Below are 1,133,862 nucleotides of genomic sequence, written 5' to 3'. Positions count from 1 at the left end.
GGTGTAACCAAGGCTTGGAACTTTTGAGTGATAGTGATAGCGACTTTTAATCTGCTGCTCCCATATAACAACATAGAGAGAACGGAGTAATGCTAACTTGATGCTGGTTTTAAAGTATATGTGTTTCCAAAGTTTAGACAAAAACGAGAGGGTGGATCTATCGTTCTGTTCGTTAATAAAGATAGAAGAGGTGCAATGACCAGTCACGCTGAGAACCTTGGTTTTGTTAGTGTTTCGCTTCGATCCGACTCTGCTTGCCCATTTTTCCAAAATTAGAGTCATTTGCTCAAGGTCTATGACTTGGTGAGAAGGACGCATATGCCATGAACGTATTCAAAGTGTTTGAGAAAAGATGTCATATAAGGGGTAATTCTTTGCGATTCTTGTTTTATTTCTAACAAGGCGTAGTCAATCTGAAGCAAAGACCTACCTTTGAGGAGCTGTCGACATGATACTATTCAACAATAGTAAAATCTCGGGCTTCACCCCTCCTTGCCATGCCTACCAGCGTATGTTAAATTTTTATTTTGATTTATTTCTGATTGCTAAGGTACTTCTCACGAAAAGAGCTGGGCACAATCGCAGAGAATATACTACTTTTTTACGCTCTCAACTATCGTAACTTATCAATGCATAGGAGCGAGACTGGCAAACCCCGGATCAGAAACCGAGGAAACTCCTCGCCCCGTTAAATTTCTATATCAAGCCAGGAACAATGGACAAGAATTTGAACCCTACTCCCCTTCGGGGCAGAGTGTAAGAAGGAATCCCCGTACCATTGAGGGCCTACTGGGGAGAAATATTGTATTAAATGAACACTGTGCTGGACGATTATCACCTGATGCTATTTTGTGACCTGATAATAAGACATTTACGTTATAGGCAATTCGGGTGCAGCCTATACCAGACCTTAACGTCATATTATAGTCGGGTATATCCTGCTGATATCTAATAGGTGGATTCAATGCTTGATATCATCTGTCAACATTTTTTTATGCCAATTAACATCCCTACGGTGGTCCCTTAATGGGATCACTTATACAATCGTGTTTGCATGAAAAGTTTCCGAAATTCAAACTTTTCAAATAAAAAACCGAAAAACTGTAAACCTGCTGAGACAACCATCCTGCCACAAATGTAAATTGAGCAAATTTCATTTTATTTAATAAATAACAGTTTCCGGTGAAAACAACACAATTAAAAGTCGAGCACTGAATTTCGTTTACTGGAAAATATTTCTCCTGGACTATTCGGAAAATCCAGTTTGATAATAATTTCACATTTACGTAGTCATTTCCCATGCATGCTGTATGTTTGCGAATGAGGGCAGGAAGTTAGCTGAGTTATTCCAAAGTTTTTTTCTGTTGAAATTGCGTTATTTAGCCTGAATCATTTTCATGAATTCCAGGTCATATTACGAGACCAAAATTAAATATGATTTTAGCAAGTCGGAGATGCTAACAAAACATGGTTGCGGTATCCCCAGGAGCAGCAATTCAAACTTGATTGTAGAAGTATCCGGAATAAATAATCCCAAATATCTGAGTTAACTCCATTATTTTGATTCTGCAATATTAGATATCTCTTGAAAACGTTAATACATCCATGCATATACCACCACGTGATTTCATATTTCTATATACGAAGAATTGTATGCCATCTTTGATTAAAAAAAATGAAAATAATAATTCATTCAACTACGAGACATCGTGCATAGATGTAAGATGTGCAAGAAAATTATAAAGCGAACTCTGTAAATTTCAATAAATTAATAAAATTTTGAAAAAAAAATCAACAACAACAAGTATAATATAAACAAACGTGAATCATAGATAAGTATCAATTACGTATGGTAAAATATTAAACATAATTATTGTAATTATCGTTTTCACGTATATAACTTACTATATACATACATATACCAATATATATTTCGATAAAAAAGAAAAACCAAAAAATTATAAGTATGAAATATAAAATGGAACATATTTTAAAGTAAAAAAAGAAATAAAAAGACGAAACATTTTTTGAATAAAATATGAAAATTTATGGTTTTATTTAATTGCAGTCTGCCTTGCTATGGCAGAGGAAATTAGCCGTGAACTCATTCATCACCCTTCTTCTTCTTTTGTAACCTTTCGTCCCGTTCATAAGCGGGGTTGATTTGTTTTAATCGATTATGTCATTTTGTCCGGCCTTAGGCCTGATGTGGATGGAGTCGAAACCTTCTCAAATCACCAGCCAGCGTATCAAGCCATCATTGTTTCGCCACCTTATGGACATTTTCCGTCGACTCCGATGTTCAGACCAAGCTTCGCAAGTGAACTCACTCATTACATGTCCGTACAAACTTTTCCATGATCAGTGCCACCCACACCGATCGTGCATGTCCACACTTCGGATGTTATCACGGCGTGCTACGCCACTGATCCAACGCACTATCTTTGTCTCCATTACCGCCAGGCGCGGATCATTGTCTTTGATAGTCAGCCTACATTCGGATCCAATGAGGGCGAACAGGATGGACGACACTGCGGCAAATTTTGAATTTGAAACTTTTGATGTGTCGATAAGAACATCATTTGAGAAACGTTTCCTTGATGACAGAGACATGAAGCTGTTTTGATATGCCTACCATATTTCAAACTTCAGTCTTCGGATCGCGGTAAAGCAATTGAACCTGGGGCACGATTTGCTCTAACGCTTTATGATTTCCATCAATTATTACCTGGAAGCGTTGGAAAAAGCAGACATAACAAATTAATGGTATCAAAAACGGTTTTATACAACAGCTTCAAGATCGCCAGAAAAGGTAGTCAAGTTTTAATATCTTCTGAAGGTTTTTGTACTATACTTTGTTTACAGTCTATGTGTCTGTTTGTCCGTCTGCATTTCTGTAAAATATTAAAAGCCACGATGTTGGACTCGCACCCACTACAACCACCGCCCCATGTACTCCACGGAACTATCAACAGATAATACATTGTAGTTGACTTAGAGATCTTAGCTGACAAAGATAATTCTCAAAATGTTTCCTTACTATAGTAATCATGACATCATCGGCATAGCCAATAAAAACAGGTTGTCGTGGGAGTTTGATCCATAGCACTTTTTCGTTTCCACATCACAGGAGTTTCCTATCCCCACAATAATCTTTGATGATTTTGCTGGCATATCCAGCTGGTTTAGGGACCTTATAATAAGCTGCCATTTTACAGAAGCTTTCCGCGCATCGAGGGAGGTAATAGGACTGCATTTTTTTTGCAGCGTCCTTCCAACTTGTGCCTGCAATTGCTTCGTCTATCTGAAGATAAGGGGTGTTTCACAAATTGGATCAGGTTCAAAAGTCAGTACGTCAGCTAATGGAGTACTGGATCGGGATCGGATTCTTGCTGTACTCTCAAGGGTACCAGTAATAGATCGGAGATGTCGCTCTTCAAAGGAACTTATCCCAAACTAATCACAGGGATATAGATAAGCCGATTTACCCACGTGAGTTCGAAGGCCTTTTCTAAGTCCAAACGGCATGCTACTGTTCATTATTGATATTAAATCGGGTACAATACAATGTTGTGGAAATAGGTAAGAGCGTCCTGGTATATGTTTAAATCGGAATCCAAACTGGTGCTTAGGATTTTTTTTGAGGTCGGAATGGTAGAACAACCCGAGGACCCAGGCTCTCACAGAAAGTTTATTAAAAACGAGATGGGGTTGAAATTTCTGGTTCATGAAAGATTGCCTTTTGTTAATAGCCGTGCTTTAGCTATTGCTACATTTATGAAAAGCCGTAAGAAAAAATTTAGTTGAAGTTGTGGGAAGGTTCTTGATGATAAAGTGTAAGTTGCGACCGGTTCAGATGACTTTTACCATTAAGGATTACATATATTAATATAAATTGATCAGTTTAGTCGATGGATTCGTCGAGAAGTTTGAGAGGTGAAAAACTGCTACAAACTTCTAAGACCATGACTGCAAGAGGCGCAGAATGCAGCCTCAGTTTTTCAAAGCTATGCCGTAGCATTTGCAAAGGGCAGCAGCACCTCAAATTAGTGTCTCTAAGGTCCCCATAGAATTGTTTGCCAGGTGTTCGAACCTGGCTCTAGGCAAAGTTGGGCAATCGAAAAGAAAGTGCCGCAACTTCCACAATGAGAATGGTAGGGTATCTGAAGTCTGACAGCGTGGCTCCCAATAGGCAAGTGCCTAGTTCAAACAGCCGTAATCCTATATGCATTTGCGCGTGTTTGGCTAAATCCTCCTAGACTGCGGTGCGTCTTTGCCATCTGAATTCAGCATTCTTCACAATTATCAGCAGGATGTCGACTGCAGTCGAGGAGGAACTGACAACAACCGACCCTCGTCTAGTCAGTCTATCGGCCCGATCATATTTCTTTATATTCCTATAACGGGGAACCCGAGAGTGACTTTGAACATATTACACAGGTTATTCAGCGCGTCACAGCAGCCTGGATGATATCGCCCCTGAGTACACAGTCTCAATGAGCGCCTGGCTGTAGTTCAGAACGGTTATGTTACGCTTGGGAATCGGATCACACTCGATCATAGACAGGCCTCCAGTATGTACTGATGATACCGCTTGAAATACTCTGGCGAATCCTGGAAAAACCAACATCGACCCTACAGACCATCTTTGGTCCGTCGGGAAAAAATACTGAACCACCTTGCAAAGCGTCGCCGGTCGTCAACTCTGCCATAGTTGCAAAGCGCACAGAAAGATTTCTTTTTTAAGCTCAACTTGCGTATGGCGTAATCCATTGGGAATGGTTAGCGCTCCTGAGGTGCTTCTTCTAGAATATTACGATGGGTTTCTCTTTTTATACTTTTCATTTTTATGATTTCTCCAAACTGGCAGGCGTAATTGGAAAAAAGACGGAAATACGGAAGCCTGACGCTTCAGGTATGAAAGGTTTTGTGTATTTCTTATATAAAGAAATTTGAGTGTGCATTTGTCCCATTAGTGCGTAGCACGTAATATATATATATATTATGTGTGAGTATCCACTTTCGGGTGATATTGACATTTAAAGCCTTGAATTTGTAAAGAAGCGACAATTTTGACCTATTATAACTTTGTTAGTAATAGTGCAATTTCCACGAAACTTGGTAGGATCATGCTCCATGTTATACTCTATATTGCTGCAATGTCGTGATACTAGGATGAAATAAGGCGGGTTTTGCAGCCAATTACTAAAAATTATAGTAATATACTATACGGATATACTATTATTAACTTTATTTGAACAGATATCGTCATGGTATTTCAAAGCCTAGGCATCATATAGTGGCAGCCTGTTGATTTTTCAAATTTTTTGATTGCATAGTTTCTGATAATGGGTCCGTTAAATAAATGATCACATACAATCGCTGCACTCCCCACCTTTCCAGCTAAGGTCAAAACTAGGCCCCGTTCCGAAAAGTACTAACCAAGACCTTTCATTTGATACTCCACATGACTATATTCAAAGTCGACGTAGAAGGATGTAACTCATTGTATGCGGGAGATGTGTGAATCGCTATAGCCGTCTCCGAGAAAAATGCGTGTGACGGACAGACAGCCAGACAAACGGACGGACAAGCAGACAGTAAACCGGTTTTAATAAGGTTTCGTTTTACGTAAAACTTAAAAAGGGCTAGGGAGAAGTAGATTCTTCACGAATGGAATTTTAATATTTCACTCGAATGTCAATTATTCTCATTAATTATGACGTCAGTATCTTATTTGGTTAGGATGCGGCAAAGTCGCACGAAATTGATAAGTTTGAACTGCTATAACTTTGACACTAATAGTCGGATTTTCATGAAACCTGGCATGTATATGCACGATACTGCCCTCTATGCCGGCTCATAGTGCTCTTGGGATGAAAAAAAAAATTACATATCCCCTTTACATGTATGGGGACGCCTACTTTAAACTGCACGGAAATTTATATGATTCGCTGTTTGCATAGGATTTCATAGTTCCCATCTGTCCACCAAATTTTGTTCGGATCGGTCTAGCCGTTTTGGAGAAAAGTGCGTGTGACAGACAGACAGACAGTGGATAGATATTAATAATTGCCTGCCTAATGGTAGAATCTGCATAAAAATCACTTTTCATTACTTTATCAAACAGGTTGCAGAGCTTTGTCGACACCTCCAACCAACGCTGCTTCTGAAAGGGTATTTTCAGATGCGCGAAATTTAATTACAGAAAAACGTTGTGTTCAGACTTTTCTTTAATAACTGAAGACGTTACTTTTATTTTTTCTCTTTTATGGAAAACTTGGGTGTTTAACCAAAAAAGAGGAGTTCGTGGACTACAAAAGAGGAAGTAAATTGCTTCCCAAGTGGTCCGGTCCGTCACCAAGTTGGATGCGGAGTCAAGACTGCCAGCATCCCCAACAGAAAATTTCACTTTGGCCTGGTTTAGGTCTGAACTTATGACGGATTTCATTTGAATATACTTCGTGCCCATTACGTATTTGCGGGTATATATAAATGCAACCATTACCATCTGTCATTACTTACGGTCACGCTGCTCCCAGGACAGAGATGAGACGTCTGATGAGTTGCCTCTGCCCTGGACGAAACTGTCAGTCAACTTTTTCTCTTTTGTTGGAAAACTTGGGTGTTTAACCCAAAAAAGAGGAGTCCGTGGACCACAAAAGAGGAAGTAAGCTGCTTCCCAAGTGGTCCGGTCCGTTACCAAGTAGATGTGGACTCAGGACTCCGAGCATCCTCAACAAAAGTTAATGATAGTATATTACTATAATTTTTAGTAATTGGCTGCAAAAGCCTTCTCAAGTTCATCCTAACACCAGTAATGTAGTAATGTAGGCTATTGTATAGAGCATAGGCCTACCAAATTTGGTGGAAATGGCACTATTACTAACAAAGTTATAATAGGTCGAAGCGGTCCTTTTATACCTGAAGCAACTAGCTTCTGGTTTCCCGACTTGTTAATTGTTAGCTGCTAAGGAAAAACTAAGTCAATTATTACTCGAATAATCAACAAACTATCAAATTAGTTACCTTCTGCATAACACTGACGCAAAACGCTAGCTGAGTATTTTCTTGACTTTCTTTAAACAAACTAGAAGTTCGGTTGTTTTGAATGAAACAGTTCCTTTATAGTTTTAAATATAATCATGCAGACTTTTAGTGCACATATTGACCCCTTATTTGCGTATTTGTAATGTCGTCAAAACTATATTCTGCTTAAGAAAGTACTAATCAAGGCCTTTCATTTAATACCCCACACGGGCATATTAGGTGAAAAAATGTATATTCCCTTTTGCATGCATTAAGAGCCCCCCTTTAAGGGGGTCATCCCGTGTGTCGAATCCGCGGAATCGATTTTTTTTTGGCATCAATTGTATCTAGATATAGTGTAGAATATATGGGTTAAGTGATTTTTTGATATTCGAAGTCGTTCGGAAATTATAGTGTTAAACACGTGATAAGTCATATGCTAGATTTATTTCGATCGCCGTAATAAAGCTCGTATTTATCGATCCAAATGACGTTCGAATGACTTCGCTAAATGGACAAGAATTGATGCCAAGGCTGTACATGTGTTTCTTGAAGAAACCTAAGGTTTACGGGCTAGGTATAGCAGATTAATGGTCAGTTAAGGTTTTATGGCTAAAAATCGCATTCTACTTTTTAAATGCGTTTTTCTCGAAAGCGCATGTTAAAAATCGGCTGCCACCATAGCCAAAAATCTATCCAACCAAATTCTTTGAAATTTTCAGGACTTATTCAGAACATTATTCTACGGTCCGCAAACTAGGATAATTGTGATTCATTCAGTAGTTTTTTTTTATTCATTGAAAAAGCCGTAAAAAAACATCAAAATTCAAAAAAAAAGTTTAAGAAGGCACCAAAAATTTATAATAGTTTTTAATATTTTTTAATAATCCTAGTTTGCGGACTGTAGTTAAGTCTGCACGTTAAAATTCCGTTTACTTTTTTTCTCTAAGATGATCGCAGCGCCCTCTAGCGTGGCAGCAGGAAAACACCTTTTTTTGGAGACGGGTGTATAAATTTCTCTGTATTTCAATAACGAACTATGTGATCGGTCTGGAAAAATTACTATGGACGCTCAAGATATTAATAAATATGTGGTGAAAAATTCGTATTTGCATCTTTATCCAGTTCTTCACAAAAAATTCTAAAAAAAAGCCAAAAAAAAAGGCCTTCACACGGGATGACCCCCTTAAACGCCTCAACCTTGAAAAAAACCGAGGAAGGGGGCTTTTTTAGATCTTCTAAAGCAGGCTCCCCAATTAACTCCCAACTCAATCTGTGCACATATATTTATGCAGATGAGCGAATCTTTTTGCAACTTCACAAGATTGTCTAATAAGCATATTAATATCAACGAATTCGTGAAATTTTGAACATGTACATTGTACATACATTGTTGTTTCCAAAAATGTGCTCAACTGACTTAAATTTCCAACATATCATGTTTAGATATATCTAATTATGCGATATATTTTTTCCTCGCTTCTTCAATATTATTGAATGTTATTGCCATGTCAAGTATTGCAGATATACTATATGCACGTACATATGTACATATACGCCTTTTGGTTTTCTTTCTGATCAACATTCAAGGTCAGCTTTCGGAATGTTTACTTTATACCTAAATTCTCCGAAAAAAAACATGAGCAACGTAAATAGTCTGAAAGGTGAAAAATCTCCCAAGCATTACATATCTAATCTAATCTACAGATCTAAATTTAATAATACAAAAATAAAATAAAAATAGTAATTTACGAGTAACCATGCTAATAGAATGTACAATGAAAACAAACAGATGGAAAAAAAATATCTAAATCCTTATTCTAAACAAATTTGATAGTACGTAGCACTGACGAACATTGTTTGATGCCGTAACAACTCATACTTTGGCGAACTTCCAATTGTTCAATATCGAAAAGATATTTACATACGAAGAAATTAATTTAACAAGCTACCTGCTGTCATCGTTTCCTAATCAAACAGCGGAATACTATCGTTAATGCGGGTGTAAACAAAAGATATAAAAGTATATGTACATGGAATAGATAAATTACAGCTGTTTGATGGAGCGAAATTTGAGATTACCCAAAATGCCTGTAGTTCGGCAAGTAATCAGTCTGCATATATATATGCATAGTGTATGAATGTTTTCAAAAGGATAACACTTGAGCAGCAGGTAGTGCGATTAGCCAGTTGCAAAGCAAAAGTATAATAATAATTAAGAAAATTAATTGTAGACCATCGAATAGTAGGCGATAATGAGGTACGGAAATAGAAAAAAAATGTTTTCGTTTCTAATTTTTACTTCAACACAAAAACATACTTCAGATATCAATCTGGTTCCTTTTAGAGGTGATAATAAATAAAGATATGAATGGAAATTGTTAGGTATTGAAGATGAAATAAATGGTCCTGTCATCCTTTTACCAGTGCAATGGTTGAGTTGATTGAATTTCAGTCCTCGATTCTGTTGCGTTAATATCCCAATATAGATGTTTGTGTTCGTTTTTATGTTTTTCCACCTACATACCTAAAGCTTCACTGAAAGTGAAACGAGAAAGAATAAATAATAACAATAAGAAATAAGAGACTATGTGGATGTCAAAGGAACAAACAGGGCAAATTAATCTCCTTAACATATTCGCCGGAATAATATGTTGATATTATTGCTAATGTATGTATCTATAAATTTTTTGTTGTAATTTCTTCAGTTTATTGCTCAACAGAAATCAGGAATTCTATGCATATTTGCGCCATTATCGTAACTAATATAATTAAATGTGTAGTATGAGGGAGGGATCTGGTTTACGAGATAAAATACTGAAAATTCTAAGAGAAAACAATTTATTTAAGTGTATATAAATTTAATGAAAAGACACGAGGAAAGCACCGTGGTCGAGGATGGAACTATTGACTGAATCATTCTCATTCTTGAACTTGTCCTGAAGAGGCAATAGAGAAACCGAAGGAAGAATTCATACCCAACTATGTGATTAATAGATCCAACGAACACTTTACCCCGGAACAGCTTTCACTTCTCAATAAAGGCTTCAACTTCCCCATGAGAGACCCCACTTTTCCCAAAGAGGACATGGTAATTGACATCGAGGTAGGAATCAAATATACATCACAAGAAGAAAAACCCGGCACCCGAGAACCCCCACCAAGCGAATGACCACAAGGAAAACAGCATCGTCCAACCACCAAAAAACCAATAAAGAATCGAAAGAGAAACCAGTTTTCTACTTACCAGCAGACAAAGAAAATCCAGTGGTCATCATGGAGGCTTAGGACGCAAAAAATTAGAAGAAGGTAAGTTTCACATCATCAGGCATGACCCTCTACCAGACTCCGTTAAAAAAGTGGAAAAGACTCTGGCTGAATGCAAACCTATTACTGAGAAAACAGGCTCTGCCTAGAATCAAATGCCTCCCTCAAAATATAAGCAAAGCAACGAAGTCAGAGAGATAATAGCAGCAACGAATTCACAAACCCAAAATATTCCAAAATGACTCTTGGAAGAAGTCAAAAGGTTAGGCCTTAAAATAGGAAAACAGGCAGTGGGAAACGGCAGAGAAGTCATTCCCAGACTCAACGAGGATGGATAACAAAGTGATGAAATACTAGTATCCTTCGAAAGAAGCCCTATGCTTGCTCGAAGAATGGATCAGGACACACGAAAACTCATCCGAATGGAGGAAGAAGGGTAAACTGTACAAGAAGCTGGCCTTGTGTATGAGTGAATCCTATTCCACATTCAAGAATAAATTTTATAAAAACAATCTCCGAAGCAGCAATGGGCAACCCCTTTTAACCGCTGCTATGCGAAGTATTTACGGAGAATCTGAAGAATGAACTCGTGGAGGCTGGGGCACTCCCGAGATTCTAGATCAGATACCTGGATTATGTATTAACAATCATCAAAACGAAAGAAGCAGGAATAATCCTCGAGAAACTCAACCGGGCACACAGGAACATCGAGTTCACCATGAAGATCGAAAGGAGAGGGACTAGGCTTAAAAATAATCCGGGGAGGAGGGGATTTTGAATTCGATATCTACTGGAAACCAACCCAGACACAACGAACCATCACATACACCTCAAACGATGATTTCCACCATCAAATTATGACATACAACTTTATTATTCACAGGATGGTCACAACACCACTCAATGAGGGGAGAAGAAATAAATAAATGAACTACATCCTGGAAACAAATCCAAGAAACACGGATACAATAGGAACCCAATCGAAAATCGGATCAAAAAGGAACTACGCCAGGCTTCAAGACAGCATATTTCATCACTCCTCCAGGAGGTGAACACAGAACCTAGGCAACTAACCTACGCGGGTCGGACGCAGAACATCAAAAGACGGCTACATAAACGTGGATTCCGGGTCACCTCGCCCAGCAGACGATACGTACTTAGGACCCGGTTACAATCAGTCAAGGACAAAAAAGAGTGCACTGAAAAAAGCTACGACAAGAGGCCGAATCCGTTTAAAATAAGAATAACCCACACATGCCCGCGGTTTCCTAGCATATAATAGAGCAGCGACACCATTTCTCGTTGAACGACATTAGGAAACTAAACTCCTACGAGAATTTCTACATCTTTTAGCCGCTGAATTCCTGCGAACGCTCGAGCCTCAAAATAATTCTCCTTCTGGTGAGTCTTCCATTTTTAAGGCCCCCTTATGGGGGTCATCTTGTGATGTGTCACCTTATGTGGTTGTTGCCAGTCCACTTGGCAATCCCTGTGATGTGCCACCTTATGTGATTGTTGCCAATCCACTCGGCAATACCTTATTCTTCTTTCTTTCTAGATTAGATTATGGTTAGTCGGAGCAGCTAAATGCCAAAACTCCAGACTAACCAGTTATGGGAGCAGCAATTGCCTGAACTCCACAATGACCTAATCAAGCAGTGTAAATTATGGGAGCAGCGAATTGCTTGGACTCCACAGAATGAAACACGTTAAGCTTGAGTTTGATAGTTCCAACGAACTACGTATTTTTAATTTATATTTCCTATTTTATACAATTTTTACCTATACTTAGTAGGCCGGCACATATGAGTTTACAGTATTTTAAAGAAAATATTACATAGTAGGCAATGATAAGTTTACAGTATTTTTAGAGAAAATATTACATAGTAGGCAATGATAAAGTGGATAAGTTTACAGTATTTTACACCTTACCCCTTTTGAAAAAAATGAATTGTCTTTAGGAACGGTAGACAATTCGTTTTTTCTTTATTGTTTATATTATGTATAGTTAGAAGTTTTTTTTTTTTCTTTTTTTAACAATAATGAGTAATATTTTTAAAGTCTACTTATTGTAATATATTGTATTGGTATTGATTAATTAGGTGGTATATTTATATTTATAATAGTATTTTCAACAGTATAGGCAATTTCAAAGCAATTTTGTTTATTTTATTTATTCGTCTTAACCTATTTTTGTGAATTTTAGATATTTTATTGTCCTGGTCTTTTATCAGGCAATTTACATTGTCAATTGATATTATGCTATAAGGACCTTCATACAATGGGTCTAGTTTTCGTCTGTTTTCGACGGATAACAAAACTTGATCTCCTATTTTCAATGATAATGGGTTACATTTTGGGTCATTTTGGTTTTTTGTCTTTTTCTTTGTTTTTTCCAGAAGTTTTTTATACATTCTACTCTGTCCAATGTGTCCTGCTGTTGGAGTAGAGTGATTGTTATGCAATACTTCTATTATTTTCGATTTGTCCGTTATTGTAATTAGTGGTTTGTATATTTGGATATCCATATTTTTCAAAGTATGATTCGCTAGCGTTTTAAATGCGGTTGTATTTAATATAGTGAATAATTCACTTTCGGCCGATAGTTTCAGAGTCTTGATCTGAAACCTATTATTTAGATATTTTTCCAACTCTGTGAGTTCCTGCACTAATGCGGGTTCAATTGATTGGTTATTATTTAGATTTATATACCGCTTTATTTGGACTTTATTTTTATGTATTATGTTTATCTCTATATCAGTATTTTTATTTTTATATTGCGCAATATTAAATTTCAATTCCGGTAAATGCATTACTTCATTAGGTGATAGAACCTCGAAAACGTACAGTTGATCAGGCTGCATGTTTTTGTTAGTAATGCGGTTTTCTGAAGTATTGTTAATGATAGACATTTTTGGGAATTGGTTTATCGACTGCAATTGCCTTTGCAATTGTGTCGGATAGATTTGTAAGATTGCCGGCACGTAAAATTAATGAGGTTTCGCTGTTCGAAAAATTTTCCGCTATTGTTTGCATTGCAAATTTTTCGGCTAATTTCTCTGCAGTTTCGCCCTCTGCGACTTTTTCTGATACAAAGGCTCTTGTCAATTGTCTTGACAAGTCCTCTATTTTATTTGTAAAATCAGTTAATTTGGTATTTCCCTGTTTACAACTTTTAAGTTGTGCCAGAACGGCATCAGACGATATTTTTATAGAGAATTTTACTCTCAGTTTATCGATTAGTTTAGTTATTGTGTTTAATTCCTCGGATACCGTGTATTTGGCTTTGCCGGTTATCCGGGTTTTCACAAATTTAAGTAGAATACCTTTGTGTTCTACTGGTGTGAGTTCGTTCAATAGTGAAACTGACTCAATGAAGGATTCTGTTTCCTCTGGGTTTCCGTCAAAGTATTTGACTAAAGCTGTGGCTGTTTTAATGTCGAAAGCCATGTTCCCTAATTGTTGTTTGTCTAATATTGAAAGTATTTCAGCAGATAGTTGCTGTATTTCCTTGCAAACTCCCTTAATTAGAGTTGCTGTTTTAACGTCTGTTCGTATATTTTGTTCAGTCGACTTTGCGTCTATTAGTGTTTGTTCAATTAATTCGCGTTTTTCGCGTATAGTTTTTTCACTGTAAGGACGATTTACACTTTTCCGTAGATTTATTAGTGTAATTTGAAGTTTCTCTTTTAGAGATTCTAATTTGTCCATTTAGAAAAAGCAAAGAATAACATTTTCAGACATCTACTTTTATATTGTTATATTGTCGTGCTTTTAATCATGTGATATAAATACTAACATTATTTGGAAGAAACAAAAAAAAAAATCATTTATTATTTATGACTATTACATTTATTAAACTAATTCTAATTTGGAACAAACATTTTTTTTTTATATTATTTTACTGATTAACTTTATTATTTTTTTTTGCATTTTTTTTAAATAATTTATTTCTTTTTTAACTTTGGTTATTAAATATTTATACTTGTTGTTCTCTTCTGGTGTAGCTGCGATTTGCTCTAACTGTTTATATTTTATGAACTGCCGCTGGAGTTCTTTTCTTCGTCCTCCTTTAGCGCTGACAGATTCGTTATTGGATAGTCGTTTCGTACGTTTCTTATATTCTTCTATCGTAAGGCGTCGAGGTCCCGTAAGTTTATCATCAACCGTAGTTGTCGGTGTTGATTCTGACGGCTTCCAGCGTGGTGGTTGCTCTCCAACTTTATATAGTGTTATGCCTCCATTGTTTCGCTCTGGTTTTTTTTTTTTTTTGAGCAATCGCCAGATTTTCTGGTAAAGCTGGTCGAACTTTTCCCCAATGTCGTTCATTTACACGACCTTGATTTTCAAATTTTCACAATAGTAGAAACGATAGTAAGTAGAAACGCTAGTAAGCAGAAGTCTTTAGACTGTTACTTATGTACGAAGTCTTTAGACTGTCACGGTCGCCATGTGATGTGTCACCTTATGTGGTTGTTGCCAGTCCACTTGGCAATCCCTGTGATGTGCCACCTTATGTGATTGTTGCCAATCCACTCGGCAATACCTTATTCTTCTTTCTTTCTAGATTAGATTATGGTTAGTCGGAGCAGCTAAATGCCAAAACTCCAGACTAACCAGTTATGGGAGCAGCAATTGCCTGAACTCCACAATGACCTAATCAAGCAGTGTAAATTATGGGAGCAGCGAATTGCTTGGACTCCACAGAATGAAACACGTTAAGCTTGAGTTTGATAGTTCCAACGAACTACGTATTTTTAATTCATATTTCCTATTTTATACAATTTTTACCTATACTTAGTAGGCCGGCACATATGAGTTTACAGTATTTTAAAGAAAATATTACATAGTAGGCAATGATAAGTTTACAGTATTTTTAGAGAAAATATTACATAGTAGGCAATGATAAAGTGGATAAGTTTACAGTATTTTACAATCTCGTGTATCAGAACCAAGGAATCGACTTTTTTTTGGTATCAATTGTATCTAGATATAATGTAGAATATTTGGGCAAAATGATTTTTCGATGTTCGAACTCCTTTGGAAATGAATGTGTTAAACAGGAAACGGTCATATATGAGGTTTACCTTGACCGCCGTAATGTAGTGCGAATTTACCGGTCCAAACAACGTTCGAATGATTTCGCTAAAAGAGTGAGAATTGAAGCCTAGGCCTTACATGTGTTTTTCAAAGTAACCGAAGGTTTATGAACCAGGTATAGCAGATTAATGGTCAGCTAAAATTTTATGGTTAATTGTAATTTTTAAATGTGTTTTTCTCGATACCAAATGTTGAAAATCGGTTGCCAACATAGCTCAAAATATATCCAACAAAATTCTTTGAAATTCTTGCAACTTATTCCGAACATATCTCTACGATTTGCAAACTAGAATAATTGCGATTCATTTGACTGATGTTTTTTATTAATTAAAGAAACCGTGAAATAACACCAAAATTAACAAATATATAGTGAAAAAGAATCCCAATAAAACCAATAAAAGCGGCCTTCACACTGGATAACCCCCTTATTAGAATTTATTCGATGTCTGTATGTCCGTCTGTCGATTACACCCGATTTACTCGGAAACGGCTAAACCAATTGTCATACAAAAAAATTATGCACCCTCCATTCAAATGTATGGAGAGCCCCCCTTAAACTTAACACAAAACGGCGCCACTTGTTGTGTATAAACGGAACAACAGACCACACGCTATCACCAATTTTCGTGGCAATCGGTCCAGCCGTTTCCGAATAAATCAGGTGTGACAGACAGACAGGTTTGTGATGGGGAGATTTAGAGGTCAGGCAGCTCCACAAATTATGTCCCGATCTCCTACTGAACATCGTTCCGGCTTTGTCCCTTCAGGAGAACACAAGGGGTTACAATTTACGTACATCTTTAGATGTGGCAGTAATACCCCCAGCAACGAAGGAAGAAGTACTGGAGATTTGGGGTAGGCTAGGAGACAACAAAGTACCCGGCTTCGACGGCATACCAAACAAGGCCCTTAAACTAGCTCTCAAGTCGAGGGCAAACATATTCGTAGAGTTGTTTGAAGCATGCTTGGCGGATGGGATCTTTTCTGAGACATGGAAAAAACACAGGTTAGTTTTGTTACCTAAACCTGGTAAGCCTCCTGGTGAACCATCTTCTTACAGGCCTTTATGTCTATTGGACACTATGGGAAAAATGTTGGGGAGAAAGTTCCACAACAGATTGCTCCCGACTGTAGAAAGTTTGGGTGGCCTATCAGACCAATAAGTCGGTTTCCATACACCAGATCAACGTCTCCGTTGTGTTTCCGCGGGGGCTCTACAATAGCTGGGACCGTTATTGTGGAGCATCATGTATAATGATATCCTCAATATTCCAGTTGCTAGCGAGGTAACAATAGTGGGTTACGCCGATGACGTAGCGTTGATTCTTGATGCAAAAGATCTGGCGGATGTGGAATTGTATTCATCCGAAGCAATCACTGCTAATAAGAAGTGGCTGAAAGATGCATGTCTTGCACTCACGGAGGATAAAACAGAGGCGGTACTTATCACGAAGCAGCGTAAGGAAACCACAATGGAGGCTGAATTTCAAGCAGCACTTACAAAATGTTTGCACCAAGGTGTCCAATGTTAGCATGGCCCTGGCAAGGATGATGCCAAATGTTGGAGGGCCGCGCTGCACTCGTAGACTGTTTATAGCTAGTGTTGAGTTGTATACTAGTTTAAGCAGGGCCAATTTGGTCAACTGCATCGCATACCGCATGCAATGCTCAAAAGCTGAGCGCGGTGTATAGAAAGACGACTCTAAGAGTGTGCCATGGTTATAGAACCATCTCGGACGAAGCGGCCTATGCAGTAGCCAGAATGATGCCAATCGACATTGAGATGGCACGTATCTATGATGGACTCGATTCTTCCTCTGATCGGCAAATGAAAAACGCCGAAAGGGGGGAATCGTTAAGCAGGGGACAGCAACGGTGGGAACGGGCAAAAAAAGGTCGATTTAGAGATTTAGAGAACGCATGGTGAGATAAACTATGATCTCACACAGTTTCTCACGGGACATGGCGGTTACCGTAAATACCTCTATAGGTTTAAACTGGATAGCTCAACCAACTGTCCCAGCTGCGACGGTATTCCAGGGGACCCGGAGCATGTTTTCTTCCATTTTCCTTGATTTTTTCCTTGACTCGCTGAGGAAAGGCAGAGTCTAGAGGAGACATTGGGAGGAACACTAGCACCGAAAAATATAATTGGACAGATACTTGAATGCCAGGAGAGCTGGAATGCAGTGAACGACATGGTAGGACGGATTCAGTGCAAGTTAAGTGAGACAGAGGAGACCAAAAAGGCGCGGTTGCGAATGCAAACGATGGGCGAAGGGAGAGGCTAGAGTCATGTCCACCTAGCGATGAAATACTTTGCAGGGGTTCGGCGGGGAAGAGGACAGGAGTTAGGGGGTGGTTTTAGTGTGTCTAGTGTGTGTTTACACAAAACCTTAAAAATGCACCCGTTTTGAATATTACAATTGAAGTGGTATCTGTGCGTTCCCTTCCGTTGCAAAGATAATTGTTAAAATAATCCCGGAACACATCAAACGCCATCTCGAAAGCTTACTCGATAGAGAACAAGTTGCTTTCCTTTCTAAGAGACATTCGGGATCTTCGTTTCATCTGCTGTTCGCTCTCGAACCGGTCATGGGCAAATGACCCCAGATTTGGAAAAGGAGTCAGACTGAAGATAAACACCAGCAAAGCCAAAGTTCCCGGGCTGACGGGTTATTACACTGAACTGTCGCTCGTACATGATGTGATCGGATGGCGGAAGTGGCAGTGGATATGCGGCACACTAAAGAGAGGCGACAAGTTCGTTGCTGACTACGCCGTGTAGTAAAATTCACTCCTCGAAGATGGCCGATGAGAGGGTCGCCGCGACAACACTTGGGGCAGAACATTAGAGAGGGAGTGCAGGCGCTTTCGGTAAAGGTTAGTTGGAGCGCATGCCAGGCGGGGGGTTCAAATCTCAGTCGACATGAGTATCTTTGTTCGTCTTACCTTTGTCTTGCTGCTGTGAGCTTATTACTTATACGGCGTTAAATGTGATGATAATGAACAGAAAAATAGAGGATTCAAAACCTATATTCCGCTAAAGAAGAAATTAACAGGAAACACTACTAATAAAGGCGAACGAACAATTTCGTAGTCTATATAACGCTAGTCTGGTTGTAGATAAAATTCGACAGCCATGAGCGGATCACCTAGTCCATATAGGTGAGATGATCCAGCCCGGAAGGTATGGGTAATATCTATGGTAAAAAAAGAAGTTGTTGGCGCTGCCTCAGAGGAGCGATAACGTAAGATAGAACTGTCTGGTATTCATGAATAACGTCTACATAGACCGGATACTGGTTGCTACGTCATTCGTGGCGATGAAGACGATAATGAGCTGCTCATGCTATTGTCCACTAGTTTACAACTGGACGAAATTTAAACCACAATGTAAAACCATAGATTAGTGGTAATATAAGGTATGTATGTATTAATCAAATCAAACCTCGATTCGTTTGAATTTAAACCTGATTTGTTTGCGTTCTGTCCCAACTGGTACGCATCATTAATATTCCCATTACTACAAGCACTGCGTATTTGCTGGCAACGTAAGGCTTACCTGGCCATACCTCGTGAAGCTATGAAAGCATCTTCTCTAAAGATGAACACCATGAGGGCCTGATCGACCTTTTTATATATACATAAAATGCTCGTCTACACACACGAGCTCTTCACAGGTATTCCCTAAATTAACAGAAAATACGCTTGAAGAAATGGATAAGAAATTAACATAAACAATTTAAGATGAAGATTTAAATGAGTACCTTCTGTACTAGAATGAGCTAATTCATTAACACTTACGAGTAAATTATCAGATAGTATGAGTTCAGTAGATTTCCTAGATAATGGTACCTTTTCGAAAAACCTGCCGACCGCAAGCTAAAGATATGCGTATCTGCGACGGCCAAGACTAGACACTTTCAGTTCTCTCGCGAACTTTTAGGCGGTCGCTTGGTAAGGTAGACGCAGCTTTCGGGTACTTAGAGCAAGTGATTAGCTGATAGCGATCGCCGATTCGTTCACGATAGTGTGACATAGTGAGCTCCCTGAAGTGATTATTGTCTTATTGATCTTATTCCTCAAATAGAATCTTAAGTGTTTAAAATTACGATCATTGTTTGTTCATGAACAGCAACTGATGAGTTCAGTGATTACTTTTCAGTGTGTACTTAAGGTATGCGTTGTGACTAAAAATTCCGAGATTAAGACAGGTCACTAAATGGCCTGAGTCACTATGTGAGGTACCGAAGGTGCACTGAGTGGTTGACGGAAATTGTTAAAGTGCTAATAAGTGATTGTGCGATAAGCATACATTTATCATGGATTATAGCCAATAAAATTTCACTTCATTGTTATAAAAATGTTTCACTCTTACCTGATAGCGTTTTATCAAATGTAATGAAACATTTCTCACTAAACGGTGATGTGTTCGAATATCTACGTAAAGGTGGTTACCATAGTGTAATTAGAAATTTATGCATGTTGCATTAAACGCATGGCAATTTATGGAATAAGGATCCTGAATTATAAAAGATTTAATCATACAGTACAATACCAGGAGTAACCTTAATATTCATCAACCCCATTGGACGAAAGCAAGTATTTATAACTTTATGAAATCATTGAATGAATTTTCATAAAAATTTATATCAACTGCACTTTTCCTTTCGTTCGCGCCATATTTCTTTCTAGATCTTTTTCTGCGAACATTTATGTTTACGCTTAAATCCAAATATTATGTATGAAACTTTGTTTTCTAAAAAAATATGTTAGGGTTTGTTGAAAGGCTACATCATTTGATAGCTTATTTTGAACATTAAAATAACAAACGAAATTATTCAGCACAATTTGAACATTGAGCATAGGAAATTCACGGGAATCCACCTGCAAGAAACACGTAAGCAACTTTACTAGGAAATATGTACAAAAAATGTGCGTAATCTATTGCTCATGATTAGTGGGTTCCAAAAGATTAACGACCTTTAGGCTACAACGACATGTTTGACGACTTCAGTCTTCTCCGAGGTTTCAGAAAGAGGAGATGGTGAACGTTTTGGTCACAACTTTGTGACAAAATATAGAAAACGAAAGTATAGGAGGACTGAGGAAGGTTGTCAGAAACAATGTCGATAGAGTTTCGTGAAAGGTATTCCAGGGACGTAATCCAAGACATCATGAAAGCCATTAATTCGCTGCTATATCAGCTACTACTTAATTGTTATTTTTACCACTTTCTTCAAATTATTTAACTTTGCCTCAAACTTATGCCCAAAGAGGACACCCAGCATTAGAGGTCTATATTCAAAATCGTCCCTACTATCACCACAAATGCTTTATATACGCGAAAATCTATCTTTTCTCCTAATTTTCAATTAAACAATTATCTCAAAAATGCTCCTCCATTTCTTCTTTTTGAGAATCATCATTGTCCCTCCTACCCTCCCACCTAAGGCTGACGATCCCATTATGTTCTCTGATGCAAAAGTTATTTATTCCGTGCAAATCTGACTTCATTGACATCCAAAGCACGACTAAAAGTGCAAATAGTGTAATTTATGCAAATTTTGAACAAATTTGATGACGAATGATCCCGCAAAACGACTAAGATAACAAAAATGAAAAACCGTACTGCAAGTTTGATGACCGTACTTGATGAGTAGTCAAACCACCAAACATATCGTATTATACGGAGCTTGCTTAAGGGGTTTTCTTATGTGACGCTTTCTAGAAATCAATCTTTAAGGTTCTATGTGGAACAAAATCTTATTAGAATCGATTCGAAGTCTGTCTGTCTGTCTTTTTCTTGTCATTGGAAGGTGCAAAACCTACCGCTGGCTTTCGCCATACGGGTATGTGAGACTACACGCTAAAACCACCTCTTCTCCTTTCGCTTAACCCGCGGGACTCTCATTCCGGTATTACCTCGTGGACAGAATCAGTTACGAGCTGCGGCTCGTGTCATTATTTACTACTTTCCTCCGAAGCTCCTCCTTCCCCAGCAGATTGTGGATCACCTTCATGAACTTTCCAACACACTCCCAGTTTTCTCAGAGCTAACATTTCATTCACCATATTCTCGGGTGACAACCGCGCCCTGGCGTCAATTTCCACTGAGTGTGTGGCGAACCTCGGGCAGTTAAAAACAACATGCTCCGCATCCTCTGGAATCATCTCGAATGATGGGCAATATGGGTATGCAAGGTACCCCCCGTACACGCTTGAGGACGTTGCTAACTTCACCGTTTAATCCATTTTGGGACATCTGGAATAATCCTATGAGTCCAGTGTCGTTTAGTTGAATCACCCCATCTTTTTTGCCACTCCAAAATAGCTTCACTTCGTGCCAATTGCCGACAATAAGTACAAGACTGGCCGGTTGCATATGATGGGTCGTAGAGGTCCACCCTCGTTTGCCAAGGTGTCGATGGGGACCATGCCTGCTATCACACATACTGCTTCGTTGGAATGCACTCAATCGATATGGGGCTGCGATTTTCCTTCTATTTGCTGCTAGCTTTAGTGCGAAGGCTTTGTCTAGGACCACCTACATTTGGTAACATTCTTGCCAGCAATGTAGCAACCCCGAGAGCCTTTTAGTTGCTTAATTCTCAAAATTGGGCTTGAATTTTAGTCTTTGGTCAACCATGACTCTTAGGTGTTTAAGCGTTGGTTTCGAATGTGTTATGTGTTCGCCAATTCTGATCTTTATCGACGTTGACTTCCTTCGCTTGGTGATCAAAACTACTTAATTTTAACACTTTGTGAGCACCAGGCCAGCCATGTCGTCTGTGAAGCCAATAATTGTCACTTTTTTGGGCAGTTGCAACTTTAAAATTCCATCATACATTATTATATACACGAGAGGAGTGACGACTGATCATTGTGAAACGTCACAGATTGTTCTATATGTCTTAGGTCCATCGTCCGAATCGTAACATAATTGCCTCCCACGGAGGAATTCTATGACTATAATATACGTACCAGATATTTGGGATGGCCCAATTTGACTAAACCCGCAATTATTTTGCTCCATTTTGCAGTATTAAAGGCATTGTTCACGTCGGGAGTAACTTTATTGGCCTCTACAGCTTTCTCAGCAATTTTGACACCGCACTGATTGTATTGATAGTAGATCTTTTCTTTCGGAATCCGGACTGCTTATCTGAGCCTATTGCAGATGACCCGTTCGAAAAGTTTGCCAACGCTGTTTAAAAGGCTTATAGGTCTATAGACGAAGGATCATTCAAACGTTTATTTGGCTTCGGGATTAGCACAAGCTTCTGTTTTCTCCACTTTTCTGGGTAACACTCTCTTTGAAGCACATCGCGAAATTTTCAGTGAACCACTTTTGAACCTTTTTAACGGCATCAGAGCTTTATTTGGAATGCCATCTTAGCCTGGGGCTTTATTTTTTACAATTTTCTTTGCGGCTTCCAGGCCTTCTTCGGTGGTTACCTCGGGAGTTGCATCTGTGGTTACCTTGGGAGTTTCATCGGAATCTATTTGGACAGTAAGCAGGTTCGAGTCATTTGAAACAGGTGGAAAGAGGGTACTAATGATGTCCCGCAGCAAATCACGGTTGGTGATCGGTGACGAGCGTTTACCCTTGATTGATACCATAACTGCCTTGTATGCACCCCCATGGGTCGGACTCCGTTTCCTTTCATAACGTCTTGGAGTGTTCAGTTCTACTTCAGAGATGGTTGATTGCAGTTATTTACTCGCGTTCTTATATCGATGGTGCAATTCTTCAGACTCAAGCCGGTTTCCGCTACGTTGACTGTGTCTCCTGGCTTTAAGGCAAACTTTGCGAAGTTCATCAAGATTTCGGCGTTTCACCAGGAGTTGGACATTCATTTCTTGTCTTGTTTTGTCCCGAGGTCCACCAATTGGAAATTCCTAAAAGCTATCTGGCATCCTGACCTACGAAATCGATCCACCTCAGGCAAGTCAGCTCTGCCTCGTCTTTTTTTTTCTACCATAGATATTGCCCTTATAAACTTTCCAGGCTGGATCATCCTCATCCATACGGATTAGGTGACCTGCCCACTACAACCTGTTGAGCCTAGTTTTATCCAAAATCAAACAGTCGTGGTATCGCTCATCGAGTTGTACTGTGTTGAATCAGAACTTCATTCCCAAAATACCGGGGTACCTCAAGGTGCTTAAGTAGCACTTTCAATCCAATCCGCAGCTTTATTGATGACAGCACCCTTGACTTCGCGTATTCGTTTGATTCGCTGGCGGACTCCCGTCGTGGGGGGGAGCGCATGTTTGAGTCATTGAATGTGGACATAACGTTTATTATTGCTTGGGACAAAGCAAATCGTGTCCAGTTCAATGCTTTTAAAACCAAATGCTGTCTCATTTCGAATAAACTATGTGGTCCCCCTCCTCACAATCTATTCTTGTCGATGGTGGGAATACTTCAACATACTGGGTATTAACATCTCTAGTAAACTCAGATGGACCGACTACATCTTCGGTATTGTGAAAAATGCGATGAAATGTTTGGGTTTTCTGAATCCTTGCAAAAAATATTTTTCGCCATTCGACCTGGCGCCGATCTACAAGACTCACGTCTAGTCTTAGATTCGAATATAACTCTCACATTTGAGCGGGTGTAGGTATAACTGCACTGTCTACTCTTGATAGAAGTCAACGAAGAGCTTTTAAACTCATCGGTGATGTGAGCATCACATCACAAATTGAGCCTCTTGAACACAGACGATCTGAAACATGTATTTCTATACTCTATCGTTATTATGAGGGTCACTGCTCCCAGGAAATATCAGGTCTTATCCCTTGTAAAGCCTCTCCCAAGCGCAACACCTGGCTAAGTAGCCGCTTCCATCCGTGTGCTCTAAGGGTCAGTACTAGTCGCACCGTGAAATACCACGAATCCTTCTTGTTTCGAACTATATGAATGGTGGAATAGACTACCATCTTCTGTCTTCCCGTCTGACTACAACATACAGATGTTTAGGCAAAGAATGCATCGCCACTTCCTTCACGCTCAACCCTTTCCCCACTCCAATCCTTCACCTCCTTCTTCCTCGCCAAGGCTGTGTTATGGGTTAATAGCATCAAAGGACATCCCGTGAGCTTTGGCATCATCACAAAAAAAACTGAATAATCCGCAGTCCGTTGTCATTGATCCGACATATCGTCTGAATACGGGCTCCGTCCCTGCTTGATTGTTGAAATCTCCAAGTATGATTTTTATATCATACCTGGGACAGGCTTCGCCAACTCTGCAGTTCCTCTGTAGTGTCTGACTAGGAAGCCTACACTGAGCCCATGGTTTACCGGGTCATACAATATATGTTGTTTACGGTGCAGGGTTGTCAGCCCTACCCAACCTCCAACTTGGACGAGTTGGTACGATTTGTGTTGCCTTTAGGCGCCGGAGACACACCTTCATTCTAAACCGTCCGCCGGCGGTTTTTCTATAAGAAAGAACTCCTAGCGATCACTGCGTGGAGGTGGAGATAGGGTTTGGTAATAGAGCTGTTGTGCGTTCAGCAGGCGTTTCTCAGGTTTTACGCTCCATCGTAGGTACCAATCAACGTTTCGCCCTGGGACCTATACTACCCTTTGACGGCCGGGAGAGTATCAACAACGACCAAACACTTCATAGCTCGAAAGCAACGGGAAGAACCATCAGCTATAAACCCCAGAAACATCAACACATACACATGTACTATTTTTTTGTACATCCTTCCAACTTTTGCTCCAATTTTTCCCACTTCCTTAATGAGAACTCTAAAAAACGAGCAACAGATAATCAACACTTGAAACTTTTTCCGTTGATTAATTAAATTTCCATTTCACAAATAAAGTACGAACTCAGATCAATATTTGATAGAAGCGTATTCTCTTTCCATGACTTTCCACGTTCCAAAGCCAAACTAGTGTTTGCCTGCAGTCTACATGAACTGGCATTTTCGAAAGCCTTCAAAAACATGCTACCATCAAATTGGAGTTTTCTCGTTCCTTCCTTCAGCTCCTGATGAACTTTCTTTTTCGAAAATTCACTCTTCCACATGAAACTGCTCCTTCGTAGCAGTTTTCCGCGTAGTCTTAGTTAAGATCAAGTGCAAGTTTTTCTTACTTGGAAGCAGATTAATTAATTTCCTGGCGCTATGCTGCACAGTCGATTCCCGGGGAGACATGTGAAGATTTCCCTCATCGGCACAATGCACGTGAATCGAACTGAGCGACTATTATATACACTCCGACATACACACATTTATAAGAAATTTCCAATTACTGTTGTTGATCGATAAATCGAGGAAATATTAGCGAAAGACGAATTGCTCCAACTCCCGGAAGAGCACGTACCGATTCCTGAAAAAGTTTATCTAAAGGAACATTTCTCGTTGGCGGTGTACCTTATATGGAGGAAGCTGTTAGGGAAATTATCGATAAGTTGCAAAATTGGGATTGATTCAAGGATTACAATTAATAGTGATTTGCGGAATTTCTGCCGCCGAGTTTGAGCTCTACGAACCCCTCGCAAACCAACTGAAACTGAGTCAATTATTCAAACTGAACTCATAGTCATTGCACAGTTTTATGTTAAGTTCTAAATTATGGTGAGCACAGTCCTAATTGAAATAATTGGGATAAGTCGGAAGTTACTAGGTCGACCTTGGAAAATTGGGTGGGAAATTTCTACTAATTCGCGCAGGGTGGTTTAAGCGGATTTAGCACAAATTAAAAAGTCTGAGCACAAGTGACTTTCACATAATCAAGATAAATTTAGTCAGTGCTTTAATTGAGTAACGAAATGACCAGCAATTCCTTAAAGAAGGAAAGCATAAAATGCTGATACCAAAAACTAACCCAATCATCTGCACAATGCAGAACAACCTCAACACTTCCACCTGGTTGCTGCTAGGCAGCAAAACAGGGGAGAGAACCAATAGGCCGGGAACTTTTCTCACTATCGGCGTTCCCGAACCCTACTATGGGCTGGGAACCGTCACGTTACAAGTGTCGGCTCCTAAAACCATTGAAGGGGATATGCAGCCCTCGGCATCTACATCTGAAATAAATTCCCAAATAAATTTGCAGCATCAGTCATCGGATCAATAGCTGCAAGTCATTTATATACCTCATACAAGAACCGTGGGTTGTTGGTGGGGTAGTCAGGGGTCTAAACTTCCATCATACTGACCTATTGTATGCCAATGGAAGCGATCGACCCCGCACCTCCTGCATGGTAGTCTCAAAAGACTTCCAGGCTAATTTGGTTAACGAACTATGTGATGGCAACACCACATCGGCTAAGCTAACCATAAAAAGTCAACAGGGAGATGAAGAGATACTATGATGCTCTGCATATTTTCCCTACGACGCAGAAGACGTTCCCAGTGGAACATTCATCAGAGCTATCCAATATGTCAAAAGTAGAGGCATGGGGGTAATAGCAGGATGTGATGTCAACGCTCACCACATATGCTGGGAAGTTCGAACATCAATGCAAGAGGATCGAGATTACTGGAGTATCTAGTAGGAACCGATTTGCAGATCCTAAACCTTCAACGTGGTCAGGCGAGAGGTCATCGACATCACGGTGGCATCTCTTGAGGCAACCTCAAAGCTGAAGCGGATTCTAGTCAAAGAACGTAACCAGAAACTGGGTTATTTACGTTTACAGAACGGGAAGTACACAGAAAGCGATGAAGAAACGGCAAACCCTTTGCTTGAAGTGCACTTCCCAGCCAGCATTCAAAATCTAATCTCGAAGCCAACAGGTGCATACAATCCTCAACCGAGAGACTGGAATCCGGCATGCAAAGTAGTATCACTGAAGCGAGTAAAATGGGCATTTAACTCGTTCCATAGATACAAGTCGGCAGGCACGTCCAGATGGCATCATCCCTGCGCTAGTAATAGAGGGTCTACACATTCGGAATACATATCGTGCATGCCTAGCACACGCTTATATTCCAATTAAATGACGTGATGTGAAGATGTTATTCATTCCCAAACCAGGAAAACGCACCTACTCAGACGCAAAAATCTTTCGACTGATCAATCTAACGTCCTTTCTACTAAAAGGAGTAGAAAGACTAATAGATCTTTTCATAAGGGATACACACATTCCTAAGTGGCCACTTCACCATAGGCAACATGCCTACCAGAAAGGCAAATCCACGGAGACAGCACTCCATGAACTTACGGCAAAAATTGAAAAGGTGATGTTCGAAAAAGAATACGCCTTAGGCGTATTCATGGACATCGAAGGTGCCTTCAATTATGCCTCATTCACGGCAATTTGTGATGCGGCAAGACAGCATGGAATCGAACCGCTGCTAATTATTTGGATCTTTCACATGCTAGAGTGGAGAAAAATTCCCATATCGTTCGGCCAGAAGTCTATTGTTATGGCTCTTGGTAATGGATACCATGCTGTGGCTCCTGGAGGACAGAAAAGTTTTTGCGCAGGCATTTGCGGACGACCTAGCCCTAATAATTACTGGTAAGTTTGCGGACATAGTATGTGACCGCCTGAATGCAACCCTGCATGAAATCCACAGCTGGTACCTCCGCAATGGACTCACGGTGAACGCTAGGAAGACTGGACTAGTTATGTTCACTAGGAACATCAGGTGGGGCAGCTATACGCAACCCACCTTAGCAGGGGCGAAAATCTAGCTAGCACAAACAGTCAAGTACTTAGTGGTGCATTTCGATTCCAAGTTAACGTGGAAGCATCATATCCAGAAACAATATCAGAAATCCTGCATATTGCTCTGGTGCTGTAGGAATACGATAGGTAAGACCTGGGGACTTTCACCCAAACGGATATACTTGATGTATACATCCATAATAAAACCCATTTTGAAGTATGCATGCCACGTCTCGTGGCCAAGACTGAACTTTGGTAACAGCAGGAAGCTTCTAACGCAGATTCAGAGATTTGGTTGCCTAAGTATTACTGGAGCAATAAGTACTGCGTGGACTGCGGCACTTGAAGCTATCCTAAATTTACCCCCCATTCACTTGGAAATGAAACGGAAAGCAGCCAACGACGCATATACTCGATACCATTGGGGCGTGGAAGGGCGGCCAATCACACGGTTATGCGTCTATCTGGAAATTCCTTGAAAAACAAACGATAGCCCTGATGCCGACCGATCATATGGTTTCCAGATTCGTCTTTGAAAAGACATACACTGTCGTAATCACCGAAAGAGAAGAATGGTCGACAAATGGCCATGAGTTTTTTCAGATTACAGACCTAATAATCTTCACCGACGGGTCAGTCATGGAGGATGGATCGGGCGCAGGGGTGTTCTCGGAGAATCCGACTATAGAACTGGCCAGACCCCTCGGGAAAATGATGGCCATATTCCAGGCGGAGATATATGCCATTTCATTGGCAGCAGGAGAATGTCTGTGACATAAGTGGAGGGGTCGCACCATCCGAATCTATTCCGACAGTCAGGCAGCATTATCAGCACTAATTGGCAACGACATATCAAGCCAGTTGGTGTGGAGTTGTCATCAGGTGCTGCTGAAACTTGGCCGACTGACCGAAACATTCCTGATGTGGGTGCCGGGGCACTCTAACATCGCCGGTAATGAGGAGGCTGACAGAGAGATCCACAATGGTGGGGCCAGAACCAGCTCTTGGAATCCGACCATATACTGTCAAGTCTACTCTGAAGGGTGAAATTGCAAGGATTCACGCAACCGAGTGGAAAAATTTGGACTCTTGCCGGCAAGCGAAAATCCTTGTGAAGGAGCCTAGGGCCACTAAAGCGGCATTTTTGTTGTCCCTTAAGAAGTGGGACATGAAAACCCTACTAGGACTTTTAACGGGACATTGCTCCTTAAACTAGCATATGGAAAAGATTGGGGTAGTGGTTTCGGCTATGTGCAGCCAATGTGGTGAGGAGCAGGAGGAGACGGCCCTGCACTTTTTATGCAGCTGCCCGGCATCCTCAGATCTCAGACGAAGACACCTTGGTAAGGTTTTCTTCAATGGAGAATCTGCACACTCTCTGCCTCTGGAGAATGTTCTCAGATTCGCTAAAGCCTGCGAACACCGTAGGCGGGAAGCCATTGAATAGGTAATTTACGGGGATAGTACAATGGGCCTAACAATGGCCTGAGTGCTCGGAGCTGCGGCTCCCCCCAGTAAACTAAACTAAACTAAAACCTAATCATCTGAAAATTCGTTACCTTTGCCTGAAATGATACGTCACAGGAAATATCTAGCTCTTCTATGCTCGGCTCATAACCCTAAAAATAGAATTCAATTACAATCCACGGGTAATCTTTGCTTTTCATCTCATTATCATACTCCTGCATATATGCTGGCTTCCCTCTATTAAAATCTATTTAAAACTTTTAAATACATGCAAGTACGTACCTTTAAAATGGAAACAAAGATGATCTTTCAATCTTTTTGAAATAGTACGGAATAAGAAAACTTTTCAAGAGTCAATTAGCGTAATGTGCAGAAGCAGAAAATTTATTTTTCTCCTTATCCTATAAAGATATCATAATACTGATAGGCTCATATTGGCTCTCCATATATCTACGTATAAACGCCGAGTTCCCCTTGACAACGTACTCCAAATTGAATGTATTGCAATTCAAGGATTCAGTTCGTCGTAAATATCTACGATTTTGTTTTGAATAAACTTGCCCCCTAAGTACAGCGATAACAGCCATATCTTTCTGGATAAGAGGCAGAAATATGGGTAGCTTTTCGTTCAATTCGTAAACATCAGAATGACGTATTTCATTGATAAGAATCAATACATTGCTCATATTTGAATTAGAATGTGGGAGGGATATATTGCATGAAAAAAGAATGTACTCGCGTAATAAGCGCCTAATTTGAGATTCGGAATATTATCTTATATACTGTATTGCTACCTACATGATGATGGCTTAAGAGCTGAAAATTATGATTTAGGGAAGCAATTAATGCTACTTTGACCCTGGCTGTTTGCGCAATGTGAATTAGGCAGATGTTGGTACTTCACTGATGCTGTGGATGCTGTACTTGTGAATTTGGGAAACATAGAATGAGTCACGGTTCATCAATCTTTCTCTAAGATAGAATAAAAATGTTGACGATTTACGTAATAAGGTACGCTGCTCTGTTTGATGAACTAGCAGACATACTAGCTTGACGGAGAAGAGTGGCGTCGAGGACTTCAGAAGGGAAAGTAAGGTGTTCGGGCTGCAAATGAAGAGAATCATTAAGGAAAGACCCCGTCGTAATGATTTTAAGAAAGCAAACATACTAACATACCGCTTTATTATATCTACCAGTCTATACCAAACATGCTTCATCGAAACTTTATATCTAAAGTCAACGCATTAATTACTACACTGTAATCCTCAATGTTCCATATTCAAATAAATAATTACATTCATGCTTCCTGACCAGGGTCACCATTTCTATTTATCAAATTACTTTCAGTAAACTGATCAGAAGTTTCATCGAACATAAGACAATAACAGAAACTATATTAGCCTGACAAAATTCAAAACGAACGCTCTACATACATATATATATATGATTGCTGTTTACCCATTGGTAGGCTAATGCGTTTCAAATCTCCTCACGACTCTCCGAGACGCCTGCACTCTTCCTTCGTCGGTCATTTTGAGAAAGTGAATTCTACTTCCTGGCATTGCGATTGTAGCCTCTTCTTAATGAGCGACCCAAAAAGACTATACACGGGAAATCAACTCCCAGCACATTTTTCGAAATTTTATGGAAACGGAGAAGTGTTGCATACGTTTGACCGCGGCGGGAGTTGCGCGGCAAATTCCGCGCATCAGGGCTGGTGTTAGTACCGTGTATGTGATCATTGGTGCCCACGTGGTTGTGAGCACAAGGCTGCGAGTGTGGCAGCAGCTGCTTATAGCTTCGCACATTCTAGCGGAACCAAAGGTAGAGCTTCTTTGAAGACTCATTTCAGATTAATGATAATGAGCGAATGATGCTTTAAAATTCCTTTATGGGAAGTTTGGCGGAAGGAAAAAAGCGCAATATTCTCAGCAATAGATCCATGTTTGTTCTCCTAGGAAGTAAGGAGGAAGTAAGAAGATGCATCCAAGATCAATATTTTAAATGCATCCGATTCATGCCGAAATTAGATGAAGAAACACACACAAGAAAACAGGCAACATCGGCACACCGACACGCCAATACCACATACCTACCGCGTCCCTACCAGTAAGGTGCACGATGAGATCCGAAGCCCCTTTGCCGATGGAGTTGGTTCTCCTGTGTATAATCTTCTTGGCGCGAGCCATTCACTGCCATTTTTACCTTCCAATCAAATCGTGTGAGGGTTCGCTTTCCATGTACTACTCCCATATAGCAAGCTAGAAAGAACACTAATAAAGAACAGTCTTCACTTGATCTTGGTGTTAAGATAACTGCATTTCCAGATTTTAAACAAGGCGGTTAATGCCTCGAGCCACATCCAGTTTGGTAGCGCCGTTAGCAGAAACCACGTTTCCTACATACGCAAATTGATTGATGTTTTCGGTAATCTGCCCGTTAATGCAAATTTAGAGAGTTTTCAATGACCCGTCAGTTTTGAAGAAAACTGTTATGGTCCTTTAGCCACGCAAAATTTAACCATTACTCTTGGTTTTTGGTTTTTGCAGAATTCCTGTTTGTAAATCGTACGATCTAATGCTTCTCACGTTTCACATATCAGAACAGAAGTGTTACATTTCACGGCCAAAATGTTGGATATAAAAATAACGCTACAAAAATCAAGTTGGATCCATTCTAATCTAATTTGATGAAAATTATACTTTGACATTTCCCATCGCCCCAGTCCCATGTCAGATCGTCTCCATTGAATCCAGCGGCAGAGGCGACTTTATGTTGGCGCCTAGGCTCGCGCCTCCAATATGCCGCCACATCACTGTATCCCCAGCTGAAACCGCGCGGGTTCAGCGAAGCAAACCATCCGCGTGATCCCGCCGTCCCCGAGCGAATCTGAGGCTTCGCGGACGCTCTTTCGAAGGCCTTCAGCCTCGACAAGGATACCCACTTAGGTCCGCCTCGGACGTCAATTTTAAACGAGTGCTCGCCCCGTTCCATAATTTTAAAGAAGCTCTCGTATGGTGGTTGCAGCGGCTTTCGAGGAGCGTCTACCCTGATGAGGACCTGGTCACTCGTGTCGAGATCCCTGTTGACCTCCGATGTCGCGTGTCAGAATGGTGGAGTCCGTTGCATTTTCGAAACCGCGTTCCTGGGCAGATGCAGTACTTCCGAATCGTTTAACCTTGCTCTGATGTCCCGTACAGGGTCGGCGGGGAGGCGTAGATTCTCCCCGTAAACCATCTCTGCTGGGCTGGCCGTGAGCTCCTCTCGCTGGACTGTGCGGAGGCCGTGGAGGACGAAAGGCAAGGACCGCGACCACGACGAATCGCCGCAATCCATTACAACGGCCTTCAACGTCCGATACCAACTTTCCAGCATACCATTGGACTGTGGATGGTACGCTAATGCGTACTAGTCTTATGCTGTTTAAAGCCAAGAAGCTTTGCTAACTCCGCAAAAAGAGTAGATGCAAATTGCATTCCCTGGTCCGTGATGATAGCTTCTTGAACACCAAAGCGCTGAATCCACAGACGCTCTCGGCATATGGTTGCGCCGTAATGTCAGACGGAGGTATTGCTTCAAGTCGCCACATAAACCTATCGATGTTTGCGAGGCAATACTTGAATCCGTGTGAGTCTCGCTAAGGGCCGATGATGTCGAGATGGATAGTGTGACAGCGCTTGGTTGACCGGGGGAAAACACTTACTTCCTTTCGAACGTGCTTGTTGGTTTTGCACTTCTGGTAGGCGATGCACTGTCTGGCCTAAGAATTTACGTCCTTGTTCATGGACGGAACGAAATATTTATCAGTGAGTAACCGGTTCGTCGTCCTGATGCCTCGATGCCCAAGATCGCGAATCGCGTTGAATACTTCTCTGCAAAAATCGGTCGCAATGAATGGCCTGGGTCCCTTATCTGAGGTCTCGCAGAGTAAATAATAAAAATAATAAAATAGGAAACTCCTTGAATTTGTGTTTGAAGTTTACCTTCAGGTTCTGAAGCTCTGCATCGTCTTTTTTGTGCTTCGGCGATTGTCGTATAATCGACCATGGCGGGGACTGTGACCTCTGAGATTCGATACAAAGCGTCAGCAACAACATTGTCTTTCCCAGACACGTGTTGTATATCAGAAGTGACCTGGCCAATATAACTCAAGTGCTTAAGTTATCGAGGGGATACTTTGTTGGGCTTTTTTTCTAAGCGCGAACGTAAGGGATTTGTAGTCCGTGAACACAGTGAACGGCCTGCCCTCAAGGGAGAAACGGAAGTATTCAATTACAAGGTACGCGGTGAGTAGGTCACGATCGTAAGCGCTGTAATTGCGTTGAGCTGGGTTGAGCTGCTTCAAAAAGGAATTCAATGGTCGCCAGATTTAATTCACCCGTTGATGAAGAGCGACACCTACCGCTGTATCTGAGGCATCGACGAACATAACTAGGGGTGCATAGGGTTGAGTCAATGCCAGCAGTGTTGCTTCAATAAGCTGTTGCTGGACTGTCTCAAATGCATGAATGGCCTCAACGGACCACGCAACCTCGCGGGTGTCTTTAGTTTTGGGCCCAGACAAGTAGTCGTGATGAGTGACCCCGGGCAAGAAACGACGATAGAAATTTAACATGCCCAAGAACCTTCGCAGATCATTCACCGTGGTTGATAGTGGAAAACACTTAATCGTCCCAACCTTTTCTCGCCAGGGGTTACTAAGTAGCCGAGAAGCTTCACCTGCCTCTGGAGGAATCTGCATTTTTCAACGTTAAGTACAAGTCCGGCCTCAGGGAGACGTTGAAAAATGCACTCAAAATGTTCTAAGTGCTTAAATTCTGAAGAGAAAACGACCAAAACATCATCCGTGTAGATGAAACAAATGTTCAAGTTTTGTAAGACAGAGTGGATAAACCTCTGGAAAGTCTGTGCAGCGCCGCACAAGCCGAAAGTCATCCTAGTGAACTCGAAGAGTCCGAAAGGTGTACAGCTAGCCGTCTTTGGAATGTCTTCGGGAGCGACAGGCATTTAGTGATACACCTTGGCAAAATCCAAGGTCGTAAAAACACGGCAGTTCGTTAGCGTGTGCGCAAAATCATGGAGGAGTGGAATGGGATATCGGTCTGGAACTGTCTGAGCGTTCAGAGACCTGACCGCCATTCGCCGCTTGGCTTAGGGACCAAATGAAATGGAGAGAACCAACAGCTATTGAATTGTCTGCAGATACCTTGTTTCATCAAGTCTTCCAACTCTTTCTTCACAACAGCAAGCTTCTGAGGTGAAAGTGGACGCACCTTTGAGAAGATTAGGGAGCCGGTAGTGTTGATGTGGTGCTCCACATCGTGCTTAACTGGCTTGGAAAAACTACTTTCAGTAGTGATTATGCTGTACTATCGGAGGAGTGCGCAAATGCAGTGGTCGGCAAGGTCCTCGAAAATTATAGAAAGAGTGCCATTTTGGCAGGTAGAAATCTTCCCTGACGCACGTAACGTTCTGTAAGTCCATCAGCAGCCCAGGAAGTCTGCGCCTAATCTGGGGACGCTAATGTCCGCCAGTTGTTTTTTGTTGCGCTGAACGTGGTACATTTAGTCGCTAGAGCCTGGAGCAAAGTCCCAACCGTCAATGCGAACTTCGTGACCGCGTCGGCTAATGTTGACACTACTGACTTATGCTCGTCGATTTCCCGGGTTGTATTTCGCGAAACCGCCGGAGTGTGTCCCTAAAAGGTAGAAAGAGAATAACAAAATGAAATGATTAAAAAAATATTGACTAAAACAGAAGAAAATAAATGAATAATATTAAATAAAAATAATGGAAATGAAACACAAGAAATGGATGAAGTTGCCTGGCTTGTATTGAATTCAACTGTTGTTGTTGCTGCAACTGCAAGTGAGGTTGGATGTGTTTGATGTTATGTGAAGTTTGCTATGTCTGTGTCGCTGACTATCTCCTGAACTCAAACTTCCTGAAATCGAAGAAAAAGCGTCAATTCTGCCGATATTTGCAGTTGTCCGCAGATAAATAGGGATTATCAAAAAACCACCCCAATGATATAGCACACTCTATTTATGTCTAGGTACAGATCTGATTCTAATCGATATTGTCAGGCGGGTTGCCTAGTGTATTTGCCATAAGATTACCAAAATAACTCTCACCCCCATTTGTTGGGGGACAACCGGACCATAAAAACGGCCAATATAGTAGCTCAGTGTCCACAATATCAGAAGCCTCTGTTAATGCGTAGCCACCTACCTAGATTTTAAAGCCAGAAATTTGTCAGAAACCGGCGCCAAACTCAAGAGAGCAAGTCTTGTGGCCAAGGCTAGAGAGAAGGAAGACTCTCCATAGTCCTACCATCTCCCTTCGCGTAGACCCAAAGTGTCTACCATATATTGCCGGAATTCTCATTCGACTTGGAGAAAGCAAGAATGTTAGGTTCCCTCATTACAACTGGTGTTGAACGTGTACATTCCAGAAACAAGTCATAGCTTCTTTTCGATAGCCGTAACCGTAAGGTCAGTCTCTCTCCGAGACATTATTGTCATTTCGATAGCAATAATGTTTCAAAGTTTATAGGTTGCTAAGCCATCAATTTTGACCATATCTCTTTTAGTCGCCATTTACAACAAGCGTGGAAGATCTTGAGTGCATTCTGCAGCCCCAACTCACAGGGCATGATTCGCTGTGGCCTGGCATTTGCTTCTGCAATGCTACAAATTAAGGGCGAGTTACTGAAGAAACCAAGACCAAAGGCCCTGAATCATAAGCGGTTAAGGGCAAATTCACCATACAAAGTTATACTTAGATAGTGGTGAGAAATGGATGGAGAGAGCAAACTGTTTTTATTGGATGCAAATCTTGTAAGCACCTTCTCAAGCTTCGGCGGTGCCAGCTGACTTTCGAGCTGAACCTGGGGTGTTTTTCAAAAAATTTGGAATTCTTAGTGGAAAAACAAACCTCATTAAGGTGGCTTTCTATAAGTGCGGTGTATGAGTTATTTGTTTGAAACCATACAATATGACAGGATCCTTAAGCAAACGCCTGTAAACGGGATCGTCAAATAATACAACTGATAACTTTGTTAATCGCTCTACCTACCTAAGTTCATGATTAGGTGACCATTTACCTTACTACCTCTTTAAGAATCACTTCTTAAGATTGAAGTTTAAGATAAGACCGATACATGATACCGAAATGAATTCATTGTTAAAATAGTCTACAATTTTTAACTTTCAGATCTATCCATTTTTGTGGTCGAACAGTCCAAGTACAAGCAAATGCGTATGATCAAAAGTATGTTTCAAGGACATCGGAGGATGAGGACGCGGTACTTTGCTACAGATGCTATATAACTCACAATGACAGATTCAACTTATATGGTAGGACCAGGAATTTCGTTTTACCGCTCCGATGGTGATCTGAGTATCACCTTCAATGCAACTCGACCCAGAGTTGTTGACATCGAATTAAAGCTTTATGACATTTTCATCCCCATACTTGGATTTTTAATAATCACTATGAACACTGTTATTGTCGTTTCTAGTGGTCTCATTTTATATAAAGGTATGTATCACATATTCTGTCTAACTACTTGTGTATAAAAAGGTTATTCCTCTTATGTAGGGCCACACCCGCGGGCAACATACATATTTTTAGGAAATGTTGCATTAGCCGATTTGATCACGGGGGTGGCGGTCATCTTTGGCTTGTACTATCCTAGTGCTAGCCGAACGGAGGTTGTCTGTGCTGTAGAAATTGGTATATAGTGCCTCATCTTACCATGCCTTTCACCATATGACCCAAAAACTGAATGATCTTTTCAGGTATGACAGTATCAGCTTCAATGGCTTCAGTTTACAGCATCGGATTGATTGGTGTCGATCGTTTCCTTTATATTTTGTATGGGCTTACGTACCAACGTTATATCTACCCCAATCGGGCTCGCTTCATGGTACTTTGCACATGGGTGCTGGCGATCGTAATCGGATTTCTTCCCGCGATGGGCTACCGTCAGAATACTTATAATGGGAAGTTGTGCTGGTTCATAATCATTGAACCACCCGAATTGGTGTTGATTACAACCACCATAGGTCTTGTGCCATTAGTTCTAATCATTATTTTGTACAGTATAATTTTGTATCATGCACTTCGAAAAATCTCCCAATTGAAATTAGCTGCGAAAAACAGACAAGGAACAGATTCAGGAAATTTAAGGATGTTCCGCGGAGGTAGGCAGTCATCGACGCTGTCGGTAATTCCAGATAATCCAGGAATAAATGGTGATTTGAATTGTGACGAGGCGCCTTCCAGGAGATGTTGTGGATTATGTAAACGGTGAGCATTTTTCGTCTTCCTCTTTTCATTGTGCTCTAAATTCCTGTTTGTGTCTTACAGAAAATCTGCAAAGGTTCAAATCACTCCGGTCTACAACCCTAGTAAATGGAAGGCTATAAAAATTGTTGTCCTAACTACAGGATGTTTTTTTGTCACCTGGTTCCCATACTTTGTCGCATCTGCAATGCATGCTGTTTGCGATCCAAAGCAAACACCGAAATTTTGTGATGGACTTCGCGTTGCCTTGGCGAGCCCTCTGGCAATATTAGGCCTATCAAATAGTCTTCTTAATCCCATCATATATGCTTGGTGGCACAATGGCTTTCGAGAGTCCTTAAGAAAAATATGTAAAAACTGTTGCGGTAAGGAAGGATTTGTATGTGGAGCAGAAAGTTCATCGACCAGTCAGCAAACTATACGCACCCAAAGTACATTCTTGCATAAGTCTAAGCGACAAAGTGATACCGAGGCTTCGGACCAAGAGAGTAATCTAATAATGAAATCTCGGCCAACTTATAGGAGAACGTTCCAACAAATTGGAGCCCAAAATTTGAATTATGATGGAGGAACTGATGAAGATTGACCACCAAATAGGAAGATTGAGGTGGCAGCAGAAGTGCGACTTGTAGATCCCAGCACTGTTGTGTAAAGATCTGTTATGAACAATAAGATATATATGAAAGATGACAATTCTTTGATAAGTAATTGTGAGATGAATAAAACTGATACTGATTGATCTCGAGGAGAAAGAAATTTCGAATAAATGCTTTAAATAAAATTGTTTTGCTTTTCTTTCTCAGTTTTATTTTGCAGAAAACTAAATCCGAAGAACCAACCTTTCGCGTATCTTTCTCATTGGCAATTTAAGGACTTCTAAGGGAGGAGGAGAAGGTGATTCCCATTAAAACTCGTGGAATTGGAATAGAGACACAGGCTGGAATAACTAAAATAAATAATTATAATAATAGCCGCCGTAATCGGTCCCAAGCCCGGTTGTGAAAGAAGGAAGGTTGGAAATGTTCAGTCTGAATGGCTGTACGTCACCGCAGCGTCTCAGGGAGTAGGCGAAGATAATGCAGGAACTTTGTAGTCTTGCAAATTACCCACTGAGGAAACTATCATCACACCTGCTAGTTAGGTATAAAATGCAAAACCAGAGAAGAAGGAGAAACTTTAGGTCCCGCACGGATAACCGGCGGGTGTCAACTGACTTCATGACTAGATCGGGCTCCCATAATGGACAGCACGGCGTCGAAACTGCTACTCGTGAGGCGGTTCGACATCTAGGCGCCACGATCGCCAGGAGCATTGCTCCGCCTGCCGCAGCTGTTTTGCCACAATCTGTAGCGACCACTGCGCGTCAGCAGCGGATGAAGTGGACTGAAGAAATGAACCTCTTTATCATCCGTCAACATCTTACCGCCTCTTATTGCACCAGAGATTCCTCGAGCGTTTCCGGCAATTCACGCACGCGACTGTGTAGCGAGCCGCAGACCACAGTTAGATACTAGACAGCTACCACACTCCCCCTTGCCCCTCAAGGGGGGAAATCAGTGCGAGTACACACGATTTCAAATTGTTTTGCCCTTGAGCATGAGCGAGATGTAACGAAAATCCGATCAGCTGTATTTGACATACCGCCCAGACTTGCCAATGAATTGGTGAGATTGGCAAATTTTTGCTTATGTATAAGTGAATACGTGAAACAACCTTTTGCTATATGTGTGAGCACGCCGTAGTACCAGAATAGCAAAAGCTCACCAATCTCTCTCTTACCAATACGATTTGACGAAGATTATGCCTTTTCCTTGTTTAGCTTCTCTGATGTGTACAGATAAGCTTCTGCAAGCACATTCGCAAGTGGGGTCATTTTAGTAAGGGTACTGCCTATAGTAGATCTACTGTGCCGCAGACCATTACCGCTTTATTACTCGCAGCGACACAATATTGGCCATCATCAGGGAGCGTGTTCGACTCGAGGTCATCGCTGAAACTTGTGACCAAGAGTCGATGGAGGATAGAGACGACGGCATCGACAACACCACCCCACACTGCAGGCAATAGTTTCAGTACTAGCCGACGCATTCTTCTTCACCGTCCAGCTAAACTCTCCGCTGGGGTTCGGGGAGAATTTCAAAGAGCGTGTATAGAATTTTCGGAAATAGATTCACATTCACTACGAATCTCCAGCAACTCCGTGAAACGGTGCGATTGCATCTCAAGTGTGTGCTGATATGCCGCTGCTGCAATTACAATCACTTTTCGAGGAACTAGTGGAGCTGTTTCGGATCTCTAAACGAATTCCAACAGTCCAGACAGTGCAGTTTTCAGTAACCTAAGCGAAAGAATATTGGGGTGGACTTTGATGAAGAGCATGAATTTTGTGGATGTTACTGAAGAGGAGGTACATCATTATCAACAGCTCAACAACCGGTATCCGGTCTAGGCCTGCCTTAGTAAGGAACTCCAGACATCCCGGTTTTGCGCTGAGGTCCACCAATTCGATATCTCTAAAAACTCTCTGGCGTCCTAACCTACGCCATCGCTCCATTCCAGGTAGGGTCTGCCTCGTCTTCTTTTTTTACCATAGATATTGCTCTAATAGACTTTCAGGGATGGATCATCTTTATCCATACGGATTAAGTGACCTGCCCACCACAACCTGTTGAGCCGGATTTTATCCACGCCCTGACGGTCATGGCATCGCTCTAGATTTCATCGTTATGTAAGCTACGGTATCGCCCATCCTCATGTAGGGGTCCAAAAATTCTTGGGAGGATTCTTCTCTCAATCGCGGCCAAGAGTTTCTTTTTTCTTGTTAAGAACTCAAGTCGCCGAGGAATAGTTAAGGACTGGCAAGATTATTGTCTTATACAGTAAGAGCTTTCACCCTAACTCCGCCATGCTATTAATATAGTATGCTGGTCCCAAGCCCAGGTAAAGGAGGAGGGTTTGAGGCAACGTACTCTGTACTATCCTCAGTAAAACAAAAATAAAATGCTGACATCAGGGAAAGAGATAAATAGAGTATAGTTGGAGTTATTCTACTATGCTAAATCCTACCTGATCTCTCTTGGTGACAGGCCCCGCGACAGGTCGACCAAGAAAATGCATAGAATGTCGTTACAAACATGATGATCGGATTGAGTCACAAGCCTCGGAGAAATGCTAGGGCGTCCACCTCAGTCGACGCGGCAGGACGGGCCCCGGTCCTGTCGAGAAATGGGCAAGGGTTCTTGACGCATGGACGGCGTCAGGACGTAAGCAAGTTAGTCCGCACACAACGAACAAAACAAATACGTGTCTGCACGCTAAATGTTGGTACCCTAACTGGAAAGACCGAGGAACTCGCAAGAGCCCTTCGGAAAAGGTGCATTGACATCTGCGCTCTGCAAGAAACCCGATGGTCTGGTTCCAAAAGCTGCGACATTGAACGCGAACGCGGTAAAAATGGCTACAAACTTCTCTATTTTGGTAACCCACACACTCAATATGGTGTTGGCATTGCCATCTCAGAGGGTTTCCGTGATGCCATTAAAGAAGTCGAACGATTTGATGATCGGCTGATGAAGCTCACCATTATATCAGCTGATCGCACTATTCACTTCTTCACCGCGTATGCACCACAGACAGGCCGACCTGATGCCGAGAAAGATGCCTTCTGGCAACTTCTCGATGAAAAGACTTGTCACGTGCCTGCTGACGATTACATAATCATTGCCGGCGACCTTAATGGTCATGTGGGTGAAAAGGCAGACGGTAACAGGTGCCATGGAGGAAAGGGGTTCGGAGCGCGCAATGAAGGTGGCGAGCGTATAATCGATTTTGCGGACACCCATGACCTTGTACTTATGAATACATGGTTCATCAAACGATTGTCTCATCTTCCCACATTTTATAGTGGGAACAATAAAACGCAAATCGACTATATTCTCATAAGATGTCAACATTTTACCACTGTCACTGATTGCAAAGTCGTTCCCTATGAGACCATCGCACCTCAACATCGGCCGTTGATTGCTGTCCTGCGAATTAAGCCACCGATAAAACGGCGTGAGGAACGCACTGGCCCGCCGCGCATTAAATGGTGGCGATTTGGTGAGAAGAACGAAGAAACGGTCTCACTCATACGATTGCCAACCATTACGAATGTGGAAGAATCATGGAACCAAATGAAAGACACGATCCACAAAGCGGCCTCTGCAACCCTCGGGGTCACCAAGCCGGGTAAGCGGTACATCAACCGAGATACTTGGCTTTGGAATGATGATGTTGAAATGAAGGTCCGTGAAAAGAAACGCCTCTACCACAAATTTCTTGACGATAAAACACCTGCTAATTGGCAAATTTATAAGAATGCCAACCGGGAAGCAAAGAAAGCGGTCACTGTCACCCGAGCGAACCATTTCAAAAATCTTTACAATAAACTGGACACTCGGGATGGCGAGAGAGATCTGTACCGACTTGCTAAAAGCCGTGATGAACGCACACAGGATATCGAACACTTCTGTTGTGTTAATGACAAGAACGGTACTTTGCTTACTGATCGTCGAGCCGCCACGGATAGATGGCGAGAATACTTCGAGCAGATTTCAACTGAAGAATTTGCTCATCCTCCACTTCCACAATCATTGCCGACATTTGGAGCAGTTCCACCAGTCAGCGCAACTGAAGTCGAGGAGGCAATAAAACAAATGAAATCGGGGAAAGCAACAGGACCTGACGACATCGCATCTGAGCTCTGGAAAGCAAAGAGCTGGGACCCAACACCGTGACTGAGTGAATTCTTTAACCGGGTTATTCAGGAAGGAAGAACACCATCTGACTGGCAAGAAAGTACCACTGTTCCAATATGGAAAAAGAAAGGTAGTCCAGCAGAATGTTCAAATTACCGTCCGATCCGGTTACTTTCCCATACCATGACGATTTTTGAACGCATTCTTGACAACCGTATTCGCGAAATCGTTGAAATAACCGTGAATCAAGCCGGATTTGTCAAGAACTGCGGAACTACTGACGCAATACACGCTGCGCGGTTACTCATGGAGAAACACCGTGAGAAGCATCGCCCTCTTTACATTGCCTTTCTGGATCTAGAGAAAGCGTTTGACCGTGTACCACACGAACTCATCTGGTATGCTTTACGACAACACTTCGTGCCAGAAGAACTCGTGCGCTGGGTTCAATTGCTCTACCACGATCTGAAAAGTAAAGTTCGAAGTATGGCGGGTGTATCAAAACCGCTTCGTGTCTCTGTTGGAGTTCATCAAGGAAGTGCGCTCTCACCACTCCTCTTTGTTCTTGTTATGGACACCGTCACACGGGATATCCAACGTCCAGCGCCCTACACACTGCTTTATGCAGATGATGTTTTCCTAGCATCTGATAGCAAAAATGATCTCGAGCAACTTGTTCAAAAATGGAATGATCGCCTCATGCAACACGATCTCAGATTGAATTTAAACAAAACTGAATTTTTGACGACCGATCCCCATGAAACAGGCACAATCACTGTCAGCGGCAGTGATCTGCCCAGATCTGAGCGATTTAAATACCTCGGGTCAACGCTATCAGCCAATGGAGAGCTGCGTTATGAAATTGCTTCACGCATTAACGCAACCTGGATGAAGTGGCGTTCCACAACTGGTGTCCTTTGTGATCGACGTATCAACGAACGTCTCAAATCTAAAATTTACCGCAATGTTGTCCGTCCAGTCGCTCTCTATGGTTCTGAGTGTTGGCCGACCATAAAAGACAATGAACGGCGTCTCGCGGTAATGGAGACGAAGATGCTACGTTGGACTAGTGGCGTCACACGTTTAGATCACATCCGAAATGAGGATATCCGCGATCATTATGGGGTTGCACCGATCGTGGAAAAGTTGCGAGAGAGGCGTCTTCGATGGTATGGTCACGCAATTCGTGCAAACGAGAATTCACTTGCAAAGATTGGTCTGAACATCGAAGTCGATGGTAAACGACCAAAAGGCAGACCTAAGCAACGGTGGCTTGATACGCTGGACGGGGATTTGAAAGCCTCGAGATTGCACCCAGATCAGGCATTCGATAGAGCCAAATGGCGAAGCCGATCACGACGAGCCGACCCCGCTTGTGAACGGGACAAAGGCTGAAGAGAAAAAGAAGAAGACAGTAAGAGCTTTCACCCTATGGTGAGACGTTTCGAGCGAAACAGATTTTGTAAGCTGAAATAGGCTCTGTTAATTGCCAACAACTGTGCGCGGATTTTATCGTCGTAACTGTTATCGGTTGTGATTGTCGACCCTAGATAGGAGAAATTTTCAACGACCTAAAAGTTGTAGTCTCGTATTTTTATTTTTCTCGTTTCACCAGTGCGATTCTATGTTGTTCGTTCTTTGGTTTTTGGCGTTGACGTTGACACCATGCACTTCATCTTGGCTTCATTAATGTGCAACCCGCTTACCGCAGAGAAAAGATCTGATCTGTCGCGTTTACGGCGTATAGGGCTATCCCGCCCAGCAAGATAGCGGAGAATATCTTATATATGGTACTCAGTAACGTGATACGTCTATAATTGCTGCACTGCGTGATATCCCCCTTTTTATGTATGGGACAGATAATGCCTCGTTGCCAGTCGCCAGGCATTGATATTCTGTCCAACACCTTAAGCGTCAGTTGATAAACCGCTTGGTGTAGTTCGTCGGCTCCATGTTTAACCGATTCGTTTGTAATTCCAACGGCTCCTGGCGACTTATGTTTTCTAGGCCGGTAGATTGCATGGACTGTTTCTTCTATGCTTGGTGGTGGCAGCGTTTGTCCGCCGTCTTCAGTTGGCGGGACCTCCAACTCGCCCATGTTTTGGTTGTTGGACAGTTCTTCAAAATACTTAACCCGTCGTTCCAATATGCCCATTCTGTCGGAAATCAGATTTCTTTCCCTGTCTCGACAGGATGAGCACCAAGGCGTATAAGGCTTCATCCCGTTGAACTCTTGGTAAAACTTCCGCGCCTAATACGATTGTTCCCTTTACTTTTCGAGTTCACAGATCCGTTGCTAGCTTACATTCACCTTCGAACCAGTCGTGCCGACTTTTCTCGCAGCTGGGGCCAAATTGTTGTGGCCGTATCAATGATAGTATTCTTCAGTTGATCGTGAAGGTCATTTGTTGATACTTCATCTCTAGGACATTTGTTAGCTGCATTTATTGCGGCATCTATCTCCCCTTTATCCTTTGTCCGTCGCTAAGTCACTATACCGAAAATGCTTCTTAACCTGTATCGGAATCTTCCAGTCAAAATCCAGTCGGAAACCAGCTCCTGAAGAAAATGCACCTTGCCGTCAGGGACATTCTGACTGTGACGCAAGTGGAAGACAAGTGCTCTCCAGACTCCACCCTCTCACTTCGCTTTCGTCCAGAATATGCAGCTGCCATCGTTGGAATTTTTGCTCGAAGAAGATGATAAAACGAGCATTCTGGGAATTAGGACATGGGTGTTGCTACCCTACCAAGTGTGGCGATATCTAGAGAAATCGAACGCATGAAAGCAGAACTTTCGGCGGAAGGTGAGAACAAGCTGGTAACCCCTATAAGAGCTACACTAAATGCCGTAGTTAGTTAAAGTAACCTCCAACATGTCAAAGTCTCATCCTATCTACTGGCAGCAAAGCCAAGGGGTCATTTTATCAGAATCTGTGATATTGGATCAGTAAAGGGGACTAGGATTTTCTTCGATGAGAGGCCCTCGAGACCGAAGGCCTGCGTTTTAATGTAAAAATTGTTAGAGACAACCATGCTAAGACAAAGCTGTTCCCAGCACCTTATTGCGGTAAACTTACAGGTTAGGTGAGAGGAGAAACGTCATAGTTACCTCTGCTTACCCTATGATCCTTTGTGTCTTCCGTCGACGCGAGAACTAAAGGATTTGGTATTGTATGCAGAACCAAGTGGCCTTGAACTCTTAATTGGCTGTGATGCGAACACTGAGCATATTTGTTGGGGTAGTAGCAAATGCAACCCTAGAAGAGAGAAGCTGTTTGATTCATCACTTCATCTGGTCTGATGACGGCGAGCTTAGGGTGGGCCCGTACGTTCGTGGGGTTAAAGAAAGGGAAGACACTGAAGTTCAATGAACCTCTTGGCGGTAAAGTGGAACTCCCTAGGAGACTAATGGCTCCTTTGGCGGTAGAAGATCATTTGGAAACTCTGAATTGCACACTTTTAGAGTGCTTTGAAGACGTTTGCCCTATTTCCCGAGGCCAACGCAGTAAAACGGTTCCATGGTGGAACCAAGAATTACAAAGGCTCAGGAAATTAACTAGACGACTTCTAAATAGTTGACGTAGGTGTGTTGGCTGTTGGTCGAGATCTCGGAACGTTATGTAGAAATACACAACGCACCGTTGTTTTGATTGACAGTTGGTGCCTCAAGCATGGACTTTAAAAAAGGAGGAAACTGAATGGTCTTTGCCTTCCAGAGATGAGAGGCACAACCCTTCAACTCTCCGAAGAAGTCTTCAGAGCATATGGGCTGTGTACCTTTACGCCTCAGATAGTACTGTGGATACATGTTGCTATCATTAGGCCCATGCTCGCCTATGCATTCGTGGTGTGGTGGGCTAAAGTGAATTAAAAGAATTTTCGCGGTAAACTTGCCACATTGCAAAAAACTATGTGTTTGCGTATCACCGGTGCCATGAGCACGATATCCGGCGCACGTCTGAATGCATTACTCAATTTGCAGCTCTTGGACTTCTTTATTGAAAGCACTTGAATGAGAGCAGTTCTTAGATAAATTCGATGAGATATATGAGGAAGCAATGGACACGGGGGCACAGAACATTGGAAGAGTTATGGAGAGATCTGAATCCAGTTTACGCAATGCTTTCTGATTTTGGGATCCCCATACATCTGTTTGGTAGAAGATAGGAAGTTATCTTGAAACGAAGAGAAAACTGGGACGAAAAACGAATTGTTGAATGTTCCTTCTATATCTAAAGAGGCAGACAAGGTTTTTAGCTTGCGGCATAGTATCCTTTCAATCTTAAGTAATGCCTCACGGGAGGCAGTTTCCGTAGATTTTCTCTTTGAAGGGCATAGCTGGGAAAAGGCGATTTCTCTGCGGTCGATTCGATGTGAAAACTAGGTATGCACCCTAACGGCTTTATGGTAAGTGCCAATAACTCCGATATGTCTTCACTAGCTAGGAAATATCCCAATCTTGCCTTTGCGGTATAACTGGTATTATCCCGCCTTGCCCAAGAAAATTATGTGGTATGAAACTGTTTGTTGCCCAACTGATTTTTTCCTTGGAGAAAACTGATCAAATAGTGTTTGACAATTGGAACTTCAGATCCTTCAAAAAGGAGTTCTTTCCATAGTCATTCTCGCTTCTGAAATAATGTGTCTGAACTAATGACTTCAGTATCCCGCAAAAAGATTTCGTCTAGGAACTATCAGATTTTTTAAGAAAGGATGGGTTCCTGAGTTCTTTGCCAGAATCTTGTTGAGCCTTGCAAAGATGTAAATGCTTTCGGCACTTTTTCAGTAGTCCAGCCAGTCCTGCCTCTTGACAGCCTTTATCGCATTTTTGTACAATCTCAGATAGTTCTCGTGCGGCTGCCACTATTTATGTTTGTAGTAGATGCTGAAGATCTCTTCAGTTATTTTCCTATTGCAGGATGCGCCAACAGATAAATCGTCTCGTAATCTACAGATAACCATGTAGTGAGAGGAGATAATTTAGTTGAATGAGACAACAAATTTTAAAGCTTTTTCCTTCGATGAAACCAGAGAGATCAAATTATGCCAAATTTAAAATCAAACTCAGTGGTTAACTTTGTTTCGTATGAAACCTATAATAATCGGCATAATTTCATCTTAGCACCTATGATTTGGAACTTCGCAAAGAAGAGAGATTATCTATAAATGATGTAAGATTTTTGTTGTTTGCATGCCAAACCAGAGCGTAATCCTTAAGATTGTAATAACGCATAACCAGGATGCTTTGTACTGATGAAGGGAGTAAATTGCTCCTGAAATATATATATAGACAATAAAATAAAATTGTAGTTTGGAGTAAGCTACTGGTCTATTAATTTCAGGATGCGGACGTTTCCAAAGTTGGTTTCACTACCTCTACTTACTTCAGGAAACATTCCAGAATTGGCTCTTTCACCAAAGTCTTAAGATTGCCCCATGTCACTAGTAAGTTTGGTGGAATCTTGGTCACAAACAACAAATACTAACAAATCAAAATTGCATTTTTTATTGAAAATTTGCATCATTTTAAATCTCAGAAAATGATAACACTATAATGTTAATGTGAATTTAAGGACCTAAGCAATAGGATTCCTAGCATCATTCATATCAAAAACTCCGTCTACCCTGCTAAAAAAGCTTAGCAAAAAAACCTCCCCTAGGTTAAATGCCGAAGTGAGGGAAATTGCTATATTTCTCTGATAACTTAGCAACATAAGCACTAAATCTTCTTCGCACCATGCTACTATGTATGTGTGTACAAACTACGTTTTATTGTTTATGATAAAAACGCAATAGTGCTGTCTAGTGAAAATTCAAATATTCCGTTTCATTTCATCCTCGTCCGTAGCCATAAATTCCAGCTTGCTTTCAGTCGAGCTGTTAAAATCCTGCAACTATTTCCATTTCAGACGAACATAAAATCGGACATTAGCTATTTTGTAACGGCTATGATTTCACCCTGCGAACACACGTTCACTTCGATATATGTATATTTGTGTATGCGCTTGGACACTTATAAAAACACATGTGAACCAACCAAAGCTAAATACGCTTTCCAGGAATAAAAAGGCAAACTAATGTTATTTCGTCCATTAAGTTTGGTTTGTTCCTCAGAAGGACTCACTTGCAGTATTTTGTGGGAAATCGTAGACACATGGCTTAGCAGTTTTTCTCCGTTTTTCCTCTTTCAGGATTTACATTTCAGGACTGTGTTTGAGTGTGAATGCAGAATAACCTTTAACACGGTCTGTTGGAGAAAATTCCACGATTAGGATGAGACTTTTCACTGAGATTCGGTTTTGTTTGATGGTGAGGTAAGTTGGTATTTAGGACTTAAGCGTTGATTTTTTAGTCATTCATTCAATTTCATTAGATTTATCTAAGAATCCTTCAAGGCTCTGAACAGAATTTTTAATATAATTTACCTCCGCTAGGTACATACCAATTCTTAAGGGGAAAAGTCTTAGAAATAAAAAATTTCGTTTGCGTTAGGATCCAATTATTCGTGAATTTTCCTACCCACATTTGCCTATAATCAATCATCTTAGTTAACCTACACCAACTTGTTCATCCTTGGCGTATTCATTATTAACTACAACATGATCTCCCAAGTAAAAGGACCGAATAACTTTAGACTGCATGGAACCATAGTTCCAAATATTCTGTCTTAAGACGAGTACGGTTTCGACAACTCATCAAACGCTCCCTGATCTCTGCCCTGGAAATAACATGGCCAAAGTGGTTCTAGGATGTTATTTGGGTGTCAATTATTTTCAACTGAAAACTGCATAGAAGTTTTGACCTAAGCCGGGCAAAACTGAACTATTATAGTTCATGGTCCAAATAATTTAGAGAAAGTTTCCTTTCAATTGGTCCACTCAGCCATCAAGTGAAAGGCGCATCCAGGAATCCCTCAACTCCAAAACGAAAACTCAGGCCAAATAGTTTGGGCTCAGTATACTAACCTCTGAAAATGCATATTCAAAAGCCTCCTGTCTGTGAAGTTCCTAAACTTTTCCCAATTTAAGATCGTTTTGAAGGGTAAAGGGTATGTAAATTCTTTGTTGAAGAAAAGCTACATATAGCGAAAATCGGCACCCCAAATTTTTCAATATTGACGTATAAGAGGCAATGTCTCACTTAAACCAATACTAGGGTTTTCAAGCTTTGGATTCTTCCACAAAACTCTTTACCTGCACCAGAAATCTAAATATCTTCATCCGGTTCCGTGAAACCTTGCGACTTCACCCTTCAGAGTTAACTTGACAGTGGATTGTCTAACATTAAATACTGTCTCTGAGCGCGCCATTGTGGAGGCAGACCCTTAACAGAGGCATCTATATTAGGAATATTTTGTTCAATGGACCAAGTTTCAGGAGTAACTTGTGGCGACCCTACACCAATTGGTTTGAAATGGTGTTGCTATTTAAGGGTACAGTTCAAATCTGTTGGTGTTCATCAAGGAAGTGCCTTCTCCCCACTCCTCTTTGTTCTTGTTATGGACACCGTCACACGGGATATCCAACGTCCAGCACCCTACACACTGTGTTATGCAGATGATGTTTTCCTAGCATCTGATAGCAAAAATGATCTCGAGCAACCTGTCCAAAAATGCAACACGGTCTCAGATTGAATCTAAACAAAACTGAATTTTTGACGACCGATCCCCATGAAACAGGCACAATCACTGTCAGCGGCAGTGACCTGGCCAGAACTGAGCGATTTAAATACCTCAGGTCAACGCTATCAGCCAATGGAGAACTGCGCTAAGAAATTGCTTCACGCATTAACGTAACCTGGATGAAGTGGCGTTCCACAACTGGTGTTCTTTGTGATCGACGTATCAACGAACGTCTCAAATCTAAAATTTACCGCAATATCGTCCATCCTGTCACTCTGTATGGTTCTAAGTGTTGGTCAATTATAAAAGACAGTGAACGACGTCTTGCGGTAATGGAGACGAAGATGTTACGTTGGACTAGTGGCGTCACACGTTTTGATCACATCCGAAATGAGGATATCCGCGATCGTTAACGGGTTGCACCGATCGTGGAAAAGTTGCGAGAGAGGCGTCTTCGATGGTATGGTCACGTAATTCGTGCTAACGAGAATTCACTTGTCAAGATTGATCTGAACATTGAAGTCGATGGTAAACGACTAAAAGGCAGGCCTAAACAACGGGGGCTTGATACGCTGGATGGGGATTTAAAAGCCTAAAGATGGCACCCAGATCAGGCATTCGATAGAGCCAAATAGCGAAACCGATTACGACGAGCCGACCCCGCTTGTGAACGGGACAAAGGCTGAAGATAAAAAGAAGAGTTAAAATCTAGAGCCAATATACTTGGGCCAGATAAGCGCCAGTCAATTTGTCGACTAATTGGTAAAAGCATTTTCCACCTTAAGAAAGGTGTGAACAAACGACGAAAATAACTACAGAAAGGTAGTAGCTAGTTCTCAGACGGAAGATGAAAAATATTACATATATCAACTGAAAAGTTTGAAGGCACTACAGCAGTGCTAAGAGAGCTCGAACCAGGAATATGGTTTTCGGAAGTTAAAGTAACTTTACAGGATAAAAAGTATTATGAGTGATCGTTTAGATTATAAGTCACGGTGAAAAACCCCAACCGCTTTACCCAATTGAGCTAGAACTGCATGGAATCAAGAGGAAGGAAGGAAGAGAGAAACATAGCCAATATACAACCCTCGATATCTATCCCATTGAAGAATCGTCGAAAAGGTAGGTAAAATATTTGGCGCCGAACAGTGACAGAAATGGCAATAGTTAAGTCACAAAAATCAAATTGCAATCTTACGAGTGTTTGTGAAATTTCTGGGAAACTGCACACAGCACTTCACCGTAAGACGAATAAGAGGCACCCTAATGCTTAAAACAGTTGCAATTGTGATATACCACACACGGCTAAATACGACAGGAATGCTGGCAATATTAACATACATATTCCACTTATTGCCCAGCAGATATACAAAAAAAAATCCGGATCTAATCGATTTTACATGATTGCTATTCGCCCCTTGTGGAGTATAGCGTGTCAACCATACCTATACACCATTGTTCGCGGTTCACTGACATGCACGTCAGATTCCCCCAAGACTTCCCTCCCTACTGTTTGGTGTCAAGTGTTTTTGGAGGGACCCGATCGTCGGCCATCTTGAGATGGCATAGCAGCTGCGGCATTGTTGCCCCTGAGTGACTTATCCACTTTCATTTCCGCCTTTTGACCACATTGTCCACACGGCTAAGCGCCGACCAAGCTCTTCGTTTGAAGAAGTGTCAGCCCACTACACTCCGTAGACAAGTGTTCACGAAGGCTCGGAGCCGTTGAAGGACAGTGGGGGTCGCCTTCCATGTGCTAGCCCCACATAGCAACATCGAAAAACACTAGCGCAGAATGGTTTCAACTGGACCTTGGTGTTGAGATAACTGCCTTTCCACTCTTAATGCGTCGAGCACAATCCAGATCGGTACCACAGACGTTTTCTAGATAAACAAATTGATCGGTCCATTCGATGCTCTATCCATTACTGCGAAAAGGCAGAGTGCGATGAACCGTCAAACTAAGAACTTTGGTTTTGCCGATGTTTATCTTCAATCAGAATTTACCTGTTTCTCTTTACAAATCCAGAGCCATCCAGACTACCATCTATAACCCGGTGAGACAGTAAACAGATGTCATAAGCGTAGTCCAGACGAACAAAGAAAGATGTCATCTTCCATTGAACTCCTCCATGTCCTCCGGACAAGGCAGCACGAAGAACGTCACCGATAACAAGAAGAAATAATTTGAGTTGGGGTGTCGTCCAGGCCAGAGGCAACTCATTCGACGTTACCTCACCTCTGCCCTGGTAGCGGCGAGACTGAAGTGGCTGCAAGGTGGTGTTTGCTCCCTTATATAAATTTAAAAGCACAACATGTGTATATAACCAGGACAAAAGCCGGCTAGTAAAATTTCGAGAGGTAAGTAGGGCATGCCAGATACACTCCATGTTCATGTCGTCGAACGCAATAAAGTACAATCCATACCGGAAACTAGTCAGCCCTCTGCTGACCAAAATTTCGAGATGTTCTTTGGTGCATTCCAGTATTATTAAAATCTATTATCTGACACAGATACCCCTTCGAGTGCCCTTCTTTGGAATCTCCTTTCTTCCAGTCTTTGGGATTTCCAAGATTCCCGTACGAGTAGAATTAGTAAATCAGCAAAAACTGCAGGTGGAGCAGTAAATAACTCTGCGGAGAGAACGTCAAGCCCAGCGGCTTTACTTCGTTTGAGTGCATTGAGGGTTCTCCTTCTGCTTGGAGGTATGTTACGGTTGCAAGCCATTTCATCCACAGGAGGCGCGATATCGCCGGATTTAACACGATTATGTACACTACTTACCGCCATTTTGCTCGGTATCGGAGTATGAGGGTGTCACGCCTACGTCACCCCCAGCGATCAATAGAGTCTTCAATCCCTCTCGCTCGTCGATCCGTTTCCATAATTCCGCAATCGGCCAGATCGAATTTCGCTCCTTCAAAGGGTAGCCGACAATCTACGTATCACTTAAGTGAAGAGAATTTTTGATGGTTACCCAACGGTCAGCGCTATTCTCAGCTGGGTTACTCAGTGTATTTGCCGTCCGAACAGCTAGATATTTCTGCCACTGTGGAGTGACAGCTAGAATATATAAGCGATCGATGTTGAACTTGGGGGTCGTAGTTCTGGAACCCGATAGGAAATGCAGAACACAACACGCAATCAAACATAAGGGATGACTGGATTGTGATCCCATTCGAGGCCTAAATTTACTGCTGATCGCAAAGTTCCCAATCTAATTGCTTGTACTGTGTCAGTTAGTTTAAATCCACTTGAGACATAACTAACCCCCTCCTTTCACGTGCCAAGCTATCTCTTGCGGATATTGAGGGATTATCTGAAAGACCGCTCCCTGTTCTATGAGACGCTAGAGGGCCAGAGGAGGATGGAAATCACGTCGGGAGTAGCACAGGGATCCATCCTAGGGCCGGACCTCTAGAACGCTTCCTACGATAGTCTGCTGAGACTCGATATACCCGAAGAGTCGCGCCTGGTCGGTTATGCAGACGACGTTGCGGCACTTGTTGCCGGACGCACTGTTGAACAGGCGCAAAGCAGACTTGGCATATTGATGCGACGGGTAAGCGGATGAATGACTGCTCACGGTTTCAACCTTGCGCTGGAAAAAACCGAAGTAGTCATCCTGACTAGAAGGAGAATCCCGACCTTGCGTGCCATATCGATCGGCGAGTTGACTATAGAGTCAAAACCAGCGATTAAATACCTTGGTTTAATGCTCGACTCGAAGATGAGCTTCTTCGAGCAAATCAAAGCAGCCGCGGACAGGGCTGCAACAGGAGTCGCGGCCTTGAGTCGGCTAATGGCGAATGTCGGCGGCCCTATATCAACTAGGAGACGCTTCCTCATGGGAGCAACGCAGTCCGTCCTTCTCTATGGTGCGGAGGTATGGGCTGATGCCCTTGACAAGGAGGTGCATCGTTAACGCCTCGCTCAAGTGCAAAGGCGGGGATCTTTGCGAGTGGCGTCTGCTTATCGCACCGTCTCCGAACCGGATGTGATGGTGATTGCGGGAGTGATCCCCGTTGCCCTCCTTGCCAAGGAGTGCAAAGCTATCTATCGCCATAAGGGCGAAAACTTAAGAGAAGTGGTTGCCCGTGAAGAACGTCAGCGCACCCTTAACGAGTGGCAACTTTCTTGGCAAAATGAGCCAAGGGGCAAGTGGACTGCGCGGCTCATCGACAAACTAGACCCATGGTTGAACAGAAAGCACGGTGAGATTGATTACTTCCTTACCCAACTTCTAAGTGGGCATGGAGGTTTTCAGTCTTTCCTGCACAGGGTTGGGAAGGCGCGATCTCCTGATTGTGTGTTTTGCAATAGAGTGGCGGATGACGCTAAACACATCTTTTTCTCTTGCGAGAGGTGGGACGGCCTCCGCCAGCAGCTTTATGCAGACACAGGGGAGCTCTCTCCAGATAACATTGTGCGAGAGATGCTGAAGAGCGCTGGCAGCTGGAATCGTATTACGCATTATGTTCGGGCTCTTCTTACTACGAAGAAGATTGAACTCGACCGGCAGAGGGATCGGACGGTAAGGGGTTCCCTGAACTAACAACTCCCTTCCTTCCCTCCCTTCCCGTTGGTGAAGGGAATTCCCTGATTTGAAGGCTCCCAAAGCCGGGAGAGCTAGCCTGACGTAATGTGTCAAACGGTTCCAGGCTAGTTCTCTGATGACAGGGAGGTGTTTAGTTGGTAATCCGCCAGCGTGCTGTTGCGGGAGTCCAACACTCTGTGTGTAAACGCATTCACCTACCCTACTCCCAAAAAAAAGAAAAACCCTATGGTAGGCTCTTTGTTCGAAGAATGTGCCACCAATGTCAAGGCGTTAAAACTGCAGAAATCCACAAGCCTCCCACCATTATCGTTACGATATGCAAGGCCGTGTTTCCCTATCCTAGCAATATGTTGTCAGATCCCAGTTTGACAATCAGGTCACCACCACAATGTCATCTTTAGGAAGCCTCTCCTGTACTATGATTAATTGCTCGTAGAAAGTATTCTTGTTCACTATATAGAAAGTCTGCTAGAAACCGGTTCCTAGTTCAAGAGAGACACCGGACACCGGATGCGGGTCTGCCACTGCTTGGCTTGCTATATGTATGGTAAAATGGAAAGGAAAGAGTCCCAGCATCTAACTTTGCTTGAGCCCAGGATATCCAAATTATACCATTGGAATTCTCGATCGAGTTGGAGAAAGCGAGCATTCTGCAAACTCGCAATCCCGCTGTCGTGGAATATGCGCTCCTTCCAGAACTAAACGGAGTATGTCGTTTTTGATAGCCAAAGGTGTTCGGCGTGAGGTCAGTCCCCGTACATGGCATTGTTGACCTTAGGTATAAATTTCGATCCCTTTTAGTAGCGTTTTATGATAAGTAGGAAAGACATTATATACAGCTGGTCCAAGTGAAATGCAATTAAGAAGAGAGTGACAAGTGCGCAGGTCAAGTTGTTCGCTTCATGAAGCTCTCAAGGATCGACAGGAACAGGTGTATCACGTATGTATGTATCTCCGCTCGAATATGGTTGCTATTTCCTGAGAAGTTGAGCCAATTCCTTAATCGAGTTTTCCAAAGACATTCGTGAGCACAATCCGCCTCCCCTGGCTCACCTGCTGGTGATCATTATGTTTGTAATTGCAAAAATCGTAGTCTATTATCGGCTATTCTTTTCTTTTGGTGATTACGCCCGAGTATATATTCTTAAACTTAAACCGGACCGAGTCAACTGATTTTTGTCCAGATTTCGTACATCCTTAGCTGCTTTACATTGTTTCAAGTGAATAGCGAAATATTTAGAATAGCTTCAACTACCGCGATCAACGTAATTCTTAAGTAACTTGATACTAAGAAAGTGGAGTCAAAAACGGTGTGAGAAAGACCCTCGATTTTTTCAATGTACTGCTGAGGTGAAGTATATTCGAGTTCACTCTGCAGATGGAAAAGGAAGGTCAGCTACATTTTTTGGACCTGCTATTTCGGAGAAGGAAGCAAAATAAATTAGACCTGCAGTTTTACAGGAAACCGAAGCACACCAAACGAGTTATCCCCGGCACTTCGAACTGCGCTCATCAGTCGAAAGTCGTCGACTCCACCACCGGATGCTAACTGTTCCCATTTCCTCGGAGGGCGCGATGGAAGAAACGAAATATATTTTATAGGTGGCCAAATTGAATGGATACATCGGTCGGACTATTAGCAGCTTTTCAGCAGACGAAGGGAAATGCTTCAACGACAAGCGCCCACCAAGCAAGAGCGGATCAACAGCCCTGGGAGAGAATAGCTTTGGAATTCAACACAATTTACCTTTCCTTTAAACGGAAACTGGGGAAACATGGTTTGGACGTCGTTTTCTGCACCAGGAACATCCAGCTCAAAACCTCTTTTAGGATCGACCAAGGATCTAATCGATCAAAAGGCCAAGTCCGGGATATACGAAATTCATTCAGTATACATCGGACAAACCAAAAGGAACGTGTATGCATGTCTTGGAGAACACCTAATTGGAACAAAATTAGCAGAAGAAAAGGGTGCGATGCTCTTCAAATCGAAGACAGCGTTATCCCAAACAACCACATTAGTTCCAGGAAAAAGGTATAATTGATGAAGCACGTAGGAGATACGAGGGAGTAGAACGTAGCCGAAAGCCTGGAATTTTATAGAACACCGAATTTTGTGGAACATGATGAAAGCTATGAAAGAATCCCAATTCGTTTTCTGGACTTCTAGAACCTTGACCTTGTACCTTTGTCTGTCAGATTTCTTTAGTGATCTGACATTCCAGTATATAAAAGCAAGGTCATTCGTTCGTTTGCGAAGTCGTTTCCGTGGTGTCGATCCCGTCCGAGGCTGTTCACCCTGGTTTGGGGCATGATGTTTGGTTTTTTGGTGGATGACTGGTTATAAATTCATCGTTGTGAATCTCCAGCCTAAAAGACCAGGTCAGTTGCTATTAGACCCGCTTGTAGAGGAGGCGTGATCAGGTAATATGGAGCATGGTGGAGTTTTCCCAACTAAGCTGTTCTCACTTGCTCGATCACGAGTTCTGCTGAGATAGGACTAAGTACATTACCTCAGACGTTCCTCCTTTACCTAGGGTTGAGAACTGCATGCTGTTTACATGAAATGGTGGAGTGCAGTGGCCGCTACACAGTCGCAAATTTATTTGAGAAACTTAGACTTTTTCTATGCTTTTGAAGAATATACGGTGGACTGCCAATCCGCTTCACAGGGCTTAGGAGCCTGCATTTCTAAGATCCCAATCCCAAAGTAAAGCCGTTTACTCCCGTACCTTCTTAACATTATTATTCTTATTTTAAAAAAGGTTCCCGGCCTAGTGGCACTTTCCTTCGTTTTGCAGGCTAACAGCATCCAAGTGGAGAAATTTAGGTTGCTCTCGGCACCAAGTTGTTCTGGAGCCTCAGTGTCATTACGTTCCTCATCGAGGAGTTAGAGGAAGCACTTGCTAAATAACGGTAGTTCGGCGACGCGGTTTAACGCTCCGACTTACCCTTTTTCCCGGATGCGTTGCGCAACCCTGTTCCATCGATTTGGGTGCAACCCGATAATAGTGGTTTGTCGGAAGCAATTTTCCCCTCAGAGGTACTTTATGAGTAAGCAATGTATGAATCACCGCAGGTCCACTGTTATGAGCGGCCTTTTCAATGAAAGTGTCTGCCATTTTATAAGGCTTAGTATTCAGAGATATCAATATTATTAATCATACAGCGAATTTATTTAAATCGTGAAAACTAGCGCTAGAAGATAGTGGAACCATCTGACTACGTAGTTGAAAAGAAAACGCAATTCTTAACTAAAACTCAAGGTAGAAAGCGTCACTCCATGGATCCTTAATGCAAAAGTTTTTATCTGGTTCAGTACGTTTTCTTTGCTTTTTCCTAGATGAAATCTACTTTCAAGGCAGAACGTGATCCGTTGAACCGTTAAAATGAATAAACGTCCGAAACCATCTTGTCAACACCAAGAAAAAAACAAATTTTTCACTCCTGTGCATATCATATAGGCAACTCTATGTATGTATGCAATGTTCGTACATGCGATTCGAGAAGTCCTTCAACATCCTTCCTTCCTGTTGGCGCAATATTTTAGCACATATCCCACATACAATACTCTTTGGATGCAGCCAAGCAAGTGCTCTTTGAAGAATTTTCTCGTTCACACTTCCACCCCTAGTAGGATATACCATAGGATGGCGGAACACAGCGTCCGTGACGACGCCGATTGTTAGGGTGAGATGATGTTCCGCGAAATTCGCCATTGTGAGAGAAGAAGCTACTCAAGATATGTGCGGTTACATAAAAAGGAAATCTGCAAGAATTGTGTGAAATTTTTCTTAGCTCACATTTTTCGTGGGAAGTACTTTGAAGGGTTTTCCTCCAAACAATGGCTAAACAGGTGTTTCCTGAAATATATGGGAATTAGTCTCCAGCATGTTGACTAACTAGCTAGTGTGAGTGCATTTCGTGGAATCCACAAAACAGCATGATGAACGTTCTTACATGAAAACAGTTCTAGTTTTGGAATATGCATTTTCATCCAATGATTTCTGTACGAAACAGGTGGAATTGATGTAATGGTTGGTACCCTCTTTGCCACATTTTCGCTAACTCAGCTGAAAATGAAAAACTCCAGGATAATAAAAGTACAGCACAGCACAGCGTGTTGACTGTAATTGAAGATGCAGAAAGCAGAAATTTAGTAACCTTTGCCTCGTTGATTTGCTTCTTAGTAAGCTCCACTTGCTTCCCTCGTTTCTCATACATGAAAGGTCTTAAACATTATCAAATGACCGAACATTTAATTAGATAATCTGTTTAAGGATCCATGCTCAAAGTGGTAAGTAAACGTTTGCAATAGCAAAAATGCTTTATGTAGGGTATGACCCTTTTCCAAAAGGTTTTCGCCTCTTAACGGAATAGAACATTACTTAGATTCCGTGACACACCGGTTCGCAACCCCAAAGGGATGTTTTAGCAGGTCATTTTCATAATCCGAATCAGTCTTAGGACAAATATATAGTCACCAAAAAACCCCATGTGGAGCGTAGCGTGTGAAATACATCTACACACCCCACGATTTTTAAAGACGCTTGCGCTTCTCCTCCACTGTTCTACGCGATGCAGCTCTAACATTGTCCATCTGTCAGCCACTCTGGGATAGTGGGTGTCATTGCATGGCTTAACCTGCAATGGACAATGTGTGAGCTACCACTTCCACTTTCTGATTAATATATCCACAAGTATCTAGCTCATACCCCGACGAAATTCTTCATTTATTATTACCTCAGGTGAGAATACACCGATCACAGAGCATAGAAAGAATATTGAGGCAGAACAGCCTCTACTTGATGTTGGTGTTGAAATAGTTGCACTACTACAAAACATTGGTATGTTATTCAATATAGTCCCAATTTTTTTGTGGCATGTCCATTCAACAATGGGCGCACCTTTGTTGCGGAGCTTTCTAATTTGATCGAGGAATGGCGCGGAAAATCAAAAGCGTTCATATCTCCTCCAACGAAAAGATACTGCTCGCTCCATATGCTCCAATTCAAGGTACTCTCTTATTGCACCATGGTATGCTGACGTAGTTTGAGATCCTTGTGTAGACGTCCCTTAAATTGCCAAAAAATGCCATTGCTATATTTCTTGAAGTTTCCTAGTGGAGGTACAGTACAATCTTTTTTCGAGGGAAAAGCTACTGAGAATTTTCATCAGACTGCAGATGACTGAACTTTGATAAATTATCGCGCTAACGTTTAGCTCATGTGTCCTCAAGGGCTTGGTTGAAACCGATTCTCCAAATGTTTGATACGATGTTCATAACCTTGATCGTTTAAAACTCACCCGGCATGATTGAATTCAATCTAGTTTGACTTTTTGAGCCAACAAAGGTTGTCCTGCCTTGATGCGTCGTTCGAAAATGTTTTCAAAGGCTTCGGCGCCCAGAATCAAATCAAAACCCTAATTTCGCATTAAACGGGGTCAAGACTGCAAGATAGACTCATGCCGAATATAGCCTTCTGGGAGTCAACCTATCTCTCTCTGGGGTTGATGTGTGGCTTTCCAGGGGCAAAGCCTCTCATTTACTAAGACCGCAGTAGGTGGTGACAGCCAGACCCGACGTGACCTTAGTATTACGCTACGGATGTAGACTAAGGAGTCGAAAAACACCACCCCCAATCCAGGGTGTTATACCAACCGTGCCCATTGAATAATTTATAGCTGGGCGTAACTAACTGCAATGGAATGGACTCTCACTGATACCTAGTCGTCTCCGTGAATAAGCTTGACCTTTCTGCTAGAGTGGGCAACGGCACGGCAGACCTCATAATCCCCATACTCGTGGCAATTACATATTTGAGTAATACTTTAAAATAAATCAAGAAATCAAACAACAAACAGCGGGACCGTGTACGCACACAAACTTTAAACGTATCTCCATTAATATTGAGAATTTCGAGAAAAGGAGCTTAATTCGTGATCACCTGTACAGAGGACAATTAGAGCTTTGAAATGATGTATAAATGGGGGGGTTTGGGTGGCGGGAAAATGGCCTTAAATTGGGGGAATCTTTTGAAAAACTTTAAACGCCCGTATCTCCTTGAATATTGAGAAATTCTAGAAAAGGAGCTTAATTCGTGATCACTTGTATAGATATAAGATTCCGCCAAAAATCAACAATTTTCCTGGCACTCAGACCCCCAACCTATGTACCAATTTCAAGCTCAGACCGTCCCCCGATAGTTTGAACTGCTATAACTGTGACACTAATAGTCTGGCACATATTTTGTGGCCTAGATTTCATCTAAGGCACCATCCTGTTTTTTGCGAATTTGGGGTTGGGTAATTTCCGAAAATGAATCCTCATCATCATCAACGGCGCAACAACCAGTATCCGGTCTAGGCCTGCCTTAATAAGGAACCCCAGACATCCCGGTTTTGCACCGAGGTCCACCAATTCGAAATCCCTAAAAGCTGTCTGGCGTCCTGACCTACACCATCGCTCCATCTTAAGCAGGGTCTACCTCGTCTTCTTTTTCTACCATAGATATTGCCCTTATAGATTTTCCGGGTGGGATCATCCTCATCCATACGGATTAAGTAACCCGCCCACCGTAACCTATTGAGCCGGATTTTATCCACAACGGGATGGTCATGGTATCGCTCATAGATTTCGTCATTGTGTAGGAAAATGAATCCTGTCTCACTTTAAGTAAGTGCATTTTAACCCCTTACTCACGTACTTCACAATTCACGTCAAAACTAATATCAGTTTCGAAAAGTACTAACCGAGACCTTTCATTTGATACCCCCCATTATATGTGGTGAAAAAAACTCACTCGTTTGGCCGTTTTGCAGAAAAGTACGTGTGACAGACAGCGAATTAGTTTTAGTAAGGTTTTGTTTTACTTCTGCCTATGGAGCGCCATTTACCATCGGAGCTAACCTGTTTTAATTTGTTTCATATATCTTTAATATTTTATATCTTTAATTTCGTTGTCAGGATTTTGGTAGAAAAGAACTATTTATTTGGTACAATGGAAACGGATATGTATTTTATCTAGCACTGAAATCTACCTGGTTCTAACCTAAATAAGGCCGTTAGATGGCGGTGAAAACGTGAGAAAGCAAATATCGTATCTATTATTCAAAGGTTTAAGTTTATAATTGGCTTAGTGAATACATCAATCCTAGATAGCAACCTCCTCGGTACATTACTGGAGGAAAGTCCAAATATTTTTTAGAACTATATTTGAAGCACAAACCTGGTCAGGCATAATCGAGAATGGCAGTTTAATCGGTTTGTAACATAGCTAGTTAGTTGGTTTGTAACGTGAATAGTTTCTTAGTGCGGAAAGCGAAGAAATTTGATAAGGAATATAATTTAGTGAGTCTTTGATAAATTCGTCGAGACAGTTCTGGAGCGGATATGAAGAGTTTGCTTTCGGCTTATATGCATATACAGACACTCTGAGCCTTAAAATTTATTGAATTGCTAACAAACGAATTGAAAAATTAAACAATTGTCGCAGAACGTGGCTAGCAAAATAAAACCGAGCATGTTCGTTATATATTAAACTTGTTTGATTTTTCGAAGAAGGTGAAGAAGGCTTCGAGAATCAGAAGGCAATGCGAAAACTGGATTCAGATCGCCCAATAACTCTTCCAATGCTCTGTGCGCCCACATCCATTGTTTTCCCATAGATATGGTCGAATTGCCCAACGAGCTGCTCTCATTGGAGTGCTCTAAACAAACCCAATTGCTGAAAATGGAGTACTGAATTCAAAGCTAAGCCGGATGTCATGCTCATGGTACCGGTAATATCCAGTAACACAGTTCTTTGCAGTGTGGCTGGTTCACAGCGAAAATTCTTTTGTTTCACCTTAATATATATTCACATTACTACCTGAGGAGTCCTCACGTCGAAGCAAAGGTCCGGCTACACAGCCCATAAGCTGTGAGAGCTCGTTTCATCTTTGCCTCTACATGGCAACTGGAGACGTGAGTGAGAGGCTTAATGGAAGTTCAGATCGAACTCTTGGCCGTGTTCGAGAGAAGAATCCTCCGAAGAATTTTCGGCCCCTACATGAGGATGGAGCCAACTAGGCTGAAATAATTCTGCCCCAAGACCTAGTTACGGTCATCTTACAATACTAGATTAGTGACGAAAGGAAAAACGCCATAAAATATAATAATTTACACTTCAAAAATTACACTTATTATATTAGAAATAAATCTGACTATTGCACTGTAGATGAAATCTTAGGAAAACGGATCAGTCAAAATTCAATCAACTTCTTGAGAATAAAGTGCTGCTCCCTAGGTGACTAAGAGCTTCTTTGACGATAGAAGATCAAAATGCTCTCAGGAGGCCTGCCCTGGTAGAACAGAGAACTTCAAATACAAACAACCAAACGACTTCTGAATCGTGCTTGTAAAAGCGTAACCAGTCGCTTCCAGGACTTTGCGTTCACTCAAAAGGATGAAATGTTCTCATTTGAACCGTAAATGAAATCACCTACTCATCGGTGACTATAGGACTCCAACCTCTCCAATGTGCCACATATTTCGAGATATTTTGTAAGGTGTTGCCGAATCCCTGTACGCCGTCCACAGATATGATTCCCAACCCCCTAAAATGGTCCGCGCCCTCATTTTCATGTCTTAATTTTTCAACCCGATTCTCGGAATCGGAAGATTCACGCGCAGAAAAGGAAGGATCGCATGCCACTGTTCTTACATCTAAAAGAACGAAAACCAATGTAAATATAAATTCAAGCGGGTACATATGTTCTGTTTATTCCTTAAGGACCTCTCGCACCTAGCTTTTCCTAGTTTCGGCGGGGTGGTTAGTAATGAATCTTTCTTCTGCTTTTTTATTTTTCCCGCAAACGATTCAGTAAGCAATATTTTAATTTGAATCATATTTTCGCTCTGCTTTATAAGCTTGTTATTTAGTTCTATTCATTTCCTCAAAACTTATTATATTTAGTTTATATATGGATGTTATCATGACATCTATATCCGCATGCCATCGCTGTCGATTTGGTGGAATGTGTGTCAGCTGCCTACTGGTCTCCCCGAGAACGCTCTATTGCATGGAATAGCCGATACTTCTGGCACTTCTTTGATATGTTACCTACTCACTACCAATTTCACTTTCGAACCAACACATCCACCGATATCTGGGCAGTACACCGTCGAAGTTTTTCGTCCGAGATTGTGTCGGACCAGAATAGCCTGATAGGAGGGCAGAGACAAGTGTTAACAAAGACTTTCAAGCGATAGTATCACATATATAATGTTGCACAGGACAAGCTCAACTTGATGTTAGTGTTGAGGTATCTGCGTTTTACGATTTCAGACAAAGGATGGATCTTGCCTTATTAAGCGCCGATCATTCTCCTTTTCCACATTCTGGAACGGATCTCGAATTTCCAAGACTTACAGACAACTAGAAATGGCAGCTCTACAGACAGTTCAGGGGCTGCAGAAAATAGTTTCATCATCATCAACGGCGCAACAACCGGTATCCGGTCTAGGCCTGCCTTAATAAAGAAATCCAGATATCTTCGGTTTTGCGCCGAGGTCCACCAATTCGATATCCCTAAAAGCTGTCTGGCGTCCTGACCTACGCCATCGTTCCATCTTAGGCAGGGTCTGCCTCGTCTTCTTTTTCTACCATAGATATTGCCCTTATAGACATACGGATTAAGTGGCCCGCCCACCGTAACCTATTGACCCGGATTTTATCCACAACCTGACGGTCATGGTATCGTTCATAGATTTCGTCGTTATGTAGGCTACGGAATCGTCCATCCTCATGTAGGGGGTCAAAAATTCTTTGGAGGATTTTTCTCTCGAACGGGGCCAAGAGTTCGCAATTCTTCTTTGCTAAGAACCCAAGTTTCCGAGGAATACATGAGGACTGGCAAGATCATTGTCTTGTTCAGTAAGAGCTTTGACCCTAAGGTGAGACGTTTCGAGCGGAACAGTTTTTGTACGCTGAAATAGGCTCTTTTGGCTGACAACAACCGTGCGCGGATTTCATCATCGTAGCTGTTATCGGTTGTGATTTTCGACCCTAGATAGGAGAAATTATTAACGGTCTCAAAGTTGTATTCTCCTATCCTTATTCTTCCTGTTTGACCAGTGCGGTTTGATGTTGTTGGTTGGTTGGTTTTCGATGTTGACGTTGCCACCATATAGTTTGTCTTGCCTTCATTAATGTGCAGCCCAAGATCTCTGCTCGATCTGGATGAAGGCAGTTTGTATGTCTCGGGTAGTTCTTCCCATGATGTCAATATCGTCAGCATAGGCCAGTATTTGGGTGGATTTAAAGAGGATCGCACCTCTAGCATTTACCTCAGCATCACGGATCACTTTCTCGAGGGCATGGTTAAAGAGGACGCATGATAGGGCATCCCCTTGTCGTAGACCGTTGTTGATGTTGAATGGTCTTGCGAGTGATCCTGCTGCTTTTATCTGGCATCGCACATTGGTCAGGGTCAGCCTAGTCGGTCTTATCAATTTCGTCGAAATATCGAATTCTCTCATGGCCGTGAATAGTTTTACCCTGGCTATGCTATCATAGGCGGCTTTAAAGTCGATGAATAGGAGGTGCAACTGTTGTCCATATTCCAACAGTTTTTCCATCGCTTGCCGCACAGAGATCTGTTGCTGATTTGCCTGGAGTGAAGCCTCTTTCGTATGGGCCAATGATGTTCTGGGCGTATGGGGCTATCCGGTCTAGCAAGATAGCGGAGAATATGTTATAGATGCTACTCAGCAACGTGATACCTCTATAATTGCTGCACTGTGTGATATCTCCCTTTTTATGTATAAGACAAATATTGCCTCGTTGCCAATCGTCAGGCATTGATTCGCTGTCCCATACCTTGAGCACAAGCTGATGAACCACTTGGTGTAACTGGTCGCCTCCATATTTAAATAATTCGGCTGTAAATCCATCGGCTCCTGGCAAATTATGATTTTTAAGTCGATGAATTGCACGGACTGTTTCTTCTATACTTGGTAGTGGCGGTATTTGTCCGTCCTTCAACTCGCCGATGTTCTGGTTGTTCAGTAGTCCATCAAAATACTCAACGCATCGCTCCAATATGCCCATTCTGTCGGAAATCAGATTTCCCTCTTTGTCTCGGCAGGATGAACATCGAGGTGTATAAGGCTTCATCCTGCTGACTTGTTGGTAAAACCTGCGTGCCTGGTGCGGTTGTCATTTGTTGATGCTTCATCTCCAGGACCTCTGTTGACTGCGGTTATTGCGGCATTCATTTCTCTCTTATAGGTGTCGCGGAGGGCTGTGTTGTGGATGGCTTCAGGGTTAACTCTCACCAGATTGTCAGATGGATTCTGGGTGGTGTTGTTATTCGAGTTCGGAGCACCATGCCAACCAGATAGTCATCCAAGTCTATATTGGCCCCCCTATATGTTCTGACATTCATCAAGGCTGAGAGGTGGCGGCGTTCGATCAACACGTTGTCAATTTGGTTGAAAATGGTCCCGTCTGGAGAGGCCCACGTATGCATGTGGACCGCTTTCCGCACAAACCAGGTACTTCCAACAACCATTTCGTGTGACACTGCTAATTAAATGATCCGCAGTCCGTTATCATTTGTTTTTTGATGTAAGCTATGAGATCCAGCGTATCGCCTGAATATGGGCTCCGTTCCTACTTGGCTGTTGAAATCCCCAAGTATGATTTTGATATCATATCTGGGACAGGCTTCGAGGGTTCGTTCTACTGCCTCGTAGAAGGTATCCTTCTCCGACTCTGCAGTCTCCTCTGTAGAGGCGTGAACGTTAATGAGGCTTATATTTCTAAACTTGCCTCGCAAGCGCAGAGTGCATAGCCGTTCGCTTATGTTTTCAAAGCCGATAACAGCAGGTTTCATTTTTTGGCTGACTAAGAAACTTACTCCGAGCACATGGTTTACTGGATGACCGCTATAATATATGGTGTAGCGACTCTTTTCCAGGAAACCGGTCCCTTTCCAACGCATCTCCTGTAAGGCTGTTACATCTATATTGGGACAGGGTATCGGCTAGATGCTCAGCAGCTTCATCTCTGTACAGGGAGCGCACGTTCCATGAGAAAATGCGCAAATCGTTATTCCTTTGTCGTTGCCGGGTTCGTTGTTGTATAATCCGTCCAGTTTGAGGCTCCTGTTGTGGCTTCGTAACAAGTTGTTTTCTGTGTAGGGTTGTTAGCCCTACCCAACCCCCAACCTGGAGGACAAGTTGGTACAATTTGTCCCGTTTTTTAGGCACGGGAGACTCGCCTTCATCTTTCTCCGTCTGCAGCTTTTCGTTAAGAAAGAGCTCCCAGCGGTCACCACGTGGAGGTGGAGATAAGGTTTGGTAGTAGAGCTGTTGGTGTTGGTTCAGCAGGAGTTTCCCAGATTTTATGCTCCATCGTTGGTACCAATCCACGTTTCGCCGTAGGACCTATACTACCCTTTGACCACAAGGAAAACAGAATATATCCGACACAATCGTGATCCACTTTTCACATTTAAGTGGCTTCGATCCGGCGGAGTTTACTATTCGTCAATTTTCTCCCTGGGAGACCAACTATCTCCCATCCTTACAATTTTCGATACCCCAACCTCAAAAAAAAAACGTGCACGACACACTTCACACTCGTTACCTTCCTCCTCTTCTTCTTTCTCCTTATTTTTCCCTGAAAAAAAAAATCCCCAGCAATATGGCGCGGCAAAGTAGAGCAATTTCCCTTCCATGACAGAAGTCCAAAGATTCAAAATTTTAATTTCAAATTGGAATATTAGAGGCTCAAAAGCGGCTAGGAAAATTATATCGGCGTAACAAAGAATTTGATTGGTAGCTATTATAAAAGGAGGACGAGGACTGCTTAATTGTCTAACCAATATACGATCAAATAAACGCGTTGGACAATTTATTGGCATTTTTTCTAGATATCAAAGGATTTGGGATGTAATTCTATTGCCAATCGTCTGGCAGCGATTTGAAACACAATTTTTCGATTTCGCTGCTATTTAGTATCTTTGCTCAAAATAACTTTGATATGAACATCAAAACTGGAAAATTTCTTGAGATCCTGTCCGATAAGGATAATCTACAAAAAAATGTTTGTTAAATGCAGCAGAAAACAAATCACCCCTTGATTGTTCCAAAAAGTCCAAGAAAACTTTTTTCACCCATTGAAGCCGTTTCCTTCAACACCCTTTTGAGCATCACGTAACAACAGGACAATTTCTCAAGCTAAAAAGGATGCAAACTGAAGGAAAAGAAGGCGAAGAAGAGTTGAACATGTCGGGCAAAGGCAAAGTAAATCCAAACAAATTACTCGATTTCACATTCATGATGAACTTTCGCTCGACCTGTCCCGTTCCAGGGTCCCGAAATGTCCCGTAGCCGGTCTCCTGGCGGTTCCTGCCTCAGTTGAGTGTAAGCATTCCTATTCGGATTGCACATTGATAAATCCACGAATCATTAATTTGAGGCTTATTTTTGATGTGTCCCAGCATTGACAGGTTCTCGTTGTCCGTTAAAAGGATGGGTCCCATCAACAGGAAAGACAAACTCTTCGAATCGTTTTCACTTTCTAATCATGGGAAAAGTGGTTTATTGGTTAGTCGATGTAGTCGATTTGCAAGTTTCTGAAGGCGAGGGTACACAGGACATATGGGTGTCTATGTGACGGATGAAGGTAGTCGGGTTTAAGGTCAAAGTTATGTAAATATGAAGCGATTTTTGAGTGTACCTGTATTACATCTATCTATTTCCAACAATTTTAATGTCAGATTTGATCCCTTTGAGCTATTGAAAATTGCACTTTCAGTTGCAGAATTTGTCCTGAAATTCTTTCTAGCCTAGCGAAAAATCTATCTGGGGATGAAGGAACATTCCGCCTTCGTCTGAACAAACCCTTAACTTTAATCTCTGCTGGACCGCTCAAATTTGTTTGTTTTGGCCTTTGTCCTGATTTGGGACACAGGAGTGGACAATAGCGTTCACATCTGCATGGTGACATAAATTATTCATAAGATTTACGTCAAGTAGTCAAACCCGATAAGTACTGAGTAGATGAGCTTGTTTTCAAATTCATCAAAGAAGCTTCCACCCATGAAAAAGTGCTCGAGAAACCGAGGGTCAGTTAACTGAAGTGAACCACGTCGATGAGTACATTATTGGGCCTGAGACATATTTCCCGAAAGAATTCACCTTCACGTTTCGCGTTCTTCACATACATGGCACCCAGCACGCACGCAACGAATCACGGAATCGATTCATATGAATCGCGAGCCAGAACAGAAATTCATTGCCCCGATATGGACACCTTGGTATGGGCTCTGGCCGGGTCAGTCGCATTTCGTGTGCCTAATCATATCCTAAAATCCTGGCAACGATAAAATGTCTCGTAATTTACTAGAATGCCATGTAGGTACTACACTGTGCAGTACAGATACGTGCCGAGTATGTGAAAACACGTTGTCAAGATGCACCGTACGAAATACGAAATGCGAAAATCGCCTTGGGATTTCGCGTGAATTACCGCTTGCATGATCCATTCGGATCAGTTGAAAATCGCGCGCGGTGGCTAATCCACAAATCTGACTATATATGATGACTGTGGGGAGAGTGAGCTCAATTTTATGGGGCTGAACACTCGGGATCATAAAATTGCTGGCAGTTATATTTACTCTTATCCAGGACCAATTTGCTAATAGCATTGATTCCCTTACTTCAAGCTCCGGGGAACTAGGTGCAATTATTCCCTTTGAAGAACAATCTTACGCGAAATTTTCCACCCCGGATGGGGCCGTTATGATGGAGAAGAACCATCATGAAAGCTAGTGGCGGTCACCATCCCTATAAAGTTATGGACCCTCAAAATGTTTCTTTATATTATCATGATAAGGTTTGAATTTTCAACCCTACCCTTGGTTTGGAGAGGGAATGGGAAGGGTATATATGTAAGTACAAATCGGGAAACCAGAAGCTGGACGCTTCAGGTACCAAAGGTTTTGTGTATTTCTTAGTACGTAGCACGTAATATATGCATATATTATGTGAGAGTATCCACTTTCGGATGATATTGACATTCATAGTCTTGAATTAGCAAAGAAGCAAAGTTGTTGCTTCTTTGCTATATATAACTTTGTAACTTTGTTAGAAATAGTGTGATTACCACCAAACTTGGTACGATCATGGTCGTGGTGTTAGGATGAACTTAAAGGGGGTTTGGAAGTCAATTACTAAAAATTATAGTAATACTATATACTATTATTAACTTTATTTGAACATCGGTATTGAAGCCTCCTGATTTTTTTCAGATTTTTCGGTTGGGTATTTTCTGAGAATGGCCCCCTTAAAGAAATGGTCACTTTCAACCCCCCGAACTCCCCATCTTTCTAACAAATGCCAAAACTAAGACCGGCTTCGAAAAGTACTAACAGAGACCTTTAATTTGATATCCCACATGACTATATTTGATGAAAAAAAAATTAACACCCCCTTTTGCATGTATGGGGACCCCCCTCAAAGTCGATGTAAGAGGATGTAACTGTATGCGTGAGCATTCACAGTTTTCACCTTTCTACCAAATTTGGTGTCAATCGATATAACTGTCTCCGAGAAAAATGCGTGTGACGGACTGACAGACAGCCAGACATTGAGTGCGCTGTAACTAAAGCGTCTTCCATCGCTGTAACGATCTCGAGGACACTACCGAACATGAGTGAACCCAGACAAAGTCGACGTCGTCTTCTTTCAAGGGTAGTTAGTTCCATGCTACTCTATGCAGCTCCATTTTGGGCAACCCTTCTGGAAAACAAATCAAACTGCGGTAAACTAGGAATGGCGTATCGATTAAATGCCCATAGACAACCTGGGGAATGAAGCTCGTCGTCCTTACGACAAAATGTATGCAATCGGGGAGTCTATTGTACTTCGACGGCGACTAGCACGGCGGGAATCCATCGCAGAATGGTAAAAGCGGTGGAAAGAGGCACAAACTGGCCGTTGGACCTACCATATCATTCCACACATTCGAAGATGGATTGAAAGGATCCACGGTGAACTAAGCTACGAGCTAACACCGTTTTTAAGTGGACATGGAGGTTATCGGGCTTATCTACATCGATTTGGACACGACGAGTCACCATGCTGCCTAAGATATGGTAACGTGGCTGAGAATGCGAAACATGTTATATTTGAGTGCCCAAGGTTTACAGCGCACCGAATTAGGCTGGAGGCGACCGCAGACAGGCGCTTAACATCTGAAAATATGGTAAAGTCTATGTTGGTGTCAACGGAGGCTTGGAATCAAATGCTAATTGAGCTGAAAATGATTCGTCAGCAGCTATGGCATGCAGAACTGCGAAGAAATCAAGAAAGGGAGAGAACAATAATGAGTCGCAGTTAAGAACTGATCCAGCTCCGCGATGCAATGCTTATGGCAGTCCCGTAGGGAGAGTGGAGGAAGAAGGAGGTGGTTTTAGTGAGTACGAGTCTCACGTAACTGCACGGTAGGAGCCACCAGTAGGTTTTAAACCTTTCCACCTTCCAACGATGAAAAAAAAACAGAAAGTAAATTAATTTTAATAAGGTTTTGTTTTACACAAAACCCTAAAACCTCTAAACCTGTCGAAGAATTAGTGCGATCACACAACTTAAAAAACGTATTGCCATGAAGTTATGAAGCTATTTTGATGTCATGTTGATGAGCTTTAATTTTGAATTCCAACCCCAGAAAAGGTATGGATTAATCGGCTGGGAGCAACGGAAATCCACTTCGTCCCCTTACAAAGTTACCACCAAAAAGCGACTATTTTCATCATTAATAATTCATTAATTAGGTAATTATCACCACGATTTACAACGTTGCCCCTTTCCCCTTCCACACTCTCTCGCACCTGCAATGGCCCCATCCCCTCCCTCTCTGGGAATTAACTCAAAAGTTGTGCCATAATTAAGCCCAAATCGAAGTGTTATTTCGTGTAAATGGTGAGTGACATGTACTTGGGTTATGAGTCTGTTATTTTATGCAGAGAAATCCATTCAATACAAAGACATTTGGAAAATTGCTTGGTTTTAAAAAGTAGGGAGTGACAGGTCTTTCGCCGTCCTAATTGAAAGAAAATATGTATAACCGAAGAAAAAATTATTAAGGGCAATCAAGGAAGGGGCAGCAGTTTCGGGGAGGTCCTGATGAGTAGAAATAAATCGCATGTGATAGAGGGGCAAACGGACGGACAAACTTATGATATCACTCAACTGCATTGCATCGGTGGAACCTTACCGATAATATCAGTAACAATACCTTACTGACAATATCAGTAACAAAACTTAAGGAAGATTAGTTGAAAGCAGATTATTGGAGAACAAACGTGGAAAAAACATCCACCACATTTACTCAGCTGGGATACCAGCAACAGGTACTACAGGACCAAGAGAAAGACCCTTTTAGGAGAAGCTCATCTACTCTGAGATGTGCCCACCACGAATGACTGTATAAAAGGAGTAATTTAGTAGAGATTAAAGAAGTCAGAGTCCTGATTCGGCGGAATTATCCTTCATCCAGTTTGGGGCAAAAATAGTTGATAGTCGACAAGCAGAAATAAAAGTTCAGAAGGATTGAACCAAATGCCCGAAGTAAAAGGGCCGACAAAAAGCGAAAAGGAAAGCAAAAGTGCGAAAATCTGTAGTATACTAGACTAATCAAAAAAGTCAATCCCAACGTAAAAGACTGGATTGGAAATGTCAACTGGATTCAAAGAACCCAGAAAAAGGACCTCATGTTCAAGCAGAAAGACCCAGCGTATGTAAAACTGCTGACTTTCGCGTTCAAATTAAAAACTCACAGATTGAAGAGAATGCTGCAGCCCTTACCAAAAATATGAGATCTTGATGAATTAATTAAAATTTTCACTGCTTTGAAGAAACAATTCAAGTTGAAAGAACTTGCAGATAAGTCCACTATGAGCTTGCGAAAAACCTATGGCGGCACTCGAACTCCGCAATAAAATTACCATGCTTTGAGACAATGAAGTTAATTCAAATAAACCTCAAATATTGCAGGGTCGGTTTGCTTCCACAAACCAGGTGAAAATTGCCATTATGAGCGATCCTTACAGAATTCTTGATAGTAATATATGGATCACATATTGGACTGGTGCAGCAGCGAGATAAGCTAGTGGTCATATTGTATACTTTGAATTATTGTCACAAGAGAGAGCACCAGCATGCCCGGAACTGAGAAAGACGTCGGGCTGATCTGCAAAAGTTTGTGAAGACCTTCAAAGGAGTCTAACTAAACTAACCTATTAAGAAGAGCTCTCTATGTGACGCAATATATCACCAAGGCATGTGCCGCATCCACGCTCAGGAGATACACATTGCCCAGTAGTAGACCCTACCGCTAATAAAATAGTGAGCGGTTCAGTATGCCACCGAGCCAGACGAGTGGCTCAAAAGCCAATAGGTAACAGGTATCAAAGGGCAAAAAAGCACGCCTATAAGGAAAGCCATCCAGCAGAACAAGAAAGAATGCTCCGAGGCGAACGCAAAATTGCGGGGGAGCGCCTAAAGAACCGTGATGGACGTTCATCTCCTCAAATCAAGTGCTCTACTTATCCAAGAGTCACAAAGGTGGTCTGAAAAGTTCCCGACCTCTACCTAAAGATGGCAGTACTCGTCGATAAAAGCTAGGGGATGTGGTTGCTTTTGACAGATACTCACAGATAGCAGAGACTATGAATATGTTAAAAGAACGTGTCTGTCACATATTGAATGAAAATTTAGGCATGAGAAATCTGTCCGCGTGGTGGATGACACGTTTGCTCGCGTTTGAACAAAAACATGTTCGAATGAATATTACTAACGCTATGTTAGCGAAGTTTAGGCGCAATAAATCAAGGCTTTGGCGAAGATTATTTACTGTAGATGAAATTTGGATACACCATTATATGCCCGAAACAAAAATACAGTCAAAACAGTGGACTGCGAAGGGGGAATCCGCTGGAAAAGTGATTGCGACTATTGTTTGGGCTAGTCATTCTAATCTGTTATTTTCAAACAGGAAAAACCATTACAGGAGCACTCGACAAGCTATAAAAAATGCGGAAAACGGCCACATTTGAAGAAAAAAACTGTTTCACCAAGACAATGTGCCGTCTCACAAGTCTGTGGTTGCCGTGGCGAAAATCCACGAATTGCGGTTTGAACTGCTTGACCACCCTCCTTATTCATCAGATCTAGCCCCAAGCGACTTCTTTTTGTCCCCTAATTTAAAAATTGCCCCCGGGGACAAAGATTTTTGTCAAATGAGGAGGCCATCACCTTCATAAACAATTATTTTGCAGAGAAAGACGCTGAGTACTATTTGAACGAATTAAAGAGGTTGGAGCATCGCTAGTAGAAGTGTGTAGACTTACAAAGAGACTATGTAGGACAATCAAAATAAATTTATAGAAAAAATGGATTGCATCATTGTTAGGTTGTAGACTTTTCATACCACCCTCGTATATCGCCAGCACGACTAGTGCGGCAAGGGCGTATGTGTGTCTGAAGTGGGTGAGAGGCAAAGGCTCTGAGCATCCAGACAGTAGTGGTCCTTTGTATTCAATTCCTCAATCTAACGGAATATCCCGGATTTCTTTAAGTATCCCCCCGCAAATTACGTGACCATACCATCGAAGACGCCACTCTTGCAGTTTTTCCACGATCGGTGCAACCCCATATCGATCGCGGATATCCTCATTTCGGATGTGATTAAAACGTGTCACGCCACTAGTCCAACGTAACATCTTCGTCTCCATTACCCCAAGACGTCGTTCATTGTCTTTTATAGTCGGCCCATACTCAGAACCATAGAGAACGACAAGACGGACGACATTGTGGTAAATTTTAGATTTAAGACGATGCGTTGATACGTCGATCACAAAGATCACCAGTAGTGAAACGCCATTTCATCCAGGTTACGTTAATGCGTAAGGCAATTTCATAACGCAGTTCTTCATTGGCTGATAGCATTGACCCGAGATATTTAATCGCTCAGTTCTGGGCAGGTCACTGCCACTGACAGTGATAGTGTCTGTTTCATGGGGATCGGTCGCCAAAAGCTTAGTTTTGTTCAGATTCTTTCTGAGACCGTGTTGCATAAGGCATTCATTCTATTTTTGGACAAGTTGCTCGAGATAATTTTTTGCTATTAGACGCTAGGAAAACATCATCCGCATAAAGCAGTGTAGAGGTCGTTGGGCATTGGATGTCCCGTGCGACAGTGTCCATAACAAGAACAAAGAGGAGTGGTGACAGCGTGCTTATTCACGAGTTATTCTGGCGCTAATTATTGTCGTGGAGTATACCAGATGAGTTGGTTTGGCACACGGTCAAACACTTTCTCTAGACCCAGAAATGTAATATAAAGAGGGCGATGCTTCTCAAGGTATTTCCCCATGAGTAATTGTGTAGCGTATATTGCGTCAGTAGTTCCGCAGTTCTGGAAAAATTCGGTTTGATTCATAGTTATTTCCACGATTTCGCGAATACGGTTGTCAAGAATGCGTTCAAAAATCTTCATGGTATGGGAAAGTAACCAAATCGGACGGTAAATTGAATATTCTGTTAGGCTACACCATCGCTCCCTCTCAGAAAGAGTCTATCGTGTCTTTTTTTCTACCATGTATGTCGTACTTAAAGACTTTCCGGGTTGGATCATCCCCACTCTTAGGATTAAGTGTCCCGCCCAATGAAATCTATTCAGCTGGATTTTATCCACAATCAGACAGTGAGGGTGTCGCTCATAAATTTCGTCGTTACATAGGCTACAGAATCGAGGAGGCCAAAAACGTGACTAGCACTTTGTAATTTTTCTTGCTAAGAACCCAGGACTCCGAGGAATACATGAGGACTGGCAAGATCATTGTCTCATACAGTAAGAGCTTTGATCCTATGGTGAGATTTTTTCAGCGAAACAGTTTTTCTAAGCTGAAGTAGGCTCAGTTGGCTGCCAACAACCGTGCGCGGATTTCATCATCATAGTTATTATCGGTTGTAATTTTCGACCCTAGGTAGGAGAGATTATCAACGATCTCAAAGTTGTAGTCCCTTATCTCGGTTCTCGTTTAATCAGTGCCTTTTGATGTTGTGGGTTCTTTGGCTTGTCACCATGTACTTCGCGTTGCCTTCATTAATGTACAATCTGCATGAAGGTAGACTGTACATCTCGGTTTGTTCTTCCCATAATGTGGATATCCTCAGCATAGGCCAGTAGTTGGGTGGACTTGAAGGGGATGGTGCTTCTCACGCCTACATCAGTATCTTGGGCAACTTTTTCCAAGTCCAAGTTGAAAAAGATGCATGATAGGCCTTAGATCTGATGTTGAATCGTCTCTGGGCCGATGAAGAGCACGGCTCTTTCTTTCACACTTGGCGGTGGCAACATTTGTTGGCCAAGTGTGTTTATGGCCGTTTCATGATAATGTTCTTCAGGTGTTTGTGAATACCATTTTTCAATGCTTCATCTCCAAGACCTCTGTTAATTGCAGTTATTTTGGTATCCATTATTCCCTTATAGGTATTTCGGAAGACTCTGTTATTGATGGATCCAGTTTTCACTCTCACCTGATTGGCAGAGGTCGATATAATTTGTCCCGTTTTTATGCGCGGAAGGCTCGCCTTTATCCTTCATCTTCGGCAGTTTTTCATTAAGAAAGAACTTCCAGCTATCACCACTGGATGTGAAGATAGGGTTTGGTAGTAGAGCTATTGTATTTTGATCCCGCATCATGTGTATCAACCCACGTTTCGTCCTGGGACCTACACTACCCTCTGACAGGCAAGGAGCAAAACCTGCCAGCAGAAAGCAAATTCTCCAGGAGAAAGCAAAATACTTTCATTTCTACAAATTTCGCAACCAAGAATTCGATATATTTCATCAAGGTGACATTTCACCCTCTCCAAGTGTAAAATATTTGCTTCTCGGCGACGGTGGTCAACTATGTGTCCACATGTGAAATGCAATTCATTTTGCTGAGCTCGCTTGGCGTTTTGCAAGGTACCTCACTCCCAGCCTCGAAGCGGGTCGGGAGAATCTTGATGACAGCGCATTGTGCAAGATTCGCGTGTTCTTAGCACATGTTTTGCATGTTCCGATTAGGCTTGAAAGTCTTGTGAGGTTTACATGGATTTTGTGTAGATTCCCTGGCACCAAACATCAGTTGCAAACTTCCTTTAATATTTTAATTGCTTTCCAAGCAGCGATGAAATCATGACGATACAAACATTTAACTGAAAATATGCTCAGAACGGAGACTATTTATGTAATGTTTTATTGGATTAATTAAAATTGAAGAAAATTGTTCTGTGTTAGATTTGGAAAATGAACGGAGATTAGAATTGACTGTTAGAACGTTATTGCCTTTGGGAACAGAATAGGGGGACGATTCAATACGGAGCTTTACTGAGCAAAGATTTGATCTACAATTCTACTATTGAATATTTACTCACTCATAGATACACAAATAATAAAATAATCCAAGAATTTACACGCTTTTCACTGTATAGAATAAAGTCAAGAGAAAAAAGATAATTTGCAAAGTCATCATGCAAAATTAAAGTGGAATTTACTTTCAAATCTGAGGAGCTCACATACAATGTTGCTCTCCAATTTTCCTAAAATTAATAGGGAGGTTTCTTTGACAATGGCTTAAGTGTACATCGAGGTATACGCTTGCGGTAGAATGAATGGCGGAAAAACGGAAGCATAGATAGATGAATGAAAATAATTCATCCATTCCTTTTCGGTATGCTCGCTGATAATACACGGATGGGTAGTTGTTATCGGTCCTAAAATCAAAAGTTATTACTTTCTCCATCGAAAACAGGGATTTCCGATATAGTGGAGAAGCACACTTTTTAGGGGCAATTACACGCAGTTCAAGAGAGGCATTCTGAATGTAGCATTGTGATTGTGAGGAGTGATCTTCTTTACAGTATCTTGATCGGAAATGTGATAGGGAAACACGGTCTTGGCGACCATAACCATAATGGTGGGAGGTTTGTAGATTTCTGCAGCTTCCCCCGCTTCGTCATTGGTGGTACATTATTCTAGGAGAGACCCAACCGAAACCGTACTACCTTAGCTTGATCACTTCGCGATCAGCAGTTGATTTAGAAGTTGTCTCCTAGAGCTCTCTATAAATTCACGGAGATTAAATGGCGTCACGAGAAGGCTCACTTCCTTATCAGCAACAATCCAACCCTTTAACCCAATCCTAATACTGATCCCTTCCTAGAAACAGTCCCCGGTATCAGTGACCACGAAGCCGTGGTCTTAGATATTTCACTCCCCGACAGAGCCATCCGGCCCTCTCCAAACTTAGCCCCTGACTTCCAGGAGGCGACCAGGAAACTCATTAACCGAACACTAAAATCCAAACTTGAACCTCCCCTCCAATGAAATAGTTTCCAACGATACTATAGATTCAACAGTTCGTGAATACACTGAATTAATTTAGCAAGTATGTGACGAACTGATACCTTCTCGTTCCCTTAACTACCGCCATCTAATTTCTCTTCCCAATGCTATCCTTGAGAATATCAAATACAAACGTTGGGAGGAGGCTATTTAGAAATAGAAACACTCCGCAATCCTCTCCTCTCCATGACGAAATCCTTTTCTTTAACAGGTCAATCAGCGATAGAATTTTAACCCTTTATACCAATTACCTATACAAACGCCTCTTCAGCATAGAACTGAACCCTGATACCTTCAGGGTAATCAGAAAAACTTGCCCTCGTCTAGGCAAATCGACCCAACAAGCCGCAAAATATTTCCACTCCCGAAAATGTGGACATCCTAGCCAACCACTTCCTTCAAACGCACCATTGCACCGTCCACATTCGTGATCAGCATTTCGAAAGTGTCGTGAGCGAATCCATAGAAAACTCCAAACCGCACCAACTTTTTACCGACCTACACCTTTTTGCTAGCCTAAACCTTTTTTCCCAACCCCCCTTATACATCCCGATGAACACGATGATGTTTCTCCCATACATTTTGTTAGCGCAAGTTCAGTAGAAGCTGTAATTGCAGCCTCCAAGAACAAAAAATCAATGGATCTCAACAAAATCTCTCCCCCCAAAAAATGCATTCCCAACATTTCCACCACACTTTCCTCTATCATTAACCACTACCTCCTCACCGCCCACTTGCCCACCGATTGGAAAAGTGCTCGCATTGTACCCATCCCAGAAAAGAACCTTAACACACTTAATCCTAATAGCTACAGGGCTATCTCTATCCTATCTTCCTCCACCAAAAATTTCGAGCGGATCATTAAATCCCTCATAGACGAACACTATGCTCCCAACAACACTCTTCCTGAGTTCCAATTCGCCAACCGAACTAAACACTTGCACGCACTTCTTGTTCTCAAGACTAATATCTCTGTAGGTATCAATCAGAGGACACCCACCATAGCCTGTCTCCTTGACCTAAGAAAAGCTTTCGACTCCGTATGGCAATACGGACTCGCGTATAAGCTTTCCGAAATCCTCAATTTCCACCCGCACCTCTGTAAGCTAATTCTTAGCTTTCTAGATAGGCGGAAATTCTTAGCCAACATCAAACAGCACCTTTCCTCATCTTATACTTGCCCCGCCCGCATTCCCCAGGGTTCAATCTTTTCTGCAACCCTTTTCTCTCTGTTCATCGCTGACATCCCCAAACCAACCCCACACCCGTGTCCTATCCGAATCCTTCAATACGCGGATGACCTAATCCTTTATACCGCCACCAAAGATATCTCCCACGGTGAAGCTCGTCTCAATTCTTATTTAGACGAGCTTTACCATTATTTTACCCTTTGGAAACTTTCCTTAAATCCCGACAAATGCGAAACCATCGTCTTCCATGGAAACATGAGAATAACGCCGAAAATGTGGAGTGACATCAGATCTTTATCACTCAAAATCCACGACGATCCTATCTCTACTGTAAAAGAAGTCACATACCTCGCAGTGACAATGCATTCCCGCCTCTCCCACGTCCCCCATATAATGAAGGCACTAGGCCGTACAACTGGTGCCTTCAGGTCCTTGTATCCTATCCTTCAATACAATATCCCTACTTCGAAAAAGATCAAGCTGTTTTGTTATAAACTCCTCCACTCCTCATTTTCGGCTTCATTTTCTGGTCCGAATGCTCCCCATCCCAAGTGGAACAACTCCGCCTTAAAGAGCATAGAGTCTTTCGCCACTGTGCCAACATTTTTAAAGACGAAGACCGCTCCAAATACTTGTCCAACCTCTACGCATCCTGCCAAACCCCACGTATCAATTTCTTCCTTGCCCTTCATACCTTCCTTCCTTCCTGGTCAAATGTCAATCCCAAGCCTCTTGTCTCCAAAGCCGATATCGTTGAAGACAACCTTCTTCGAAGTCATCTGTTTCCCCAGATCCTCTTATCCCTCCAATCACAGAACCGTCTTTTTGATCCCCAAGGTAGAGTAGTCTTCTACACAGGCAATTTCTCTGACTCTAGATTTTTTAAACCTACCCGTCATAAACACCCCTCCTAGCTTCTGATTCATATCCCTCTCCTGCATGTCACCCATCCTGCCCTTATTAAAATCGGTTTACTGTCTGGCTGTCTGTCTCTCTGCCTGTCCGTCATACGCATTTTTTTCGGAGACGGTTATAGCGATTGACACCAAATTTGGTGGAAAGGTGGGAACTGCGAACACTCATGCATACAATGAGTTACATCTGTTTATGTCGTCGAATTTTTACATGCAAAATTTTTTTTTCACCAAATATAGTCACGTGGGGTAGCAAATGAAAGGTCTCGATTAGTACTTTCCGTATCAAACATCAGTTTTGATATTTGTTAAACAGGTGGGGAGTTCGGGGGCTTGAAAGTGATCATTTATTTAACGGGCCCATTTTCAGAAACTCTGAAACAAATGAAGAGGCTGCCACTATATGGTGCCTAGGCTCCGAAATACCTTCCATACCGGTAATACCCTTAAGTTAATCCTAGTACCACAAAATTGTAATAATGTAGGCTATGACATGGAACATGATCTTACCAAGTTTGGTGGAAATCGCACTATTATTAACAAAGTTATACTAGGTCAAAGCTGTCGCTTCTGTGCAAATCCAAAACTATGAATGTCAATATCACCTGAAAGTGGAACTGTCATGCACTCCTCACACAGAGAAGCACAAAACATTTCATACTTGAAGCAGCTTCCGGTTTCCCGACTTGTTTTAAATGACCTGTAAATATTTTTGTCATATATTTCTTCAGTGATAAGTTAGCTAGGCTTCATTATTTACCTTAGATTAAATTTAACTGTTGCTGCCGGCCAGAATGGCTATGTTACGCTTGAGACTCGGGTCATGTTCTAGCCATCGACGGACTTAAAGTATCGCCAGTACTTCCACTTGGAATACACTAACGAAACCTAGTAGGCCATACGACTCGGTTATACTGTGTGTATTCGAAAAATCCCCAGGACGGACTCCACCGACCATCTTTGAGCCATCGGTGAAAAATACTGTTTCATAAACCTGTCAACAGGTGGGTCTTCTTTGTCGCTGTGGTGCTCGTAAAGTGTTGTAGTTCCTCTGGCGGAGCTGATCGGTCGTGAGCCATGTAAGTCGAGGAAATATACTCGTTCTCTGCCGCACGCCTGCTCCAGTTCGACCACGGCTAGGTCGCTGGAACTTAGGTCAGGACACCGAAAAGCGTGCAGACCCTTCCTCGCGAGGATACATGCTTTCGGTCTGTCCTGATCAGCGTGTGGAATAAATTATAATATTTGCTTTAGAGCCCTTTAATGGTTCGGTCGCTTTGACCCAAGGTTCCTATATTAACTCGATGTCAATGTCTTCCTCATAGTAGTCATGTTGTGTTCTGCGAATTATATAAAAGAGCACTTAACAGCTGCGAGTCGCTTCGGTCACGCTGCTCCCAGGGCAGAGGTCAGGCAGTGTCTGATGATTTGCATCTGCCTTGGTAAGAAACCGTAAGGCCGTCTTCATCTAGTAGTAGTAGTAGTCAAGGCGCTTATATTAGCGTGATGTCAATGTCTTCCTCTAGGAGTAAGACAAGCAGACTAACCGAGGCGCACTTCGAATGCTGCAGATTCTCTGTCGGGCCATCGATCCACATCTCCTCCAACAGCTCGTTGGCGGCGTCGATTTAATCCGTGTTGTCATCAGGTTTTGCAGAGCACAACACTTTCACCTTTGCGTTCTTGACTTCGAACTGCACTTTATAATCTACCTTTTCCAGTGCTTCCAGGCGTTCTCCGTTTATACGGAGTAGAAAAGTTTGGCTGTTTGTCTCGGGTTCTTGCTCCTTGATAACTACCCAATCGTCCATGCGATTCCTGGAATTTTGAAGGCACAGAGATTGGACGAGCTTGTTCTTATCCATGCGAATCTTCGGCAACCAGCTGTGAGTGACCGGCCTCCTGGGAAACTCGTCGTAGGAGACATTAAGCTTTACGCCCTCCCAGCCGTCTGATCTTAGCGACGCATGAACCGAGAAAGTCCCTGGAAAATTGGTCCTCGCAAGCTATAATCTGGAATCCATGGACCACCTGAGAGGAATCAAAGCAGGAGATAGATCCCGTGTGTCTGCCTTTGGTGTCCAGGAAATGCTCAATGACCATCTCCGACAGCCTGGCCCCAACACTGGTCCGCGCCTCCGGTGCTAGTTTGCCGCTAGCGGAATTACCATCCGCCAGCGCGACACGTAGGTAACTCCTGTCCACGCCGCTGAAAAGTTTTGCAGTTCGTGGCCCGTTGACTGGCTGTTGCTGCTTGCTTTTCTACAGAAGTTACTCATCTGCCAGGTATTTGCCGTTACATTCGTCAGCAATTGTTTGGTATTTAGCGAGGTCTTTTTCATCCTGCTCGTCGACAGTATCGGTCTCGTTATTCTTAGCAATCTTGCTGAGAATATGCGTGGCTTTATGGTGCTGGCTCTTGAGCACAGCATCCTTCGCTTCTTAATCAGTTTCCGCTGATCCGTTCTTGTAGGTCTTTACTTTTGAGGGATCCCCCGACTCAGAGGGTTTTAGGTTAAGATTACTATGTTTGGTATTCGCTACACCCAGCTTGACGGCAGTGGATTACAGGCTGGAAACCACTAGTCCATCTGCCGCCTTGCTCCGGGAGGTCCCTGCGCTTGGTTTCAGGACGTCGCTGCTACGTCTGGCACCGAGTGTGCTGCTCACGACGACTACTGTCTCCTGACTGGATGTCAGCAGCTCGTCCTCCGATGACACGCCTGGCATCACCACTTTTTCTTGTATCGTCGGTTTTTTTTCCTTTTTTTTATTAATTGAGCTCATGTCTTCGGGAGGAATGTCCACCCTCACTAACCCCCACTAGGGTAAGCGTCTTATTTGAAGCTGATGATGCCCAAGGTATTCATAGTTCGCATACTAAAGACCAAGCTCCCCATTGGCCACGCAGCCCTCGGCGAATGCGGTTCCACCTTGGCTTGGCGTCCTATTAGCACCTTCTCCAGTGCAGGGAGGACGATCGCGGGGCTGTTGCTTCGGCTCATCCCATGCCAGATCCACTTGCCCCTAACATATGACCAGCAGACAAGCAGATCCTGATCAGTTGGATGGGCCTGGTTTCCAGCGGCCACCGCGAGGAGGTCGTGTGAGGACTTGCCGGGTCTGATTATGACTTAGTCGGATAGTATAGTATAATTAAATATTCAATGATTATGTTTCTAGTTTGCTCCCCATTTTTCGAAAACCTATTGTCGTAACGTTCAGATACTGACCTTGAAGTTGCTTCCCAAGAAGCTGCCCAACGGTCCCTACACACCCGAACATTTTGACTAAAAGGCAGTTATCTTCGCTAAGCAAAATGCAATTGTGGTGTATCTGCCCATCTGAGAAGTCATAATTAAATTTCAACTATAAAATCTCCTCCTCGAGCCATTAATTGAAAATACGTTTTCCAAGATAATCACTCTCATCCCTGGTCCAGCCAGATGGAAGCTAATAAAACCATTAAGTGCCATACAGGATGTAATATTATTTGAACGGAGAAAAGTGGCACATTTCCACTTTTTCTTTTGTGGTTTTAAACTATTTTACCATAAACTCCACTCGAAAAGTATTTTCCAGAGGTTAACAGATAAAAGTACTGGGATATTACCCCTCATTGCAATATTCCTTTAGCAATGGACCACTTAAGTGGCATTAGAGCAGATGATGAATAACGGGGTTGAATTTTTTACATTTCACAACTCACTTTGTTGTCCCATTGACTTAGTTTTCTAATTATTCCAAAAACCGGTTGAGAGCCGAAACTGCTGTTGTTAGTCCTAATGGATGAAATACATCTATATTGCATTACTCGACGCATGTTCCCAGAGAAAACCACACAAAATATTAGATGACCCAAAAACTTACGCTTACGTGTCATGACCTCCGAAATAGCCTCAAGTTGACGATATATAGAAAATAGAGGAATATTGGGGATGGAAGACGTGTAGCATTACACCTCCACGACGAAAGGACGTTAGTCAATTTCACTCACTCTCCGACAGAAGCCTCGTGTGCTCCGGCTTTACCGACAATCCTCAATCCACCTCCGACGAAACTTCAATTTGTTTGAGCGAAAATTTTGTTTGTAGTATCCCCGAATTAATCAAAAACCATTTCGCCTGCCACTCATCTACAAAAACGAGATGTTTGTCGGCCACCCCCAAAGGACCAAGGACCGTCATCTTCGCATTTGAACATTTCCTTGATAAGTTATAGAGGAAAGGATGCCTTCCAGTGCTTTCTAGCCAAGACATGGTCCAGAGAGGGCCTACGCTAAACGGCGTAGTGTGGGGGGACACTGTGAATCGTTTCGTGTATACACAATAGCGTAAATTCTGCCAAGATACCACTCCGGCCTGCAATATATCCTTTCGCACATACACTATGAGCTGGGTGGGGGGCGAGTGAGCATTTCAAATGGACATTTCTCCATGTTATGCTGTGAAACTATTAACATGTGTATAGGTAGCCTGGATAGGTGTAGTGTAGGTAAGGTTTGCTTAATGCGCGTCCTGTCCATTGCTTTCTTCGTCCTTGTCCACGTCCAAGTCCATGTCTACGTTCATATCGCTATGGCCGTTGGAGCAAAACTCGGACGGGGATAGCAGTAGCAGCAGCAGCCGCTGCTATGTAGGTATATTTAAACGAACGTGGACAAAGTCCATCCGCCACCCACATCTTATCATGAAATGAAAGGACCAGCTACGACTGAACTCTGGACGCCTTAAGCACACGACAGAAACTTCTCTAAAACCCTCGTATCGTTTATTTCACCATCTCTACATATTGTACCGCACTACCTTTCTGCTGCTTAGTGTATCTCCCATTTTGAGATTTTAAGGGTAGTTGCTTTGTTGGTCAGTACTTTTGCATATACGCATACAGTACGGTTTGAATAGAATCGACCTGTCACGATGTTTGCGTGGTACCGCGGGTTTGTACTTAGAAAAGGAGATCCTGAAGAGATTACTGAAGATTGGTTGCATGCGCGTGATTCCTTGCTTCAAAATTCGAACCAGGAAGCACTTGTAGAAAATACACATCAAATATTTTGATTATTTCCAAATTAGATAGCAGATGATTCTAGACGAGTCCTCATATCTTTTCCAAAATTCAGCGGGGTTGTTTACGGTACCTAGAGCCGCAGGACTGTCTACAGTGGTTCCTCGACCCAAAATCTAAGTTGACCAAAGGTGGAAATTTATTTGCAGTTGCCAATGTATACGTAAAGGCGCGGGAAGAAAGATTAGGACTGTGTCCAGTACGTAGACAAGGGACAGCAAGCGGGCAGGACGAAGGAGACGCTTTTAGAAGATGTATGTAACGATATGGCCTCGAGTAAGTGGGTACATTCCCATCTGGATACTCGACTTGAACATGACGTACATACACGCACGTACAAAATTCACTATACCACCTAGAACCAAGAGGATTTCCAGGAAATGGTCGAGGAATGGGTCTCGCGAGAAGGGATGCTTTCTTGTGTAGTGCTGAGTCGATTTGAGAGCACAGCATCCTTCCAAAATGCCACTAGTGGTCGGTCATTCTCGGCCCCAATTTCAAAACCTTATACGATATCTCACCTTCTCCTCCGTCGTTTCTTCTCTCTTCTTGTGCGCTCGTCTCAGACCGCTGCCGTCTTATTGCTTGAATGCCGCAAGGCATTACGATCGATATTTTCCATGGAGCTTGACCAATGGTCACCGGGTGGTCGAGTTTTAGGAGAAAACCCATTTGAGAAACGCTACAAACTTGGTCGTACATCGCACACCGCATATATGTATGTACGTACGAACCACTGTAGTCTTAATCTATGTAATATAGTTTGTACGTAAAGATGTGTATGTAAACATAAATGGAATATCCTTTCGATGGGTCACCGTCATTGCGGCCGTGGGTGGCTGCGAATAGATGGACAGGAGGCGTTCAAATTGTATGTTTTAAGATGAGATGGGGGGTTGGTCGGGTCCGCTCAACGGGGTAGTCATGGAAAGCTGCTCCTCTGTTTGGCTTCTTCAAACTAAAACACAAAACTTTTGCGATAGTTTTTGACAGTTTTCATTTTATCCTGGAGCACGCAATTTACATACGACTACGTACTCCAACAACTTGGGCATAATGACCGCAAAACGATAGAACCCTAACTTCATCTATCCACCTCGATTGCTATATTATATTATATATCATGCATGCTTGATAAAATAAAGTGGGTTCCATTTTGCGAGGAGGCCAAGAAGTTATAGATACGCTTTCCACTCCTTTCCGTTCCGCTTGGGTCCGCTTCGATAACATCGCCAGATATCATTATCGCAATAAGTGTGTTCAAGACACATTCGCTCAAATGCGGTCCGTGATAAAGTGGGAGTGGAAGGACTCTTTTCGCCACCGTACCATGCTTTGTTGACCGAATGAGCCCATGTTCTACTAGTGGCGGTCAGCAGCCTAAAGCTATATCAGTAAGTTTAATTGCAAAAGTTTTATTTGGAACAGTCCGAGTCGGTTGAAAGGTGGGATAATTCTTTATACTCGCAGTATCGTCCCCAGCATTTTAGCGTCCTGTACATGTTATGGGACTGCTGATGCTAACTCATGAAATGACGCGGAGCATCTCACATTTGTGGGCGATGTATTGCATCAAAGCTGTTCAGAAACCTGGAAATTTTCAATTTATTCCTGATTCAAATATAACATCATCAACCTCGATAGGAGGCCAAGTCGGAGACGAATTTTGTTTGCTTCTTTGAGAAAACACTTTTACTTGACCTATCTGGATATGCAGTAAATCATTGAAACTTTCTGACCATCAGATAAGATAAGTCTAGTCAGAACCGAGCGTCCCTTTTTAAGGTTCTATCGGTTCAATGTCTGCCTGTCTTCTTTTTGAAAGTTGGAAAGGTTCAAAACCTACCATTGGCTCCTACCATAGGTTATGTGAGACTTTTACACACTAACACCACTTTCTTCTTCGTCGCTTACCCAGCAGGACTATCATTGCGTCCCGGGGCAGAATCAGTTAAGAACTGCGGCTAGTGCTGTTATTTGCCATTTTTTTCGAAAGCTCCTTCTTGCTTAGCGTATTGGGGATAGATTTCATTAATTTTTCTATCCTCTAGAAGTTTTCTAAAAAGTTAGCTTGTGGTCCACCATATTTTTGGCTCTATGCGGGGCAAATGTCGAACAATTAAACTCAGCATGCTCCACATCCTCCGGAATGATTCCGCATGTCGGGCAATATGGAAAGTCGTCACGGCTGAAGCGATAAAGGTATGAATGATACTTCCTGTGTCCGCTTCGTAATTAGGTTAAATCGCATCTAATTCCACCATGGCTTCGTTTGGTCTATTTTCACAAATCTGGAATAATGCTGTAAGTCCTGCGTCCTTTAGGTGAATTATGTTATCCCATCTTTTTGTTACTCTGAATTACCATAATTTAGTGTCAATTGCCGACGACATATATAGGGCTCGCCAATTAGATATGTTGGGTCATAGAGGCGTCGATGTTGTTCGCCAAGATGTCGAGGGAGGCCTGCTAACACACATGGTGTTTCGTCAGATATTGCACGGTAAGCGCACGACGTTCGCCTTGCACCCAATCGATATGGGACTGCGATTTTTCTCTCATTTGCATCTATCTTCAATGCCAAAGACCAGACAGGAGCTGCGTAAGGCAAGATAGAGCTGACAAATCACGAGATAGAGAGCCGACGGCGTTGCTTTGGGCCACCTACATTCCGTAACATTTTTACCAACAAAGTAGCGACTTCGGAAATCTTTCTTGATAAACCCTCAAGATGTGACTTGAAGTTTCTGGTCAACCATGTTCGCCAATTCTAATCTTTCTCAGCATTTGCTTTCTTCGTTTGAAAATAATAAAAGATTGTTTTTCCTATTCGCTAGTGGACTTGTTAGCACTGATAAAGGGAACAAGTGGTTCCCGAAATATCGGTATTTGCGTGTTCCAGCTAAGTTCTGAGTGACTGATTTTTCGATTTCGATTTTGTTACGAAGGCGTGCCGCGAGGCGATCGATCTTCTTTCCAAGCTTTCCGAATATCCAGTTGCTCGACAGGTAATACTTACTACATTCTATTGCCGCTTAAGGTGAAGGTGGAAAGCTCGACCATACCGGTCAGGCTGCTGATTTCTTCAAACAACCTCGACTCAAACTATCTTCCTTGATCTGAGGTGACCCGAAGTATTATGCCAAATCTGGAGATCCATACATCAAGGGACACTTTGGCGAATGTGATGACTTGTTGACCAGGGATTGGTGTATTATAGTAGTAGCGTTATCTCTAACAATAAGGCATAACTATAAAATCCAGATGAACGCGCCCAAATCTCCAAAGGTTCCGGCTGGGGTAGTTGCATGACGAGTCACTTTTGATCGCTGACAATTATTGCAATCACCACGTATTATATATATACAGTGGTGTTACCAGTTTTACAGTGGCGTTTGTTCCCACCCAGTTGGTAAAACAGTTTTCCAGAATGAGTGAGTGATGTAAAGTTGGATTGTATCCGTAGACCACTGTAGCTTGCAGCTGACCCTGGAACCTGGAGTTGTTTCAGTCAAAGCCCTGTGTTTTCCTGTTTAAATTTTTGAAGTTCTTCGTCCACGGCCTGGGATGCTGCAAGGTTTGCATAGTCAATAATTGGTTGCACATCCCCAACTTGTGATAATGTGTCCGTAGAACCGTTATCGCAACCGGATACGCGCTGAATATAGGGGGTCAACTGTTCGATATAATCTAGATGACAAAATTTGCGTGGTGAGCATTCGTCTATTTTTATAAATGGCGAAGGTTACCAACTTCTGACCCGAACTCCCTTATCGCTGTTTTATCGTCAGATACATAGCCGCTCCTTATTTACGTTCCGATGAACCGAGCTTTCTTCAGGAGAAAATGGTTGCCAGCTACAGCGAATCCATGGTTGGGGGAATACTCCAATAGCGAAATAAGATGCATCGCAGATAATGGCCAAAAGTGCGTCAGATTTCCTATTCTAGTGCATTTTAGAAGCCTTAAAAGCTGCTATAGATTCGCTGGTCCAGTTAATTATTGAATTTCCTTTAATTTTGACGTAAAGAGCCTCGTTGAGTGGTGCTAAAGCTGTTGCTGCTCTGGTTAACAACCTTCTGTAAAAATTTAACATACCCAAGAATGCTCTGAGCTCCTTCACATTGGTTGGTTGCGAGTATGACCGGAACGGTTCGACTTTGATTGGCAAGGAACGTGTCCCTCCTTTGAGACCAGGTATCCCCTTTTACGTGAAGATAAAGCGACTAATACGTCATTAATGTAGACCCTCCAAACCTTGTGCTGGAATTGCGGCCGAACGGTGCTGTCATGGCAGTCTTTGGTATGTCTTCCTCAGCTACCGAGATATTGTTAAATGTTCTTACTTGGCTTACTATTAAAAAAACACTATTACCATAGAAATTCTGAATGTGCCAAACTGGGTACTTGTCTCCATTCGTTATTTTTATGCAAGGATGCAGCCCACGGACTGAGCTGGATCATGGTATCCAATTTGATTTTTATGATATTCAGCTTGCCCGGAGCTAATCATCTGGGTTTTCAAGCAACTGGTGGTCTGATGATATGATGCTTGATTCGGTGACCCACGATTTTTTGCAATTCCGTTCGGGCGAGTTATTTCTGGCAACTCCTGGAGAATACCATGACAAGGGGTTCCTACAGTAGTTGTCTTGATGGTCGGAATTGTACATTCTACCATCTCTCCTTGGTAGGTATGGTGAACTACGGAACTTGGTAGGTACGGTGAATTGTTAAATCTTGTAAGCAACCGTGCTAAAGATTTGAAAGGAGTTCATAATGTGATTAGAAACCTGCCCAAGAACGAGTTTAGACGGGTTTAGAAACGGCATATCAACATATATATATCTTAGAAACGATGACTTTCACGCCTGGGCTAATCAGGAGAGAGAGCGTCCACGTTCAGGACTGGAAGAATTCACGCGGTTTGATGTAACTCCGTTCGCAGCTTTCAAGTTGGCTTGAAATTCCGCTGAGAAATGCGAAGATGTTGTTATGTCTAGCGCATTTACTTATCAATTAAGTCGACTGTAGTTTGTAGCGAATCACCATCCATCATCCCTATACTCAGTTGAAGAACAGACTGCAGCCATTTTAACCATAGACTTTGCATCAACGATTTTGGAACTACGGTATTGCCAAGACACTGCAAGCGGTGGAAAAACTGGAATGGTTTCTCGTCACCCATGGGAACTCCTTCTGGCACATAACGGCTTCATTAATTGCTCACTTAGGTGGTTGTATAACTATCTGTCATCGACTCTCTAATCATGTTCCGGCCTTCGGTGACATACCGCGGTGGCAGAACTGCCATGACTTGCTAATATTGTTGTGTGGGTATATTATTTTATTCTTCAAAAAACTCACTCCCACTATTTAAACTAAATTTCGCAGTTTATCGCGATCTTAGTCTTCTAACTAGGGACCGGTAATTAAATTAGTTAAGGCAGTTCCAGATTTTCTAACTCCAGGTAAGTGTCTGGAAGTGGTAAGCATCGCCACACCTTAACATCAGATGCCACGTTAATCACTACAATATCATATGTAGACCCAATACTGGGCACGCTTTTTGCAAACTGTAACCTCAAAGTTCCCTATCACATTATTATCCACACAAGTGAACCGATCCTTGTGGAACCCCACAAGTTGTTTGATACGCCTTAGGTGTATCGTCCGGATCGTAACAAAATAGCCTCTCCCGGAGATATTGTATGACTATGCGCACCAAGTAGTTGCGAACGCCTAATTTATTTAAAGTCTCAACTACTTTGCTGCATCTTACAGAATTCAAGGGATTTCTCACATCAACAGTAACTACCGCGCAAGGCACATTTAATTGCTTCCTCCGCAATTTTCGTCACCGTACAGATCGCATTGACTATACACCTTGCTTCTCGGAATCCGAAATACCTATCTGGGAGACTTCCCTCCTTTCTGTGATTGGCACAAGCCTATTGTAGATGAACCATTGGTGATGCCATTTAGGCACAGAGTCCTATGAGACAAAGGATCGTCCAAAAGTTTATTTGGCTTTGATATTAGCACTAACTTCTGTTGCTACCACTTTTTGAGGATGGACGCCGTAAATGTTTGAATTAACTAAATTGAAACTCTTTTGACCGCCACCACTAAAGCTTTATTCGGAATGCCGTCTAAGCCTAGGGTTTATTTTCGACAATATTCTTCGCGGCTTCCAGGAATTCTTCTGTGGTTACCTCGGGAATTTCATTGAGATGTATCTGAACAGTAGGGAGATTCAATTCCCTTGAAACTTGCAGGAAAAAAGAACTAGCGACATTCCACAGCAAATTAGGGTTATTTATTTATTTATTTATTTATTTAATGAGGAGAATACACAGAAAGCAAATTTCTTATTACATATTGTCCTCAGAGGGAGGAGCAAGTAAATGGCATATTTTGCGCTTAAAGCTAGAGAGGGACATAGAGTCAAATGAACCAAGCTGTAGGGCATTGTAGGACCGGCAAAACCTCGGGATCGGAGAGTGAAAGTAAATCTCGAGCTCGGCGAAGGGTACATCAAAAATGTCCGCATTACGTGTGTCATGAGACGAGGCGATACGGAGAGTAATATCCGAGTTGGCGGAGCAGTCCATCAGACCATTGCAGAGTTTGAAAAGAGTACACATATCAAGGAAAATACGGCGTTGCTGTAGGGAGGGAAGATTGAGGGTGCGGAGTCGTGACGGATAATCAACCCGTGGAAGGTTCTTTTTGTAAAAGAGGGTCCGGGTGAATTTGCGTTGTACAGCTTCAAGAGCGCGGCCGTCACGGAGGGTTGGTGATCGGCGGTGAACATTTATCCTTGATCAATGCCATGGCTACCTTGAACCCACCCCTCTAAGTCTAAATCCGCTTCCTTGCATAATCTTGTGAAGTGTTGAGTTTTACTTTTCGCAATGGCTACTAGCAATTCTTTGTCTGTCCTTCTGGTTGGCCTGTTTGCCATGCTCAATCTATTTGAAAATGGCTGAAACTATCGGACACGAACACATGTGGGGTACCAAACGAAAGGGCACGATTAGTACTTTCCCGGTGCAGCATCAAGTAGATGTAGACTTAGAATTCATCATATCCCAAACAAAAAAATTAGTGTGAGCCCAGTTGAGCTTAAACTACACTTACATCGTGTTCACAATTGCATAAAGAGGAACGATTTCCATCTGTTGCCACTTTCGGCAGCGCTGCTTCCAGAACAATACCTGGATGCTATGCCCAAAACGAGCCGCCAGTGGACAAAGAAAGAAGTGAGGGTAAGTTACTCCCCATTTGGTCGGGTTCAAGATCAAATAGATATGCACTTAGGAGCCCTTAGGAGCCTATTCGAGACTAACATATATTTACATATATTCTAATGAAGTGTCCGCTTAGTGTCTACCTATAATCGATATATATGGACGTTTGTGCCTCGTATAATACATATTCACATATGAGTACATATTTTGGCGCGTAGAGTAAAGCGGAAATGTTCAGATGCACGCAGTCAATTTCCGGCACCTATCACAGGGTTAGAGAGTTGCAACCCCTCTAGTCAAACCGCTAATTTAATCCAGCTGTAGCTCGACAGTGGGAGCTATCTCGTTGATCGGAGAATGCCTTGGGTAACCTGCCGAAGAGTTGACAGACGTAGCTCGCACCTTAAAGGCTAATTTGTTTTGAACGGTTCTTATACTTTCTCTGTATTAGTGAGACAATCTAGAGTCCCTATTTCAAGGGTGCATATGCGTTCTAGCCTAAAAACCACCGCTTTCGTGCTTAGAATGTTTTGGACTGTCTCACAGAACGACCTCTTCTTATGGGTCTTCGGCGTAAGCTCGAAAAGTGCATTGCCGACCTCGAATCCGCCGGATAGTTTTGTTGTTGTGGACTCCATTGCAGTAGCTATTTAACTTAGATTGTTGTTATTCAATTTTCTACTTCCTCCTTGCGGAATTTTCCTTGCTACGTCCTTGTCGGCAGATCCGCGCTATTTTCCCGTCGTCTTCATTTGTCGATAGTTTTCCCCTCTCTAGCGGGCTACGTTAGCGATATTTCATCCTCAGCTCCTGGCTGTCTTCCAGGAAGTTCGTTGCCTTGCAATAAAATCCAGCAGTTCTTCCATCCCCATTATGTCAATTACAACATCAATGGAGATATTTCGCTAGGCGATGGTAGCAGCGTTCATTTGCTGTAAGACCACCCCGCGCTTCTTGCCTTTAGGATGAGGTCTATCCTTGCCAGTGAGATGACTTGCGTTTCCGCCTGGTTGGTAAGTCGCCGTTTTTTCTTGACAAAGGGACATCACGCAGCTCGGACTTTGTCATCTTTTATAGTAGTCTTTTTCCTCAACTCGAATTCGATCGCGTCTCCCCTTTTTGGCTGTCAGGACTCTCAGCCTCTACGAGATCGCTGCTATAAAGTGCAGCCGCCTTAAATGATCCCCATGGTTGTCTATGCGAACAGAGAGGTCACGCCTGGGATGACACAAATCCTTGTGGGGGTTTGTGTTCAAAGCCGAGATCCAGCGCTAACCAGCAGTCCATCTTAGCCTGGTCTACACTTCCAACTTAATGATGTCATAGCTTTGAACAAATTTCCAGCCCTCCCAAGATTATTATCGGGACAGAGGCAGCTGTAACATCAACTTGGAAGCCGTTTCCGCAAGATGTCAATCTGGTGTAGTAAGGTAGCAAAATTCCACAGCTATCAGCTTATAAAGGAATATTTTGAATACTTAGCTATGTACGTACAAAAAGTCTGTAGGCACAAAAGATGAATACATGGTTTTGTTATGTCATTGCATTCGCCTCGTGAACTTGAAATACCAGGACATATCCTTCAGTGGCCAATATATGTATTATATCTATATTAAGAAACTATCAATCTTCATTACCTTTTCTTTGATTGAATTTTTGGTCGATCGTTCATCATATGCTTGATGGTAATTTAATTAAGGGGCAAAAAAATGAATCCCTTACTTTCAAGTCAGACTATATGTCCCTGTCAATAGTAGTCAGGTAAGAAGGGAGTAATTATAGTATTCTGTTATCCTTGAGTAGCCTTCAAGAAGGGAAATAGAGTATCTCCATGATATGAGTATCTCCATGACCTTGTACTTATGAATACATGGCTCATCAAATGATTGTCTCATCCTCCTACCTTTTATAGTGGGAACAGTAAAACGCAAATCGACTATATTTTCATAAGACGCCAACATTTTACCACTGTCACTGATTACAAAGTCGTTCCCTATGAGACCATCGCAACTCAACATCGGCCGTTGATTGCCGTCCTGCGAATTAAGCCACCGATAAAACAGCGTGAGGAACGCACTGGCCCGCCGCGCATTAAATGGTGGCGATTTGGTGAGAAGAAAGAAGAAACGATCTCACTCATACGATTGCCGACCATTACGAATGTCGAAGAATCATGGAACCGAATGAAAGACACGATCCACAAAGCGGCCTCTGCAACCCTCGGGGTCACCAAGCCGAGATACTTGGCTTTGGAATGATGATGTTGAAATGAAAGTCCGTGAAAAGAAACGCCTCTACCACAAATTTCTCGACGATAAAACGCCTGCTAATTGGCAAATTTATAAGAATGCCAACCGGGAAGCAAAGAAAGCGGTCGCTGTCACCCGAGCGAACCATTTCAAAAATCTTTACGATAAACTGGACACTCGGGACGGCGAGAGAGATCTGTATCGACTTGCTAAAAGCCGTAATGAACGCACACAGGATATCGAACACTTCTGTTGCGTTAATGACAAGAACGGTACTTTGCTTACTGATCGTCGAGCCGCGGCGGATAGATGGCGAGAATAGTTCGAGCAGATTTCAACTGAAGAATTTGCTCATCCTCCACTTCCGCAATCATTGCCAATATTTGGAGCAGTTCCACCAGTCAGCGCAACTGAAGTCGAGGAGGCAATAAAACAAATGAAATCGGGGAAAGCAACAGGACCTGACGACATCGCATCTGAGCTCTGGAAAGCGAAGAGCTGGGACCCAACACTGTGGCTCAGTGAATTCTTTAACCGGATTATTCAGGAAGGAAGAACACCATTTGACTGGCAAGAAAGTGCCACTGTTCCAATATGGAAAAAGAAACGTAGTCCAGCAGAATCTTCAAATTACCGTCCGATCCGGTTACTTTCCCATACCATGAAGATTTTTGAACGCATTCTTGACAACCGTGTTCGCGAAATCGTTGAAATAACCGTGAATCAAGCCGGATTTGTCAAGAACTGCGGAACTACTGACGCAATACACGCTGCGCGGTTACTCATGGAGAAACACCGTGAGAAGTATCGCCCTCTTTACATTGCCTTTCTGGATCTAGAGAAAGCGTTTGACCGTGTACCACACGAACTCATCTGGTATGCTTTACGACAACACTTCGTGCCAGAAGAACCCGTGCGCTGGGTTCAATTGCTCTACCATGATCCGAAAAGTAAAGTTCGAAGTATGGCGGGTGTATCAAAACCGCTTCGTGTCTCTGTTGGTGTTCATCAAGGAAGCGCCCTCTCACCACTCCTTTTCGTTCTTGTTATGGACACCGTCACAGGAGATATCCAACGTCCAGCGCCCTACACACTGCTTTATGCAGATGATGTTTTCCTAGCATCTGATAGCAAAAATGATCTCGAGCAACTTGATCAAAAATGGAATGATCGCCCCATGCAACACGGTCTCAGATTGAACTAAAACAAAACTGACTTTTTGACGACCGATCCCCATGAAACAGGCACAATCACTGTCAGCGGCAGTGATCTGCCCAGAACTGAGCGATTTAAATACCTCGGGTCAACGCTATCAGCCAATGGAGAACTGCGTTATGAAATTGCTTCACGCATTAGCGCAACCTGGATGAAGTGGCGTTCCACAACTGGTGTTCTTTGTGATCGACGTATCAACGAACGTCTCAAATCTAAAATTTACCGCAATGTCCTCCGTCCCGTCGCTCTCTATGGTTCTGAGTGTTGGCCGACTATAAAAGACAATGAACGGCGACTTGCGGTGATGGAGACGAAGATGCTACGTTGGACTAGTGGCGTCACACGTTTTGATCACATCCGAAATGAGGATATCCGCGATCGTTATGGGGTTGCACCGATCGTGGAAAAGTTGCGAGAGAGGCGTCTTCGATGGTATGATCACGCAATTCGTGGAAACGAGAATTCACTTGCCAAGATTGGTCTGAACATCGAAGTCGATGGTAAACGACCAAAAGGCAGACCTTAACAACGGTGGCTTGATACGCTAGATGGAGATTTGAAAGCCTCGAGATTGCACCCAGATCAGGCATTCGATAGAGCCAAATGGTGAAGCCGATCACGACGAACCGACCCCGCTTGTGAACGGGACAAAGGCTGAAGAAAAAGAAGAAGATGATCTCCGCAGCCTCCACATTTATTTCGATTAGCTAATGAAATAGGTATTAACTGTATTACGCAGCTGATCCTGCACAACGTGTTTCTCTCCTATAAAGGCATATTCGGGAGATGTAGAGTTCTAGAACTTAGAAATTTCCGCGGATTAAAATTGTAAAAACAATTCTGTTATTTCAATTAAACATTAGTGTGATTTACATATAAGCTATCTTCTCAATGGGGATTCGACTGTATGCCATGTATCTATGTATAGTCAGTAACCATGGAGGTGCATATATTTGACGGCAAACATGCTTCTCATCGTAACTCATAATACGCAACAGTTACAATACCAACAACTCATAAATAAAACTTTGAGGCCATGTCAAGTTCGAGATTATGAAAATATTTGCATATAATCAAACAATAGCATTCATAATTCCCAAACAGGACGGGATCATACATCGTTCACTTTAATCAAAACCAAATTTGAATTTCCGTTCTTTCCTACGAAATTATGAGTTGCATACATCATAACGTTCTTGTCTCAAACCCTCTTTTCCTACAAATCCTTCTCAGATAAAAATAAGAAAAGGTGTTGACCTCAAAAGGAGATAAACACCCTAAAAGACGATAGAGTGAAAAGCAGTGTCCAGATACGGGACGGTTCATAGAGCAGGACATTTCATCCTTTCACGGGATCTTTTTATGAGATATCCTCTAATTCTGGAAACTTGATGGACTGGACCGGATATGTGAAAATTATGCGTAAACCGTTAAATGAATATTAATGAATATGGCTTAAGAGGTGATGGCAAAGAGTTTTTTATGAATCGAAGGTGCAAGTCACATCATGGCTAAAATTAATTCGAATTCTTGAGGAATTTGAAAGGTTTCAATATTTTCTCATTGAAATTAAACTGGTTTAACTGATACGAGATATTTCCTTTCATATAACTGACCAAACTGGAAATATCTTCCAAATTATTGAAATCTTAAACATCCTGGAATCGCACAAACAAATTGTTAACGTAGATATGAGGATGCCAATGCGTTTTTGCAAGTTATGGGGATGGTTATTGCGATAGAACATATTTTTAAAGTTTTATATCAAACAAAACCTTATTAAAATCGGTTTACTGTCTGTCTGCCTGCCTGTCCATCCGTCTGTCAGTCTGTGTGTCAAATCGGTTTTCTCAGAAACTGTGACTCCAATTAATACTAACTTTGGAAAGGTGGGAACTGTGAACCCCCTTGCATGCAGTGAGTAGCATCATTCTACGTTGAGCTTATATACAGTTTTTTTCTCCGAATATAGTCATGTGGTTAGTACTCCTCAAAGCCTTATTTTCTCCATCTGATGCAAGAAGGATGAATGGGGGAACTAGAAAGTGATAATTACTTTCAGGGAGCTATCTCAGAAACTACTTAACACTAAGCTCCTCATATATGGTATCTACCTCTCAGAGACCCCTCTACACCAATATTAGTTTAAATAAAATAATGATAGCGTAATACTATGTTCATAATTATTATATTTTTTTGAAATTCATTGAAAACCTACCTGAAATGCGGTTCAGCTCCTTGGTTTTGTTGGTCTTTATCTTCATTCCAAGTCTACTTCCCTATCTTTACAAATCCAAAACCATTTGGCCAAGGTCCATGACCCAGTGAGGGAGCAAACAGATTTCCTCATATCATGGTCCATTAAATTCCTCCACGTCCTGCGGACAAGGCAGCATGAAGAACATGACCGATAACAAGAAGAAATAATATCGGTGACTGGATATAACGCTGGCGGACTCCGCTTTGGACCTCACAATCCTACGAGATTTTACCTCGGTGCAGCATTTGATACTTCGCGCACACCATATGTCGCTCTGATAATAGCTATTAGTTTCTCGGCAATGTTCCTCCTCCAAACAGCACTCTAGATACACTCCCTGTTCATGCTATCGAAAGCTTTGCGAAATCGATGAAGAGCAGATGCCGCGAAGATCTAAACTCTGCCCACTGTTCCAAGATGATCCGTAGGGTGTCGATGTGATCAATGTAGAAGGATCTAGAGCGGAAACTAGCCTGCTCTCCGTCGATCAAGTTTTCGAGATGGTCTTTGATGCGTTCTAGGACTATTTCAGCTATGATATTATCTTTGCGACGACTGGACGGCGCAGATCCACACTCAAAGCGGGTCTCCTTCTTTGGGATCCTCAGGATAATCTTCTTCTCCCACTCTCCGGGAAAGGTCTCAGATACCCCAGATTTCCGTACAAGTAGAAGCAGCCGATGTACAGCAACTACAGGTACAGCGATAAATAACTCTGCGGGAAGATCGTCAAGCCCAGCGGCTTTACTCCGTTTGAGTGCATTAATGGGCAAAATGAGTTCTCTTCTCCTTGAAGGAACAGTCCATATCCGCACGTTACGGTGACTAGCCATTTAATCCAGAAGAAAAAGAACCTCACCGGATGTGATATGGTTAAAAACCACGGTGCGTTTTTCTTTCTACCTATTCAGTTGCCCATCATCGTTGATGACAAGTTGACCACAGACATCCCTCGCAGGACCATTAAAAGATTTCGCGATGCCCTATACATTCCTGAAATGATTGCGATCTGTCCGGAAAACTGAGTGGTTAGAGCACAAGGCTGCCGTACGAAAGGTCGCGGTTCAAATCTCACTGGTTGCAGTGAAATGAGCAGCTGTAAATGAGTACCGAAGGCAAATCAGGGTAGTAATCTCGAGCGAGTGCGATACATGCATGCATGCATGTAGTGTGCCGTTACGGTCTTGCATGAAGTGCTCTAACGCAGTTCAAGCCCCTCATCCAATATGGATTGTTCCTCCAACAATTATTATTATTACATTGCGATCTGCGGCATCTTCCGTTTCGCTGATCAGCGCAATTGCAAATTCTCTTTTGTCACAGCGTATACTACGCTGAACTTCTCGGGATTTCGTTCAGTATTGCAGTTCGAGCGCGTCACGTCCGCCATTACTCGTAGCGGTGAATAGAGCTTTTAACAATTTCCGTTAGTTTAAGGTATCTCCTTGCAGTTTTCAGGCATCATCATCAACAGCGCAACAACCGGTATTCGGTCTAGGCCTGCCCTAATAAGGAACTCCAGACATCCTGGTTTTGGGTTGAAATCCACCAATTCGATATCCCTAAAAACATTCAGTTTGACCAGTGATGTCGTTGGTTGGTTGGTTTTCGGAGCTGACGTTGCCACCATATATTTTGTCTTGCCTTCATTAATGTGCAGCCTGCTCGATCTGGATGAAGGCAGTTTGTACGTCTCGAGTCGTTCTTCCCATGATGTCGATATTGTCAGCATAGGCCAGCAGTTTTCAGATATGACAAGGATAATACCATCGATCGGCTATCGATACACAACAACCGCAGTACTTCTGTAGTGCGAACCTTGGCTGGCATTTAATATTACAAGCCCGCGGGCGGGACTAGAACGCACACTCTCGACGGACCTGTTCAAAAGAAGCTCGAATCTTCGCAGATCGCCACCCATATGTGCACAAACCCCTGCAATCGTAAGCGCTCCTCTGAGTGTAGAGTATATAGTGGGAGTATACGAAGAGGAAGGAACCTTGACGCCAAATCACGTGAGCTATGTAGAATACAGCAACCAATCGGGAATTGCTTTTATCGCACTGAGAGAAAAGATCATGGAACTTTGTGTATTCATCAAGGAGGGGCGAAACATTCACCAGAATAGTGCCATGATAAAAGATATTCGTTTGATCCAACATAAAAAAGCAGTGAAAGCGTCATGCGAAAAAGTGAGCCTGTTCAAAACAGGGGAGAGAAGAAAACGAAGAAGAGGCTGTGGGAACGGTCGAGTAAGTCAACAGGTCAGCGAACCGCAAAGAGCAGAAAAGGTTCGACTTCCAAATGAAATGCAGGACGAAACTCACACAGTCGCATCTCCGGGAGAAGAGAGTGGATCTCTCAAAAAGGATGTGAAAGTCTTACGCCGACATTCTTAAGAGCGTGAAAGCAGACTTAGAACCCACCAATCCAGAAAGGAGACCTTATGTCGTAGTTAAACAAATCCAAGCTTGTAACCGCAGGCAAATTCTTGTCGTTAGAGAAGGAAGCCGAGATGAGGGTCAGCATCAAAAAGTTCTTAGGACAAAAACCAACATACGAGCTAACCGCCTGGAAATCAAAAATGCAAAGATATAGATGAGGTAAGCACGAAGGAGGAGGTTTTTTGAGGCCCTGGATCGATTCGATCTTATCGGAATACAAGAGCCAGCAGCGAAAACATTAAGAAAAGCATTCGAAGCAACACAAACCACCATCATTAACCTACCAATGGAAGCAACACTCAAACTGTTAGCAACAGAGAGAGTAAGAATAGGTGGGGTTATGTGTCGGCTTGGGGAGCAGGTCGCACTGAAGCGATGCTTTAGATTCATTGGCTTCGATCACATTGTGAAGACATGCGACAGTTCAAATGACAAATCGAAGCAATGCCGGACATGCAGTTCGGAAGGCCATATGAGCAAGGACTGTGGAACTGACCCAAATTCCTTGCTGTGCAATGGAAAGAAAAGTGTGAACTATCGATGCATGCAGAGAGCAGCAGGTCTCCGGAATACAAATGAACCTCAACCCAAAAACATTGATATGGCTGTAATTAGTGAGCCATATCAAAATCGCGATAGTGACTATAAGCTTGCGGAGAGCACGCCTTGCAGGAATTAATGGCTCACCTGCAAGGTCGATTTGTCAGAGTGAAGGGAAGCCTCATAGCTACTATGGTCCATTCATCGCACCACTTGCCAAAAATGAGCAAATGCTTAGTGCTTTTGTTCTGGACGCAAGAGGACGTGGGCTAAAAATCATAGCCAGAAATTTTAACGGGTAGGCTCCTCAAAACATTCGCCTTCTGTAGTGGAGCATACGTAAGCGCCACTTTAGACAATAGATCTATTTGGCAAATTAGTGAGGACTACACACACAGTGACCACCAGGCCTGCATGGAAATCGAGAGCGTATCGATCTCGAAAAAACCAGGTGGACGGCGAAAGCTTTTGAGGCGAAGACGTTTTCCGCGGTACTTAAGCCCGACATATCCCTGGATGATACAGTTAGAGAAAAGGTCACCTAAATCACCCGAAGGTTGACAGAAGCATGCGATGCTATTATGTCCAGAAGGCGAATGCTCCCCAGTAGGCAATCCAACGAAGCCCAATAGCGGCGGCCGATAAGAGGCACGTAGACAACTGCGTGCCAACTTAAACTATTCGGGGGGGTAGAAAGGACCCCTAGGATTTATGTCGGAATGATCGCTCAAGCGGTTGTGCGTGAGACCCATAGATTGGCAATCAAAAGGGTGCGGAGATCGTCTCAGATGACCTGCTCGCGCATCCTGAAAGAGACTGTTGCCACTCTGTGTTCCAAGCTCAACCAATGTATGATAACTCCTGTAACTGTGGAAGAGCTACGGGAAATAGAAACCATAGAATCGGCGGCATATTTGAAGACTTTTGAAGCTAGCAGTAAAAGCTAGCCCCGACCTTCGGGGATCCACCTTCGAGACATACCTAAAGGAAGAAATTATTGCAAAGCTCGATCTTGATTCCCAAACCCAACAAGGCACCCGCAGATGCAGCATCATATTACCGGATCTGCCTGTTGAATAGACTGGGAAAGATAACAACAAATTACTACCTATCGTCGAAAGCAGACATGGCTCATCGCAGCACTAGTATGGGTTTTGGCGCGTCCATGGCGTTGGATGCAATACGCGTGCTAGTAAATGGTGTTCAGGGTTCTGGCGGCTGTTGTGCTGCGTTCGCATTGGATGTGGAAAACACATTCAATTCCGCTAATTGGAACAGAATTAATTGGACATTGGCTAGCATAAGTGTTTCCGGGCATTTAGCGAGCCTGGTCGAAAATTCCCTCTCAGAAGGAATTTTCTGGTACGGGACGGATGACGGTCCCAAAGAGTACATTGTCACAGCTGTGGTACCGCAGGGGTCGATATTAGAACCCCCGCTGTGAAAGTTCGTGTATAATGAGGTGCATGCTCTTCCAATCCCAGAAGAGGCTATGATTTCCGTTGTTGCAGATGACCTGGGTGTCGTTTTTACTGCACGGAACCCAGAAAACGTGGAGGTCTACGCCACAGAAGCAGTGAGGGTGGTAAAGTCCTGGCTGAAAAGAACCGAGGTGACGACATTGGCGGAAGAGAAAAAGGAAACGGTCTTAATAACGAATTATAGAAAGAAGAACACTGTGAAAGTGAATATAAGCCCTTATCGCGTGTGTTGGCAGAGGCACTTGTAAACTTTCAGAGGCGGAAGCAAGTGAGTTCGCTATTAGAACCACAACAAACAAAGCAGCACTGATGGTGGCAGATCCCAATCGAAATTTTGACGCCAGAAATGAGTATCGTATACCATGCAAGATGTCCGGAGGGACACAGAACGCAGGAATACGGCAAGGTCCGAGTCGAATGCACTGGGTTTTTCCCAACATTAAGGCATAGTTTGAACATTCCCACCACATTAAGGCATAGTTTGGAATAGTTTTTCACGGAATACGGTGGTTGTTACAGACATTATCTGTATCCCTTTGGGTTAGATGATTCACCGAATTGTCCTATATGCGGTGGCATACCCGAGGATGCAGAGCATGTGATGTTTTATGCTCAAAGTTCATAATAGAAAAGAAGAATGTGAACCAAGCACTGGGCAGAAGCGTGAGCCTCGAGAATATAGTTGCGGAGACGGTCGGGTCGAAGAAGAGCTGACACACGGTTTCCTTCGCACTCATAAAACTACAGCAGTAATTGCTAAAGGAAGAAAGAAGGCGGAAAATAGAAAGGAGGAGAAATAGGAGAGTGCCTAAAAGCAAACCTACTCCACCTATATGGTTGCTCCGCGGGGCCAGGGCAGGGGAGACCAGGGGCGATTTTTAGCGGATGCGTCCACCTCCGACGTTTGCGCAGCGGACTTGAAGCGCACGTGTCTTTTTGAGATTGTCTACATTCGTGTAAGAAGAAAAAACCAAAAATTTATTGAACATTGGAGGTATAATAAAATTTCCCTGGCTATAACCTAGACCACTTAATGTCAACAGAAAGGGTTTATTAGGGGAGGCTAATCAATATTGAACTCTACAAGGGCGCATTGCTAAAATGTCAATTGTCAGAAAGTATGATAACAGCCACTTATCGCCATGACTTTGCTCCTATCATACTTTCAAAGTTTTTACGATTCTTCTTTCAAATATCCTTCGAAACTCCATAAATCAGGATAGTAATGGATTGCCTGAGATAAAGGTCAACTCACTAGCCATCACCACTAATCAGTCGAGCGTCAGTGAGAATGATTCAACTAATGCGATCATTTGTTTTGCAAACGAAAGTCTGAACGGATGACCATTGACCATCATCAAAACATATCAAGTCGTGTTCATTCATTCAGCATTTATGAGTTTACTGACCTTTGACACTGCCATGAAACTTTCTCTTTTATATACGTTCGTTGTCGGGTTATGAACCAAAGAACCGGCAACATACCACACAAAAATAACATAAAGAAAAGAATAATGTGGCAATCGGAGGGTGGCATGGGTGGCAGTTTGCAGAGGAGGGCGGTCGGCAATGGACTATAAAAGTGCAACGAAATTTGCTTCCTGCCATATACAGTCGTCCTTCTAGACAGAGAGAGCTTCCAGACGCAAAAATCCAACTTTAGGGGACTTGATACTTGGTGATATTCCAGAGGCGAGCTCCATGCCTCCCGCTCGAGATCCTCATTCGTCTGATGGGCCGGGGTGCCGTTGCTCCTCATGCCTCTCATCTATGCTTTCGTGTCCACTGAACCTTATCAAGTTATATTGCTACAATATATGCCGAATGAGGAATGTGCAGATATCAAAACCAATTCGAAAGAGAAAGAGATACATATAAAAACTTTTGACACAGTAAATCAACACTTTAACGACATTGACCTAGAGAAAACGCAGGCAGGCGGGCCGGGGGCGAGGGGCTAGAAAAAGTGGGCTGGGGCAGGAGTGGTGCCCAAAATAGCTGCGATTGCAACTTTTACTTTCCCCTGAACACTAGTATTTGTTTCATTCCGATGCTCGCTCGTTCGTTCGTTTTTCTTTCCTTCAATTGCACACACAATGCCATTTGCCTTCGTCCAACCCTCAAGAACCTCCAGTCTCATGCCTCTGGTAAACCTCTTACATTTTTCTGAACTTTCCTTTCGCTGAGTATGAAAAAACTCCGAAAGAGAAGAGAAAAATCTGACAAAATGAGGCCAAAAATGATCCCAAGTTCTGCCACCAGTATGACTTTGCCGCTCAGTTTATACCACCTGTCGAAGTAGAGGGCGGCAGTGGGTGGCGATGGGGTGACTTTTTCAGCATGCGAAAGCATCATATTCTTCATGCAATCGGAGATGCCGGGCGGCATGGCAAACACTTCCGCCTAAGCTCATGATGAGTTGTTAATGTGTAAGAGTCACTCATAATTTATGACCCAGCCGAGTTGGCTCTCTTGAACTGGGAGACATGCATTCGACTACGTCTCTTCTGTCGAAGGACTTTTCTCTTCTGTGTTGAGCACATGTTATTTTGGGGGTGGACTCTATTTGGGGAGTCTGCGCAGCGTTCGAGGGCATACAATCCTCGTATATTTTTTTCCTCTTCGCTTGATTGCGTGCTTATATACGATCCGATACTTCGTCCTGCGTGTAGGGAGCATTCTTGTATGTGTTCCAGCGGCTAATAAGTTCTACCGGCTATTTGGAAGGAATCGTCTTGATATTTGTTCAGAAGAAGTGTAATTAATTAGGTGGAATTTTTGTCATTTATCACACTTGTTGGTATTTATTGCGAATTATGATGTCAATGGATATGTTTCAACTTGAGGGTGAAGGTTAGGGGACAGATTTTCATGCAAATGGGTAATGGAATCTCAATGTTTTACGGCGTGTATGATAATTAACTTTCTTGAATTCGTAATAGGATTCAATGTCAATGAAAATCTCAGGAATGAGATGCTCCCATTGCATTATTAGGTTTTCCATAATATAAGCACATGTGTTAGGCTAATGCAGAAGTGTTAATAAAATTCAACGAAAACAGAGAGGTCATGAATGAATTCAAGGCTTTTGGTAATTTGAACATATTTGAATAGCCATTTTTTTCATAAAGCCTGTTTTATCTATTTGAGTCCCCGGTGTAATCCTTTTGTCCAATTTGTGCCTCCTGGTCGAGTAAAGGAAGCTAGAAAATTCATTCATTTTGTACATTCCAACAGGACAGAAATGAAGAATTAGAAGGAAAAGCAAAATTCGAATGATTGACCAGGTCCTAGTTAAAACAGATGTATTTGGGTTTCAGAGAACGAAGGAATTAAGGTAGCAAATCCATGACATGCTCACTAATATGCCGGCATATGAAGAACATAGTTGCATCGAAACACAACCTCCTGATAATATTTACAAATTTTGCAACTTCCCAGCAAATCTGACAAACTTTTCCCTCAATTAACTGCGAGGGCCAGTGATGTTAATTATTTAACTTTACAACTATAGAAAATGAAAGAAAACTCTCGAACAAACTTATCCAACCAAAAATAAATTCAGAAAGGACATCCGCAAGGGAGAAGTGTCACTATTAGATCAGGGGTCTGAATAGCCTTGTGGCATTAAGATAATAGCATTATCAAAAAATGAAGAGGAAATGCGGCCCATGTCGTTTCATCATTTCCAAGAATATTTAGTGCTATTCCTACAATAATTTGCATTTCATTTTTAAGATTTTATGTAAAACAAAGCCTTCTTAAAATTTAAATCTTCAAAAAAAAACATTTGCCCGGACACATCAGTGTGTGGGATTCTTACCCACTAAAACCACCCCCGGCTCCCTCACCCTACTCCGTGGAGCCACCTTTAGGTATTACACCATGGGATTAAGTTAGTTTTATTTAGCTAGATTTCCTTTCTTCTATTCGTGGCGATTGTAACCCCGCCTTCCTGACCTCTTCCGCTGTTCGCAGTTTATCACATCCAACGCCCTATACACTGCTTTATGCAGATGATGTTTTCCTAGCAAAATTGATCTCGAGGAACTTGTCCAAAAAAAGAATGATCGCCCCATGCAACATGGTCTCAGATTGAATCTAAACAAAACTGAATTTTTGACGACCGATCCCCATGAAACAGGCACAATCACTGTCAGCGGCAGTGATCTGCCTAGAACTGAGCGATTTAAATACCTCGGGTCAACGCTATCAGCCAATCAAGAACTGCGTTATGAAATTGCTTGACGCATTAACAAGACCTCAATGAAGTGGCTTTCCACAACTGGTGTTCTTTGCGATCGACGTATCAACGAACTTCTCAAATCTAAAATCTACCGCAATATCGTCCCTCCTGTCGCCCTCTGAGTTTTGACCGACTATAAAAGACAATGAACGGCGTCTTGCGGTAATGGAGACGAAGATGTTACGTTGGACTAGTGGCGTCACATGTATTGATCACATCCGAAATGAGGATATCCGCGATCGTTATGGGGTTGCACCGATCGGAGAAAAGTTGGTGACGCAATTCGTGCTAACGAAAATTCACTTGCCAAGATTGGTCTGAACATCGAAGTGATGACTTGATACGCTGGATAGGGATTTAAAAGCCTCGAGATTGCACCCCGATTAAGCATTCGATAGAGCCAAATGGCGAAACCGAACACGACGAGCCGACCCCGCTTGTGAACGGGACAAAGGTTGAAGAAAAAGGGGAAGGTCATGAGGTTGATCGCATCCCAATCCTCCTGGCAATCTATCATCTTTGAGTCTCTTTTCCCCCACGAACCTGAAGTATTGGAAAAATGCGTGCGCTAGGTCCTCCGGGACCCCATCGAAGTTTGGACATTCATACGAGACATCCAATTGTAACCTATATGGGTATTGTCAATATCCACCATGACCTTTGAGAAACTGGATGAGATTATAATTGATCTCCACATGTTTTCCCTCCCACCACTCTCTGATGTTATTGATAAATCTTTGTGTCCAACGAATCTTATTTGAGTGGTCCCATCGCTTCCGATAAAGTAGAGATGGACTTGATATTTTAGTGTTTCTTCTACTGAATGTGCACATGGCCTACGTGACCAAAACCATAATGAAAATATAGAGGAATTATGATTTAATTTTTTCTTTATTTGGAGTCGCAGATTCTCCCCGTATTCCTGGTTCCTGATGAATACGGCTGATACACCAGAGCGCGAGATCCATTGTCGACAGAGGCCCTTGGCATATAGTTGTGCCGTAATGCCAGTCAGAGGTATTTCTTGAGGCCACCGCGTAAACCACAAATCTCGCAAAGAGCCAATGATGGCGGGATGGATGGTGGATGTTTTCAGTACTTACGCCATACCCTGTCTGGCCCAAGATTTTACGTTCTTCCGTTCCTGCCTAACCAGAAGTATTCTACAGTGACTAACCGGTACATCGTAATGATGCCTGGGTGCGCAATATCGTGTACTGCGTGGAAAATCAACGGGAATAAATGCTGAGTTCTTACAGAGTAAGTGGAAGTTTGACCCGAAAATAGGAAAATCCTTGAAGTTTTATTTGCAATGAAAGATTGCCTTGGAAGATATTTTTTCGTTTTATTGGTTAAAAGTATCTAATTTAAACGTATTTCCGGGACCAACTGTCCCCTTCTTCAGGGATATTATCTTCTGAAAAATGTTTTCCACCATTTAGTTTTTATTGCTGTTCTTGTAGTTATAATATCTTAATTAGGCTTCTATTCTTCTCCTTCATAAAAGTTCCACCAAGGTAGAAAAATTGTTGCCCATGTCCCTGTTTAGCCTTTTAAGAATCCAGTCTCCTAACGTCGTTTACCTCTTTCAAAATATTGACGTTGTCCAACTCAATTATATGTCTGGCAACCGCGGACCTTATGTGTGGGTTATTCTTGTTTTTAGCGGAGTCGGCCTCCTTTAAGTGTTCTAACACCCTGGTGTGGAATAGCCGGTTTGTTTGTCCTACGTAAACCTTGTCGTAGTCTAGGCAGGAGATCTTATAAATGCCACTTTTTTCGGGACACTCTTTTTTGTCCTTGACTGATTGTAACCGGGTCCTAAGTAGGTATCGTCTGCTGGTCGAGATGACAGGGGATCCACATTTAGGTAGCCGCCTTTTAATGTTCTGCGTCCGACTCGAGTAGGTTACTGTTATCCATTACCTAGGTTCTGTGTTTACCTCCAGGAAGATTGTTGAAAGTTGCTGCCTTGAAGGCTGGCGTAGTTTCTTTTTGAACCGATTTTCGACGAGCTTCCTGTTGTATCCATTTTTCTTGGCTGTTTCCAGGATGAAATTCTAAGGCGTCGACGAACACGGCCAGTGGGTCATCTGGCGAGGAAATGCCAGTAGTGTAGTATCGAAAAGCTGTTATTTGACAGTTTCAAACTCCTGAATGGCCTCAGTAGACCACGCAACCTCACGGGAATCTTTCGTGTTAGGCCCAGATAAGTAAACATTGAGGAGCACTTGGTGATGAGCGGCCTTGGGCAAGAAAGAAAGTTTAATATGCCCAATAACCTTCGCAGATCCTTCACCGTAATTGGTAGGCGAAAGCTTTATATCGTTTAAACCTTATCTGGATCTGGCTGAGTTCCGTCAGAGGTGATCATGTGGCCAAGGAATTTCACCTGCTTCTGTAGGAATTTGCATTTTTCAGCATTTAGAAAGGGCCTAGCCGCAATGAAACGTTGAATAATGCACTCGAGGTGATCCAAATGCTCAGATTCGGAAGAGGAGGCGACCAAAACATCATCCATGTAATGAAACACAAGTTTAAGTATCGTAGGACAGAGTGGATGAATCTCTCAAATGTCTGCACAGCGTTCCAAACGCCAAATGTGATCCTGGTGAATTCGAAGAGTCCAAAAGGTGGGCAGATGACCGTTTTCGGTATGTCTTCGGGAGCAACAGGGATTTGGGAATACGACTTGTCCAGATCCAAGGTTGTGAAAGTACGGGAGTTTCTCAATGAATGCGCAAAGTCATGGACGAGTGGAATAGGTTATCGGTCTTGACCAAATTTGTAACGAAAATATAGAGAGATTCTGAATTAATTTTTTTTATTATTATTTTATTCATTTCCGAGTTATCATAATCTCAGCAGATGCCGGGGTTTACCTAATACTAGCAAGTACCAAGCATTTAGGCTCGGACGATCCTACCTACGTAAAAACTAAAGGGGCGCTGGTGGTGGTGGCCAGTGGTAGGTTAATGGGAGAATCCATCGAGAACTGGTGTACTTCTGTATGGCTTGAACCGGACTGTGCGAAAATCCCAGGACATCAAGGGAAGCCGTGGGGGATTTAGGTACAATATTATGAGAACTACAACCACCAGCTCGAGACACCAAATTTCTTTGATTTCCCCAGCCAATGGCTCATAGTTCACCTTCTTCTCCACGTATTTCCGTTCAATGTTGCTATTATGGGGGATAGCAACATCAATAATATACGCGGAGCGACCCGTCTTGTCAACTAACAGTACGTCAGGCTTGTTTATTTTATTTATTATTTATTTAACTGAAAAATTACCCCTATTGATTAGAGGCACAAGCATTGTATAGGTTATATATTCAGAAGAATCATCGTCATATGCATTACCTTAGTAGTACAGGGCATATAGTATAGTATTGGAAAATTAAAATTTACTACTTTTCACGAAAATTGATGTGAAATCCAACAGATAGAAGTTCATAAGAGCGCGTTTGGCGCCCACCTTTTCATTTAGAAGTGCACATTATCTCCTCCCCCTCTCCCCGCACCCAACCGGGGCTCTTATCTCATTATCCCTCTGGGGTAGAGTTCACTAACCAAACTATATGATGATGATATCAAAGTCCACTTTTGAGGTGCTGCAACTTTTTAAAGGGGTAGGCAAATATGTAGATATCAGTCCCGCCTGATCAGTCCGTAATCCCGCTCATTCCTTTATTTCTCTATGACTGGCGTAGTGTGACAGCGGACTTTTCAACGCGTCCCTGCGCAAAAAACTCTAATGGCCAACTGGCCGAATATAGACTATATTACACCTGGGCCTCAGATCCATCCACACCCACCGACAGTTCTCGAGTATCGCCAGTTCCTTCGAATCCCGAAAATGGACAAATTGGTGAACCAGAGGAAGATAAAATTCCGATTCAAGGATCAAATCGTTTCCGGAAGACCCAGTTATCTATAGCTTTAAGTTATGCAGAAGTGAAGATTTTGTGGATTGGCAAGTCGTCTGGGCCAGGTGACGAGTTTAGGAGCCAATATTGAAGCGACTGCTTCATTTACCGAATAGTTTCCGAGTTTTTGAAGTTCACGACCAAAAAGCCAAAAAGCTCATTCCGTTTTTTTCGTTCTTATTGTTAACTTATTTAAAAAAGAAAAAGAAAAACGCTCCAGGAGATGCAGCAGGACTTTTTCCTTCCTCCGCTCTTTCTTTCCGTTCTTTTTCAGCCCTCGTTTCCCGTCTGCGGGTTGTTTCGCTTTAGTTTCAATATCTCCTCGGATAGAATGGAGTAAGGTTTCTCAGTAAATGTCGTTGCAGTACAAGTGCCACCGTCTACACGTAGGAACGCGGCAACATGGTTCCACGACCTCGAAGCGCAATTCGCTTTAGCCGGCGTCACAATCCACATCACATGGTTCAATCACGCGCTTGTCGGGCTTGATGTGGAGACAATTGAACTTATCTCCGACGTACTCGAAGCGGAGTTTATGAACCGCTCCTTCAGTCTCTTGCTTCTCTAGTGCCTCTCAGTAAATGAGGCAACCAAACTTAATCACCTACAAGTAGAGCTTACCCTAGGTGACCGTATGCCACCTACTACGGCAAAGTCGGCATTGAGCTGCTACAGTCTGACGGCAAAGTCTTCCGGAGAGTACGCAGGCCATCCTGGCAATCTCCGCAGATAAAATTTAGCTGTCTCATGACATGTTAAGTCTGGTGGTTCAGCTGCAGCAGGTGATGGCAGCAATAACAGCCACCGTTCCTAATTGATAAGGAGTTCTTTGCGTTCGTAAAGGAGCACTATATTGCGGTCAAGATCCGTCTCCCGGAAAGGGCGTCAGGACCTTCGAGGATTGCTGACACCACCGTAGGTTCACTGAAAAGACTATAAAATGTACCAGACTGCACTATCTCTTCAAGAAACCAGGTTTGGCGGAACCCCTGGTGACGACTATACGAACTGCAGCACTCTGTCGCTTCATAATTTACGACCCCTTGAGTCGCCAGTAAATTCCTAATCGAATCGCATGTATGACTACAGGCAGGTAGACATGAATCCAGGACTTCGACGAGCCTTTTCTTTGTGCTTCATTATCAGACATCACCATTACCATCTTAGGCGTAAATTTCCTGTGCTACTATGAACTGCTAGTGATCTTCATCCTGCACACCCAGCATTCTCCCTTTTGGGCAAGACGTTGGCCCAATTATTCGCGCACTTCTGACTGTAGTCTCCCTGAGCCCGTTAAGCATGATGTTTATCACTACATCAACGTTACTGTTTCCTCTATCTTTTCCAAGGTGCGTCTATTATCACCGCAGTTGCCCGGAAAGAGTTCGAGAAACTTCTAAAGCAAGATGTTTGCAGACCTTCAAATAGTTGTTAGTCTTCGCTACTTTACATGGTCCGTAACCCAATGGTGATCCTCGATTTGTGCACTTTATCACAAACTGTTGTATTTTCTCGACCTTGGATGTAGTCAAGACATATCATCAAATCCCCGTAGCTCCCGAAGACATTACGAAGACGGCAATGAGTTCACTAGGATGAATTTTCAACTGTACGATGCGGCACAAACCCTTCACACCTCGACTTTTGTTTAGTATATTTGGATGATATTCTGGTTGCGTCTTCTTCGAGTCCGAACATTTAAGGCACCTCGAGTGCAACGTTGAGAATTGCAAATTTTTTCAATCGCAACTAAGATCCTCAGTCAGCTGTTTACCTCTGAAGACATCAAACCAGATCCAGTCAAAGTGCAAACCATTTCAAGCTGACCGCTTCCGAAAACATTTAAGGATCTGAGAAGGTTCTTGAGCATATTAAAACCATCGACAATTGATTGTTAACATCTACTAGACTGGACCGAAGAGCAAAGACTTACGCTTGATTGTATGGTTCCCAGCAGCTGTCTAGACTGGTGGAAACTACTCTTCAGGCATTCCCTCTAAAATGTGCACTCTAGCCGACGATGCTTCAGACATCCCCGTAGGTGCCGCTTTCCAAGTAGCTAAACTCCACTCAACAGAATTACATCGTGAGCGGGATACCTCTCAATTAAATACTTGCGGTATTACCTTGAAGACAGGTCGTTCACAATGATCAAGGACCATAAGCGAGGCAACTTTCATTTGAAACAGGAACGCAACAAAGCAAGTTTTATCTAGATGTATCTGGAACCAAATTACATAGTTGTTGACGCTTTGTTACGTGTTGGAGTCAAGAACCCCATTTCCATTAATTTTTTGACCGGAGGAGTTGAAGAACGGCGCAGAGTTTAGAACACCGGAGGCAAGTGATGAAGATGATCTCCCGACCCAGCTAAAGCCTTTCTTCCCGAAAGAAAATGCAACCAGTCGAGCTGAAGCAGCCGTGCGTCTGATTCCCTGTCGGAAACCTCCACCCCCTTTTAAGCTGAGGTTGAGTGTTTTGGCGGAGTGAGCAACTTGCGTGCCAACAGCACGCAGTTACAATCAAGATGGCCATGACTTAAAAAGACAATTTTTGGATACCAAAAATTTTTGTTTGAAATTAGAAAGTCAGTAGTAATAAAGTAATAAAGTCTATTGCCTTGATACTCCCTCTAAATCCAGGAAGGCAGCTAAGGTAGTAGTGTAACAACGGCTCAACAATGCTAATTGCCACATATCGAGGACAGTTTCTGTGCGGCGACCGCCACGCTTTCTCAACGTAGTTGAAAAGAAAGCATCTTTCATTTCCCCTTCCGTACCCTTGCAACGTGGAGTTGAAGACCCTAACAATATGGCATCAAAATGGTCCGAGGAGCATCGCCGCAAATATCAAAAGGGGTTAGAAATGGGGGATATTCCACTTTCTTATACGTACCCTCCCCATTTTCTCTCTCTCCGGGGATAAAAACTCAAACTTTATCATAATGATATCCAAAACTACAGTTTGAGGTCCCTTCACTTTTCAAACCGAGGGGTGACTGCCACGAATTTTCATCGAGGTTGAAGAGGAGGGACCTCAACCACCATCATTTCTTTTTTGTGGCATAGGATAGGAATCGAACGGAAAAAATAAACTCAAACAAATGAGCATGGGTCGAACATTTTAGGCTGACTAAACAAATATCTCGGTAAATGGTGCCAGCGTTTGATCAACCCTCATTGGGCGCTGTTCAGTGAAAGCGAAAACTATACACGGCGTTTACTTTCAATTTGTCTCCAAATAGAAAGTTTCTAGACTTTGCTTAGCTCCCCAATCCATCAACTTCACCGAACTATAATAACGTCTAGTTCCATACAACTTGATTCAAAGAGACTATAAATCCACAAGTGTCAAAACAATTGATAGTTTCCGCAAAGGAAAAAAACTTTCCCGTCAAACACAAACTCCGCAGAGTCCGAGCTGCAAAGGAGAAAACTGTGTTACTTTGCTCCAGAAAAATTTTTCTAAGTTCAAGTTCTTGACCTCAAACAAAATGACTTCTTAAAATATATAGTATAACAAACAACTTTCACTTGAAAGCAATAACCTTTACAACACAGCACCCCACACTGCTCAGCCACCCAGCAGTGCTATGCAGCAAAAGAAGAAGGAACAGGATGACTCGGTGCCATATAAAAAGCCATTTCTCCATTTCACCTCCTTTTATAAGACTTCCTTATCACTGAGCACAACATAGTTTTCAAGGTTGCTGCCAGGCCTCTGTGGAGTATTGCATGCGAAGACACTGCCACAATTCTCCCCTTCACTGGTCACGCTTGCACCCCCTTCCACTTATTCAGTTAAGAAATTTATGGACTAAAAGTTTTCTCCATTTTTATGGTCTTCCATGTATTTGCGGTGGAATATGTATACAGATATGTGTATCCCCTTACGTATATAAAATGAAAGCTGATATACAATAGTGTGGACGCCGGGAACAATGTTTTGTGCTAAATGCAAGGGTGGGGGGAGCGTCAGAGTGCAAGTTCTCGGAAGGAAGTCCAACTATGTTTTCCTTGTGTTTATTTAATGGAAAGATTTCCGGCGGGAATGTTTTCTTTTTCGGGCGATGATACTTTCACTGAATTTAACAGTCACTCATATTCCCTTTCTTTTGAGATTGGCTTCGATTTATCATCAGCTCTCTGGGTAGTTTGTTTTGAACAGATTTTCGGTACGTTGACCGGTGCTTTTTTAGATCTCGACTACTTCAATATAATCATCATTTGATTTGTGCGACTTACGTGACAATCTCCGCAGCAGAGCAGGACGAAATCATAATCGTGATTATCATGATTATGATTGCAATTGCGATTACAATTAAAATCAAAACGATTTCGACACGATTACAATTGTAATCACAGACCATGATTCCGATTGTAATCATATAATTGCGTAATAGTACCATTGTAATCACTGTAATCAGAATCATGCAGTCATATGGAATCGCCCAGAAATCATGTCCAGTGCCGTTGGTGCTTTATGCAGCAATTTACCTCTTGACTAATTCACTTTTTAACTAAAAACGAATTTGTGGATTGGTTGCAATGGGCAGAGAAACTAACAATTGGTTTGGTTCTTAGTTGAAATTGAGTTCTCGCACAAATCGATAATAGAAAAATAAATATCTGCACTCATTTGAAACATCAGGCAGACAAATATCTGTACCTGTGTCAGGCAAATGTCAGTCTCGACTAAACGTTTGTTGCAGACAAACATTTGTAATAACAGAATACGATTCGTCGATGGCCAAAAACCATCTTTTATGGCCGGAGAATACCGTAAATATGAATACAAAAAAATTCGTATGCAGATTTTCAATGAATACGGATATATTCGTATTCGAAAAAGTGAACATTTTTGTATTTACACAAGTAAATACGAATATGGTTGTACTCTCACGCCCGAAAGTGAATACAAACGTATTCGTAGTTACGAGTATGAATACAAATTTCTTTGGATTATTATTTCAAAATGTAAATATGACTTTCGCCTGGATAGTGAATATTAGCATCAATGATCTGCTCATGTTGTACGTATATAGGGTGGCGTCAATTTAATATCCAATAAGAAAATTAAAAGGCGTTGCAGATGTAGATAAAAAGTATGTAAATGTAAACTCGAAAGATATTTTCAAGCCTGAAGAATAGCAAAGCAGCAAAGACGTGTTCTCCTCCTTCTGCGCTTGTGTCAGGTAAATGTCTGTGACTGTATCAGGCATCAGACAGACAAAAATGTCTGTGTCTGACAAATGTCTGCTTCAGATAATTGTCTATTTCAGGCAAAGTGTGCTTCTGCATCAAACAAATGTCTGAGCCTGCCTCAGCTGAATGTCTGTTTCTGTATCAGACAAATGTCTGAGTCTGAGTCTGTCTCAGACATCAGACTGCCTGTATGAAACAACAGGCAGACAGATGTCTGTGTCTGAAGCAAACACGGTTCGTGCATATTAATAATTACCACTTACGAAATACGCATATGTAAATATTTAACTTTCTAAATGAGGAATAGTCCAGCTCACAGTTTTTTAAAATCATTTTTTAAGGTTTTGTTTGCAAAACAAAGTTTTTAACTGCGCCTCATTATGGTTCTCTCCCTTCCTTGTTTTTGTCGTAGTTCTTTCTGCCTAAGCTGTTGGTGAATAGCTTGCAGTTCCCTTACAACCTGATTCCAGGCGTGTGTGTGTGTGTGTGTGTGGTGGGGAGAAGCTACAGCTTCTGAGCACTCAGGCCGTGTTGGCCCATTGTACTCGCGTCCCCCGTCTAACGGAATATTCCGGATTCGTTAACGTATCGTAGGATTTCCGTTAGTGGATGTGATGCTACCCGTCGTAATTGGAGAACATCGGCACCAAAGATTTGATGCCTAATACGTCCATAGGCGGGGCATTCACATAGGAAATGCTCCGTGGATTCCGCTTCCTCATTACAGGAGGGACACGTATCATCTTCGGTAATTCCTATTCTGAACATATGCCCAGCTAGTGAATTATGGCCTGTCAGAATGCCCACAATACACCTGCAAGTCCTCCTGCTTTTCGACAGGATAAACTTTGCGGTACGTATGTTGGGTTCTGGCAGGAAAAGTTTGGTGTGTCGAGCAGCATTAAGGCTCTGCCACCTGTCATTATGGGAAACCTGTTCCCAGTTTTTGAAAACATATTTAGCCAATGCTACTGATACCCCAATTGCTGGCTCCGGTCCCGGCATAGGGGAGATTGACCCCTCTTTCGCTAAAGCGTCCGAGATTTCATTTCCTTCTATGCCACAGTGACCAGGTACCCAGAGTAGTTCCACCGTATTGAATCTAGACATAGAATTCAAACGGTTTCTGCATTCCTGAACGATTTTCGAGGTGATCAAAGGACTGCTCAATGCCCTCAGTGCAGCTTGACTGTCACTGCAGATTGCGATGCGCCTGCCCTTCAACCGCTCGTCAATCACCCAGTTTGCCACCCTTAGGATCGCATAAACTTCGGCTTGAAAAACCGTTGCATATTGTCCCAAAGGAAAAGCCCACTTCTCGTTTTTATTCGAGAGGTAGACTCCGGCTCCAGAACCCTCTTCTGTTTTTGAGCCATCCGTGTAGAAGACTTCCGTATATCCCTCCACGCATTCCTCTGGGTCTTCCCAGTCCTCTCTACGCTTCAGGGTAACTACATATCTTCTACCAAACAGGTGTATGGGGACACGAGAATCGGAAGGCATTGTAAGAACTGGATTCAGTCCTCCCAGTAACTCTTCCAATGCTCTGTGCCCCCCACATCCGTTGTTTTCCCATAGATCTAATCGAATTAGCCTATGGGCTGCTCTCATTGCAGTGCTTTGAATAAATATATCCAGGGGCTGCAAATTGAGTAGTGCATTCAGAGCTGCGCCGGATGTCGTGCTCATGGCACCAGTGATACCCAGACAAACAGTTCTTTGCAGTGCAGCTAGTTTACGGTGAAAACCTTTTTGTCTCACTTTAACCCACCACACTACGGATGCATATACGAACATCGGCCTAATGATGGCAACGTATATCCACATTACCACATGAGGTCTGAGTCCCCATGTCGAGGCAAAGGTCCGTCTGCACAGCCCATAAGCTGTGAGAGCTCGTTTCATCTTTACCTCTACATGTTTGTTCCAAAGAAGTTTTTTATCTAGAGTAACCCCCAGGTATTTCACTTCTTCGGAGAGTTGAAGGGTAGTACCCCTCATCTCAGGGAGGCAAAGTCCATCCAGTTTTCTCCTTTTTGTGAATAAAACCATTGTGGCTTTATTTGGATTAACGGACAAACCATGTCTAAGGCACCAGCTGTCTATCAAATCAACGGCACGCTGTATATTCCTACACACCGTTCCAAGATCCCGATCAACAGCAAGTACAGCCACGTCATCAGCATAAGCTTGAGCGTGTATTGGCAAATTTTGCAGTTCGCATAGCAGTGAGTCGATCAGCATACTCCACAGAAGCGGCGAAAGCACACCTCCTTGGGGGCAGCCCTTCGTTGCCTCCGTAGTCAGGTAGCGATCGACCCCTACCTCAGCGCACAGCAATCTTTGCGTTAGCATAGCATGGATCCACTTAATTAAAGCATCATCAACACCATGCGCTCTGGCGGCATCACAAAGTTTTTGAAAAGGCGCACAGTCAAAAGCCCCTTCAATGTCCACAAACACCCCCATTGCGTACTCACCATTCAAAGTTGCATCCTCTATCTTTGTGACCAAAGAATGAAGAGCAGACTCACAGGACTTTCCACGTTGGTAAGCATGTTGGTTTTCACTAAGTGGGTGTGACCTAAGTGCCTTTCCACGAATGTGACGCTCCACCAGTCTCTCCAAACCTTTCAGCAAGAATGAAGTCAAGCTGATCTGTCTGAAGTTCTTTGGATTAGAATAGTCATCTTTCCCAGGTTTCGGTATGAAAACTACCTTAACCTGTTGCCAAGAAGAAGGCACGTAGCCCAGAGCAAGACATCCTCGAAAAATATTTGTTAGAGGTCGCTCTAAATGCTCCATACCCTCCTTTAGCATTGCCGGATAGATGCCATCCATGCCAGGTGCTTTGAAATGTTCAAAGGACAGTATCGCAGCTCTCACCTTTTCAAGGGTAACAACCGCTTTCGCCGTGTTCCAGTTCCTCTTGCAACACTTGCGTGTTGAAGGGGTTGCAAGAACCGTCAACTCTCCCCCTACCACCTCTCTCACCCGTTCCCCCGGGTGGTGTACTTCCAGGAGGGTCTGTACTGAGTCCAGTCTGGAGTTCGTGAAAGTACCGTCGGGTTTTCTAAGAGAATCCAACTTGGCCGACTCATCCCTTTTGAGGACTCTGCACAGCCTTGAAGTGTCCCTTTCGCCTTCCAGTTCCTCACAGTACGCTCTAAAGGAGTCTCGTTTCGAGCACCTCACGAGCCTCTTATATTCACGTTGTGAGTTCCTGAAATTTAACCAGTCTTCGTTCTTGTTACTTTTGCAAGCACGATTTAGAAGTCGCCTGGTTGATTTCCTGAGTTTTTGCAGTTCTCGGTTCCACCAAGGAACTGTTTTACCGCTTTGGCCTCGGGAAATAGGACAAGCCTCTTCATAACACTCTAAAAGTGTGTAGTTCAGAGTTTTCAATTCATCTTCCAGCACCAAAGGAGTCCTTAGTCGCCTAGGGAACTGTACTTTATTGCCAAGAAGTTCATTGAACTTTGCCCAATCCGTTTTCCTAGGGTTCCGTCTTTGTACTGCAGACTGTTCGCCCGCAATAGTCAGATATCGGTGATCTGACAGTGAGACCTCGTCTAGCACTCGCCAGTGTGTAATCAACTCTAACAATTTTGGGGTACAGATTGTTAGGTCAATTACTTCGCTTCTTCTCGGTCCCACGAACGTAGGGGCGCACCCTACGTTTGCAGTCATAAGACCAGCTGAAGTGATGAAATCAAATAGCTTCTCTCCTCTTGGATTGCTACTGCCCCAACAAATATGTTGAGCATTCGCATCGCAACCTATTAAGAGTTCGAGACCACTTGATTCTGCATACGCCACCAGATCCCTAAGTTCTTGCGTCGGTGGAGGATACAAAGAATCATAGGGTAAATAAGCGGAGGCAACTATGATGTTTTTCCTCTCGCCATTTATCTGGTATTGTATGATGACCGTAGCTAAGTCCTGGGAACAATATTGTCTCAGCATAGTTGCCTCTAACCGTCTTGACATCAGGACGCAAGCTCTCGGTCTTATGGATCTTTCGTCGTAGAAGATCCTAGCCCCCTTTACTGATCCAATACCACAGATTCTGTTAAATCGAACCCACGGTTCTTGCACCAGAAAGATATAGGGGAAATCCTGTAGCTTTGTCATTCTCGCTGCCAACAGGTAGGAGGGAGCTTTGGCATGCTGCAGGTTGATTTGACCAATCTTTATGTTTTTCGACATAAACTTAGTCTATTGTCTTATAGAAAACAGTTAGAAGCGTATGCGGCAGTCCGCGTATGACGGGGTTTCCCCCACACCGTACCGCCAGAGACTCGATCCCCTCGTGATTGATTTCTCTGAGAAAAGCCGTACTTGGGAGTACCGCAATTCCCATGTTCTCATCCACGAAAGATCTCACCTCATCCCGCAGAGCATTCGTCTGTTTTCTACTTAGCACCTTACTTGGTTTGCGGTGTCCGGGTTGCATAGATTCGATCACTCGAACTGGCATCAAGTCAGTTTCGTTCACGTCTCTGGCTACCCTTCCTTCCGCCTGTTCCTTGGAAGGTGTAGGAGAAGTTACTAGCAGGTAGGATTCACTCTGTAGTCCCTTCCCCAGTGCGAGCCCCCATACGGGGGTTCCGCCCCTGTATGCACTATCCTCCGCGCACGTCTCCATTGTGGGAGAGCGCACCGAAGATGCTGCAATTTGCTCTATGTTGTGTAAGTCGAAGACCATCATTGTTCTTCGCTCTCAAAAATGGAGATGATGCCCTACAGTCTCCTGATATGACTGAATTTCAGTCTATATAGGAAAAAGTGGAGCACCATTTGGTGACTTCCCCTGAGCACATTTAGACTCTGTTGGTCCAGTTCGAATACCAAGTTGAAGCCCTCCACGTTTGTAGATTGGTCCTTCCTGGCATTCATGAACTTTACCCTCCAGTCTCCAAAGTCCATGCCCGGGTTCTGTTCACCCAGCAAGCGGATGATGTCCTCTGCCTTCCTTCGAGGGCCCGGTAGCCAACATCCGACATGTTCTGTCCTGCGTAGCTCAGTGTTCACAATAGTGAACTTGGGCCGACCGCCGGAACTCAAAGTTGGGATTACCTGCTGGAGCCACTTTAAGGCAGCCTCGTCAGCGCACTCCAAATGTAGAAGCCCATCACGAAAACCTTGATCGTTAAATCGTGGCTTCGTTCCAGGCTCCATCATTTTCTTCCACAGGCATTCCTGGAGGATGGTAAATTGTCCCTCTGACATTTTGCCATCCTTGGAGGAAACTCCCACGGCAGCAGTCAGAACAGAGGCCGCAGCTTGCGCATACGTCCTCTTCCTTCCCGCCTTCGTGTTCGTATTCCTGTGGGAGGGACCAGCTTCATTGAGATCTCTCTCGCTGATTTGATCACCTCCCGGCACACCGGTCCTAATCCCCGCGAGACGCGTGGATGTAAGCCCTGGTACGGAGCACAATAAAGCGTCGGCCACAGCAGATGTGTTGGTCTTACGCTTCTTGCGCGCATTACCGCTGACTGAAGAGTCTGGTGCGTCCAGTGTGGATCTTACCGGGGTTTCCAGTTTATCCCCACCTTCCGCCGGAGATTCCGCTACCTTGCGTCCGATTTCTCTGGGCGTTACCGCGCCTAGTGGTACAGCCACGTCCATGTCCTCATTCTCAAGGTGCTTCATCTTCCTTCGCAGTGCTCTCTTCTGCCGTCGGCTTAGGGCCTTTCCAGGTTCACGGTGTTCGGACCGCTTGGATCCATTTCCACATACTGGCGTTGAACCAGTAGCGTCCACGTCACCAGCTTCCCGTTCTTCCGCTCTTCCCAGTAAGTGGCGGAGAAGGTTCTGACAGGCAGGATTCAGCCTGTAGTCCCCCCTCCTTAGTGGCCGAAGTTCCCTTCTGCCAGGCCTTTCTCTTCCGCTTGCGGGTAGATTTGGGCTGTAGTACCGCGGACGGGCCGGCCGTAGTCGGATTTCCAGTTTCTCCCAATTTGAGAGTTTCCGTACTTTCCTTTCTGGCTAACTTCGCCGTAGGCACTAAATGCAAACTTTCCACTGAGTCGGAAAGCATGCCTTCTACAAATTGCTCTATAGGCAAATATGAACGTGGTGAGGCCTCCAAAATCCGCGCCTCGGCCGCGACATGATTGCTCATGGTCGCGGGTGGATTCGAAGTCTGTGACTTCTTACCACTTGGAGAGTTTATATCCATTGTTTCCATATTCATATTTTGGACACCCTTAGTGTAGCAGTAAACTACTACAGGCTCCCCCACCACGACAAGGGGGTGTCCGAGGGGGAGCTGATTCCAGGCATTCGTTGACTCCAGCATGAACTCCACAATGTTTTCGGGTGTTAAACGCCTGTCTGCGACCGCTTCCATTCTTATTCGGTGCGCGGTGAACCTGGGGCAATCAAATATGACATGCTCCGCATTCTCAGCCACGTTATCACATCTTGGGAATCATGGTGATTCGTCGTGACCAAATCGATGTAAATAAGCACGATAACCTCCATGTCCACTTAAGAATTGTGTTAACTCGTGGCTTAATTCCCCATGGCTTCGTTCAAATCATCTCCGAATATCCGGAATGATGCGGCATGTCCAATGACCAGTTTGTGACTCGTCCCATCGCTTTTGCCACCCTTCGATAGATTCCCACCGTGCCAGTTGCCGTCGACATGCGCTACACTCTTCGTCTGTCTGTCTGTCTGTCTGTCACAGGCACTTTTCTCACAAACGGCTATACCGATTGACACGAAATTTGGTGAAAAGATGGGACCTGTGGAATCCCAGATTTAGGGGGGGTCCCCATACATGTAAAAGGGGGGTGTACAAATTTTTTTCACCGAATATAGTCATGTGGGCTACCAAATGAAAAATCTCGATTAGTACTTTTCGAAGCCGGTCTTAGTTAGGTCTTTAACGGACCCATTCTCAGTAACTACCCAACCGAAAAATCTGAAAAAAATCATGAAGCATGAAAACCCCCCTTAAGTTTATCCCAGAGTTATAAAAGTTGGTAGTAGTATAAAATATAATATGAAGCATATTATCTCCATCAAAATCATACTATTAGTAACAAAGTTACAGTAGCTCAATGTTGTCTTCACCATGTAAATTTACAACCCGAAGTACTAAATCTGACATGCTAAATGCATATTCTTAACGGGCTACGTACAAATTGGATAGTTCTACACTCAAATATATTCACAAAAAAAGCAAACAAAACCTGTCATACCTGAAGTACCCAGCTTCCGGTTTCCCGACTTATTATTTTTAAGAAATAGGTAACAATAATATATAGATTGAAAAAATGAACAAAAAAAAACAACCTTTTAAAATAACAAAAATAACATAAATCTAATGGTCACTGTGGACTCTCGTTTTGGATAACGATTTACAGGCAGAGAAGAGAAACAGAAGAAATAAAAATCTAATTTTACAATAAGTTGTCCGAAAATGGTCAAAAACCCGACAGAATTCACTTGGCCTTAGTGGCAAATAAAGAAATATAAAATAATAAACGTTTGATACTTTTACCATAAATTATTGTTTTAAAATAGTTTTAATTTAATTATGATATTAAAAACTATTTACTTCTCGGTTTATATATATATATATAATAATAACAGTTGTAATATTTACAAAGAAACAGAATAATAACATATGTATGTATAAGTTACAGCTGGAGGCAAAAGCAGCTCCCGTTCAATATGCATTTATTTACAAAGCCCACCAAGAAACAAATGGCAAAACTAAGCACGGTCGCCGCTAATCGGCATCCCGCAGCCACCAGTACTAAAATTTTTCTTTTTCATCCCGCTTAATATCAATTGCTCTCGCTCTGGAGTATCCCCAGTCGAAAACCGGAGCCCCACAGTCAAGTTCGGGGATATTCTATCCTTTTGTCCGTGGCCCGCCTATGTATACGATCGGATCGGATCACCGGCAGAATCAAAAATTAGACCATTCCTGTCAATATACACGAACGCTTCGGGAGGAATTAAGCCTGTCGTGAGAGTTTTCTCAAAACACCCATCATTTGGGTAGAACGGCTGCCAAACCCAAAGGTTCTCACCATGGGAAACAGATCGCACTATATAATTCCGAATCAATCTGACGATAACTGTGTCAATTCTCGGCACACCACCAGCTGCATAAATCACTTCATTAGTTAAATAGTGCTCATAGTTTGACGAAGCAGTCCTATTAAGCTCCGTACAAGCATGCAGACATTTCCTTTCAAAGATCCTTATTTTCTTCATTTGGCTAGCACTCAAATTAAAGCAGATAGCACACCCTTAGGTGAGCACCGGTCTAACCAAAGTAAGATAGCAAATAATCTTAACCTTCCAGCTAAGATGTGAAGCTTAAAAGGGTCTTCGTAGAGACATGAATGCCTTGCGAGCGCTTTCTAGCGCGACTTTAACGTGCTCATTAAATTGGAGACACTCGTCAAGACGCATACCCAGGCATCCAACGCACTTCTTATGAGGAATGCGCTCAGAACTATCCTCGTTCGCGACAATGTGAGAATCTCTCCAATTCCTTTTCAAGTTCCTTCTGGCGTACGCCAAGGAATTTCGAAAGAGAATTGTTTCACACTTTTGCACATTGATTTTCATCCACCAGTTGTTCGTGAAGAACTTAATATCATTAACATCTTCTGAAGTTCAACTTTCATCTCAGTTACCTTCTTGTGTGCCGTGTAAGCTATCAGGTCGTCAGCAAAGGCAACCAGCGACCTTTTTGGGAGATTTATTAAACTCGAACGAGTTGGGTAATTCGCCAGCAAATACTGCGGAAAGTGTAGGCGCAGTCACTGCCACTTGCTGTAATCCATTCAGAACATGAAATTCTCTACTAGTAGTGAGATTTCCGTCCGTAATAACAAAGCACTTGCCATACAGAATACTACATATCATCGGTACGAGGTGGCTGGGAAACTCGTTCTTCAGCGGCCTGAGCCTACGCACTCACCATTGTTAATCCGCTAGCAAACATCAGACGTTACCTTTGTTATTGCATGTATTCTTGAATGTCCAGATCGAAATCCGAATTGCGCATTCGACAATAATTCCTTCCTCTTGATATGTCCGTTCAAGGGTTTGTAATGATATATGTGGAGTAGGCGATCAAGTCGATCATCCTGAGTGGCCGATAACGACCTAGAGGGCAGAGCTATCCCAAAAAGCTAAACAAATTGGCAAAATTGACCGTGAAGGTCTGCCCACAAAGATTGAAGCTCTATCAAAGTGCTCGGTCGACACGTTCTTGCACGCCTCTGTGCTAGCCAGGCTCGGGAATGTGGGGGGGTCCGTTGAGCGCTTTGATCCCTCACGCTTCATTACGTAAAACAACGTGCCTTGTCCGATGCGTGGGTCCGCACCGGATTTTTAAGTCGATTTTACAAGGAATTTCGCGACGGCCTATCGATGGAAAACCAGAACGCGAGCTAAATTGGAAAATAAAAAAAAACCGGCTCGACCGCGCGCGTGGAGCCGTAAGTCTCCGGACTCGAGTGCCGCGATCAAGGAGGGGGAGATCCACGACGGATCACCGTCCCGATTGCCGTCTCTTCCGCCTCAGATCTTGTACGAGGCGCGGCCTGTGAGGTTCCCACCCTTCCTCGACATCCTCCGGCCAGTTATTCGATTAGAGGATGTCCCTTCATATAAAAGTTCCGCGGGGAGGGAAAGGAGGATTAGAAAAGGAGGAAGTCCTCAAACTACGATAGTATTATTCAATCTTCATTATTTATCAGAGTTCATTTATCATAACAATAAAAAAATAAAATGAAAAAAAATGGTAAAATTCAAAGAGAACTTAACTAATAATAATAAAAAAACAAAAAAAAAAGAAAAATAAATAAAAGGAAAATAATAACCAGGACTCACCCAGGTCGTCCCTCCGAGCTCGGTTGGCGGCTGGTGTAACAGGTTCTAAAAAAATTTTTATAAAAAAACAATTAAGTACAATTAATCATTAATATAAATATATGTGTGTATATGTGTTAATATATATATATATATATGTAACACTTGTCATTCAGCAGGCGTATTGCGTAAACTCTTACTGAAACGATGATTATATTATGCTCGAATTCGCACGTTTCCTAGCTGTTCAAAATCTGTCTTTTTCTATTAATCAAAATTTTTCCGGAATTTATCCCCAACGTTTGAAAATGAACCAATCCCGTTACACAACGCAAAGCACTTTACTTTCTTGCCCTAAATCACTGTGCATTTATCATTTGTTACCGATTGAACGATTTGTCCATGATTTGAAATTATTCACGGAATTTTCTTTCGCTCGCGAAAACCTTCACATCTTCCGGATCTTCTTCTCTCCTCTCCAAGACTTTAAAAAAATTCACTTTTTTTGTTCCTCTTTTTCTTCTCGTCTCCTTTTTTCATCCAAATTCAATCCCGTTCCTCCGTTGCTCCTCCAATCTTTCCACTTCCTCGTTTTCTTTGTCCTCTGTCTTCCACTCAACCTCCAAAAACCAAAAAAAACAAACTCCTCTGCCGCCAAAAACCTTCCTCCCAGATCAAAACTCACTCCCGTTCCTCTTTTCTTCTTCTCCCAAACTTGTCATTTTCCGAAAACTAATCCCGAAACATCTAAGAATTCTCCGCCAAAACAAAACTTATAGACACAGCCCGATGAGCCACCTTCTCTCGATATTTCTCCTGTCCTCCACCAAGAAGCTCCAACCACCGTCCTCCGACCAAAAAAACTCTTCCCACGTTCTTGCTTTTCCGCGCACCGCTTCAATCTCCAAACAGCAAGCCTCCCCCCGTTCCTTGTTTGCGCACCGCTTCTATTCCCGCTACATAGCCTTTCTCACTCGCTAGGCAATGTTGCGGCAACATGCGCATGCGCCTGCGGATGCGGCAAATCATTCGCCTCTTGTCAGGATCAATTCGCTCGAATGCATTGAATAATGTGCAATCTGCGGCGAACATTAAGGCAATTGCACACTATTAAATGCATTGTTTAAGCAAATTAATTAAGAAAAAGCCGAATGAAATTCCGTTCCCGTCGCGCAGCCGCGGTCACTACAGCTTTCAATGTCAAAACCTCAAACACCTTGCTGATGTTAGGCAGCAAACTGATTGGATGGTAGCTCTTAGGACTGGACGAATCCTTCCCTCTCTTTGAAATCGGGAACACTCGGGCTTTTTTCCATTGTTGGGAATGCCATCCATACCAGGTGATCTCTTATTTTTTATCCTTCTAAGTATAGAAGTTAACTCCACAAATGACACAAAGCAATCAAGTAGATTATCATTCGGTATGAGATCAGCCTGCAATGCAGAGCTAAACTGGAGAACTGTAGAGCCGTTCAGGCTATATTTGAAATTATGGACATCTCGTTCTACAATTTCCGAAAGTCGCGTTGGCTCTAACTCCGTTCTGGGCTGATGCACCGATTCAAAGTACTCCCCTATAAGTTCAAGATTCAGAGCATCATCCATCACGATGTAATTGCCTTGCGCATCAGGAGTTACACTATTGGTGTCTACAATAAGGGGTTGGATCTCGCTACCACCAACTTTAATTCTCGGTACAGTTACTCCTGACTTCTTCCGGAATAACATATTTATCTTTGTAAACATGGAATCTGAATCGCTTGGTGAAATACCCTTTAACTTCTCCCACCATTGGGAGTTCACTTTATTTATGTAATATTGACGGATAAGATCCCGCGTGATCTTAAGAAATGATTTGAACTCAACCAATATGGGATGATGATAGTCCCTATATCTCCGATAGATTTTGTTGACGCGAGTGAGCAGAAGGGTTTCCACTTTTTTCAACCGTTTTATGGCTGCAGTTTCATATCTTTCCATATTATTGCGACGACTTGCTCAATTGTATCCAGCGTGAAGTTCTCCAACTTAAGAAGGTACTGAAGTATTTCCTCGTTGCGCAAGTTTCTGTCACCTGGTGCAATTGTACTATCGTTTTCCCCCATCAAGAGATGGGCATTCCTCTCGATATCCCCGAATAAACCTCTCTTGGAATTTCTTCCAACCTGTTCATCGGCAGAAACAGAACTTCAATAAGAATAGCGTTATGGTCGCTATCATAAGAAAGCTCAAGTGCGCGTTAGCAATGCACAAATCCGGATAGGTATTTGCACTGGGCCAGGTTGGACTTTCTGACCCACACATTTATACTCTATCTGGTATTGCTCTATCCAAGATTTGAGGAATACCCCTCTGGGATTGTTTGTGGCGTTTAGCCACGAGGTGTGCTTAGCATTCAAGTCGCCGGCTATAATATAATAATTATGCAGCCTGTTTAGTTCAAGGATCGTAAACAGAGAGAGCAATTCCTCCTTGAACTTGGCTCAATTGTTTCCCACTGCTTAGACTTCTCTAAACAGTGAAAACAGAATACAGGAGACTTCCAAACATTCAAAGGTTCCAATTTCAGGCCTATTAATATGGCTGAAACGATAATGGTGACCCACAAGTATTCCGGTACCACCTCCCCCATCGCAATTTCGCTATCGCTCCTCACAAATTCAAAATCCTTGAATGCTATCGAATGTCCCGGACTGAGGTGGGTTTTTGAAAACAAGACAATGTCAGGCTGTTGCCTGGCAGCGAAATCAAGAAGCTCCGCTGTTCGGTGGGTTCACATTAATCGCAATGATCCGGAGACCATCCAGTGGTAACGCTATGACTGTAGACCTAGCAGCGGGGATGTTGTTTGTGTAAATATTCTGTTATACTATTTATTTTTGTATTGTGTAGCGTATGCTGCATGTTTTCACACATGGTTAAAATTTTATTGACGATGGTGTTCATCCCGCCACTTGCATATTGTTGGGGTTTCTTAGCTCCCCCTTGTCGGACTACTTCTGCAAACGAAATCCCCGGGGCGCTTGGTGCGTTCGACGCCGCTGACACCTTCATCCTTTGGGCCGATCTTGGCGCCTGCTGCCTTGTGACCTTAACATTGCGGTATGTAGGACATCTACGGTACGAAGCCGCACGCCCTTCGCTTCCGCAGTTTACACAGAAGGTTTTTCCTTGCCCTCTGCTTCAGTCAGTGAACATTCGGCTGCTGTATGGCCTTTCCCGCACTTCACAGTTCACTGCCGAGTGACCATAACGCTGGCATCTTCGGCACTCGACTATTTCGCCCTCAGCAGGCGCTCAAAACGAATCGCTCGGTAATTAAGCGCCCTGGTGCTGATCAGATCGCTTCTCTCTCTCTCTCTCCGGCTCCTCCATGGCTGCAGAAGTAGTCGAAGAAAGCCGCGGGCCCGCGACAAACACGGATAAACAAATAGAGAAGCAGAGAAGCCGACAACAGATAAACAAACAGACAAACGGGCGGAAGAATTTATTCACCCTCCACTTCCGCAAGTATTGCCGGCATTTGGAGCAATTCCATCTGTCAGCGTCACTGAAGTCGAAGAAGCAATAAAACGAATGATATTGAGGAAAGCCACAGGACCTGATGACACAGCTTCTGATCTGTGGAAAGCGAACAGCTTGGACCCAACACTGTGGCTCAGTGTTTTTTTTTCAATCGGGTTATTGAGGAAGGTAGAACACCATCTGACTGGCAAGAAAGTGCCACAGTTCCAATATGGAAAAAGAAAGGTAATCCACCAAAATGTTCAAATTGCCGTTCCATCCGGTTGCTGTCCCATAGTATGACGATTTTTGACAACCGTATTCGCGAAAAGGTTCAAATAGCCATGAATCAAGCCGGGGTTTACAAAAACTGCCGAACTAGTGACGCAGTACATGCTGTGCGATTACTCATGGAGAAATATCGTGGAAAACATTGCCCTCTTTACATTAGATTTCTGGATTTGGAGAAGCCGTTTGACCGTGTGCCACATAAACTAATCTGGTATGCTCTACGACAACATCTGGTAACAGAGGAACCCATGCGCTGGTTTCCATTGGTTTACCACGATCCGAGAAGCAAACATCGAAATGTGACGGATGTATCGAAACCGCATTGTATCTCTGTCGGTGTTTATTAAGGTAGCGCCCTTTCACCACTCCTCTTTGTGCTTGTTATGGACAGTGCAACACGGAACAGACAATGTCCAGCGCCCTTTTCACTGCTTTATGAAAATGCTGTTTTCCTGGCGTCGAGTCTCGAGCAACTGGTCTAAAATGGAAATGATCGCCTTATACAACACGGCCTTCGATTGAATGTGAATAAAACTGAATTTTTAACGACCGATCGCAATGAAACAGGCACAATTACTGTCAGTGGCAGTGACCTGCCAAGAACTAAGCGATTTAAATTGACCCATGATCAATGCTATCAGCCAATGACGAAGTGCATAATGAAATCGCTTCACGCAACCTAGATGAAGTGGCAGTACTCAACTGGTGTTTTTTATGATCGATGTATCCACGAACATCCTAAATCTAAAATTTATCGCAATGTCGCTATCTATGGTTCTGCGTGTTGCCGACTATAAAAGACAATGAACGGCGTCTTGCATTGATGGAGACGAAGATGTTGGGTTGAACTAGTAACGTGACACGCGACATTCGAAATAAGGATATATGCGTTCGATACGGAGTTATACCGATCATGGAAAAGCTGTGAGAGAGGTGTCTTCGACGGTATGGTCATGTAATTCGCGCTAACGAGAATCCACTTGCCAAGATTGGTCTGAATATCAAAGTCGACGGTAAGCGACTAAAAGGCCGGCTTGATATGCTGGACGGTAATTTGAAGACTTCACGGCTACATTCATATCAGGCCATTGATAAAATAAAATGGCTCAACCGATAACGACGTGTCGGCTTCGCTTGTCAACGGAACAAAAACTAAAGGAGAAGAAGAAGTATCGTGCCTACCTATGTTTACTTATTGAACTACATCAGCTGTCGTACGTCCGGACCTACACTGTAATTTTAAACACGAAGCAGTTGCTTCAACATCCTTCACATCTTTTACCCAAAATTCCTAGGATGGGAAGGCTATCAGAGCCGTAGTTAAAAGATATCCATTTTAACGAAATATTAAATCTTTCATTGTCTAAAACTTTCTTTATTACTGGAATTTTTTAAAGGAGATCAACTAAATACTCTAGATAACTCTGGAGACTTGGGACACATCCATAGAAACTTCCTTGCATACTGAATAGCCGTGCATTATTATAAACACACATATATATGTACATCTAAAAGATTCCAGTGAAAACTCTTTACTTGTTTCTACTGATGTGGTAATTGAATAAATAACAAAGATGCTTTGGTTTCCTAGCATCTTACGTCATCACTCCATAGATTTTAATCCGCCAATCTACCAAATGTTTCAGATTCTTCCGCGATAATTAAGCGAGGATTTCTTTCACGACTAGCGAAAACACATATCTCAACCTTAACCACCCCATATGCGAGCAAATAAAGATAAAAGCACTCAAACTCGATCTTTGGGTTGAATCTAATTAAAATATTTTAAAGTAAATCATGAGAAAAATGTAGAGCCGTGATATATCGGGACGGGGCTGCCTCTTGCGCAGCCTTCAAAGGTGAAAGGTAACTCAGCGATCAGCCCCGAAGCGACTCTGATTGTACACAATTATTGTGTAGTACGGGACGGTCCCAAAAAGGGAAAATCGCGCTCTAAACCGTACATTCCATTAGTTAAGAACGAAAACAATACAACTCCCTGTCTATGCAAACAAAGTGGCTAATAATAGGACAATTAATCTTCTTAGTAGTACCCAACCCATGTAGGTAATTGTTGCTATCTTGTCACGATCAGTAAGAAGTTCGCCATTACGTATGCATAGAGCTAAAGAGTGGACGCATTCATACGCAGGGAGAGCAGACCGTGCATACCGGTTCCTCGGCAAACCAATCCTCGCGAAAAAATCCCATTTTCGGAAAGGGGTGACTACCTAAACATCGGTCAAAAGTAATAGGAAACAAAAACAAGCGCAGACAAAAACAAGGTTACCTTCGTCATACCTTTCTTTTCTGGTTGCCTCCAAGAAAGTAGCGGTTAGCGGTGTAAGCGATCCCATCATATATGCATGCGTCGCGATGTTCACCGTTTCCTTTACCGTCTTCATCGCGATCAAGATCACGATTGTCATGCTCTAATTGTTCCCGACTTGTATTGCCTCAGGCCCACCAGACCCACCAGACCTTCGCGTACAATTTATATTTTTCCACCGCTCTGATCACATTAATCATATCATGCAAGTGTCGAGGCATTCGAAAGGATATCCTCACGTTGGTAATCCTAAATAATTAGTGAATCATTAATTATGCTGTTACGCGATGTTTGCCCGCGATCAGCAAATGGGTGTCTTCATGACGGTGAAATGGGACTTTCGGAAAGGACAATCCCCGGCGCGGATTGTTTGGAAAGAACACTAAGTCAATATTTGTTTTGGTCTCACACATTACGATCGAATTGCAAAGGATATGTCGAAAGGATTAGGGGATTTGATTTGGAACTGTGAAACAAGTTTACCTTAGCGGGATACCATCTTGAAGGGTATCTGCGGCATTGTTTAGGCTCAATCACGGGATCATTAAATTTTCGTTGCGGATTGTACCAATGACAGGATATAAATCAAGGTAGACCGGGAATGGAAGCAACTTGGAAGATTAATAGTTTATCATTAATTGCTCGTGTAATTAAACTGAATTTTGAACTTCGTATTCGCCAACTATTCAGTAGGGTCATTAAAGTGATCTGAATTTTGCACTTCAATCATAGATTGGCGAGTATATAAAAAGCTTTGGTTTCCATACAAATAGATCCGATATTATGTCAAATTTACATAAAATGTTTTTATTAGGAGCTAGAAGCTATGATTTCAAGTGCAGGAAAGTGTAGTTGTTTCAGGATGTTTCTTCCAGAATAATGTGTTTCTGACAATAACATTCTCTTCTTCTCTTTCTTCTCCTTCTTCATCCCTTATCCCTTTGAAAAGCGGGCTCAACTCTTCTTGATCGGTTGCTCCATTTTGCTTGGTGATGTGCCTAATCAGGCTCGAGTCGAGAGGTTCTCAAATCATCTAGCGTATCAAGTGCTTCGACTTCGATGCTCAGACCAACCTTGGCTGGAGAGTTTAGATCCGCGCGAATTACATGTCCATACCATCGAAGACGTCTATCCCAATTTCTTCACTATCGGTTCAATCCGATATCCACCGCGGATGTCCTTATTTCGGATATGATCATGGCGTGTTACTCCACTTGTTCTAGCAACATTTTCCCTCCATAACCGTGAGACGCCGAACATTGTCTTTCATAGTCGGCAAACACTCAGTATCAGAGGGCGGCAGAACGACAATGAGTAAATCTCGGATTTGAGACGTCCGTTTATGGGTCGATCACAAACAAAGCCAGCTGTGGAACGATACTTTATTCAAGTTGCGCTAATGCTTGAAGCAATTTCAGAATGCAGTTAACCATTGGCTGATAGCATTGATTCACTGACATTAAGAGTGCCGTTTATTGTGCTTTTAGAGGTCACATACTTGTTGCTTCTTCTAGGCTTTCTTTTGTCATCTGTGAAGTCACTTCTCCACTGAACGAAGTTCGTGATAGGTCTTTGCCGGTGCTCGCATTTTTTGATAGTGCAGCATTGTCCGGTATGCAGTATTTTTCAGCTCCATTGTTTGCTTACACTCATCATCCCCGCTGTGATACCGTTCTTCTGGTGGTTGTAAAGATTATTTGTTGATACTTCATCTCCAGGACCTGTATTCATCATCATCAACGGCGTAACAACCGGTATCCGGTCTAGTCCTGCCGTAATAAGGAACTCCAAACATCCCGGTTTTGCGCCGAGGTCCATCAATTCGATGTCCCTCAAAGCTGTTTAGTGTCCTGCTCTACGTCATTGTCGCCTCGTCTTCTTTTTCTACTATAGATATTACCCTTATAGACTTTCCGGGGTGGATCATCCTCATCCATATGGAATAAGTGACCCGCCCACCGTAACCTATTGAGCCGAATTTTATCCACAATCGGACGGTCATGGTATCGCTCATAGATTTCGTCGTTATGTAGGCTACGGAATCGTCCATCCTTATGTAGGCCAAAAATTCTCGGAGGATTCTTCTCTCGAACGCGGCCAAGAGTTCGCAATTTGTCTTGCTAAGAACCCAAGTCTCCGAGGAATACATGAGGACTGGGAAGATCATTGTCTTGTACAGTAAGAGCTTTGACCCTATGGTGAGACGTTTCGAGCGGAACAATTTTTGTAAGCTGAAATAGGTTCTGTTGGCTACCAACAACCGTGCGCGGATTTCATCATCGTAGCTATTATCGGCTGTAATTTTCGGCCTCAGATAGGAAAAATTATCAACGGTTTCAAAGTTGTAGTCTCCTATCTTCATTGTTTACATTTGACCAGAGTGATTTGTTATTGTTCGTTTTTTCGGTTTTGGCGCTGACGTTGCCACGATGTACTTCGTGTTGCCTCGTCTCGCGCCGCCTGCTCGGTCTGAATGAGGGTAGGCTGTACATCTCGGGTTGTTCTTCCGTGATGTCAATATCGTTAGCGTACGTCAGTAGTTGGGTGGACTTAAAGAGGATGGTGCCTTCGCATTCACATCTGTATCGCGAATCATTTTCTCCAAGGCAGGTTAAAAAGGACGCATGATAGGACATCCCCTTGTCTCAGACCGTGTTTGATGTTGAATAGTCTTGAGAGTGATTCTACTGCTTTTATCTGCACATCTCGCACATTGGTCAGAGTCAGCGTAGCCGCTCTTATCAATTTCGCCGGGATACCGAATTCCTTCATGCCATGTACAGTTGAAAAGATGGTGAAACTGACGGCCATAGTCCAACAGTTTTTCGATCGGTTGCTGCTCCCAGAAAATCAGATCTGTTGTTGATTTGCCTGGAGTGAAGCCTCTTTGATGTTCTGGACATACGGGACTATCCAGCCTAGCAAGATAGGGGATAATATCTTATACATAGATGGTACTCAGCAGCGTGATACCTCTACAATTGCTACACTGCTTGATATCTCCCTTTTTATGTATAGGACAGATAATGCCTCGTTGGCAGTCGTCAGGCATTGATTCACTGTCTCATACCTTAAGTATCAGCTAGTGAAGCACTTGACGTAGTTGGTCGCCTCCATATTTAACCAATTCGACTGTAATTCCATGGGCTCCTGGTGAATTATGGTTTTTATGTCGCTGGATGCGCTATCCTGTTTCTTCTGTGCTTAGTGATGGCAGCATAGGTCCATCGTCTTCAGTTGGCGAGACCTCCAACTCGCCAACGTTCCAGTTGTTGAGCACTCAATCAAAATACTCAACCCATATGTCCCTTCCAATATGCCCCTTCTGTCAGGAATCAGATTTCCAATATGCCCCTTCTGTCAGGAATCAGATTTCCCTCTTTGTCTCGGCAGGATGAACATCGAGGTATGTAAGGCTTCATCCTGCTGGCTTGTTGGTAAAACTTCTGCGCGTGGTGCGGTTGCCCTCTGTACTTTCGAGTTCACAGACTTGTTGGTTATCTCAAGCTACTTTTTTCAGTCAGTGAGGTCGCTGCTCCACACGCTTCTTGGGGAATGCAATACTGCCGGTATGCGGCATTCTTCCGTTCCGTTGCTAGCTTACATTTATCGTCGAGCCAGCCATCCCGATTTTTCTATCGGCTGATAACGTTCTTCAGGTGGTTGTGAAGATCATTTGTTGATGCTTCATCTACAGGACAACTGTTAGCTCCGGTTATTGCGGCATCCATTTCCTTCTTATGGGTGTTACGAAGAGCTGTGTTGTAGATGGCTTCAGTATTCGCTCTCACATGATTGTCGCAAGGGATTATAGTTGGTGTTGGAATTCGAGCCCGGAGCACTATGCCAACGAGATAGTGATCCGACTTTATATTGCCCGCACTATATGTTCTGGCGTTCATCAAGGCTGAAAGAAGCCCACGTATGTTTCGTGGGATGCTTTCCGCGCAAAACCAACAACCATTTCGTGTGACACTGCTAACTGAATAATCCGCAGTCAGTTATCATTTGTGTTTTGATCTAAGCTATAGGAGCCTACGTATCGCCTGAGTATGTGCTCTGTCCCTACTTTGTTGTTAAAATCTCCAAATGTGATTTTGGTATCATATCTGGGACAGGCTTCGAGGGTTCATTCTACTGCCTGCGGAAGGTATTCTTCTTCGACTCTGCAGTCTTTTCTGTAGGTTGACGACCCTACATTACATTAACGAGGTTTATATTTCTAAATTCAGTGTCCGGATAGCTGAGTGGTTAGAGCGCAAGGCTGTCGTACGGAAGGTCGCGGTTCAAATCTCGCTGGTGGCAGTGGGATTTGTATCGTGATTTGACGTCGGATACCAGTCGACTCAGCTGTGAATGAGTACCTGAGTCAAATCAGGGTAATAATCTCGGGCGAGCGCAATGCTGACCACATTGTCTCCTACAGTCAACTGTAGTGTACCGTTACGGTCTTGAATGAAGTGCTCTAACACACTTCAAGGCCCTGATCCAATATGGATTGTTGTGCCAACGATTATTATTATTATTATATTTCTAAATTTACCTCGGAAACGCAGAGTGCATAGCCGTTCGCTTGTATTTTCTAAGCCGATAACAGCAGGTTTCATTTGTTGGCTGACTAGGAAACCTACTCCAAACACATGGTTTACTGGATGGCTGTGACTCTTCTCCCGGAAACCGGTCACTGTTCAACGTATCTCCTGCAACGCTGTTACATCAACCATATATTCAGATAGGGTATCGGCTAGCTGCTGAGCAGCATGAGGAAATGCGTAGATTGTTATTCCGTTTTCGTTACCGGATTTGTCGTTGTATTGTCAGTCCAGCCCGAGGCCCCTGTTGTGGCTTCGTAACAAGTTGTTTCCCGTGTGGGGTTATCAGCCCTACCCAACCCCTAACCTGGAGGATCAGTTGGTACAATTTGTCCCGTTTTTAGGCGCAGGAAATTGGCTTTCATCCTTCTCCGTCTTGAGCTTTTCTTTAAGAAAGAGCTCCCAGTGGTCACCGCGTGGCGTTTAGTAGTAGAGCTGTTGGAGTTGGTTCTACAGGCGTTTCAAAGGTTTTATGCTCCATCGGGGGTACCAATCCACGTTTCGGTAGTATAGGTCATACTACCCTTTGACCACCGCTTTACTGCCTAGTAGAAGGTATCCTTCTCCGACTCTATAGTCCCCCCTGTAGGGGCGTGAATGTTTATGAGGCTTATATTTCTAAATTTGCCTCTCAAACGCAGAGTGCATAGCCCTTCGCTTATATTTTGAAAGCCGATAACAGCAGGTTTAGTTTTTTAGCTGACTAAGAAACCTACTTCGAGCACATGGTTTATTGGATGGCCACTATAATATATGCTGTGGTGACTATTTTCCAGGAAACCGGTTCCTGTCCAACGTATCTCTTGCAGCGCTGTTACATCAGACTTATATTGGAACAGCGTATCGGTTAGCTGCTGAGTAGCATTCGGTCTGTACAGGGAGCGCACGTTTCATGGGAAAATGTGCAATCGTTAATCCGTTGTCGTTGCCGGTTTCGTCGTTTTAAAGTCCATCCTGTCCGAAGCTCCTTCTGTAGCTTCGAAATATCGGATTTCGGTGTAGGATTGTCAGCCCTACCCTACCCCTAACCTGCAGGGCCAGTTGATACAATTTGTACTTTTTTAGGCGCGAGAGACTACCCCTCATTCTTCTCCGTCTGCAGTTTTTCATTAAGAATGAACTCTCACCGATCACTACGTGGAGATAGAGATAGGATTTGGTAGTAGAGCTGTTAGTTTTGGTTCCGCAGGCGTTTCCCAGGTTTTATGCTCCATTGTAGGTACCAATCCACGTTTTGTCCTAAGACCTATACTACACTTTAACCGCCAAAGAGACAATTATCCAAGCCAAAATTTACCCCGCCATTTGCGGTAGAAAACGCATGATTTGCGGCGGGTCGTTTTTTTCTATCACAACAATGGTCCAATGCTGCCCGGTTTTTTTACAACACCATCCATCCATCTGAAGAGTGGACTTGCAAGAATACATGGAACCGAATGGAAAAATTAGAACTCCTACTGGCGAGCGAAAGTCTTTGTGAATGAATCCGGGGCCGATAGGGCGACATTTTTGTTCTTCCATAAGAAGTGAGACATGCTCCTTGAAATACCATATGGAAAAAAATTGGGATGGTAGTGTAGCCTATATGCAGCCAATGTGAGGAAGGGGAGCAGACAGCCCTGCACTTCATATGCAGCTCCCCGGCTTCCTCAAACCTGAGACGAAGATACTTTGGTACGTTTTTCTTAAACGAAAAGTCTGCGCACTGGAGAATTTTCTCAGATTCGAAAAATCAGAGGCAGATAACGCCTCATTGACAATTATTAGGCATTGATTCGCTATCCCAAACCTTAAGCATCAGGTGATGAACTGCTTCTAGGTGTCCTTGGTGAAGCTTAGGTAGTCAATATTTCAAACTTCTAATTCCAATAAAGCGTCCTTGTTATTAGGGTCTGAATTTTAGGTCTGTTTTTCTACTGAAGGTAAAAAGTATTTAATTTGGGTTTTTTTATGCAGTGGTAAGTCGTTTTGAAATAGGCAAGACGATTCGCTCCTTCTTCGGGTAGAGGATCACCAAATCCGTAAAGATGTTAAATTTTCAATTTGAAATGTAATCGCGTCGTTTGTGTTATGCCTTGTATGCACAATATACAAGTATACCTGGTTGCAATAACACAGGATAACTGGAGCATCCTCCAGATTACCCCAAGAATTATCTTGTTCAAAAGCAATTAAATTTCAATGAAGGATCAATCAAATATCGATAAAAACGCAAATAGTACACATTACGGCAACCGCCTTAAGCGAATCACAGTCATTTGCGGATAATGTTAATAAGTGCTCCATGTTACGTTTCACCTGAAAGAGCCACCATTGCCGGTTAAGGTTTTCCGAGGCACATCATTACCCGACCCTCGTATGGCTCAAGAGTTCCGTCCGAAAACCTCACATCATTTAGTGGTCAAATTATTCTATTTGAAGTTTCCCTCGAGTTTCATGCAGATAACCACGATTTTTACAGTCATCTTGTTGGAAAGATACAAGCATAGTTGAGTTACGCGGCGGTTTGGCGGTTATTGCGAAATGTGTCCGCCGCGTCAGGGCCACTGTATGTGCGTGAGATTCGCACAAAAAACGGATGAAACTCAACTCGACCATATCGCGGACTCCCGACGATGTCGTGCACGTAATTAGACCGATCCTCCTTGGGATTTGGTTACTTTCCGGCCGCCTTCCTGCTTCTCCTCCTTGGTCTTGGGGCGTTCTGTTTTTACGTAAGTCTTCTCCATGAATTTGTTCTACTGGTCTTTTTGCTTCCCATTGATTTTGCGAAAATTGCAATAGCGTAAATGTGCACGGACACACATGTATGAATGGAAAATAACATACAATGCGCCAAAGGAATTGTTTCGCAAAACCGCGATCTGTCGTGGGAATGGACGACGCCTTGTTATTGTTGCACGTAAAAGAGCTATGCCCGTTTGGCGGACCAGGCCAGGGCACATCAAGACCTTCACCCATCTGTCGTTCGCTTATAATTGCACCTTTGGCTTCTTATTAACTCTTCAGGCCGTGGTTTGCAAAGGCATTTCGTGACTGCTTTCAAGTAGCCACGCACATCGGCCATTCTTAGGAAACGGGAGTGCAACATGCGTTGCATTTTCATAGCAATTGTCCAATGCATTTTTCAAAAATAGGCAGTTTGGCTATTTGTAGGCTTTATTAGGTGCATTCATTATTACAGTGCGGTAGTAAAAAAGTGGGGCTTTCGCGTCAACATCATTTTTATTGGTCAATTCTCGACGGCAGCCTACAGCCCAATGAATATGTGATAAGAATGGTTTTCAGCCTCGAAATGCAATACATCATGAGAACATATATGTATAGACTGCATTGATAAAAATATGTACGCGGAATACACATAATTTCTCATAATTTCTTCTAATAGCACTTCGTGTCCTGTTTCTTTGAAGCTTTGGGAGCTTTCCCTAACTATTCGTTTTATGGTATATGCACACATTATATGTATGTTATCCTATTTTGATCAAAAAGTGTGGAAGTTTATCTACCATTGTCTGTCCATCTGTCAGTCTGTTTTCTTTTTAGGGAGTTGGAAATCTTCTGTAGACTCTGGCCTAGATACGTCAGAGTATGGGATGTTTACCCATTAAAACCATCCTCGACTCCCTTCCTGCCCCGTGGAAACACTATTATGTATTATATTCTGACTTCTACTTTTCACAGTTTACCCTGAATTGTTGTGATCATGAAGCTGATTGCATCACAATCCTCCGTACAAAATTTTCAGGAACGGGCCTTTCACTTCGTTAGTTTCCTCTAAGTTCCTCCTTTCTTCAACGAACTTCAGGTATTGGAAGAATACGTGATCTGAGTCCTCCCGCTAAGGTGTCTTCAGCTGAAACAAATATAGGTACTGACCAGATCCTGTATGGTCAGTGAGAAACTGAGTGAGATTATAATTCATCTGCTTTATCTCCAGCCTATCTCCCATAGCAGAGATCAACCTGTGGTCCAATGACTTTCTCTGGGTGGTCCCATCGTTGTTACCTTTTACTAATGAATACCTCCCTTTTGTTTTTTTTCACCTGCTTGCACCTTTTGTAGACGGCACTCAGTCTATGTACGTCACATAAAACATCCAGCGCTGTCCCCCACACTAGCCCTTTTACTTTTGGTATCATTTTGGCTAGTGCTATACCCGTGGTGGATGCTTTTGGGCACTCTATGTGCTGCTTAAAATTGGGTTTTGCATCTATCATCACTCTCAAGTAATTGAAGGCCGGCTTGGAAGTGACGATATGATTCCGAATCCTAATGGGGAGGTCTAGTTCCTCTTACAGGGATGAAAACCATTTCCGTTTCTTCCCCCGCAAGTGCCAGTCCAGCGCGCCTTAACCCACCCTTAACAGTACTGATTACTTCGCTTGGGTATAACTCAGTATGTTCAAGATGTTTTACGACAACAACTAGTGATATGTCGTAGCCATAATCCACACAATGGCTTCCTTCAAAATCGGAAGATTAAGTACGTCATTATTCATATGATATTCTACCATAGTAGGCTCAACTGCTCTGTGGGAACCTCGCGAAAACAACGTACTCCTGGGATCCATTAACGGTATCATACCAGAGCGTCCGCTCCTGCAAGTAGCTATTAACAACAGGAGCGAGATAAGTGAAACACCAATCTTCACCAAAGACTATCGTATAAGGTCCCAATTGATCCAATCACCACCACACAGTATTTGCTAATACCACCGTTTCTGTAAATTGCATTTTCGGCGCAAATCCGTAACCAATTTGATGGTATCAACAGTTAATCTGGCTTTACGAAACCCATACTGCTGATCTGAAAGGTATCCTTGGGTCTTAACATCCGGGAGTAATCTATTATAAATTATATAGGGCGACTGCTCACCTGAAGGTATACTAACCTTAGACACATCACCAGCTTCTGGCGTTTCCATACTGCAGGAAATATCCCTTCGTAGATGCGCGTTTCTAAGAACTCAATAAACATATCCGGCCACGATTTCAAGACAAGCATCAGGGGTTTATTCGGTTGCCGTCCGGACCGGGGACTTTACTGTCGCCTATTCTATCGCAGATCTCCAACAGCTCGTTTCTGGTGACGGCTGAAATTATCGACATATTCAGAGATCGCTGGAAAGTGACAGTACCCCCCTTTCTGGAAGAAAAACCCCTGAATGATTTTCACTAAAAGGGTCAAAGACGTGATCTGTGGAGATGAACGGCCTCTGAATCGACCCGTCGCAATTCTGTAGGTGCTCCCCACGGATTCACGTCCGCCTCAGATTGACGTTCTTGCGGGCTTCTTTATAATCATGTTCTTTTTGCCCTTGGTCAATTGTACCTAATGGCCTCTGAGTCTTTCTTCTGGCTCGATCACAAGTTGCTTGAAGCCTGGCCAGTTAATTATTTCACCAGTAATTAGGTTTCCTACTAGGGAATGAGTATCTCCTAGGCATCGATACGAGTGTCAAAGGGTAGTATAGGTCCAGGACGAATTGTGGATTGGTACCCACGATGGAGCATAAGACCCGGGAAACGCCTGCTGAATCAACACCAACAGCTCTACTACCAAACCCTATCTCCACCTTCACGTGGTGACCCCTGGGAGCTCTTTCTTAACGAAAAGCTACAGACGGAGAATGATGAAGGCGAGTCTCCCGCGCCTAAAAACGGGACAAGTTGTACCAACTGTTCCTCCAGGTTGGGGGTTGGGTAGGGTTGAAAACCCTCCACGGAAAACTGAAGTTACGAAGTCACAACAGGAGCCTCGGACTAGACGGATAATACAGCGACGAACCCGGCAACGACAAAGAAATACCGATTTGCGCTCCCTGTACAGAGATGAAGCTGCCAAGCAGCTAGCCGATACCCGGTTCCAACATAGGGCTGATGTAACAGCGTTACAGGATATGCTTTGGACGTGGACCGGTTTCCGGTCATTATACCATATATTATAGTGGCCATCCAGTAAACCATGTGTTCGGAGTAGGTTTCTTAGTCAGCCAAAAAATGAAACCCACTGTTACCGGCTTTGAAAACATAAGCGAAAGGCTATGCACTCTGCGCTTGCGAGGCAAATTTAGAAATATTAGCCTCATTAACGTTCACGACCCTACAGAGGAGACTGCAGAGTCGGAGAAGCATACCTTCAACGAGGCATTAGAACAAACCCTCGAAGCCTGTCCCAGATATGATATCAAAATCATACTTGGGGATTTAAACAGCCAAGTTTGAACGAAGCCAGTATTCTGGCGATATGTTAGTTCCCATAGCTTACATCAACACAGAAATGATAACACAAACAAACGTGGGCCTCTCCAAATGGGACCACTTTCAACCAAATTGACCACGTGTTGATCGGATCCCACCGCCTCTCAGCCTTAATGAATGTCAGAAAATATAGGGGGGCCAATATAGACTCGGATCATTATCTCGTTGCCATAGTGCTCCGGGCTCGAATAACAACACCACCCAGAATCCCCCTTGACAATCAAGTGAGAGTCAACACTGAAGCCATCCACAACACAGTCTCTGTAACATCTATAAGGGCTTAGAAACCAACAGCCGATGGAATTCCAGCCGAATTGGTTTAATTTTGTAGGCGACCAACTTTACCAAGCCTTTCATCTGCTGATGCTGAAGGTTTGGGACGGCGAATCAATGCCTGACGACTGACAAACGAGACATTATCTGTCTCATACATAAGAAGGGAGATATCACGCAGTGCAGCAATTATCGAGGTATCACGTTGCTGAGTACTATCTATAAGATATTCTCCGCTATCTGACAAGGTCGGATAGTTCCATACGCCCTCATCACCATTGCCCCCCCCCCTGTGCGGCAAGCAAGGGAAAAACTGCTGCAATGTAGTTATCAGTTGCACCATGTTTTCATTGACTTGAAGGCTATGATAGCATTGCCAGAGTAATATTGTACGCGAACATGAGACTAATTCGGTATCCCGACTGACTGGCTGATCCTGACCAATATACGAGACAATTAGGATTGTAATTAAACGCATTATTTTATTGCGATAGGTAGTTCGGCAACCGAGAAGAACAAGTGGCAGGATCTGCGACCAAGAAGGGTCTCTTGGGCCATTAAAGCGGCCTTCAGCGTACTGTTCCACCTTTTGAGCATCCCATTGGACTGCAGGTGGTAAGCGGTTGTCCGGTGGCGCTTAAATCCGGAGAGTTTGCGCAACTCTCAGAAAAGGGAGGACTCAAACTGATTATAATTGCCGGCACACCAAAGCGTGGAATCCATTCTCGACAGAGGGCCCCTGCACAAGATTGTGCAGTAATGTCTTTCAAAGGGATTGCCTCAGGCCACCGCGTGAACCTATCGATGATTGTGAGGCTATATCTGAAATCGTGCGATCCTCGCAAAGGGCTAATGATGTCAAAGTGGATTGTGTGGAAACGATTGGTGCACCGAGGGAACACTCCTACCTCTTTCCTCACATGCTTTGCGGTTTCGCACTGTGCGCTCTCTGGCCCAAGAATTAATGTATGTATATGGCCTCGGTCCCTTATGTGAGGTCTCGCAGCATCTACTGGCTGTTGAGCCGAAGATAGAAAACGATTTGGAGTTGATCCTTAAGCTCTGAAGAACTGCGTCGTCCTTCTGCGTTTTGGCGATTGCCGAAAAATCGACGGTTGCGAGGATCTTGGCCTCTGCAACACGTGACAAAGCGTCAACAATCTCGTTATCTTTCCCAGACACGTGTTGAATGTCGGAAGTAAACTGGCTGATAAAGAACAAGTGCCGAAGTTGGCAAGGGCACGTTTTGTCGGGCCTTTGTTTCAAAGCAAACGTGAATGGCTTATGATCCGTGAACAATGTGAACGGCCTGCCTTCAAGGGAATATCGAATTTAATTGCAAGGTCAGCGACGAGTAACTCACGATCATAGGTGCAGTAGTTCGGTTAAGCGGGATTGAGCTATTTAGAAAAGAAGCTCAACGGTTGCAGATTTGATTCACCTTTTGGTGAAGAGCAGCACCTACGGCAATGTCTGAGGCATCGACGGATACAGGTAGGGGTGGTTCTTGTTGAGGAAAACCCAAAAGTGTAGCATCCATCAGTTCTCGCCTGGTGGTCTCAAATGTCTGGACAGCCTCTGGGAACCACACATTTAGACGGGAGTTTTTGGTTTTTGGACCTGACAAGAATACCTTAAAGATCGATTGATGGTTCGCGGCTTTGAGCAAGAAACGATGCTAAAAGTTTAACATGCCTAAGAATCTTCTGAGCTTAAGGAGCTCAGAAGATTATTCAGTTTTCGGAAGCGGGCAACTCGAAATCGCTTGTACCTTGACTGAATCGGGTTGGATGCCTTGGTGGTTACCAGGTGGCCGAGAAATCTTACCTACGATTGCAAGAATTTGCATTTCTCAACACTAAGAACTAGACCGATCTCAAGGAGACGTTGAAAAATGCACTCAAAGTGTTCTGAATCCTCGGACTCAGAGGAAGGCTCAACCAGAACATCATACAAACATACGAAATAGAAGTTGAGGTTTCGCAGCACAGAGTAGGTGAATCTTTGAATGGTATGCGCCGCATTGCACAGGTTAAAATTCATCCTAGTGAACTCGAAGAGTCCGAAACGTGTGCATATTGCCGTTTTCGGAATGTCTTCGGGAGCTACTGGGATTTGATGGTATGGCTTGCCTAAGTCCAAGGTCGAGAAAATATATCAATTTGGGATAAAGTGCGCAGGATCATGGATGAGTGGGATGTGGTAACGGTCTGCAACCATCTGGGCATTTAGACGTCTGTAGACACCAGAAGGTCACCATTCACCAATGGATTTAGAGACCATGTCAAATGGCAAAGATCAACAGCTGTCTGAAGCTCTGCTTAATAAGTTCTTCGAAATCTTTCCGCGAAACTGCGAGCTTCTACAGTAGTAATGGACGTATTTTAGAGAAAAAGGGGAGCCAATAGTGTTGATGTGATGCTGAACATCATGCTTAATTGGCTCGGTGAGACTACACTTGGTAGTAATGTTGAGGCATTTTGGAAGAAGAAAACGATGGAAAGAGTGCTTGGGAACAGGATGAGATTTTTCCTGATGACTTAAGGGAAGTTGTGGGGTGAATGAGGTGCATACGAGGGACATATTATGAATATCCACTGGCAAACCATAGTGGCACAGGAAATCCGCGCCCAAGATGTGCATACTGATGCCCGCGATTATGAAGCACCAAGACAACGGTCGTGAAGTCCTAGACTCAAGTCTACCTGCCTGTAGCCATACGTGTGGATCGACGAAGAATTTGCTGTACCGAGATTCAACGGTTGCGATATTAAATTATTATGACGGGATACGGGAAGAGCCGAAGGCCCTGACTTTCTACTAACTGGTCGCCAATTTCGGGAAGCGGATCTACACCTTGATCTAGTCCTACTCCAGCAACGGTGGCGTTTAATGCTGCCACCATCTGCTGCAGCTGAGCCACCTGACCTAAGTTGTCGCCAACCATGGATCGCACGTAGACCTTATGAATTTTGTCCTCGATGTCGACTAACGAACCCAAAGACCCTGAATCCGCACATGCCAGGATAGCCTATTACTTTTCAATATTAATTATTTTTATTTTTATTTCCTTTGTTCTCCTGCTTGACTTCTCGAAGTCCAACTGACATCGAAAAACAATTGATCCCTGATGCTGAGGTAAATGCAAGAGGCAGCAGCCTCTTTGAGTCTACCCAACTATTGGTCAATGTCCGAACGAATAAACAGATTCTAATTTCTTTTTTGTCAATAATTTTCGTTTATTTTCCGAATACGTATTTCGGCAGCCACTTGCCTTCCCTTCTTCAGCGGAATATTCCCAAAAATATCCTTAATCTAAATATGTGCTAACTATGCATTGCTGTATTCAACCGGTGCTCCTGAGGCTTTTTTCCAATGAAGAAACTCTCGTAAGGCTCCAATTTGTTGCTCTTGATCTCTTTCTGTACCGTAACCCTCTCCATTTTATGGTCATTTTCTACAATATGCCGTGGGACTCCAGAATTGATATGTGTTTTTCTGCCCTGTTTTATTAGCTCAGTTTCCTTTAAATGTTCCTTAGTCCGAGTATTGACTAGCCATTTGGTTTGCAACACATCCTGTAGATGCCACTTTTTTCCTCTTCCTTCTTCGGGTCTTTTTAGTTGCGCTTTGAGCGTGTGAATCCTGCTTGATCCTACTGCTTCGATGCCTTCCTTGGCTAAGATTCGACACAAAGCTGGGGATATTTCCATTGAGTATGTTATGCTGGCTCGTTGTAGGTCCATCTTCCTCCTCTCTTGTTCGAACAAAGTTGTTAGGCAATTTCGTTCCTTCGTACCTTGCATCTTCCTAGTTAAGCTATGATTAGAGTTGGCCGAGATTCATTTTTTGTGGTTGTATCCACAATGTATGATTTTTCTTTTTCAAAACTTTCTTTAGTTAGAGGTATGGACAAAAGTCTGTGCACTATGGATCGGTAGGCGACCATTTTAGGCTGGTGTGAGTGGTTAGACGTCCTGACAATGGTACGTTGTGTAGTCGATGGCTTCCTATATATGTCGAATTCGGAGCCGCTATTCCTCTTTAGTATTTTGATGTCGAGTTACGAAATGCCATCGTTTGATTCCTCTTCCATTGTGAATTTTATATTAGGGTGTCACTTGTTGATTTGGTCTTTTACAATGGCCAGAACGTCATCCACATAACGTAACCAAACTCTAGGTTTGGTCACCTGTCGTTCCACTTTCTTTTCAAAGCCTGGCATGGAAATTTCACTTAATAGTGGGGATAATGGCTGGATCAAATCCGGTAGAATAAGTTGCGGTGGGCGGATCGCCAAATCCGTATGGGCGAGGATGATCCAGCCAGAAAAAAAAAACATGTCAGATCCTTCAGATCGAGCGATGATATAAACCAGGACGTCAGATAGTTTTTAGGGATATCGAATTGGTGAACCCAGGCGCAAAGCCAGGATGGATGGGGTTGTTGTGTCGTTGATGACGTGAGGACTTGAGTTCGACAAGTATTCCAGAAATGGGGCTGTGGAGTAAATTATGCAAAAAAGCGGTGCCATGGATGAAAATTATCTGGTTCGGGGGTGAAAACCATGTGGGCCCCTCACAAAAATTGCAGGCCAGAGGGGAATTCTTCCTATTTCACCCCCTCTGGTCAAACCCGCCCAGAAATACATTAAATTCACAAAATTTTTTTTTGCTGAAACATTGGAAGTGCCAGTTCTTCAAAGACCTGGCGAGTTGGCTGAAAGTTTTATCATAAGAGAAAACTTTGTCTGAATGCTTCTTAAAAAGGCTTAGTGAATCCTCCCATAGGAGAACCATTAAATACCATTTTTAACATGTAGAGCCCAAAATTGAGTTAAAAACTGCTTTCTGCCCAGCTTTCATTCATGATTAAAACTCATTTGCTTCAATATTACGGTTTCCCGGAATTACTGTCGAGTTCTCTTTGCTAAGAAATTTTTTCTGCAATACAGAATTGGACGACCAATTTGCACATCCTGTTTTTTCACTTAAGCATCCATCAGGAAATTTTAATAAGAAACATTCGTAAATATATTACACATACTGCCCGGAGACTCCTTGAAATTTTCAAATTTCCTACTTTGTACTAATTACTCATCCCATTCGAAGTTGCTGGACATGTGGTCTTCAAAATGATTAAAGCCATTTCTAAAGAACAATACCTACAAGGGGTTCTTAGGAGCCTACGTACGTACAGATATAGTACAAAATAAAAGCAGCTTTATCAGGAACATGCGAAAGGACCTGGGAAACGCAGCGAATAGGTCGTCGTAGAGAAGCAGGCGAAGAGGATTTAGGGTACCGGATGATGGTCATCTCTGGGACGGAAATTTGCCCGTACGTAATTAAGTTCATCTTAGGATTTCGTGTGTTCCAAAGTCTTTACTTCACTGCCGGCAGCAGTAACCACTTGAGTTTCTCTATATCGTCATCGTCATTTTGTTCGACGTACGTCACCTCACACCTCCCACCCACCGAATATGAAGCGTGTTCGTTGTCGTAGTCATCTATTTGGTGTTGTCCTCGAACGTAGGTAGCCAACGGAGAGAAGGTATGTATTCTTTAGGTACTGTATTGAATGGCCTCTGTCCACTACGTTCCTATCGGAAAACGTATGTGAGCTTGGTTGGGCACTCTTTAAGGAACTGGTAAAGATGGCTGACGCGGATCATTTGTCCATTTTATAGGAGCACAACAAGGATCCAAACTAGTGAATGGATTCAATAAGAAACGCTACGTCCACCCTGCAGTGAAGCGACAGGGCAGACAGGCGAGAAGTAAGAACGTGCTGTGATGCTAAGGGAACGGCTCGACTTAAAACAGAGAATGATATAGAGCACATGTGTACATCCATATGTACAGGAGCATGGAGGCTGAAGAGATTTCTCTCTGCTCATGCACTGCTCCTTGGATACGTCATGTCCGCTACATATTCGATTGTGCCATCTCTAAAACATCTCTTGCCCCAATCGGACATCCTATTATAAAGGACTCACACCGTCAGCGTCCTCTACCCAGGACCTGCTTTGCCCACATCTTTGTACGTTGGCAGACTAATGCCCGAACGAGCTATTCCCGCCTGCTTCAGATGTTATGTGGGATGATTCTAAGAATCTTGAATGGTCAGCTGTGTACGGGCACCGTCGCTGCACAGAATATACACAAGAATCTTAGGCCCCGTAGAAGCCCGTGGAGTGGGTAATATATTCCTTGTATACGCTTAAGTTTAGCTGGTACACATCAAGAACACCATCAACTGGAATAGCATCAACGGCAGTAGCAGTAATAACACAGCGTTGTCCGTTAACCAGAAACTCTGGACGTAAGTAGCGAACCGAGATTCTGATGGAGTTTCCCATACTTCTCGAGCCACCGTCCGCCACAGCCGTACAATTGCACACGTAGAACTTACACACATCCTCCTTGCATCGAATATATACGCTCCATGCTGTACCCTCATCTTCTCTCACTAAGCCGAGGCCATCCGCAACTCGCAAGCAAGATTGGTCCTTGCGATGCACAAATGCTGCACCGTTCAGTGATTATGCAGAAATTTAATGCGGGAGAATTCCCAAGGAGAATGAGCTTGAAAGACGTGACCAGTCGAGCAGGTGAAACGGTTAGTGGTCAGCCTGAAGAGCTAACGAGTCTGAAGAAGGAGTTGAAGGGGCTCGCCACCACCACCGGCCAGTCGTGAAGTTGCTTGGGAAACATGAATATTTAGTCGGCACCGCTAGTGCCAAAGGTTAAGGATAATGAAGCAGGTTTCTATGCACATATTGGAATATACGTATATGAGCAAATATGAGAAGTGCAGTGGACTGGGAATCGGTGATGAGGTTGAAGAACTTGCAACTGGGTGACCAAAGACCAGCGTTTGCATCTTTCGCATGTAGTCACCGCCATCGTATATTTCCAGGGAAACTGACGTGCTCGGGCTACTTGAATCAACTGAATTTCTATTGAAGTTTCTAGACTACTGTTTGTCGCTCTGTACTTTTCTCAGCATAATGTTTTACAGTGCCCAAGATTTGAGTAAGGACGAAAGAAGGATTTATTTCCAGAAATCAATAACTTGACATGTTGGTGACTTACACTGTTGTTACGTTTGTCACCTCCGTCGAAACATACCCAGCTGTTGAAAATCGAATCACCTATTTTCTGGACTATCCATAACTACCCCTGGAAGCTTCTCTAGAAATGAATGTGCCTTTAATGGCCTGATACAAACTGTAGCCTGCAACCTCCTGGGCAAGGATTCCCGATGCACCCATAGCTGTTGCTGGCTGTAACGTCGATGACGAAGATGACGATGCCATGCGGACGAACGCGTGTTCCCGATGTTGTATTTGCACAGGGATCAGTAAACTTGGCGGCCGGCATGGTGGTAGCCGGCCAGCACAAAGCCCCGTAATGTTGGCCAATGAGATGTGCGAGTCATGTGTAGATTTTAACATAGTCCCATTTTTTATATTCCTTGTTAAATCCTAAGTCCTGCAGCAGACGGGCATCGACTGGTAGCTATCCGGTAAGTCTATTTGTGCGGTAAGGACGTTACTTAGGCAATTTTCTATTTACCAGTGCATTTAGTGGATTTACTGATTAAGTGAAAGCTGTTGAAAGATTCGCTCAATTTAGTGAGTGACCAAAGTAATTTTTTTTGCCCGGTGCTGAGTAGTTGTGGGGTATGATTTTCGTTTTTCATGAATGGATTTCAAATGATTTAAATTAGAAAAATGGAAATAGGCATTTCAAATAGTTCTACTTTTGGGGGGCAGTTGAGTGATTATATCTGGTGAGATTGTTGGGTACTTCAAGACTTCTCAAATGTAGTCCTGAAAAGAGAACTTTTGAGAATACTGGGCTTGGCATTCATCTGAATCGTGCTTAGAAATTTGATTTACGCCAATTTGCATGTAGTCCATGGTCTATTCAGTAGAATCGCATTCAACTGATTTCAACATGTATTTCCATTCCTTTGATATAAAATAAGTATGAGTGAAAATAATTTAACCCAATTCAAAGACGGGAAAATACGCTCCACAATAAATAGTCGGGTAAAGATTGTTAACCCAATTTTCTTAAATGTCCTCTGTAACGCTAAAGCCATTGGTAGTTAATGAAAAACAATGCTATGGGTAGGTAAGTAAAAGCAGCACAGCTCCCAAGAGTATGACCGTTATTGGGGAATGCGTTAGAATCTGGGTGGGTCTCCATTTAAAGTCAGTCCGTTGACTTCACGAAAAACAAAAACCCCTCTGCAGATGGTGGTCAATGAACGATTTACTGAAGTGCATTGCCAGATTCTAGCTAAAAGTAGGTAATCAGAAAGGAAATATATGAGAATCCCTCCTTGCCTTCCGCAGCTTCGGCAGTTCGTGGAATAAGGTATTGGCATATTGGATGGGTCAAGCAGTGCACTGCATGATAGACTGACGCGGAATATAGCTCCCGGAGGTCAACCTATCTCCCTTTGAAGGTGAGCTGTCTCTCCTCTAGGGTGATGTGTGGATTTCCAGGGGCCAAGCCTCGCGTCTATCAAGACCGTTAGTGAATGGTGATAGTGACACCCTGTCCGGGTTGACCCTATTATTAGCAAAACGCTACGGGTCTAGAATGAGGAGTCGAAAAACACCTCCCCCAATCCAGGATATCATGTAAACCGTGCCCATTGGATAGTTTGCAGTCGGGGGATATGACTGTATTCGAACGGAGCCTCACTGATACCTGGTCGCCGTACTCGTGGTAATCAAATGAGTACCCGCATTAAAACAACCAGGACTAGGTGGAGGAACATCTCCGAAATACTGAGAGTTAGATGATTATTATTCCCAAGAAGAGAGAAGTTGGGACGTCAAGCAGTGGTCAACATTGGTATACTGCGAGGACAACAACTAACAACCATCACTGCCGTCAAGGGCATTCGACTGGCCATACTACCAAAAATCTTTCCTGAGCAAATACTCACTCGAGAGAAGCAGGAAATCATCGAAGACCTTGTCGTCAGGCAGATCTGCAAGCGATGGACTGCGAAACTTGTATCCACTGGGATACGCTTTCAACCAGGTCATATACTGGTGGACTGCGCAACGGAAGACACTGCAGATTGGCTTAGGACCATAATTCTTAAATTTCCAGGCTGGATACCAGGAGCACACACGGTGACACTTTTTCCCCCAAATCCGCAACAACAGAGACATAAGATCCCATGACCCTTCTAATCGCTCGCGATTATAGAGAGTCTTCACTAGCAGGGTGGAGGGCAAGAGTAGACTCCTCACGATCAGGATAGATGACCGATCCCTGGAGGCAATCAAACGTCGGAGTTGCCATATCAACTATCGATATGGTAACATACCTGTGTACGTGCACAGGGAAAGGCAGAGGAAAGACAAATCGGAGGAGACACCGAGTGAAAAGTATACCGAGGCCCACGAAGAAATCTCGAAAGCCATAGAGGCGGAAAGGAGTGGATCAGTCAGGGAAGCAGACCTGCTGCCCAGTGAAGAGCAAAAGCTGGACGACCTAGACTTAGGAATTCTAGGTCTCAGTATGAACAGTGACGGGCAGGAAAGCGCCATATCGGAGGAGGATTGCGACACTTCGACAGTGGAGGAGAGCTCCAAACAATAACAGAGCCAATGGCAAGCATTAAGATAGCCTAGATAAACCTCAATTGTGCGGTGATTGCAATGGCAAGTTCCAAGGAGAACATTAGAATAGTGCTAGCTCTGGAGCTCTGGGTTTACCGGGGGCAGATTCTCCAAGGAGGAAGCTCGCAGGTAATTTGGAACTCCTCCTCCGAAAAACCAAAAGCTTTTATCATTCTTAAATGTAATTTAAAATATATATGTCTTTCAGAGTTCCTGACCGGAGACCTTGTGGATATCCAAGTGCCACTGGAAGCTGGAGGAAGCACTAGAGATGCAGTCGTGGTATCGTATCATGAATCGACATCCGGGTCCCACCGAAGCTAGTCCCTAAACTGGTAAAGTACTCCAACATTTATGACCAGCACTAGACAGAGACATAACTCTGGGAAATACTCTATGTCTGATCACAGAATCATCAGATTCGACATTGAGGGCAACTCCGAAATAAAAGGAATAAAAGGAATCCCATAACATTGGGTTGTGAATCCTATGGAAGGCACCTGAGCAACAACATGGCCCACCTTCAAGGGGACGGTGATATCTGAAGCGAACCGAAACTAGAAACAGTGGTGGAAAACCTCAACACCATTGTCATTGACGCATATGAGGCCAGCTTTCCGGCTAAGGCAGTTAAGTTATCAAGGGATGTACCAGGGTGGGATAGGAACCTGGCCAGAAAGAGTACAGAGATAGCAGAACTCATCAAGCGGGCAAAACAAACCGGAGATTGGCCGAGGTACAAAAATACACTGAATGCGTGTAGCAACACGATCTGAGAAGCAAAACGGAACAGCCTCAGGGAATTCTGTGAAGGGATCGAACAAGTTACAGAAACAACCGGACTTTTCAAGGCTGTAGCCAAAGACGGGGCAATATCCTCTGTCTGTTTGAAAAAGGAATATGGGACATTTACCGAGAATGAGGAAGACCGAGTTCACCTTCTTCTCAGAACTCATGCAATGCTCCTAAGGAACCCAAATCCGAACTCAAAACGGTGGGCACGGCGAAACAGCGAACGACTACAGTTGTTGTGTCGAGTCTTTAGAAGCAGAGTGGACGACAAAGGCAAAACCCACGATCGATCCAAATGACCGACCTCTGGAGCCAAGTGAAGGCCGTAACTGCCTTATCAGCTATAGATTTTATAGCATCCCTCTGCATGTTCACGCATCGTGTAAAACGCCCACTAAGATCACCGAAGGATCGTAGAAGTCGAAAGAGCAGGGTCGAGCTGGGAACTGGGGACGTGTTGTCCATTGAGAGGAGAAGTTCGATGACCTAGACCTGGATCTTTTAAGGCTGAAAACAGATGGGAGACACGGGGAAGAGTCATGTTGGAGAAAGAGAAAAATACTCCAACAGTAGGGAAGTGTTCCAAACATTAATAGAGCTTATAACCTCCCCCAGGAAAAGCATCTACTTCGGCAGTAATAGCAAGAGCAAATTTCGAGGATAACATTGGAAGCCTATGCACAGACAGACAGATTCTCCCACCCTGCAGCTAGAGATCTAGCTTAAAGCCTGCCACCATACAATAGAGCCGTATGTTAGAATATGACGTACCATAGCTGTGTACACCCCAAAGATCCTCGGCCGAAGACGCCATTTCATTGCAAACGTTCTTTTGCCGGCGTAGAATTCTATACAGGCCCTCTTAACCCTCAGTTTTATAATATTAGGCGAAGGAGGCTTTACGGTTTCTTAGGGCAGGGGAAAAGCGTGAGACGCTCAACCCTCAAACCTTAAACAAAATATCCTCAGTTCTCGGTTCAATCTCCAATTTGGCTTCGGATCCAGTTACTTTAAATTGGAGGAAAGAACCAATCTTTGGTCATTCAACGGCAGGAAGTGGAATTCGAGTACTCTTATCTTGGTAGTGAATAACATCAGTTTCGTTTTGGTTGGATTTATGCCTAGTCTACGTCTTGCAGCCTGCAGACACTAATGTCACCACAAGTCGTCGGTATACGCCATCACCTTCACCCCACTGTTGACCGATATCCGTAAAATTTCGTCCATCACTGTCACTATCTTTATTAACACCTTTAGTCAAGTGGCTACCTCTCAAATCCGACTAGATTATCCTGATTTTTAGCATTCATATTATCCAATGCGCAAGATACCCCTCTAATGCAATATGGGTCAAGGCTTTCTTGATGGCGTTGGCGCTAATGTTGCTGTATGCTGTAGCAATTAAAGCAGGAAATATCCAGGAAGGCAACTAGAGTATACTGCTTGCACTGTAGTGTCCCCTCAAGCGTTCCAATTACCTCGTGGAGAACGGTTTCTGTGGATTTCCCTTTGGTGTAGGCATGTTGGGATTTGGAGAAAGGCATTCGCTCCATAATCGTCCTTAAGTGGATGTCCAGAACGCGCTCTAGGGTCTTCAAGACGAAGGAGAAGAAGCTGATTGGTAGAAAGTCCTTTGTGTCGTGCCTGCCCGGTTTTGGTATGAAAACTACTCGTGGGCGTCTTCAAGACTGTGTTACGTATTCGAAGGAGATGCAGTTCCGGTGAATCTCCACGGCACAGCCCTTTCTTCATGCTTGTATTGTAAGGCGGGCATTATGCGGAGAAACTGTTTTAGCCTAGATTTTTCCTTGGTGCGGCATACCTTCCAAGCAAGGCTCTTACTTACAGTTTTCCTCGCTGACGGGGAGTGTGTACGGTGTAGCAGCTCTAGGATTTCACCAGAAGAGTCCATGAGCCTTCCGGTTTTCTAAAAAATAATGTTCCTTGTGCGGAATCTTACTGAGTCTCGCAGAATCGATTGTTGTTTTCGCCGTTCTGGCAATAGTTCAACCAAGACCACTTCTTGGCAGACTTGATGGTCGACTTGTGCTTCTTCAGGCAGTACTTGTATGGCTATCAATGTTATCAATTTGCACCCAGGGGAGTTTGTTCTGGATAGCGTCACCAGTGTTCTTCCGGTCGATTACTCTGGGGTCTCTGAAAAAATGGGAGACCCCTGCATGAGATCTAAAAAGAAAAATATCCAACTATGATATGATCTGAAAAGGATCTCTGATCTCCCTCCAGTTCTCCCTCCTAAAACTCCCATTGTCGATCAGAAGGATGATATAAAGGACGTCCTCCCAACCGGCACAGTTCTCCGAGCTGGAGAAATAGATGGTTGGTATACTGTCCCCGTTAAATACCGATAGATTTGTCTTAATAATAAATTCAAAGAATGACTCACCACTTTCGTTGATTTCCGAACTGCCCAAAGCGTATGCCGTACATTGGCGTCGCAGCATATGGTGGACGCGAAATGTTGTAGTTCTTCTGGGGGAGTTGATCTGTCGTGTGCCATGCAAGTCGAGGAGATACATACGTTCTCCAGTCCCGCCTGCTCTAGTTTGACCACCGTTAGATAGCTCAGACCCGGGCATAGAAAAGTATGCAAGCTCCTGCCCCTCTTGGAGGAAGATCAGTTGAGGCGGACTTCGATTGCTGCAGATATATCTGCGCTATCTTCAGCATGGTTTGCTTGAGTAGGGGATTCGTCAGCCTCCATCGGACTGTCGATCTTCATTCCCTCCAGCAAGTCGTTGGCGACGTCGTCGTCCGGTTTGGCGGAGAGGAAATCTTTCACCCTTGCATTCCTGACACTGAACCGCAGTTTATAATCCGTCTTTTCCAGTGCCTCCAGACACGCTCCATTTGTAATCGTTGGCGCAACATTCTAATTGCATCAGGACCTTGAAGTGTGTTAGAGCACTTCATTCAAGACCGAAACGGTACACTACAGTACACTGTAGGAGGCAATGTGGTCAGCACTGCGCTCGCCCGAGATTATTACCCTGATTTAACCCAGGTACTCATTCACAGCTGAGTTGACTGGTATCCGATGTCAAATCACGATACAAATCCCACTGCCACCAGTGAGATTTGATCTGCAACCTTCCCTACGACAGCCTAGTGCTCTAACCACTCAGCTATACAGACATTTATGCGGAGCAGAAAATATTGGGTATTCATCTGGGGCTCCTCCTCCTTGACGATCACACAGTCATCCATGGGATTCCTAGGGTTCTGAAAGCGAAAGGATATGCAAGCTTGTTCATGTGGATCTTTACCTCGTCGTATAGGATGACCCTAAGCTTTACGGTCCCCTGCCAGGCGTCGCTGATTTTAACGATGCACGACCAAGATATTCCCTGAACAATGGGTCCTCACATGTTATAACATGGAACCTCACGGACCACCTGAGAGGAATCAAAGCTGCGGATGAACGCATCTGTTCTCCTTTGCCTTCCAGGAGATACTTGATGACCATCTCCGGCAGACAGCCTCAACGCTGGCCCACACCTCCAGTGCCAATTTACTGCTACCGAAGTTATCATACGCCAACGCCATATCTGAGTAACTCCTGGCCACTTCTCTGAAGGGTTTCGTAGTTCGTGCCTCATCGGTCGACTGTTGTTACTTATCTGTTTGCAGAAATTGCTTGGCGTCCAAGCCCATGCACACTCTGCACTTCATTTTGAGATCAATTGCGTTTTAAGGCAATGGGCGTCGCCTCCTGCTGGTGTCTCAGGCGATTGTTATTGTTATTTTCAACAACTGCCTTGTATTAACCTAGGTCGAGAATACCAGCCTCCATATTCTTCGCAATGTTGCTCAGAATATGTACGGCCTTTTGGTACGGGCTTTTAAGCAGAACTCCAGTGAACCTCTGCCTCCTTACTTGTTTCCGGTGGCCGACATTCTTGTCAGCCTTTGCTTTTGATTAGGAGACTAAGGTACTACTACTAAGGTACTCACCACACATAGTTCGACGACAATGATTCTTAAATTGGAAACGACTAGTCCGTGTGCCGACTCGCTCCCTGAGGTACTTGCTGTCGATTTCAGCGCAGTGGGGCTATGACCAGCGGTGCTATCGGCGGCTACTATCTTTGATGATGCGCCTGGCATCACCATCTCTTCTTCCTTTATCATTCGTCTTTTATTTTTGATCTTTGGGTCCTTCTCGGGGTACCACGAGTAATCCGGGAGAAATGTCTTACTAAAAACTGAAGGTGTCCAATGTATTCAGAGCCCGCATACTACAGGCCATGTGGCGCGCAGTCTTTGACCTATGCCTCCTGTTAGCACCTCTTTCGAGGCAGAGAGGATGATTTCCGGACTATTATTTCGTTTCCTCATCCCGTCAGACCCACTTGCCCCTAACACATGACCACCACATAAACAGATCATCATCATTTGGATGAGTTTACTTTCAGCCTGGCCCTACACACTTTCGACCCATCCGAAGACGATTCCTAGCGGCCATCGCGTGGAGGTCATGAGAAGACTTGCCATATTATGCAACCTTAACCTGCAGCATAATCAGAGTAGGCCGCCCGAAGTGCTTCATCAAAGATGTTACTGTGGCTACAGAACTTCGCTGTTTAACAACCGCACTCACGTAGAGACGAAGATGTTGCGTTGGACTAGTGGCGCAACACGTTTCGATCACCTCCGAAATGAGGATATCGGCGACCGTTACAGGGTTGCACTGACCGTGGAAAAATTGGGAGAGAGGCGTCTTCGATGGTATGGTCACGCAATTTGCGCTAACGAGAATTCACTTGCCAAGATTGGTCGGAATATCGAAGTCGATGGTAAACGACCAAAACGCAGGCCGAAACAACAGTGGTTCGTCACGATGGATGGGGATTTTAAAGCCTCGAGATTGTATCCAGATCAGGCATTTGATAGAGCCCAATGGCGAAGCTGTAGTCAATCTGTGCCCATTTGGCTGACGTGATTCCTGGGGGATCGCTTAAGATAGCGCATCAACAATTCCTTGATTACTGATTACGCTAGCAAATTTTTCACCGTTAAAGAACGAGCTGCTGAAAATGTTAACCTCAAATCTTTTCAAGTTACTTAGCCGAATTTCGTAAATGTCCCCCCAGATATTCAAAATTGTGGCTATATTATGCATGATTACCATCTTCAGCAGCTTCGAAAACGATTCCCGCAAGAAGGATTCATTGCAAATAACGAACATTTACCAGAAATGTAAAAGGCCACATTCTAATCGGCGAACGTGATTATGTTGATCAAACTTTTTCCACTCTACATCTGCTTCGAGCCCTTGTTAATTTACACGAGGGAAAACCGTTGAAAGGGAGCAAGACGAGAACGAAATAAGTCGCCCAACATCCTTCACCACTATAACTAGCTAACTAACCAACTTCATTATTTCTGCGGCGAAGATGAGCCGAGGGTCGGAGGCAGTCAGTCTATCTAAGGCTAAAAGGATAGAGAAAAATGGTAAAGGACTTGGTAATTAGTTACGTGCATGGATGTGAGTCGTTGGCGGTGGACTGGTGTGTATGACATGTATCGTTGAATCCTTGGCGCTGGGATGTTTTTACTGAATTGTTTATTAAAAACAACAGCTCTTTGGAGGAAAATGGAAAAATGTTTTCGTCCTTGCCAAGGCCATTACGATATATGGAATGACGACAACTGACGAAGTTTTCGTCATCATGCGGTTCTGCCACAATGTAGGCTGTTGGTAGGTTCGTTTGTACTTCTTTCGATGGAACACGAAATGAACCTGGAGACGAGGACGGAGAGAACGGAGGAATGACTGCGAAAATTACCGTTGCGTGTTTTGTCCTCCTTGCTTTGCTCCGTGCTTTTCTTCGGAAACCATTCTCAAAGGCATCATATGCGATTTTGCTCCTTCCATATGATGAGATCAGTTGGGAACAGTAAACAGTGGCTGAGAACAATTCAGTTCCAACCCATTCTGTTGCACGCCAGGATCTCCTCATAACTTGGGCATTGCAACCAAACCCTTTATTGTTCTCCAGTTTCATTAGCGACTTTAGCTTTACCTTCGAAAATGTTTATGCGGATGGCATAATTTTTAACCAATTTTAATGTAGTGGGAAGCATTTCTGAAAACTGGATGCCATCAGGACATTTCGAGACTTTCAGAAATCTTGGTCTGCGGGTTACATTTTCGGGGTAACATTGCCTTCTACCTTCCACTGTTTCTTCAGAGCAGGACTCGAATGGCCTTTGTGTGTATCGTGTCTAATATGGACATTCGTGTTCGGTTATTTATGTAAGATTCAACCCTACACCTCATTCAGAAGCTCATCAAATGTTTTAATTTCCTTTGTGAGGACTATGGCCTAAGAGCACACTATGCCTACTCGAAACATGACCATGTCTTGCATATTTGCTTGAAACATAAGATATATTCCTTTAGTTGGGAGCTTTGAGATATTAACCACAGTGTATGCCTCCTCATCCCATCAAAATAACGGCAAAGGCTCCCGTAATTTATAGATAGTCCGACAGTTTGGAATTTCAAAGCTCCTTGCCGAAAACTGTTCAATATTCTTGGTCTTGTTCTCAGTTCTCATCCCGTAGAAACACAAGATGGTAGTTTTGCTGTTTGTACTCGTGAGTGTGCATGTACGTATTATTATTATCATTAAATGTGGAAGATTTTGATTGAAATCCTACAGGGCGTTCATTAAATTCCGAAAATACCCAAGTATGATTCCAAGACAACTTCGAATGTTGTCTTGCTCGTTTATTGTCTTTCTTAAAATTAGGTCATTCTCGAAAGGGTTCTGCCAAGACAAAGCGAATTGATATGATCCGTAAGAGAACGTGCTTTACGCATACATGGAGCATGGAGCGAATGAAAATAGAATCAAATAAGATTGTTGCTCCAGGACATTGGCAATATTTCCTTTGTCACAAATGAGATGGGTCATCGTCATCGTTGGTCCTCAATAAATAGTTCAGGCTGAGAATCTATGGCTCAAGACGCACTTTGTTAGTACTTTCGTTTCGTATTAGGGAAACTTCAGAACTGCTCGGAGGATGCTGATGGTTTCGTTGGAAGGACTCACTGGATGCAGAAATTGCGTAATCTGCGTAATCTAACGAAATTGCTTTTTGTGAGATAGAAACGACGAAGAATGTAACTTTGTACGTGAATTTGTTTTTGTCATGATCCGCTATCGGAATATAGTTATGGGTCGTCTCCGACTTCTTCAAAAAAGGAGAAGGAAGGTTACGGGAGAGAACTTAAATTATGATATGAGGATGCTGCCTGGAGAATGGCTATCCTTTGCAGAATGCATTAACGTTATTCAAGTTGGATACTGCGGCCAAAGGCTTCTTGAAGAAAAGTGTAATTCATTCGCAATGGAATAGTTACTCATAACGCAAAACAAGATCTTTTTATTATTTGACAAGTCAGGAGAACGGAAGCTGCACGTAATATATGCATATACTATGTGAGAATTTTGGAGCCTTGGCACCATATAATGTGATTTTTTTTTTCAGATTTTTCGGTTGGGTAGTTTCTGAGAATGGTCCGTTAAAGAAATTAGCACTTTCGACCCCCGCCACTCCCCACTTTTCCAACAAATGTTAAAACAAAGACCGACTTCGGAAAGTACCAACCGAGACCTTCCATTTGATACCCCACACAACTACATTTGGTAAAAAAAAAAACTACACCCCCTGTTTGCATGTATGTGTAAATATGTGTTCATGCACTTTTCTTTTGTGACTGGGTGTGGGGTAGCGTTTGCTCATCTCTGGTGTGCGGACCAAAATGGCTACGGGAAGAATACCCAGAGCTTAAAATCATTATGGAAGAAGTGAGAAGAAGGAAACTTACGGTTCAGGGGCTCGGAACCTCAGTACCAGTGGATTTTTAGGAGTGAGCAAGGAGACTCCCGGTCGTTGATGTCCTTCGACTGCAGTGCTTCAGATGGTGCGCAGCTTGCTACACAAATGGTTGAGCTGTCCGAGTTCATCAAGGACAAGCACAACGTGCACCAAGCCATAAAAATATGGTGAGAGCTATTAGAATGCTCTCCAACAAATCGGAGCAGAAGGACCGAAATTTCAAGGACAAATAGGAATTTGCTGCCTCAACGGTGTCACAGGCGACCCAAGTGACACCTAATTGTACTCCAATCAACCTGACCCCAAACAAAAGAGGGCGGCAAAAAGATGCGGATCCTCTGGGAAATCAGCAGGCGCCTAAGAGGGAAAAGGTCATACAAATTGTTTCGAAAAACAGGACTAAAAGCACCGAAGAGAAAAGGCAGGTCCCCTAAGTGCGAGCTTCGGCAACCGAATCGGCAAAATCCAAGGGGAATGAAAACAGTGCATGGATCAACGTAGTTAATAAAAAGGAGAAGAAAAAGGCAAAAGTGCCAATTCCCCCTGAAGCAATTGTGATCTCCAGCAAGTGAAATTTGTCCTACGAGGAGATACTGAAAAAGGTCAAAGCTGACACCGACCTAAAAGATCTAGACGGAAATGTAAGCAAGATTCGAAGGACCCAAAAGGGTAACCTTATGTTTTGTGCTGGAAAGATTCAGCTTGGGAAAAACTGATGGCTTCCGAACTCATGTTAAGAACTCACTTGGGGAGAATGTCACAGTACGGACCCAAAAACATGATGTCTGTATTCAGTGGAAGGATATCGACGAAGTGACATCCAAAGGAGAAATTTGCACTGCTTGATGGAACAGTTCAAGGGAGGAACTTGCCGAGGAGTCCATTGTGAGTTTACAGAAAGTCTATGGCAATACTCCAACAGCCACATTGCGATTACCAGCGGAGGGCAGAAGTTATTGGCGGCCGGGAAGGTTCGAATGGTATGGGTTACTTGCTTTCTGAAAGAGCAGATTTCTCCAAAGAGGTGCTTCAAGTGCCTCGCGTTTGATCATACACCGCGCGAAGGCATACACCGGCGACATTGATCGGTCCGATCGATGCACAAGGTCTGCGGAGAGAGGCCATATTGCTAACGAGTACAATAGGGCCCCCAAATGCTTATTGTGCGAAGGAAGGGAGTGACGGAATTACAGGCATATTGCGGAAGTGCTAAATGCCCGGATTTTAGAAAGACGCTGGCTTCAATGAAAAAATGAAATTTATTCAAATAATCCTCAATCATTGCAGGGTCGCTCAGGATTTACTCGAGCAGACCACCTACGAATCTCAGGTGGAAATTACTATCATTAGCGAACCCTATAGAAACCGTGACGGTGGCGTATGGGTTACAGATTCGACTAGCGGAACGGTAATAGGAGCATGCTGTCGACAAGCCATGCAATGTGCTGGAGTCTGAGAGCCAGCGGCTTTGTGTGGGCAAAAATAAACGGGGTATATGTGTATAGCTGTTACACCCCACCAAGTTTGATACTGTCCGAATTCGAGTAAATGCTTGACAGTCGTGTTCTCAACGCAAGTGGTCATAATCCATGGGTGATTGCTGGTGCTTTTAATGCTTAGGCCCGTGAGGATGCAATCTGCAAGACGCTTTTGCACAGTTGGATATAATTCTGGCCAACGAAGATTATGTAAACACCTTTAAGAAAAGGAGGTCTGCCTCAATCGTAGACCAAACCTTTGCCAGCCCTGCACCGGAACGTGGTATATCCTGGTGCGTCAACAAGGACTATGAGTGTAGCGATCACCAGGCTATCGGAGGAGTCACCGGGCAGACGACAATCAAGTTTGAAACCGAGAAAGATGTCGGGCTTGTCTTCTAAAGCTCTGGATGAGCAGACCTTCATAGAGGTGTGGCTAGACCAACCTCCTAAAGACCTAAATGTCTTTTGGACACTGTGGAAAAAATCATAGAGCGAGTAATCTACAATAGATTACTCTCGGTTTTTGAGACCCAGGAAGGCCTCTCAGATTGACAGCATGGGTTCCGTAAAGCCAGATCAACCATTGATACCATCAAAGTGATTACTGGCTTGACCGAAAATGCAATTCACGGAAAGAGTAGTACTAGCAAATATTGCGTGGCGGTGACCCTGGCCGTGAGAAATGCATCTAATTCGGCCAATTGGAACCTAATACTGGGATCTCTGGGGAAGATTGGTATTCCCGTCTAGCTTGCAGCTATTGTCAACAGTTATTTACAAGAAGGGTGGCTTTAATAAGACACTGATGTCGGACTTCAGAATCCAGAATGCAATATTTTGTGTTTATATACTCGCGAACAGCTGAGTAATCATTTTTAAGGTTTTGTGTAAAACATTTTATGTGCATTGCCTAAAACATGCAGTGCTTTTCCCCAACCTGGGACTCTATACAGCAAGATAGAGCTCAGCAATCTAGCTATAAGCAAACTGTAAGTATACCGCAGCCCTCCTACGTTCGGCACATCCTCGCCAAAGCCACACTCGTAGTTAATGCTTTTACGCAAGTATGCTCTATGTACTGCTTAAAATTGAGTTGACCGTCCTAAGTATTTGATTAGAAATGATAATATGATTCCCAATTTTAATACAGGCGTGATTCCTCTTCCGGCGCTTAATTATGAGGACCGCTTTCGTTTTTTCCTCCACAGGTGCCAATCTAGCACTCTCTAATCAACCCGTGATAGCACTGATTACTTCGCTTGAGTACAACTCAGCATCTTCGAGATGCTTTGCAACCAGTGCTATGTCGTCGGCGTTACCCATCGTCGTGGCCTCCTCCGGAACCGGAAGGTTAAACACATCGTTATATTTTCGGCGAAGCAAGTAACCGTTTCGATGGCATAAATGGTTGATCTAGCTTTACGGAACCCATGCTGCCGATCTGAAAGGTCTCCTTGGCTCTCGACAACCGGAAGTAACCTACTATAAATCATCCGCTCCCCATAGTATCTAGAAAACATATAGTTCTATAGAGGACGATTCCCCTGTCGGTTTGCCAGCCTTCGGTAGCAGCACCAGCTTCTGCCGCTTCCATCGTGCAGGAGAGATACCCTCGGACATACACACTTCGAACAACTCGACGAATATATCCGGTCTACATTTAACGGCAAACTTGAGGGCCTTATTAGGTATATAGTCCAGATCCAGGGCTTCGCTATCGTCTATTCTACTACAGGTCTCATATTCAGGGGACGCTGGAAGATGTCAGTACCCCCCTCTTGCTGGGAGAATAACCCCTGGCTTATTTTTAACAAGAGCATAGGGTGGATAGCTCAGTGGTTAGAGCACTAGGCTGTCATACGGAAGGTCGCGGTTCAAATCTCACTGGTAGCAGTGGAATTTGTATTGTGATTTGACGTCAGATACCAATCGACTCAGCTGTGAATGAGTACCTGAGTCAAATCAGGGTAATAATCTCGGGCGAGCGCAATGCTGACCACATTGCCTCCTACAGGCTATTCTGTAGTGTACCTTTACGGTCTTGAATGAAGTGCTCTATGGGCGCTACCCCACAGCTCCTTAAAATATTCCCCCTTACTTCGCTGGATGGTAAACTTGAGGTTCTTGCGGGCTTCCTTGTAGGAATGCTCCTTTTGCCCTTGATCGATCCTACCTATTGGCCTCTGAGCCGTTCCTCTGGTTCGGTGGCAAATCGATCGAGGGCTGGCAAGTTCCCTATCCCACCAATAATTGGGTCTTCTAGTAGGGAATGAGCATCTCTTAGGCATCGACGCGTTACATGCTCTAGAGATGCTTTATGTGGCATGGAGAGCTCTATCCATGGAGGTGTCTGCTTTGCTAGGCAGGTCTAGCCACACCTGCATGAATGTTTGTACATTAATCCATTTTGCAGACCACCCTGGTGCTTTTCTGTAATTCGGCTTTTGGGTACGGGTCTCCTGTCCTGTGATTGCCTGGCGGCCGCAGTACCTGAAATCCTCGCGGATTTGCCAGAACCTATCACTTGCTAGCGCAGAGCTGACAAAAGTAAAATCAACAATTGAACCACACCTCCCTTTCAGATAGGCGTTTACATCAATATACCGCTTATTTTTGCCTACACAAAAGCCAATAGCCGCCTGACTAATGCTATATGTATGGCTTGACGACCACTCCATCAGTCGAATATGTGACCCAAACACCACCGTCAAGGTTTCTTTGTCGTGGAAAGAAGAGAAGGATTGGGCGGAGTTACAGAAACAACGAGCGTGGGTTCAAAACTGGGCAGCCGCGATGCTCAACAAGTATCTCTTATTCGCTTTTTTAATGATAGATTTCACAGCGGAGCGTATAGTCTTGAAATAGACGAGGCCGGCGTTCTTCGAAGTGCAAACATTTTCCACAGTGCATACTTCAGACGGAAGTTTCTATGGACCCTCGTGATGAACTAAATTGGGTAAGAAGACAAATACAAGGAGAAGTGACATAACGGAGGAGTATCTCGGACAGGATATTGTAAGAAATGCTAAAAACTTGATCACACTTTGAGTGAAAATTGAACTTAGCTGATTTATGACCAGATTTTGAGTTTGAACAAAAGAGCTCCACTTTGAATTCAAGTGCGGGGTAGTGAGCTTCAATTTTGACATACGAGGATGTGCAAGAAAGTAGGGAGAGGTGACGCTCTGGCAGGTTCGAAAGGAAGAGGTCGAGAGTACGGCCCAAGAAATTTTTGGTGGTTTTAAATTGCAGGGCAGAGATGAGTACAAGGAAAGAATGGAAGAGTTTGTTTGAAAGAATTAGAAAGTGAGTATGGTTTGACCAGTTGACCATGCGGAGGTTTGAATCCCTGCAGAGGAAGAGGGGCAAGGACACGGGTGTATAGAAAAGATACAATGAATGGGAGAGAGTTGAACGGGAAGACACGTAGGGCAACACAATCGTAAGGATAGCCTGAAATCTTTAATTGAAATTAGGACCTCACCGCAAGTGGACTTATGTGATGCAACTCGGTCCCTGTCGCACCGAAAAATGGAGACGGTTCGGAGAGCTTAATATAGTGTATTATCATTCAGCCTTGTTTCAGAGGTACAGATCGGATTATGTTTCTGAGTTAGGGCGGATAAATTGATGGCCTTCGGATAAGTTCTTAAACGGCTAACACTTTGGTAAAATAGGCGGACCCGTGAACATGGTGCTAGTTACATTGATCGGCGAGGCAGGTGGGCTGCCCTGAAATTTGCTCGCTAATTGATACGTTTGTACGGTTTGGTAAACATTCCTGATGTAGGAAGACATTGCAGATGTTAGCTTCGGCATGGGCCTTTAACTGAAACTGTTCACAGGCAACTTAGCTTGTTGTTGTACAGACTCTCAAAAAGCACAGCAGGAGGCGCATTTTTTGGACCCAAAGTATCATCGAAGGATTTTCTATACCATAGGATACCCGTAGGTAGCGACGACTTAGTAAATCGAGGTAATTTGGGCACGGCACCAGTGTTGTGGTTAACGTTCTTCAGGGTGTTTGGTGGTTTCGCTAAATTGCTGGACTTGGTTTATTCGGTATTGACAAAAGGAAATGAGGAAACAGCTAAAGCAGTAGTAGTAATGGAACGTTCAGCATAATTGGATTTTAAAATCGTTCCGGTACAAATTTCGACACTCCTGATTTATATTAACAATCTGAGAGAGAAGTGCAAAAGATCTACCTCTTTCCCCAAAAAGCTTACAAAATTATACCATAAGTAAGCGGTAGTTGAAGATTTCGGACATTCACCAGGAAGAAGTTCATTCCAGCATTACTAATTTGTGATAACATGAACATCAGCGTTGGAAAATTTAGTGCAACCCTACTATAATTATGAAGCTTGTATAGGACTTGTATTTTTTATGTGGCACTTGTATTTTTTATGTGGCATATACGTTCCCTTAAAAATAATGGAATGAAAGTGCCATATTGAACTGATATTTTAAGTATAATTCCCAATGCACAGGTTACCTTCGATTGTTTTGAAACCATTTACAGTCTCCATGAAGTGAAGTCAAATTCATGCTTTCAAGAATATAAATAAGGATGCTGAAGTCATGTCGTAAAACTAACTGCCTATTAGGACACGTTGATGTTCACTTACACGGTGGTCCGTTTGTCCACCCAGTTTCCCCAAAGTACATATTCTTGCGTGATCCACATAAAACCTTGTTACTCTGCTCGTTCCTAGAGATACCTTTTCATTTTGACTCTTACCAAACACTGCAGACCGTTCATATTTCGTATTTTTGAAGTGCCTTCCCAATCTTGTGTGGCTTAGTAGAAATTTATTCTCGTACCCATTTGTATGAATGGCCTGACAGGAAGACCACTACCAGCAAACGTCAGCAACTAGAAATCTGGGACCAGTGGAAATAGGGTCGTTGCTCGCATATAAAAAATTAAGAAGGAAACTGACCTCAGTATTGCGGAAACCAAATAATATCTGCGCTATCTGAAAATACCAAGAATTGGCGAAGAAGAAGGTTCAAGATAGGTTTTGATCTTCAACAGCAAAACCAAAGAACAGCAGAATATTCCCAAGAAACTCGAACCCTACTCAAAAGAGAGGAAACCTGGTGCAAGTTTTTGACGGTAGTAAGAGTCAGGAGACCTGGCGTTAGCTATGTTTCGACGAATGGATTAGACATTAGAATTCAGGTAATTTCCGTAAAAACTACTTACTCATCCGGACCAGGAAAAAACTGAGGCGCAAACTTTTTATTCGGAACTACAGGTACAGTGGATCACTTGAGTTCAGGTAGGATCAGCCCCATGTTTTTACTTGGGACTAAGTAAATCAAACAAAAGCCGAGATGAGAAGGAAGCCAGAACCTTTTTTACCTACAGTTCCTGCCTGTCATTTTTAAGGGTTTGTTTGCAAAACAAACCTTATTTTGTTTAACAATAAAACCCCTTAATTTGGTTCCTAATTTTTGGTGATCCGTTCATCCTAATTGTTTCGTCTTTAACAAAGTCGTTTTGTTTTCCGACAGTCGATAACAGCAGCAGGTAGGAAGGTGGGGAGGTTTCCTATTTGCTATTAGCCTAATGAAGGTATCCTTCCGGAAAACTTTTAGGATGGTAATAGCAGTTTATTCCATCCCATCATAGAAGCTGCTGTGGTTTCAAAATTAAAAAGACTCAATAACTTTGTTTGCATAAAAACCTAAGTTGTACCCTGGACAGGGCATCAGTTTGTCTGAGTCTTTAGTGGAGTTCTTTCATTATTCGCTATGGAATTCAATTACGAACAATATTTAAAAATAAAGGAATATAAGAAGCGGTTTACATATATAGCTTATGAGCAACCAGATGAACCGCATCTCGAGGAATGTCACTATGATCGGTTAGTGCCGGAGCAGGATGTCTATCCTCCAAAGATGTTATTAACTGATGACTTGCGAGATACGCTTGAAGATGTGCGACTGCAAACCAGTGTTGTTCCACAAGGACCTACTTTTTCAGATGTCTATTACTTTGATGATACCGAACATGAGGAATTATATAATGACGACGAAGAGGAGGATCATCTTATATGGAGAGCTTTTAATGAGATCGAAATGGACGATTTGGAAAATTGAATGGGAGTCAACGATATCCGGCAACTTAATTTGGAAGTTATAAAATAGTTTGAAATTATATATCTACTGCTGCAATATTATTCTTAATTTTAATGTTCCTGTTTCATTGTTCTCCTAGTCATAGAATTAATGAGAACATGGAACTATTTTTAGTCTTTACAGTTTTTATGTAAAAACTAACTTTTAAGCATGGTTTTCTTTAATAAGCAATGCATAATGACCAACTTTGTTATCTCATTTTATTAAATTAAATTGAGCTTCAACACAACCGAATTCTTTTCTCTGAATATCCTTTAGCCACCGCTTGAATGCAGTAGCTTCTTGTTTCTGTTTGTCCTGCTGCTACTTGAATATCTCTGGCGCACTAATTTAGCCTATTCCCTCAGTAATGACGTTAAGTTTTTCTGACATGGTGATGATCCATTTCATCCTTGCAATAAATGCAGGTGGGCTGATTTCCCGATTCTATGCGGGTAAGATTGAAAATACCCATGCCCGGTGAGCAGCTAGGTTAGGTAAGAAACAATTTCGCCTTAATTTCCCAAGAGTGCTGCCATGCGGAGAGAGTACGGGCTCCTTCTTCACAAGCGACCGCTTCCTTATCTCATCTCCTTTTCTGAGGTTTATAAACTTCTCTCGGTAGAATGGAGAATGATTGGAATAACTCCTGCTATCACCACTACTACTGGCTCCTAGGCGATACGGTAGGTGGACACAATTTGCAGAGCTCCTCGTTTTTGCACTTGCGGCAGACGCTTGCAGTACATTTCCTTACTGAGGGAATCAGCCCCTACTTTAGAACCTTTAAGGCTGACTGAACCGCACTCATCAGCAAACCACGCATGCTGTATAACGTACGTCCGACATTGGATATCAGCCGACAACAAACATTCTAACCGCAGCCTTGTCTGCGGCGTTGCGAATCTGCTCGAAGAAGCTCATCTTCGTGTCTACCGTTTTGCCGAGATATTTCACCGCGGGCTTCGACAGGACCATGGTTTCACAAACCTGTATAGGAAGAACTATGGGAACCCTCCCCCTGGTCCGGACAGCGACTTCAGCTTTCTCCAGAGCCAGGCAGAATCCATGTTCAGCCATACATCAGCTTACACGCCGCGCCATCATTCCCAGTGTGCTGTAACATACGTGCGGTAACCAGTACTGCAACATCATCCACGTATCCGATCAGATGATATTCATTAGGCATCTCGAGTTGTAGAAGGCTATTATATAAGGGGTTCCAAAGATCTGGACCAAGAATAGATCCCTGAGCCACCCTGATGCGACCTTCATTCTGCGTTGTCCTTCCCGGGTCTCGTAAGGTAGGGCACGGTCCTTGAAATTGTCCCCCCCCCCCCCCCCTGCCCCCATTTCGGCAAAGGTAGCCTGGAGTATGGAAATGATTTTCCGATACCTCTAGCATGTAGCACCATCTAGCAAAATTAAAGGTGCTTCTTGCATATAGGGCATAAATTGTGGTTCGCCCTAAAACTATATCGTGTTGGTGAGTAGTCCTCGCAGCGCGTATTGCGTCAGTCAGTCTTGGCTCGATAAACTTTCCAAGCAGCTTTCCCGTTGTGTCCAACATACTGAGTAGACGATTTGCTGATGGCGTCTCGGCGTTGCCTTTGTCCCCGCTTATCAGTACAAGTCTCGCAACCTTCCAGCGGGAGGGAAAAACATCCGCGGTCAAACATGTGTTGAATGCGTCGAATAGGTAGTTCGGATTGTATTTAGAACACTTCGCTTGGAATACCATCCTGGAGCATTTTTGTGTTTCATGAACAGGACCGCATCCTCTGCTCTGACATGTTTCGTATCTCTTCCTCCAAGGCGGCAAGTCTATTCTGAAAAGCGGGCATAGATTCGTTCGGTATGAGGTAAACGCTGAAAAATGTCACTTCTGCGCAACAAGCAAAACCAAGCCATCTCTTCGAAAATGGACCTGCACTCGCAAGACCGTAGGCTTCTGAACACTTTTGTTTAATTATCAATACGTGAGGTTGTTATCTGGATCATCCAGCGGTTTTTTTCAGCAAGTCTGGGGATAGCCACAGATTTCAGCGAATCTCATTAAGTATAAAATCCAGAAATGAAATAAAATTCTGGAGTTAAAGGAATATCATCATCATCATCAACGGCGCAACAACCGGGATCCGGTCTAGACCTGCCTTAATAAGGAACTCCTGACATCCCGGTTTTGCGCCGAGGTCTACCAATTTGATATCCCTAAAAGCTGTCTGGGGTTCTGACCTACGCCATCGTTCGGAACCCCCGTATGGGGGCTCGCACTGGGGAAGGGACTACAGAGTGAATCCTACCTGCTAGTAACGTCTCCTACACCTTCCAAGGAACAGGCGGAAGGAAGGGAAGCCAGAGACGTGAACGAAACTGACTTGATGCCAGTTCGAGTGATCGAATCTATGCAACCCGGACACCGCAAACCAAGTAAGGTACTAAGTAGAAAACAGACGAATGCTCTGCGGGATGAGGTGAGATCTTTCGTGGATGGGAACATGGGAATTGCGGTACTCCCAAGTACGGCTTTTCTCAGAGAAATCAATCACGAGGGGATCGAGTCTCTGGCGGTACGGTGTGGGGGAAACCCCGTCATACGCGGACTGCCGCATATACTTCTAACTGTTTTCCATAAGACAATAGACTAAGTTTATGTCGAAAAACATAAAGATTGGTCAAATCAACCTGCAGCATGCCAAAGCTTCCTCCTACCTGTTGGCAGCGAGAATGACAAGGTACAGGATTTTCCCTACATCTTTCTGGTGCAAGAACCGTGGGTTCGATTTAACAGAATCTGTGGTATTGGATCAGTAAAGGGGGCTAGGATCTTCTACGACGAAAGATCCATAAGACCGAGAGCTTGCGTCCTGATGTCAAGACGGTTAGAGGCAACTATGCTGAGACAATATTGTTCCCAGGACTTAGCTACGGTCATCATACAATACCAGATAAATGGCGAGAGGAAAAGTATCATAGTTGCCTCCGCTTATTTACCCTATGATTCTTTGTATCCTCCACCGACGCAAGAACTTAGGGATCTGGTGGTGTATGCAGAATCAAGTGGTCTCGAACTCTTAATAGGTTGCGATGCGAATGCTCAACATATTTGTTGGGGCAGTAGCAAATGCAATCCAAGAGGAGAGAAGCTATTTGATTTCATCACTTCAGCTGGTCTTATGACTGCAAACGTGGGGTGCGCCCCTACGTTCGTGGGACCGAGAAGAAGCGAAGTAATTGACCTAACAATCTGTACCCCAAAATTGTTAGAGTTGATTACACACTGGCGAGTGCTAGACGAGGTCTCACTGTCAGATCACCGATATCTAGAATTCAATCTGACTATTGCGGGCGAACAGTCTGCAGTACAAAGACGGAACCCTAGGAAAACGGATTGGGCAAAGTTCAATGAACTTCTTGGCAATAAAGTACACACTTTTAGAGTGTTATGAAGAGGCTTGTCCTATTTCCCGAGGCCAAAGCGGTAAAACGGTTCCTTGGTGGAACCGAGAACTGCAAAAACTCAGAAAATCAACCAGGCGACTTCTAAATCGTGCTTGCAAAAGTAACAAGAACGAAGACTGGTTAAATTTCAGGAACTCACAACGTGAATATAAGAGGCTCGTGAGGTGCTCGAAACGAGACTCCTTTAGAGCGTACTGTGAGGAACTGGAAGGCGAAAGGGAGACTTCAAGGCTGTGCAGAGTCCTCAAAAGGGATGAGTCGGTCAAGTTGGATTCTCTTAGAAAACCCGACGGTATTTTCACGAGCTCCAGACTGGACTCAGTACAGACCCTCCTGGAAGTACACCACCCGGGGGAACGGGTGAGAGAAGTGGTAGGGGGAGAGTTGACGGTTCTTGCAACCCCTTCAACACGCAAGTGTTGCAAGAGGAACTGGAACACGGCGAGAGCGGTTGTTACCCTTGAAAAGGTGAGAGCTGCGATACTGTCCTTTGAACATTTCAAAACACCTGGCATAGATGGCATCTATCCGGCAATGCTAAAGGAGGGTATGGAGCATTTAGAGCGACCTCTAAGAAATATTTTTCGAGGATTTCTTGCTCTGGGCTACGTGCCTTCTTCTTGGCAACAGGTTAAAGTAGTTTTCATACCGAAACCTGGGAAAGATGACTATTCTAATCCAAAAAACTTCAGACAGATCAGCTTGACTTCATTCTTGCTGAAAGGTTTGGAGAGACTGGTGGAGCGTCACATTCGTGGAAAGGCACTTAGGTCACACCCACTTCGTGAAAACCAACATGCTTACCAACGTGGAAAGTCCTGTGAGTCTGCTCTTCATTCTTTGGTCACAAAGATAGAGGATGCAACTTTGAATGGTGAGTACGCGATGGGGGTGTTCGTGGACATTGAAGGGGCTTTTGACTGTGCGCCTTTTCAAAAACTTTGTGATGCCGCCAGAGCGCATGGTGTTGATGATGCTTTAATTAAGTGGATCCATGCTATGCTAACGCAAAGATTGCTGTGCGCTGAGGTAGGGGTCAATCGCTACCTGACTACGGAGGCAACGAAGGGTTGCCCCCAAGGAGGTGTGCTTTCGCCGCTTCTGTGGAGTATGCTGATCGACTCACTACTATGCGAACTGCAAAATTTGCCAATATACGCTCAAGCTTATGCTGATGACGTTGCTGTACTTGCTGTTGATCGGGATCTTGGAACGGTGTGTAGGAATATACAGCGTGCCGTTGATTTGATAGACAGCTGGTGCCTTAGACATGGTTTGTCATTTAATCCCAATAAAACGACAATGGTTTTATTCACAAAAAAGAGAAAACTGGATGGACTTTGCCTCCCTGAGATGAGGGGTACTACCCTTCAACTCTCCGAAGAAGTGAAATACCTGGGGGTTACTCTAGATAAAAAATTTCTTTGGAACAAACATGTAGAGGTAAAGATGAAACGAGCTCTCACAGCTTATGGGCTGTGCAGACGGACCTTTGCCTCGACATGGGGACTCAGGCCTCATGTGGTAATGTGGATATACGTTGCCATCATTAGGTCGATGTTCGTATATGCATCCGTAGTGTGGTGGGTTAAGGTGAGACAAAAAGGTTTTCACCGTAAACTAGCTGCACTGCAAAGAACTGTTTGTCTGGGTATCACTGGTGCCATGAGCACGGCATTCGGCGCAGCTCTGAATGCACTACTCAATTTGCAGCTACTGGATATATTTATTCAAAGCACTGCAATGAGCAGCTCATAGGCTAATTCGATTAGATCTATGGGAAAACAACGGATGTGGGGGGCACAGAGCATTGGAAGAGTTACTGGGAGGACTGAATCCAGTTCTTACAGTGCCTTTCGATTCTCGTGTCCCAATACATCTGTTTGGTAGAAGATATGTAGTTACCCTGAAGCGTAGAGAGGACTGGGAAGACCCAGAGGAATGCGTGGAGGGATATACGGAAGTCTTCTACACCGATGGCTCAAAAACAGAAGAGGGTTCTGGAGCCGGAGTCTACCTCTCGAATAAAAACGAGAAGTGGGCTTTTCCTTTGGGACAATATGCAACGGTTTTTCAAGCCGAAGTTTATGCTATCCTAAGGGTGGCAAACTGGGTGATTGACGAGCGGTTGAAGGGCAGGCGCATCGCAATCTGCAGTGACAGTCAAGCTGCACTGAGGGCATTGAGCAGTCCTTTGATCACCTCGAAAATCGTTCAGGAATGCAGAAACCGTTTGAACTCTATGTCTAGATTCAATACGGTGGAACTACTCTGGGTACCTGGTCACTGGCATAGAGGGAAATGAAATCTCGGACGCTTTAGCGAAAGAGGGGTCAATCTCCCCTATGCCGGGACCGGAGCCAGCAATTGGGGTATCAGTAGCATTGGCTAAATCTGTTTTCAAAAACTGGGAACAAGTTTCCCATAATGACTGGTGGCAGAGCCTAAATGCTGCTCGACACACCAAACTTTTCCTGCCAGAACCCAACATACGTACCGCAAAGTTTATCCTGTCGAAAAGCAGGAGGACTTGCAGGTGTATTGTGGGCATTCTGACAGGCCATAATTCACTAGCTGGGCATATGTTCAGAATAGGAATTACCGAAGATGATACGTGTCCCTCCTGTAATGAGGAAGCGGAATCCACGGAGCATTTCCTATGTGAATGCTCCGCCTATGGACGCATCAGGCATCAGATCTTTGGTGCCGATGTTCTCCAATTACGACGGGTAGCATCACATCCACTAACGGAAATCCTACGATACGTTAACGAATCCGGAATATTCCGTTAGACGGGGGACGCGAGTACAATGGGCCAACACGGCCTGAGTGCTCGGAAGCTGTAGCTTCTCCCCACCATACACACACACACACGCCATCGTTCCATCTCAGGCAGGGTTTGCCTCGTCTTCTTTTTCTACCATACATATTGCCTTTATGGACTTTCCGGGCTGGATCATCCTTATCCTTGACCAGTGCGGTTTGATGTTGTTGGTTGGTTGGTTTTCGGTGCTGACGTTTTCACCATATATTTTTTCTTGAATTCCTTGATGTGCGGCCCAAGATCTTGCACCCAATCTGGATAAAGGCAGTTTGCACATCTCGGGTGGTTCTTCCCATGATGTCGATATCGTCAGCATAGCACAGTAGTTCGGTGAACTTAAAGAGGACCGTACCCCTCGCATCACGAATCACTCTCTCCAGGGCCAGATTAAAGAGGACGCATGATAGGGCATCCCCTTATCACAGACCGTTGTTGATGTCGAATGGAGAGTGATCCTGCTGCTTTTATCTGGCCTCGCACATTGGTCAGTGTCAGCCTAGTCAGTCTTATCAGTTTCGTCGGGATAACGAATTCCCTCATGGCCGTGTACAGGGCCAGGGTAAAACCCTGGCTATGCTATCATAGGCGGCTTTAAAATCGATGAATAGATGGTACAACTGGTGTCCATATTCCAACAGTTTTCCCATCGCTTGCCGCAGAGAGAAAACCCTATCTGTTGCTGATTTGCCTGGAGTGAAGCCTCTTTGGTATGGGCCAATGATGTTCTGGACATATGGGCGGAGAATATCTTATAGATGATATTCAGCAGCGACTTGTTGGTTCTCCCGCGCTTCCTTTTTCTTTGCGTTTCTTTGCGTTCTTTGAGAATGCAAAATTACTCAGTATGCGGCATTCTTTCGTTCTGTAGCTAGCTTACATTCGGCGCAAACCCAGCCATTCCAACTTTTTTTTGCGGTTGGGGCCAAGTATCTTTGTGTCCGAATCAATTATAACGTTCTTCAAGTGATTGTGAAGATCATTTGTTGATGCTTCATCTCCAGGATCTCTGTTGACTGCGGTTATTACGACTTCTATTTCCCTCTTATATGTATCGCGGAGGGCTGTGTTGTGGACGGCTTCAGTATTCACTCTCACCTGATTGTTAGAGGGGATTCTGGGCGGTGTTGTTATTCGAGCTCGGAACACCATGCTAACGAGATAGTGGTCCGGGTCTATATTGTTCTGACATTCATCAAAGCTGAAAGGTGGCGGCGTTCCATCAGCACGTGGTCAATTTGGTTGAAAGTGGCCCCGTCTGGAGAGGTCCACGTATGTTTGTGGACCGCTTTCTGCGCAAACCAGGTACTTCCAAAAACCATTTCGTGCGATACTGCTAACTGAATAATCCGAAGTCCGTTATCATTCGTATCACTATGTAGGATATGGGAGCCGACGTAACGTCTGAATACGGGTTCCGTCCCTACTTGACTGTTGAAATCTCCAAGTATGATTGTGATATCATACTTGGGACAGCCTTCGAGGATCCGCTCAACTGCCTCGTAGAAGGTATCCTTCTCCGACTCTGCAGTCTCCTCTGTAGGGGCGCGGACGTTACTGAGGTTTATATTGCTAGACTCGCCTCGCAAGCGCAAAGTGCATAGCCTTTCGCTTATATTTTCAGAGCATTAACAGCAGGTTTCATTTTTTGGTTGACTAAGAAACCTACTCCGAGCACATGGTTTACTGGATGGCCACTATAATATATGTTGTAGCGGCTCTTCTCCAGGAAACAGACCCCTGTCCATCGCATCTCTTGCAACTCTGTTACATCAGCCTTATATTCGGACAGGGTATCGACTAGCTGCTCAGCAGCATTCGGTCTGTACAGGGAGCGCACGCTCCATGAGAAAATGCGAAAATCGTTAATCCGTTGTCGTTGCCGGGTTGGTCGCTGTAAAACTTATCCGAAGCTCCTTTCGTTGATTCGTAACATTGGTTTTCCGTGTAGAATTGTCAGCTCTACCCAACCCTTAACTTGGAGGACCAGCTGGTACATTTTGTCCCGCTTTTAGACGGGGGAGACTACCCTCCATCCTTCTCCGTCTACGGTGTTTTATGAAGAAAGAACTCGCCGCGATCATCACGTGGAGGTGGAGATAGGGTTTGGAAATAGAGCTGTTGGTGCTGGTTCAAGAGGCGTTTCCCAGGTTTTATGCTCCATCGTGGGTACCAATCCACGTTTCGCCCTGGGACCTATACTACCCTTTGTCCGCCAGAATCTTCTCAGATTCGTGAAAATCCGCAAACACCGCTCGCAAAGGACCTATGAATAGACGATCTTCGGATATGGTGCAACGGGCCTAACAAAGATCTGAGTGCTTGAAGCTGCGGCGCCCCCCACTAAACTATTTTCGCCGACTCCGATTGTTTTGATGAAGAGGCTTGTTTTCTTCTTGACTACTTAGATCCTGCGGACTAATGGACACAAGTCCTACTTCCTAGATGTTTTTGCCACTTGATACTGTACTAGTTTTTTCCCTCGAATTTTTTGGCAAAAACTTCTGTTTCAATTCGAGAGCTATCCCCATTCCTTTCAGATTCTTGTGAGGAATGTCGATTGCTGAAGACCATCCAACGCTTGGAGCTCTCCCTAAAAGGATCCAATATGCAACTTCAGCCAAAGTGACCAGGTTTCCCACTACTGAGGCATTACGGTCGTTGGATATATATGAATGAGAGTCCATTTGACCGCTGCCTGATACTGGGTTTCCGAGGCCCTGCATCGAAAAAAGTTTTCTTTCTCCAAACTGCCCATGCTCGTATATTTTTGGATGCAAACAACATAATGTACCTGCGCCCCCTTACCTGCGTGGAGGAACACGTCTAATGGGAGAGTAGAGAGAGAGTAGAGATGATAATTCTATGGATGATCAAACCCCGAAACAGTATGGAATACAGCAAGGAGCACCATAAGCTGTATTCAGAAGGAGCCTCCAAGGGGGAGTAGTAGATAAACCGATAGGACTATAATTTGTCCACCAGTGTAATGTGCAATAGAGTAGATGTGGAACAATAGAAATGAACAATTAGCTAAGAAAAAACCAGAAATTCTAAGCTACTCGGAAAGCAGAAAGACCAAAGATCACTTACACCATTTAAAATGAATTTTCTCCGCATTAAATCGTAAAACCCCTAAAACGGTTACGCATTTCAACTGTCGATTTCAATGTTCCGATTATGTCAACTTTGACACACTTTCTTATGCAAAGTATTCGCACACCCCACTGCAATCCACCAATTTCCCGAAGACAATCTTTCAATTTGTCGCAATCAAATGATCCGTTTCACCTAATGTTTTGTTCGGTGCCAGAAAAGGACTAATCTCATTGCGACATGTCGAAAATCATGTAAGTCGAGCAATAACATGAAACGTGATACCATTCGATATCTGCATGCAGTCGATGCAAATGCAAATTCGCCCTTAATGCCGTCTTCATCGTGGTTTAATTAAAAATCATCTTCGCCTATCGAACCGTTAAGAAAACTCCTTGAAATCATGCACGTATTGCTTGTACTGAAAAAGGGTTGCGCACCCTGACTGCGAAGGAACGGCTTCCAATTGATTCGAGCTGAATTGAATGAGTATCGATTACACTTTGACTGACATGTTTTCTTAACGGCACACAGGATTAGGTGAATACCTTTCTTGATGTTTCCTTAAGGGCAAGATATGATTTTTGCACATAAAACCGCTGTAAAGACCAACGTATGAATCGTTGCGGGGCGCCCGTAAGGACGGGAGCATTTCAGTTCCCTTTCCCGGTGAATCAAAATATATTCGAAGGCAATCGGGTCGGATTTGATTGCTCCTTTTTATGTTTTTGCACCTTGTCGATGCTCCTTTTTATTGGCAATGGATTCATTGTGCAGGGAAATGTACCTGGGAAGGTATCAATGAATGAGTGTCCTGGCGCGATGAATTCCCAATGTATTTCGCGGAATCAAATGAAGTTCGAGAGATGGCAGATGTTTCTACACTCAAGAACTCTGCGATGCACGTTCAAGGTGCTTGAAAATTGCCAGTCCGCAACTGTCACCCACCTTTCGTGCACTCGCATGCAGACTGCACCATAAACACTCATAATCATTTACCAAAAGCAACAAATGTCTCAACAGGACAAAATAATAAAACCTGCTTAGTTAATAACCCCAACATGCCCAGCTCGCTGCAACATCAATAAGTCTTCATCTAGTCCTCTGTAACTATTTGCAACTACTATCCTTTCATGTAATAAATTATCCTGTGAACATTCGCATTGTGCAGTTCTAAGTTAGTAACAAGTAGCCTACACAGTCCTTGGTTTATCCTTCTTTTGCTACCTACACACAATGTGATAGTGTACCTATTACATTGTATGATGGACAGAAGATTGAGGTAAATTGCAGTAGAGATTCCTACGACAATGGAGCTTTGGAAGTAGGCTGACGACCAAGTCCTAGCAAGTTTGGATGGGTGGACTGCATCCGTACACATGTTTTTCGTCCTTACAGTAGTTCGACATGGCGGTAATAGGAGTAAGAATGGAAACCATCAATGCGAATTGTTTTTCATTAGTCCACCAGTACTTACTGCTATGAACCCACGTAAATCTTCTTAAAAGGATCCTAGAAGAGCACAAGGGAAAGTGTTTAATTAGTCAGGGGTGGAACTCCTTATTCGAATTTGATGGGGATTTGCTAAGATACTTGTCCAGCTTGGAGGGAGGTTTTTCACGAGAGTTTCATATTCCTTCGTTCAAAATTACAGGTATTTATCTAAGTTGACAAAACGATGGCAAATCTGAAATTTCAATAATTTTGTTTAAAAAAAAGATGGATATTTACAGGTTAATGATGACTCTTGCTCAAAGAGTGTGTGCTAACTGTGCCAGTACTAGGTATACCGAGGAATGCATTTTGGTTACCATTGGTCTGACGTTTTGCATTATCCAACATTTTTCATATCTAATTGGGTGAAGAATATTGAATTCTTTAAAACAGCTGTCAACAAATTATTCCCTGAATTCACTAAGAATGTTATCAATAGTTTTTTAAACAGATATTTTTGAAACAGTAGCCACAGTAATCCTGCTCCATTTTTTCGGAAGGTTCACTGGAGTGCAAGGAATTGAGCCACAAACATATTGAACATTCAAGAGACGTCGACAGACCCCTTGGAATCGGAACGAAACTTAGGTCTATCGAACTAGGAACTCAGTTCGACTTGATGAAAGACGAAAGTGAAATATAAAAAAACTAATTACAATCGAATGAGGCCCAGGAACGAAGCCACCCAGCGAGTAATCTAACTTTACCGTGGAATTGCATTGGAGAAGTCCATTCTCAAAGGGATCTATATGAATGTAATAAATGCAAACAAAGCAACAACAGCAAACACGCAGTACCTCACATTCATCAAACAGAGGCATATCTCCTCAATATTGATAACCAGATGATGACACCGAAGAAGAGAGAAGTGGGAAGGCCAACCTGCAGCGAAAACCACAACCAACTAAGTTCCATGATCAGAGGGCAGGGATTGGCAAAAGTACGTCGAAGGCTAGCATATCAGAAGAAAACAGCCCCCAGTAGCAAAAAATCATCAAGGACCTTGTCGTCATGGGGACGTGCAAGAGATGAAGTGCTGAGCTCGTGATGACGGGCATACGTTTTCAACTAGGTATTATATGGGTAGACTGCATAAAGGAGGATACGTCGGAATGGTTTAGGACAACAGTCCCCAATTTACTAGGCCAGAAGGAAGCAGAATTCAAAATAAACTTGGGATGATACACCAGGAGCACCCATAATGACAGTCTACCTTCCGAAAGCCGCAGTGATGGAGACGGATGATCTTCTGGGTTTCTGAATTGCACCGAATAAAGATCTTCATATGCGGTTTGGAAAAACTTTCTACAGAAGGTAGAGGGAAAAGGCAAATAACGTCACGACCGGGATAGATAACCTGCAACTGCCTCTTCAACTACAGATTTGGCAACATCCCTGCGCATGTGCACAAGGAAACACCGAAGAACGATACTTCGGAAGACACATCGGGTGGAAAGGCTACCGAGGTCCCTGAAAGAGGCGCCGAGGCCATAGAGGTTGAAAAGATAGGATCGAATAGGGAAGTGGAGAAACCGGACGACCTACACTTGAATATTCTTGAACTCAATGTCTACAGGAAGTCACAACAAAGCGCCATGTGGCAGGAGTAGGACGATACTCCTGCATCTGCAATAACTTCAAGGACAACTTCCAGGCCGACATTGACATAATTCTGGCTCAGAAACCATGGGTGTGTCAGGGGCAGATTCGTGTTCTAGACGGAGGAAGGATGCAATTTGTAATTTGGAATCCCTCCTGCAAAAAACAGGTTGCATCATTCTTTAATCCAAATTAAAACATATGTGCCTTCCAGAGTTCTTTATTGGAGACCCCCCCACAGGGGGGATCGGAAACCGGCAGGGGGGGGGGGGGGTTTTCACCTCGAGTAGCAGTTGTGGCATCGAGCTACAGGGTGCGGCAGCATAACTTCCTTTTTTCAAAACTCAATAAAAACTATTGTATGCATCGGAAAATATTTATTTATTTTTTATAACGTAGGTACATGTCTAAAGTTTTAATTTACATTGTTTTGAAGATCAAATCTGTTAGGTGATGTGCCCCATTCTCCATACATTGCGTAAACCGATTTCTGGCGTTTGTCATGACTCTTGTTAGCATAGCAGGTGTTATGTTGGCAATTTCTTCTTGGATGTTGGTCTTCAAATCTTGTAGGGTTCTTGGACGGTTTACATAAACACGGGATTTCAAAAAACCCTATAGAAAAAAATCACAAGCGGACAGATCGGGAGAGCGTGCCGGCCATTCCAAATCGCCTCTAATTGAGATAAGGCGCTCAGGAAAGTGTTCCCTCAAAACAGCCATCGATGCTCTTGAAGTGTGTGCTGTTGCACCGTCTTGTTGGAACCAAGTGTCCACCAAATCCAAATTTTCTAGCCGTGGGAAAAAAAATTCTGTAGCATGTTTACATACCGGTCCGAATTCACTGTCACTGTAACCTCATTTTCCTTAAAAAACCAGGGACCAATAATTCCAGCTGAGGAAATTGCACACCACACTGTGACTTTGGGTGAATGCAAAGGCTTTTGATGCAATTCTCGAGGGTTGGTGTCAGCCCAGTAGCGCATGTTTTGTTTGTTAACCGACCCACACAAATGAAAATGGGCTTTATCGCTAAAACAAACAATAGCACCCTCGGGAACGACATCAAGAAGAAGTTCACACGCGTTCATCCGAGAATTGAAGTCAGGTTCTGAAAGTTCCTGCACTATCGCCATCTTATAGGAATGAAAATGAAGATCATCACGAAGAATTCTTCTCACAGAACGATCGAATAGTCCAAGGACAGATGCGTGTTTGCGCGCAGAACGCCGTGGCGATCGCAACATTGACGCTCTCACTGCTTCAATGTTCTCAGGTGATCTAACGGGCCGAGGGACTCCAGTTCTTCCTTTTGTCGCACTTGCAGTTTGTTTGAATGTAGTGACCCATGTAACAATTGATTTGCGGTCTGGGAAGGGAGCCAACGGGGCTAAATTAAAGCGATTCCGAAATGCACGCTGTGTTGCAATAATCGAACATCCGCTTGAAAAGTAAACCTCAACGGCAAAGGCACGCTCCTCACTATTCCAACGCATGATGGCGACTGAACCGTGTCAGGACAAAACTTTACAGTATCCCCTCTTGAACGAGACCACTAGAGTTACAAATGCATAACTGTAAGACAAACAAATGAACATTCACATCTGTTTGTCATAAAATAGGATAAGAAATGCATAGTGATAAGAAGTAGTCATCGACTCCTACCACTTATGAGTCATGTGTATGTAAATGTAAGGATCAAAGTACGAGCCTGATCTTCTATAAAATGTCTTGCAAGATGGTCAGCTCGGCAGTTGTATTTGACGTATCGGAAGATACGAAAATAATAATAACGAAAAGAAAGAAATAAAATTCTAGCGCTCCGCTATGACATCAACTAACTGAGTGCGCGCATTTTAAAAAAGGAAGTTATGCTGCCGCACCCTGTACTTTCCAGCGGACGACACCCGGAGCCCGACTGAATTACCCGTTAGACTCTTGAAATTCTGCGAAAGGACTGGGGGACTGCGCTCATGGTGTTCCTTCTAGTTTTGTCGCAACAACTACACAGCACTGACATCGAAAGGTAGAAATTTCACACAGTCGAATCGAACCTCTATCCGACTTTGGCCTTTTTCGGATACACATACGAAGCATCGCTGCGTCGAGACTAATTGACCTAAAGAGATTTATAATAGCTAATAAATATTATAATTCGAATTGTTTAAGTATTCGGAAGGAGTTGTTAGTTGAATCAACGTTCTCAGCTTGGAGCCCTACAGATCTGGACAAACAGCTACATCTATCGAAGAGGTGAGTACCTTCTTAAATTTACCCTTAACAATAGGCTAGAAATATATACTGTAGGGGACACGTTAATATTCGCGGCCAACACCACAGTTGGAGGGTGTAGGTTGAATCTCGGGTCATAGAGTAATCAGGTTCGACATTGATGGCAACACGGAAGAAGACAGAGTAGTAAGGAATCTCAAGAGAACAGATTGGGACATATGGGTCATCTACAGATGGGCGGTGGTATCAGGGAAGAACGGCAACTGGAGGTAGTGATGAAAGCCCTCAGCAGAGTTGTCGTTCATACATATTAGGCCAGCTTTCCAGCTAATACAGTCAGAAGCCCGAAAATTCTCCAACCAGGCGAAACAAACCGGGAATCAGTCGACGTACAAAAAACACACTGACGACATATAGTCACGGAATCAACGAAGGAAAAGTGAAATTCTGTGGAGAGATTAAACAAACTGCAGAAGCGTCCAGGCTACATAAGGCTCCAAAAATGCCGCAAAAATACTACCGAACGTAGTCGCAAATCAATACTACTAACTGCCTGACTCGAGCAGAGTGAATCTAGACCTTCAAAAAGTTGTTTGTCATCTCCGTTTAATCTGGTCCTCAAACCAAATACCGAATGGCGACCGTGTGGGCATTACAGACGCTCGAAAGCTCAAAAGATTCCAGACCGGTTGATAAGATTGACTAGGTTGACCCAGACCAATGTGCGAGGTCAGTTAAAAACAGCAGGATCACTCTCGAGACCATTTAACATCAACAACGGTCTAAGACAAGAGGATGCCCTATCTTGCGTTCTTTTCCACCTGGCCCTGGAGAAAGTAATTCGAGATGCAGATGTAAAAGCGAGAGGCACTGTCTTCTTCAAGTCCACCCAACTACTGGCTCACCCTGACGATATTAATATCATGGGAAGAACCACCTGCAATGTACAATCTACCTTCATCCAGATCGATCGGGCGGCGCGAGATCTTGGGCTGCACATTAATGAAGGCAAGACCAAGTACATGGTGGCAACGTCAGCACCAAAAACTAAAGAACGAACAATATAGACTCGCACTGACCAAACGGGAAGAATAAAGATAGGAGACTACAACTTTGAGATCGTTGAAAATTTCTCGTATCTAGGGTCGAAAATCAAAACCGATAACAGCTATGAGGATGAAATCCACGAATGGTTGTTGATTGGCAATAGAGTCTATTTCCGCTTACAAAACCTGATTTGCTCGAAACGTCTCACCATAGGGCCAAAACTATGATCTTGCCAGTTCTCATGTATTCCTCGGAGACTTGAATTCTTAGCAAGAAAAATTGCGAACTCTTGACCGCCTTGGACAGAAGAACCTTCCGATAAATTTTCGGACCACTACAAGGAAATGGGCGATTCCGTAGCCTACATAACGACGAAATCTATGAGCGATACCGTGACTGTCAGGTTGTGGATGGAATCCGGTTCTACAGGTTGCGATGGGCGGGTCACTTAATCCATATGGATAAGGATGATCCAGCTCGGAAAGTCAAAGATATAGTCAATGTCTACGGTAGAAAAAGAAGACCAGGCAGATCCTGCCTGAGATGGAGCGATGGCATAAATCAGAATGCCTGCATGAGGAAAATACTCATTAGAGAAGAGCTCAAAGCATTAGCGAAGAAAGTTTCTAGGACTAATAGAGTCCAGGTAAATCTCTACCATCTAAAATCCTATGGACAATTTCCAAGGATAACATTGAAATGGTTCTAGCCTAACGAATCTGTGCGTATTGGGGGCAGATTCGTGCTCCGTAAGGAGAAGGATCCTGATTATTTGGAATTCCTCCTGTGGAAAGTTAGGAGCTTGTATCATTATTATTATTATTATCATTTCGAAAGTTTACTGTTACCAAAACATCAACAACACCTCAGATAGGGATTGACCTCACCCGAAAGACCTGTGGCTATTGAAAATTGACTATGTTTGATTTCCGGAATGATTGCCCGCTCCTCGGCAACGATATCGATGGTCTTCATAATGCTCGCTTTCTACAACTCGAGCTTTAATTCCACGATATAAGGTGGTCATTCTGAGCTTAAGCGAAGTAAGATCGAGGATCCTTCCAGAGTGATACTCTTGACCTCGCGGCAATGTGCTTTTGAACTCAGGAAAGCCAAGTTTTAGCTGACGCGAATCCGGTGTCGGGGCCCAGCAATCTGATTGAATACTTCGCGATCAGGTGCATAACAGAAAAGGCGCTGGTATCGATCTCGAGCGGCTTCACCATCTGATGATCGCTTTCTGGCGCTTACGTGTTGCCCCCACCACTTCCTGCCGAGTTGGAGAGCTACAATCGCATGCCAGGTATACTGAACAACTCCCCCTAAGAATATCGATGGAATGTCAACGAAACTGGGAAAGGGGATCGATGAACGCAAGGGATCGGAAAATATAATTTTAAGTTGACTGTCCTCGGAGGGAAATAAATTTCTCTGAAATTCGGACGAAAATACTTCCCAGCGTATAGTTGAAAAGATCCAAAGATGTCCGAAATGAATGTTGTAACCCACGTTGGGCGCAATTTATAATTACTTAGTCTAAGTCGGCCAAGATGGCTTGTTAGGATCCTAAGTGTTTCCCCACACATGACCTTTTTGCAAAATGACACGTGAGGGATTGAAGTGTTCAAGGGACTCCCTACCTTCATGAGCCTGAGGTTAGCACAGAGTAAGTGCCTACCGAGGGGACATTTCAGTGGAGCTACAGTATTTGTAGGCGAATCCAAAATCTATATTTGTTCCACTTTTTTTTACTCTTTTGATCATATTTTACATTTTATATTTATGAAATGGCAATGCGTAAAAAAGCAGTCCCAGAGTCGTCTGCACTTCTACAGTAACTACCTATATAGCAGCCAGTGAACGGTTTCTATTATCAATATGTAAGTACGAAGCATACCATTTTGCCTAGCACCTTTTTGATTCGATTCCGATTTTTCCAAATGAGTTCATAAACTATTCCATTCCAAAAGGCTTTGTTGCAATACCATTATCTTAGGCAACCCAACATCTTTGAATTTCATTTGCCATCCCTCAATTATCCTTGTCATGTTCGAAATTTGACAGTTTTCGTTGAACCCAAATTTTTTTGTTCACCAAAGTGGAAGGAGGCGTTAAAGAAAGCATAGTCCTGTTTAAAAATTCAGTTAAACACCGAACGCTGAAAAAACCATTTTTGAATTCTTACATATGTATAAATGTGTATGTACAAGGACTAACACCTTTGGAAAATTTCTATATTAGTAGAGTCACATAAGCCAAGGGAAGTCGACCTATATTTCCATAATCTTTAATCGCAGGTAATTAAACAAAAATAGATAGAGAAACCAAAGTACTATTTTAAGATGTTAATCTTTTAGAAGATCAAAATTCTATAGTAGCAGAAGGGAAGGAATATGGTGTGTAGGTATTCGACATCCACTTCTGCCATTTAAGATTTAAAAGGCCAATTTGAAAAGCTACCAAGTAAGATATCACCTCCACCTCATCATAAATCAACGAATTATTAGTATAGTACCGATTATACAAATGTACATACAAATGTAAGGAGATACACATTTGGATGCATAATTGTGATTTCATATCCACATCCTTAATTTATGCAGAAATCACCTCGGGATTCAGAGGACCTTAAGGTAGTCCTACAAAATATTTAACAAAAGCGATGGCAGGCCGGGATCATAACAAGGGAGGTTCAGATAGCAACACGTGGCAGATTTGCACAGGTAAATACCGTGAAATGCTTAGCCGCTTTATTTTCCGAACTGTGCTGGGAACATAATATACATATGTAGATAGATGGATTTAAATGCGATAAGTACTTTCAGAGTTGATTACGAATTATGCTTTGTGGCCATCAACATACGAGGACATGTGCATATATCCGCTTTTGTTAATAAAAGTCGGTAAAGCTCTAAATCACACAAATGCTCAGGGCGGAGGTGTATGATCCGCTCAACTTGCTTCATTTTGACTCTGACTTTCTAATATTCTAAGTGTGTGAATGGATTCATTATTGAGATTAATAAGCAAGAAATGAAACATTCATATTTTGCTTTCATAATTACTCAAACACGTGGATTTTCGTGGGTGGAAGTGAAATTCCTACTGCTTCCAGAAACCTAGCACGTTAATCAAGCAACTGTTTCCAGACGTCCACATACCGTGGAAAAGACCCAAAAGGATTGAAAGTAGGTCCCATCTGAATTGACAGAAAAAAACATCGAAACAAGAAACACAACTTGGAAGGCAACTTCTCTATCGAAATGCAGTTTCATCCAAGATATCCAATTGGTCTGACCCGCCAAATTTAGCTCCACTTTGGCCAGTCCTGAGTTCATGCTCGCATCATATTTATAAATCGATGTATATAAGGGGGCAAATGACACTTTGTAATCATTACGGTCACGTTGCCTTCAGGGGCAGAAGTGAGGTAATTGGTCTATTTTTTGAATTCCTAAAAGAATACTCTAATTCGCTGACAGTCCAACCGTAGCTGAAAAAAAAAACGGATTTCCTCCGATTATCGAAGTTAAGCGCTGGAGGGTGTAACTACTTCTTAGATGGGAGACCAAATGAAAATATTTAATTTTATTTTTCTTTTAGTTTCTTTAGTAAATTGTAAACCATATTTAGTTACTCGAGAAAAGATGCTCAAATTAGAGTATAAATTAAGTGGCAGCATTTTCTACACATGACTTCTGTAAGCTTATCAAATAATGGTCCAGGGTGCAAGTTTAAAGAGAAATACAGTCAATTTTTGTCGAGTAACAATAAAACTTCATTCTCGAAAGACAACAATTAAATAAAAGGGAAGATTCGTCGTGATCTTTGTTAAGGCGTAATACTCGCTGAGGATGATTGCCTTTTCACTAATAAAGATATCCCATATCTTTCGCAATCATATCGCATGTCGGGTAATGTGCAAAATGCTAGGGTATTGCGTTCGGTCGTAACTAAATTCCCCTTTTTCTTCAGCCTTTGTCCTGTTCAAAAGCGGGGTCGGCTCGTCATGATCGGTTTTGCCATTTGACTCTATCAAATGCTTGATCGCTAAGTTTTTGAATACCCATCCAGTTTATCAAGTCACCGTTGTTTCGGTCGCCACATAGTATCCTTAACTCCGAATCTAAGAAACGACCTTTTCCCCCACGTTAATTTAGAAATTTTCAAACATTATGAAAACGATCATTAACCTTTCTTGTTTTTGCTTGCATGTAGATCTAATCACTTTGTATATTACAAAATGCATGGTCTGCGTTTATTTGTGCTGGGGGAGAAACTATAGCCTCTGGGTAGCCAGACCGTGGTGGCTCATTGTACTCGATTTCCCCGTCTAAGAGAATACCCCAAATTCATTAACATATCGCAGGATTCCTTTAGTAGGTGTGATGCCCCTCTTTGCAATTGGAGCACACCAGCACCAAAGATTTGCTATCTAATGCGTCCATAGGCGGGGCATTCCGCTTTATCATTACAGAAGGGACACGTATCATCTTGAATAATTCCTATTCTGAACATATGTCCAGCTAGTGAATTATGGCCTGTCAGAATGCTTACAATACTTTTGCAAGTCCTTCTGCTTTTCGACAGGATAAACTTTGCGGTATGCCTGTTTGGTTCTGTCAGGAACAGTTTAGTCTGTCTAGCAGGGTTTAAGCTCTGTCACCTGTACTTCCTCTCAGTTTATGAAGACAGCCTTAGTCAATGCTACTGATACTAACTTGCTGGCTCTGGTCCTGGCAGATTGAACCCTCTTTTGCTAAAGCATACGAGATTTCATTTGTTTCTACACCGAAATGACCATGTACCCAGGATAGTTCCACCGTATTGAATCTAGAGATAGAATTCAAACAGTTTCGGCATTCCTGAACGATTTCCGAGGTGATCAAAGGACTACTTAACGCCCTTAATGCATCCTGCCGATGCGCCTGCCTTTCAACCGTCAGTCACCCAGTTTGCCGTCCTTAGGATCGCATGTACTTCAGCTTGAAAAATCCTTGCATATTGTCCCAAAGGAAAAGCCCACTTTTCATTTTTATTCGGGAGTTAGACTCCGGCTGCATTACTAACGCTTATTGCTGGCTAAGGCGAAATTTTATGCATGCAATTCGAATGATGGGTGAATGTTGAATCGATAAAAGATGGCTACGCCGGTGCTTTAGAGTAAGTAAGAAATAGCAACGAACGAACTTTAGCCAAGAGATTTGTAAAAAGTGTAGGCTGACGTCTGCGATTTCATCAAATTTACATCAATCATCCGCGTTTTGGTTTGGACGTATAATTTGCAAATATTCACCGTTTTAGGCTGATGCTAAGCGAAAAAAAGATATAGTTTCTCTTGATTTTCACCTGGCTTAGGAATCCCGCATATTCGAAGTAGATGGAGGATTTCTCAAATGGATGGTGAAGGTTAGTACATTTATCTGAAAGTGTGTTATTGTCGTTATCCAATAACGCCGAAAGTAATTCGGTTATATGGGTGAAATGTGAATTATGACGCCGAGATTTTGCCCACCCTTATATCCATTGGTTCCCAAGCCGGGTTATGAGTCGTCTGACTTGGTGACTGAGTCGGGCTCCCTTAATACACAGCACGACTTCGAAACCGCTAATCGTGGGCGGTTCGACCTCTAGACGACTGTTTCCCCACAATCTGTAGCGACCATTTCAGCAGATTCGTGTAGGCAGCGTATAAAGTGAAATGAAGAAATCAACCTCTTCATCATCCACTTCTACTATGAAATAACGGCGGGGGCGGGTACGACATCTTACCGCCCCTTGTAGCACCAGAGATTCGTCGAGCGTTTCCCGCAATTCGCACACGTGACTGTGCAGCGAGTCGCAGAGCAGTACCGCTCATTGCGACACAATCCCGGCCACCATCAGGGAGCGTGTTCGACTTGAGGTCATCAGGGAAACTGGTGACAGAGATTCGATGGGGGCTGAGGCGGCGGCAGGCAACAGTTTCAGTCCTCGCCGAAGCACTCTCTCCACTGTCCAGTTAAGGTTTCAATGATGAGATTCCATCTCGGCTGTGTGCTAATATGTCGCTGCTGCAACTACAATCACTTGTGTATTGTGGTGCAGTTGCGGCTATCAGATTGCACGGTCAGAAGATTCGCTCTCGTGTTATTGCTTTGAGTGACACAAAGAGATCCACCATGGAAAATTCGTCCGGAACGTCGGTGGGACTCTCTAAAGCAGGACATTGCTAGACTGATTCAGATTAGCAATGGCAGTGCCAGCCGACAGGTGAGAAATAAAGTGCAGAGGTTTACCGGAACTATGCCAACCCCAGTGAGACACCCGTGGTTGAAATTCTGGACATACTAAAGCAGAAAATTTCTATCACATGCAGTCGGTTACGACGGTATGACGAAAGTCATTGCAGATCTGTCCAAAATGCAACATACGCGAGAAACCAGCGTAGCCTTTTGAGATCTCACAACGAATCCCAACAGAGTGTGCAGGCAGTACAGTTTTCGGTGACGGAAGCGAAAGAGTATTGAGGTGGACATCGGGGAAACTGGTGACCAAGTGTCGATAGGGGCAGAGGCGGCGGCATCAACAACACCACGCCGCACTGCAGGCAACAGTTTCAGTACTCGCCGAAGCGCTCTTCTATACCGTCCAGCTGAGGTTTCCGCTGAGGTTCGGGACGAATTCCAAAGAGCGTGTATAGAATTCTCGGATATGGATCCTTTGCATAGACCAGGTATTCCCATGCTCTATGCATCTCCAGCAACTCCGGGAATTCTATAATATCTCAAATGAATGATAAGATTGCATCTCGACTGTGTGCTGATATGTCGCTGCTGCAACTACTCACTGGTGTATTGTGGTGCAGTTGCGGATATCAGATTGCATGGTCAGAAGATTCGCTTTCGCGTTATTGGTTTAAGTGACCGAAGAAATCCACCATGGAAAATTCGAATTCAGGTCATTGTTTCGAGGCCAGCGTTAATGGAATTGTTCGTAACAGTTGAAGAGAAAGCATTGGCGCCGAACAACTTCAACTTGATGCTAGCCTTGAGGTATCTCCGTTTTAACCAAAACAACGAATTTTAACCAAAACAACGAAGACGCTAATGCATCGGGTGACATCAAGCTCGATACTACCATCGGCAGAAAAAATGCCACCAAGCTAGAAAAATTGATCGAAACTCTCTATGTTTTGCCCGTTAAATTTTGCTGCTTCAGTCAGACTTGCCTCTCTTTTCAAATACAGCACCAATCGGCCAATAACCATGTGAGAGATGAACAATGTCATCAATATAATCGATACATATATTAACAAAGAAAGATGTTAAGATCAATTAAAAGCTTCCACGTCCTCCGTACAAGTCGAGAAGGGGCATCCCTGGCGTACCCCGCTTTGGACCTCAAATCTAGGACAAGAAACTAGCCTGCTTTCTGTCGATCAAGCGTTCTAGTTGTTCCTTGCCACGTTCTAGTATTATTTCAGCTACTATCTTTCGGGCGGAGGGCGCTCGCTGATACTCCTCTAGCTGTCGCACCCAAGACAGGTGCGTTCTTTCAGAATCTCAACGATAATCCCCTCCTTCCACTCCTTAGGAAAGTTCTACGATTGTCAGCATTTCCGCACTAGTAGAAGTAGCTGTTCTGTAGAGGCTGCGGGAGCTGCGGTGAATATCTCTGCGGAGAGACCGACAAAGCCGGAAGCTTTACTCCGTTTGAATGCATTTCTTTTCCATTTGGAAGAGCAGTCTCCGCATGTTAGGGTAACTAGCCATTTCATCCACAAGAGGCGGAACTGCACAATAAATGATACTTTTAAGAACAGTGGTGAAGTGTTCCCTCCACTTTTTCAGCTGCTCGTTTATGTCTCTCAAAGGACCATCGAAATATTTACTACTAAATGCAAGTTCTTTCTTGATGCGGCTGCAGTTCTAAAATCGCAGCGGGAACTTCTGCTTACCTGACTAGCGTATGACGCCCCTTTGGGACTTGGTCGACTACCTACTCAACACCTGAGAAAAGTCGTCGTTGGTGCATAGCACTATACACTTGTGATGGATGTTCTTTAGCTTGGCCATAAATGTTGCAGTCAGAAATCTGTGATAAATGAGCTTCCACGTCAAAAGAGCGTCCTTTGCGGCAGCCGTCAGAAACAACTCCACACAGGATTCGCTACCATTCGTTTTCCATAGCATAAAAGCACATTGCCCTAAGTGTGGCAGAGTCCCACTATCTCACTTCGCTTATTCCCAAAATATGCAGTTTTAATCGTTGGAATTCTCGGTCGAGTCGGAGAAAGCGAACATTCTGAGGGCATTCTAGAAAACCTACAATAATCCGTTTTCGATAGCCAAAGTTCTTCGGCGTAAGATCAATCTCCATCCGAGGCTTTGTCGGTTTTTCGGTAGGAGTAAAGTTTCGCAATTTGCAGGTTGCTAGTCCAAACATTTTTATCCCTTTTAATTGCTTTTTATGACAAGAAGGCCTGACTTTGGGTGCATCCTAAAGATCCAATTCACAGCTATAGAAAAGGAAATTGAGTCATGGATATTATATTTCAAAAATTGTCCCATCCAAATTACTAAAATATATAAGTTTAGTATAGTTTCTTTCTTTCTCTTCTATGGTGAACCCGGAACAAACTCTTATGGCTACGGAAGGCCATACGCAACAGCATAGGCAAGCAAAGCGCAGGTCTTAAGAGTTGGACAATCTCAGAAAATAACTCCTTCACAAAATAAAGATGATGAGTAGGAGACCAGAAGATGTACTTCCATAAGTTTGACCTTCAGAACTTAAATAAACCTATGCCCCGGAAAACAACTAGCCAATCTCGACTTCTACTAAAATGAGCTTAGCATACAATTGAAAACTACCCATCCTGGACACAAGTACTTAACGTAAAAACGAATTACTTTGCGGTAAATGGCCTTAAAATGTTAACTGGAGCAATACAGACAATAAGTTTTCAGTCTGACGATATAGAGAATGAAGGGGACTTCATCTATTTTGTATGGTCATCACTATGGGGTCGCCAATTCGAAGAGTTTGGGTATTCCTTGCCGTCCTATAAATTCACTGCATCAAAAGGATGCCGTTATATCTCAACGCCATCGATTTCCTCCAATATAGACAAAACGGAACGGTCAAATAGGCACTTTCCGCAGAGAAGGAAGGCAATAGACTGATTATCTGAGCCGAAGCTATTCGTACGACTCCCCATCGATGTGCCCAAGAGGCTTTCAAACAATCTCAATTCAATGGATCCTGCTACCGGTTCCTTCTGCAGCGTATCGTCATTTCCTAAGAGGTGGGCAGAAAATAGACGAGTGAACCCGTTGACCAAACAACTACTCGCCCCAACTCGCTACGCTATCCCATTCTATGTTGATTCTAAAAGGATTTACGTCGTACATAAAGTTCACTGTGTATGTTGAATTAAGGACATAATGCGCCATACACAACTCTTTACGGAAATTCTGAACGAGTAGAGAAATCACGTTATGGATCATTTACTTTTATTTTTCAATATTTTTTTAGATGGACTTCAAGAATAACCTTCGTCCTTTGGCCGTTTCTCTCCCTATCGTCCTTATTGTCTGATACCGATTTATAGTGAGAAAATTATTACGTATTTACGGTTATTTAATGATATCCAGTTTGATTATTTTCCTCAGTGGCTGTCGTTTGAAAATCAAATCTAGAAAGTTTCAGACTCCTGTTAGATAGGATGTATATCTACGCATATACATATGTATGTATTATATATATTGTAGATGCTACTAGGTTGATAATTTGCCTGAATGGTGTTCATTTTAGTGTGTCTGGCTAGTACGGAAAGTCTCGTCAAACCTGGAAATAAGTGCCTAAATTTCCCAATACTCCAGTGGATAATTCTCGATTTAAGCTGCTTAAAAAATGTTAAAAAAATATTAGCTTCTCGGTGTCAATTGTAAGAAAATTACATAAGGGTTCGTCGTCTTCTCCGCAGCTCCCTCCCTGTTGGTCAGTCGGCCTCGCTGTATTTCCTCTGGACTGGCTGATTTATAAGTGTCTCTGTCTCGATTATTTCCTGCTATTGTTATAAATGCGAGTAAGTCCACGATATCTGGAGTTATTTGCTAGCTGGTGTGTGTGTGTTTGAGGAGGGGGAGAGGCAAAGCCGCTGAGCGCTCAGACCTTAATGGTCCATTGTACCCAATATCCCGGATTCATTTATGTATCGCAGGATTTCCGTTAGTGGATGTGATGCTACCTGCTGCAGTTGGAGCACATCAACACCAAAAATCTGATGTCTGATACGTCTGTAGGCGGGAAACTCGTATAGAAAATACTCAGTGGATTCCGGCTCCTCATTTGAGGATGGACACGTATCATCTTGAATAATTTCTATTCTGTACATATACCCAGCTAGTGAATTATAGCCTGTCAGAATGCCCACAATACTTCTGCAAGTCTTCCTGCTTTTCGACAGGATAAACTTTGAAGTATGTTTATTTGGTTCTTCCAGGAAGAATTTGGTCTGTCTAGCAGCATTAAGGCTTCGCCACCTGCCATTATGGGAAGCTTCTTCCCACTTTTTGAAGGCAGCATCAGCCAATGCTACCGACACCCCAACTGCTGGTTCCGGTCCGGGCATGGCGAAAGTTGAAGCCTCTTTTGCTAAGGCATCCGAGATTTCATTTCCCTCCACAATGACCAGATACCCAGAGTAAATCCGCCGTATTAAATCTAGAAACAGAAATCAATCGGTTTCTACATTCCTGAACGATTTTTGAAGTGATCAAAGTACTACTCAACACCATCAATGCAGCTTGACTGTCGCTACAGATTGCGATGCGCCTGCCCTTCAACCGTTCGTCAATCATCCAGGTTACCGCCCTTAGGATCGAATACACTTCAACCTGAAAGACCATTGTATATTGTCCCAAAGGAAAACCCCACTTCTCGTTTTTATTCGAGAAATAGACTCCGGCTCCCGAACCCTGTTCTGTTTTTCAGCCAGCGGTGAAGAAAACTTCCGCATATTCCTCCACGCGTACCTCTGGTACTTCCCAGTTCTCTCTACACCTTAGGGTAACTTCATATCTTCTACCAAACAGATGTATGGGGACACGAGAATCGGAAGGCATTGTATGAACTGGATTCAGTACTCCCAGTAACTCTTCCAGTGCTCTGTGCCCCCCACATCCATTGTTTCCCCATAGATCTAATCGAATTAGTCTATGAGCTGCTCTCATTGCAATGCTTTGCTACAGCATTTAGAACTGCACCGAATGACGTGCTCATGGCACCCGTGAGTCGTGCTCATGACACACAGTTCTTTGCAGTGGGGCTAGTTTACGGTGAAAACCTTTTTGTCTCACCTTAACCCATCACACTACAGATGCATAAATGGGCATCGGTCCCATGAGGCTTGAGGCCCCATGTTGAAGCAAAAGTCCGTCTGCACAGCCCATAAGCTCTTTTCATCTTTACCTCTACATGTTTGTTCCAAAGAAGTTTTTTATTTAGAGTGACTCCCAAATATTTCACTTCTTCGGAGAGTTGAAGGGTGGTACCCCTCATCTCAGGGAGGCAAAGACCATTCAGTTTCCTCCTTTTTGTGAATAATACCATTCTGGTCTTATTTGGATTTACCGAAAGTTCATGCCTGAGACACCAACTGTCAATCAAATCAACGGCGTGTTGTGTATTTCCACACACCGTTCCGAGACCTCGACCAACAGCCATCACAGCCATGTCATCCGCTTAAGCTTGAATATGTATTGGCAGATTTTGCAGTTCGCATAGTAGTGATTTGATCAGTATACTCCACAGAAGTGGCGATAGCACACCTCCTTGAGGGCAGCCCTTCGGAGTTTACGTTGTTAAGTAGCGATCAACACCCACTTCAGCACACAACAATCTCTGCCTTAGCATAGCATAGACCAACTTAAATCAAGTTTCACCATGCTCCTTAGCGGCATCACAAAGCTTTTGGAAAGGCGCACAGTCAAGAGCCCCTTAAATATCCACGAATAACCCCATCGCGTACTCACCCTTCAGAGTTGCATCCTCTATGTTTGAAATCAAGGAATGAAGAGCAGACTCACAGGACTTTCCACGTTGGTAAGCATGTTGGTTTTCATTTAGGGGGTGCAACTTTAGCACCTTCACGCGAATGTGACGCTCGACTAGTCTCTCCACACATTTCAGCGAAAATGATGTTAGGCTGATTTGCCTGAAGTTCTTTGGATTAGAATAGTCATCTTTCTCAGGTTTTGGTATCAGGACTACCTTCACCTTCTGCCAAGATGAAAGCATCTAGCCCAGAGCAAGACATCCTCGAAAAATATTTCTTAGAAGTTGCTCTGAACTCCAACAGAGACACGAAGCGGTTTTGACACACCCGCCATACTTCGAACTTTTGTTTTGTGTTCTATACCCTCCTTTAGCATCGCTGGGTAGATCCATGCGAGGTGCTTTAAAGTATTCAAATGATAGTATAGCAGCTCTCACTTTTTCATTGATAACAACCGCTCTTGCAGTATCCCAATTCCCCTTGCAACACCTTCGTGTTGAAGGGTTTGCAGAAACCGCCAAATCACCTCTTCCCACTTCTGACACCCATTCTCCCCGGTGGTGTACTTCCAAGAGAGTCTGTATAAATTCAACTTTGGAGTTCGTGAAAGTACCATCTGGTTTTCTAAGGGAGGCCAACCTGACAGACTCATCCTCATTATGGACTCTGCACAACCTGGAAGTCTCTCTTCCATCTTCCAGTCCCTCACAGTATGCTCTAAAGGAGTCTCGTTTTGAACGTTTTACGAACCTCTTATATTGACACTGTGAGTTCCGGAAACTTAACCAGTCTATATCCTTATTAGTTTTGGAAGCACGATTTATAGGTCGTCTGGTTGATTTCCTGAGTCTTTGCACTGCTTGGTTTCATCATATAACCGTTTTACCCTTTGTGGGGTGCACCGTTCGCGGTCATCAGACCAGTTGAAGTGGTAAAATTAAACAGCTTTCAAGCAGTTCAAGGCCACTTGATTCTGCATACACTACCAGATCCCTTAGTTCTTGCACCGGCGGAGGGCACAAAGAATCATAGGGTAAGTAGGCAGACGCAACTATGACGTTTCTCCTCTTACCATTAACCTGGTATTGTAAGTTGACCTCAACAAGGTCCTGGTAACAGAATTGTTTCACCATGGTTGCCTCTAACAATTTTGACATAATAACGCAGGCCGCTCTGTCTCGAGGATCTTTCATCCAAGAGGATCCTAGTCTCGTTGACTGATCCAATGCCACAGATTCTGTTAAAAAACGATCCCATGTACCTTGAAACAGAATTATATACGGGCAGTCCTGCAACTTTGCCAGCTTTGCCGCCAGTAGATAAGAAGAAGCTTTGGCATGCTGCAGGTTGATTTGATTAAATCTTATGTTTGCAGTCATACGTGCAGTCTAATATGAAAACCGCCGCTAACTGGAAAATCTGCCGGGTTCAGTGTGAATCTCACCAGGTTTAACAGCTTGTCCTTATCTTCCGCCGAAAGTTCCGCTTTCTTGCATTCGATTTCTCTTGATATCCCCACACTTGTTGGTTTCCAACGTCTATGTCCTGATTCGCAAGAAACTTCGCCTTCACTCGCAGTGCATTCCGTTGTCGTCGGTTAGAAGTCCTCCCAGGTTCACGGAGTCCGGGTTGCATAGGTCTGTTTTCACATACCGGCGTTAGGCCAGTTGCGTTCACATTACCAGCTCCCTTTCTTCCGTTTTTTCCGGGTACAGGCGGAGGTGAAGGTTCTGACAGACAAGCCTGTAGTCCCTTCTCCTTTGCGGCCAAAGTTTCCTTCTGCCTGGCCTTCTTCCCCCGTATTTTAGAAGGGTTAGGCAACAGTGTCATTGACAGGCCCGCTGTAGTCAGATTTCCAGTTCCCCTCATTAAGGGAGTTGCTATACTATCCTTTTTCACTGACCGCGCCGTAGATATCGCGCGTAGGTTTTCCACTGAGTTGGAGAGCCTATCTTCCATAGATTTCTCCGTGGGGAACATGAATTAGGTGAGGCTTCCAAAATTCGTGCCTCGGGCACGACCTGATTTCCCAGATTCGAGGGTGGATTCAAAGTCTGTGACTTCCTACCACTTGGAGAGTTACAATCCTCTGTTTCCATCTTCATATGTTTTTGGACACTCTTAGTGTAGTAGTAAACTACTACAGGCTCCCCCATCACGACAAGGTGGTGTCCGAGGGGGAGATATTAGTAAATAGTAATTAAACAGAATGAAGTACGGGATTAACCTCATAGTAGCTCGGTTACTCTTCTACTTTTGCATATGTAGCAAATGAACCAACAAAGCTGCAATCTGAACACGGATCAAACCACAGAACAGTTAATTTATTCAGCCTTTCACCTGCAGGACTAATCTGATTTTTCCAGCTTTATACTAAACACATCTCCAGCCATCTATTATGTAATTCCCGCTTGTGAAAAGCCTTTTTGCGGAGGCAATAAAGGACCATCGCTTACGAAATAGCCTTTACTGAAACTAACAAATGACGTTTTTCCTGGATTATTTCACTCTTTCTCGTTTTAGTATGAATCCCGGCTAAAGTAGGAACCACGACACAAGTGCGACACACGATGCTAGTGACATTTTCTAACGAGCAAACAGCCAACCGACGATAAACCTCAAGTAAACCCAAGATAGATACAGAAATTCTTTATTAGAGAGCATTTAAAGGAGGTGGACAGAAACTGGATGCGTAAATGTTCCCACTTTGCGGATACAGCAGAATACCTTTAGTCGGGCTTATGTTGCCCATGTCCATTTTTCCATTGTTGTATTTCATGTTGTGCATGTCCACCCGCCCCTCATTTTCTCGTACCTAGCGCCTTTTTGTCCAATGATTTATTGTTACAATCGAGAGTAAAAGTCCGCTCCTAGGTCCTGTTTCTTCCAGCTACATTTACTTTCCCTCACTGTCGACGAAATATGTCGTTATAAGGTATGGCTTCACAGGCCAGGGGTTCAAGAAAAATTGAGAGAAGCGTGAGGATGAATCAAATAAGTTAGTCGAAGCAAGTGCTGTAGACTAGGAAAAGATAGCGCATAGTTCAAATGCGGAGTAAAATGTTACAAATCGCAGGAAATTACTCTAAACGAGTGCTGAGATAGGCTGAAGACGCTTTTCGACTAGGTAAGCTTTTTCGAATTTCATGGTCTATCCCACCGCCCCTTCAGGTGAAAGACCGATTTCGTTACTGTAGTTAATTTTTAGAAATTTATATACTGAAAATTGATCATATAAATATACATAATGAAATAAAAGTAAAATGCAATTAAAATGACTGGGAAGCAAAGATATGCGAATGTGCAAACCAAATGATCTCTCTAGAAACTGACAACATCTGTTCGATCAAGAAGGGGTAACAGGGCGGGGTCACTATCCCATCATTACCAAGGCAATAAAACGGACCAGAAATTCCTTTAGAAAATTGTAACCTCATGCGTAAGAAACAGGTAAAATCTATACCTACCCCCATAGAAATATACTGTTATCAACTTTATTTGCGCAGATATCGATATGGAGGTATTTGGTGGTCTACAGTCGAATGAAGGCCCCATTATGATTTGTTCCCGCGTTTCGTTTTATCTGTCGTTCCCGAGAAAAGTAACTTTGGTAGACAGACAGAGAGGCACATTTAATTTTGCAGGAATTATCCACATTGTTGACTCCTGTGAAAACAACTTAGAAAACTCTGATCAGAGCCATCGTCGTTCCCACAATTGCCAAGTGTGTAAGCACCCAGAGAGCAAGGAACAAGCGCAGTGCCCGTCTCGCAACGTTCTTTTAGTTACGCATTCGCCTGGAAGTGCACAGGAACCGCGCAAACGTCCACAACGAACCCAGTGCCAACACAGTATCTTGAGGAAGTGCTCACGCCGGCCACGAAACGTTCCTCCCGTCTCAAATTGCGCCGAATGTTTTCGTGGCAATTCGTTTTGGCTGACATTAACAGCCCCATTTTAGGAGCAGGCTTCCTGTGCCATTATGGGCTATTGGTGGACCTGCAGAATAAAGCCTTCATAGACACCGCAAGCTCTTTGGAATTGGCAGAAAAAAAAAACCCCCAACGCAAACGACGCTCTTTCTATTGTTATCAAGGACATTGCCGACCATTGCAATCGTGTTATCCTTCGAAAATATCGTAGCATCACTACTGAAAGTAGTTTCTCCCAGCCGATTAAGTATGATGTGCAGCACCACATCAACACTATTGGCTCCCCGATCTTCTCAAAGGTGCGTCCTCTATCACCCCAGAAGCTAGCTGTTGCAAAGAAAGAGTTCAATTATCTCACGAAACAGGGTATATGTAAAGCTTTCCATAGCTGTTGATCATTTCCACTCCATATGGTCCCTAAACCAAACGGCGAATGGAGGCCTTGCGGGGATTACAGACGGTTGAATGCTCAGACAATTACCCACCGATACCCTATTCTACTCATCCATGACTTCGCGTATTCTTGGCAAACTGCCGTGTTTTGACGACCTTGGATCTGGCCAACACGTATCATCAAATACCTGCAGCTCGCGAAAACATACAGAAAATGGCTATTTGCACACCTTTTGGACTCTTCGAGTTCACCAAGATTTGGTCATTTGGCTTGTGGAACGCAGCGTAGACATTCCAGAGATTCATTCACTTTGTCCTACGAAACTTAAACTTCTGTTTCGTCGCCCTTTCTCCCGAATCTGAGCATTTGGACCATCCTCAGTGTATTTTTAAACGTCTCGTTGAGGCCGGGCTCGTTTTAAACATTGAGAAGAGCAAATTCCTACAAAAGCAAATGACGAAATTCAACCAGATAAGGTTGAAGCAATCAAACACTTTCCACTGCTAACCATGGTGAAAAAGCTGTGAAAGATGAGACTTGTTAAACTTCTATCGTCGTTTCCTGCCCAAGGCCATTCATCACCAAGTGATCCTCAGCACTTACTTTCCTGGACCCAAAATCAAAGGCTCCCGCGAGGTTGCGTGATTTCCTAAGCCCGTCCAGGCTTTTGAAACCATCAAACAGCTGGCTGATGCTAAACTTCTGGAATTTCCTCGACCAGATGTGCACCCCTAACCGTATTCGTCGGTGCCTCAGAGACAACGGTATGCGCTGTTCTTCTCCAACGGGAGCACCAAACCTGGCAACCGTAGAGCTTCTTTTCGAAGCAACTAAACCCAGCTCAACGTAACTACAACACCTGTTACAGTGAGTTCTGCCGCGTACCTCTCTATTAAATAGTTCCATTTCACCTTTAAAGAAGGACGTTCATTGTGTTCATGCTCGTGCTTAAACAAAAGCTCGATAATGCGTCCCCTCGCCAACTTCGGCAAATAATCATCATAAGCCAGTTTACTTCCGACGTCCAACACGTGGTTAGAAAAGACAAATCGCTGCGAACGCTTCCTCCCCTCAAGAAGGTTATAGTCCCCGCCGCGCCGACTATACCTATACTCAGTGCCTGAGGACAAACTGCAAGTACAAGTTCAAGAACTTTCCTATCTTCTGCTCAAACTCTTGCTTACTCTGTGAGAGTTCAAACAAGGGATCTAAGCAATTTATTCCAGCCGCTTTTCGTAAGGAAGTATTCCACGCAGTGCACGATCTTGCGCGCCCAAACGTCAGGACGATGAACCGGCTTCTAGGCTTCTATGAACAAGGGTGTAAACTCTTGGGCCAGACAGTTCAGCGCGTGCCTGAAGTAGGCGTATTCCCTCGGCCGACAAAGCGTTTTCACACCATTTACCTCGACATAATTGACCCTTTGCGAGACTCGCACGGTTACAGTTATTGCCTCAAAATTATCGACAGGTTTACGCGATGGCCTGAAGCAACACCTCTGACTAATTTTACGGCACAATCATGTGTCGAAGCCCTCTGTCGTGAATGAATCCCGTGCATTGGTGTAGCAGCTGTAATCATCACAGACCAGGGAAAGCAATTTGAGTCTACTCTTTTCACGGAGTTAGGCAAGTTCCTAGGTTTCAAATGCGACAGGACCACGATGGAAAACTGTTGGAGTATGGAGCGATGGAAAAACTGTTGGAATATGGACATCAGTTTTACCACTTTTCATCAGCTTGGGTGAAACTGTACACGGCAATGAAAGAATTCGGTATCCCGACGAAATTGATAAGACTGACTAGACTAATTCTAACCAATCTGCGCTGCCAGATAAACGCAACAGGATCACTCTCGAAACCAATCAGCATCCACAACGGTCTAATATAAGGGAATGCCCTATCATGCGTCCTCTTTAAATCCGCGCACGGTTGGTGGCAGCCAACAGAGCCTATTTCAGCTCAGAAAAACTGTTCCTCTCGAAACGTCTCACCATAGGGTCAAAGCTCTTACTGTACAAGACTATGACCTTGTCAGTCCTTATGTATTCCTCGGGGACTTGGATTCTTAGGGAAAAAACTGCAAAATCTTGGCCGCGTTCGAGAAAAGAATCCTCCGAAGAATTTTTGGCTCCCTACATGAGGATGGACGTTTCTGTAGCCTACATAGCGACGAAATCTATGAGCGATACCACGACCGTCTGGTTGTGGATAAAATCCGAGTCAACAGGTTGCTGTGCACGCGTCACTTAATCCGCATGTATGAGAATGATCCCACCCGAAAGTCTGTAAGGGCAATATCTATGGTAGAAAAAGAAAACGAGGCAGATCCTGCCTAAGATGGCGTAGGCCAGGACGCCAGACAGCTTTTAGGGATATCGAATTGATGGACCTCGGCGCAAAATCGAGGTGCCTGGAGTTCCCTATTAAGGCAGGCTTAGACCGGATTCCGGTTGTTGCGCCGTTGATGATGATGATTCACTTTTAATCCAGGGCAACAAATATTCCACTGAGGTAATGAATTCTTCGTGGAGTAGGGATTCGAAATTTGCTCTAAGAAGGCTACCAACCAGCAAATTGTTGAATTACAGGACAGACATTACAGCTCGACCTTAAGGGCGTTGTCTGACTACGCGAAGCGATGGAAGTCACTATCTTTGGCTAGCCGACCAGTAGGTTGTCATAAAACTACGTGGCGCGAAAGGCTAGAGTAGAAGTACAGGCGTTTTGGTGAACCTTATGGAGAACTGACACTGGAACATGCGGGTTTTAAAATATAATCAGGGTCTGTTTCAGATCCCCAACCTAGAATTATGGGCTTCGTTGCAGGTTCTCTAATATTCAATGAAATAATATACTTTAAAACTATAACTTCCTGACAAGGAAACTGCAAATGAAAATTGTTCAGTTGTTTCGTTTAGCCTGAAATACATATTAGGGCCACTGGAAAAATTCGTATAGAACATTACGTAGCCAATAATTTCCACCTAATAACAAAACTTCCCTTCAAGTCACGTCCTTCAAATATTTCCCATCAAACGTTGAACAAAGTAGGCAACAAGAACCATCCAATAACCAGCTATGACTTACAATCACGCTGTTACACTAGCGACAGGATTAAATACTAATAGTCGAACATTATAGAAATCCTTTTGTCACTAGTTGGTAATCGTTTCTCTCTTCATTGTTTCTTTTTTGCTTCCCTTCAGTATCCTGCCGACTTTTTGCACGACATGCACAATTTATGGTGACAACTTAACTGGTCAGAAGGACACAGTTCAGATGATCGGAACACCGTGGGTCTTCGTCACTATCGTTATTGTTGGTCTCGTCAACGTCATTGTCGTTCTCGTCGACATCATCCACAAACAGGACATAGAATGACATAAACCGCGAAGTTAGTAACCATGTCACGTATAATCCAGACACAACAATCGAAAACGATAAAAAAGGATTTTTATCCGTTCGTTTTGACATATTCATTAACATGTTTATACAGACTTCAGTGTCCTTTTTGCTGTTGTTACTTTATCACTTCGAATGCTATGCGTGTCCTTTTGCCCGTACCGCAGGACGCGAATAAAAGCATGACCAAGTTGTAAGACATATTCAACCCTTTATCAAATTTACCGTACAATTAAAACACGGTAGCGCGTAAGACCTTCAAATATCTTTCGGTGATTTAAAAAGGATTTAGGTATCGAATCCCATTTCTCCTTGGGTTCGCCGTATGTCGCGGGGAACGCATAGTTTCGCGGCGTAAACTTTCCTTCCTTAAACCATACCTGGGTATTTAAAAGACGACTGCAATTAATGTAATTTATAGCAGGGGTTGTAAAAGCGCATTTCAGTGCAATATTTCCCGAGCCGAATCCATGCTTGTATCTTACGAACGCTGTGTACACGAATTGTTGAGCCAATCTTCAAAAAGACATCATAAATTGTCTGTAAAATGATTCGTGCATTTTTTCTACACATGAAGTGTCTTTTTACCTGTAATTAAGGACATCATGTTTTGAGACATTTGACATGTCTTGTCTTTATTGTCCCGGCCGGGATGTAGGGATGGCTTTCCTTCTGTGTTTTCGTTTTGTATCCAGTTTTGACCTTTTAGGGTGTATCGCGACTTCAAGGATACTTTGTGGGAAACCTCGGCAAAAACAAGTTTTTAATTTTTTGTTATGTTTCAAATTTAATGAAGCTTAAGGGATGAAATCTATTGACGTAATAACGATCCGTAGAATACACAAGAACAGCATAACTAAAATATTTATTCTTCTTCATAGAATTGCAACCCACTTCGAGCTTGACGTCCTAGATACGTTGCCTCACTTTTTTGGCGCAATGGCTACCAAACCCTTTTACGCAATAGTGAGAAGCTATCGATGTTTATAGAGCTTTCGTAAAATTTTCAAGATGTGCGGAACAATTTGCCTTCATCTTTTAGGTGTCCATGCCTCGTCCTCCGCCTTCGGCCAACCGATCCAGTAACGTCATATGCAACAATTTCCCTATTGCCTAAATTAAGCTGCTAGACAAATCGTATCCAATAGCATAGTGTTAGATGAAAAATTCAAGGCCAATGTTTATTTCACTAAATACTATATTCTCAAATACTTTATAAACACGTCGGGAAACCGGAAGCTTAACGTTTCAGGTATAAAAGGTTTGTGTTTCCCTATGTGAGGAGCAGAACGTTCTCCATTGGCTTATAGCATTGACCCGAGATATTGAAATCGCTCAGTTCTGGGCAGGTTACCACCATTGCCAGAACTCAGCGATTTAAATATTTCGAAGGGCAGATTACTGTCATTGCCAGAACTCAGCGATTTAAATATCTCGAGTCAATGCTATCAGCCAATGGAGAACTGCGTAATGAAATTGTTTCACGCATTAATGCAACTTGGATGAAGTGGCATTCCCCCGACTGGTATTCTTTGTGATCGACGTATCAACGCAGGTCCCACATCTAAAATTTACTGCAATGTCGTCTGTCTGCCGCTCTCTATAGTTCTGAGTGTTGGCCGACTATACAGGACAATGAACGGCGTCTTGCGGTAATGGGGACGAAGATGTTGCATTGCACTGGTGGCGTGACACGTTTTGATCACGTCTGAAATGAAAATATCCGCGATCGATATGGGTTTGGGCCGATCGTGGAAAAACTGTATGCAACTGCATGTATGGGGAGCCCCCTTTAAACTCCACCTAAATTGATGCCACTCGCTGTATGCGTGGGATTTCATAGCTCCCATCTGTCCACCAAATTTCGTTGGGATCGGTTTAGCCGTTTTGCAGAAAAATGCGTGTGACAGACAGACAGACATTGAATCGATTTTAATATGGTTTTGTTTTACACAAAACCTTAAAAACGGAAGCCTCGTTGAATTTCAAAATCAATAAAACTATTTCAAATTTAAATCTCTATACATATGTAGATCCCGTCGTGGTTGATTTTATCATTTTCATCCTTCACTCTGTTTGTGGCTGCCTCTGCTCCCCTCTGGTGTTCTTCCCGACTCCCACCCACGTGCCTTTTAGTTTGTCCTATGTAGGAAGTATCACAAATAGGCCAAGGTATTTGGTGGATACTATCTTTTCTCAAAGATCTTTCTTTACCTTCCAGCATTTTGATCTGATCATATAGTGTTTCGAAGCGACTTCATTCCTTCTGTTTCTCCCTTCGATTTAAGATGGGTTCAAACGCTGAGAATGAAGGTTCTCAAGATGGCCCCGAAAAGTGTCGAGCGCAAAAGCGGGAAAGTAGGAGGAGGTATATGCCAGCTATAAAGTTAAAGGATTTTAGGTCGCAATTCCACATATTCGGCCACGGCAGTACTATATCTCTAAAAAATTTCGTGGTCAACAAAGCGATTTGTAGATAAAGGTTGAAACATATAGTAGGAGAGGTAGAGCTACCAGTTGAAACCTTACGGTGAGCTCCCAACAAATACAAAGCTAGAAAGACAACTTCTTCTTTTTCTTCAGCCTTTATCCCGTTCACAAGCGGAGTCGGCTCGTCGTGATCGGCTTCGCCATTTGGCTCTATCGAATGCCTGATCTGGGTGCAATCTCGAGGCTTTCAAATCCCCATCCAGCGTATCAAGCCACCGTTGCTTAGGTCTGCCTTTTGGACGTTTACCATCGACTTCGATGTTCAGACCAATCTTTGCAAGTGAATTCTCGTTTGCACGAATTGCGCGACCATACCATCGAAGACGCCTCTCTCGCAACTTTTCCACGATCGGTGCAACCCCATAACGATCGCGGATATCCTCATTTCGGATGTGATCAAAACGTGTGACGTCACTAGTCCAACGTAGCATCTTCGTCTCCATTACCGCAAGACGCCGTTCATTGTCTTTTATGGTCGGCCAACACTCAGAACCATAGAGAGCGACTGGACGGACGACATTGCGGTAAATTTTAAATTTGAGACATTCGTTGATACGTCGATCACAAAGGACACCAGTTGTGGAACGCCACTTCATCCAGGTTGCGTTAATGCGTGAAGCAATTTCATACCGCAGCTCTCCATTGGCTGATAGCGTTGACCCGAGGTATTTAAATCGCTCAGTTCTGGGCAGATCACTGCTGCTGACAGTGATTGTGCCTGTTTCATGGGGATCGGTCGTCAAAAATTCAGTTTTGTTTAAATTCAATCTGAGACCGTGTTGCATGAGGCGATCATTCTATTTTTGAACAAGTTGCTCGAGATCATTTTTGCTATCAGATGCTAGGAAAACATCATCTGCATAAAGCAGTGTGTAGGGCGCTGGACGTTGGATATCTCGTGTGACGGTGTCAATAACAAGGACAAAGAGGAGTGGTGAGAGGACACTTCCTTGATGAACTCCAACAGAGACACGAAGCGGTTTTGATACACCCGCCATACTTCGAACTTTACTTTTCGGATCGTGGTAGAGCAATTGAACCCAGCGCACGAGTTCTTCTGGGACGAAGTGTTGTCGTAAAGCATACCAGATGAGTTCGTGTGGTACACGGTCAAACGCCTTCTCTAGATCCAGAAAGGCAATGTAAAGAGGGCTTCTCACGGTGTTTCTCCATGAGTAACCGCGCAGCGTGTATTGCGTCAGTAGTTCCGCAGTTCTTGACAAATCCGGCTTGATTCACGGTTATTTCAACGATTTCGCGAATACGGTTGTCAAGAATGCGTTCAAAAATCTTCATGGTATGGGAAAGTAACCGGATCGGACGGTAATTTGAACATTCTGCTGGGCTACCTTTCTTTTTCCATATTGGAACAGTAGTACTTTCTTGCCAGTCAGATGGTGTTCTTCCTTCCTGAATAACCCGGTTAAAGAATTCACTGAGCCACAGTGTTGGGTCCCAGCTCTTCGCTTTCCAGAGCTCAGATGCGATGTCGTCAGGTCCTGTTGCTTTCCCCGATTTCATTTGTTTTATTGCCTCCTCGACTTCAGTTGCGCTGACTGGTGGAACTGCTCCAAATGTCGGCAATGATTGTGGAAGTGGAGGATGAGCAAATTCTTCAGTTGAAATCTGCTCGAAGTATTCTCGCCATCTATCCGTTGCGGCTCGACGGTTGGTAAGCAAAGTACCGTTCTTGTCATTAACACAACAGAAGTGTTCGATATCCTGTGTGCGTTCATCACGGCTTTTAGCAAGTCGATACAGATCTCTCTCGCCATCCCGAGTGTCCAGTTTATCGTAAAGATTTTTGAAATGGTCCCCTCGGGTGACAGCGACCGCTTTCTTTGCTTCCCGGTTGGCATTCTTATAAATTTGCCAATTAGCAGGCGTTTTATCGTCGAGAAATTTGTGGTAGAGGCGTTTCTTTTCACGGACCTTCATTTCAACATTATTATTCCAAAGCCAAGTATCTCAGTTGATGTACCGCTTACCCGGCTTGGTGACCCCGAGGGTTGCAGAGGCCGCTTTGTGGATCGTGTCTTTCATTTGGTTCCATGATTTTTCCACATTCGTAATAGTTGGCAATCGTATGAGTGAGACCGTTTCTTCGTTCTTCTCACCAAATCGCCACCCTTTAATGCGCGGCGGGCCAGTGCGTTCCTCACGCCGTTTTATCGGCGGCTTAATTCGCAGGACAGCAATCAACGGCCGATGTTGAGGTGCGATGGTCTCATAGGGAACGACTTTGCAATCAGTGACAGTGGTAAAATGTTGGCGTCTTATGAGAATATTGTCGATTTGCGTTTTATTGTTCCCACTATAAAATGTGGGAAGATGAGACAATCGTTTGATGAACCATGTATTCATAAGTACAAGGTCATGGGTGTCCGCAAAATCGATTATACGTTCGCCACCTTTATTGCGCGCTCCGAACCCCTTTCCCCCATGGCACCTGTTACCGTCTGCCTTTTCACCCACATGACCATTAAGGTCGCCGGCGTCGTGCAGCAGGCACGTGACAAGTCTTTTCATCGAGAAGTTGCCAGAAGGCATCTTTCTCGGCATCAGGTCGGCCTGTCTGTGGTGCATACGCGGTGAAGAAGTGAATAGTGCGATCAGCTGATATAATGGTGACCTTCATTACCCGATCATCAAATCGTTCGACTTCTTTAATGGCATCACGGAAACCCTCTGAGATGGCAATGCCAACACCATATTGAGTGTGTGGGTTACCAAAATAGAGAAGTTTGTAGCCATTTTTACCGCGTTCGCGTTCAATGTCGAACCAGATCACCGGGTTTCTTGCAGAGCGCAGATGTCAATGCACCTTTTCCGAAGGGCTCTTGCGAGTTCCTCCGTCTTTCCAGTTAGGGTACCAACATTTAGCGTATTTGTTTTGTTCGTTGTGTGCGGACTAACTTGCTTACGTCCTGACGCCGTCCATGCGTCAAGAACCCTTGCCCATTTCTCGACAGGACCGGGGCCCGTCCTGCCGCGTCGACTGAGGTAGACGCCCTAGCATTTCTCCGAGGCCTGTGACTCAATCCGATCATCATGTTTGTAACGACATTCTATGCATTTTCTTGGTCGACCTGTCGCGGGACCTGTCACCAAGAGAGATCAGGTAGGATTTAGCATAGTAGAATAACTCCAACTATACTCTATTTATCTCTTTCCCTGATCTCAGCATTTTATTTTTGTTTTACTGAGGATAGTACAGAGTACGTTGCCTCAAACCCTCCTCCTTTACCTGGGCTTGGGACCAGCATACTATATTAATAGCATGGCGGAGTTAAAACTAGAAAGACAACTAAAAGTAAATTAAAGATCTCCTAGGATTCTCTACGATCCCTCAGAAATTAAATAGCACCCCGTATACTATATATAGGCGGCTCCCCCTCGGACACCACCTTGTTGTGGTGGAGGAGCCTGTAGTAGTTTACTACTGGAATAAGGGTGTGTTATTTACGTTTACAGAACGGGAGATACACAGAATGCGATGAAGAAACGGCAAACCATTTGCTTGAAGTGCACTTCCCAGGCAGGATCCAGAATCTAATTTCGGGGCCAACAGGTGCATACAGCCCTCACCCGAGAGACTGGAATCTGACATGCAAAGTAGTATCACTGGAACGAGTAAAATGGGCGTTTAACTCGTTCCATAGATACAAGGCTGCAGGTCCGGATGGCATTATTCCTGCGCTAGTAATGGAGGAAATGGATGCCCTGGGTCTAAATATTCGAAATATACATCGTGCATGCCTAACACATGCTTATATTCCCATTAACTGGCGTGATGTGAAGGTGTTATTCACTCCCAAATCAGGGAAACCCACCTACACAGATGCAAAAAGCTTCCGAACGATCAGTCTAACGTCCTTGCTAATAAAAGGACTAGAAAGACTAACTGATCGGTTCATAAGGGATACACGCATTCACAAATTGAAAAGGCGATGTCCGAAGAAGAATACGCCTTAAGCACATTCATAGACATCGAAGGTGCCTTCAATTATGCCTCATTAACGGCAATTTATGATGCGGAAAGGTAGTATGGAATCGAATCGCTGTTAATCAGTTGGATGCCCACAGGGAGGGTTTCTCTCTTAACTGTTATGACTCTTGGTAATGAATACCCTGCTGTGGCTCCTAGAGGACAAAAACATCTAGCCGTAATAATTATCGGCAAATTTGCGGGCACAGTATGTGCTCTGGTGCTGTAGGAATCCGATAGGTAAGAACTGGGGACTTTCACCAAAACCAAGACTGAACTTTGCTAATAGCAGGAAGCTGCTAACACAAATTCAGAGGCTTGATTGCTGCAGCAATGAGTACTACGTCAACTGTGGCAGTTGAAGCTATCCTAAATTTACCCCCCATTCAGTTGAGGTGAAACGGAAAGCAGCAAATGGCGCATATACTATTGGAGCGTGGAAAGGCGACCAATCATAGGGTCATGCATCTATCTGGAAATTCTTTGACAAACATTCCTGAAAAGTTTGGGGTGGTGGTTTCGGCAATGTGCAGCCAGTGTGAGGAGGAGGAGGAGACGGCGCTGCACTTTTTATGCAGCTGCCTGACCTCCTCAGATCTCAGACGAAGACACATTGGTAAGGTTTTCTTCAGTCAAGAGTCTGTACACTCTCTGCCTCTGGAGGGTGTTCTCAGATTCGCCTAACAATGGCATGAGTGCTCGGGGTTCCCCCCAGTAAACTAAACTGAAGGGTGACCAAAACACAACTCTCCAACTGACAAAGGGTTACCGACTTCGAATCCACCCAAGACTTTGAGCAACAAGATCGCGACCGGGCACAGATTTTCGAGAAGTCCATGGTAAACATGCTCCCCACGGGGGCGGAAGTTTTAGCGGAAGGTGAAGACAAGCTGGCGACCCCGGTGAGATCCACACCGGACATAGTACACTTTTCAATTAGTGGGGGTTTTCACTTTAGACAACACTTACGAATTAACTTGCAGCATGCCAAGCCTCTTCCTATCTACTGGTAGAAAGGCTGGCAAAGTTGCAGAACTATCCTCTTCTATTTCTGGTACAAGGACCATGGGTTCGTTTTAATAAAATCTGTGGTATTGGATCGGTAAAGGGGATTTGGATCTTCTTCGATGAGAGATGCTCCAGACCGAGAGCCGCCGTCCTGATATCAAAATTGTTGAACAGCAATGACCTAGCCGCGGCCAGTTTGCAATACCAAGTTAATGATAAGAGGAGAAACTTCATAGTTTCCTCCGATTGCTTACCCGACGCAAGAACTAAGAGATCTGGTAATGTATGCAGAATCAAGTGACCTTGAACACTTAGCAGCTTGTTATGCGAACGATCAGCATATTTGTTGGAGCAGTAGCGAATGCAATCCTAGAAGAGAGAAATTGTCTGATTTTTTTCATTTCAGCTGACCTCATGAACTCTACGTTCGTGGTTCCCAGAAGAAGCAAATTAATTGACCTAACAATCAGCACTACAAAGTTGCTGAAGTTGACTACAGACTGACAAGTGCTTGATGAAGTCACACTCTGAGGTCACCATTACTTAGAATTTTGTATGACTATTGCAGACGAACAGTCTTTAATACAAAGACGGAATCCTAGGAAAATCGATTGGACAAAGTTCAAAGAATTTCCTGGTAACAAAGTGCAGCTGCTTGGCGATGGAAGAACAATTGGAAACTCTGGATCGCACACTTTTTGAAGGGGCTTGTACTATTTCCCGAAGCTAAAGCAGTAAAACGGTCTTTAAAAAGGTTAGGTCCGCAAAGTTGGGCTTTCTTAGAAAATCGGATTGAACTTTCAAGAATTCCAGATTTGAGCCTATGCAGACTCTCTTGGAAGTACACCACGCGGGAAAACAAGTAACAGAAATTGGAGGGAGAGAATTGGCAATTTTTACAAACCCACCAAACTTTTCCTGTCAGAGCCAGACAAACACACAGATAAATTTATCCTGTCGAAAAGCGGGAAAACTTGCAGAAGCATTGTGGGCATTCTAACTAGCTGGGCATATGTTCAGAATAGGAATCGTACAAGATGGTACGCCACAAGGTTCAACAATGCACTTATCGATCTCGACGAGGAGACCATAGAACTCGTAACGGACCTGCTAGAGGAGTGCTTGTACGTCCGCTTGAAGGAGCAGCTGATTCGGCGCCTTTTAGTGAGTGAGGAAGCAAAGCTGAATCACTTGCTGAATGAACTGACGCTAGGCGACCGTACCCCCAGCCAGGCTGTTGCACACCTTTCGGTCTCTTCGAGTTCACTAGAATGACTTTCGGCTTGTGCAACACTGCCCAGACTTTCCAGAAGTTCATTCACTCTATTTTACTAAACTTAAACTTTTGTTTCGTATACATGGATGATGTTTTGGTCGCTTCCGCTTCCGAATCTGAGCACTTAGAGCACCTCGAGTGCATTTTTCAACATCTTCTTTAGACTGGACTTGTCTTAAACGTCGAAAAATGCAGAAAATTTCTCGGCCACTTAGTTACCCCTGACGGTATCCAACCTGACCCAGACAAGGTTGAAGTGATTAAGAGTTTTCGACTACCAACCACGGGGAAGGATCTGCGATTGGCCATGTGAAATTTCTATCGTCGTTTCTTGCCCAGGGCCGCTCATCATCAAGCGATCCTGAACGCCTACTTGTTTTGGCCCAAAACTAAAGACTCCCGCGAGGTTACGTGGTCTACTGAGGCTGCCCAGGCGCTTGAGACCGTCAAGCAACACCTAGCCGAAGTTACACTTCCAGCATTTCCTCTGCCAGCTGCTCCCCTAGCTGTGTTCGTCGATGCCTCAGATACTGCGGTAGGCGCCGCTCTGCACCAACGGGTGAATCAAATTTGGCAACCGTTGAGCTTCTTTTCAAAACAGCTTAACCCAATTCGTGAACTACTCGCCGCGCAGCTCGCTATAAAACACATCCGTTTCTCTCTTGAGGACAAGCCGTCACTATATTCACTATGCCCCTTACATTCGCGCTTAGACAAAAACCAGACAAAGTGTCCTCTCGCCAACTTGGACACTTGAGTTACATCAGCCGGTTTCCTTCTGATATCCAACATGTGTCTGGTAAAGGCAATATTGTTGCAGACGCTTTGTCTCGAATTTCGGAGGTCACATTATACGGAAATCGGCGAGGCACAAAAAGACGCCGCAGAGCTTCAGAGCCTGAAGGTAATTTCCACATATAAGTTCAAGGAGTTTCCTATTTTCGGATTAAACTCTTACTTACTCTTCGAGATCTCAAACAAGGGGCCCAGGCCATTCATTCCGGCCGAGCTTCGCAAGCAGTATTCCCCGCGATTCACCATTTTGCGCACCCAGGCATCAGGACGACGAACCGGTTAGTCACCGAAAAATATTTGTGCGTCCATGAACAAGAGCGTAAATTCTTGGGCCAAACAATTAATCACGTGCCAGAAGTGCACGATCAACAAGCACCTTCGAAAAGAAGTAGCTGTGTTCCCTCGGTCAACCAAGCGCCTTCACATCATCCATCTCGACATCATCGGCCCTTTGCGAGATTCGCGCGGATATAAGTATTGCCTCAGAAGCTTCGCCAGGTTTACACGGTGGCCTGAAGTAATACCTCTGTCTTACATTACGGCGCAATCATGTGCCGACGCCCTCTGTCGAGACGGAATTCCGTGCTTTGGTGTTCCAGCCGTCATCATCACGGACCAGAGAATACAATTCGAATCTACTCTTTTCGCGGAGTTAGGAAAGCTCCTTGGCTCTAAATGGCATAGGACTACTGCATACCATCCACAGTCCAATAGTATGCTGTAACGTTGGCATCGGTCGCTGAAGGCCGCTCTAATGGCTCACGACGATCCGTCATAGGCACGGTCCTTGCCTTTCATCCTCCTCGGCTTCTGTACAGCCGAGCGAGAGGAGTACGCGGCCAGCCTAGCGGAGATGGTTTACGGAGAGAATCTACACCTCTCCGCTGATCCTGTCCCGGACTTCAGAATAGGGTGAAGCGACTCAGGAATGCTGCGTCTGCTTAGGGACGCGATTTCGAAGATGCGGCCACCCTCCAGATGCGCGACATTGGAGGTCAACACACCCAGAGGTCGTGAAACGTATGACCAGGTCCTCATCAGGGAGGACGTGCCTCAGAATCTGTTGAAACCTCCACACGAGGGCCCCTTTAAAGTTCTGGAAGGAGGCGAGTACTCGTTCAAACTCGACTTGGGAGGCGGGCCCAAGTGGGTGTCCTTGTCGAGGCTGAAGGCCTTCCATGAGCCGGCGGCCGCTTCGAAAGAGTGCCCGCGAAGCGTCAGATTCGCCCGGTCACCTCCATTGACCGGATCACGCGGACGATTTGCTTGGCTCAACCCGCGCGGTTTCAGCTGGGGGCGAAGTGATGCGGTGGCACAACGGAGGCGCGAACCTAGGCGCTAACATGAATTCGCCTCCACCGCTGCATTCAGTGGTCGCAGAAACAGCTGACGGACTGACATGAGACTGGGTCGAATAAAATGTCGGGAATGGCAGTTTTGTATCAACAACAAAGTCGAGTCACGTCCGCCCGCAAGAGAGAGTAAAAACATGTTAACATAGAGAACATATCTGAACTTAAGGAAGAAAGAAATGTAGTACTAACAGATTAAGGGAGGAATAAACGAGTATCATATCATATATTGCTGGGTTGCTGGGTTGCTCATTAGCTTAGAACTACGAAAGTTCATCGACGTCTGAAAACGATAATGAGTCTTTCCTGAACACAAGTGACTTAACAGAGGAGTCTAACAGTTCTCTAACTTCGGAATGTAGGATTCTCTCCCATATTTCAAAAAAGACAGTGGTGCTCTTTGCAAATTTTAAAATAGGATCAGACCAGCCCAAGGCAGCTCTTCTTTGAGTGACAGTGACAGTGAGTAGTTCTTAAAAGATCAGGAAGGTAATCAAAGCCATCTTATATTAAGGCAAGTCGCACCAGGTACTGGAAACATTCCAAAAAAAAACAATCAGAAACACAAGGGCTTACCAGCAGGGACGTCTAGTTTATATTTCCACTATATGTCTACTCCGATTCACCTGCTTCAATGAAAGGCTTTGCATTTACTGAACAAACGTCTCAATAGGTAACTTTCCCAGATATTTGAACAAGCATCACCGGAAATTCAAAACTGCCAATCTTCGTGCGATGCAGCAAGTCCTTTTTCACTTCATGCCATCGACTGGTAAGCAACTGTATGTACTCCCGAAAAGTAATTGTCGCAGATGTACCTTAAAAGAGTCCTGTGAACTTTCAACGAGATCCCTTTATCCTGTTCGATTTTTTATTCTCGGAATTTCTCATTTCCTTCGCCCGCTCCGGTCCGTGACAAATAAAACATTTTCTTGAAAATTGAAGTAGTTCGTTGGTTCGCTCGACCATTCGTCCATTTATCCGTTTGCCTTAAATACATTCGACTACCTACTGGCCAGCATTGTCAACCCCTTGAATAAAATATTCGTCCGAGGCGAAACTTTAACCAGAGATGCGAGATCGAATCGAACTCGGAAAGTGGACGGAGAAAAAAATGGTAAAGACGGCAAGCGGGAAAAAAACGTTGAGTCCTGTCCCGTTTCCATCACATATCCCTTCGCCTCTTCTTAAAAAGTGTGTGTCACGATGGCGCGGCACAACGCGGTGGAAACCTACATATATGCACGTACATGCATATAAGATCTAAGGATGTGGATATATATGGGCGCAATGTGTCCAACGACGACGGCGAAGAAGTCCCAGCAGCCGCAGGACAACAAATCACCCTATGCTGCTGGATACTCGGCCCGCTATTATGTAGTTGGAAGCTGGACTTGGGATGCTCATTCCCTCCCCCTGCTCCCTCTGCGTCCTGGATCGAGTGTGTAGTGTACAAAAACCATTTGATGAAAAATCTACTTACAAACAGAACCAATTTCTTATGCTGTCCACTCTACGTGCCCATCCGCAATCGCAAGGATATCCCATCATGACATGTATGTATGAATGTACATCGGACGTAGGTGTATAGCATGTAAGCATATCGTCGATTCGCATATCCTTGAAAGTTTCCCTATTTTAGGACGAAATGAGAGTGTTGGCGATAGCGGTAAAGCGACAGAGATGACGCGATATTATAAAGTACAGTGGAGCGAAGCATTTTAGAAGTTCCCATAAAATAGCCTTAGTTTTGAATAAAAGGAACGCAGTTCCACAAAGTTGCTTCCAGCATCCTCGGAATTCGTCCCTCAAAGAATTAGTTTCTTTAAAATCTTCCTATCAAAGCGGTCTGGGCTGAAAAATCCCAGGTTCCCGGAAGTAAAAATGACGATGCTCCAAATTTGAAAACTTGTTAATCCACTTAACACGAGGTGCCTCAAGGACCAATATTTTCCAATCCAACTGTATAGCCTACACATCACATATCGCTTCCAATAAACCTCCACCATATATGCCGTGCCGGACCGAACTCGAGGAATACTCTCCAGAGGGATAAAGACGATTTTGTGCGGAAAACCTAGGGATGTCGAGATAAATGTAAAAAGGGTCGCTCGCGGCAAAATTGTTAGCCGTAGTGGCAGTCGACGGGTTACTTGGGATGGGGCTTAAGGATTCTTGTCCGCTGCTCTGGGCATTTCTGGTGGGTGGCAAAACACTTGGGGAGTATGAGGCGCTGGCGATTGTGGGCTCTACATGTTTTCGTTGATTTTGACGGTTGGGTGGTTGGCGAACTGGCCACTGGTATGAGCTGGTTTTCGCTGGCATTTCACTTAGGCAGCGAGGGTGGTATTAGGACATCATTTGGCGAACTGATGAAACAGGAAGAGGGTGACCTCGGAAAGGATCCCAAGTTAGCGACACAAGTGTGAAGATGGATGTATTGTTTGTAAGGAGATGTATGACTCTAGCCTAACTTTTATATATAAACATATATACGTACAACAGTGGACGCTACCCGGCCTAGAAGGGACACAACATGAAACAACTATGAAGAGCCAGAAGACGGCAATTGAGGTGGAATAGGGTGATGCGATTTTAAGATGTATGAGTGGGTAGAGCTTACGCTTACACCGCACATTTGACGAAGGCCGAGCGTAAAACAAAAACAATCCTCGGAAAACGGCACAAAAAACCTACAAAGCCTTCACCTTTCCATTCCCCCCCTTTCACTTTCTTTGTACAAGCTTCTCGCTGACCTGACCGTCGAATGTGCATGGAAACTAGCGAGCGCGGAGAGTTAAGCGGATCACATGTGTGGCAGGATTTCGCTGGGGGATGTCAAAAGGAAGAACATACTGACGATACGAAGACTAACAAAAAAAGGACACGAGGGTCCATGTGCGCGGTATGCGACCAAAAACACATAAGATACGAAAGAAGGCCTTCGAAGCACATGCATATTATAGATAAAGCAGACGATACGTGGCCCTAAGGCGTACGAAGTGTAGAAGGAGTGAACACGCGAAGCAAAAAATTCCGACAACAAAGGATCAAGAAAATTTCGCGCAAAATAAGTTTTTTTCTTTCCCGTTTTAATATTGTTGTTTTTTGCCTTTATCAGAATGTCGGGAAAATGGATAAAATGCAATGAAAAAAACCTGGTAAGACATGACGTAGCTTAAGCTGAAAACGAGAGGGTGTCGGACATCAAACAAAAAAGTCACGAAAATAATAAAAAATACCGAAATATTTCACTGAAGGACACAGGAATATTAAAGATTGATGAAGGAACGATTTCGGAAGGCCATAACATATCAGAGGGTGATTTTCCAGCGTATTATGTGAACTACTGCAATTTGGAGTTCAATCGATTTAGTTCTCTTGCTTCGTTATTTAGATGACTATAATTGAGCAGCAGATATTGAATTGAAAGGCAGAAAGGGGAATCTACATCTGGCGCAAGGAATATTCAAATAGATTTGTAACTGAATAAGAGATAAGCTTAAAGCGATCTGTTTGCCTGTGTGGATTTCTCCCTCTCGAACGCCACCTTGTCGTGGTGGGGGAGTCTGTGGTAGTTTACTACTTCACTAAAGGTGTCCACAAGCACATGAAAATGGAAACAAAAGATTCTAACTCTCCACGGAGAAATCTGAAAACAGGTCCTCCACTTCAGTGTCTACGGCATGGTCAACCAGGAATGATAGTACAGCAACTTCCTTAAGGAGAGAAGGGTCAGTGACACTGCTGCCTAACTCTTCCAAAAAACGGGAGAGGAAGGCCCGGCAGAAGGAAACTTCAACCACAAAGCAGAAGGGACTACATACTTGACTATCAGAACCTTCTCCTCCGCCTTTACTAGTAAAAGCTGAAGAAATGAAAGCTGGCGATGTGGATGCAACTCGTCTAATTCCGGTATGTGGAAACAGATCGAAGCAGCCCGGATACCGCGAACCTGGAGGGGCTCCCACCTGACGACAACGGAAGACGAAGTTTCTTGTGAATGAGGATATGGGCATTACTGCACCACCAAGTGTGGCGATATTCAGATAAATCGGACGCAAGAAAGCGGAACTTTTTGCGGAAACTGGGGACAAACTGGTAACCCCAGTGAGAACCGCACTGAATGCAGCTGACTTTTCAGTTAGCGGCTATTTTCATATAAGACTTCATTTATGTCTACAAACATAAGTGTCAAATTAACCTGCAGTATGCCAAACCCTCTTCCTATCTACTGGTGGCAAGGCTAGCAGGACTGTCCTTATATATTTCTTGTTCAAGAGGAAACAAATTGGATTGATAGCGAAATAAGCGATATGAATTCGCTGGAGTTTGGAGTTGCATTTATAGTGAGCCAACAGCTCAAGCCGCACGATATCGATTTCAAACCTATCAACGAAAGGTTGTGTGCGATTCAAATCGGGAATCGTTTTTTTAAACCTCTGGTTCATCAACGTACACGCCTCCACTGAAATCAAAGATGGTGCAGTGAAAGACGAATTTTATGTACGTCTGGAGACACTGTTTGACCCACTCCCAAGAAACAATGTCAAAATACTGTTGGGGGATTTTAACGCGGAAATCGGAAACGAAAGCTGGCATTGAGGAACCTCTGGAGGACGCAGCCTCCATGATAATTGACTTCGCCAGCAGTAGAAATCTTGTGGTAAGCTCAACATGCTTCCTGCATCGGTGCATCCACAAATAGACCTGGAAATTACTCATTGGTAAAAGATGGGCGTCCAGTGTGTTGGATGTACGATCCTATCGAGGAACAAACTAAAACTGACCAAAGGCGGTTAGCAGGAAAACAGCTAAAATTTTAGGGAGACTCAATTGCCACATACAGGGAGGCAGTTCTACGAAACTAATAGAAACGGTCGTTTGATTGATACATTTGGAGACGTTGTATCCTGCAGGCCAAGGCCGATTTGCGCCAGACCGCGATTGAGGAAGTCGAACAATTTCTGGTTGTTACTCCGGGCGAGGAAGTTTATTATTAGAGGGATAAATAAATATGGAACTGGAGTCACCAACCTCTCCCCCATCTGCCATTTCAAGATATCATTTCTTGTTTATTCCGTCTAATCTTTTAAGTTTAATTTTCCATTTTCAAAGCTAGTTGATCAAAGTCTACGGTTTACTGGGAGAGAAAATAAATATCATTTCCATCCTCAAGGCGATTAAAGAAAGTTGTCACCTGAAGCCTCGAATATGCTCGTTTTAGATAGAAAATGCTTTTCGATTTGGCATCGGTGCGGAGAAGATCCCTTTAGGAGCAGAGAAATTGAGTGCGTCGGATAGTGAATTCCATTGCATGGCATAGCTACCACTTACGTGATCTATCCAATGCCTCTCTCGCCCTCCACGTATACCGGCACAATCCTTCACTCGTGATTGTGCTTTTGCATGTATCTCAAGGATGTAACTCACTGGATATCTGGACGTTCACATTTCCCACCTCCTCACCAAATTTCGTATCAATCGGTGTAGATGTTTCAGAGAAAAGTGCGTCTGACAGATTGACTGACTGTGGAAGTTCATACTCATCAGACGCTGCCTCCCCGCTGCTCCCAGAGCAGTTGTGAGGCCGCGTCTGATGAGCTGCCTCTGCCCTAGACGAAACCGTCAGTCAAGATTTTTTCTTCTTCTTTTTGAACTTGGGTGTTTATCAAGTGGATACGGACTCAGAACTCCCAACATCCTCAACAAAAAAAATTCACTTCGGCCTGGTCTAGGTTTGAATTTGGAACGGATTTTACTTCAATATAATTCGCACTCATGTCGTTTTTGCGATTATATATAAATGGAGCGATTACTACCTGTCACTACTTTCGGTCACGCTGGCCCCAGGGCAGAGGTGAGGCAGCGTCTGATGAGTTACCTCTGCCCTGGACGAAATCGTCAGTCAAGATTTTTTCTTCTTCTTCTTCTACTATCAATACGTGACGGATTGCTGAGGAAGCAGTAGAGACCAATAAATCTTGCACGATAATTACTCTCGAAGTGAGGAATACCTTGAATACTAAAAAACTAAAAATACCTAGTGTGCATAGTCATAGAATTCCGCCGGGAGTGACTATTGCGTTACGATTCGGACGATAGACCTAAGACGCATAGAACAATTCGCGGGATTCCACAAGGATGAATCCTCGGTCTACTCCCATGGATAATAATGTATAACGGAACTTTAAAGCTGCAACTGTCCAAAGGAGTGACAATCATTGACTTCGCAGACGGCATCGGAGTGACTATCATGGGACAAGATATTGAGGAGAACGGGGCCCTCACAAACGAGGCAATTCTTGAAATAAGGTCTTGGCTAGAAGACGCTCGCAAAGTATAAGACCGAAATAGTTTTGGTCACTAAGCCCTAAGCAAAGGAACCACACGTCGATAAAGATCATAATTAGCGAACACATCATACATTCGCAACCAACGCTTAAATACCTAAGAGTCATGGTTTAGCAACAAACAAACATTGTTTGCGAGAATGGTACAGAATTTAGGTGGTCCTAGGCAAAGCCGTCAACCCCTAACCTCAATAGTTGTCAGCTCCATCTTGCTTTATGCAGCTATAGTTTGGGCATCGGCATTAAAGCTAGAAGCAAATAGAATAAAAATCGTAGCCCCTAATCGATTGAATGCATTGCGAACTTCGTGCGCTTATCGTACAACAGCACCATGTGTAATAGCGGGCATGGTTCCCATCGACATCTTGGCGAACACGGGTCAACGCCTCTATGACCCATCATATACAGTCGACGAGTCCTGTACCTATCGTCGGCAATTAGCACAAAGTGAAGTAACTCAACTAAAGGATACTGGACTCATAGGATTACTCCAGATGTCAACGATCTGACTCAATTCCTAAACGGGCACGGATGGCACCGTACATACCTCTATCGCTTCAAGCGTGATGACCCCCATATTGCCCGACATGTGAGATGTTTCCGAAGGATACGGGGCATGTTGTTTTTAACTGCCCGAGGTTCGCCACACATGGAGCGGAGACGGAAATTAACAACGGGACGCGGTTGTCACCCGAGACTCATGGAAAAAATGTTAACCTCTGAAAAACTTGGAGGGCGGCGGAAAAGTTAAGGAAGGCAATCTACAATCTCCTGAGAAGGGAGGAGCTTCTGAGGAAAGTAGCAAATAACGACACGAGCCGTAGTTCGTAACTGATCCTGCCACGTGACGTAATACCGAAATGGCATTACCGCGGGGTAAGCAAAGCGGAAGAAGGTTTTAATGAGTGAAAGTCTCACATAACCATATGGCATGAACCGGCGGCAGGTTCTAACCCTTTCCACCTTCAAACGCCAAAAAAAAGACAGACAGACAGAGAGACAGTGAACCGATTTTAATAACCTAAAAAATACTTCAGAAGATGGTAACAATGCTAGGATTACTTGAAAAAAGAAAACGAAACATTTGCATCGCTTCAGCTCAGATGAGTCCCAAGTATGTCCTGAATTCATCGGTACACCCTGACCATTATCACCTTATAATATCAGGATCACAGACAAGCGGCTTCTTTCTTATAATACCGCGGTTCATTTTCATTAGAACTAATGGGCCAAGCATTGAATGGAGACCTGGAAGTTTTGAAATTTGCAGGTTTCAATCCCACAAATTTCTGGCCCTTTTTGTTGCCTTTTACGATAAGTAGAGAATTTCAGTACTTTGAGTGTATTCTTAAACCCTAACTCACAGGGCAAAGGCTATTAGACAGAGGCAAATATTGAAGCGCAGTACATTCCTTGCGATACAGGATTGACGAAATAAGAAAACGGTTTCAATTAGCAAACCAACTTAAACGTTGGCGTCAGCTACACATCGTCACAATTCTTCATGCAACTTCCACATGTTTCCATGTAAAACTCCTTCCGTTACCTCTAAAAAAGGAGTCATTTCATTGTTGCTACTATTGTTCTGCATTCACTGGCCACCTCTTTTCAACTATCTCCCATTTTTCCTCCACACTTCTTCCGTATGCAATCCTCACTTCAACAAATTCATTCCTACTTTCCGCGTCCTTGCTTCGCATCGCTTTTCTTTCCTATGCCTCTGAAGAGTCTATTGGAATTCTTGTAGAGAGCAGACTACACACTAAAGCTGAAATTCTAGCCATAGCCACCGTTTGTTAGCTGATAGCATTGCGTTGTCCTTCGCAGGGAGCTTAAGATGGTTACTCCTTGGTCCTTGCTTTTCTTTTCAATGAAATTTTCATGTCAGTTTCGCTCAGATGAGTAATTGTATTTGGGTTAAGGGTCATTGATATATACATGGTGTCCTTACGTCGTGAACTGATGAGAAACGAGCAGAATGAACTGAAAAGGACACGTACGTATATTACCGTATCTCCACATATGTAGGAAAGTGTGGATGTATAGTGTGAAGAACAAAGATTCCGCAGGACCCGCATATCAAAAGTCTCTAGAGTTTTACACGTTTTGAAAACTTACTTCCTGTGCATGTTTCCCGCTACAACCCATGCCTACCGTGCAAAAGAGGGTGAAATGGCAGAAATTTGGAAAATACGCGATTGGCTCTTCCTAATGCTTTCCGCATTGTATGGACCTACATGTCATTTGGCTGCACGTTTCAACAATCCAACGGATGAGCGGTCTACTCACGACCAAATGTATGCACTTAAATGTCCCCTATGTCTTCCTGAATTCGCGATTATTGATTTTCCGATTTGGCGGAGATTCCTGAATAAATAAGGAAAACGTTTGCTCCTGATCATGATGCTGCAGCGCGACGACGGTGGACGATATATCAACTCTCTCTCTTTTTGTTACACTTCCTATGCCTCGGCAATTGCATCCTTAGGCTTGTAAATATATGGTGGGTATATACCCGTGGAATGTCGTGGACGTGAGGTTTTCGTGGGACATATAAAGGGAAAATTGGCCCGGTGTCAAGGAGGAATATGTGCAGTTTCAACTTTGCGGAAACAACTGGGTTGGCGGTGAATGTATGACCTGGGGCGATTCAAGGAAAGGAGGGTAACGCGTAATTTCTTCTGATTATTTAATGGGAAATCAGTAGAGCTAATTATGTATTATTGTAGTCGTTTGTTATCCACAACGCATTCATAAGGGAAAATTGCAGAAGACTACATGTTTCCCAACAGTGGCAACGCATGAAGTCCTAAACGCAGGGAAGACCACTTTAGATGGGTGTTCTTAAAGACGAGATCTTTCTGAAGAGATGCATCAAATCCATTATGATCACTACTGATCGGTCCAGCCGATGCAGGAATGTGGAGAAAAGGCATATAAGAAGAGACCATTATTAAGACTCCAAACGCCAAAAATCAACTCACAAAAATATGTGGCCAGTATTTTATCGTCCCACAGATTTAACTCAGATTAATATTATGAAATTGTTAACAATTAAATAATTAAAATAAACTGAGCCCATGACAATAACGAAGAAACATGGCTGAAGAAAGTTCGATATGACTTGGTGCCCACGATGGATCATAAAACCTAGGAAATGCCTGGTGAACCAGCATAACTTCTACCAAATCTTATCTCGGCGGACGTCGTGGAATAATACCCACGATGGAGCATAAAACCTGGAAAACACCTGCTGCACCAACGTCAACAGGTCTACAACCAAACCCCATCTCCACCTCCACGTGGTGATCGCTGGGATTTCTTTCTTCATGAAAAACTACAAACGGAGAAGGATGAAGGCGAGCCTCCCGCGACTAAAAACGCACGAAACAAGCCTCGGATAGGATGGATTTCAAACGACGAACCCGACAATGGATTAACGATTTGTACATTTTCTCATGGAACGTGCGCTCCCTGTGTACACCGAATGCTGCTGAGCAGCTAGCCGATACCCTGTCCCAATATAAGGCTGATGTAACAACGTTGCAAAAAATGTGATGGACAGGGACCGGTTTCCTGGAGAAGAGCCACTACACCATCCATTATAGCGCCATCCAATAAACCATGTGCTCGGAGTAGGTTCTTTAGCCACGCAAAAAAATGAAACCTGCTCCTATCTGCTTTGAAAATATAAACGAGAGGCTATGCACTCCGCGTTTGCGAGGCAACTTTCGAAATATAAGCATTACAAACGTTCACGCTCCTACAGAGGAGACTGCAGAGTTAGAGAAGGATACCTTCTACGAGGCAGTTGAACGGACCCTCGAAGCCAGTCCCAGGTGTGGAAGTAACTGGTTTGCACGCAAAGCGGTTCACAAACATACGTGAGCTTTTCCAGACGGGACCACTTTTAACCAAATTGACCACCACCTCTGAATGTCAGAACATTTAGGGTGGCCAATATAGACTCGGGTCACTATCTCGTTGGCATGGTATACCGAGCTCGAATTACGACATCACCTACAATCCCCTCTGACAATCAGGTGAAAGTGAATGCTGAAGCCATCCACAACACAGCCCTCCGCGATACCTATATGAGGGAAATGGATGCGGCAATAATCGCAGTCAACAGAGGTCCTGGATATGAAGCATCAACAAATGATCTTCACAACCACCTGAAGAACATTGTCATTGATACGGCCACAAAGATACTTGGCCACAACCGCAAAAAAAGTCAGAGCGGCTGGTTTGACGATGAATGTAAGCTAGCAACGGAACGGAAGAATATTGCATACCGAGTAATGTTGCATTCTCAAAGAACGCGGGCACGCGCAGAGACTTATCACGAGCTCCGTCGAGCTGAGAAGCGATTTCACAGATGTAAAAAGGAAGCCCGGGAGAACCAACAAGTCTGTGAACTGGAAAAATACAGGTGGCAACCGCACCAGGCGCGGAAGTTTTACCAACAAGTCAGCAAGATAAAGCCTTATACACCTCAATGCTCATCCTGCCGAGGCAAAGGGGAAAGCTGATTTCTGACAGAATGGGCATATTAGAGCGATGGGTTGAGTACATTGATGAGCTATTGAACCGGAACATCGGCGAGTTCGAGGTCTCGCCAACTGAAGACGACGGACAAATTCTACCACCACCAAGCATAGAAGAAACAGTCCCCAGGATCCGATGGAATTACAGCTGAATTGGTTAAATTGCCAATTACACCAAGTGGTTCATTAACTGATGTTCAAAGTATGGTACAGCAAATTAATGCCTGACGACTGGCAACGAGGCATTATCTGTCTCACACATAAAAACGGGGATATCACGCAGTGCAGCAATTATAGAGGTATCACGTTGCTGAGTACTATCTATAAGATATTCTCCTCTATCTTCCTAGGCCGGATAGCCCATACGCCCAGAACATCATTGGCACATACCAAAGAGGCTTCACTCCAGGCAAATCAGCAACAGATCAGATTTTTCCTCTGCGGCAAGCGATGGAAAAACTGTTGGAATATGGCCATCCGTTGCACCATCTTTTCATCGCCTATGATAGCATAGCCAGGGTGAAACTGTACACGGCCATGACGGAATTCGGTATGCCAACAAAGGCTGACCCTGACCAATTTACGAACCCAGATAAAGGCAACAGGATCACTCTCAACATCAACAACGGTCTAATCTGGCCCTGAAGGAAGCGATTCGTGATGCCGATATAAATGCGGGAGGCATCCTCCTCTTCAAGTCCACCCAACTACTGGCCAATGCTAACGAAATTGACATCATGGGAAAACAACCCGAGATGAACAGTCCACCTTGATCCAGATCTAGCAGGCGGTGCGAGATCTTGTGCTGCACATCAATGAAGCCAAGACGAAGTACATGGTGGCAACGTCAGCGCCAACCCCAAGACCGAAAGAACGAACAACATCGAATTGTACTGGCCAAACGGGAAGAATAAAGATAGGAGACTGCAACTTTGAGACCGTTGAAAATTTCTCCTATCTAGGGTCGAAAATCACAACCGATAACAACTATGACGATCAAATCCGCGCACGGTTGTTGGCTGCCAACAAAGCCTATTTCAGTTTACCACTGTTTCGCTCGAAACGTCTCACCATAGGGTCAAAGATCTTACTGCATAAGACAATGATCTTGCCAGTATTCATGTATTCTTCGGAGACTTGGGTTCTTAGCAAGAAGAATTGCGAATCCTTGGCCACGTTCAAGAGAAGAATCCTCCGAAGAATTTTTGGCCCCCTACATGAGGATGGATGATTCCGTAGCCTACATAACGATGAAATTTATGAGCGATACCACGACCTTCTGGTTGTGGATAAAATCCGGTTCAACACGTTGCAGTGAGCGAGTCACTATGGATGAGGATGATCCGTCCCGGAAAGTCTATAAGCGCAATATCTATGGTAGAAAAAGTAGACGAGGCAGACCCTGCCTGAGATGGAGCAATCGCGTAGGTCAGGACGCCAGACAGCTTTTGGGGATATCAAATTGGTGGACCTCGACGAAAAACCGAGGTGTTTGGAGTTCCTTATTAAGGCCAGCCTAGACTGGATACCGGTTGTTGCGCCGTTGATGATGATGATGAAATCTTATCCCTACCTCCACATGGTCATAAATGGAGGTTTTTTATTAATGGAAAATTACAGAAACGTGAGACTCGCCTTCTTCGGTGCTGAGTTCCATCGGTTTTCTGTAAATTTCCAGGTTTACTTTCCTCTGATTCCTCTTCAACAGCAGTTTCAAGAAAGGTAATTGACCTTCCTTTTCCACCTCCAGGTTGAACTCTATACTGGGGTGCAGTTTATTGAAGACGTCGAATGTTCTTTCCACATCATCTCTCTTTATGACAGGGCAGATATCGTCCACATATCTCCGTCAAAATCTTGGCATCCGATCCGACGAAGTTAACTTTGCTTCCAGGTTGGCCATGAAAATTTTGCTGGTGAACGGAGAAAGGGGCTCTCCATTAGTGCTCTTCTTAGCTGTTTATAATACTCACTCTTGAAAGTGAAGTAGTTTTCTTTCATACATATTTCAATTAGCTTCATGTATTGCTTTACTTTACCTCTCCATAGTGGATCCTTATGTTGTTTACAAAGCCAGTCCTCTACTAAAGCAGTCGCTTCTTTGACCAGGATACTTGGAAAAATGTCTTGACGTCAAAAGACACTAAGGCTTCTCCATACAATTGAAGAGCCTTGGAGAACTCACCTGAATCCTTGACTGATCTAGTCTCAAATTGTTTTTTCATATTCTGGAATTCCTTTACTAACCACTTAGCAATCTGATGCGTGTGAGACATTTCTGCTGAAACGGTTTACCTCATTTCCATGCCTGGTTTATGGAGCTTCGGGAGTCCTTTGATCCTAGGAAGTACTGGTTTTGAGACTTTCAGTCTGTTGTTGTCTGTTGTTCTTGGACCTGCGGTTGAAGAGGAAACAAAAGAAAGTAGACCTGGAAATCTACAGAAAACCGATGGACACCAAACCGTTTATCCCCTGCATATCGAATCACACTCATCAGCAGAAAGTCGCCTAACTACATGATTACCTCTTCCCATTTCTTCGGAAGGAATGATGAAAGAGACAAAGCATATTGTTGAGATGGTCAGACAGAATGATTATTTTGACCATACCATCAGCAGATTGGTTACCAAAAGGATTTCAACGAAATTTCTCTTTCGTTGAAAAGAAGATTGGGGAGACATGGTTTGGACGTCGTCTTCAATAGCAGGAACAAGCAACTCAAAACCCTTCTGGAATCGATCAAAGATCCTATCGACCAAATCGCAAAATCTGGGGTATACGCAATTTCCTGCGCGAATTAAAGAAAAGTATACATTGAACAAACCAGAAGGAGTGTGGAAATACATTTTAGGGAACACTTAATGGAAGCAGAATTGGCGAAAAAACGGGTGCGTCGGGTTTCAGATTAAAATTAATTCCAGGGAGAACGTAAGGTTGATGAACTGCATAAGCAATATGAGGAAATTAGACGTGTCCGAAAGTATATAAATTGACAAAAACCGAAGAATGAACTTCTAAATGGGGATCACGGCCATAGTTACTCCTGTCTCTTCAAATTCATCGTAAGAGATGCACTAAACAAGGACCGGCTTCCTGCAGAAGAGCCACCACACCATATAATATAGTGATCATCCAATAAACCATATACTCGAAGTAGGTTTCCTAGCCACCCCAAATCCCCTCTGGGAATTACGGGAGAGTGAACATAGCAAGAGGGAAATGGATATGGCAGTAACCGCAGGTAACAGAGGTCCTGTGGAAGAAGTATCGGCAAACAATCTAGACTACCAGCTGAAGAACGCTATCGTTAGAACGGCCACAAACATATTTAAACCCAGTCGCAAAAATGTCGCGAATGTACGCCACCAACGGAACGGAATGATGCTGTATACTGGTCAATGCTGTAATCTCAAAGAACGCTGACATGCGCAGAGACTTATCACAAACTCCGTCGAGCTGAGAAACAACTTCATTGACAGAAAAACGAAGCCTCGGATAACAAACTGGCCTTTGAACTCGAAATTCACCAACTAGTCAGCTGGATGAAGCCATTTTCGTATCGATGCTCATCCTTCCGAGACAACAATGGAAATCTGAATTTGTAAATTGGGGCTGGATGTAGAAGACTACTCTACCTTGGAGATCGAAGAGGTGGTTAAGAGAAGTTGTAGGAACAGATGAGTACGAAGAAGATTGTCTACAGCGTTCTCAATCGCATAGCCTGGACAATAAGGGGATTGTAGTGTGTCTGACATTTGGTTAGGAAATTAGTAGCTTGACGGACAGGGACTGTAATCGTATAGGATTTGGTTGGAGATATATTTGCAGTGGTCTTCGTTCTTGTAAATCTTATAGCATTGGCGGACGATTTCTCGTACTCTAAGGCGGAGCCTCTCTATTTGGGACTATTTGGCGTGATCCTCAAGCTGCCGTGAAACAGAATTGTCTCACACTTTTGGGGATAAGGGGATCATTTCCAAGGGATAAAATATCTATAAAGTTTCGCCAAGGGAACTATGTTTAGTGGATGTCTAAGGTATCATACCATTGTCAGATTTTGATGGGATTAAGGTCAGGACTCAGTTTAGGCAGGCAGCGGTGAACAGGGAAAACAAGGTGGCTGAAAAGACTGAAATGGGAAATGGGGATGAAAGGTGTTATTGAATGTTGACTTGGGATTTCTGACCATCTAGAAAGCTAAAGGGTTGCTTACAGAGGCGCAGATGGAATTTGAAAACTTCAGAAAGCTTAAAACCGAGAACGTATTCCCATACGGACTCGAAAGCTTTTCTGAGGTCTAGGAGGCGGGTGGAGTCTTCTAATCAATACCGAGAAGAATTCCCATCCGGTTAGGTCGGTTTGCGAACTGGAAGTCGGGAAGTATGCAATGGGAGTCACAGTGCTTATCGATAATGGATTTAATGGTCCGCTCGCGGCGCTTAGCGGCGGACAACGGGAGGGTGGAGATGGGCCTGTAGCTATCAGAATTAAGAGGTTTTTTATTTTTGTGATATATATGAACACTTTTCCAGTCAGTGGGAAAATGGGCGTTGAGGAAGCGGTGGTTGATAATACATACATACTTCGAACCGATGGACCAGCTCGACAGCTGTGTAAGAACACCAAGTGAACTCTTAACTAGTATGGGAACGCCTTAATAAATTAGATACGCTGGGTTTCCACAATAAGGTCTGGACACTCTGGATTCCTGACTATATTGGATTACAAGGCAATGAGGCAGTGGATGAGATAGCTAACAAAGGAGCAAAAACGCCATTAAACAGACTAGAACTCTTGTATAGAATAGGGAAGGGGTACATATTCTGGAAAATTGTTTCTAAATTGCAAAAACCTGGTAGTTTCGCTGCTTGATATGCTACTTAGTGGTACTTATTATTGATGAAAGCAAAGGAAAAAATTCTCTTGCTACCCACAGTAACTAACAGTCCTCCATTGCAGATTCAGACCTCATTTTGAACTGTTTACGATACTGAATTCTCTCCTGTAGGTACATATTAGGCAACAATTGATTTTTAGAATGCTTTATTGATTGAAAACAATTGATATTGGTAAAATGAACATAACATGTACGTCTCTATTCTATGTACATATGTAATATTCACAGAACGCGTTCCAAATAAATGGATGCACATCTATCGTATAACTCACTCAAATTATCCTTGAATTGTTGCCTTGATTGCTTTCTAGGTTACTCATGCATTTTCCCTTTCGTAGTTCGCGAAATTAATGGCATCCCAGATTTAATAGAAAAATCCTTTTCCAAAACATCCTTCACCGAAAAACATCTAAATCCCATCCCTCACCAAGCGAAAATTCAACAAAAACGAGTCCAGATTCCCATAATCCCCTTCCGGACACAATGCATGCATCTTTTCTCCGAACCCTTAACGAACGGGAATAATATACGCGGATTTAGCGAAAATTCGAAAAAGTCATAAAACTCCGTATAATGCCACGAAGAGGTAGACAGTGAAGGCTCAATATCCTTTCTATTGTCATTACACCAACAATACCTTCCCTCACTTTATCGCATCCAGACCCATTTTCCTTCATATGCACGAAGTGCTGATAACAAGAAAGCATCCCGCAGCGGCGGTCGGCCAGATACGCATGCATTCATTGAAATCACCACGCTCGGAAAATGACGGGTATTGTCATGTCGCGTATATGTCCTTTTTTTTCAAAGTATACTCGACGATTTCCATCGTAATCATCGTCACCGTCTTCGCCGTGACTGCTGGGACCATACTTGGAAATTCAAAGAGAAAAAAAATTAGAAAATCTAAGCAAGTATCGCAACGTGCCACCTCCATCACCGCCGAAAAAAGTAGTATCCTTAGCAGATGTCACGCAGATTTGATGGCGCGAAAATGAAAATGCATCCCTTTTGTGCTAGTAAGACGGAAAAAAATGTCGTTTGGCGATTTTAGCAAAAAATTACTGGTGCAATGAGTGAGGGTTGCCAATAAAGGATGCGAGCTTATGTTTTCAAATCAGGATGCATGGATGTTCTCAAAAGGACAGCAAATGTCCTAATTCCTATTCCTTTTCAAAAAAGGAAATATTACAACAAAACGCACCACGCAAAATTCATAATAACTCCAGGCAACAGATCGACAACACCAAGTTCCTGTCCAAGGATCAATGCCGTATATAATGTATCGAACAAGAAGGACGAGAGATCAATAAATCAATCTCCAGTTACTGACACATTCATTGCCCTTTTGGCAATGACCGTACAAAGTTTTTGTTCACGGTTTTAGGACCCAAATCGGATATGGACTAATGCAACTTGGCATGACGCGATGTCGCCGTCACATTCCTCGCTAATGTCCTTGACGCTTTGAATTGCGCGATGCAATAGGGCGTTTTCAATACATAATGGAATAGCCTCGTTTTTTTTCTAAATGGGCCATTCCCAGCGGACATTGTCTTGGAGGTATATTTCCACTTTTATTGACGTTCTCTTTATTCGGAAATTATAACCGGAAACTTGGTAGTTTCAATACGTTCTCGGAACAATATATGGAATTTTTTGGATCCAATCTGTAGTATTTAAAACCAATGACGGTCATAACGTTTTTGCTGGTTTGGATGAAACCATCAGGCATACTATCTCATTGGTTAAACTCGAAAATCTTATTGAGTGGACAATTAATTTGGTAAAGACTTCTAATTCTTTGGATAGGATGATGCAGCGTCAATCCTAGATTTTAAACCACCTCAGCTTCAATATTGCTTGTTGTAATGTCGAGCAACTTTAGAGGAAATTACCCACAAGGACAGGAGGTCTTTCTGTCAATTAGCCTATCCGCTAGCTAGTCGTTAATGCCGGATCGCACTGATGTGTTATAAATCGGGATGGCCCACTAGGAAAGGATTTTTTGAAAGCCCCTTCGTACTTCATATTTTCGGATCGTTACCTCCATTATAAGAAAGAGGCTGGCGGTAGTTGGTATGGCAATTCGCAACCAAGTACTGATACCCAAAGGCAATAAACGTGACACGCAAGACTCGAACCCACTGGAATACTTTGTCGATACTTCTCTCCTAAGGTGGAAGAAGAAGAACAGCAATATAGATTCGGATCTCGGTGCTAGGAGGTGGCGGTGAGGAAGAGGGGGCGGCAACCATGTCGGTCAAACCAAAACCAAGGTAGGTCTTCCATCCACCAGTACGAATGCTAAGCCATGCACTTGGTATAGACTGGTACCGTTGTTGCTTGTCACAGCGGGGCTCTGATTGTGGTCACAAAATCAATCCGTGTCTTAAGAAGACTGCGGATTAAGTCGTCCAAACAGGTGTTCACGTTAAATCCTCAAGGACTCACTATCTCGTTGGCATAGTAATCTGGGCTCGAATTACAACACCACCTACAATCCCCTCTGACAATCAAGTGAGAGTCAATATTGAAGCCATTCACGACATAGCCCTCCGTAACACAAACAAAGGGGAAATGGATGCCGCAATAACCGTAGCTAACCGATTTCCTGAAGATGAAGAGTGAACAAATGATCTTCATAACCACCTGAATGGCGTTATCATTGATACGGCCACAAACATATTCGTCCTTATCCGTAAGAAAAGTCTGAACAGCTGGTTCGACAATGAATGTGGGCTTCCAACGAAACGGAATAATGATGAATTACGCAGTTCAGCAATTATAGAGGTATCACGTTGCTGAACACCATCTACATATAAGATATTCTCCTCTATTTTGCTAGGCCGGATAGCCCCATGCGCCCACAACATCATTGGCCTATATCAAAGAGGCTTCACTTCAGGCAAATCAGCAACAAATCAGATTTTCTCTGTGCGGCAAGAGATGGAAAAACTGTTGGAATATCGCCATCAGTTGCACCATTTTTTCAGCGACTTTACACGAGCATGAGACAATTCGGTATTCCAACGAAGTTGATAAGACTGACTAGGCTGATCTGACGGGATGCGAGGCCCAGTTCTTGCCAAATCCGGCTTGATTAATGGTTATTTCAACGATTTCACGAATACAATTGTCAAGAATGCGTTCAAAAATCTCCATGGAAAGTAACCGGATCGGACGGTAATTTGAACATTCTGCTGGACTATCTTTCTTTGCCATATTGTAACAGTGGTACTTTCTTGCCACTCAGATAGTGTTCTTCCTTCTTGAATAACCCAGTTAAAGAATTCACTGAGTCACAGTGTTGGGTCCCAGCTCTTTACTTACCAGACCTTAGATGCGATGTCGTCAGGTCCAGTTGCTTTCTCCGATTTCATTCGTTTTATTGCTTCCTCGGCTACAGTTGCGCTGATAGGAGAAGCTGCTCTGAATATCGGCAATGATTGTAGAAATGGAAAATGAGCAAATTCTTCCGTTGAAATCTGCTCGAAATATTCTCGCCATCTATCAGTCGCGGCTCGACGGTCGGGAAACAAAGTGCCATTTTTGTCATTAACGCAACAGAAGTGTTCGATATCCTGTGTTCGTTCGTGTTGGCAAGTCAAAACAGATCTCGCTCGGCATCCCAAGTGTCCAGTCTATCGTAAAGATCTTTATAATGGACCGCTCGGGCGACAGTGATCGCTTTTTTTTTTGTTTCCCGGTTGACATTCTTATAAATTCCCCAATTGGCCAGCGTTTTATCGTCGGAAACTTGTAGACTTTTATTTCAACATCGTCATTCCAAGTATCTCGGTTAATGTACCACTTACCTTGCTTGGTGACCCCGAGGGTTACAGAGGCCGCTTTGTTAATCGCGTTTTTCATTTGGTTCCACGATTCTTCCACATTCGTAATAATTGATAATGGCGTAAGTGAGATCATTTCTTCTTTCTTCTCACAAAGTCGCCAACATTTAATGTGCGACGAGCCAGTGCGTTTCTCTTGCTGTTTTATTGGTGGCCTGATTCGCAAGACGGAAATCATCGGCTGATGTTGAGGTGCAATGGTCTCATAGAGAACGGCTTTGCAATCATTAATGGTGGTATAATGTCAGCGCCTTATGAGAATATAGTCGATTTGCGTTTTACTATTCCCACTATAAAATGTTGGAAGATGAGACAATCGTTTAATGAATCATGTATTGGCAAATATAAGGTCATGGGTTACCGCAAAATGGGTTATACGCTTGCCACCATCACGTAAACCCTCTAAGATGGCAACGCTAACACCGTATTGAGTGTGTGGGCTACCAAAATAGAGAAGTTCATAGCCATTTTTACCGCGTTCGTGTTCTAAGTCGCAGCGAAGTGAAACCTCATTGTCATGTTATCCCTTGGTATCAAAAATTTCAGTTTTCCATCGGTTTAGGAAGATAACCCTCCTTGCCTGCATCTGTATGTGCAGACAGAGGGGTGTCGATCTCAAAAGGACCTCTTGGGATGCCGTTGGGGAAGTTCTCATTGCACCACTGATACACACGCACACCAATCTTTGAAATTTGTGTAACTCCCTGCCTGAATTCTTTTTACCCAGATTACCGCCCCATAGGTAATCATCGATCTTACTATTGCAGTACATATCCAGTGCTGCATTTTCAGTGTGTATCCCCATGTTTTCCTGCTATGGACCTATGGGTCATCATAGTACTTGTAGCTTTCCGACACACGTTTTCAACATGTGTATTTCAGAGTAGTTTCTGGTCTAGTATAATCCCCAATCATTTAACCTCGGTTACTCGCTTCACCTCAATGCCATGTATGGCTCTCAAGTGATCAACCTTGTGTTTCCTAGTGAAGGGTACTATATTCGCGCCGCCATTATGCAGGAGTTACTAGTGATTCGGAGTCCGATTCACATGTTATTTATTTCGTTAGGCTTGCGTGAATCCCCATGTTTGTTTATTTTTCAGAATCCGGTGCGGACCCCCTAAGACTTGTCTCCTTTCTGACGTCTGATATGGTGACGTCAAACGTATTTTCCCTCGTCCCTGCTTTTTTAGCGAGGAGCTTTGTTGCTTGTGGTTCTTGCAGTAGGACAATGTTGACCTTGGCTCCAATAATTGAGCTTTCAACCTCTCCCTTTTTGGCTGTGGCCACTAAGCTCTCAATGTTGCGGAAATATGCCTCGAATTCGAATTCTTGGTTTCTTTTGTTATATTACTGATATGATTCCCACCAGTATGAGGGTTAGGAGGCGCGCCGTACCATAGCCACTCGTAGCATGATAAGGTCAGGCTTATCCGCTGAGATGACCTAGTATCAATAAGGCTCCGTTTGAATACAGTCAGTTACTGCCCACTGCGAACTAAACAATGGGTCCCTGTAACACCCTGGATTGGGGGACGTATCTTTCGACTACTCGGTCTAGATCGGTAGCGTTTTATTAGTAGTAGGATTAGCTCGTACAGAGTGTGGCTATCACCACCCACTAACAACCTTGGCAAACGAGAGGCTTGGCTTCTATAGAGCTACACATCGACTTCGAGAAATAGGTTGGCTCCCAGAAGGCTGTATTCCTCATCAGTCTATCCTGCAGTATACTCTTTGACTTTTTGTACTTAGTGTCTGTCATTCGACAACGTACTCTCCAAATATGTGATGTTATCTCTGTCCTCGAAGTTACTACCAATTGTGGTGTTTTGTCTAGATGGTATCTTCCTGCCAATATAGGACATGGTCTACGCTTTTCGTTCAATGTCCCATAATCTGAAGGTACGCTGCTTGAAAATCTTCCTGGCGCAAAGGAACGGGCGCGACAAAAGGTCATCGTTGATGGTGATGTCATTTAAAGTGGGACAGAGCATAAGTATCAACAGAGGTTTTCCCAATTTCCTGCTCGAGGGCCTTCATAGTCAAGGAGCATAATGTCTTGTTTGAGACCATTTCGTATTGGGTTTAGATCTGTCAGACTTTTATCAGTTCGTATCTGCAATGTTGACGAACTAGTTTGAAGTCATTGACGTTGCGTTTCCAGCACTTCTCAAACATAATAATTTCTTGTCAAATGTCGAGCTTTGAGGCCCTGGTTATGCCTGCTGACGCTTTACGTGTAGGGTTTAACACAGTTTTCTATAATTCTTTTGAATACCCCAGATCAGCGGGGAAATGCTCTGTAGAGATTTCCACTTCTTTTCGTATTTCCTGGGGGAGATTTTTTGGAAAGGAGTAAGTTGCTTGACATTTAGTCCGGTCCGACATCAAGTGGATGCGGACTTAGGAGCCCCCAATCCCTAAGCAAAGCAAAGTTTATATGCCCCATTTTCTGCCCATTATTTGTTGGCAAATCAGTCTTTCTTTTCTACCGCGTTTGCCTTTCCGACGATTCCAATAGGGGTACCTCACCAATGTCTATACATATGTTTATCGAACAATAGCTCTACTACCAAACCTTATCTCCACCTCCACATGGCGGTCGTTAGGAGTTTCTTTTGTAATGAAAAACTGCAGAGGGGGAAGGATGAAAGCAGGTCTCCCGCACATAAAAACCACACAAATAGTTCCAACTGGTGCTCCAGGTTGAGGGGTGGGTAGGGTGACGACCCAACAGGAAAAACTAAACTTACGGAAGCAGGAAAGGAGTCTTGTACTGAACATATTTTACAAAAACAGACCAGGCAACGAAAACGGAAGAACGATTTATGCATTTTCCCCTAGCTGATACCATGTCCCAATATAAGGCTGCTGCTGGATAGAGACCGTTTCCCTATAAATGAGCCGCTATACCATATATTATAGAGACCTTCCACTAAACCATCTGGTCGAAATAGGTTTCTTAGTCAGTCAAAAAAATTCAACATTCTATTATGCATTTATGAGGAAAATTTCGAAATCTAAACCTCATTAACGTTAATGCACCCACAGAGGAGACTGCAAAGTCGGGGAAGGATACCTTCTACGAGGCAGTAGAGCGGACCCTGGACGCATGCTCCAGATATGATATCAAATTCATATTTAGAGATTTAACAGCCAAGTAAAGCCGGATCTGATATGTAGGCGATACGTTTGCTCCTATAACTTACATAAAACTACTGCGGATTATCCAACGAGTAGTGTCGCACGAAATAGTTATAGGAAGTACCTAGTTTGCGTAAAAAGCGGTTCACAAACAAATGTTGGCCTCTTCAGAGCCGACCACTTTCAACCAAATTATTCACGTACTAATTGAATGCCGCCAGATCTCATCTTTGATGAATGTCAAAAGTCAAATTAAATATCAACCACATCTTTAGCATCCCTTCCTTCAGCTTTTCTTGGTAGAGGCGGAAGAGAAGGTTCTAACAAGCAAGCCTATAGTCTCCTCTGCTTTATGGCCTAAGTTTCTTTCTGCCGAGCGTTTCCCTCTCGTTTTTTGGAAGAATTGGGTAACAATGTCACCGACAGGCCGGCCTTAGTCAGGTTTCCAGTTCCTCTCATTAAAGGCGCTGCTTTACTATCCATTCTGGCTGATTGCGGCGAGCATGTCTTCCACAGATTTCTCCGTGGGTAAACATCAATCTGATGAGAGTTACAATCCATTGCTTCCATTTTCATGTACTTTTGAAAACCCTTATTGTAGTAGTAAACTATGATACTACAGGCACAGCAAGGTGGCGTCCCATGGGGAGACGAGCCACAGTTCGTTACTGATCCTGGCCCGCAGAGTAATGCCGAAATGGCAATCCACCGGGGGTATGCGAAGGAACAGGAAATGGTTTTAGTGAGTAAAAGTCTCATATAATCGTCTGGCAGAATCCAATGATAGGTTTTGAATGTTTTCACTTCCAGTTTGAATACCGTATACAAAGGAGTGTTTCCAAGGTGTTCGTCGATGATTTACAAGATACCATAGCGAAAGATATCGAGATGTTTTGAAGAACTGATTTGATCACCTTGTTCAGCTTTGTGAGCAAAGACTTATGCATCATTCCTTAGTGGAGACCTATAAAGGTGAATTCTTAGTTTGCTGTAAGAAAAGCTTATCCTCAAGAAAATTGATATCTTCAGGCTTTGGTCATCCAGTTAAAATTAGTTCCCTCCTTTTCAGAAACTTCCCTTTTATGTGAATCTGACATATGAACTGTTTAATAAACAATTTTGGCGCTCTGTAACAGCTTCTTGATTACTCCCAGGTAATACGTATACCTGAACATATCAGGCAATAAGTATTTACCTTAAAGCGTGGAGCTGAAAAATACAACATAAGCACCATGACCCCTAGAATATTACAAGCTTCCTCCTAGTTCAGATGTTCCACATTCTACTCTCTCTTAATCCTCCAGTTAATAACTAATTACATTTTGTAGGTAGCTAGTCTTTTCACTTTTTGATCCTCATGAATTTATGGACGCAAAGTCGAATCGCCAACACAATACAACAACGGACAACTCACCATCCTGAATAGGTTGTATCTATCTTCCACTTCCTCCTGCAAAAAAACAACCAATTATTTAAATGAAAACGCTTAAAGCTTACTTAACCGCCTATTAAAATAATGTTAAGCCAAGCATATCATATATTTCCCAGGTTTGTGTGTTTGCTCGGGGAGGGGGTAATTCGAGAATGGCTGTAAGCATCCTGACGTGAAGCTCTATAAATCACATACTCCGATGTAAACTTGAGCGATATCCTCAAAATACCTGTGTAGGTATAGTCAAGTGATTTTTCCATTGTTTCTTTCTTTCCTTCTTATTTTTCTGCATGTCTGTCTTGTTTCGAGGACTCCCCATGAAAAAGGTTAAAATTAGAAAGAAGGGAAAATGGTAAACGAACGAAAACCCATCTTTTCGTGTCCATTGCCAAGTTAACATGCATGAATACATCGCATCCCTTTTTCGCTGACGACATCCTTACGGGGTGCCTCGTTGTTGCGTATCTTGACACTTGGCATTTCAGAAGGGTTCCATTCTTTATTAAGACGACCGACCGATGTCGAGTTGAACGGACAAACCGGGTGGCTTACATCTCCGGCATAGGAGCCACGTACATATGTATATTCACGTCTGCTTTGAAACGGCACGACTATATATGTATATATTATGGATGTATGGCGTAAGCATCAAAGTCACGTTTCCGAGGGATACTTGGCATCCTCGATGTCCGCTAGATTCAAATATGCTTCTGACGAAGTGAGCGGAGCAAAATGAAATTTGTTGTTGTCGCAGCTACCCTTTAAGCTCTCGAAAGCGCGGTACTACCCCTGTTCTGTCATCATGTATCCTTTGCGCTCTATGTATCCAACGATAAATGCTTGCATGTGTAAATAGCGTTCAGTTTGAACAGCTCGAAGGGTTACTTGGTCATTTCTCGAACGATAATATGATGCCGTAGCAAGACTGCTGCTTGTCGTTCATATTCTGACCTCTTGGATACAATGTTACCAATTTAGGATTTCCACGGTAATCCTTCCTTTCCCTAGAGCAGTGCTTGTGTTTTCAAAGTTTTCACAACAACCAAATTCCGAAAGTATCCCAAGTAATTTGATAAAGGAGGATGCTGTCTTTTGTTTTGTCGAGTAAGAATATCATCTTTGCTTTCTCTGAATGGAATCCCACCTGTTGCTTCCTTAGATTGTTTACCATTTTTGGCCTCCCCATTTCCACATTTCTTGTTAATACTCGATGATAAACAGCCTCTAAAAATCCATTCACTCGACAACTCTGTCCTCATCCAAGGACCTTTTCGAAAGATAACCAAAGCCTCATCACGAGAAACGGCGGGTAGCATGTGTGATGGCGATGGTTGGTCATTCGGAATCGATAATCTTCGATCTAGACGTGGTGCCAGTGACAATGCCAGGAACATACGAGGAAGAGCCAAACTTTCTGTCGCGTTTCGAAAGCCCTCATCCAATATCTTTCGATTGTCATTGCTGGAAGTGCTTCATATCGTGCCTCGCTCTAATATGCGAACGGTAATGCCGCCATGCCTAATATAAATTCTATCCACCCCCGGACCATTTACAAGCGCACAATACAATAAATTTCTGCGAAGGGTAAAATGAACGTCCGCAGTGGCAAATTGAAAAATTGCTTTAGCGTAAATGATGTCGCGAAATATATGTCTGGGCGAGATACATTGCGAAAATCATGCTCTGCGAAATCGAACAGAAGCATCTCTTTTATTCTAAAGCACCCTCACGCCCGGCATGTATGCCACCCCCATTCACATGTCCATTCTGAGACATGTTTTTGACAATTTATGTCAAGTATTTCGCTCAGTGGCGCTACATTATCTAAGAAATCCACCCTTGCGAATGATTCCGACTGTACGTAATATAATCCTGGAACTACTCTTATGCTACGACCAGCGTAGGTAGATACGGACATACATATGAATACATATATTGTATGCGTACGCTTTCTGCAAAATAATGTAGATTTCTATGATACCCCAAAGATATTTTCCGCATAAACTATACACGAGGGTACAGTAAGAACTAAGAACGCAGACGAGCGACAATTCCTAAAAAGCGCTCCCAGCTATTTGACGGACAGGCAACGGAAATGACGGAGCAAACCACGACCGCTATCTTATTGTCAACTCAAAACGATGACACTGCTACCCTTATTACTAGCCATATCGCAGTTTCTTTTTCTTCCCATCCCACATCGCTATGTATGTCGCACAACTTCAACATTCAAAACTATAAGAAGGACACTGATCTACCCCCACCCCGTCGCCCCGATCCAACTCGGCTGCCATGAAATGTATAACGTTATAATTTTCGGCAACGACAACGCCAAAGAAAATAAACCCTCTAACAATTCAAGCATTTCGTTATGTTTTGTACAATTAACAAAATTTCAACCCTTTCGGTTTTAGTGGTGGACGAGATGTCTTTGGATATCCTTGGATGATGTCCCCAAAAGTTGGAGAAATCCACAGAGCACATAAACTATTCGGTTGGTCGTTCTCGCTCTTAATGTTTCGAATCTTTAAACTATTGCGTAAACAAAACAATGGTTTTTCGGGAGAGCCCAACTGATGGCCATCGTAAGGAATTTGAACTGAAATTATGTTTAAATATAACTTTCACAAGGGAGCGGAATGGTGAGAGGGAGGGGAGAGTGAACAGGGTGCGGATATCAACACGGTCTGCTGGGATCTAGTGGTCAAAGTAGTAGCTGGTATAGTTAGTTGCTTAAAGAGGGAGTGCAATTATTGAAAATGAATTTTTCGCCCTACTCACATTTGAACAGATTACCAGACTTACCGGACGACTATCTTCAAGAAAAAGATGATAAAGTTGCCTCTATAATGCGCCAATTTGAGAGCTCAATTTATGTTGAAATTCTGGCATTTAATGAACGTATGTTCATCCGGTCCAAAATCAACTTACCCCTGGTTCTAACTTATATCCCACAAAAGTATCCAGAAAGTGCTTAGCATCCGCTAATAATCCCCAGGAAGAACTAACAAATTGAAAAAAAATATATAAGTTAAAACCTTTTTAGGTCGACGCAACCGCGGTTTACTCCAGGTTAAGTATGCATCAGTAGGAAATTTCTCACAAGGCCTCCCGTGGTTTGTTTTAGGGCCAAGTGGACTTACTGGATGGATAAACTGAAGCAATAGCTTAAAGACTGTCCTCCTTCTAAAGTGAAGGGTTCCAAAAGGACGCTAAGCGAATGTAGTGCAGTATGCGCTAAGGATTGCGTGAGCAAAAAAGAGGTTGGCCTTGAATATGAGCCATCCGACTATCCAAGGTACCTCGGTTTCATTCAACACCTATACCCTGATGATCGGAATACTCGTACGGCCAAGCACGAAGGGGAGATGATGCCAACCGTGTCATCAGATGACGGTCACATCTCAGCGGATACCAGCTACAGCAGAAGAGGTTGGCCTTGAATATGAGCCATCCGACTACCCAAGGTTTCATTCAACATATTTTAGGCAAGATTGCCAAGAATATGGTGACCGGCATGGTCGATGAACGGGACGAAAAGGACAAGTGCAGTTTAAGTTAAGTTTAGTTTAACGGGGGGAGCCGTAACTCCAAAAACAATGATTGCAACAAAATCGATCTCCCTTTGTGCTGGGAGATAGTGAATTGCCGTGTAGTCAGCTCTGCGACCTTGACGTGGAGCATCTTCAATGAGGATTTTACCAGTGATTCTGAGTGAGGAAGATAAGCTGAGCCATACAAATACACATGGGTGCCAATTTCTTGGCCAGATATTCAACTGGGGTGGTTCGGTATAATCTAATGCTGATGCCTGTGGTGGAGAACTATTCATGAAAAATTTTTCCATTCAGTAAAACGAGACCATTGAGAATGGATGATATCACGCCTTTGAGTTGCGACGATGGCCGAAGGGAAGAGATCGAACCACCAGAGTTGAAACAACTTACTTTCACCAAACTTAAGTTTGTTGAAGAACTTGTGAAGCTGCTGAACCTCGGAGATGGTTAAGTGCTTTAAAATCTCTTCCTGAAACAATTGTTCATGTTTGGTGACATTACCAATGTATTGCTCTGAAGTTTCGATCATGAAGTGCAAACATTCCCCTATTTTTTCGGGTCTCTTTTAAATGGCACCATGGATGTCATTATTCATTTGAGCCGACTAAATCCAGTTGCATTGTTAGGGGCTTACCTATGATAGAGTCTGTTTGCGTTTTGAGATTCCACTGATTCTATCCCGTGTAAAATGTGAAATTTTCGGTTATAATAGGGTAGGTGATCTCTCTCATCGTATCGATTTCAATGCCAATTTCAATGGTGGTGGCCAGTGGTATGTTAGTGGGGCAATCCGTCGGGAATTCCCCGCAATATCGAGCACATTCGTAGAATGGTGTACTTTTGCATGGTTTGAACCAGACTGGATTAGAATCCCAGGACATTTAGGGAAGCCATAAAGGATTGAGGTACAATGCATGTAGCTTACAGTATCACGGAAAATTCAACCAATCTCTAGAGACGCCAAACTTTTTTGATTTCCCGAGTCAGTGGCTCATAGTTCACCATCTTCAGTACGATCACTACGCTATTTCAATATGATTTTTTATAAGCCGCGGTGGCGACCCCCACGAGTAAGAACGCCTGAAAGAACTACTGGGCGAACTTACTAGGAATATGACAGTCCAGGATGCTCATGGGAGGATGCGAACCCTAGCCCTTGAAAGATTGTTTAAACCTCACCAATATAAATCTCCGGATCATAGTGAGAGTACTTTCTGGTCACTACAGGCTAAACTATCAAGTGGGGAAGCTAGGAATATGAAACTAGTATTTTCCAAATCTAGCTATTCGCTTCATCAAAAGTTTCAAATGGGAGTTTGCGTTTGAATCAGAAATAAATTAATTATTTTAAAGGATCATTTTCGGAAACACACAACCTAACAATTTTTCTTGGTGATACCTCTATACGATATAGACTTCCAAATATCCTCTTCCTGACAAATAAAGTTAGTAATTTTTATGAAATCGGCTGGAAACTCCCTTAATTATAATAATGTAATATTAGTGAGTTTCCGTAGACTACATAACGCCAAAATCTATAAGCGATACCATTACCGTCAGGTTGTGGATAAAATCCGGCTCAATAGGTTACGGTGGACGGGTCCCTTAATCAGTATGGATGAGGATGATCCAGCCCGGAAAGTCTATAAGGGCAATATCTATGGTAGAAAAAGAAGACGAGGCAGACCCTGCCTAAGATGGAGCGATGGCATAGATGAGGATGCCATACAGCTTTTAGGAATACCGAATTGATGGACCTCGGCGCAAAACCGGGATGTCTGGAGTTCCTTATTAAGGCAGGCCTAAACCGGATACCGGTTGTTGCGCCGTTGGTGATGATGATGATGATGAATATTAATGAGTTGCAGTGGGTTAAACTTGTCCTCCTAATTTTTGTAAGTTTAACGTGAATCAAAAGGTTATTAAAACCAACTCAATGTCTATTTGTTCGTCTGTCCTTTTTTTTATATGGTAAGTTGAAAGCTTCAACAGCTGCCACTGACTTCTGGCATACAATTATGTGAGACTTTTGCCCACTAAAGCCACCACCTTCTCCATCCACTCTCTCCGGGGGCTGCTATATGCTATTAAGTCGCAGAGCTGGATGAGTATTTAATTGTTATTCGTGATGGTGATCTTCTCCTTCTCTTTCTTCTTTCAAAACTCCTCTGGTGTAGCATCCGGTGGATATTCTTTATTGTTTGTTCCACAGCTTTCCACACCTCAACCGAACATATTCTCCACTATGTTTTCCGCTGATAAGAAAATATCAACTACCGCTCTCATTTCCGTTCTTTATAATGCGAACCTTGGGCAAAAGAAAAGTACATGCCCGCATTCTCCGTTACGCACTCGCAAATCGGGAAGTTCGGAGAATCTTCATGGACAAGTCGGTGCAGGTATCTTCGATAACTATCATGTCCGCCTAGGAACTATATCAAATCATAGCCGACGTTGTCATGCATCCGTTCAGTCCAACTTTCAACACTCGGTATCAACCTATGAGTCCAGCGTCATTTCTTGCCCACGTCCCATCGTTTCTGCTATTCTACTAGTGACAGATCTCTTGCCGACTGTCCACGAGCCGCGCTTGGTTCACCAGCTTCGAGAATCCCTTGGGATTTAATCATAATCGCCGGTGACACCTCTAGGAAGACGCAACGTTTCAACGTTTTCAACAGCCGATTTCGCCAGATTTCTCACCAAAATGAACGCATCGGTTGTTGATTTCGCTTCCCGGAAGCTACGACGGTACAAGTCTATACCAAGTGCATGGCTCAGTATTCATACTGGTGGATGCCTGACCTACCTAAATCTCTACCGAACTAAGGAGTACGGCACCCGTGTTGAAACGCAACACCACGCCGAGGCCCGAAGGTCTCTGTTCGCTTGAACGTCACCACAGCCTCCATCAAGCTCCCACTAGGGGGCCAACCTCAAACAACCGAGCTGTACTCACATACAACAGGAATTCTCCCGAAGTATATGAGTCCAGGGGCTATCCCGGTTCCCATGTTACCAGTATACCCCTGGTAAGGTTTCGTGACTATTGCCACTTCAGATGAATCCGCGTGCAGACTCGCCCTGATTAGGCCTTTGGAGCATTCGCCTACTGCGTCACGGTCGGCAAGCCAATGCGATACAGCGCCTCCCGATGCCACCACTATAGAAATTCTCTTCGGCCACTTGGTTTTGGTTCAGCCAATAGGGTTGCCGCCCCGTCTTCCTCACCGCCACCTCTGAGCACCCAACTCAGAGGTCTGAAAGAGGTTCCCCTGTATCTTCTCAAGGGCAACGTATAACATAAAAAAACTATAAAGAAAACAAGCAGGAAACAACAGCTATGGCCAAATTGGGTTTCACGAAAGACTGCCCGGAAAAGAATAAGAGGAGTGGTATCTACAAAATCGATTGTCGGAAATGCGACCAGGTCTACGTTGGACAAATTATAAGACGGCCACCATGAATAAGAAATGTTGACTTCAAAGTCTTCTGATCCGATGACGAATTTAATACCTTCGGCACCGCTGAAATTACCTGGAAATGAAAATTACCATGATAATGAAAAGGTCCCCCCAGTAATACTGAAAGGAGCATAGGTCAATCAGTAGCAGTAGAAGTGCGCCTCGGATAACTTGCTAGTTTTCCTTAGGAAGGAAGATATCTAGATCGCATCAATGCAAAGGCTCTGGATTGGAGGAGATACAACATTAAAAGTACTACAGTATTACGTCATGTATTCCACTTATTTAAAGCGTCTATATAAGAAGTCATAATCAAAATTAAACAAGTGGGAATACCGGAAGCTCGCGCTTCGGGTATAAAGGTTTTGTGTTCATCTTATGTAAGAGACGCGCATCTTTCTGTCCGTATATAGTTACAAATCCAACATAATCCTTCATATTTTTCCAAACTACGAGACATACGTACATATTAGAGCCATAGATATCACGCTCACCCTAAACAAACAAACTGCCTATTACCTACTGTACACATATATGCACGTATCTAAATTTATCGTACCCATATTTCCGATTTACGTCTTATATCTAACTGAATTAGGCACTACCCGCAAAGTTCATTAGCACGCATATATTATATACCTACATACACACATGTCTGGTTGACAAATAACTAAAAAACTAAAACAAAATAATTGTCTGCGACCCAATTCATAAGAATTCATTTCGTTCTGGTATTGACGAATTGATATGTGATGATGACGTCATGCAGGTTGTAGAGTGCACAAAATTCACAAAAATTTGTAAAGTTTCACCCCCTATAACTTTGTTAATAATAATTGGATTTTCTTCAAACTTGACCAAACTGTGCACTATATTCTTCGTTACACGCATGCCAAATTTTGTACTTCTGGGATGAACATAAGGGGGGGTGCCGGGTAAATTTCTGAAATGTGGAAATACACTATTATTAACTTTATTTGTGCAGATATCGGAACCGGATATATTTTGAGGCCTAGATTTCGTAGAGATGCACCACTGTGATTTTTTTCAGATTTTTCGGTTGGATAGGTTCTGAGAACGAGACCTGTTACACTTTTTGTGGGTCATATTTTGAACCCTCACTCCCCTATGTTTCATCTAATGTCAAATATTGAACCAGATTCGAAAAGTACTAATTGAGACCTTTCATTTGATACCCTACATGGTTACATTCTGTGAAAAAAAATTTGCACCCTCCATTCACATGTACAGGGAGCCCCCCTTAAACTTAACACAAGATGGCGCCACTTACTGCATGTAAAGGGATCACCAGATTACATACTCTCACCAATTTTCGTGACAATCGGTCTAGCCGTTTCCGAATAAATCGGGTGTGACAGACAGACAGACAGACAGACAGACAGACAGACAGACAGACGGACAGACGGACAGACAGACACCGTCTCGATTCTAATAAGGTTTTGTTTCACACAAAACCTTAAAAAGTCCTATATCGATCAGGTCGTTGAATATTTCTTTTTATTTTCCTCCAAGACAAACAGGGCGAATATTCTATAATCTGTAATGACTTAGTGCGATTGGTCGATGATCAAACCATCTTGAGAGAGATCACAAAAAGGCCCTGTGTCCTTACCAGAAAAGATGCCCATGCATCTTTGCGTTCAAGGCTAGATTCCAGCCTATAAAAACAGAAGAATTGTATGTCTTCGTAGGACATGGATCGGCACCGTAAGATGGGCAGACCTGCTAATTGGATGCGATGCCAACGCAAACATACCTACACTGTAGAGCAGCAGGGAAATCAACGACCGAGGTAAGTCTCCCTTTGTTTTTAAAGTACAAGCAATTGTGAGGATCTGCAGCTTCTACGGACATGTCTTTGATGGCATATCGTTCGAGCTGCTGATCGATAATATAAGAAGAATCATATTAACTATAAGCTGTAGGTGCTGACATCGCCCTCGAAAGGGATCATCATTTAATGGTCGCTTGCCTTCGCTTACGTGTTAGGTCCCCCACTTCCCACAGAGTTGAAGAGTAACCACGTTATACGTAATCCCACCCCGGATCAACAGGGGGACTACTGACAGCGGGGCAAGCACCCTAAATAGTTCCCCTAAGAATTCTAACGAACAATAGAGTGCTCTACGCTACGAATAGCTATTATTATAGCAACATACGAGTATAATGGTGTAAACCGTCACGCCATCCACTGGAGAAATTTTTTTAAGAAATTTGATCCCCGCCGGAGTTTGCCAGGGCTGCATCTTGTCACCGATATAATTTCTTCTAGTTATCAGTAAAGTTATCCGTCTAGAGGATACGGATGACGTCGGATAATCACACTCTTTCCTTCTATTTATAAGGAGGCGGAAGTGGCAGTGGAATAAGTCAACTTTAAATGAAGAGTCACAACTGTATTGCTGGCTACGCGACGAACTCCACTATCCACTATCCCAAAACGGCCGAGGAATGGGTCATTCCAGAAACTATGGGGCAGAATAGTGAAGATGGAGTGTAAGCTTGTATAGGCAAGGTTGGTGTACTCTTCCAAATATAGGGATAAATGACAGTCATATATGCACTACACAAAACGTGTATACCGCAGTTATTACAGGTCCGCCCTGTCGAGCTTGGCGCGCCTTTTGATGATTGATGAAAGAATCCCACAGAAGGAATATCTGGCCACACCATTGATAATATGTAGAGAAACAAAACGAATGTGTGAAAGTCTTTGCTACCGCCCCGACAAGAAGCACAAATTCCCGTGAATACTTTGAACCGCGAAAGCATGTTGCTCCGAACCATAAATACATTTCCTCGAAACCCCCTGCAGCCATCAATTTCGCCAAGTACCCCATTTAGCCATCCGAACGTAAAAAGCATAATCACCTGCAAGTAAAGCTGGCAAAACCTAACTTTCTGGCTATGCTCTTGCCGCAGGCAATCGCTAATGGAGTGACGCCTACCTTCACGACTACCCACCTTTTCCGTATTACTTCCTCGACCTCGTCCCTAATTATCTACAGACACCCACATCGATAACGCCTAGAACAGTGAACTCCCGATCCAAGGTAACTCTATTCCATCGGAGCATTTCCTTTTCTAGATGGTGAGATTGGTTTAATCCATGTTCGGCAACATTACCAAACCTTAGTCCAGTTGATTTGGACCTTATTGAAATTGGCCGTCAACGATCGTTGTAGAAGCAAACTATCCGATTATCACCTGCAGTATATGATTCCGCAAAGAATGCACCAGCTAAGTGAGAGCTTTGAAGTGTTCCTCGAGAGTCCCATACCAAAGTCTTAGTTAGTTAAAACTCTACCGTGAACTACCCTCATTCAAATAACTGGCTATTCTATAATAGATTTCGCCGTTCCTGCGGCTATTAGTACCACAGCACGGAAACCTAAAATCTCGCCTCAGTAACTTCGTCGCAGAAAAAGCTCAACCGCATGTTAGGTATCCAACCACCATCTATGAAAAGGACCAGTTACATTTGGATGATCTACTGGGGCAGGCCGCTGGTTCAGCTGCCACTGGAATTATGGCGAAGTTGGGTTCGGTTGTAGTTCTTTTGCTATGGGTGCGGGAAGTTTTTTCTTACCTTAGCAAACTAAACGAAGCAACCCGAATCCCCACTACTGCTAGAGGAACTGCGCGACCTTGAATCTCTACCCCCACCTTCCTTATCTTAGCAGACTTCTAACCACAATTTCAAGCAGCAAACAACATCTTGACCCCTAGCTACCCCTACTCGAGCTTGCCGCACCCTCTAGTATATACCAGTTTTGCAATACGCATTTGTAATGGACGTTATAGTACGCTCACCGTATGGCAAATTGTGTAGTATATTCGACCGAAAGCTTGTGTGTATCTTTCATTCGAAGATTTTGTTGTCTTCAGCAAATTTGCCAATAATATTATATTTATATTCACTACATGAAAATCTAAGTGGTCTTCCCCGAAATGCAATATTCAATATTTGAACTAAATACATTTCCTCACTAACAACCAACAACCCCCTTTAAAGATACAGCAATTACACGGTTCCGCCATGCTCCACTGTATGAGTGGCCACTATAACCGCATCCCTTCACAGGACATAAAAGTAAAGGAACATTGAATTTCGACAGGGATGACCGACGGTCCCACTGACCATCGCCGCCTTAAGTTTATGCCCCAGGACCTTACGACAACATTCCCTAACCATTTGAAAGTTAATAATTAAAGGACAAAGTTTCAAGCGTTTCTTGGGCAAACTTGGAGATGTTAGTAAATTAACGGTAGAATGGAAACGAGTTTTATTTATTCCGTGTGACAACATGCGTTTACATGTATTTGTTTATTAGTACTATCCTTCGAAGGACGACATTTAAACGATAAGCATAAATTTCTTGTGATTGTTTATTTGATCAAGGGAAGATGTGCCGAAAGGGTGGGCAAATATTATAAATTGCAACTAGGATGAATGTATGCGAAGGATACATTGCTTTCGGGAGCGGTTATAACGCTTACGCCTATTACCATCTAAACATTCGCCTAAAGACTAGTCCTGATTTTCCACTAAAAAACCGAAAGGTCAAAATTAAGTAACTACATCTCTTCCCTTGTTTCACGCTGATATAGGGTTTCCCGTATTGCAACAGTATCCGAGCAAACCTCAACTCCCATCTGCTACCCATTTTTTCGACTCTGATAAGTGCTGGAGCCTCATATGCATACACAATTACACCACCATCATCTGATTCCTCATCGCGAGAATCAAAGATCAAATTAACACGGCGGGAAACAAAAACACTAGCCGGAATCTGAAGAGTGCAAAATTTGCACCCGAAACAGTAGCACACCTGATGTAGATGCATCCACTATAAGAGGGTACCTGGGTAGCACCGCGACCGCTGAAATTTCCGCTATCAGTCGAGCTGCCCTTAAGACCAGTAGCCTGTCGGCGGCTGCATCGTGGACCCAATATGCAGGACAGACGGTTCCTATATCAAATTACAATCACCAAAAAAAGAAACTCCACTTAACGCATCGTTTCGGTATCTGAATCCCAAAACTTGGAGGTATCGTGGATTTTTTGTAAGTGGCCGATTTTCGCGCAATTTCCACATCGTATCACAAATTTGCCACCGTATTGATAGGAGGGTTACCAATTTTGTCAGCATTGAAAATCAGGGAATCATTCTGTAAATTCAGTGAGAAGAGCCTATTAACTTAATAATGTAATAATAACTAAATTGTCAAAATATGAAGCATAGGATTACGAAGGATTTCAAAATAGATAAGTTCCTAGAAAACCTGACATTTTGAAATAATAACGACGTTGGATTCTACTTTCTACCTCCCTCCAATAAAGGAAAATCTAGCAAAGTACTATTACTTGAGCAGACATCGGAATAGGGCGCATGGGGGGTTGAATAGTCAATTTCACATAAGTCAAGTATGACCTACAACGCGCTAACGAAACAACAACGGAGGAACTGGTTGGATATGAATCCCAATGCCGGAGAAATGATTGATTTCAGGATGAATGCAAGGAAGCGCCTGACAAAACAGAACGACACGTACAGACAACATAGAGAGCGAAACACAAGGACGAAGAGATAATTTATGAAAATGTCCGACTCGCAGCTGATAAAATAAGGCAAAAGAAAGAAAACATTTTGACGAGGAATTAAAAAAAATTGACGACAAAATTCCGAAACAACACAGAAAAATCTACAAATTAGGGAAGAGCCCGAGGATACCAACACAAAATCACTCTTTGTAAAAAATACGGGGCAATCGGTGGAAGCGAGAGTAAAACAGAAAGAATTTCTCAACCCCTCGGATCCAACGCAGTCAACAGAACTTACTGATCGAGCATAGCAATAGAGCCGGCAATCAAATGTCAAAAAAAAATAAGAAGGCGCCAGACATAAATAACATCCCCGCTAAACTCATCCCATCAGGCGGTCCATGGATTATTAAGGCTGCCAATAATTTGGCTGGGGATTTTAACAGCCAAGTAGGGAAGGAGCCCCTACTCAGGGGATACGTTGACTCCCATAGCTTACATCAAAATACAAATGATTATTAGCAGTGTCACACGAAATGGTTGCTGGAAATACCTGGTTTGCGCGGAAAGCGCTTCAAAAACATACATGATCCTCTCCAAACGGGACCACTTTCAACCAAACTGACCACGTGTTGATTGAACGCCGCCACCTCTCACCCTTGATAAATGTCAGAACTTATAGGGGGGGGGGGGGCAATATAGACTCAGACCACTATCTCGTTGGCATGGTGGTCCGAGCTCGAATAACAACACCACCCAGAATCCCCTCTGACAATCAAGTGAGAGTTAACACTGAAGCCGTCCACAACACAGCCCTCCGCGACACATATAAGAGGAAAATGGATGCCACAATAACCGCAGTCAACAGAGGACCTGGAGATCAAGCATCAACAAATGATCTTCACAACTACCTGAAGAACGTTATCATGGATACGGCCACAAACATACTTGGCCCCAGCCGCAAAAGGAGTCGGAACGGCTGGTTTGACGATGAATGTAAGCTAGCAATGGAATGGAAGAATGCCGCATACCGAGTAATGTTGCATTCTCAAAGAACGCGGGTATGCGCAGAGACTTATCACGAACTCCATCGTGCGGAGAAGCGATTTCGCAGACGGAAAAAGGAAGCCTGGGAGAACCAACTAGTCTGTGAACTAGAAAATTCCGCACCAGGCGTGCAAGTTCTATCAACAACACACCTCGATGCTCATCCCGCCCAGACAAAGAGGGAAATCTGATTTCCAACAGAAGGGGCATATTGGAACAATGGGTTGAGTACTTTGATGAGCTAGTGAACAACCATAACATCGGCGAGTTGCAGGTCCCGCCAACTGAAGACGACGGACAAATACTGCCACCACCAAGTTTAGGAGAAACAGTCCGTGCAATTCATCGGCTAAAAAATCATAAGTCGCCAGGAGCCGATGGAATTACAGCCAAATTGGTTAAATATGGAGGCGACCAGTTACACCAAGTGGTTCATCAACTTGTTCTCAAGGTATGGGACAGCGAATCAATGCCTGACGATTGGCAACGGGGCATTATCTGTCTCATACATAAAAAGGGAGATATCATACAGTGCAGCAGTTATAGAGGTATCACGTTGCTGAGTACCATCTATAAGATATTCTCCACTATCTTGCTAAGCCGGATAGCCCCATACGCCCAGAACATCATTGGCCCATACCAAAGAGGCTTCACTCCAGGCAAATCAGCAACAGATCAGATTTTCTCTCTGCGGCAAGCGATGGGAAAACTGTTGGAATATGGACAACAGTTGCACCATCTGTTCATCGACTTTAAAGCCGCCTATGATAGCATAGCCAGGGTAAAACTGTACACGGCCATGAGAGAATTCGGTATCCCGACGAAATTAATAAGACTGACTAGGCTGACCCTGACCAATGTGCGAGGCCAGATAAAAGCAGCAGGATCACTCTTAAGACCATTCGACATCAACAACGGTCTACGACAAGGGGATGCGCTATCATGCGTCCTCTTTAACCTGGCCCTCGAGAAAGTGATCCGTGATGCTGAGGTGAATGCAAGAGGTACGATCCTATTCAAGTCCACCCAACTACTGGCCTATGCTGACGATATCGACATCATGGGAAGAACCACCCGAGACGTACAAACTGCCTTGATCCAGATCGAGCAGGCGGCGCGAGATCTTGGGCTGCACATCAATGAAGGCAAGACCAAATATATGGTGGCAACGTCAGCACCGAAGACGAATCAACCAACAACATCAAACCGCACTGGTCAAACACAAACACGAAGAAGAATAAGGATAGGAGAATACAACTTTGAGACCGTTGACAATTTCTCCTATCTAGGGTCGAAAATCACAACCGATAACAACTACGATGATGAAATCCGCGCACGGTTGTTGTCAGCCAACAGAGCCTATTTCAGCTTACAAAGACTGTTCCGCTCAAAACGTCTCACCATAGGGTCAAAGCTTTTACTGTACAAGACTATAATCTTGCCAGTCCTCATGTATTCCTCGGAGACTTGGGTTCTTAGCAAGAAAAATTGCGAACTCTTGGCCGCGTTCGAGAGAAGAATCCTCCGAAGAATTTTTGGCCCCCTATATGAGGATGGACGATTCCGTAGCCTACACAATAACGAAATCTATGAGCGATACCATGACGGTCCGGTTGTGGATAAAATCCGGCTCAATAGGTTACGGTGGGCGGGTCACTTAATCCGTATGGATGAGGATGATCCCACCCGGAAAGTCTATAAGGGCAATATCTATGGTAGAAAAAGAAGACGAGGCAGACCCTGCCTAAGATGGAGCGATGGCGTAGGTCAGGACGCCAGACAGCTTTTAGGGATATCGAATTGGTGGACCTCGGCCCAAAACCGGGATGTCTGGAGTTCCTTATTAAGGCAGGCCTAGACCGGATACCGGTTGTTGCGCCGTTGATGATGATGATGTGCAACTGGCGAAAATTGAAATGTTGTTGACAAAGTAGAACACCGAATTTAGCCCGCGAACTGAGCCCTCTAGTCAATCCTATCGACTTTAAAAGGGCTGCATACACAGAGCAAGGCTTCAAGTAATCAAAAGGATAATAAAACCTGTGGCAGGTGTTACCGATGTGAAACATGCACTCTATGATAATAATAATATCGTCAAAGGATGTCGCACTGCATTATAAAAGAACTATTGTGCTACTTTACTGGTAATAGTATACCTATAAATTATAGTATGTCGTTTAAACCTGGCATCTGGCATTAAGTATTCTCCCGGGTGCCTGAAACTAGTTTGTACAAGTGCCGAAGACGGTCCCAGAACATGTGTGGAAGTTTTGTCACTCTCCGTAGATACTCCTAGCCTGATAGTTTGGCATGCAGTGACCAATGAGTATTCCCACTATGATCCAGTAAAGTTGGTGAAATTTAAACAATCTGTCAAGCACCTTATTGAGTAAGCCGAGCGTGTTCAGTTTGAAACATGAACCCTCGGACTGGCACTCGGATACCTAAAATAGTATTCGAAGGGAAAACAGAAGAGCTAAAACCGACAAGAAAACCCCGACGAAGACAACGCATCACTGCTTGGAAGGACATCCTGAAGGTTAAGGTGCGAAATGGGCTATAAAGCCTTGATGACGATGACAACGATTTCATATAGGTGCCTCGTGGCCAATTTTTCAGATTTTTTCGAAAATGAGGCCTGCGCTATTTCAAATTTGCAATTGGCTCTTTATTCCCGTACTTAGCAACAAATATATATTTATTTGTCTTCAAAGACACATAGAACACTAAAAGCTAAAAATGTTTCTCACCGGATAAGGTGAACCCCAAAAGGTTCCCCGAAGGTATGAATTAAGGTCAGTGCAAAGAAAGAAGCGACATGTAAAAAGAGGGTAAGGACTGAATTGACTATTATGTCCAAAAATGTGGTATTACACACCAGACGAATTGTAAAAGCCCGCATTCGAGGAACTCATGAAGGTGTATAGAGCCACGTAAGCGGCAACAACCAGCTCACCGATAGAAGCAACATTGAAATTACTGACAGTTGGTTAAGTGAAAATATACTGCCAAACTATCTTAAAGATTGCTTCATATGTATGCACCGGTAGCTAGGATACGTCGAAAAACAGAAGAAGACCACATATTGAAGGACTTCAAAACCAGCTTAGAATGTAAGTTTTGTAGGGAGAAAAGTGACGCTGATTGTCGGCATACCGCAGATAACAGCCGATGGCCAGTACGCTATAAAGCTTTAAACGCAATTAAAAAAACATTCCTACGTGGAGTTCGCGGAAGTTAGATTCGTCAGCGCAAAAATTGCTGGCATTTACACTATTATACCACACCAAGTGCGACGATGATACGGATGTTGGTTTTGGATGCAGGCACTCAAAACCTCAAAATCATAGTCTGTGGTCTTAAAACATGTGCTGTGAACTGGGATGGTTGATCTAGAAACACCAGGAGCCATATTCTGTTCGAGGCCTGGCCTGGCCTGGCGTGTAGACATGAAAAATGCACCCACTTTCCGAGGAACAGACTCCGGCTTAATAGTCGTCACATTAATGGGGAGAATGGTTAGCTTGGTTAATAAGCACTATTATCATTGCGACCTTTAGGTTGAAAATATGGAAGCGTACGTTCTCATGGATGACGAGCTGGAAATCAGGGCTGACCAGTGAAAGTATTCAATTTAAATATGCAACACTGTCATGCCGAGACGCAACTTCTCACCAATTGGAAACGATAAAATCGCATAGTTACAAACTGAATACTTTCCAGTAAGAAGACACTGACTGCAGGCCAAAGAAAGACAGCGGTTCGGCAAGAAAAAGAAAGTATAGGCAAACCTTCGATATAGACATAAAGAATTTTCAACGAGACAAAGAAGGAATTTCAGGACGACCCTCTCTAATCAACACCTTCATGGACATCTGGCCGTTCGGCGAAGAAGTTCGTCATTTGTCACTCTAGTAGTAGCTATTAGTTCCTAAGGAAGGTCGCCTACCTGAAGCATATCAGATGCACTCCCTTTTCACGCAGTCGAAAATCTCTCTAAATCGAGCAAACGATTCCGAAGTGATCCAAAGGGAACCAATGTAATTGGTACAGCAGAAAAATGGAAACCAGACTACTCTCTGTCGACCAAGTCCCGGAATTGTTTTTTCTTCGCAGCAGTAGGAAGCATGCAAATACTCCTTCAGTTGTCGTCTTGCGAATTTTAACGATAACCTCCTTCATCCGCTCAGTGAAAAGTGGAAGTAAGAACTCTGAAGAGACTGCAAGGGTCGCAATAAATAATTCCAACGGGAGATCATTAGATTCAGCAGGTTTCCTCCATTTGAGCGCGGAACAGTCTTTATCCGAATATAACACTGACTTGGCATATCATCCGCAAGTGATTAAATTTCATCAGATATTTCTAGATTGAGTATCGTGGTGAAATGCCTCCTTTCACCTCTTCATTTTGGTGTGGCGAAGGCTACGATGTACTTTCCGTGCTTTCCAATAATAATGAAGCTCCAATGCTACGCGCTCACCTGCGTTCGCAGTCATCAACAGCAGCCTCAGATTCCTTGGTCCATTAATCCTCCAACAAGTTTCTATAATAAACCAGCTCTTTTACGTCCCTTACGTCCCTTATGTCCCTTTCGGGCCGATGTCAGCACCTGTCCTGCATCACACAATCCAAGGCAAGTCCTAAATCTCCTAACAATGTGGTTGATTTAAATAAATGTTCTTAGCCGGTCAGCCGAAACCCAACTGACCATATCGGAAATCCTCGTTAGTTGGTACATAGCACTGCACAATGATGGTGATCTGAACTGAAATCTTTCAATCAGGTAGTATCAAAAACCGTCTCCCAGGTCAAGACAGCATGCTTGCGGTAGACGTCAGTAACAGTCCAATATCAGATTCGCGTCAGTTATCACTTGGGTTTCCAGAGAACAAAAGCACAGTGCTGCAGGAAGAGGACTAGTTCTGTTGACTGACCGTTTCGATCGTAGGGCAGAAGCAATCTCATCAGATCCTGCCTCGCATATCTGCCTTTTGCAGCAGCGTAACCGAAAGCAGTACTTGGTGTGGTTTGCTCGATATATATCAATTCAAATGCCCGACAAGAGGATGAATTATATTGATCAACACTGCCGGTTTGCAACCTTGGCTGGACTCAGCCTACATGGAACCTTAATATTTTGCTTGAGGTATTGGGTACCCATCCAAGGAAAAGAGCGACCCATGGACTACTAGAAAGGAATGAGCTACTCGCCAAAAGTCAATATAAATTAAATAGCGGGCGCAAGACCAGTCTGTCCTCAAATAACATAGTAGGCAAACTATTGCTTTCCAGGTTCTCCCTATTTCACTTTGCCTGGACCCAGCACATCCAGCTTATATTGCCAAAAAATGGAATTCTCACTGAAGTTGGAGAAAGTAACCATTCTGAGTGGGTGAGCGAAGAGGCCGCAGGCTGTGAATTCCATCTAAAAATTCCACTTACAAAAAGTTTTGGCGGTTACACAGACTAATCCCAGCTATGAAAGAATTCTTGGAGAGATACCGTGAGTACTTCTTCTGGGTTAAATTGGACACCTTACCTAATGTTATAGGGTCCTAAACTTGGAATATCCTTCCACAGTCCAAATTTTGAGGATAAAAAATACAATGGATGAATTGCTAGTTCCAGAAAACATGGTTCAGAGACTACCCTTACGTCAAGAGAATTAGGATGCAAACAACCCCATGATCGGATCTATCTAACGTGAATTGCCAGAAGTGGTGAAAGAAGGAACAAAAAGACACGGCTACAATTATTTTGAGTAGGCAAAAGGAATCCTGGCTAGAGTGAGTCAACTCGCTGTGTTCCATCGGAAGAAAAATAATCAGCCGGGCAAACAGGTGTGAACCGATTTTAATAATATTTTATTTTATACACTATCTGAAAGCGCATTCAAGTAAAGACATAAGGAAGAGCACTTCCAAGGAGCTTGAATGGGCAAAATAAAAGTCAAAAAAAATATATAATAACTCTAGACAAATATGGCAATCCAGAAGCCAGCGATTCAGCACTTCATTTTAGAAAGATCTGGTGGATATCCAATATCCTGTGCTAGGGAATAATGTGAAATTAGTTCTTCTAGACGGACCCTAGGGAGGGTTTCCAGTAAATTTATAAAATGTTACAATTTACAGGGCTTAACTTCAATTGAGTAGATATCGAAATAAGAAGCCTCCTTTACAACCGATATCAAACTTGCTTCCACACTTGGTGTTGGAAGCCTTTGGTTTGATACCCTACGACGCGCTCGAAGTGACTGACGTTACTTGTCGGCGAGCACCAACCCGACGCTCCCCCTGCCTGTAGAATGTCGTGAGGGTGAACATCGGCAAGTGCTTCAAAGCTCTTGGAGCAGGCAGAGCCGCGCTGGAGGACGCTCCGGTATAGTAGCGTCGCAGCTGATACCGTCTTAAATTCAGTGATGAACCTGATAACGACGGCGTGTGAGGCCTCCATGCCCTGGAAGGGCCCCAGCCACGGCAAGCCCCCTGTGGGCCTACGGAGGGAGTGTTATAAACTCCGCCGTTTGGCATAACTTTTGCACGCCAACGAGGAGGCATGAGCCATAAGGAAACTCCACAGCGCTATAAATAAAAGCAAAGCCAGCCGCGGGCAGAACGTGGTCAACAAGATGAATGAGGACCCGTGGGGACTTGGCTATAAGCTTATCACTGGGAAAATCGGGGCTCTACGGAGGCCCTGCAACAAAGTACCGATCAGATGGACCGCATTGTTAGCAATAGCACGATAAACGTTGGGGATTGCCCCCTTTTTAGCTTTTTAGCTCGAAGAAGCGGTTCATACTATGAAAAACAAGAAGGTGCCAGGTCGTGCGGATCCCGGTGGAAGTTTAAAAACTGGTGTTCAGCCAACGGCCAGAAAATCTGGCTTGAAGCGATCAACGCTTGCTTGAAGGAGAGCATTTTTACTAGTCGCTGGAAAGTAGCCAGACTCGCGCTGATCAGCAAGGGTGAAAGAGATCCGGAGGTCCCGTCTCCATGCCGACCACTGTGTATGCTTGACATGACCAGAGGAGTAGACTCACTGAAGCGATCCGCGCTGTCGAGGAGTTATCCCCAAAGCAGTTCGAGTTCAGAACTGAGAGATCCACGATGGATGCTATTATGGAGGTTGTAGATGCTGTTCATCAAGCCGAGGCATCAAATCCGCCGATTTCGACGAATACTGCTCCTCATACCGCTTAATTTCATAAATTCTGTCAATTCCGTGAGCAGATATGCTAGGCACATTTGAAAACTCATTCCACGTACCAAGCTATCTCTTACGGATATTGAGTCATTATCTGAAAGACCGCTTCCTGCTCTATGAGACGCTAGAAGACCATAAGAGGATGGAAATCACGTCGATAACAGTACAGGGATTCTAGGGCCGAATGTCGGGGGCTCTCTATCAACTAGGAGACGTCTCCTCATGGGAGCAACGCAGTCCGTCCTTCTCTATGGTGCAAAAGTATGGGCTGATGCCCTTTTCAAGGAGGTTCATCGTAAACGCCTCGCTCAAGTGCAGAGGCGGGGAGCTTTGCGAGTGGCGTCTGCTTATCGCACCGTCTCCGAACCGGCTGTGATGGTGATTGCGGGAGTGATCCCCGTTGCCCTCCTTACGAAGGAGCGTAGAGCTATCTACCGCCGGAACGGCGAGAACTTAAGGGGGGTGGTTGCACGTGAAGAACGTCAACGCACCCTTACCGAGTGACAACTCTCCTGCAAAATGAGCCTGGAGCAAATGGACTGCGCAGCTCATCGGCAATTTAGACCCGTGGTTGAACCGAAAGCGCGGTGAAATTGATTATTTCCTTACCCAACTTCTAAGCGGGCATGGAGGTTTTCAGTCTTACCTGCACAGGATTAGGAAGGCGCGATCTCCTGATTGTGTATTCTGCAATGGAGTGGCGGATGACGCTGAACGCACCTTTTTCTCTTGCGAGGGGTGGGATGGCTTTCGTCAGCAGCTTTATGCAGACACAGGGCAGCTCTCTCCAGAGAACATTATCAGAGAGATGCTTAAGAGCGCTAGCAGGTGGAATCGTGTTGCACATAATATTTGGGTTCTTCTTATTGCGAATAAGATTGAACTCGACCGGCAGAGGGACCGGATGGTAAGGGGTTTCCTGAACTAACAACTCCCTCCCTCCCCTCCTCTCCCCTCCCGTTGGTGAGAGGGATTCCCTGACTTGAAGGCTCCCAAAGCCGAAAGAGCGGGAACGGGACTAGCCCGAAGTAATGTGCCAAAAGGTTCCAAACTAGTTCTCTGATGACAGGGAGGTGTTTAGATGGTAGTCCGACAGCGTACTATTGTAGGAGTCCAACACTCTGTGCGTAAATGCATTAACCTACCCTACTCCCAAAAAAGTACCCATCGTCACTATTTTGGAGGAATATATATGTGTTCTTGTATGAGACTACATAAACCGATGTCAATCATTATTTGCATAACGATTCGTAACTCCATTATTTCTTCCATATCTATTGGTGGACTGGTTTTCGAGTAAATTTCGTGTGGTATGCGGGCGTGGAAGCAGGCCTAATGTGGTTGTTTCTGACATTCTAATAATGAGCCTCTTTTTGGTTCTGTGCGCATACCTACGTACATACAAAGTTTTCTCCGAACGCGGTGGTGATGACTGACATGGCTCTGGAGCCATTGGCTCAGCAATGCTTCATTGTAGTAGAACAAAGTGCAGGACGATTTTCAGATATTAACTTGAACCAAAACCCTATTTAATTCTAGACGATTACATATTCATTAAATCCTTTGATCATCCCAAGCCTATCTCATAAAGGAAAGCTAAACCACTGTTAATGTGATGATGTTTACAACAAGGAGAATCTGCTTAACCTTCAAGGATCTGACGCTTCTTAACAAAACGTGGGAATGATCCCAATAGATTATCGTATATAATGGTCAACATTTTGGTTAACTTTGTGGCTATGAAGTAAAAGAACTAGATGAATTCGTTCAGAAGACGCAAAAGGACATTTTCTTTAATCTCATATGTGATAGTACTTTGCTGATCTCGAAGGATCTGGTGCAAAGGTATAAATGTGAATTTGAGAACTCTTTCTTAATCAACAAGGACAGCGACTGACATTAGGCTTTATAGCCAACTAAACTTGGAAAGTAGAAAGTTGTAAATGTCTACACTCCTTAGCATGATTCCAACTCCTGTCAACTTCCACTTTCAAAATCCCAAATATATTGTCACCAGCCAAAATTCCACCCGAAAGCATCAACAACACTGGATCCCGGACGAGCCTCCCTTTGTTGATTCTATCGCCCCCGACACACCAAAAAACACCTGTGCCATTTGGTCGCTGGTTGATCACGGAGGCCGCCAAGTCCGCACACAATATCAGGTGCTAAATCTCCTCTGGTCAGTTTTTGTTCGCGCTGTTTGCAAATTTGCGAATCTGCTGTCAGGGTGGCATTTATCCTTGGTCTCATATCGCCGTGGCCCTGGCCTCGGATCACATCCTAATGGCCAAGCGGTCAGATGCTAGTTGCATCAAGTGAGAATTGCAAGGATGCAATTCGACACACACCGTTTAACGCGGCCCACATGGAACGTTATGCGTTTTTTGTCCTTGTAATCTGTGCGCCAGGGTCGACCGATTGACGTCAAGTAAGCGAACACAAAAATTAAATCCGTTTTCGTGACAGGTTGACCACGGGTGTTTGTGGGTGGTTGGCGCTCATTTTCCCGCAGTTGCTACGAAAAAAAGGAAAACAAATGTGTACACGTTCACGGGAATTTCGGGATGGGTGGGGTGCAAGGATGTAACTTGAGGGATTTTTCCTACTGGTGAGCCTTTCCGGGAGCTCACTCCCGAATTGTGTGTGCCATGAAATTACTCTGTAACGTAGCACTCGTAAATGGACTCAACAAGTGGCTCATAAAATTTAAATCAATTCATTTATATGTTTGCCGGTTGACTTCCGCGTGGCGCCTTTTTTCCCTTTTTCGCACCCCTACCGCAAAGGCACTTCATTGAGTTGCTCCGGGTGAGTACTAAACAATTTTTATGTTCCAATTCGAAGCTTTTCCTACGTTTCATTGCTCGTAGGAGTACGACGTGTTTTGGTGAATTGTTTTTGATTTTATGTTGTTTTGGTGGAGTTATAAACACATGATTTTTTGCTGCACGCCATGGATGATGACATAAACGAGAAATGGGCACCTTCAATTAATAGGAGTCCTTCTGTTCAATATAAGTTGACATAATCCTGGACCTTCGCCTAATGCTTTTGAAGGAGCTCTTTGATTTTTATGTTTGCTCGAACTAGCTCTGATTTGTCCTTATTGGAAACGTTGAGAAATGTGGAAGAAAAAGACGTCTTTGGAGCAAAGATATCATAGGCAAGAAGCATAATATCAATCATTAACGGCGCAACAACCGATATCCGCTCTAGGTCTGCCTTAATAAGGAACTCCAGACATCCCGGTTATGCACCGAGGTCCACAAATTCGATATCCCTAAAAGCTGTCTGACATCCTGACCTACGCCATCGCTCTATCTCAGGCAGGGTCTGCCTCGTCTTCATTTTCTACCATAGATATTGCGCTTATAGACTTTTCGGATTGCCCACCGCAACCTGTTGAGCTGGATTTTATCCACAACTTGACAGTCCGGGTATCGCTTATAGATTTCGTCGTTATGTAGGCTACGGAATCGTTCATCCTTATATAGGGTGTCAAAAATTCTTCGGAGGATTCTTCTCTCGAACACGGCCAAGAGTTCTCAATTTTTTGCTAAGAACCCAGGTCTCGAAGGAATACATACGGACTGGCTACATCATTTTCTTGTACAGTAAGAGCTTTGACCTTATGGTGAGACGTTTTGAGAGGAACAGTTTTTGTAAGCTGAAATAGGCTCTGTTCGCTGACAACAACTGTGCGCGGATTTCATCGTCATAACTGTTATCGATTGTGATTTTCGACCCAAGATAGGAGAAGTTATCAACGGTCTCAAAGTTATAGTCTCTTATCTTTATTCTTCCCGTTTAACCAGTACAGTTTGATGTTGCTGGTTGGTTGGTTTTCGGTGCTGACATTGCCACCATATACTTTGTCTTGCCTTCATTGATGTGCAGCCCAAGATCTCGCGCCAATCGCCGCCTGCTCGATCTGGATGAAGGCAGTTTGTACTTCTCGGGTGGTTCTTCCCATGATGTCGATATCGTCAGCATAGGCCAATAATTGGGTGGACTTAAAGAGGATCATACCTCTTGGATTTACCTCAGCATCACGGATCACTTTCTCCAGGGCCAGGTTAAAAAGGGCACATGATAGGTCATCCCCTTGTCGTAGACCGTTGCTGATTTCGAATGGTCTTGGGAGTGATCCTGCTGCTTTTATCTGGCCTCACACATTGGTCAGGATCAGCCTAGCCAGTCTTATCAATTTCGTCGGGATACCGAATGCTGTCATGGCCGTGTACATTTTACCCTGGTTATGCTATCATAGGTGGCTTTAAAGTCGATGAACAGATGGTGTAACTGATGGCCATATTCCAGCAGGTTTTCCATCGCTTGCCGCAGAGAGAAAATCTGATCTGTTTCTGATTTGCCTGGAGTGAAGCCTCTTTGGTATGGACCAATGGTGTTCTGGCCGTATGGAAATAAGAATAATAAAGTCTAAACATCAACAAATATCACAAATCTATCGAGACCACTGAAAAAACAGTAAACCGAATAACTTATTCCCATAAACGACAAACCGCGTAAGGACTTATGCTTTGAAGCAGCAGCCAGCTCCACAACATGGCCAACCAAGGGGTTTTGGTTGACTACAGGGTCTCTCTTCTCAAAATGGAGAGGGTCGCTGGAGCGAGAAAATCTCAGTCTTAGCTTAACGTTTCAGTCGGTAAAAGCCTATCACGCCAAGGTGGTCTAAACCATGGGGTTAGTTCTGTGAAGATTTCTACCTCTTAGAAAAAGTCTGCGCCAATTTGCAAATCAAACTGCGCAATACTGCCATGTTTATTTCCACAAAAAATCAAGCCTTTACTCGAGAGTTGTAACTCCACCTTTTGGAGTGAGAGTGTCCTACGACGAGATGGCGGGAGATTTGTTTGCTAATATGCAAAATTTTCATTTTTCACTATTAAGCACCGCTTATTTGGTCCATCACCCTCTTTTCAATTTCATAAATGCCATCTCGATATTCACTTATTTTAAAATATTAATTTTAAATGACCACCAATTTTCTTTAGACAATTTTATTCACTCCCCACTCCCACCTTTCAAAATTCCCAAAAACGAGTCGCTTTTTAAGGTTTTGTGTAAAACGAAACCTTATTAAAATCAGTTTACCGTTTGTCTGTCTGACTGTCGGTCTTTTTAGGAAGTGGAAGTCTTCAACAGTCACTGGCCTGGACACGCCAACGTGTGAGATTCTTACCCACTAAAACCACCCCCGACTTCTCCAAGCCCCGTAAAACCCCCGTACGGTATTACATTACTGAGCGAAGTCAGTTTACTTTAGCTTGGTCACCTTTCGTCTCTACGCAGCGTATGTCACCACGCTTTTCTAAGCTCCTCTGCCTTTCGCAGTTTTCAGTCTTCCCGACATGCTAACATGACAGTTTTTCTGGTGCGAGCACCTCTCCTAGAGTTTCCTCTAGGTTCTTCCTTCCTTCCACAAATCTTCGACAGTGGGAAAATACGTGCTCTGGGTTCTCTGGGACAGCATTGCAGTTCAGACAATCGGGTGAGGTATCTAGTGTAAGCCTGAACAGGTATTGGGGATATCCTCCATGCTCGTGAGAAACTGGGTAAGATTATAATTTATCTCACCGTGTCGTCTCTCCAACCACTCCTTGATGGCAGGGATGATCCTGTGTGTCCACCGACTTTTTCCCGAGCGTTCCCAAGACCCTTGCCATCTATTTCGAGATTTCTCCCTTTCGGTTTTCTTAGTCTGCGTATTGTATATATTCGTCATCTCATCTGCCAAGATGTCAATGGGTATCATTCCCGAGATGACGAGTGCCGCATCATCTGAGGCAGTCCTGAATGCCGAGCACACCCTTACGGCTGTTCTTCTGTAGACTGCACTTGATTCGTTAGCGTTAAATGTGACTGCAATGTCTTTCCCCAAACTGGCGTTGCATAGAGCAGGATCGAACCCAATTCCCTAGCAACCTGGAAACATGCCGTGGCCCTCCCACGTTCTGCATCATGAGCTGAGCTTCAAGTCTATCATCACTCCCAAGTATTTTATGGCAGGCTTAAAAGTGATAATATGATTCCCAATTTGAATACGGGCATAATTTCTTTTACGGCGCTTGGTGATGAGGACCGCTTCCGTTTTTCCCTCCGCAAGTATCAGACCAGCACTCTCTAGCCAACCCTTAACAGCACTGATTGCTTCACATGAGCATAACTCAGCATCTTCGAGGTGCTTTGCGACCACAACCAGCGTTATATCATCGGCATAGCCCATCACCGTGGCTTCCTTAGGAATGGGAAGATGAAGTACGTCGTTGTATATGAGGTTCCACAATTGTGAACCCAGTACAGAGCCCTGTCGGACACCCGCAGAGACAACGTACTCCTGGAGTCCGTCTTTAGTGTCAGCCTCCGAGCTTGTAAATTGTTGTTGACAATAGCTCAAGATAGGCAGGAATACCAGTCTTCGAATTGAATGCAATTCTCACATCCAGGGTCACCACTACGCAATATTTGCTAGTACTACCCTTTCTATGAATTGCATCTTCGGCCAAGCCAGTAACAACTTTTTTGATGGCATCAATGGTTGATCTGGCTTTACGGAACCCATACTGTCGATCTGAGAGGCCTCCTTGGCTCTCAACAACCGGGAGTAATCTATTGTAGATTACTCGCTCTAGCATTTTCCCCACAATGTCCAAAAGACAAATAGGTCTGCAGAAGGTTGGCTCACCTGGAGGTTTACCAGACTTAGGCAGTAGTACTAACTTCTGTCGCTTCCATGATGCTGGAAATATCCCCTCGAACATGCACGCTTTGAACAACTCAGCGGATAGCTTAAGGGACTTATTCGGTACTCCTTCCAAGCCCGGCGCTTCGTTGTTTCCTATTCTAACACAGATCTCCAGCAACTCGTCTCTAGTGACTGGCGGAATTGCCGCCACAATCAGAAGTGACCGAAATGTGTCGGTGCCCTCCTCGTGCTGGGGAAATAAACCCTGGATGATTTTCAACAAGAAGGTAGCACATGTGATCTGCGAAGATGAACGGCCTCTGAACCGTCCCATCACGATTCTAGAAGCACACCCCCATGGGTTTACGTCCGCTTCTGAGTAGAAAAATTTGTAAAACATCTTACTGACCTGAATCCAGTAGTTTAGTAAATAATGTGAAATTTTCAGGTGTGCTATCTTATTGCCGCGCACTTTATAGGACGTTGCGTGGCAGAATAAAGGAGGCCATTCGTAGGAGCAAAAGAGATTGCTTTAAGTGACTGTGTGTAGATGCCTACATAAATCCCTGGGGCATGGCCTACAGGCTGGTTATGAAGAAGCTGCAGGGGCATAGGCCGCCCCAGGTGACCTGTCCGCGGCTTCTACAAAAAATAGTAACCATCCTCTTTCCTCACCACACGGGGAACAGGTATCAAACGGAGGCCCAATTCGAGGTGGATGTAATACCTCGGGTTACCGAGGAGGAACTCCGGGGGTTTTTGCGGAAGGATCGGCGATGGCTAGGCTCCGGGTTTAGCTAGCATCCCTAATAAAGCGCTGAAGATGGCGGTGGGGACCAGACCTGATTGGTTCATAAATACCTTCGAGGCGTGCATGATGGAAGGCGTATTTTCTCCACAATGGAAAGGCAAACTCGTGTTGTTGCCCGAACCCGGCAAACCACCAGGGGTCCCCGCATCCTTTCGGCCTATCTGTTTGATGGACACTATGGGGAAGATGTTCAAGCGCATCATCTACAATAGATTGCTTCCAATCGTGGAAGACAGGAATGGTCTTGCGGATGAACAATATGGGTTCCGGAAAGCTCGCTCTACTGTTGGCGCGGTGAGAGGAGTGGTGGACTTGGCTCGAGAAGCAATGCTTTCTGGCAAGTGCTGTGCCGTGGCGATGGTGGATGTAAAAAATGCATTCAACTCCGCCAGCTGGGATTGCATTAAGGAGTCTTTGGCCAGAATTAATGCACATGGTTACTTGGCTAAGGTAATCGAGAGGTACCCGTCGGACAGAGCTCTCTGGTACGCGACGGACGACGGGCCCAATGAATGCATCATTACAGCGACGATACCACAAACTTCGGTTCTAGGCCCTCTGCTCTGGAATTTAATGTATAACGGGGTACTCTCGTTTCCCGTAGCAGAGGAGGCCACGTTGATTGGTTTTGCGAATGACCTGGCCATAGTGATCGTTTCAAAACTCCCAGAGGATGTGGAGGTTTACGCGCTCAGTTCGGTCATGGCTGTAAGGTCCTGGCTTGAGGGGGCCGAACTGAACCTGGTGGAAGAAAATACAGAGGCAATCGTTATTACAAATCGCCTTAAAAGGAATACGATTCGATGAACATACAAGCTTATTCCTGAAATTAGAGAATGACTTGACCGACGACACGGGGAGGTGAACTATCATCGCACGCAGTATCTCACTGGACACGGTGGTTGCTACCGAACGTATCTGCATCGTATCGGTGTGGATGATTCCCCGAACTATTACAGATGTCATAGGATCCCAGACGACCCGGAGAATGTGCTGTTTGAGTGCCCGAGATTCCGGGAGGAGAATGAGAAGCCTGATTGAGGCGCTGGGAGTCAGCGTGACCCTCCGGAACTTAGTCCAGGAAATGCTCAGGTCGCAAGCAAATTGATGATGGGAAGTCACTGTCGCTTGATTGTATTTACTGCAAGAGTAAAGTTGGCGACAAGTACTTCGCTTTAATTGAAGCGATACTGCAAAACAAGGAGAAGTAGAGCCAGGTGATACTCAAAGCATTGCTAAGACAAAAAGATAGAAATGATTGAGAGAGACGACAGGGCAAGTGAGGCTCCCTTAACCACGGGTTGCTGGCTCCTAAACTGATGAAGATTAAGTAGTCTGCCTCAGACTAAGACTCCATTGCATTTCGCCTCCCTACCCCAAAAATATTCGTTCGTTGAGATACATTTGTCATATAAGATGGGTCAGAACATTTTTTCACCGCCAACTTCAAATAGTAATTCAACTGTTGCAATTCTTTCAAGTTGAATCATTGATGCCCTCTGGTCATATCCATGTTGGCTTCCCTTCATCTTCCAAGACTCTTTCGTTGGACTCATCTCTACATCTCAAACTATAGAATGTATTCAAAATCCATTCCCTAGAAAACCTCTTTCGTGTGAAGATAAAATTTCGCAGGTCGTAACCGCGTAAATTCAGCGCTCCTCGTCTTCCTGTCTTGGCGGTCTAATTGACCACTGGTAATTCAATATGTCTGCTTGCATGCAAACGGAAATTATATACACGCGAATCGAATTTTCTTATTTTTCAAGCCCTGTCCCCAGTGACAGCCTGTTGACTTCTTTCTTGTTATTATCGCAATGATTTCGTTTTGCTCCTATTTTGATTGTCCTGATTATGGGATCACCTGCACGTACTAAAGTGCGTACTTTCAGCGTGATGCCAATAATGGGGAAAAGTTGCAAATGAATATAATTTCCCACATTGAAGTGCGCTGAAGAAATGGAAGATAGGAAGGGAATAAACGGAAGGTTCGTGATTTTGGGACAAAGTAGCAGTTCGAATTCGCGGTGTGAGATTACATCGTCCGAAATCCGTACTTTCTCAATTTTCCTCACGGCCAATGCCAAATGAAACCATAATTGAGCCACTTATGATTTAATCCATGATTACGACATCATTATGAAGACTGGAGAGGTTTGAGTTAGCCCAAAAAAATGTGCAAATATTAATAACGAAGAAATAAATAGGACTTCCGGAAAGGTAAGTACAAACTCCTCATCCAGAATTCAGAAACATATCCTGTATATAGTCTTGCATATGAAGCACAATAAGCAAGAGAAGTGCAGAATATGGTCCTGTGAGCGGAATGCTATTCGGTCAAGAAAGTTTACTAGCAGGGCTACATCTGAATGTGCCATAATCAGCAATCTCCAGTCTGTGTATATGAAAAGGACTCTGTTTCCTGCTCATTAACAAAACTGCACAATCTTTGGTTAGCCAGCTGCACCGAATCCAAGAATATTTGTTGGAGTTGGGAGTTAACAGCATCTAGGATTCGTGCATCCTTCGTAACTAGGATACGAGCATACACTTCAACTTGTCCAGTAATACAATTAAACTAAAGTGAAGCCTTAAGTCGGTTAAATTCCTTTCATGTAGCCCAGCTGCTGGTCTCTTATCGTCAATATTGCGAGTATTGGTGGAACAGAGTGAGCCGAAGTGAAGCAGAGCAGCCTCAAGCTATTTCAAATAGGAATCATAGAAAAGGATGAGTATGGGTTGGGATCCAGTCTTAATATACACCAAAGGAAAAAGGCTAGCAGGGAACAGGCACATCTTGCGCCTTCACCGTTCAACTATTTCTTGGTCTTAGGGATTTGGTCAAAACCACTGGTCACAACCGAAACTTCACTAGCATTAAATTTGTAGAGTTGAACATGGCAGAGGGTTGCAGGAGAGAATGATTCTCGCCCGGCTTGCCCTGCTGGGAGACTGAAACCAGGATGACTAGCGCCAAGTCTAGAAATAGTTATGTTGTGCACCGAGTGCGAGAAGCTGACCAAGAAGGACCAAAGATTCGGTTCCATGCAGCACCCGAAATGGTAACGTGAACCCGTTCTTTGGTCATTCCCGGCCGTCTTACCAGTGAGCACATATTCATCCTTGCAAACATACGAATCCATCTTTGACCAATGTACACGTTCATAGGATATAAAGGTATGTACGGGAGCGATAGTAGCAGATACAGTTCTTGTACCGCAGATTCTGTAGCTATCAGGGTTGGCGACTAAGCTTTGTTTAAGATGCCTCTCATATTAATTTGCTGGAAAAAGGACACAATTCGTTGAACCGGGTATCTATGATACTTTATTGGAAAAGCTTATCCTGGCGGCTGTTGTTTCCATATGTACCATATGTTCCCATTTCTCGTAAAGCCCAAATTCTAATCAGTTGAGAAACAGGAAATTCGGCCCTGCAATTGTATACAGACATCGGGGACACGTGCTCAAGAGACTTCAAGGACTTTTAAATCAAAACAGTTTAATTTTTTTTCTAAAATTAGCTGGCAGCCCACTATCCATTTTTGATTCCTTAACTCAATCCTGCCTCTGGTCACCGACGACTATTCCCCTTGCTTCCGCTAATACCGGCTCCCGCTACTGCTTGGTAGTCAAGGATGCCTTGAAAACAGTACACAAGGAATAAATTGCCCACACTCTGGACACGGTCAAGTCTACTGTTCGGTAACCATTTGAAAGGCATGACTTCACTTACATACCGAAAAGCCTCCCCCATCTCAAAAGAAATGGAATAGTTGCCAGGATGATGATGATGGCAGTGGCGATGGCGACGGACTTTAGCGATGCAAAGGATGCGAGGATATTTTCACGAAGGCATAAGAGCAGCTTGCGAAACGTGGGATTGAGCGACTGGATAGATGGCGATAGCAGTGCCATGGCCTCGTTCGTTTAGTTGAAATGAAATAAGATGGAGTAGGAGATGGGCTTTAGAAAGCCTCGAGTACACACTCTTATTGTGAAAGGACCTTTTAAGGGAGATATTCCCCGTGGGTTAAAGAAGAGGGAGACGGATGTTGGGTAAACGGTTGGATGGATAGATGGATACTACTCGTATCTAACGGTCCATGTACGTAATACGTAAATATAGAACACACGACTTATCCAGCTTTCTTGTAGCCGCTGCCGTCGTTGCCGTCGCCACATCCATTGCCACTAAACTGGACGAAGATGACTTGCCTGGGTTTGACCCTTCAAAAACCTTTGAAACCTCAAACCGTTACGATATTCTGAAACGCGACGGCCATTTTGATTTCCACGGAGATAAAGCGTCTAAGGCAAAGGGATCGGATCGAATCCACATGACCAAGTTGACCGAACAGTTTGCTTTTTCTTCGTTCTGTTAAATTGAAGTAAAGAAAATTCTTGACATTTTCTATAATTGATTAGAATCAGTTAACTTTCCTGCCAATCTTGCGGCTATAGCGGGTATCTGTGGCGATATGTATGTCGCTCTGGGAGAAGTTGAGTCATTAGATGTGATTAAACATTCAAATCTTAATTTGAACGCAAGATTATGTTCGCTAACTCCTCGTAATGTGGGGGCTGATGTCTTGGAAATTGTTTCACATTTGCATTTGGGAGTCTCCCTGCTTTTTTCATTCAACGTAAGGCAGAATAATCCAACTAGATGAATACGCTTGGCACTGGTAAAGGACTAAGCCAAGGACGCTAAAGGATGAAAGTGGTCATTAGAAAAACTTTTTTATCTCCGACAAAGACTGGTCCAGGGACAGTAAAAATGCAGCTCAAAAAATTTCTTTATCTGGATAGTTCTCCTCTAAAGGAGTATATGTCATGCAAACCTTTTTGCAAATTATACTGAGAAATAAAGACTTCAACCCTTCAATTAGTTCACTGAAAAAGTGACGCCTCAATAAACTAAGGACTAAGAATTCACTAAAATTCTTTGCTCCTTGTCCTATAGGTGACTTGTATAAGTCGCCGCTTCGAAGAGTCCAATTAGGACTGTGTTCGGCCGTTTTAAGATCACAATGACCGTGACTGTTGCACCAAGGATAAAGAGAGCAGAATATAGCCGGCTTAGATCTTCGAAGCCAGCCGATGTCGTTCATGACCCTACAATCAAGATCCCTTTGAGATCTCCAAAGAAATGTTCATCTAGTGTCCAGAGCCTAACTTTAGGTAAAAGGATAGACAATCACAAAGGACATGCTTGACGGTCTCTTCCTCTCATCCGCAGCTTGAACAATCCAATTTGCAGTTTATGGAAAGTCTGGGGGCAAGGTGCTCTATTGGCCAGTAAAGCTCTCGTAACAGTTTCTGTTGTAAGAAGGTCAAATCTTCTCAGACTTAGGGCAGACGGTAAATCTTCGCCAGCTGGAGCCAGCAGCTGTCAAGTCGTGATAGTAGACACCACCCCTAACAGTCGCTAGCGCTAGCGAAGACTGCACCTAACGAAAATTGTCAAGTGCGGAGCTCCACCTAGCCAATCCATAGATCCGTTCATTTCCCCTGTAGATTAATATGGCTGGGATCCCAAAGAAAAGTGACTTTGATCATGTCTCCCAGACTGCACTCGCCCTCCAGTTTGAAGAAAATCGATCAGAACAGCTATGTTACTCTTGAGGTACGAACCATGCTCCACCCACCAACAAGCCTTCAGTAATACTACCTACTCTATCTAGAATACATAGCCATATCCTGGACAACCATACTACTCGCCTGTACTATACGGATCGGCGAATACCTTCGCTATGACTCCAAAGAACAAGTTTGATTCGCTGGTAAAGGATACCGTGTTATAATCTCCCAACGAATCATCGATCTTCCATTCCCTATTTGGAAACTCCCCCTCGGACACCACCTTGTCGTGGTGGGGGAGCCTGTAGTAGTTTACTACTACACTAAGGGTGTCCAAAAATATGAATATGGAAACGATGGATTTTAATCTCTACAAGTGGTAAGAAATCACAGACTTCGAATCCACCCGCGACCATGAGCAATCATGTCGCGGCCGAGGCGCGGATTTTGGAGGCCTCACCACATTCATACTCGCCTACAGATCAATCTGTAGAAGGCATGCTTCCCGACTCAGTGGAAAGTTTGCACTTGGTGCCTACGGCGAAGTTAGCCAGAAAGGAAAGTACGGAAACTTTCAAATTGGGAGATACTGAAAATCCGACTATGGCTGAATTCTGCCTGTCAAAACCTTCTCCTTCATCCCTACCAAGAAGAGCGGAAGAACGGGAAGCTGGTGACGTGGACGCTACTGGTTTAACGCCGGTGTGTGGAAATGGATCCAAGCGGTCCGGACACAGTGAACCTGGAAAGGCCCGAAGCCGACGGCAGAAGAGAGCACTGCGAAGGCAAATGAAGCACCTTGGGAATGAGGACATGGACGTGGCTGTACCATTAGGCGCGGTAACGCCCAGAGAAATCGGACACAAGGAAGCGGAATCTCCGGCGGAAGGTGGGGATAAACTGGAAACCCCGGTAAGATCTACACTGGACGCACCAGACTCTTCTGTCAGCGGTAATGCGCGCAAGAAGCGTAAGACCAACACATCTGCTATGGACAACGTTTTATTGTGCTCCGCACCAGGGCTTATATCCACGCGTCTCGCGGGGATTAGGACCGGTGTGACCCCCGTATGGGGGCTCGCACTGGGGAGGGGACTACAGAGTGAATCCTACCTGCTAGTAACTTCCTACACCTTCCAAGGAACAGGCGGAAGGAAGGGAAGCCAGAGACGTGAACGGAACTGACTTAATGCCAGTTCGAGTGATCGAATCTATGCAACCCGGACACCGCAAACCAATTAACGTGCTAAGTGGAGAACAGACGAATACTCTGCGGGATGAGATGAGATCTTTCGTGGATGAGAACATGGGAATTGCTGTACTTCCAAATACGGCTTTTCTCAGAGAAATCAATCACGAGGGGATCGAGTCTCTGGCGGTACGGTGTGGGGGAAACCCCGTCATACGCGGACTGCCGCATACGCTTCTAACTGTTTTCCATAAGACAATAGACTAAGTTTATGTCGAAAAACATAAAGATTGGTCAAATCAACCTGCAGCATGCCAAAGCCCCCTCCTACCTGTTGGCAGCGAGAATGACAAAGCTGCAGGATTTTCCCTATATGTTTTTGGTGCAAGAACCGTGGGTTCGATTTAACAGAATCTGTGGCATTGGATCAGTAAAGGGGGCTAGGATCTTCTACGACGAAAGATCCATAAGACCGAGAGCTTGTGTCCTGATGTCAAGACGGTTAGAGGCAACTATGCTGAGACAATATTGTTCCCAGGACTTAGCTACGGTCATCATACAATACCAAATAAATGGCGAGAGGAAAAACATCATAGTTGCCTCCGCTTATTTACCCTATGATTCTTTGTATCCTCCACCGACGCAAGAACTTAGGGATCTGGTGGCGTATGCAGAATCAAGTGGTCTCGAACTCTTAATAGGTTGCGATGCGAATGCTCAACATATTTGTTGGGGCAGTAGCAAATGCAATCCAAGAGGAGAGAAGCTATTTGATTTCATCACTTCAGCTGGTCTTATGACTGCAAACGTAGGGTGCGCCCCTACGTTCGTGGGACCGAGAAGAAGCGAAGTAATTGACCTAACAATCTGTACCCCAAAATTGTTAGAGTTGATTACACACTGGCGAGTGCTAGACGAGGTCTCACTGTCAGATCACCGATATCTAGAATTCAATCTGACTATTGCGGGCGAACAGTCTGCAGTACAAAGACGGAACCCTAGGAAAACGGATTGGACAAAGTTCAATGAACTTCTTGCCAATAAAGTACAGTTCCCTAGGCGACTAAGGACTCCTTTGGTGCTGGAAGATGAAGTGAAAACTCTGAACTGCAAACTTTTAAAGTGCTATGAAGAGGTTTGTCCTATTTCCCGAGGCCAAAGCGGTAAAACGGTTCCTTGGTGGAACCGAGAACTACAAAAACTCAGGAAATCAACCAGGCGACTTCTAAACCGTGCTTGCAAAAGCAACAAGAACGAAGACTGGTTAAATTTCAGGAACTCACAACGTGAATATAAGAGGCTCGTGAGGTGCTCGAAACGAGATTCCTTTAGACCGTACTGTGAGGAACTGGAAGGCGAAAGGGAGACTTCAAAGCTGTGCAGAGTCCTCAAAAAGGATGAGTCGGCCAAGTTGGATTCTCTTAGAAAACCCAACGGTACTTTTACGAGCTCCAGACTGGACTCAGTACAGACTCTCCTGGAAGTACACCACTCGGGAGAACGGGTGAGAGAAGTGGTAGGGGGAGAGTTGACGGTTCTTGCAACCCCTTCAACACGCAAGTGTTGCAAGGGGAACTGGAACACTGCGAAAGCGGTTGTTACCCATGAAAAGGTGAGAGCTGCCATACTGTCCTTTGAATATTTCAAAGCACCTGGCATGGATGGCATCTATCCGGCAATGCTAAAGGAGGGTATGGAGCATTTAGAGCGACCTTTAAGAAATATTTTTCGAGGATGTCTTGCTCTGGGCTACGTGCCTTCTTCTTGGCAACAGATTAAGGTAGTTTTCATACCGAAACCTGGGAAAGATGACTATTCTAATCCAAAGAACTTCAGACAAATCAGCTTGACTTCATTCTTGCTGAAAGGTTTGGGGAGACTGGTGGAGCGTCACATTCGTGGAAACGCACTTAGGTCACACCCACTTAGTGAAAACCAACATGCTTACCAACGTGGAAAGTCCTGTGAGTCTGCTCTTCATTCGTTGGTCACAAAGATAGAGGATGCAACTTTGAATGGTGAGTACGCGATGGGGGTGTTCGTGGACATTGAAGGGGCTTTTGACTGTGCGCCTTTTCAAAAACTTTGTGATCCCGCCAGAGCGCATGGTGTTGATGATGCTTTAATTAAGTGGATCCATGCTATGCTAACACAAAGATTGTTGTACGCTGAGGTAGGGGTCGATCGCTACCTGACTACAGAAGCGACGAAGGGCTGCCCCCAAGGAGGTGTGCTTTCGCCGCTTCTGTGGAGTATGCTGATCGACTCACTGCTTTGCGAACTGCAAAATTTGCCAATACACGCTCAAGCTTATGCTGATGACGTGGCTGTACTTGCTGTTGATCGGGATCTTGGAACGGTGTGTGGGAATATACAACGTGCCGTTGATTTGATAGACAGCTGGTGCCTTAGACATGGTTTGTCAACAAATCCAAACAAAACAACAATGGTTTTATTCACAAAAAGGAGAAAACTGGGTGGACTCTGTCTCCCTGAGATGAGGGGTACTACCCTTCAACTCTCCGAAGAAGTGAAATATCTGGGGGTCACTCTAGATAAAAAACTTCTTTGGAACAAACATGTAGAGGTAAAGATGAAACGAGCTCTCACAGCTTATGGGCTGTGCAGACGGACCTTTGCCTCGACATGGGGACTCAGGCCTCATGTGGTAATGTGGATATACGTTGCCATCATTAGGCCGAGTTCGTATATGCATCCGTAGTGTGGTGGGTTAAGGTGAGACAAAAAGGTTTTCACCGTAAACTAGCCGCACTGCAAAGAACTGTTTGTCTGGGTATCACTGGTGCCATGACCACGACATCCGGCGCAGCTTTGAATGCACTACTCAATTTGCAGCCCCTGGATATATTTATTCAAAGCACTGCCATGAGAGCAGCTCATAGGCGAATTCGATTAGATCTATGGGAAAACAACGGATGTGGGGGGCACAGAGCATTGGAAGAGTTACTGGGAGGACTAAATCCAGTTCTTACAATGCCTTCCGATTCTCGTGTCCCCATACATCTGTTTGGTAGAAGATATGTAGTTACCCTGAAGCGTAGAGAGGACTGGGAAGACCCAGAGGAATGCGTAGCGGGATATACGGAAGTCTTCTACACCGATGGCTCAAAAACAGAAGAGGGTTCTGGAGCCGGAGTCTACCTATCCAAAAAAAACGAGAAGTGGGCTTTTCCTTTGAGACAATATGCAAGCCGAAGTTTATGCGATCCTAAGGGTGGCAAACTGGGTGATTGACGAGCGGTTGAAGGGCAGGCGCATCGCAATCTGCAGTGACAGTCAAGCTGCACTGAGGGCATTGAGCAGTCCTTTGATCACCTCGAAAATCGTTCAGGAATGCAAAATCGTTTGAACTCTATGTCTAGATTCAATACGGTGGAACTACTCTGGGTACCTGGTCACTGTGGCATAAAGGGAAATGAAATCTCGAACGCTTTAGTGAAAGAGGGGTCAATCTCCCCTATGCCGGGACCGGAGCCAGCAATTGGGGTATCAGTAGCATTGGCTAAATCTGTTTTCAAAAACTGGGAACAAGTTTCCCATAACGACAGGTGGCAGAGCTTAAATTCTGCTCGACACACCAAACTTTTCCTGCCAGAACCGAACATACGTACCGCAAAGTTTATCCTGTCGAAAAGCAGGAGGACTTGCAGGTGTATTGTGGGCATTCTGACAGGCCATAATTCACTAGCTGGGCATATGTTCAGAATAGGAATTACCGAAGATGATACGTGTCCCTCCTGTAATGAGGAAGCGGAATCCACGGAGCATTTCCTATGTGAATGCCCCGCCTATGGACGCATCAGGCTTCAGATCTTTGGTGCCGATGTGCGCCAATTGCGACAGGTAGCATCACATCCACTAACGGAAATCCTGCGATACGTTAATGAATCCGGAATATTCGGTTAGACGGGGGAGGCGAGTACAATGGGCCAGCACGGCCTGAGTGCTCAGAAGCTGTAGCATCTCCCCACCATACACACACACACACACCCTATTTGGAAAGCCCACCGCGAAACTCCCCTTCAAGTTCAGCTTACATAAAGCATAGTCCGTTAAGAGTAGCCACAATTCCCGTGGTACTTCATTCAGGATGTTAAATGGTTTTCGGATTTCGATGCGTAGAACGCAATCTCACGAAGTCTGGCAGCACTACACGATAGAGCTTATTTAATCTGAAGAACCAGGTAGAGGAGATGTGGGGATAGATTAAAGGCATCTATCGAGTACGAATGTGGGGCCCAAACAACAATCTACACGTGCAGTTATTTGGATACTTTTAAGTTTGGTCTTATGATATTTTCTGCTCAGCGCCGAATACCACAAAATTGAATCCCATCTAAAGATTGGTTGATTGGTTGGTTGAATTTACAACCCACAGTAACAATTTTCTCAGCGCAGCCAAATTCCTTTCATAACGGAGAGAAGCATCCCTGAAATGAATATCACCAAGTCGTCGCTATACGCAACAATCTTCTTCCCCTTTGTGTTCAATATAGGTTGAATTTCATCTACCACTATCAACCAGAGCACTGGAGAGATGATGCCATCCCAAAGCGCCCCTCTTCTCATTGCTCTTGTCAAATAGCTACCCCTCAGATCAGATTGAATTATTATTATTATCCTGTTTTTTAGATGGATAGTATCCTAATGGCTCAGTGTCGTACGGAAGATCACGGTTCAAATCTCGCTGGTAACAGAGGAAATTGTAACGGGACTAGATACCGGATACCAGTCGACTCAGTTATGAATGAGTACCTGAGTCAAACCAGGGTAATAATCACGGGCAGGAGCAATGCTGACCATATTGTACCGTGGTGGCATTGAAGGCCCTGGATTGTCGCTCCAAAGATTATTATTATTATGAATACTATCAAAGGCGTATGGTTTTTTTTTACCGACAGCCAGTTATTAAGGCACTTAGGTCCTACCTGGTAAATTCGCAACTAGTATGGGAATGCCCTACCAAACTAAACACCCTTGACTCGCTCTATAAAGCCTGGATACTCTGGGTTCCAGGTCACACTGGGTTAAAAGGCAATGAAGCAGCGAACGAGCTGGCCAGGCAAGGAGCAGCGACCCAACTATACGGGCCAGAACCATTCTGTTGAATCGGAAATGGGTTCATGGCCACGACATTGAAAAATGTGGAGGAACGGCTGGAATGAAACAGTCAGGTTGTTCGGGGAGAGGGGCAAATCCAAGTGCCCGTAAGATTGTTTAAACCTCACCAAGAAGAGCCTCCGTATCATCGTGGGAATGCTGGCTGGTCCTTGGCTAAACTATCACCTGAGGAAGCTAGGGATATCTACAGCCACTGTCTGTAGATTCTGTGAGGAGGAGTGATGAAACACATGTTCTGGGACAGTATCCAGCACTTTTGTGAGAGCCATCTCAATGACTTTAGCTCCTCGATGTCTTTGGCTATATCTAGGAAGGTAATTAAAGTCTGGAACTTGTAGTATAGCGACCACTCAACTGTGCTAACTACCTCATGGAGGTTCTGGACTCTGTGGATTTGTTTTTAAGGTAGGTGTATTGAGGTTTGGAAAAGAAAAGAATTTCCATTATCGTCATAAGTAGATACCTAGGAAAAGTCTGGGGTCTTCAGCATGAAGAAAGTGAGGCTAATTTTTCGAAAGGCTCTCGTGGACTAATGGCCCCGATTACCTGTTTTCGATATGAAAACTATAGGCACGCCTATCCACGAGTGTGGTGAATGTCGGAAAGAAATATAGCTCCGATAAATTCCTACAAGTAATGGAGCAACCCTTTCTCGGTGTTTCAGGAGCATGGTATTTTGTTTGGGACGAATTCCTCAATTTTAGAACTTTCTCAAAGTGTTGTCTCGGCATAGCGTCGCAACCGAATAGCAGATTGGCTTTCTCCGATGCGGTGCTATGGGAGAAGATATTGAAATGTGCCCATCGGTGAGCTCCAATTGGAACCCAGGTCCAAATACAAAATGGTGCGAAAACTCTTTCGAGTGAAGAAGCCCTAGGTCTGTCCCTAAATTTGGAGCCTTATGATAAATTTTGCTCATCCGATCCAGGGATCACCAATCTTCAACTTCTCCAGCAGCGTGGTAGCGTGCGGATGATGAAAGACTTTAACTTTTGTGCTCCTAGCTCCGAACCGCACTATGCACTTCGCTTTTTTAAATGCCTCCATTCCATCTCCATCTATGCATAGTAGGAAAAGCGTGCTTTTCGTCTGGGGCTCATCCTCCTAGATTATTATCCAGCCGTCTATGGAGAACTTGAGCGCACGGCGCTCAGCTTACCCTTACCCATGTGGAACTTCGACAACAAGATGTGAGCAGCGGATGTCTTGGTAATTTCGTCGTATGAGGTAATCTTGAGCTTCACCATGCAGGAACTAAGAAAGTCCCTGAAGAACTGGTCGCCTTACCACCAACCATAAGTGACCTTCTTTAACCAGCCGCTACTGCTTTGCTGTCTGCAGAAATTGCTTGGTTTCTGAGCTCTTGCAAACTCTATTCCTTTCATTCTCCTATGCAACCTCATCATAAGATCGATTGCATTTGAAAGCAATAGATTTCGCCTTCTGCTAATTTTCCAAACGTTTATTATTATATTACTTGGAAATCGTATGGTATTTATTTCTTATTCTTCGCAATCTTCTTGAGAATATTCTTATATGTACCGTGGAGCAGGATTTCAGTAGACTTTCACTTCTGGGTTCCGGCAAGTGGTGTTCTGGTTGATCCTCGTTCGCCAGTAGAAGCACGACATCGTCTGATTTAGGGCACGGAGTACTACTGTTGATGATATGCCTGGCATCAATACTCCTCGTCCTTTTTGTCCCCCTTGAACACAATCTTGTTATGGCGGGGCAACCAGCGATAGTTCATTACTATGCTAACTTTGTAAGAAATGGCAGACTTCAAATCCAAGTCACGACCGAGAAACAGATTTGGCGGGCTACACCGGATTAATTTCCCCCCACAAAAAAATCTCTAGATGACATGCTCGCCACTACAGTGGCAAGCTTGCACTAAGTGTCGACGATGCGATCAGTCAAAAAGGAGAGTCAGATTTCCAGTTCCTCTGGAAATCTGACTTCGGCCGCTCTGTCGGTAGCGCTGTTGCCTAATACTTCCAAAAAACGGAAGAGAAAGGCTCAGCAGAAGGAAACTTCAGCCCCAAAGAGAGAGGACTGCAAGCTCAATTTTTCTTGTTAGAACCTTCTCTTCCGCGTCTTCCTGGAAAAGTGGAGGAAAAAGAGGCTGGATGTGAGCGCAACTGGTCTAATACGTGTATGTGAAAACGGACACCGTGAACCTGCAAAGGCTCCCAGCCCACGACAGCGAAACGCACTGGCGGACGCTGCTTCACTACAAAGTGTGGTAATATCAAAAGAAATCACACGCAAGAAAACGGAGCTTTTGGCGGAGATGGAGAAAAGCTACCAATCCTGGTGAAGCCCACACTGGCCGCAGCAGGCTCTTCAGTTAGTGGTTTCAGATTAAACTAGACTTACATATATCTTCAAATATAAGGGTTATATTATATTAACCTAAAGCATGCCAAAGTCTCTTCCTATCTACTGACAGCAAGTCTAACAAAATTGGACTGCACTTATAGATTTCTCACCCAAGAGCCATGGTGCCATTCGAGAAGAGATCCAGAGGTCCAGAGGTCAAAATTGTTAGAAGCAACCATTCTGAGACAATTCTGTTCCCCTTATCCTCATCTTATAATACCAGGTTAACGGCAAGAGGCGAAACTCTTTACAGATTGTGATGAGCGCCCTCAGTGTGATTGTTAGAGCAACAAATGCAATCCTGGATTAGCGCTCCACTTGGTCTATATATATAAGAGGCCCCCTTAGAGTATACTATGAGGAACTGAAAAGCGAAAGAGTCACTTTAAGTCTGCTTACTACTCCTTGCAAAGAGTGCATGGAACTATCCTAGAAAACCGAATGGAACCTTCATAAACTTGCTGCTCCTTACAAGGAGTGCGTCGGCCAAGTCGAGTTATCTTAGAAAACCAAATGGAACCGTGATGAACTCGAGAGCTGTATCTGTACAGACTTCCTACCGGTTTCGGCGCACTTTTCAACGCGAAATTGGAACAAAGGGAATTGGAATCCTGCTGCAGTGGTCTTTCAGAGCTGTAAGACACTTGGCATGAATGGCATCTATCCAGGAATGCTAAAGGAGGATATAGAGCACATGGAGCGATTTCTAAGAAATATTTTTCTAGCATGTCTTGCTCTGGGATACGTACCTAGCTCTTGGCAGAGGTCTCCATACCAAACCTAAAGTCGCGAAGGTCGGACCTACTAAATGAAAACCAACATGCCATGCTTTCCAGCGTGGAAAGTCCGGTGAGTTTACTCTTTATTCTTTGATTTCAAGAACAGAGGACGCAATCCCGAAAGATGAGTACAGGATAGGGTTGTTCGTGGGTATTGAAAATCAGTGAGCCTTACCAAAAGCTTTGTGATACCGCCAGAAAGCATTGTGCCGATGAAACTTTAATTAAGTGGATCCATGCTATGCTAATGCAGAGCTTGTTGTGTGCTGAAGTGGGTGTTGATCGTTGCCCCCCAACAGGAGGAAGACAAAGGCTAGCTCCAAAGAGGTGCAATATCGCCACCTCTGTAGAATCTGTTGATCGACTCGCTATTACGCAAGCTGAAAAATCTGCGAATGAACGCCCAAACCTACACTAATGACGTGGCTGTGCTAGCAGCGCCACACAGTCGAAGCATACACTAAGATAGAACCATTCTCGGGCGGAGACTCCATTTCCTTATAAAGGAGGAGGAGGAGGAAAGAACCAATTTTTGTTCATTTAGCCGCGGGAGGGGCGCTGTCATGGTGATGATCAGCATTAGCTCCGTTTTGGCTGAATTTATGCCAAGTCCGCATCTATCAGCCGACGGACACACCTCTCCCAATCTCCCTCCCATGATGTCACCCATAACGAAGGGAAACATCCCCCCCCCCTCATTTATCCCACTCCTGTCCAATATGCATAGAATCTCGTTCATCACGGAGCACCAAAGAGGTAGCACAACTATGGGGTGCCTGTCCGCTTTCGGTATAAAAACCACGTGCGCGTGTATCCAAGAGTGTGTTATGTGTCTCAAAGAGATGCAGCTCTGGTAAACCCCGAAAAGCCACGGTACAACCCTTTCTTGCTGTTTCTGTAGTATGACTGACATCATTCCATTTTCGTCCGGATATTTATATGCGAAGGAATTTGTTATTACCCGGCTGATTTTATCCTCCGTCTCACACAACTATATACCTTTTAAGAAAGGCTTTGACTCACAATCCTCCTCGCTGGCGGGGGGAACCAGCGGCTCCAGGTTTTCACCAGAACATTCCGTCCAAAAGCCTTGCGACTGTTTAAATGAGGATGGGCGCCTATGTTTCTTGGACAAAATCTTACTGAGTCCCTTAGAGTTGCTGCTCGGTGCTTTCAATTCCCTGACAATAGTCCACTCAGGAGCGCCTTTCGTCAGTCTTAATGGTCGCTTGTACATCTTCATGCAGTCCTTTTATGGCTGCCAATATTCGTAACTGCAGCAGTTTATGAAAATTACCCTGGTTAGTTTGCTGAGCCTAGACAAATGTTCATTCCACCACACTGGCAATGTATTCTTCCTGTATTTAACAGAGCGCTACACTTTCAAGAGGATTTCGAATATCTATTTCAAACCCTCAATCTTTCACTCCAGTTCGTCTGTTATGCCAATGTCACCAATTTTCGCAACGGAACGTTTCTTCATGATAACTTTCCCAAACTTCCTCCACTCGATCCTCCTAAGATCTTTGAAAGGGTTGAAGGCCTCTTTAGCGAGATCCAATCTGAAGAGTATCCAACTATCATCTGAAAAAGATCTCTGATCAGATATTCTTCAATTTTCCACCCTAAGAATCCCATGGTGGGTTAGAAGGGTGATATCAAGGACTTCCTCCCCACCGTCACAATTCTCTAAGCTTGTAAAATGGAAGTTTAGTGTACTGTCCCTGTTACACACAGATAGATTTGTGTTAATATCACCTCTATAGTTGATTTTCAAGCTGTCCCAAAGGGTATGCCTTGCATTGGAGTCCAAACTTACCAACAAGTTCTCCCTCTTTGCTGCTATGGTGGACATCAAATGTTGTAGTTTTTATTAGAAGCTACTTGGCTGTGAGCCATGTAAGCCCAGGAAATACACACATTCTCCGCTCCCGCCTGCTTCACGCTAAAATTCAGGTCCAGCCATAGTAAAGTGTGCAGGCTCTTCCTTCCGAGGATACATACTCTAGGTCAATCCTGATCAGTGTCTCTTGTGCAGTGAAATAAATTATAATATCCGCTTTGAAACCCTTTAATGGTTTGGTCTCCCCCGATTAATGGTTCCTGTATTAGTGCGACGTCGATGTCTTTCTCTAGGAGGAAGACGAGATGAGCTGAGACACACTTCGAGCTTTGCAGATTTTGCCAGTGCTACCCTCAGCATGGTCTACTTGAGCGTATCAGACAGTCGACTACCATCTCCTCCAATAATTCGTTCGCGGCACGTAACACTTTCACCTTTGCGTTCATGACTCAGGGGCGCTTTTTGTAATTGGCCTTTTCCAACGCCTCTAGGCACTCCCCGTTTATACAGAGCAGAAAGAGTTGACTATTCGCCTGCAGTTCCTCCTCCTTGATGACCATCCAGTCATCCACGAGAATTCCAAGGTTTTGAAGGGGCTGAAGTTTGTCCTTATCCATGTGAATATTCGGCAACAGATGCGGGTGACCAGTTTCCTGGTGACCTTATCGTATGAGGTGACCTCCCAAGCGTTGCTGATTTTAGCGACAGGCGAATCGACAAACTCCCTGGAGAATTGGTCCTCGCATGCCATAACGTGCAACCCATAGACCCGAGAGGAATCAGGAGATACACGATGACTATCTCTTTCGCTGAAGAGCTTTACAGTTCGTGATTCGTAAGCCAGCTGTTGCTGCTTACCTGTTTACAGAGATTGGTTCTGTTGCTGTTCGACGTCGTCTTAAGATCGATTACGTTTGAAAGCGGTGGGCTTCGTCCTTTCTTTTCCGCTCGTCGACAGTACCAGCCTGCATATTCTGCGGAATTTCGCTTAAAATATGTATGGTCTCCTTATACCGGTTCTTCAGCTGGATCCCAAGGGAACTCCATTTCTTTGTTGGTTTCTAATGACCGACATTTTGGTCAGTATTTGCTTTTGAGGGGACTCCCGACGCATACGGTTTCGAGTTAGGAGTATTATGACTAGTACTCGCTGTACCCAGCTCGACGACAGCGGATTCCAAGCTAGAAGCCACTAGTCCGTCTGTCACCTCGCTCCTGAAGATCCCTGTTGTTGGTTTCAGCGGAACGGTTCTGGGGACTGGCTCTGACTGTACTGTCCTTGACGGCTACTGCCTCCTGGCTAGATGCCCGCAAAATCGTCCTGCGATGATTCATCTGGCATCAGCACCTCTTCTTCTTTGGTCCGTTTTTATATTTGTTTGCTACGTCCTTGGAGTGAAAAAGATTTAGTGGAGGCAAAATCTCTCAGTGTCTTTCTAACACTTGCGCCGAAAAAAAAATTAACTAAAATCAAGGAATAACGGCATAGTCTATTTGAATGCAGCTATCCTAGAAATTATTTTATTCCAAAGCTCTAAAGAAGTACAAATTAATGTAGTTAATCATGCCACCATCAATTCCTATAAATATTTACACTTTCCCTTTTCCCAAATGAAAAAAACACTCCATAACCCAAGTAAATCGATGGAGACACCTTCTCATGAAGGCGACATCATTGAATTCTCCATCGTCTCCTCGTCATCTAATATCTAATCAAGTAGTCAAGACATGTAAGTCGTTTCATCATCTCATTTGCATATCCACGCCAACGTCCAGACTGAGTTCCGGTTGATAGTAATACCACCTTGGTGACTCCGTGCCATTCAAACCCTAATAATGCATCGAGGAGTAGTTTTAATTAAGGGCGCGATTTCGGAACAATTTCACTTCTTGTCCCAGTAAACCTCGATATTGATGCCGGTGTATCTCTTCAATCACTGACGCCACCGTCATCCAATTCGACAAGTTCTCTGTGAAAGAAAGTTTAAAGGAAATAGGAAGCCTAGTGGGATAATTGTTCGAACAAACGCAGCAGGACCTTCAGCTTCCAGGGGGTAAATTGATGTCTGAAAAGTCATCCAACGGTTGATATAGTTTAGGAAGTGGACTGATTTCAATAGTGGAGTTTACACTGATTTCCATTGGAAACGATCTATACCGTTCTATTGGAAATTCAGGACTAAGAGAGAGTCCTTTTCGACGGTTTGGGTAATCCAGTGGAGGCTCTCATCCAAAACTTTTTTACATGTAGTTTGTAATCTAAAATAAAATGCTCCTTTAAAATTGGATAGAAATTAAACTGTCATTACGTCAGCTCCTTGGCTCCTAGACACAAAAGTTGCTTCCATTGACAAGTTCAGCCGCAGCGCGCAAAATTCCGCTCAAAAGATTTTTTCCATATAGTGTAAACACATGAAAACCCAAACAAAACTTAACATATTCACAAGGTGACGAACTACAGCCCATCGGCCGGGCTGTCATGTACAAGGACAATGATTTCGCAAAACACCCTTCACTAAAATCTCAACAGGATACACTACTATACCACCCAGCGTGGTATGTGATGTTTCCCTTATGAGAATCAGTTCGGTGCTCTTGGACGGCTCGCCGCGGTCCGACGGCGCCGCTAAATTAAATTCGCAAAAACCTAAGAAAGGACGAAAAGCAAATCAAGAACGACGACGGAGAGGTGGAGCCGAGGAACGCTAAAAAAGGATATGCGAGGGGGAAAATTTTTGACGTCGGTTTTAATTAAAAGCCAAAGCGACCCCTAACATTGCGGATATATCTCTCTTCGGACATATTTTGGCATCCTTGTACGACGGCTCCTTTGCCGAAGATAGCTAAATTACGCATATCTATGCCTTCGCGAGGCATTCACCACGTATGTGCCTCGCTATACGCAAAGAATATGTGGTGGGACGTTTTAGATTGCGGGTGCACGGTCAGGTTTGAGGGTGTACTACGAACGGAGACTGTTAGGATCGTACATAAGAAATCCATGTGCCCTCGGCCAGATCTTTGTGTATTGCGATGTACAGATGCTGCCGTAAGGAAGGATGTAGCGCTGGGTGAAACGCGATGGGGACGAAGGGAAACCGTGGCTACAAGGATACGTGTACACAAGTGTACAGGACGTGACGGTGTTCTGGTCAAGCTTCAAAATATTGATCCAAACTTCTTGAAAGGACGATGCTGCTCGCTGAGCCGTGTAGTTAAACGACGATGAAGCTGGAGGCAATGGCGGTAGTCGCATCAACATCAGCATCGGCCTGAACTCCATCTCCAATAGCCAACATACGAACGGTCCGGCAAACATACAAATAGCGGAATAGCAACCTTCTAGCGGACAACGCTAGCGATGGCGATTGCGATAAGGTTGACGACGACGTCCACGACGACGATGTCCTCGACAAAGACTCTTAGGTAGGAATAATCGTCGTATGGAGGACAAGACGAACAGTTGGATAACCATTATATATACGTACGTAGACGACCACGGATACATGCCTAGGGAGAACTTCTATATGCACACGTACGTATATACTTTCGTGTTTAGATATGTTTGTATATGGTCTAGCACGGTGCCATTTTCGCGAGAAAATCGGGGGTCGAACTCCCTCAACGGCAATCGAGGTACCGGGGCCAATATCAACGTCAGCATCAGCAAAATATGGCTTGAATCTGGTGCTGCCAGCGCACTATGTCTTTTCCTTCATCGCGTTCGAGTCCTCTAGATAAAATCTTCAGTTCTTGGAAATTCTCCTGCAAAATCTCGGCCCCAAACTTATTACACAAATATTTCCCCGAGTTCCAAGAAAATTCGTGTTTACATACGTACATATAAAAATATTTTTCTGAATGCTACAACTGAATCTCAAATATGACCGGAAGACCCCTGACTATACCTTTTCAGCTCCTTTTACAAATTACATTCAAATGTTGTGACACAAAAATCGAATGCTTTTCGACTTTATACGCCTCCCTGAACAACTTCAGTGAGATCAAAGGGAACTTCCAGCCGATTGGTAACCCAACTCGAAGAAAACGTTTCAAGAAACATTCAGTATCCAGCATCCTTTGCAAATTTCGTGAGTAAGCGTGTTTGGCAGCAATAGCGTACAAAAGAGAAAGGTCGGTGCGCGGTGGTCAATGCTCGGTCATATATAGGAAATTCTGGCCGAACACCACATATAATGTTGCAAGGCTCCTGGCAACGATAACCGGCAATGGGGGAATGAGCAAAGCTAGACCTCAACATCCTTGTCCACGTCGCAAACCCTCTAACTATTCTCCGCAGCACAAGGAAAAACCTTTTCCTTATTTTCCAGAATTCTGACCGGCTAGAGTACTCTCCACATGCTAAAACAGATCCTGGAGAGGAAAGGGACATGACGCGACTCGCCATATATATGCATGTATGTCCAGCGAAAAAGTTCCACAAGGACCACGATATCATGTCGCGATGCGGGACGAAATTGATGCAATAGAGAAGATTTTTTCTCCGAATTTTCAGAATAAGGAAAAGTCCGGAAAGCAGGCATGGCTTTAGTAAAATTGAGGAGATGTTTTTTTTCCTCGACGCTCCTCGTGCTTGCTTGGCTGCCTGTCTCCTAGCTATGCCTTGCCCATTATGGTTTTTATTTGTAGGAAAGGATATCATGAGTTTCCTGTGCTCAAAAATCATTTGGCGACAACTAATGGTTAACAGAGAGACGCTTTTAGAATTTTTGATGGTTTCAGAGAAGATGTTAAAAGCGACAACAACTCTGGCCAGGATGGGGATGAAAAGAGCGATGCTGGCGGTAGTGATGAAATGCAGGACGCCAGTTTTTGTTATGTCAGGTAGATGTGGAAACTAGCGCAGTTCATTACGGAGGATAATGCCTACATTACTTTGCGCCTTTATGAAAAAATTAGCGCTAAAAGGCAACAGATGTGGATGCATCAGTCGGTTGTGTTGCAAGTTTTTGATATGCAGAAATGAAGTGGAACTTTTTGAGAGGAAAGTTGAATGTATTGCTTCTGTGGGTTTTTTGCCTGCCACGGAAAAATGTTCGTTTTTTATCTGAACCCCCACAAATTTTCGCAGTTTTTATTATACTTTGTTATGAGATTTGAATAAAAGTTGACGAATTCCGCAAGTTAGATTAAACGGCAACAACATTCCGACGGTCCAAGGAATTTCATCTCGGATCTTCCTGGGTCCATCCGCGAAATCATTCCAACTGTTGCTTTTTCAACGTCTGCTCAACATTCACTAAGTATTTACCAAACTAGGAAGAAGCATGGAACATGCGGTCTACCTCACTTTATCAAAATTAGCAGGGAATCATGCCCAGATTAATCTTTTACGTTTTAACTGAATGCAGCGAGCTTACCTGAGATTTCTTTTTCAATATACTTGGCAATCTCACAACTGAGCACTCCTGAACGGATCCTAGTCCTGGAGACTTTCCTACGTATCGAAATTGTAGTTGGCGTCTTAATAACTTGCGATTACCAGTGCTTTCCATTTGGTTCATCCTTTTAAGCCTTTTTATCGGTGTTCTCGCCATAATTATATGTTGTTTGTACCCCTTTTTCACTAAATCATTTGTAATATTAGATGACGCAGTAGCCAAGTTATTCCGCACGGAAACACTGAAATCGAATGCAATTACGGGCGAGGGTGACAACATCACCAATGGTACAACGACGGGTGTCCAGTCTATATCGTCCTTAGTACGAATCTCCAAACACCGCCTTTGTATAAACTTTCAGTAATGTAATATCTCGGAATCCACCTGGCGTCTTGACCCACGCCATCTTTCCATCTGACACAGAGTCTCCCGCGTTAAATTTTTCTACCATAAATATTGCCACGAAAGACCCTACAGGCCTCCCGCATCCATACGGCTTAGATGACCCGTCCAACGCAAAGTTTTTGAGCTGGCTCCCGGACATACCTCTTATCGCTTTCCTTCCTCAACCTACCTTGTTGTGAGGGAGCTCAGTAAGGAGGATCCTTCGGGAAATCAGAGGTGATACCTGGAGCTAAGGGTTAATCAAAACCCCAAGCCAAAGTGTGACTACCGTGCCGAGGGCTGAATGGTCACAGTGGTTAAAATGTGGCCCTGAACGGTGAACTTTGGGTACCGGGCGACCCCCAGTTTAAACTAGCCTTGTCTCGGTGAAAGGTGCTCTGCCAAGATCTACTTATTTTCCCCGGTAAAACAAAGACCGTGGCAGCCAACTAGGAAGAAACTAAAAACAAAATAAACAACAATACTTTGATCGTGACGATCAAACCTTGAGCGAAGGGGCAACCCTGAACTCTTCGATGGAGGATTTGAGTCTAGACTTACATTTGCCATTTACTCAAGTGGGAACCAACCCTTTCAGGACCCAATCCTTAACGGACGGGCCGAAACAGTCCCCTTCTGTCAGTGTTCCTGACCCCGGACACAAATCGGCACCACTAGTTGAGACTAAAGTCTGACCCACGGGTAAGCATCTGACACCCCTATAATTGCGTCATATCTCCCTTTTTATGTATGGGACAGATAATACCTCATTACCAGTTGTCAGGCAGTGATTCGCTGTCCCACATCTTCATCAGTTGATGAGCCACTTGGTGTAATTGATCGCCTCCATATTTAACCAATTCGGCTGTAATTCCATCGAGTTCGCCACTTATGATTTTTAGGCCGATGGATTGCACGGATTGTTTCTTCTATGCTTGGTGGTGGCAGCATTTCTCCATTGTCTTCAGTTGTCGAGACCTCCAACTCGCCGATATTTTGGTTGTTGAGCAATTCATCAAAATACTCAACCCATCGCTCCAATATGCCCATTCTGTCGGAAATCATATTTCCCTCTTTGTCTAGGCAGGGTGAACATCGAGGTGTATAAGGCTTCATTCTGCTGATTTGCTGGTAAAATTTCTGCGCCTGGTGCGGTTGCTCCCTGTACTTTTCTAGTTCACAGACTTGTTGGTTCTCCCAGGCTTCGTTTTTCCGTCTGTGAAGTCGCTTCTCCGCTCGACAGAGTTCGTGATAAGTCTCTGCGTGTGCCCGCGTTCTTTGAGAATGCAATATTACTCGGTATGCGGCATTCTTCCGTTCCTTTGCTAGCTTACATTCATCGTCAAACCAGCCGTTCCGACTTTTCTTGCAACAAGTATGATTGTGGCCATGTCAATGATAACGCCCTTCAGGAGGCTGCGGAGATCACTTGTTGATGCTTCATCTCCAGGACATCTGTTAGCTGCGGTTATTGCGGCATCCATTTCTCCCTTATAGGTTTTACGGCTCCTTGGCCTAAGTAAAAATCTGGTGCAATGGGGTGGTTCTGGTCAGCCCCGATCATCTTCTCAGGATACAAGCAGATATTGAGGTGAGCTCGTTTTCAAAGTGCTTTGGCGGATTCATAGTGGACGTAGGGGCATACTGCATAATGGGCCTTACCACAGACCTATAGAGATTAATGGCTTTACGGGGTATGAGTCCCCAAGAAAAACCAGTTGAAAAATTAATTAATTAAATTAATTACGGTTTCAGGAATAATGGAGTTCAGGTGGTATCTGACCAAACAAGTCCTCGTTATAAAAAGGTGATGGATATGGCATGGGCAAGGGAAAGATTATTTATTTTAATGAGCAGGGGAAGGATATAGGTTGGGATTTGGTTATGTTGATTGGTACGCCCAACCTTCAGGATTCATCAACAAACTCATTTACCTGCCTTTGCAAACATTTGGAAGTCGACAACAAATCGTCTCCAGTGGCCAAAATGAAGAAATCGTCCGCATATTGGAAGATTTCAATGCTATCAAAGCATTTATTATGCAGGAATGTTGTATAGACATCAAGCAACATTGGACTTAAAAGGCATGCTTAGGGAATGTCATTTCCAACTTGAACGCTGCTCAGCCCTAGTTGTAGGCAATTTCAGCTTTCTTCACATCCAGCAGAACAGCCAACACATGCTGACCTTTACCTTTTGCTATTGAAATGTGCAAAAGGATATCATTGATGCAAGCGGACGTAGATTTGCCTGCCGAATAGGTATAATAGTTAGCAGGCAGAACTTTGTATTCATCAATGATACCAACCTTCATCATAGAATTGAACACTTTGCCAAACACATTTATGAGAGCGATAGGGCGGTAACTGGTCAAAAGTTCTGGGTCCTTAAATGTTTTTGGAATGGGTACCACCCGAATAATAGACCAGTCCTCAGAAGGGCTAAACTTGCACTAGATGAGGTTAAGCCCCTGTAGCAGCACAAAGAATGTTTCCGCTGATAAGTAATATTATCCGTACCAGGGCCGGAGGCATGCTTGTGCCTAAGCAACAGTCAGTTCTTCTGGAGAGAAGGGCTAAGAAACAATGGGATATCCGGAAGAGATTGGGAAGGGGGACTGTACTGCCCAGCCAGAAAATCAAGATATTTAAGGTTTTTCCTAGGATTCCAACATGGGGACTTGGCGCTAAGGTAACCACGAAAACCCTTCATGGATTTCCAGAAGGACTTGACATCTTTTGGCACAGATAAGTCAGACCAAATTTCATCTTGCACTGACATTTGGTCTCCTCAAATAGGAGAAAATTTGCCGTGCTGGATCTAGCCCAGAATCACCTATACGCGGTTTGTTTCCTTTTCAAATACAACTTAAGCTCCGGTGCCCACCACGTCTTCCGCTGATCCATGTGATTAGTGCAAGATTAAGTTGAATCAGCAATTTCCATTTTCAAATAACAGTTTGGAAGAGTAAAAGTAGAAATATCTACTGGAAGCGCTAAGTTGCTGATCTGCACCTTTACCCTATTTGAATGAATCTTGAATTTAGGGAAAACATTTAGCACCTGCGTAAATATGCAAATGAGGGTGTGGTGACTAGTAGATATTTTACCCGACATTGACTAGCGGAATTAGCAGCACCTATGTCTAGAACCGAGCCCAATTGATTAGGCATACACGGTAGCTTGAAAAAAGTGGGCATCCCATTATTTCCATTATTGAGAAAAATTAGGAATCGAAGACAGCAGCCTCCAATCTCATCCCTTTGCCATTACTGAGGTAGTCACCAAGATTTATTTACCCTTAGGCTTTGAATATTACACTGAAATATTTTCATCAATGCTACCAAGGAAATTGGGTGCTTAAATTCCAAGTCAGTTTGATCAAGTGCCTTCCCGATGTCAGAGACCTTACTCTTAAGTTCCCGATCATTTGGTCTTATAACATCTCTTTGGTACTTCGTTACTACAATTTACAAAGGATTCTCATAGACAGGTTGGTTTGAAAACATTGGGAAGTGCTGTTGCTGGGTCAAGCCCGGACTTCTTTTCTTTACAATATTACTTAACTTGCCCAGAGTAGTTTTTTGGTACTGGAGCTTCTTTTACTGGGAAGAGAGGGGGAAAAAATGTCATAGCTATCTGAACCTTGGGTTATATAATTGTTGAACTCACGAGCAGCTTCTATAGCAGTTGTTTCTAACCAAAGTAATTTCTACATATTTTATATATTCTGCTCATTCAGGAAATCTCCTATCACTATTGTAGTGAGAAACCTCTCCACACAATAGACATTTTTTGACCTCTCTGGTCCCTGAGCAATTTTTTGCAGCACAATTAAGACATCTGGAGGTTCGGGCCTTACAAAACTTGTTGATATGGTCTGGTCTACCACACTCAAAACATTGCGGCGCCCTTAGTTTTAAGAGACCTTCACTCTCGTGTAAACGAAAAAGATATGATCAAGTAGTCATTCCCCAGGAAGGTTACCCCTCACAGTGGTAGAAGCCACTCTCACAACCCGGCTGACGTCTTCTACGAGTTACTCTCTCAGCATTAACAATTTTTACCAGAAATTCAGCATTTACAATCGTCGACAGGTCATAGCAGAGGAGGATGTTTCTGGTCATCCCATTTCTGTAGACACATCTCAAAGGTGTAAAGGCTCTGAAACCCAAGGAAGCCAAAAGATCATCCCGGCCCAGCCTATTAGATCTAACAAGAACCTTGAAGAGGACTTTCAAGCTTCTCTAACTAGCCTGTACAGAGTGGAACACATTCTAAATATTAAGCAGTTTGACTTCATGGAGTAGCTGCAGCGAGTTTAAGTTAAAAGGAATAGTGTCTGCAATCTTAATCTTTCAACTAAGACCGGATAACTTTTCTTCTAGGTTACAAGATCATACAAGAGCGGGACTTCTGCTTTATTAGTAGGAGCCTGATCCATCAAATTTTGGGGCGCCAAATTTGAAGCTTCCACCCCAACCAGGTTCCGAATGTGGAGGGACAATTCCCTGACAATAAACGTTATCAGTATTCAGGCTTGAGGTAAATACAGAGATTTCAGAAGGATTAGGGTAATAACTTTGGCAGACGTCATTTAGTATATAAGATTAAATTATTTCGAACGGAAATTAAGTGCCCGTAAGCCAAGCAATTCGGCATAGCTAATAGTCGCATGGGATGTTAAATTATTTCCAGATTCTCTTCTCATAGACTCGAGTTCCTCATTCAACTACAATTGAGAATAATTTCATATAACCAATAATATTAATTGCTAAATCGCTAGCAATCAGCTAACTTTTTTGTTAAATTATTGAAGGTCTGCTGGTAGCGATCAGGAAATCTAACTCGTCTGCCAGATTTCGTTGAGTTTACGGTTGTTGAACGGGAACTTGAAGGAATTTTCGGATGTCTCTCTCGGTACTGGGCATTTCCACGGAGACTTCCTCTTGTTGGTCCGAAATAGGGTTCTTTTCGATATCGTCGGCCATCCCGTGAGCAGGCTTGTGCCGATCAATGGATACTGTAATGATACGTCCGGCCATTTCAACGCCAAACAACTTATCCGTTCTACTGATCACCCGATATGAACCCTAGTATGGATGTTCGAGTATTTTCTTTGGACCATCGTTACGGATGAAGACATGACTTGCTGTTGCCAGGTCTTTGAATATTTAGATTCTTTTGTTGTCATGTTGACTCCCATTGACTGCACGTAGCATTTGGAAACGCTGTCTTAACTCGTTGGCGAAAATAGACGTGTATATCTGGTCGTTGTTCAACTATAAGTCGGAAAATTCTCCTGGAAGGCGTAATGGTTGTCCATATACCATTTCTGCTGCAGTTGCGTCCAGCGGTTATTATGGCATCTTATTGCTGCTTTGAGCTGACAGCGCAATCGCTTGATCATAGCATTAGCTGCCGGATGGTATGCTGTAGTTCTGATATCGGTCGCACCGATCAGATTGCTGGGTTCTTGAAATAACCTCAATTCAAACTATCTTCCTTGACCTGTGATGATCCGAAGTGGTATGCTGAACCATGCGTCAACGAACGTTTTGGAAACTGTGATGCCTTCTTGATCGGGAATTTATTCTACTTCCGGCTAACGTGAGAAACGGTCTACCATGGTCAGGCAATAGCGTTGTCCCGTGCAAAAAGGCATAACGATAAGATTCAGATGAAAAAATCTAGATAATGAAGGTGCAAAGGTCCCGACTGGTGCAATCACATGACTAGTCACTTTTGATCGCTTTGCGTTACCAGTTTAACGGTGGCGTTTGTTCCTGAGCGGGATAGGTAGTGTAAACTGTTGAAAACAGTTTTTCGGAATGGTTTAGTGATGTAAGGTCGGATGGTACCAGTGGATACATCACACCATAGCTTGCAGCTGAAACCGAAAACCTAGAATTGCTTTACTCGAAGCTCTGTGTTTCCTTTTTATAGGATTTTGAGCTCTTCGTCCACGGACTGGGACGCTGCAAGCTTCACGTAATCGATAATTGATTGCAACTACTCAATACGCAATAGTGCGTCCACGACAACGTTGTCGCAATCGGATACGCAAACTACCGAATATAATCCAGATGGCGAAATTGACGTGATGAGCACTCGTTCTTTTTGTGGAAGACGAAATTTAGTGGCCAGTGATCCGTAAAGATGCTGAACTCTCTTGCCTCAACCATATAACGAAAACGTCTTATCGCTAGGTACATAACCAGTAGTTCCCGGTCGTACGCTCCGTATTTACGTTCCGCTGGGTCAAGCTTTCTTGAAAAGAAAGCCAATGGTTGCCAGTGCCAATTAGTCCATTATTGGAGAACTTTGACTTGGCAAAGGGCGTGTCCCCTCCTTTGAGACAAGGTATCCGAAGAAACTAACCTCGTGTTGACCAAAAACGCATTTGCTTGGATTCACGACTACACCATATTGTTCCACCCTTGAGAGCAGAGTTCTTAAGTGGCTGGTCATCGACTTAAGCATAGCAAAAGTCCAAACCTCTCAAAGCCTGGTCGATGAATCATTAGAAACCTTGCACTGCTTTCCTTAGGCCGAATGTCCTACACGAAAACTCGTAAAGGCCAAACGGTGTTGTGATGGCAATCTTTGGTATATCTTCTTCAGCTACCGGGATCTGGTTCTTGCCAGGTCAATTGTTGAAACAGGCAGTTTTACCATAGGACGTTTAGACGAAATCTTGGATGTTTCCAACTGGGTACGTCTTGGCGAATGTCCGGGCATTGAGCGCGCGATTTTAAGGGAGCAGTCCATGGACTATTTGATAGATACATCAATTCTAGCCGGATCATGGTATTAAATTCCTCTTTCGCGATGTTCCACTTGTCCGGAGCTAATCGTCTGGGTTTTAAAGCAACTGGTTGTCCTGACGTTGTAATTATATGGTGCTTAGTTCAGTAACATGCCATTTTTTCAGTTCCGTCCGGACGAGTTATTTCCCGAAACTCATATAGGATATCATTTTAAAGGGTTCCCCTCCAGTAAGTGTTGCGTTGGTCGAGATTGTACATTCTGCCATCTCTCCTTGGGAGGTAAGGTGAGTTGTGGAATCTTGAAGACAACCGTTCTGAAGACCTGGAAGAGTCCGTAATGTGCTCAAAGTATGGGTTTAGAAACGTCCACAATAACAAATATCCATGGGAAACTCCGTCGAAGGCCGAGGTTGAGTATGAAGTTAACGATTTTGTATGTTGCAATTGGTATTCCGATAGCTCGAATCGTACCTTTCAACATGGCCCTTGGAATTTTGAGCGTGAATAAACCGTGTTGTCGTATTTTTGTCGAACATGAACAGGCGGCATGAAGACGATGAAACGTTTCCCGAAGTCCAGTTACAAGGTTTCATACATTTGATGGCTTCGGCATTAAATCTCCAGTGATACCAGCATATGCCTTGGAGACGAAGACTTCCAGATCTGGGCTGTGAATGCGATCGAGATTGACAACGTCGACGTTCACATCCGAACGAACTATCGGGTTGGGACTCTTTTTTGACCGTGTAAAGCTCCGTCCGCAGCTCTGCAAGGTGGCTTGATAATTGCTTTACTAGTTCCGTTAAACTGGTTTCCGTTGCTGAAGGTGAGGATGTTGTTTCCACGATACTTGACGGAAGGGTGGCGTAGACCTTATCAGCATGTCGGCTGTAGTTTTTAGTGGCTGACCATCCATCGTCGCAATAATCGGTTGAAGAACAGATGACAGGCGTCTTAACCATAGACTTTTCATCAAGGTCCCAAGAACTGTAGTTTCTTGTCACTCATATATGTGTCCTCCATGAGCTGTCTCCTTTTCTACTCCTAGCTGGCACAAAACCGCTTTATTAATTCCTCGCGTAAGCAATTATATAAGCTGTCTGTCAGGGACTCCGTACTTATGTTACGGACTTCGGTGACATATCGCGGTGACAAGACCGCTATGACTTGCAAATATTACTGTTGTGGGTGGGTGGATTATACTTCACGAAGCTTGCCTCCACTATTTTAAATCAAATTTGTTCCAAAAATGTAAGTAGTTCTCGTTTTGGGCACTTACACACTCTGCAGCACACCTTAAACTATAATTAAAAGAATTTGTCATTCCAAATTCAGGAAGCAAAACTGGCTTTAGTCTCATTGACTTTCTGGTAAAACCCAAAACGCTGAGCATTCTAGCGATTTCGATAAGCATAAATGGCCTTTCATACCTATAATTGAGTATTGTATACCAAATAAGGGCCAACCTGATAGGGTTTCATTACCTCTACTCACAGAAACAGTCATACGAAAATAAGTTCCTCCGATGAGAATATTATTTCATCGCCTTTTCCACATTTTTTTCAGTCAATTCCTTTCCAAATTTCAATAACTACAAATTCTGACCCAAACAAAATTAGCATCCTAGAAAAATAATACTTTATCAATTACATCGCCGACCAAAAACATCATCCTAACCATAAAATCCTCCGACATTTCGCAGTATCTCAGAAGAAATCCCGAACTCAATCAAATCCTCCTTGAACCATTCCGATTGGCCATTCAGTCATCATATCATCGTTTTAACGCCATAAATGCATTTTGGGTCATTATGCGAAAATGATTCTCGATTACCCCGGCAATAACACAAAAATAACTTCTTTTTTATGCGATGCCATAAAGCGACATTACCCCAATTGCTTTTACATTAACTCCAACAACAGCTCGAACGACGACAACGTCTATGAAGAAGAGTCCTCCGGACGAACTTGAATCCTTATCCAAACAGTGAACGTATCGTGTTCCGTGAGGACTCATCGTGTAGTAGGTAGAATCCTTGAATAGCTGTACACCAGTCAGCATTTTGATCCATTACTCGTTTCGTTGTAGGAATTCCCAGTTCCCAATGCTCATATACAGCTCAACGACTTGGTCACCCCCCACGTTCCACGCTCCCTATCTTCGCCAAACGAGCGGAATCATACATAGAATCAATCCATGATATATACACAGTCATCTAGGCGGCCTTGCCCGATATATGCATACAACAAACATACTAACCCCAATAAAATCCAACATCGATAAAGCGAGTAAATCATGTTCTATTAACAAATTACAGGACGATAAATCAAACCATCTCACACTTAAGTTTATATTCAATCATATAAATTTTATTATCGTTTTATTGGATGCGAAAGATGAGGCAAAAAGGGAACTAGAGTACAGAACGGCGAACACAGCCATGATTCCACTGCTCCCCTGCTCCCATGGCCTCGACTTTCCAAAGAAAACGAAAGCTCAAGCGAAAAGATATCCTTCCTTCATCTCCGGCAGTAAGGAAACTTCTTGGACCCACTTACAACTCTCTGAAAATAACTCACCGAGGAGTTGAAGTAGTTCCCTCCTTAAAAAGATCTTAGAAAGAGCATAGAATAAAGACTCCATTTATACAGCCACAAGACGGCAAGCCGGTAAGAACTAGGATCAGTTACAGAAAGAGCCAACCCACCACACTAGCCGAACGAGGGGCGATGGGGCCGCCGGAAAGACGGAAGGAGGACGTATAACCAAACCGAGCAACAGAAGCAGCAAAGTGTAATCGTTACATAAAAATTTTATGGGACTCGATAAAAACATGGAAACAACCTGTTGTCTGCCACTTTTATTCGCTTCTAATGGCCAGGATGAGCTCTGAACGACTGTAGGACTTACGAGCCCGAGAGTAAACTGCAGGATGAATGGGAACCGGACAGAGTGGTGAGAGGAGGCGAGCTATTCGTACGGTCGTTTCGTTGTTGAGACGATGACGATGGGAAAAAATCATAAATTTCACATATAAATACACACAGAATTGAATCAAACCAATCCTGTATAACATGCAGGGACGACTACGAGGCCCATTACCAAAGCGAAAATAAATATATGTTTGGTCTGCACAGATGAAGCGGGCCAGCAACAAAACATGACAAACAACTCACTTCCATAAATTTACTTGGCTCCAGCACAGTCACAAAATCATGCATATATCATATGGACAATAGTGAAATAAAATAAATACGAAACATTGGGGAATCCTTTCCTAATTGAAGGCTGCTGCCTTTCGTAGATGTAAGCGTTCGTCACCCAGCAATGATTCCTTGACTTTCTCATATTTTCGTTGGGCTTCCTCATGGGTCAGAATCAGACGTTGCTGGACCATCCGTTTGTTGAGTTCAATGTTCTTCGCCTCCTTTATCAACCGATCGTAATCAAAGTCGTCGAATTGGTCCTGGAATCGGGACATAAACTTTTTCAGAGCTCGGGCCTCCGATGTAAGCTGGAATTTAAAAATTAAATTTGGTTAGTCTCCCTCCGAAATTCGATTTAAATGGTTAGTCAGACTCTAACCCCCAAAGCCTCTGAGCACTCAGACCTTAGTGGTCCATTGTACTCGATTTCCCCCCCCCCCCCCCCCCCCCGTCCATTCGTCTGACGGAATATCCCGAATTCGATTATGTATCGCAGGATTTTCGTTAGTGGATGTAATACTATCTGCTGCAGTTCGAGCACATCAGCACCAAAAATCTGATGTCTGATGCGTCCGTAAGCGGGGCACTCACATAGAAAATGTTCCGTAGAGTCCGCTTTCTCATTACAGGATGGACACGTATCATCTTGGATAATTCCTATTCTGAACATATGCCCAGCTAGTGAATTATGGCCAGTTAGAATGCCCACAATACTTCTGCAAGTCCTCCTGCTTTCCGACAGGATAATTTATTATTCTGTTAAGGGAAAGTCGCACTGCATCCCTGAAGGACTATTGTGCCCTTTTTACTGGTTATAGTGTACCTATTGATCATAGTATCTCAAGCAGGGCTGCAACCTTTAGGAACTTTAGTATGTTCCCCACTTCAAGATCTTTCAGCTTTGCATCTGGTATTAAGTCTTCTCCCAGATGCCTCGACCTACTTTGCACAAGTGCCACCACACCCTGGACTGCTCCATCCCTGGTAGGCCCGCCCAGTATAGTTCCCTCAACCGTTCCTCTTCATTTCTTAGATTCATTGCCATGAAACCGTTTCCGATTCCACAGAAGGGTTCTGGCCTGTGTAAAGGCATCCCTGCTCTCTTCTTGGCTATTTCGTCCGCTGCCTCGTTGCCTTCTAACCCAGCATGGCCTGGAACCCAAAGTATCCAGACCTTGTTGGACGAGCCGAGTGTATTCAGTCTCTCAAGGCATTCCCATACCAGTTTAGAGTTCACCTGGTTGGACCTAAGTGCCTTGATCGCTGCTTGGCTATCGGTGAGAATAGCTATGTTTTGCCCCCTGTAGTTCCTTTGCAGATTAAAGGAGGCACATTTGTCTATGGCGTATATTTCCGCCTGGAATATGTTAGTATATCTGCCCATTGGTTCAAAATACATTTTCCTCGCACCAATGACATCGGCACCTGCTCCCTCTGCTGTGAAGGATCCGTCAATGTACCAAGTAATCAGTTGCTGGTTTAAGCCATATGTCGCAGCCACGCTCTCCCAGTTTGCCTTGTTACTTCAACGTGTTTCAAACTTCTTATCTTCCGAGAGGGTAAACTTTGCAGTATGTTTTTTGTTGAGGATGCTAGGAGTCCTAGGTCCGCACCCACGTAGTAACGGACCGAACCACTTGGGGAGCAACTTACTCCCTCTTTTACAGTTTTGAGTAAAACCCAATGTTTACAAAAAATTGACAAACGGGTTCGTCCAGGGCAGAGGCAACTCATCAGACGCGAGCATTTTCCATCGATCGTCGCTTTCGGTCACGCTGCTCCCAGGGCAGAGGTGAGACAGCGTCTGATGAGTTTGGTTGTGACAGGAAGAGTTTGGTCTATCTAGCAGCATTAAGGCTTCGCCACCTGCCATTATGGGAATCTTTTGCTAACGCATCCGAAATTTCATTTCCCTCTACTCCACAATGACCAGGTACCCAGAGTCAATCCACCATATTGAATTTGGAAACAGAATTCAATCGGTTTCTACATTCCTGAACAATTTTTGAAGTGATCACAGGCTCACAATGCAGCTTGGCTATCGCTACAGTTTGCGATGCACCTGCCCTTCAACCGCTCGTCAATCATCCAGGTTGCAGCCTTTAGGATCGCATACACTTCAGCCTGAAAGACCGTTGTGTATTGTCCCAAAGGAAAATTCCGCTTCTCGTTTTTATTCGAGAGGTGACTCCTGCTCCAGAACCATTTTCTGTCTTTGAGCCATCGGTGTAGAAGACGTCAGTATATCCTAACACGCATTCTTCTGGTTCGTCCCAGTTTTATCTCCGTTTCAAGATAACAACATACCTTCCACCAAACAGATGTATGGGGATTTGAGAATCGGAAGGCATCGCGAAAACTATTATAGATTTAGTTCTCCCAGTGACTCTTCCAATGCTCTGTGCCCCCCACGTCCATTGTTTTCCCATAGATCTAATCGAATTACTTTATGAGCCGCTCTCATTGCAGTGCTCTGAATAACAAATCCTAGGGCTGCAAATTGAGTAATGCATTCAGAGCTACCCCGGAAGTGGTGCTCATGACACCGGTTATACCCAGACACACAGTTCTTTGCAGTGTGGCTAGTTTACAGCGAAAACTCTTCTGTCTCACCTCAACCCACCACACTACGCATGCATAAGTGAACATTGGTCTAATGATAGCAACATGTAACTACATTACTACCTGAGGCCTAAGTCCCCATGTCGAGGCAAATATCCGCCTAAGCAGCCCATAAGCTGTGAGAGTTCGTTTCATCTTTACCTCCACATGTTTGTTCCAAAGAAGCTTCTTATCTGGAATAACTCCAAGATATTTCAGTTCTTCGGAGAGTTGAAGGTTGTACCCCTCATCTTTGGAGGCAAAGCCCATTCAGTTTCCTCCTTTTTGTAAATAATACCATTGTGGTTTCATTTGGATTTACTGAAAGTTCATGCCTGAGACACCAACTGTCAATCACATTCACGGCGCCTTATATATTTCTATACACCATTCCGAGATCTCGACCAACAGCCAGTACAGCCACGTCACCCGCAAAAGCTTGAACGTGTATTGGCACATTTTGCAGTTCGCATAGTAGTAAGCTGATCAGCATACTCCACAAAAGTGGCGATAGAACACCTCCTTGAGGGCAACCTTTCGTCGCTTCGGTTGTTAGGTAGCGATCAACACCCACTTCAGCACACAGTCAAAAGCCCATTCAATGTCCACGAACACCCCCATCCCGTACTCACCCTTCAGAGTTGCATCCTCTATCTTTGAAACCAAAGAATGAAGGGCAGACTCACAGGACTTTCCACGTTGGTAAGCATGTTGGTTTTCATTTAGGAGTGCGACTTTAGCGCCTTCTCGCGAATGTGACGCTCAACCAGTCTCTCCAGACATTTCAGCGAAAATGATGTTAGGCTGATTTGTCTGAAGTTCTTTGGATTAGAATAGTCATCTTTCCCAGGATTTGGTATGAAGACTACCTTCACCTTCTGGAAAGAGGAAGGCACGTAGCCCAGAGCGACACATCCTCGAAAAATATTTCTTAGAAGTTTCTCTAAGTGCTCTATACCCTACTTCAGCATCGCTGAGTAGATTTCATCCATACTAGGTGCTTTGAAGTGTTCAAATGATAGTATAGCAGCTCTCACTTTTCCATTAATAACAATCGCTCTCGCAGTGTCCCAATTCCCTTTGCAACACCTTCATGTTGAAGGGTTTGCAGAAACCGCCAATTCTCTTCTACCCACTTTTAAGATCTGTTCTCCCGGGTGGTGTACTTCCAAGAGAGTCTGTATAGACTCAACTCTGGAGTTCGTGAAAGTACCATGCGGTTTTCTAAGAGAGTCCAACTTGGCCGACTCATCCTTATTAAGGACGCTGCACAACTTAGAAGTCTCCCTTTCACCTTCCAGTTCCTCACAGTACCCTCTAAAAGAGTCTCATTTCGAATGTTTTACGAGCCTCTTATATTCACACTGTGAGTTCCGGAAGTTTAATCAGTCTTCATCTTTATTGCTTTTGCAAGCATGATTTAGAAGTCGTCTGGTTGATTTCCTGAGTCTCTGCAGTTCTCGGTTCAACCATGGAACCGTTTTACCACTTTGACCGCGGGAAATAGGACAAGCCTCTTCAAAGCACTCTAAAAGTGTGTGATTCAGAGTTTTCAATTGATCTTCTATCGCCAAAGGAGTCCTTAGTCGCCTAGGAAGCTCAACTTTGTCGCCGTTCATTGAACTTTGTCCAATCCGTTTTCCTAGGATCCCGTCTTTGCATTACAGGCTGTTCGCCAGTAATAGTTAGACTAAATTCTAAGTAACAGTGATCCGAGAGTAAGACTTCATCTAGTAGTCGCCAGTTTCTAATCAAGTCTAACAACTTTGAAGTGCAGATTGTTAGGTCAATTACTTCGCTTTTTCTTGGCCCCACGAACGTAGGGGCGCACCCTACGCTCACGGTCATCAGACCAACTGAAGTGATAAAATCAAACAGCTTCTCTCCTCTAGGATTGCATTTGCTACTGCCCCAACAAATATGCTGAGCGTTCCCATCACAACCTATTAAAAGTTCAAGGCTACTTGATTCTGCATACACTACTAGATCCCTTAGTTCTTGCGTTGGCGGAGGAATCATAGGGTAAGTAGGCAGAGGCAACTATAACGTTTCTCCTCTTACCATTAACCTGGTATTGTAAGTTGACCGCAACAAGGTCCTGTGAACAGAATTGTCTCAGCGTGGTTGCATCTAACAATTTTGACATGAGAACGCAGGCCCTCTCCTCTGTCTCGAGGATCTTTGATCGAAGAAGATCCTGGTCCCCTTGCCTGATCCAATGCCACAGATTCTGTTAAAACGAACCCATGGCTCTTGAACCAGAAATATATAAGGACAGTCCTGCAACATTGTCAGCTTTGCCACCAGTAGATAGGAAGAAGCTTTGGCATGCTGCATGCTGTTTGTGTCTAATATGAAAACCGCCGTTAACTGAAAAGCCTGCTGCGTTCAGTGTGGATCTCACCGGGGATACCAGCTTGTCCTCACCTTCCACCGAAAGTTTCGCTTTCTTGCGTCCGATTTCTCTGGATATCGCCACACTTGGTGGTGTAGCAACATCCATGACAGTGCCTTCCATTGTCGTCGGCTAGAAGTCCTCCCAGATTCACGGAGTGCGGGCTGCATGGATCTATTTTCACATACCGGCGTTAGACCAGTTGCGTCCACACTACCAGATTCCCTTTCTTCCGATTTTCTGGGTACAGGCGGAGGAGAAGGTTCTGACAAGCAAGCCTGTAGTCCCTTCTCCTTTGCGGCTGAAGTTTCCTTCTACCGAGCCTTCCTCTCCCGTATTTTGGAAGAGTTAAGTAACAGTGTCCACGACCGACTGCCGTAGTCAGATTTCCGGTTGCTCTCATTAAGGGAGATGTTGTACTATCCTTTTTGGCTGACCGCGTCGTAGACACCGGGTGTAGGTTTTCCACTGGAGTGTAGAATCTGTATTCCACAGATTTCTCCGTGGGGGAACATGAATTAGGTCAGGCCTCCAAAATCCGTGCCTCGGCCACGACCTGATTTCTCAGAGTCACGGGAGGATTCGAAGTTTGTGACTTCTTGCGACTTGGAGAGTTACAATTCTTGGTTTCCATCTTAATGTGTTTTTGGACACTATTAGTGTAGTAGTAAAATACCACAAGCCCCCCCACCATGACAAGGTGGTGTCCGAGGGGGACACGGCTCTTTGGAGACTGTTATTTTCACTAACTCTTATAAACGAGTAAATGTGATAGTATTGATATCAATTATAGGATTGCCCCCCCCCCTAAATTTTTTTCAGATTTAACTTACATCCTCATATCGCCTTTGAAGTTCATTAAGTAGGTTCGTGTAACGACTTTTAAGGTCACTCAAACACGCATTATATGCAGCCCAAGATTCCTCAAAATTAGGCTTGCGTCTTTCGTAAAGAACTAGATAGGGGGCCAAAAAGTCCGGATCCTGCAGTTTTGCTATTTCCTTCCGTATCCGCTCCTCTTCATACTGAAAACAGTTTCAAATCCATCCATTAGAAAACAAGGAAACTTTCCCAATGAAAACTGCATACCTCTTCCAATCTAATCCGCCGAGCTCCCTCATTCCGTAGAGGGTCGAAAACGCTGAACTCCAGCCTCGGATTCAACATTTCATTCTTCCTTCTGTTGAGTAATTCCTCATACTCAGTGCAACGTTTCTCGAATATTTTTTTCAGCGTTTCCTCACGTTTCAGCTGATCCAGGAGTAAAAAATATAGTTCAGCTTGTGTTGGAGGATTTTCCAGTGGATTTGCCTGGAAAATTTAAGTGAAGTCAATTAACTATTTAATGATGCTATGGGAAAATCCACGTACATTGTATCCATTGGTCTGAAGTGGATCAAAAATAATCTCTTCCCCATAATCCGGTTTCGGTGGCTTCAAGAATTCTCGTGTGGAAGCTGTAATTGCATCGGCCGCGTATTGAAATTGAAGGAAAATTTTACCGTGTGTTAATTGAAACTGGCGAATAGCGATATCTTTATTCACAGGAACTTTCTCGTTGCGGTTAAACTTTTCAGTGATTTCCTGCAAAAAAACGTGTATATCATTGTTTGCCTCAATCATTCAATTAGAAAAATCTGCGTATTAAAAACAGGACGATCGAGGATTGGGGCTATTGCAATTCTATGTAAGTCATTATCCATGGAAAATGGTTATACCAAAATTACCATAATGAGGGCTTCCTAGTTATATACCTAGAGTGCATGTTTCTGAGGTTTTGTATAAAGCAAAACCTTATTATTTCGATTTCGATGTTTGTCTGCCCGCCTATCTGTCTTTTTTTCCGGAGGTGGAAATGACAGGTGCATATGTTTCAGCGTGTGAGATTGTTAACCACAAAAACTACCCCCTAACTCCTGTTCTGCCCCCCGTGGACCCATCGCAAGTATTGATTCGCGGGGAGGACACAACTCTAAACTCTCCGTTGGCCTACCGATACCATTCACAACCGCGCCTTTCCCACCTCCTGTGCCTCTTTCAACCTACATTAAGTCCGCCCCACCATGTGGTTAACTGCATTCCTGTTCTCCTGACATGCAAGCATATCCAAAATTAGACTTTTCGGTGCTACTGTCCTTCCCAATGTTTTCTCCGGACTCTTTCTTTCCTCTGAGAATTTACGACAATGGAAAAAGATATGCTCCGGACCCTCCGAAATACCGTCGCTGTTGGGACTGTTAGGTGAACTGCCCAGTTTAAACTTATACATACAGATATTCACGAAATCCGCCATATCCGGCGAGACACTACGTGATATGATTTTATTTCACTATGCGTTCTCTGCGTTCAGATGCTAGGAATCAATCTGTGGCTTCATTGGCTCTCCTCCGCCCGTTCCCACCGTTATAGCCACCTGCTCAACAATTCCTCCCTTTCAGCATTTTTCACATGCCAGTGAGATGTACATCGGCTCGTCGGTCAAAATGTCGATCGGCATTATTCTGACGTTTTATCTGAGATGGTTCTAGAGCTACAGTACTCTTTCGACTCCTCCAATAGACTGCGCTCATTTTTTGAGCATTGCATCTGAGTATGAAATGAAATTCCCCCAACTAGCTCAACACTCTAGCTATGAGCAGCTTACAGATGGATCGTAGTACGCCAGCCTTTGACATCATCTCGGTTTTCGGCCAAAGTCCACCAATTCGATATCCCTAAATGCTGTCTGGCACCCTGACCTACTCCATCGCTCCATCTCAGGCAAGGTCTGCCCCGTCTTCTTTTTCTACCATAGATATTGCCCTTATAGACTTTCCGGGGTGGATCATCCTCATCCGTACGAATTAAGTGACCCGCCCACCGTAACCTATTGAGCCAGATTTTATCCACAACCGGACAGTCATGGTATCGCTCGTAGATTTCGTCGTTATGGAGGCTACGGAATCGTTCATCCTCATGTAGATGGCCAAAAATTTATCGAAGGATTCTTCTCTCGAACGCGGCAAAAGTTCGCAATTCTTCTTACTAAGAACCCAAGTCTCCGAGGAATACATGAGGACTGACAAGTTTCAACTTATACATAGAGATATTCACGGAATCCGCCATATCCCTTGAAAAACTGCCTGAGATGATAATTTATCTCATTATGCGTTCTCTGCGTTCAGATCCTAGGAATCAATCTGTGGCTTCATTGACTCTTTTCCACTTGTTCCCACTGTTATAACCACCGGCTCAACGGTTCCTCTCTTTCAGCATTTTTCACATGCCAGTGAGATGCACAATACCGCTTCGACCAAAATGTCGATCGGCATTATTCTGGCTACCGCGTAGACCGTTTTATCTGAGATGGTTCTAGAGCCACAAGGCTCATCTTACTCCTCCAATAAACTGCGCTCATTTTTTGAGCATTGTAGGTGGTATGAAGTGCAATTGTGTAAACTGCCTCACCACTCTAACTATGAGCAGCTTATATATGCATCGTAGGATGCCAATATTTGACATCATCCTCACCAGGACCATATTAACATTGGGCGCTTTAATATAAGCATATTGCAGATATTGCTTGGAACCTCGTAAATAGCATCACTATAAGACATTTGATTGCTGGTTTTGAAGTGATGATGGACTCCCCATTGTTATGTGAGCACTCGTTTTCCTACGGTACTTGGTGATAAGCACCGCCTCTGTTTTATCCACCGCGAATGCAAGACGTGTATCTTTTAGCCAATTCTAGAAAGAAATGATTTTTTCGCATGAATACGACTTCTCATCCGCAAGATGTTTTGCAACGACCACCGCTATATCGTCGGCGTAACCCACTATTGTAGCCTCACTAGCAACTAAAACCTTGAGCATATTGTTATACATTACATTCCACAATAGTGGTCCCAGCACAGAGCTTCTGGAATAACCGCGGAAACAACGTATTCCCTGGGTCCACTGTCTTTGTCGTATCAATGCATTCTTAGATAGTTGTCGACAAGCGTAGTATTAGGTATTCTAATCATCATCAAAGACATTTTTATAAGGTTCCAATTGGCTGAGTTAAGTGTTTTTTGCGCATCCAGGGTAATCAATACTTTATACTTGCGATTGCTACTCTTTCTGTGTATCGCATTTCCAGCTAAACCAATAACCAGTTTGATGACTCGAAGGTTAATCAGGCTGTATGGAAGCCGAATTTGCGGGCTGGTAAACCTCCTAAACTCTCTCCAATTGAGAGCAGTTTGTTATATATCATTCGTTCCAGCATTTTCCCATAGTGCCCAAAAGATATGTAGGCCTGTTGGAGGCTTGTTCACCAGGAGGCTTACCAGGTCTAGGCAACGACACTAGCTTTCGGCGATTCCATATCTCAAGAAAAACACCATTCTCCAAACATACTTCAACTAACTCCACAAATATATCCGGCCTCGACATATAAACCTACCTAAGGGATTTGCTTGGTATACCGTCAAGGTCCAGTACTTTGTTGTCTCCCGGCGAACGCGAGTTGTTTGAAGCAGCCCTGTAGCTATATAGCTAACTTCAGGAAGGTTCTTTCCGAGGATTTGCCTGGCATAATGCTTTGGTCCAACCACACTTCTATAAATGTTTGCTAGTCAATTGCTTTCGCAGACCAACCAGACGCCCTTTCTGGTAAGTATTAACCTAGCCATCGTTGCCCAATTTCTAACCGCGTGAAGGCATTCAAGTGACAATAATAATAATAATATACCATATATATACCATTCTGCATACGTGCTCAATGTTGCAAAGAGTTCTCGACGAATTCTCCCATTATTACCACCGATCACCACCACCAGCGTCCCTCTATCTTTCAAGTTGGTAGGATGGTCCGCACCTAAATCCTTGGAACTTAGTACTAGTATTTGGTAAAATCAGGCATCCGCCGAAATTGTGATAACATGGAAATAATAATAAAACTCCACCGTAGCCGCCCCCAAACCCGGTTGTGAAAGGAGGAGGGATAGATAGCTTCAGTAGCGTCTAAAGGGCTAGATGTGGAAAATGCAGGAACTGCAGTCACGGAGGATGCCATCACCAGGTGTGGTGCAGTTAGGCATAAAATGCAAACCCAAAAATGAGGAGAAGGAAAAATTTGAGGTCCGGTAGGCATAACCAACGGGAGTCGTCTAACTTGGCGGCTGGGTCAGGCTCCCGTAATGGAAAGCATGGCGCTAATTATGGGCCGGTTCGCTGTCTAGTCGGCACGATGACCAGGGACATTGCTCCGTTACAGGTGTTTCGCCATAATCTGTGGCGACCACTTCAGCAGGTTCGCGAAGCAGCGGATGAAATGGACTGAGGATATGAGCCTCTTTATCATACGCCCCTACTACGTATTAACGTCGGGGGCAGGTATTACATCTTACCGCCCCTTGTTATACCAGAGATTCGTCGAACGTTTCACGTAATACGCGCACGTGACTATGCACCAGGTTGTAGACCAACACCGCTTCATTATTCGCAGCGGCACAACAAGGTCATCACGGAAACTGGTGACAAAGAGTCGATGGGGACAAAAGCAGCGGCATCAACAACACCACGCCGCAGTGCCGGCAACAGTTTTAGAACCCGCCGAAGCTCTCTTTTTCTTCGCCGGGCTGAAGTCTCCGCTGAGGTTCGGGACGAATTCCGAAGAGCGTGTATAGAATTTTCGGAAATAGATCCTTACATAGACCAGGTATTCCCAGGCTCTATCCATCTCCAGGAGCTCCGAGAACTCTATCTCCAATCAATGATGAGACTACATCTCGGCTATATACTGATATGTCGCTACTGCAACTACTTGTGGTGTAGTTGTAGCTGTCACGCTTTCGCGGTATTGGTTTGGGCGACCGAAGAGATCCACAATTGGAAATACGACTGGAACGTCAGTGAGACTCACTAAGGCAGACATTGCTACGCTGGTTCAATTCAGCTCAGGCGGTGCCAGCATACGGGTGAAGAACAAAGTACAGAGGGTTTACAGGAACTGTTCCTTCCTCAGCGAGACACTAGTAGCTCAAATTCTGGACACACCAGAGCAGAAACTTTCCATTGTATGCAGTCGGTTACAACGGTATGGTGAAAGTCACTCCAGATGCACCCAGAACGCAACGTACGCGAAGAACCAGCGGAGCCCATGTCTGGATCGGGTGCAGAACTTCTGGTATAAAAAGTTTACCAGTATACATGGACCGTTGGCAGACAACATAAATCAGATCATGAGAGGGCCCCCTTTCCTCCCTGCGGAGATTACCTACCTCATCCTTAAGAAGGACATGATACAGGAGCCTAAAGACACAAGACCGATTATTTGCTCTACAAATTTATAACGTCCATGATTAGTGGAAGGATCAATTAGCACCTCGAGACGAACAACGTTTTGTCCGAGGAGCAGAAGGGCTGTGAAGAGCAACCCGTTATGGTCTCGGCACTTGAACGACAAGTAACTAGAGACCAAAGAAACATCTTTAGTTGCTATGTCAATTATGCCAAGGCTTTCGATAGCGTCCCGCATACCTGGCTAATGGGTCTTCTACGTCTGCATCGCATTGATCCCAAACTAATAATGTTTTCGGCTACAGTCTTGGAAGGGTGCCATACCACCTTATTAATGCCACCAGTGAGATTTGAACCACGACCTTCCGTACGAGAGCCCTGTGCTCTACCCACTGAGCTATCCGGACAATAGACAATGCCCTCATCAGTGAACTTTTCCACTCTGTGCACCATGCATCAAATTCACCGACAACGAGTTTTGGTCTCCGTTCTCTCGCGTCCAAAACCAATCTGTCTAACATGCCCTCGAATTTATCCAGCCTCACTTGAAGGAGCACAGCAACTATTGACGTATATGTCGTTTATTTTTCCCCATACAAATCTAATTGCAGGCTGCCTCATACATTTCTGTATGGCTTGGTTTTCACATCCCCACCTGTAAGATCGGCCACCCATACATTATAATTAGGGCTTCCATAGCATTCGTTTATTAGAGCCACTTGCACCTCTGATGCATATTTGGTTTGCGAGAGCAGGTCTTGAGGGACCCCACAGTGATTTAGGTTGATTTAGATCATTTTTTTGTCGCTTCCTATATTTCATCGCACAGTATGCATTTGGCATCCTTTCTACATTTCCTGGCAATGTGATGCTTTTCCCCACACCATCTGCATCAGTCAGATATATCAACTACACTTATACATGCCCACTTGAATCACCTCTTCAAAGAGATCTGCTCTCTAAGGCGACAAACTTCCCATCTAATAAGGACCTGCCTGGCGTCGAGTAGCTTGCGCGCTGCCTGTGCTGGTAGCCTCCATATGCCTTTCTGAGCCCCTCCTATAAGTCGTGCAGCTGGAACTGCTCTGGTAAGGCAATGCAGATCCGCATTAACTTTGAGATCAAAGTTAATTTTCACCTGTAGAGTATACTACCAGTCCTTGAAATGATAATCGTCTCGAAGTAAATCCTTATTCTGTTTATCCTTTTTTGGGTCGATTTTTGTCCAATTTTATTGGACATCAGCTCCCTTGGAGGCGCTAATGTTCTAAGCACTATTTTCCTGCCTTGCCAGGTTTTAGACCTATCGGGGCACCCTGGTCTCCCGATAGTTTCATCAGTTGTTAGAGTATTCATGCTTCAATGCGCTTTTCTTAGATTTAGAATTATGCCTCTCCCTCCAACTAGTTTGTCAACTTCATTTCTTGCCCCTTATGAAGAACTATCTTAGAGCCCTGACATGCTATGCAGTTTATATCTGCATTTGGTATACTGCTTGTCCTGTAGACACCTATTATCGAGGAACAATTCTTCATAGGTGTCCACCAGGTTCACTCTGTCAGACTTAATGAATGGTAAATAGATTAGATTTCCGGAGACTTAATCAGTTTTAGAAGAAATCTAAAGAAAGCAGACTAAGCAAAACTCGATACTGACAGTAAAGTATAGCTTCCTCAGGAACGAAGAAAACCTTTAGCGACACAACTACGAACTATACACTTATAGAATACTTTCAAAGACCTAGCCCTATTATCTGTTTATATCTATAAGCAAGCAGTTTGCCCCCATATAATATTAGCCACAATAATATATGCTGGCACAACTGTCGGATCTGTAGTTTCAACATTCCCCCGAACTCCCCTTTTCTTCCATGTGGGAATGATTGTGTTATGTTGCCAACCAATTGTTCTGTCTGGTCAATTCAGCGATTGCAGAATTCGCTAAGCTAGACTGTTGGATTCCTCCGTCTCGCTTTGCAGAGCTGTGGCTTTCTTAGCTTCAGTTGGTAATTCCTTTTTCGACTTCTGTGACGCAGATAGGTGTTGCCAAAATCCTACTATCGGCGCCTCAGAGTTCTTTGCAGCGATTCTTTGTAATAGACTGCTTGGCTACCCAGATAATACCAATCTGTTTCCTCACTTTACGTTGGATGCCCTTGTGGATCTACCAATGATCGGCATTTTCTCAGCGCAGAATTTATGACAGATGAACTTCTTCTTACAGGTCATCTTTGCAAAACCAATTATAACGGCTGTTGAAGCACTTGTCCCGAATAGTATTTCTTAGAGTTGTGCGGGAAGCGTTTTAGATGCGTCTTTGGTTTGATCCTAGTTGAAAGAAAAGTCATTTCGGGTTTTTCTCGTATGATCATTCAGCATTGCATCCGCTTCGGTCCAGCACGCTCCTGGGGTGGTGTCAAAGACGTTTTGTGCGCCAACCAGCTTTCGGTAATGAGATACAGTGATCTATTAGGCTTAATCGCGTCGATGACGATTTCTAAATAGACGATATATGGTACTGGCAACACACCATTGAATTTGCTGCCTTACTGATATGTAAGCACATACTTTGCAGTTTAACCGACTTCCTTTTTTCAGACTATCTCATTCACGTTCTCAAGTCGTCCTCGAGTCAAGAGCTCACGTGTAGGAACGCAAATATGCAAATCGCTTCGACTCTGATGAACAATTCGATTAGACGACGCTTATTTGGTAATGCGCCTCCCCATCCCCTTAGTTTTGCTCACAAAAAAACCAAGACCCTCCTCCACTAGCCATCCTCGTTGAGTTGAGCGCAATTAGCATTCTAATCAGCGTCTTGAATGGCATCTGATCTTCTAGGATATTTATATACTTTCTTAAATATGTTCGCATGTGGGGAAACTCAGGTGGTGACAAATAGACGATATTAGATGGAATCTTGTAACCCTTAGGGCACAATGGGAGCTATATACTGTTTGTATATAGCTCTAATGAGAAGAAAATAGAATTGAAAAATCTTGAAATGTTGCCTCTGTGGCGACCATAACAGTCAATTGGATCACCAGGTACAACTGGAACCTAGATTATTGTAATTACTCGCCACAGAACGGTTTACCTAGCCTTGATGCCTAGCTCTAGCTAGAGTTGGACAACAAGGGTGTATACTTACTTACCGCCAATTTGGCGGTAGATATCCTTCAGACCCAGGATACCCTATAATTCCAGACTTGGTAACATGGTCCTCAAATAGCCAATGCCCCATTCAGATGGTTCCTGTAATCAGGGCTTTCTGTAGAGGTATCAAATCTGTGAGCATGGGGGCAGCGAGGAGGAGAAGCACTTTTGGCCAGCTCGCCAGCCCGCTTATTTCCTTCTGTTATATATTCCTTTGTTCGGAAAGCCAGAGGAACAAACCTGTGACCATACCGCCACGCTATTTGAAGCCAAGTGGGTATCAGTCCCCATATCTATTTTTTATTTGGGAATTGAATTACAACAAATTCACCGACGAGCCTCTCATAACTCACCTAAAAACACTAACAACCCTAAAGACGATTCAGATGTGTTCGACGTATCTGAGCAGACTCCCACTCCAACTCTGCAGGCCATTTCTCATCCGTCGTTGAGAATACGGAGTCATGACCTTTCAGCCTATCCTAGTCTTTCAATCCATCCTGAAGGGAAATACCATAGCGAAGCTCTTTCTAAACACAGCATGTGAAGTATTCCATTGCAGATGCCCGAGGCCCCGTGGTAGCAGTTCCAAAATGTTGCTATGGTCGAAGGACTTTGTTGTTCAGTATCTTGATTCCCGAAACCTGACTAAACACACAATGTACTTGATAGGAACTTCGCGTGAAAGATGTGGATGAATACGTTCAGGGCATTTGTTAGTCAAGACCACATAGCCCCCTTTGTACCCAGACATTTGGATCCTGTTAAGCTTGATCCAAATATAGTCCCTGATAATACGACCCCATATAATGCTACCAAGCAGTCTACGAGTTTTTAGGTGAAAGGCAAATTGACAAAAACGTCACTCACCATCAATGACTTTGCGTGACACCTGATTCGTTCCTTCGGCTTAGTTTGGAACTCCTGATAGTAGCATCTGAAAAAAATTAAAATGATTTGAAGTGAGAGAAATTGTCAAAACAAAACAGAGCTGCAGAAACACTTACAAATCTTCCCGGTTATTGTAGTGAAAAACATACTTTTCCGGCATTACTTGCATCATTCTCAAACAATCCAACCTTGGATGGTCAAAAAAATAGAAGGTTTTCGGTTGGTGTGGTTCAGCATTATGGCTAAAATCTAGATCGCAAAATTAAAGGTAAAAAACAAGGATATCTAGAATAAAACAAATGAAAGCCTACATTTCAAACAATCCTTTCGTCCTTGTATAAAACTCTCTTCAATTTGCTTGGTCTCGAAATCAATTTTAATCAAATTGAGATAATCCATGCGATTCTCATACCATTCCCAGCGTTTCAAAGGTTTTTGATAATCCAAGTCTCCGAAGATTGTTAGTCTCTTCATTAAACCATCGTAGCAAAAGTAAGGCGCATATCGTTGATAAAGAGCTTTTTTGTAGTAAATACTTTTCTCCTCATTAGGGAATCGGGATTCGAAATCTTTCAAACTGATCCGAAGCTTCTGCACCCACGACGGCAAAATATCGAGATGCTTCTCCACTAGAAGGGTTGCTTGATTCCCAGGTTCAAGATCCTGATCTCTGGATTCTCCAACACGAAGCTCAAAGGGTTCAGCTGGAAGGAAGTGTTCCCAGTGGTCAGTGTTCTTTAAATCCCACCTCATGTCTGCGAGGAGGTTTTCAGTGGGTTCTTGGCGGTTGATCTGGGGAACCAGTCAAAACGGAATAGTTAGAAACTGCCCATCCAATTATTTGTCAATAGGTCTAGTACTTACGTAATAATTATGTTGATTCCAAATGCTTTCAATTCGTAAATATTTTGGTGATGAAGTCTCATGTCGAAATCCAGTACTTGGTTCTATGAAGAACGCGGTAGGGTCTGGAATAATCTCTTCACCCTCATCGTTATATACTTTCGGGCGAGGTTTGTAGCACCACGGAGCGTTTTCGATAATAGCTACCCATGCATGCATTCTTCGCCCAAAAAATCTGTCTGGAGGTCTCTTTGCAAGTTCCTGGAAATTTTTATAAGTTCAGTCTCAAAGCCCAAAATTTTTCCAGAAAACCAATCAAACCTCGGACTTATCTCTCTCCTCCTGCAATCGTCGTTCCTCTTCTTCTAATTCTTTTTGTAGAGCTTTCTCTTCTAGCTCAACCATGAATTTACTTCGGAGATCAGGAGGTCCCCTTAATTCGTATTTATTCTTATTCATTGGTGCCGGTGACTCCGGTTCCAGTACTGGATCCTCAGGAACAAATGGACAAGGTACACGCCGTTGATCATTAAGGGTAGTTTCGATTGTTGCACAGCCAGAAACTACCATGGCCGCAAACCCAGCTCCTGTGAGCATACTGCAAAGAAGGGTGGCCATTTCGTAGCAGTTGCCACGCCTTTGGCGAAGCAATGTATCCGGCGAAATTAAGCGAGGTGGCTGTGGGAGAAAGTTAAATGATTTTATGGTTGAAATACTACAACAACATTTCAAGAAAACGAAGGCTAGTGGAATTTAAATTAAACTGCGAAGCAGGAATTCTTTTTCCCACAGATCCAGCACATCATCCCGAAAAGCTCCCTTTTTGTGTAAAATACTAAAAAATTGAACAATGAATATTGGCCAGGACGTCAACAGTAAACTCGTCATACATGAAAGCCCTGAGCCTTTAATAGTCGACGCAATGGAAAGTTGCTACCGGCTAAATCTCTACTTTAAAGCATCCAGCATCGTAAAAGGCTTAAAGCAGCTCCGTATAATAATAAGACAGGTTTGACAAGAGGGGTTGGAAAGGGGGCCCGGAATAGAAATTTCAGTAAAGAAAAAAAGAAATAATAAAAATAAAAATTTGTATCCCAGAGCCATATAATTTTTACCCTGAGCCCGATTTTTCCACATGATTTTCACCCCGAGCTCCGATTTTCTCTCTTTTTATTTTTGATGGATTGAAATGTTCCCCTATACTAAACGTCTGACGTATGAGTAAACATTGCACTGCAAATAGCCATCAGACCGTCTTCCTCCATTACATATCGACAATACCAAATATTCCGCTTAGCAAGAAGACTTTACCAAATGGAAGGAAAGAGGTGAACTACCAACAGCTAGAGCAACAATTCCCCAAAACCTTCATGATTCAACTAGGCAACCAACTTTCATTCTGAAAACGTTCTCTCCCTCTCCCCTCCGGGACCAGTCTTCAACCGGAATATAGACAGCTTAGTTGTTACTCTATATATCGTATTCCCTAACAAACTAAAGGACTCTACCAGTGACAACACCTTCCATGTATATCGAGTTCACTATTTGCGTTAGGCTTCTTCTCAGGAAGAGAGTTTCAGCACTGTTGCAACAATAATGAATGTCAAATTCACTATATGTATACCTTTGGCCTCTTCCCTCGGAAAATATCTGTGTTCTTGGTATTCACGCTACCACATTCAACCGAGCAAAAGCGTTCGGCTTTCCCCTTTAAAGGAACATGCATTGAAATTGCCGAAAGTGGACGTAGGTTTGTATCCTTACTCGTTTGACACTAAAACTTCTTATTCTGCAATTACTGTGCCAGGAAAAGCATAGTGACTGCAGATATGAACTCCTCTTAAATTGGTCCCCCAAAACCCGGATCAAGTATGTTCCATGACATCCTAAGAAACACATTGTCATATGCCTCCCCGTCAGCGTTATACTTTTGATATTGCTTGAATCTATCCTACCCACTAATGCATACTGATCCTATAAGGCAAAAGCTGAGACCTTTTTATCATCGCTTCAATGCCATTTGCACTCTAAATCGACATGCAACCTAGCCTGTTTCGACTCTCTCCGCCGTCACCAGTACTGTAATAAACTAACGGTCGCTGTCCGTGTACTACCGTAAGGAAGATGTTCATAACTGACTCCTTCAGCCAGGCTAGTTCGAATTATCTTTCTAAGGCTCCGGGAACCCCCTCTTTCTTAATATTCTGATTACATTCGACAATAGTCTCCTGCCATTACCTCCAAACATACCCTTTTTCCGGATTTCTCCTTCTAAGAAACTACTTTTCTTTAGATCTCTATTTTCGTTCCATCACACAATGACTAGGATCATTTCTTCTTCGAAAACAACCTCGGCCAATCCCTTTGCCTATCCCATATTCTTCCTTGCTTTATAGGGGTTTAGGGTTCAATCAATTCATTTCCCGAGCTACTTTCCTAGTTTCTATTGTTTTTTATTTAGCACTTCCAGGCTCCGCCGATCCAAGGTTTTCCCTTACGTCAACCTGACTGTCTATGCGCTTCTCATGATTCATATATTCTAGCCGATAGTCCTCCCCCAATTGTCAGAAAGTTTACGCGTTTAAATTATTTCCTTTCAGATACTTTCTACTACTTTTCATCGGGTGAAAGTAGCAATCGATATCACTAGTACTAGGGACTTGGAGCTCGTTTTGAACGAATTAGCACCAAATGTCAACCCACTTCTTTCTTCTTGCGCATATGTAATATTAAATGTTTTATAACTAAGTTTACCATAATCTTTACCTGCTTGATAACTCCCCAAGATCGCCGTAGCGGTACCGATTATCACTGAACTCAGAACTCAGAAAAGATCGAATTGAAGAAGGCAACCAATGCCCGAATTGAAATCACTTCTGCGAAATCTCAAGACCAAAAACTCACTGTAGTCAAAGTTACTGAGCAATACGAGAGGAAACTTCTTAATCAAAATTGGATGAGTAATACGTAGGGTAAGAATACGGAGAATACCCCCAAGATAAGATAAAGATGATTGAACTATGGTCGTCCCACGTCTAAAACGTCCATAGGACCCGACAGGAAGACATCAGTAGATGGGTTAGGCAGGTCACTAAGCGAAGACTTGCAAAGAAAAGATAATTGCCATCTCCGTAGGAATTGAGGCGCGCGTCATAAGGGCGTTGTGGGGTGGTGTCCAGTCTACAAGGCGGAACTGGAAAGGCTCCAACGCGGCTAGCATAATCCGCATCCTACAAATTAACATGCATCGAAGTGTCATCCCCACAAGCTGCTAGCGCAGTTCGCTGGGGAGGTGAAAGCTGGTGAGCACTAGCGTATCAGCGAGCAATACCGGAACAAGGAACAAAGTTCATAACATGTCGAATTATCGGGTACATTGCTATCTGAATAGGAAATGGCACCCGGCTTAGGATTCTTCCCGAACTCCAAGGGGATACCTTTGACTGGATTCGGTGTTTAGGGATAACGTTTTTTAGCTTTTAGCAAACACCGAATGAGAAGATGAAGAATTTCCGACGCAGGCTTGATGCTGTGGAGGACGTAATTGCAGCCACGGAGGGGCGAATCTTGGTAGGGAATGACTTTAATGCTAGGGTCTTCACTAGACCACAAATACATCGTATTCGAAGTGGTTGACGCAATTTGTTGGCATGCCAAAGTCCGGCACTTCCCTCCGCATGGAACATCATGTTGGTGAACATCGGAAAACTTGTCAAAGCTCTTGGGACAAGCAGAGTCGTGCTGAAGTATACTTCGGGAAGTGATGGCGTTGCAATTAATACTGTCAAAAATTTAGCGATGAACCTAATAACAACCTTCTGTGTAGTTTCATGCCCCAGAGGGCCCCAACCATGACAAGCCTTCTATGTGCTCGTGACGGCGAAAATTGCTGATCTGCGGAAGGGACAACATTTATACACCCTGGAGGAGGGATATGTCGGAACGGCAGAATGCAACTCAGCTAAAATTAGATTCCACAATGCGATAAATAAATGCAAAGTTCACTACTACCAGGACCTAGTCAACGAAGTAAATGAAGGTCCGCGAGGTTTCGGCTATAAACTTGTCACCCGGAAAATCGGGGCTCTGCGAAAATCCTGCATACTGATACCAACCAAATCGGCCGTATTGTATGGGCATTATTCCCCAGATATCTCGCACGAATTGATGGCAACAACACGGAAAGCATTGAGGACTGCCAGCTTTTCACCATAAAAAAGCTTAAAAAGGCAGTACTCACTACAAGCAGTCAGAAGGCGCCAGACATGGATGGTATCCCGGCAAACGTATATAAACTGATTTGCAGCTGGGTAAATTCAACGCTTGCCTGAATATGGGAATTTTTCCTTGTCACGGCAAGGTGACGAGGCTCGGATTGACTATCAAAAAGGAAAGAGACCATGAGCTGCCAAATGCATACCGATAACTCTGTAAGTGCTCTGAAATTGTTTAAAAATCTCATCAGGGGTAGACTCTCTAACGCGATCTGTACTGCCAGAGACTTTCCCCAAGCTAGTCTGGGTTTAAAGCAGGTGGATCCATGGTGAATGTTGCTATGGAAGTCGTGGCTGCGTTCATAAAGCTGCAGCACACAGAAGCCGATTTCGACGGAGAGTGCGCCTTGTGACGCTTGGTGTCAGAAACGCCTCCAACTCCGTAAGACGGACTGAAATGCTAGGCACATCAGAAACTTCATTCCACGTGCCAAGCTTTTTCTTGCGGATATTGAGGGAATATCTGAGAAACCGCTCCTTACTCCGCAAAATGCAATAGGGCCAGAAGAGAATGAAGATCAAGACAAGGGTAGCACAGAAATCCATCTTATGGTCGGACATCTGGAACGCTTCTGGCCAGAAGCGTCGCGCCCGGACGCACAGTTAGACAGGCGCAAACCAAACTTGATATATTGATGTGACGGAAAAAATCAAAGTAGTCATCTTGAACAGAAAGAGAATCAAAAAGTCAAAACCAACGGTTGAATAGCTTGGTTTAATTTTTGACTCGATAATGAACTTCTTCGAGCAAATCAAAACAGCAGCGGGCAACGATGCGACTGGAATCTTGGTCTAAAGTCGACTACTGGCGAATGTTGAGGGACCTATATTTAGTAGTAGACGTGTTCTTATTGATACAACGCAGTCTGTTATATTATACTCTACGGTGCGGAGGTATGGGCTGATGCCCTTGGCAAGGAGGTGTACGGTAAGCGCCTTGTCCAAGTGTAGAAATGAGTAGCTTTGCGGATGCCGGCTGCCTAGCGCACTGTCTCAGAACCGGCTGTGATGATGATTCCCATTGCTAGGAAACGTAAAACCATCCACAACCGCAAGGGAGAAGACTCGGTTTTTCATGAAGAAGGCAACACACACTAACTGAGTGGCAACTATCTTGGCAAAATGAGGCAAGAAGCAAATGGAGTGCGCGGCTCTTTGGCAATTTAAATCCGTGGCTGAAGCGAAAGCATGTTGAAATTGGTTATTTCTTCACCCAACTTCTCAGTGGGTATTGAGGTTTTCAACCTTGCCTACACAAGTTCGGGAAGGCCCGATCCCCGATTGTGTGTTCTGCAATGGAGTGGTGGACGACCCCCATCACACCGCTTCCTATTGTCGAAGGTGGGATAGAGTTCGTTAGTAACTTTATCCAAACACAGGGAAGCTCTCTTCTGATAACGTTGTGAAAAAGATGCTGAACAGAGCGGGCAGATGGAACCGTGTTGGCGAATATGTTCGAGTGCTTCTTGTTGCGTAGAAGTTTGAGCTCGACCGGTTTAGGGACCAGATGGCAAAAAGTAACTTCATCCTACAACTCCCTTCTTTCTCTCCCCTCTCGCTATTGAAACAAATTCACTGACTTAAAGGCTACCTAAGCTGGGAGAACGGGATAGCTAGACCGAGGAATTGTGTCAAACGATTCCAGGCTAGTTCTCTGATGACGAGGTGATATTTATTTGGTAGTCTGACGGCGTACCGTTGTGCGAGTTCAACATTCTGTACGCAAACGAATTCCCCTACCCAACCCACAAAAAAAAGATCCATCGGAATGCAGGAAAAAGATTCGCAAATACCAGACAGAAGCCTACGCTTTCTAGCCTGCTACAGTGATTGCAACTTCGCCTGGAGGCATTAAAGCGAAAAAATCGATGACGACAATCTTATCCCCCAACTACCAAACTACGGGGAGGCTGACCTGGATTACACCTGCAAACCTCAGAGGTCAGATGGCAGACTTTTAGTTCTTCTAGACTAGTTCCGAATAAGCAATGTAACCTAAACCCTCAGCATAGAGTTGTTGGCTCTAACTACCCCCAATTTCAACCCGAATCCAATCGAACTTCAATTATAACACCAAAAAATTGAAACCAAAGTGATTTCATGACCACCTTCTTACCTTGTCCCTGGAATCATCCTATTTATAATGTAATATCAAGATGTAGCTCACGGTCTCAAGTATTTGACCGAATTCAGGAAATCTTAGTATGTACACATGCGAAAGAATGGAAAAATTCGAGTTCGACCCTTAAACAGACCAATCTTAACAATTGCCTTCGAACACATCTTACTTATATGAACATCTCTCATCCTTTCGCTTCCATCCTCAATGGATCTTTTCCTATAAAACGTGGAAAAAAACGTGAAGAAAACAAAAGCCTCCTTCTGACTTTTACATCATCGCACACTTCAGATTTTAACTCATTCAATCAACTGTACCATTCTCGTTGCTTTCACTCCCCCAATTCCAATATTCCTCCCCCAATTCCTGCTTTTTCCTCCCGTCGTCAATTTGAAGGCTTCTTGGCACTTTTCTCCGCTGACTTTGGACATTTGAGTTCGCGAACGAAATCACGCGTTTTACCTAATAGACCCCGCCGGTTTGAGGGAGAGGGTTGCAACAAAAAGGATACTCGTTCCAAGTATGATTACACGTGGATGTAGGATATACTTGGACGTACATATCCATAGCGAATGCGAAAATACAAAAGTCAGCGGCAAGTGTCTACCCATAACAAGAACCTGCTTTCACTTCCTATGCCAATATATATAATACAAGTATGTCGCGGTGTATCCGACCGCTGGAACTTCTCCCACTCCCACCCCCCATATGTGTTGTTTCTCGGCATCTATAGCTGGCCAATCTATATGTGATAGAATGCCTTGGCTTATTCTGCAGTGTTGGACGGACTATTTCGATTTGGAGCGAGCCAGGAGGATGGGAGGAAGTCATATGTGTCGCCGCATCCTTAGAAAGGACGAACGCGAACAACGACCGTAGAAGAAATACAGGAGGGTCCGTTTCCGTTCTCGCGCTATTTTCTGATGTACTTGTCCGTTCGACTATGCTAAAGTTTGAAATCGACGGCGGCGATGGCCATAAGCATCACACACAAGGCAAAGATGTGCCAAGTACATTGCGGATGACTGACTCTGGCCAAATGGCGGGTGGTAGGGTGGCATTGGACCGAAGTGGGAAGACAGGAGGGAAGGATCCTTTCGCGCAAGGATGAGGTGTTATAGGAAAATTGCGGAGTAAACGCGAATGTTTGAAAAAGGTTTCGGTAGCCAAGCGAACGAACGGCTGTATTGAAAGGAATTAGTGGAGATTGGCCGAGGATGAGGGAAGGATAGGTGGAAAATCGTATAGAACTTAGTTTAGAGTGAAAGCGGGAAAGTAGAATGGTGGAAGATTCAAAGGACACATAATAATGCCCCCGTTGTATACTCGTATGGTGTACGTAGCAGAAGTCTTTAGTAAGGGATTTTCTCTACAAGAGCCCCGGCTACTTTTCCGAGGTTATTCGTCCCTTCGCGTGGCCCTTCACTCCGGAGTACGGTCTTCCAAACAAACGCGACCCGTGCAATCATCTATGAAAGGCAAAACGGCGACAACGCTGAAGAACTGAAGGCAAGGTTTGTCCATTGCCGCACGTCCATCCACTTATCCTTGTACATATCATACGTATGTAAGAATGTTCGATTTTCGGAATTACACCAAAAGATCTAGGGAAAATATATTTTGAACGCTATCTAAATACTCGAATCAGCTACATAGCCATAGTTGAAATATAGTGCCCGGCAGGCAGGCAGTCATGATATGTGCATGGGATGGCGACACATGTCCGTCCGTCCGTTCACGTTGAATCCTTTTTATATTTTTTTTTTGCGAAGCGAATATCGCCATAGGGGTTTCATCGTCGTGCACGACGCCGCGAAGGAAAGAAGAGTTTTATAAATAAGAGAGCCTTCGTATTCATGTCGCTTTCTCCACGCTTTTTTCTTGTATATAGCCACCACTCTATACGGGCGAAAAGGATATGCCTACATAACAACCTTCATCCTCTGACTACTTTCCTTATTGAACGGTATGTGTAGAAGTTATATTTTGAAAAAAGCCCCGAATATTTTTTCAGTCATGAGAAATTCACAACTGCAAGGAGAACCTTTAATGTCGGAAGGAGCACAAAACGTTTTCAACGCGAAGAAATGGAGGATTGTAACCAGCCTCGAGGACGTGGTATCAGTTAGTTATGGAGATTAAAGATTGCAATCAATTCTTCGCTAACTTCTCATTTCTGAAATATCTTATTATCAGTCACCAAGCTTTCTTAACTCTTAGTATGTTCTAACATAAATTTCTCAAGATCCTTTGAATATAAAAGACATAATTCACATGCAGCACTTTTCTTAATAACGGTGTTCAGGGAGGATTACACCTATTCGAAACAAGAACTTCATCAAAGCATATGATATCAAATAAATCCTAGCACACCACTTGATAGCCAACTTTTGGCCGTAATCTTGACTGTAGCAAGATTCAATAAAACTCTGCGTATTTATGTATTATATGAGGAGGGGGATAGATAAATGCTTCCAGGACAAATATGATTTAGGCTGAAGTCGTATAGTAAACAAATTCACGAATAGGCAATCGTCTTTAAGCGAAAACTGATAGTCTTTCAATAGGACAGTGCGAATACTAGCCACAATTCGCTAAGGTCAAAAAGAAGAAAGTGGCGGCAGGGAAGTCACTCAAAACGAGACCAGATCCAGAGAAAGGATAAAGGCCTCAAGATTGAATTAAATCTCGTAAATTTTAATATTGCTATTTACTATTATTACTACCATTATACCTGAAGATCATGAACCGAAAGATTCTGAAGGAGTCCGGGGAAACTAACCATAGATAGCCCAGTCATTCCTGGAAAAATTAAGATTCAATCATATAATTTTTAGCCAGGGCGTAAAGAACGATTATGGTCCTTGACAAACACAAAAGTAAGCAAACAGGGCAATATCTTCAGAATTGTTGACGGAATCCCCGTAAGAAAGGGACTACAATTTAAATCCTACCTACTTGTGCCTTCGCCTAAGCCCTCAATAGAAGAAGTGAAAAAAAGGAAGCTGTTTATGGAATCAGAAAAGGAATTATATCGACAGAATAATACTTTATGACGGGAAGGACATGACCATTACTGCACCACCAAATAAAGATTGAAGGAAACCTGGTGGCACCAGTTTGATCCAAACTGACTGTGCCATATGATTTCCATGCGTCAAAAAAAACATAAAAATTGGAAAAAGACGACTGACGATTTCGTCAAGGACAGAAGCAACTCACTAGATGCTTTCTCACATTGGGGAGCAACGTAACCGAAAGTCGTTATAAGCGGTAATTGCCCCTTTATATATAATCGGAAGGAGCCGCTTTAAGACAGGCTCATCAGTGCACTCCAAATGAAAAAGCCTATCGCGAAATCCTTGATTGTTATATCTTGGCTTTGTTCCAGGCTCCAGCATTTTTTGGGCAAGCGCCCCTGGAGGATGGTAAATTTTCCCTTGTATATTTTGCCATCCTTGAAGAAAACCCCCACGGTTGCGGCCACATCCTCTTCTTTCCCGCCTTCGTGTCTTATTCCTACGGGTAGCACCAGCTTCGTTGATATCTCTTTCGCTGATTAGATTACCTTCCGGCACACCAGTGCTAGTCCCCGCGGGAAGCATGGATATAAGCCCTAGTGCGGAGCACAATAAAGCATTACCCACCAGAGGTGTGTTGTTCTTACGATTCTTCCGCGCATTACAGCAGAACCTGCTGAAAATTCCGTTTCCTTGTTACCGATTTCTCTTAACATTACCACACCTGGTAGTGCAGCCACGTACATATCCACATTCCCAAGGTGTCTCACTTCCACCTTTATCTTTCCTCGCTGCCGGCTGGGAGCCTTCACAGATTCACGCTCCATTTGCACATACCAACGTTAAACCACTACCGTCCACGTCACCAACTTCTATTTCTTCCGCTCTGCCTGGTAAAGGTGGAGGAGAAGATTCTGACAGTTAATATTCAGCCTGTAATCCCCCCTACTTAGTAACTGAAGTTTTTCCAAGGTAAGGGTTGTCGTATTTTCCTTCTGCATTAACGCACGCTACCTCGCCTGAAATTGTTCTGAAAGTGCTGCACACACTTAGCGCCAATAAGCGGTAAGTCATGTCTACTCTCCTCCGATTACTCTCACACGCTAGTGCTTCCTCCAAAACTAGTGCCGCGTATACTTTTGTGGAGCGAACCACTCTGGCGGCAAGTAATCTGCGATTGTATCTTGGACCTTCAATGTTAGGCATGATCCGCGCTAATATTTGCTGCTTTCTCAGAGACGTTCCTACAGTTGGTAATCAAGACCGCTTCCGTCTTTTGTTCAGCAAGATCAAGCCGAACCATCTCCAGCCATGCTTTTACAGTGGCAATGATTTCGTTAGCGTACACATCCACGTCTTCAGGTTGTTTCGCGACAACAACCTCGGCATATCATCAGCGAAACCGATTATCGTGGCGTCCTTTGGCACGGGAAGGACAAGGACCCCATTATATATCACGTTCCACAGGAGAGAACCCAACACTGAGCAGTATGGTACTCCTGCTGTGACGGTGTATTGCTTGGAACTCTCATGCGTATCGTACCAAAGTGTCTTCTCCGAGAAGTAACTTTCGAGACGCTAAGTCAAATAACTAGGGACATTCATTTTAGCCAGTGAGCTTTTTATCCACTCCCAACTGGCTGAATTGAACGCATTTTTGACGTCCAACGTCACCACGGCACAGCGTTTATTAGACGACATCGCGTCTCAAGTCGACGTCGATCGTCGAGTCAGCTTATTGAAATCCAAATTGCCGCTCCGATAGTTCATCCTTTATATTCTATGTTAGAGAAAAGTATATTGCAGATGGCCCTTTCGAGCATCTTTCCTTTTGTATCGATAAGGGAAATCGGGCGGTATGATGATGGATATCCTGGTTGCTTATTGGGCTTGCACCGGACGGGGAACTCTTTCTAATATGCACGTTTCAAATACGGTGATAAATCCGGTCTGATCTTAACAGCGAATTTGGGAGCTCTATTGGAAACCTGCGCAAGTTCCACCTCAGTTACCATAGGTATGGTGTAGACATCCAAGCATGCTTATTTTTACACTCCCCTTTATCCCGGGGGAAAAGCGCCACGATATCGAGCAGAAGACACGTACAGATCACTTGTCTTGTTCGCCGTCTCCTCTTCTTCATAACCATCCTCTACTTTGCTCCCCAGGGGCTTGGGTCTGCCTCTGCGGGAAGTTCCTTCAATCATTCTTGCTTGTTAGTCCACATAGCCTGCTTAAGCCTACCTGTAAAGTTCATATGTACTTGTCGTTTCTCGTTTAAGTCTCGTCCTGGTCTGGATCGTTGGCATATCCTTCGAACTCGAAAACATGCAAGCCCGCAACTCTCCGATTTCACCAATAATTTGACTGCCTTTTTGCGAGAACTCGCCGCCTCAGCGTAGAAGCGTCGCATGCTCTCATTGTGTGTCCCAACATTTGCTCTACCTTTTCTGAAGCCGCACCAACGAGATTGTAGCTAGTATCCCAATAAATGCATCCTCTTCAAACTTTTTCACGGACCAGCCCTGGTTTACAGCTCCCGGGAACGCACATCGCCCCAGAAGGAAATTGCCTCGAGTTCTGTTATCGTCGTGCTTGGTGGAGCGTAGCAACTATATATGTAGATGCCAGCTGTGTTTGCCCTGACGAATCCAACTTCTGGAAACTTCATCACTTCTTGAATGGCTAGATTTCCACACGCCATAAAGCCGCCTTGCCAATTACATCTGTAGCCCAGGCACCACTCTTACAGTTACTATAAGGCTCGCTAATTATGGCAGCTCCGATTCCCTTCTCATAAATGGTCTGCGAGGATAAGTTTTGCGCTGCAGTGGTTGAGGTTGATTTGTATCAACCTGGTCGTGTTTATTCCGGAACCCAAACTGGTGATGAGGAATAATATTTTTGAAATTGCAGTGTCAGACGAACTCTACAGTCTATGCTTTCTCGTCCAGTGGAACGACCATATGGTATTACATCGCGCGGCGGAATCAGCTCATTTGAGCTTGTTCACCTTTCGTCTCTCTGCGGCGTACGTAACCACGCTTTTCTCGTCTCCTCTGGCCTTCGCACTTTGCTCTGGATAGATGCGACCATGTAGTTGTTCGCATGTAAGTCACCTCGGCATGAAAGCATTCTTCGCACCAGATTTTTTGGTACAAGAACCTATCCTAGAGTCTCCTCCAGGTTCTTCCTTCCTTCCACAAATCTTGGACAGTGGAATAATGCGTGCTCTGGGTCTCCATTGCAGTTTGGACAATCGGGTGAGGTGTCTAGCTTAAACCTGAACTGGCGATATCCTCCATGCCCCGTAAGAAACTGGATAAGATTATAATTATTCGCACCGTGCCGTCTCTCCAACCACTCTTTGGAGGCAAGGAAGAGCCTATGTGTCCACCAATCCTTTCACGAGCGATCCCAACGCTCTTGCCATCTATTTATAGGTCTCTTCCCTTCGGCTTTCTTTGTCTGCGATAAAGGAGAGATAGATTTCGCATTGTATGTGTTCGTCATCTCATCCGCTCATCTCCCAAGATGACGAATGTTGCATCATCTGAGACAGTCCTGTATGCCGGGCATATGACCTACAATGTCTTTTCCCAAACTGGAGCTGCATAGAACAGGTTCAAACTCACTACCCTAGCTATAAGCAACCTGGAAAAATGCCGGGGCTCTCTCACGTTCGGCATCATCCTTGGCAGGGCCATACTTGCGGTGCGTGCTTTGTCATAAGCATACTGCACGTGTTACTTATAGCTGAGCTTCCCGTTTGTCATCACTCCCAAGTATTTAATGGCAGGCTTAGAAGTGATGATATGATATGGGTTCAAGGCAGTACAAATTACTCCTTTGGATGTCACTTAATCGACATCATTGCACTGTACATAGACCTCATGTTTTTGGGCCCGTACTTTGACATTCTCCCCCAGTGGGTTCCTAACTTGAGTTCAGAAGCCATCAGTTTTTTCCAAGCTGGATTTTCTCAACTTAAACATGAGGTCACCTTTCAGGGTCCTTTGAATCTTGCTGACGTTTCCGCTTAGATCTTTTAGGTCAGGATCAGCTTTGACCTTTTTCAGTATCTCCGCGTAGGACAAATTTCCGAGTATGACATCATCATTATATAAATTGACATTATATGAACGGCGGAGTTAGAATTTAGAGGCATATCAAGGAATACTTAGAACTTTTAAGTAGGTACAAATGGGAAAACATGCATAAGAAATTTCCCACACAAGGTACCCAAAGCGTCCAGCTTCCGGTATTTCGACTTGTTTCCTTATGGGAGTTATCTTTGCTATCTCCCAGGTGCTGAGAAATTAGCCATTATTGATGCAGTTATTAAAGACTGCGAGGTCTTGGGTAAATTTTGAATAACGAAGTTAGAGATTTCATCTGGACCACTTGATTTTTAACCGTTGAGACTTTTAGTAAGTTCCATGAGTTGATATAAGCTGAGAAAGCTCGTCGTGTCAGACGATTTGTTGGATGGATTCAATGTAGAGAAGGTTGCGAATTTATCTGTATTTTCAGAGAGGAAGCTTTTGGCTGTTGAATCGACCATGGACGTGATAGCCGGATTTTTAAGTGGCGGCAAAGTGATGAGCTGTGGCTTGAAAGATTCCACTAGTACTTGCGCTTTTCTTCCGTCACAGATAGGTTCTCTGCTTTTGGTAAGAATGAAGTTGCGGGATTAGTTTCGACCCGTCAACCTATTTTTGTGCTGGAGGATATTTCATATTAACAAGTATACTCATCTGGAGGAGGTTAGAAAGTCTACGGTGCCATATCCCCTATAGTAACGTCAAGCTTATTCATTGAGGGGACCAGGCAACAGTGAGGCTCCGTTAAAATACAGTCAGTTACCCCCGACGCAAAATACCCATGAAGCGCGGTTTGCATGGTACTCTGCATTGAAGCAGGTGCTTTTCAACTCCTCCATCTAGATCGGTGGCGTTTTATTAATAGTCGGGCCTCTTCATCGGGCTTGGTAAATGCGAGCTCGGCTCCTGCAGAGCACACATGAACCCCAGAAAGAGATGCATTGGCTCCCAGAGTGCTATATATCTGCACAAAGGTGTAATAAACTAATAATAAATTCGCTTCAACACTAATCCACCAATATTCATCGGATCATTTCGAAGACTATATTTCTGGACCGATTCTGCCTTTTCCTCAAGCGAACAATCAGGTAATTGGTACATATTGACGGCCAACCCATAAATTACTTATTGTCAACTTTATTTAAAAATTCCTAGGTATTCGCGAAACAATTATTTCCAACCCTCTTTCAAATACACTCGAGAAATCCAAATCACAGGCTTAAAATAATCTTCACAAAAAGGACCATATTTAGGCCCCTCATTCAAGCGAATTCCTGCTAATCCCTTTGACGACACGCCGATATTATCATGTACGGACCGACCCCGTGTTGCATTTTCGAAGCGATCAATTCCCTAAAAAGGACTCCGCCACACCGCTGATCGCGGAATCTTTTCGCAGACCCTTTCCAAATCCCACATGTGACTGCAATAAGAACTTGTTTATGCGAAGGTTCATATACACAAATGTGCATACAGAAGTGTGAGTGCAACGCTTGCTGCATACAGAATGCAATACAACCGCTCGGAAAACTACAAGAAAAAAAGATCGCGCGAAATACTTTCTTTTTCCGGATAATTTCATTTTTGTAATCCCCATTCCAGAGCGTCCTCTTTCACTCATTGTTTGCAGCAGCCTTTCGTCCGTAACAATGCATCCGCTACCTGCACGTCTACCTTTCATACTCGACTTTATGTTGTTGTGTACACATAATTGCAATTGCAATTTTCACTGCACTACTGCATTCTGTGACAAGGGAATTGAAGGAAAACGGCGAGAGCGCTTCAAGGAGAAATCAGACCTCGGCGAAATTTTCAAATTTTAACATTTTTTTGTCTTTTATTCACGCGGAAATTTTGATACGGTAGAGTGATTTCCCTCACATGGGGGAAAATTAAAATTGGCCAGACACTGGCCGGCATATCACAGCCTGGAGGCGGATGGTAAGAATTCGTGGGTAATGAAAGGGTAGAATACAAGGCGCCAACAACAAGCAACGTTTTAGATGCAAACAATTAAGATACACTTCCAACCTGCGATCCCACTATATGTTTGCATCTGAATTCTAAGGCCGAACCACGAATGCAACAAAACTGCAGCGTGTTCAAAATTGCAACGATATTCGACTCCTTTGTAACGAATTACTGGCGACAAAAGGGCGACCGTTACACCATAACACAATTCCTTGCCAGAATTCAGAAAGGTTTCGAGTTTCGACGCCATTGATCTTATCACAATCAGTCGGGACTAATCCTTCGCGAGGTTTCTTGCGAAAAAAAAAACGTGGACCCACAAGGGTTTCCAGAAAGGCTTTTCAGAAAAAATCAGGCAGGCATCCCTGCGGTTGGAAAAAAGGACCAGCAAAAAAAAAAGAATGCAACTCGCACAAAAAATCCAAGAGAGCCGTTCGGTAAGAGTGGAGGTGTGGGTAATTACCGGATGCATTGTCATTGCACGCCTTGCAGTTTTCCTAGGTTCACCGGGAAACCTCGTGCTGCTTGCTTGATTTCTGATCTGTATCCTTCTCTCATGAACCGCTCGGAAGTTAGTGAATAGTTTGAAAAATACATTCGGGATGTTTGTGAAAACTGGAATATCCCAGTGCGTCCCCGAAAGGCTCACTCCTTCTCACGACTGAAATTCCACAAAAGAATGCAAATGCGTGCATAATTGCAATTCGGGAGCAATGCAAATGCATCTATGTACGTTACAATGCACAATAGATTTTTTTCTCTGTAAACCAAACAGTACGAAACGGTTCCAATGAGCGATTGAGGGTGATCATTTGGGCAGATAATAATCTTGCATGAGACGACACTTTACAATGAGGATCACGAGATAGTTGACAAAAAGATCATGGAAGGCAACTTATTTCGTCATATCCGCAACGCAACGTAGAGGGAATTGTTGTTGCACCGGATTTGGAAAAAAACTTTTGCGATTTTTGTCAATATTCAATGCCATCCTTTCAGCTCCTGTAGCTTTACAGTTCGTGTTGCCGAATTTAGATTAATATGCATGATATCCATATGTAATAACAACACAGAAAAGTCCTAATCTTCCAGTAAGAATACATTGCAATGCTCTAAAGACAGACCCAACCCATTTAAAAAGAAAGACGAAAAACTTACTCGCGAGAAATGGGCTGGTTCGATTATGCATCAAGATAAGGTTGTATAATCGGGAAAATTCTCACATGATCTTCCAGCGGTGAATGTTGGAAAATCTCTTCTTACGGCCCAAGTATTTGTAGCGCTGGGCTGAGAGTAAGTGATTTAGGGACAAGTGAATCTGCCCGGGGACGAAGCAAAGCAATAGCCCCGGTACAGCCCTATGTGCACTGTAAAAAGTGCTGAAAGGACCCCAAGCCAAGATACACCACTTGGTCTCTAGAATGCGAATTTTGAATACTTTAGACGCTTCTGTTTCAATTAAGTTCCTTACTAAGATAGATATTTTTCCCGGATTACTCGTGGAACCAAGAAATGGACTCTAATTCTAAAAAACAAAAACGGACGACGATAGCAGAAGAAGAGATGCTAGGTGCATTATCGGAAGGCAAAATCCTAGCATCCAGGCAAGAAACAACAGCCGTCCAAAGCGTTAGAGTCGATATCAAAGATCGCATTGTTGTCCTTCAACCAAAAGCAGGGACCTCCGGGAGCGAGACAGAAGACGGACTAGCGGTTACCAGCGTGGAAACCAGCATCGTCAAACTAAACGTACCGAATGCTAGTATTAATAATCCTGTTCCTTCTGTCCGTCAACATAAGGGTGTAGCGGAACGACCAACTTGAATATTGGACGCACGCAAATGTGAATCATGACCACCATGACATCGAAAAACAATTTTTGACAGCGTAGCCAGGATAGCTTCTGTCTGAATGGTTGTACACCACCGCAGCGTCTCAGGGGAGTAGGTAAACTTTGCAGTTTTGCAGGTTACTCACTGACATTTAGGGATAAAATGCAAATCTGGTGGAAGTCATCTGACTTGGTAACTGGGTCGGGCTCCCGTAATGGGTAGCACAGCATCGAAACAGCTAATCGTGGGGCGATTCGACGTATTCGAAGCATTGCTCCGTCCGTTGCAGCTGTTTTGCCACAATTTGTGGCGACCGCTTTAGCAGGTTCGCATAGGCAGCGGGTGAAATGGACTGAGAAAGTGAACATCTCTATCATCCGCCCCTACTACGAAATAACGGCGGGATTAGGTACAACATCTTACCCACCTTGTTGGACCAGAGATTCGTCCAGCGTTTCACGCAGTTCGCGCATGTGACTATGCAGCGAGTCGCAGACCAGTACCGGTTTATTGCTCGCAGCGACACAATCCCGGACATCATCAGGGAACGTGTTCGACTTGAGGTCATCGGTGAAACTGGTGACCGAGAGTCGATGGGGGCAGAGGCGGCGGCATTAACAACGCCGCACTGCAGGTAGCCGCCGAAGCACTCTTCTCCACCGACCAGCTGAAGTCTCCACTCAAATTCGGCACGAATTCCGAAGAGCGTGTATAGTAAATAGAAATGGATCCTTTGATTAGACCGGGTATTCCCAGGCTCTATGCATCTCCAGCAACTCCGAGAATTCTATATCAAATCAATAATAAGATTGCACCTCGATTGTATGCTGATATGTCGCTGCTGCAACTGCAATCACTAATGTATTGTGGTGCAATTGAGGCTGCCAGATTACACGGTCAGAAGATTCGCTTTCGCATTATTGATTTGAGTAACCGAAGAGATCCACCATGGAAAATTCGTCTGGAATACCGGCGGGACTCACTAAGACAGGACATTGCTAGACTAATTCAGATCAACACTGACAATGCCAAGGAATAAAGGAGGAATAAAGTGCAAAGAAACACTCGTAGTAAAAACTCTGTACCCACTAAAGTAGAAACTTTCTGTCGTATGCAGTTGGTTATGACGGCAAAAGTCACTCCAGACGTGTCCAGAATGCAATTTACGCGAGGGACCAGCGGAGTTTTTTCAGATCACTCAACGAATCCCAACAGAGCGTCCAGACAGTACAGTTTTCGGTGACAGAAGGGAAACAATATTGTGGTGGACTCAGAGGTTACCCGCCCGTCATGCCACTACACCTGGCATGAATTTTGCAGAGGTTACCGATGAGGAGGTTCAACGAGCCATGAACAGCTCGAAGAACTGGAGGGGCTCTTGTCTGGATCGGGTGCAGAATTTCTAGTATAAGAAAATCATCAGTATACACAGTCGGTTGGCACGCAAATTAAATCAGGTCATTAATTGGCCGGTGGATGGTATGGTAGAAAAAGAAGACGAGGCAGACCCTGCCTAAGATGGAGCGATGGCGTAGGTCAGGACGCCAGACAGCTTTTAGGGATATCGAATTGGTGGACCTCGGCGCAAAACCGGGATGTTTGGAGTTCCTTATTAAGTCAGGCCTAGACCGGATACCGGTTGTTGCGCCGTTGATGATGATGATGATGATTAATTGGCCGGAGGAATTTCCACCCTTCCTAGTTGCGGGAATTACCTACTCTGTCCCTAAAAAGAATACGCAAACACAAGACCGATTACTTGCTTACAAACCCTCTACAAATTCATAACGTCCATTTCTAGTGGAAGGGCCAATTCGCACCACGGGACCAACAACATATTGTCCAAGGAGCAGAATGGCTACCGAGTTGGGTCAAGGGGTTGCCAAGAGCAACTCGGTATATCGATCCCGTATACCTATAGTCCTACATCTGTATCGCATTGCACCCAAACTAATAAGGTTCTTGGTGACAGTCATGGAAGGGTGGCATACCATCTTATCAGTGCGTCCATCTGAGGGTGGCTCCGTATACGGAGAGGCATCTTCCAGGGGATTCGTTAATTCGTTTGATTTTGCATAGCACTGAACCTCCTAGATGCAAGAGGGTTTTGCAATCAAATATAGCCTACATGCTAAATGTGAGCCTACATACTTGAAGTACTTACATGACTTACTTAGAAGTCTGTTGGCAATAGTAAACGTGTTCAGCCGTGATATTTGGATGGAACTAGGCATGTGTCGATTCCAAGCCATACGATCCGTGCGTGAGTTCCGCGAGCAGTTAAACGTAGGTCAGGCGTCAGGAAACTGGGGTAGGGGCGGTGTCCCCGAGGGTACAGCCGTTTCTGACGATAGTCTCCTTTGCACACAATGCGCTGATGAAAATTCTATGGAAAATAAATCTAATTATACAAAAAAAAATCGACGAAATAGCAAGAAAATAGGATGAGTGACTTCGTTTGGGCGCAGCACAAAAATGCGACGCAGAGGAAGCCTTATCAAGTGCCGCGACTGACCTTGCGGGGACGACAACTCCAATACCCTGTAGTGTCCCTGTTCCGGTAAAAAGCCCAGTCAGAACCGCTAGTCCAAAGCAGGTGGATTCGGACACGAACGGAGTAGAAGTGCAGTGGACTGTCCTAACTAGAGCCGAAAAGGAAAGGTTCATCTGGAAATGCGTGGCAATGATAAAATGTATGCGGTCGGCAACATTCCTCCATATGAATTTCAGCAAATGCGTCAAAAACGAGCTGATGGAGCTGGAGAAACTACTGGACTACAGGCGAACGTGAAAACCGGCGGAAGAGGCTTAGCAAGCAAAAACAGCCGCACTTTCCGCTAAGAATATTGCTAGCGCCAACCGGATGGCACATAGCCCATTGCAAACCGAAACAACTGGCTACGCTGCCAAATACCCGTTTGTCCAAAAAAAAAGAAGGCTACATATAGAAAAACAGTGGCAGGAAAGACGAAGAAACGAAGGAGGACTGATCGCCGGCTCTACTTACCAAGCCGATGGAAAAGAAAACATTTGCTGAAGTCCTTAGTGAAATCCGCTACAGGATGAAACGAAGACAATGGAGCAGAAGTGTCTCCCATACGAAAATCGAAGGGTGTCGGGGTTCTCGTCGAACTAAGTCCGAAGACGACTAGCAAGAGTACGTTCTGCGAAACGGTCAAGAGGTTACTGGGAGAGAAGGCTCTTGTTTCTGGTGTAGAACCTCTCTAGAATCCGTGATCTTTACTGCCTCATCGAATGATGTGGAGAAGGCCATAAAGCGTGAATATGCAGAGGCAATGAACGCCAGGATAGGTATCATCTCTGTAAATGCTCCCAGCCAAAAACTCGCCGTGGTGGAAGTTCCAATGTGCGAGGAAACTCCTTAGCCGCAGGAAAACAAAAATTGGATGGGTAGTATGCAGGATACGAATACAAATAATCCCCAATAAGTGCTACAGGTGTCTGGACTAAGGACACACGTCAGCGACTTGCAAGGGACCCAACAAGATGATAGCGTGCCGAAGATGCGCTCAGATAGGCCACCAAGAGAAAAACTGCAATGAAAGCAAAAGTTGCATTCTCTGCATGGATTTTGGCACGTCTGGTGAAAACGTCGCGTCGCACATACTACGGGTTTGAAACGGTATCCAATCTTTAAGGCAGAACTAGAATGGACTAAGGCACGAATAGTATAATTCGCATTCTACAAATCAACATGCACCGGAGACCATCCGCTCACCAGCAGCTAGCGCAGTTCACTGCGGAGGTAAAGACAAAGGAACAGGGACCTGACGGAGAGCCGAATCCTTGAATGAGGCATGCCTTAGCCAAACTCCGGAGGAAAACGGATCCTGGAAATAGGGGCGAGAACCAGGCTCTTAGTTTTAAAGGCAAGATGCACAACAACGTTTCGGCGCCCAGGCTACGAAGGAAGCATCCCCGACATCACTTTTGCCTCGGAATCTCTGGCACCATCGATGGACAGGTGGCGAGTCTTGGAAGACTTCTCCACAAGTGATCATTAGTACATCGCGTTTAGAGCGGTTAACGCTTCTTGCCGGCGTGCACCAACCCGGCGCTCCCTTGCGTGTATGATGTCGCGAAGGGTGAACATCGGGAAGTTGTGAGGGTGAACATCGCATTATGTTCAGGCCCTTCTTATTGCGAAGCGGATTGAGCTCGACTGGCGGCGGGACCGAATAGCAGGGGGTTCCCTAAATAAACAACTCCCTCTCTCCCCTCCCTTCCCGTTAATGATAGGGATTCCCGTGGGGGGAGGGGGGGTTGATGATGAAGCTGAGCAATTTTACACTTAGTTAAAAAGAGTCATCCGCAGAAGCTGTCCAAACAAAAATCGTTATAATGTCACTATCGAATTTTCTAGAGAACACCCTTAAATTTATCCTAGTAGTAAAAAATATTATCCTGATACGTGATAGAGCACAATCCAGGAATATTTGTTGCAAATCTTACTATTATTAACAAAATAGTAGAAGACCAAAGCTGCCTCTTTCGCTTATACTTACTGCAACCTAAGATAGAATGTCAATATAACAAGCGAATTGAGCTACTTTCAAACGAATCTGTAATGAACGCATATATTACATAATAAATCCAGAAAACTTTTAATGAGCATGTCTCAGGAAATATCTCATCGCCAAGCATGCTTCAAACAACTCTACAAATATGTCTGGCTTCGACTTAACGGCTTTAAGGGCTTTGTATGGTATCCCATCGACACCCAGCGCTTTATTATCTCTCCACAAATCTGCTGGACTTCTTTCCTCGTTACTGGGGGTATTACAGCACATCTAAAGGCGTCTGTAGACTCTAACCGGTTGTGCTCTCCTAAGGGAAGAAACTCTGAACGATTTTCAGTGAGAGATCGGGACATGTAATTTGCAGAGCTGCCTGACCTCTAAATCTCCCCATCGCAACCCTGTAGACGCTTCGCAAGGCTCTTTATCCGCCTCTGCGCAGAGTTGCTTGAAGCAGCCCCTCTTCTGCTTCGCTATATAACCTGCTTCAGGTTCCGCCGAGCTTCCTTGTCCTTTTCCTTCCTTCCTTCACCTCCTGGTCAATTCTACCCATTGCTGTCTGTCTGTCTGTGACACCCATTTTTCTCGGGAACGGTTATAGCAATTGACACCAAATTTAGGGAAAGCAGGAACTAATAACGCTCAAGCATACAGTGAGTTACATCATTCTAGTCCCCATACATTCAAAAGGGACGTGCAAATTTGTTTTCACCAAATACAATCATGTGAGGTATCAAATGATAGGTCTCGGTTAGTACTTCCCGAAGTTTTGACATTTGTTGAATTTTAAGTTCATCCTAGAATCATGAAATCTTGCAGCAATATAGGCAATAACATAGAACATAATCCTCCAGTTTGGTGGCACTATTACTAGGGAAGTTAAAATAGGTAAAAGTTGCCGCTTCTTTGCAAATTCAAGACTTTAAATTTAAATGTCAGTATCACGCGAAAGTGGATATTCTCACATAATATATGCAGTGCTAGATACTAATTGGACTCAAATGTTTTTATAAAAGAAATACACAAAACTTTTCATACCTGTAGCGTCCAGGTTCCGGTTTCTCGACTTGTTTTATTGTAGCATTGATATTGACCATCAAAATCAAGCGCTAAAGAGCTGTTGATAGCTTAGTATCTACTACTAAAAATTGCAAGAAATAATCTAAATTTCTGGAACAATTCGATGTACCTGCCATTGTTTATTCCCCCCTCCCCTGTCCTCAGACAATGAACTAGTAGTAAACCTCCGAATTTCAGAGTTCACCTTCAATCGCACCAAATTGACTTAGATCCCAAAGAAAACAAAAACATCCACTCTCTACTTCAATACCTTCTTGCAATGAATTAGGAACCATAAATCCTTAGAAAAACAGTTTCACTCTTACTTTTCTTTCAGAATGCTTTCACCAGCTACAACTGTAATCCTCCCCTTCATCCCTTAGTTTTTCTCATCAATTTTCCATTTCATTTCTTTCAATATCTTCATTTGTGGGAAGGGTTAATCCTGGGGTAATTTCAGTTCGTTCCTTGGTCTTGCTTTCCCTTTCTTTCCTTTCAAGTTGAGGCATACTCCGGAGTGCTCCAACCAAGACGAATATGTTTGTGACTAAGTACTTTATAGCTTCCTATTACTGCCATAAGAAATGAGAGTATTCTCTAGTATCGACTGTTGAAACAAATTGTCTCCTTTGTCCATGTTATCCAGTTTATGATTGTGCATTTCTTCCTCAATGTCCAATTGTTATGGATGCCCATATGTACGAGGATGTTTGGATTTAATGTGTATCAAGTTAGCATGGTTGAGATAAGAAATATATACAAAATGAGTGAATTCAATGAGTTGTATGGAGGATCAAGGGTAACATTCCAATGCTCTAGGCCGGCGTGCGCTCCCCAGACACGTCCTATCACCCACTTTTGCTACGGAGTGGCACAAAGCATGCTACTTCTGGGTTCTTTCGGTCTATTCTCTCCGTACTTCATTGAGAGCCGCATAGAAAAGTTTTCGGTATATCTATCTAATGCTATGCGTACGTACTATCCCACAGTGGGGAGAATCAGAAAAGTGAATGAAAAATTTATTGCAGACAACATAATACAGACATTTTCTATATAAATATGTATGAACGGAGAGCAAACGAATGACTACCAACAGAAATGTATATGAATGTGTATATTAAAGATACAAGAACTAACCTAGGACAATAAAATTTCGGTTGGATGGGACATCATACACAAAAATTCACTCTCCCCATTTATATCCTCCCCACACCCGTAGCTCCCGGCCAAACCACCTTCCCTTATCCACAATAGGCGAAAATATGACGAAAGAACGAAAAGCCGTTTTATAGATACCCACTATGAAACTGAGACCGAGAGACTAAGTTTACCCCGATACTAAGCGCAGAGGGTGCATACTATATACGAAAAACTTCACAAAGTTACGAAGCTTACTCTGGGCCAAACAACGGGGAGTGGGTTTGTCGACAAACCTCCACAAACAAGAAGTGGAAGAAGCAAAAAAGAAAAAAAAACAACATAACATTTTTATGATCCAAGGACATAAATCTCGTTATCTCTATTTTTATTTTACGTGTAGGACTTTCTCTTGATTTCGTTCTGTTCGGAGCTCACTCTCTCCCTCAACTATGTAGAACTGCTTTCACTAGTTTAGGAATGGAAAAGAAACGCAATTCAGTTGTTGCAAGCGGCAGCCTGTTGATTCCGTAATATATTTCTTTTATTTATTTGACGATGGCTATTTATCGAGATTAAGAGATCCGAAGTGAAAGTGAATCTTGAAGAATTTACGCAAAGCAATAACGTGCACAGGACGTAACAGCTTCGGCAAAAAGCTGTTCGAAATACGAAACCTGCTGTACTACCAAAATCAGAATATATTCATTAATGTATCCTGAAATTAATTGAAAGGTTGGCAATATAATTGGAAACCTGAGGATATGGCTGAATCCAGATGGAACAGAAATTGGAATAAGTTGGTTATCTAAAGATTGTTAATGGTTCGTCAAAAGATCTGGCCTTTAACTTTATTTAGGTACACGGGAAATATGACAAAGCAATTGGTTAGTTGGTTGGTGGCTCACAGGGTAATTCTACCAAAGCAGGCCGCAGTAGATTTTAATAATCCATGATTTAATCGCAGTGAAACTCGATTGCCAAATAAACGCACCATAAGTTCACTGTATCTGACACCCCTAGTGGGAAAAATGTCACCCTCCAATCACTATTTTGAAATCCTATTACTAATAGGGATTCCTGTGGAACGCACCTGAGCAACAGCATAGCTCACCTTCAAATGGGCGGAGAAACCACAGAAGCAACCAGGCTATACAAAACTATAATCAAAGACGGGGCGTGTGTGGGTGTGTGTGTTTGAGGTGGGGGAGAAGCAGAGCCACTGACCACTCTAGTGGTCCATAGTACTCTGCTTCCCCCGTTCAACTGAATATCGCGGATTCCCGATTCCCTTGTTCACCGTAATATCCGGGATTCCTCTGTATCGCAAGATTTCCGTTGGTGCATCAGCACCAAAAATCTGATGTCTAAGAATTCCTATTCTGAACATATGTCCAGTTAGTGAATTATCGCCAGTCAGAATGCCTACAATAATTCTGCAAGCCTTGCTGCTTTTCGACAGGATAAACTTTGTCGTATGTTTGTTTGGTTCTGACAAGAAAAGTTTAGTGTATTTAACATCGTTAAGGCTCAACCACCTGTCATGGTAAACTTGTTCCCAGTTTTTGATAGCAGGATAAGCCAATGCTACTGACACCCCAATTGCTGGATCTGATCCGGGCATGGAGGAAATTGAACCCTCTTTTCCTAAAGCATCCCAGATTTCATTTCCCTCTACACCACAATGACCGGGTACCCAGAGTAGTTTCACCGCATTGAATCTAGAAACAGAATTCAATCGATTTCTACATTTCTACAGATTCCAATGCGCGTGCCCTTCAACCGTCAATCGTCCAGTGCTGCCTTCCGATCGCATATACTTCACCCTGAAAAACCGTTGTATATTGTCCCATGGGAAAGCCTATTTCTCGTTTTGACTCATGACGTTCCAGACCACTGTCCTGTTTTTGAGCCACCGATGTAGAAGACGTCAGTATATCCTGACAATCTTCTTCTCTTCGTTTCAAGATAACTTTATATATTCTATTAAACAAATATATGGAGATCCGAGAATGAGAGAGCATTACGAAAACTGGATTCAATTCTCCCAACAACTCTTCCAATACTCTGTGCCCCTATGTTTGTTGGTTCCCCATAAATCTAATCCAATTAGTGTATGAGCTGCTTTCATTACAGTGCTCTGAATAAACAAATCCAAGGGCTACAAATTGAGTAATGCATTCGGAGCTGCGCTGCATGTCGTGCTCATGGCACCGGTAATACCTCGACACAAAGTTCTTTGCAGTGTGGCTAGTTTACGACGAACACTCTTTTGTTTCATCTTATCCCACCACACTACGGATACATAAGCGAAAATCCGCCTAATGATGACAGTACTACCTGAAGCCTAAGTCTCCATGTCGAGGCAAAGGTCCGCCTAAGCTGTGGAAGCTTCTTGTCTAGAATAACTTCCAGATATTACACTTCTTCGGAGAACTGAAGGGTTACCCCTCATCTCTGGAAGACAAAGATCATTCAGTTTCCTCCTTTTTGTAAATAATATCATTTGGATTTACTGAAAGCCCATGCCTGGAGCGCCAACCGACAATCAAATCAACGGCGCATTGTGTATTCTTACACACCACTCCGAGATCTCGACTAACATAAGCTTGAAAGTGTATTGGCAGATTTTGCACTTCGCATAGAGTAGTGAGTCGATCAACATACTCCACGGAAGTGGCAATATCATATCTCCTTGAGGACACCCTTTCGTCGATTCTGTTGTAGTCTCTGCGGTAGCATAGGGTAGATCCACCATGCTCTCTGGCGGCATCACAGAGATTTTGGAAGGGTGCACAGTCAAAAACTCCTGTCCACGAACACCCCCATCGCGTACTCACCCTGCAGAGTTGCATCCTCTATCTTTAAAACCAAAAAAATGAAAAGCAGACTTACAGGACTTTCACGTTGGTAAGCATGATGGTTTTCATTTAGTGAGCACGACACTAACGCCTTCTGGCGAATGTAACTTTCAACCAGTCTCTTCAGACATTTCAGAGAAAATGATGTTAATCTGATCTACCTGAAGTTCTTTGGATTTGAAGAGTTTCCCAGGCTTAGGTGTGAAGACTACCTTCACTTTCTGCCAAGGGGAAGGCACGTACCCCAGAGCAAGATATTCTCGAAAAATATTTCTTAGAAGTTACTCTAAATGCTCTATAGCCACCTGGATAGATGCCATCCATGCCAGGTGCTTTGAAGTGTTCAAATGATAGCATACCAGCTCTCCCTTTCCATTGGTAACAACCACTCTCCCAGTGTCCCAATTCTCCTTCCAACACCAAGTTTGCAGAAACCGCCAATTCTCTTCCTTCCACTTCTGAGACCTGTTCTCTCGGGTGGTGTAGTGATCCTACACTCTGGAGCTCGTGAAAGCACCATCCGGTTTTCTAAGAGAGCGCAAGTTGGCCGTCCCATCCTTCTTAAGGACTCTGTACAGCCTGAAAGTTTCACTTCCATCTTCCAGTTCCTCACAGTATCTAAAGGAGTCACACTGTGAGTTGCAGAAGTTTAACCAGTCTTCATTCTTATTGCCTTTAAAAGCATGATTTAGAAGTCGTCTGGTCGATTTCTTGAGTCTTTGCAGTCTTTTACAGTTTTCGGTTCCACCATGAAACCGTTTAACCACATTGGCCCCAAGAAATAGCACTCTAAAAATGTGCGATTTAGAATTTTTAATTGATGTTCCTTAGTCTTTCAGCGCCTAGGGAGCTCCACTTTGTCGCCAAGAAGTTCATTGAACTATTTCCAATCCATTTTCCGAGGATCCCGTCTTTATATAACAGACTGTTCGCCTGCAATAGTCAAACTTAATGCTAAGTAACGGTAATATGATAGTGAGAATTCATCTAGCACTCGCTAGTCTCTAACTAAGGTCAATTACTTCACTTCTTCTTGGTCCCACGAAGATATTGGCACCCCCTACGTTCCCAGTCATCAGACCAGCTGAAGTGATAAAATCAAACAGCTTCTCTCCTCAAAGGTTGCATATGCTGCTGTCCCAACAAATATGCTGAGCGTTCGCATCACAATCTATTAAGAGTTCAAGGCCACCTGATTCTGCATACACTAGCAGATCCCTTAGTTCCTTCATAGGCGGAGGACGCAAAGAATCATAGGGTTAGTAAACAGAAGCAACTATTTCTCCTCTTACCATCAACCTAGTATTGTAGGTAAGTTGGCCGCAACAAGGTCCTGGGAACAGAATTGTCTCAGTGTACTTGCCTCTAACAATTTTAACATTGGAACGCAGGCTCTTGGTCTCCAGGATCTTCCATCAAAGAACACTCTTATCCCCTTCACTGATGCAATATCACAGATTTTGTAAAAAACGAACCCCCAGAAATATATAATGACAGTCCTGCAACTTTGCCAGCCTTACTGACAGTAGGTAGCAATAGAGTTTGGCATGCTGTAGATTAATTTGCCTAACTTTTATGTTTGCAGACATAAGTGTAGTCCAATATGAAAACCGCGGCTAACCGAAAAGTCTGCTGCGTTCAGTGTAGATCTCACCGGAATCAACAGCTTATCCTCAACTTCTACCGAAAGTTCCGCTTTCTTGGGTCCGATTACCATAGTTGGTAATGTAGCAACGCCTATGTCCTCATTCCCAAGAAACTTCACCTTCTTTCGCAATGCTTTCCTTTGTCATCGGTTGGGGAGCCTCCCAGGTTCACGATGTCCAAGCAGCATGGATCTGGATGGATCACAAACCAGAATTAGACCAATTGCGTCTACATCACCATCCCTTTCTTCCGCTTTTCCCAGTAGAGGCAGAGGGGAAGTTCGTAACAGGCAAGCCTTTAATCCTTTATCCTTTGTGACCCAAGTTTCTTTCTGCCGGGCCATCCTCTCTAGTTTTTTGGATGAGTTGGGCCACAGTGTTATCAACAAGTCGGCGTAGCCAGGTTGCCAGTTCCTCTCATTAAGGGACTATCTTTTCTGACTGACCACGCCGAAGACACCAGGTGTAAGTTTTCCACTGAAGTGAACAGCAGGAAAAAAGTGGTGTTCAAAATTTATCCTGAATTGACAGCCCTAGGCGGTAGTGTGAGTCATATCAGGCGTACGCAGAAGGGTGGATGGAGATGGTGGAGCTAAATAAATCCAGCGAGAAAACAGCGGATAGTTTTCACGGCAAGGAGGAGATGGTGTTAGGTGAGTAAGCACAGGTAGAAGTACAAAAACAACAGATAGTAATCGCGTGCAAAGACCTAGACGAGGTCACTTCATGAGAGAATATCTGTGCTGCGTGAAGGGAACATTTCAACTTTAGCGGGATCGAAAAAAGCGCCATAAAAAGGATGAAGACGTATGGAGGTACACAGACCAGTATTATTAGCTTGCCGGTTGAATCAGCGATTAAACTGATTACCGCGGGCAATGTAGATTAGGTTGAGACGTGTGCCGACTTAGGGAGTAAGTATCTCTCAAGAGATGCTCCACATGCCTCGATTTCGGTCACTTTGCAACAGAGTGTGGGCGTGATAGGTCGAGGAGTAGACGACCGGCACGTTTCAGGTGGTGGCAGATGCCTGGCATATAGGAGGGAACTGAATTGTAAGGCTAAATGAGGATAATACAAATCAACCTCAACCATTGCGACGTAACTCAAGACTTGTTTTCACAAACCATTCGAGAGTCGAATGTGGACGCGGCGGTCATATGTGAACTATATCGAAATTAGATTCGTGCTAAGTGGGTGAAAGACTCATCGAGAAACGCGGCGATATGGGGTTGTGGCATTCCCGAGAGCGTACAGACAAAATTCAGAGGCGTCCATATCTACAGCTGTGATGCTCCTCCTAGTGCAGCATTAACGCAATATGAAAAAATTCTAGACAGTCTGGTGTAGAACACTAAAGACCGCAGCTGCGATTTCAACGCGTGGGCTTTAGACTCGAAAGGAACGGCGCTGGAAAAAGTGAGCCCGTTATGTCAACGGGTAACTTGGACATGCGAATATACAATGGCGCGATGCAACTTTCATCACAGCAGGAAACCCAACTACTGGCGGAGCCAAGAAATCTCGCTGTTGAGAACATCGTGTCTGTAAGCGAGGGAGCTTGCCAAAGGGCCAGGGGAAAGCCAGAACAGCGGGAGTCGGAGAAAGAATACCGCGATCTTCGATCGTAAGTGGAAATACTACAAGCAGTTGTGCCTTGAGGCAAATACGACCCCGTGGGGCGCTACTTACAAGGTTGTAATGAACAAGATTCGTGGACAAAAATTACTTCAAGTGACTTGCTCGCGACTTTTGTTCAAATTAACCGCACTCCTTTTTCCATAACAGGAAGAAAATGGACCTCATCCAATGGTTCTCAATCCCCGGGGTGACCGAGGAGGAAACACGGGAGATCTGTGGACGAAGTGGACGGAATTCTGAACATCCCTAAAGTTGGTTGCTAAAATCAGGCCCGCATGGTTCATAAGTACATTAGATGGTTCTGCTACCGAAGCCCCAAAAATCACCCCTCTCACTCTTTTTATACCGCCCTATCTGTCTTTTAGACACTATGGGGAAGATGTTGAAGAGGGTGATATACAACAGGTTGCTTCCTTTCGTCGAGCTAGCAGGTGGTCTATCGGAGCGACAATATGGGTTTCGCAGAGCGCGGTCCATGGTCGATGCAATTGCAACGGCCGTTCACCTGGCTCGGGAAGCATCGGCCGCTGTTAAGTGCTGCGCAGTGGTGACGCTGGATGTCAGGAATGCCTTTAACTCAACCAATTGGGGTTGAATTAAAAGCACCCTTGCTAAACTGGGTGTGCCTGGTTACTTATCTCCGATAATACCTCTCGAAGAGACTTCTTTGGTACCAGACAGAGGAGGGGCCGAAGGAATATGTTGTGACAGCAGGTGTTCCCCAAGCCTCCGTAATGTGGAACATACTGTATGACGGAGGGCTCACCTTCGCATTGTGATTGATTTTGCAGACGACCTGGCGATGATACTAATTGCAAAACACCAGCAGGACGTGAAACTGTAGGCAAGTGAAACCATTCATGCCATCAAACCATGGCGACAAATGGTGAAATTTGACCTGGCATAAGATGGAGGCGATCCTTATTACCAAACAATGAAAAACAACACTGTCAAAATCTGGGTTGGTAATCGTGAGGTCGTTTCAGAATCAGTAACTGCGATACAGGAAAAGCTGGAGGAACTGGAACAAGCCCGGAAACCGCGACGGACGCGTGACTTAGTTGTGCTGGAGGAAATCAGAGCCCTCCTCGCGAGGCAATACTTCACGGTGATCCCGCGGGGATATGGGCGGAAAAATAGTAGTGGTTTTAGTGGATCAGAATCCCACACACTGCTGCATTCTGACAGCGCCTTTTTAATATTTCCACCACCACCACCTAAGAAAAAAGTAAATCCAACATTCAAAGCTAACGCAGAAAATTGAAGGGGAGCTGATGTGTCTGCGCAGGAGAACTGGAAGGCCAAAATCCTTAGTAAATTATACATGTAATGCATTATTCTCCAATAATCAGGCAACTTTATATTTAGTAAAAATGATAAATGTGATGGATACTGCCTTACCGTTTATTTCAATTCAAATATTTCAATGATACCCCTTAAGGCTTCCGAAACCACATCTCTGCTTTCTATTATTCTCCAAGCTGTCAATAATTCAAAAACAGCAAACAACCTCCTGCCATATCTATTCTATTAACTCATAACAATATTCACTAGGAAGATAATTAAACGACTTGTTCCCTACCATTTACCAGTTGCTTGTCCTATTTGTCGAAGTTATTTCATTGTCTTCTTACTCAAACATAAGAAAAGACAATGGCGGCCTCAAAGCACAGCATCCACTATACTAATTGTTTGCATCGAAGCGGCTCTTCTTATTTCAAATATATCCATATAATAACAATTCTGTGCATTCAAAACAATTGGTGCAACTTCAGCAACATCTCAACCTCTCCTTAGTCCACCCCATCCTGCTGGCCAGGAAAATCTTAGTTCAGCAAATCGAAACTGAAAAACCTCGTTCACAAACCCTCTACTGTGCAGTTTTGTTTTCAACGGAAGAGTTTGCTCCTTGTTCTCGAGATTGTATTATTCCTCAATCTCTCCCTTCCCAGCTGTACATGCATATATGCATACAGGAAGGGCACGTATGCCCATGTCCATACACGGAGACTCGTTCATTCGGGCGGTCTCAACAACTAGGTGAGTTTCCGAAAGTTGCCTTTTCATATCTGAAATTTTCCTTGGAGTTTTGCATGCATGTAAATTTTCGCCAGGGAGACTGCAAGAAGAAAACTACTTTTGTGAAATTTCAATGGTCCCCCGTCCCGGGATCGTTTCGTGGTGAAATTCTAGAAATGTTCCTGAAGCAAAATTCAATGCTTGACCAATGCTCGGACAGGAGTGGAAGTGTAGACGTCTGCTTTTGTTATGAGGGAAATTGTGAAAAGGGAAGAGTGTTCCGAAAGGAAGTAATGGGTTAGTTTCTGGCTACTTACACTCAGCAGAGCTCCGCAGCAGGGAAGAATGCTTCATTCTTGGCGGTCCCTGAAGGAACTTTTCCAGCAAAACTAACGAAGAAATACCTGGAATCACAACTAACATCTCCATATAGCGTTGAGCTTCTTCCGCAGCTATCTTCATTTTCCCGGGCTGAAATTTCTGAAACCAAGTGGACGAACCACACGAATGCGGTAGTCACTGTCCACTATCCCAGAGTCCCGGAGTGTGTATATATAGATGCAACGTCCAGAACGCTAACATCTCACAGATAGCGACGATACTGATGACGATGATGATAAAGATAATGATAGGAGCTGCACCAGCAGTTCGGCACGGTCATTATTTACTGGGAGAATGGCGTCGAAGAATATTCCCAGCCATGCTTCAGCCACGCTTTACATACATATGTAAGAACTAACCAATAGCATCCGTGCAGTTACCTACAATGGAAACCTTGCATCAAGTATGATTCGCAAAGCTTATGCATATGTTGGAGGAATCTTGAACAGGACATCATAGTTGTCATTTCACTATCGCGTGGTTGTTTCTCCATTAAGCCGTTTCTCTCTAGAATCTAGATGCTGCATCGCATATATAAATAGCGTCCATTGCGGTTATGGTCCCTGAATATCACCAAGAATATGTTCGTATTCTGTTTCGTCATATCATAGCATCTATCCGGCGTCCATTTAATATATTCCAATGCTCATTTCTTTTTCCACTTTATGGTCATCGTTGCTATTCTGTTCTTGGTAATTTTCTATCTTAACAACAACAAGAAACGCTGCTGAATGCAACAACAAACATTGTTTATTGTTTAGTTGCCTATAGTCCGCATGCATCGCATACATCCACATTGTTTTAACTAAGAAATTTCAAATGCAAATCATTGAGTTCTTCTGTGGAGTTTTGCGTTCAGAATTGTTTTAAAGTTCACTCCAATAGGTACACATTTCTCTCTCTCTGAATAGTAGAAGTTTGGGTGCTCCCTGATTGTAAGGTTTCATTGAATTAATTGATAACTAATGGAAAATTAATCCGTGGCATATTCTGGAACAATAAAAAAATGGTTATCCTTCTAATTGGCTAGATACCAGCATAAACTATTGATAGGCCGGAACGACCCCTGTCCGAGCCCTCCAGTGACTCCCGCCTTGCGACTGTACAGCTTTCTGTATCCTTTTCAAGTAAATTCATTCCCTTTTCTAGTGCAGCCAGCATACCTCATTTGTCAGAATCTCCCTCGGGACCATTCCCGTGATGATACACACTGCCTTATCTGAGATTGTCCAAAAGATGTTACATAGCCTCAGCACCACCAAAGGGTAGGTCATGTTGGCCCTCCTCTAATTGATCTCACCCATTAGTATTTCCTGGAGGACCGGCCATTGCAAACCACCCCGGTCACCGGTAATCTGGTTTCATCTTTTGTTCCGCAAGGTCAAACTGAACCATCTCCATTCAGGCTTTTCTGGTGCTGATGGTCTTATTAGCATAGACTTCAATATCTTCAGGTTCTTTTTCGACGACAACCACAGCGAAATCATTGGCGAAAGGACGCCGTGATGCTATAGTCACCCCCCCCCCCATCCGTATCGCACCAAAGTTTCCGAGCGGTAGCTTTCGAGTAACTTAGTCAAATATGTTAACTAGAGATAGTCGCTTAACTAGAGACAGTCATCAATAAGCTTGTTATCCATTTCCAGCTGGGTTAAACGCATTTTTACCACGGCATAGCATTTATTAGAGAACATCACGCCCCTTCAAACCGCATCTATGGCATCAATTATTGAATGAGCTTGACCAAAACCAAACTGTCGCTCCAAAATGCCATCCCTATATTCTATGATAGCCTATTGTAGTTGACCCTTGCTAAGAGCTATCTATAAGATGCCGGTTGCTTATTGGGCTTCAATTGTAAAACAAGCTTTTGTCTCTTCCACCGGGCGGGGAAAACACCTTCCAGCATGCACCTCTCAAAATACGCTCATAAATCAGTCGGGTTTAATCTTAACAGCTATTTGAAAGACTCTATTGGGAACGGTATCCAAACCGGGAGCTCTATTTTCACTAATTCTCCAGAAAATCCTCCTCGGTCACAGTAAGTAAGGCGTCCAACTCGTGTCTATAATTTTGGTGCTCCTCGTTATACGAGGGGAAGAGTACCGTTACTATATCGCGAACAAAATGCTCGCAGGTCAGCTGTAGAGTTCGCCATCTCATTCTGTTCAATAACAACCCTGCTCGAAAGCATCATCATCATCAACGGCGCAACAACCGGTATCTGGTCTAGGCCTGCCTTAATAAGGAACTCCAGACATCCCGGTTTTGAGCCGAGGTCCATCAATTCGATATGCTGTCTGGCGTCCTAACCTACGCCATCGCTCCATCTTAGGCAGGGTCTGCCTCGTCTTCTTTTTCTACCATAGATATTGCCCTTATAGACTTTCCGGGTGGGATCATCCTCATCCATACGGATTAAGTGACCCGCCCACCGTAACCTATTGAGCCGGATTTTATCCACAACCGGACGGTCATGGTATCGCTCATAGATTTCATCATTGTGTAGGCTACGGAATCGTCCATACTCATGTAGGGGGCCAAAAATTCTTCGGTGGATTCTTCTCTGGAACGCGACCAAGAATTCGCAATTTTTCTTGCTAAGAACCCAAGTCTCCGAGTAATACATGAGGCCTGGCAAAATCATTGTCTTGTACAGTAAGAGCTTTGACCCTATGGTGTGACGTTTCGAGCGGAACAGTTTTTGTCAGCTGAAATAGGCTCTTTTGGCTGACAACAACCGTGTGCAAATTTCATCATCGTAGTTGTTATCGGTTGTGATTTTCGACCCTAGATAGGAGAAATTATCAACGGTCTCAAAGTTGTATTCTCCTATCCTTATTCTTCTTCGTGTTTGTGTTTGACCAGTGCGGTTTGATGTTGTTGGTTGATTCGTCTTCGGTGCTGACGTTGCCACCATATATTTTGTCTTGCCTTCATTGATGTGCAGCCCAAGATCTCGTGCCGCCTGCTCGATCTGGATGAAGGCAGTTTGTGCGTCTCGGGTGGTTCTTCCCATGATGTCGATATCGTCAGCATAGGCCAGTAGTTCGGTGGACTTGAAGAGGATCGTACCTCTTGCATTTACTTCAGCATCACGGATCACTTTCTCGAGGGCCAGGTTAAAGAGGACGCATGATAGGGCATCCCCTTGTCGTAGACCGTTGTTGATGTGGAATGGTCTTGAGAGTGGTCCTGCTGCTTTTATCTGTCCTCGCACATTGGTCAGGGTGAGCCTAGTCAGTCTTACCAATTTCGTCCGGATACCGAATTTTCTCATGACCGTGTACAGTTTTACCCTGGCTATGCTATCATAGGCGGCGTTAAAGTCGTTGAAGAGATGGTACAACTGACCGTCCATATTCTAACAGTTTTTCCATCGCTTGCCGCAGAGAGAGAATCTGATCTGTTGCTGATTTGCCTAGAGTGAAGCCTCTTTGATATGGGCCAATGATATTCTGGGCGTATCAGGCTATCCGGCCTAGCAAGATAGCGGAGAATATCTTATAGATGGCGGCCTGGTCTGATTATGCTTCAGGTTAAAGTTGCATAATTAGGCAAGTCCTCACACGACCTCCGCGTGGTGGCCGCTGGAAACCGTCTTCGGGCGGGCTAAGAGTGTGTAGGGCCGGGCTGGGAGTAGGCTCATCCAACTGACGAGGATCTGCTTGTCTACTGGTCATGTGTTAGGGGCAAGTAGATCTGGCGGGGGGATGGACTGAAGCAACAGCCCGGGGATCGTCCTCCCTGCACCGGAGAAGGTGCTAATAGGACCCCAAGCCAAGGTGGAACAGCATATGCCGAGGGCTGCGTGGCCAATGGGGAGCTTGGTCTTTAGTATGCGAACTCTGAATACCTTGGGCACCTTCAGTTTCAAATAAGACCCTTACCCTGGTGGCCGGGCCAGCCAGGGTGGACATTCTTCCCGGACTACTCGTGGGACCAAGACATGGACTCAATTAACAAAAAAACTAAAACGACGATAGAAGAGGAGGCGATGATGCCAGGCGCATCATCGGAGGACGAGCTGCTGGCCTCCAGCCAGGGGACAGTGGCCATCGGGAGCAGTACACTCGGTGCCAGCCGTAGCACCGTTGTGCTGAAACCAACCGCAGAGACCTCCCGGAGCGAGGCGTCAGACGGACTAGTGGCTTCCAGCCTGGAACCCACTGCCGTCAGGCTGGGTGTAGCGAGTACCAGACATAGTACTCCTGACCCGAAGCCCTCAGCGTCGGGGGATCCCTCGAAAGCGAAAACCGACAAGAATGTCGGTCGCCGGAAACCGGCTAAGAAGCGAAGGTCCACGGGTGTCCTGCTCAAGAGCCAGTACCAGAAGGCCATGCATATTCTCGGCAAGATTGCCAAGAAAAAGGAGGCCGGTACTGTCGACGAGCGGGATGAAAAAGACCTCGCTAAATACCAGGCGATTGTTGATGAATACAACAGCAAACGCCGGGCTGACGAGCAGAAGGCGAAGCCCATCGCTCTAAAACGCAACCGATCTCAAGACGAGGTCGAACAAGATAAGAAGCGGAGCAGAGTGGGCAAGAGCGCAGACGCCAAGCAACATACGGAGGAAATTGTACAGCAACCGTCAGCCGGCTGGACAGCAGCACGCTGGAGATGTGGACCAGTGTTGAGGCTAGGCTGTCGGGCATGGTCTATGAACATCTCGTGGAGACCGGAGGCAAACACCCGGGACTCACTCCCCACTTTGATTCATCTCAGGTGGTCCGTGGGTTCCACGGAATAGCTTGCATGGACCAGTTCTCTAAGGACTTTCTCGGCTCGTGCGTCGCTAAGATCAGCGACGCTTGGGAGGGCGTTAAGCTCAAGATTATCCCTTACGACGAGATTGCCAGGAGACCGGTCGCTCGCATTTGGTTGCCGAAGATCCGCATGGAGAAGGACAAGCTGGTCCATTTCCTGCGCCTTCGCAACCCCGGGATTCCCATGGACGACTGGGTTGTTATAAAGGAGGAGGAACCTCAGATAAACAGCCGGCCCGTACTACTCCGCATAAACGAGGAGTGCCTAGAGGCACTGAAAAAGGCTGATTATAAAGTGTGGTTCGGAGTCAGGAATGCCAAAGTAAAAGTGTTCCGCTCTGCAAAACTGAACGACGACCTTGACCCAATCGACGCCGCCAACGAGCTGTTGGAGGAGATGACGATCGACGGTCCGACGGGGGCTGACAAACCCCCCACGCAAGCAGATCATGCTGAGGGTAACGCAGATAAATCTGCAGCACTCGAAGTGTGCCTCGGCTAATCTGCTCGTCTTCTCTTAGAGGAAGACATCGACATCGCATTAATACAGGAGCCCTGGGTCGGAAGCAACCGAACCATCAAAGGGCTCCAAAGCAAATATTTTAATTTATTCCACAGCACAGGAGACGCTGATCAGGCTAAACCTAGAGCATGTATTCTTGCGAGGAAGAGTCTGCACGCTTTCCTGTGCCCGGACCTGAGTTCCAGTAACCTAGTTGTGGTCAAGCTGGAGCAGGTGGGGGCAGAGAACGTGTATATTTCCTCGGCGTACATGGCTCACGACCGATCAGCTCCGCCAGAAGAACTACAACATCTGACAACACCATAACACCAAAGAAAGCCAACCTGCTGATAGGCTGCGACGCAAATGCAAGGCATACGCTTTGGGGCAGCTCCGAAATCACCGAAAGAGGTGAGTCATTCTTTGATTTTATTATTACTTCAAATCTATCGGTGTGTAACAGGGGCAGTACACCAACCTTTCATTTCCCCTGCTCGGAGAACTGTGACGGTTGGGAGGATGTCCTTGATATCACCCTAATAACCGACAACGGGATTCTTAGGGTAGAGGACTGGAGAGTGTCTGACCAAAGATCCTTCTCTGACCACAGTTGGATACTCTTCAGTCTAGATCTCGCCGCAGAGGTCTCCAAGCCCTTTAGAGACCCCAGGAGGATCGACTGGAGAAAGTTTGGGCAGGTAATTAAGAACAAACTCTCCGGTGCGCAAATTGGTAGGATTGGCACAACAGACGAACTGGAGTCAAAGGTCGGGGCTCTGGAGAAGGCTTTTGATACCGCCTTCAAAGTCTCGTGCCCTGCTAAGTACAGCAAAAAGACCCTGCCACCGTGGTGGAACGAAGATCTCTCTAGTCTCAGGAAGCTGACCAGAGAAATCTTCAACATCTGCTACAGGCAAAAATACTGGCAGCCATACAAGGACTGCCGAAAGAAGTACAAGTCGGCTATCAGGACCGCCAAGAGGCGGTCTTGGCTAGACTATTGTCAGAACATTGAAAGCACTAGTGAATCCGCGAGGCTCAATAAGATTCTGTCCAAGGAACATAAGAGTCCATCCTTCCTTAAAAAGTCGGAAGGCTCCTGGACGGAATCTTCTAGTGAAACCTTGGAGTTGCTGGTGCAAACGCACTTTCCCTCCAGCGAGGAGGACTGTGAGTCAGAACCTCTCTTGGAGGGTTTGCGGCAACCCCAGCTGTGCGAGACTATCAAATCGATAATTACCGGGGATAGGATCGGCTGGGCTATAAACAGCTTCTCTGCATACAAATCTCCAGGCCCAGATGGCATAATGCCAGTCATGCTACAGAAGCAGCAGGAAAGGGTTGTGCCGTGGCTTGTTGAGATTTACCGGAGCTGCATCACTTTAGGATACGTACCGTAGTCCTGGAGGCGCGCACGGGTGGTTTTCATACCGAAAGCGGGCAGGCGAGGTCACGAGTCCGCGAAGGACTTTCGGCCAATCAGCCTGACCTCTTTCGTGCTGAAGACCCTAGAACGCGTCCTGGACATTCTCTTAAGGACGATTATGGAGAGAACGTCTTTCTCTAAGTCCCAGCATGCCTACCTCAAAGGAAAATCCACAGAAACCGCCCTCCACGAGGTAATTGGCACGGTTGAGCGGTCGCTGCAGTACAAGCAGTATACCCTTGCTGCCTTCTTGGATATAGAAGGAGCTTTCAACAACGTCAGTACCAACGCCATCAAGGAAGCCTTGACCGGTATTGGATTGGAGGGGTATCTCACGCATTGGATTATAGCCATGCTGAGTACCAGGATAATCCAGTCCGATCTGGGAGGCAACCACTTGACCAGAGCTGTGAACAGAGGCACGCCCCAGGGTGGTGTTATCTCACCGGTGCTCTGGTTAATAGTGATGGACAAAATTTTACGTACATTGGACAGCAACGGGGTGAAGGTGTGGCATATGCCGACGACTTGGTGATATTAGTATCAGGGATGTTTCTGTCCATTATGAGCGACATCATGGAAGGAGCGTTGCGAAAGGTGTGCCTGTGGGCCGCAAGATGCGGACTCAGCATAAACCCAACCAAAACGCAACTGATGCTATTCACCACCAAGACAAGGATACCTGAATTCCATCTACCACGGCTGAATGAACAAAGATTGGTTCTTTCCTCTAATGTAAAGTATCTGGGTGTAATCCTGGATCCTAAGCTAAATTGGAGGTTGAACATAGAACTGAGGGTTAAGTCCTACGGCCACAGCAACATTCTAGATGAAATACCTCGAGAAATCTGGGCATCCCCCACGGACTATGTCACACGCAAGCTGAACTTCACGAGAAACTTTGCTGTGGACCTTCCAACCAGGGCAAAGTGGAAAACCGGCGGCGTGTTGCAAGACTATGACACGGTATTCTTTACGGACGGATCAAAGATGGCCTATGGAGTCGGCGCGGGGATTTTCTCGAATACACACGGTGTATCCAAGTCGTATGGTCTCCCAGGTTTCACCAGTGTATTCCAGGCGGAAGTACTGGCGATATTGGAAGTCTGTCGATGGCTGGAGCGTGATTCGAGCCCCAAGCGTAACATAGCCATTCTGACCGACAGCCAAGCGGCCATCAAGGCCTTGTCCTCAACGACGACATCTTCCCGGTTGGTGGGGCAGTGCAGAGACACGCTCAACCATCTGGGCGGCACGCTCAAGATCACTCTCCTCTGGGTTCCCGGGCATAGGAACATAGCGGGCTGACGGATTGGCCAGGGAAGGCTCTGCTCTTGGCAGTCCCTCGGGGAATACAGTCGGTGTTCCGCTGGCGGCTGTCGGGGCCCAGTCTACTCGCACTACTTAGCAGCCGCGGGCCTGAGATGGCGAAGGCTTACAAGCTGTGCCAAATCAAGGAGAATTTGACCCGCTTATAACATAGCCCGATCACGAGAGCTCCTGTGCCAGACGCGTGCAAATGCATTCAAGATTACGGCGGTCTGCACGGGGCACTGGCCCATAGGGGACCATGCCGCTAGGCTCGGCTTACCCTACAACTCGCATTGCCGAAGCTGCGGAGAAGGAAGGGAAACCCTCATGCAGTTTCTCTGCGATTGCCCGGCTCTGATTCGAGTCAGGCTGCGGACACTGGGTAAACCATTCTTTGCGGACCTTAGTGAGATTTCTAGCTGCAGGGTCGGAGAGCTGCTTTCCTTCGTGAATGCTACGGGCTGGCTCTGAGGATCCGAGCCAGCTGGACTCTGCTTCCCTGTTCCTATAACAACAGTCACGGTCTTAGGAGTTTGTGGCATCAAAACGGCGCACCAAAGCGCTAATTGGGCTCCTCGGAGCGGCCACTGATACCTACCTACCCCATCTTATAGATGGTACTCAGCAACGTGATACCTCTATAATTGCTGCATTGTGTGATATCTCCCTTTTTATGTATGAGACAGATAATGCCTCGTTGAGAGTCGTCAGGCATTAATTCGCTGTCCCATACCTTGAGCACAAGTTGATGAACCACTTGGTGTAACTGGTCGCCTCCATATTTAACCAATTCAGCTGTAATTCCATCAGCTCCTGGCGACTTATTATTTTTTAGCCGATGAATTGCACGGACTGTTTCTCCTATACTTGGTGGTGGCAATATTTATCCGTTGTCTTCAGTTGGCGGGACCTTCAACTTGCCGATGTTCTGGTTGTTCAGTAGCTCATCAAAGTACTCAACACATCGCTCCAATATGTCCATTCTGTCGGAAATCAGATTTCCCCCTTTGTCTCCGCAGGATGAGTATCGAGGTGTATAAGGCTTCATCCTGTTGACTTTTTATTAAAACTTGCGCGCCTGGTGTGGTTGCTCCCTGTACGTTTCTAGTTCACAGCCTTGTTGGTTCTCCCAGGCTTCCTTTTTCCGTCTGTGAAGTCGCTTCTCCGCTCGACGGAGTTCGTGATAAGTCTCTGCGCGTGCCCGCGTTCTTTGAGAATGCACCATTACTCGGTATACGGCATTCTTCCGTTCCGCTGCTTGCTTACATTCATCGTCAAACCAGCCGTTCCGACCCCTTTTGCGGCTGGGGCCAAGTATACTTGTGGCCGTATACATGATAACGTTCTTCAGGTGATTGTGAAGATCATTTGTTGATGCTTCATCTCCAGGTCCTCTGTTGACTGCAGTTATTGCGGCATCCATTACCCTCTTATAGGTGTCGCGGAGGGTTGTGTTGTGGATGGCTTCAGTGTTCACTCTCACCTGATTGTCAGAGGGGATTCTAGGCGGTATTGTTATTCGAGCTCTGAGCACCATTCCAACGAGATAGTGACCCGAGTCTATATTGGCCCCCCTATATGTTCTGACATTCATCAAGGCTGAGAGGTGGCGGCGTTCGATCAACACGTGGTCAATTTGGTTGAAAGTGGTCCCGTCTGGAGAGGCCCACGTATGTTTGTGGACCGCTTTCCGCGCAAACCAGGTACTTCCAACAACCATTTCGTGTGACCCTGCTAATTGAATAATCCGCAGTCCATTATCATATGTTTTTTCGTGTAAGCTATGGGAACCAACGTATCGCCTGAATACGGGTTCCTTCCCTACTTGGCTGTTAAAATCCCCAAGTATGATTTTGATATCATATCTGGGACAGGCTTCGAGGGTTCGTTCTACTGCCTCGTAGAAGGTATCCCTCTCCGACTCTGCAGTCTCCTCTCTAGGGGCGTGAACGTTTATGAGGCTTATATTTCTAAACTTGCCTCGGAAGCGCAGAGTGCATAGCCGTTCGCTTATGTTTTCAAAGCCGATAACAGCAGGTTTAATTTTTGGCTGACTAAGAAACCTACTCCGAGCACATGGTTTACTGGATGACCGCTATAATATATGGTGTAGCGGCTCTTATCCAGGAAACCGATCCCTGTCCATCGCATCTCTTGTAACGCTGTTATATCAGCCCTATATTGGGACAGGGTATCGGCTAGCTGCTCATCAGCTTCATCTCTGTACAGGGAGCGCACGTTCCATGAGAAAATGCGCAAAGTGTTGATCCGTTGTCGTTGCCGGGTCCGTCGTTTTAAAGTCCGTTCTGTCCGAGGCTCCTGTTGTGACTTCGTAACAAGTTGTTTTCCGTGTAGGGTTGTCAGCCCTACCCAACCCCCAACCTGGAGGACCAGTTGATACAATTTGTCCCGTTTTTAGGCGCGGGAGGCTCGCCTTCATCCTTCTCCGTCTGCAGCTTTTCGTTAAGAAAGAGCTCCCAGCGGTCACCACGTGGAGGTGGAGATAGGGTTTGGTAGTAGAGCTGTTGGTGTTGATTCAGCAGGCATTTCCCAGGTTTGATGCTCCATCGTGGGTACCAATCCACGTTTCGCCCTGGGACCTATACTACCCTTTGACTCGAAAGCTCGAAAGCATACAGCCCGCAACTCAGCGATTTTTTCGTTCCGACAACAGTTTGACCGCCTACCGGGAAGGATTCGTCGCTTCTGTAGCATCGAATGCTCATGATATGCGTCTCATCGTTTGTAATATCTTTTCTGAAGCCATCAACATCATGGCCGGTCCCAAAGGCGTTTCTACGGACAGCCTTCATTTCCAGATCCACACACATAGGAATTCACACCACCACACGGCCCATTTTTGATCTGAAAAAAATTGCCTGGTGATCACTATGAATGCAGTGCTCGCTGACAAAACAGACCATCCTCCTCGTCAATATGGTACTCACCTTTTTGAAATTGACTACTGAGCCCACGCTTACCCCTCCAGAAGAGGACACTTCCGGTATTCGCAAGCGTCAAATCTCTCTCCGCGAAAGCCTATCAAGCAGAATACTGCCTCTGCTCTTGATAATTCGCCTGCCTCGGATTGTTACATCGTCGCGCTTGGTGGAGCATAGCAACTGTATAGGTAGGTGCTAGCTAAGTATTTTGACCTTGACGAACCCAACTTACAGAAACTCCATCACTTCTTAGATGGCTTGATCTATACATACACATATTGCCGCCTTCCCAGTTATATCTTTCGCCCAGGCCCCTCTGTTATTCTTACGATAAAGTTCATTGATTATGACCACTTCGGCTCCCTCCACATAGATGGTCTGTGAGAGTAGCTTCTGCACTGTCTCGCAATGGTTGAGATTGATTTGTATCAACCTAATTTTTTCATTGCGTCTCTTACAGCTGCTAGGCATCTACTTCTGCCTACGACCTGTGACCGTCCATTCTCTTCACGAGGCATACCTTCAGGGTCAGCTTTGCACTCCTTCAGTATTTTACTTTCTCCTCTACATTTTCTCACCCTTTTTAGCTATCGAAGTAATCAGAGCATATTCCCGCTATGCCGTGAAATTCAAGCCATCTGGAAACAGCGCTTCGGCGACACCTGCTCTCTGAGTCGGCAAGTGATCCAACCTATTTTCAATTGACCAACTGCTAGCTGTTTGAACGCTGCTTCAGCCGGTAAACAGATAGTTGCAGTTTGATCTCCTCCAAACGTCTCCCTGAGTCCACTGGTGGCGGACTCTTTCAGACCTAGTGGACCACTAGGACCTTGCGGATATCCTCCTTAATCGTAACTTCACCAATGGTTTTACATTTTATAATAATCTCCTGCTTTTGGCCCGCACTTAAGCCTCTTCCCCAAAAAACTTCAGTTTGGCCAGGAAATTGTCAACCCCTTTCCCAGTAGATTTCTTCAGCTCCAACATCAAATCTCCTTTTTGGGAATTTCTGATTTGGCTGACATTTTCTCCACATTCCATCAGTTTTAAATAGGGTTTGATCTTCATGAGAATATCGTCATATAGCACATATTTTTTAGAGATTATGACCAATTCGAGCCGCATTCTTCTTTTGCATGTGCTTTTCTTTGCCTTTTTTTTGCCCTTGACACTATTATATAGAGCCCTAATGGCTCTGGGCCCATGTTTAATCACCTGGTGCATTGTGTTTGCCATTTATTAACTCGGACAACTTATCTTATTTTCCCTCCAAGCAGGGCAAACAATGTTTCGCCAGTATTCGGTCACTGGGGAACCAAGCAGAGGAAGGTTTCCCCCTATGCACTTGCGTATTTGTTAGCTTTGCGGAAGATTCCCTGATTTCTATCTTTCACCGACATTAGCTTCTTATAAATTCGTCATTAGTGCCTGCGGCATCTCCCGAGCAGGTATAGTCTCCCCACTATGAGCTGACGAATGCCTAGTCTGTGACGCATCTTTGCGTGTCTCTTCAACAGATATTCTCGGGAACAATGTACTCATTAAACTTGTAGTATTAGCCACTGCATTCGAGGGTTATCGACAAAAGGAAGTCTGCAGGCCAAAAGCCGCCGGCACTGGGATTCCGAGCCCCTACACAGGAAGTTTTAATCTCCTGTCATCCTCCATATTAGTTTTTTATTCTAGGCGTCCTTCCCATAGCCACTTTTGTTCACGTGTGAGTGTTTTTCTCCATTCCTTCAAATATATACAAACTCTTGTTCAGTGGATGCATACTGAGGTTTCCCGTATCCGCACGAAGAGACACGTCAGCGAGATTTGACAAATTCGCATAGGTCTATCTGTCTGTCAATAATACTTGTCTTGGAAAGAATTACAGCTACCGACTTTGAAATTGTTAACGCCTACGTACTCAGTGACATCATTCCACGTTTAGTTCAAGGGAGGTGCTTCACCACATACCAAGGAACGGCGTAATCACCTAATACAGTCAATGGAGGAGAATTCAGAATGTAAACCAACCTGCTCCCTACCGATCAGCCTTTCGTAATGCTCTTTGATGCATTCCAGCACTACTTTATCTATTATTTTTGCTATATTGAAGCACACTCGTATTCGCTTCGAGTGCGAGAATTGAAGGGAAAGTCAAACGCCATCCTTCTCTACCTCCCCTTAGGAAAGATCTTACATTGTCAAAATTCACAAATAATTGGAGGTAGTAGCTCGACGGAAATTGCGGAACTGCTAGGAATAATTCCGCAGGGAAGCAGTCCTGGACTTGTCGGCTTGAGCATTCATCCTCTTTCGCAGCGAACAACAGAGCTCTAAGCTCCTTACGCTCATCGATCCACTCCAACTTTTTCGTAGTTAGCCTGATCTTATGACGTCCTTTGGGGCCTGGCTAATAGCCTGACCCCCGACAGAGATAAAAATGCCTTTGATGGCAGCCTAGTGGTCCATAAGAGAAAAATAAACATGGGGAGGCAAGGCAATGCCATGATCAATTTTCCTTCGGTTTCTATACTATCACTCTCTATCTATTGTATATATTTACAACTCGCTTTTCAGCACTTTCACTTGCAATTCTAAAGGGGATTTCCTATCATAGTGCACGGTTTATTTTATCCGCCAAAATGTCGACTAGCATCATCCCCACAATTACGCTGAATGATACAAAATGGACCTAAACACTAAGGACTCTGTCATGGTAGTCCCTTCATTATTTTTTTATAAAAAATGGTACTACTCAGCAAAAAAATTGGAAAATTCTGGCTATAAGGAGCCGACAAACATATTGCGAGTCCCCCATTGTTCGATATTATCTACCCTGAATCTAGCTGTTGACACTTTATCGCGAATATTCTACTGGTAGGGTCATCGGTACTGATGTGGTTCCCAGTTTCAACACAGTTCAGTAATCTATTGCAGCAGCTTTTTACCAATGACGGACATGGACATAAGCAAGCCAAACATAATCGCCTGAACGAAACTGAAAATCTTCCATTTTTGAAAAATTGGGTACTAACCGAGAAGAAGGGCTCCCTGAACCGAAAATAATAATAATAATCGTTGGCGCAACAATCCATGTTGGATCAGGGCCTTGAAGTGTGTTAGAGCACTTCATTCAAGACCGTAACGGTACACTAGGAGGCAATGTGGTCAGCATTGCGCTCGCCCGAGATTATTACCCTGATTTGACTCAGGTACTCATTCACAGCTGAGTCGACTGGTGTCCGACGTCAAATCACGATACAAATTCCACTGCCACCAGCGAGATTTGAACCGCCACCTTCCGTACGAGAGCCTTGCGCTCTAACCACTCAGCTATCCGGACACATACCGAAACAACCGAAAATACTGAAAGAATATTTGTCCACAATTGTTCCACTCTACCCTCAAATGAAAGACGGACTCAAGACCCACTGAATTAAAAAAAAGGTGGCTATCCATATATGTTTCTTTTATTTAATCACTGACTGGCTGAACTTCAACTATAAATCTCCCAGTTCCCTGGTTCTGAAATTAACAGATAATAATAGCTACTACCAATGTCGACCAGTGCGATGTGCCGAACCTCCCGTTGCATAATCGGCGAGCTGCGGCGTGTCTTTCCAAGCAGGAAGTCGTGATTTAACCCTATGGAGGGTAAATGCAGTCGTAGGAATGCAGTCGTTGTTCATGCCTCCGATGTGGCGCCACATCAGTTTGCCCCCAGCTGAAAGTACGAGTATTCAGCGGAGGAACCTGAGACGTGATCCCGCTACTGGAGTTATCGGGCGAACCTAACGTTTCGCTTGCTCTTTTTTGAAACGCCCATCGGTTCAGCGAAGACCTTCAGCCTTGGCAAGGAGACCCACAACCCGAACGTTGAGCTTGAAGGAGTGCTCCCGCCCCTCCAAGACTTCAAAAGGGCCTTCGTATGATAGGTACAGCACTTCCCGCGGAGCGTCCACCCTAATCAGGACCTGTGAACATGTCCCGAGTTCCCTGGGGTGTCGACTTCCGGCATCGTGTATCGGGAAGGTAACGTCGGTCGCAGCTTTGAAACCGCTTTCTGAGCAGACGCAGCATGCCGGAGTCGCTTAAACCTACTCTCCCTGCCGGGAGTCGCAGATTCTTCCCGTACACCATCTCCACGGGCTGACCATGAACTCCTTTCGGTGGGCTGAGGAGGACGAAAGACAAGGACCACGATCAACACGAATCGATGCGAGCCATTAAGGCGGCCTTTAGTGTCCAATGCCAACGTCCCAATATGCCATTGTACTGCGGATGGTATGCAGTAGTCCGGTGACGTTTGAAACCAATGAGCTTGTCTAACTCCGAGAAAAGAGTAGATTCAAACAGAGCTATTGCTTCAGGCCAGCGCGAAAACTGTCGATATTTGTCATGCACTGCTTGCATCCACGCGAGTTTCGCAAAGGGCCAATAATATCGAAGTGAATGGTGTGGAAGCACTTGGTCGACCGAGGGAATATGCCTACTTCCTTTCTTAAGTGCTTGTTGATTTTGCGCTTTTAGCAAGTGATTCACTGTCTGGCCCAAGAGATTACGTCCTTGTTCATAGACAACCATAAGTATTTTCCAGTGACTAACCGGTTCGTCATCCTGATGCCTGGGTGCGCAAGATCATCTACTGCGTGAAATACTTCCTAGCGAAAATCGGACGGAATAAATGGCCTAGGTCCCTTGTCTGAGGTTTGGGAAAGTAAGTAGGAGTTCGAGCCAATATAGGAAACTTCTTGAACGCCTGGACGGCGTCAGTAGACCACGCAACCTCGCGGGAGTTTTTGATTTTGGGCCCATACAAGTAAGCGTTGAGAATCTCTTGGTGATGAGCGGCCTTGGACAAGAAACACAAAGACTGCGTTCGCAAGTGTCATTACCATTGCTTTCAAGTCCTCAATTTTCCGATTTGTATCTCTAGAGACTTCCGCGACGGGGCGTGGGTACATCGAAGCGGACAAAGAAGCAAAGTGAATTCATGCCACGACGACGCAACGGAACTACCGCAGCCTCGCGAAAAACGCCTCAGAGGTGACCAATAACATGGAATCGATCCGCTGGTAGTCAGTTGGATTAACAGATTATCACGCATTGATCAGACGAAAGCCTATGGAGGCAGGATGTCTTAAGTGCTGCTTCCGTTGGGGCCTTCTCTCTCTTTTTATGACTGCTGGTAATTGGTACCTCGCTGTAACTCCTGAAGGACGCAAAGATTTCTGCGCAAGTATTTGAAGCGAAGATAAATTCCATTTTATTGACATCAGAAGAATGCTTATACACAAATGGGGGATCGCACCATTCGAATTTGTTCTGGCAGTCGGGCTGCGTTACTAGCACTAAATAGCGACAACATATCAAGCTAGTTAGAGTGGAGTTGCTACTGAAGTAGCTACTGAAATTTGTTCGACCAAACGAAACATTCTTAATGTAGATGCCGGGACACTTGAACATCGCTGGTACTAGGGAAGCTGACAGACTGGATCGCCAAGGATCTGGATCCACAATAGTGGGTGCAAACGTTCGCCCAGCTGAGTGGAAAATATTGAATTCCTCTATTAAAGAAACTTGCCTCTTGACCAGCATTTCTCTTCTTTAAGAGGTCCAACATAAAAACCCTAATTGGGCTTTTAATGCGACACTGCTCCTTAAACTATCACATGGGAAAAATTGAGGTGATGGTCTCGGCTATATGTGGCTAATGTGAGGAAGAGGAGGACGTGGCCCTACACTTCATATATAGCTACCCGACGTCCTCAGATCTCAGACGAAGACACCTTGGTAAAACCTATTCAACACAGAATCTGCACACTCTCTACCTCTCGAGGATGTTCGGACTCATAAAAGCTTCCGGACGTAGATCGAGGAAGCAAGTTTAGGGACAATATAATGGGCCTAACAAAAAGCCCGAATGCTTGGAACCGCGGTTCCTCCCACTAAACTAGACTAAATTAAAGATGGCCGCACAGGAGAGCAGTGAATAAGAGACGCATTCTCACAATAGGAATAAGGTACTGGAAACCGTAAGCAGCCAAAGAGCCATATATGTATTCATCAGTGCCATCTAAGATTGGGTTGCCACAACTAAGACTCCCCTCGCCAACAGAGATGCTGGCATCCATAATGAAATACTGACTTTTAAGACGTGAGAGGTACCTTCGTTAGAGGGACCAGCTCCTTAAAGTCTGGTGGAGCATCACAGAAAAACAGTTTATGGGTGCTATAGCTGATACCCCTGGAACTTTGATTCAGCAGTAACAAGCTGGATATACGGAGAAACATAAGCAGTATCTGAGAAAAATGCATGAAATCGAACGTAAAGGTACTTGGTCGAAAATGTAATCTCAAATACGTACCAAATTATTTTTCCAAGAAACCCAAAAGTGGTCTAAAATTCTCTGATTTTCAACAATCATGCTGTACTGTAGTCGCCATCACATTACGATGACACTCATCAGTAAAATAAAGGAAGCAAAAAGAAACATAGTGGGTAGGCTGACGAAGGCAAGCCGGCAGATATTAGTGAAATGGTTGATAGTCAAAGAAAACCTCTTTAGTTTTCCCATCTAAATGAAAAACAAAGCGAAAGGAAAAACGACAATGTTATATGACCAGGCTAACGGACTATGGCTAACAGCTAAAACCATCAACCTCGTTCGCAATTTTCAAAAAGAAAGCTAATCCTGACTCTCTCAACCGGAATAGCGGTAGCATCAAGCAATAGTATATCATCATCATAGTTGTCGTTGTCGTCATCATCATCTTCGTCCTAGTCATTCGAGTCTGATGATTCCAAGGATAAACTTCACTTTGATGCACAGATACATACAATCCAGCCCTCACTATATACATAGAATGCGCAACAAAATCCTCCAACGGCTTTTGTTAGATTCTGATGGAAAACAAAAGGCGTTATTCCGGCCGCGTTGTGCCGCCATTGCCACAACACAGTATCATCTGAAGAAGATACAAGAAAAAGGGGCACCACTTTGAGATGATTTATTGATTTTTGTTTCGACGGCCTACAACCTTGGCTGTCATCCATCTGGTTCCTTTCTCCAACTCAACCTCCCCCTCCCCCTGCCCACCTCAAAATTCTACTAGGCATTATCCTTTTCAATTCAACTTGGCGGATCGAGTCACTCTTGTCCTTTTTGCCAATAGCACATTCATGTTGTTCGCCTCTCCAATACTATCTGTTACATGGCATCTGCCTTATTTGGACGTCTTTGTCGTTAAGAGATAATGATTTTGAATTCAGTGGTTGGGCTGATATCCATATGATGGTCACCGTGCCCTACATATCCTGGAATATGAAATGTAACGAAGAGCGTACATTTCACCGTTTCAAATTCGTTTCGAAATCGTTCACGGCTGGCATATATCTGATGAAGGATTTTGGGACATCGTCTGCTATGAGTATTGGCGGATTCAATGAACAAAAGGACGGAATCAAACGGACGTAATTATTGATATGTATCGAAAAGAGTCCTTGAGAAAGTAGCGATAAATTGTTGCCACGCAACAAGATTTAGTCGGGAAAAATATTCATAAGGAAGCTATGTTCAAAGGCATTCTGCAAAAAAAAGGAGTCCAGAAATTACTCCTTTAGACTCCACGGAAACTATGCGCAAGCTAGAAGTTGAGGAACTAAGAACAATGGTTTTACCTTGCTCTTTCCACAGAACAGGTTTAATTTGACCGAGGGTAATAATATCCTCACTTTATCTAGTTTTCTATCGAGCATAAAAGCTAACCTCGCGGTTTACCTCATCCAGAAAAAACACCCATCCTTAATAGAATCCATTGCACGAGTCCAACAAATCAAGATCAGGTGAAAACCAAGCAAGCAAGCAAGAATTTGATAATGCTGTGAGAATTTTCAAGCATGCTGGTTGGCATAGGGACGGTACCAGCAACCATCACTTCACATCATCCGAAATACCTAAGTACTCAGGCGTGTATCCTATATACTATGGAAGGATTGTTGCTATAGAACGGTTCTCGTGTCCAGTCCAGTTCTCCAGTAGTTGTTTTGAAAGATCCACATTCAGCTCAATTCAATTCATTGCCTGCAGTGACACATAAGGCTCTCGACATATACATACATATCTGGGTTCATACATGTACCGATATAGCGAAAAACTGAGAAGTTCAGGTTATATTCTTGAAGCTCAACTATAGCGAATATATATAAGAACATGGACGACTAGGCGCGCGATCCGAAATCCTAAGGGTGGAGAATAGTGAATCGACCGGATGTCTTTGCATTCGCACACAATATTCTGCTCCCATGAATCCTTCGAACTTCTCACGTGTCTACCATTTACCCGGTACTACTCAAACGGTCACTTGAATATTTCACTTCACTCCCAGCCTCCTTGTCCTCGTCCTCGACGATGGCCGTCATCGTATTTGCTTCGATACACACAATGTGTGTCCATCCGTTCATCTTACAGTCTTAAATCTCAAGCACACAAACGGACAAACATGGAGCGAAAATCACCGGTTTGATATATCTGAGAAGAAATTTGGGATGGTGGAATAGAAACAGGGCAACGGACGGTATCCTTCGAATATCATACGGAATAGACAGAATGCTGTTCCCTCTGGCCAAGGCAAAGTTACTGGTCTTGGGACCTGATGTAGTTGTTGGGAGTATATTTATCCTAAACCTGTACATCAAGATGGCTGCCGCGCGATTTTCGGCCCTTGGAACATTCTCGAAAAGTAGTGGGAGGGCAAGAGGAACGAATTTTGAAGAGGGTCAAATCCCAATGCCAAGCAACTTCCTTTATTTCCTGGTACGTTGTCGTCTTTGACCACCCGTCTCGGACATGAACAGCAATCGTTTGAGTTGATGCTGTTACCGTCATCAACTACGCGATGTGGTCTTTGGACATGTACCACGTTTTTGGAAACCACCCACTCTTGACAGCCCAATATAGCAATATATATATGTGGAGCTATACACAAAGGACGTACGGGATGGAATTGTCCTCAATTTGCTTCTTTGCCGCTTTGTACCATTGCAACTGACCAACTCTTAACACTATCGCTCAGAACTAATCGCCATTTATCAAAAAGCTTCACAGAATGAAGGCCTTCTATGCAGTAGTGCTACACATGTTTCAGCTCCTCATGATGATGAAGTAATTATAGCTTCCTAAAGGAGCACTTACTTTCTAAAAACGGAACCGATCTGGAATTAAATATCAAAGAACCAGAAACAGCAGAATAGGGGATTTCTCTACGCGTGCTACTAGATTATCTGGATTAAGGTATACCGACCACTGCTCCCTGCTCCACTTGAGAAGAAATTATGGAATAATAATCACAAACTATTAGAGAAAAATACATAAAAGTACCGACACTTAGCTCCCCTCGGACTCACCCTTGTTATGTTAGAATAGTCTGCAGTAACTCACTACTACACTAAAAGTGTCCAAACATGAGTATGGAGCCTAAGGATTTCGACCCTCCATGTCGTATGAAGTCGGAGGTATCGAATCCACCTGCGGTTATGAGCAATCAAGTCAGGGTTGAGGGACAAATTTAGGAAATCTCACCTCTGTTCACCGACAGAAAACGCGTGCTTTTCACTTTAATGGAAAACTTGGCACTAAATGCGCCTACCGTCTAGCCAGTCAGAAAGAAAACTCTCAACTCTCATTTTGGTGAAACTGCGAATCCGGCTTATGAAATCCTTCCCAAGTCCAGTACCACTGCCTAAATCTACCCGTAAGCAGAAGAGGAAGGTACAGCAGGAGGAAACATAAGCTGCTAGTGGAGGCTACAACACTCTCCATCCCTTACCAAGAAAACCGGAGAAAAGGAAGCTGTTGACGTCGATGCTACTGGTGTAATGTCAGTATGTGAAAATACGGACCGGATGCCACAAAGCCGACGAGGCGTGAGTTCATTCTGTTTTTTTTCCGCTTCGCTCGCTAGCGCATATGTCTCGGGAAAACAAAACCGTGAAGGCTCGCTCCCCCTGTGACAGCGATTTCAGTCGTCCCTTTTGGCGGCGAAATCTGGTGGCATGGTTTCGCCAATTGGAGACGCAATTTACCCTGGAAGGCATCACACCAGACGCCACGCGTTTTACCCACACCCTTATCGCTCTCGACGAGGAGACAATTGGTTTGTTCACCGACGTATTGGAGGACTATCCCTATGTCAAACTGAAACACCGGTGCTGAACGAGCTGACGTTGGGCGACCGTATCTCTAGCCAGCTGCTTCGAGAAATGAGGCAGCTGGGTGGGGATAACGTCAGCTCAGAGCTATTGAAATCCCTCTGGTTGCTGCGTAAAAAGCCTTGAAAGCAATGGTGGCGACACTTGCAGACGCCGTGTCCAAACTTACGACGACTGTAGCTACGTTGCGTTCGGAGGGTACATCTCGATCGCAGTCACGGTCAAGCGACTAAATGTACCACCGGATGCAATTTCAATACAACAAAAAAATAGGCTCGCTGGGTGCCTCGGTGACGGCTACGCGAAGCGCAGTACCACGTCACTTTACAATATTCGACCTCTGAGCAAGCGTTGCTTTCTACTCGACAAGGGCGCGGAGATGTCGGTTCTTCCGGTACCCCGTTAATACCCCAAAACTTGCGACCGACTGCCGCGAACTTTTTCCACACTTGCGGCTACAGGCAGGTGGACGTGAGTCTCGGACTACACCGAACGTTTTCGTGGCGATTCGTTTTGACAAACATTATCAATCCCACTTTAGACGCAAACTTCCTGTATCACTATGGGCTGTTGATGGACCTGCAGAACAAAGCCTTATAGTCTATAGACCCCGCAATCTCTTTGAAGTCGTCAGGAAAAATTTTCACCTGCACAAACAACAGTCTTTCCATTGTCTTCGAGGACGTTCCCGACCATCGCATTCGCGTATTCCACCGAAAATATCGCAACATCACAACTGAAAGTAGTTTCTCCCAATCTTCTCAAAGGCGCGTCCTTTATCCTACCTATTTGGTCCCTAATCCAAACGGCGAATGAAGGCCTTCCGGAGATTAAAAGCGTCTGAATACTTAGACAATTGCCGACCGGTACTCTATACCATTCATCCATGATTTCGCGCATTCAAATCCCTCTTGCTCCCGAAGTGTCTTCGAATTCACCAGGTAGCTTTTGCCTTGTGCAACGCTACGCGGATATTTCAGAGATTCAACTACCCTGTCATACTTCTGTTTCGTTTATATGGATGATTTTTTACACCATCTCGTATGCGAGGTTCGTTTTAAACGCTGAAAAATGCAAATTCCTACAGAAGTAAGTGAAACTCCTTGGCCACATGATTACTCCTGACGGAATTCAACCAGACCCAGACAAGGTTGAAGCGATAAAAAAAATTCCCCTGCCAACCACGGTGAAGGTTCTTAGGCATGTTAAACTTCTATCGTAATTTCTTGCTCAAGGACGCTTATTACCAAGCAATCCTCAATGCTTACTTTTCTGGACTCAAAACCAAGGTCTCCCGCGAGCTTGGTTGGCCTACTGAGACCGCACATGGGTTTGATACGGTGAAACAACAGCTTGTTGATGCTACACTACTGGCATTTCCTCGGCCAAATGTACCCTTAACTGTGTTCGTCGATGCTTCAGACACAATGGTAGGCGCCGCTCTTCGCTAACGGGTGAATCAAACCTTGCAACCGTTGAGCTTCTTTACTAAACAACTCAACCCAGCTCAGCATTACAACAGCGCCTACGATCGTGAGCTACGCGCCGCGTTACTGTTCATTAAACATTTCCGTTTCTCCCTTGCAGGCAGAACGTTCATCGTGTTCACGGACCACAGGCGCCTTACTTTCACGTTTAAACAAAAGTCCGACAAAGCGTCTGTTCGCCAACTTCGGCAATTGAGCTGCCTCAGCCAGTTTACTTCCGACAATCAACACGTGTCTGGAAAAGACAACATCGTTGCGGACGCGTTTTTTCTCGAATTTCGGAAGACGCAGTGCCCGCCACGGCCAATCGCCGAGGGGCAGAGATGATACAGAGCTGCGGAGCGTGAGGGCAAACTCCAAATACTAGTTCGAGGAGTTTCCTAACTTCGGCTCAAACTCCTGCTTACTCTACGAGACCTCAGACAAGGGGAAAATACTTCTTTCCATGAACAAATACGTAAACTCTTGAGCCAGACAGTACATGTCAGGCCAAAAATCCAAAATCAATAAGCTCGTAAAAAAGGAAGTAGACGTATTCCTCTGGTCGACCAAGCGCTTCCAACATCATCCACCTAGACATCATTAACCCTTTTCGAAACTACGATACAAGCATTGCCTCACAATCACCGACAGTTTACGCGCTGGCCTGAAGCAATTCTCGGAGTAAAGCAAGCTCCTTGGTTTCAAACATCACACATCCGCTGTTCAATGGGATGCAAGAACGTTAGCGCCGAACACTAAAGGCCGCTTTAATGGCTCGCGATGATCTGTCGTGGTCGCGACCCTTGCCTTTCGTTCTACTCGGCCTTCGCACAGCTCACCAAGAGCAGTTCACGGCCAGCCCCATGGAGATGGTGTACAGGGGAGGTAGACGCTCCTCGAAGGCCGCTGCACGCACCATACGAGGGCCCCTTTAAAGTCCTGGAGCAACAGGAGCACTCCTTCAGGCTCGACATTCGGGACGAGTACAAATGGGTCTCCCTCCCTATCGAGGTTGAAGGCATCCGCCGAACCGGGGGACGCTACAAAAAAGCGCCCGCGAAGCGTCACGTTCACCCGATAACCCCATTGGCGGGATCACGTCCCGGGTTCCGCCACTGAACTGAAACTAGGCATCTACATCTAAAAAAACCATCGCATATGCGGTGGGCCTGGTTCTGCTCCACAATAAAACTTATTGGAGCCTCATTCCTAACCCTTGGATAGCTAAGGTTTAATAATCAAGTTCTTCAAGATAGGCTCCTCAATTTGGAGGGCACCGATGAGGCTGTCTTAAAGTAGCTCCAGGTGATTCCTGCAACATAGTGAATACCGACTTGTGCAGCGCAGAACATGTTGAATGTTAGATATATAGCCACTGAAGAAAGGCGGGGAACATCATTCGCATGCTAGGTGATTTCAGACACTGGAAGGTGCAGCTAATGAATGATGGAAAGGATAAATCCACTGGCGTGAAGGATTTCATCTTGGTGTTCAAATTGGACCAAAAGACTCTGAAAGTGCTCGTCACTATTCATATCAGGAATCCATAGGAAGTCATTTTTACTTGGAAAGTGAAGCACCATAAGGGTCCAACTCATACAAAGTAGGTCACATTGCAACACTTCTGTATACTTCTACACAATGGATCTGTGCGCGGAGTATAGCCCATACGGAGGTGGAACCAAGACGCACTGGCGAAGGTACTACAGGGTCAATCCTACCTGTTAGTAACTTTTCCTACACCTTTGACAAACCCGAACTGACCTGCATGATGCCACTTTACGGAATCAAAATCAGCAAACCAGAGGAAGCGCTTTATCAAAAATAAAAGAATGTTCTACGTGAAGAGACGAGACCCTTTGTGGATAAGGATCAGAGAAACCATGGATCATAATTGTGTCAAGGAAAGCTGATAGGAAATCAACCATAGCAAACGCTTCTAACTGTTTTCTATTACATGTAAGACTATGCTTATGTCGAAAAACATAAAGGTTGAGCAAATTGACCTGCGAGGTCAAGCAGTGGACTGCAAAATAGACAGATGCGGAATATAGCTCCCTGGGGCCAACCTATCTCTCTCTAAGAGTGAGCTGTCTCTCTTCCAGGGTGATGTATGGCTTTCCAGGAGCCAAGCCTCTCGTCTACCAAAACCGTTAATGAGTGGTGATAGCCACACCCTGTACAAGGTGACCCTACTATTAACAAAACGCTACAGATCTAGACTGGGGAATCGAAAAACATCTCCCCTAATCCAGTCGGGGGTAGTTAGTTAGTTTAGTTAACTGGGGGGAGCCGCAGCCCCGGGCACTCAGGCCATTATTAGGCCCATTGTACCCATTGTATCCCCTACGGTGTTCGCAGGCTTTAGCGAATCTGAGAGCATTCTCCAGAGGCAGAGAGTGTGCAGATTCTTCATTGAAGAAAACCTTGCCAAGGTGTTTTCGTCTGAGATCTGAGGATGCCGGGCAGCTGCATAAAAAGTGCAGGGCCGTCTCCTCTTCCTCCTCACATTGGCTGCACACAGCCGAAACCACTACCCCAATCTTTTCCACAGTCGGGGGTAACTGACTGTATTCAAAGGACAGACCTGAACCACCTTCATCGAAGCCAAAAAAGGGAGAAGAAGCAGAACCTGAACCCAAGTGGAAAGAAAATCTGGGTAGGTCATTAGTAAAGGCAGCAATCAGGAAGCCCGCCATTAGCTAAAAAAGCCAAAAAAGTTTTCCCGAGCAAATACTTACTCGTGAGGGATAGGAAACTGTCGAATACCGATGTACAAGGGCTGGACTACGAAACTGGACTACACCGGGATATGTTTTCGACCAGATTACATATTGGTGGACTGCGCGATGAGGACACTGTAGAGTGGCTTAGGACCATAGTTCCTAAATTGCCAGCCTGGGGGAACATGTGCTGGGATGATATACCAGGAGCACACATGGTGACAGTGTTTCTCCCGAAAGCCGCAACAATAGAGACCAAAGATCTCATAGACCTCCAAATCGGCCAGAATGAGGATCTTCATACGCGATTATGGAGAGTCTTCAGAAGCAAGATACAGTGCAAGGGTAAACTCCTCGCGTTCGGGGTGAATGACGATCCTTGGAGGCAATTAAACGTCGGAATTGCCATATCATTTATCGATTTGGCAACATATCTGTGCACCTGCAGAGGGAAAAGCCGAGGAAAGGTACCTCGAAAGAGACACCGGGTGGAAAACTTGCCGAAGTCCCCGAAGAAATCTCAGAAGCCATAGAAGGGGAAAGGACTGGATCAAGCAGGAAAGTAGACCTAGCACCCAGTGAAGAAAATAAGTTGGATGACCTAGACCTAGGTCTTCTAGGGCTTAGTGTGGACAGCGATGCGCAGTGGAGAAAAGCCCCAAACAATAACGGAGCCAGTGGCCACCACTAAGATAGCCCACATACCGCCATACGAAAGCTGCATCTGCAGCAATTCCAAGGAGAACACCCTGGGTGTACCGGTGGCAGGTTCGCGGTCTGCAAGGAGGAAGCGTGTAGGTAATTTGGGGCTCCCCTTGCGAGTTTAAAAGATATTTAACCGCTGGTTGGGATACTCTTTCTGGTCTTCCAACGGTTTTCGGTTCGGTTTTTTTCCAACGCAAAGTTGAAAGCATGCGTTTTGCGCCTGTTCAACAGTGCGTTCGACAACAAATGCCACAACGTCGTCTACATAACCGACCAGGCACGACTCTTCTGACATGTCGAGCCTTAGCAGGCTATGGCACGAAGCGTTTCTTAGATAATGCTTCAATATCCACAAGAAATAGTTCGACATGTGGAACGCATTTTCTAAAGTGCCTAGCATATCTATCCATCTACGGAACTAAGGGCATAAAGAGGGCATAACCGCATCTACGATCTCCACAATAACATCCACCGATGATTTCCCCGCCCTGAACCCGAATTATCTTCTCCAGGCAGCACGGATCACATCAACGAATCTAATCTTGATGAGCTCTTTGAGCATACACCTGGCCGTGTCAAGCATACACAGCATACACAGCTCAAGATCTCCTTTCCCTTTGCTAACTTGGGGAAGCCTCGGCTCCTTTCAGCGACAAGTAAAAGCCCCCTCCTTCAGACGCCCCGAGCAATAAGTCTCACGGTTGACGGAACACCAGTTTGTAAACTTCCGCAGGGATATTATTTGTAGCTGGCACCGTTTAATTTTTCATGGTCAGCATTCACCATGTCGTGCCCGGAATACCGTCCTCCACCGCATCGAGCCTACCCCCCAAAGTTCAGCATACTCTCATTTGACGTTAGGTAAACGCTGAAAAACGTTATCCCTAAACACCAAATCCAAACAAAGCTATTTCTTTGGCTTTGGGCAAGAAGACGAAGTCGAATGCCGTCCCGAACGAAGATGGCAGCGGTACCTGATAAGATGAAATACCATGAAGCCGGGTATTTGTTCCGGTATTACTCGATGACTAGCACTAGATCAGCTTTTATTTCCGCAGGGGTTCCATGGATGTTAATTTGTTGGATGCGGATCATGTCAGTCGTATCCTAGCCCTTTCTAATTCCGATCGGAAGACTGAACGTCGCCCCGAACCGGCAGTTTGTGGAGCGCTTTCATCAGACGCGCTACGATCCTTGCAGGGAACGCAATTTTCGTTTTCGTTGCAGGTCTTCGTTTAGTGACCTACCTGACCGCATCGGCGACATGCTGTCCTCCTGTCGGATTCCTTACCAGTTGCTGACGTTTGTCCATAGTGCAGACACCTGTGATGGAGATTATCCACATTTTTACCCTACATACTACCCGTTCAATTTTGATTTTCCCGCTGTTAAGAAGTTTCCTCACATATTGCTCCACGACTTCCACCACAGCGAGTTTTTGGCCTTAGGCATTCCCAAAAGTGATACCTATCCGTGCATTGGTTGCTTCTGGATATTCACGCTTTATAACCTCTTCCACCTCGACCTTTTCTGTGAGCGGTCAAGATCCCGGATTTCTAGAGAGGTTCTAGACTAGACGCGAGGGCCAAATCCCGCAGTTGCCCTTGACCGCAGAACGAATTCTTGCTAGTCGTCTTCGTACCTAATTTAGCAGCACTCCGCCACCCTTCGTTTTCCATATGGAAAACACTTCTGCCCCATTGTCTTCGGGTTTAATCTTAGCCGTCGGCTTAATAAACAGAGCCGATGATCTAGTACTTGTTCATTTCCTCGTCTCTTCGATTACTGATTTTCTATTGTTTTTGGACAGGTGAGTCTCTTACGGCGTAGCGTGTTCCTCCCTTTTGTCCTCCTTTCCTTTCATTTCTTGGACCCTAGCAACTACTTCCATAAGGTTTCCTTCAGGCATGTCTTCCTCTTACCGCTTCTTCGTTTGCAATTGTTTGGCACTTACAGTGTTCAGGAAGTATGACTGCTTCTCCATCGCGTCTTCCGCTGCTATCCATGTTCGCCTATAGAAGCAAATGCAGTCCAGTAGTTCCTCCAGTTCGACCAGCCCATTTTTGACGCCTTTACTGACGTTCTTCTGGAGGAACGTTGCCGATTGCATATGCTTTACCACTGTCGCGCATTCTCTGATGCGGCTACTTCGGCTCCAGCTAAAGCAAGGACGGTCAACTGCACTTCCACTCCGTATATGCCTGAATCCACCTACTCAGGTGTAGTGGTTTTGACTAAGCTTTTTTTGCCGAAGCAGGGACACTTCAAGGCATTATAGTTGCGGCCCCCGCACCGGCAGCCGATTTTCTGAATTTTTTTGTTTTTAACCTCCATCGGAATTTCACCAGCGCATCATGTGCAAGAGAGCAGGCCTCAATGATCAAGAACGGGTTTACCCTCGGGGACAAAACCCCTACCGTAATTGCCTGAAACTTAACCTACGCTTAGCTGATCCCGGAACTCATGGGCGGATTAGCGGTCGCTCGAGGCATCGCGTCTACTAACATCGGTTCAATGCACACTACCCGACTAGGATTCCAAAATGTCTGGCTCCTAATACACGTTACAAGCACCACCTTGGAAGAGCGAAGCTCACTTCACCCCATCGACGTCAGCAGAGAATTGACGACAACTCCGAGCACTCCCAGTATGTCTCGACATGTACCGGTCATTCATCGTTCGCTCTTCACCAAGAGGCTTCCTCAAGCCTACTACCTAGGACGCAGGTATTCTACCAGCTAGGGAGTATCGTGAACGACCCGTGAAAGATCGCTGACATCCCCTTAGGTCAGGTTTAACACTATAGGCTAGGGATTGATTCGATTATTAATATTTTTTGTCGTACAGACAATTTTCGTCTCCCTACTTTGACAGGAGATTAAGACTTTTCCAGCAGTTAAAGGATGCTTGAAGGAACTCCGGTTTGTTTTAATAATTTTAAGCGCTTTCATGAAATACGATTTCCGTACATCTACATAAATGAAAGAGGGAATCCGGAGGCAATACCCGGGGTTGAGTGGATTTATTTGGAAAGTAGAAGTCAACCAAACAAGGATTAGATATTGAAGTTGAAATTTGCTTTCAGTAAATCAAAATTGTATAGTGCATAACTAAAAACACCTACGCAGGCACCGCCATCCATTATTCATTTTTCGGACCGCAAAGTTCATCCTAGAATAATCCCCCGCACTCTATACTAATATCAATTATTTCCAGGATTCATCACGTTACTCAAACGTCGGCACACCGTCTTTCAAAATGATATCGATGTCCCTCTTAATGCAATAACCGAATAATCTTCAAATAAATTGACAAAATAACTAAATAAGGCATCATCACGGGAATCGTACGTCCGTGCGGAGGAAAAGTCCAAATGATTTTCCATAGATTCTCCAGCAGTTCCACTTGCTGTTCAACCCGGCTAATGGTGGTGGTTGGGGTAGTTCATTCGTTTGCTCTTAAGTACACTACTCAGCATATTTGAATAATACATGAAGAAATTCGTTCGTGATTGACCTGTACAATCGACAGGCAAACAGAATGATAAGTACCGTTATTTCTGGACTTGTGTCCTGTAGCACAGAGCATCCTTATCCTTTGACAGTGGTTAGAATAGTTGCGGCGATCTACCTGACTTGCCGGAGAAACCTTCTCAATGATGGAATGTAGGCGAGTAGATGTGCGTATAGACTGGTCGGTGAGGTGTGGCTGAAGGGCCAGTCCGGTGGTTCGGTAAGCCTAATTAATTTTGAGGAAAACCAATCCTTTCTAGCTGAAATCCTCTCCGATAATTTTCGAAACTTTTACATCTTCATCTTTTACGCAAGATATCAGAAATTGAGTGAGTCGAGTCGTGTAAGTGATAGGCGAAAGTCAGTTTCGTTGAAGGGATGCTATCAGACTGTGTAAGGGTAACTGATGCTGAACATATCCTATTTCAGTGCTTAGAGAGCTGAACAAAAAATAACCGTTACCAAATTGGGATGAACTGGACAAGGCAACTACAAGACCTTTAAGCAATAGCCTTTCAATATTCATAAATAATTTACGTTGGACTGGTTGAAAGTTTGAATAGTTGATTCGGTTCAGTTCTCCATCTTGAAAGGAGCAGGGGACAGTCCACCCTCTTCGGACCGAGGACGACGTTAGAAAACTTGGGACGGAAGGTGGACCTCTGTGAAATTTTCTGCTGGTGGACTGATGTGATGAGGGCAGCAAGTCTCAGATAGTCTGTGTGGATATATCGTATTCGTACACACAATAGCAGTTCGTCTTGCCCTATTTTCATGCTCCTCGTTTAAGTACAATCATCATTAGCATCTCTACGTCAGCATGTACCCATCTTCGTAGTTCATATTATATCCCCATCGAATCGTCAATATTCCTACCTCCTTTGTTTAGCTTGTGGTTACGCCAGCAATGCAGGGTGACGTGCTTTACTTAATCTTGTAGTTGCAAGGGAGAATATTCACTTCAAATTAATTACGAGGTGCGAAAATCTGCATTCACCTTCATGATGGAGTTCGGAATGACGAAATCCTCTTTTTCCGCTAGCGAAAACCAGGAGCCAGAATCTCAGTGAAAACAAATAAGCGTTGGGAGCGAATGTACATTAAAAGTCGAATGTTAGGCAGATTAATTCTCAGTCCTGATTCTCAGCTACCCTGCAACACTTTTCCAGTGTAAGGCCGAAGATGTATAGTATAAGCTGGCTAGTGGTGGTTGCGAGTAACTCTAGATAAAATTTGTGGGGAGAGAACACCGAGAAGACATGGCTACCGTAGTGGTCTACGGTCTTTATATGAGAAACTTGGACGCTATCTGCGACTAATGTGTATTCCATATCTAACCAGGACCACCTACAATGCTAGTGATGTCCTTAGAATAGAATATTCAACATCGAAGCGTTGATGGGAGCGACGCTTTTAAAGTCCTGAATGGATTTCACCCATGTGCATAAGAAATGTATTACCCCTACCTCGTTCATGTATCAGCCCCTAAATTTTCCTTGCGTAGTGCATTGTTATTGCTAGTCAATACCTATTAACCTGCATAGGCCCAAGCACTTCATCCTTAAGATGAGAATCATCATTTTTATTCAATACTATAATGTGTAAGCAACTTCTAGGAAAAACAAGGAGTCTACATGTTTGTTGTTGCTTCTAACCTATGCGGCTGCTAAAAAAATGAGGATGCCTTAATGAAAATACTTCAGTTTATCGCTTTTTTTGAAACTTTAATTTCAATAGCAACGAGGTTCAATTCTATTACCATCACATTTAATGCTGTGAAAATTATCACCCTACAGCGGCGGGACAAACACAAAGATGAATGATAGATCCTCGTGTACGAATCTCCCAGCAGCTACAAAAGATAATAGAGGAGCGGAAATTAGGTCAACAACGAATCTTTCTTGAAAGAGCTCCAAGCTTGGGAGGTCACAAGCAAACCGTGGCTTTTGGCAATCGAGATTCGTCAAAGGTCTCGGAATTCTTTCCGGGTGGTCCCCGGATCAAAGCGCAATTCTAAAAGGAAGGAAACCGGAAGAACGCCTCTTTCAGCTGGGAATCCTATAAATGAACTGCATGAGTTCATCAAGGAGAGGCGGAAAATCCACCAAAATATTCCGGCTCTAATGAAAGGCATTAATCTGCAAGAACGCCCAAGCATCAAGTGGCAAAGTCGCGGGGAAAACGCAGGTGACATTTCCTTAAGATAAAGTCAGTAACAATCCCAGAAAGCTGCCAAAAAAAACCTCTCTTTCCCGGAATAAAACAATATCCTTCGAATGATAAAAGCGGACCCGAAATCGACGAACTTAGTTGATAGCGTAAGCCGTATCAGGCAAACACACAAAACGATCTGATGCTGGAAAAGTTAGTGGATAGTCTCCTCGACAAGGTAGAATAATGTTGGGACGACAAGTTAAGATTACAGCCAAAAAGTAGAAGATACTAATTGGACGAAGAGACTTTGACAAGACTACTTGTGGGAAAGGTATGCGACAGTTTGCTACTGGAAGCTAGAAACACTCGAGGTACTTGCGCCAAGGTTAGATGTGCGTCCGCCTTCCGAAGTAGACAGTTAGGCTCAATCGTCGACCTGTCATACTTCAGCATTTCCTGGGTGACAAGGATGGTCTGGCGAGTGGGTGAGCACTACACACATGGGGCGGGCAGAACATCTTTTTCAACATTGAAAATAAAGGGAGCGCACTAGTAAAGCTAAAAACCTTAAATGATATGTCGGTCATTCATTTCCCTAGAACGAGGAGAAGACATTCCAGGCGGCCATATACAGAGGTGATGGTTCGAAAGAAACAGCGAGGGTATTAGGTGGTCAACTGTGCCAGCGAGTAACTAATGCATGTGGCGCTACAATGCCGTTCCTAATGTATGGCCTACCCATTTCCACCTCCTGGTCTGATTATGTTTCAGATTAAAGTTGCATAATTCGGCAAGACCTCACACAACCTCCCCGCGGTGCCGCTGGAAACCGTCTTCGGACGGATCGAGAGTATGTAGGGCCGGGCTGGGTGTAGGCTCATCCAACTGACGAGGATCTGCTTGTCTGTTGGTCATGTGTTAGAGACAAGTAGATCTGGCGGAGAGATAAGCCGAAGCAACAGCTCAGGAATCGTCCTCCCAGCACTGGAGAAGGTGCTAATAGGGCCCCAAGCCAAGGAGGAACAGCGTACGCCGAAGTCTGCGTAGCCAATGGGGAGCTTTGTCTTTAGCATGCGAACTCTGAATACCTTGGGCACCTTCAAATTCAAATAAGGCCCTTACCCTGGTGGCCGGGCTACCCAGAGCGAACATTCTTCCCGGACTAATTTTGGGACCAAGATATGGACTCTATCTTAAAAATAAATAAGCTGACGGTAGAAGAAGAGGAGGTGATGCCAGGCGGATCACCGGGGAACGAACTGTTGGCATCCAGTCAGGAGACAATAGTCATCGAGAGCAGTACATTCGGTGGCAGCCGTAGCACCACTGTGCTGAAACCAACCGCAGGGACCTCCAGGAGCGAGGCGGTAGACGGACTAGTGGTTTCCAGCTTAGAATCATCTGCCGTCAAGCTGGGTGTACCAAGTACCAGCCATAGTACTTCTAACCCGAAATCCTCGACTTCGGGGGATCCCTCAAAAGTAAAGACCGACAAGAACGTCAATCACCGGAAACCGACTAAGAAACGAACGTCCACTAGAGTCCTGCTCAAGAGCCAGTATCAGAAGGTCATGCATATCCTCAGCAAGATTTTTAATAATAATGGATGAAACTGACCTCAATAAATACCATGCGATTGTTGAGGAATACAACAGCAAACGCCTGGCGGAGCCCATCGCCCTGATACACAATCGATCTCAAGACGAGGTCGAGCAAAATCACAAAGGGAGCAGAGTGAGCAAGAGCTCGGACGCTGAGCAACATTTGAAGAAAAGTGCGCAGCAACAGTCACCCGACGAGCGACGAAATGCGAAACCCTTCAGCGACGTGGCCAGGAACCACTTACGTGTCACGCTGGCGGATGGTAACCCCGCTAGCGGCAAACTAGTGCCGGAAATGTGGACCAATGTTGAGGCCAGGCTATCGGAGATGGTCATTGAGCAACTCGTGGACGCCGAAGGCAAACACACGGGATCCGTCCTCTGCTTTGATTCGTCCTAGGTGGTCCATGGGTTCCACGTTATAGCTTGCGAAGACCAATTTTCCAGGGACTTTCTCGGTTCGTGCGTGCTAAGATCAGCGGCGCCTAGGAGAGCGTAAAATTCAACCTCATCCCCCACGACGAGATTCCTAGGAGACCGGTCGCTCGCATCTGATTGCCGAAGATCCGCATGGGCTAGAACAGGCTCGTCCAATCCCTGCACCTTCAAAGCTCCACGATTTCCACGGACGACTAAGTTGTTATCAAAGTGGAGGAACCCCAGACAAACAGCCATGCTTTTCTACCCCGTATAAACGGTGGTAAAGTACGGTTCGAAGTCAGGAATGCAAAGATCAAAGTCTTTCGCTCTGCAAAACGGACGCCGATCTGGATTCAATCAACGCCGCCAACGGGCTGTTAGAGGAGATGAGGATCGATGATGTGACGGGGACTGACGAATCCCCCACGCAAGCAGATCATGCTGAGGGTAACGCAAATAAATCTACACGCTCGAAGTGCATCTTGGCTAATCTGCTTGTCTCCCTCCTAGAGGAAGACATCGACATCGCACTAGTACAGGGGCCTTGGGTCGGAGGCGACCGAACCATCAAAGGGCTCCAAAACAAACATTTTAATTTATTCCACAGCACAGGAGATGCGAGGAAGAGTCTGGCAGCTCAGAAATCAACCAGAGAGATGAGTCATTCTTTGATTTTACACATTACACATTACTTCAAACCTATTGGCGTAACAAAGGCAGTACATCAGCCTTCCATTTCCCCAGCTCGGAGAATTGTGATGGTTGGGAGGAGGTCCTGGTTATCACCCTAATCACCGAGAATGGGATCCTTAGGGTGGAGAACGTCTGACCAGAGATCCTTCTCAGAAAACAGTTAAATACTTGTCAGTCCAGATCTCGCCGCAGAGGTCTCCAAACCTTGCAGAAACCCTAGAAGCATCGACTGGAGAAAGTAATTAAGAACTAACTCTCCGGTCCGCAAATTGGCAAGATTGGCACGACAGACGAACTGGAGCCAAAGATCGGGGCTCTGATAAAGGCATTCGATACCGCCTTTAAAGTCGCGTGCCCTACTAAATACACCAAGAAGACACAGCCATCGTGGTGGAATGAAAATCTTTGCAGCCTCAGGAAGCTGACCAGGGAAATCTTCAACATCTGCTACAGGCATACATATTAGCAGCCTTACAATTCGGTCACCAAAAGGCGATCTTTCTTGGACTATTGTCAGAACATCGAAAACAACAGCGAATTCACGAGGCTCAGTAAGATTCTGTCCAAGGAACATAAGAGCCCATCCTTTTTTAAAAAAGCCGACCAATCAGCCTCACCTATTTCGTGCTGAAGACCCTAGACATCCTGGACATCCACGATTATGGAGAGAATGCATTTCTCAGTCCCAGCATGCCTACCTCAAAGTAAAATCCACAGAAACCACTCTCCACGAGGTAACTGGTACATTTGAGCGGTCACTACAATACAAGCAGTATACCCCAACTGGTTTCTTAGACATAGAGCAAGCTTTGGATTATATCCACGCTAAGTACCAGGATAATCCAGTCGGATCTGAGGAGCAACCACTTGATCAGAGCTGTAAACAGAGGCACGTCTCAGGGTGGCGCCAATATGAGCGACATATTGAAAGGAGCGTTGCGAAAGGTATGCCTGTGGGCCGCACCCAACTAAAACGAAACTGACGCTAATCACCACCGAGACAAGGATACCTGAATTCCACCTACCACGGCTGAATGAACAAAGATTGGTTATTTTCTCCAATGTAAAGTAACTGGGTGCAATCCTAGATTCAAAGCTAAATTCGAGACTGAACATAAAACTGAGGGTTAAGAAGGCCTGTTTAGCCTTCTATACCTGCAAGAGAACCTTTGCAAAGAAATGGGGTCTTCGGCCGAGGATGTTTCTCTGGATGTATATCACTGTGGTCCGTTCAATTCTAACGTATGGCTCTATTGTATCGTGGGAGGCTTGGAGCAAAAAATACAATAGAACGCAGCTTAATAGGATTCAAAGAACTGCGCGTGCAGGTGCTACTGGGGCTATGCAATCCTGCTCGGAAGATGTTATCAATGTACTCCTGCATCTCTTCCCCCTAGACCTCAACATTCAATACGTTGTAGCTTGCAGTGCCGTCAGACTGCGTGAGACCGGATGCTGGGCATCGAAGTACCTCGGGAAATCTGGGCATTCCTCACGGGCTATGCCACACGCAAGCTGAACGTCAGAAAAGAAACTTTGTTGTGGACTTTCTAACCAGGGCAAAGTGGAAGACCGACGACGTGTTGTAAGGTTATGACATCTTATGCGACCCCAGTTTGGAGGGAGGCGTTGCAGATGTCAGGTAACGCTAACAAACCGACGGCAGTCTACAATCCTGAAGATATGTTCTGCCTTCAGGACTGTCTCAGATGATGCAGCATTCGTCATCTCTGGAATGATGTCCATTGACATCTTGGCAGATAAGATGGCGAACATATGCAGTGCGAAGTCAATCTCTCCCTCATCGCAGATGAAGAACGCTGAGAGGGAGGGATCCATAAATAGATGGCAAGAGCGGTGGGAACGCTCGGGAAAGGGTCGGTGGACTCACATGCTCATTCCTGCTATCAAGGACTGGTTGAAAAGACGACGCGGTGAGATTAATTATAATCTGCCCCAGTTTCTCACGGGGCACGGAGGATATCGCCAATACGTACACAGGTTTAAATTGGAGACTTCACCCAAAATGTTAGATATCGCCTTCTGTTTGTAGTTAAGTCTAAAATTAATAGACCATTAGCTTAATCCCAACTACAATACAATGATGAAGGGAGTAAGTTGCTCCCGAAATATATATACATAATAAAATAAAATTGTAGTTGGGACTTCACCCAATTGTCCAAATTGAAATGGAGTCCCAGAGGACCCCCCCCCCCCCCCCCCACTATCCGAGATTTGCGGAAGAAAGGAGGAATCTAGAGGAGACTCTAGGAGAAGCGCTGGTACCAAAAAATCTGGTGCCGAAAATAGTGGCACATCAAGAGAGTTGGGATGCGGTCTACTCCTTGATCGCGTCCAGTATAGAAGAAAGGTAACTAAGTTAGAGTAAGCTGACTCCGCCCCGTGATGTAATACCTTATGGTTCCGCGGGGCAAGGAGAGATTCGGGGGTGGTTTTATTGGGTAAAAATCCCACACGCTGGAGTATCCAGACCAGTGTCTTTTGAAGATGTCCACCCCCTCAAAAAAAAGACAGACAGACAGTGAACCGATTTTAATAAGGTTTTGTTTTACACAAAAATAGGACCCGGCTCATTTTTGAACCATCAGAAGTACCCATGAGCAGCTACCACCAACCAACCACTCACATGGCACTCTCTCTTTAAAATATTTATCTCTGACCTGCCAGAACGGACACACTTTTACACTAGAAACCATGTTTCAACACACCGGGCCAGCAATACTTTTCATAAATCCTAAAATTCAATTTTAGTTCCAAGATAGTGTGCCAGTTTCTCTCCTTTTCTGGTTAGTATTCACCAATAAAAGATATCAGTCCGAATATATCCGCATATGTGTTCTACCACGCGAATTCGACGGAACGCTTCATGAGAAATTGATATAACGTAACTAAAGTTAAATTGGATATTTTTCCAAGAGAAAATTGAGAGGTCCAATAAGCAGGGTGCAAGCAATCTTCAGTCCACCCTCATTTATTTTCCACCCCATAATGTCCGAAAAACTCACGACATGAACTTTTAGCGAAATCGAGAAGCATCCCTGTACCGTAATCATTCTTATCCCGTACACATGTCTGTCAGCTTGTCCTTCGTCCGAAAAACGCTACACACGCTCCCCGGTGTACGTAACGTTCCTGTACATATGGGGTGCAGGGAAAAGTGGCGATATATAGTGTGGAATGGTCACAATCTAATGACTCACTCGCATGACCTAGCGATCGTCCACAATTTTTGTCTTTACCATTATTTTACTTATTCCGTTGTCACTAGTTTGTATGAAATTCCTGTCGTTTAGGAAAAGAAATAACCCTCCTTTAAGCCTCCAGGACTTTTGGAGCATTTCTGATTACTATTGTCCAGGGTATATGCACGGTGGAACGTATGTAGACGTGTGGTGTCATTTTAAGAAGAGCCGGCTGTAATGGTTTCACTGCGGATTTTTCGAAAAAAATAAACTCCTTGGCCGGTTATTACTCTCAAGGATAGTAGTCATGGACTTGCTTTACTCTCAAGCCTAACGAAAGTCCTATTGAGATGCAAGAGATGAAAAGAACTTTCGCAATAATTGACGTTTGATTTTTCAGCCTTTCTGCTGAATTATTCAGTCCTGCTATAAATTTCGTGTCCTTTTGATGGGACAACTACCAGCCGAGTCACATATGGCGAAGCTGGTTCAATATCGCATTCTATCACGCATCACGTCCCTTTTCGTATAAAAAGGCCAAGTATAAAATGTAGACAAACGTAAGGACTCACATGTATGAGGTAAAGAGATTGTATATTGGCTCGAGGGGATGTTGTCTCGCGCGCGTAATTTGAGATTTTCTTTTCGCCCTAATTTGGCACGTTGCGACAACGCTCATGTCGTCGCCGTTGTCGTATTTCGCGTTATTAGTGACTTTCATTAAGGAGGGTTGGCAAATGTTCACATAAGGCACAGGACGGCAGGACCACCGTGACGACCCCATACCAAGCGGCAACTTGGCCACCGTTGTCGTTAAATGAAGCCCAACTCAACGCTCTCATCCTATTCACGCCAATGTAAGGTCAGACCGATCGATAGACGAACCGAACATAATAAGGGAGGTATTGTTCCGTAAGTGGATACAAAGATACTATATGACCAGTTATGAGCGGAAATATTGAAGGAGCAGATTTTTAGATACGAATCGGCAAGTTTCCTTCCAATGAATTCGCAAAACTGGTGAGAGTTCCATTCGATTACGAGTACATCTTTTGATAATCCATGTTATCCTCAATAGACTAGCATTTTCTAGAAAAAAGAAGGAAGGTGTCACGCTCCAAAGGATGCGGTTGGCATGGAAGCTAACGAAGGCCCGCGTGAGAAATAAATCACATGAAGACCGTACGTGGCCCTCGACTCGTCCTTCCATATCACATTTGAGAAACAATAAATATCTATATTCCCACATAATCAGCCGTCACGTTTGGAAAAAGGATGCTCTTTACATGCTCCTTTGAGAAACTGATGGAGCAGCTTGAAATGGATGACAATTGGCATCGAAACTAATCAACATAACTAAATGTTGCAAAATGCCATATTAGCAAATATTGGAATCAACCCCGGCTTAATCTCTCAAGGACGAGGCCAAGGCAGAGGAGTAACGACACTGTCCTAACGTAACATCTTCCTTCAGTTTTCCCAATCCTTTCCGCTACAACTGTCAGATAACGCTACAGCAGCAGAAAAACAACAAAATTTCCAGAAACGAAAAGTGTAACGAGATATCTGCGTGGACCATATCCACCATCTCCTGAAAACTAAATGCGTCTGAATACATGTGTACGTACTTACGTGCCTATATATCTCTGGGTGTAGGCATATGTATATATTTTGTATCTTGAACCTGTCACGGGTTATTGAATTTGTTTCAGCAAAACGGTAATGTTCCCTGATACAAGCAAGAACTTTCATTATTTTCGAGGATAATGTACCAAAGACGTTGGCATCGGATCAGATGAAGGGTCCGGTCAGCAATATTGTAGTCAAAGACGCATTATACCCCAGAAACTACACGCTAGCCACGAAAGGCAATTACAGTCAAGGTAGGCTGTTATTTCAGGATAACCATGTGCAACTCGCACATACACGGGTCATCTTCATCTCGAACACCAGCCAAGAATTTAATCCTGTTCTTTATGTTGCTATAAACTCTTATCTACTGTGCAGAAATGTACCAATCGTCCTCGACTTAGTCCTTGTCGTTACTGCTGTCGTTGTCCACTCCACCACATATTCTTCATATTAAGTACAACCAACTGTTATGGGGTCAGAACTGGAGACTTGGACACCGTCTAACCAGGAGACAATAACACAAACTTCAGCCTAGACTACTGTTTAATCGAGAGCACGGAATGGAGCAACTCAAGATGTGTGGTCTGAGAAAAGCAGACCACAGAACCAATGAATGTTCAAAATGACCGAGAAGTCCTTGTCCGCTTACCGGAGCACCATTATGCCTATAAACCTGACATGCATTATTTCCTCTGGCTCCTTCTTCATCGCATATGGCTTATTATTATTTAAATTGCTCGGCGATTGAATCCTCGTTCCGCTAACACTGCTGCTCAGCCGTTCATGTTTATTCGATCCGTTCAAGTGAAAGGACATTGGAATAGCGAACGACAAGCTGTTTTCGCAAAACAGGCGAAATCACGTTGCTGTACTTTATAATGGGGTGCATTAAAAATGCAAGATTCTTACGGCCACGGTGCATGCATGTGCAAATGCGTCGCCATTTCCCAACTCCATTCGTATATTAAATACTGTTATATATTCATAACTTCAATTAAGTTGTTATTTATTTACATGTCATTCGAAAACGATGACGATCCTTAAAAATAATATATCCTGTTTACGATGCGAACACGGCATGAATGGGAACGTCCTGGGCACGATATAAATCAAAATTCTTCTGCCATCAGCCTCCTCCGACATGGATCGATGTGTCAGGCATCTATGGAGTGAAATGAGTTGAACTTTAAAGCAACAGGCATATCCTTAAGAATTTTCAAAGCGAAAAATTGCTCCTGTGTGTAGAAAAAGGGGTTAGACCCATATAACCCCATCGCTTTTTAACTGCTTGCAGAAAAGTGGTTAGCGTTCAATCGTGATTTTGGATTTTCTTTTCATCATCATCATCATCAACGGCGCAACAACCGGTATCCGGTCTAGGCATGCCTTAATAAGGAACTCCAGACATCCCGGTTTTGCGCCGAGGTCCACCAATTCGATATCCCTAAAAGCTGTCTGGCGTCCTGGCCCACACCATCGCTCCATCTTAGGCAGGGTCTGCCTCGTCTTCTTTTCTACCATAGATATTGCCCTTATAGACTTTCCGAGTGGGATCATCCTCATCCATACGGATTAAGTGACCCGCCCACCGTAACCTATTGAGCCGGATTTTATCCACCTGACGGTCATGGTATCGCTCATCGATTTCGTCATTGTGTAGGCTACGGAATCGTCCATCCTCATGTAGGGGGCCAAAAATTCTTCGGAGGATTCTTCTCTCGAACGCGACCAAGAGTTCGCAATTTTTCTTGCTAAGAACCCAAGTTTCCGAGGAATACATGAGGACTGGCAAGATCATAGTCTTGTACAGTAAGAGCTTTGACCCTATGGTGAGACGTTTCGAGCGGAACAGTCTTTGTAAGCTGAAATAGGCTCTGTTGGCTGACAACAACCGTGCGCGGATTTCATCATCGTAGTTGTTATCGGTTGTGATTTTCGACCCTAGATAGGAGAAATTGTCAACGGTCTCAAAGTTGTATTCTCCTATCCTTATTCTTCTTCGTGTTTTTGTTTGACCAGTGCGGTTTGATGTTGTTGGTTGATTCGTCTTCGGTGCTGACGTTGCCACCATATATTTCGTCTTGCCTTCATTGATGTGCAGCCCAAGATCTAGCGCCAAATATCGCCTGCTCGATCTGGATGAAGGCAGTTTGTACGTCTCGGGTGGTTCTTCCCATGATGTCGATATCGTCAGCATAGGCCAGTAGTTGGGTGGACTTGAAGAGGATCGTACCTCTTGCATTTAGCTCAGCATCACGGATCACTTTCTCGAGGGCCAGGTTAAAGAGGACGCATGATAGCGCATCCCCTTGTCGTAGACCGTTGTTGATGTCGAATGGTCTTAAGAGTGATCCTGCTGCTTTTATCTGGCCTCGCACATTGGTCAGGGTCAGCCTAGTCAGTCTTATTAATTTCGTCGGGATACCGAATTCTCCCATGGCCGTGTACAGTTTTACCCTGGCTATGCTATCATAGGCGGCTTTAAAGTCGATGAACAGATGGTGCAACTGTTGTCCATATTCCAACAGTTTTTCCATCGCTTGCCGCACAGAGGTCTGTTGCTGATTTGCCTGGAGTGAAGCCTCTTTGGTATGGGCCAATGATGTTCTGGGCGTATGGGGCTATCCGGCCTAGAAAGATAGTGGAGAATATCTTATAGATGGTACTCAGCAACGTGATACCTCTATAATTGCTGCACTGTGTGATATCTCCCTTTTTATGTATGAGACAGATAATGCCTCGTTGCCAATCGTCAGGCATTGATTCGCTGTCCCATACCTTCAGCACAAGTTGATGAACCACTTGGTGTAACTGGTCGCCTCCATATTTAACCAATTCGGCAGTAATTCCTTCGGCTCCTGGCGACTTATGATTTTTCAGCCGATGAATTGCACGGACTGTTTCTCCTAAACTTGGTGGTGGCAGTATTTGTCCGTCGTCTTCAGTTGGCGGGACCTCCAACTCGCCGATGTTCTGGTTGTTCAGTAGCTCATCAAAGTACTCAACCCATCGCTCTAATATGCCCATTCTGTCGGAAATCAGATTTCCCTCTTTGTCTCGGCAGGATGAGCATCGAGGTGTATAAGGCTTCATCCTGCTGACTTGTTGGTAAAACTTCCGCGCCTGGTGCGGTTGCTCCCTGTACTTTTCTAGTTCACAGACCTGTTGGCTTTCTTTTACTGTGCCTTAAATTGAATAAATTTGGAGTTCCACATTCTCCTATATATTGGACAAAAAATCCTTGCTTCACACACTTGTACTATTCAGAACTAGAAGACAAAAACACGCATAAAATCTGGCGAACTCTGAATCTTGGAGGCAGCCCATCGAGTTCATAAAAGACACCAACTACCTTAACTCTACATTTAGGGACTCTTTGAGCTCATCAAAAAACGATTTATCTAAAATGCGTTGAGATCGTTGCGTTGAGATCTCGCTCTCCAGTCCAAAATGTCAACAATGCTCATTATAAAGTATGGCAGGTCTGGCAAAATCATCTCCGTTTGACCAGTGGTGCATGGTAATCACTAGGATCCTGTAAACGGTCGCACATGCCTGGCTCACAAGCTACCGTGCCCAAGTTCTGCCAAGGGAGCGCGGAATCTTCCTTGATTTAACACTGATAGTCACTGGTTATCTCGACGGCCCTTTCGTTACTCTCTATATTCCTGTATCTAAAAACCCCAAGGAATAAGACTTTGACCCAGAATATTCACATTGTCCCTACACTGGGTCACCCTCCAGAAGGGTATCACCGTTGATTTTAAGCCTTGATGGCGACCAGAACATTAGTCAAAATAGCTATATTCTGATTAGGAGTCGCTTCCTGTATCTCTGCCTGGTAGGCACTACCACATCCTGGAATACTAAACGATTCAGTTAAAGAACTCCCGTTTGAACTCCACAGCCGATTTATGATCCGTCAATGAAACATAAAAATAAATCCAGCAACATTTTCCACTTCACTTTGATTGGGAATCCTGTCCTCCTAAAGATAAACTTATATGCTGCAAAGTGTGCTAAATTTGGTCCTGTTGTACTCCCTTGTATTCACTGCCCATCACAGTGAAACCATACCGTTGTGCAAATCAATAGGACCATTTCCAAAGGAAGCGCTCATCCTTTTAGCAAAGACTTCTTGTAGTTATAGAGAACTATATCGGCCTTTCTAACACATAATTTCCCAGTCTCCAAATTTATTTCCCAAGATATTTACATTGGAAAAAAGTAACAGTATTTGCGCATTCAGTCACTAATGGTGAAGCTCCGGTATCAACGGCGTAGTAGTAAACACTGCTGCTTACGGGATCCAGAGATATCCGAACTTGGTGATCACTTCCAAAAAAGATATTTGCCCACGAAATTATCTGCACCCGCACGAAAGTAGCTATCGGAAGCCTCCTTTAGCCAGTTCACTAGTCCTCGGCTATGTTGATTCGGCACGGCAGTTGTAGTTCATACCTCCAATGTGCCGCCACATCTCTCCACCAACAGCTGAATCCGCGCAGATTCATCGGAGGAACCCGGGACATGATCCCGCCAATGGGGTTACCGGGCAAACCTGACTCTTCGCCGGCGGACTTTTTTTGAAGCCTCCTTTGGTTCAGCGAAGGCCTCCAGCCTCGACAAGCAGACCCATTTGGGCCCGTTCTAAATATCGAGTATGGAGGAGTCCTCCCGTCGCTCCAGGACTTTAAAGCGGCCCTCGTATGGGCGGCCTCCGAGGAGCGTCTACCCTAATGAGGACCTGCGATCATGTCTCGAGCACCCAGGCAGTGTCGACTTCCGACGTCATGTGTCGGGAAGGTGATGTCAGACGCAGCCTCGAAACCGCGTCTCTAAACAGACGCAGTATACCAGAGTCGCTTAACCCTGCCCTGATATCTTACACAGGGTCGGCAGGGAGTCGCAAATTCTCCCCGCACACCATCTCCGCGGGGTTGGCGGTGAACTCCTCTCTTTGAGCTGTGCGAAGGCCGAGGAGGACGAAACGAAAGGACCGCGATCACGACGGATCGTCGCGAGCCATTAAGACGGCCTTTAGTGCTCGGTACCAACGTTCCAGCATCCCATTGAACTGTGGATGGTATGCAGTAGTCTTGTGACGTTTCAAACCAAGAAGCTTTCCTAACTCCGAGAAAAGAAAAGATTCAAACTGCATTTCCTGGTCCGTGATGATTACAGCTGGTACACCAAAGCGCGAGATCCACCCTCGACAGAGGGCCTCGGCACATGATTGTGACATAATGTCAGTCAAAGGTATTACTTCAGGCCACCGCGTAAACCTATCGATGATTTTTAGGCAATACCTGCATCCGTGCAAGTCTTGCGACAAGTCAATGACGTTGAGATGGATGGTATGGAAGCGCTTGGTTGAATGAAAGAAATACACTTACTTCCTTTCTTACGTGCTTCTTGATTTTACACAGTTGGCACGCGATGCACTGTCTGGTCCAATAGTTTACGTCCTTGTTCATGGACGGGCAGAAGTATTTTCCAGTAACTAATCGGTTCGTCGTCCTGATGCCTGGGCGCGCAAGATCGTGTACTGAGTGAAATACTTTCTTGCGAAACTCGGCGGAAATGAACTGCCTAGGGCCCTTGCCTGAGGTCTCGCAGAGTAAATAGGAGTTTGAGCAGAAGATAGGAAACTCCTTAAACATGTATTTGGAGTTTATCTTCAGGCTCTGAAGCTCTCGTCTTCTTTCTGCGCCTCGGCGATTGCCGTTTAAACGACTGCAGCGGGAACTATGACCTATGAGATTCGCGACGAAGCATCCGCAACCACGTTGTCTTTTCCAGACTGACTGGTAACTGATGAAGCTCAGTTACCGAAGTTGACAAGAGGGCGCTTTGTCGGGCTTTTATTTAACCACGAATGATGGAGAAGAATGCGGCGAGTAACTCAAGATCGTAGGCGCCATAATTACATTGAACTGGGTTGAGTTGTTTCGAAAAGAAGCTCAACGATTTGATTCACCCGTTGGCGGAGAGCGGCGCCTACCCAAGTGTTTGAAGCATCGACGAACACAACTAGGGGTCCATCTGGCTGAGGAAATGCAAGTAGTGTGGCATCAACAAACTGTTTTTTTAGCCGTTTCAAACGCATGGATGGCATCAGTAGACCACATAGGCTCGCGGGAACCCTTGGTTTCGATTAGAAAAGTAAGCGTTGAGGATCGATTGGTGATGAGGGGCCTTGGGCAAGAAACGACGATTGAAGTTTATCATGACCAAGAACCTTTGGAGGTCTTTCACCGTGGTTAACGGGGGAAAGTTTTTATCACTTCTACCTTGTCTGGGTCAGGTTGGATTCCGTCATAGATAATCATATAGCCGAAAAATTTCACCTGCTTCTGTAGGAGTCTGCATTTTTCAACGTTTGGAACGAGCCCCACCTCAAGAAGACGTTGAAAAATACACTCGAAATGGTCCAAATGCTCAGGTTCGGAAGAAGAAGCGACCAAAACAGCATGCATGAATAAGAAATGGAAGTTAAAGTTTCGTATGACAGAGTGGATGAATCTCTGAAATGTCCGCGCAACATTGCAAGGCAAAAGTCATCCTGGTGAACTCGAAGAATCCGAAAGCTGTGCAGATAGCCGTTTTCGGTATATCTTCGGAAGCAACAGAGATTTGATGGTACGCCTTGGCTAGATCCATGTCGTCAGTAAACGCTACAATCTTCATTCCCCGGGTAGGTGAGGAAAGTGCAGGAACTTTGCAGTCTTGCAGATTATTCACTGAGGAACCTAACACCACACTTGGCAGTTAGGTATAAAATGCAAAGCCAAAAATGAGGAAAGAGAGAAATTTGAGGTCCGATTCGGATAACCGGCCGGAGTCGTCTGACTTTGTGACTGGGACGGGACAGCACGGCGTCGAAACCGCTAATAATGGGGCGGTTCGACGTCTAGGCGTTGGTATTGCTCCGCCAGGTGCAACTATTTCGTCACAATATATAGCGACCACTCCAGCAGGTTTGTGTAGTTAGCGGATGTAGTGAACTGAGGAAATGAACATCTACTTCATCCGCTCCTAGTACAAAATAACGGCAGGGACAGGTACTACATCTTACCGTCCCTTTGTTACACCAGAGATTCGTCAAGCGTTTCCCAGAATTCGCGCACGTGACTGTGCAACTAATCGCAGACCAGTACCGCTTTATTACTTGCAGCAACACAATCCCGGCCACCATCAGGGAGCGTGTTCGACTTGAGGTCATCGCGGAAACTGGTGACCAAGGGTCGATGGGGCGGCATCAAGCACTCTTATCCACCATCCAGCCGAAATCTCCGCTGAGGTTTGGGACGAATTGGAAAGAGCGTGTATAGAATTCTCGGAAATGGATCCTTTGCATAAACTAGGTATTCCCAGGGTCTATGCATTTCCAGCAACTCCGAGAATTCCATCTCAAATAAACGATGAAATTGCATCTCGACTGATGTGCTGATATGTCGCTGCTGCAACTACAATTACTTATGTATTGTGGTGCAGTTGCGACTGTCAGATTGCACTGTCAGAAGATTCGCTTTCGCATTATTGGTCTGAGTGACTGAAGAGATCCCCCATGGAAAATTAGTTTGGAACGTCGGCGAGACGCACTAAGGACATTGCTAGACTGATTCAAATCAGCATTGGCAATTCCAGCAGACGAGTGAGAAATAAAGCGCAGACGGCTTACAGGAACTATGCATCCCCAATGAAACACCCGTCGTTGAAATTGTGGACACACTAAAGCAAAAACTCTCTGTCAAGTAACTCCCGACGTGTCCAGAATGCAACTTACGCGGGGAACCAGCGGAGTTTTTTCAGATCGCACAACGAATCCCAGCAGAGTGTCCAGTTTTCGGTGACGGGAGCGAAACAATATTGGAGTGGACTTTGGTGGTTACCCGCCCATCATGCTAAGTGGATCACCGCCGAAGACACCCGCCATGCCACTACGCCTGGCATAAATTTTGCGAATGTTACCAAAGAGGAAATTCGACGAGCCATAAACAGCTCGAAGAACTGGAAGGACCCTGGTCTGAATCGGCTGCGGAAATTCTGGTATAAGAAATTAACCACTAGTCGACCGGAAGAAATTCCCCCCTTCCTCACTGCTGGAATTACCTACCTCGTCCCTAAAAGAGACATGGTCCAGGACTCCACAAACACAAGAGCAATTACCTGCTTACCAACCCTCTACAAATTCATAACGTCCGCTATTAGTGGAAGGGTCAATGCATACCTCGAGACCAACAACATTCTGTACGAGGAGCAAAAGGGCTGACGAGTTGGGTCAAAGGGTTGCAAAGAGCAACTCATTATGGATTCGGTAATTGTAGGACAAGCAACTAGAGGCTAAAGAAACCTCTTTAGTTGCTATATCGATTTTGTCAACCATACCAAACATGCCAAACATGCTTACCTGGCTAATCGATGTCCTACGTCTGTATTGCATTGATCCGAAACTAATAAAATTTTTGACAGCATAGCACTGAACTCCTTTCATAGCTACTGAATGATGCTAAAGGGCATGATTTTGCAATCAAATATGGCCTACGTGCAGACTGCGAGCTGACAAACTTAATGCACTTAGATGACATCAAGCTGTATGCTGGTACTGATGACCACTTTAGAAGTCTTTTGCGAATAATGGCCTGTTCAGCCGTGATGCTCGAATGAAATTTGGATAAGACATGCGTCGAATCCAAGCCATCCACAAAAGTCAATACGAGCCGCATCCCTGACATACCATTGGTGACCTCCACATCCAAGCTATGACAGACAGACTTCTACAAATACCTCGGAATTCTGCAAGGAACCCATGCTTGAATTGGTGATCTGAAGTATGTTCTGCTGTCCGAACTCCTGCTACGTGTACAGCTGGTACTGAAATCGCATCTCTCGGGGAATAATAAAATAAGTGCATTGAATGTATTCGCTATCCCTGGACTGGCTTTTGCGTTCGAAATATTGCCGTATAGGAAAACCGATCTGGAAAACGTCTAACGTCGAATACGGACTACTATGTCCAAATACCAAATGCACCATCCAAACTCGGCCCTGAAGCAGATGAACCTGCGTCGTGATATCGGAGGTAAGGGCGTGGTTGACATGGCGACACAACATCATCGCCATGTCGACTCGCTACACGCTCACTTTTGAAGGAAAGATCGATTTTTCAATTCTCTGGGGTTAAGTCGGACAAAGAGTGAATCGATGAATAGAAGTCGAAGGCAATGCACGGTAAACACGTGAATTGTCTTTGGCAGCCATTTGTCGATTTTCATTTGGCGAACATATGTTTGTGTGTTGAGGAGCTCTTTGCTGAGATGGAGGAATTCATGTGAGCCATTCAGGACGGCGAGCTTTTAAAAATCTCATAATGAAGGAACGAGTGGAAAATGACCAGTGCAGAATGTTTGGTTTGGCGTTGGAGACGTTGGACCATCTTATTTCTGACTACACTGTAATGGCACCGGTGCAATACACCAGGCATAATGCTGTATGTAAGGTAATTCATCAGAACCATGCATACAAGCATGGGCTGAGCAAGGGAATATGTTTTGTTTACCGATATGAGCCGCAAGCAATGCTCGAAAGATGCTTACAGCATGTGTTAGGACCGACAAGTTCTAACTGATCAGCACATTCCACACAATAAGACAGGCCACTCCTCGTATATTATTGATATTGCTATTCCCTATAATAGCAACATTGAACGGAAATAAGTGGAGAAAAAGGTGGCTGAGGAAATCAAAGAAATTTGGCGTCTCGAGCGAGTGGTTGTAGATAGCATAATATTGTCAGCTACAGGTATTGTACCTAAATCCCTCACACCTTCTATTGATGCGATGCAGAACCATGCAGAAGTGCACCATTCTGCATAGGTCCCCCATATTGCGGGGAGTTCTCGAAGGATTGACCCACTAATCTACCACCGGCCACCACCACCAGCTCCCCTTTATATTTTAAGTAGGTAGGATCGTCCGAGCCTAAATTCTTGACACTTAGTGCTAGTATTAGGTTAAATCCCGCACAAATGCCACTGTCACCAATGAAATTTGAGCCGCACTTCCCGTATGACAGCCCTGTCCTCTAACCACTGAGCTAGGTGGACACGCAGTAATAATTGCCAACCCCAATGACCCGAGTTCCCAAACCAGCGAGTAACTCATATACAGGGTGCGGCAGCATAACTTCCTTTTTTAAAATGCGCGCCACTCAGTTAGTTGATGTCATAGCGGAGAGCTAGTGGTTTCGTTCAAGAGGGGATACTGTAAAGTTTTGTCCCGACACGGTTCAGTTGCCATCATGCGTTGGAATAGTGAGGAGCGTGCCTTTGCCGTTGAGGTTCACTTTTCAAGCGGATGTTCGGTTATTGCAACACAGCGTGCATTTCGGAATCGCTTTAATTTAGCCCCGTTGGCTCCCGTCCCAGACCGCAAATCAATTGTTACATGAGTCACTACATTCAGACAAACTGCAAGTGCGACAAAAGCAATAACTGGAGTCCCTCGGCCCGTTAGATCACCTGAGAACATTGAAGCAGTGAGAGCGTCAATGTTGCGATCGCCACGGCGTTCTGCGCGCAAACACGCATCTGCCCTTGGACTATCCGATCGTTCTATCAGAAGAATTCTTCGTGATGATCTTCATTTTCATCATCAAAAGCCTTTGCATTCACCCAAAGTCACAGTGTGGTGTGCAATTTCCTCAGCTGGAATTATTGGTCCCTGGTTTTTTGAGAAAAATGAGGTTACAGTGACAGTGAATTCGGACCGGTATGTAAACATGCTACAGAATTTTTTTTCCCACGGCTAGAAAATTTGGATTTGGGGGACACTTGGTTCCAACAAGACGGTGCAACAGCACACACTTCAAGAGCATCGATGGCTGTTTTGAGGGAACACTTTCCAGAGCGCCTTATCTCAATTAGAGGCGATTTGGAATGGCCGGCACGCTCTCCCGATCTGTCCCCTTGTGATTTTTTTCTATGGGGTTTTTTGAAATCCCGTGTTTATGTGAACCGTCCAAGAACCCTACAAGATTTGAAGACCAACATCCAAAAGAAATAACACCTGCTATGCTAACAAGAGTCATGACAAACGCCAGAAATCGGTTTACGCAATGTATGGAGAATGGGGGACGTCACCTAACAGATTTGATCTTCAAAACAATGTAAATAAAAACTTTAGACATGTACCTACATTATAAAAAATAAATAAATATTTTCCGATGCATACAATAGTTTTTATTGAGTTTTGAAAAAAAGAAGTTATGCTGCCGCACCCTGTATTAGGAGCGGCAAGTTCTAACTGATCGGCACATTCCACACAACAAGACAGGTCGCTCCGCGTATATTATTGATGTTGCTACCCTCCATAATAGCAACATTGAACGGAAATACGTGGAGAAGAAGGTGAACTATGAGCCACTGGCTCAGTAAATTAATGAAATTTGGCGTCTCGAGCGAGTGGTTGTAGTTAGCATAATATTGTCAGCTACAGGTATTGTACCTAAATCCCTCACGGCTTCCCTTGATGTCCTGGGACTCCCACATAGTCTGGTTCAAACCATGCAGAAGTGCACCATTCTGCATAGGTGCCCGATGTTGCGACGAGTTCTCGAAGAATTGATCCACTAATCTACCACCGGCCACCACCACCAGCTCCCCTTTATATTTTAAGTAGGTAGGATCGTCCGAGCCTAAATTCTTGACACTTAGTGCTAGTATTAGGTTAAATCCCGCACAAATGCCACTGTCACCAATAAGATTAGAACCGCCACTTTCCGTATGACAGCCCTGTCCTCTAACCACTGAGCTAGCTGGACACGCAGTAATGATTGCCAACCCCAATGACCCGAGTTCCCAAACCAGCGAGTAACTCATATAGATAAAAAGTCCTTAAAAAGAAAGTTTAATTTTTCCAATTCCTTGGAGCAAGTTGCACATAGCATTTTATTGAATAAGACCCCTATCCCACAGCCTGATCAGATGGGACATCCGTGAAATCCTTCGATGATGTTTTAATGCAAAGCATTTATTACCTCCTAATGAGACATCCACAATATGGTCAGCATCATTAGGATATGAACACCCTTGCATTGATAGAGCTGTAAATCCTTTTAATTCCCTTGAAGTAGTCGGCCATAATACAGTCAAGTACTTAAGGACATTCATCACAGGCATAGTTCTTGAACTCAAAGGCTACTTTTAAGTTGCTAATAATGAAATTAGGTTAGTAACATATCCTTTGGGGAAATAAATACAAATATGAATTTTTGGGTATCACCTTTTTAAACCATTTAAGTCATTCACTCACATAATAATCAAAGTGTAATTTTAAAGAGTCCAAATTCAGATTAGAAAATATGAACCCAGAAGCAGTCTAAATTATTCCAATGGAAACTATCTATTTCTTAGAATCCGTTTCGCCCCTTCTCAACTCATTTCGCTATTCTGAGAATAGCTCATAAATTACCTATTCTCTCTCCCTATCTATCAATCATCCCTCACTTGCGGTGGCGAAACTCCACTGTGAATGTAGAATACAAACATGCACTCCTTGCAACTAATGCCCAACAAATTTTTTTAACCTCAGGTAAACTACTTCTCCGGACCAGCTGCTTAAAAGGATAATTCAACCTTCATGCAAATAATGTTCACAACGTCTTCACCTGTACCGTAAATTTCTCAATGCATGCACACACACGAATGTCCTTCTTTTGCACCACTGGGAGGCACTTTGTAGATTTTTTGCGGTTTTCAGCGATCTGGACCAGGCACATAAGCTAGACAGGTACCGCGGAGCCGAGAGCTAGGTAGTCGCGACAATTGTTATCCTTCAATATCCAAAATATACAGCGAAATGCCAAGGTCATAAAAATTGTATTATCACTCGGCTAGGTACAGGGCAATTCTCATTAGGACGTTTGGAGGACAGGTGTAAAAATTTACTCGGGAAATTCCATAAAAGTACAATAAAAGTGAGAGACAGGAGAAAAGAGAAGTTAACTGGACCGAAATCAGTTTATACTCTGGAAAACGCCCGTGCAGCTGAGAAGAAAATCTAAGCTAAGGACATTCTCTTCTTTTCTTGCATGTCCTGCAATCATGTTAATCATGCAAAGTCTTCCCCATGCCTTCAGCAAATTCCATATGTCTCGACATGACGACAAGGTTTTATCGCAAGAAAAACAATGAAATTTCCTTCGAAGTGATAATTTCCAAAAAAAGGCCTACGTAAACGCGAAGTACAAATATTTACTAATTTCCTTTCCAGCGCGTGTCTGCCCATATGATGAGATTGTACTTAAAACTCCTTTGGGAAGTTGCATTTTGCACCAACTACCCCCGCACCCTAAGCAAACTACCACATCATGCTTGCTTCTCAAAATTTTGGCACCAAGTCGGCACAATAGAACAATGAAAAATTACAGTTTTCATCCAGCACCCTCTTTCCTGTGCCTATTCTACCCAAATATCCTTGCAAAGGAAGCAGAACTGCCTATTACCGTCACAACCATGACTTTTTCTTTTCATGGCCACGCGAAATAAGAAGCAATTTGTCACCTTAAAATAAATAGCATTTCGAACATATCCGCAGTGTGTGAAAGTCGAAAGAATCCAAAAAGTCCAAGGACCTGAACGAACAAAACGTCGTGTATGCCATTTAAGTTTGGAAGGAAGATGGACAACTAAAGGCAAAAAAATCGCCAAAGTCGAGAAACTGAGACAACGGCCACCATAAATCATTTTGATCGCAAAACCGTAGTGGGTACGAATGCAATCTCCTTTTTGAGCCGTTCGCTGTCTTACCTTTCCCATTTGCTTCATTGCGTAGAGATGGATGTAGCTGTGTCCGTGCATATACAGTTCAATAGTTTTGACTATTGCGCGAACTAGCCGTCAGCCCGGCACGGCCGTCTTCCACCAATCCATTGCCTCGCCCCACTCCAATTTCCGCTACCCTATCTGCTGTCCACCAAATCTTCGTTGTCACAAGGAACGGGCAGCGCTGTTCACTTACATACATCGCCAATTTCATACACATCACATCACATACCCTAAGAGGTATATTTCCTACCTACGAAATCATCCACACACTAGCGCCCCACATGCTTACCTACCTAAACGGCCTGCCTGTGCGGCCCCTCGGGGCATACCTATCTGTCATGAAATCTACCTTCAACCCTCTTGACATATCCTTCAGAGCGCCCCCACCCCACTCCAGCCGCCCACAGCATCCTTAGCGTTGTGTCCACGACGCTCATGCTGGTCCTTACACTGTTCATTCGTTACCGCCGCCACCGTTATTTCGCCGGCCCCTTTTGCATACGTGAGATCGCCCGAAAATTTTCAAGCAAACCAACAACTAAGATGCTCGACTCAGATCCTTTTGAAAATCCTTCGGGCAGTACACACGGCTCCTGCCCCATATCTCATCAAAGCATCCAGTGCGCCTCGTCCTCGATGAAAAACACAGCCCCACGATAAATGAATCCCACTTGCTTGTCCGTCCACCTTGTGGACACTTGGCCGTATTCTGGGAAGTGAAGTAGAAACGGTCGAATTAAGGATAAAATAGAATAGGCTCGGAAGGGAGGAGGAACACGATTGAAGGAGATACAGACCGGGACGGGTGGACTATATGGAAAGTTGGTAATGGGATAGCATTGGTCACAAAAGGGTGGTTTTTGCCGTACGAACTTGCGAAGATGTATACTATATTGTGGGGCTCGCGTTGTTCGTCCACGTCCGAGACCATGTCGTCGTCCTAAAGGATACACGGGTCGCGCGAAGGCTCTGCACAGTGACCAAGCCAACATAAGATAGGAGGAATTTTGCGGACGAAACGACCGACCGACGGCCAACGCTATATATTTACTTATAATCATGTAGTCCTGTGGATGGATGGGTGTACATATTTTTCACATATGCGCGCGAAAGGACATACATATGTATACCTACTTGACATACATAAATATATATGTATTTGTGAATGTTTTAGAGCGCGCACGGGAAACGCGATAGATTTTGTAGGTAAGGAACACAATGATGCGAATTGCAAATCGAATTGGAAGTCCAAATTGATGGGAAATTTTCAAATGGTGGCTGATTTGGATCTGAATTGAACATGTGTTGCAAGCCTGCTTAATGTCGAGTCGATAGTGAAGTCTGGTAAATAGAAATAAATGTATTGTTAGCCTTGATATGGAAGGATCGGCAGAGAATCACAAAAATAAAAATCGTTAAGAGAATCGGAGAAAAACTGAACATTCAAATGCACCTCTTGGGACTAAAAATCCAGGCACCATCCCTTCCTTTTCTTTAAATTAAGGAAAATGAAGGAAAATGACACGAGCCGAGGATATCTTAAAACCAACTCTGGGGCTGAGAATCCACTATCCAGGTCCAAGTTGTTTCACTTTGATTCTCCAGACATTTAACTCCTCGCAAAAGACGAACCCTTATATGCCAAACTGTTCCTAAACAACAACAAACATCCTTGAAAAAGTAGGCATAACATGGTAAGCAAAAGTGCTAAATAGTCAATAGTAAAAGATAAACTGAATTGAATACAGCTTTCCCTGAGCCCTTCGATCTCCAGCACCACAACCCCCGTCTTATACAATATAACTGCATTCTACCAGAACCAGAATCTAAAGTCGAGAGCCGAAACCACCCCGCCCTCAAGGCAAGCTATTAGGGATATTTTGTAGGGAGATTGAATAAAGTACATCCAAAGAGAGCCTCTCTGATATCTGGCACCTCTTTGAGTAAGTCTGTCTTGGCCATGCTGTTAGGATTATGGGCTGTTAGGTGTCTTGAACTCCTTACTCGTAGGAAGAAAATTAATACCATCTGCAATAAAAATATGTAGCATCAAAATAAGGTAGCCTTAATACCACCCACAAAACTGGAGCATCAGACAGAGCCGCAGACCCACAATACTGATGTTCAGAACAGAACTCCAAAGAGAAAGAATGATGAGCAATCAGGCAAGTTGCGCTGAGGCCAACATTGGCCCATTGCGGCGAGCGAGGAATACCAATAAAATCGCATTTAAGTGGCGTAAAAATCAAATCGTACCTGTGTTACCTAAAGATAACGTAAAACCAGAAGAGCTCCTTGAGAAAATCTAGGGACGATGAATGAGAGATTCACTCCTCGCCGAACTCGTCTTCTCCTCCTCTGGCTTTCCTTTTGACTTTGTTGTTCTTCGTGTTTCCCCACCCAACGTCCTCCAATTCATTGTATCTTGTGCATACGTCCCCTATGCTTACACTTCTCATCTGTTTGAAGAATTGTTTGACACTTTGTCTGAACTCCTTACTGTCACTTGCCCTGCGCTCCCTTTCTTCCTTTGTGGAGACTTTAACCTCTCCATGCTCCACTAACCTAATCATCCTAGCCTTCCAATTGCTTCCAACAACCTCTCTCATTCTTCCTTCTATTTTCTTCCTTTATGAACACTTGCTCTACACTGAATTTCAATACCACAAAAAACTCCTTGGGCCACATTCTCGATCTCTTCCTCTCCAACCTTCCCGAGCGCCACCTCTCTTTATTTCCTTGCATATCCCCGGATGCCAAAACTGACGCCCACCACCCAGCGCTTCAATTTGAAGCGGAGCTCACTTGTTCAAACTTCAAAACCGAGCATAAATCTACTAAGTTGCAACAGCAAATGCTCAGTGTTTGGGAGAGCGTTGAATGCAGTAAATAAAACGAGGTTGATATAAATCAACCTCAACCACTGCGAAGCAGCGCAAAACCTTCTATGAGAAGGGAATCGAAGCTGCCGTAATTAGCGAACCTTATCGCAATAATAAGAGCGGTGCGTGTACAGCAGATGTAACTAGCAATGCTGCAATATGGGCGTGTAGAAGTCAAGCCACTCAAGAAGTAATGAAATTTCCAGAAGTTGGATTCGTCAGTGCAAAAATAGCTGGTATCTACATATATATCATAGATGCTACACTCCACCAAGCGCGACGATAGCAGAATTCGAAGGAATGCTAGATACGCAAATCTCGGATGCAAGAAGTCGAAACCCCAAGATCATAATGCGTGGTTTCAACGCGTGGCCCATGGATTGGGACAGTCCCACTACGAACACCAGTGGCCGTATCGTGCTCGAGGCTTTCGCGGAGCTAGACTTGGTGCTTGCCAATACGGGAAATGTTTCTTCTTTTCGTGGGACAGGGTCGGGCTCAATAGTCGATCTGACATATGTGAGTACCACCATTGGCCAGGAGAATGGCACGGTTTGTCAGTGAGCATTATACTCACAGCGACCACCAGGCAATTTTCCTCCAGATCGAATATGAGCCATGCGGCAATGTGTGTTCCCGCCGAGCTGGAAACCAGAGCTGGTCCGTGAAAAAGTTTGAACAGGATGCATTCATAGAGAGGCGGTGCGGCTACAAAAAAGGTAGAGCAAATAATGGGACGCATACCGAGAGCACACTGCTATGCCGAGGCGGCAAGTCCTCGCAAAAAGGCACTCAAACTATTGGTGGAATGAAGAGATCGCAGAATTATGGGATGCATGTTTTCGAACTAGAAGGATCTGCGAACGATCCAGAGGAAAACCGCACCTCAACGAGAAACGGCAAGTATATGTGAACCCTCGAGGTAGGCTTAAGCAGGCTATATGGGCCAGCAAGCGCGAATGCTTCAAGGAACTTTGCGCAGAGGCAGACCAAAACCCCTGGGAAGCAGTGTACAGGATGGTTATGAAGAAAATGAAAGGGCGATTACCACAACTGACCTACCCGCATCTGCTGCTCGAAATCGTGATGGCGCTCTTTCCCCACAGATAAAGGGAAGCGCAAACAACACAAGCAAGCATTGGACGTCTACACCATACCTGCGGTAAGTGAGGAAGAACTTGCACAAATTAGCCGGAGAATTTGTAATAACAAAGCGCCCGGTATGGATGCTGTTCTCAATAGAGCTTTCAAACTCGCTGTTAAGACCATGCCCGACCGGTGGAAGAGGCAAAAACTAATTTTGCTCCCGAAGCCGACACCCATCATCATACCGACCGATTTGACTCATCGACATGGTAGAAAAGATGCTCAAAAGGGCCATATAAAATAGACTCCTCCCTATCATTGAATATAAATTAATTAATTGGAATTCTTTCTGTTTGTTGTCCGTTAATTAAATAAATAAATAAATAAATAAATAAAGATGCACTATCGGAGCGACAATTTGCATTTCGACACGCCCACTCAACGATCGACGCCGTAGACGTTGTTTTGGAAGCTGGCTCGAGACGAGATGTCGTCTAAAAAATATTGCGCCGTGGTGACGTTGGACATCAAAAATGAATTCAATTCCGTTAGTTAGGAGTGGATAAAAAGCACACTGGCTAAAACGGGTGTCCCTAGTAGTTCGACTAAGCTTCTCGACAGTTACCTTTCGGAGAGGACATTTTGGTACGATACGGATGAGGGATCCAAGCAGTACATCGTCACTGCAAGTGTTGGGTCCTCCCCTGTGGAACGTCATGTACAATGGGGTCCTTACCCTTCCCGTGTCAAAGGAGGCCACGATAATCGGTTTCGCAGATGATCTAGCTGTGGTTGGTCGTCGCGAAACAACCTGAAGAGATTGAAGTGTACACTAACGAAACCATTAGCGCCATAAAAAGCATGGCTGGAGATGGTTCAGCTTGACCTTGCGGAGCAAAAGACGGAAGCGGTCTTGATTACCAATCGTGGGAAGAGGAATACGGTTAATATTCGTGTTGGTGGTCACGTCATCACTTCGAAGCCCGGTTATCAAATACCTAGGGGTGACACGGCGAGATTAACTACCACCTGACGCAAGTCCTGTCAGGACATGGTGGTTACAGGAAGTATCTGCACCAATCCAGGCTGGTTGATTGTCCCTTTTGTCCTGAATGTGGTTGCACACCTGAGGACCCGGAGAATATTATGCTCCACTGTCCACGATTTTTCTCTGAGAGGAAGAGTCTGAAAGACTCCCTGATAACCAACCTAAGCACGCAGAATATCGTCGGCGAAATGTTGAAGTCGAAGGTATACGGTGAACTCCGCAATCAAAAGTATACAGGAGAAACTTGGACAAGTGGAGCGCGAGGAGGACGCGAAGAACGGAAGGTTTAATCGCTTAAAGCGTCCACCCCGCGAAGTAATGCTTTGTGGCGGTTCCGCAGGGCAGGAAGAAAGAGAAAGTGGGGTGGTTTTAGTGGGTGAGAATCCCACACGCTGCTGCAACCTGGCAGAGCAGTCTTTGTAAGATTTCCACCTCCATCCATAAAAAAAAGACACACAGACAGACGGACAGAAAGTAAACGAATTTTAATAAGGTTTTGTTTTACAAAAAAACCTTAAAAAGCGCATAAAAGTTACTTACTAAGCGTGAAAGCCGCCCTTCCCCGCGGTAGCTAGAAACCCTTTTGCTCTCATGCTCGTAATTCTCGTAATCCCATTCAATCTCTTCCTTCTTCTATCAGTTTTGTTGACTCCACTACCAACTCCCCACAACAATCCTGAGACCTTTCTGCACCTAATTCTCTCAGTAAAATATCAGGCAATGACGGCTTTACGGTTTCTTACCAGGGCAGAGGCAAATTGTCAGACGCTGCCTCACCTCTGCCCTGGGAGCAGCGTGACCGAAGCGACTCGCAGATATTTAGTGCTCCTTTATATTATATAATTCGTAGAACACAACATGACTACGAATTATATTGAGCGCAAATCCGCCTTATTGAGCAGAGCTTGACCAGAGCTGAAAATATTTTTTTTGAGAATTATGGGGTCCTAAGTCCGCATCAACTTAATGCCGGGCCGGACGAAATGGAGTGCAACTTACTCCCTCTTTCTCGTTTTTTGGTAAGAAACCGTAAAGCCGTCATCGCCTGACATTTTTGTAAAGTTTGGGTGCTAAGCCCTAAACGAGGGGTCCGTGGACCAAGAAAAGAGGGAGTAAGTTGCTCCCCATTTGATCCGGTCAGGCATTAAGTTGATGCGGACTTAGGACCCCACAATTCTCAAAAAAAAATATTCTCTTCAGTGTTTCCTTCCTCGACCACTCCACCCCCAACACCTCTTCCAACTGCTGACTGCTCTGAATCTCTAGACATTCCTCTCCTTATGCTTTCCTTCGTTGAATTCCTCGTTGAGAATCCTGACCCCAATGTCGGAACTGGCCCCGATGGGCTTCCTAACCTCTTCCTCCTTAACTATAGAAAACACATTTCCCTCCTGCTACTTTCACCATCTCTAGAAAGAGGGTCATTATCATCCCTACCCTTCTGCGGTGAACTACCGCCACATTTCTCTTCTCTTACTCCGAATTCCTCGAAAGATACGTCAACGATTGGTTGACCGACCACTTCGGTCACCTCATTGTCAAAGAGCAGGAGTTTCGTGAAACATAGACCCAATATATATATATATAAAATGACAAGATGCAATCCTGGTGGGCTCCGTTTTGGACCCGATTTTTCTCTCAGATTTTACCCCTATGCAGGACGTGATATTTTGCGTCATTATATGTGACCTTGATAATAGCTATTAATTTCGTTCGAATGCCCCTCCCGCATACAGCACGGCAAATACAAGCGGATAAAGCGAAGATCTAAACTTCGGGCACTGTTACAAGATGACGCGTATGGTGTTGATGTAGTCAATGCAGGAGGATCTAGGGCGAAAACAAGCCTATTCTCTGTCGATTAGGCATTCTAGATGTTTTTTAATACATTCCAGGATTATTTTGGCTATTATCTTTATGACGGCAGAGAGCACGGAGATATTTCTCCAATTGTCACACTCACAACGGGTGCCCTTCTTTGGAATCTTAACGGTCACCCCTTTTTCCCATTCTTTGAGAGCAGTCTCGAATTGCCAGGATTTCCATACGAGTGAAAGTAGCAAATCTGCAGAAACTGCAGGTATAGCGATAAAGACCTCTGTGGAGAGACCGTCGAACCCAGTGGTTTTATTCCGTTTGAGTACATTTATGCCGAAATGATTGTTCTTCTGCTTGGAGAACAGTCCGTATCCGCATGTTGCGGTGATTAGCAATTGCAATGACAAAAGGTGCAACTTCAACAGATGTAATACTTCTAAAAGCCGCGATGAAGTGTTCTTTCTACTTCTTCAGTTGTTCGTCATCATGGATTAGGAGTCGGCCTTCATAGGAACATCGAACTACATGCAAGTTTTCGCACGGTATCGTACTTCATCGAGCGCATCACACCCACCATCACACGTAGCGGGACGTGCCCAACGATCTGCATAACACCGGAGAAAAAAGTATTTTGATGGCAGTACAATGCTCATCGATTTTCTCAGCCAAGTTACTCAGCGTATCTGCCGTGCCATCAGCAAGATACGTCTCTCATTGTCGACCGACTGCACTGACTTATATAAGCGGTCGATGTTGAACATGAAGATCGCAGCTCTTCAACTCTGCCAAAAGTGGCGGAATCTTGCAGTCCGCTTCCTATCAGAAGCCGGCTCCCATATCAGAGCACGCCAAGCAATAGCCATCAGTGACAAGGCACTTGGCTCCCTAGAGTAAAAAGGCACATTGACGCAAGAGGGAGAAAAGTTCTCTCCAGGGACCCATAATCTTACTTTGCTTAGCCCAAAATATTCAGCTTACATCGTTGGAATTCCCACCCGACTTGGAGAAATCAAGCATTCTGAGGACCCTCGCTACCGTTGTCGAAGAGCGTAAGCACATTCCAGAAATCACCGTTTTGGATACCCAAACTTCATAACCATACGGTCCGAGGCGTTGTTGACGTTTCGATAGCAATCAAGTTTCAAAATTTATAGGTTGCTAGCCCACAAATTTCTATTCCTTTAAGTCGCCTCTTACGACAATCCGGGAAGACTTTGAGTGTATTCTTAAGCCCCAAATCACAGGGCTCAAATTTATTTATTACTGGTCTATAAATCTCCACCCTTACCAAGTCTGCAATAGTGCTCCTCGGAACGCCTAATACCATAGGCAAAGTGGAAAATTCATTCCATGTACCAGGCTATCTCTTGCAGGCCGCTTCCTGCTCTATGAGACACTAGAAGGACAGAGGATAATGGAGATTCCGTTGGGGGAAACAAGTGTGCAGCCTACAAATGGACCTCTAGAACGCTTTCTACCATAGTCTGCTAAGCTCGACATGTCAGAGGAGTCGTGCTTGGTTCATTATGCCGATAATGTTGCGGCACTTGTTACCAGACACACTGTTGAATTGACACAAAGCGGACTTGGCATATTAATGCGACGAGTAAGCGCTGCTCATGGTTTCAGTATACACTGGAAACCTGGATCTCCTATCGACCGGCGAATTGATTATAGAGACAAAACCAACAGTTAGGTACCTTGAGTTGCGGTTCGACTTGAAGGTGGGCCTTTTCAAGCATATCAGCAGCGGAGAAGGCTGCAGCTGAAGTTTCGGCCTTAAGTCGACTTATGCCGAATATTCATCATCATTACGGCGCAACAACCAATATCCGGTCTAGGCCTGCCTTAATAAGGAACTCCAAACATCCCGGTTTTGCGCCGAAGTCCACCAATTCGATATTCCTAAAAGCTGTCTGGCGTCCTGGCCCACGCCATCGCTCCATTTTAGGCAGGGGCTGCCTCGCCTTCTTTCTCTACCATAGATATTGCCCTTGTAGACTTTCCGAGGTGGATCATCCTCATCCATACGAATTAAGTGACCCGTCCACCGTAACCTATTGAGCCGGATTTTATCCACAACCGGACGGTCATGGTATCGCTCGTAGATTTCGTCGTTATGTAGGCTACGGAATCGTCCATCCTCATGTAGGGGGCCAAAAATTCTTCGGAGGATTCTTCTCTCGAACGCGGCCAAGAGTTCGCAATTTTTCTTGCTAAGAACCCAAGTTTCCGAGGAATACTTGAGGACTGGCAAGATCATAGTCTTGTACAGTAAAAGCTTTGACCCTATGGTGAGACGTTTCGAGCGGAACAGTTTTTGTAAGCTGAAGTCCGAATATTGGAGGTCCAAAATCTACTAAGAATCGCCTTCTTATGAGTGCAACGCAATCCGGTCTGCTCTATGTTGCGAAGGAATAGCCCTTGGCAGGAGGTATATCGTAAACAAAGAATGTGTAAAGAGACAGATAGATTGCGTGACTCATCGGCAATTTAAATCCGTGACTGAATCGAAAGCATGGTGAGGTTGATTGTTTCGTTACCCAACTTCTAAGTGGACATGAAAGTTTCCAATGTTACATGCGTACGTTCTTGCTTCGGCAGAGCGTATACTAAAATTGGAACGATACTGAGAAGATAAACATAGCCCCTGCGCAAGGATGACACGGAAAATTGTAAAGCGTTCCACATTTTTGGTGCTCAGATTTGGCGAAAAGGCAGAGGGAGTAGCCGCCTTGTCGGCCGAACCAACATCAAACGGCCAAGGAGAACCCTCAAGTCGTAACATCGGCCAACGCGCAATAGGTGAATGCTGCAATGCCTTGTCTGATCCGAAGTGGTTTCGGCCACGAAGTCTCACCAGAGGTTTTCTGGTACCATTGCAACCAGGATACTCCTTCGAGTCCATAGGTGACAGGAAAATTCCTTACGAATATGCTCTCAGATCGGTTATTTTCGGTTGGCCTCGGTTGGAGTTTCATAGGGGCTCTGGTTTATCCACATCGCAGGAAGAGCCCCTTGCTGCCTCAAGTTGGAGTTGCTCTGCACAAATCAGGTTTAGCTGGTCGTTATGCAGTAGACATAAATGTGGAGATGCGCTTACAACTCGGGTGGTGTTCTCCTTAATTCGGTAAAAATGTGGGCAGGCTTTGCATCCACCAGTATGAATGCATGATTCCCTGACTTTGAGTGCAAGGACCGGATGATGAAGCCCCTTGGACTAACAATTCTCTTTCTACTCTCCGCTTCCATTGGTGAAAGAAATTCTCTAAATTGCACTTTCTTTAAGCCGAAAAAGCCGGAAGGCTAGTAATGTGTCGAACGGTTCCAGGCCAATTCTCTGATGACAAGGTGCTGTTTAATTAGCACTCCGACGGATTACTGTTACGAGAGTCCAACACCCTCTCACTCTACTCATAAAAAAACTCCAAGGGATACCATTTTTTAACGAAGTTATTGAGAAAGGGTCGGGCTAACAAATATTCTGTTACGACTCCTTGAACAACCTAGGCTTCAAAAAAGAAAGAAAAAGTTGACTGATGGTTTCGTCCAGAGCAGAGGCAACTCATCAGACGCTGCTTCACCGCTGCCCTGGGAGCAGCGTGACCGAAAGTATCGACAGATGGTAATTGCTCCACTTAAATATAATCGCAAACACGTTATGTATTTGCTTTGTTTTTTTTTTTTTGAAAACTTGGGTGTTAAACTCAAAAAAGAGGAGTCCGTGGACTACAAAAGAGGAAGTAAGTTGCTTCCCAAGTGGTCCGGCCCGTCACTAAGTGAGTGCAGACTTAGAACTCCCAGCATCCTCAACAAAAAACCTGGGCTTTCTTTTGGTCATCCAAATTGTTGACAGGACTTTTTCCTTCCGCCTTTTTCAAGCAGGCTACCTGCCATATTTGATATTCTTTACAAAGAAAAGCATAAGGTCCATTTTGAATCAAGTAAGTAAACTGAATCCTATCCCAATTCCTGCATTTCTCCAAAACTAGTTTGCCTAAGTTTAGTGGACACAGAATCAGTGATGCAAACTCATATATTCCCTTGATACCCTTACCAAAATTTTGAAAATTCAAATATGTCTCCTCACCATCAAACAACAACATATATAATGTCTAATCAACCAAAACCACCCAACTAACTAACTTAGTCCAAGTTCAATTCCTGATGATAGCCACTGTCCCCCCGTTTCGCAGAAAATCCCGCGACCAGAATGAAGGCAGCATCGCGTATTATGATGCGAGGACTTAAAAGCGATTGCTGGCTGCCCCAAAGAATATCTTTGTTGTAGACATCGTCGTCGTCGCTGCTGCCCCTCATCATCCTTCCAACGGTCACTGTTCTTCTATACTCAGGGAATATATTGCACATCTTACACGGTACGTATATGAAAATTGAAGGCGGCAGGATACGCGAAAACCCAAGAGCTTATAGCCAGAGCAAAAAGAGCCAAAGCTGAATCAACGATGGACATCTCGGGGTACATGCCACTATAAACGTATGTATATATGTTCACATGCATACGTTTCATACGGCCGCAGAAGAAAGGACGAAAGGACTGTTTCCTAGAGGGTGGGTTGGAGAGTAGATCTTCTTATGCGATGATTGTGTGTCTCCTCTATGCCTTGAGCCTTCGTTTTTGCAGCTAAACAACACATGTAGGTCCATACATCAGTATAGCTAGGTGTATATATCCTCCCCAATCACGTCGTCTTTCCCGGCCCGGTTGCCGCACATATCCTTTTCGTCTTGCACCACACATCGCCTTATACACATAACGGAACGGCGATTTTAGTTTTCTCCCCATTTGGTCCGCTCCGTTGTGCGATGTTTCAGATACCCGCCAAACTTTGAAGAGTAAGGACCGTCGTTCGGGACTGTATCCTTGAGATTCGCGCGACTCGTCAAAAGAACCCCCCTTTTCAAAAAGGACGAGAGACTGAAAGGGAGACTGAAAAATTTTCAGACCGGACATTGGTCAGTGAATGAAAGGCAGTGGGGGGGAAGACTACAAGACATCACTGGAGTGAGTGTGCTGGCCGAAATTTACGGATGGTTCCTTGGAAGAAAGTGATCAACGGACTGTACAAAGGTTGTGGGGAGACTCCCTCTCGTATATACTTAGATCAATTGTGATTCCTTTTGTAACCGAAAATCAGCTGATTTTAATTAGGTGCACGCACGTGCTCTTTTTTAAAAACACATAATCCGAGAAGGAAAAGGATATGAACAGAATAGTGGTTGTGTGTGTGCTCGTTGTGTTCGTTTCTCGTTTCGGGGATTGCAGCTGTTGAGATGAGAAGTGGGTGGCCTTCAACAAGTTGCTAGTCATCCGAAATATTTTTTTCTGTAAGGACGAATTAGCGACTTTAAGATGGTGCTTTAATGATTTGAGAATAGAGAGGGTACGCATAGTAGTGTGTGCTGATAGTAGAAAAAGTTTGCAGGAAACTAATTTAAGGTGTCCTAACGCAGGCCGTCAATAACAGTTACGCCGCTGGCGGCATCAACAAAACTCGTATAGCCACAGAATAGTACGAGCAGTGGAATATATCACGAAGGAAACGGTTCAAGAAATCGTCATCCAGAAGAAAGGCCGAAGGACTAAAAACTATAGCATAGCCCCGACACGGTTCTGCCTTTTACAGTGTTCAGACCCTTCAGCACGTACCGGATACGGAGCCAAGAGTCGTTCAAGAAGGGAAATCACGCCAAAGTCCTGTCATCTCATCGCTGTCGTCTTCGTCGCTGTTGTTGTTATCGCCCTTCATCCCCTTCCTCGTCTATACCTCAAGTCCTTGGCCACATACTCATTCCCACTATCTTATTCTTATTTTCAACCTCATCCTTGCATCAATACGCCACCATCTCCCCGCAGCCGTTCAAATCATTTGCACGAAATAGCCTCTAGCCTGCGAAAGTCCTTTTCATAAGAAGCACACCGGGGGTGGCATATAGAATCGCGACAGGCAGCCCAACAACAATCGTGTGTGCTCAAAAAGGAGGGTGGTGGTGTTGATTCGGTCACCGTCACACATTCCTCTTTAAACATATATACCTACATACATATTGAAGGAGTCGCGTATGTTGGCGGCCAGTGAAACGGTAGCGGCGAATTTGCGAAAGGACGCGACAGTACAAAGGAAATGTCCCTAATACGTTGCGGAGGCCGCAAAAACGCTTGGAAGTTGTAACGAGTACCACGAAGAAAATAGAAGAGGGTCGGCTGCCAGCACGACTGCAGCCAGGTTTTATTAGAACGTAGTGTCGCGGTGGATTATAAACGTGTACAGTCGCTTGGAACGGAGAAAGGATAATCAGTGGATACTCTTACTGGTGCCGCCATTGCACGTTTCTTCGAAAATCGGGGTGAGATTCGAAAGGCATACCCAAGACTAATATCTATCCATGCCAACAAGGCCTGCTTGGAGCAATTGCTCTCCTGAACGCAAAGCACCGAAGAAGGCTGGTGGAAACTCATAAAGGCTTCCGAATGGTAACCATGCATGTGGATACTCCGTAACTACATCTTGGCTAATTAGTAACTGCCGATCCCCTTGGTGCCAACGACTCCCGGCACAGGACTTAAACCCGTACCAAGACGAAGAGAACCTTTGACCCAATCCGAAATTGTTGGAGCGGAGGCAGCGGCCAAGTGATTTTCATCATCATCTAAAATTTCGCATGTTGGTAGTGTCCATCTCTCGCGTCGTCGTCGTCCTTGCCCCTTTTCTCGACTCCTTCCCGGCCCCGGTCGTCACAATCGCCGCCTCAGCAAAGCGACGACCAGTCACGGAAGCAACAACAACAATAAGGAGCACGGTCATACAGCCGGACAGCAGCAGCAGCAGCAGCAACCGGGCAGGAGGCTATAGCATCGAGTTCGCTAAGCAAGGCCACTACTCAAGGCATTCACGGCATCGACGACTTGCTTGGGCATCGACTTGGACGATGGCGGCCTCCTTTTGAAGACGACGGACCACAGCAGCAGACAAAAACAGACCATCGGCCGGACAGGGTAGTCCACGGAGTACACGGGATTTACGTCGACATTAGCCAGTCAACAATCAGAGCAGTCACCGTGTGCATAAGTTCTTGGGCCGGAGAGAGGGACTATAGTGTGATAACCGGACTAGCCTCAACGGGACTTGCGATAGTACATAGTGCATTTGAATTTCGCGCCATCGAAAAACAACAATCGCCCGCGAGCGGCCAGTCGTTGTACAGTAATCCCGCACGCCAGGGCTAGTACACATAGGAGGCGTCTCCTCCTCCCGGACTCATAGCGGCCACGAGTCCTTCCCTCCTCTTGGCTACACTCGACTTCTTCCCTTGGGTTTTTTTTCGCGCCTCATATCGTCTTACGTGCTACCTGGCCATAGTGTGTGTATGTGACTTGCCGTCTACATTACCTGCCCCGGCAAGATCTCATCAGTGAAGGATTTATAGTATACATTCAGGACATCCCGTTAAAGAAGTCGCGACGCGAATTTACAGTTCATCATTTGAGTTCGGGACATTGACGGTGGTCATGCCGGTAGTGTTCAGTTCGCGACCGCCAATTTTTCAACTAAAATTCAGTCAAGTGTCCACTTCGTTACTTTACAGGTGATTAAGGTTACCGTAAACGAGTGCAATATCGTCGACTTTAGTGATTTGGGAGCGTGTTTTTTTTCCGCGAAATTTATGTTATCAGGTAGAGAAGTGATTTTGTTTTAACGGACGAACCTGCATAGTTCCTGGGAAATATTGTGGGAGAGGCACGCAAGGAATTATTAATTTTGAGGAGAAATTTGCTTTTTTTTTTGGATCCTTGCGTGCATAATGACGATAGTGAGAAATTAGCAAAAAGTTCTCAGTTAATTAACAATTTGTGATTTTTGTGATTTGAATAATTTGGAATAGTGCAGTAAAGCGAATTTGTGATATTCAGACTGTTGATTGCGGACAGCATTGAGCGCAACCAGAAAGGACTCCTTGGATTTTAGTGTTCCAGTCTTCTGGAATATTTTTTGAATAAATTTTTTCGGCTGAACACGGTACGTAAAAATTATATATTTTCATTAATATTTTAAAAATCAAATTAAAAGAACCGAAAAAGATAATTATTTAAAAAAAAGGTCCTTGTCTTTTTCAAAAAATTTGGAAATTTTTTTAAAAATATTGAACCTAATTTTTGGGATAGAAGTCATTCAATTTTGATACATTTTTCCACCCTAATTGGTGAAGCTTAACTAGAGAAGGCTATTTACTGAATTCTACTTGAAAGATCCTAACAACCGTAGGCATAGCGAATAGTTTGACTCTAGTGGAAATTATATTTCAGGATCAAATTTGGAAATGTTTACGAGCCGTTTCAAAAGAAGAAGCTTTTCGGATTTGAGTCAATTTTCCATTACTCCTTCAGTTTCTTCGGATTTTTCCATTTTCCAAGTAACTTCCAAACTACCACTTTTAAAAATTAAGGTAAAATTCGAGCCTGTGATAAAAATTATGCGGAAAAACTGGGTTCAAGGTGGGAATTATACGGGCCCTGGTATCTGTTTTTCAAACAAAAATTTCCATTGCAGCCTCGCGAGACAGTTCAGCCCTGCAACACCCAATATTTCTTCAATTTCAAGACATCATCCCTCATTGTCTTAGCAGGTAATTATATTCGCTTGCCACCGAAATTTATTGGTCAGACCTGGACTTTATCGAACCAGACTCTTCATTATAAGATCATTCGCGGGATTAGTGAAATTGAGTATCTCTTATCTGCCCAACCGCAGGTTTCATTTTATCCATTTTCTAGGAAAGGTTGCAACATTTGTTGTTGAAGTCCCTTCGAAAGGAAACGGGTGATAGTCTAATATGGCATTGCAATTTTTCTGGAGACCTTAATTTTCCCAAAAAATTTCTTGTAAAACACGAGTTCACACAATAGCATCACATAAATCCGCTTCTTAGAAATACTTCAATACCATTCCCATACCCTCCACCAATGCCAATATAATATCATTTACTTACCTCCCAGACGAATTAGGAGCTATTAATCCTTTTACAATTAGCGGAATCTGTTCTTATTTTAAGAGTAATTAATGCACAGGTACCAGGTTTCACCCATAAAGTCGTATGGTCTCATTAGTCTTTTTGTTCAGAAATGTAGCCTTTTTGACAACGAAAATTCTCCCTCTATTTGGCAAACTCTCATTGTTGATGGCAAACATCAAAACCATAAAAAGGTTTTCTTAAAACTGCTTTATAGTTTAAAATTCTGACTTTTAAGCCCCAATATTTACAGGTGGCACTTTTGCCAGAAAGTACATGAAACTTGACTTTCTGAGAATTAAAGGGACAGGCCTAATTTCTTTTCAAACGAGGCTTAGTGCGAAGCCTCATTATCCATCAAAAGTGGCTTAATGCAAAGCATGTTCCTAGTTTACGCTAGTCAAACTCAATCATAAAAGTGCCAATATTTAACAGCATCTCCCAGAAGTTCCGATGAATCCTTTTTTGCATATTTTTTTTCAGTTTTTAAAAGAGAAGAATTGCAGCATTTAAACGCTATAATATCTAGATATCATATGAAAAAGAGAGACCAAGGATTTTGTTGCACTGAATACTACAACTTTGTACCATCCCATTTTTCGTACCTGGAACCTGCGTCCTGGCGCGTTTCAAAGGGGCTAAAGTCATTTTTAGGAAAGGAATTTTAAAAATATTGGATACAATTGTTTCCCCTTATTTTGGAGGTAATGTAGATACAAAAATAAAATATTTTTATTTCCAATAATAAAAAAATTGTCAAATTCTACGGCAGTAAAAGTTATATTCAAAAAACTATCAAAAGGAACGTAACCGCCCTCCCAAACGAAAATGGCACTGGTTGATGACTAATTCCGCGCTCTCCCTGATTTCATACTTACTTCATACAACTTCGAATAAATTGTTTTCGTTATCTTTGGGAGGCTTCATGGATCCTTTAATTTAATTTTTGCAGTACCACGGGACGTCAGAGGAAAGCAAAAGGATTGGCCATGCCCAAAATAGACCCATCTTCTGCGAACAGATGGGAAACACCGTTATCGCTGAAAACACTTATCACCTTTCCAATGAGCAGCTTTTCTGAATACTACTTCGATAATAACCTTTCGAAGTGGCATTTATTTAGGCATCTCTCATTGGTCGCATTACTCTTAGGTCTCATTTTATGAAATACTCCTTGTAAGGAATATCACACTCAGAGAATCCTACCGCATTTTTGCCTATTCTCTTTGGATTTTCAACTGCTTTTCTGCCTTTGATTCATCACAGCTTTTTGGTTGTATATGAGCAAATGGTGCTTAAACAATGGCAAGATTGAGAGCCTATCCAACCGGGATATTTACATTCTTTTTCCTCTTCCAAGTTGTTTTTTTTAGTCAACTGCTTCTTTGTATTTTAAATTCAGCAACGAACATTATCATTATCCAAAAAATGTTAAGATATGGATAGACCCTTCGTTCTAATGGCCGATTTCAGCGCACCCCCTTAATACAAATTGGATGTAATTCATAATATGATGGTCAGTCAAAGATTTCATTATCAACTGCTATTTCCCAGGTTCCATCTGGATTTCACCATTCCATTGTTTTACTCACCGCCAATTTTGCTCTCATTCAGTCAAAACTTAGGTCAGTCCTTACGAAAAATGATCCCCTTCTCAAATTATTGCTATTTGTCCGAAAATATATTCTTTTCAGTCTCATTCCGTCGTATTGAATTCTTAAAAAGTTTTTGTCGAGGGGTCTCTTCAAAAAAATTAACACATTTATAGACTCAATTCGACAAAGTTATTTTTTCCAAATCCTCTCATATGAGTTTCTCAGAAAGACGAAAAATGGCAGAAAACCAATGAAAAAAGCTCAGCGCCCTACTACAGGCAAAATGACTTTGTCACTGGCTCTATGCCGCGGAAGTTCAAATTCCATAATCAATCAGCAACTTGACTTTTCAAAGAGCGTGAGTATGTGGAGAAAACCTTGAATTATTTCTTCCGCTCCAGAAAGTCCGTTTTTGCTGGTATCAGTTGGGATATCTGAAATTTTCTCAACGGACATGGACAAAGGCGGCTCTATACGCGCTGCACGATCTAAAGCCCGCCATCCACGTTCAGTTCGACCCTTCAGTTACGCCTGAAGAGTCTACATTTGACCGGCGGACATAACGTGGATAGGATGGTGTTGATCTGTCAGTTTTGACTGTTCAGGCGGTGATAGAATGAAAAATAATTTGGTCAATAGGCCATGTTTGTTTAGGATCTGAGTGAGGATTTCAGGTATCTTTAGGCTCTGAGCGAGAATTTTTTGGATATCTTAGTCACTGATGGGCATTTTTGATAAATGCTCACCCACAAAAATATCTCAAATTCTCGTCTCAAGGCCTTCCACGTCCAGAGTTGAACTAATACAATATGTAAAAGCTGCCAGTACATGGATAGTCCTATGAGCTCAACTAGCGGCCGGGTGCATTGTGTAACTCACAGGCCGAACTGAACGAAGATGGCGGGCTCAAGGAATACCACTCTCAAAGGATGCTTCGTCACTCGCCCTACTTCATTTTTTTATTTTTTCCGCCTTGGTTTCCCAATACTGTTTATGCCTCCGACTAATCGCGACATGATAGCCCTACTCGCCGGAATATTGACTACTTTTTACTTTTTTGTCCTCTGTCGTGTTTCCAGGTTTGGCAAGAAGTTCATAGTTCTACAATCAACCGACCCAAATTATTAAGGAAACTGTGTTAAAACGAACATTTTAAGCATTTTTCATATTATTCGTGATGATAGTCAACTGAATAAAAATAGTATTTTTGATATTAAGACTAATAGGAGGTCCGGAAAACACAGCTGCTTTCTCGCGAATTTCGACTCGGTTTCCCTCTTTCACTACCGCGATCACTAGCATTAGCAATCCCAATTAATCAATTCTAGATGATGAGGAAAGTAGTGAGACAGGCAGGAATCTTAACTCACCTGTGAACCCAATCCGAGAAAGAAACTTTCTTACAAACCCCCGCATATGCAATTGGACCAAATTTGTCCACAAAAGCGAGGAATTCTTAAAAACGAGAGTCACAAACGACTTTCTATAAGTTCTATCACAGGCGAAAACATCCTTGCAATAAGAAAGCCTTTTGAAAGAAACCTTGCGTGCCACTACAAAAGAAGTAACTTCTTCATTGAGTCTAAGCCACTTGGACCTACATTCGTTAATAATTCAGAAACTAGGCTATTATTGGGTTATCAGCGTGGTGTATTCCACGAGTTATTTTTTCCAATCCGAAAGATGCCTTTTGAAGATTGACTCAGTGGGCGAACCTAATTCAAATCAAATTGGAAGAAATTCACTAGGATCAGTTAAAACATCCAAAAAACAGTCCGTATTTCTCAAGAAAATTGAAATGCGACTTCAGCCATGACAACGGCAACTCGGACCTGTCCCCATGTAGCTACCATCTGTTTAGACCATCAAAGGATCCCTTGACCTCTTAGAGCTGATGTTAAGCTCCTTGTGGACAGTTAGTTAGGCTGTTAGAAAACTTGCAAAACATTCCAATTCAAGGAACAATGCTTTGAAGTAATATTATATCCAAAAAATTACTGACCCTCGTATTTTATGTCTCCTACTCACTCCTTTGTGTTATTACTTCCTTTCCTCCAATGAGGCTGCATTTCACTTCTACTATCATCACGCTTAACACTACCCAAATTATAAGCCTATAACATCACGACAACGGGAACACGAGCACCAGCATTCATGACCAAGCGGGATCCAAATCCGTGACACCGTTGCCCCCATTTCCTATGAAATTTAAATTCAAAAATTTAATTTTCTAAAAAACTGCAATTGGGACTTTTATAAGGATTCAAAACAGAGATCAATCATAATACAGCGGTCAAAACAGCCCTCATCAAAGCTTTTCGCGCATTATGTCATTTCACAACATTCTTGCCCGCAAAGGACTCATGGTATCTCCGACGAGTATGCTTAGTTTATGAAATTCGATTTTTTTAAAAGAGAGGGCGAAAATCTTCCTTCAAAGTTTTTTATTCCAATCGTTTAAAATTTTAGATTCACGCTTCGACGGCCAAAAAATCCGCAACAAAGAGAAAAAGGATGGAGTAGACTCGGGAGAAAGTACGCTGTCATTGTTGTATATTTTCCCGATTCTCGACCATTGAATTTGTTTTGCTCCCGACGTTTTGCAAGCAGTTCGGCTTAGTTCTTCTAGGTGTCAAACCAGTCACTCTTAGATTAGCTATATGTCGTTTACGGTGCCCTCCTTGGTTCCATTCAGGGAATATATTATCAGCCTTGTAACGTTTCAAAAGACTATTAGTGAAATGGTTCCTTCTTTATAATTTCTGAAAAGTTTTGAGTGTTTGGCCCTAATTTTGCAGATAGTTTTAGTGGGACCTGAACCGTCACTTAAGTTTCTTTCACTATAGATATAAGTAACGGTAGAAAGATGCCTACAATTTCTACGGCAAGATTACCAAAAAATTGGTTAGCACAAATGCTATTCACACCTACATGGTACCGTGATCTAATAACGGAAAAAGCGCCCCTAATTTACTTTCTTTACTTTTTCTTTGGAAAAAAACTGTGAATACACAATAATGATATCCTTTGACAGGATTTGGTTTACATCATCGAAGAAAACTCTTCGCCTAGCATGCAACTGGTATCTTCTTCTTTGGCATTTATCCTGTTGGATACAAAATTGCCAACCTACCTAGCTTACGAAACATTACTGGGATAACCCTTTCAAAAACACCTTTATCGTATCTTCACAACCATTTTGAAAGGGTGTCGCAAGGGACCGAGCTACTATGACCGCCTGTACCAAAACAGAACTCCGGTCGTCTGCCATCGCGGAAAGCGGAAAAAATTTTAGCCCGTATACAGTCGCTTAGCGAAGACCATTGCCTAAAACGGAAATAAACAAGAAAACACCAAACTGACATACTCTGGGGAAAAAAATGTTTCTAAATCCAAGGGAAAGCCTCTGTTGAATGCTTACTGCGCTTCACAATATCCTCAAAATTGGTTAGAAGTCACTTGTACCCTTTTGGAATTTTCATTTCCCAGCAAGTAAGGGCCACTCTATCAGAGCTTGGATAAGCGACTATTAGTATCCCATTTGATTTACTCTGAATGTTAGTCAAATGTCGGCCGGAAATCCTTACAAGTACATTGGTAAATTTGAACGGGATTCTGCTTCAGACTTCAAGCACTGATCATAAATGAGGCATACGTTTGCATTGAGCCGGACCGTGGATCATATTTCGAGGAGAACCTTGTACAGGCAGTATTCTTGAAATGTTGCAGAGATACTAAATCCTTGTTCTGAAGGAAGCGTTTTATTGGGATAAATCCAAATAAGGGCGGCGAAACCTCAGCTAAATCTTTGAAACTTGGAAGGAGAGCTCTCTAATGACTTCGTTGTTTTTATAGCATTATATTAAGCTATTTAAGCTCTTCATTCCTTTTGAGGCATTACACTGAGCTATTCAAAAGGGTCCGCGGTTCCTCCGATATCCCGGGTATATTATAGATAAGGGGACAAAAATCCTAAGCGAATTCCCAAACAAGGAGCTCGTGCATCAACTAAAAGAGATTTAAAAGCGCAACAGTTGTCATCAATAGACTTAAAGAAAATAAATGTGGGCATTAGCGAACTTCAATTTTTAATTGCTTACCGAAAGTTGAATAATATTCTTATTATTATTATCCCCTCGCCGTTTTAGCCTTAATGACGCGCAGAAATGGAGCTGACCAATGATGTGTAGGGTCCATAAAATATAAACTCGAATAAACTGACGACAATCAAGTAATGGTCCTCAATATTTTATTCATTTATTTTTGCTCAAGCCGGTTGTTCCAGCATTACATTTTTTGTGCTGGTTCTAGAATAATCATTCTTGAGAATCTGCAACGGTTCTTTCACTTTGTACTTGGAAATTTGCAGCTCTATCTGTACAGGTAACGCTCCTTTGCCTCTCAGCCGATCAACAAATTTCTTAATTTCTACACTCAGCTTTGTATATTAGTCAACTCATCATGGCCCGACAAGTGATCTCCAATACTGAATCCCCGGATCTCGATTACAACCCGATCGGCGATTTGATCTGACAGTATAAGGACTAGAGCAATGCTCTCAAAGTTCAGTTTTCCGGAAGTCCTTTCTCGATACAGATATTTGAGTTGGCTTGCCCTTGTACAATTTTGATCATTAGGGAAAACCCTTCGAATTAAAGTTGGCAGAGGACGGTACTTCCTTCCCACTACTCAAAGAATGCAAAAGTATTTGGCAAACTTGTTTAATATACGATCGATATTTCCACGTTAAAGCGAGAGTGCGCTAATAGATGAAGTAGGAATCTCTGAGTAGGAACTTGTGAGAATACCCTTCTGTTTCTGCCTATTACTCAAATCGGTAGGATTTTAATTTGGTAGGATTGATCGCTCTAAAATTCTTAAAAAATTATGAACATTCATTGTGGGTTTCCTTTCTAGGTAACTCCATAAACATATCAGAGGATTGAAGGAGGGCGAGAGTGTTTTCTACAATACGGAAACGATTTGGAGTTATTTTAGAGGCGAATCACTAATACAGAAACTTACTGTCCATTTTGCGAAATTTCTGTAAGCATTTCTTCTTGGATAGGGCCATGGTTTGTATCGAGAAAACTGTTACGTTCCTTACGCTCTTGGTATCTATATATTTTACAGTAGGATGAAACAAAGTTTACTTCGAGTCAAGAAACAATTCTCAGATCGTATAGAGCAAGATAGTATATTGCAAAGGTTCTTATGTTCTTATTTCGTGCTATACAAAACCAAAATCCCTCCTTGCACCTTTCTATAAGAAACCGGCTGAACCCTGGATAAGCACTCTTAGCTCTGATCTGTTTGAATAATTCCTGGAAATTTAAACGTATTTTCTGCAACATCGAGCTCCTGATATAGCCTTACGTTGGAGCACCCAAGCTGGGGTTCATCAATCTCTTTTCTGTTTTCGATGAAAGTTTTGATGTAATTGCAGGACAAACGAGAGCAATCCTAGAGTTCCGTTTGCAACTCCACCACTCGGCCAATCTTGTTCTTTTTTATATTTTCATAGATTTTTAGGAGAAAATATCATTCACGACTCGTTGAAAGTTACTGACCACTCACCGTAGTCTCTTCAGACAAATCTTTTTGCTAAACGGCATTTCCTCGATTTCTCTTTGCTCCCGGAAACAGACAAGGGTCAAGCCGGTAGTTGAGGCAATATACCGCTGTGAAAACAGCAGGGCTAGTCCTCTCAACTCCATCAAAAGCTGACGAAGACGGAAAACGGTTTCGTACCAGGACAGAGGTAAGGCAACATCTAATGAAGGGTTTGACTGAAGGGGTTCGCAGGTGGCAAACGCTCCTTTATATTTGGTCTGGTAAGTCAAGTGGATCTAGGAGCCCTTAATTGTTAAACCCTACTCATTTTATACGGAGAGCCGTCCAGCTACCCAAAATAGCCATCAACCACAGACTTCACTTCTACATTGTTGGCAAATTTTTTACTGCCAAAACCACTTCTTTTAAGTTTAAAATAACGGGTATTAGGGAGAAGGGTTATATCTGGCGAACAGGGAACATAAATAAACAATTTGTATTTTTACTAACAGATTTTGACCCCCGCAATAACGGAATTATAATTACTACTTTGAAAATAAAATCATCAAAAAACAACAAATGCGACTGTTTTCATTTGCTTTGGAATTAATTCTCCCCTCTTCTAGTGTTTCAACTGATTCCTGGTCTGATGTTCCAAGTTGTCCATCAACGTAGAGGGTTACAAATAGATGTAAATACTCTATCTGCGTCCAATCAAACGCTTGATTTATATATTTTCACGAAACTCCGTAAGTTAGGGCGATATCCATCTTATTGCCAACCTTCTGGTGAATGCCAAATTATACACTATCAGACAACGATCATTCAATACCATTTTCTAGATGTTTTTATCATTCCTAGCGTGATAACCTAATTTGGCCAATCAGTACAATGACTATTTTGGCAGTTTCACGGCCTGGATCAAACTTTTCCACATAAATTTTGTTATTTATTTTATTTTTATTTATTTTAATCAAAGAAACAGGCTTCCCTGTCCTAAATCTAGCCCAACGTTGATATTTTATTGGCTTTCCCAATAAAGCTTCCGGTCTGGTTACCTGTGATATGTCCTTGGATATTCTATTATTTTTTAGAGTAAATGTGTTCCTACCTTTGGTTTTCTACCCCACAACTTCTCTAAGTTCAAAAATCACAAAGAATTCGCCAATACGTGGTTGATGCTTTCAGTTCAACTGGTGGCCGGATGAACTGCGAGCTCTTCCGTCGTGGCTGATAGGCCAAACTGAACATAAATGGCGGCCTTAAGCGAACCACCAGCAGCAAGTTGGTGGGCAATTATTTCTTCAACTCAAACCAAGAGGTTAATTCAAAAGCTGATTACAGAATCCAAGGGAGCCACATAGGTATTTCAATAGTTGGTCAAGCAGCGTCTATCACTTCAGAAACTTCCGGTTAAATAGAAAATAGTTGTCTTTGCAGAAATTGGGCACAGGGACGAGCCAACCCCGGTTGTGAACAGAACAAATGCTAAAGGAAAAGAAAAATTTGGTAACAGGAACTGTCAGATGTTCGTTATTTACCTATAATAGGAAAGCCAGGTCCAGTTGGCAAATGAATTGAAGCTGCAAAACATGACCTCAAAAGACGTTGTGGAAAAAAGTAGACAAAGGTCCGAAAAAAACATTTCTTTGATTTAGTGGAAACATGGCTGGTGCTGGGACGACTTTGTATTCAAAAAATATAGCAGTCATAGCGGTCATCTTTGTTTCATTTTGATACACATTTTTTGAGTAAATTTTAGGTGCGCAATCAAATTGCCAAAATTATGTATTTTTTCGGAATTTTGACTTAATTCTCACATTGTGATTAATATAATAATCGAATTAATGACAATATTTTTTAATTAAATAAGCTCATAGCTCATCTTCCAATCAATCCATAACAATACAATTCCCTGACAATAACCCTTAAGTTATAGGTCAAAAATCATCTAATTTCCTTCCTCCTAATCCCATCAAGTTGATTTTTTCTATACAAATATCTGTACATGATACAAAATTATATCTATCTGCTACCAACACCACTGCAAATATTTGCTCATTTAGCAGGAATAATGTGCAAAGAAAGTAACATAAGCACCTTGGACCACGTGGTAGTCTACCCTCTGCAACATGAATATAAAAAAAATTGCAAAACTCCACCGACACATTTGATATTTCCAAAAAATTACACCAATACATCCTGACAGGGAAAAAAATGTGAATGTGTAAGAATCTCTTTAGTTTTGCTCCTTATTTCTTCTAGTTCCATAGTCATGACTTACTAAATCACCGCTAATCGTTCATTTTTATTATACCGGCATCGTATAAAAACGATAAAATCCCACAAACACAATTCGTCTTGTCCTATATGTACGCATATCTGTATAAATTTATCCAATAAAACGTAAAAAAAAAGATCCACACACCTACATATACGTCAACATTCCTTCATGCACCTCTGCAGATGCACACGTGCAGTTTTATATTATTTTCCTTGGCGCTCTCTTTTCTAAGCTCTAACCGTGGTATCCATACACATATCCAACTGCAATCCCCCTCAACTCATACTCCTTCCTCTTTTGTAGTTCATGCAATTTTTTTTCCTTACATTGATATTCCGATTCTCCTCTCCATTAACTTATGACCACCCTTTCCCCATCCTTCCACACAAATCTTTGATGCAAAATCCAAGTAAGAGCATTTTATCTTAACTCCAAGAGTCAGAGATACAAAAAAAAGATATCCCCATAAAACATCAACAGAACAACTCACACTACCACCAACAACAACAACACTTTTCATTCATACTTTCCTCGGGAATGTTCGGCATGCAACCAAACATTGGCAAGTTTTAAGAGAAATATTGTTGTTTGCCTCCAACAAAAGAAAGCACAGATAAAGGATACCATCATCCTGTTTGTCCTGTAAAAATAACTATTGCATAGGTTTCTCTTAAAAAAGGGAATGGGCCCTTGCAGAGAAAATCTCATAGTCACCCATCCACTTATACATTGAACACACATGTCCCTGTCTCCTTCTGACAGCTAGGATTCATATATGAAAGGAGTAGACGGCGGGAAGCGCATGGTTTTTACTAAGGATGGGCGGAGCTCGGTATTGTTTGTTTGTTTTTTTCTCGGATAAACAAAACTCACGTGCTCAGCTCGTGTATGCATTTAGTGCGTTCGGCTTTTTGATTGGCCCGTTACATGGCGCGAGATTCGCGAGTTGTATATCGCGACTCGCGAACGAATGGATTAGGTGCAAATAAGTTTCTCGAATAAGCTTTCAAAATGTCCTTTCCGGAAATGTAAAGAATAAACTTTGAAAATTATGCAGCACATTCTGATTTGTTTATTGCGAAATTGGAAAAAAATAGATAAATTTTTCATCCTAAACTTTTTTCCATCTCATTCGGTTTAATCTAAGGCAGAGGAACAGATCCTTGAAGCAAACTAGGATCATGTTACCAAATATTATCATGCGGGATTGGAAGAAGTATTAGGTTGTTGCATATGAAATGGCCGATTTGGCAATCAAGTGAAGTTAGTTACGATTATGCTGTTTCAAACCATCACCAGTTGGCGCTGTTGGTGTCAGATAATGAAGTATAAATACTCCTTAATCAAAGAGTCATTTCAGTTTTGACCATCGTTGTGATAACAGTGAATAAAAAGGAAAAAAAAAGATGGAAAGGAGCCAAGAACGTATACTTTTTCTGTATGAGTTGAAACTCGGTCATAAAGCAGCGGAGGCGACCAGGAACATTAACAGCGCATTCGGAGCTGATACGGTAAGCAAACAAACCACACGGCGGTGGTTCGAAAAATTCCGGTCAGGCGACGTAAACCTTGTAAGTGAGCCACGTGGACTTCCAGGACTATGGATTGACAATGACGAGCTGCATTTGCTAGTCGAATCCGACACACATCAACCTGTGGGAGACATTGCAGAGAAACTGGGCATACACTATTCGTCAGTTTCCCGGCACTTGCAACAACTTGGAAAGGTGAAAAAGCTCGACAGATGGGTTCCACATGCCCTTACGGAGCAAAACATGGCGCTTCGAATGGAAATTTGAAGTTCTTTACTCTCCCGCAACAGAAGCGATCCTTTTTTGCACAGAATAGTGCCATGAAAGTCCTGGGGGTTTAACGTGAGTACCTGCCATGTAGGCATAATCCCATGGTCCTCTTCGAACACGAATTGATTTTGGGACCACAATCAGAGCCCCGCCATGACTAACACAGCGGTACTGGTTTATACTGAGTGCAGGCTCAGCATTCATACCAGTGGATGCGAGGCCTATCTAACACCTCTGCCACAACTAAGGGGTACGTCACCCGAGTTGTACAGCGCAACTCCACGCTTGAGCTCCGAGGAGCTCTGCCCGCGATGTAGGCATAACCATAACCACCATGAAACTCCCACTAAGGGGCCAACCGCAAATAATCGGGCCGAGAACACATCCTCCAGGAATTCTCCTGGAGCATATGCTCTCAGAGGGCCATTCCGGTTCCCATGGTACCAGATAACCTCCGGTGAGGCTTCGTGGCAAAGCCACTTCAGATGAGTCCCGTGCAGACTCGCGGCTGATCGCTCTCCTCGAGTACGTGGGGACAGCACAGTGACATGTGATGAAAGTCCTGGGGGTTTCACGTGAGTACCTGCCATGTACGCATAATCCCACGGTCCTCTTCGGACACGGATTGATTTTGTGACCACAATCAAAGCCCTGTCATGACTAGCACAGCGGTACTGGTTTATACTGAGTACAGGCTCAGCATTTATACCAGTGGATGCGAGGCCTATCTAACACCTCTGCCGCAACTAAGGAGTACGGCACCCGAGTTGTACAGCGCAACTCCACGCTTGAGCTCCGAAGAGCTCTGCCCGCGATGTAGACATAACCACAACCACCATGAAACTCTCCTGGAGCATATGCTCTCAGAGGACCATCCCGGTTCCCATGGTACCAGATAACTTCCGGAGAGCCACTTCAGATGAGTCCCTTGCAGACTGGGGTCTGATCGCCCTCCTTGAGTGACGAAAAGTGGATAATATACGGTAATCGTCGCCGATCAGCACACAGGGTAGATGCTGATGAGCCACCGAAGCATATGCCGAAATCGAGCCTCCATCCGAAGAAGGTAAAGGCGACTGTTTGGTGGTCTACAGCTGGAACTGTCCACTATTCTTTTTTGGAACCTGGCGAAACGATAAAAGCACAGAAATACTGTGCCCAACTCGAGGAAACGCACCAAAAATTGAGTATACAACGGCCGAGATTAGTCAACAAAAATGGTGTGATACTCCTTCACGACAATGCACGACCCCATGTATGAAGAACAATGGTTCAAAAGTTGAACGAATTGCAGTATGAAACTCTGCCTCATCCACCATATTCACCGGACCTTTCGCCAACCGACTACCACTTTTTTAAGCGTTTGGATCATTTTGTTGGCGGAAAAACAATTTAGGAATGAAGAGGCCATCAAAATTGCCTTCGACGAGCTTATCAGCCCCAGAAAATTGGACTTCTACGAAACTGGGATACATGCTCTTGTATCTCGCTGGGAGAAGTGTTTTGAATCGACTGGCACCTATTTTGATTAATTGAATAAATTTTTGTAAGCTTTACAGTCGTTTCAAATTTAGTACCAAATCGGCCATTTCATATGCAACAACCTACAAACATTTTCAAAATTGAAAGGAACGTTTAATTGATTTGCTTTCACTTCTTAAATCACCTTCTATAGTTATAAATTCTCTTTATTTAAAGACACTCAACTAACCATATCCTTTTTTCCTTTCTTTACAGTATTTTAACAATCATTCACCATTTTCGCCAACGCCAGCAACTACACCATGACGTCAAAGGGCAAACGGCCTCTTCGTAGCCTTACGCCCAGCGACAAAGTCCAAGCCATCCAAAGGATTCACGATGGCGAATCGAAAGCATCGGTTGCCCGTGACATTGGCGTTCCCGAGTCCACCCTACGGGGTTGGTGTAAAAACGAGGACAAACTACGCTTTATGTCACGCCAAACCGCACCGGATAAACTATCATCGGATCTTTCTGAAAAAATGATGGATGGAGCAGCGGCTGCTGCTGCAGCTGCCGCGGCAGTAAATATGCTCGCCGGACCACCTGAAAAACGTGCAAAATTGGATCCATCCAGCTTACCATTGAATTTCTCCAACAAAATGAAGTACGATGACTTAGGCTATAAAAGGAATCCTTTGAATGGACTAGATTTCACAACGAATAAGGCATTATCCGATTTAAGCTTCAACGGTCTCGGACAGGATTATAGTTCATATGGCAAAGCGGATTTATCAGCGATGAATGGATCATCAAAATCCAAAGGATATGGTGCAGATTTGACCCGTCCAAATGATCCAGCTGTGGCTGCAATTAGCCCATTGAGCAGCCTCACCCACTTGTCTGGTTTGACAGGATTAGCCCACAGTCCCTTAGCAATCAGCTTCAGCGAATTGACTTCAAACCTGAATTTGATTGCTCAGTTGAATCCTAGTTTGGCTGCCATGTCTGGACTAAATGGTTTACAAGCCAATAACAACAGTTTAAGGAATTCTAAACCAAAAACATCACTGAACAGTCCCCGCAATGAAAACGAAAAGCCTCAAGGTTTAAGTGTCAAAAATTGGGCCAAGCAGAAAAACAACAATGACAATTACGCTATGAATTTAGCAGATTGTAAATTCAAAGCCAAAACCTCCCCCTCCCCCAATATTGTGCCAATGAACAGGGACCTACCTTTAGACGATCCGCTACTATATTGGCTCAAATCACAGCAAGCCATGCTTGGACTGAACAACTTATATACACCAAATCCAAACTCAGCTAGTCCAATAAGATCCTCGACACCGCAGCATCCCGCCCACCACACCACACCACCTCCAATCTCTTCAACACCACAAACTCCTTCCTCTACTCCTTCCGGAAGTTCTGATGACACAAAGAACTCGGCATGGTTTAACTGGTGCAAAGCATTCGGTGCAAGCCTAATGACAAATGATCGGCATCCACTAACCCCGCATAATAATCTCAACAACACCAGCAGTAGTAGCATAGAAGGCAATGGCAAACCAACCTACGATAACATCCTTTACTCCCAACTGACCAAAGAAGCTTCACCAACCACACCAACTTCAGATAATCTCAACAATAACAACGAACACAATGATAGTGCCAATAAACCCGAAGATCTCTCTGCGAAAAGCACTATTAAGGAGGATAAGGAGGACAAAGAGGATACCAGCGATGATGCCATCATAAAAAGCGAATCAGACACCAGCCATAATAGCAAGGAGACCAATGATGAGACTGCAAACATCAATAAGAGCTCGACAACCACCACCGAAAGTACTGAAAGTGACGGAAGCTATAACGATTCACTAAACAACAATAAACATGATCTCAAGGATGATTTCTGCAAAAGTCATGAAATCTGTGATTCCGTCGAAGCTATTGAGCATGGCGAGAAGTTCCTTAAATGGCTTGAATCCTATAGCAATCCTCGTATAACCAGCGTTCAAGTTATGCAGCTGCGATACCTACTGAAAACTATCCGATCCTCCGCAGACCAGGACGACACAAACAGAGTCTCCTCGACAGAATCGGATCGCAGCAAGGTTCGACGTCGTAAATAGGATCGACCAAAATTGGCTATTGCGGCATCAACCCCGTCACCTATGGTGTTCCAAAATAGCCAAATAACCGACGGTACTATAGAGGATAGCGATAATGACTACTACTATTACGATGATATTGAAAACGACAACGATTTCGACGATTTTGCTGAAGATGAGACCGAATTCGAGGATACTGATATCCATGAGGTGGACGAGGATGAGGACGATGACTACTTCCATCCCGCGTCCTATAGTTGTAGCGATAGCTATGATTTCTTTAGTTAAATGCATTAACAAGATGCAAAGAGAGACTTATTCGCACAACTGTGTATCCATTGGCTACCGAAATACTGTGTATGTTTTAGATACAACCAGAAATCACTCAACAATTCAAAAATCATTCAATATTTCCTTCTTCTAGCATTAAGACATAGGTTTTTCTCTATCGCGAATTCATTCCTTTGTAAATACTTAAAATAAATTTAGAATTAAGTAAGAGAAAAATTAAATAACATCTATAGAAACAGTTGTTCGTTTAGTGATAATTAGTTAAATATTTAATGATAATATAATTTTGCTGCAAGACAGAACAAAGACTTATGTAAATGGCAACGTATTGAATTCTCGAAATACCGTTTAATCATTCAAAACCCTTCCCACAAAAAGGATATAGAATTTAGTTAATTTAATTATTGTAAATTTTAGATGGAGTTATTTATATTACAAATGGATTTATTTTAAACCCAAAGGAATTAAGCCATGACTTTCGTTAATTTTTATTCAAATCTGAATACGCATTGAAAACAAGCAATGAATTTATCTCTTTCGCAAATAGATATCATACTGGGACCTTTTTCATCTCCAACAAAACTTTGAAGGAAAAAAAATTTAAAAAAAACTTAAACTTGAATTAAAAAATGAAATTCCCTAAGCTCACACATGTACAATAGAAACTACTCAGAAATGGAAGTTTTATTTGATTCATTGATAAACCAAAAAGTTCTCCACGAGAATATCAACAAAAAAAAACGACCCCAAAAATAAAAGAAAAAATCTTGAAAATCACAAACCTTTCATTAAACTTTCCAACCAGAGATAAATACCATTTTCGAAAAATCTATTCGGCATATTAAATTTGTACTGAAATTTCTATTTCCTGAGGAAAAGGATATCGCAATGGAATATATGCACACAATTCAATAGAATATGAAACAAAAAAATTATTAAGAAAATGTGTCCAAAGGTGGTGACAAAAAAGCTCATTGAAATTTTTTAGATATAAGAGGAAAAAAGAAATACAAAGAAAAAAACTCTCCACAATTTCTGAAATTTGATAAAAATTGTAGATAAATTCAATTAAATCTCAAGTGAATGGTTAATAAAGTGTATATTATGTGAAAAAATTAAATCAAATGTTTTAATTACTATTTAGTCTTGGTACGACTTCATTCGTTTACCGTTCGATTTGCTTCGAAATGTCCAACATCAACGGCAGAACGAACATAGAATATTCTTGGAAACTTTTCTAATTCCAACACAAATTCCTTCTCTCCTCAGGACCACCAATCGTTACTTTAATAAAACTTTATTTTATAAATATTGAAGTAAAACAATATGCGGAGTCTGAACGCTGTAAAGAGAAGCAAATCCTCAAAAGTTGTTAACTAACTGTCAAAAATTCAATTATTTTTTTTACGATTTTTGTCGTCAAATACTAAGGCCTACTCCGCCACGGAGAACACCGGTGATGGCAACTGTCAATCAAATTAACAGCATTCGAAATAAATTTCGAAAGTTGTTAAATTAAAAATAAATAAATTTCGAATGTTGTTACCCTGCTGCGACACATTACTCCGCCCCCAGATGAAACCTAGGGGTTTCAGTGACTGAACTCCGAACTGCGTTCCCCATCATTCGGCGAAGCTAACGCGACGTTGATTTGGGGCGCTTCAGCCTGGACAAGGAGACAGTCTTTTTGTGACCCCCGATCTCGAGCTGGAAGAAATGTTCTCCCCGCTCAAGAACACGGTACGGGCCTTCGTATGGAGACTGCAGCGGCTTCCATACAGCATCCGTCCTGAGCAGGACGTGCGTGCACGTGTCCAGCTTCTTGGGAGCGCAGGCAGATACGGAGGTGTGTCGGATGGGAAGTGTAGTATTAAGGCGGTGGCGTCTTTCAGCAGGCGCAGCAATCCCGAGTCTGTGAGGCGCGATCTCTTTTCGAAGACCGGATCAGTTGGGAGCCTTGGGTTCTCCCCATATACCAGCTCCGTGGGGCTGGCAGCAAATTCCTCTCGGCGGGTTGTTCGGAGGCCAAGAAGGACGAGAGGCAAGACTTGAGTCCAGGACGGATCGTCGCGTCAGCGTCCGGTGCCGACACGCTAGCATCTCATTGGATTGCGGGTGGTATGCCGTAGTCCACTAGCGTTTGAATCCCAGGAGTTTGCCTAACTCCAAGAAAAGGGTGGACTCAAATTACATTTCCTGGTCAGTTATGATCACTACAGGGACACCAAAGCGAAGGAACCATTCTCGACAGAGGGCTTCGGCACAAGATTACACCGTAATGTGCTTCAGAGGTATTGCCTCAGGCCACCGCGTAAACCTGTCGATGATTGTAAGGTAATACTTGAAACTGTGCGAGTCTCGCAAAGGGCCTACGATGTCGAGGTGTGTAGTGTGGAACCGCTTGGTAGTGCGGGGGAATGAGCCCACTTCTTTTCTTAAATGCCTGGTGACTTACACTTCTGACTAACCGATTTGTTGTCCTAATGGCTGGATGTGCTAAGTCGTAAACCACGTGGAACACTTCCTTGCGAAAGGTGGCCGGAATGTATGGCCGGGGTCCCTTTTCCGAGTCTTCGCACCGAAGACGGGCAACTCCGAAATTTGTATTCGGGGGTTGGATTTGAGGCTCTGAAGTACTGCGTCATCCTCCTGCGCCTTAGCGACAGCCGAGAAGTCGAGTGAGACGTTTACTCGGAGACACGTGACAAAGCGTCAGCAACTATGTTGTCCTTGCCGGACCCGTGCGTATGTCGGACGTGAACTGGCTTATAAAACTCAGGTGTCGAAGCTGACGAGAGGACGCATTGTCGGGCTTCTGGTTCAAAGCATACATTAGACGCTTATGGTCCATGAACACTGTGAATGGCCTGCCTTCTAGGGAGAAGCGAAATTACTTAATGCTCAAGTACGCGGCAAGCAGTTAGGACTAACCCGGCCTCAAGGAGATGTTGAAAAATGCACTCAAGGTGGGCTAATTGCTCAGACTCAGTGAAAGAAGCGACCAAAACATCATCCAAATATACGAAACAGAAGTCGAGGTTTCGCAGGACCGGGTGAATGAACCTTTGAAAGGCTTGCGCCGCATTGCACAATCCGAAAGTCATTCACATGAACTCGAAGAGTCCAAAGGATCTGCATATTGCCGTCTTTGGAATATCTTCTGGAGCTACAGGGATTTGGTGATACGCCTTGGTTAAATCCAAGGTCAAAAAGATGCGGCAGTTTGCGAGATGATGCCTAAAGTCGTGGATGAGTGGAATCGTATATCGGTCAGGAATAGTCTATAATCCCCACGGGGGCGACATTCGCCGTTTAGCTTAGGGACCATATGGAGTGGGGAAGACCAACAGCTGTCTGAAGGTCTGCAGATACGCTGTTGCATAAGTTATTCGAATTCTTTCCGTGCAATAGTCAGCTTCGAGAAGACAGGAGAACCAATAGTGTTAATGTGGTGTTGCACATTGTGCTTCACTGGTTTAGAGAGACTACATTGGAGGAATTCCCGAACACGAGAGTTAGTAATGTCCTTATGGGCCAGTGCCCCGTGCAGTCCGCCATAATCTTGAATGCATTTGCACGTGTCTGGCACAGGAGCTCTCGTGATCGGGCTATGTTATAAGCGGCCCAAATTCTCCTTGACTTGGCACAGCTTGTAAGCATTCGCCATCTTAGGCCCGCGGCTGCTAGGTAGTGTGAGCAGACTCGGCCCCCGACAGCCGCCAGCGGAACACCGACTGTATTCGCCGAAGGACTGCCAAGAACAGAGCCTCGCCTGGCCAATCCATCAGCCCGCTCATTCGGCGGTTACATAATTTCAGAAATAAATATTCCGGGCACAGTCACCTTCAGGAAGCACCAGTTACCCGCGGTTCAGAAAGTTCGGGGGACGACTTACGGTTGTTGCGGTTTTTCTTAAATTCTTCGAAGGTGGATGCGGTTTTCAGAGGTGATGGAACTAGAAGTTGCTCAGCGACATAGCCTGCCTATGCCTTCCGAGAAACAAGGTGGGCGACTCAAACAAAATGTGATTGCTAGAGCTTGCGATTTGTAGCGTTTTTTAAGGTTTTGTTTAAAACAAAATTTTATTAAAATCGATTCACTGACAGAGTCTGTCACACGCGGCGTTCATTTCATTGAGTAGACGGACGACATTGCGGTAAATTTTAGGTTTGAGACGTTCGCTGATACGTCGATCACAAACAACACCAGTTGTGAAATGCTTCTTCATCCAGGTTGCGTTAATTCGTGAAGCAATTTCATTACGCAGTTTTCCATTGGCAGATAGCATTGACCTGGGATATTTAAATCGCTCACTTCTGGGCAGGTTACTGCCATTGACAGAACTGAGCGATTTAAATATCTCGAGTCAATGCTATCAGCCAATGGAGAACTGCATTATGCTCCTCGAATAGAGAAACACAACACACACTTATCTCGTAAAAATTAAAAATAAATTACTATTGCAAAAAACCACGGATTATTCAATAACTGTTTGGTGTTAAAATTTTCTTGTTCAAATATACTAATTACCTACGAACGGTGTTAAGACAAACAGTAGGCGACATAGCTTCCTTGCAAAGTGATGTTTAGAACGCAAACAAACAGTTGGTAGCAATGTAAGCTTGGCTCATCCTAGCGAGCAGAGCAAAAGGGGCGTTAAGTGTAATACGAGAAACATCTGTACTACAGACCTGAACGCTTTCTCCCTTATCCGGGCCCAAACCCGCAGCTAGGGTGTCAGTAACAATGACTAATGCTGCTGTCAAAAAATGGACACAAGCTTCCTATAATGGCTGACCCTTAATACTGCTAAACACACCAAACTTTTCCTGTCAGAACCAAATAAACATACTGCATACTGCAGAAGTATTGTGGGCATTCTGACTGGCCATAATTCACTAGCTGGGCATATGTTCAGAACATGATTCCTTTTTCCATATTGACGAAGCAAAGAGCAGAAATTTAAAGCTTCCAAATACTGCTTTTGAAGCACAGGTTTCAACAATAACTTACCAACTGTAGTGGATTCTCCAAGGGTTCATAGATTATAAAATCAGCAACAAATGAAGCACATTCCTCCCAACTTCCAATGATCTTCGGTATAAGAAATGGCGTTGGTTTGATCGTCGTACAGACGAACTTCTGAAAAAATTAAAAAACAAAGATCAAAAACAGATATGATTGGAAGGATCTACCTCCTCACCTGTACTCCACACTCATTCTTCGGTGCCAAAACCAATGGTCGTCTGCCTGCATACTCCGGGCTCACCACAAACTGTCTTCGAAAGTTCTCCGCAAAAGCCAATAACAGTCGTTCCTTAGCATTCAAAGTAAAATAGCTCAACGGAAGGCATTCGACTTCTTTGAACTTAGGATCCAAATTTTCCGGAAAAGCCAGATCAATTGCGCCAACATCTGTAGTGCTTGTATCGAAAATCCACTCGACAGAGGAAAGACATTGCTGGGCCATTTCCGCTTCATCACTACTACGAACACTGTGAACATCCTCCCCGCTGAATAGAGTTGTCACTTTAGAAACCACTTCCTCAGGTTCGAAGTTTTCGATGGACTCATGTTTTTCGTCTTCGAATCTAGTTGCACTTGAGAGCCGAGAAATTTCCTGAATTGAAATCTTCGGCAAACGAGTTTGAGATCCTTCATCTTTTACCATCATGTGAGACATAACAGGAGAAATCATTTCTTCAGTTGGCGGCTTTAAAGTGGTCATTCTGGAGTTGTTATGAGTTTGCTTGATTATTCAATATTGTCAATATGAGGAGATATGTCAGTAGGTTTCATATATCAATGAATACGGCGGGGACATTTATGTGTCAAGGTTGCTATGGGTGATTTAGATATTTACTTGGAAATAATTTCTAAGCATAGCAACTGCCTAGCAATGGAAACGACTTTGTTTTTTATAACCATCTAAGGACAGAGCTCCGACTTTCGTCAAGTTTAAAAAACACCCGCGTTCAATATCTGACAGTAACCGGTTAGATTACTATTTTCACTATAATAACAGTTGAAGATAAGATACTAGTTAACTTTCAAAAGAGACAAAGATTTAGATAATTCTTAAGGGAGTTATCGGAGAAACTCTATCTACTAGTAACTTCTTTTCGTTGTGAAACAGTTTATCTATATGAAACTCACAGTAAAATAGATACCTTGGAGGAAATGCAGCATAACAAATAATTGGACTCTCCTTGGATACATTGATGTTGACATAGCAACTAAAAAAAGTCCTTTCCTGTCAACTCCGTCATTATAAACCTCATTGGATGGTTGTTCGAAAAAACTGTCATCTTTTGAAGTGATAGCCTAATAACATCAAAATCAATCCTGATTTGAATTATTTCTACCTTCCAATAGCTTATGGAAATAGTGCCAACCATTAGTCACAGAGACCATAGGCGCTCTTACCTAGTTTCCATAGTTTCTATCATGAACATTACGAATTTGAAAAAAGGAGCCAAATCCGTAACCACTCATTTACAGGGGAAAAAGAGATGCAAAATGGCATACAATATGGAAATCGGCAAAGCGGAAAAATTTGCACAAAGCAACGGAAGATCTTCCAAAACTTTTAATACGAAGACGGCTTACAGTTCCTTACTAGGGCTGGACAGAGGCAACTCATCAGACGCTGTCTCACCTCTACCCTGGGAGCTGGCGGGGCAAGTTCTTCTTAAAGAATTCGAAGTCAGAGAAGACACGAAATATGAAGCCAACCATGTAGGAAGCATAATTGCTGCCATCAAGATAGTATATGTCCCAGGGCGAAACGTGGATTGGTACCCACGATGGAGCATTAAACCTGGGAAACGCCTGCTGAAATGACACCAACAGCTCTACTACCAAATTCTATTTCCACCTTCAGCGTAGCAGAAGATGCGTTGAACAGGGACCGGTTTCCTGGAGGAGAGCCACTACACCATAAATTATAGTGACCGTCCAGTAAACCATGTGCTCGGAATAGGTTTCTTAGTCAACCAAAAAATGAGACCTGCTGTCATCAGCTTTGAAAATATAAGTGAACGGCTATGCGTTCTCCGCTTGCGAAACAACTTTAGAAATGTAAGCCTCATTCACCCTACAGAGGAGACTACAAAGTCAGAGAATGATACCTTCTACGAAGCAGTAGAACCAACCCTCGAAGCCTGTCCCAAGTATAACATCAAAATCATACTTAAGGATTTTAACAGCCAAATAGGCACGGAGTCCGTATTCAGGCGATACGTTGGCTCTCATAGCTTCCATCAAAATACAAATGATAACGAACTGCGGATTATTCAATTAGCATTGTCACACGAAATGGTTGTTGGAAGTACCTGGTTTGTGCGGAAAGCAGCCCAAAAACAAACGTGGGCCTCCAATCGGGACTACCTTCAACCAAATTGACCACGTGTTGATCCTCCTCTTAGCCTTGCCACTGCCAATGCCACCTCTTAGTCTTGATGAACGTAAGAACACATAAGGGGGTCAATATAAACTCGGATCTCTATCTCTCCACACGGGGGAATAGATGTCGCAATAACCACAGTCAACAGAGATCCTGGGGATGAAGCATCAACAAATGATCTTCACAATCACCTGAAGAACGTTATCACAAACATACTTGGCCCGGGCCGCAAAAAGAGTCGAAACGGCTGGTTCGACGATGAATGTAAGCTAGAACGGAAGAATGCGGCATACTGAGTAATATTGCATTCTCAAAGAACGCGGGCACGCGTGGAGACTTATCACGAACTTCGACAAGCGGAGAAGCGACTTCACAGACGGAGAAAGAAAGCCTGGGAGAACCACCAGGTTTGTGAACTCAAAAAGTACAGGGAGCAACTGCACCAGGAGCGCAAATTTTACCAGCAAGTCAGCAGGATGAAACCTTACCCACTTCGATGCTCATCCTGCCGGGACAAAGAGGGAAATCTGATTTACGACAGAATGGGCATATTGGAGCGATGGTTTGAGTACTTTGATGAACTGTTGAACAACCAGAACATCGGCGAGCTGGAAGAAGAAACAGTCTGTGAAATTCATCGGCTTAAAAATCATAAGATAAGCCGCCAGGAGCCAATGGCATTACAGCCGGATTGGTTAAATATGGAGACGACCAATTACACCAAACGGTTCATCAACTTTGCTCAAGGTGTGGGACAGCGAATCAATGCTTGACGATTGGCAATGAGGTATTATCTGTCCCATACATAAAAAGGGAGATATCACGCAGTGCAGCAATTATAGAGATATCACAATGCTGCATGCAGTATCTTACTAGGTGCACTCTACAGGGGGATGGACGATTCTGTAGCCTATATAACGACAAAATCTATGAGCGATACAATGACCGCCAAGTAAATATGTTGCGGTGGGCGGGTCACTTAATCCGTATCGATGAGAGATGGAACGATGGCGTAGGTCAAGCCGCGAGACAACTTTTAGGGATATTGAATTGGTGGACCTCGGCCTAAAACCGGAATATCTGGAGTTCCTTATTAAGGAAGGCCTAGACCAGATACCGATTGTTGCGCCGTAGATGATGATGATGATGATGAAGGTAGTATCTGTTGAAACAAAGCTCACCATCGAAATTTTCACCGAGGCCTTGAATGAACCTCAGGTATGATAAGGGTAGCCGCCTGGAATTTAACAGAGTGGGGCCATTTACTGTGCTTTAGTGCAAACTCATCACTAGAGCACCACTGAACCAGAGTGCCTAAGTTGCAGAGGAAAAGAGCTTAGCGTCAAGAGCATAAAAGAAACAAGAACAAATGAGGAAAGAGGGAATGCCATTGATGAGAAACTAAAAATAATAGTGGACCCAAATATGATCCTTGTGGAGCATTCCTTCATTAGCCTCTGCCCCATTCACAAGTGCGGTCGGCTCGTCGTGATCGGTTTCGCCAATTCGCCTGGTCTAGATGCAATCGTCAGGCTTTTAAATCCCCATACAGCGTTTCAAGCCACCATTGTTTCCGCCGGCCTTTTAGCCGCTTACCATCGACTTTGATGTTCAGACTAATCTTGGCGAGTGAATTCCTGTTAGCGCGAATTACGTGACCATACTATCAAAGACGCCACTCTCGCAGTTTTTCCACAATCGGTGCAACTCCATATCGATCGCGGATATCCTCCTTTCGGATGTGATCAAAACGTTTCATGCCACTAGTCCAACGCAACATCTTCGTCTCCATTACCGCAAGACATCGTGCATTATCTTTTATAGGTGATCAGCACTCAGAACGACATTGCGGTAAATTTTAAATTTGAGACGTTCGTTGATACGCTAATCACAAAGAACAGCAGTTGTCGAACGCCTCTTCATCCAGGTTGCGTTAATGCATGAATCAATTCCATAACCTAGTTCTCCATTGGCTAAAAGCATTAACCCGAGATATTTAAATCGCTTAGTTCCAGGTAGGTCACTGCCGCTGACAGTGAGTGTGCCTGCTTCATGGGGATCGGTCGTCAAAAATTCAGTTTTATTCAGATTTAATTTGAGACCGTGTTGCATGAGACGAACATTCCAATTTTGGACAAGTTACTCGAGATCATTTTTGCTATTAGACGCTACGAAAATATCATCTGCATAAAGCAGTGTATGGGCGCCGAACGTTGGAAGTCCCGTGTGACACGACAAACTTTGGATAGTTATATATGATGGAGTGTTGACGCTACGCCTCCCGGGCAACCGGACGATGACCTAGATCCAATCGACGCGGCCAACGAGCTTTTAGAGGAGATGAGGATCGACGGTCCGACGGGGATTGACAAACCCCTCATGCAAGCAGATCATGCTAAGGGTAACGCGGATAAATCTACAGCACTCGAAGTGCGCCTCGGCTAATCTGCTTGTCTTCCTCCTAGAGCAAAGCATCTACATCGCACTTGAACAGGAGCCTTGGATCGGAAGCGACCGAACCATTAAAGGGCTCCAAAGCAATTAATTTATTGCACAGTACAGGAGACGCTGATCAGGATAGACCTAAAACATGTATTCTCACGAGGAAGAGTTTACACGCTTTTCTGTGTCCGGACCTGAATTCCAGCGACCTAGACGTGGTGAAACTGGAGCAGGCGGGGGCAGAGAACGTATATATTTCCTCGGCTTACATGACTATTGACCGATCAGCTCCGCCAGAAGAATTTCAACATTTGACGAACACCATAGCAACAAAGAAGGCAAAGCTCAGCTCGGAAATCAACGAGAGAGATGAGTTATTTTTTGATTTTATTATTACTTCAAACCTATCTGTGTAACAGGGGCAGTACACCAACCTTCCATTCCCCTAACTCAGAAAACTGTAACGGTTGGATAGAGGTCCTCGATATCACCCTAATAACCGACAATGAGATCCTTAGAGTGGAGAGCTGCAGAATGTTTGGCCCTTCTCAGATCACAGTATGATCCTCGCCGCAGAGGTCTTCAAACCCTTCAGAGGCCCCATGAGGATCGACTGGAGAAAGTTTGGTCAAGTAATTAAGAACAAACTCTCCGGGGCGCAAATTGGCAAGAGTTACACGACAGACGAATTGGAGCCAAACGTCGGGGCTCTGGAAAAGGCATTCGATATCGCCTTTAAAGTATCGTGCCCTACTAAGTACAGCAAGAAGACACTGCCACCGTGCTGAAGACACTGCCACGGTGGAATGAAGATCTCTTCAGCCTTAGGAAGCTGACGAGGGAAATCTTCTATATCTGCTATAGGCATTAAATTTGGCAACCATACAAGGACTGCCTGAAGAAGTACAAATCGATCATCAAGACCGCCAAGAGGCGGTCTTGGTTGGACTATTGTCAGAACATGGAAAGCACTAGCGAATCCATGAGACTCAGTAAGATTTTATCCAAGCAGCATAAGAGCCCATCCTTTCTTAAAAAGTCGGAAGGCTCCTGGATGGAATCTTCTGGTGAAACCTTGGAGCTGCTGATTCAGACGCACTTTCCCGCCAGCGAAGAGGACTGTGAGTCAAACTCTTGCTTGGAAGCTTTGCGGCCACCCCAGCCACACACAAGCTGAACTTCACGAGAAACTTTGCTGTGGACTTTCTAACCAGGGAAAAGTGGAAGAACGGCGGCATGTTACAAGGTGATGACACAGTATTCTTTACCGATGGATCAAAGATGGTCTGTGGAGTCGGCGAGGGTTTTCTCGAATACACTGTGTGAATGGTCCTCCAGGTTTTGCCAGTGTATTCCAAGCGGAAGAACTGGCGATACTGAAAGTCTGTCGATGATTGGAGTGTGATCCGAGCGTAACAAAACCATTCTGACCGATGCCAAGCGGCCATCAAGGCCTTGTACTCATCGACATCCTCCAGGCTGGTGGGGCAGTGTAAAGACGCGCTGAACAGTCTGGGCGGTACGCTCAAGTTCACACACAGTTCTAGCTGCAGGGTGGGAGATCTGCTATCCTTCGTGAATGCTCTCTCTCTTCTGGCTGGCTCTGAAGATCGGAGCCGGCTGGACTCAGAGCGGCGCACCACAGCGCTAATTGGGCTCCTCGGAACGGCCACTGATACCTACCTACCTACTCTCTGGCTGTTCGCGCTTCCAACGAAATGGGGAAGGCCCTCCTGGAGCGCCATAGCGACAGCTGCCACAATGAAGAAACCGGTGAGGCAACCAAATCAGCTAGGGCATGCCACGCTTTTGCCTGTCTCCCGCAGGTGGTATCATGCAGTGCCCAACTAAGTGCAGATAGAATCGAATAAAGACTAGAGACGAATCTCAACAGCAGTTCTCTGACTGCGGCTGCTACCCTTTGAGCAAGACAAATAATCATATTACTATCTTAACAGAAGCTAACAATTGAAAGTCGCCAATTTCCTTAAGTCGATTTTATTATATTATCAATTGGAAAAGAAAAAAAAAAAAGAATTATGTACACAGGTAAGCCTAAAATTAGAGAAAAAAAGATTATCGCGCACAAAAATAGTATAAACTCGAAAAAGTAAGAACAAGGATATCTATGTATATAACTATCATCATACCATTATCAATCATATTATTGTATATAAATTTACAAAGCCATATTTTCATCATTTCATCATATTTTTATAAAACTAAAAAAATAATATAACGTTCTTTTGCAATCCTCTCGTATGCTCGTTTTCCTCTTAACATTAGCTCATAAAAACTCGTTTACACATCATTTTAATATAATTATTAGGCATTAATATTATCATATATTTTTTCATAGGATTTCTTCCCGTTTTGTTTATTATTTTTTATAATTTTCATGACTCTCTCATGGGAGAGTGTCGATTTCATTTTATTTTTTTTTTGTATTTTTTTTTTTATTTAAACTTTGACTTTCACACAATCAAAAAGTTGAATTGGGGGTAAATGAAGAGAATAATATAATATTGAAAAATATTACGAAAAATAATTATGCATTGTTTCCAAATGCGTCTTTTTAACACCGGGCGGCGAGGGATCCAATGTCGACCCCATTGGATCCGTATTCTATAACAAAAACAGAAATATTTGTATCTGGTACCTTAAGAATGGGAGGATTCTGTTAACAAAAAAGAATGTATGCAGATCGCATGTGGCGAAGGAAACAACAAGTATCGAAGTTAATGTGGTAGGAAAGTCCCGTATGATTCGGTGCATATCAAAACGTAATAAAGTACATCCTTCTTAGTAGGAATTAAATATATATTTTAACGTGTGTGTTTTAAATAGGATATCAAAGGATCAATGCTAGTAGAACAGTGGTTACACTTTAGAATATTTCTGGCGACTCATACCCAAACAAGACCACAATAAATTTCGATTGGTTAACGGCCCTTCATAATATCGAAAGTTTTCCAAATTTTCTCATCAACTTCTTTGATATTGTATGTTTGGCACACTATGATTTTTTCGGTTGATTATCTAATTTAGAATTCTGCTGGGTAGATTGTTGGCCAGTTTTGGTATTACTAGGAGCATTGTTGGAGGCAGTGCCAGCTGCAGAAGCGCCCGCGCCAGCGTTATTAGAACTAGTTAGTTTTTCCGATTTCAATTGTGTCGTTTCCTTCTGTACATGAGCATTGTTTGTTGATCCCGATGACCCAGCCGATTGTCGCGATGGCTTATTACGGAAATTTCCCGGCTGATTTGCATTTACGGAATGATTTGTATCGTTCGATGAGCTTTTGCGCTGTCTGTGGACAATTTGCGGTTTGTTACCCAACGATCCGCTACGGACACGACCTGTTCCAAATGAGCCCGTTCGTCGACGTTGCTGCTGGTGCTGATGTTGCTGTTGACTAGAGGATGATAGTGATGAGGATGATGCATGATTGCCGTGATACTGATTGCCGAAATAGTCGCTACGATTGGGTATTGTGGTGTTTCGCCGATTTCGACCGGCCCCCGCAACACCTTCACTTTCTGAGATGCTTCGATGACGTCGAGCATCCGCACCTGATTTCAATGTACCAACACCTTGAAGCATTTCATTAATTTCAGGCTCGACAACACGGAAATCTTCGATTGTTTTGAATTTCAAGAGATATTCGTTTAGTTTCGGATCGACGTTGAGTTTATCGGAGTGTTTGTAGTATTTTAAAAATGCCCAGAATTTTTCGAGACCATATAGTTGTCCTAGAAAATAAGAATTATATAAATGTTAAATTTGTCTATAGTTAAAATGGGCTGAGTTGCTTCTGCCATATTTAGAATATAAATGTGCAATATAAATACGTCAACAAATATTCATCTAAAAGAGAATTTGAACAGCAAATACGAAAGAAAATTCCAAATGCCTAACATCGAATAGCTGCAAACATGAGGGCTACACACATTTCTGTAGTCCGACTGATATGTTCTCTATAATTTTCTTGCTGCTTAGCCCTTATTGACCCCATTCTTCCAAGCAATAAGCATTTATTATAAAATAATCGAAAAGTCCAGTCCGAGGAAAATAAAACACTTATGGGAGTTCCCAACGGGTCAATGTTGAAATGAGATAAAACAAGTTGTGTGTTTGAAGGACTCGTTCAAATGTCCGCCTCAGGTGCACACGGTAACACAAATTCAAGAAGTCCAATTTTCAAAAACTCTGCCGGATAAATCTGACCCAATTTGACCTTTGAGTGCATTGGTCGAAGACCTTTGGGGGGAAAACCATAGTCCCAGATCGTTCTTGCAGAACGCCAATTCTGTCATTCGATATCTAGCACGTAGTGTAGTATTGTTCGAATCATGTCATCATCGTTTAATCTGACTCAAAAGAAGTTATCATCGATCTGTAGCGCTCCCCGTTGATTACCAACGTCGTTCTCGAAGAAGTGTAACAGCGAGCGCCCGAAGTCCACCCCTGCCGCTAATCGTGATGGGGGTTAGCGTCGTCCCACATGACCAAAGATGATTTTTACGACCAAATTGGAGTCCTTTACCAAACGCTCCAAACCCCAGTAGGTTCTTCCCTACACGACAGCAGCGATGTTTTCGCTGGATCTGTCGTTCCCCCGACATACGGGTGTTGACTGATTGTTTACCGAACCAATCGCCTCGAATTTGGCAACCAAACGTTGCAAAGCAGTTTTTGAAACCGAAACGCGAGTAAAGTTTGCACTAACGAACAATCCTGCAAATTTTTTGTCATTAGGACTGATAGTCAATCGCCACAGTACTCCACCAGTAACTCAATAATAAATAAACACTTTAAGAGAGACCTAATACAGACCCCTATATTTCTCCAAAGTTTACGTTTTCATTAGAACGCCAGAACAGTTTCGAACTACTCGCGGCATATTCTATTATAAGAGACAAAGCGATTCAGGAACCTGACAACCTGGCTCCGACGATAATTGTTGTATCGATTCAAAAAAAATCTTTCATCACATTATAATCTTAAATTCTTAAAAGCAAATGCCTGCTCTTCAGCGTCATCCACGTAATCATCATCATCATCAACGGCACAACAACCGGTATCCGGTCTAGGCCTGCCTTAATAAGGAACTCCAGACATCCCGGTTTTGCGCCGAGGTCCACGAATTCGATATCCCTAACAGCTGTCTGGCGTCCTGACCTACGCCATCGCTCCATCTTAGGCAGGGTCTACCTCGTCTTCTTTTTCTTTTTCCATCCACGTAATACGTCTTGAAAATAAGGGTCATCGTCTAGAAAATTCTTGGCCGAGAAAATTCCAAGCAATTACAAATATGAAACATATCATTAATTTGACCATATTTATTATTATCCAAAGAAGTCTGATATACAATATATTTACTAACTAACGGGAAAGCAAACTATCGGTACATTGACTAAGCACGATCTGAAGAAAACGCAACCAAATTATCGGAAGTGATAATGGAGTGGACTACGTGAACCAGAAATTAATCAATCTGACTCGGCACTTGGACATAACACACTTAAAAGCCATTATTTTCATAAAAAGAACAATATCCTCTAGAGACAGGAGGAAATTGTTGACATATCGGTAAAAATCTGGGCAGAAGCCATGGCTAAATTACCAATCTAGAACTGAAACAATCGATATACAAATTCAGTAGCCGAGAGTACATCTGTCATTTCATCTCTTTCTTTAGCCTTTGTCCAATTCAAAAGCGGGGTCGGCTCACCGTGATCGGTTGCGCCATTTTGTTCTGTCGTACAAAAACCGTGGGAATCCAAGACCTTTCCCAGAGGTCGAAAAAGGGAATGATCGTTAAGATTCCAAAGAAGAGCACCCATTTTGAGCTCATAGATTAATTCGATTAGATCTATTAGGAAACAACGGATGTGGGGGGCACAGAGCATTGGAAGAGTTACTGGGAGTACTGAATCCAGTTCTTACAATGCCTTCCGATTCTCGTGTCGCCATACATCTGTTTGGTAGAAGATATGAAGTTACCCTGAAGCGTAGAGAGGACTGGGAAGACCCAGAGGAATGCGTGGCGGGATATACGGAAGTCTTCTACACCGATGGCTTAAAAACAGAAGAGGGTTCTGGAGCCGGAGTCTACCTTTCGAATAAAAACGAGAAGTGGGCTTTTCTTTGGGAAAATATGCAACGGTTTTTCAAGCCGAAGTTTATGCGATCCTAAGGGCGGCAAACTGGGTGATTGAGGAGCTGTTGAAGGGCAGCCAAGTGCATTGAGGGCATTGAACAGTCCTTTGATCACCTCGAAAATCGTTCAGGAATGCAGAAACCGTTTGAACTCTATCTCTAGATTCAATACGATGGAACTACTCTGGGTACCTGGTCACTGTGGCGTAGAGGGAAATGATATCTCGGGTGCTTTAGCGAAAGAGGGATCAATCTCCACTATGCCGGGACCGGAACCAGCAATTGGAGTATCAGTAGTATTGGCTAAGTCTGTTTTCAAAAACTGGGAACAAGCTGCCCATAATGGCAGGTGGCAGAGCCTAAATGTTGCTCGACACACCAAACTTTTCCTACCAGAACCGAACATACGTACCGCAAAGTTTATCCTGTCGAAAAGCAGGAGGACTTGAAGGTAGATTGTAGGCATTCTGACAGGCCATAATTCACTAGCTGTCCCTCCTGTAATGAGGAAGCGGAATCCACGGAGCACTTCCTATGTGAATGCCCCACCTATGGACGCACCAGGCATCAGATCTTTGGTGCCGATGTGCTCCAATTGCGACGGGTAGCACCACATCCACTAACGGAAATCCCGCGATACGTTAACGAATCCGGAATATTCCGTTAGACGGGGGTGGCGAGTATAATGGGCCAACATGGCCTGAGTGCTCAGAAGCTGTAGCTTCTCCCACCATACACACACACACACACACACACCCATCTTGAGTGTGACAATCTTCCCTACGGATAATTTTGAAACAGTGTGCGGACTTTAGATCTTCGCTACACATACTTTCTATCGATTTCGAAAAAGCTTTCGATAGAGTGAACAGGGAAGTGTAATAGTAAGCAGCATATGATAGCGGAACATGTCACGTGCTGCACAAAGGTCTTGCAGGATTTTGAGGTCCAAAGCAAAGCTCACGAGGATTGCATCTTGTCATTCAGTATATGACATCTTTCCTCAAACACCTAGATTATGCTGAGAACATCTGTTTCTTCCACGGGTTATGGACCTTGGCAAAATGGTTCTAGATTTAAGGGATCATCCCGGATCTGAGAAATCGATTGTTTTGCATTAATTGTATCTAGATATATTGTAGAATATATGAGCAAAGTGATTTTTTAATATTCGGAGTCGTTCGAAGATTACAGTGTTAGACAGGTCAAATGTCACATGCCAAGTTTAGGTCGATCGCCGTAATAAAGCGCATATTTCTCGGTCCGAATGACTTCGCAGAAATCATAAGAATTTAAGCCAAGGCGTTACTTGTGTTTCTTCAAGAAACCTAAGGTTTATGAACTAGGTACTGCAGATTAATGATCAGTTAATATTTTATGGTTAAAAACCGCATTCTAATTTTTAAATGCGTTTTTCTCGAAACTGCATGTAGAAAATCTGCTCTTACCATAGCCCAAAATCTATCCAACGAAATTCTTTGAAAATCTAGCTTTCGATATTTGTTAATAATCCTAGTTTGCGGATTGTGGTTAAGTCCACACGTTAAAATGCTGTTTACATTTTTTCCTTAAGATTATCACAGTACCCTCTAGATGGCAGCAGAAAAACACCTTTTCTTGGAGATGGATGGATATGTTGCTCTGTATTTCAATAATGAACGATGTTATCGGGCTGGAAAAATTTCAACATAAAGTTGAGATTATTCTATGCTAATGTTCTGAATCCCACTTTTATTGAAAAACTCCAAGCCTTCATCAACACCTGTCTGCGTTGTATAACTTGGACAACGCACATGCATGGCACTCGCATGCACTGTTATCGGAAGTGGCAGTGGATAGATCACACAATAAGGAGGGGCGAAAATTCCATCGCTGGCTATGGCATGGAGTGGAATCTACCCTCAAAAGATGACAAACGAGTGGCGCGCCCCAAGCGTACTTGGCGCAGAACAATAGATGAGGAATGCGGGCGTCTCGAGACACCTAAAGAGCACGTGACATTAGCTGCTAGTTTCTCCAGAATGCCCCTCCGGCGTAGAACAACCCAGATGTTCACGCAATTTAAAGCTTGATGTGGTCCATGCAGAAGAATCCGGAGCGGAGCGGAGCTCTCTGCCCACCAAACTTTTGAGATGTTCGTTGATGCGTCCCTGGATTATGTTTGCTATTATCTTTGCAAAGGCAAGGAACACGCAAAACACCCCTTCAATTATTATACTCAAAACTCAATAACAATCCGTCATTGAATTCGCGTTTGCTACCGTTACTTCGCTTAAGCCCAGAATGTCCAGCTTATATCGTTAAAATTCCCGCTCAAATCGGAGAAAGCGAGCATTCTGAGGACCCTCGCTATCGTTGTCGAGGAGCGTGAACACATTCCAGAACCCAATCGATAGCTAAAGGACATAAGCATGATGTCCGTCCCTATCCGAGACCTTGAAGTTTCGAAATTTGCAGGCTGACAACCCACAGATTTCTACACCCCGTTTAGTCGCCTTTTACGAGAAGGAGGAAAGACTTTGAGTATATTTGAATTCCATTTTACAGGGCTATACCCACATACCCACCCACATACATACTATTGACATGTTATTGGAAAAATATTATGCCCCTAGGACGAAGGAGGATGCTAGAAGTTTAAAATGACTCTTTCCAACGAGGAGGGTTGAAGTTAATAGTCGATAGAAAACCACTGCTATGTTTACTTCGGACTACTAGTTGCTCTATGATCTCATCATCCCGCATCTCTAATTACACTAACACTAAACTCTGCTCCTATTTCGGCAAATTTATTAGTTCTTCGGAATTATAGTTAAATTTCAACTCCAGTATTGGCTGCCAACAATCTCTAACTCCTTATGTATAACGTAATTGTTAAATTTTGAACTTTCGAATTCAATGTCCCAGAAGTTATCTATTTTAGCGTAATCCAAATATTCGAAACTAGTTTCAGATACCTAGTCAATAGCACAAAATGGGACGGTAAAAATTGATCAAAAGCCAAAGAAAAATCACCTTCGTCTTGCAAATTGATTATAACACGAACAAGATCACAATATCCATAAATAAGATACGAAATTCCCAGGAGACCGGTCAGTCGCACCTGGTTGCCGAAGATCTGCATGGATAAAAACAAGCTCGTCCAATCCTTGCACCCTGAAAACCCCACGGTTCCCATGGACGACGGAGTAGTTATCAAGGAGGAGGAACAGCCAACTTTTTCTACTCCGCGTAAATGAAGAATGTCTGGAGGCGTTGGAACGCAAAGGTGAAAGTGTTCCGCTCCGGGAAATTGGAGGACGATCTGTATCCAATCGACGCCGCAAACGAGCTTTTTTGAGGGGATGAAAATCCACGATCCGACGGGAACTGTCCACCCAACCATGCTGAGGATAGCACAGATAAATCTGCAGTACTCGAATTTCGCCTCAGCTGATACGCTGATCTTCCTCCTACAGGAAGACATCGACCTCGAATTAATGCAGGAGCCCTGGATCAAAGGAAGCCAAATCATCAAAGGCCTCGAAAGCAAATATTACAATTTATTGTACAGTACAGAGGCACTGATCAAAACAGACCTAGAGCATGTATCTTCAGCAGGAAGAGCTAAATACAACAAGAAGGCATTGTCTCCGTGGTGGAATCCAGATCTGTTCAGCCACAGGAAGCTGACCAGGGAGGTCCTCAATATCTGTTATAAGTCTACCATTAAGACTGCCAATAGGCGGTCTTGATTGGACTATCGTCAAAACATTTAAAGCGTCAGCAAATCTGCGAGACCCAGTAATATTTTGATCAAGGGAGGAGCCCATCCTTTGTTAAGAAGTCGGAAGTCTCCTGGACGGAATCGTTTAGAGAGACCCTGAGCTGCTAGTTTAAACGCACTTGCCCGTCAGGGAGGAGGACTGTGCTTGGAGGGTACGCAGCCCTAGTCATGTGGGATTATCAAGTCTGGTCGAGGATAAAATCAGTTGAGATAGCTTCTCCACATATAAATCATGGGGCCCAGATAGTATAATCCCAGTCTTGCTACACAAAAAAAGCAAGAAAGGTTTGTCCTGTGGCTTGTCAAGATATACTAGAGCTGTATTTTTTGGAAATACGTATCACATTCTTGGAGACGCGCGCGAGTGGTTTTCATATCGAAAAGTGCGCCATGAGTCCGCGAAGGACTTTCGACCAATCAGCCTCACCTCTTTCGTTTTGAAGACTCTAGAGTGCGTCCTGGACATCCGCTTAAGGACGATATGCAGAGAACGCCCTTCTCCTAGTCTTAGCATGCCTACTTCAAAGGCAATTCCACAGAAACGCTGTTCTAGCTAGAACTAGACTACGGAGGCCAGTTACACCATTCTTTGAGGACCTCAAGAATGATATGGGTTCAAATAAAAGCAAATACCAATAGAATTCTCAGCTTCAGAAGAGGCAATTCGGCCAACCTTGAACAGACGAACAGAATGTTGAAAATAAGAAAAAAATATTCTTCCAATAACCGTTGACGTCAGTGGCAATTACTCATTCACTACTTCTTAATTATTTACTGTTCAATTTCATAAAATCATATCATTATCTTATTCTACACAAGAAAAAAAATTCAAACTCACCAGACTCATAATCGGCCATTGTTTCCGTCTGAAAATCTTCATACAAATGCGGTCTGAATTTCTTCTCCAATCCATACGAATAGAAACGGAATAAACATTCCAAACCATAACGAAAACCAGCCTTAGCATCCTCAAGCGCCAACTGTCGAAAATCATTGTACATTGTCTTATTGAAATTCTCTCGTAAAAAGAATGACCAGAAACGGAAAAGCGTATTCATTTCTTGTGATTGTCCCGAGCCCATACGACGACGTTCCTTCAAGCATCGACTCTGATACTTATGATATGCCTGCTGTGTAAAGCCATTTTCCTTAAGCAGAGCATGTGATGGATGTTGAAAAACTGGAAGACTCTGTGGTACAGATGATCCGTAACTGGAAGCTGTAGGACTTGTACCCGCCGAACTACCCATACTGGAAGTGCGTGGCCGATGTTCAACGGTATCCATAACCCAACCAACGTGAAATTCAACAGGTGGATTACTCGAATGCCGGGTCTTACGTTTGCGCGGCGTTCGAGGATCAATCATTTCGGATCGAGGAGCTGCATAGAAGCGAGCTCGACGATGTCCACCGGCCGAAATATTCGAAGCATTCAAATCTTCCTCATATGGTGGTGGCGGTGGAGGTGGAACTTCTTGTTGGGTTTTCTTCGTTGATTTCGGTGCAATCTTTTCAAAATCCTCCTGGGAAATAACGTTCACAGTCTTATAGTTAGCAAAAGTACGAGAATCCTGGGTCCAGATTTCTTCTTCATAGTTCGTAAGGCCATCATTAATCACTTGCTCGAGATCTTGAGTGATTTTCGTGCGAGTTGTCCATTCACCAGTTCGGTCGTAGCCTTCATGTTTCGGAGCGCGATGACCGACTTGTGTAACAATCAAAATTTTATTCACATCACGATCAGACAATTCGTAATCAGACTCATCATCCGAAAAGTTTTCTGTGAAATTATTTACACGTCCGCTAGTCGGAACTTCCAATTCTTCATCAAACTGAAAATCTAATTCTTCTTTTTCAACCGGTTGGGGTTTTGCTGGAAAGCGACCAGCACCTTTGGTGGTTTCCTTGCCCATGGAATTTTTCGAACGTCGTTTCACTTCTTTCCACAGAGTCGTCATATTCTCCGACATCAACATTGCATTTTCAGGCAGTTCGGGAGAAACGGGCGCTTCCGATTGATCGTTTTTATTGTCCTTCCCCACCGGCGTCGGTTTCTGTTCTACAGTCTTGATTTCTTCATCTGCTTTTGCAGTTTCCGAAGCCTCCTTTTCGGTCTTAGCGCTATCCTTCTTTTCCGAATTGTCATTATTCTTGTCCTTAGTTGAGGAGCTTTTTCCAGAACCTGACTTATCATCGGCTACTGCCTGAGCTGCTTGAGCAACTTTTGCACTTAAGGCACTCTGAATTTGAAAGTGCCTCGGTAAAGGCGGGGGAGGAATGCTTGGCAATGGAGCCGCAGCGAAATTCGCTTTCAATGCCATTTGCTCTTCCGTGGCCGATATTTCATTGTCTTGAATTGGCCATTTTGTCGGCTCGACTTTTGTGCGAACCTTGAAACCATCGACTAGTTCTATTTTATCAGACTCTTTAATAGCGGTTAGTATCAGAGCGACATCCGTAGTCAACGCTAAAACGCGGTGAAACGATGCAATCAATGTGACTGGAATGAAACCTTCAGGATCCATTTTACGCCGCAAGAAGAAATCACCCCGAAGATTTTCTTCGCTGAAGTAATATTCACTGAAATGGAAATAATGAAAGTTAGATATGAACAACTTTTCGAACCTTTCGAGTAAAATTTTACATCTGCTTCTTGATTGCTTCCTTCACAGCCGCCACATCCATCTCGATATATCCTGGCATTCCATTATAGTAATGAGTGCCCATCATAATAAAAGACGGATCCAGTCCGTCCGCTTTGTAGTCCACATGATTCATATTATTGAACCGTGTCGAACGATACTGCGACGAACGGGCGGTTGGATTGCGACCACCCACACCTCCGCCCCGAGGACGTCCTCGATAACTCGTAGTTCTCAAACGACGATTTCGTGCTGAGCCCCCATAGCCACCTTCGTACTCATCACCTCGATTTCCGGAAATTCGCCTGTTTCGTACCGAAGGTTTCGAACGAGCATTCTTGGCAACATCGATCTGTAACGGACGCCATCTGTGTTTAGGAATTTTTTTCGTATTCGACGATGTGCCGGCTGCCCCTTCAAGTTGAGCAGATTGACCGTTCGGGGATGACGAATCATCTTTCGGTGACTTAGCTTTCGCTGATTCAGTACTTGAATTGGCCGCTGAAGTACCAGCTTCCGGACTAGATTTAACCGCACTACTTGACGTTGGTGATTCTGAATCAGCAGTTTTATCACCAGACTCAGGACTGGTAGTGGTATCACTGCCAGCAGTAGCAGGTTTAGCAGGCGGAGGGGTCTTTTTGTTATCGGGAAGCTTCACGGCAGCCGCCCCAGTTAGAACAGGCCAGTCACCCACATTGGAGAAGTCTCCAGCCTAAGGATAAAGGAGAGATTTAACTTGGTATTTTTGTCCGCACTGGATCAATTGTAAGTTCAAGGGAGAATCGACTATTACCTTGCTGTTAATCTTCTTTTTATCTTTCGTAACTTTCACAACAGTCGGCGCAACAGCGGGCGGGACATTATCACGTTTGGGTCCTACAAAATATTGTGTTAAATGCTTCGAAAGTCCAGAAGTGCAAGTACTTACCTGAAGCTTTCGATTGTTGCTTCGGTTGCAGAACCCTTTTATCAAGAGGAATCGAAGACGCCTGTGGACTTCCAGAAGCTTGTTTTGTAATCTGAAATGAAAAGTAAAGTAGAATAGAGAATTTATCGACCATCGACTTCCAAGGTTTTTATATTTTCTAGCGAGCCCAAACCAATAAATATACCATGACCGGTTGGAAACTCCCAAGATACATTTCTCAATTAATAAAAGTAGAACATACACGTTTTCTTCTGGTTTTCTCAGTATTGCTCAAAATAAAGGAGTTGGAGACGATTCTTTAAGAAAAACACAAAACAGCTGTATCCACACGAGAGAATTATTCATATGAATTTATAGAAAATAAAAGTAGTTATCATCGCCATGCGCAAACAGATATGAATTGCGAGAGTCAATTATGACATAACAGTTTCGTTTGAAGAAATAATTTACGCAAAAATGATCATAAAAATAACACGCTAACCACACCGAGTAGCTACTGACACATTTTCTGCGTTAGAAGGTTGATAGTGAAATTTTTTAAATGCGTTTGTTTAGGAAGCATTTTTATAGTGACATAACACCCAAATACGCTAATTGTCTCTCAAGGGGATGATCAACATTCTACGAGTTTCCAAAGTTGAATCAGAGTCCTCCTTTCGTGAAATTCCACAGGATTTCTTCAAACCAATGACGCACATATAGCATAAAACTCTTCCCGTGGCGTAACCCAACGAAAAAATTTAATTCATCTCCTGATTCTACCTTTTGTCTAAAAATAACATTCGGTTAGATATTTTTAATGCCTGTGCCGTTCTCTTTGTCTCGAAACATATATTTTTTTGAGAACAAACGCTGTTTTAAATTTCGGGAGGTGTTTGCACGCACATCGGTTAATCACTTTATTTTCTAAATTTAACAACAAACAACAATAATTCCTTGTCATGTTGCCAACAAGAAAAAATATCCCACAGTTCAGTAATTCTGTTGTGAATTGTGTTATTTGGAATATAAGAAAGTAAATAACACATAAGTATAGCACTATTTTCTCTAGCTCTAGCCAGACTGCGTGAGACATAAATAAGACTTTCTTATAAACCAATAAAAAAACTTAAAGGTGAAGCAGAGGAAAGCCTCCTGACTAGGAAAAAATCAAACAAACTTAAATGTTATTTATTTTAATGCCGGTTGTACATAGATAGATTAGGAGATAGAGGGAGATTTGGTGCCTCAATTATGAAGGCTTTGAAGTTCTCTTATGCAACAAAGTTGTGAGACGCATCCAGGAATGTCCAATATTCATAGTAGGCAAAAATACTATTAACCGAAACGCCTAAACTATCAGGTTAACCCATATTTCATAGAGTATTTCTACACCCTCCGGACAAGATAGAATGAAACACGCTTCCGATGACGAGAAAGAACAGTTTTAGCGACAGAATCTGATCCTACAAGACTGTTTTGTAGGACGCCTGCTCATTTCTTTGTGAAGTTTAAGGGATCCACATATGAAGTCTCTTTTTACTGGTATAGTTGTCCTCCTCGATTTGATTATCATTACACTCAATGCCAACAGCAAGGTAAGCACAAAGACGAACACCAACATCCATGACCACTAAGATTCAAGCACAGAACAACGAGATTGAGGGGCTGGTGCTCTACTTGCACAACCACCGCCCTGTTAAAGCCCGGGATACTATGCACCGTCATAAGTCACTGTCCGCCATATTATGTAAATATCATGCTGATCCCAAGCCCAGGTAAAGGACAGTTTAAGGCAAGGTATTTAGTACTATCCTCAGTGGAAACAAAACCGTGATCGGGGAAAGTGAGAAAAAAATTAGTAGTGGTTGTTGGATGGCTCTGAATGACCCGCAGATATTGCTCGGTGATTTAAACGCCAAGGTGGGGAACGAGAAGACACATCGAATAATGACCGAAGGGCACGGTCTCCATGACATATCAAATGACAAATACCGAAATTCATCATGAAATCGAGATGCTTTCCACAAGGACATGAGCGATGGCATTATTAATAATAATCGTTGGCGCAACAAGCTAATTGGATCTGGACCTTAAAATGTGTTGTAGCACGCACTTCATGTGGTCAACATTGCGCTTGCTTCGAAGCTGATTCGACTAGAATCCGACATTCAATCAGAATACAAATCCCTCTGAAGCCCATGAAATTTAAATCGCTATTTTCTGTACCAAAGATTAGGGTTCTAACCATTGAGCCATCAGAACAAAAATTACATACTACATGAAATTTGCCACAGTTTCGTTGTGAAAACAGATCTCTGAACGGTGGAGCAGCGTGATCGAAAACGACTATGGGAATTGCTGGCTCCAAATAAATTAATTCAATTTTCTAGATATGAATTATATCGACTGAAACACCTTCGGTATAGACTTCGGCTGGTCTGAGCATAGACAACTTCTTCGTTTTAGGATAGGTGTCCTGGGTCCCTCCCACAACGGCAATTTTTGAAAAGGCATTTCGTATTCAAAATGACCTTCTGAGGGGGAGTACTCTGTACAGACTCAGTAAGGAAACGAGAAAGAAATGTATCATACTCCGGCTGTTACATGTCAGCATTTCTTCAAAATCTCCGCTTCTCCGCAATTTATACCACAAAAAGCCTGGTTAAGTAATCACACATAATCATCAACGGCGCAACAACCGGTATCCTGTCTAGGCCTACCTTAATAAGGAACTCCAGACATCCCGGTTTTGGGCCGAGGTCCACCAATTCAATATCCCTAAAAGCTGTCTGTCGTCCTGACCTACGCCATTGCTCCACCTCAAGCAGGGTCTGCCTCGTCTTTTTTTTCTACCATAGATATTATAGACTTTCCGGGCTGGATCATCCTCATCCATACGGGTTAAATGACCCGCTCACCGTAACCTATTGAGCCGGAATTTATTCACAACCTCACAGTCATGTTATTGCTCATAAATTTCGTCGTTATGTAGGTTACATAATCGTCCATCCTCATGTAGGGGGCCAAACATTCTTCGGAGGATTCTTCTCTCGAACGCGGCCAAGAGTTCGCAATTCTTCTTGCTAAGAACCCAAGTCTCCGAGGAATACATGAGGACTGGCAAGATCATTGTCTTGTACAGTAAGAACTTTGACCCTATGGTGAGACGTTTCGAGCAGAACAGTTTTTATAAGTTGAAATAGACTCTTGTTGGCTGCCAACAACCGTGCGCGGATTTCATCATCGTAGCTGTTATCGGTTGTGATTTTCGACCCTAGATAGGAGACATTACCAACGATCTCAAGGTTGTAGTCTCCTATCTTTATTCTTCCCGTTTGACCAATGCGATTTGATGTTGTTGGATGTTGATGTTGCCACCATATATTTCACACATGACCGTGATAAAATCTTTATCCTCCTCCTTTTAGCCCTTAGGAAAAATCTCGGATTCAAAGAAATTTTGAATAAGTCGAAGCAGCAACTCTGCCTAGAATAAGCATCCTCAAGGAACTGTTCCACGAGGAGACTCTTAAGCCTAGCGACTTTACCCCACATGATCGCATTGATAGCAAAGATGATTTCCTTTTAGTTTTTTCGACTAGCATAATTCCCCCTTTGTCAAAGGGCAAGGGCGGTCTATCATCCGATTACAAAGGTAGATCTCCCACTTCTAAAAGACAGTCAAAACACGAAAGCTACCCGTTTTGAGCTTAAATCAAAATTCTCGGCCCCTACGAGTAGATATAGCCATAACCCCCTAACAAGAGAGGGGACCCCGCTCTCCCAGTAGGAAAAAGAAATAATAAGTCCCACATAACTTTCACGGCAGACCCCTATAATTTTCCCGTTTCTGCGTAATTTTCACGCCGGGCCAGATTTCTCTATGGCCTCTCCTACTCAACAACTAAAACATGCCCTGAAGAAGTATTAATCAAAGCCTTTCATTTGATACCCCAAATGGCAACATTTGGTAAATTGCATGTAGGTGAAACCTCCTTGTAAACGATATTATTCGCTACATGCTTGCGGGGCTCCACCCTTTCTACCAAATTTCGTGACAACAGGCATCCCCGTTTCTGAGTAAATCGCGTGCAATAGACAAACGGACAGAAGAAGCAAGTTGTTTATCAGACTAGTGCAACCCGCCATTATTCACAACAACGGATTCCCAAACAAAATTTTATTTGATTGGATAGTTTGTAGGAATGGGTCCTTGAAGTAATTGAGTGTATGAAACAGACAAACAGACAGTGAGCAGATTTGAATAAAATGTTGCTTGCAACAAAACTTAACCAAACAACTCATGAAAAGTACATCCATGAGTTATAAGAAACCCCTCCTAGTTTCTCTGTCGCCTGCAGGGTCTCAGTGGCATTGCAATTTCACAGTCACTGATACACTTAGGAAATGATCATAACAATCCCTGACTCTGGGAGAGGTATCCCAAAAATCAACCAAGCTCCCATTCAACAACTTGCATTTACGAGCCCCACGAAATCCGACAGACGAATTAGATTTCCAGGCGGCTATCAGGCAGACTTCAGTAATTTTATTATTTATTATTGTGTTATAATAGCAAAAACAGTGATAAACATAGCACATAGTGAGACTCAAGCAGTTTTCCTCCATATAAAAGTTCACACTGTGGCCAAAGGACTTCCCTTCGATAATCAGCCTCTTGATTTCTGCTTTACCGCAACAACTACATGATTCTGGGCAGGTCATTGCCGCTGACAGTGATTGTTCCTGTTTCATTGGGATCGATCGTCAAAAATTCAATTTATCTAGATTCAATCTGAGACCGTGTTGTATGAGGCGATCATTCTATTTTTAGGCAAGTTGCTCGAGATCATTTTTGGTATTAGACGCTAGGAAAACATTAGAGCAAGGACACCAAATCCAAAGTCAGTAAAGCCAGTTATGGTGGCCGAAGACAAAAAAAAATCTGAGCTTACTCTCATAAAGGAAAATTGCACTGTTAACGGCAGAATGTACGGAAAGTGCACCAAAGTCCGAAAGCAATATCACAAACCATGTCAGATACTCATGCTTGATGGAGCTCACTGTCACACGGCGAAAGCCAGTATACAAAAGGCCAAACGGTACTCTCCTGTGGTTTGGACAGATTGGCCTAGAAACTAACCTAATCTAAACGCCATTAACAACTTATAGGCTAGATTAAAGGAAGCAGTGTTTAAGAATCCTCTTCCAAGAAATCGTCAATGTTTAGTTGAATGATTGCAGAGTGAGTGGAATCGTCTTAGTGCAGACGATACCTTCAAACTTAGATCAAATTTAATATTGACACTTTTCGAGCCACTAAACAGACGTGCACCAAACAAAAATGCAAGTGACATCAATATGCATCTATATTATTAAAATATGAGTACCGAAAAATGCGAAATAATCAAAGCTACTGAAAGAAGGCAATGCATCTCAGATAATTTCTGTAATTAGAAATTACAGCCTCACTTCGATGCTTAATCCGTCTCTTCTCATTACGTAATAATTCTCACGTAAAATTTATTGGCGAGTAATCAATCTTTAGTTCTATTATAAAATGTCTGAATTTTGAAACGTAAACAAGATTGCTTGCAAACGCATAGTATACAAAAGGGAACTTTGAAATAGCATTGACCTTGACTGACTGATAATAGACTAGCAGATAACAATTAAATGGTCACGATTCTTCGATTTTAGTTATTGGGAAAGGTTTCTGCGTACATAGTCACTTCTAATTAAAGAGAAAGTTATTAGATTGTTTTCTAGCTTTGAATTCCAGATTTTCTTCAATTGACAAGATAATGAGTTCGTCGACATACTTAAATATACAAAATATTTTAAGCTAATAGGATTTGACTATCTCCTTCTAATTTAACAGTGAATACCAGCAAGCGGATTCCGAAAATGGCAACGCCCTTGGGACTGTTATCACGATAGTAATGGATGTATATAATCAGCAAGTCCAAGGTGATGAATACGGAGATTTCCGATTTTATTCTTTTCGATTCAAACCTTATCTAAGTTAGGTACACTAGAATGAAGTTCGAGAGATGAAATTAAGGGGAGTAGCAAGTCTAGAATCTCTAAAAAATAGCTCATTGAAAGTTATTTGGTGATATTCAAGACGAGCTACGTTCAAAATTAACGCCATTAGAATGGTTCGATTAAAAGGAGAAATGACATTCGAGAAGTTAAAAAAGCAGGTAGTGACATGTAGACGACAACCGGGAGATAGCTGCTTTATTTTGTGATTGTTATTCGTTTCTTCGCAGCTCAAGCTGGTTTATGCTTTAGTTGTTTTTAGGCCTTCCTCGAGTAGTCTACCTTTTGCGAACATTTTACCTTGTGTAGATAGCCTTTACATGTCATTCTATTTCAAAAAAGGTCATGGCAATATACAGAGAGGTTTTTCCGAAACAAAAACCATTACTCCTCGAAAAAAAATCGGTAGAAATTGAATTTTCAACCCTATTCCCGGAGGAAGTGGAAAGTATACGGAGGGATAGTGAGGAAGTCCTTGCCATCATGGTAAAGTTTGAAAATTTAGCTCTGTCCAGCGAAGAGGAGATGAAGGGGAGTATATGCAGAAGAAAAACGAAGCTGCATTTTTCCAGTTCTAAGTTAAACCCTATCTTTTTGACAGGAAAATAATCCCACTTTGGAACGCCAAAACTTTTTAAGGGGAACAATTTTTTTTGACATAGTGGTATCGTATATCTCCTTTCCTTAACGGGGCGGGTTAAAAATTCAAACTTTACCATGATGATATAAAAAACCCCACTTTGAGAGACCATAGCTTTTTAAAAGAGCGGGGAGGTGACAGCCACAAGTCTTCATTGAGTTGCCCAACGTTTTCGAGGTTTTCCCACCGATCTTCGTTCTTCCACCCTCTCTGCGAGTACCCTTTTATTTATCCGGATGCTGCCCATACACTAAACTTGATCAACCCATTGCAACTTCCGAAGATTTAGTAACTCAAAGACTGCAGGGTCATCAAATATGGTTGTAGCTGGTTCGGTACTGGTCGTCTTTAATCTTGAAAGTATTGACCAGTTTTTCGGAAGTTTGTGTTAGGATTCATGTTTTACATCCGCAGCATAGCACACATTTTATTATCGTTTTGTACATTCGAAACTTTGCTTTCCTGTGTAATCAGCTGGCTTTTGAAATCAGTAGAATTGAGTAGAAAGCTTTTTTTGCGAGCGTCAAGTTCATCTCCATTTTCCATCAGTCGTACACCTAGGTAGATAAAGTTATCTACATTTCAATCAGTGGGCAGCATTTTTCTTGTTTGCGTCATAATTTTCGCTTTGTTTCCATTAATTCCTAGATAAACTTCGTTCACGATTTTGTCAAGGTTTATAAAAATCTTCTTCGCTGATTTGAAAGATCACACCATGGTGTTTATATCGTCCACATATGCGACGATTTAGCAGGACTTATAGAGCAACATGTCTTTTGTGTCCATAAGCAACTTTCGCATAACCTGCTCCAGTGCCAAATTGAACCGTAGAGGTGCCAGCCCATTTCCTTGTTCTAATCCAACGATTTTCTCAAATGCATCTGTCAGGCCATTATTGATTCTGACCTTCCCTGTTATGTGGGATATTATCATTATGATAAAGGTTGCCAGTTTTGCTGGAACTCCCAAATCAAGCATTACTTTGAACTGTACATTTCGGTCATTATTGTCATATAGCTGCTTGAAGTCCACGAATATTTGATGGATATTGATGTTGAATTTCCAGCATTTTCCTAGCACCTGCTTGACCGTGAATAGCTGATCATCCAGTCTGGAACACCCTATTTGCATTACTAATCTCTTTATTGACGTAGAGACTACTTCGAACACTTATGTTGCATTAATAGCAAGAACGGTGTTGTGCTTACCGACCGTCGAACCGCAACGGATAGATTGCGAGAATATTTCCAGCAGATTTTAACTGCTACTCGAGGAGGACGATCAGACCCGAGTCTGCAGGGGACCTATTTGAAGTGGCTCTTGCCATGAAGTCTCAACGGAGGTTATCTGGTACCATGGAAACCAGGATGACCCTCTGAAAACTTATGCTCCAGAAAAATTCCCGGAGGATGTGCTCTCGGCACGGTTATTTGTGGTTGGCCCCCTTGTGGAAATTTCATGATGATTGTGGTTATGTCTACATGGCGGACACAGCTTTTTGTGCTATACCCCTTAGTTGCGGCAGAGATATAAGATAAGCCTTGCTTCCACTGGTATGAATGCTGAGCCTGCACTCAGTATAAACCAGTACCGCTGTGCCAGCCATGACAGGGCTCTGATTGTAGTCTTCAAATCAATCCGTTCCCGAAGAAAACCGGAGGGCTATGCCTACACGTTGAACCCCCAGAACCTTCATGTCAGCGCAACCAAATTCGAGGAAACAAAAAAACGAATGAAATCGGGGAAAGCAACAAGGCCTGACGACATCGCATCTGAACTCTGGAAAACGAAGAGTTGGGTCCCAATATTGTGGCTCAATGAATTCCTTAATCGGGTTATTCAAGAAGGTGGAACACCATCTGACTGGCAAGAAAGTATCACAGTTTCAATATGGAAAAAGGAAGATAGTCCAGCAGAATGGAGATTTTTGAACGCATTCTTGACAACCGTATTCGAGAAATCGTTAAAATAACCGTGAATTAAGCCGGATTTATCAAGAACTTCGGAACTACTGACGCAATACACGCTACGCGGTTACTCATGGACAAACATCGTGAGAAGCATCGCCCTCTTTAAATTGCATTTCTGGATTTAGAGAAATCGTTTGACCGTGTGTGTGAACTCATCTGATATTCTCCGCGACAACACTTAGTGCCAGAAGAGCTCGTTCACTGCGTTCAATTTCCTGGCATGATCCGAAAAGTAAAATTCGAAGTTTGGCGGGTGTATCAAAACCACTTTCTGTCTCTGTTCATCAAGGAAGCGCCCTCTCAGCACTCCTCTTTGTTCTTCTTATGGACACCGTCACATGGGACATCCACGACGAGCCGACCCCGCTTGTGACCGGGAAAAGAACTGAAGAAACAGAAGAAGAAAAGTCTAATTCTTCTCTTTAGAATTTTTGTGAAGATTTTATAGGACGTACAAAGTAGTGAGATGACTCCATAATTAACATATATTAAGTTATCACCTTTTTTGGATATATGACATATCTCAATTTTTGATCATGGATATCGCCTGATTAGATGAGTTCAGTGAGGGTATCCAGCACTTTAGCTAATTCAATCGACCTTGTCTTCCTACAACCCATCAACCAACAAAAATATCATGTACAGAAACAAGATGAAAAACATCGAACAGGATTAATGCCACATAAATGCCTGCGCAAACGAATAAATGAAACAAATCTGGTGCTGTCAAAGACCTACTTCAACAGGCCAGCAAATACAAGGCGACGATTGTAGCAATCCAGTAAAAGAAGTGGAATAGTTGTGAGATAACAAACGTGAGGTCGCACACAATCTGTAAAATGTGTCGTGGATGAAGGGTTTAAAGCAAATGTCATTGACTTCATACCTACACATGAAAGATTAAGTATGGTTTCGCAGAGTGGTCAAAGCAGAGTTTTTTAAGATATGATTTGTCAGTATACATGAAATGAAATGAAAGAGCAATTTTACAATAGCCTGGAAAAATTATGCGACTCATTGCCTCCGAATGACGTGAAGATATTGCTCGGGGATTTCAACGCCAAGGTTGAGAACGAGGAGACATTTGGAGAAACCACCGAAAGGCACAGTTTCCATCAAATGGCAACGGCCAATACCTCATCGACTCTGCAAGTAGCAGAAATTTAATTAAACATCAACATGCTCCCCACACAAGCGCATTCACAGAGGGACATGAGCGTTCTCAGATGGTGTTAACATCAACCAGATAGACCCCGCTAAGATCATATCGAAGAGCAAACTGTCACTCCGACCATTACATGGTGAAAAGAGTCTACACATGCCGAATTCCAATGACCCGCGGAATTAAAACCAACCCTTTTCGAAAGTTTGAGATGATAAAGCTAAAAAGTGGCTTAAAGCGGGAGAGTACAAGGCAAAACTGAAAGAACGCTAAGGTCCTATTCTCCAGAATCTCAAAGGAAAGCATATAGATGACACTTGGTATGACCTAAAACGGAGCAATCATCGGAGAAGAAAGTGAATCACGTGAGAAATGGGTGTCTTATTTCAAAGAACTCCTCAGCTTCTCACACATAACTCAATCACCAAAGCCCACAAGAATTATGGTCGAGCATAATGGGAACATTTAACCGCCAACATTAAAAGAAATAATGTCAAGGTATGCCAACCTAGCATAAAATAAACCTGGAAACTTGGTCATATATTGGGTTGGGGAAAAAGAAATGTCATATTTATGATCGAAATTTGACGCTTTATTTAACATACTTAGAATTATCCGATTTAAGTCAAATATGCGCCGTTTTGTTCGCAAACTTGTTGCCATTTAGAAGGCAACTTCATTATCCCCCCTTATAAACATCATCATCATCATTATCAATGACGCAACAACCGGTATCCGGTCTAGGCCTGCCTTAATAAGGAACTCCAGACATCCCGGTTTTGCGCCGAGGTCCACCAATTCGATATCCCTAAAAACTGTCTGGCGTCCTGACCCACGCCATCGCTCCATCTTAGGCAGGGTCTGCCTCGTCTTCTTTTTCTACCATAGATATTGCCCTTATAGACTTTCCGGGTGGGATCATCTTCATCCATACGGATTAAGTGACCCGCCCACCGTAACCTATTGACCCGGATTTTATCCACAACCGGACGGTCATGATATCGCTCATAGATTTCGTCATTGTGTAGGCTACGGAATCGTCCATCCTCATGTAGGGGGCCAAAAATTTTTCCGAGGATTCTTCTCTCGAACGCGGCCAAGAGTTCGCAATTTTTCTTGCTAAGAACCCAAGTTTCCGAGGAATACATGAGAACTGGCAAGATCATTGTCTTGTTCAGTAAGAGCTTTGACCCTAAGGTGAGACGTTTCGAGCGGAACAGTCTTTGTAAGCTGAAATAGGCTCTGTTGGCTGACAACAACCGTGCGCGGATTTCATCATCGTAGTTGTTATCGGTTGTGATTTTCGACCCTAGATAGGAGAAATTGTCAACGGTCTCAAAGTTGTATTCTCCTATCCTTATTCTTCTTCGTGTCAGGGTCAGCCTAGTCAGTCTTATTAATTTCGTCGGGATACCGAATTCTCTCATGGCCGTGTAGAGTTTTACCCTGGCTATGCTATCATAGGCGGCTTTAAAGTCGATGAATAGATGGTGCAACTGTTGTCCATATTCCAACAGTTTTTCAATCGCTTGCCGCAGAGAGAAAATCTGATCTGTTGCTGATTTGCCTGGAGTGAAGCCTCTTTGGTATGGGCCAATGATGCTCTGAGCGTATGGGGTTATCCGGCCTAGCAAGATAGTGGAGAATATCTTATAGATGGTACTCAGCAACGTGATACCTCTATAATTGCTGCACTGTGTGATATCTCCCTTTTTATGTATGAGACAGATAATGCCTCGTTGCCAATCGTCAGGCATTGATTCGCTGTCCCATACCTTGAGCACTAGTTGATGAACCACTTGGTGTAACTGGTCGCCTCCATATTTAACCAATTCGGCTGTAATTCCATCGGCTCCTGGCGACTTATGATTTTTTAGCCGATGAATTGCACGGACTGTTTCTCCTAAACTTGGTGGTGACAGTATTTGTCCGTCGTCTTCAGTTGGCGGGACCTCCAACTCGCCGATGTTCTGGTTGTTCAGTAGCTCATCAAAGTACTCAACCCATCGCTCTAATATGCCCATTCTGTCGGAAATCAGATTTCCTCTTTGTCTCGGCAGGAAGAGCATCGAGGTGTATAAAGCTTCATCCTGCTGACTTGTTCGTAAAACTTCCGCGCCTGGTGCGGTTGCTCCCTGTACTTTTCTAGTTCATAGACTATACCCTTATAGACCCCCCTCCTTATTTGCAAAAAACTCAGTCAGTCAGTTTTCGCAAGCCTCTTTTGAGGCCAACTTAATAGCACTAAGAGCGTTTTGCATGGACCGGAAGAGATGGTAATCACTTGGTGCCAGGTCCGGACTATACGGTGGATGCGCTAGGACATCCCATCCGAGCTCCCGTAGCTTCTGGTGGGTCATCAAAGATTTGTGAGACCAAGCGTTGTCCTGCTGGAGCGCAACACCATTCCTATTGACCAATTCTGGCCGCTTCTGGTCAATTGCCTGCTTCAAACGGTCGAGTTGCTCACAGTAGAGGACCGAATTGAGGGTCTGGCCATAGTTGAGCAGCTCATAGTGGATGATTCCCTTCCAATCCCACCAAACACACAGCAAAACCTTCCTGGCCGTCAATCCGGACTTGGCGCTGGTTTGGGCCGGCTCGCCGCGCTTCGACCACGATCTTTTTTGCTTGAAGTTGTCGTACGTGATCCAATTTTCATCACCAGTCACCATCCAATTGAAAAATGGGTAGAATTCGTTCCGTTTCAGCAATGCATCGCAGGCATTGATTCGGTCCAAGAAATTTTTTTGCGTCAACTCGTGTGGCGCCCAAACATCCGGCTTTTTTGGAATCCAATCTTCTGCAAATGGTTCCAAACGGATTTATGGTCTATACCCAGTTCCTGGCCAATCGAGCGAACGCTCACATGCCGGTCTACTTGGATGATTTTGACGATTTTATCGGTTTGTACGACAATTGGCCTACCAGTATGGGGTGTATCTTCGACATCCTCTACACAAGAACGGAATCAATCGAACCAACGCTGTGCTGTGCGAATCGTTAAACTATCGGGCCCATAAACTTTACTCAGATAGTAAAAACGTAAAATATGACGAATTTCTTGCGTGGTGGACTCCTTTGACGCGCTATAACTTGAGACTGAAACGTACGATCTCAACACTGTCAAAGGGACCCTTCTAGCACAGATTGTCGTCTTCAAATCGCCGTATAGTATGACCCGATGCGATAAGTACAACACAAGATATGTTTAAGTGTCACCATCTATTGACAAAATACGACATTTCTTTTTCCCCAAGCCTATATTAGAGGATGAACAAATTGTGAAAACCGCAATCATTCCCTCCCATTAGATACAGAAATTGATCGAACTGAACGCCTTCAATAAAAGTTAAGCACAACTTGATTCAAAACTTCAAAATTTTCCTATCAGGCTACGTAGGCATACCAAAAATAAAAGGACTACATCACGAGCCATTGATGATAATAAGACAAATTTCTTTGCTTACACAAAGGAAGCACGCGATAGCAAATCAAATGTGATATTTATAAATAAACAGAAATAATTTGAGAAGTAAACAAAGAGGGAGGTGACATAAGATAGAAAAGGAAGCAAGAAGGCCTGATTAGGACTCAATAAATTCTACAATCCAAGTCTTTGGACTTTCCACAATCAATTTTTTTGCGATAATAAGAAGCTTGTCACGACGTAGGTTCAAAATCTTGACCTATTATCAACGTAAGAAAATTCAAATACCAAAAGGCTTTCTTCAAAGATATTTTGCAGACATCCTAGAAGAAAATTTAGTGGAAAAGTAATTTTGAAAATGGAAATTGGACTGGACTTTTTAGAACAAAATTTTTTCCCCCTATTTTGGAAATAAGGCTAAATATCTAAACTGTCTCCTGAACATTTCGAACAAATCAAATCAACACAGCAATCACAAAGTAAATCGTAACCCTAAAAAGCAAATATAACACCCCGAATTGATGGATGATAAGTGAAGTCAATGATAAAATAAAATTTCAATTTCCTAAAATAAGGCCAACAGATAAGCCACGTCGAAAAAAACTAAATTAAAACCAAATGCAAAACCTCCTCAAAGTCCTCTTCACCACTAATTAGCTCTTGGCATTGTTTTACTGCAAAACTATCTCGTTCAAAAATATAATTTTTCCATAGCAATAATCTTACTTCGTATTGACAGGCCTTATCACTATCAAAATTTGACCGATATGTCTGTGACAAACAAACCACCAAATAACAATCATTTAAATTCGACACGTGTTAAGCTGCATTAAAAATAATATTGACACATCACAAATTTTGAAATTTCGCACTCTCTCAAAGGAGAAAAGTCCCGAGAAATCATTCGAATCAGTCACACTTCAACCGCAGCAAAAACCAGAAGAAATTGGAAATTTTGAAAAAAACAAACCCCGTCACGAAGAAAATAGAACCTCCGTCAAGAAAAAAATATGAAAACAAATAAAAATATTGACAATGAACTCTACTGAGTGGTAATGCAAAAATTCATTACCATCATGGCATAGTGCAATGTCATTCCACCATCATTCATGCAACTTCCGAGTGCCTGTTTTTATGAGAAGTTCACAAAAATCCAACCAACCAACACAACAACTAAAAAATTATGTAATAGAAATTTCTCTAGTTCATGCTAATGGCCGCAAGCTGGCCCAAACCCGAAGCCACGAGAAAATTAAAAATGAATTTGCCAAGACAGCAACGTTGGCCGATCTAGCCGGGCCTGTTTGCTACTTCAGCAAAAGCAGAGCTAACTACAGGCTGGGTCTGTCTTTGGGCGACGTATATGTGGCTGCGAACGTGTTTTGAGGCATATCATAACTAAAAATAAATGCCAAGGTCACGAAAAGTGAACGTAGACCATAAGAAACGATCGATAAAGCTGGGCGGCTAGTTTTCAGACTAGCGAAACCAATCAATCGACCACGATGGCCGAATAGTTAGTGGAAGTGATAATTCCAAGTGCTGGAGGTTACATTTTCGCCAAATTCCGAGCTGGCTACGAATTTGCACACGGGAGCAATGAGAATGGAGTGTTTTTAATAACCAGTGGGAAATGGGGCACATTTGTTAGTTGTTTTTCCATTAGAATTCCATTTAGCATACGATTAGTGATCGTAAATGGAATATTTAGTTTGACAGAAAACAACTCCACTTTCCAGGGAAATGTCTCGCAATTAATCTTCAATCATTCTTCCATAGATCGATAAGACGCCTGGTGCCAACTTGGCTATCGATAAGCCACTTACATATCTTGAAAAATATACACTCAAATTACTTATTGTTTATATGTACCTTTGTGAGTGGCTAGCGATGAAGCCAGAGGGCTAAGCTGCAAACGGTTATACTCTCGCAGCATTCTGACCAAGATGGAGTTGAACACCAGAGTTCCACAAATAGAACCCCAAAAACATTAAGCCTGGGGATGATGTGTCACGGTATTGATTTTCGGAGGATACAGAACTGGCAACCAAGCCCTTACAGAGTTTGAAAAGGACTCATAAATCAGTGAAGGATCTTCGAAATTGTAGAAATGTCGGATTAAGGAAATCCAACTGATTAACATAAGTCGAGTAGGGAAAGACCTTTTCAAAAGTTAGGAATCGGGTAAAATCTCCTTTAATAAGATTGAATTCCATGGCAATAACAATCATTAAGAATATTATACGCTGGTTGCCATTCACCCCTTAGTGGAGTATATCGCGTCAACCACGCCTACGCACCATCGTTCATAGTTACCCGAAATGCGCTTCAACTCCTTCCAGGACGTTGCTCTACTGTTCTGCGTCAAGTGCCCTTGGAGCGAACCATTCGTCGGTTATCTTGGGAAGGTAGGTTCCACTGTATGGCATGGGTATCTATTCGTTACCACCTCCACATTCTGATCATACCTCCATGGGTACTTGGCCTGTGCGCCGACCAAATAGTTTGTTCGAAATATTATCCGACCAACATACCCCGATGATACGTCACAGACAAGTGTAACGAAAGGCTATAGCTTTTGATTAACAGTGGGGTCACTTGCCATGTGCTATTCCCATATAGCAACACAAAAAGAACACTACTACGGAATAAGTCAGCTTGATGTTAGTATTGAGATAACTGCCCTTCCAGATTTTAAACAAGACAGCAAAGGCGGAACTAGCGCTACGTGGAGCGACATTCAGTTCGATGCCACAATTGGTAGAAACCACACTACCTATATGTAGAAATTGACCGATGCCTTCGATGTTCTACCCATTAATGCAAATAGGAAGAGAATGCGATGACTCGTCAGAACCTTGAGAACCTTAGTATTTATCTTCAGTCCAAAGGCATTTGGTAAAAGTCCCAGTGAGAGAACAAACAAAGATTATTAACGTAGTTAAGGCACTTGAGGAAAGACGCTATGATCCATTGAATTCATCCGCGTCCTCCGGACACGACAACAGAATGTCACCGATAACAAGAAGGAATAATATCGGTGACAGGATGAAAACCTAGTGAACTCCGCTTTCAACCTCAAACTCCTCTGAGATTTTATCTCGGTAAGGCACGTGGCATTTTGCGCCATCATATGTCGCTTTGATAGGAGCTATTCATTTCTCCCGAATAATTCTCCTGTATAGAGCACGGTAAATGCACTCCTTCTTCAGGCTGTTAAAAGCCTTCTCCAAACCTATAAAGAACAGGTAAAGCGGAGATTTAAACTCTGCCCATTGTTTCAAAATGATCCTTAGTTTTTTGCTTGGAATACAAGAATACTAAGTTCACATCTGCTTGATGTTGGACCGGACCATATGAAAAGCAGCTTACTCACACTTTGTTGGCCAACGGACCCCTCGTTTTGGGCATAGCAATGAAAAATCACACCGAGATCCTTGTAAGAGGCAATCACCATTCATGGCCGACCACCGAATAATAAACGGGTAGCGAAGGAAAGGGTTTTAGTGAATAGCATTTCCTCACATTCTGTGGCAACTTGTTTCGAACAAATTAGCGATATAATGTGACAAGATTTGACTGAAGGCTGCACTCATCAGTAGACCAATCGACAACAGAAAACAGTTTTAAATCGTCTGCATATAAGATCAGAACAGGTAACTAAATAAGAAATGAAAATCATTTATAAACAAGCCGAGAAACTGGAAGCTGGACGCGTCAGGTATAAAAGGTTTTGTGTATTTCTTTTATAAAGACATTTGAGTGTGAATTTGTCCCATTAATACGTAACACGTAATATACGAATATATTATGTGAGAATATTCACGTTCGGGTGATATTGACGTTCAAAATCTTGAATTTGCAAAGAAGCGACAATTTTGACGTATTATAACTTTGTTAGTAATAGTCCGATTTCCACCAAACTTGGTAGGATCGAGCTCTATATTATAGCCACATAGACATTGCTGCAAAATTTCGTGGTGCTAGGATGAACTTAAGGGGGTTCTGCTGCCAATTACTGAAAATTATAGTAATACACTATTATTAACTGTGGAAGATATTTCGGAGCCTAGCCACCATATAGTGGCAGCCTCTAGATTTTTTCAGATTTTTCAGTTGGGCAGTTTCTGAAAATGTCCCGTTAAATAAATGATCACTTTCGTCCCCCGAAGTCCCCGCCTTTCCAGCAAATGTCAAAACGAAGTCTAGTTTTAGAAAGTACTAACCGGATAAACTTTCCATTTGATACCCCACATGACTATATTTGGTGAAAAAAAAATTATACCCCTCCTTTTGCATGTATGGGGACCTCCTCTTAAATTCGACGTAAAAGAATGTAACTCCTATATGCGTGAGCGTTCACAGTCTCGATCTTTCCACCAAATTTGGTATCAATCGCTACTACAGTCTCCGAGCAAAATGCGTGTGACGAACAGACAGACAGACGGACAAACAGACAGTAAACCGATTTTAATAAGGTTTTGTTTTACACAGAACCTTAAAAATGGCAACTTGGTAGCTTCGTAACGGAAAACATCCAGAATTCTACCAAGATCATCTTAAAGCACTCTTGACGGCCTCCCAACAAGTCATAAATTGGCCTAATGAAATGCGATCACATAAACAGTGCTCAACCGTCTTCATTCCATGGGATTTGCCGAAATTAAGATCATGGGTGCCTTATGAGGGCCACAAATAGAACAAGAAAATGCGCCTTAAAATTGTTTCTCTTACGAAGAATGGAATAGTCCGGGGTACTTATGAGGAGACAGGCGAATAGTTTGAACTTCACCAAGAAGAGGTTAAGCTACCACCTGACGAAGCTGGGGACATCTGCAGACATCGTCTGTTGGAAGAGCAATGAAACCTCCATCCATCAGTGGTTCCCCATGTTTTCGTGATGGAAAAAGACGGATGGAAGTTCAGCCGCGTTCTGGTACTGTGGCATTCGGGAAAAAAGAAAAATTAATTGTTTCTGAACTATCAGAGAGATTCAACGTCATCATAGAAACAAGAATCTGATCCCTGAATTATATCGTGAAATTTGATTCTTGGGTTCCCCACGAATTATCCCTCAGAAATAACGACCACTTTAACAATGACATATCACATTTGAATAGACAAAAATCGGAAGATTTCCTTTCCTATTTGACCACTGAAAGCGAGAAGTAGATTCTTTACAAGTGTTACAACGTCCTCGAACCCTTTGCAAGAGGTGTGAAACACGCTCATCTAAATCAAGAGCAAGATTTCAACCTCGAAAAGGCTTATTGTATGTTTGGTGGGACATACTAGCAACAGAAGTATACTGGGCCTAGCTAGAGCATCTCGAAACAGCGTTGAAAGACGCTGACGGATATAGGTAACGTCACATATTTCATCATGCACGACTATGTTAGCTTAATACTTTTCATCAATTTGAAAGTTTTACTTTTCATAAATTGCGCCTCAAAGCCCTGGGAATGATTCAAAAGCAAGGAAATTAGGTGTCATACGAGTCAAAGGACGTTTGTTTGCTTGTGAACAGCTGTTTCAAAGGCAACGACGGAAAGGATTTCTACACCGCGTCGTGACTGAGGACGAAGAATGGGTTAACTACTATAATCCCAAACGCAGAAAATCATGGCGTTTGCCCGGCCATGCTTCCACATCGTCAGCCAGACCTAATATTGAAGGCTCCAAGGTTATGCTTTGAATTTGGTGGGACCAGCTCGGCGTAGTTTACTATAAACTGCTAAAACCGACTAAAACCATCACAGACGAACGATATCGAAATCAACTGCTGCGTTGGAGACGGGTACTGAAGGAAAAACGACCCCAGTTCGAGAAAAGACACGACAAAGTGATTTTGCTGCATAACAATGCTCGCCCCCATATGGCGCGGCCGGTGAAAATGTAATTGGAAACGCTGAAGTGGGAAATTCTACCCTACCCACCGTACTCTCCAGACATTGCTCCATCTGATTACCACCTTTCCCGATCAATGGTGCACGAGCTGGCCAGTAAGCATTTCGGTTCTTACGATGAGATCAGACTGAGAAAAAACAAAATCGCTTTGAGAAAAAATGTTAATCCTTATTCTTCCATCGTTTCGCCGAGTTGGCTCGACATCACTAGGGTTTCCCGGAATAATAAAGACATTTTTCGTAAAACTAAAACTAACCTCACATCATTTTGTCTATATTACGCACGCATACATACTAGCACGTAACCAGAATTCAGATGATTAACGCTATCCTATTGGCCGCTCACTGATTAACGCTGCTGATAATCTTAAACGGACCAAAGATATTTTTCCGGAACTTACTGTGAGTTTATGTACAATTTTTGGTGAGGTACCTTACCAGGAATTCTTCTGTAACCGACATTTTTTTTAGATGGACCTAATAAGTTATTTAACTCCACAAGGAACCGCTCTACCTCTCATTGCTGCGCTGACTCAAAACATCGGCAAGGGTAAAAATGTTAAACGCACTCAAGCAGTTGATTGTAGCAGTGCCACGAAAAACACTTCTTCATAATTCATAATAGGGAACAAATCAGTGGAATTTTTCAGACCACTCAACGGCTCCCAATAGAACGTCCAGGCAATTCACTATTCGGCAACAGAAGCGAAAAAGTGTTCTTGAATAGAAATGTGTAGCTGTTGTATGTAATATCACACCACCGAGTGCAATCTAAACATCACTAAACATTACAATATCACCTAATATCACGGCATGACGATATTATTCTTGAGATACTACATCCCAAAAAGTCACCAAATACCATCATTCTTCCTAATACAAGTGGTGGCGGTGGTTGTCAAGTGCGGAGCCGATGCTGACTATCGCTTGCGAATCTATTAGTGATATGATTCTCTGTCCTCTTGACTGGTTTTGATCAGGAGAAATAATTTGAGATTTGTGTGATATAACTTTTAACTAAGGAGATTCTTCGCAATATCGAGCAAAGCAATAGAAAACGCATATATATCTAAGTGATAAGCAATGCTCGCTGCCGTGTGTAATATGAGATGTTAGGGATATAACATAGCATGTACCATACGTAAGGGTAGTGAAAGATGATGTTTATGATGCTACTTTGTGATATCAGTTGTCACAAAAAATCATATGATATCACATTACCTACTAAGATGATGTTCCGCGCATCTCTTTTGCTAATAAGATTATAGCCCAACGAAATCTCCATGGCGTCATCCCTGGCATGAGTTTTGTGAATTTTACCAAAGTGGAAGTTGATGTTATGGAAATCACAGAAGAAGCTCCCGAGCTTCCAACAGTTCGAAGACTGAAGGGTTCCATGACTGCATAAAGTTCAATATTTCTAATCGCTTAGTACAAAGTATAAATTAGGCCATCAATCGGCTAGAGAAATTTCTTCTCTGTGAGGATGTCATTGTTTAAGATTCTGCAGAAACAAGACAGAAGCCACTTCATAAAGCCTACCATTAGTGGAAACATCAGTGCATATCTCGGCGACAACAAGGGATGCCGAGTTTGATATGAATAGAAAGAGGAACTCTAAATCCCCTCAATAGTAATGGGATAAGCAACAAAAAAAGTGTTTAGTTAGTTCATCCGTTACGCCAAAGTTTTTGCAAAGCTCCGCTCCTAATTTACTAATCAATCTCTTAACTCTGTATGGGATAGCCTCGACCGCAATCAAATTTCTATTGATCGACTATTCGTAGATGTACCCCTCCTCAATGAACTCATATGAGGGTAACATCTTAAAACCAGTCGAAATACATAAAAGCATTTTTCAAAGGGATTTATGCAGCTTCCTTTGCCTTTATATAGCACTTAACTCCCATTGATCGATACTGGATAATGCTAGAAGGTATAAAGTATGGTCTATGTGAGAAGTGTAAACTAACATATCCAATGTTCCTAAATGTCAACGATTCAAAAACCATCTTGTTCTGGTCTGAGCTCGGCTGAAGCACGGTTTCGTCCAGGACAACCGTTAGCCGTCCTTTTTCTTTATAAATAAACTTGAATGCTAAAATCAAAAGGGACCCTCGAACCAAAATTGGGAGAATGTTTCTCTTCACTTAGTTTGTTCCGCTAATAAGCGGATGCAAACTCAAGGCCCATCAATCCTTAATGGCTTACTTATGCTTAACCTCTGATACGTCAACTCTACCGTCGACTATGACGCTCCACGCGAACGGTTGAATCGGGGGCAAAAAAGTTAGTTTTTTGCTCCAGTTACCGCGTAACGTGTCAAACCGATATTAAAGTTGTATTATTGTCGATTCCTAGATGGCGAATTTTGAACTTGAATTCGAATTTGCATCCTTAGAAAAATTCAAGTGTCCATTGACACAAGAAACTAAAGCCTAGAGAAATTTCTTTTGGAAAAGGGGGGGAATTGATGTTGATTTTTCAAGGAAAAGCTTCAGTGACGAGGCACATTTTCATTTTTTTGGGTATGCAAACAAGCAAACTTGCCGTATTTACGGAACAAAGAATCCTCACGAGACTCAAGAAAGACTATTATATCCCCAGAAAGTAAGCGATTAATTTAATTTTTATTTGATCTTGAAATACTACATTTCTCCTGTTCACTCCCTTGTTGAAGAGAGGGCATTCTCGGCCTCAGTTTTAAATGAAGCTATTACTATTTTATTATCACACTTACTAGTGTGCAGGTCATAAACCTAAAGCAGCGGTACAGCAAAAATTCCAACAAAAACATCCATGACGAGCCGGGACTTGAATCCAAGGTAATGAGATCGAGGGACTGACGTTCAACAACCTCGATCATCACACGGTCATTGGCAACCATACTAGCAAATATGTTATTCCATAGTTCAACCATGGTTTTCCAGAAACTGAACTGGATGAAACTCTAATGCAAATGGAATGTTGGTCTTCGACATATTTATATGGCCTACGTGCACTTATAGTTTTCGTTTGTTTCTGATAAAACTGAACTGAAGATTTGATATAATATTTTTACAATAAATGCACAAGTGATAAGCTTAACATGAACATAAAACCCAGCCTATGAATCATAGTCACTCATGCGAGTAAGAAGCTCAGTATGTACTGGCACCATTCATGATTTCCCACTGGGAAGACTCAAAATTTAATTTTTTCAGTAAATTAGTCGCTAGTTATCAGCTGATATTTCTCGTGCTGTTATTGACTCTGCTCTTCTCACAGATTATTTTTTTCCTCTATTGTTTTTCTTCCATATTTTCATATTTTTCGCCGTTAGAAGTTATCAAACTTCAAACTACAATCGCTTTTATCAGTGGAGCTGATCAAATTTGCGATTGACACACATGCATAATAAAAAATTGATTCTTCACAGAATAAACGAATGTCCAACACGTACAGTGCTAATTGCAGATTAAGCGTGAATTGAAAATACAATTAGTGCGATGCGATTCTATTCAGGGCCCACTAATATCCACAATAATGAATAATAATCAAGACTGAACAGTAAAAGTGAATCAAAACAGAATACGAGTATCTTAATTCAAGCCATCACGATGACGATGCTCCAAGACCAGATGCCTACTTTTGGTAATGAATCGAACATGTGTCAATGTGCCGCTGCACACACTGGTCAATCAGGTTCCGACCAAGGACCATTCGATGCCCCTTCAAATTCGGCTACATATGGATGGCTCAGTCAACAGCGGAGACAATTCTCTCTAAAATGTTCAGTTTGCTGTGAATCTGATAAGCGAACCAGTATTATTCCTGAATGACTGGAATAGCTGCCGCGTTAAGCCGTGCTTGCCACGTTTTTAATCGAATTCAGTTATCAGACCACTTGCTAGCGGTGGTTCGTGTACACGCATTCATTTTCGATGGCGTTGAAAATGTCGCATTAGCATTGCACGGGTTTTTGGATGGCTTTACTGGGGCAAAATGTGGCTCGAATTTTCGATATCAATTCCTGTTTCCATATTATATAGTCTTGGCCAACAACTTATGCAGGAATTTAGCACGGGTTTTTTTCGTTTCATTTTACGATGAATGGAAGAATATTTAAGTGAAACTGGCGATTGGATTTGGATTTTATTGCATCATCTGATTAATAGAGCCTGAACTCCTGAATGATACCCAATTTCGTCATGAGTGCGATAGCTGCAGTTAGAAATTCTATGATGACGCACAGAATGAGTACTCTTGCAAGACCCTAAGTCTATAACCAAGTAACGTACTGAAACGGGTGCTACCGACTGTTGAGAAAAGAGATGTACTTCAAATTTTCTACAGAAAACTCGTCCTTAGAGAACCTCTTTGCCGCCGATACTGAGAAACAAGCTTGATTGGATGAGACACCAAGCAAATGAATTGCCACCCCTTTCTAAAATGTAACCAATGCACTGATATTTGCACCTTCCAATCAAGTCATCATCATCATCAACGGCGCAACAACCGGTATCCCGCCTAGGTCTGCCTTAATAAAGAACCCTAGATACCTCGGTTTTACGCCGAGGTCCACCAATTCGATATCCTGTCTGGTATCCTGGCCTACGTCATCACTCCATCTCAGGCAGGGTCTGCCTCGTCTTCTTTTTCTACCATAGATATTGCCCTTATAGACTTTCCGGGCTGGATCATCCTCATCCATACGGATTAAGTGACCCGCCCACCGTAACCTATTAAGCCGGATTTTATCCACAACCAGACGGTCGTGGTATCGCTCATAGATTTCATCCTCATGTAGGCTACGGAATCGTCCATCCTCATGTAGGAGGCCAAAAATTCTTCCGAGGATTCTTCTCTCGAACGCGACCAAGAGTTTGCAGTTTTTTCTGCTAAGAACCCAAGTCTCCGAGGACTACATAAGCACTGGCAAGATTATTGTCTTGTAAAGTAAGAACTTTGACCCTATGGTGAGACGTTTTGAGCGAAACAGTTTGTGTAAACCGAAATAGGTTCTGCTGACAGCCAACAACTGTGAGCGGATTTCATCGTCATGGCTGTAATCGGTTGTGATTTTCGACCCTATATAGGAAAAATTTTCACCGGTTTCAAAAGTTGTAGTTTTCGTTTAACCAGTGCGATTCGATATTGTTCGTCCTTTGGGTTTGGCGCTGAGGTTGCAATCTTGCCTTCATTAATATGCAGCAGAAAATCTCGCGCCGCCTGCTCGATCTGGATGAAGATAGACTGTATATCTTGGGTTGTTCTTCCCATGATGTCAATAACGTCAGCGTAGACCAGCAGTTGAGTGGACTTGAAGAGGATGGTGCCTCTCGCATTTAAATCGGCATCGCGAATCACTTTCTCCAGGCCCAGATTAAAGAGGACCATGATAGGGCATCCCCTTGTCTTAGACCGTTGTTGACGTTGAATGGTCTCGGGAGTGATCCTGCCGCATTTATCTGGCCTCGCACAGGGGTCAGATTAGTCAGTCTTATCAATTTCGTCGGGGATACTGAATTCTCTCATGGCCGTGTACAGTTTTACCCTGGCTATGCTGTCATAGGCGGTCGATGAAAAGGTGGTGCAACTGATGGCCATATTCCAACAGTTTTTCCATCGCTTGCCGCACAGAGGAAATCTGATCTGTTTCTGATTTGCCTCTTTGGTATGGACCAATGATGTTCTGGGCGTATGAGGCTATCCGGCCTAGCAATATAGAGGAGAATATCTTATAGATGGTACTCAGAGACCTGATACCTCTATAATTGCTGCACTGCGTGATATCCCCGTTGCCAGTCGTTAGGCATTGATGCACTGTCCCATACTTCGAGCATCAGTTGATGAACCGCTTGGTGTAATTGGTCGCCTCCATATTTAACCAATTCGGTTGTAATTAAATCGGCTCCTTCCAATCAAATCGCCCACAGATATTTGCCCCGCCACAGCGTTTATTCGATATTGTATCGCATGAAAGTATGACATTTTCCAAAAAACTTCAGCGAGAGCTGCGACCAATTCTTTAATATTAAAAATTATTTTATTTGAAACCGTACGCCCTTCAAAGTAGCCAGCTATCCAAAATATCTCCCTCTGATAAAATATACATCCTGTCAAACAAACAGACGTCAGCCTAAGACAAATCTGTCCAGCAGACGGTTTATATTAGCGCAGTTTTCACATATTTTCGCCAAAAACTTCTGTCACTCCACAAGTCATGCTTTTGCTTACACTGCTATCGTAATTTTTTTTTGGAAGGCTGCTTTATTCATGACCCATCGCCGATTCATTGTAAACCTCTTCTTCTTTTTCTTCAACCTTTGCCCCGTTCACAATGCGGGGTCGGCTCGTCGTGATTGGTTTCGCCATTTGGCTCTATCGAATGCCTGATGTGGATGCAATCTCGAGGCTTTTAAATCCCCATCAAGCGTATCAAGCCACCGTTGTTTCGGCCTGCCTTTTAGTCGTTTACCATCGACTTAGATTTTCACATCAATCTTGGCAAGTGAATTCTCGTTAGCACGAATTGCGTGACCATACCATCGACGACGCCGCTCTCGCAACTTTTCCACGATCGGTACAACCCCATAACGATCGTGGATATTCTCACTTCGGATGTGATGAAAACTTGTCATACCACTAGTCCAACGCAACATCTTCGTCTCCATTACCGCAAGACGCCATTCATTGTCTTTTATAATTGGTCAGCACTCAGAACCACAGAGAGCGACAGGGCGGACAACATTGCGGAAAATTTTAAATTTGAGACGTTCGTTGATAAGTTGAACACAAAGAACACCAGCTGTGGAACGCCACTTCATCCAGGTTGCGTTACTGCGTGAAGCAATTTCATAACGCAGTTTTCCATTGGCTGATAGCGTTGGCCCGAGATATTTAAATCGCTCAGTTCTGGGCAGATCACTGCCGCTGACAGTGACTGTGCCTGTTTCATGGAGATCGGTCATCAAAAATGCAGTTTTGTTTAGATTCAATCTGGGGAGTAACCGCGCAGTGTATATTGCGTCCGTAGTTCTGCAATTTTTGACAAATCCGGCTTGATTCACGGTTATTTCAACTGGTCCAAATCCCCCTGGAAGATGCCCCTCCGTATACGGATGAGCTCCGAGGTATTAGTACCCTCAGATGTACACACTGATAAGGTGGTATGCCACCTTTCCATGACTGTCGCCAAAAACTTTATTAGTTTCGGATGAATGCGATACAAATGTAGGACATCGATTAGCCAAGTATGCGCGACGCTATCAAAAGCCTTGGCATAATCGATATAGCAACTAAAGAGATTTCTGTAGCCTCTAATTGCTTGTCCTACAAGTACCGAATCGATAATGAATTGCTCTTTGCAACCCCTTGAACCAACTCGACAGCCCTTCTGCTCTTCGGACAGAATGTTGCTGATCTCGAGGTGCACATTGACCCTTCCAATAATAACGGACGTAAGGATTTTGAGAGGGTTGGTAAGCAAGTAATCGGTCTTGTGTCTGTGGGGTCCTGCACCGTGTGCCCCATAGGGATAAGGTAGGTAATCCCCGCAGTGAGGAAAGGTGGAAATTCCTCCTGCCGACTCATGACCTGGTTTATGCTGTGTGCGAACCGACTGTGTACGCTGGTAAATTTCTTATACCAGAAATTCTGCACCCGATTTAGACCTGACCCATCCAGTTCTTCGAGCTGTTTATGACTCGTCGAACTTCCTCTTCGGTAACATCCGCAAAATTTATGCCAGGCGTATTGGGATGGCGGGTGAATTCGGCGATGATCCACTCAGCATACTAGGCGGGTAATCCCCAAAGTCCACCCCAGTATTCTTTCGCTTCCGTTACCGTAAACTGCGCTGTCTGGACGCTCTGTTCGTTGGATTCGTTGAGAGATCTGAAAAAGCTCCGCTGGTTCATCACGTATGTTGCATTCTGGACACGTCTGGAGTGACTTTCGCCATACCGTCGTAACCGACTGTTTATGACAGAAAGTTTCTGCCTTAGTGTGTCCAGAATTTCAACTATGGGTGTCTCACTGGGGATGTGATAATTCCGGTAAACACTTTAGCACTTTATTTCTCACCCGTCTGCTGGCACTGCCAATGATGATCTGGGTCAGTCTAGCAATGTCCTGCCTTAGAAAGTCTCAGACGAATTTTCCATGGTGGATCTCTTCGGTCACTCAAACCAATAACGCGAAAGCGAATCTTTTGACCGTGCAATCTAATAGCCGCAACTGCACTACAATACAAAAGTGATTGTAGTTGCAGCAGCGACATATCAGCACACAGTCGAGATACAATCTCATCATTGACTTGAGATAGAATTCCCGGAGTTGCTGGAGATGCATAGAGCCTGGGAATACCTGGTCTATGCAAAGGATCTATTTCCGAAAATTCTATACACGCTCTTTGGAATTCGTCCCGAACATCAGCTGGACGGTAGAGAAGAGTGCTTCGGCGAGTTATTATTATTATTCTGTTAAGGGAAAGTCGCACCGCGTCCTTGAAGAACTATTGTGCCCCTTTTACTGGTTATAGTGTATCTGTTGATCATAGTATCTCAAGCAGGCCTGTAACCGTTAGGAACTTTAGTATGTTCCCCACTTCCAGAAGTTTCAGCTTTGTATCTGGTATTAAGTGTTCTCCCAGATGTATCGACCTACTTTGCACAAGTCCCGGACACTGTCCCAGGACGTGCATAGAGGTTTCGTCCTCCTCCTCACAGAACCTGCAGGCAGTGTCCGTAGATATCCCTAGCTTCCCTAGGTGATAGTTCAGCCGACAATGACCAGTGAGAATTCCCACTATGATTCGGAGGTTCTTTTTGGTGAGGTTTAAGCAATCCTTTGTGCGCATGGGTTCGTATCCCCCAATAAGCACCCTGGACTGCTCCATCCCTGGTAGGCCCGCCCAATATAGTTCCCTCAACCGTTTCTTAGATTCATAGCCATGAAATCGTTTCCGATTCCACAGAAGGGTTCTGGCCCGTGTAAAGACATCCCTGCTCCCTTCTTGGCTAGTTCATCCGCTGCCTCATTGCCTTCCAACCCAGCATGGCCTGGAACCCAAAGTATCCAGACCTTGTTGGACGAGCCGAGTGTATTCAGTCTCTCAAGGCAATCCCATACCAGTTTAGAGTTCACCTGGTTGGACCTAAGTGCCTTGATCGCTGCTTGGCTATCGGTGAGAATAGCTACGTTCTGCCCCCTGTAGTTCCTTTGCAGATTAAAGGAGGCACATTTGTCTATGGCGTAAATTTCCGCCTTGAATATGCTAGTGTACCTGCCCATTGGCTCAAAGTACATTTTCCTTGGACCAATGACACCGGCACCCGCTCCCTCTGCTGTGAGGGATCCGTCAGTGTACCAAGTAATCAGTTGCTGGTTTAAGCCGTATGTCGCAGCCACGCTCTCCCAGTTTGCCTTGTTACTCCAACGTGTTTCAAATTTCTTATCGAAGTGAAACCTCGTTGTCATGTTGTCCCTCGATATCAGTAATTCGGGATACCGCCTAGAAAGGATTTCAATCTTCCTTCGATTTAGGCAGCTCCCCGCCTCACTCATACTACCGGCCATCCTGAATATTGATCTCCTTGCCTGCATCTGTATGTGCAGATGGAGAGGGGTTAATTCCAGAAGGACCTCCAGGGATGCTGTTGGGCATGTCCTCATTGCCCCACTGATACAGACGCAAGCCAGCCTTTGGAGCTTATGTAATTCCCTGACTTGCGTGCTGAGTTGGGTTCTTTCTGCCCCTTACTATTGCAGTATATATCCAAAGTAGTATCTTCGGGCTGCAACCCCATTTTTTCCTGCTATGGATCTGCAAGTCATCAGAGCCCTTGTGGCTTTTCGAAAAGTGTTTCCGACATGTGTCTTCCAGAGTAATTTTTGGTCTAGCGTGATTCCCAAATATTTGACATCTGTTTCTCGTTTCACCTCCATATCATCATACTTGTATTCCAGTATTAGTTAACACGTCCAGGAGTTCATCCACTACCATACTCCACATCAGCGGCGATAGTACTCCACCCTGTGGACAGCCTTGAGCTTCGGCGAGTACTAGAACTGTTGCCTGCAGTGCGGCATAAATATGCGAAGATGGCTATTCGGTTTCGTACCAGGGCAGGTACAACTCGTCAGACGCTGCCTCACCACTGCCCTGGGAGCAGCGTGCCCGAAGCGATTCGCAGATGTTAGACCGTACGTAAGAAAACGAAAAGCCGTCTTCACTTTTCATTTTTTGAAGTCAAAAACGGGACACCTCGGACTAAGAAAACAGGTAGTAAGTTGCTCCCCATTTGGGGAGTTGTTGTGTTTTACGAATTATATAATGGAGCTCCAGGCAGGATGTCAGGCAGTGTCTGACGAGTTGCCTCTACCCTGATACGAAACCATAAAGCCGTCTTCGTTTTTTAAAGTTTGATTTGGCAACATCACCCAAAGAGTGAGAAGGAGGTCCCCTTGTCCTATGCCCGCTAAAAACTCATACTGATCTCTACTCCATAAAAATTTACGGTACACCGAAAAGAGACTACTTTTTTTATTATAAGTAAGCTTATTTGTTGGGCAGCCATCGTCACAATGTACAAGGAAATTCGTGCCTAGCAAAAAGTGTATAGCGCCTTAACCCTTCAACGGAAGATGATCGCCACAATTATTTAACTTTGTTAGAAAAGGAGGCATTCTTCCTCCTCTCAAACGACCTCTATCTCCTTTCTCTCCGGGAGTTGCGCTATCTAATCAAAATTGTCCATGATGAAACCAAAGTACCCCCATTTGAAGCACCAGAAACTTCTTAAAAGGGCCTTCTGCTTCTCCTTCCATAACCTCCTGTCCTCCTCCATGCGCAGAGTTTGAAGTTTAACCTTACCATTATGACATGAAAATAGTCCCAATTCGAGGGATCATAACTTTTTAACCGAGAGTGATCGAGTTTGCATCGGAATTGAAAAGGGAGAATTCTCCGTCCGGCGACGGGTTTGAAAATTCAACCTTTACCCAAAGAAGAATTAAAACTGTTCAGGGCATACAAATGTGCTATATACGGAGTGGTTGCCAAAGAGCAGTTCAGCGTTGGTTTGCAAAGCATAAGAACCGAAATTTCAATCTAGGAGACACGACTGGCTTTGGCCGATCTGTTAAATTCTATGAAGAGTATTCGTGGGTTTTTCCGAAACAACAACAGCCGTCAAACAACTCGAAAATTAACAGCAAAGATGACGATAATTTCCCAACATATTGTCGCATTGGGAAAACTGTAAAGACTCGGAAATTGGATTGCACAAGGGTAAAGCGAAAAACAGAAAGAAGAACGACTCTTTATTGTGACCCAGCACTGGCCCGTCAGCAAGGACCATACGTTGCGAACAACGATTTTGTATATAATCGCGCAGAAAGAGAGAAATGCGGTATTTATACAAGCAAAGCGGGAGGAGTAAAGGAAAGTAAAATAAATTAGTGGTGAACCAAAGCCGCAAATAAAGCTTCGTTTTCTGGACATGGAAAGGCAAAGACTGCTCCCGAAAAAACCAAAAGATACTAAGTTTATCCAGACTCAATTGCAACAATGAAATATGATCTTAAAAGTAAGAGGGCGAAATCGCAAAGGGTAAAAGATCCTGCTCCACGACAACATCAAATCGTACACATTCACCAAAGAATACCTCCTAAGACTCAATTGGAAAGTTCTTTCCAGACCTTGTAAGAAGCGATTACCACTTATTCCACTCAATCCATAACCAGTTGAGGTATATAATAGCATGCAGGATCTTGAGAATGGACACAACAACTATTTCAACTCCAAACCAGCTGATTTCTGACGTCACTACTTACAGTATTTCCTGCCATATGGCATAAAACAAATTAAAAGACGCAATTGACCTTCCTCTCAGCTCATTGGGAATCTGCTTTTGGGCCTTATATTTAAAAAAAAAACAGTTCACTGACCTTCAAGGACAACAAGAAGTCTCTGAAATACTTTACTTAAGCACAACATACTTCAGAGGATACACCAATTTCCAACCCTTCTCCCCAAATATACGGAGCCAACTTAACTCCTCCACCGACTCAGTTTCAAATGAAATTTTCTCAATCAAAACACCGTAATTCGTCCTAATAACAAACGCCATGCATTCTTTTATAAAGACACTTCAAATTAATTCCATGGGCACTGATGTGCCAAAATATCCAATAATCACGTATTCGCAATTTATTCAACTTCTCCCTAAGTCCGACTTCCGTTGCTCTCAAGCACCTCCAGCCAGACGTCTCTAAGCAACGATCAATTTACGCAGAAACCCGAAAACAACATTACATTGACGACATTTGCCACAGAGCACATCCATCCCATCGCACCGCCCAAGGTCGCAGCTGCGTCTAACTTTCCACTTGGAAGTAAACAAACACAGACACGAGAGAAGGTAGCCGCTCCGCTTGTCCAAATAAAAATCTTCAATAACCCAACCGCCACTTGCTGACAGGCCTAATGACTCCGCTCAACATGTGATCAGTCATCGAATGAAACGGGAAATAAAGTTAAAGTTCAACTCACCTTCCAAGCATTGACTTTCGGTGGCGGTGCAGCCACAAACTTCTTTGGTGCCTCCTCGGATTTGTTTTCCCCGCTGTCGTCGGACGATGCGTCCTTTTGCACGTCCTTCTGCTGTTGCGATTCGTTCGGAGGCTGGGATTTCACGTTGGCCTTCTCCCGGCGATCCCGAGACTGACGAGGTGGCCGATTTCCTCGCTTTTCAGGATTTGGGCCTGCCGACCCTCCTGTCGAAGGATTGGGTGCCGTTCCGGCTGAAGCTCCCTTTCCGTTGGAAGCAGCATTTGAACCGGGTGGCCCCCGATTAGGTTTATCACGTTGGCGATCCTTACGACGAATCTTGCGGTCCTTGCGGCTATGTGAAATAACAGGCGTAAAATCGTTCGCATCATCAACTTCAGACGAGTTATCCTGATTGTCGTGGGCCGCACGTTTCTCGGCCGAAATCAAGGAAGCCGAAGGATTAGCTGGCGGCTCCGCAGACCAGGACATCTCCCGTTTCAACGGGTCTGAAGACTGCTTTCGGCCAGCATCGATATTTTCCTTGTTTGAATCCGACTCGCCGGCCGTGTCGGGCGAGTCGAGTGACGTCGAGGATTGTTGCTTGCCATCGTCGTCTTTTACGTTAAGCACGACCTTCGCGTAAGTGGAGGAACCTGCCTCCGCAGCAGCTGTCTCCTCCTTAGCTGCAACTGTGGACGTAGCCATGGTCGAATGCTCGGTTTTCAATATCAAGGCTATTGAAAATGCACTTCAAGTGGACTACGCGCGAGTGCTACACCCGAACTCGTAGTGGACACAACTCGTCGTCGAAGCGCCGAGTCTAAGTCTCACGAATTAACGAAGGGATGCGCCCCTCTATGCACTGGGCAAATAATTAGTGTTTTGCGGAACAACTGCGTTAACCGCTGGAAAATTAGATATCCATTTTCCCAGCCAGGAATCGGGTTACCAAGTCCCGCGAGGCACTTTCTCAGGCTGTTTACGTCCTTTTAGAGGCAACCACACAAATCAATTGAGGCCCACCGAGATTTGTTCGCAAACAGCCAACCGAAATGCACACAGTCACCAACCAAAACACCGTCCAAAACAATGAAACGTAAATAAAATGCCACCAGCCCGATCGCCGTAAAAGGCTGTTGTCAACCGCACAGCGAAACGTCAAATCAGTCGAACGTGGAGTGGAGCTTCGTCGTCCGTTGTCGGCTAACGACGCGTGGCGTAATCGTGCGTACACACGACGGAGTTACACAATTTCCGAAATTCGAAAACTCGCCGCCGTCCTCTGCGACTCTGCACCCGAGAAATGTCAAATGCAATTTTCCACCCTGAAAACCGCCGCTCAGGTCCGCTCCGCACACCGCAAACTCAGTAGGACACCAGTCAAACACTGCAACCGCTACGAAAACACCAACGTCCAGCTTCCCTCAAGATCTCAGACTAATCGATGGGCGAAATACGCACAACACGCAGCTGCTGGCCTCCGGAACGAGCACAAAATCAACCAAAATAAATAACTCCGCCGGCCGACGTTCCACTCAACGATGTCCCTCCAGCCCCTGTTCCGCACCGAAAGGAGGACGAGCCAACAATTGATTCCAGCGAGCACACAGAGAAAATTTTAAGCGTCAAAACGAGTTCCGAGAAGAAATTTAGAGAAATTTTCACGCGAGGCGCGTTGACAAGAAAGCGGACCTGAATTCGCCAAAGTCCACACCGAAAAGCGTAGCCTGCCTGGGCGACTACTGTCGAGAGTTTTCCCCTGGATCCCGGAAAGCACTGCGAGCACTCGCGCTGCCGAGCGAAACTAAAATGTCATCAGAGCGCACTCGAACACGCCAACAACAAGAACTGCGCGACTTGCCACAGAACGACCGTCCTCTCGTGTCAAGAGCAAATGCACCGCAACAACTGCAAACCGCAATTCACGCTCAGTCCACGCAACGATTTCTCAGTTTTTCGCCTGAATACGCTTGACAATGTCTTTTGTTACTCGCACGAACACAATTCGCACAGATTTGGAACCATTTTACACGGAAATTCGTCGATTTTTCACTGACCGTCCGCACATGTGCTTCGACGCCGAACGTAAACCTTTTCGAAAAGAACGAACGATGACATGCGACGGGTTACGATAACGTAAAGACACGGTACGTTATCACGGGGCCGAATGCGAGTCGTAACAAGTTCGGCTGGTGCAACGCATAGCGAAGTGGACAACGAGGGGCACGTAAGCAAGTTTTCATGGGACTTAGGGCAGGACCGGTGAAAATGATGTATTTACTATAAATTTGAAATCGGCGCGTTATGGGATTTATTCGTTAGGATCTGCTAGGCAGACTCTTTAGTATCCTAGTTGTAAAAATAGTAAGATAACTATCGAAATCGATATTCAACAATTGCTCTTAACTTCATATTTGTTCTTGATAACACTAAAATTGAAGCGAGCACATCGTAACCCATTTTTTAGTAGAAAGTTCGCGAATTTCCTAGTTATATTGACATAAAAAAGAAAGATTGATCTATACGGGTTGTCACAAACTCGGCAATTATCGGATTTTACATAATACTAGCACTAAGTCCCAAGCATTTACAGGTAGGCTCGGGCAATCCTACCTACTCAATAAATATATAGAGTGGCGGTAGGATGTAGGTTAGGGGGAAAATCGAGAACCCCTGCAATATCGAGCACCTGGCAGAATGATGTATGTACTTCTGCATGGTTTGAACCAGACTGTGTAAGGTTTCCAGGACCCAGGGAAACCGTGAGGGATTTAGATACAATGCATGTAGCCGACAATATTATGGGAATTGCAACCACCCTCTTGGAATGCCAAATTTGCCCGATTTCGCCAGCCCCAGGCTCATAATTCATTTTCTTTTGAATGTTACAATTATGCAGAATAGCAACATCAATAATAAACGCAGGACGACCCGTCTTGTCAACTTACAGCAAGGCAAGCTTGTTGTGCGGCATAGGTCGATCAGTTAGAGCTTGGTCCCAATGCATTCTGTAAGCAAAACTATCGAGTACTCCCTGAGGCTCACATCGGTAGACCGGAAATGTTCCCATGATCGGCCCCCTCCACCTCACATATAGCATTACGCCTATTCGTGTATTGCACCGCCACCATAACAGTGCAGCCAGAAATGAGATGGACCAACGTCGCTAACGCCGAATCACACTCTGCACTGGTCGTTCTCCATCCGCCCTTTCATTATGAATTTCTTATAAGCCCGGGTGACGACCACCCCGTCCTGAATTGCACGCATAAATCCCTCCGTATCAGCAAAGAGCTCGCCAACACAGCCATTTGTTCGATAAATATAGATCGACAAATGGCTGTCAAAGACAATTCAGGAGTTAATGTGGATTAGATATTTGTAAAAGTCTGTCTCGATCATGACTTAGATTTAGAGGTCACCATCGCTCACGGCTCGTGATGCAATTTGCAGATGGTTTGGATTCAACGCATCCACAAATTCTATCCGAATATCATTGCTAAACTTGTCTACTATTCACAACGGACTTCTAAGGTGGCCATCGATATAGCAACTAGATAGATTTCTCTGGCCTCTTGTTGCCTGCCGTGCAACTACCGAGTCGTCAATAAGTTGCTCTTTGCAATCCTTTGATCCCAGTCGGCAGTCCTTTTGCTTCTCTGACAAAATTTTGTTGGTCCTAAAGTGCGCATTGACCCTTCCATTAATAATAGACGTAACGAACTTGTAGAGGGTTGTTACCATATCCTTTTTTAGGGAGAGGGTGGGTACTCCTCGCAATGAGAAAGAGTGGAAGAGGGGAAATTCCTCCAGCCCACCAATAACCTTATTTATCCTATGTATCAACCGATCGTGTGTACTGGTGAATTTTTCGCATCGGAAAATCTGCACCGGATCCACCGCCTTAAATCGAACACGCTACTTGACGACAGCCGAGATTGCGGCGAAATAGCTGCAGCAGGCGCGATCAGCGGTTTCGACGCCATCCTGGCCATTACGAAAGCTCGGTCGAGTTACGAAGTCAGACGACTCTTGCCGGTTATTCGTACCATACCTTAATTTCTCCTCCCTTTCATTTGATGGATTTACATCTTGCACCTAACTACCAAATATGGTGATTGCTTCTTCAGTGAGCAAGCTGAAAGGGCATAAAGTTCCTACATTTTCCTCACCTACCCCCTGAGACACTGCGGTGGCCTCCTGGCCCCTCCTTTCGCGCGCTTGAGACTGACTACAGCGGAATTTTTAATCTAATTTATTTAAATTTTAAAAGATAGTCATTTTATTTATGCATAGAAGCAAAGTCCCTAGATTTCCCTCGAAAAATATAGACCGTGGACCAAAACGGAGGAAGTAGGTCGCTCTCCAAGTCCGCATCCACTTGATGACGAACCAAGTGGATGCGGACTCGGGACTCAAAGCATCCTCAACAAAAAAAATCACTTCGGCCTGGTCTAGGTTTGAACTAAGGATGGATTTCACTTCAATATATGATAGTTCGCACTCATGTCGTGTTTGCGTATATATATGTAAATGAACCGATTACCACCTGTCGCTACTGTCGGTCACGCTGCTTCCAGAGAGGAAGTGAGGCAGCGTCTGATGAGTTGCCTCTGCTCTGGACGAAATCTTCAGTCAAGATTTTGGATAGACTAACGTTTTTGGCCCACTAATTTTCATGCTCTAGCTGCCTTAGTATTTAGGCCCTTTGAATTGGGGTTTAAGTATTTCCTGCATGTTATAAAAGGCGACTAAAAGGGATAGAATTTTTGGGGTAACATTTCTAGTACTTTTTCCCAACTCTAGTGAGAATTTCGACTCTGGTAAGTACTCCTCTCCCACTTACGGCATTGTTTTTTGTACTCTGGAAAGTCAAGTGATAACAATCGAATTGATGACAGCTACCACAAGACGGAATTTCATCGTCGCGCACAGAGCAGCAGCACCGCTTTGCTGAAACCAACAATAGAGACCTCCTAGAGCCAGGCAGCAAGCAAACTAGTGGTTTCTAGCTGAAAAACCACTGTCGCCGAACTAGGTGGTGCGAGTACCAGCCTGAACACTCCTAACCCCAAACCGTCGAAGTCGAGACCCTCCCTAAAACTAAGGGATGACAAGAATGTTGAGTCCTGCTCAAGTGCCAGTATCAAAAAAAATACACATTCTGAGCAAAATTGTGAAGAATAAGGAGACCGACACTGACGACGAGTGGGATGAAAAGGACCTCCCTAAATACCAGGCGATTGTCCGAAATACAATAACAAAACGTCTAGGAAACTAGCAGGAGGCAAAGCGTACCGCCTTTAATCGCAATCGATCTTAAGATGGGATCGAACAGCAGAACAACAGGAACAGAAAAGATCGGACACCAAGCAACCTTTGCAAATAGTGAAACAACAACAGCTGGCCGACGAGGCAGAAACTGTGAAACCCTTCAGCGACGTGGCCGGGAATCACTTACAGGTGGTGCTGGCGGATGGTATTGTAGGTACCGTTACGGTCTTTAATCAAGTGCTCTAAGACACTTCAAGGCTCTGATCTCATTGGATTGTTGCGCCAACGATTATTGTTATTATATTTGAGGAAAGAGGATCCCCTCTTCTTCTTCTATACCCCTTTTTATTTTTCTTGGAAATGGAGGTTAAAACTAAATCTTACCGTCTTGATACAAAAATGAGCTCATTTTAAGGATCCATAGCATTTAAAGAGGGGATAACTGCCTCGATTCTTTAACAAGATTAAAGAAAGGGCACCTTTCTCTTCCTTTTACATACCCACCTCATCTACTGTCCTTCCGAGGGGAGGATTGAAAATTCAAACTTGAGTATGATAATATTGAGTAGAGAAATAATAAAGAAAAACACTTTCTACCAAGAGTATTGTGGGGATCCTTGTCCCCCTTCCTGCTTCCATAACAGCCTTACACCACTGGAGATGGGATTAACAATTCAGTCTTTACCAATTGAAAAACAATCCTTTTTAAGGGTTTGTTTGCAAAACAAAAATTGGTTCAATGTCTGTCTGTCTGTCCGTCTGTATTTTTTTTTTAAGGAGGTGGAAATCTTCAAAAGACTCTGGACTGGGCACGCAAGATTGTGGGATTTTTACCCACCCACCCCTCCGGACAACATTTTCCGGTGAAAGCACTTCACCTAGAGTTTCCTCTAGGTTCTTCCTTTCTTCCACGGACCTAGGACATTGGAGGAATACGTGGGCTGGGTCCTCTGGGACCCTATCGCAGTTTGGATAATTAGATGAATTAAACCTGTACAGGTATTTACGGTATCCTCCATGGCCGGTGAGAAACTGGGTGAGATTATAATTAATCTCCCCATGCTTTTCGCTAAAGCCACTCCCCGATGGAAGGGAGCAACCTGTAAGTCCAACGACCCTTCTCTGACTGGTCCCATCGCTGTTGCCATCTGCTTATAGATCTCTTCCTTTCGGCTTTTTTCACCTGTGGTAAGGAAGAGATGGACCTGGTGTTATAAATGTTCATCATTTCGGTTGCCAGGGTGTCAATCGGCGTCATTCCCGAGATGCCGAACGCTGCATCGTCTGAGACGGTCCTGAAGGCAGAACACACCCTTAAGGCTGTTCTTCTGTAAACCGTACTGAGTTTATATGCATTGCCTAAAACCTACTGCGTGTTTCCCCAAGCTCGGACTGTATACAGCATGATAGAACTTACCAACCTGGCTATGAGGTTACTGAGATACTGGAGTCCGAGGAGAAGTGGCTTGCGGTTGGTTCCGCAATCATCCAAATGCAGGAGGAGTTGCTGAAGGAACAAAGAAGGAGGAAAGCTGCAAATAAGAGAAGGATGAGTGCCTAAGGGCAAACCTACCCCGCGAAGTAATACCTTAATGGTGGTCACGCGGGGCTGAGGCTGGAGAGACCGGGGGTGGTTTTTAGTGGGTGTGAATCCCACACGCGCCCGCTGTAGTTCCGGCGTTCGGGCGGCGGAGCTGCGGCGGACGTGTCTTTCTAAGATTTTCCACCTCCGTGTACCCACAAAAACAAAAAAAACCCCTGGCTATGAGCAGCCTGCAAGTATGCCGCGGTCCTCCTAGATTCGGTATCATCCTTGCGAGAGCCATATTCGTGGTGGATTTTTTTTGGAAGTATGCTCTATGTATTGCTTAAAATTGAGTTTTCCGTCTATCATCACCCCCAAGTATTTGATGGCCGGCTTGGAAGTGATGATACGATTCCCGATTCTAATGCAGACGTAATTTTTTTTGCGACGCTTAGTTATGAGGACCGCTTCCGTCCTCCGCGGAACCGGAAGGTTAAGCACATCATTATACATGATGTTCCACAGTAGTGGGCCCAGTACAGAACCGGGGAGACAACGTACTCCTTGGGTCCATCATCGGTGTTATACCAGAGTGTTCGCTCATCCAAGTAGCTATCGATTATAGTGACGAGCTAGGTGGGAACACCAATTGTCGCCAGAGACTTTCGTAAGGTTCCAATTGGCCGAGTTGAATGCAATCCTCACATCCAGGGTCACTACCACAGATACATGAAAAAGGATGGTGTAAGAATTTTTTTCAACGAATATAGTCATGTGGGATACCAAATGAAAGCCGGTCTTAGTTTTGAGATTTCTTAAAAAGCCGGGGAGTGGGAGGGGTGGAAAGTGATGATTTTTTAACGGACCCACTCTCAGAAACTACCCATCCGAAAAAATCTGAAAAAAATCATGAAGCTGCCTCTATATGGTGCCCAGGCCTCGAAATACTCTCCATATCGATATCTGTTCAAATTAAGTTAAGTATAGTATATTACCATATTTTTGGGGAAATTGAGTAAAACCCCCCTTAAGTCTATCCGACAGTTAGAAAAGTTGGTAGTAATATAAAATATAATATGCAGCATATTATCCCCAAATTTGAGCAAAATCATACTGTTAGTAACAAAGTTACAGTAGCTCAAAGTTGACTTTACCGTGTAAATTTACTGCAACTAAATATCAATATCACGCTATAGTTAGTAGTCTGACATGCAAAATGCATATACATAATGGGGCACGTACAAATGGGAAGTTCTGCACTCAAATATACTCACAGAAGAAGCAAACAAAACCTTTCATACCTAAAGCGCCGAGCTTCCGGTTTCCCGACTTGTTTGAATTAATGTTATCGTTGTCGACCTATTAAATCAATATAGTCAACGGTTGTGTTAATTAAAAATAGTGTAGAGAAATAAAAATGTCGGCAAACAAACAATATATTTAACATTCTGCTTATACTTTCCTATGAAACTAACAAATTTTCATGATCTACTGTTTTATAATAATTTCAAATCCGATCCGGTAAAAAAAATATAGTCGATTACCGAACGCATACCATCTACATATTCTCCCTCTCCCTTTCGTTCCACAAATATGTCGTCTTACTTTTCCTGTGACGCTGTCATTTGAAAACTTTGATAACACATCGCACAGCTTGATTGCGTGAAAATAGAATTGTGTCAGCGCGTAACAGTTCTTCAACTGCGCCAAGTGAAAATATTCCTATCAATCGTCATCCGTTTATCTTCGCGTATTGATAAAATTTCCAAATCGAACTTCCATAGATCAATGACAATAAGTCCATCAGCGACGGCGGCCGCGGCCGAGGAACCACCGCCACGAATTCGTTGCTTTTTCGATGTCAGTCTGGGCGGCTTGAATGCCGGTCGAATAGTTTTCGAGCTCTATCCGGACGTAGCACCAAAGACCGTCGAGAATTTCCGATGTTTGTGCACAGGCGAGAAGGGAATCGGCGCGACCACGGAGAAACCCTTGCATTACAAAAATGTGATTTTCCATCGCGTCGTGAAGGATTTCATGATACAGGGAGGCGACTTTTCCGCAGGCAATGGTACCGGGGGTGAATCGATTTATGGCGGAACGTTTGAAGGTTAGTTGAATGTGTCCGGTGGGACTGTTTTCGGTGGCGAGGCGGTGAAATTATTGGTTTTGATTTGCAGATGAAAGCTTCGTACTCAAACATGAGAAACCGTTCCTGCTGTCGATGGCGAACCGCGGGAAGAACACCAACGGCTCCCAGTTTTTTATGTAAGTGGCACGTTCCGCGGCAGCTGCGAGGAATGTGAAGTTTTGCTTTGTGAAAGTGCGGGTGGATTTCGAGGCGAAAGCTGAGAAATTTCCTGCTTTGGAGAGTGGTTGAGTGCATTGTGGAATTGGACCCGGTGGAAATTGAGGCGAATTTGCGAGAGCCACGCTTTAGTTTGTCGCTAAATGCGGATTACCCAAGTTACTGATCTAATTTGACTCACCGAACCTTTAGGTTTAACCTTCGATGAGTTGACCTGGTTACTAGGCAAGATCGTCCATTAAGTAGGAATGGGATTCCGTAGTTCTGTGAATAGAGAACGGAACATAATCCTGCTTGGTCCTGAAATTCGCTTGTTCCATGGATATTGCCGATCGACGCTGTTGTGCGCGATTTCTTCGTTATCTTTAGTGGCAGTTCCTTTTAATTAATCCTCCTTCTTTAGCCTTTGTCTCGTTCACTAGTGGGACTGGCTGGCCTGGATCGACTACACCTTGGTCAAGGACCTGATTTGGGGTGAGTCAAAAGGCTCTCCTATCACCACCTAGAATATCAAGCCATGTTTCGGTCGGTCCTGGTGACAATAAATGACAATTGCGGGTACATCACGGACTTAAATATCGCAAGAAGTTCCTTTGAAGAACGTGCCGGCTGGTGGATTTATGAGTTTGCGACAGCAAATAGAACCCTTTTTCTTCGATCCTTCTCCGCAACTATTTAAATTTCTTTTGAGGATAACTTTCAACGAGCATTAGAAGGCCGCAGCAGGTAAATACGTTGATGCTCGTGATGGGATCAAACTGATTTCTTCGAGAAAAGAAATGGCTAGAACCTGTGCGCAATCAATCCATTAGAAGAAAAGAACGCCATTTCGAGAAATTTTCAAAAAAAGCACCAAAAAAATCCAAAATGCACTTTGATAGGACCTTGTTAACGGAAGTCTTCTTCCGTTTTTGCTCCATTCATAAACGGACTCGGCTCGTCTTGATCGGTTCCGCCATGTTGCTATCAAATCACCATCCAGCGCATCAAGCCACCGTTGTTTCGGCTGCCCTTTGGCTGTGGTGGCACATGGTTCGAACACAAAGCTTTCTATAAAATCAATTGGATTTCAACTGGCCGACACTGCAGGAGTAATTAAATCGACCACTTCGCGATCAGCAGTAGATTTAGGAGTCCCCTGGATGCGCGTAACGAAAGACGATGGCATCGGCTTCGAAAGGGAGCGCCATCTGATGGTCGCTTATATTCGCTTGCGTTTTGCCTCCGCCACGTCCCGATGGGGTGTCAAAAAATCTGCCTGATTGCGGTATCGTGGAAACGAAAAGGATTGAAGGTTATATTGACTTCTGCGAACGGTGGCTAACGAGCAAAATCCGGAGAAGTTCAGCGTAGTGTAAGTCGTGACAAGAGAGGATTTGCTATTGCTTTGGTCAGGTAGCGGAAGATGCTGCACAACGCAATGATTTCAGAAGTGTATACCGCGTCACGGAAGAGCTTGTATATGGACGGTTTTGTGAACTACGTCAACAGTCGGCTTCTCATCCATGATGGCGAGCAACTGGAGAGGTAAAAAGAACACTTCACAACGGTTCTTAACCGTATCATATCCGGTGAAGTTTCTCCTCTTGTGGTTGAAATAGCTAATTATCGTAACATTCGGATAAAAACTGTTCCTCCAAGCAAAATAGAAATCATTTTGGTACTCTCTACCGTCGCAAAAATATTAGCTAAAATATTCTGGGACGCATCAAAGAACATCTCTTGAAAGCTTGATCGACAGCGAACAGCCTGTTTTCCGACTTGGATCCTCCTGAATTGACCACATCGACACCCTACGGATCATTTTGAAACAGTGTGCGGAGTTTAAATCTTCGCTGCGAAATCATCATCGATTTCGAGAAAGCTTTCGATAGCGCGAACAGGGATTGTATCTGAAGTGCAAGAGGAGTGCATTCCGGAGGAACTAAGAACCATTATCAGAGACATAGCATAAAATATCATGTGCTGCACCAAGGTAAAATCTCAGAGGATTTTGAGGTCCGTCAAGGTTGCATCCTGCCACCGATATTATTTCTTCTTGCTATTGGCAACGTGACATGCCGCCTGGTTCGGACAATGTGGTGGAATTAAATAGACGATGACATCTTTCCTCAACCACCTCGACTATGCTGATTTTTTGCTGGTTGTTGTCTCACCGGGTCAAGGACCTTGGCCAAATGGCTCTGGATTTGGGAAGAGAGCAAAGTAGAGTTGAACTGAAGATAAGCACCAACAAAATCAAGGTATTCACGGTTATCGCACCCTCTCTATCTGCACTAATCGGCAGAGCCTCGAAGGCCTTGATCTATTTGTATATCTAGTAAACATGGTTTCTGCCGACGGTATGTATTTTGCCTTATTTTGCAATTATCTGCACACCAACATCAAGTTGAGATTGTTCTTTCTGTGTTACCATATGTAAGTATCAGATGGAAAGTGAACTCCACTGTTACTCAAAAGCTCGAAACCAATGTGCCAAAATGCGCTTGGCGCAGAATATTAGTGGAGGAGTGCGAGCGTTTCAGTTTTCCACGGTTGACGCAACTTTATATCAGCCGCGGATATCCTCATTTCAACATCTTCGTCTCCATTATCGTGACGTGTCGTCCATTGCCTTTTATAGTCGGCCAACACTCAGGACCATCTTTTTCCAACTTTTAGCTATCATTCAGAAAACAGTTTTGAAATTCCTGCAATTGTGCTTGTCAGTATGTTGGAGCAGTCGCCCCTTGAAAACTTTCCTGAAACCCGGATTCTTAGTCACCTATAAATGTGTTAATTAATTGTAAACCTGCTCGAGGATATCGATGAGCACTGGGCTCCCATCAAAAGTGTTTTTATCTGCAGCACGTGAAGCTATTGGGCCGGTCCCATAAGAACGCCACAAGACCTGGCTGACTATGGAGGCGGATCGATGAAAATAAGGAACTGAAAGATCTATTGATCATTTTAAACGGTGGTCTGCGCGATACGAAAGAGCTCCTCGATCGTGACACGCAGCGCAGTGATAAAGGGATTTCTGAATTATGTTATTTATTAAAGCAGAAAGTGTTCTTCCGCTGGATGCTTCGAATCATTGAGGAATAGTAAACAGAGTTAAAAGCAGAGTCAACCAGTATTGCATCCTATCTCTCTCATGGAGCGGTGAGTCTTAGCCAAATGGCTCAGGATTTGGAGAAACGATATTATTCGATTTAGATCAAGTATGTGCCATTTTGTTCAATAATTTTGCCCATTTTGAAGGCAATTTCTTAATTTCGCGACTGCAGAAGCTTTCGTCCCGTTGAAATACAGATCAAGGCACGACACGAAACAATATTTCATCGTCCTTCTTGACTTTTCATACATGAAATTCAGTTTGACACTGAAGTTTCTTGGCACGATTTGTGACGTCACACACGAGGCGCGGGCTTCTCAGTGCGTTTGAATTTGGTTGAAATTTAAAATGCTGATAACTTGAAAATGCAGTTTTTTTTTCAGATACGATCTTAAACAGTTTTGTTAGTTTGAACAATAGAATTGTAAACGGATATTTGCGATATTCTGAGTATATTGAAATTAGTTTTTGCGCATTAAATGGTGATTTCGTGAGATGACAGAAAAAATCATCCCACTCACGCGATTACCAACCATTACGAATGTGGAAGAATCGTGGAACCAAATGAAAGACACGATCGTGAAAAGAAACGCCTCTACCACAAATTTCTCGACGATAAAACACTGGCCAATTGGTAAATTTATAAGAATGCCAACTGGGAAGTAAAGAAAGCAGTCGCTGTCACCCAAGCGGACCATTACAAAAATCTCCTCCATAGTGGTGGCACCGGGAGACGCTGTATTCACTTTGGCTTGCCGGCCGCGATGCAGTAGGCGAATGCTCTAAAGGTCTAATCAGGGCGATCAGACCCGAGTCTGCACGGGGACTCATCTGAAGTGGCTAATTGGTCACGAAACCTTACCAGGGGTACACTGGTACCATGGGAACCGGGATAGCCCCTGGACTCTCATACTTCGGGTGAACTCCCGTTGTACGTGAGTACAGCTCGGTTGTTTGCGATTGGCCCCCTAGTGGGAGTTGTGGTTATGCTCAAGCGAGAAGAGACCTTCGGGCCTCGGCGTGGTGTTGCGGTTCAACACGGGTGCCGTACTCCTTAGTTCGGTAGAGATTTAGGTATGTCTTGCATCCACCAGTATGAATGCTAAGCCATGCACTTGGTATAAACCGACACCATTGTTGCTTATCTCAGCGGGGCTCTGATTGTGGTCACAAAATCAATCCGTATCCTAAGAAGACCGTGGGATTAAGTCTTCCAAACAGGTGCTCACGTAAAACCCTCAAGGACTTAACATCCGAAATATATATATATATATATATATATATATCCGCGATCGCTATGGGGTTGTATCGATCGTGGAAAAATTGCGAGAGAGGCGTCTTCGATGGTATGGTCTCGCAATTTGCGCCAACGAGAATTCACTTGCCACTTCACTTGGTGTGAACATCGAAGTCAATGGTAAACGACCAAAAGGCGGACAGAATCAACGGTGGCTTGATACGCTGGATGGGGATTTAAAAATCTCGAGATTGCACCCAGATCAGGTATTCGATGGAGCCAAATGGCGAAACCGATCACAACGAGTCGACCCCGCTTGTGAACGGGATAAAGATTGAAGAAAAAGAAGAAGTATGTTCTAGTCTGTAGCAACACTTTACTTTCAGGTTAACAAGAACAATCCATCCAAAAACAACCTAAACGTTCAATAGTTAATACCCGGTGACTTACCATCTTACTTAACACAAATACATATAATATACAAATCCACAATTGCCTCATAGACTAAACGGATCCAAACCAAACGAAACGAAAATCTCCAGCTCTTCTCTTTACAACAGCACTTGGGAAGCTAATCAAAAAATCGTATCTCATTCGCAAATTAGTTTTAAATCCGCGATTGGATGTTGTGGACGCTCACAGCATTCGGTGTTGCATTCATTTGTTTTTGTTTCACAAAAATCTACAGAGAGACAGTAAAATGCATGTCATTTTGCGGCGATAAATAACCTAAAAAAGTCAAATCATCTTCTAGCACGATTCATCTACTTTCGTCTATCTTAATCATCTCCTTCAATGTAACAGACGGTTTAGCTTTTCCCACGATTTTCCGAGACGTATGCACTTCTCCTCTACTGTTCTGCCCCAAATGCTTTTGAAGAAACCCACTCGTCGGCCATGAGAGAGTGGATTCCACTGCATGGCCTAGCCAGCGATGGAATTATCGCCTCCTCTTAATATGTGACCTATCCACGGCCACTTCCGCCTCCTGACCACGGCCACTTCCGCCTCCTGACCACATTGTATACGCGTTCCAGGCTTGCGCGCCGACCAAGTTCTTCGTTTGTAATAGTATCAGGCCAGCATACTCCGATGATACGACGCAGACAGATGTTGACGAAGGCTTAGAGCTTTTGAGTAAAAGTAGAAGTCCCTTTCCATATGCTATTCCGACAGCAAAACAGAAAGGACACTTGCACAGAAAAGTCTCAACTTGACCTTAGTGTTGAGGTAACTGCGTTGTTAATCTGCCGGGTCACATCCAGTTCGGTGTCGCTGTCCACAGAAATCACGCTTCCATTAATGTAGATTGGGGGAGTGTGTTAACCCGACACTCCTGCATAGAGCACTCCAAATACACTCCCTTTTCACATTGTAGAAAACTTTCTTGAAATTGTTGAAGAGCAGTTGCAGCGAAGGTCTGAATCCCCGTGCACTGTTCCAGAATGATCCGTAGGGTGTTAGTGTGGTCTATGCAGAGGAATACGGGGCGGAAAGTAGCCTGCTCTCTGTCGATAAAGTTTTCGAGATGTTCTTTGATGCGTTCCAGGAATTGAGTTATCTTTGCGACGACCGGGGCACGCAGATACTGCTCTAATTGTCATACTCGAAACGGGTGCCCTTCTTTGGAATCTTAACGACCATCCCCTTCTACTGTCTGGGAAAGGTCCCGGATTTCCAATTTTGCAATGCACTTAACTGCGCCTCTTACGAATATTTTAATATCTAAAATATTTTCTTCCTTATGCAATATATTTTCTAAATAATCCAACCATTCATAAATCCAATTTTATATGTTCAGCAATCAATGGTAGACATGACCAGCTAAGCAATTAGTCGCGAGGATCAGCAAAGTTAGGGTCATGTCCTAAATTGTTATTGTAACAAAAAATACCCCAAAAAAATCTTTAAAAAAATGTCAATCAGTTAATCAAAAAGCACACAGACAAAAATATTCTTGTTTTTCTCTCTCTCTTATCTCGTTATAGTACTACACAACCTGCACCTCACCTTGACAAGTAAGTATTCCCTCGAAAAACCTATTGGAGTTCACAGTTGAATACAGAAAGGGTTCTCTATTTGTTCCAGTGTTCATGTTGTTTTCGGGAGTGTCGTATCTGGTCATGATTTAGTACGACAGCTGGAACAATTGCCAGTCGATCGTAACTCGCGTCCTTTGCAAGATGCTGTTATCACCAATTGCGGGGAACTTATCAGACAGGTGAAAGGTAAGCTGAACAGGTTCTAGTTACAACGGGAACAAATCTTATGAGTCTCTACTTCATTTAGCAAAAAAAGAAAAGAAAAAGAAACGTGCGGCATCCGAGGACGCGAGTTCTGATGATGAGGAGACGGAAAGGAAGCGCAAGAAGGAAAAGAAGAAGAAAAAGGATAAGAAAAAGTCCAAGGAAGAGTAAGTTTCCTTAATTCATTTGCTTGGCTCGTTTTATTTTTATAATGGGGAATATTTTCATTACAAGCTCACCACACAGGCATGAGAAAGAAGAGAAACCTACTGAAAACGAAGAGGATTTGGAGGACGGTGAGTTACACCCGATTGTATCGGTTACGAAAATCGATCCAAATGAGATTCCAGAGGTATGTAAAATTGTGTGGCGGCAGAATCAATGCAACAAGTAAATGAATTTTTAAAACTCCGAAATCAATATTCAGGTTTCCAACAAATTTCTCATGCGAACTGATAAGGAGGAGGCTAAAGTTGATGACAAAGACATCAAGAAAAAAGATAGACGTCGTGACCGCGATCGAGACAGGGAAGGATCCCGAGATCGCGGCAGGCGTGAATCCAACCGTGGCTTTGGGTGGTCTAAAAGGCGTGTCCCTATTTCGCGAAGCGGCCGAAATATGAAGGGCCGTGGTTTATTCGTAAGTTTGGCCCTTTACAATCAATAAATACAAATTTGTATACCATTAACTAATTTCAGCGCTATCGGACACCATCGCGAAGTCGATCTCGCAGCTTTACACCGCCCCACTGGCGGCAAGCTCAGAAAAGAACAATCAAGCTCTCAGACCTAGAAAAGATCGAGGACGAAAAGCGTTTGCGTGAAGAGGAAATAAAGCGGCGTGAAATAGAGCGAAAGAAACGCCACGAAGAACTAGCGCGCGACTCGAAAAAGTCATTCTTTGAACTCTCCCAGGAAAATAGTTACTCAACGAAAGACATAAAGTCACAGTCGGACGAAAAACGAAGTGTGTCCGTGGAAAAAATGGACAGTTCTCGTGATGAGGCTGAGCCAAACTCTCCTTGTAATACTTCAAAGAAGTTGAACGAATCTGTAGATATGAATGCATTAGACTATGAGGACCAAGCAGGAAGTGAGAATGAGGAAAAAGATGCAAATCCGACTGAAAGAAAACACTTAGAATCTGTAACGATTGACCCGGACAATAATTTGCCTGAGAAGGAGAAATCGGTGGAAAGACAAAGGAAGAAGTCGCGAACTGATGAACCGGAAAAGCCCAAGTCGGACCGAAAGGACGAAACTCGACGTCGTTCGCATTCTCGGGACCGTTCAGTCGACAATCGAGCCCGGCGCTCTCGATCTAGAGATCGTCGCGATCGTTATATGTACCGTCGTCCGGCCATGCGATCACCTCGTCGTCGAAACTTTGGCAATCGCGGTAATTATCGTTTCGGAGATCGCCGTCGGTTCCGATCTCGTTCATTTGAACGTTCTCGAATACGTCGCTCGCCAGAACGACGTCGTTCACGTGATCGCGACCGTGAGCGTCGTCGTCGAAGTCGCTCTCGCTCATCTCGTGATCGTGATCGTAAACGCAGATCAACTCGATCTCGTACTCCCTCACGAAAACGCAAACATGACGATTCGCCATCCAAACAGCGATCCCGCACTCGATCTCGTTCGCGTTCAAAATCAAAGGCGTCGGATCAAAAGCCTCAGGATCGTCCTGCTGAAACGGAAGTCCAATCATCGCCTACAAAACAGACCCCGGAAAGCGAAAAGGAACGAATTGCTCGAGAGAAGATGATGAAGCGAGCGGAAGCGCTACAATTACTAAAAGACCATATGCGCAAGGAAATTGCAAAAGAAGAGGAGAAGCGAGCGGAGAAGAAACGCCTTGAGGAGAAGGAAAAGGAAGAAGCAGCCAAAGAATTGGAGAAATTAGAAAAACTAAAACGTGAAACTTTGCAGAAGTTGGAGGAAAACGAGAAACAGCCATCGCGATCGCGTGCAGCATCGCCCGCCTCGGATTCCGGCCAGAGTGCCCATGGTGACGATAGTGGGAAATCGTCACGCAAGCGGAAACGATCCGACAGACAGAAGAAGAGTAAAAAACGTTCACGATCGTCATCCCGTTCATCTTCATCACGGTCCGCAGCAGATTGATTAAATGAAATCCACTTCTATGCGAATACTGCCTAATCGCAGAAGCTATCAACGATCCCGATTGACGAGACTTTTTTACGGTAACACACATACACATGAAATGAAAGACTTAGGCGTATAATTTAGTGGGAAAAAAAGTTCTATTTTGAATACTGTGTCTCGCGCAATCTCCTTTGGTCCTGCTATGGATCGTGCTCCTTTTTTTATTGTGGATGTTTTGTAAACCGATTCTGGCGTAATTATTCTGCATAGTACTTTAATTAGATTGTATATTCTGAGTTCCAATATTCATTCTGTTGTAAAAACCCGAAATACATGTGTTTAGAGAATATAATTATTAACGGAAGGTTTGTGTTTGTTTAAATATATTTGGCGTCTCCTTCGGTTGTGACGGTACGGCAAAAGCCATTTCAGACATGTTCAGAATGGAGATCTCGCAAGGAACTAGCGGATCCTCTTCAGATCGCTCAACCAATCTGAACGGATTACTACCGAAGCCACCCGCCATGCCATAAATTTTGCGGATGGTACCGAAGATGATGTTGGATGAGTCATGAATAACTCGACAAACTGAAATGGCTCAGGCTTAAACAAAGTGTAGAATTCGTGATACAAGAAGCTCGTATGCATGTTATAGACAAGACCGATTACTTGCTTGCCGATCGATCAAAACCGTATATTTTGGACCAAATCGAAGTAAGATGGTGGGACTCTGGAGAGTACTCCCCTCGCTCTTGCCATACTAATAGCAATGTGCTTTTGTACTCTGGAAAGCCTAGCAGGTTCTGACAAACTTCTAACTGCTAGATTTCAGTCCAGGTTACAGCAATGAAGACTTCCAATATAGTGGAGAAGGATCCTTTCTACGATCAATTAACGCGGTTCAGGGGACGCTTCCTGAAGATGACATTGTGATCTGACTACCAAGGTGGTATCTGACAACACCTTGCTCGGACATCTGATGGGGGAAGCACGATCTTGACAACCGTAACGGTAATAGTGGCAGGTTCGTGGATTTCTGTAACTTCCACAGCTTCGTCATTGGTGGCGTACTATTCGAGCACATGACTTGCGATAAGGACGGTCGGGATTCAACTGACGGACGCCATACGAGCAATCAGATCGACCACTTTGCAATCAGCAGTAGATTTAGGAGCTGTCTTCTGGGTGTGCGTAACAAGAGAGGCGCTGACATCGACCGCGAAAGGGATCACCATCTGATGTTCCTTTGCGTGTTGCGTCCACCATTTCTCGCAGAGTTGGGGAGCTGCAACCCCTTAAGCTCAACGTCGACCCCTTCTACGACTCAGCTGTCGCTTAAAAGTGCAAGAACTATCTTGCTGATCGAGCGACAGCTCTACTACATGAGCATTGGGACGCCATCAAAAGTGCTCTTTTCTCGGGTGCTACACGGGTCGTCGGCCACGGTATCTGCATGCTCGCTGCGTCGCAAAAGTAACAGCTAAAATAATCTTAGAACGCATCAAAGGACATCGTGAAAGGTTGGTAGACAGAAAGCCAGCTGGGTTCCGCTCCGGATCCGAGAAAGCTTTCGATAGCCTGAACAGGGAGTGCACCTGAAGTGCTTTATGCAGGAGAGTCATTCCGGGGAAACTAATAGCTTTTTCCACAGTGACACATGATGACACAAAATGTCACGTGCTGTGCCGAGGTAAAATCTCGGGAGATTTTGAGGTCCAAAACGGAGTCGGCCAGAGTATTATTCCTTCTTATTATCAGGCTGTGGATTTGGAAAGAAAGGCAAATAGCGTTGCACTGAAGATAAACATGAACAAAACCAAGCCTGTCTAAAATCTGGAAGTGCAGTTATCCCAACACTAAGGACAAGTTGAGACTGTTTTATGCTAGGGTTCGCTCTGTGTTGTGGGAGTAGCACATGGAAGGTGAACTCCACTGTTACTCAAACGATCCAAGTTTTCGTCAATACATGCCTGCGTCGTATCATCGGAGTACGTTGATCTGGCACTATTTCAAACGGACAACGTGGTCGGCGCACAGGCTTGGTACTCGTATGCGATGCGATAGGAAGTGAAAGAAATTCCAATCATTAGGGAGGGAGGAATATAGGTAAAATCTTGTCTAACAAACCTTTCTCCTCCGCCACTACCAAGTAAGGCGGAAAAAAGGAGGTCTAGTGATGTTGAAATTCAGGGTAAAACAAGTATTCAGAAAAAAGCAAGTGGAAGAAAAGAGTGGGAAGGAACTGGAAGGCTAGAGTGATTAGGCCAGTTGCGCATGGGAAGGTTGAAAGGGAAGGAGGGGGATTTGACTGTAAGGAGTTCCGATAAACTGTCAAACAATTCGTCGTGCAGTTAGGAAAGCAAGCACAGAGGATTTGTACACAAGATACAAAGAAGGGAGATTACATAGGGCAGCTCAATCATAAAAAGAACCAGAGGAGGTGAAGAAAGGTTCGGCGTGGAGTGAGTCTTTTATAGTAATTAAGATCCCACCGCCATTGGACTTATATGATGGATCCCGGTCCTCCGCTGCGGCAGTAATACCCTTCGGAGAGCTCGGAGTTTAAGATATTATTGTCCAGTCAGGTTTCAGAGATTAAAATGGGGTGGTGTTGCTGATGGTGTCGCCAGGTATCTCCTTTTACGGCTCCGAAAATCTTTCTTCCCTCGAAGATATCGATCTGCTTTTCCGACATTTGCGTCAAGGCCTACGTCTCGCATCAATTCAGCAGCACGAGACGAATTAATATCATGTAAATGCGTAGTTTATTGCGTCTGTGTACTTCTGGATATCTCATTATGGAAAGGACCGCATGAAATGCTTTATGAGAAGTAGTAATCACCTTTTGGATTTCGTGTTCTTCGTTTCCGTCCTTCAAAAGTGGAGCTCTTGGATGGACAGGTCCACCTGTTCGAGATTATGCTCTCCCATTGCAATGCTTTGCATACTAGCAACCGCCTTTCGAGTTTGCATCATGTATTCCGTTTTGAATTCAATGAAGTGCTCCCTTCTGTTCACCGCTTCATATGGAACCTCATATAGTGGCTGCAAGGATTTCCGGGAAGCATTCATGTGAACCAAGTCGTGTCTGCAGACATTCAACGTTAAGTATAAGACCGGCCTTAAGGAGGCGTTGAAAAATGCATTCGAGATGTTCCAAATGCTCAGGCTCAGAGGCAAAAGCGACCAAAACATTATCCAAGTACACGAAACAAAAGTTAAGGTTTCGCAAGTTTGCGCCGCATTGCACAGACCAAAAAGCATCCGTGTAAACTCGAAAAGTGCGACGGACATGCATATTGCCATTTTCGGGATATCTTCTGGGATACAAGGATTTGATGGTACGCCTTGGCTAAGTCCAAGGCCATGAAAATACGGCAGTTAGCGAAATTGGGCGCAAAGTCGTGGATGAGTGGTATAGGATAGGGGTCTGGAATGGTCTAACCATTCAGACGTCTGTAATCGACACATGGTCTCCATTCGCCGTTGGGCTTTGGGACCATGTGCGGTGGAGAAAACCAGTAGCTATTTGATGATCTGTAAATCGTTCTTAGCAACAGCGAGCTTCTGGGGTGGTAATGGACGTACCTTCAAAAAGATATGAAAGCCAGTAGTGCGGATGTGATGCCGTTCATCATGCTTAGCTGATTGTGAGAGACTACTTTCGGTAGTTATGTTGCTGTACTTTTGAAGAAGCGCACGAATGCGAGCGTCGACTACTTCTTCAAAAATGATCGAAAGACTGACAGTAGAGCAGGTGGCAAGTTTTTCTGAAGATCTGAGCAAAGTTATGGGATCTATAAGAGACCAATTCTGCAGATCCACTAGCAATCCATAATGGCCCAGAAAGTCTGCGCCTAATATGGGACTACTGATATCCGCTATAACGAAATGCACTAAATGGAAATCTGCAAGTCCCTTGAATGACTTAACTTGCTGATGCTGTTGTTTCTGCTTATGAATCTGTTGTTGCTGGAGCACAACTAACGTTGGATTCACCAACGTATGTAGAGCATCGCCGCTATTGTTGCTATGCAAAACTCCAGCGGATGGCAGAGATGGTGGTGCCTTTAATCTTTCACAAACGAGTGGTGGTGGCGGTGGTGAAAATGCCCTTGATGTTGGAGTTGTGTTTGCTGCTGACAATCCATTCGTGGGGAATCCTCTTGGCAAACAGTTGTTTCTCTGTTTCTTTGATAATTTATTGTCAAACCTCAATGGGTTCGATTCGCGTTTCTTCTTCGGCTGCTGCTTAATTTCCACTGGCTCCGTCTGAATTCCTTGATCCTGAATCGGCCTTGACAACTTGACGAGAATCTGGCACGTTTGGGTCCCTATAATCACGGTGTCGTTGGGGGACTGCGGCGATTGTTTTGTCGGTACAGTCTTGAATTAGTTGTAATCAACGAAAGAAAGTGCCGTGCTGCTTCCTGTACGGAGTCACCAATTGTTGCTTGCACACTTAAATAGCGACAATTACAAAACAATGCCATTTATATTTTTTTTTACCTCTACGGTTGTTCGGCCAGAGTCGTGACTTTCACCCCGCTACTCATAGGTAGGCGAGCGTGGCGAATTGCATCATTCTAGTGCGGAGCTCGAACGAAACCTCGCTAATCAGCTTGCGCCTCCACAGAAATATTTGTCGCTTTATATAGATTCACAAACACAACTTCTTTTTCTTCAGCCTTTGGCCTGTTCAGAGGCAGGCTCGATTCGTATTGGTCGACTGCACCACTTTCCTCAGTCAAGGGCCGGATCTATATGGAGTATATCACCATCCAGCGTATCAAGTCATCGCTGTTTCAGTTGGCCTTTTGGTCGTCGTGTTACACCACTGGTCCAACGTCACATCTTCGTCTACATTACCCGGAGGCGCGGTTCATTGTCTTTAATAGTTAGCCAACTCTCAGAATCATTATTATTACTATTCTGTTAAGGGAAAGTCCGCATCCTTAAAGAACTATAATGCTCCTTTTGCTAGTTATAGTGTACCTATTAATCATAGTATCTCAAGCAAGGCTACAACCGTTAGGAATTTTAGTATATTCCCTACTTCCAGATCTTTCAACTTTGCATCTGGTATTAAGTGTTCTCCCAGTTGCCTCAATATACTTTTCACAAGTACCTGACGCTGTCGTGTATACAGGTTTCATCACACTCCGCACAAAACCTGCAGGCAGTGTCCGTTGATATCCCTAGCTTCTCTAGGTAATAGTTTAGCAGACACTACTACCACTATGATTCGGAGGTTCTTTTTGATGAGGTTTAAGCAATCCTCTGTGCGCTTGGATTCATATCCCCCATAAGCACCCTGGACTGCTCCATTCCTGGTAGGCCCGCCTAAGATAGTTCGCTCAACCGTTCATCTTCATTTTTTAATGGCATCGCCATGAACCCGTATCCGATTCCATAGAAGGGTTCTGACCAGGGTAAAGGCGTCCTTGCTCCCTTCTTGGCTTGTTCGTTCGCTGCCTCATTGCCTTCCAACCCAACATGGCCTGGAACCCAGAGTATCCAGACCGTGTTGGACGAGCCGAGCGTATTCAATCTCTCAAGGCATTCCCAAACCAGTTTAAAGTTCTCTTGGTTTGACCTAAGTGCCTTGATCGCTGCTTGGCTCGGTGAGAATCGCAATGTTCTGCCCCCTGTAGTTCCTTTGCAGATTAAAGGATCTGCCTATGCCATATATTTCCGCCTAGTGTACCTACCCATTGGCTCCAAGTACATTTTTCCTGGCCCAATGACACCGGCACCCACTCTTTCTGCTCCCGGCCATCCTGAATATTGTCCTCCTTGCCTGCATCTGTATGTGCAGATAGAGAGGGGTTAATCCAGGGATACCGTTAGGCATGTCCTCATTGCCCCACTGATACACACGCAGGCCAGTCTTTGGAGTTGGTGCAACTTCTTGGCTTGTGTGCTTAATTCAGCTCTTTCTGCCCGGATTACCGGTAGGTAGTCATTGGCCTTACTATTGCAGTATATATCCAAAGTAGTATCTTCGGGCTGCAACCCCATTTTTTCCTTCTATGGACCTACAAGTCATCAGAGCTCTCGTGGCTTTCCGACATGTGTCTTCCAGAGTAATTTTTTGATCTAGCGTAATTCCCAAATATTTTGCCTCTGTTTCTCGTTTCACCTCCATGTCATGTAACCTTATGGCTCTCAGCTGATCAAGCTTACGTCTGCTAGTGAATGGTGCTATGGTCGTTTTAGCTGGATTGAACTGCAATCGTACCTTCCCGCACCAGACACTAGTAACCCTTAGTCCAGTTTGGATTCTATCACACAGGGTATCTTCATATTTGCCCCAACAAATAAAAACAATGGCTCGCGTAACCCTGGACCTGTATTCCAGTTGTTACCAAGTCCAGGAGTTCGTCTACTGCCATACTCCGCATAAGCGATAGTACATGTGGATAATTATTGAATACAAAGTTCAACTACGAACTATAATGTACACCAATTAGATAGCAAAGTGATTTTGGTTAATTTGCAATTTTTTAACCATTTGATTTGGTATAGCGGAAATGTCGTAATCACTCCCCAACGGTTCGTTACACTTCCGCACTTTGTCAGCAATTCGCCGTACCAATCAAACACTAAACACTCCTGTCAATGCGGATGTCAACATGACATTCCTTCCCCGCCGCAAGAGAGCAAAGAAATTAGAGAGAACGCATCGCAACGCATTTACTAAACAACCGACGGACATGTGAAATTTGGTAATAGACAAACCGGCGTTTTCCACTTTTTAGCCCCCTCCCTTCCCCGATCTGCTTTCTCTTTCCAACCACAGCATGCTGCATCGCACACCGACATTTCTCCAATTAGAGAACACAAATTGCGCACACCTCCGCCACATGTGTGGGTCTTGTTTACACGGCATCGGGCGTCCTCGGCTTCGCTTCGGCCGATTCCTCCTCACACACGCGTTCCTCGGCCTCTTTTCCTTCCAATTCGACGGCGGCACAGTTGTTCAATGGCGTGCTCCGTGCGTGGACCGTTCTGGCCGTTTCGGGATCCTAATCGCGTTCGTGACGTTCCTGTTCATCCCTTCCTCGCGGCTGCGAGTCCGAATTGAGGTCGACCCCGGCCCGACTCATCCACGCGCTCCTGTTGTGTTTGCATCGCTTGTGTTCGCCCTGGTCCCCTGGGATCGTGTTTGTTTTCATGTTTGCGCCGAAGAAGTGACGAAAGCGGAGCGAACAGCTCCCTGTGCCGAGCCCTGCCGTGCGCCCGAAACGCGCTGAAGGACGACAAGTGCGGGGACGAGTGGTTTGGCCTGGAACGGGCCAAGCGGCGCGGGTGGCGTTCCGGCCCGCGGTTTGTTTGTATTTCGGAATTTGGAGTGTGCGTGCAAGGTGGCACTGGTCGGCTGCGATCGCCCGATTGGAATGCACACGTGCGAGAGAGACGGCGTGCAGCGAGTATTCCGGGAATGAAGTAGAAGGCAAGTGGTGCGGCTCGGCTGTGTGCGTGTGTCAAAAACATGCACTGACAGCCCGGAATTCGCCCCGAAGAGGTCCTGGGCGGAAATCCAATGCCGCGGGCGACCCGAGCCGACCCGCGTCGTGTTTACATGCCGACTGGCCTGCGATCGTTTCCGCTTTGAGGCAGCTCGTCGGCTCGCGGCGGACAATCCGCGTTCGCCGGCATCCGTCGCTGTGGAGAGTTTGTTGTGCTGCCGGTGGGCGTGCGTGTGTGTGTGCGTTGTGTCAGCCGGGCTCGTGCGGAATTCTCGCGCTCGAGCGCGACATTCGAGCAGCGAGAAAACAAGAAGACGGCGACGACGAGTGCACGGCCGAAGCGAGCAAAAGGAAGAAAAGTAGTGGAGGAAAAGTGCGGAAAAGTAAATAACGAGAAAATTGTTTAGTTTGGTGTTTTGTTGTTGTCAAAGCGGTCGCGAGCTCGGCCGGTTCATTGATTGTGTTTTGGAAATTGTCGGTGTGCCGTGCGTGGCTCGCCGGGTGTTGTGTGTTTTCGTTCATTGTTTTGTGCCGTTGCGGCCGCTAATGTTTCCGTGAATTGTTGCGGTTCAGTGTTCCCTTCGAGTTACTTTGATCCTCGTCCTGCCTGACAGCGACCGCGTCCTGTCACTCGCATCACTCGCGGTTGGCTTCCTATGAAATATCCGCGTCGTCGTCGTGTCAGTGTCCAAATGTTTAAACATTTTTTATGGCGCTGTTTTCGTTTCAACGACGCCCTGGCATCGTCGTCATTTTTCATGTTTTCGTACAACTGATTGGATTACTTTCGATTTTGCCGGCGCTGACGACAATTAGAGAAGGTAATTGAGCGTTTCGTAGTATGTTGTCCGGGTCCCGTAGGAGACTAATAAGATATCAAGGCTGCGAGCCGGGCGAGGAGGAGGGTGTCAAGTTGGTTCCCTGGTGCCTTTTGCGTGTAAGAATTTCGTAATCCTTGACTAGTTGGAAGTGACATTGAACTGCAGGGAAGCGGATTGAAGGGACGAATTCGCCCCTTGCTGACGAGCGCAAGAGAGACGGCGTAGGGATGTCCTTTTGGCGAGTGTGAGGGAGGAAAGTGCGTTGTGAGTTTCGGATTGGTCCCCGTGGCATTCCCGCCCGAGTCCACTTTCTTCCTGTGCAAGTTGCAGAGTACAATCAACTTTCAAACTTGACTCCTGTACGGCAGTGCGTGGAGCTGATGTTTTTCCACTAACGTAATTCCTATAAAGGACGAATCACTCCAAGTGGATGTCATCTTCTCCTCGAATGCGTCCTGCAGTGAAAGTTTCCGAATATACAATAATCAGAGGCAAAACTCCAAAGAGCGTGGAGAACGTTATCTGTTATTCCTGAACATTTCCATTTTACTTCGTCAAACTTCTCCGTAAGAAAAATCCATGGCAAGAAGTTCACGCTCACAAGACAAGTTCTTAGATTATTTATCGTGTTTTCTCGATGTCCCAAAGTTTTTTTCTTAAAGGAATAAATGCGCTGCTGGCAAGTTTCATGGGAATCTTTTCGGAATGTCAAGAAAATTTGAATCGATAGGTACGTGCCGCTGTTTGACATAATCGCTCCTCGTTGCTATCCCCCTGGGTCCTTAGTGAGTCGGACCCTTTTGGTACTTAAGAGACAATGATCGAGTCCTTCGGAGCATAATCAATTTATATCTATTATTCCATCGAACAATTAGAATTCGAAGGGAAATTCGGGAATTCATCAATTGCTGAATATCCTTTGAGGAGAAAAAATGAATGAGGCTAGGACCTGGTATCTTATGAAAATAGCAACTGTCAGGACTTGCTAATCAGCTTCCAAACCCTTTAAATGTATTGTTTCAGGTGCTTTGGTTTGATTTATTTATTAATTTTATAAGAAACGTGAGTTTCACTGCATTATTGGCGATAGAACCCTAGCCAATGCTAGCATAAAACCTAGTTACTGCCAACTCCACTATATAATCAAGTCCTCCGCAAATATTTGGTGCAGAAAATTGGGAAATGAGCAAGAATGTCGTAGCGAATTTACCACTTCTTGCGTTTTTTAACATTTTGTTTTACCGTCGGCTCGAGAGTGCTACTCAATGCCCCTAATAGCGTTGTTCCACTTCCTCGACATTCTACTCAATCATTCAAATAGAAGTAGCTTAACGATTGGATAGATTTAGAACTAACGCTGTCCTCGGTATTTGCCTTCAAGACAAGGTTCGTCAGCCGTTGAAGTACCTAATTTAATTTCTGCATTTAAAATGTTTGAGGGAAGCGAAATATAATTTAATAAATCTAGAAAAGTGACGTAATCCAACTCAGGAAGGCAAAGAATTTTGGTTGTGGAATCTGACTTTGCCGAATTTCCCTTTAGATTCCCAATTTTTCCAAGGGCGTTTAGCAGGACCACCACACTTACGTGCCATCGCTGTCGGTTCCTATCAAATTCCTCAATTCCCCTGATGATATTCTGAGAAGCTTGTACTCCTCCAGGGTTCTACGACATGTACGTAGTTGTCAGCCATCTTGAGATAGATAGTGCCAATGCATGGCATAACCATGGCAGTTCTTGCTCTTCCTTAATCCTTATCAACATGTACTATTCTCATCATTGGAATACTCTCGCCTGACACTACTATCGAAAAAAAAAACTTGGTCTTCGCAGAGGTCAGTTATCCTTGGGCGATGTTATCGGAAGGCGGAAGTGGCAGCGAGTAGGTCACATTTTAAGGAGGAGCGACAATTCCATTGCTGGTCATGTCATGCAATGGAACCCATGGGTGCGTGTGTGTAGTGGTGGGGGAGGAGCTACACCTTCTGAGCGCTCAGGCCGTTTTGGCCCATTGTACTCGCCACCCCCGTCTAACGGAATATTCCAGATTCGTTAACGTATCGCAGGATTTCCGTTAGTGGATGTCATGCTACCCGTCGCAACTGAAGAATATCGGCACCAAAGATTTGATTCTTGATGCGTCCATAGGCGGGGCATTCATATAGGAATTGCTCCGCGGATTCCGCTTCCTCGTTACAGGAGGGACACGTATCATCTTGGATAATTCCTATTCTGAACATATGCCCAGCTAGTGAATTATGGCCTGTCAGAATGCCCACAATACACCTGCAAGTCCTCCTGTTTTTCGACAGGATCAACTTTGCGGTACGTATGTTCGGTTCTGGCAAAAAAAGTTTGGTGTATCGAGCAGCATTTAGGCTCTGCCACAAGCTATTGTGGGCAGCTTCTTTCCAGTTTTTGAAAACAGACTTAGCCAATACTACTGATACTCCAATTGCTGGTTCCGGTCCCGGCATAGGGGAGATTGACAGCTCTTTCGCTAAAGCATCCTGAGTTTTCATTCGCTCTACGCCACAGTGACTAGGTATCTAGAGTAGTTCCACCGTATTGAATCTAGAGATAAAGTTCAAACGGTTTCTGCATTCCTGAACAAGGACTACTCAACGCCCTCAATGCAGCTTGGATATTACTGCAGATTGCAATGCCCCTGCCCTTCAACCGTTCGTTAATCACCCAGTTTGCCACCCTTAGGATCGCATAAACTTCGGCTTGAAAAACTATTGCATATTGTTCCAAAGGAAAAGCCCACTTCTCGTTTTAATTCGAGAGGTAGACTCCGGCTCCAGAACCCTTTTCTGTTTTTGAGCCATCGGTGTAGAAGACTTCCGTATATCCCGCCACGCATTCCTCTGGGACTTCCCAGTTCCCTCTGCGCTTCAGGGTAACTTCATATCTTCTACCAAACAGATGTTTGGGGACACGAGAATTGGAAGGCATTGTAAGAACTGGATTTAATCCAGTATCCATCCCAGTAACTCTTCCAATGCTTTGTGTCCCCACATCCGTTGTTTCCCCATAGATCTAATCGAATTAGTCTATGAGCTGCTCTCATTGCAGTGCTTTGAATAAATATATCCAGGCGCTGCAAAATGTAGTAGTGCATTGAGAGCTGTGCCGGATGTCGTGCTCATGGCATCAGTGATACCCAGGCCCACAGTTCTTTGCCGTGCGGCTAGTTTACGGTGAAAATCTTTTTGTCTCATCTTAACCCACCACACTACGGAACATCGGCCTAATGATGGCAATGTATCATATATCCACATTACGACATGAGGCCTGAGTCTGCACAGCCCATAAGCTGTGAGAGCTCCTTACCTCTACATGTTTGTTCCAAAGAAGTTTTTTATCTAGAGTGACTCCCAGATATTTCACTTCTTTGGAGAGTTGAAGGGTAGTACCCCTCATTTCAGGGAGGCAAAGTCCATCCAGTTTTCTCCTTTCTGTGAATAATACCATTTTGGTTTTATTTGGATTAACTGAAAGACCATGTCTGAGGCACCAACTGTCTATCAAATTAATGGCACGTTGTATATTCCTACACACCGTTCCAAGATCCCGATCAACAGCAAGCATAGTAGTGAGTCGATCAGCATATTCCACAGAAGTGGCGAAAGCACACCTCCTTGGGGCAGCCTTTCGTTGCTTTTGCACCCAGATAGCGATCGACACCCACTTCAGCGCACAGCAATCTCTGCGTTAGCATAGCATGGATCCACTTATTTCAAGCATCATCAACATCATGCTTTCTGACGGCGTCACAAAGTTTTTGAAAAGGCGTACAGTCAAACGCCCCTTCAATGTCGACGAACATCCCCATCGCGTACTCACCATGCAAAGTTGCATCCTCTATCTTTGTAACCAAAGAATGAAGACCAGACTCACAGGATTTTCCACGCTGGTAAGCATGTTGGTTTTCACTAAGTGGGTGCGACCTAAGTGCGTTTCCACGAATGTGACGTTCCACCAGTCTCCAAACCTTTCAGCAAGAATGAAGTCAAGCTGATCTGTCTGAAGTTCTTTGAATTAGACTACCTTAACCGTTTGCCAAGAGAAAGGCACGTAGCCGAGAGCAAGACATCCTCGAAAAATATTTCTTAGAGGTCAAAAGACAATGTTCCAGTTCCCCTTGCCGCATTTGCGTGTTGAAGGGGTTGCAAAAACTGCCAACTCTCCCCCTGCCACTTCTCTCATCCGTTCTCTCGGGTGGTGTACTTCCAGGAGGTTCTGTACTGAATCCAGTCTGGAGCCCATGAAAGTACTGTCGGGTTTTCTAAAAGAGTCCAACTGGGCCGATTCATCTCTTTCGAGGACTTTGCACAGCCTTGAAGTCTCTTTTTCGCCTTCCAGTTCCTCACAGTATGCTCTAAAGGAGTCTCGTTTCGAACACCTAACGAGCCTCATAAGAGGCTCTGTGAATTCCTGAAATTTAACCAGTCTTCGTTCTTATTACTTTTGCAAGCATGATTCAGAAGTCGCCTGGTTGATTTCCTGACTTTTTGCAGTTCCCGTTCCACCAAGGAACCATTTTACCGCTTTGGCCTCGGGAAATAGGACAAGCCTCTTCATAGCACTCTAAAAGTGTGCAGTTCAGAGTTTTCAATTCATCTTCCAGCGCCAAAGGAGTCCTTAGCCGCCTAGGGAACTGTACTTTAATGCCAAGAAGTTCATTAAATTTCGTCCAATCCGTTCTCCTAAGGTTCCGTCTTTGTACTGCAGACTGTTCGCCCACAATAGTGACATTGAATTCTAGGTACCGGTGATTTGACAGTGAGACCTCGTCTAGCACTCGCTAGTGTGTAATCAACTATAACAACCTTGAAGTGCAGATTGTTAGATCAATTATTTCACTACTTCTTGGCCCCACGAAGGTAGGGGCGCACTCTACGTTCGAAATCATCAGGCCAGCTGAAGTGATAAAATCAAACAGCTTCTCTCCTCTAGGATTGCAATCGAACCCATTGTCCGAAGTTGGCCGACGGGTGAGTTGCCCTCAACGCACTTGGCGCAGAACGGTAGAGGAGGGTGTGTTAAGAAGTCCTGGGGTCGAAGGGCATTTTATTGGACCAGGTACGATGCGATACCTTTTCGAGATCCATGGTGCATGGCCCGAGAGATAGAGCCAGAAGATAGATCATTGAATCCAGATTCTAGGCATTTAAAAATGAGTGAAAGTATCAATCCTTCAGAAACTGCAGGGTTTGCGGGGAACCGTCAAGCGACTATGTTATTATTGGGTACGTTGATGGTAAAGGTAATTTTGTTTACGTTTGAAGGAACAATCCGTATTCGTATGCTACAATGGTTTCCAATAGGTGGAACTTCATCGGTTACATTCCTTACTGAACTATCGAAAAGTTTATCATCACTTATTAGCTTCTTCGTGATGCCAAATCGTTGCTATTTTCAGCACCTTCTGCTTCCCTCACTAGCACAATGGTGGATTTACTTTTGTTATGGCGCAGACTATCATTCGCCCGCGCAGCAATACAGTTCTCATCCCTGTAAGTTCGTCGGTCTGCCTGAACCAAATTGGAGGGTGTCTAGAGACAAAAGCGCGGCGATGATGCTCATCAATAATTTTGTTCGGATTGTTTATAGTCCAGCTGCTCAGCAGTATTCGGTCTCTACAGGGAACGCACGTTCCATGAGAAAATGCGCAAATCGTTAATCCGTTGTCGTTGCCGGGTTCGTCGTTTTAAAATCCATCCTGTCCGAGGCTCCTTCCGTGGCTCCGTAACATCGGTTTTCCGTGTAATGTTGTCAGCCCTACCCAACCAGCTTGGAGGACCAGCTGGTACATTTTGTCCCGTTTTTAGCCGCGGGAGAATCGTCTCCATCCTTCTCTGTCTACAGTTTTTCATGAAGAAAGAACTCCCAGGGATCACCACGTGGAGGTGGAGATAGGGTTTGGTAGAAGAACTGTTGGTGTTGGTTCAGCAGGCGTTTCTCAGGTTTTATGCTCCATCGTGGGTACCAATCCACGTTTCGCCCTGGGACCTATACTACCCTTTGACCGCCCAGGACACATGGATACAGAGAATTTTTCTTGGATTACGGATGGGATTTTGTCGACCCCAGTCGATTTTTTTCTTTGATCTTAATTGCTTAATTGGCAACACGAGACTGGCGACCTTTATTTGAGCCGCTGAACCAGAGAGTTTACTTGAAAGAGGAGAGGAAGATAGAACAGTCTCATCTGCTTGCCTGATATAGTTCAGTGGAGATCTATTGAAGTGTGCAAAAAATGGAGGCGGTATGTTTTCACAAAATGTTTGGCAAGAAAATTTGCCTTTTTATAAAGTGAAACGTTTTGGAGTGGGATGTTTTAACAATTGGCAGTTTTACGAATTTGTGAAGTATTTGTTTTAGGTCTCTGTACGTGTTTGTGGTTACCTTATTTTAGCTCTCTGTACGTGTTTGTGGTTAGTTTTGTGTTTGTGTTCAGCATGTTATTGGGTTATGAAGATACTTCTTGTCCAGAGTGAGGATCCTTTGTTGGTTTGAGGGATGGATATTTTATTGCAGGAGGAGCATCCATCGGAGCGTCTCTATATGACTGATAATCTTGACTGAAAAAAATTATTTGAAATTTCGAATGAAAACGTTGACTCTCTTAAGAGAGACGAGAGGACATGCGATGGGAGAATCTGTTGCGGTCAGAATGATATCGTAGATCGGAATGCAATGTGCATACTAGGGACATCGAATTGGTGGACCATGGGGTAAAAGGAGGATGTTACTAGACTGGACACCGGTTGCTGAACCATCAAAGATGATGAGTACTGCAAAGAGTATGCATTCTGAAATAGTCTCCGCCTTAGGATTTTTTTGTAGTGTATATTGTCCGAGAGAAAGTTGGAAATGTGGAACTTGAGGGTGAGTATCCTTCATAACTTACTGAATTGCTTCAGTATATTGAAGAACCTTGCGGTGGATTATATATTCAGATTCTGTCTGATTTTCTGCCAGTACAAGGTGTGATAATTTGGAAATAAGGGATTGGCTTATGAGCCCTTAATTGGCGTTCCTGCAATTCGACGTTAGTATCCTTGAATATCGAGGATAACAAATCTGTGTTACTGAGACCAGGAACTATTTTGAGGAATGGGGAGGTTTTTGGGTTTAATTTTATGTTTACCAGGAAACGGTCATGGTAGCAAGGAGCACCGGGCTAAAATGAGAGATATCATCTGCGATGGGATATGTTATTAGTCAACAGTCTGAGTTATCCTAAGAAATCGATCGTACGGATAAAAAAAATTTAAAGGAACAATGCGAAAAACGACAAATGCTAACTGACACGAATGTAAATTTCCAGATGTTGGAGGATATCAACGGGAAGGAAGAGCTCGGCGGAGACGTAATTTTTCGGCGATTATTATTATTATTATCCGAGTTATCACAATCTAGGCAGATGCCGGATTTTACTTAATAGTAGCACTAAGTGCCAAGCATTTAGGCTCGATCCGCTCTTGGTCCGACTTCACCCCACTCAGAGGATTGAAAGATCGATCCTTCAAGTTAAGTGGAGTCAGTCCACAGTCTGCCTTATAGACGGCCGTATGCAAGGGACTCGTCTGCTCTTTGCTGTAAAAATAAGCGCGCAGCGTGTGGACTTGGCGTCAACCACGCCCCTACCTCGGATGTCACGAGGCAGGTTCATCCGCTCCACCGCAGACTTTGGATGATGCATTCGGAATTTGGACATAGTTGTCCGTATCCGCCGCTGGACGTTTTCCAGATCGGTCTTCGTCCACGGCAATATTCCGAATGCATAAGCCAGTGAAGGAATAGCGAATACATTCAACGCGCTTATTTTATTCTTCCCCGAGAGATGCGCAGCAGAGCATCCTTCAGATCACAAACTCGAGCATGGGTTCCTTGCAGAATTCCTAGGTACTTGTAGAAGTCTATCTCGGTCATAGCTTGGATGTGGAGGTGACCAATGCCATGTCCGGCATGTGGCTCGTGATGACCTTTGCGGATGGCTTGGATTCGACACTTGTCTAATCCAAATTCCATCCGAATATCACGGCTGAACATGTCTATTATTCGCAACAGACTTCTAAGATGGTCGTCAGTACCAGCATACAGGTTGATCTCATCTAAGTACATCAAGTGTGTTAGTTCGCCCTTAGCACTTAGACCATACTTTATGGCAAAACCATGCCCTCTAACATCATTCAGTAGCTATGAAAAGGAGTTCAGTGCCATACAAAACCAAAGGGGGCTCAATGAGTTCCCCTGGAAGATGCCCCTCCTTATACGGATGGGCTTTGAGGTATTAGCACCCTCAGATGTACGGACTGATAAGGTGGTATGCCACCCTTCCATGACGCCAAAAACTTTATTAGTTTGTAATCAATGCGATACAGATATAGGATATCGATTAGACAGGTATCGGAACGCTATCAAAAGCCTTGGCATAACCGATATAGCAACTAAAGAGGTTTCTTTGGCCTCTAGTTACTTGTCCTATGATTACCGAGCCGACAATGAGTTGCTTTTTGCAACCCCTTGATCCAACTCGGCAGACCTTCTGTTCCTTCGACAGAATGTTGTTAGTCTCGAGGCGCGGATTGACCCTTCCACTAATAATGGACGTTATGAATTTGGAGAGGTTTGGTAAGCAAGTAATCGGTCTTGTGTACGCGGGGTGCTGCACCGTGTCCTTTTTAGGGACCAGGTAGGTAGTCCCCGCTGTGAGATAGGGTGGAAATTCCTCCGGCCGACTAATGACTTGATTTATGCTATGTGTTGTTATTCTTCTTTTTCTTCAGCCTTTGTCTCGCTCACAAGCGGGGTCGGCTCGTCGTGATCGGCCTCGCCATTTAACCCTATCAAATGCCTGATCTGGATGCAATCTCGACTTTGATGTTCAGACCAATCTTGGCAAGTGAATTCTCGTTGGCGCGCATTACGTGACCATACCATCGAAGACGCCTCTCTCCACGATCGGTACAACTCCATATCGATCGAGGATATCCTCATTTCGGATGTGATCAAAACGTGTCACGCCACTAGTCCAACGCAACATCTTCGTATCCATTATTGCAAGACGTCGTTCATTGTCTTTTATAGTCGGCGAACACTCAGAACCATAGAGTGCGACAAGGCGGGCGACATTGCGGTAAATTTTAGACTTGAGACGTTCGTTGATACGTCGATTACAACATTCAGCGCATGTGAAATGAAATTATATGTGCATACCGGCGCATTGCGAAAACCTCTCTTCAGGACTTTCTTAGAAGCTTGTACTCTCCCACTGGTCTGGGCGATGTATTTTTGGGGCGACCTACTCATCGGCCACCCTGGCATGAAAGTCGTGGGGGGGTGTTTAACGTGAGTACCTGCCGTGAAGGCATAATCCCACGGTCCTCTTCGAACATGGATTGATTGTGGGACCACAATCAGAGCTCCGCTATGCAAGCACAGCGATCCTGGTTTATACTGAGTGCAGGTTCAGCATTCATACCAGTGGATGCGAGGCCTATCTATCACCTCTGCCGCAACTAAGGAGTACGGCACCCGAGCTGTATAGCACAACTCCACGCTCGAGCTCCGAGGAGCTCTGCCCGCGATGTAGGCATAACCACAACCACCATGAAACTCCCACTAGGGGGCCAACCGCAAATAACCGCGCCGAGAACATATCCTCCAGGAATTCCCCTGGAGCATATGCTCTCAGAGGGCCATCCCGGTTCCCATGGTATCAGATAACCTCCGGTGAGGCTTCGTGGCAGAGCCACTTGAGATGAGTCCCTTGCAGACTCGGGTCTGATCGCCCTCCTCGAGTACGTGGGGACGGAACTCCCCAACGGGTCAACTGGAATGGCCACCATGGCATAGTGGATTTCTTGCACTTCTTTAATGTGTGATCTATTCATTGCTACTTCTGTCTTCTGATCAACATACGGGTATCTGCCTCGTACGCCAAAGTACCCTGATGATACGACGCACGCCTGGAACTTTCCAGTATCTGTTACACATTCTATGTACTACCCCACTTAACAGTGCAGAAAAAGAACATTAGCATGGAACAATCTCGACTTGATGGTGGTGTTTCTAGATTTTTGACTAAACAACGAAGGCGAATCTAGCGTTGTCAATACGTCCAGCGATAGCAACCGCCTTCCCCAGCCCATTAACGTAGATAGGAAGAGTGCGATGACCAGCGAATTTTTGCAACTCTATTTGCTTCCTTCTCTGGCATAGTCTATGTCTTTGAGGAAGGCCGTCATGGTTTATTGAAGCCTTCTACATCCTCTGGACAAGGCAGCATGAAGAACGTCATCAATAACATGAACAGATACCATCGACGAAACAATGCAACCATGCCGGACTTCGCTTTGGATTTCCTCAGAAATTTTACCACGATGCAGTACGTGACACTTTACGCCATCATATACAGCTTGAGTAATAGCTATTAGTTTCCCTGGAACGCCTCTCCTGTATAGAACAGATATGTAGGTGAAACAGGGCTCTAAACTCCACATACTGGCCCAACATTGTCTGGACGGTGTTGATGTGGTCAGTTTAGGAGGATCCAGAACGGAAATGTGCCTGCTCTCTATCAATTAAGCCTTCCAGTTAGTTGATTGTTCGTCTATTTCGCATCACCGTCGCTGTTTCCACGGTTAAGATGTGAAGGATGTTGGTACGTTTGACAAGATAGATGACCTGTTTCGCGAAATTCATGGATTCTTGGTTCTGGTTTCTAATTACGTAGAACACTTTGATAGGTTTCATTTTCCTTTTAAGGACAATTGTTTTGCATTTTTACCAGTTGAAGTATAGTTTCCGCTTGGTGTCGCTAGATTTGGTCTACATGTGAATTCAGACAAGGCACTCCGCTTCAAGCTCATCAGCATATTGAAGGATCTCTTTGGGTTGGCTATACATAGGAGCGGATAAAGCCTTGTAGGGTTCTCACTGTATTGATGTAAGTAAAGGACAGTTGCCAAATTTTTATTTGGGATTTCCTTTCTTCTAGGAAGCTAAGGATTATTTTGCCGTGGTGTTGTTTAGCTCATGGACAAATAGATATTGCTGTGGAGTGTGTGGATGTGGAGTTGGACGCTTTCTTTATATCAAGGAGGCAGAATATTGTAGTTTTTTTCGATTAATCGTCAGAAGGACATCGGTTTTTAGGTCTGAAGAAGCGGTAGCTATTCGGAAGGAAAGGCTTTCGCTGTGAAGTGGGATGTGATCTGAGTACACTCCCAAATAATTATTGTGGATGGGACCGATTGATATAGATAATTTCTCAATGATTATGGATGGGATTTTGTCAACCCCGCTCGAATTTTTTTTGCTCTGCTTGATTGACAATACGATGTTGGTTATTGGGTTATGAAGGTACTTCGTGTTCCGGATAAGGATCCTTTGTCGGTTTGAGAGATGGAGATTTTGGATCTGTTTTTTTCTGGGACGACGATGGAAGAACGAGAAGACATGAGATGGGAGAATCTGTCTCAGATGAGTTAATATCCTAGGTCAGAATGCGAGGGTATGTGCTAGAGATACTGAATTGGACCTTGGCCTAAAAGGGGATGTTACTGCCATCGATAATCACGAGAATTGCGACTGCTGAAATAGTCTCCGCTTTGCGGTTTTTTTGGGGGTGAGTATCGGTCGGGAGAGAGTGGAAATTCTGGATATTGAGAGCGAATATCCGTAAGAGTTCATAACTTGCTTACTGAAGTGTTTCAGTATATAGACGAACCTTGCGGTGAATTACATAGTTAGTTTCTTTCTGGTTTTCTGCCAGTAGAAGGTGTAACAATTTTGAATTAAGGGATTGGTTCATGAGCCGTTAATTGGCGTTCCTGCAATTCGACGTTGAATATCCAGGATAACGAACTCTGAGTTACTAAGGCCAGGAACAAGTTTGACAAATGGGAAAGTCCTTGGGTTTAGTTTTATGTTTATCAGGAAATGGTCATGGTATAAATGGCATGCATTAAAATTAAGGAGTACCAGGCTAAAATGGAAGATATCACTCGCGTTGGGATATGTTATTAGTCAACAGTGTCTGAGTTACCTTAATAAATCGATCGTTCGGATAAAAAAATTGAAGGGAACAATGTGAAAAACGAGAAATTCTAACTGACACCAATGTAAATTTACAGATATTGGAGGATATCAGCGGGAAGGAAGGGCTCGGTAGGGACTAATTTTTCGGCGATTATTATTGTGTGTTCGTCCACCTCGTTAATCTGTTCTTTCGCATTCGTCTTCTGTAAAAGTGGCTTATTCCTGTTATTGTCCACGGTTTTTTTTTCAAACCCAGGAGTCCAAATATTTGATAATCACTATCATGTGGTGTCCGAAATTTTGCAAGCGCTTGACGGTGGTATCCCCGCAGAATTGAATGCTACTTAAAAGTATACACTTTCCAGGTGTCAACAAATAATGTTTCTGAGCGGGTACATGGGTATTAACAAGATTCTAAAAGGTCTTGTATGTCATTGTCCCTAAAAGTTGATTTCTCTTGAGAAATTCGGCGACACAAACTGGAGAACATCCTTCTTCGCATACATCTTGAGGCATTTCATGTTTAAATCCGTTTTTCAAAAATTATTCCAGTCAAGCACTCAAAAATATAAAATCCTACTTACAAGCTCCACTCAAATTCTTTTACCGGAGTCCATTCCCTTTCTCCTCCGGTCGTGAAATATCCTTGGAAAAGCACACAATTCGGCTATTTTTCATTCAAAACTGAAGGCACTCCTAGGCAGCTAAGAAACGTACCATCCATGGGACCTAAGAATGATACCTGTCTTTTCGCTTGTTCCTTATAATTCCTTTAAATGATAAATTGCACAGAAACAGTAGAAAAGCCGCAAGCCAGGACATTATGATAACGACAACAGTTGCATGAAATATATAACGTTCATGCGGGCACGAGCCTGCAGAGTTATTTGATCCTTTAAGGATATTTCGAGTGCTGGGGAAACCGGAGAAAAGAAAGGAAAGGTGACAAACTTGATGAAGACAATTGGCGGTGACAAAAAACTGGGAACAGAGAGCCAGAATGCGAGCTTAACATGTGATACGAAAATGAAATTTTGAAAGACGTAATAAGAGTAGAATTGTGTTATAAAGAAGGACAAGGGGATGCTAACAATGGCACCAAATTGCTTTTGACATGAATAATTTAACAAGCTCGGAAAACAGGTGCCAGGTAACCTGAATAAGTTTCAGAGAAGTTTGAAAGCTCCAGAATGTTGTTGGTTTTAGTTAATTTCATGCTTGACTTTTCGTACACTCCTGGATGGCTAAGGAGACATGGACAGAGGAATCTATTTAGGATCAAGTTTCTGTTACAGGAATGAAGTAACAAGTGAGGGATCGAAGAGAATTGACAGTGAAACCATGGGTAATTAAATAGCGATGGGGTCATAATTGATTCAGTTCCTGTTAAGAGAGTGTTTGACGTTAGCAGAAACATTATTGAAGATTCTTCAGTAAATATAGCGCCAACGATTGAGTCACTCTTCTCCGGTGCAGTTCGCCCGGCTGGCATCATCTCCAGCGACCAGTAACCTCTCCGTCCAGCAATAAAAGCACAACTTGAAAATTTAGCACGTTTACGCACATGCACACTTAATAATATTCGCGCACGCAATTCAATTTCAATTCGCCGATTAAAATGATTACAACAAGATGCTGGAAATTTTTCACGGAAAAGTGAGCATGGAGAAAATGGTTGAAAATGGCCAAGGGTAGCGGGAAAATCGGGTGGAGAGATAGATGAGATCTTGGTGGATTTTTAATAATGTGCCGATGAGTTGGTGGCCTGCTCGTTGTTTATGCTAACGGTCAGTAATACCAGGCCGCATTGATGATTCAAAAAACTAATTTTAGGCTTTTGACCGTCAAACAGTGAAGTGAAGTTCAGTCTAACAAGCAGTAATGGAGCCGAACAGCATCGTTTGCTGCCATTGCGGCTATTTTTACTCTTATTTCACTATTGCCGTGTACAAACAATGCAGCATGGCCAATTGGCATTGTATCTGGAATTTGGTTTTTGGTATTACACCAGCGAAAAAACGTGGGCATAATCGTGTTGGTGGCATTGAAATTTCAGTAGGTGAATTTCATTTTGGACTGTGGACATGAGGAGAATTCCAAAATGAAATTATGCGTGCAAGTTATGATATAAGAGTTAAGTTTTTGCACTACCTTTCGAATAGTTTTCGTGATGTAATATCTATCGGAGCGTTGCAACAGTAGATGTGTTCGAATTGTCAATTTAGAGGCAGATACGCGGCGAAACCAGAAAGGTGGTTGACCAAGATTGGGCTGGAAGAGCAATAAAAATGGGTGGACATCTCGTTTTGGTGTTTATTACATAGATAAGTTTACAGACGGTTTTATGATGGATTATTTTATGGAGTCTAGTGGATGAGATTGGGTTGAAGAATTTTAAGAGAGGTCCATTCAAATTACTGCCCATTCACGACCATCAACTACATACAGCCATCTCAGAGTGATCAGATCTTTTGGATTCATTATGCACTGTAGAGGAATTAGTTCCAGATTTGTCTAGTCTGTACCGAAAAAAGAGATGCAGTGGAAAAATGCACAACGTAAAAGCTTCTTCTGAAGAGAGTACATCGCTGTTGGGGTCAGTTATTCCCGAAATACGGAACTTATGTAATTTTTAATAAAGGGTTTTAGTCAAGAACGGGATTTGCTTCAAATCAGGCTTAATAAAAATCATGATTTTTTTTGGCTTCTGAAAGATTTTTTTTTTTATTTTTGGCAAAAAATTAAATAAATTATGATTTGTTTTTATTTTTTTTTATATTCAGTGTAGATACGAAATAATGGCGGGGGCGAGTACATCTTACCGTCCCTTGATGCACCACAGATTCGTCGAGCGTTTCCCGCAATTCGAGCACGTGACTGTGCAGCGAATCGCAGACCAGTACTGCTTTATAACTCGCAGTGACACAGTCCCGACCATCATCAGAGAGCGTGTTCGATTTGAGGTCACCGCGGAAACTGGTGACCGAGAGTCGATGGGGGCAGAGGCGGCGGCATCAAGAATATCACGCCGTACTGCAGGCAATAGTTTCAGTACTCAGTGAAGCACTCTTCTCCATCGTCCAGTTGAGGTTCGGAACGAATTCCAAAGAGCGCGTATAGAATTCTCGGAAGTGGATCCTTTGCATAGACCAGGTATTTCCAGGCTCTACGCATCTCCAGCAACTCCGAAAATTCTATCTCAAATCAATGATGAGATTGCATCTCGGTTGTGTGCTGATATGTCACTTCTGCAACTAAAATCACTTGTGTATTGTGATGCAGTTGCGGCTGTCAGACTGCACGGTCAGAAGATTCGCTTTCGCGTTGTTGGTTTGAGTGACCGAAAAGATCTATCATGGAAAATTCGTCTGGAACGTCGGCGGGAATGACTAAAGCAGGGCATTGCTAGACTGGTGCCAACCAGCACTGGCAATGCCAGCAAACGGGTGAAGAATTAAGTGTAGAGGGTTTACAGGAACTATGCCATCCCCAGTGAAACACCCGCAGTTGGACTTCTGGACACAGTAAAGCAGAAGCTTTCTGCCGAATGCGGTCGGTTACGACGGTATGGCGAAAGTCACTCCAGACGTGTCCAGAATGCAACTTACGCGAGGAACCAGCGCAGTTTTTTTCAAATCACTCAACGAATCCCCACAGAGCGTCCAGACAGCACCGTTTTTCGGTGATGGAAGTTAAAGAATATTGGGGTGGACTTTGGTGTTTACCCGCCCAGCATGCTGAGTCGATCAGGAGAGGAATTTCGAAGAGCCATAAACAGCTCGAAGAACTGGAGGGACGCTTGTCTGGATCGGTTGGCACTAGCATAAATCAAGTCATTAGTCGGCCGGAGGAATTTCCACCCTTCCTCATAGCAGGGATTACCTACCTTGTGCCTAAAAAAGACACGCGGCCACAAGACCGATTACCTACATTCTAACCCTCTACAAATTCATAACGTCCATTGTTGGTGGTTATTAGGTCAATACGCACCTTGAGGCCAACAATATTCTGTCCGAGGAGCAGTAGGGCTGCCGAGTTGGGTCAAGGGGTTTCAAAGAGCAACTCATTATCGACTCGGTAGTTGTAGGACAAGCAATTAGAGGCCAAAAAAACCTCTTTAGTTGCTATATCGATTATGCTAAGGCTTTCGATAGCGTTCCGCATACTTGGCTAATCGATGTCCTACATTTGTATAACATCGATCCGAAACTAATAAAGTTTTTGGCGACAGTCATGAAAGGGTGGCATACCACCTTATCAGTGCCTTCATCTGAAGGTACCAATACCTCAGAGCCCATCCATATACGGAGGGGCATCTTCCAGACGGGATTCTTCGAGTCCCCTTCGGTTTTACATGACACTAAACGTCCTTTCATGGCTACTGGATGATGCTAAAGATAAAGTATGGCCTACGTGCTAAGTGCGAGCTGACACATTTGATGTACTTAGACAACATCAAGCTGTATTCTCGTACTGACGACCACCTTAGAAGTCTGTTGCGAATAATAGATATGTTCAGCTGTGATATTCGGATGTAATTTGGATTAGACAAATGTTGAATCCAAGCCAATCACAGAGGTCATCGCGACCCGTACGCCAGACATCGCATTGGTAACCTCCAACTCCACGCTATGACCGAGGCAGACTTCTACAAATACCTAGGAATTCTGCAAGGAACCCATGCTCGACTTGGCGATCTGAAGGATGCTCTGCTGTCCGAATTCCTGTGACGTGTAAAGCTGATGCTGAAATCGCATCTCTCGGGGAAGAAAAAAATAAGCGCATTAAATGTATTCGCTATCCCTTCACTGGCTTATGCATTCGAAATATTGTCATGGACGAAAATCGATTTGGAAAACGTCCAGCGGCAGATACCGACTACTATGTCCAAATTCGGAATGCATCATTCAAAGTCTGCCGTGGAGCGGATGAACCTGCTTCGTGACATCGGGGGTAGGGCCGTGGTTGCTCCGCGCTTATTTTTACAGCAAAGACCAGGCGAGTCCTTTGCATGCGGCTGTCTGTAAGGCAGACTGTGGACTGACTCCACTTAACTTGAAGGATCGATAATTCAATCCTTTGGGTGTCGTTAATGATCGTTCGTCGGGTGAATGTTGCGGCGCCAGTATGCTTTTGTACCCACTTTCGTGCCCACGCAAATGACCAGACCGACAAGGTCAAACCCTACTGTTTCACGGCAATTTTAGACCTCATGTTCCACAAGTGGTCTAAGGCGCCTTTCAAGAGTTCGAATAGAAGATTCTTCATCATCCATCATATTCTTTAGAGCTTGGGCCAACTGGTTTCCATTTTGTTCGGCCTCTGATAAATAAAAAACGCGCCGAGAATCGATCTCATAAACACCAGCCCAGGCAGCGAAGGAAGCATCCCTGACAGAACTTTTACGTCGGAATCTCTGGCACCGTCGGTGGACTGATGACGAGTTCTAGAGGACTTCTCGGCAAGTAACCATCAGTATATCATGTTCGAAGTGGTTGACGGTTCTTGCCGGCGTGCACCATCCTGGCGTTCCCCCTGCATATGACTCGAGGCATAGTCGAGCTGGAGGGCAGTTCGTAAATTCGGTGATGAACCTGACAACGACAGTCTGTGAAGCTTTCTTATCCTGGAGAGGCTTCAGCCGTGACAAGCCTTATATGTGCTGGTGGACGGCAGAAATTGCCGACCTACAGAAGGAGTGTCATAAGCTCTGCCGTTTACCATACCGTTTACACGCCTGCGAGGAGGCATGCACCGTAAATATAGAGTATAGATCAGCAAAAAGGAGAAACCACAGCGCGATAAAAGCAAAATTCGCGGTTGGCAGAACCTGGTTAACTTGTCACCCTGGAAATCCGGGCTCTGCCTAAACCTTGCATATTAAATACCAACCGGATCGACCGCATTGTACGGGCATTATTCCCCAGACATTGATTGCAATTTGATATCAACAGCGCGAACGGGATCGAAGATTGCCGCCTTTTCACAATGAAAGAAATTAGAAGGCGCCAAGTCCTGATGCTTTTCAAACTGGTGCTCCGTCAGCGGCCAGACTTGCCACTCGGGGTCATTCAATGCTTGCCTGAAGTCAGGCATTTTTTCTTGTTGCTGGAAAATAGCGAGCCTTGCGCTAATCAGCAATGGAAAACGGAGACCCTGAGCTGCCGCCTGCAAACCAACCGCTGTGAATGCTTGATATGGCCGGGAAAGTACTCAAAAAGCTCATCAGGAGTAGACTCGCTGAGACTCGCTCGTTTACCACGCAAGCAAATTGAAGAGAGCTAAGGAGGGTTGGATAGAATCAAAATCAGAGGAAGAGCGAAGATACAATCTGACAATTTTGCTGTTCGATTGGTGACTTCGAGGTAAAGCGAAGACCAAAGCGGAGCAGGATAAGGAATGTCCGTTAAGAGAGTAGTAGAAAGAAGTGGGTGAGGATTTTAGGGAATGGCACATAGAGTAACACTTTCTGATGTTTAGCGCTAAACCATTAGTCGAGCACCAACGAACCAGAGTGCCTAGGTTAGATTGAAGGGAAACACAGTCCATAGGTGACGATATGGCGGAAAACAGCTTAAGGTCGTCTACATAGAACAAACAGGAACAAGTAGGGGGGGGGGGGGAAGGTTGTTAATAAAAGAATAAAAATAAAAAAGGGCCAAATTTAGATCCCTGCGGGACGCCAGAGGAGGAGGAGAAAGAGCGGGAAGTACAGCCGTCAAAAGAGATGCGGCAGGATCGGTTGGAAAGGTAAGAAACAAGCCATAAAACAAGTGGTATGGGAACCCTTAGAGACGAGAGTTTGGATAGAATTATCTTGAGATTTACAGTGTCACAGGCTATAGCGAAATCAGTGTAAATGGTATGTACTTCTTGCCGTGAATTTAGACATTTGGCGACAAAGTTGGTAACGTGAAGCAGGTTGAAGGCAGTGGACCTACGCTCAACAAAGCCGTATTACTCTTTCACTATGTGGTTGGCAGAGAATTTAATGGACGGAGGGGCTAACTGGACAGGAAAGCGGGAGTTTCGAATGTGAGATCAAAAAGGTTTGAGGTTTCCACGTTTTAGTGAGCCTTCCACACTAGTCAAATATTCGTTTCTAGACTTACGTATTAAGGCTTTGACCGAGGAACGTAGAGATATGAAAAAAACTAAGTCAGCATAGGTTCTACAAGACAGGAATTTCTTCCTCGCAGTCTGTTTTTGACGTAGTTTTTCGTGGACTTCAGTGGTGAACTAGACGGGGTAAGAGTGTAAGCACTTAGGAGAGGAGGGAAAGTAACAAAGAAGATCAGATAAAATGGTATAGAAGGTGTTGAGTGCTTGGTCACGCGTAATTGGAGAGAGGAAGGGGATTGTCGGACTGATAGTTGATTTCCGTCAGGGCTGAGTTCAAACCTTTGAAGTTCGCGTTACGAAAGTTGAACTTGGAAGGCTTGCGAGCGACAGGAGAGTGGAGTCGGGATATCTGAGCATCGAACTCGAGAGCAGGATGATGGGCGCCAGGGGCAACGTAAGACGGGCGGGACTGGTCGTGATGGTGATCGAGGGTGTGATCTCCGTTTCCCTCCTTACTAAGTAACTTTACAGCCGCGAGGGCGAATATTTAAAGGAGGTGGTTACCCGAGAAGAACTTCAACGTATACTTACCGAGTGGCAAACCCTTGGTAAAATGAGCCAAAGGGCAGATGGACTGCACCGCTCATCGACAAGTTAGATTCATGCCTGAACCGAAAGCATGGTGATATTGACTATTTCCTTACTCAACTTCTAAGTGGAGTCCTACCTGCACAAGATTGGGAAGGCATGATATCCTGATTATGTATTCTGCAACGGAACGGCGGACGATGCGTAAGACATCCTTTTCTCTTGCGGAAAATCAAATGGCTTTCGTCAGTAGTTTTATGTGGACTCAGGGGAGCTGATCTCTCTCCAGACAACATTGTCAGAGAAATATTAAGGAACGCTGGCGGATGGAGTCGTGTTGTACATTACGTTCGGGGTTTTCTTGTTGCGAAGGAGACTGACTTCGACCAGTGGAGGGACCGGATGTCAAAGGATTCCCTGAACTAACAGCTCCCTTCTTCCTCTCGTCTCCCGTTGGTGAAAGGAATTCCCTGATTTGAAGCCTCCCTAAGTAGAGAGGGCTAGTTCTCTTATGACAGGGAGGTATTTATTCAGTACGGCATACCGTTGCAAGAGTCCAATATTCTGTGTTTAAACGCATTCACCTACCCTACTCCTAAAACAAAAAAGACCTGAGTCTGCAACGGTCTCATCTGAATTTGTTTTTGCCACGAAGTCTCACCGAAAGATATCTGGTACCGTGGAAATCGGGATGGCCCGCTGAGAGCATATGTTGTAGAAGAATTTCTGGGGGATATGTTCTCAGCCCGGTTATTTGCGGTTGGCCCCATTATGGGAGTTTGATCGTGGTTGTGAATGTGCCCATATCGGCGACCGAGCTCCTTGTGAGCTTAAGCGTGAAGTTGCACTGTGCAATTCCCCCCTTAATTGTGGCAAAAGTGTTAGGTAGACCCCACATCCACTGGTATGATTGCTGAGCCTGCACTCAGTATAGACCAGTGCCGCTGTGCCAATCACGGTGGGTCTCTGATTGTGGTCTCCGAATCAATTCGGGGGATTACGCCTACGTGCCAAACACTACGTTTAACCACCTGGACCTTCATGCCCTTTGGAACCCTTCAAAAATCTGGGAGCTATGACAATATTGTGGTGTATGGCGAATGGTACTGGTACCACTGATAACTGAAATCAAGCAGCTGCGGTTTACCCCTCATCCCGAACTGAAGTTTAGCTCCTAGAAATAAGCCGGAGATAAAGGTTTAGTGGTATGACTTTAAGGAGGAAAAAGCAAAAGATCACTGCAACCTCTCAACCAGATAATCCCAGCGATGTGTCAACGACAACAGTTACTTCTGTTTAACTCTAACATGCTAAGATTTTGCAGCCTGTTTTCTCTTTTCATGAAATTATACTTCGCTGCACATATTTTCGAGTGTATTTTGGAATTCCCAAACATTAAAACTTGTATTGGGCTTAAATTCGATAAGGGTTCAAGTATCATTCTCCGTTCCAAGTTGGCTTCGCCGTAATGAATCGGTTTGCCGATGACAAATAGGAAAATGTCCGCCTAATTCTGGAAGATAATAGAATGCATATTTGTTCAGTGTTGTTGGAATTATGTCTAGGTGTCTGCTTCGACAACAATTGCGTATAGTGCACCACCTAATCTCAAGAAAAATGTTAGTCATGGTGGAAAAAAACACGACAGAGCCAAGATTGATTAATGCAATATCAAATGATAAGCGAAAATATCAGGTGCAAGTAGGAAACTGCGCCGCACTTGCTGCCTAATACCGAGGTGTGCGGACGTTAACCTTCTGGAGCAATGTGAAGATAGTGGAGAATGTCTGGATAACCGCCATTCACCAGTTGCTAGAGGAAATCACGTTACCTAATTCATCTTCCATACTTTTATTGGAATCCAGTTACCATGGCAGCATTAGATACGCAAAATCTCATTTGAATACATGTTGCTGGGCACGAATAACGTGTTATTGTTAATATAAAAATTACTTTGGCATTATAAAATCAAAATGGAAAAAATGTGTGGTGTCTGATATGACTCCAATGAATTCCGCCACCACCCTTCCAGCAAAAAAAAACCAATTTCTATTGCGCAACAGTCTGCGTTTTTGTCTAGCCAACTATTTGCTCTATTCCCGGTGATGGCCTTCTAAACTCTTTTGGATGTGCGCGATAAGAACCTGGGCAGATGCAGAGCGGCGCAGAGGAAAACTGGAAATATCAGTGCGAATTATGCGGCAAATTAAGACAAATTCATGGCCAGACTAGCCATAAAAATAGGCTGACATTAGCAACAAAACAAACACCGCAAAGCCACCATAGTTGGATTTGATTTGCATATTCCGACTACGCCTAAATTATCAGCGCGATCTTTGCGCGAAATCTGGCCGTCGCACTACTAGAACAAAACTTGTGAACCAAACGATCGGTCATCGAGCAGATGCCATCCACAGAAAATGTTTAAGGCAATCTTGGACCCCATACACTTCTCCCAGAGAAGATTGTGACGAATACTAATCACGATTGAGTGCAACAAGAACAACTCAATTTCGGGGACGACCTAAGACCTCTGCGCGATTCTGCTTGTGCGAAAGAAGCAATTTAGCAAAAACGAATACTAAGAAGCGAATCGAATTAAGGCTAGAGCCATGCCTCTAATGGTTTCCGTTTCGCTCCTCCGCGCCTGCAAATGCCATGTTCCTGTTTCATAGCATAGAACTATTGAGTGTCCCCCTCCTGCTCGCTATTACCCAATTTTCATTTTGGCCATCGAATGACCAACTGGCAGCAAATCTACTATTGGCAAATTGAATCCATCTAACATTTTCGCGGACATTGCAAGCGGTCATGATCGGTACAGTGCGAGATTGTTGCGATGGCCATCGTGATATTGGGGATAGTCGTCATCATCATCATCATCGGTACTGCCATTATTATCAGCGGCTCAAACATTTTAGGCAGCAAACATTAGCTAGCTTTGATGGTACATAGTCAGGGTTAACAATTAGTTTTGGTTTTGATTTCTGCTAATAAAGTTGGCGCAATTTGGTTTGATGAAAGTGATTATCAAACTTTTAAGGTCATCTAAGCTTCAGTTCCCGTGAGAGATGAGAGATAGCATGAGGAGCTTACATTGATCAATAAACGCTTTGCATCTACTTTGCATCTACGCAAGATTTAGGTTAGGGAATCAATACCACATGCCAGGACATCATCGGTCCATATTAAAGAGGCTTCACTCCAGGCAAATCAGCGATGAAAAAAACTGTTAAAATATGGCCATATGAACAACTCCCAGGGCATTTTTTGAAATTTTTTTTTGGAGATCAAAAATCATTGCACATTTTCGACCGCGATGGGAGTTGCGCGCCAAAAATTCCGCACATAAGAGCTAAGCCAAAATATGCAATCTTCCAAAGTCATCAGCAGAAACCGCTAACGTACACGATTCGTTAACGTAAATCCGTGCCTGCTTACTAAACCACATTCGTGCAACCTTCAATCGCTCACCCTGTGTAACTGTCGTTAGATATTACTTCGCAGGGCCGGTTGACAGTTATGCTGTCATTCCTGTATGGCTTTCGCTCGCCTTTCTCTTTTTGCTATACGGAGCTCTATTTGCACATTAGTTACGAATGTCGATATTTCCTGCCTTATGTCTTCCGATTGAAGCAAGATTGATGCACGCTCGGAATGTTGGTCCTCCACGCCACGAAGCGACTGCGATAGAATATTGTATGCTCTGCGTCTTCTTTCTCGCCGGGGCAGGTTGGATATGCTGGCGAGTCGCCATGCCCAAACCTATGTAGATATTGTATTTGCGGTACCCACCGTGATAGGGTAGAAACTGCGTCAGCTGGTAACCACAGGTTCCCTGGCAACGATTAACCGACATGCAGATGATCGGAATCAGCTTATGTGTCCATCGTTTAGCCACCCCATCTGACCATTGATGATGCCCTTTCCTCGCTCTTGATCAATTGCACATCGTCTTGGGTTGTTGTTTTCTTGATGTAGATTCGTGACATCTCTTCAGGCAAGATGCCTCCTGGCAACAGCCCGGCTATAACTAACGCCGCTGATTTTGATCGAAAGCTACACATCAATTTCTCCTGATTTCCTTAATCGTTAATGTTGCAGCCCATACAGGAGCGCCATAGAGCATGACTGAGCTAATGACTCGAGATAGCAACACTACTGACGTAGTTGGGTCTACCAATATTTGGCGATTGTGCTGCCTTTTTCTTGCATGTACTCTACATACACTTTGAATCTAAGTCTATTGTCGAGCGTCACACATAAGTAGTTAACCGACTCTTTGCTTCTTATGGTCTAGCTTCCGACCTGAATTTTGAAGTATTCCAGGGTCTTCCAGCTTGCTATCAACACGGCTTTTGTTTTGTGATCTGCGAGCCCTAGTCCGGCAATTCCCAGCCAACTCTTGATTTTCCAGATCGCTTTAATGGCTGCTTGCTCAATCTCATGGATGTGCTTTGCAACTACGATCACAGCAATATCGTCGGCGGAACTTACTATTTTTACCCCTTGAGGTAAATTGAGACGGAAGACTGTCATACATGATATTCCACAAGTGTGGACCCAGTACAGACCCCTAAGGAACTCCAGCTGAGACACGGTAGTAATATGTGCCTTTGCCGCTTTCATACTTTAGCTCACTCTCCGTTTCTCAGATAGCGTGGAGTGTACATTCGGATGAGGGACGTATTAATGACCGACCAGTGTACTGAGTTGAAAGCATTCTTCACGTTCAACGTGACCACTGCACAGTACTCTTTTGACCCCCATCACTATCTCTCACCTTTTATGACAGTGGCTGTGTGTATACCATCACCTTTATTGCATCGACGGTGGAGCGACCTTTCCTGAATCCAAACTGCATTTCGGAAAGAGCCCTATCATGTTCAACTTTCTCGCGCAATCCCCCCAGTATCTTCTCCATCGTATCTATTATAGAAGGCATATTGTGCGATATGATGAGGGACGGCCTGGCTGTTGGTTTCCTTTTGGCAACAAAACTAAACACTACTGTTTCCATTTTTTAGAGAATATCCCTTCGTCAAGGTATTTTTGTATTGCTTGTATAAACATGTATGGTCTCGTGTGGGTGGCCGCTTTCACTGCTTTATTGGGAATACCATCAGGTCCCGGTGTTTTCTTATCCTTTTTTTAATACCTGGAGTAATTCATCTTCGGTGATACGCGGTATGGTCTGCAGGTGCATCGATTACTTCGATGACTGTATTCAATCTTTGTGGGAACGGTGTCTTCACTATCGATGCCAGCATTGTCGGACAAGTTACTTGCGACGATTTCTTCCCCTCTACTTCAGACATCAACCCTCTATAGGCTGTGTTCCAGTGGTTTACGTCAACTTCGTTGCAGATATTTTTAAAGCTTCTGTTTTTGCTTTGTTTGATTGCTTTCTGCAAATCAATTGTTTGAATGTGGAGAACAACTTCTGGAAGTCCAATCTTCTCCTCGAACGTTGGGCGATTCTTCGGGCCTGTAGACATTTTTCCATCGGCGTTTTTATTTCCTGACTTTACCAGTAGAATGGTGATGTTCTTCTGCTGGGAACTCTTCTCGTCATTGCTGCATCGCATGCGTTGACAACAGACTGAATTAGCTGTATGGTCAATTTTTCTGCTGATCTTTGGTTCATACTGGCGGAGTTCATCACCAAGTCAAACGCATCTTTATCGAAGAGGCTATTCTTCCATTTTGGACCTGTCACTTTGAAATTGTGCGCCATTCTTTGCTTTTTGCACACTACCGCCTGATGATCACTTTGGTTCAGTTTTTCGCTAACCCATCACCTCGTCTTAGGCAGAAGGGAAAAGCTGGCGAAAGTGATGCCAATGATCGAACCCATATCGGGTTTACGGTTTATGTTTGCCTCATCGTTATTTGCAATTTCTAATTCCAAAAACGCAAACGTTTCCAGTAGCCTTCGACCTCTGACGTTAGTGTGCCTGCTACCTCACTCGGTTGTCCACGCGTTGAAATTACCGCCGATAACAAGTGGACCTCTATTGTTTACGTCTGTCATCACATTGTCTACAATTATCTGGAATTCTTCTATTGTCCAACTAGGTCTTGCACAGCAACTGTAAAAGTTGATGCCGCTTATTTTAGCTCAGACGAAACTCTCTAATCGCTCTTCGATTTCTAGGAACGCTTGCTCCCCGCATGCTTACATAGCGGCCTGGTTGTTCTTGTCATGAATCCATGCATTATTTTCTGGGTTTTGGTATGGTGCGCTGATTAGAACCACGTTCGCTCTCTCGTCTATTACAGTTTGTCCCAGAAAACCCTGAGCCGCCTCGCAATGATTGAGTTTTATCTGTATTACCTTGGTGTTGATTTCGTAGTATTCAAGGTCCTCCTTGACACCGGATATTTATTACTGCCAGGGAGCGCTAATACTATCAAGTGCATCTCTCTTTGGTTGAAATCGTAGTAAAAACGTTAACGAATACTTGGAAAATAGCGATAGGTTGCATTCCTCTTCTGATGTTCCTCAAGGTTCCATATGTAGCCCCTTACTATTTCTGTTTGTGATCAATAATCTCTCCTCTATCCTCACCCGCCCGTGTTTACCCCGTATTTGGTTTACGAAGACGACCTTAAACTATATGCCTCTGTTTTGCCTCCGCTGGACTGAGCTCTTTTACAGTCCAACCTTGGTGCTCGGTCTGGTTTTATCTTACCTTTCTGCTCCGACTTTACTTCAATCCGGCCCTCCTTAACACTTTTCAATTCCCTTCATCCGATATCTGTTTTTCAAAAAGAACCTTCCGACTGTAGACTTCATGGATCCACACCCTCAATCTCCCTTCCCTGCAACAACGTCGCATCCCCCTTGACATGTTTACCCTTTTTAAACTCTGTAATTGCCTGATGGACTGCTCTGCCACTTTCGATATTATTTTCCGTATCGCCTCCCGTAGTACACATAGCGTGGACATTTTTGAAGTCCCCTTCGAAGAGCTTGATATCTATTTTTACTTACTGATCCCGAGACTATGCCAGTCCTACAACGCCCTACAACTTAAGTCCTTTGGCTCTGTCTCCTTTCTTAGTTTGAAGCGTAAGGTAAGCCACTTACTTGCTCCTCCCTTTGAGGACAGTATATAACTAGAAATTTACTTTTCTGTTTATTGTTCATTAAAAGAAATAAATCCTCACTTAATATTGCCTTTTACCTCAGCTGACAGTGACCCATGGGTTTTGGAGTCCCCACTCTTTCTCGATATTTCATGGCTTAATTTTTGAAAGTTCTCTCTTAACGGGTCTTTCGGAGAGTTAAAAGGAAAAGAGCGCAATGCTGACCACATTGCCTCCTAGTGTCCAGTTACGGTCTTGAATGAAGTGCTCTAACACACTTCAAGGCCCTGATCCAACATGGATTGTTGCGCCAACGATTATTATTATTAAAAGGAAGAGAAGAAGGTGAGACCTCAACAATTTAAATGATTCGATTCTACTATTGTATCCAAAAAATAAGACCAACTTAAATTTTTCTCATAAATTTTGTATTTATTTGTCCACAATCAGGGAAGACCCTTTAAAGTAATTACCTCCAGACACTACACATTTATGCCAGTGTTTTTCGAGTCGGCAATGCATATCAGATAAACACTTCCAGGTATAGCCTTCAGAGCGCGCGTCGATTTACGTTGGATCTTTTCAATAAACTCAAAACGATTTCTCCGAAGCGGCTTTTTGAGTTTTGGGAACAGCCAGATGTCACACGGCGCTAAACCAGGCGATTATGCCTTCGATGGGGTGTTGGTAGTCAGAAAACCATCTCTTCGCAGACTTTCAAGCGCCTATTTTTTTTTAAATTGAGGTCCAAATTCTCTTTCAAAATGGTCTTTATCGATCCTTTTGAAATGCCAACATCATCAGCAAGATCTCTAGTTGTTAATCGACGATTTGCGAGCGCCATTTTTTTTATTTCTTTGACATGGGCATCATCAGTTGAAGTCGATGGTCGACCAGGACGTGTTTTATTTTCAACAGGTTCTCGCCCATTTTTGAAATATTTATACCACTCGTAGATGTTCCATTTTTACATAGTCTGCTCCCCGAAGGCTTTCTACAACACCCTGTACGTTTCCGCAGATGACACTTCTTTTTCTTCAGCCCTTGTCCCGTTCACAAACGGGGTCGGCTCGTCGTGATCGATTTCTCCATTTAGCTCTATCGAATGCCTGATCTGGGTGCAATCTCGAGGTTTCTTAATCCCCATCCAGCATATCAAGCCACCCTTGTTTCGGCCCGCCTTTTGGTCGTTTACCACCGACTTCGATGTTCAGACCAATCTTGGCAAGTGAATTCTCGTTAGCACGAATTGCGTGACCATACCATCGAAGACGCCTCTCTCGTAATTTTTCCACGATCGGTGCAACCCCATAACGATCGCGGATATCCTCATTTCGGATGTCATCAAAACGTGTCACGCCACTAGTCCAACGCATCATCTTCGTCTCCATTATCACAAGACGCCGTTTATTGTCTTTTGTAGTCGGCCAACACTCAGAACCATAGAGAGCGACAGAACGGACGACATTGTGGTAAATTTTAGATTTGTAAACAAAATTTAATACAAGATCTCTGCTCAACTAATTCAGACATTATAAAAATCCACGGAGTAACTTTTTTCGTCTTACAGAATCAAGGACTAATGAGATTTCTGAAAAAATATCAGGCATAATGCTGTCGGGAAATTCAAATTAAAAATTCCTCTGGTTTTTTTTTTTTCTCAGAACAAGGAAATTGACGTTTCTTCTGCAGCATTTCTGTCACCTCCTTGCCTTTGCTCTGAACAGCTAAATAGCGAGTCAGATTTATTCGAAATGGAAGGGTTTACAGTGTGCATCGTTGGTAAATATGGGAGAGAGGACTTTTGGGAGCCGAAACTGTTATGGAAAACAGTGGGCCAAGAAAAGACTTATATGATATAATAATTTATGGGACGAAAATTGCAGTATTCGTTGAGATTTATTTAGAGGACCCACTGAACATTACCAAGCTGGATGCCAGTGAACTGTCAACATTTTGAAAAGAAGCTTTTTTATAAGTATCTCCGTGGTACTTTTCGAAATGACTTCAACATCTCACCCGATAACCTCAGAAAAAAACTATGTAGTAATTGCGACGTAATAATAGCTATTGTTCCTCTGATCACATTTTTTCACGTATTCGAATTGTGTAGCAAATGGGCTCCAATTGAGTTTTCTCAGTGTCAACAATCTCCTTTCAAACACTCTAAGCAAGTTTACCACATTTTTATATGATGGGTGGCGTAGTTGTTCCTTCATTTTTCAAGTTGTCACGTCAGTACGTTTTTACGATGAATACGTATAAAAGTGAAGAAATTCACCAAGTAGTAGATCGTGCATGCAAAACCTAAAGACCTCTACCTCTGAATTTTGACGCAAGTAGAATCCTGCTTCAAGCTATGGCAGGAAGTTTGGTTGAATTGCAAGGTGTCAGGTCTCACCCTAATGTTTGTATTTGGCTTGTTTTGTTCGAGGACTGGGGGATCCACTTGATATCGGACCGGACCTAATGGGGGAGCAACTTACTCCCTCTTGTTTTGGGCTTAGTACTTAGGCTTTAAACAATTTTTTGTGCTCGTCCTTGTAGATTTCACTAGCACAGCATCAATTGGAATGATAATGAAACCGAGGTTGAGGTTCTTTAAAAATCAGTCCTGTTCTCAACTGGTTACCGAAATATGGTTTTTGTCACAAAGAAAACATTTTAGCATTCTTGGAATATTGGCTAAAGAACTACCCCATATGCTAGCTATTGTACCTGCTTAAGTATTGCGAACAGATTTTCCTAAATTCATCCAAAATGCCCTCATGTCTGTCTCAGCCTTCCATTCAGGCGCCATATCCCCTAATCGTTTGTTTGGTTCACATACGAGAGTGCTATAAGTGAACCCTTATGAGATAATGTGTTAACTTTCAAGGGAATGACTACTTTGAAACCCGATGATATAATATATTCCGTAATAGGTCCAAATTTAACGATGAGGCATATTTCCACTTCAATGGATATGTCGACAGCTATAATGAGGGGATTAGGAAGGTAGCAGATCCAAACGCCATCCTAGAAAAGTTTGTTCCTTAAGAAATGGCGGTTTTGTGTGATATTCGCGCATTTGAGAGATTCAGATGGGAAACTTGGGAAGGAAGTGGTTAGCCCGGGAGAAGTTAGATGGAAGTTCATGAATGGTATATGGATCTAGAGATATTACAATAAAGGTGACTTAGTTAGTCTAGGGTTGGGGCCATTGTAGACTGCTGGCAGGGCTCTATAGAGATTAAACCCTTTATTTAAATTTGCTTTTGATCTCCGCCTGCAGCCAGACAAAGTCAAAGAAATGGTAACACAGTCTATTCCCCAACCACGCCATATTGCCAACTACAAGATATTTGTTGCCGGCCGATGCTTATTTGTTGTTTACAATCAGAAATCAAAGCAAGTTTTGATTTGAAGCAGTTTGTCGGCGTGCAAGGAGCACTGGAGCGGATGGCGGTGGTGTTGTGGTATAATGACCAGTTTTTGCATTCCCGCCACTCTCGCTTTTTTCTATGATTTGGTGGTAGATGGCAAAACTGCGGTCCCGGGGTATCTACACATGTACATTTTGTGTTTTTCTGAAGTATCTTCGTTACTGGTCTAGACCGAAAAGAGCGAATGCAAGAGAATATCTTGTGCTGATAGTGGCGGTGAAAACGTGGGGAAGCTTCACCTCATAAAATTGGTAGTTAATGGAAGGTGACGAGCAGGCGGCAAGAAGTATAATAAGTTAAAGAACTTAGTTATTTACGTGGCCCTGGTCTTGGGCTAAATATATTTGGCTGAGTTTCGTATTCCATAAAAAATTAAGTAATGCCTTCAGGATACTCGGGGGAGCGGTGCCGCGTAACCTAACTCAATTTATCTTAAATGATTCGACTAACCTCGTGATTCATTGGAAAAGTAATCTTCTGTTCTTTGACCTGATCAGCGTAATACCAAGAAAGATGACCCACATGCATAATCAACTACAGAATGCCCATATCTGTTTCACTGTTCTCTTCTATACATTTCTTAATTTAACTTGATTTCAGAACTATTGTGTAAAATCATTTAATGCTTCTTTTTCGATGAAGAGAAGAGGAAAGGGATGTTTGGATGGGATTTTGAACGTCATATATGAAACTATGGGGGTGGGTCGAACTTCCAAATGGTTAAGGAAAAACTTTCCTTTGGTTGTAATCTAAGTGTTACATAAGAGGAGCAGAGAATTTCAGAACTGAGGAGATGACAATATAACCTTTACATAAGGAGAGGACAATTAGGAAATTACTGGATAACCACATCACCTACCGATTGTAGAACGCGCTATGGTTTAAGGAAAATTGAATGCTTCATCTTACGGAGTGGTCGAAGTCCTGCGGTTCGGGCTACACTTGAGTACAGGTTTAGCCTCCCAACAGACACGAACTACTGCAATCTAATTTCGATTCCTTATTTTATCCTTGGTCAAAATCCGTTATTTGTTGAATAAAGCAAATAATAAACAATAGTATCTGTCAGGGCCAAATACAGTTTTTCCGCCAAGCGTCCCTAACCTAGCCCAGCCTATATACCCTTCAGACAGTACCTCTCTCTGGAGGAATACAATCTGGAAAATGCCGATATCTGTGGAGAAGACTTTAACGCCAGGGCCCTCAAATGGGGCATGCTTCAACCAGATTCTCGAGGAACACAGATTTTGGAAATGGCCGCCAGGGCAGGATTCATTGTCCTAAATATCGGTAGCACTCCGACGTTACGACGCCCTGGTTGCGAGGGCACTATCCTGGGTAGTGTTACTCAGTTCTTCCAAAAATAATATCAAGGATTGGGCGCAGGAAAAACTGATTTTGCTTATACAAAACGACTATTGAGCTGGTCTTATAATGCAGGTATGATCCACGAGTATTTTTGACCAATTCACTGAAGTTAATAGAAGTATTTGACTTGGGTATTTTGCAGAGATTCCGACTTTGTAAGGGAAAGAGGGAAGTGTATGATGTAACGCTGAACTATTGCTGAGCCCTTGGCCATCTACGTATGTATTGGCTCAACGAATTGAAATTTAATATTTGGTAGGAGAGTCCAGGCCATCGAACAGCTTTGGTTGCTGGAAAAATCGTTACAGGGCATCATGAGTATCATGAGCATCGTTGCTGCTATCTTTTGAGTGACTGTTGCCGTGCTGCTCTTCGGTGTTCTGTATCCTTTTCAGGTAGATTCATTCTTCTCTTCTCGTACAGACATTCCGCTTTACTTGCCGGAAACCATTCTCGTAATAACAAGCACAGGGAAGGCAACGTGTTTGCTTGCTGCCTTGTTGTCGGTAACAACGTAGAGTGAACTACTCCGGTTACAAGTAGCCTGTGTTTGTATCCTGGGCTTCCAATGTTAAGCACTAGTCATGCTAGCGATACGCTAACACTTACTACTTACTCAAACGCATAGTCCAGGTGTCTCTTAAAATCTACCATCGTGTCAATTGCCAACGCCAGATACTACTAACCGCCTCTGAAATAATGGTTTGGCAACAACTACGTTTTTGTTGCGGTTTGAACATTTTCAAGTTGTTCTGGGACAACAATTCATCATCAACGGCACAACAACCGTTATCCGGTCTAGGCCCGCGTTAATAAGGAACTCCAGATATCCCGGTTTTGCATCGAGGTCCACCAATTCGATATCCCTAAAAGCTGTCTGGCGTCCTAACCTACGCCGGCGCTTCATTTCAGGCAGGGTCTGCCTCCTCTTCTGTTTCTACCATAGATATTGCTCTTATAGACTTTCCGGGCTGGATTATCCTCATCCATACGGATTAGGTGATCCACCCACTCCAACCTGTCGAACCGGATTATATCCACAATCAGAGGGTCATGGAATCGCTCATAGATTTCGTCGTAGGCTACGGATTCGTCCATCCTCATATAGGAGGCCAAAAATTCTTCGGAGAATTCTTCTCTTGAACGCGGCCAAGATTTCGCAGTTTTTTTGCTAAGAACCCAAGGGACCGAGGAATACATAAGAACTGGTAAGATCATTGTCTGATACAGTAAGAACTTTGGCCCTATGGTGAGACGTTTCGAGCGTTTTTGTAAGCTAAAATAGGCTCATCATCATATTAAAATCGATCCGAAAATTCGGTCTTCTTACGTTTATATAGGGTGTGAAAATTATGGGACTTCCGGCCACGAAGGTACCAGATTACAGCCAAAAAATCTAGTTTATTCTGGTTTCTCCGCCTTTTTTGTTGTGATTAGTGAATAATGATTAGTTATAGATTCCCAGGACGTGAAGTATACATTCGAAAATTTTACTACTTGGGAGGGACGGCGTCAGGGAGAGATTGCTTTATTGCTCAGTGTTCCCAAAATAATAATCTCGGATGCTGTTCGACGATTTCCACAATGGTGGTCGCCTCTAATCTGAAGAACAACTAACCCTGGAGCTACACATGGTCAACATCTGTTATCGGTGAACACGCCCAGAATCCGCAGTCGCTCATGATGTGGACGAAATTCGTATCATCATTTTAACAGCAATGTATTGACAAATTACCCCTTGTTTTTGTGGATCAAGGGAACAAAATTAAGTAAAATTATACGACACAGACATTTCACTAAGATTCAGTGTCGCCCTATAAGACGAATGCTACACAATACTAGTGCTGGACCTATTATTTTGACTTTATTGCGCTAGTAGAATGGAGCAAGATCTCAATCCATTGGAATAAAGCATGTGGGTGAAGGCAGAACCAGCGCTAAACGTCACAAATGCCTGAAGTATTCAGAAATTATTATAAGTTTACTAAAACTTTGAGCTCTGCCACTGAAGACCAGGCGGACTCGGACTGGCGATGTACTTGTAGATCTCAGTTCGAAGACCGAAAAGAAGAGTATGTTCGGCGGGACAGTCCAGAGCATTCTAGGCACGAAGGCAGTGGTTTCCAGCCTAGAACCCATGTGTACCGTCGAAATAAGCGATCTGGATTGTTTCACAAATACGGGTGCTCAGAGGTGGCGGCGAGGAAGATGGGGCGGCAACCCTATCGGCCAAACCAAAACCAAGTGGTCGAGGACAACCTCCATAGTGGTGGCACCGGGAGACGCTGTAATCACTTTGGTTTGCCGGCCGTGATTCAGTAGGCGAATGCTCCAAAGACCTAATCAGGGCGATCAGACCCGAGTCTGCACGGGGACTCATCTGAAGTGGCAAATTGGTCACGAAACCTTACCAGGGGTATACTGGTACCATGGGAACCGGGAAAGCCCCTGCACTCACACACTTCGGGTGAACTCCTGTTGTATGTGAGTACAGCTCGGTTATTTGCGTTTGGCCCCCCTAGTGGGAGTTTCATGGTGGTTGTGGTTATGCTCAAGCGAGAAGAGACCTTCGGGCCTCGACGTGGTGTTGCATATCAACACGGGTGCCGTACTCCATAGTTCGGTAGAGATTTAGGTAATTCTTGCATCCATCAGTATGAATGCTAAGCCATGCATTTGGTATAGACTGGTACCGTTGTTGCTTGTCTCAGCGGGGCTCTGATTGTGGTCCCAAAATCAATCCGTGTCTTAAGAGGACCGTAGGATTAAGTCTCACGACAGGTGTCTACGTAAAACACTATGGGCTTCACTGTCTCACCAATACGGACCAGGAGGTGGAGGAGACGTTAAGAAGGGATTGCCTGGATGTGGGCAACCTTAAAGTGGGAGTTACTTCTGTCAACTCTAGAGGACAAAAATTGGCCATTGTCACTGTCGCTGAGAAGACAGTAAGCCAACTTCTTCATTGCGGTTCGACAAAGTGCTGTATCCTTTGCAAGCATCGCGGTCTGCAAAAAGAAGATGCGGCTCATGTTGCCGGTTCTTGGCTTTGCCAGGTCTTCAAGGATGAGTTACAGAAAGCGAAAATTTAAGCACCATGATTCACATCCTGCAACCAAACATGCATAGGAGTGCAACTGCTCACGACCTGATGGGACAGATGATCCAAGAAAGAAGAGTTGATTTGTTGGTTCTCAGCGAACAGTATCGAGATAGAAGGTCACCATTGTGGTATGCCGATATATCTGACACTGCTGTCATCTGGATGAGAGACACGGTTAACTTGCAAGTGCTGGTGCATGGTCGAGGGGACGGCTTTGTTTGGGTTTGTTGTGACGTGACGTTTTTCGGCATTTACCTCACGCCGAATGAATCTATACAAGCTTTTCGGAATAGGCTCGTCGCCGTGGAGAACGAGATTAGAAACACGGAAGGGAAAATTTTAGCCGAAGGAGACTTTAATGCCAGAGCCTTCGAATGAGACATGCCTCAATCAGATTCTCGAGGCACACAGATTTTGGAAATGGCCGCCATGACAGGACTCATTGTCCTAAATACTGGTAGCACTTCGACGTTACAGCGCCCTGGTTGCGAGGGCACTATCCTTCATGTAACTTTTGCTACGGAGTGTTTAGTGCCAGCGGTCAAATGATGGAAGGTACTGGACGAGTTCACGGCCAGTGATCATCAGTACGTTTCCTTTGAAGTGACAAACGGCTCTTTCCAATGTTCTGCTATCTGGCAAACACGGGAAAATTGACGTGGCAGAATTTTATTCGAAGCTCTCTCAAGGGGGGTAAATCAGCGACAAGACCCAGACGCAGACAAAAGAAATGCAATCGCAAGTTCATTCAACAATGAGCCTTATTCCCACAGCTTGTAATGCATCGGCTTCCAAAAGAAAACTGCGTCCAGAGAAATTACTCGTGTACTGGTGGATGGTTGAAATTGCAAGCCTACGAAGGAATTGCCTTAGACCTCGGCGAATTGCTCAGCGCACAAGAGACTAAACGAAGTGACGATTACAACGGCAGAGTATAAGAGTGGGAAGAAGGATCTCCGCAGAAGCCAATCAACGACGTAAACAGAGAGCCACGAAGCCTCGGGTATATAGCAGGTTTCCAAAAAACTCGGCGCCCATCAGTTGCCCTGTTCTATGGAAGCCGTGAAGATGGAAGAAACCGTGCAGACCCTTTTTCCTGTTCACCTCATCCCTCACGGATATATCCTCGGTCCGGACCTTTGGAACACCTTATAAGATAGCCTTCTATGACTCGAGATGCCTGAGTTGCGGTTCAGTCCGTCCTGCTTTACCGTTCTGAAATATGGGCTAACTCCCTCAGTAAGGAAGCGTACCGTAAGTGCCTATCGCAAGTACAAAGACGAGGGGCTCTGCGTGTTGTGTCCGCCTATCGTACCATCTCGGAGCCACCTGTAATATTGATAGCTGGAATTTTTCCGATCGCTCTCCATGTTGCCGAGCGGAGGTTTCTATAATATATCTCAGGAAAGGCGAGGGAAATAAGGAAGCTGTCGCGCATGGCAGCAATCTTGGGAAAGAGAATCGAAGGGAAAATGGACCGCGCTTCTCATAAAAGACATGCGGCTGTGGGTCAATCGAAAGCAGGATGAGGTTGACTATCACCTGACCCAGCTGCTCAGCGGACACGGGTATTTTCAATCTTAACCTTAATCAATCAATCTTAACCACACAATCGAGAAATCATGGTCGCCCGACTGTATTTATTGCAAGGACGTGATGGATGATACCTGCCACACCTTTTTTTGTTCTGCAGAAGGTGGGAGCACCATCGCTTTTGATGCTTTCGATGGAAAGTTGTCTTAGGTCCCCGGACAACATAATTGAGGCCATGCTGCAGAGTGAAGACACGTGGGGCCGAGTGGCACGTTATACTCAAGGCATTCTTACGACGAAAAAGAGGAAGATGCATAAGAGAGATGTCAGTGTAGCTGAGGCTCCCTGAAGCAACGGGGTTTTGCTCCTATACTGAATGGGCCTGCCCTGAGGTGTCAACCCCCCGCACTGTATTATACTTTTCAGTTTCTACTTTGATGGTGAATGGCATCCGAAATTGACATAAGTGCTGTTTTCTGCAATTTTATTTTATTTACCCCGAAATAGCAAGTAAACCACACCTCATACCCCCTCCCCTTTCTGAGCGATGTCCTGCCGGTTTGCTGCTCCCTTCAGGATATTCTGAAAAGCTTGCACTCCTCCCCCATTATTTTGAATCATTCGTTTCTGGGGCGACCTACTCGTCGGCCACCTTGTGATAGTGGCCTTCGTGCCCTTTCTTTATATGTGATCTATGAACTGCCATTTTCGCCCTCTGATAAACAAATCTAGTGGTATCTGCCTCTTGTGTCGACGAAGTTCTTCGTTCGTAATTGTGTCGGGGTAGAGGATCTCGATGACACGTCGCAGATTTGCCGAAATTAAGCTTTCTTAATGATGGGAAATTATGTTTTTAAGTCATTTCTCATTATTCATCAATTTCAACTGCTGAAGAGAAGATACTTCCTTGCTTTTGAAAGGAGAGTCGGCTCTATGTTCTTCTTCTTCTTTTTCTTCAGCCCTTTTCCCGTTCACAAGCGGGATGGGCTCGTCGTGATCGGTTTCGCCATTTGGCTCTATCGTATGCCTGATCTGGGTGCAATCTCGAGGCTTTTAAATCCCACCAACCCCCTCTCCCAAGGTCCTTCCTAATATTATCTTAGTTGCACTTGTCGGCAACTTTATTTATTCAATGATTATATGGTGTATTGATGTTTACGATGCAATTGAACTCTGTGACAAAAAATTAACCCCCACCATAAACTCACTATCAGCAACACTTGAATTTATTTCAAAGCTATAAATAAATCTCAATAAACTCCCGAAAATATTTATTACTTCCCAAAACACTGAGGCTTCCTCAATACTACTATAAACTGGATTTTGATCAGTTGCAAAGCAAAACAAACCGTGGCAAGTGCAACAAAACGGTTCCCAGCTAAAACATGGCCAAAAGAAGCAACAAAACCACAACAGCAACAATGCCGCCGACAACATTTCAACGCAATATGCAAAAATAATAAATGACCTAGTGCAACAGTGAATCCAGTGTGAAGCTGGTGATAATTCCATTTCATGTCGGTGAATTTTAAAATGTGTGTTTACCAAATATCACATTTTTATTGGCAATGGCTGATGGGCCGCGCATGCAGCGGTAGTGAACGTACTGTATTGGAACTGGCCAGAGATACACCTCTGCCGGGAGATGAGTGCATGGTTCCATAAAATGTCCGACTTTGTGCGGCGTCTTGCTCATCGTTTTTCACGTTATTGTAAAATATACAGCGCCATCAATTCTGATTAGTAACAATTCGCTAATTTCATGCGTGGATTCGTCAGCGCTTGGCGGCCGGGTGACGTGAATTGCAACAAGTGATACAGCGGAGGCTGCGACAGGGAAGGGACGAAATTCCCGGGAGTTTGGAAAGTGCAAATTATCCAAAAGATACATTCCCGAATGAAAAAAGTCGCGAAACGTGTAAATACACGGAATGGGAGACAAAAAATGTCTCGATGAAATGATGATGCTATTAAACTTTTCCTTTGATTGATGATGAGTGAAATGAATGCAAGAAATGATTTATTTACTTTGGGGATTTGTTTACAAAGATGAAAGTGAGGGAAGGAGCTTGTATTGAGTGGGACAGTTTATTGTGATTTAAGATATTACTTTATCTTATTATCTCACTTAATTTCTGCGAATATGTATCAAGTGGACGTTAATGTAGTATGATTTCATCGTCCCCATCATATTGTAATATGCGTCCCCCGGTCTGTCCACAAGACCATCCAAACTTTGTCGCCTATCGGGTAGTAGGATGGCTTGCCTATGTAGGATATAGTGCGTCAACTACATCTTGGTATCTTGACGTTCAGATCCCACATTACCGTGGCAATGTCGCCTTTGAGGAGCCTCTCTTGAATTGTATGTAATTGCTCATAAAAAGGATGCTTCTCCTCTATATCGGATGCTCAGCATGCACTCAGTATAAACCAGTACCGATGTGTCAGTCAAGGCGGAGCTCTAATTGTGGTCTCCATGTATTGGATGTAGCACTACAAAATTGTGTGAACCTGGACTGAAACCTCGCAATGAACATCTGATCAAAAACTTGCAGCAACAGTCCGATGTTGGGTTTACGTCCGCTACTTGGCTTTCCGGATCACAAAAGCACAGTGTCCCAAAAGGGTGAGTACTTTCTAGACTCCCACCATCTCACTTCTCTGAAGCCCAGAATCTCTAGCTTATATCGCTGAAATTCTTGCTGAAGTTGAAGAAATTGGAGGTTCCCGATACCCTAATCCTAATTCCCTAATCCGATCATAGTGCGTTTTCGATAGTCAAAGGTCGTACGGAAAGGGGGTTGGTAGATATCAGTGGCCGCTCCGAGAAGCCCAATTAGTGCTGTGGTGTGGTGTGATGTCACAAACTCGTGAGACTGTGATTGCTGTTATGGGAGCAGGGAGGCAGAGTGCAGCCGGCCCAGATCTCTAGAACCAGCTCATAGCTTTCATGAAGGAAAACAGCTCTCTCACCCTGCAGCTAGAAATTTGTCTGAGGTCCACAAAGAATGGTTTACCCAGTGTCCGTAGCCTGACTTTAGCTAGAACTGGACAATTGCAGAGGAGGTGACTGGGGCTTCCCGTTCTTATCCGCAGTTTTGGCAATGCGAATTGTAGGTTATGCCGAGCCTGGCGACATGTGCAGATCATCGTAATCTTGTACGCATTTGCACGCCTCTGGCACAGGAGCTCTCATGATCGGCTTCTGCTATAAACGGGCCAAATCCTCCTTAACTTTGAATAGGTGGTAAGCCTTTGAAGTCTAAGGCCCGCGGTTGCTAAGTAGTACGAATAGATTCCACCCTTGACAGTCGCCAGCGAGACACCGACTGTACCCGTCGAAGGGCTGCCAACAGCAGCCTGGCTAATCCACCAGCCTGGCGAATATCGTCGCTGAGTACAAGGCTTTAATGGCCGCTTGTTTGTCGGTCAGAATGGTTAAGTTACGCTTCACACTCGGATCACGCTTCAGCCAGCGACGGGCTTCCAGTATCGCCAGTACTTCCGCTTGGAATACACTGGGGAAACCAGAGAGACCATACGGCTCGGATATACCGTGTGTATTCGAGAAAACCGCCGCATCGACTTCACATCGACTGTCACAACCTTGCGACACGCCGCTGGTTTTCCACTCTGCCCTGGTTGGAAAATCTATTGCATTGTGGCAGTAGGGATTCGCTGTCTAGCATCCGGACTCACGTAGTCTGGCGACACTGCACGCTATAACGTATTTAATGTAGAGGTCTAGGGGAATGAGATGCAGGAGTATATTAGAGCATCTGCCGGGCAGGATTGCAGAGTCCCAGTAGCACCTCCATACGCGGTTCTTTGAATCCTATCAAGCTTCGTTCTATTTTACTTTTTGCTCATAGCCTGCCACCATGTAATAGAGTCGTACGTTAGGATGGGACGCACCCTACTTTTTGCAGAGGTTCTCTTGTAGGCATAGAAAGCTATACAGGCCTTCTTAACTCTCAGTTCTATATTCAATCTCCAATTAGTTTTGGATCCAGGGTTACATCCAGATATTTTACAATGGAGGAAAGAACCAATCTTTGTTCATTTAGCCTTCATAGGTGGAATTCAGGTACCCTTGTGTTGGTGGTGAATAGCATCAGCACCGTTTTGGTTGGGTTTATGCCGAGTCCGCTCCTTCCATGATGTCGCTCATAATGGAGAGAAACATCCCTGACAATATCACCAAGTCATCGGCATACGTCACTACTTTCACCTCGCTACTGTCCAATATTCGTAAAATTTCGTTCATCACTGTTGACCAAAGCACCGGAGAAATGGTGCCAACCTGGACGTGCCTTTGCTCACAGCTCTGGTCAAACGGTTAACTTCTTAGCATGGATATAATCCAATGCGTAAGATACAACTGCAATCCAATACTAGTCTAGTCTTCTTTGATGTCATTGGTGCTAACGTTGTTGAATGCTCCCTGTATATCCAAGAAGGCAGCTAAAGTATAGTGCTTGTACGGCACTGGCAGTTCACCCTTGCCAATTACCTCGTGGAGAGCTGTTTTTGTGGATTCGTCTTTGAGGCAGGCATGCTGGGACTTAGAGAAAGGCATTTTGTCTATAATTGCCCTTCAGCAGATGTCCAGGACGCGCTCTAGTGTCTTCAACACGAAAGAGGTGAGGCTGATTAGTCGAAAGTCCTTCGCAGACTTATGGCCGCGCTTGCCTGCTTTCGGTATGAAAACCACTCGTGCGCGTCTCCAAGAGTGTTGTAAGTATCCTAAAGGGTTGCAGCTCCAGTAAATCTCAACAAGCTACAGCACAATCCTTTCCTGCTGCTTCTGTAGCATGATTGGCATTTGGCGTCGTCCGGTTGTGCAAAGCGGAACACTTTCACCTTTGCGTTCCTGACTCCGAACCGCACTGTATCGTCTACTTTTCCCAGTGCCTCTAGGCATTCTCCATTTATAATAAGTAGAAGAGGTTGGACTAGGGTTCCTCCTTGATAACTACCCAGTGGTCCATGGGAATCCTGAGGTTGTGGAGGTGCAAGCATTGGACGAACTCGTCCTTATTCATGGGGATCTTCGGCAACCAGATGCGAGCGGCCGGTTTCCTGGGAATTTCGTCGTAGGGGATAATTTTGAGCTTTGCGCCCTCCCAGGCGTCGCTGATCTTAGCGACGCACGAACCAAGAGACTCCCTAGAGAATTGCTCCTTGCAATCTATAACTTGAAATCCACGGACCACCTGAGATGAGTCAAACCAAGGAATGGATCCCGTGTGTTCGTCTTTTTCGTCCAGGAGATGCTCAATAACCATCTCCGACAGCCTGTCCATCTTTACTTTACAGGAATCTCCCGACGGCGAGGGTTTCGGGTGAGGAGTGCTATGTTCGGCCGTGGATTCCAGGCGGTGCTTCGGCTGGCATCGAGTGTACTGCTCTCGACGGTTATTGCCTCCTGGCTGGATACCAGCAGCTCGTCTACCGCATCATCACCTCTGATTCTATCGTCGGTTTGTTTGTTTTGTTAATAATTGGGTCCATGGCTTGGTCCCACGAGTAGTCCAGGAAGAATGTTCACCCTGGCTAGCCCGGCCACCAGGGTAAGGATCTTATTTGAAGGTATTCAGAGTTCGCATACTACTACATTGGCCACGCAGCCCTCGTCGTATGCTGTTCCACCTTGGCTAGGGTTCCTATAAGCACCTTCTCCAATACAGGATAACGATCCCGGCGGTGTTGCTTCGACCTTTCGCCCGTATTTCTGTGTCCAGGAGTAAGCTTACCACCAGGTTCATGCTAGAGGAAAACATAGTTACCTCTGCGTATCTTCCCTATGATTCTCAGTGCCTTCCATTGTAGAAATCGTCATGTGATCGCAAGGGTAGACGGCCAGGATTCTGGAAATGCAATAATTTTTATGCATCGATGCCAGGAACGTGTGATATCGCGGAAAATCCGTCGTGGAACAGGTTGACTGGAATGAAATCAAATTGAAGATTTCTACGACCCCCGGGTCGACAAAATTCCCAGAAATGCAAAGCCGTCGGTTTCTCCGATTAATACTTCGATTGAACAGGAAAGCGGCCCAGATTCCCGGAATGCAAGAATTTTCATGCTAGGATGCCGATGGCAAGAAATATCGCGGTAAATCTGGTCGCAATCAAAGAAAACTGAAAGTTTCTTCGGCTCCAGGTCGACAAAATGGCCACAAATGCAAAGTAGTCGGATTCTCGGAAGCGATATCTTGATCGAAAGGGTAAACGGTCCAGATTCTGGAAATGCTATAACTGTCACGCTAAAATGCTGAAAACACAAGATATCGTCGGAAAATCCGCTCCCTGACAGGTCAGCCGAATTAAAAAAAATGTAAAACTTCCACGACCTCCGGGTCGACAAAATGAGAAGACAAAAAAGCAACTTCAGCGTTGATCGACAGGGGAGGCGGCCCAGATTCTCGGAATGCAAGGATTTTTACGCTACGATGCGGCGAATGGGAGACATTCTGGCACATTCGGCGCAGGACAGTTTGGCCAAAATCTAAAAAAATCCCTACGAATCCCGGGTCAACAAAGTGAGCAAGAATGTAAATTCGTCAGATTTTCGGGGTCGATACCTTGGTCGAAAGGAGAGACAGTTGGGAACGCGAGATATTTCGAAAAATCTGCCGGGGGTAGGCTGGTCGGAATTGAAGGGAATCGAAAATTTTCACGACCAACGGTAGGCAAAACTTTGTGATGCCGCCACAGAGCATGGTGTAGATAATACTTGAGTTAAACGGATCTATGCTATGTGTACGTGTGTGTATATGAGGATAAGGAGAGGCAGAGTCTCTGAGCTCCCTAATCGTTTTGGTCTATTGTATTGTACTCTTTCGTATAACATAATATGTCAAATTTGCAAAGATTGCTCTCCGTTGAAGTAGGTGAAAGCATCGAGGGGTTGCCGCGAGAAGATGTGCCACCTCCACTTCTACGGAGTATGTTGATCGATTCATCGCTTTGCGATTTGCAAAATCTGCCAGCTGACGTGGTCGTGTTTCCTTTCGACCGAGACTTCGGTAAGGTGTGTGGCAGTTCCTTAATTATTTCAAAAGTCGATTCAAGAATGTAAAACCTGTTTGAACTGTATTTTTAGATTCAGTACGGTGGGACTATTCTGTATTCCTAGTCGCTGTGGCTTCGAGGGAAATGAGATCTCGAATGTCTTAGCAAAAGAGGGTTCAATTTTTCCCATGTCGGGACCGAAACCCGTCACGCTGACAAGTTCCAAGCCAAATCGCACACAAACAGATTGACATCGCCCGATGTCATATTTTCGATGAAGATCTTGAATGTCAGAAATACTTAAAATGGAAAAGAAAAAAACAAACAAATAAATGAAATGTGTCAAGCTAAACCTCCCGTGACTTCTGAAGCATTCTGCCTAACTCGTGGATTATTACAGTTCGTTTGTGCCTTATGGGTCTGAAATGTTGCGCAGGAGTAGGCGCTTGACACATTGGGCGTCTTCTGGAAACATCAATTAATATAACGCCTTCCCTTGGCATACCATATATATACTTAGATGCATCATTATATATTATGCTGCCAGTTAACTTGGCTCATAGTCAAATGCTGAATACTTTTCCCAGAGAATTGTAATTCCGGTTGGGTTATTTTCTTGTTCCTTATGTTCTCCATCTGTGAGTCATGCAGCCTTCTGGCCTAAGTTAGCGAGTTTTAAGCGCGGTAATTGTTGGTAATCTAGAAAAGGGTTAATTACTAGGATTATGTGAATGAAGTGCTCAAACACACTTCAAGGCCCTGGTCCAATGGGATTGTTGCGCCAACGATTATTATCACTAGGATTATGTAGAATTGAAGAACCATTTACTCTCTAGTTTCATACATCGTCTACTATTGAGGCCCTGATTTTATGAATTTATAGGTTGCTTGTGTTCGTACTGTCGTTGACGTCTGTAGGGCAAATCAAAAAACACACGCCACGAAAACTGTTAACAACATTTATTACTAAACAATGGCCAAATACAATTTATGAAAGCTCGTTATGAACGCGTGCGAGTTATCCGGAGGTTACGTTTCGACTCCTCTCGATTCCTCTTCTTCGACTCGATCATCGTGCCTCTGGCGGATAACTCCCCTACATCACTCCCTCCGCAGTGATGGCGTCCATCATGATGTTTTAAACACCATGACGTCGACGATTAAATGTTGACGCATTTCTCGCATGTGCTCCCGCAATTTGTTGACGAAATCACACTGGTTGCCGTTGTCGTTACTGTCAACGAACCATTCGCCGGGTAATCGGAGGGTGGTTCCGAATACCAACTCTGCAGGCTATGCGCCGAGGTCTTCCTTGATACTATTTTGAAGACCGATTAATACCGTCGGCAGCAGCTGGATCTAATTGGTTTTATCTTCGTGGCAGATTATAGATGCTTTTAACGACCGATGCCACCGCTCAATTGCTCCGTTGGACGCTGGTTGGTACGGGGTGGTGCGAGTTCGTTTACAACTCCAGTGACTTGAACAAAACGGACTCGAACTGTGCGCCTTGATCCGTGGTAACGACCGCTGGCGCGCCGCAACGAGATACCCACGTTGCATAGAACGCGTCAGCCACTGACTCTGCCGACATGTCCTTAAGGCGGCAGCCCTCAGGCCAACGTGAAAACCTGTCCAGCATGGTGAGGCAGTTTCGGGAACCGGCCGATGGCGCAAATGGTCCGATGATGTCAATATGTAAGCTGAAATAGGCTCTGTTGGCTGACAACATCCGTGCGTGGATTTCAGCATCGAAGGCAGTTTGTACGTCTCGGGTGGTTCTTCCCATGATGCCGATATCGTCACCGTAGGCCAGTAGTTGGGTGGACTTAAAGAGGGTCGTACTTCTTACATTTACCTCAGCATCACAGATCACTTTCTCGAAGGGCCAGGTTAAAGAGGATGCATGATAGCGCATCCCCTTGTCTTAGATCGTTGTTGATGTCGATTGGTCTTAAGAGTGATCCTGCTGCTTTTGTCTGGCCTCGCACTTTGGTCAGGATCAGCCTAGTCAGTCTTATCAATTTCGTCGGGATACCGAATTCTCTCATGGCCGTGTACAGTTTTACCCTGGCGATGCTATCATAAGCGGCTCTAAAGTCGATGAATAGATAGTGCAACTGATGTCCATATTCCAACAGTTTTTCCGTCGCTTGCCGCATAGAGAAAATCTGATCTGTTGCTGACTTGCCTGGAGTGAAGCCTCTTTGGTATGGGCCAATGATGTTCTGGGCGTATGGGGGCCTAGCAAGATAGCGAAGAATATCTTATAGATGGTATTCAGCAACGTGATATCTCTGATGGTTGAGACAGATAATGCCTCTTTGCCAATCGTCAGGCATTGATTCGCTGTCCCTTACCTTGAGCACAAGTTGATGAACCACTTGGTGTAACTGGTCGCCACCATATGTAACCAATTTGGCTGTAATTTCATGGGCTCCTGGCGACCTATGATTTTTTAGCCGATGAATTGCACGGACTGTTTTTCCTATACTTGGTGGTGGCAATACTTGTTCGTCGTCTTCAGTTGGCGGGACGTCCAACTCACCGATATTCTGGTTGTTCAGTAGTTCATCAAACTACTCAACCCATCACTCCAATATGCCCATTCTGTCGGAAATCAGATTTCCTCTTTGTCTCGGCAGGATGAGTATCGAGGTGTATAAGGCTTCATCCTGCTGACTTGTTGGTAAAAGTTCCGCGCCCGGTGCGGTTGCTTCCTGTACTTTTCGAGTTCACAGACCTGTTGGTTCTCCCAGGCTTCCTTTTTCCGTCTGTGAAGTCGCTTCTCCGCCCGCCGGAGTTCGTGATAAGTCTCTGCGCGTGCCCGCGTTCTTTGAGAATGCAACATTACTCGGTATGCAGTATTCTTCCGTTCCGTTGGTAGCTTACATTCATTGTCAAACCAGCCGTTCTGACCCCTTTTGCGGCTGGGGCTAAGTATGTTTGTGGCCTTATCAATGATAACGTTCTTCAGGTAATTGTGAAGATCAAATGACGTATGCTAGTGTATATTGTGAGGAGTTCGCGGTCGTACGTGCCGTAGTTCCGCTCGGCCTTTGACAACTTCCGCTGGAAGTAAGCAGACGGCAGCCATTGACCGGTCTGCTTCTGCTCGTGGACAGCTCCGACCGCTACAAGTTCTCCAGGTTGAAATGAATTGATTAGTATTGATCGCCTCTTTGAGCTCTCATTTACCTGGATTTTTGAATATAAGATATAAGGAATGATAAGCGAAACGAGTAATGGACCACGTCCAGTTTTAGGAATAAACGAGAGATATGTACATGAATTAACTATGATCAGGGAAATATGGATCTCTTAGCGTGCTTGATATTACTTCGACACAAAAATTAAATATCGGGTCCATGAGGGCACTAGCTAAAGGGTTTAGTTAAGGCCGTCATCCCGTATAAAGTATTATAGAACAAAGTACTCATGGTTCCTGCTTTTACCCTGAGAGAGGGGGATGTTTTTTCGATTTTTTCCAACTTCTAAATTGTAGTTTTAAATTGAACGATGGCCAAGATAATGAAGATTCAAACTATCAATGGTCAATTTGCCACCTGTATTTTTCAGATGGCAGTCTTATCACATATGGTGTCTAACATGTTACTAACACTGGGAGGGCTAAGCTACAACCAATCCATAATACAATGGCACCGTAGTCAATCGAGTGAAATTGCAATTCATCAACTGAACGATTCATTACGAAACTTCCCAGAGGAGAAGAAATTTGTAATTTGATGTTCAAGTCAGGGTTTTTTTTTCCAAATTTGCTATCCTAGATTGCTTCAAGTACATGTATCTTAGTCCGGGTAGAGAGGCATGAAAAGAGGTCGTGAGGTTACCTATCTATTGATTTTTGCTTTTTTGTAGGTGCCATTGAGAGACACAGTAAACACCATAACATTGTCTGATGGTTCTCCATCGATCTTCAGTTCGAATTGAAGAGGTAGATCAATAAAAAACTAAATTACAAGTAATACCCACCAACACTAGCTTTCTATCTGAATAACACCATTAACCCTGAGAAGAGTTTCTCAAATAGCGCGATCACCTCTGTGCAGCTGCACTGCAGCCATTTTCCTGATCTTCATCTTCTGATCGCCAATTGATTTTGAAGGTTAGTCAGGTTTTACGATCAATGCTCACATAAGATCCAAGTACATTGGAACGATACGTGCCCATGTAAAGCTGGGTCTGACGAAAACTCAAGCTTCATTAGCCTGCAGAGCCCCTGCGTCACCAGCGTTCCCATTCTCTTTGCTTCTCGTAATTTCTTTGAATACCAAACGTTCCTCCTAAACATCTTAATTACAAATTTCCTCGTTCAATGTTTCTTGATCTTGCACGGCGCACAACGAACGTTATTTAAATTTTCTTCTTCTAATCGAATTAAATTTCGACCTTCAAATTGAGTTTTGTCTATTCGCCCCATTGCTGATAGTTGACCGCTTGGTTTGGTTTGCTGGGTTGATTCCGCCGTGACTCTGGCCGGCCATTTCGGTCTTGCGAATAATTTCAATCGACATACAATCGTTTGATTGCTAAATTTTTCTTCGATAGGCTAGCAAAATCGTATGCGCACTGCGTAGTAGATTTTGACCAAAAAAAAAGAATAATAATGAGCATATATAAAATTCAGGCGTTGCCGTCGCTGTCACCAAGTAAATGTCGATAGAGGGAAAGAGGCTTACAACTGTCTTAGCCGAAAATAAGCATCCGAGCCAGCCAGCGGAGTACATAGAAAAAATCTTGACAATCATGTTTTTGCCGCTCTGTGATGGTAGTTATATAATTTACACATTTTTAAAATGGTAATTGCAAGAGATTCGAAGGTGATAATAACAGCGTTTGGAGCTGAAATTTGCCAGGTTTTTACTCTGGAGTGAATATGATTGAGCAGTTTCAATGGGTTAAGCGTTGTGGCTTTCGGTTGCATAAAAGATTGGGGTAATTACTGAGCTTTTTTTGCCAAACGTCAAAATCAATTACCTATTGCATAATGCAATACTTGAAGGGCAGCAGATACAGTGTTTCGGAATAATATTGAACACGAGGTCAGGGAACCAAGCAACAAACAGCTTAATTCTCACATAGATTTCAGTAGAAATGAAAAAAACAGGCCATCGGGATAGGTGCGATGCCTTGTAGCGCGCAGAAGGAGCTTGACCTAGAGAACAGGGTTCACGTTTGACCCGGGCCTTGTCCACAATTCGCATTTGCCTTATTTGCTATTAATCCGCTCTGCATTGTTGAATGTCTACCTATCAAAGAAAGTGTCAGGACCTACTTCATTACAATGGAATTCCCACACTAATCGCGCTTATATTTGTGTTGATTAGAAACTGTTCATGACCAAAATCTAATATTCTATGATCACCCCATAATAAAGACACCTTTTTTCCTACCATTCACTCACATAATTCTAATTTTCACACACTCTTGAAGTACAATTTGAAAGTGGTCAGTGTGGGGGGCTTAAAAAGGTTTCAGCATTATTGAGTAGTGACTGCAAATCCATCCTTTTTACTAAAACGGAAATTATAGTTCCTTCACTCAGCCCATTATCAGGCCCACCTTAGACAATCAAAAAGTTTCATTCAACTCAGCGTATGAGGTCGAGATCGGGCAACTATAATGTCTCAATCACCCTTGGCTATCCCATAATCCAGACACAATCTTCAGCATAATTAAATTTGACTTGAAAAAATTATGAACTGTAGCTTCCTGTGTAAGGTTTGCGTACCTGAGTACCACCGGCTATCGTTTCTTCTCCCGATTATCTCGGAAAAAATTCGTCCAGTTTTGTCTAACTGACCTATTTAGCGGTTCGTTTATAAAAAGCGTTAACCGATAGCCCTAAAAGATGTTTGGCGTCCTGACCTACGCCATCGCTCCATATCAAGCAGGGTCTGCCTCGTCTTCTTTTTGTACCATAGATATTACCCTTATCGACTTTCCGGGCTGGTTCATCCTCATCCATACGGATTAAATGACCCGCCCACCGTTACCTATTGAACTGGATTTTATCCACAACTTGATGGTCATGGTATCGCTCATAGATTTGGTCGTTATGTAGGCTTCGGAATCGTCCATCCTCATGTTGGGCGCCAAAAATTTTTCGAAGAAATTTTTCTTGTTGAGAACCCAAGTCTCCGAAGAATACATGACGACTGTCAAAATCATTGTCTTGTCCAGTAGGAGCTTTGTCCCTATCGTGAGATGTTTCGAGCAGAACAGTTTTTGTAAGCTGAAATAGGCTCTGTTGGCTGCCAACAACGGTGCGCGAATTTCATCATTTTAGCTGTTGTCGGTTGTGATTTTCGACTCTAGATAGGATGATCCGAGTCTATATTGGCCCCCCTATATGTTCTGACATTCATCAAGGCTGAGAGGTGGCGGCGTTCGATCAACACGCGGTCAATTTGGTTGAAAGTGGTCCCGTCTGGAGAGGTCCACATTTGTATGTGGACCGCTTTCCGCGCAAACCAAGTACTTCCAACAACAACGCAGTCCATTATCATTTGTATTTTGATGTAGACTATGGGAGCCAACGTATCGCTTAAATACGGGCTGCGTCACTACTTGGCTGTTAAAATCCCCAAGTGTAATTTTGATATCATATCTGGGACAGGCTTCGAGAGTTCGTTCTATTGCCTCTTAGAAGGTATCCTTCTCCGACTCTGCAGTCTCCTCTGTAGGGACGTGAACGTTAATGAGGCTATTTCTAAATTTGCCTTGCAAGCGCAGAGTGCATAGCCGATCGCTTATGCCGATAACAACAGGTTTCAGGTTGCTCTGTACAGGGAGCGCACGTTTCATGAGAAAATGCGCAAATCGTTATTTCGTTGTCGTTGCCGGGTCGTCGTTATAAAGTCCATCCTGTTCGAGGCTCCTTCTGTGGCTTCGTAACGTTGAGTTTCCATGTAGGGTTGTCAGCCCTACCTAACCCCCAACCTGGAGGACCAGTTGAAACATTTGTCCCATTTTTCGACGCAGGAGACTCGCCTTCATCCTTCTCCGTCTGCAGTTTTCCATGAAGAAAGAACTCCCAGCGATCACCACGCGGAGGTGAAAATAGGGTTTGGTAGGAGAGCTGTTGGGGTTGGTTCAGCAGGCATATCCCAGGTTTTATGCTCCATCGTGGGTACCAATCCACGTTTCGTCCTGGGACCTATACCACCCTTTGACCAGCATTGCGCTCGCCCATTATTATTACCCTGATTTGACTCAGGTACTCATTCACAAACGATGTGACTGGTATTCGACGTTAGGTCACGATACAGATCCCACAGCCATCAGTAAGATTTGAACCGAAACCTTCCATACGGCAATCTAGTGCTCTAACCACTGAGCCATCCGATCTAACTCAATTGAGATACCAACAAATAAATGGAGCCTGTAGTTAACACAAGTGTTTGGTTCCTTCATCAGCCAAAATTAGAAAAATTAACGACTAATAACTGTAAAGATTTGCCTTCACCTAAGTGCAACTCCACACAAAACCTCGTCAACTCGCTTGTCAGCCCCAATGTTAGCTAATAGAAAAATGTGGGCGTGGTCTTTGGCTTTTCCTTCTCTCACCCGGCGTACACGTAACTTTACAAACACACGTATTTTACACCCGGTGAATTTAGACTTGTGCTAGGATGAATTTTCAAACCCAAAATAAAGTTGAAATTGACATTTAAAACGCCAGCGATTAAGCCGCAAAATTGGAAAAGAATTCAAAATAGACAGCTCCAATACGATTGTGTAGCTGAGCATCATATCATCTGGAACGATCGGGATCTGGCTCAGGTCTGTAGAGAGGAAATCCATGTCCGAGTTGAAAATTATTCAGAAAATCCGGAGTAGAAACAGTACGGCCTCCTTGCTGACGTTTTATTTTAATTCAAATTTTAGGCTTCCGAAAAACCCTGTTTCCTCTCTTCAAGCCTGTTCTCGCTCAATTTCAGTGTCCATAGAAAATGAAGCTTTTTGGCACCCATCCTATCTCAATATCTCACAGCTTGCTATATTTGAGGTATGCTTTTATTAGCGTCTAGGCGAAGTTAGGAAGAAGAATCGGAAAGTGCTAAATTAGAAAGGGATATATAAAACAATAGAAAGTATGAGTTCTTTTGATCGATTTAGCAGGAGTTGAGCATCTTATCATTCCTGGCACCTTCCAATTATCTGCCTTTTCAGCGGTTGTTCCAATGTCAGCTTCAATTACAACAGGTTTTTGAGAAGGGTACAACTGTTGGGTTGGCTCCAATCACTTCTTCAGAAGTCTGCTTCCTGATTAAGTTCGAGTTTGCTTTCCTGATCTATGTTGGTGACATTTTTATAAAACCCTTTTTGGTTTTTAGAAAACAAGGGGGATTAACATCTGCGAACCACTTTGGTTACACTGGCCCCAGCGTAGAGGTGAAGCAGCGTTTGATGAGTTGCCTCTACCCTGGACAAAACCGTTGGCCATCTTCGTCCTTGATTTTTATATGGAGGCTTTTAACAATCGACAGGATCCTCTTTGTGTAATTGACCACTTCCAAAGTGGGCGGAGAGAGATGTTAAAAATAATCGAAGAAATTTTTTAATTCCACTTAGTTGCATGCTCAAATCTTGGTCGGCGATGGGAAATAGCGTGAAAGCCCAAAAGTGAAAGTCCACATCTTCGTAAAACATCCGACAGATAGTTTCTGGCGAACATACGACGCTTATAAACAAGATAGAAGAAGCTGAAAACCCCTCCGTAACTTTCTATTAGCTGAAAAATTTTTCAAAAAAAACTAAGCATAAGGGGCTCCAGGCTACGAACTTTAGATTTAGGATAACTTCAAGTGCCGCAGTTGGCGTAGTACCCATTGCTCCAGTCATACTTAGGCAACCAAGCCTCTGAATCTTGGCAGCTTCCTGCTGTAAGCAAAGTTCAGTCTCGGCCACCAGACGATGCATACATCAAAATGGGTTTTATTATGGATGTATATATCCAGTGTATCCGTTTTGGTGAAAGTCCCCAGGCCTTACCTATCGCAGTCCTACAGCACCAGAGCGATCTGCAGGATTTCTGATAATGTTCCTGGATATGGTGTTTCCACGTTAACTTAGAGTCGAAATGTATTCCTTAATACTTTGTTCCAGCTGGATTTCCGCCCCTGCTAAGGTAGGTAGTGTATAGCTGCCCCACCTGACGTTCCTAGTGAACATCACTAGTCCAGTCTTCCTAGCGTTCACCGTGAGTCCATTGTGGAGGCACCAACTCTGGTTTCATGCAGAGTTGCATTTAAGCGGTCACATACTGTGTTCGCAAACTTAATAATAATAATAATAATCGTTGACGCAACAATCAATATTGGATCAGGGCCTTGAACTGTATTTGAGCACTTCATTCAAGACCGTAACGGTACACTACAAGATTGCAGTACCCTGTAGGAGGCAATGTGGTCAGCATTGCGCTTGCCCGAGATTATTACTCTGATTTGACTCAGGTACTCATTCACAGCTGAGTCGACTGGTATCCGACGTCAAATCACGCAAAACTTGCCGGCAGTTATTACGACTAGGTCGTCCACAAATGCTTGCGCGAAGACTTTTTTGTCCTCCAGAAGCCACAGCAGGGTATCCATTACAAAGAGCTATAACAGCTATGCGCAGCCCCTAAGACATCCTGCTTCAATAGACTTCTGGCCGACTAATATGTGAATTTTTCTCCACTTTAGCATGTGAAGGATCCAACTGATTAGCAGCGGTTCGATTCCATGCTGTCTTGTCGCATCACAAATTGCCGCGAATGAGGCATAATTGAAGGCACCTTCGATGTCCCAGAATAGGCCTAAGGCGTATTCTTTTTCGGACATCGCCTTTTCAATTTTTGCCGTGAGTTCATGGAGTTCTGTCTCCGTGGGTTTGCCTTTCTGGTAGGCGTGTTCTCCAGGGTGAAGTAGCCACTGAGGTATATGTGTATCCCGTATGAACCGATCTGCAAGTCTTTCTAGTCCTTTTAGTAGAAAGGACGTTAGACCGATCGTCCGAAAGCTTTTTACGTCTGTGTGGGTGAGTTTCCCTGATTTCGGAGTAAATAACACCTTCAGTTAATTGGAATATAAGCATATGCTAGGCATGCACGATATATATTCCAAATATGTAGACCCAGGGCATCCATTCCCTCTATTACTAGCGCAGGAATGATGCCATCCGGACCTGCAGATTTATATCTATGGAACGAGTTATATGCCCATTTTACTCGGTCCAGTGATACTACTTTCCATGCCAGATTCCAGTCTCTCGATTGAGGGCTGTGACCCCGAGATTAGATTTTGGATGTTGCCTGGGAAGTGCACTTCAAGCAAATGATTTGCCGTTTCTTCATTGCTTTCTGTGTACCTCCCGTTCTGTAAACGTAAATAACCCAGTTTCAGGCTACGTTCTTTAACCAAAATTCACTTCAGCTTTGAGGATGCCTCAAGAGAGTTGGTCTCTTCGCAAGAGCGTCTCCATGATGATCATTTAGCCGATCTTATTCTCTTCTTCAGAGCCTTCTGTGCTTCTTTATAGCGATTCCAGCTAGCGGCAGATTCACACACCAGAGCACGATTGAGGAGCATCCTCGTCGTTGTTGTTCCACCATGGTGTTTTACCCTTCTTTGGTATCTTAGGTGGACAGCTTTCTTCGAAAGCTTCTCTCATGCTAGTTGTGATCAACTGGGTTGTCTTCTCAATTCCAGCAATGGATTTGATGCGCTTCCCAGGGATCGTGACTCGGGCGCTTAGTTCTATTTTATACGTTGTCCAATCTGTCTTCTGTGTTTTCCGAAATGGAGTGGATGGAGGTGGATCCATGCTCATTACGAAAACAATGCGTCTGTGATCTCGTTTGATATTCTCCAGTCTCCGACCAGAGTCGCGACGTCAGGGGATGACACCGTGATGTCGATTTCCTCTCGCCTGACCACGTTGAAGAAAGTGGGTTCATTACCAAAATTACGGATTTACAAATCGGTTCTTATTAGATACTCCAATAGTCTCGATCCTCTTGCGTTGATGTTGGAACTTCCCCAGGATATGTGGTGAGCTTTGACATCACATCCTGCTATTATCCCCATGCCTTTACTTTTGGCATATTGGATAGCTCTGTTGAATATTCCACTGGGAACTTCTTCTGCGTCATAGCGGAAATATGCAGAGCACCATAGTATCTCTTTATCTCCCTATTGACTTTTTATGCTCAGTTTAGCCAATGTGGTGTCGCCATCACATAGGTCGTCAACCAAACTAGCCTGGAAGTCTTTTGAGATTACAATACAGGAGCGGGGTCGATCACTTCCGTTGGCATACAACAGGTCATATTGGAAGTTTAGGCCCCTGACTGCTCCACCATCAACACGCGGTTCTTCTGTGAGGTATTTAAATGTCTTTCAGCTATTGATCCGACGATTGATAATTTCAGTCGCCATTTTACAATGCTGCTAATTTATTTGGGAAATGTGGCACCTCATCTACGCTCCAGATGAAGATGCCGAAGGCTACACGTCGCTTTCAATGGTTTTAGGAGCCGACACTTGTAACGTGACGGTTCCTAGTAGTAGACCCGGCAGACGGATAGTGAGAAAAGTTCCCGACCTATCGGTTCGCTCTCCTTTTTTGCTTCCTAGCAGCATCCAGGTGGAAGTGTTGAGGTTATTCTGCACACCAAGTTGTTCCAGAATCCCAGCACCATTCCGCTCTTCTTCTGGAAGCCAGAGGAAGCGTTTTTTCAACGATGGTAGCTCAGAGACCCTTTTCAGACTTAGTCGCGCACGCTTGCATACATCGTTGAGGGAGGAGCAGTACTGCCTGAACCAATTGTTCGTGTCTTCGTCGGCAAAGTTTAGTTTACGGTATACACCTATCGACTCAAAGCAAAGCTTAATGCCTTGCTATGATGCAGTCCTTACAGCTAGGACGAGTTCCTTCCCAAGGACTGGTTCACAATTAGATTGGTTTCCACCTGAGTAAGTGGAGAATCTGAGACTAGACTCAGGTTCTCCATCGATGAGTTTAGGGTTGCCCCTTTACTCGGGATTGGATCGCCATGATCGAGGTTTAATTGTAGTTTTTTAAAAGGTCTTTGTTTTTGTTTTTTTGTTTTCTCATAATTGGCTGCTTGGCATCCGTTTTATGGGGGAAAGTAAGTCGATCTCGGGAGAGTCCTTTTTTGCCGAGACAAGGCTAGTTAAAACTGGGGGTCCCCTGGTACCCAGAGTTCACCGTTTACGGCCACATCTTAACCCCTGTGACCATTCAGCCCTCGTCACGGTAGTAACACTTTGGCTTGGGGTTTTAATTACCGCTTGGCTTCAGATGTCACCTGTCATTTCCTGGAGGATCTTCTTTACTGAGGTCCCTAATCTCGATAAGGTAGGCAATCGTCGAGGGAGTGTTGATGTGGTGCTGAACATCATGTTTAACTGTCTCAGCGAGACTACGCTCGGTAGTAATGTTGCGGAATTTTTGAAAAATTGCAAAAATATGTGGGTCTGCAACGTCATAATTCAAGTTTGGTAACGGTTAGTTTTCAGGGTAGCGTTTTTAGCCCTGCACATAACCCCAACCTGAAGAGCCAATTGACACCGTTCGAACTCTTTTTAAGAGAGGGGGAGGACCTCGTCTTCATCTTTTACGGTGACGACCGCCGTCGTTGTGTTCCTAAATATAAAAAGGCACATGAAAGGAGAAAGGTTTGCCGATGTTGAATGGCAGAGCTGACGAGCATTCCAAAAGAAGATTTCCAAGTAGGCGTCCTGCGATGAAGGCGTCCTGGGACGTTTGAATCACCTTAGTATATGGTATATGGATGTAATAACATATTTTCTGATCGTTACTCAAATTTTCAAATAGGGGCTGTCGTCGGAAAACCTCCTATAAACAATCAAAGCCACTTGAAAACAACAAAACAAACTTTTAACAAGATACATTGTTGGTAGTTTATTACCCAGCTCAGAGCCAAGATAGTTCAGGTTCCAATAAGGTCAACTGAGAATCATTCAACCCATTCGTCCGTTGCTTAATCCCCAGCGGCTTTCCCTGTATGCGCCCTGGCGGCGCTTCAACACGACCATCGCAGAACCAAATTTGTCAACCACACTCAACAGCAGGGTCAACTAGCTGTCGGCCATGCCCGCAACCTACGCGTACTGAATGCAACTTTATAGTTATCTCGCCAATATCGATTAGGTTGCACGATTATTTTATTGGTGGCCAATTTAAATATGGATTATTGTTTCACCTGCAAAAAGAAAATTACACACGGCCGGAAAAAAAGGCCTGGAAACAAGTTCTCATTATTGCAGACGCAGTTTTTCCTCTCAATAAGGTCCGCGTGTATTGATTGTATTGTTTTATACCAAAAGCGACGACGCCAATAGCGTTTTAATGAGACACGAAATTCATTCAGTTAAATATTAATTGATGATAATCGGCTTGGATGGTATTGATTATGTGAGGAAATGGTCATAAAAGATTATGAATAATGTGTTACATTGGGAGATGATGAGCCTTAATGACATGTTCCGTTTATTATTTTAGACGCTGATGGGTTTTAAAAGCTCTCCTACTCCGGGTAAATGTAAAGCAGGCACGAATCTTGCTGAGTTGACCGTTTTAATTTGAATTTTATGTTAGCTTCAGGAGCACACCTGGCGGTTCCCGATTGTTTTGGGGGATTCAATTTTCCACACGGTCATTCGTCGATGAAGTTAAATACATTTACAATTCTCGTAACCTCGCCAAATGCTTCCCTGAGGTTGCTCGAAATTCCACCTCAAGGATAGCGTCTTGCAAATATTTACAAAAAGATAATAGCAATTTCATCGCGTGAACATCCTTAGACTAGAACCTCCATAAAAGAGAAGTGTTCTCCTTGAACGCTCTGAAAATAAAATTTGCCAAGTTACAGTCCTTCTCTGAATTGATTGACCTTACCTAAGAGCTCTGCATTATTCAGAATGAATAGCAAATTTACCTTGCTCTGATTCTTATCTTTCGTCAATTTAATCCGTTCATTTTCCTTCCTCCGCCTTCCATAGTTGCTTCTTCATCCCCTTAGACTTTCATCCGTTTTATTACCTCAACATTTCTGAAATTCATCAGTGAACACGAGGAGAATTCAATAAAGCAAAAACGTTAAGAAAGAGATTAACCTGCTTCAGAATCATCACACTATCTCCGCAATTTAAATGTAAACGTTCTTGGTATCCTAGGTGAACCTTTTAACCTCACCACGCATCCAGAGAAAGAATGGATGTATTCGTGGAAATAAGGATAATACGTACATATTTCCTTTTGAAAACCGAGCGAAAGTTATGCGAACGAAAACAACATCTTCCGTCTGAAGAGGGAGGCGGGATCCCGTGATTTGATGAAGAGCCAAGTACACAATAAGTGATTGGAGGAGCAATGGAGGAAGGCACGTGGATCCATAATTGGAAACCATTAATTCCTTGTGTTCGTCGTAGATGGGATGAGACAAGTAGGAGGAAGGAACCTTGGAACAAACATGGAGCGAATGGATAATGTTATTTGGCGCTCTCAGCTACCTTGGAGATTGTTGTTCCTCTCCCACATAGATATTAGCAAATCTTAATTGAAAAATGATTAAATTTAATTGATATTGAAATCTTATCAATGTTATTATTGATTGGAAGTGCTAGAGATCCTTGTTTAGGTTGACTCAAGAAGTTGGGTACTCGGGGTTGCTGGGAGTCCTAATTAGCACCCGAACATTAGCATAAATGTAGGCATGAATCTATTTTTTCTTGATATCTTTCTATTGATAGTAACATTTTATTTTATTCTCTTTTCAGGTAATCGATCGCTATGTTTGAATGACTGCTTAATTAAAAGGACTTGTAAAGGATACATGAGTGAGAAAAGCTATATCTACCAGACTTTTACGTAGTTTTACTTGTACTCCAAGATTTAGGTGAAAGAAATTAGATAAGTACAATCACTTCAATTAGAAGAACTTGATATCCTTTTTCTTTTGAAACGAAACGAAAACGAACAATTGAATTTGTAGTAAATGGGAAAATCGGGGAAGACAAACAAAAGGATTTTTTTTCTAGGTTACTAACGACGGTCTAGCTCAAAAAGGACCGAAATTTAGAAAGTAGGGGTATCTTTCAATATCCTCCCTCATTAAGGTGGGAATTATCAGTCTATGCCAAGTATACGCGCGACATTTCAACCATGATGAATTTTCGCTTTTACCAACTAAAGAATTTCTTGCTGTCTCATGTCCCCAAGGAATGGTCATCAGATATCACTTTGTAGGACATAGGCTTTTTGGTTGCACGATTTATTGCTCTCCTTGTAAAATTTTCTTGTCAAATCACTGCGTGTGCCTGCGCTAATTACTCTGCCACCACCATTCAAACCTATTCAGATAATGGAAAAAACATGATCTGGGTGTCCTTTGGGACTCTGCAACTTGGAGAGCTCGGAGAATCGTCAAGGTTAGATCGATAAAGATATTTTCTGTGTCACTCATGGTCAGTTAGAAACTGATATGGTTTGTCACTTAGCGGCAATAGAAGTAAATCTCTCTTCTAATCGGTCGTTCTTCTCATCTCTTTTGTATTTTTTCTTGGAATGTTCTCTCTATCTGGTTATTTGTCTTGCTACTTTTTTTTATTAAGGTTTTGTGTGGGGAGATGAGCCTGTGTGTCCACCGACCCTTTCTCGAGCTTTCCCATCACTTTTTCCATCTATTTAAAGATCTCTCCCTTTCGGTGTTCTTCGTCTGCGATAAAGAAGAGATAGACTCCGCATTGTATATGTTCGTCATCTCATCTGCCAAAATGTCAATGGGTATCATTCCCCTGATAACGAATGCTGCATCATCTGAGACAGTCCTAAATGCAGAGCACACTCTCGCTCTAGAGCCTGCAATGCCTTCCCCCGAACTATAGCCGCATAGAGCAGGATCGAACTCACTATCCTAGCTATAAGCAATCTGGAATCATGCCGTGGCCTTTTCATGTTCGCTATTATCCTTGCCAGGGCCACACTTGCGGTGGAGGCTTTGCCATAAGCATACTGCTGTCGCTTATAGCTGAGCTTCCTGTCTACCATCACTCCCAACTATTTGATGGCAGAAGTGATCATATAATTCCCAATTTGAATACGGGCATAATTTTTTTTACGGCGGTTGGTGATGAGGACCACTTCCGTTTTTTCCTCCGCAAGTGTCAACCAGAACCCTCTAGCCAACCCTTAACAGCAATGATCGCTTCGCATGAGTATAACTCAGGATCTTCGAGATCCTTTGCGATTACATATTGTCGGCGTAACCCACCACCATGACTTCCTTCGAAATCGGAAGATTAAGAACATCGTTGTACATGATGTTCTACCGCAGTGGGCCCAGTATGGAGCCCTGCAAAGACAAAATAGATCTAAGGTCCATCATCAATGTCATACCGAAGGCTCCGTTCCTGTAAATAGATGTTGACAATAGCAGCGAGGTAAACGGGAATACCAATCTTCACCAGAGATTCCCGTATTAGGTTCCAATTGACCGAATTGAATGCATTTTTCACCACGCAATATTTGCTAGTACTACCGCGAATTGCATCTTGATGTGGCTTTACGGAACCCATACTGCCGCTCTGAGAGCCCTCCCTGGTTCTCAACAACTGGGAGTAATCTATTGTAGATTACTCGCAGATTACACCCAGTGTCCAAAAGACAGGTCTGTAGGAGGTTGGCTCACCTGGAGGTTTATTAGCCTTAGACAGTAGTATTAACCTGTGTCGCTTCCATTATGCAGGAAATATTCTCTCGGATATGCACGCTTGGAACAACTCAGCAAACATGTCCGCTGTGGATTTCACGGCAAACTTATTCAGTACGTTATCCAGACCCGAAGCTTTATTTTCTCCTATTTTACCGCCGATCTCCAGCAGCCCGTAATTGGTGACTGGCGGTATTGCCGTCACATTCAGAGGTCGCTGGAAGCAGTCAGTGCCATCTTCTTGGTGGGGGAATAACCCCTGGATGATTTTTAACAAGAGTGAAGGGGACGTGATCTACGGAGATGGACGGCCTCTGAATCGTACCATTACGATTCTATAGGCGCTCCCCCGCGGATTTACGTCCGCTTCCGCTGTGACATTCTCCCCAACTTGAACTCAGAAGCCATCAGTTTTTTCCAAGCTGGATTTTTTTTTAGCTTAAACATGGGGTCACCGTTCTGACCCACTGACATTTCCGTCTAGACCTCCTAGGTCAGGGTCAGCTTCGACCTTTTTCAATATCTCCGCGTAGGACAAACTTCCCTTGCTTGAGATTACAATTGCCTCTGGGCGAATTCGCATTTTTGCTTTCTTCTTCGCCTTTTTATTAATTACCTTAGTCCATCGAGCGTTTTTATTTTCCTTGGTTTTTGCCGATTCGAGCTGGCACTTGGGGGACTTGCTTTCTCTCTTCGATGCTTTTAGTTTCGTTTTTCGGGACTATATGTATGGCCTTTTTCCTCATACACGGTGGTGACAAAGTTGATTGCAATACGATTAGGTGTCACTTATGTCGCCTGTGTCACCGTTGGGGCAGCAGGTTTCGGCTTGTCCTTTTCGCGGAAACGGTTGCAGCGGTTTTCATCGAATTTGACGGAAAGATGGGAACGGTGAATGCTCACGCATGTAGTGAGTTACATCATTGTACGTCGAATTTAAGGGGGGTCCCCATACATGCAGGGGAGGGTTGTAAATTTCTTTTCACCAAGTTAGGTTATGTGGGGTACAAGTGAAAGGTCTCGGCTATTACTTTTCGAAGCCAGTCTTAGTTTTAATATTTGTTGGAAAGGTGGGGAGTGCGGGGTGTTGAAAATGGTCACTTCTTTAACGGACCTATTCTCAGAAACTACCGAAACCGAAAAATCTGAAAAAAAATCGAGAGGCTGCCACTATATGTTACTAGGCTCCGATATACCCTCCATAGCGACATTTGTGCAAATAAAGTTGATAATAGTATGGTACTATAATTTTTAGTAATTGTATGCAAAACCATTAAGTTTTTCCTAGAATCATGAAATTGTGTAGGCCATAACATAGAGCAAGTTCGGCGGAAGTTGCGATATTACTAACAAAGTTATAATGAGTCTTTTCTATTCTAATTTTTTTAGGTGGTGCTTGCCACAAACCCCTATGTGGGAGATAGCATGCCAATCGCACCTATGTGTCATCGCTGTCAGTTCCCCGTAGTATCCCCCAGTTGCTCCCAAGATTTTCGAGAGGCTTGCTTTAATTCTCTACTGCTCCACGGCACCTAGTAGTAGGCCGACCCACCCGCCTTCCATCCTGAGATAGCAGCTTTCATTGCATGACATATCCTTTAATGGAGTTTTTGTCGTTCCTTAATGTATACAGTATGTCTAATAAGTTCCTGAATTCTTCTCATACATAAGTACAAAATGGGACGATCTGTACGAAAACGCACGAAGCATAAAGTTAGAACTCTAGTGAAAGAGTGGGCGCACTTCTAGCAAGGTAAGTTACCAGGCAACCGAAAACCTAAGCTTCGTGCCAATATACAAATACTACGCCATCGCATCACCTAGTTAGTAAAATATATGCTCTTGCTTCTGACCCCCTTTTTAAGTCTTTAACAGTTCAATGGTGCCCGGCACACGCGGGACATCCATTAAATGACCTCGCCCCTGTAGGGGGCTGTAAGGCTCCTGGGCTCTAGACCTACAAGTTTGGTCGAACCTTCCCCTGTAGATGTTCTGAAGGAAATCCATTAACACTCCTATGGGGAGTGGGAGGATGACTTTTTGGCGATATCACGTGTCAAATAACCATTTTTAAGGTTTTGTGTAAACACAAAACCTTATTAAAATCGGTTTACTGTCTGTCTGTCTGTCTGTCCGTCACACGCATTTTTCTCGGAGACGGTTATAGCGATTGACACCAAATTTGGCAGAAAGGTGGGAACTGTGAACGCTCACGCATACAGTGAATTACATCCTTTTACGTCGAATTTAAGGGGGGGTCCCCATACATGCAAAAGGGGGGTGTAAAATTTTTTTTCATCAAATATAGTCATGTGGGGTATCAAATTAAAGGTCTCGATTAGTACTTTTCAAAGCCGATCTTAGTTTTGACATTCATTGGAAGAGTGGGGAGCGCGGGGGGTTGAAAGTGATCACTTCTTTAAGGGGGCCATTCTCAGAAACTACCAAACCGAAAAATCTGAAAAAAATCAGCGGGCTGCCACTATATGGTGCCTAGCCTCCGAAATACCTTCCATGCCGATATCTGTTTAAATAAAGTTAATAATAGTATATTACTACAATTTTTTGTAATTGGTTAGAAACCCCCCTTAAGTTCATCCTAGTACCATGAAATTTTGCAGTGATATAGGCTATAATATAGAGCATGATCTTACTAAGTTTGGTGGAAATCGCGCCATTACTAACAAAGTTATAATACCTCAAATTTGTTGTTTCTTTGAAAATTGAAGACTATGAATGTCAATATCACCCGAAAGTGGATACTATCACATAATATATGGATATATTACGTGCTACGTACTAAGAAATACACAAAACCTTTCGTACCTGAAGCGTCCAGCTTCCGGTTTCCCGACTTGTTCTCTAATATTCACGTTGCTTTATCCATAATCCAATCGGAGGCTATGCGTACGCTTACAGTTTGCGAAGAAAAAAAATACTGAATCGTCTTCAGACCAGTCACACCTATAACAAAGTTTTTCTCAAAAGGTTCAGAAACATAGATTCGAACAAATGTAAGACTTGGATGGTTAGATCTAACGATCACATAATCTTCGAGTATAAGGACTATGCTTCGATTGTGTAGATGATTTAATAAGTTCTTTAACCTTCAATTAACCTTTTTGAGTTGAAATCCTTGCATGACTGATAACCTTTTATATTTCTTCAAGGAGGTTGGAGTCAAATTATAATACATATAGTTTCAGTTCTTCGCCGCACGGCATTTCCTGCCATCTCCGTTATTTTTTCTTGCATTGATCTATCATTAGGCTTCGGCGCTCCTATGGTTCGCAATGGGTAGTAGAGTTGTAGAGAAGTACCTTATCCACACGGTGTTCGATACCTTCAAACTACCGAGCAGCCTTTACGTGTTTGTGCGGCAAGTTGCTATCGGTTTTTGGTCTGGGCTGAGGGCAATTCGGATGGAGGATGCAGACAACCTCTTATTTCACCCGGATTGGATCTTGGTTTTCCATACTTCAACCGCACTCGCCTGGGATTGTTACCCTGGTTTGACTCAGGTACAGCTGAGTCGACTGGTATCCGACATCCAGTCACAATACCAGATACCTCTGCCACCAATGAGATTTGAACCGCGACCTTCCGCTATGACAGCCCAGCGTTCTAACCACTTCAGCTATCCGGACACGTTGGTGTACTTCGTGGGTGGAATCAGGTTCTGTTTGGACTGTTAGCTTGCCTGGTCCCAGGGGACAAACAAAAAACAACAGCCTTACAACATATCTAATGATTGGGTAGCCAAAAAGACATTTTTAAAAAACAAAATTTTATGCAAATTCCTTGTTGAATTTTTTCACTCATTGTAAAAATCGAAAATGTTATTTTGTTGTTGACTGAAAACGTGCGTGCCTTATTAACCACTGACGCTATCGTCTCAAAATTTGACATAATTATCAGTTAAGGTCCTACCAACTTAAGGAAAAAAAAATATCCCTATCCCTAATGATCGGGAAATTTCAATTCAATTGCCTTACTACTTTTTGATGACAGTAGTATATATAAATGCTTATATATACATTCAAATACAAACTAAACATGGGAGAGTCTGTCAACGTTTGGTGTATAGTGTATAAATTTAGAGGGGATATGGGCAGCCTCTGAAATTGGCCAAACTGTCTCGTAAGTCAAAAACGCGAACGCGCTTAAACCGCTGTAACTTTTTTAAATTTTCGATATTTTGACGCCTAGATACTATATGCCTGAACCACCATATTTCTTTTCAGATATTCGGGTTGGGTAGTTTCTGAAAACCGGTCCTTGAAGTAACTGACCCTTTTCGGACCCCTGGACTCGTCTCCTTTACAATCAAATCAAAATCAATGTCGGTTTCCGAAAGTACTAATCGAGACCTTTCATTTGAAACCCCACATAACTACACTCGGTGAAAAAAAAATTTACACTCCTTCTTTTTGCATGCATGGGGAGCCCCCTCTTAAACTCAACGTATAACTATATTACTCACTGCATGCAGTGAGATTCACAGGTCCCACCTTTCTATCGAATTTCGTATCGATAGGAGCGACCGTTTTTGAGATATAAGTTGTAACAGACAGACAGACGGACGGACAAACAAACCGTAAACCGATTTCAATAAAAACTGGAGTATCAAGAACCCTGTCGTCATTCATCCAGGAGGTAGCACAAAAGTATGCAAAGAAATTTTTGCGGGGTTCAATGGAACTGCGGTTAGGTGCGGGTGATTTTGAACAATCAATAATCGCCAATTTCCTAGAGGTTAGGCCCTGCCCTCATTGTTGTCAATAGTTAATATGAGATAGGTTTTTGATCAATCTCTAAACCTTTATCATAAATTAAGATTATTAAAATCATCATGTAGTTCAAAAGATAATTCTGTGACTCGGAACGGGCGGTGAGTTTGCCAAGGAACAAAACCATTTTTCTCGGCACGGTATCGCAGTTACTTACCATACACATAGGCCTAATCAAGATGTGCAAAAGGAGAATTTTCGAATTATTTTTCATCAATTTCTCATGCTTTAGTTTTGTTTGCCATTTAACTAAACTTCGGTGCATTGTATGCTGTTAGCTGATAGTCATGGGTTGACTCCATGCCTACCATATGCATGCTCACTTAATCAATCAATTTCTCAATCGCAGATACCCAATCTATAACGAATAAAGCAAGAATTCTCCTCAAAACAAACATTTCGCCAACCTCCAGGCTCTTTACATGCAATCTACCTACAACTACGTGATTGACCTACCTAATATCTATTTTCTCACGGCCGCTTATCTTTCATCCTCACACTCAATTCCAGGGAGTTAGGGTCTAATAATTATGCATAATGTTTTCATAACTACTACGTGTTCTCACTGGATAGTGTTGTATCCATCTGTCTGTCGAATCTTTTCTAGCACAATGATTTAGATCCGCAGACGGATAACTAATATTCAGACAGTAGCGACAGACAGAGGCGGTGGCCTGAACTGGGTTCAACTGGAATCTGTCTAGGAACGGCTGCGACCGCGAAGAATCTTCCTTGGGATTTATAATCGTCCGACACGGCGACATATTACCTCTGCAACACCTACGTTAGCCGTGTGACTCTATTGTCCACGAGAGAAGAAAAATTGCGTCCTTGGTACATGTCGGGAATTGACAATGTTCACTTGGTATTTTCAAGTCGGTTCGGTGAATGGTTAGAAGTGTTTAGATTGCATACTTGGGTGAATGTTGTGCTAGGTAATGATTCTATTCCACAAATGTTAAACAAAAGCGAGAAAAAAAGGAAAAAAAGATACAAATGTTGAATGAAATGTATTGGGTTGGCAGGCAACGGACGAAGAACGCTCTGGGAATGTAATTAGGAACTAACCTAGCCTATTTCGTAATTTATGTTTGAGCTTGTCCACTGGATATTGCTGACACCTTAGAAAAACCATATATATGAGGTGTAAGGACATGTCGACCCTTTATCAAAAAGTCGCCCTTGAATGTTTTCCAAGCGAATCCCAACGAATTTTCCCAGAACCTTAGAAACGTAAGGGCGAAAAAGGGGAGCCCAAAATAAAAACTCGGCCTCGTGAAATTGGTGATAAATTAAAGTGAGCGTGCACCTCCTGTGTTATGTGTCCACACATCAAGGTACATATAAAAAAGCCACGCTTGAAACAACATATTACGGAGATAATGATGATTTCAATTACAATAAACTTTATCTGACCAGACGACATCGAACAGACGGACAAAAAGGCGACAACGAAAGTACATTAATGCAAGAAAAGATGAAAAATTGGATCTGCAGATTGACGAAGTCGACGCCGGGAATGGTATCATGTATGGCTTACACTTAATTCGACTCAACTGATTGCAGCAGGAGTAGACGCTTCGTCTGTAAAATTCGCGTAATAGGCACATGCTTCATTGTCCGACACCCTCAAAAAAAAATAACGTACAAATGATAAGAACAAAAACGTGAACAATGTGACATATGCAATATTTGAAGAAATCCAAGCTCTCCTCATCCCCGTTCTGGGTTGATGTATGAAAGACAATCCATAAAGTTTCCAATTGTTACTACACTTGCCGGTTTAAGGTGTCTAGTATCTAGTATCTAACGGCTAAGCTTTTTTTTTGACGGGATGGACGAACGGAAAAAACAAGATCTGGACGGATTTTGGTGGAAAAATTGGTCGCAGTGGAAAGAGGAGCTTCCCGTGGCTGAGGGAATTCTGCAAACATGACAGATTCCTAGACTGTCATTCGATTTGCTCTGTTTATGGGGACATGTTTATGTGCAATGGTTCAGGGGGTGTGGGATCATATTCAGTTCAATGTAACTTAAGATGTTTCGTATGTTGAAATGATTACAAAAATTATGAGTTCCTCACGTGGCACGTTTTAGTTTTCACATGACAGACCCAGACAAGCAACGCTTCTTATTAGCCACAGATAATTTGAGAGATATTTTTAAAACTTTTAGTGTCGTTTATCCGTGGCTACCGTTGCTGTCTAAATTTAGTTTTTGTGAATGTTTTCAAGTCGTTAAACGACTGGTTTAGCACTTTCTACTATAAATTATTAAGAGCAATAAAGAGTTACGTGTGCTTTCTATTTCTAACGTATTAACAGAGCAATGGCATGTGATCAGGAAGCGTGGGAAAATCTGGTGCTTTACTTTCCTTGTCTTCAAGTCCGGAACCAATCATCAGTTCAAAATGTCAACTATTGCTATTCATGTCGTCAGTGGTCTATAAATACATCAGATCTGTAATTAAATTTGCGAATCCTCAGGGGATACGTTATACCCTACCAAAGCTTATGGGATTGTTAGGGACATCTTTTCTTTACAAGCAATTCCGCAGGCTTAAATGACATTCATCCTCGTCCCTATTCATACGATTTTCTCATCTAAGGTTGTCTCATGGGGAAGCCATCGATATACATAAGTAGCTCCAATTTATGAAGATAGTTAAAAGTGTTGTTCGTTTTTAAACTAACTAGTTTTCAAAAAAGAAAAAATGTATCTGACATCTTTCTGAAACTGCTTCTTATATTAGGACGTGACACTCCTTCATGATCGCATTTGTATTATAATTGCAGAAATCGCTATTTGCAATGGAAATTCGTCCACACTATGAACTCGGTCTTTGGTTTACTTAGGCATTGTTAAGAAGGCCTTGTTTTTCCGAACGTGGAGGTGGAAAATTTTAGAAAGACACATCCGCTCCAGCTCCACCATACAAACGTCAGAGGTAGATGGATGTGTGTGGGATTCGCACTCACTAAATGCCACTCCCGGCCTCGTCAGCTCCAGCCCCCGAGACCACCATTTAGATATCCCTTTGTGGGTGAGTTTGCCTTTAGGCACTCGTCCTTCTGCTCCTCTCGGCCTATTCAGCAACTCCTCTTGTATTTACACGATTTCGGAGGTAACGGTAAGCCAGTTCTCCTTGGACCTCAGCATCTCCGCGATTATATTCTCCGAGCTCCCGCTCCTGTCCAACGCTTCGTTCAGATTCATCCTATCCATTACGAACTTTCGTCAGTGAAACATAACATACTTTGGATTCTGTGTTATGGTACCGTATCTAGAATAATTCGATGAATCATCCAACCCAAAACGGGGCAGATAATGCCTATAGCAACCACCGTGTCTTATGAGGAACTAAGTAAGGTAGTTGGTTCCCTCATGTTTCTACTCAAGCCACACCGTAATGTTGGGAACGAGCCCGTACGTCTACCCACTCCTCGTAGACTCGTTCCATTTGCGTTGCCAGATATCATTCGACTCTGATCTTGTCGCATTCATGCGTTCTCTGTGCTCCTCCGTACAAGTTGCATGGTACATCACTTTCATTTCTTTTGCCAAAATGTTGACAGGGGTTATGATCGCCACCACCAGTACTCCCTCAGAGCCACTTGCTTCCCTCTCTGAGAATTTGCAAGAATTTCCCACACAGATCATGAGTAAAACAGAATGGATTGCATGACTTCGGCTAGAAGCAATCTCCGAAAGTGTACCACGGTAGCCGCCTCTTGACATGTATATTCTAGGTGTTCCCTAAAGCTCAGTATGATGTCAATTATCACCCCCAGGTTTCTGGAAGCCGCTTTTGACACGACCGTATATACACCGACATCCACTTTCACTGTGTTTTTCTTTCTGTGAGTTCTGTTTTCTCGCTCACAAGGTTAGCTCAGGTCTTTCTAGCCAGAACTTTACCGCTCCCACTGTTTCCGTCACGTAGACCTACACATTCTCTGGGTGCTTTGCTGTAACGACCACAGTTAGATAATCTGCAAAGTTGACATAATTCCCTCGGACACGGGAAAAAGGAGCATCCAATTATATATGACATTCCACAACAGGGGACCCAGCACTCTTGTGGTAACCCGTAACAGAAAGTCCTCTTTGAGAGGTAATTTTCGACCAGCTTCGCTAAATATGCGGGAACAGCGATGTCAGCTATCGCTCCATTAATTCGGTTCCATTTGGCTGAGTGGTCACAGGGTAGTATAGGTCCCAGGGTGAGACGTAGATTGGTACCCACGATGGAGCATAATACCTGGGAAACGCCTGCTCAACCAACAACAGTTCTACTGCCAAACCGTACCTCCACCTCCACGTGGTGACCGCTGGGGGCTTTTTCTTAACGAAAAGCTGCAGACGGCGAGTTTTCCGCGCCTAAAAACGGGACAGATTGTACCAACTGGTCCTCCAGGGTGGGGGTTGGGTACAGTTGACAAACCCACGTCGAAAACAACTAGCCGGCACCCTGCCCCAATATAGGGCTGATGTAACAGCGTTGCAGGAGATTCGTTGGGCAGGCATTGATTCCCTGGAGAAAAGTCATTATATTATATATTATAGTAGCCATCCAGTAAATCATGCGCTCAGAGTAGGTTTCTTAGTCAGCCAAAAAATCAAAAAATTAAATCAGCTGTTATCAGCTTTAAAAACATAACCGAACGGCTATGCACTCTGCGCTTACGAGGCAGGTTAAGAACTATAAGCCTCATTAACGTTCACGCCCCTACAGAGGAGACTGCAAAGTCGAAGAAGGATACCTTCTACGACGCAGTAGAACGAACTCTCGAAGTCTGTCCCAGGTATGGTATTAAAATCATACTTGAGGGATTTTAACAGCCTAGTAGAAATGGAGCCCTTATTCAGACGATACGTCGGCTCTCACAGCTTACATAGAAATACAAATGATAAGAGATTGCGGGTTATTCAATTAGCAGTGTTACGCGAAATGGTTTTTGGAAGTACCTGGTTTGCGCGGAAAGCAATCCACAAACAAACGTGGGCCTCTTCAGACGGGACCACTTTCAACCAAATTGACCACGTGCCGATCGAACGCCGCCACCTATCAATCTTGATGAATGTCAGAACATATAAGGAGGCAATATAGACTCGGATCACTGTCTCGTTGGCATGGTGTTCCGAGCTCGAATAATAACACCACCTAGAATCCCCTCCGGCAATCAGGTGAGAGTTAACACTAAAACCCATCCACAACACTGCCCTCCGAAGCACCTATAAGAGGTAAATGGATGCCACAATAACTGCAGTTAACAGAGATCCTGGAGATATAGCACCATCAAATGATTTTCACAATCACCTAAAGAACGTTATCATAAATACGGCCACAAACATACTTGGCCCCAGCCGCAGTCGGAACGGGTGGTTTGACAATCAATGTAATTTCGATACGGAACGGAGGAATGCTGCGTACCGAGTAGTGTTGCATTCTCAAAGGATGCGGGCACGCGCGGAGGCTTATCATGAACTCCGACGAGCAGAGTAGGGACTTGACAGACGGAAAAAGGAAGTCTGGATGAAACAACAGATCTGTGAACTCGAAAGGTACAGGGAGCAACCGCACCAGGCGCGAAAGTTTTACCAATAAGTCAGTAACAGGAAGCTTGCCGAAACAAAGAGGGAAATCTAATTTCCGACTTGCACACTGGAGCGATTGGTTGAGTGTTTTTAAGAACTGCTCAACAACCAAAACATCGGCGACTTGGAGGTCCCGCCAACTGAAAATGACGGACAAATACTACCACCATCAAGTATAGAAGAAACAACCCGTGCAATTCATCGTCTTAAAAATCATAAGTCGCCAGGAGCCGATGGAATTACAGTCGAATTGGTTGAATATGGAGGCGACCAACTATACCAAGTGGTTCATCAACTGATGCTCAAAGTATGGGACAGCGAATCAATGCCTGACGACTGGAAAAGAGACATTATCTGACTCATACATAAAAAGGGAGATATCACGCAGTGCAGCAATTATAGTAGTATCACGTTGCTGAGTACCATCTATAGGATATTCTCCTCTATCTTGCTAGGCCATTCGCCCAGAATATCATTATCCCATATCAAAGAGACTTCACTCCAGGCAAATCGACAACTGATCCGATTTTCTCTGTGCGGCAAGCGATGGAAAAACTGTTGTAATATGGACATCAGTTGCACCATCTTTTCATCGACCTTAAAGCCGCCTATGATAGCATAGCCAGGCTAAAACTGTACACGACCATTAGAGAATTTGGTATCGCAACGAAATTGATAAGGTTGACTAGGCTGACCCTGACCAATGTGCGAGGCCAGATCAAAGCAGCAGAATCACTCTCAAGACCATTCAACATCAACAACGATCTACGACAAGGGAATGCCCTCTAATTCGTCCTCTTTAACCGGCCGCTAGAAAAAGTGATGTGCGATGTAGATATTAATGCAAGAAGCACCATCCTCTGCAAGTTCACCAAACGACCGACCTACGCTCACGATATTGACATTATGTGAAGAACAACCCGAGATGTGCAGTCTATCTTTATCCAGTCCGAGCAGGCAAGACGAAGTACATGGTGGCAACGTGAATGCCAGCAACGAAAGAACCAACAACATCGAATCGCATGGTCAATAGAGAATCATAAAAATAGGAGACTACAGTTTTGAGACCGTTGAAAATTTCTCCTAGGTAGAGTCGCAAATAACAACCGATAAAAGCTACGATGATGAAATTCGCGCAAAGTTGTTGATTGCCACCAGAGCCTATTTCAGTTTACAAAAACTGTTTCGCTTAAAACGTCCCACCGTAGGGTCAAGGCTCTTACTCTATTTCTCGAAAACCTGGGTTGTTAGTGAGAAAAATTGCGAATTTTTGGGCACGTTCGAGAGAAGAATCCTCCCAAGAGCGAGGTAATCTATGAGCGATACCACGATCGTCTAGTTGCGGATAAAATCCAGCTCAACAGGTTACGGTGGGCGAGTCACCTAATCCGTATGGATGAGGATGATCCAGCCCGAAAAGACTATAAGGACAATATCTGTGGTAGAAAAAGAAGACGAAGCAGATCCTGCCTGAGATGGAGCGATGGCGTAGGTCAGGACGCCAGACAGCTTATAGGAATATCGAACTGGTGGACCTTGTCGCAAAACCAGGATGTCTGGAGTTTAGACACTTTCGAACGTAAAGTTCTACGTCGAATACTTGGACCAATAAAAGGTGGAGCTGACTGGCGGATTAGATACAACCGTGAGTTATACCAGCTCTATGACGACTCAGCAGGATCGATGGTGGTAAAACTACAAAAATTGCAGTGGGCCGGTCACGGAGAACGGATGGAAGACAAGCGAATGCCTAACAGAGTATTCAAAGGCACACCCGAAAGACCCTGTCCAGTGGGAAAGTCAAGCAAACGGTGGGGAACTCAGTGGACGAGGCTAGTAAAAAGTTGTCGAAATTTTTCAACTGAGATGGCTGAAAGTAGATGATGTAGGAAGTCTATCCTGGAGGACAAGGGCCCATTTGGTCTGTCACGCCATTGAAGAAGAAGAAGAAGAAAGATCAATCTCAACTGTTGTAATCACCAAAAGACAAGAATTGCCATCAGATGACTGAGGATATTTTGGAATTACGAATTTAATAATCGTTACCGACAGAAAGAGGTATTTTCTCAAAATTCGATTATGGAACTGGTCTAGCTCTTCTGGTAATGCTGCAGGAACTAGGACGCATAAACAAAATGTTCCTGATGTGGGGACAGGTCACTCGAGAATTGGTAATAATGAAGAAGTTGACAGATTCGCTCGCCAAAAATCTGGCGTTTCAATTGTGGAGCCTGAACTGGCTTTGAGCATGAAATCATCTACAATTAGGTCCGGTCTAGAGGGTGAACTCGCGAGGGTTTACGCAGCCGAGGGAGTAATTTGAATTTATGCTGTCAGGTGAAAGTGTTTTCGACAGAACCTGAGGCTTCTAGAACCGTCTTTTTATCGTCCCTTATTTAGAAGGTAGGGCTTTCAACAGGACACTGCCCTCGACTTCTTCAGAACTCAGGCAAAGATAGCTTGAAACGGTCTTCATTAAAGACGAACCAGGTCCCTTTACGTTTTGAAGACGTGTTTTGATTCGCAAAAGATTGTGAATTTTGTCTAGTGACTAGATCTGTAAGGTGACATTACAATGAGTCGACAGTTGACACCTGGGTGTTTGAAGTTGCTGCTTTCTCCATTTCCTCAACCTTTCTAAGGAGAAAAGTAACGTGGTTACTAGAAGGAGAAACGGAAAATAATTTAAACCATTTCTGCAGTGAGAAAGAACTGAAAGTGCGTTTGAGAAAAATTGTTACTCAGTTAAATATTAAAGATTTCCCATCGAATCTTTGTTTGGAAAACCCGCAATTTAAGGGCAATTAAAAATTAAATGCGGTCCAATTTATTAGGAACTAAGCGTCATGGTAGTACTCTAGCATGGCAACATATTTTCCTCGGAACTAATGAGAACATCCACAGCGTGGATTTCCCTTAAATCCCTAACGTCAGGTTGATATTAATATGTATTCAATGTACCCTCATTAATATTAAGCAATCCTGGAACCGTGCAGAAGACAAATTAATCTGAAATCTATGTACCTGCTTCAATCAGATTATGGTCATCATACATCCATAATGCTGCATGTATCTATCTCTTCTGATTTATTCATTCTAAGCTTCTTCATTTTCTGTAATTTCCGTCGTTTTCAACTACGTTTTTCCTTCACCGTCCTCCGCTTACCCTTGTCACCTGTCCGCTTCTACTTCATATTCCTAATGAATTACTACAGCAATTCTATCAAAAATATTCACCTTGGGGCGTATTTCATCAATCCATCGGATGTTAAATTGATTCTTTTCTCGGTGAGGGTTTTTTGAAAAGCAAAGTTAGGTAAAGGAGACGGAAACCTCGTAAATGACGTTGACATTTTCCAAAGAGGATATGAGAAAATGAAATAGATAGAAGAGAGAGGGAGAGGGGGTGGGACAAGGTCGTCTTGGAAGTTTAATGGGCGATAAATTCAAAAATGTTATAATGCTTCCAGGTGACGTAGTGTTTTGTATTTTTCCGCTGAAGTTAATCTTGGACGTGATTGTTATGCCCAAGGTTGTGTCTGAATTAATAGTGTCGTGGAGTCTGCTGGAAGAAGTCAAATGGGGGAAGGAATAATGGCAGTGGTGACCGAATATTAAATGAAGCGTAAGGGCTATTTTAGGAAATGTGGAGGCAGCTTTTTATAGATAAGGGAAAAGTAGAAGCAGTCCTTCCTATCCACCTACGAAATTGTATGAGATGTCAATTATATTTTGACAGTTCAGAAGGAATAGGTCCAAATTGTAAGTCAACCATTAACTTTTTGGGATCTATATTGCAAAGAATTTATTCCTTAGAAAGTATGAAACTGGGTTGAGAGGGAAGGGGGATTTCGACGTATTTCTATCGCAGGGTCAAACTCAGGGACGAAAGGTTAGATTCATCAATGCGACATAGACAGATATCTAAATTAACTAGAAAAGGTTAAAGATAAAAAAGAGGAGACATCCATCAGTACCATCCCACTTTAGAGTGGAAGTATTGGTCTGTGCCAAATGGGCATTTATACTGGTAGGTGCGGAACCGATCTTAATATCTTTCTGGATACTAACACCCCTGAAGCAAGAAAGACAGAAAGGAATGATTTTCCACGGACCCGGAGTTTTCATGAGGGCCTGTTCAATGCAACAGTTATGGGGATGAAGGGCATATTACAAAAGAATGCAATATGCCCTTGAATCTATGTTGTATGAAAGAAAGGGAGGTTTATTTAATTGTTGCTTACGTTAAATACCTATTTAACCTCAACTTTTGTAGAGTCGCTCAGGATTTGAGTTTTTAAACCTCTTCTCAAATACCAGGAAGAGTATGGAAGTATGCTTCTAACGAAAACCCAAGTAGTTAGTAGGTAAGGTCGACTAAGAAGGAAAGAACATGCCTCAAAAAATTTCAGGGTAGCTGTGTTCCGAAGAAGTGAGACTCTTGAAATTTCTCTGCTTGGAGGCGGATATAAGCTTGAGGTGTGTCTATAGAGGTTTGTTGTCGGTCCTACGGGGAATCACGTGTTTTCATTTTATCATATTTCAGGAGTTAGTCTTTAGCAAAGTAGGGGTCCCAACTGCATAACAGATTTGAGAGATGGTAATTGTGATCGGCTGTAATCACAGGAAGCCTGATAAAAAAATGCGGTAGGATATGGGGAAGAAAACCAAACCTAATAAGGCCTTCAAGTACGTGGGAAAAACAAAGCTGGACACGTGTGCCAAGTTACCCAGCATTATAAAAGTGGCTGAAGCTTGTGTCGGTGCCTAAAGCTGGCAAGCCTCTAAGCGAGCCATCCCCGTACTGCCCCATATATTTTTTGGGCGCTATGGTCTGGAAGCTTTTCAGATTGACAGTCTTGATTTCTGTGAAGCGACTATTAAAACCATAAAATTGGTTAACGACTTGGCTGGAAAAATGTACATGTAAGGAATGCATCCAATTCTGCCTACTGGAACTAAATTGATAGGTCCCTAATGACGACTGGTATTCGCAGTTATTGTACTGTGGTCACTATTGTGATACATCTTGTACAAGGATGCACCCAACCTTCAGCAAACTTAGTGAGTAACCCCTGGCCTAACGAGGATAAAAGAGAAGGGGGTGATCTACTACAGATCCGCAATTTTTCAAATAGCTAAAGTTAAATGTCAAATAGCCTCTTTTGAAAATCCTTCTAAAATTTCTAAAGAGCTTCTGCAATCGTCAATTTCTGATAAAAGCCAGAACAATTAATGGTTTCTCCCTTTATAACATGCGAATTTTGACGGATAAAAGTTTAGAGCCCGGATTGATGTCCTCCAAGAAAGTTTTTTCAGGGTGTCTTAATTTGCATTTAATTTACTCAAACCTTGAAATCAGCACTTGTTTGAAAAGCTAGTGATACCCAAAGAGCTGTTGGACATATATTTGTACTCAGAATTAGCTCTGACTAAAACGACACTTGATGATGATTGTCTGAGTGACACTGTTGAGCCTGAATTGAGATTTTCACCCGAAGTGGCTGAGATAAACCTGTTGAACGTAGTTACAGGTGACAAGCGTGATGATACGTTTAAACCAAAGTTACTCCGACCAACTATCTGACAGCATCTTTTGGAATTGTACAAGTGTAGTGTTGAGCCTGTGAGGTAGCAATAAACGTAGAAGGCGCCAACTAGGAAATCAATGGGTGACTGCTGTGGCTGCTATTGGAATAGCTTGTGAGATTACAGCAACCAAGGAGCTAGTTGTTGTCGGATAGAAAAAAACAGGTTCACTAGTTGCTGTGGCAGCTATATGTCAACCGTGAGTAAGTATATTGTTATTGCGAAATTAAAAGTGAGGAGACCGCAGCTCTTATGAAAAAATGCAAGTGGTCATATTCGTCCTGCCATACACTTTCTTTGAACTCGATAAAGCGCGATATCTGGGTTTATTTCATAGTCTTATTTGCGTCATTAGACACACGCGGGTGATGTCACCTTACATAACACACATGCACGTAATTATAATAATACCAAGGGCCAATTTGTCTGAGGGGTGACAGGCCCTTGAACAGCATTACATCGCCTACTTTCAGCTCGTGATTGCAACCATTTTGGTCGTTTCTGGTGCTGTGCCATGATGATTGGTTGTTATCAATCATTAGGAGGGGAACTTTTAGCGGAGCTAAATTTTAAACTATGAAGCCAAAGAGATTGTAGCAGAAGTTTGGCTACAATGACGGGTGCGAGGCAATCAATGGGAACATACAGTTGTACCACCACCCAGAAAAGTTGAGATTCTTCAGAATTAGAAATGACTCGACCAAAGGCAGGGTGAAGGGCTACAAGATCCATTAAAAAAGGCACGATGAATCTTTAGAAGCATTATGGTTCCCTAAACGTCTGCACCGGGAATGCAATCAATCCTGGCTGCTATCGAGTCCTCAGAAGAGTGGCCATGGCACATTTCGGCAGCGGTGCACAAGCTGGTGTTTCATCATTGACAGGTCTATTGCGCGACGAATTCTGCGCTTGCCGAAAGAAGGCATTGTTCATTGTGGTGAGACGGTAGTGAAGTTGACGGTAATATGCAAGGGCGATTGAGACCCTAGGCTGCCGCCTACATATCGACCACCCTCTACATCTGGCGAAATGCTCAAAACACTTATCAGGATTAGAATCGTTGAACCGATACGTGCTGCTGAGGACTTACCCAAAGACAGTTCAGTTTTAGAAGAAGGAGGAGGGCGGTGTATACTGGCTTGGAGGTCGTGGATGTGGTTCATTGGCCTAAATTGTACATCCGTTGATCTCGATGGGTAGTACTCCTCGCAATCCTCGATGTTGGAAGTGCCTTCAATTCCATAAGTTATGGAGCCTACCGCTTGTGGATATTGAATGATTATGGGAGACTTACTTGTTCTATGGAGCACTAGAGGTGCAAAGTGAATTGGATATCATGTTGGGGCACTTAAGGCCGGATCCCTTGAATGTTATTGCTCAACACGCCAGAAGAGTCGAAATAATGTTGCGGTACTTGTTAATGGCTGCATCATTGAAGAAAAAAATGGGAGGTCCGACGAGATGATTGTACAGTTCAGTACAAAAGTGCAGCAGGGTAGCATCTGTGTATCTTACTGTTCCAGAGCCAATTATGATTGTTATCGTGGGAGGGGGAGCCCTCATTGCTAAGGAATGGAAGACCATCACAAAACGTAAAGGGAGGAACCAAAAGAAGTGGTTCATCGTGAAAAATGACGACGTACATTGACATACCTTTCGAAAAGATTGGCTGCCCAGTACATCCAAATTTAGAACAGAAAACATGGCGAGGCTATTGTTTTCGTTACCCAACTTCTAAGCGGGCATTGGGGCTTTCTGTCTTAGCTTGTACAGGATTAATAAAGTACGATCCCCTGATTGTGTTCTGTATTAGGGTGGTGGACGCCGCCGATGGCAGCTTTTCCCTTGTGGAGGGTGGGAAGGGGACTCATTGCAGACACAGGGAAGCTCTCTCCATAGAACATTGTCAGAGAGATGTTGAGGAGCGCTCAAAAACGGAGTCAAGTTGCGCATTATGTTCAATTTCTTCCTGTCAAGAAAATTCAATTTAACTGAAAGAGGACAAATCCCCTTCTCTTTTCTGCCTAGCGTTGGTGGAACTACTTCCCTGGTTTGAATTCTCTCTATCGTCGGAGGGATGGAGGGTTAGCCCAAAGTAATATGTCAAACGGCCTTAGCCTATTTCTCTCATGAAGGGGAAAGTATTCAGTTGGTAGTCCAATGACTTACCGTTGTCGCAGTTTAACATTCATTACATGAATGCATTCATCTGTCGAAAAAAAAAATAACAAAAAAACTGCTGCTGGCACACCTTGGATTTTGGTAAAAGACTAAGTAGTTTGCTTGAGAAAGTAGATGTAAAAGCGTAGGAAAAGTAAGCACGTTTTGATGGTGAGGCTCCTGGGGATGGAGGCAGAGCTACGAGCATCTACGAGGATAAGATCTCCTGCTGTCGTTATAATTGCTGGATGCACGATACGTTCAGAATGTTAAACGCAATAGTCCAAAAGTGTTATTGTTGTGACCCACTACTCGGCACACAGCTTAGCACATCTAGGTAATCCAGTAGATAATTTTCCAGCTGGAATATGTGCAAAGGGCTCATAGAAACCAATTCAGATGCAACTTTACGTTGGCAAATACCTATTAGTCGAATGGGATAGACATTTCGGTTTGGTTGTGATTTACCCCTTGGTAGAGTCTAGCGCATCAACCACATCTATCCGCCACCGCTCGCGGTAACCTGAAATGCGTTTCAGCTCCCGCCAGGATTTCCCGAGACGTCCGCGTTCCTGCTCTACTGTTCTGCGCCAGGCGCTCTTAGGTTTGTCCACTCGTCGGCCATTTTGGGAGAGTGAATTCCACTGCATGACAAAGCCAGCAATGTAGTTATCGCTCTCCGTAATGTCCTATTCAATACCATTTGCGCCTTCCAATCATTGTGCGTACGAGTGTCAGGCCTGTGCGCCGACTAATCTTATATAATTTATGGAATATTTGGATAAAATGTATATAAAGTGATATTCACAGGTTTCATAGACATGCTGCATACCGAATAATGTTGCATTCTTAAAAATCGCGGGCACGCGCAGAAAGTTATCACGAACTCCGACGAACGAAGAAGTAACTTCACAGACGGAAAAAAAGAAGCCTGGGAGCACCAGCAAGTCTGTGGACTCGAAAAGTACAGGGAGTAACCGTACCAGGGGTGGAAGTTTTACCACCAAGTTAGCAGGATGAAGCCTTATACACCTCGATGTTCATCCTGTCGAGACAAAGAGGGAAATCTGATTTCCGACAGAATGGGCATATTGGGGCGATGGGTTGAGTACTTTGATGAGCTACTGAACAACCAGAACATCGACGAGTTGGAGGTGCCGCCAACTGAAGAGGACGGACAATTCATCGGTTTTAAAGTCAAGTCGTCAGGAGCCGATAGAATTACAGCCGAATTGGTTAAATATGGAGGCGACTAATTAGTGGTTTATCAACCTATGCTCAAGGTGTGGGACAGCGAATCAATGCCTGGCGACTGGCAACGAGGCATTATCTGTCTCATAAAAAGGGAGATTCACGCAGTGGAGCAATTATAGAGGTGTCATGTTGCGGAACACTATCTTTAAGATATTCTCCTCTATCTTGCTAGGCCGGATAGCCCCATACGCCCAGAACATCATTGGTCCATACCAAAGAGGCTTCACTCCAGGCAAATCAGCAACAGATCAGATTTTCTCTATGTGGCAAGCGATGGAAAAACTGTTGGAATATGGTCATCAGTTGCACCATATTTTCATCGACTTTAAGAACGCCTATGATAGCATAGCCAGGGTAAAACTATACACGGTCATGAGAGAATTCGGTATCCCAACGAAATTAATAAGACTGACTAGATGAAACTGATCAATGAGCGAGGCCAGATAAAAGCAGCGGGATTACTCTCAAGACCATTCGACATCAAGAATAGTCTAAGACAAGGGGGCGCCCTATCATGCGTCTTCTTTAACCTGGTCCTGGAGAAAGTGACCCCGGATGCTGAGATAAATGCAAGAGGTAAGATCCTCTTTAAGTCCACCCAACTATTGGCCTATGCTGACGATATCGACATCATGGGAAGAACCACCCGAGACGTACAAACTGCCTTCATCCAGTTCGAGCAGGCGGTGATTGGCGCGAGATCTTGGGTTACACATGGGGGTTGGGTTACAATGAAATCCACGCACGGTTGTTGTCAGCCAACAGAGCCTATTTCAGCTTACAAAAAGTGTTCCGCTCGAAGAGAAGAATCCTCCGAAGAATTTTTGGCCCCCTACATGAGTATGGACGATTTCGTAGCCTACATAACGACGAAATCTATGAGCGATATCATGGCCGTCAGGTTGTGGATAAAATCCGGGTCAATAGGTTGCGGTGGGCGGGTCACTTAATCCGTATAGATGAGGATGATCCCACCCGAAAAGTCTATAAGGCTAAGATCTTTGGCAGAAAAAGAAGACGAGGCAGACCCTGCCAGGGATAGAACGATGGCGTAGGCCAGGACGCCAGACAGCTTTTAGGAATATCGAATTGGTGAACCTCGGCGTAAAACCAGTATCCGGTCAGGCCTAGACCGCCGTTGATGATGATACACATGCATAGTGTCAATATCTGAAAACAGTCTCTGATTCCACAAATCATTTGGAATTAGACCATTGTTGCTGAACGCAAAATGTAGATACTTTACCTAAACTTAGCAATGATTATATCGACTAATGTTCTTTTTTCTTTTCTTACAGGTAAGTCCCACCGAGGTATAAACTTTATTTCACTATAGACTGCATAAAAGTAAATGTAAGGTAAGATCCACGGTGGTAAATCAAACGCAAGGATTCGACAGTAAAAATATAGTGTCAAAAAGATGTATTTCTAATTCCAAATATTCGCCGATTGACATCCTTTTTCCTTCTAGGAGAGTTGCTTAATTTGCAAAAAAATGAAATATAGTAAACAGTCACCTACGAAAAGGCAAACCCGCTAGAATGTTTGATGTGGTATACCCAGCTAGAGCGAAGTTTATGACAAAGTATTGTTCACTAACGGATCAAATATGGACTACGGAGTCGAAGCAGGAGTAGCTTGGAAACTCACTGTATATCTAAATTGCATTCCAGGTGTAGGTATTGGTATAGTCGAACCTGATTAGTTCGAAATCAAAGGGAACAATTGAAAATTTCAAATTATCCAGAATTCACACATTCTAATTACCAAGGCCTTAGAAAAATCGCTTATACAAGCAAACATTAATGTTGAGAAGACCAGACAAAAGGAAGGCGCCTAGAGTGTTTCTAGCTTCGAAAAGGTACTCTGACACCGGTTATTGACACAGGGTATAACCTGGCAAGTGGCAACCTCTGCAATGGCATTACACCAGACGAGGTACTTGACTTGATTACTCAATTATGTCGGGTGCAACTGTTGGTCCATTCATACAAACGATTAGTGGCCAACAATTACCTGATTTTTTTATTGGGTTAAGCAACAATGCAGGAGAGGTCGATAACTTCCTAGGATTCCGCTTGCTTTTCCTTTCCCATATTATCTATGAGCACATGTAACAACTAATAGGTTCTTGCCGAGATAAACGACTTACCAAAATGATGCCAGTCATATGATGAATTCGAGATGTAGCCGCCAATTACAAACAGCGTGAACACAACCCATTGATGTTGTTTCGGTTTGATAGCTCCTGGGTCATCTTGTGTGGATGCTATGCCATCAATATTCGTTACTTTCTGCGTCAAAACTTGCCTTCAATATGTACTACCTGCCGATATCCACATAAAAGTTCCGATTTGAAGCATCAAAAGGTACACGTTTGGCTTCGATGGAAAGGTTCAATAACAACTTGGCACGCGGGCCGCCTAAGGTCAGCAAACATTACTCTGCAACATTCAACAATTTCCATGCACGTTTGATTCCAACAAAGGTAGCCAAGAGGTGTATGATTAAGCGTAAAACATTACCAATTCCTCCCAGATTGCCCGAAACCAGTGCAAACCAGATCAGTGGTAAGTTTGTGCAGGTTCGTCGGTTCTAATGACTCTTATGAATTACAATAAAAGTATGGAATCCACATGATGCTTCCTATTCAATTGTGTGGTCAAGTAATCGGAAAAAACCCAATAAACCTTGAATCTAGCTTAACCGAAAATTGAACTTCTCAGCAGAACTAACCGTGAGAAAGTGCACGCGTTCATCCATGGAACATTTCTATCTGTGAGCATATTGGGCTGGAATACAATTTAATTTGTTCAGTTGATTTCTGAGTTGATTGTCAGCAGGTCCGCACACGCACTCCACAATTATCCAAATTAACTGAAAAAGTTGAAAAATGAAACATCAGGAAAAGCAGAACAACCAGAAAATGGCTTTCAACAGTTTTTTCCCCTTTTCGATATTAGTTTTTATGAATTACGATGATATGTGGATTTCTTTCTGTTTGCTGAGCTATCTTTGGAGAGAAGTATCTTTTTTAGTTGCTTTCATTGTTCCTTTTGAAATTAGACATTTTTCTACTTATTGGACATTATTAAATTCCACAAAGAAAGATGGCCAATTTGCTGAAGGGGAATGTTTGCGGTCATGGGTTAGATCAGGTTGAAGAAATGAGGAACGTTAGTCCATCAGATTGGTGCATTGAACTACTGCCTGAAATTTCTGTTCAGGCAGTGTCCTGTCTGCGTCATTCGCGGTTTTGAAAAAAACCCTGTAGTTACACATGAAATAAAACATCTGGACTATATGCAGCCTCTTCCTCACATTGGTTGCAACAGCCAAGACCATTAGACCGCTTCTACTTTTCGGCCCATATCCTCGCGGGACTACCGTAAATATTACTTCATGAGGAGGACACTGGTCTACACCAACAAGCTGAAATCACATATCCATTGCATTTTCCGGATTTGGTCTAGTTCCTGGAGCTTCTCTTATATCTTATGTCAATTTGCTTTCGTCATGCGATTTTGGGTTCCGATAACTACGTTCAGGGTGTGTCTCCACTTCCTGTGTTCATCTACTCCAATCGTAGCGGTGCATTCGGGAGAGACAGGATGCTACTCCTCTAATCCGAAATGATGTGAACACTTCCTATAATCTCCGCATCCCGTAAAGATCTGTGCCCGGTGTTTATTCAATTCTCTGTGTTGTCGTTCGACTTATCTCTCAATACACCGGATCAGTGTATGGATCCAGTGACTCTTTTCGGAATCATCCCATCATTGTTGGCTTTTTCATTCAGTTCCTCCTGTTGACTCTTCGGTAATTCCCAGTTACCTCAAAGGGATTTGCTTTTCTCTTCTGTTAGAGATGATTTGTTTCATTCGTCAAAAAATCCAAGGCGATACTGATGCTGTCGTATAGATCCCTCAATGCGATTTGCAGATATGCCGAACTCGCCCTCTTTCAGTCCACAGTGATGTCCAATACTTCCCTAATAGGAACTGCATATAACAGAATGGATGTCAACATCAACTATTTTCAAATGACTTCGTGATTATCAATCCGGATCTTGACAGTATCATTTTTCCTACAATTGGCAATAAGTGACTTCCAATCTGGCCAAAGTGCTCTTAATACCACCTCTATTCCCCAAATGCCCAGAACATCATTTGCCAATACCAAAGAGGCTTCACTCCAGGCAAATCAGCAACAGATTAGATTTTCTCTCTGCGGCAAGCGATGGAAAAACTGTTGGAATATGGACACCAGTTGCAACATCTATTTATCGACTTTAAAGCCGCCTATGATAGCATAATAATAATAATAATCGTTGGCGCAACAATCCATATTGGATCTAGGCCTTGAAGTGTGTTAGAGCACTTCATTCAAGACCGTAACGGTACACCACAGTACACTGTGGGAGGCAATGTGGTCAGCATTGCGCTCGCCCGAGATTATTACCCTGATTTGACTCAGGTACTCATTCACAGCTGAGTCGACTGGTGTCCGACATCCAATCACGATAACAAATTCCTCTGCCCCCAGCGAGATTTGAACCGCGACCTTCCGCTACGACAGCCCAGCGCTCTAACCACTTTAGCCATCCGGACACAAGTCAGGATAAAACTGTACAAGGCCATGAGAGAATTCGGTTTCCCGACGAAATTAATATGATTGACTAGGCTGACCCTGACCAATGTGCGAGGCCAGATAAAAGCAGCAGGATCACTCTTAAGACCATTCGACATCAACAACGGTCTACGACAAGGGGATGCCCTATAATGCGTCCTCTTTAACCTGGCCCTCGAGAAAGTGATCCGTGATGCTGAGGTAAATGCAAGAGGTACGATCCTCTTTAAGTCCACCCAACTACTGGCCTATGCTGACGATATCGACATCATGGGAAGAACCACCTGAGACGTACAAACTGCCTTCATCCAGATCGATCAAGCCGTGATTGGCGCGAGATCTTGGGCTGCACATTAATAAAGGCAAGACAAAGTATATGGTGGCAGCGTCAGCACCGAAAACCAACCAACCAACAACATCAAACCGCACTGGTCAAACCGGAAGAATAAAGATAGGAGACTACAACTTTGAGACCGTTGATAATTTCTCCTATCTGGGGTCAAAAATCACAACAGATTACAGCTACGGCGGACGGGTCACTTAATCCGCTTGGATGAGGATGATCCCACCCGGAAAGTCTATAAGGGCAATATCTATGGTATAAAAAGAAGACGAGGCAGACCTTGCCTAAGGTGGAACGATGGCGTAGGTCAGGACGCCAGACAGCTTTTAGGGATATCAAATTGGTGGACGTCGGCGAAAAACCGCAATGTCTGGAGTTCCTTATTAAGGCAGGCCTAGACCGGATACCGGTTGTTACGCCGTTGATGATGTTGATGATCAATTTTAGTATATTCCCTACTTCCAGATCTTTCAATTTTGCATGTGGTATTAAGTGTTTTCCCAGATGCCTCGACCTACTTTGCACAAGCGCCGGACACTCCCAGAACGTGTATAGTGGTTTCATCACACTCCGCACAGAATCGGCAGGCAGTGTCCGTAGATATCCCTAACTGCCCTAGGTGATAGTTTAGCGGACAGTGCCCAGTGAGAATTCCCACTAGAATTCAGAGGTTCTTTTGGTGACGTTTAAGCATTCCTTTGTGCCCATGAGTTCGTCCCCTCAATAAGCACCCTGGACTGCTCGATTCCTGGTAGGCCCTTCCAGTATAGTTCTCTCAATCGTTTCTCTTAATTTTTTATAGTCATAGCCATGAAACCGTTTCCGATTCCATAGAAGGGTTCTGGCCCGTAAAAAAGCATCCCTGCTCCCTTCTTGGCTAGCTCGTCCGCTGCCTCATTGTCTTCCAACTCAACATAGCCTGGAACCTAGAGTGTCCAGACCTTGTTGGACGAGCCGAGCATATTTAGTCTCTCAAGGCATTCCCGCACCAGTTTAGAGTTCACCCGTTTAGACCTATGTGATTTGATCGCTGCTTGGCCCCCTGTAGTTCGTTTGAAGAATAAAGCAGGCATATCTGTCTATGGCGTATATTTCCGTCTGAAATATGCTAGTGTACCTACTCATTGGCTCGAGGTACATTTTCCTTGGACTAATGACATCGGCACCCGCTCCCTCTGCTGTGAAGGATCCGCCAGTGTACCAAGTAATCAGTTGCCGGTTTAAGCCGTATGTCGCGGCCGTGCTCTCTCAGTTTGCCTTGTTACTCCAACGTGTTTCAAACTTCTTATCAAAGTGAAACCTTTTTGTCATGGTATCCCTTGGTATCAATAATTCGGGGCACCACCTAGAAAGAATATCAATCTTCCTTCGATTTAGGCAGCTCCTCGCCTCACTGATACTCCCGGCCATCCTGAATATTGCCCTCCCTGCCTGTATCTGTATGTGCAGATGGAGAAGCGTTAATCCCAGAAGGACATCTCGGGATGCCGTTGGGCATGGCTTAATTGTCCCACTGATACACACACAAGCTAGTCTTTGGAGTTTATGTAACTACCCAGCTTGTGTGCCGAGTTCAGTTCTTCCCGCCCAGATTATCGCCCCATAGGTAATCATTGGCCTTAATATTGCAGTGTATATTCAAACTAGTATCGTCGGGCTGCAATTCCATTTTTTTCCTGCTATGGACTCGTGGCTTTCCGAAATGTATCTTCCAGAGTATTTTTTGGTCTAGCGTGATTCCCAAATATTTGACCTCTGTTCCTCGTTTCTCCTCCATGTCATGTAACCTTATGAGTCTTAGGTGTAGTAAACGCGTTGGTGTCTATTCGGGGACTGCTTTTCTTCTCTTCTGAATGATTAGAAAATGCTAACTTTCAAATGAGCATATTATTGCACCGCTGCCTCATATAGGAACCCCAATCTGTTCTCTTGGCATTTATTGCTATCCTGTCAAAATTGGACTCAGCTTCTCCTTTTTCTTCAGCCTTTGTCCCATTCACAAACGTGGTCAGTTCGTCGTGATCGGTTTCGCCATTTGACTCTATCAAATATCTGATCCGGATGCAATCGCGAGGTTTTTAAATCCCCAACCAGCGTATCAAGCCACCGTTGTTTCGGTCGGCCTTTTGGTTGCTTACCATCGACTTCGATGCTCAGACCAATCTTGGCAAGTGAATTCTCGTTAGCGAGAAAACGCCTCTCTCGCAGTTTTTCGACGATCGGTGTAACCCCATATCGATCGTGGATATCTTCATTTCGCATGTGATCGAAACGTATCACGCCACTAGTCCAACGCAATATCTTCGTCTTCATTACCGCAAGCCGCCGTTCATTGTCTTTTATAGTCGGCCAACACTGAGAACCATAGAGAGCGGTAAATTTTAATTTAAATCGCTCTATTCTGCCGCTGACAGTGATTGTGCCTGTTTCATTGGGATTGGTCGTCAGAAACTGAATTTTATTCAAATTCAATCTGAGACCGTGTTGCATGTGGCGATCATTCCATTTTTGGACAAATTACTCGATATAATTTTTGCTATTAGACGCTAGGAAAACATCTACATAAAGCATTGTATAGGGTGCTGAACGTTGTATGTCCCGTGTGACGATGTCCATAACAAGAACAAAGAGGAGTGGTGAGATGGTGCTTTCTTGATGAATACCAACAGAGCAGCTTTGATACACCCGCCATACCTCGAACTTTACTTTTCGGATCGTGGTAGAGCAATTGAACCCAGCGCACGAGTTCTTCTGGCAATAAGTTTTGTCGTAGATCATACCAGATGAGTTTGTGTGGCACACGGTCAAACGCTTTCTCCTGATCCAGAAATTCAATGTAAGGAGGGAAAGCTCTTCTTAATGTGGAATCGAAATGTGTAAACTATTATCAAATAATCATAAACTCGGTGCTGTCCTACGATCGAGGTTGGCCTTAACTTGAAGCTAGTTAATTCTACGTATGGACGACACTTGGATACCTAAAAGGGTATTCGGAAAAAAAGATGGAGACCGGCCGCAAAGCGATGGATGGAGATGTCTGTAGAAAGGACGTCCTGGAAGTCAAGGCCGGAAATGGGCTGTAGAGCCCCGACGACGACAAATTCATGGTTTCTAGGAGAGTATCATAAAACCATTCCTTGAAAAAATATTCAAGAAATGCTGATATCCAACTGATACACTAAAAATTGTCCAGGAATGTTTCGGGACCCGATCGTGTAAGGAATGATCTATTCAAAGGGGTTGTGCAAGAAAAGGGCGATGGGGTTTGAAGTAATGAAGAGAACTGAATAGTTGGTGATGACAATACCTTCTTGGTAGATATAAGCTAACGATTACGACATACCAGGGCAATCAATGTTCCGAGGAAGCCCCCTTTACTTTAAGGTTTGTCGTTTCCGGTCTCCAATATAATATTTTTATATTTTTAATTAATTGATTCACGAAAAATTCATGACTGTAAAATTACATAAAAAATAAAACAGGATTTGTTGACTGCGTACGTGATTTATAGCACATAGTGATAGAGAAGCCTGTTCCCGTCCTCGTCACTTCGATATCAGTTTCGTCCCCCAGCATGTCATCAAAGACGTTATTTTTTTGCACTCAAACCCAAGCAGGTTATATGAGTATCTATCAAAATTCAAATAAAAATGCTGACGGCCTGTATTTCAACCGCCTTCACAAGAGCCAAAAAGATATGTTTTGAATTATTTAAAATGCAGGATCAAAACATTCTAAAGCGGACGTCTGATAAGAGATTTATTCTTAAATAAAACGAAAACAAAATTCAATGAGAACAACCTTGTTTTTATCTTCATAGTTTTATCTACATCTTGTCAAAAAAAACTTGTAAATATCTTTCGCAGTTCATAAGGCTTTCACCAGTTAAAAATAGTTCAAATGCATTAATATTTCGAACCAACAAAAACTATCTCATATTTGAAACGAAAAATATCTAACGCACCAAAAAAAAAAAGATTTTTTCTTTTGGAAAATCTTTTAGTTTTCAAGGCTAATGAATGGTTATGAATTCATAATGTTTGTGGTAGATTTTGTCATGTAGATGTCAATTTGGTCATTTGTTTTGGAAACGTTTTAAGTTGATTTGAAATTATAAGCGAGCTGACAAGATTGCAAATTAGTTTAGGAAAACTATTTTTTGAATTAAGAAAAGGCGTTTGAAATAAATATTTAAATATGTTTGGAAATTATGCGCAAAATGATAGCTGTTTGCAAATTTTACGACTATTTTTTCAATACCACTATCCCGTGGACTATGAAAAAAATTGTTTTCTTGGAAATCTTTTTAATCGATTTAAATATTGAATTAAGATTTCGTTTGTAATTGCAAAAGTTATGAATCAAATGATTTTGTAACAGGAGGCCAGGCCGATAAGTTATCAAATTTCGAATAGGGTAAGACAACTGTTTTCGAAACTATATTAATTTATTCAATGGGCCGAAATCTATGTTTTTCTTACGCTTGACCAATTTATGAATAAAACAGTGCCGACTTAAATGAGTAGATTTCGGGCATATTTAAAGTTAAATCAGCATTCTCCAATTCGCTTTTTCTGCGTCTGTGCTGTTTGACAATTGACAAATTACCGTCTCCTCATTTATTACGTTTGACATCATAGACAGTGAGACAAACTGGGTGAAGCAAGGCAGACCATTTGAAGGGGTTAACTTCTGTTGAAAAATATAGTAGCTCGCCTTTACAGCCGGAACAGGTCTGTCAGCCACCCAATATCATTTATCAATTAGCGGGTAACTATTTTTTGTTGCTGGTTTTTGGAGGTAGGGTTTTTAATTATTCCGGTTCATCGAGCCTTTATGCTAAAAACCCCGTCTACCAAACTCGGTGACGTATATTGGCTAAAAATTTGCGTTCATGAGTCCTTACTCACACGAACAACGAGAAGGTTTTAATGGCCGGAATAAACCTTGATCTTTGACGTCAACGGATATTGGTAGTTGACGTCTTTATCGTTTTCGCACGAAAAATGAAAGACGTAATCCAATTTTATCTAAGATCTAACTTAAGTTGCGGTGAATACAAAAGTATAAGGGAGAAAGTTAAAAGAAACGCCCTTCATTCAGTTCGATCACCTGCAGGCTACTATCTAGTGACATCACCTTAGCACCATGTAATTAATTTACAATCTTCTCGACATCTGGTAGTAGGTATTCAGGGGCCTACCATCGAAAACGGTAGCCAAAAATTTAGATTGTTTTGCGTAGTTCGATTTACTGGTGGAAACAGTCGAATAGATAAGTTAACAATAGCACAATATTTAATGCTGAAATAGACATCTAGCGTGTCTAATTTGGTATTACCCATGATGCCTGTCAGAAATTCCCCCTGTTTTGAGGACTGGTATTTTTGAAGTCTTAATTAATTAATCGGTATAATCACCAAATGGTCAAAGAAATGATTTACCAGCAAAAATATTGACGTATCAACAAAAACCAAGTTCGATGACAAAATAGAGTTGAAGACATGAAAATAGAAACGGAGTTCATCGTCCGTGTAATTTCCCCAAAGTTTCAAGTTGAAATTCGCAATAATTTTTTTTTTTTGAAACTTTTTTCCTGAAGACAAGTCAGAACATTTCGGTGCGTATGATTGCAGCTCAATTTTTGAGCCAATTTATCACCTGCGACCGTCCTCCTTCAAAGGTGCATGCGGCACGAATCGGGCTGTTGAGATCAAAGTCACCATTTTTGAATTTTACGCAAAGGTCGCAAATGTTCCGGACAGCTGCATCAACTTTTTGGCCTCAATAAAAACAAAAATTAGGAGAAAATGCCGATTTTTTACACCCTGGACGCTCTATTTCTGAGCCTAAAAATGCTGGACGAAACTTTTTATAAAAAAAAAAATATTTGGCACAGTTTTGTGAAGTAGAAAAAGTTCAGTACGAAAAATCAAATTGTTTTAAAATAAAAGAAACACAACGCGTTACGAAGACATTAACCAACCCATACAGCCCATACACTACAAATTAATCAGAAAATCAAACAACAACAAATCTTTGTTACAACATTTGAAAAGAAACACTAGTTTTGGTGAAATCTCAGAAATATAACGATTTTTCTTAAAGATTTGTCAGACGATTTTTGGGGAATCCTTGTTTACATTTGCCGTTTGAGGCCGGCGTCCCCAGTTTGGGACCCCTTATTGGTAGTAGTAGCAGTAGTCCTTCACCTCAATGTTCAAAGTGAAAGAGAGAATAAAATGAACTGATTCAAAAAACAAAGAAAAGATCCTGTTCAGCTTTTGACCCCTCATAAACGCCACTTTTGTCCAGAATCGTCAAATGAGATGAGAAGTATGCCTGTATGTCAATTTGATACGCCAAAGCAGGAAATAAAGGTGGATTTGCCTTAAAAAAAAAGGCATTCTACATTGCTATATGCTGCACTCCTCTAAGAATCCCTTTTGAAGCTAAGTTAGGCCATCCTTCAGTATCCACCGCTCCATTAAATCTATAAAATTCGATAATGAAGACATATGTATTGTGTTTTTTTTATGGGTGGAGGTGGAAATCTTAAAAAGACGTTGCTGTGCCAGATTGCAGCAGTGTGTGAGATTCTCACCCACTAAAATCACCCCGACTTATCCGCCCATACCCTCACGGGAGGAGGGCTCTGATTTATATCAGCACAATAAAGTCACGCGTTCGTCGCGCTTTCCGAGTTTGTTTCAATGTCTTCAGCTTCTCCTGTATCGCAGTTAGTGTTTCGCTTATCACACTCTAGTTTGCTGCAGACCTCAGCATCTCCTCCACGAAACTATGGGGCCCAATAACTGCGTTGAGGGCATCGTTTAACCTCCTTTTTTCATTCGCGAATCTCGGATAGTGGAGCATAACATGCTCCGGGCCCTTGCATTCCGGACAGTTTGGAGACTCATCCAATTCGAAGCGATGCAAGTACTTTATGTACCCACCGTGCCCCGTAAGGAACTGCGTTAGGTGGTAATTTAATTATCCATGCTTGCACTCGACCCAGCTCTCAATACACGGAATCAGTGTATGGGTCCAGCTGTCCTTTTCGGAATTATCTCCCTCTCCAGCCATATCCTGCACAGCTCCTTCCTAGTGGCTTTTAGGAAGCCCGCAGTCATTGCGGCATCATTTCCGCACACACTGTCCCACCTGATACCGTTCTATATGCACTGCACACCCTCAGCGCGATTGGCCGGTATGCCGAACTTACTCCTTTTTGCTGAGTTATCCAGTGCGTACGATCAGACAAGAACCGCTTATAGCAGGATGAATTTCACCACCCCTGCGATAAGCAACCGGTGACTAGGGTTTGGCCCTTCAATATTTGGCATCATCCTTGCTAGAGATGAACTAGCCCTTGCTGCCTTTTCGCACGCATAGTCCAGGTGCCCTTTGAAGCTCAATTTCGCATCGATCATTACCCCCAGGTATCTAATGATCGATTTTAAAACGACCTCGTGATTACCAATCCGGATTTTGACAGTCTTGTCTATCCTGCGATTGGCAACAAGGACCGCCTCCGTCTTATTTTCCGCCAGGTCCAATTTCATCATTTGGAGCCATGCTTTGATAGCATGAATGATTTCACTTGTATACAGTTCCACGTCCTGGTGGTCTTTCGCAACTACTACCACTTCCAGGTCGTCTGCAAAACCAATCAATGTTGCCCCCCTTGGTGCGCGAAGGTCGAGCACTGCATCATACATTATGTTCCACAGCAGGGCCCAGTACGAAGCCTTGAGGAACACCTGCTGTTACAATGAATTCCGTCGGTCCGTCGTCCGTCTCGTACCAAAGAAGTCTCTCCGAAAGGTAACTCCCAATTATTTGAGCTAAGTAACTAGGGACACCCAGTTTAGCCAGGGTGCCCTTAATCCAACTCCAGTTGGCTGAGTTAAAGGCATGCCCGAGATACAGCGTTACCACCGCGCAATTACCAGCGGCCGATGCCTCCCTGGCCAGGTCTACGGCCATTGCAATGGCATCAACCGTGGACCGCGCTCTACGAAACCAATACTGCCGCTCCGATTGATCACCCGCTAGCTCGATGAACGGAAGCAGCTTGTTGTTTATCACCTTCTCCAACATGAAGAGGGGCGCCAGATGGTTTTTGGGGCTTCGCCAGCAGAACCAACCTCTGCCTCTTCCTCTGAGCGGGAAATACTTCTTCAACCATGCATGATTCAAATGTACGTATGAACCATGCGGGCCTGATTTTAGCAACCAATCCTGGAGCCCTTATTGTCTCCAATTCCTCCACAGATCTTCCGTAGCTCATCTTAGATCACCCCGCTGATTGTGAAGACGTCTTGTTGAACCATTGGCTAAAGTCCGCTTTTTAAGGTTTTGTGTAAACACAAAACCTTATTAAAATCGGTTTACCGTCTGTCTGTCTGTCCGTCACACGCATTTTTCTCGGAGACGGCTATAGCGATTGACACCAAATTTGGTAGAAAGGTGGGAACTGTGAACGCTCACACATACAGTGAATTACATCCTTTTACGTTGAATTTAAGGGGGGGTCCCTATACATGCAAAAGGGGGGTGTACAATTTTTTTTCATCAAATATAGTCATGTGAGATATCAAATTAAAGGTCCCGATTAGTGCTTTTCGAAGCCGGTCTTAGTTTTGACATTTCTAAGAAACGTGGGGAGTGCGGGGGGTTGAAAGTGATCATTTCTTTAAGGGGGCCATTCTCGGAAACTACCAAACCGAAAAATCTGAAAAAAATCAAGAGGCTGCCACTATATGGTGCCTTGGCTCCGAAATACCTTTCATACCGATATATGTTCAAAGAAAATTAATAATAGTATATTACTATAATTTTTTGTAATTGGCTGGAAACCCCCCTTAAATTCATCCTAGCGGCACGAAATTCTGCAGTGATGTAGGCTATAATGTAGAGCATGATCATACCAAGTTTGATGGAAATCGCACTATTACTAACAAATTTATAATACGTCGAAGTTGTTGCTTCTTTGAAAATTGCAGACTATCAATGTCAATATCACCCGAAAGTGGACATATGCATATATTACGTGCTACGTACTAAGAAATACACAAAACATTTCGTACCTGAAGCGTCCAGCTTCCGGTTTCCCGACTTGTTTTTCTTGTTGTGGGAAAAGGATTGCGATTATTTTGAACAAGAGTCGCGGGCGGTGGGGTGGTGTTTGTCCACGAATCTTGTCCATCACAACCTTGGTTCGTATTTGCTTCAAGGCACAACTGCTTGTAGGAATTCCGTTTACTTTCTCGTACATCCTTTTTAAGGCTTCTTCGAAGATCGCGGTATTCTTTCTCCGACTGCTGATGTTCTGGTTTCTCTCTGGTCCTCTGGCAAAGCCTCCCCATTCGCAGACACGATGCTCTCAACAGCGCGTTTTCTTGGTTCCACCAGTAGTTTGGTTTCCTACCGTGGAACTTGCATCACAGCATTGTAGAGTCGCAGGCCTCAGTTATCCGTTGACATAACTGGCTCATTTTTTCCAGCGCCGTTCCCTTCTAAAGCCACCAGGAATGTCTCTTCCTCGAAAGCTCCAGTGAACCATCCAGCTATCCTGGCTTTTCCGTTTTTAATGTCCACTCGACTGTCGCCTCCCCCGTTCCTGATGTCGAGAAAAATGGCCTGATGGTCACTGTGGGTATAGTGCTCACTTACTCGCCAGACCATCCCTGTTGCCAACGAGGTACTGAGGTAGGTTAGATCGACGATTAAGCCTAGTCCTCTGCCTCGGAAGGAGGGCATGCACCTCACGTTGGCGAGTACGATGCCCAGCTCCGCGGAAGTTTTAAGTAAGATTTGGCCCCTTGTGTCCTTTGGACGACTTCCCCATTCTAAAGTCCACGCGTTGAAATTTCCGGCAGTGATTTTGGGGCTGTGATCTCTAGCGCCTAACACCAAGCCGTCTAACATCTACTCATATTGCGCTAATGTTGCACTAGGAGCAGCATAGTAGCTGTAGATATTTACACCGTTGACTGTCGCCTGTACAAAGCCGGCTCCCGGGAATGCCATTGTTTTTTGAATGGCTTGCCATGCACGTGCCCATATCGCCACGTTACCCGATGAGTCTTTCACCCACGTAGCACTAGCGTAATTTCGGTACGGTTCACATGTTACCGCCACGTCCACCGTGGTTTGTCTTGGGCTGCCTCGCAATGGTTAAGTTTGATTTTTATCAACCTAATTTAGCCTTACGATTCAGTTCCCTCCTATATACCGGGCATCTGCCACCACCTGCAACGTGCCGGTCATCTACTCCCGTTCTCCCTTTGCACAACATGCATTGCGGATCTCCAGTGCAGTCTTTGATAAGGTGACCTTAACCACACTTCCTGCGCCTTTTCGACCTATCGTACTCGCTAGTACATGCTGCTGCACAGTGACCCAAATCGAAGCATCTGAAGCATTTCTTCAGAGATATTTGCTCCCTAAGTCGACACATGACCCAACCTATTCTTACTTTGCCCGAGGTAATCAGTTTAATCCCAGATTCCACCGGAAAGTTAATAATAGCGGTCTGTGTACCTCAATATGTCTTCTTCATGCTTTTGATGGCACTTTCTTCTAAGTCGTTAAGGTTGACTTGTTCCCTTAGCGCATCAAAGATGTCCTCTGGTGATGTGACCTCATCTAGGTCTTTGCACTCGATCACTATTTATTGCTTCCGAGCTTCCACTTCTGCTTGCTCACCTAGCACCTTCTCCACCTGGCCGCGAAAGCTATCCACTATCTTCTTGCTAGATTTGTTTAGTTCCAGCAACAGATCCCCCTTTTGCGTACACCTGATATGGCTCACACTGCCACCCAGATCTGTCAGTTCCGGATGGGCTTTGACTTTCCGAAGGATGTCAGCGTAGGGCATATTTCCTTTCTTGGAAGTAATGATCACATCCGGACGAGTCTTCTTTTTCTCCTTGTGTCACTTTTTGCCGCACACCTTTGTCCATTCTATAGGCTGTTCCCCTTTTGTCACAGTTGGACCCGTAATCGAAGAACTACCCGGAACTTTCGCCGGCGCCGGTTTTTTTTGGCGATGAGGCTTTTTTCTTCTGGGACGCTTGTTAGACACCAAGGGATTCATTTATTACATCCCTACTCCGTTTCCCGCGTTTGCATCTATCTTACGTTGAGGTGGCGTCATCTGCGTCTCCCGTATGACTTTGCTTAATTACGCTTGGGCGTTTTTCTCCTCCACCGCCCCAATATAGGAAAAAGCTTAATACCTGGTATCAGAGCCCTGATATTTTGGATATTCCGCCTCTCTTTAATGAACTCACAGAGTTAATTTATGCGTTTTCCCAATGAAACGAATGCTGTTGCAGTTTGCTGCCTTCTACGATCGCCTTTTACTGCATCAATAGTTATGTCAGTCCGGGGATCCTCCAAGTTTCTTTCCGAGTCCCTGGACGAATCTCAACTGCCTAGGGGTAAAATTGCCTTCAGTGATGACCTCCCATGTTTTGAACTTTTTCGAAAAGGATCCGGTGTAGATCTCATTTCCACTCCACTAAGATCTCTTGTAGCATTAAATTCCAAAGTAGCCAAGTTTCCCACTAGTGCGGTCGCTGGATATCGACAGCAGGAGCCCAATTGTCCACTCCCAAAAACCGCCGGTATTGGGTTTCGTAAACCCTGCAGCGTAGAACAAGTCGGAATACCGGAAGCTCGCGCTTCGGGTATAAAGGTTTTGTGTTCATCTTATGTGAGAAACTTCAACGCACATTTTTCTGTCCGTATATAGCTACAAATCCAACATACTCCTTCATATTTTTCCAAACTACGAGACATACGTACATATTGCAGCCATATTACGCTTACCCTAAACAAACAAACTGCCTATTTCCGAATACTGTACACATATAGGCACGTATATAAATTGATCATACCCATATATCCGATTTACTTCTTATATCTATTTGAATTAGGCACTACCCGCAAAGTTCATTAGCACGCATATATTATGTACCTACATACACACATGTCTGGTTGACAAATAACTAAAAAACTAAAACAAAATAATCCTCTGCGACCCAATTCATAAAAACTCATTTCGTTGTGGTATTGACGAATTGATACGTGATGATGACGTCATGCAGGTTGTAGAGTGCACGAAATTCACGAAAAAGTGTAAAGTTTCACCCCCTATAACTTTCTTAATAATAGTTGGATTTTCTTCAAACTTGACTAAACTGTGCATTATGTTCTTTATTACACACATGCCAAATTTTTTACTTTTGGGATGAACATAAGGGGGGTGCCGGGTAAATTTCTAAAATGTGGAAATATACTATTATTAACTTTATTTGTGCAGATATCGGAACCGGATATATTTTGAGGCCTAGATTTCGTAGAGATGCACCACTGTGATTTTTTTCAGATTTTTCCGTTGGATAGGTTCTGAGAACGAGACCTGTTACACTTTTTGTGGGTCATATTTTGAACGCTCACTCCCCTATGTTTCATCTAATATCAAATATTGAACCAGATTCGAAAAGTACTAATTGAGACCTTTCATTTGATACCCTACATGGCTACATTCTGTGAAAAAAAAATTTGTACCCTCCATTCACATGTATGGGGAGCCCCCCCCTTAAACTTAACACAAGATGGCGCCACTTACTGCATGTAAAGGGATCACCAGATTACATACTCTCACCAATTTTCGTGACAATCGGTCTAGTCGTTTCCGAATAAATCGGGTGTGACAGACAGACAGACAGATAGATAGAGGTCTCTATGATAGAGCTCTCTATGTCACACAGAGCATCTCTAAAGCATGTGACGCGTTGATGCCTAGTAGGTGTTCATTCCCCACTAGAAGACCCAATTATTGGTGGAATAGTGAACTTGCCAATCTTCGATCGATTTGCCACAGAGCCAGACGAACGGCTCAGAGGGCAATAGGTAGGATCGATCAGGGGCAAAAGGAGCATGCCTATAGGGAAGCTCGCAAGAACCTCAAGCTCGCCATCCAGCGGAGTAAGAGGGAATGTTTTAAGGAGCTCTGTTCGGAAGCGAACATAAATCCGTGGGGTAGCGCCTATAAAATCGTGACAGGACGATTCAGAGGCCGATCATCTCCGCAGATCACGTGCCCTATGCTCTTGTTGAAAATAATCCAGGGGTTATTTCCCCAGGAAGAGGGGGGCGCTGACACCTTCCAGCGCCCCCTGAATGTGACGCCGATTCCACCAGTCACCAGGGACGAGCTGCTAGAGATCTGCAGTCGAATAGGCGACAGTAAAGCCCCGGGTCTTGACGGCATACCGAATAAGGCTCTCAAACTTGCCGTCAAAAGTAGACCGGATATGTTCTCGGAGCTCTTTGAAACGTGCATGTCGGAGGGTATTTTTCCTGCACCATAGAAGCGGCAGAAGCTGGTACTGTTGCCTAAGGCTGGCAAACCTCCAGGTGAACCGTCCTCCTATAGACCCATATGTCTTCTAGACACTATGGGGAAAATGTTGGAGCGGGCCATTTATAATAGATTACTTCCAGTCGTCGAGAGCCAAGGGGGCCTTTCAGATAGGCAGTATGGGTTCCGGAAAGCCAGATCAACCATCGATGCCATCAAAATGGTTACTGGCTTGGCCGAAAATGCAATTCACGGAAGGGGTTGTACCAGCAAATATTGCGTGGTGGTGACCCTAGATGTGAGGAATGCATTTAACTCGGCCAATTGGAACCTTATACGAAAGTCTCTGGCGACGATTGGCGTTCCCACCTACCTCGCCGCTATTATCGATAGCTACTTGAAAGAGCGGACACTCTGGTATGATACCGAAGACGGATCCAAAGAGTACGTTGTCTCCGCGGGTGTCCCCCAGGGTTCTGTACTGGGCCCACTACTGTGGAACATCATGTATAATGATGTGCTCAACCTTCCGGTTCCGGAAGAGGCTACGGTGGTGGGTTACGCCGATGATATAGCACTGGTTGTGGTCGCAAAGCATCTCGAGGATGCTGAGTTGTACTCAAGCGAAGCAATCAGTGTTATTAAGGCTTGGTTAGAGAGTGCTGGACTGGCACTCGCGGAGGAAAAGACGGAAGCGGTCCTCATCACTAAGCGCCGCAAAAGAAATTACGCCTGCATTAGAATCGGGAATCGTATCATCACTTCCAAGCCGGCCATCAAATACTTGGGGGTGATGATAGACGGAGGACTTAATTTTAAGCAGCACATAGAGCATACTTGTAAACGAGCATCCACCACGAGTATTTCTCTGGCAAGGATGATGCCGAACGTAGGAGGCCCGCAGCATACTTGCAGGCTGCTCATAGCCAGGGTGGTGAGCTCTATAATGCTGTATGCAGTCCCAGTTTGGGGAAAAGCACTGCATGTTTTAGGCAATACACATAAACTGAGTGCGGTCTACAGAAGAACATCCCTAAGGGTGTGTTCTGCCTTCAGGACCATCTCAGACGATGCAGCGTTCGTCATCTCGGGAATGATGCCGATTGACATCCTGGCAACCGAAATGATGAACATTTATAACACCAGGTCCATCTCTCCCTTATCTCAGGTGAAAAAAGCCGAAAGGGAGAGATCCATAAGCAGATGGCAACAGCGATGGGACCAGTCAGAAAAGGGTCGTTGGACTTACAAGTTGATCCCTTCCATCGGGGAGTGGCTGAAGAGAAAGCATGGGGAGATCAATTATAATCTCACCCAGTTTCTCACCGGCCATGGAGGATACCGTCAATACCTGTACAGGTTTAAATTGGACACCTCGCCTAATTGTCCAAACTGCGCACGTTTTCTTCCAGTGTCCTAGGTTCGTGGAAGAAAGGAGGAACCTGGAGGAAACTCTAGGTGAAGTGCTATCACCGGAAAATTTTGTCCGAAGAATGGTAGCCTGTCAGGAAGACTGGGATGCGATCAATTTCATGATCGCTGTAATCCTGGAAAAACTGCGAAAAACAGAAGAAGTGAGGAAGACGCGGTTACGAACCCCGCTGGTAGACGGAAGGAGATCTAGCTAAAGTAAGCTAACTCCGCCCCGTGATGTAATACCTAAAGGTGGTCCCACGGGGTAGGGGGGGAGTCGGGGGTGGTTTTAGTGGGTAAAAATCCCACACTCTGGCGTGCCCAGGCCAGAGTCTTTTGAAAATTTCCACCTCCTCAAAAAAAAAAAAAGACAGACAGACAGACATCGTCTCGATTCTAATAAGGTTTTGTTTCACACAAAACCTTAAAAAAGCTACCCTTTTCGTCCTCCATATTTGGTTTGATTTCTGGGTGTCCTTCCCATAGCCAATTTTTATTCACAGGTGGACGTTTACATCCCACCTACCCGGCCTACGCATAGGCGTGCCCATGCACGCACATCTCCTGATGCGTACTTGTGTATGCCCATAACGCATCCACTGAGCGTTCCCTTATTTGCACGAAGGGACGCGCCTGATGGTAGATTTGGTAACCCCACACAGGATATGTATGGCGTTGCGTTGCGCATGGTTGCTATAAATCGAAATGTAAAACATAGCCCATCAACCATTACCTACGCGTCATCATTGTTGGTTCCCGGTAATGTATTGCAACTCACTCGACGATTTTCCGAGAAGCTTGTACTCTTTCTCCACTACTCTGCACCACGTTGTTTCTGGGAGTAAGCCGCTCAATCGCAGAGTCGGTATTTCCATTTTTTTGTAAATTCTATGAATCTGAGATTTTTCCCAGTGAATAGAAGAAGAGGTTGATTGTTAAGATTGCTAAGATTTCGAAAGAGAGCACCTGCTTTTAGTGCGACAATTGAGGCAGATATAGGCATACTATAGGTGGGAGGCATACTATAACCATTAAAGAGGAATAGAAGTTCTCCATAACCATCTTGATTATGATTGACTCGACACCACTTCTAAAGAAGAGTGGAATGAGATGTTAGTCACAAGTTAGAACAGGCAGGTATATAACGGAGGCGTGCACAACGTTTTATCTAGCCTTTCCCATATATCTATTTGCTGCATTTGAATTAACACCGTTTTGTCCCTCCTTCCATTCTACAATTCGCTCATAGATTACAATTGTAACTACATTTTCCGAACTCAAAACTGGAAGTAGCAGAAATAACGACCAAACCCAAGTAAAGACGCTGGCACCTGGTCAGTGAAATCAAGAAAGCTTAACACGCCCCAAAAACATCACCCGATTTTATTGCCTAAAAGGAATACATTATTTATGTATATTCCACTGTCTTCAGCTATTTTGAGGTGCAAACATCATACGCTTCGCATGTTGTTGTTGCTTATGCTGATATCTAGAAAAAACGCCAAAAATCAGAACTAGCCAATCTAGTTTCCAAGCAGATAATCTTTATTCAATCAGTTCCATTCTACGTCTAGCGAATGCGTAATATCGTATTTCTGTCATTTTCAAAATCCAAACCAGACACTTTAACATCCGATCAAAAATTTTTGAATTGCATTAGCATTTTGGTTTTTATGCGTTCAGTAACTGGTTCTTGGCGTTTTTTGTCTAGATATTTTCATCTTCTAGATAATGGTGCCCACTGTTTCCTTCACAATACCAGCGATTCGTGGTTGCTTTATTTTTCTATTCTATTTGGCTTGAAATTCTAATGATGTTGTTCCTTATTTGAAAGAATATTGTCACGATATCTGATGCTTTCTATATTTTTTATTGCTTGGCCTCGCTAACTCCTTAAGTGTTTTCCATATAGATGCGATCTGGAGAAAAGGCACGCTTGCAACACCACCAGCAGAAATCATCAGAATTCTAGGCAAGCGAGTGGAACCTCAAGAAAAATGTTGTTTTCTTTCTGCAACAAAAGCTCTTTATGCCGGAATTAGTGTGTTTAAGAAACCAGTTCCGGCCGTCTTAGCGGCTTATACGTTGATGATGACCGGCCATAAAGAAATATATCCACTATATTCCGTCTTGATTTCGCATTCGCTATTTAAATCATCTCAATAAAATCTAAATTCAAATCTGATAAATTCAGCAATATCAACAACCACATTAAAATGTTCTCGAAATGTTTCTTTTCATATTTTTTGACGTTACTTTTTCGGCCCCCGGTTTCTACCTGAAGTGCCAGCCACAATACTGTCGATATCTTGGCTTCTATGAGATGCGAATTGTTTTAGTATCGCACAAATTTGGATGGCAATTTTTATATGCAGAAATCGCAACGATAATTAGATCAAAGAATGCTGATATCATCCGTGCAAAAACCAGTTTTCTCAGCACGAGAATAACAAAGGCCGCATATTAGTGCCTCAAGGTACACCGAATTTCCACGCGTTCTCTGGTCTACATCGGTTGATTAGTGGCAGCCCAAGCAAGTTGGAGTGCAGACCAGGGGCTGACATCAGTAACAATGATAGTGTCATTTTATGGGCGCATTTGTTTCGTCCACATTTTGAAGGTGTGCAAGTTGGTATGGGATCGCGGAGCTAATAATAATTATTAATGCAAAATGGGACTGCATTTTGATTTCGTAACAACTTCCTTTCGGAAGGTGATTTGGTTGTTGTGGTTCTTGATTACTGGTTGATACCAACCTGTCCACAGAAGGTACAGGTGAGGCGAGCCACGCTTGAAAAGGCTTGGTATGTCTTGGTTTGAATTGAAGCGCCGTTAATATGCATCCGGTTAAGATTTTGCAACGTGCTTTAGTCAAAAAAGAGACAAACAAGATTGTTCTGCTTTTTTTTGACTTCTTTTTTTGGTAGGTCTAGTTTGGACTGTTGAATGGATGTTCATTTAAATAATTTTGTATTTCTCATGAATTTTGATGAGCATTTTAAATGTTCTAAGAATTTTTTAAATTTGTTGTGAATACTTGCCTTTTGGTGGTCGGAAAATTGTTTGCCAGGTGCTAATCTGGCGTATCATTATCTTAAAATTAAATGAATAGAAATGATCTTTTTAATAAATAGAAGATGGCTGTAAGGTCAGATGAACTGAGCCAACCAGAAAGGCCTCGTGCGTCTCTTGTGTGTTAAGGTTTGACTGAATAGAATTCGACTTAATGCAGTTTTGTGAGTATGATTCAGGATTTTATCAATATTTTCAATATTATTCCTTATCTTATAATTTAATCAGCATATGACGCATTGTCCGGCGAAATGTCTTTGTTTTGGACCTTATCAGAAGCAAGTTTTAAATTTCTTGAATCTTTAAATGAATCTAGTCTTTCTATGAGCAGTCGAGGGAGCTTCTTTTGAAGCTAGCATTGTAATCGTAACAAGCGGTCTGATTACTTGAAAGTGTGTTGCATAGACATGGTCCTGAAAGCGATAACAACGGTTGTCAAAAGTTTGGGCTCCAAAATAGATCACATTTTTGATGAAGAATACTTTCGCTTTAATTCTTTCGACACTTTTCATGAGTGGTGACCTTTGGTACTCCGCTTTTGAAAACGAGTCACTTTTATAGCTTGTCCAAATCAAAACTATCATTTTTGTTGATAACAGATATCTTATGCCACCAAGAGCATGGAAATAATTTCGGCCATTGCTCTCAACGCTATCGCCATTATCATCATCAACGGCGCAATAACTGGTATCCGGTCTAAGCCTGCCTTAATAAGGAACTCCAAACATCCCTGTTTTCTGCCGAGGTCCACCAATTCGATATCCCCAAAAGTCCACCAGTTCGATATCCTTAAAAGCTATCTGGCGTCCTGACCTACGCCATCGCTCCATCTCAGGCAGGGTCTGCCTCGTCTTCCTTTTCTACCATAGATATTGTCTTTATAGACTTTTCGGGCTGAGTCATCCTCATCCATACGAATTAAGTGACTCGCCCACCTTAACCTATTGAGCCGGATTTTATCCACAACCGGACGGTCATGATATCGCTCATAGATTTCGTCGTTATGTAGTCCTCATGCACGGTGCAAAAAATTCTTCGAAGAATTCTTCTCTCGAACGCGGCCAAGAGTTCGCAATTCTTCTTGCCAAGAACCCAAGTCTCCGAGGAATACATGAGGACTGGCAAGATCACAGTCTTGTACGGTAAGACCTTTAACCCTATGGTGAGACGTTTCGAGCGGAACAGTTTTTGTAAGCTGAAATAGGCTCTGTTGGCAGCTAACAACCGTGCACGCATTTCATCATCGTAGCTGTTAACGGTTGTGATTATTGACCCGAGGTAGGAGGAATTTTCAACGATCTCAAAGTTGTATTCTCCTATCTTTATTCTTCCCGTTTGCGGTTTGATGTTGGTTGGTTGATTGGTTTTCGGTGCTGACGTAGCCACCATATACTTTGTCTTGCCTTCATTGATGTGTAGCTCAAGATGTCGCGGCAAACACCGCCTGCTCGATCTGGATAAAGGCAGTTTGTACGTCTCGGATGGTTCTTCCCGTGATGTCGATATTGTCAGCACAGGCCAGTAGTTGGGTGGGTGGACTTAAAGAAGATCGGCGTGCATTTACCTCAGCATCACGGATCACTTTCTCGAGGGACAGGTTAAAGAGATGATAAGAGATGATAGGGCATCCCCTTGTCGTAGACCGTTGTTGATGTCGAATGATCTTGAGGGTCACTGCTTTTATCTGGCCTCGCACATTGGTCAGGGTCAGCGTAGTCAGTTTTATTAATTTCCTTGGGATACCAAATTCTTTCATGGCCGGGTACAGTTTTACCCTGGCTACGCTATCATAGGCGGCTTTAAAGTCGATGAATAGATGGTACAACTGTTGTCCATATTCCAACAGTTTTTCCATCGCTTGCCGCAGAGAGTAAATCTGATCTGTTGCTGATTTGCCTGGAATGAAGCCTCTTTGGTATAGACCAATGATGTTCTGGGCGTATGGGCCTATCGGGCCTAGCAAGATAACGGAGAATTTCTTATAGATGGTACTTAGCAACGTGATGCCTCTATAATTGTTGCACTGCGTGATATACCCCTTTTTATGTAGGAGACAAATAATGTCTCGTTGCCAATCGTCAGGCATTGATTCGCTGTTCCATACCTTGAACACAAGTTGATGAACCACTTGGTGTAGTTGGTCGCCTCCATATTCAACCAATTCGGCGACTTATGATTTTTAAGCCGATGAATTGCACGGACTGTTTCTTCTATACTTGGTGGTGGTATTTGTCCATCGTCTTCAGTTGGCGTAATCTCCAACTCGCCTGGTTGTTCAGTAGCTCATCAAAGTACTCAACCCATCGCTCTAATATGCCCATTCTGTTGGAAATCAGATTTCCCTCTCACTGAGCATCGAAGAATATAAGGCTTCATCCTGCTGACTTGTTGGTAAAACTTCCGCGCCTGATGCGGTTGCTCCCTGTACATTTGTAGTTCACAGACTTGTTTTTTCGTCTGTGAAGTCGCTTCTTCGTTCGGCGGAGTTCTTGATAAGTCTCTACGCGTGCCTGCGTTCTTTGAGAATGCAACATTACTCGATATTCAGCATTCTTCCGTTCCGTCGCTAGCTTACATTCATCGCCAAACCAGCTATTCAGACTTTTCTTGCGGCTGGGGCCAAGTATCTTTGCGGCTGTATCAATGATAACGTTTTTCAGGTGGTTATGAAGATCATTTGTTGATGGTTCATCTCCAGGATCTCTGTTGACTGCGGTTATTGCGGTCAGTGTCGTAATTCGAGCTCGGAGCATCATGCCAACGAGATAGTGGTCCGAGTCTATATTGGTCCCCCTATATGTTCTGACATTCATCAAGGCTGAGAGGTGGCGGCGGTCCATCAACACGTGGTCAATTTGGTTGAAAGTGGTCCCGTCTGGAGAGGCTCACGTATGTTTGTAAACTACTTGCCGCGCAAACCAGGTATTTCCAACAATCATTTCGTGCGATGTTGGTAACCGAATAATCCGAAGTCCGTTATCATTGGTATCCCTATGTAAGCTATGGGAGCCAACGTATCGCCTGAATACGGGCTCTGTCCCTACTTGATTCCAAGTTTGATTTTGATATCATATTTGGGACCGACTCCTGATGAGGTTTATATTTCTAAATTTGTCCCACAAGCGCAAAGTGCATAGCCTTGCGCTTATATTTTCCAAGCCGATAACAACAGGTTTCATTTTTTGTCTACCTAGGAAACCTACTCCGAACACATGGTTTACTGGATGGCCGCTATAAAATATGGTGTAATGGCTCTTCTCAAGGAAACCGGTCCCTCTCCAACCCCTTTGCTGCAATGCTGGTACAACAGCCCTATATTGGGACAGGGTATCGGCTAGCTCCTTGGCAACTCCATCTCAGGAAGCGCACGGTCCATGAGAAAATGCGCAAATCGTTATTCCGTTGTCGTTGCCGGGTTCGTCGTTATAAAGTCCATTCTGTCCGAGGCTCCTTCTACCCAACTCTCAACTAATTTGTACAATTTGTCCAGTTTTTAGGCGCAGGAGACTCGCCTTCATCCTTCTCCGTCTGCACGTCTCACCAGGGGCAGGTGATTCGCTTTTGTATCGAATGTTTGTCTCGTTTTTGTTTTTACGAAAGTTTGCTTTTAATTGTTTGTTGTTTTGTTCCCTGAGTCTTTGAAATACGGTCGGAGTTACACTTTGTTCCTCGATATGATTTCACGGTAAGAATGCTGGATGGAGGTTGAAGGTAATGCCATCTGGGGACGCTCATGGCCTTTTGTGAATACGCTTGTATGCGAAGCATGTCGATTTTATAATGAAGTTTCTGCTACTTGGAAAATCAATCAAGCGTTGGCCGTTGCCATTTGATATATAGTGTCATGGGGACTGTAGCCTTCGAAAGGCAGGCCGAAAGCTTGATACGCTGGATGGGGATTTAAAAGCCTCGAGATTGCACCCAGATCAGGCATTCGATAGAGCCAAATGGCGAAACCAATCACGATGAGCCGACCTAGCTTGTGAACGGGACAAAGACTGAAGAAAAAGTAGAAGATGGAGACTGCACCCCCCGGTCTTTCCTCAATGTGTCTCCTCGTTCCCAATCTTGGCATTGAAACCCCGAGCAATATGTTGACGTCATTCGGAGGCAATAAGTCGTATAGTCTTTCGAAGCTACCGTAAAATCTCTTTTTGGAAAGGACCCTCATTTAGCATGCGTTGCAGATCCGTGTCGTACTCCTTGGAAAATGTTTTTCGCTTCACACCTTCTAGATCTACCGAAAAAGTCAATACTTTCGCAAATATGAGAGACTTGAGGCACCTTTTTTTAATGACGTCTGCTCTCCCAGATGGCAGACGATCTAATCATTCTTTCGGACCTATTTCTTCTTACCATGACCTATTAGGCCTTGAAAGTGTTGTAGAGCACTTTTTCAAGATCGTAACGATACACTACAGTACGTATATATAGGATAATATAGGATTTAAACGTCACTTAAGTTCACTTTGAGAATGCGAAATTACAACTCTCAGAAGTAACTGTTCTCAGTATCTTAAATTCCTTTCTTTAAAGAATTTTGATGTTAGGTGTGCGAGCGCAACCCCAAGTTGTACAGCTCAGATTGCTTTTTTCGTTGCTTTCCTAAATCTTTCAATCTCAGGTTGACTTAAGGCTTTTCCACCTTAATACGTTTCCTCCAAGTCAACCTTTTATGTAAAAGTATTCCAAAGTATTTCGCCTCCTTAAACTGAGGGGTGGATATACCGTCAACCTTAACTTGGGGACATGCTCATGCTCCACTTTAATGCTCCTAGGAGCCCTCGAAGCCGCGGACACTACCGTAAAATACCTCTTCGTTGATTTCAGATTCCCGGAAGGAGAACCTTTTTTTGTTGTATAACGGATCACATCACATCCAGATGTGACTGGAGTCGGTTTGATTTGGTAGATGAGGTCAGCATGCCAGACTTTTTAGAGGAATGCGGCCGTCAGGAGGAATAATTTATTTTTCGTGCATGTGTTATATTTTAGATAGCAGCAAACTTAAAGGTCTGTAGGATGTGGCAAATGTAGAATTTTTATCTTCTACAATATAAGATAATTACTACATGTGAATTGAATGATGCCAGCTCTCGGCATTGCTGGGCCTATTCCATCCGTACTAGGGATTAATGTGGTTTCTGCGAGTATCTTGATATTTCAGCAACTATTATGAAGTCCAATTTAGACACGCTACGCTGGCTCGGGACGTTTGAACTTTGCAGTGTCAGTATTTGACAGAGAAGCTTGTGTGTTACTAAGCACAGCTCTGTCAGGAGCGTTAGAAACAGTGGTTGGGCCTCGGTTACCTGTTAATGGTCTTCTGGTTTGTATTCCTTTACCCATTTCGACATACACAGGGCATTCACTGTAGTTAGTGGTCTGGTTGCTACCGCAGTGTTCGCGTTTATTCGTAGAAAGGTCTTCTTTGTCTCATGGTCAATTAGATGTGGTATGAAGGTGTTCCTCTATCATCCATAAGCTGAGGAGTGCACGTATGTTTTCGTGTGCCCAAGCTCCTCATAGCTAGGACATTGTACAAGTTCTTTTCTTTCCATCGATTCTTCAGAATATGCTGCCGCGAGATAAAACTTCATAAAAACCTGCGAAAAGGTAAATTTCCTTATAATATCCAACCCTCTCGTCGGTGTTTCTGGAAGTAGAAAAGTCTGATTTTTTATGTGCCCTTCCTGATTTGCGTTAAGAGCTAAATTTCTATAAGGAATTATGTTGGGTCATAGTGTCCTCTCTTTAGATTTGATGGTCTGGGCCTTCTGAGTGGTGATAATAGACAGTTGCCACATTTCTTTAAATACAATACCTAAGTGGGACTAAAGTTCACTTCTTGCTATGTCAGGAGCAAGGCGTTGTCTGAATAAAGGCATATTTCAGACGCTTTCAAATTTTTTCCCCTCGAAGACTGCAATGATCGTTTGAACTGATAAGGTTACATTCATAAGTATTCATCTGGCCTTTTAGACTTCAGACTTTTCTCGAGTTCGTAAATCCAGTGTAGCTTTACTCAAAGTCTTTCAAATATAGATAATTTGCCGTCGATCTGTTGTGCAACAACATATCCTATGCCTAACTCCCACTAGTGACGACCATGATCACTAGGCAGCTCTCTTTTGCAGCTCCCAGCAAGGTGGTGTTACCATTTTCTTCACTACTGGGAGCTCCCAACGAGATATTGCCTTTTTCTTTACTGGTAGCCCGTATGTCTTCTAGTCATTCCTTTCTTCCATTTTTTCTTATTATTTTCCAGATTCAATAGGACTGTTCTTCATTTCCATCACTTTTTAGTAGTCCCGTTGCACTATCCTCTTTAAAAAAAATCACAAATATTTATGATCGGAGCCGGTATTCGAAACTGGATCACAAGATCGAGATCAAGGTAAAACCTCAGCCAACTCTGCAATTGCATCATTTGATGAGCCTAAAGAAGCGTGATAGGCGCAGAGACGAAACATCGAGACTCAATTACAGGAAACAAGACCGAGGCACTGACGCTCAACAGACTCGTTCATCGCACCGCCCCTACAGAAGGTCTTTTTTGGCTGCAATGGGTAACCTTCCCATGAAAATTATGCTTTCCTATTGCAGCAAACTATCTACGATGTTTTTGGATCTTGACATTGAGAATTTAAACGGGAGCTGAATCGAAATAGCGATTCGTATTTCGGGTAATGCTACCATTAGCTTAGCAATCAATTTCATATTTCATAAATCAATTCTCGCCACTTCCCAGTGCTCGTAAGTGATAACCAAAAGCCTCTCACTAATTAAATACTCGTTAACATCTCTAGAGCAGAATGTCCGGCCGTTTCTGCCAGTTCTTGTCAGAAGGGATTGGGGGCTAGGAGCTCTGAGAGTAGCACAGTCCCTTAAATTGTTTTCTCTTGAAAACTATCTATTTTTCTTAACCGGATCCCACGCTATATCAAAACTTAGTTGTCTTGATAGTGAACAATTTTGCGGAAGGTATAATGAGTCCTCATTCGCCAACTTGTCTGATGCGGTAGACTTGACCCTGCTCATGAATGTAACTGTCCCTGTAGGCGTAAACTATGAAATTGATAGATAGAGATAAACTTTTTTGGGGGCGACTTATTGTATCTAACTCGAATAGAGATTCAATCAAACTTATTCCAGAAAAAGTTCATTGTTTCATTTCATTAACATTCAGACGCCGTCATGTCTGAATGACAAAGCCGAAGGATATTTTCCTTCTGCGGATACTTTACCGCATTATTGTATCGAATTCCGATAAATACCATGAAATTGCGAGGAGCTTCAATCCAATATGTAGTACTTAGTCATGTGTTTATTATTTCCTCAAGATGATTTGTTCAATATTCGTTTGAATGTGCTGACCATGAACTTCTGCTCAAGTTTGCCTAGATGGTCTTACAAGTCTTGATGGGGTCAAGTGAATGACCTCTCCTGACAGATCCTCCAGATTTTTCGTGGAAATCCGCTGAGTTCAGTTTGGAAGTTGATCTCTTCACATGAATCAATGCAGCTTCCCAATTAATATAATCTGGTTCTCACGAAATTCTGGCTCACGTAAGATATGCGTCTCCTAATATTTCCCGTTCACTTCATTTCTTTCGGGAGGTCATCGTCGCATTTGTGGTCTCCTTGCCAATTAAAAGTTGTTTTCCGAACATTCCTGACCACTTTAAATATTGAATTTGAATAGATACCTAATTATGTATCGTCCAATTTTTATTGTTATTTTCGACGACTCTCGACCGAAGCTCTCTACCTTGCCTTGGCCCTCCCGTATCGACGTAATTTGGTCCACTGTCTTGGAGTTGACCGTAAGCAAACTTGTATGGAGGGTACCAAGATGTTTTGCCTAAAGTATGTTTTGTGAGGCAGACAATTAGAGCTTTGCTGAATCGAATCTTTTTTGCATGAATTGACGAATTCGGCGTACAGTTGCGCTACGACTCTAATATCACAATGCATGTGCTACTGCGAACTGATGCGAACAAAGTAAGAAGATTGACCAGAAAAAGAAACATTTCAAAATAAATAGAAGTTTTGTTGTTGATAATTGAAACGCAGAAATTGACGAAATGGAACCAGTTTGAGTTTAGTTAGAAATTCGTTTGAGAGTCGAAATTTTGGGAAGGGGTTATTGTCAATGACCAGCGGAGATTTGGACCAGATGGGCAATGGCAACCTTATTTCAGTTCATTGTCATGTAAAGTACTGAAACTTTTAAATTTTGGCAATCATATTCTATTAGGAATGTATCTGTGCCAATTCAAGATGCAAACGAGGTTGTCTGAGGAAGTAAAACGCAGAAAAAATTTCAATATCTAAGCAAGACATAACATATGTAGGTCGAAGGTAGCAGGGAAAGGACGCAACGCTTGTATAACCAAAGGAATTACTCAATTAATTATTTCCTAGTCCTTTCTAGTTATAGAGGCGCGCGTACCTTCTATTGTCTGGAATTATGCTTAGATGCGTGTATATCCCCTTTTTTATTTTAAATTTTTCCCAGCCCAATGAAGGTTAGGACGTTATGTCAAAGTTTATCCAAGCTGCAACATAGTTTCAGCAAACATGATTTCCATGCGATTCTCAGTTAGGGGATATCTGTGAAAGCTGGTTCTAATTTGAAGCAAAAACGCATACAGAAACCGGTATTCCTGCGCACGGAAATGAGAATCTGATGGTCAACCCCGTCGGCCAGTACATTGCCCCTCAGGGCACTTTCATCTCAAGAAATCAGTTCACGTATTAAATATAAATATCCGTTGGTTGCCGATAGTTAAGAGGGAATCGATGAGGAACATAAGACTAAAATAGTAAGCCAAGCACTGAAATACCATTACCGTAATAATGTCCGAATTAAGGGCAAGTTGCTCACCAAAGACGAAAAGCAGCTAGCACGACTTGCCGGACAGTTGCCATTGCTACCTGTAACTTTCAAGCCCTCTGCATTGGCAATGTTTTTTAATACATCGCATCGTCACTTCCTTTTGATCTCCTTTATCGAATAAGGACCAAAGAACTCATTAGTTAACTCTCTACCTGCGACGGATTGTGTTCTTTTAATAGCAACAAGATCACCCATCTTTTTGAAGTTTTCCGGCTTTCGTCCCTCGTTATATTGCAAGCGGTTTTCATTTTGTATTCTCTGTATAAATTCCCTTACTTCGGTTTGTTTCTGGTATCTCTCTCAAAACCTTGCACGTGAAGTTGTTCCAACGTGTGGCCAATTCAGATATCATCTCCCCCTAACTCTCCACACTATAGTGCGGCTCCAATAAGGTAGTTTTAACGGCTCGGTGAACGGACGCCTATGGACGCTCCATAGGTGCTCAGAGGTGACGGAGAGGAAGACGGGGCGGCAACCCTGTCGGCCAAACCAAAACCTCCATTGTGGTGGCACCGGGAGACGCTGTACTCACTTTAGCTTGCCGGCCGTGATGCAGTAGGCGAATGCCTAATTAGGGCGATCAGACCCGAGTGTGCACGGAGACTCATCTGAAGTGGCAATAGTCACGAAACCTTACTAGAGGTATACTGGTACCATGGGAACCAGGATAGCCCTTGGACTCACATGTATGTGCGGTCAACTCGAATGTTTGCGGTTGGCCCCCTAGTGGGAACTTCATGGGGGTTGTGGTTACGTTCAAGCGAACAGAGACCTTCGGGTCTATGCTTGGTGTTGCGTTTCAACACGGGTGCCGTACTCCTTAGTAGTCCTTGGTATAGACTGGTACCGTTGTTGCTTGTCCCAGCGGGGCTCTGATTGTGGCCACCGAATCAATCCGTGTCTTAAAAGACCGTGTGATTAAGTCTTCCTGACAGGTGCTTACGTAAAATCCTCAAGGACTGAATAATCGGCTTCCTTAATGTTTCCTCAATACTGGTATTGACTCGTTCATTCTGCGCTTCCCCCGTGGCACACCGACGGTGGTTAGTACATACCGTATGTTTTCCCGAACTTAAAGTTGGTGAAAATTTTCAGAAATAAAGCTGCCCAATGATCGCTGACCAACCATAGATATAGCAGTCGATTTGGTCGTTCCTTGGGATGTTATTATCTCCATCTAGCGATGGGTAATGGTCTGTCATATGCATTTTTCTTAGGAATTTCAATTATTGTTCCATATTAAACTCCCCATATATGTAAAAGGAGGGTTTGTTTGCCTCCGAATGTAGCCATATGGGGTATCAAATGAAAGGTCTCGATTAGTACTTTTCGAGACGAGTATCACTTTTGACATTCATTTCAAATGGGAGGAGTGCGGGGATCTGAAATGGGTCAGTTACTTCAAGAACCCGTTTCCAGAAACTACAACCCCGAAAAATCTGAAAAAAATATGGTGACTCGTGCATATCTTGGCCTTAAAATTGTCTCCATTGCGGTATTTGCTTAAATAAAATGAATAATAGTATTTTATATTTTGGACATTTACTGCGAACAGTACGCAGCTAGTTTGGAATCGATTGTCAAGCGGCGGATTTTGTAACACACCTTGCGGAGCCCTGCAATTTCCGCCGTCCACCAATATATTGATGGCTTGCCGCGTTTCGATTCCCCGTAGGTCATCGTTATCGGGTACATAACTGATTGGCAGTTGCAGCGCTACCATCCCCTCCTGTTTAAAGCGTTTCGAAAAGCCTCTCGGTATTGACCTTCGCAACGTTCCTTCCCAACGAGGTGACGCACATCGAGGGTCAACCATTTCGAACACGATGTATTGATGGTCGAGAAGTCTTGCAGAACTCGTCGCCCGTTCAGTGGGTCGGGAATGCTGCTTGAATTCGGTGTTTAAAACTACGAGTCCTGTTCTTGCCGCCATTTCGAGAATTCGTTTTCCTCTGAAGTCGTGGTGAGACATGGCATTCAAGTCACCCCCAACCAGGATTCGCTCTTCCGTGCCCAAGATATTGTCCTCCAGAATATCAAGCCTGCCTTGGGTTCGTCTCATTTGGTGTTAGATGAATGAAAAATGTTGCCCTTAATCATCGCATTCAGACTAAACCGCCTGATGGGGGAATTGGTTACTTCCGCACATTGACGCTTGACGGTCTGTATTACTTTGTTTTTTTTTCTGTGAGGCAGTCGAGATTTCGAATTTCCAAAGAGCACATAGGTTCTAATCTAGGAACCAAAGCTTTCTCTCCCAGTAGCCCCATGACCGCTTCACAGAACGTACCCTTATTTGTTGTCTTCGGATCTAATTCGATCGGTACAACCCCATATCGATCGGTACAACCCCATATCGATCGTGGACATCCTCATTTTGAATGATCAAAATATCATCCTTCGTTTTCCAAATGGAAAAACACTTCTGTATCTTTATCACCGGACTTGATCCTATAACGGGCGCTGACTTTCGCAACGATCTTGCCTTCCCACAACTTTATAAGTAGAGCTAGTATCTAGTCCTCTTTCGTCTCCCCATCTTTTCCCCCTTATACTCCACCATTCGTGTCCGCCTTAATTTAGGTGAAAGTGTTTCTGATTCTTCTTTGAGCCCTGGAGAGTACCTTGGTGAAGTCTTCTTCAGATACCACTTCCACCTTTCACTTTTTCCCCAATTCCCTCTGCAGCGGGCTATCTGTCATCGGTTTGGCGCTTACAGTGCTCTCAGCGCGCGGTTGCTTTTGTACATCTTCTGTTGCTGTCCATGTCCGCTTGTAGTACGAAATACGACCCAGAAGTTCCTTCAGCTCCATCAGTCCGTTTCTCACGTCTTTGATGACGTTTTTCTGAAGGAACGTTGCTGATCGCATGAGAATCACAACTGCTAGGCATTTCTTGATAAGCCTTTCGTCTTCGGCTTTCGCAAGAAGCGTCGGCTGTGCTCCTGCTCGGCTTATATTCGAAGTCATCTATTCAGTTTCAGCGATTTCCACTGTGTCTTTTTCAGCAACAATAGCACTGCGTGGTACTGTCTGAATTATCGTCTCCTTTCTGAAAACTTCACCAATTTGCGAGTCTCCTCCTTTATTCGGCTATATGCATCCCGATGTCATGTTTGATGTTTCAACCTTTGTTGCCTCCTTCGCTGACCGCTGCGGCGAGCGATGCATTTTTGTGTTGCGAACAAACTCTTTTTCCATCCCTACTTTCCTCTCAGTTATGAAATTTTTTTTCTCCATTGAAGTTTTTAGTAGCGCATCGTGTTGCAAGGGGCCGCATTAATTAGGAACAGTTGTACCCTCGGAGACAAGGCCCGTATCTACCCCAGTCCCCTGAGGACTAATTTACGCTCGCTTGGGACAACGCAGTCTACTAATACCGGTTCAGTGTACAGCCTGGTTCCTGATACACGCCATAATTATCACCTTGGCAGAGCTAGGCTCACATCACTCCATTGACGTTGGTAAGGAGTTGTCGACGGCTTCGGGGACTTCCAGTGTCTCCCGACGTGTATCGGCCATTAGCAGTTCCTTCCTTATCGAGAAACTTTCTCGAACCTACTACCCAGGACGCAACTATAACGCCAGCTAGGGAGTCGGAACAACAGCAATAATTACGAATGGCAATATCTGGTAAATGCCTGAGGACCACGTTGGGAATGCCATCCACGACGATCTCTTATTGTTTACCCTTCTAAATATGGGAGTTAACTCCACACATGAGACAAAGTAATCAAGCAGATTAGCATTCGGTATGAGATCAGCCTAGAATGCAGAGCTAAACTGGAGAACTGTGGCCCCGTTCAGGCTATATTTGAAATTGTGGACATCTCGTTCTACAATTTCCGAAAGTCGCGTTGGCTCTAAGTCCGTTCTGGTCCGATGCACCGATTTAAAGTGCTCCGCTATAAGTTCGAGTTTCAGACCATCATCCATCACGATGTAATTGCCTTGCGCATCAGCAGTTACACTATTCGTGTCTATACATGAGTCAATAAGGGGACTTTAATTTTCGGCACGGTTACTCGTGACTTCTTCCAGAATAATATATTTATCTTTGTAATATGGAATCTGAATCGCTTGGTGAAATACCCTTTAACTTCTTCCGCCATTGGGAGTTCACTTCATTTACGTAATGTTGACGGATAAGATCCCGCGCGATCTTTAGAAGTGATTTGAGCTCGACCAATATGGGATGATGATACCAGCGTCCCCATATCTCCGATAGATTTTTTTGACCCAAGTGAGCAGAAGACTTTTCACTTTTTTCAACCGTTTTATGGCTGCAGTTTCATATCCTTCCATATTATTGCGAGGTTTAATCTTAGGGACGACTTGTTCAATTGTATCCAGCGTCAAGTTTTCCAGCTTGAGAAGATACTGAAGTATTTCCTTCACGAATTCAAAATTCTTGAATGGTTTCGAATGCCTCGGAGGTGGGTCTCTGAAATCAAGACAATGTCAGGCTGCTACCTGGCAGCGAAATCAAGTAACTCCGCTCTTCGGTGGATTCCCACGATGGAATTCACATTAATCGCGATGATCCGGAGATCAGGAGATCATACCGTGGTACCGCTGTGACTACAGACCTACCAGCGGGCATGCTGTTACTGCAGACCTACCAGCGGGCATGCTGTTTGTGTAAATATTCTGTTATACTTTTTATTTTTGTATTGTGTACGTGTAGCGTATGCTACATTTGTTCACACATTGTTAATATTTTATTGAGAGTGGTGTTCATCCCGCCACTTGCATCTTGATGGGGCTTCTTAGCTCCCCCTTGTCGGACTTCTTCTGCAAACGGAATCCCCGCGACGATTGGTGCCGAAGGGACGGTATCGTTCAACGCCGCTGACACCTTTGTGCTTTGAGCCGATCTTGACACCTGCTGCCTTGTGACCTTAACATTGCGGTATGCAGGGCACCCACGGTACGAAGCCGGATGCTCTCCGCTTCCGCAGTTGACGCAGAAGGTTAGTTCCTTGCCCTCTGCTTCAGCCAGCGAACATTCAGCTGCAGTATGGTCCTTCCCGCACTTTACACATCGCAAGGTCATTTGACAGTTCACTGCCGAGTGATCATAGCGCTGGCATCTTCGGCACTGGGCTATTTCACCTCTCAGCAGACGCTCAAACGAATCGCCCTGATGCCGATCAGATCGCTTCCCCGGCTCTCCGGGCTTATCTTATCTTAAGTGCGGAAAGATTTGTTTTTCCAAAACGGATCTTCTCGTACTAAAGTGTGATACTGAGAGGACCTTGACCTCAGTTCCCGTCTCCCGGAGAATTTTGAGCACCTCATCGGGCTCTTCCTCCGCATTCAAGCTTTTCAGAAGGAAAGTTTGCACCTTCTCTTCCTTTGGAGTCTAGGTGAAGTTAGGAGCCTTCATTCGTTCGAGGACCTCCCGTGCTTTCTTGTAATCTGCTAGTTTGTTATATTTGACTTGGACTCTCTCGGCCCCCCCGTCTTTTTGATTATAAAATTCGAGAATAGTAGAGTGGGTAAATCTCTACCACCTAATTCATATACATTAATTGGGGGCACCCTTTCTCCCTTTTCTTTATTTCGGGTACTACATGTGGCCTCGGTCGGACCATTTTTTAAATTTTCAATCCTACTTGTGTTATTCTCTACATTAGTTGACATTTTCTCCTCAATTTTGTTTTTCTTTTTTAATTATTTTGAAACATAGAGCAAAAACTCACCCAGTTTTCCCTCTTCACTACTACAACCAGCCTGGTTAGCACCCTCTTCTGCGACATTTTCACCGCACACTGTCTCTCTTATCGTTAGCCTGATTGGTTTCTATGTTCTCTATGCGGACAGATTTGCTGCTGAAAACTTGTTCGCCTTCAAGGCAGCCCGGCTCCTCCATGGCTGCAGAAGTAGTCGAAGAAAACTTCACTTTTTTCCTGGCTACCTTTGGAGACGGCGGACCCGCTTCCCCAGCCATTAGCTGTTCCGTAAGCTTTCCATTTTTTATCAATAATGGCATTTGATCTTCGAGTGTCTTCGCTAGCTCACCATTTCTTCTTTCAAGGTTGGCTATCTTTATTTTACCTCTTTTGAGGTCTGGATTCTCCTCGTTTCGAACTCCACGTCCAATCCGAGTGCCCCTAGGCCTTATGGTGGGGGCCGGTCTAGCCCGCAACTCGTCCGTTCTCTACAAATGTCAGCCTACTACCATTGCTACCGGGAATAGCCCCTGAATAATTTTCAGCAGGAGATTATGATACGTGATTTGTGGAACCCTCTACCTGTCATATGGTAACGTCAAGGTTTCCTTGTAGGATTTTTCAACTCAAGCTAATTTCCAATTCAGGAATAAATGATACTGAAGGAATGTCAGTTTTTCTAGGAATCTTCTTCAACAGCTACTCAAGTTTTCAGTCAAAGGATGCTACAATGTTTTCCCAGAATATTAGATGATAAAAGGAGCATCCTCCCATGAAATACCATAAAAGTATTGGCACGTAAACACCATTCTAAAAATACTCACATTCATTGACATCACTTGTCCTAATTGGTAAAATTAATGACTGGCACTTTCCTCTTGTGAAGTGGACAAACTGCTCGCACACTTTCACGTACTCAGGCCATTGATCCAAAACGCAAGATTAAAAATCCACTTCTCAACAACAATTAGTAACTCCAACAATTTTGGAAATCGATCCCCTTAAGAACCAGATTGCACAATTACACGTAAGTAATTTATGTCTCTCTTCAACCACAAGTATCCGTATGATCCGTATGATTTGTTTTAATTAAATAGCAGCCTCCGCTTGTTGCCTATCTAATTTTCTGATTATTTGTTATGGTCTTTGGCAAATGGCAGGAGAGGAAGGAGTAAGGCATAAGGCAGAGCTTTGCATCTAATCCCGAGTGGTATTTGGAATGATAAAAGGTGGCTAGCTGGCATACCGACCAAACGCCAAGTTCATCCCGGCTCCAGTCAGCCCGCCTCCACCATCACCACACTACCATAATGACGGGAGTAATAAGGCAGTGGAACACTACATCTTCTGATGATGATAATATTCGGTCGTGTCTAGACAAATTGCTTCAATCAAAGAGCCATTACGCAATGTTCTTATCAGCGGAGGAGAAAAGTATTCTGCGACCGCGACAGGGCTATTTTGATGAACGCTATCGGCGGGGATGACCCGATGCCTAGCGGCTCAAGAATGCCTGCCACTATTTCGTGGTATGACTTAAGGGATTCCAGGCCGAATGATTGAGAAATGAGGCTGATAACGTCAGAATAGATTTCCCAAAGTTTCTTGTCTGTTGCTTAACATTCCCAACTTGTTTCAGATTCGTTTTATGCAATAGTTGGAAGATACTTTTGACCGTCGTCTGGAGCAGCGCGTTCAACATGGCTGAAGTGATTGTAACTTCTTAGGGTGTCACCCTCTTTAAGTTTGATGTCTTGCCATGACACGCTACCGGCCATCCACAATGCGGCACACATACAGCAAGCGGGAGACGGCTGGGACCCCGATATTTTTCTCAGTCAAACGATGAAAATTGCCCTTTCTGACGATGTTTATGATGTGGTTTATGATCAACATCAGTTCCTTAGATTTTACCCATATTTTTCTATGTCGCTTTCTTCAGGGAGCCATTTGTAAGGAATGAACTTTCGGTATTTAAACTGTCTTGAACTCGGAACCATGCATAGGCATGATGAGTGCAATATCAGTTTACCTCCCATCGAGTGAAAGATGTTGGTTAACAATTTAATAAATCACCATGAATTAGCCAAATTGTCTAGATTTTTCTGCTTACGGATTGATGGAGGCAAATTAGCGCTAATAATAAGGGTGGGCTAGATGCAGCCACTGAGAGTTGCTTGCATGTCATAATTATCGTAATTCAGAAGTTTATAATTTGAAGGTACCTCGTTTGGGTAGATTGAAAATGAGTTCTAATCTTCTTTCTAATTAGGGAAAAATATTGCCGTCGGGAGATTGTGCTTATCATGTTGAGGCTATTTTGGGCTCGTTGAATTTATTTTTGGGAACGCTGGTATGTCGCCATGTCTGCACGTAGACTTGGTTATTCCTCATTAGGAGTAACATTTAATGAAATTTATGGAAATATTCTGCACTAGATTGATTTAAGATTTAACGAAACTATTACTTCGTGTAAGAAACCCCGCGGAGCTTCCTATTAGATATTAGAGGATATGGGCTTCTCAGGATCATTCCGAGTTGACATATTGCCAGGCGAGCTATATCTCACTTAAGGAAAATGGGCTAATGTTGACAGTTAAGGTCCACTTATGCCTTAGTACTTGACTATCGAAGTATCGGATTTATATGCAAAAACGGACAAAATGCTTGTCCTGCCATCCACGCAGAACAGACTCCCATCTAATTCCTTGGATACACTTAAGGTACATGCAATTCCGCTTGCATTCAGCCGAGTACAACATCCAGTTGCTAAAAGTAGCGGCAATAGCACAACAACGATATCGATGTGAATTAGTGGAGATCCTGTGGGTAGGGCGGCCGTTCTTCAGACGTGATGAAACTCCGAAAATTGACCTTGCGCTATTCATGTGTCAGTTTTGTCTTATGGGCTTATACTGAGTGCTTCCATATCAGGTGATGCGAGGCCTATCTAACATCTCTGCTGCAACTAAGGGGTGCGCCACCCGAGTTGTTCAGCGCAACCTTCACGCTTGAGGCCAAAAGGAGCACAGTTCGCGGAATGGGTACTATCACCATGAAGCTACTCATAAGGGGGTCAACCGGATTGAAAAACGCATAACCCAGACTAATAACATGATCCACCATTCTTATCGATTCCTTCTCTTCAATTCTTCGGTCTCAGATTCCCAAGAGCTCCATAAGAGTGGAAGCAGCAGACCGACAGTAACTGCAAATGCAACGATAAATAACTCTGCTAGGAGATCGTCATGCACAGTGATTTTACTCCTTTTCAACGCATTTATGGTCGAAATGAGTTCTCTTCTCCTTGAAGGATCAGTCCGTATTCACATGTTACCGTAACTAATCATTTCATCCAGAAGAGGCAAAACCTCACCGGATTTGATACGGTTAAGAACTGTGGTGGATGAAAGGAAGGATCCTTCACAGGACCATCGAACGTTTGCGATCACTCACAAGTTCTTTCGTAATCCGGTATACCCTTATAAAATTGCGTTCAATAACTAATTCCCTTTTATCACGGCTCACACTACAGTGAATTTCCCGGGGTTTCACATGTTATCGGAGCTCGAGCACATGAAGTTCGCCTCATTCGCAGGGATCAAAAGAGTCTTCAATCCCCCTTGTTCAACAAGCGGACCGATGTCCGATTCCGAGTGAACATAAGCGACTGTTATTTGGTAATCCCGATTCGAGATCGATGGCAGCGCATCCTTTGTTACACACATCCAAAAGACAACTCCTAATTTATTGGTGATCGTAAGTGGCCAATCTGATTGCTTGCACGGTGTCATCCACTTGAAACCCAACTGACCCTATGACAAGCTGTGTGACAAAGCGGTGAAAACTGCAGAAATCTACGAACCTCACGTCATTATAGGTTCGGTTGCTAAGATCGTGTTTCGCCGTACATGTTTGAGCAAGGTATTGTCAGAACCCACCTTTAGGAAACCTGTCCTGAACTGTGTAATTGCTCGTAGAAAGCATCCTTCTCCACTATATTGAATATCTTCGTTGATGCATAGCATTCTACAATTGTGATGCTCCTTAACCTGTACCGGAAACTTGCAGTTAGAAGTCTGTCAAAAACCGGCTCCCAGGTGAAAATAGCGAGCTTTTCGGTAGCCATTAGAAGCAACCCTATACCGGATTCACGTCTGCTACCACTTGGCTTTCCACAGTACAAAAGCACATAGCCGGAAGGGGGAGAGAAATACCCTCCAGAGTCCCACCATCTTCGCTTAAGCCCAAAATGTCTAGCTTATATCGCTGGAATTCCCGGAGAGAAAGTGAACATTCTGAGGACCCTCGCTAACCGTTGTCGAGAAGGGTGCGCATATTCCAGAAATCAATCATAGTCCATTTCGATAGTTGAAGGTCATTTTCATGAGGTCAGTCTCTATCCGAGAGATTATTGACGTTTCGTTAGCAGGAAAGGTTAAAAGATTTGCAGGTTGCTATCCCATAAATTTCTATCCCTTTTAGTTGCCTGCTACGACAATAGGGAAGACTTTGATGGTATTCTTAAGCCCCAACTCACAGGACGACACGTTTACTGGTTGGCTGCTATAATATATGGTATACTAGTTTTTCTGCAGGAAACCGGTCCCTGTCCAACGCATCTCGTGTAGCGCTGTTTCATCAGTCTTATATTGGGACAGGGTATCAGCATCAGCATTCGGTCTGTATAGGGGGTGCACGTTTCATGAAAAAATGCTCAAGTCGTTAGTCCGTTTTCGTTGTAGGGTTCGTCGTTCTAAAGTCCATCCAGTCCCACGCTCCTTTCGTGTCTTCGTAACTTTGACTTTCCGTGTAGGATTGTCGATCCTACCCTAGGGGTCGGGGTTGGTACAATTTGTCCCGTTTTTATGCGCGGGAGACTCGCCTTCATCCTTCTCCGTCTGCAGTTTTTCATTTATAACTGAACTCTCAGCGATCACCACATGGAGGTGGAGATAGGGTTTGGTAGTAGAACTGTTGGTGTTATTTCTTTATTCAACGGACAATAAACAGAGGAAACTCCAATTACTTATTGCCCTCACGAGGAGGAGAAAAGCAATAGTCTCATCCGTTTGTAACGTCGACAAAGTCTAGGAATCGGGGAATGGAAGTAGATTTCCACCTCTGCGAAAGACACGTTGAAAATGTCTCTGCTAGGTGTATTATAAGATGCAGGACAGCGGGTGATGTCGTTAGAGGTGGGGCAGTCCATCAGACCCGAGGAAAGTTTAAAAAATATGCATAAGCGTTGTAGAAGGGGGAGGTCCAGAAAGCGGAGGCGGGAGTTGTAATCTTTACGGGGGATTTTTTCTTAAAGAAGAAGGAACGGGTGAATTTACATTGTACATTTTCAACGGCAAGACAATCACAGTTACGGGAAGATGACCAGATCACGAAGGAGTGCTCGAAGGTATTCTTGAGTGGAATTTACGTATGAAAAGAAATGTCCGTTAAGAGAATAGGAAAAAAAAGTGGGTGAGGATTTAAGCGAGTAGCACCTAGAGTGACACTTTCTGACATTTAGCGGTAAACCATAGCAGAGCACCAGCGAACCAGGTGTCTAGGTTAGATGAAGGGAAACGAAGTCCATAGGCGACGGTATAGTGGAAAACAGCTTAAGGCCGTCGGCATAGAGCAACAGGGACAAGTAAGGAGGGAGGGGGGGGGGGGGCAGAGTAGGAGAAGAAGGAGCATGATATGCAGCCATCAAAAGGGGACGTGGCAGAATCGGTTGGAAAGTTAAGAGACAAGTCAAAAAACAAGTGACATGGGAACGCTTAGAGACGAGAGTTTGGGTAGAAATATTTTGTGATTTATAGCGTCGAAGGCTTTGAAAAAGTCAATGTAAATACTATGCACTTCCTGCTGTGAATTTAGACTGTGACTTACGCTTAACAAAGCCACTATGTGGTGGCCAAAGTGGGCGGACTACCAATCGCTAACATATTTTTCCAAGATTTTGAAACAGGAGGAGAGGGGGAAATAGGAGGGAGGAAGGGATGATGGGACGATCATTCTCAGCAAGCATACGATTGCACGTTTATGAATGGGTATGGTGAGTGTCTCTTTCCACAGTTGGGAAAATGATTCTCTTCGAAGCTTTTGTTAAAAATAAGGTATAGAGGAAAAGAGATGGGCTGACCAGTTTTAAGCAAAAGAGACCATCGTAACCATGGCCGACATTGGCATCAAGTTTGCCAATGAGGTACTCGACAAGAAGAAGGGTAATGGTAGGCGATGCCGAGCCGGCTGTATCCATTAGCGGAAGGGAAGAAGAGGAACGAGAAGAGAGAACAGGGATGAAGATCATATAAAGTGGTATAGAAAGTGTTGAGTGCTTGGTCGCACGTTAATGGAGAGAAGAGGGGAAACCCAGTTTTGCCTGCAGGCCGAATTCAGACCTTCGAAGTTCGCCTTATGAAAGTTAAGTTTGCGCGCAACTGGGGAATGGAGTCAGAATATCTGAGCATAGAACTCGCGAGCCGGATGATGAGCGTGTCAGGGGCAACGTAAGAGCGACATGAGTCGATGGGGAAGGCAACGCACAGGAAGGTTAGAGAGGACCATCTAAGTGGTTTCTAGAAAGGTTAAATTGGAGGGCGGCACAGGTGTACATGAAAACCGGCGAAAGGAAGGGGGGTGGGTGGAGTTATTAAGGAAGAATGGAAGGCCGAGAGTAGTAGGCCAGGAGAGCATAGGAAGATTAATTCGCCATAGAGGATAAAAGGAAGTGCGGGAAACTTCTTACAATCTGTCGAAGAAGTTCTCGTACAGATAAAGGGGCTGAGACAGGGAAAATGTACACAGGATGGTAAAAGGGCGTACATTTGGCGTAGGGAGGAGAAAGAAAAGATGATTTCGGCTCGGAGAGGGGATTTAACAACTATTAAGGCACCTCCACCTGTTGTCTTGCTAAGCGCGGCGCAGTCCCTGTTGCAACGAAAAAAGGAGTAATCTTCTAGGAGCTCGGAATCCAAAATTCTGTCATCCAACCAGGGCCGGAAATTTGCTCGAAGCTTGATAAGATAAGGCTTGACGAAGACCCCCTGTGGCCAAAACGAAGATTGAACGATAGCATCGAAACCGTATGGATACCTCACTTTGAAGGAAAATATCACTCGGTCAGGAGAGAGTCATCTTTCGTCAGCTTCACATATGAGAGAGGTGTCAAGTTGGATTTGCTTCTGGTATAAGTCAGGATTTCGTCGGAAGCGGCGGAGTACGCTAGCTTCGATACGAACAGCTGTTTCGGTGGTGAGGAAACGTATAGCAGGAGGGCCGTGCGGGCGACATGAAATCCGGAAGACCGCAGGTGTGGCCTGCAATGATGCGCAGAAGGAAGCGTGCGGTGACGCTAATGCACCGACAGTAGTACAATCGTTAGCAATGTGTAGCGCAACCGATACTGAGTAGGGAACATGTCCTTCGGAAGGAGTGCGATTTTAAAGTTGGCTGGAACAGTGCATGGCGGACAGGCGGATGATTAGTTGATCGGGCGACTTAGGTGTGGTTCAGCAAGCGTTTCGGAGGTTGTTTGCTTCATTGTGGGTACCAATCTACGTTTCGCGCTGGGATCTATACTACCCTTTGACCGCCTGTAAAGAATTATATTCCCTTTTATCAGAAGGACGTAGGTTGAGCTTAGGGATACCTTGCCACCTTCATCGTAGAAGCAATTGTTGGCAATATCCAATGTGAAAATATTTACCCTCTAACTTTGAGGTCTGGTAACATTGAAAGAAGCTAGCAATCGAAAACAACATCAACTTAAAATATCACTTCCCGAAGAAACCTGTTACGAATAACCATTGAACTGACTTGAAGTATTAACTATAAGGTCCTAGATCATTTTCCACTTGTTCAATATTTTCTCCACAAGTCAGAATCGATTGATTAGGATGAGTCTCGCCTAACACAAACAAGATTGGTTGACGAAAACTCAGGTGGTCTTTGTTTGAGTCGAATCGACGACCATCTCCCCTCAATCCTAGCTAATTCAAGTATTTACCTAACTACATTTGCACCACATCGCTTGGCAGGCTTGCATTGACTGCCGCCCAAGCAGTAAGATCCTGTATGCATTGTCCCTACACACAATTAAGACTCAAAATCAACTTATTTTTCTATGTCGAGACTCGAAAACTAATCAGCTATTGTTTCCTACCTTACATCTAGTTACCCAATAGGGCCAGCGCTAGCACAACAACAAATAGAGAAGAATTAAAACAGAGTCTAATAACACGATTTAGACCTTAGATGTAAATAATCTATTTGGTGATTTGGATATAAATTTATGAGGAAATTGATTGTAGGAAATGACGCAAAGAAACGTGTATCCTTCTGTGGGCAGTGAGAGAAACGGACAATACACTCGGGCAACAAAATTAAAATAAAAACTGCACCCACTGCGTTGACTATCAGATGACCGTGAGGCTTATCAGTAAATTAAAGCAAATTTGGAATGGAAATCAAATTTTGAATGTAAATTGCCATTAGTTTATGCAATGCGTTTGCGGTTCCTCATGAAGCTATTCCAAAACACTAAGATAATGAGTCGAAAACGTGCAAAATATGTGCTAAAGACCCACATTATAATATATTCCCATTATTTTCCGAGCCATATATTCTGGATTCATAATTTATCTGTTTTTATGGCTCTCAGATTCTGTATTCAGAAAAAATATCTCCGTCGCAACTAATCCATTCCTGCCTGGACATTCTCGACAACAATTTCATGAACCTGAACGAATTTATTTTTCGTCTCCATTTCTAGTATTTATGCTAATATTACCCAAATAAAATCCATCCCCTGAACTAGCCGCGTCGCTGGTTCGATCATGAATCTTGTTTCTTACCGCCTAGAAACATGATCTACTCAAATCTAAGATATGCAAGCGGTTTTTCTGGTGATCTATTTAAGATATCTTACCTATCCTATCTATAGACTTAAAATTTGATGAGCGTTCGGGGTTGGCTTCTTACTTGTTTCGTATTTTAATCAAATGAGTCGGCCGGCGATAGGATAAAAGTCATTTTCGTTGTTTTCGGCGGCCAGAATAGGTAACCAAAAAACACACTTTGCATTAGAAGAGAATCTAACGAGAATTGCTGCTTATTCGGTGTCTGCCTTTTTTGGCCTTGGCAGGAATAAGATTTAGAAATGCAACGCAACGAAAGATACAAACTTGTTTCGGGAGGAAAGTGGCTGACAACAATGTACGCGTGACCTTGTTTGACTTACAGCCCATGTTTTTTTCTAGACTAGGAATTTGCTTTGTGTTCCAAGCGTTAGATATTTCTAGTTTTTTTTGTGCAGTTTAGATGAAATTTATGATAATTTAATATCAAGCACTTAAAATATATATGGGCATATTTTGTGCATATCGCCCCGAATTTAGAATTCTTTCTGCGGAGCTCAGAGTTCTGCTAATTGGAAGAATCTTCCACTGAATAGATAAGCAATAAAAGATGTGCTCTCATGTGTGCCCCCTTGTTGCTTTGCCTTCATTGGCCCTCCGATATCTCGAACGCTATCATGTCCTCCTCTGTCCCGACCCTCCCCTTATCTAACTGGGCCACTTCAAATTCAAATAATATCATTCGAAAGATTGGAGCACGTTGACTTCTTCGAAAATGCCCAGCAACTCCACCGAACGCACTTGGTGAATAATATCAAGTTCAATGTCCCTATTATTCGTGGCTATTACCTACCACAACCTCTTCTTGGTTCGCTTACAAATTCTAAACTCCGGAGAGCATTCATTATACAAAATGGCCAATTAGCACTCACATCGCAACGCAGTTGAATAAAATAAAATGCAAAGCATCAACGTTGTATAATTTTTATCTAGTCGGGTATCTTCTTTTATCCCTTTTTTTGAGGAGTTGCTTTTCCCCGCGAACTTCTCTTCTGATATCCAACTTTTTTTCTTCGCGTTACGCGACCAATTTAACATATGATTTGTATTTTTTCGGAAGGAAATCCTTCACCATTACCATCAAGTTCATTGTCATGTTATTGCGTTTCAGCTCCACCTCGCGTTTATCTTTTTCCTGCTGACGAGATAAGATCGCGGCTCAAGTCCAAGGAAAAAGTTGCAAATTTAATTGTCACCATTTCAATATCAGATAGTTGACTACTGTCGTGATCTGTCCGTCCACTATGGTAGAGTGAGAAGCAGTTTTTTTCTGGCACCAATTTTTTGTACTTATCCATTTGCCTATGAACTTGATTTTTCTGAGAGGTCCACTTAGGTTTGGATCACCAGTTTTTGTCGATAGGGTGGCTCCGGGGCTTGAAGATACGCTACTGAGATTGAATCGTGTTGTAGCTTGTGTGTTTCCATCACCTATAATCCACTCCTAAATTCGGGTGGTCCAATATTAGTCCCCTCACAATTTCCAGGAAAGCTGATTGCAAAATTTTGAAGTGGTGAATAATAAGTAAGATTTTGACTTGCGTACTTTTGCTACTTGAAATTTGAATAACATTTTTATGGAATCTTGTAACGTTTCGTTGATTTTACTAGCAGAGATTGGAAAGTAACATAAAGATACTACGGATAGAAGGTCAAGAAAATGATTTGCGGAAACCACTATCTAGGAATTTTGGCGCCTCTACCCATGGTCTTAGAACGTAAAATATCTGTAAAGAACAACGCTCAAAAAGCTATTGAAAATCTCGAATTGACCATTATTTTTAGATAAAGGAACCTATTTTTCACACTAAATACTCAGTACTCAGTACTCATACATAGGAAGGGGACAGTGCGATTGGTGCGAGTTGGTTAAGCATTAGCCTCTCGATCGTATTGCCCTAGGTTCGAATTCGGTCCGGTCTGACTCGGCTTTGTGATTGTCCGGTTGCTGGCTTGTCCCTTTCACTACATTAAGAGTGATAATATTGAAAATGTAGCATAGTCTCATTGCAAAAGAGATTCTAAAAAAAATAATACGAAAAAAATTGCGCGGATGTCCTATACTCCAAAACTACTCTCAGCTCACGCCAAGGAAACCAAAAGGGACGGATGCGATATAGACAAATCTTTTCTAGCTTTCGCATTGAAAGAAAAAAAATATAAATCTTGTTACCCCATAATTTTGAGTCTTGGTCGACTATAAAAAACAATGAACACCGCCTCGCGATAATAGGAAGGAAGATGTTGCGTTGGATCAGTCACATAACACGCCATTCGCGGCAGTTCAGTGTGTCTGGTGGCCAACGTTCTGGCTCTGTGGTCTGGTCCTGTGGCTTTTGAAATCCAGGAGCTGGCCTAATACCGAGAAAAGAATAGATATAAACTGCATTCTCTGGGCCGTGATGATTACAGTTGGTACACCAAAGCGACATGATTGTGCCGTAATGTCAGTCAGAGGTATTGCTTCAGGCCACCGCGTAAACTGGCCGATTATTGTGAGGGAATACTTGTATCCGTGCGAATCTCGCAAAGGGCCAATGATGTCCAAGTGGATAGTGTGGAAGTGCTTGGTCGACCGAGGGAATACGCCTGCTTCCTTTCTTACGTGCTTGTTCATCTTACACTTCTGGCCCGCGATGCATATTCTGGCCCAAGAGTTTACCTCTTTGTTCATGGACGGCCAGAAGTATTTTCCAGTGACTAACCGGTTCGTCGTCCTGATACTTGCGTGAAATACTTCCTTGCGAAAATCGAACGGAATGAATGGCCTAGGTGCCTTGTCTGAGGTCTCGCAAGTAAGTAGGAGTTTGAGCGGAAGATAGGAAATTGCTTGAATTGAATGTGGAGATTGCCATCCGGACTCTGAAGCCCTGCGTCGTGTTTCTGCGCCTCGGCGATTGCAGTGTAATCGGCCGCGGGTGGGGACTGTGACCTTCGAGATTCATATCATAGCGTCCGCAACGACGTTGTCTTTCCCAGACATGTGTTGGATGCCGGATGTAAACTGACTGGAGACGCTTTCTTTAAGCGCGAATATAAGGGCCTTGTGGTCCGTGAACACGTTGAACGGTCTGCTCTCAAGAGAGAAGCAGAAGTATTTAATAGAGAGGTACGCGGCAAAATACTTACGATCGTAGGCGCTGCAGTTACGTTGAATTGGGTTGAATTGTCTCGAAGAGAAGCTCAACGGTTCGTTGCCAGGTTTGGTTTATCCCTTGGTGAACAGCGGCGCCCTACCGCTGTGTCTGAGGCATCGACAAACCGAGGAAATGCCAGTGGTGTAACATCAACAAGCTGTTGTTTGACCACGCGGGAGCCTTCCGTTTTGGGCCCAGACAAGTAAGCGTTGAGGATCACTTGGTGATGAGCATCCTTGGGCAGGAAGCGACGAAAGAACTTTAACATGCCCAAGAACCTTCGCAAATCCTGTGGTTGGTAGGAAAAAGTTTTTGATCGCTTTAATCGTGTCTGGGTCTGGTTGAATTCCGTCGGAGGGTATCATGTGGCCGAGAAATTTCCACCTGCTTCTGTAGGAATTTGCATTTGTGAACGTTTAGAACAAGCTCGGCCTTAAGGAGACATTAAAAATGCACCCAAGATGGTCCAAATGCTCAAATTCGGAAGAGTAGGTGACCAAAACATCATCCATGTTAACGAAGCAGAAGTTTAAGTTTCGTGGGATAGAGTAGATGAATCTATGATCATGTATAAGTGAAGTAGCATTTCGGTCGGGAATGGTCTCAGCAGATCACATGACTCCAGATCAGAAGGTTGCGTGTTCAGATCACGTCGGGGTCACCAATTTAGCAATAACGAAATTATTATGGCATGACAAAATAGCAAAAAGTTTTTTAGCAATTTAATTCAAAAAGGAGATTAAAAGGACAAGCTAGCAAATTTCGCCTTCATTTTTAAATAAAGAAAAACTACTCTTCACAATAAATATTCTGTGCTCATATGCTTGAAGAGGACAGTGCGACTGTCGAATGGGGTAAGCGTCAGCCTTTAGATCGCGTTGTCCTGGCTTCGAATTCCCCAATATAAAACAACTAAATGGCCCTGTATCAGAGTCCCGATATTTTGGTGATATTTCGCCTCTTTTTGATGAGCTCATATAGTTTATCTATTGCTGCCTCCTGCGTTCGTCTTTCACAACAGCAGCCGATGTCGATCCGGGGACTGGCCCTATTTATTTCCCGACGAGTAGATTGCACTAAGGACACTTGGTGAAAACTAATTTTCCTTTCTCTGTTTTAGCAGGTAAGTCGTGCACAGGCATAAACTTGATTTCACTATATTCACGGTGGTAAACCAAACGCAGGGTTTGGACAGTGAAAAAATAGTCTCAATAAAATTATTTCTGATTATACATTTTTGCCGATTGCCATCCTTTATTTTTCTATGGGAGTGTTTGATTTGTCAAAAAGTGAAATATAGTCAGTAGTTAGCTGTGAAAAGCGGACGCCACTCGCAAAGCTTCTCATCTCTGCACTTATGCAAAAAGCTTCTCTTGCACCCCCTTGACAACGGCATTGGCCCATACCTCCGCGCCTTCGGCTGTTTGCTGCTTTGTCCCTCTTCAACATACATCGGGCTACAAGTGCCGCAATGTCGTCTGCAATTACTGACCAGGCGCCACTCTTCTGGCATGTTGAGTCTTAGGAAACTATCGTAGGAAGCGTTCCAGAGGTCCGGCCCTTGGATGTACTACCTAAACTACTCGCGACGTAATCTCCATCCTCTTCTGGCCCTCTGGCGAATCATAGAGCAGGGCCGGCCGTGTCAAGCATATACAGTGGTCGATAGGCAACTTTTCTTTGCTGATTAGCCCAAGTCGGGCCACCTTCCAGCGACAAGAAAAATGTCCTCCTTGAGGCAAGCTTGAACGCCTTGAGCAGCAAGTCTAGTCATTGGCGGAACACCAGTTTGTAAATTTCGCCGGGATACCACCAGGAAACTGGCGCCCTCTTATTTTACAAGGTGAGACCTGCTTCTTCAAACTCTATTATTGTGGTAAGGGGCAATCGGTGCTCTCCACGCTGTTGACATCAACCCGTACAAATGTCTGAGGAATAATGCCTGCACAATGCAGCCCATCTGGGTTGGTTCTTAGTATACAGGGTTTCCGCGGAGCCCCGATTTTCCGGGTTAAAAATGTATAGCCAAGTCCGACATTTACCTTGTTATCTGGGTTCTGCCAGTCACGAGCTTTGCTTGGGCACTTGAAGTGGAGGTCGGTGCTGGCTCTGGCAACCACGAAGAAAGTGTAAGTGCAATTCCACCGAAATGCTCCTTGAAACGGCCTTGCACGGCACCCTATTAGCTGATTTTGGGAGACAAGCGCGGCTGTGAGTGGCATTCTTTTGTTTCTTCAGTCTCAGTTGGAATTGAAACACAGTTTTTGGGTTTCCCTCCCTATCTTAATATCTTACGGTCTGCATACAATTGAGATGTCCCTTTTAGAGATTTGCTGGAAGATGGGAAGAGGGGGACTTGAAATTAAGGAGTGTGGTTATTTAAATGAAAGCTAATTCTATAAAAAAAAATAAAAGAATGCAACCCTCGGGGTCACCAAACCAGGTAAGCGGTAAATCAACCGGAATACTTGGTTTTTAAATGACGATGTTCAAATGAACGGCAGTGACTAACTCAGAACTGGGCGATTTAAATATCTCGGGTTAATGTTATCAGCCAATCGAGAACTGCGTTAAGTAATTGCTTCACGCATTAACCTGGATGAAGTGGCGTTTCACAACTGGTTTTCTTTGTGATCGACGTATCAACGAACGTCTCAAATCTAAAATTTACCGCAACGTCGTCCGTTCTATCGCTCTCTATGGTTCTGCTAAGTGTTGGCCGACTATAAAGTCAATGAACGGCGTCTTGCGGTAATGGAGATGAAGATGTTGCTTTGGACTAGTGACGCGACACATTTTACTCACATCGGAAATGAGGATATCCGCGATCGATATGGAGTTGCAGCGATCGTGGAAAAACTGCGAGTGAGTCGTCTTCGATGGTATGGTCACGTAATTCACACTAACGAGAATTCACTTGCCAAGATTGGTCTGAACATTGAAGTCGATGGTAAGCGGCAAAAGGCCAGCCGAAACAACGGTGGCTTGATCAGGCACTTGATCAAATAAGGGGGGAATCCTGAGACACTGGATTTATATTACTGGTTAACACAAGTCTGGCAAGTCCATTCGAAACAATCCCTAGAGCCACCCGTGAGAAGAACTTCATAAATTTAACGAGAGGCAGTCTTATACTAGGCTTTTGTTCTACCGACACTAACTCTATCCAAACTGCTGGATCATAAATTTTCATTTGATTGTTGGAATCGAACTGCCTTAACGCTTACGAAAATATCGAAAATCTCATTGATTTATCTCAGGTGCTAATATCCTGTGACCGAGTTTTGCCAATCAAACTCGAGACATGCATAGGAGACGGAGCTATATTTTCTCAATTGGCACCAAATGACCAGAAACATCCGATAATACTCACAAGCCGCACGCTCTCCGGGGCAGACCAGCATTGCCTGCTATTTGGAGTACTGTGAGAACTGTAAGGTTTGCTCATTTATTATTTTTTAGTTGCTTCACTGCGTAAAATATTGTGCTCAGTTTATTGTACAAAAGAAAAAAAGGAAGAGAGTCTTCTCCAAAGGAAAATGCTCTTTTCAAAAGAATGAATGCACTCGATTAGTTCTTTTGTGGACTCCTCTTTCGTGTTTACATCAGAATAATCCATTATTTTTCATAATTTTCTTAGCCATCATCATTGCGTTAACAGAATTAGAAGCGAAGGATATACATCTAAACATAGTCGAGCCAAAGCAATTCCCCTAGCGCCTCAAAATGAATTTATCCTAATTGTGGTCTTACGAAATTAATTCAAATTAATCCTTCCACTGCATTGTCCTTGTAGCAACACACGATACCATGCATTAGTCTCCAAATCAGACAACACCACAACAATAATCCACCCCTTTGCCGGTCGCTTCCAAAATCCCAGGCACTTATCGTTATCTAACAAGGTCACCGAAAACCAAATAAAAGCGGGCGGTGTGTTGCCCATTTTGCTGATTCCTCAAATTCAAAATGTAGGCTCAAGTGTAATTAGGACGTACGCCACGCCATCAATTGTTATGTAAGGACTAACTCAGATTAATACGTCGCGGTTTTATCGACATTTTTATTGTTCCCAATGACTCCTACCTGTCCTGGGGCTGTTTTTATCTATCGAAATTTTATCGTACAATGCCGGCACAACATGGTGCGGTGGGTAATGTAAATGTTTGGATATCATCATTCATGTTTTCGGTTATGGAAGAACAATCAAATGAATTGGTTGGGGTTTATGGATAATTAAATTCTGCCATTGGTGAGTTGACAGAATTGCTGGTCATAAATTTCATTGAAAAGTTGAGGCTTATTAGTTTGACAAGGCCAGGGGTGAGCAATTTTCCAAAGCGTGTACAGTAGGACGTAGTAGCAACTATGTGGAGTATGTAACCACGTTTGCGGACTACACTGCGGTGACGATACAGAAAATGGGAAATCGTTAGCAAAGAATTTGCGAAGGAATTGATGCATAGTTACTTTGACCAACCTCGAAAGATGTGTAATCCTTTTCCGAAGTTTATAAGAAAGGTGAGGCCTTTAAGTCGGTTACTGGAATGTTTGTGGTCGGTGAAATGTTGATTTTGAGTACGTGAGAATGGATATGCTAGCTGGCTTCTTGGATTTTCGATATATATGAGGACATATCGAATATGAAAATGTTTCCTGTTTGCTCCTTTGTGGATTAAAAGGCATTTGTCCTCTTTTTTGGTTACTTTGTCTCCTCCTTCACTTTCAAACAGACTGTTTCATTATTAGTTAACGGTATATAAATAAAAAGCCTACAGCACAGAGCCGGCTATGCACAGAGCCGATCACAAATATCCATGACGCAGCCGGAACTCGAATCCGTGGCAAGAGAAGCCACTCAACCAAATCGAAAATTCGAATTTCTCCGTCGAGGCTCTCTAATTCGCTCCACGCTTTGACCTTCAGGAGCTAAGTCTCCAAAAGTTCTGTTTCTTGTATAGAATCCTAAATTCATCTGTTGTGTGTCAGTGTAGGTCATTTCTCTCAGTTTATCCTGTTGCTCTATCGTGTTTCAACTTCATTATCATGCTGTTCCTTCATCATCATCAACGGCGCAACAACCGGTATCCGGTCTAAACCTGCGTTAATAAGGAACTCCAGACACCCCGATTTTGCGCCGAGGTCCACCAATTCGATATCCCTAAAAGCTGTCTGGCGTCCTGACCTACGCCATCGCTACATTTCAGGCTTCTTTTTCTACCATAGATATTGCCCTTATAGACTTTCCGGGCTGGATCATCCTCATCCATACGGATTAGGTGACCCGCCCATCGCAACCTGTTGAGCCGGATTTTATCCACAAACAGACGGTCGTGGTGTCGCTCATAGATTTCGTCGTTATGTATGCTACGGAATCGTCCATCCTCATGTAGGGGGCCAAAAATTCTTCGGAGGATTCTTCTCTCGAACGCGGCCAAGAGTTCGCAATTTTTGTTTTGGTAAGCGCCCAGGTTTCCGAGGAATACATGAGGACTGGCAAGATCATTGTCTTGTACAGTAAGAGCTTTGACCCTATGGGGAGACGTTTCGAGCGGAACAACGTTTGGCCAGTGCGATTCGATGTCGTTGATTCTTTTGGTTTTGGCGCTGACGTTGCCTCCATATACTTCGTCCTGCCTTCATTAATGTGCAGCCCAAGATCTCGCGCCGCCTGCTCGATCGTGATGATGGTAGACTATACATCTCGGGTTGTTCTTCCCATTATGTCGTTATCGTCGGCGTAGGCCAGTAGATGGGTGGACTTGAAGAGGATGGTGCCTATCGCATTTACATCGGCATCGCGAATCACTTTCTCCAGGGCCAGGTTAAAGAGGACGCATGATAGGGCATCTCCTTGTCTTAGAAGCTTCTTTGGTATGGGCCAATGATGTTCTGGGCGTATAGGGCTATCCGGCCTAGCAAGATAGAAGAGAATATCTTATAGATGGTACTCAGCAACGTGATACCTCTATAATTGCTCTACTGTATGATATCTCCTTTATGTATGAGACAGATAATGCCTCGTTGCCAGTCGTCAGGCATTGATTCGCTATCTCATACTTTGAGCATCAGTTGGTGAACCACTTGGTGTAATTGGTCGCCTCCATATTTAACTAATTCGGCTGTAATTTCATCGGCTTCGGACGACTTACGGTTTTAAAGCCCGTGGATTGCAGGGACTGTTTCTGCTATGCTTGGTGGTGGCAGCATATCGTCTTCAATTGGCGGGACCTCCAACTCGCCGATATTTTGGTTGTTGAGTAGTTCATTAAAATACTCAACCCATCGCTCCAATTCCATTCTGGCGGAACTTTATGCAGACACAATGGAAATCTCTCCAGACAGCATTGTCAGAGAAATGCTGAGGAGCACTGCCAGATGGGGCCGTGTTCTGCTTTACGTTTGGGCTCTTCTTGTTGCGAAGAAGATAGACCGGTAGAGGGGTCGGATAGCAGAGCGTTCTTTGAATTAACAGTTCTCTTTCTCCTTTCCTCTTCCGTTGGTGAAAGGAATTCCCTAACTTGAAGGCTCCCTGGGGCTTCAGTCCTGGGGGGCGGGAGCGGGAGGGGATGCCAGCCCGAAGCCGTCGTGGGGGGGTGTTTAATTGATTAATAAATTCACCCTATCGCAAAGCCACCCGCATGAGCAAGGCAAAGCTAAAACGATGCATCCATAAATGGTGTAAAAGAAGCCGATTGAAGGAAGCCTGAATCGAATCAATTGCAATATTTTCTACTTTGCAAATATAAGATTTTTATCGTTGCGAAACCACTTTAAGCACTCTAGTGTTATTTCCATCCTATGGTATGGGGTTCTTACTTTTTAAGGTTTTTTTCGGCGAACATGTTCGGCCTGGATTCCATCGCAAGCTTAAGAGCCTTATTCGGTACTCCGTCCAGGCCCGGCTCTTTATTGTCTCCTATTCTACCGGAGATCTCCAGTCACCCGTCTCTACTGACTGGCGGAATTGCCGTCACATTCAGAAGTGGTTGGAATGTTTCGGTGCTCTCCTCTTATTGGGGGATAACCCCTGGATGATTTTCAGCAAGAGGGTGGGGCACGTGATCTGCGGAGATGAACGACCTCTGAATCGTGCCATCACGTTTCTATAAGCACTCCCCCACGGGTTTACGTCCGCTTCTGAGCAGAGCTCTTTAAAGCATTTCCTCTTGCTTCGCTGGATGGCGAGCTTGAAGGTTTTGCAGGCTGCCTTATAGGCGCACTCTTCCTGCCCCTGATCGAATCTACCTACCGCTCTCTGAGCCGCTTTTCTGGCTCGGTAGCAGGTGAACACCTCCTAGACATGGACGCGTCACATGCTTTGGCGATGCATTGAGTCAGATGGACGGGTTTTTCTGTAGAGGCGAATGCTTTATCAAGTTGCTCTAACCACACCTCTACGAAGGTCTGCTCATCCAAAGATTTTGCAGACCAGCCTGAAATCTTTTTCGGTTTCGGGCATGATAGCTCTTTGACTCGACGCATGTCTCAAAGAAGATTGCCTGGTGATCGCTGTGGGTGTAGCGTTCGCTGACGCATCAGGGCATACCACGCGCGAGCGCAGGGCTAACAAAGGTCAGGTCTACAACCGAGCGTGACCCCCCTCTCTGAAAGGTGTTTACAGCACCTTCGTTAGCCAAAACTATGTCCATCTGCACAAAAGCTTCTAATAAACTGCGCTAGAGCATTTGATTCTCTGCTACCCCACTCTAGGGCCCAAGCATTGAAATCACCAGCAATCACCTTTGGACCTGGTCCCCTTGCGTTGAGAACAAGATTATCAAACATTTCCTCGAATTCAGCCAGTGTCAGACTTGGTGGGGCGTAGCAGCTGTATTTATTTGAATAAACCTCATTTTCTCATTGCAGTGATGCCTTCCTAAATTCCGGACATTTACCACTTCCGGCAATATGCCGGTTATCCTGTCCCTCTTTTACTTCGCACAATAGGCATCCTTCCTATTGCACTCTCTGGCAATATGGCTTTTCTCCCCACACCTTCTGCATCGATCGGATCGATTTTTCTCCTTTTCGATGTCACTTCATCGAGATCCTGACATTGTATATAGATCTCATGTTTTTGGGCACGCACTACGGTGAGTTTTTGACTTGAGTGCGAAAATCATCAGTTTTGCTTACGCTGGAACTTTTCAGCTCGAACATGAGATCCCTTTCTGGGTTCTTCGGATTCTGTTCACATTTTCACTCAGATCTTTTAGGCCGGGATCAGTTTTGATCTTTTGAGTATTTCCGCGTAGGACAGATTGCCCACAGATTTCAATCGCATCTGGACAGTTCGCACTTTTGCTTTTATTTTCGCTTTTTTACTGGTGACTTTAGTCCATCCATCGTTTTCGGTCGTCTTGGGCTTCGTAGCGCTGGTCGAGTTTCCTACATTCGCTGTACGCTTCCTCCTTCTGAGCTTTTGGCGCTGGTTTTCAGAATATCCTCTCTGCCTTTTTTCTTTTTAGGCGCGTGTTGATTATTTAGAGGATCCCCCTCTTTTCCACGTACTCGTTTGCGTCACTTGCGTCGCTTGTGACACTGTTGGCACAACGGGGTTCGGCGTATCCTTATTATTCTTTTCCTCCATCTGCGATCTATTATAGAGGACTCTAATAGACCTAACCATATTCTTTATGGCTTGGTGCACGCTGTGCTTGTCCTTGATAAAGTCGGACAGCTCAACCATTTTTGGTCCAAGCTGGTTGAAGGGTAATTCCTCCGGATCGGGAATCTGCTCCCTATAAGCGTCGGAAGGGCTACTCATTTTATATGATCCTTCACTTTTGGCGTTTATTGATCTTTTCTGTACCTTATCCTTCATCGTCTTTGGCATTGGTGGAGATCTCAAAGATGACGAGCTTCTTTTGAATGCATCCCTTCCTTGTTCCTGGAGCACCTCCTGCTATCGCCCATCTTGGACAGATGCGGTGGATGTTATCATGGTTTTTGTCGTTCAACGATCTGCCTTCAGTTCATCTTTGTTTGGTCTTGTTGCTGGTCACTTGTAACATTATATGCCAAGGTGCCCAAGTTGTCCACCTCCGAGTCACTGCGGTCGAGCTCGCTTGCTCACTCCCAAAAGCCGCTGATACTGGGGTTCCGAGCCCCTGCACCGTAAGTTTCCTCCTTCTCTCGTCTTCCATGGTGGTTTTATGTTCTGGATATCCTTCCCATAGCCATTTTGGTCCACGCACCAGAGATGAGCAAACACTAGCCCATGCGCAGTTAAAAAAGAAAAGTGCATGAACACATATTTTCACATCAATAGGTATGCCCCAATCCGCCAGCTGGGGTCGCACCTGATGGGAGATCTGGCCACTCCTCACAGGTCTGTCTGTTTGTCTATCACACCCACTTTTCTCAAAAACGGCTATACCGATTGACACGAAATTTGGTGAGATGGTGGGAGCTGTAAACGGTCAGACATGCAGTGAGTGATATCCTTCCACGCTGAAACATCTTGGAGGGCGGTAGAAAAATTAATGAAGGCGATCCACAATCTGCTGAGGAGGGAGGAGCTTTGGAGGAAAGTTACAAAGCCGCAGTTCATAACTGATCCTGCCCCGCGATGTAATACCGAAATGGCAGTCCCGCGGGGTAAGCAAAGGAGAAGGAGGTGGTTTTAGTGAGTAAAAGTCTCACATAACCGTATGGCAGGAGCCAGCGGTAGGTTTTGAACCTTTCCACCTTCCAACGTATAAAAAAAAAAAGGTGGGTGGAGGGGGTCCCCATACATGCAAAAGGGGGGTGTAAAATTTTTTTTCACCGAATATAGTCAAGTTGGGTATCAAATGAAAGGTCTCGAGTAGTACTTTTCGAAGCCAGTCTTAGTTTTGAGATTTGTTAGAAAGGCGGGTAGTGGGAGGGGTGGAAACTGATGATTTCTTTAACGGACCCATTCTCCGAAACTACCCAACCGAAAAACCTACGTACGTATGGGATAGTTCTGCACTCAAATATACTCACAAAAGAAACAAACAAAGCCGTTCATACCTGAAGCGCCGAGCTTCCGGTTTCCCGACGTGTTTAAATGACATATGGGTCCGTAGTAGTAGACGTTCCTCATTGAAGGCTCAGTTTCTAAGCCTTGATTGACAACCACACAAAAGGCACAAAATAGTAATCACAAAATGAAGAGCATAATCTGTCGCGAACTCACCTAAGGCTTTATTGGTTTAGGAACGGAATTATACTACCTGGTGGTCCTTTTTAGCATGAACGTGGCAATGATCACCTGGTGGAAGCAAATTAAATGCAATGAAATTAAGCTTAAATCTTTGAATGGAATTCTTAGTTACACCATAGTGAATAATTTAAAGAACCAAATTCAGGACCGCGCATTGTTTTATATCTCATCTTTTAGTAATTTCATCAGAGAAACTTTGAGGACATAATGCTCTTGGATATACCTTAAATCTAACCAAACGCACTGTTATCCTTTCTGCATCTGATAGACACTTAAACATTTATTAAAAATGCCCCGAACCAAGTCTGGTTTCATTATTTCCTAATACCACAAACTTGAAAAGGATAATGCATTTTACTTTCAAAAATGGACGAGTCTCTAAAGGCTCATTCAAGAAAAGAAATTCATTTGAAAGCTTCTTAATTTGAGGCGAAGAAAATAATTTACTTGGATATGAAATGAGCGTTCATTGTTGGGGACTGAGGACCAAAAACTGGCAACCGAAGGACGACTATAACAAAAACATTGTAAAAATGTTGTAATAGACGTTTTGCGTAATTTAGTTGGAAATGAACATAAATTTTCACTTAGACGCTAAGCCTGCTTTAGCTTAAGAATTCATGGAAATTCTAGTAATTTTCATGGAAGTTTTAATATTTTTTAAAGTATTTAAACTTTCTATTTAATAATTCCATTATTTTCGTTTCTTTTCAGGTAAATATCCAATAATTATTCTACGTCGTCGTCGACATCAAAGCATATTTTACTCAAGACTGCGGAGAGGGCATTCCTCCCAAAATATGCTCGCCAGGTATTTTTCCAGAATATTATTTTTTAATACCTGGCAAATTGAAATTTCTCACACTATATTCTTGTACATATGTTTGTTTGAATGTTTTTATAATAATCTGGCGTCCTACAATGCAGAGTAGGAAGGGGCACCATTGCGAGCTTCGCCATGCCACTTCCACTAGTGAGGAAAATTCTCCGTGCAATGACTCGGTGTTATTACCTCAGGGAATCATTCCAAGATTGCTCTGAGTTTCCATGGGTTCGTGGCGAAAAACTGTTCATATTTGAAAATGAAATTATTGATATAATTTTCACCTTCTCTTTCCTATTGTTGAATTCTTTCCGTTTGTGTGGAGCAAATCGAAAAGAAAGCTGAATGAAAAGGAGCAAGGTTGACTGGGTTTGGGGACGAAATTTGTCCTTTCCATTTCAAATTTTATTTTAATATCTCCCAAAGTAATTTCTTGATCCTTAAAAATTGGCTTGGCATCCTGGAATTAGAAAGAGGAATTGAAAAATTGTGTACAATGTGTTTTGCCTTCCAATTTTCGCTGTAATCTCAAGTTAATTCCTCGCAGGAAAAATAAGGCCCCTTAAAATAAGGAGCCTTGCTGTTGCCTGCCATAAAATTTATTCTTCAAGGCTTCCATCTAAATGTTTTTAGTGTCCAATTCGAATGTTTATGATAACCATAACAGACATTTGTGTATTAATCACTTCTCTAGTGATATCGATTTTCCATTTGTATGGAGAAACGACTACTACGTAGAAAAGTACGAGTATCCCTCCTACGTTCTTAGGCTTTCGAGAATAAAAATAAAATTAATTGTCCGCTATTTGCGTCGACTATATCCTTACATGGCTCTGGCTTACGCGGTGAACGTTCCAAACTGAAGCAAGTTTTTGTTGCATCGAACCGGCTACTCTCTCAATCTCTCCCTGCCTTTGAGGTCATCTTAAGAATTGTCGCTCGAATAAATTGAGCGCTTTGTCCTCCATGGGGTAAATTGCGTTATTCATCTGGAAGCTGGCTGCAGTCCTATTACTCGCAATGTCATGGAGAGAATAAACGCTTTCTGGTTGCTGCTCCTCATTCAAGAACACCCTGCCTAACATCCGCTGTCTGGCTTTCCCTAGAACCGGACTATTGCAAATAAAATTTAAAAGGGTTTTCCCTCTACTCCCCAACTGCGACAGTGCATGCTATGGGGAACCGTAATTCGGCATTTTCTCTTCCATGGTAAGTACTAATAAGTCCTAATGGTTTAATGTCAATACCGGTCGTATAAACATAGCCCCACAATCTTCTTTAGAAATGGATTGATATTGTGACTACAATCAGAGCCCCGCTGAGGCAAGCACAACAGTATCAGTCTATGCTGAGTGCACGAGTGCAGTTTATTTATACTGGTGGATGCAAGACCTACCTAAATCTCTAGTGCACTTTGAGTACACCATCCGTATTGATGCGTAAGATCACGTTTGAGGCCCGAAGGTCTCTGTTCGCTTGAACTAGGAGCCGACCGCAACAACCGAGCTGAACGTAGATGACAAAGGAATTCTACTGAGACATAGGAATTCAGGGGCTATCCCGGTTCCTATGCTATGAGTATACCACTTCAGAAGGGTCCTCGTACAGACTCGTGTCAGATCAACCTGATTAGGCCTTTGGATCTTTCATTTACTGCATCACGGCCAGCAAGACATTGTGAATAAGCGTTTCCACCACCACTTGGTTTTGGTTTGGCCGACATGGTTGCTGTCCCGTCTTCCTCACCTCAGAGCGCCCAGTGGTAAATACAGCAACTTTTTTATTTTTTATAGCACGATGGCATACCTTCTCGATATGATACTGTCTGACAGGCCTTGTCATCTAGCATTTGCTATGGTAAGGAAGTGAACGCTGGGGCCTAGATAGTCTATTCTTGTAGTCTCTTCGGTGGATTATTTTGACAACTCTAACGCTTTTTTAAGTGCTGGACTGTGTGTACCTATTGTTATATTTCGGTGAAGAGTGACGTGCACCTTCAGTAAATTGAATCGCTGCCTAATTTGCCAAAAGCTCGGCCTGAAGAAAGCTACCATAAGTCGGGAGACTATAAGACTTGCAGAAGCCGTGCGACTACGGATATCATCGAGGACCACAGTGTCAAAACCTTCCGTCATTTTACAGATCCACATATCCTCCTAGTTAAAAATTTCACCATGAAATCTTTTAATAGGGCCAGTCAGTTGAAGCTTCCCCAAGATGTTATAGCTCCAGAGTATTGCTGTGTCGTTGCCATTCGGGTAACACTATCTATTGCTGCACATTTAATAGCTGAGGGGGAGGAGGTGTAGTAAAATATTGAGAGCCTCTCTGGGGCTGTATTGTCCTTCCTGGTGCAAAATTCTACGTTTCACTTCCAGTTAAGTTCCACATCCAACATCACGTCAAAATGCTTCTATCTAGTGGTCAGTGCCAATCTCTGGCCGCTCAGTGAGTGTGAATGCGTTTACGCATAGTGTTGGACTCCTGCAACAGTACGCTGTCGGATTACCAAGTAAATACCTCCCTGTCATCAGAGAACTAGCCTTGAACCGTTTGACACATTACTTCGGGCTAGTCCTCCCGCTCTCCCGTCTTTGGGAGCCTTCAAGTCTGTGAATTCCTTTGAGCAACGGGAGGGGAGAGAAGGAAGGGAGTTGTTAGTTCAGGAAACCCCTTACCGTCCGATCCCTCCGTCGGTCGAGTTCAACCCTCTTCGCAATAAGAAGAGCCCCAACGTAATACGCAACACGATTCCAGCTGCCAGCTGTGTCTGCATAAAGCTGCTGACGAAAGCCGTCCCTCCTCTCGCAAGAAAAAAAGATGTGTTCAGCATCGTCCGCCACTCCATTGCAGAACACATAATCAGGAGATCGTGCCTTCCCAATCCTGTGCAGGTAAGACTGAAAACCTCCATGCCCGCTTAGAATTTGGGCAAGGTCGTAATCAATCTCATCATGCGTTCGGTTCAACCACGAGTTCTACCCCTTGGCTCATTTTGCTAAGAGAGTTGCCACTCGGTAAGGGTGCGTTGACGTTCTTCACGGGCAACCACTTCTCATAAGTTCTCGCCCTTACGTATCAGCCCATACCTCCGCGCCATAGAGCAGAATCGACTGTATTGTTCCCATAAGGAGACCTCTCCTAGTAGATATAAGGCCCTCAACATTCGCCATTAGCCGACTCAAGGCGCGACTCCAGCTGCAGCCATGTCCGCTGCTGCTTTGATTCGCTCAGCTGCGAGCTTTGCTTTTATTCATAGCGCCGCGGAGTCTCATTTTTGCTGATCTATATTGTGCCTTTATGGCTCATGCCTCCTCGTTGGCTCAGCTTATGCCACTCCCTCCTTAGGTCGGCAATTTCTGAAGTCCACCACTACATAGAAGGGTGTCGTGCCTGGGGACGCTCCAGGGAATGGAAGCCTCACACGCCGTCGTTATCAGGTTCATCACTGAATTTACGATGGTATCAGCCGCGACACTACCACCCCCTGAAGCGCTCTATAACGCGGCCCTGCCTGCTCCAAGAGTTTCAACAAACTTCCCGATATTCACCCTCGCGACATTCCGCAGGCAGGGGCAGCGTCGCGTTGGTGCTCGCTGGAAAGTAGCGTCAACCACTTTGAACGCGATGTACTGGTGATCACTTGCCGAGAAGTCTTCTAGGACTCGCCACCCATCCACCCATGATATCAGAGATTCCGAGGCAAAAGTGATGTCAGGAATGTTTCCTTTACAGCCTGGGCGCCGAAACATTGGCGTGGATCTGGTGTTTAAAACTACGAGCCCGATTCTCGCCGCCATTTCCAGAATCTGTTTTCGTCTGGAGTCTGACTCAGGCATGCCCCATTCAAGGGCCCTGGCATTAAAATCACCGCCTGCCAGGATTCGTCCCTCGGTGCTCGAAACGGCGTCCTCCACAGCATCAAGCCGGCGCCGAAAGTCCGGCATCGTCTCGTTCGGCGTCAGATAAACGCTAAAAAACGTTATCCCTAAACACCGTATCCAGACAAATCCCCCGGCCGTTGGCAAGAACACGAAGTTGAACGTCGTCTCGAAATCAGATGGCAGCGGTGCCCAATAAGTCGAGAGTGCTATGAGGACGGGTCCTTGTTTCAGTATTGCTCGCATTTACTTCCACAGCGAACTGTGCTAGCAATTGGTGAGCGGTAGCACTCCGGGCATGCTAATTTGTAAAATGCGGATCATGCCATTCGCACCTTAGCCCTTTCCAATTTCGCCCTGAAAATCGGACACTGTGCTGAGCTCGCAGTGTGTGCGACACTCTCACCAGACACGCCACGATCCCTGCAGAGAACGCAATTCTCGCTTTCATTGCAGGCCTTCACTTGATGACCCACTTGGCCCCATCTTCGGCATGCTGTCCTCCTGTCCGTTCCCTTTCAAGCTGCTGACGTGTGTCCATAGTCCAGACAGTTGTAGCACTTGATGGGGACTATCCGCATTTGCACCCTGTATACTATTCATCCAATTTTGATTCTCCCACTGCTAAGGAGTTTCCTCGCGTATTGCTTGGGGACTTCTACCACGGTGAGCTTTTGGCCTCGAGCATTTACAGAGGTGATACCTATCTGAGCATTGATTACCACTGGAAATTCACGCTTCTTCGCCTCCTCCACTTCGACCTTTTCTGTGTGGCAGTAAAGATCCCGGATTTTTGGAGGGCACATGAACTCTAGGCTGGAAACAAGAGCCTTTTCCCTCAATAACCCCTTGCCCGCTTCGTAGAACGTTCTCTTGCTAGTCGAATTTGAGCCCAGTTCGACAAGAACTCCGCCACTCCTCGTTTTCCGTATGGAAGATACCTCCGCTCCGTTGTCTTCGGGTTTCAACCTGTAGCGGATTTCACTAAGGACTTCCGCAAATGTCTTGCCTTCCGTCGGCTTAATGAGCAATGCCGACAGTCTAGTCCTTCTTCGTTTCCTCATCTTTCTACTCCTGGCTTTTGGTTGGCACCCTCCTTGTTTTTGGAGAGACTTATCTCTGGCGGCGTAGTCAGTGGTTTCCTTCTTTCCTTCTTCGCCTTCTTTTTTTGGGCCTTGGAAACTACTTCGATAAAGTCTCCCTCAGACACCTCGTCCTCTTTTCGAGTAAATCCTCTTTTCCGGGTAAATTCTCCACCAAAGAATTCTCAGACAGCTAACTGCGTCTAAATCTGCTTGAATTAATCACTCGTTAAAACCGCACTAAATTCATAGACATTAAGCTTGTTACACGTTGAAAACTATTTATTTAGAAATGAGAAAAGTATAAATTGAAAGTTTAGAATTATGAAGCAGAGGAGACTGCGTTCGGAAATTCACTTGATATATAATATGTTTCAAATTTTACTACGCGAGAGTGCGTCGGCGGTTGGAGCAGAAGAGACCGGTTGTTCTCCATGCGGTCCCCTTGCCTCCAAACAACGGAACCTTTTCACCGCTGGTTCTCCGCTTCTGTCGCGAGTTCTAAAAAACCACAGAGAGCGCCGGCGTCGTCATATATCCGCTCGAAAGTTATTTCGAATGTTGTTAGTCCTGCTGTGCCACACTCTTTTCCCTTTTTCCCCAGTTCGCTTTGCAGTGGACTATGTGCGGTCTCTTTTGACACAAGCAGCGGGGAGTGCGGCTGTTTCTGCTCTCCTATCGTCTTCCACTGCTCTCCATGTTCACCTATAGAAGATGTTTTTGACGCCTTGGCTGACGTTCCTCTGAAGGAACGTTGCCGATCGCATACGCTTCACCACTGCTGCGCATTTCCTGATGAGCCTTTCCTCTTCGGCTCTAGTTAGGACTGTCGACTGCACTTGCACTCGGTTTGCGTCCAAACCCATCTTCTCAAGACTAGTGATTCTGACTGAGATTTCTTTTGGAACAGGGGTTCTACAAGGTATTGGAGTTGCCATCTCCGCACGGTCAGTTGCGCCACTTGATAAGGCTTCCACTTTATTTGGGCGCCCCGGTGTCACATCGGGTATGTCAGCCCTCGCTGCTTCTTTCGCTGATCGCTACGATGGACGATGCATTTTTGTGCTACGCCCAAACGCACTCAGCTCTTCCTCCTTCCATGTTGTTTGGTCGATTTTTTTTTAATAATTTGTGTTTATTCTCCATGGAAAACTAATCAGCGCGTCGTGTGCAAGGGAGGGGTCCGCAATAGTCAGGAACGAGTGTACCCTCGGGGGGGGGGGGGGGTCTACTAACACTGGTTCAATGCATAAGGGGGAAGGGGGGCTGCCTGCCTACTGATACACGTCACAATTACCACCTTGGCGGAGTTATGCTCACATCACCCCATCGACGTCGACAGAGAGTTGTCGACGGATACGAAGACTCCCTGTGTGTCCCGATGTGTATCGGCCATTCGCCGTTCGTTCTTCACCAAGAAGCTTTCTCGAGGCTACTACCTAAAACGCAGGTATACTGCCAGCAAGGGGGTCAGAACTACTTACTCGGGCACCTTGGGGACGTGACACCCCGTATCGTAAGCGACCCGTCAAAGGTCGCTGAAGACCCCTGAGGACGTGGGTCGCGGGTTGGTGAGGATTCCTGATGTTGTTCCCGGTTGTCCTTTAGTGGGGCGCGACGCGTCAGCGTCACTATCGGTTCCTGATAGTGTGCTAAGCGAACTGAACTCAAAGCAGAGTCACTATCTCAGCGGAATAGCTGCTGCTCAGGCTTAATAGTAAATGCTATTAGCATAACTGAAGTTTACCCCACTTACTTTCTGAGACGCCTAAGTGTCACCCCACAATTACGACTATAGTGACACTTCCCTCTTCTCTTTTCAGATGAGTTTAGGACCGTCTATTACAGAACACATCCTGTTCTCCCAATTTTTGAATTCTCTACAAATAACTCGATTTGCTCTACATTTCTCTCTTGTTAGGAATGTACTCTAAAACCCTTCAAAGGGTGCGTATAGCAGTCAAACTGCTATATGCAGAAATCCAACCCAGCCCAGCCCTCTTCTATGAACTTCGATTCGAATTGTTAGGAATTACCCAACAAAACTTCGTGTGTATAATCAGGGGTTGGAGATATCAAATGAAAAGTTTTGATTGACGTTACCTGAAGGTCCTCGGGTCTTTACTACCTATGAGAGCAACATAATCTTTTATATCTAAACCATACACCTACCAGTGTCTGCCTAGCCTATGAACTACCATATGAAGTTAGAAAAACTTTGACTACCTCGTCGTTTACAGGATTTAATTTTGAAGAAAAGAACTTAACGTTTATCAGAACAGAATATGCCTCAAAAAATTATCTAAGTTGTACTCTGAGGAACTCACCTTTATGACAGGTGAGGTAACTTGTCATGGTTTGAGAAATTATGGGAAGAAAGGTAAAAATAAACATTCCCGATCAATTCTCTCTGGGATGTATCTAAAAATTCACAACTTAGTGAAATTCAGATATTTTCCGAGTTTCCTTCTCAACGCACAAGAGAAGAAAAAAGGTTTTCTTTTCTTCTTTCTCAAGGTTTGCACAAATATTGGCTATGAATCAACACAGCGCAAATAATTGATTCTTATTTTCTCGGTTTGTTTTTTTTTCTGAGTTTGTAGACCCACTGCCGAAATGCTGTTGGCTGAACTGTGCACCTATTCAAATTCGTGATAAAGCTATTTGCACGGCTTCGTTTAAATGACAAAATGCGGAGATGAGGTGAACAGAGCTACGAACTCAACAAATTTCTTGGCCACCAACAAAGAATTGTTATAAAAACAACACCGACTGGGATATGGTTTCCATTTTAGGGAAATGGAACGGTGAGAATGAATGCAGAGTTTTCCGTTGTTTCCCTTTTTGAGGGAAAACAGTATCACACACGTGGATTATGTTGACCTACATATATTTAGAATTTTTTGCGTATGATGACATTGAATTTCACTGGAAAAAATATGATTAATATGTTGGCTACCCCCATTATCATTATCAATTATGATTGAAAAACATTACACACGCAGCTGCGTTGGGTTCGATTGCAGCTACTAGTTTGCATGGCTCTGAGAACAGCAAATACAGCGGATTATTGATTTAAAATGCCTTATTACGTCATTATGCCCAAAGCAATTTGCAGCATATTTTGTGGTTATCGCTGGAGGGAAGATATGATGCAATCATTGACCGAAATTTCTTATAAACTTTTAAAACTTGAAACTTACATACATCTAAACATTATTGTGTTTAGTTTCTTACACTTCAGTGTTCATATGATGATGAAGGGATTCGGAAGTCCTTAGATTATCTGTCGTGTATCATTGGATACAAGGCTCCAGGATGCACAGGATACGAATGATATCAGTCACCTAAAACTCCAGTTTTCTCTCTAGTATCTCTCGTATCCCTGCCTCCCTCTTTTTCGTCTTAAGAACACCTTAAGTGTAACGTGTCACTTGGCTCCACGTGTCTTCGCTGTGCAGCATGGCCTCAATTATAGTATCTGAGGACCAAAGACACCCTTCCATCGAAAGGGGATTGTGATGCCGCTCCCACTTTCTGCAGAAGAAAAAGGTATGGCAGGCATCATCAGTCACGTCCTTGCAATAAATAACACATTGTTCAATAAGTCCCGGGACTAGCGTAGAGATGGCGCTAATAATGCCATTTATATACCAAGGTTCAGAAGTACCAACCTTCAGATAAGATGTGTCAAAATTTGATGTACTTCGAAACATAACCAAGAAAGCTATAGTGGTTAAAGTGACACTACCTTTGCAATCGTGAAAAAATAGACCAAAACGAGTTTCGTGTGTTGATAAAACATTGTTTTCTAATAGGGAAAAAACACTGTTCAAGCTCAGCAATGGCTTGAAAAACGTTATCCGGACTCTACTCCGTTGAAAACAACCATTTGTCGGTGGTATGCTGGCTTGAAACGCGGTCGTGCTGGTACAAATGATGCGGAACGTTCGGGTCGGCCAAATGAGGCAGTAACTCTCGAAAACACCAAGTATTGAAAATCGTGATGGGTGACCGCAAAATGAAAGTGCGCGAGATAGCTAAGATGGTGAACATATCAACTGGTAGTGCATTTACTATTTTGCACCAAAAATTGGCTATGAAAAAGGTTTTTTTCCAAATGGGTGCCGCGTTTGCTCACAATGGAACAAAAGCAACAACGTATTAATGATTCGGAGAGCTGTTTGATACTGTTTACTCGTAATAAACAGGATTTTTTGCGTCGATATGTGGCAGTGGATGAAACATGGATTTACCCTTTCACTCCGGAGTCAAGTCGGCAGTCAGCTGAATGACGTACGACCGGTGAAAGCCGCCCGAAGCGTCCAAAAACACAACAGTCGGCCGGCAAAGTGATGGCATCCGTATTCTGGGATGCGAATGGTATACTTTTCATTGACTACCTCGAAAAAGGAAAAACCATCAATAGCGACTACTACATGGTGTTATTGGATCGTTTGAAGACCGAAATAGCGAAAAAACGCCCACACGTGAAGAAGAAGAAAGTCATCTTTCATCAAGACAACGCACCGTGCCACAAGTCAATCAAAACGATGACCAAATTCAACGAATTAGGCTTCCAACTGCTTCCTCGCCGATCTGACCCCCAGCGACTACTGGCTCTTTGCGGATCTCAAAAAGATGCTCCAGGGAAAAAGATTTGGCTCAAATGAGGAGGTGATCGCTGCTACTGAGGCTCATTTTGAGTCAAAAGGCAAATCGTTTTACAAACATGGCATTGAAAAGTTAGAGAAGCGTTGGAATGATTGTATTACCCTTGAAGGAGATTATGTTGATGAATAATAAAGAATTTTGCCGATAAAATGTTGTTTTTATAGTTAGTCCCGGGACTTATTGAACGATGTGTTACAGTCGGGCGATGGTGATTTCCCGATGGTGTGCAGGTAAGATTGACAATACCCGTGTCCGCTGAGCAGCTGGGTTAGGTAATATTCAACCTCACCGTGCTTATGACTAAACCACGGCCGCGCGTCTTTTATGAGATGCGCGGTCCAGCTGCCCCTCGATTCCCATGCTCCTATGTACAGAGAGTACGGGCTCTCTTTTCACGAACGACAGCTTCCTTATTTCCCTCGCCTTTCCTAAGGTATATAAGCTTCCACTCGGCAGCACCGACGACCATTATTACTGACGTGGCACATCAGCCGGCAAATCGCAAGCATTCTAACCGGAGCTTTATCTGCGCTGTTACGAATCTGCTGGAAGAAGCTCACCTTAGTGTCTATCATGATGCCGAGGTATTTCACCACCGGCTTCGACAAAACCTGAATAAAGATGACTGTGTGAACCCTCTCCTTAGTCAGCACAACGACTTCGGCTTTCTCCAGAACTAAGGAGAATCCATGCTCAGCCATCCATTTGCTTACTCGCCGCATCACTATTCCAAATGTACACTGAATTTGCTCAACTGTGCGTGCGGTAACCAGTGCCGCAACATCGTCTGCGTCTTCGACCAGATGGGATTCATCAAGTATCTCTAGTCGTAGAAGGCCATTGTATAAGACGTTCCAAAGGCCCAGACCAAGGATAGATCGCTGAGTCCTGATTTGCAACACGTGTCTGGAAAAGACAATGTTGTTGCAGATGTTTTGTCTGGGATTTCGGAGGTCTCAGTCCCCGCCGCGGTCGATTATAGGCAATCGCCGAGGCACCAAAAAAACGACGCATTCAAACTTCAAATGAAAGTTTAAGGAGCTTCCTATTTTGAGCTCAAACTCTTATTTACTCTCCCTCTTTCACAGGACGATGAACCGGTTAGTCACCGAAAAACGCTTCTGGCCATCTCAGGGCATAAACTCTTGGGCCAGACAGTGCGATCGTTTGCCAGAAATTCAAGGTCAACAAGCACGTACAAAACGAAGTAGGTGTATTCTCTAGGTCAACCAAGCGCTTCACAACATCCGTTTCGACATCATCGGCTCTTTGCGAAACTCACACGGATTCAAGTATTGCCTCACAATCATTGCCAGGTTTACGCGCTGACCTGAAGCAATACCTTTGTTTGACATTATAGCACAATCATGTGCCGTGGCCCTCTATCGAGAGTGGATTCCGCGCTTTGGTGTTCCAACCGTAATCATTACGGACCGGAGAATGTAATTTGAATCTGCTCTTTTCGCAGAGTTAGCTTTCCTTGGCTTCAAACCTAGGACTACTGCAGACCATCCACAGTCCAATGGTACGCTGGCGCCGGACGTTGAAGGCCGCCTTAATGGCTCACGACGATCCGTCGTGGCCGCGGTCCTTGCCTTTTGTCCTCTTCGGCCTCCGTACAGCACAACGAGAGGAGTTCACGGCCAGCCCCACGGAGATGGTGTACGGGGAGAATCTGTGTTGCCCCACCGACCTTGTGCTGGACATCGGAGCAGGATTAAGTGACTCAGGAATGCTGCGTCTGCTTAGGGATGCAATTTCGAAGATGCGGTCAATTCTACCGCCCCGACATGCGGCAGCGCAGGTCAACACCTTACATCTATGCAGGTCCTCATTCGAGTGGACGTTCCTCGGAGGCCGCTGCAATCACCATACGAGCTCGATGTCCGAGGAGGGCTCAAGTGGGTTTCAGCTGATAACAGCCTTAATAAGACTCCACTCCTGCCCGACGGCCAATGAAAGTTCATAAAATTCAGGGTTCAACAGTGAAGTGAATATAGACGTAATTTACAAGAATTTGACCTTTATGAAATGATTCGTGAATATGTACAATTGTTTATTCAAGGGTGTCATCCCGTCCCGTCTATCCAACCAAATTCCTTGAAATTTTCACGACTTATTCAGAACATATTTCTACGGTCCTCAAACTAGGATAATTGCGATTCGTTCGGTAGTTTTTTTTTATTCATTAAAAAAGTGTTAAAAAAACACCAAAATTTACAAAAAAAGACCTTCACACGGGATGACCCCCTTAAGTCATTGTACAGTCCTGCTGCCGGTGGTACGCGAATATGATAGGAGATATTTCTTAAGGTTCCTTGAGGATATATTTCTCCGGAATGTCATTGATTAGTTCGTAATTGATTGTCTATTAAGTTGAAGGCGGTGTTTTGTGTACAAATTCGAATCGATGGCTTGAGGAGAACATCAACAATGGATGCCCTATCATGCGTCCTCTTTAATCTGGCCCTGGAGAAAGTGATTCGCGATACAGATGTAAATGCTAGAGGTATCTTCCACCCAACTACTGGCCTACGCTGACGATATTGACATCATAGGAAGAACATCCCGAAATGTACAGTCTACCATCATCCAAATCGAGCAGGCGGCGCGAGATCTCGAGTTGCACATTGATGAAGGCAAGACGAAGTACATGGTGTCAACGTCAGCGCCAAAACCAAAAGAAAGAACAATATCGAGTCGCACTGATCAAACGAAAACAATGAAAATAGAAGACTACAACTTCGAGGTCATTGAAAATTTCTCCTATCTAGGGTCGAAAATCACGACCGACAACAGCTATGATGATGAAATTCACGCACGGTTGTTGTCAGCCAACAGAGCCTATTTCAGCTTACAAAAACTGTTCCGCTCGAAACGTCTCACCATAGGGTCAAAGCTCTTACTGTACTGACTGTGATCTTGCTAGTCCTTATGTATTCCTCGGAGACGCAGGTTCTTAGCAAAAAAAAGCTACGAACTCTTGGCCGCGTTCGAGAGAAAAATCCTCCGACGAGTTTTAGGTCCCCTACATGAGGATGGACGTAGCCTACATAACGACGAAATCTATGAGCGATACCATGACGTCTGGTTGTGGATAAAATGCAGCTCAGTTGGTTGCGGTGGATGGGTCACCTAATCCGTATGGATGAGGATGATCCAGCCAGGAAAGTTTATAAGGGCAATATTTATGGTAGAAAAAGAAGACCAGGTGGACCCTGCCTGAGATGGAGGAATAGCGTAGGTCAGGACGCCAGACAGCTTTTAGGGATATCGAATTGGTGGACCTCGGCGCAAAATCGGGATGCCTGGAGTTCCTTATTAAGGCAGGCCTAGACCGGATACCTGTTGTTTCGCCGTTGATGGTGATGATGATCCTTTCCATAGCCAATTTTTATCCACGGGTGGGCGTTTTGTTTCCACCTACCCGGCTTGCGCATAACATGCCCATGGGGTACATCTCCTGATACGTACATGTGTATGCTCATAATACATTCGCTGAGCGTTCCCTTATCCGCACGAAGGGACGCACCTGATGGGAGATTTGGCAAGACAATCCTTCTATTGTTCTACCGTTTGTCTATGTATCTATTTGCGGTATCTCTTCTCATCTGTATGAGCTGCTGACACCCGTTTACTATTCTTCGATAGTCTCCATTGAATCGAATTGACCCTTGTTGCTTGACAGGTTTTAGGATTGGTCCCAGCGCAAGGCTTTGTCATCTTGACTCTGTATGACTGGGTTTTGATTTCAATAGTGCTTTCCGTTGCTTTCAGTCGAAGTAGATACATATCACATTGAGCAGTATTTCCTATCGTCTGGAAGGAGTTTTCCTTATTTGCCTATCAAGTACTGTCCGATCGTTCAAAAATATCCAATGTAAACATACGAGTATGCATTGCATTCTCCGCTGCTCAAGGCAAATGCCATAATATTCATTCCCTAGCAATTTTCGAACACATTATTTCTGCGTAAATATTATCTACTTTTAACAGCACATTTGTATTTTCTCACCATACATTCCCGCAAAAACTCGTTCCAACTTTAAATAAGCTTTTTTTTCCAAATTTACTCAAACTGACCTTCCCCAGTGTTTTTCTGGTAAAACCAATCTCTATATTTGCCAATTGCAAAACGAAATTCTTCCCGGGCTTATTCAGATAGCGAACACTCCATTGTGTATGTGATAAAACGCTTTTTTGCTTTCCTTTAATTGTCGCAAAAATAAATTATCTGCTTGTTCTGGTATAGAAAATGCGTCGTGAATTGATAGACGGGAATGAGTGTAAGACATGTGATACCATATCGGGCCTGACATTTCTTTTCTGGGAATCGCTGCGAATATGATTGAGGTGTAATAGGTTTTGTGAACGTAATGATTATCATAGAAGATATCAGGGCAGATATCACTGATTGGGTTCAATGGTAGCGATAGTGGTCGTCACAGGTTCGTTAATCGCAAAAGCTGGGGGATATGGGACCGAATTCCGAGCAGACCAGATAATAATAGAGCAAATTAGTCATCTAAGGCAAACCAGACGGCTTTGGGAAAATATAGCACTTTTGTTAGTCTTTAACGTTCCGCTTCAATTAGCACTCAAGGTGAAGTGATAAATATCTTTGCAAGTGCTAATTTACGAACCATGCCTGAGTCTCCTCTGTTGCCAGCGTGCATCGCTTTCTAGACGATCTTCTTTCAATGCAGGCTTTCGTCATTCGCCCCTACATCGCAGGTCCATTAAAGATCACTCGCCGTGCATGATCACGATCACTTGCATGTCCATATATTGTTATTTTCTGAAATCAAACGCCAATGACACCGGTGGCAACGTCCACCCCCACCGACTATTGAAATTGGCACCAATTAAGCGACCTTATCGATGATGCACTTACCTAGACAACAAGCTCTTATCAGGAACGCATGAGCACTTACGATAACGGTTACGATTATTATCCTCATTACTATTGTTGTTATTGTTATTGGCTGGTACCATTGTGAAAAGCCGCCGTTGCACTTGGTGTTGTCAAGTGATTTTATGGCACCTCTCATAGTCAGCCTCATTGTGTACTTATACGAGAGATTTATGAACTGATTTGACATGACATCAAATTATATGGTCAATTGATTGCGATAAGAGAGAATAAATTTGTTCAATAGAATTATTGATTTGTAATTGGATTAGATGAGTTATTTGGAAGTTTGAGTTGGTTGTGTGTCAATTGAGTGTTGGTTTCTAATTGAAAAGTTGAACTAGAATTTACATAGATTTCTTAATAAGCTCTCAAACGATGAGATCACTTCTGCATTCCACTTAAGCTAGATGAAAACGAGCACTCAATCGGTTCTCAATAGAATACTACATTCCCTCTTGAAAATGGTTGTCTTTCTGTAAACAGTTTGGGACACATAAAGACCCCTCCGCAAACAAAACAATTTAGATAAAGTTTTACAGGTCCTCGCTATTCATTGTTTATGCAAAGTGGTGGCAATTTATAGGTGTATAAGGAGCCATTTTTGCCTACGTCGTGTAATGAAGGAAGGAAGGGTCACTATATTATGAATGGGTCAGGAGCATTTTATTGCCCCCGGCAAGTGGGTGATGCAATCTATTAAGTGTAGTGATCAAAAGATCTATTTGCGTCAAGTTTAGAAATATTGTTTAAGCCACTCCGATAGTTCGTCGCTCTATGAAAAAGATGGATTAGGAATCAAACCTCACTAAATCTTACCCATCGGAAAAGTCAATTCAGAGGAATAGAAGTTTTAGGTGGTCTACCTATATTGGAATACCGTAGGAGGACCTGAGTCAAATCAGTGCTAATCACGTCGTAGTGCGCTATTATGATTTAGAAATGAAGTAGTCGTAGCATGCTGCAAGATCAAGGTCAAAGTCTTCGCGAAGTAAACTTAGTTCTTTTGTTGAGTTAGAGCATTGGTACTGAACAGAAATTGCACATAAGGACTCGTAGTCCAGTATTTTTTCCTTCAACAAGGCTGCCAAGGGCATTGGACCAATGTACAAGCCTTCCAGATCGGTATCCAAATATTGTAACATCACCTAACATTGCCTCATTACCAAATATCACCGCATTACAAAAGTGTACAGTATGTAATATAGCACGCTCTTCATAGTGCAAGTCGTGGCGGCCGTTGTCGATGCCGACGCCGAGTATCAAGCTGGCATTGGGCTTGTTTTAGCCCGGCTGAAGATGCAGATTCTTGGCTATAAGTAATTGATTTGTAACTTTACGGACTGACTGTGGGCTGCTGGTTGATGTGTGAATGGCATTGTTCTACGTAATACAGTACAAGTGGGCGAGGTGACTATCGAGCGCTGATACCGACTATCGGCTGCAAATCTGTACCCTCGGTTGGCTCTGGTGCGAAAAGGTGATTTTGATTTTGTGTGTGATAGGCAAACCTTAATTATGCCAAACAAAGATAACACGTTAGTGAAATAATGATCATTCCCAAAAGTCATGATTTTTTGTTCTTTGCATGTGAAAATATTGTACTATCTATTATTTGATATCTTTTGTTTTTTTCTTCTCTTGCATGAAAGCTTCAGTAAATATAGTAGATGCAGGGCAAATTATTCTAGTAATATTTGGTACCATCGGCTTCCGATTATTAATATTTGATGTCGATTCTATACAATAACATCATATGTACGGTTACTTTGTAATATCACCTTTTTGGATATGATGATATCACATTACCTACTAAGGTGATGTTTTCCTGAATCAACTTCAAGAAAGTCCAATGCCCGAAGGACCAAGGAATATTTAGACAAGAAGTTAGGATTTGCAGAAGTAGACTGGCACAAATTTGACAAAACCCCGTCTGTTAAGTCCATTTGAATCATCTGTGCCTGATCATCGATGTTTAACAAATCGCTACTATGAGAACATCCGGGAGCTTCATCTCATCTTCCGATGATAACAATGTGTCAGCATCAATCAAGTCTGGAAATATAGCCAATATAAAAGAGTCAGAACCTTATGCGGAATTCAAACTTATAGGAGGAGGAAGCGACTCAATCAAAAGACATTTTATGAAGAATTATCAGAAAGTAAAAAATCTTAATGAGAATGATTGTCAGGCGATGACGGCTTTACGGTTTCTTACCAGGGCAGAGGCAAATCGTCAGATGATGCCTCACCTCTGCCCTGGGAGCAACGTGACCGAAGCGGGTTCGCAGATGTTGGGTGCTCCTTTATATAGTTCGCAGAACACGACATGACTATGAATTATAATAAGGCGGATTTGAGGCCTTATCGACCAGAGCTTGGCCAGAGCTGAAAATATTTTTTTTGAGAATTAAGCGTTAAGTTGATGCGGACTTAGGACCCCATAATTTTAAATCAAAAACAAAAAAAAAATCATAATTTTTATCAAACCTGCCCAAAATGTTCATTTGCTCCAAAATAACAGTGAATTCAAGAATTCTTTTTCCTTTTTAGCCTCTGTTCCATACAGAAGCGAGGTCGGTTCATTGTGATCGGTTGCGCCATTTTGTTGTTTCCGATCGACTTCGATGTTCAGACCAATCTTGGCAAGTGAATTTTCGTTAACGCGAATTGCATGATCATACTATCGAAGACGTCTCTTTCATAATTTTGCCACGCTCAGTGCAATCCCACATCGATCGCAGAAATTCTCATTTCGGATGTGATCATGGCGTGTTACGTCACTGGTCCAACGTAACATCTTCGTCTCCATTACCGCGAGCCGGCGTTCATTATTTTTTTATAGTCGAAATTCGGGCGTTCGTTGATACGTCGATCACAAAGAAGTTGTGGAATGCCACTTGAAGCAATTTCATAACTCAGTTAACCAATGGCTGATAGTTTTGACCCGAGATATTTAAATTGCTCAATTCTGGGCAGGTCACTGGGGTTGTCAGTGATAGTGCCTGTTTTATGCGGAACGGTCGTCAAAAATTCTGTTTTATTCAGATTCAATCTGAGACCATATTACATGAGGCGGTCATTCCATTTTTGGACAAGTTGTTCGAGATCAGTTTTGCTAGGAAAACATCATTTGCATGAAGCAGTGTATAGAACGCTGGACTTTGGATGTCCCATGTGGCAGTGTCCACAACAAGAACAAAGAGGAATGACGATAGAGCGCTTCCTTGATGAACACACTTCGAACAGTGCTTTTCGGGTCGTGGTAGAGCAATATAACCCAGCGAATGAGTTTTTCTGGTGCTAGGTAGGGCATACCAAATAAGTTCGTGTGGTACATGGTCAAAGCTCTTCTCTACATCCAAAAATGCAATGTAAAGAAAGCGTTGCTTCTCACGGTGGCTCTCCATGAGTAGCCGCGCGGCGTGTATTGTGTCAGTGGTTTCGCAGTTCCTGACAAAACGGACTTGATTCATGGCTTTTTGAATGATTTCGCGAATATGGTTGTCAAGAATGCGTTCACAAATGTTTATGACATGGGGCAGAACCGGATCGGACAGTAATTTGTATACTCTGACATGTCGTCAAGTCCTGTTGCTTTCCCCGATTTCATTCGTTTCATTGCTTCTTCGATTTTATTGGCTGCGATTGCCCCAAATATCGCCAATGCTTGTGGAAGTGGAGGATGAACAAATTCTTCCGTTGAAATCTGTTCGAAATATTGTCACCATCTATCCGTCGCGGCCCGTCGGCCGGTAAGGAAAGTATGGTTCTTGTCATTAACACAATGAAAGTGTTCGACATCTCGCGTGCGTTGGTGGGGGCTTTTGACAAGTAGATGCAGTTCTCCCGCTGTTTCGAGTGTCCAGTTTATCGTATAGATCTCTGGAGTGGACCGCTCGGGTAATAGCTTTCTTCTTCCCGATTGACATTTCGTAGAAACTGATAACTTTCGGAGAAACTGATAATTTCTATCAGAACGACTTATGGTCCCGCAAAATGTATCGGTGACGTTCTTCAGGCTGCTTTAACCGGAGGACGTGCTCTTTCATTGAGATATGGACCTTAGCCAAATGGTTTTGGATTTAGAAGGAGAGGCAAATAAAGTTGGGATGAAGATGAAAACCAACAAAACCAGTCTGACAGAAATCTGGAAATGCAATTATCTCAACACTAAGATCAAGTGGAGACTGATATATGCAAGTGTTCTTTCTGTGTTGCTATATGGGTGTAGCACATGGGAAGTGACTACCACTGCTACTCAAAAGACTCAAGCCTTTGTGTACACGATGTGCGACGTGTCATTTGGGTACGCTGGCCTGATATTATTTCTAACGAAGAACTTGGTAGGTTCGCAGGCCAATTAATCGTGGAGCAGTTAATCAAAAGTGACAGTGGATAGGTCATACATTAAGGGCACCATTATCCCAAGATGGAGGACGAGTGGGCCACCCCAGGGGCACACAGCGCACTACAGTGCATACGATGCTTAGCACTTTTTAATCCGATCTTGGGGTTTTGCACTTCGTCCTCGCTCTCTTCTGGCTACGTTTGCTTGTCCAACTGCATTCTCCACTCCCGGCTTCCTTATTATTTATTGCTTACGTTTTGGATTGGAGGAGTCTCCATTCGGAGTATTCTTCTTCGTTACCCCTTTGGTGTGGTTGCGAGAAATTATTCGTCGAATCGCCTCGTTGGATTTCTCGTTCCTTCATTCAATCTAAATCAATTTATAGAGAGCTCTTCTATGGCTCTTGTTCACTTTCTTCTGGAGTTAAGGGAATATACACAGCCCCCCTTCTTCTTATTGTTAGTTTTTCTTATTTTGATTTTCAATGAGACTTTATTTCGGTTTCATTATCATCATACTCAAATTGCGTAAGCGATAAGCCATCAGCAGCGGCAACACAAAAACGAACACGAAAAACCATGATAAACTGAGATTGAAACCCCGGATAACTTGACCGAGGGACTAACACTCAATCAACTCAGCTATCACATCGTCCATCATTATCTTGACTAAGTTCTCAATTCTTAGTTTCTAGCGACGGAGACGGTGTTGAGTTTCAATACCTAATAACTTTTTGCTAGAAAGACCTTGATCACACAGTGATTATTAGTCATTAAGCTTATGGAAATTGCCTCTTCCCGTGATCATTCACGCTCAGTGATGGTTGAGGCTTAAACTTCTTTGGAAGGGATTCTTCTTGTTTGCCGATTCCAGTTCGTCATTATTGGAACTTCCAGTATTATTTATGTTACTAATATCAGTATTAGTTAAGTTCCTGGTCAAAGCTTGTATCAATGTGTCAATGTGTAGTCGTTATGTGAACCCATTGATTTTTTTGCAAACAGCAAATGTTGTCATAACCATTCATAGGGTCTTCACTTAGAGCCAGATCAATAGTGATCAGGTATGATCTATCTGGGCTGATACGACTAAATTGTGCTGCAGTACTGTGCGTAGTTTACTTTGTGCCTTTTTTTCTTCACAATAATGAAGCCCATTTCAGGCCTTGGCTTCTTTCAACATTTATCTCCAACTACCCCTGACCAGTTACCGCATCCTTCAATTTCTTACATCTCTTTTTGGATATTTTGGCATCATCCATACGCTATAGATGACCAGCTCAGGAGTCATTGTAGTCGTATCATGGTCGTGATGTCTGGCTCACTATAGAACTCATTGATGTACCTGATCCGCCACTGATCTATCACACTACCTCACCTCTGCCCTGAAAGCAGCGTATCCGGATTGATTACTAAGTACTGTTTGCCTCCTCATATATATTCAGGACAAAAACCACCTACTAAATTCAGACCTAAGTTGGGCGATGTAGATTTAAGTTTGAGTTTAAGGATGTAATGGAGTTCCGAATCGGACCAATTGGAAAGAAACTTCTTATCTCTGTTTCTGGGCGATGGACCCCTCTGTTTTGAGCTAGAACTCAAACTTGCATAAAAGAGGCAACTCATCAGACGTTGCCTTACCACTTAGGTTAGGCTGCTCTCGGGACAGAGGCGAGCCACAAATTTAAATGGTGTTTTTACACCAATCCCCCGGTAGTTTCTCTTCGTTTCGTATTTGTTGCGTCCGCATCTGCATGACTTTACCACACGCTGCCCCCACCTTTTAGGAGTTCCAGCAGTTCATTGCGCTCCTTAGGTTTATTTTAAGGGTGATCCCTCACCTAGCCTTCTCTACCTACAATCAGGTATGGCATGGGAACTTACTTTTCGGCGAAGGGAACCGTCCATTCACCCTTTCTTGTTGGTAACAGATACATTGCCTAATAGTTACCAGGTGGAAGTGAGAGTAAGATTTTTTAGCTGAGCTGTAAGTGGTAAATTCTACCACCGTGTCATACGCCATGTCATCCTTAGGAATATATTACAATTGAACCATCTTGGGAAAAGGGTGATACCGGACCATTATAGAGTTTGGACTTGAAGTGTTCTCAGAAACCATCCATCCAAATCTCTAAAAAAATAATGTTATTTCCTCTTAAAATTTAGGATTCAACAGTGTTGGTAATATCAGTTTTTTTTATTTATTTTGGAAACATGAAAACAGCAAAACTGGAAAGTTTGGTGCAAGTGTTTCTATTAGTAATAAATTTACTGGAAACGCATTTTCAATGGAGAATTGAGAGATAGGATAATGAGTAAGTAGAAAAGCATACCGAATCGAGACAACCAAGGACCACTTCTAGAGGTTTTGAATTCAGCCATAAAAGTATAACTGTTTAGAGAGCTAGAGTCTAATAAAGATGGTGCTGCGTAATCAACGGGGAAAATAGGATAATTAGTTGTGCTTCATTCTATTTTCCCAGTGAATAAATCCTTGGGGCCGAATTTGAATCGAATCAGATATAAATGGTGGTTTGATTACAATTTCTCAGGACGCTCAGTACAAGTGCTAAACCAAAAATCAGTTCAAAGACCTTACGACGAGACGAGTTGCACCCTTAACCGTCTCAATGAATCCTCACTATCATCTTTCAATTCCAGACAATGGTCCAGACACATTTGTCATCCAAGGTGCAATGACTCTACTAGTAGTACTGAATTCCAGCACAATAACTGCATTTTGCAAAAACTGGCCCTCGGAACCTGAATTTGTAGCAAGATTAGAATTTGCAGAAGTGCAATGTCTCGCAGCTTCAAACTACATGTGGTCAACACATTAATTTACCTCCTCGAAGGAAAAAAACATACTCAAAAGTGAACCTAGTTCTTCTCCCATTGTATTATTTTCAAGGGTAGATTCCTATTTAACCAAATCCTTCCATGGATACCTTCAGTGCTCATTGTAAGCTTGAAATCCTTTCATGTTCCCATTACCTCGTTTGTAGAGTTCCTGTTTCAGGGAGCAACTGGTAGCAGAAAATACCTGCGCAGACATGCCTTCTATATTCCCAGCCATAGATATATGCACTCTCCTGTTATATACCGAAAACCATATGGTTTGGGCTGTTATTATTTTGGCACGATTAAACGAAAAAAAATCGCATCATCTCATTTTCAATGAACTTATTGTTATTGTTCGTGCTTTTCTTCCCTTTTTTTGTCCATGCTCGTGTGGTCCTTTACAACCACATGCTCAGCATTGAATTTGCTGAATGAAGAAATGCGAGATCGCTGAGCGATTTGCACAAGGTCTATAATTTATACGAATTAAAAAAAGTAGATGCAAAAGGAAATCCACGAAATATAAAAGAACCCGTTGGATCATCGTCTTCATAACAGCGATACGGTAATAATGGAAACAGGAGCAATATTTCCACATACATTGGAGAAAGGATACGAGCTGGAAGATACGCAAAATTTTAATCTGCGTCGTTGATTTATGATTTCAACAAATAAATTTTTAGGGATATTTTTGAAGTTTTTTGCAGACAACCCTTTGAAGTTCATAGGAAGGGTTCATTGTCTGGTTATTTTCTTTAATTTCAGACAAATATACTGAACTCTATATTCTACGAAGGCTCATGAATGCCGAGATTGCTCAGGTGTGCAAGTGAACATCTTTTTTTGTTAGGCATTGAATCTATTCATTGCGGCATAGGTTCGGAGTCTAGATCTATTATTCACTCCGCTCTAAATGCGGATTCTAAGAAGTATTATCATATATTCTGCAAAATCCATACGCCAGGGAAAAAAACCCCAGGACAAAGCAGAAAAACGAAAAAGGTTTCAATTCCCTTGAAATGGAATACGCAGAACACGAAGCTTCTGCTAAATCTGTTTATTTTAATTCAAACTTCTCACTCGATCCTTTGATTCCGGCCAGCACAAGATAAATAAAATCTTGCGGATTCAATTCTTTTGATATAATCTCTGCAACATGTTGTACAAAATATTACTTGTGTGTTTATACCCCGCCATTCTACAGGTCACTGTAACAAAGCCTTCCTATTCATATTGTTTAATGAATGCGCGTTTCTTCGTTCCATTGTATATGTTGATTCGACGGAATGTGAAAATAAACAGATACCAGCAGATCAAGAAGTTGTACGAAATCAATAAACAAATGATTTTGTAAATTTACGTTACGATATCGCACACAGAATTTTATAGTTTCTTTGATTGAATGTGGGATTGAATCAATGTCATTTTATACCACACGAAAAAAAGAAGAACAATATGCAGAAAGGAATAAATATTAGAACCTGTTCTTTATGGATTGAATCTATTTGGGCGCATTTGTTTTGTATTTTTAATTAAATGACGAGATTTTCCATATAAGAATCAGGAACCAAATACTCCCGAAAATTACTAAAATTAGGCAAAGGATGAAAAAACCCCCACCAACATTTTAACAGTAGGAACAATACGTGATATATGGTTAAGAAAAGCATAACATCATATATACATATATAGTTCCCATTTACCTCTTGGTGACCATTGCCCGCTGGTATCTGAAATGCTCATCAGCTCCCCCCACGATTTCCTGAGATGACTGCATTCTTTCTGTATTATTTTGTGCCATGCCCTTAAGACGACTCACTCGTCGGCCATCTTGGGAGAGTGATTCCACCGCATAGCGTAGCCAGCAATGCCGCCCTCTATGGTTCTGAGTGTCGGCCGACTATAAAAGACAATGAACGGCGTTTTTTGGTAATGTAGACGAAGATGTTGCTTTGGACTAATGGCGTGACAAGTTTTGATTACATCCGAAATGAGGACATTCGCGATCGTTATGGGGTTGCACCGATCGTGGAAAAATTGCGAGAGAGGCGTCTTCTTTTACGGTCAAGTAATTCGCGCTAACGAGAATTCACTTGCCAAGATTGGTCTGAACATCAAAGTCGATGGTAAACGACCTAAAGGCCGACTGAAACAACGGCGGCTTGATGGTACGTTGGATGGGGATTTAAAAGCCTCGAGGTTGCATTCAGGTCATGCATTTAATAGAACCAAATGGCGAAACCGATCACGACGAGCCGACCCCGCTTCTGAACGGGACAAAGGCTGAAGAAAAAAAAAGCGCAGCCAGCAATGCAATTATCTTCCCTTCTTAATCTGTGACCTATCTACTGCCACTTCCAATCACAGTGCGTGCAGGTGCCAGACCTGTGCGCCGACCTATCTCTTCGTTTCAGATAGTATCAAGCCAGCGTACATACTCTGAGGATACGACACAGACCGGTGTTCACGAAGGCACTTTCCAATTGCTGCCCCCATATAGCAACACAGAAAAAACACTAGCACAGAGAGATAACTCCATTTCCAGATTTTAGGCAAGGCAGCGAAAGCGGATCTAGCGCGGTTAATGCGTCGGTCGACATCCAGACATCCAGTTCGGTGCCACAGTATCGGCAGAAACTATGCTTCCTAGATATATAAATTCATCGATGCTTTCATTGCTCTGCCCATTAATGCAGACAAGGAAAGTGCGATGAGCGGTCGGACTGGGAATCTTGATTTTGTTCGTGTTTATTTTCAGTCCAACTCTACTTGCCTCTCTTTCCAAATTCAAAGCCATTTGGCCAGGGTCCATCGGTGAGGAAGGGACCAAACGTCATCAGAATTCCTCCACGTCCTCCGAACAGCATGAAGAATGTCATCGATAACAAAAAAGTAATAATATCGCTGATAAGATGCAACCCGGCGGACTCCGCTTTGGATCTCAAAATCCACCGCCATTATATATGGCTCTGATAATAACTATTAGCTTCTACGTAGAGCACTACAGATACACTTCCTTTTTACGCTGTCAAAAACTTCTCAATATCGATAAAGAGCAGGTGAATCAAAGTCCTGAACTCCCCACACTATACCATAATAATCCGTAGGGTGTTGATATGGTTAATGGAGGAAAATCCGGATTGGAAACCAGCTTGTTCTCTGTCGATCGAGCCTTCGACATGTTCTGTGTTGTGTTCCGGGATTGTTTTAGCTATTATCTTTGCTGCGGCAGTGAACACGCAGATACGCTCCAATTGTCATACTCAAAATAGGTGCTCTTCTTTGGAATCTTAACGATCATCCTCTTCTACCATTCTCTGAGAATGGTCTTGGATTCCCAAGATTCCGCTGCAAGTACAGCCTGACATCTTTCATCCGTTTGAGTCCATTGATGGCCGAAATGAATTCTCTTCTGCTTGGACGAACAGGGAACAGTCCGTATCCATCCCTAGCCATTTCATTCACAAAAGAAGGAACTTCATCGAATGTGATACGGTTAAGAACCGTAGTGAAGTGCTCTTTCCACATCTTCAGTTGCTCGTTATCGTGGATGAGAAGTTGACTGTTAACGTACTTCACAGGACCATCGAAAGATTTGCGATCCTGCATGCCTCTTTTTTGATGCGGTATACATGTCTGAAATCGCTTGGTATCGGAGTTCGATCCCGGCACATCTTATGATGTCCCTTCGGGGCGTGGCCGACGACTTGCGTAGCAGCCGAGAAAAGAGAATTTTTTGTGGTTCAATCTTCATCAATATTCTCAGTTGGTTTACTGAGCATACCTACCGTCTGATCAGCTAGACAACTCGATCATACAAGTGGTTGATGTTGAATGGGGGGGATTCTCCTCTCCGACCATGCGAGAAGTGGCGGACGTAACACGCAACGACCATCACACGGTGATCCCTTTCGATGCCGGTGTCAGCGCCTCTCTTGTTACGCACATCCAGCATACAACTCCTAAATCTACTGCTGATCGCAAAATGGCCAATCGGATTGCTCGTGCGGTGTCGGTCAGTCGAAATCGAACTGACAAGCTCTGTGCTCGAACAATGTGCAACCAATGATGAGGTGGTGGAAGCTACAGAAATTCACAAACCTCTCACCATTATCGTTATGGCCGCCAAGACCGTATTTCCATCCATCACATGTCCGAGCAAAGTGTCCTCACACATCACAATCACAATATCACCTTTACAGAACCGCTCCTGAACTCGCTCGTAGAAAGCATCTTTTTCCACTATATCGGAAGTCTCCATTAGTGCATAGCATTATACAATTGTGATGCTCCATAGCCTGCATTGGAATCTTGTAGTCAGAAGTCTGCCAGAAACCGACTGACAGTGCGCCTTGCGGTAACCGAACTCGACTCTGCTCGGCTTTCCAGAGTACAAAAACACATTGCCGCAAGAGGGAGAGTAGCACTCTCCACTGTCCCACCATCTTGCTTCTCCCAAAATGTTGAAAGTCCCACTCCAGTTGGAGAAAACAAGTATGCTGAGGACCCTCGATATCATTGTAGAAGAGCATGCGCACATTCCAGAAACCAATCATACTCCGTTTTCGACAGTCGAAGGTCTTCGACGTCAGGTCAGTCCCTATCCTAGGCGTTGCTGATGTTTCGATAACAACTCCCTAAATCTACTGCTGATGGTAATATAGTCAATGTGATTAGATGTCGTTGGCAGTCAGTAGAAACTTAATTGATCTTGTGTCCCGCCGATGACGAGGCACTGAAAGTGGTAGAAGTCTACAAATCTTCCACCGTTCTTGTTTTGGTCGCTAACACCATGCCTCTAAATCACATGTCCGAGCAAGGAGTTGTCAGAGCTCACTTTGGCATTCAGACCACCTTTCATAAATACAATGTCACATTTAGGAAGTCTCTCCTCAACTGTGTGCCGCCGTAGGAAGCATTCCTTTCCACTACATCGGATGTTGCCCATTTGCCTGGACCGAAATCTTAGAGTCAAGATCTTGTCTGCAGCCGTATTCCCCAAATTAAGAGAGCACACCTTACGGTAGCTGTCAGCAGCAGTTCGACACCGAATTCGCGTTTACTACCACCGGGCTTTCAAAATAAAAAGTACAGTCCCATTCATGATAAGAGGGAGGGCCTTCGATACGATTATCGACGAGCGTGTGTACACTGTAGAAACACACATAATGATAATCAACCAGACAGTCACTCATAGACTTCGTCGTTATATAGGCACGAAATCGTCCATCTTCTTGTAGGGAGTCAAAAATTCTTCTCCCTAACAAGGCTAAGAATTCGCAATTTTCCTTGCTAAGAATCCAAGTCTGCGAGGAATACATACATATGCCGCTATTTCGCGAAATCTTTTCCCTCTGGAATCTGGGTGAGGCATGCCCCATTCAAGTGCCCTGGGATTGGTATCCCTTTTAGTCGCCTTTTACCGCAAACAGAGGAGACATTGAGTGCTTTTTTGAGCCCCAACTCACGGAGCAGCCAAATTCTTTGACTAACATAAATATTCCATACTTAGTTCCCTGAAAATCTATCTAAAAATTTCACACCATAAGTAGAATGGCTGCGAAGTTTCAATTTTCCCCCCATTCTAAAATTATCAAAATTGGAAGGTATCAACGATTCTTTCACTTTTATCCGCAGAAACAATGGAGTGTGCAATTCAAATTGGGTAATTGTCTCGAATTTCACATAAAATTGAACCTTACAGAGGACAATATAAATCTATTTTTACGGAGGACGTTTTGCAGAGAGTCTACAAGGAATCAATCCAATTAACATTAACGTGAGGGCCTGAATTATGTTCGGAAGGCAGGATAAGAGGTTTAGCTAAAAAGGAGATTGCTACAGATACGAAACTCACGGAAATTGAGTCACAGTGATAGCATCTAAGATTCTTCTCCAAGCTCAGAACATATTATCTAATTGGGTCAGTAAGTGATCAATGTTTAGCTGCAATCCGTAACAAAGAGGATCTATGGGCTCACGTCGTAGGACAATGCGGTAATCTCAGAATTTCATTCTTATTATTTTGGGGGTAATATAACCTGACAGTGAATTGTCGAAACAAAAGCGTCGACCTTCAAAGGGGGACTGATTTCTGCTTCTCCTTGGATAACTTGTTTCGGGATTGTTTTTTGTCCGAGCTCCGTCATAGGTCAAGTAGTCATTCATTAAGTTTTTTTCTTTTTAAAAATCAATCACTCTTAATTAATGAAAGAGTTAACTTTGGGTGAGATAACCTCATGGTTACTTTGGTAATTAGGAAAGATTTTTCAAACACCTGCTAATCAGTGCTAATTTGGTGTTCCTTTCATCTTACTAGATTCGTTTAAATTCATCCATTGTATAAGGTTTTTTCAATAATTAATAGTTGAGTACATGTTTCGCCGTTGCGGCAAAAACCCGGGGATGGATTTTTATTTTTATCTGAAAGATGCTTTGCTGAGATTGCTCAGTCAATTCGCTGAAGGACGGCAACGGTTGAAACAAAACAGGCAAAAAATATCGATTGCAAAATTTTATATCTTTCCAGTAATTACACTGACAAGGATGAGATATCAGGTTCATAACCAGCAACATATTTATGGAAAATGTTTATTTTTACGAAACAATATACGATTGGATCGCAAATTATTGTTGAAAATAAGTATCTGTTCGCCCTCATAGGACGTAATGTTATTTTTATCCCAACCTTCTTTTGGAGATAATATTAGAGCTCGGTTACCTACTGGAATTACTTGAGATCAACAACAGAATCCTCCGTCAAATGGTAAAAGATATCAATAAAATGTAAATGTAAAATGTGGCATGACGACAATAACGATGAGAATTCCTGAATTGTCGGGATGGTAACATAAATGTTTCTAGAGTATACGAGTATTGGGGACGTATCTAGATATTCAAGCCAATGCTATTTGCAAGAAGTAGATCACATAGTCATCGATGAGGAAGCCGAAACCTAGTATTAAAGATGACGCGAGGGAATTGAATTATCACAGGGGAATTGCTGACTACTAATTGACAGGATGTCAATTACTTCTACAGCAGCTATTGGTGGTAGCGCGTGTATTTTCCAATAATCCCTTCTTGTACGTTGAAAAACTCATAATTTAATAATAACATTTTCAAGGGAAATCGCACTCCCAGAACATGTGTGGAGATTTCATCACTCTTCTCACAGAATCTACAGACAATGTCAGTAGATATTCCTAGCTTCCCCAGTAGTAGTAGTTTAGCCTGCAATGACCAGTGAGTATTCTCACTATGATCCGGAGACTATTCTTGATAAGGTTTAAACCATCTTTCAAGCGTTTGGGTTCGTATCCCCCAATGAGCACCCTGGACTGCTCCATTCCTGGTAAGTTCGCCCAGTAAAGTTCGCTCAGCCGTTCCTCTTCTTTTTTCAGGGCCGGCGTCATGAATCCATTTCCGACTCCACAGAATGACTCTAGCCCTCATAGCGGTGTGACTAATCCTTTCCTGGCCAGCTCGTCCACTGCCTCATTGCCTTCTAACCCAATGTCGCCTGGAACTCTCAGGAACCAGGCCTTATTGATAAAGCCGAAAGTGTTCAATTTGTTAAAGCATTCCTATACGATTTTGGAACTTAGATGGTAGGATCTAAGTGCTTCAATAGCGGCTTGGCTGTCGGTTGGAATAGCAATTTTCTGCCCCCTATAGTTCCTTTGGAGGTTGAAGGAGGCCCCTCTGTCTATGGTGTATATTTTCACCTGATATGCTAGTGTGCTTACCCATTAATTTAAAATTAATTTCCCTTGGACCAATGATCCCAGCACCTGCTCCCTCTTCTGTACTTGCTTTTTTAAGTCGTATGCCAATGCCACGCTCTCCCAGTTTTTCCTGTTGCTCCAACATGTTTCGAACTTCTTACCAAAGTGAAGCCTTGTTGTCATGTCATCGCTTGGTATTTGTAATTCGGGATGTCGCTGGTCCTCCCGGACATTCTGAAGGTCATCCTCTTTGCCTACGTGTGTATGTGCAGATAAAGAGGAGTTAATCCCAAAAGGACTTCCAGGGATGTGTTGGGCAAGTTCTAATTGCCCCACTAGTACACACGCAAACCAGTCTTGGCAGCCTGTATAACTCCGTTGCGTCCTGTTAGCCCAGATAACCGCCCCATAGGTAATCATTCGTCTTAATATTTCAGTGTATATCCAATGCAGTATTTTCGAGGTGCACCTTCAATTTTTGCTCTGCTATGGACCTACAAGTCATCAGAGCCCTTGTGGGTTTCCAAATTATGTGTTGAACATGCGTCCTCCAGAGTAGTTTTTGGCCTAGTCTGATAGTCGTCCAGGCTTGGACTAGTATTGCACCATAGTCCACATTAATGGCAATTATACTTGTGGACAACCTTGAATAGTATTCATGGCAATTGGATTTGTACCTCTCGGCAGAAAGCCAGGGTATTTCCCACTCTTTTGCGGATTAGGGCATCTCATATCTCTGTGTGCGATGTGTTATCGAATACTCCCTCGATATCAAAAAACGCATATAGTGTTATTTCCTTCGTTTTGATGGCATCCGGTACTACATTCGTCAGCTGATGCGGAGCAGTTTCGGTTGATCGTTCTGCTCGGTAAGCGTGCCGACATGGATGTAGGGAGTTATGCATTAGAACGTTAGTTCTAATATAGTTATCTATGACGTTCTCCGCCATTTTAAGTATGAACGATTCAGGCAAATTGGTCTGAAAGATTTAGGGTGAAGATTATCTTTTTTATTCGCTTTCGGGATAAAGACTACTCTTGCCAGTCCATGCCCTTCGTATATATCCCAAGGCTATCCTGCTCCTTACCATTGTTAGAAGGGATCCTAAGATTATTCCGACACCTGTCTGAAGTAGTGCTACCTTACTCCAACTCTCGAGCATACCTCTTTAACTAGTTTCCAGTTCTCCTTTCTTCTTCTTTTGTTCATTGTTGAGGTGTCAGGCAGAATGTAAGCCCCGGAGAAATGAGAAGATGTACTTTGTCCTTCGCATTCTCGGTAAATGTCTCATCTTCGTTCTTCAGACAGCCAGAATATATTGCCTTTTCTTTGGCCTCATGCTCGCTCTTATGTTCCTTACGTCCATCTTCCTACTCCCGAATTTAATGCTTGAATCACTCGATTCCACTCCCCTCTCGTGCGCAAGTTTACCTTTCATAAGGCGAATTTCGAAGGCCTGAATTCACCCTGGGCGACAATCAATTGGTTCCCCTCCCCTCTCCATTAACGTTAGACCAGGCACTCTGCAACTTCTATATCTTCCTTGTGACGTCCCTTCCTTCTCCCTGCAACCTTACCCAATCCCATTAGAGCGCGGAAACCTCAGACCACTCTGGTTTGCTGCTTAATGCAATCTTCTGGGCTCACTTAAAGTTTTTTTTTAAATAATCGAACGTTTATGAGGTAGGAATAAAACTCCTTTAACTTCCATCCCTCAGCTCATGGAATAGACAACCTCCAACTCCATTCAACAGATTAAAAAATTCAGCATGCTCCCATTAATCCAATCACCCATTCAGATTAGTATCCCCCTCTGGCCAAGTTTGGAATTAAGATGTAGTCAACACTGTTCATCACCAAATTATAGTCTTCAAGGCTCCTTTTTGACTATGTTCGCTACTCGGACTACGTCGGGGGTCTCTTCATCGAGGTGGTTGACCGCCTGTAGAATTTTGGAGGGACGACTAAAAAGCTGGTAATCTCTATAGATGATGTACCCTATGTTTTTGCTAAAAATAATCAGGGGCGACTCCCTTAGCAATAACCACCCGCTGGAGATCTGCTGTAGAATAGGCAACAACCAAAGTCAGGGCCTTGGTGGAGTACTGGATAGGCCCTTAAGCATGCAGTGAAATCTAGACAAGACACGTTTGCTGAGCTGTTCAAAGCATGCATGTCCGAGAGGATATTTCCTGCAGCATCGAAGCTGCAGAAGTTAGTACTTCTGCTTAAGGCTGCTAAATCTCGAGCTGAGTCATCCTCCTATAGACCCATATGTTTTCTAGACCATTGCTATAAATACGGACGTCCCTGGCAACGATTTCTCCATTCTATCCCCCGCTGCTATTGTCAATAGCTTTTTAGGAAACAGAAGGAACTAGCATGACATCGATGACAGACCTTTGGAGTATGCTATCTCTGAGGGTGTCTCACAAAATAGCACGGAAGAAGCCACGGCGTTGGGTTATGCCGATAATATAGCACTCGTTGTAGTCACAATTATTGCTGATAAGGTCTGGTTGGAGAGCCGTGGACTAACCCTGAAGTGGTCCTCATTACCGAGTGCTGCGAAAGTATGCTCGCATTTGAATTGGGAACCACATCATAATGTCCAAGCCTGCTCTCAAATACTTGGAAGTGATGATAGACACAAACCTCAGTTTTACCCAACATTAACAAATGTGACAAACCATCCACGGCGATCATGGATTTGACGGGTTACTTATTACCAAGGTGGTAACCTCGATTTTGCTTCATCTAGCCCCAAATTGACGAAAGGCATGTCAATTATCACATGCAGTGTGCATAAATTGAATACGTTCTACAGAAGGACAGCTCCAAGGGTGCATTCTGTCTTCAGAATCGCCTGAGATGATGCGGCATGTATCATCCCAGAAATGATGCCAATTGCCAGCTTAGCAAATGTGGTGACGAGCATCATCATCATCAACGGCGCAACAACCGGTATCCGGTCTAGGCCTGCCTTAATAAGGAACTCCAGACATCCCGGTTTTGCGCCGAGGTCCACCAATTCGATATCCCTAAAAGCTGTCTGGCGTCCTGACCCACGCCATCGCTCCATCTTAGGCAGGGTCTGCCTCGTCTTCTTTTTGTACCATAGATATTGCCCTTATAGACTTTCCGGGTGGGATCATCCTCATCCATACGGATTAAGTGACCCGCCCACCGTAACCTATTGAGCCGGATTTTATCCACAACCGGACGGTCATGGTATCGCTCATAGATTTCGTCATTGTGTAGACTACGGAATCGTCCATTCTCATGTAGGGGGCCAAAAATTCTTCGGAGGATTCTTCTCTCGAACGCGGCCAAGAGTTCGCAATTTTTCTTGCTAAGAACCCAAGTTTCCGAGGAATACATGAGGACTGGCAAGATCATAGTCTTGTACAGTAAGAGCTTTGACCCTATGGTGAGACGTTTCGAGCGGAACAGTCTTTGTAAGCTGAAATAGGCTCTGTTGGCTGACAACAACCGTGCGCGGATTTCATCATCGTAGTTGTTATCGGTTGTGATTTTCGACCCTAGATAGGAGAAATTGTCAACGGTCTCAAAGTTGTACTCTCCTATCCTTATTCTTCTTCGTGTTTGTGTTTGACCAGTGCGGTTTGATGTTGTTGGTTGATTCGTCTTCGGTGCTGACGTTGCCACCATGTATTTTGTCTTGCCTTCATTGATGTGCAGCCCAAGATCTCGCGCCGCCTGCTCGATCTGGATGAAGGCAGTTTGTACGTCTCGGGTGGTTCTTTCCATGATGTCGATATCGTCAGCATAGGCCAGTAGTTGGGTGGGCTTGAAGAGGATCGTACCTCCTGCATTTACCTCAGCATCACGGATTACTTTCTCGAGGGCCAGGTTGAAGAGGACGCATGATAGCGCATCCCCTTGTCGTAGACCGTTGTTGATGTCGAATGGTCTTGAGAGTGATCCTGCTGCTTTTATCTGGTCTCGCACCTTGGTCAGGGTCAGCCTAGTCAGTCTTATTAATTTCGTCGGGATAGCGAATTCTCTCATGGCCGTGTACAGTTTTACCCTGGCTATGCTATCATAGGCGACTTTAAAGTCGATGAACAGATGGTGCAACTGTTGTCCATATTCCAACAGTTTTTCCATCGCTTGCCGCAGAGAGAAAATCTGATCTGTTGCTGATTTGCCTGGAGTGAAGCCTCTTTGGTATGGGCCAATGATGTTCTGTGCGTATGGGGCTATCCGGCCTAGTAAGATAGTGGAGAATATCTTATAGATGGTACTGAGCAACGTGATACCTCTATAATTGCTGCACTGTGTGATATCTCCGTTTTTATGTATGAGACAGATAATGCCTTGTTGCCAATCATCAGGCATTGATTCGCTGTCCCATACCTTCAGCACAAGTTGATGAACCACTTGGTGTAACTGGTCGCCTCCATATTTAACCAATTCGGCTGTAATTCCATCGGCTCCTGGCGACTTATGATTTTTTAGCCGATGAATTGCACGGACTGTTTCTCCTAAACTTGGTGGTGACAGTATTTGTCCGTCGTCTTCAGTTGGCGGGACCTCCAACTCGCCGATGTTCTGGTTGTTCAGTAGCTCATCAAAGTACTCAGCCCATCGCTGTAATATGCCCATTCTGTCGGAAATCAGATTTCCCTCTTTGTCTCGGCAGGATGAGCATCGAGGTGTATAAGGTTTCATTCTGCTGACTTGTTGGTAAAACTTCCGCGCCTGATGCGGTTGCTCCCTGTACTTTTCTAGTTCACAGACTTGTTGGTTCTCCCAGGTTTCCTTTTTCCGTCTGTGAAGTCGCTTTTCCGCTCGACGGAGTTCGTGATAAGTCTCTGCGCGTGCCCACGTTCTTTGAGAATGCAACATTACTCGGTATGCAGTATTCTTCCGTTCCGCTGCTAGCTTACATTCATCGTCAAACCAGCCGTTCCGACTCCTTTTGCGGCTGGAGCCAAGTATGTTTGTGGCCGTATCCATGATAACGTTCTTCAGGTGATTGTGAAGATCATTTGTTGATGCTTCATCTCCAGGTCCTCTGTTGACTGCGGTTATTGCAGCATCCATTTCCCTCTTATAGGTGTCGCGGAGGGTTGTGTTGTGGATGGCTTCAGTGTTCACTTTCACCTGATTGTCAGAGGGGATTCTAGGTGGTATTGTTATTCGGGCTCGGAGCACCATGCCAAGGAGATAGTGATCCGAGTCTATATTGGCCCCCCTATATGTTCTGACATTCATCAAGGCTGAGAGGTGGCGGCGTTCGATCAACACGTGGTCAATTTGGTTGAAAGTGATCCCGTCTGGAGAGGCCCACGTATGTTTGTGGACCGCTTTCCGCGCAAACCAGGTACTTCCAACAACCATTTCGTGTGACCCTGCTAATTGAATAGTCCGCAGTCCGTTATCATTTGTTTTTTCGTGTAAGCTATGGGAGCCAACGTATCGCCTGAATACTGGCTCCATTTCTACTAGGCTGTTAAAATCCCCAAGTATGATTTTGATATCGTACTTGGGACAGGCTTCGAAGGTCCGCTCAACTGCCTCGTAGAAGGTATCCTTCTCCGACTCTGCAGTCTCCTCTGTAGGGGCGTGAACGTTTATGAGGCTTATATTTCTAAACTTGCCTCGCAAGCGCAGAGTGCATAGCCGTTCGCTTATGTTTTCAAAGCCGATAACAGCAGGTTTCATTTTTTGGCTGACTAAGAAACCTACTCCGAGCACATGGTTTACTGGATGACCGCTATAATATATGGTGTAGTGGTTCATCTCCAGGAAACCGGTCCCTGTCCATCGCATCTCTTGCAACGCTGTTATACCAGCCCTATATTGGTACAGGGTATCGGCTAGCTGCTCATCAGCTTTATCTCTGTACAGGGAGCGCACGTTCCATGAGAAAATGCGCAGATCGTTGTTCCGTTGTCGTTGCCGGGTCCGTCGTTTTAAAATCCGTCCTGTCCGAGGCTCCTGTTGTGGCTTCGTAACAAGTTGTTTTCCGTGTAGGGTTGTCAGCCCTACCCAGTCCCCAACCTGGAGGACCAGTTGGTACAATTTGTTCCGTTTTTAGGCGCGGGAGACTCGCCTTCATCCTTCTCCGTCTGCAGCTTTTCGTCAAGAAAGAGCTCCCAGCGGTCACCACGTGGAGGTGGAGATAGGGTTTGGTAGTAGAGCTGTTGGTGTTGGTTCAGCAGGCATTTCCCAGGTTTTATGGTCCATCGTGGGTACCAATCCACGTTTCGGCCCGGGACCTATACTACCCTTTGACCACGAGCATATACAACGTAAAGTCCACCTCTCCTTTATCGCAGATAATCGGCACCGAAAGAGAGAAATATGTAAATAGATGATAAGAACGCTTTGAATGCTCAGGAAAGGCAGTGGAGATACAGGCTGATCACTACCATCAAGGGAAAATGGGAAGACGGCATGAGCAAAAATCTTAAAAAAAGCTGCCCCGGTGACCTAAAAAACAACAAACTGTCCATTAACTCTCTTTAGGATCCTCGTAAGCTTCCTCATCATTCTCAGATCTTTTCATTTTCCCATTAGTAGTCAGCACTCGACCCTATTCGTTCTGGTGTTCCGCAAGGTTCCATTCTCAGCCTAAAACTCTTCAATATTTATCTCTATGACACACCTCTACCTATTTTGAGTGAGCCGACTCCACTCGACTCGACCAGGGAATCTTTTCTCACGCAACCTAGAGACGCCATCTCCCATTACCACGTCTTCCTGGTTGGCATCTTTCAGTAGCAAACTATTTGCGGATGAATCTGTTATATTTGATAGTGGTTCAAGTCCTTGTCCGAGGATGTTTTCCTCATCTGCGCGAATCGATTGAATATCTTGTGATCAAAAAGTATCTAGAATGTGTTAGTGAAACTAATTTGGGGGTATTCTTAGGCTACACATACTAGATTTTCAACAGCAGTACAGGACTTCGTACTTTTTCTTTTTCCCGAAATAACTCAATTCGATTTTTTGTATTTTATCGGTCAAATACCAACTTAATCCGCGCCCTTACCATTAGGACAAAACTAACTGAACTGATATATCTTGATTTTCTTGAAGAACATCCGAAAATAGCCTCATTTATTTAGGGTCATTGACTATTAATTATTGACCATTTTTCAACTCTCTTTTTCCCATACAACTAAAGAGCATCTTCCCCGGGCTTTAATATTAATATCCAATCATCATTACTTGCTAATCACTACGCATTAGCCCATGTTATGATGCATACATTGTATCCCCGTCAACACAGGGAAATCCACTCCTCACCATTTGTATTGCAATTACTTTGAAATATCAAAACCATTTGGTCGCCAAACAACAATTTCAGATACGAAGAGAAGAAAGAAAATAACCTGTCTATCGCCTTAATTACAGTTTTTTGTTAGATATCACAACACAGACACAATCATGATAGACAAATAACGTTAATTACAGATTCAATGATTACGGCCAAGTGAAGCTGCCTTTTATTTGCTGGCGATAAATCCAAAGTGGCGATAACTATCTTCATTGCTAACTAACCTATGTCAATGCACGAGAGGTTGCGAAGTTGCGAAGTTGCTGTATTATCATTAGCGTAATTCATGGAGGTTTTCTGAATGATTTCTGGATATTGTGTGTAGTTTTTGCAATTATTGTGCAAATCGAAGCGTTGCTTGGCTACACTAAAATGTGCAAAGGATTAATTGATGATTAAGGTCTTCAGGTGACAACCTTCATGCTCCGGATGAACTCATGAACCATGGAAAATCTTCTTCAAATGCTACTTCATTAGGGACATGGTAATATTTTGTTGGTTACCTAATTGAGACGAGAATGGTAGAACATGCATGAGAGTATCACTGGCTATCGATTATTTGTTGAGGAGAAGCAATAGGTTTAAGGACCCCTTTATAGCGAAATCAAACTTTTGAATAATTGTGAAAATGAAACTATCGTGCCGAGGACTGAGTGGTAATACGATTTTGACAATCACCACTCCTAGACAACGGGTGAGACGAATCCTGAGCTCATCGCTGAAAAAACTGGTTCAGATTTTCTAAATATTTAATTAGGACCCAAAACTATTCATGGTATTGGAACTAATCCTTAACGGACGAACTAGCATACCTAATACGGGGCTAAAGTCTAAAGGAAATTAAAAAAAGCATCTCCTGGTAAATCAAGCTGAGAGGGAAGGATCTTCCAAGCTTTGACGTATCTGCAGTCAAACACAAATTGAAATGTATCAGTCTTCTGAAGATACCAACTTGCCAATCGACTGACAGTCGCTAAAATTTTTCAAATCGTCCAAGAAGTGCTTCCTTCCTCTGCATTCCAAAGGAAAGCTTACTGACGTTGAGGTTCTATAACAGCTTCTATAGCAGGCGTTCAGAATAATCTGAACATGACTAGGGCGATGGTTGAACTTGATAGTAGGGCGATAGCTGAACTTGGTAGTTCGAGAATTTTTATAAAAATGATATTGAACAAGATCAGTAACAAACAGGCTGACAAACTTTCCAAAGACTTGATCATACTACAGGTGCCGGTGTCAGCCAGCAAGAAGTCAGGATGCTGAGAGGGACAGGTAGATTACGGCACCTTTTGTTAAGGTTTTGTGGGAAGCAGGTGGGAGGTGGAAGGGTTCAACGCCTACTGCTGGCTGCTCCCATGCAATTATGTGAGACTCTTGTTCACTAAAACCATCTCATTCTCGTTTCACTCTCCCCACCCGATTGCATTGGACCATCGCGGGCTGTCAGTTCTTAGCTGCGACTCACTATGGTTCTCTCGCTTTCTTGTTTTCTTCGCAATTCTTGTTGCCTAACCTGTTGATAACTAGTTTTCAATTCCGTTACAACTTAATTCCAAGCCTCCGTTGACTCCAGCATGGACTCCGCAATATTTTCGGATGTTAAGCGTCTGTTTAGTCTAGTTCGGTGGCTGAGGCAATAAAATATTACTTGCTCTGTATTCTCAGCCATATTACCACATCTTGGCCAAAATAGTAACTCGTAGGCACGAAATCGATGGAAGTAAACCCGATCATCTCTATGTCCACTTAAGAACTGCATTAGCTTGTAGTTTAATTCTCCATGGCTTCTTTCAATCCATCTTTGAATGTCTGGAATGATGCGATAAGTCCAACGTCCAGTTTGTGCCTCGCCCCATCTTTTTGCCATTCTACGATTAATTCCCGTTGTACTAGTTGCCGTCCAAATACGCTTGACTCCCCGATTGCATACATTTTGTCGTAGAGACGCCGACCTTCATTCGCCAAGATATCCCTGCTAGTACAGATGCTGCTCTCCTGGTGTTGTCCGATACGCACTGCCGGAGTATACTTAGTCAATACGCCATTCTTAGTTTTCCGCGGTTTGATTTGTTTTCGAGAACAGTTACCCAAACTGGAGCTGCGTAGGATAGCCGAAACTAACTGCCCTTGAAATAAGACGACGTCGACTTTGCCTTGGTCCACCAATGTTCGGTAGTATGCTCGAAATCGTTACTACGATGAAAGAACCTTTAATTAACCTTTAATCTTTTGTCAGTCATTACTCCCAAGTATCTAACCGAGAGTTGAGAGTAAATTGTTTGTTCGCCAACTTTAATTTTCACAATTGTGTCCTTTCTTCTCTTGTTGATTAGCACTACTTCCGTTTTAACTTCAGCAAGTGATAGGCCGGACTTTTTCAACTAGGAATTGATCTCCCATATCGCTTCATTTTTGTAGATCTCGACCTCATCTAAGTGTTTTGCAACTACGGTTATCCCCTCTTATGAGAAGGGGTCACACAATGGATTACCTAGCTTCGAAATAGTTAGTTTAGTATAGTTTAATGAGAGGAGCCGCAACTCCAAACACCCAGACCCTGACTAGGCCCATTGTACTGTCTCGGAGATCGCCTATTCATCAGCCTCTCGCCGACAGCATTCGCAGGCTTTCGCGAATCTGAGAACATTCTCCAGATAAACAAATGCGCAGATTCTTCGTTGAAGAAGACCTTATCAAGATTTAAAGGGTAATGTCCCGCTAAAAGAACTACTAGGGTTTTCATATCCTACCCTGCTAAGGTGGTTTGCCCCACTTGCCCTTCCTAGTGAACATAACTAGTCCAGTCTTCCTAGCGTTCACCGTGAGTCCATTGCGGAGGTCACATACTGTGTCCGCAAACTTGCCGGTAATTATTACGGCTAGGTCGTCCGCAGTCCCTAAAGAGCCACAGCAGGATATCCATTACCAAGACCATAACAGTGGAGAGAGAACCGCTCCCTGTGACAGCCCTTAAGACATTCTGCTTCAATAAACTTCTGGCTGACCGATATGTGGATTTTTCTGCCTTCTAGCATGTGAAGGATCTAACTGATTAGGAACGGTTCGATTCCATGCAGTCTTGCCGCATCACAAATTGCCGCGAATGAGACATAATTGAAGGCACTTTCGATGTCCATGAATGCGCCTAAGGCGTGTTCTTTTTCGGACATTGCCTTTTCATACTTTGCCCTAAGTTCATAGAGTGCTGTCCCCGTGGATTTGCCTTTCTGGTAGACGTGTTGCCTATGGTGAAGTAGCCACTTAACTAGTACTAGTTTTTAGTCCTTTTAGTAGAAAAGACGTTAGACTGATCGGTCGGAAGCTTTTTGCGTCTGTATAGGTGGGTTTCCCTGGTTTGCAGACTTGTATCTATGGAACGAGTTAAATGCCCATTTTACTCGCTCCAGTGATACTACTTTGCATGTCAGATTCCAGTCTCTCGTTTGAGGGCTGTATGTACCTGTTAGCCCCGAGATTAGATTTTGGATGCCGCCTGGGAAGTGCATTTCAAGCAAATGATTTCCCGCTTTCTATGTACCTCCCGTTTGGTAAACGTGAATAATCCAGTTTCTGGCTACGTCTTCTTTTTCTTCAGCCTTTGTCCCGTTCACAAGCGGGGTCGGCTCGTCGTGATCGGCTTCGCCATTTGGCTCTATCGAATGCCTGATCTGGGTGCAATCTCGAGACTTTCAAATCCCCATCCAGCGTATCAAGCCACCGTTGCTTAGGTCTGCCTTTTGGTCTTTTACCATCGACTTCGATGTTCAGACCAATCTTTGCAAGTGGATTCTCGTTTGCACGAATTGCGTGACCATACCATCGAAGACGCCTCTCTCGCAACTTTTCCACGATCGGTGCAACCCCATAACGATCGCGGATATCCTCATTTCGGATGTGATCTAAACGTGTGACGCCACTAGTCCAACGTAGCATCTTCGTCTCCATTACCGCGAGACGCCGTTCATTGTCTTTTATGGTCGGCCAACACTCAGAACCATAGAGAGCGACTGGACGGACGACATTGCGGTAAATTTTAGATTTGAGACGTTCGTTGATACGTCGATCACAAAGGACACCAGTTGCGGAACGCCACTTCATCCAGGTTGCGTTAATGCGTGAAGCAATTTCATAACGCAGCTCTCCATTGGCTGATAGCGTTGACCCGAGGTATTTAAATCGCTCAGATCTGGGCAGATCACTGCCGCTGACAGTGATTGTGCCTGTTGAGATGGCAATGCCAACACCATATTGAGTGTGTGGGTTACCAAAATAGAGAAGTTTGTAGCCATTTTTACCGCGTTCGCGTTCAATGTCGCAGCTTTTGGAACCAGACCATCGGGTTTCTTGCAGAGCGCAGATGTCAATGCACCTTTTCCGAAGGGCTCTTGCGAGTTCCTCGGTCTTTCCAGTTAGGGTACCAACATTTAGCGTGCAGACACGTATTTGTTTTGTTCGTTGTGTGCGGACTAACTTGCTTACGTCCTGACGCCGTCCATGCGTCAAGAACCCTTGCCCATTTCTCGACAGGACCGGGGCCCGTCCTGCCGCGTCGACTGAGGTGGACGCCCTAGCATTTCTCCGAGGCCTGTGACTTAATCCGATCATCATGTTTGTAACGACATTCTATGCATTTTCTTGGTCGACCTGTCGCGGGGCCTGTCACCAAGAGAGATCAGGTAGGATTTAGCATAGTAGAATAACTCCAACTATACTCTATTTATCTCTTTCCCTGATCTCAGCATTTTATTTTTGTTTTACTGAGGATAGTACAGAGTATGTTGCCTCAAACCCTCCTCCTTTACCTGGGCTTGGGACCAGCATACTATGTTAATAGCATGGCGGAGTTAGTTTCTGGCTATGTACTTTAATCAGAATCCGCTTCAAGAGAGTTAGTCTCTTCGCAAAAGCGTCTCCATGATGATCGTTTAGCCGATCTTATGCTCTTTTTTAGAGCCTTCTACACATCTTCATAGCGATTCCAGCTAGAGTCTGAATCACACTTCGGAGCACGATTGAGGAGCATCCTTGTCGTTCTCCTCCGTTTTGCCAAATCTGAGTTCCACCATGTGTTTTGCGCTGCTTTGGCATCTTGAGTGGACAGCTTTTTTCGAAAGCTTCTCTCATGCTAGCTGTGATCATCTGGGTTGTCTTCTTAATTCCAGCAATGGATTTGATGCGCTTCCCAAGGATCGTGACTCGGGCGCTCAATTCTATTTTATACATCACCCAATCTGTCTTCTGCGGATCCCGAAATGGAGTGAGTGGAGGTGGGTCCATATCCATTAAGAAATCAATGCGTCTGTGATCCGAGAATGTGATATCGGTTGATACTCCCTACTCTCCGACCAGAGCCGCGATGTCAAGGGATGCCACCGTAATATTGATGACCTTTCGCCTGACCACTTTGCAGAAAGTGGGTTCATTACCCAAATTAAGGATCCGCAAATCGGTTCCTACTAGATACTCCAGTAGTTTCGATCCTCTTGCGTTGATATTGGAACTTCCCCAGCATATGTGGTGAGCGTTGACATCACATCCTGCTATTACCCCCATGTCTCTACTTTTGGCATATTGGATAGTTCTGATGAATGTTCTACTGGGAACGTCTTCTGCGTCATAGGTGAAATATGCAGAGCATCATAGTATCTCTTTATCTCCCTGTTGACTTTTTATGGTTAGCTTAGCCGATGTGGTGTCGCCATCACATAGGCCGTTAACCAAATTAGCCTGTAAGTCTTTTGAGACTACCACGCAGGAGCGGGGTCTATCACTTCCATTGGTATACAACAGGTCTGCATGTTGGAAGCTTAGGCCCCTGGCTATCCCACTAACAACCCACGGTTCTTGTATGAGGTATATAAATGTCTTGCAGCTATTGATCCGATGACTGATACGTGCAGTCGCCGCTTTACAGTGCTGCAAATTTATTTGGCATCTACGACACTTGTAACGTGACGGTTCCTAGTTCGTAGCAGAGCCGGCAGCCCGATTTTGCCCGAACCTTCTTAACATCGGGTTCGGGAACGCCGATGGTGAGGAAAGTTCCCGACCTATCGGGTCTCTCTCTCCTGTTTTGATGTCTAGCAGCATCCAGGTGGAAGTATTGAGGTTATTCTACACACCAAGTTGTTGCAGAACCCCAGCATCATTCAGTTCTTCTTCTGGAAGCCAGAGAAAGCACTTTTTTAACAATGGTAGCTCAGAGATCCTTTTCAAGGTTAGTCGCGCATCCTCCCACACATCGTTGAGGGAGGGGCAGTACTGCCTGAGCGACTTGTTCGCGTCTTCGTTCGCAAAGTTTAGCCGTAAAATTTTACGGTATACACCTACCAACTCAAAGCAAAAGCTTAATGTCTTGCGAGAATGCAGTCCTTACAGCTAGGAGGAGTTTCCTCCTAAGCTGTTCGCACGGATGGATTAGAGTCGTCATACAGGACCTATCCATCGACTTCAGTAGCCTTACCTGCAAATGAAGGCCTAATCGTCACCAGTCGAATCCTCTTTGCTGCCTTCTGTGTCAAAGAGTTAGGATCGTCCGAGGACCGCTGTCGGTTCGGTTTCCCCTTAGTCGCAGGAGTGCTAACAGAAGGGACCTACTTCGGCTCGTCCGTTAAGGACTGGGTCCCAGTTGGATGGGTTCCCACCTGATTAAGTGGAGAATCTTCACTCGAGGTTGGATCATCACGATCGAGGTTTAATCGTATTTGTTTAACAGTTTTTTTTGTTCATAATTGGCTGCCATGACCTCAGTTTTATCGGGGAAAGTAGGCCGATCTCGGCAGAACCCGTTTTTGCCAAGACAAGGCTAGTTGAACCTGGGGGTCGCCTGGTACCCAGAGTTCACCGTTTACGGTCAAATCTTAATCCCTGTGACCATTCAGCTCTCGGCACGGTAGTCACATCTTGGCTTGGGGTTTTGATTACCGCTTGGCTTCAGGTGTCCCCTCCCGTTTCCTGGAGGATCTTCCTTACTGAGCTCCCTCACCACAACAAGGTAGGTAATCTTCGAGGGAGCCATACATCTTACAGATAGAAGCTCTCATCTCCTTCAAATTTTATAGCAATTGCAATGATGCACTATGTGAAAATATTAACAATCAACTTAGTGCCTATCAGACTAGTCCGTTTCTAATCCATGTCGCAAATAGAATCACTACAAATTCAAATCTTTTTTTCCATCCAATGCGACTAGTTTATTCCAATAATCTTTTATAAAGAAGTGACATCTATTGAGCATATATTCCCGTACAAAATGTGGTTACATTGTAGCAAACAAATTATCTGTAAGAACTCAAATAACATTTGGAAGACATCATACAAATTATTATGTGATATGTATCCGTACACTAAGTCAAACATGTTTCGATTACAAATTGCAGATAATTTACTTGATACAGGTGACAATATCTTAGAATGGTACGATAATGGATTTCTTCTAACATTTTCAACTCATAGGGTCGGATTAGCATAGTTATTGGTTAAATTACGGTTTTAACTTGAAGGGGTGGAATGATGTTCCCGGAAACTTTACAGACATGTAGATGTGCTTGAATTTACATAATCATGTAACAATGTTAATTGAGTGGTATAACGAAAATATAAATTGGAAAACAAACTGTTGGAAATAAGACGAAGTGATGTGGATATGTGGATGAGGAAAATCGAAAATAGGTAATACGTCAGGACGAAAGTTACGGAGAATTTGACAGCAAAGAAGAGTTCATGGAGGCTACTGTCGCCGATGATATTAAATGAAATTCTTTCGCTTCAGCCAAGCATGGTCAATTAAGAAATTGTTTGGGCCTGTCCTGGTAGCAGTGAAGGTCTTTCCAACTAGATCCTACTTTTGTTTTTACCTACCAAGGCTTTTATTCTGTACTTTTGTAGAACGTTACCCATTCTACCAGCATTTTTTTGGAAGTATAGTAACTCAGCCCAATCCTCTATTCGTTGGCCCGAAAAATTTGTTTTAGTTTAGTTTTTTGACATTTGAGTCCCTTCTGATCATTCCGCGTAATGGTAGGAAGTAGCTTTCATTTCTATTCGTTTAGGTTGAGCCGAGAGGCTGTCAAATCACCACCCAGCGTACCCAGCCATCGTAGTTTCAGTCAGTCTTTTGATAATTTCCCATTGAATTCGATCTTTAGATCAATCCCAACTAGGAAATTCTCACCGGTACGAATTAGATGACATAGATATATCAATGACCCTTCTCCCGTAATTTTTCTAAATTTAGTGCAACCCCATGTTAGTGACTCAAAATCGGCCGTGCATGACCACGCCTCGCAGCAGAGAACCACTCCGAGTTGTTGAGAACATGAGCGAACATTCCGCGTGAGACCATATCCGAGAAATTGTCTATCCCTATCAAAAGAGCGGTATGTACCTTCCGAACTAGACGAGCTAGTATTTTTCCAGCACACAGCGCGAGACGTAATATTGATACCTTTTAAAACGGCTTTCGTTTTAAAGATGGGTAGAGTGCAATGATATCCACGGGGAACATCCATAGCTAAACAATAAGCGAGTTTCAAAGCGACGCAAAAACGGCTGATCTCGGTTAGTTAGCAAATTCTCCTTGAACGTACCGTGCCACCTGTGGAAAATCAGGAAGACTTTGCAGCAACACATTCCAGCGAGCTTACGAGGTGGGTGGTAAGAAATCATCCCACGGCATATTCAGTTTCCTCAGGCTCTGCATGAAGTCCTTAAAACCAATTGTTAGGGACGAGATCCAACCTAGAGGTTCGTAAAAACAGCCGATAATAAAGAACCCCCGACGGTTGATTTCAGGACCGTCGGAAGTCCGCGATGCTATCTTGAAGCAAAATGCATCGTCGCCATAAAATTCTGAGTGTATGTAAACGCTTTTTGCATACTCTCGGTCAGGTCCCAGAGTTTGCGTTGGCAGGCCAATAGGGCGATAGAAACTCGGGATGATTAGCCATCCATTTGCTCAGGGAGAAATCTCAATGAGTAACACTGTGAGCTCTAGTCGTAAGCGCAGAGCGAGGGTATCATCACATGCTAGAATTTCGACCACGTGAGATTTCTCTCGGATAACTCGGCTGGCAGCTGGATAATTGTTAATCGTATCCTTGACTATCTGCGGGAGAACTTACAGAGTCTGGTATGCCGAGATGGACACGACATAGGTGCTCGTGTTAAGATCCTGGGTACTATTGCACAAAACTATATTTGTTGGTATTGATGATCTTCGGGTGCGAACACGATCTGCCGGTACGTCTTCTTGATATCAGTGGCGAAGACGAAGCGCTGAATGCGTGCTAGATCCTTTTGAAGCTTCGGTCCAACATGCAGAAGTTCGTTGAGCGAAAGCCTATCTCGGCTACGTATCGAAGTTTTGAACACTTCATGCAGGTTTTCCTTCGCGCAGATGAACTTCAACACACCATGATGTGGAAGAAAAAAGAGTTTTCCGTCCTCTGAATATATTATGCCGACTTTATTCTCTGCGCATCTTGTCGGAGTTGTTGTCAAGAGTATGAAAGGCGTCGAAGATTGTCCACTTTTCGTCATAAAGGAAACGGAATGGGCAGTCCTTGCGGAAAATAAGAATGGCCCAGGGCTCGTCGATATCCGATAGAGGTACAGAAAGTGGTGTTTCATCATCGGCCAGATGTATGGTTCGGCGCATTCAACGCATGTTTGAAGAAGGATATTTTTCCTTGTCGCTGGAAGGTAGCAAAACCCACGCTGATCATCAAAAGCAAAGAAGATCTTGAGCTGGCGTCTGCATATCGATCTCTTTATACGCTTGAAACAAGAGCTCACCAGAAATAGAGTTTCCAAAACGGTACGTGTTAGCGGGAACTTATTCACAAGGAAGTTCTGTCTCGGAGGAGGGGGCCACGGGGCACACTGTGGGACAGGCGCAGCACCGGCTGGGCATATTAATGTGACGGGTAACGATTACTATCTATGGCTTTAGCCTTCTTTTGGAAAAAATGCATAGTAGTCATCTTTACTGAAAAGAGGATAGTGACCCTGCTTGCTGTAGTAATTGATGAGACAATTATAGAGTCAAAGGAGGAATCAGAAGGTGTATCGTAGGCGCCTTGCGCAAGTATATCAACGAGAAACCAAGAGAGTTTTTTTTGTGGGTGGAGATGGAAATCTTAAAAAGACGCTGCTGAGCTAGGTTGCAACAGTGTGCGAGTCTCACCCACTAAAACCACCTTCATTTCTCCGCCCATATCACCGCGGGACCACCGTGAAGTAGGCTCTGGTTTCCACCAGCATAAATAAGTCACGCGTCCGTCGCGCTTTCAGGGTTCATTCCTCTATCGTAGTTGCTGTTGCGTTTATCGCACTCAAATTTGCTACGGATCTCAGTATCTTCTCCACTAAATCATGGAGTCCGATAACTGCATTGAATATACCATGCTCTTGGTTCTCGCGTGTAGCGGCGCATTCGGGACAGTATGAGAACTCATTCATCCGAAGCAATGCAAGTACTTCCTGTATCCACCGTGTCCCGTAAGGAACTCTTTTAGGTGTTAATTCAATTTTCCATGTTTTCGCCGTTGCTGCCATCTCCTGTACAGTTCCTTCCGATTGGCCTTCCGGAAGCCCGCTGTTACTTCGGCCGAATTCATCCTGCTTCTCCGGTAGAGACAGTGTGCCTCATTCGCTAGAAGATCCAAGGGAATCCGCGATGACACTGCCTCACCTGATACCGTCCCATATGTACTGCACACCCTCAGCGGGAGTGGCTGATATGCCGAATTTAGCCTTCATTGGCTCACTGTGTTATCCAATGCGCACGCCCAGACAGGAGTTGCCGCGTACAGCAGGATGGATTTCACCACCCCTGCGATAAGCAGCCGATGACTAAATTTTAGCCCTTCATTATTAGGCATTAGCCTTACTAGAGATGGGCTAGTCTTTGCTGCCTTTTCGCGCACATAGTCCAGGGAGTCCTTGAAGCTCAACTTGGCATCGATCATTACCCCCAGGTGTCTAATGGTCGATTGTGAAACGTCCTCGTGATTATCAACCCGGATTTTGACAGTGTTGTTTTTCCTGCGATTGTTAATGAAGACCGCCTTCGGCTTATCTTCCGTCATGTCCAATTTTACCATTCGGAGCAATTCTTTGATGGCATGAATGGTTTCACTTGCATACAGGTCCACATCCTGGTGTTGTCTCGCAGCTACTACCACTGTCAGGTCGTCTGCAAAACCAATCAACTTTGTCTCCCTTGGCACGCTGAGTACTCCGTCATACATCATGTTCATAGCAGGGGCCCCAATGCGGAGCCTCGGGGAATACCTGCTGTCACAACATATACCTTCAGCCCCCTCGTACTAAAGAAATCTCTCCGAGAGGTAATTCTCGATTATCCGAGCTAAGTAAGCAGAGACATTCAGTTTGCCAGGGTGCCCTTAATTCAACCCCAGTTTACTCAGTTAAAGGCATTGCACTGGCGCCAAACCGAAGGCCGGGCTCTGCGAAACCCATACTGCTGCTCCGATAGACCACCCGCTAGCTCGACGAATGGAAACAACCTATATCACCCTCTCCAACATCTTCCCCATAGTGTTTAAAAAACAAATAAACCGATATGAAGAGGATGCGCCAAGTGGTTTTTTTGGGGTTCGGTAGCAGAACCAATCTCTGCCTTTTCCACTGGGCGGGAAACATTCCTTCCTGCTCGATTCGAATGTTCTTATGAACCATGCGGGCCTGATTTTAGTAACCAACTTGTCGGAATCCCGTCCAATCTCGGGGCCTTATTGTCCCCCATTCGTCCACAGATCTCCCGTAGTTTCTCCTCGATCACCCCGGGGGTTGAGAAGACGTCCTGTTGAACCATTGGATGAGGTCGACTTTCTCCCTGTTGTAGTTTGGTTTCCTACTGTGGTCGAACTTGCATCGCGGCATTGTAGAGTCGCATGCCTCAGTTACCCGTTGATATAACTGTCTCACTTTTTCTAGCGCCGTTCCCTTGGGGTCGTGACTTCCTTATGAAACCGCCAAGAATGGCTCTTCCTTGACTGTCGCCTCCTCGTTTCTGATGTCGAGAAAGATGGCCTGCTCGTGAAGAAGGGGGCATGAGTGGTAACTTTCTTGGTAAAATAAGTATGCATGAGAATGTTCAGCCCTTCTTGCACAAAATCGGTAAAGCGCGATCTTTCAACTATGGTCAGTAATGTGGTGATGGATGATATCGACCACATCTTTTTTTCTTATGGACAACGTGACAGGATTCGTCAACAACTCTCTCCAGACAACATTGTCCAGAGGGTGCTCAGAAGTGCTGACAGAAGGAGCATGTTGTATATTACGTTCCGGCTATTCTTTCCGCAATGGAAATTGAGCTCGACTGGGTGGAGATCGGATGGTAGGAGTTTCCTCCAACTAACAAACTACCTTTCATTTAGGTGCTGGCACTGGGGTGTTCAGGCCCGAAACAATAATAAAGGATGAATTTCATCCGTGCACAGGTCGGATACCCGTGGAGACGTTGATGAAAGATGGACTTGGAAATGGATAGGTTACACATTGAATGTATCCTAGGATGACCAATAGGAAGGATTTTGGGAATCCCTCTCGTGGAAAGTTTGGTAGTAATAATTTAACGAAGACAAAAGAGTATGTGAAGTGAGTACAGTAATTTTCACAAAATTCAGAGAATGCAAAGTAAATCGAAAATGTTAACCCACTAACAAAACGATGTCCTTTGGGACACTTGCATTCCGTGTATTGTCACTTTCATTGGAAGTGTTCCATTCCAAATAAATTAAATCATTCTTTTTCTACATACTAGCGATTTTCTTCGCATTCAAAATGCTGCCATCTTCTTTGGAGTGTTAGATTTTATTAAAAGCTATTAAAATCTTATGCTCCAGTGACAATGAAGCCTCTTTAGTTCTTTTCCTAATTGACTTTATCTAAAAAGCGTGTGATAACTTTGTTTTTTTTTTCATTTTCTGAATGAATTCCTGATTCAACCTTTGCAGCTGGAGTTAAATTAAACTGAAATTCAAAGAAGTCGTGTAGAAACATAACAGTTGTTTTCTTTTCGACTATTCCATTGTGGCTGCCTGAATTGGAGCGGAAATATAAGATAAATTTTTAAGAAATATCAAGGACATAAATTGATTCCTGTCTTCTTCGTAAAGCCCAAGTTTTCGCGAGATATTTCCTTGAAATTGTGTAACATTTCTCTAAGACAGCCATCAAGCGATTCCTTCCAAAGTGAACCTATAAATATTCACAACCACAGAAATCCTTTGGAAAAGGAATATCTTTTGATTAGTTCATTTGTTGGTTTGGCACTCTCCGCACGGATTGAATCCTTCGCTGTGTAATGAACTCAATTATCCGCTACAGCAGATATTCATATATAAAGGATGAACTTACATTTTAGATTCCTTAGAACGAATATGTAATGCGTATTCTGTGATAAGTACATCTATATGGATTCCTAGATTACTATAGATAATTTCATCTTTAAATATACATCCCAGAATTGTTTTGCTCTTATGTTAGAAGGTACATGCATTCTACATTAAAATGGACGAGAGTTCGGGTCGTCGTATGCCAGAATATTTATTTTAAATTATTTCGAATAGACACGAAAAGAAAAGTCACCAGAAATCATTAATTTAAGCGAAGTCAATGCTCCTAGATCTAATTTAATTTTAGGATACTAACAGCAATTTCTGTTTGTATTGTCTTCAAAAGAATATTGAATATTGGATCGTATCTAGCAACTGCGACTGGCACTGTTAGAGAGAAAATGAGGTCAGATGAAAAAAATGTGGAATTCTAGTTGAACTATAAAGAGGACAATGACTTTTTTAGATTTGAAAGTTGGCCTAAGTGCATTTTTATTAAATTGTGCAGTTTATCGCCTTGGATTTGGAGCTTCTTAGTAGAAAAGTGTGAAGTCTTTAAATTCTGAGCTACGATTACCCACTGAATGCTATAACACTGAAACGTCGATTACCTTCAATGAGATCCCGAGCTGCAATGCTTTCTAAAGTGCTGTTGGTCTTGGATGTCCCACGAAACTTTGTTGAATTTTGGGTAGGTAGGTAGGTATCAGTGGCCGAGGGGCCCAATTGTTTGGATGCCACAAACTTCCAAGACCATAACAGCTGTTATGAGAGCAGGGAAACAGAGCCCAACCGGCTCAGATCTTCAGAGCCAGCCCGTAGCATTCACGAACGAAAGCAGCTCTCCCTCCCTGCAGCTACAAATCTCTCTGAGGCCCCCAAAGAATGGTTTACCCAGTGTCCGAAGTCTGACTCAAGCTAGAGCTGGGCAATCGCAACGGAAGTGCCCGAGGGTTTCCCCCTCGTCTCCGCAGCTTTGGCAATCCGTAGAGTAGGGTATGTTGTGTCTGGCGGCGTGGTTCCTATGGGCCAGTGCCCCGTGCGGACCTCCGTAATCATGTATGCATTTGCACGTACAGGAGCCTTCGTGATCGGATTTTGTTATAAGCGGGCCAAATCCTCTTTGACTTTGAAGTAGTTCGAATAGTTTCCGCCCTTGACAGTCGCCAGCGAGACACCGACTGTACCTGCTCAAGGACTGCCAAGAACAGAGCTCAATCTGGCCACTGCATCAGCTCGCTCATTTCCCTCTATGTTCCTATGCCCGGGCCCTCAGAGGAGGGTGACCTTGTTCGTGCCGCCCAGCCTGTTCAGCACGCTTCTACACTGCCCCACCAGCCTGGAATATGTCGCCGCTGAGTACAAAGCCTTTATGGTCGCTTGGCTGTCGATAAGAATGGGTATGTTACGTTTAGGGCTCGGGTCATACCCCAGCCATCGTCATCGCCAGTACTTCCGCTTGGAATACACTGGTGAAACCTAGGAGACCATAACACTCGGATACACTGCGTGTATTCAAAAAAAACCTAGCACCGACTCTACAGACCATCTTTGATCCGTTGATGAAGAACACTGTACCATAGTCTTGCAACGCACCGCCATTTTTTCACTCTGCCCCGATTGAAAAATCCATAGCAAAACTTCTCGTGAATTTTAGTTTGCGTGTGGCATAGCCTTTGACACATGCCCAGACTTTTGAGTTACTTCGTCTAGGATGTTATACTATGGTCGTAGGGCTTCGCTGTCCAGCATCCGGACTTACGTAGGCTGACGGGACTGCACGCTACAACGTATTTAATGTGGAGGTCTAAGGGAGGAGATGCAGGAGGACATTAAGAGCATCAACCGGGCAAGACTGCAGAGCCCCAGTAGCACCTGCACGTTTGTTGGTAAGCAATTTGAACTTGGACGTTGTGTAATCTGAAAATTAGGTTCTTCTAATTACATACCACAGCGAGGTTCCTTCTTCCTATCTTATAAAAATTTACAATCGACAGTTTTGTATTTTTCAGAAGCTGTTGCTATATCTTTTCATGGATTGTTTTTTTCTTGTGGGGCTTTTCACTTCAGTTCATCCGCAAGTCAACTGATTGTTAACATCCCAAATGGTAAAAGGTCGCTGCTGTCGACTAAACAGCTAAATGCCCTGCGTTGCACACTTCAAGTTGATAACTCAATGTCTCCACTGCCCATCTCGTAGCCCTAGGTGGCAGCAATAGCATAAAACAAACGATTCAAATATGGAATAGAGGAACTTGGAAATTAGGTTAAAGTGATTTGATAGAAGGAAGAGAAGTGAACGAGAGCAACTAGATGTTTTTCTACCTGCCCTAACTCAAACAGCAATCTTCCAGATCATTTTTCTTCTCAGGTTTCTTTCTATACATTACATTAACCCTATATTGGGACAGGGTATCGACTAGCTGCTTGGCAGCTCCATCTCTATACAGAGAGCGCACGTTCCATGAGAAAATGCGCACATCGTTGCCGGGTTCGTCGTTGTGTTATCAGTCCAGTCCGAGGCTCCTGTTGTGGCTTTGTAACAAGTTGTTTTCCATACAGGATTGTCAACCCTACCCAACCTCCAACCTGGAGGACCAGTTGGTATAACTTGTCCCGTTTTTAGGCGGGGGAGACTCGCCTTCATCCTTCTCCGTCTGCAGCTTTTCGTTAAGAAAGAACCCCCGCGCTCACTATGTGGAGGCGGAGATAGGGTTTGGTGGTAAAACTTTTGGTGCTGGTTCAGCAGGCGTTTACCAGGTTTGGATGCGTTGGATAGGAACCGGTTTTGTGCAGAAGAGTCGCTACACTATATATTATAGTGGCCATCCAGTAAAGCATATGCTCGGAGTAGGTTTCTTAGTCAGCCAAAAAATGAAACCATCCATGCTGTTATCGGCTTTGACAACATAAGCGAACGGCTATGCATTCTGCGCTTGCGAGGCAAATTTAGAAATATAAACCTCATTAACGCTCACGTTCCTACAGAGAAGACTGCAGAATCGGAGAAGGATACCTTCTACGAGGCATTAGAACGAACTCTCGAAGCCTGTCCCAGATATGATATCAAAATCAAACTGGAGATTTTAACTGCCAAGTAGGGACGAAGCCCGTAGGGCGATGAAGCATCAACAAATGATTTTCACAACCACCTGAAGAACGTTATCATAAATATGGCCACAAACATACTTGGCCCCAGCCGCAAAAAGAGTCGGAATGCATACCTAGCAATTTTGCATTTTCAAAGGATGCGGGCACGCGCAGAGACTTATCACGAACTCCGGTGAGGTGAGAAGCGACTTCACAAAACGGAAAAAGGAAGCCCGAGAGAACCAATAGTTCTGTGAACTCGAAAAGTAGAGGGAGCAACCACACCAGGTGCGCAAGTTTTACCAAAAAGTCAGCAGGAGTAAACCTTACACACCTCGATGCTCATCCTGCCGAGACAAAGAAGGAAATCTGATTTCCGACAGAATGGGCATATTGGAGCGATGGGTTGAGTATTTTGATGAACTACTGAATAACCAGAACATCGGCGAGTTGGAGGTCCCGCCAACTGAAGACGAAGGGCAAATACTGCCACCATCAAGTATGGAAGAAACAGTCCGTGAGATTCATCGGCTTAAAATTCATAAGTCGCCAGGAGCCGATGGAATTAGTTAAATATGGAGGCGATCAATTACACGAAGTGGTTCATCAACTTATGCTCAGAGTGTGGAACAGCGAATCAACGCCTGACGACTGACAACAAGGCATTATCTGTCATTTACATAAAATGGATAATATCACACAGTGGAGCAATTATAGAGGTATCACGTTGCTGAATAACATCTATAAGATATACTCCTCTATCTTGCTAGGCCGGATAGACCCATACGCCCAGAACATCACTGGCCCATACCAAAGAGGCTTCACTTCTGGCAAATCAGCAACAGATCAGATTTTCTTTGTGCGGCAAGCGATGGAAAAACTGTTGGAATATGGACATCAGTTGCACCATCTTTTCATCGACCTTAAAGCCGCCTGTGATAGCATAGCCAGGGTAAAACTGTACACGGCCATGAGAGAATTTGATATCCCGACGAAATTGATAAGACAGACTAGGCTTACCCTGACCAATGTGTGAGGCCAGATAAAACCAACAGGATCACTCTCAAGACCATTCGACATCAACAACGGTCAGTGACAAAGGGATGCCCTGTCATGCGTCCTCTTCAACCTCTCTTTTTTTAAGGAAGTGGAAATCTTCAAAAGATTATGGCCTGGGCACGTCAGAGTGTGGAATTTTTACCCACTAAAATTTTTCGGTGATAGCGCGTCACCTAGAGTTTCCTCTAGGTTCCTCCTTTCTTCCAGGAATCTAGAACATTGGAAGATTAAATGCGCTGGGTCCTCTGGGACTCCATCTCAGTTTGGACAATTAGGTGAAATGTCCAATTGAAACCTGTACAGGGATTGACGGCATCCTCCATGGCCGGTGAAAAAGTGGGTGAGATTATAATTGTACTCCCCAGGCTTTCTCTCCACCCACTCCCCGATGGAAGGGATCAACCTGTAAATCCAACGACCCTTTTCTGACTGGTCGCATCGCTGTTGCCATCTGCTTATGGATCTCTCCCTTTTGGGTTTTTTCACCTGCGATAAGGAAGAAATGGACCTGGTGTTATAAATGTTCATCACTTCGGTTGCCCGGATGTCAATCGGCATCATTCTCGAGATGAAAAACGCTGCATCGTCTAAGACGGTCCTGAAGGAAGAACATACCCTTAAGACTGTTTTTCTCTAGACCGTACTCAGTTTATGTGCATTACCTAAAACCTGCAACGCTTTTCCCCAAACTGCGACTGCATACAGCATGATAGAACTCACCACCCTGGCTATGACCAGCCTGCAAGTATGCCGCGGCCCTCTTACGTTCGGCATTATCCTTGCGTGAGCCTTACTCTCTACGTGTTGCTTAAAATTGAGTTTTGCGTCTATCATCACCCCCAAATATTTTATGGCCAGCTTGGAATTGATGATACGATTCCCGATTCTAATGCAGGCGTAATTTCTTTTGCGGCGCTTAGTGATGAGGACCGCTTCCGTCTTTTCCTCCACGAGGATCAGTCCAGCACTCTCTAATCAAGCCTTAACAACACTGATTACTTCGCTTGAGTACAACTCAGCATCCTCGAGATGCTTTGTGACCACAACCAGTGATATATCATCGGCGTAATCATTATACATGATGTGCCACAGTAGTGGGCCCAGTACAGAGCCCTGTGGAACACCCGCGGACACAACGTACTCCTTGGGTCCATCATCGATATTATACCAAAGTGTCCGCACATGCAAGTAGCTATCGATAATAGCGGCGAGGTAGGTGGGAACACCAATCGTCGCCAGAGACTTTCGTCATCTTTAGCCTGGCCCTGGAGAAAGTGATCCGTGGTGCTGGGGTAAATGCAAGGGAACGATCCTCGTTGAATCCACCCAACTGCTGGCCTATGCTGATCATGGGAAAAACGACCCCAGACGTAAAAACTGCCTTCATTCAAGTCGAGTAGGTGCTAATTGGCGTGAGATCCTGGGCTGCACATCAATGAAGGTAAGACACAATATCTGGTGGCAACGTCAGCACCAAAAACCAACCAACCAACAACATCAAATCGCACTGGTCAAACGGAAAGAATAAAGATAGAAGACTACAACTTTGAGACCGTTGATAATTTCTCCTATTTAAGGTCGAAAATCACAACAGACAACAGCTACGACGATGAAATCCGCGCACGGTTGTTGGCAGCCAACAGCACCTATTTCAACTTACAAAAACTGTTCCGCTCGAAATGTCTCACCATAGCTCTTACTGTACAAGACAATGATCTTGCCAGTCCTCATCTATTCCTTAGAGACTTGGGTTCTTAGCAAGAAAAATTGCAAACTCTTGGCCGCGTTCGTGAGAAGAATCCTTCGAAAAATTTTTGGCCCCCTACATGAGAATGAACGATTCCGTAGCCTACATAACGACGAAATCTATGAGCGATACCATGACCGTCTGGTTGTGGATAAAATCCGGCTCAATAGGTTACGGTGGGCGGGTCACTTAATCCGTATGGATGAGGATGATCCAGCCGGGAAAGTCTATAATGGCAATATCTATGGTAGAAAAAGAAGACGAGGGATACCCTGCCTGAGATAGAGCGATGTCGTAGGCCAGGACGCCAGACAGCTTTTAGGGATATCGAATTGGTGAATCTCGGAACAAAACCGAGATGGCTGGAGTTCTTTATTAAGGCATGGCTAGACCGAATACGGGTTGTTGCGCCGTTAATGATGATGATTGTAATTAACAAAAGTGAACTTGGGGTGACTTTTTGATCACATAATAGTGCATCCTTCATTTCTGTGGCCTGAGTATGCCAAGGAATTATGGGAACGCCAAAATCCGTGCCCCATTAATATCTGAGGCAGGAGAAGCATCGCTTGAGGATGTGATCTTCTCTCTCTATCTATTTTTCCCCCACTTTGAGCTCGCGTGTTATCTTCCACTAGGTTCGCATGATATTGTCTTTGTTTTTCAGATTCCGATGCGGACCCGCGCATGAACTTAAGAACACGTTAAGTTTTGTGCAATGACGTATTAGGGGCTCTCCCCAGACAGCCTCTAAACCCAAAGACTATTCTTCCCACGACTCATCGAATAGAGGGCATTTCCTTGGGAAGTTTTTTAATAACTTCATCATCCTCCCGGTATCCGATCCAGACACCCCGGTTTGTTGCCGAGGCCTACCAATTCTCGAAAAGCTGTCCAGCTTCCTGGCCTACACCGTCGCTCCATCTGAGTTAAAATCTGCCACATTTTCTTTTTCTACCATGGATGCCCTTATAAGCTTCGCGCACCGCAACCTATTGAGCCAGTTTTCATCCAGCACGATAGCTTACCACGCTTGAAGTATTAGTTTAGCTCCTTGCATACCAATTTAATACGAAGGGTTCGCAGGGTTGCTCATGTTCTGCATCAATACCATCATAAAGGGGTGTAAAACCCTTGTAGAGTGGCTAAACCGAGCTACACCTTCCTTTCATATCACCAATAATATAAACAATAAATGTTTATTTATAGATGTTTCCGCCTAAGGGATGAAATATAATCCACATAACTAGAACATGAGCACTCTAAATACGATGTGTTCATTCCACACGAAGAAAACTGTAACGGGCTTATAGACATTGGATTATATCTGAACTACTTGATAGCACAAGCATTTGTATATGAAGCCCAGATTTCATTATCGTAAAACAGAAAGACCCATAAGCGGCCTGCCAGGCAAACTATAATCGGATTCTCAGTTTACAAGCTGCAGACTTCAGCGTGACTCCGTTCCTTATGTGGGCCAACAAAAAACCCTGGAATTATAAAATGAATGTTTATTTTTCTAACACTTCCCTAAAGCGAAATTGAAATCATGCCATTCTCGTACTTCAATTCAGTGAACGTAATCTTTGACCTTGGTCAGATTTGCACAGTTTTTAAGGCACTATAAGCGCCAACGGAAATTCTAGAACGGTTCACACCGTGCCCGCCATGTAGGTTATAGTTAGAAAAAAAGGTTACGTAAACCCAAGCCTTCATAATGGATCTTGATTCCAAGCTTATCAAAAATAAACAAAGCAAACATTCCGTGTTGCGTTCCCTCCACTCCAGGGAAATCGACACTCTAGACCTAAACTCGCAAAAATTTGCATCATCTAAGACGCCATCAAATAAACTGCCAAATCGTGGATTTTCTTATCACCCCTAACGACATGATGAGTTAGTTGCACACTCGCTGAAAGCTCCTCGCGTTTTTGTTTTTTTTGTATCTGTTTACAAAAAAAAGTCAAAACGGAAAAAATGAAGGCCTAAATGTTAACTATTTAGCCAATGTCAAGGTGGCAGACCTCGACAAAAAACTGAAATTAGTTTATGCACAGAAGAGACGCGAAAAAATCTTTGTTTATTCTGGGGGAAAAAATATAAACATAAAAATGAAGCTTTGCTGGTAACTGATAAGATATTTACGCATAAAAGATGAAACTTTCAAATGGCAAATTCTGTCTCAATCGTTTTCTTAGGAAGTTGCAGAGATTAGAGGTCTGAGCAACTCGAGAAGGCTACAAGGAAATGGGTCGATAGCATGACCGCAAAAAAACTACGAATAGAATAATTAATTTAAAATGTTTTCACGAAAAAAATCTATTTGTTAGTATCTTCTCACTGAACAAATTTCAGGCGGCGCGAGCTATTTTGTTTTGGCTGCGTACACAAAACTTATCTCGGTTAGTGATCACTTAGACTTAGAAGTTGCTGGAAATGTGAGATATTTTTCTAGAATTATTTACAGAGTTTGACGGCGCTTAGAACTAAGTGCAATTATTGCTACACTGAGCCAGCGACATGGCCTAGTTAATAAAAAAATATAGTTGTCTCATTAGTTATCAAATTTGAAGAAGGCTTTCCAGACTCATCAGCGGACTTAGCGCAGTTCAAAGTTTCAAGAGGGAAATTAGAGTAAACCCCTTCCAAGGCGCAGTTGCGTCATGATGATGGCATTCGCAGAAATTCCTCTTGCCAATTTCGCGAAAATTATATGAAGTGAAATAGACATTTGGTATGCACACTATTGCAAGCCTTTGCAAACATAAAATTGTCTTCTCTGGGATTAAAAAACGTCATACTTTGGAAATTCCAAATCTTTGTTAGGTTTTAACGGGGCTAAAAGGATACCTACATATGTGGGAGAACTCGAATTTTCGAAAATTTCATTCTCCATTTTTCTTTTTTCTTTACACAAGGCTCTTAAATTTTTAAACTATTTTTCTTCTTTTCTATGATATTTTATTGCCATGCCAGATACGCAGCAGTAACTATGAAAGAGATGAATGAACATACAAAAGTATTAGTCATCATTGCTTAAAATGTCTTGATGTTACGACTCCTTCCACCATCTGACAATCCACGTTAGCTCATAACTGAGATGGGGAGGGGCTTCTTCCTCTGAAGTAATAGAGCGGGGGGCCAGTCTTCATATATTTCCACGCTTTGGAGGTGGTAGGTAGGTAGGTAGGTGTCAGTGACCGCTCCGGGGAACCCAATTAGCGCTGTGGTGCGCCGTTTTGATGCCACAAACCCCTAAGGCCGTGATTGCTGTTATGGGAGCAGGGAGGCAGAGACTAGCCGGCTCGGATCTTCAGAGCCAGCCTGTAGCATTCACGAAGGAAAGCAGGTCTCCCACCCTGCAGCTAGAAATCTCTCTGAGGTCCCCAAAGAAAGGTTTACCCAGTGTCCATAGCCTGACTCTAGCTAGAGCTGGGCAATCGCCTAAGCCCACTTTCTCTGTACGAGGATTTCTTCGACAGATTATCAGAGGTCCTAATCGTTTTGTTTCCCTCACTTCCTTTCATCCTCTGTGGCGACTTTAATTTTCCTATGCTCTCCTGGCCCATTACTCCTGGCCTTCCCTCCCTCCCTAATAACTCGACCCATTCTTCCCTTTCTCTATTCACTTTCATGTACACCTGTGGCGCCCTCCAGTTTAACCTTTCTAGAAACCGCTTAGATCGCACTCTTGACCTTATCCTTTCTAACCTTCCTGTGCGTTGTCTTTCTCAATTCATTCATGCTCCGTTTTACGTTGCCCCTGACGCCCATCATCCTGCTCTCGAGTTCGATGCTCAGATATCCCAACTCCACTGTCCTGTTGCTTGCAAGCCAAGTTCAACTTTCGTAAGGCGAACTTCGAAGGTCTGAACTCAGCCCTGGCGTCAATCAACTGGTCTGGTTCACCACTGAAACCAAACCTCTTTTCTCTCAAAACTGATAAGTCCATCTCCCTTCCCTTATCTCTTATTTTCAAGAAAAGCCTCGAAGAGAATCATTTTCCCGGCTTGGGGAAAGAGGTTCTTATCATCCCCAGACACAAAAGTAGCGATCGTACGCTTGCCGAGAATTATCGTCCCATTTCCCTCCTCTCCTCCTGTTCCAAAATCCTGAAAAGATATGACCGCGCCTACCGGCTTTCGGTATGAAAACCATTCGTGTGCGTCTCCAGGACTGTGGTACAACAACAACAAGTCACGCCACAACCCTTCCGTTGCTTCTGTAGCATGACTGGCATTATACAATCTGGGCCTGGAGATTGATATGCAAAGAAGCTGTTTATAGCCCAGCCGATCTTATCTTCGGTAATTACCGATTTGATAGTCTCGCACAGCTGAGGTGGCAGCAAACCCTCCAAGCAAGGTTCTCACTCACAGTTCTCCTCGTTGGTGGGAAAGTGCGTTTGAACCAGCAGCTTCAAGGTTTCGCTAGAAGATTCCGTTCAGAGAATGGGATCTTATATTCCTTGAACAGAATCTTACTGATCCTCATTCACTGATGCTTTCATATTCTGACAATACTCCCACCAAGACCGCCTCTTGGCGGTCCTGATGGCCAACTTGTACTTCGTCAGGTAGTCCTTGTATGGCTGCCAATATTTTTGCCTGTAGCAGATATTGAATGTTTCTCTAGTCAGCTTCCTGAGGCTGGAGAGATCTTCACTCCACCACGATGGCAGTGTCTTTTTGCTGTATATAGTAGGACACGAGACTTTAAAGGCGGTATTGAATGCCTTTTCCAAAGCCCCGACCTTTGACTCCAGTTCGTCTGTCGTGTCAATCTTATCAATTTGCGCACCGGGAAGATTGTTCTTAATTAGTTGACCAAACTTTCTCCAGTCGATCCTCCTGGGGTCTCTGAAGAGCTTGGAGACCTCTGCGGCAAGGTCTAGACTGAAAAGTATCCAACTATGATCAGAGAAAGATCTCTGGTCAGAGACTCTCCAGCCCTCCACACCACTGGTGGCAGTGAGATTTGTATCGTGATTTGAAGTCGAATACCAATCGAGTCAGCTGTGAATGAGTACCTGAGTCAAATCAGGGTAAAAATATCGGGCGAGCGCAATGCAGACCACATTGTCTCCTACAGGGTTCTCTAATCCTGTACCATTACCTGTCCTGAATGAACTGCTCTAACACACTTCAAGGCCCTGATCCAATATGGATTGTTGCGCCAACGATTATTATTTTATTATCAGATAGTGCTGCAACATCAAATATATTTTCAATTTCTCGTTTTTAGAGTTCATTACTTTTTTAATTTTAACATATATCTTTTTCTCTTTTCAGGTAAATTTCGAATAATTGCTGAACACTACTCCAGTATATTTGAATTTATTGGGGAAAATAGCACATGGTAATATCGACTTTTGATATGTTTTTATTATGTACTTAACAGTCTTTAAGTTGCCTATAAAAATACATATAGTCCGGAATTAGCGGTGCAGTAGGCCATTTTGTTGCTACGAACCCCTAATATCGTGACTGCTTTGGGAAGGACAAGCGGAACATTATCCAACGGGCTCACATTTTCAGAAACAGCCCATAGCTTTCAACGAGGATATAGCTAACCACCCTACAATCACAGATCTCTTTGAGGTCCCCAATAAATTATTTTCCTAATGTCCAAATGTCTAGTGAGAGAACAACGAAAGCCTGAAGATCTCTTCCACTACTCTCCGTGCAAACCACCGTAAACCTGTATGCGCTTGCACGCCTCCGAACTAAAAACGCACATGACCGCGTTTTGTTATAGGGGGGGGCCACATGTTCCTTAATTTAGTGCCGGCGGTGAGCCTTCACTATCTGAGATCAATGGCCGTTGAACAGTGCAAGTAGATTCCACTCTTCACAGTCGTCATCACCGAGGGATTGTCAATAATGAAACTCCATTTGGCCAACCCCTCGGGTCCCTCATTCCCCTTTACGTTCCTATGATTGGGCACGTAGAGGAGGGGATTTCATGCGTATCTGCCAGACTATTTAGAGTGCATCTGCGCTGCCCTACCAGCCTGAAGTATGTCGCCGCCTTAATGGAACAGACGTCCAATATCGTCAGTAACTTTGTCTGGAATGCACTGGCGTATCCTGGAAAACCTTACGACGCAGGTACACTGTGTGTTTCAGAGGATACTCCCGTTCGGACTCCGTAGATCCTCCTTGAACTCCATACCATATTGGAATGTCTCACCAGATCATCGTCAAGCCTTGCATGGAAAGCCCATCGCCCATCAGAACTGCAAAAGCTCAGTACCACCTGGATATGCGGTTCTTCCCATCCATTTAAGTTCAATCAATTGTATTTCCTGTTCAGTGCCGGTCACCGCACAGTAGAACCGCACGTTAGGGTTGGACGGACCACGGCTATGCATATCGAAAGAACCATCCTCGGCCGGCGGCCCCATTTCCTCACCAAGATCGTAGTATCTTTCGCTTCCCAACAGATGCATAATTTCATTTATTTTTAAACGATTTAAACGATATCATTTAAAAAATTTTACGACAAAAGCCTCTCTCGTTTTAAATTTACCTAAACCCTAAAATCCATTTAACTATTTTCACTTCTAACAATGAAATTTTTGAACAATTAAAAATGATCATTAACCTTTTCTTTTTGTTGTGACTCAAGTGACTTGCACCGGGAGTTTGCGTTTTCAATTTGTGTGTGGGAGTTTCGGCAAATTTGCAGGTTAAGCTAAAATTCTGTATCAAGGTCTGCGCTCCTATTCGTCTTGAAGAATTTCTGTCAAAAGTATCAAAAACCAACTCTCTTGATACTTTTGTCCGTTTTGGAGTTCAAATCCAACTGCTCAACCGTTTGATCGAATAATCGCTTCTTGTACTTGTATAGAATGGAGAGGCATTGATCGACACCCAACAGGAACGAGTGAATAAAACGGAATCCTAAAGGGAAAATTTAGTGAAACTTAGGCAGGAGAATAGAAGTCGAGATCGGTTGGAAGCGGCCTTTAAGGAAATCCATCAGATCTATCAGGATTTCTTTCAAGATCATCGCTTTGGTATATTTTCAGAAGCAATCACTAATGAGTGAGGCCTATGGGAAGGCAAAAACTTCTATATCTTCAATATACCAAAGGAAAGAGTAGTGTCAATGCTGAATTTAGTCGGGGACAGCCCAGGCCTGTCGAGGTTAGATTCGAGAAGGCGAACGTAGCAATCGAAACGAAGCCGAGCAGAATGCTGTGGGGTTGAGAACCTGGCGACTGAATCAAGGATCCAAAACGGTGCAAATCCCCTGAGTTGGAGCACTTGGGCCTGCAGGGGCGCAAGCGAGTTTTAGCAACATAGCAGCTGAAGATTGACCATCCTGGAATCCCTGGTATCGCGGAATACATAAGGACTGCCAAGATCATAGTTTTGTACAATAAGAGCTTTGACCGTATGGTGAGACGTTTCGAGCGAAACAGTTTTTGTAAACTGAAATAGGCTCCTTTGGCTGCCAACAACCATGCGCGGATTTCACCGTCATAACTGCTAGCGGTTGTGATTTTCGACCCTAGATAGGAAACATTTTCAACGGTCTCAAAGTTGTAGTCTTCTATCTTCATTGTTTCCGTTAGACCAGTGCGGTTTGATGTTATTGGTTGATTGGTTTTAACGTTGCCACCGTATACTTCGGCTTGCTTTCATTAATGTGCAGCTCAAAATCTCGCCTCAATTGCAGCAGGCAGCAAGATCTGGTTGAAGGTAGACTGTACATCTCGGCTTGTTCTTCTCATGATGTCGATATCGTCAGAATAGGCCAGTAGTTGGGTGAACTTGAAGAGGATGGTGCCTGTCGGATTTACATCGGCATCGCGAATCACGTTCTCCACGGCCAGGTTGAATGGTCTCGAGCGTGATCCTGCTGCTTTTATCTGGCTTCGCACATTGGTCATGGTCAGCCTAGTCAGTCTTATCAATTTCATCGGAATACCGAATTCTCTCATGGCCGTGCACAGTTTTACCCTGGCTATGCTATCATAGGCGACTTTAAAATCGATGAGTAGATGGTGCAACTGTTGTCCATATTCCAACAGTTTTTCCATCGCTTGCTACAGAGAGAAAATCTGATGTGCTGCTGATTTGCCTGAAGTGAAGCCTCTTTGGCATGGGCCAATGATGTGCTGGGCGTATGGGACTATCCGGCTAGATGTAGATAGATAGATAGACATCTTATAGATGGTACTCAGCAATGTGACACCTCTGTAATTGCTGCACTGCGTAATATCCTTTTTTTATGCATGGGGCAGGTAATGCCTCTTTGTCATTCCTTAGGCATTGATTCGCTGTCCCATACTTTGAGCGTCAGTTGATGACCAATTCGGCTGTAATACCATCGGCTCCTGTCGACTTATCGTTTTTAAGCCGATGAATTGCTCGGACTGTTTCTTCTATACTTGGCGATTCTAGCATTTGTCCATGGTCTACAGTTGGTGGGACTTCTAACTCGCCGATATTTTGGTTGTTGAGAAGTTCATCAAAGTACTCAACCCATCGCTCCAATATGCCCATTCTGTCGGAAATCAGATTTCCCTCTTTGTCTCGGCAGGATGAACATCGAGGTGTATAAGGCTTCATCCTGCTGACCCTGTACTTTTCTAGTTCACAGACTTGTTGGTCCTCCCAGGCTTCTTTTTTCGTCTGTGAAGTCTCTTCTCCGCTCGATGAGGTTCGTGATAAGTCTCTGCGCGTATCCGCGTTCTTTGAGAATGCAACATTGCTCGGTATGCAGCATTCTTCCGTTCCGTTGCTGGCTTACATTCATCGACAAACCAGCCTTTCCGATTTTTCTTGCGGCTGGGGCGAAATATCTTTTTGGACGTATCAATGATAACGTTCTTCAGTTGGTTGTGAAGATTATTTGTTGATGCTTCATCTCTAAGATCTCTGTTGACTGCGGTTATTGCGGCATCTATTTTGCCCTTATAGGTGTTGGGGAAGGCTGAGAGGTAGCGGCGTTAAGTCAGCACGTGGTCAATTTGGTTGAAAGTGGTCCCATCTGGAGAGGCCCACGTATCTTTGTGAACCGCTTTCCGCGCAAACCAGGTACTTCCAACAACTATTTCATGCGATACTGCTAACTGATTAATGCGCAGTCCGTTATCATTGGTATCCCTATGTAAGCTATGGGAGCCGACGTATCGCCTCAATACGTGCTCCATCCCTGCTTGACTGTTGAAATTGAAATCTCCAAGTACGATTTTAATATCATACTTGGGACAGACTTCGAGGGTCCGGTCAACTGCCTCGTAAAAGGTATCCTCCTCCGACTCTGCAGTCTCCTCTATAGGGGCGTGAACGTTTATGAGACTTATATTTCTAAATTTGTCCGAGGCTCCTTCCGTGGCAGCTCTACCCAACCCCCAAACTGGAGGACCAGTTGGTACATTGTGTCCCGTTTTTAGGCGCGGGAGACTCGCCTTCATCCTTCTCCGTCTGCAGTTTTTCATGAAGAACGAGCTCCCAGCGATCATCATCCAGCGGTGGAGATAAAGTTTGGTAGTAGAGCTGTTGGTGTTGATTCAGCAGGAGTTTCCCAGGTTTTATGCTCCATCGTGGGTATCAATCCACGTTTCGCCCTGGAACCTATACTACCGTTTGACCACCGCATCTGAGTGTATACGGAAGAAAATTGAAGAAAGGCGTGGTATGTTTTGGATTGGTGATACAGCAATCGCCGAGCGTTGGTCGAAAAAGAAATAGATCTTCCGCTAGTCTCTGAAAAGGACCCCGCCACTATCGGCAAGGTTTTGGACACCATGCATTTGGTAGCTTAGAATTTAAGGAAAGCAGGGTTTAACTATGTGGAAGGGCTTCCGTCCATTCCTTTATCAAAGTGTGAAACCAGCAAAAAAGTAACAACGTATGACCCCGCTTCCCAGCGAATTGACTAGCATTGATCTGGGAATACCCATGTCCCTTTTTTCAACTCTTGCAACGAGTTCTGGCGAAAGCCATCGCTCTTATCGGTTGTTACTTCGTAAGTACGGAATATCCTTCGAATGGATCTGCTGTGGAAATTAATTCCACTCCTCCATGATTTTTTGTAGCAAAGAATTATCGGGAAAGACTGTTAAGTTTACTCCTGCAAATATAACTAGATATTTGCTTCTTAATGGTTTAAAGTCGAGTGTTACTCTTGTAAATAGATGACATCAGTGAACAAACTAATAAATTAACGAATTCCCATTTAGTTGACAGAAGCTTACACCCTATAACTTCTCTTATGCATACATTTGATGTATCTTTGCATAATACTGTTAGTGAACGTATTGCAAAGTCAATCCCCTCAGCCGTATTATGCAAAATTCAATCTAAGCTAGCAAATATCAATCTAGCAAAAATTAATCCGTGCATAGTGCATATGCAAATGATCCGTGCAATAAGTGATTACCTCTTCATCATAATTTGTATTAGCTCTTGTCGTTTCTAACAAGCACTCCAGGAAAAATCGATACCAATACACGTGCCCTACGCCTTTCTGATTAATGTCTTGCACCACCTCCACCAGCTCCCCCTCAAAATGTGCTAATATGCAGGAGAATTGCATTCTGCATTCTTCATACCAGATACTCGCTTGTACAGATACTTACATACCCTCCTCGATACAATGTAATAAATTAGATGGGCAAATATTGAGTAGGCATATCTTTAACAATTTCTAGATGTCAGTAACATTTATCTCTTCCAAGATAGATAGATGAAGAAACATTATAATTTATGGTTGCAGTCAATGCACGAAAGTAATAAAAGCTAATTTCAATCATAATTTATTTTCCGACTCATTTTACATTTAACAATAATTTAACATAGCAATTTCGATAGAGTATCTTCCAAGTAATTTGTCATTGCGTTTATAAATTGAAATTGAAAAACGTGTAGAAAGACGTAATCTGTGTTTAGGCACTCGTACAAATTGCCCACACAGAACACAGGGAAATTCAAATGAAGCGAATATGGCTGGGATTCGACTTGTAAGGTTGTGTGAATTGGCAATTTAGATAGTCACCACAATGGAGTGCGTTTTCTCTGCGCTGTGAGCTATTGCCATGGAAACTCTAAAATATATCCTTATCTGTATCTCATTACAACAGGAAATTGATTTTTGATGCAAAACTAGCGAAGGTTCCAGAAGTCACTTTAAGTTTTTTGAAAAGAGTCTAACGCAGAAAGGACTAATTTTTTTTACTACTACACTAAGGGTGCCCCAAACATATGAATGGAAACAAAGGGTTGTAACTCTCCAAGTGGTAAAAAGTCACAGATTCCGCGACTTGAAGAAATCAGGTCGTGGCCGAGGCACGGATTTTGGAGACCTCATCACATTTATGTTCCCCCACGGAGAAATCTGTGGAAGACAGGCTCTCCACCTCATTGGAAAACCTCCATCCGGTGTCTACGGCGTGGTCAACCAGAAAGGATAGTACAGCAACTGCCTTAATGAGAGGAACTGGAAACCTGACTATGACCAAAAAACGGGGGAGGAGGGCTCGGTGGAAGGAAACTTCAACCGCAAAGAAGTAGGGACTACAGACTTGCCTGTCAAAAACTTTCCATTCCGCCTATACCAGAAAAAGCTGGAAAAAAGGGAAGCTTGTAATGTGAACGCAACTTGTCTAATTCTGGTATGCCCGAAAACCGTGAACCTGCGAGGGCTCCAGCCGACGACAACGGAAGGTACTGCGGAAGAAGGCGAAGTTTCTTGGGAATGACACCAAGGGCATTGCTACACCACCAAGTGTGGCGATATCCAGAGAAATTGGACGCAAGAAAGCGGAACTTTCAGCGAAAGGTGAGGACAAGCTGAAAACCCCGGTGAGATCCATACTAAACGAAGCAGATTTTTCAGTTTTCGTCGATTTTCATATTAGACTACACTTATATCTACAAACATTAGAGTTAGTTAAATTAACCTGCATCATGCCAAAGCCTCTTCCTATCCACTGGCAGCAAGGCTGGCAAAGTTACAGTACTGTCCTTATATATTTCTGGTTCAAGAGCCCAAACGAACCCATGTTTTAACAAAATCTGTGGTATTGGTTCAGTAAAGGGGATTTGAATCTTATTCGATGAGATGTCAAAATGATTAGAGGCAACCATGCTGATACAATTCTGGTCCCAGGACCTACTTTCGGTCAATGGTAAGAGGCGAAATGTCATAGTTGCCTCTGCTCACTAGCCCTATAATTCTTTGAATTCTTTGTGTCCTCCGCCGGCGCAAAAACTAAGGGACCTGGTAGTGTATGCAGAATCAAGTACTCTTAATTGGTTGTGATGCGAACGCTCATCATATTTGTTGGAGAAACGGTAGTATAATTCGCAGGGCGAAACGTGGATTAGTACCCACCATGGAGCTTAAAACCTGAGATACGTCTGCTGAACCAACACCAACAGCTCTACTACCAAACCGCTGGGAGCTCATTCTTAACGCAAAGCTGCAGATGGAGAAGGATGAAGGCGAGTCTCCCGCGCCTAAAAACGACACGAATAGTACCAGCTGATACTCCAGATTGGGGGTTGGGAAGGGCTGATAACCCTACATGGAATACAACCTGTTACAAAGCCACAAAAGGAACCTCGGACAAGATGGACTCTACAATGACCAAATCGGTAACGACAACTGAATAACGATTAGCGCATTTTCTCATGGAACTTGCGCTCCCTGTACAGAGATGGAGCTACCAAGCAACTAGCTGATACCCTGTCCCAATATAGGGCTGATGTAACAGCATTGCAGGAAATGCGATGGACAGGGACCGGTAGCGGCAGCCGGTAAACCATGTGCTCGAAGTAGGTTTTTTAGTCAGCCAAAAAATGAAACCTGCTGTTATGGGCTTTGAAATTAAAAGCGAAAGACTATGCACACTGCGTTTGCGAAGCAAATTTAGAAACATAAGCCTCATTAATGTTCACGCCCCTACAGAGGAGACTGCAGAGTCGGAGAAGGATACCTTCTACGAGGCAGTTGAGCGGGACCTAGAAGCCTGCCCCAAGTACGATATCAAAATCATACTTGGAGATTTCAACAGTCAATTAGGGACGGAGACCATATTCAGGCGATACATCAGCTCCCATAGCTTACATAGAGATACCAATCATAATGGACTGCGGATTATTTAGTTAGCACTATCGCACGATAATTTCTCCTATCTAGGGTCGAAAATCACAACCGATATCAGCTACGATGGTGAAATCCGCGCACGGTTGTTGTCAGCCAACAGAGCCTATTTCAGCTTACAAAAACTGTTCCGCTCGAAACGTCTCAGCATAGGGTCAAAGTCCTTACTGAACAAGACAATGATCTTGCCAGTCCTTATGTTTTCCTCGGAAACCTGGCTTCTTAGCAAAAAAGACCGCGAACTCTTGGCCGCGTTCGAGAGAAGAATCCTCCGAAGAATTTTTGGCCTCCTGCATGAGGATAGACGATTCCGAAGCCTACATAACGACGAAATCTATGAGCGATACCACAACCGTCATGTTGTGGATAATATTCCGCTCAACAGGTTACGATGGGCGGCCACTTAATCCGTCTGGATAAGGATGATCCCGCCCGGAAAGTCTATAAAGGCAATATCTATGGTAGGAAAAGAAATAGGAAGACGGGGCAGACCCGCTGCCTGTGGTGGAGCGATGACGTAGGTCAGGACGCCAGACAACTTTGGAATATCGAATTGGTGAACCCCGGCGCAAAACCGGGGTGTCTGGAATTCCTTATTAAGACAGACCTTTTTTTGTTTTTTTTTTTGCGAGGTGGAAATCTTCAACACTAGTCTCTCTAGTCTTCTCTGCCTTTCGCAGTTTACTCTGGATAAATAGGACCACAGAGTTGATCGCATCCCAGTCTTCCTGACATGCTAACATTTTTCGCAACAGATTCTCTGGTACGACCACCTCTCCCAGAGTCTCCTCTAGATTCTTCTTTTCCTCCACAAACCTTGAACAGTGGAAGAATACATACCCTGGGTCCGCTGGGACTCCTTCGCAGTTTGGACAATCGGGTGAGGTATCTAGTTTAAATCTGAACAGGTACTGGCGATATGCTCCATGCCTCGTGAGAAACTGAGTAAGATTATAATTAATCACACCGTGCCCTCTCTACAAACACTCCTTGATGTCAGGGATGAGCCGGTGTGTCCACCGACCCTTTCCCGAGCGTTCCCAACGCTCTTTCCATCTATTTAGAAGATAGACTTCGCATTATATATATTCGTCATCTCATCTGCCAAGATGTCAATGGGCATCATTCCAGAGATGACAAATGCCGCATCATCTGAGACAGCCCTGAATGCCAAGCACACCCTTAGGACTGTTCTTCTGTAGACTGAACTCAGTTTGTTAGCGTTAAATGTAACCTGCAATGCCTTTCTCCAAACTGGCGCTGCATAGAGCAGGATCGAACTCACTACCCTAGCCATAAGCAACCTGGAAGCATGCCGTGACCCTCCCACGTTCGGCATCATCCTTGCCAGGGCCACACTCGCAGTGGATGCTTTGGCATGAATATACTGTACGTGTTGCTTATAGCTAAGCTTCCCGTCTATCATCACTCGTCAGTATTTGATGGCAGGCTTAGAAGGGATGATATGATTGCCAATTTGAATACGGGCAAAATTTCTTTTACGCCGCTTGGTGATGAGGACCGCTTCCGTTTTTTCCTCCGCAAGTGTCAGACCAGAATTCTCTAGCCAACCCTTAACAGCACTGATCACTTCGCATGAGTATAACTCAGTATCTTCGAGATGCTTTGCGACTACAACTAGCGCTATATCATCGGCGTAACCCACCACCATGGCTTCCTCCGGAAGGGGAAGATCAAGAACATCGTTGTACATGATGTTCCACAGCAGTGGGCCCCGTACGGAGCCCTGTGGGACACCCGCGGAGACAACGCACTCTTGGGGTCCGTCATTGGTGTCATACCAAAGCCTCCATTCTTGTAAATAGCTGTTGACAATAGCTGCCAGATAAGCGGGAATACCAATCTTCGCTAGAGATTCCCGTATTAGATTCCAATTGGCCGAATTGAATGCATTTCTCATATCCAGGGTCACTACTATGCAATATTTGCTAGTACTGCCCTTTCCGTGGATTGCATCTTCGGCCAAGCCAGTAAACATTTTGATGGCAACAATGGTTGATCTGGCTTTACGGAACCCATACTGCCGATCTGAGAGACCCCCCTGGCTCTCAACAACCGGGAGTAATCTATTATAGATTACTCGCTCTAGCATTTTGCCCACCGTGTCCAAAAGACAAATAGGTCTGTAGGAGGTTGGCTCACCTGGAGGTTTGCCAGCCTTAGGCAGTATCACCAACTTCTGTCGCTTCCATGATGCAGGAAATATCCCCTCGAACATGCACGCTTCGAACAACTCAGCGAACATATCCGGTCTAGATTTCACGGCAAGCCTTATTGGGCACGGCGTCCAGACCCGGAGCTTTGTTATCTCCTATCCGAGTGCAGATCTCCAGCAGCTCGTCACTGGTGATTGGCGGTATTGCCGTGTCGTTCAGAGGTCGCTGGAAGCTGTCTATGCCCTCCTCTTGCTGAGGGAATAACCTCTTTATAATTTTTAACAAGAGTGAAGGGCACGTGTTCTGCGGAAGCGATCGGACTCTGAATCGCCCCATCACGATTCTATAGGCGCTCCCCCACGGATTTACGTCCGCTTCTGAACAGAGCTCCTTAAAGCATTCCCTCTTGTTCCGTTGGACGGTGAGCCTGAGGGTTTTGCGGGCACGCTCCTTTTGCCCTTGGTCGATTCTGCCTACTGTCCCCTGAGCCGCTCTTCTGGCTCGGTGACAGGTTGATCGAAGGCTGGCCAGTTCAACATTCCACCAGTAGTTTGGTCTTCTACTGGGGAATGAGCACCTCCTCGGCATGGACGCGTCACACGCTTTGGCGATGCATTGGGCCACATGGACAGCTCTTTCCGTAGAGGTGCCTGCTTTATTAGGTTGGTCTTACCACACCTCCATGAAGATCTGCTCATACAGAGCTTTATCGGACCAGCCTGACATCTTTCTCGGTTTCGGGCATGATGGTCTTATGCCCGGTGACTCCACCCATAGATCAAAGAAGATTGCCTGGTGATCGCTGTGGATGTAGTGCTTGCTGATGCACTAAGACATACCACGTGCCAGTGCAGGGCTGACAAAAGTTAGGTCTACGATTGAGGTAGACCCCCCTTTCTGAAAGATGTTTATATATCCTTCGTTGGCCAGAATGATATCCAACTGTGCGAAAGCGTCTAATAGACTGCGGCCCCTTGCATTTGTCTGTCTGCTATCCCACTCACGGGCCCAAGCATTGAAGTCACCTATTAAGACAGACCTAAACCGAATACCGGTTGTTGCGCCGTTGATGATGATGACTGAATTCTATAGAAAACTTCGTCGGAAGCAAGCTGCGAGGAAAAAGTTTTTATCCACCGGAAGCCGTGCAGACAGTTAAGTCTAGGAAGGATTATGTGGACAGTGTTGAAGTTGAATTGGCGGAGGAATCATCATCATCAAGCCTATTTTGCTAGATGACTGGCAAGGAAAAACAGCTAGGATTGACTAAGGGGGATTTATTGCTCAATAATGACGAATTTTCCATTTTCATCTTTTTAGGAAATTCCATTTAGATTTTATCTTGATAGTTCTCCACACCTCAGCCACACGAGATCCTTTTTAGTATCGAAGGAGGCCTAAATTAATTTCTACTAGGAAAGACGTTGAAGGTGATTTTATGGTATAGTGAATGACTCCCTGTAGCCATATCCAACTGCAGCCTTGACTGCAACAAAACTCACCCTCGCCCTTTGTAGTGTTCCTAAAACAAACATTTCCCATTTCCTAAAGTTAACTCTTGAACTCCACCATTACATCATCAATCATGATAAATTGATTTATTATTGAAATTTCGTTCAATTTATGAATGGAAACGGTTCTCAAGTTAACATGACGCAATGCAACGTTTTAAAAATAAATTCAAAAACAAAAATTTCACACAAAACACGAAAGAACGACGGACGGCGCGGTGCTAGCTGCAAGCCATGGAATGGGTCTTGACTGTAAATTTTCAATTTCATTGGAATTTTTACTGCACTTCAAGTTTCGTCTGAGGCAACAACGAGCCGAGCGTGTAGTGCTCCTCGACTCGAGTAGTTGTGTGCCTTCTTCACGACCTACCACACCACGAATTGTATAGCGTGGAAATTCAGGCTGTGAGCTCATCGCACTCGAAACGAGTGAGCCAAGTAACCAGTTCGCAAAAAGGAGTACACGACAGTTTCGGGGGAGACCAGACTTCTCCGCACCGCAGCCAGCCAGGAAGCCAGCCACATGTAGCCAACCTTAGTCAGTCATCCATCCACCCACCCATCCGTGTAACTAACCACCTTCTACTGCAAGAGAGTGTGCGGTATAATGGGATCCACGCTAATGTTGGACACTGCACTTCGTCCCTGACTGGGGGGGGGGGGGGGGGGGGGGGGTACAGCGCACACCTTGAAGTTATCACCTCAGCAGACGCTAAGCAACGACGAGCCAAAATTCGTGGCGCATTGCACGTGAACGTTGCAGTTGGAGGATTTGAAAATGGAAATGTTACCGGTCGTGGATGAAATACAAGATACTGCCGAAGTACGCTCATTAGTTGTCGGAGTTTTTAGATAAAAGATTCTTGATGAGATCCCCATAAATAACATGGAAGGGTGGAAGGGAAAATTTCTGTGGTTTCGTCTTACAAACCCTAGAAAGAAGTTCATTTGGAAAGAAAAGGAAATGAGCTCAAATTTGAGCTGTTACTTATGAATCAGAGGAAGGAACACATTTTCCTGTGGAAGGAAATTAAAGTAAGATAGTAAGAATCAGATGCGACTGCAGTGATGGACTTGTATTTAATATGCACGGCGTGTTCAGTATCTTTTCTTGAGAGGCACGGTCTTGTACAGTCATTAGCTAAGTGTATTAGAGATCCGCGATTAGTAATTGACGACAGTTCTTTGCAGACAGGTAGTTCCCGATTAAAAAAAAGTCGACTTAATCAGTAGAACGTGCAAAAATTATGTATATTTCATATCTATTCCGCCCAGCACTCATTATCCAGGTGGTTAAATCTATTTCGTTTTTTTTTTCTCTCTTAAATGGTGATCCATGATTCCACCTTTTGTGATATCAGTCATGCAATATAATAAATTGATTCTACTCCACAGCTCTTAAATCACCTAAGCTACAAATATCTGGTCTGATAAGAGTATCTTATGTCATATCATCTTCTGTTAGAGAGAGAAGAGGGTACTTTTGTAGATTCATATCATGACACATAGTCCCTCAAAGAGATTGAACTCATTCTTAAAAAGACATTTATTTAATTTTATACGAAGACCTCATAAAACCCTTTCAAAGTACCCTTCAGTGGAGCTAATTCCCATGTCCTATCTTTAATTCCATTATTCAAACCATATTTTACATTCGTTATCTGCGATGTCTGACAGCGTCTCTGCCGTTATCGTCTTGCCCTTACCAAGTTCGATAAAATGTTTTCTTTTCTTGTCTCTGTTAATCTTGTTTGATCCTTCGTTATACCAGTCCTTGCAATTTGTGTGTTTTCCGAAGTATATTATATACCAATACCGAATGCTATCTTTGAAATTTCATTAACTTCCGTCGGTATTCTTTTATCTTTTTGAAAGGAGATCGACACATAACAGACGTATGGAATTCTTACCCACTGCAAACTACCCCTGATTTCTCTAATCCTACCCCGTGGCGCACCATTCAAATATTATTTCAATGAGGGCTTACCAAATCCTCACGGCTCGAATTTTTTGAATTTTCCTCACTATTGCATTTTTTATCAGTTCGTCTTGCAACTGCAAACTAGTTTACCCCTAACACAGTATCTCCCCATCTTTATTGCATGGTTTTGTAGATTAGTCACTCAGGAAGCTACCACGACTCCTGACAACCAGGTATAAAATACACTAAACCAAAAATAAAAACAAAGGTCCGGTGCGGATAATCGATGGGTGTCTGGCTTGCAGACTGGTGCCGAAACCGAAAATCGTGGGATTGTCCGTAGTCTTGACACCTCGATGGCTAGGCCTTTAGCATCCGCTAATTACGGCAGGTCATTACTAGCTGACAAAGAAAACTTTGTTATCCCCAGGGAAACTCCCGTAGTCGAGAGTCTGAACACACTCAAACAGAAACTTTTTGTTGTGCAGAGTCGGTTACAACGGTAAGGCGGAAGTCACTCCGGATGTGTTCAGAGTGCAACGAAGGTAACTCGTGTACCAGTGGAGTTTCTTCAGATCGCTCATCCAATCCCGTTAGAACGTCCAGTCAGTGCAATGCAGTGGATTACCCGCCCAGTGTACTGAGCACGCCAGGTGGATTATCGCCGAAAGTCACCTGTCATGTCATAAAAGCTCGGAAAATTGGAAGGGGGTTGGCTACAAAATTCACTTCAGGTTTGAACCGTTTCCTAGTATAGACCATCAGTTGACACATAGTATAAATCAGGTCATTAATCAGCCAGAGGAGTTTCCATCCTTCGTCGCTGCCGAGTTTACCTACTTTTTCTCTAAAAAGGGCACGATACAGAACCCTAGAGACACAAAACCGATAACTTGTTCGCCAACCCTCTGAAAATTTATAACGTCTATTACTAGTAAAAGGACCAGTGACTACCTTGAGACTAACAAAGTTCTGTTCGTCGGGCAGAAGGTTTGTCGAGTTGGATGGAGGGCTGTTGTTCGCTTTGCTGCCCTTTGAGGCTCTGAATATTGGCTGACTATAAAAGGCAATGAATGTCACCTCGCGGTAGTGGAAACAAAGATGTTGCGTTGGACCAGTGGGATAACACCCCATGATCACATCAAAAATGAGGACATCCACGATCGCACTGATTGTAGAGAAATTGCGAAAGAGGCGTCGATGTAATTCGTGCTGATGAAAATTCACATGCCGACATTGGTCTGGTCGTCCATTCAATCGAAACAACAACGTTGATATGCTAGTTGGTGATTTGAGGACCTCTCCACTCTATCCAGATCAGAATCATGATCAAGAAAATAGCGCAACCGATCAAGAAGAACCAGGCAAAGGCTGAAAAACAAGATGGAGACGGGCAACCAGAGGAGAAAGAAATGTAGATAGTTAGTCTAGTCTAGTCTAATAGTTGCTATATCGGTCATGCAAAAAATTTCGATAGCCCCTCACATACCTGTGTGGCGGAGGGAAGGAACACACGTAATTGTATACGCTCTGAAAAGAGTCGTATTAAGACTGTTCGATCCAACGATTTCCCACTTCGCTAGGATGCAAACGGGAAGGAGCCAAATGTGTCCTGAGCCGCGAACAAAAGCTCGGTGTGAAGAAAAGTAGAAACGGGTCCGCGAGCTTAGTACCCAAAGCAAATACATTTAAGTTTCGCAATTGCAACCTGGGTGAACCAAGATAAACGGTCGTCCGACCAGCCAAGTGGGCAAATGAGCGGCCGACCAGGAAATGATACGCAATCCCCCATTGTGTCCCTCATACGTGCAAAGTCTGAAAGTAAAGTCTTTGGACGAGTGTCGACATTTACTAAAGTGCCCGCAGATAGCGGGCGGAGAAGCAAAAGAAATTTCATTTTAACTGTTAACATTGATGTTATAATAGTACATTCTTGTAAAAGAGACAGCGCGGAGTTCTTTTCCTCCACTCTTTCGTCTGCTCCTTTCAGCCCCCCCCCCGCAATTTTTCTCTGATACATGTTCGAAGACTGCTCTTACGAAACACTGAAGGAGCAGCTCATTAAATGCCTGTCAGTGAGCGACACGACTAAACTTAAATACTGACAACGGTAGGTAACCATGCACCAAGCCAACTACAGCGCGAAATGAAGCAGATGGCAGAGCTGTTACAGTGTTTGTGATGGTTATGGACACGTTAGTCGCTACCGAAGACAAAATCCATGAAGTTCACTCGTAACTCGTGGTTGGCTAGGTGTCACGTGACATGACAAGCAAGGTGGCTCAACAACGGCAGGCATGGCAACGCTAACAGCTACAGTTTTTAAATTGGCAAAGACAGTCGGTGCCTTCCATTCGGGAAGTAGGACTAGACCACGATCTAGATTCACTTCCCGAAAAGGGCGGACGGGTAGTGAATTATCAGGATACTCGTCAAGTGCCGGAGCATGCTTGTACCACCGAATGTTAGTGGAAAAAGCCACGAAATCTACTGGACTCTACACTTTTTCAAAAGCTAGACATATCGGGAGCTTTGTCGACGATGGCCTGAAGTGCAACATCACTTCTCCCGGCAATTTATGATCCCTTGAACCGGCGCTAAAGTCTTGGTTCTCTCCGTACCCAGAAATAATCGCCAACATTGCAATCGTTAAAAATCGTGACAGCAAATTCTTCGTCGATTCGCACGTATGACTACACTTAATAACCGATGAAGTCTTCCCGCTTCCGGAAATAGTTAAGGATCTGAAAAGGTTCTTAGGCATGTCAAATTTCTACCATTGTTTTTTTTGCCCAAAGCCGCCCACCATCAATGGATCCTTCACGCTTTCCTATCTAGACCGTTCCCGCGTATTGGGTGGTTCCAGGAGGCAGTCGAAGCGTTGGAGACCACCAAGAAACAGCATTACAATATTAGCGCTGCGCTTGACCACTGAGTATTTTTCTCCAAACAACTGAACCCCGCTCAACGGAACTACAGCGCCTGCCATCGTGAGTTGTTCACTTCCGACATTCAAGACGTGTCTCGAAATAACGTAGTTGTCGACAGTTCTTCACAGAGGCGCAGGACCAACTCCAAATACAAATTTAGGGAGTTTCCTATCTTCGGCTCGAGACGAGAAAAGGGAGCAAAACCAAATATTCCAGTCGATTTGCGCAAGGAAATATTTCACGCCGTTCGCGACTTAACACATCCAGGCATCCAGACAACGAATCGGCTAGTCACTGCAAAGTATTCCCGGTCCTCTACAAGGGCATTAATTCATGGGCCAGGCAGTGCATCCTATGCTAGAAGTGCAAAACTACAAAACGTATGAGGAAAGAGGTTGGCGCATAACGAATTCATTGACACGAATTCTGACTGGTCATTTATCTAGACTGAAGCAAGGGCTTCAACTACCTGTTTGAATGTCGTAGATGTTGTAATAAGGACAGTTTGGGTCGTGGTTGTTCTTAGCGGCTTAGCCGCAAGAGAAGCCGGAACTGATGAAGCTTTGTGACAGTTGTACCACCGTTCGTTTGACACAAAAAAGTTCGTTGGTTTTGTGGTGCGGCAGGATTCGCAGCATTCGAAATTTATTTCGAATGTTGCGAATGCGAACAAATAGATGGCGCGGAACTTTCCACTTTGTAGAGCTCGCCACGGGAGTGGAAGACTAACGAGGAAAGTGTGCCATGAGTTAGGGGCAGAAAGAAACACATGAAGCGAGATCATTCTCTTCTGCCTCTAACGTTTAAATAGTCGGTTATCACGCGGTGCAGTTTTTAATTAATTTAAACTCATTCATTAAAATTAATAAAGTCTAATTATTACATCTATCGAGTATTGATTGTAAAAGCTGTTAGTTTATGCTCCGGTGTACCTAAAAATTGTGGTTTACAAAGAAATGGACTATTTTAGTTAAAGTTTTATTAGTTTTGGTAGCTTATTTTCTAGCTAGTCAAATACAATAATTATCTGGAAGTCTGGTTTGACCTCAGCTGCAGCAATGCGGTGCTTCCGCCATGGGTCCTAAGCATTTCCTACTAGGTACTGCCTGTGGACAATCACAATTATTCTTCGAAATGTTAAAACTAAGACCAGCTTCGGAAAGTACTAAACGAGACCTTTCGTTTGATACGCCACATGACTATATTTGGTGAAAAAAAAATGTCCTTGATTAAATGTAGGAGTATTTATACTTCATTATCCGACAACAACAGCGCCAACTGGTGGTGGTTTGATACAGCAAAATCGCAACTAACTTCACTTGATTGCCAAATCGGCCATTTCATATGCAGCAACCTAAAAATAAGGTTTGTTTTACACGAAACCTTAAAAAGGATTTTATCACAAAACACATCGCTTCGGTAGTGTATGAAGGCATTCACCCTGGAGCTTCTAGTGGGCTGAACGTCGTACCAAGTTCCAGAAAAGGTAGTTTCTTAAAAGTTGCACTAATTTGTGGAAAATTGTCTACGTCTGTCACATACTTTTTTTTAGAGATAGTAATGTTCACTGATACGAAATTTGGTGGAAAGGTTAGAGTTGCGAATCCTCACACATGCAGTGAATGACATCGTTTGATGTTGAATTTAAAGAGGGGTCAAAGGGAGGCGTAAAGTTCTTTTCAGTGAATATAGCCATGCGAGGTGTCAAATTAAAGGTCTCGATGAATACTTCCGGAAGCAGTTTTAGTTTTGATATCAGATGTAAAGTGGGGAGAAGGTTAGAGTGGATAATCTGACTTAGTGCATATACACTACTAGTTTTGTATAAATAGAACCACCGAGCACCCAAAGTGTTTTTCAGGTACGACCAGAGATAATCCTCTTTCTTCACTGCTTCAAGCTAGCTGAAACCAACCGAAGCAAGGATGTATGGGCTACCCTCAGGCATATGATTGGGGATAATGTTTTGTAGATTGTGGAGTTGAGAATGCTAAAAACAATTTTAATTGCAATTCTAATAACAAATTTATTGGGAAAGCAGACCGGTATCTGTACAAAGGGAGCGAATGGAGTGGGCGAACGCAAACCTACTGACAAAACAAGTGACCACTATACCTTCCACAGTCAAATTTGTCCCTTCTTTTTAATTGCTTGCTGATTGTAGCTGACTGTGATGGGTATGAACATAATTAAAGTAATTTGTAAAATGGGTTTCGTTGGCCTTTGCGTCATGTACTATAATTACCTGAGTTAGTAGTTTCAGATTCATATTTTATGGGCATTGGATTTGAAAAGTCCAGAGCAAATGGATGTAGACAACGACATAAACGTCCATGACTGGACGACTCCTGCTGACTCCTCAATAATTCAACCGAAAAACGAGAACGTATCCTTCATAATAAAATATTATCCTCAGTTCTCACAAATATTGCTCAATTAAAATAATTAATAGATGAGACAATTCCCCATTTTCAATGGACACAATTCATGCGCGTTTTCATAACTTTCATATAGATCAGATCCCAAACCATCGAATTTTCATTCACCGAAAAGAAGTACTAACAACATTACCCCCCATGCCGCTTGCCCTCGCCCAGTTTTACGGTGCCATGGACGTCGTGTCCTTGGAAGCATGGGACGCAAGCATACAAGCATCATCGAATGCAACCCAGTTCCATAGTAGAATGATTCGACAGCCGGTTAGTGGCATTTCAGTGTGTTTGTGCTTCCATGCCCAGAACCAACGCCGTTTTGTCATGCATTGCATCCGAGGCCGCTCCCGACCTGCCCCAATGGAAATCCCAGTGAGCTTCTGCGCGCATCATTGCGGCCCCAACTCCCCCTCCGTGGTCATGCGACCGGACGGGTTGCCTTTATGTTTGCATCACCCTCATTGAAGCGATTGCACGCAGCTCATGAGCTGTTTCGTGACGGAGCGCAAGTACGGCCAGAGCCTAATCCATGTGGATGTGGAGCAATGCTGGCGAGGTGGAGACGCACTGGGCGGTGCACATTGACTTGGAGAGTGCACTGAGTGCATGCAGCCCAGCGGCCGCGGCGACAACGACCGCCTTACGTCATAGTCTCAGTCGCGACGAGCCGTGAGCTCCATAATCCACCGACGGTGATGCATTCTTGGAACGTTGGGTTGTGACTCAGGTCGAGTTGGATTGAAGCTTTCAGAAAGGAAGATGGGGGTGGCTGGAGCCGAGGAAGGAGAAAGTCAATGAAACGGAGTTGCGATACGCTATATGCTCCACCGGCGAGGTAGTCAGGCTTCGGGGGTTGATAGACAAAGCTCCAAGTGGCGGCGCAAGCTCTCACACTATGCATATTAGTACCAACCTCCATCCACATCTTGCAAGACGGAGCCAACGGCCCGAGCGTTGCTCTCCTCCATTTGTTTACATTCTGGGTGTGCTCGGGGAATGCACTTACGGTTAACGAACGCAAACGTAAAGCTCACCCCGAGAATAGCTGCAAAAGGCAGGAGTCTGAAAGGGAAGAAATCAACGGCCAGGACTGCAGTGGCAAATCAGACCATCGTCGCTCGCTGGATTCGTTCCAGTCGTCTCCAGTGTGCAATAACTGATAGTGCCGACCATTGTAATCCTCTCCATAGTAAATTCGGGAAGAATGAATTTAGCGCCACTACTGCATTGGGGGACCCGAAGGGGGTGGGAATAAAGGAAAAAGCTTTGCACTAACTTTTGAACGCCTCATGCTTGCAGTGGAAGTGGAAGTATCGGCGAAGGGTCAGCGAACTTGAAAATAGCTCGACCTTATCGATTTCGTGTTAGCTTGTCGTGGAGAGGTTGAAATATTTTCCAAAGGTGGACATGAATTATGTATCACAATACGTTTTAGGTGTTTTTCATAAATTATATCTTGTCTGTGGGAAACCTTCACTATATATTCGCATGCATTTTTCAGAGGAAGTTGTAGTTATAGAAGTGATTTGTATGACCTCGCAAAAGTTCCTCGTTCATGTTTTATCAGTTTTGCTTATTCATCTTTGCTGCTGACACTCGTCATTTGCAATGCATATCAATCAAAATTGGTAGCACTAAAAGGTAGTGTTGTTTCTGATGAATAAAAAATGATAGTGAAGTCTTAATTTAAGGATTTCGTAAAAAACAAAAGTCATATTATAAGCTCACATCCCCGAAATTTGAAAGGAATCTTCATCTCAATTGGAGACGTAACCGCATTCAAGGCTTTTTACTCAAATCAGATAGTTTTTACCTTGCAATAGCCAAGTTGACCATCATTCGCTTTGTTTTTGGTTTAAGTCCTGGTTGCGTATTGGATGTTTGTATTTGCCATTGTGCTTATCTCGCTTTTGTAGGGTTATCATCTTTATGTCATTAATTATGACGTGTCATTGAAAGTAAAATGGAAAAAAATATAGTGACGAATGAGAGGTTGTGTGGATTCTTTCCGCTCCTACCCTCCTCCTTTAGTTCTGTTATGAGGGAAATTCGATCATGGGCATGTGGGAATCAATCTTCCACTATGCCTAAACAAATTTTCCCAAAACAGCTTTGCCTTTAGAGGAAATTATTATTTTTTTTTTTTTGACGCGTCAGTACTATAACAGTCATTGTCTACGTCTGAGGTAAAAAGTTTAGTAAAGAAACAAACCGTTAACCGGTTATTGGTGTTGTTAAGAGAAGGAGACCTGCGCTATCTTTTATTTTTCGTTCTCAATTTTCTAGTTTATTGAAGGAATTCGAGAAAAACAATGGCTGAATAAGAGGGACGGGAAGAACAGAGGATTTTTTCAACAGTTGCTTTCCTGTAGCAAGGAAGAGTTGCTTGCAAATTGTAGGAATGGCGTTTATATCATCATCATCAACGGCGCAACAACCGGTATCCGGTCTAGGCCTGCCTTAATAAGGAACTCCAGAACTCTCGGTTTTGCGCCGAACTCCACCAATTCGATATCCCTAAAAGCTGTCTGGCATCCTGACCTACGCCATCGCTCCATCTTAGGCAGGGTCTGCCTCGTCTTCTTTTTCTACCATAGATATTGCCCTTATAGACTTTCCGAGCTGGATCATCCTCATCCATACGGATTAAGTGACCCGCCCACCGTAACCTATTGAGCCGAATTTTATCCACTACCTGACTGTCATAGTATCGCTCATAGATTTCGTCGTTATGTAAGTTACGGAATCGTCCATCCTCATGTAAGGGGCCAAAAATTCTTCGGAAGAACGCGGCCAAGAGTTCGCAGTTTTTTGCTAAGAATCCAAGTCTCCGAGGAATACATGAGGACTGGCAAGATCATTGTCTTGTACAGTAAGAGCTTTGACCTTATGGTGAGACGTTTCAAGCGAAACAGTTTTTGTAAGCTGAAAAAGGCTCTGTTGGCTACCAACAACCGGGCGCGGATTTCATCGTCATAGCTGTTATCGGTTGTGATTTTCGACCCTAGATAAGAATAATTTTCAACGATCTCAAAGTTGTATTCTCCTATCTTCATTGTTTTCGTTTGAACAGTGCGATTCGATGTTCTTCGTTCTTTTGGTTTTGGCGCTGACGTTGCCACCATATACTTCGTCTTGCCTTCATTAATGTGCAGCCTAAGATCTCACGCCGCCTACTAAATCTGGATGAAGGTAGACTGTACATCTCGGGTTGTTCATACCAAGATGTCGATATCGTCAGCATAGGCCAGTAGTTGGGTGGACTTGAAGAGGATGGTGCCTCTCGTATTTACATCGGCATCGCGAATAACTTTCTCCAGGGCTAGGTTAAAGAGGACGCATTATAGGGCATCCCCTTGTCGTAGACCGTTGTTGATGTTGAATGGTCTCGAGAGTGATCCTGCTGCTTTTATCTGGCCTCGCACATTGGTCAGGGTCAACTTAGTCAGTCTTATCAATTTCGTCGGGATACCGAATTCTCTCATGGCCGTATACAGTTTTACCCTGGCTTTGCTTTCATAGGCGGCTTGAAAGTCGATGAAGAGATGGTGCAACTGATGTCCATATACCAAGAGTTTTTCCATCGCTTGCCGCAGAGAGAAAATCTGATCTGTTGTCGATTTGCTTGGAGTGAAGCCTCTTTGGTATGGGCCAATGATGTTCTGGGCGAATGGGGCGTATGGCCTAGCAAGATAGAGGAGAATATCTTATAGACGGTACTCAGCAACATGATACCTCTATAATTGCTGCACTGCGTGATATCTCCCTTTTTATGTATGAGTCAGATAATGCCTCTTTTCCAGTCGTCAGGCATTGATTCGCTGTCCCATACTTTGAGAATCAGTTAATGAACCACTTGGTGTAATTGGTCGCATCCATATTTAACCACTTCGGCTGTAATTCCATCGGCTCCTGGCGACTTATGATTTTTAAGCCGATGAATTGCACGGACTGTTTCTTCTATGGTTGTTGTCTTTAGTTGGCGGGACCTCCCAACTCACCGAAATTTTCGTTGTTGAGCAGTTCATCAAAATACTCAACCCATGGTTCCAATATGCCCATTCTGTCGGAAATCAGATTTGCCTCTTTGTCTCGGCGGGATGAGCATCGAGGTGTAGAAGGCTTCATCCTGCTGACTTGTTGGTAAAACTTGCGCGCCTGGTGCGGTTGCTACCTGTACTATTCGAGTTCACAGACTTGTTGGTTCTTCCAGGCTTCCTTTTTCCGTCTGTGAAGTCGCTTCTCCGGTCGACGGAGTTCGTGATAAATCTCTGCGCGTGCTCGCGTTCTTTGAGAATGCAACATTACTCGGTATGCGGCATTCTTCCGTTTCGTTGCAAGCTTACGTTGATCGTCAGACCAGTCGTTCCGACTTCTCTTGCGGCTGGGATCAAGTATCTTTGTGGCGTGATAATGATAATGTTCCTCAGGTGATTGTGAAGATCACTTGTTGAGGCTTCATCTCCAGGATCTCTGTTGACTGCGGTTATTACGGCATCCATTTCGCCCTTATAGGTGTTCCGGAGGGCTTTGTTGTGAATGGCTTCAGTATTCACTCTCACCTAATTGTCAGAGGGGATTGTAAGTGGTGTCGTAATTCAAGCGCGGAGCACTATACCAACGAGACAGTGGTCCGAGTCTATATTGGCCCCCCTATATGTTCTGACATTCACCAAGACTGGGATGTGGCGGCGTTCAATCAACACGTGGTCAATTTGGTTGAAAGTGGTCCCGTCTGGAGAGGCCCACGTAAATTTGTGGATCGCTTTCCGCGCAAATCAGGTACTTCTAACAACAATTTCGTTCGATACTGCTAACTGAATAGTCCGCATTCCGTTATGATTGGTATCTCTATGTAAGCTATGGGAGCCGACGTATCCCCTGAATACGGGCTCCGTCCCTACTTGACTGTTGAAATCTTCAAGTATGATTTTGATATCATACTTGGGACAGACTTCGAGGGTCCGCTCGACTGCCTCGTAGAAGGTATCCTTCTGTGACCCTGCAGTCTCCTCTGTAGGGGCGTGAACGTTTATGAGGCTAATATTTCTAAACTTTCCTCGCAAACGCAGAGTGCATAGCCGTTCGCTTATATTTTCAGAACCGATAACAGCAGTTTTCATTTTTTGGGTGACTAAGAAACCTAGTCCGAGCACATGGATTATTGGATGACCACTATAATATATGGTGTAGCGGCTCTTCTCCAGATAGCCGGTCCCTATCCATCGCATTTCTTGCAACGCTGTTACATCAGCCTTATATTGGGACAGGGTATCAGTTAGCTCCTCAGCAGCAGTCGGCCTGTACAGGGAGCGCACGTTCCATGAGAAAATGCGCAAATCGTTAATCCGTTGTCGTTGCCGGGTTCGCCGTTATAGAATCAATCCTGTCCGAGGCTCCTTCCGTGGCTCCGTAACATCGGTTTTCCGTGTAGGGTTGTCAGCCCAACCTCCAACCTGGAGGACCAATTAATACATTTTGTCCCGTTTTTAGGCGCAGGAGACTCGCCTTCATCTTTCTCCGTCTGCAGTTTTTCATAGAGAAAGAAATCCCAGCGATAACCACGTGGAGGTGGAGATAGGGTTTGGTAGTAGTTCCCAGGTTTTATGCTTCATGCTGGGTACCAATCCGCGTTTCATCCTGGGACCTATACTACCCTTTGACCATCTAAGATTCCTTAATAAAGGAAAATATAAATTGGGGAGAACAATATAAATCGAGCCAAGAATTTGGGGGTATCCATTTTTAAAGTTTCTCAAATTCACGACTCTCTAATTTCTATTGTCTCAACCAATTATCAATGGTTTTCTCTCTCTGTTTTGTCTTTACAAACTGGACCTTTGCGCCTGACGTTCGCACTATTACTCTGCAAATAGTCTGATCGTTCTTGATTAGGCTCCTTGAATTAATTTACTATTTTTTTATTAATTAACTATTAAGCAAATAGCCATATTTTTTCCGACTACCTATTCTAATTCAATCCCAGTGTCCTCTTCAAACTGTAGAACAGGAGGTAATGCTCTTCATAAAGTCCTTTTACTGGAGGTTAACAAAAAACTACATTATTTAATTGATGCCGGAGTTTTTCCTTCGCAAGATAGCACCGTAGCCTCAGAAACTGAAACTATCAAGAGATTGAAGCTTCCCAATCTTACAGAAGTTAGGTAAGCCCTGGGAGAACTAGTCCTCATTATCGTAGTGTTATGGCGGGACCAAGTTTTAAAATCACTTCGCAGGCAGAATATGTTAAATGAATATTGAAAAAGTTGTCAATATAACGGATGCCTGGTTCACAGAGATAAGAAATATTTAGGTTGTAATTTTTCTGGTGAATGATTGTGACTTCCGGGATACCCAACAACCTGACGATGAGAATGAGAATTGCATTAAATTGTGGTACGAACCTAAGATCCTCGATCCTCCTTTATGGAGACATCGTACTCTTTACCGAAAAGTCAATTTTTCATCTCAACGCAAATTATTAGTTCAATTTGAAAATAAACCAGCTTTTATCACCAACCCTACATAAAAAACAGTACAAGGAACTAAGGTTTTTGAACCGAAATCATGTCCAATACCTACATTCACTCCGATAATTATCAGCACGGGCCAATTACAGTATAATAGTGCTACCCTGGAACCTTGCTTGTCAATATCGAAATCTTAATAGCCGTATCGGTATCGTGTGTTGAAAAAGGTACTATATTTTCCCAATTAATATAAACTCATAATGAAAACCAGTCGCCTTGATTCCGATAAGTCCAAATTTCATTACTCCCGGAAATACCAGACCTAGCCCATTCCTCACTACACTGCTCTCATAAATTTTGTATGATTTCCAAAGAAACAATGTTGCAAATCAGTTTATTGTATATTTTCCAAGCAATAACTATTGAATCGTAGGAAGAATGAGTTGCATGGATCATGCATTGAACGGTGAAAAAAAAAGAAAAAAGAAATAAGAAAAGATACACTTAAAAACCAGATTCAGGCTAATCTCGGTATTCGATCAAGACTAGAGTCTCATGAACATGCAACCACAACGCTGTCGTATTGAACCTATAGATAGAAAGTGGCTCAATAAATAAAAGTGTGCATTGTAAGGAGTAGGCTAAATAATAGCATCTTGCCAGCAGGCATAAGGAAACAGAATTGTTGGCTTGCCAGGCATATTTCTTTTTGAGCTCCGTTAAATTATTTGAAACTGATATCACTATAACTATCATCTGAGTTTGCCCTGCATACTAGTTGTTGTGATGGTGGCTGAACTACTTTCCTTGAAACGACGTGTATTCAATCTTAACGGGTTTTTAGTAGCTCCCTGGAGTTTCCTGGACGCTTAGAGGCAATAGTTTAGTACAGGGTGGTGCAGTGAACCGCAAGAGCAAAAGAAGAAAATTATGGAAAGTTATTTTGTAAACCAGTTGTGGTGCACGCTCTGTATCCTTTTATAGGAAGAGCTGATTGTGAATTAAAACCTTTCCTTAAATAGTTACCGAGAATTTGTGGTACTTACCCTATTCCCTACAATTCCATCCTCGCAAGTCGCAACGGAATTGATCAAAACAAATTTTCCAAAAAATAAAAATTTCGGAAACTTATTGTTATTTTAAATTACTTTAGATAGCCTTAAAATGATAAATACAACTCTTTGCAGTATGCCTTATTACTTTCATAAGTCTTCATTAATGCCTCTTAGAAAAAGTCTTCCGCCAGCTCTTTCATCTACTTCTCCACATCCCCCTTCATTTCTTTGTTCGTTCAAACCTTTTTTTGGCTCTCCAATTTCAAGGAAGTGAACAGATGGTAATCTAAAAGCTTCAAGTTCGAAGAACACGGAGGTGGCTCAAAGCACCCCAAACGAACGCAGGAGTTGATTCGTGGCGTGAGCCCTGCGAGATTTGGAATTGACTTTCCTCTCTCATTATACCTCTCCTTTTATTCTGAATTTCACAGTATTTTGCCGCGTTAATGGTGACCTTTTGACCCAAATATTCCATCAACATTATGCCTTTATAGTCTAAAATACAGACCATCATCATCAACGGCGCAACAACCGATATCCGGTCCAGGCCTGCCTTAATAAGGAACGATATCCCTAAAAGCTATCTGGCTTCCTGACCTACGCCATCGCTCCATCTCAGGCAGGGCTGCCTCGTCTTCTTTTTCTACCATAGATATTGCCTTTATACACTTTCCGGGCTGGATCACCCTCGTCCATACGGATTAAGTGACCCGGCAAGCGCAACCTGTTGAGCCGGATTTTATCCACAACCGGACGGTCGTGGTATCGCTCATAGATTTTGTCGTTATATAGGCTACGGAATCATCCATCCTCAATTAGGGGACCACAGATTCTTCGAAGGATCCTTCTCTCGAACGCGGCCAAGGGTTCTCAATTTTTTTTGCTAAGAACCCGAGTCTCCAAGGAATCCATAAGGATTGGCAAGATCATAGTCTTGTACAGTAAGAGCTTTAACCCTATGGTGAGACGTTTCGAGCGAAACAGTAAGCTGAAATAGGTTCATCGTCATAGCTGTTATCGGTTGTATTTTTCGACTCTAGATAAGAATAATTTTCAACGGTCTCAAAGTTGTATTCTCCTATCTTCATTGTTTTCGTTTGACCAGTGCGATTCGATGTTCTTCGTTCTTTTGGTTTTGGCGCTGACGTTGCCACCATATACTTCGTCTTGCCTTCATTAATGTGCAGCCCAAGATCTCACGCTGCCTACTCGATCTGGATGAAGGTAGACTGTACATCTCGGGTTGTTCATACCATGATGTCGATATCGTCAGCGTAGGCCAATAGTTGGGTGGACTTGAAGAGGATGGTGCCTCTCGTATTTACATCGGCATCGCGAATAACTTTCTCCAGGACTAGGTTAAAGAGGACGCATGATAGGGCATCCCCTTGTCGTAGACCGTTCTTGATGTTGAGTGGTCTCGAGAGTGATCCTGCTGCTTTTATCTGCCCTCGCACATTGGTCAGGGTCAACTTAGTCAGTCTTATCAATTTCGTCGGGATATCGAATTCTCTCATGGCCGTATACAGTTTTACCCTGGCTTTGCTTTCATAGGCGGCTTGAAAGTCGATGAAGCGATGGTGCAAATGATGTCCATATTCCAACAGTTTTTCCATCGCTTGCCGTAGAGAGAAAATCTGATCTTTTGCTGATTTGCCTGGTCCAAACCTCTTTGGTATGAGCCAATGATGTTCTGAGCGTATGGGGCTATCCGGCCTAGCAAGATAGAGGAGAATATCTTATAGATGGTACTCAGCAACATGATACCTCTATAATTGCTGCACCGCGTGATATTTCCCTTTTTATGTATGAGACAGATAATGTCCCTTTACCAGTCGTCAGGCATTGATTCGCTGTCCCATACTTTGAGAATCAGTTGATGAACCACTTGGTGTAATTGGTCGCTTCCGTATTTAACCAATTCGACTGTAATTCCATCGGCTCCTGGCGATTTATGGTTTTTAAGCCGATGAATTGCACGGCCTGTTTCTTCTATGCTTGACGGAGCCAGCATTTGTCCGTCGTCTTCAGTTGGCGGGACCTCCAACTCGCCGATGTTCTGGTTGTTCAGTAGTTCATCAAAGTACTCAACCCATGGCTCCAATATGCCCATTCTGTCGAAAATCAGATTTCCCTCTTTGTTTCGGCAGAATCAGCATCGGGGTACATAAGGCTTCATCATGTTGACTTGTTGGTAAAACTTGCGCGCCTGGTGCGGTTGGTCCCTGTACTTTTCTAGTTCGCAGAATTGTTGGTTCTCCCAAGCTTCCTTTTTCCGTTTGTGAAATCGCTTCTCCGCTCGACGGTCATGATAAGTCGTGCAGCATTCTTCCATGTCATTACTAGCTTAGATTCGTCGTCAAAGCAGTCGTTCCGACTTTTCTTGCGGCTAGGGCCAAGTATCTTTGTGGCCGTATTTATGATAACGTTCTTCAGGTGATTGTGAAGATCATTTGTTGATGCTTCATCTTCAGAACATCTGTTAGCTGATGTTATTACATCACCCATTTCCCCCTTATAAGTGTTACGGAGGGCTGTGTTGTGAATGGTTTCAGTATTCACTCTCACCTGATTGTCAAAGGGGATTGTAGGTGGTGTCGTAATTCGAGCTCGGAGCACTATGCCAACAAGATAGTGGTCCAAGTCTATATTGTCCCCCCTATATGTTCTGACATTCGTCAAGGCTGAGAGGTGGCGGCGTTCAATCAGCACGTGGTCAATTTGGTTGAAAGTGATCCCGTCTGGAGAGACCCATGTATGTTTGCAGACCGGCTTCCGCGCAAACCAGGTACTTCCAACAACCATTCCGTGCGATACTGCTAACTGAATAATCCGCAGTCCGTTATCATTGGTATCCCTATGTCAGCTATGGGAGCCAACGTATCGCCTGAATACGGGCTCCGTCCCTAATTGACTGTTGAAATCTCCAAGTATGATTTTGATATCATACTTGGGACAGGCTTCGAGGGTCCGCTCAACTGCCTCGTAGAAGGTATCCTTCTCCGACTCTGCAGTCTCCTCTGTAGGGGCCTGGACGTTTATGAGGCTTATATTTCTAAACTTGCCTCGCAAACGCAGAAAGCATAGCCTTTCGCTTATATTTTCAAAGCCGGTAACAGCAGGTTTCATTTTTTGGCTGACTAAGAAACCTAGTCCGAACACATGGTTTACTGGATGGTCACTATAATAAATGGTGTAGTGACTTTTCTCCAGGAAACCGGTCCCTCTCCATCACATCTCTTGCAGCGCTGTTACATCAGCCCTATATTGGGACCGGGTATCGGCTAGCTGCTCAGCAGCATTGGTCGTTGTAAAATGCATCCTGTCCTAGGCTCCTTCCGTGGCTTCATAACATCGGTTTTCCGTGTAAAAGTTGTCAGTCCTACCCAACCCCCAACCTGGAGGACCAGTTGGTACATTTTGTCCCATTTTTAAGGGCGGGAGACTCGCCTTCATCCTTCTCCGTCTGCAGTTTTTCATGAAGAAGGAACTCCCAGCGATCACCACGTGGAGGTGGAGATAGGGTTTGGTGGTAGAACTGTTGGTGTTGGTTCAGCAGACGTTTCCCAGGTTTTATGGTCCATCGTGGGTACCAATCCACGTTTCGCCCTGGGATCTATACTACACTTTGACCGCCAAAGAGAAAATCCTATAAGCAATAAAAGCATACAACCATTGTAAATAATATCCTCTTGTTGGTAAAACCATAACTTGATCATAAGCGCGAGCCCGAAACAGTTGGTACCTAAACTGAATGTCCAGTACAATACACAGGAACATCTAAATGAATTATTGATTCTATATAACCAATCTGCTTTCGTTACCGGAAACGTTGAGTGCGCAAACACCAGCCATCACGCTCCAACTAAAGGTTATTTAAACTCCAACCCACTACCACGCCATATTCACACTAAACGAAACTGTCCCCTTTCTTATACATGAATACGAAAACTCCTAGTTAAACCAAATAGCCAACCAAAATGCAAAACCTAACCTTCAAAGAAAAAACTCCGCCCGAAGAAAAATTAACGATAGAGATAGTAAACTCAGTGCAACTCTGGATTGCGATTAACTACCTAATTGACCAACCTGCTCCGACAAACTGAATATATATAACACCCACTAATTAAACAAAACTAATAAGTGGAAAACGCGGAATAACTCCACCCACTAAACTTATTGTCCTGCAAACTCACCACTACAACACAAATTAAATTCGTAATGTAAATCTAGCGGAAAGACGCCCTCATTACCCTGAATCATCTGCTACAAAATCTTTTATTTCAGCTTTATCACTGTTTATATATATTAGTCTTTTGCGCATTTTTTTTCTTCCTTTTTCCTAGGCAACCATATTTTCCCCAATCACTTATCTCTTTCTTATCCTATGTTATGTTGGCGTTTTGGTGACAACAACATTTGATTTCATAAAAACAAAAAAAAATGGAAGTTATCTGCTTTATTCATATTTTAATCCGTGTACTCCGATTTCTTTCTCAAATCACAACATAAATTAAAAAATCTAAAGAAAATTGATAATAAACTCTTCCACGTGGCGGTGGTCCCCCATCTCAGTGGTTATCGATCCTAATAAGGCTTAACTTCAATTATTGGGCAAGTTTTTTGATCTCGGTCGCAGTCTACCACAAAACTAACTTTGAGAGATTTAATCCTTCATAAATAATGGTTGAGTGACAAGCACAAATCTTCTGAAGTATCACTCATGGGTATACATGTATCTTACCATTATAAATTGTCATACTTTATTTGATACGCATGACAGGTACCAACATTTTCAATCCTATCAGTAGGAGCACTGAAAAATTATAAACTCTGAATTCATCATTCAGATTGAAGTGAATGCAAAAAAAGAGTTCCCAAGACTGGATACAAATCCTTTCAATTCACATAATTAAAACAAGCAACTAGTGACCATGGGGTTCGAGAAAAATGGAAATTGCTCGCCGGAAAGCATATTTCTTCTGCTTAAGTCAACACGCGCTGGCAATTTTAATAAATAATAGAACATATTCCCACTTCTTTTTTCTCTCAAAAGAAACACAATTAAACACAAAGATTTCAACCAATTAAAATTTCATTTCTTCTTTTGCATCACCCTTTCCTGCCCCCACGGCTCAGCGTCAATATTTTAAGGAACGAAACTAGTTCACATTAGCTGCATACTAAATTAAGTTGGTAGGTATGATCTTATTGCTTTGCATAATGCAAATTTTATGAAGTGTTCAGCCGAGCATTGAAGAACCCCAAGTACATGCTGCATCTACTACTGTCAACCAATAAATTTTCGACGTAACTTACAATAATAATAGCAACATATGTAGGCGTAAATGAACTTAATGTGGAACGAACATTGCAGACCTTTTGCTAAAATACAAAAAAATGAAAAGTATCTGAATCTTGTCGACGATCGTTGCCGATACATCCAACGAGAGTACATTGGAAGAGATATCCAAACTCGAAGAAAACTTAGGACGGGCTATTGCAACATAGCCTGCAGAAGTTGCCCCGGCAGCTTTTCAATCATGTAATGAAGTCAAGAAATCGCTTTTAATAAATTTCAATTAACTACAACCATCTGGGGATGCAATGCAATTTTATTGATCTTGTTGATTTGTTGAATCTCTCGGGCCTTTGTTGTTGCATCGATAAATATGATGTATGTGGACTGCATTTAAGACCCACATTGGACCACACAAACTAAGCAGACAATTTGAATGGCAGAAATCCATATGGGAACTTGTTTATATTTGACGTTAAATTGGAAATGATTCATACCTGATTTTACCAAGACAGGATATAAATCACGATTGCTTTGAAGGCGCTATCGGCAAAAAACAGGGTAAATATGGAACATACTTCTAACAGAGGAAGCTAGAGAATCTGGCAAGAACTTCCTTCCGCTTGCCTTGCGTAACATCAAGTGAAGCTATCTGTATCTTCTAATCCGTAAAACCCTTTGCTCCAGAAAGGCAGACCTAGTTTTGTAAGAGAGCCTTCGAAATGATTATCTATTTTTTTTTTTTTTGTGCGTACACGGAGGTGGAAAATCTTAGAAAGAAACGTCCGCCGCCCGCGGAACTACAGCAGGCGCGTGTGGGATTCACACCCACTAAAAACCACCTCCGATCTCTCCAGCCCCAGCCCCGCGGGACCACCTTTGAGGTATTACTTCGAGGGGTGGGTTTGCTCTTAGGCACTCATCCTTCTCCTATTTGCAGCTTTCCTCCTTCTTTGTTCCTTCAGCAACTCCTCCTGCATTTGGATGATTGCGGAGCCAACCGCAAGCCACTTCTCCTCGGACTCCAGCATCTCAGTAACCAAGGTCTCCTGGGTCCCGCTCCTGCCCAGCACTTGATTTAAGCTCCTTCTCTCCATCACAAATCGTGGGCAGTGAAACATCACACGACCTGGATCCTCCGGTATGCCATCGCGTCTGGGACAGTTCGGAGAATCATCCAACCCAAAGCGGTGCAGATACTGCCTGGTGGTTGCTACAGGCAGTATCTGCACCGCTGTCCAGTGAGGAACTGGGTAATGTGGTAGTTGGTCTCCCCATGTTTTCGCTCAAGCCACACTCTAATGTTGGGAATGAGCCTGTGCGTCCACCGACCTTTCGTAGACTCGTCCCATCTGCGTTGCCAGAGATCAAGCGACTCTGACCTTGCCGCGTTTCTACGCTGTGCATGCCCCTCCACATGTCTTGCATTGTACAGGACACTCATTTCTTTGGCCAAAATGTCAACCGGGATCATGCCTGCCACCACCAATACTACCTCATCTGATGTGGTTCTAAAAGCACTGCAAACCCTCAAAACCATCCGCCGGTAAACCGAGTTCATCTGCTTCCGTCTCTGAGAGTTCGCAAGCGCCTCTGCCCACACAGGCGACGAGTAGAGCAGGATGGAGCGCACCACTCCGGCTAGTACCAACCTCCGGCAATGTTTCGGCCCACCAATATTTGGCAACATTTTTGCAAGTGCCGTGGTAGCACTGGCTGCCTTTTGGCATGCATACTCTAGGTGTTCCCTAAAACTCAATTTGGTGTCAATTATTACCCCCAGGTATTTGATAGCCGGCTTTGATACGACCGTATGTCCACCGACCTCCACTTTTACAGTGTTATTTTTCCTGCGTTTCGTTATTAAGACCGTTTCCGTTTTCGCGTCCGCCAAAGTCAGCCCGGCCTTTCCTAGCCAGGACTTTACCGCTCTCACTGTTTCCGTCGGGTGAACCTTCACATCTTCTGGGTGTTTTGCTGCAACAACCACAGCTAGGTCATCAGCAAAGCCGACAATCGTAGTCCCCTCTGGGACGGGAAGAGCAAGCACCCCATTATACATGATATTCTACAACAGAGGACCAAGTACCGATCCCTGTGGTACCCCGGCTGTGACAATGTACTCTTTGGGGCCCTTATCCGTCCCGTACCAGAGAGTCCTCTCTGAGAGGTAGTTTTTCACCAAATTCGCTAAGTATCCGGGGACACTTATGTCAGCCAACGCCCCTTTAATTCTATTCCAGTTGGCCGAGTTGAATGCGTTTTTGACATCCAACGCCACCACGGCACAGCAGCCGCCAGAAATCAGTACACCTTTTGCCAGGTTTACCACCATGCCAATTGCGTCCACCGTAGAGTGGGCGCGTCGGAAACCAAATTGGCGTTCCGACAAACCATTACTGGCTTCGACGATGGGCAGGAGTCTGTTGTGGATGACTGTCTCCATCATCTTCCCCATTGTATCCAACAGGCAGATAGGACGATACGACGCTGGGCTTCCAGGTGGCTTCCCAGGCTTCGGAAGCAACACCAACTTTTGCTTTTTCCACTGGGCAGGGAATATTCCTTCTTTTAGGCACGCCTCGAAATGGTTATCTGGCAATGAAGAATCAAGAAAGCTCTTCGTATTCCTATATTATGAAGGGATTGCTTCTGCCAATACTTAGGTACTACCAAATCCTACTCTCACCTCTACGCTGAACTCAAACGATACAAAGCAGCGGGCAAGTAAGGGGGAGGGGAAAGTTATCTGCGACGTAAAACAGAGAGAAGTCGACCTGTCCTCCAGCTGTACTAAAGGCTGACAAGATGTTCATGGTATAGCATAGCGCATTGGAACCCGAATTTAAGCCTCGCATCAGATCGGAAATGTAACAACGACCACAGCAATGGTAAAGGGGCTACGATTTTAAAACCTGGTTCATGCGCTCCCTGTTCAGAACTGGCGTCCCTAGAACACTCATCGAACAGGTCGAAAAGTACAAGGAAGGTGATTTGATGATTTAGATATCGAAATTGTTAATCAAGGAGGTATTTAATTCTCGTATGAACACTGTTTTCAAAAGCGGAAAAAAAAATCTGGAATGCGAGAATGCGGCATATGTTTTGTTATCCATAAGAATTTCGCCTGTACATGCAGACTTCAGGCCAAACAATCATAAAATTGGTGCACTTCAAGTGGAAACTGAATTCTTTTAATCAGCAGTACTCAGCAAAAAACAAATGATCTGGTCATCTTGAGTTAGTATTAAATTCGTTGCCCTCGAAAGATATAAAAACGGTGCTCGGCGACTTCAACGCAAAGATAAAAAAAGTGCTGTTCAATTCTGGAACTAATGAGGGCCATAGTCTAACGAGAACGGAAACATGCTCACAGAATTCACTTGCAACAAAAACATAACAATCTCATCGACTTGCTCTCTTCAAAGCCGGATCCACAAGTGAACGTAGGCGTTACTATTAGGACGACATTTAAACACAACTATCATTTTCCTATTGGGAAACAGGCTTTATCGGTCATCCCTGACGTGCGTCTATACCATGGGAAAAATTGCGGCAGCGACTGCTTGCTCTTCGAAATAAGATATCGACGCCGGATAGCAAATAATGAGCACAGCAGGTTCACCCCAACTGTCAGATTCGATATTGAATAGCTCTATGAAGAAATGGCATCGAAAAATCCAGAGCATTAGAAAACCAAATCCTGTAGACGCTGATCCAACCCCACAAAGCCGATGACATTGATGTGGAGTCAGTTGAAAGATGCAACCAAAGTAAGTGGGTAGTCTCTCCAAGGCGCCCAATTAATGCTATGGTCCACTGTTTTGCCCCCACCAATTCCTAAGACCGTGACTGCTGTTTGATAGACAAAGAGACCACAATCTAGCCGGCCAAGATCTCCAGAGCCCTCCGTTCACGAAGAATAGCAGCTCCCAGCTTTAGATTGCCAAGATTGTTTGCCTAGTGTCCGCAGCTTGACTCTATAACTGAGTAATCGTAAAGAAAATACTTTCCTATAGGCAGGTGCGGAATGCAAATCGCGGGTCAGATTTCTTGACTTAACAGGTGGTGAGCCTTCACCATTGGGAGTCGGCAGCTGTCAAGTAGTGCGAGTAAATTCACAATCACTAGCAGAACACAGACTGTACTGATCGAGGAACTACCAAGAACGAAGCCTCGCCTGGCCATTCTTCTTAATGTTCCTATGACCGAGACCCTGAAGGAGGGTGATTTTCAGCGTGTCGCTCCGACTTTTCCGCGAGTCTCTGCACTGCCTTTCCAGCTTAGAGAATGTGGCTACTGAGTACAAGGCCTTGACAGTTAGCAGAATGACTATATACCGCTTGACGTTTGGTTCATGCCCCAGCCATCGGCAGCCCTCCAGTATCGCGAGCACCTTCGGTTGGACTATACTAGCATACCCTGGAAAATCATATGCCTAGATTGTGCCGGCTCCACAGACCATGCTTGATTCGTCGGTAAAGAACACTGTTTCATAACTTTGCAACAAGCCGCGCCGGTCTTCCACTTTGCCCTGGTTGAAATCCCCTGCTAGGATTTTGCTGCCCCAACATCCGGACTCACATAGTCTGACAAAACTCCACGTTACAGCGTATTTAATGTGGAGGTCCAGGAGTATATTGAGAGCATCTTCCGAGAATAAATGCAGAACAGTTTGTCGTATTCTATTAAGGTTGGTCCTATTGGATTCCTTGCTTAACGCAAACCACCACACAATTGGACCATGCGGTAAGATAGAGCGAACCACGGTATCTATATACAGATAACCATACTCAGCTGAAGACTCCATCTCCTTACAAAAGCCCTCTTATTGGCGTAAAAAGCGATATATGCCTTCTTAGCTCCCATGTCTATGTTTACTGTCCAATTAATCCCAAGTTAAGGGTCACATCCAGACACTTTACAGTGGAATGACATGACGAATGAAATGACGATTTTTGTCCGGTCGGATATTCTTGTCTTGGTGGAAAATGACATTAACTCCGGTTTTATTGGATTTTGCCGAGTCTACATCTTGCAGTTCATAAGCACACCTTTCCCAACGCTCCCATAATCTTGCTGATAATGGAGAGAACATCCTTGATACCAGTATCACCAAGTCATCGGCATACGCCAACATCCTCCCCTGTCCAGTCTCCGTAGAATTTCGTTGATTCCTGTCAACCACCTCCTTTACTGTGAGTAGGTAACTCCCAGATCCGTCTAGATTATACTGGTTCCTAACGCAGACACTATCCATTAGGTAAGGCACTTTTCCACCTCCATTATAGTTAGAACATCTTTGGTGGCTTCGGTACCCACAACACTAGAAAGAGACTGCAATCTTTTACTTCAGCTCATCTGTCGTACCAATAATATCATTTGGAGTACCGGTAACTTTGGTCTTGATAACTTGAACAAAGTTCCTCCAGCCAATCCTCCTAAGGTCTCTAAGAAGATAGGAAACCCCTACAGTGAGATTTAGACTGAATCTCTGATCAGAAGCTCTGTAGTTCTCCAACCTGAAAGTCCCATTATCAGTTACTAGGATGATATTAAGGACCTCTACACAACCGTCATGGTAACCGAGCTGAAAGTTGAAGCTGAGAAGTTTGCTGTGAGAGGTTTGTGCTAATACTAATGACGAAGTGAGGCTTACCACTTTTGTTGATTTCCAAATTACCCCAAACCGTTTGCCTCACTTTGACACCGCATTGTATGAAGAGGTTGGCCTTCTTCGTTGCGATGATAGCCTAGCCTTAGCGTGGGTTCACACCTCCGGTGGAATTGCCACTCACCAACGATAAATTTTCGCAGTCATCCGCCAGTAGGTGGCTCACGGGCACCAGTCTGAAGCGCTTCACAGTGCATGCTTCGTCTGACGTCAGCGGTGGCAAATGCATCTGAGCATGCACTTAGTATAAACCAGTACCCTATCACAGTGCCATTTACTGCGGAGCTTTGCTTGTGGTCTCTAAATCAACTCGTATCCGAAGAGCACCGTGGGATTATGCCTACACGGTAGATACTCACCTTAGAAAACCCCTATAATCTTCAGTCTATTTGCTTCTTCTGTCCCGAAGGTCCTTCCTATTTGTTCCAGGATAATGGTGCTACAACTAATGCCTGTTGCATTCAATTGTCTCCTGGCTCGGCGTTACAAGCTCGTCCTCCGCTAATGGCCACCAGGGTAAGAATCTTAATTAAAACTGAAGGCGGCCAAGGTATTCAAAGTCCGCATACAGAACCCTGACCGTGTGATATTCCATCTTTTTTTGTGGTGCTATTAGCACTTTTTACAGGGCACGAAAGACGGTCGCCGAACTTTTGTCAGCTCATACCCCACAGATCCACTTTCCCTTAAAACATGACTAGTAAGCAAATAGACATTTGTGAGTTGGATGAGCCTACACCCCTGCACACTCACCCACCCAAGAATAATTTCCAGGGGCACCGGGGCGAAGGCGTGTGAGGATGTGTCCAATTATGCAGCCTCAACCTGAAGCATAATCGGACCAGGCCATCCTCCTCAAGAGTAGAAGAAAATAAGACTCATCTTTCACTTCTTCCTCCTCTTGTTCCGTCATATGCGCATTATCTGCCCATTCTGTGATTGAAATCTGTAATCCCTAAGCTCAGGATTTCTTAAAGTTTAGATCAATTACCCATTTGATTTTCTGAACGGCGGATATGTTGAGTTTGTATTTCGACACTTCTGTCGAGCAGGTTCTACCACCTCCCGGTTTGTAGATGGCACAAAAGAATAATCAAATTTTGTTCTTGCCATTATCGTTGATGATCAAATTCACCCAGAGGCCCATTTTAGAGCTCCATAGCAACGGAATAAAAACAGAAAAGTTTACTGGTCCTTTTATGAAAAGATATCCTATACTCGCTGTTTACGGATTCAAGCTATCATGTATCTTCACACAAAAAAGATAGAGTTCGTTTATCCAAAAGAATTAGCTAACATTCTGGACTGACTTAATAAGAATATCAAGAGATAGAAATTAAGAAAATTAAAGAATTCTCCACATTGTTTCCATGAGTGTACACATACTGTTCCTCATGTTCTTTTACCCTTTTATCTCTGTAAGAATGAACACTTTGATATGTTTGACATAAGAAGTCATGAAAAAAAGATAGACTTTAGTATGCGCCCAACCTAAGAAACATCTTAAAAAATCTGCAGAATCCTATACGAATCGAAATCCAAATGTAGTCATCATCAATTAATTGGTTATAGAAAGTAATAAAAGCGGTTTTATTGGCGAAATCATTATGGATAATGCATATGGAAAATTACTATAAAACTAGCCTAGCCGGATAGCAGATATGCGTAGCAAGTCGTGCAACGTAGACGAAAAACGCCAAGAGCAATTCAGGCAGGTGGTGCAAAAATTATTGCATATTTAGTGCGGATCACGTCATAAACTGCATTAATTATATCTCAACTGTAAATCACATCAATTGATGATAATCTAAATCGCATGAGTTTTTTACGTGAATCAACAAAGTAAGGTTTAAAGACCGTCTAGGATATAGTTTAGGATAGTTAGTGTTAATAAAACTGCAAATATAGCCGCAATAAAGATACAAATAAAATAAATGGTTAGTGGTAATAAAAGACGATTATTAAATGAGATTCGAACATGAAAGCAAATGGACAATAATAAATTTGATAAAATTTGTGTAATAATTTCAAAAAACCGGTCTTTTACAGGAGTGTCTTTCATTATCAACGTTTTGGGATTCCAGAGCTTATCCATGGCTATTCTTAAGGGAAGCGATTTTGTATTGCATCTAAAAATCTAGCTAAAATTCAAAATCATAATAGAAACGCCTATGATGCAACCAGGGCTCGAACCCGAGGCACGAGATAGATAGACAAATACGCAATGGCCTCGGCCATCGCACTGTCTGCCATAACTAGACTTTATGTGAGAGGAATAAAGCGACAAAAACAATTACAGGATATGTTTCCAGGAAAGTTACGGCCGAATGTATGAAGGATAGCCTACGACAAGCCTTATAAGTTTTCTTGACTACGTCTCATACTGAATTGTGTAACTTATGATGTCGACAGTAGCTGTTTAGGATTTGTGGAGAGAGGGAGGGATCTCACCTAGAAACATCTTAAAACAAGTCGGGAAACCGGAAGCTTGACGCTTCAGGTATAAAAGGTTTTGTGTTTCCCTATGTGAGAAGCATAACGCAGTTCTCCATTGGCATTGACTCGAGGTATTTAAATTGCTCAGTCCTGTCAGCTTCAATAGCCTGCCCAGAACTGAGCCAAGTAAATATCTCGGGTCAATATGTCCGCCAATGGAAAATTGCGTTTTGAAATTGCTTTACGCAATAATGGGAACTGGATGAAGTGGCATTTCACAACTGGTGTTCTTTCTTTCAGGTGAAGAAAGTACTAATCGAAACATTCATTTGATACCCTACGCGACTATATCTGGTGAAAAAAAATTTTGAATCCCCCTTTGCATGTATGGGGAGCACCCCTTTAAACTCCACCTAAATTTATACCACTCGCTGTATGCGTGGGATTTGATAGTTCCCATCTGCCCACCGAATTTCGTTTCGATCGGTTTAGTCTTTTTAGAGAAAAGTGCGTGTGACAGACAGACAGACAATGAATCGATTTTAATAAGGTTTTGTTTTACACAAAACCCTAAAAATAATAATAGTATACCGTCTATTACCCGCTCTGGTCATTCTGTCCCTTTCTCGAGGGGAAAATTGCGTGCATTAGAAGCTACCTGATAGAGTCTAGATACCAAATTTGTTTTCCATCTGTTTGCCTCAAGGTCAAAGGGAAAGATAATAAGTTTATGATCTGACAATGACTTTACTCTTGGGCGTAAATATTTGATGGCTTCCTATCTGGTGGCTTTTTTCTCCGAACCGTACAGTTTTCTCCAAAAGAACTCCGGAGTTTTTCATCCATTCTTGGTGTGTTAGTGGTACACTTCGATCCATCGATAAAAGTAGAGAATGTTTGGTGCTATGGTTGCACTATTAGCGCTATCGAGGGAAGCTTTCTTAACAAGTTTTGAATCTCAGTTTTTGTTGTGGTCTCCGTGAAATCCTCCATACTCTGCTAAAACCTATTTAGCCGGCCAGACGCCAGTCATCAAATACCCCTTTCAGGGTGTAACGAAACATAATAGACTCGACAGATGTAACAACCAAACAGGAGCAACATCTGATTTAGTAGGAGACATATAGTGTCCGTGGTTTCTCACCATTCGCATCATTTAGTTGTCTTTGTCTTGTGACGAGGGGGTGAGAAATTCATTTCCATTCATGTACGCAGCATATTTTCCTTTTCTCCTAGTCGTCCTCTACGGTTCTGTTGAGTGTTGACTAACTATAAAAGACTATGAACGGCGTCTCATGGTAATGGAAACGAAAATGTTGTGTTAGACTAGTGACGTACCACGCTTTGATCACATCCGAAATGAAGATATCCGAGATCACGCTGACGAGAATTCAATTGCCAAGATTGGCCTAAACATCGAAGTCATTAGTAAGCAACCAAAAAGCGGCCGAAACAATAGTGGCTTGATACGCTGGATGGAGAATTGAAAGCTTCGCGACTGCATCGAGATTAAGCCTTTAATAGAACATAATTGCGCAACCGATCACGACGAGCCGACCCTTGTGAGCGGAGCAGAAGCTAAAGACAAAGAAGATGCAACATATTTCCCTTTCTCCTACTTAACTTCTCCCTACCCTCCATTATTCTCCTTTCAATTCCCTATTTGCCATCCGGACATTCACCAATTTTAAAACAGTAATTCAAAAATGATCATTTTTATTTTTCCAACTTAATCTACAAAACCATCACATTTTTAAACTTGCCACAAAACATAAACATTCATTCAAATATTTCAAGGATCCAGTATGGAAATTTTCTTACATTTCGAAAACTATAATTAACTTCTTTTGTTGTTATTTACACATAGATTTAATCAAGTCGCATATTACGAATCACATTCCTAACGCTTGTTTCTGGCTAAAGCGAAATATTGTGATTACGTTTGCTGGAAAGTAGCTGGAGTGAACAGGTGGGTGGTGATGACGCTAAACTTGAAAAAGGCATTCCACTCGGCCATTTAAAGCCTTAATCAAGTGTATCTTGGCAAAATCTGGTCTCCCTGTCTGCTCAGTGCGACTAATCGAAAAATGCTTCTGGGATGTACATTGTATCTTGGACTCCTTAAGATACCTTTGTAGATCCTCTTTATGTATGTATAGTATCAATATACAGGTCATATCGAAATGAAAGTAATGGTCGATGGCATGCTAAATTCGGATTGGGTTATGCCCTGAAGTCAGCAAGTCATTGACTAAATTTGAGATGCAAAAGATGATTCGCATGTGTTCCTTGCCAAAAGTTTGAAATCAATCTTGTTATACGCGGCGCCTACCTAGCCAGGAACACTAGCCAGCGCTGACAACCAGAGAAATGTGAGTTCGTCATATCGTCTAGTTTCGTCGAGAGTGTACAGTGTGTTAGAAGAACATCTCGAGAGACAGTGCACAGCATCGCGGAAAGGATCCTTATCGAACTTCTAGCCATTGAGATGCACTATCATTAGGAGAAGAAGGAAACAAATCTATCTAATGCTACTGCGGAATTCCACCGAGAACTCACTTACATCAAACGATTTGAACCGTGATCAAAAGGGTTGAGGGGAGCATGAAAAGTAAATTACTATCTGCTTAAATTTCCTATAAGGCATAGTAGTTGCAGCGGTTTGGGTTTGGGCCAGCCTTCCTGAAATATTACCAGGTGTACGAGCTTAAATCCGCTGTTTTTTTTTTCAAGAAAGACGAATTTTTTATAGGAACCAAAAAAAACTATTTAAAATACTGGCCCTTGCTATCTACACATGTTTTCCATATCTCGGGTAATCTATGGATACCATCCCGAAAAAGTAGTTGATCTTTCGAGGCAAACCACTCATCAAGCAATTTTCGGACATCTGCGTAAGAATCGAAGTACTACTCAGCGAGCAAGTGGCCTATCGATGAAAACAGATGATAGTCGGATGGGGCGAGGTCTGGTGAATAAGCGGGGTGTGGTAGTATCTCCCAGTTGAGCGTTTCTAGGTAGTTTCGAACTTTTTTCGACGTGTGCGAGGAGGCATTATCATTTAGGAAAATCAACTTTTCATATTTTTGCTGATATTCCGGCCGTTTTTCATTCAGAGCACGATGTAATTTTATCAGTTGTTGGTGATAACGGTGGTCATCGACAGTTTCACCAGGTTTCAACAGTTCATAGCAGACAATCTCCCGGTGATATCACGATACGCACAGCATCGTCTTTCGTCCGAATTGATTTGGTCTTGCAGAAGATGTCGCTGGTTGGCCGGCATAAACCCATGATAGGATTTTCGAAATAAATCTACTTTTCGTCGCCAGTCACAATCCGATGCAAAAACATTTTTCTTTTGTGTCTGGCAAGCAAGATTTGACATATGTTTTGGCGCCGCTCCATCTGCCTATCATTCACTTCATGCCGCACCCATTTTCCGATCTTTTAAACTTAACCATTGCACGTATACGTATGGAAACGGCTTGTTGAGAAACACCTAATTGCTTGACGAGTATTTTCTGCGTTTCAGTATCGTTCTCGTCCGAAAGCGCCTGCCAATTCGTAGTCCCTAACTTTCCTGGGTCGATTTTCACACTCCTTGTCGCTCAGATCGAAATCGCCATCTTTGAACCGACGGAACCAGTCTCGGCATCTTGTTTCCGATAGAGTAAGGCTCCACAAGCATTCGATGCGACTCAGCGACTGATTTCTTCAAATTGAAGCAAAAAAGTAGAGCTCCCCGCAAATGCTCATTTCTGGGAACGAAACTGGACATGATTATTGAAGAGAAAAAATATGTTTTTGCATGAGATTGCTGATGATATGGAGTGACAATTGTTGATAAATGTACTAAAAAAAAATATGGCGTGCTCATAGCAACTAGATACGCTCACTGACGCCATCTGTGAGCAAACAGCGGATTTAAGCTTGTACACCTGGTAAATCTTTCGTTTGATGGCATTTCTGCGGCTGAAAAAATTTATTTTCGTTTCGCTTGCCACCTGCACAGGTCTGAGCTAGATACAGCTGAGTTAGATACATTTCCAGTCACACAAGGCTCAGCATATAGTTTCCTGGGTCACAACTACCAACCTGTCCATCCATAATATCCAATGTCACATCTAGTTGCCCATAGTGACTGGAATAGCACCACAAAAATAAGTGAATTTATGATTACAAGGTAAAGGACCTGAGACCATCTAATAAACTAGTACTGTCAAGGAGTAACTGTTTGGTTTATTTTGATGATATTCAGAACGTCCTGTTTATCTACTTTATCCCATGAAATTTCGCTTCAAGTATATCAAGTAACTGAAACATTCGCCCCGAGCTTATTTAAATTCCAAACAAAATCCCTTCGGTCGTGTAATTTCCAACAAAAACGCATAATTATTTTGCAAAATCTCGGTATTAACATGCCATACCCGGCAATCTTGTGGCACCTGTGATTTCCGTGTGGCTAGTTCAGTCATTCACTCATTTGTTGGGGATCAATGATGATAATTGCGATGCAACCGCCGGTGCTATATAATTATTTAATTTTTTTATTTCCCATTCAAAAATGAGTGAGTACTATCGTCAACATAGTGCTTGTCGCTCCACTAGATGCCTGACTAATATCTCATGTGTCGTGCGTAAACCTATCATTAGCAATGCATGTTTTCTACGCATCCTATCGACCCAGGTTAGTCGATACTTTCCGCAACCAATACTTTCAATTACATCAATGCTCGCTGCTTCCATACTCGTCCAATGTCATTCCATCATCAAAGAAGAAAAGATATTCCGCCTTGCGATAACGGAAGTATGGAGGAAAAGCCTTTGCTCTGCATACATTGCTATGTATCTAGGGAAAAACTCGCTTTTCACGGCTAGTGACTCTGAAAGTTTCGCACAAAAGCAACGTCTCAGAAAAAGATGCAGAAGAAAATAATTTGAGATAGTTATCTTCGAGGGAAAAAGTAAGATTGCAAGGAGGATGGCATGGTTTCGTCGGCATGGAAGAAAGCAAATATGTAATTATGTAATAGAAAATATGATGGAGGAAATTCAATTTATTTAAAATACTAGAGATTTGTAAAATGCGACTTGGTGCCCCTAGAATTAAATGGCTATTCGTACTGCGTGATCCATGAAATAAATTGCTAATACGCATGGGTAATGAGAGGGTTTCGTTGTGGTTTGCAATCTTGTTAAAACGATAATAGTTTGTTATGGCAATTAACATATTTTTTATTGGTTGTGTTTGAATTTTATTGAACAGGCCGATAATAGTAATTGAGCACGCCTCTGGGGCTGGTAACGAGGACATATTTTAGAATTGATTTGAGTATTTTTTGTTCTTTTATTTATCAAGATTGAAAGTATGAAATAAGAAATAAAGAAAAAGGGACCTTCTTTGAAGTGTCTTCATTCTCCCTACGATGAAAAATGAAATACCACAGTTAGTTTTTTTACCTTTACCCTAATGCTTCCACAGGGTAAACTTTGCAGCAAGTTTGACTCTGATAGGAAAATGTTGGCGTGTCTAGCGGCATTTAGCTTCAGACACTTGTTCTTATGAGAGGCCTTCTCCCAGTTTTTGATAACAGGGTTACTACTGACACTCCAGTTACTGGCTCCGATTCCTGAATGGGAGAAATTGAACCTCCTTCTGCTGAGGCATATTTTAATAATGAGGGACCATCCTACCGTAATTAGATATAGAGCATATTTCCACTGTAGTTAATCTAGATTTAGGGTCCAAACGAGTTCTTCATTCCTGAACGGTAACATCCAGGCAGACATTTCTTTCCAGCTCAAAGTGAAAATGCGTTTGTTTGAGCTTAAACCATAGTAGGATTCGCACACAGTTTTGTAGTATCACGTCCTATGATAACAAAATGCAAATAAAATCTACGTGTGATCCCCATCTAGGAACTAATGGCTGCTCTAGAACGCTTAACCTCGATGAATACCTGTCGTGGTCGTCTAATTTGGATATTTCTTAGTAAATTAATTCTACTGGAGCTGAGCTCTAGAGTGGTCATCGATTGAAATCACAGCTAGAAAAATATTCTCGTTATATAATATATCAGACTTTTCAATTTAATTCGATACTCACTCCCTATAATGTCTTAGTGTGCAGCATTTTATAAATAAAAGTAGAATTTGAGGACGATATCTGTGTCAGAAAGACAGGCAAAAGTGGTGCGCGTTGTGCGTGTTGCGGAATCCCAGTTGCAAACAAAGTCGCACGCAGTCGTACGAAAAAGGCGACTATCCCGATATTTTCAATGCTAAAATGAAGAAACAAAACGGTCGCGTAGATGTTCTCTTTACTCAATTTTCTCTAATCAATTATCACATGACTCCTACCTTTCCAGCCAATCTCTCTCTCTCTTCTCTCCTTCCTAAGAAATTCCCTCCCTTTCCGTACCTTCTTTGCTGGAGACAATTTGCCCCAACAGAAATCCCATCTTGCATGCATTGTTCCTCTAAATGAATAATAATAATACGGCGAGGAATGCTCTGACAACTGTCATGAAGGCTAGCGACCTACAAATTTTGAAAATTTACGGCTACTAAAACGTCAAAAACGCCTCGGGTAGACCTTTTTCAGCAGTAAATTTATAAGTTGTCTTCTGAATATGCGTAACAAGAGAGGTGAAATGGATCACCATCTGATGGTCGCTTACCTTTGCTTCCGTGTTGTGTTTGCCACTACCCGAGGGGATGGAGGGTTGTAACACCCTAAATTCAACATCGACCGCTTGTATGGTCCAATTATCGCCCGATAGTGGTAGAACTATCTTGCTAATCGGACGGCAGATACACGCTGAGCATTAAACCGCCATCAAAAAAACCAATTTTCTTGGATGCTAGGCATTTCGTCAGCCACGTCCCGAATTAGCGTCATAAGATCTGGCTGACTACGGAATCGTGGAGCGGATCGATGATCGGTTGAAGAGTCTATTGACTGTCAAACTCCGATACCGTGCGAAACCCCGGAAAATTCAACGGAGTGTGCGCCGTATCAAAAAGAATTTGTTATTGCGCTGAACAGAGAAGCGGAAGATGTCCCAGAACGCAATGATTTCGACAGCGCATACCGCATTACAAAAGAACTTGTATGTGGCCACAAATCTTTCAATAGTCCTGTGAAGGATCTTAAAGATCGACTCCTCATTCACGATAACAAACAACTGAAGAGGTGGAAAGAACCCTTCATCACATTTCTTAACATTATCACGTATCATTTCGCCTCTTGTGGATGGAATGGTTATTTACCGTAACGTGCGTACTGCCGTACTACTTCTTTAAACAGATTTTGATTATCAGTGGTCTTAATCGGAAGTGAAATCGATCGCATCGACGGTTTCCTCGCAGAGCTATCTAGCACTGCATCTGCAGTTTCTGCAAATCTGAATTTTTTCCCAGAGAGTAGAAGGAAGGGATGATAGTTAAGATTGAAAAGAGGGATACCCGTTCTGAGTGTGACAATTAGAGAAGTATCTATGTGCTCACTGCCGTTGCAAAAATATTAGCTAAAATAATCCTGGAACGTACCAAAGAACATCTCTTAAAAGCTTGATCGATAGAGTACAGCCTGGTTTCCGACTTGGATCTTCCTGCATTGACCACATTAACAACCTAATTAGATTTTAAAACAGTGCGCGGAGCTTAGATCTTCACTTCACTTGCTCTTCATCTAGACGGCTTTCGACACCGTGAACAGAGAGTGTATCTGGCGTGCTCTATGCAGGAGAGGCCTCAGAAATGAAAACTCAACATCGTCTCCGTCGCTAGATGTAATTTTTATTCGGCATATATCGATGTTTCGGGAACAACTTGTTCCGTTCTTCAGTGCCGGGTGTATTGAAGAAGGGAACAAGTTCTTCCCGAATAAAAATTACTTTTAGCGACGGAGACGGTGTTGGGTTTTCATTTCTAAAAGCTTTTTGCTAGAAATATCGCGAGCAGGCATTAATTATAATAGCTATTATCAAAGCGGCATATGGTGGCACAAAATATCACGTGCTGCATCGAGGTAAAATAACCGAGGAATTTAAAATTCAAAGCGGAGTCTGCCAGAGTTGTTTTTTGCCACCAATATTATTTACTCTTGTTATCGGTGACGTTCTCCAGGCTGCCTTATCCAAAGGACGTGGAGGAGTTCAAGGGACGATGACATCTTTCCACAAACACCTCTATTACGCTGATGACATCTGGACTCATGGGTCACGAACCTTGGCCAAATGGGTCTGTATTACTAAAAAAACGCAAATACACTTGGACTGAAGATAACCACGAACAAAGTTAAGGTTTTCAGTCTGATGGATCATCCCCCTCTCCCTATCTGCATTAATGGACAGAACATCGAAGGCGTCGATCAAGCGGCCAGAATGAGAACAGAGGCACGAAAACTCTTCAACCATGCAAAACAACCCGTGGACTGGCAGAGGTATAAAAATGAACTGACTGCGTATAGCAACGCGATCAGGGAAGCGAAACGGAACAGCTTCAGGGAATTCTGTAAAGGAATCGAACAGATCACAGAAGCAACCAGGCTGTACAAGGCTGTAGCCAAAGACGGGGGAATATCCTCTGTCTGCTTGAAAAAGGAAGATGGGACATTTACTGACAACGAGGAGGACAGAGTACACCTGCTCATTTCCCGGGGTCCTACCCCTCGGTGGCAGGCGAAAACATTCTGCCTGACACCCCAACAACGAATAAAAACGGAAGAAAGGAGAGCTGGAAACTAGCAAAAGTGGTATGCTCAGAAGCTAGGCTAAGATGGGCAGTGGGAACTTTTAAACCACTGAAATCTAACGGAGTAGATGGCATTTTTCCAGCACTTATCCAGAGAGGTCTAGGAATTATCTTAGAGTCTCTTCTGAGGGTGGTAAGGGGGAGCATAGCAGTGGGATACATACCAAGAGCATGGAGACGGGCAAAAGTGGTCTTTATTCCGAAAGCGGGTAAAACGGATCCTTTTCACCCTAAATCTTTCAGACCAATTTGCCTAACATCGTTCGTACTCAAAACGGTGGAAAAGGTCATAGACAACTATATTAGAACTAACGTTCTAAAGCGTAATCCCCTACATCACTGTCAATACGCTTACCGGGCAGGACGGTCAACTGAAGCTGCTCCGTATCAGCTGACAGAAGTACCACGGGATGCCATAGAAACAAAAGAAATTGCACTGTGCGCGTGTTTGGATATCGAAGGAGCATTCGACAACACATCGCACACAGAGATACAAGATGCCATAAGCCGCAAGGGAGTGGGAAACACCCTGGCATTCTGGATAGGCAAAATGCTAGAAAGCAGGCAAATAGAAGTGCCGACCGGTAAAAATTCTATTGTCATGAACACCACCTGGACGTGTTAACAAATACTGGAATACAAGCCCAGGGTTACGCGGACGACATTGTTTACAGATTACTGTAGGCGCAAACATGAAGATACCCTATGTAATAGAATCCAAACTGGACTAAGGGTTACTAGTGCCTGGTGCAGGAAGATGGGACTGCGGATCAACCCAGTCAAAATCACAATAGTACCATTCACTAGGAGGCGTAAGCTTGATCACCTGAGAGCCATAACATTACATGATATGGAGGTGAAACGAGAAACAGAGGTCAAATATTTGGGAGTTACGCTAGACTAAAAATTACTCTGGAAAACACATGTCGGAAAGCCACGAGGGCTCTGATGACTTGCAGATCCATAGCAGAAAAAAAATGGGGTTGCAGCCCGAAGATACTACTTTGTATATACACTGCAGTAGTAAGGCCAATGATTACCTATGAAGCGGTAATCTGGGCAGAAAGAACCCAGCTCAGCACACAAGCCATGGAATTGAATAAGCTCCAAAGGCTGGCTTGCGTGTGTATCAGTGGGGCAATGCGGACATGCCCAACGGCATCCCTGGAGGTCCTTCTGGGATTAACCCCTCTCCATCTGCACATACAGATGCAGGCAAGGAGGGCAATATTCAGGATGGCCGGTAGTATGAGTCAGGCGGGGAGCTGCCTAAACCGAAGGAAAGTTAATATTCTTTCTAGGCGGTATCACGAATTATTGATACTAAGGGATGACATGACAACGAGGTTTCACTTCGATAAGAAGTTTGAAACACGTTGGAGTAACAAGGCAAACCGGGAGAGCGTGGCTGCGACATACGACTTAAACCAGCAACTGATTACTTGTTACACTGGCGGATCCCTCACAGTAGAGGGAGCGGGTGCCGGTGTCATTGGCCCAAGGAAAATGTACTTTGAGCCAATGGGCAGGTACACTAGCATATTCCTGGCGAAAATATACGCCATAGACAAATGTGCCTCCTTTAATCTGGAAAGGAACTATAGGGGGCAGAACATTGCTATTCTCACCGGTAGCTAAGCAGCGATCAAGGCACATAGGTCCAACCAGGCGAACTCTAAATTGGTGTGGGAATGCCTTGAGCGACTGAATACACTCGGCTCGTCCAATAAGGTCCAGGCCATGCTGAGTTGGAAGGAAACGAGGCAGTGGACGAACTAGCCAAGAAGGGAGCAGAGACGCCTCTACACGGGCCAGAACCCTTCTATGGAATCGGAAACGGTTTCATGGCTATGAATCTAAGAAATGAAGAGGAACGGTGGAGGGAACTATACTGGGCGGGCCTACCAGGGATGGAGCAGTCCAGGGTGCTTATTGGGGGATACGAACCCATACGCACAAAGGATTGTTTAAACCTCACCAAAAAGAACCTCCGAATCATAGTGGGAATTCTCACTGGTCATTGTCGGCTGAACTATCACCTAGGGAAGCTAGGGATATCTACGGACACTGCCTGCAGGTTTTGTGAGGAGGAGGACGAAACCTCTATACACGTCCTGGGACAGTGTCCGGCACTTGTGCAAAGTAGGTCGAGGCAGCTGGGAGAACACTTAATACCAGATGCAAAGCTGAAAGATCTGGAAGTAGGGAACATACTAAATTTCCTAACGGTTATAGGCCTGCTTGAGATACTATGATCAATAGGTACACTATAACCAGTAAAAGGGGCACAATAGTTCTTCAGGGACGCGGTGCGACTTTCCCTTAACAGAATAATAATAATGCGTTGGATCCTTGATGAGAATTCACTTGGCAAGATTGATTCGGAAGATGGTGGTTTGAGAGCCTTTCAGAGCCTTCCATCCAGATCAGGCTTATAATCGAGCAAAATGGCCCAGGCGATCAAAACGAACCACCCCGTTTCTGAGCGGGACAATGGTTAAAATTCTTCTTCATGGAAGCAAGTGTTATTGCCCCGTTTTCTGACTTTTCACACTAAAATCTAATCCCATTTTGACACTCCCTTGACTTCTTTATAATTTTTGAAATTTTTCTCAATTTAAACATCTAAAACTTTTATATATTCCTTTATGATCAAGGCATACAAAGATACTTATTTTGAACAAAGTTGTCGCAGCATTTGTCTTTCCCGTAGCTCGGCTTTTCCTAAGAAACGATTCAATTGTATATTTCAGCCACGTGTAGGATTGTAACCGACGAAGCGTTTTTTTCAATTTCTTCTTCACAAATATATTTTGCTCGTCACGAATATGATTGTTGCTTTCAAATTGCATTCTGCTGAAGCTCCATAATACGACTTCAAAGTCCACATTGAATTCTAAAAAGTGAGGCAAATGTGGAGATAGAACTATGAACATTGTGCTACGATGGAGGTGGTCCACCTCATTATCACACTTGCTAACATTAACGAAAACATTTTTTTCTGAGTGCGGACTTTTTCATGTTCGTGATAAAATAAATAAATAATAAAAATCTTAAATTTCACGCTCCAACCTTAATTACATTTTCATTTATTGTTACTTTTACCGCTTACAGTTCACGGATTAATCAACGTTCCAATATCAGAGCCAGATATAAAATTCATCTTATTGCCTTCATCAAATCGAATAATATCACCAAATAATGGAGCGGAATTGTTGCCCTGCCTGGTATCTATCAGAAACGAAACAGGTTAGTAATATTTTTTACATCTAGAATTCGTTTTTTTTTTAAATTCAACTCATCATTTGAAATTCTTACAGTTTATTCCAACTCGGATTTTGACTCTCCATTCCATATATGGCTACGGAATGGCGAACCGATAGCACCAAGGAAAAATGAGTTTCAAATCTTCGAAAATGGCACGTTAAAAATATTTCCTGGTGATAAGGCGGCTGGATCGTACCGATGTTTGGTGAATGGCACCGAGATTGAGGCAGGCATTCTATTATCGAATGAGACTATAGTACAAAATGCGGGTAAGTGGAGAGTTTTGAATAAGATGAAATAAAACTTAACATAAGTGATTAATTTTATGACCTTTTCAGTTTTCAAGCGAAAACAATTACCATCGGAACAGAGTTCGACAGCGATTATCGGTCAACCGGCCATACTACAATGCCCTATTCAGAGTGTTCCTAAAGCGAATATTTCATGGTTTTTCGGAAATAAAAACACCAATAGCAATAGGCGAGTAAAGATCTAGGAAAAATCGATCATAGCAACTGTTAATAAAATCAGTAATTAAACCAATCTATTGTTGGCTTTCCAGGTTCCTAATTCTTGAAAATGGCGGCCTTTTAATCAAAAACACAACCGGATCAGATAAAGGAAAATTCAAGTAAATAATATGAATAAATTCGCATAAGTCTGTATATAGACGTCAAATTTTTCTTATCTAGATGTGTAGCGAAAAATAAATATGCTGCAAAAGGACACCGTCAGTTTACATTGTCAGTTTCAGTCCAGGAAGCTTCTGATGAAAGTGATAAAGCGAAAGTAGGACTATTGCCTCGATTGCAAAATGATACTATCTACGTAGAGGCTGGGAAAAGTTTGAGACTACACTGCGTAAGTTATTCGGAAGATGTTGACTGGTCGTTTATACCGCGAACACAGACAAATCTCTCAATTCCCATAAGGAATCATAGCTTGGAGCTGCTATTGGAACATGTAACGTTTGAGGATAATGATGGATGGTATCGATGCGCTACGAAATCAGACTCGCAAGTAAGTCAATGGATGTTTTTATTGAGTAGTCCTTAACATTTATTTCAAAACGAGAATGCAAACTTTGTAATGCGTCTATTTCCATGTACTCTTCTTTTTCTTCAGCCTTTGTCCCGTTCCCAAGCGAGGTCGGCTCGTCGGGATCGGTTTCGCCATTTGGCTCTATCGAATGCCTGACCTGGGTGCAATCTCGAGGCTTTTAAATCCCCATCCAGCGTATCAAGCCACCGTTGTTTCGGCCTGCCTTATGGTCGCTTACCATCGACTTCGATGTTCAGACCGATCTTGGCAAGTGAATTCTTGTTAGCACGAATTGCATGACCATACCATCAAAGACGCCTCTCTCACAATTTTTCGACGATCGGTGAACCCCATAACGATCGCGGATATCCTCATTTCGGATGTCATCAAACCGTGTCACGCCACTAGTCCAACGTAACATCTTCGTCTCCGTTACCGCTGGACGCCGTTCATTGTCGTTTATATTTGGCCAACACTCAGAACCGTAGAGAGTGACAGGACGGACGACATTGTTGTAAATTTTAGATTGATACTTCGGTCACAGAAAATACCAGGTGTAGAACGCCACTTCATTCAGGTTGCGTTAATGCGTGAAGCAAGTTCATAACGCAGTGTTCCATTGGCTGATAGCGTTGACCCGAGGCATTTAAATCGCTCAGTTCTGGGCAGATCACTGCCGCTGACAGTGATTGTGTCTGTTTCATGGAGATCGGTCGTCAAAAATTCAGTATTGTTTAGATTCAATCTGGGACCGTGTTGCATGATTCGATCATTCCATTTTTGGACAAGTTGCTCGAGATCATTTTTGCTATCAGATGCTAGGAAAACATCATCTGCATAAAGCAGTGTGTGGGGCGTTGGACGTTGGATATCCCGTGTGACAACAAGAACAAAAAGGAATGGTGGGAGTGTGCTTCCTTGATGAGCATCAACAGAGACAACAAGCGGTTTTGATACACCCGCCACACTTCGAACTTTACTTTTCGGATCGTGGTAAAGCAATTGAACCCAGCGCACGAGTTCTTCTGGCACTAAGTGTTGTCGTACAACATACCAGATGAGTTCGTGAGGCACACGGTCAAACGCCTTCTCTAGATCCAGAAATGCAATGTAAAGAGGACGATGTTTCTCACGGTGTTTCTCCATGAATAACTGCGCAGCGTGTATTGCGTCAGTAGTTCCACAGTTTTTGACAAATCCGGCTTGATTCATGGTTATTTCAACGATTTCGCGAATACGGTTGTAAAGAATGCGTTCAAAAATCTTCATGGTATGGGAAAGTAACCGGGTCGGACGGTAATTTGAACATTCTGCTGGAGTACCTTTCTTTTTCCATATTGGAACAGTGGTACTTTCTTGCCAGTCAGATGGTGTCCTTCTTTCCTGAATAACCCGATTAAAGAATTCATTGAGCCACAGTGTTGGGTCCCAGCTCTTCGGTTTCGAGAGCTCAGATGCGATTTCGTCAGGTCCTGTGGCTTTCCCCGATTTCATTCGATTTATTGCCTCCTCGACTTCAGTCCTTGACAGTGAGTCCTTGTGTGTTTTACGTGGGTATCTGTCGTGGAGACTTAATCCCACGGTCTTCTTAGGACACGGATTGATTTTGTGACCACAATCAGAGCCCCGCTGTGACAAGCAACAACGGTACCAGCCTATACCAAGTGCATGGATTAACATTCATACTGGTGGATACGAGACCTACCTAAATCTCTACTGAACTAAGGAGTACGGCACCCGTGTTGAAACGCAACACCACGCCGAGGCCCGAAGGTCTCTTCTCGCTTGAGCATAACCAACAACCCCCATGAAATTCCCACTAGGAGGTCAACCGCAAATAACCGAGCTGTACTCACATACAACAGGAGTTCACCCGATCTATGAGAGTCCAGGGGCTATCTCGGTTCCCATGGTACCAATATACCCCTGGTGAGGTTTCGTGACCAATTTGCCACTTCAGATGAGTCCACGTGCAGACTCGGGTCTGATCGCCTTCGTTAGGCTTTTGGAACATTCGCCTAATGCATCACGGCCGGCAAGCCAAAGTGAATACAGCGTCTCCCGGTGCCACCACTATGAAGGTTCTCCTCGGCCACTTAGTTTTGGTTTTGCCGACAGGGTTGCCGCCCCGTCTTCCTCACCGCCACCTCTGAACGCCCAGTTACGCTGACAGTGAAGCCCATAGTGTTGTAGTTGCACGTTCGTTACGACTTTTAGCAAGTCGATACAGATCTCTCTCGCCAACCCGTGTGTTCAGTTTGTCGTAAAGACTTTTGTAATGGTTCGCTCGGGTGACAGCGATCGCTTTCTCTGCTTCCCGGTTGGCATTCTTATAAATTAGCCAATTGGCCGGTGTTTTATCGTCGAGAAATTTGTGGTAGAGGCGTTTCTTTTCACGGACCTTCATTTCAAAATCGTCATTCCAAAGCCAGATATTTCGGTTGATGTACCGCTTACTCGGCTTGGTGACCCCGAGGGTTGCAGAGGTCGCTTTGTGGATCATGTCTTTCATTTGGTTCCACGATTCTTCCACATTCGTAATGGTCAGTAATCGTGTAAGTGAGATCGTTTCTTCTTTTTTCTTACTAAATCGTCACCATTTAATGCGCCGCGAGCCAATGCGTTCCTCACGCTGTTTTATCGGTGGCTTTATTCGCAGGACGGCAATCAATGGCCGATGTTGAGGTGATATGGTCTCATAGGGCACCACTTTGCAATCAGTGACAGTGGTAAAACGTCGGCGTCTTATGAGAATATAGTCGATTTGCGTTTTACTGTTCCCACTATAAAATGTAGGAAGATGAGACAATCGTTTGATGAACCATGTATTCATAAGTACTAGGTCATGGATATCCGCAAAATCACAACCATTAAGGTCGCCGGCAATGGTAATATAGTCGTAAACAGGTACGTGACAAGTCTTTTCATCAAGAAGTTGCCAGAAAGCATCTTTCTCGGCATCAGGTCGACCTATCTGTAGTGCGTACGCGGTGAAGAAGTGAATATTGCGATCAGCTGATATAATGGTAAGCTTCATCAGCCAATCATCAAATCGTTCGACTTCTTTAATGGTATCCGGAAACCCTCTGAGATGGCAATACCAACACCATATTGAGTGCACAGCTACCAAAATAGAGAAGTTTATAGTCATTTTTACCGCGTCCGCGTTGAATGTCGCAGCTTTTGGCGCCAGACCATCGGGTTTCTTGCCGAGTGCAGATATCAATTCGCTTTTTCCGAAGGGCTCTTGCGAGTTCCTCGGTCTTTGCAGTTAGGGTACCAACATTTAGCGTGCAGACACGTATGTTTTGTTCGGACTAACTTGCTTACGTCCTGACGCCGTCCATGCGTGAAGAACCCTTGCATATTTCTCGACAGGACGGGGGTCCGTCCTGCCGCGTCTACTGAGGTGGACGCCCCAGCATTTCTCCGAGGCTTTTGACTCAATCCGATCATCATGTTTGTAACGACATTGTATGCACTTTCTTAGTCGACCTGTCGTGAGACCTGTCACCAAGAGAGATCGGGTAGGATTTAGCATAGTGGAATAACTCCAACTATAATCTATTTATCTCTTTCCCTGATCGCAGCATTTTATTTTTGTTTTACTGAGGATAGTACAAAGTAAGTTGCCTCAAACCCGCCTCTACTTGGGCTTGGGACCAGCATACTATGTTAATAGTATAGCGGAGTTGTCTATTTCCATTTATTGACGGGAAGAAATAAACAGAAAATCGAGAATGAAAAACAAAAACTTAAATGTGGGTAGAGCTTCATGAGAAATCCTGTAAGAAACGTTTAAAGCTCTCAGAATAGATGATCTACTGCAGAAAGAGTCGTTGCAATAAATCAACTCCTTCTTGAAAACGACCGTCTCAATGAATCGTGTCTAGCCTAGACGGTAGCGTCTGGACGATGTATGGTCGGTTAAGGTCATATTGCTACTGTCGACCATAATATTCCTAATACGAATGTAGACACTTTTCAATTATCTACAATAAATACAATACGCTTCATTTGCATGTCTAATAAATTACACTATTGCAATAGGTCAAGATTTTCAATTTTCCATTTTCTCTATTTTCATTGACTCATGTTTGGCAAATGTAAATTTCCTCGTGTTAACCCGACGATTCTACCCGGACTCTTGTATTTCATATGATTAAAGCCTAGAATAGATCGATATGGAGTTCATTCTATCTACTCCAAATCAGGCAGTCGGATATGCATATCTTTGTTGATGCGTAAGCAACATACTGGTCTACAACGTAACTCCTAATCTATTTACAATCAATTTTCTCTAATAAATATTCATTCATATTTGTAGAACATAAAGTAATGACATATTTACGATCTGAAACACAGCCGCAGTTAGGATCTGGAAGTCTAGCCTGAGAGTAGCTTTCAGATGCAGTGGCAAGAGTCACACTAATAATCATCATCATGTTGGCCTTACGCAAATGCATCTATGTTGCAGTTGCTTTAATGCGGTCCCGATCATTCGTTTTCCGCGTGCGCTGTGTATGATGACGATGAACGTAATTTGATTGGTAACTTGCGTCTAATCTTGGATTTAAGCCGCAGTCGTAATGTAATCGGTTGTAAATGCAACAAGCTCTCAGCGAGCTGAATAATGCAAAATATACTTGAACGTAATCTAAAGGGATCAACCACGTAGATACAAATACAGCTAGACCTTGCAAGAAATTTCGGATTTTTAAGAGATCATCAAATTTCTGGAAATCGTCCAGCCCAACTCCGCTTCAGAAGCGTTTATACTGAAAGAGATCTTTTCCATTGTTACACTTCATGTCACATTTCACGCGACAATAGTAGGCGTCAAACTACTCCCAGAACCCTGCTATCCATCAACAAGTATCTGAAAAGCCGATAAAATATAACGCCTAGCCTTTCCCGTCATGTATGCCTTCCTTTATCGGTACAAACTATTCTATATCTTGAGGGTCGGACCTCCATATTTCTTTAACATATTAGCCCCACACGACTAGTACGCATTATGGATGCTGTGTCAGCATATTGCACACCGCGCTAAGGTGTCTCATAAGTTGAGGGATAATTGCACAAAACCCATTTGTATCTTGTCGAGAGAATATACTAAGGCGTTGATGCATTCATTGCAAACTTTGTACGGACTAGAAAAATAAAAAAAGTAGAAGAAAACTCGTCGAACATGCTACACTTTCAGCGCCAAAGCAATTTCGCGACAGTTTAATAAATTCAGTAGAAAAGCAATTTACGTATTTATAAGGTGATAATAACTTTCTCTACGTACACAGATGTCTTTGAGGTTTTTTGTAGAAACTCAGACTTGAATTTGGGTTGAGAAATAGATGAGTTCAAAAATTAAAATGTTTATAATAGAGAAACCGGATTTTATTATATACTTTGATAGGAATCAAAAATTAGACCGAACTTTCTGAAGACATGATTTAAGGCAACCTGTACTCAGAAAAGAGGGAGAGATAGAAGAGAATTTTAAAAGAAGTATAATATACGAGTTCGAAATGAAAAGGAGCCTTGATAAAAATTACAGGGAATTTTCTTTTCAATTACTTTTAAGGGACTACATGTTTGGATAATACACGTTCCTAGACATCACTCCCATTTTCTTAAACATTATTATTCTGTTAAGGGAAAGTCAGACCGCGTCCTTAAAGAACTATTACGCCCCTTTTGTATGTGTGTGTGTGTATGGTGGGGGAGAAGCTACAGCTTCTGAGCACTCAGGCCGCGTTGGCCCATTGTACTCGCCTCCCCCGTCTAACGGAATATTCCGGATTCGTTAACGTATCGCAGGATTTCCGTTAGTGGATGGGATGCTACCCGTCGCAATTGGAGGACATCGGCACCAAAGATCTGATGCCTGATGCGTCCATAGGCGGGGCATTCACATAGGAAATGCTCCGTGGATTCCGCTTCCTCATTACAGGAGGGACACGTATCATCTTCGGTAATTCCTATTCTGAACATATGCCCAGCTAGTGAATTATGGCCTGTCAGAATGCCCACAATACACCTGCAAGTCCTCCTGCTTTTCGATAGGATAAACTTTGCGGTACGTATGTTGGGTTCTGGCAGGAAAAGTTTGGTGTGTCGAGCAGCATTTAAGCTCTGCCACCTGTCGTTATGGGAAACTTGTTCCCAGTTTTTGATAACAGATTTAGCCAATGCTACTGATACCCCAATTGCTGGCTCCGGTCCCGGCATAGGGGAGATTGACCCCTCTTTCGCTAAATCGTCCAAGATTTCATTTCCCTCTATGCCACAGTGACCAGGTACCCAGAGTAGTTCCACCGTATTGAATCTAGACATAGAGTTCAAACGGTTTCTGCATTCCTGAACGATTTTCGAGGTGATCAAAGGACTGCTCAATGCCCTCAGTGCAGCTTGACTGTCACTGCAGATTGCGATGCGCCTGCCCTTCAACCGCTCGTCAATCACCCAGTTTGCCACCCTTAGGATCGCATAAACTTCGGCTTGAAAAACCGTTGCATATTGTCCCAAAGGAAAAGCCCACTTCTCGTTTTTATTCGAGAGGTAGACTCCGGCTCCAGAACCCTCTTCTGTTTTTGAGCTATCGGTGTAGAAGACTTCCGTATATCCCGCCACGCATTCCTCTGGGTTTTCCCAGTCCTCTCTACGCTTCAGGGTAACTTCATATCTTCTACCAAACAGATGTATGGGGACACGAGAATCGGAAGGCATTGTAAGAACTGGATTCAGTCCTCCCAGTAGCTCTTCCAATGCTCTGTGCCCCCCATATCCGTTGTTTTCCCATAGATCTAATCGAATTAGCCTATGAGCTGCTCTCATTGCAGCGCTTTGAATAAATATATCCAGGGGCTGCAAATTGAGTAATGCATTCAGAGCTGCGCCGGATGTCGTGCTCATGGCACCAGTGATACCCAGACAAACAGTTCTTTGCAGTGCGTCTAGTTTACGGTGAAAACCTTTTTGTCTCACCTTAACCCACCACACTACGGATGCATATACGAACATCGGCCTAATGATGGCAACGTATATCCACATTACCACATGAGGCCTGAGTCCCCATGTCGAGGCAAAGGTCCGTCTGCACAGCCCATAAGCTGTGAGAGCTCGTTTCATCTTTACCTCTACATGTTTGTTCCAAAGAAGTTTTTTATCTAGAGTGACTCCCAGATATTTCACTTCTTCGGAGAGTTGAAGGGTAGTACCCCTCATCTCAGGGAGATAAAGTCCATCCAGTTTTCTCCTTCGTGTGAATAAAACCATTGTGGTTTTATTTGGATTAACTGACAAACCATGTCTAAGGCACCAGCTGTCTATCAAATCAACGGCACGCTGTATGTTCCTACACACCGTTCCAAGATCCCGATCAACAGCAAGTACAGCCACGTCATCAGCATAAGCTTGAGCGTGTATTGGCAAATTTTGCAGTTCGCAAAGCAGTGAGTCGATCAGCATACTCCACAGAAGCGGCGAAAGCACACCTCCTTGGGGGCAGCCCGTCGTCGCTTCTGTAGTCAAGTAACGATCGACCCCTACCTTAGCGCACAACAACCTTTGCGTTAGCATAGCATGGATCCACTTAATTAAAGCATCATCAACACCATGCGCTCTGGCGGCATCACAAAGTTTTTGAGAAGGCGCACAGTCAAAAGCCCCTTCAATGTCCACGAACACTCCCATCGCGTACTCACCATTCAAAGTTGCATCCTCTATCTTTGTGACCAAAGAATGAAGAGCAGACTCACAGGACTTTCCACGTTGGTAAGCATGTTGGTTTTCACTAAGTGGGTGTGACCTAAGTGCGTTTCCACGAATATGACGCTCCACCAGTCTCTCCAAACCTTTCAGCAAGAATGAAGTCAAGCTGATCTGTCTGAAGTTCTTTGGATTAGAATAGTCATCTTTCCCAGGTTTCGGTATGAAAACTACCTTAACCTGTTGCCAAGAGGAAGGCACGTAGCCCAGAGCAAGACATCCTCGAAAAATATTTCTTAGAGGTCGCTCTAAATGCTCCATACCCTCCTTTAGCATTGCCGGATAGATGCCATCCATGCCAGGTGCTTTGAAATGTTCAAAGGACAGTATGGCAGCTCTCACCTTTTCATGGGTAACAACCGCTTTCGCAGTGTTCCAGTTCCCCTTGCAACGCTTGCGTGTTGAAGGGGTTGCAAGAACCGTCAACTCTCCCCCTACCACTTCTCTCACCCGTTCTCCCGGGTGGTGTACTTCCAGGAGGGTCTGTACTGAGTCCAGTCTGGAGCTCGTGAAAGTACCGTCGGGTTTTCTAAGAGAATCCAACTTGGCCGACTCATCCCTTTTGAGGACTCTGCACAGCCTTGAAGTCTCCCTTTCGCCTTCCAGTTCCTCACAGTACGCTCTAAAGGAGTCTCGTTTCGAGCACCTCACGAGCCTCTTATATTCACGTTGTGAGTTCCTGAAATTAAACCAGTCTTCGTCCTTGTTACTTTTGCAAGCACGATTTAGAAGTCGCCTGGTTGATTTCCTGAGTTTTTGCAGTTCTCGGTTCCACCAAGGTACCGTTTTACCGCTTTGGCCTCGGGAAATAGGACAAGCCTCTTCATAGCACTCTAAAAGTGTGCCGTTCAGAGCTTTCAATTCATATTCCAGCACCAAAGGAGTTCTTAGTCGCCTAGGGAACTATACTTTATTGCCAAGAAGTTCATTGAACTTTGCCCAATCCGTTTTCCTAGGGTTCCGTCTTTGTACTGCAGACTGTTCGCCCGCAATAGTCAGATTGAATTCTAGATATCGGTGATCTGACAGTGAGACCTCGTCTAGCACTCGCCAGTGTGTAATCAACTCTAACAATTTTGGGGTACAGATTGTTAGGTCAATTACTTCGGTTCTTCTCGGTCCCACGAACGTAGGGGCGCACCCTACGTTTGCAATCATAAGACCAGCTGAAGTGATGAAATCAAATAGCTTCTCTCCTCTTGGATTGCATTTGCTACTGCCCCAACAAATATGTTGAGCATTCGCATCGCAACCTATTAAGAGTTCGAGACTACTTGATTCTGCATACGCCACCAGATCCCTAAGTTCTTGCGTCGGTGGAAGATACAAAGAATCATAGGGTAAATAAGCGGAGGCAACTATGATGTTTTTCCTCTCGCCATTTATTTGGTATTGTATGATGACCGTAGCTAAGTCCTGGGAACAATATTGTCTCAGCATAGTTGCCTCTAACCGTCTTGACATCAGGACGCAAGCTCTCGGTCTTATGGATCTTTCGTCATAGAAGATCCTAGCCCCCTTTACTGATCCAATGCCACAGATTCTGTTAAATCGAACCCACGGTTCTTGCACCAGAAAGATATAGGGGAAATCCTGCAGCTTTGTCATTCTCGCTGCCAACAGGTAGGAGGGAGCTTTGGCATGCTGCAGGTTGATTTGACCAATCTTTATGTTTTTCGACATAAACTTAGTCTATTGTCGCTGACAGAAGAGTCTGGTGCGTCCAGTGTGGATCTTACCGGGGTTTCCAGTTTATCCCCACCTTCCGCCGGAGATTCCGCTTCCTTGTGTCCGATTTCTCTGGGCGTTACCGCGCCTAGTGGTACAGCCACGTCCATGTCCTCATTCCCAAGGTGCTTCATCTTCCTTCGCAGTGCTCTCTTCTGCCGTCGGTTTCGGGCCTTTCCAGGTTCACGGTGTCCGGACCGCTTGCAGCCATTTCCACACACCGGCGTTAAACCAGTAGCGTCCACGTCACCAGCTTCCCGTTCTTCCGCTCTTCCTGGTAAGGATGAAGGAGAAGGTTCTGACAGGCAGAATTCAGCCGTAGTCGGATTTCCAGTTTCTCCCATTTTGAAAGTTTCCGTACTTTCCTTTCTGGCTAACTTCGCCGTAGGCACCAAGTGCAAACTTTCCACTGAGTCGGAAAGCATGCCTTCTACAGATTGATCTGTAGGCGAATATGAATGTGGTGAGGCCTCCAAAATCCGCGCCTTTGCCGCGACATGATTGCTCATGGTCGCGGGTGGATTCGAAGTCTGTGACTTCTTACCACTTGGAGAGTTTAAATCCATCGTTTCCATATTCATATTTTTGGACACCCTTAGTGTAGTAGTAAACTACTACAGGCTCCCCCACCACGACAAGGTGGTGTCCGAGGGGGAGGGAGCCCCTTTTACTAGTTCCTATTAACCATAGTATCTCAAGCAAGCCTATAACCGTCAGGAACTTTAGTATATTCCCTACTTTCAGATCTTTCAGCTTTGTATCTGGTATTAAGTGTTCTCCCAGATGCCTCGACCTACTTTGTACAAGTGTCGGACACTGTCCCAGGACGTATATAGAGGTTTCATCACACTCCGCACAAAACTTGCAGGCAGTGTCCCTATATCAGTATATCCCTAGCTTCCCTAAGACCAGTGAGAATTCCCACTATGATTCGGAGGTTATTTTTAGTCAGGTTTAAGCAATCCTTTGTGCGCATGGGGTTCATAACCCCCAATAAGCACCCTGGACTACACCATCTCTGGTAGGCCCATTGGCTCGAAGTACATTTTCCTTGGACCAATGACACCGGCACCCGCTCCCTCTGCTGTGAGGGATCCGTCAGTGTATCAAGCAAGTAGCCGCACCACCGGGATTTTGGCCTCCCAATAGCATCTCTATGAATGCATCCCCCTCAAACCTTTTCACGGACCAGCCCCGGTTTCCAGCTTCACGGGAACGCAGGAAAATCGCCTGGTGGTCGCTGTGAATATAATGCTCACTGGCAAGCCATGTCATTCTCCTCGCCAATGTGGTACTCACATCTGTCAGATCGACCATTGAGCCCGACCCTGTCCCACGAAAATTGGAAATATTTCCCGTATTGGCAAGCACCAAGTCTAGCTCCGCGAAAGCCTCGAGCAGGATACGACCCCTGGTGTTCGTAGTGCGACTGCCCCAATCCACGCATACGTTCAAATCACCCGCCATGATCTTGGGGTTTCGACTTCTTGCATCCGAGACTAGCATACCTAGCATTCCTTTAAATTTTGTTATCGTCGCGCTTGATGGAGCATAGCAACTATATATATAGATACCAGCTATTTTTGCCCTGACGAATCTAACTTCTGGAAATGCCATCACTTTTTGGCTTGATTTCCACATGCCCATATTGCCGCTTTGCCAGCTACATCTGCAGTCCAGGCACCGCACTTATTGTTGCGATAAGGCTCGCTGATTATGGCAGCTTCGATTTCCCTTCTCATAGATGGTCTGCGAGAGAAGGTCTTGCGCTGCCTCGCAGTGGTTGAGGTTGATTTGTATCAATTTCATTTCTTTACTGCATTCAAGGCTCTCCTAAACACTGAGCATCTGCTGCTGCCTGCAACGTGCCGTCAGTCGACGCCTTTTTTCCCTTGCAAAGCATACATTCAGGCTCAGCCTGGCACTCCCTGGACATATGGCCTTCTCCCCCACATTTTCTGCATTTTTTTTACCTGTCAGGGTCACCGGTGCATTTCGCCGCTATGTGGCCAAATTCCAAGCATCTAAAGCAGCGTTTGAGGGACACCTGCTCCCTGAGTCGGCAAACGACCCAACCTATTTTTACTTTTCCAGCCGCCAGAAGTTTGAACGTTAATTCAGCTGGTAAGCTTATAATTGCCGTTTGCGTGCCTCCGTATGCTTTCCTCAGTCCCCTGATTGCAAAATCTTGCAAGCCAAGTGGTCCGAACTGCTTTTCTTAGGCGTCGCGGATATCCTCCTTTGTCGTGATTTCGTCAATGCCCTTACATTGTATGACAATCTCCTGCTTTCTGGCCCGTACTTGTGCCTCTTCTCCTAAGAACTTCTCCACCTTGCCGAGGAAATTTTCCACCGTTTTGCCCGGGGACTTCTTCAGCTCCAGCATCAAATCTCCTTTTTGGGAGCGTCTGATTCGGCTGACGTTTTCTCCAAGGTCCATCAGCTCAGGATCGTATTTAACCTTCTTGAGGATATCGGCGTAAGTCATATCCCCTTTTTTGGAGATGATGATTAATTCGGGACGTAATCTTCTTTTCTGTGTCGTATTTTTCCTTCCGCCAACTTTGGTCCATGCTCCCTTGGTTCCTTTTTGAGGCTTTGCCTCCCTTGGGTCGATTGGAGCCGGCACCGCAGTTTCCACGACTTTGTTTGACTTCCCTTTTGCCGGTGAGAGGCCCTTTTACCTTTTCGCGTCCTGTGAGGATCCGACAGAATCGTTCGCGCCCTCTCTACTTCTCTTATCAAGCTTACCGCCCTATGGATTTTGAGGGGGTGTCACTTGTGTTGCCTGGGTGACGCTTGATTTCTTCGAGGCATTTTTTTTCTTCCTTGGCACCATTGTATAGTACACGAATGGTAGGGACCCTGTTTTTGATGGCCTGGTGCACGTTGTGTTTGTCCTTAGTAAATTCAGACAACTCTACTATTTTACCTCCGAGTAGGGCAAGACACAGCTCCTCCGCTTGGTTTTCCCATTGGGCGCTTATGTATTTATTAGCCTTCCGGGAGCTTCCCTGATTTCCTTCCTTCATCAAGGTCCCCAGTTTATCCTTAGTAAACTCAGACAACTCTACTATTTTACCTCCGAGTAGGGCAAGACACGGCTCCTCCGCTTGGTTTTCCCATTGGGCGCTTACGTATTTATTAGCCTTCCGGGAGCTTCCCTGATTTCCTTCCTTCATCAAGGTCCCCAGTTTGTCCTTAGTAAATTCAGACAACTCTACTATTTTACCTCCGAGTAGGGCAAGACACAGCTCCTCCGCTTGGTTTTCTCATTGGGCGCTTACGTATTTATTAGCCTTCCGGGAGCTTCCCTGATTTCCTTCCTTCATCAAGGTCCCCATACATGCAAAAGGGGGGTGTACATTTTTTTTTCATCAAATATACTCATGTGGGGTATCAAATTAAAGGTCTCGGTTAGTACTTTTCGAAGCTGGTCTTAGTTTTGACATTTGTTGGAAGTGCAGGGGATTGAAAGTGATCATTTCTTTAAGGGGGCCATTCTTAGAAACTACCCAACCGAAAAATCTGAAAAAAATCAAGAGGCTGCCACTATATGGTGCCTGGGCTCCGAAATACCTTCCATACTAATATCTGTTCAAATAAAGTTAATAGTATATTACTATAATTTTTTGTAATTGGCTGGAAATCCCCCTTAAATTCATCCCAGCACCACGAAGTAACGTAGGCTATAATGTAGAGCATGATCTTACCAAGTTTGGTGGAAATCGCTTTACTAACAAAGTTATAAGATTATGAATGTCAATATCATCCGAAAGTGGATATTCTCACATAATATAGTATATGCATATATTACGTGCTACGTGCTAAGAAATACACAAAACCTTTCGTACCTGAAGCGTCCAGCTTCCGGTCTCCCGCCTTGTTTATTCATTGTTGGGGTGTCAGGCAGAATGTTGTCGCCTGCCACCGTGAGGTAGGACCCCGGGAAATGACTTCTGAGAAGCACCACCCTTTAAGGTGGGCAATGTTGCTGCTCAAGTGCAAGTTGCATAGGATTCCTGGGATTCCTTGTTATTCTTTTTACTTCGGAGTCACCCTCAATGTCGAATCTGATTATTCTGTGATCAGACATAGAGAGCTCATTCGACACCCTCCAATTCCTAATCATCCCGTTCATTAGAGTATTTCCTAGAGTTATGTCTAGTACCTCCTGTCTAGAGCTGGTCACTAATGTTAGAGTGTTTCCTAAGTTATATATTTCTAACTTATTGCTAAGAATAAATTCAAGAAGGTACTCACCTCTATGATTGGTGTCGCTGCTTCTCCAGACTGGGTGGTGGTGGGCATTGGCATCGCAGCCGAGGAGAAGTGATAACGCTCTCTTTTCACAATACTTCGTTAGTTTTGCGACTTCTTCCGGTAGAGCCCGAATTACGTCTCCTGGAAAGTATCCCGATGCCATGTCTGCCTCTCGAGTGCTCCTCCCAGCTTCCAATGAGACTTGGATAGCCACAAGGTCCCCGGTTAGGAACTCTGAAAGACATATGTATTTTAAATTACGTTTAAGAGTTATGCAAGCTCTTGGTTTTTCAGAAGAGGAGTCCCAAATTACCTGCATGCTTCCTACCTGCTGCAGACCGCGAATCTGCCCCCGGTACACCCAGGGCTCCTGAGCCAGCACTATTCCAATGTTCTCCTTGGAACTTGCCCTTGCAAGTCCCGCAGGTGCAGCTTTCGGGTGGAGGTTTATCTGAGCTATCTTAGTGCTAACCATTGGCTCCGTTATTGTTTGGAGTTCTTCTCCACTGTCGGAGTATCGCCCTCATCCTCCAACATGCCGCTTTCCTGCGCATGGCTCTCCACCCTGAACCCTAGGAGCCCTACGTCTAGGTCGTCCAGCTTCTGCTCTTCACTGGGCAGCAGGTCTACTTCCGTGGTTGATCCAGTCCTTTCCGCCTCTATGACTTTCGAGACTTCTTCGAGGACCTCGGTATGTTTTCCACCCGGTGTCTCCTCCGAGGTATCTTTCCTCGGCTTTTCCCTGTGCACTTGCACGGGTATGTTCCCAAATCGGTAATTGATATGGTATTATTATTATTCTGTTAAGGAAAAGTCGCACCGCGTCCTTGAAGAACTATTGTGCCCCTTTTACTGGTTATAGTGTACCTATTGATCATAGTATCTCAAGCAGGCCTATAACCGTTAGGAACTTTACTATGTTCCCTACTTGCAGATCTTTCAGCTTTGCATCTGGTATTAAGTGTTCTCCCAGATGCCTCGACCTACTTTGCACAAGTGCCGGACACTGTCCCAGGATGTGTATAGAGATTTCGTCCTCCTCCCCACAAAACCTGCAGGCAGTGTCCGTAGATATCTCTAGCTTCCCTAGGTGAATTGATATGGTAACTCCGACGTTTGATTGCCTCGGGGGATCGGTCATCTACCCCGATTGTGAGGAGTCTACCCTTGCCCTTCACCTTGCTTCTGAAGACTCTCCATAGTCGGGTATGGAGATCTTCATTCTGGGCGATTACGAGGCCCATAAGGTCTTCCGTTTCTATTGTCGCGGCTTTTGGCAGAAAAAACTGCCACCATGTAGGCTATCATATCATCCCCAGCACATGTTGACAGTTCCACCCCCTCCCAGCCTGGCAATCTAGGAACTATGGTTCTGATCCATTCTGCAGTGTCCTCCGTCGCGCAGTCCACCAGTATAAGACCTGGTCGAAAGCGTATCCCGGTGAACACAAGTTTCGAAGTCCATCCCTTGCACATCTGCCTGATGATAAGGTCCTCAATAGTTTCCTGCTCCTCACGAGTGAGTATTTGCTCGGCAAACATTTTTGGCTGTATGGCGAGTCAAATACCCTTGACCGCACTAGCATAGCTAATGGCGGCCTTCCTGACCTGCCCGGGTTTTCTCCCCCCTTGGGTTCAGGTTTGGATTTTTTAGGAGCATTTCCTTCATGCGGGATGATCTCTGCTGCTCCCCACTTTCTCAGCTACGGTAAAGATGGCTTAGGTCTGTCCTGAGCCTTCTTAAGGGCCCCTTCTGGTTTCAGGCCTTCCTTCAGATAGCGCAGGTACCATTTAACACCGACGCCACTGAGACCTGTCTCCTTCCTGACGTCTGTTATATTTATCTCAGACGTGCTTTTGCTGGCCCCTGCTCTTTGAGCAGTGGCGTTCGTTGGTTCTTGCCTACGCAGTATACCAATGTTAACCTTGAATCCGCTGATTGATGTCCCATTTTCTCCCTTCTCGGGTGTAATCATCTGGCTCTCAGTATTTCGGAGATGTGCCTCCACCTGATTAACCAGTTTTTGTGCGGTACGGGGCCCCGCTTTGTTGGTTTTCGTTTTCTTTTCTTTGTTGTTTGTACTCATTTGATTCCCACGAGTATGGGGGTTAGGAGGTCCGCCGTGCCATAGCCCCCCGTAGCACGGTAAGGCCTAACTTACTCACTGAGGGGACCAGGTATCAGTGAGGCTACACACATAGTTCTCAGGCGACCTTCTCGCCGGCCACACCGAGAGTAGGTCAAACCATGCTTTCCTCGTTCTTCACATCCAGGACCATTTGACCAAGGTCGGTGACCCGGTAGAATAGTCGTGATCGTAATGCAGGCTTGTTTTAGTCATTGCATCCATTCATTAAAGACATTCTATTTTAACCAATTGAATTAAACACGCGCTCGTGAATATTTTTGTATTTGCAACCATTGTTGTCATGGTTTTTGATAACCTTCAAGTATCTAACTTTGTCTGCACATTTCATTTCCCATTGCTGAGGATTCTTTTTATTTATGAGTTCTTTATAGAAACTTCCAATTGAAACGATTTTAGCCAAACTCATCAAAGACTCAAAAAACTCAACTTTCCAGAAAAAACGAAGCTTGAGTATGAGACATAAGCCGTATTCCCACTTTTTACATTGTTCGCAGCGTGGCGCGTGTTATTCAAGGCCTCCATTCTTCCTAGATCTTCCTCTTTCTATATTTTTCCTAAATTTTAAGTTACCAGGTAGCAAATATAGAATTCAACTACCCCCAAAGTCCTCGCCATTTCTTTCACCACGTGTTCAAATGTTGTTATCATCTCCTTATCTGGAAAGTAAGGAAAATTATTTTTTTCCGGGAATTCAAACCTAATACATTCAGAGAAAAATAAGAAATCCAACTGAATAATTTGGTCGGGATTAAGTTGTATTTGCCTTTAATGTTGTCCAACAATATCAATAGAAAAGCGGCAGAAGTTAAAGGAAGAAAACAGATCCCACTCCATTAGCCGATTTTCTTTCATAGGACGGTATGGGTGGTGAAGTAGGTGGAAGTATGTTTTGATTTTACGAAAATACATTTTCTGCACGTGTACAACAAGATGGATACCTACAAGTATTATCCATTTGTAAGATAGGAAGTGGGGGAGAGTGTCTGCAGCCAATATAGAAGTAACGTTATTGCGTATTTTGGTAAATCCTGCACGCTAATCAAAGATTGATAAACATGCCCAAGCTATCGGGGTCGAAAATCTTTATTTACAGAGGCCAACTCATAATGGTTCTTTCACAAGCAAAGCGATGAACCCGTGAAAAATGATAGTGATTAGGTGAAAGATCATATACCGTAATAAATAGAATAAAAGAATTCCAAACCACTATAAAAAATACCATAAACGGAAATGAAGGAAGTTCAAATGAAAAACTAACCGTCATTGTGAATACGATAAAGATAAACTGTATTATCCTGTCTCTAAGAAGGTAAAAGCTCTGTAAAGGGATCTCGGAGCTCTCTACTCCAAAAGTCATATTGTCAGTTACCAGGGTGATATAAAGGATCTCCTCTTAACCCCCACAATTTCCCGAGCTATGGAAGTGGAAAATTGCTATATTGCCCCTGTCACACCCCGATAGGTTTGTTTTAAGCTTGTTCCTCGCATTAGCATAACTGGCTTCCTCAGTGGGATGGTTGACATTGTTATAATTTTGCCAGTGATTCTGATTAGTCATAAGCTAAATAAGCCGAGGAGATCCCCACAATTTCGCTCCCACTTGCTCCTGTTTGAGCACAGTTAGTTCATTGGAACTCAAATCCAGACACAGAAAAGAGAGAGCCTCTACGTTCTTCCTGGCTGGGGTAGATACTCTAGGCCTTTCTCTATCAGTGTTCTTACTGCTGTAGAATAAATTGTAATATTTGTTTTGAATCACTTTTATGATCCGGCTACCTCCAGATCTGAGCTCTTGTATTAATAGTATTGTTGACGAATCTGAATTTCCAGATTTTCAACAAAACAGCGAATCTAACGCTATTAATAAAGTTGCTCATAGAAAGCCTCCTTCTTCTCTTCCCTGTATCGGAAGTCGTCGTTAGTGCATAACACTTTACTATTCATCATCATCAACGGCCCAACAACCGGTATCCGGTCTAAGCCTGCCTTAATAAGGAACTCCAGCCATCCCCGTTTTGCGCCGAGGTCCACCAATTCGATATCCCTAAAAGCTGTCTGGCGTCCTGACCTACGCCATCGCTCTATCTGAGGCAAGGTCTACCTTGTTTTCTTTTTCTACCATAAATATTGCCCTTATAGAGTTTCCGAGCTGGATCATTTTCATCCATACGGATTAAGTGACCCGCCCAACGTAACCTATTGAGCCGGATTTTATCCACAACCTGACGGTCATGGTATCGCAGCTCATAGATTTCGTCGTTATGTAGGCTACGGAATCGTCCCTCCGCATGCAGGGGGACAAAAATTCCTCGTAGGATTCTTCTCTCGAACGCGGCCAAGAGTTCGCAATTTTTCTTGCTAAGAACCCGAGTTTCCGAGGAATACGTGAGGACTGGCAAAATTATTATAATATCTTGTACAGTAAGAGCTTTGACCCTATGGTGAGACGTTTCGAGCGAAACAGTTTTTGTAAGCTGAAATAGGCTCTGTTGGCTGACAACAACCGTGCGCGAATTTCATCATCGTAGCTGTTATCGGTTGTAATTTTCGACTCTAGATAAGAGAAATTATCAACGGTCTCAAAGTTTTATTCTCCTATCTTTATTCTTCCCGTTTGACCAGTGCGGTTTGATGTTGTTGGTTGGTTGTTTTTCGGTGGTGACGTTGCCACCATATACTTTGTCTTGCCTTCATTGATGTGCAGTCCAAGATCTCGCGTCGCCTACTCGATCTGGATGAAGGCAGTTTGAACATCTCGGATCGTTCTTCCCATGATGTCGATATCGTCAGCATAGGCCAGTAGTTGGGTGGATCGTACCCCTCGCATTTACCTCAGCATCACGGATCACTTTCTCCAGGGCCAGGTTAAAGAGGACGCATGAAGGGCGTCCCCTTGTCGTAGACCGTTGTTAATGTCGAATGGTCTTGAAAATGATCCTGCTGCTTTTATCTGGCTTCGAACATTGGTCAGGGTCAGCCTAGTCAATTTTATCAACTTCGTCAGGATACTGAATTCTCTCATGGCCATGTACAGTTTTACTCTGGCAATGCTATCATAGGCGGCAACTGATGTCTATATTCCAACAGTTTTTCCATCGCTTGCCGCACAGAGAAAATCTGATCTGTCGCTGATTTGCCTAGGATAAAGCCTCTTTGGTACGGGCCAATGATGTTCTGAGCGTATGAGGCTATCCGGCCTAGCAAGATAGCGGAGAATAAATGGTACTCAGCAACGTAATACCTCTGTAATTGCTGCACTGCGTGATATCTCCCTTTTTATGTATGAGACAGATAATGCCTTTTTGCCAGTCGTCAGGCATTGATTCGCTGTCCCATACCTTGAGCACAAGTTGATGAACCACTTGGTGTAACTGTTCGCCTCCATATTTAACCAATTCGGTTGTAATTCTATCGGCTCCTGGCGACTTATGATTTTTTAGCCGATGAATTGCACGGACTGTTTCTCCTAAACTTGGTGGTGGCAGTATTTGTCCGTCGTCTTCAGTTGGCGGGACCTCCAACTTACCGATGTTCTGGTTGTTCAGTAGCTCATCAAAGTACTCAACCCATCGCTCCAATATGCCCATTCTGTCGGAAATCAGATTTCCCTCTTTGTCTCGGCAGGATGAGCATCGAGGTGTGTAAGCTTCATCCTGTTGACTTGTTGGTAAAACTTGCGCGCCTGGTGCGGTTGCTCCCTGTACTTTTCGAGTTCACAGATCTGTTGGTTCTCTCAGGCCTCCTTTTTCCGTCTGTGAAGTCGCTTCTCCGCTGGCCGGAGTTCGTGATAAGTCTCCGTGCGTGCCCGCGTCCTTTGAGAATACAACATTACTCGGTATACAGCATTCTTCCGTTCCGTAGCTAGCTTACATTCCTCGTCAAACCAGTCGTTCCGACTCTTTTTGCGGCTGGAGCCAAGTATGTTTGTGGTCGTATTTATGATAACGTTCTTCAGGTGATTGTGAAGATCATTTGTAGATGCTTCATCTGCAGGATCTCTGTTGACTGCGATTATTACGGCATCCATTTCCCTCTTATACGTGTTGCGGAGGGTTGTGCTGTGGATGGCTTCAGTGTTAACTCTCACCTCATTATCAGAGGGGACTCTGGGTGGTGGTGTTATTCGAGCTCGGAGCACCATGCCAACGAGATAGTGGTCCGAGTCTATATTGACCCCCCTATATGTTCTGACATTCAACAAGTCTGAGAGGTGGCGGCGTCCGATCAACACGTGGTCAATTTAGTCCAAAGTGGTCCCGTCTGGAGAGGCCCACGTATGTTTGTGGACCGCATTCCGCGCAAACCAGGTACTTCCAACAACCATTTCGTGTGCCACTGCTAATTGAATAATCCGCAGTCCGTTATCGTTTGTATTTTGATGTAAGCTATGGGAGTCAACATATCGCCTGAATACAGGCTCCTTCCCTACTTGGCTGTTAAAATCCCCAAGTATGATTTTGATATCGTACTTGGGACAGGCTTCGAAGGTCCGCTCAACTGCCTCGTAGAAGGTATCCTTCTCCGACTCTGCAGTCTCCTCTGTAGGGGCCTGAACGTTAATGAGGCTTATATTTCTAAATTTGCCTCACAAGCGCAGAGTGCATAGCCGTTCGCTTATGTTTTCAAAGCCGATAACAGCAGGTTTCATTTTTTGGCTGACTAAAAAATCTACTCCGAGCACATGGTTTACTGGATGGCCGCTATAATATATGGTGTAGTGACTCTTCTCCAGGAAACCAGTCTCTGCCCATCTCCTGTAACGCTGTTACATCAATCCTATATTGGGATAGGGTATCTGCTAGCTGCTTGGCAGCTTCATCTCTGTACCTTCCATGAGAAAATGCGCAAATCGTTATTCCTTTTTCGTTGACGGGTTCGTCGTTGTGTTATCCATCCTGTCCGAGGCTTCTGTTGTGCCTTCGTAACCTCGGTTTTCCGTGAGAGCCCTACCCAACCTGGAGGACCAGTTGGTTCTTCCTTCTCCGTCTGCAGCTTTTCGTTAAGAAAGAGCTACCATCGGAGGTAGAGATAGAGTTTGGTAGTAGAGCTATTAGTGTTGGTTCGGCAGGCGTTTCCCAGGTTTTATGCTCCATCGCGGATACCAATCAACGTTTCGCCCTTCACTGTCAGCGGCAGTGATCTGGCCAGAACTAAATACCTCGTGTCAACGCTATCAGCCAATGGAGAACTGCGATATGAAATTGTTTCACACATTAACGCAACCTGAATGAAGTGGCGTTCCACAACTGGTGTTCTTTGTGACCGACGTATCAACGAACGTCTCTCTATGGTTCTGAGTGTTGGCCAACTATAAAAGACAATGAACGGCGTCTTGCGGTAATGAAGACGAAGATGTTGCGTTGGATTAATGGCGTGACACGTTTGGATCACATCCGAAATGAGGATATCCGCGATCGTTATGGGGTTGCATCGATCGTGGAAAAATTGCGAAAAGAGCGTCTTCGATGGTATGGTCACGCAATTCGTGCTAACGAGAATTCACTTGCAAAGATTGGTCTGAACATCGAAGTCAATGGTAAACGACCAAAACGCAGACCGAAACAACGGTGGCTTGATACGCTGGATGAGGATTTAAAAGCCTCGAGATTGCACCCAGATCAAGAATTCGATAGACCTAAATGGCGAAGCCGATCACGACGAACCGACCCTTCTTGTGAACGGGACAAAGGCTGAAGAAAAAGAAAGAGTCGATTTTCCATCTCAATAGCGCAAAAAATCACATATGCATTTCAATATTCACAAATAAAACGTGACTCTTTTATCCATTTCTTTTCAGGTCTTTAATGTAATCGTTACAACACCACCTGCTATCACGATTCCTCTTGAAAATTGGGAAAGTTCCCTTGCAGCTCAAGCCTCATTCAATTGCCATGCCACAGGAAATCCGCCACCCACCATTACTTGGTAAGTCCCCACAAATACATTAAATTTCATCTTTAAATAAATGTATTTATCCCTTAAGGTATCGAAATGGTGTTCGCCTGGAGAATGGTTTGCGAATTCATTACACCTCCCAAGCATTATACATCAAATCGATCGACCTGGATGAAGGAATCTACCAATGCTTCGCCAAAAATCCATTCGGTGAAGCTTTTTCTTCCGGTCGTTTAGTTCTTCGCCGGAAAGATGAGCTCCCGAATATACCAAAACGGCCCGAGAATGTTACATGTTATCCAGTCAATTTTGAAACTGTTTTTGTAACATTCAGTGGAAGTTCAGCGGTAAGTTGTCCTAGCAAATATGCTTAGATACGTAGCAGGCATAATGTCCTCTTTTATGGTAACTAGCGATGTATCTGATTCCAGTCAAACGATTAATCCGATTCAATGCATATTGGAATAAGATACATAATTTCATCTCGGATTTAATTTCTCAAAATGAATCAATTACAGCTCTCCTTCATAACTCCGCATATGGTAACCAGAGATCCTTTCAATTGGAAAACGATTATGCCTATCTCCCTAACTTCCACATCAAATTTTACTTTGGTGCATATGCCTGTTTTTCGGCCATTTATCTTATTTCTCCGCGGAATGGTACCCACTTCGACTCAGAAAACGATAAACGGCGAGCATCATACATTCGATTCATCTTTGCTGTCAGAAGGAGCGAATTGTGGTACTCAAGGGAGTGAGTAGATTATTTTTGCGCTTCAGGATACACTCGACTTAAATCTTGTTAAATCTCATTTGATATTTTCAGTGCGTATAAACACGGTGTTCCTCCAAACGGGTATATTCATTTTTTGGACGCCAATGGATGCGGTTAAAGCGAAATATTTTCGTATACAATTTTGGAATAATAACAGTAAAAATGCTTTGATGTTCCCAGACGCAATTGTCGGGACAACACACCCAATCGATTTGCAACGAACCACCAAAGCTAATATTAATGCGTGGCTTTTCAAAATGCCTGTCTTGAATAGAACGATATCCGCTAATGAGGAGGGTGTTGCTGATGAAGTACGCAGTAGAAGATCAATTAATGGGGGTGGCGGAACCGAGGGTGGCAAGCAAAATTTCAAGAATATAAAAAAGTCAGAGAAGCATGATAAAGATTTCATGGATGGAGGAGGAGCTATTATAACAGAAGTTCGTGTGCCTGGCAACGTTACAGGGATGTTAATTTCTAACGTACAGAATATTAAAGTTCGAGTGCTCATTATTACGGAGGAAAACGAGAACATGTTCCAGGACTTGAGATATGTTGAGTGGGAGTCGGTAAGTTTTTAAAATTCCTTTCAAATTGGACAATTCTCAGAAAAAAATTCAGGAGAAATTGCTCATTCTGTTTGCCCATAATTGTGTTGAAATTAGAGAAAGTGATACAAGTTTTTTCATAATAAGATGCGACGTAACATAGCCGCACTTGTAGGTACTCTTCCAATTGCTTTATTTCTTTGAAAGATATCAAGTTCCAATATATTATCGATGAGAATTTTACTTGCTTCATTAAAGTGGAGACAAAATTCCCGCTAAACGTCTTCTTTGATGTTGGGCACGTAATCCAACTACATTTTGTCTGTTTCTAGATATTCTCAGACCAACAGCCGACCGTTTTATCATCAAACCACGAATTCTTGTTTCGTGTCAGTACGGTGGAATCGCGATCAATAACAGTTTCTTGGAATCCCATTGGATCCGTTTCTTGCATCAGAGTCTGCTACTTCATTAACATGTTGGAAGCAAAAATTCGGCAAAACAACGAAAACACATGCCATGATATGTGAGTTTGTATGAACAACGCTGAATTTATTAGGAATAAAGTCTGCTATTGAATTATTTCTAACGCTCAATGCATTTCAGATACGAACTTGATGTATACCTAACCATCCGGAAATTATTACCATCAACCGTTTATCATATGAATTTCCTGGATTGCAACTCGACACACTACTTTGGAATGATAGAGACGAAGACGTTGCCTGATGGTAAATTTAAATTTGAATTTATCCATTTTTATTGGAATTGATTCTTATGTGTACCCCTCCAGCACCTGGTCCGATAACAAATCAGAAGATTATCAAAAGCGATGGCTTTCAAATAGAATGGGATCCTCCAATAAATCCAAATGGTAAAATTCTTCACTACAATATCAAGTGGACCATACGTAACAAAACGCATAGTGCTAACGTTACAAGGGATCAGAGTTCATTCAAGGTAAGTATTTAAGCCTTGCTGCAAAATTGGAATGTGTTCAAAAAAGAATTTTCCCATAAAGTTTCCAAATGTAACCGAAGATGATAGAGTCAATATTACAATTCGCGCAATCGGAACGAGTGGTGTTGGCTTACCAATTTTCATGGACACAAAATACATAATAGATTCGGACTGCGAAAAGGAGACAAGCTCATTTAGTGATCCACTTCTAGGTAAACTTCCCAATCAATTCTGCTGTCTCCATATTAAACTTAGCATTGCAGGCATTATAATTGGCATCTTGCTGTCGATATGCTGCATTTTGATATTCATTTGGATTTTCATCAAGCAACGGAAACGCTTTAAAGCACGAGGTTGTGGTCAAGGTATTTCTGCATCGCCAACTGATTCCCATTGCCCCCAAACACCGGCTTCAAATATGGAACTGCGAGAGATGCAAACGCTTATCCCAAAGTCGCCGGCGTTACAAATTATCGGGGATGGTCGCGACACATTGCCACAAAATGGCATTTATTACAGTGAAAATGACGAAGAAACTGAAATTGCTGATAATCTGCATGATATGACGAAGGCAGTTTACAGTTCAACGCCGAAAGCAACGAGACGCGTTGGCAATTCTCCACTATTGAGCGATAGGCTCTTAGAAGAACATGGTACAATGATTAATAATTTAACGCAAACTTCTGTGATGGATCAAATACCACCAACAGTGATAGTTCCAACACAGACAGCAGTAGCAATAGCTCCTCCAACAAGTATTGCAACAGCTCCTAACAATACAATAACTAATGCAGATCATGATCCAACTGCAATAGCTACTCAATTAATTAATAAGGTCAGTTCCTCGCCGAATTTCTGCATTTCAAAATTACAACCGAATGGAAATTCTACAAAATTACAAAATGGTTCCATTAAAACAACTCTACCTCCTAACAAACATTCCATGCAAGCAGCTACTACTCAACCGAAATTAATGAAAGCAAATGGTAGCTTAAAAAATGCCGATAGTATACAGGTAAGTTGAGAAATTAATTAAAAATTAGTTTCAACTGAGTAGAGTTATTTTGCTGTGATAAGGAAACCAATTGGAGATATTTAATCCCCCTGCGATAATCATTCTATGATATGCCTATGCAACAAACCCATAACAGCTTGAAAAAGCGTAATGAGATTCCTCCCGGAAATTCACTGACATTTCATCACTAACATTGTTTTTGTGCAATTCGGTCTTCTAAATTGTCGATCCAACTACGCGCGGGCGGCGTATATTATTCGCATGTCAGAAATTAGCACCAAAAAAGCAAAATTTATGTTAAAACAGTTCAACCTAAAAGGGCCCCCACCCTGTATAAGAATTAGTACGGTTCAATAGGTTTAGTATGGAACTAAACAACATTTGTAGTATCCACCGATTTCACGACACGATTTCTTATTTGTCTTGGGGAATAATTCATTCAATTGTTCGTAGCATTTTCCCTACGGTATCATCATATCATTTCCGATTTCCTGCATCATTTCCACTTTATTGAAAATTAATCTCCAGCAATTCTAAATATGATATAATATTTGAACCATTGAGCACATTGAAAATAAAATAATCAGTGACTTTTTTTCCTTATATTTTGGCATTGCAATGCTATGCGTTTTCCATGCTAGCACACAGTTAGATGCATTTTGTTTAAGCCGGCCAGCCTGAGCAATATAGAGATGTGTGATCATTTGCATGTGTTGCTCATGTTGTCGGTGAGCGTGGGCGTTTTTTTTATTACGCTCGAGATTGCAGCTTATTGTTGATTATTGGAATAGCAATTGCACTAGCATTCAAGGGACCAGAACTTTTTATTGTAATCCTGGAATAAGTAGGATGTACCTTGAATACGATGGTCTATCGGCTGTATGAGGGAAAAAGCCGTCCTTTCTTGGTCGATCACCTGATCGATTCTAGAGAAGAAAGTTTTTAGACCAGAACAGGAGACAGTTTTGTAATTTGAAAAGAAATGAATCCGTTGGAAAAGTTGACCGGTGGAGTATGATTAAGCAAACGTTTTTAGTTAGGAAAGTCTTAGGACCAATTCTGAAGAAAAGATTTGTTACTTTCAAAGTTATACTTGTTTCTTTCTTTGCCATACGATTTTGACGAAAAGAAAAGTGTCTTATGGAGAAAATGTTTGAACATGAAAAAAAAAAAAACAATTTTCACAGAGGGAGTGGAACGCACGATGACTAGTGCAAGAATGTATCGCGGAAGCAGCTTGAATAGAAGTTAGTCAACACCAATAAACTACAGAAGTAGATTGTTAAATTTCGCCTTCGGATTAACTGGCTGGCTGAGTTTCGTGTTGCAATTGTAATCGCTTTTGCGTGTTTGGAGTGTAATTAAAGACCATAATATCAGGAGCACAATGTAATTAAGGAGTGTTAAATTGAGATGAATATAAACGGAAACTCTAAAGCAGCACCAGGAACTTAAAAAATAATTTACATAAGAACACGTATGCGTCTGGATTCAACGTTGAAAATACAGTACGAACCGGAATCATAATTATTTTCACTAGTGCACAAATTCTGATGTCCCTCGTAATTCCGATTGAGGCTGAATTCACCCCTTTTTCTTGTTCTTGTCTAGGATTAGAATAATCGACAAACATTGGTAATTATTATCTTGAGTTGCAAAGTTTGTGCAATTGGAGCGCGGGACGGGCATAGATAACGTCTCAAAAAAAAATTGTGTCCTGAAGTGGAATAAGGTGAAAGATGCAATCGGCCCGGCTCCACGTCCACGGCTTACCCCTACGGTGAGAACTGTTCCCTCCGTGCCGCGTTTTTGTAAGCGGTCTAACTTTAAACACTCCTGATTCGATTCGAGCATTTTCGAAATGATCGTCTCCACCTGTAAAGTTCTTCTCAAGAGAAGGATGGATCGTCACCATATACAGTCAGAAACTGAGTCAAGTCATAGTGGGCATCTCTGTGACTTCGATAATCCAAAGCGGAATTTTTAAAATCAGCCTGTGCATCCTTTGTCCCAACGTTCCTGCCACACCCTGGTTGTGCGTTCTCTCCTCCCGTCGGCAATATTCGCATCTTCTCAGCCAAAATATCAATAGGCAGCAATCCTCCATTCCGACAATGGCTCATCATGCGGTTTGCCACTCTTTGGTAGTGGCAACAGCATCTGCCTTTCATGCTGAGTCGAAAAGATGACCTCTTCGAAATAGGTATCAAAAGTGGAAATTAACTCTGGTCTTGCTTTTATCTCTACCTTCAAAGTCTCGTTCGAGATTTCATCCAGCCAGGTGCAATGGTAAACTCATTCTCGGTTATAGTTGGAATATCCTTTGGTAGATGCACTATTTTGAACGGTTGATATCACCCTCTTTGCACAACTCCTTAAAGGAATTCCGTTTGCCCTTACGGATTGTATTCCGCAGCTTTCTCATTTACGCGTTGATAATTTCTTCTTGCTCACAATCATTCGATACGCAGTTGCCAGAGTTTCAATAATCTGTGGGCAATATTTCTCCACCTTGGCATATAAGCAACACAGCCAACGTTTCTGACAATTTGCTCAGATTTTTCTTTCGCTCTACCTGCTTCGATGGAACTTTCCTTAAATGTTTCAGCGAACATTTGCGCGTCAAACATCTTTAAATTCCACTGCTTCGTCCGACATAACTTTATGTCTCTCGGATTCCCCAATTTCCTGCTGTTCATTATATTAAACAGCATAGTGTGATGGTCGCTATGCTCGTATCAAGAGGACTAAACACAGGAGATTCGTCCCCGGGTGAATTGATACAAATTGTATGGAGGGAAAAATCATTGCGCACCATCGGCCGTCTTCGGTCCATGCGCGAGAAAAATTTCACGCGTGTATGGGATGCAGTGCATTGGTGTATGGCCACTTGGTTGCGTGTTATCACAAACTTTGATTGCCCACCCCCCGGTAGACCATGCGATGACTATGGGGAATCGCACACTTGCGTCTAACACTATTCATGCGACATTCGCTCATATTTCACGCCTGTCGCGCTTGGTGGAGCTATAACTATGGACATGAACGTTGTTAATTGTAGCTCTTACAAACAACAAGTTTTCGAGTGGTAGATTTCCATGTGCTGCTCCCATTTAGAATATAGACAGAACACTGTCGGCTAACAATCTCAACGTGGATGCTGATATTGAGAAAGCTGCATTTTCAAATTCTGGGCAAAACAACGAAAGCGGGTCTCATACTGTTAATGCGTTGAATGACATCAAATTCAGCGGGGTCAACAAAAACAACTGTTTTTAAGGTTTTGTGTGAAACAAAACCTTATTAGAATCGATTCGATGTCTGTCTATCTATCTGTCAGTCTGCCCGTCTATCTATTTGTCACTCTGTCTGTCTGTCTGCCACACTCGATTTATTAAAAAACACGTAAATCGATTCTCATAAAATTGGGTGAGAACACGGTCTGTGAATCCCATTACATATAACAACTGGCGCCATTTTGTGTTGAATTTAAGGGAGTATGTATGGGGACATGCGAAATGGGGCTGTAATTTTTTTTTTTCACAGAATATGGCCATGTGGGATATCAAATGAAAGGGTTCAATTGGTACTTTTCGAAACTGGTCCCATATTTGATATCGGGCGAAACCCATTGGGGGCTTAAAATATGCATCAAAAAATGTAACAGATCTCATTCTCAGAACCTATCCAACCGAAGAATATGAAAAAAATCACAGTGTATCTAATCGAAATGTCAAATACATCCCGTTCCAATATCTGCGTCTGTCTTTATTTTCAGACAGACCCTCTTTGTCATCTTCCCCATTTAGTTTAAATGATTAATGAGAAAGCTAACAGATGTCGTCAGTGTAATCGAGGTGCTTGAGGAGGGCAGCATGATCGATAACGAAAAGAAATAATATCGACGATAGGAAAAACCCCTTTTGGACTTCGCATTGGACTTTCAATTGTTCTTAGATGTTACTTTAATGTAAGACGTTTCATGTACGTGTGTGTGCTGAAAGTCTCATGGTCATAGGGAATAGTTTTTCGACATATTGGGAGCACTACCGTGTAGCGTGACTCCTCCCATTGAAAATTTGTAGCTTCCAAATGATAGTGTCTGTCACGCCCAGAGCAAAATCAAATGCACCTCCACCCCCATATATAATAGTAGCGCGAAGAGAAAATGATGTTGGTGTCGAGATAGTCGCATTTCCAGATTTTGAGCAAAACAATGAAAGCGAATCCAAAGAATTCTTCATACGTTAAGCGACATCAAGTTCCGTCAAGCCGACGACAAAAGCAACGCTATTCGGTTCCATCAAGGTTCTGCTCATTAGTACAAAAAGCAAATGTCCGACGACCTGCCGTACTGAGAGCTTGGATTTTGTTTATCTTCAGTCCGACCACATCCAAATCCACGACTCGCTGAGGGACCCAGCAAATGTCATCGTAGTCGAGATGAATGAGGAAATTTGATATGTCTATTGAACTTCCCTTCGTCCTGCAGCCAAAGTTGCATGAAAAACATCACCGATAACGAGGAGGAATTTATTGCGCCATCATATGTCACTCACTGACAATACCTTTTAATTTCTCTCAAATGTATCTTTTCCGTAGAGCGTTCCGCCCCCTGATTTTAGCTAATCTCTTTCGATAGCAGCTAATGCACAAATACCCCTCCTGTCGCACTTAAGGCAGATACCCTTTCCCGGAATCTTAGCAATCATCATTATACACGGAAAATTCCGCACGAAGATACTCTAGGCCCTCGGGTTTATTCAGTTTAAGTGGGTTGATCTATACATGGTTTCCATTTATCCCTTGATGTGATATAGCGCGTCAACCACACCTACATGCCATCGTTTGCAATTCACTAAGGTACGACTCAGCTCCCCCAGGTTTCCTCGAGATGCAAATACTTTTGAAGCGACCCACATGTCGATTATCTTGGGAGAGGGAGTTCGTTTCACTATATAGCGTAGCCAGCAATGCAAGTGCCCCCCCCCCCCCTCCTTGATGGGTGATCTATCTATTGTCACTTCCGCCTTTCGATCACATTGCGTACGGGTGTCACCGACCAGGTTCTTCGTTTAAAATAGTAAGCGCGGCAAAGATAATTTCACTTTTGTTAGGAGGAGCACATCGTATCCGCATGTTCCAATAGCTTGCCATATTATTCACAAGAGATGAAACTTCACCAATTGATTGGTTTGGATAAGATTTTTTATCCATGAATGATCAAGAAAATTACTTATATGAACTACCTATCGGCTAACTTCAGGCTACTCACAATTTAAATTTTTTGAGAGGTTGGATTACTTTTTTTTCATTTATTTTTCTCTCAAAAATATCTATCGAGCTTGAGGCCGCATCCTCTATTATTAAACTGTTGAAGTCCTCGAGCTTATCTATTGCGCTCTAATGTTAACATCGTCTACATGGCCCTGCAGTCTGATGAGTGTGACTCCAAAAATCAATGTTGTAAGTCCTTCCACGGAAAGTGTTTATTCAACGACAGATATTAATTTTATTATTGTCCGGCACATCCGGTCCTAAAACGAGCACGAAATGAAAAGAATTATTTAGGATGGATGTTACCAAACGCCAGCATTCAATTCAATAAAACATTTTATTTTAAAAATAAAAAGTTGTATTTTCTGTCTAGTCATATATTTGTCGGAAGTTTTTGTCTGGATCATATTTTTCTTGTGTCTTTTATAAATGTTTGTCAAGTCAAATCAATAAACGGAAATTTTATACCATCTCTGTATTATTTTCCCTCAATGTATCCATCTCGTATTTCTGTTTGCCTTTTTTCGAAATGCAATTGTCAATTAATTATCCAGTTTTTCCATTATTCTTCGAGTTGGCACTATGCATGCCTAGAGTAACAATTCTTTGCAAGGCATCTGGCGATTCTCATTTTATTGCCAGTTGATAAATTGTCAATTGTCACTATAGCCCCCATTATATATACGCACTGGTTTTTAGAACTGCTTGCCGTATTTCGTGAATCATTAATTTCTTCGGCGTTCTGAAAACCACTTTTTGGTCTATATATTCTTAAATTGATGATGCGATGGTCCAGTTGGTTGAGTATCAGACCTTCGATCTTTTTGTGCCGGATTTGAATCTCTCTCGGTCATGGATGTTTTTGTTCTGTTGTTTTGCCGACCAAGGAACATTTTTGCTTTAGTACTTTAGTGCCTTAAATGGTAGCTCGTGTATCCTTTGCCGGGACACTGTCTTTGATTCAACCTTTACTATAAAAAACAAGTCCCGTTTATATTTAAGAATTGATTTATAAAGCATATTTGTCCTTGCATAATTATTAAATATTTATTTTCTCTTACAGTATTCATTAGATCCTAATTCGAATACATCAGCAACTCTGGACAATAGTCGCCATAAGTTACTAGATACTAAATTAGATAGCAGCAGTACAATAAGTCAATTGAATGACACTAAAAATCATCGTAACAATAATCATCGTCCACCACCACCACCTCCTCATCATAATCAACAACCTTCATTTTATCGCTCCTTCTTTGAAAGGGAGCCCACGAAGCACAATCATCTTCCGCAAAGGACATTAGATGATAGTGGCGGCGACACCACAGTGGCATCTATCGACTTGGACGATAGCAGTAGTATCCGCAACATTAATAGTAGCAGTAGTAGTTGCAACCCATTGTTAAAAAGTAGTTGGAATCATCGACGACCCATTGTCGAGCCAAACGGATAACGTTTAAAATTTTTGAAATTTCTCAAATAAGTGAATTGAACTTTCCACTATTCCCTTTCTTTCGTTTCTATTATTTACTTCGAAACGCTCGTGAAAATATACTAAAGAGATTATTTCTGGAATGCCTCAACGTTATGTGGAAAACGGAGGTAGATACGCATTAATTTGCGAACATTTTTGAATTGAATTTTACATAATCTCAATGGAATATGCAAATAATATCTAGATAGATTTTTTTTCTTTTGTGAGGCTTGAAATTCACACGAAACACGCGTACGAATGATGTACAACAATAGAATTGCATTACCGTTTATTACAGTGAATGAAAACCGTGTGGCGTTTTGTAAACAGAATCAGTACAAAATTATGTGTAAAAATGTTTGTTACTTCTAAAAAGATATGCGATTGAAAAGATTCAATCAGTAAATTGAACAGGGTAATGTGTAGAAGGAGACAAATAAACTTCGCAACATTCTAGATTTAAAAATTAACCCAGTGAAATTATTTACTTATACATAGATGCTTATAACTAAAAAATTGGAAAGTTTTCAAGAAGAAACTAATAAGTTTGACTAACAATTCTCGCTTACATTTGCTAGTAAGTATTCTATATCAGTTAAATATTACACGTTTCAATGCAAATATGTCTTCTATATCGTCCCTAGCATCATGTTTTGATTCCACCCCTTCTTCTCTATAGCTATAGGGCAAGACTCGCTTTTAATTTGTGTAGCTGACAATTGAAATATTAAAAATCCAAGACCTATATTAAATGAATAGATTGCCTCAATTAAATCTTCTATGAATTTAGCGAGGCTGAATTGACATTTGAAGGATCTAAAAGATATTTGTGGCTCCGGAGCAAGTGCTATAAACAGTTAATTCCCCTCATAATCCTCTTCCTCCTCCTTTCCAGTTTCTCCACAATCCTATATTTCAGAAGTAAAATTTAGCCTCCTATTGTACAAGTTTTATAAAAATAAATCCTTAGTTTACTATAGTTCTTTTCAAATAAAACTATTAAAAGGAAAAGTTTTCAATTTAACTATAGGATTTTATTTATGTTAAAGTAGCAAACACGTATTTCGGACACAACCTGTGTCCTTCTTCAGTACTGATTTTGTAATAGTTGTTTCACTTGACTGAATTCGTTAAGCCTTTTTCAGTGCAACCACTATGAAAAATAACAGAGCCTCGAAAACCGTCCCCTAATCGCGCTCTCGACTAGCTGCCACACAGAATAAACTCCTCCAAATTTTGCATATAACACGTGTTTACTTAACTTACTTTCACTACACCAGTCTAGTGCAGAAATGAATAAAGTTAGCTAATCACAAAGTTGATCGTTACGTACATGCACTCGTTTTGAAAGAAACTTTTCATTACACCCTTTTATTACAACGAGAAAACCACGCGCCTGTCTGCGGTCAAGGCTGAAGGCAGAAGAGACCGGAATGCTGCCAACCCTGCTGCACCACAGTTCTCTTCTTGAAGAAGGACACATGTTTTGTCCGAAACAAGTGTTTGCTACATTAAAATAAATAAAATTCTATAGTTAAATTGGAAACTTTTCCTTCCCCTATTGTAGTTATCTCATTTCGTGCCAAATTTTGGTATGTACTTTACTGGATACAACATTGGCAATTTAAAAGTTTCGACACTACTTTGTCTTCTCTATTTCTCTATAAATATCAATGCTATTACTACTGTGGTTCTGCTATTGTATACCGCTCTCAATATTAACATCCCTTTTCTTCGGTTTATTATTGACACTGCTTACATTTCCTCCGTATGGTCCCATCTATCTCTCCACATATCGGATAATCAGGATAGATTTCAGCCCTCCTTGGCAGCATCTTCTCGGAGCCTTAATATGACATTATGCATGATTTTCAATAAAATCTAGTCGGGTGTTGAATGGCTCGAGTAACAAAGCCAAAAATCTGTAAAAACGAAATCATTTCTTGACGCATTTGGTTAACTTTCCCAATGGTAGTCTTTTACATAGTTCAGAGTATTTCACATACGATGGACTCTAAATCCTTCCATACTTCATTTAGTAAGCATTTTCGTCAGACGAAAATCATTAAAGATTGCTCTAGAAACATGCTTGCTTTTTGATGGGACATAAGTAAAGAGACTACATTTTTCAGGGCACCATTCCAACACAAGTAGAATACATTCAAAATAGTTCATTAATCTTCCCGTGTACAACTTTTTCTGATTATCAACTTTCCTCCTGCATAATGAGCATACATTTGCTCCTAACGTCAAAAATGCAAATAATAGCAATCACTTCATTAATCAACTAAGTATATCCTCCACATTATGGCCCTCATTTTCAGTTACCAGCTATAAACATTAGCCATTACCCAATCTCATTCATTTTATGCAAGGATATAAACACAATGATGTCTTCAGGTTTTCCTAACTATTGTCGCAACTATATATGGGTTCTCTTACGGCCTACTAAAATTCTCTGCGCACCTTAGTTTCTTTCGTCATTTGGGGTGCTCATTTGAGTGTATAGGAATGAAAATCGGCGGCTCAAGTCCTTATTTGTTATTTTATAGATATCTTCCCACAGTTATTCGGAAATGATTCATTTTGATAAAATTATCTTTTATCTGTTATTTGCGGTCGGCCCTCTTGTAGGGGTTGAGAAATTACGCTCTTTCTTCTGATAAATGTGAAACTGAAATGTCACCCACCCTGAGGTTCAAGCTTATTTGTCATGTGTCGTATACAAAATTGGTTTTTTCCGCAAATCCTTTCGTGGTTGTTAACTTAAAATTCTTAACTACTTTTTGGTCCATTGTGATTAGAGTCGTAAATCACCAAATACCACTGATGAATATGAAAAAGATCATTTTTCCTAATTCTGAATCTTGAAGGAATGCTTATGCCTTTCGCATCGCTAACGCATCACTTGGTCAAGATACATTATTAATTGATATTTTTGGTAAATAATCGCTACGCTATAGTCAAGTTGTTGTCTGTTCTTATAAACTAGGCCTATAGTCCCTCTTAACTCCAAGTATCTCTTCCAATACCCATGTAATTACAAGCACTCTCCTCCTTATACAAGAATAAGGTGGGAAGTTTTGGTCAGAAAATGAAAGACTGCTGTTTTCAATTAAAAATTAATTTTAATTAATTAATTAATTTGAATTAATTTCCCTTGACTTGGTCCATATTTGGTCCAACGTTTCTCCAACATCAATATTCCCGGGAGTGAGAACCCATTTACGATTGTCTCAACTTCTCCATCGGATACGAGTCGTTTCTCAGAAATAAATTTGTTCAATTTTGAGAACGGATGGGAATTTGAAGGTACCAAACCAGGAAAATAGGGGAGGTGGCCGAACATTTGTACCCCAAATCCAGCCGTTTTCAATTTTTCAGTTTGATCAGATCTGTTGACCTAGTGCAGGACGATTTTTTTCTTCTTTAAGCCAAGCCTCTTCTCGCGAATTTTGACATCCAGATGGTCAAAAAGGCTGGATTAATATTTGTCCGTAGCTTCTCTGTCTTCTTCAAGGTAATTAAGTAAAACGATCCCTTTCACACAAACGCACTGACCATGATCTTTTCGGTAGATGCGATTGACTTTGCTTTCTTTGGCATTGAATCGCCAACGTCCCACTGCCTCAACTGCTGTTTCGTTTTTGGGGTATAATGATAGACCCATATATCATTCATGGTGACAAATCGCCACACAAAACCAATCGTAACACTACAGAATTGGTCTAAAAGCATCGCTAACTCTTTGTGCAAAATGTTACCCATCCTTTCTTCTGATATCGCCTCTCTCACCTCTACTCGCCTATCGTCCAACAAAATATTCTGTAATTTTTGATAGTTTCCGATATGGTTGGGGTTTTTGAGAACCCTTCACGTGGGTAATATTCGAAGGGCATACGACCACGTTTAAATCCAGCTGCCCACTTTTTAATGGTTGATATTGAAGGAGCAGAGTCCCTGTAGGCTTTCGTCAACTTGGAATGTTGTCTCTGTGTCAGATCGAGAACTTTCCACCTCAACCTCGTACTTATCAGCATTCTACTGATATCTAGCACCAACAAGGCGTGTCAATGACCTTGGAAGATATAAGAAACCTTACACGGTCAGTTTTTCAAGAGTCTACCATAAACCAATCTATCAGGAATTGACCGATGAAAATCTGCTGTACTGACGTGTTTAGTATAAACAAGACGACAAAGACAGTTTTTTTGCATGCATTTAAACATTCCAACCATTCGGAAGTCATGTTTCCACTAACAACCCAATAGCAACTGCACTACACTTAGACCTACCCTACACGATCAGTTTGCCATAACTGACTAACGCCAAACTGACGAAATACTGATCCTGTACGGTAGGCCTAGGTAATGACTTATAGACTGATGAATATTTAAAATTTTTAAGTTGTCATTGTGTTGTTAGTCGAAACATACCTTCCAAATGGTTCGGATATTTAAATGGCATGCGACAAAAATTCTTTTTGGGTGTCTTGTTTATCATAAACACGTCGGTCAATCAGTTTCTCATGGGTCAATTTTTCATGGATTGATTTATGGCAGACTGATGAAGTACTGACCGTGTAAGGTGGGTTTTAGCTTGTCATCAATCCAAACAGACTGAGAAATTTTATTTAAAAATTTAAATATTATCGATGAGGTTCATCAGTCCATCAGTCATTGCTACCAACGATCAGTTTGTTATAATACTTGTCATTCTGACTAGTGATAGACTTACGGGAAATTGACCGTGTACATGCTTCTCTTCTGTTTGGGGCCATAGAAAAAAGACTTTTCTCATAGGATTATATTATAATTCTATTTTATCTTATATACATATATCGCATTGCTTGCTATTCCTGAATATTATTGCATTTCAATACTGTTCTTAGATGGTTAAAGATGGCTTTTCAGATCATTTCATCCTGAAATATAATTTAGCTCCTCTAGAATAATTATTTTGATTTCTTCTCCACTCAAGCAAACATTTTTCAATTATACATTCACGCGTCCATGTGCTTTTTTTTCAATCTATCCTAAATATCTTTCAAAGATTATAGAATCGGGAATCTTTCGAAAAAAGGCTTATGAAAAATCAGCAACAGGCGGGGAATATGTACCTTTTTTCACGCTTTTGTTAACTTTCCTAAATCTACGTAAATTCTAATATGCTTGCCCATTGCACAAATGAATCTAATACATTTTTAGTCACCGTAACTCCCTACGAGGGGGGACCCAAAACAACGGGAATTTCGTCATAACTTCTTTATTACTCAATATTTTTACACCAAGTTTTGATGACCTTCAAAGTATTTGCCTTTGACTACAACGCACTTCCTCAAACTTCTTCACTTCTTCAAAACATTTTTTAAATTCACTCATCGGGATGTTCTTTAAATCTTCCAGCGATTTTTGTTTTACCTCCTCCACAGTGGCAAAACGCTTTCATTTCATATTCCTTTTGAGTCGTATCCATAGCACGACTATTCATCAGCAGTAATCACCTTGGAAAAAAATTCAGGGTCCCCTTCGAGCTGATTTTGAAGCTCAAAACATGCCTGAAGTCGACGCTCCCTTTGCTCATCTGTGAGAAGGCGCGGGACGAATCTGGCTGCAACCCTTCTCATGTGCAAATCTTCGGATAAAATTCTCTGAATTGAACTCCGTGACATTCCCAACATCTCACAGAGTTGATCAATGGTTCGGTCATGGTCTTCACGAACGAGGGCATTGATTTGGACGACGTTTTCGTCAGTTCTTGATGTTGAGGGGCGTCCTGAACGAAGTTGGGCTTCAATAGACATTTCTCCATTTTTAAAACGTGAAAACCAATCGTAAACTCTGGTTTTACTTAAGACAGCATCCCCATCAGCAGTCTTAAACATTACAATAGTTTCCCCGGCCGATTTCCCCAACAGGAAACAAAATTTCACAGCTGCGCGTTGTTCTCGACAATCTGCCATTGCGTTTTCGCCGAAATGTAAAAAGTTGTTTTACTAAAAAAAATCTCACAGGCGAACCGATGCACTCACAGCGACATAACTTCGCACACTGATCTAGGTGGCGTAATACTAACGGACATGTGGTCAAATAATAGGTTCCCCCACTCTCCCTCCCCACCACAGCGTAATTCCTGGAACTTATGGGCCCCCCCTCGTATATCGAACTTGGTTCCTTTATTTCTTCTTCAATTTGTATATCTAATAAAGGAGGAAAGAAATTTGCTTATACGACACTTTCCTCCGAAGATTTCAAGACATTTTTTTACTGTGTAGCATTTTTTTTTACATAAATGAAAGGAAAAAATTGATAACGTTCTAGGAATGCTATTCTACTCCTCAAACTGTAGCGAGCCTGCCCTATAGCATATTTTTTTCAAGAATACCCTTTGAAAACTGAGGGGGAGATACTCTTCACTATAGTAATTTGTTAAATTAAATCACCCCAAATATTAACCGCATATAATATTAAATATTTCACGTATATCTTCTTAGAAGTGACAGAGAAGCTGTTTATAAAAACGTTCAAAACTGAAGATTTGAAATTAACAAACTAAAGAAATATATTTATATATAAATAAAAAAAAAATGTTTCTGTACCTGATGACATATAAAGTAAGGATATTTTATTATAATTATACAAACAGATCAAATTAGCCACAAAAAAACTTTCAGACGAATTCATTGTATCTGGAAACATTATTACATGTAGCATTATTATTACTACTTTACTATAACTATAGATACATTAACACTAAACCTACTTTCACCTCTGCAAAAAAAAACATAAATGAATGCATGACTTTTTACTTAACTGAAAGCTCTAAACTCTAAACTAGAAACTTCCTGAACGGGAAATGAATTCGGTTCAAACTGACCACACAAAAATTATAAATACAAAAAAAATATGAATATATTTTTAATAAATGCAACTACATGAAGTAACAATTCCTAGAAATGAAAGAAAAAAAAATAATACATAACAAATCATACCTAAAATGCTTTTGCTTTTGAATTCGATTTGATTATTTTGTATAAATTTTAAGAGGAAGAACAAATTATGAAAAGCTAATAAAATGAGTGAGATATGAAAAACAAAAAAAAATATATTAAAAATATTGTGCATTGAGAAGGAACGTTCGAATAAATATGTAATCTATGTGGTTGATATTGAAAAAAAGTAAACACAAAAATACTAAAAGAAAATTGAATTGAATATATATTTTGTTTAAAAAAAAGGGACAAAGTCCGAAATTATTGTAGTGAGTTATAAATTAAGAATGCAAAGCAAAAAACATTTCTAATAATTGTAAAAAGATACATTTTCCGCGGCGAAAGAAGAAAATATGCACTACAATATTGTGGAATGCATACACTATAAATTAGATGTCTAAGAAAAAATATAAATCGATCGAGAAGAAGATATTCTTGGATTCGATGTAAGTGTAGAGAAAGAAATTAATTGCGTACATATATAGTTTACTAACTTTAAGCTAAATCCTAAAATGAAATTAATTATTGATATCAGAATTTGTACATGTAAATTGAAGTAGAAAATGTTTATTTTCTAAAGATGAATATTGACAGAAGTCCATATGAAATTTTTCTGCGCATGAGATGAAAAGCACTATCGTAACCTTTCTTTTTTAACAAACATATTTTCCGATTTCTCATTCATTTGAAATCCAGTCGAGTTTGCAATTCTCCAAGAGTAAAATTCAGAATATCTGTGCCAAAAAAAATTAACACCAACGCAATTCTGTTTTGTTCCAGTTCAAAGAAGATCTTTGATTTCGGATCCAAGGAAACAGAAGATCTGCATTTTTCAAATATTAAATAGAAGCTAAATTGCGGAAAGGACACTGACAGATTTCCTGGGGAAATTTATGATTCCTTTGTCCCTGTATCTCGAAAATTATCTTATATGACAAAAGCAACTACTAATTAGACCATATGCAGTCAAATCTTCTTACGATTACTCTGCTTTGACCAAAAATGACAAAAAATGAAAGTTTCTCTAAACTAATTGGGCCATTGAATTTTGACGTTGTGTTATACACAATCTTGTCCACGACCTATACCTTTCAACTATTTTGACCTCCGCCCGCTTCTAGGCTTATAGCTTTTTAGCCCTCAATTTCAATTGCGTAACTCAAGGAGTTCAATTTTCTACGAATTATAAAACCAGTCAGTGGTAGTCAAAATTATTAAAAAAATAACGACCATACAAATTGGCGAGATTAAAACACTTCAGAAACCTAATCCCTGCAAAGTGTGCCTTGCATCTACAAACAAGAACATGAAACGATAGTAACTGCTCAATATACTCAAAATCAATTCAAAATTTCATATACACAGTAGCATGAAAAGATAAAGAAAGTTAAAATTCAAAACGGGGCTGATATATACATACATACTCTGGGAATGAATTGTTTTGTGAACCATTTTATGCTTTCGCATTTTTTTTTTCGTTTATTTAGGAAAAAGCAATTAAAACAAATGATACAATCGAATACCTGTCTAATAGCTAGTACAAAAACGAATTTACCGGATGAATATTCGAAAAAAAACCAAATACAAAATTTGAAGAAAAAAGAATCATGCAAAAACGCCTATATGACAATTGAAAGCCAAGATAGCTGCAAATATTTTAAATCGTTTCACTTCAACCATATTTCCCAGTGATTTAGCGTGAAATTTTCAACCATAGTGCCAATAGCTGGTTTTGATAACAATCTATCGAATTCAGATAAACAAAAAACAAATCGAGAAAGCTTTTTTAAATAAAAGGAAATTACTAAAATAATTCAGTTTATAAACATGTAAAATAAATAATCATATCTCAGACAGTTTAGATATTGAATTAAATCATTCCATGAAATACGTAATAGGATTAAAAAATCTAGAAAAAGGATCATACAATAGAACAATAGCAATAAGCACAACAATAGACACAATCTTTACACACTCACACAACAATAGCAATAACCAATCCATAAAATCATTTACAGCTTTATCAGTAAACATTCTAATTGATCTAATCGAACCATATCCAGTTTTCATATATCTAATCGTGAATATGTGCAATAGATAGCTTTATTTTACTCTCATCTTGTCTATTTCCAATTATAATTTCATATAGCGAAATTAACGTATGATATACACAATATTCCATAATTTATTTTACATTTTTATATAAGTATATAATATATTAATTTTTACATTCAACAATCTGTGCAGTAGTTAAAAGAAAAATACAGTAAATATTCATAAGAGTGAAACGATTTAAATTACAATAATTAATTTGTAGATGAAATAGAAAAGTTTGGAAGGAATAGAATAACACGGGGGGGGGGGGGGGGGGGGAGATGGACTTTCACTGAAAGTGCTGTAGAAATTTCACAAAGCTAATACTTGCGACCTGTCAGCTTAGATGCACTGCCAGTGTACCAGAAATAACAAGCAATAATTATTTATTACTTTATGTTTGGTTGAGATGTTATAAGAGGAAATGATTTTACAAAAAATGACTAAAGAAAGCTCTTTAACGATTTCAATAATATTATGCAACAAAACAATTGGACTGCAATTTGTAAAAAAAAAATACTTAAATTGTAATTTCAACTTTACAGCTATTTTGTTTCTTAAAATCAACGTTCATTTAAACTACTACTACTTATATAAATCGTTGAGCAGCTTTATCGAGAAAGTGTGTTTCCCACATTTTTTTAAACAAAAAACTACCTTTTTTGTTAAAATCGGGAAAACAAAAGGTTGAAAAAAAACTACTCAGTGAGAGTTAGTTTTATAACCGAAACAAAATCCAAATACGGATAACAATTGATAGTTATGTTTATTGTTACTATTTTCTGCTTTTTACCACATGATCCGGCGGGCCGAAATGTGGTATTTTTTCAGTATCTAATTGAGCTTCTTTCTCGTTCCCGGTGAAGCTTTTCAAACCACCGTTCAAGGATTTTTAGAATAGTACACGTGGCATTGATACATACTTGTATTATTTGATATTGATATATATATATACGTATGGCACTCCACGTGTTAACGAACACTTCTTCTTTCAGAATAAAAGTGTCATATACTGCATCCATTCCATTACCTTTTACAAAATTTGTTATTTTCATGCATATACCTATTTCGAGAGCTACTTGGTCCCCTCTCCTGCTTTAGCACTGAAGAAGGAAGTGAGAAATATGCATATACTTAATGCTGTTATTATTGGAGAATTCTACAAGCATCAAAGTACAAAGTAAACTTTATTAAAAGGAAATAGCATTTTTTTCTTAATTCTTTTCTTTTCATTTCTCTAATATTCTAATAGCTTATTTAAAAGTGTGTCCGGATAGCTGAGTGGTTAGAGCACAAGGCAGTCGTACGGAAGGTCGCGGTTCAAATCTCGCTGGCGGTAGTGAGATCTATTCGTGGGAAAAGTATTTATGTATTAATTTGTGCAGATATGGGAGTGCAATTGCCATGTATCCCAGCTATTCGCCAGTATTTGTTTTGAATTCAGAAACTAAGCTAGGCACTTTGTCCTTCTTTTCTAAATTTTGCCCACTATAACTTTTTAAATATTAATTTTCTAACTTTCAATTTATTAATTTTCTAATAATCAAGCAGCATCTTATATGCATATAGAGATCTGATATTCTTGATTTCTTCCGAAGTCATCACCTCCTTCCATTTATGGGTAAGATTAATCTCTACAGATATAGATGGAATTAAAAAAAAAATGATTTCAATGTAGTTTCCTTAAATCAGGAAGAGCTCTTCTAGTAAAAATACTGATATACCGATTGTGGACCTTGGCTATACAATGTCCGCTTTTTGCAATTAGCAACCCATTTATCCAACCTTATATGCTACAATACCAATACTACTCGGTGAATATTTTCTTTTTTCTTCTTTAGTCCTCATTCCGTTCAGTAACGGAGTTGACCCGTCTGAATCAAATGCGTAAGGTTTATCGGTAATAGACCAGAAAATAATTACATTTATTCCATTAACTCTTGTATTGTGACCATGTTCCGCAAAGTGTTGAATTATTTCCTGATATAAGTATTGGGTTGGGGAAAAAGAAATGTCGTATTTGTGATCGAAATTTGACGATTTATTTAACATGCTTAGAATTATCCGATTTAAGTCAAACATGCGCCGTTTTGTTCGCAAACTTGTTGCCATTTAAAAGGCAACTTCATTATCCCCCCTTATAAGCCCCCCCCCCCCTCCTTATTTGCAAAAGACTCAAACAGCCAGTTTTCGCAAGCCTTTTTTGAGGCCAACTTAGTAGCACCAAGAGCGTTTTACATGGACCGGAAGAGTTGGTGATCACTTGGTGCTTGGTCCGAACTATACCGTGGGTGCGATAAGACATCCCATCCGAGCTCCCGTAGCTTCTGGCCGGTCATCAAAGATGTGTGAGGCCAAGTGTTGTCCTCGTGGAACACAACACCTTTCCTATTGACCAATTCTGGCCACTTCTGGTCAATCGCCTGCTTCAAACGATCGAGCAGTAGAGGACCAAATTGAGGGTCTCACCATAGTTGAGCAGCTCATAGTAGATGATTCCCTTCAAATCCCACCAAACACACAGCAAAACCTTCCTGGCCGTCAATGCGGGCTTGGTGATTGTTTGGGCCGGCTCTGGATGGTGATCGAGAAAGCATCTTATTAAGCCATTGAGAGAGTTCCACTCTCCTTCTCTCATGAAAAGAGTTGCAATTATTATAAACAGAAGCCGCGGGCATTTCACTGGAAGTGATTTTTAGCCACCTATCTTATTCATATCAATTTTGTACGCAACTACCTGTAAGAAACCCGTTTATTTTTACATAGTCTTTCTCCAACTCCTGATATTCTGGTTTGCCATTTAACAGGCACAACGATCTCAACGTCGAAATTTTCTAGTTTCACCAGTAGTTTAGTTTCCTGCCGTAATGCAAAAACTGTCGCAGCATCGTAGCCTAACATGCCTCAATTCCATGCTAACACAAATGATATCACTTTCTCATTACCGTTCCTTTCAGCTCCTGATCTTCTAGTGTCGCCAGGAATTTTTCCGCCTTAAAAGCTCTTATTTCCAGTACGACTTCGGTTGTCACTTCCACCGTTTGCAATGTCCATAAAGGCAGTGGTGGCCAATGTAGACATTGCGGTATCATAGATAAATTATCAAGCATAGTCTCTACCACAGAACATTGGCCAGTATAGGCCCGCGAACATCTTGAATGTCGCCGCTGAAACGGGTGTTGTAATTAGTCTCTCGACAAGTATCTCTGCTGATAAACTTGAATTGCTAAGAATCCCCGTTGCCTCGGTCCTCGTTGAGAATCAAGTTTTTCTGGGTTTTGTAAATTTGCATTTTTTCAACTATATCTGATTTTTTCATCCCTTATGTGCTTCCATACTTGTACGTCCTCTTTGGGAATAGCGTATTTTGCCAAGGCGATATACTCCACTTCCTCTACCCTCAAATCTATCGATCCCTTTTTTCCGCTAACTTTGCCTCCTTCAGATGCTCTCCAAAATGTGTTTTCGTTTTCCTTTTCATATCTCCAATGTATAATTTGTTGCAATGATCGTTTAAATGTCTTGAGTACTTTAAATTATTTCTGACAAATACTCCCTACTGATGCACGAAATTAGTTTGGATTTAAGGATTTTCAGATCTGCACGAATTTGCCTCTAAAGAATGGCAAATGAAATTTCTTTCTTGTATTTTAAATTATATTTCTGTTTTCTCAAAATGATAAGGTTTGTTATAATGCAACTGTAAAATTACACATAAATGAATGCGGGAAGTTTTGGTGAAAAACGCTAGTAACTCGTGAACGCTTGTGAACTGCTGTCAACTTCAATTATTTTTTTACAATTTTTCTAATCAGATATCAAGGCCTACTCCGCCACGGAGAACACCGGCGGCGGCATCTGTCAGCCGAATTAAAAACATTCGAAATAAATTTCGAATGTTATTATTTCAGGTGTGGCCATTTGACCGATTGAATCAATGATAAATGCTAGGATAGTTATTTGCGGTCGCCTTCATCTTAACCTTGCCCGAACTTCTATGTATCGTAACTCCTTTTAGCTTACATAAAGAAAATAGTCTCTGAGCCTGACCCGAGTGAGCAGTCAATTTCTGTGAATCAGGTGCACCTTTTAAGGCATCCCTTACAATCATGCGGTCTAAACATCGGCTCTTGCTTAGACTCAGGATCATACTGACGAATGGCCACAATACGGTTGCAAATTTCGTCCAAATCGCTAAAACAACTCCAAATATTTTTTACAACTTTCCAATGGTTCGCTATTTATGGAACGGTTTGTACATTGGCAGTACTCAACGTGATTTTTTTTTTCCTGCGCGAATGTTTATTTAAAAGTTCGTTCTTTGCTGGTCTGTAGTTGTTTTGCTGTCTGCAACCATCAATTTCTTCGATTGAGCAGTACTATTTTCTCAACTTTTCTGAGAATTTCTTCAAACAGCACCATCACTGGCCGATATGAGCAAGGTTCGTCTTCACAGGTATATCTTCTTCGCTGAGATAGTCGATCCCATTTTGGGCCAGGGATAAATATCAATAAACTGCATAAAAACCGATATAAATTAATTTTTAGGATTTTTTTTTTTGGGTAAAATTCAACTTTTATTTTGAAAAAATGGTTGCAGTTCTATTATTCAAAATATTGTCCGTCGTTAACCACTACTTTTTTTTTATCTTTCTGGTAGCATACGCGTGAAAAACATTCCTCGGTTTTTAATGTAATCCACGAATCGCCTCATTTTTGGTTTTTTAGTAAGAACCAAAATATTGATCAGCCAGGGCATGCGCCATTGATCGGTAAAGGTGGTAATCTGAATGTCTGGGCTGTATCTCGGTTCCAATGTTCCTTTGACGGCCGAGTATTGTCATATTGAAAACTCATTTTGTCATGTGTTTTGGCATATTCTGGCTGTTTTATCTTCAACAATCGACTCAAATTCGATAGTTCTTGTTAGTAACGCTCCCTCATTATGGTTTCGTTCGGATGAAGCAGCTCATAGTACACAACGGTCTTTCGGCTCCACCAAATGTAGGGCATGAGCTTCAATTCGGCTTTGCCGTCGACGCTGATGCGTGTCCGGGGTAACCATATGATTTTTCTTCGCTTCGAATTATCGTAGAAGATCCACTTTTCAACCCCAGTGACAGTCTCAAATTTTTTTTGGAACGGATCTTCATCCCATAGTCCTTCCATTTCGGTGTTTTCAAACTTTTTTGTTTGTCCATCTTCAATGTCAAAATCGCCATTTTTAAAGCGTGGAAACTAGTACTCAAATTTTTGTTGCGATAAAAGATGTTTCCCATAAATTTCACACAGCAATCGATCACGTTCAACTGCTTTTTTCTCCCAATTAGAACAAAAAAGTAAAGCTTCCCGCAAATTGCGTTTCGTTGGCATGTTTGAGTGATAAAAAAAATATGTTGTCTACACTACAACGAAATGGCATATAGTGAAATCTGAAGTCTGATGAAAACGCATCGTCATGAATCGCTTGCAGTATACCTTGACCCGATTTAATACAAACGCACCCAATAATAATCTGCCAGGTAATTAGTGTTACCAGCAGCGAGATAATAGGTCACTGCTAAGCGCTTTAGGTCGCAAATTTATCAGCCGCCCCTCGTACGAAATTAAATATTTTTGCATAGTCGAAAACGATAAATTATCTCTTATAACATTTCAACCAAACCACGTTTTTCAACCACAAGGTACATGCAATATTGTCAGCCCTGTTCAATCTATTTAATACTGAAGGAGAGGAAATGATTTCCTATAAAAGGATACATTCCCGCTTGTATGGAAATTGAATAGTTTCAAAATGTATTCGAGATTTATCGTAAAATATTAAACTACGAATCTGAAACTTTCTACTAAAATGAAAATGTAATTTCACTACGAAAACGATTTGAATTCTCTAAAGATTTTGTTTCTTATTTTATTGTTAATATTTACTGTAGCCCGTACTATTTATGTTAACTATTTATTATGATTTCCTTCTGTAGGAGAAGATATTTAAGTACGTTAAAAAAAAAAACCAAGAGAAATTGCTACTATAAAATTGTACTAAGTATACTATAAAGCGTAACTATATTGTGGATGTAAACATTTGATTATTGCTCGTACGTATCGTTTTGCATTTAATATTGTTTTTAATGATGCATTTTCTTTGTAAAGTTTCAATTTTTTATATAAGATGTAAATAGATGTAAAATACAATGTTTTGCTCTTATTTTAGATACTACTTTTAGTGTAAGAACTAATTGATTACTCTATATGTAACTATTTCTGTACGAAATATTGTTGGGATTATGTTTTTAGTTTGATATTGTTCCAAAGCACGGACGGAGCGAAAAGTTGGAAATGTAAAGTAATAAGAAACTAAAAAACTCGAAGACACATATAGAATGATATTTACCCTAGTTACCAATAGCTTTTAAATCTCTATCCGGGCAAAAGCGGTTGTGATATTGTCCATGGGTCCCGCGCTCTTAGAACAGGGTTCATTCTGGAGTCCAAGTTCTATTCAGGAAAATAAAGTTGTAAAGATTTTCAATTAGTACAAACAAGTAACTTCCAATCAGGTCGAAAAACTATTCTAAGAAAATTTAAAAACAAGAGTGCTTGCCCGACCCACTAACAATATCATCGCCACTTGCTTCTTATTATTTTTTACGAAAATCCATTCAAGATTTACAGAAAGAAAAAGAACATTCCAAAAATTTCCATCAACTGCCATAGATACCGGTGATTTGTTTTCTTACAATTCTTCCAAAAATCAACAAACAACTCATTCTCATTTCCGTATTCTATGAAAAACACTCAAAGACCTAAAATTTCGCTGGCATAAAGTCAAATGTAAAAATAAACACAAAAAAAAACTGAATTTCCTATTTCATAAGTTGTGCGAAATTATCCTATTCGATAGAAAGAGAGAGAAAGAAAACAAATATACGAAAGCAATCGATACATTACTACTATTGTCCCAGAATGAGATATTTTGACGAGGAAATATATGTACAAGAAAACAAAATGGAACCTAAAACACATTTACTGTTGTAAGAGTTATATGAAACGTGGCACACACTCGAAAAAGAAAATGTAATACTAAACTATTGAATTAATGAGAGAAAGAATTATCAAGTCTATTTAAGTTATAATGAATAGATTACGTTGTTATCTACCTCAGTTTTGTCGTTCTAATTTTGACTCTAAATATTAATTTATTATATATAAAATTACTTTTAATTATGTGTTAGTATGAGATTATAAAAATTATGTATGATCTAAGTTATTTTTTTTTCTCTCAGAAATATTAAGAATTTTTTTTTTTTTTTGGAAAAAAAATGTTTAAAATTGAATAAAGATTTTTTTATTTTTTATTAATTTTCTATTATTTACGTTCTGTCTTGTTTCTCCAATGATTGAATATTAAAAGTAACCAAAAGAAGCAATGGAGACATTGTGACTGTGAATAAAACAATATAAGTATGATGTGAAGAGAACAGAATATTGTTTCAAATATTTGTTGTATTTTTATGGAATATTTTCTCCTAATTTATAAGTGAACGCTTATGGATAATAAAAAACTTGAAAACTTTTGAGCTTGTATTATGTTTTCCTACCTTCCGAGTTTAAATGATAGATACCTTTCTGTTCTTCATCATCTTCAACGGCGCAACAACCGGGATCCGGTCTAGGCCTGTCTTAATAAGGAATTCCAGACATCCCGGTTTTGCGCCAAAGTCCACCAATTCGATATCTCTAAAAACTGTCTGGCGTCCTGACCTACGCCATCGCTCCATTTTAGGCAGGGTCTGCCTCGTCTTCTTTTTCTACCATAGATATTGCCCTTATAGGCTTTCCGGGCTGGATCATCTTCATCCATACGGATTAAGTGAACCGTCCACCGTAACCTATTGAGCCAGGTCATGGTATCGCTCATAGATTTCGTCGTTGTGTAGACTACGGAATCGTCTATCCTCATGGAAAGGGCTAAAAATTCTTCGGAGGATTCTTCTCTTGAACACGGCCAAGAGTTCGCAATTTTTCTTGCTAAGAACCCAAGTCTCCGAGGAATACATGAGCACTGGCAAGATCATTGTCTTGTATAGTAAGAGCTTTGACCCTATGATGAGACGTTTCGAAGGGAGCAGTTTTTGTTAGCTGAAAGCTCTGTTGACTGCCAACAACCGTGCGCGGATTTCATCGTCGTAGCTGTTGTCTGTTGTGATTTTCGATCTTAAATAGGAGAAATTATCAACGGTCTCAAAGTTGTAGTCTCCTATCTTTATTCTTCTGTTTGACCAGTGCAGTTTGATGTTGGTTGGTTTTCGGTGCTGACGTTGCCACCATACACTTTGTCTTGTCTTCATTGATGTGCAGCCCAAGATCTCGCCTCGATTGCCGCTGCTCAATCTAGATGAAGGCAGTTTGTACATCTCGGGTAGTTCTTCCCATGATGTCGATATCGTCAGCATAGACCAGTAGTTGGGTGGATTTAAAGAGCATCGTACCCCTCTCATTTACCTCAGCATCACGGATCACTTTCTCCATGGCCAGGTTAAAAAGGGGGTGCGTTGATGTCGAATGGTCTTGAGACTGACCCTGCTGCTTTTATCTGGCCTCGCACATTGATCAGGGTCAGTCTAGTCAGTCTTATCAATTTCGTTGGAATACCGAGTTCTCATATAGTCGTGTACAGTTTTACCCTGGCTATGCTATCATAGGCGGCTTTAAAGTCGGTGAAAAGATGGTGCAACTTATGTCTATATTCCATCAGTTTTTCCATCGCTTGCCGCACAGAGAAAATCTAATCTGTTGCTGATTTGCCTGGAGTGAAGCCTCTTTGGTATGGGCCGAGACGTTCTGAGCGTATGGGGCTATCCGATCTAGCAAAATAGCGGAAAATATCTTATAGATGGTCCTCACCGACGTGATACCTCTATAATTGCTGCACTGTGTGTTATCTGCCTTTTTATATATGAGACAGATAATGCGTCTTTACCAGTTGCCAGGCATTTATTCGCTGCCCCACACCTTGAGCACACCCCACCGTAATTGCTCGCCTCCATATTTAACCAATTCGGCTGTAATTCCATCAGCTCGTGGCGACTCATGATTTTTAAGCCGATGAATTTCACGGACTGTTTCTTCCATGCTTGGTGGTGACAGCATTTGCCTGTCGTCTTCAGTTGGCTAGACCACCAACTCGCTGAGGTTCTGGTTGTTCAGTAGTTCATCAAAGTACTCAATCCATCGCTCCAAAATGCCCATTCTGTCGGAAATCAAATTTCTCTCTTTGTCTCGGCAGGATGAACATTGAGGTTTGTAAGGCTTCATCCTGCTGATTTGTTGGTAAAACTTACGCGTCTGGTGCGGTTGATCCCTGTACTTTTCGAATTCACAGACCTGTTGGTTCTCACAGGCTTCCTTTTTCCGTGTGTGAAGTCATTTCTCCGCTCGCCGAAGTTCGTGATAAGTCTCCACACGTGCCCGCGTCCTTTGAGAATGCAACATTACTCGGTATACAGCATTCTTCCGTTCCGTTGCTAGCTTACATTCATCGTCAAACCAGCCACTGGCTGGGTGGTGTTGTTATTCGAGCTTGAAGCACTATGCTAACGAGAAACCTTGGCCCCCCTATATGTTCTGACATTCATCAAGGCTGAGAGGTCGCAGCGTTCGATAAACACGTGGTGAATTTGGTTGAAACTGGTCTCGTCTGGAGAGGCCTATGTTTGTTTGTGGACCGCTTTCCGCGCAAACCAGGTACTTCCAGCAACCATTTCGTGTGACAATGCTAATTGAATGATCCGTTATATGTATTTTGGTTTAAGCTATGGGAGCCAACGTATCACCTGAATACGGGCTCCTTCCCTTCTTTGCTGTTAAAATCCCCCTAGTATGATTTTGATATCGTACTTGGGACAAACTTCGAGGGTCCGCTCAACTGTCTTGTAAAAGGCATTCTTCTCCGACTTTGCAGTCTCCTCTGTAGGGGCGTGAACGTTAATGGGGCTTATATTTCTAAATTTGCCTCACTTATGTTTTCAAAGCCGATCACAGTAAGTTTCATTTTTTCGGCTGACTAAGAAACCTACTCCGAGCACATGGTTTACTGGATGGCCGCTATAATTTATAGTTTAGCGACTCTTCTCCAGGAAACCGGTGCCTATCCAACGCATCTCCTGTAACGGTGTTCCGTCAACCCTATATTGGGACACGGTATCGGTTAACTGGGTCGTCTATGTACAGGGAGCGCACGTTCCATGAGAAAATGCGCAAATCGTTATTCCTTTGTGGTTGCCGGGTTCGTTGTTGTATTATCCGTTCAGTCTGAGGCTCCTGTTGTGGCTCCGTAACAAGTTGTTTTCCGTGTAGGGTTGTCAGCCCTACCCAACCCCCAACCTGGAGGACTAGTTGGCTTTTAGGCGCGGGAGACTCGCCTTCATCCTTCTCCGTCTGTAGCTTTTCGTTAAGAAAGAGTCCCGAGTGGTCACCACGTGGAGGTGAAGATAGGGTTTGGCAGTAGAGCTGTTGGTGTTGGTTCAGCAGGCGTTTCCCAGGTTTTATGCTCCATCGTGGGTACCAATCCATGTTTCGCCCTGGGACCTATACTACCCTTTGACCACCAATATGATATCGGAACCGTTAATCACGAGGAAATTTCACGTCTAAGTGCCCCAATAACCAAGAGCATGGCTCTGCATTCTGCAGTTGTTTCGCCTCAATCCATGATGCTGTCGCATAGGCAGTGGGTAAAATTGACTGAGAAAATGAATCTCTTTAGCATGTTGAATGGATTACCACCAAAGGCACCCGCCGTACTAGTATCCTGGACAAGAATTTTGGGAATGTTGTGGAAGAGGTTTGTCGGGTTATAAATAGCTTGAAGAATTGGTAAAGCAAGCCAGCGTGTAGAATTTAGAATTTTTTAATCATGTTATTAGGTGGCCGAAAGAATCTCCTTCCCTTCTCACTGCATGAATTACCTTCTTTCTTCCTAAAAAGGTCACAGCACAGGACCTGGCAAGCACAAGGCCGATCACTTACTTGCCAGTCCTCTACATATTCATAAAGTCCGTCTTTAATGCACGTTCGAGGAACAGAACGGCGGCGAAGTGTAAGGATTGAAAAGAACAACTGATTATGGACTCGATAGTTATAGGCCAAAAAAATCCTAGTTGCTTTATCGATTACGCGTCCCGCATACTAGTCTAACCGATGTCCTACGTCTACATCGCGTAAATTTGAAACTAGTGAAGTTTTTGGTGACAGCCACGTACGGATGGCATACCATTTTGTTGTTGCGCTCGTCTGAGATCACAACACCTCAAAGCTTAACCGCATGGGAAGAGGCATTATACAAAAGAATTCCCATTTGGATCCTGTCGCATAGACCTGTATTCCAATATGTGTTAGCTCTCCCGAGAGAGAATACGAATACTTCACATCAGCGCTAAAATACTCCACTCTATGGATAATCATAGATTGTGTTCATAATAATAGTTAGTAGGTCTTAGTGCTTCTACTTGTCTGTTTCCTAACATTTTGACCATTCAAAAGGTCTCCATGTTCCTGACTCCATTGTGGCTAAGCGTATTTCATATTTCCACATGAATTCATGCACAAAAAGTAAATACTCCGCTGCCGCTAAAGGCATATTCGGAAACTTATAAGAACCTCATTAACTGAGATGAAAATTAATTTTTTTGGGCATTAATTCTAACATTGTTCTCCAAGAATTTTTCCACTGTTTTTAGTATGAAGGATGTCAGTCAAATTGGTCTGAAGTACTTAAGTGAAAAGAACCGCTTTTACTCGCTTACGGAATGAAACCCACTTTTGCCCAACTCTGTGCCCTTGGTATATATCCTTGGCTAGCATTCTTCCTCCTCAGAACCTAGAATCCCCCGGATTCTCCATCTTGATCCATAAATAAACACAAAAATCGTCATTAGTACTTTTATTTTAAATGATAACTATAACTATATGGTAACAGGAACCAAAGAAAACAAACAAAACTTAAATACCAAAATTTTACAAAATGGAACATATCACTTTCTTTCCTAGAACTTTTTCTTGATTTTCTTCTGAAGTAATTCTTTCGATGATTCCCGTTTAATTTTATCATTGAAATTCGCTCTTCGCTTGAAGTCCAAAGCGGTTGAGCTGTAAATTTCCATTGACTCCGGCACTTTATGTTTTTTGCTGCTCAGTGAGTGTACGGCAAAGTCTGTCTTTGCTCCAAGCGGTTCAGGCTTATACTGCCTCCTTGACCAAAGGGGAGTATCTGCCTCACTGACTTCGAAGTAACCCACGCTGGTCCATACTTTCTTAGGCGACGGCGATGACGAGTCATCCCTGCGTGCTGAGTTTTTCACTCTTTTCTTTGCAACCTCAGGGATATCTTTCTGGCCAGCAGAGAGGATTGAGCGAACTTTCCAGCCAACTTGTTTTGGAGTTGCACACGTTACTTCAAAACCATTCACCCTTTTGGGAGTAGCGGGAGCCTCTTGAAAGCCGAAGGGCATATCACTAAGTATTTTAAGCTTCTTTTTCTTCGGTGCAGCATCGGACACTTGCCAATCCGTGGGTTGTGGACTGCTGGTGCCGTCTTCATAGCTTTCGTTCTTCTTTTTTCTTTTCTCGGTTTTGGACACTTTTGTTTCTTTCGGTTCCCTTTGCTCCTCACTCGACTTCAACTTTTTAGTTTTCAAATGTACATCTTCGTTCTTGGACAACTTGCGTTTCTTTTTCGTCTCCAAATTATAGACAGCGAAGGCACTTACTTGCTGATCTCCGCTTGGAATATTTGGGTTCTTATTCTGAAATGCAAAATAACCAAGCGTTAGTGATTGCTACATTATCTGAATCATCAATCGATTTGTGTGGTAAAGACCAAAAGTATAAAAGCGTAACATAAATATACATTGAGAAAAACATTCTTCATAATTCATTCATTTTACTTAAAGTATCGAGAAGCCATGCAACCAGTTATGAGTTATGAGGTATTCCTATATTTTTACTAGATGAAAATATCAACGGGATTCATCTGCGAATTGGAAAAAGGACCAAAAAAGGTACTTTACTAGAAATCTACCTCAAAGCGGTACAACAAAGAATGCAATTTACACACAACGATTACAGACAGTTTCCCTCAATATTCATCCAAAAGGGCCTAAAATTTCCCTTGTACTGTTGTACACTATATACGCAAGTAGAAAGCACTTCTAAGCAAATGGTTAAAAAGGATAGAAAGGAGAAAACTTATGCTTCTTACGATCACCCAAAACAAATTTTCGTTAGATTAAGAGACAGCGGGAGTCTGCAGCTCCAAACGATTTTCTCCATGTGGAAATTTAAGGAGCAGTGTCCTGTTAAAAGCCCTCCTAGTGTTTTCATATTCCTAACGGATAAGGAAAATGTCGGTCTAGAAGTCAGATTCTTTCATGAATATTTTCACCTGGCCGCAGGAATTCAAACTTCTCCATTCGGGTTTGTGAACCCTTGAAACTGCCTACGACTGGCTCTAGTCCAAACATTTTGGAGACAGACACTTGGTGAGTGTATCTGTCAGCCTCTTGATTGTCGGGAATGTTCGAATGCCCTTGTAATCACATCAGATATATTTTGCTTAATCGACAAAGTTTCAGCAGCAGTTGGTGCCAATTTCACACCAACTTCGCATGATGCTGTTATTTAGTGCTGATAACGATGTTTGGCTGTCGGAACAAATTCGAATAATACGACCGCGTTATTTTTGTCGAAGACATTCCTGTCCTTTCAATGAAGTCTGTAGGATATTGTTCCTGCTTATGATGCTTCCACATTCATTTGGAGTCTAGATACATTCCTAGATGCTTGACTATTTATGCCAGCTGGATTTCAATCCCCCATATAGTAGATAACGTCAAGTTGGCCTACTTATTGTTACTAGTGCGGTCTTCCTAGCATTCACCAATTCATTTCAGAGGCACCAACTTTGGATCAACTGAAGAGTTACGATCCTGCGGTCACACTCATTATCCAAAAACTTTCCGATAATTACTACGGCCAATGTTTCCTCCAGAAGTCATAGCAAATCACTAGGAGCCATAGAGAAAAAGAGAACCCATCGAATAGCCTCTAAGAAATCTTCGCCCAATAGACCTTCATCCGATCACAATATGGATCTTCTTCCACTTCAACATGTAAAGGATCCAACTAATAGTGGACCGATTCCACGCTAACTTGCACGCTGCAAAAAATCGTTACGAACGAGATGTCTGTGAATGTACCCAAGACATATTCGCTTCGTTTCGCCTTCTAAATTTTTCTCTTACGTTAGTAAAGTACAGGTTGTTACGGCGAAGCGGCGACGCTGGGAACTGATCAACCAATTTTTACAGTCGTTTATTAGGAAGATAGTTAAGGCTGATGAATCGGAAGCTTTTTATGTCCATGCTGGTTTGAGAATAAATATCGCCTTTACGTCACGCCAGGCAGTTAGAATATAAGCGTGTGGCAAACATGCGTGCTCTCTACCATATTTCGAATATATAAACTCAGGGCAGTATCAGTTGCCTCTATCGCGAGGGGAAGAAAGATATCGACTGGACCAGCAGATCTATGGAACGAATGATTCTTTCTTGCCAAAATCCAGTCTGTTTTATGAGTGTATGTCCCGAGCTGTGAATTTGGACTTTACCTGGAAAGTACACAAGATATTCTCGTTTCTTGATAGCTTTCTGTATACCTCCTGATCTGTAAAAATAGAATACCCAGTTGCTGGCTACGTTTTTGACAAGAATCTATTTTAACTTCAACACCGCATCGAGTAAGTCCTCTAGAACGTTACGCTCTTCTTTATAGCTCTCTAGGTCTTTTTTGTAAGTTTGATTAAGCAAAATCTATGTAGAGAAAAAGTTTCCATTTTGAAAGTGTTATAAATGAACATTTGTCATAATTATCGTTTAGTCGTCCAAAACCATCCAATTTATCAAGTAATCGTTGTTTTGGTCGGTAATTTGGTCATTTCCCATTGACCTCGATGTTCAGATCGATCTTGCCAAGTTAATTCTCATCAGGCCGAATTATATATATGGCCACACCATCGAAGGCACCTATGTCGCAATTTTTTTCAAGGTCGGTACAACCCCATATCGATTACTGATATGTTTATTTCGGATGTGATCATGGCGTTTTACGCCATTGGTCTAACGCAACATCATCGTCTGTATTGCCGGGCGACGCGCAGTTCATTGTTTTTCAAGTCGGCCAGCACTTAGAACCATAGGGGGCGACAGGCCAGTCATTTGGATTTTGGATTTATGAGTTCATTGATGCGCCGATCACCAAGGCATATAATATTGCGGCGCAGCGAACTTGACACCCGCTTCACAGCACTGACTACGCCTAGCAATGAGCGCGCCCGCCGGACACCCCGGCAACTAAGACAATATGCGGGGTGCTCGTCGAACGCGCCAGCAACCGCGAAAAAATGCTTTTCGACGTACGCGATTTTTGAATTTTACAAGTTACAAGTTATAAGCGCGAGATTTCTAAGTGTTGATCTAAGACAGAAAATTTTCCGTGAAAATTGACAGTACCGTACATACACAGTTAAAAACTCAATTGCACTCTATATTTTATAGAGCCATTTACACAAATAATTTGATCTGCAAAGCTTCATACTAGGAGTTCAACATTATAAGCCAATGGTAAAAAGATCACCTGCAACAGATACAAAAAAAGGACTGGGGAGAAGTAGATTCTTCATAAATGGAACTTTAATATTTCACTCGAAGGTCAATTACCCTCTTTAATTATGACGTCGGTCTGCTTAAAATGTAGTGAATTCCGGGGAAATTGATACATTTCAACTGCTATAATTTTGATACTAATGGCCGGACGTCCACGAAATTTGGCAGTGTTATGCGCGATACTATTCTCTACGATGGTGCAATTTAGTATTTCTAGCATGAACTTGAAAAGTTGGTAATATACAAGTTTATTTGAACAGATATCGGAGTGAGACATATTTTGAGGCCTAGATTTCATATAATCACATCACCCTGAATTTTTTCAGATTTTTTTGTTGGATATTTTCTAAAAACTGGTCCTGTCTCGCTTTAAGTGTGCACATTTTGACTCCTTACTCGCGCACTTTGCAATTTAAGATTAATATCAGTTTCGGGAAGTAGTAATTGAGACCTTTGACCATTTGATACCCCGTATGACTGGAAAAAAAAATTAGATTCCCCCTTTGCATGTACGGGGAACCCCCTCTTCAAATTGCACGTAAATTTTTGTCACTCACTGTATGCGCGGGATTGTATAGTTCCCATGTGTCCACCGAATTTCGTTTGAATCGGTTCAGCCGTTTTGGAGAAAGACTGGCACGACAGTGAATCTTAATTATATTGAAATATAAATGGTCAATAAACACACGAACTGGGTAATGGGAATAAAGTGCAGTGTTAAGTGCTAGTGTTCAGTTGAGGTAATCCTGTGAGTAAATAAAAAATAGATTAATGCCTGACGCAATTCTAGATGAAACACCATAGTTATATGAAATATTTATTTAAATTCGTCGCTACACAGGGCCCCGAATTACGAATGATTGGCTGACTAGACTGTTAAGCTTCTAAATAGCCTTAGGCCGCATTTACGATCCTCATAATGAAAATTCACTTAGCGCGAAAAAATTAGCGTAGTACGGTGTCACGTAATGGTTTACATATACCACTAACAATTGTCATAATAGAAAACAGTGCGATTGCGCAGTTGCCCGGCAAAAAGAAGTAGAATTTGGTATTTTATAAATTTCAATGAATGGCACACAATATACACATGTATATGCACATACGCTTACGTATTGCATTGCACATTAAGGCAAATATCTACTTCAATCACATACAAAAGTTCATGCTAAATGGACGGACAATCTCCATCAATACGGTATTATACACCGAATGTTTCATGAGCGAAAAAAAACAGTATAACTGAGGTCTAACTGCAAAGTCTGACAAAACAACGAAAAATACGAATTACTTACGTTTCCTAGCCTATCCTTAGCATCAACGATTTTTCCTTGTTTAACCGCTTGGTTGATTTTATTCATAAGAACTTCCTTCAGAATTTCACTCTCCAGTGCAGCCTTTTTCTTCTTCAGCGTTTTAGAATCACTTGATTTCTCTCCCAGTACTGGTTTCTTGATCGACACATTCAGAGATTTCGTATTCGACCCATTCAGAGGCTTCGTATTTGACGCATTCAGAGGTTTCGTATCCAACGCATTCCTAGCTTTCGAATTCGGTGCACTTAGAAGTTTCGTTTTCGATGCACTTTTCTTTTTTGGTGTCACATTTGGTGCATAATTTTCCAATGAATTATCACTGGAACCGATAAATGAGATCTCCGTTTTGTTTTCTTCCGCTGACTTTTCCAATGATTTGTCAGTTGACCGTTGCTTAGATTTGCTTTTCTTTTTGTTGGAATTTTTATTTGAGTCAATTGACTCATTTTTAGCACAGCTCTTGTCGCCTGTACGCGAAATAGTGAAACTTGTATCGTTCAATCTTGATTTCCCGGAAATATTGGCTTTACTGTCATCAGCAGTTTGAGCCTTTTCAGCTGTTGCGTCACCCTCATCATCGCTGGAAATGTAGGTTTTGTCGTTAATTTTCAACTTAATTTTATACTTCTCAGCTGGAGTTGATTGGTCCACCATTTTCAGTGTTTGGAACAGCGGAATAGGAGCTTTACGTGAAATGCTCACATTATTAATTTCTTCGGCGTCAGATTCACCACTTGATTCAGGTATATTTCTGCTCCTCTGTAGGATTGAAGAATTACCCCTCTTTGAGGAATTCAAACTAAGCCTCTTCTTACCACTCATAGATGAGGTGGATTTATTAACGATTTGAAGATTTGCATGATCATTTTTATCACTTTCAGAACCGTCTTCAGCCACTTTCCCTATTGTTACATTCACAACAATTCGTTCGTTAGTCGAACCATTGATTCGTGACCTGTTTTTCTGAGTTTCAGCCTCCATTTCTTTTGCATCTTCGTCTTCGCTTTCGCTTTCGCTAGCCAGTTCATCTTTCTTCGGAGCTGTTTCTTGGCAAGATGTTTCTTTGGTAGTCAACTTTTGATTGGATGAGGAATCCATATCATCCTCCTCCTCTGAGCTTTCATCGGAATTATGGAACGTCTGCGATTTATTCTTTATCTCGGTTGACGCATTCATGGTTCTTGATCTATCCTTGCCCAGCGAATTTCTTTTTTTACTTTCATTCAATTCATCGGTACGAGTGTGAGTGGTGCCCGAGTATCTCCTGACGCTATTGTGAGATTTGTTCAGTTTTTCATCAGGTTCCTCCTCACCACCGCCACTTTCTTCATCGCTATCCTGTGAATTGTTCTCAGGCGGCATGTCATTCACACGATTGCCTAATACGATTGTGGTATTTTTGTCGCTATCGGCCAAATCTTCATCCGTCGTTGTTTCTTCAACATTACTTGGAGTCTTCACACTTTCCACTAATGAATTCACGTCTTTAGTCGTAGAAATTGATTTGTTCTCATTGGACTCGATTTCACTGTTTGCAGCCACATCATCTAATTCATCCGGATCAGCTTCTAATTGATCCGAAGAATTTAATTTGTCCCAATTTCTATTCGTCCTAGAAATGTTCAATGAATTTGGATTCTTCTCAGAAACATTTTCTAGTTCGGCACCTTCCTCTCCCTCGCTCCCAGGCAATTCCTCATCATCATCTGCGGTGTCATCCTTAGATGAAATCTGATTGTCACGGGACCGACTTTTATTCAAATTATTCGACAACAGCGACATATTCTTCACCGAAGCAGAACTTCTGTTCATTCTTTGCTCGGGCTCTTTACCATCGCTCCTTGATTCATTGTCAGATTCTGATTCATCCTCCATTCGTAATTGAAGTTTTGGTGAGGTTGGATCTGTCACTTCTTTCGATATACTCATGGAAACCGTGCTGTCATTCCGGGAATCATTAAGGCCGCTTCTTTGAATACTCTTTCTGGATGCATTGCTCTTCATTAAGGACTTGTTTTTGATAAAAGACTTATTCTTGGATAAGTTTCTATCCTCCTGATCGTTATCAATTTCAGAAGTTGAATCATCGGCTGAATGTTCGAAAATCGCTGGACTGACTTGACTCACAGATAAGATTTGCTTAATGTCCTCGACGTTGGAATCGCCAGCAGAGTTACAAATTTGAGAGCTTTTACTTTCAGCGATGGTTATTTTCGAAGAATTTAGACACTCATTCGAAGCATCTAACAGCTGCGACTGGCTTTTCGAAGATGACATAGATTCCCTTCCACTGTTCACTAACTTGTCATATTCGTCTTCATTCGCTTCATCTAAACCATTCTCAGACAAGACCGATTTTTCTGAATTCTTCCTAACCGATGTATTAAGTTCCGAATCAGCTAAACCTGATCCATTATCTGACACTGTTTTATCATGGATCTCTTCTACTACTTCTTCACTAGGTTCATCGCCATCCTTCCGTGGAGATGTGCCTAACGAAGATGATTTTGTTTTACTTGACGAATTAACTTCTGCCTCGTCTTCGACTGCCAATTCAATTTTCGCAGGTTCTGCATCTGAAGGTTCCATGTCCGCATCAGTAGTTGGTTCTCCTGCTTCAACTGACGAAGTGTTCCCTAATGTGGCGGCCCCTTCCTTAGGTTTGATACTATCTCCACTACCGTCAAATGCACTGTCTTTCTTATTTTCTTCAATAGACTTCCGGCTGGCCTTTGATGTATCTAGCGACTTGTTTCGTTCAGTATTGTGTTCAGAAATCGATGTGTTTCCATCTTCAACGGCTTCTGTGGAAACCTCCTCCGCATCAACTTTCTCCAAATCGCTTGATTCAACCTCTTCAACTTCCTTACTTGCTTCGTTACTTTCTCCCTCTGACGAGGAATCTTCATTTATGACCACCCTTCGATATTTTTTCTTAGGAGTAATTTCATCGTCAGATCCTAACAGAGAATCTTTACCCGAAAGCATCTCGCCCTCTGAATCAGACAGTATGAACGACGCAATGGAACCTTTCTCGTCCTCTTCATCCTCTACTTCATCTTCAGAAGTGTCCTCGGAACCGATACTTTCACCTTTAACTGATATTTCATTCTCTTCAAGATATGCTCGCTCGCCACTACTCATTGAATCTTCCCCATCAGACACCTCCATTGCCTCACTGTCCAAAAATTCATTTCGGCTTCGTTCTCTTTCCTCTTCGTCTTCTTCTTCATCCTCTTCTTCACTGGACTGCTGATACTTGGCCTCTTTCTTCGTTGCGATAGCTGCACCAGTGTTTTCCGGTGAGCTTTTCTCCGGCGATGCTGGTTTCACTGAAATAGCATCAATAAACTCGGGCTCATCTGACGATTTGTTCACAGTTCCCTTCACAGATTGACTCCAAGATTTAGCAAAAGCAGCTTTATTTTCTACAGGTGAATTTTTCTTAGCCTCAGTCTCATCTACATGAGAAGAGGAAGAGGGAGATTGACGTTCAGAGGAGGGTGTTATATCCTTCGGTTCAACGTCAGTTTCTTGCTTGGCGAAAGTTGAACAATTTAGCTGTGCTTTATCATGAGTTGCTTCCAATTGTGTACTATCGCACACCTCTTCGTCATCGGCCACAATTTCAATGCAACTCTCTTCCTCTGCATCTTTATCACTTTTGCTAAACTTCACTTCTTGAATTGAGTGCTCATCATCCTTTATTTCTTGAATTGAAGGCTCACTTTCCTCATCATTCACCTCTTCAACTGAGGATCCATTCAAAGAGTTAACAGCAACCAGTGACGTCTCGGGCACAGGGTCCAAAGACACAACATTAGCTTCTGATGTTTCGGGCACAGAATCCGAAGATTGAGTGTTCGTTTCTGGTGTTTCGGGCACAATATTATCACTAGTGACCTGTTGACTCCTGATCTCCTTTTGTTTTTCGGGTGTAGGTTCATCCGTTTCCATTTTTTCTTCCACCGTGACATTTTCGCCTTCAGTCTTTTCTTCTGCTTGACACTTATCATCAACTGAATCGGTTGGTAATACCTCACTGCTTTGTGTTGTCTCTTGTTTAACATTAACCCTTGGTGGAGATTGGGAAGCACGATGTTCATCTGAACTGAATCTTTTCAATTTCACCAAAGATTTTTTTAGTACTGGAGATACTGCATCTGATGGCGGCTCTGGTGCAACCTTCTCCTTCGCATTAGTCTTATCATCAGCTGAATCGCTTGCTGATGCCTTACTACTTTCTGTTGTCTGTTGTTTAATGTTTGGTGGAGATTGCGATGCTTGACGTTTCTCTGAACTGAATCTTTTCAACTTCACCATGAATTTTTTCAGTGTTGAAGATTCCTCATCATACGGAGGTCCTGATGCAGTCTCTTCCTCCGCATGACTCTTATCATCAACTGAACCGTTCGTTAATGTCCTACTGGTCTCCGCTGTCCGCTGTTCAACACTTGGTGGAGATTGCGAAGAACGACGTTTATCTGAACTGAATCTTTCGATTTTCACTGTAGATTTTTTCAGCTCGGAAAATTCCGCATCTGATGGTGGTTCTTTCAGGGTCTCCTCTCCCGTATGATCTTTATCACCAACTGAATCGTTCGATAGTGTCTTACTGGTGTCCGTTGTCTGTTGTTTAACACCTGGCGGAGATTGCGAGATACGTTTTTCAGAACTGAATCTTTTCAGTTTAACCATGGTCTTTTTCACTCCTGGAGATTCCGCATCAGAATGTGATTCTGAAGCTGCTTTCTCAGTGCGATCAGTTTTGTCTTCATTTGTAGTCTTCTTCAGTTCGTGCGGACCGTCGTCTACTTAGTAAAGTAAATCCAATCAGTAAAATATAATCTTTTGCGACAGTACCTACCTTTCTCCTTCACCGGTGTTTGACTTTGACTTTCAATATGATTTGCAGCCAGGCTTTTTCTTCTACCTCTAAGCGGCTTTGGCGACACTTTGGTCTGCTCATCCTCCTCTGGCACTGGTTGTTCGACGAGTGTCAAATTTGCACGGGTGCTTCTCAGACTTCTTGTTTTTGTTGGTGTTGACACCTCTTCCGAGTTAGTACTTAGTCTCCTAGAACGACGTATCGGACTACCCACTACCTCCTGCGAAGCATCAGCGAGAGATGCACGGCGGGTTCTTATTTTTGCTGGTGTATTTTTTAACGGTGTGGTCACATCTGGAGTGACTCCAGATCTAGTTCGGGGTACTGGGCTTTCTAATAATGCGACACTTTTAGTCTGATTATCTTTTCAATAATTAGAGTCAGTTCTTTACCTGCACGTTCCGTTGGGGAAACTGATAAGGCTTTCACACTTGATCGAGTTACTGAAATTAAAATGGTAGACGTTTGATTTTTAGCCACTTTTGGTGCTGGTTTGGCATAAAACGTAGTCTGCCACTCTAACATCGCATAAAAGTGAAAAAAATTCAAAAAGTAGGGTCAGAACTGGTGTCTGACGTAACAACCGCGTGGAATAAAATCAAAAGTTAAGACACATATTTACAAATACATTACATATCTTCTGTTGACTTCTCTTTGGAACACAGCCCTATTATCTGGCTGCAACGCTCTGTGAGGGTTCCAACTACTTGAACTAGTAAAGACTTTTGGTTGGACTCAACCAGACAGCATGAAAGTCAGCACACACTTGTGTGTCAATCTGAATTTTCAATGAAACTTCTCCAGCTTTTAATAACACTTATCAGGGATTACGGGAATATGTAGAAAGTAGACTTAAGCTTGTGTAGAGATCCGCACATTGAAGTGTGAGCAAGAGCAACTAGATGGTGACGATTACATCAACTAAATCTCCAATTAATCCAAGAACTCGTAGAAAATGACTTTAACCTGCCCAAAATCTTCAGCGTAAGATTTGACAAATTTCGCAGTACATTACATCTTTTCAAGCACCGAAACAACTGAAGCACCGGAAAACGAAGTCAGCGATTGAAACACCAACGAATTGTCATAGCTTTTTTACCTAATTTGCGAGTACAACATCTCAATCGACAGATACAAGGCGTTGATATTATAAGCGAAATTCTTGAAATCCGGTAGTGTTAATAATGCCAGTCATATTTTTAGACAAGGAACAAGACGTCCAATGAATATATCGAAGCCGTACGAGTCAGTCTTGGGGAGTCTCCATTGAGCGTACGTCGTTCTCTGAAATTAGGCATCCCTCGAATACCTCTAAGCAGCTAAATTCATAGCAATTTGAAGATGTTTCCATACAAAAACTAAATACAGCTACGTGTAGCCTTAATTATGCGCAATGGAGCATTAAGGGCTCGCCAAACAGAAAGCCGACTATCCGCGCGGACAGGAAGGACTGTCCGTCGCGAACTCTGTATTATAAAATATTGCATAATCCTAGTGTAACAGCAAGCGATTTACCGCGGCAGACCAGTTTTGTCTGCCGCGGACTGCGGACACTTTGTGAAAAATTACAGAGTTTACGATGGACAGGAAAAATACATAACTTCTTCTTTATCGGATACCATTTTGTAAATAAAATTCACAGCGATGTACATTCAATCACTTTCTGCACAAAACTAGTCCGCTATAAACCGTACGCGCGCTGAACAACTTCTACATTTTTCAGTGTCGATTTTTCCTGATTTCCTTCAACTAATCAGATACTGAAGAAGGGCACAACTCGTGCTCGAAATACATTTATACTAATAAATAATTTATCCCGTTTTAGGAAAAAATCAATTGCATTTTATTTTATTTGAAATTGATATTAAATTTTATATAAATAAATAAAATAAAGCTCTAGAAAGCGAGCAGCTGGGACCCAACATTGTGACTCAGTGAGGAAGGTAAAACACCATCTGACTGGCAAGAAAGCACCACTATTCCAGTATAGTAAATGAAAGGTAGTCTAGCAGGATGTTCAAATTACCGTCCGTTTCGATTACTGTCCCATAATTTATCATTTTAAACGCATTCTTGATTTTTGGCGACCGATCCCAATGAAACAGGCGCTATCACGGTCAGTGACCTGCTCAGAACTGAGAGATTTAAATATCTCGGGATCAATGCTCTCAATGGAGAACTGCGTTATGAAATTGTTTTACGCTTTAGCGCTAACTGGATGAAGTGGCGTTCCACAAATAATCGACGTATTAACGAACGTCTCAAATCTCAAATTTACTGCAGTGTCGTCCTCTATGAGTCTGAATGTTAGTCGACTTTAAAAGACAATGAACGACGTCTCGCGGCAATGGTCGAAGATGTTGCGTTGCACCAGTGGCGTAACACGCCATGATAACATTCGAAACAAGGATATCCACAATCGATATAGGACTGCACCGATGGTGGAAATACTACGAAAAAAGCGTAGGTGATATAATTCACGCTGGTGGTCTGAAGATCGAAGTTGATGGGAAACGACCAAAAGGCCGGTCGAAACAATGGTGAATTGATACGCCGCGCGACTGCATCGAGATCGCGTTATAAATAATAATAATAAAATAATAAAATAATAGCGTTTGACTCTTGACTGAAATAATTCGGAAGTTGAAAGCTTCAATGATTGGACTACATTGACATTTCGCACAATGGGCGCAATGGGCCGAAGAAAACATGCCAATCAGATGGCGTTGGAAAATATAATAATAATAATCGTTGGCACAACAATCCATATTGGATCAGGGCCTTGAAGTGTGTTAGAGCACTTCATTCAAGACCGTAACGGTACACTACAGAACACTGTAGGAGGCAATGTGGTCAGCATTACGCTCGCCCGAGATTATTACCCTGATTTGACTCAGGTACTGACTCACAGCTGAGTCGACTGGTATCCGACGTCAAATCACGATACAAATCCCACTGCCGCCAGCGAGATTTGAACCGCGACCTTCCGTACGATAGCCTTGTGCTCTAACCACTCAGCTACCCGGATAATAATAAAAAAAAATAATAAAATTGATATTACGATTGGTCGTGATACAGAATATATGGAAGTAACATGAAGAAATTGTGGACGTGCAAGACTTTTCAACGAGGCAGGAAACGTTTGGTGTACTTTCCTTATGGAAACCCTATTCCCAGTTTTTGATCAACTACATGCCTGAGTGATGAGATGATCGGAGGGGCTGCTCAACGACCTCAGGGTTGCTTGGCTGTCGTGGTAGATCGCGATGCCCCTATTTTTCAGTCGTTCGTCAGTAACATATGTTGCCGCTCTTGGGATAGCATATACTCGCCCATAAGCATGGAATGCCATTATATATTGCCCCAAAGAAAAGGCCCACTTTTCGTTTCTATTACAGAACAAGACTCCTGATTTAGAATATTTTTCTCCTTTTGAGCCATGGGTGTAGAAAACCTCAGTATATGCCGCCATACATTCTTCAGTTTTCTGTCTTTAGGCTAACTTTTATCTTCTAACAGATATATAGGGATCAATGAAGCTGAAGGCATTGCAAGAAGTGCATTCAGTTCTTTCTGTATCCTTTCAATGCTGTTTTCCCCTTAAGCGCCTTTTCCCCATAGTCCTCCCATTGCAGTGCTCTCATGTCATCCACATAGCCCACAAGCTGTAAGAGCTTGTGCCATTTTTGTCTCTAAAGAAGCCTTTTGTCTAGAATAACTCCTAGATGTTTTAATTCTTCTCCTGATTTTCAGCGATATCCGTCTTCACTTCGAACCCAATTCCTGACCATATTAGAGGCTGCTTCCACAAATCGTAATAATAATGCCGGATACAATCCGAACCGTTCAAATTAAAGTATTTCTTGTCAAAACCAGGATTCTCAACTACCTCGGGGGCTCTCTTGCAAATTGTAAAAGAGCTTCTTTATGTGCCTGCGTTAGTGGCGGATTACATTTCAATTCGCTGTAAATGCCCGCCACGCTACAAAATACATTGGATATCACGCACATTACGTATACAAGTGGTTCCGTGCTGACTTCCCGCGTCGGCGCTATTGAATTTGAAGCAACCTACAGAGTATCTCATTTTCCCGCACACTCACTGCTGATGGTAGATCTTCTGGACGTTCCTTGCTGCATTTAAAGGAATCTTTCAAATAGTTTTCAATTTCCCTTCAATATCCGCTGTGGTGTTCCACTAATTTCCTTTCCGTCATGTTTATTCTTCACCACGTAGTATACGATGACGGTCCCATAAGTGCTTAGCCTTACCGCCCGTTGGTGTCACTATCGAAAGAGAAATTCACTATCATGTAGTAGACGTAGTTTTGTTTTTGCGACGCACAGAAGCGGGTGTGTCCGTGGATTTTAGAATTTACGATTTATGTTTTTAGAAGGGAAATCGCAGCGGAATCAAAGAGCGCTTGGATTCTGTGTACGATGACTCTGCTCCTGCGTTAGCGACCGTAAAAAATGTAATGTGGTCGATCGTCGGTTTTTGATGAGCCACGTCCAGGTGTCCCGAAGACGGCTATCACGGAGAATAACGTAAAAAAATTCCGAATCTCGTGTTGACAGACCCCCGATTGAAGGTGCGCGACAGCCGAGATAGTAAGCATCTCAAAAGACCGCGTGGGTCATATCCTGCATGAAATTTTGTGCATGCTCATTCCGGACAAAAAGCGCCACCGTGAAACCAATTCAGAGCAGCGCTGTTTAGGCGCAATCCGAAGGTGTTTCTGCGTCGTTTCATAACCGTCAAAGAAACATGGATCCACTAGTACGCCAGAAGCCAATGAACAGTGGAAACAGTTGACTTCACCCGGCAAATGTGCTCTAAAGAAGGTGAATACTCCTCTATCAGCCGCAAAGGTAATGACTATCGCTTTCTGGAACTCACAAGGTGTGATTTGAATCGACCTGTAGAAAGTCAAAAGGATCACAGAACTCTACTATGCCCAATTATTGTGCTGCTTCGTGGCCAAATTGCAAAAAAAAGTGCTCTTCCACCATGACAACGCACCTGCTCACACATCCGCCACGTCCAAATTGGTCGAATTAGGCTACGAACTGCTACCCCATCCACCGTATTCTCCAGATTTGGCCTCGTGCGATTTCTTTTTGTTTCCAAACTTTAAAAAGTCACTCGCCGGGTAGAAATTTAGGTCGAATCAGGAAATCATCGCCGCCACGGAGACCTTTTTTTCAGACCTCTAGAAAACATATTTTTCAGACGGGTTAAAGAAGTTGGAGCATCGCTGGCTCAAGTGTATCGAGCGAAGAGGAGACTATGTTGAGAAATAAATCGCCACTTTTCAAAAAATTTCGTTCTGCTTTTGTAAGCTAAGTACTTATGGGACCACCATTGCATTTTATTCACCATAGGGTCAAAGCTCTTACTGTACAAGATTATGATCTTGCCAGTCCTCATGTATTCCTCGGAAACTTGGGTTCTTAGCAAGAAAAATTGCGAACTCTTGGCCGCGTTCGAGAGAAGAATCCTCCGAAGAATTTTTGGCCCCCTACATGAGGATGGACGATTCCGTAGCCTACACAATGACGAAATCTATGAGCGATACCATGACCGTCCGGTTGTGGATCAAATCCGGCTCAATAGGTTACGGTGGGCGGGTCACTTAATCCGTATGGATGAGGATGATCCCACCTGGAGTCTATAAAGGCAATATCTATGGTGATAAAGGAAGACAAGGCAGACCCTGCCTAAGATGGAGCGATGGCGTAGGTCAGGACGCCAGACAGCTTTTAGGGATATCGAATTGGTGGATGTCTGGAGTTCCTTATTAAGGCAGGCCTAGACCGGATACCGGTTGTTGCGCCGTTGATGATGATGATTGCATTTTATTATTTGCCACATCACACAATAAAGTTTTGCACAGGGTTATTGGCTCGATGGTTACCTTTCTGTTAAGTGTTAGTTAAGTGTTAGTGTTAAGCAAATTCACTCATAACACTTAAAAAACCATAGTGCCCCTCTCTTAGTCTCACTTAGAGTTCTCACAAGTCAATCATACTTTACGGCATACCACAGATCTTATGAACTAATTGTTCCATTCAGTTTATTTTTACTTGGGCCTTCCTTCAAATTATTAAAATCTTTGCTTTGTTCTACAGTTTTGTTTTTGAAAGATGGAGTGGACGATCGACTTCAAAACAACTAACACGAACAGTAACCTTGGGTCTGATCTGGTAAGCGACAGTAGCAAATTAAACGATCTTGTCAGGGAAACTAACAAGAAAGAATCCCCATAATTCTTTATGATCAAATTAAATTTTTTGTTGAAAAGATCCGACGGCCAACAAGTTCCACGAGAGGTCTGGATCATATCCCTGCCGCGCTTATGATGAAAACGGTGTCTTTCTAACCCGAATTTTCCTTAATCTATCAACCTAGGAAGCCAATGAACATCCAATAATAATACAACTTCCCAATACAGGACACGCTCTGCAACAGGACCATAACAATCTGGTTGCATGTAAAAAGCTCAACAAAATATTTAATAAAAAAATAGTCTTCACCTCTTTTCTCGAAAACCGGAGGATCCCCATTTTGCTTCCCGCTCCCTCTTGCCATTCGGCGCACACTAAGGACTCACTCCAACTTGAATGTAAGAAGAATCAAACGGAAATTTTCAAATTCACAACAAAACGAAGCCACGTGAAGCAAACGTCAAACAGTGAATGTCGTTTTGGTTAAAGAAACTGAAACCGAAACGATCTATTCGGCGCCAAGTCCCCCATCGGAGAAAGCTCAATTTTGTGGAGCCGACCGATGAGTCTAGAGGCTCCATCTTCCAACGGCTGCTAACATTAACCAATCAATCAGAACCGTTCCGGCGACAGGTTCGAATTTGAAATCCCGTGGAGCGGCCTCCTTCGATCGAAAATTGCACAATTTCTGAAATGTTGCATCCAATTGGGAAGAGGACATGAAAGACCAAGGACCGTAGGACGTGCACGGTTTGAGGATTAAGGGGATTGATTATTTCGTATGAGCACGTTTCATCTTCAATAGGTTGAAGTGCCGAATTTGCTACTTTTATCACAGCATATTCGTTTTGCATGCCGGCGACCATTTGATGCCCCGAGGAATGAACCGTTGCATGTGGGAAGAAAAGGATTACCGTAAACACCAAATTTCCTCTACCTATGGATCATAGGCCATAAGCCTAAACATCTTACAGAAATCACTTCCATCTAACAGAAGACCCAAATTATTATTAAATCCCTGGAAATTCAGGATATGCGGAACCCCACCTGCCCTCCCTGGGGCCGTCAGAACTTGAAAAACTTAACTAGTTCCTAAGCACACTTACGTCGGGACATTTTTTGAACAAACTCTAATACTACGAATTGGATGAAACAACGAAAATAACGACCTAAAACACTTTGATAAAAAACTAACTAAAACTTCGCGATTCAAAAACACTAAACTCCCCAGCTCGTATGAATGTCAGCTGCACACCCAATGCGCGGACCTGTGGAGAGCGAACAGCGATGGAAACACACCTATCGGATTTTCCCAGAAGCGCATCTTAGGGTGCGATCTGAATTCCAAAACATAGCAAAGACACTCTTTGAAAGCCATTTAGGCGTTAATAGAATTTTGGGAATCACTGAAGAAGAATTGTTCAAATCTATAAGATTTCGGTTTGAACGAGAAAAATATGGAACTGATTAATAAATGGATAAAATCTATTTTCATGGCAATGCAATGAAAAGTTAATTTTTGTTTTTAATACATATTCATTAAAATTCAGAATGGTGAAGAATGTAAATAAGGAAGAATTTTTCTACGGCAACCAAAAATCTCTCTTTTACTTCCTTCAGTTGGTCGTTAATTGTAAACTTTTACCCCTTTTTAGATGTACAACACTTTTAATGTTAACTGCGGTAAGCTTCTTTGGCGGTACAGTCATAACTAATTATCGGTTTAATTTGGGCTATGGTTTATTTAAAACTAATTGTACTTTCATTGTAGTGATAGGCTATGTAAATAAAATGAATATTTGGGGTATAGAAGCTTAACATATTTATAAAAAGAACCGCACCATTCAACATGAACCACCAAAACTAGTATAATTAACCTAGTGGAATATACAAAAGACACTAAAAATTAATAATAAACACTAATTAAAAGATTACACAATAAGAGAATGGACTTAAAATGTACATGCACAAAGAAAACTGTACAACTGATAGTTTAAGAGCTGCTTTAGCTAAAACAGTCTTTTTCTTTCGTGGGAGTTTTTTTTAAGCTAGTAATAAAAGCATCAGAATTTAGTAAAAGGCTATTTAAGAGATCTAAGTTGGTTGTTTCGCGACACTTTTTACGGATATGACTCTGCTGCTTCTTCGAAATTGAAATTCTTTCAGATTTATTTTGTAACCTCCACTCTAAAATAGCCCCACATCCTTCAATTAAGGCTTTAAGAATTCGAAGATACCGCAGATTTACTAAAAACTTCCTCGCCCTATTTCCGTATAGCTTTCCGAAGTATCAAGTAACTCTCTGGTAACTGTGATGGCTTCTTGATCGGGGATTGGTACTACTTCCGGTAAACGTAAGAAACGGTCTACCATGGTCAGGCAGTAGCATCACTCCTTACAATAAGGCATAACGATAAGACCCAGATGAAAGTGTTCGAATCTAGATGATGATGGCGCAAATGTCCCGACTGGTGTTATCACATAACGAGCCATTTTTGATCGCTGACAGTTATTGCAACTACGCATCCGATTCCTGGAATCGGTTTTGATAAAGCATTCCTTGGCACGTGGATGTCCACGTTTGGCATACCACTTCGGATCACCACACATCATGAAAGATAGTTTAAATGGTCGTTGTTTCAAGAACTAAACAACCTGACTGCGCAACCGACATCAGAACTACAGCATAACAACAGCTAAAGGCATAGTCGTGAGTTTTCGCAGTCAGTCCAAAGCAGCAATACGATGTCACAATAGCCGCTGGAAGGAAGTATTGCCTATTGTGCTACTAAGCATTTGCACAGTTTAGAAGGAAGACCTCGGCACAGCTCTACCAGAAATGCTGTATGGTCAGCCATTAATCCTCCCAGTCGAATTTTCTTACTCACAGTCCAACAACAACCAGGTATACATGACTAATTTCGCCAATGAGTTAAGGCAACGTTTCCAAATGTTACATGCGGCCAATGGAAGCTAACATTACAACAAAAGAATCCTCATATTCAAAGACCGTAACAGTGGTATAAAGAAAATACTCCAACGTCCGTATCGGGACCCGTATTGGTTGATCAGTAGAACAGATAAGTTCATTAAAGTTGAAGTTGCAGGAGTATCATTACAGTATTCATCGATCGACTCAAACCTATTTATGTGATTTCCAATGATTTCGAAGAGAACCCGATCTCGGACCGACAACAGGAAGCTTCGGTGGCAATGCTCGTTCCCGAGTGAGACATCCGAAAAATCGTTCACGCTCCCGTTCAACAAGTGGTAAACTCAAGGAAATCTGGTAGATGGGGGAAGTTGTTGGAAGTTTATGCAAAGAAAAAAAAACAAAAATTAATTAAGAGTAAATTAGACAACGCGTAACACTGGTATAAATAATAAAACTTCCAATAAATATTATTAATTATTGCTTTAAATAACAGTATATACCTGTATCTGGAATTTCCATTACAGAGTAACTTGAACAAATATCAACTTTTCCACAAGGCAAATACAAACAAGCGAACGATAACAGATAACACGCTACACAATAAAAATGTGATACGTCAATTTCCGATGGTGAGAAAGTTAAGTAATTTTTTTTTTATTGCGAAAGTATTTACACCATAATTAATTACCACCAATATCGACTGATTGGATGTCAACCAATCAGAAATTAGATTCTATTCATATTTTTCAATTTTGACCTCTTACTGAACCACTGTGCACAGCCCCTTTTTCCATTCTACAAATCATTACCCTCCTCTAACATGTACCCCAACATATATCCTTTCTACAAGCAAAAGAATGGGAAATCACCTTTCATATCATAGAGAGACAATAAACACGTATCGTGGTTGGGCAGTGGGGAAGTTAATCACATATTACAGCTCCAATTCGATTTACTTTATAAAAATTGTACCAATGTAAAACAGTACCTGTGATGCATTTATGTACTTCAAAAATCATTTATTATTAGTGATCTTTCGTCGTTTTAAAAATATTTGCGTAATTGCTACAAAAATCAATCAAGCAAGCAAAAACAGACTTTCAGCTGGTCACGAGCTTCATTCTATGCTAATGCAAACTTTCAATAGAACTATTTATTAACTTCTCCATATTTAAAAAAATATTTCATTAAATAAAAATAATAGTGTTGATTTGGAATGCTCATTTGTGTGATAGAGTCAAACAGTAAACCGATTTTAATAGAGTTTTGTTTTACATAACCGCTCTAGGGTAACCCACCTGTGATAATGAATTCTAGTGCAGGGCATAGCCTTCTGATCAGCAAGTCCATGGGTGTGTGCCCAGTGAGTCGACATAATTTTTAGAATTCCTTAATTGCCCGATGTAAATAAAACTGATTATTGAATATTTCGAGTAGCAATAGCGGCCACTATCTATGTGCTGCATCCCATGCATGATTATAGCTATTAGTTTCTCCGTAAGATATTGAAATGGCCAACACAGGAGGATCCATTGCAAAAAGCATTCTGCTCTTTGCCATCTAGCTTTCGAGGTGATATATTTCTGTATTATTTCAGCTATTATTTTTGAAATGGCAGGAAGCATGCAAATACCCCTCCAATTGTCGCATTCGAGACAAGCGCCTTTTCCGAAATCTTAATGGTCATCCCTTTCTCCCACTATTTGAGAAAGATCTCGGATTACGAGTATTTCAGGATAAGTGGAAATAAAAGCCTTATAAAACTACAAGAGCAACAATGAACAATTCTTTGGGGAGTTCGTTACGTCCAGTAGTTCTATCCCAACTGAGTTCTTTGATACGGAGATGATTTCATTTTTCTTTGCAAGAGCAGTTCATACTCGCATGGTACGGTAGCAGCCGCGACAACCGAGCGGGACAAAACAACTATTAGACAATGGCCCCTTCAAAATCGATGTTGACTATTTCCGGATAACATCAAGTCCATGTGTATCGGTATTGGCGACCACCTATCAGGTACGTTGGATAGTTGATCCACAAAAGTATCATTGTAAAACAGTAGCCATGTAACCAGTGACCCTGCATGTTCAATAGGAGCAGGAAAAGTTCTAACTTGTTCGTTGATTTTACGTCCAACTACTGGCGTAACGCCTAAAGATGGACAATTCCCCAGATAGTTTTTTTTAACTAACATAATATCTAACAGCTTGAGAGCCCTGGGAGCAGCGTGACCTCCTCCTCCTCTCCTCTATATAATCCCAAAAGTACGACAAGGGTGCTAATTATATCCACGTTAAACTGCTAATAGTTTGAGCTTAAACTAGGCTAAAGCTAGATTATAGCTTATAGATTGAGATATTGGGGATCCTAAGTCATATTTTAGAGTCGTGGCCGTCATATGTTAGAGTCGTAGCATTCGATTGACGTAGCGTTTAGTTGCATATTAGAGCCTCGTAACTAACCGACTAAGAAACGTGAGACAACACTTTTCATTAGCATGGTAGGAATTGATCGAAACAAGGAGAGTTCTGAATCTAACACTTTTCCACCTAACCCTTCCAATCTGCATATAATGTCATAACACTCCAAGTATTAAACTGTAGAATTAAACTGTTCTTGTACCATCAATCTTAATAATCTAGAAAAGTCTAAAATTTTTCGTAATTATTTTTTTTAAAAGAGCATATCCGGTTTAAATTGGACAATTTTTTTAATCACAATAGTGGTAAATGAAGAAATGTTTAAAACGGAAATCACATGCATACCTACAAATCGACTAAACATTTTGGATACTATATGAACATTTAGATGGCATTAGAAGTAGGCAAATTATTAGATAACGAAAATTATTTTAAAATCAATTAGTTCTATCTGCCATATTTTCTATTATTTTCGTTACTAATTTACGGTGCAAAAGATTTGAAAATTAGCATTTCTGTTAAATTACTCCTAGAATAATGGTAAGTTTTGAACATATTATGCTAGTTAATGGCAATTGGAGTATATTTCACCATTTTCTGTGCATTTAGAGGACTGAGAAGAAATAAATGAAGGAGTTATACCAAAATTCGGATTCAAGAGGACAGTTGAAAAGGCATTAGCTTTCACCGGTTAAGGGAGAAATCGCATTAAAAGCGAAGTGCCAACAATAGCAAGTAGCAAGTAACACAATATAAGGAAATTTAAGCATAAAAGCTATTAAATGAACAGTTAGTTGAGTTTTAAAAAAGATACATTTCGCAATTAAAAGGATTAAAAAGAAGATAATCCTATCGTCGTGGCAAAAGAGCATAGGAATAAGTTGGAATACAGGAAGCTGACGCTTCGGGTATAAAGGTTTAGTGTTCATCTTATGTAAGAAACTTTCCAAGTACATTTTTTCATTCGTATATGACTAAAAACCCAAAAAAAAACTTCATATATTTTTCAAAATACAAGATATACGTACATATTACAGACGTAAATATTATGCTCACGCTAAAAAAACAAAAATTGCCTACTGTCTAGAATACTGTACTTATATATGCGCGTATGTAAATTGCTCGTACACATATTTCCGATTTACTTCGTGCATACGTATATTGAATACCCCTTGGTCAATGTACAAATATATTTATCTGAATTAGGCACTACTCCAATGCTTCATTTACATATAAATATAAATACATACATTTGTCGGTCTGGGGAGTAATTGATATATAAATGATTAAAAACATAAAACGAAATGTTTCCCTGCCACCTCTCATTCACGTGAGCTCAATTTGTTGTTTTGAGCCCTCACTCCTCTATGTTTCAAACGTAGCACCAGTTTCGAAAAGTACTAATCTTGCATTTGATGCCCCACATTGCCACATTTTGTGAAAAAAATGTTACACCCTCCATTCACCTTTCACCTTTCCACTTTCACTTAACACAAAATGGGACCACTTGTGACAATCGGTCCAGCCTTTTTCAAATAAATCCGGTGTGAGAGACAGACCGACAGATAGATATCGACTCGATTCTAAGAAGGCTTTGTTTAACCAAAAACTTAAAAGGGGAGCGAAGCTAGTGCAAAAGTAAACCAGAGACGCATTTCTACAGGAAAACATAGTGTTTCACAAATCAGAAGAACTTTTTTGTTGGCGGATTAGATAGCTAATGTCCTTAGATAGATAAAGATTCTGATATGAATCGGAATTGCATCAACCCGACGGAGAATTAGTCTTGGTCTGGTCAAACACGCTATCTAATGGGAAACTCACAGCTCACCGTCTAATTGATTGATTGTAGAAAGATTTCTTGAATTCTTCTCTTTTTTAATGCTGATCCTATCCAACTTTCCATTTTTCCGCTTCTGCTCTTTTTTCACCGTGGCAGGAGCTAAATGGAGATCACTCGCCATGTCTATTTAAAATTGAGCTTCAAATTCTTTCCTTTGGCACTAACCGATAAGAATCGTGTACTGACAAAAGTCTCGTATCCTATAAATTCATATATAAAATTAAAATAACTAACAAAACCGAAATCTGCAGTTAACTCGTTTCAATTCGCGAGTCAAAACAATGGAACAGTTTGGTTATTTTCAGAAAACGTAGCATTAACGATACAAAGCAATTTTTCGTGATAGAGGATTGGGGCACAGAATGAACCATTCGAGCCCGTCCAATGCAGACAGGCGTTCTGAGTTCTTTCCTTATGCAACAATGCACACAGCGGTCAGACAGTGACGAGAATTCATATTATAAAGAACCCACAACTCAGAATGACTGACCGTGTTTTGTGTGCGCTGGTTCTAAATAAATTAGACTCATCTTGTCCAGATACCAGACCCTTCACATTGTTTTCGTTTATGTACCTTTCACCTAATAAAATATACGGAAACAAGATGACTGCTCATATAGAAATCATCCAGATTTCCATCTTTTTGGAACTTTACTGTGACAATATGTTTTAATAAAGGCACAAACCATTTATCATCATCAAGTCACAATCTCACCTCAGTTAGCTTCGATGAGTTTCTTCCACATTACTTTGTGTACATCCCACGATGGAAAGAATATTTATTTTCGTAAATTGAATCCATTTCAAGCTATATATTTAACTAATAAATTCACGCAAAGCGGCTGCATCGGCCACATTGGTTTATATGTTTAGCAATAAATTGCTCATTTCCTCTTGAAACCATCGGCAACATTTTTTCTACTCCGAAAAACATTTCGTTCAGTTTTTTCTTTGTCAATGTCCGACTCGGCCGTGGTCTGCGGCTGTGGTTTATATCGAAGTGGTGAATTCAGCTTCGGGTTCAAGACCCCATTCGCCCGTCATTCGTGCTGTGGTGGTGTAGTGAGGTTTCGCGGGGTTATCACAATTTCCGTTTTGCCTATGATTTAGCCAAATTAAATTCAAATAAATTGGCACAGATTCTTGTTTAGTATGTTTCTTTTGTGTTCCGCACGAATTCTCGTGGTAAATCGTTTGAAAAAGCGCTGAAACTCTGTGAGAAAGTTAGCGTTTGGAGATTGTGTCGGAGCCATAACAAAACGTTCCCGGCAAAATTGCTGTCAAGTTTTCGTTGGCCGAAAAGTACTAGGAAAGGTGATTTGTCCGAGAATTTGAGTGTGAATATGAATGGTGGGCGCATCGGGATCAGTGCTGGACGTCAAATCCAATAGCAAAGCAGTGCGATTGTTTGAAATCAACGGAAAATCGAAAGCGATAAGAAATTGAAACAGAAATTTCCCTCGTATGAGAATATAAGGAAATCCATAACATTTTTCGAATATACCAACACACACATGCTGCAGGTAGTGGTGTGAAGTTTTCTTTGTTCTCCCCGACCGAGCGAAACTGGTGCCCCTTCCGCGTTAACCGAACCGTTGACGAGGAACGATAGTGTGTGCGGCAAGTGTTTATGTGACGCACACTAGCGTGGATTTTCAATAGGATAGAGTTTGTTTACTGTGCGGTATATAGGACGGGGAAGTATATAGTAGGAAAAAAAAGAGGACGACGGGGTACAATCACGTGGAAAACATTGCACGAACATCTGCCGCGCGTTTTCGTGGCTGCCGTACATTTTCAAATTGACTCGTTCGGGGAACGTTTTCATTCGATTCGTTTTGTGTAGTTTTCGAGCCGGTCCCGCTCGTATTGCCGTTCGTGTCGTGCTCGTTCACTGTGGCCGTGTGAAAGAAAAGTTGGAACTGAAAAGTGATCGCCAAGGCGGAGGGAAATGTGAATTTTCTTGGTTTACGGATGCATTAGAACAAATTGGTCGACGGCCCTGTCCCTTGAGCGAAGTGTGCTGGAAGTGCGAAAAGGCGCGAATAGTCGGCCCGGCGGGAGGAACTGCTCCTGCCTCGAATGTTGGATGTTGTCAATTAATGCGTGAGCGATTGTTTTTACTTTTACCGTTGCAATAGAACGGTGCACTCACCCGCGAAACGGCTCTGGTGATCTAGTCTAGTCGGTTGCAAGTAGTTGCGGGAGCATCGGAAGCAGAGAAAGGCCGGAAAGATGTACGAATGCGAGGATACCTCGGCCGGATTCCACGACCTCTTCCTGAACAAATATGCGGTAAGTGACGATAGAGGTGAAATGTGGGAAACTCGGATGCGGCCAATCGGTCGAATGCAAATCGGAAGTGGTGTCGATGTACACATTTTTGCCGGGCCGCTCGGCCTTGAAACCTCCCCGCCAATGGGCAGTCGAATTTCTCGATGCTGACCGACAAAATGGTCTTAGCTCGTTGATGTTGATCGGGGGCCAGATGGGGCACCGAACGAGAACAGCAAAAAGTGAAGATACATTGTGGAACGAAAAGCCTGGGCGCGGGGGATCGGCAGATTCGAGCTGGCCTGTGTTCGTGCCATAAAATGCTGTTTGTATATAAACATTGTAAATTCATTTAGATGCTCTCCTTCTGCGAGGTGGGCCTCGGATAATGTTTTTATTCATTTCTGGCCTGCACCTCGTCGGCTCTGCTCGGCCGTGGAGAGCCAGCCAGCAACATTGTCGCTCTTCTGGCCTATGTTTACCGTGAGAACGATTCAAGAAGAAAGCATGAATTGGCTGCCGGCTCGATGGAGCTCACCGCATGCCCCATTGGGTTGCCAAGACGTGCCGGCAGGCAATCTCCCGAAATCCTCCCCTTCGCACAACAGTTTGATAAATGTATGGCAATTTGCAATTTGTTTGTTTTTACTATTCTGCTCCGGAGCTCGGATTGTGCGTACAGTTGTGCGCCTTTTGGCTGGCACGCCACCGCGCCCCGTGGACACTTCCTAGTTCTGAACGAAAGCATGAAATGCGCGACTAAGATGTTGATCTAGCGGTTGGGGCGGTAGGGCGCGCGCAAAGTAAACATTTTCATTTATATTTATCGGCTCGGGTCTTTGACACTTGGGCCCAGCACTGTTTGCTGTACACAAGTCGAGTACATGATTTTCTTCGAAGTGAAATTTAGCGGGAAATCCATTCACTGACGGAACGCAGAGGTAAAAGTCTTGGAAAGGGCTGTGGGCCCGAAAAGCGGGGATGCGTGGCCTCTGTGGGTGGTGTTAAGGTCGTTGAATGAAAAACGCGCGGCAATGAAATCGCAAGGTTCTCTATGATATGCTGATAAGAAGGCGAATTTCTCATGGGAAATGTTTTCCCTTGCATGAAGTTGAGCCTCCGGTGTCAGCGTAGGGTCGCCGGGGAGCACGCAAGTGGGCGACTGGATTATTTGTAGCCCAAGTGGATGTTGTGGATTTTTCAAGGCTGTCGTTGAGGTTGAATTGCGATTGTTTTAGATGCGATTGATTGATGTTTATGGTTAGAGCTTGATGGATTTGGGGTTCTGAATGGGTGCCTGAATCCGGCAGTAAGTGGTTGATAAGAGCTCACTTAGTGTAGTGAATGCGAGCAGCGGGGAGTGGAGAACGATTCGGATTTTTTCGGGGTCAATGAAATTTGTTCTGGAGCTTTTTTCATTTGGTAATTATCATCTCAATTGCCGCCTAGATAGTGCGTGTGTTGTGTTTTCGAGGCGAAATTGGAAATATTGTTTATTTTTGGAATTTACATACATATTCAGACTTTATATAAGTTCCACATTGATAGAAAATTTATGAAGTTTATTTGTAGATTGTAGTGAAGCAAGTGAGGTGAGGTATTGGAGACTTGGATGAAATTTTTAGCTTCTCTGAAATGATCTACAAGAGCTTGCAATAAATATTACTGAATGTTTGAAATGCTATGTAAGGAGCGATTTGGCTGTAGAGTGGTAGAATTGAAGCAATTGACATATCTGGTATTCGCTATGTTTAGGCAAAAGGGTATCTATTATTTTCATCATTTAGGGATTTTACCATCAAACGGGAGATTAATTTACCTCATCAATGGGTTAAATTTTAGAGGTTATATGAGGTATGAATTTAGTTTCTACCTAGCTTTAAAGGTGAAAAGGTCGCAAAGATGCTTCCGTCAACAACTTGTTAGAATAATACCAAGCTCGGAAAGCATTCCAATCAATCTTCTAAAGCAAGTAGGAGGGAAATTGTAGAGTGATCGAAATTATTGTTTCTTGTTAGCACTGATGGGTTCTTCTTCCACATATTGACTGCCAAAAGCGGATCAAAGTTGTCAAAAATGTTGAATATATTCGGCAGAAACTTTTCTTCATTATTGGAGAAGAATGGAAGTCGCGAAGTTTACCGTCAACATAATCCAGCAGGTTCTTAATAATATTGTACTCCGAAATTACGATATTACATATCTTACATTCGACATCTGCCTCAATGCCTCAAGGCCTCAATGGTTTTATTTTTTTGTTGCATTATGGCTCATAACATAACATTTATATCATGTTATAACATTTTTGTTGAAACTTGGGGGAATTCCCCAAAATGCTTTCACTTCTGAATACATTTACTGAGACCGTTTATTTTTCAACTAGCTTTTATTTATTGTATCTTCTCTGGTTTAAAAATTTTACAATAATTTTTCGAATCTTAAAAGCCAATCGTATATGTCATTTCGTATCCCATGTTACTTTCATAAAAAGACATTACTTAAACTCTTGGATATCCAACAATTGGTTCCAAGTATAAAATGTCGGAAAAGCAGAACGCTTGAATTATGAAAGGTTTTGTGTTTTCTTACAAAAGATGATGAGGTTTTAGTGGCCATATCGCCCATTTTTACCTAGCACGTAATGTTGCATTTAGTTTGTCAAACTATTCACTTAGTGTGATTCTGACACTCAATGCCTTAGATTGCAATAAATTTGCACAAAAGATAACTTTATTAATAACAGTGCAGTTTCCCTCAAGTATAGTATATATTACTGCAAAACTTGATGATTCTAGAATAAATTTAAGGAGGTTTCAAGATTAAGGACTAATAACAAATATAGTAATATGCTGTTTTTAACTTTATTTAAATTTATGTCGGTATGGAGAAGGAAGGAGAGCAACCTGTGTATGGACCACCATAATCTTTTCAGATTTTGAGGTTGTATAGTTTCTGGGAACGGAACCTTGAAGTAATTGACCTCCTTCTCTTTGCAACGAATGCTAAAACTAATATCGACTTCAATACGTATGTATGGGATCCCTCCCTCTTAAACTCAATGTAGAACAATGTTACTGATTGCATGCGAGTCAATCCCCACATTTTCTGCAATTTCGTATCAATAAGGGTAACAGATAGACCATAATTCGATTTTAATAAAAAATTTTTTACAAAAAATGCTTCTCGCGATAAGTCTTAGGATGAGTTTGGAGCAAATTTTAGCTAGTTCAGTCAGGTAGCTTGTTAGTTCTGCCCAATATCCATCTATGTGGGGGGGTTAAGACCCCTTTGTAAAATAGAAGTTTACACTCTAATTGAATAAGTAGATCGATGAATAAGCGATCGAAAATTACCCAATTTGGAAAAAAAATTGAAGGTTGCAATATGTACACCTCTAACGCATTAAAAAAGTATAGGTGAAATGACTGCGTGCGAAAACATTGTGTATCTACAGCTCCTAATGAAATATAGATACATACATCACTATCCAAATTTCAGACTCCATTAAGGAGTTTTACTTGTTTTCGGATTCGCGCTCAAGACAAAACTGGAATCATATCCTTATTTGTATTTCAATGGGACTAACAGCGATTTCTGGGCGCTCTACAAATTTTCCATTATTTCCCAAAGCATGTTCATTAATTCTACCATGTAACTATAATTTGTAGTGGTTAAACCCCGCATTAAGAAACAAAACCATCTGTATCTGCTTCAATAATATGAGGAATTCATCCAAATGTAGCATATGACTTCTTTATAAATTTGAAGGATATCAATTTGCATTGAATCCTGTTGGGGGAAGCACCTAACTAAAAGTAACAATGGACTGGACATCCAATAGAAAAAAATGAACCACAACCCTACCAGATTTGTCAGATTCACAGGACGATTCATTAACACTGGATCAATCAGCACATGATAAATTTCCAAGTATGGAAAATGGAGAGATACCTGTTCTTAAAATATATTTTCTATTATCGTGATGCTACCTCGTTCCTAAAAGTTAGCAAAGTGTATTTTGAGAAGATTTCTACCTTCAATGAATAAATTTTAGCTATTCACCCTAATTTTTAAGTTTCGAAACTAGTATTTCATTAATATACCTAACAATAAAACATATAATGTTCCCAAGATTTTCCGACCGAATCTTTCTCTCTCTCTCCACAACTTTTATTTACGAGCAAAATTTTATTAGGCAGTTTCATAGTGCAGGCCAAATTGTTTTTTTTTTTGATTCTTAATGCAGGTAGATAAGGGAGACTGTAACAAAAGTCTTTCCGGTCACGGCAATTTTGTTAACGGAACAGTATAGAAATTAACGTTTCGTGTAAAATATATCGTAGTTCTACTTCGATTACAGTTCTGCAAGCAATCCCTTGCAATTTTTTATCTAACTCTCCTTAGATTTTTACGTAGTTGCTAACTAGTTTAACGCTGCGGCTTTTTTTTAATAGTTAGAAGGTAAGTCTGCCATTGGATGGAAAAATATCTCTTTGCTACTATCCTTTAGCACATTTGCTGGAGCTCCTTGTCCGTTATGTTTTGGTTTATATGCCTACGTAATGCGTTATGGATATGGAAGATTTATCATATCACTTTGATTTTTTATTACCACTAACAATGTAATCGATGATACGCAAATTATTATTTTCATTATTTGGTAGAATTTCCTGTAAAGAATTCTTCGACAGATGGATTTATCTTATTCTTTTCAGTTGCAAATGATCTAAATATATTTTGCAATTCTTCATATCTATTCCGGACCTTAAATTTATTTAATGATACATATTATCAATTCTATTTCTGTTGCATAAGTCTTCTTAAAGTGAAGTCACTCAATACTCATTTACAACGTTTTTTGGAGCACCACATTATTCCGTTAACGCTTTGTATACTTATTTAATTTGCACATTGCCTCCAAATATTTGCCAGTGGAATATGAAATCTAAGTTGGTTCTCTGCAGAATGACATAATAGTATTTAGAATTCTGGGACAAAATGTTCAAACAAATTTATACTTCTAGTAATGTTTTCGAAAGTAACATCTCAATATGCCATCGTACATTTCACGAGCAATAACCGCCTTCAGCCCAAATATATCACATCGAAACCATGGGTATTTGAGCTTTTAAGTTGTAAAATTTCATCTATTTTCTATTAAACCAGGTTGCATTGATTCCACGGAAACGTCCGCCTCAACAACAGAAAATGCGTTGCTGACAAGTCCTTATTTAAGTTATATCCTACTTTTTGTATTTTTTGTTATATCATATATCAACGTATTATATTCAAATAGCAAGTTTTCATATATTTAACGACATACCAGTGTCGGATTCACATTTATTGGAAGATCGCACAGCATCTTAGGCGCCATGTGCTACAGAAAATTCCTTGCAGGTAGAAATTTTCATAACTTTCGAAGATTCAATTCTTGCCTTAGAATTCAATTGTCACATGATTTTCCACCCACTACCAGAGGACACATTTTTTCAATCTCCTAATATTTTTCCCAAATTCATTTCAAGAAGTTTCCCAAATTAAGGTTCGGGAATAACCTTGAAAAAGTATCAAATTCAACACATGCCGCTTAAGGCCATAGTAGAATCAGACGTGATGAAGGCAAAATTCGGACAGTACCCTGCTCTTTGAAAAAAAAACGTTTTTACCTGCTAAGGAATTGAAAAACAATAAATTGCTTGACCTTTTTGAAATGAAACCGTTTTGTATGATTTGAATATTTTCAGACACATACTAACATTAACGCCATCCATTTATTGCTTAAATGATATTTTCTAAAGCTTGGTAAACTTGAAACATGTTATTAAATATGAAAACGCTCTACGTTTGTAGTTGAGCTAGGTAAAGGGATCGGAAATGGAGCCTCCAGAAATAAATCGGTTTACTTCAATAAACCTTTTTTTTTATTGAATACTTCTATTTAAAACACGTTCACTGTGTTTTAAGATAATATAATCTCGATTGGAAATGGATTCTACCTGTCAAGTCGCAGGTATAATTACTTCTAAACGGTTTCTTTTTGCGGTATCGCTACGGGTAAATTTATTGGCTCTGAATTAAATAAAGGGATCGACAGTGATCTTTCTCAAAATTCCTGGTGTACGCAGGATAGCCTATTTCTTTGCTATTCATATGATGTCATGCAAGGGTTCAAGGTTTTCCAAGTTGAAACTTACGATTGAAATTTATCTTATAGTTGAGAGTTCTGTTTCTTTTCAAACATGCGCCATTATGCAAAGAATAGATAGAACTGTTACAAAACTAGTCAAGGTTTCTGTATAATCAACGAATGGTAGGTTGAGTATATTTAACAAATTGGGACCTGGAAGCTCCTTGCTTCAGATATGAACAGTTTTGTGTATTTCTTATGTGAGTGCACGACGGTCCAGTATTATTATTATGTTTTAAATTGCGGTTTATTCTTTTGTAATTCTAGGATAAATTAAAGAATTTAATCTAGAAAGGGAAAAAGAGCATTAAGCAGAATATCACCACTCTCCGCGGTCTTATGTTGCATCATAAGTACCGCATGCCTTGCCTATGTTATCTACGTCTTCTTTTGTCATATTGTAAAAAGTAAACATTTCTATCTTTTACTTCACCAGTATCAGGATCAATATTACATGACAATTACATTCCTTTAAGCTGGAACGTTCTTGGTTGGTCACAATCTTATCACTTTAGGTATTTACCATCTATTCATTCACAAAGATACAAGCGGAGATGATTTGATGTTTTTCTGCTATGATAACATTGCACACTGTATAGAGATATCCAGATTATAGGCTTTGACTTCAAATAGTATCCATTACCTAAGTATCCAGATGTCTTGAAAACTGATCCTTAATGGTTTATATACAGATTCGTGAACCCTTTAATCAGTTCTGAATGATGACTAATCAACTAACCAAAAATATGCATCGAGAACAGTTTTTATCTTTTGGCAAGCCCTTCCTCAGCGGGCACATGGACCAATTAGCAAACTTCCTTTGGTTTATAAGAGGCATGTTTTTTTCAACTACCTCATCGTTATCTTGCTCATCTTTTTACATTCCACTCGGTATCACCTTTTGGAATAGAGTTGTAAGTAGTTTAAATGAGTTAACATTTGTTCTACTTCTACGTTTTAAAAGATGGGGAAAGGGTTAACGAGGATTCCGTTGAGACAATTTCATATATGCCATATTGCAGAAGTTTCGCTGTTTTTATGGAAAGGTAATATCCTCTTGGGTATAAAATCATATCACACAGAAGGTCAGCTAGCCCTCCGTCAAGAGCGAAAAGCAGCAAAAAAGGATATGAACCTTCAGACGAAGCTAAAAAGTTTGAAATGAGCTTAATGTAATTTTATGATGGCCACAAAAAAGTGATGTCCTATTATACATCGAAATAAAATAGCGAAATCCTAGCCCCCGAAGCTCAATGTAGATAAAAATTGCCGTTTCTGCTACAATTTAGCCCTTTGGGTACCTTTTCAGTCAAAGGGTTTAAAACTTTAATTCTATCTAAAATGATTAAATGTAGTGATTTTTTATCCATAGTGGGGTAATATAGCATATGGTCAAAGTTCTCATTGTTAAACAATCTAATTTCGTTTTTGAGGACAGTCTGATTATAAACGTAAACACGCAGTCTGCTAGCTAGGTTAGGTACTTAGAATTCCATTGTTTGAAATAGTACGGTAAAGCACGAACAGTTCAATATAGATTAAATAATACAAGAAGGAAGATATCTGCAAAGCTCCCATAGTAATCTAATCTAGCATTTCCATATTTTTGAAAGCACTGGGTATTAATTATCGCCTGAGATGTCTCGTCAAACCAGCTCACTTTGCCCCTCTTAATCGATAATATGCAGGTCAGTAACCCAAGAATAGCAAAAACTAGGCCAGCTCACGTGCTCTGTTATATAATCGTATACATGATGATGCTGCCCAGATTATATATGCACGTAGACGTCTCTCGTGCGCCTACCTTACAGAATTGCTTTCGTGTTCATTGAGAAATGATAAAAAGTCGGCACCAAAACAAAATTGTGTGTAGTTCACCGTGGTGAATCTGGTCGTCACTTTAGATACTTTTTTTTTGCCTTCGAAGCATTGATTCTTGCTTGGGTGCAAACCAGTCGTTGTGTCGTCATCGTTTACTCCTTTCCATTGCCATTGCTGTTGCTATTTCATGCCACCACTGGGACCACTTGATTATGCTGCTCAAAAGTGAAATTGAATTGAACTGGCCCCGGTGTGTACATATCCGTACGTAGAAACGAATGTACACTTTATATATGCACACCTATAAATATACCTTGTGCGGAGTATGTAACATTCAGTCGGTTCCCAAACTGAAAACCACGCATCGTGTATGCACATAAATAATGAACTTGGCACTGGCTGACATCGCATATGGTTTATTCCTGGGCAAGAGTAAGTGCACGCTCATATCGCAATACATCTGTTTTGTATACAAAATATGAAAAGCTGAAGGGATCCCGTGATACTTGGCTGCTAGGATATTAAGATACATTCATACGTACGCTTTGGGTGTTCTTGGCTTGACAAAACGGCGGAAACAAGAAACCCTAATATCTGAATATTGAAGGGTATCTCACGTTCAATACATGGCCACAACTGCTACATAAACGGGTTAATAATTAGCATTTCCAAATTGGGAAAGAACTCGGTTATCGGTGTATACCGTTCCCTTTTTTGTGTGATTCCGTGCTCATAAAAAATTTTCATTTCATTCGAGACTTCCTGACCTAGAGTAACAGTGTCTTAATTTTCCCTTTCAAATTGGAATTCCTGAATGTTGTTTGAGGTGCGTTGATGCGTTAGGAAGTGGTTACTAGGTGGAAAATGTGGGTGGTAGTATTTTGCCTTGACTTTCATGGTCAAGGAGTTGTAACACGTTTCGACGCTACTTACATTTATTTTAATTTTTTGTTTGTCGAGGGCACCTTGCTCCAAATTTCTAGAGCTTTTTTCGAGGATTCTCCCTTGATAAATAATTGGAAAGTGTGAGCTCCAGTGGGGATCTCTATATCTGAATTCTTTGGTTGACCTCTGAGTTCGTTGACCTACGGTTATTAACTGCTTCCTCTTATCCAAATCTACTATTTAGTTGCAAATCACCAGATGTTTACTCGCAATCACGGTTAGCAGATGTATAGAACTAATTCCCAAAAAGATACTCGGTAACGACCGCCGTTATACAATTCACACAATGGTTTGGAAGTAAAAATCATAATAAGCTATGTAAGTACATTGGAAATTGACTGATGAACCTGCTCAATACAAACAAATATAAAATACAAACATTTATGGAAGAGAATTTGTTGGTGGTTGGGTGGCCAATAATCTTTCTGATTTCTCGGTTAAAATGTTGGCATGCTGTGTTCAAACGATTGTAATTAACGCAACATTGATGGAGTTTCATACACTATGAAATACGATAAAAGTATCCGTAGAACAAACGCAATTTTGTTCTGTTCGCGGTTTGGAAAAAACAGGAAAATAAAAACTTCTATAGATTGAAACGAACTGGAAAATATTTTTAATATTCAAGCACCATTACAGTTCTCCAGCCGATTTCAATCTCCAATAACTGCTTTTAAAATATGGACTATAGTAGATGCGATTCGTATATTATGCATCTATTCGTAGTCTGCAAATGTGTCTATGGTTTACCAGGAATGGAGTAGTACATATGAATCAGAACTCTCACAGGATTGATTGAATCTAATCAAAAACAGCCTTAGGATGATCATGTTGGGAATACTCATAGGTCATTGAAGACTAAACTATCACCAAACTAAAATGTAATGATATTATTTGCAAATTTTATATTTGGGGTGGGAGAATAGTTAATCCCAAACAAAAAGCTAAATCAATTAGGGATATCCTAAAATGTCTGTTGGTTAACTGATTAGTATAATATAGTAAAAGGTGTACTATAGCTATCAACGGGGCCCAATAGTTCTTCATCTGGCTTATCTAGAATGATTTCGACTCTTGCAGGATCAATACAATTGTCTTCACTGATACGATTTTCATAAGAAAAGAAGTGAAAAACAACGCACTTTGATTAGAAAACAATGTAAATTCATTGATGTTGTGATAAACATACTATAACTAGGAGCGGGTTTGAAAATTTCATGCCTTACGGCTACGGATCTTTTGAAAATATCGCAGAAGTGCTTTAGGAAGTCTCCTCTATGAAGAATGCAAATATTTAAATAGCATGAAGTATTCAGTAAAAGTCTTGAAGTCGTGGAGAATTTACTCATGCGAGCAGTCCACCCACCACTATTAACGATGATAATGATAATGGATCGGCTCGACACATTGTGGTTGATGTTTTGGGTATGAAGTGCAAGCCCGTATCGAAAGACCTGAATTTTTTGCAAATAAAAAACGAGTCTGCAAAACAGATGTTTGCCAAAGTTAATAATCCTACCTTAGTTAAAAGCATTATTACTGATACCGAGACGTAAGTGTATGAATATGACGTCAAAAAGGGCCAACAATCTAGTGAATGTCGTGCGAAAAATGAATCAAAATCGAAAAAAGGACTTCGTCGAGGAAACTAGAAGCGACCCCGGCCGAAGCGTATAAAAAAGTAGATTAACCGTTGGCGTCTTTGTATTGGCATAAAAGGAGCCTATTTTGAAGGCGATAATGAAGATTCTTTTTTTTGCAAATTCTTTTATGTGATTAAGAAAAGAACTAGGTTGTTTTCCTTATTCTATAAATTGTGCCTATCTCATCAGTGCTAATACCTATTATTAATACCTATAATATAATAATATGTAATCACTGGAAAAAGTAAAAACATGGACACAAATTTCGATCTTTTATGTGGTTGGAAATCCTCAAATATGTTACGCCTAATTCAGAAGCAAATTTTGAAGCGACTATTTGTCAACTTATTATACTCCTTTATCAATATAAAGGCTTTTTTAAAGTTTTGTGTTCATTGTCTGTCATCAGACGCACTTTTCTCAGAAACGGTTCTACCTGTCGCCACGAAATTTAGTGGAATGTTCGGAATCACAGTATATCAAATAAGTAGTATCCACACCAAATGAACCGGCCTTACAAATGTATTGGGAAAACTTATCCGTACTCATCACAGCCGCAGATACTGCTAGATATTGAGGGCCTATGATGTGAAGGGATAAGCTTTTCCAGAACATTCACAAGCCCGATCAAGATTGTGTGGGTATTACCTGTTAGATATACTGTGGTTGGAACTGTGAACTCCACCACATTTTACCGCGTTTCTACGTTGAGTTTAAGGGAGTCCTCATACGGGCCAAAGGAAGGTGTACATTTTTTTCCCACCGAATATTGTCATGTAAGATATCACATTAAGCGCTAACCTTTCCTTTTTCGACTTATTTGTATTTCCGTTTGATCGAGCAAACACATCGACATTATTATATTGTCCACTTCCTTTGTCGTTGGAGATTTTGCTGCCAGGCGTTTCTATTTCTACGTAGGTGATCAGTGATGACGATGCTCAATTATGGGTAACTCGCAGGGTTAGTTTACGCTGTTATAGAATTTCTTCATAAATGTTGGACATATTGAATTTTTCAAACTATACATTAAACAAAGAGAAAAAACACTGACGGTATCGTCCGGGGCAGAGGTAATTCATCACATGCTGCCTTGGGAGCAGTGCAACCGAAAGTGACAACAGCTGGAAAACGCTCTTTTATATAATCGCAAAAACATGACAAGGGTGCGAATTATATCCAAATTTAAACTGCCATTAGTTTAAGCCTAAGCTTGATTTTTGTTTGACATGTGAGAGATCCTAAGTCCACATCCACTTGATGTTGGACCGGACCAAATTAAGAGCAACTTACTCCTACGTTTTACCCTCGTTTGGGGCATGGCGCTCAAGCATACAAAAAGAAAAAAAGACTGACGGTTTCGTTCAGAGCAGAGGGATCCTAAGTCCCCATTCCATTTTCATTTGGCCCGGTCCAACATCAAATGGACGTGGACTTAGGATCCCTCATGTCTCAAACAAAAATATGCATTAGACGATGATCACGTTAGTAATATGCCTTTGATATCCGACTACCTCCTTTGCTGGACTAGGGGGGATTAAGAAGCTGCTTTAAGCGCTCAGGTCTTTTATTGGACCCAACGTGCCACAGGCGAACTACGCAGATTTTTTGCTGAAGAAAGCCTTTTCAAGTTATTTTCGTTGTAAGGCGTGCAATTTGGGTCGTTTCCCCCTTTTCCTAACATTGGCTGCATATAGTTGAGACCATCATCCTTGTTTTTCTATGCGGTAATTTAAGAAGCAGGGCCGCGTTGAAGCTCTTTGAGGATTTACTTGTTCTCTTTCCTAAGGGGCAGGTTTTCTAAGACGCGAGGAATCGGCTAACGAAAGCACGAGGGATGATCCCTTCAGGTACCAGTGCTGAAATGTTGTAGGATGTTAGGGAATTGTGTTAATTAAAAAAAAGTATCCATATCTACCTAATTGCTGACCCCAAAAGGATCCATCGCTTCACCCATTGATACAGCAAATTTACCCGGAAAAGGAAGCTTTTCGCTACTATAACGATTTCCATCAAAGTGATAGTGCTATCGTGTGGGACCGTACTCCCTGTTTGACTACCTCAACAACTTTACTATAGATTCTCTTTGAGAAAACTTTGTGTCGTAAAGTCAGGTTAACATTTCAAGCTCCACCTACGCAGCATAACTAAATAAGTTGTTCGGTTTGGATAAACTTGTCTTTGTACATGTTCAGTGGGATACTATTCTGGGAGCAGTAAAATCTTCGCTAGATACAGGAAAATCTACATGTACGAAGTAAGAAAAAAGTTTATTGTTATACTATAACCTTGTTCGGCTACTGCTTGATTTTCATATTATTGGTAGTAGCTGGTTTATTAACAGGTCCCGATTTCGGAGATTTATTTGAAATTGTTGGGACTTTTTCGAATTTATGCATTTTCCACCTTTTTATGTATAAATTAGAACGAAGTCTAACTCTTGTAAAGATTCCAATGCAATTCAACCTACAACTTTCCACGAATAATAGTCATTTTTCGAAAATATGAAATATTTTTCAAATCAACATCTGCTAATTCATGGGAAACCACATAAAGACAATCTTTGTTGGTCTCCGCATTAATCCAACTATCTTCCTGATTAAATTTAAAGAAAGAAATTTCGGCTCCCTTCGATTCCTGTTGTCCTATGAACTAACAACTGGTTCAAAAAGGGGCGATAATTTTTCTTTTGGCAGGAAATGTGCCCAGGTGTGTCTGCAAAGGGATAATTCACTGAATATTGAAATTATCCGCTATCTTCTGGATTGAAGATTATTTTCTCAGGGGTCTGGTGAAACAAACTAAATGATGAATTACTGGATATTTCATGATTTCAATTCAAACCCGAGCGGGGTGTTAATTGTTTCGCCGCAACAATAAAGTTCATTTAGAATAACTTAGGAGTTGAGGCAAAAAAAATAAAAGAGGGAGAACCAGTGAATTGGAGGTCAATCCATTATCTATGTATCATTCGATTCGTTCAATCTTCTTCTCTAGCACGGTCGCCCGCATTAGATGATTTGGATTTTATGTGGTCACCAGCACCAGTTGAAACTGAAGCAGATCCAGTCTCTTTTGCTTCTTTGAATATGTTTAGAAACAATGCAACTACTGGAATCTGATTCTTGCCAACAACCTCTATTTGCCGCTCATTTAAAGGCATCTAATTTTGTTATTCAACAAGAGCGCAGTACGTAGCGACTCGATGAGATATTCCTATCCATAAAGAAAACTTATTGTAAAATAATCAAAACAAATTTGCTTATGAAAGACAAATATCGATGGGCGACGAATCGCCACTTTTCCCAAAGCAAAGTTAGAAACATACACTTAGGCGTTAATCCGAACCGTTAGTACGTATTGAAACGTACATCGTACTTGGGCGCGTTGTAATTGAGCCCACAACATTCCAATTTGGCATCGTTTGGAATTCAACATGCCTCCGCTATCAGTTCGCCTTTATTTGCCAGCTTCATGCTGCTGAGGCTTGAGATTGGTAGCCGGCCGACGGGCTCTAGGCATGGCAAATGTCTCCAAGATCCATCGCCTTCGCTTGTCTATCGCAGGAAATCCACGCTCTCAGGGTCAACTTGTCTGTCCCCGAACAAAGGTGAGAATCCGCCAAATCCGCGACTAATCCATTACACATTGCGAACCTATTCAGGTATCTTTTATTCGCCAAACTGCACTTTTTTTCTTCTGCATAAATTCTTTATTATATCATTCCCCCCGAAAAGCATCTTTTTCGTTTGTTCGGTCACTGGTTCGTTTGCCTGCTTTCGTATATGCGGCGAGGCGATGAACATCGGCCGCCATTTGCCGTGCATGTTCCTCGTCCACAGGCTGAACGAGCCGAAGGGGCGCGTGCTGAATCGAAAATTCGAAGCATTTTGGCGCGACTGTACCTTTTTCCTTATTTCCAGCCGCGCCATGAACACTTGTGTATTGTTTCATATATCCGATACACATACTGAGTACACTCAACTGGAGGAGAGTACATAACCGGTGCGAAGAAGAAGAATAGCGTCTAGTATATCTACATGGGTGCAGAGGGAGAAGAGGTTTGGACATAAGTATGTGTTATGTTCTCGAGCGAGGGGAAGTGGTTTGCGGTTTCGGTGTTCCATGTGAAATGAACGCCTGGAGAAGTGTACGGTACGATATATAGAAGGGGATCCAATTGGATATTCTAGCAGCTTGTCTATGATGGCCATATGTGGTTGATATGTTGAGTGAAATTTCCTTTGGATTTAGTCTGAGGAAAATGCCCGTAACGTTTGCGTATATTTTGGGAAAATTTGGTTTGAAAATTTGAAAAGGAATTTACAGCAAAGATGCATACAAAGTACAGCCTGGACAATATGAAATGTTCTTTCTTCTGAAAAAGTACCAATCTGAAATGCGTTCAAGAAAACAAATTGGTTTTGCGGTGGACTTAGTTTTCCCGTTCGACCAAACTTATATTTCCCTTTATGGATCAAAATCCGACTAAATTACCAACACTACCTTCGAAAGTAAGGAATTCCACGCTTTATTATCGTGGATTCATTTCTTTGGATTGTGAAGTGAATTTACGAAAAGCTGGTGCATAAACTTGTTAATGCTAATACTAATAGAAGAGAATTTTAGGATTTTTTCTACATTCCACAGATGCGATGTTTAATTTGCACAATTGCAGAACATCGTACCAGAATATGTACAGAGGCTTTAATGCTCTGAATATAATATCCCCAGATATCTGTAGCATTCCCGTGGTAGTTTAGTGTGCAGTATTCCCACTATGATCCTAAGATTCTTCTTGGTGAAATTAAAACTATTCTGCATTCCTGGTAAATTCGCCCAATATAGTTCTCGCAACCGTTGCTCTTCCTTGTTATGGTCACAGAACAATTCCCGGTTAAACACAAGGGTTCTGCGCGCATTTAGCGTCGTTTCTGTTCCCTTCCTGATCAACTCATCCGTTATCTTATGGCCGAGAACGCAGAGTATGCATACTTTTTGTGCGAGCCATGTGTATTAAAATTATTAAACTATTCCCATACCAGTCAAGAGTTCACCAGGTTAGCTCTAAGTGCCTTGATAACCTTCCGGTTGTCCGTTAGTATCGTAATCTGTCCTCTATAGCTTCTGATTAAAGTAGAGACACCTGTCTATGGCTTATACATATTTCCGCCTGAAATATACTAAGAACGCATCAGTTCAAATTACTTTTCTTTACCCCAATGACCCCCGTGTCCGCTATCTTCGCTTTAAGGGATTCGTCAGTGAATCATTTGTTGATTTAAGCCATGGATCACTTTCATCAGTAATTCCGGATAACTCTTGGAAAGAATATCAACTTCTGTTCATGAAAATATAATTGGTATCTCTATTTTTCTGATTCTTGCCTATCCAGAAGGCTATTGTGTTCTGGCTTCCTTGCGGATTATTCGGTATTTGTGCTTACGGGGGTTGTTGAGACACCTTTAATCTCCGAAAACGCACACAGACCTCTTTCTTGGTTCCATTAATGCTTTTCCTTAATTTTGGAGAGTCGTCCTTCTTCGACATTATATTTGCCTGTGACTCACTGTCTACCTTGAGCCTTAGAAAATTTAGGTCTGGATCCGCCAATATCTCGCCTTTAATAGGTAGCAGGTCCACTTCTTTATTCGCCCCTGTCCTTTTAGCATTGTCAAAGGCAGACAACCTCCTGGAAAGCCTCGGAAGAGAACGCTAGCCTTATGCTTTTTCGTTTCTGAAATTAGAGGACACTGTTGCTCGATCGGGAAAGGAGTGACTTCGAATCAAATCGATTTTTTCTTGTTATTAACTAGTTAGCGTCGTTATCATTAATTTTTTAAAACGAGAGGTATTATCACTTGACAGACAAATGTAGCTAATAGAAATGACAGTAGTGCCTGTATTGAGCCCATTATTTCTAAGGAACACATGGACAAACTACGAAGATTTAATCGTAAAAACGCAAAGAAAAAATGTACGCACACAGATTCGATTTTTTTTTAAACGCACATAATAGATTTGACTGAAAAGAAAGCTCACCGCCGATTTCTGCACTCGTCCGATATCACCTCAAATATGATGATGCACAGCCTTGAGGCTCCCTTACCCAGCATCTCATTCTTATAGAAGATTTTATTGATAATTCATAATGAAGTTGAATCAAAATGATACATCTGTAACTAAACATCACCAAAAAAGAATGATCTCATCACAATTTTGGATGCGAGTAATTGCAGCAATTTATTGATGTCTTTCAAATTCAATCCATATTTATCATTTATTTTTTTATATTTTTCCAGGATTCGTCTGGCTCAATAATGGATTTCTTCATATCTGATTCCATGCAAGACATGCTTGATATTGACATTCGAGCCGAAGTTGCAACAGTGGTCGGAAGCGTGAGTGAATTTACATCTCTAGTCAATGACTTGCCTTCGTCAATTGAAAACGATTCAACAAATTCGAATGAACACGTAATCGAACCGGATCGATGGTTGGCCGGAGAAACAAAGTGGTCCGGAACGAATGAGATCTATGCGGATGTTGGAGCGTGTGTTAATCCAAATTCTGTGATGCCACTTATCAATAGTTCGCTGCTCAATTCCCCACGAAGTCAAATTAATTTAAACACGAATAACTTTCAACTCAGCAACTCGCCTTTGCCTAGTCCGAAAGAAAGCAAAAGTCACTTAACTTTCTCGCCAAATCAAATTAAAATTCGTCCAATTGAAGAGACTAAACGCCAGTCGGCTAATCTGTTGTCAACTTCTCAACAACAAAAGTTTGGAGGAAACGCTGATGCTGTGAAAAAAGATCTCCTCACAGAGTTGAGGGAGGAGAGACTAAAAAAAGTAGTCTCGACTACTGCCAATGCACCAGTTATTCCCGCAACCATTGCTGGTGGAAATACGATCAAATTAGCGCCAGGATTAGGTGGACTAACATTCGCAAATGGTATGGCGTATACCAAAATAAAACATGCAAACATAGACAGTTCTAAATTTGTCCGTTCGAATCACGTGAACATTGTTACACATATTAAAAAGGAAACTGATAGCGGATCGCAAAATCAGCAGAACCAACACGTTTCTTCGACTGTTGTCAATGGCAGTATTTACACTAGCAGTGGTGTAAGCTCGCCGAAACAAATGGCAAGAAATGTTATCATATCATCCACCAAAACCTCCAACGTCATATCAAACGAGGCGAATTCATTGGCCAATCAATCAATGAACAACAGTAACAATGTTACTAAAACGAAAACTAAGACAAGTTACCATGAGTTTCCGAAACCGCCCTACTCCTACTCTTGCCTGATTGCAATGGCTCTAAAAAATTCACGAAGCGGATCACTGCCCGTCTCCGAGATTTATAGTTTTATGTGTGAACATTTTCCCTATTTTAAAACTGCTCCAAACGGCTGGAAAAATAGTGTACGACATAATCTATCATTGAATAAATGTTTCGAGAAAATTGAAAAGCCTGCGACAAATGGAGGTCAGCGCAAAGGTTGTTTGTGGGCCATGAATCCGTCGAAAATTTCGAAAATGGATGAAGAAGTGCAGAAATGGTCTCGTAAGGATCCAATGGCAATCCGACAAGCTATGGTTTGTCCCGAGCATTTGGAAAGTCTTGAAAGGGGTGAGATGAAACATGGCAGCACAGGTGATAGTGATGGAGAGAATGATGTTCAGTCGGATGTGGAAGAGAGTAGTGATTTGGAAGGAGAATTGGATGAGCAGATTATCGAGACACCCGAGTCGATAGAGGATGATGAAGATGAGAAGTATGATATAGAGGTAAGTGAAGTAAATTTTTACTGATAACACTTCTAGTATTAGCATACCTCCCTTGTTGCTAGGTATAATTCTCATAGTAACAGAATGTGCTCCTGGTAATTCCTAGACCAGGGCGAATTTCATGGCAAAGTTAGTTGGGTATTTTAATTGATGCCACCCCAAAAAGTTGATAAATATTTGAAGGTTGAGTGAAGACAAATTCTGTGAGACACATGTCGGTTAAGTCGGTTAAAAATCTTCCACTTGTCGTACGATAAATTCTTGATATTAACTTATAATAGCTATACAACAATGAGATTCTCCGGTAGTTTTTACAAACCAGATGTCGATATTTATTCGAACGTCCTCATTTTGAAGACAAGCTTATAAATTTGATTGGCTAGTTCTGTCCCAACACGTTTTGTAGCTGGTATTCAAGAGCTTTATTTGGTTTTAAATTATTATTATTATAGAAAAATAATGGAATGATTTCAAATATATTTTTCCCTCTGTTACAGGTATCTAATATATACGAAACAATTGACATTAGTGGCGGACAGCCTGGCAAAGATTCAATACAAATGGCGATAGGGAAGGGTGAAGTATACGAAATTTCCGATAGTGATTCCCCAATAGCGAAAAAAGCAAGGCTCGATATCAATTACTCAATCGCACCGGCCAGTGTATTCGAACACCATTCGATACAACATCAGCAACCGTCCTCGCAATCACAGCAACAGCATCACAATCGACGAAAGATGCAATTGGTTAATCGAATAGTTTAAGATGTTAATTAAGAAGCAGTTAGTCTCTAAGTTCTCCCTCTGCTCATCAGATTTTTTTACAGACACCAAGTGATTGAGGAAGTCTCATGTATACAAGTAAATATTTTTCTACGTTAGGTAGTCTTAAGTAATAAGGATTGTGTGTAAGACGCCATTCACTTCGATTGGAGGCGCACTTGTGATGGTTCGAAAATGATAAAAAAGTAATATATAAGCTTTTAATGATTAGAATGGTGTGTTTGTTCGTTGAATTTTTGTGTAGTACCGCATTTAGCGAGGTACGATTCGCGTTCGATTCCGTTTAGACTAAGAATAGTAAGATCTATTCTTACGAATCAAGTTGTTCACAACAGCCCAGCCGTATAAAACTAAATAAATTCCTTTTTTTGCAAAAGCTGCTGTAAGATAAGATCAGAAAATATCCTCGTGTATATATTCTTTGTATCGAATACTAGCAATGTCCATTAAGTCTTTTTAATATGCATCGTTTTAAGAAATTGCTATAATTACTACTAGGTTGTAAGTTAGGGAAATTCCGTTTGGAAAATAATACGTCAAATTTCAGTTTACTGTTGATTTCCTAGTGGAACGTTGTCTGCAATATCCTTTTTCTGGTAAAATTTGAGCATTCCTTATTTTCTTCTTAAGTAACATTTGACTAGGCCGTTAGTCCTTTATTGAATCAATTTCATGCCAAAACGTTTAGCTTAAAATATGTGATTATGTTAAAGCTTTAATTCGAGATGTTACAGGATAAACTACTTACTTTGTTAAATTGAATTAGAATCGCTTTATTTTCCCTCCATTTGTATGAGTTTATAATGTAGAGAATTTCATCTTAATTTTGACTTTTCCAAGAAATGGAATATGTTCACATTTTTTTTTATTTTCAGTTTGAAAAGGACATGGCGTCATGAAAATTTTGATATAAAAATGATCTCTTTGTAGTAACTAAGTTTGATTTTCGGTAAGAATAAAATAAAAGGTATTTTTTAAATAGCAAAAGTTGTTTAACGAGGTGGGAATGTTGTTGCGGTGAATTCATTCGAATTGGAAAATTCTTTTGTTTTTCCACATCAGCCTAACATTGCAGCCATGCACAAGATTCTACACTCCGCCGAGTTTTCGCTGCAATAACGTTTTTACCATAATTGATCACTCAGCATTTGGTTGTAGTCATGGTAGAAATCGTTTCATCCGACATACGTCCATTCATCAGAAGCTGCCTCAATTATTTGCAACCAAGACAAATCTGAAATAGTTTTTCTATGCATCTGGTATCATTGGCTTTATGAGCTGTAGCTGATGTCTTTGAAATTCAAGCTTATTTACATTGAATTTGGAAGGAAATAGATCCAACATTTTGTGTAGTTCACCCAATTGGAAAATCACAAAACAAATTCTGTTGTTTGGCTTTATCCCAACGATTTGCGAATGATTAACAATTTAAGAGTGCAATCGAAACAACTATTTCCATTAGTATGTGGAGCATCGATGATTTAGAACGTATATTCGCATGAAATATTTAAATCATCTACTTTTTTGCAACTTGAAACTTTCGTAGCATTCAACCATGTTAACATGTATCAATTATCCCGTTGATTACATCTACTTACAGCGACCCAGTACTTACATCCCATTTACAAGGTTTAGATTTGATTTTGAGTATCTCAATATTTGCCTTCTGTGTTGAATGCTACGAAAATTTCTCAAAAATTACATGTTTAATTTCATTCACATTTCATTCAACAAGAACATGCTACCATTAAAAAATTCAGGAGAAATGAAACGTACAAAAGTTGACTTTCCAGTTTCAGAACACGTACAAAGGGTATACCGATCAATATTCCAATTTTTGAAGTATATTTACAGAAAAACTAACGACCAATAACCAATATTTGTTCGTAATCCACTAAATGAAATTGCTCTTTACCTCAGGCCTACAGTAATAAAAGATTTTTTACCGAAATTAATTAGCAGCTAGGCTGCATTCTAATCTTCATTTGTTACACTTTCTGCGCTATCTTCAATTCTCCTCAAAGACTGGCTCTGGACGAACGGGACACCGGGTCACCGTTCTCAAAAGCCTTAGATGCGCTGGAAGATTATCTTTTAGCTTCCTACGCTTTTAGGATGTTGACTGATTACTTCTCTTCGTCCATTGCCAACGCTTTTTTCAGTTTCTCATCATTTTGTACATTTAATTTGCTTTTGATTTTTTACTTTCATACAATTTGAAAGGAGAAATTGTTGCTTTATTATTTTGTATCAATTTGTGATACGGAAATAAGAAAAAATAGTACAAATTATTGTAACTTTTCTACCTTTAATGCAAACATTTAAATATATATATGAAAACATTAGTAAGTGTAATGTTAGTTTGTAATCTGAAATTATGTTACGGTAGTTATTAATATTCTATAGAAATCAATAGACGCAAATATCCACTTTTTATTAAAATTAAGATTTTTGTAATAAAATTTTTGTAAAAAATATTTGGAAAATATATGATAAAAAAAAATATGCAAGAAATCATGTTTCGTTAACAACATTAGAATTTGCAAAATGAACACCGATTTCGCGCAATGTAAAAGGTAAGTTATCAGGAGGTTCTCTGTCTCTGGAGTTGGTTATTTAAGGAAATTACGTTGCAATAAATAGGCAAAATTCAGCAAGAATGAGAGTATCATCAGAAGAAGACGGTGCCTTCATGGTTCACTCCAAAAAATTTAGTTCCACTGCCCATTACTTGAGAATATCGGCCCTCACTAAGTGCACGTTTCATATTGACATCAGTGGCACTAGCTTTTGGTATAGAAATTCGTCAATCGTTTCCCTAGTAACAACGCAACTCGATGGACCGTTGGAAGAATAAAGATTTAAGTATTTTTCCTAAACAATTTTTTTCCTTCTTAGTCTAATCTCACGACATGTTGCTTGTCCGCAAACCGTCTATGTATTTCTTTTCTTCTATAACAACTTTTTTTATTTCTCCCATGTTTAATTCCCTGTATCCCATCCCGAATGCACGTCCATAAAAATTAACATCGCTTAAACATTGATTTCAAAAGCTTAAATTTATTTCACTTTGAAATTATTATCAGAAACTCAACAATCCTAGCATATTGACTACACTAAACATCTACTTACCCCATGAAAATTAGCATTGTACGAGAATGGCACTGTTTACGGATTAACAATTTTTTGTGTGAATTGCAACCTGACTGAAATCTGCATTCTCTGCTACATCCGGGGCGGCCAATGAGCTGGAATGGAGAAGAATCTGTGATCGAGCTTTTCTGGGATGATTTAGATGAAAGGGTTTCGTGTGTCAAAACGAGAAAAAACAATCACCTGGCGGTTATTTTGCAAGTTAATGGCAAAGGGCAAGGAAAAATCGATCCAACTTGGAGTAGAACTATCGAAGATCGTTTCTTACATCAATTCAGATGCTTCGCTCGCAACTAGGAATTATAAGTTTGCTTGCAGCATGCTGAGCATTACTTATCTATTCTGTTGTATACACTGCTCTGCATAACTCCATTTGCAAGATTCCCGTCAACAATTCACGTTGGAGTATGACTAGGTGGTAACCCCTTATTTTGCAAGAATATTCCGTAGAGAATGGCCGGGACAAAATACTGTGGCGCCGACCGCGGAGCTGATAAACAGCAACAAACTTGTAAAATGCTAAAATCCATTGACCTAAGAGCCCGACTACTTTGAGATACAAGAAGCCGTCATTCGAACAAATAGTTGCCGTCTTCGTTTCATATTGATGGTGGAGATGGCTGTTAATTTCGTAGGTATTTAGCCTTGTCGTATGTTTTTCACTATGCATATGCGGCTTTCCTACGTTTTTTCATTTTTATTATCCATCCCCCCATCCCCACCTGTACTGCTTAGAACTACTTGGGGTCAACAAACAGCTCTGGAAAAACCTAAGCCCCAGAACAAAAAATTCACAAAATAGGTTTCCTGTTCTTAGTTAGGCCTATGTTAAATTGGATATTTATGTCTTGAAACATATTTGGCCTGGACTTGATAAAAGCTCGTTTGCCGTTTAGCGTTTTGTTGGGGAAATTCGTTGTCCTTTCTCGGATTAACGTATTGAGACAGCGTGATAGCAATGTTTTATGACCAGCATTAACCTTTTCCCGTGTTCATGAAAATTTACTTGGGATTTCTACGCAAAATCTGTGGCTTGCGACACTGGTTGGGGATTCAAAAGCGACACGCCTCCTTCCAGATCAGGCCTACCACCGAGCAACATGGCTCAACCGACCAAGACGAGTCGACCCCGCTTCTGAACGGGACAAAAGTTTGAGAAGAAGAAGTACAGCATATTGTGAGGAAGTGATTTGTATTGGAATTCAGCGACTTGAATAAGAGACTGACATAATGGGTGGCCAGTTTGGTCGCAGTTTCAAAAAGATTGCACCCCACAAGCAGGTCTACGGCATTATTCGCATAAGTGACTTTTTGTTCTCCTTATGATGAGCTTTGTCTTTCCTAGTCACGAAATTTGAGATAAGTTGAGACGTAGGTGTTCCGTTTTGAGGTCAACAATTACGTCCTCTTGCTCAGTTTGCTATAAAACTTACAAATGATCAAGAACTGCATTCTTAGGGTAAGTAGTATTAATAAGTCAAAAAAACTTTCGCGGAATCACCTAGAGTTCCGGCGAAAATGAGGGTCATAATAGTTCTTTCCTATGATTGTCGTACTTTCTTCAGCTTAGTTGATTTGGTTTGGTTACACGGATTCGGGATAGCCTGTGAGTATTTACGGATGCAGTACTAACAGCTTGCAGGCTCAACTCAACCTTTTTTTATACCTCGCTCAATTTTCTAAAAAGATGTGCGAAGAGGAGAGGAGAAGTTAATTTATGTCTATAAAATGAAGATAATAGTATAAAAAATAAATAGAACACATTTTTAGACTATAATAGATATTTGCAATGATTGGAAAAACTAACACACAAAATGTTTTGAAAAAAACATTCGAAACGGCTTTATAGTTTTCCACCTAACTGTATAACCTCATATATTCCAATAAGAATTTATCCCGAGTTGGCAATGCCGGTTTCTGAGGAGCCAAATTGACATCTTGACAGTAAACAGCCAGACATTTTTGGAGGGACGCATTAGCCAAAGTATTCTGAAATAGTTTTGGTTGAAGAAAATTATCCAAAATGCCCGACGCACCGAAGATCGAGGCATTTCTCGAGTTTATAGAGATGAAGGATTTCAAATCCTACAAAGGCCGCATATCAGTAGGACCCTTAAAACAGTTTACAGCCGTCATAGGCCCGAATGGGTCAGGTAATTGTCTCCATATTTGTTTTCACTTTTTCCAACGATGGTAATTTGGGTTTTTATTGCATCCTTTGGGCAGGCAAATCAAACTTCATGGACGCCATCAGTTTCGTTATGGGGGAAAAGACCTCTAGTTTGCGTGTGAAGCGGTTGAATGATTTGATCCATGGCGCATCGGTTGGTAAGCCCGCGTCGCGTTCTTGCTATGTTACCGCGAAGTTTTTGGTAGGTCCAGAGAAGGTTCAGAAGAGTTTCTGTCGAGCAGTTGTTTCGGGATCATCGGAATACAGAATTGATGACAGCGTATGTTTAGTAAATTTGAAGTGTAACTTAACTATCTGAAAATCTGGTTGCTTTGTTAGGTTGTTTCGAGCAACACATATTTGTCGGAATTGGAGAGGTTGGGAATAAACGTGAAAGCGAAGAACTTCCTTGTATTCCAGGGAGCCGTCGAAAACATTGCTATGAAAAGTGCGAAAGAGCGGACAGCCCTCTTTGAAGAAATAAGCGGGTAAGGTTTTTTGTTAATTTCCACAACGTTAGTTCTCATAGGTTTGCTTCCACAACTCAGGTCCGGTCTGTTGAAAGACGAATACAATCGATTGAAGCAAGAAATGCACCAAGCCGAGGAAGAGACCCAGTTTACATATCAGAAAAAGAAAGGTATTGCTGCGGAACGTAAAGAAGCTAAATTGGAGAAAATGGAAGCTGACCGCTATGCTCGCCTCAAGAAGGAATATGTGAGTGCATACTTTTTTTGGGAACTAATAGTCGTACTCACTAAATATTCCAATTCCAGGGTGAAAAGCAAATCCAGTACCAACTATTCCGCTTATATCACATCGAAAACGACATTGACAAGCTCAATGATGACTTGAAAGCGAAGCAGCAAGAAATACATGCTGTCGAGAAGAAGAAGGAAGAGGCAGACGACGTGCTGAAAGAAAAGAAGAAAGAAGCTGGAAAATTCAACCGTGAATTGGCGAAAGCGGAGCAGCAAATTCGTGAAGTGGTGCGTAATTGAGTTCTGTTGTAATTTTTATTTGATCTCCTTGAATGAGATTTTCGAATATTTGATATTTGTCGTCCATTTAAGGAAACGGAAATGAGTAAAAAACACCCGCTGTTCATAAAGGCGAAAGAAAAAGTTTCTCACTGCGAGAAGAAATTGGCGTCCGTGCTGAAAACTTTAGACCAGGCCCGAAAAGCCGATGAGGCTCACCAGGCAGACATTCGTGTGTTGGAGAAGGAACTCGAAGGTATCGAAGAAATGAAACGTAAATTCGAGGAAGAAATCGAACAAGAATCGCAGCGTCGTGGTAGTAATGTGCACATGGACGAAGGACTTGTCTCAGAATATGATCGCCTCAAACAACAAGCGGAGTCGACAGCGACACAATATCGTTCAAATTTGGATTCAATAAATCGCGAACAAAAGTCCGATCAGGATTTACTTGATAGTGAAGTTAATCGCAAGGCTTCAGTAGAAGAACAGTTGAAAAAGTGCAGTCTGCAACGTGACGAAGCGGTAAAACGCAAGGAAAAGTTGATGGATCATATCAAATCAAGCCAAGCTGCGTTGGAGGATCAGAACCGGATTAAGGACGAATTACGACGTGATGTAGGATCGTCCAAAGAGAAGATTGCAGACAAACAACGTGAACTCGAGTCGGTTCGCGATCAATTGGGAGACGCCAAAGTTGATAAACACGAGGATGCAAGGCGTAAGAAAAAACAAGAAGTTGTTGAATTGTTCAAACGAGAAGTTCCAGGAGTGGTAAATTTTACTTATTCTTGCTGTTTTAACCTGAATGTAATGTTCTCACTTTTACCAGTACGATCGAATGATTAACATGTGTCAGCCAACGCACAAACGATATAATGTGGCTGTCACTAAGGTTTTGGGAAAGTATATGGAAGCTATTATTGTTGACACAGAAAAAACGGCTAGACGATGCATTCAGGTACGTGGAATTTCCAAAAATTCTGACATTGAGTTCCCTTAAATAGATAAGACATCCGTAAGGACATCGGTAGATACATGTGTATGGTTGCTGTAAACCCATAAGCAGGGCGTAACAATGTGATTCACATCCTTCCGTGAACCAGGCATCACATCATTCTAGGATGTACAATAACCTACTAGAACTAAGAAATATCAATATTCCGACCTGTAGAGAAAAGCCAAAAAGTACTAAGAAAAAATGAGGCAGTTCGTTGACAGTGCGCTGCGGGATAGTAACGATAATTTAACCAGTAATAAAACGAGATGGATTTACCAAGCAAGGAAAATGATAAATGAATTCTAACCGAGGAAAAGGTAGAACTAGAGTTAAAGATCAATCATCATAAACAAGAGGGGGAAAAAAACTGAAGGAGAATGAACGTCGTATTTGCCCATTGCTTCAAATGCTCCCCGACGCAACACCACTGCTTGAGCTCCCAAGCCAGCAAATGGAACGGAGCCGTGCCACCTATAACGATAAAGAGCCTGAAAATAAATATAAAAGAATAGATAATATACCTGCGAAATTCTTAAAAGGCAGCAATGTTTGCCCGAAAAATGCTATATACCTATTTATCCAGTTAATTTGAAAAGTAGAGGATATTCCAGTTGAATGGTGTAGATCATCTGCCCTATCTACCAAAAAGGCTACCACCGCATATTCCAATAATGCCTGTAGAGCATTTTACTGCTTTGCTCTGGCTACAAAGTATTCACTGAAATCCTTGGAAACAGGTTCAAATCCCTACACGGATGACTTCAGCGCCTTATACTGAGAGTTCAACTTCGACAGCTATCAAGAATTCGTCGATTCCAAACGAGCATACAAACAGAGACGTTCACAGTGCACTGTGTGAAGTCATCCTCTAATTTGACGTCCCAGCAAAGTTAGTTTGCCTCACAAAAAAATTATGATGGACTCAATGTCGCAGGTACGATTTGAAAACAGTCTGACGGATTGCTTAAGCATAGAAACGGGTTGGCTCCGTGAATCTATGGCATCAATTAATTAAAACTTGGTTGGCTTTCTGGAATATTTATTTTTTGATCTGTTTCCGGAAGAGGCCCTAGGACTTTACTGTATAAATCAAATTTCTATTTATTTTGCTTTGGTCTTCTCAAACAATGCATACTTCATTTAACAAGTATTTTTCTTCAGATTTTGAAAGAAAAGATGTTAGAAGTCGAGACCTTTTTGCCACTGGATTATCTACAAATCAAACCGTTAAAAGAGCGTTTACGGTGAGTAGTTTTTGTCGAAACAATAACTTTTCGCTATTATTTTGTATGTATGATCTATAATAAATCCATTACAGTAACATAAGCGAACCACGAAATGTTAAATTGGTGTTTGATGTTTTGAAATTTGATCCGCCAGAGATTGAGAGGGCGGTTCTTTTCGCAACAAACAATGCTCTCGTATGTGAAACTCCTGAAGATGCAATGCGAGTGGCATACGAAATAGATCGCAGTCGCTACGATGCACTTGCTCTGGATGGAACATTCTATCAAAAGTCTGGCATCATTTCTGGAGGTAGCCATGATCTGGCCAGAAAAGCAAAACGTTGGGATGAGAAACATATGGCTCAACTGAAAATGCAAAAGGAGAAGTTGAATGAAGAACTGAAAGAGTTGATAAAACAATCCAGGAAGCAAAGTGAACTGGCAACTGTTGAGAGTCAAATTAAAGTAATTATTCTAATCTAAAACTCTCAAAGGATAATTTGAATAGCATATTTTTGCAGGGCCTGGAAAATCGCCTCAAATACAGCATGGTTGATTTGGAATCATCGAAAAAAACAATCAGTCAGTTCGACAGACAACTTCAAGATCTTCAGGATTCGGTTCAGGAGTTTGGCGTAAGTAGTTGAATTTCTCACTCCTATGTTCCTATGTGTGATACGAAAATGTGTGATTTTAGCCTAAGATAGCTGAGATCGAACGTCGTATGCTAAAACGTGACCAAAAGATTCAGGAGATAAAAGAGAACATGAATAACGTAGAGGATATAGTATTTGCCAACTTTTGTCGCCGCATCGGCGTTCAGAACATTCGCCAGTTCGAGGAACGTGAATTAGTTATGCAGCAAGAGCGGGCTAGGAAACGTGCCGACTTTGAGCAACAAATCGATACGATCAACACGCGGTTGGATTTTGAAAAAGAGAAAGATACTCGAAGTAAATATTTAACTGAAGTAGTTTAAAATTTGAATATAATTTAAATTTTTTGATTATTCTAGAGAACGTTGAACGTTGGGAACGAACTGTTCAGGATGAGCAGGATGCTCTAGAGGGACTAAAATCAGCCGAAGCCCGTTATCGCAAGGAAATCGACCAGGATAAAGATAAAATTGAACAACTTAAGCAGCAGAAGCAAACCAAGAAATCTGCTTCAGATGAGATGGAGGAAGAAATTTCAAAAGTGAGGTGAATTGGTTATAATGTGCGTTTGGAATTATAACTTTTATATTCAAGGCTCGTCGAGATGTTGCTAATTTAGCTAAGGAAATTCATAATCTAACCAGCCAAGCTTCGAGTATTGAGTCGAAAATTGAGACGAAGAAAAATGAACGTCATAACTTGCTCTTGCAGGCTAAGGTGAGGTGTTCGTCTCAAATTAATGCGAATACATTTAATTTATAGGTTACATTTTGTAGATGGACTGTTTGAGAATACCACTTCTAAGAGGATCGTTAGATGACGCTGTCCGTCAGAGTGACTCAGAGAATCCAAGCACAACTACTTCAATGATATTGGAAAAAGAAAACAAGTAATTTATCTTTCATTTTATATTTGGTTTGGAGAAACATCAAATATATCTTTTTAGTATTGAGGTTGATTACTCATCTTTACCGCGAGAATACACAAAACTAAAAGATGATTCAGCATTCAAAAAAGTGAATGAATCACTACAAAAGGAGCTGCAATCAAAATTGGACACTTTGGAACGAATTCAAACACCAAACATGAAGGCTATGCAAAAGTTAGATCACGTCTCTCAGAAGGTGGCATCGACAAATGAGGAGTTCGAAAATGCTCGTAAAAAAGCCAAGAAAGCTAAAGCGGCATTTGAGAAAATTAAAAATGAACGCACGGACAAATTTAATCGATGCAGTGTACATGTGGCTGAAGCGATAGACGGCATTTACAAACAATTGGCAAGAAACGATGCTGCACAGGCTTATCTTGGACCTGATAATCCAGAAGAGCCATATTTGGATGGTATCAACTATAATTGTGTTGCACCTGGTAAACGTTTCCAACCGATGAGTAATCTTAGCGGTGGAGAAAAGACAATTGCTGCACTTGCTCTTTTATTTGCGATACACAGGTAAGATTCGTTACATCTGATCAGTATATTTTAAATATTTTTTATTGGAAAACTTCTGCTTTCGTCAATCATATACTCTTTCTGCAGGGGAAGGGGAATTAGCTAGGAACTAGCTAGATTAGTTGTTTATTTAATTGTTAGTTACAGGATTTGTGTATTTTTGCATTAGTTTTCTTCCCTAACTCTACTAACCAATTTAAAAATTTATTTTATAGTTTCCAACCCGCACCATTTTTCGTACTGGATGAAATCGACGCAGCTTTAGATAATACTAATATCGGAAAAGTTGCATCTTACATTCGTGAAAATACTACAAACTTGCAGACAATTGTTATATCGCTCAAAGAGGAATTCTATGGTCATGCTGACGCACTTGTTGGCATCTCACCAGCTGTAAGTTTTTAACTTATGTTTGGATTTTATAAATTAAATGATTTCCAATTTTCAGGTCGGAGATTGTCTCATTTCGAACGTGTATTTGTTCGATCTTAAAAGTTTCGATGAATCAGTTTAAGAGGAACAATTAGATTCTTAAGTTAAAGGGCCAAGAGCATTTTCAAATTATTCTACTTTATATATGACCTTTATTATATACCAATAAAGTTAATTATTTAGAAACAGAACTGGTTGCTTTTTTGGTGAGAAGAAGGAAATACATTTGGCATGGAAAGATGATTATCATTAATTGCTGCCCACGACTACGTTACATTGCACAATGTCGGAAAAATTATAAGGTATGGCCCCTTTTCATGTAGTGATCCACAGACTGGTCACCGTGCGCCTCAGTCCTAAAAAATTTTCGAAAGAAAAGGATTATATCGTCGACACTGGGGTGAAGAGCGGCTTTGAACCATCGATTACTAAAAGGCGAAACGTTAAGAAATACGGGCACTGACATTCCTCGTCAACAGCTTGGAAGGGAAAGGAAGAATAGGGGTCACACACTGCCGCGTCGTCTTCTTTTTCTTCAGCCTTTGTCTGATTCACAAGCGGGGTCGGCGCGTCGTGATCGGCCTCGTTGTTTCGGACGGCCTTTTGGTCGTTTAGCAACGACTTCGATGTTCAAACCAATCTTGGCAAGTGCATTCTCGTTGGCGCGAATTACGTGACTATACCATCGAACACGCCTCGCTCGCAGTTTTTTCACGTTTGGTGCAACCCCATATCGGTCGCGGATATCCTCATTTCGGATGTGATCAAAACGTGACACGACATTAGTCCAACGCAACATCTTCGTCTCCATTACCGCAAGACGCCAGCAACACTCAGAACCATAGAGAGCGACAGAACGGACATCATTGCGATAAATTTTAGATAACGCAGTGTGCCATTGGCTGATAGCGTTGACTCGAGGTATTTAAATCGCTCAGTTCTGGGCAGGTCACTGACAGTGATTATGCCTTCTTCATAGGGATCGGTCGTCAAAAATTTAGTTTTATTGAGATTCAATCTGAGACCGTGTTGCATGAGGGGATCATTCCATTTTTGGATAAGTTGCTGGAGATCATTTTTGCTATCAGATGCTAGGAAAACATCACCTGCATAAAGCAGTGTATAGGGCGCTGGACGTTGGATATCCCGTGTGATTGTGTCCATAACAAGAATAAAGAGGAGTGCTGAGAGGGCGCTTCCTTGATGAACACCAACAAAGACACGAAGCGGTTTTGATACACCCGCCACACTTCGAACTTCACTTTTCAGATCGTGGTAGAGTAATTGAGCCCAGCGCACAAGTTCTTCTGGCACTTATTGTTGCCGTACAGCATACCAGATGAGTTCGTGAAGCACACGGTCAAACGCTTTCTCCAGATCCAGAAAGGCAATGTAAAGAGGGCAACACTTCTCACGGTGTTTCTCCATGAGTAACCGCGCAGTGTGTATTGTGTCAGTGGTTCCGCAGTTTTTGACAAATCTGGCTTGATTCACGGTTCTTTCAACGATTTCGCGAATACGGTTGTCAAGAATACGTTCAAAAATCTTCATGATATGGGAGAGTAACCGGATCGGGCGGTAATTTGAACATTCTGCTGGACTACCTTTCTTTTTACATATTGGAACCATGGTACTTTCCTGCCAGTCAGATGGTGTTCTACCTTCCTAAATACCCCGATTAATTTACTGAGCCACAAGGTTGGGTCCCAGCTCTTCGCTTTCCATAGCTCAGATGCGACGTCGTCAGGACCTGTGGCTTTCTCCGATTTCATCCGTTTTATTACCTCCTCGACCTCAGTTGCGCTGACAGGTGGGCCGGGACCCGTCCTGCCGCGTCGACAGAGGTGGACGCCCTAGCATTTTTCCGAGGCTTGTTACTGGATCCAATCCAATTTGGTCTCTAACGACAGTGGATGCATTTTCTTGGCCGACCTGTCGCGGGGCCTGTCACCAGGAGAGATCAGGTAGGATTTAGCATAGTACTATACTTTATTTGCCTCTTTCCCTGATCTCAGCATTTTATTTTTGTTTTACTGAGGACAGTACAAAGTACATTGCCGCAAACCTTCCTCCTTTATCTGATCTTAGGTCTAGCATTCTATGTTAATAGCATGGCGGAGTTCACGTCTGCTTCGTCGAAGCTTCAAAAAGCGATGAAAAGTTTGAACATCGACATGGTGCCATCGAGTAGGATGCATTAACTTAAAAACAGGCTAGGATCCCTCAAAGACCAAATTAAAGCGGAATATATCAAGTGACTTGTCCAGATGGCGAGAACTATATAATTTTATCTCGTTTTAGAAACAAATTTACTATTTTTATTTATTTTGATTCAAGGTACCCATATTTTGAAAGTAACCACCCCGAGGAAATTGAGTTTTTTTTCCGTATAATACATGTAGTAATCAAAATATTTGAGATTCGGATAGGTATTAAAAACAAAGAGAAAATAAGGCTTTATTATTTAGTCAGATGCGCGGAATCTGTTGAGCGAAGACGACGCAAAGAAAGTTCCTTCATATTTGTAAATAAAAAAGTTACACAACGAAGTTAAATCCATTGGAGGTTTGTCATGGCATTTGGGCTTCTGAAAACTGGAATGGATAGCAACATAACAAATTCAAGCGCTTCACATGGCCAGCCCAAAGCAGTTTAAGAAATTCTGTCATAGTGGATGTACCTGAGTCCATCATAGAGACTGTACAGTTCACGGTTGCACTAGGTTCTCGAGTTCGATCCATCAACACTCAAAAATACTGATTTTGTTTTCCAATGTCTTCGTTCTTGCCCGTACCCTAACGACAGACATTACTATAGTTTTCTGTTTATCTTATTTGATTTCAACTTCGGAAACTCCGAAAAGCACCTTATTTGCCGCTCAATCTCATCCACTTCATTGTTGTCTTCTCTCATTTGGTTGACAAACTAGGTGAATGTATCCACATAATCAATGTTGTAGTTTCCCGGTCAAATGCGATATCAGCAAAGTACTGTGGCGTTATCTCTAAAACCGATTTTTTATACTAACTATAAATTTGGAAAAGTTTGTCCCGTATCAGGTATTATGTGTGTCATTATGTTAATATCATCCATTTGATTTAATTTGATGAGGAGCGTTTTGACGGCGGGCACACGAATCCTTCTGGAGACGTACTAACCTTAAATCGAAGAGCATGGCGACGAGACCTTCTTTTTATTTTAGCAATAAATTTGGGGTAGGAACTCGGTGATATTAGTTTTGGTGATATCAAGCACAATTTTATAGAGAAAAGTTCGATCTATAATTTCATGTACCTGCCTAAAGTCAAGTAAAACTTAGTATACGTTTAAAAATTTTAAATATTTGCTATACGGTTTCGATCGCAGGGCAGAGGCGATCAGACGCTGCCTCAGCGCCTCTACCCTGCGGAGCAGCGTGACCGAAAGCGGCAACAGGTGGCAATTGGCTCGTTTATATGCAATTCAAAACCCGCCAAGGGTATGAATTACAACGACCGAAAACGCATTTGTTTGAACCTAGAACTGGTTAGAGCTAATAAAAATAAATTTTGTTTCGGGATGAGCTTGTCTTTAGCCCACCATCTACTTGATGGCGGGCTGCAAAAAAAAATGTGCAGCCCGCCATCAAGTAGATGGTGGGCTAAGGACAAGCTCATCCCGAAACAAAATTTATTTTTAGTATACGTTGTTTTGGAATTCCCAGCATATATTAAGCTGTTTAGTCCATTTTGAAAATTTTATGGTTCTAAATCTTCCTTGGCATTTGCCAAAAATTTTTCTCCCTATGTCGACTCAACTTTCTTTCGACAATTTCTGTTAGACTTTATATGTAGCGTATGACGCTTTTCTACCAGCGCTGAGGTAGATACACTTCCGTCCATATTCGAAAAATAAATCCGTCTAGGAGATAAGTGAAATGTCATCTACACTTTTTTCACAGTTACACTCGCATTTCATCTATCCCGAGAGCTTTTTCTGCATTTTTGTTCACCTAATAATGCTTGGACCTCATCAATTGATTGATTTTCTAACATCAAAAATATAGTACCGCGGATTTAGCTGCCGAGTTGAAATGCAATAACTCCTGGGAAGATTGCATCCATCTCCTTTGGTTGTGGTTGAGGTTGCCGATTTAACTCTACCCTTGTCATTAAGCTTTTTTCTTCTTTCTGCGTGCCATATTTAGCTCCAATTGATCTCTTCTCCTTTATGTTTTGGTATTCCCTGTATTTCGTCATCTAGTGGTGTATCATATGGCTTCTGCACTCTCGTTTTGTCTTTATTCCTGATATGCGTTGACGGTTGGTTAGTAGGTTTTCTCAATCTGTAGCGGCTATTTTCTGTCCTGACACAAAAGTTACAAAGAAAACCACAGTTTTTATGCATACAACTTATCTCTCAAGTCAATGGGTTTAATGTTCCAGGATTAGAGTAAGCGAAGCGATTTCCAATTACCAAATGATACAATGGAAAGATATTGGTGCTAGACTTCAATCTTTAGTATAGGTAAATGAACAAGAATCAAAGAGCTCCAGTTGACTTTGAAGGTAAGGTACAGTGTAGACCGCCAACCATTCTCAGCGGGTTTTGGTTTCGTAGATTGGTTCTCCTTCGATTAGTTCCTGTTTCTTTTACTAGCGGTTCCGTTATAACCATTTAAAATTTCATTGAAAGACGCTTTACTGGGTCGCAATTTGTGCGAGGACGGAAAATTTTGATATAATCGTCAAATTCCTTTTTTTCAGGATGGATTGGCTCTTTTCTTCTTCTAGATAAAAACTGGTTTTAATTAATTGAAGACGCATACATTGAACGTCTGTAAAAACTTATACTGAGGGCAAGCCTGACATTCATAAAAATATAAACATCCTTCAAAGATTTCTTGCATTTTATTGAAAGGATTTGTTTGCATTTGTTTGCCATAGTATTTTTTGTCTATTCAGTCATAGTTATTGCTTGTTTTCAGCTTTTAACACTATTATTTCCTTTCGCCCTGGAAAGAAATTAAGCGATGGATATGAAAAAAGTATTTGTAATGAGTGTTTTTACGTTTGTAACTTACATGGCTGCATATTTCAGGCTATCACAGTGTGCCTTATACTCCACAGGAGTGTTTAGAGGTAAATTTAGTATTCTACGTAGCGTATCCCGGATTCTTGCTGTACATGCGTGATCTGTTGCAGTTCGGTTCCAGACCGATAAACTGTCCTCCTATTAAATTAAAGAATTGGATTAATATTCGCATTCAAATATGGGTTTAACTAAAACATTTTAGGATTGAATAATAGGTATCAATTCTGATCTGATGTAAGGTGGCTATTTCTGTTACGACTCATGTTTTTTCCTCTAGCAAATGAATTACTGTTTCGCTGGAACAACGTCAAACTTCTAAAGTGTAGGACTAAGAAGATTATAGACAAGAGGTGAAACTAGGATAAAGGACAGTACATTACTATATTATTCGAATCGCCGCCTTCTACTGTTGACTTTGACACAGAGCTGGAAACTTTCTTTTACAAACGCAGCCACATGCACCAATACCATCATATAAATGGGAACCAATATCAATGAAGATGCAAAAAACGCAATTGCGATCTTGACTGGAAAGCCCCGCCAACCGAACGCTTTTTTGTCCTGTAAAAATTCACGGCTTGACTAGGAAGTTTCACCGATAAAATAATAACACTCGTGTCGTTCCCTTTGGCAGTAAGTTGTCTTTTTTTCATCTCTGCTGGCAACTTGTTTTTCTTATCGAAGTGAGAGAGGACAAGAGCTGACCAACAAATATGTGTATTCCCGCAGTGCTTGAGATACGTTTTATTTCTCCGACTTTGGATGTTATGTCATAAGATAGCCATCGACAGCTTTTAACACTTTTATTTTACTACAAATATTGATATTGTCCTCTGTTTGGCGGAAAAGTAAATAATTGAAATCTTTGATAGCTTTTGTTAGTTACAAGTCGGTAGTTCGGCTGCTTTGCCGCTCGAAAAGGCATGGTTTTTTTTTGACAACTGTTTTTGTTATTGTTTGTTATTGAGAAGTTTAAATAATGATTCCGCAAATATTATTTTCTCTCCAACCTTCTCCTGAAAAGCATCCGTCCTCCAGTGTATTTAGGGTTCCTCCATTATATTTGAAGCGGTAGAGAGCGAAGGTTGGGGTGGGCCGCCGAAGAAGAAGGAAGACGAAGCCATTCGTCGTGTAGGTGAAAGAATCAACGCGGAGCTAATCCTTCCCCGTCGATTTCTCTGCGCGTTATTTTTTTTTTGTGACTTTGTCCCCTCCCTTGTTAGGTCGTTAGGTAGTTTATCTCCCCCTTTGGGGAAGGAATTTTCGGTGATATTAACCCGCCTCGAGATTTCACGTCTCTATTAGAGTTGCTTACCCCGGTTGGGATTAGTTATTTGATTATTGAGTCAAGGCACGTGGGTAAATCTATGTGACCTGACCGCTAGCATTCGGGTTAACTCCAGCACGTGCCGTCCCATTCAAAATGTTATCTCGTGCACTGCATATTCACGACTGGCAAACCTGTTAGGGTAGTTTTTCTGGTTGACAGCCTTGGTGCCAAGGTAATGCAACACCGTTCTCTTATCGTAACAATTTTCTCTATTTTGTGCACGTATTCCTATGGATTCCTTATTGGTAGCGATTTTTTTCTTAGGAAGGAAAGGCTGATGGTAGACCATTCAAACAACAGGTTAATTGTTGTCGGTAGATGTTATTCCATCGATTTGTCCGAATTTCCTGTAGTTTATTACTATATTCGTATATATTCCACAGGGAACGCTGTTCCATTTAAGATTTCCTCCTTCGTCAAAGAGTTTATTTATTTATTAAACGGACAATAAACAGAAAAAAATCCAAATATATATTGCCCTCAGAAGAAGGAAAAAGCAAAGATCGTAGTTTACACTTAAAACGTCCACGGGACCAAGCTGTAGTGCATTATAACTCCGACATAGTCTCGGGATCGAGGAATGGAAATAAACTTCGAGTTAAGCGAAAATGTCAACGTTACGCGTGTTGTATGACGCGTTTCGAAGGACGATATCAGCAGAGGCGGAGCAGTCTATTAGGCCGGTAGAGAGTTTGAAGAGGGTGCAAAAATCGAGAAAGATTCTACGTCGTTGAAAGTAAGGGAAACGAAAGGTACGGAGGTGGGCTAATTCGACGATATCAGAACTATATAATTGATTGTAGGCGATAGGTCTATTTCTCTTTCTGTGAACCGTTCGCTGCAGAACCCTTACCATTTTTTTTCTAGACTCAACCCGATTTCGGATGGAACATCTTGCCCTCATAATCTTGGAACGACTATTTGGAGAGATTGACAAACCATCGACTGGTCTTGGGTCTTTGATTTAAAGTGATAGATGCAAGTCGAAATCTATGAGCAATACCATGACCGTCAGGTTGTGTATAAAATCCGGCTACGGTGGACGGGTCATGGTATGGATGAGGATGGTCCAGCCCGGAAAATTTAAGGGATAAGGACAGATGGAGCAATGGCGTAGGCCAGGACGCCAGACAGCTTTTGGGGATATGGAATTGGAGGACCTCTGTGCAAAGCTGGGATGTATGAAATTCCTTATTAAGGCAGGCCTAGACCGGATACCGGTTGTTGCGCCGTTGATGAGGATGATGAGATGCAAGTCTTATCTAAGGTTGTCCTTGAAGTATAAACCCATTCTCTCTTTTGATCATTAGTTCACGATTCTCAATGCGCAGATCTTTATCTAAAGTTTGTTGTACCAAAAAGTTTATTAATGACATGAATTAGCCCTGGGACGCCGTAAATTTTTATGACGGAGCGACTCCTTCCCTCCCTCCCATTTTTTAACAGAGTTGAAGAAGGGGAACCTCCTCCTCATCCCACATCCCGGCAAATCATATTTTATCATATTTTGATGCTTCCACCTTTGAATTGCCATCACTTTTTAAGAGGGGGAGGGGGTGAGTGCAGCAATTTTTCAACGGAGTTGAAAAGAGAGGACTTCGTAGTTGGCTCAAAAATCTATCCTCTACCATTTTGCGTGTGGGACGAGGATATGTCGTTATATACATCCTCTGTTGGTGTTTTACCCAATTCGCACTCTGCACCAGCGTGCGGATGTAGTACAAGGTGAGTTCTCTCATATTTCTACAAAGTCGGCGATAATTCTTTCAGAAGACCCGTTTACCAAGCAAAGGCACTGCATGGCAGACCTTGTTTCCCCTTGCTCCATTTCTGGGTCTCGTCATTTCAATTTATACGCTCTTGTCGTGAGTTAGCCACAGAAAAATGAAAGTTAAGATGCAAATTGTGCAATAAACATCAAATAATACTTACCGGGTACTTTGTCGTCAGAACGACTCCACATATTTCAGGTCCAACTAGAAACTGCTCGCCCAACATAGCCATGCACACATTCTCCCAAGCCCTGTCAATTTTATGCCTCTTCAAACGAATCACCCACTGCCCGCCCTTCAGGTTACTTGGATCCTCCCACATCGGCTTAATACCTTGCTTAAACAGGCTCAATTCTCTGAACGGTTTCAAAGCGGTCGGTCGTTTTAAATGGCAGTAGAGTGACCACCACTGTTCAACCGTTGCACACCGACCGACTACATGTAAAGATTTACTGTAGTCCCCTGGACAGTGTGTCCCTTTGCGGGCAAACCAAAGGCAGTAACTGTACTGAAGTCTGTTCTCGTTTGGTCCTATTTCCAGCGGTGCTAATTTATCAACATCGATGTCATTTTCCATGTCGCTGTCGTCACTGTCAGTCTGATCCCAGAATTTGCTGCGGAGAAGGAAAGGAAATCATTTGAAGCGTTTCCTGGCACGAACATTTGAAGCAGAAGCAGAGAGCATTTAACAGATGTGCGAAGACTACGAGAAGTAAACCATGTTGGTGTTGTGCGTTTGACCTATCCGCGGTCCTTCGTCGGACTCTCCATTCACATCCGCAATTGCATCAGGGACATTGCCGATTCGCGCCTCACTCATTTCAATGCAAATCAGCGAACAATATGAAAAAATCTCGCACGTTTTGACGTATGTACACATAACCTTAATAATCATATCAACAATCCCCGTGCCAACTTACGATTCGTACGTCTTAACTGCAGCTTTTTCCATTTTGCTTATTATTTGTTGGTTTTCTGCTTTGCTCAAATTTATAGCTTTATCACAGTAGGTTGGCTTTGAGTAGTGTTTTCTGGCTTAAAATTTATAAAATCTGAAGTCGCTTCTGATGTCAATTTACACACAACACAGCTGAGTACTGATTGGAGATTGGAATTGATTGACTGGAAGGATCAATGTTTTTACTTCCAGTGGCATGCGGGAAACAGAACATTTGAAGAGGTAAGCCGCTGAGGCTAATTACTTTTGGATTATGTTTAGTAAGAGATATGGTCTTTATACTAGCAATTTTATTAGAATCATATTTTGTTGCCTTCATACAGAAATGAATCCGGCTCCATGATTTGACCGATAATCAGATCCTATTAACTTTTGAAATAGCCACATCCTCTTATCTCCTGAGATTCTGCAGATAGATTATCACATTGTAGTATTCTTACATTAACCGAAATGAACAGATTTGGTTATCATTAGTTAGGGGCGAAGATAAGTATCTACAAAAACCCAAAGAATCCTGCACATCAAATTCAAGTGGAAGAACCGTTGACTGCGTAACCAATTTACTCTGGTTACAAGAAACTATAAACGAACAAATACCGATCCAACACGTCAATCATATCAATCATCTAGAAGAACCAAAGCTTTCCACCAATCAATTTGCTTTTATTACCGGATTATTGAAGGACTCATAATTATCACTAAAATTGAACGAGCCTGGTGACTTACAAAAAACACCATTCTAAACGAAAGTATATCCAACGGAACTTATGTTCGAGGTTTGAGACAGCGAATCATTGCCTGCTGACTGGTAATGAAGTATTACCTAACCCATAAATAGTAGCGCTATCACCTTGCTGAGTACCATTTACAAAATATTCTACGCCATCTTGCCAGCCGGATAACCCCACAGGCACGAGAAATTGTCGGTCGATATCAAAGGGGTTTCAGGCAACTCCCACAAACAATCAGATTTTCTCTGTGCGGCAAATGATGGAAAAACTCTTGATGGACTTCAAGGCACCTAGCTTAGTTAGGATGAAACTGTAAATGGCCATGAGAGAATTCGATACCCCCCCTAAATTAATAAGACTAACCCTGACCAATTTTCGAGGTCAAATAAAAGTAGCAACATCATTTTCCACTATAAAAAACGGTCTAAGAAAATGGATCTCCTATCGTGCACTCTTTTAAAACCTAACAGTGATGCATAATCGTGATTAAATTCGAAAAGTACCATACTCTTAAGTTCACCCTACTATAGTTGTGAAATTTTAGCTGCGTTTGAAAGAAAAATCCTCTGAAATTTGTGTTATCCTTTTCAGAAGAAGGGACGATTCTGCAGCCTATCGAAAGAAAAAGTGTGTGAGCAATACCACGATTGTCTGATTGTGAATGAAATCTGGTAGATTCAGTAGACTGAAGTGGGCAGGTAACCTAACCCGTATGGGGGGGGGGGGGTGATCTAGCTCGGAAAGTCTATAAAAGCAATATCTATGGTAGAAAAAGGAAAGGGGCAAATCATGTCTCAAATGGAATGTCAAGAAGCAGACAACTTTTAGGGATATCGTATCTGGAATTCCTTACTAAGGCAGACCTACACCAAATACCGGTTATTGCGCCATTGTTCATGATGATCCAATTGAATAATAAAAATGCAAACCCATTAGCCTGTAAACTTTTTAAAAACTTCGTAACAATAATTATTACAATGGTATATCAGAAACTACCAAACCGTAAAATCTGAATACAATCAAGAGTCTGCCACTATATGGTGCCTAGGTTCCGAAATACCCTCCATACTGATATTTGTTCAAAATAAAGTTAATAATAGTATATATTATAGTATAAAATAATAGTATATATTACTATAATCTTTAGTAATTGACTGTAAAACCCCACTTATGTTCATTCTAGCAGCACGCATAGTGCATGATCCTACCAAGTTTGGTGGAAATCGCGCTATTACTAACAAAATCATCATAGGTGAAAGTTGTCGCTCCTTTGCAAATTCAAGACTTTCAATGTCAATATCACCTGAATGTGGATATTCGCACATAAATATGCTTATATTACGTGCTAGGTAATAATGGGATAATGCTCTCTCAAATCTCTTTATAAAAGAAATACACAAAAGTTTTCATACCTGAAGCGTCCAACCTCCGGTTTCCAGACTTGTTTAGGAGGTACTTTGGTGACATGGTATGCATCTACTTTCCTCCTTCTTTGATCATCATATGTTTCCCACTGCAAATTTTATGTGTTTTTTTGTACATTCTGCATCTTTTATGTGTTTCGCAACTCTAGGTTTACCCTAGGTATATCGTTTTGGGAATGCAGTTTTGCATGACCTATTCAATCCTCAGTGCCCCAGAAGGAAGGAAGGAAGTCGTCATTCTAGGTAGAAGTCTTATATCGTTCACCGATTCTGGTCGCAGCTTCTAAAATTGTCTTGACCTTCTCAGACAGTTTGCTAATTTTTTTTTATATAGGGTCTACAAATAAGTTCTGTCGGTTTTCACAATAGATGGCGTAGCTTGTTTTTTATTCCATTGAACCACATTCCCAAACATTCATCAGAAAGCTACTGTCAATAGGCACAAACGTCAGTATAAATTATTTAATTCAAGTGTAAACAACAATACTTTTTTCATCAACGAAAATGGCCAGTTTTGTACCAAATAGTGTGTTTTTGCGGGGAGTTCAACTTCATTATTTCATTCTGAAGAAAAAAGCAACCGAAAATCATCGCATTTTGGTGGAAGTTTATGGTGACCATGCTCTATCTGAACGAACGTGTCAGAGGTGGTTTAGACGGTTTAAAAGTGGCGATTTTGACTTGGAAGACGAAAGCAATGGGAATGATCCGAAAGGTCGGAAATTGGGTTCCGTATGAACTGAAGCCAAGAGACGTCGAACGCCGTTTTTTCACGTGCGAACAACTGCTCCAACGACAAGAAAGGAAGGGTTTTCTGCATCGAATAGTTACTGGCGATGAAAAGTGGATCCATTACGATAATCCCAAGAGTCGGGCAACGTGGGGATACCTCGGCCATGCCTCATCATCGACGGCCGAAGCGAATATTCATGGTGAGAAAATTATGCTGTGTATATGGTGAGACCAGCTGGGTGTGGTATACTATGAGCTGCTAAAACCGAACGAAACGGTCACGGGCAACCTCTGCCGACGTCAAATTATGCGTTTGAGCCGCGAACTCAAGAAAAAACGGCCGCAATACCAGCAAAGGCATGATCAAGTTATTTTGCAACATGACAATGCTCGTCCACATGTTGCACAGCCCGTTAAAACATATCTAGAGACGTTGAAATGGGAAGTCCTACCCCACCCGCTGTACTCTCCAGACATTGCTCCTTCTGATTACTATTTGTTCCGGTCGCTGCAGCATGGCCTGGCTGACCAGCACTTCTCCAATTACGAGGAACTCAAAAAATGGCTCGATGAGTGGATAGCGGCCAAGCCGGCCAATTTTTGGCGCGATGTTATCTATGAATTGCCTGAAAGATGGAAGAAAGTTGTGGCTAGCGATGGGCAATACTTTGAACAATGAATGTATAACCAATTTTTCACAATAAAGCTTCAAATTTAACAAAAGAACCGACAGAACTTATTTGTAGGCTCTATAAAAAAGATTATTTTTGACCTAGGTTTCATTATCTCTGATCAATGTAAACCTCAGAATTTGGGATGTCTAAGAAGTTTTTTCTTAACGATGATTATGATTGTGATAGTTGATTAGAATGCTAAAGTCGGCTTTAACAACGCTTTTTTGATTTAAGTATCTCTGATCGATGCTCTGAGTCAATGCTGAATTCTGTTATGGAGATTCCTCATGCACATGGCGTTTCACAACAACGAACGCCACTTGCCCTGTCGCGCTCTATAGTTTCAAGTACTGGTTGACTACCAAAGACAATTAACTCTGCTTCATGTTAATGGGAAAGGTTAACTGAACGCCATGATCACGTCTGAAATGAGGAGATCCACTATCGATATGGGATTGCACCATCGGGGAAAGTTTCCAGCGAGGCGTTACGTAGACCATGCCATCAGCATGGAGTTCCCATCAGGAACTCCTTGGCTAAGATGGGGTTAAATATTGAGAAAACGATCCAAAGGCCCCTCGAGACGATTATGGCTTGGTACACTAGATGATGATTTAAAACCCGCTCGACCCCACTCACACCAAACCTGCAATCTAGAAGACGGGCGGACCCTAACTAAACGGGCCGACTTCACTAAATAACATTTTCTAGACTACTAGATATCTCTTAGTGCATTATCTCGAAAGCGATTAGTTTTTTCCGAAACCCTTGCAATATCCTTCCCCCGAAAGAATATTTAAATAATTTACAAGCTGTTTAAATTATATGAAAAATGAATTTCTTTTGTGAAATTGAATAATACACCCCTCAATAATAACAACAAATAGTAGAAAAAATATTCTTTGCAAAAATCACGGGATTAGCCCAGCTATTCACTCGCGCTCACAGTATACAAAAGAAATTCCACCTGAGAACACTGTTTGTCGGACGCTGCAGCTGATTGAGTGTCAAAATGCGATTAAAACTTGCATTGTTTCTAGCGTTCATTGTTTTTAATGGAATTCAAGCCGACTGCGGTTGCAATAAGCTGAAAAGGGGATCCGAAAACCTCGAAAGGAGTGAAAGTGTCCAGTATAATGTAAAATCACCAAGCGAAAATCAATGGCCCGACGAAACTCCGATTTCCGGGATGTCACTAATTCCTGGCGGCAAATATACGATTGGAACCTCAGAACCAATATTCCACGCCGACCAGGAGTCTCCAGAAAAGATAGTTGAAATCGGCGACTTCTACTTGGATAAGCATGAAGTGTCCAACGATAATTTTCGAGAATTTGTAGATGCCACCGGCTATATCACCGAAGCTGAGCGATTTAACGACAGTTTTGTGTTTGGTGAGTTCCTTTCAGAGTCAGTTCGAGAAGAATTCCATGATTACCGGGTTGTGCAGGCGCCATGGTGGTATAAGGTGACCGGAGTGAATTGGCGTCATCCACAAGGCCCGGATTCTAGCTTAGAAGGTAAATATAATCTTGCTTTAAGTCGATGAATTAAAAGTTTATTGCAATTAACGCTCTTACGCGTCCTCTCAGGGATCGGTAATCATCCAGTTGTTCATGTATCATGGAATGACGCTATGCGATACTGTGCCTGGCAGGATAAACGCCTGCCAACAGAAGCTGAGTGGGAAGCTGCTTGCCGTGGCGGTAAAAAGCGGAAGCTGTTTCCCTGGGGTAACAAGTTACTTCCCCGGGATGAGCATTGGTGAACACATCTTGCAACATTTTCTTGGATAGCTATAATAATTTCTCATTAATTTAGGATGAATATATGGCAAGGAGAGTTTCCTAATGTGAACACCAAAGAAGATGGGTATGAAAGTACTTGTCCTGTCGATAAGTTCCGGCAAAACGGGTTCGACTTGTATAATATAGTTGGTAATGTGTGGGAATGGACAGCTGATCTGTGGAACAAGGAGAACCCTTTATCAGACAAAGAAAATCCTAATCCTGAACGAGTTAAAAAAGGTGGTTCCTACATGTGTCACCAATCCTATTGCTACCGATATCGTTGTGCCGCGAGATCACAAAATACACAAGACAGCTCCGCTGGAAATTTGGGATTTCGGTGTGCTAGAAGCGTTGATTGAGAATTAAATAATTTTAGACTAAAGTTTTTGCTAAGAATAAAGCATGTTATTTATTTCATAGATGTGAGTTTACGTACGCTTTCCACCAGATCGGGGAAAGGTCAATGAAATGATGGATTGAATACAAGAATGAGATCGCATTGTATTCTTGATTTTCGCTTTAGGCAAAGACGCAGTAGCTTTTATCTGTGGGGGTCGAATGTTCATTGTATGGTTCAGCTCACCTAGGGGCCAATTTCCCTAGGATCATGAAGATGGAATTTCAGTCTGTGCCTCTTCAAAGCTCATTTCATTTCGTAAGCTAAGAAATAACAGTTTGGGATTGATTATTGATGTTTGTTGTAGTATTCCGATCCAGAAATTATGAAACACGCTAAAAAAGAAGAAGATAGTTCTCCTTAAAGCCGGAACTCAACGCAAGAGTTAGACGTTGTATGAGGAGGTGGAGAGAGAAAGGGTGGTCTTCTGACGTGTCCTGGAATATCGACGGTTGCCTTGTGTTTTTAATCATGTTACAATATATATAATTTCAGGGACATATTCTGGAGGTCTCCGCTAAGGAGTTGATGTTTGGTTCGGAATTTTGTTGTGGTCGTGGGCCCTGATTAGTTTGCACTGAACTAGAACAAAGTTCATTTTCCTCTTCATTCAATATTTCTTGGTTGCTTTTTCACTCCAACTACTGTCAATTCTGCTTAGGGTAAACTTTATGAGGTTTTCTTGCTTAGGATTTTCGATGAAGGAGTATCAGAATTGGGCATATTGCATTCTCATTTTCCGTTGCAAGTAGCACTTCCCCGAAATGTGCTCATTTCGCAGTGTAGTCTTCCCAAAACTGGATGAAACTTCCTGTTTTTTTCTTGCGTTCTAGTTTATCTAGTATTCTGAATCGCATTGAGTTCACTATTTAACTTTTGAACATTGTCTTCAGGGCGCTATTCTTTATTGGATGTTCGGTAGGGAGGAATTTTTGAAAGTATTCCCGTTCCTTTACAGAATGTTTCAAGCTCTTCGCTCTTTGTCAGACAAGAAGTGCTGATTATCCATTTCGGGAAAAATGTTCTTGAGGATTTTTGCTGGAGGAGCGACTCATTTTGATTTTACATCGATGATTACGAGGAAATGTGTATTTCTCATGGATAAAGTCTATATAAACTCGCTGCCAGCTTTCTTGATGATCACCTAACATTACAGCTTTCGTAGCAAAAATGTAGAGTGCCGCAAGCGGTATCTATTGTTGTTATTATTGTCTGTTCTTTTGGCTGGCTTTGGGCTAAAATGATTTCGGGAGCATGTGAATATGGGCATGCAGATTCTTGGCTTTAAGTAATTGATTTCTAATGTTAATGGCTTCGAATGGATGTCGGCTACTGGTTGAAGTGTGGACGGCGTTGGTCTACGATTACGTAGACCTATTTCCTAGTACACGCGCCGAGGCGACTATGGAGTGCCGAATCTATTGTTTGGATTGGCTCTGGTGGGAAAAGATGATTTCGATTTTAATAATGCCAAGTGAAGCCTGTACTTTGCATATGTGTCAGGGTCAAAGTGGATTCTTACAGGGTATTGTTCGAGTATATGCTTGACACGGTCTTAAAGATCGTGACAATAGTTTGTAGACGTTTGCAATTTTCCGTCTCTCGTCATAGGCGGGCATAGGGTTTATCATGATGTCAGCAAAGTAGACGCAACCACTGGTTATCAATTGTGTCAAATGGCAAAGAAATTCAAACTAGCTACCCACCCACAAACACAACGTCCATTTAATATATGAATATGTAATTCATCAGCATCAGTTCATGTTCCGGCGCAACAAATAACCAACTGCTGCATGTTAAGTACAGAAGGAGGTGGAAACCTTGACCTTTGAAGCAAATCACATCATCTTAACCAAAATTAGCACCAGTTCTAGTTGATGCTGCTTGCAGGGTTACAGAGAAATAGTACCCAAGCAGGATATATGCTAGGGATTTCTTAATATCACCTAACAACAATTGACCTCGACCAAAAAAGGGAGGTTGTGGGCAATCATTGTATCATAACATGCTGGAAAAAAATATACGGAAACTTCTGCTTCACTAAGCACCGAAGTGGCGAATTATTTCTTTCAAACTTTGTCACAATACTGATAGGACACTTGTCCTTACTTGCAGAGACATTTTCCAACGCTTCTTACGTTGAGAGATCCACCTCCATATTCTTATTCTTAAGGGGGTCATCCCGTGTGTCGGGTTGGAGAAATCGATTTTTTTTTTGCATGAATTGTATCTATATATAGTGGAGAATATGTGGCCGAAGGGATTTTCCGATATTCCGAGTCCTTCAGAAATTTCAGGGTTAAACAGGTAAGGAGTTTGCAGCCGCGGCTAGAGTACTCGATGAGAAAGAGCATCGAATCTTTTTTTACCGGTTAGTTTTTTACCTGAGCCTTATAAATTCGAACTCAGGTATAAATATAAAAAGATGGAAAACCAATCAATTGTCTAAACTTATTTGCTGTTTGGAATAAAAAGGATAATCCAGTCTAGAGTGAGCACTGAAAGACGTTCAAGCTATACTCAGTTATATTTTGTTGTAAGTATTGTGCTGTTTGTGTGCTCAGAGATTTTTTTAAATGGACCGTACGAAGGGAAATCGCTTTAACGTTCAACGTCATGCTCGCACTAAAAAACGAGTATTTCATGGCAATCGATAGTTATCAGAGAAGAAAAAGGACTTCGCATCAACATCAGCAAAGAAACTTTTAGCAAGCATAAACATGGATGTTCCAATTGCGACAAGTTTTGTATATTATATATTGGATTTTGCTGGAGTTTTCTCTGGTATTTCTGCAAACTTCTGCAAATAATAAAATATACGTAGTAGTAAAAAAGGAATACGTAGGACATGTCGAGAAAAGAATGGGAACGCGGCTTAGAAATGCAAAGAAGAATCACAAAGGCATGGGTGGAAAAGGGGCTGGAAAACTTACTGATAAGGACCTCACTACATTTCCTGGGCTGGCTATTCGTCGACACGCAAATTCGATAGAAGGAAAAAAGCAAGGAATTTGGGAAACTTTCTTCCATAAATGTTCTACAGACGAAAATCCTCAGCATGAAAATTGTTCAGCAGGCGAGGACAATTGGTGCAAATGGCGCAAAGTGGAAGCTAAAGGAGAACTGGATAGTTTTCACCACGAGAAGGCACCTTTGACTGAAGAAGTTCAAACAGTCATCAAACCAATCTACGAAGATTTGTCACGAGATGATCTCTTGAACAGATGTTTAGGAGCAGAGACCCAGAATAACAATGAGTCGTTAAATGCATTGATCCGAACTTTCGGTCCTAAACACCTTCATTCTGGGGCCAAGATCGTAGAAATAGCCACTTTTCTGGCTGTAATTATTTTCAATGAAGATGGCATTCTCAAAATCCTAGTGACAATGGGATGTCAAGTTGGTCACATATGTCAGGTTTATGCCGACCGCCGTAATGAAGCGCAAATTTGGCGGTCCGAACGACGATCGACTGACCTCGCTAAAAGAGCCAGAATTGAAACCAGAGAGCAACAATCGGCCTTACAAGACTTTTTTGAAGAAACGGAGGCTGCTCTCTATCGACCAGATATAGCAGATTAATGGTGAGCTAAAATTTTACTGTTGATAATCACATTTAAATTTTCAAATGCGTTTTTCTCGAAACTGCATCTTGAAAATCGGCTGCCACCATAGCTCAAAATCTATACAACCAAATTCTTTGAAATTTTCACGGCTTCTTTAGTACATATTTCTACGGTCCGTAAACTAGGATAATTGCAATCGAACGGATAGTTTTTTTTTTTATTCATAAAAAAAGCCGTAAAAAAACACCAAAATCCAAAAAATTAAGTTTAAAAGCCCACAAAAAATTTACCTTTTAATATTTTCTAATTATCCTAGTTTGCGGACCGTGGAATATTGTCCACATTAAAATCCCGTTTAGTTTTTTTCCCTCAGATGAACACAGCGCCCTCCAGCGTGGCAGCAGAAAAACACCTTTTTTTGGAAATGGGTGCATAAATTAACACCTATTCCGAAAATTAGCAACGAAATCAAGCTGAAAAGTTTATCACATATACTAAAGATATCAACAAACATATGGTGAAAAAATCACGTTTCTATCTTTATCCAGTCTTTCAAAAAAAGGCAAAAAAAATGGCCTTCACACGGGATGACCCCCTTAATCAGGTCTCATAATGGTGTTTGGGAGATGCCCGACAAGGTGATTTATCTCAAGCAAAACCTACTTTTATACTCCAGCGAGTAAATGCGATCGTAACATTTGTAACTATGGATTTTATCGAAACTGATATCGGCATTCCACTTGGTGCGCAGGTCCAGAAAACAAATACACTACTAATTGGTGGAATGAAAGTTGATTTCGTGCTCATTGAAAATAAGAGCCCTCCCCCCGCTGCAGGCGCCGAACTATTGAAATGATCTTCAAAAAAAAAAAAACGATTGATAGGTTATGTCGGCACACATTATACACCTTAGCACCAATTTGATATCGGATTCACGTTTATTTCTGTAAGCTTATCAGGGCATAAAAACATGGCTGCGAACAATAAAGAGGACAGCTTAGAAAATTACAGTATATCAGCTTAAACCGCTGGAGCTCACATAGTACATTTTCCGGAAATTTTTGAGTAACGTGGATCTCGTCAGTATCGTTAATGTTACCAAAGGGGACTCTACATAGGAGGTGCAATTCGGAAGGAAGAGCAAGACAAAAAATGGATCATCCGGTTTGAGGCCGAGTCAAAATCGCAGCGCGTTCTGCGCATCTGTTAATGTATTGTGTGAATATATGTAACCAAGGAAATTTGCAAAGTAACATTTCGATATTATTGGGATCGCCGCTTTCTAGTGCACTAACACTATCACTTAAATGAAAACCAAGATGCGACGAACGTAACTGCGTAACGACGCCATCTCTTTTATCCTGTAAAAATTCAAGGCTTGCCTGGGCAGTTTCACCTCCTGGGACTGACGACTGTTTCTTCACAACTCGTGTTTCGCTCTTTCCAGATGGAATTGTACGACTATGACGGGAATATGCATCTCAAGTAAGACTAGTTTCATAGCAAAACATCCCTTTTGATTATTGTCTAACCATATTGTATTTTCTCATCATGTTTTACATAAAAACAAAAAATCCACTTGTGTGATATATAACAATAAAAGTAATTATTATTTCATTTAAATTTAGTCAGAATATTTGACCACAATATCGATTCTCCATCTGCCGAAACATTTTGAAGACTAGTTTTTTTTCTATATTTTCTTATAACTTTCCTTTTATTGAATTTCTCAGTTAAAATACATCAAAATATTTACAGATGAGGTTTCAAAACGAACACTCAAGTCTGATTACTTTTTTTTTAAAGTTTTCTTAATTTATTTACAACTACAAACGTAAAGAATTCGGTCGGCATTTTCTGGTTGTATTATGTATCCATCGATCCGTTCGTGTTCCATGTTTTCCGGTGTACGTTATCAGAAGAATCCGCGCAATCTTGGTCGGAGGAATCTGAATACCCCATATGCAGTCAGACCAATCAATCCGTATTTAACTGTGTATTTGAAAACTTTTGTACTGGTTCGAACCGGTGGTATTTCTAGAATCGCTGGTATCCGCGTTGGATCGACTTTTCCCCAATTCTCGGTAATGCCGGCCACGTGACCAATTCCAATAACACCAACAACATTAACAGGTCGTGGTCGGCCGTCGGGTTGGGCATGAGGCAACGCGGCTACTTGCAGTGAATGGCATAGATACATATCACGCTCCTTAACGAACACATCACTGAATGCCGGAAATTCACCGGCCATTTCTTTCATGAGTTTTTCTAGTAGATCGCGTTGTTTACATTCTTCCACTTCCTCGATACTTATGCTTTCCGTCGATGTCAGTCGCCATACTAACTTAATTGTTTGCCAAAGTGAGAGAGCACGTAACGCTCGCTGAAGCGTAATGTTGATTGGACGGTCACCTAGATGCAACATACACCCTGGAAGCTTTTGAACTTCTTCAAATGCACGGCGAAATTCACCACCTGGCGCCATACCTAATTCTTTGGCTAACTGTGCGCTCATGTGCAGGAGAAGGATGTAGAATATACCGTTTGTGAATCCATTGGTAGCAATGATGTTTCGTATCTGAATTGGAGAGAAAGAAGAACATGTGTTAACTTGCAGATTTATGGTTTCATTGAGAGTTCTATTTTAATTTGCAGCCACTTTTTGCAACGCACCTTTGCCAAATTCATACTTTTTGCTTCTTCTAATAAAGTCTTTTCATCGTATTTGAGGATATGTGTTCGTGAAGCACACAATTCAACCATAACAATATCTGGACGGACATTTCTGATAACCTGCGAAACATCAAGTGAGTTAAAACTTATTTATTAATACTACCAGCTTGGAAGGATAAAAATAATAAGATTGAGAGTGCATTGGAGAGGAAAACCACTTTCATAAAATGCTGGACATTTTCTGTTTGCTATTATTTTTATCTTTTTAGTGTTAATGTAAAAAAGATAAATTATCCTTACAAACGACACATCATCTTGTGATTCCTCGCTGAAATGTGCCGTCCCCACCAAGTATACTTTGCTTTTATAAGGAGTTGTTAGCACTGACACGGTCGGTGGCAGATTCGCCTCAAACTCTTCAATAGTTGGATATATTTCTATCGTTCGTGGTATTTTCTTTTCTTTATCATCCAATTGCGGTTTCGGGTCATCCTGCTCAGTTTCAGAGTTCGCCGTTTTTGTGTTATTTTCATTCAGAATTTCTTTGCTGGAATGCGAATTGTTCTTGCTTCGGTTTCGCCGCAGGTTGTCATTGCCTTCATCTGATTCCACTATGAACACATCACCTTCTCCCTCCTTCAATGATGGATCATTATTTATTTCAATAATTGACAAATTCGGATTATCTGATTTGAATATTGTCTTATTAGCTAATTTCGATTTGGGATCAATCTCAAAGTTCTCTCCACTCTCTGAAAGTATAAAATTGACACTGGACTCTTTCGGACCATTTACTTGCTCCTCCGAAATACTACTTTCGAAATCAGCGGTAGTGTTGGCACTATCTATTTTTTGGGGATTGAAAAACAATGAAATATTAATGAATTTCTTATCCCTTGAATCTTGCATTATCTTACCATTTCCAACTATTGAAGAAAGCGTAAGGTTTTCTAAAGCACTATTATATAAAGTGATTTCCTCCTTTCCAGGTGTACTTGGTACTGACATTTTTTTAATTGTGTTGCCTATCTGTAAAATACAAACAAATCGTAGGTGAAAACTCACTGCGAATTATAGTTGCCACTTGATATTTAGGACTTGCTGGGTTACCAAATTTTTTGTGCTCTTCGTCCACTCAAGAAATGGGACAAACATAAGCGTAAACTTAACAAGATTTTGTTGCTATCACTAAAAAAATATGTGCAACACAAATATGCAATGCAATGGTTGGCAGAAGTTAATTTTCTTTAACCGATTTCTATGACATCACTGCTATTTTTGGATAACCGCTATTGCTTTGTGGTGGATAAAAGGAACACGGGAGACAAATGTTACAATTTTATTGGAAAAAATGTTGACATATATTTGACAAATTTTTAGAAGGAGTAGTAGGCTCGAAACAGTATTCGCCCTTCGCTTGTGTGCATAGTTACTGGGATATCATTGAGGTGACAATATTTATATTAGTAGCGTAAGCCAGATTAAGGTTGAAAAAAATAACTTTTGGTTTTCGAATCAATTTCCCGAAAACTTGACAACATATTATCATTAACTTAATTCGAGTAGATATCGATAGTATTTTGATGCCTGGACACCGTATAGGATCAGCTTTATGATCTTTTCCTGGTTTTTCGTTTGGGTAATTTGTGAGAATGGATCCGTTAAAGAAATGATCATTTTCCGGCCCCCGCACTTCCCGCTGTTCAGACAAATGTCAAAACTAAGACTAATACCAATCGAGGCCTTTAATTAACTACCTAACAATGTACCCTCCTTCAGGAAATAGCAACTCAATGCAAGTGTGGGCGTTCACAGTTTTTGTGACGATTGGTATAGCTGTTTCAGAGAAAAATGCGTGTGACAGACAAACATTAAATCGATTTTAGTAAGGTTTTGGTTGTAAAAACGAAATCAAGTCGCCCGGTGTAGGTCCACCAGCACAGAGGACTGAATAAGTACAACATAGTCCAACCGCTCCGCTCCATTCCTTCATACTCACGAAGAAGAAAAATACGATTTTTTTAAATGATAGAATGAAGAGATCGTTATTTCACATAGAAGTTGTGAGGGCAACTACTTCCAGCTCTCAAAAAGTTAAGTGCGGTACAAAGTTGAATCACTGATGTTTCTCTAGGAGGAAACCGCAAATGCCGCACTTCAGTAACATCTATGGCATAGAGACATCGGTAGATGATGTAATCCGTCATGGGACTTCCCTTCGACCGCGGAATTGGGGTCATGAGTATTACGATTCTACATGGGCGGCAAAGCTATGTTTTTGGAAGTTTTACCAACAAATCAGCGAGATGTATTGAATATTTCGATGGACAAATGCTACCACCAAGCATGGAAAAAACGACTCGTTTAAAAACGAATTCGCCAGGAACTAATGGAATTAAAGTCGAACTGATTATATATGTTCAAAGTTCAAATCAATGCCATCTGTCCTATGCATAAAAAAGGAAATATCATCAATGTATGAAGCCGAATAAAAGCAGCAGGATCACTATCCAGACTTTTCACCATAAACAACGGTAAAACAAGGGGATACTCTATCATTGCGTTACTTTTAACCTAGCTTTAGAAAAATTAATCAGTGATGCTGAGGTGAATACCAGAAGCCCTATCCTCAAGTCCACCTAACTGCTGACCTAGGCTGACGGTATTCTCATAATGGGAAGAACAAACCAAGATTTGCGAACTGCCTTCATTTAGACACAGGCGCAAATTACACAGTGGCAACGTCAATACCAAAAACAATAGCACTAGTTAACTGAATGAATGAAGATGGGTAACAATAACCTCTGAATGGTTGAAAATTTCTACTATCTGGAGACCAAAATCCGTCGTTGATGATATGTAATCGATTTTAGTGGACTATAATTGGATAATTTTGTTTATTTGAAGTATATAATAAAAAAAATAAAGGTGAATTCGGGCCTAAAATAAAATATATGATATTAATCAATGTTCTATTACATTCTGGGATTTTTGCAGTACACCAGTTAAAGATTAATAGAAACACAAAACTTAGGAGATTAATCAATCAATTCAAATACGAGAATGGTTATGAATTATAATAATTTGGGAAACCGGAGGTATGAAAGGTATCAACGATTTTGTTCGTTTCTTCTGTGAGTTGTATGTTAGTAACAGCGTGATTTTATTTAAATTTATCACTGCAAATTTTTATAACTCTATGATAAACTTAAGGGGGATTTCTACTCAATTTCACCACAAATATGCTTATCATTAACTTAATTTGAGCATATATCGATATGGAGACTATTTTGAGGCCTGGATGCCGTATAGAGGATTTTTTCAGATTTTTCGGTTGGGTAATTTCTGAGAATGGGTCCGTTAAAGAAATCATCATTCTCAACCCATCGCACTCCCCGCCTATCCAACAAATGTAAAAATTATGACTGGCATCGAAAAGTACTAATCAAACCCTTTCATTTGATACCCAACATGATTATATTCGTTCAAAAAAATATTACACCCCCGTTTTTCATTGCTGGAGCAATGAAAGGCGTCCAATCCTCGAAGAAGATGTCACACGTCTACAGGTCCTTTGGGATTACAAATAGCATAGTTTTCATTTATGGCTCTGGCCACTCTGCTGGCAAGATAAGAATATTTCAAACATGTTTCGGAGTTGTATCAAACAGTCCACCGTTAAGTTTACTTTAAAGGTCTATATTGGTGTCACTATGTCGGAGTTTAATTTTTGAAAAGGGAGTACATTCCCTTTCTGCAACCCTGTTGAAATATATCATTCCTTGAGGGAGGGTTTTAATATGAACATTTAATCTTCCAATGCCACAGAGGAAGAAGAGTAGATGGACCTGGAAGCGGCCCTATGTACATATTATTAATACGCTCGTCGGTATGACAATTACCGCTGGAATTACAGAAAGGTGTTGGTCGGGGCAGCGCCTTTTCCGCTCCATCCCTTTAAGTGGACTTTACAGCGGTAATATCAAAATACATGTCCCTCCTTAGAGAGACAATTAAGTCCCGCTGATTTTACAGGAGTACCCGCTGTGTCGACCTAACCGTTCGGGCACTGTGGCACACCATTTTATACTGAGTGCAGCATTTATTCATATTGGTGGATGCAATATCTATCTAAAGCATCTACGAAACTAATGAGTACGGTATCCTAGTCTAGTTTATAGTGTAACTCTACGCTTGAGCTCGCAAGGAGTCTTGTCTGCGATGTGCACGTGGACCCCAGCCGCAAATAACCGGGCCGATAACACATTCCACAGGGATTCTCCTGAGAAATATGAACTCGGAGGGATATCCCGATACGGCTTTGTGGCCGAGGCCACTTCAGATGAGTCCCCATACAGACTCAGATCTAATCGTAAAAGGCTTTGGAGCACTACTGCATCACGACCAACAAGCCAATGTGAACGCAGCGTTTCCCGATGTCACCACGTGGAGGTTCTTCTGATTCACTTGGTGTTGACTCGTCCGGCAGGGTAGCTGCCCCGTCTACCTATTTGCCACCTCTGAGCACTCCCTTGGGCAGGAAATATTTGCGAGTGGTGCGACATATCAAGGAAGTTGGAGACTCCTATCCATTCCTCAACCATACATCGCCGTCCTCTTCGAGAGTTGAATTAAAAGTTAGTTACCTTATCATTGTGAAATCAACATTTTGAGGGTTGAGGTAGTGATCGACACGATTCTTCAATGGGGTTACAGAAAACCCTACTTTTCCTAAAGAAATTGTATTAGAAACACATGATAGGTTACTATTCAAAGCATCGCGACACCTGCATCTTCATCTTCCTGACTTGACTCTCAATACAGTCACTCTCTACATGAGGTCCAAGTATATTTTTTTACTAACCATGTATATGCATCTTTGGAACCGTTGCGAGTCCACATAACAAACCGTCTGTTAAACAGTATCTTTAATCATAATAAAATGTCCTTAAGTTGAGCGTAAGGTTCAAGGACTAAATAATTTCCTTCTCAGAACGTTGCCTTGACAATGACTTCACTTGTTCAGGGAAATTGATTGACAATACAAATGCCGACTCTCTTTATGCAATCCACTTCCCATTATCCACTAAATCTAACGTTCCGACGTGATCAATACTAAATGTAAAAGTATATCTATCTGAATCCAACCGTGACTCCTCTAAATTTTGGCAGATGTGGCGAAATCTATTATTCTTGACATGTTTGTAGAAAAATGCTACCCACGGAAAGCCTTTGTAAAGATAAGCCTCTGCCCTGGGGGAATTTAAAACGTGTCACAATCCGTTTCTAGGTAGGTTTTGGATTACTCTTTCGAAGTAGTCGTCTATGGGTCACGAAAATAGCTACAATTTCCAGGAACGGTGGTACAGCCGCTTTCACTTTCGCTTGTTTTGGAAACTTCCCTGCCCGAGATGTACTGGTTAAAATTGCACATATACCTACTTCGTTGAGCTCGTTATTCTCTCAGCATATTCTGTATAGAAAACGGTTGATTAACGTCGTATACTCGCGTACAATTAAATTAGAAATATTGAACAAAACAGAAAATATCACGCAAATGATAAAGGCGAACGACGATTTTCGCGACAGCTGAGCACTGACAACTTGCACATACGTACGCAAATTATTTCTTGTTTTTTTGCTTGACTGGTCGTTGTTGTTTCAGCAAATGTTTTTTGAGGTTATCATTTGAAGTTGGTCGCAAATGACGTTAATTTGTTGTGGGAGTTGGGTGAAAAATAAATAAAAATAGATAAAGCGAATATTATGTTATTTTGAGTTCTATTTCGGTTCTGAAAGGCTTAGCTTGATTTCCAACCTTTCTGAAAAATCAAATGTATCACATCATGAGGGCAGCGAAATGGTAGCGTCCGATGGATGGCCTCTGCCATGGGCAAAAGTATTAGTTAACGTTTTTAAAGAACTAGTGCATTTTGACCAAAAAGAAGGATGTGGATTACTATATTCTGAATTACGGTGTAACACCTAAGCGCTTCAGGGAGTATTTACTACCAAGTCGGTGCGGTAGTGACTCTCCCGATAGTTGGCGCGTCTCGAATTCATTCAAAGTATCCTTTCCTGGTCGTAAAAGGTAACCAAATGCGTTAGATGCTTGCGTGCTTCTTGCTCTTAAAAGATAATAACTAAAATTATTTTGCAACACCTGCTCTCCATCGATTTCAAGAAGGCTTTCGTCAGCGTCAACAGAGAGTGTATCTGGATTTTCTTCGCCGGAGAGGCATTCCGGAAAAATTAGTATAGTGGAATCCCGACAAATCGTACATCGATTATTAGTATTTCCGGCTAATTCGTACAAATTGTTCGCTTCCCAGAGTCATCATCATCATCATCAACGACGTAACAACCGGTATCCGGTCTAGGCCTGGCTTAGTAAGGAACTCCAGACATTCCGGTTTTCCGCCGAAGTCCACCAATTCGATATCCCTAAAAACTGTCTGGCATCCTGACTTACAGCATCGCAGGCAGGGTCTGCCACGTCTTCTTTTTCTACCATAGATATTGCCTTTATAGACTTTCTGGGCAGGATCATCCTCATCCATACGGATTAGGTGATCCGCCTACCGCAACCTGTTAAGCCGGATTTTATCCATAACCAGACGGTCGTGGTATCGCTATAGATTTCATCGTTATAGAGGTTGTTTGATCGCTCATCCTCATGAAGGGGACCAACAATTCTTCAGAGGATTATTCTCTCGAACGCGGCCAAAAGTTCGTAATTTTTCCTGCTAAGAACTTAGGTCTTCAAGGAATACATGAGAACTGGCAAGATCATTGTCTTGTACAGTAAGAGCTTTGACCTTACGGTGAGGCATTTCGTTTGTGCCTTTTTTCTCCCAACATAGTTTCTGTAAGCTGGAATAGGCTCTGTTGGCAACCAACAACCGTGCGCAGACTTCATCTTCATAGCTGTTGTCGGTGGTGCTTTTCGACCCTGGGTAGGAGAAATTTTCAACGGTCTCAAGATTGTAGTTTCCTAGGTCAGTAGTTAGGTCCCCAGAGGCATAACTGGTAATCCCGATACATATTTCACACCAAATCGTTAGGCCCTTTACCATCCGAATAATTGGAATTCTACTGTAGTTATTAGAAGAGCTATATATGATAACAAAAAATATCAAATGCGAAAATGTGAAATTTGTAAGTAATTTGAGTTCTAAAGCGAAGTTCGACAAGTTTACATTTTGTGTGTTCTGTGAGGTTCCTTATTATGCCTTATTCGGGGCACGGAGGTTTCAATGGACATTATTTCTAAGATACCTTGACTACGTTGATGGCATCTGTTTGCTCTCTCACCGAGTTATGCATCTTAGTCAAAGTCGGTTTTAAATATAGTCGATATGTATTTTACTATAAAAAATTTAATTGTCTTTTCAAAAGGTTCAAAGTTCCTTCGTATTTTCAATGAGGGTATCAATATTTAGTATGTGGACAAGACGGACTTGTTTACTTACCTCTTGGCGCCATCCATGCCCATTGTAGCGTCAACCAAACTACTATCTTCCTAATGCTTGATATGGCTAAGAGGTATGATTTTTTTTTCTAATAACATTAAATTTGTTATCTTGGTCCGCCTGTCCAACTACAGTCCCCAAGAGAAATCAGATAAAATGATGCAGTAACTTTAACAGTACTTTATTATTCTCTTTCCTTGATCTCAACATTTCGTTTTCATTTTCTGAGGATAGTACTAAGTACATTGCCTCAAACCGTTTTTCTGAGATGGAAACCGCATGTCATAACTATCATTTGGAAAACGGTGACCGAACAATGAAAACAAATGTGTTCTTTGCATTTTTGGAAAAATTAGTCGTTTTGATTTCTAACACAACAATAAAATGGCAGATGAATAAATGAGAAGTACGAAATGTTGCTTCTGGAGTACGGAAATTAAATAAATAAGCTATTTAGCTTAATATTAAAACGTATTTTTCAATTTTCCTTTTTAAAAAGTATAAAAGATGAAACCGCTAAGAAGTTAAGATTAAAAGAAAATTTTGAGAGAATCCTTGGTGAACTGCGTAAAAACCATAGACCGCCAATCAGATATGATAAAGCGTCATATGATGTCCATCAACGATAAGTTTTGGATCCGTCCTAGAACAGGAATTCAATGGATTTCATCCTGAGATAATGAAACGAACGCTGATAACCAGAATAGGAAAATATGAGGAAGTCGAGAGTGCGTTGGTGTTCTGAGGGATACACTCCACTATTATACAAAGCATTGGATGTAATTTCTTAAATAATTAAGTAGGAATAGTGGCCTATACGGATGAGTATTTCTAGTGATGAAAAACCTGGGCAGAGAAAATGTTGGTTTATCCTCATAATTAAATCAAATTATAGTTAGGATAGCAATTCAAATTCACTTCTTGTATTGAAGTTCGTTCAATGATTCTACGAAGCTGGATCAAATGCCGGCCAACTTTAAACTTGGCACACATTTGGTCGCTGGTCACACTACTTACACTCTCGTGGGTTTTCAATCGGCGCTGTCACTCGAGGCTGAGAAAAAGTTCGCATTTCTGTAAAGAATTAACATAAGTTCCCGAGAAAATGATTTCAAACAACCGCCTGCTTTTGCCTGCTCTCCGCAACGTCCTCCAGCGACGCAACCAATCTGTTGTTTCTGGACCCCCAACCCAGCACGTATCGAAAGCGGTAAGTTCTGAGTGGTGTTGATTACGTAAAGATGGGATTGGGCATTATGGATTTTATTCTATGACACGAAAAAAGTAATTACAAGTTTTAAGTTGACTTAATCTATTTTCCCGCATTTCAGGAAAAGGCTATTCTCGGGTCCATAATGATTGCTTCGTTCTTCGTCATCCCGGTCTGGGTCCTAGGTCACCTTAAAGAATACAAAGCACCAAAGTAAATTCCATTAAGAATGCGAATGTAATGTAGAAACGAGTGAATAAATTTGTCCTTTAAATTGTAAATTGATTGGTGTTGTGCATATTTCATTCATGCGTCATTTGTGATTGACTGCTGGTCATGGCTGTCGGACTGGGAACGCGTTTTTGACATTCTTTAATCAGTCGTTTCGCTCTTCAGGTGGCGAGAAAACATTACCATAAAGTTATTCATGGATGCTGTTCCAATAGGTGAGACAGAAGGCTGCCGTTATTCAGCGGCGGATGTCTAGCCCGCTAAGCAAAGTGTGCACGGCCAAGGGGGCTGGAGATGTGTGATGTGTAGTGCTCGCTGTAGTTTTCATGTCAAAATAACCGTTCAGTCTTTGGCGGACCGAGCGCATGACCCATTTTCTGTCACCGAAGGCTGAATAACGCTGGACAAAAGGTCGTGTCCTCTCTTTAGTGGGATGTGTTCCAAATATATTTAAGTTTTCTGAAATATAATACCCCCAAAGTGTACCATCGAAAGTTGAAACGATGCATGCACTTTTTATCTTATCGCAATTCTAAAGGTTAACGGTATGGAATGAACTGATTTTCTTTAAACCAATTTTGAATGGTCTGACCGAAAAGCGATACAAGTGATCTCTGTGCAATTGTTGATGTTTGCCAGCGTGTTACTAGGGTTCGTGCACTTCTTCCCCGTGTAAGCTAATCATCACATCTTTCTCGTGTTGTTAGATGAGAGGAACGATAAGGTGAGTAGATTTGGGCCAAATCTGGAAGAAACTTTATTAAACAAAACCGGGAATTAGACTTGGGGATCATCGTCTGTCCTGCTCCACAATCCCTGCTTAATTTACAAAGTATCTTATCATAATCATAGTCTAGAAGGCAGAGATGTAAATAGTAAATAAATCATTGTCTTTGTTATCCTTTTCACCAGCATCTGCCTTGCTCCGTATCTCCGCTTATAAAAGAAAATAGTCTCGTTGTTAAAAGACATTGCAGATGGACTTCAGTACCGTAAACTATTAAACTGAATAAGAGGAAAAAATTAAACTGTTGCCTTCGGGACGTAATGTGGCATATTAGGTTTGTAACTAAGTTTCTGAAATTTGACTAAGCAAAAGAACGAGTATAATTGCTAATCAAAGTATTCGCCATATTCTATTGCTGCTTCCATAGCTTTATAAGTTTAATGATTCCACGGCGATACCACTCGGGTACCGCGATTAAAAAAACAAATTTCGAGATAGGTCTGGGCTGTGTATCAAATATTCCTAATCCAGATGAGTTTTGAATATGTCCACAGGTATCTCACCGCATACAGAGCATTGCTTTATGTTGGTGTTAGCTTTACACATAGTTTATTCGATAACGAACAAAACGCGCTTTTGCTTCGCTATGACCCTATTATGGAGCCAGTGGGGCAGAAATTCCTTGAGCAAAATTTTCTCCTTGTGCCCTATTCAGGGATAATATAGAATATATTTTAAAGAATGTCTACTCTCAAGCAATCAGCGTTTAATTGTTGAACTCAAAGTGGTTGTCCGAGAGGAAAGCAATGCTGAGGGCTTCCGCGGCGTCACTGAAAATATACATTTGAACTTCGTCTTTCATGAGCGATGGTTGTGGGGATAGAGCGTCAGCTTCTCAATTTCGTAGCTCTGCTTTCGAATCCCAGTTGTAAGAAATGTCTGTGTTCGTTCTGTGTTTGTCTCGCTGCTGCATAACATTAAGTGTGATGATAAAGAAACTGAAGTTCAGGATCATTGAAGAATGGAGAAAAAAACAATAACAACAAGGAGACTGTGTGGACGCTCTATTCTATACTATAGAGTGAACAGGAAACACTATGTCCCATGCAACATCTGGAGAAGGTAAAACTATCGCTTTTTGAAGTTATACAGAGGTGCGCTTCCTGCAGAGGAACAATTATGTTGGTATGTCGTAGACAATTGGTTTGCCACTTGATAGTCACTTTGCAAAGGATACACGTTCGCTTTGATATTACTTTACAGACTTTGAATTCCATTCATTAATGGCACATATACATTTCTTTGAAGACTAGAGATATATACGGTAAGAAAATTGACAAAAAGATTGTCGGACCGACATGATACCATCGTAAAAATAAACGATAAGCTGAGTATCACAGACAAATGTAAGTCTTTTACATTCATCGACGACATCCACTCAAAGGGATAAATATTTTCTATCAACTAAGTATCGCGGACACGTATATTTACCTCATAATAGACCAGGGATCAGATCGATTCATGAACATCTTCACGCAGGCTATGGCGAAATTGACACGCTCAGTTTACGGACTAATAAACATCCCAGCGATATGGTGATGTTGAATAGCAACGATCTTCCTGGGACAATTTAGAGTCATGTTCTATTTTCTACTGGAAACTTCGAAAATATCGTCTTCACCTCAACTACTGAAAATGCTTCTTCCCAACATCCTCCGTCGAGTGCGTGCCTTTTAATGGCGCCATTCACTATATGCTGAGAGCATCAATCCAAGGCCCTAAAATCATTTAGATTTGGGCAGGTTATTATCAATTACAATCATAGTGCTTGTTTCGTTGAGTAGGTGTCAAAAACCATTTTATTCAGATTCAGGCGATCATTCGATTTTGGACAAGTTGCTGGAAATCAGCTCCATTTTTAAACACTAGGAAAACATCAACTGCGCAGAACACTATGCAGGGCGCTGGACTATGGGTGTCCCGCGTAACAGTGTTTATGACATGAACCAAGAGGAGTGGTAAGAGGACGCTTCCTTGATGCACATCAACAACGATAAGGACCGGCTTCATTATACCTGCTATACTTTATTCTTCCGATCGCGGTAAAGCAATTTAACCCAACGCACGAGCTCCTCTGGCACTAGGTGTTGTAGTGCATACCAGATCAGATTGTATAGTGTGCAATAAAATTCCTTTTCTGGATCTAGAAAGACAATATAGATAAGGTCACGTTCTCACGGTGTTTCTTCATAAATAACTGCGCAGCGAGTTATAATAATATAATTATTTCAACGATATCGTGAACAGTGTCAGAAGCACAAAAAGGTACTAAATCGTACCTTTGAGCGTACTTAAATTCAAATCAAAGGAAAAGTAGGAGAAAGGAAGGAAGTCTGCAGACAAGTGATTTTTCTATGCCTAGGGTGACGTTTTGTGAGAAATTAAGGCACACCACATTATACAAGGTGCGGCAGCATAACTTCCTTTTTTAAAATGCGCGCCACTCAGTTAGTTTATGTCCTAGCGGAGCGTTAGTGGTCTCGTTCAAGAGGGGATATTGTAAAGTTTTGTCCCGACACGGTTCAGTCGCCATCATGCGTTGGAATAGTGAGGAGCGTGCCTTTGCCGTTAAGGTTTACTTTTCAAGCGGATGTTCGGTTATTGCAACACAGCGTGCATTTGGGAATCGCTTTAATTTAGCCCCGTTGGCTCCCGTCCCAGACCGCAAATTAATTGTTACATGGGTCACTACATTCAGACAAACTGCAAGTGCGACAAATGGAAGAACTGGAGTCGCTCGGCCCGTTAGATCACCTGAGAACATTGAAGCAGTGAGAGCGTCAATGTTGCGATCGCCACGGCGTTCTGCGCGCAAGCACGCATCTGCCCTTGGACTATCCGATCGTTCTGTGAGAAGAATTCTTCGTGATGATCTTCATTTTCATCCCTATAAGATGGCGATAGTGCAGGAACTTTCAGAACGTGACTTCAATTCTCGGATGAACGCGTGTGAGCTTCTTCTTGATGTCGTTCCCGAGGGTGCTATTGTTTTTTTTAGCGATGAAGCCCATTTTCATTTGTGTGGGTCGGTTAACAAACAAAACATGCGCTACTGGGCTGACACCAACCCTCGAGAATTGCATCGAAAGCCTTTGCATTCACCCAAAGTCACAGTGTGGTGTGCAATTTCCTCAGCTGGAATTATTGGTCCCTGGTTTTTTGAGGAAAATGAGGTTACATTGACAGTGAATTCGGACCGGTATGTAAACATGCTACGGAATTTTTTTTTCCCACGGCTAGAAAATTTGGATTTGGGGGACACTTGGTTCCAACAAGACGATGCAACAGCACACACTTCAAGAGCATCGATGGCTGTTTTGAGGGAACACTTTCCAGAGCGCCTTATCTCAATTAGAGGCGATTTGGAATGGCCGGCACGCTCTCCCGATCTGTCCCCTTGTAGTTTTTTTCTATGGGGTTTTTTGAAATCCCGTGTTTATGTGAACCGTCCAAGAACCCTACAAGATCTGAATACCAACATTCAAGAAGAAATTGCCAACATAACACCTGCTATGCTAACAAGAGTCATGACAAACGCCAGAAATCGGTTTACGCAATGTATGGAGAATGGGGGACGTCACCTAACAGATTTGATCTTCAAAACAATGTAAATAAAAACTTTAGATATGTACCTACATTATAAAAAATAAATAAATATTTTCCGATGCATACAATAGTTTTTATTGAGTTTTGAAAAAAAGAAGTTATGCTGCCGCACCCTGTAGTATACTTCCTTTTCATGTAGTCAGTTTTGAGCCCGAAGTTACCCTATTTTCGCCACTATGCTTGGCGGTTGCATGTATGTCGCAAGTTTTAAGCTCCTTATTGGTTTACCAACAGACATAGACTACCCCAAATTAAACCCAAAAAGCGAACTTTTCTCAGAACAAAAAACTGAATGCCAAAAACTTAAAATTTTTTATATATAAACAAGCGGGGAAACCGGAAGCTGAACGCTTCAGATATAAAAGGTTTTGAGTTTCTTAAAGTGAAGAAAATGTGTACGATCAAAGCTGCAGTGTTTGGTAAGATATCTGCAGTCACTGTAGCCTTCGACTTCTTCGACTTTTGTCAGAAGTAAGATCGACTCGTAATGATCGGTTGCGTCATTTTGCATGGTCAAAGGTCTGATCTGAATGGAGTCGCGAATCTTTCATCACCATCTATCGTTGTTTCGGTCGTTTTCTATCAACTTCGACCATACTATCGTAGACGCTTCTCTCACAATTCTGCCACAATCGGTGCAACCTCATATCGTTAGCGGAAGTCTTCATTTCGAATGTGATCATGACGTGCGATTATTTGATTATTCGATAGACTATGCCAGAGAGATCAACAAAAAAACATCAATCAAATGTGGGGTCGGCTCGAGACCATCCGGGTTGGTCGACAACTAACAGGATAGAGCTATCCCAAATACCCAAATAAAGTAATGAAATTGACGGTACAGGTTGCACTGAATTGCAGAAATACGCATTGCAGTTAAGCAGAAACGTGACCCTATACATTCAGCCCCTTATCATCGAGACAGTCTTAACAAAACGAAAACAGTCGACAAGACCAGCACCAAGAAGAAAAGAATATTGCCGATCCTGCGTCAATTGTTTGGATACTCGATTATTGATTCAATTCGATAGTTTTAGCCCCATTGCTTTGAACTTTTATACTAAAATAAAAAACTTGAAATGTGAAACTATTTATTTTCGTTCGTTGTTCATATCTTCCTCCAATCGAAGTGGAAATTGCTTTGCATTCGTCCTGGCTTCTTCTCCATTTGTTCACTAGTTTACCTTTTGTTATTTTACTATAATATGTCCTAGTAATTTGATTGAATTGTTATTATGAAGCGCAGTTCTTCTAAGAAATTCAAAAGATACTGTATTGTTGCTCTGAATGGTAGTTTCATCCAAGTAAAACGGAATATAGCCGTTTGAAGACATGATTGAATTTTTCTTCTTGTCTCTCAAATTTTTCCTTATCGTGTATAAATCGTCTATCGTAATTTATCCAGTTATCCACGACGAAATCATATGTACATTGCGTACAGTGAAATGTACTTTTCGCATTTTACACGGCATCGGAGTTTTATATGCCAGATTAATAGAATCTTCGTTGATTTGCTTTATAAAAGCCACTTAGGAATTGTACAAGTATTTTCAAACGTTGTTTAAGATCATAGTTACTTTCAACGGTACGATATTATCTGAGGATCCTTCAAAACATGAAGGTTCAGAAGTCACTGGTGGCAGAGGGATTTGCATCGTGATTGGATGTCGGATACCAGTGGACTCAGTTGGGAATGAGTCGAATTGGGATAATAATCGCAGGTGAGCGCAATGCCGACCACCTTGATTACGATTAGCTGGGTATCCGACGTTAAATCACGATACAAATTCCATTGCCACCAGTGAGATTTGAACCGCGACCTTCCGTACGGCAGCCTAACCACCCAGCTATCCGGACACAATTGTGGTAGTCTAAGCTTAACTTTTGCGAGTGTCATCGGAGGTAGGGGCGTGGTTGAGGTGGCGGCACAACTTCACCACCAAGTCGGCTTGCTACGCACTTAATTTACAGCAAAGAGCTGGCGCGTCTCTTGCATGCATGGGTTGACTTCACTTAATTTGAAGGATCAATCTTTCAATCCTCTGAGTGGGTTAAGGGCGGGCAAGAGCGGATCGATGAATGGAAGTCGAATGCAATGCATGCTAAACACATGAATTTTCTTTGCCAACCATTTGTTGATTTGCATCGAATAAATGGCTTTGTGTTGGGGAGCACTTTATTGAGACGGAGGGATTCATATGTGCCAATCAGGACGACTTGGTCACCACCTGAGTTTATAAAAAGCTCATCATGAAAGAGCGAATGGAGAACGAGCAGTGCAGAATGTGTGGTTCAGTGTTAGAGGCGTTGGACCATCTCATTTCTGGCTGCACTGTAATGAGATTGGTGCAATACACGAATAGGCAGAATGCTGTATGTAAGGTGATTCATCAAAATCTTGCATACAAGCATGGGCTGATCAAGTTCTGATTGATCGGTACATACCACACAGCAAGCCTGACGTGCTGTTAATCGATAAGACGAGTGGCTCCTCGTATATTATTGATGTTGCTATCCCCTATAATAGCAACATTGAACGGAAATTCGTGGAGCAGAATTTGTGCTATGAGCCACTGGTTCGGGAAATCAAAGAAATTTGGTGTCCCATGCGGGTGGTTGTAGTTTCCATAGCATTGTGAGCTACAGATATTGTACCTAAATCCCTCACGGCTTTCTTTGATTTCCTGGGACTCTCACACAGTCTGGTTCAAATCATGCAGAAGTACACCAATGTGACCAGCATTGTGCTCTTGTAATAAAGAATACCATCGAAAAAGCAAAAGCCATCTAATTATTTCTCCTCCCTAAAGCTCAATTTGAGGTCAATTTTCACCCTCTGGTACTTGATAGCTTTAGGCTAAGAGACGACCATATGTCCACGGATTTTCAATTTCATGATATTTTTCTTTCTATGGTTCATTATTAAGACAGCTTTCGGTCTCTCATCCGCCAAAGTCAACCCGGGTTTTCCAATCAGGTTCTTACCACTTTCATCGTCGCCATCGCGTAGACTTCCACATCCTTTAGGCGTTTTATTGCAACAACTACAGCCAGGTCTTGGGCAAAGCCTGCAAACCTAGCCTCCACTGGGACGACAAGCACAAACATTTCATTATATATGACATTCCATAGCAAATGGCCCAGTACCGAGTGCTTTGGTACCACAGCGTCCAGAAAGTTATTTTTGAGGGGTAATTCTTGACTAGACTCACCAAATATCCAGGAACACCTATGTAAGTTAATGCGGTTTTAATTTGGCTCCGGTTGAGGGTATTGAATGCGTTTGTGACATCCATTTCCACAAGGCATAGCAACCACCAGAACTCAGGACGTCTTTTGCCAAGCTCACTATCATATTTATTACATTCACTCTAGAGTGGGCGCGTAGAAAGCTATACTGGCGCTGCAACAGGCCATTACCGTTTCCGACGATAGCTAACAGTCTGTTGTACATGACTCTCTCCATTATCTTCTCCATTGCATCCAGCAGACAGTTCGGACGAAATGGTGTTGGATGTCCAGGTGGCTTATTGGGCAGGGAATATTCCTTTTTTAGGCACGCCTCGAATGGTATATGTAGACCCCGATTGTTTTCAGCATATTTCCGGAATGCCTCCGGCTGCAATCTTGCAGCTGAAGTTGTTTCTGATAGCGACTCTCGGGTGAGATATAACTTAGGCGACTCTTTATTGTCCAGATTCTGAGGGGTGCCCCAAGGTTGTCAGTGCAGAGTGATTCATATACTATAAGCCACTGAAAAGTGGTCGTTTGTGCATTCCAGAGACTGAAACACACGGAATAATCGAATAACGTGATTGTAATTATGATATAAGCATATGTGAGCAAGTATATTTTTAAGTTCGATTAAAGTACTTGCGTCTAACATATTCGTCGTATGTATATATCAGCATAAGCTTTTGTATTTAATGGTACGACCAGCTTGCCTAAATTAGTTTTGAATGCGAAATAAAATTTTATATCTGTTCGAACGTGTGTAAATGCTTACTACATATATATTTTGTTTGATGCTTGATCAAGTATTTTGAAGAAAAAAAAATGATGTAAATAAAAACATCAAAGCATTTCAAATCGTACACAAGCGACAATTATTTTTGCGGTCTTGAATTCACGAAGTTATCAATCGGGCGATTAAACATTATTATTAAAGATTACGATCACGCGAAACGTACTCCCCATTATCCGTAGGTGCTAGCCGGTCAGTCCACACGGAAGACACCACCGGCTAATCAGTTGAATATAAGCAACGAGCAAATTTCATTTGAATCTATTTTTATTTTGAATTTTAGAGAAAGAAAGCAAGGAGAATATTATTTTCTTGGGTGCACTTCAAGATGCCGTCGTGTAGAGTAACATTCGTTCGACACGGTGAAAGCGAATGGAACAAACAGAATTTATTTTGTGGATGGTACGACGCTCGCTTGAGCGAGAAAGGTGAGTTGAAGGGAAATTATTGAATGTCCTAAGTGCCCAGAAGTTAATAAATTACGTTACGATTGTTTGCAGGTGAACAAGATGCAAGAGAAGTATCTGCTGCGGCGCTTGTTAAGGAAAACGCTCAATTTGATATCGCCTTTACGTCGGCATTGTGTCGGGCGAATACATCACTGCAACTGATTTTAGAAACTATGAATAGTGTAAATATCCCGATTCACTCTTCGTGGCGGTTAAATGAAAGGCATTATGGGGCCTTGACGGGCTTCAACAAAAGACAAATGGCTGATGAATATGGTGAGGAGCAGGTATTGAATCTTTTTGTTATGAAATGTGATATATCCTGCTCAGTGATGTAATACCTCAACTAAGGTGCAAACTTGGAGACGTAGTTACGATGTCCCTCCACCACCAATCACTTCCGAGAATCCGCATTATGAGAGTATACGCACAAACCCAAGATTTCGAGACGTCCCTCCAGAGTTATTTCCTGATTCGGAGACTCTTGCTTCGACAATTGAGCGTGTTATCCCGTTCTGGACATCGGAAATTGTGCCTCTTATAAAGAGTGGGAAGCGAATTCTGATCGTTGCACATGGAACAAGTTTGCGTGGGATTATCAAACATATTGAGGGTAAGTTTTAGCACGTATTGCACCTTGTGAGAATTTTGTTAGACTTTGGCATCGCTTAAGAGTCTAGTTATGCGCTATCTTCGTTGTTAGCCTGAAAATTTCTAGATATTGGGGAAATCCCGAAATATACTTTTGGACTCAAAATGAATAATAGCTTTTTGTTTCTCGTATTTGCAGGGTTATCAAAAGAACAAATAATGAAATTTGATGTACCGAACAGCATTCCATTCACCTATGATTTTGATATGGAGACAATGTCGGTTATTGGAAATATTCGATTCTTAGCCGACGAAGAGACTGTTTTAAGGGCAATGGAGAAGACACGTTCTATAGGCAAATAATTTTTGAATATTTTTTTTACCATGGCGTAAGAAATAGTTCAATTGGAAGAAAATGATTGTTTTATTTAATTGTTATGATTTTTTTGTTGCATTGTTTAAACTATGACTTTTATACTCATACGAGAGACCCGCTTCTAACGATTGTATATTTATAAGGCTCTAGGAATAAATTTCGAATAAAACTAGATTTGAATAATTTTGTCGTCATTGTAACAATATTCAAAGGAACAAACACCCCATTGAATATGCTCGGACCTACTATTTTACGAGTAGTAAATATGATTCATTATCAATTTCCATGAAATCTTCACGGGAGGCGACTCTTATGTTCTGTCCAAATGCATTTTAGATAACAACGCTGCTTACATCAGTCAAAACATCTAGATTCGTCACAGGTTATGGAAAACTGAAAGCAGAACTAATTGTTTGTATTTGTTAAACAGCTGAAGTTTTAATTTATATATAAAAAGAACTTGATGCGAAATTATATAACTAATCTGTATGTTCGCGTTGTTTAAAAGAGCTCAGTTCCAGCGATTTATATTGTAATGCGACAATAAGGGAATCTGGTGATAAAAGATACGAAAGAAAAGCGTGTATAATTGATTCAAATAGTCGCTGTTTCATTAATTTGACTCATGTTTCAATATTAGAAAGACGATGTGTTCACGTTCGCTGCGTTTACTTTATGAGCACATGTTAGTTTAGTCAGTCATCATTTTCACTGAAAACTAAGGAGTAGCTTTGTCGTCTATTTTTGGAAAGTTATTCGAAGAGTAAATACACAAAATCATGACCATGAGGTGCTAATTCATTATTTTTGAACATAAAAACCACTAAGAACTTCAAATGTCTACCAACATGCGTGCCTAAAATTACTCAACCAACACCAACAGTTTTGCGATCACATCCTATCTCTAGCTCCACATGATGATCGCTAGAAGTTGTTTCTTAACGGAACACTGGAGACGGAAAAGGATGAAGACGAGTCTTCCGTTCTTAACAACGAGGCAACCTGTGCCACTGGTCCTCCATGTTTGGGGTTGGGTAGAGCAAACAATCCTCCCCGGAAAAACTACCTGTTACGGAAGGGGCCTTGGACCGATTTGACTACTAAATGGCGGGCTCGGTAAAGAGAGAGAAAAAACCATTTGCTCATTTTCTTATGGGAAGTATGCTCCATGTACAAGTCCAAACCAAGCCGATGCCAGATGCCACTATGTTGCAAGAGATGCAATGGGCAGAGCGATGGACCAAGAGGTTTTCAGGAAAAGAGCAACTATACCATAGGTTATAACGGTTATCCAGTCAACCATGTGTTCGGAGTAGGTTTCCTAGACAGGCAAAAGTGAATTCGACTGGTATCGAAATTGAAAACATATGCAAAGAAAATTTCGAAACATAAACTTCAATAACGTTCACGTTTGTAAATAGGACACTGAAGAGTCGGAGAAGGATACCTTCTACTAGGCAGTGAAATGAACTCTGCAAGCTTGCCCCAGGTGTAATATCAAAATCACACTTGGCTTGTATAAAATGATCAATGACAACGATTTCAGGTGCGGAAAGAGAGCCACAAATAAATTTGGCTCGATACAGACCGAACTGGTTTTTCGGAACTTTTGACCGTATTGACTACATTTTAACTGAACGTCGCAACCTGAATGCGTTGATAACATTTCAGAGGATATGGGGGGGGGGGGGGTCAACATGGACTCGAATCTTGATGGCGGGGTGCTCCGGGCTCAATTAATCCTACTTCGATCCTAAATAACGGCAGTTCAGTTATCATATGTTCCGGAGATAAAGCATCGACAAATGAGTTTCACAAATATCTGAAGAACGTTATCATTGATACAGCCTTAAACATTGTTGGCTTTAGTCGTAAAAAAAAGTTAGAACGGCTGGTTCGATCCTGATTGTAATGTCGTACACTAGGAAATTCAATAATCTCAAGAAACGCCGATACGCGACAGAAAACGGAAGTCTAGAAAAACCAAAAGGTCTGTGAACTCCAGAAGTACAGGGAGCAACCTCGGAACTTTTACCAAAAAGTCACCATGATGAAGCCATAAATATCTTGATTGTTATCCTGTGAGAGTGAAATCCGATTCCCGGGCTTATGGGAATATTGAAGCAACGGGTTAAGTATTTTCATGAACTGCTCAACAACCAGAATACCAGCGAGATGGAGGTCCCCCCAAATGAAGACGACTAACAGATACTGCTACCACTAAGCATGGAAGAGACGGTCTACCTGTTCAAGAATCGTAAATTACTAAGAGTTGATGAAACTACAGTCGAATTGGTCAAATATGGAGGCGACCAACTACACTAAGCAATTTATCAACTCAGATCAATGTATGGGACAGCAGGTCAATGCCTGATGATTGGCAACGAGACATTATTTGTCCTATACCAAAAAAGGAGATACGATGATTAATGCTGGAATTTATAAAGATATCACGTTGCTGAGTACCATCCATAAAATATGCTCCACTTTATTGCTAGGTCCCATATGCCCTGAAGACCAATAAACAACTCTTCTATATAGAACACGACCACCAGTAGTATCATCTTTTCATCGACTTCAAGGCCACGTATGATAGCATAGGCACGGTAAAACTATACACGGCCATAAAAGAATTTTGTTATTCCTACAAAGTTAATCGAAATGACTAGGCTGACCTTGACCAATGTACGAGGCCAGATAAAAAGCAGCATTATTACCCTTCCGGCCTTTCACCTTTTAACAACGAGATATTCTATTTTGCATCCTTTTCGATTTGTCCTCGAAAAAAGTGTTCTATGACTTTGAGGCAAATGCGAGAGGTACATCCTCCCCAAGTCCCCCAACTATTGGCCTATGTCGATAATATCAATGTAGTGGAATGAACAACCCGAAATATACAAATTGCGTTCATCCATCTCGAGCAGGAGGCGCGAAATCCTGGGTTGCACATTAATGAGGGTAAGACGAAATATATGGTGGCAACATCAGCACCAAAAACAAAAGCATTAACAACATTACGGTGTACTGGTTAACTCCGAATAATAAAAATAGCTAGTTACAACTTCCAAACTCTTTTTCTATCTAGGGTCGAAAATCACAACCAATAACAGCTTTTCTGGTCCATGGCCTGCTCTTTTTGGGTTAACCACCAACGTCCAAAAAATACATATGACTACCATCTCGTCCAAGGTGAAGGCAACTCATCAGACGCTGCTGTCGTTGTCTGTTTTTTAAGGTTTATTATTAAAATCGGTTTACTGTCTGTCTGTCTGTCTGTCCGTCACACGTATTTTTCTCGGAGACGGTTATAGCGATTGACACCAAATTTGGGTGGGAACTGTGAACGCTCACGCATACAGTGAATTACATCCTCTTATGTCGAATTTAAAGGGGGGTCCCCATACATGCAAAAGGGGTTGTAAAATTTTTTTTCATCAAATATAGTGGGGTATCAAATTAAAGGTCTCGATTAGTACTATTCAAAGTCGATCTTAGTTTTGACATTCGTTGGAAGGGTGGGGAGCGCGGGGGGTTGAAAGTGATCACTTCTTTAAGGGGGCCATTCTCAGAAACTACCGAACCGAAAAATCTGAAAAAAATCAGGAGGCTGCCACTATATAGTGCCTAGGCTCCGAAATACCTTCCATGCCGATATCTGTTTAAATAAAGTTAATAATAGTATATCACCCGAAAGTGGAAACTCTCACATAATATATGGATATATTACGTGCTACGTACTAAGAAATACACAAAACCTTTCGTACCTGAAGCGTCCAGCTTCCGGTTTCCCGACTTGTTTTAACTTTGCGTGTTAGCTCATCAAAAAGAAAGAATCCATGAACCAGAACAGTGTCTCTCTGCAATTAGTCCGGTCCGCTACTAAGTGGATGGTCGACTCTAGGCTTCCTCAGTTTCAAATAAAATTGATGTAAGGTAATTTGTACAAAATATCTATAATAAATGTGGACCATCCAATATTTGGCATATTATATGTGTAAATAAGCTTCATGAACATCTAGGTTTGAAGCTATACAAAGAATTACTATCAAGACTTAATCGATTGTGTTTAAAATCATCCATTTCGGAAAGGCAGGTAGGGTTCCCTCAAGATACCAAAAAGAGTAATTCAAGAGGACATTCAATAGCTTAGGAGATATATCAGTCGATAGCGGCGACTCTTCTTCAAAAGTGAAGTCATTCGTTTGCAGCATGTACGGGTTTGACACAGGAAATTGTAGAAGTTTCACTTTTAGTTTTTATAGAAAATGTTTTTACATGGTTAGTTTTTCCCTCTACAGTTCATTGTGAAAGTGAATATCACCGAAAAAAAATGATACTGCTGCAGTTCTGAGGAACACATGAAACTGCAACAGGAGAGAAATTCTCTCGGCCGTCAATGCACTCAAATGGAATAAAGCCGCTGGCGGTCTCTCCGCAGAGTTATTCATAATTGCACCTGCAGTTTACGTACGGAACTCTTGGGAAGCCGAGACCTTTTCCAGAGATTCTAAATAAGGGCAACCGTCTTGAGTGCTACAATTGGAGAGGTATCTGCGTGCTCCCTGTCATTGCAAAAATAATAGCTAAAACAGGCCTGGAACGCATCAAAGAGCACCTTGAAAGCTTAATCGACAGAGAGTAGGCTGGTTTCCGTTCCGGATCCTCTTGCATTGATCACATCAACATCTTAGGCTTAGATTTTCGCTTCATCTGCTCTCCATCGATTTCGAGAAGGCTTTCGGCAGCGTGAACAGTAAGTGTATCTGGAGTGCTCTACGCAAGAGAGGTGTTTCAAACAAAACCAAAAACACCTATTAACAGTGTGACGAGTTAAAATCCCAAATCATTCATTAAAGAGGGGCGACAGTTCTATTACTGGCTGCGCCTTACTGTGGAAAGTTGGCCCACGAGGGTGTCGCCTCAAGAACACTTGTCACACAGAATAGAACTGCGGGCATTTCGGGAAGCCATGGGGGAGTTAAAGGACATTTCGGAGGACGGTGTAAGATGGTGCGTAGGTGTGGCTGAGGCGCTACACCCAATCAAGCAATCAACGTGATAGTAATTTCAACCAAGGGCTAAACGAGGTATGCTGGTATCTTGCGCCACATGAAAGGTTTCTCGAGCCTAAAGTATTTAGGCGAAATTGTGACACATATGGCTAAGGGTTAGAATTAAGCCTCACTTCTGGTAGTCTAATAATAATTAGCAGAACTTCTATCAGTCCTGGAGGATTGTAATTTGGCAGCAGTTTGTACATCACCTAATTTATCTCCCGTGTATTTGGAAATGGATCGATTGGATTTAATTTCATGCATTCCACCACTCCCGATAGGATTTGCAAAGTCAGAGAATGCCACGGTGGTGTCGATAACTTCTCATTCAAGGATTTCCAGATCATTTTCTTCTAGATATACTAACAGTCTTGACCCCTGGGTTTTGATGCTAGAACAATGCCTTGATTTTGGGCATATTGGATAGCTCTTATGAATGTTACAGTAAGAATTTCATTTCCGTCATAAGGTAAATACGCAGAGCATCAAAAAATTGTCTTATTCCCTGACCCTGACCTTTTATTTTTAATTTGGCCGTGACCGCTTTCATTGGTATAAAGTAGATCAGTATGTCTCAAAGGTGTTGGCCAGTGTTTGGGATGTACCTCTAACCTTGTTGGTAGCTTCTCCTAAACAAAGTAAAACAAATACCGAACAGTATTACGTTACATTATTGGTGTGATTAAATGATAAAATCAACAAAAAACTACTGTCTCCGAAGAAAAACAAGTTCGGAATCACCACGATAATGCACCAGTACACACATCTGACAAAGCTATGACAAAATTGAATAAATTGATGTACGAAATTCTTCCTCATTCGTCATATCCTGATTTTATACCGAGCGATTACCATTTATTTCTGAACTTGAGGAAAGGCAGGAAATTTTACTGGAATGAAGAGATTAAATAGGAAACAGGAGCTTATTTTGCTAAACTCGAGGAACGCTGGAAAAAAGTCGTTTGCTTTTGATGCGGTCTAGGCTGAATAATAAAATTTTTGAATTTTTCTGAAAAAGTGATTCTTTCAGTCCACCGGACTTTTGTTTTATTTAGTAAATAAGTAGGTAAGTAAATACGCATAAACGTAAATTCTCTTTAAATGCCCGCATTCTTTGAATCGCATGCCTCTTCCTTCAAATTTGTTCTAGAAATTCGTTGACAATTGTAACATGTATAAATGAAAACTACTTTTAAGTGCAAAAGAAATTTTAGGCGAATTAGGGGCATGCCATGTTTTTACATACGGTTAAATGCAAATTCAAGTTATTTCATTAAGCAAATGATAGCAGAATCATGCAACGCACACCTTTTTAAGGTTTTGTGTAAAACAAAACCTTATTAAAATCGATTCAATGTCTGTCACACGCATTTTTATCAAAAACGGCTAAACCGATTCGAACGAAATTTGGTGGACGGATGGGAACTATGAAATCCCACGCATACAGCGAGTGACATAAATTTAGGTGGAGTTTAAAGGGGCTCCCCATACATGCAAAGGGGGGATTCAAACATTTTTTTTCACCGGATATAGTTGTGTAGGAAATCAAATGAAAGGGCTCGATTTGTATTTGCTTGCGCTAATTACTACTTTTTAGAAATTTTCTAAAAAACCCCCATTAAATTCATCCTAGGATTTCCGAATTTTGTACCCACATAGAAGACAGTATTTCGTATATATGTGCTAAATTTCGTGGAAATCTGGCAAATAACGCCAAAGTTATAGCAGTTCAAACTAAGCAATTTCGCGCGAATTTACTGCTTCCAAAGCCATGCAAATAAGATGCTGACGTCATAATTTATCGGAATAATTGACATTCGCGTGATATATTAAAGTCGCATTGCAGCCCTTTTCAAGATTTTGTGTAAAACACTTAGGTGAAATCTAATCTTCGAGAGATGTCCCATTCCGGTATCTGCTCAAATAAATTTACTAATAGTATATTATCAACTATTAGAAATTGACTAAAAAACTCCTCTTAAGTTCATCCTAGGTGTACCGACATAGAGGACAGTCTCGTGCATACACATGCCAAGTTCCATGAAAATCCAACTATTAGTGTGAAAGTTATAGAAGTTCAAACTTATCAATTTCGTGCTAATTAACAGCATCTTAAGCCATACAAATAAGATGCTGACGTCATAATTAACGAGAATAATTGACATTCGAGTGAAATATTAAAATTCCATTCAAGAAGAATCTAATTCTCCCTAGCCCTTTTTAAGGTTTTGTGTGAAACAAAACCTTATTAGAATGGTGACGGTGTCTGTCTGTCCGTCTGTCCGTCTGTCTGTCTGTCTGTCTGTCTGTCTGTCTGTCTGTCTGTCTGTCTGTCACACCCAATTTATTCGGAAACGGCTGGACCGATTGTCACGAAAATTGGTGAGAGTATGTAATCTGGTGATCCCTTTACATGCAGTAAGTGGCGCCATCTTGTGTTAAGCTTAAGAGGGGGCTCCCCATACATGTGAATGGAGGGTGCAAATTTTTTTTTCACAGAATGTAGCCATGTGGGGTATCAAATGAAAGGTCTCAATTAGTACTTTTTGAAACTGATGCAATATTTGATATTGGGTGAAACATGGAGGAGTGAGCGCTCAAAATATGACCCCCAAAAAGTGTAACAGGTCTCGTTCTCAGAACCTATTCAACCGAAAAATCTGAAAAAAATCACAGTGGTGCATCTCTACGAAATCTAGGCCTCAAAATATATCCGGTTCCGATATCTGCACAAATAAAGTTAATAATAGTATATTTCCACATTTTAGAAATTTACCCGGCACCCCCCCTTATGTTCATCCCAGAAATACAAAATTTGGCATGAGTGTAATGAAGAATATTATGCACAGTTTGGTCAAGTTTGAAGAAAATCCAACAATTATTAACAAAGTTATTGGGGGTGAAACTTTACAATTTTTTGTGAATTTCGTGCACTCTACAACCCGCATGACGTCATCATCACATATCAATTCGTCAATACCACAACGAAATGAATTCTTATGAATTGGGTGGCAGACAATTATTTTGTTTTAGTTTTTTAGTTATTTGTCAACCAGACATGTGTGTATGTAGGTATATAATATATGCGTGCTAATGAACTTTGCGGGTAGTGCCTAATTCAGATAGATATAAGACGTAAATCGGAATTATGGGTACGATAAATTTAGATACGTGCATATATGTGTACAGCAGGTAATAGGCAGTTTGTTTGTTTAGGGTGAGCGTGATATCTATGGCTCTAATATGTACGTATGTCTCGTAGTTTGGAAAAATATGAAGGATTATGTTGGATTTGTAGCTATATACGGACAGAGAAATGTGCGTCTCTTACATAAGATGAACACAAAACCTTTATACCCGAAGCGCGAGCTTCCGGTATTCCGACTTGTTTATATTTAATGTTGGTTAAATTCTTCGCATTTGCTAATAATATTAAACTTAGAGTGTGAAGCGTATGAGGTTGAATATTATTAATACAGGGCTTTTCATCAAATGATTTATTTAAATCGCTTTCTAGAAAATAGAGGGCAATGGAATTTTTAGCTATGTGACACGGAGCTGTCGTGCACTCGTCGCTCTTCACATCTTTTTCTTTTTCTTCAGCCTTCAGTTCACAAGCGGGGTCGGCTCGTGGTGATCGGTTTCGTCATTTTATTTTATCAAATGTCTGATCAGGATGTAATCGCGAGACCTTTAAATCCCCATCCAGTGTATCAAGCTACCATTGTTTTGGCCGGCTTTTTGGTTGCTTACCATTAATTTCGATGTTCTGACCAATACTGGTTATTGAATTCTCGTTAGTGTGAATGAGATGAGTTTTTCCACAATCGATGCAAGCCCATATCGATCGCAGATATTTTCATTTCAGACGTGATCAAAACATGTCACGCCACCAGTGCAATGCAGCATCTTCGTCCCCATTACCGCAAGACGCCAACACTCAGAACTATAGAGAGCGGCAGACGGACGACATTGCAGTAAATTTTAGATTTGGTACGTGCGCTGATACGTCGATCACAAAGAACACCAGTTAGGGAAAGCCACTTCATCCAAGTTGCGTTAATGCGTGAAACAATTTCATTACGCAGTTCTCCTTTGGCAGTTCTGGCAATGGCAGTAACCTGCCCAGAACAGCGATTTCAATATCTCGGGTCAATGCTATAAGCCAATGGAGAACTACGTTATGCTCCTCACATAGGAAAACACAAAACCTTTTATACCTGAAGCGTCAAGCTTCCCGTTTCCCGCCTTGTTTATTTATTTACTGATTTTTTGTTAATTTTCTAATTTCTGCCCTGTTTCGATAATTCGATAATTTTGAAGCCCAATTACTTATTCAAATCTACGTATTAACGTGTTGGCAAACAATCGCATCCTTGTGATTAGTGTTTTTAAAGGCCCGATGTTCAAAGAGCATGTCATTAAATTCACTCAAATGTTTAACGTTGAAATCCGTGAAAATGTTTCTCATCATAAAACGGTCCGTGAAGTAGCTAAAGCTAGATGCCAAGCTGGTAATAGTTGGTTGATGAATGTTTGTTAATCTTGTTAAGCTGAGAATACATACGAAAGTAGTTATATGTACACCGCGGATGAATCAGCCCTTCCCTATAAAGCACTTTGTTGAGGTAGATTATACTGTGTATAATCTGAATTTTATATTTCGCTTTCCTTGTCTAATAAAAGAAATTCATTAATTCATGAGCGATTTTTTTAAAATCACGTCTTCACGGATAAACGCAACATTTTCCAATTATATAAAGGACGGCTAATTGCACAATATTACATTTATCCCAGTTCCGGGTAAATGTCATTTCTTACTCTAAAATTTAAATTAAACGTATAAAAAATTTAACTTAAATTTAATACAAGAATATCATTGTTTCGGACTAAACGAGCGCCCGTTGCGAGATTTTCATTTTTCATAATATAAATGGCAACGCTCTCCTTAGAGTCCACTAAACAAGTGACATCTTAGCACAGCCGCACTTTATTTCTCCCTTGCAACAGTCAATCATGACAATTTCATCTTGCACGATATACATCTGCTCGCACTCTCATCTAGATAACACCCGCTGTCTCAGCAACACGGTTGCACGATACAACCACCTTACAGACGACAGGCAGCGCGGCGCCGCGCATTTGCAGAAATCCAATTCGACTGCGAAGCGATTCCAATCGCTGCGAAGTGTCAAGCAATCTGCTGGCTCCCCATGGAAAGTGTCAGATGCGCTCGTCAGCGACACTCGCGAAGAAGTCGCTCGACCGTGCTGTGTCCGCCTGTGCTCCCCTCGCGCGAGAGCCTGCTGGTTTGCAACAAACAAATTTTTCGCATTGACGCGTTCCAATTGAATCCCAGATTGTGATCGTTCCGCGGCGCGTTTAATAAAAATGAGAGCCGCAATGCAATGAGCTAATTGTGTTTGGCACTTGATGGGGTGCGCGGCCCTGGGGAGTGTGTGAATTCCGGGAAGAGTCGCAACTCGAGAAGTGATTTTTCATCGTCAGGTGTGCAAAGTGCTCCGCTCGGGCAAATAGAAAATACAAACCAGGTCCTTACAGTTGTGTCCAGGAAGCCTGCAATTCGCCGAGCTGTGAGAAGGTTCAGAAATGACAAAGAGTGGCCGCGGAGTGTTGTGTTTTGTGTGATATTTTCTAGTTTCAACTGGGCATGTGATTCCGCCGCGATAGCAGGTGCGCCTTTGACTCTGCCGCTCTGGGTAAAATGGAAAGTTATCGAGAAGGTAAGCCCGAGCTAAGATGCAGCAGATGCAATCTAGTCTAGTGCAGCTAATTGGTCCGGTCTCGTCCACTTTGTAGAACTGCAGCTGGCGTCTTGGTCCCTCCTCTGGCCTACGGCCTCGGGCACAGCCGTTGTGTAATAGCAGCGAAAACATCTGTTTCTCGGGACTCCGGGGGGAGTGTAGACAAAAAGTATTTGGCACCCGATGCGGTCACCGCCAACTCACTTGGCCAGTCTTTCCTCTTTCTGCGCTTCCATTCAGCTCCACGCCAAGTTACTGCCTCGTTTCGTACGCACGCAGCAATTGAATCAAACCTGCCCCAAGTTTTGTTTATTTACTTATTTTGTTGTTTTGAGTGCTCCGCCAATGTCGAGGTGAGCGACGAGCGTGGTCATGGAAAGCGGCACCGCCGAAGAACTGAAACCCGGCCCAGAAGCCTGCAAATGACGGAGCCTCCGCCGGAAATGGCTGTCCCAATCATCTTGAGCGCCATCCGAACATTTGAGGAAAAATCAATTGTTTTCAATATTCGATAAATGCAGTGCGTGCCGCTCTAAGCCGCGTCGCAGCGAATCCGATTTGGCATTTGAGCACGTAAAATGGGGATTAGTAATTAATCCCATTCGCTTTCAGTCCAGTTGCTTGTTTGTGGCATGGCCTGACAAATTTAGCATAACTCGTTTAGTGGGTTTTCATGTTTTCCTATTTTGCTCCGGGTGGTGGTCACCACACTCCCTGCGGCCAGGACAGTTTTCGGTGTACTCGTCTATCGGTTTCTAATTATGCCGGTGCTCAGGGGGTGGTGTAATTCGGTGCAATTACTAAAGCCTTCAACCAATTGGTCACAAAACTATTACGTGCGTTTCCACGACTGAATGAGGCTATTTATATCTTAGATTTTTGATGGCTGGAAACAAGTTGTTTTTCTGCGAGTAGAATAAACACAGATTCGGATCTTAGATGTCTTAATTGTAGTCAATAAAAACAAAGTTGAATAAAGACTTTGCCAAAAAGGATGCGTGCATCGTTTATGGAGTGTTGGTCTTGTGAAGATGGTAGATGAAGTAAATACCCAAAGCAGGATGAAAGGCCATCTTTAAGAAACTACTTTTCGTAGATGTCCTGAAATTAGAAATATAATTCCGCACCGCGTATGATTGGAACACACTTTTGTACTTTCTTCTACTTCTTTACGTTCTCGTCACACGTAAAGGTAGGAGCTAAATCAGTGCTTTGGTATGCCCTTTTGATGCCATAAACTTCAAAGACCATGACTGCTTTGGTAAGAGCAAGAGGTCAGAGTCCAGCCGGCTCGGTATCTTCAGAGCCAGCCCGGAGCATTTACGTTGGAAAGCACCTCTCCTACTCCGCAGGTAGAAATCTCTCTGATGTTCTCAAAGAATGGTTTACTTAGCGTCCGCAAGCCAAGCTCTAGCTGGAGCTGGGCAATCGTAAAGAATGTACTTCAGAGTCTTCTTTTTCTTTGTGTGTCCCTTATAGGACAGTGGCCTGTGTCCATTTGCACCTGTTTCGCAAAAGACCTCTCGCTCTCGGGTCTTGTTATAGGCGGGCCAACTCCTTCTTGACATGGCGCAAATGGTGAGCCTTCGCCATCTGAGGTCCCCGACTGCTCAGTAGTGCGAGTAGATTCCACATTAAACAGTCGCCACCGGGACACAGACTGTGTCCACCGAGGGACTGCCAAGAGCCCCGCCTGACCAGTCCGTCAGACCTCATACTCTCCTCCGACCGGAAATTCAGAGGAAGGTAACTTTGAGCGTGTCGGCCAGACTGTTCAGCGTGTTTCTGCACTGCCTCACACCAGCCTGGAGGATGTCGCTACTGAGTAAAAGCACTCAAGAACCGCTTTGCTGTCTGTCATTATGTGTTCTGAGGTGGCGGGGGGGAAGACGGGGCGGCAACCCTGTCGTCTGAAAGAAAACCAAGTGGCCGAGGAGAACCTCCACGTGGTGGAACCGGGAACCGCTGCATCGCATTGGCTTGCCGGCCGTGATGCGGTAGGCGAATGCTCCAAGGCCTAGCAAGGGCGATCAGTCCCGAGTCTGCACGGGGACTCATCTGAAGTGGCTTCGGTCACGAAACCTTACCAGGGGTATACTGGTACCATGGGAACCGAGGTAGCCCCTGGACTCTTATACTTCAGGAGAATTCCTGTCGTATCTGAGTACAGCTCGGTTGGTTGCGGTTGGCCCCTTTGTGGGAGTTTCATGAGGGCTGTGGTTGTGCTCGAGCGAGAAGAGACCTTCGGGCCTCGACTTAGTGTTGCATATCAACACGGGTGCCGTACTCCATAGTTCGGTAGAGATTTAGGTAATTCTTGCATCCACCAGTGTGAATGCTAAGCCATGCACTTGGTATAGACTGGTACCGTTGCGCTTGTCTCAGCGGGGCTCTGATTGTGGTTACAAAATCAATCCGTGCCTGAAGAGGGCCGTAGGATTAAGTCTCAAGACAGGTACCTACGTTAAACACCGAGGACTTCACTGTCTGTCATTATGGCTATTTCATGTTTGTGCATCTAACTATGCCCCAGCCATCGACTGGATTCCAGTATCGCCAATATTTCCGCCTGGAATATATAGGTGAATCCTGGGAGACCGTACGACTTGACTGCACTGTGTGTTTTTGAGAAAACTCCCCCAACGACTCAACGGACCATTTTTAATCCGTCGGTTAAGAATACTGTGCCATAGCTTGCAACACGTTGATGGTCTTCCAATCTGCGCTGGTTGGAAAGTCCACAGCAAAGTTTCTCATGAATCATTTATGGAATTAGGATAATTAGATGATTTTGATGTGAAAATTACAGCAATACTTTTATAAACCGAAAATCATAATGAGAATTCCACATAAAACACTGAGGAAGGGGACAATTAATAGCTAATAAAGGAAATTATCTTTAAACCCATTTAATTTCTCGTGAAGTTTGACTTGCGCATAGCGTAGTTCGTGGGGAATTGCCAGAGTTCGTGTAGGATGTTACTATGGCCGTAGGAGGCGCAGGAGTACATTGAGAGCATTTGCCAGGCAGGACTGCAGAGTCCCTGTGGCGCCTGCACACCTTTTGCTCAACGCTTTCCACCACACAGTAGAACCGTACCTTCTTCACCAGAGAGTAAAGTTGGTAAATATGACTCTTTTCGGTGAGTCGAATCATTTCGATTCACTCACTTAGCTGAGGCGACTTAAAAGACTCAGAATTATTTTCACCTCGTCTATAGGGCTATGAAGAAAATTTCGAATTGAAAACTTAACAAGTCAGGAAACTGGAACCTCGGCGCTTCAGGAATGAAAGGTTTCGTTTGTTTCAAATGTAAGTATCGGGTTGGGGAAAAAGAAATGCCGTATTTTTCAATAGATGGCGATACTTAAATATAGCTTGTATTGTTCCTATCGCATCGGGTTATTCTATACGGCGATTTGAAGACGACAATCTGTGCTACAAGTGCCTCTTTGACAGTATTGTGATCGTAGGTTTCAGTCTCAAGTTATAGCGCGTCAAAGATAGAGTCCACCAAGCAAGAAATTCGTCATATTTTACGTTTTTACTACCTGAGAGGTAAAAATGCAACGAAGGTGGCCGAAAAAATTTGTGAAGTTTATGGGCCCGATGCTATAACGATTCGCACAGCACAGCGTTGTTTAGATCGGTTTCGTTCTAGTGTAGTGGATGTCGAAGATACACCCCGTACTGGTAGGCCAATCGTCGTACAAAGCAATAAAATCATCGAAATCATCCAAGTAGACCGACATGTGAGCATTTGCTCGATTGGCCAGGAACTGGGTATAGATCATAAAACCGTTTGGAACCATTTGCAGAAGATTGAATTCCAAAGAAAGCTGGATATTTGGGTGCCACATGAGTTGACGCAAAAAAATCTCTTGGACTGAATCAACGCTTGCAATGCACTGCTGAAATGGCACGAATTCGGCCCATTTTTGAAGTGGATAGTGACTGGCGATGAAAAGTGGATCTCGTACGAAACCCTCAAGCGAAAAAGATCGTGGTCGAAGCACGGCGAGCTGGCCCAAATCATCGCCAAGCCCGGATTGACGGCAGGAAGGTTTTGCTGAGTGTTTGGTGGGATTGGAAGGGAATCATCCACTATGAGCTGCTCAACTATGGCTAGACCTTCAATTCGGTCCTCTACTGTGAGGAACTCGACCGCTTGAAACAAGCGATTGACCAGAAGCGGCCAGAATTGGTCAATGGGAATGGTGTTGTGTTCCACCAGGACATCGCTCCGCCTCACACATTTTTGATGATCCGCCAGAAGCTATGGGAGCTCGGATAAGATGTCTTATCACACCCACCGTATAGTCCGAACCTGGCACCAAGTGATTACCATCTCTTCCGGTCCATGCAAAAAGCTCTTGGTGCTACTAAGTTGGCCTCAAAAGAGGCTTGCGAAAACTGGCTGTCTGAGTTTTTTTTGCAAATTAGGAGGGGGGGTTTTATAAGGGGGTGATAATGAAATTGCTTTCGAAATGGTAACAAGTTTGCGAACAAAACAGCGCATATTTGACTTAAATCGGATAATTCTAAGTATGTTAAATAAACCGTCAAATTTCGATCACAAATACGACATTTCTTTTTCCCCAATCCAATATATTTGAATGTAGAATTATCCCATTTGGACGTAGCATATGCATTCAGCATGTAAGACTACCCACTTTATCAATATCACATTGGTACTTAGTATTTTAGGTTGCAGTAAATTTAGACGGTTAAGATAAGTATGAGCCACTGTAACTTTGCTAGTAATAGTACGATTTTGGGGACAACGTGGAGTGGAGAGTAGATTTTTATGATTTATGATTTTATGATTTTTTTCCGGATTTTTCGGTTGTGTAGTTAGAATGGGTCCGTTAAAGAAATCATCACTTTCGACCTCCGCACTCCCCGCCTTTTGAAGGAATCTCAAAACTAACACTGTGATCGAAAAGTACTAATCAAGATCTTTCATTTGATATCCAACATGACTATATTCGGTGAAAAAAAATTTACACTCCCCTTTTGCACGTAGGAGGAACCCCCTTAATCTCAGCGTAGAAAGATGTTACTCAATGCATGGCTGGGTGTTTACATTTCCCATTTCTTCACCAAATTTCGTGTTAGTCGGTATAGCCGTTTCTGAGAAAAGTGCGTGTGACAGAAAGATAGACATTGAACCGATTTTACTAAGATTTTGTTTTGCAAACAAAACCTTAAAAATCAGCTTAAGACAATGAAATAAATCTAAATTAATTTCAGAATAAACAGTTATTGTGTTTTATGTTTCCTGGTATTTGACATTCAGAAATTAGAAAGAAGTCTTGAAAAACAATAGATTTATTTTTTGAATAAATATACAAAAGTCTGGGTGCGCTGGGGTTATATACAAGTTAAGACATTCCTATCTCTGCCTCAATAAACACCATTCTCAAGTCAGTATTTACCTGTAATTCATACCACAAACTCAAGAGGCCCATTCCTCGATTCCTAGAGTAGCATTTCCCTATTCTACCCACATACAATCACCCGATCCAATTCCATACTCTAAAGACTATAAAAATCAAGCGAATTTGCCTAAAGATCTTTTCCGGCGATCGAATAACGTCTCAGGCACCAAATTTAAACGTAAAACGTAACATTTATTTGAGGAACAAACTATTTAAATGCACACTTGTTTATTTGCGCTGGGGGTAACATTTTAATTAACAAGCGAAATTGTGATTAGTTGCATTCAAATCGTGAATAAAAAAGATTCAATTGCGAAATTGAAGTTGTTTCATTCGAGAATCTATAATTTACATTGCCCCTGCTTCCAACAATAGCATGCATGTATATATGTACATATTATCTCATCTTGTTCACTAAAACGTGATAACCTCATGCGAAAAATTGGTCTGACGTTGTAATTACGTTTTCAACTTGCTAAAATGTCGCTCATATGTACTATTAGGTGTCGAATCTAGGAATATTTAATTTATGTACTTCATTCCATATTGAAATTTGTACACATTTTGTCTATACTACATGACACCAGACAATTTTTTTTACACAAAATCTTAAAATGATCCTTTCCGGTTCGATGTCGTCGAGTCTTCTGAGTCGACTAGTCTCTTTTGTGCTGAGTCGACTCACTTACATCAATGGACTGAGTAGCACATGAGTTGCCCATCTCTACCGTAGACCTCATTTCCTTACAAAGCCTTTCCAACATTCCTCATAACGGAGGAACACATCTCTAACACCAATATTACCAAGTCGTCGGCATACGCCATTATCTGTCTAATATGCGGGGAATTTCGTTCATCACTAACAACCAGAGCTTCGGTGCCATCCTGGGGTTTGCCCCTGCTCACAGCTCTGATCAAGCAGCTACCTTAGACCGGATTATCTTAGTTCTTAGTATAGATATTATCCATTGCGCAAGACACCCTTCTAATCCTATACTGGTTAAGGCTTCTTTGATGGCATTGGTACTAGCTCTATATTTAGGAAGGCAGCTAGAGAGTATACTGCTTGTACTGTAGTGACCGCTCAATCGTTTTAATTACCTCGTGGAGAGCGGTTTCCGGGGGAACCCGTCTATAGCGTGATTCATTTGGATATTTTTTAGAGTACAATTTTTTTTGTGACAGATCATGTGTAACTCGTGCCAAACTGATATGTCAATTTTATTTAATATTCTTTGGCAAAAACGACGTCTCCAAATTATTCAACTATTCTACGGATCATCATTATCGTCAACGGCGCAACAATCGGTATCCGGTTTAGGCCTGCCGTAATAAGGACCTCCAGACATCCCGGTCTTACGCCGAGGTCCACCAATTCGATGCCCCTAGAAGCTGTCTGGCGTCCTGGCCTACGCCATCGTTCCACCTCAGGCAGGGTCTGCCTTGTCTTCTTTTTCTACCATAGATATTGCCTTTATAGACTTTCCGGGCTAGATCATCCTCATCCATACGGATTAGGTGACCCGCCCACCGCAAACCTGCGATCGTGGTATCACTCATAGATTTCGCTTGCTCGATCTGGATGAAAGCAGTTTGTAGGTCTCCGGTTGTTCTTCCCATAATATCGATATAGTCAGCATAGGCCAGTAGTTGGGTGGACTTAAAGAGGACCATGCCCACCTTAGCATCAGGGATCACTTTTTCCAGGGCCGGGTTAAAGAGGATGCATGAGGGAGCATCCTCTTGTTTTATACCGATGTTGATGTCGAATGGTCTCGAGAGTGATCCTGCTACTTTTATCTGGCCTGGAACATTGGTCAGGGTCAGCCTAGTCAGTCTTATTAACTTCGTCGGGATATCGAATTCTCTCATGGCCGTGTACAGTTTTACCCTGGCTATGCTATCATAGGCGGTCTTAAAGTTGCTGGAAAGATGGTGCAACTGATGTCCGCTTGCCACACAGAGCAAATATGATCTGTTACTGATTTGTCTGGAGTGAAGACTCTTTGGTATCCAATCCAGCAAGATAGCAGAGAATATTTTATAGATGGTATTCACACTACATTCAACCCCTATCTTTCAGATAGAGGAAAAGCTGAAAAGGTTGGTAGGGCGGTGGATTTTATTTATGCTCACTCCATATTTTTTTATTAAAAATTAAATAGGTGCGTTCACAGATCTTATATTCAGTCAGAAACTTTTCAGGATGTTACTACAGGCAGACCCCATGTATGAGTGTGTCGGTTCCTGTAAGGGCACTGTTGATAACTGCTTCATATATTTTCAATCATGGTTTTTTAAAGAGGGAATTGTAGTTCAAGCACTTATATTTTTAGTAGATCCATTGTATAATTCCCTTGAAATAGCCACAAGCATCTGGGACTGGGACAGTGAGTCGAACTCGAAATACGAGTCTTGATCATCGGTTTCGTTTAACATGAGTACTCGGTTACACAAACGTTGTGTTCAGCACAAGTGAGCCCTGAGAAACTGCTGCTGTTCCTGTGTACTCTTTTACCCTATCACCTACATCACATCCGTCGTATAACCAAATACATTGTATTTTTTTTTAAATATGCCGAATTCGATTGCAGCTGGCCACAAGCTGGAAAAAACTTTTTTAAAGAACGACGGCTTTCGGGGAATCACCAAACTCCAACACAAGGGGAGGCGAATAGCACTGGAGTGTAAATTTCAGAAGGGAAATCGAAAGAGGCTAATCTGAATAAGCTTCAAATGCTGAAGTATTTGTATCTACGTTTTCTAATCATTTCAAGGAATTCTACATATCTAACTACTAAGTAAATAATGAACTGGAAGTAAATCTATATACAGGCATCGGAGATATATGATGCGATAAATCACACCTTTACTACTTTATTGCAGCTCCTTGGACAAATTCTTATTTACAATTCACGCACTGTTCCCTCAATTACTCAGCTTCCCATTTACCGTATCTCGAACAGCATTTCTATGCCAGTCACTTCAGTGTGGATTTTCTTCTCTCATATTTTTAGTTAGAGCACTTAATGTATTTATTTGCGATTCATTGCTCGTCGGATGTGGCACGTTGACCTATAGTAAGTACGCGCTTATTCATCGGAATAAAAAGACGATTGAATTAGATTACGATGCCGTCGAATTGAATTACAGAAAGTTTACCCATAGGCTGGCGGGTGCCATCCAGACAAGAATCGTAGCGATTAGAACTTCGCTCTTAGTCATGCATTCTAAGTTTGCGTAAATCATTGAAACTACATAAACTCCAAATTTATTCATTCGGGCTACAGTACCGGTAAAAATGGTAAGACAACCCATCTTTTCAAGAAATCTTAAAATAATAAAATGATACCAAAGAGCTGTGTAGTATCTAACTTAATCGCATCGGATTTTCTTGAGTAATTAACAGGGGGTTTCTGGTATAACAAAGTAATTACAGAAAGTTGCATTTCAGGTAGGTAAAAAAGAAAATTCAGCATTTAGGTGTGAAAAACTGTTGATTGCCGAGGAATCAAACGTTGATGACGTGCGTCGATACTAAGATACTAAGATTAGAGGCATTATCTGATAAGCAAAGCATCTCAAGCGTCGTAAATTGTAGAGAAAACCTGGAAAAATGAACCGCTCCCGATATGTAGAAATGCTCTATGAGGAGTTTAATGACAGTTTGACAGAAATCGGGGATCAGTCGTATATTTCTCAGCAATTGTTAAGCAGTACTGTATTCATTGCCTGTCTATAGGTATCGTTGTTTCTGAAAAAGTGAGCAAACTAGGAGCGCTGATTATTGAGGGGCGGGGGGGGGGGGGGGGTTGCCCAATCGTAAATCTGACCATTATCAGCGCTGCAATTGTCACATAATGTGCCTTGGCAAGTTACCAATGATTAAATCCACAGCGATCACCAGACAATTATTTTTTAACTATGGAGAGAACAGTAGAAAACCAGCATACCTAAAACCCAGAAGAGAATCATGCTGGTTTGCTAAAGCATTGGGTAAACAAACTTTCCTGGTTAGAGTTGTCGAATAAACAATAACAAAGCTTCAGGTGTGGAGGGCATACTGCAGACGCTCCTTAAGTTCACCATCTATCTATACCCGCCATGTTCGCTAAGTTGTTCCAAGTCAACGAGGCTTTTCAGATCGACAGTATAGGTTCTCGAAAGCCGAGTCAGGCATCAAATTGTTTGCCAGCTTATCCGAGAGGATGATTCGCGGTAAGGATAGTAACAATAAATATTGGGTAGTGGTGTCCCTGAAAGTGAGAAATTTGTTCAATTCGACCAATTTTAGAATTGTATGGATTTCTGTTCCCGCTGTTATCGTCTATCGCTTCTTGCAGGGATGAAGCTGTGGTCTGACACCGATGATGTTGTTTTGGCGGGTATCCCATAGGGTTGTGTTCGGCCCACTGCTGTAAAAAATAATGTACAATAATAATAATCGTTGGCGTCACAATTCAATTGGATGTGAATTTTAATTTGTGTTAAGCAGCACTTAGTTTAAGACCATAACAGTACACTACAGGACTAAGCTACACTGTAGGATGCAATCAGGGCCGTACAGGGAAAATCGGAAAATCTGGGTCCAGAGTGAAAATTGTGCGAAAAACGGGGCTCGAGGTGAAAATTATGCGGGCCTCCTAATATCCTTTTTTTAATGAAATTTCTATCCCGGGCCCCCGAGAAAAATCTGGGCCCGTGGGGATGCTCCTTTCCACCCCCACTCATCAGGCCTGAATGTGATGTGGTCAGGATTGCCCACGCCCATGATTATTACCATGATTTGATACTCGTAATCACCGCTACGTCATTAGGACACAATCATGTACTTAATCTTCCATACCCCGATGAAACCACGACAGTGGGTTACGCTAACGACATAGTACTGGTTATGGTTGCAAACCATCTCGAAGATTCTGAATTCTGCTAATGCAAAGCAAGTAGTGCTAATGAGGCTTGGTTACAGAACGCTGGACTGTACTTGCAGAGCGAAAAACGGAAGCGACCCTCGTCACATAAGGCCGTAATTGAAGTTGCGCCCACATTAGAATTGGGGGTCATATAATCAATTCCAACCAAAATATCCGCCACGTGTATGGCTCTAGCAAGAATGATAGTGAATATATTAGGGCCGCAGTTTATAGCCAGGGTGGTGAGCTCCATCTTGCTACATGCAGTCCTAATTAGGGGAACGGTTTTTCATCTAACTCATTTAGGTCTACTGAAGAGCGGTTCTTCTGTCTTCAGAACCGTTTGAGGTGATGCAGCATTCGTGATCAGGGATGTGGTAACATCTTGGCAGACGAGATGACGACAACGACATATATAATGGCAAGTGCATTTCTCCTTTATTGCACACGAAAGCCGGAGATCAATAAGTAGATAGCATCAGTGACAGGACCGCTTAAAAACGGCTGTTAGAACACAGATTGATCCTTACAATCGCCTAATGGCTAGACAGAAAGCACGGAGAGATCCATTATAATCTTACCTAGTTCCTCACGGGACATCGCGGATACCGCCAAATTGGACATTTTACCTGATGGGTGAAAAGGGTGATGTGATCTTGGAGGACGCAGCTTGCGTATTCTTCCAATGTCCGAAATTCGTGAATGAAAGGAGAAATCTAGAGTAAACTCAAGGTGAAATGGTATCCCCAGATAATTTAGTGCAGAGAATGCTAGCGTGCCAGCAGGATTAGGATGCGATCAATTCCCAGATGAGATCCGTCCAGGGTGGTAAACTACGAAAAGCGGAAGAGAGCGGGGAAATGCCGTTACGAACGCGGTTCATAGGATAAAGGAGACCTGTAACGTTAGATAGTGGTGATACGGGGCAAGATGGGGAAGTCAGTTGTATTTCCACTGGGTATACAATGGTGTGTTCAGGCCAGTGTCTTACTAAGATTTCACTGAAGTTTTGTCGTCTACGAAAGAATGGAAGCTTAATAAAATATCAAAATATAATAAACATTTGGGTTTCATTGTATAATGGCGAAAATATAAAGTCTCTTATCTTTTTTATCTACTTGAATTTCCACTTTCTTTAATTACCCAATGTTTAATATGGACTAGGAAACCCTAGTTTTTAGATGCAAGCACAGTTTCTAGCGATCGTATTATTATTGTACTCTGTTGTGTGTTGTGTGAAAATTATGGCTGTCTTATCATTTCTGCTAGCACTGTACACGATTTCTGTAACTCAAGTCCAACATCCAAGCTTGAGAGAACATCTTAGAAAGCAAATAAAGTATCATAATCAAATCTGTAAACAATTATCTTTCATTCCCTCTAGCTTGTCAGCAAATAGCGTTACCATTATCACTCTAAAAGTACATATGTGAATTATGCTAATTACATTAGAGGGGCTGGTTAAATATAATAAATAACAATGGACATTTTGAAGCCACAAGTTTACTTACCGTTAGTCGAAGCTTCTGTGATCTAGGTTGGCTAAATTTAAATTTATTTTCGTAGTTCTGCTCCATTGGAAATTTTGTGGGAGAAATCTGTTCTCGACAAAGGAATTTGTTTTATCATAAATTCACCACTTTAACTGTACAAATTTTGTCTAGAATAAAAAACACAGAAGTTTTAGTGACCTGGGATCGAGAGGAAAGGTCGTCGACAGACCCCACCTTCAGTCAATATCTCTCCTGTCTCCAATTTTTAGGAGGGGCGGCCTTTTTGGTTCCCTGTTTCTTTTGGAATCATCAGGTCATAAAAATGGATAATAGTCCTTGTATATGGTGTAAGCTCTATGGGAGCTAGTGAGGAGTGGGGAGAAAGTCAATTCAGGGAATTTATAGTTATATTTATAAACAAAGAAAAAAAAGATGGAACATGAAGCATAAAAATGAAGAACAAATCTAGATGTAAAAAAGGAAAAAAGGAAAATAATTTCCCCCAATAATAATGAGTACAGAAGAAGCCTGAAAAAATCTTGTTTTAAGCAAAATGCGTTTAAAAGTTGTGATATATAATACGTGCCCCGTACACTTGCTCTGGTTTACGGCCTTTACTTTTCAATGGCCTTGAATTTTGAAAAATCCTTTTACTTACGTCTTCGTTACATGTTTTAGACGTCATTTATGGAAGACAACCCCAATCCCCCCATTAAGGGAGCGGGCTCGCAGTAAGTTCTCAAACTATAATAATTTATTATTACTAACTAAATTTGAGCAGATATCTAACAGAGAGCATTTTGAGGCCTAGGTACCATATGCATAAATCACCATATTTTTTTCAGATTTTTCGGTAGGGAAGTTTCTGAAAACGGGTCCTTGAAGTAATTGACCTTTTCGGACCGCTGCTATTTCTGTCACTAAATTGTCCTGTTGGCCTGTAAAGTCAGAATAATTATCATTATTGAAGTTAAACTTTGAAGATGCAAATCTACAAATATTTTTTTGTACTTTTTGCATATTTTAGTAGCTTCATCTATACACTTTAATTTGCCGCAGGTTGTATGCTTCTGAATGCAACTTTCGAGGTTATACTATTTTCTAGGCGGAGTTACTATACAGAAGCACATTTGGCGGACTTTTTTTCAACGGAAGAAGGATAACAAAATAAGGACCGTTTATGGAAAATTATGTTCAATAACTTTGTAGAAGACTTGACTTCATTCATTTTCGCAAAATGAAAACGCAGAAGTTTTGCTGCAGGTATGACTGCAAAGTTTTTAACTAGTGATCAGCGATTATCTTTAAATCCTCACCAGGCACTAGCTTTATACCTTGACTTAGATTTGCCCAAAAAGGAGTACACGTATTTGAGGTCTGCGATTAATGGTCTGCATGAAGACTGCTTTCGTAACTTATATTCACTTAATTTGAAGAAAAATTGCTTATTATCACATCAAAATGATGCAGATAAAGTTTCCGCGCAGGGTTTATTGGAAATTGTAAGTTTAAATGAAAGGGAAGAGTTAAAACTAACATGTAAATGGGGATTCAATGATAGTACTAACGAAAGCCAGTAAACGGTGACTAACGACGCATCCAGTATCGATGAATATTTATTTTTTATAGCTATGAAAATGATGGATAAGAGAAGAGCAAAAGTAGTGTGGGTCAATACGTGTTCATCGTCTTCCAAAGGAACATACAAACCTGGAGAGAGTTGAGTAAAAGATGGTGATGGGGAAAATTTTTGAACTCCAGACAAGCGAAATTAGATTACAAAGCCGCCAAGAAACGAGGGTGAACTTCATGTTGTTCATCTTGCTGGGTGGTTGTGTTGTTAACCTTTTGTTTGATATAAATGCCATTAGGTGTTATAAATGCTGAGAAATAATCTCGTGTCCGTATAGTAATGCTGCTTTTTAAGGTTTTGTGTGAAACAAAACCTTATTAGAATCGAGACGGTGTCTGTCTGTCCGTCTGTCTGTCTGTCTATCTGACTGTCACACCCGATTTATTCGGAAACGGCTAGACCGATTGTCATGAAAATTGGTGAGAGTATGTAATCTGGTGTTCCATTTACATGCAGTAAGTGGCGCCATCTTGTGTTACGTTTAAGGGGGGCTCCCCATACATGTGAATGGAGGCTGCACATTTTTTTTTCATAGATTGTTACCATGATTGTTATCAAATGAAAGATCTCAATTAGTACTTTTCGAAACTGGTTCCATATTTGATATTAGGTGAAACATAGGGGAGTAAGGGCTCAAAATATGACCCCCAAAAAGTGTAACAGGTCTCTTTCTCAGAACCTATCCAACTGAAAAATCTGAAAAAAAATCACAGTGGTGCATCTCTACGAAATCTAGGCCTCAAAATATATCCGGTTTCGATATCTGCACAAATAAAGTTAATAATAGTATATTTCCACATTTTAGAAATTTACCCGGCAATCCCCCTTATATTCATCCCAGAAGTACAAAATTTGGCATGCGTATGATGAAGAACATAATGCATAGTCTGGTCTGGTTAAATCCAACTATTATTAACAAAGTTATAGGAAGTAAAACTTTACCATTTTTTGTGAATTTCGTGCACTCTTCAACCTGCATGACGTCATCATCTCATATCAATTCGTCAATACCACAACCAAATGAGTTCTTATGAATTTTTTTAGTCATTTGTATATGAATATCAATTGTGTATGTAGGTATATATACGTTTGTGTATGTAGGTACCATATACTATAGTATATGCGTGCTAATGAACTTTGTGGGTAGTGCCTATTCAGATAGATATAAGAAGTAAATCGGAAATATGGGTACGATCAATTTATATACGTGCATATATGTGTACGGTATTCGGAAATAGGCAGTTTGTTTGTTTAGGGTGAGCGTAATATCTATGGCTGTAATATGTACGTATGTCTCGTAGTTTGGAAAAATATGAAGGGATATGTTGGGTTTGTAGCTATATACGGATAGAAAAATGTGCGTTGAAATTTCTTACATAAGATGAACACAAAACATTTATACCCGAAGCGCGAGCTTCCGGTATTCCGACCTGTTGAATGTTTTCTACGCATGAGTTACTAACTGCCTGCAAAAAAAAGTGGCGAGTTCAAGGGAGGGAGGAAAAGGATAAATATTTCTGTAGAAAAACATGTATTTCGTACTCTATGTTGAGAAAAACAACTACCATGTACACTATTTATATTTTCTATTAAATTTTGAATCTGAGATAAATTTGTTTTCAACTATACAAATTTATAAACATCAGCTTAACCTCTGAAAGCAATCCAATGAATGACATCTTCTGTGAGGGAAAAGCTACAATCCAGTCCACCCGTGCTAATTAAAAAATATTTTAAATTTATTTACGTCATGCGAAACATTGATGTTTAAAATTAACTCTAGATGCAAAATAAACCACAAACTCGATAGTGGCGATTTTTGACAACATTTTCGATACATTTGATGCACTGTGTGTCGGCTGGAAGGTTACAGGCCTTTTTGTCGAGTGGTTGCCAGAAGGCATCTTTCTTGGCATTGGTTCGATCTGTTTGTGGAGCGTGGGTGGTCCAGGAGGCGTCCTACCTCGTTGCCGTCCTACCTCGTTGCCGTCCTACCTCGTTGCCGTCCTACCTCGTCCTAGTATCTTCACCCGACTTATTAATTGGCACTATCTCTTTTATTGGAACCATAGTCAATGGGTTTTATAGAAAAATGCCAGTTATTTATGACTGAAAAAATTGAAGATTATTCTGAACGATATAGATATATAAATATTATTATAGATATATAAATATAAAAATATTCCTATCTCACTTCATTAACTTAACTTACACAAGATGCCAGATAATATACGTCTTAATTCATTAAAATTTCTTAACATTTGCTCCCTGAAATTTGATTGAAAGCACTTAATTGAAAATTTCTATTATGCGGTTATCATCAACTCATTTCATTTCGCCCGTTATTAACTCAGAAAAAGTGTAAATAATGTAGTGCACTGAATGTCGTTATCCAGAATAAATTAGCTCCTATTATTATTCACCCTTTGACTGTAACAATATTTTACACACTCCCATTTTGAAATTGAGTACTAATGGGCGCACAACTATAATTTGCTACGCGTACTGAACTCGATCGATATCTTATTAAAGATTAGAACGTTTGGATTGCATGTACATTTTCGGAGCAAGCGTTTATTAGGGACTCTGTCTAGCTCATTAGAGTAATTTTTTTAAAGCAATACTTAGAAAATTATACGTAAATTGCTATTTAATGAGAAAATGTCATGATTGTTTGAATCATGTTGAAAGGAGAGCTGTAGTGTGTTTGTAAAGCGTCAATGATGGAAACTGCAATGTTCAACTGAGTGATAACAATCTACAAAAGGACGTGTGTTGATTGATTGCGAAACAGTACAATACATGTTCCAATAAATTGTTATAGGTTTTCACAAGAAGTACAAGGAAAAGACACTCTTGATTATACTCATATCTATGAATCTTGAGATGTCATTTTGCTTCCAAATGTGTTCCTTCTATATCTTTATTGAGGAACGAGTGTGGTTGCCAAGTAAATAAGGTATTTTTTAGTGTTTAATAAGAAATGCCTGACGTTGATCCGATAATCAGTGCGTGTTCACGGTATTTCTAGCAAAAAGCTTTAGTAATTAAAACTAAACAACTCAAATACCGATATTTCAGGAACAACTTGATACGATTTTTGATATCGGTATGAAGTGAGTATGCCGGTATTCCTTTTACGGCCCCAAGTCTGACTAAAGAGAATTTACGATGCGGAAACATTTAGGCATATCAGACTATCGATTCTACTGAAGTTAACCCAGAACTCATAAAATAAATTGCTACAAAGTAGACATATGAGGATGAAACCAACAACGTGCCTTATCAGTCCCCGAAATTTTGACTTGGTGGTTTTTAGTTAAATCTCCTCAGCAGTTGACACAATTTCCTGGAACACTTCTTTCGCATGACAATATCGTTAGTACATCGCTAGTTGTGTAATATTTATTAACAGCATACTCCTTGTATTTACTGGTGTTACTTTTTGACAACAGATTCGAATGTTAGGTTGAAAAGTATGAGGGCGAGATTATCTTCTTTTTTTATCTTCTTCTGGCTTCGCTCAGACCTATTTACGAATTCTTGTACTCTGAACCTTCCATTGTCGTTTTTATTAGTCGGACCAGTTCGGACGGGCTATCGTTAATGGTACTCATAACATTTTTTTTTGGTCTTTTCAAGGGGCTGTTCATACTTCACATCCGTGATAATACTAGCTATCATATCGGGTATCACACTACTACTATTTTCAACAAAGTTTTTGTATTTTATATTAACGAATCGGTTAAGTTCAGGGTAATATTAATGTGAATAGTTTAACGTACCAAATACGCTACTCACTGAAAAAGTATTTTCACTAGCTATAAACTGGTAAGGTTGCAAAGTTGATGGGAAACGACCAGAAGGTCGACCGAAACAACCATAGTTTGATATGCTAGATAATGAGTTACGAGCCTCTCAATTTCATGCAGATCAGGCATACATTCGGTATATGGGTGCCACCCTGGCACCCTCACTGGAAAGACGAAGGAACTGGTGAGAGACCTTCGGAAAAGGCGTGTTGATATTTGCGCTCTAAAAGAAACTCGATTGCAATGGTGACGAAAGCTGCAACATCTACTTCTACTCCATCAATCATCTCTATTTTGGTAGTCCACACACTTAATATCGTCTCGGCCTTGTCATCTCTGAAGGTTGATGTCACTAAATCCGATTCAACATTCGGTCCGAATGACGATGAGAAAAGCTTAGCTTTCCTTGGAACGGTGATGCATGCTAAAACGCTAAGAGTTCGTGTAAAGTAACCAGTTGGACGACTTTGCCGCGAGACCAGGGGGGGAGATATCCGGATTCTATTCGGCAGGTCCAGACGGATCGTTGCTTCGCAACTGATAACGATGGTCATCTCTAGGTGTGTTGTAAATAACCATCAGGTCATTAGTTGGGAAACATTAAACCAGACGAATCGCTTCAAGGTATAAAATATTCTATCCAACACTCAAACGGTTTCATGGCTATGAATCTAAGAAACGAAGAGAAACGGTTGAGGGAACTATATTGGGCGGGCCTACCAGGGATGGAGCAGTCCATTCCGGCAGCAATGTTTATTGGGAATACGAACCCATTCGTACAAAGGATTGCTTAATCCTCACCAAAAAGAACCTCCGAATCATGGTGGGAATTCTCACTGGTCATTGTCGGCTGAACTATCACCTAGGGAAGCTAGGGATATCTACGGACACTGCCTGCAGGTTTTGTGAGGAGGAGGGCGAAACCTCTATGCACGTCCTGGGACAGTGTCCGGCACTTGTGCAAAGTAGGTCGATACATCTGGGAGAACACTTAATACCAGATGCAAAGCTGAAACATCTGGAAGTGGGAAACATACTAAAGTTCCTAACGGTTACAGGCCTGCTTGAGATACTATGATCAAAAGGTACACTATAACCAGTAAAAGGGGCACAATAGTTCTTCAAGGACGCGGTGCGACTTTCCCTTAACAGAATAGTAGTAATAATCCAACACTCAAGATAATTGCAAATTCGATTGAGTGAGCTGCATATGACTGAGTTATTTAAGGGGGTCATCTCGTGTGTCGGATCCGCGAAATAGGTTTTTTTGGCATCAATTGTATCTAGATATAGTGTAGAATATATGGGCATAGTGATTTTTTGATATTTGGAGTCGTTCGGAAATTATAGTGTTAAACACGTGATAAGTCACATGCTAGATTTATGTCGATCGCCGTAATAAAGCTCGTATTTATCGGTCCGAATGATGTTGGAATGACTTCGCTAAAAAGACAAGAATTGAAGGCTGTACATGTGTTTCTTGAAGAAACCTAAGGTTTATGGACTAGGTATAGAAGATTAACGGTCGCTTACAATTTTATGGTCGAAAATCGCATTCTACTTTTTAAATGTGTTTTTCTCGAAACTGGATGTTGAAAATCGGTTGTCACCATAGCCAAAAATCTATCCAACGAAATTCTTTGAAATGTTCATTAATTATCCATTGAAGAAGCCGTGAAAGAACACCAAAATTCATAAAAAAAAAGTTTAACACGGCACCAAAAATTTTAAAGTTTTTAATATTTTTCAATAATCCTAGTTTGCGGACTGTAGTTAAGTCTGTACGAGAAAATGCCGTTTATTTTTTTTCTGTAAGATGATCGCAGGGCCCTCTAGCGTGGCAGTAGAAAAACACCTTTTTTTGGAGATGGGTGTATAAATTGCTTTGTATTTCAATAACGAACTATGCGATCGGGTTGGAAAAATTACTATGCACGCTCAAGATATTAATAAATCTATGGTGACAAATTTGTATTTGTATCTTTATCCAGTTCTTCACAAAAAATTTCGAAAAAAAGATGGCCTTCACACGGGATGACCCCCTTAAAAAATAATGGAAGAACGGTCGAGTCCCAGGTATGTCTATATCACAACCTCTTAACTATATACAAGAAAAACTGCTTAAGTGATCAATCTTTCCAAGTCTTTCTGCTATCAAGTAATTACCCCAAATGATTTTTTCTTAATCTACGGCTACTGCAGTAAAAATGGAGCACATGCTTATGTTAATGCCCGAATAATTTATGTTATCACTTGGTAAACTTACAAGTACATATTGCATTAGCTACCTACGCATGAATAACTATTGCATTAGCAAGTATAAGGGTATTTATTTAGATAATGGATTTTTCTCCATTGAAAATAATTTATCTTATCAGTACAGTGATTTGTCCATATACAGGTATGAGTTTTTTATATGACTTATAATGAGTAACACCGTTCATAAGCACTTTAGATCGGTTTTAACCGGTTTTAATCTTTTCTCTCTTGAGTACACAAACAAATTTTAGGGATGTTCAGGAATGGTTTCAGTTAATTGCTAAGGTATCTGACAAATACACAACGTTACGGTGAATTAATAACAGTTATAGAAATTTAAAATTATTAATTTTTTTTGCAGAGATATCGGTTTGAAGGGCATTTTACAGCCGAGGCACCTTATAGTGGCAGCTTCGTGATTTTTTCAGATTTAGGGTAGGTTCTGAGAATGAGTCTGTGAAAGAAATGGCCAATTTGCAGCCCTGCCCTTCCCCTGTGTACATTGAATGTCGGAACTGAGACCAGATTTGGAAAGAACTAATCAAGATCTTAGGCGATGACGGCTTTACGGTTTCTTACCAAAGAGGCCAATCGTCACACGTTGCCTCACCTCTGCCTTGGGACCAGCGTGACCGAAATGGTTTCCCTGAACTTGCCTTCGAGGTGCTGGCATGTATGTCTGAGTAATTTTAGTTCTGCGATTGATCAAATTCAGGTAGAGAAACTGAAATATGAAGCCAAATTGATTCTCTACACTAACTGTCTATCTAATGATGTTTCAGATTTTCAGTTTCATTATTCCTTATCTTGTTTTTGCCAGAAGTTTGAACTTTCTCAGTTCTGCATCTGAGCAAATAACCAACTAACTGATCATGACATTCATGGTACACGTAAGGTAATTCTATTATAATACTGTGACTTTTTTGCTTTATCAGATATGGCTTATCGACAATGACCTATCGGACATTTTGTTAGGACCACCACAATCCTTATCAACCACTGGCATTGATAACAACTTCAAAAAACGTGAGTCGGCAGCAATTCATTTCCTTGGAATCACAGAACAATGGTTATCACATGAATAAAATACGTAAATGATGCATCAAGAAATTAAACAGATATTTTGGGTTTAAAATTCAGTTCCAACTGACCTTCGGTAAATGATATTGTAAGGAGCTGATTTGAAGCAATTTCCACGCTAGCTATTACTTTCTCCTATTTTTCCATCTAGTTATTGTTTTTTCTTATCTTTCGGCCGTCGTATGGATTTCGTATCGCGGAGTTGTTACCTTTTGGGGTAATCTGCTAATCGAACCAATTCATAAAAAAAAATGTTGAGTGTTGAGCAACCAGGTCGTGTACCATCGATCGAAACCAGTGATATTCAAAGCAATATCTGAAGAACAACATTTCCAGGCATGTCTTGATCACGTTCGCAATATAGGGTCAAACATTGCCTTGTTGCAAAATTGCTTTACTCTGTCTTTATTCGTATTGCAGCCATTTGTTATTATTTACTCAACTGAAATGCATGAAATGCGTTAGCGATTATAACAGCGGAAAACAAACGCCGCATGTCTGACTCAGTTTTAATAGCACAACAGTCCTAGCAAATACAGAGCATGACCTTGGAATTGTCAACAGGCGGTTTGGTCATCAATGTGAAAATGTATCGGGAAGTGTTCACGATTATTTTTCGTTTTCGGTCTTCATGCGCAAGATACCTCCTCCGACAGTTTTGAGGCATTTTAGAATGATTTGTAGAGTTACTGCCAAACGGGAAACCTGGCTGTGCCGAGAACAAGTTATTTGATTTCATCCCTTGAAATAGTCTGACGACTGCGAGCGTAGGATGTGACCAAACTTTCGATAGATCAAGGAGGAATGAAGTAATTGATCTAACAATCAACTGAAATAATAAAAATTTGTTGTTTCTTTTCGTTGGTGTGAATATTTATTCTTGCGAATACCGATATTTCGGGAACCACTTGTTCCCTTCATCAGTGCTAACAGTCAATGTTCCAAAGATATTAGTTGATTAGTGGCAGGTGAGTGCTTGACGCAATCTTACAATTATGCCACTATCATTTAGAATTCACTTTGATTACTTTGGGTGAACTGATTGTAATACAAAGATGTAAAGCGGATTGGGGAAATTTGCATTAATTTGCTGGGCTAGAATAGCGGTTACTGCAAACCTTTCAACTCATAATTGTTGCAAGAGGAACCGGAACACTTGGGATCGATGGCATTCATCCAGGGTATAGATTGAGCCATCTTTTAGTTAAGTAGGCTATGACATACCAATGCAGAGATTGCTATGCGCTAAAGAAGATATGTGGGCGCATTATCGCCACTTTTGTGAAGTAGGCTAATTGACCGCAAAGCATATGCGGATGACGTATTTGCTGCTGATCGAAACCTTGGAACGCTTTGTAGAAATATACAACGCGTCATTGATTTGATTGACAGTTGGTGTGACAGGCATGAATCTAAATAAACCCACCATGGTGTTATTTGTAAAAAGTCTAAAACTGGAAGGTATTTGTCTCAAAAGGATGAGAGGAATAACCCTTCAACTTTCCAAAGAAGTGTAGTATCGTGGAGTTATTCTAGATAACTTGCTACCATTAGGTCGATATTCGTCGGCATGAGTCCGTAAGCGGTAAAGTGAGGAAGACCGTTTTCACTGTAAGATAGTGTTACTGAGAAGAACTGTGGGGCTGCGTATCATCGGTTTCATGGGCACAACATTCGATTCAACTTTGGATGGGTTGTATATTCGGAACACTTGGATATACATATATATTCATAGAACAGCAAGTTCACAGACTAATTTAATAAGTTCTCTTGGAAAACAACAACGAGAGAGGCACAGAACACTGAAAGGGACATTAGAAGAATTGGATCCAGTTCTTGTAATAACATCTGAATCTTGTCCCTATACATCTGTTTGGTTGAAGATATAAAGTTAGCCTGACGTGGACAGAAAACTTGGGCTGACCAGTAGAATGTGGCAGAGTATACTGAGGCTCTACTATTGTGGTGTCGTTTTCTCCGGCTTTTTTTTAGTTGAAAAACCCAGAATAGACTAAACTTTTCTGAAATGCTGAAAAAAAATTTTTTATTTATCATATATCGATATTTTGAGGACCAGTTGTCCACTTTATCACTGAGTGTTGGTCTGACTAAAGCTCACTGAAACTGAAATATCGATATATGGTAAATAAAAATTTGTTTCGGCATTTCAAGAAAAGTTTTTTTTTTTGTTTTCGGATATTGCGGTTTTTTATACCAATGGCTCGAAAACAAAAGAAGAATATGGAGCATCTACCTTTGAGATAAAAACGTGAAGTGGGCTTTCTCTTGGGGATAATATACAACGATCTGTTAGGCTCAAGTATATTGCGAGCCTAAGATTAAAAATTAAAAAATTAACGAGAGATTGAAGGGCAAGGGTATCGCAATCTGCTATATTAGCCAAGTAGCGTGAGTTGTTGAGAGAGAATTGAGCATATATTCTATATTATTGTATATGGTTGCCTTGACCTCCCCCGATTTTCTGGGAAGATTGCACTCTTCATGGGAGCTACTTCGCGGTCATCCTGGGATCGGAGTTGTCTTTTCTTAATGTATGTACTCTCCATTGCAACTTTTGCTGTCTCATCAACATGACATGATATGTGTCCTGTACGCCAACGAAGTCCTTCATTTATTACTGTCTCAGAATAGAACACCCCGGTGACAAGATGCAGACATGACTTGATGAAAACTTGGAGTTTTCAAGTAACAGTAGTGGTTACTTTCCTCGTATTGTCACGGAACAACCTCAACTTGATGTTCAGATAGTTACATTCTGGACAAAACAGTGAAGGTGAGTCTAGTGCTGATAATGCATCGAACGATTTCAAATGTGGTGCTACTGGCGATAGAGGTAACGATTTCTAAGTATACTAGGTTGTTGCACATGAAATGGCCGTTTTTGAATGTTGCGGAAGCTGGTCGCGTTAAGGAAATGAATAAATGAATGATGGTGGCTGTTATATGTCAGATTAAAGCGGGAATGCTGCTATAATATATATAATTCAGTCAATTCGTTTGCGGATTTCTTTCGATGTGTATCGTAAGCAATTACAGAATAAATGGACTGAAGTTAATTAAGGGTAATTTTTTTGTCTGATTTTAAACTTGGTCATACTGCAGCAAATGCAACAAGGAATATTAACACGGCATTTGGATAAGAAGTAGATAATAAAAGAACCACAGAGCGTTGGTTTGAAAAGCTTGGATCTGGAGATTTTGGTCTTGAAAGTGAGCCATTTGGACAACCGCAAATAGACATTGACGAAGAGTCGCGCCTGGTCGGTTATGCAGACGACTTTGCGACACTTGTTGCCGGACATACTGTTGAACAGGTGCAAAGCAGACTTGGCATATTGATGCGACGGGTAAGCGGATGGATGACTGCTCACGGTTTCAACCTTGCGCTGGAAAAAACCGAAGTAGAAGGAGAAGGAGAATCCCGACCTTGCGTCCCATATCGATCGGCGAGTTGACTATAGAGTCAAAACCAGCGATTAAATACCTTGGTTTAATGCTCGACTCGAAGATGAGCTTCTTGGAGCAAATCAAAGCAGCCGCGGACAGGGCTGCAGCAGGAGTCGCGGTCTTGAGTCGGCTAATGGCGAATGTTGGCGGCCCTATATCAACTAGGAGACGTCTCCTCATGGGAGCAACGCAGTCCGTCCTTCTCTATGGTGCGGAGGTATGGGCTGATGCCCTTGACAAGGAGGTGCATCGTAAAAGCCTCGCTCAAGTGCAGAGGCGGGGAGCTTTGCGAGTGGCGTCTGCTTATCGCACCGTCTCCGAACCGGCTGTGATGGTGATTGCGGGAGTGATCCCCGTTGCCCTCCTTGCCAAGGAGCGCAAAGCTATCTATCGCCGTAAGGGCGAAAACTTAAGAGAAGTAGTTGCCCGTGAAGAACGTCAACGCACCCTTAACGAGTGGCAACTTTCTTGGCAAAATGAGCCAAGGGGCAAGTGGACTGCGCGGCTCATCGACAAATTAGACCCATGGTTGAACAGAAAGCACGGTGAGATTGATTACTTCCTTACCCAACTTCTAAGTGGGCATGGAGGTTTTCAGTCTTACCTGCACAGGGTTGGGAAGGCGCGATCTCCTGATTGTGTGTTCTGCAATAGAGTGGCGGATGACGCTGAACACACCTTTTTCTCTTGCGAGAGGTGGGACGGCCTCCGCCAGCAGCTTGCTGCAGACACAGGGGAGCTCTCTCCAGACAAGATTGTCAAAGAGATGCTGAAGAGCGCTGGCAGCTGGAATCGTATTGCGCATTATGTTCGGGCTCTTCTTACTACGAAGAAGATTGAACTCGACCGGCAGAGGGATCGGACGGTAAGGGGTTCCCTGAACTAACAATTCCCTTCCACCCTTCCCCTCCCGTTGGTGAAAGGAATTCCCCGACTTGAAGGCTCCCAAAGCCGGGAGAGCGGGAGGCCTAGCCCGAAGTAATATGTCAAACGGTTCCAGGGTAGCTCTCTGATGACAGGGAGGTGTTTAGTTGGTAGTCCGCCAGCGTGCTGTTGCGGGAGTCCAACACTCTGTGCGTAAACGCATTCACCTACCCTACTCCCAAAAAAAAAATAGACATTGACGATGGCCAATTAAAGCCTTTGGTCGAATTTTATCGCCGACAATCAGTTCGAGATATCGCAGAAGGCGTTGATTATTCAACTGTTTCCATCTGGATTTGATTAATTGACAGAGCGGCATAATACACGACGATCATATGCGCTTTTCTCCTTGTACGAAACAAAAGAATCAATTTTCGCATATAATTGTGGACCCTGTAAGATAATCTGCTCATTGGCTTGACGCTCATCAAACACCAGGACATATGCGAACGCCAAGTTTTCACCCAACAAAAATAATGGTGATCGTTTGCTGAACAGTAGATGAAACAAAGTACTGTACAGAACTCCAAGAAATGCACAACTAATTAATAGAACCTGGTGTCATTCTGGTCCATGACAACACGAGGCCAAATATATTTACTACAACAGTGCAGAAACTCTTTAAACATCTGGACCACATCGTCGTTGAAAAAATATTCAATGAACGAACTGTTGCTAAAAATTGCTCGGAAGAATTCATCGCTTCCAGAAATCCAGATGTTTATAAAAATGGTATAAATGCACTTACCTCATTGGAGAAAATGTATTAATGCTGTTAGTGATTTTTCTTTAGCCTTCGTCCCTTTCACAAGCGGGGTCGGTTCGTCGTGATCGGTTGCGCCATTTTGTTCTGTCAAAGGCTGTTAGCGATTATTTTGACTAATAAATTTAATTTAAACCAATATTATATTATTATAGCTTGTATTTTTAATAAAAAAAACCATTTCTGAGAAAGAGGTTTCTAAAATTAATATGAAAAATGTCATAGTCGACTAACCCCTTACGGAGTTCAGATCATAGAAGTTTGCAGGTACTACATTTGATTACCTTGTTTCGCACAAATACGACTGAATAGAATGTTTCTATTTAAACACGTTTTCCTAAATAGGGATTGTAGCTGATGGACAACAATTTATTATCTCAAATCTCTTGGTTTCATCCTGAATAAAGCGCTCAATTTAGACCCGGTTTGCCAGCGTCTACCAGATGTACAACTATGAAATGCGGATTTGAGAAAACAGATGGCCCACCAATATATTGTGCGGTATAATCATTTGTCAAACGCGCATACCTGGTAAACTGTTGGCATAGTGATAAAATAAGTTCGTAGAATGGTTTCGACATTTTAAAGGTGGTGATTTCAATGTTCACAGTGGAAGTGGAAATTGCCGAAAAGGTGCGAACATATGAAATGGCAGTCAATATTTGACAAAGGTGATTCTCAAACACAAAAACAAGCAAGCAAGCAAGCATCTACGAAAGATGAGGAAGATAGATAGCACATGAACTGAACACGAAAGAGGAGAGGAGAGGCGCAAAAGCCCTGATGAAATGTTGTCCTTACGATACAAAAGAAAAAAACCGGTTGTTGTGCCGTTGATGATGTTACAAAAGAAAGTTGTCGAATTACTTTGCCAGGGAGACGATATTCTGTATTTGGTGGGACCGGAAGGGCGTGGTCTATTATGACATGTTCCAGTTTGCCGTAGCGGTTAATACTAGCCGCTACCAATAGCAATTGAATAATTTGAAACGCTCGATGCTTGAAAAATTACCAGAATACCAAAAGAAGTAACACAAGGTCGTCTTCCTTCATGACATACGGCAAAACTGGTTCGTGACACATTGGAAGTACTCAGCTCATAAATTTTACCCTATGTCGCTTACTAACCAGACTTGGCTCCTTCCGATTAATATTCGTTTGCAACGATGGGCCACGGGCTCATTGGGCGCCTTTTTGGTTCGTAAGAAGATATGAAAAAGTTACTTGATGAATGGAGCAAGATGTTCACCGGCGTTGCTTGGAAGATGTAGAAAATGTGTAGCTGGCAATGGAATATACTTTGGATAAACCTTCTTTTAGCATTCTTCCAAAATGAACACTTTCTCTCAAAGTTTACTTGTGTAGAACCCTCCCGTGGTAAACATTTTGATTGAATGATTGATGAAAAAAACTGTTCCCTTGGTTAATTATGTTTGATCATAAGCAATTAACAATCTTCTAACCTCGTGTGGCATTGTTCAGCTTCTCGCGACCGGCCAGCAAGTTGTTTGTTTAGTTCGCTTTTCGATTGTTTTAGGATTTCAAAACCCATTGAATATAAATTTTCGGCAATTGATATTAGATGGCAGAAATGTCAAGAACGTCCCTTATATTTCTGAAGTGTTTAGTGGAGCGACATGCAAATATGTGGAGCACTTCTCGGAAGCTAAACCTAGGTGCGCCCGGACCTACACTGTCACCACTCCTCTGAACCACAGTGAAGTATATCTCTACCATCGGGCCCATTACAATAGCTGCTCTATGCAATTGAGGGGTCGCCATTACAAAAAGTAGATTTTGCAGTTTACCTATTTACTTAACAAAGAGGACTATGCTAAAATGCAGAACCTCAATTTACGCATCAAAGATTCTGTCCACGTCGCTACACAGGCAAATGAAGAAAGAAATTCTTTTAATAAACTCCTCTGTAAAATTTTGATTTGATTATTACTTCTTTCCACTTAGTAAGCTAATTAAAATATTCCTCTTCCTAATTATAATTGCTAGAGTTTTCCTTTGAGATTCTTTCTTATGCAATTTTTCAATATTTTTATTCAATCACTGTAAATAGACGACATTCTTTAAACGAAGTATTCTCGTCCCACGACAGCCAATTGATTGAATCAATAAAAAATCTTCGGAATTTAGAAGATCAGATTGGCACAAACCTTGACTTGTAATTAGTAGAATCGGTGACCATCATACGGTGGCTTGTGCTAGCTGCGATATATCTTAGAGTAGATATCATATCATAAGTCGGTAGGTGTGGTACGCGCTCAAATAATCGTAGATATTGAAGTCGTGCTTGGTGTATCGCAAGGTATACAGTGAAAAAGATGTTAGTATGCAAAATGCGTGGAATCTGTTTCAAGGGTAACGTGTCACAGTAGTTAGTATATAATAAATTTCATTTCAGAACGGATTTTTTATTTGTTGTGAAAACTAACTTATCTCACTTACTTATCATTAAACTTGTATGAATAATTTTACGAGTACTTTGTGTGACTGTCATCGAACTATCAGGGTCTTTAAAAGATAGTTAAGTTTCCAAGGTGAGATATAGCTTAATTTTACAGAGAATCTGAAGAGTTTGATTTGTTTCTTGACTTTAGTTTTTGTGACTCAAATCAATGAAATAAAGAAATTTCCACACAGAATTTTCTTGTCCTCCTACAAGTTCATAGCGGGTCTCTTTTTCCTACCTACTAAGTAGAACCGTTGGACACTGCATCTTCCCAAGCGTTTATTAAGTTGTTTCCAATCAATCATATCCTGTGCATGTCCTTCAATCTGCAGGCCTCGGAAAAGCTTTGTTATCATGTTTCCTTAATTAACTCCTGAACAGGAAACCAATGTTCCTTGTCATCCTTGACAAGAAACAAGCCAACTAATTGGAGTGGTAATTGCATGTCTTAGGAATATTAGTAGTTGTTTTATCTCGCACGAGATGAAATCCACTTCCTTCATACATTTTATAAAACATATATAACTCGTAGCCACATTTAGACGTAATCTGGATTTTATCACTGGAAAAATAACATTTTAATTACATTTTTTTGTCTCTGCCATGCCATTAGCAGGAAAAGCGTATCAGATATATCCTCAGTCATCTTGCCATTGAAAACCATAGGAAGAAATTGTACGACCATAGGACACAGGGCAAATCTAATATCTGGCTAACCGCAAATACCATCATAATACGTTTTTTCATTTGCGGACATCCACTCAGCTGTAATTATCAACTGAGAGCAAATGAAGCAATAGACATTTCCCTTGGATATTAAAAAGCTTGGAGTTCTTATCTTTACAACATGACAGTGTCTGGAGGGAAATAAGAAGTTTAGATTGTTGGATTGTCATCTCATTACATGCGGATGTGCACTATGTGTGTAGGACCAAATGGATATTGGTAAGCCTATTCAAGTTTATGAGGGAAAAACAACATTTTGTGGGTTCTATCTTTGATTTTAATGTTATATATTCATGGTCAATTATGTTGTGCAAACATGTAATCAGTTGTTTGCCTTTTTGGTTATTCAAGTGATGACGGGGTCTTTTGTTTTCTCTTCACATTTAATAAAAAAATATATATTTATGATCAGTGGGATCCTGAGCCACTTCTGTTATTCGACTAGTTTCGTATTTTATTGTTTCTAACTCTCGACAAGTCGGGAAACCGGAAGCTTGACGCTTCAGGCATAAAAGGTTTTGTGTTTCCCTTTGCGAGGAGTATATCGCAGTTCTCCATTGGCTGATAGCATTGACTCGAGATATTTAGATTGCTCAGTTGTCAGTTGCAGTAATCTGCCCAGAACTGAGTGAATTAAATATCTCAGGTCAATGCTATCAGCCAATGGAGAACCGCGTAATGAAATTGTTTCACGCATTAATGCGACCTGGATGAAGTGGCAAAACTGGTGTTCTTTGTGATCGACATATCAGCAAACGTCTTAAATCTAAAATTTACCGCAATGTCATCCATCTGTTTTCTATAGTTGTGAGTGTTGGCCGACTATAAAAGACAATGAACGGCGTCTTGCGGTAATGGAGACGAAGATGTTGCATTGGACTGGTAGCGTGACACGTTTTGATTATATCCAAAATGAGGATATCCGCGATCGGTATGGGGCTGCACCGATTGTGGAGAAACTCCGAGGAAGGTGTCTTCGATGGTATGGTCACGTAATTCGCGTTAACGAGAATTCACTTACCAAGATTGCTCTGAACATCGAAGTCAATGGTAAGCGACCAAAAGGCCGGCCGAAACAATGGTGGCTTGATACGCTGGATGGGCATTTAGAAGCCTCGAAATTGCATCAAGATCAGGCATTTGATAGAGCCAAATGGCGATAACAGCTACGATGATGAAATCCGCGCACGGTTGTTGGCAGCCAACAGAGCCTATTTCAGCTTACAAAAGCTGTTCCGCTCGAAACGTCTCACTATAGGGTCAAAGCTCTTACTGTACAAGACAATGATCTTGCCAGTCCTTATGTATTCCTCGGAGGCTTGGGTTCTTAGCAAGAAGAATTGCGAACTCTTGGTCGCGTTCGAGAGAACAATCCTCCGAAGAATTTTTGGTTGTTGGGTCGTTGGCCAAACCGATCACGACGAGCCAACCCCGCTTGTGAACGGGACAAAAGCTGAAGAAAAACAAGATGTGAGGAGCGACGAGCGCATGATAGCTCCGAGTTACATAGTTAAAAATTACATTGCCCTCTAGTTTTTAGAAAGCGATTTAAATAAATCATTTGATGGAAAGTCCTGTATTGATAATAGTCAACTTCATACGCTTCAGACCCTGATTTTAATATTATTAGTAAATGCGAAGAATTTAATCTACAATAGATACAAAAAAAAGGCTAGGAAGAAGTAGATTCTTCTTGAATGGAATTTTAAGATTTCATTCGAATGTCAATTATTCTCGTTAATTATGACGTCAGCATCTTATTTGTATGGCTTAGGATGCGGTAAATTCGCAGGAAATAGATAAGTTTGAACTGCTATAACTTGCTGCTATATCCATAAGATGTGGCATGTGTATGCACGAGACAGTCCTCTATGTCGGTGCATTTAGTACTCCTAGGATGAACGTAAGGGGGGTTTTTCAGTAAATTTCTAAAAGTTGGTAATATACTATTAGTAAGTTTATTTGAGCTGATATCAATCAACCGATATCTTTAATTACTTTGTGAGTCAACGCAAAGCTGGGCAAAACTGTAAAGCTTAGAAGTCAGTAAAATCGCTAAAGTATTCTTCAATAGTATGCCGGTACAAAATCCAAATAAAGAAAACTGCAATATTTTGGGGTCGTTATCGTCCAAGATTGTTATCCGCCAAGTTGTGGGGGAAATTTGTACGTAGTATAGACATAAGTTCTATCAGTCAAACAAATCTTTATTTCTTACGAACCAATCGTCCACAAATTTATATTTGTGGCGCAGAGGGGTTAACAACATTCGAAATAAATTTCGAATGTTGTTAATCCCGCTGCGCTACATCACTCCGGGTTAACATCCCCGCCTCACTCGACTTCTCGGCTATCGCCAAGGCGCAGGTAGATGACGCAGTACTTCAGAGCCTCAAATCCAACCCCAAATATAAATTTCGAGAGTTGCCCATCTTCGGTTCAAACATCTCTCTCTGCTGCGAATACTCGGAAAAGGGACCCCGACCATACATTCTGGTTACCTTTCGCAAGAAAGTGTTCCACGCAGTTCGCGATGTAGTGTATCCAGGAATCAGGACGTCAAATCGGTTAGTCACCGAGAAATATTTCTGGCCCTCTACGAATAAGGACATCAGAGAGAGTGCATCGCATGTCAGGCATGTAAGAAAAGACGTGGATTCATTTCCCCGCACTACCAAGCGATTCCACACAATACACCTCGAAATTGTAGGCTCTTTGCGAAGCTCGCACGGTTTCAAGTATTGCCTCACCATCATCGAGAGGTTTACGCGGTGGCCTGACGCAATACCTCTGAAGGACACTACGGCGCAATCTTGTGCTAAAGCCCTCTGCCGAGAGTGGATCCCTCGCTTCGGTGCTCCTGCAGTGATTATCACTGACCAGGGAATGCAATTTGAGTCCATCCACCGGACGCTGAAATCTGCCATTATGGCCCGCGACGATCCGTTCTGGACTCAAGTCTTGTCATTCATCCTACTTGGCCTCCGAACAATCCGCCGAAAGGAATTTGCCACCAGCCCCGCGGAGCTGGTATACGGGGAGAGCCCAAGACTCCCAAGTGACCCGGTCCTCGACAAGAGATCGGGTCTCACAGACTCTGGATTGCTGCGTCTGCTGAGAGACAATCTCCACTGCTTTAAAACCACATCTCCCATCCGACACAGATCCGCACCTGCCTGCGCTCCCAAGGACACGTGCATGCACGTCGTCTAGGTTTCATCTAGGGGCGGAGTGATGTGGCACAGCTGGGTTAGCGACATTCGAAATAAATTTCGAAATTCGAAATTTATTTCGAATGTTGTTAATGCGACAATCAGATTCCACCACCGCTGCTCTCCGTGGCGTATTCGAACTCGCCACGAGGCCGATTCAAAAGAGTAGGACTACTTCACACGGAGTAATAGTTGTCGTGTGGAGTAGGCCTTGCCAACTGATTTGTCATTTTAAAAAAAAAATGTATAAATTATTGAAAGTTAAAGGCTGTTAACTCACAAATTTCTATTCTTTTTAGTCGCTTTTTACGAAAAGCAGGAAATATTTTGAGTGTATTCTTAAATCTCAGCTCAACAAGCTCACATAACCAGATACGAGTATGTTATTTACGAATCTGTTTCAGCTCAGTAATCTGCAAAAAACAAGGATTAATATTTAAGCACTTGAATATGTTTTCATAAAAAATATGCATGCTATATGTGCACATATCTTTTTTATTACTATTGGGAAATGTACAATATTTTATAGCTTTACTCAGATAGCAATGTGCATCCTATTATTTTTCGAATACTGTACGATATGTGAAACGTGCAGAATATACAAACCGTAATCCATATTATATTTTGAACTTTTTATCTCAACTCAAATTACAACTTTATTCTGGAATCGGTCGTAAGCCGAGAGTTTACGCGTAATACAATAGCCAGTGTTGAATCAGAATTTGCAGCTGTGCTGTGCATAAATGTCTAGGGACAATATATCGCCTCACGTCGACACTTGAAACTAATTTTAGTTTAATCTTTTTCTAGGTTTCCTCATTGAATCACGAAACTGAATTTATATAAAGCTAGAATGTTCGTCAGAGATAACGTATGACTATTTTCAATATCGTATTTCCTTAATAAATGCTGATAAAATCAGAATTATTTTTCACTGATAATGATACCTACGGAGTACTCGTGTTAAAATATCAGTCGAAATTTCCCGGTGAAAAAAAATTTCGTCTATATTTATTATACATTCATTATTCTCTATCATGACATGAAATCAAATTCGAATAAAACAAATGGTAGTGAATAAATAAGCGGAACTGCGTGATATGGAAGGGGATTTTGTGTTATGTCACCTAGTCTCCTGTGCACTTTTCTTTTGTCAGACTTTCTTCCCTAAGAAATATACATACTATACGTACATGTCAAGGCTTATTGTTGATAATAGATTGAGGGTTGAAGATAGAAATCGAACCTGTTGTGTACGAAAATTATTCAAACGAAACAAAGGGTGGTTCTTGAAGGGTCGTTCCGATCAGAATCTGTCCCTGCAATAGATACCCTGCAAGTGGTCTTGGTTTTATCTACGAAAACATCAAAATCGGTGTCACCACTTAGATTTATGGAAAACTTGATATTCACCCAACACAATAAATATCGTTTCTAATGAAATTTACTCCTCCACTTAAATTAACCATTTCAATTTCATATCGCCAGCCAATCTCCTATAAATGTCAGAGAATAAAAAAAAAATCACTCGATCCAACAACGAATATTAATTAATCTGATTTTTCCATTTTCTTCTTTTAACATTTTTCAGGCTCGTGAATTGCCAAAGCTGATTTTATCGGGAGAAAATAGAATGATCCGAAAAGACAAAATGGATAATTACATTAAGGTTTTCCTTTCTTCCTTGTGGATACAATGAGAGGTGAGTATCAAGAAAATTTTTCCATTTCTGTGCTAGGACGAACGTCGGTTAAAAGATTTAGTACGCAAATATATAGCTTCCAAAATAAATGTTATTTTTTGGTATCGTATCAAATGTCGGCAATGAGAATCAATTTCATGAGAATAAAAATGCAAATATGAATCTATTTTTTGTTTGGGAGTTTCGTCATTTATACTGTAATTTGCATGGAGATGATATACCTAAACCTTTTGTGGAAGTAGCTTGGGGGGAAACAATGAAACTCCTTGTTGTGGTTGTAATAAACAGAGCTATGAGTGTCAGCTGACAGTTTTCATATTATCTTTCCATGTTTCTCATCACTGTGCACATAGACGCTTTTGTTTGGATAATGGTGCAGTTAGGAAGTACAATGATTATAAGGAAGCTTTCATTTGCTGCAAAATATTACACCAAAAATAAGTATTAGCTCTACTACCTCAATATACTGAATACATAACATTGAAAATTTGCTGTAAAGTCTTTATGAACTCCGCAGCGATAATGTCTATCTGTAGTGATTAGTGATGTGTGATGTGCACACACGATTCAACGCTATCAATAGACTCGTGCTCGTAGGAGTAAACAATTTTAAGCCTTTCTTAAATTAAAATCATATCATATAATATGACACCAAAAATTAATTACCAAATATCTCCCCCCAAATGACTTTTGCTAGATAATTGCAATGCATTATATTTAAGTCACTGAGTGACCAAATCTAAACGAGCGTTCCTGGTGTATCGGAAGCCAGCGTCACAGAATGCGTGATTCATGTCGATTCGGGGCAATTCAGATGAAAGTAGATAACATTTTTTGCCCCTGAATCTAAACTTCGTCAAAGACGATGCCGACTTCGCTAGAAGAACGAGTTCCTGACGTTTGTGAGGATACCGATAGCTCCGTGCACCGATTCGGGTTGATTTTGTACAAGCGTAACACTTGTAGTAACCTTGAATGCGATATGGGGTCAAAAGCTGACTTATAATCGATGTAGGTTGTCGATATATTTCGTTTTTGGTGGACAGCCTGTTTTAGAGCTACCGTACCGATTATAAGCTGCTCCTTACAGCCTCGGGAGGCTTTTGCGCATCCTTTTTGCTTCTCAGCTATGAATTTATCAACATCAAGATGATTTGAGATGTTTGCGTACAGAACTGAAGTGAAGACCTTATAGATGGTAGACAGACAAGTAATTGATCGGCATTTTGAAGAGGCATCGTGTTCCTTGGGGATGAGGAAAGTTATCCCCTTGGTGAAAAATTCTGCAACCAATTTCGGATCGGCAATCATCTGATTAAAATGATTTGCCATTACCCTGTGAGTGCTCTTGAACCGTTTCAGCCAGAAGTCCAATTACCTGCCTTTTCAAGGGCTGCTTCTACGTCCACTTCAGTTACATCAGGCATGGTCATTTCAGGGATGGCCTCCCCTGAATGCAAAGGGTGGGGGAAGCCACGCTGCTTCTAAATTTCAAGTGCTCGTCTTCTGCTTGATCCAGATCGCGGTTACTTTCCCTATCTGAGTTAGAGAGATTTTTGTAGACTCCCCGTTAGTTCTGGAAGAGCAAGGTGTTGTCTATCCTTCGCTGAAAGCTCTTTTGATATCTACGAATGCGATTGGATCATACCGCAAATTTCTACTTCAGCACCTCGCGGATTTCCTCAACTGGCACATCATTGGAGAAATGGTAGTTTCTAATGATGTTTGCAACGCATCTGTGCACTCTTGGTGATGGATTTTCAAGAAGTGCTTACGTGACACGGCCAATCTCCATTCTCAACTTTTCGACTCTTTTGTTGAGTCGAAATACCCAGAACGCCAAAGTCCTCCTGCGCATACCTGTGTTGTTCGCTCCAAGATGTTGATTATGGAGACGAATAACCGTGGCAGCTGCAACGTAGATCAAGCTGTGAACCTCTGTAGCAGTAATCTCGCTAACCAAACGATCAGCCATGTCCCCAATTCTGGCAACAGCAGCAATGATGTTAGTAGTTGCCGAAAAAAATTTTAGTTTTGGGGTCTTTGGCCTAGTGTCTGGGAGAATCTCAGCATATTTTGCGAATGCGACCTGGAAGCAATCAAAGCCTCATTATGAATTGGGACGACATCCTCAGTTACTATGCTCCTCTTGACTACTGGTGTCATGGAGTGTCTTATGAATGGAGTACTTGTGTTGCTCCTTTGACTAGTCCGGTAAGTTGATGACTCTAGATCGAGCTCAAGTGAAACCTCTTAGAAGATTTGTTGCCTAGTTGGTAGGACAACTCGGTTGTTATTCACTATTACCCGGTACTGGTTGACGATCTTCTGTTCCAGAACATAACTTAATGCCGTGTCCATATCGATATCGGCATCGATCGTGGATATCCTCATTTCGGATGTGATCAAAACGTGTCACGCCACTAGTTCAACGCAACATGTTCGTCTCTATTTCCGCAAGACGCCGTTCATTGTCTTTTATAGTCGGCCAACACTCCGAATCATAGAGGACGACAGGACGAATGACATTGCTTTAAATTTTCGATTTGAGACGTTCGTTGATACGTCGATCACAAAGAACACTAGCTTTGGAACGCCACTTCATCCAGATTGCGTTAATGCGTGAAGCAATTTCATAACGCAGTTCTCCATTGACTGATAGCGTTGACCCGAGGTATTTAAATCGCTCAGTGCTGGGCAGATCACTGCCGCTGACAGTGATAGTTCCTGTTTCATGGGGATCGGTCGTCAAAAATTCAGTTTTGTTTAGATTGAATCTGAGACCGTGTTGCATGAGGCGATCATTCCATTTTTGGACAAGTTGCTCGAGATCATTTTTGCTATTAGATGCTAGGAAAGTATTATCTGCATAAAACAGTGTGCAGCGCGCTGAACTTTGGATGTCCCCTGTGACGATGTCCATAACAAGAACAAAGAGGAGTGGTTAGGGGGCACTTCCTTAATGAACACCAACAGAGACACGGGGCGGTTTTGATACACCCGCCCTACTTCGAACTTTACTTTTCGGATCGTGATAAAACAATTGAACCCAGCGCACGAGTTCTTCTGGCACTAAGTGTTGTCGTAAAGCATACCAGATGAGTTCGTGTGGCACACGGTCAAACGCTTCCTCTAGATCCAGAAATGCAATGTAAAGAGTTCGATGTTTCTCATGGTGTTTCTCCACGAGTAACCGCGCAACGTGTATTGCGTCATTAGTTCCTCAGTTTTTGACAAATCCGGCTTGATTCACGGTTATTTCAACGATTTCGCGAATACGGTTGTCAAGAATACGTTCAAAAATCTTCATGATATGGGAAAGTAACCGGATCTAACGGTAGTTTGAACATTCTGCTGGACTACCTTTCTTTTTCCATATTGGAACAGTGGTACTTTCTTGCCAGTCAGATGGTGTTCTTCCTTGCTTAATAACCCGCTTAAATAATTCATTGAGCCACAGTGTTGGGTCCCAGCTCTCCGCTTTCCAGAGCTTAGATGCGATGTCGTCAGGCCCTGTGGCTTTCCCCGATTTCATTCGTTTTATTACCTCCTCGACTTCAGTTGCGCTGACAGTTAAGTCCTTGAGTGTTTTACGTAGGTACCTGTCGGGGAAACTTATTCCTACGGTCTTCTTAAGACACGGATTGATTTTGGGACCACAATCAGAGCCCCGCTGTGACAAGCAACAACGGTACCAGTCTATACCAAGTGCATGGCTTAGCATTCATACTGGTGGCTGCAAGACCTGCCTAAATTTGTACCGAACTAAGGAGTACGGCACCCGTGTTGAAACGCAACACCACGCCGAGGCCCGAAGGTCTCTTCTCGCTTGAGCATAACCACAGTCCCCATGAAGCTCCCACTAGTGGACGAACTGCAAACAACCGAGCTGCACTCATATACGCCAGGAATTCTCCCGAAGTATAAGAGTCCAGGGGCTACCTCGGTTCCCATGTTACCAGTATACCCCTGGTAAGATTTCGTGGCCGAAGCCACTTCAGATGAGTCCCCGTGCAGACTCGGGTCTGATCGCCCTAATTAAGCCTTGGAGCATTCGCCTACTGCATCACGGCCGGCAAGCCAATACGATACAGCGTTTCGTGGTGCCACCACGTGAAGGTTCTCCTCGGCCACTTGATTTTGGTTCAGCCGACAGAGTTGCCGCCCCACCTTCCTCCCTACCACCTCTGAGCACCAGTTGCGCTGACAGGTGGAATTGGTCCAAATGTCGGCAATGATTGTGGAAGTGGAGGATGAGTAAATTCTTCAGTTGAAACCTGCTCGAAGTATTCTCGCTATCTATCCGTTGCGGCTCGACGGTTGGTAAGCAAAGTACCGTTCTTGTCATTAACGTAACAGAAACCGATATCCTGTGTACGTTCGTTACGGCTTTTAGTGATATAGATCTCTCTCGCCATCCCGAATGTTTAGTTTATCGTAAAAAAATTTCTAATGGTCCGCTCGGGTTATAGAGACTGCTTTCTTTGCTAACGAAGCACGTCTGAACTAGATTCTTCTCTTCGGTACATATTCATAACACCTTCGGTAGCCTTGAGCTGATTTGGAAACCTTACGTTCCGGAACCTTCCGATTAAATTTCACAGAAAATAATACCTTGAATTGTATGCGTGGTACATATTCCACAGTTTGCCTACGTCCACTAAATTTCATCAAAATTGATCCAGCCATTTTTTCTTCTGACAAACAAATAGCATGCTAAGCGATTTTAATAAGGTCTTGTTTTTACGCAGAACCTTAAAGAGGCACAAGTCAAGGCAATTGCTTTTTGGAATTGAAATATCTAAATGTTAATCGAGTTGATGCCTCTCGAGACTAGGATTAAAGCTGTAAAGCGTTGAAAAAATTCAGATAGTCGTCAGCTTTATTGTTTTATTGTTTAATTTCCAGAAATATATTTCAATGTTATAATCCAAAATTCACACAACTTTTGCCAAATTTCAATTGCATGATGATTTACTTTTGGAGATTCAACGGGCCGAATTTATTCTTTTACTATTTATTCTAAGCCATCAAATCAGTCTACATCTCCGCCTATCATAAATTGGCAACAAAAAAGACAAGCTATGTCTTGCTATTCTCTATTTACTCCCACAGAGAAATTTTAGTTTGTTTCACGATATAATTCTTGGGGTACACGCCAGTGAAAACAACAAACAACAAAAACAAACTAATTCGATAATGTTTTGGCATTCCGTTCATAATTGTGCTATTTTGTCGGACTTTCAGTAGAATGGATTATCATAATGGGTCAGATAATATCTTAATCTAGCTCAGAATGTGAAATTCTGATGACAAGAGAATCAAGGACAGAAGGAAACGGAATGATTATGTTTTAGTATCCTATCTCCGCCGTGAGAACAATCCATAAAATTCTACTTATACTTCGACAAGCTAATAAACCCGTATCAATTCACTCAGACTTCGAATATGCGTTCAAGTATCTTTTTTATATGTCTTCACTGATGATAAAATTTATCCATGAAAAGGGGCGAATGGTTTCACTGAAAGCGTGTTCACTTCGACTATTATCTGTATTGCGCTACAGATAATTAATGTAGAATTCTAAGCTTGAAGTATCGAAAACCAACTTATATTATTTGTGATGCTTGTTTATTATTGAACAGTTTCTAATTACAATTAAGCTACATGGATTATGTTTTCACATCTGCAAACAATAGCACAAAAGGTTCATTTGCTGCATTTACGTTGGATATCGTGTTTACTTACATTTGTTCTGTATTTAAACATTAGTAGGCAGTAATTGCAGGGTTTCCTATTACCACAACACGACACCAATCGTACCTTTTCAAGATATTACACAAACTCATCTGGAAAACATGCTCACAGTATCGAATGGAATGATTCAATTTTGTTTACATTTTATAATTAGAACCATTTTTCCACCTGACAAAATATTTCAGGTGATAATTTCCTGTTTCTTAACCTCTTTAGATATGTCGGCGGATAAAGTATCTGCTATTATAGTACGAGTACACGTAATTTAATTTCCTAAGTGCGATATCAATTCTTTATTTATCATCAGAGATACCACTCAGCAGTAGCAACTCGAATATTTAGTAGGTCGGCGGTAATTTTAGTGATAGAGGGAGAGTGTTTTAGTTTTATGATAAATGAGCAGATTAACTATTAAAACATTATGTAGGTAAATAAATAAATAAACAAATTACTCTAAATAGTGGTAAACAACTGTATTTGTGACTAAAATATATTTGTTTCATTTCGGTTCGACTATTATGATTTTACCTCCACTGACTATATTTTCTGGTCATTAACTAACAAAGAATGTTTATTAAAACCATGCAAATATTTATCAAATAAACTGATTCAATATTATTTCGTTTTATATTTCAGGCCGACGAATACCTCTCCCATTGCCCAATACAGGGGCGATGTCACGACGCCGCAATACTTTTTGTATCCGGTCAATACTTATAGTATTTCTAGTCCTTTTTATCGTGCTACAACTCCACGTTTTTAATTACTGTAAGTTATTCAATAATTCAATTAAATTTCTAATTAAAATTATGAAACAAATATTTCAGCTGATGGTAGAGACTCTATAGGAGATTCTACGAACGATTCAAATGCTGCAATTCTGTCGATGGTTCCGTCTGTATTCCATAAATTTCTACAACCAAAAACTAGAAATCAAACCTACGGTAAATTGATCTCTTTGAAAAAGGATGAATTATTAAAAACATTGAATGTTTTCCAGTACACAATAATACACAAAATGGTTACACAGAAGTGTATCATCCACCAAACATTACAGAAATTCGTAGAATGATTACACGGTATAATTACAATCAAATGATCCTGAACGAGGATACATTTGGTCCATTGCAAAATGATTCTGTGATAATAGTTATACAGGTAAATTCATGCAATACATCTATATTCATAAATTTGATTGGATTTACTTTCTTTTAACACAGGTACACACCCGAATAACATACCTACGACATTTGATAGTAAGCCTGGCACAAGCTAGAGATATTGCAAAGACTCTTCTAGTGTTTTCACATGATTTTTACGATGAAGATATAAACGATCTAGTGCAGTCTATAGATTTCTGTAAAGTTCTACAGATTTTCTACCCTTATTCAATACAAACGCATCCGCACGAGTATCCTGGTGTCGATCCTGGTGATTGTCCTAGAGATATAAAGAAAGAACAGTAAGTACAGTTATATAAAAGTTTTATTACATTAGATCAAATTTTAAAAACAAAGTATATGAAGAGCCACTCTATCACGTAACTCATATCAAAGTAGCGGCGAGAAAATGGGATTCTAAACATTTGTAAGTGGAAAAGACTCTATCTTGTTGACTTTTCCTACGATATTATATAAGAAATGTTCTCTTCATAGAAGGTCGCAAATACACTCATACTTTGAAGTGGAATTTAATTACAGGAAAAGTGATATGGTTTATCATGCAATTGTAAGTCTTAACTAAATTGCTAAGAACTGAACCATGTTATCAGAAAATGATGATCACGTCTTGTAAACGTGAATATGTAAAGAAATGGAATTCTAAGAAACCTGACGGTTTATTCGCATTCGATTCATCTGGTATTACCCTAAATATGCTGAAAATTCTCGACACTATTACGTCTATAGGCAAAATATATGTGCCAAGATGGACGATTCCATACTTTCCTTTCCTAACAAGACTCTAAAAATACGTACACGACCCTCTGAAATGCGCTTCAATTCTGTCCAGGATTTCCCGAGAATCCTACTCTCCCTTCCTACTGTTCTGCGCCAAGTGCCCTTGGAGCGACTCGTTCGTCTGCTTTCTTGGGAAAGTGGGTTTTAGAGCATGGTGTAGCCAACAATGGAATTGTCGCCCTCCTTAATGCGTGACCTATGTATTGTCACCTCCGCCTTCTAATCAACTCGTCCACGTTCTTTGTTCGAAATGATATAAGGCCAGCGTAGGGCGGTGACATATCGCAGCCAAGTATTGACGAAAACGTGGAGTTTTTGAGTAAGGGGGATGATCACTTTCTAAGTACCACTCTCATACAGCAACAATATCACAGAACGGATCTAGCGTTGTTATCGCGTTAAGCTTGAGTTTGATCCTGCCGTCGGCAAGAACAACGCATCCAAAATATACACAGTGGTCAATATCTTCGATCCTCTAACCATTAGAGATAGGCAGAGTACGATGTCCCGTCAGACAGAACCTTGATTTTGTTGGTATTTATCTTCAGTCCAACTCCATCTACCTCTCTTTTCAAATTCAGAGCCATTTTGTCAAGGTCCATGACCCGGTGAGAGAGCAAATAGATGTCATAATCGCACTTGAAGTGTTTGAAGCGGAGCGGTAACGATCAAATTTTCGAAGTGTTCTTTGATGCATTCCAAAATTATTTTAGCTATTATCTTTGCAATGTCAGGGAGTCATCGCAATAACAAATTCCACTTTGTCACGGAGCACACTACGTTGAACTTTCCGGGATTTGACACGATATCGGAAATCGAACGGATCACGCTCGTTACTACTTGAAGCGATCAATAAAGCGTTCAATCCCTTCCATTCATCGATCCACTTCCGTGATTTTGCAGCCAGACAGATCTTGTGTCGCCCCTTCGACAATTGGTTGACGACTTGTGTAGCATCCGAGAAAAGTGCACATTTGATAGCGGAGAAATGCTCATCAATATTCTCAGGTGGGTTATTCCAGCTGCCGATGTTGAACTTGGAGGTCGTAGCTCTCCCACCCCACGTGAAGCGGCGGACACAACACGCAAGTGAAGGTGAGTGACCATCAGATGGTGATCTCTTTCGAGGCCAATGTCAGCGCCTCTTTTGTTTGGCACATCCAGAAGATAATTCCTAAATCTATTTGTGAATCTGATTGCTCGTATGGTGCTGGTCAGTTGAAATCCAACTGACCTTATGGCAAGCTCTGTGCTCGAACAATGTGCCATCAATGACGAGACGATGGAAGCTGCAGAAATCCACAAACCTCCCACCATTATCATTATAGTTGCAATGACCGGATTTCCCCATCACATGTTCGAGCAAGGTATTGTCAGAGCCCACTTTTTCATTCAGATCACTCATCATAATCACAATGTCACCTTTGAAAACCCTCTCCTAAACTGTGCGTAATTATTAGTAGAAATGCTCCCTGAATCGGAATTTTGCAGTTAGATAGCGAAATCACTTTTGTTGTTGTGTATGTTGGAAATCGGCTCCCATGTCAAAGGAGCGCGCCTTATGGTAGCCATCAGTAACAATCCGATACGGGATCTCTAGAATACAAAAGCACACGCCACAAAGGGGGAAGGATTATTCAGTATATATCGTTGAAATTCTCGCTTGAGTTAGAGAAAGCAAGCATTCCGTTGTCGCTGAATGTAAGCTAGCAACGGAACGGAAGAATTCCGCATACCGAGTAATGTTGCATTCTCGAAGAACGCGGGCACGCGCAGATACTTATCATGAAGTCCGTCGAGCGGGGAAGCGACTTCACAGACGGAAAAAAGAAGCCTAGGAGAACCAACAAATCTGTGAACTAGAAAAGTACAGAGTGCAACCGCACCTGGCGCGGCGAGTTGGTGGTCCCGCCAGTTAAATACGACGGACAAATACTGCCACCACCAAGCATAGAAAAACAGTCCGTGCAATTCATCGGCTTAAAAACCATGAGTCGCCAGAAGCCGATGGAATTATAGCCGAATTGGTTAAATATGGAGGCGACCAATTACACCAAGTTTTTCATCAATTAATGCTCAAGGTGTGGGACAGCGAATCAATGCCTGACGACTGGCAAAGAGGCATTATTTGTCTCATACATAAAAAGGGGGATATCACGCAGTGCAGCACTTATAAAGGTATTACGTTGCTGAGTACCATCTATAAGATATTCCCTTCTATCTTGTTGGGCCGGATAGTCCCATACGCCCAGAACATCATTGGCCCATAGCAAAGAGGCTTCACTCCAGGCAAATCAGCAACAGATCAGATTTCCTCTGTGGGGCAAGCGATGAAAAAACTGTTGGAATATGGCCATCAGTTTCACCCTCTTTTCATCGACTTTAAAGCCGCCTAGGATAGCATATCCAGGATAAAACTCTACACGGCCATGAGATAATTCGGTATTCCAACGAAATTGATAAGACTGACTAGGCTGACTTTGACCAATGTGCAAGGCCAGATAAAAGCAACAGGATCATTCTCGAGACCATTCAACATCACGGTCTAAGACAAGGGGATGTCCTATGCGTCCTGTTTAACCTGGCTCTGGAGAAAGTGATTCGCGATGCCGATGTAAATGTAAGAGGCACCATCCTCTTCAATTCCACCCAAATACTGGCCTACGAAATTGACATCATGGGAAAAACAACCCGAGGTGTACAGTCTACCTTCATCCAAATTGAGCAAGCGGCGCGAGATCTTGGGCTGCACATTAATGAAGGCAAGACGAAGTACCTGGTGGCATCGTCAGTGCCAAAACCAAAACCGAAAGAACGAACAACATCGAATTGCATTGGTCAAACGATATAATGAAGATAGAAGACTACAACTTTAAGACCGTTGAAAATTTCGCCTATCTAGGGTCACAAATCACAACCGATAATAGCTATGACAATGAAATCGGCGCACGGTTGTTGGCTGCAACAGAGCCTATTTCAACTTACAAAAACTGTTTCGGTCGAAACGCCTCACCATAGGGTCAAACTCTTATTGTACAAGAATATGATCTTGCCCGTCCTTATGTATCGTCCGAAGAATTTTTGGCCCCGTACATGCATGATTCTGTAGTCTACATAACGATCAAATCTATGAGTGATATTACGACCGGCTGGTTATGGATAAAATCCGGCTCAACAGGTTGCGATGGGCGGGTCACTTAATCCGTATGGATGAGGATGATCTGACCCGGGAAGTCTATAAGGGCAATATCTATGGTAGAAAAAGAAGACGAGGCAGACCCTGCCTGAGATGGAGTGATGGCGTAGGTCAGGACGCCACGCAGCAGGAAATATCGAATTGGTGGACATCGGCGCAAAACCGGGGTTTCTGGAGTTTCTTATTAAGGCAATCCTAGACCGGATACCAGTTGTTGCGCCTTTGATGATAATGATGAATATTACTATAATTTTTAGTATTTGACTGTAAAACCTTAAATTCATCCTAGAATCGTGAAATTTTACAGTAATATGAACTATAATGTAAAGCATGATCCTGAATTTAGTAGGAATCTCACCATTACTAACAAAGTTATAGTAGGTGACAGTTGTCGCTGCAGTGCAAATTCTAAGACTTTGAATATCAGTGTATCATACTAAAGTGAATATTCCGGCATAATATATGCATATACATTACTTGCTAGGTACAAATGGAAAAAATGTACACTTTTTATATAACAAATACACAAAACCTTTCATATTTGAAGCGTCCGGTTTCCCGACTTGTTTGTTCATGATTGTGCCCTGTCTTCGAAAAAATTCAAATTGTCAAAAAAAATGTTCGTTAACATTTGCCTGAGAATAGCTGGAAATTTCGAAGTATTTGGTTTGTTATGCGGAAGACTACCATCATATTGAGATGGAAAATAATTTTGAATTTCCTGGTTCGGTTACAGGTATCCCCCCCCCCCCTTAAGTCTTTGCAGACGTTTCCGCTACTTTTTCGACGACTACTTTATCTTCGCACACAAGATGAACTTCAAGAGATCTTTCAATCTGAATATATCCCAAATTTTGAAACTATTATTATTTTAACATTATTAAGTAGTGTTCACTCAGGAATATTAAGGTATTTATGGAGTTATTACCAATAAATTAAGCTTATCCTTTCCCAACCATTAAACATCCAAATAATTTATCATAATTTCCTGTTACTCCACTATTTTCAGAGCCTTAAGACTTAGGTGTAATAATGCCAACTACCCTGATTTATATGGTCATTATCGAGAAGCCGCCTTTACCCAAACAAAACATCATTGGTGGTGGAAGGCTAATAGAGTTTTCGATCAATTGGATATTACAAGATATCATACAGGTGAGATTGATATGCTTAGGCAAGTTTCGAAGACAATTTTGTACAATTTTCATTCTTTCCTCAGGGCTAGTGTTATTTCTCGAAGAGGATCACTACGTAGCGGAAGATTTTCTATATTTGTTGGAATTGATGCAAAAACGCTCACTGGAATTATGCCCGAAGTGTAATATTCTTTCTTTGGGAACTTACCTGAAGACTTTCAACTATTACACTTACAACAGCAAGGTATTTGGAAAATTGTAAAGACTTGTCGTTGAAAAATTGTTATTATAATGTCCATAGACACATCACATGAATATTGATAGGTCACACCACATATCGAATAAACATTTAGAGCATTAACGCATAACATTCACCCATTGGTTCATTTTGTATTAACTCGTTAACATCAGATGGTTGTAGATAAAGCACTAAAGTTCATTTGATATCGAATCAATAGACTACATGTACACATCAACTATAGTAGCTGTACTCGGAGAGCTTAATTTGCGGGTGGCGACTTCCAATGTAATTTTTTGATTTAAAAATGATAAAGCCTGAATAACTTCAATTATTCGACAAACAAACAAAAATTTACGATAAATTACATTGAAGGTCTACTGCACCCTGGTATCTAAAGTTTGTACAAATTGAGCGTATTTATTCACAAATTTTCTTCCTTTGTTTTTAATTTTTCTTCTACTAACATTCATCAAATCTTCTATTTTTTATGTGATCACATACAGAATAATAAGAAAGCTTATTATGGGCAAAATGCTGCTGCAAGCGCTTCTAATGGCATATTAGGGAGTAAAACTCATAGCAATGCAGATAAATATGATAGCAGATACAAAAATTACTATAAGTCTTCTAATAGTAATAATAACCATAACAACAATCATAAAAGTTATTATAAAGATCACATTGCAAAAGCATTATCACTAGCATCATCTTCTGGTGGTGGTGTTAAAAGTGGCATGAAATTTGAAACAATAACCACCGAAAAGAGTACAGCACAACAAAGCTGGAGTTATCATGTTTTACCGTCACTTTACTCAATATATCAAAAGGTAGTTTTTTTCCTATTTTCTTTAAAACTTTTAGAATATGTACTTTTAGTATTGGATTTTTCTTTTGTTTTGGAGTATTTTTAAGTTCACTTTGTATAGAATTGATTAAATTTCGAACAGGGTAGAAGTGTTGTTTATGTTCCGTTCAATTATTTAGTACATTTTTGTGTTGGTTAAATTTTATGTTCTTTCTTTCTTAAAGTTGCGCTATTATTTTAGCATGAGTTCTAAGTAAAATTTTTAGTGTAGTAGGAAGTTCACGGGATTTACTTATTTAAAAAACACGGAAAATAGAATTGACAATATTATATATATAATCCTGTCTTCACTTCCTTGGATAACGTATTATTTACACGTCGATGATATCAATGGGATAGACCGGATTTCAACGATTTCAATTTTTCCTCTATCGTTTTCTTTAATCTCGCTTATTCACGCTAAATGTTTTGGGCTTCGTATATATTTATCACACTTATCACGAATTGATTTACTTTTTTAATATATAATAATTCCTGGGGGTTGTATATGGCGAATGCGGTTCATTCGGATGCTAGACAATCTGTTGTTTTGTATCCCTTACGATCCCCTGATCTGAGGGAATATCTTATCGGATTTAAGTATTTCAAGAGGGGATCAGGGATTAGGCTAACTTATAATTCTTACCAATTGTTAATTGCTAATTTGAAATGCCAGTCATTCCGAATCTTTCTACTGGGATTGCAATATTGGTAATGTGTGGGGTACATGACAACAATAATTCACTACGATGGAAGTTCATGTTAGAAACACGGAATATTATGATATCGAAAATAGATTTGTTTTTTTTTTGTAAAGAAATTAAACTCTCAAAGTTTCTTATATGAGGGAACCACAAAATTATGGTATGTTTCACTCGCAATCAAGCGTTGATAAAAGGTTTCCCTATATCTTAGACGAAGCTTACAGCTTGCTGCTGATTTTTGCTTTTTACTTGCCTAAGGCGTTGTCGAAATTGTTTGCAGAACAGCCTTTTGGTCGTTACTAATTGTAGTAAAGATTTTTTCTCTTCAAACTGGTATTCAATAAACTTCCAATGAGATAGCTAACTACATAGCGATATATCCCTCATGTCCCGCGGTTTCATGTCTGAGGCGGTCTTTAAAGATAATTGAATCCGTGCGGTACCCATTGGAGCTAGAAACTCGTTACTCGATGGGTGCAATCAAAGGAATGGAGGGTCCCCGGGGGATCACATTCAAATGCCTCGAATTGCTTCTCATATTAACCTGGCATAGTAGGCGAACATTTTGAGAGGTAGAAAAAGCAAAAAAGATGGCTAAGGGTTTCGTCAGTCGCTGCCTCACCTCTCTCCTGGGAGCAACGTGACCAAAAGTGGCAACAGTCGCAAACAAGACAAGGGTGCGAATTACTATATCCAACTTAAAACTGCTAGCACTAAAAGCCCAAGCCAGGACAATGCTGATTTTTTTGTTTGGGATATGAGGGATGCTAAGTCCATATCTATTTGATGTTGGACCGAACTAGATGAAGAGCAACTTACTTTCACTTGAGAGTAAGTTGTTCTCCATCCTCTGTCCTCACACCCCAAACAAAAATTTTTTAAGAGGCGCCTCACCTATTTTGCTAGCATACAGCTACTGAGTAGCTATGAAATCATAGAAGGAAAGGAAAAAATGTCAATGGATATATGGATATGGATCATATTAGTGCAATAATAGTTATAGGCAACACTAAAATAGTTGCGACTTGCTACCTGCAACTGAAAAAGGACATGAGAATAATAAGATAGTAATCTAAGAGCTCTTAGGTTAATAGAATCGATAATAATGCCGGGTAATTAACATCATTTGTCTCGGCAAGAAAATAGTTGGAAAAAGATCAATATGTATACATGGTGCAAGCATGGGAGGACACAGTCTATTAAAATGACAGAAATCTAATATATCTGAAATCAGTCACGATTTAATTTCCAATCGTTAAACTTAATGTAGTCAGCTTAATGTTATGCAAGAAAATGCCCTCCAAAACAACCGTTTTCCGTGTGTTTCGTTTACCAGAGGCAAAGAGTGAAAAACAAAAGAAAACGCTTTAACTTGCTAAGGGCGAACGCACTAGCTGCAATTATGTTTCCAACACGCTACTATGAACCTCGCTCAATGATATACAGCATCGAAAAGAAGACGAAGCGAACGGATCCTTAAAAGATTTCCAGTGATGCCAGGATGATGTTGACTGCACGATAACACGATCTATTGTTTGTTAGGACAACAGCTATCGTTCGCTCAAGGCTGTAATTCAGTTTTCCAACTCAATTAATTTGTTTAGACAGCGAAAAATATTTATGATAGACTCAGGAGTGATTGGCAATTCCAAATTATTTGATCTAGATAAAATTTACATTAATAATCGTTGGCGCAACAATCCATATTGGATCAGGGCCTTGAAGTGTGTTAGAGCACTTCATTCAAGACCATAATAGTACATTACAGGATTACAGTACCCTGTAGGAGGCAATGTGGTCAGCATTGCGCTCGCCCTAGATTATTACCCAGATTCAACTCAGGTACTCATTCACAGCTGAGTCGACTGGTATCCGACGTAAAATCACGATGCAAATTCCACTGCCGCCAGTGAGATTTGAACCGCGACCTTCCGTACGACAGCCTTGTGCTCTAAACACGCAGCTATCTGGACAGAGGTTCATTTGATATCGAATGTCGATGCTTATTTCACGGCAGTTAATCATTTACCTAATCGCGTTTTCACATACGGATCGTTGCTTTCTCTTCGGACATACTTGCACCCAACTTATGCAGACGGTACTCACTTGAATACCATTCAATGTTACCATCGGTTCCATTCTCGCGGGGTCTCATAGATTTCTATGTTATGCCTTGACGGTGGCAACGAAATGCGCCAGACTTCAGTGCAATTGAAGAATGACGAACTGTTAGCGTATTTTGGAAACACGTCAAGAAGGATATTTTTTTTATACCCAAAGCCGCAAATCCATATTTTAGTTCATTAGATTTCCCTCGGATTCGTTTACTTTTTATCCTGCATATATCGATATTTTGAATTTTTCCCTGGGGCTCTAAAAAACGTAATAGTAGCGAACGTGAATTCGGTGTCGGATTGTTGCTGAAGTCTACCTCATGGTCTGGAAGCCGATTTCAGGGAGAACCACCAGTGGAGATATTCGATATATGTATAATTATACGCAATTCAGAAGAGGTTTCCTAACGGTGATATGATCGTATTGGGTGATCTGAATGCCAACGTGGCTTATTTGAATATGATATTTGAAATACCGTCCTGGTAACTCCAACAACAACGGCGAAGGGTTGAGTTAGTGGCGGAAGCAAAAGATGCCAAAAATTTCAACGATTTTACCACCGTATATCGTATACTCTTACGAAAGAGCCTTCAGGTGATTGTAAGCCTTTCAGTGGTCCTGTGAGACGGACAGCTTCAAATCAACGACGATGAGTAACTGGAGAGGTGGAAAGAGCACTTTAACACAATTATAAACCGTATAGCATCCGATGAAGTTCCACCTCTTGTGAATGATACGACAAGCCATCGTAACATATGAATACGAATTGCTTCTCCAAACAGAAATGAGGCTATTTTTGCAATCAATGCTCTTAAACGGAGTAAAGCCGCCGGCCTTGATAGTCTCTCTACGGAATTTTTCCTTGTATAGTTGCCACTTCCATTCATTCATAAATGCTGGGAATCTAAGATCTGTCCAAGTGAATAGAAGAAAAGGTTGGTTGTTAAAATTCCGAAGTAGGGCACCCATCTTGAGTGAAATAAATGGACTTGCATTTGCGTGTTTTCTGTTGTCACAAAGATATTAGTTAAAATCATCCCGGAACGCATTAAAGAACACCGTCAAGCTTGGTCGATAGAGAACAGACCGGTTTGCACTTCGGATCATCTTGTTTCGACCAGATTAATATCCTGGAATCGTTGTGGTACAGTGTGCGGACTTAAGATGATCACTCTACTTGATTTCATTGATTTTTAGGCTTTCGCGTGAACAGGTAATACATCTGGAATATTCTACACGGGAGGGGCATTCCGGAGAAGCTAACAGCTATTATCAGAGTGATATATATGATAATTTCGCAAAAAAACACGTGCTCCATCGCACTCCAGGAGTCCCGGAGAGCGACAACTTGTCAACGAAGTTTTTCTTGGCGTTATTGATGACGTTGTTCACGTGGCTTCACCTGTAGTAGTAATTACAATAGTTTGGTAGAAGTTCTGCTACTAACTAACTAAGTTACAATAGGTCAAAGTTGATTAAATTTAGTCATATGTACATAAATGTCATTATTACTTCAATGTGCCTCACTTATTTAATATATATACACTATGAGCATTGTATAAATGGAACCAATGGCAGGTATGAAAGAAATCTTCATACCTGCAGCCTTAGGCTCTCTGTTTCCGACTTGTTAGTTTTCGAAATGACCAAGTGTTGACTATTCATTTCATCATGGTATTATACAATATACGGGAATCATAAGCAATTTCCGCTCCACTTCGCCATCTTCCTTCAACAACTTTTTCTTCCGGTCAGAAATTCTATCGCATCTAATGGACGCCCGTTATTGGGCTTTCTTTCTTTGCCTTTAGATTAGTTGTTTGTAGGAACGTTGCAATGTTAGGTTTTAGATTTTTCTTGATAAGTCTACGTAGATAGATAGTTTAGAATCATCATGGAAATCATGTAGCTTAACATTGGTTCTTCACCATTAAGTGTTTCATACCACACGGTCTATGTCTAATGTTCTTCACACCGCTTGTTCCTTTTACTCAGGTATTATTGTGGTAAATCGTGAAACTTTATTGACGGAAATGCTATGATATTTATTGGTTGCAAGATTCGACTAGCTATTACTTCAGATTTGCAGTAAATAAGCTAGTTGATTATAACGAAATTCTATACGTTGTTTGAGCAAGCAACTAAGTTCGAACCACTATTTGGAACTTGTCCTTCATACAATAACCAAATGTAACTGAATTTCAGAGTATACTATTCGGTTTATTTCCATAGATTATGTGTATCTTTTCTAATTATCTGAATTTCTGATTTTCACTGAATTATTTTGAAAAGACTCGAAAATATAGGGAGGTGCAAATTTATTAAACTTTAAAAAAATTAAATTTCAAAAACTTTCTTATTCTCGAAAATGATTTACTAACTTTGCACTTTATGTTGATTAAAAATTGGGAGAAATTCAGAACAAAAGTTGAATTTTAAATTTATTGGTGACTTTATAATTTATTGCGTGATATCATTCAGAGTTTTCATATCATCAAAAGTGAAATCGCTCTTTCAACCTATTCACCTATTTACTGAACTCAATCATTTATCAGAACGAATAGAATAAATAGATATCAACTAGATCTTAGTTCTTCTCCTAGAAAAGCTTCTTGACATCATCATCCCCAGTTCGGATCATTGCAATCAATCTATCGAACATATGACTTATGAAAGTATCTCAATTGGACTTAAGGAATGGATTAATTTGCAGGATAAATATTGTGAAAGTTTTATTTCTTACTATGTTTTTGTTCAGCTCATTTTCAGAATGAAAATAACTCGTGAAAGAGCCCGATTGACTTTAAGTGATCAGGTATATTTAGTTTATAGAAAACGATCGACACATGAAATGAAAGTATTCATATAAATTACTTTTAAGAAATTTAGAACGACATGCGTAGTCTAGCAAATTTGAATTTTTATCTGAATCTAGTGAAGATGCAGTAAATCTAAATGCAAATAAACAAAGATTTCTCATTGAATTAAATATTTCGGAAGGCCTTCACTCTAACGCAATATAAGCTTTAAATATGCTTGAGTATTTACGTTATTTTTAGCTTAGATGTGAAGTGATTTTTCTTACTTATGTGTATAATTGTTATCATTTGTTGCTTAATCTATTATTTATGTGATTAATGTAAACGTGTGCCCGAATTCATCATTATAATTGACTGAGAACTTTGAATTTGATACTCATAATTTGGTTTGGTGAGAGCAAAATGTACTAAATAGAAATTATTTCGATCACAGGTTGAGGTTACACCCTGGATAAGCAGCAAACATAATATGGGATTTGCCTTCAATCGAAGCACATGGAGAGAGATTCGACATTGTGCCGAACATTTTTGTACGTACGATGACTACAATTGGGATTGGTCATTGCAGCATGTTTCATTGCAATGTTTACACCATAAGCTTCATGCTATGGTGGTGAAAGGTCCTCGAGTTTTCCATATTGGAGAGTGGTAAGTAGTATAGCTTTGGCAAAAAGTATTAGACACCTTATATTTTCCCTCTTTGCTTGGTGTGTAAAATAAAACTATTGTTGTGATTTAAAGGATTTTATTATATCATTCACATAATATTATTAATATTGGTTCAATCCTTTGGGACATATTATATATCAGATTCGCACATTAATCTGAACGTATGACGTTCCATTCTTAAACTAGAACGTTTTTAAGCACTGCTTTAGAGGTATCGCTTTGCTTCCTCATTTTGTGCTAGAAAATTCTCCATAGGTGTTCGATGGTGTTCAGATCTGTTTTTGGGCCAGCCAGGCTAATAAGACTATGCTAATGTCTCTAAACCAAATGCGTTGTGTTCGTTGATTTGTGGCAATGTCCTTCAACTCTCTTCATAATTTTCGGAGAAGCATTCACTTTTCCTCTATTGCTTTATGGTAATCCATTTGCTGGTCATACTCGAAGAGCGGGTTCCATTGCTTGGCATAAACCACGTTCACAGGTATTTGGCTCGTATGCCCACGAAGTTTTTTACTAGTTTTTGTTTCAGTCCTGAATAACCCGATAACGCAACGCAGCCATGATTTGATGAAAGCATCGAGCTTTTGAGTAACAGTGGCGGATACTTTCCATATACTATTCCCATATAGAAGCACAGAGAGAATATTTACGTGGAACAATCTTTATTTGATGATGTTGAGACAATTGCATTTTCAGATTTCTGATAAATCAGTGAAGGCGTCAATGCCTCGAGCGACATCAAGTTCGGTGCCGGCTCCGGCAGAAACAACGTTGCTCAAAAATACAAATTGTTCGACGCCTGTTCTGCCCATTAAGGCTGTGGTTAAAGTCCACAACATATATTAGCCTGCAGCGTGAAAGCGGGTATAGGCGTGTATGACGGATAAATTGATTGCACTAAACGCACTGTTATGGTTAAGGTTCTAGCGTGTGATATGAATTATTTCGATTCACACGCATATACCCGCATACGCGATCCATGCTAAGGCACGCTCTGAACTGCAACCTAAAACTTGCTTGCTATTTCCCGTCAAACTGGAACTTTGGCTTTGGTTGTGTTTATCTTCAGTTACACTCCGCTTGCTGAATTCTTCAAATTCGGAGTCGTTTGCCAAAAGATCTATGAGTCGGCAAGAGACCAATCAGCCGTTATTGACGTAGTGAAAGTCTTTGAATAAAGATGTTATGGTCCATTGAAGCTTCCAAGGTCCCAAAACCAAGGCAACATGAACATGGTCATTGAAAACAAGAATAAAAATGTTGGTGATACGATGTAATGATGAATTTCGCTTTAGCTCCTTTGAGATGGAGAATGTGAAATTTTATGTCAATTGGATCGATGATCTAAACTCCGCGCATTGCTTAACAATGATCTGGAGGGTGCTAACTTTGACGGTACATGAGAAACCGGAAACCAGAGAGCAATCTGTTCTCTATCTATCAGGATTTCGAGGTGTTCCGTGGTACTTTCCGGGATGGTTTTAGTTCATATGCTCGTGAGAGCGGCAAGCACGCAAATACTCCTCCAGATTATCTCCTTCTTTCACTCATTGGGAAAGATTTCAGATTCCCAGCATTTATGATTGAGTGGAAGTAACAACTCTGCAGAGAATGCAGGGACTGCAAGAAAAAGTTTTTCAGGAGGGACGTCAAGGTTTGAGACCGTTGATGGGAAAGAAAATTTCGATTTTGCTGGAAGAAGCAGTGTGTATCCAGGTGCTGTCAACATCCTTTGCTTCCCATTTGCAGCATCTCTTCCTTCCCTCGTCAACGCAATGGTGAAATGATTTTTGGTTTTTTTACTGTAACGGAGCTCCAACATCTTGCACTCACTTGGGTTTGCAGCAATCAAAAGAGTTCCCTCCATGTTTCCACAATCAGCGAGGTCTGCATCCGCACCAGACACAAAGGTGCGTTTGATGGTGGCCTAACGCTCATAAATATTCTCGGGCAGGTTTTCCCAAATTTATACCGCTCGCTCAGTAAGAAAGTTTTCCGACTATTGGACTGCAGCCTTATTGCGTATTGAATTCGTGTTACTGACCTTCTGCTCCTCTGCGAACAGATTCAAAAGTGGTGCGACAGACAAAAGGATCTTTCTAAACCGATGTCAACACTTCTTTTGTTACGCTCATTGATCTTCTCAACTCCTAAATCTTACTTTACTTAGGCCCAGAATGCTCAGGTTATATCACGAGAATTCTCGCTCAATTTGGAGAAAGCAAGCATTCTGGGTGCCCTCGATATCGCTGTTGAAGTTCTTGCTCATTTTCGAGAATCCAATAATAAACCATTTTCGATAGCCAAAGATGGTACGGTGAATTCAGCTCCTGCAAATGTGGACTCCTCTTAGTCGCCTTTTAGAAAAGTGTGTCTATTCTTAGGGGGTTGTACATCCCCAGACCATAATACTGCCCCTTCGTGCTTGATAGTAGGCCCCACCCAAGGTCGTGGATAGAAAATCCGGACCCGGGATGAAAATTATGCGCTCCTTTATACTTTCGTGAGCTGCTTTATACTTTCGTGAGCTATTCATGCATGCTAAGGACTGTACAGAAAAAATTGCGACTTGAAGTATGGGAAATGCGGACCCTTCCGTATTGTCAATCAAACCTAATCGTTTTAAAATCTCTTTTGAGAAATCTCCAGGCTCGGGGAGAATCATCCCTTTCCACTCCCGTCTCGTTAGGCCTGCCTATGCTTCACAAAGGACTAAACAGAAAAAGTTCATTGTGAAGAGTAGCGTGAAAGTTGTAAATTTTGTTTGCCAAGCTGCAAAGGGTGTCCTAGAATCCATTGTTAGAGTGTATAGGCCTCTGACAACGTTAACCACGTTAGAGGAAAGTTTGGATTGTCAGGATCACGCCTTCGAGTGAAAGTGACATCAGTTTATCTAATTCAATTATATGTTAGTTGCATGGTAAGCCTTTTAAGGTTTTATATTAGAAACAGAATGTAATAATATTGTTGTAATATTGTCTTGAAGTGTGTTAGAGCCCTTTATTGGCTCGTCTAAATCACGTCCCCCTCATAAATAAAAAACAAAATTCTTAAACACAAAGAGGAGAGGAAATTTCATTAGAAAGTATTATTTTGACAAATCAAAGGTTTTACTAGAAACTGTGAGACGATTGCAGCTGATATCTCCGAATATAACATATGTAAAATTTTCGGTGAAAGTTATAGCAAGGTGTTAACTATAGAAATAGAGACCTACAATATTAACGAGTCTGGAAGCAACCAGGGCTAGTAGCATCATAATTCTCGCCTTAAATTCTCGTCGTGTTGTTTAAGTAACTTTTTCTTTCTTAAGAAGTTTGAGCCTAGGAAAAAAATCGAATGAGGAGCTAAATATAACCTATAACCTTACCTGTATAGGGTATATTAAATGATATGATAAATGATCTTTTCCTCCTCCTCCTCCTCCTACGATTCTGTTACCATACGTGTCCTTCCGCCAAACGTATGTCCCTTTATCATATCGTGTGTATATTTTCCCTGCCTAGGCCCACCTTCTCTGTACGAGGATTTCTTCGACAGATTATCAGAGGCCCTAACCGTTTTGTTTCCCTCACTTCCTTTCATCCTCTGTGGTGACTTTAATCTTCCTATGCTCTCCTGGCCAGTTACACCTGGCCTTCCCTCCCTCCCTAATAACTCGACCCACCCTTCCCTTCCTCTATCCACTTTCATGTACACCTGTGGGGCCCTCCAATTTAACCTTTCTAGAAACCAATTAGATCGCACTCTTGACCTTGTCCTCTCTAACCTTCCTGTACGTTATCTTTCCCAATCCCTTCATGCTTCGTCTTACGTTGCCCCTGACGCCCATCATCCTGCTCTCGAGTTCGATGTTCAGATATCCCGACTCCACTCTCCTATCGCTCGCAAGCCTACCAAATTCAACTTTCGTAAGGCGAACTTCGAAGGTCTGAACTCAGCCCTGGCGTCAATCAACTGGGTCCCCATGCTCTCTTCATTTACATGTGATCAAGCACTCAACACTTTCTATACCATATTATCTGATCTTCTTCCTTGTTACGTTCCCTCCTCTCCTGAGTGCTTACGCTCTTACCCCGTCTGGTTCACCACTGAAATTCACAAAAAACTACGTCAAAAACAGACTGCGAGAAAGAAGTTCCTGTCTTCTAGAAACGTTGCTGACTTAGTTTTTTTCAAATCCCTTCGTTCCTCGGTCAAATCTTTAATACGTAAGTCCAGACACGAATATTTGTCCAGCGTGGAAGACTCACTAAAGCGCGGAAATCTGAAACCTTTCTGGTCCCACATTCGCAACTCCCGCTGCCCCGCCCAGTTATCCCCTTCGTCCATTAAATTCTCTGGCTTCTCTGCTAACTCCCCCCAACGATCTTGTGATTTACTCTGCCGCTACTTTTCGTCAGTCTATGTTCCTCCTCCTTCCTCCGAATCCCTCCCGATAGTAGATGTAGCCTGCCCCGCATCGCCTACCATTCCCCTTCTTACTCCTATCCTTGTCGAATACCTCATTGGCGAACTTGATGCTAAAGTCGGACCTGGCTACGATGGTCTTCCAAACCTCTTTTTGATCAAAACTGGTAAGTCCATCTCCCTTCCCCTATCTCTTATTTTCAACAAAAGCCTTGAAGAGAATCATTTTCCCAGCTTGTGGAAAGAGGCTCTCATTATCCCCATTCACAAAAGTGGCGATCGTTCGCTTGCCGAGAATTACCGTCCCATTTCCCTCCTCTCCTCCTGTTCCAAAATCCTGGCCCACTTTGGCCAACACATAGTGGAAGAACACGGCTTCGTTAAACGTAGGTCCACTGCCTCCAACCTGCTTGACTTTACCAACTTTGTCGCCAAATGTCTAAATTCACGGCAAGAAGTGCATACCATTTACACTGACTTCGTGAAAGCCTTCGACACTGTAAATCACAAGATACTTCTATCCAAACTCTCGTCCCTAAACGTTCCCATACCACTTGTTTTATGGCTTGCCTTTTACCTTTCCAACCGATCCTGCCGCGTCTCTTTTGACGGCTGTACTTCCCGCTCCTTCTCTCCCTCTTCTGGTGTCCCACAGGGGTCTATTCTGGGTCCTTTGCTATTTTTATTTTTTTATTAACGACCTTCTTCCCCTCCTTACTTGTCCCTGTTTGCTCTATGCAGACGACCTTAAGTTGTTTTCCGCTATATCGTCGCCTATGGACTGTGTTTCCCTTCAGAATAACCTGGAAACTCTGGTTCGTTGGTGCTCGACTAATGGTTTAGCGCTAAACGTCAGAAAGTGTCACTCTATGTGCTACTCCCTAAAATCCTCACCCACTTCTTTCTCCTGCTCGCTTAACGGACATTCCTTATCCTGCTTAAATTCCACTCAAGACCTCGGAGTCACTTTCGACAATAAGCTCCGCTTTGACACCCATTGCCAGGCTTTATTCTTCGCTCCTCCTCTGATTTTGACTCCATCCAACCCTCCTTAGCTCTCTTCAATTCCCTTGTGAGGAATACCCTCGAGTATTGCTCCGTGATCTGGTCACCCACTCGTAACTGTGATTGTCTTGCCCTTGAAAATGTACAACGTAAATTCATCCGTTCTCTCTTCTTTAAGAAAAGCTTCCCTCGTGTGGATTACCCCTCCCGCCTCCGCTTTCTAAACCTTCCCTCCCTACAACAGCGTAGATCCTATCTGGATCTATGCACATTCTTTAAACTTTCCTCGGGCCTGATGGACTGCTCCGCCGCTGACGAGATCACCTGCCGTCCTGCGTCTTATAACACACGTAACGCAGATATTTTCAACGTGCCTTTCGCGGAGCTCGAAGTTTATTTTCATTCCCCGATTCCCAGGCTTTGTCGAAATTATAGTGCAAAACAGCTTGATCCTTTTAACTTCCCTACTTTAAGTAGTTTTAAACGTAGGATAAGTTTTTTGCTTTCTCCTCCTCCTGAAGACAATAATTAATTGGAATTCTTTCTGTTTGTTGTCCGTTAATTAAATAAATAAATAAATAGAGGCTAAACATATCTGCTCAAACTGAGTTTTCTGCATTTTTTAAGTTAGCAGTATTTTAACGAATGCATAATACTTTGGCCAAGGCTGTATATTAGATTTGTAATCGCAAAAAGCTGTTTTGTTTTTCCTTGTCCTGGACATATAAGTCATTCACAAGATTGAATTTCATTTCAATTCATTTCATATTTCATCAAATATTTCCTTTTTTTCTCATCTACTGTCAATTTCTTTTTCACAGCGGCGTTCATCATAAGAAGAAAAATTGCGAATCGAATCAAGTTATATCGAAAGTACAACAAGTACTCCGTATTGCAAAAAGTTCAGGTCAGTTATTTCCACGTAGTTTGACTCTGACAGTTGCTAGCCTAATTAAGAAAATGAAGCTACGCAAAGGTAATGGTGGTTGGGGGGATAAACGTGATCACAATTTATGTCTTAACATGACTTTGTCTGTAAGATAATTGTCAGCCATATGAACATATTTATATTTTGAGGAGTGGAAAAAATATGTTTACTAATTAGGTAAAAATGAAAATGAATCAGAGAAAAAAAGCACATAAAGGTGTAGACTTAATTTTCGTAAACGCATCTTTGATTCTACCGTTGAAGTAATTTTTCGTTTAGTTTAGGCTTGTAAATGTTATTTGCCTTTTTCCTAAACGGTGCAGATGTGGCGAAGTTTTTCTGAGCTAAATATAGAGAAATATTGCTGCGCAAATTTTTAGAATGCAATATTATTAAATCTATTGCCATAATTGACACACCAACAATACATAAATTTGCTTCTAAATTATTGTTTCAACAAAAAAGTTGAAAGTTTAGTCAGTCAGGAGAAAGACAACTATGTATATAGATATAAGTTTGTTTAGTTACCGGTAACAATAGTGCTAGTCACTTTTAGCTTCGTAAGGCAATAGATGAATTGAAAATCTTAAGATACTCTTAAGGATGCTATTGTACATAATAATAGAGCGTAACGTAATTGATACCAATGTAGAGCAATTATTGCTCAATAAAATGATTTAAATTTATAATGTATATATTAGAAGAATCGGTAAAAAGCAACAATATGCGAGTAAGAAAAGAAAATGGATAAATGCAAATTGTCAGAGCGATCCACTAACCTATCCAATAAACAAGGATATTTCATAAACTAAAAAAAACGACCGCAAAAATGTAGAAATAAATTCAGGAGCCTTTCAATTGATTAAACTAAGTATTTTGAGAGCTAGTTGCCAAAAAAAAAATAAATTTTTATTCCACATGTTTGACGGTTATATCGTCGATATAGTATTTTCAGCTTCTTTGTCGTTGGCCTTTTTCAATCATATGTTTATTTCTTGGTTGCTCAGCACTTGACAATGGCTTCTATTCTATGCATGTTTTCTTCGTAATCGTGAAATGCTTTTCCCACGTTCAAAATTAATTTTTGGACAAGTCCCTGCCCATATCTGAATCTGAGTAATAATGAAGACCCAAGTATAATTGATTTGAGGACCAATGACCAATTTTTTTTTTATTTCATTTTATGAAACTAAATACTTCGTAAAATGATACAAAAGTATTATTCGGCAGAACGCCTTATTCTATGTATATATATATCTAAGGTTTTCTCTGCTTGTCTGAAAGGTATCGGCCTAACATTTAGAAACAAGTACTATTCCAGTTAAATTTATTTTTATTTCTCAACATAGTCTTCTTTTAAGTTTACAGTCCCAATGATGCTATAATTTCTTTAATTCTTCCAAATAGTAGGTGCCTCATTCTGCAAAACATTTGTTTACGAGAGAGCGCAAAAAATAGTCACTCTGCGCAGGATCTCGTGCTTTTGGTAACGGAAACCATAGTTCATTAAGTAATGGTGCATAGTATAGTATTCGCGGCTATATACATGAGGTAACGGATCAATTTTACATAAGGACGCTTTTGCTTTCTTCTTATGAGGTTTCTCGATACTGAAATTCGGTTCCAATGGTGTAGTTACTGTCGTTACGTAATCTTGATGAACTCTTTTTCTTTGACGAAATTTCATCCAAAGCATGATTAAGCTTCTCCAAGATTTCTGATTTCAAGACTATTTACCCAATGCTCTTACAATTTTCCAGCAGAGGAATTTTCTTACCTTGTAACGATAAAATCGATTACATATATGACAGCTCTTTATCGGTTTTCTGGATAAACGTGCATGGATCGGCCGTTGATTTCTCGACATCGAATGTTGCCAATTTTTGTGTTAGTTTCATCTTCCAGCTTGGCTTGGTTTCCTTCAGGGTGCGTAATCCTTCTCCCATTTGAGTTGGCGCCTTCATGTCCAAACGCTGAGAAATCGAAACGCTATATTGAGATGATAAATCTTAGTCGAATCGATTCTAATAGAGCTACGAATGTGAATGTATTGTCAAACTCTATGTTTAGTACTTGGGGAAACCCTGGCGTTACAATTTTGGCTTTATACCTTTCGAGTGCCCCATCTCTAGTAAATTCATGCTGCATAATTAGCCGCCCGACAAAAATATTTCCCACAATCGGAGAAGGCAGCATCTGCCATACATCGTTCTTAATTATTGACTTTAATTCAGATATAATCGCTTTATTCCAGTTTTCGGCACGGAAATGGTTCTATGAAATTTATTTGGTTCAGCCTAGCTACAATCGGAGTTCCCTGGCTCTGCTCGACAGTTTTTCGGAGTCTATATACAGAAGTTGAAGTTTCTCCAATTCCTCTTGTATAATGCGAGAGGCTTAGTCTTCGCTGACTTCTCTCGCTCATTCTTTACGCTTATTGTATATTTTAGTTCAATTTCTTTTCTTTTTCTATTTCCTAAATAAATTGCAGGGAAAATTGCCTAATTATAGTCCGCTTTTGTTTGCCAGCTCGGTGTTCGCTACGAACCTTTTCTTCCGAAGAACGAACTTGATATCCAAGAGAGTTCCAGTTTGAGAACGTGTTTCGAATTTGTCTTTCAGCGATTGGAATATTTTCAGGTGATGTAAGTTCGAGATGCATTTCTCGTAGAGCATTCCTCCCTTTAGACTATCACTCGGACATCTGTTTCGTAATTAGTTCGCAGTATTTACAACTCCGGCCCATAAGATTTTCGGAAGTGACGACTCCATGATCAGGCAGCGGGCCATGCCCAAAAGAGCACGGGTTTTTAGGTTCTGCCAACCCATTTTGCTGAATCATATTGAAATAATAAAAACTTGTTGTTTCTTTTTCGTTGGTGTGGATATTTATTCTTGCAAATACCGATATTTCGGGAACCACTTGTTCCCTTCATCAGTGCTAACAAGTTACACTGAGTACTACATTGACTGATAATGGTGTAAATACTCCCACTACTGGAACTTCTGATGCGATTTCGCCACCAGTTATCCAGCGATCACCTTCGATAGGCACAAATGCTGTCTTCCATGACACTGGATCATGACCAACGATCATGAGTTTAATTTTCTATACTTTCCCGGTCATCCTTAAATTGATCCAAATAAGTACTCGATTTTGGGAAAGTGTAGCGTCCCCAAACTGTCTTAAAATCGCCAGTTCAAAAATTTATAATAATACCTTCGTAGCAACACTATTAGTTCTGTCATCACTTCATGTTTTCAACTATGTTTTAATGGCGGTGATTCTCAACAGATAAATTCATTTTGTGTTTTATCTGTTTGTTTTTTGTTATTACCTTCTTAATATTATCTTTTCTAAGATTCTTCAATAATTCATTTACCTTATTCACTTCCATCTTTCAACAAGTTCGATTCCTGCGCCATAGCTTTGGCTGCATGTGGCACAGAAAATATAATATATAGTCTTCATTTCGAATCCCTTATCGTGCAAAAATTGGGCGGATCGATGATGTAGCAGCCCAAATTAAGCCTTGGCATCCAGTATGATGTGACTCTAGTTGTCTCAGTCTGACGACCGCGTCCTTCAGTTTAAACACTTTAACGAATTATTTTCTGTACCATTCATTCTATTATTGATGATTGTAATTTCATGGGGTATATCTTGTACGTTGACTTATGTTACTATTACTCTGCGCCTCCGTTTATTGATCCCGGTTGACTTCATGAAATACAATGTTCGAACAGTTCGGTATTTCGTTCGGAGTTTTACAGCAGGGTCCTCGTCACGTATACCTATATGAGAACGAAGGTGCTTACTTTCTCTGTGCCCATCTTTAGGAGCACTCAATAATATGCTTTATTTGCCAAGTATTTGCCGCGCCACTTGATCTTACGCTTTTCGCTTTGCTGCACACCAATTTAAGGATAAATTCATGTTGACTAGGTTCAAGGCCACATTGCAATATTTTGTCTAGTTTCTTGGTTCTTGTTTGAGTGATATATTTTGTTTTGTCTTTATTGAGTTCAGCTATTGTAAATTCCAGGCCTAAGCCCTATGACGTCAGATATGAAATGTGCCATAGTATTTATATCTTCAGTATCCGTCAATATTTCAGTTAGCTTAAACAATAGCGTTCCTGCGGTATGGTTGGCTGTTTCCCTGACAAAATGCTCCAAAGCTAGTTTTGAAACTATGGGGGGAATATCATCTCCTCCTTTTGTTTTGAATATCTGTTCCATTTCGTTTGGATTCTAACTTGAGGTTTGGGTCACTTCTCCAGTAGCTCCTTAACTGATAATATTTAGTTCACTGTAAGTCGTCTGGCACTGAATTCACCTTGGTATTCTGCTACAATTTTGTTGGTGATTGGACTTAAGTCGGTTTTCAATAATTTTTATCAAGATTTTTTAAGTTTACTAGGTGTTATTTTCCCCCTTATGTATAATTCATAGCACGCGATGGATACGAATTAAATTTATGTTAAAAACCGCCTTAGAGTTCAGGCCTAAGCCGGCCAAAGCTGATTTAATTTTTTTAATTTTTTTAATTTTTTAAGGATATGAGGGAGCCCTGTGCCCGGACCGGACTTTGTGTCTTTCCAGACACTTTTTTCTTGGTTTATGGTCCACAGACCCCTCTGTTCTGGGCTAGAACCCAAATTCGAAAAATATAGACGACTTGCGGTTTCGTCCAGGACCGAGGTAACTAATCAAACGCTGCCTCTGCCATGGAAGCAGCGAAGTGGTTACTAGGTGCTGTTTGCTCACTTATATATAAATTTATAACACGCCATGGATATGGATTATATATAGTAGTAGTAACTTTTTCTGGTTTAGTTTTTGGGTGCATCTCCCTGATATTAAGTATTCCGGCAGCTTTGTTTGGTTTTTGTTGGTGTAGGGTTGCCTCTATTTCTCTGAGAGAGGGCACAATTGGGGATGCCTACTCTTTGCTTGCTTTCTTAGGATATATGCCGAATATATTGCTATTGGGGCTAGATTGAACAGTTTTCTCCTCGTCCTAACAGAGGGTGGTGTGCAACTTATAAGCGTAGCCAATCCTTTTCAAATAATTTTACAATTAAATATTCTGCTTTTGGCATGTTCTATTAGCCAAAAGTCTTAGCAGATCCCTGATCGAACTTTGTAAAGCTTGGTAGGCTTTTACTATTTGCTAATTTACCTATAACTGATGGCCCTTTACGACTTTGTAATTATCGTTTATTTTTTAATGTTTAGGCTTAGACTCTCCGTCGGTAGTGCAAATTTTATGCATTGAAATGCGTGAAAGTTACAGTCCAGAAGCAATATTTTTTTGTTCGGTGTATGAATGAATGAAACCTTTTTCTTCAAAGCCATAAGTGGATCGTTTCATTAGGGAATATTATTGTACATAAATAGGATACACGTCCCTACCCCTATATCCGGTCTAGCTTTTTCTACGCTCTTTCTTGTATTTACGCATTCTTGTGATAAATTTTCGCTTTAGCATTGTACAATTTCCTGTTCAAATGAACATTTAAAAGACTTCTTTCCTAAATATATTTTACGCTCGTAATTCTTCTATTTTCGTTGGCAAAAATTTTTCACTTCGATTAACTCAAAATACTAAGTACTTATTAGAGTCGCAAAAAATGATGTAACATTCAGCATTTGTTGAATAAAATGTTATAAATGTTCCTAGATTCCATAATAAAAAGCGTATGACATTCGCATACGAATATGTCCATTTACAGGTAGTAGACATTTTCTCATTTGAGGTACCACACACCACATACTCGACAATAAACGAAACAAAACCTTAATAACAAAAAAAAGAAGAAACGTATGTTTATGTTCTTCTTTTTAATTAGAAAAATATTTGACATGCTTTTATATGTATATGGTATTGAAAACTAATTGTGGAGTTTTTCTGTTTCTTACTCATATCTAAACGCTGAATAGTGAAATATTTAGGAAAGTGAACGCACATCTTTTACAAAATGGACTCAAACCATTGAATTGATAGTGAATTATGCAAAATGTTGTACAGCATTTTGTGATTACTGAGATACTTCAGGAACTAGGTCTCATTTAAATTTTTCTGCATCATAAAGTTGCTCTTCCTTCACTCTCTAGTCTGAAAAATCTAATTAAAAACAAAAAATGCTATGGGACACTTTGCATATTACAAACTTAACTAGTGATAGTTTTCGTTGATATAATTCCCAACATCAAAGCTGAAGGAATGAAAAGATTAGCTCTAATTTAAATGAAATATTGAAAATTAGAAGGAAACACTATTATGTATATTCAAACTGTGAAGAGAATGTCTATATACATGATACACAAAAAATATTAAAAATGGTGAAACTATTAAAAATAAACATGAATATCTTGTAACAAAGATACTACGAAGAATGCTGTAATTGAAATCGCATCATGTGAATTTTAAATTCAGAATAATACCAAAAAATATGATAAAATTGTGCTAAATCAAGAAAATTGATTGAATTACTTAAAACCAAAATACATTAATCTATACTTTGTAACTTTTTTTCTTTTTATTTGAATACAGAAATGTATTGTTTTCATTTTTCAATTAATAACTATTTCTTAGAATCTAATTTAAGGCAGTCCACCACTGATAGTTTTAATTTCATATTCATTTGACAGTTTATATGGATTAGTCTAGTCTAGTCAAAAGTAAATTTGATATGGATATAGTACATTTATTTTCAAAAACATTAAAAAACATTTTAATAAAGCTGATTAAATCTAAAGCTTTGTTGTTTGAGATGTTCCTATTTCTTTTAGCAAGAACATGCCGTTCTACAGGTCAATTAGTCAAAGTAAGTTTTTGCATGAATAAAAGACGAGTTCAAGGGTTATAATCCTAATTATATAATTTATTGTTTTTATCATATAAGTCCTGCTAAAGTTCTTAAATTCCTTTTCCCTGGCTTGATTTCAGAAACCCACCTCACTCTGAGGCATTCGATAAGATTCAAAAATTTTGAATTCTAATGACGAAACTGTGATGGGGAAAACTTGTGGATCGCCATTATCTTTTCAGGGATATTGATAGGCTTCAATTTGAAACCTTTGAATGTATGGAAGTCTCTTGTATCCTGTTTTCGCTGCCTAGAGGAGGGAATTTATACATTCTATCAGTCTTTGCAGTGGGAAACAATCGAGCTAAATTCAAGGAGAAATTCCATTCTCTACTTCCAATACTCGAACTGAACAGGCTGCATAATTATTATATTATTGCCGGCAATTTAAATGCTAGACAAGCCTCGAGGCTAAACATAACAAACAATCCCAAAGGGGTATTCCTCAAATCTTGTATAGAACAATACCAGATAGAGTGTAAATGTGAATTATACTGGTCAGGTAATTCTCAATGGAAACTACAGACTCTTCTTTACGATAGCGACCATAACGCTATTCTTATTGAGGTTCTGTTTGATGGACGAAGAATTCGCCTTCAACAGATGGACAGCGGTGTCCGCAGGCTGAACTTTGTTTTCTTTAAAGTACAGATTTGACCTCTCGTCTCACATTGAAGAAATTGCGAAATTGCTAAGGGAAAATTATGAAATTGTTTGGAAAAATTACAAAAATTTGTGGGAAAAACGTGAATTTAATTGTGAAAAATACGAACGTGGTAGGGAAAGGTACGAATTCGGCCGATAAAAGCTGTTTATAAAAATAAATATGTCCTAAATCTAGTGATGGTAAACATTAGAGAAGTAAAAGAGCATGCAAAAAATACTCAATCTGAATTAATAAACAACAACTGATATTTATGTCAGACAAATTAGGTACATATAAAACAACCCAACGGCAAAATTCACTAAAAATGTTGAAACAGTACGGTTACGAAACCAAGAGCTTATTTATAGTGACTTCTGCGTTCCAACACCCAGTTAAAAAGAAACACAAGTCTACCCCGAGCTGAAAGAACTGTTCCCAACGATTTGAAATATTAACCACAGCCAGCACGAAGCTCCTATAGAGGACCAACAGAAAATAATCGAACCGGGAAAAGTATTTCTCGAACGTCCGCTTTTGGCAAGCTATCTCCGGTTTTAGATCAAAGCACTGGTCAGGTACCAATTTAGTCCCGTACGACTCGACATTGGAAGAATCGAAGAAAATTTCTGTAAAGTGCTTTCAGAGTTTGAACTTAATATCCAACGCTGGTATATTGTACTTACCATCTGAAGTCTAGTATTAGTAGGCATCATTATTTTGATGGGCTACATATTGCTAACAATCGAGGATGTCCAACCGAGGCAATGAGAAATGAAAAAGTAATGAAAAACCACAGCAGTAGCTTCAATCCCAAGATGGATATGCAAACGTAATAATGTCCAAGATGAATATATTATTACATATGAGGGGACGAAAACCACCCTGAAACCGGCTTCGTTCACATTGCTCCCAGGACAGAAACGTCTACAGTATTTCAATAATAAACAAACCTCCACCTCTTTTAGTCATCTTTTATGACAAGTAGGGGATACTAAGTGAATTCTCAACCAACTCACAGGGTGCAATAGTTAATTATGAATACTATTAGTCCGAGTGATGTTTACACCACCTACGCCTTGAGACTCATAGACGCCTATACTATAGTCACTCTTGCCTCTACCTTTCTCAACCAGGGCAGACGACTAAGGAAGAGCGTAAGGGATTTGTAGGCTAGCAGTCTGCAAATCTAGAATTTTGTCTATATAGATAGATTTCTCGTTTTCCTTTTCGTTGGTATCAAGGCTCCCGAGAATGCTCATTTGCTCTAACTTTGTGAATTTCAACAATACAGCCTGGATATTCTGAGGTTAAGCGTTTTCTCTTGCGGCACTGTATTATTGCATACGCATATGCAACCTGATTCGTGAGGCGCCCACTTATTTTTTGCGAATCGGTATTAAATTGAATACTAACTGCGAAATCCTGGTCCAGAATGAGGAACACTTCAATAGCACCTTGCGATGCACTAAGCTTCCCATTCTGCGGAAAAGGTGGCTTCCTAGATTCTAACAACTCAACACCGTGTAGCAGAGATTTCTCAAAGGTGACATTGCGATCGTGATTGGTCTGAATCCAAGTTGGGTTGTGATAATACCTTGACTACATCGCGATCGGCAGGAGGGGGAGACGCTGAGGCCGGCCTCGAAGAAGATCACCATTTAATGCACATTGCGGCAAACTTTGGGAAATGCAGAGTAGCTTGTGCCTTGACAAAAGGTAATTTATTATTGCTTTAGTGAGAGGCACATGCCACACATCATGAAAAACTTGCAGGTGGTCGCACATCTTTCGATGGTTCCATCAAGGGCATTAACAGTAGGCCCCACATTCACTTGACTTGAGAATACCTCAAAAGCTTGATCAACAGTGGCTATGTTTCGCTTTAGACCCTCGTACACTGACCACATCAACACTCTTTGAATCTTGTTGGAGCTTGAAATTCCTATTATAGCTTTATCCCACGCCGTTTTGCTTTATTCAGAAAAGTTCATCTTCGAGTCGAGCGCCAATCTGAAATACTTAACAGTTTATTTTACATTCTATTATGACCTCGTCGATCACCACAGGACTCACAGTAGAGATTCTCTTTTTAGTCATAGTAATTACTTCGATGTTTTCCAGAGCATGACTGGAACTGTGGGCAGTCATCCATCTGCCTGCCGGTCACTTCAATATACTTGTTCAGCAGTGCGTCCGCCAACAAGTACTACAACATCATTTGCATTACCCATCAGGTGGGATTCTTCTGACATGTTGTCTTAGCAGACTATCGTAGAAAGCGTTCTAGAGATTCAACACAAGTATCGATCCTTGTACTAACCCGACGTGATTTCTATCCTCCTCCAGCCCTTCAGTGTCTCATAGAGCAGAATGTAGTCTTTCAGGCAACTCCTCAATATGCGCAAGGAGCAGCCCGGCACATGGAACAATTTTTTTAGTGTGTTTTGTATATCTTTCCATTTTATGGAATTGCAGGCATTTCTGACATCAAGCATTACGAAACGCACTACTTGTTGAGATCGATAATTTTGCACCTTAGCTTGATGAATCGCATCTACGACCTCCATGAAACCATCGACCATGGATCTCCCTGCTCTAAAACCGAACTGTCTTAGGGCTAAGCCCCCGGCGGCACTTATCGCTTCGTTAGTTTAGTATTGATGAGCTTTTTGAGCAACTGCCTGACTTTGTCAAGCATACAGGATGGTCGGTATGCAGACGGCAGCTCAGGATCTCCTTTGCTTGCAGTTCATCGTAAACCTATCTAGGCAAGGGTTGAATGCGCCGGGCAGTAGGTTTATTTTCAATTGAAAGGACCGTCTCTAACTCATGCCCATGCGATGGGATCCTATTATTCTTCCACATGGATACCCATCCACTTCGGCGACAATCTTCTGGCAGCAGCGACATTTGCTTTATTTGGGGTCTTTTTGAACTGCTGTCTACCCTGACATTCTAATGCATGTCCTTCCGTTTATTCAAATGCTCCATCCGTTAATTCAAATGCTGCGGTAGACAGCGTAGCGTTTCTTCCGCTATTCGGCAATTTCCACCGTCCAGCAATATATTGAAGGCTTGTCGCCGCTAAACCTCACTACCACTTATTCGACGACACAAGCGGTTCCGATACGATGCGGGAGTACTTCCTTCATAGCTTGGTTGCGGGGCGTTATCGTGGGTCGGATGTTTAAAACATCAAGTCTCCTTCTCGCCTCAGTTTCCTGGAGTATGAGTGAGGTATGTCCCAATTAAGTGCCCTAGCATTAAAGTCGTGCCCAACTAGGATCCACTCCTTCGTGCACAATACAGCGTCCTCTAGAGCATCAAGTATGCATCGAGAGTGCGGCTTCGTATCATGTGCGGCTTCGTATCGTATGCTGAAAACCATTATTCCTAAACATCGAATCTAGACAGAAGCTATCCCTTTGACCATCAGATGGCAGCTGTTTCTGATAAACCTAGATACTCTGCAGTTGGGTCCTTCTTGCGGTATTGTTCGCTGATTAGCATTAGCTTTTATCTCCACAGTGAACTGCGCTAGCAACTCGTGAGTAGTTGCACTCCGGAACATGTTGGCTGGTAGGAAAATACAACCCAAAAAATCGAACATTGGAAGATCACCCGAACATGCACAGCAACTGTCAGCCAGAAGAACTGGTGAAATATCTAAAGAACAAGGTTCGCCACTGTAAACAGAACGAATCCGAGCCTCTAATTTAAGAGCTGCTGAAACATGAGAAAAGCGAGATGCGTCATATAACAATCTGCGAGTTTAAGACTTCACTTTAAGAATTGCCGAAACGTCTCAACAACATGGTGTACGAAATCGTCTACTTTCAGAGCTGCTGCAAATCTCGAAGAGCAAGACACATAATGTGGTGAAGCTGAATGCTCACGACAGGTTCGATTAATATTGGGAATAGCCCCCTTGGCCTTCAATTACAATGAACTTTCAGTAAGAAAAGCCAGGTATGCGTTAATCAACTAGTAAGGTCGTTTGGCCAACACTGACTGAACTGCCAGAGCCACTTTTAACTGATATTGCTGAAATTACTCAAGAATCCAAACACTTTTTACAGTATATTCGGATATAAAATGCATACTTTCAAAAGGTATCATGAGATTGGATCACCTCTTACAGTATCTGAAGAAGAAACGCAGTTTTTATAAATATACACAGGCAGGGTAAGGTCTGCCGAGTTCAGCTAGTAATGCATGTAATAAGTATAACACAAATATGGAAGAGGGAAGGGGAAGGAATGTAGTTTAGGATGAGGCCGTGACAGACACCTTTCTAGGAATTCCACTGCGTATCTGGTAGCGTTGGAGAAAGTCTGATTGGGAGAAGCGGTTGCTGGAATAGTCCAGTTTGGCTAATAGTTTGGAATATGATATTAAAGGTTTAAAGGAAGTGATTATGATATGCATTGACTTCCGCTTCAAAGCTTTGGTTGAACTTTGAGAAATTGGTTGTTTTTTCAGGAGGGATGATATTTTAGGGCAGGACATCATTTCGACTGGTAGTTTCGTCATCACGCGGAGTGGCTTTCCGGATTTCCCTGTATATACTTGGACTTAGTTCTATATTGGACATGTGGTTGTGGAGATGGACCTTTCAAACTTTGCCTTGAGGAACGGATGTCGCTCCAGCTCATTTTTGCAGAAAACGCCACTCTCCTTTTGTTGCCTATTTTCACTTTGTGTCCTATTTGTTCTCATCTAATACACCTTTCTCCGGTTCTGATATTCACCCATCATCTAAACACCTTATCAAAATAATAGAGCATTACGCCAAGAAATACTGTAGGGGGGAAGGTTTAGTTTTGATGTGACTCAAGTCCCAAAGCAATAGCCTACTCAATGAATATATTCTCAAATAACGACTGATGTGACGTCACTAAGCTAATGCACAAATTGTACCAGAATAGAACTGATAACTACGGCGTAAGTTTGGGTGCCACTGTTACAATCAGACGTCACACGCACTTGCTGTCGTTCGCTGTCAGATCGACAATCGACATAAATTAGAACTAGTTGTTTTTTACGCTCATTGGTGAGCGCTCGTATTTGGTGTAGGCCGAGAAGTCCTTCCGGGCGAAGTTCATCTAATAAAGAAATTCTTCACAGTGATTCTATTTTTGTGGTTCCTTGCTCGATAATTTTACGTTAACTCGAAGTGTTTTCAACGAAAATGGCCCTTCTAGCATCTAAATTCGCATCGCGGGTTACTGGTTTCTCTCCATTGGCCGCTCAACGTTCTAATAATTATTTTACGTATGTCAACGAAATTTCCCATCCTCTGAAGCGGGAACCAAAAATCGTGAAGTCTGCGGTTGAGGCAGTAAGTTCCATCAAATCAGGTAAGTAATAAAAGAGCCGCCAAAAATCCCCCATCCCACCCAATGTCTTTTTCTGATTCGATTCCAATTAATTGAAGCCTCTCAGCAATTGCGGCGATATCACATGTGTATTTACTCGTTTCCTATATTCTTTAGATTATTGTCGTCACAGACGGTTGTTGGTCTTGCCTACGTTTACGCATTTATCGAATATCATTATGTAATCATCAAACGCTCTGGAGAAAATGAGTCCTAATTAGGGACAATAAAAAGTAGGACTGACGGGCGGGAAGACTGAACGGAAAATTGAAAAACAAGTGAACAATCTGCTTTATCGGTCAAATGGGCTTCGGTGAACATTGCGTCGTGGCGTTATCAGCATCACAGTCCAAAAGATGGAAGCAAAGTTCAATTAGGCAGCTTTGCGCTTAGAAAAGTCCAACTGGGCCGCTCCCGCGCGTTCTTGGCAGCCTGAACTCTGATTTCATTGATATTGCAGAACGATTATGACTATGCGGTCGGGCGATTTGATTTGCATGCCCATGGTTCACGTTGAACGGTGGAATTAGATAATACTCTATCGTCCGCCACATATTGTGTTTTCAAGGAAAACTTGAAATGGTTTCGTGCGCGATTGACGAAAGTTACGTATGAGACGAGTGAGTCTTGAATGTTTCCAACTTTACTAAGTTAAGTCACTTGGAGACGACGTTCTTGTAGTTTGTAGATTCTTGATGAGCTGTCGGCCGCGCGTGGTTCCATTATTAGAAAATCTCCTGGGATATATATTTTTCTGTCCAAGTTCCTGCATACTTTTTGCTCTGACGAGATAGCGCCAAGAGTGCACATGATATAGTAAAAATTCAATCAAGGCCGTTTTATTTACATCCTATGCCTTATCATCGCCAAGTGTGCGTTCCAACAATAACATCTGGTTGTTTGTGTTTCGAAAATCGATATGCAGCCACTGTTATGTAAGAGGGGGGTAGAGGGTAGCGAGGTATACAAACCCGTTGACAATTTCTCAGTGCCCTAGGTCGCATCTCAATCGTTTCCATTTGCGTTTTTGTCAAGATCATGGTCGCTATCAATTATTTTTCTTGGAGTAAATCAGGTTTATAAATATTAGCGAATAAATGCAAATGTCCTCATTTCTTGATGCATTGCTGTTGCTTGGCATCCAAGTGTAATTCAAATCGCAGGGTTGTTTGGCAACTTTATAAATGCTGTGTGCGTGGACGTGTACATGGTTAGATATTTAAGGCAGAAATGCAGTTATAGGCGTGAGTAGCTTGGATCATTTATGTAACTTCTTATCGGAAGATTTTATATGAGAGCCACTGAAAAATTTCTTTGAAAATTATTTCGTGATTTATTGAAGAAAATTCTGGAAACGAATTAATTTAACTTGGTGTCATCTGCTTGTCATTAATTCCTTCTACCAATTTAATTTTTGGGTGTACTTCCGATGGCCTTTCAGTCTTCCTCGCTAATAGCACCAGAACATCGATATTTAGCAGCACTGAATAAATTTGGAATGCGTTTTCCGTAGATCAAGTATCGTCATCTAAACTGATTCGAACTATGGGAAAACTACCACGACGACAATTTCCTCATTTCAGCAGCCGAATTGAAGCAGATAGTACACTTGCTGGTGGTTTTTATGCAACATATCCTTGGTGCTCGTGCAAACTGGATCCTTTAAAAATTTTCCCGACTAACCCTATCTTGCTTTTCTCTATAAAGATATCGAGAAGTTCGTTGATTTGATGAATGAATGAATGATAAATGATGTCCCTACTCTTGAACAAGAGGTGCCTTAAAGGAGTATTACAATGTTTGGTCGATACCTTTTCTCCTGCGTATTCACACATCTTTCGTGTTAGGTCTAATATTAATAGCATATTCTGGTGGTCTGTCATTGTTTCGTTGATGGAACATCGCCTTCTATTCCAAGGTACATTGACCCTGAAAGAGGGAGAAATCTGCATTGCATTTTGTGGTCATAAGCTTTGTTGTCGATTTCGGTTCGCTCCATATGCTTCGATTTTTTCGACCGAAGGGGCTTTTTGGTCTCAGTCGGGGTCTCAGTCGGGGTCTCAGTCGGTAATAAACGCAAATTGACAGTTTTGACCAGCTTTTCTTGCGCCCCGTGGTACTGTCTAGTAACTCCACTAGTCTTATCATCGCTTACAAGTGAACTTAAGGAATCCGAAATAGAAAGAAACATCAATAATATGATGACTAGCGATTAACATTAGCTTTACTCGTTCACTTTGCTTTGACTTAATCGGATTGGTCGATGGTCAAACGACCATCCTGAGTGGCCGAAGGCGACCAAAGAGGCAATAGCTATTTGAAAAAAAAAAGAAATTTTTGCGAAATTGGCCGTGTGAGTCCGCCTGTAAATACTGAAGCTCCATTAAAGTGTACCGTCGGAACACGTTTGAATGTCAGGTGCGGGGACCTTTGAAAACGTGGATGCATCATGTATCATTTAACAAAACTTCATGTGTCATCAACTGGTGTGTCATACGCATCGGGGCCTAAAAATCCCTACATCGGAATTCGCGCGAATCTAGAGAAAGATCAACACACGAACTACATCTGGAGCACAGGTAGATACTATACAGCTACCGCACTCCCCCTTGCCCCTTAAAAAAGGGAAATCAGTGTGAGTACACACGAATTCAAATTGTTCTGCCCTTGAGCATAAGCGAGATATAACGAAAATCGGATCAGCTGTGTTTGAAATGCCGCCGGGTCTTGCCAATGGATTGGTGAGATTGGCACGTCTTTGGCTATGTATAAATGAATACGTGAAATTACTTTTGGCCATTGGGTGAGCACGGCATTAGTGCCAGAATAGCAAAAGCTCATCGAATGAATTATATGATATTACCAGATGGGTAGGTATCGTCAAAATGTTTGTCGGCAATCCGGTCAAATTGGAAGTAATTTGGTGCATCTGGCATTTTGAACGAAGTGAAATGCATAGTAAATTAATTAAATAGTGAATAGTGTAATAATACTATAAACTGCAAACTATCTATCTTAAATTGTTATCAATTTATATCTGCATATTGGTTATAAATCTAGTAAAAGCATAACTGACCTTCATTCAGTTTTCGATTGGCTTTATACCTCATTTGCGGCAATGAATTGTTTTTTTTTTATTTTACTGACTATTTCTTTTTTATTTAACTGACCTTTATTTTTATTGTACTGACCTTTTTTTTATTTTATTGACCATGATTATTGATATTAGCAGAATAGATTAACAATTACAGATTTTCAACTTGGTACTTATTTCTTGTTTTAATTTAATTAATTGTACTCTCGCTGTTATTCTTCTTACGAAAAGTTTTTTTTCTCACTGCATCGTTTGATTCTTTTTCCTACTATCGCTATCACTTTCAAATAAAGAGGAAACTTTGAATGGCGAACACATATAAATGATGCATATCTGCTACAATTTCGGCCATTCCATTTAAACTTCCCGCTTCCATTGCCTCTCAAAACCTGCCTCTCGTTGTATTACCTTTGTTTATTTCTTATTTGCAATGTAGTAAACAATGAAACTTATCAAAAATGTCAAGCGACGACGGCTTTATGGTTTCTTACCAGGGCAGAGGCAAATCGTCAGACGCTGCCTCACCTCTGCCCTTTGAGCAGCGTGACCGTAGCGGCTCGCAGATGTTGAATGCTCCTTTATATAATTCGTAGAACACGACATGACTACGAATTATATTGAGCGCAAATCCGCTTTATTGACCAGAGCTTGGCCAGAGCTGAAAATATATTTTTTTCTTTTGCGAATGATGGGGTCCTAAGTCCGCATTAACTTAATGCTGCGAAAACTTGCTAGTACTAATGAAGGGAACAAGTGGTTCCCGAAATATCGGAATTTGCAAGAATAAATATTCACACCAACGAAAAAGAAACAACAAGTTTTTATTATTTCAAATAATTATTCGTTGGAAACACCGCATAATTTCACTCAGATATCATTGTAGTCAAAATTGTAGTCAATGTCATTCATTTGCTAAACATTTCACTTTTTCGACTTTATGATGACCTTTAGACTTTTTACTGCAACAACGACTAGATCCTCATCCTTTTCCATCCATCGCGGCTAACAAAAAATGAACTACATTCAAGTAGTTGAAGTAATAAAGAAGGCAATAAGTAGCTCCCGAAATACGTATCTTGATGCCTTTATTATTGGAGACGACTACAGTCATCACGCTCCTGTCTTAGCTGGGCTGGGCTTATCTGAATTAATTTTTTGTGAAGAGTAAGAAATCACAAGGTACCGGATTATATATGGCTGCCATAAACCTTAATAATCCAAATGGGAGTCTTATTTTTTTGGTCCCGTTTGCGTTCTTTTCCAAATCCACACGATCTAGCCAAAGCCCGATACTTAATAAGAGAGCAAGAAAAGTTTTGTTTTACACAAAACACAGTTTTAAATTAATGTTGAAATAACTGCATTTTCGATGTGTCAAGTGACATTGAACTCGGCGTCATCTTTAGTAAAAATCTTAACGCATGTTATAAATTATATCAATTAGTTTCTGAGTATGAAGGCCACTCAATTAATTACATTTCTATACATTTGCTAATAATTGAGTCCCCTCATTGTTTTCTCTGCTTCCCGAGCATGGGAGTCAGACGCCATAAACTTTCGCCTTGACTATTATTTCGGGTATCCGCAAATTGTCAATTCTTGCATAGCTGCATAGCTTGCTAAAGTTTTCAAGATAGTTTTTCTGTACTGACTTTTCATGTTAGACATCGAACGCCAGCCTGGAAGATATGGAGATGGGAAAATCTAATTAAACAAAATTTTTGCCGACTCTAAATGTGGTCATTATTTCTTGTTTAATTCGTCCAACATGTCCAATGAAGAAACATCATTTTCATTAATTGCTGTTCTTCTTGATATTTTCCTTCCGATTTCTAGCCCACTTTCACTTCGCTATGTAGGGATTCGTTCATTTTCTCCATTACTACTTTATCACTGCTAAACCTGATGGAGAAGAAACCCTATGCAGTGAAACTTGTCTAGTATTTTTTTTATGAAAAAGCAAAATCATAGGAATTGATTGAAGTCTAATTGACATGAGGGGGAAGGTGCATGTAATAATTGCCTATAAAAACACGATACATCCCCACGGAAAGTTTGCTGCTTGATTGAGGCATTTATGGAACATAATTCCACTGCCTATGATTACTGCATAGAAGGAGACAATTCCTAATGATGTAACTATTTTTGGAGATGAATATCAAGTTTAGCTCCAAAGGAAACTGAACCACTTCTTTAGTATATCAAACAAGTAATTAGATCATAGCAAGCAAAACAGGTCAGTTGGCTCGTAATGGGGTAAATATGTGCTCAATTCAAATTGTTTGATTTTGTTCCTCAATCCGGCCTTGGTCTTCCTCATTGTGATAAGTCAAACTATTGCACTCGGGGGAAAAAACGCGCAACAGATCTTCTTGACATTGTTTATTCTCAAATGTCTAGGAAGATTGATAGAATGGTGTATATATCTGCTATAAGGTTCTGGAATTGCGCCCATTGATAGTAGAATAATGTGAATAGAGTGATATAAAGAAAGAACTTGTGGCGCGGCAAGATTCGCAGCATTCGAAATTTATTTCGAATGTTGCGAATGCGAACAAATAGATGGCGCGGAACTATCCACTTTGTAGAGCTCGCCACGGGTGTGGAAGACTAGCGAGAAAAGTGTGCCATGAGTTAGGGGCAGAAGCACATGAAGCGAGATAATTCTCTTCTGCCTCTAACGAGTAAATAGTCACTTCACTCTTTCTTCATTCTTTAAATAAATTAATTAATAAAGTCTAATTGTTAAATCTATCGAGTATTGATTGTAAAAACCTAGTCTATGTTCCGGTGTACCTAAAAATTGTGGTTTGCAAAGAATTGGACTATTAAAGTTAAAAACTAGTGTAAAGATAGGGAAACAAGGATAGAATAGAGATACCCTCTAGGAGATGAAAATTTTTTGCGATAGGTGTCTCTAGGAAATCCGGATAATTAAATCTGCAGATATCGCTATGTGAAATAGCTCTTATGATTACCAGAATGTATTCATTTTTTATCGTCAGTAACTACACCATTCAATAAATAGCTTCTTTTCTGTCGTTGAAGCAGCCATTCACACTGAAAAATGCAATTCCGAAGCAGCTTCAGCTGGAATGGCACCCAATACTACTCTTCCTTTTGGAACACATGGCGCCAGATGACTAATCGTTTCTAGCAGGACAATTTTTCAAAAATCCGGAGGATTATTAGTATTATCAGTGAGATGTCCTTATGAAAAGAACTTAACACAAAAAAGAACAAACAGTATCGCAATCTAGTACTCGGAATTCTCAAGAAGTTAGTTTTACATTTTGGAAACCAAGTATTGTGGTTTAAAATAAAGTGGAATATGATACCCATTTCTTCTTCCATATCATCACTTCTTCTTGAAGTTACTTTACAATTAGAATCATACGAATTGCGCCTATTTTAAGCAGATGCGATAGCCCCATAAATTCGAAAAGATCGTTTCGGTATACTATTAATCAACATCGGTAGGTCCAAGGCATCTGTTCCTCTAGGCAGGAATGATGTCTTCTGGGACCGCAGAGCTAAACGCAAATTTTACTCACTTAAGTAACATATTTTTTAGGTCAAAGTTAAGGGGTGGGGTGTGGTTGTCAGCCCTGAACTGCCGATTTAGATGCTGCTTGGGAAGTGTACTTCAGGCAGATGATTTGCCGTTTCTTCATAATTTTCTGTGCATCTGCTGTTCTCTAGACGTAGATCACTTAGCTATTGGCTACATTCTTTGATCAAGATCCGTTTTAAAATGCTGTTACATGATTGGCTATCACAGTCTTGCTTTACTGAGGAAATAAAGGAGGTTTCGGCATTGGGGAGTCGCAGAGTACATAGAGTTCACCGTTTCAATCATAACCAGACAAGACTCAATTCTCATCGTAGTTCATGTAGCTAATGCTCTTATTTTCACTGTCATTGAATCAAAGTCCGCCAACAATATTTCAAGGTATTTTTTTGAGTATTAACATATGCATTGTTTCAAAGTTACTATCAGATTCATTTTTAGTTGTTTTATCCTATTTTTCAGTAGGAACGAGTGCTTTGCTAGTCGGTACGAATTCATGAGAACTTAGTGCGTAATTTCGTTTCCTAGTAATTTAGTTTCTCCGTCTGCTACCAAGGCTCTAAGTTGGAAATTGCATAATTTCTAATTTTAAATTTTCTTTCGAAAGCACACACATGATACCATCTTTCCAAAATTTCTTGAATTTCCGATAATTGTAATTTAATCTATACTTGAAGTTCCCAATTTAATCCAAACTTCAAGTTCCCAATTACACAAAAATGTTTCTTGTTTAGGACTACAGCTAGCGTTTTCGATTCATGTTGTTTGATTCCATTTGTTGGCTAGATAGGGTGGGACTAAGGGGAGAGCTATTTTTTACACGAATTCATAGAATTTATTATTTGTTATCTTGTTGAATTCGTCGTTATAATGGAAATGCCACATTTAGCGCGCCTGACTATTCGGTGTATGAACAACCATTACAAAGCTTGGGTGCAAATTGCATTGCATTCAATTAAAAACGTTATGTCGATTTGAGCAGACTGTTTTGGGTATACTCTACGCAAAAAGTTATTATAGCTATCAGAGCAGAGTCGCAGATTCATTTACGGATTACATCACCGATGCAGATTGTTATAATATAACCAGCTTTTGTTTACGGCCATGTCTGAGCAATAAATTAGCCGACTTTTCGCCAGTAGAGCAAGGGAAGGAATATGTATTTATCACGTTTTTTATATTATCATTTTAAACTGGAAAAAACTTGTTATCGAATGATAAAGAATATATGCGAATGCAGATATAGAACAAAACAATCGTTGAGCGATGTGTGAAAATGTGATTACAATGAAAAGCATTCACTTTTATTTTCGTTAGTGTGAATTTTCATTCCGCTTGAATATTTGCCAAATTGCATCAATTACTCCTATTGAGAGAATCAATGCAGAAATAGTTCGGTTGTAGGTGGCACTGCGTCATAAAAGTTTATTTATAGAAAATCTAATTTGAATCCCTACGCTAATCTCTATCACTATCAGTTCAATAAACTGATGAAAAGGCTTTGATTACACCATAATTTACACGAAAATAATTAGCTAAACTTGTCGTAAATAGATAATTCCATATGCTGTATTGTATAACCAATCGGTACTTTCATATTATGGCGTCCATTAGAAATATAAGCATTGAAATAGAATATGAAGTTCACTGGCTTATAAATATATTAGGCACTTGAACCGTTTTTTCTGTGTAAGGTCACGTTTATGATAATGACAAAGTTTATGTTTTGATAACCCATGATTTTGATGGGGAAAGAAATCGATGTTCTTAATCGTATGATTTTTTCTTGGTATTTTTAAATGGTCTTCATAATGGAAAATTTGAAAAATATTCACTTAATTTGCGAAGGCGTATTAGCGGTTTAAAAAGTAGAACTGGATATTGATCAACACTTTTGATTTGGAATTTTTTTCTAAAATTATTATAAAGAAATTTTTGACTAGAAAATGCAAATTGTTCCATACGTCGTGGAAATGCTGGTTATGTAAATTCACGTGAGCGGTGTTGCATATTGAAAACATAAAAGTAAATATACGAATTAGAATCATTAGGAATACTTGGGAAATTTAATAAATGATCGCAAAGCAAACTTTTGTGAAAAACGATGTTAACAATTGTGCAAATTTGTGGACTGTGCAACACAATAATTATTACTATATATGTAAGTCCTGTTGTCTTATTTACTTGACTTTTCTGCTGTTAGTGCCATTAGTGGCAGTAATAAGGCTCTTTTAACTTACTTCCCACAGAGCTCGTCTTCGTTTATAAGTAGCTCGATGTCGGACATGAGTTGATGAGAGTTTGGGATTTTCGAGTAACATTGGCGGCCACTTTCTATGACCCATTCTCATTTGGCATTACCGAGAAAACATTGGCGTGGAACATGATCAACTTGATGTTGGCGTTAAGATAGCAACATTTCCAGATTTTGGAAAAAACAGAGAAGGCGGATTTAGAGTTGTTAATACGTCGAACCGGGATCAAATTCGGTACCACTGTTGGCAGAAACAACTTTTTTTAGATATACATATGGCAATAGGAAGAGTTGTTGGTAGCCAAGAGAGCCTATTTCAGCTTACAAAAACTGTTCCGCTCGAAACGTCTCACCAAGACGAATTCTCCCAAGAATGTTTGGCCTCCTACATGAAGGTGGACGGTTTTGTATCCTACATAAGAACGAAATCTATGAGCGATACCATGACTGTGATTGTGGATAAAATCTGACTCAATAGGTTGCGGAGAGTCTATAAGGACAATATCTATGGTAGAAAGAGAGGATGATGCAGACCCAGATGGAGTAATGGTGTTGGTCAGAACGCCAGATATTGAATTGGTGGACTTCGGCGCAAAACCCGGGTGTCTGGAATGTTTTATTAAGGCAGGCCTAGACCGGATGCGGGTTGTTGCGCCGTTGATGTTGATGAATAGAAAGAGTGCAATGACCAGTTTTATTGTTATTTATCTTCAGTCACACTCTATTTACTTCCTTTTCTAAATCCAGAACAATTTGGTCAAGGTCTATGCTCCACTTTGAATTTCAAATTGGTTGTAGATTTCATATCGATGCAGCTCGTAAAGTTTGGTTGGTGCCATTATATGTCGGCCTGATAATATCTAGTAGTTTTTCTTGTTGAAAGTTTTCGCATATACAATTGAGAACCGTGGTTTAGTATGGAACGGGATTACTTTGAATTTGCGGTAACTTCTGCTTCCTTGCACAATGGAGAAACTCCTTTTGTCATGGCGTACGCTACCTTTGTTTTTTCCATGACAACGGAACTTTAGAGCGTCGCGCTCCTTACCACTTGCAATGATCAATAAAGTTCTTAGCTTTTTATAATCGCTGATCCGTCTCCAGGTTTTCGTAGTCAACTATTGGTGACATTCGTTTGAGGGGTGCACACACGAGAGGTAGCGGTACTTTTAATGTCTGCCCAGTGCTCATCAAAATCCCAGATGGGTTGAACAATGCTGCCGTCATCTACGCACCTTACTGGATTACGTACGCAAAGACAGCATTAAACCACCGTTAGTGATGTTCTTTACCTTGGATCGGAATCGCGCAGTTAAAATCTCGTCAGAGACGGGCCAACATCAGCCTGATATGGGATTCGGGCTTATTATGATTAGGTTTACCAGAATACGAAAGCACAATATCGCAAGGGTAAGAAGCGTGCCCTGCAGAATCATCAAGAATGTTCGCCCGATATCGTTGAAATTTTCGAATTCAGATTTCAAAAACCAAGCGTGATCCGTATTCTATAGCCAAAGATAGGGAGATAGTTACAAAATCCGCAAGTTATATTTCTATTTCATTAAGTCGCCTAGAAGGCTATGAAAGAATTCTTAAACTGAAGCTCCAATGGACCTAGATCGCTATAGTTCTCCAGTTTATGTAATTTCACACTGCTTCTAATCCTTTAGTCCTTGATTTCCCTGACAAACTGGTTAAAATGGGTATTTTTTCGTCGTGTTATTTAAATATCGATTGATCAATATGGATTTGAATGGAATGGACTTGCTAAAAAAAGTTGAAAAAATTACGTTTTTCCCGTGCCATTTTGTTTCCTTTCATCCTTTCCGGAATGTTATGGTCGATTATAGTAAAAAACGTAAACAAAACGCTTCAAGAATTAGAAAGAGCTATCGAGTGGTTGCGGAGATTAACTCAGCGCCGTTTTAAAAAGTGCAATTTTGAGAAAACCGCATTTAAAGTTTTGTTTGCATTTACTTTTGATATATTAAAAAGAAAAAAAAAGTTTTAGCACTTCCAATTGATTAATTCGCAATCCCTGGACCATATAAACGCGCTCCTTAGCTTAGATATTGCTCTTCTTCTTTTGCTGTTGCGATTTTTTGGTCAAACGAACTTCCTTCGACACCGCTATAGACACTTTTTCAGCCATCACAATTCGTTCATCGTCTTGTGATTGTGCATAATGCTATGCACTTCACCAAATTATGCAGCTCATTTTCTCGAATATCTCTAGGAGAGTTGTTCGTCCTTCGTTGAAAATGGCCAATTTCGTAACATCCCCTACTAACGTATGTTTGGGAATTATCGCCCCAAGTGTTTTATTATAACACTCGTTATTATATTGAGTGTTTTTTCCCAAATATCGTTTGAGGAGTTAATCATTTGTCAATTTTTCGAAAACTGGTTTTATACATATTTTTGCACCTCTGCAGTTAGGGCTTATGTTTGTACAAAATGTCATCTTTAGCGCACGTCTTACACTGTAACATGCTTGTCAACGCCGAAATAAAGGGAAAACCAGATTATACTATAACTGTGTCTTTCATCGAGTTTAATATCAAATTACTTGATAATAATTTTCTTGCCGAGGCACCAGGAAGTTATGTAAAGTAAAGTATGCTGAATTCTATTAAATCCATTAGATTTAATCAAATACTTTTTTTGATTTTGAATGCAGTTTTTTAGTACCTTTTTGATACAGATTTTTACCCATTTCAAATATATATAAATGCTTATATATACATCCAAATGCAAACTAAACACGTGAGAGAATGCCAACGTTTTGGTGTGTAGTGTATATAGTGTATAAATATAGAATAACGGTATTTCGAACAGGGGATATGAGCAGAAGTTGAAATTGGCCAAACTGCCTCTCCATCGTCGAAAACGTGCACGAGCTTAAACTGCTGTTAATTTCTTAATTTTTCGAATTTCTCTATAAAAATTTAAGAGGTGATTTCTGAAAGTATAAAAAATAAAAATATAATATAATTTTTTCTGAAAATTATGACTGGTCCCTTAAACATATTTTTAGGAAATGAGGGCAAGAAGAGGTTATCACTCTCAATCAAATGGACACGTCAGTAGGTAAAATTGAAAATACTGAGTGAGATCAATCCCGAAAGTACCAGAAACCGTCACCATATACAATGATCCAAGGTGACTGTATATGACAGTTATGAAAATCAAAAGGGTCGTTCGTCCCGTTACTATGAAAACAGGTCGATGCACCGAGGTGCAAGAGGGTCCTTCTATTCATATTTATCAAGCAATTTTTTCTTTTATTATTTTCGCGGGGAAAATCAATCTATTGAGAGGAAAAACTCAGAGATCTTGCCAAAAATAAATGCTGAAATTCGAACACAGAGCACAAGTGAAGTTGTTTAGCTAAGAAAATATCTACTACTCCCCAACACTAATTAGCTTATATTTGAAAGACGGGATGTAGTGTCTTACAAATTAATAATTAACTTTTATAATCAATAGAAATCATTGATGAGTAGATGTCCGAACTAATGCATATAGACTGACCTTGAAAGCCATCCGTTGATCATATATTGGTATGAAGACCTCTTATTAAAATGGAGGATGCTATGTGCGTCATCTAGGACGACCGTGCTTACTGGGAATTTATTCTACCATGACGGAAGGAGAATGAGTAGGGCAGAATATGTAGTCCTATTTGACCTTGAGTCAGACATAAATCAGCAATTCAGGCAGAAAATGGCAAAGGATCACGCTATTGTCGCACCTAATAAATGGCATACATCATGATTGAGCGGGTGGAGTCGTCATGCCATTACATGATCTCATTCGAATGGATAGTGTTTGAAATCATTAGAAATAAAATCATCTTTCGGTGCTTTTAGTCCATATCTTATCTAACGAAAGATTCAATAGTTTTCAATAAAAATACTTTGTTCACGTGTTCTAATAAATTTAAAAAGTAAGAGTTGGCTGCTTTGTACTGGAAAAAATATCAGCAAGACTGAAGGTCGCATAGATAGCACTAGAATAGAAAGTCTAATGATAAGACTTAGTAGATTTCATTTTCATTGCTAATCAAATATGACTTATACTTATTCTGTAACCTTTGGATTTTAATGGTATTCTTATGTAAAATATATGTTACAGAAAATAAATAGGTTTGCAATCTGTGACACATTTTCCAGTTGTAAACAGAAAACCAACCATTTGGAAATATCATACACAATGTTTGACAAATAGTATGTACCATTTTCAATTAAAGGCCGTGGAAGAGAATTCATAAAATGACCACTAACATTCACTGAGGGCATTTAACGGAAAGTTGCTGTAACATTGCTAATATATTGCCTGTGCAAATTATTTATTTTAAAGCATTTATAGCTTCATTAACTTTAATAGCATCGTAAAAAATTACTCTGGGTTCGTATCTTTTCCTTTACCTGTGAACACCATAATAACACCTCAATATCCAATTAGTTCCATTACTATAATACTTTCTGAATGAATGCAAACCACCCCAAACCTCTCAGCCGAATAATTGGAATTAGAATTTAGCCCCTGAAGTTAAAACATATAGAAAAGACTTTATATATATGGATGACAAGCCCCTAACATGTATACGGTAACGATTAAATTTAATTATCTAATCATAATGGATCGAGGAGTTCTTATTTTTTGTATTCATTACTACACTTTACGCGACAACGTTAAATATTTAGTTTAGCCGTTACGTTCGGCTAAATCACGTGGGTGAAATGTAGACTGATAAGTTTAGTCTGCTTATATAGTTGTTGCGATAAGAATGAAGCGATGAAAAGGTATGTGCAGTGAAATTGTTTGCATCCAGGTCAGCAGTTGAATTTAAACAGATGATTGGGGGTGAAATTGTCCTTTACTCTTAACATTGTAGCAATTGTTGTACTTGTAGCATATGCTTTGAAAAGATTGAATTTTGATGATATGCTGAACTGACGTTATTACGGAGCGTCGACCGTTATTTCTGTTCTTTCAAATCTTGATGTATAAGACGACAATTTATTGTTAGTAACTGAAGGAAGCAACAAAAGCCATCATTGTGAAATTGTCGGATAGTTTCAAACCCATAGAATGACAAGAAGAAAACATTCCTGTCATAAATTTGTTGATTAAGCTAAATGCTTCAATATTTCATGTGTTCCTTTAGAGAAACAGTAAAGAATCCGTTAAGGATTGTGGGGAGCTAATTAGAGAGGAATCTCTTCCCATACAAAGTATGACTGATGTTTTTTGCTTAGGTTAGAGGCAACTTTGTCTCCCATTTATTAGACACTGCCCCGCCTCGACTCTGAATGACTGACAGCAATTAGTCTTACTTATGAATGCATATAAGGAATCACAGCTTGTAACCGATGCCTGCACTCTTCGAAAGAGTTTTGTAGTCATCTTTAGAAATGGCTGACAGCTCCTTTTAAGGTTTTGTGTGCACACAAAACCTTATTAAAATGGATTGAATATGTGTCTGTCTGTCTATCAGTTTGTCACACCCGACTTAGTCGGAAACAGCTAACCCGATTGTCACGAAATTTGGTGAGAAGTTTGATCCCCCCCCCAAACATGCGAAAGGAATGTGTAATTTTTTTTCCTCAGGATATGGTCATGATGGGTATCAAATGAAAGCTCTCGATTGGTACTTTCCGAAACTGATCTGATTTCTGATATTAGGTGAAACATAGGGGAGATAGGGCCCAAAATGTCTGCCTCAAAAAATGAAATGTTCTCAGAACCTATCCAACCGAAAAATCTGGAAAAATAATCACAGTGATGCATCTATATGAAATCTAGACCTCAAAATACATCCCATTCCGATATCTGCACAAATAAAATTAATAATAGTATACAACCATGTATTGGAAATTAACAGGAAAACCCTTAAGTTCATCGCAAAAGTATAAACTATTATCAACAAAATTATAGAAGATCAAAGTTTCGGATTTCAGATGAATTTATAGCACCCTAAGACGTGTATGACGTCATCATCATATAAAGTGAACTTATATGAACGGCGGGGTCCATGGGGATTTTCTAGTTTTCCTTTTTGTTATTTGCATTACAGTGTCAACTACTCGAGGGAGGCATGTGCGGATAATAACCAACATAATGCTGACTACATTACCTTTTACGGGGTACTGTAATTCGATAGTGTACCGTTACTGTCTTAAATGGAGTGCTCTAAGAAACTTCAAGACCCTGATTAAATTGGATTCCCGCACTAACGATTGTCATTATAAACTAAATTTTGACCAAGTGTTCGGGCAACGATGTGCTTTCTGCCGCAGGTTTACTACATTTTGGTTCCACCAGGAACACTTCGTGTGCTGACGTTTCTTTATCCGCACACAGCTATTCTCAGGCGAGGTTCTGATTGCCTTGCTTAACTCAATTGATAGGTCTTGCTTGTAACACTCTTAGTTTGTGTTACGTGTTTTCGATTTTACTGATTTCCATGTGTATCTGCGGGCTGAGCTGAGGGCTCATTAGATATGTCCCATAGTAGGATACTGGAAGAGATTCAACTAACTCTTTGTGTTGCCTTCTTTTAAAGGTCGATCCAGCCTTGCAATCGTGCTTAATAATATAAGGGGACTATCCTCTCCTGTTGTTCTGTTGCTGCCGTAAGTTCCATGATGTGGGTTTATGTTGTCACTGACCGTTGCCATCGGGTTACTTGGGAAATATGCGATTGCTTCAAAGTAATCCCATGCATTCTCATTTGCATCCGTTATCCTAATCTGGGTCGCCCTTATGTCACTCTCCGGTTCACTGAGCAATGTTCTTGTATAAGTACTATGTCCAGACCCTTAACTTAGATAGCTGATCGTCGCCGTTCCAAATTTACTATGTTGAAGGTTTATACGGATTATTTTCAGCATTTGTTGGTTGGTTACTTATTTATTGGAGGTTAGCTGGAAGAGGCTATTCCAGTTCTTTTCTTCCAGTTCCTTTAAGTTTAGCTACTCGATTCGTGGTAATAATACTATCCCCATTGCTCTTGGAATCGATCACGACCCATTTTTAGCTTTTGAGACCCGCTTTCTGAATCTTCAGCTTATCAAACAGTTTCTCTGGATGGTCGGCATTTAAGATGTGTCTGTATTCAGTATCCATATCATCAGCTTGTGGATTTTGACAACTGATTTGCGCAGGATGTAAACAAGACTCATCTATCCAAATAACTACTCACACAGACAGAATCCCTTTTTAGCATCGTGTTGCGCTGTTTGGCGGCTAGCTTTTGTCCCGGGTATATTTCTAGGACGAACACCATCTTTAGAGACCAGCGTATAAATGAAGATATCAAGGTGCTGTTGACCCACCGAGACTTACCTCCGGGAAATTTTCGTTCCTTCGCGGTTTGAAGGGAGTTTTGGAACCGTCAGCCGGCATCGTCCTAAATTCCGAGCTTTCCGTTCTCACTTGGTTTCGAGGATTATCTTCCTCGTTTCGGACGTGGTTACATCTGTGGATTTGTCTGCAGAGTTTGTGTTTCAACTGCTCTGAAATGTTTCCGGGGCTGGGGTTTTCGTCTCCCCCTAAGCTGGGCATGGATTTACAGGTGCTTCGTTCCCTCAATACTCGGAAATTGGTTCCAATCTCTTCATGTTGCTGCTTTTGGTAATTGTTTTCTGTGTTTTTTGTTTCTTGATGCTGTATGGTCCTTGTGTGCTCCTATGAGAGGGGCGGTAACTGACGGTGACCACGATAAACACACAAGGCTTGTAACTCTGGGGAGTTGCCCTGTATCTCATAAGCTCTTTTGTTATTGGTAATTTTGTTCAAGCTATGTGAGCTAACGTATCGCCTACATGCCGTTCGTTGGTAATATCTCCAAGTTTGATTTTCGAAATCATACCTCCGACTTTGCAGGCTCTGTAGGGGCATGAACTTTAATGAGGCTTATGCTTAGAAATCTGTAGTGTAGTGGTGTAGTGTATTCTCTTTCGCTTATGTTTTCAAAGACGAGCAGAAACTTTTATTTTTTGGTTGACTAATCCCTTTTCCAGTGGTTCTCCCGAAACGCAGTGACATCAGCCTTACATTGGAACATATTGTGCGATTTTTAGGCGCGAGAGACTCGCATTGACGCTTGCAGTTTGCAGTTTTTTGTTAAGAAAATTCTGAGCGATCACCATCTGAAAGTGAAGATAGAGTTTGGTAACAGAGCTACTGTTGATGGTTCACCAGGCGTTTCCCAGGTTTTGTACTCCATCGTGAGTACCAATCCCCACTTTCAGCCTGATATCTTTACTACCCTTTGATCGCGGACGACATACTAGCCCTATCTGAACACTCACCGACCCCTTGAAATGAATAGTAAAAGACAATATTGGGTATACGTCCGGGAAAGTAATGATTCGCATACGTTTTTCTATTCTGACCAAAAATTGCCAGTAAATCCAATAAATAGATGAAAATTTCCATTGAATCAAACCTGATGTACTTTATAGAAAAAGATTAATAATTTATTCGTAATTCCATCAAATTTCAGGCCAAACTGTCTTTTGTTCGGGCGCTGCAGCAACACCAATCGACCTACTCAATGGCATGGTTGAACATGGCGTTGCTAATAAACTGCAAAATATTACGGTCTGCCATATGCACACGGAAGGTCCTGCTAAATATTGTGACCCAGAATATAAAGACATCTTCCGTTCATGCTCATTCTTCATGGGAGCAAATGTACGGAAAGCGGTTGCGGACGGTCGGGGCGATAATGTCTCAATATTCTTACATGAAATTCCCAAACTATTCCATCAAAGAATCGTCAAGCCTGACGTAGCCTTAATTCACGTATCACCCCCGGATAACCATGGATATTGTTCGCTAGGCACAAGTGTGGACTGTGTTCGAGCTGGCCTTCAATACTCAAAAACGATTGTCGGTTGGTATCAAACTCAATATTAAACGAGAATGCAACTTTCTAACGAAGCATAATCTTTTCAGCACAAATCAACAAAAAAATGCCACGAACCTTCGGTGATGCAATCATTCATCAATCGCATATTGATTATGCTATTGAAATCGACAAACCATTGCCTCAGCATGGAACAGGAGAAATAAGTGAGGCTGAAAAAAAAATCGGTTGCCTTATCGCTGAAAATCTTGTGGAAGATGGTGCTACTTTACAAATGGGTATCGGAAGTATCCCTGATGCTGTTTTGGCTGCATTGCACAATCATAAGGACTTGGGTATCCACTCTGAAATGTTTGCAAACGGCGTGGTTGATCTTGTGGAGAACGGATGCGTGACAAACAACCAAAAGAAATTCCATAAGGGCCGCATCGTTGGATCATTCTTAATCGGATCACAGAAACTATATGACTTTGTTGATAATAATCCATTTATTGGTGAGTTGCACAATGGTTCCATGAAACCGCATTATTATATATTTTACGTTTCATCCCCAGAAATGATGGAAGTCGACTATGTAAATAGCGTCCCAATTATTGCTCGCAACCCAAAAATGACTGCCATCAACTCTTGCATTGAAGTAGATCTTACCGGACAAATCTCATCAGATTCAATTGGTACAAGATTCTACTCAGGGTTCGGCGGTCAAGTCGACTTCATTCGAGGCGCTGCTGAGGGATTTGACGGCAAAGGAAAACCAATTATTGCTATGCAATCAACAAGCCCGAAGGGAGTTTCTAAAATTGTACCAGTGTTGAAAGAAGGTAAGTCATAGAATTTACATTTGTATTGTCCTTTAATTGGTTGACTCGATACAATATAAAAACCTTTTTCTTTGCCTATAGGCGCTGGTGTTGTGACGACTCGTGCTCACGTACATTACGTTGTAACTGAGTACGGTGTTGCTCCGCTATTCGGCAAAACTATGCGACAACGTGCCCATGCCCTCATCCAAATTGCACACCCCGATAGCAGGGAAGAACTAGAGAAAGCGGCATTCGCCCGTCTAAAATGCATGCCAACTCCTTAAACTACTGTAACCTAATGTTATTTTAAACTCTCTTTGCATTTCCTACACATTATGTTTTAATTGTTTTATTCGTTACCAGGGGAACCGCAAGGTTCACGAGCAAATTATTGATAATTGTTTATTGAAATTGTGATTATTTTCTTATTGCGTTCGGTTGCGAAGTAGACAATTGTAATCAAAACGAAACTATTGAAATTTTCGGCATTTAATTTATTGCCTATAGTATAATAGCAAGAAAATTCAAGATGATTGATCGAAATTTGATATAAACGGAAAAAGGAAAATAAAAAAATATTAAAATTTCATAAAAAATTAAAGTTTTCATTGAGAAGTTAGAAATTGTGACTGATTGATTACTATAAAGATTCGATTTAATTAATTTATCTGTTTATTTAATTAAAGAGGGCAATACCCAGAGTGAATCCTACGCTACGTTGAACGGATCAAGCTGTAGTGCTTTGTAATATTGACATAGCTTCGGAATCGCGTGTTGTGAGCAGCCATGCGGTAGGCCGGGGGGAGTTTTCTTTAAACTGTATCGAACTTTTTCAATTGCAAGACAACCACAGTTGCAGGGAGGAGAGCAGATCACGGAGCAACAATCGAGGAAGCTTTTAAGGAAGGGATTGAGAATATTAAGGAGGGTTGGTCGAAGCCAAAATCCGAAGAGCTACGCAATATGAAGTACCATTAGTGACATCAGAGCGGTGGCTGTCGAAATAGAGTTTATCATTGAAATTACACCCAAGTCTTGAATGGGGCTCAGATGTGACAAACGGCATCCACCGAGAGAGTATGAAAATAGAGTCGGAGAGTGTTTAAGCGAGCAACATACATTGTAGCACTTGCTGGATTTTATTACCAGCTCATCAAGAGGGCACCCGTAAATCAGTGTGTCTAAATTCGATTATGGGGATACACAGTGTATTGAAGATACAGACGTAGAGAGCTTCAGTTCATCCGCATAAAAAAAGCAATGGCAGGTGAGGAAAGAGAAAATGCAGTTGAACGAGAAAAAGAATAGTAATGGACCCAGAAGTGATCTTTGTGGAACATCAGAGAATGGTGGAAAAGAATGAGATATGCAATCATCACAAGAAAGACTCCAGAATCAGTTAGAGAAGTAAGAGGCTAGTAATATAATGAGTGAGCGGGGATTTTAAGCGTAGTAATGAAGGACATATAATTTACAGAGTCAACGGCTTTAGAGAAGTTCATGACGGGGGTTTAGACATCTGGCCACGAAGTTGTCGATGCAGAGTGAGTTGGCAGCACAGGACGGATGTTAAACTTATTTTTCTTTAGACATAAAGTAGCCAGGTTAGCAGTAACCCAATGATGCATTTGGGTAAAAAAAAGAATAAAGAGGGGTTTTCCGAAGATGATGACGAGAAAAAAAGAAGAAATATCCCCACGCGACTGTCGACCATTAAGATCCCCGAAGATATGTGGAATCAAACCAAATGGCCTACGTAACCATCGGGGTCACCAAACCTGATCCGATTCAGAGAAAGCGGTCGTTGTGCTGTGCAGCACACTACAAAGATCTTTGCGATAAACTAGACACTTGCAAAGAGAGAAATTTGTATCGACTTGTCAGAATGCAACAAGAAAAATGATATTTTCCTTATTATCGACGGGCGAGTCGCAATAGCAACAGACGAGTTTCAACAATTACTGTCGATATTTGGAACAATTCTGTTGGCCATCACTGCTCTATGCAGATCATCTTTTCCTAGCGTCTTACAAAAAAGGCTGATCTTCAGCAACTTGTCCAAAAGTCTCCGACCGAATCTGAATAAAAGTTTTTGATAACCGAAGTTGGGTAGCAGTAACCTACCCGCAACGGAGCGGTTTAAGTAATTCGGATCACGCGTCAGCGCAACTTAGAAGAAGAAGCGTTCCATAGTTGGCGTCTTTTGTGATCGACGCATTAACGAATGTCGCAAATCCAAAATCGTCCACAAAGTCATCCGCACATCGTTCTCTATGCTTTTGAGTCCGGGCCCACTATTAGTATCGTGATAATGGAAACGTAAGTCATTACGTTGAATGGGCGCCGTAAAGATCATGATCATATCCGTAATAAGCACATGCATGATCGATCACCCATCAATAGAAAAATTGCGAGGGGCACATTTTCGATAGCCATGTGATTCGCGCTGATCGAAACTCACTTGCTAAGATCGGTCTGAGCATCGACGATGATTGGAACAATCACAAAGGTAACCAAAACAACGGTGGCTTGATACACTGAATACTGGTTTGGAACGACGGCACCTAGATCAGGTCTATGACCAAGAAAAATTACGTAATTGATCAAGACGAGCCGATCCTGCTACTGATTGGGACTTAATGTGTGACCTATCCACTGCCGCTTTCCAATCACAGTGCGTACGAGTGCCAAGCTTTTGCACCGACCAAGTGCTTCTTTTGCGATAGTATCAGGCCAACGTACTCCGATGATATAACGGCGGGTGTTCACGAAATTTTCGGGCTTGTGAGTAAAAGTGGGGTTCACATTCCATGTGCTACTTCCATATAGAAATAGAGATAACTGGATTTCCAGATTTTAGACAAGGCAGCGAAAGGCAGGAAAATCCGAAGCGTAAAACAGCCTGCTCTCTGTCAATCAACCTTCCGAGATTTTCTTTAATGCGTTCCAGGATTTTTTGAGCTTTTATGCTTGCGAAAGCAGGGAGCACGAAGATGCTCCTCCAATTGTAACACTGAAAACGGGTGTCCTTCTTTCGAATCTTTACGATCATCTCCTTCTTTTCTCTAGGAAAGGTTTCGGATTCTCAAGATCCATACGAGTGGAAGTAACAAGTCTGCAGTAACTGCGAGTACAGCGATAACTTGCTGGGAGACCGTCAAGTCCATCAGTTTTACTTCATTTGAGTGCATTGATGGCTGAAATAATTTCTCTTCTGCTTGGAGGAACAGTCCGTATCTGCAATTTACGGTGACTAGCCTTTTTATCCACAGGAGCCAGAGTCTCACACGATATGCTACGGTTAAGAAGTATGGTGAAGTGTTCTTTTCACCTCTTCAGTTGCTCACCATCATGGATGAGAAATCGACCGTTAATGTCCTTCACAGGACCACCGAAAGATTTGCGATCGCATACAAGCTATTTCGTGATGCGTTATATACTTCTGAAATCATTGCGTTCTGTGTCATCTTCCGCTTTCCTGACCAATGCAATAGCAAATTCTCTCTTGTCACGGTGCACACTACGCTGAACTTCTCGGATTTTGCTCAGTATAGAAGTTCGAGCGTGTCACGCCAGATATCATTCGCAGCGGTGAGTAGAGTATTCAATCTCTTCCGTTCATCGACCCGCTTGTACGATTCCGCAGTCAGCCAGATTTTAAGAAACCCCTCCGGAACGTGGCCAACTAACCACACGTGTTCGGACACAACATGTGTCCTTCTACCGTCCGATCAGCCAGACAGTTCTCCCACTTTGAGCGGCAGCTGGATCACACAAGCGCTCGATGTTGAACATGGGGGATCGCAGCTCTTCAACTCTGCAAGAAAAGGCAGACGTTATATGCATGCGAACTTAAGCGACCGTCAGAAGGTGAACCTTTTCAAGGCCGATGTGAGCGCCTCTCTTGTTAGCACATTCACATCGTTGTAATTTCCACTCTAGTTGGAGAAAGCGAGCATCTGAGGACCTTCGCCACCGTTGTTGAGAGTGGGTATATTCCAGAAACCAATCATAGTCCGTTTTCGATAGCCAAAGGTCATATTTATGAGGTTAGTGCCTATCCGAGGGGTTGTTGACTTTCGGTAGCAATAAAGTTGCGAATTCAAATTTCTATTCTTGTTAGTCGTCTCTTATGACACGCAGGGAAGACTTTGACTGTATTTTTAAACCCCAACCCACACACAAATCGAAGGCGAAAATCGCGCACGATTTTTAGTTTACACAAATTGTCCCGCTCGAAATGTCTGATCATAGGATCAAAGCTCCTAGTTTGCAAGACAATCATCTTGCCAGTCGATATATATGTATTTATCGGAGACTTTGGTACCCTGCAAGAGGATTATTTCTTCCGTAGCCTATATAACGATGCAATTTATGACCGATGATGATGATGAGAATGATCTATTCCGGAAAGTTTATAAGGGCAATGTCTATGGTAAAAAAAGAATTCGTGACACACCCTATTACATATGGAGCAATGGCGTAGGCTAGGATGACAGACAGCTTTTGGGGATATCAAATTGGTTAGATTTTAGTACCGATAATTGAGCAAAAGGGCAATAAACCGGAAATGACATTTTATTTAAGAATAATCAAAACAAATTCATTTTATCTGAAATGATAGCCATTTAATTTTTCAGAGAAAAATAGAAATAAATTAAATCCAAATTGAACTGGTATCATAAGCTGAATCATTCGATTAGTCCTATCTCTGAAATTATGGATTATGATCGATAATGTTCAAATCAAAAGCAATAAGCGAAACATTTTTTATGAGGCATGAAACATTATGGCTACAAAATTCAGATGCAAGACATATTTTGACTTCGTCGGTTTAACCAAAGCCCCCCTCAATGGTAGATGCTAAACAGGTATTGTTATTTTTTTAAATTTGAGATTGATTTTGACATATGTATGTATAGATTTTATCAGTAGTATTGTCTGGTCAGTGGTTATACCACAAAAATAGATCCATTTCGTCAATTCCAGCTGATATTTCAATAGGCACAAAACAGATAATTTGCACTTTTTTAAATGATAAAAAAACAAAAACATTTAAAGATTTAAATGTATGTAGAATCCACGCAATTCATGCTTATTAGTCCATTTCTGGAGGTGGTGGTGGGGGTGCTCTTTCAATAGGAGTTCCACCTATTCTAAGGTCTAAACTAATTTTAAATTTAATACTCTTCCTAGACATTGGTCAGTCTTTCACAGAATGGGAAAACGGAAGCGCGTTCAAAACGATTCTACGGGTAAATATCTAAAAATTTTAAAAGCTAAAGGAGAAGCTAGGAAACGTGATATTTTAATTTTATGCTAATTTGTAGGGAACTAATTTTATATTATAAAATTTCCGTTTTTGAATTATAGATGTTTTATACTGCAAAATTTCACAAATTAGGCTAACTTAGGACGTGATACCATTAACAGACAGACTGGAATTGTGGATACTTTTAAATTGTAAGAAGTGAAAATTAGTGGTAGTTAAAGACCTGGAAATGCGAACCGCACTGATTTTCGAATAGTATCAAGGAAATATAGGATAAATAACATAGCGAATTCTTTGAGCAATGAAAATTTAAAGAGAAAATTGTTTTCGGAATGCTTTTATTTAAAATTTCTACAAGAATATTTAAAGTAACCTTCTTTCTTTTTTGCGGAAATTCCATATTGCTTTTGATAACATTCTGCTTATATGGTTGGAGTGGATGAAAATCGGGCGACAATGCTCGCCATCGTACTGGCTCATAATAGTCCGTATTTTTCGTTAAGAAAGAATATAGCCCCCTTAAACTTGTGTGTTCCATCCTGCTGAAAGCGCATTCTCGTCCTCCTGTCAAGTGGTAAATTTTCTAACAAATCTGGCATCTTGCAAAAAAAGATACATTTCACCAGTGATTTTAAAATTTTAAAAGGAAATGTTCTATATTTTGAAAAATGAAATGGTCATAGTGTTCAGTTTATTGAAGATGGAAGCTTTTAAATTCATTCGCATTTCTCTAAAATATGTGTGCCCTTAAAAAAGCAATTGGTCTTGCATTTGTTATAAAAATTGACAATCAAAACTGGAAAAAAGATCCATGACACGTTTAGGAGCCTCATAGTTAGGCGCGGGAGACCTGCCTTTATCCTTCTCCGTCTGCAGATTTCCGTTAAGAAAGAGCTCCCAGCGGTCACCACGTGAAGGTGGAGATAGGGTTTGGTAGTAGAGCTGTTGGTTCAGCAGGCGTTTCCCAAGATTTATGCTCCATTGTGGGTACCAATCCACGTTTCGTTCTGGGACCTATACTACCCTTTCACCATTGATGATGACGATGATTAAAATATTTAACTCTACTATTGAACATAATTATGGTTTCCAGTAGTCCAGTAATCCAGTAGTCCGTATATTCGTGTAATAAATCCTCAGAAGTTCAAAGGTTGAAATCGCAGTGCCTATGTGATATAGTGAGTACATACAAAACAATTGACGTCACGTAAAAAAATATTAACTAATTGTTTCTATGCAAGATTAAAGAAGTTTTCCGTTCTGTTATCGGAGTACATATCGGGTACTTTCGGAGGTAGACTTGCGCGATGAAGAAGTTAGTTGAAGTAATTTTCAACGAATAAGAATATATTCGTATTCGAATAAGTGATTATTTTCGTATTCGACAAGGGCTGTATTTGCACTGCCAAGCGTATTTATGAATTGTAATGTTAATGTTTGTTTGAATAGTGAATATTAGCGCTGAACCCTTATGTTAGTAACCAAGTACTCAGGTACCCACCTCGGTGTATTTGTATGAATAGCTTAAAAAAAATTCAGTATTTTATTTTAAGCTCTCGATTCGTCGGTTTTTAACTTAAAAGGAAGCTTATTGTGAGTGCATTTAATTGATTTATTTTTTATTTAAAAAAAAAATAAACTCAAACTTCAGCAATCTCATCACTAGCAACCAGATACCCGGGTACCCGCAGTAGAAAACAGAAAATAAATTGAAGATGGTTTCTATAAATGAATGCAACTAAATGTTATTAAAAAAATAAAGAAATATTACATTTTTTTATAATTAATGACATTAAATCTAACATTTAAGACATTGTATGAGATTAATTGAGTGCTCGTCATATACTGGCCGGTGACAATTGGCACAGCTCTTAGAAGTCTTTTGCCGTGTTTTTAATGGCAAGGCATTGCAAACATAGCAACATCCTCTCACTTTCTTTCTTCTGGTTTTATCTTTTGGAACCACTGTACCAAGATTTATCTCGATACTTTCTGCTAGTGTATGACCTAAAATAGTCCATCCTTTCCTCGTGGGTCTTCTTTCCTAAACGGCTTTATAATCTCGTCCAATCTCTCAGCATGTGTTACTAGTTGCTCCCCTTTAGCAGCCCACTCGAACCATCATGCCCTCAGCCTCTCTCTACATCTACAACAAATTCTCCCTTCATTCCACCATCTGCATAAATGCAGATCCTTCAATCTGACAAACTGGGACGATTTCCAATGCAACTTAACCAGCGTGCTGGGTCCTCCCCTGGAAAAATCCCGCATCCACTTTAATGTTGAGCTAGATACATTCAACCGGAAAGTGAATTCTGCCTTCGAAACTACAATTGACAAACACGCTTCAGTTAAAGAACCTGGTTACTACAAATACGGGTGCCTTTGTCCCTCAACCCTCCTCTTAGTCCGCGGTAGAAACAGACTACTGCAGCACAGGAAACGATTATTTCAGCGGTTACGGAACACCTCCAGCAAAACCAATGGGACCATTCGGTCCGAACTGAATGCATCTTACAAGAAACTCCTCAAATCCCCCCCTAGCCCCCAAGTTTTCTCAATAATTAATCGATTGGCTGGAAGAAAAAAATCTTCTATTAACTTCAACCAAATCCCGATAATGTTAGGTAACCTCCAGTGTCACTCCCCTGAGGAAAAAATATTCGGCTGCGTAGACTATTTCAGCCAATAATTCAGAGCCAAATCGCCAGCGGACTCCATCTGGAACTTGGTGATCGCCAATAGTGTCAGCGATAAAAGGTTGAGCTTGGAAGGGTCTTACTTTTGCCCCTTTTCTCCCAGATGCCCGGCTGATATAGTCAGAAAAGGCCCGTTCGCCTCCTTTTTTACCTCCCTAGAAGAAGTTGAACTTGCAATCTCCCGGTTGCACCGGGCAATAAAAAATCTTCGGGCCACGATGGCCTCTTTAACTTTGTTTTGCGGAAGTGTGCGCCTATCATCAGTGAACGTCTCGCCATCCTCTTCAACAACTGCCTGAACAACGGCCACTTCCCGGTATCTTGGAAATCAAACCTTCTCATACCTATCCCTAAGAAGGGGTGCTCGGGCGATCTCAAAGATATGAAGCCTATTTCTCTTCATTCCAATATTGGAAAAATCTTCAAACTTATCCTACCAAGTCACCTCAATAGACACTACTCCACTCTCATTCCACTTAATCAATTCGGCTTCGAAAACCTCAGATCCACCGAGCGGGCAATCCTGTATCTGCAAAACCATATCCTCAATCAACTGGAAAACAGACATTGCACCGTAGCCTGCGCCTTAGATCTCGAAAAGGCATTTGGTTCAGTTTGGAAAGAGAGATTGCTCGACAGACTAATTTAGTCCAATTGACCCCTCTTCTTATTCAAAATCTTCGCAGACTTCATCTCCAACAGAACTTGCCACGTGCGCTTCGATGGACTTTGCTCCATCGACTTCACGGTAAACTCAGGAGTCTCTCAGGGATCTATTCTAGGCCCCAAACTTTTTAACATCTTCCTCCACGATATTTCCCTCCCTCCCGTAAACTTATTCCCCACGCCAACGGCAACTCAGGCAGCCCTTCACCCCCCCTTTTTCCCTAAACGACAATGGTCCTCCCGCGTCAGGAGGGATCCTCTTTGCTGATGATACCATCCTATATGCGAGTGGTCTCAGGCTCTCACTAGTCTCCCTCTCGCTCAATCTCCTAACCAATAGGGTCATCACTTATTTCAACCGGTGGGCCCTTACCGTTAATTCCCTTAAGTCTAAGGTTATTTGCTTCAGAAACGGCAGTGGGAAGTGCCACTGGCGCACAGTAATTCTCCTCTTAACCATCACGCCTCCTTTTATCAAAGCTCCTCCCCGGACTTTCACAGAGGCTAAGCAGATGTTATGACAAATGAGCAGTGACATGCACCGCCTTTTCACTTTATAACATGTAACCGGCTAGGCCGGATATTTCCGTACGTTAGCGTTACATACTTAATTAGTCACGCTTGAGCTTTTAAGTTATTATTCTTTTTGTATCACACATGTATTTCTTTTCTTTGCTCAAGAAATAAATCTGGAATGTGGCCTAAAATACTTTCAACAGCAATCTTTGTGAGAAGTGGCGCATTACTTGCGAATTCGCCATGCGGTATTCAATCATCGGCAATATCAGTTCTTCACTTAGCTTCCGCATAAATTGACGATGTCCTGTCGTTTGTAGTGTCGCAGTGTACACATAATCCTTTGCAAAGGGTATGCGTTTTCTGCATCACAAATCCACCATATCTTTATACCATACTTAGCTGGTTTCGATGGTATACATTGAGTGAATCCAGTGCGGCCACAGTATGGATAAAGCTGTTCATTGATTGTCAACTTTGTGGTTGGTTTGTACATCTGAACTAAATTTGAATTCAACATTGTCCAGACATAAGGAATTGAAACTGCCTTTGACTTCGAGTTTCACAATCGTCGAATCTAAAAAACGCAGAATATTATGGAATCTCTTCAGTCACATCGTCGTGCGATACAGCGGATAAGCACTGGAGTACCACATATCAAAAGTATGGCTTGTATTTGAATTGTTTACGTCAGCACAAATCAAGATACTGAAGAATGAATATATTTAGGGTATCTTAACGGACTTCCATTGATGTCGAGAGTCTGGATGGTCAGCATTGTAATGTTCAACTGTCTTGTTAGTGTGGCGGATAACTATATCAAAATTTTCTTAGATGAAAATTTTCTTGAAAGTCTCTGAATTATCTTCATGCACAAATACCTAGGAGTTCTGCAGGAACCCATGTTTGAGTTGGTAATCTGAGGGAGGCTCTGCTGTTCGAATTCCTGCGACGTGTAAAGCTGGTTCTGAAATCGCATCTCTCGAGGAAGAATGACTACCACATCGAAGCTATGACCGTGACAGACTTCGACAAGTACCTAGGAATTCTGCAATATTCTTTTTTTGTGTATTTCTACTTCTTTTGTGATCCCACCCATCGGCTCAAGATCATGCGAAAACTTTGCTAAGGCGTGAGGAGACGAAAATTCCCTAAAAAGAAGTGTTAAAATACTGATCCTTTTGATAAAGATTTAGTAGGAAAGTCGCGCTCAAGAAGATTAATACAAAATAAATTAAAGCACATTTGCATACATATTCAATTGAAAAACATAGACGAGGTCCCTCACATGCCATTACTAACAAGGAGTTCAAAATGGTCTTAATGTCATTGATATAAAAAAAGTTTAAGTACGCTACCCCCTCATAGCCCCTATTGTTAAGCATAGTTCCAAGCTACTTAATCTCATATCACGTTTTATTTAAATACTCGAAAAATCAAATCAAAATCAAATGGCTGAAGTCTAAATCTATTTTATCTGATATGACGCTCACTCAGAGAAACAGAAAAACCCAAATTTAACTGGTATCAGACGCTGAATATCAAATCCTCAGATCAAGTCTATAATTAAAATTCGGGTTTATTTAGAATCGACAAATTTTAAATAAAAAACAGTGAACGAATCATTCCTTACGGGATACCTGTATTCTGAGTACGAAATTAAATACAAGGCGTAATTTGACTTCATATGTACATTTGACCTTCATCAATAAATGCACAACGTGCATCGTTATATTTAATTTTCAAATTTTAGATTCGTTTTGACATATTAAGACTTTATCAGTCATATCGTCTGATCAGCTGTTGGGCTACAAAAATAGATAAAATTCCAACCAATTTTTCAATAGACACAAGACACTCGTAGATAATTTGCACTTTTTCAAATGATAATATGTAATTAATATTTTTTATATTGCTGAGCTGACGATAAGATACCCATTCAATAAAAGTTCTGAATATAATTGAAATTTAAGAGTCTGCCTTTATATTAAGCAAAATATCTAATGAGAAAGCAGAAACGTGTTGCTAGTTGCCATTCAAGAATATTTCACCAAATTTGATAACAATCGGAGCATTAGGGTCGAAGTTATAGCTATTTATACCCTTTCACTTCGCCTTTCGAGCATAGTTGTTCTGTGCATAGACTTTCGAACCTTGATCGCCGCATATGTATACTGCTTGTAGTTGCGGCCACAAGAGAGGCTTGTAGCCAACATCAAATCGATTCGATGTCTTCGAGTCTGCAGAGGGAATACTGTGTTGCCTTGCAATTTTTAAAAAGAAAAATTCGAAACTTTAAACGTGGTTATCTCATAATCGTGTTTTTGTAAATCAACCAACACTAACTTTTGATCATTTATTTATTATGATAATAGCTAGTTGCTGAACGTATTATTTTTAATTCTTTAAACAAAACAAGCTCACGCTTCGGGTATAAAGGTTTTGTGTGCATATTATGGGAGAAACTTTTACGCATATTTTTCCACCCGTATATAATCCAACATATTCCTTCATATTTTTCACACTACAAGCCATACGTACATGTTACAAACATTGATAATATTATCATCATCAACGGCGCAACAACCGGTATCCGGTCTAGGCCTGCCTTAATAAGGAACTCCAGACATCCCGGTTTTGCGTTGAGGTCCACCAATTCGATATCCCTAAAAGCTGTCTGGCGTCCTGGCCCACACCATCGCTCCATCTTAGGCAGGGTCTGCCTCGTCTTCTTTTTCTACCATAGATATTGCCCTTATAGACTTTCCGGGTGGGATCATCCTCATCCATACGGATTAAGTGACCCGCTCACCGTAACCTATTGAGCCGGATTTTATCCACAACCGGACGGTCATGGTATCGCTCATAGATTTCGTCATTGTGTAGGCTACGGAATCGTCCATCGTCATGTAGGGGGCCAAAAATTCTTCGGAGGATTCTTCTCTCGAACGCGGCCAAGAGTTCCCAATTTTTCTTGCTAAGAACCCACGTTTCCGAGGAATACATGAGGACTGGCAAGATCATAGTCTTGTACAGTAAGAGCTTTGACCCTATGGTGAGACGTTTCGAGCGGAACAGTCTTTGTAAGCTGAAATAGGCTCTGTTGGCTGACAACAACCGTGCGCGGATTTCATCATCGTAGTTGTTATCGGTTGTGATTTTCGACCCTAGATAGGAGAAATTGTCAACGGTCTCAAAGTTGTATTCTCCTATCCTTATTCTTCTTCGTGTTTGTGTTTGACCAGTGCGGTTTGATGTTGTTGGTTGATTCGTCTTCGGTGCTGACGTTGCCACCATATATTTTGTCTTGCCTTCATTGATGTGCAGCCCAAGATCTCGCGCCGCCTGCTCGATCTGGATGAAGGCAGTTTGTACGTCTCGGGTGGTTCTTCCCATGATGTCGATATCATCAGCATAGGCCAGTAGTTGGGTGGACTTGAAGAGGATCGTACCTCTTGCATTCACCTCAGCATCACGGATCACTTTCTCGAGGGCCAGGTTAAAGAGGACGCATGATAGCGCATCCCCTTGTCGTAGACCGTTGTTGATGTCGAATGGTCTTGAGAGTGATCCTGCTGCTTTTATCTGGCCTCGCACATTGGTCAGGGTCAGCCTAGCCAGTCTTATTAATTTCGTCGGGATACCGAATTCTCTCATAGCCGTGTACAGATTTACCCTGGCTATGCTATCATAGGCGGCTTTAAAGTCGATGAATAGATGGTGCAACTGTTGTCCATATTCCAACAGTTTTTCCATCGCCTGCCGCAGAGAGAAAATCTGGTCTGTCGCTGATTTGCCTGGAGTGAAGCCTCTTTAGTATGGGCCAATTATGTTCTGGGCGTATGGGGCTATCCGGCCTAGCAAGATAGTGGAGAATATCTTATAGATGGTACTCAGCAACGTGATACCTCTGTAATTGATAATATCCTCACCCTAAACAAACAAACTGCCTATTGACGAATACTGTATCGCACTTTTTTCGAAACTCACACAAGTCAAATCTACCGAATTTTCTCCTTTTCTACCATAGATAATGCCCTTATAGACCTGTTGAGCCGGATTTTATCCACAACCAGACGATCGTTTTATAAATGGCTCTTATTTTATTAGATATTCTACTTCCTCCTACTCACTTCACACTACTAAAAAAGACATTCCCTAGCATCGAAAACCATTTCCTTAATATTATCTCTACATACTCATTTCAGGTTGAAGTCATTAAAATAAAATTAAGCAATCGCCACCGGAAATACAGGATTATGATTACACGATTATGATAACAATCGTAATCATGATTATGACTTTCCCCAACAATGTTTGTTTATTTAGGCTGAGCATAATATTTACGTCTTCAATATGTACATATGAATATTTGGTAGTTTGGAAATATATGAAGGAATATTTTGAATTGTTGAAGTTATGTACGAAAAGAAAAACATGTTAGTTCCTTAGATATTCTCAGTTTTGCAAGGTTCGAAATAGTGGGTTTACACTCTTCAATACCTTTTCTACAAGTTTAATAGATTCGGTGGTTCATGGGGCGCCATTTTGCGCCATCAACACTCCTTGTTGACGCTATCGACAGCCTTCGTGAAATCGATAAAATGCAGTTGAAGCCGTGATTCAAATTAGACACACCGCTCCACAATTATTCGAAAGGTCTTAATGTGGCTGATGGTGCAAGGTCCAGGGCGGCAACCAACTGAGCAAGTTGTCGTGATGTTGTTTGATTGGTTCCAGGATGATTTCAACTAATATCTTCCCCATAATTGTAAGTTTTGAAAATAAATTGGAGATAAAATAGTTAGTGTAGTTATCAGTTCAATTTAAAATTATGTATGTAGTACCAATTAATCTTATCAAGCAGAAATGTTAAACCAGTGACAATATTATCATAATTTCAAGTAGATTAGAAGCACTTGACCAACGCAGATAATGAATCATTGTTAAGATTTTACCAGGTAATCACGTTTCTCAACTGAACAATTGAATAATAATCCGGTTCAAATGACAAGAATGATATATTGTGAATGGGTTAGTAGCCAAAGTTCATCGTCCGTGGCGCGAGGAGAGAGCTACCCCAAAAACTTAAAAAATTGTCGAAATTGATCGTGAAGATCCGCCTACAGATACTGAAGTCCCATCTAAGTGTTCCGTTGACACACGCTTCTTTGCAACATGATAGCCAGGTATAGTTTGATTTTCCAGCACCATGTCCGGAGAGGGAGGGGATAAAGAGAATACAGAGAAAGAAGATTATCATCGGAGATTTGTGAATGCCAAAATCCCCAAAAATGGCCATTTTCGTAGCATTAATAAGCTTATTCGTGGGGCAATCATTGTCGTGATAGGCAGGGAGGTTACAGAGGGGAGCCGAACAATGCCCCTGTGTTCATCAAGAAAGCGCCCTCTCACCACTCCCCTTTGTTCTTGTTATGGACCCGGTCACCCGGACATCCAACGCCCAATGCCCTATATACTGCCTTATGCAGATTGCCTAGCGTCTAATAGCAAAAATGATCTCGTGCAACTTGTTCGAAAATGGAATGATCGCCTCATGCAACACGGGCTTAGATTGAATCTGAATAAAACTGAGTTTTTGACAACCGATCTCCACGAAACAAGCACAATCACTATCAGCGGTAGTGACCTGACCAGAACTGAACGATTTGAATATCTCGGGTCAATGCTACCAGCCAATGGAGAACTACGTTATGAAATTGCTTTACGCATTAACGCAATCTGGATGAAGTGGCGTTCCACAACTGGTATTCTTTGTGATGGACACATCAACGAACGTCTCAAATCTAAAATTTACCGCAATGTCGTCCGTCCTGTCGCCCTCTATGATTCTGAGTGTTAGTCAAGACAATCAATGGCATCTTGCGGTAATGGAGACGAAGATGTTGCGTTGGACGAGTGGCGTGACACGTTTTGATCACATCCGAAATGAGGATATCCGCGGTCGATATGGGGTTGCACCGATCGTGGAAAAACTGTGATAGAGGCGTTTTCGATGGTATGGCCACGTAATTCGGGCTAACGAGGATTCATTTGCCAAGATTGTTGTGAACATCGAAATCGATGGTAAACGACCAAAAGGCAAATGGCGAAACTGATCACGACGAGCCGACCCCGCTTGTGAACGAGACAAAGGCTAAAGAAAAAAATATAAGCAATGCATTTCGCGCTAGGCACTAATGGAACAAGGGTACACACAAACATTTTTATATAAGAAGTACACAAAACCTTTCATACATAAAGCGTCCAGCTTAGGGTTTCCCGACTTGTTTTTTTTGTTTTTAATTTCCAGGTTCAGCGCACGTGTTGATCTTTGCGTAGGTTCTCGTGAATTCCCATGTCTGTTGATTTTTCAGGTTCAGGACACGTGAAGTTTTGTTAAACAACACGTGAGGGCTCCTTCCTCCCACATTTCCGAGTCTGTCTAGCATAGGAGCAAAAAAGCGTCTGTCGACGGAACACTTCAATGAAGCTTCAGTATTTGCGGGCGGATCATTACGGTCAATTTCGACATTTTTTTAGGTTTTTAGGATATCTATGTCCTTTTGGTCGTTTCCGGCCATTCAGGGTGGTTCTTTGACCATAAACCAGCCACCTTATGTTCGGTTGGATGTTCATTTGACCAACTTTTTTTCTTTTGCTTATTTTGATCTAGATAATTTGACTAAATACTATGAAGAAAAATTACCCGACATTGGATCTGTTCTAAAACGGAAGGTGCGGAAAACCTGTACACGAAAATTGCTTTTCAACACATTCCCAGTTTTAAATTGGTTGCCAAAATACAAAAGGAGCTATGCCGTCAACGATGTGATAGCTGGATTAACAGTAGCACTAACAGCCATTCCACAAGGGATAGCCTATGGAAACATAGCTGGACTTCCACCCCAATATGGATTATATTCATCCTTCATGGCCTGTTTTGTTTATATAATTTTCGGAACTTCAAAGGATGTTACAATAGGTAAGTGAAGGTCTGATCAGGAATAAGTAATAATAGGGACCGAGCTGGGTGTATTTGGGTCATAATGCATTTATTATTTATTTCAGGACCTACGGCGATCCTTTCTTTAATGCTACAACAATATATTTCCTCGAATCCGGACTATGCAATTTTACTCTGCTTTTTATCAGGGTGTATAATTCTAGGGTGTGGTTTATTAAATTTAGGGTTTCTTGTAAGGTTCATTTCGTCACCCGTAACTGTAGGATTTACATGTGCTGCAGCAGTAACCATTGCAAGTGGTCAAATCAATGCATTGTTAGGTATTCCTAGTGAGTATTGTGAAGGAAATTCCTGTGGATTCGGAGCAGCAGCGTAATCTCGAATTTAATTATTTTTTTAGGTTCATCGAATGAATTTCTTCCTTCTTGGGAAAATGCTATCAACAATATATCTCAAACTCGGAAATGGGATGCAATATTGGGGATAACCACTATGATTGGAATTATAATATTACGGGTAGAGTCAGATAGTTTTTTTGTTGATTGATAGTTGTTCAATCCCAAAATGCTTCTTTCAGCAAGCCAAGAATATTACTGGGAAAGGACGTCTGTTTTTCAAATATGTTTCATTATCTCGAAATGCTTTAGCTGTGTTCATCGGCACGCTGATAGCGTACCTTTTAGGAGAAAATGGTGAGCAACCTTTCAAGTTAACTGGAGATATTGTACCAGGTTTACCGTCCGTTCAGCCCCCGCCGTTTACCACAGTGCAAAATGGAACCGTCACATATTTTTCTGAAATGGTCGATAACTTGGGGATATCATTACTTGTTGTCCCGTTGATCTCGATATTGGAGATTATTGCAATAGGCAAATCGTTTTGTAAGTATCTACGATATTGGTAGTATCTGCAATCACAGAAGATTTTTATATTTCCAGCTCAAGGGAAAATTGTTGATGCATCTCAAGAACTGATCGCTCTAGGAGCGTGCAATATAGTTTCCTCATTTGTTTCGTCGATGCCAGTCACAGGTGCCTTCACAAGAAGTGCCGTCAACAATTCGAGTGGAGTTCGGACGACACTTGGAGGATTCTATACGGGCATTGCAGTCCTGCTTGCAATTCAGTTCTTAACAGAAACGTTTTACTTCATCCCGAAAACCGTGCTTGCTGCAGTGATGATTGCTGCAATGATTTTCATGATTGAATATGACCATGTTGTGCTCGTTTGGAAATCCAAGAGTATGTCCTTCCATTTCAAGAACTAGGAACTTCCTTGTTAATTGCTCTTTCTCTTCTAGAAATTGATATCATACCCTTGGTCGTTACCTTTATCAGTTGCTTATTTCTTGGACTAGAGTTTGGAATTTTGTGTGGAATCGGGGTTAATGTGCTATTTATTTTGTACAATTCAGCGAGCCCGAAAATCAATATAGTCACGGAAAAGGTTTTGGACAACTTGTCGATACAATGAATATTATTATTTATAAATTTCTCCAATAGATAGAAGACATCGAAGTTATTCTTGCAACAGTAAGCGAAAATCTCGTATATTCGTCAGCTGAATATTTGAGGGATAAAATATTGAGAGCTGTAACTGAATCAGACACCCAGATTAAATATGCTATCATAGATGGAGCGCGAATAAACTCTTTGGATTCAACAGTAGCAATCGTAAGAAATCGCATATTTTTTCATCAACTCTGATATTAAGTTTATTTATTATTTTCAAGAATCTCAGCGCACTATATCATGATTTAAATATCGATAAATGTGAACTTATACTCTGGAACTGGCAGCGTCAAACCGAGGGGGTGATATGGCGTACTAACCATGCAATGGAAAAGTGTTTCAGAAAGTGCAGCAACTTGAATGATGTTCTTTATCCTGTTGGATTGGAAAATAATAATCATTTTGAAGTGCCTGAAATAATTGAATCATTGTGAGATTGAAATATGTGATATATTACAACATTTTTATTTGATTGATTGAAAGTGTAAAATTTGTTTGGTGTGGATTATAATAATTTTAATGAAAGAGGCCATCAGAAATTTCAACCGTTTTTTTTTCCACTCTTTTTAAGGTTTTATGTAAAACAAAACCTTATTAAAATCGATTCAATGTACGTCTGTCTGTCGGTCAGTCACAGCCGGAAACGGCTAAACCGATTGTGACGAAATTTGGTGAGAATATGTGGTCTGTGCCCCCCTTTACATGCAGCGTTATTTTGTGTTAAGTTTGAAGGGGGGCTCCCCATACATGTGAAAGGGGGGTGTAAAGTTTTTTTCCACCGAATATAGCCATGTGGAGTATCAAATGAAGTAGTGAGTACTTTCCGAAACAGGTCTTATTACTGGCATTGGGTAAAACATAGGGGAGATTGAGCTCAAAATGTGTGCCCCAAAAAGTGTAACAGGTTCCGTTCTCAGAACCTATCCAACTGGAAAACATGAAAAAAATCGCAGTGATGCATCTATATGAAATCTAGTATTTTGAGGCATACATATTGTTCCGATATCTCAACAAATGAAGTTAACAATAGTGTGTTCCCATGTTTTAGAAATTGACGACAAAATCCCCTTTAAGTTCATCCCAGAGATACAGGATTTGGTAACAGCATAGCCGACAATATAGGAAATAATTCTGAAAAGTTTGAAGGCAATCCAACTATTATTAACAAAGTTTCGCATTTCAATAAATTCATGGCACCCAAGACATGTATAACGTCATCAACAGATAAAGTGGACTTACGTGCACGGCGGGGTCCATGGGGACATTTTAGTTTTTCTTTTTTTGTACTTGGTTACCAGCGGTTTCTAATTTACGTGATGCTTTTGTGCACGGAGTAAAGTGGAAATGCGTGTTTGTTTATTTAGGATGAACACAGTACTTTTGTCGTTCATATGTATGCACATATGTGTATCTTAGAGTTTAGAAAAATATTGCGGAAAATTTTGTATTCTTATAGGGTCCATACAGTGTCGAACAAATTGTGCAGCGGGGCGATGGACAACGTCGCATTTTGCAATTGCATTTCCCATAAGCTTAGTGAAATTTTGTTCAAACATTAATTACAAGTTGTAAACGGTACGAGTAAAGTGTCGTTAAAATGGTATTGCAGCTATCTGTATCGGGAGGGGTAGGAGGGTAAGTAGGTGGCCCCCTCTGTAGCCCCTGTAAGGGAGTGGCCCACTCTGTGGCGCCCCTTCCACATTGGGGCGATAATTACTCTAACAGTTTATTATGATTTGAAACTAGCCCCTTTTCGGGGTGCCATAACTTTAAGAGGAGTGGAAACAAGGGACATTTTTTTCCTTCTATATATCCACTACACTCTTACTGTCCGGGGTATGGTTGGGAAAGCCAACTTTACCTTGATATCAAAATACCCCCCATTAGACGGAGGGAATTTCAAAGAGAGTACCTTTCTCCCCATTCTGTCCTTCTCGCGGGATAAGCTTGGAAATTCAACTTGGTTATGCTGATAAAAAAGCAACCACTTTGAATGGCCATAACATTGTAAGGGCGATGGGCGCATTGAGTTCCCTTTCCTCGTCCATAAGCTTTCAACCCCCGCCGAGGATAAGGTTGAAATTCTATCTTTACAAAAATTATATTTCCGCAGTCGGCTGCAAAATATTACGCAAGGAAGCATAATATGCATTTACACAACATATCGCGTTGCGCAAGAGATTTCAAACATGTTTGAATCCGTCAAATATTTGCGCAACGCATCAAACGCGCCCATACGTTAGCAAATTATTGCCCAACAGCTTGCGTTGCGTAATTTGTTTGATAGTGTATGGGTCCTATTAGCTATGTACGAATGGAAAATCGTGCATGGAGAGTTGTCCACATAAGATGAACGCAAAACCCTTTACCTGAAGCGCCGAGCTTCCGACTTGTTTAATTTACTGATAGTGCTAATACTATTTTGCGCATCTCACAAAGCAGAATTTGGTGTTTTCATTTCTATTTCCTTCTAGCACAGGCTTTTGGATCCCCTAATTTCTCAACAGCAATATCATATCATTCATGCTCAAAGGGTAGTATAGGTCCAAGGGCGAAACGTGGATTGGTACCCACGATGAAGCATAAAACCTGGGAAATGCCTGCTGAACCAACACCAATAGTTCTACTATCAAACCCTATCTCCACCTGCACGTGGTGATCGCTGGGAGTTCTATCCCAATGGAAAGCTGCAGACGGAGAAGGATAAAGGCGACAACTTGTTACGAAGCCACAAAAAAAGCCTCGGACTGAATGGATTTTGGAGCGACGAACTCAGCAACGAAAACGGTCGAACGATTTGCGCATTTTCTCATGGAATGTGTGCTCCCTGTACAGAGATGAAACTGCTGAGCAGCTAGCCGATACCCTGTCGCAGTATAAGGCTGATGTAATAGCGTTACAAAAGATGCGTTGGATAGGGACCGGCTTCATGGAGAACAGCTACTACACCATATAACGGCTATCCAGTAAACAATATACTTAGAGTAGGTTTCTTAGTCAGCCAAAAAATACGTATTTCGGGGACCAACTGTGCCCTTTTCTGTGTTTTTTTTCTCCTCCCGGAAGATCCTTTGGCAGCGGAGGAAAAAAGCGGGATCTATAACAACTAGATTTAATGAACACATTAAGGAAGCAGTAAGCAGTGTTCGGAAACAAAAGTCGTGCATGAGATCATAGTGGCAGCGCACATAGTCGAAGAAGCCCATACCGGTCAATGGGGAAATATTGAGCTCTTGCGTCATATAAACCGAACGACAGCCTTGGACTCTTGGGAAAGTCTAGAAGTTTGGAGAGAAGACGGGACACGGTTATTAAACACAGATTCAGGTAATTGCCCTTCAAAATTAATAAGACTCGTCGCAGTAATTGTTTGGAGGTAGCTACTGGTCTATCTATTTTAGGCTAGACGTGGTACTTGAGAAAGATGGAAAGAGGCCTGAAGCAATCATCATCATTATCAACGGCGCAACAGCCGGTATCCGGTCTAAACCTGCCTTAATAAGGAACTCCAGACATCCCGGTTTTGCGCCGAGGTTCACCAATTCGATATCCCTAAAAGCTGCCTGACGTCCTGACCTACGCCATCGTTCCATCTCAGGCAGGGTCTGCCTCGTCTTCTTTTTCTATCATAGATATTGCCCTTATAGACTTTGCGGGTGGGATCATCCTCATCCATATGGAGTAAGTGCCCCGCTCACCGTAACCTATTCAGCTGGATTTTATCCACAACCTGACGGTCATGGTATCGCTCATAGATTTCGTCGTTATGTAGGCTACGGAATCGTCCATCCTCATATAGGGGGCCAAAAATTCTTAGCAGGATTTTTCTCTTGAACGCGGCCAAGAGTTCGCAATTTTTCTTACTAAGAACCCAAGTTTCCGAGGAATACATGAGGACTGCCAAGATCATTGTCTTGTAGTGTAAGAGCTTTGACACTATGGTGAGACGTTTCGAGCGAAACAGTTTTGTAAGCTGAAATAGGCTCTGTTGGCTGATAACAACCGTGCGGGGATTTCATCATCGTAGCTGTTATCGGTTGTGATTTTCGACCCTAGAAAGGAGAAATTGTCAACGGTCTCAAAGTTGTATTCTATTTTTATTCTTCTCGTTTGACCAGTACGGTTTGATGTTGTTGGTTGGTTGGTTTTCGATGCTGACGTTGCCACCATATATTTTGTCCACACGCTCTAACCAACTTTCGTGACAATCAGTGTAGCCGTTTCCGAATAAATCAGGAGTGACACACAGATATCGACTCGATTCTAATAAGGTTTTGTTTCACACATAAAAAAACGACAAGTTACATTCAGTATTGAGGCTATCAGCATTATATACAGCCTCTACTGGCATGGAATCGACCAAACGTTTTGCATATTCGGCTGGAATTTTATTCCGTTCGTCTTCCCTTTTTATCAAATATTTTTTACTTGAAATGGGTCCTTCGCGAAGCCTATCTTTCACATAATCCAGCTGGTTCTCAATAATATTGCAATCGGTGGATTATGGAAGGGTATGGAGTAGCTTCGAATAATTGAATGCTTCAAAATTATGCTAATTAAAATGCTTTGGGTAAAGAAAACCGAGATGTAACAGGCCAGGCGATGATATGGGTCAAGCTGCTAGGCTACTAGAGATATTGAATCGGTGGACGTCGGCGCGAAAACTGATTTCTTTTGAGTTCCTCAATAAAGCATGGACCGGATATCGCTGTTGATGATGATGATAATATAGGAACCAGAAGTTTGTAGTAACCGCGAATCGTGTGGATTATTTCCGTTTGTTTCTTTGTTTTCCTCCAAATAGCGCTTTACACTGCTGCCCCATTTCACGCTATAAGTCCCACGCTCCCCCGTCGATCATTCGTACTCACAGAATAATATTCCTATCTTTGCTTCAAATTTTTACCAAACACGTAACGAATACTACGTCGCAACCACCCAATTTGCTTGATTTCGTCTTCTATTCAATAGAGTGAAAAACGGAAAATACGTGTTCGCGGATGAGAACGGGGAATGGAAAAATTGAGGATGCCAAAATGTTTCGAGGTTCGAATGATGCACTGGCACTTTAAAGGAGACATCGGTTTTGATGAATATTCTTGCTTTTCTAAACGATCTAAACAAAATCTCGGAACTTTTGATCAAGGTATTTTCTTGGAGACTACATCCAATCCTCGTGATACTAGCTTTCTTTGATTTCCCCGAGTTAGCCATTTATAGTTGACCTTCTTCTTGTGTTTTCATTGTGAGGAATACCCACATTTGCCAGTTCCAATATATGTTGTAAGCAAAACTATCGATTATTGCCTCCTACGTTCAAACGAACTAGCTGCATGGACATATGTTTAGAGGTTTTCTATTTCGTATCTAAAATGGGTAGAGAGAATCCTAGGTGTAATGATAAATTATGGGACCGGGCAAAAGAATAATTCAGAATATCGGAAACTGCTATTCTACAAGTGTAAACACTTCAAGAAACTGTACAAAGCGTAAATCTTATGATTTGCTGCTGGTTTATATTTGTATTATTGGAATTATCGAGCTGCTTCCTTTTTCCGTAAGAACTTATCCTAGACGATACCTCGGATAGCTCTGACCCTGCTTCTGATATAACATTTTCAGCTTCTGTCTACTCTCCATTTTTAAAAATAATAATATTTAAAAATAGAAAACCTTTTTATTGTTTTTTTTTTGAATATCATATTTTTTATGTACATAGTATGTCCTTAACGGAAATTTAATGGAAATAAAAGTAGCGTGTGCTACTAGCATGCTAATCGGGAGCTGCCTTATTCTGATGAAATTTACGAATACTTCTTTCGAAAATCACTGTCGCTACTTACGAAGAGCCGGTCGGTCGTTTACCTACAGGAGCGACGTCATCACTACTATATCATTCACGAAATCGTAAAAATAAGTTTAAAAATTTATCTTTATTCACGACTGCATTCTTCGGTTATGACCTTTTACAACGAACATCATACGTTAAGTCATTGCATATACTGTTTATATGTTTTCTTGTTAATAGAAAGGAAGTGAAAGAAATTCAGGAAAATCAATAAGCGGTTTTGAAGAAAATGTGTCCAATGTATCGAAGACTTGTCTTAAAAGAAACTTCACAGTCAAAATTCTTGTCGAGTGATTGTTTTTCTCTTTTATTCTTATACGATTCCACTTTTCAAAAATCTTCAGCGCTTTTTATCTTAAGTAAAAACTTAATTAAGTTTGAGGGAAAATAAAAGAAAAAAACACAAAAAATTAATTGGAGGAACTAAAAAAATTGAATGATTAAATTTTATGTGTCTATTTTTTCTTGTTTTTGGCTCCTTTGCCGTCTGTGTTATTTTCCAATTTGAGCTTCTTTTTTGGCTGTCCCTCATCCTCTTCCTCCTCGCCTTCGTCTTCTTCGTCTGTGTCTTCTTCCATATCAACTACTTCAACTTCATCTTTTAGATTTTGTCCGTGAATGTAGACTGGTCCATTGCCTTGGATCAGTTTGAAACTTACAGAAGTATCGTAAAATTCAACGTCTGGATTGACAGCACGTGTTTCGCCGGCCTTCAGTACAGCTAATGGAATTCTTAGGGAATCCTTGACGGTTTGTACCTAGAAAAAGAAAAAAGTAGATATTTAGAATTTCTGCTTGAATGAGGAATTTACGAAAAAGTAAGTGGACTTCAGAGTAATTGGTGGATGGCTACAAGGAGTTTTTATTCATGCATAAAACGCGTGATGTCCAAGCAAGGTAAATTCCCGGGTGGACCCGATTTCCCTTTTTTTGCTAGGTTGCCGTATCGATTACAGACATTTTCCGATGAACTTTCGAGAGGCCTTTATTTGACAGGAAATCGTCATGAGATGTATTATATATGAGACTTAGTTATATATGGAGACACTATTATGATTCTGTTTCCGGATAGCTCTATTATTAGAGCGCTAGGCTATTGTGGGGAAGGTCGCGGCTTAAATCTCACTGGTCGCAGCGGGATTTATATCATTACTGGGTGTTGTTCACTAGTCGACTCAGCTGTGAATGAAAATCTGAGTCAAATCAGGGAAAAATAATCACGGGCGAGCGCAATGCTAAGGAAGATATCTATTGGATTGCCGCACAAGCGATTAATATTTTTATGACTCTTTCCAAACTTTTCTCTTGGGTAGTTTCTGAGAATGCATCCTGTTTCACTCCAAATTGGTGCTTTTCGACTCTTCACTCCTCTATTTGCAACGGATGCCAAATCTGAGGCTTGTTTCGTAAAAATCTTTGCTTTGATGTCCGACATGATTACATCGCTGGTATGGTACCAAGCCACCCCCAATCATGCCTTGGACTGTATGCGTGGGATTCCATAATCTACATATGCTCTCTAAATTTTTCTGAGCATAGTTTGCGTGGCAGATAAATAGGCATATATGCGATATGGTTTGCGTCACTGTAGCGTATTGAAATTCAGAAAATGCGGAATGTCAGTAGAAACTATTTAAAACTAGAACGCTAGCTCCCTCTACACCTGCAATATAGAAGAAACTGACACGGATTTGAGTAATGCCATGTGTAATACAAAAACGCGATGAAAAAACTGCAAGCGGCTATCCCGAAGAGCAAAACCGAACATTTCATGGGATGTATCGAACCAGATTCTGATCGATGGGATGGCCCAGACAGGTCGATGATGGCATCAATAAAAGGCAAACGCTCCCCACTGACTACTTGTTGCAGAATATATTGTATTGTAGTGGTAGATGAGCAAGTTTTAATTTTATTTAGCTTTATAAATTCAATAAAAAATAGACCCCGGGACCAGCTGGAATCCCGAATATCGCTTTGAAAGTAGCAGTGAGTACATCACTTTGCCTCAGCTTTTATGACATGCCTTAAAGAAGGAGATTTCCTCGAAAAATGGAAGCTGTAAAAGCTGGTCATCATTCCGAAATAAGAGAGCCATCATATAGACCGACGTCTGATCAACACCATTAGCAAACTTTTTGAACCTATTTCTTTTGCGGAAAAGGACAAGCAATTACGGTTGCGCAAGGCGAGGTCGAATTTCAATGCAGTCAATATGTAGACAAGCCTGTCCAAAGTGGCGATAGAAGACAAATGCTGGGCGATAGCTATCCTAAATATAATGAATGCATTCAACTCTGCAAAATGGAAGAAAACCATTGAGGCCCTAGCATAAAAAGACTACAAAGTACATTGTGCGAATTGTCAAATTTCTTTTGGAGAGAAAGTTATATTGCGGAGACGATGGACAGAAAATATAACTTGCAACAGAGAGATCGTGATTTGCGTAAACGAGGTGACATGGGAGATACACTCCTGGTTGAAAAATTTCAATTGCTTTTCTGACCAGAAAAGGAAGAGAAGACAACAGTGGAAACTACAGTTACAAACTATACAGCATGTACAGCAACTGAAGTGATTCTACTCTATGCAAAGGCAGTTTGGTCAACTGTGTTGGGAAACAAATTAAATCGTGGGGAGCTAGGAATGGCTTGGTTAAGTGCACACCGAGCACGCAGCGCTTATCGGACAATGTCAGGAGAAGCAAGCATTGAGTGATGCACCCCATAGACGTCCTATCATTATGAAGGTGTTGCGAACTATTTATGAACAGCTAGTCCAGAAGGAATCCAGAAGAAAATAAGAAAGGAAAACCATAACGAGCCGTAGCTCTTGGACCTTTCCACTTTCCAAAGCTTAAAAAAAAAAAAACTGAAATTTAATATTATCAACAGCGCAACAACCTCCAGGGCCAGGTTAAACTTTACGGATGATAGGGCCTCCCCTTGCCTTAGACCGTTGAATGATGAATTGGATGTTGAATGGTCTCGAGAGTGATTCTGCTGCTTTTATCTGACCTCGCACATTGATCAGATTCAGCGTAGTCAGTCTCATTAGTTTCGCTGGGATACCAAATTCTCTCATGGCCGTATAGTTTAACCCTGGCTACGCTATCATAGGCTACCCTGAAGTCGATGAAAAGATGATGCAACTGACGACCATATTTCAAGTTTTCCCATCGCTTGCCGCAGAGAAAAAATCTGATCTATTGCTGATTTGCCTGGAGTGAAGCGTTTTTTTATGGACTAATAATATTTTGAATGCATGGGACTATCCGGCAAGATAGCGGCGAATATCTTATATCTCTAATTGCTGCACTGTGTGATATCCCCCTTTTTATGTATGGGACAGATAATGCCCGGAGCATTGTGCCAACGAGATAGTGATCAGGGTCTATATTGGCCTCCCTATATGTTCTGACATTCGTCAGGGCTGAGACTTGGCGGCGTTCAATCAGCCCGTGGTCAATTCGGGTGAAAGTACTGCTAACTGAATAATCCGTAGTCCGTTATCATTGACAAAAATTGCAGAAGCAAAGTAGCGGTTTTGCTAAATGTAATCATAGAAAGCATAAAATAATCCAGCAATTGGATATAAAATGCAATGACCGAATGAGGTAGCCAATACTCCGTAAATTACAAAACGTCATTCTTATAGAAGAATAGAAAAATGCACTCAAAAACGACACTGGAGGAAAGTGTCCCGACATACACGGGAAAACAGGTGTGCACTTAGAATATTCAGTTCGGTTCGTTTAGCTTGAGGCCTCAAACATATATATCATAATATATAATATAAAACAGAAGTTTACTTTAAGGTTTTATATTTCGATTTATTAGAATGAATCAAAGTATGCTTTCCCCTTGGCCCATGAATTATAGGTTCCTTTCCTCCTTCCTTTGGGTCATCGTTTATGGTTTGTTGAAATGCTTTTCAGTTTCCCTCAGGACTTACCGATACGTTTGCATCATTTTTCCACTGTACTGAGCCATGTATTGCTTGGTCCACCCATTCGTCCGCCATTTTAGATTAGTGAATTCATTCCACTGCCGTGGGATTGCCAACAATGGAATTGTCATTCTTCCTCAGTGTATGACCTTTCCACTACCACTTCAACCTTCTGATCAACATGTTCATAGGTAACTGTGGCTTGTGAACCGACTAAATTCCTCGTTCAAAATTGTATCAGAGTTGTGAGCCCCGTTCACCTGTTGCAGACAAGTGGAGCTTAGTACAAAGAAAAACATATCGGGAAACCGGAAGCTGGACACTTCAGGATGAAGGGTTTTGTGTATTTCTTTTATAAAGACATTTGAGTGTGCATTTGGCGCATACGTACGTAGCGCGTAATATATGCATATATTATGTGAGAGTACCCGCTTTCGGGTGATATTGACATTCATAGTCATGAATTTGCACTGAAGCGACAACTTTGACCTATTTTAACTTTGTTAGTAATAGTGCAATTTCCACCAAATGGTAGGATCATGCTCTATGTTAAACCCTACATTGTTGCAAAATTTCATGCAGCTAGAATGAACTTAAGGGGGGTTTTGCAGCCAACTACTAAAAATTACAATAATATACTATTATTAACTTTATTTGAACAAATATCGGTATGGAAGGTATTTTGGAGGCTAGCCACCATATAGTGAAAGCCTCTTGATTTTTTTCCGATTTTTGAGTTAAGTAGTTTCTGAGAATGAATCCGTTAAAGACTTTCGACCTCCGCACTTCCCAACAAATGTTAAAATTAGCAACGATTTCGTAATGTATCCACCATTTGGAATGGCAATGGCTCGATGAGAGAGCAAACAACAACGCAATTGTGTTTGAGGAAAAATTTCATAGTTCATGGAAAGTCTCCTCGAAATCGATGAAGCGGAGGTCTTAACTCCGTGCACTGCTGGCTTTACTGCGTTTGAGTGCATTGATTGCGGAAATTATTTATTTTATATTTAGAGGAATAGTTCGCATTCGTATGGTACGGGTGACTAGCATTTCATCCATGACGGACGGAACTTCGTCAGGTGTGATACGGTTGAGAACCGTGCAGAAGTGCTCCTTTCGCCTTTTCAACATCTCATTATCGTGAATGAGAAGTTGACCGTTAAAGTTCGGGAATGAACCATTGAAAGGTTTGCGACCAGCTGTTAGTTCTTTTGTAATGCGGTATACGATTCTGAAATCATTGCTGACCAGCGTAATAACAAATTCCCTTGTCCTGAAAATTCGTTACAAGAGAAAAATTAGACCGAAAAGTGCCAATGAAAATTACTCTGAGCTTTTTGGTACGAGACCACTTAAGTTTTATAAGGATGGAGTATCGCTCCACCCGTTTAATTGACAATAAATTATTTTGTTTATCAAATGCAATATGTAATAAAAAATAAAAATCCCCAATCCGAAATTTGTGAATAATAAGCACAAAAATGTCACCTATTAATTCATAAAGTTTGAATAAATCACAAATTCGTTCGTTTACAAAATTTCCGAGATAATTGATAAGGAAAAAACAAAAAGCGCAATTCATTGTGCTTGATGAAAATAGCTTGATTTCAAGTTTGATAAAGACTTTTTATTTACGTATTATGGATAGTGGAGAGCTTTTTTTAAAAAGCCAACCCGATTCTTTTACGAAATCTCCACCCCCTCTCTCCTTATCGGTCATAAAAATCAGAATAATTGAAATGTTGAGCAAGCAAATAAATTTTCTGATTTCTTAGCTTAATTTTTCTTTATTAATATACTCAGGAAATATTAACTATTTCAGAAGCGGTGCGCAATATTCGCAATAAAAATTGCAAATTTTGCACACCACAATTTTACGGTTTATAATACTGAAATAGGTTTTTCAACTTCCACAACCGTCATGATACGAATGGATAAAGCTAATGTACTTTCCAACTTCTGATATCATATATGAAGAATTCGATTTTATAAATTAAATTCGAATTCATTGACTCGTTTTCACGCTTCACAGATACACCTATTTACAGTACTTATTACCAACATTTATTAACATCCCTATGAGATATAAACGCCTATACACAATCATGGTCAAGGGGAATAATGATGACGTCTTATCAATTATCAATTAATTTGATTGTACCAGCAACTCGTATGGATCGCCGGCGTTAATTCATTTAGTCAATGTTTATATTGAAGTTATCTAGTAATTCCAACAGACACTCAACATACGCCGGTCAGTAATAATAGGTATCACTTGTACAGATAACAAACAAATAATTATTGTAGTAGTGGAAGCTTGATTGTCGTATCAATAATAAATTATATCTCTTTTTCTCATTGATTCCAGCGAATATTGATTGCTTGCAGATATTTTTTGATGGACATTCAATAGGTATACTGTGTTATGGAGTATTTACTTGATGCAAAGGATTAATATTGCTTTATTCAATAATTAGTGTAAAATCAATTGCTTTTGTACTAATTCGAAAGTCATTAAAACAAGCTTCGGTTTATATATGATAATTGATCTAAGATTGTATATCAGATTTTTTCTATTATTAGGAATTAAGATTGCTTATCAAAATCAGTAAGAGAATTTTAAATCTGTTATCTTTCACTTTTGCTAAATCTCATTTCAAGCTTGTTTTTGAAGACTGCCGATCACTCATGAGTAAAGCATTTTTAGTCATGTGGTCGGAACGATAATCATAATAATTTACAACAATTGAGAGGAGAAATGTCACCTACAAATCCCTCCAGATTATAGGATTTAGTCACATGGAACCAATATTTCAAATTATCAATTAGGAACAAAGTATTGTACGATAATCTTTGTTCTGTCCAAGAAAAAAGATATTTTTGAAATTTATTTTTTCCTGTGAAAGTTTTCACCGAAAAATCAAATGATACAATTAGAGTAGAATAAATTCGTAGTTGGCCTTATAGTATTATCTATTTGTAACCATCTTACGATGCAATGAACTCCTATTGTCAAGGTCTAACTATATATTCGGACTTGAATCACAACCAGTCATCGATTGAAATTTACATAAATACGTCTCAAGCTCAAGTTCAAGACAATACAGTGTAAAATGACACAGACTAAGACGGAATTAACGTAGCATGGAAAACTAAACTCTTCATTAGCAATAGCAACTTTGCAGAGTTATACTTCCCACATTTTCGTCATGAGTAGTAACGAACTTATGAAACGCTAAAAATAGAAAAAGCGCTTGTGATTTAGAGACGAACAAAACTAAAATTGTCAGTTGAAATTTTCCGATGATTTCTAAAAAACGTGAAAATGTTCTTAATAGCAGTTATTTGCAAAATTATGTAAATTAGTTTTGAATAAAAGCTGTTCAAATTTAAGGGGGTATGCTGTTAATATTAGAATAAGTTCTTCTCTTAAAATTTTAATGACTTATTAGAATATTTTATTTTAATATAATTTGATAAATCATTGCAAGCTAAACGCAAAATTACAACCACTCCAAATAATTAAAGGAGCAAAAATGGTTCCCATTTTTTAAATATTACCGAAGGAAAATGAATTACTTCAGTACCTCTAAAATCAAGATTCATCATTATAACGTAGGGATTAAAGTGTCTCGGGATGAAATCAATATTCTATACAAGATTAGATAGTTGCTAACAGAATATTATATCTATGCTTCATTGCTATTGGTTTTCGACGATGGACTTTACTAATGCCTTCGCTTAGACTTAGACAATAGTTTTTCCTTCGACCGATTTGCGTCATATCATTTTGGAAAATGTATTACTGTTGTCTATATAATCAGATAGCCAATCATGATAAACATATCTAATTTAGTGATTTTCGAAGATTTTTTGGAGGACACGAGACAATATATGAGGGAAATTGGCAGATATAGATTGTCATTCAATAAGGGAGAAGGACTCGAAAAGCCTTCGACTTTAATCCGCAGTCCGCAGTTACGCAGTCCTTTATCTCCAACCCAACAGTTCACTCCTATAATTCAAGTGTTATAAGAGTGTTATTTTTTTGGCTTCTGTTTAGGAACCAATCTGTCATGATTTTTGACTTCATCATCATTAATGGCGCAACAATCGGTATCCGGTCTAGGCCCGCCTTAATAAGGAACTCCAGACATCCCGGTTTTGCGCCGATTTTGATTTTTGACTTGGAAAGCTTTATTTCCAAGGGAAGGGAAGGGACAGTTTTATTGGATTGAAGGGTTGATTTATACCATCTGCCACATCCGTTCTGAACTATGAGTGGCATTGAGGGGTGTATTCTATTAGCTTCGTCCGATATTCTCCCTTGTAATCACACAGAGAGATTTACTTTTTTCCTGCTTATTTCAATGGAAACAAATCATTGACTTGAAAACCACTTGTGAAACTGGTGATCGGAACAACTACGTATGACACTGGCATCATACTCAGTTATATGCGGAAGATATGGAGTTGAATGACAATACCGATCTGATCAATTCTGCATGTTTAAAATAACTACCTCACGTAGATCATTTTGCGTAACTGAATCCAGAAAGGTTTTTTCAATGACAATGAATTCAAATGAACATTGAATGAGAAGCATCAGTACATATTTACTATGCACTGACAATTTCATAATATGCAGGAAAATATTGCCTACTGATGACAACAAGTTATTGTGAAGGATGCTCTTTTTCTGTTGCCTTCTTGAAGACGAATTCCTTGCCATGGCGACAGAAACGTTGTGATGGATTAACATAATTATTCTCCGGCCAAATTGCCCTCAATTACAATGCCAGAAAATTACCTAAAGACAGAGAAGATGCCTTAATTTCCTGCACGTATACCCCAGGTCACAATCTAGAACAACAATTCGAGAGAACTTAAGAGCGTGGTGGTCGAGTTGGTTGAGCGGCAATCTGATGTCTTGTTAGGTCACCTATGTTTGTGATCGCCTTTGTGTTGGCTCGCGGCGTAGGCCAACCGTTTCCATAGTAAGAGTCAGACGCACCCTCATTGAAGATCAAATGGAGGAAAAGCGGTACGAAGAAGGCCGTAGCTGCACTATGCTCTTCAGAAGGAGTGAACGAGAAACACCATTTTTCAAAACAGGAATTGATAATTTAAAAAGCCCGCTAAACGGAACTGCCAAAATTATCTTTAAGTGGGCATAGATCTTCTCTATACGGACCCGATCTCTCATTGTTTGTTTATCGTGCTTGGTTTCGTCAGTTCATTCGTGTACCGAATAATTGAAAATATTACGGAAGACTCAACGTGAACTGATCCTGTCACGGGCATATGAATAGTACAATGTTCAAAAAGCGTCGGGAAATGGTGCAAAATTTCCCTTGCTCTGGTTGGCCATCAACATCTTTAACTGAAGCTAACATCGATAAGTTGGCTCAAGAGCGCTGGGCTGTCGCGGTTCAAATCTCAATAAAGTGCTCACACTTCAAGGCCCTGATCGAATCTGGATTGTTGCGTCAACGATTATTATTAACATCGATAAACAGAAAAATTGCGAACTCTTGGCCGCGTTCGAGAGAAGAATCCTCCGAAGAATTTTTGGCCCCCTACATGAGGATGGACGATTCCGTAGCCTACACAATGACGAAATCTATGAGCGATACCATGACCGTCCGGTTGTGGATAAAATCCGGCTCAATATGTTACGGTGGGCAGGTCACTTAATCTGTATGGATGAGGATGATCCCGCCCGGAAAGTCTATAAGGGCAATATCTATGGTAGAAAAAGAAGACGAGGCAGAACCTGCCTAAGATGGAGCGATGGCGTGGGTCAGGACGCCAGACAGCTTTTAGGGATATCGAATTGGTGGACATCGGCGCAAAACCGGGATGCCTGGAGTTCCTTATTAAGGCAGGCCTAGACCGGATACCGGTTGTTGCGCCGTTGATGATGATGATGATCGATAAACAGAAGGAAATAGTGCCTAAAAATTGCCATTTAAATTTGAGAGAGCTAACAGTTGAGAGGCCTTTCTTTCAAGAATCAATTCGTAATAGTTTACACGATTGTTTGGGCATGAAATACATTTCCGCTCCAATAATTCCGATAGACCTGAATTCAATCGGTTAAACGTCGCCGAACCGATTTTTTCGATTAATTTCGATCTTGCACTCATAGTATGCATTATAACTAGTGACGAGACATGGGTTTAAGAGTTTGATATGGAAACCAATTAATAAGCTTTGAAATGGTGCTTTCCCAGCGTTCCGAAGCTGGAAAAAATCGAATTCGCGGCGAGAAATGAAGTCAATTCTAGCCAATTTTTTGGTAAAATGTTTCAATGAGTGAGATAATAAAAAATTTGTTTCTTTTTCGTTGGTGTAGATATTTATTCTTGCAAATACCGATATTTCGAGAACCGCTTGTTCCCTTCACCAGTGCTAACAAGTCCTATATCCTATATCTTACGGGGGGAGACATCCTTTAGCTTTTCGGGGGAATGATTGATTAACCTGATTACCAAAATATCCCCTTTTCGGATAGCCATAACTTCGTAAGAAGTATCGACTGTTATAGGTTTCTAGCAGGAATAGAAAAGCGTGACTTCTGCTTCTTCATACATATCCTCCTCTTTATCCTCTCCATTTTCGGAGGTGGAGTTGGCAAACCCAACCTTAACACTATGATATTAAAATACCCATTATTTGAGGTGCCATCACTTTTTATGGGGGTAATTGCCTCGATTTTTCAATGGGAATTGAGAAAAAACCTAACTTCCCGCTTCAAATCTTCCTCTACCGCTGTGGGGATAGGGTTCAACTCTAATGTTTTGACATGAAAATAGCCCCACTTTGAGGCCACATGGCTTCTAAGGGAGCTGACCGACGTAGTTCCCTAACTTTCTTCTATATAACCCCCCCCCCCCCCCCCCATCTTTTCCTCCCTTCAAACTAGACCATGATATAAAAAACCCCTTTTGAGGGGCCATAATTTTTGTAAAAGGAGTTTACCGCCACAAGTTTTTGTCGGCTTTGAAGAAACTACTTTAAATTAGACCAAGATGATATAAAAAACTCCCTTTTGAGGAGTGACTGTCACAAGCTTTTATCGGCTTTCAAGAAGGGTATCGCCCCCTTCATCCTCCATAAATATTCTCCGGGGAAGGGGTTGCAGATTCAACCAGACCGCCAAAGAGTTTTTGGAGCGCTACAAACTTGAAAGCGATGATTTTCTCCACTCGCTCACCAGACGACTGAAGCCAAAAGACAATCAGACACAAGACTTTTTCATCCTTTGCCTTTGAAGTCAAAATCAATAACTGAAAAAGGCGAATAAAAGGAGGAGTATGCTAAAAAAGTCAGATTTTAAACGGTTAATGCAACGAGCTAATTCCTGGACTAGTTTAGATGAGATGCTTTGGACCGCCTCTTCCTGGGTGGAACGGACCAAGAGGTGAAATAATGGGCGAAGGAGCTGAAGGGAGACATTTTCGAGGCAGGCATAAACAAATTAATCCTCCAGCTCCTGCATTGAGAGGGCGAATATGTTGAAAAATAGGATATTTTTCAATCAAAATGTATTGAGAATTTTTAATTTTAACGAGCCACTTTTTATTAAGTTGAAGACATTAACTGACATATATGTCAACATTTTAGCGCCCATGCATCTTTAGTATCTTTCCCTGAAAATCAGGTAATTTTTTTTTTATTTAGAAATTCCCGGTATTTTTCTGATCATAGGATATACATATGTAATCATGTATTTTTTCTTTAAACAATTGATTCTGGAGCTCACACAGATTGGGTACATTTCCTACTACTACTCGTATTGAAAGTTTGAACAGTGTAGTTCCAATGCAAACTAATCTAAGGAGGTTCTTTTCAAGCATATTTAACGCAAGTATTTCAAAATTAATTAATAGTTGAATGGACTAGGGCAGCTACCTACAACAGTTTTCCTGACTGAAGTTTTAAATTCTGTAAAAATGGAAAACTTTCCACTTCGGATAGTATTCCGAAAGGAAGTTCGAAGCAAGCAACCTTCCAGCCAAAAGGTTTTCCTGGCACTCCGAGAATACCAAACCACCTTCAATCTTGACCTAAGCTTGAAAATGTCCTAAGTGCGCATCAACTTAATGCTGGACCGGACCTTCTAATGAAGAAATGGTTGCCAAACGGAAGTGTGTTATGAGGACAAAGATATCGAAATGTTGGAGAAGCATGGGAACGAATGTATCACTCTTAAGGGAGACTGTGGTGATAAGCGAATTTAAACTTCATTGTTTTATCAGTAGTACTCTTACGGATTTATTGGGTTACACGATTTAATGGGTTAAGGTACAAGTACTGCATTCGCAACATTGATTCCATAATAGGAGCAATAAAAAGGCTTAAAGATTTCGTAAAGAAGAACAATTTAATTTGGGGCTACAATAAGCTGCGATAAGCTAAATCTTTTTTCTCCATACATTCACTATAAAGCTTCTATGATATCATGATTAGATTTTAACTAAAGAGAGAATGAAAAAAATCACGTGCAAATACTTTTCGCCTTTGTGAAAATATTGTCCATTATGCTTAACTGTAACTAACTCAATCTCAACCCAATTTCAAGCTTAAAATCCGGCAACCACCTTACGACATAAATATAATATTTTATCAGTTTCGGTCAGTAAGTAGTATAAGATATTACACGTCTATTTGGTACTTCATAATAACGTAACATGTCCAAGCGTTTAGACATTCCTCGATAAGTAGCAGTGAAAGAAAGACATTAGAGCGATCAATTGCTACTAGCATTTAGTGCACTTGTGAAGCGGCACTAAGTTTGTGCCCCCGGAAGTTGTTTAAAAGCGATTATAGTTAATTGTAACTAGTGTTCATCAGAAAATTTTCATATATCTTTCATGGCTTGTGCGTGATTTGTTAGTGGTGATATATTTTTTAAACCTTATTAAAGCGAAATGGTTGTGAATCCAGGAAATTTGTCTGTCGATAATACAAAAAGCAGTGGTAAATAAGAATTTACAATAAATATATGCTAAGCTTATGAAAAGAAATAACTATTTACAAACTCGTTCTCGCCACGCTACGTGTGAGTTAATATTTTCTAAACGTCTGAATGGTTTTGTTATGGAATGCTGTGTGAACTGAATTTTAAATTTTTCCGACTTTATGATAATACGTAATTTTATGTTCCTTCCCTCAATTTAGAAAGCCTCGATGATTACTATAAAGAATCATTTCCGGATGTGTGTAATATAATTAAGCGATCATCGAGAGCGACATGTACGTATTCTACACTGTTGAAACGGGTACCTATAGTAAACTGGCTGCCAAAGTATAAGTGGAAATTTCTGCTCCAGGACTTCATAGCAGGATTGACTGTGGGCTTGACTGCTATTCCACAAGGTATTGCTTATGCAGTAGTGGCAGGACTCGGACCTCAGTATGGCTTGTATTCAGCTTTTATGGGCTGTTTCGTTTACATTATCTTCGGATCATGTAAGGACATTACAGTGGGTAAGTGGATGTGAAAGTTATTCGAGCCCAATACGATAACCCAATAGTAACTCTTAATGCAATCGCAAATTTTCAAATTGTCATTTAGTTATAATACGAACTAGTTTTCTCTTTATTTGCTCCTCAAAATAAGAAGCAAACGTTTCGCCCAACTAAACACAATAATGAAAAATATCTCATATTCCAGGACCGACAGCGATAATGTCTCTTATGGTACAGAAATACGTTTCAGACAGTCCGGATTTTGCAGTATTATCGTGCTTTTTAACAGGGTGCATAGTTCTTGCTTTTGGACTATTGCATCTGGGATTTCTCGTTCAATTCATATCGGCGCCAGTGACAAATGGCTTTACAACAGCAGCTGCAATAACTATAGCCAGTGGACAAGTAAATTCTCTCTTAGGAATACCAAGTAAGTATGGGGAGTGATTTTGATGAAAATATTTCAAACTTTCTGTAGAGTCTAATTTATCTTGCAATAACTTGGGGGAAATGCTCGTGTTTCTTTTTAGTGCAACGAACTCCCAATGGAATCAGTTCAAATTTATGACCGATTTTTTTGAAGATTTGTCGAAAGAGTGAAAGATTTTTAAGGATTTCTCTGGGTCTTTTTCTTTTGGGTTAAACGGTTAGACGACTGATATGAAACTTTGAATGTTCAACCTCACCCCCAGAGATGGTGGGAAAATTATGGATATTTCCTCTCCCACGCGGGTAAAAATTCATATTCATCTTCCGTAAAAAGCATAGCGCGAGAGAGTTGTTTTTAATATCGTGGTAAAGCTTGAATTTCCGGCTTTATGATTTGATGAGGATATGCAGAAAAAAGAGGAAAACGCCATTGAAGAATTGCGGCTTTCGTACTTCCTTAAAACGTTACAGCGTTGCAAAATGAGGCTACTTCAATGTCATAACGGCCGGACTTAATTATGCACCAAATCCTTGAAAAATTGAAGTCACCAACTCCCTTAAAAAAACTGTCGCCTTAATGTGAGAGTATTTTGAAATCAGGATGAAATTTTATTAGCTAAACCTACTCCCGGAGGAGAAAGAGATGAGGGGAGTATGCAGACGGAAGAAGACTAGCTGAAAACTCACTCCCTTCCCCCTCATTTTCAATTCCATTCCGAGGGTGCGGGGCAAAACAGGCTTTGCCATGATATCCAAGTACCCCTCCCCCACCCTTATAAATCATTCGAACCAATATGCTTAACTGATTTGCTAGTATCACATGTGCTCAGAACGCAAAATCCTAATCCAGAGCAGCTATATTATTCGCGGTAAACTAATCTGCTTCGTTATCATTAGATTAGCCACCACCATTTTGAAAAGCATGGCCCAAAATGGTGTGACAGCCTTTGGAATTGATACTCGGTCGAAATCGAGTGATTGTTTTTTTGAAATCGTGCCAATGACTGTCAAATCGATTTGGACCGCCAAAGCAAAAAGAACTGGACCAGTTTAATACTCAGCTGTGTACAAATGGTACACATAGGGACTTATTTGACATTATCCCATTCATACAACCATATTTAATCGCGGTCCGGAAATCAAGCCCTAATTTCCCAATGTCCGGGCTTCAACGTCGAAATTTTCAATATTTTCGTGCGATGGAGATTTGGTGTTCTCTTTGAGAGTGCTCCAAACTGTCAAATGACTAATGCAAATCGGCCACGTAGTCTACAACCCTGTTGCTGGGTTAAAACCAAGTTCAAAATTGACTGCCTTGCGGGACCACTTACCACTTGTGGGCGACCAGGAGACCATAACAGTTAGGCTCGTTTCAAATGTATGCAATTTCACTCGGTTCAATTCAGTTTCGGTGGCGGCCGACAAATGTAAAACAGTTTTTCGGTTTCAATTTGGTGACCGTTCGGCACCTAATTGAAACCGTTTTATCAGTTCAGGTTTTTAGGTGTGCAGGGAACAAAAAGCAATTAAGGCTTCCACATAAGCACAGTTCAGTTCAGTTTTGACCTTGCCGTGAGTGGATTTTAATGAGTTGTTAAAATTTGTCGAGTTTTATTTGGATGAAATGAGCAGCTTACCGAATAGAAACCGTGTATTTGTGAAAGGGTTTCATTCAGTTCGGTTTGTTTTAGGTTTCAATTTGCCGATTCATGGAATGCAGCCAATAAGCTTCTCTCGTAATCATTTAACAATTTTTTTTCTTCCTATTATTCCACGAAGATGTGCCGATAAAATCGAACGAGCAAAAGCAGCTGAAACTTTTTTATGGTTATAACATTTATGGACGTAGATTTGTTGTTTAGGAATTGAGGGAGCCACTTGATTGCGGATCGGACCAGTAGAGAAGACACTTTTTTTTATCCACGTACGGTCCTTCAAGTGAATGCGGAATCAGGACTCCTTCAATCCTCAAAACAAAAAAATACTTCGGTCAAGTTTAGGGATATACATAGTTGGTTCTCACATTGGATCATGTTTACGACTACCACGGTAACCACTTTCGCTCACTCTATTCCAATGGCAAATAAATTTTGAGGTCTGTTATTGTTTGTAAAGGTTCCAATAAAGACGAAAGTCTTAGGCTCCCCACTGAAGTGATCATTGAGGAATTTTCAATTATAAAATAAAATTAGGAATGTCCCATTGTATCCCATATATAGTAATCGCGACAGTCCAATTGGATCTAGGTCTTGAAGGGTGTTAGAGCGCTTAATTCAAAATCGTAAGGATAAACTACAGTGTAGAAGGCAGTGTGGGCAGCATTGCGCTCGTCGGCGATTATTACTTTGAGTCGGCTGGTATCCGATATCCAGTCACGAAATAAATCTCTCTGCTACCAGTGAATTTTGAACCGCGGCTTCCGCTACAATAGCTAAGCGCTCAACCAGCAATCCATTCAGACACTCCCATATATATTGGACAAAAAAATCTCAATTTTTCATTGTCTCGCAATGTTTAACATGCAAGGAGAAACCACTCACATTTTCACGGTTTCCCAATATGCCAAGTATTTCAATATCATACTTATGTCGTCTATTGTGGCATTGTACGAGTATTATGACAGGTATCAACACTTGATCGATTGTTTCCTTATAGAAAAAATCTTTTCATAATTTTGCTTTTCTGAAGAATATATCACTCTTACTTATTTGTAAATATTTCAGGTAAATCAAATGAATTTCTGGAATCGTGGGAGAATTTTTTCGATCATATCGAGGAAACACGTCCTTGGGATGCTACTTTGGGAGTGCTGACATTAATTTGTCTCTTATTATTACGGGTAAGTAATTTATTCAATATGATAAGTTGCTCTTATAGAATATAAAACCCTATGAAAAGCAGTCACAGCGAACTCAAATTTTGTATGAATTATACCGACGATATGTCACCTACTGTATACATAGTCCAATGAGAAGCACATATTACCACGCACCAGTGAAACATTGGCATAACTCAATTATTGTCGTTACTCTAATAATTTTTACCTCGTCAGGCAGAAAACCACAATTTTTGTACATCTTTTAGACACAAGTAGGATTTGGTTTTCAGTGTCATAGATGAGGTTGTCAAGAGTGTAACCATATCCACTCAGAGTCGAATCATTAACTCCTCTGAAAAAATACAATTTACAAAGTCGCGTGGAGGTTTCACTGGGAGAACGATTTCATCGACAACACATTACAACGTTCTTAATATGAGTAAACTCTCGTATCGAGATGACCAAATCGCTTTCACAAATTAGCTGCAAAGTTATCTCGGAAACGAAGGTTTTATAATTTCGCATGTAATCCTGTGAATACTTTCGCATATTCCTGTTCAATGCTATATATAACAGATTATCAAAGTAGATATTTCCATAAGAATCAACAAATGCGGTTGGCACATTCATTGAACAATTGTCAAAGATAATGAAAAACTTGGGTTGGGCGATTAGAATTTAGACAAACAAACAAATAATTACGCACACAAAAAGCAGAACAGAAAAGACAACAGAAAGTGATCAATATCTCGAGTGTTCAATTTTGAAAATTCCATTATGTTCACAGTAATTTAATATATGTTTTGCGTGTCTTCGAAACGTCACTAATAAGAAAACCCATTGTTCTTTAATTGGCTGCGACTTAATCGCACATTATCAATTTGCTTGTGGTTTTAGGAAGTCTGCCGATCCCAATCTGCCTAAAACAAGTGCACTTGTCTCCTATCAATCGAGAAATAACTGACATCTAAAAGATTGCAGATATAATAAAAAAGCCTTTTTTAAAAGATGATAATCTAACACGTTTCGTTGTTGTTAATTAGCTTTTTTATGAAAAATATCTCCATATTTTGATGTAAGACGGCTATGTCTTTTCTAGCCGAAAAAATAAGCTGGCTTACTAATTGGAGCTTCATTGAAGCCCAAGCATTTCCAACTAACTTCCCATTTAGTGGCTGAGAGGGTCAGTCAATTGATTTAGTTTTTTCATTCCACGGAGAATCGGCCTTCTTAAAAAACTCAATTTGAATTTAATTTGTCACGGACCCTCGTTTAGGGCTTAGCACCAAAACTTTAAAAATATTAGGCGATGACGGCTTTACGGTTGCCACTTCGGCCACGCTGATCCCAGGGCAAAGGTGAGGCAGCGTCTGACGATTTGCTTCTGCCCTGGTAAGAAACCGTAAAACCGTCATCGCCAAATATTCAACAAAACAGCTTTATGTAATTGCAGATAGAATTCTGTGCCTTGGAAGCACATCAACTTGCCGAAACCTTAACTAAGAAGCCCGAATAATATCGTTTTTGGCACATTTTATGATGCTTTTGAGCAAAACTTTTCCTTTACTTAGCTTCTATAAGTTTCATCGCTATGAGACACTCACAAATATTTATCTGTGATATCCCCCTTTGCCTCTTCGTTGATATTGCTCATCTGCTCAATCTATTGGCTCACAAAAGTTCTTGTCAGGCTGTTATATGCAGCTTGAAGGAGCGAAGCAATCGATTATTCTTCATTTAAAAGATTCAGTCATCTGATTTCAATTATTTTTTTCTTTGCTCTGCGTAAATAAGTAATTGGATCACTGAAACTGCCAGGTTGGTGTTTGAATAATTCATATCGGTTATCCAAGTGTGGAAATGTACTCCAGAATCAAAAAAACATTGTTGTGGTTGAATTAGACTTGTTAAATTGTCTAAACAAAATTATATTATGATTACGCTCAACTGTTAGAAAAATACCGATTTTGAATATTCCAAAGGAAAATATTCGAAAACAAACCCGTGTGAATGATTAGCGCGGAAGTAGTATTTGGCCACGGTACGGTGATGACTAATTGACACAGCGAAATGAGCAAAAAATGAAAGTTGAGGTGCTTCTATGACAAAACAAAGTATTCAGTGCATTGATCTGAGCAGTTGTTTTCCTTTGAATAGTCCGTTCAAAATCTTCTATATGTCATATATCGCCTTCGAAGTAAATCCCTTCTACAAGGACGCGCTTATGTTAACTTTAGACCTAATCATTCTTTTCTAAACAAATTTCATTTTATTTATTATAACATGCTAATTCCGTTGGTTGATTGAAATAATTGTCGAGCTTTGCCCAAATAATCGTTCACAATACTTTTGTGAGATGGAGGTGTGGTTGCAATACACGTGTTGAAGCAGTCCGAAACTCAGATTTAGCCCTACCACTTATTGTTTCTAGGAAACCGACACTTTCGATTCTGAAGCGGTTGCACGTGAGACTTCAACAATACCGGCCAATAATGCGCTAACTTCGTCTTCATTACTCTACCGTTCCCACAAGTCGTCCCAGCAAAGAAATTCAACCGCATGCGGATGTCACAGTCTTGGGTGAATGTGTTTCAGACTGATTGATACCGGAGCTACCGTAAGCTGCTTGGCTTCGGAATTCGCCCGTTTAGCCCAATCGGTAGAGAAAGAGATTCTCTCAAGGTCGTGGGTTTGAGTCCTACGTCGGGCGCCATTTGTAATGATTAAATTGGATTGGAAATAGCCAAAAGGCCAATTTAATGGTCTGAGGATGTCAAGGCAGGGCGGGAACCTAAAAGGCCGCGTCTCACCATACATCTGAGGTAGGGGAAACATTGATCGAGGATGTGATCAGTTGTGGATCTTTGCAGCATTCGAGTCCCAAGTTTCATGGCTCCACGCGGGCGAACGAGTCGTCCTTTTCCATGTTTGCTTCGTTGTTTATTTCAATAAGTGAACGCGAATCCACACGTTTGATTTATATTTCGGAATCCGATGAGGACCCATGCACGGTAAACACGTGAATTGTCTTTGGCAGCCAAAGGCATAATGCTGTATGTAAGGTTATCCATCAAAACCTTGCATGCAACCGTGGGCTGATCACGGGAACATGTCCGGTTTACCGATATGAGCCGCAAGCAGTACGTAATAGTTGTGCTTACAGCATGTATTCGGACCGGCAAGTTCCAACTGATTGCTATACTCCATATAAAAAGTTGTTAGTTGACAAGACGGTTTGCTCTGCGTATCTAATTGACGTTGCTATCCTCCAAAATAGCGACATCGAACGGAAATATTTGGAGAAGAAGGTGAACTATGAGCCAATGGCTCGGAAAGCCAATTTGGATTCTCCCATTGACCTACCACCGGCCATCGCCACCAGAGCCCCTTTAGTTTTTAAGTAGGGAGGATTGTCCGAGCGTAAATGCTTGGCACTTAGGCTAGTATTAGGTAAAATTCGGCATCTGCCGAGATTGTGATAACTCGGAAATAATAATCGTTGGCGCAATAATCCATACTGGATCAGGACTTTGAACTGTGTTAGAGTACTTCATTCAAGACCGTAACGGTACACTATAGTCTCCGTAGGAGGCAATGCGCATTACGCTCGCCCGAGATTATTACCCTGATTTGACTCAAGTACTCATTCATTCACAGCTGATTCGATTCGCTAGGTGAACTCTTTTGAAGAGAACTTTAAAAACTGTCTGAACTGCAATGCATTCATTGAAATTTCAATTAAATTCTCCCACAAGATTTAATATGATTTCACAACATTCACTTCTTTGATTTTTTGTTTTCCTTCACTAAGACAAAATATTCAAAGCCGCACTTTCAACAGTCCTCGTCCAATCCAGTGAACTTTCTCCTCCATCCGGTGTTTTTATATGTATATATTTTGATTAGGACAAATAATCAACTAGAGAAACGTTCATTTCGAATGGTTGCTACCTTCAAAAGCTCTTCTACTATGACTGAGAGGGTGAAGGCATGAAGCTTCAAGATTTTGAAACCACATTAAACGCGAAAAGCAACATAGCGTATATCATGACGAAATAGAATTACCTTTGGAATGATAAGGTAATTTCGAAGAAGAAATACCTCCAGCATAGCTTGCTGGTCAAGGTCAAAAATGTCCACACAGATATCGAGGAATCACACCCTCTTCATATACTAATATAAGACTCCGACGTAACTGTGATAATGAAATACTTGAAAATGTGATAAAAGCCGCTCGATCACTCGAAAGCTTTATTCCAGATATTTTGATTTGGTTGTTTCGGGGCTGTGTATTTATCTGCCAGACTTGTCATTTATTATTTCCACTATCCGTGATTGAGGGTATGAGAGTCTCTGCTTTACATAGCAAGCACTTACACTGAAGGCAGAAAATTAATCGAATCTATGTGATAAGTATCTAATCTAGAAGAGCTTGTTAAGGTTCAATAACATTAGCGGTCTGCTTTGAAGTGAACTTCAATTCTATTAAATAAATCTATCGCTCATCAAGGTTAGTAAATACCGTTCGGATAAAAATTTGCTGTTCATGAATGTAAGCGTTTGCAAGTACTGGCAATGCGAATAAATTTAACCGATTGAACATGGTTTAATTGGAAGGTACATCAATTCTCTGCAACAATTGGCAATCTGCTGTTTGAACGATGGAATGTTGTTGAAAGATAATAGAAATATAATTTCCTAGATCAAAAGTAACTTGATTTAGTTATTAGAGACTGCATATCACTTTCCCTCAAATTGCTAAAGCATTAACTTAATGCTGGAAGGAATTTACGCGAGACAGGACGAAATGGACCCACCAGAGAAGAGAGATCGGAGATAACATGCTTCATACTGCAAGCTATGTTGCTTATGACCCTAGGATGAACATAAGGGGGGTTTCTAGTCAATTTCCCCAAAAATATAGTAGGATACTATTATTAACTTAATTTGAGCAGATACCGATATGGAGAGTATTTTGAGGCCTGGACACTGTATAGAGGCAGCTTCATGATTTCTTTTTCAGATTTTTCGGTTGAGTAGTTTCTGAGGAGAAAGAATCAATTAAAGAAATCATCACTTTTGACCCCCCGCCCTTCCCAAGGCAAAAAACTAAGACTGGCATCGAAAAGCACTAATCGAGATCTTTCATTTGATATCCAACATGACTATATTCGGTGAAAAAAAAATGTACTCCCCCTTTTGCATGTATAAGGACCCCTTCTTAATCTCAACGTAGAAAGATGTAACTCGGTGCATCTCACATTGACACTACTTTACCATTTATACTGGTAATTTGGCTACATGATGATAAACGTAGGGTCCATGAATGCTCTTGCGGTGTTAGAATAGATGTTGCAAACTTGAAGAACTTCAAACGAATGACGCTGAGAAGCAATGTAAGTTTCAACGCAACAAGGGCAAACCACTTTACTAATATATGACGCACCATAATTTCCTTAAAGTCTGGTCGATCGCTCATAAGGTTAACATATTTTTGTCACTTTTCTCTTTCCCTCCTTATCATCCAACTTAATTTCGCCGTTTAAATCTTCTCCCAATCTATCCTTTTCAGAAATGCAACAAATTCACCGGCAAATGGAAACTCTTTGGCAAATACCTATCACTTTCCCGCAATGCATTAGCTGTGATAATTGGAGTTCTAATGGCATACATATTCTCCTTATACGACTTGACGCCTTTCCGTCTAACAGGTGACCTGAGAGCAGGACTACCACCGGTCGCGCCACCTCCATTTTCAACCGTTGTCAACAATGGAACAACACACCTCGACTTCATTGATATGGTGAGCTCACTTAGTTCATCAATTATTGCCATCCCACTTGTCGTAATTCTCGAGAGTATCGCCATTGCTAAGGCATTCTGTAAGAACATTCATTTGCAGCATAATTTTGTGAAGTTTTTATCACTCTGTGTGTTTCAGCAAAAGGAAAAACAATTGACGCGTCTCAGGAAATGATAGCACTGGGACTCTGCAACATTGGCTCGTCATTCTTTTCATCGATGCCAATTACAGGTTCGTTCACAAGAACGGCTGTTAATAACGCAAGTGGAGTTGTAACTCCATTGGGTGGACTGTTTACCGGTGTATTGGTACTTCTTGGCTTAGGCTTGCTCACTGAGACGTTTTACTATATTCCGAAGACAGTATTATCAGCGATCATAATCTCGGCAATGATATTCATGATCCATTATGAAAAAATCATCGAAATTTGGAAGTCCAAAAGTAAGCGATAGTTCTATTGTTGATCTATAATTTTATATCTTGCAAATTATGATATAAGTGCTAATCGCTCATCTCAATTCTAATATTTATTTACAGGAATTGATATAATTCCATTCATTGTGACAGTCATCACATGTTTGTTTCTGGGTTTAGAATTAGGCATTGTTTGCGGAATTGTACTGAGCCTGGCATTCGTTCTATTTGAGACATCGCGACCAAAGATTTATATTCTAAATGAAACGGTAAATATTAACCAAAACAAATAGAATCGCTATAAACATTGCATCCTCAATGTCTTTACAGTTTGATATCTACGACATGCTCATCGTGAAACCATCTCAAAATTTAATTTTCTCGTCAGCCGAATACATGAAAGATCGTATAATTGAGAATGTCATGAAAATGGAAGGCAAATTAAAGTTTGTTATCGTCGATGGAGAAATGATTAGAGCGATCGATTCAACGGTAGCTCTGGTAAGTTGTCTAGTGTTCTAACATATTAACATGATGTCAGATGATATTCATAAACAAATTTACTGAGCAAACATTTTCCATGCACTGCAGAATCTTCGATCATTATGCGACGATTTGAAACTCTTGGACTGTGAAATTGTGTTTTGGAATTGGAAGCGGCAGTCAGCCGGCGTAGCATATCGATTATCCAAAAGTTTTGGGAGTTTGTTTCAAACAGGAAATGACTATCATGAGATTATCAAAAAACATAACCATAAGGGCAGTATAACATCGGATATAACAGTGATATCTTGATACTGCCGGAGCGTGCTTGCCAGTGTAATTTAGGTTTTATTTTTACTTTAATGATATAACTAAGTTTACAGATAATTCATATTTATATGACGGACGTTGATTAAACGAAAACAAGATGAATTTCTTCGCAATTACTTTTTTATTGTTTTAGGTTTCATTTCATACAGAAGCACGTTTATTTCTTATCAAAAGAAAACATTTAGTTAAAACGCACTGCTTGGAGTTTTTTGAAATAATAAAAACTTGTTGTTTCTTTTTCGTTGGTGTGAATATTTATTCTTGCAAATTCCGATATTTCGGGAACCACTTGTCCCCTTCATCAGTGCTAACAAGTTTCAACTTCCCTTCATCAGTGCTAACAAGTTTCAACTGCACTCTGCTTGGAGTGTTACTATTTAATTTGTAGTTTTGGGTTATTCTGAGGTAATTCTATATAAAAATGCTGACCACTCTTTACCTCACCGTCAATGCAATAGAAGCTGAATTCTTCTCATCATAATGTAGGCATCATTATTAGCTTGCCTTGTATTTTGAAATGAAGTGCTCTAGCATTCTTGAAGGCTTAGATTCAAATAGGATTGCTTCAGTGTTGTAGTGTCAGCTTATCAGACTGCTCCTGTATTAATCGCACCCACTTATCAATCGTATTCATTATCGAGTCAGGCGATAAAGACGTAGTGTCTAGCTCTACCAGCTCTCGGTACGCAATAATCGACTCAATTTCGGGACTTCCCAATATAATCGAAATATCTAAATACTTCAAGGGGGTCGTCCCGTGTGTCGGATCCGCAGAATCGAGTTTTTTTTGCATCAATTTATCTAGATATAGTGTTTGGGCAAAGTAATTTTTTGATATTCGAAGTCGTTCGGAAATTATAGTGTTAAATACTTAATAAATCACATGCCAGATTTATATCGATCGCCATAATATAGCGCGTATTTACCGGTCCGAATGACTTCACTAAAAGGACAAGAACTGAATTCAAGGCTGTACATGTGTTTCTTGTAGAAACCTAAGGTTTATGGACTAGGGTATAGCAGATTAATGATCAGTTAAGATGTTATGACTAAAAATCACATTCTACTCTTTAAATGCGTTTTTCTCGGAACTGCATGTTGAAAATCGGCTGCCGCCGTAGCCCAAAATCTACGACTGGACTTATTCAGAACATATTTCTACGGTCCGCAAACTAGGATAATTGTGATTCATTCAGTAGTTTTTTTTTTATTCATTAAAGAAGGAAAAACGCCAAAATTCACAAAAAAAAGTTTAACACGGGGCCAAACATTTAGCTTTTAATATTTTTTAATCCTAATTGGCAAACTGTCATCAAGTCCGCACGTTTCATTCGTTCACATTTTTTCTTTAAGACGATCACAGTGCCCTCTAGCGTGGCAGCAGAAAAATACCCTCTTGGAGATGAATGTATAAGTTGCTCTGTATTTCAATAATGAACTATGCTATCGGGCTGCTCGCATATTCAAGACATTAATGAATAAATGGTGAAAAATTTGCACTTGTACCTTTATCCAGTTCTTCACAAAAAATTTCCAAAAAAGCGAAAAAAGGTTATCACACAGGATGACCCCCTTAAGCTATAGAAACTTCTCTCTAGATTATGTGTATCTACAGCCGTAGTTAGACAAGGTGGTTAACTAGTGCCCTGTTGACGGGTTGGTGTTAAAGGGCTCGCCAAACAAAACGGACTGTCCGTCGCGAACTCTGTATTATGAAATATTGCATCATCCTAGTCAAATAGCAAGTGATTTACCGCGGCAGACTGCGGACACGTTGTAAAAAATTACAACGTTCGCAACGGACAGGAAAAATGGAGATAAAAAAAAGTTTTTTTTTTTATCGGACATCATCTTGGAAACGAGATTCGCAGCGATGTACATTCAATCACTTTTTGCATAAAACTAGTGTCTTTGGGTTGTTCCCCAGGTCTGAAAATACCTCAGGTGGACTGATGACTAGGACTGTGCCTACATTGCCAGCGTGCTCGATAGATGAAGGACGACTCCTTTCAATGCTTCGTGTGGAGTGTGGACAGTACTGGTTGACAACAGGTCTGAAAGGCTCCAGGTGAAAAAAAAATCACAATTTCCCTGTTGTACGATCTATGAAGGACGACTCCGTGTATCCAGTTACAATAAAAGAACAAAATAGCCGACTCCCGGCGTTCATTAATGTGCGATGTGGTTCGTTGTCGGTTGTATAACCAGGAAAACTAAAATAAACGGCCTGTTCCCGCCTTATTGTATGGTCAGTTAAAAATTTTCAGCGTAGGGTGACATTAATGCATTCGATGAAATTTGAAACCCAGGACTGGTACCATCCCACGTGCCCGAACAGTTGACAGCTTAGCAGTTGTTTGACGTTTGACCCGAAGATTTACACCGAAGGGACGAAAAGCACTCATGCCAGATATATTTTGCCCTAACCTGAGCATATTTGCGACAATGAAAGATTAAATGCTCACTGTATTCAGAAACCCTGCATTCAGCGGACAGGTTTGATTCTATGATTTTCATGAGCCTTAAGAAAGGTTGGCTGAACATGTGGGCAGACATAAGCCGATTTAGAGTTTTCTCCTCAGCTCTCAAAGGGGGGTTGGATAGTTCACTAGTCAAAACGGGTAGAGTTGGAAATAAGCCAACAAAGAATTTCCACTTGGACCGGGAGATTACCTGGAAATGAGAGTTCGAGTTTTCTTGCATAGATTTCTTGACTACATCTAGAAGGTTTGCAGGTGAATAGGGAACATTCCGCATGGCGCTTTGCGCATTTGGATTTGTGGCAAGTCGATGGGCGACTTCATTGAGGGAGCCCCCGCAGTGCACAGGGCACCACAGAAAGGTTACTTGCTCAAAGTTGGCACACCATAGGTTTTGGTGAATGATTTGGATAAGGGCACCGGGGTTTTGGAGGCAAGAAGGCGCAGGCATGGAAAGCATCGGTGATTATGGCAAGCTTGCAAACATCTCTTTGATGTGCTTGTAGCGCAGCAGGGTTAGCAACATAACAACAATTTATTTCGAATACTGTTATTGCGAGAGACACATGATACCACCGGTGCTCTCCGTGGCATATTCGAACTCGCCACGAAAGGGAAAAACCAACGGTGGAAAAATCCGTTTTGCGAAGCAACCGCTTCTTGGTAAATTACTGAGTTCAGAATAGTTGGCCGTGCCGATCAGATTCTCATTTTTACGTGGCCTTTTTCGAGAAGTATTTGAAGTGAAATTAAAAAAGTAATTTGTAATCGTTTTGGGCTAAAACAAACACGGAATAAATAGGTAAATACCTAAAGTGGTGACCCCAAATTTTAATTTCCAACACGACGAGTGAAATGCTTATAATGCGCCAACCGGTAATTCTTGGCCATTTTTGGTTTTGAACGTCTCTCACAACTTCTGAAATAGAAGTCTCGAGTCCAGTACTCAGGACGAAATGCTGAGCACAGCAACAATTTCAGTATAAAGTTCAACAGTGTTATTTTTGCGGAAAAAGACAAGTTCTGCGAAAAGGCTCCCAGCAACGACACGCAACGAAATTCACGGCGGGCTGCATCATTCGAGATATAGTCAAAACAACTGTTCTACCGAAGCTGTCAAAGCGTGTTTCAGGGCAAACAGTTGACCATCAGTTGAGTAATTTCTTTAATTTTTTCCCTGCGGAATACCGCGTTTGAGTGCTTGCCAAGTTCGCATATCCTAAAACACAGTAGATCGACCCGCGTGCTGTTATTTCCATGTAGCGGAGGTGATCGAATCGATTTGTTTTGATAACAAGCAGAATGTTGGAGCGTTGCTACACATAAAAAAATGAATTTTGCTGAGACTATTCCATCATATCAAAACTACGTGGTGACCGCGGCGATAATTGTTTTGATGGGTTGGCAAAGTTAAGTTCGAGAGGATCTCACGGCCGTTTTGATCATCGTCAATAATCGCCGTCGTTTTATTGACCTTCAAACGACACCCCGATCGAAAGACGGAAGCTGATCAGACAGAGCCGTGCAGCCGATTTCGCATTCGAGCCCCATCTCAGCAGACAGACCCTGAGTGCGAATGCTCCGCCGTTCCCGCAGCCACACAGCGGAAATCTGATATAGGTCCTCAGCTCAGCGCAATATCCAAAGGAAAAGTCGACGACACGGCTTGCCGCCAGTAACACAGTAGCAGTTCGATCCCCAGCAGATAGCACCAGCTCGACAGCTACACAAATTGATAAAACACAAATTTTTATTGTATCAAAACTTAAACTAAACAGGGAACATACACAGAAGGTGCTTACTGGCTAAAAGTAACCTAACTATCCCGACATCTCCGTCGACGAATGCCACGGTGCCATGATCAGGCGAACATTCCAGTAAAAGCAGTGACAATATTTAATAATAATTATAGAATTAATAATAATTGTTTAAACGCCGCAGGAGACGGCAACGAAATTCTTTTAAAAAATTCATCGTTGGGGTTCTGCTCTCATGGGCGAGTTTTTTATTTTGGTCTGTGTTTCAAGCGTCCGCTCCGTAGTGCGTCGGTGGTTTTTCTTTTCTCTTTCGTACGGGCATTTGGGGGTGTGGTCTGTCGTCGTCAAATTAGGGTCTGTTAAAATTCGGTACAGCCGCGTTCTCGACTCAACTCGCATCGTTAAACTTAGCTTTTGTCATGCCTCAGGACAACAAAGACGCGGACCCTCAAGTGACTGCCCTCGCTGTGCGCACCCCTCCTTTTTGACGAAGGAACCCGGAGCTGTGGTTCGTCCATTTGGAGGCGCAATTCCAGATGTCCAGAATCACAGCGGACGCGACCAAATTTAACTACGCCATTGCGGGCCTGGATGAGGAGTCCATCCTCCTAGTGGTAGACATTGTAAAAACGGCCTCCCACAGCTTGTTAAAAACAGAGCTGATCAAGCGCCTGTCGGTAAGTGAGTCAGTTAAGCTGGATTACTTGCTGGCAGGTTTGATCGCAGGGTAATCGAACTCCCAGCATTTACTCTGCGAAATGAGGCAATTGGGTGGGAGCAAGATCCTCCGGAGAGCACCCAGCCGGTCCTCGCGTGCGTCTCCGGTTCTTTGGGGACTGCGGCCGTTCAGCAGCCTTCAGATAAATTAGGCGAGCTGAATGCAGATGAATTAGCTCCCAAAGATGGGAGACACCACCGGTGCTCTTCGGCATATTCGAACTCGCCACAAGAGGGAAAAACCAACCGTGGAAAAATCCGTTTTGCGAAGCAACCGCTTTTTGGGAAATTACTGAGTTCAGAACCGTTGGCCGTGCCGTTCACATTTTCATCTTTACGTGACCTTTTTCAATAATAATTGAATTTATTGAAGTGAAATTAGAAAATCGTTTTGGGCTAAAATAAACACGGAATAAGTAGGTAAATACCTAAATGCTAAAGTGATGGCTTGAAGAATGATAAATGCTGCTGGCATGATGGAGACATTGTTGAGAATATAGCGCCTGTTAAGGTTCAGGTCCGGGGAGGTGCAGGCACATGAAGTTTGCAGTTGAGGGTGGTAGTTCTAGTAAGACTCAAACAAATTTTGAGCTGTCTAGCAGCTAAAGATTTGAACTTTAATCGATGTAGTTAGGGGCAAGCAAAACGAAGATCGTAGTGTAGTACTAGTCCACTGTAAAGAGTTCTCGTGCTGTTTGACATCACCCGTCCACGACGGACAGTCCGCTTTCTGTTTGGTGAGCTCCTATATATCACCAAATGCCACTCGCTCAAATCCTGAGCTCCATCGAAAACCTTGATAAGCGCCATCCATTCTTCATACTGCATTTCTTTTCAGACTTTTAACCATCCCAGCCCTTCGCTGGAAGCACCCTCAGATATTGCTACGTAATCTGATCACCTTCCCGTAATTGTGACTGACTCGAAAAATTCCAACGCAAGTTCATCCGATTCCTTTTCTCTAAGAAGTTGTCCTATGTGGGCTATCCCACGCACTTTCACTGTTTCAATTACTCTTACCTAAAGCTAGGAAGACCCTTTTTGGCATGTGTAGTCTCTAGCTCAATGGATTGCTCCATTTAGACCGACATCTCCTGTCGTAAGACTTCGCATAGCATGCATAATACTGACAATTCCGAAGTTCCTTTGGGGAACTAAAAATCTCTGTGTGCTCGCCAATTGTTGTAAGTTGATGTAACCACAACGCACTAAGCTTGGCCCGTTAGACTCCTCTCTTCCTACTACTGACTATCTCCTGAGGGAAATAGTTAACTGAATTTAGTGCAATTTACTCTTCAAACAAATTACGTTAGAGCGGGAAACCTCTTACAGTCACATGTCATGCATTAACGAAAGTCGTATTTTTCGATGGAATTGAGAACTGAGGAAAGCCAGCACATTTTACATCCCATGCCTTGAATTACCATTGCAACTGAATCGTATCCAGTCCACATGTTTATTCATTAATCCCTAAATATCAAATCATTCACGTTAGACTGTACTTGCAGACACGATAAAGCACGCTTGGCAACGCTACACACAGTCCAGCTGTCAAAACGGTTTGGCAACACTTCATAACAACAAACGAGAGCCCATTGATGAAATGGCGGCTAACTCGCTTCGAAAGGGGCAACGCTGAGTAATTCAATTGTCCGTGGATTAGCACTAATCGGATTCACTTTGCACGTCAAACGGTCTTCATTAGGTCACTTGCGGGAACAAGGGTGTGAACAAACTGCTTTGAAGGGCGTAATTCGAATAGGGGAGCCGTCCACGACGCGGGGTGGATTCTCTACTAAAGGCAGGGAGTACTCACCTCAACAACATTGAATTCGCCTTCCTTCGCTTCGGCGCCAAGCAGAATTTGTTTAATGATCAGCTTCTGTCCACGCGGATAATCCTCATCGTTCGAGAGAACGTCCCACTCGACGGTGCTGTCCTTCCCCGTCAAAGTTACACCTGAAATATGGCATTCGATCAGCATTTTCTAATTACGCACTTATAATTCAGTAGTCCGTGCCGCCTTGCATTGGTTTCAACGAAAATTATCACTTGCACCGCATTCCAGCTAGTATACAACCGAATCGGCGAACTGGGAGCTGTGCCATTTTCCGGCCTCCCGGGGACATGGAAACATGAAAGTTTGCCGCCTTTGTCAACTTTTGAAACGCGATCGCACCAAAACTACGCCACTTCACGACAAAATGCAGCCAGCCTCGGACACTAGAATCTGTGCAGATTTATTCTTACCATAAAATGATTCTTCAGCCATAACGATTTTGTTGCTTTTTCAAGATTTTCCTGGAGGTACACGCGTGGGAAGCCGGCTTAAATAACGATTTCACGCGCTCGTCAAGCAGATTCGCAAACTTCGGTTCGGCAAAGTACCGGTGACGCCAGTGACAGTTCAATAATGCGATTGGTAAGCGATCTGACGACGGTGGATGAAGGTTGATTGGGGTGAGTTTGGAAAAGATGTTTTGTTTCGTTAGTCAAAACTGGTTGTTGATGGTGTTTGTAATTACTTTTAGTTAATCTTAAGATATTCAAAGGCCTTGCTTTAGTTTAAAATCTTAAATAGTTATTGATGCACTGTTTGAATAAGTGGAATGAAAGTTTCATTTCTTTAGCCTCTTATACAGAAAAATATTTAGTCGGTTTAAGTATGGGATTTTATATAATAAGAAGATTTAATATCTACAGAGAATGTTTTAATTCTTATTAATATCCAATTACGCAAAAAGCATTCCATTTATTCGTTCAAAAACGGATTGCAATTGTTTATATTAATTTCCCTCCTGAGCGCTAGAGCCCGCCCCGATATCAAAGGAGTGGTCACTGAACGCGGTTGTGTATTTTCAAAAATCCGTCTGACATTTTGCCGACTCCATAGCGGTGCAGGAGAACCATTTCGGCGATTTTATAGTGCGAACGACACGTGTAGTATTCTTCCAAATAGTTTAATTCCAATTTTTAAGTAATCATTATGGAAATGGAATCATTTTATGGCAAGTAGAAAATTAGTTTGAATAGGGCAAATGTGGGATTCGGGTGGCCAAGGTATTCCCTAGAAGAAACCGAATTTTTGGCGCCATGCTTTCACGTTTCCTCAAGAACTTGGTGTAATGGTGCTTGGAGGCGTACTTTCACTGTGTTCTGTTGTTTTCCGCCGGTGTATCATTATTTCTCAATGATTAATGAACTCTATTTTGCTGATTAGGTGCAACATTGACTGTTGACGAACCAGTGGCGCAATTCGATGTTAGCGACGAGGAGAAGGTTCTGGCGGATCAGAAACTTATAATCAAACAAATCATGTTGGGAGCGGATGCGGTTGATGGAGAATTCAATGTTGTCGAGGTAAGCAGAATTTGATTCGTTTGTCAGCGCTTGAGGTTGATATTGTTACTCGAATGGATGTAATTTGATGCGTACATTCCCTCCCCTCAAAATGGGGAAGCATTGCCGGCATAGGTGAAGGCGTTCCTTAAAAATTAAGTTCAAGCGGATTAACTGACAATTTATTTCAGTTACCAGGGATAACACATTTTGGTTAGTTAGAATTAGTGAGTTAATAGAAGGAAAACGACTTTACTGGTTCTGCAGTAGCAAAATTTGAAATGAAGAAAGTTTTCTAAAACCAGGTACTCTGGCCTAGAAAACGGTGACTAACGATGGAGAAATTTCCGATAATATTCTATTACGGTTTTCAATAAATATGAGCCTGTTGGATAAGATATTTATAACTATTATTTACCCAACTGACCGGTAACCATTGGCGGTTACAAGGCTCTATATGAATTCAGAACCTTAAGTAAAAAAGGGGAAACTTCAAATTCGTAATTTTCTTTTATTGGTTCTTAATTTGGACTACGATTTCTTCTTCCTCGTCTTGGTCCTGCCAAGAAAGGGAAATAACTCTGGGCCGTTGGCCTTCGTTCGCAGCTCTTTTATGTTTCTTCATTTACATTTTTTTGTCGTGGCCAACGCGGAGTTTCAGCGAGAAACCAGACACATCGCTCTCACAACTCAGCTGTTGCAAGTCAAAAATGACGCGTCGCTCGCTTCTCTGGAAGTAGGATTTTAGCCGAGCTAAGGAGGCCTTGATCGTCCCCTCGACGTTATAATGGTGTGGGCCTCATTTGAGGACTTTGAAAGGCCCCTCGAAAGGTGGACATGCGTGCAAGATTCGAGATCACTGGGCAATCAGTCACGGTTTTTGCGTGGTTGACTGGCGGAGCCGGGAAACCGGAAGCTTCACGCTTCAGGTATAAAAGGTTTTGTGTTTCCCTATGGGAGGAGCATAACGTAGTTCTCCATTGGCTGGTAGTTGGCTCGAAATGTTTAAATCGCTCAGTTCTGGCAATGGGAGTAACCGCCTAGAACTGAGCGATTTAAATATCTCGGGTCAATGCTATCAGCCAATGGAGAACTGCGTATGAAATTGCTTTACGCATTAACGCAACCTGGATGGAGTGGCATTCAACAACTGGTGTTCTTTGTGGTCGACGTATCAGCGCACGTCTCAAATTTAAAATTTTCTGCAATGTTGTCCATTTGCCGCTCTATATAGTTCGAGAGTGTTGACCGACTCCAAAAGACAATGAAAGATGTCTTGCGGTAATGGAGACGAAGATGTTGCATTGCACTGGTGGCGTGACACGTTTTGATCACGTCCGAAATGAGGATATCGGCGATCGATATGGGGTTGCACCGATCGTGAAAAAACTGCGAGTGAGGCGTTTTCGATGGTGTGGTCACGTAATTCACCCTAACGAGAATTGACTTACTAATATTGGGCTCAATATCGAAGTCAATGGTAAGCAACCAAAAAACCGGCCGAACCAGCGGTGGCTTGATACGCTGGATGGGGATTGGGATGGGGATATTGTTCAAAATTTGCACATTTGTTTATTGATATTCAAACTTTTTTTTGAGGATGTGGAAATCTTCAAAAGATACTGGTCTGGACACACCAGCGTGTGGGATTTTTACCAACTAAAACCACCTCTGACTTCCTTCCTGTCCTGCGGAACCACCGTAAGGTATTACGCGGAGTCAGCTCACTCTAGCTTAGTCACCTTTCTTCTATACGCGGCGCACGTGACCACGCTTTTCTCCTCTCCTCTGCCTTTCGCAATTTGGTTTGGATAGACGTGATCATGAAGTTAACCGCATCCCAATTTTCTTGATGTGCTACCATTTTCGGCACCAGATTTTCTGGTACCAGCACCTCTCCTAGAGTCTCTTCTAGATTCCTCCTTTCTTCCACACGGGAGGGAGGGGAGGAAAGGAGTTGTCAGTTCAGGGAACTCCTTACCGTCCGATCCCTCCGCCGGTCGAGTTCAATTTTCTTCGCAATAAGAGCCCGAACATAATGCTGCCAGCGCTCTTCAGCATCTCTCTGAGAATGTGATCTAGAGAGAGCTCTCCTGTGTCTGCATAAAGCTGCTGACGAAAGCCGTCCCACTTCTCGCAAGAGAAAAATGTGTGTTCAGCATCGTCCGCCACTCCATCGCAGAACACACAATCAGGAGATCGCGCCTTCCAATCCTGTGCAGGTAAGACTGAAAACCTCCATGCCCACTTAGAAGTTGGGTAAGGAAGTAATCAATCTCACCGTGCGTTCGGTTCAACCACGGGTCTAATTTGTCGATGAGCCGCGCAGTCCATCTGCCCCTTGGCTCATTTTGCTAAGAAAATTGCCACTCGGTAAGTTTGCGTTGACGTTCTTCACGGGCAACCACCTCTCTTAAGTTCTCGCTCCTACGCCGGTAGATAGCTTTGCGCTCCTTGGCAAGGAGGGCAACGGGAATCACCCCCGCGATCACCATCACAGCCGGTTCAGAGACGGTGCGGTAAGCAGACGCAACTCGCAAAGTTCCCCGCCTCTGCACTTGATCAAGGCGCTTACGACGCACCTCCTTGCCAAGGGCATCAGCTCATACCTCCGCAGCATAGAGCAGAACCGACTGCGTTGCTCCCATAAGGAGACATCTCCTAGTTGATATAGGGCCCCCGACATTCACCATTAGCCGACTCAAGGCCGCGACTCCAGCTGCAGCTCTGTCCGCTGCTACTATGCTCGAAGAAGCTCATCTTCGAGTCGAGCATTAAACCAAGGTATTTAACCACTGGTTTTGACTCTATAGTCAACTCGACGATTGATATGGGACACAGGATCGGGATTCTCCTTATGGCCAAGATGACTACTTTGGTTTTTTCTCAGCGCAAGGCGGAAACCGTGAGCAGTCATCCATCTGCTTACCCGTCGCATCAATATGCTTTGCGCCTGTTCAACAGGTCGTCAAACAACAAGTGCCGCGACTCTTCGGGCATATCGAGTCTCAGCAGACTATCATAAGAAGCGTTCCAGAGTTCCGACCCTAGGATGGATCCCTGCGCTACTCCCGACGTGATTTCTATCCTTTGCCCTCTAGCGTCTCATAGAGCAGGGAGTGGTCTTTCAGATAATCCCTCAATATCCGCAAGAGATAGCTTGGCACGTGAAATGAGTTTTCGAATGTGCCTAGCATACCTGTCCATCTTACGGAATTGAAGGAATTTCTGACATCAAGCGTTATGAGGAGCACTATCTGTCGAGATCGGCGGCTGTGTGCCTCGGCTCGATGAACCGCATCTACGACCTCCATAACAGCATCCACTATGGATCTCCCTCTTCTGAAGTCGAACTGCCTTGGGGATAAGTCTCTGGCACCGCGGATTGCTTCAGCGAGTCTACTCCTGATGAGCTTCTCGAGCACTTTTCCGGTCGTGTCAAGCATACACAGCGGTCGGTATGCAGACGGGAGCTCTGGGTCTCCTTTACCCTTACTGATCAACGCGAGTCTGGCCACTTTCCAGTGACAAGGAAAAATGCCCTCCTTCAAGCAAGCAGCAATTCTGGCCGTTGGCGGAACACCAGTTTGTAAACTTCCGCTGATAGAAGGCTTGTCGCGCTTGGGAAGCCTCACACGTCGTCGTTATCAGGTTCATCATTGAATTTACGACGGTGTCAGCTGCAACACCACCACCCCCCCGGAGCGGGCCTGCCTGCTCCAAGAGTTTCGACGAACTTTCCGTTGTCCACCCTCGCGACATTCAACAGGCAGGGGAAGCGTCGCGTTATTGCTAGCTGGCAAGTAGCGTTAACCACTTCGAACGCGATGTACTGGTGATCACTTGCCGAGACGTCTTCTAGGACTCGCCACCCGTCTTCGTCTGCAATGAGGGAGAGATTGGCTTGGAAGTGACGATATGATTTCCGATTCTAATACAGGCGTAATTTCTCTTTCGCTTTTGTTTTTTCCTCCGCAAATGTCAGACCAGAGCTCTCTAGTCAACTTTTAACAGCACCGATTGCCTCGGCTGAGTATAACGCAGCATCTTCGAGATGTTTTGCGCCAATAACCAGCGCTATGTCGTCAGCGTAACCAACCACGTACGTCATTGTACCACAGTAGTGGGCCCAACACAGAGCCCTGCGGGAAACCCGCGGAAATAACCAGGGTTACTACTACGCAATATTTGCTGATACGACCCTTTCCATAAATTGCATCTTCGACCAGTAACCAATTTGATGGCATCACTGGTTGATCTGGCCGCCTTGGCTTTCAACAACCAGAAGTAATCTATTATATGTTATCCGGTCTAACATTTTCCCCCACAGTGTCCAAAAGACATATGGGTCTGTATGAGGATGGTTTACTTGGAGGTTTACCAGACTTAGGCAGAAGTACCAACTTCTGCTGCTTCTTTCCGCTGGAAATATCCACCCCTTGCAAATGGGATAGTTCTACACTCAAATATACTCACAGAAGAAGCAAACAAGACCTTTCACTGACTTGTTTATAAATGACCTTCCTTATTTACTGCCGTTTATTCCAATACAGGACACAGCTATCTTCAATCAAACCTAAACATCCTATCTCTGAATTTGTTAGCACTGAATGCGAGCAAATGTTATATTTTATGTTATTCGTCGAAAACTTCCTTTCCGATGCCTATTTATTACCGTGATGGCTAACCTTTAACAGCGATTGATCTCACCAGGATCTTGAGGTTACGTGTGACAGCAAGCTTTGTTTTAATTTTCATTATGTCGATATCCCCTGTTCCTGCCCCTCGTTCTTTCCACCAGTTCATTGATATCCATCCCCCGGTTACCCTTTTTAATTCTATTCTAATATTCTCGAGTATAATTCCATGTTATGGTTGCCATATTATAGAGTTGGTTCAAAGGAAGTTTACTCGTTCTTTCTTCTTCAAAAAGAACCTTTCCTACTCATTTTTTTCCGGTAGTGTCGAAACAGCGGATCTTTTTCATACTGAGAGGTGTCGATTTTCACCTAAACCTTTTTCCATCCCATGAATATTTTTTGTAGCTCTTGGCTTACGTTTAAAAGGATATTCAGAGTAAAAAAAATTTGGCAGGATCACACGCTTACCGCCGAATCAAATATGCTTGATCCAGCACCACTTAATGGCGATTTGCCTGATACTACTTGCGAATCATTCTAGAAGTCTCTAAATGCATACAAGATGCTTGGCCAAAATTAAACGATTCTGCTAAATTGCGATAGACATTGATCACGATCGACTGATTTACCAAAAAAATCAAAAATTCTCGCTTCATAGCTAGATATATGCGGAACACCAACTAACAACGAATATGTGATTTCAATGAATGGACTTAACCAACCGTAACAGAAAACATGTCCCTAGAAGTGTTTCTTATCAGCTGTGGTGCCTTAATTATTTTAATTCATTCATTTTTTGTTTCAGGCTGAAACTCAAAACGTCGACGGTGAGATTATCAAGATCCCAATTGCCGTATTGAAAGCTGGCGAAACTCGCTCCCTGAAGCCCAATATTGAGTTTCCAGCGTCATCCGTCCAATTCAAGCTAGTCAAAGGTATTGGCCCAGTCTACATCCACGGGCAACACATTGTCAACGACACAGAAGGCGAGGAAGATTACATGTACGACAAAGACGATGTTGAAGAATGCGAGGAGGAAGAGCTGGAATGTGGGTTCAAAGCACCACGAGCACCCAACGCCAATGGGAAAAAGGCTAATAGTCATAAGAAAAAATGAATAGAGTAGAATTTAAGGATTTTTCTTCATAATATACTTTTTTAATGTAAAGACAATTTTTTTCTGATTACAACTACCAATAAAAACGTACATTTACTTAATACTGTACAAAAATGAGTCCAAACAAAGATGTAAAGGTTAAGTAAGATTAATTATCTGATCTGATCGTTGATTCGATATTTTCAGCTTTACATAACGTTCTACCTTCCATATTGAGATGAGAAGTCAACATAGAATGAAAATATATCAAAATGAGACGATGTACAAACTTTCCGTTCTGGTTTAGTCAATAAATCATCTTTTTCTAGATAAAAAAAGTCGTTTTTGTTTTAAAATTTGTGAAGTAGGCTTTTAAAACAATTTAATTTGTCCGAGAGAGTTGAAAAACGTAGAAATTCGATTTGAAGATTGTGCTGCATTGGTTACATCACTTTCTATCGAGGCGTTACAGCTCCGAAATAAACTTTGCTTTGTTGCTTACATTCTAGCTACTGATATCTTTTGTCTGGGAACTCTAGTGCCAAACGTGAATTTTAATTAATTCAAAAGTAGAATAGAATGTAAATGCAAAACTTTCTTTTTACCTAATGTGAATAACCCTTCGTCGATCGCTCGGGTGAATTAAGTCGAGGCTTTGGCTCCAATCGATGTCTTTCATTTCTTGTCTTCGTTTCTTTCTATCGAAGTAAGATATGACGCAGCTTGCTGGTATCCAGAAAATACTCGTCAGAACAATCACAGCGACTGATAGAGAAAACAATTACAAATGAGAAGTGAGGAGGTTCCCTTTTTGCTTTTCAGAGGATAACTTACAAACAATATTGTCTTTGAGGAAGCGCAGCACGCGGTTTATATTAATTTCTTCGATGATGTCCCAGAAGCGCTCAACTACGTCTTGGATTGTTTTCTCGCAAAGACCCTATTAAGTCATAGCGCAATCGTTGAAGAAAGCGGAAAAGAGAATAAAAGTCAAACAAGTTTACTTGCCTTGTTACAGAATCCTTGAATGCATGGTGTTCCATCAGCTAAAATATCTGGCGGATCTACAGGAAGACAGCTTTCATTGATGCTTGTGCGGCAACACCTATAAAGTTCAAAAATTACTTCAAACCTGCGACTCTTTAGTTATCTCTAACCTCTTGCAAGCATCCTGTATAACATCACACATGCAGCTCTGCAACCCTTGTGTCTCGCAATACGGGACACATTTGCCTCCACGGCATAATCCCCTTTCCTGGCACTGTGTTCCATCCACCATAGGAGGTGACTTTGGACATTCTGCATGATTTCCAGCGCATCGTGCTTCCTGTTCGCAAGTTGCATATTGGGCTTCTCTGCATTTCACTCCTGCAGGCATGTACTGACAGTTTTGGCAGCAAGGCGAATTCTTGTCACTACAAACAGCTCCTTGATTTCGTCGTAATTTACAATTTTTATCGCAACATGCGTCATTATCTTCTGTTCCCAAGAGACCAGCATCGCATTGTTCGTCACCTTCAACGCGAAGATTTCCACAGAAAGACTCCTCAGGTTCGGAGAAGCAACGGCCTGATTTTGCTTGGAGGACTTTCCGGATGGCTCGCAGTGAGCATGGAGAGAATTTCTGGATAACAAAGAAAAGGCGTAGGTTGCGATACTAACTCGAAGCCAACTTTCTTCTTTACTTACTTTATTATTCACATCATAGCCGCTGACGGAGTAGGTGTACATAAGAAAACTGCCACCCTGTGAAGCACTTGGTGAACATTCTGCAATATCAGGATCGTGTTCTGATCCCCAATTGTGACCGAATTCATGGGCGGTGACCAGATCAGCTTCTCTAGTGATGACTCGTTGCCCATAATGATTTCGGGAGCTACTTAATCCCGAATTTAAATACAAGGTGTAGCCGTTTTTGAAATATTCTGCAATGAAAAGTATATTTTATCGAATAGTTTGATGAGATATTACAGTGGAAAAATGAATATAAGTTCGGGAAGAAGAAAAAACAGAAAGATGAATTAACAAGCAGAAATCTTTTGGACCACTTTAGGTATACGAACTGTATTTTGACGAAATGAAGAGGAGATATATAAAGGGAAATTGAGGAAAATAAAAACTGAACTCGTTCCTACAGGTGCGTTCCTCCAAAATAAAAACTGGACGAAATTAAATGGTTATGAACAAAGCAGTTACTACAATTGAAATTATGAAGTTCTTTGTGGGTTTCTACATATGTGCTAAAGACCTGCATTGGCAATTGGAAATATAATCGAGTAACAGCTGTAGACGATACTATGTGTGTCAACGTTTGTATAAATGCAGGGTTTCAGGATTTATTCAAGTTTTTGCTCATATATTTCAGGCCAAAGGGTATGCTGTTTTTCGATAGATTGAACATACAATGTCGTTACAAACAAGATGATCGAATTAAGTCACAAGCTTCGGAGAAATTCTAGGGCGTCCACCTCAGTCGACGCCGCAGGACGGGCTCCGATCCTGTCATCATTGCCGGCGACTTTAATGGTCATGTGGATGAAAAGGCAGACGGTAACAGGTGCCACGGGGGAAAGGGGTTCGGAGGGCGCAATGAGGGTGGCGAGTGTATAATCGATTTCGCGGACACCCATGACCTTGTACTTATGAGTATATGGTTCATGAAACGATTGTCTCATCTTCCTACATTTTATAGTGCGAATAGTAAAACGCGAGCGCAATGCTGACCACATTGCCTCCTAGTGTACCGTTACGGTCTTGAATGAAGTGCTCTAACACACTTCAAGGCCCTGATCCAACATGGATTGTTGCGCCAACGATTATTATTATTATAACAGTAAAACGCAAATCGACCATATTCTCATAAGACGCCAACATTTTACCACTGTCACTGATTGCAAAGTCGTGCCCTATGAGACCATCGCACCTCAACATTGGCCGTCATCTTGCAAATTAAGCCACCGATAAAACAGCGTGAGGAACGCACTGGCCCGCAGCGCATTAGGTGGTGGCGATTTCATGAGAAGAAAGAAGAAATAATCTCACTCATACGATTAAGAAGAATTGTGGTACCAAATGAAAGACACGATCCACAAAGCGGCCTCTGCAACCCTCGGGGTCACCATGCCGGGTAAGCGGTACATCAACCGAGATAGTTGGCTTTGGAATGACGATGTTAAAATGAAGGTCCGCGAAAAGAAACGCCTTTACCACGAATTTCTCAACGATAAAACACCGGCCAATTGGCAAATTTCTAAGAATGCCAACCGGGAAGCAAAGAAAGCAGTCGCTGTCACTCGAGCGGACCCTTACAAAAATCTTTACGATAAGCTGGACACTCGGGTTAGCGAGAGAGATCTGTATCGACTTGCCAAAAGCCGTAACGAACGTACACAGGATATCGAACACTTCTGTTGCGTTAATGACAAGAACGATATTTTGCTTACCAACTGTCGAGCCGCAACAGATAGATAGCGAGAATACTTCCAGCAACTGAAGAATTTGCTCATCCTTCACTCCCACAATCATTGCCGATATTTGGACCAGTTCCACCTGTAAGCGTAACTGAAGCCGAGGAGGCAATAAAACGAATGCAATCACGGAAAGCCACAGGATCTGACGACATTGCATCTGAGTTCTGGAAAGCGAAGAGCTGGGACCCAACACTGTGGCTCAGTGAATTCTTCAATCGGATTATTCAGGAAGGTAGAACACCATCTGACTGGCAAGAAAGTACCACTGTTCCAATATGGAAAAAGAAAGGTAGCCCAGCAGAATGTTCAAATTACCGTCCGATCCGGTTATTTTCCCATACCATGAAGATTTTTGAACGCATTCTTGACAACCGTATTCGCGAAATTGTTGAAATAACCGTGAATCAAGCCGGATTTGTCAAAAACTGCGGAACTACTGACGCAATACACGCTGCGCGATTAGTCATGGAGAAACACCGTAGGAAGCATCACCCTCTTTGCATTGCATTTCTGGATCCAGAGAAAGCGTTTGACCGTGTGCAACACGAACTCATCTGGTGTGCTTGATGACAACACTTAGTGCCAGAAGAACTCGTGCGCTGGGTTCAATTACTCTACCACGATCCGAAAAGTAAAGTTCGAAGTATGGCGGGTGTATTAAAACCGCTTCGTGGCTCTGTTGGTGTTCATAAAGTAAGCGCCTTCTCACAACTCCTCTTTGTTCTTGTTATGGACACCGTAAACACCAATTCCAACGACACAACTTTTAATAGCTGAATTTTCTAAAAGGAGCGGAACTACACCATGCTCACTGCTTCTGGCAACTAAGATGGGAGATTCTATTACAAATCCCTTTGGAAGAAGCACAAAGCTACGCTGTCACTATCTGAAAAGGTATCGAGGCACTGCCCTTCTGGAGGAAACGACTAGTGGTGAGAAAGGAAATGGGAGTCTGGCGGGTTATGGTTTTGGTAGCGAATAGTTCGAGGTACGAAAAAGGGCCCCGAGAAAAGGTGGTAAGCTATGAGCTAAGTGACACTCCCTTCTCGGGAAAATAGAGTGACAAACTAGTCAATCAGACGAAAAAGCAAGTCATCCCACGGAATATAGGAATGTGGATGGAGGAACTCCTGGACCTCACGGTACCCTAAATTCGTCAAAGACTGAATAGACTATTGGTATTGGATGATGGGGGGTGTGAATAGCGCTTCAAAAAGATTTTTGCGAGTTGCGAGCAAACTGACCAAGCAGGGTCAAGAAATTCACAAATACAATGAAAACGTAAGCTGGATAGCGACAGCAGTGACTCCACTGAAGCAAAGTCAAAGAAAAAAAGAAGTGACAAATCACGGATAGAAGCCCATCATCTCTCATCAAACCGAATGAAGGGAGATCACGTGCAAGTTTTTCGAGAAATCTGCAACCAAACTAACAACTCGCAAAATATCCAATCTATCCGTGGTACTCGCCGTTACACGGAACATCCAACATCCAGCGCCCTATACACTGCTTGCAAGTGATGTTTTTCTAGCATCTAATAGCAAAAATAATCTCGAGCAACTTATCCAAACATGGAATGATCGCCCCATGCAACACGGTCTCAGGTTGAATCTTAATAAAACTGAATTTTCGACGACAGATCCCCATGAAACAGACACCACACTGTTAGCGGCAGTGGCCTGCCCAGAACTGAGCGATTTAAATATCTCGGGTTAACGCTAGCAACCAATGGAGAACTATGTTATGAAATTACGTCACGCATTAACGCAACCTGGATGAAGTGACGTTTCACAACTGATGTTCGTTGTGATCGACGTATCAACGAACGTCTCAAATCTAAAATTTACCGCAATGTCGTCCGTCCTGTCGCTCTATATGGTTCTGAGTGTAGGCCAATTATAAAAGACAATGAACGGCGTCTTGCGGTAATGGAGACGAAGATTTTGCATTGGACTAGTGGCGTGACACGTTTTGATCACATCCGAAATGAGGATATCCGCGATGGTTATGGAGTTGCACCGATTGTAGAAAAATTGCGAGAGAGGAGTTTTCGATGGTATGGTCAGGCAATTCGTACTAACGAGAATTCACTTGCGAAGATTGGTCTGAACATCGAAGTCGATGGTAAACGACCAAAAGGCCGTCCGAAACAACAGTGGCTTGATACGCTGGATGGAGATTTAAAAGCCTCGAGATTGCACCCAGGTCAGGCATTCGATAGAGCCAAATGGCGAAACCGATCACGACGAGCTGACCCCGCTTGTGAACCTGACCAAGGCTGAAGAAAAAGAAGAAGAAGAAGATTCTTTTTAGACAAGACAACTGATTTGAGATAAATATGGGAGACATAAGAGGGGTTATACCAAGTAAAAAAAGCCCGAAGTGTTCTCTAAAAGTTGTTGTTAAATTTGGGCTTCCGCTAATTAATTCAACTAATAATCAAAAGGAAAACTAAACAAATTCATCCGAGGAAACTTTTGAGTAAGGAAAATAATACGCAAACCGAAATAAAAGGCCAGGATAAAATCAATAAATCATTTGTGGAGAATGCTATGGTAGTCAAACAATTTCTGAACCTGGTGTACATATTCCTCCCACAGAATTCCTTCGTGGTGATCCAACGTACGCTAGACCTAAAATGCCACCTTCGAATTTCAAATCAGTAAAAAGGTGAGCTAAGCAAAAGTCCTTATGACTATATTCCCGGGAAAAGACCTTTATGTAGGAGAAAGATGAATTGTTAACTTCTTAACACTTTCTGTGACAAGATGGTTAGAAAAATGACATTGAAAAAAGATGTGCTGTAACCGCTTACCTCTAACAAGTTCCTCACATCCCATTTTTCCCGTATCATGTTGTAATGCGCCTCGCCGCCACGGAGCCGTGTTGGTTCCGAGTGAACAACAATCTTTTTAATAACGAAGCCCATACCTTTGAAACCCTCTCCTTCCTAAGAATAGATTTAGTTAGAACTGGGATTGTTTGTTTGGCAGTGTTTGAAATAGATACAACCTTTCGATCGATCCAAACTGTGTCATTGTATATTTTGTGGACGCGGTCTATTAGGCTTATCTGAAAGGGGTGAGTAGTTTGTTAATTTGGTTAGGGATCTATGGAGGAGCGTGGAGTGCTTACCAGATAGTTGATGGTGGTTTTGGTATTTCCGCCACCCATTTCCTGAAAAAATCGATAGTCGGCAACTAGCAGAAGAGGGCATCTGGTTTTCGTCAAGGAGTAGTCGTACTGCTCCGCTTGCCGCTTGTTTCTGAACGCTGCTTCGGCTGAGTAGTCCTCATCCGACGTGGTCTCGTGAATTGCATCCGACCAGATAGATTGGTAAGTACGCGCTTTGCTACTGGTTGCGTTGTTCATTGCTTCGTATTCTTCATCATGTTCGTGACCATCGTCTTCTATTTCAAGTTCTGGAATGAATGCAAGGTAACAACTGCAACTGTGTCACGAGGAAGTGATTTACCTTTTCCTTCTTTCACATATCCGCATGTGATGGGTGCTCCCATGTCACCATGGGAATGACTGGCTGGCCATGTAAGCACAACATCTGACGCTCGGTATGCGAGCATTAGTCGATCGCCAAGATGAGGAGCGTGTCTCCATAGGGGCTGGACATTCATAAGTAAATATTGATTTTGAACAAATTAGGATATGGAAACAAGGGAAGGTGGGAATAGTACCTCAATATGGTAGGTCTCGTCAGGCAAAACGATGGAACCTGTAAGTAGACCATCGTCGATGTGAACCCTTACTGAGGAGTCACTTTCACCGAACACTCGTCCCGAATAGAAGTTATCATGATCTAAAAAAAGGAAGTTTTGAATACCCTTGCCATGAAGCACCAACAAAAACCCTCTCACCCAAATGGACAACAGTCTCATTCCCATCCCCGTCCACTGTGTACGCCTTAAACTGTTTATGTAACACTTCTCTATGCGGGTTCAGGATCAGTCGAAAGTTCTTCCCTAGCGTGTTGAATTCAACTTCCTTGATGGTGTTGAAGGGATGCTGGCTATGCTTGATGCCCCTTTTGACAATCCGATGGGAAACATCTTCGGCGTGTAGAGTGTCGAAATGCTTGAGTCTTCGATGGAGCGATACTGAAAGGCGGAGCTTTGTATTTTGGGTGGAGCCAGTGAAGTGATACTTACTCGTTCGACTGGTGAGGTTCAGAGTGATGAAAACTATGGATAGTAGCCGGATGTTCATGATTTTCCTAATGAGGATGGCAGCAAGTGGTCAGCGATCTTTGAGTTTTCGACTTTGACAGTAGATGTCAGGAAAAATCGATTTGAGTTGTTTGTTGTTGTTTTGTCTCACGGCAAATTGTATAGTTGTCTCACAACTCCACGTGGTTTTTCTTGTAAACAAAAACGAAGTTGGTGGAATGTTGTCGGTGCAGCAGCTGAGCTTGACACTTTTCCGAGGCTGAAGAGTGGTTTCCCAGAAGCGTACACAAAACGGGCTGAACTTGAGGAGAACTGTGAATTGTTCTTTTATAAAGGACGATACTTCGGAGGGATTCCCATTAGTCTTAAAGCAAGGAGCCGACAATTTATACGTGAGTACACGATGCAATTAAAAGTGTAAAAGCATCTTTTTGGTAAAAATGTTGTAGTTTTCCAAATGGTGTTAAAAAGTTTCAGTAAAGAATTCCTAAAACATTTTAGAGGATACTTTGATTTCAATGTTTCCTGATAACCGCAACAGGATGATGCTCAAAGTGGTTGTTTTCGCATCTTGTTTTGGGATCAAGATTTTCTTCCAAATTGTTTCAGTCCTTCTATTCCAATAAGTAGAAGGTCCCGCTACTTTCATCTCGTTGGTTCATTGTATAGAGGAGCAGTCAGTAAAATCAAATCTAATGATCCCTTGCAATGAGGTGTTCGTCACGGCTCGAATAGATATTGAATTATTCCTAATTCTCCTGAATTTATTTCTACTAGCCATTCTAATCCATCTTCTATTGGAAACAACAACCAATTAGGAAGAGTTAGCTAGAGGGTACTGTTACCTAGGCCCTGGAATTATGATACAACTGGAGCTGGTGTTCGACTTTTTTGCCCCCATTTTCTTTGTGGACAGTTGGGAGACTCGCCCAACTCGAAGCGATGCACCCGTCCCGTAAGGAACTGTGTCAGGTGGTGATTCAATTCTCCGTGCTTTCGGTCGACCCATTTCTCGATACACGGTATCAATGTATGGGTCCACCGGCCTTTGTCAGAGTTATCCCACCATTGTTGCCACCTGCCACACACCTCTCCTCTGATGGCTTTTCGGAAATCCGCATTCACCTCGGCTGGATTTGCCTTCCGTTTTCGTAGAGCCAGTGTGCCTCGCTCACTAGAAGATCTATAGGGATCATTCCCGCGATGACACACATTGCCTCCGTCGACGCCGTCCTAAATGCGCTGCACACCCTTAGCGCAATTGGCCGGTATGCCGAACTTAGTTTCTTCCGGTTGACAGCGTGGTTCAACGCTCCCGCCCAGATCCAGACTTCGGCCCTCCCACGTTAGGCATCATCCTCGTAGGGGGATGAGCTAGCATTTGCCGCCTTCTCCCGCGCATAATCCAAGTGTCGCTTGAAACTCAGCTTGGCATCGATCATCACCCCCAGGTATTTGACAATTAATTTTGGGACGACCTCACGATTACCAACCCGGATGATAACCGTGTTGTTCTTCCTACGGTTGGTAATGAGGACCACCTTCGTCTTTTCGTCCGCCAGGTCTAGCTTGGCCATTCGTAACCATGACTTGATGGTATGAAGGGCTTCATTTGCATAAAGCTCCACATCCTCGGGATGCTTTGGAATTGCAACTATCGCCAGGTCGTCCGCAAAACCAATCAGCGTTGTCTCCTCCGGCACGCGTAGGCCAAGCACTCCGTCGTACATTATGTTCCACAGCAGTGGTCCCAATACAGAACCTTGAGGCACACCTGCTGTCACAATGTACTCCTTCGGCCCGTCGTCCGTCTTGTACCAGAGAAGTCTGTCCGAAAGGTAATTCTCAATTAGCCGATCCAAGTAGCTAGGAACACCCAGTTTGTCCAAAGCGCCTTTAATCCAGTCCCAGTTGGCTGAGTTAAGCATTTTTGACGTCCAGCGTCACCAGAGCACATCACTTGCCCATGGCCCCTGCACTTTGAGCCAATTCCACGACCTTTGCTACTGCATCGACCGTAGAACGGGCTCGCCAAAACCCATATTGCCGCTCTGAAAGACCACCCGCAAGCTCGATGAGAGGGAGCAGTCTGTTGTATATCACCCTCTCCAACATCTTCCCCATGGTGTCTAAGAGACAAATAGGGCGATATGAACAGGGCACGCCGGGTGGTTTTTGGGGCTATTATCTTAGAATACTAGTACCCTTAGGCTTGGATAAGTTTCCTTTTTTTCCGGGATTATTTTTAAAATTTTTAAAGTTTTGTTAGTGTGAATGTCAATTTTTTGTACAATTTTGGGGCTTTGTCTTTAATGAATTTTTCTATGGGTTCTATTTTTAGAGTAAATACTCTTTTCTGGGTAAATTCTCTACCTTTGCTATAGGCCGATAACGGCATAAATAAGTAAATTGGGACTTTGAGTTCCACAGAGTTTCCCTGGACCGGTACAATATTTTTGGGTCAGCGATTCTTATTTTTCTTTGGTATGCTCGCCGTGTATACTGTGTATAATAGTGGTGAAAGGGGTGATCCTTGAGGTACTCCTGCCTCTATCCTTCTTTCGGTTGATTGGTGCTGCTCGACTGCAGCCCTAAAACTCCGTTCTGTAATGAAAGATTTGATTAGTTTTATCAATGAATGTGATATATTGAATTTCTCTAGTTTGGCTACGAGGCCTGCGTGGCAGACGTTATCGAAAGCCGGTCGATTTCTGCTTATTTAATCCGTTGCGAATGTGCTGGGCTACTCTGGTCAGTTGTAACTCGCATGAATGCTCTCGTTGAAATCCGAATTGTTCCTCTGGGATGATGTTGAGGGCGGCGAGTTGGTCCTGCAGTCTGCTATGCATTATCCTTTCTGGAATTTTTCCTATTGTTGGTAGTAAGTTGATGGGCCTCCAGTTCTGTGGGAAGGTTGGATTCTTTCTCGGTTTTGGCAGAAGGATGATGATGGACTTTTTCCATGTTTTTGGGTAAGTTCTAATTGAAAGCACTGCAATTATGACTTCGATGATTAATTCTGCAATGTTGTTCGGCACGTTCTTGATGCACTCGTTTGTTATCTTATCCCAGCCTGGGGATTTTTTGTTGCTTAGTCCTTGAATGATGCTTTGGACTTCCTGTTGGTCTGCTTGCAGTTGCAAGTGTTCTCTTTGTGTTGAGTCGTCTTACGTCTCCATTTCTGACTCGTATTCGTGCTCAAATTCGTCGCCCGATGTGGTGTTCTCTCTGAACTGGAGTTCGAGTGAGTTCGCGAAAGCTTCGATCTTGCCCTCCTTGTAGAATTCTAGGCCATTGGGACCATGCATTGTGGGCATTCGTCTTCTCGAGCCCCTTTTGAAATAGTTGGTCAGCCGCCAGAAGGTGTTGTTTCCTGGTTCTAAGTTTTGGGAGCCGGTAATATTGTTGGTCATTTGCTTCTGTCTCCGTTGTGCTCTCCTGTTTGGCTGAAGTTATGTGGGCGGTTAGGTTTTGGATTTCTGTCTCTACCTCTATGTTTCCAGTTTTGTCATTGTGGTGTATTGTGTTAGAATGTGGCGGTAGGTGTCCCAGTTTGTGTTTTTGATCGTTTTCGGCGGATTTTAAATATATATGTTGTATATTGAAAATAGCACCGGTTTGTGGTCTGATGAGAGGTTGTTCAACACATTGATTGTGATGTAGTTGTTGAAGTTCTTTGTTAGAGCCACATCGATTATGGGGCCGGTTGTGCTGCGGCCATAATGTGTTGGTTCCTCCAGTGCGTGAAGAGTTGCTCCATTTCCGTTTAGGAAAGTGAGTAGCTCGATATAATTTTTATATCTGCGGGTCCTGTCCTGGCCTCGATGATTGTAGCTTGTGATTCTATTGATGGTGACTGTGGTTCCTCCTCCACGGTCGGTAAGTCGGTTGTTTCTGTATATATCGAAGTTGGGTATTTTTAGTGGGTCTGTTGTTTTGAGGAACGTTTCTTGGATGAGTAGTATGTCTACTTCTGCCTCGTAAAGGAATTCTTTCAGTTCTCCCATTTTTCCTTTTACGGAATTTGCATTCCACGAGAGGATGTTAAGCTTGATGCTTTCCATGGTGATTCTTGATTGGTTGCCTAGAGGGATGATGCGATCCTTCAGTTGTGCGCAGAGTGCCCAAACTGCTGGCAGTTGTGGCACTGCAATTGAGATGTTCTCGGTTTTTGTGATTCGATTTGCACAATTAGGTGGCAAATCGATTTCATGTTGTAGATACCTGTTTCGTTTTTCGGCATTAGATCTTTAAGGGGCTTGGATGGTCCGTTTTTCGTTTTAATAAAGAAGCACTCAATTGGGTGGAAACCCTGCTCTTCGAGGTCTTCTTTTACATCCTGTGGCACTATTCTCTCGAGTTCTTGGATGATAATATTAATATTCTTCTCTTCTGGTAGAAGATAGGTATGGAACTGAATTTCCTGTTCTCTAAAGGACTTCGTCAGTTTCCGGTGGTCGCTCGGCTGTTCTGGAGTTATCCTTACATCGAAGTGTACTCTCCTAGCCTGAAGGAAGTTCATTTTCCTCTTTCTGAGTTCCTTCTCTATCGCGGGCCATTTTGATGGTTGCCGTCGAGTTACGGGTACCGTACCTTTCTCTTGTTCTTTTGCCTTAAGACTTTCTTGTCATGTTGGCTTCGGTTGTTTTGGCGGTGATTTTGGCTTTTCTGGTTTCTTTATTAGGGGCGGCAGCGTCGGCACTGGTTTCGGTGGCGGCAGAGGTGGAAAGTCCATCTTCCTTCACATCTTCCTCCTCTTCGGTGGCGTTATCGGTGGGCATTTCTTCTTCTGATGAAGAGTTACTATCGGTGTCCGACACTTGTGGGCTCTCGATCCGAATCCTTTTGCCGTTCTCTTTCTTTTCTCGGTTTTGCAGGTCGGGTGACTCCTGCAAACTTTTGATGAGGGCTGTTAGACTCTCATTTTGCTTTCTTTGCTCCTCTATTTCTTTCGTGACAGCAGCTAGTAAGCTGGCGATCAAATCGTTTTCTCTGATTTGGTTCGATAGTAATCGGACCTCTGGGGCTTTCTGGGCCCTTGCCTCCATTTTGGATTCTTTTTCCGGCTGAAAATCACTTAAAAATGTTATTTTTAAAGAAAACTTCCACACTTATCACTAATTCACAAGGTTCTTTGAGCCTTTACATAAAAAGTTGTCCACTGCTGTAAAAAGAAATTAGTTAATAATCTCGAAATTTTTTTTACCAAATTGCTGCGCTGCTGTCCAAAGACCTCTGCTCTGCTCGGCTGCGCTCTCGAGAATCTGGTACCTAGGGCATTTCATTTCATTTCATTTTATTATTCCAATAGTGGCTTACAACTAGACAATGATTACTTACTGCTAGCTTAAATAACGGCTAATTGATCCTAACTCTAGCAAACGGGTGACTATTACATAGTTTGGCCAACCCGACCTTCTCTGTAATTCTACGTTACTGTGTATATTATTCTTTATATACATCGATCTTGACAATTTTATAACTGAACTTGGCTTTTTCAAAAAATGCCCCCGCACTAAAGGCGCGAGAAGGTTGTAATTTACTTACTTAACCTAGTTAAAAATAACTTAACCTAACTTATTTTAACTTAACCTAGCTTAATCTAACATAAATAAATACTTAACTAACATCTACAATAAGCACATTACATTTTCCTGCGCTTAGCCTCTATCCAACCCTACCAGGCAGGGAGTGTCAGAAGAATTTTGGGTTTGAGGGTTGAACACACGATTTGGCATGGCCTTAAGTATGTGGCCAATGGGGAGGTGCTATCCTGTTGGTAGAGATACCGAATTAATGGGTTGGGGTGGTCCTTCGTTCTTTCGAAGAACTTTTCCAGTAGGGTGAGAACGTATTCTCGAAGTGGTTTCACTTTGGCTCGCCTATACACTTCGGCCTTTTTGCCGACCTTTTTGATCTTCCAATTGTATGACAAGCCTGTGTAGTGTCTAAGGATTCGGAGTTCGAATGCCTCACATTTTGCCATGGCATTGTTGGAGCATGAGATCCAAGTTGGTGCTCCGCAGCAGATAACGGGTTTTATCAGAGTTTTATACAGGGTCAGTTTGGTTTTGGTGCTGAGATCTGCTGTCTTGCGAAGAAGATAGTAGATGCAACTGACTGCACCGCGTGTCTTGCTGATAGCGAGCTGAAGGTGAGGTTTGAACTTGAGGAGTTCATGCAGTTTTACTCCCAAGTATTTGATCGAGTTAGATCTGCTCAGTGTGGTGTTCCCGATTCTCATTTTCAAGCGTTTAGCTTTCCTACGGATGCCTCTAGATCCTAAGTATACAGATTTTCTCCTAAAAGTGTAGATTTGCGTTTTTCCCTCGTTTATTTTGATTCCCCAACTACGGCAATACCTGAAGAGATCTACAATGTAGTTCTCAACCGCTTTGGCTGCCCTGTTGGGGTGCGAAGATAAGCGTGTCATCGGCGAATTGGATCAGTTCGACGCCATTATCGGGGATTGGAACGTCAGCTGTGAAGATATTGTAAAAGGTTGGTCTAGAAATGGATCCTTGCTGTACTCCTGACGTTAGCGGCAAGAGATCGGAGAATTCATTCCCTACGCTGACAAAAAAGGTCTTCGGAGGATTCTTCCCTCGAACGCGACTAAGAGTTCGCGATTTTTCTTGCTAAGAACTCAAGTCTCCGAGGAATACATGAGGACTGGCAAGATCATTGTCTTGTACAGTAAGAGCTTTGACCCTATACCCCTATACTTTGTCTTGCCTTCATTGATATGCAGCCGAAGATCTCGCGCCTATCACCCGCCTGCTCGATCTGGATGAAGGTAGTTTGTACGTCTCGGGTCGTTCTTCCCATGATGTCGATATCGTGGGTGGACTTTAAGAGGATCGTACTCCTTGCATTTACCTTAGCATCATGGATCACTTTCTTGAGGGCCAGGTTAAAGAGGATGCATTATAGGGCATCCCCTTGTCATAGACCGTTGTTGATGTCGAATGGTCTTGAGAGTGATTCTGCTGCTTTTATCTGGCCTCGCACATTGGTTAGGATCAGCCTAGTCAGTCTTATAAATTTCGGCGGAATGCAGGATTCTCTCATGGCCGTGTAGAGTTTTACCGTGACTATCATAGGCGGCTTTAAAGTCGATGAAAAGATGGTGCAACTGATGTCCATATTCCAAGAGTTTTTCCATCGCTTGCCGCACAGAAAAAATCTGATCTGTTGCTGATTTGCCTGGAGTGAAGCCTCTTTGGTATGGGCCACTGATGTTCTGGGCGTATGGGGCTAAAAGGCTCAGCCAGATATCTTATAGATGGTACTCAGCAACGTGATGCCTCTATAATTGCTGCACTGTGTGATATCCCCCTTTTTATGTATCAGACAGGTAATGCCTCGTTACCAGTCGTCAGGCATTGATTCGCTGTCCCACATCTTGACCATAAGTTGATGAATCACTTGGTGTAATTGGTCGCCTCCAGATTTAACCAATTCGGTTGTAATTCCTTCGACTCCTGGTGACTTATGATTTTTAAGCTTATGAATTACACGGACTGTTTCTTCTATACTTGGTGGCGGCAGTATTTGTTCGTCGTCTTTAGTTGGCGGGACCTCCAACTCGCCGATGTTCTGGTTGTTCAGTAGTTCATCAAAGTACTCAACTCATCGCTATAATATGCCCATTCTGTCGGAAATCAGATTTCCCTCTTTGTCTCGGCAGGATGAGCATCGAGGTGTATGAGACTTCATCCTGCTGACTTGTTGGTAAAACTTCCGCGCCTGGTGCGATTGCTACCTGTACTTTTCTAGTTCACAGATTTGTTGGTTCTCCCAGGCTTCTTTTTTCCGTCTGTGAAGTCGCTTCTCCACTCGACGGAGTTCGTGATAAGTCTCCACGCGTGCCCGCGTTCTTTGAGAATGCAACATTACTCGGTATGCAGCATTCTTACGTTCCGTAGCTAGCTTACATTCATCGTCAAACCAGCCGTTCCGACTCCTTTTGTGGCTGGGGCTAAGTATGTTTGTGGCCGTATCAATGATAACGTTCTTCAGGTGGTTGTGAAGATCATTTGTTGATGCTTCATCTCCAGGTCCTCTGTTGACTGCGGTTATTGCGGCATCCATTTCGCCCTTATAGGTGATGCGGAGGGCTGTGTTGTGAATGGCTTCGGTATTCACTCTCACCTGATTACCAGAGGGGATTGTATGTGGCGTCGTAATTCGAGCTCGGAGCACTATGCCAACGAGATAGTGGTCCGAGTCTATATTGGCCCCCCTATATGTTCTGACATTCATCAAGGCTGAGAGGTGACGGTGTTCAATCAGCACGTGGTCAATTTGGTTGAAAGTGGTCCCGCCTGGAGAGGCCCACGTAAGTTTGTGGACCGCTTTCTGCGCAAACCAGGTACTTCCAACAACCATTTCGTGCAATACTGTTAACTGAATAATCCGCAGTCCGTTATCATTGGTATATCTGTGTATGCTATGGGAGCCGACGTATCGCCTGAATATGGGCTTCGTCCCTACTTGACTGTTGAAATCTCCAAGTATGATTTTGATATCATACTTGGGACAGGCTTCGAGGGTTCGCTCAACTGCCTCGGAGAAGGTATCCTTCTCCGACTCTGCAGTGTCCTCTGTAGGGACATGCCAGGAGAGCTGGAATGCAGTGAACGACATGGTAGGACGGATTCAGTGCAGATTAAGAGAGACAGAGGAGCCGAGAAAGGCGCGGTTGCGAATGCGAATGCGAAGGGAGAGGCGAGAGCCATGTCCACCCGCGATGAAATACTTTGGTAGTTCCACGGGGAAGAGGACAGGAGTTAGGGGGTAGTTTTAGTGGGTAAAAATCCCACACGATGGAACATGTGTACCAGTGCCTTTGGAAGATTTCCACCTCCGGATAAAAAAGACAGGCCGACAGACAGACACAGACTCGATTCTAATAAAATAATAAAAGTTGAATGCCAAGTGAGACTCACAATCATTTGAATTGCCGTCTAACACTGACAGGTATTATTCTTTTCGCAGCTGTATATGCACTTCTCGATAATTGTATATTTATAAATATAATCAAATGTTGACAACAATTTAATGCATTTAAAATATTTCTATTTTCCAGACGATGCAAGGAAGAAAAGAGGATAAAATGTTCCTCTATGGCCGTTTGTGCTTACTTCTCGACGAATCATTAGTACCAGAACTTCTACACGACATAGACACTCATTACATTCAAGATAACTACTACGATGTGTTCCGGACCAATTCGTTAGATCCTCAGCTATCGGAAATCTTTGCCTTATTGTCTGATCAGCAGCATTTGTTATACAAGACAGAATCCCGTGCATTTGATGTGATTATATACATTTTTTGCTCTGTTTCAGGTCTATATTTTCATATTTTTACAGCTTCGTCGTCTTCTGATATTGCTATTATGTGAGCAAACAGCAAGTGGTACTATCTTCCAGACTAAGATAAAAAGTTACTTGAATAAGTTAAACGGGCTGGTTGCAAAGCATTTTCAGAGAATATTACATGACGATGAAAATGTGGTTGATGCAGTTTTCGATTACTACAAAGGGAAATTGCGGCGGAATCATTGGAAAAAGGAAATTGGTTCAATTCATGGTTTCCAAAGATTTTGTCAGGTGAGGGTTTATTAACTTCGGCTTTTCAACGAAGTACATCTTTTATTTGTTGTTAGCTACACTATGAACTGCATGGGAACCAGCTCAATAAAGACCAATGCCTATTCGCTTTGTCAGTAGCTCATCTTTTTGAGGAACACTATCAACCTTCTTATAAAGAGATGGGATTCCGTTTGATAAATACAGTTCTCGACGCTACAGTAAGTCCCCTTTTATGAAAGAGTATGACGTATTGTTTGCGAACTTTATCTTTCAGCCAGAAGATATCCTTCTTGATTCAAACGTACACAAAGTCCTTTACCATATTTTATTTAGAAATATTCCCAAAATGTTTAGTGTTGCTGGAAGCTTTATGCTATGGCGTTGTTTGTGCAAATGCATTGCGCTGATGAACCCCTCAGATTTTTCAAAGGTACTGGATATTGTAGCTTGATTGGAAATCAGATTTTCATGTGTTTTCCCCCCTTTCAGTGGGTTGAGGTTGATGATGTTATTGAAGCGGTAATGCGTAAAATATCGCTAGAACCAGACTCAAGTGTTTGTTGCTACCAGTTTGGTATTTTGTTGCAACTCGGTTTAGACAACGCAACAGAAATAAAAGACTTAGTTATTATTGACGATATCCAAAAATTCGGAGCTGATGAGGTAGATTTCGCTACTCTACGCCAAGCCTGCAAGAGTCAAAGCTTTAAAGTATATTATAAATGGGCCAAACGGTTGCTAGAACTGTTTTTGGCGGAATCACATTTGTTGCTAGTAGAGAAGGGAAAGGCAATCCAGATGCTGCGGGTAAGTATATAGCTTTCATTTTAAGAGTTTACAAACTAAATTGAGTTTTTTTATCTGAAACAGGCGATGCACACTTGTTATATAGTCTGCATCACGACCATGCCTGTTAAAGTTTGTGAACCTCACTTGATACCATTCCTAGAAAAGTTTATACTAGTTCTGATGGAAGTTATCATTAATTTCAAAAAGGATTCCACTATAGTTCAGGTATGATCCTTTAACAAGGGTTTGGAACTCAATCTGATTTGAAACTTCCAATATTTCAGCTGGTCGAAGAGTTTTTGACGACAATTTCACTACATCTGGGCGAAGAATCATATCAGCAGCTAATGAGTGAGGAGGCATCGGAGATGAAAATCAACTTAGAAAAGTTATTGAAACATTCTGCGTTTGGCAAAAGACCACTTCAAGGAGAAACAGATTCTCAACCAGGAAACTCCGAAATTCCGAATTGCCCAAATCCTGCACAACTTTGTATATAATCCGTAAAAATAAACTTAGTCCAAAAATTTAAATATTTTTTTTTCTAGTAAAAATTTGCAAGTACAAAATACTGAATAATAATAATCGTTGAATCGTTGGAACTCCGCCGTAGCCGGTCCCAAGCCCGGTTGTTGTGGAGGAGGGATGGATAGCTTCAGTCTGAATGGCTGTACGCCACCGCAGCGTCTCAGGGGGTAGGTGGGGAAAGTGCAGGAACTTTGCAGTCTTGCAGATTACTCACTGAGGAAGCTATCCGCACACCTGGCCGCTAGGGATAAAATGCACCACCAAAAATGAGAAGAAGAAGAAATTTGAGGTCCGGCACGGATAACCGGTGGGAGTCGTCTGACTTGGTGACTGGGTCGGGCTCTCGTAATGGACAGCACGGCGTCGAAACCACTAGTCGCGAGCGGTTCGACGTCTAGGCGTCGCGACGACGAGTATAGTTCCGCCTGCTGGAGCTGTTTCGCCACAATCTGTGCCGACCACTTCAGCAGGTTCGCGTAGGCAGCGAATGAAATGGAACGAAGAAATGAACCTCTTCATTATCCGTTCCTACTACGAAATAGCGGCGGGTACAACATATTACCGCCCCTTGTTGCACCAGAGATTCGTCGAGCGTTTCCCGCAATTCATGCAGCGAGTCGCAGACCAGTACCGCTTTATTACTCGCAGCGACACAATTCCGGCCACCATCAGGGAGCGTGTTCGACTTGAGATCATTGGGGAAACTGGTGACCGAGAGTCGATGGGAGCAGAGGCAGCGGTATCAACAAAACCACGCCGCACTGCAGGTAACAGTTCCAGTACTCGCCGAAGCCTCTTCTCCGCCGTACAGCTGAGGTTTCCGTTGAGGTTTGGGATGAATTCCAAAGAGCGTGTATATAATTCTCGGATATGGATCCTTTGCATAGACCAGGTATTCCCAGGCTCTATGCATTTCCAGGAATTCCGGGAATTCTATCTCAAATCAATGATGAGATTGCATCTCGGCTGCGTGCCGATATGTCGCTGCTGCAACTACAATCACTTGTGTATTGTGGTGCAGTTACGGCTGTCAGATTGCACGGTCAGAAGATTCGCTTTCGTGTTGCTTTGATTGACCGAAGAGATCCACCATGGAAAATTCGTTTGGAACGTCGGCGGGACTCACTAAGGCAGGACATTGATTCAGATCAGCTCTGGCAATGCCAGCAGACGGGTGAAGAATAAAGTGCAGAGGGTTTACCGGAACTATGCCATCCCCAGTGAGACATCCGTAGTTGAAATTCTGGACACACTAAAGCAGAAACTTTCCGTCATATGCAGTCGGTTACGATGGTATGGCGAAAGTCATTCTAGACGTGTCCAGAATGCAACATACGCGAGGAACCAGTGGAGCTTTTTCAAATCTCTCAACGAATCCCAACAGAGCTTCCAGACAGTACAGTTTTCGGTGACGGAAGCGAAAGAGTATTGGGGTGGACTTTGGGGGTTTCTCGCCCAGCATGCTGAGTGGATTACCGCCGAAGGAACCCGCCATGGCAATACGCCTAGCATGACTTTTGCGGATGTTACCGAAGAGGAATTTCGACGAGCCATAAACAGCTCGAAGAATTGGAGTGACCCAGGTCTCGGTTGGGTGCAGAATTTCTGGTATAAGAAATTTACCAGCGTACACAGTCGGTTGGCATACAGTATAAATAAGGTCATGAGTCGGCCGGAAGAATTTCCACCCTTCTTCACTGCGGGGATTACCTATCTTATCCATAAGAAGGACACGGCGCAGGATCCCACAGACACAAGACCGATTACTTGGTTACCAATCCTCTACAAATTCATAACGTCCATTATTAGTGGAAAGATCAATGCGAGACCAACAACATTCTGTCCGAGGAGCAGAAGGGCTGCCGAGTTGGATCAAGGGGGTGCAAAGAGCAACTCATTATCGACTCGGTAGTTGTAGGACAAGCAACTAGAGGCCAAAGAAACCTCTTTAGTTGCTATATTGATTATGCCAAGGCTTTTGATAGCGTTCCGCATACCTGGCTAATCGATATCCTATATCTGTATAGCATTCATTCGAAACTAATAAAGTTTTTGGCGACAGTCATGGAAGGGTGGCATACATATCAGTGCGTACATCTGAGAGTGCTAATATCTCAGAGCCCATTCCTATACGGAGGGGCATCTTCCAGGGGGATTCGTTGAGTCCCCTTTAGTTTTGTATGGCACTGAACCCCCTTTTATGGCTACTGAATGAAGCTAGAGGGCATGGTTTTGCAATAAAGTATGGCCTAAAGGATGCTCTGCTGTCCGAATTTCTGTGGCGCGGAAAGCTGGTGCTGAAATCGCATTTCTCAGGGAAGAATTAAATAGGCACATTGAATGTATTCGCTATCCCTTCACTGGCTTATGCATTCGGAATATTGCCGTGGGCGAAGACCGATCTGGAAAACGTCCAGCGGTTGATACGGACAACTATGTCTAAATTCAGAATGCATCATCCAAAGTCTGCCATGTTGGGGATGAACCTGCCACGTGACATCGGAGGTAGGGATGTGGTTGACGTGGCGGCACAACATTATCGCCAAGTCGACTCGCTGCACGCTTATTTTTACACCAAAAAGCAGGCGAGGACCTTGCATGCGGTTGTTTGTAAGGTAGACTGCGGACTGACTCCACTTAACTTGAAAAATCGATCTTTCAATCCTTTGAGTGGTGTGAAGTCTGACCAAGAGCGGATCGATGAATGGAATTGTCTTTGGCAGCGATTTGTCGATTTGCATTTGTCGAACAGATGGCTGTGTGCTGGGGAGCTCTTTGCTGAGACGGAGGGGTTCATGTGTGCCATTCAGGATGGCGTGGTCGCTACCCGAGCTTATAGAAAGCTCATCATGAAAGAACGGCTGGAGAGCGAAACCTTGGACCATCTCATTTCTGGCAGTACTATTATCGCATCGGTGCAATACATCACCAGGCATAATGCTGTATGCAAGGTTATCCATCAAAACCTTGCATACAAGTGTGGCGCGGCAGGATTCGCAGCATTTGAAATTTATTTCAAATGTTGTGAATACGAACGAATAGATGGCGCGGATCTATCCACTTTGCGGAGCTCGCCACGGGAATGGAGGACCGGCGAGAAAAGTGTGCCATGAGTTAGGGGCAGAAGAGAAACACATGAAGCGAGTCTCACTTCTGCCTCTAACGAGCATACGGTGACACGAAGTAAAGAAAGTTAAACATCTAAAAACTTTAACAAATGTAAGATATAAGTTCTACGGTTATTGAAATTAGAATCAGAAAGTTAAACATCTAAAAACTTTAACAAATGTAAAATATAAGTTCTACGGTTATTGAATTTAGACTGTCTGTACTTCACTGCAGGATTCTAATTTTTGAAAGCGTTTTGCATCTGGCACAGAAGTTATCAGTTAAAAAGTACGGAAAAAATAGAACTGATTAAGAAACAGAGAGCAAACAAACTAAAATGAATATCCAGGGAAGATTACAAAAATGAAAGCTAAATTGGTGACCCCGACGTGATCATTGCAGCAAGGAGCCAGCGTGTCCAGCCCCGCTCCGCAGTCTATAACGCCAATCGTCAGCGTCAACCAATCAAGCGGGCAGACCATCGCACAAAACTTGAACATTGCCTCCTCCGCAACTGTCGTTCCACTGGCTATTTCGTCGCAAACTCCAAATGTGATTACCGGCACAATCAAGGTAGCGAAAGTGATCCCCCAATAATAACAGCAGCAGCCGCAACAGTCGCAGCAACACCACCAGCAGAGCCAGCACCGCAGCGCTAGACGTTAGCATCACTGCCGCAGCCACCATCAATTCAACGAGCGCGACCACCTTTCAACATCGACAACGCAGCAACGGCGGAAGCATTCAAAATCCCATCGAGGTACAACAATATCAGCCTCAAGTTCAACAACATCAAAATCAACCGCCAGCACAACAGCAACAATATCAACAGCAGCAACAACAGCCACCACAAAATCAGCAGTTCGCTTCAATCAACTCGCAGGTTTAGTTTTGAATTTGTGTGCTGATTGTTTATTATAGTATTAAAATGTAAAAAAATTGTGATAATAATAATCGAAAATCGCTGCAAGAGACGGCGTTAGGTGTTTCACATCGCGGGTTCTCCGTTTCCTTGTTGGTGTTTTTGGTCTGCGCTGGAGAGCGTCCGCTTCGGTCGTCATTTCTCTGTTCGTGCGTGCATTTGTGGGTGCGGCCTGCCGTGTCAGTGTAAAATTCACCGCGTTTCGTTTTAAATTCACCGCGCCTGCATTACAACTCGTACTTTTCGTGAAACAAGATGTCGTTTGACAGTAAAGACGCGGCAGGCCCATCGGACCCGCAAGTGACCGCCCTCGCCGTACGCGTTCCTCCGTTTTGGCGGCGGAACCCGGAGCTGTGGTTCGTGCATTTGGAAGCGCAGTTCCAAATGTCCGGCATCACATCGGACGCGACCCGCTTCAACTACGCGGTGGTCGGCCTGGACGAAGAGTCTATTCTTCTGGTGTCCGACGTTGTGAAGTCGGCATCGTACATACAGCTCAAGAGCGAGTTGATCAGGCGCCTGTCGGCAAGCGAGTCGGCAAAATTAGACCACTTGCTGGCGGGTTTAACGTTGGGTGATCGAACTCCCAGCCAATTGCTTCGCGAAATGAGGCAATTGGGTGGAAGCAAGATTGGCGATGACCTGATCAGGTCGCTCTGGCTGCGACGGCTCCCGGAGGGCACCCAGGCGATCCTCGCTTGCGTCTCCGGTTCCTTGGAGGAACTGGCAGCGACGGCCGACCAGGTGCAGGAGGTGTACGTACGCCCAACCTTGGCGGCCGTTCAACCACCGTCGGATGAGGTGGGTGACTTGAGGCGCGAGATAGCCGCTTTAACAGCCAGTGTGGCCGAGATGCGGGCGACGTTGGACGCTCAGCGTTCGGGCGCCAGATCGCGAGCACGCTCGCGGTCTGCCACCCGAAAAGGGCGATCAGGTAGCAGGTCGTCAAGACAGTCCACGGACCAAGGGATTTGCTGGTACCACCGCAGATTCGGGGATAAAGCGACAAGATGTACGCTACCGTGTAGATTCTCTCCTACCGCAAAAAACTAGGTCCGCGGGGGGTCTTGGCGGCGGCCACCCAGAACGCAGCGCCACGTCGCCTAACTATTTTCGACCCCCTCAGCGGGCGCAGCTACCTCATCGATACTGGTGCGGAGGTTTCGGTTCTTCCCGTACCTCGGCAACATCAACTTTTCCCTCAACCGCTCAAACTTGCGGCAGCAAATTCCTCCCGCATAAACACGTACGGGTATAGGCAAGTGGACGTGAGTCTTGGCTTGCGTAGGACGTTTTCGTGGCGTTTCATCCTGGCGGATGCCAGCTTCCCCATACTAGGCGCAGACTTCCTGTGTCACTATGGATTGCTGGTGGACTTGCAAAACAAGTCTCTTATAGATTCCACGACCAACCTTAATTCGTCGGGACATATGGTATCTCACCCAGGCAATAATCTTTCCGTTCTTTTAGAAGACATTACCGACTCTCGTGTTCGGGCACTTCTCCAAAAGTTCAGCCAGATTACTACCAAGTGTAGTCTCTCCAAACCAGTGAAGCACAATGTGCAGCACCACATTATCACTACTGGTTCCCCGATCTTCTCGAAGGTGCGTCCTCTACCATCTCAGAAACTGGCAATTGCACGGAAAGAGTTTGAACAACTCGTTCAACAGGGTATCTGCAGGCCCTCAAACAGCTGTTGGTCTTCCCCACTGCATATGGTCCCTAAGCCAAACGGCGAATGGCGCCTATGTGGGGATTACAGAAGGCTAAATGCACAGACTGTTCCTGACCGATATCCAATTCCACTCATCCACGACTTTGCGCATCACCTCGCGAATTGCCGCATCTTTTCGACCTTGGACTTAACCAAGGCTTATCATCAAATCCCAGTAGCTCCTGAAGACATTCCAAAGACGGCAATATGCACACCCTTTGGACTCTTCGAGTTCACCCGGATGACTTTCGGATTGTGCAATGCGGCGCAAACCTTTCAAAGGTTCATTCACTCAGTCCTGCGAAACCTCGAGTTCCGTTTCGTATATTTGGATGATGTTTTGGTCGCTTCTTCCACTGAGTCTGAGCACTTAGCCCATCTCGAGTGCATTTTTCAACGTCTCCTTGAGGCCGGTTTAGTCCTAAACGTTGAGAAATGCAAATTTCTCCAAAAACAAGTGAGATTCCTCGGCCATTTTATTTCCCCTGAAGGAATACAGCCCGACCCAGACAAGGTGCAAGCGATAACAAGCTTCCCGCGTCCAAAGACAGTGAGGGAGTTGAGGAGGTTCTTGGGCATGCTGAACTTCTACCGTCGTTTCCTGCCCAAGGCCGCCCATCTCCAGTCCATTTTGAACGCGTACTTGTCTGGCCCCAAAACTAAGGACACACGAGAGATCGTTTGGTCTGAAGAGGCTATCTGCACGTTTGACAAATCCCGTCAACAACTGGCTGACGCTACACTCTTGGCATTCCCTCTGCAAGATGCACCCCTAGCCGTTTTTGTTGATGCCTCTGACATCGCAGTAGGTGCTGCCCTTCACCAAAAGGTGGATCAAGTTTGGCAGCCGTTGAGCTTCTTCTCGAAGCAGTTGAATTCCGCTCAACGGAACTACAGTACCTACGATCGCGAACTGCTCGCCGCGTATTTGAGCATCAAATACTTCCGTTTCTCCCTAGAAGGCAGGCCGTTCACAGTGTTCACGGACCATAAGCCTCTCACGTATGCTTTGAAACAGAAGCCCGACAAAGCGTCCCCCCGTCAGCTTCGTCATCTGAGCTTTATAAGCCAGTTTACGTCAGACATCCAGCACGTGTCCGGCAAGGACAACATAGTTGCTGACGCTTTGTCTCGTGTCTCCGAGGTTAACATCCCCGCCTCACTCGATTTCTCGGCTATTGCCAAGGCGCAGGAGGATGACGCAGCATTTCAGAGTCTCAAATCCAACCCCAAATACAAATTTCGGGAGTTGCCCATCTTCGGCTCAAACCTCTCTCTCTGCTGCGAAGACTCGGAAAAGGGACCTCGGCCATACATTCCGGCCAAATTTCGCAAGGAAGTGTTCCACGCAGTTCACGACTTGGCGCATTCCGGCATCAGGACAACAAACCGGTTAGTCACCGGAAAATACTTCTGGCCCTCCATGAACAAGGATATCAATTCCTGGGCCAGAGAGTGCATCGCATGCCAAAAGTGTAAAGTCTCTAGGCATGTAAGGAAAGAAGTGGGCTCATTCCCCCGCACTACCAAGCGTTTCCACACGATACACCTCGACATAGTAGGGCCTTTGCGAGACTCGCACGGTTATAGGTATTGTCTCACAATCATCGACAGGTTTACGCGGTGGCCTGAGGCAATACCTCTGAAAGACATTACGGCGCAATCATGTGCCGAAGCCCTCTGTTGAGAGTGGATACCTCGCTTTGGCGTCCCTGCAGTGGTCATCACTGACCAGGGAATGCAATTTGAGTCCACCCTTTTCTCCGAGTTAGGTAAACTCCTTGGTTTTAAACGCCAGCGGACTACTGCATACCACCCGCAATCCAATGGGATGCTAGAACGTTGGCACCGGACGCTGAAAGCCGCCATTATGGCACGTGACGATCCGTCCTGGTCCCAAGTCTTGCCTCTCGTCCTACTCGGCCTGCGTACAACCCGACGAGAGGAATTTGCTGCCAGCCCCGCAGAGCTGGTATACGGGGAGAACCCAAGACTCCCAAGCGATCCGGTCTTCGACAAGAGATCGGGTCTCACGGAGTCGGGGTTGGTGCGTCTGCTGAGGGACAATCTCCGACGCATCAAAGCGCCACCACCCACTCGACACTCGTCCATACCTGCTTGTTCGCCCAAGGAACTGGACACATGCACGCACGTGCTGATCAGGACGGATGCCGTCCGGAAGCCGCTACAGCCTCCATATGAGGGCCCGTACCGCGTTCTCGAGCGGGGAGAACATTTCTTCCAGCTCGAGATCGGTGGACGCAGGAAGGCGGTCTCTCTGTCCGGGCTGAAACCCGTGTCCGACCCGAAGCAGCGTCGTGTCCGTTTTGTGGATTGACGGCGAACGAAGTTCCGGGATCAGTCGCCGAAACCCCTAGGTTTCATCTGGGGGCGGAGTGATGTGGCGCGGCAGGATTCGCATCATTTGAAATTTATTTCAAATGTTGTGAATACGAACGAATAGATGGCGCGGATCTATCCACTTTGCGGAGCTCGCCACGGGAATGGAGGACCGGCGAGAAAAGTGTGCCATGAGTTAGGGGCAGAAGAGAAACACATGAAGCGAGTCTCACTTCTGCCTCTAACGAGCATACGGTGACACGAAGTAAAGAAAGTTAAACATCTAAAAACTTTAACAAATGTAAAATATAAGTTCTACGGTTATTGAATTTAGACTGTCTGTACTTCACTGCAGGATTCTAATTTTTGAAAGCGTTTTGCATCTGGCACAGAAGTTATCAGTTAAAAAACCTCGAGTTCCGTTTCGTATATTTGGATGATGTTTTGGTCGCTTCTTCCACTGAGTCTGAGCACTTAGCCCATCTCGAGTGCATTTTTCAACGTCTCCTTGAGGCCGGTTTAGTCCTAAACGTTGAGAAATGCAAATTTCTCCAAAAACAAGTGAGATTCCTCGGCCATTTTATTTCCCCTGAAGGAATACAGCCCGACCCAGACAAGGTGCAAGCGATAACAAGCTTCCCGCGTCCAAAGACAGTGAGGGAGTTGAGGAGGTTCTTGGGCATGCTGAACTTCTACCGTCGTTTCCTGCCCAAGGCCGCCCATCTCCAGTCCATTTTGAACGCGTACTTGTCTGGCCCCAAAACTAAGGACACACGAGAGATCGTTTGGTCTGAAGAGGCTATCTGCACGTTTGACAAATCCCGTCAACAACTGGCTGACGCTACACTCTTGGCATTCCCTCTGCAAGATGCACCCCTAGCCGTTTTTGTTGATGCCTCTGACATCGCAGTAGGTGCTGCCCTTCACCAAAAGGTGGATCAAGTTTGGCAGCCGTTGAGCTTCTTCTCGAAGCAGTTGAATTCCGCTCAACGGAACTACAGTACCTACGATCGCGAACTGCTCGCCGCGTATTTGAGCATCAAATACTTCCGTTTCTCCCTAGAAGGCAGGCCGTTCACAGTGTTCACGGACCATAAGCCTCTCACGTATGCTTTGAAACAGAAGCCCGACAAAGCGTCCCCCCGTCAGCTTCGTCATCTGAGCTTTATAAGCCAGTTTACGTCAGACATCCAGCACGTGTCCGGCAAGGACAACATAGTTGCTGACGCTTTGTCTCGTGTCTCCGAGGTTAACATCCCCGCCTCACTCGATTTCTCGGCTATTGCCAAGGCGCAGGAGGATGACGCAGCATTTCAGAGTCTCAAATCCAACCCCAAATACAAATTTCGGGAGTTGCCCATCTTCGGCTCAAACCTCTCTCTCTGCTGCGAAGACTCGGAAAAGGGACCTCGGCCATACATTCCGGCCAAATTTCGCAAGGAAGTGTTCCACGCAGTTCACGACTTGGCGCATTCCGGCATCAGGACAACAAACCGGTTAGTCACCGGAAAATACTTCTGGCCCTCCATGAACAAGGATATCAATTCCTGGGCCAGAGAGTGCATCGCATGCCAAAAGTGTAAAGTCTCTAGGCATGTAAGGAAAGAAGTGGGCTCATTCCCCCGCACTACCAAGCGTTTCCACACGATACACCTCGACATAGTAGGGCCTTTGCGAGACTCGCACGGTTATAGGTATTGTCTCACAATCATCGACAGGTTTACGCGGTGGCCTGAGGCAATACCTCTGAAAGACATTACGGCGCAATCATGTGCCGAAGCCCTCTGTTGAGAGTGGATACCTCGCTTTGGCGTCCCTGCAGTGGTCATCACTGACCAGGGAATGCAATTTGAGTCCACCCTTTTCTCCGAGTTAGGTAAACTCCTTGGTTTTAAACGCCAGCGGACTACTGCATACCACCCGCAATCCAATGGGATGCTAGAACGTTGGCACCGGACGCTGAAAGCCGCCATTATGGCACGTGACGATCCGTCCTGGTCCCAAGTCTTGCCTCTCGTCCTACTCGGCCTGCGTACAACCCGACGAGAGGAATTTGCTGCCAGCCCCGCAGAGCTGGTATACGGGGAGAACCCAAGACTCCCAAGCGATCCGGTCTTCGACAAGAGATCGGGTCTCACGGAGTCGGGGTTGGTGCGTCTGCTGAGGGACAATCTCCGACGCATCAAAGCGCCACCACCCACTCGACACTCGTCCATACCTGCTTGTTCGCCCAAGGAACTGGACACATGCACGCACGTGCTGATCAGGACGGATGCCGTCCGGAAGCCGCTACAGCCTCCATATGAGGGCCCGTACCGCGTTCTCGAGCGGGGAGAACATTTCTTCCAGCTCGAGATCGGTGGACGCAGGAAGGCGGTCTCTCTGTCCGGGCTGAAACCCGTGTCCGACCCGAAGCAGCGTCGTGTCCGTTTTGTGGATTGACGGCGAACGAAGTTCCGGGATCAGTCGCCGAAACCCCTAGGTTTCATCTGGGGGCGGAGTGATGTGGCGCGGCAGGATTCGCATCATTTGAAATTTATTTCAAATGTTGTGAATACGAACGAATAGATGGCGCGGATCTATCCACTTTGCGGAGCTCGCCACGGGAATGGAGGACCGGCGAGAAAAGTGTGCCATGAGTTAGGGGCAGAAGAGAAACACATGAAGCGAGTCTCACTTCTGCCTCTAACGAGCATACGGTGACACGAAGTAAAGAAAGTTAAACATCTAAAAACTTTAACAAATGTAAAATATAAGTTCTACGGTTATTGAATTTAGACTGTCTGTACTTCACTGCAGGATTCTAATTTTTGAAAGCGTTTTGCATCTGGCACAGAAGTTATCAGTTAAAAAGTACGGAAAAAATAGAACTGATTAAGAAACAGAGAGCAAACAAACTAAAATGAATATCCAGGGAAGATTACAAAAATGAAAGCTAAACAAGCATGGGCTGATCACGGGAAAAAGTCTGGTTTACCAATATGAGCCGCAAGCAGTGTTTGACAGATCTGCTTACAGCATGTATTGGGACCGGCAAGTTCTGACCGATCGCCATACCGGACATAACAAACCTGACGTACTGTTAGTTGATCAGACGGGTCGCTCCGCATATATTATTGATGTTGCTACCCCCCCCCCCCCCCATAATAGCAACATCGAACGGAAATACGTGGAGAAGAAGGTGAAGCGTCTCGAGCGGGTGGTTGTAGTTCCCATAATATTGTCAGCTACAGATATTGTACCTAAATCCCTCACGGCTTCCCTTGATGTCCTGGGACTTTCGCACAGTCTGGTTCAAACCATGCACTCCTTTAATTTTTAAGTAGGTAGGATCGTCCGAGCCAAAATGCTTGACACTTAGTGCTAGTATTAGGTAAAATCCGGCATCTGCCGAGATTGTGATAACCTGGAATAATCATCATGTGGATGTGGACTTAGGATCCCGCATATCCTAAACAACTATCCAGCTTTAGTCTAGCTTAGACTAAAACAACTGGCGTTTTAGTCCAATATAATTCGCAACCTTGTTGTGTTTTTGCGATGACAAAAGGGAGCGTTTTTCCATCTGTTGGCACTTTGGTCACGCTGCTCCCAGGGCAGGGGTGAGGCAACGTCTGATGAGTTGCCTCTGCCCTGGACGAAACCGTCAGTCATTTTTCGGTTTTTTTAATCTGGAAATAATCGTTGGCGTAACAATCCATATTGGATCAGGGCCTAGAAGTGTGTTAGATCACTTCATTCAAGACCGTAACGCTACACGACAGTACACTGCAGAAGGCAATGCGGTCAAGCATTGCGTCAAATTACGATACAATACAGTGAGTTGAACCGCAACCTTCCGAACGACAGCCTTGTGCTCTAACCACTCAGCTATCCGGAATCCATATGCACCCTTTGAAATAAGGGATCTGGATTGTTTCGCTAATACGGAAGACATGGAGGAAGCGGTAAAATTACCTAGATGTGACCGTTTGACAAAAGACCATTTCAAGAAGAAACAGATTCCCAACCAGGAAACTCCGTAATTCCACATTGCCCCAATCCTGCACAACTTTGTACATAATCCGTAAAAAAAGTTTAAATATTTTTTTTTCTAATAAAAATTTGCAAATACAAAGTACTGAATATTTTTACTAAATAAGTAGCTTCAACTCATCAGAAAAATTTGCTTAAAAGTTGAACCCGTCCCTGGTTTCGTCCTTCCCTTTCACATTGATATTCTAGAAAAATAGAGTTGACGCGTCAGTTTTTCGGGACTTCCTACTCAATTGTACTTACTCCAATACTTTTTTGAATTGTTGACAATTTACTCATTTGCTCATTGCATTTCACATCAACTTCTTCCAGATGTCTTTGAAAAATTTTCGCTGCTGCCTTTCGCTTTTGTTTTACAATTTCCTCCTTCCGTGTGCCTGATAAGGCACGCTTATACGTAACTAGATTCTCTCGAAGCCTTTTGATATCAGCATCGTCCTCTTTTAGTAGAGATTGGAGTTGTGAATCTTCGACAGCTTCGCGGTACTCACGAAGACGGTCTTCAACTTCTTCTAATAATTGTATTAAATAGAATAAATGATAAAAATGTCTACTTTGAATATTCAAGACTTTTCTATTTACCCGTGTTTATACTTAAAGGATCCATTTTGGAAATACTTGCAGTTAAGGTTGAATCGTCCAAGCTAAACTCCGAGAACTCAGACTTTCGTGCTAAATCAGCTTCGATCTTTTGACGGAAAAGTTCCTTTTCGGCTTCAATATCTCTTTGTAATCGCTCCATATCTTGTTCTAGTTTTCTGCGGCGTTCTTCGAGTTTTTGGAGGTTCTTCTCTTCATTGTCAATACTTTCTGATATTTCCTTGAATTTCTGATGAGCCTCTTGTAGTTCAGCGGATTCTTTATATTCTTCCATTGATTGAGCTTGCTCACTACTTGGTTCCGAGGGATTAGTTGAGTCCGGGGCTGATGTTGATGATTTGATTATATGCAAAAAGAATTCTGGTCTTGATGGCTCTTTCTTTGGTGAGATTGTTTCTGCCGCGCCCATGATATTATTTAAATTGTCCATGCTCTTATTTATATGTAGTAAATGCGCTCAAAATAAAAACTTTCTGGATATTGCTCCTATTTTTTGTATGAAAACAATTGATTGACGCATCGACAGCAATGCTTACTTGAAGGAATATTTTTATTCCGAGTTATCACAATCTCGGCGGATGCTGGATTTCCCCTAATACTACCACTAAGTGCTTGTTACTTAGGCTCGGACGATCCCACCTACTTAAAAGATAAAGGGGCGCTGGTAGTGTTGGCCGCTCGTACATTAGTGAGAGAATTTGTTGAGAACTTCCCGCAACATCGAACACGTATGCAGAATAGTGTATTTCTGCATGGTTTGAATCAGACTGTGTGAGAGTCCAAGGACATCAAGGGAAGTCTTGAAGGAGAATACCTGTCTTCTTTTTCTTCAGCTTTTGTACCGTCCACAAGCGGGGTCGGCTCGTGATGATTGGTTCCGCCATTTGGCTCAATCAAATGCCTGATCTGGATACAATCTCGAGGCGTTTAAATCCCCTTACAGCATATCAAGTGACCGTTGTTTTGGCCTGCCTTTTGGTCGTTTACCATCGACTTCGATGTTCAAATCAATCTTGGCAAGTGAAACCTATTAAAACGTGTCACGCTACTAGTTCAACGTGACATCTTCGTCTCCATTACCGCAAGACGCCGTTCATTGTCCTTTATAGTCGGCCAACACCCAGAACCATAGAGAGTGACAAGACGGACGACATTGCCGGTCCAAATTCTACCACCAGTTGTGGAATGCCAATCCATCGAGGCTGCCTTAATGCGTGAAGCAATTTCATAACGCAGGTTTCCATTGGCTGATAGCGTTGACCTGAGGTATTTAAATCTGATAGTGATTGTGCCTGTTTCATAGGGATCGGTCGTCAAAAACTCAGTTTTATTCTTCACTTTCCAGAGCTCAGATGCAATGCCGTCGGGTCCTGTGGCTTTCCCTGGTTTCATTCGTTTTATTGCCTTTTCGACTTCAGTTGCACTGACAGGTGGAACTGCTCCTAATGTCGGCAATGATTGTGAAGGTGGAGGATGAGCAAAATTTTCAGTTGAAATCTGGTGGCAGTATTCTCGTCGTCTATCCGTCACCGCTCGATGGTTGGTAAGCAAAATACCGTTCTTGTCATTAACGCAACAGAAGAGTTCAATATCCTGTGTGCGTTCGTTTCGGCTTTTAGCAGGTCGATATATATCTCTCTCGCCATCCCTAGTGTCCAGTTTATCGTAAAGATTTTTGTAATGGTCCGCTCGGGTGACAGCGATCGCTTCCATTGCTTTCCAGTTGGCATTCTTATAAATTTGTCAATTGGCGAGCCGTTTTTCGTCGAGAAACTTGTGATAGAGGCGTTTTTTTTCACGGATCTTCATTTCAACATCGTCATTCCAAAGCCAAGTATCTCGGTTGATGTACCGCTTACCTGGTTTGGTGAGGATTCCAGAGACCGCTTTCTAGATCGTGTCTTTCTTTTGTATTTGTATTGATTGTATCAACCCGACGACGTCCGCTAGCCAACTGAAATATCACCCTTCATCCGAGGGACACACTTCTGGCGATTATCCTACAGTCGGTGCATTAGCACCACCACACGTTTCCTCCTGTGTATCATCGACGCCTGCCACCGCTGAACTGCAGGCCTTTCCGCCCCCAATTGAACGTCGCCTCGCCGCCGAAACAGCTGTTCGTGTCAAGGCTAGCGTACTCCACCATGTCCGACGAAATTCTGGCCTATATCAGAAGCAAAACCAACTCAACTTTGTCACCTCTTTCATGTGTGAAGCTGACAAAGGATGGTTGTCCTGACCGAGTGATAGCTTCCTTCAAAGTGACATATCCTCACGACTTCGATGCTATCGTCCAATCTTCCTTTTGGCCACAGGGGGTCTTCGTCAAGCCTTATCAGAGGTGTAAGCTTCGTGAAAATTTCCAGGCCGCCCGCTTGCCTCGTCGAATTTGAATCATTCCGACTACTATACGCTATTTTATCAAAATGTAAGGGGTCTAAGGATCAAGCTGTCGGATTTCAAACTGTCTGCCTCCATTGCATTCCAACATCATGTCATCTGCATTTCTGAAACCTGCCTGGATCACAGGATTTTAGATTCTGAGCTCCTCGAAATTTACTCTGTCTTTCGTTGTGACAGAGACTGCGTTGCGTTTGGCAAGACAACAGGCGGAGGAGCAATAATAGCTGTTAAGTCCTCTCTCCGTGCCGAAATCATCTTTTCCTCCTCCTCCTACGATTCTGTCACCCTACGTGTCTTTCCGCTAAACGTATGCCCCTTTATCATATAGTGTGTATATTTTCCCTGCCTAAGCCAGACTTCTCTGTACGAGGATTTCTTCAACAGATTATGAGAGGTCCTAATCGTTTTGTTTCCCCCATTTCCTTTCATTCTCTGTGGCGACTTTAATCTTCCTATGCTCTCCTGGCCCATGACTCCTGGTTTTCCCTCCCTCCCTAATAACTCGGCCCACCCTTCCTCCCCTCCCCTTCCTCTATCCACTTTCATGTACACCAGTGGCGCCCTCCAGTTTAACCTTCCTAGAAACCACTTAGATCGCACTCTTGACCTTGTCCTCTCTAACCTTCCTGTGCGTTATCTTTCCCAATCCCGTCATGCTCCGTCTTACGTTGCTGCTGATGCCCATCATCCTGCTCTCGAGTTCAGATATCCCGACTCCACTCTCCTGTCGCTCACAAGCCTACGAAGTTCAACTTTCGTAAGGCGAACTTCGAAGGTCTGAACTCAGCCCTGGCGTCAATCAACTGGGTCCCCCTGCTCTTTCCATTTACGTGTGACCAAGCACCCAAAACTTTCTATACCATTTTATCTGATGTGGCCTTTCTTATTCTCTTTTTGTTATTTATGACCTTGATCCATCTACCATTTTCGCTCCCCCCTTCGACTGCTGGAGATCATACTTGGGGGACATGCTTTCTCTCTTCTATACTTTTCACTTCGGTCGCCTGTAACACTGTTGGGTAGCAGGTTTCGGCTTATTTTTGGAATTTCGTTCTTCTTCCTGCGATCGGTTATAGAGCTTACTCCTTTTATATAGTTCTTCACTTTTGGCATTTATTGGCTTTCTATTGGCTTTATCTTTTACGATTTTTGGCATTGGCAGAGATTTCAAAGTTGGCGTGTCGAGTCTTTGTACCATAAATTTACTCCGACTCTCGTCTTCTACAGTGTTTTTATGTTCTGAGTATCATACCCCTCGCTATTTTGGTTTATGCACCAGAGATGGGCAGTCCGAAAAGAAAGTGCATGATCACATATTTACGCATGTAGCGAGTAATATCGGCCTACCTTGAGTTTTTCAACCGGGCTCCCCACCCTTGGAGGTGACGGCTCGGCCTTAAGCTATCTATATTTGGTAGGTCCTTTGACGGAGCCTTGTGGAACTCCACACATTTTTGATAAGATTTCGGTGCTTCATCTGAGTGGTAGCATAGAAGTCGACTATGATGCGTCCTTCGGCCTGTCTAGTTTAATTAGGGATTATAATATTTTGCTCCACCCCGCAGAATTGAATGCATTATTATTGCGAAGCATTTATTCTTTTCGAATGCGGCTATATAACATATGTATTGACCACAAGATTAACTGCGTCAGGCGTGAGTCTCGTCTTTCGAAATCCGGACTGAATCTTAGGGAAGCAACCTTCCTTTTCCGGAATCGGAAGTTATCTGTTGTAGATTGTCTGTTCGAATAATTTGCTAGTATTATTTAAGAGGCATTAGCCTATAGAACGAAGGCTTCCCCAAGGTTTATTTAGTTCAGGAATGTTTATTAGCCTCTATTTCTTCCATTGTGTGGGAAATCTTTCTCCTTTAGGGCATGCGGTAATTACTTTGGCAAACATATTTCGTGCTATCTTGATTGCTGCCTTAAAAGCTTTGTTGGGGATGCTATCTAAACCAGGAGCTTTATTTTCTGCAATTTTCATTGTATCTTCCAGGAGAGTTACTCACATTCCAGAGAGTTACTCACATTTTGTGGGAAAAGGTTTGTTACTATCTCGTGTAGCAAGTTAGAGCAAGTAATCGATGGAGAGCGTTTGTCTTTGATTTTGGACATTACTGTTTTATAGGCGCCACCCCAGCGGTCCCAGTCAGCTTCCTTATACAGCCGCTTAACATGAGAGAAGGAGGTCATTTTAAGGTCAAATTAAGGGAAGATTCTCAGAAAATACTCAGCCAATAAATATGAAACAAGTCGGCAAATCGGAAGCTTCACGCTTCAGGTGTGGAAGGTTTTGTGTATTTCTTAGTACGTAGTACATAATATGTTAAATGCATATATTATGTGAGAGTATCCACTTTCGGGTGATATTGACATTCATAGTCTTGAATTTGCAAAGAAACAACAACTTTGACGTATTTATAACTTTGTTTGTAATCGTGCGATTTCCACCAAACTTGGTAAGATCAAGCTCTATATTATAGTCTACATTACTGCATAGTGCTAGGATGAATTTAAGGGGGGTTTTGCAGCCAATTACTAAAAATTATGGTAATATATTATTATTAACTTTATTTGAACAGATATCGGTACAGTGAGTTCTTGAGGGTTTTATGTGAGCGTCTGTCATGAAGACTTAATCCCACGGTCTTCTTAAGACACGAATTGATTTTGTGACCACAATCAGAGCCCCGCTGTGACAAGCAACAACGGTACCAGTCTACCTAAATCTCTACCGAACTAAGGAGTACAGCACCCGTGTTGAAACGCAACACCACGCCGAGGCCCGAAGGTCTCTTCTCGCTTGAGCATAACCACAACCCCCATGAAGCTCCCACTAGGGGGCCAACAACCGAGCTGAACTCACATACAACAACTATGTGAGTCCAGGGGCTCTCTCGGTTCCCATGGTAGCAGTATACCCCTGGTAAGTTTTCGTGACCAATTGTCACTTCAGATGAGTCCCCGTGCAGACTCGGGTCTGACCGCCCTGATTAGCCCTTTGGAGCATTGGCCTACTGCATCACGGCCGGCAAGCCAAAGTGAATACAGCGTCTTCCGGTGCCACCACTATGGAGGTTCTCCTCGGCCACTTGGTTTTGGTTCGGCCGACAGGGTTGCCGCCCCGTCTTCCTCACCGCCACCTCTGAGCACCAGATATCGGTACAGAAGGTATTTCGGAGCCCAGGCACCATATAGTGGCAGCCTTCTGATTTTTTTTTCTGATTTTTAGGTTGGGTAGTTTCTGAGAATGGCCCTCTTAAAGAAATGATCACTGTGATCACAATGTTAAAACTAATACCGGCTTTGAACAGTACTAACTGATACCCCACATGAATATATTTGATGAAAAAAAAAATTACACCCCCCTTCTGCATGTATGGGGAACCCTCCTTTAATTCGATGTAAAAGGATGTAACTCACGGTATGCGTGAGTGTTCACAGTTCCCACCTTTCTAGCGAATTTGGTGTCAATCGCTATAACCGTCTCCGAGAAAATGCATGTCACGGACAGACAGATAGATTGACATCTTGGTAGATGAGATGGCGAATATATACAATGCGAAGCTAAACTCTCCCTTATCGCAGATGAAGAACGCTGAGAGGGAGAGATCCATAAATAGATCGCAAGAGCGGTGGGAACGCTCGGGATTAATTATAATCTCACCCGGTTTCACACGGGGTATGGAGGATATCGCCAATACCTGCACAGGTTTAAATTGGAGGCCTCACCCGACTGTCCAAATTGCAATGGAGTCGCAGAGGGCTTAGAGCATGTATTCTTCCACTGTCCGAGATTTGTGGAAGAAAGGAGGAATCTAGAGGAGACTCTAGGAGACTCTAGGAGACGTGCTGGTACCAGAAAATCTGGTGCCGAAAATGCTAGCACATCAAGAGAATTGGGATGCGGTCAACTCCATGATCGCGTTTATTTAAATTAAACTGAGAAAGGCAGAGGAGAGGAGAAAAGCGCGGCCACGTGCGTTGCGTATAGAAGAAAGGTGATTAAGCTAGAGTGAGCTGACTCCGCAACGTGATGTAATACCTTATGGTGGTTCCGCGGGGCAGGGAGGGGGTCGGGGGTGGTTTTAGTGAGTAAAAATCCCACACGCTAGTGTTTCCAGACCAGTGTCTTTTGAAGATTTCCTGAAAAAAAGACAGACAAACAGACAGTAAACCGATTTTAATAAGGTTTTGTGTTACACAAAACCTTAAAAATCGTGGTCATGCTCCTATACGACAGCGCTGGAAATACTGCCCATTCTGATATCTGCTCAAAGAAATTAGTTTTCAAAATTCTATATTTTTGTCAAATTTTAGGTTAATCGTTAATTATGTCATATGATTGTGTTCATTAGATTTATCTTTATGCTACCCTGCGCACTATAAAACCGTGGTACCTGAAGCCCCAAGCTGTCTTGTTCGTTAGTGGAGTCCTTTCTCAATAGAGTTCACCGCATCTCTTGACTGTAAGTGCAGTTTTGGGTGGTGGAGTCACTTGAGTCGTAGAAAAAATCAGGTGAAATAACGAAACTCAAGAAAATTATGTGCAACACTTTGAATGCTCACATCTCCATTTTTTGACGGAAATTGGGGCAAGGATGGAAATTCATTACTACTGGCACCATGAAAAAAAGTCTTTTACATAACCTTAACTTATTCTAATTTATTTTATGAAAGCGTATATTCTGGTACTTCAATGCAGCTGTGTTTATGTGCGGGGGGGCCTGGACGATCCCAGACGTCAATTTGCCACAGTGAAGTATAGCTTTGTTCTCGTGGTTGACAATTGCACCCAGAGTATTGGAAGGTTTACGAAATGGAATCAATAAGAGGAGAAGAGGAAGCAAAAACAAATAGATGATGTTTTATTAGTTTGAGCAGTTTTTGATTTATTTCGTTTTGTTGATTTGGTGGTCATTGTATTTATATCAAAATCTAAAACCTTCAGTTTGCCACAGAAGAAAGGATCAAGAAATTAAACCCAAATATAAATTTATTCTTCATAATTTCTTTATTTATTCCTTTCATACTATAAAATAGAGTTATTTACATCTTTTTTTCTCGATATTTCTAGTTTAAGTTTTTTTCAGCAGTTTTTTTTGCACAGTTTTAACATATTTTTTTTATTCCGTTCATAGTTTTCTAAAAGTGTTGAGAGCATTTTGGTTTTTTTTAGTATTTCATTTAGTGAACATGATTGAAAATGTTTGTTCTTTCTATTTTTCCGTTTTATAAGATTTTTCGTCATTTATTGACTTAACTTGAAAATATTTTTAATGCTTTATCAGTTTTTGAGTTCATTGGTTGCTTTTGCATATTCCATTTTTATTTATATTTTGTCTTTCATTTAGCTATACATAAAATCTAGGGCATGTATTTGTTTATTTATATATTTACAATTCAGAGTAGAAAAATTAAAGGAAATTTATAATAAAAAATATATGATTTTTTTTGTTGCATGGTTTTCAGAGATGTATTTATACAATTCAATTAATAGTTCTTCCTTGCATTGTTTAGTATGAATATGTTATGTGTTATCTTTTTTTACATCATTCGATAATTTCTTTTTAGAATTTGATAGTTTTAATTGATATTTATATTGTTCCTAACAAAGAAAATGAAAATTTTCAGAGCATTATTTACTAATTTACCATTTTCGAAAAGATAGGAGGACCCAAAAGTGATTCGCAGCTCGATTAGACAAATTATGATCTAAAAGGTAGAAGAAACTATTATTTAGATATGAGTTAAAGAAAATTAATCTGGAGTCAAACAGTTGTAGGTATGCGGGGTCGGGGTTGTTTATATGTAGCATTGATACAATGAAAACCTCAGTAATGCCTTCTGATTCAGTACTAGCAGTTGTATTATCAAATTTGACCCTTATGCTCAAAAGAGTAGCGAAAAAATCTGGCTCCGGAGTGAAACTTGTGCGGGCCCTCTATTAGCTTCCATGGAAACGCCGAAGCGGGAGATCTCTCTGGGCCCTAGCTAAAGCACGGAAATCCTAACAGAGGTTTCTGAGGATCTCTCTCCTCTTCGCATTTTTGACAATGCCGCGATTCTGGTGGCATGGTCCTCTATAGGTCAGTGCGTTGTGCAAAAGCTTTCTTGATCAAGTTAATGCAGGTGGTGAGCCTTCGCCATCAAGAGTTAGAGGCTGTAAATTGGTGCGAGTAGATTCCACGCCTCATTGTCGTCAGAGGGACGCCAATTGCGTCCATTGAGAAATTGTCAAGGGTGGTGCCCGCCTGGCCAGCTTGTTGCCTTGCTCATTCTCCTCTAGTTCTATAGTCGGGAGTCTGACTGAGGGTGACTTTGACACTAGCCTGAAGGTTGTAATCATTAAGTACAAGGCCTGGCCCTCGGTTTGAGTGCTACGCTTTGCACTCCATCGACAGGCCTCCAGTATTGCCAGTACTTTCACCAGGAATACATCAGCTGCACTGTGTCTATCCGAGAATATTTTCATCCGTCCTTGATGTGTTTGTGCATATGGTTATGTGCGCCAGAGATAGGAAGCCATGATATTATGGTAATAATAAGTGTGAAGGTCTTCCCCCGAATACCTTCCTGCCGTGGTGGGGTAGCCTATAGTAATTTGCTACTACACTAAGGGTGTCCAAAACACATGAAGATGGTAGCAACGGATTTTAACTCTCGAATTAGTAATTGGAGGTGACAATTCATCCGGGACTTTGAATAATCAAGAATTATCCCCATTTCGGTGAAAAACCTGCATTTAGTGCCAAGGTCACGATCAGCCAAAGAGGAGACTATAGTAACTCTCATAATGAGAGGAACTGGAAACCTGACTACGACCGGTCCTTTCGTGGCACTGCTGTATATTTCACCAAAAAGCCAGACTGGATTGGCTTACATGTTAAATCGTCCCTGTCAGGACAATGTCTTTCGCCTTGACCAGGAAAAAGAGAAGAAAGGGAAGCTGATGATGTGATGTGGTCTAATAGCGGTATGTAGAAACGGATCCATGCAACTCGGACACCGTAAACCTGGGAAGGCTCCTAGCCGGCGATGTCGAAGCGTTCTATGGAAGAAGGGGAAGCATCTTGCGAATGAGGATATGGGCATTACTGCGCCAGCAAGTGTGGCAATATTCCGAGGAATTGGACGCAAAAAGCGAAGCTTTCGGTGCAAGGTGGTGACAAGCTGATAACCTCAGTGAGACCGACATTGGACGTAGCTGACTTTTCAGTTAGCGGCATGCGTAATTTGATCATTTCAGTTAATTTCATGATCGCGAACGAACGGTGTTTCCCTTCGTCTGTGGGGCCAAAAAGAAGTGAAGTAATTGACTTAAGAATGAGCACTTCAAAGTTTTTAAAGTTGGTTAGAGACTGGCGGGTGTTAGACGAAGTCTCACTGTCTGATCACCGTTACTTAGAATTCAGTGCAAAGAGACTTTAATACAAAGACGGAATCTTTGGGAACCAGACTGAACAAAGTTCGATGACCTTGATCCTTGACGACTAAGAGTTGCAATGGCGATAGAAGATCAATTGAAAACTCTGAATGGCACGCTTTTAGAGTGCTTCGAAGAGATTTGTTCTATTGCCTGATGCAAACGCGGTAAAATGGTTCCTTGGTGGAACCAAGAACTGAGAAAATTCAGGAAATCAACTAGACGACTTCCCAATTGTGCTTGTAAAAACAATAAGAATGAAGACTGGTTAAAATTCCGGAACTCATAGTATGAATATGAGAAGCTCGTTAAGTGTTTAAAACGAGACTCCTGTAGAGCATTCTTTGAGGAACTGAAAGACGAAAGAGAAACTGCAGGGCTGTGCTGAGTCCTTGAAAGGGATGAGTCGGCCAAGTTGTAGTTGGAACTCTCACGAACTCCAGAGTGGAGGCTTGTAAGAACACCATTTGGGACAGTAGTATGAGGGAGAAAATTGGGGTTTTCTGTAAACCTTCCAATAGGTAATTGTTCTTAAGAATTGGTAGTGTGTGACGACCCCTGGAAAGCAAGCTTAATCGGATGACGTGGCTTTGTTAGCTGTTGGACGAGATCTCGGAACCCGTTGATTTGGATGAAAGTTAATGTCCCAGGCATAGTCTTCCAGAAAATCCAAGTAAAACCACAATAGTATTATTTACAAAAGAGAGGACACTAACTGGTCTTTGCCTTCCCAGAGATGAGAGGCACAGCCCCTCAACTCTCCGAAATATTTGAGAGTGTATGTGATTCAAAGGGCAGCAACTTAAGTGACTGCCGGGAGCGGAGCCAGTAATTGGAGTATCAGCAGTATTGGCTAATATTGCTGTGAAAAACTGGGAACAAGCTTCTGATAATGGCAGGTAGCAGACCCTTAATGATGCAAAATTTATCTTGTCGAAAAGCAGTTCAGCCTCGCCCACTGGGTAGGATTTCTGGTACTGTTCTTGGATATGATGTTTCTATGTTAGCTTGGAGTCAAGAAGCGCTTCCAAATACTTGACTGTTTGGACTAGTTGGACTTCTACCTTCTGTAAAATAGCTTGTGTGGAGCAATCTTACCTAAAGTTCCTATTGATAATTAGTCCCAGATTATATAGCTTCCAGATTTCTCTCCGAGAAGACATATTTAAAGGCTACAATTTTTCTGGGATTATAGAAGAATCCGACGGTTTACTCTTGGAAGGCAGATTGGGCTCAAGGATGGTTTCGAAAAACGCGATTATGTAACTATCTCGGCCTCTCGGAATATGATCACCCAGTTGGTGTGGAGCCGTTATCAGTTGCTGCTAAATGTTTGTTGATTGAACCAAATATTCCTGATGTGGGTGTCAGAGCATTCGAACATCCACCACTTGATCAGAGCTGTGAACAGAGGTACGCCCCAGGGTGGCGCCATCTCGCCGGTGCTCTAGTTAATAGTAATGGACACATTTTACGTACATTGGACAGCAGCGAAGTGAAGGTGGTGGCGTATGCCGACGACTTGGTGATATTAGCATCAGCTAGTCGGCAGAGAAAATACAATAGGATGAAGCTTAATAGGATTCAAATAACCGCGTGTGCAGGTGCTACTGGGGATCTGCAGTCCTGCCCGTCAGATGCTCTCAATGTATTCCTGCATCTCATCCTCCCAGACCTCCACAGGTGAGTCCGGATGATGGGCAGCGAAGTCCTACGGGCACAGCAACATACTAGATGAAGTACCTCGCGAAATCTGGGCATTCCCCACGGTCTATGCCACACGCAAGCTGAACTTCACGAGAAACTTTGATGTGGACCTTTCAACCAGGGCAAAATGGAAGACCGGCGGCATGTTGCAAGGTTATGACACATAATTCTTTACGGACGGATCAAAGATGGCCTGTGGAGTCGGCGCGGGGGTTTTCTCGAATACACACAGTGTATCCAAGTCGTATTGTCTCCCAGGTTTCGCCAGTGTATTCCAAGCGGAAATACTGGCGATATTGAAAGTCTGTCGATGGCTGGAGCGAGATTCGAGCGCCAAGCGTAACATAGCCATTCTGACCAACAGCCAAGCGGACTTCAAGGCCTTGTACTCGGCGACGACATCTTCCAGGCTGATGGGGCAGTGCAGAGACGCGCTGAACCGTCTGGGCGGCACGCTCAAGGTCACTCTCCTCTGGGCTCTTGGGCGTAGGAATATAGAGGGGAATGAGCGGGTTGACGGATTGGCCAGGTGAGGCTCTGCTTTTGGCAGTTCTTCACACACTGCTTGCACTACCTAGCAGCCGCGGGCTGAAGATGGCAAAGGCGTACGATTTGTGCCAAGTCAAGGAGAATTTGACCTGCTTATAACATAGCCCGGTCACGAGAGCTCCTGTGCCTGACGCGTGCAAATGCATTCAATATTACGGCGGTATGCACGGGGCACTGGTCCATAGGGGACCATGCCGCTAGTCTCGGCATACCCTACAATTCGCTTTGCCGAAGCTGCGGAGAAGGAAGGGAAACCCTCAGGCACTTTCTCGGTGATTGCTCAGCTCTGGCTAGAGTCAGGCTACGGACACTGAGTAAACCATTCTTTGGGGACCTCAGAGAGATTTCTAGCTACAGGGTGGGAGAGCTGCTTTTCTTCGTGAATGCTAGGGGCTGGCTCTGAAGATCCGAGCCGGCTGGACTCTGCCTCCCTGCTCCCAACAAGAGTCACAGTCTTAGGAGCTTGTGATATCAAAACGGTGCACCAAAGCGCTAATTGGGCTCCTCGGAGCGGCCACTGATACCTACCTACCTACCTCATGGTTGGGCCAGACCCAGGTCTACGTCCACAGTAAAGTTTACTCTGAATGATGAAGTTGCAAATCTGGCGATTTCTGTTATATGTGGGCCCGCGTTTCATATGCAACTGCCCGATCTTCTTAGATCTTAGACGAACATATCGAGGAGAGGTTTTCCTCAACGAAGAATCTGCTTATTCTCTGCTTCTGGCGCCCGTTTTCTAATTTACAGAAGTTGGTGAACGCCGTAGTTAAGAGGCCATTGAATGGGCGATTTTAGGGGATAATACAATGGGTCTAAGAAAAACTTGAGTGTTGGGGCTGCGGCCTCCTGGGATCTCACTGTCTAATCTGAGATGGGATAAAAATAATGGCTCGGTCAAGAAGAGGGACGAGTGCCCACATTGAAGTGAAAGAACTACAATGGTTAGGGCATGCCAAGCGGGTAGAACACAATAAACCAGAAGCGAGGATGGGGTAAAGATCCCGGTTTCCCAATGAACAAATGGCAAGGTTCAGTTAATTACATCTAAGGAATGTCTGTAGAAAGAGACGGATGAAAAACGCTACTCTGGTAGGTCAAAACCATCTGTGTGCAGCGTGACGAATGAAGATAATCTACAAAGAGACTACACAATTCCTTTGATTATTTAATTAATTAAAAGATTTTTGTTTCGCCGATGATGCAATGAGTGGGTCGAAAATAAGGAACAGTGAGACTACTTTTAATCTATAATCGGAGAATCCTTTTAAGATATTTCATACCATTATCATAAAAGTAAAGAAGTTGAAACGTTTTGAGTAATTCCATCCTCCTCAACTTCCATATTTTGTTTGCTCTATTTGGGAAAACATGAGGAGTAATTATTCGGTATTCAGGACATCCCTATCACCGTACAGAATACTAAAACCCAGAAAGGAAAGAGTATTCCAAACCATCAGAAAACTATCTTAAGTTTTTCCTTGAAGTCCGCAACGGTGTCGAATATCCCAGTGAAAAGAAACACGGAGAAGTGTAAGGTCTAACTTTGTTCCGCATCAACCCCCGACGAAATTACTTACATTGAGCGAATAACGTGCAGAATGCAAAGCGATCCTGGTTGCAATATGATGAAAAATCGCCAGCATCTTATGCATTGCAAAGTACAAAAACTTGTGTAATTAACTTAATGAGTCCCCGAGGGATAGATGGCTACGTTCCGAAATGGCGCAGCTTCTGGGATGGAGGTGTTGGTAGCAGCGCTATCATATCAGTAGTATATGCCCGCAAACTAAAACATCAACCCCCTGCTCAGAGGGCAGGGATTGAAAGAAGGCAGGGAAGCTGGTTTTAGTTTTTTCTTCCAGCGTTGCTGAAATAAATTTCACTCTATCTCCTTTTTTTGTAGTCGTTATTCGCAGGATTTTTCCTTTAATTTTTGCTCGACTGATAATTTTCCTTCGTGCTTTCTTCGCTCAAGAGGAAGTTTCCTTTCCATATTTGTTCGCTGGTAAATTCTGCTTTGCTGAAATTAGTCATGATTTTCATAAGATTTTCCACTGAAATGGAAATATGATGGATGTTGGATGTATAATAAATATTGGACCGGTTGGGAGTGATGGCAACAAATGCTAGGACTATCCTTTGCTTGTGAGGGACATGCAGGGTTGAATTAGAAGCGGAGGAATGGGAGCTAGTTAGTTGGCTGGATTAAGTGGTATGGAAAGTGGAACTTAATTCAGCACACTAACGACATAAACCCCAGGATTTGCGGGATTTTTCTTGTATACTCGGAAAGTTTTCAGGTTTTTTTCTCTCGCTTCAGGAAATAAAACTGAAATTTAAATTAATGAGTGTCCTTATTGTGAAGAAAGATACCACAAATTTTTATTTCTTTCTCACGTCTGAACTTGTAATTCCTTTTGGTGTGATATCATTTTCAGAATAGTTTCATTGAAGGATTCTGGTTATTATGGTTTTGAAGAGCTGCAGGCGGGGGCATGGGATCTTGGTGGGCTTATTATTTGCTTGCATTGAATTAAAATATTTTGGTTACGGATGAGGTAGTTGCCTATTGTAAGGAGGCTCAGGATCTATTTTCGCAGACTATCCGATAGTCAAATAGTGACCTGGCGGTTATTTCCGGTGGTGCGAGGTTACGGTTCAGAAATGATACAGTAAAGAGCTGATGGAATCAGGAAATCGAGACCTCGAGGTCGCCCTATTTTGTGGTGAACTGTACTACCAAGTAATCAATGGTTAGTATAGGTCCCAGGGAAAAACGTGGATTTGTACCCAAAATGGAGCACAAAACCTGGGAAACGCCTGCTGAATCAACACCGACAGCTCTACTACTAAAACCTATTTCTACTTCTACATGGTTACCGCTGGGAACTCTTCTTTAAAGAAAAGCTGCAGACGGAGAAGAATGAAGGCGAGTCTCCCGCGCCTAAAAACGGGGAAAATTGTACCAACTGGTTCTCCAGGTTGGACGTTGGGTAGGGCTGACAATCCTACATAGAAAACAACTTGTTACGAAGCCACAAAAGGAGCCTCCGACTGGATTGACAAAATAACGATGAACCCGGGGAGACTACGGAATAACGATTTGTGAATTTTTTCATGGCACGTGCGCTCTCTGTACAGAGAAGGAGCTGCCAAGCAGTTAGCCGATACTCTGTCTCAATATAGGATTGATGTAACAGCGTTTCCTTGAGAAGAGACAATACACCATATATTATAGTGGCTATCCAGTAAACCATGTGCTCGGAGTAGGTTTTTTAGTTAGTCAAAAAATGAAACCTGCTGTTGTCGGCTTTGGAAACATAAGTGATCGCCTATGCACTTTACGCTTCCATGGCAAATTTAGAAATATAAGCCGTGGGCCTCTCCAGATGGGACCACTTTCAACCAAATTGGCTACGTGTTAATTGAACGTCGCCACCTTTCAGCCTTGATTAATGTCAGAACATATGGTGGGGCCAATATAGACTCGGGTCACTATTTCGTTGGTATCGCGTATAAGGGGGCGGCAGTTAACAGGGGACGTAGATATAAAGCATCGCTGTTATCTTGCTAGGTCGGATAGCCCTATACACTCAGAGCATCATTGGCCCAAACCAAAGAGGCTTTACTCCAGGCAAATCAGCAACACATAAGATTTTCTATGTGCGGCAAGCGATGGAAAAACTGTTGGAATATGGACATGAGTTGCACCATCTTTTCATCGACTGTAAGGCCGCCTATGAGGGAGGCAGGGTAAATCTCTATACGGCCATGCGAGAATTCGGTATCCCGGGGAAATTGATAAGACTGACAAGGCTGACCCTGGCCAATGTGCGAGGCCAGATAAAAACAGCAGGATCACTTTCGAGATCATTTGACATCAACAACGACAAGGGGATGCCCTATCATGCATCCTCTTTAACCTGGACCTGGAAAAAGTGATCCATGATACCGAGGTAAATGAGAGAGGCAGGATCCTCTTTAAGTCCACCCAACTACTGGCCTACGTTGACGATATCGACATCATGGGAAGAACGACGCGAGACGTACAAACTTCCTTCATACATGTCGAACTGGCAGCAAGAACTGTTCCGATTGGAGTGTCTTACCATAGGATCAAAACTCTTACTGAACAAGACCATGACCGCCTGGTTGTGGATAAAATTCGGTTCAACAGGTTGTGATGGGCGGACCATTTAATCCATATGGGGATGATCCAGCCCGGAAAGTCTATAAGGGCAATATCTATGGTAGAAAAAGAAGTCGAGGCAAACCCTCCCTCAGATGGAGCGATAGCGTAGCTTTTAGGGATGTTGAATTGGTGAACCTCGGCACAAAACCGGGAAGTTTGGAGTTCCTCAGTAAGGCAGACCTAGACCGGCTACCGGTTGTTGCACCGTTGGTGATGATGAAGTACTATCATAAATTGAAGCAAGAATGTCAGGAGTTTCGAAATAATTTCGTGCTATACGGTAGGACAAGCAGGAATGCTGTCAGAAATTGTGCCTTGACGTGAATGTGAACCTGTGGTATACTGTCTAAAATATATAATACCAGTTATTATGAACGAAATATGTGCGCAAAAGTACCTCAAATCATCTGCTCACAGTTCAACGAGACTTCTTCTCAATATCTATAGTTGGCGATGGGGAGCTGTGGGTGGTCTGCACACATATTAAAAAAAACAAAGCTTCGGAATTGAAAAGAATTCCGAACAGAGCAGACCTGGTTCCAAGCCCAGGCAAAGAAGGAGGGTTTGACGCAATGTATTTAGTACAATCCTCGGTAAAATAACCAGTGATTGCGAAAAAGTGAGAAAAACGTAGAGGTTAGTTGGGATAACTTCACCATACCGCTTTGTCAAGGGAGTTGAATGCAGTTGAGCTGACCTTCCAGGTTGGGAAGGGGAAACGTTTGTTTGGATTCGTTTTTACGGTGGATAGGGACTAACTACAAACGATTGTGTGCGTTTCGCATCAAAGCAAAGTTTTTTAATATATGGCTAGTAACCATTTTTATTTGAAAAATTGCGTGGTTATTAGTCTGACAATTCAAACACCCCCAGTTGATTAGTCCTGTTTTTCCTAAATTAGGCTGAAGAGCGATGTTGGGGCGTTCCCAAGATCTGTGTTCATCCTATTTTCCTCCGGTAGTTTGGAGATTTCTAGACTTTCTAGGATGTCCAACAACCGTGTTCCTCTTAACTTAGCTCTAACTTAGATTGCAAGCATTGAAGAAGGGAGCAACTGGCTCCCGAAATATCGATATACGCTAATAAAAATAATAAGGTTGTCTCAATCAAAAAACAACCCTTTCATTTAGTTGCAACACAGATTGACCAAAAAGTTCAACGCTATAAACCACACGAGAATGTGAGTTTTGATCTCCGACTTTGGCCAATTCGTTGGAAAATGCGCATGGGTGTAATTAAGTGGGATATGTTGCTTGGATGAAGGAGTTTGCCGTCCGCTCTCTCCTCTCTTATTTTGTGTGAATGAAAAAGTTTAGTTGTTGATGTGCTCCGTGAATGATGACACACCTAGGGGACCCGAACTGAGAGCTGCGAAGCATGTCACATGGTTCTCCGTCGTCTGGGGAAGATATTTCAAAGGGCGCCTCGTTGGCAAAGTTGTTTTGTCTTATGAAAAGTCATTGAAGTAGTCAAAAGAAGAAGACTGGAGGTATTTTGTCGGTAAGCAATGCAATGACCCTTAGGAAAGGGTTTATCAGATATGCGGTTGGTCTCCTCGTTGTTGTCAGCTGATTCGAACTCGAGCACTGGGGTATTGAGTACCAGTGCATCGTCAATACATGGTCTCTTGAAGTTCACTAACGTGGAACACAGTCGCATGCTTTCGAACGATGTTATGCAGGTATTTTTGGGTATTTCTGCTCTTGATCTGGAAGTAGTCCGGCGTGTTACAGCCTACAGGATTAAGACGGGCGTGATCAGATGGTAGGACCGCTTGTGGTCGAAAGGCTGCTAGATGAGAGTGTAACATTTAATTGGCCACTTGGAGGCAAAGAAAGTTTAAAATTCTGAGTCACACACACGTGAAATGTATTTCCCAGAGGAGGTTCTATTATGAACTTCGGACTTGGGATGGGTTCGCTCCTGACGTAGCCTGCATGAGATTCTCTCCTCGCGGAATCTTTTTTCCAGTCAGGATTGTGTTCTGTGTGGAGCAGATTCAGAGGACTGGTTTCATATTACATGTGTCTGTTGAGCGTACTTGACATCCGTAATCGTGACAACATGGGCGTCCATGTAGTGAAGGGGATTTATTATTTTAGCCAGTGCCTTGCTTGCAGTGATGCGCTTTGATGTGCTAATGCATACGCCGGTCCTGCCTTCAGCCGAAGGAGGGAGTTCCTAGACGCTGCTTCATCTGGAGTATGAAGGGTGGGTGGTCATAGGGATCATGGTGGAGAGCCACCAGTTCCGTATTTTGTGGTAGTGTTGTCTTTTGTGTTGTATTGTACGCAGAGCGGTACCTGATTAGTGGAAAGAGTTTCTTGCGTTTCTCCGCACCACAATGATTCCTGTCAAGCCGTCGGGGAGTATCGTGCTATCGTCTGCGATGGGATTCATCTGAAGTGGCTTTTGTTAGAAAGACTTCCCGGAGTTTATTTGACACCATGAAAACCAGTATGAACTTTTGGGACCATATGTCCCAGGAGAATTCCTGGGGGATATGTAATCGGGCCGGTTATTAGCGTTTGGCTCCCTAGTGGGAGTTTCATGGGGGTTGTGGTTGTGCCCATATCGCAGGTAGAGTTCCCTGTGCACTCAAGCGTGAAGTTGCGTTGTACAACTCAGGCGCCGTAGCTCTTAGTTTCGGTAGATGTGTTTGATAGGTTTCGCATCCACTGGATAGATGGATGGATGTTAGGTCTGCACACAGTATAAATTAGTACTGCGGTGTTATTTGCGGCGGGCTCTGATTGTGGTCTCCAAATTAATCCATGTTCGAAGAGAACTGTGGAATTATGCTTACACGGTAGGTACTCAGCTTAGAACCCCTGGACTTTCATTGCGAAGACTGGCTGAAGAGTGGGGCCTTAGAAGCAGATGGCATAGAAGGACCCGTCAGAGGTCCTCAGCGACCTTTAACGGGCTAGTAAACTGCTTTGCCCCGAGCGAGCGCTGATTCGTTCGTGAATTCCGGGATTAGCTAAGCGTAGGTCAGGCCTCAGGGAACTGGATTAGAAGCTGTGTCCCCGATGGTACACCCGTTCCTGACTATTGCGGCCCGCTCCCTTACACACGATGCGCTGGTTAGTTTTCCATGGAGAATATACATAAATTTATAAAAAAAATCAACGAAATAACTGGGAAGGAGGAAGAGTTAAGTGCGTTTGGGCGCAGCACCAAAATGCGTTGTTTACCGCAGCGATCAGCGAAAGAGGCAGCGAGGGCTGACTACCCGAAGTGACACCAGGGCACCCAAATAAAGAGGAAGCCTTATCAATTGGCGCCACTGACCGTGTCGAGATGGCAACTCCAATACATTGCAGTGCCCCTGTTTCGAAAGAAAGTTCAGTCAGAATCGCTAGTCCTGAACAGATGGATTCGGACACAAACCGAGTGCAAGTGCCGCCGAGTGTTCTAGCTAGAGCCGAAAAGGAAAGGCTCATCAGGAAATGCGCAGCAATGATGAAGCGTATGCGGTCGGCAACGTTCCTCCCGAGGAACGTCAGCAAAGGCGTTAAAAACGGGTTGATGGAACTGGAGGAGCTATTGGAACGCATTTCCTTCTATAGGCGAACGTGGAGAGCAGCGGAAAACGATTGGAAAGCAGAAACAGTGGCACTCCCCGCTGAGAACGCTGCTTACGTCAAACGGACCGCAGATAGCCCACTGCAAAGCCAACTGAGGAAAAAGCGAAAAGAGGACAAGCTGGATGAAGACTTTATCGAAGTATTATAGTTTCCAGGGCTCAAAAAAAGAAGGCGAAGAATAAGAATAAGAAGAATGAAACAATTGACTACGCCGCTAGAGATACCTCTGTCCAAAGACAAGGAGGCTGCCAACCGAAAGCCAGGAGCAGAAAAGACGAGAAAACGAAGAAGGATTAGGCCGTTGGCTCTGCTCATTAAGCCGACGGAAGGCAAGACATTTGCGGAAGTTCTTAGTGAAATCCGCTGCAGGATGAAACCCGAAGACGGGGGACGGGGGAGCGGTGTCTAACATACGGAAAATGAGGATTGGCCGAGTTTTCGTCGACTAACAAGAGTACGTTCTATGAAGCGGTCAAGGGGTTATTGAGGGAGAAAGCTCTTGTTTTTAGCCTAGAGCCCATATGCTCTTTAGAAATCCGGGATCTTGACTGCTTCACAGAAAAGGTCGAAGTAGAGTAGGCGGAAAAGCGTGAATGTCCAGAGGAAGCCAATGCCCGGGTTGGTATCACCTCTGTAAATGCTCGAGGGGAAAAACTTGCCGGGGTGGAAGTCACCGAGCAATATGCGAGAAAATCAAAATCGGATGGGTAGTATGCAGGGTGCGTCCCCACCAAGTGTGTGGACTATGGACACACGTCAGCAGCTTGCAAGTGATCGGACAGGAAGACTGCATGCCGCAGATCATCATCATCAAGCGAAGACCTGCGAGAGTTGCGGGGGGAGGGTGGGGGGGGGGGGGGATCGTGGTGCGCCTGTTGAGAGCGTTGCGCACACCGCGAGCTCGGGATGGTGTCCAATCTTCAGGGCGGAACTGGAAAGGGCTAGGGTGCGAACGGCATGATCCGCATTTTAGAAATTAACATGTACCGGAGTGCAACCGCTCACCAGTTGCTAGCACAGTTCCCTGCGGAAGTAAATGCTGATCTAGTGCTAATTAGCGAGTAATACCGAAAAAAGGACCCGTCCTAATGGCATCTCGACTTATCGGGCACCACTGCCATCTGGGTTCGGGACGACGTTCGACTTCGTGTTCTTGTCGAAGGCCGGGGGAACGGGTTTGTCTGGATCCGGTGTTTAGGGATAACGTTTTTTTTAGCGTTTCCCTAACGCCGAACGAGACGATGCCGGACTTTCGGCGTCGGCTTGATGCTTTGGAGGACGCCGTTTCGAGCACGGAGGGACGAATCCTGGTAGGTGGTGAATTTAATGCCAGGGCGTTTGAATGGGGCAGTCGGACTCCAGAGGAAGTCATATTCTGGAAACGGCGGCGAGGACCGGTAGTTTTAAACACGGGATCCACGCCAACGTTTCGGCGTCCAGGCTGTGAAGGAAGCATTCCTGATACCACTTTTGCGTCGGAATCTCTGGCATCATCGGTGGACGGGTTGTGAGTCCTAGACGACTTCTCGGCAAGTGATCACCAGTACATTGCGTTCGAAGTGGTTGACGGCGAGCACCAACACGACGCTTCCCCTGCCTGTAGAATATCGCGAGAGTGAACATCGGGAAGTTCGTTCAAGCTCTTGGAGCAGGCAGGGCCGCGCTTGACGGCGCTCCGGGGGGTGGTAGTGTCACAGCTGACCCCGTCGTAAATTCAGTGATGAACCTGATAACGACGGAGTGTGAGGCTTTCATGCCTCGGAGGGGTCGCAGGCGCGACAACACTTCTATGAACTGGTGGACGGCAGAAATTGCCGACCTACGGAGGGAGTGTCATAATCTCCGCCGTTTGGCACAACATTTGCATGCCAGCGAGGAGGCATGTGCCATAAAAGCACTGTATAGATCAGCAAAAAGGAGACTCCGCAGCGCTATAAATAAAAGCAAAG

The 1,133,862-nt window shown here is 42.7% G+C and overlaps 23 protein-coding genes, 3 long non-coding RNA genes and 1 other non-coding gene across 43 annotated transcripts; 18 read left to right on the top strand and 9 right to left on the bottom strand.

Annotated features, from left to right (window-relative positions):
- Positions 1-19,338: 19,338 nt before the first annotated feature.
- On the top strand, positions 19,339-38,607 carry LOC119652854 (glucose-dependent insulinotropic receptor-like). Of its 4 annotated transcripts, none has more exons than XM_038057208.1 (5): positions 19,339-19,453; positions 36,725-37,051; positions 37,112-37,246; positions 37,312-37,822; positions 37,883-38,607. In XM_038057208.1, exons 2-5 carry the CDS (start codon positions 36,847-36,849, stop codon positions 38,403-38,405), a joined length of 1,374 nt encoding a protein of 457 aa, XP_037913136.1. In that variant the 5' UTR covers positions 19,339-19,453; positions 36,725-36,846; the 3' UTR covers positions 38,406-38,607. The 4 variants fall into 4 exon arrangements, with proteins under 4 accessions (XP_037913136.1, XP_037913135.1, XP_037913134.1 ...); XM_038057207.1 differs by having other exon boundaries at positions 19,339-19,576; XM_038057206.1 differs by having other exon boundaries at positions 19,339-20,001.
- A 262,317-nt stretch (positions 38,608-300,924) lies between these two features.
- On the bottom strand, positions 300,925-439,561 carry LOC119652952 (coiled-coil domain-containing protein lobo). Its single transcript, XM_038057345.1, has 11 exons — positions 438,937-439,561; positions 438,747-438,875; positions 317,402-317,758; positions 317,102-317,341; positions 316,549-317,029; positions 316,354-316,486; positions 316,217-316,283; positions 307,296-307,508; positions 307,014-307,235; positions 306,758-306,949; positions 300,925-301,236 (listed from the first exon to the last, which is right to left on the bottom strand). Exons 1-11 carry the CDS (start codon positions 439,459-439,461, stop codon positions 301,000-301,002), a joined length of 2,796 nt encoding a protein of 931 aa, XP_037913273.1. The 5' UTR covers positions 439,462-439,561; the 3' UTR covers positions 300,925-300,999.
- LOC119653284 lies at positions 412,195-412,301 on the top strand. Its single transcript, XR_005249680.1, has one exon. It is a non-coding gene; the product is annotated as a U6 spliceosomal RNA (small nuclear RNA).
- On the top strand, positions 414,464-434,851 carry LOC119652953 (protein distal antenna). The gene is made up of 2 exons (XM_038057346.1): positions 414,464-417,645; positions 431,608-434,851. The coding sequence occupies exon 2, from the start codon at positions 431,655-431,657 to the stop codon at positions 433,461-433,463; it is 1,809 nt and encodes a 602-aa protein (XP_037913274.1). The 5' UTR covers positions 414,464-417,645; positions 431,608-431,654; the 3' UTR covers positions 433,464-434,851.
- A 6,007-nt stretch (positions 439,562-445,568) lies between the features above and the next one.
- On the bottom strand, positions 445,569-490,886 carry LOC119653184 (la-related protein 1). 2 transcript variants are annotated; one of them, XM_038057737.1, is made up of 6 exons: positions 488,756-490,886; positions 457,083-457,173; positions 456,948-457,030; positions 456,154-456,866; positions 454,348-456,089; positions 445,569-447,333 (listed from the first exon to the last, which is right to left on the bottom strand). In XM_038057737.1, exons 1-6 carry the CDS (start codon positions 489,458-489,460, stop codon positions 446,597-446,599), a joined length of 4,071 nt encoding a protein of 1,356 aa, XP_037913665.1. In that variant the 5' UTR covers positions 489,461-490,886; the 3' UTR covers positions 445,569-446,596. The 2 variants fall into 2 exon arrangements, with proteins under 2 accessions (XP_037913665.1, XP_037913666.1); XM_038057738.1 differs by lacking the exon at positions 488,756-490,886 and adding an exon at positions 471,384-471,567.
- Positions 490,887-497,124: 6,238 nt separating this feature from the next.
- LOC119651086 (peptidyl-prolyl cis-trans isomerase G) lies at positions 497,125-506,915 on the top strand. Of its 3 annotated transcripts, none has more exons than XM_038054436.1 (9): positions 497,125-497,264; positions 497,339-497,664; positions 497,735-497,822; positions 504,185-504,214; positions 504,285-504,424; positions 504,486-504,609; positions 504,689-504,794; positions 504,870-505,082; positions 505,142-506,915. In XM_038054436.1, the coding sequence occupies exons 2-9, from the start codon at positions 497,343-497,345 to the stop codon at positions 506,567-506,569; spliced, it is 2,451 nt and encodes an 816-aa protein (XP_037910364.1). In that variant the 5' UTR covers positions 497,125-497,264; positions 497,339-497,342; the 3' UTR covers positions 506,570-506,915. The 3 variants fall into 3 exon arrangements, with proteins under 3 accessions (XP_037910364.1, XP_037910362.1, XP_037910363.1); XM_038054434.1 differs by having other exon boundaries at positions 504,677-504,794; XM_038054435.1 differs by lacking the exon at positions 497,125-497,264 and having other exon boundaries at positions 497,271-497,664; positions 504,677-504,794.
- Positions 506,916-513,543: 6,628 nt separating this feature from the next.
- LOC119652233 lies at positions 513,544-810,048 on the top strand. Its single transcript, XM_038056197.1, has 16 exons — positions 513,544-514,844; positions 767,673-767,807; positions 767,879-768,094; positions 768,164-768,305; positions 768,388-768,456; positions 768,518-768,845; positions 790,572-790,699; positions 790,758-791,016; positions 791,188-791,425; positions 791,498-792,015; positions 792,327-792,520; positions 792,601-792,725; positions 792,788-792,954; positions 793,016-793,166; positions 793,218-793,969; positions 800,310-810,048. Exons 1-16 carry the CDS (start codon positions 514,733-514,735, stop codon positions 800,697-800,699), a joined length of 3,924 nt encoding a protein of 1,307 aa, XP_037912125.1. The 5' UTR covers positions 513,544-514,732; the 3' UTR covers positions 800,700-810,048.
- An 11,683-nt stretch (positions 810,049-821,731) lies between these two features.
- On the bottom strand, positions 821,732-839,214 carry LOC119650890 (protein slender lobes). Of its 3 annotated transcripts, none has more exons than XM_038054067.1 (5): positions 839,063-839,214; positions 832,121-832,171; positions 831,708-832,061; positions 826,820-831,654; positions 821,732-822,608 (listed from the first exon to the last, which is right to left on the bottom strand). In XM_038054067.1, the coding sequence occupies exons 1-5, from the start codon at positions 839,070-839,072 to the stop codon at positions 821,850-821,852; spliced, it is 6,009 nt and encodes a 2,002-aa protein (XP_037909995.1). In that variant the 5' UTR covers positions 839,073-839,214; the 3' UTR covers positions 821,732-821,849. The 3 variants fall into 3 exon arrangements, with proteins under 3 accessions (XP_037909995.1, XP_037909993.1, XP_037909994.1); XM_038054065.1 differs by lacking the exon at positions 839,063-839,214 and adding an exon at positions 838,266-838,488; XM_038054066.1 differs by lacking the exon at positions 839,063-839,214 and adding an exon at positions 838,266-838,487 and having other exon boundaries at positions 826,820-831,651.
- Positions 839,215-846,184: 6,970 nt separating this feature from the next.
- LOC119650569 lies at positions 846,185-868,336 on the top strand. The gene is made up of 3 exons (XM_038053386.1): positions 846,185-847,449; positions 864,327-865,826; positions 866,324-868,336. Exons 1-3 carry the CDS (start codon positions 847,390-847,392, stop codon positions 866,588-866,590), a joined length of 1,827 nt encoding a protein of 608 aa, XP_037909314.1. The 5' UTR covers positions 846,185-847,389; the 3' UTR covers positions 866,591-868,336.
- LOC119650570 lies at positions 847,456-853,340 on the top strand. Its single transcript, XR_005249332.1, has 2 exons — positions 847,456-851,889; positions 852,453-853,340. It is a non-coding gene; the product is annotated as an uncharacterized LOC119650570 (long non-coding RNA).
- A 3,245-nt stretch (positions 868,337-871,581) lies between the features above and the next one.
- On the top strand, positions 871,582-877,866 carry LOC119650568 (structural maintenance of chromosomes protein 1A). The gene is made up of 17 exons (XM_038053385.1): positions 871,582-871,914; positions 871,988-872,211; positions 872,271-872,419; positions 872,480-872,648; positions 872,708-872,920; positions 873,005-873,685; positions 873,744-873,872; positions 875,073-875,155; positions 875,230-875,602; positions 875,659-875,772; positions 875,835-876,090; positions 876,153-876,334; positions 876,388-876,510; positions 876,570-876,682; positions 876,740-877,243; positions 877,459-877,636; positions 877,692-877,866. The coding sequence occupies exons 1-17, from the start codon at positions 871,785-871,787 to the stop codon at positions 877,755-877,757; spliced, it is 3,687 nt and encodes a 1,228-aa protein (XP_037909313.1). The 5' UTR covers positions 871,582-871,784; the 3' UTR covers positions 877,758-877,866.
- Positions 877,867-882,545: 4,679 nt separating this feature from the next.
- LOC119653071 (eukaryotic translation initiation factor 4E type 2) lies at positions 882,546-887,621 on the bottom strand. Of its 3 annotated transcripts, none has more exons than XM_038057553.1 (4): positions 887,535-887,621; positions 886,011-886,464; positions 882,738-882,886; positions 882,546-882,668 (listed from the first exon to the last, which is right to left on the bottom strand). In XM_038057553.1, the coding sequence occupies exons 2-4, from the start codon at positions 886,425-886,427 to the stop codon at positions 882,638-882,640; spliced, it is 597 nt and encodes a 198-aa protein (XP_037913481.1). In that variant the 5' UTR covers positions 886,428-886,464; positions 887,535-887,621; the 3' UTR covers positions 882,546-882,637. The 3 variants fall into 3 exon arrangements, with proteins under 3 accessions (XP_037913481.1, XP_037913479.1, XP_037913480.1); XM_038057551.1 differs by having other exon boundaries at positions 887,479-887,605; XM_038057552.1 differs by lacking the exon at positions 887,535-887,621 and adding an exon at positions 886,771-886,971.
- Positions 887,622-891,329: 3,708 nt separating this feature from the next.
- LOC119651176 (formylglycine-generating enzyme) lies at positions 891,330-892,578 on the top strand. The gene is made up of 3 exons (XM_038054603.1): positions 891,330-891,889; positions 891,962-892,133; positions 892,191-892,578. The coding sequence occupies exons 1-3, from the start codon at positions 891,382-891,384 to the stop codon at positions 892,516-892,518; spliced, it is 1,008 nt and encodes a 335-aa protein (XP_037910531.1). The 5' UTR covers positions 891,330-891,381; the 3' UTR covers positions 892,519-892,578.
- Positions 892,579-897,642: 5,064 nt separating this feature from the next.
- LOC119651422 (traB domain-containing protein) lies at positions 897,643-904,172 on the bottom strand. Its single transcript, XM_038055017.1, has 5 exons — positions 904,154-904,172; positions 899,713-899,824; positions 899,096-899,640; positions 898,796-898,915; positions 897,643-898,700 (listed from the first exon to the last, which is right to left on the bottom strand). Exons 2-5 carry the CDS (start codon positions 899,801-899,803, stop codon positions 898,038-898,040), a joined length of 1,419 nt encoding a protein of 472 aa, XP_037910945.1. The 5' UTR covers positions 899,804-899,824; positions 904,154-904,172; the 3' UTR covers positions 897,643-898,037.
- Positions 904,173-907,267: 3,095 nt separating this feature from the next.
- On the top strand, positions 907,268-907,758 carry LOC119652590. The gene is made up of 2 exons (XM_038056814.1): positions 907,268-907,477; positions 907,599-907,758. Exons 1-2 carry the CDS (start codon positions 907,373-907,375, stop codon positions 907,692-907,694), a joined length of 201 nt encoding a protein of 66 aa, XP_037912742.1. The 5' UTR covers positions 907,268-907,372; the 3' UTR covers positions 907,695-907,758.
- A 40-nt stretch (positions 907,759-907,798) lies between these two features.
- On the top strand, positions 907,799-917,725 carry LOC119652588 (phosphoglycerate mutase 2-like). Of its 5 annotated transcripts, none has more exons than XM_038056813.1 (5): positions 907,799-907,923; positions 916,409-916,553; positions 916,626-916,861; positions 916,926-917,187; positions 917,365-917,725. In XM_038056813.1, the coding sequence occupies exons 2-5, from the start codon at positions 916,454-916,456 to the stop codon at positions 917,526-917,528; spliced, it is 762 nt and encodes a 253-aa protein (XP_037912741.1). In that variant the 5' UTR covers positions 907,799-907,923; positions 916,409-916,453; the 3' UTR covers positions 917,529-917,725. The 5 variants fall into 5 exon arrangements, with proteins under 5 accessions (XP_037912741.1, XP_037912738.1, XP_037912740.1 ...); XM_038056810.1 differs by lacking the exon at positions 907,799-907,923 and adding an exon at positions 908,012-908,432; XM_038056812.1 differs by lacking the exon at positions 907,799-907,923 and adding an exon at positions 916,168-916,303.
- Positions 917,726-927,824: 10,099 nt separating this feature from the next.
- Positions 927,825-994,797, top strand: LOC119653250 (alpha-1,6-mannosyl-glycoprotein 2-beta-N-acetylglucosaminyltransferase). The gene is given in 11 exon segments (XM_038057858.1): positions 927,825-928,339; positions 962,141-962,251; positions 968,645-968,776; positions 968,836-969,000; positions 969,003-969,166; positions 969,229-969,470; positions 974,172-974,317; positions 974,382-974,542; positions 975,043-975,366; positions 981,455-981,669; positions 987,927-994,797. Coding segments are annotated over 10 exon segments (1,779 nt in total). The 5' UTR covers positions 927,825-928,339; positions 962,141-962,244; the 3' UTR covers positions 988,150-994,797.
- LOC119653251 lies at positions 943,566-968,390 on the bottom strand. Of its 2 annotated transcripts, none has more exons than XR_005249662.1 (2): positions 968,000-968,390; positions 943,566-943,950 (listed from the first exon to the last, which is right to left on the bottom strand). It is a non-coding gene; the product is annotated as an uncharacterized LOC119653251 (long non-coding RNA). The 2 variants fall into 2 exon arrangements; XR_005249663.1 differs by lacking the exon at positions 968,000-968,390 and adding an exon at positions 944,054-944,332.
- A 5,761-nt stretch (positions 994,798-1,000,558) lies between the features above and the next one.
- LOC119651182 (4-hydroxybutyrate coenzyme A transferase) lies at positions 1,000,559-1,020,131 on the top strand. Its single transcript, XM_038054612.1, has 5 exons — positions 1,000,559-1,000,914; positions 1,018,367-1,018,759; positions 1,018,822-1,019,226; positions 1,019,287-1,019,553; positions 1,019,635-1,020,131. The coding sequence occupies exons 1-5, from the start codon at positions 1,000,746-1,000,748 to the stop codon at positions 1,019,817-1,019,819; spliced, it is 1,419 nt and encodes a 472-aa protein (XP_037910540.1). The 5' UTR covers positions 1,000,559-1,000,745; the 3' UTR covers positions 1,019,820-1,020,131.
- Positions 1,020,132-1,024,636: 4,505 nt separating this feature from the next.
- On the top strand, positions 1,024,637-1,037,673 carry LOC119653101 (sodium-independent sulfate anion transporter-like). The gene is made up of 9 exons (XM_038057616.1): positions 1,024,637-1,024,790; positions 1,035,365-1,035,673; positions 1,035,760-1,035,984; positions 1,036,056-1,036,171; positions 1,036,233-1,036,536; positions 1,036,594-1,036,896; positions 1,036,956-1,037,101; positions 1,037,158-1,037,328; positions 1,037,388-1,037,673. Exons 1-9 carry the CDS (start codon positions 1,024,754-1,024,756, stop codon positions 1,037,598-1,037,600), a joined length of 1,824 nt encoding a protein of 607 aa, XP_037913544.1. The 5' UTR covers positions 1,024,637-1,024,753; the 3' UTR covers positions 1,037,601-1,037,673.
- A 5,407-nt stretch (positions 1,037,674-1,043,080) lies between these two features.
- On the bottom strand, positions 1,043,081-1,074,085 carry LOC119650622 (nucleoplasmin-like protein). The gene is made up of 3 exons (XM_038053512.1): positions 1,073,924-1,074,085; positions 1,073,490-1,073,632; positions 1,043,081-1,043,772 (listed from the first exon to the last, which is right to left on the bottom strand). Exons 1-3 carry the CDS (start codon positions 1,073,943-1,073,945, stop codon positions 1,043,470-1,043,472), a joined length of 468 nt encoding a protein of 155 aa, XP_037909440.1. The 5' UTR covers positions 1,073,946-1,074,085; the 3' UTR covers positions 1,043,081-1,043,469.
- Positions 1,049,071-1,050,347, top strand: LOC119650623. The gene is made up of 2 exons (XR_005249342.1): positions 1,049,071-1,049,219; positions 1,049,334-1,050,347. It is a non-coding gene; the product is annotated as an uncharacterized LOC119650623 (long non-coding RNA).
- On the top strand, positions 1,055,642-1,066,959 carry LOC119650620 (sodium-independent sulfate anion transporter-like). The gene is made up of 9 exons (XM_038053509.1): positions 1,055,642-1,055,950; positions 1,056,152-1,056,460; positions 1,056,648-1,056,872; positions 1,059,595-1,059,710; positions 1,065,262-1,065,571; positions 1,065,631-1,065,933; positions 1,066,030-1,066,175; positions 1,066,237-1,066,407; positions 1,066,498-1,066,959. Exons 1-9 carry the CDS (start codon positions 1,055,902-1,055,904, stop codon positions 1,066,699-1,066,701), a joined length of 1,833 nt encoding a protein of 610 aa, XP_037909437.1. The 5' UTR covers positions 1,055,642-1,055,901; the 3' UTR covers positions 1,066,702-1,066,959.
- Positions 1,074,009-1,080,870, top strand: LOC119650621 (nucleoplasmin-like protein). Of its 2 annotated transcripts, none has more exons than XM_038053511.1 (3): positions 1,074,009-1,074,133; positions 1,074,894-1,075,033; positions 1,080,458-1,080,870. In XM_038053511.1, the coding sequence occupies exons 1-3, from the start codon at positions 1,074,118-1,074,120 to the stop codon at positions 1,080,767-1,080,769; spliced, it is 468 nt and encodes a 155-aa protein (XP_037909439.1). In that variant the 5' UTR covers positions 1,074,009-1,074,117; the 3' UTR covers positions 1,080,770-1,080,870. The 2 variants fall into 2 exon arrangements, with proteins under 2 accessions (XP_037909439.1, XP_037909438.1); XM_038053510.1 differs by lacking the exon at positions 1,074,009-1,074,133 and adding an exon at positions 1,074,482-1,074,681.
- Positions 1,080,871-1,081,023: 153 nt separating this feature from the next.
- Positions 1,081,024-1,088,490, bottom strand: LOC119650619 (ADAM 17-like protease). Its single transcript, XM_038053508.1, has 14 exons — positions 1,088,382-1,088,490; positions 1,088,091-1,088,330; positions 1,087,911-1,088,032; positions 1,087,694-1,087,838; positions 1,087,354-1,087,640; positions 1,087,231-1,087,290; positions 1,087,034-1,087,168; positions 1,086,795-1,086,933; positions 1,082,438-1,082,673; positions 1,081,906-1,082,372; positions 1,081,757-1,081,853; positions 1,081,583-1,081,688; positions 1,081,354-1,081,513; positions 1,081,024-1,081,283 (listed from the first exon to the last, which is right to left on the bottom strand). The coding sequence occupies exons 1-14, from the start codon at positions 1,088,437-1,088,439 to the stop codon at positions 1,081,247-1,081,249; spliced, it is 2,289 nt and encodes a 762-aa protein (XP_037909436.1). The 5' UTR covers positions 1,088,440-1,088,490; the 3' UTR covers positions 1,081,024-1,081,246.
- A 143-nt stretch (positions 1,088,491-1,088,633) lies between these two features.
- On the top strand, positions 1,088,634-1,099,320 carry LOC119651609. Its single transcript, XM_038055262.1, has 8 exons — positions 1,088,634-1,088,791; positions 1,097,491-1,097,721; positions 1,097,777-1,098,016; positions 1,098,073-1,098,216; positions 1,098,273-1,098,428; positions 1,098,488-1,098,805; positions 1,098,869-1,099,012; positions 1,099,072-1,099,320. Exons 2-8 carry the CDS (start codon positions 1,097,494-1,097,496, stop codon positions 1,099,285-1,099,287), a joined length of 1,446 nt encoding a protein of 481 aa, XP_037911190.1. The 5' UTR covers positions 1,088,634-1,088,791; positions 1,097,491-1,097,493; the 3' UTR covers positions 1,099,288-1,099,320.
- A 12,153-nt stretch (positions 1,099,321-1,111,473) lies between these two features.
- Positions 1,111,474-1,112,556, bottom strand: LOC119652249 (myosin heavy chain, cardiac muscle isoform-like). The gene is made up of 3 exons (XM_038056229.1): positions 1,112,020-1,112,556; positions 1,111,681-1,111,949; positions 1,111,474-1,111,622 (listed from the first exon to the last, which is right to left on the bottom strand). The coding sequence occupies exons 1-3, from the start codon at positions 1,112,465-1,112,467 to the stop codon at positions 1,111,572-1,111,574; spliced, it is 768 nt and encodes a 255-aa protein (XP_037912157.1). The 5' UTR covers positions 1,112,468-1,112,556; the 3' UTR covers positions 1,111,474-1,111,571.
- Between the last annotated feature and the right edge of the window lie 21,306 nt (positions 1,112,557-1,133,862).

The sequence above is a fragment of the Hermetia illucens genome, chromosome 3 (assembly GCF_905115235.1).
Source record: "Hermetia illucens chromosome 3, iHerIll2.2.curated.20191125, whole genome shotgun sequence".
Taxonomy (NCBI): domain Eukaryota; kingdom Metazoa; phylum Arthropoda; class Insecta; order Diptera; family Stratiomyidae; genus Hermetia; species Hermetia illucens.
This window is presented reverse-complemented; position numbering and strand designations above follow the sequence as displayed.

Bases quoted from the DNA above. Each gene is read 5' to 3' on its own strand.
- LOC119652953 (XM_038057346.1), top strand. From the start codon at position 431,655: ATGACGTCAAAGGGCAAACGGCCTCTTCGTAGCCTTACGCCCAGCGAC.
- LOC119650621 (XM_038053510.1), top strand. From the start codon at position 1,074,660: ATGGAAATGGAATCATTTTATG. The intron at 1,074,682-1,074,893 runs GCAAGTAGAAAA...TTTGCTGATTAG, and splicing joins GGAAATGGAATCATTTTATG to GTGCAACATTGACTGTTGAC. The intron at 1,075,034-1,080,457 runs GTAAGCAGAATT...TTTTTGTTTCAG, and splicing joins GAGAATTCAATGTTGTCGAG to GCTGAAACTCAAAACGTCGA.
- LOC119653184 (XM_038057737.1), bottom strand. From the start codon at position 489,460: ATGGCTACGTCCACAGTTGCAGCTAAGGAGGAGACAGCTGCTGCGGAG. The intron at 457,031-457,082 runs GTAAGTACTTGC...AATATTTTGTAG, and splicing joins GCAACAATCGAAAGCTTCAG to GACCCAAACGTGATAATGTC. The intron at 456,090-456,153 runs GTAAAATTTTAC...TTTCCATTTCAG, and splicing joins GAAGCAATCAAGAAGCAGAT to TGAATATTACTTCAGCGAAG.
- LOC119652952 (XM_038057345.1), bottom strand. From the start codon at position 439,461: ATGACCACTTTAAAGCCGCCAACTGAAGAAATGATTTCTCCTGTTATG. The intron at 317,342-317,401 runs GTTTGATTGGTT...AAAAATTTCCAG, and splicing joins AGGAGAGAGATAAGTCCGAG to GAACTTGCAAAGAGACCTCC. The intron at 307,509-316,216 runs GTGAGTGACGTT...GTTTTTTTGCAG, and splicing joins GTCACGCAAAGTCATTGATG to GAAATCACTGAAAAGTTTAA.
- LOC119651422 (XM_038055017.1), bottom strand. From the start codon at position 899,803: ATGTCAGTACCAAGTACACCTGGAAAGGAGGAAATCACTTTATATAAT. The intron at 898,916-899,095 runs GTAAGGATAATT...GATGTTTCGCAG, and splicing joins CACAAGATGATGTGTCGTTT to GTTATCAGAAATGTCCGTCC. The intron at 898,701-898,795 runs GTGCGTTGCAAA...TCTCCAATTCAG, and splicing joins AAAGTATGAATTTGGCAAAG to ATACGAAACATCATTGCTAC.
- LOC119652233 (XM_038056197.1), top strand. From the start codon at position 514,733: ATGGCGCTGTTTTCGTTTCAACGACGCCCTGGCATCGTCGTCATTTTT. The intron at 767,808-767,878 runs GTTAGTAATATT...AAATTCTTACAG, and splicing joins ATCTATCAGAAACGAAACAG to TTTATTCCAACTCGGATTTT. The intron at 791,426-791,497 runs GTGAGTAGATTA...TGATATTTTCAG, and splicing joins GAATTGTGGTACTCAAGGGA to TGCGTATAAACACGGTGTTC.
- LOC119653101 (XM_038057616.1), top strand. From the start codon at position 1,024,754: ATGGGAAAACGGAAGCGCGTTCAAAACGATTCTACGG. The intron at 1,024,791-1,035,364 runs GTAAATATCTAA...ATTTTGATCTAG, and splicing joins CGTTCAAAACGATTCTACGG to ATAATTTGACTAAATACTAT. The intron at 1,035,985-1,036,055 runs GTGAGTATTGTG...TTATTTTTTTAG, and splicing joins TGCATTGTTAGGTATTCCTA to GTTCATCGAATGAATTTCTT.
- LOC119652854 (XM_038057208.1), top strand. From the start codon at position 36,847: ATGACAGATTCAACTTATATGGTAGGACCAGGAATTTCGTTTTACCGC. The intron at 37,052-37,111 runs GTATGTATCACA...CCTCTTATGTAG, and splicing joins TGGTCTCATTTTATATAAAG to GGCCACACCCGCGGGCAACA. The intron at 37,247-37,311 runs GTATATAGTGCC...TGATCTTTTCAG, and splicing joins TGTCTGTGCTGTAGAAATTG to GTATGACAGTATCAGCTTCA.
- LOC119651182 (XM_038054612.1), top strand. From the start codon at position 1,000,746: ATGGCCCTTCTAGCATCTAAATTCGCATCGCGGGTTACTGGTTTCTCT. The intron at 1,018,760-1,018,821 runs GTTGGTATCAAA...TAATCTTTTCAG, and splicing joins ATACTCAAAAACGATTGTCG to CACAAATCAACAAAAAAATG. The intron at 1,019,227-1,019,286 runs GTGAGTTGCACA...TTTCATCCCCAG, and splicing joins TGATAATAATCCATTTATTG to AAATGATGGAAGTCGACTAT.
- LOC119651609 (XM_038055262.1), top strand. From the start codon at position 1,097,494: ATGCAAGGAAGAAAAGAGGATAAAATGTTCCTCTATGGCCGTTTGTGC. The intron at 1,097,722-1,097,776 runs GTGATTATATAC...ATATTTTTACAG, and splicing joins CAGAATCCCGTGCATTTGAT to CTTCGTCGTCTTCTGATATT. The intron at 1,098,017-1,098,072 runs GTGAGGGTTTAT...ATTTGTTGTTAG, and splicing joins GTTTCCAAAGATTTTGTCAG to CTACACTATGAACTGCATGG.
- LOC119651176 (XM_038054603.1), top strand. From the start codon at position 891,382: ATGCGATTAAAACTTGCATTGTTTCTAGCGTTCATTGTTTTTAATGGA. The intron at 891,890-891,961 runs GTAAATATAATC...GCGTCCTCTCAG, and splicing joins CCCGGATTCTAGCTTAGAAG to GGATCGGTAATCATCCAGTT. The intron at 892,134-892,190 runs GTGAACACATCT...TCATTAATTTAG, and splicing joins CTTCCCCGGGATGAGCATTG to GATGAATATATGGCAAGGAG.
- LOC119652249 (XM_038056229.1), bottom strand. From the start codon at position 1,112,467: ATGGACAATTTAAATAATATCATGGGCGCGGCAGAAACAATCTCACCA. The intron at 1,111,950-1,112,019 runs GTAAATAGAAAA...TACAATTATTAG, and splicing joins TCCTTTAAGTATAAACACGG to AAGAAGTTGAAGACCGTCTT. The intron at 1,111,623-1,111,680 runs GTAAGTACAATT...CTATTTTTCTAG, and splicing joins CAATTCAAAAAAGTATTGGA to AATATCAATGTGAAAGGGAA.
- LOC119652588 (XM_038056813.1), top strand. From the start codon at position 916,454: ATGCCGTCGTGTAGAGTAACATTCGTTCGACACGGTGAAAGCGAATGG. The intron at 916,554-916,625 runs GTGAGTTGAAGG...GATTGTTTGCAG, and splicing joins CGCTCGCTTGAGCGAGAAAG to GTGAACAAGATGCAAGAGAA. The intron at 916,862-916,925 runs GTATTGAATCTT...ACCTCAACTAAG, and splicing joins ATGAATATGGTGAGGAGCAG to GTGCAAACTTGGAGACGTAG.
- LOC119653071 (XM_038057551.1), bottom strand. From the start codon at position 887,546: ATGGTGTTTTTTGTAAGTCACCAGGCTCGTTCAATTTTAGTGATAATT. The intron at 886,465-887,478 runs GTAATAAAAGCA...CCTTCTCCGCAG, and splicing joins ATGAGTCCTTCAATAATCCG to CAAATTCTGGGATCAGACTG. The intron at 882,887-886,010 runs GTAAGTATTATT...TTAATTTAATAG, and splicing joins TTCTGACGACAAAGTACCCG to GAGGACAGTTTATCGGTCTG.
- LOC119650622 (XM_038053512.1), bottom strand. From the start codon at position 1,073,945: ATGGCTGAAGAATCATTTTATG. The intron at 1,073,633-1,073,923 runs GTAAGAATAAAT...GCCATATTTCAG, and splicing joins GGCTGAAGAATCATTTTATG to GTGTAACTTTGACGGGGAAG. The intron at 1,043,773-1,073,489 runs GTGAGTACTCCC...TTCTTTTTCTAG, and splicing joins GCGAATTCAATGTTGTTGAG to GTACAAACCGTCAAGGATTC.
- LOC119651086 (XM_038054434.1), top strand. From the start codon at position 497,343: ATGACAATAAGTCCATCAGCGACGGCGGCCGCGGCCGAGGAACCACCG. The intron at 497,665-497,734 runs GTTAGTTGAATG...TTTGATTTGCAG, and splicing joins TTATGGCGGAACGTTTGAAG to ATGAAAGCTTCGTACTCAAA. The intron at 504,425-504,485 runs GTAAGCTGAACA...TACTTCATTTAG, and splicing joins ACTTATCAGACAGGTGAAAG to CAAAAAAAGAAAAGAAAAAG.
- LOC119652590 (XM_038056814.1), top strand. From the start codon at position 907,373: ATGATTTCAAACAACCGCCTGCTTTTGCCTGCTCTCCGCAACGTCCTC. The intron at 907,478-907,598 runs GTAAGTTCTGAG...CCCGCATTTCAG, and splicing joins CCCAGCACGTATCGAAAGCG to GAAAAGGCTATTCTCGGGTC.
- LOC119650620 (XM_038053509.1), top strand. From the start codon at position 1,055,902: ATGGTTGTGAATCCAGGAAATTTGTCTGTCGATAATACAAAAAGCAGT. The intron at 1,065,572-1,065,630 runs GTAAGAACATTC...TGTGTGTTTCAG, and splicing joins CGCCATTGCTAAGGCATTCT to CAAAAGGAAAAACAATTGAC. The intron at 1,065,934-1,066,029 runs GTAAGCGATAGT...ATTTATTTACAG, and splicing joins CGAAATTTGGAAGTCCAAAA to GAATTGATATAATTCCATTC.
- LOC119650568 (XM_038053385.1), top strand. From the start codon at position 871,785: ATGCCCGACGCACCGAAGATCGAGGCATTTCTCGAGTTTATAGAGATG. The intron at 872,420-872,479 runs GTAAGGTTTTTT...TCCACAACTCAG, and splicing joins CTCTTTGAAGAAATAAGCGG to GTCCGGTCTGTTGAAAGACG. The intron at 875,773-875,834 runs GTAAGTAGTTGA...GTGTGATTTTAG, and splicing joins ATTCGGTTCAGGAGTTTGGC to CCTAAGATAGCTGAGATCGA.
- LOC119650890 (XM_038054065.1), bottom strand. From the start codon at position 838,320: ATGGCAAGAGGGAGCGGGAAGCAAAATGGGGATCCTCCGGTTTTCGAG. The intron at 832,172-838,265 runs GTGAAGACTATT...TTTTAATTTCAG, and splicing joins TCCGGTTTTCGAGAAAAGAG to TAACTCGATCAAGTGTGAAA. The intron at 831,655-831,707 runs GTAGGTACTGTC...TACTTTACTAAG, and splicing joins AACACCGGTGAAGGAGAAAG to TAGACGACGGTCCGCACGAA.
- LOC119650619 (XM_038053508.1), bottom strand. From the start codon at position 1,088,439: ATGAACATCCGGCTACTATCCATAGTTTTCATCACTCTGAACCTCACC. The intron at 1,087,291-1,087,353 runs GTAAGCACTCCA...CACCCCTTTCAG, and splicing joins AAACCACCATCAACTATCTG to ATAAGCCTAATAGACCGCGT. The intron at 1,082,674-1,086,794 runs GTTCAGAAATTG...TTTTCATTGCAG, and splicing joins GGGAGGAATATGTACACCAG to AATATTTCAAAAACGGCTAC.
- LOC119650569 (XM_038053386.1), top strand. From the start codon at position 847,390: ATGTACGAATGCGAGGATACCTCGGCCGGATTCCACGACCTCTTCCTG. The intron at 847,450-864,326 runs GTAAGTGACGAT...ATATTTTTCCAG, and splicing joins TCTTCCTGAACAAATATGCG to GATTCGTCTGGCTCAATAAT. The intron at 865,827-866,323 runs GTAAGTGAAGTA...CCTCTGTTACAG, and splicing joins ATGAGAAGTATGATATAGAG to GTATCTAATATATACGAAAC.